Source organism: Pteronotus mesoamericanus, unplaced genomic scaffold, assembly GCF_021234165.1.
Source record: "Pteronotus mesoamericanus isolate MK-2021 breed Mesoamerican mustached bat unplaced genomic scaffold, CSHL_Meso_final contig_26, whole genome shotgun sequence".
Classification (NCBI taxonomy): Eukaryota; Metazoa; Chordata; class Mammalia; order Chiroptera; family Mormoopidae; genus Pteronotus; species Pteronotus mesoamericanus.
The window spans coordinates 10,021,959-11,124,869 of NW_026555109.1; the positions used below are offsets into that span (position 1 = coordinate 10,021,959).

Consider the following 1,102,911-nt stretch of genomic DNA (forward strand, 5'->3'; position numbering starts at 1 on the left):
TACAACAATAGACCAAGATTATAAAGCCATATGACTCTTTAAGCCATATGACTATAGCCTTCACTAAGTGAAAACTTGTCAAAAAAAGATATTTATTTTTAATCTTGACCATCTCTCTGAACACTATGGTGGTCTATTTCAATACATGTCAACTGCTTTTCTTAGGGACACCACAGCCGTATATATGATTATACTTATTCAGTATTGAACCCAAACCTTTATTCTAAGAGATTTGGTGATTATAAACCTGTCGGTAGAACACTATAAAATCACTGACCTTGAGGACTGAAAAACAAGAATGGGAAGATGGGAACGCCTTTCACCAGATAGTTTTACTACATTTCTCCCATAGTTTTGACAATTAAAAATGGAATATCTTTCTATTATATAAGGTTAAAATTAAATTTTAAATTATTTTATGTATTCTGCCCTCCTCACGGATTAAGGCAGGCAAGGTTATATTAAGTGTTCTGTAAGGGGAAGAACAAGGACCTGGAGTTAGAAAAATCTCCCTTGCACCAAGCAAAGGTATTCACTTCTTGTGTGAATTTGCCCTTTTCTCTCTCCAGCCACGAGAATCTCTGCAATTCTCTGTGTACTGCACAAAGATCCCTTTGGCTTCTGTGCCTTTGCACATTGCTAAAATTTCTGTCTTCCTTTTGCTTGCTGAATTCCTATTTGATTATTAAAATGTCACTTTATTTGTGAAATTTTAACACCTGCCAATCAGAGTTGGTCATACTCTCTCTGAGACTTGCACCCCCTCCAAATATTTAGGATTAAAAATGGCTTCTATGCAGGTTTGTCATAAAAACCAGAAACAAATTATGAAAAGTGTCTGACCCTGACAGATGCTTAAGGAAAAAGTGATGTTTCCCTTTAGTTTTCTTTGTTCTTCTAACCAATATGGACTTAACATTACCCATTTCCCACTGAGGTCTTCTTTTCCAAAGCTTTAGTCATTATCATATTTAGAAAGACGATGTATCTTTCCTACACTCTCTCCTTCATATGCACCGGTATCGACACAGACACAGATGAGACCCTTGACGTGGCAGAAGCACAAGACAAAAAGCCTGGGTCTTTAAATTAAGCTTCGGAGAGGCGCCCAGAGGATGTTAAAGGCAGCAAAAAGTAAATGTTTATTGTACTAATCTGTTGAAATTGTGTTGTCTACTTTTTAGAGCAGCTAGTGTTGACCTAACTAAAAGAATATCATGCTGTCATGAGATAGTTGTCCCTGGATGCCTGTTCATTCTTCCAAATGTGAATAGGTTGTCCTTAGTCCCAACTCTATTCTTTCTGGATTCTTGATTTGATGAATGATCACGCTGGAAAACTGAGATTTCCTTTTATGTATTTTTTGTCTCTTCTTGTCTTTATCACTTATATTCAGAAAAATTTAAAGCTCCATTAATTTTACATCATAATGTTGCTAAAAATCACCTCTTTTCTCTCTCATTTGCTGTTGCATTTGTTCAAATTCTCATTTTTTCTCACCAATAGTACAGTCCTTTAGTGACTTACTTCCATCAATCTATGCTCAATATTGCTGCCAAGGGAAGATTTTTACATGTATAAAATTTATTATGCAGTATTATTTTTAAAAATTCTCTAATGGCTTTCACTTACTTTGAGGGTCAAATCCAAACTTCTAGACTGGGTCAGGAGACCACCCTCTTATCTCCTCAACTGTGAAGCTCTCTGCATTTCTCTGTGCACTGAATGAAGATCCCTTTGACTTCTGTGTCTTAGCACCTGGCCACAATTTCTGTCTTTTGCTTGCTGAACTTGTATGTGATTATGAAGATTCACTTTATCTGTGAAACTTTAACTTTTGCCTCCAGAATACTCTAAGTTTGCCATGCTCTTGACTTATCACTCTGCATTATAACTGTATGTCCTGAAGTGATCTATAAACTCCTAAAAGACCAAAAATACTTCTTTTGTATGTTTCTCCAAAGCCTAATTTAGTTCCAATGACATGAGGTTTTCTTAGTTTGTTTCCATAAATGAATAAAACTCATGAATGTAGGTAGTTTATATGTCTGTTTTGTATAACAGACACATAAACTAATAATGGAAATGTAAGATATACTCACTTATCTCAAATGAAAAGCATTAGGTGTTGATTTTAATCTCCAGGTTTCTGTTCTGTTTTATGGAAACTTCAATAAAATAAAAAAGAAGAAAATAAATCTATATAATGATACCTTTGAATACCATTAAGACCTATTTTTATTACCCAGAAATTTTATCAGTGTTTATAATGTCATTTTAAGGAGAAACACATTCCTGCCCCCCAACCTCTTGTTTTGAGTTAAGCTCGGTTGCACCTTCAGGATGATGCTCAGTCCTCTCCAGCAGAAGAGCTTCGGTAATCAGTGACTGCACACCATCTAGGACGTGGAATGTCTTCTCACGTGATGAACACTGAGCATGCCAGGGACATTGTGACAGGGATACAAATAACATTGTACCCAAGCTTCATCATCTTCCCTCTAATGTCACAAAAAAATAAATTTTCACTTTATACTCATCTTTAGGAAAGGCCTAGGGAGAAATAGAATATTAATTGATTCGCCAACTTCACAAGGAAAAGCAGGAAAACAACCCCGATGTTTTTATGTCTCTATTAATGAAATCTCATTCTGTTTGACACAATAAATAAATATTTTGTAAGATTTAGCTATTTGTAATTTCACAAATATATAAAATTCAGGATAGATTATTCTTAAAAATGTATTTTCTTTAGCCTTATATCTAAGTACATCCTCACATTTAAATCAGTATTGCTATAATTATATAGTTTTCAAAGTATTCAGATAAATACAAAATCAGTGGCATTGTAAGATGTTTAGGTATTGATAAGGAGAGCTAGGGTACTATTAAGATGGTGTTTTTTCATAAAAATATAAAAAAATTCTCATGAATTCTTTAAAAACTTATGTACAATAAATTGGATGTTGTGGAGATTAAAATTCCATTTCAGTGGAAACGTATGATTTTTTAAATATAAAATTTAGAAAGTAAATTTTTATATTTTGTTGCAATATGTATAAATCCAGACATTTAACTTAAAAATGACAGTTATGATTTGCACCTTTAAATTTATTCATATGAGAATATCATATTAGTACTTCTCACATTTTGACAGTTCTCCTGTCATTTAAAAAAAATCTCTTTGTGAGTCATTGTAATAAATTAGTGCATGAATTATTTAATTTTTTTATTGGTATTATATTACAGTTGTCCCGATTTTTCACCCTGTGCTTTCCTCCACCCAGCCTAATGCCTACTTGCTCCCACATTCAATCCCCACACTGTTGTCCATGTCCATGGGTCATTCATACATGTTTTTTGACTAGTCTCTTCCTCTCCTTTCCACCATTATCCCCTTCTCCCATCCCCTCTGGCAGCTCTCAGTCTGTTCCATGTTTCCATGCCTCTGGTTCTCTTTTGCTCATTAGTTTATTTTGTTCTGTTCATCAGATACTTCTTATAGGTGAGATCACACGGTTTTTGTCTTACACTGACCGGCTTATTTCACTTAATATTGTCCAGCTTCATTCATGCTGTCAAAAAGGTAGGATTCTTTCTTTCTGCAGTGTGGTATTGCATTGTGTAAATGTACCACTTTTGTGGTCCTCTCATCTACTGATGGGCACTTAGGCTATTTCTAGCACTTGCTACTATAAATAACACTACTGTGAACATGGGTGTTTAAGCTCTTTTGAATTGGTGATTTGGGATTCTTAGGATATAATCCAAGCAGTGGAATCACTGGTTAAAAGGCAGTTCCATTTTTAGTTTTCTGAGGAAATTTCATACTGTTTCCCACAGTGCATGCATCAGTCTGCATTCCCACCAATAGTGTACTAGGGTTCCTTTTATCCCACATCCTTGCCAGCATTTGTTTGTTGACTTATTAATGATGGCTATTGGAACAAGTGTGAGGTAATATCTAAGTGTTTTAATTTGCATCTCTCTAATGGCTAGTAATGTTGAGCATCTTTTCATATGACTATGGGCTATCTGGATGTCCACCTTGAAGAATTATCTATTTAGGTCCTTTGCCCATTTTTTAATTGGAATGTTTGTCTTCCTGGTACTGAGTCATATATGTTCTTTACGTATTTTGGAGATTAAGCCCTTGTCCAAGGTATCATTGGCAAATATGCTTTCCCATATGGTCAGTTCCCTTTTCATTTTAATTATGATTATTTTTGGCCATGCAGAAGCTTCATATTTTAATGAAGCCCATTTGTTTATTTTTTTCCTTTCTTTCCCTTGCACTGGGAGATATATCAGCAAAAATTTTACTATGTGGGGTACCTGAAATTTTCCTGCTTATGTCTTCCTCTAGGATTTTTATGGTGTCAAGATATATTTAAGTCTTTTATCAATTTTGAGTTTATTCTGGTATATGGTATAATTTGATGGTCAAATTTCTTTTTTTTTTTAGCTTGTACTAGTCCAGTTCTCCCAAAACCATTTATTGAAGAGGCTCTTTTTACTCCATGTATGCTCATGCCCCATTTGTCAAATATTAATTGATCATAACACATGAGTTTATCTCTGGGTTCTCTACTCTGTTCCATTGATCTATGTGTATGTTCTTATGTCAGTACCAAACTTTTTTGATTACAGTGGCCTTGTAATATAGTTTGGTGTCACATATTGTGATGCCTCCTACTTTGTTCTTCTTTCTCAAAATTTCTGCAGCTATTCAGGGCAGTTTATGGTTCCATGTAAATTTTTGAAATGTTTGTTCTATATATGTGAAATATGTCATTGGTATCTTAATAGGGATTGTGTTAAATCTATAAATTGATTTGGGTAATATGGACATTTTGATGATGTTAATTTTTCCAACTCATGAACATGATATATGCTTCCATTTATTTGTGTCTGCCCTAATTTCTTTTTCAGTGTTGTATAGTTTTCTGAATATGGGTCTTTTACCTCCTTGGTTAAGTTTACTTTATTTTTCTTGTTGCTATAAGAAATGGGATTTTTCCCCTGATTTCTGATTCTGATATTTCCTTGTTGTTGTACAAAAATGCCTTCAATTTCTGATTATTGATTTTGTATCCTGCTGTTTTGCCAAATTCAGTTATTAGGTCAAGTAGTTTTTTGATGGAGTCTATAGGGTTTTCTATGTACACTATCATGTCATCTGCAAACAATGACAGATTTACTTCCTCCTTTCCAATTTGGATGCCTTTATTTCTTTTTCTTGTCTGATCGTTGTAGCTAGGACTTCCAATACTATGTTGAAAAGAAGTGGTGAAAGCAGACATCTTTGTCTTGTTCCCAATTTTAATGGGAAAACTATTGGTTTTTGACTGTTGAGTGTGATATTGGCTGTAGATTTTTCATATATGGCATTTATTATGCTGAGATATGCCCCCTTTAACTTTGCAGAGTGTTTTTAGGAAATGGGTTTTGTACCTTATCAAATACTTTCTTTGCATCTATTGATATGTGATTTTTGTATTTCCTTTTGTTTATGTGGTGTATTATGTTTATTGATTTGTGAATATTGTATCATTCTTGCATCCCTGGGATGATTCCCACATGATCATGGTGGATTATCTTTTCAATTTATTGCTGGATATGTTTTGCCAATATTTTGTTGAGGATTTTAGGGTCTAGGTTCATCAGCGATATTGGCCTGTAGTTTTCTTTCTTTATTGTGTTTTTTCCTGGTTTTGGGATTAGGATGATGCTGGCCTCATAAAAAGAGTTTTGATGTCTTCCTTTCTCTTGGATTTTTTGTAGTAGTGTGAGAAGGACAGAGGTTAGTATTTCCTTAAGTGTTTTGTAAAATTCTACTGTGAAACTGTCTCGTCCAGGGTTTTTCTGTGCTGGGAGTGTTTTGATTACAGCTTCAATTTCACCAGCTGTTTTTGTTCTGTTCAGGCCTTCTGCTTCTTCTTGATTCAGTACTGGAATCTTGTATTTCTCTAAATATTTATCCATTTCACCCAGGTTTTCAAGTTTCTTGGCATATAATTGTTCATAATAATTTCTTACATCCCTTGTTTTTCTGTAGTATCAGTTGTAATTTTTCCTCTTTCATGTGTGATATTATTTATTTGGGTCCTATCTCTTTTATCTTGATGAGTCTGCTTAAAGGCTTGTTAATTTTTTTTTTCTTTTCAAAGAACCAGCTTTGGAATTTATTGATCCTTTCAATTCTTTTAGTTTCTAAGTCATTCAATTCTGCTCTGGTCTTGATTATTTCCTTCCTTCTACTCACTCTGGTCTTTGTTTATTGTTTCTCCAGTTCCTGATTGTAGGGTTAGGCTGTTTATTTGTAATGTTTCCATTTTTTATAGGTAGGCCTGTGTTGCTTTGAACTTCTCTCTCAGGACTGCCTTTGCTGTGTCCCATAGATTTTGGACTGTTGTGTGTTCATCTTCATTTGTTTCCATAAACGTTTTGATTTCTTATTTGATCTCATTATTGAGCCATTCATTTTTTTAATAGCATGTTATTCACACTCCACAAGTTTGAATGTTTTTGAGTTTTTTCCCTGAGGTTGTTTCATTTAAAACCTTGTGGTCTGAGAAAATGCTTCTTATGATTTCTATCTTGAATTTGTTGAGGCTTGTTTTTTTTTTTTATTTTTTTTATTTTTTTTTAAATACATGTCTCTGCCTCCCCCACAACACTTTCCCTTGCACTCTCCCTCCTTCCCTCCCTCAGCTCTTCCCCTTTGGTTTTGTCCATGAGTCCTTGCTATATGTTCCTTGACTTTTCCCAACCCTTCCCTTTCCCTGCCCCCCCCATCCTTCCCTCTTGTCTCTGTATATTTCTTTTCCTTTCAGTGTTGCTGGTCCTATTATCCTCGCATATTTGTATTGTTGTTTAGGTTCCGCTTATAGGTGAGATCATATGGTATTTGTCTTTCGCCCCCTGGCTTATTTCGCTTAGCATAATGCTCTCCAGTTCCATCCATGCTGTCGCAAAGTTTAGTAGTTCTTTTTTTCCTTTCTGCTGCGTAGTATTCCATTGTGTATATGTACCATGATTTTTGATCCAATCATCTACTCATGGGTATCTAGGTTGCTTCCAACACTTGTCTATTGTAAATGGTGCTGATATGAACATTGGGGTGCATTGGTTCTTTTGTATTGGCGTTTTGGTGTTCTTAGGGTATAGTGCCAGCAGGGGAATCACTGGATCAAAAGGCAGTTCCATTTTCAGCTTTTTGAGGAAATTCCACACTGCTTTCCACAGTGGCTGCACCAGTCTGCATTCCCACCAACAGTGGACTAGGGTTCCCTTTTGTCCACAGCCTCGCCAGCACCTGTTGTTTGTTGATCTGTTTATGAAGGCCATTCTGACTGGTGTGAGGTGGTACCTCATGGTGGTTTTGATCTGCATTTCTCTGATGGCTAGTGGTGCTAAGCAACATTTCAACTGCCTCTGGGCCCTCTGTATCTCCTCCTTGGAAAAGCGTCTGCCCAGGTCCTTTGCCCATTTTTTGATTGGATCGTTTGTCTTCTTGGAGTGGAGTCGAGTGAGTTCTTTATATATCTTGGAGATCAAACCTCTATCTGATATATCATTAGAGAATATATTTTCCCATACGGTTGGATCCCTTTTCTTTTTGCTGATGTTTTCTTTTGCCGTGCAGAAGCTTCTTATTTTGATGAGGTCCCACTTGTTTATTCTTTCCTTTATGTCCCTTGCTTTAGGAGACATAGCAGTGAAAAAATTGCTATGTGGGATATCTGAGAGTTTCCTGCCAATGTTCTCCTCTAGGACTTGGATGGTCTTGTGACTTATATTTAAGTCTTTTATCCACCTTGAGTTTATTTTTGTGTATGGTGTCAGCTGATGATCCAATTTCAATTTTTTGCATATAGCTGTCCAGCTCTCCGAACACCATTTGTTGAAGAGGCTATTATTGCTCCATTTTATGCTTCTGCTCCCTTTGTCAAATATTAGATGTCCATAGAGACCTGGGCTTATTTCTGGGTTTTCTAATCTGTTCCACTGGTCTATGGGTCTGTTCTTGTGCCAGTACCAGATTGTTTTGAGTATACTGGCTTTGTAGTAGACTTTGATGTCCGGTATTGTGATCCCTCCTACTTTGTGTTTCTTTCTCAAAATTGCGGCGGCTATTCGGGGTCGTTTATGGTTCCATAAAAATTTTTGAAATGTCTGTTCTGTTTCTGTGAAATATGTCATTGGCATCTTAATAGGGATTGCGTTGAATCTATAAATTGCTTAGGGTAGTATGGACATTTTGAGGATATTAATTCTTGCAATCCATGAGCACGGTATATGCTTCCATTTATTTGTGTCTTCCTTAATTTCTTTTTTCAATGTTGTACAGTTTTCTACATACAGGTCTTTTACGTCTTTGGTTAAATTTATGCCTGGGTACTTTATTTTTCTTCTTGCTATATCGAATGGTATTTTTTTTCTGATTTCTTCTTCTTCTATTGCATTGGTGGTGTACAAAAATGCCTCTGATTTCTGAATGTTGACTTTGTATCCTGCTGTTTTGCCAAATTCACTTATTAGGTTGAGGAGTTTTTTGGTAGAGTCTACAGTGTTCTCTATGTACACTCTCATGTCATCTGCAACAATGATAGCTTTACTTCCTCCTTTCCTATTTGGATGTCTTTTATCTCTTTCTCTTGTCTGACTGCTGTGCCTAGGACTTCCAATATGATGTTGAAAAGAAGCGATAAAAGCAGACATCCTTGTCTTGTTATTGATCTTAGTGGGAAAGCTTTCAGTTTTTGCCCATTGAGCATGATATTGGCTGCAGGTGTTTCTTATATGGCCTTTATTACGTTGAGGAATGCCCCATTTATTCCCATTTTGCTGAGTGTTTTGATCATAATTGGGTGCTGTACCTTGTCAAATGCTTTTTCTGCATCTATCGAGATGATCATGTGGTTTTTGTCTTTTCTTTTATTTATGTGATGTATTACGTTTATTGACTTATTGACTTATTGAATATTGCGTATATTGAACCTTCCCTGCATCCCTGGGATGAACTCCACTTGATCATGGTGGATAATCTTTTTAATGTATTGCTGGATGTGGTTTGCCAATATTTTGTTGAGGATTTTAGCATCCATGTTCATCAGCGAAATTGGCCTGTAGTTTTCCTTCTTTGTAGGGTCTTTATCGGGTTTTGGGATCAGGGTGATGCTGGCCTCATATAAAGAGTCTGGGAGTCTTCCCTCCTCTTAGATTTTTTTGAATAGTCTGAGAAGGTCAGGGGTTAGCGCTTCCTTAAATGTTTTGTAAAATTCTCCTGTGAACCTGTCCGGCCCTGGGCTTTTGTGTACCGGGATTTTCTTGATTAGTGCTTCAATTTTCACCGCTGTTATCTGTCTGCTCAAGCTTTCTGTTTCTTCTTCCTTCAGTGGTGGAATATTATACTTTTCTGAAAATTTGTCCATTTCATCAAGATTTTCAAATGTCCTGGCATATAATTGTTCATAGTAGTTTCTGACAATCCTTTGTAGTTCTGTGGTATCAGTGGTTATTTCTCTTCTTTCATTTCTGATATTAATAATTTGGGTTTTCTCTCTTTTTTTCTTGATGAGTCTGCTTAAAGGCTTGTCAATTTTATTTATCTTTTCAATGAACCAGCTCCTGGATTGGTTGATTCTCTGAATTGTTGTATTCGTCTCTATGTCATTCAGTTCTGCTCTAATCTTGACTATTTCCTTCCTTCTACTTGCTCTGGGATTCATTTGTTGTTGTTTCTCCAGTTCTTGAAGTTGTACTGTTAGGTCTTTTCTTTAAAATGTTTCTATCTTTTTTAGGTAAACCTATATTCCTATGAACTTCCCTCTCAGGACCGTCTTTGCTGTGTCCCATAGGTTTGGGACTGTTGTCTGTTCATTTTCATTTGTTTCCAGACATTTTTTTATTTCTTCTCTTATCTCATTATTGACCCATTCATTGTTTAATAGTCTACTGTTCATTCTCCATGAGTTTGCAAGTTTTAGAAGTTTCTCTTTGAGGTTGATTTCAAGTTTAAAGGCCTTGTGGTCCCAGAAAAAGTTTGGTATTATTTCAATTTTCCTGAATTTGCTGACGTTTGCTTTGTGTCCTATCATGTCGTCTATCTTTGAAAAACTACCATGAGCATTTGAAAAGAGTGTGTGTTTTTCTTCTTTGGGATGTAAGGTTCTATATATGTCGGTTAAGTCTCTTTGATTCAGTGTGTCATTCAGCGCCACAATATGTTTATTAAAATTTTGTTTGGAAGATCTGTCCATTTTTGACAGTGGGGTGTTGAAATTCCCTACTATCAGTGTGTTGCTGTCTATATCTTTTTTGAAGTCATCCAACAATTTCCTTATAAACTTGGGGGCTCCTATACTGAGAGCATATAAGTTTACAATGTTGATGTCTTCTTGATAGATTCTTCCTTTAAGTGTTATAAAGTGTCCCTCTGGGTCTCTCTTTATGGCTTTTGTTTTGAAATCTACTTTGTCTGATACAAGTATGGCAACCCCGGCCTTTTTCTCATGCCCATTTGCTTAAATATTTTTTTTCCATCCCTTTACTTTCAATCTGTGTAGGTCTCTTGCTCTGAGGTGGGTCTCTTGTAGGCAGCATATGTGTGGGTCATGTTTTCTTATCCATTCAGCTCCCCTGTGTCTTTTGATTGGGGCATTTAGTCCATTCACATTGAGAGATATTACTGATAGAGAGTTACTCATCTTTTCTCTTTGTACCTGTGTTCCTCTCTCTCTCATTCTTTTCCTTCATCTGCTTAAACCAGTCCCCTTGGCATATCTTGGAGTGCTGGTTTGGTAGAGATGTATTCTTTTAGCCTTCTCTTGTCTGGGAAACTCCGTATTTCCCCTTCTATTTTAATGGAGAGCCTAGCTGGGTAGAGCAGCCTTGGCTGTAGGCACTTGCTTTTCATGGCTTGGAATATTTGTTGTCATTCCCTTCTGGCTTGTAGTGTTTCTATTGAGAAGTCAGCTCCTAGGCGTATCAGGGCCCCCTTGTATGTTACTTTCTCCTTCTCCCTTGCTGCCTTGAGGATTCTCTCTTTGTCTTTGATAATTGCCATTTTAATGATGATGGATCTTGTAGTGGACCTATTTGAGTCCCTTTGTGTGGGGTCCTCTGTGCCTCCTGGATCCATGAGAGCCTTTCTTTCCTCAAATTGGGGAAATTTTCCAGCATTACTTTTTCATGGAGGTTCTCTATCCCTTGCTCCTCTTCTTCTCCTTCTGGTATACCTATTATATGGATATTATTGTGTTTCAGGTTGTCCTGCATTTCCCTAAATGCCTCTTCATTCTTTTTGAGTCTTTTTTACATTTCTTGTTCTTTCTGGGTGCTTCTTTCTACCTTGTCCTCCGTCTCACTTATTCGCTCCTCAGCTTCATCCAGCCTGCTTTGGAAACCTTCTACTGTGTTCTTCAATTCAGAAATGGTATTCTTCATATCCTCTTGTGTCTTCTTGATAGTTTCTATGTCCCTTTCCAGGCAGTTATAGTTTGCTGTAAGATCCTGATAGTTTCTCTGTAGTTTCTCATAGTTATCTTTGAGCTGGCTGAGCTCATTGAGCTTCCTTAAAACTATTGTTTTGAATTCAGTATCTGATAGTTCCCTTGCCTCTATTTCATTTAGCTCTCTCTGTTGGGAGTCCTCTTTTCCACTCATTTGGGGGGAACTTCTTTTTCTTCCCATTTTTGTGAGAGTCTGTTAAGTATTTTTGTCCTTTACTTTTCTTTCTGGGCCTGCCTCTGATGATGTCAGTTTCTGACCCTCTAGGACCTTGGATTGTTTGTTTGAGCCTTCCAGGAGTCTACTGTCTGTGTCTGACTCCTGCTTGGAGCAGCTTTGTGACCGCTTCAATCAGAGCTGGGCTATTTTTTGGGATTTCTCTGCACTCTCACGCGGGCTCCTTGAGCGCGCTCCCAGCGCGGCAGGATCTTCCGCCTCCTGGGCTTTCATGTGCTTGCCCCAGACCAGGGAGCTTATTGGCGACCTCGTGTACTCATCTGGCCCCCCTGGCCTGCAAGCTCCGTGGCACTGGTCAGTTTAGGGTCTTCTATTGTGTATTTTCCCTGCTTTTGGCTCTTTGGGTGAGTTGCTTGCCCTCGTCTAATGGGAACTACGGAAATGGGAGGAAGGCAGCTCCAGGACTCTCTGGTTAATCCTGTCTCCGGTCTCTCCTCCAGGGACTCTGGGCAGCTCTACTAAGTTTGTGGGCCTTTTCGCAATCGCGAGCGGGTAGGTCAATTTATGCCTGCCCTTGCCGCTCTGTGCACTTCCTTGCATCCGTATCAGTGCCAATCTGTGGGAGGTCTTGCTGGCTGGTGCAATCGTTCGCCAGCCCACGAGGGCCACACACCGGCTCGCCAACCCTCGCCGGTCATTTGGCACAAGTGTGCGCGCCTGCACTGGGTGGTTTTGGGGTGTCTCTGTGTGCTTTTCGGCTTTTGGCTCTTTGGGGGTGTGGCCTCTTCCTGCACAATGGAGACTACGGCAAGGAGAAGGAGTGGGGACTCCCCGGTTCCTCCTCCCGTTCTTTCCCCAACCCCTCCGTTTCTAGTCTCTCCTCAGGGGTCTCTGGGCAGTTCTGTGACCCCTTCGGCCAAGGATCCACCACCTATGCAGACTGTGTTTCAATCGCAGGCAGTCTGGCTCCTGCGCACCTCTCTACTGCCTCTTTGGGGGCGCACCTTTCCAGCCCACAATGGAGACTACAGAATGGGGAGGGAATCGGGACTCCCCGGTTCCTCCTCCCGTTCTTTCCCCAACACCTCCGTCTCCAGTCTCTCCTCAAGGCTCTCCCAGCCACTCTGCACTCAGCCCCGCAGCTCACATGCGTACAAGCTGTGTGTGGAGCGCACTAAAGGCAGGTTAATTGATCCCCTTGTGCCTGAGCGAGGTGGTAGCTACAGAGTGGGAGGCGTGCCATCACTGGGGTTCCACCGGCTGCCATGTCAGTCCTCTTCACAAAGTTTTCCTCACCAGTCTTTTCCCAGGCACCAGCCCACCCTGCTGCCGCCTCTACCCAGAGCTCAAGGAGGGTGGCTGCCACTGCAAATTTTGCGTTGGCCCTTTAAATGTCTCTGCATCCCCAGCCACCTGTCTCTGGCAGAGAGTGCCCCTAAGCTTTTTGGGGTTGCGTTTTGTCTGTATTTTCTTGGTTTTAGCTGCTGTAGTTTAGGGGTCCCTGTTTATGATTCAGACCCCGTTCTTCTCGGGGGAAGCTAACTGGCCATTTCAATGTCCCTCTGTTGCCAGTGCCCGTGGGCACCCAGCCCACCCTCTCGAGCCTCCACCGCACTTCTCACCCTTTGGGATGAGTGAGAGTAGAATCCACTGTCCACGGCACCAAGGCTTCTCTCCCACTATCGCTCCACTGCTTTCCAGGTGATTACTCCATTATTTAGTTGCAATTCCAGTTTGGTGTGGGAGGAGGTCAGCGTGACTCCCATTCACTCTTCCACCATCTTCCGCCATCCCTTTCTTTATGCTGTTGAAGCTTGTTTTGTGTCCTATCATGTGATCTACCTTTGAAAATGTTCCATGTGCATTTTAAAGAATGTTTACTTTGCTTCTTTGGAATGAATGTTCTATATATGTCAGTTAATCCCGTCTGATCTAATGCATCATTCAGTTCCACAATATCCTTGATGTTTTGTTTGGAAGATCTATCCATTTTTGACAGTTGGATGTTAATATTCCTTACTATCAGTGTGTTGCTGTCTGTATCTTTCTTGAAGTCCTTCAAGATTTTCCCTATATATTTGAGTGCTCCTACATTGGGTGCATACATGTTTACAATGTTTATGTCTTCTTGAGAGATTCTTCCTTTCAGTATTATGAAGTGTACTTCTGGGTCTCTTTTTACAGCCTTTGTTTGGAAATCTATTTTTCCTGATATAAGTATTGTACCTGGGCGCTTTTTTTTTCTTGTCCATTTGCTTGATATGGACAAGATATTTTCCATCCCTTTATTTTCAGTCTGTATAGGTTCTTTGTTCTAAGGTGGGTGTCTTGAAGGCAGCATATGTGTGGATCATGTTTCCTTATCCATTCAGCTACCCTATGTCTTTTGATTGGAGTATTTAATCCATTTACATTTAAAGCTATTATTGATAGGTACATATTAATTTTTTCCCTTTATATCTGTGTCCCTCTCTTTCTCACTCTTTTTCTTCATCTTCAGTCTCTTTAGCATATTTTGCAGTGCTGGTTTGGTGGGGGTGTATTCTTTTAGCCTTCTTTTGTCTGGGACACTGCTTGTTTCGCCTTCCATTTTCATTGAGAGCCTTGCTGGATAGAGTAGTCTTGGTTGCAGGTTTTTGCTTTTCATTACTTAGAACATTTCTTGCCATTCCTTCCTAGCTTGTAGGGTTTCTGTTGAGAAGTCAGCTGCTAGCCTTATCAGGGCTCCCTTGTATGTTACTACCTCTTTCTCCCTTGCTTCCTTTAAGATTCTCTCTTTGTCTTAGATATTTGCCATTTTAATGATGATGTCTCTTGGAGTGGGCCTCTTTGGGTTCCTCTTGAATGGGACCCTCTGTGCTTCCTGACTTGTGTGACTTTTTCTCTCCTCAAGTTAGTAAAGTTTTCCATCATTACTTTTCCCAACAGGTTTTCTATCCCTTGCTCCTCTTCTTCTCCTTCTGGTATCCCTATTATATGGATATCATTAAGTTTCAGGTTGCCCTGCATTTCCCTTAATGTCTCATCATTCTTTTTGAGTCTTTTTTCATTTTCTTGCTCTTTCTGGGAGTTCTTCTACCTTGTCTTCTAGCTGACTGATTTGATCTTCTGCTTCACTAGCATGCTTTTGATTCTTTCCTTTTTCATGCTGATGTAGTTTGCAATATTTTCCTCATAGTTTTTGTGTAGTTTTTGGCAAACCTCCCTGAGCCCACTGAGCTGATTAAACTTCCTTATAATCATTGTTTTGAACTCAATATCTGATAATTTACTTACCTCTATTTCATTTAGTTCTCTTTCTAGAGATTCATCTTTTCCCTTTGACTGGAGTGAGGGGAATGTTTCTTTGTCTTCCTATTATTTGTGAGACTCTTCTTTTTTGTTTCTGTTTCTTAAATTGATCTATTTTGACTCTCTGACTTTGTGGTGTGAACTTCTATGGTAGGAGACCTGTGAGATTCAATGGTGGAGTGCCTTTGATCTCCTGAACTTGATGCTCTTTGGATTTTATGCCATTTATGTTGGCTTTCTGGAAGTAATTGGGTTTTTATTGTTGTTTTGTTATTCTTTGGTGGGTCTTACCCTCCAGCTAGTGGACTGAGGGTCACTCTGCCTACAAAGTCTTGTGTGTTTTTGTGCAGATGTTGCCAGAACAAAGGCTCAAAGCCCAGGAAACAAACACATATCCACAAAAATAACTCTCTCCTGCAATCCCATTCTCAGCAGCAAATTAATCAGTATCAGTAAGGCTGTAAAGAGATTAATACTATTATAATAAAGGAGAGAAATAAACTAATAGTATGAAATCTAATGACTTAATATGCACAAACTTGATGGACCAGAAATGAATGCTAAAAAGCTATTTCGTAAAGAAAATATTGCAGGTCATGGAGAAGACTACAGTGGATTTTTGTCTCAGTATCCTCTAGTATTAACCACTGGTTTTTCTTTCTGGATCTACCTCTGGTGATGTCAGATATTGACCCAGTCTGACCTTAAACAGTCTGTTCGAGACTTCCAGGAATCTACTGTCTGTGGCTGTCTCCTTCAGTTGTAAATCTAGTCACTCTGCATTCAGCAGTCAGGCTTAGGTACCACAAGGCAGGGCAGAGTCCTTCATGGGGTTGGAGCTATTGTTTCCCCTCAGACTGTTGAGAGGGAAATTGTCTGCCTGAGCGCTATGACTCCCATTGTATGGGGAATGACTCGTATGTGGATCCCACTGGCCACTCTCTCAGTTCTCTCCCCAAAACCTCCATCTCCAGTCTCTCTTCAAGTGTCTCTAGTCCAGTCCGCCCACCCCTTTGCCTGGGATCTGCAGCCAGTGGCTGCCACTCTGCACTCAGAAGCCAGGCTTAAGTATCACAGAGCAGGGAAGAATCTCTCTTGGGGGCAGGGCTATTGTTTCTTCTCATGCTGCTACTGCTCAGGGGAGTGGTCTGGCTAAGCAAGATGGCTGCTGATGAATGGGGGATAACTCAGCACTGGGATCCCACTGGCTGCTCCCTCCATTCTCTTCCCAAGGCCTCCATTCCCAAGCTCTCTTCAGGCATCTCCAGCCCACTCTGCTCCCACCTTTGCCAGAGACCAGGGTAAGTGGCTATAAATAAAAATTTATGTATGGGCCCTTTAAAGAGCTCTTTGCATCTCCAGCCGCCCATCTCTGGCAGAGAGCAACCCTGCCACTTTTCAAACCTGGCTGTTATCTGTGTTCTTTTTGGGCTCTGGTGCTCTTGGTTGGGAATCCCTGCTTATGGTTTAGACCTCAATTTTCTCAGGGGGAATCCAACTGTCCGCTTAAATATCCCTCTGGTTCTGCTCCCTGTGAGCACCTAGCCAGCCTTCTCGAGTCTCTACTGCACTCCTTGCCAGTCAGGTTGTGCTAAAGCTGATAATTCTGCCTGTATGAGGTTATAAGGCTTCTCTCGCTATTGTTCAGCTGTTTGTTTTGGGTGATTTCTCCACAATTTAGTTGTAATTCCAGATTGGTCCTGGAAGGAGGTCAGTGTGACTTCCATTCAATCCTCTACCATCTTGCCACTGAATGTTGTTGGCAGGTAATCTTTACTCAGTAGTACTTGCTGACTGATTGTGGTATGAGAGGGAAGTAATCTTTCAGGGAAATGCATAAAGGACTGTTCTGGTTCAAAATGGCCTTGCCCTTCCTAAATTCAAACCGGGAGTAGGGAGGAGGATTCAACCACTGAGAGAAAACTGGACAGCTCTAAAGGAAGAACACTTTTCTCACATTTTTTATTTTAAGTGATAGCCTAGCTGGATAAAGTGGTCTTGGTTGCAGGCCTTTGTTTTTCATTACTTGGAATATTTTGTGTCATTCCCTTCTGGCCTGTAGTGTTTCTGTTGAGTAATCAGCTGATAGCCTTATCGGTGCTCCCTTGTGTATTACTAGTTATTTCTTCCTTTTTGCCTTTAAGATTCTCTTTTTTCATTAAATTTTGCCATTTTAATTATGATGTGTCTTGGTATGGCCCTCTGCAGGTTCATCTTGATTGGGACCTTCTGTGGTTCCTGGACATGCATGACTTTTTCCCTCAGCAGGTTAAGAAATTTTTCTGTTTACGTTTTCAAACAAGTTTTCTATCTCTTGCTCCTTTTCTTTTCTTTCTAGTACCTTTATGATGTGAATATTATTGTGTTTCATGTTGTTCTGCAGCTCCCTTAAACTATCTTCATTCTTTTTGAGTCTTTTTTTGTTTATTTGTTTTGTTGCTCTGTCTGAATGATTTATGTTACTTGTCTTCCAACTCACTGATTCAACCCTCTGCTTCATCTAGCCTGCTTTTAATTTCTTCCAGTGTATTCTTCATTTCAAATATTGTATTCTTCATTCCCTTCTCATTCTTATTCATAGTTTCTATGTCCTTTTTCATGCAGATATAATTACCACTAAGTTTCTTATAGCCCCCACAGAGTATCTTGTAGTTCTCACTGAGCTCTTTAAGCATCCTTATAACCATTATTTTAAACTGTGTGTCTGATAGATCTCTTGTATCAATTTCATTTAGCACTCTTTCTGGGGATTCCTCCTTTCCTTTCGACTGGGGTTCGTTTGTTTGTTTTTTTCTCTCCCATTTTTAAGTGACTCTTTTTATTAGTTTCTGTGTACTAGATTGATCTGCTTTGACCTTCTATCTTTGTGGGGTGGCCCTCTGTGGTAGGAGACCTATGGGACTCAATGGTGCAATCTCCTTGATCTCCTGAACTGGATGCTCTTGGGATGTCCTTTATGTCATTTATGTGGGGTCTCCTGCTGTAATTGAGTTTTGCTTGTTGTTGGATTTTTCTTTGGTGGTTCTATCCTCCAGCTGGCTGACCGAGAGTCATACCTCCCACAACGTCTTGTATGCTGTTGTACAGAGGCTGCCAGAACAAACAAAACAACCCAGGAAACAAAACCCACACCTGCAAAAATAACCCCTGACCACAACCACACTATCAATGACAAATGAACAAATATTAATAGAGGTAGAAAGAGATTAAGACTATTATAAGAATGGAAAAATGAATGAGATGACTGACAGAAAGAAAAATGACTTCAAGAAGGTAGATAGAGGAATAATAATAAAAGTAAGAAATAGACACAAGGCAAAGAAAGAAAGAAAAGAAAATTTGCATTGTAAATAGAAATGAGAGGAAAGAAGGCAAAATGGAGTAAGAAAGAGGAAGAGTATAATATGAGGTTTAAAAAAATAATTAAAAATAAGAACAAAGTTGAAAAACATCCACGACAGCAATATCAACAAAAAAATGAGCAAAGATTAATAAAAATGAAAAGGCAATAATGAGGAAAAAAGGAAGAAAAAGATAATGATGAGTCTAAAGGGAAAAAAGTGATTTTTGAGAGGATAGAGGAAGAAGAGATAATAAAAGTGAAGAATGAAAACCTTGCTAAGAGAGGGAAAAAATAAAATTTAAAACAAAAAATAAAGGGCAATAGGAAGGTAAAATGGAGGATGCGAAGGGAACAGTAAAATCTGACATTTGAAATACAAAAATAGTGAATTTCTAAGAATAAATTTGAAGAAATATAACAACCACCCACCATATCAACAACCAATGAGCAAAAGTTAATAAAGGTGAAGAGAGAATAAAGATATTATTAAAAAGGGACAAAGAATGTGAGATGACTAATAACAAGAAAATTGTTTTGAGAGGTTGGAGAGAGGAGAAATAGTAAGAGTGCAGAATAGAAAAAAGGCATAGAAAGGCAAAAAATAAAACTTAAAACAAAAATAAGTAGAGAAAAGAAGAAAGCAAAATGCAATAAAAGAAAGAAGGAGAAAAATGTGAGATTTTAAATAAACTAACATTAAAAAATAGTGAAATAATAGGAACAAACTTGAAAAAGAAAAAATATTAACAAAACTATACTAGAGAAAAAATAACTGAAATAATGAAGACAACCATGGTGAAATTCATCTCAGCAGAGTCTAGTGTTTGCCACTTAGTCAGGGTTGCTGTTTTCTCTTTCTGGATCTACCCCTGGTAATGTCAGATGGTGTCCTAGTCTAGTTGCAGGCAGCCTGTTTGAGACTAAAAGTGATCCACAGTCTATGGCTGTCTCCTTCAGGGATGGCTGGTTCCCACTCTTCTGCCCTGCTGGCTTTCCATCAGCACCATGTCCAGGAGTTGTTCATCTAATATCTGAGAGCACTGCTGGAACCACTTCCACCTCTCTCCAGAGGGGGCCTCTGGTGCGATTAGGAAGGTGGAATCCCTGGATCACCCCTGGGAAACACTATTAAGTCTTCAAGGAAAATGCTGGGAGTGTTTTCCTGCCCCCTGCCGTGTGTCTTTGTCTGTTGCAGATTATTTCCAATAGTGTATAGTTTCTGATAAATTAGCTGTCCATTTCCCTTGAGGAGCCAATCTATGTAGAAGGCGCAGCTCTTTTCTGCTTGGTACTTATGACAGCTCTGTATAAGAGCTGGGGCTGGGCAGGGCTCCAAACACACTTCGTTGCACCTATCTCTAATCTCTCTGCTCTGTTGGTTTCAGTGGATCGGGGCTCAAGGAAACATCATGGCTTGTGGTGTCTGATAGAAGTTCTGAAAGGGCCCTTTTAGAGCTTCCCCTTCTTTCCCCTGCAGATATGGACTGAGCAGGTGGTTCCTAAGCCTGGCCTCACTGATATGCAGAGCTTGCAATCCTGCACATGAGGGTTGGGCAGGCCTGCCTGTGAGGGAACCTGCCTGGCTACAATGAACCTCAGTCATTCATCTCCCGGTCATCTAGTCCCCAGCATGTGGCTGTTGCTTGGGACTCAGGCCTGAACGCTCTACTCTCCTCCGTCACCCGCTTGCCAGTTGTACTGGGCTGGGTTACACAATCCATTCACTGTGCGATTTTCTGTTCTTCCTTTGAAGATGGACTCAGTGAGACTGAACTGTGCTTTCATTCACGTTTCTTTTTGGCAAAGCCATTACACGTGTGCTTAAACATGGAGTCCCTGCCTAGTCTCATCACAGCTCAGTCTCTATGTGGCCACCACACAGCAATACTGAGGCCTGGGCCACTTTTCTCTGCTCTCCACTTCCCCAAAAAAGCACCAAGTCTATCTTAGTCAGGGCTCTGTGCAGCCTGCCAGTGCCTCCAGCAGTTTTAGGAGATAGGGTTTCTCTCTGGAACTCTCCAGGCTGGTGCTGCCGCTGTGGACATGCTGTTTGCACTCTGTGTGTGTGTGTGTGTGTGTGTGTGTGTGTGTGTGTGTGTGTGTGTGTGTGTAGCCTAAGTCTCCCAGACTTAGTATTTCTTTCCAAGTCTCTCCTAAGATTGGTCGTTTCCTTTTGTGGGACCAGGACCCCACTCCAGGAGAGGAAGGAGCCAAAACTGCATTTTCTGTCTGATCTCTTCTCTGCTGCATGTGCCTCACACAGGGCATTTCACCCTCAACCTATAAAATCTCTTACCAGATGGTGCAAAGTATCCTCTTCACTCCTTGGCTTCAAAACTCCATATCAGCTCTGGCTGGTGTGGCTCAGTGGATTGAGCACTGACCTGTGAACCAAAGGGTTGCTGGTTCAATTCCCAGTCATGGTACATGCCTGGGTTGTGGGTCAGGTCCCCAGTAAGGGGCATGCGAAAGACAACCTTAGATTAATATTTCTCTCCCTCCCTTTCTCCCTCCCTTCTCCTCTGTCTAAAAATAAATAAAATCTTTAAAAAATTAATATCAGTTGAGATTCTGTTGATTGTTCAGATCACTTGTCAGAATATCAACCAAAAATCCATGCTGGGGGCACAAGTAAGTGGACCAGCTTCCACCTACTCAGCCACCATCTTCCCTCCAGTGCATCAATTTTTTTTTTCTAGAGAATTAAAATGTCTTGGCTGCTCAATTAAATGTATTCTAATGATTCAACATTTAATATATTTTACAACTTTTAATATTATATTTAGATATAATCATTTAATTCTATTTTCAATTGTAGGAATCATGGCACAGTCTACATAGTTAAACAACAATGCCGACCTTACCTCGTGTAGCTCATTTCAAGTGATCCTGAAGCTGAGACTTAAAAAACTCTAAAAGACAGCTTCTGATAAAAAAAAAAAACACATGAATTAAATAAAAATGAATGGTCTTTGTGGTCTGAGGTGGGGAAGGTTGCAATAAAAAGAAAACCACCAAACTTTAGATTCTAACTTTTGTAAAAATATCTGAAAACATTTTATGTATATTTTATTTATTTATTAATCATGCTAGTGTGTTTTGGATATTCAAAAACTTATTTCACTGTATCATATTTCAGAGAAAGAAAATTGCATAAAATCAAAATGCTATGGCTCAAAATTTGTGTAGCGCTACAGCAAGTATTTCACCAAGATTTCGTCAAAATGGAATCACTATTTAAAGGCTTAGCCACTAACTTTGGTCCAATTCAGTTTCATTCACTGATAAATTTTGCATGTCCTGAAGAAGGAAAAATAGAAATATGATTCCAAGTGTTTCTAGATAGTGAAAACCTTGGAGAATGCCTTAGCAGTAGCCATGATTATATCAACTTATCACATGGTTTATCTAGAATCATAAAGATGGTAGATGTTGAATTTGTGAGTCAAGACAGCAGTAGGAGCATTCCAAGTGATTCTAGTTGCCTTCAATCCATGGCAGTGGTCCACTGGTCTTCTTGACAGATTAATAAAGTTAGCAGAAATTTTTATCTCAACTATGCTGCTTGACTTTTTCCTAACCACATACAGATATAACTGAGCATTAAAAATTAAATTAAATTAAGATAAATAAGTTAAATTAAATTAAGAGGAAGAAGTTAAGGAAAACACTGAAACCATTATATTTAACTAGATAATTTTTTGAAGCTCAATCAACAATATGATCAAACCTAGCATACATATTTGCATAAATAAATTTGTCTAATTCTATTTTGGGGTGGGTCAATTGTGTCAGAAACATAAGGGTAAGGAGGGAAAAAAAGCAAATTAACCTAAAATGAGTAATCTAGCCATCCAAAGAAACAAGACATAAAAAAACTTTCTCAGTGGCTTCTATATATTTTTAATTTTTAAAATATTTAATATTTTAGTGATTTTAGAATTTATAATTTAAGAAATAAAGCATTTCTCTCTTTACTAACATACTACACAACGGTGTAATGAAACTTGTTTTTTCCACATCATTCTTAGTCTCTCAAAATTGTATTCTGTTAGTAGTTTTGTTTCATGTTTCTATTTACTTAAAAGTTATAATTGAGTGAATTAAAAAAATTTAAATATGATATGTTTATATATTTGTCCCTATTCTGTTTTTGTTTTTGTTTTTATTTATTTATTTATTTTTAAAATACATTTGGCTCTGCCTCCCCCCCAACACTTTCCCTTGCCCCCTCCCTCCTTCCCTCCCTCAGCTCTTCCCCTTTGGTTTTGTCCATGAGTCCTTGCTATATGTTCCTTGACTTTTCCCTACCCTTCCCTTTCCCTGCCCCCCCCATCCTTCCCTCTTGTCTCTATTGATTTCTTTTCCTTTTAGTGTTGCTGGTCCTATTTTCCTTGCATCTTTGTATTGTTGGTTAGATTCCGCTTATAGGTGAGATCATATGGTATTTATCCTTCGCCCCCTGGCTTATTTCGCTTAGCATAATGCTCTCCAGTTCCATCCATGCTGTCGCGAAGTTTAGTAGTTCTTTTTTCCTCTCTGCTGCGTAGTATTCCATTGTGTATATGTACCATGATTCTTGATCCAATCATCTACTCATGGGCATCTAGGTTGCTTCCAACACTTGTCTATTGTAAATGGTGCTGCTATGAACATTGGGGTGCATAGGTTCTTTTGTATTGGCGTTTTGGTGTTCTTAGGGTATAGTGCCAGCAGGGGAATCACTGGATCAAAAGGCAGTTCCATTTTCAGCTTTTTGAGGAAATTCCACACTGCTTTCCACAGTGGCTGCACCAGTCTGCATTCCCACCAACAGTGGACTAGGGTTCCCTTTTGTCCACAGCCTCGCCAGCACCTGTTGTTTGTTGATCTGTTTATGAAGGCCATTCTGACTGGTGTGAGGTGGTACCTCATGGTGGTTTTGATCTGCATTTCTCTGATGGCTAGTGGTGCTAAGCAACATTTCAACTGTCTCTGGGCCCTCTGTATCTCCTCCTTGGAAAAGCATCTGCCCAGGTCCTTTGCCCATTTTTTGATTGGATCATTTGTCTTCTTGGAGTGGAGTCGAGTGAGTTCTTTATATATCTTGGAGATCAAACCTCTATCTGATATATCATTAGCGAATATATTTTCGCATATGGTTGACTCCCTTTTCATTTTGCTGATGTTTTCTTTAGCTGTGCAGAAGCTTCTTATTTTGATGAGGTCCCACTTGTTTATTCTTTCCTTTATGTCCCTTGCTTTAGGAGACATAGCAGTGAAAAAATTGCTATGTGGGATATCTGAGAGTTTCCTGCCAATGTTCTCCTCTAGGACTTGGATGGTGTTGCGACTTATTTTCAGGTCTTTTATCCATCTTGAGTTTATTTTTGTGTGTGGTGTCAGCCAATGATCCAATTTCAATTTTTTGCATGTAGCCGTCCAGCTCTCCCAACACCATTTGTTGAAGAGGCTATTATTGCTCCATTTTATGCTTATGCCCCCTTTGTCAAATATTAGATGCCCATAGAGACCTGGGCTTATTTCTGGGCTTTCTATTCTGTTCCACTGGTCTATGGTATGTTCTTGTGCCAGTACCAGATTGTTTTGAGTATAGTGGCTTTGTAGTAGACTTTGATGTCTGGTATTGTGATCCCTCCTACTTTGTGTTTCTTTCTCAAAATTGCTGCGGCTATTCAGGGTCGTTTATGGTTCCATAAAAATTTTTGAAATGCCTGTTCTATTTCTGTGAAATATGTCATTGGCATCTTAATAGGGATTGCGTTGAATCTATAAATTGCTTAGGGTAGTATGGACATTTTGATGATATTAATTCTTCCAATCCATGAGCACGGTATATGCTTCCATTTATTTGTGTCTTCCTTAATTTCTTTTTTCAATGTTGTATAGTTTTCTGCATACAGGTCTTTTACGTCTTTGGTTAAATTAATGCCTAGGTACTTTATTTTTCTCCTTGCTATATCGAATGGTTTTTTAAAAAATATGGAACGTTTCACGAATTTGCGTGTCATCCTTGCACAGGGCCGTGCTAATCTTCTCTGTATCGTTCCAATTTTAGTATATGTGCTGCCGAAGTAAGCATTGTCCCTATTTTTAATATACTACAACATATTATCTACAAAGCTAAAAATTGGAAATATAGTACATTAAATTTCAGAGCAAACATTAAGATGCTTACCATAATATGGAAATGAAAGTGATATGCAGGAAAAGGAATAAAAAGAGAGTAAGTAAAGAGGGAATAATCTTTAAAACCTTTTCTAATGTTTAGATAGGAGTTTAATTTTTGCCTTACTTTTTACATTCTCTTATGTTATCTTAATTGCAGTGAAATAGTCAATGAGAAATGAACTGAACTTGAAATTTTCTTTTCAAAACAAATGATCTTCTAATTAGCTAATATTCAGAACACCGGAATCTTGAAGTGGCCAGTGTTATGTGAGCTGGGAGTTTTAGGAGAGACATTGATTGCTTCTATTAATATATCCATAGATGAATAGCCTATATTCATAGATCAATGTCCATAGTCTGGCTTTCAACTAAAGTTGTAAAGATGAAAACAATTGATGTTGTTTATAGGCAGAAATATGAAATGGGTAAAAATATATGGAAATATATTAAAATATTTATTAGGTGGGAGAGAGGTGAATAGAATGGCAACAGAGACAAGAGTGAGTGAAATGAGAAAAGTTAATCAGGTGACCTGTTTAATCCATTTATTTAGTCTTTATCAAAACTTCTCAAGTTTCTCCTAATTTTTTTCACTGTGATTTAATTACATGAAAATTATAGTATTTATTTAAGGCAAAAGAGTTATTAGTTCATTTTAGACTTATATTTATGTTGAATAGGATTCAGTTTAATGTGGGTATTTCTTTTTTTTTCCTTAAGGAATCAAAAATTTACACTTTCTTTTCCCTAAAATTCATGAGTTCTTTAAAAATCCTTTGAGACTATATCTTTATTTCCTGTACTGCTTCGGTTCAGTTTACACTTGTGCATGAAACTACCTCTCATTGTTATGGACTTTTTTAACCTTTGCTTTTAGTCAATGTTTTTTGAGGGGGAGTATTATGGGAAGATATAAAGGAACAAACCCTGTTTACATGAAGGGTCATCAGAGCTTCTTAAATTCGGTTGCAAATTCTTCTCAAATTGTGTTTCAAATTCATTTATCATCAGTTTGCTAGATTAAAGATGGGAAGGATTTCTAAAAGAAGTAATTAAGCAACTCTGAAAGACTTCCAGGAGCAATCCCTCTAAGCAAACAGATACAATTTCACTTTATGAATAAGTATCATTATAATAAACTGTTCCTCAGGACCCATTATATCTAGGCACATTTATATTATTTATTTCATTTAAGCCTCAAATTGTCCCATGAGATATTTTTACTTCATGAGGTGTCCTGTTCAGATATATTATTGACTTTCTTAGATCACATGATAAGAGGTGCCAAAGCTGGTATCCAAATCATGGCTTTGTCCCTAAAATCCTATTCTTTTTATCTATGGTAAAAAATGAATTTAAAAAACCCTAATACCTACCACGTCTTAGCTAGATGCTTCATCAAGGAGTTCCCATTAAACCACTTATCCTTTACTCCCAAAATATTGACTAATGGAGCAAAATGAAATGTGTGCAAAGATGTCTATCCTAAGACATTAGTGACTTATGGAGAGCAATTTCTTTAAATTTTTAATTAAAACAGTGATGCTGTAAGTATCTGAGAATTTGAGGGAAAATAAATTCTACTCCCAAAGTTTGTTTGAGACCTAAAGATCTCATTCTGTCCCAGAGCCAATGTCCCAGAGGCAAAGGTTTGAATTCCACCTTTGTGTTGTCTACCTGTGTGGCCTTGGATAAAATAGCCAAGAGATCTATCATTTTTAACTTTAATCTGAATGTTTTGTATCAGGTGGACATAGCCCCCTAAAGTATCTTGAGACCAAAGAACATATTTCACATTTTGCTTCATGTCTTAAGTTTTATTCCAAGGCAGAGAATATTATCTATATATTTTATTATTATTTAGTGAGTTTGTAGAACTTGAAGCAGTTTAATCACTCCTAAAAATGTCATGGAAATACTGCTTTAAGCTCCAGTTTCTTTTCTTCTTCATACTTAAACCTTGTTATTCACCATTGCCCACTGTATATATGCCCAAATCAAATTTTCTATACATTATTAATTCTTGGAAGGTGGACAAAATTCTGATTATTTCAAAATTATTATTCCTTCATTAATGGAGATAAGTTTGAGAGTCAGTTTTCCATATCAAAGGTAGTTTTTAATTGAGCATGCTGCTCAAACTTCAGCAAAAAATAGAAGCCATTCATCATACTTATGTGTGTATTTTATGGACTAAATAATTTTGTGGTTAAAACTTTACTTCTAAACAATGCATCTTTATCTATATCTAAATATATTCATATGATATATGAATTCGCAATGCAAAACCCACGCATACCAAAGGTCTACTGTAATTCCACTTATTTGACATTTTGTTTTGCAGTATCAATATATTCCACATATTGGATTTTCTCTATTGCAAAGAAAAAGGAAATAATAAAGGTGGGAAAATGTGTTCCATACATTTGTGGAAAACATATTTTCTTGGTTTTCAACTTACTTTCAAAAATAATTGTTTTAATATCATAATTCGTTACCAAGTATGCAATGATTATCCCCTACACGAAAAATGGAACAAGATGATGTTATAAAGGTGCAGAGTCTGAATTTTTTGTCATGATTGATATATGCACAATATCAAACATGTTATCAAGTAGAAAAATTAGTACAATGATCAATGTTAGAATAGCGAGATTTGCATCTTCAAAGGCTGTCCCTTGACTTTGTAAAGGAGTCATTGCCTATTTGGATCCTTTAGCTGACCCAGGAAAAGCTGCTTTAGTTCAGTGTGTCAGTGAAATACCGGGGTGTGGTTACACACTTTTGATAATAAGTACTAGGCACAGAGGTCATTTTCACATAAGAAGAGTAAATGTGTATGGCAAGAAAAAAATCCTGCCAGAATTACAGACCATTTCAACACTGGCTGACTTGTTGGAGAGAAAGAACTCATTTCCTTTCTCTCCTGATGTCAGTTACTCACCTAATTTACAGTATATTTACAATTAATACTGCATTATTTTTTCTAGCTATTGAAATTATTTTTTGGAAGGCTTACACCTCATGCAAGTGGTGTTTTTTGTTTTCCCTCTTTTGGCTGCCATCCTTCCCAAACTAAAGTTAAAACGTGGTACTTGGAAATTTCCAGTCCCCTTTTATCAGAAAAGAACTTTAACAGGTTTTTAAAGATATTAAGAGAAAACAAAGCCCTATTAGGGAATACTGTATTCATTGTTTTGCCCAGTGTGTTGCTATGAGTGGGTGGAACTTGTATCTGGGTTGATGTGTCATTTTTCTGAAAGTATGGAAATGTTTCTGGCATGAAAGAAGCATAAGAGACATTGAAAAAATAAACTGCAGAGTAGTCTTTGCACAACAAAGGTAGATAAAGGTCGTAACAAACTTTTTCTGAGCCATATGACTTAAAGTGCTTAAGAGGTCAGTTGAATAAGAGCTTGAATTAGAGCTCACCAACTTTGTTCTTCCTCATGAGTTTTACCCTCCATTCATTGCCCTTAACTTTCTCCCAACTCCACAGAAATCCACATTCCACCACTAGTTAGGCTTTTAAAAATGTTCATTTCTACAAGTGTTTAAAATTTGCAATAATTCATAGCCCGTCCCCAGCCACTCCCCAACCACTGTGTCCCAGAAATAGTATCATATTTCTGTAAATTAAAACTAGTCTCTGTACATGTGTGTGCATTTGAAAATGTATTTGCAATTTTATGGAAAAAGCAATTTTTACAAAAGGAACAAAAACTAGAGAATTTTGCATTTTGGGTGTTTTTTTTTGTATTTGCGCAGACCATTTTAGGATTTTCAGTCTCAACAAAACACTATTAAAACAAAGAATCTAGTAAAATAGTTGTGCATTTACTGCTAAACAATTCTAGCAATTTTATTAAGCAATGCCTTTATTATTTTTGAATATTCTTAACAGACTGGAACAAAACATTTTTTATTCAAAACAAAATATGCATACTGTACGCATGTCGCAGGGTTAAGTATGATGCAGAGATTAAAGTTCATTTGAACAAAAACAAATGCCTGGGGGAATTTCATAGCTATAAAGTTAATAACTAAATTTTGTTCGCTAAGAGGACATTTTCTATGGTTTCCTTCATCTCCCAGCTACACAGCAAACATATCTGAAGTGCACTTCCCAAGTGTAGTTAGAGACTAGGAAGGAATGTAAAGTGTTTTTTTATTATTTATTTATTTTGTTTGTTTGTTTTTTAAAAACAGCCCTTATTAACTCTTCCTTCCACTGATTCTACTGTAAACTCAAAGCCTTTTTTTTTAATAAAGCAAATTCATAGACACTCAGCAGGTGAAATGTTCCCACAAAAAGAAAAAAATACAAACAGAGCAATCAGATTTCTCTTCTTTTCTTCAAATATCTAGAGCATGTTATACAGTTTTTGCACTTGAATGAAAATGGCTAACCTATGTTTTTAAGTTCTTCTTTTGTGATAATGTAGAATTGCATACGCTTTATACCTGGAATAATTTAAAACCATATGTTGGGGAAATACTGGAGTAAAATTGTGTATATTCTGTATACTGCAGGTGTTTGAGCATCTCTACTATCTCCTCCACAATGATAAAGGGGGAGAAAGAAGTCCAGATTTGTGTTCTCAGCCTCTTTGTTCTTATTACAAAGGCCAAAATGGGCTCCTAGGTTACTGCAACAGAATTGAAATCACAATGAAAGCCCACATTCCGGGAAGGACTTGCTGCCTCTTCTCTCCCTGATTCTAGCTGGCCACTGCAAGCCACCTGACCAGTGAGAAAGGGCTGGAGACCTTGGGGAATGGAAGCTAGAGCAACATAGTTCATGATAGTTTTCTTTGCTTTTATTTTGTTGTCAACATAAATATGTGTTAAACTGTCTGATTCCACCTATTAGGGGAACACTTGTTTGTTCAGCTAAAAGGAACCCCCTTGTCTGGTCTGTTGCAGGTTTGCGCAACAGCAGCTCAGAGGCCCACCAGAACTTGCGCGCCTAGTCACTGTGGCCACACAGACAGAAGCAAGCGGATGTTGTCTGCTTAGGGGAGGGAAGAGGGCGAGGGGAGGAAAGGCTGGGAAGGGCACTGGTTCCCAAGGCAGGAGGGAGAGTTAGGGATTTTTTTTTATTTTTTGCTGTTTTCTCTTTTTTTTGTCTTTTTTCTTTTTTTATGATTTTTTTTTTGTTGTTTTTTGCTATACCACGAGGTCATAGCAATCATTCCTCTAATAGAAACTGACAGGACATAGAGACAAAACTATCTGATGAACACACTATGACTAGAAATATATATAGACAGTGAAAAGACTTAGTTTACCTCTGAGAAAGCATCCCCCAAAATAAATCCTGTATTAACAAGTGCAAAAAATAAACAGACAAATCAACCAAAACCAAAACCAAAGCAAATAAAACTTCCAAACATTAAAACACAGTGTATAAAATGGTGTGAGAAATTGAAGTCACTTGACAGCCTTTTAGTCAATAAAAAGCTGTGTTTGTGTCCTTGTTTGGATTCAGGCCCATCTTTTTAAATGTTACCCTAAAGGTCTTGCGAGAAGTGTTTGGAGGGTAAAAGCACCCAGTCTCTGTTACATCGGACAGCAGTTGCGTTTTCAGAGTGGGCCAGCAGCTGATCTGGTGACACTGTCCTTCCGCTGTTATTCCTCATTGGTCGAGCTTTCCTCCAGCGTGTTGATGCCTCCGAAGTTCAGCGCTGTGGTGTTCTGTGCTGCTGAGGCTGTGAGAACTGTATGTAAGAGAATCAGTACCAGAACACACAGTTTGAGTCTGCTGTTGCACAGTCTTGTTGCTGAGGAAACTGTGAGCGATGTCCTGTGACACGAGCTACTTTTTTCCACCGTCCCTTTGGATGGGTTGTTTGATTGCTCTTCTCTCCTGACATCACAGCATTCTGGTTCATCATTGGTTAGAAAGGTCTCGTAGAGCCCTGTAGGATAAAGAAAGTGAATGGTCAAAAAGAAAGGAAGACGCGAGAAGGAGCTCATAGTAGAGTAAAGCTGTTACTTTAATGTTCTGATCCACAAACTCTCACAAGCAATTCAACATTTTGTAGAGGAAAGAAAGTCAAGACAATCTGGGTAAATAGTAAACCATTCTCTCAAGCCGGTACTTTTAAGTTCCTCACTGTTTTCTTTTTATATTCCTGGTGGTCATCCCATGAAAGTTCTGAGTTGAGATGAATATAGAATAAAAGATGTCATTAGGTCAAAATCAGAACCTGAGGCTCTGGATCAACTTGGTGACCAAGGACATGCAACCATCCTTTTTCTTTAACAAGAATGTGATTAATTAATGCAATGTATAAAGTAACATCAACCAGCTATGCTAAATGAAATAACCAACGAGTCAAAATATCATAGCTGAGGAAACATTTTTCCAATCACTTCCTCTCCAAATCCTCACCATGTCTTATATATTCCTGTCTTGGAGGGATATAGAATGGGAATAATCATCTATACATCCAATCAGTGACCATTTCCTTTTGATTTATATTCTAAATATTTCTCTTACTCTTCCATTTGCCGTTCTGTTGATAACTGCCTAATGGGACCATTTGCAGCTTAAATGAGATAAATAATATAAATGTGCCTAGTATCTTTCTCCTAGACCATTGCAGAAGGAGTCTCAGTGCTCGGTTTTCTCCCCTTCCAACCTATCCTCCCTCCAGCATTGCCTTCCAGTGAATATCTATCTCATATCCTTACTGTCTTACTCTTACTCTCTCTTTTTTATTACCTCCTGGAGAGACTTTCTTTCTCTCTTCCTCTAAAATTGCAGATTGTTGTTATTTTAAAATTGATAGATGGAAAACTTTCAAAGTGGTAAAAAGAATAAAACAACTGGTTATCTATTATCTTCCAACCTTGTTTCTTGCTTATTATACATATATAAGGTATTATGTAGTTGCATAAGTCAGTTGTATCTCATTTTTTTTACTTGACCTAAACATTTTCTTACAAGTGATAGAATAAATTTTCTACACAAATTTTATGTTATACTAAAGACTGAAAAACTTAAAAATAAGGATAGAGTAATTGAAAGAATTAAATAAGATTTGATATATAAAGTGGTTGGCTCAGTGCTAGAACAGAAATATAACTTAAAAATTTAGCTACCATTAATAATAGCAGCTATTAATACTGCCTCATGACTCTACCTAAATAAAATCTAAAATATTCTTTCCTCTCTTTCCAGACTCATTGCTTTCTACTCCAACCATTCTGAACTGTTGGCTCTTCCCAGAATACATGGCACTTTCAACCATGCCTGTACCACTGCCCAAGCTGCTTTTCCTTCCTGGAATATCCTCCATCATCTAATACACCTATTCTCATTTATCCTTCAAGCTCAGTTCACAGAAAAATTCCCTCTGTGAAGCCTAAACTCACATGCGTGAGCTGCTAGTGCATTTTGTGTAACTTTAATGGAGTAATTAATTTTTTTCTTTTAATCACAATTGCTCATTTTGAAGAAATTTTTTCCCTTATTTGTCAACTTAAAAGCAAGAACAATATATTTTCAGCTTTGCATCCCCAATACGTAGCAGAATACCTGAAGAAAACAGATACTTAACAAGCATTTATTACATGAATAAACCCAATATATATTTATTTAATAAAAAAGAATCTATTAAATAGTATATTATACACTGCAATCTTCAGTTTCTTTGAAAGAAATGACCAAGATATCCTTATAATGATGCTTACAATATTCATTTCTTCTTAGGCATTCAAAGGTAAACTTCACCTTCGCCTAGGTAGAATATGGAAAAAAAACTGAATTAATGAGGTCTGCATCTGTGACATTTTTATTGTATGATATTTTCTTTTATCACATAAGATAACTCACTGGTAGACTAATCATTTATTGAAGTGTAAGTTTTCCAAAATTATATTCTACAATGAAAAGTGTTTACACTTGAGATTATAAGAATAGAAATTTAAAGGTTATTTCAATCCACATTTCAGAATGTTAATGGTCAGAAAATGTTTAACAACATCACCCAAATAAGAAGCTCTTGCAAGTTTGCTCAATAGCTAGCTTGCTGCTATATAACAAAACCATTTCAGAAAGGATAAGGCAGTTCATTGAGGCCAACATATGTATTCTTCTCTTTGACTAACAAAATGAAAACTCTATTTCCCCTGCCCATCTTTTAAATGAGTTTTTATTCAGTTACACATGCATTATCTTAACAAACAAATAATTTCACAAGACATTTTATGAAATTAAAAAAAAAGAAATCCTCCACCTCCACCATCTTAAAGTCTTCTTTCTCAGTGGCAAATATTTGCAACTCTTTTAGCTATTTCTGTATTAGCTCCATTTCTGTAAGCAACGTGCTTTGTGCTTTTCTTTAGTTTTTATTTTGTATATGAAGATAAACATCCGTTCTTCTGCTTCCTCCAGCTTATATGACCCTTTCCATCCCATCCTCCCACCCCCATTCTGCCCTGGTAGTGAGTTCAATATTTAATGTTTGCTTTATTAGGATATTGTAAAAAAATGTTTAACTCAGCAAGTAGCAAACTTTAATTTCCCATTCTTAAACCAACTTGTTTTTCCTAGAGCTGACATCTTGTAGTTTTCTATGTACTTATTAATTTAATCCCAAATATTTTATCAGTAGTTTCAACTAAGTCAGGTATTCTATCAGTTTTATCTTCCTGAAGAAATATTTCCTGAAGCCTTTTACCATCCAGACTGGTCACTTCTATGCCTGGTGCATAGCTATCAGCCCAAACACCCTAATGAATGATGTTCTTGAGACACCTGCTCTTCTCTTTTGTGGAATTCCTATTTCCTATATCATTTACCTCCTTTCTCATTTTGGTGGACCACAATATCTAGTACCTTCATGAGGAAAAGCTCATGGGAATAAATTTCTGAGATGATGTATATGCCTAAAAAAATGTTTATTTTTCTGTTTATTTAATTGATTGTTTGGCTGAGCATGAAATTCTGGTTTAGAAATGTGTATCCTTCAAGTGTGTTCAAGCATCACTCCAATATTTAGTTCTTAGAACTCTTGTGCCTGCCTTTTATTTTTTTTTTTTTGCCTTATCTCTCCTATATCACTTTATCCCTTTGCTCTGCTTTTGAGAGGATTTGATGAGCTTTATTGTACAATAGTTTTGAGGTTTTTCTCTTTTTTTCTTACTACATTTTAATTTTGAAGAGTACTGATATGTACTCTCAATGTTAGGGGTTTTTTTTTGGAAGTGTTCTCAATGGATAGATGCAATATATTCTTTTATTGCTCTCAGATATTTGCAGGTCTTTTATTTGTCATGTTTTATTTCCTCTCTGTATAGGCTCTGTTTTCTCCAAATCCCCCTTTTTATCTGTTTATCTCATTTTTTTAAACATGGGAAACCTGCACATTCTTGACTGTCTACCTACATGAAAAAGTGTTAGAATCTGGGCATCTAAGAAGGATTATGAGCCATGAGCTACATTGTAGGATGACTTGTCTCAACTATTTTGATGGAGAAAATTTTAAAATTATTTCCTTCAGGTTGTTTGGATTGCCCAGAAAATATTCAACATCTATTCAGGAGTGGGAAAGCCCAGCAGCCAGCTTCCTGAGAGCCAGGTCAGAGAAGCCGCTGGGAAAGGGGAGTCTCAACCTTCAGCATTCACTGCATCCCCATTTTGCTCCCCTTACCTTAATTCCTCCCCATGTCAACCAGAACAACCATGTTCTGCAATAGTCTCTAAAAATGTACTTCTCTTCCCACAAACAAATATTCCAAGTCTTCTCTCTGGGATGATGAAGGGGAAATTGCTAGGTTAGAGAGCGGGGCACAGGGAGTGGAGATCTAACACCTTCTTGAACAGATTCTCACCAAGTCCTTCTTATTTTACCGCATCCTCCAAACATCTTATGCTGTCAATTCCTGTCTCTGGAAAGATTCTTGGAATTTACAGAGCTATAGTTTATAAATCTTGTTGACTCTTGGTTTCCTCTCTGCTGCTCCTAGCCTTTAGCAAATCCTTTTGAATGCATCAATTTTCTTTCTAGTTATAAGAGGTATTTGGTTATTATCTCTTAATTCATTGTTCCATTCTTTTGGATTTATGCTTCAAAACAATTTCTGTTAGGTCTGCTTAGAAGATGTTACTGCTCTTTTTCTGTACATCATCCTGCTCTGTCTTTAATTCTGACAGATGGCTGTTTTGCTTTAAATATACTTTTTGAATAAATAAGGACATACAACTTGCCAAGTTCAGTATTTCTTGCTTTATGTGATAGTTGGTGACGTGCACCACTCAGAGCCCCCCCGGGGCACAAGGCTTGCCTTTCCATCTGGCATAGCTGCCAGCAGATAGATCCTGTCTCAGTGTCTCCCCAGAAATCACCCTTATATGAGGAAAGCAGTCTTACCTAAAATTTCTCAGCCCCTGGACAGCTGCTTCCCTAAATCAGGGCATCTGTGAAGAGCAATCCCAGCCTCAAACCTTAACCCTCAGCCAAAACCTCCTCCCTGACTCCCTCGCAAATATAGTTCCCAATGTCCTGCCCAGTAAACCTACCTATAGTGGCTAACTCTTCCTCATCATTCAAAGAAACTGTAAGAACAAATTTCCAAATAAAAATAAATAATTTCTAAAACAATAATCTCATTGCATATATATAAGTAATTAAAGTTAGAAAAAAAGCCCATTTTCAGCTAATGAAACATCGTTATGATATATTTTGCTCACTAAATGTTCTATTTGCAATAAATAATGAATCATTACCTGCTATTTGACATTGAATAATAATTACAGCAATTATTTCTCAATCTTCTATGAACCTCATGGAGTTTCTTTATTTTTTAAGGATTAAATAATACATATAAACAGTTTAGAACAGAACCTGGCAGATAGTAAAATCTCACATTATATTAATAATTCCTATTATAAATTAAGAAAGGGTTTGAAAAACATCTAATTAAAATTCTTTTTCTGCTTTCAATTATACTGACCCACTCACAGAAACACCTTATTTTTCATTGCTTAACACAATTATTCTAGCATGGTCATTATAAATATTAGTTAAGTAGAGGAAAGTCAAATATTCTCAAAAAATCCTTAGAATAAACACATGATATTTAAATATAATCCTTCATTACCTCAGCAATTCACCTTTATCATCTTTAAGTCCAAGGATATATGAGACTAATTTTTAAAATATTTGAACCATTAATATATTTCAATACATTTTTTGAACGCAAAAGTTTAGAAAACAATGAAGTAAAAAAATGTGGAAAATCACCCCAAATATGAATTTGTTAGAAAAGAAAAAAGAAAAAAAGAAGAAATGGTTGGAATTTGTTTCCCCAATTGTTTTATTAATATAGACATAACATATATATATATATATACACATACTATGTGGATATTATATATAGATTTCAAATATAAAATTATATTTAGCATGTGAGGTTGTACTTTATTATTCTTTATTTGATTTGGTATTTATTTTGTATTTTATGTGCATATTAAAATATACATATATAAAAGATATGTATGTATTTATGTATACATACATATACATATACATACTTAGTTATAGAAGCTTAGAAATGCTAGAATAGTTTATATAGTTTGGAACTTATAAAACTCTCTGGATATAATTTCTTTAAAGTAATTTTTATAATTCTATAGTTTCTCTCATGGCTATTAATCTACCAAGGTTGTTTTGAGTCAGTTTCAAGAATTCAAATTTCTCTAAAAATAACTTGTTTTTTGAGAGTTTTACACTTACTAATGTAGAGTTACACATAGTATCATCTCATTTTAAAACATTTTTATATCATCTTCCTCTTCATTAATATTTTATTTTTATTTTTATCTTTTTTACCCTGGATAAGACTTGCAAGATTTTTTTTCACTTTTATTTCCATTATTAAAGATACAACTCTTGAACATATCAATAATTATACTGTTTGTTAATCCATTGATTTTTTTATTTATGTTAATTCTTTCATCTTTTGTTTAATTTTCTCTTACTTTTTTTGTTGAATGAATGACATTTTACTCATTTAAATTCATTTTTTTCCTTAATAAATGGAACATTTATTGCTCTAAATTTCTCTCTGAGGACAGGTTTGACCAATTCTCTTAGGTTTCCATATACAGTGATTTAACATTTCCTTCTGGATCTTAATGACTTTAAAGAGTGTTTTACTGCTTTATTCTCTTTTAATTCCAATTGTTTGGTACACTTTAGAAAATATTTTGTCACTAATTCAGATTTTATTTACATTAATTCAAAAATATGACTTTTAAAAAGTTGATTTTCCCCAATTGTTTTCTTTGTGTTAATATAAAATTATATGTACATTCTATAACACTTGCAAGTGTTAACATTGGTTAACATTATTTAGTTTCTATGTCTATAATTTTGTCTATTCAAAATGTCATTAACTGAAAAATGTATCTTCAGCTCCTTCTAATGATTTATATACATATATATTTGGCTATTATGTCAGTATATACAGAAAATTCATAAATCTTTATATTTTTCACTGGACATTTACTAGTAATCAAGAAAATATGACACTCTTTGTTCTTATAAAGTATATATTTTTTGTTTTTGGTGATGTTTTGTTGTTGTTTTTGTTCTTGTTCCAGTTTTGAATATTTTTGTTTGATATTGATGTAATCTCTATTAGTACATTTTAGCACATCTATCTGTTGTTTTAATTTTTATTGTTCTCTTTATTTTATAGTTTTCTCTATACTATATTCCACATCTAAAAGTTTTACAATGGTTGGAAAGGAGAGTTTAATCAATTTACATTTATTTTGGATCTGTAGTGCTTGGCCTTGCTTTCATCACATAATAACATTTTCAACATTTAAGCATGTTTCTTTATCATTCCTTTTGTATTCTATTATATGCTATGTGAAAATGTTTAAGTGCATATATTTTATAATTTGTTAAATGCACGCTGTTATTAATTCTACTTGAACTTATCTTTTAAAAAATCGCACACATTTGAACGTACGTTTATCTAACCATCAAGATTATTGATAAGGAAATTAAAAGTTTACTTCAATTCCTTATCTCACAACCTCTTTTGTCTATAATCAGACATTTTATATTTATTTATTGTCAAATTACTAATATTTTATGACTTCCATCCTGGTGATTATTAAAAATATTTGCATACTGTTCTGTATCAATCTCAGTCAGGGATTATTTGGTTGCAATGAACAAAAATCCACTGGTGCTATAGCATGTTAAAAAAACAAAAACAGGTGGTGGGAGGAATATCAGAAAAATTCAAGCCTATTTCATAAAATAGTGTGGCCATCAAAAGTGGGTATGTCCTTCACCTGGATAATTAACCTGTTTCCTGCTGCACACCTCCACCCCCACCTTGCAGGCAAATCTTTGCTGCATTTTCATATATACGGGCATGAGTAACTTCATGATTTGCTCTCACAGTCAGTTGCTGGGTCCAATAATAGACTTCTGGGAAAGCAAATCTACTTGACATTTTTTTCTAGTCCAACTAGTTACACCAGAGAGAGATTCGCATATAACAAATAAAGCTGCAAATGTTCCTCTTGGAAAGAAGTAGGTGGCCTTAGTGTTTTTCCTCCTGGTCATTTGTGGTATTTTCCTCTTTGGAGCTTGTAGAATATCTCTTCTATTTTCAAAATTTAAAAAATATTTGCAATTTTGTCTAATTTCTTTAATTTTTCCAGAATGGGAGAACCACTTTTATCTTCCAAAGGAGTGTGCTTAAACTCAGGAAAGATATTTCCTATTATATCTTTGATTGTTTCTTTTTTAATTTCATGTTTGGTATGTTTTCAATTTATCACATCCCCTGTCATCATTTTTATATTCTTGATCTTGACCTTGTGCTTTGCCTCTGCATTCTTTCAAGCTTATCCTTCATTTTGGTTTTTCCAACTTCTCTATGCTTGATGCTGTACATGTATGCATATTTGCATTTTTTTAAGCTGCCCTGAAGTATTTTATTTTTTAAATCTAAATCTCCTGTGATTTTTTCCTGCTTTCCAGCCAAATTCCCATTCATTATTCTCTCCTTGTTTTAAAAGGTTTTTATGTCCTTGAATTTTATTGAGTAGATGCTAATAAAGTTATCCTTGTAGTAACTTTTCTCAAATATATGTTATTCTGCTTCTCAAACCCTGTCTTTTTTCTTTTAGGTACAGTATATTTTATTAAATTCCATATTTCACTTTAGGTGAGTTAAAGGTTGAATCAATTTCCCCAAAAGGCTTGTTAAAGACCTGAGTCTTAGTACCATGGAAGGTGACCTTATTTGACAACTGAGTCCTAAGAGACTTATTCAAGTTAAGGTCATTATGCAGGCAATAACCCAGTATGACTTTTTGATGCCTTTTGTTTTCTGCTTTTTGTTTGTTTTTTTGTTGAGAGTGATTATCTTTATATCTCTAAACAATATATTCATGCATCTATTTCTTATTCCAGTGACTTTATTTTTTGAAATTTTAAAAAAGATTTTATTTATTTGTTTTTAGAGAAAAGGAAAAAGAGGGAGAAAGAGAAACATCAATGTGTGGTTGCCTCTTTCGTGCTTCCTACTGGGGACCTGGCCCACAACCCAGAGCAAACCTCTTCTGACTTGGAATCAAACTGGCAACCTTTTGGTTTGCAGGCCAACACTCAATCTACTGAGCCACACCAGCTAGTGCTCTTGGTTCTGTGATTTTAGATTATAGCTAATTATTCTCAACTGACAAAGCTAAGTAATTTCATGTCACTCTAGTTCTCTCTGACCCTATTAACCCCCAGATTTGGTCAGCCATTGTTTTTGTTTTAAAATTACAGTTACATTTACTGTGTTTTTGTTCTACATGTTAATTTTGAAGAATAGAAGTAAAAGAATCCTTAGAATTACTTTAATTTTATTTATTGACAATATTATTCAAAGTATTTTAAACACAGGGTAGGCAAAAGTAGGTTTATAGCTGTTCTTATGAAAAATAATATAATTCATAAATAATAATACAAGTTGCATACTCACAACTGTAAACCTATTTTTTCTACCCTCCTATTAGGTAAAATTATCACTTTTTATACTATATTAATTGATAAAATGTATGAAAATTTTAGATGGCTTTATATTTGAATCATGATTCTCTTGCACATTTTTGGAGGTTTTAGTTTTATTTTCAGGTAATCAGAGAAAAACAATATGCCTTCAGCCCTATTTATCCCTATATCACTAACTCATCCAGTTTCATAATCATATCAATTTCAACGTTGAAACACAAACAGATTATTTTTATTGAACAGATATTATCTTATGATTTATTGTTACTATATCACCAATACTAAGATTCTGTATTATCCTCTTTCATAATTACTTTTTTGCTCTATTGCATTAAAACTTTAATTAATTTTTCAGATATATGGAAAGTTAACTTTCAAGAGTATATGTACTTAACAAACTTCATTCTCTTTGAAAGATATTTTACCTGGGAATAGCATCCTACATTTATCTTTTTCTTCTAATAACTTTGGCAACATTATTTTATTGTGTCTCAGTGTCCAGCATTGTGTATGAAATTCTGATTGTATTTGTTTCTTATATATGTCAAGGTCTGTCTGGAAAAAGTTCAGCCATTTTTAATATAGTGAGAATGGTTTGCATAACATCAATGTAACCTGGCAGCAAAGAAGAGTGGACTGGAATGGACATGAGTGAACAATGACAACTTCGCTCTACTAGTACGCGTGGGCAGTAGATGCTGTTGAGTGACCATGTGTACTGGGTGGCTGTCACATTCAAAATAACTGACCGAGTAGAGCAATGAATCTGCATCAAATTTTGCATTAAGCTTGAATACTCCTCCATGGGAATTATTCTGATGATTCAGAAGGCTTTCAAGCATGATGCAATGAGTGCAGCACAAATAAAAGTGTGGCACAAATGCTTCAAAGATGGTGGAGAATCTGTTGAAAGTGATTGTTGTCCTGGTAAGCCTGCAACAAACAGAACACCTGAGAATGTTGAACGTGTACTGACTGCAATCAATAAAGCTCAGCAACTGCCCCTGCGAGAACTAGAAGCTGATCTCGGGATTCCAAAAATACTGTGTCCAAGGTTTTGATGTAAGATCTTGGCATGAAATGTGCCGTGGCAAAATTTGTTCTGTGGCATCTGCTATCAGGGCAGAAGGAACATCATGCTGCAGTTACTAATGACTTGATTCAAACTGCTACGAATGAACCAGACTTCCTCAAGAAGATCATAACCAGAGATCAATCGTGGATCTATGGCAAAGATCCAGAAACTAAGGCCCGGTTGTCCCAATGGAAATCACCTGATTTTCCATGCCCAAAGAAGGCGTAGCAAAGTCAAGCAAGATCAAGACCATGTTAACTGTTTTTTTGATTGGGAAGGTGTCGTCCATCATGGGTATGCCTCTCCAGGACAAACAATTAATAAGGAGCACTACCTCAATGTCCCTCGTCATTTGACAGATGCAATACAACAAAAATGGCTGCAGCTATAGGCAACTGATGATTGGCAGCTTCATCACAACAACATGCCTGCTTATGCGTCACCTTTCATGCAGAGATTTTTGGTAAAACATAAAATCACCCAAGTCACTCAGTGTCCTACAGCCCAGATTTGGTGCTCTGTGACATCTGGCTTTTCACAAAACTAAAATCATCTTTGAAAAAGAAGAGATTTCAGAATGTTGATAAGATTAAAGAATATGACAGGGCAGCTGATGGGGATTCCAACAAAGGATTTTTCAGAGTGTTTTGAACAGTGAAAGAGGCACTGGGAGAACTTCATGCAGTCCCAAGGTGCCTACTTTGAAGCAGACTGAAGCATCATTGTCCTACATATAATGTTTCTTGTATCTTCTTTAATAAATGTCTCTACTTTTCATAGTATATGGATGGATACTTTCTGGACAGCTCTTGTATTGATGTTGTATCAAATTACCACAAATTTAACAGTTTAAAACAATACTCATTTATTTACTCATAGTTCTGTAGGTCAGAAGCTAGAAGAGTTGACTAGTTTCTCTGCTCTGCGATCACAAGTCCAAAATCAAGATATTGGCCGGGCTGAGTTACTTTTTAGAGCTTATAAAAAAATTGCTTTAGAGTTCATTCAATTTGTTGGCAAAATTCACTTCTCTGTGAGTGTAGGACTGAGGTCCCAGATTCCTTGCATGCTGTTAGCCAGGGCTGTTCTCAGCTTCTAGAGCTCGTCTATTCCCATTCTTTGGCTCATGGTCCATTTCTCCAATTTCAATGCCAGCAAAGGTACATGGAATCTTTTTCATTCTTCCAGTCTCTCTGACCTCTCCTTTTACCATATCTTTCCTGTCTCTTATGTGGTGTCTTCCTAACTGACTCTTCTGCCTTTTGTGTCTTTCGGGGACTGAGTAATTAGATTGGGCCCATCCACATAATACAGAATAATCTCCCCACCTCAACATCTATAATCTTAGTGTATCTACAAAGCCCCTTTTGCTATGTAATACATTCAGAGGTCCTGGAGATTAGGTCATGGCCATCTTTTGAAGGGGGCATTTTTAGTTTTATCATACTCCACATTTTGACCCCCAAAGATTTACATCCATGTTACATGCAAACCACATTCACCCTGTCCAATGTTCCCAAAGTCTCCACCCAATACAGCATCAGCTCAAAGTATAGAAATCTCCTCTAAGTCTCATCAGTTTTAAATCCTCAAATATCATTATCTAAATCACCTAAATTAAGTATGGATGTAACTCTGGGTATAATCCACAGTGAGATAAAATTTCTTTCCATCTGTGAAACTAGAAAGCAAGTTATCTGCTCTCAACATACAACAGTGAGGCAGATGTAGGCTAAGAATTACAGACATTCTGCTTCAAAAATAGAGAAAATGGAAGTATAAAGGAGTCCAAATTGATTTTTGAAATCCAGCTGCACAAGCTCCATTAGGTTTCCAGGCCTGAGATGATCCTCTGTGATTCTCAGCTCTATCTTCTAGGTTCCAAACTTTGCCCTCTGCTTTATCCTTCCTTGTTTATGAACAGTAGTATATGTGTGCAGCCAACGAGTTTCATTAGCATGTTTCCTGTCAGAGAGTTTTGGAAGTCCAACAGCCTTCCTTAATTTTGTCCTGTCTCTGTACCTTTCAGCCCAAGCTGGAAGTACTTTTGCTGTTATAAAATTCTCAATAACTGTGAGACTCTTGTCTATGTCATAGGGATTCACTGCATTAGATAAGAAGCTCTTCCACAAGTCTTTCCTAGAGCATCCCTTTTCTATTTGTGGCTATTGCTCAGATGTCTGAGGGGATCTTCAATCTCCTCAAAAGCCTTTTGTGTAACTTAACACTCTGGCCTTTCAAACTTTTTGAGGTATTAAAGTGTTCGTATAGCCACATCTTCAGGTGTTTTGTTTTCTCAAGAGCATGCTTTCCTGACAGCAATTTTTGAAATTTCTTGCCAACTTGGTAGACTAAAATTTTCCCAAATCATTCAATCACAAATTCTTATTGTTTTACAGTTCTCTCAATTTATCTTTCTCTTTTTGAATTTTACTATAAGCATCAAGAAGAAAAAAGTCACACCTCAAACACTTTGCTTCTAATGTTTACCTCCTCAGCTTATAGAGCCAACTTCACCCCTTACCCTCTCTGCTTTCCCTATAACTGCAGGACAGTTACCAATTCTGGTAAGCTTTCTCATGCTATACATTATGTTTCCAATTTCCATCAACATATTTCTCACTTCTTTCTGATCCCTCACCCACAGTCTCTAATGTCCCTATTTCTATTGACATCCTGTTCAAAGCAATCTCGGCTTTTTCTAACATGTTCTTAAAAATCCTTTCATCTTCCACAGCCACTTCTACATTTCTAGGCATTTGTTACAGCAGCACTAAACTCCTAGTTACCAAAATCTCTTTTCATTCTATAACTGCTGTTAAAAAATTGTCACAGACACACTGGCTTACAATGGAACTCATTTATTATCTCACAGTTCTGTAGGTCAGAAACCTGGGTTGGTGTGACTGGATTCTCTACTCTAGGTTTCCTGAGCCTGAAATGAAGGTGTTGGCCTTGATTATCAAGGCTGACAATGAATAGCAGAGTTCAGTTTCATTTGGTTGTAGAAGTGAGATCCCTGTGTTCGCTGGTTATTGACTGGAGAGTCTCAGCTTCTAGAGGCTACCTGCATTCCCTAGCTCATGGCCTTTTTCTCCATCTTAAAATCTAACAACAGTGGGTTGAGTTCTTACCATGCCTTATATTTCTCTAATATCCTTTATGCTTCATCTTTCTGGCCAACCCTTCTGTGTTCTGTGAATTACATGGATCCACTTGGATAATCCAGGATAATCTCCCTATTTTAAATTCAGCAGATTAGCAATCTTAATTCCATGTGCAAAATCCTTTTTTTGCTGTGTAATGTAGCATATTTACAAGTATAATATCAAGGGAGAGCATGGGGGCCAAAACCCTGCCTACCACACTGATATTAATATTCTCATTTCATTGAGGGCTTCAGTTTGTTATTTTCTATGAAACCTCTTTGAATACTCCATAAATCTTTTGTACTCTAAAATTTCAAGAAGATATGCCTACACGTGGTTTCTTTATAGCTCCTTTTGCTGGACCTTTTCTATCTGAAACCATGGTTTTCTTCTACTCTTAAGAAATTCTTTCAAGCATTTGATAATTAATAATTTCCTCCACTTCCACCTTTTTTTCCTGTCTTTTTGTCCCCTCATAAACTTTATATTTGGTGGATCCTCATCCTTTCATATAACATTTTAACCTCTTTACACTTTCAATCTCAAGCTTGTCCAAAAGGCAAAATTCTACTTAAAGTGAATAAATGGAGATCAGGTAAACAAATTGCAGCTCCTTTCCTATGAGCCAAAAGTCACGAGAAAGAAGGCTTCCTCACATTCATCTGAGTAGCTCATTGAATGCCTTCTGAAAGTAGATCCTGGAATTTGTAGGCAAATACCACCATTATACATGTAAGAATGGGGATGACCAATTGGCTCAGATGTCTTATCATAGTCTTTAATCCATCAGGGATTTTGTGGTGTTTTTATTTTCCTGCTCTCTGTACTTCCCAATAAACAAAGCAAGATCATCAAAGGGACCAATTGGAAGGACAGTTCTCAGTTCGGCTTGGTCTTTTCCAGCACCTGCTCTGAAGGCTTTCCTAAATCTGGCAGTATTCCAAAGTGGTGCATCTATATTTTCTCTTCTATATGTATTTTTAAGTCTTTGTTTTTATCAATATCTTATTTACTAGGTTTCATTAATTCAATGACTGTATCTTACTTTGTAGTTTTTACTTCAATTTCAATAAGGTTTAGAGACAGATGGGGAGTAAAATTTTGGCTTCAGCTTGTCAATTTGAACAGAAGTCACACTCATATTCAGATACAATGGTTCACTCATTATAAAGACAAAATTTTATCATCATGTAAATTATTAGTGTGGCAGAAAATAGTTTTTGAAATTAGTATTACAACTTTAATATCTCTTCATTTTACATTTGCCACAATAGTGATTTCACATGGCTATAACCTAGGATATACTTAGAAATAACTGGTATTGAAATTGTGTCCACTTTTTTCAAAAAGTGAGGTTAATAAAATGTGATCTCTGGTGAATTTGCTAATTTTCTATGGCTAATTTAAAATTGGACTGGTAAAATGATATAAAATTAGAGGTCAAGAAAAAAAATCTAGAAAACAATTTCCAAATCATAGTGACCATCTGCAAAAGGAATTAGATTTAGGAATGTCTACATATGTATACAATATTGTTTTTAAGCATGGACAAATTTTTAGTAATTAAGGTATACATTTTAAAAGGATTCTTTTTTTTAGGGGTGTAGGGGCAGGTATGTCAGATATGTATGATGAATAAAATCTAGCACCACTTTTACATCTAACTAATATTAATAGCATTATATTTACCTTTCTTCTAGTTGACATTATTGAGAGTAAAGATCTCTCATTTACTCCATCCTGGCACTCTAAGCACCTAGCAGGTTACTTATCTCCAAAAGAACATAAGTATTTGTTCAATGAGAAGAAGGAACCAAGGAATAATGCATGCACTAATACCTCAAATTTTAACAGAATGTTTTAATCAATTGAATATATTAGATAAGAAAGCAAATCAATGTAATCTACTAATAAAATATAAGTACATATATCAGAAAGAAAAGTGACACAGACTCTGAAGAACAAGCCATACAAATACTTTGTCCTATAAAGGCCAGTCAGAGCTGAAAGCTATCTATACATTACATAGAATATAGGTTGCTCTAAAAACTGAAAATGACACTAATTGAAATTAAAATCAAAGGCTCACATTAAAAGGGCAAGCTCCTTCTACAGAGAGTTCACTCATTCATTAAAACCCAAAACTAAGTTGATTAATATGTTGGGCATTTGAAATATCTTGAAGCTAAGCAGAGAATTTCCTCAACAATGGGTCCTAGAGTTTTCCAGGACTTTACTGGAACAAAGACTCTTTTCAGTCAGAGAAAATACAGCTTCAACAGAAACCTAACAAGTGCTGTTAAATATCATATTTCACATTGTTATTTTCCCCCAAATGCTTACAGTGACTTTTTTTAATTATGAAAAATTTATTGTAAGAAACAAGAAAAGAAACAGTAATGGATAAAGAAAATAAATGCTCACCAAATATATCATTTAGTTTTCAGCCACATCCCTAATGAATCCTTATATAGTTGCCTTCACGAAGACTACAAGGCGGTGTGGAAGAAAGCCATACAGATTACTGGAGGAGAGGTTAGCACACCAGAGAGCAGCTGTTTGTATCTGCATGGGCCTCAGAACAATACAGGATCCAAGGTAATCAGTACTGATGGGATAGAAAGATTTGCCCTTCTTTCTATTCTGATAAGCTACCTAGTACCAGGGACTCCAGGTAGATCTCCTTTGCTTTCCTGTGATTGGATGATAATCACATGTGAAAGGAATGAAAACTCTCAACTCCTTCTCTTCCATCGCTAAGAACAAAGTAGTGTTGCAAGATGCCTTCACTTTTCTGGTTAAATTGTTCTCATAGGCAGGAAGAGTGTTTAAAGGAATTTCACGAAGTACATTCAAGAATACACAGAAATTTGTTAAAGTTTGTCATATGAATCTACACTACAACAGGATGTGAAAAAATTGGATCTCTATCATGGGATGTTTCTGTGACTTCCTGTTGAGCGACAGCTCGTTTAGCATTGTTGCTCAAGAAGCTGCATGAAGAAAACTATATGTTCCTTGTTAAGAACAGTACCTATTATGTTCTATTTCTCTTTAATTTTGTTATTTTTCTCTGGAAATGGCTCTGTGGGGCTCACATATTGTAAATCAGTATCATTGTTTAGTATATATACCAGTCTTTTTTTTAAATTTAGAAATCCTTGGCAACTATGACTCTGTTAAGGAAATATCCTTGAAAACAGGAAACTATGTAAATAATTCTGCGGCTGCAGTATCTCAAACCATGAGTTGTAATTGAAGAGACAGTTTTGTTAATGCTTTGATCCATCAATGTACTTAGAGTACGAACAACACTTCCTGCTTTTCTTTCTAAAGAGAAAACCAGACTTTCTGTATAATCACAGAATACATGAAAATTATCCTAACGTCTGTGTATACTCATGCATACATAGACACATGTTAATGGCTTCAAGGCATGTAAACACCTCATAAATAGACCCTGACTTCAAAAATATGCTTTCTTTTCAATGAGTTTAGGGCAAATCATTTTCCTAATTTGATGCACCACTTTTTGAAACATTAAACGGGAACAAAAATACAGTTGTGATTTTAATCAAAATGTTTTTACTCAAAACAAATGCTAAAACTTAAGTTGGCAATATGCCAATTCTAATGAAAAGCAAGTATTCTAAAACAGTTTGTGGATCAGATAAGAAAATCAGTCTCAGTATTTTAAAATCAATACTAACTTTAACAAAAAGAATATTAAATAAATTAGCCACTTTTATTTGCCATATTTGAATTAAATTGACTTCTGGTAGTTTCAATATTTAATGTAGGACATTAAAATGAAAATAAAATAATATAACAAAACAGAAGTTATAAAAACATTGGAAGCAGTGACATTAATAGCAGGCAGGTAGGGGTTTGGGGGACAAAATGTAGTTCCATTTGAAGAATATATCACTCAGTAGAATGCATTCTTCCATTAAAAATATAGTGGTATCTAATAGTCACATGTATTTTCTATTGAGTGAGATTCTAGAAGATCATTTGCCAAAGGGAATATCTTGGACAGTAGTATACTAATTGTTTCTTCTCCTAGTTTCAATGTCAGGTAGAGTGGCATAATTTTGATTCCTTTCATCCAATAGTGTCTTGAGTCATTTCTATGTCTTTCTTCCTGACAGTTGCCCTCTGGAATCATAGGTTTATACCTGCTATTGAGGAAATGAGACTCAAGTTTTAACATAATGCAAAGGAGTTTGATAATGGTTGCTAATTTTTCAAAGAATGAGTTTAAAGTGATAGAGATATGGTATAAGGAAATTATTCTTTCTCTTTTTGGAGGGCAAATAACAGGATTTACCACTCAGTGACAACTCTTATTTGAAAGACCTAGAATATCTGTTCTACCTGTTCTTCATAATGAAAAAATAGTCATTCTTTCAATAGATTAGATATCTGCTGTCTTCTGACTACATTTATGTAAGTGTGTTTAGCAAGACCTATTAAACTGAGAAAATATCTATGAATAATAATACAAATGAATTTTGAATTTTTATCTCCCAGCAGGAACAAAATCAATATAAAGCAATGCATTGAGTGAGAAGCTGGGCTTCTTGGGTCCCCTCCACTTTGCATTTACAGTGTTTTATATGTCAACTATTCTACATTATTCTAATTCAACAACCATTCTGTCATGACAGAAAGAGAAGCAAGGAAGAAAGAAAAGATTATGTTTTAAATTAAGAATTAGACAATGAGGGGCAATATAATAGAGAAATAAAAAGCACCAGTGTAAACAAGTTCTAACACTATTATTTAAAGAATTGAAAAAAAAAATGTGTAAATATTTTACTTATAACATTAACAAAGAGTCATTATAATACCCAGTGTCCACAAAGGAATGAGGAGTGATACAGCACACTACTGTACCACTACATTGAATCTATGTTATTATGAACTTTCTGAATTTTTGGCAATAAATATCAAAAGCCTCAAGCTTTTATGTGCCCTTTCACCTTCCAAGTCCTATTTAATGAACTTAAGGAAACAAATCAGAAGTGCATAAAAATAAGTATGCATATATGATCATAGTAGCATTTTACATAGCAAAAAATATAAATAAAAAGCCCTACAATTAGTAAGACATAATTTACATTATACCTTATGACTTATGAAAATATTAAATTGTGCTGTAGAAGTATATTTAATAATTTGGAGCACTATTCATGGTACAAAATGTTTTACCCTTGGTAGTATGTTATGTTTTCCCTTATTCTTTTCTTTGTGCTTATGTACATATACTAAATGTTTTTAAGTGATTAATGATATATTTACTAACAAATATAACAATAAATATAACTTTACAGAAAGAATGCTGTGAGTTTTTAATATATTTGACCAAAATGGTTAGATTGTCAAAGAAGTACATCTTTTTTCTTACTACATTTGGTGGCACAGCTACAGTAAGCTCTGCATTTAAGATGAAGCTGCCTTGAACTCTTATGTGGTACTTACCAGCAGAGCCCTGCTGGAAAATTCACTGGGTCTTCCTTGGTCTCCTTGGTGACAGGAGCAGCTGTTGTTTAGTTTAGGGAACATCTATTGTACCTTCGGGGTGAACAGCACCCAGATTTTATTTGAAGGAATAGTTCTCCCCTCCTTGCCAGATGCAGTGCAGGTGGGGCTGATCTAGTCCCTCCAGATGCAGAAGGGCCCCTGAATAACCTGAATGACCAGGGTATTCCATCCTCCTGCTACAAGGATTGCTACAGTATAGGGATGCGACTTCAGTCAAAACTGTGCAGTTCCAAGGTGAGACTTCTGTGAAAATTATTGGGAATGAGGTGATCTCTTTCTGTTGCAGTTTCTAAACTGTGAGGTTATAAATCTTTAGCTGCTAGTGAATTCAACTAACAAAGAGAAAAATAGAGCTTAGGGAAAATGGGGAAAAGAGCTGAAGCTAGATTTGGAGCCAGAACTAGAGAGAGATGTGTGCATATTTACATCTATTTTCCCTATGTATTTCAGTGTATCAGTATATCTACATATGTCAACTCTATCATCTATCTATCATCTATCTATCATCTATTTGTCTCTAATGAATAATATATGCTGATATTTATCTATGGACATTTCAATTACATGAACCAATGAATCCTCTTTTTGCTTATGTCAGTTTTAATTAGGTTTCTACCACTTGCAAGAGTCATCGCCAACACATATATTCTCCTCACAGAGACATCGTGAAGATTTAAAGAGATGGCATATCTTAAGTGCCTGGCAGAGTGTCTTGTGCATACTGATCACTCACAACTAGTAGTGATGCATAACAATGCTGGAAGTAGTATAATAATAGTGGTTGTGACATATATACAGTACGGTAGCCTAGAAGCTATGAATTAAATCTTCATCATAGATTGTATCTGTGTTTAAGAAATAATCTGTTTAAACCTGGGGAAGTGTAGTTACTCTGTATTCCATTTTCATCTCTGTAGATGTGTGATAACAACACTCTCCATACTTAAATTCCAGAAAAGTTATGGAGATACAGTGAATTGTTCCCTTCTTGCTTTATACTTGTTAATACTTTATATGTAATGCCCCCAGTCCACCATTTATTTAATTTGTTTATTTCTGCAGATGAACATTGTTTCTCAAGTTATGAACCATGTTTAATAATCCTGTGTCTACCAACACCATCTAATACAATGCCTGGTACAGAGGTTCGGTTGGCAAATGAAAGCCTCCAAGATGTCTCCAAAGCCTGTGACTATCTTTTAACATGACAAAAAAAGAATTAAGGATGCAGATGAAATTACAATTGTTTATTAGCTGAACTTAAAATAAGATAATCCTGGATTTTGGAAATGATATTAGTCACCTGAACTTTAAAAAGGGGAGAAGGATGTCGAACTCTGGGTGAGAGATGTGATGATTGAACAAGTTGTTTCTCCATTGCTGATTTTGAACATGAAGGAAGAGAACCACAGCCAAGGAGTATGGGTGGCTTCCAGAAGCTGGGAATATCCTTGGTGGTCAGCCATCAAGAAAATGGGTCCTGCAACAGCAAGGAACTAAATTCTACCAGCAATGTGAATAATCAGGAACCAGATCTTCTGCGGGCACCTTGATTTCGGCCTGGTGAGATCCATGTCCAACATATGACCTACAGAATTGTGATATAATTCATTTGTGTGGTTTTAAGCCACTAAGTGTATGGCAATTTATTAAAACAGCAATTGAAAACTAATGCAGAGGGTCTTTAGGAAAATTTTTTGAGTGAGTGAAAATGTAAGAGAAAGTACTCAGGGGAAAGAACACAGAACATACAATTTTATATACACCCACTATCTGTATTCTTAGATATCTCTCTCTAGTATAGTGAACATTTTATAGCAAAAGTAGGAAGAGTTTACAAACCTCTGGAGTCAAGCTTGTAATGATAAAGCCACAGCTAAGAGAAGGTAGGCTACTCCAGTTACAACATAAAGGTCTGGTGAAGAAGAGCAATGAACTATGTTAGATAGGAAGTTAGATGTATTGGCTTCTACTGCTGGCCTTTGTGTGAATTTAGGGAAGCTACTTAATTTCTCTAATTTTTAGGGTTTTTTATCTACACAAATTTTTTATCTACACAACTGTTTTATCTAAACAATTTTATATAGATATAATTGTTTAGCTATCATGTTGAACAAACATGAATCAAGAAAGCCCTGCCTCCTTCTTCATTCCTGCAGACATCAAGTGGTCACCATATGCATTCTCAACAAAGCAGCCGAAGACATCTCAATTCTCCATAACAGTCCACACCCAGTAGTCCATGGGGCCAATGTGAAGCCCACCCCAAAGAGCTGAATAACAGCTTGGGCCCTTTTGGCTCTAAAACTCCATGACTTTACATATGGAGTTTCCCCTAATTATATGTTCACCTTTGCTTGTTTTGTACTAATTGATGGAGTTCATGACATTTAATAAATTTGATGTTTTAATTGATAAAATTTCTCCATGCTTTTAAAATTTATCTCTTTGTGTAAATAATAACAGAAATGAACAGAGTAATAAATCATTTTTTGTAAGCATTAATTAAAATTTGGAACTTGAAAGCTATCCACAAATTTCATAAAACTGTTAAATGAAATTAGTGGATTGTATTTTTTTTTCTAATAGCAGAAGCACAGGCTGGAAATGATTAGAACAAACATATTCTCAAATAAAAGAAAATTTTTATGGCTATAGGAAGTTTATTTGGCTTGATTTTTTTAACCCTCCCCCTTTCAATAGACTTGATTTTTTAGAGCAATTTTAAGTTCACAACAATATCGAGCAGAAAGCACAAAGAGTGGCTGCATTTTCCTAAATAAAAATTCACTAACTACAGTTTTCTGAGGTGAAGGGTTTTCAGACTCAGGTTTAATTCTTCTAATTATTGAACCATGAAAATTTGGACACAGCACACAAAACAGCATTGCAAATTGATTGTGGTTCTAAATGCCTTCAAAGTGTGTGTCATAAAATTTACAAAAATAATTTTATTTTACAATTAAAATAATCTGTATAGGTTAATACCCTTTCTCCTTCATTATTCCTTCCTCTGTAAAGGCTGAACCCTCTCGTGGCCCTTATAATTGTTTTCATTGCTTCCCCTCCTCTAATCCTCCAAAACTTTTGAAGTATGAACAATTTGTCTTCATATAAGAGTTTGACATTATTCTATTCTTAAACAAACAAATTGAATATAGCTGTCTTATTCCGAATTTACTAGGCATTGCTGCTGTAACAAATTATAACAGACTAGGTGAGTTAAACAACAGAAATTTCTGATCACATGATTCTGGAGGCAGGAAGTGCAAAATCAGAGTGTTGGTAAGGTTGTTAGACAGCCATCTTCTCTCTGTGTCTTCCTTTACAATGTCTTCCTTCTGTGTGAGTCTGTGCCCAAATCTCCCCCTTTTATAAATACAATGTTGTAGGATAAACTGTGTTACCTAAAATTGATGTAGTGAAGCCCTGAACTTCTTCAAAGTACCTCAACATGTGACCATATTTGGGGATAGGGTCTTTAAAGAAGTGATTAAGTTAAAATGTGATCTTTAGGGTGGACCCAAATCCAATCTGATTAGTATCCATATTGAAAGGAAACTTCAGCAAACATGGATAACAGGGGTGCCCACACAAAGGAAAAACCATGTGCAACACATAAAGAAGAAGACCCAAAGGAGAAACTTTCAGAAAATCAAATTCCACCAGCACTTCGATCTTGGGTTTCTGGCCTCCAGAACTGTGAGACAGTAACTTTATGTTGTTTAAACTACCAAATCCATGGTATCCTGGCAGCCTAACCAAATTAATACACAACTTAATCAGTATTGAATTAGGGTCCACCCTAGTGACCTCATTTTAACACCGTTGTCTCATAAAGACTCTATTTTCAAATAAGATCACATTCTAAGGTACTGGGTGTTAGGACTTCAACATAAGAATTTGGGGAATGGGGACCACAGTTTGATCCATGACACTCAGTTTGGGATACCCATTTAAAGTATAAATTACATAAGGTGAAATATCACATCATTTCTTAGGTTTTTTTTTGAAAGTCCCAGTATTCCAGGTGAGTTAGTAAGGCACAGAATGATGGTCTGAACTCGACTTAACACAAGTCTGTGTAATTCGTGTGACAGAAGGATGGAATGTGAGGGAAAAGATGGTTTTAAAATAAAATATTGATATTCTTATCCACCCCAAATGTGAGGGGCTTTGTTAAAGTGCATCTGTCACCCCCTTTTGTGTAGATCCTTATAATATCTCCAGCAGGTGACTACAGTCAGAAGACACTTGGAGGTCCTACACAGCATTCACCTAGGCCACCCTGCCTTACTGAGGCTTCTCCCTCACGTTGGAGGGCCTCTTCTCACTTGTAGCAAGGACCACCACTGATTTCTTTGGATTGTCACCCATGGATTAATTCACTTCATATTTGTTTATTGAGTATTAGCTATGTGTCAGACACTTCCATGGGCATTGAGGATATAGTTATAAACAATATGAGATCTCACCCTAACCCAACTCACTGTGAGATGGGGAGGAGACAGGCCAGCTGCATTCTTTTAAATGCTGTGCAACACAGTACTTGCCATGGAGCTGGAAGTACTGATGCTGTGGGCATATATGCTCCCAGCCTATGACTGAGGTGTCCAGGAAGGTCTTAATTAAAGGCCAGTTGCTGAAGGATTAGCCAGGTAACTTAAGGGAAGAGTGTGCCAGATAGAACTAACACATTGGCTGGCATTTGAAGTGCTGGGTTCCAATAGGGAAATAGTGACACTGGCAGGGGATGGCAGTGCAATGAAGGTAAAATCCAACCCCATGAAGGTGATCAGGGACCCTCCGGAGAACATTAGGATTTTGAGAGAAGTATATGATCCGTGCACAAAATGGGCTGCATGACAAATATCTATCAAACACTAAATGTACAGACTCTTTGATGGTAGCTAGTCCACTTCCACTTCTTGGCATTGTATTTATCCTACAGATAACATCACAAGTGTAGGACATGATGCTCTCCAAACTGAAGATTAGAAATCACTGAAATAGCCATCAATTAGGACCTAGTTAAATTGTGATAAATCTCTAACCAATAACAAATTGTCCATTGAAGAGAGGAGTCAGCTTCATTTTCACTCTCTTTCAAATTTTGTGTTGTGTGCATATATTACCAATTCAAAAATAAATAAATCCAATTTATTTCAAGTGTGTATACTGGGTGGGCAAAAGTAGGTTTGCAGTTGTTCATATGAAAAATAATACAATAATTAATAAATAATAATACAAGAATTAATTCTTTGTTTCAGTACTCACAACTGTAAACCTACTTTTACCCCACCCTGTAATACCAGTTTTCTTAGTCCTAGTGACATTAGTGTGTCATATGATTTAGCTCCTATTTACATATGCAGTTGGTGGCAACTCTATTTTCAAACTATGAGATAGAAGTTTACTAATTTATTCTATCTATGATGCTTTTCCTAAATTGACTAAACTGATTTACTAATTTTAGTAAATTAGTAAATTATACTGATTTACTAATTTGAAGTTTACTAATTTATTCTATCTATGATGCTTTTCCTAAATTGACTAAACTGATAATCATGTGAGGCTTGAAGGGGAGGGGAGGCTGTGGCACAGCCCCAGCAGTAAATGCTCCAGCAGTAAAATAAACACTCCAGCAGTAAAAAGGCCCAGCAAATACATCATCAGACATCACATGCAAGAGAGATAGCCATTGAGAGCTGTTTTGGCTTTGTAAACAGTTCCTGAAAACTAGCCTTTAATATATGAAGTTGTTGGTAGAAATGTTGATTTATTGACTTACATGCACATATAACAGATTTTGAAAGAGATCAGAGATAGTCTTTGGCCCTTGAGAGTTCAGAACGGGACTTGATGTTTTTACATGATCTCTGTAAGAAGAACTCATAATACAATAAGAAAAAGATCCTATCTCAAAACATTTATTTGTCTTGTGATTGGAGTTATGGTACTTTTAATTTCCCTTGTAATGTTTGTTGCCAAAGTTGGAAGGTGGAAGTTGGACTTCTAGGGTTTTCCAAGCCACATACACAAAGAAAGACTGAATTGTGGCAAACAAATGCTCCTGAATTAACTTCAACAAAGCTTCTTCCCCTCTGGTAATGCCATGTTTGGAAAGGGAAGGGATAATGATGAGCATGACCATGAACCCTACACTTACTAGTAGGAATCAATGCCTGTGGTGAAGTCAGTGCTTTCAGACTCCTGACTGATGTGATCACCTTTTCAACAGCATAAATTGGTCAATGAAGGGATAACACATCACAGTTGAAAGGTAATACAGCTCATTATGTAATAGAGGCAATAAAACTGTTGTCTTAATATAGCATTCTAGATGTTTTATATTCAACTGGGCTTTGTATTTTCAGTCTTTCATTTTCAGTCTTTCAAGTTTACTTGTTTATTCCATCTATGATGTTTTTCCTAAATTGGATTCACTCCTTCCCTCTTTTTTGGGGGGGGGGGGGGGGGGGGGGGATGCCTTTAAAGTTAATTTAGAGCCAAACTTAAAAACTTATTTTCAATTTTTAAACATAAAATATTTTTTCTTATAATTACCTATATTACTTATGACATTTAACTATATTGATTATATATAAATTAGTATATGTGAATTTATATATAAATTTACTATATAAAATATCATATATATGGCTATATGTCTCTGTGCATGAACACACACATTCAGATAAATTTCTCAAAGCACAAAAAGAAGGCTTCAGAATATAAAAATAATTTCCAAAAAAAATTTCAAAAATAATTTTGAAAAATGGCTGCACTATAAGTATAAAACTGAGCTTCTGAATTTTACTAATTTGAAGAAAAGTGCACATTGAAGACGTGCTAATACTCCATAAAAAGTAGACATTATGATTATCTGATAAATTAGAACTTACAACTCACAATAACCATCTCATCTGGTAATTTCAAGGCAAACCATAAAAAAATATGATTTCACAATTAAGGAAACTTGATTAATTTTCCATTTTTAAATGTATCAAATGTGTTATTTCCCCATGGGGCACAAATTAGAAGGTCATGTAAATTCACAATATTATTTGCACAAACATTTTAGAAGCTTTGTGTGTTTTTTTTTCGTTGTTACCCTTCTTACTAATATGTTGGTATCTTTGCAATCTGAATAACTTACTAACTGATCTGACTAAAAAATTTCATCATCGCAGGCTACTTTCCACACAACAGTAAGCCAGGCAGTTCTCTGTTCTTTAACCAGAAAAGAATGGTCTAGGTAGCAAATACTTATCACTTTCATTTTTAATGTGATGTCCTGACCACAGGACGTGGTGTTGAACTGCTGGAAATGGCATTGCACAGTCTGCAAGCTGGGGGTTGATATCCTTTCGCCAGCTGATGGACTTTCTCCAGCTGTTCTGCAGTCTGGAAACATTTGCTTACAGGCTAATTTCAGGAAGGACTGACTGGTCATTTCCTGTTCCACTGGTGATTCAAACACTGGACTAATAGCCAGGAAATGTGCATCTATTCTTGTTTCTGCAATAACAGGTTGGGGGTGGGAAGGAAGCTCTGTTTAATCCTATGTAAAGGCAGCATCAGACTAGATGACTTCTATAGTTTGGGCTTTTTCCAAAATTGACTGAATCTATAATCATCTGAGAAAGTTGCCATGTCCAAAGCAGTTCAAAAACAGCTAAAAGGTGAGGGTAAGTGCTTCACAGAGACGTTTAATTGTAGATAAAATAGGTAAAGGCCTGTACTGAATAAGATTGCACCTCTCCTGGGAAATCCCTCTTTGCCTGAATTATCCTTCCTAATTGGAACTCCAGAGCCAGAATTCTTCTTTTGACTTACTATTTCAATTGCTACCATGTCAGTTTTAAACACTTCTGAGTCTAATCATTCAGCTAGAGTTCTGAAGAACCTACACAATGATGTGTGTTTCATCCCTTCTCTTGCTCAAGAGAAGACCTCTAAATGTTTTGATTCAGTCTCCACCTACACACAGATTAACCAATTTGTGGTCCCAGGTCCCCTGTGCCACCTTTTTGTTAGGGTAGCATTCAACAGTTTTGGCTTGAGAAAAGGGTAGCTGTCCATTTTAGATAGTTCACTGGACGTATCTGTCACACAAAGTGTCACTTCTGCTGTAGGTTAACAGGCAATTGTGGGCCCCATGTCACTAGGATCCTCCCTAGATGGTATCAAAGAGGACAGCTTTCTTCTCAGTCCACCTGCAGTGCTTACCTACCTGGTGACAAGCCAGAAAATGGCCTGGGCTTGGCCCTTTACAGCCCCATGGAACAACATGCTCAGGGTTCACTGCAATTAAAACTGGACATTTTTCAGAGCTGAGTCCACTCCAGGCATGGTTTTCTCAACTCTCCCTGGTCCAATCCTTTTCATTTCTCCTCTAGATTGGATAATGTTAGGATTTCCCTGAAGTTTGTCTAGGTGAACCAGCTTGGAAAGATATGGTCTACATTATCAGCAACCTGGAGGAACATGAGTTTACCTACAAATTCTTCCTCACTCTCTAGCAAAGATCATTCAGCTGGCTTCCTACCACAACACAGGCGAGCATATCTCCTGCATTTTCCTCTGGAGCTATGGCACTTCATCCTTCCATAAGTACCATCATCCTGGACCTAAGAAGTCCCCATTTTCTGGAGAATTCTGCTCTCAACAACCTAGTGAACTAAGTATTCTAAAGACTCAGCACTGTTTGCCACTTGTACAGACAAGGAAATGGAAACTTTATACTGGGTGTGACTTCCAAATTTCATAGCTACTGGCAGAATTCAGACAACTTAATTTCTACCCCTGAGCTCTTTTCCTACATTACATTCCCTTGCACAAGGCAAACTTAAGCTGTTTGGAATGCATCGGGAGATGGAATCTGGGAAGATGAATACAAGAATGAATGGGCTGAACTCAGGTTTAAATATATGAAATTGAATAAGCATCAAAAAGTACAGTGTTTTAATGGGCAAAGATGTCCCAAACACTTAAAATTACTACAGTTTACTTGTTTTTTAATATCTTACTTTCTTATTTCTTTATTTTATTCTGATCATACCATCTCCCTTCAAATTTCTATTTTGGCCTTAATTTTTTAATTTATTTATGAAAAGATTTTGTATGACATCAAATTGTGCTATAACTGAAGTGTCATTCCAACGTTCTTTTTTCAGAAACCCCCTCATTTTAGAAAATAATAAAGCATATCCACACACTAGGGAAATAGAGAAATTAAAAATAGCATAAATATACGAATTTAAATCTATAAATAGCAATTTTTCCCACTAAAATTCTCCTTTAATGAGAACATCTTTTATCTTTTAAAATTCTTTATCAACTCCCTAGTCATGTCAGAACGGGATTTTGAAAAGGATTTTGGAAATGATAATTCATAGTTGTGAACTCTGTCATGTGAATTATGAGACATCAAATGTTAAAAAATTTCTTTCTAATTTGATCAATATGCATGTCAAAGTATTTTCTCCTTCCTTTTTCTCTCAAAGGATTATTTACTTTTCTTGCCTGCAGGCAATGATCTTTGGATCCTCTGCAGTTGCACAGGTATAGCCACCAGGGGGCACGCGTTCTCCATCACATCATTATCGAGCCTGTCAGGGTAACCGACAACAGCCCACAGTGTTTTCCCAAGAGGCAGAAACATAATATTCTTGTCACAGCTAAAAAATGAAACTCAAAATCTACACAAAATTATCAAAATGTGTTTTATTTCAATTGTCAGTAACCCCCAGCGGATCAGCTTTTACTCTTTTTCTTTCAGTAATTTCTCTACGAGAAATATAGCAGCAAATCATGTCGTCTATTTTATCTATCAATCAAATGGTAATTTTCATAATGTTTGTTGCCATAGCCTCCATAGCCTATGATACTCTGCTACTTCTGTTTTCTCAATATTGGTTCCCTATTGCAAGTAAACAATCAAGTATTTCTCTAGGAGATTCTAGAATAAGGAAAGGAGTGTGCAGAGGGGAAACCTGCATAATTACCACAGTGATGGGTTGACAACCACCAACGACTCCACCCCCTCACTTTAAAGATAAGGAAATCAAGTTTTAAACTAGCAGTGCATTACGTGAATGAGTTTGAGAACAAAACCCACCTTGAAAAAATTTAGCTCAATAATGACTAACATTAAATGACAGGTTTTCCCCTGACAGTGCCTCAGAATGCCTTCCTAATTGATTTTTTAAAACACTCCTTCAGTAATGTGTCAGCTTTATTCTTTAACATAAAAACCAAGAGAGATCTCAGACAAAGTGATTTTCCTTTTTCTCCTAAAATGAAAGCAGAATAAGTCATACAAAGTGGGGATCTTCTTGACCTCTAGGTTTGTAGTTAGAACATTTGGTTATGACTTTCTGTCACATCCTCAATCAAAGATATTGTATAATAATAGATATGTATTCTCAGATATTTCAGGTTTCTTAAAATTAGTGATAGACTTACAGAAAAATGTAGACACGTGAAGTAGCAGATGATCAAAACATAAAAATTTAAAACATTTAAATTTAGGACATGAGTAAGTAATTTAAGCATTATAAAGAAATGATACACTAGATATTGAATCCAATAACTGTTACTAAAATTAGAAATAATTCTGGATTATTTAAAGAAATTTTGTCTGTCTGAATCTTCTAATTGGTTCACTGAATCCAAGAGCTGAGATGCATTTTTCTTTGTGGGTGATAGGACTCCTAAGCATCAGTGTATATCTAGTAAAAGCCTATTGGAGAAGAACTAGGCATTCTATAATTCTATGTCTCTAAAAAGCTGGATGAGGAGGCTTCCAAGGAATAGTCATCCCCACACCACTGGTGTGTTACCAGGGAGAAGCACCGTCAACAAAATTGGTCTGCAGGGGGACAACATCTGGCAACGAGCCATGCGTAGTTTGTAGTTATGTGCTGACTGAATATTTTTTTGAGGTTGATTCTTAGAATGGATCTCTATTTTTCTGGGAGCTATAAAGTGGATATATTTCCAACACAGCTGTATTAGAGAAATCACTGCAGTTAAATAAATTGAATGTGAAGGAAACTCCATCTATCCTTGCAACTCTTGATGATTAAGGATTATATTTTTCAGCATATGGAGTAGAACTAAAGCCATGCATTATTTATCTATTTATTTATTTATTTAGAAGGAAAGGGAGGGAGAAAGAGGGAGAGAAACACCAATGTGTGGTTGCCTTTCACATACCCTCTACTGGGGGCCTGGCTCACAACCCAAGCATGTGCCCTGACTAGGCATCAAACTGGCAGCCCTTTGATTCACAGGCCAGCACTCAGGTCACTGAGCTACACCAGCTGGTGCTCATTTATTAATTTATTTTAGAAAGAAGAATTCCTGCAGGCAAGAGTAAAACCAACCCACTTGGTGATTTCCTTTCAATAGAATGGGGTTGGTGGCTGTTCTTATACCTGTTTGCAATGAGGAAAGTGTCCAACAGATCTGCTATTACTCGTGAACATGAAAAGTTGCTATTAGCCAGCCGCTCCATGTGGCTTTAGGTTGTCTGCAGCCAACTGTGAAGCTAGGAAAAATATTTCTATTTCTCTACAATATTTGGTCTAATTGTTCCTGAGTACAGAAGACATTTCATTCAAAATGCGTAGTCACTGAGATAACTTACATTCACTCCAAACTTATCTAAAAGGTGAGTTTTTTGGATTTTCATGTCCATCTGTAAGAGATGAAGCTCCAAAAATTGTGGGTAATGTTTGGAAACAAACATAAAAGTCTTACTAGTTTCCATAGGAATGTGACAAGTCAGTTGGCTCCATAGATTTCACCAGTGGTCCCTGAGAACTGTTCTCTGGGCTAATTTCTCCCCAAACAGAGACTATTCTGGAGCCATTTTGGGGGACCCTCATCAGTAGTGACAAGGCATCAAGAAATTAGCATTAGTAGAAATTTTTCTTTTGTTCAGGTCCAGCAGCAACACTCAAGAGACACCGGAGACCTAAGGTGGAAGATGGTGGCTGCTAGTTATCAAAACAGGTAACAGCTCTTCACAAAGGCTTAGATCTCACTTTAGAAAAGAGGATCAATAGGAAAATTAGTACTTCTAATGCTAAAAAATTTCACAGAACTTCAGGATAAAATACCTTCAGAATGTTTTCTGTACATTTTTGAGACATTTAATAATAAAAGGAACATGAGCCCAGTTGACTGTTGTGAAAGAAGAGTGAAGTTACCAGATAGTGATGATATTCTTCCAGGAAGCTTCTCATGTCACTAGCACTATTCCCTGGACCCCATGACAAATCCCTTTTCTTGTCTTTGAAAAAAGATAGGATGTAGCTATGCTTATGAAAGGGCTGATTTTACAAAACTCAAAGACAATTAAAAACAGAAGGTGGGCTTTCTGCTCAGGTTGTGCAGAAAGAGTGTAAATCGCATTTTCAGCTTCCTGATGGCCTTGAAAGCAGGCAAAGAAAGGGGACAAACAGTCAAACTTGTATTTCATATTCTCACAGATAGATAAAAAACAAAGAAATAGTAGAAGGTAGAGAAAGGCAACTACCTTACCCTTCATTTCAGGTTGTATTCTACTTTGAAAACCTGGTGAAAGCTACTGAACTTCTTTGATAAAAAAAAAAAAAATCTGTTTGCATGGGAATAAGCAAATATACAACCTTTACATAAAATTCCATGAGTTTTTCCAAGTCCTCAAATAATCATTGAGTTGAAGATCTTAACTTGATGACCCATTATTAAAAATTTTATGTGAATGTGTCTGGTGAAAATTTAATAGCCTGTGTCTGGTGAATTTGGGCTCATAGTCAAGGAAAGATATTAATACCCTCCTTCCCTTCCTTCCATCCCTCCCTCCCTTCCACCCTCTCTTTCCCTTTTCCTCTCCTTCTCTTTCTCTTGCTTTCCCTCTGTCTTCTAACAGAGAGGAGCTACATGAAAAATGATCTCAACATCAAATCAGTGGAACACCAAAAAGTATTGGTAAATCATTTTACATTTCACAAACCACTTTCTTATGTGCAATGCTTAGGGCCTATTGATGTCATACCTTGTGCTTCCCCATTATCTGTAATCTTTACAGCAAACATACATCAAGGGTGTTGCTATTACTGATTTTCTAATGAGATAGTGGCTCAGACAGCGGCATAGTAGAAACAGGAAAAAGTGTATGTCTCCTAACCTTCAGTCACATGTTCTTCCCACAACATTGGGCAGCATAAGAAATACTCATCCAGTTTTTAGGCAGGTTCTTCTTACTGGATAACTTTGATGGACTATTTCTTGATAGCTTATCACTTAAAACAGTATGATTAATAGGTACACATGTAAATAATGATCTAGCAATTGGTAAATTTTTATGTTGAGCATCTCAATATGCCAACTCTGTCTTAGAGAGGTTTCATGAAGTCATATAAAGCAATGGTTTCATGTTTCTCAATACTTATGACAGTGCGTTTTATTCCTAAAACTTGAAACACAAACATGCTACTACTTAAGCATTCTAGTTACAAAGATATTGCACAGCCCCATTTTACTAAGAAGACATGGGGCAATAACTTGAAAGATCACAAAGCAGGGAGTGTTTTGTTCTCACTTGTCCACTTACCATTGATTTCAAAACACAAGCCACTACTCTATCCTTTACACTTTATGTCTAAGTTACGCAATGGCTATAAAATATACAGAAATTGAATGCTGATATTGGTGTTTTGCCCAGTGTGAATCATTTTCTGAAAGAAGTAAACACCATTAATAGGAAATATAAGATAAAATTATATCTGGCCTTTATTGTGTTATTCTAACACAAAAATGCACACATATGTACAAATAACATAGGTGGACACTTCGGCTCTGGATACTTATTTGTGATAACACTTCTCAGAAAACAGATTTGAGTTATAAACTTGTTACCAATTTGAAGAAACATGATTTTACTGGACTTATCACATCATCTGTTCTTACCTTCCATTTGAGGTTGTAGTCTAGTAGTCTTAGGTAATATAAAGGCAATGTAAGCAGACCCTAACTTACTCTAAGTGAAAGTGAAGCATATCTAATCATTGCTGACATTTCACTCTCCAAATTATCCTTTTACAAAGTTAGTAATTGTGGTCACAGGTAGGCTATAAATAATGCAGCATTTCCAAATGAAGTCCATTCACGGCTTCTATGAAGGAAAGCATGGAAAACTACCAGCCATATCTTCAAGGTTACGTCAGTGAAAGGAAGCAACAAAGCAAACAGACATCACACAAGAAAGCAAAACCACTGTGAGAGGCTGGGTGACAAACCCCTGCTGCACACTGTACCTGTACAGATGAAACTGGAGAGTCCCCCGTAGATGACTTCATCATTGTCGGGCAGTATAAATGGACACCTCGTCTGAACCTCCAAACAGTATTGCTTGCAAGGAATTGTCTTTCTGCAGTTAAGCTGTGCGACTTCAAAGTACTGGGAACACAGCCAGGCTTTGTAGACAATCTGAGGGGGAAAAAAAAATAGAAGGATCAAAAATAGGGAGGAATGACAACAGTTCTGACTCTAATAAAGAACATGTTGTCCTGCGAGAAGCATGCTGTGGTTTCAAGTGGATCATAAGAAAACTCTTATTTTGAACGCACCTATTGACACAATGTCAGCTGCAAATGATAAAAACGTAGCAACACATGTCTACGACAGAGCAAAACATTGAATTAACCCCTTGGAAGATGATGAAAAGGTAATATGGTGTTTTATTTGAGGTAGCTCATTTGAAAGACAGTGGATCTAAGCAGGACCTGACGTTTTCAAAATCCAGTGATAAAGTAAAGGAAATAATGGACTGTGCCGATACACCTTGGCTATTTTCTGCAGTGTGCCTGAGTCGGTTCTCTGAGCATGCATTTGTTCGAGCTGTGCTTCCAGTGGACACTAGATGGCGCTGAGTCCCCTCCAATGATGGCCCTGCAGATCCAGAAGCGTAGAACCAGTAGCAGTAGATATTTACACTTATGACTCACATCAAATGCATTATATATATATCTCATCCTCTGCAAGTCCGGAAACACCCAACCTAGGTTAGCCATAACATGCTGTGATGTGGTTATTGCTATAGGAAGGTAACCTCATCAGAACCACAAATTAGGTCTTTGAGATGCTGTGTGGTCCACATGAATACTTGTTAAGTATTGATTTAATTTAATAAAATGTGAAATAATTATGACTTCATTTATCTCTTTGCTTTTGATAGGCATTTAGGAATATAAGTATTGAGCAAATACTCTTTTCTAATGCAAGGGGAAAAGCTGAACATAAACTCAAATAAAACAATGACAAAAGTTCCCAGGTGGAGCGATTGAGCAAAAAAGGAAAAAAAAAGAGAAGAAAAAACTCATGGACACTGACAACACTGTGGTGATTGCCAGGAGGAGGGGATGAATGGAGGAAGAAGAAGATAAAGGGAGGACAAGTGATGATAGAAGGAGACTTGACTTGGGGTGGTGAACACACAATGAAGCATACAGATGATGTGTTGTACAATCATGCACCTGATACCTGTATACTTTATTGGAGTGACACTGGAGTGAACCAGTGTCACTCCAATAAAGCCAATAAAAAGGAAAAATAAAATAAAAGTGCCATGGTTTCATAACTGTACCTTGGGGAATTTGGAGATGTTTTTCAAAATATCATTGGTATTTGTGCAATATGGCATGATAAGTAATATGATATTTGACATTTATGATACAAACTGAGCTGTAATCTAAGAATAGTTGGCCGGTGTCTAATCTGTGATTCCTGTTTTTGATTTCCATTTTTACATACTAGAGGAAGTTGAATACTTTTATGTATACAGTTATAACAATAATAAAATTCCATTAAAAAGAAAGCCTACATTCTGATCATTTCTGTGATTCTAAAGATTAGAGTCATTTTTTTTCTCTTATGAAATGGTCCTGTGTAATTTCAGAAAATTGCATGTATGTGTTTTTTTATGGGGCAGACTGCTCTCCATTTCTCTTCCCGGTTTACTTTTGTATAATTATTATAATTAAAATGGTTTCTGACTATGAAGTCACCTGTAAACTCTCTTAAGAAACAATCTCAGTCTCTCCCCTCACGCAGATGATGGCGTATACACACCTTTTTTTCAATCAGTCTCCTTAACATTGCCCAGTTGGAACAGGTCCATTTTTATTCTGGTTCCTTAAATGCTATGTCAGCTATATTTCCTTTGCAGATATTTTACTTAAAAAAACAAGTCATCGAAGCATTTTTTATAAAAGTTAGGTAATACTTTTGAAGAAAGGGACTGTGATTTGCAGGGCCACCAGCAGATTCTGGATCTACCATGGGACTATAACAACCTCTCTGGCCATGTTTCACTGTATATCATCAATTCTTTGGATACAAGTCCTAGACTTTTGAAATGCAATAGCATATTCCTTATTTGAGTCTCAAATAGTTTCTAAAATTTTAATTTCAGGGTTGCAATATATCTGAAAGTGATCAGGGAAAGCTTCATGTGCAGAAAAAGGAAGAATGAAGTGCATATTGTTGTCTTCCGTATCTGAGGAATTATTGTTATGTGCTGATGTCAATAGATTTTCAAACATGAAATTAGAAGATAAAGATAAGAGACAAAATAGACAGACAAATATTGGTATGAAGAAGAGCTTTCTTGCCAGAAAAGATGAACAAATATAAAAATGTGCTACCTTGTGAGGTCCTGAGTTCTCTATAACTGGAAAGAGTCAAAAAGAGTTTAGATAATTATTACCAATATGCTGTGAGGAGGACTCGTGTTAGAACATTGGGAGAACTAAATGATTCTTTTTTTTTCCTTTTTTAAATTTTATTTTAATTTATTTTTTCAAATACACTTGTCTCTGCCTCCCCCCCACCACTTTCCTTTGCCCCCTCCCTTCTTCCCTCTCTCAGCTCTTCCCCTTTGGTTTTGTCCATGAGTCCTTGCTATATGTTCCTTGATTCTGATATAATTTCCAATGCCTTTTTGGAAGTTATCTGAGGGAAAGAGATTGAGAAATTCAGTTGTTTTGCACTGGCACAAAGCTAAAGAAACAAGAAAATTAGTTTTTAAAAGTTCTAAAAGATTTTCAAATTAAAAAAAAACAAACATGAGAAATGAATATACCAGACCTTTTTCATAAGAACTCTGTAATAATAAAGGAGGTCAGAAATCTATTTTATAATGGATTATTATTATTATATTATTCTCATAATCTTAGAGAAATATTAGGTACTTGCTTTCCTAAGTGTCACTAAGTGATACAGATAATTATAAGATACTAACCAATTATTTTGGGAAGGAACAAAAGGGTGTGTAAGGTCTCTAGTGACAAATTAATGGCTGAATTACATCCACACACACCCTTCATTAAGGGTTTATACCATTTTCTACCTGTAGACGTAGTTATGTTTGCCAGGTAATTATGCTCATGAAGGACACTCCAAAGGTGCCATTTACCCACACTCTCACTTCTGCTCCATACCCACAGGAAATGACTATCGACTATATACAAACTTTGCTTGGACAGCTGTCCATCTTACAGTAATAGAGAATATTCTCGTTCCAGTCTATAAAAGGAACGGACGCTAAATTATTTAAATGGCCTAAATGAAAACATTATTTTTACTTAGTACTTGGGTAACAATTTTCGTTTTTTTCTTAAAACATTTTCTCACTTGTTATTTTTCCTCATGAAATCCTTGAGATGTGTTTGGGAAATATATTAAGTGAAAAAGGAGTTATAGAGTGATTATAGTAGCAAACAAACGTAATTCATGTCTGGACCGTTGATGGACACTTTTTTCACTGGGAACTCAGGGAAATGGAACTCGTCTCTGAGGATGTAGAAGTGAAAACTAGGCAAAAAGTCTGAATCTCTGGAGTCACCAATGCATGATGTTCCAGAGTGGAAAGTCCTAGAGATTGCCTACCTAAGTTTATCATGTTAAAGTAGGATTGGAGACTAGAAAGACTACCATTGATGGCAACCCCAAATCCCTGACAGCCAGGTCATTGTTTTAACAATGCACCACATTATTTGGAAGGCATCATCTGAGTATTATTCATTCTTAACATATCCTTTTTTTTTTTTTTTTTTTTGCAAGTTGCTTCATTTCAGACTGTCCTTTTGAAACTTCCCTCACATTTCAGCATAGTGGGCTGTAATGAGACACCACCCCCACTTGGAGCTTGGGCTGACTTCTGGATCTTCTTTGTACTCCTTTGAAGACAGCAAAGACAGCAAAGCATGAGCAGAGGAGGGGTAATCCAAGTGACCTATGGACTACTGACCTCATTTCCAGACTATCAATGAAGACTGATTTTTTTAAAAGATAATTTTCAGTGTTCAGCAAAGTTTGGGTTGTAATGGCACAAACATGGTTGAGCTGGAAATTTTAGAAGATAGAGAGATGAGGGTTCTTTTACTCCCAACTATTGGAAGCAATGTTAAGTGGTAGGCTCTGGAAGGGATAGCTTTATGTGTATATAAAGACGAACCTGAAATAGTCACTATTTTGTTCATTAGAAGTTACCCTGGTGCCCTGAATAATTGTGGTTAGGACTATCCTCATAAGTGACCTTCAGTATATACTGTGTCAGGTTCTCATTACCTCTCTTGGTTCTAACATTTTTCCAGTAGAGGCTTGGATTCTCATTTCTTTTAAATATATTTGACCCCCTCCTCAAAATCTATATCCATGTTTTAGTGCTAGGTAGGAGATTTGTATTGCAAATATATGTTAGTTTACTGAAGAAAAAATCATGTTGGTTACCAATTTTTATTATTAAGAAAAATATTATGTATGGAAAATGGTTGTCATATTCATATTAAAAGGCTAATTACCCTTTCCCCCCAAGTATTTGTAAAGGCTGACTCTTTTTACATTTATAATATGTGTTGATAGATTACATGAGATCCTTTTCTGTCAGATCTGATGTGTTAGTGGCCTGAGTTTTGAATGTGTGGGGTTGAAATAATTGGTTATGTAAGCAATAGTCTGCTATAGCAACTGCCTCAGGCTAAGGCTTTTTGATGCATAACACATGTTGTTACAATTATAAGTGGAGGTGAAAGTCAAAATAAATTTTCACATTCACATATCTGAATGTCTTCTTTCTTCTATATCTGTATCTTTGTGTCTGGTTAAAGCATATTGTACCCAGAAATTGGAAATACTGATATATTCTAAGACTAAAATGAGAAAACAAAATCCTTGCCTAAGGATGGACCAAATCACCAGTAGAAGAATATTAAGAAATGAACGGTATACTGAGAACCAGGCTCCTTGACCAAACAAAGATGTCAGCATAATTTGTTCTCCAGGCCTATGTCTTGGCTCCATTTCCTAAATAAAACCAATGTCTTCAGATTTTCTGTTGATGACCCATTTTTTGGGTCCTGTCAAAACTACCTGGTCTATCCCTCTGAACTTCAGAACTCCCCTAGCTCCTTAGAGCTGACCTATATGTTCAAATCTACCCAAACCATTCTCAATACCATGGTAGAATCCCAGACTTAATCTACATAGGAGAAGGAATCATTTTGAAGAGTTAAGGCCAGTATGGACCCATCTACAAGTCAGATGTGGTATCCTGGAGGTCCAAAGACTACATAATAATAAAGATGACAAAAATAAATCAACTCTACTGAGCTTTATTGAATATAGGACATTCCCATCCAAATATGATATGAGGCTTAGCAAAAAGGGAAACTAGAGAAATTTATCAGTGTGTCTCTAGCACTACCCAAGGAATACGAAGTCAGTTTAATTTGCCCTCTTTTCCTCATTAATACACATCTTGTATTGTATGTGCTCAATATCTTCCTTGTTTCATTTCCCTCTCCCTCCTCATCTCACTAGGAGTTGGAGACAGCCTGAACTGTTTATTGCACAGAAGCTGTTCTTTCTAAGCAGCTTGGCCTCTTTAATAATAAACCCAGCTGCTACAATTGGTTGTTTTCTTATTTGACCTCTTGGCAGCATTGAACACTCTTGATGAAACTCTTTGAAATGCCAGCACCCTTGATTATGCGAAGCCATTTATCCTGGTTTTCCCCTTACTTTTTGGCCATCCTTATCAGTAGTCATTTGTTATTGTGTTGTTATTGCTGCTACTCCCCCAAATGTTGGTATACCTTCGACTTTTGTTCTAAACTTTTTTCTACACATTCTTTCCTGGCAGTCATCTACTCTTATGATTCAATTACTGTCTTTGATATAGTGAAGCCTAAATCTTTATTTCCAATGCATATCTCCTCTATGTTTCTCATCTCTTAGATGTCTCTGTTTGGACACTATATAACATCTCTATCTCTACATGTCCAGAGGGGAATTCAACATCTTCCCTTCAGGAAAAAGCAAGATGAGAAAAATTTAGGAGTCAGCCTCAATACCTCCTTCTGTTCGCTCCCACAACTATTTCATCAGCAAGTCATATAAGCCTTCCTCAGAAGTGTCTCTAATACCTGTTCAACTCTCTTGATTTTTATCAACACTATCATCATTCCAGCCATTACCATTGTTCATCTAGATGACTGCATGGATGTATCCATGGACCTGCTTTGGTGCCTTCAGTCATGAACTCCTCCATGTTGTTCTCTACACTGCTGTTAGAGTAATATTTGTAAAATTAACTTGATATTTCACTACTTCACTTAAATTGCTAGGACCTCTCCACACACTCATGAAAAAATTCAAACTCCTTAACCAACTCTGAGCTTTGTGATCTTGCTCTTCTTAGCACTCTAGCCTCATTTATCTCTATCCCATCCTTACACTGTGCTCTCTGGCCATGTAGAGTGATGTGCAGGGTCACTAAATGTGCCATGCCATCCATGGCCCTGCACCCATGCTCTTCTTTCTACCTCCGTTACAAATCCCTTAGCCTGGCTGAGTCCTACCCATCTTATGTGACCTTATTTGTAAGGCTTCCCTGACATGTACTGCTCTCAAGATCCTATGGACTTATGGATCCTACGGACTTCTTATGGACTTACACTAAGTGAAATAATACTCTTTTCTCCTCTACTGCCCCTCCCAGGCTCCTATAAAGGGGTCTTGTGCTCTTTTATGTTCCCAGAGCCATGAGTACCTGGGAGAAATTTACCTTCCATGGAATTTTGTCATTAGAAATTTTTACCATAGCTTTCTGGTTTGCAAGACACTGTCTTATAATTTGGTTAGTGTGAGCCAGTCTGCCTTGCTTGGAGATCTTGCACAGAATGGAGACACAAACCATGAACCTTGATGAGCTTCCAAGATCTTAAGCCCTATGAATCCTCTTTGGAATGATTAGCTAACTCTTTTATTGGAAGCCAAATAAATCTTTTAGGATTTTAAATTTTTATTTAGAAACAAAAATTTAAAAAGCCACATCATGAATTGAACCTCTCTTTCCAAAGAGATGCTGTGGTTTAGGTCACGAGACACAATGTGAGGTTTGGTTGCAAACAAAGAAAACTTTCCCCACAAAGGAGTCAGGTTGTGCTTTAAGGCACAGAGCTCATGGAAGGCCCACAGAGCTTCAGAGGACAGAATTTATTCTGAACTTTCTATTCAAAATGGACAAGTTTCTTGGGCTGAGATTATGACAAAAGTTGTCTGGTAGACAGAGGACACTAACTCATACTTTTCCAAAAGAGTTCTATTGTACATCCAGAAATGAATATTTAAAAATGATAATAAAAGGTGAATTAAACTCATAGTTACTAAATAACTATTTCTTTAGGTGTAAAGAAATATTTTTTAATGAGCTACCTTCTCTGAGTTATCATTTTAAGGACAAAGAAGGTGAGTCTTCCATGAATGTTGGCCACGGGTGGACATGATGCCCTTTTCCAAGAACTTTTTCTAAAGTAAGAAAGGGACAGAAATAAATGAAATCTCCTTTTGCAGACTATCAGCCAATCAATACATTCAAATGCAGCAGTATTAGATGTCCAGGGGCCTCTAAATGCACTGGTCATGGACCATAAACGAGGTGTATTTAACTTCATCTGTGTTAATTATCATAAAAGTGCCAGTGATTCTGTTAGATTATATATCTTTTTTAAAAGGCAGCATGTGAGCCCTTCACTATGAATTCAGTTTTGAGCTCCACAGCATAAGCAAGTTGAGAACGTTAAAAGGGTTTAAAAAGTTAGAAGTTAGTGAAGAAAGAAAAGTGAAAGCAAATCTGTAGGTAAGAAATACAAAACTAGTACTAAGCATATAAAGCTATAGTATATTCACCAAAGGAAGGAAGAGAATGTATATATGAGATTTTCCTTATTTTGTAAGACTGATATAGGAATCCATGGAATACTTGATAATTGATAAATGAATCAGTGTTATAATTGAAAATCTAGAATATATATTTAGAAAATACCAATACATTAGGTAGAACTATAATAAGTCATTAGTAAATTCACTGAAAACTGCAGATGTATTCATTTTTTCATAAAGCTAAATATAATTGGACATTTTGTGTGTTTATGAAGTGAGGTTATAAGGGTCTCACTTCATAAACACACAAAAAAAGTCTAAAAAAGTTAATTCATAGATTTGTTATAGAATTCAAAGTAAAATATGGACAATTTTAAATACTAAAGTAGTTATTTATCTAACAATCTGATCATTTTACATAGCTGTATACCTTATAAAACTAGAATATAAAATGCTTTGGGTATATATCTAAATTTTCTATTTATTTATAATATTGTCAGGACATTTCTGCAACCCTATTTTACCAATATCAGATTCATGACAGTTTTCAATTAAAACAATAATAATCTATCTTCTCTCAATGAAGGTGTTGCTGCCCCTTGGTTGAGTAAGTTCTTTGAATTCTTTGTGTTTCCCATGGGTGTGAGATGTCCAGTTTTGTTATCACAGGGTCGATGGTCGACAACAGTAGCTAATGCCATCCTCTCATTACACCTTTCTGCTCTATCCTAAAGTGCCCCGCTTGCAAGGAGCAGCAACAGTGTGAGGCAATTCCTCCTTTTGTAGACAATGAGCAAACCAGCGCTGTGGGAAGGCAACAGTATTACACGCCATGTGGCTCCAGAAACATGTTATTTATTTAAAATTGCTCTGCACTGACTGGCAGAAAAGTGCCAGTGGTCTTTTTGGAATTTATAGCTTTAAAAAGTCACAGAGCAAACACTTCAAAATTCTAATTAAAATGCAGAGTTGTAGTCTGTTGTCACGAAACAGAGGCTAATTGATTTCTATGAACATTAGCCTCCAAGGTATCATTCAATCTATCTGTTAATCCAAAATTATTTATTAAGAGCCAACTCTGGGCCTGGCAGTAGAAAAGTACTCTTGGGAACAGGAATGGAGGGCAGGTTAAAAATTTCAGTATAAGATACTTTTCCTGGCATCAAAAATAGTATCTTCAAATTGAAGGAGACAAGGCAAGATGTGCCCAGAGATCTGTTACTATCAGGGCACTTCGGTTTGAAGAAATCAGAAATTAGTGATAAGTGAAGGTGGAGGGGTTGTCTGGAGAGGAGAAAGGCCAGTCCCTGAAAAAGAATGACATTGCATGTTCAAAGACAGGAATGGAGGGGAGGTCGGTGTGCCTGGGATACAGGAGAGAAAAAAAGGAAGGCAAAGGGTGGCAGGAAGACAGGAAAGAAGGAAGCCAATAATTTCTCACTATACTCACTGATTCTGTTAGGTACCTTTAATGCATTATCCATGTAAGGTGAGTATGATTATTCCAATTTTACAAAGGTAAAAACTAACACTCAGAAATTTCAGTCATTTTGGAATTTTAACAAGTTCACACAGAAGAACATAGCAGAGTCAGGTTAATTCAGGTGATTTTAACCTGCACCACCACCTCACATCAAAATGTGTTTCATTATACACCATTGACAGTCTAGTGTAAACAAATACTACCTCTTGGGTTTCTGGAAACATCTCTTCTGGGGGTAAGCTTCAGAGATGTCAAACAATTTCAACACTTCATAATTTTCCCTATCTCAATAAGGTATTTCAGCAACTGCTATGCATTTTACTCTATAGTGAAAGATTTTAAATTCAACGAAGGATTACAATGTTTGTGATCGTATTAGCACATGCTTAAAACTCCATGCACTGGTGACATGAGTAATACTATTGTTAATGAAAAAAGAGCCAGAATTATGTCTGAAAAAAATTGATAACTAACAGCTACCACCAATTTGGAGGCTTCTGTTTCTAAATGGGTCTTAAATTCTCTCTCTCTCTCTCTCTCTCTCTCCCCCCTCCCTATACCACTTTCCGTCTTCTTTTCCTCCTTACCCTCCCTTCCTTTTTTCTCCCCTCTCCTTCACCCCTCTTCTCTTTCCTTTTCTCCCTCAGTTTGGCTGATTATTTTTCATGTAATGATTTATTCAACTATTAAATTATACAGAACTAACAGTTGCATATCTTGTAAGAAATATTTGCTAAATAATTTTCACTCCATCCATTTAAAATTTTAGCATATTTCCCTTACATAAATACTTATTTATAAAACATACACATGAACTATTGTATCATGTGCACATTATAAAACATATACAAAATGGAAGTAATTGCAAATAATAGGATAAATACTAGAATTTTTTTAGTATTTTCTTGTCATATTCCAATGGGTCATCTTGCATATGCCCTGGGTATGCATACCCTGCTTATGAGAAGCCTGGAAAGTTAAAAAAGAAATTCTAAACTTTTTAAATTAAATTGATTGGGGGACACTGGTTAATGGGATCATATAGGATTCAAGCCTACATTTCTGTAATACAATATCTGTATATTACACTGTGTGTCCACCACCCAAAGTCAACCCATCTTCTGTCACCATGTATTAGCACACCACACCCCAAACCCTTCCCTCTGGTAGCCGCCACACTGTGGTCTGTGCTCATGAGTTTCAGTAAACTTTTTAAATATTGAACAAAAATTGTGTAAATTGTGAGTTTTTGTTGCACAGGCATTTAAAACTGAACACTTCCTTGAATTATATAAGCAAATTGTAATGAATTTTATCTAGCCAACTAGACAAAAAACAAAAATCATAATGAGGGCAAAGAACCTGGTATATCTTTACTCATTAATTAGTAATCCACCAGCAGGGAATCTGGCCTCTGGAAAGACTCAGTTATTATCTCTTGGATAAATAAATGAGTACCTGCGCACACAAGCTGAAGGTAAATCTAAGTGGCCCCAGCCAGTGAAGCAGTCTTATTCAAATCCCTCCTGTTCTAGTTAGTTGAATTATTTTCTTAACCAACTTATTATTACCATTAGTTTTAAAATCTAGAAACAAAGGGTATCCATTTCCTTTGATGAGCTTTTTTAAAGGCAAACATTAGAAGTTGAACTCAGTATCATTTTGGATTAGCCAAAATGCTGCTGACTTTTACCTGCAATGACAGTATTGAAGCTACTATTTCTTTGTTCTGGATGGTATGACTTAGCAGATAAGACTTCTTAAATATATAACTGCTAATATTTAATTTTTTGGCATCTTGTGAAACTTAAGAAAATTAAATTCACTCTTGAGTGTTTAATTCACTCAAGATACATTGTTGATAAGTCCTTTTCTGTATTCTTATGTATTGCAGCAACTTTTGAAGATGGCAGAAGAGGGAGACATTTCTCTTTCTGAATTTTTCTGTTTTTCTATTTCCTCAGTAAACACTGAGATTAAGCAAAATGTGTTCTTTTAACATTGTAGATCACACAGGTCTCTAAAAACTCAGAAAGCACATATGCTCCAATGATCAAATCAATGTGTTTCAGGTAAAACAGAATTAGATTCATATGTGCCAGTGGTTTCATAACTTAAATTAAGGCAGTCATTTTGGAAGATGGGACTTTTGAATTCAATTCCTCCCTAAAACATTTCCTGAGAATTTTAATTTGGCATTTCTTGTGTTCCATTTACTTTGCACAGTAAAAATATAATGCATTTATCTATTAGTATAATTAGTAAACTATAATGTATTTTCTATTCTTTGTGTATTGTATATATCTGACAGAAAAATTAGTGTCATACCATTTACGTAGTTAAGAATATTAATATATACTATTGATCCTTTCAACCCGCCCCTGCAAATGTTGTGCTTAAGAGAATAAAACTCTAGGACAAGAAAACATTTTGTTCCTACTTTTGCAGAAATGAATATAGTTGTTTGTGGGTAAGTATGTCACTCTTAGCCTATATGTCTTCTTTTACCTTGAGGTTAGCATGCCATCAGAAATGTTTTTAATATAAAGTAATATTTTGTTGGAGGTAGTACCATATTCATTACTATTGAAAACTATAATTAAAGGAATTCATATTCAGTAATAGCAAAATTTACAGTTACAGCAGAAGGAACAGTGTCAGAGCAGACAATTAATTTTTATGTATTGTTCAGGATGAAGAGGAAAGGATCTAGTTTTACACTCAGAGTAAAACCTAACAGAAAGTGAATAACTTACTGAAATATGCTTATATTAAATTAATAAAGTACTTAAATCATTAGGTAAAACATATCAGAACATCAAGATATCTAATTTTAAGAATTTTCTATGTTGACCTTAGTGCATCGTTGGTGGGAATGTAGACGGGTGTAGCCACTGTGGAAAACAGTATGAAATTTCTTCAAAAAATTAAAAATGGAACTACCTTTTAAGGTGGCTCCACGGCACAGTGGATAGCACATTGGACTTCTAAAAATGGATTTGTTTGCCTTTTGATCCAGAAATTCCACTGCTGGAAATATACCATAAGAATCCCAAAACACCAATCCAACAGAGCTTATGCACCCCTATGTTCATAGCAGTGCTATTTACAATAGCCAAGAGTTAGAAACAGCTGAAGTGCCCATCAGTAAATGAATGGATTAAAACCTGTAGTACATTTACACAATGGAATATTACACAGCAGAAAGAAAGAAATTCCTACCATTTGCGACAGCACAGAGACTATTATGCTAAGTGAAATAAGCCTGTTGGTGAAGACAAGTACCATATCATCTCTTACGGTATTTGAGAGGAATCTAATGAACAAAATAAGGTAATGAGCTCAACAGAATCAGAGGCATAGAAACATGGAGCAGACTGTCAGTGGTAAAAGGGGAGGAGGCTGGTGGGGACTGTTTGAAAGAGGGTGAAGGGCTTAGTCAAAGAACATATGTAAAGGAACCATGGACATGGACAGCAGGGTGGAGATTGACTATGGAAGTGGAGGGACAACTATTACAGCATAAACAATAATTAAAAAATAAAAAAAATTAAAATGGCTACATATACAAAAAAAGAATTTTCTATGTTGAGAATGTATGTTTATATGCATCATTAAAACACAAATCACTGCATACACAAATGATCCTTCCATTTTTTAATATTCGATCTATATTAGCAGTCCAAAGCAATGCTAACTGGTAAACACTCCTAAAGTCTGTGTCCATAACAATGCCTTAACATTTAAAACTAACAATTTGTTTCCATATAGTGTGTTTCTGTACTGACTGCCATAGCTCCTGAAATAAGTGCCTTAATTAATTATTTTTACTCAATTTCCAATAAAGTTTAAAGATTATTTTATTTTTAATTATATTTTATTGATTATACTATTATAGTTGTTCTGATTTTTCCCCCTTTGCCCCCCTCCATTCAGCGCTCCCCACTCCCTCAGGCAGTCCCCCCACTATTGTTCATGTCCAGGGGTCATGCATATAATTTCTTTGGCTACTCCATTTCCTATACTGTACTTTACATCCCCATGGCTATTCTGTGACTTCTTATTTGTACTTCTTAATCCTCTCACCTCTTCACCCTTTCCCCTATACACCTTCTCATGTGGCAACCATCTGGTAACTAATTTCTTTTTCTCTTGCTGTTTTTAAAAGTTTCTCTTTATCTTTAACCTTTGCCTTTTAATTATGATGTGTCTTGGAGTGGGCCTTTTTGCATTCATCATAATTGAGACTCTCTCTGCTTCCTGGAGTTGCATGTCTATTTCCTTCACCAAATTAGGGAGCTTTTCTTTCACTATTTTTTCAGATGGATTTCCAATTTCTTGTTCTTTCTCTTCTCCTTCTGGCATCCCTATGATGTGAATGTTGGACCCCCTGAAGTTGTCCCAGAGGCTGCTTATCCTTTCCTCATTTTTTTGAACTTTTTTTCTTCTTCTTGTTCTGCATGTTTTTTATTTGTTTTTTTGTTTTTGCTTCCTTATGTTCCAAATAATTGATTTGATTCTCAGCTTTATCCACGCTCCTGTTGTTTCCCTGTAAATTGTTCTTTATTTCTATTAGTGTATCCTTTGTTTCTCACTCGATCTGTCTTATGCTGCTGAGGTCCTCTCTAATTTCTTTGAGCATGCTTATAAACAGTGTTTTAAACCATGAATCTGATAGATTTTGCTTATATCCATTTAGCTGTTTTCCTTGTCTTTTGATCTCTTCTTTCATTTGGGCCATGTCTCTTTGTCTCCTCATTTTGGCAACTTCTCTGTGTTTGTTTATATGTATTAGGTAGAGCTACTTTGACTCCATGCCTAATGTAGTAGGTGCCCTATAGGGTCTAGTGGCATAGCCTCCCCTTTCACCCAAGATGGTACTCGAGGTGTGCACTTCATGTGGGCTGAGTACACCCTCCTTTTGTAGTTGAACTTTGGTTGCTGTTGGAAGATAAATGGGAGGGATTTACCCAAGTAAGTCACCTGCAAAGACTGGCTGTGACTACTGACCACAACCTTCCACCATCCTTGGAGGATCACCTGTGCAATGGCAGGGTAGTGGTCCTCCGATGTGTTCTGAAACTGTCCACTGAGTGTATTGGCCCCAAGTGTTACAGGCCAAGGTCAGCCCCAACCTGTGTTTTGTCCAGAGTATCCTGCCTGAGCTATAAAGCAATCTGAGATGGCTGCTACTTGTGCTCAGCTTGGAGATTCCCAGGCAAAGCCAAACTGTGAGTCTAATCTGGGTGCTGCTAGGGTTCACTAAAGCCACCTATTGCTTGTTTGATAGGATTTGGGAGTCAAGACCCACCATTCTTATGGAAAAGCAGCTTAGGTGGACCTGTAAGCTGGGTGGGGCAGAACCTCTGGGGATCTCCAAGGTGGGTCAAACAGTGTTAGCCAGGTTGTTGGAGTCTCAGATCTGGCACCAGCTTACCAGCTCTGTTTGGAGAGGGTTCCACAAAAGGACAATGGCCTCTGCTCACCTTGGTGCCAGATACCCCAGCTTCTCCCCATATACCACTGGTGCCTTTCAAGCCGCCACCCTGGTGCAGGAGCTGCAGAGAGAACAAGTCTGAGTAGGTGAGTCTGTGTGTGGGTTCCTTAAGGGGAACTGCTTGGGGCTCCAGAAGTTTCTTCCCCTGACTTAATCCCTGCTAGGTTTTGCAGTCAGCGGTTGTAGGGACTTATCTTCCTGGCACTAGAATCCTGGTCTGGAGGGTGCCTGGTGTGGGGCTGGCACTCCTCACTCTAGGATATCCCTCCTGAATTTTTATCGATGTTCTGTGTCTTCACCCCTCCTACCAGTCTGGATGGATGTGGTTTCTTTAACTCCATAGTGTCAGACTTCCATTAAACTCAATTTCATAGTTGTCAGGCTTCCATTTAGCTTGTTTTCTGATGTTCCTGAGTGATGGTTGTTCTATATTTTAGTTGTGATTTTGATGTAGTTGTGTGAAATGGAGAGACATGTCTACCTGTGCTGCCATCTTGATGGGAAGTTTAAAGATTCTTTTAAATCAATAGCAATGAGAAAGTGTTGTGGTTTAGTACTGATAGTGAAAAAAGAAATATATTTTTAATACACAAATTCCAAATTGAGTTTTAGTTTAAAAACAAAACAAGATATTAGTTATTAAAAATTTATCACTATGTGACTAGGAATCCATAACTAACAAATTAATATTCTATATGATTTATCAGTGGAAAACACCAATGACATAAAGGACAAATGGAAATAAAACAAAACAAACAGGACTTTCATATCAAAATGAGAAGACTTAGGTAACATTTAAACTTAAATATTGGTCAACCTATGGGCAAAGGGCAGTGACAATCAAGTGTGCAAATGAAATATACTTCAAAATGTCTATTCTGAAATCCAAATAACAAAGTGAAGTAATCATAGAGGCTACAGACACAGATAAAAAAAAATCATTTTCTCCATACTCTGACTACACACACACACACACACACACACACACACACACACACACACTCACACACATATTTTTGTTATAGTTGGTCAAATTCCATTATAATATCAAGGGAAAAACACCTTCTGACTGTCCTGCCTACACTGGAACTGGAACTGAGCTATGTCTCAGGAGTTAAAAATAAAAACACCTTACTACTTTCCATCTTTATGAACATTCCTTACAGCTTCTTTTTTATGGGTAGCACTTTGACTCAAATAGTCTTTACAGAATTTAGACCTCTTCATAAAGGTTGTTTTCGCAGAGGTCAGTGAGCTGAAAGGGTAATGGTCAACCATAGTGAGTGCCTGAGTTTAAACACACCGCACTGCAGAAGTAACAGAGCACCCAGAGCACAAACTGGAGGGAGGCTTCTGGGTGAGAGAGATCAGAAAGGGGTGCTATTAGTATCATGTCAAGTAAAGATATCAGAAAATCCTGGCAAATATACAATTTGATTTTATTCCTTAGAATTTATGTATTTAAAATCAGTTTCAGCCCAAAAAATGTCTTTTACGTTTCTATTACAAGGATAAAATAACTTTAGTAGTGCTTCATTGGAATGTGTAAATATTTAGACGGAAACTGTTTCTTTTACAGTGGCAAAAATTACTCAATAACTTACTTTTTGCACATAGTACACATCCAACAGGCCATTCAAAAAAGTAAATAACAAACAAGATCCTGATGCTTACATTTCATAGACATACAGTCTAAGACTTTAACATCAGTTTCCTGACTATTCTTAAGCACTCTCTATCTGAAGGAATATACTGATAATTACAGCAAATAGGTGACTTCAGGTCTTACAAGTTGTAAATGGCAAAGATTTTTACCACTGATATGTACATAGCATTTATAGATAAAAGTATTACATGTAGTAGCTCACTTGATTCTCACAGCAAACCTCTAAGGTAGATGGTAGTATTTATTCATTTATTTTTTTATGGATGTGAAAAATGAGGCCTGGAAAGTTTAAATCCCTAACTGAGGTCACCAAACTAAACCAGAGAGACTGAATTTAAAACCCATGTTATCTATTTCCAAATCCCATGACTCAACCATTTGACTACATGGCATCTAAGATGACTGCTGGATAGCTTACATTCACAAAAGTATATGGTCCATTATATACTATATATATTGGTGTGTATATATTATGTGTGTAGACATTCTTGTGTTCTATAATGTCAGGAAATTTCCTTTTGGTCAAATAGATTAAAAGTGTTGAACAACTCAACACATCATCAGAGCAGCATACGAAATTCTGCCAGGCTATACACAATTCATCTCCAATAGCTCTCTTCTTATTTAACTCAAAGCTCCAATCCCTCTCTACGTATCTTCCATTTAATAAGACATAGGTATTGTCTATGTCTGCACAGTTTAACTTATGTGTAAAATGTTTCCCAATATTTTTTTTATAAAAAGAGTATGCTCATCTTTAGTTACCCTCAGGCAAGTATCGCAAACACTTCTAAATCCTGCACTTCTGACTGGTTGTGAATCTTTTAATATCTGCTTTTTGGTTGCCTTAATTTCTCCTTTAAAAATGGTAGTGCTAAGGCAGTCTCTCACCCACTAGGCTCTTCAAAGAACAATGCTTTGATAATTCTAGAGAGCCAAATCTAGGGTTGTGCTTTGATCTAGGAAGGGTTGTTGAATGGATTTGATTATTGCAAACTGCTAAAGATGTTTAAGACACAAGGTGTCTAAAACTCCTTCTAAGGAGACTGTTTGGTAAACACCATGTGTGTAGAGGGCTTTTAAATATCAAAACAGTGATTAAGAGTAAATTCAAACCTTCTGATCAAATATTCTTGTTAATTAAGTTAAAATTCTAGCAAACTGCTTTTCTGAAACATCTTCTCCATTATGTAATTCAAGATTGTATAGAACTGGTAATTTTCATGTCCTGATAGACAGGAAAGTAAGTATGGTGGAAAACATCACCCTCCTCATACATGCCAGTTTTACATGATGAAATTGACAATAAAATGGAAAAGAGTACATAATGGTGAGATAAGAGTCCTTCAGAAAGTGAGAAAGATCCTTGGGAAGTCATTTATTAGTGGTAATGTGTTAAAGAAGTACATTTATTTGCACTTAGCTTATTTATTTGCCTTTTAGTTAGTAATAAGGCCAGCCTCTGTGATTATAAGAAGTTAAAATGACCATATATATACATATATATGAAGAAAAGTAAAATGTAATTAAATCTAATTAGACATTACTAATGATACATGTTGGCAAAGACCCGTTCTTCAGAATGTGCACTCTCTATGTGCAACACATACTGGTAAAACTAATAAATTGACTTTAATTAACTTACTCATTCCACAAACACTTGCTAAGTATCTATTTTGTGAAGAGCCTATACCAGATACATTGGTAAAAGAAGCGGTACCATTATTGATCTGTGTGTATTTTTTTTGTTAAATTAGGTAACTGATATCAAAAAAGGTTAATAGCAGCCTCAATCTATTGTAGTAGTCACCCTTATCTGCAGTTTCACTTTCCACTGTTTTGGTTATCCATAGTAAACCAAGGACCGAAAATATTAAATGTAAAATTTCAGAAATAACTCAAATTTTAAATCTCACCCCATCTCACTCCATCCTGCCCCAGACAGGAATTATCCCTTTGTCCAGTTTATCCACATTGTATACATTCCCTGTCCATTGGTCACTGAGTAACCATCTTGCTTTTCAGATAGACTATCATGGTATTGCAGTGCTTGTGTTCAAGTAACTGATTTTCCACTGTTACTTAATAATGCCACATTTACATAACACTTATTGCAATATATTGTTGTAATTGTTCTATTTTATTGTTAGTTTTTGTTATTAATATCTTACTGTAATTTATAAGTAAAACTTCCTCATAGATATGAATGTATAGGAAAAGTCATAGTATATGCAGGGTTTGTTATCATCTGTGGTTTCAGACATCCATTGGGCATCTTGGAACATATCCTTCATAGATAAGTGGGGATTACTACAGAGTCTGTTTAAGGAATATATAATGAAAGGTAATATGGTAGTGTGGGATTATAAACATACCTCCTATCATTTTACTGAAATTATCTCCTTATTGTCAAGATGACAGTCTAATTCAGTGAAATCAGACCATCAAACATGTTCTTTATGATCTTAGAAGATCCTTAGATCCTTAGGAAGGGTAAAAGAACTCAGTGTTAGGAAAGTAGGGAGGTAAGAGAAAACAGGCCAGAAAGTAATCCTATCATCACAGAAAAAAAGAGGCCTGGAGGTTTAATGTATACCTTTGTTTGGGTGGGGGTGCGAAGCTGTGACATAAACCACACATACTCTGTTTTCACATTTATCTCAAACACATGCCAAAAAGAGTTTAGTCCTTTTGAGATGTTTATATTGCTCTTTGAAACAACATCAAACACAGGGAATAATATACAAATTGAAGCATTTTGGAAATTGTTGGTTGATTATGTTTCTGCTTGTCTGCATGAAAAATTCTCCATTTCAATTTTTAAGCTTCTCTTCTAAAAATTATCTTCTGGTTTCATAGACACTACCAGTCATGTGAATGTTTTATAGTATTTTCTAATATTAGTTTGCCTTTAGTTTACAGCATAATACAATATGAACCAGAGATCACTCAGATAAAATACGAACCATATTTTAGACACACGTATTCAGCTATTCTGAGATGATAATAAACTTAGGTGAGCACATTCATTTTAAATTTCATTTAAAAATATTAATAAGAAAGTATGTCATGGGAAATACATGTTAGTCTAAAATCAATAGCATTCGTGATGATGGGACCACGGGCTGCTGGAGAAAGGTATTCTCCCTCTGAGGACAGGGTATTTTCATTATGTCAGTCTTGTGATGATAAAGAGAGTGTCAGGATCATTTCTCATGCTGAGGGAGGCGCAACACCTGCAGCATAATTAGGTACTCAAAATCTGTTTGTATTTCAAAAGTGCTTTATATAACTATTATTATGCATCAGTTAGCTCTGCTGCTAACCTCTTTCGCAGCATAGTTTAAGAGAGCAGGGCAAGGGGCCCACCAGAGATTCAGAGGGCATGAGAAATACGAAGGAAGGCTTGTTCACCAGGAGAAAGCAAAGCTTCTAGAGAAAAAGCAGCCCATTGGATCCATGAACATTTATAGTTTTATTCTTGATGTTAAATCAATTCCCCCCTCTTCACCCTGACTCTGGGGCAGAGATCATTAAGAACACATTTAAGTGCTTAATTGGGTTTTGAAGGAGGTTTCTCCATTAACATTAATTAAAGCCTCCTTGGGCTCAAGAAAGCTCATTTGCCAGGTAGGGGTTTTCCAGGTTTACTTATCTTCCCACTGCTGCCTCAGCGAAACTATTTTTCTTGTCTTAGATTTCAGACTATGCTTCAAGAATAGGCAAGAAAGAAGAAACTGGGGTTGGGGGGAACAACTCAGTTTCATTCTGTGATGAAAGATTCAACACATTTTAGAGAAGTCCTTCCTGATACAATTTTGCCCTTGAAAAGGAAGATAATTAGTATTATGCTGAAATAATACATTAGTTGCTGCTACCTTGTCTTCAAACACAAGCTTTATGGAGAGAAACACATGTGAATTAAAACTATTTCATGAGTATATTAATTTCATTAGGTTGAGCCATAAGAAATTCTTGATATTAAATCATTTTGATCTATAAAAAGTGTTAATTTCATATGGCTCAATCTAATATACTAGAATCTCTAGATTTTCTATAAGAAGAAAGAATATACTCATAAAATTTAGGAATACTTTATTTTTTTCCTGTCTCTATACATCCTTGAATTTTTAAAACATACCTATATGTACGCATGTAGACTGGAAGCACAGAATGTCAGCAACTTCATCTTTGGTTGCCTTTGACATGAAAAAGCCTTTAAGTCTTTTTTTGTATGAATATATTGGCTTCATTGCATTTGTTTCCATATATTCATGTACCTTCTCTGGTATCTTTTTCCTTTGCCCTTCTTTATGTAAGAAACAGTAGAATCAAACAGGAAAATTATAAATTTCAAAGTAATAAATGTTTATTGCTTATTTAGTAGGTATTGTGAGAAATACAAAGATGACATGATGAGGGCAGATGGAAGGGAACTACAGAAAGAGATAGATAAGGATAAATAAAAGAGAGAAGCAGACAGCCAGTCTATGCAGTAGAGAAGTGAATCATTGTGGGTACCTTAATATTGAAAATCCAGTAATAACAGTTGCGGGCGTGGGGGCAGGGAATCCAGTAACAGCAGTGGGGGGTGGTTCTAAATTCAAGGGTTTGAACTTTACCAAATGACAGCTAAGTAGCATGTATTTTGAAATTAAAAACTGGCCAATATAATTTTTATAAGAATATTTGCCCAGAGTAGGATAAAGAATTAGCGGAATGAATATAAGATCCAAGATTGTCCATATGATACAAAAATCTTTATATAAAAACTTTCACAATCTCTCAGTTCTTTGCATATTGTTGTGTCAAATGTCTTCTACAATATTAATGATTTCAAAAATTACAAAGGTCTAATTGGTTGGAAAGTAAAGTCTTTCAAATTGTGACTCTCAATGTTTTTTCCCCCCTTTTTCCTGTACTGTGAACAATTGTGCATATCTGAAGTCACATTAATTTTAGACCAGAAAAGTTGCTTTTATATTGGGGAATTCCACACAAGAAATTGGTGCTCCATATTTTTTTATCTCTTCGTGCCTCAGCACTGCTGTCAACCAGCAACGTTTTGGTCTTGCTGGTAGCTCTTTTTAATGGTATTCTGGCTATCAAATATAAAAAAGCAGTTTTTGAGTTGTGCAAAATTTATTTTTCCTCAGAAGAGAGATGTTAAATTTTTTGTGATTTTTGAGAACCAATACTGATTTGTGCATTTAAAAGCACAGGCCAGAACCATGTAAGATGCCATCAAGGTAAAAATGTTAGATCCCCTTCAAAAGTCTTTTAAATTTCCTGCTTAACTGATGACTGCAGAGAGCATCACTGGCAGCAAAAAAGTTTTGATATTTCATCTTATGTGAAAGTAGTCTAACATTTTAAAGTAATTTCAATCGATCTCTTTTTATTTCCTAATAATAGAGTTCAAAACTGGTGGGTATAAAGAAGTATGTTGAGACAACTATGAAAGTTAAGGTAGTTATGTTAAGCAAGTTGATCAAGCACTTTGATCTAAATTTAAGCATTTGTAAATAAGGGCTGGGAAGACTGGAGAATTTGTAAGACCCAATGTACATTAGTCTTACAAATCACGGCCATTTCCTCTTTTGCAGTCACCATTTACATAAGCCCTTGGAAATATAGCCAAGGTGACTAGGTAAGTAAAGCCATGCCCTATTATTTTTACCATTGTGCCTGGCATTGACTTTAGAGGATGAACAAATGGAGAATTCAAAATCAGGGGAACAATGGAGTTAATCAGTAAGGCCGTCTGATAATGGAAATAGTGTCCCACAGTATAGTCATCTATAGCTATAGATGATAGCTAGATATCATCTTTGATGTCAATAGAGAATACCAGAGATCTCAAGTATAGGAGATCAGAGAAACAATGAGGCAATCTTACTGACCTTTTATTTCCAAGATTCTATGATACTTTAGCTGGCATAAGCAACAAACCTGGAAATCAATTAAATGTGTTATTCTCTTTACAAATGGTCTTACCTAGTGTTCAGAAAAGAGTCACAAGGAGACTCTTCTTCACAGTACCTATCAATTTGATAAATTCATGTTGCTAGATATGTACCTAAAATTTAGGAAATTGCATTATTTTAATCATGTTTCTCACTTCATCAGAGATCTAGCTGAGATGATAAAGATTCTTGCTTGGGCTGGATGCAGAGTATTCAGAGAGACAGCTAAAAAGCCCTTGCAAAAAAGATTTTGTGTATAGCTCCTACAAAACTAGTAACATAAACAATAAAAAGAGCCCACATTTTTTGAGCTCTTACTCTTTCCTTAGTTACTGTATCACTGCACATGCTGTGGCTTATGTTATCCTCCAAATGATTCCATGCAGTGGGTACTGTTGTATCCCCATCTTTACAAACAAAAGAACCAAGACTCAGAGAAGTTAAGTAACTTGCCTACAATCACACACGTAGTTGGTGCTGGAGCAAGACTTTGAACTGAAACAGACTAGCCTCAGAACCCATGTTCTTCTCTGCTCTGATATACTGCTTCTATTTTAGAGACTATTTTTAGTTAAAAGGAAAGCTTTTTTGTTCTGTGCCATTAAGAATTGACATAAAACAACTAGAACAGTTAAGTTGAAAAGAGATCTGCTTTAATTATGAATTTTGAACAAGAGCAAATGTAAAGACAAATTCCTCTCCATGTTGTATTTTGAAACCTCACATCAGGAAGAATGCATAGACCGGGAAGAAACCTGGAAATGTGGTCAAAGAGGAAGGTGAGATGCAATGGCAAAGACAGGACACAACTTAAAGACCATGTAAGAAGGTTTCATAGTCACCTATAAGTAATAGTATTATCTTTTCTAATGAGAAAAGATTACAAGTTAAAATGGAAGCATTTGTAGTTTTCTATATCTGAAAACAACTAACCATTTAGAAGAAGGTATAAAGGTACAGCATTCACATTCCATAGGGTGAGCCCACTAATCTTTAATCCATTTAACCTTCATGAAATCTTGAATTAAAGGATCTTTGCGGGTATTCAAATAGATATCTGAATGAAAAAAATCCCCAACAGACAATTGCAGCCAAAATTTGGGGGCATAAAAAAGGACGAAAATACCTGTAAGTGGTTTGCTTCCAGAGTTACGAAGGCGTATTTCTGTCTGGCTCTGCTATGTGTTACATAAGCAGATCTTAGGCAGGAAGAGCTGAGCAACAATCAATACTAGCAAAATTGAATTTAGTGCCTGAACAACTACATTTACCACACAAAGACACATGAAAAGAAGGAGAGAAAAGATGGGGGAAGAGGAAAAGCTTAAAATAACACACACGCAAAGTGCTGTTTTATTTCTCATATAAAACTATCAAATAATAAAGTGAACAATAATTTTATCCCCTTCAATTTAAAGAATGTTTTATTATTTAAATGTAATTATAGGATCACAGTCTTCATTTTAGAATCTACTTTACACTCAACTCTCCACCCAATGAAAGAATAATTTCTTTTGCATCATTTTTCTTGATAACATTTGTCTAAAAATTATTTGTCATTTTAAGATGCTTACTTTTTATTGCCAAGGGAAAATTGACTAGATAGATATTGCAAAATACAATAATGAATAAATTAATCATAATTAGAAAGAGTATAATTCATAAAATTTTCCTAAGACAACTAATAAATCACTTTTAAAAGTTGTTATTTACTCTCAAACTAAATGAAAAAAGAACCATGATTAAGAATCTACAGTCTATTTGTAAAATGACAATGAATAAGAGTTCTAGATGATATAATACTATTATCTTGCTGTACCGCATGAGCTTATTCTATAATTGCATTCCTTTTATTACATTATTTGAATTATTATATTACTATACAAATTTCATGACAAATAGAATAGCAATAGAAATAAAGAAGTATATTGCTGAAAAAATCTTTAATATTCCAGTGGTATAGACTAAGTATGGATTCTTGAGTATTCAGAGTCTCAAATGAAAAATTAGACATTAGAGCCAATGTTATATTTTAAATGGATCCAATACAATTAAATAGGAATTTTCATACCTCCATTTTTAAAGAGTGATAAATTGATGTACACTTCCAAATGCTCTCTATCTTTCCTCCTTATATTTTTAAGTAAGGTAAATTTGCATCTGGTTAGAATCAAACAAAAAAGGAGAATTTCCTGGAGCTTTAGTGAGCCCCCTCCACTAAGAAAACTTGACAACTTTGCCTGTATCTTCAGGCACAAGACAATGCCATCTGCAGAGCAGAGTCTGAACCAAGGGTGACCTGATTACCCTTTTACAGAGGGCAATGTCCTTGAGATGGCAGTATTTTGCATTAATGAGGATGCCCATGTTATAAACATCAAAGACAGGCTGGACAGCTGGCCTGGCAAGGCAGAGAGTTTCTGTCAATGAGCCCTGCTCTGGGCAGGGCATTGGCTCATGTGGAAAAACATCAGAGCAGTCTCCTCCAAGATCATCTGTTCTCCTTCACTGAGGGCCACTTGGCCTTGCTAAGAGCAATTGCAAATGACTTCCCCAGAGTCCTTACTCCTTTATCTAGGCATAAGCTCAGCAAAAGAGAAATAGAAGACAATAAATTCTTCTATTTTTTGTTTAAAAATTTTTAAATACGTTCCAATATGGTTATTCTTAAAAACTGGTCTGTGACATCTCTATTTTGGGTAATTTCGGTTTGACGGACTGACACCCAGAATGCCTTCCTTAGACTTCAGGCAGGCTTGACAGGACAACCCTAATGCTCTGCCTTCCTGAATGCCAACGAGCCACAGTGCGGCTCTCAGGACCCCTTTCCTCGCCGCTTCCTTCATCCCAATGATTTTCACACTAAATGAATCCCCACTTATCCTTCCTCTAAATGTCGATACCTAAAAATCTCCATAACACCCACTTATTTTTCTCATACTTTGTGTAATTTTGTCCTTAACTACTTTAATTAACTAATGCAACATGATACCATTAATTATTTTACAACCTATTAGAAATCTAACTAAAATTGATAAAACAAGTGATATTACCAAAGTGCAATGCCTTCTTATTATTCAAATGATGTCTGAAAGTAGTTAGTTGGGTATTATATATTTACTAATAATAATTTAGTTCTACCTAAACAGTAACATAAAAATAATCCAAGCTTGTGAACACTGACATATATTAAAAACTACTGTATCCAATGCAATGTAATTTGTTTTTATGATTCAAAGAACATAAGGAACATGTCAAAGCAGATGTTTTTCAAAGAATTATGACAGAATTATATTAAATAAATGATAGAAATTGATATTATTCTATTCAGTTCTATTAATACTTAGTGTGGGTTTACTACATAAAAGGCTTTAGTTAATGTTATCTCCTGCATTTAGAAGACATGTGATGTTTTCCTTACTTGTAAATACTATCGTGACAAATGATACCATTTTTAGAGAAAACACTCCAAAAGAAAGGAACATGTTGTCTCATACATGAATTCAACTGAGTGCTTGCTTCTGATAGTGCTTCAGAGAAATTTGCAGCAGGTGCCCATGCCTGCTGCCTCCTGCTCCTCCTCTGACCTCTGCCCCCAGTGCCATCTGCTCAAGATGGTCAGAAAGGTGGAAAAAATTGACATCTCCATGGCCTGCTATTGCTGGGTGCTCTCTGCTTTGGGCTAGAGTCTGTCCCCGGTCACAGCATTCTGTCTGGTCTCAGACAAGCTGTCTGCAAACAGACACAGAGAAAGTGTACGGTATGGAAACAAAGGTCCTGGGAATTATCAGATTTCTCAGGCTTACAAAGCAGGAAGCCTTCATTTTCTCTACAGAGGAGAATGTTTAAAATGGTCCAAGCTAGCTGTATTTAGCTAGGGGTCAGTCTCTTCTGATAATGTGCAAGTTTCTTGTCAAGATAAAGAAGAAAAGCATGGTTGTTTTCCCTGGAACAGCACAGGGATACCAGAACTGCAAACTCCCAGGGCACAGGAGACCTCCCAGTACTCATATCTTCATTCTAAAAAATGGAACACAGATATAAAGTGGTGTGTTCTCAGTGTCACATGTCAAATTAGTGGAATATAAACTATAAATCACATCTCTCCATTTAACAGTGAAATTATATTTAAGCAATATAATTATATTCCAAGGACAGAGTATACATTATACATACTGTAATAATGTTTCCTCCTCTTTTATTTTTCTGTCCTCAATTTTATGAGACATTATGATAAATATACCCAAAATGCAGAATTTATCCCTTACAAATAATTTAGATTAGCCTCTTAATTAATTTAAAATTATAGAAATAGGAATATTTATTTAATAAGAAAAACTGAAGATAGGTATGGAGAAAGTTGAACTCTGTGAACACTGAGTTCTAAAACATGCATTTAGAATATAAGTATATAGAACATTAAGGCTCTAAGCGTGAACTTGAGAGCTCTGGTAAGGCAATCTAGTAAGAAAGCTAATTTCTGTTACTAGAAAATATAACTTAAAAGTCTCTCTAGGTCAAAATGAATGGTTAGTGTTAAAATGCTTAGGGGTTGAATTGAATTGTATTTTTACAAAATTCATACTTGGGTTAAATTCCCAACCTCTAGTATCTCAGAATGTGACTGAAATTGGAAATAGGGTCTTAAAAGTAGTGATTAAGTTATAAGGAGGTCAATAGTGTAGGCCCTAATCCATATGACTGGTGTCTTTATAAGTCTAAAAATTAAAACACAGACAGGCACAGAGGGAAGGCCATATGAGGACACAGGCTAAAGATGGCCAATTATAAATCAAGAAGAGAGGCCTCACAGGAAACTAAACCTGCCAACATCTAATCTTGGTCTAGTTTTGCCAACACAAATCTAGTCTCTAGAACTGTGAGAAAATAAGTTTCTGAGGTATAAGCCACCCAATCTGTGGGCTTTTGTTATGGTAGCCCTATTGAATCAATACAAATGGTTCTCAGAAAACAAACACACAAACAAACAAACAAATAAATAAATGCCCAGAGTAGGTGGAAATTAAAAGAACAATTTCAAGATAATGAAACTTTCATTCATTCATGCAATAATTACTTACTGAGTTCCTACTATGAGTATGTGCTACACACACTAGTGTATATATAACTTCATGAAGTTAATAGTATAACAGGAAAATAGGCATTAAACAAGTATCATAATTGTTTAAAATATTGGGATAAACAATTTTAGAACCCTGCTAATGTGTCCAGGCACATTTCTGGGTGTTTTTTAAGCATTGTTTAATTTCACTTTCCCAATACAAAAAGGTTGTGTGTTATCATGCTTAAGAAATCCTGACGTCCTGCGTGCTGGGCCAGCTGTGGCACTCACTATGTATATGACCTTGGACCGGTTACTTCCTTTATCTCAATCTCAGTTTCCTAAACTATAAAACAGAGATAAAAATAAATACTGTAAGGTTGTTATATTAGCAGGAGTTCTAGTAAGTGCCTATCGATTAGCATCTGGATTATAAAGGAAGAAACAGATATAGAAAGATACAGGCACCTCATTCAGACTATACGGTGCCACTTCCTTCTGTGAATCCAGCTTGACCATCTGGCATTTATTGTTCCATGTAAGATCAAAGTCTTTGTTGCATCACCTTCTGCATCACTTTACTTGCATGGGAAATTAAAGCAATGTTCTTACAGTTACTGTACTCACTAGCATCTTCTTTCTTGAAAATTGGGATGTACAGGGGTGGACCAAAATAGGTTTACCATTGTTCATATGGAAAAATAATACAAAAATTAACAAATAATAATACAAGAATAAATGGCTGTTTGTGTGCTCACAACTACAAAACTACTTTTGCTTCACCCTGTATATTTAACATTTCTCGTTTGTGGCCATTGTTTTGTTTTCTATATTTTTTGTACTCTTGTGAGGATTTTGACAGATTCAGTCTCTGTGCTGTGAAATAATTCTATTGTTACCCCATCTACCCTTGGAGACTTATATTTTTCCCAATACTTTCAAGGTAACTCACTTCACTTTCTAGAATTACAGGTTCTTCTTCATAGGGATCCTGTTCAGAGGCGTCTGTCATTGATTTGTCTTTTCTGCATAGATTTTCAGTATACCGTTTTCACCTTCCCTTTATTTCCTCCTGGTCAGATAATTTATGTGCTTCCTGGTTGGTCATTCAGCATGCCTGGTCCAGGTTTGAATTATCCTTTCGTATTTTGAGTCTCCTAGTAAGGATCTCCTGTTTTTCTTTTTTTGTTGTTGTTGTTCTTCTCTATCTCCTTAGATTGACTATGCAATGGTTGTCTTTATCTCTATGTGATAGTTGTGGAAAACTGTGTTCAGGATTCTAACCTCGCTTTTGTTACCTTTTACCTATGCCTCTCTCCTGTCTTTAACCATTTTTAATGTTTCTTCTGTCATTCATCTGATTTTTCTTTCCTTTTTACTTGTGGCATTGTCTTTTCAATTTCTTCCCTAATATTTCTAGTTTTAACATCCAGTTCTCTTGGTTCCTGGTCAATTAAGTTTAATGTTGCAAATCTATTTCATATGTGGACTTCAAACTCACCAGGAGTGTGATCTTCTTCAGCTTTACCCTCATATCTGATATTAGTAGTTCATGGTCAGTATCACAATGTCCTTCTCATCTTATTTTGGTAGAGAGAATGCAGCTTCTCTATCTCCTGGTTCCAAATACAAAATCAATTTGATTTCTATATTGGCTATCTGATCATACCCATATATACAGTCATCTGTTTTGTTGTTAGAAGCATGCTTTTGTGATGGACAATTTGTTGGCTTCATTTCTGACCCCTTGTCCAAATTTTTGTAGTATATATGGTTCTGCTTTATTTTCTACTTTTGCATTCCAATCATGTATAATTATCAACATGTCTTATTTTGATGTATGATCAATTTCTTCTTGGATGCTTGTGTAAAAGCTTTCAACTTCATTTTCCTCGGCCTCTGTAGTTGTAGCATAGACTTGAATAATGGTTATGTTAATAGTTTTTCCTAGAAGTCTGACTGTGCATGATACCTCCTAACTGCCTGTGCTACATCCTGTCTCAGTATTAAAGCCACTTTTTTTTCTGAGTCTGTCATTTCTAAAGTAGAACACTTTATAGATGTCTGAGTAGAAATGTCCCACTTTGGTCTATTTTAGTTCCCTAACACCAAGCACTGCAATTATTAAATGTTCTATTTCTCACTTTACAATTTCTAGTTTACCTTGATCCATGGTTCTTGCGATCCAGGTTCCAATTGTATATGTGGTGTGGCATTGTCCTTTCCTTGCACCTTTTTGCACATCAGCCACTAGACATCCACATGCTTCGGTTTAGTTCTGTCATTGGCAACCATGCTATTCATACTTGTTCTCTGCCTTTTCCCAGTAAGCGTTTGAGTGCTGTCTGACCTGGGAGTCTCATCTTTCAGCACTATCTCCTATTTCATTTTGGACTATTTTATCATTGGATTTTCAAGGTAAAATGAAAAGAAAAAAAGGAGAAAATAAAATGTACCAGTAGCCAACATTGCCTTCTGCTACAATGTGTGGGTGGATTCAAATCACATGCTCTTGGGTCTGTGGTGTCCCAAACACTAAAAGCTTACAAAGTAAGACCCCTGTGGGGGATACTCTCTAGTTGATTAAAACATGCCATCAGCAGAGCTAAATGCATAGTTATCATAAATCATGTTAATTCTCCATGTTTTTAATGCCAGTTGTGAATACCAGCTGAACTGAAAAGTGCCATTGGAGTCCTGGCTGATCACTACCCATTTACATCATCTCCAAAGCTTGAGACAAAATAATAAAGGGAGCTGGAATATTTGATATTGATATTGGTTCAAAATAACTACGTACAGTTTTAATAAATGTAGTGAAGCCTATTTGATGGGTACATGAATTCTCTTCAGCCACTCACTAACTCTGTAATCATGAGTACATAAATGAGACCCTCTGTGCCTCTCTTTCTCTCTATGTGTAAAAATAGGCCATTAATGATACTCGGCTCATTGGTTGTTGTGAAGATTTAATGATTAATATAGGAAAAGTCCTTAGTAGTGTCTGGCATACGATGGGCATCTATTTTGATGTTGTTTGGAAAGCTTGCACAAATTCATGCTGTGTTACTGTATGCGTAATCCTATGTCACTTAATTATTCTAACATTTGGTTTCTTTGTCTGCAAATGGGAATGCATTTTACAGGTTTTAATGAAATTGATAATATGAAAATCATACATGTAAAGTGCAATCAGTGATTATCAGATAGTTGGCAAAAAGCAGTTCCCTTTTTGTCCCAAAAAACTCATCACATGTAACTTTTCTCAATGCCTTGACAGAAGCAGTAAAGCATGCTAAAGAAGTACCTTGGCTGGAACATGCGAGAGGGCCTGCTGACTCTGCAAGATCTTCGGAAATCTTATTTTCCAATTAGCACTGTTCTTGCTCTTGAAAAATCTCTAATTTCTTTAACCCTTGGATAAACATAACACTTAGTCGCTCACCCCTACCTTTTAAATTGGTTTAATTTGGCCTTTAGAGCCCATTTCTTAGCTTATATTCCCAGCTCAGTAAAAGTATGTAAACATAGCTTCAAAGAGGGTCTTGTATAACCAGGGAATGATCCTTGATCAAACACTTTCTGGTTCTAAGCATGGAATTGGCCTTCCTGCTTCTCCCTTCACCACACTCTTGAAAGCATCCTGGTGTCCTCACTGTGGTGGTAATAAAAACTCTGTAGGGCAAGGAGGACCCCTGCTGGGAAGGTCCTTCAGTCTTCCTCTTCTATGCCCTGCTCCAGGTGAGCACCCAGCAGGAGCTGTCAGGCTCTGACAGCAAGAAGGAATGAAAGGGAAATATGCAAAACAGTTAAACACTTTTGGTACAAGGAATTTTCTTTTAGTTATTTTATAGAATAAAGTAGCATGTTGTTGTTGTTATTTTGCCAGTGATAAATTACTTTTCTTTCATAATATTTAAACAAGTTAGGGATAATAATTTTGAATTAATTTGCATTTATTTTAACTTGATCAACATTAATTAATATAGAATTCAGAAATAATTTAAAGTTATAGCCATGTGCTCATTATTTATGTCCCTCTGTTTATGTAAAGATTGACTTTGCAGTGCGGCATTGTGGAAACAATACCACGGTAGGAAGACATGGTTTATAGAATGTGTTATTTTTTAGATGTGAGACTCAGGTACGGTATATAAACTCCCTGGTCTTCACCTAAATAAATTAAATTTGTTGGACAGATGATCTCGCAAATATTTCCAACTTCTGCTCTATTAGCAAAAGGACTAATAGAATAGTCTCGCCTGTCATCAACGTACCTCCAAAGAATCTCTGGAATACCTGTAAGTTGTCCTTCCCTTCCCTAGGCCAAGCCACCTTCCATCCTAGTTATGCAATTACATTCTGGCTTCAACACAATCCATCTTTACAGAGTGGGCAGGGAGTATGACCCAATACCACCATTCCCTGCCTCCAAACCTTCTCTGCCCACTCACTACACTGAGAATTAAGTACATCTGACATCTCCTGTCTAAGACCTTGCATGATCTGACCACTGCCTAGTTCTCTGCCATTTTCTTGGGTTACTCTTCCTCAAGTCAGCCACTCTGTAGTTATGTTGTGCCTTCAAACAGGTTAAGTTCTTTCTACATCTTATACATTTTATATGCTGGAATACCACCTGCCCTGTCCCCCAGCTATTCCTTCCATTTCTTTCTTTCTTTTCTTTCTCTCTTTCTCTCTCTCTCTTTCTTTCTTTCTTTCTTTTTTTCTGATTTCAGTAAATGCTATCTCCTCAGAGAGAGATCCCACCATTCAAATGATTTCAGCTTGGCCCCAACTCATTCTCATTGTGTCCTGTCATGGTGGTGTCCTCTGTAGAACTTATCACAATGTGTGCAGGTTATGCCTTCATGTACTTGATTACAATGTGTCCCCATCAAAATTCTGAGCTTTCTAGGGTCATATCTGAATTCATTTGTTGCCTAGCATTTGAACAGAATGCTTAGAATGTGGTGGAAACTTAGTATTTTAAAAGAAACGAATGGACAAATAAATAAGTTGAGCATCTGTACATAGAAACAGCTGGAGAAGGGTCTTCAGATGTTTAATGCTACCGAACCTTCCAGTCTCCTTATTTGTTTTAAAACTTTTATTTTATTTTTTACCTATAGTATTGGATGAAAACGCTGAACATATAAGCATGGCTGACAGTCAAGCATCAATAAACTGAAGTATACTTTCTGTTATGGCTCCAGGAGGAAGCTGGAAGCAAAAGAAAGAGATGTGATATACTTGTTTGATTCCCATGCTGTGAGTTCTGTGAGGCATTCAGTTTTGCTAAAGAAATGCTGTGTGGTTGAAGGGTATTTCCCATTTATCCCTGTCCCTCCCCCTTTAATCCAATCACTGAGGAAAAATACTGGATAAAGCACAATGCCAAAAGCTACTGAAGTCACAAATACCAGGTTAGCCTTGTGGACTATAAAAAATTTGCTTTTTGTATTGAAATCATCAATTAAAAGGCATATCAAGGACTTTGAAACAATCTGTGCCATCATTTTCTGTCAAAATTTGCTTTTATTTTCCCTCAACAGTAGTCATTTCAAATCCAGCAATAAATTATTCCACTGTTCATACTGACTCCGTGCAATGACACTGCAAAAAACCTAAGCTGGAACAATCTCAGGATGTTGTTAAGATAAATATTAATTGGTGATTTTGCTAGGGAAAAGATGTTTCTTGTAATTTCTGATTATCAGAGAAGTACACCATCAATATAGTATAGTACTGTCATTATAGGTGTGTATTCATGCCACTATTTATTCATTGTTTAAATGATGTCTGAGCTTTATCAGAGTGACCTAGCAACTGTCAAGATTAGATTCCTTTTCCCTCTGAAAAACAAGAAAAGGTGAATATGAACTTTAGTCATAAGAAGACTGATTTGTTTTCCTTCATGGACAGATGTATTTATTCCTCTGATTTGGATTCTTTAGATCAATGGCCAAATACTTTCAGTGTTTTGGGACCTTCCATGATCTTGTTCCTGCACATTTGTTTTTTAGCTTAATCTCTCATTTCCCCATTCCTTTTGTCTGAATAGTCCTATTTCCATAGTTGACCCAAACAAAGTCCTCATGGAGAAAAATAGTTATCTTTCTTCTTACCTCATAGTGTTGTGATGAAAATACTAAGAGCATGTGGGTAATACATGGTAAACCAATTAATAAATTATAAAACTAATTCCAAATGTATGTTATTATTAAAAGTGAAAGACACGAATATATCTTTACTTACCAATTTTGTTTAGCTGCTAAGATTTATCATCTGATCTTAATTGATAATTATCAGATAGAAAACAGATAAGTATGCTATGCCTTTCTATTATTTATTTAACTAAGAGCCAATATCTTCACCAAGGGCCATTTGCACTTTATGGTATGTTAACTGAACAAAAACATGATTATTTTGCAATTTAACACTAACTTTAGTTTATAAAATAGCTATTATAATAGCTAGAGTTAAATATTTAATTTTGAGTTACTAGAGTCAAAGAGGTATGTTGAAGATGGTAATATGGGATAATTTTGCTTTTCATTATGGCTTTGTGACATTAAAGTCTTTTTCTAAAATTGGAGACATATGAACAAGTATCTGTTAAATGAAAAATAGCAATTTTCATTGGAGTTTTTTATAAGAAGGGAGAAAATGGTTTTCATGTTGTTTAGTAACAAGTCATGAGTTTATTGAAATTTTAAAATTTGCTTTTCATTATGGTTCTAGTATAGAGTGAAATCAGACTAAAGTTTTATTTCATTAAGCTTTTTAAAAGTTAGACACAAGAAAGTCTTGTGCCCTGGTTCACAATTGTCATCTATTAGTTACCCTCTCTAACTAATAGAACATGTTCAGAGCCACATCTCATCAGGAAATAACTCTTGATTTCTAAGTCAATGTATTTTAATAATAGTTTTCTTTTATCCTCACTTGGGAATAAGTCCTATTAAGATTATTTTAACCATTTTATATACTGATGTCTTGCTTATCCTTATTTCTGATTTTTCTCTTTTATATCTTTTTACCTAGAAATGTTTGCCATAAGAGGTTGAAATCACATCAAATGGAAAAAAAAATAGTATTTTCAATATTTTTTCCAAAATAATTTTCTCTCAAAAAATTTAAAGTAAAGAAATTTTTTCTGGGACATTTAGCCCAAAGTAAGTTTCTGTCTCCCTTTAAAGATTGGTTGCTTCAATGTGGATGACTCCCAAATTCATACTTCTATGCCTAATGCTACCTACCTTTCTTGTGAAGTGTAGCTCCACATTTTGAATGGGGCACAGACATTTCCTCCAAGAGGAGCCAGTATTACCTCAAACTTGAACTCAGCACATAGAGAAGAGAACTCACCACCTGCCTTCTCAAACCAGCATTTCCTTCCCTCTAGCTCTGATGATTTTGCTGACACCTGGAGTGTCCTCCTCTCACTCTGCCACGTGCTCTCTCATTTTGCACAAACAGTATCTTGCTTCTATGAGACCTGGAGCACTTTGTACACTCTTCATCTGTGCATTTTATAAAAATTCATTTAAAGACATTTCAAGTGGTATGATATATTTTATTTACAGGTCTAAGTATTCTTTACAACAACAAAAACAAAAAATTATTTTCTTCCACCTTTAAGGCACAACTATTTCCCTCAGCTTATCTCCCCTCCAAATCTTAGAGCTACTTTTTTTTTATATTAGACAATTAGTTGTGGTTTTGTTATATTTATTTTTGTAATTATATTTTATTGATTATACTATTACAATTTCCCAGTTTTTCTCCCTTTGTCACCCTCCGCTCAACCGCCCCTACTCCCTCAGGCAATCCCCACACCATTGTTCATATCCATGGCTCATGTGTATAAGTCCTAATTTAACAATTTTTTTTTTGAAAAGAGAACAAAGCAGGCAGTGTTAGAATCCCCCTTGTATATCAAATACTAAAACCTGAAATCCTTTTATAGAATGTAGGATATTTTATAACCTTTCATCTTTTTTTTTCCAAAGATCAAATTTCTTTTTTAGTAATTATTTTGTTTTTCAAAGCATGGTAAGAAGTTAGAGAATTCTCATGGAGTAAAAATGTCCGACTTGCAAAAAGACTGCTCAACTCTATTTATACATTTGATCCCTCATGAGTATCTGCTGAAGAGTGTAACATCTGATTAAAAAAAAAAAAAAAGAAAAGCATTTCTCCATTTGGGATGGTACTGCTAGAGTTTCTTGTCATATGAAGGCCAAGAAAAAAACATACTATTTAAGAAAATTATGGTTTATATTTGCTCTGGAAGAAAATGCTACTCTGGAGATTACTCTTAATGACAAATTACTAAACATTAAATCATCATGCTAGTTTGGATGTAAGAAAGAAGAATGGAGAAAGTTTCCATTCCAGTGGTACTGGAAATACCTTCCAGTGGTATTTCCCAAAATTATAATAAATGACTAATTATATGGAAACTTTCTGGGTTAAAAAGAACATTTCTATGTTGGTCAATGCATACATTTATCAGAGTTTCCACTGGAGTACTTCCATTAAAGAATTTTAGTGTCTCATGTGTCAAAATTTACTCGAATAAATACTTCCTAACCAGGGAATAAGTTATTCTCACCCAGTTTAGTTTTTAATTAGTTTGGCCTTTATATCTCCTTGGGTTAACACGAGGGAGGAAAAAGAAACAGCTGGAAATGTTACAGTGAATCTAGATTAATGCTACAAATAATCTACTGGTTGAAACATTTAACAAAATATTATATGACACTCTTAAACATTTGAGTTCTTCTTCAATATTGATGGGACCAAATTTTAAGAATCAAGAATGCTTATTATATTTATTTCCAAATTTTACGTAGTGTCATCTATTGAAATATAAAATTCCTGGCAAGATGGTGACTGACAAAATCTATTTACTTGCATTATCTTGACAGATGAGGATAATCAATGTTCTTGATGATATACCCCCAAAAGAATTTGATTTCTATAAACAATCAAAGCAAATGAGAATAAGAGAAAAAATACAATTTGCTTATTTTTAAACAAATTCTGATATAAAGTAAAACTTAAGAATCCTTTGTGAAAATGTGTTTAATGGGATATAAATTAAAGAGTTGCCTCAGATTTGAGGAATGAAAAGAATGTTATACACTAAAATAACAAGTGAAATGTACAATAGAAACACATATACTTGAAAGAGCTCTTTACTGGTCAAGGTAGACGGGAATATCTGTTATTTTGATTGAAATGGAATTTAATAAATTTGATGTAGAAAACAAAAAGTAATGATGATGGAATCAGGTAAGAATTGAAGAAGGGATGCATGAGTCTTAAGAAATGACTCTGGAATTTTGAATTCACAGAGGCAGAAACAAATAACAAAAATCCTCCATTGGCTCAATCTGCCTAACTTCTGTAATAGAAATGTGCTGAAAATAAATCAGCGTGCCATAATGCAATGGCTGAAGAGGTCACACCAGGGCATCTTGTTAAAGTCTAGCACATCACAATAGCTTAGTGAAGAGGTATAAAGGAATAAAAATGATCACTGAGAGTAATCAAGTATCTTAGGGAAAATCCACATTGACAGGAGAGATTTAAGCACCTTGGATGAAAAGGTACCATACTATGTATATTAACACTGTTAATATTACCATCACTTTGCTGTACTAACAATGAATGGGTGAGGAAAACTATTTAGAAAGGTAAAGATAAAAGGGGACCATGAGGAAAGAGGAACGTAGGCTCCTCACAGAGGAACGAGATAGGGGACTTTCACAGAACAAAAGAGCATGGATTAAAGGGGAAAAAGACACAAGCATTCAGTGAAACCTGGGATGAAATTTTATGCAAAAGCTTTTACTGTACAATAAATACCCAGGTGTTCTCTGTAGAAAGAATACCACACTTAGCTTTCATGCTACAACCTATCATTTCCTGCTGAGGTCTGGCTAGTCTAGTTATCCAACTGATTATGGCTTACTCTTAGGTATTGTAGACAGCCACAGAAAATAATATATTCACAAACTTAAATTTGGCAAGTCAAGACTTTCAAAATTCCCTGTAACAGTAGAAGTAATCATGTAACATGTAACAGTAATCATGTAACAGTAAACATGATTAGTAAAATCTGTTTAACTTTCCTAAATTTTTTTCTGGAGTGTACTTTCCAATATGGTAGCCACTGGCCACAATTTTTTTAAATGTTATATTAATTAAAATTTATAATTTATTTTAAAGTTTATATTAATTAAAACTAAACAGAACTGAAAACCGTTGCATTATCCACATTCCAAGTTCTTGATTGCCACATGTACTCAAATGACATAGCATAGATATAGAACATTGTCATCCTTGCAGAAAATTCTAATGGATGAGCATTGTTCTGGAATTTACTAGAACGTTTTTATAACATGGGAACTTGAGTCTACAGAGTAATGTGCAGTCTTTTATCCTCACAGTATGGACTGCAGAAATAGTTTCTAAGTGAATAATGTTTACATTGGTCCTAGCTGGTGTGGCTGAGTGTTTTGAGTGCCAGCCTGCTAACCAAAAGGTCTCTGGTTTGATTTCCAGTGTAGGGCACACGCCTGGGTTACAGACCAGATCCCTCAGCAGGAGGCACACGAAATGCAACCACACATTGATGTTTCTCTCCTTCCCTCTCCTCCTCTCTCTAAAAATAAAATAATTAAAATCTTTTAAAAGAAAAGAAAAAAAATGTTCACATTGACGGATATGGATAAAGACATCACAATAAATACAGAAAGTTTTAAAACTCTGGAAATCTTATTTAGGATGACAGATATTAAACACAGAAATGTGACTTGTTTGTATGAACATATAAGCATGTGTTTTCAAGGAAAACATATGTTTTTAAAACAATTACATGTTTCGAGTTGAAACACGTTAAAAAAAATCTCAGAAAATTTTCTGATTCCAGAATTTGCATCCTTCCACTTACTCTTTGAATCTATTCAGAGTATGATTTCTACTATATTTAATGCAAAAACATTTTGTACAAAATGCCAAAAAACTAGCCAAACTATCAAAGCAATATTTCTCTTTTGAGATTTTAATGACAAAAATATGATACTTTTATATTCAGTTTTAGGTTTACAGTAAGATATTGTGATGATTTATGGCAAGAAAATTATATTAAATGGAGTTAATTGAGAATCTTATTTTCTCATTAAGGAACAAATATAGAGGAACACACACAAAAAATTATTTTAAAAACATCACATCCCAAATGTACCGTAAAATTCAGACAAACAAAGTTGCACAAGAGAATGCTAGGGAATTGAGCCAAATTCCAATTAATGCTCTTATTCTAATGAAAATACCAACTTTGGGGAGCCAAAGATATTTAGTGAGTATAGATCATTTGTTTTGTATAAAAGGTGGTCAGATACTTAAAACATCACTCTGAAGGGTAGTCAAACTGCTTCTCAAATAGCTATTTATGTGTAAATGCTTTGTTTTTACTTTTAAATGCAAATAAGACAAACTATATCAATTCTGAATATATATGTAGGGATATGGCCAAAACTATAATTTGTGTATGCCATAGATAAATGAGGTTTTTATTTTGTATTGTAATCATTTTCCTTCTTTCCCTTTCTTTTATTTTCTTCCTTCTCCTTTTTCTTCCCTCCTTTCCTTTCTTCTTTCCTCCCTTCATTCTCTCCCTCCTTCCCTCTTATGCTTCCTTTCTTCCTTTTTTCCTTTGAGCCCCTACTTTTAAAAATTATATTAACAAATCATGTTGCCCTTTAGTTTTTTTCTAAAAGTTTTTGTTTTATAAAAGTTTTGCTTTTGGAATTACTTATTAATTATAATGTGTGATTTTCATACTGATTAGTAATAGATTAATTAATAACTTTATAAACATGCACCTGGTTTTCAGAGGCATTCCTTCCATTAAAAATCATGAGTTCTCAACCCTGGATGCTCATTAGCATCATTTGGGGGAGTTTTAATACAGAATATGCCTTGTCTCCTACCCAGAACAATTATAATAGATTCTGTAGGGATTACCTAGGCATTAACCATTTTTTTTTCAAGCTCCTTACTTAATACTACTGTGCAGCCAAGGTTGAGTAATACAGCTGAGATAAATTCTTCACTATTCCTGGGACCCTAAATTAGATTTATATGTAATTCTTGTTATACATCAGAAAAAAATAACTTATTTATTTAAGAAACAGTATCACAGAGAGGAAGAGAATATTTATGTAATTGAAATTAGCTAAAATCTAGTTTCTGTTATTAACTAAAAAAAGGTATTTAGTGTATTCATATCAGAAAAAAATAATTACAATATTAGCCTCAGTGATACTAATAAGATTTTTTAAATATTTTTTTAAAAAACTGTGGAGCTAGACAAGAGAATGCCAAAAGAACAGAGATGACCATGTCTTATCTCACCTCATTTTAATGGCATTTTGGACAGTAGTATTGTTACTGCTGGTAGTTAGCTAATTATTAATAAGAAAGAAAGGATGAAAAGGGTGTTAGACATTGAGGTTAACAATATGCGGAGCATGAGCCTGTTTGCTTCACCAAGAAGCTACAGCTTCACAACCCCGGGGATAATTAGCATTGTTCCGCCAAGGGGATTAACACTCCTCCCTTCTCTTTTCCGGTTCCAGTACCGGATTGTTGCGGGGCACAGCGGGGGAAGGTTGATTGTAAAGGTCTCTCAGTCTACCTAGGGGTGGACTTATGGAAAAGCCCATGAAAGCTTGGGAAATTGATTGGTTGTTTTGAACAAGCACCTGTTTCTTCCCAAACCCAAGCTAATATAATCCCAGGAGAACAAAGACGCGAACCTGTCCCCCTCTCTCTATCTCTGTCTCACCTCCCAGTAACGCACTTGTCCCATGTGCTCCTGTATTCTCTCTTGCCTGGTAGCACATGACCATGTGGGTCTAACAGCTGCCAAGGTCAGCGGCTGATCGTGTGGGTTCCAGAAAAACTAAGTTTTAATATAAAGCAAACAATGGACATTGGCTTTTGTTTTGGTCTTACTGAGGATATAGTGGGACATTTTCCCATGGTGAGATAGAGATGTGACATTGAAAACCTCAGGGGCAGCTTATATTTCTACCCAAATAAACCATGCCACAAAACAATCCCCCATGCATAGGCCCTTGTAATGTTTTCCTTTTGATCCTGTGGAAGAGCCTAATTTCCACCAACAACAGTAACATTAGACTTGGTAGGCATGATAGAAATATTACCCATTTTTATTTTCATAAACATCTTGTGCTAAAATTTTCAGAGATGATAGAAAATGCAAAATATCATTTTTCATTAGTTTGGGCACATTGTGCAGCTGACTTTTTTCTTGAACAAATGCCTGAATTTTTATTCCATTAGACTACATAAATTCAGAAAGCAGCAAACTGAGAAAGTCCAAGAAAGTTATAGTTCTAGGAGATCAGAAAAAAAGCCACAGAATTAAAAGCCTAAAACAGGACTGCTCTTCATTTTGTCCGTTTAAAAAGACATAAATTTGGTAAAATTGGAACAGAAAATTTTGCTTGTGCAGACAGCTGAGATAGACTTCCAGCTTTCCCCAGTTATGTTAAATGCTCTTATTAAACATAAGCACAGCCAAGGAGCAAGGGCTTCAGGACCCACTCTGGAATAAAAGGTTACAAACTTTGATATGGCTTTAAAAACAATAACAACAACAACAACAACAACCAACTTGTAACCTGCAGCTAGGAGAGCAATGGAATTTAATTATGGAAAAAGTCACAGAGAATGGAGCGAGGGACAAAATATTAATAAAATGTGTTGGGAGGACATATCGATTTATTTGTATTCTATTAAGAGGGACTTTTTCTTATCACAAATATTTGGGAGTTACATAGTTGGATTTTGAGAGAAAAGCAAGATTGTGTATGTATATTAAAGAATGGTGTTTAGAATGTGTAAGTTTTGGTTTCCTGGAAATATTTTAATTCTATTATTATGTGATTTCCCAAAACAAATACATACGATTTTTAAAGGCATATCTGAACTAATTTATATTTGCTAAGGACTTTGAAATAAGTCTTTTATTCTCTTTATATATCAATTATTTCTCCCCTTGTTTGATCTTTTTCTTATCTACTTTCAGAATTATTTATTTCCATTTATCAAGTGAACTTCACTTTGGGAGCCCTGAAGCATGTCTATTTAGTAATGAGTTAGACACCCAGCAGGTTGTTCTAAATCCGTTTGCTTATATTAAGCAAATGCTCTTATTAAACATAATAAGCAAACATAAACATAAAAGCAAAGAAACCCTAAATGTCTGATGACTAGTGCTCCTTCCTATGGCGGTCACAACTGGGCTGTTTTCAGATGCTCACATCTCCTCAGGATATCACGCACACCAACAATAGGCTACCTTACTCCCTTCACTAAGTTCCTGAATCTCACCCTAAACTAGCAAGGAAATCCCTTCATCCTCCCTCTTTTTAACTCAGTTTGTGTTCTCATCATCTCTAATACTTGTTTACATGATATAAGCAGATCATACCAATCTAAAATACTAGTTCTATAGCATGGCTTATAAACTGAGTTATGAAACACTAACTTCTTGGCATGACTCCTGACTATTCCTCTAACCTGATCTCCTGTCTTTATCTTGATTATTCTTTCCAGTCACATGGGTCCTTTTGCATCTCTCTGAACATACCAAGCACATTCCTGACTCAACTCTCCTTCGTGCATCGACTCTCTTTATCTCATTTCCTCTCCAAGATCTTCATATCTCATTTAATTTTCTGCTTAAATGATACCTCTTCAGAGGAGCCTTCTTTCTCAATGCCCCACACTGTCTCTATGTCCTTCGTAGCCTGTACAACTATCATCATACTATATATCCTTCTGTTTACTTGTTTATTGTGTCTTTCCCTGTAAAATATAAGCTTTGTGATGGCCAAGACTTTGTTTTGTTCACCACTGGGTTCCCAGTGCCCCATAGAGTATCTGCATATCACAGATGTTTAATCAATAAGTATTAAATGCATTTACTTAAACTGTAAGTACATAGGAGCTGGTAAGAATAAGATGAGTTAACAATCACTGAATGCTAAGTGTGCATAGACAGTTTTGGACACTTTATGTTTTCTATTTAATCCCCACAGTAGTTTTATGAGAGAGCAGTTGTTGTCATTCCCATTTTACAGAAGAGATGGCATGCATTAGTTTGTAAAGGGAACACAGCTAGAGAGGAACAGAATCAGAATTTAAACTCAGGTCATTCCATTCGAAGCTCACATTTTAGCCTTATGCTGTACTGAAAAGTATCACATGGTAAATAAGACTTATGCTGGGTATTGAATATTAAGTAAAAATTAGACTAACTGTGGAGCTGGAGGAAAGTTGTGCATATTACAAGACAGGGATGAGAATAAGTGGAGGACCGAAAAGTAGTAAGAAAGCCTTAGTGAAAGTTTCTAACATCATATTCTCAAAATTATCAAAATGAGGAACTGTTTTATCTATAGCCACTACAACTATTTGTAAAAGACTCGTCCTAAAGTAAATAAGCCACTGAAGGTGATATGAGAGCCACATGAGACATTTTCTTTTAGATAATAGTCATCACTAACAGAACTTTTTATTATTAGTGATTTCAACCTCTCCAATGTATCTAGAATTTTGAAATATTGTAATTCAGTCTTATACAATTTAATCAAGCAAATATAACAATTTTAGTTATTGTTATTAGTATATTGGTTTATAACATTTAAATATTCAGTTTAACTCAAGGAAAGCTCACACAGTAATACATAATAAATATAATTGGATCTATGGCAGTCCATATTTATTTAATCTTTCTTTTCAAAAATGAGTTTGTTTCCTAAAAAATGAGATTGCTAAACTCAGGATATATTCAGTTTATCTTAACTTTCTCATCACAGACATTTCACAAGTATCCTTTAAAATCTTCTACTCCACAGGGAAGAGAATTAGTAGTGCTCATAAAATATCTATTTCATTTGCAGACCTGAAATTTGTAACTTAAAGCAAGAAAAACAGACAAATCTTTTACATGTTGCATATTCTCTCCCTGAATGGTGGTGTCCTGACAGAATACACAATGAACTCTTTCATCTTTTTCTACATCTTTGCTGTTTTGTTGGTAAAATGTTTTTGTTCTTCATCCCCCAAAACAACAAAAAAGTCTTTCACCTTTCAGATCATTGTTTTATGCTTTACTGTGTGCTAATATTGAAATAGCTGTTAGTAAGTTCCATTGTGGGTTAATGTTCACCTTCCCTACAGCCACAGTGTGTGCTACACAAAATAAGACTCAAATCCATGGATGGGCCCTTCACTCTCTGAGAATATAAGTAATATGCACAGCCTGACTCAGTCATTGACTGACATCTTCAGAAAGGTAGGAATCATTAACGCTATTTTATACATACACAAATTCAACTGTTATTTAAAGATATTGGGAGGACTAATCCAAAATTTACAATTAATATTTTTCAATTTCTTAATATATGTCAAGCATGCATATCATATGCAGTGTTTAATGCTCACAACATCCTATATTGTTATTGCTGTTATTGTCATTTTATAACTTGAAGCAACATGTATCATATCTCTACACTCTAGTAATTTACAAACCCAAGATTTAACTTAGTTTGTCTACTCCTGAAGCCATTCTTTTAATCTCTTTTCTTTATTGTTCAAATAAAAAAGTAGAATTTTATCAATTCAACTGGTCAATATATTTACTGACCATCTAGTGTAGGAAGTTATTATCAATATCTTAAGATACTTGAGAAATCAGATAGGGGAACAGGCAGTAATAACCATTACTTGACAGTCTATACTCAAGTGCCAAAATGTGCTTATTAGGCAATAGAAATACTCAATGGTCTATGGATCCAATTTGCGTTGGCTTGGAAAAGTCCAATGTTAAATTTTTAAGAATTTTGCAAAGTAATTGTCAAAACAGATATTAAAAAATAAATTATATAAACCCATGTGAATAAGGTCAGTTAATATTTGACAAAAGGGACAGCAACATAAAATGGAGTAAAAAATAGCCTCTTCAATAAATGGTGTTGGGAGATCTGGACAAGTACACGCAAAAAAATGAAATTAGACCACAAACTTACACCATACACAAAAATAAACTCAAGATGAATAAAAGAGTTAAATATAAGTCATGACACCATAAAAGTTCTAGAAGAGAGAATAGGCAGGAAAATTTCAGATATCCCACACAGTAATATTTTCACCAATACATTCCCTAGGGTAAATGATATAAAAGAAAGAATAAACAAGTGGGACTACATCAAACTAAAAAGCTTCTGCATAGCTAAAGAAAACATCAACAAAATGTAAAGAAAACCAACTGTATGGGAAAACGTATTTGCCAGTGATACCTCGGACAAATGTTTGATCTCCAAAATATATAAAGAACTCACACAACTCCACACCAGGAAAACAAGCATTCTAATTTTAAAAAATGGACAAAGGACTTGAACAGGCACTTCTCCCAGGAGGGCATATAGATGGCCCATAGACACATAAAAAAATGCTCAACATCACTAGCCAATAGAGAGATGCAAATTAAAACCATAATGGGAAACCACTTCACACTGGTCAGAATGGCCATCATTAATAAATCAACGAACAACTAGTACTGATGAGGCTGTGAAGAAAAGGGACCCTGGGACACTGTTGGTGGGAACACAGACTGGTGCAGCCACTGTGGAAAACAGGATGGAATTTCCTCAAAAAACTAAAGATGGAACTGCAATTCAATCCAGTGATCCCACTGCTGGGATTATACCCTAAGAATCCTTAATCACCAATTAAAAAGAATGTATGCACCCTAATGTTCATAGCAGCATTATTTACAATAGCCAAGAGCTGGAAACAGCCTAAGTGCCCACGAGCAAATGAGTGAATCAAAAAACTATGGTACATTTACACAATGGAATACTTTACACAGCAGAAAGAAAGAAGGAGCTCCTACCCATCAAGACAGCACAGGTAGAACTGGAGAGCATCATGCTAAGTGAAATAAGCCAGGTTGTGAAAGACAAATACCATATGATCTCACCTATAAGTGGAACCTAATCAACAAAACAAGCAAATGAGCAAAACAGAACAAGATACTTGGAAATAAAGAACAAATGGACAGTGACCAGAAGGGAGGAGGGAGGAGGATAACAAGGGAAAGAAGGGGAAGAGGTAAGCAAAGGAACATGAATAGAGGAGTCATGGACATGGACAATGGGGAGGGGAGTGACTGTGTGGGTGGGGGGTGGGGGCAAGGTAGGGGAGAGCAATGGGGGAAAAGGCTGGACAACTGTAACTGAGCAACAATAAATAAAAACAAAAGAAAAAAAGAATAACAATAAAAAAGAAATGTTATAAGAACACCACCAAAAAAAGGAATAATTCACAATATTGTGCAACTATCAGAATCATCTAGTTCCAGAAACTTTTCATCATTACAAAAGGAAATTTCAAGCTCATTAACAATCACACCCCCTCAAAAATTAAATTATATAAATTTACAATTAAATAAACTTTATTAATAACAAAGGGAATAAATACTCAAAATGCATTATGTCCTAGTAATTATTTTACTGTTTTCTGTGTTCTTGAGGTTATTTACACTGAGTGTATTTTGATAGTGAAAATGCTGGTAATGGAGTGCTAATGTGTACCTCCTCTCAATTCCACATTCAGTGATGCCACATTGGTAGCTGGATATCAGCCACAGTGTAAGTGTTTACACCACAGAAATAGGTATACAAGATAAAAAAGCTGGCTTGATCTATCATTGTGTTCATTGTCTAGTCTTAAGAAAGTGATGGCGAAAATGTTAATAAATCAATTTAAAACTAAGAATGCTTCATGTGTAATTGTCACATCGTGAATAGCACAGAAGTTAAGAAATATTTTTCCAGGGTTCAAAAGCTACCAACCAATGTAGAAAAAAAGTTCTCACACCACTGCATTGACAAATATGCAAAATCTTAGTTTATGTCATCAATGTATCACGTTCTTCTTACTAGTTAATATAACTAAAAATATCAATCAATATTCATATCGGGATTATAATCATTTGTCAGTTGCAAGCATAGCTTGCAAAAGTTTGCAAAATTCAACAAAAGCATCAACTTACTAAATATAATTTATGACAAAGATTATTATATATTTTATTATTGTAAATTGTTTGCTACACAGCAATATCAGTAAAATGTACCATAAACCTAGGTGCATACATACTTATGCATACACTTTTGAGTCTGCTTCTGATCATTTACTAGTATAGCAGTAAATAAGACAGTAATGATCAGCCTCTCATGGAGCATAGAATTGTGTGAATTATGATAGGAAATTTAAAATCCTTGATCCATCTGATATATATTTAAAATATCAATGTGTAAAAGAGCTATCATGAATACTCACAAGACTTCAACATCATTCTTCCCACATTTTTTTCTTGATTTAGATTTAATCTTATATAAGTTCTAGCCAAAATCGGTGCGATAGTTATAAAGAGCCCAGGGCATCATTGATTTGGGTTTTTCTCTTTGATCTTGAGAAACTGCAGCAGGAAACTTTCCATTTGTTAAGAGGCCAATTACCTATTTCCCACCACTTGATGCCCTGAGGTGTCCAGAGGTATAGGCAGCCATCTCTACATATGGAACCTTTGCAGTTGAGTCATGTGACTTGCAGAAAGGCCAGCTTTGAGGAGATGGCAGGGCTGCTGAGGATAAGTGACGGGTAATACAACACTATGAAGAGCTTCCAAACCCTCCCTATGGACTCTGCAAGTCTTTCTCCCACCAGGACTGAAATAGGAGGGAAAACCTGGCTTTAAATAACCCATGCTTTGTTGGAAGCACTTAAGAAGTTACAGAGCTCCTTTTCAAAGGGTTTACTTCTGTAGCAATCAATAAACAGTGAAGAGGCTATACACACACACACACACACACACACACACACACACACCCTATATACATACAAGCAAATGAGCAAAATAGAACAAGATACTTGGAAATAAAGAACAAATGGACAGTGACCAGAGGTATACACACACACACTATATGTATGTGTGTATATATATATGGTCTGTCCAGAAGATATTCAGTCATGTAATATGAAAAATAATGACATTTATTGAAGAAGATACAAAACAAAAGAAACATTGTACACAAGATAATGACTCCTCAGTCCCCTTCATGGTAGGCACCTTAGGACCTCAGACAGTTCTCCCAATGGCCATCAGATGCCCCCTCATATTTTCCTGAATCTCATCAATAGTCTGAAATCCGTTCCTTTTCAAAGGTGATTTTAGTTTTGGGAATAGCCAGAAGTTGCAGGGTGCCAAATCTGGGGTTTAGGAGGTCTGAGTCTCCTGGGTGATTTGAAGTTTTGCCAAAACACTCTGCACAAGATGTGATGCATTAGCAGGTATGTTGTCATGATGAAGCTGCCAATCACCAGTTGCCCATAGCTGTGGCCTTCTGAATCATGCTAATAGTTTCCATGGGGGAATGTTTAAGCTTAACGCAAAATTTGATGCAGATTTGTTGCTCTGCTCACTCGGTCATTTTGAATGTAATGGCCATATATTACACATGCTCATTCAGTGATGTGTACTGCCTCCACAAACTGGTACAGTGAAGTTGTCATTGTTCACGTGTGCACATTCCAGTCCACTCTCCTTAGCTGCCAGTTTACATCAATGTCATGCAAACCATTCTCATTATGTTAAGAATGACTGGACTTTTTCCAGACAGACCTCAGGTGTGTCCATATGTATGTAAGTGAATCTAGTATAGTTTATACTTAACTGGAGTAGTTCTTGAGTAAGAAGATTTGCTTTCCATAATAATACAGACAGACAGGGCCAATAGATAGCCTAGAGTCAAAGACCATAATTAACTTGATAGATTGGTCAAATCTACAATGGTGAAGTTTAATTAGGATAAATGCAAAGTTCTTAACCCAAATCTCAAACCTAACTGTATAAGTTCATGAAGTATGATTTATCTATAACTAGTTATATAAGTTTGATATAATCTGCCAGGATGATATGGACAGCAATAAGTCAGTCTAATGTTGGAGTTTTTGGAGAAGGGCATATTACCAGGAAAAAATCAGTATAGATTTATTTTGCACTAATAGTATCACACAAAAAATATTATGTTTGATTTTTATCTTATATTGACAAAGTGGAAAAGCTTCCAAAAGCAAGAGGACCAGAATGATAATGGTCTATAAAAAAGAAATACATACATTTATGAATAGCTTACAGAATGAAGGATATTTGGGTGGCACAGACACAGAAAGAAGTCTAAGCTACTTTTCCATATTTGAAGGATACTCGTGGTGAATCAGGATGTGTGGCCCCATAATACAAAATTAAAATGACCAGCTGCTGAATTTTCAAATTTTCAGCTTATAGGTGAAAGGAGAAGTCAAGAGGAAGCTCTCTAAAGTAGAAAGGGCTGCTATACTTGGCTCTAAGCTCTCCAACTCTAAAAGGATTTAAGCAGAAACTAGATGATCATTTTGTAGAGGAATTTAGAGCCTCTAGACATGGAATAAAAGCATTTAGTTCCTTTCCAAATTTTGAATCCGGAATATTATAAAATCCTACTCATGTGTCAAGATCCAGAGGTCATCATAGCAAGAGAACTGGGTTCTAACCAAGGTCATGCGAAGTTTAAGGCAAGGAAGCCACAGAAAGAAGTTTTTGAAACAAATAAGTAACAACAACATACAGTGGGAGACAGGGGCAAAAGCAATGACACATACATGGTCAAATATTATAAGTAACTGTTGAGAAACAGAGCAAGATGGTCCAAAGGAATAAGAGGGAATCCAGAATAAAGGGAAAGCAATAAGATGTTCCTGAGCCAACACATATGAAAGTAACAGCCCATAAGAGAGGAAGACAGAGAATACAGAGAATGGGGCATGAGCCACTGGATTAAGTTGACTTCAGAGACTGAACCACTTCTGGGATTATAGTCACGTGAGCAAACAAATTTCTTCCTATTTAACAAAAAGGTGTTAAATACATCAGTGGAAAAAATATCTCAACTATTTCAGTTTTAAATTGGAAATTTCAAAGCACAGTTTTATAGATATAAGGGGTTTCCTTTAAAAAAATCTCCATTTCAACAAAATATCAAGGTACGGAAATCTATCTAGGTCACAGGCATCTTTCCAAAGCAATTCTGGGGTCATTTGTCTATAGCTATATCACTCGCTTCTGAAACCTAGATTGATGCTCCCAAGAGTTCAGTGTTATATCTCACTTAACTCATTTTACACTCACTGTGTCAGATCTGACTTTGCATTTTATAAATGAATTTTGAAATAAGACAAAAAAGTAATATTTGTTCATTTCAATGCATTAGTAATGTGACTTAACACATTACATTTAACTTGTTATTTTCTTTAACAAATAAATAAAAGTGATCAAGCTTCTACCTAATATTATACCAAATAAAGCTATCATGAGGAACATATGAAAGATACTGTATTTCTTTTAGATAAAATATACTACACTAATGCATATACTAAACCAAAACAGCAATCCCTCCCCTGGGATCTACGTCCCCCAAAGAATGCAAACACTTCCAACAGGTATTTGATATAGGCACAGAAAATAATCACTTCTCCCAGCAAACCAGATTTTTTCACATGCTGACATTTTACCTTATACTGTGAATAACTACTGTTTATAAAATTATATCACTTAAGCAACCTGACTGGGCGGATGCTCCTTCTCAAATATCACTAATATTATTAGGATTTTAAAAAACGTACGAAGGGACTCTACTAATTTGTGGAGTTCCGGGCTCACTCGCTCTTGGGCAAGATCTCTTCATTGTGCATGGGTGACCTCACTATACTGTGAAAATCAAAACAACAAGCTACTTGACAATATCTGTCATAACTGTACTACATACATGTGGTGTTCATTGTATGAGTATTTGGGCAAAGTAAAGAGAATTATAGACTTGATGCTCATATGAAGAAGATGCAATGCTCTTCCATCAAATGTTTAATAGCCAGAGCAATGAGATAACAAAGGTGAGGAAAAACCACGGAGAGCGAGGATGACCAAGCATCCTAGTTTTCCAGGGGCTTTAGGAAAGTATCATGTCTCAAAGAAACAGTCTTGGCAGACCAGGGTGGCTGGTCACCCTCAGCCATCCTTAACCTAAAGTCAAACTCCATATTCTGTATGTACGCATATAGGCTCCCAATACCCCACAAAATGACAATAACAGCATACACACCACATATACCTATATATACAAGTATATGTGTGTGTTTGTTTTTGTGTGTACATATACAGTTGACATTTGAACAATGAGGGTTTATAGGCAGTGACCTCAGGGCAAAAATGCACATATAACTTTGACTCTGCTAAAACTTAACTACTCACAAGGTATTGGTTCCAGGAACCCCACACATAAAGTCCAGGGTACTCAAGTCCCTTATATAAAATGGTGCAGAACAATAAATGGTTGGCCCTCAGATTACAATTGTAAATCAAAAATACAGTTTTAGATCTGTGGTCTGTTGAATCTGCAGATGGGGAACACTCAGATATGGAGGGCTGACTATATTTATTGAAAAAAAATCTGGGTATAACTGAACCTGAGCAATTCAAACCTGTGTCATTTAGGGTCAATTGCACACTTACATATGCATATGCATACACATATATTGATGGACTCACAGCAAATGTGTCTGTCTCTTTGCTTGATTATTACAAAACCATCTTGACTTCATTGTAGTTCCTGAGCATGCAGACTATCAAATATTTTTATGATTGCAGTATTACATTTATTAGTTAATGATCTATATAATCCATCCTTTATACCATTCTTTATATCTCTCTACTATGAAAATTATTTTATATCTTTCCTGGGATTGGAACCAAGTGGTCAGGGTTTAGAATTTCCCGTTACATAACTAGTACTCACAGTACACCTTACATGAATAGCTGAGACACATCCTTTGGTTGAGTTAGGGATGTGGTTGACCATTCCTTAGAATATGGTATCCATATATTAAGTTGACTAATAAAAAGAGTACTATTGGCAGATTCAAATATAAAATTTATTTAAGAGAAATACACATTTTTTCCTGCATTCATGATATTCAAATCCTAAAATGTGAGAAACATGCCATTGTTTTTATGTTATAATCTTTATTTTCTATAATGTTTAATATACATTTTTCAGTGGTGGTGAATTAATATTAATTTTTCATCAGCTGTTGCCAAAAATTGGTTTATAATCATTAGTTTACATATACAAATGATTTGTTTCTCTTTACATTTTAATTAATTCATTCAACTGATTTCTATTAGGAACCCATTGGGAAAAGCATATGGTTCTTTGACTAAATTGAAATTATTATCGAATTTTGTTTATAAATGAGTTAGCCAATTTAGATACATACAATGGCTTATTTGCACAATTTAATAGGCTGAGAGATGGGGAAATACTTGGTTGCTTTGCTCCTGGTCATCGCTATTGCTGTGATACACTCTATCATCCATTGGACCAATGTAGCTTTATTTGTTAATTAAAAAAATAAATATATGATGCCACTTTCATTTTTAAAAGTTTTTTTTGATAAATAGAATGGCATATGTGCTTTTTAAAAAAGAACAAAAAATGTCCTTTGCAGCAACTTCTACCCCTACCCAACATCAATTTCCATGCCTTGCTCTAAAAGAAACGGCAGCAACTATTGATATATATTTATGTTTCCCATTGTTTTCCCATGCATTTATATTTGTATGCATGTGTGGCTACTGAAAAACTTTGCAATTGTTATTTTTAATATATAAATAGAATAATGTTGTACATTACTATTTTATTGTTTGTTTTTTTAATGCTGTGTTACATAGTAATGTGATTATGTAATGACTATATAGATGCTTTGTAACTTAATTAACCATATCCTGATCACTTGGTATTTGGGTACTTACTAATCTTACACTCTTTCTAATCATACATTGTTGCATTAAATAGGCTTGCATGTAAAATTTTATGTAATTCAAGAAGTATTTCTACAGGAAAGATTTTTTAAATATTTGAACATTAAAGGTAGCAGGTGAGAAGGCGTTTTACCTTTTGAGAAATGCTGTCAGACACAACTTGTAGGAGGAGCTAGATATCACCCACATTTTATTTTGCCAATGGCTTGATTACAAATATTTTTCTGATTAAAATAAGAGTAAATATCTTACATTTTTGGCCAATTATTTTTTCCATGAACTGCTTATCCAACTTTCTGTTGAGTTGTTTATTTTTTCCTGACTGATTTGTTGAATTTCTTTCTATATTATTCTCCACCTAGCCACAATACTAAATTTGTTTATTATTAACATATGATTAGATTTTCTTCCATTAATTATAATTTTAGAACATTAATTCAACTTCTAAATGTTGAAAACTATTTTAAACATTAATTTTAAGATATGCCACAGAAGTTACATTTTATAAAATAAAACATTTAGAGAAACTATCACAATTACTTTGGTTTATAAATATGAGATTTTTTTCCATGTAATTAATATTTCAGAAATCTTTTCATTTTCACAGGAAATGAGATCAGCATAAACTAAATAATTATTTCTGAGGTATACCTTAATAAAGAAATCAGCAGTGTAGCTTCTGGGAGTTGGGAATTACAAAAATATAGAATGGATAATATTTGGGTTTTCGCCAAGGTGTTGAGAGATCATTATTTCAGGTTCTCTCTCATTTATCCTCTTCCTGGAAGTGGTATCAGTGTTATATTCTATTTCCTAAAATCAGCCAATGAAACGAAGAGGTTAAATGGTCTTGCAAAACAATCCAGGAAAAATAAAGTTTCAGTGATCCAGCAAAGTAACCTACAAATTTAATAAGCAGGCTAAATTATAGTATAAATTTTTCTTTTTTCCATCAAAGTTCTCTTTCCTACCACACTGAAAGATTTTTTAGCCACCTGCTTAGTCCCAGGGTGACTTTGTCATAGGGAGAAATACTCAGGCATGTTTTATGTTTTGTTTTGTTTTTTATATTTAAGTAAAAACCTATCCCTATTACTTTATTCCCCTAAAATTAAATAAATTACCTTTTTAATGCACAAAAGAATACAAGGTTATTCATTGCAAGTTGACATAGTACTTTGTTTACACCAGCTCCAGCAAGTAGATGGCTACCTCTATTGTTGATGAACAAGATTTCACACTGTGGTACAAACATCTGTTTTCCTTGTTGGCATTGATTCCTTCTTACTGGGCTTATTTCTCTCATTGCTCTAAGTTTCCTACCCTCTTGTATCTGGTCTTCATCTGTGGAAAAACTGGATACTTGTGACTTTATATGCCTATTTTTAAACTATAAATACAGAAATATAATGCCATGGGGAAAACATCACAGAAGTTGACCAAAGTCACGGCACATCAGAATACAAATTCTAACTTTTCTCAAAAAAAAAAAAAAAAAAAAAGACCATGAAACATGATCATGCTCAAAATCAGCTATATTAATCATTAACAAAATTCTCTTTTATTGCTCAATGATGACATGTTTTCTCCATCAGGCTAGTCTCTGGTATCACAGTTAAAGTGAACATCGTCAACCTGAGAAATGTACGATTGCTTCTGACATAATGGGTGCAGCACAACCCAGCTGGTGGTGATCCTCAAGCCTAACCAATTCCCCTTCCTGTGCCATGATGTTCACTGAACAAGTGCTGCTTCAAGCCTTGTTCTGCCTCATTTTACGCAAGGCTTAACTGACATCCCTGAATCAAGTATTTCACTGTGGGACCAGTACTAGAATCAAGATTTACCACAAATCACTTTTTCCTGGTCAAGATTCCCTCCACCATGTTTTGCTTTGTTTTCCCTTAGAATCTATCAGTCAGTCAATAAATGCTTATTGATCATCTACTTTGTGCCAAGCACCGTGGTAAAAACTGAAAATACAGAGGTCATCATAGAGCTTACAGTCTAGCTGAGAATGTAGATACCAAATAAAAGTTAACAGTTGGGATACAGCCATGCAAAGTGATGCTAGAAGCACAAATTAATAAAAGAGGGAATAAAAAAAGAAAGATTCAGAAGAGATGAGTGGTTGTCAGGGGTTAAAGAGGAAGTAGGAAATGGGTGGGAATGGTGATAAAAGGTCATATGAAAGATTCTTGTAGTGATGGATTGTATTTTGTCTCTTGTCATGTATATACAAACTCACAAATAATGAAATTACATACAAATAAACACACACATGCACACAAAAATGAGTAAACCTGGAGAAACATGAATAGGATTGAGGGATTATATCATGATTAATATCCTAGTTATGATACTGAACTATAATGTTGCAAGATAATAACATTATGGGAAACTAAATAAAGTGTACATGGGATCTCTCTGTATTGCTTTTACAACTGTATGTAAATCTATAATTATCTCAATAAAAAGTTAAATAAAAATGGAAGGAGGGGTTTACTAATATAGACTGGTGAATCAGACAATCTTCTTAAAGGAGTCATGTTTAAACTAAAGCCCAGAAGATGAGTTAGGTGGATGAGGAGAAGTGGGGGTCATGGCAATGGTATTTCAGAAAAAAGGAGTGTATTCAAAGGCCCTGAGGCAGTAAAGCCTGACAGGTTCAAGATACTAAGAAAAGTCCAGTCTGACTAAAGCAGAGAAAGCAAGAAGGGGTATCTCAATGTGAATCTCAAGAGTAAGCAAGAAGCCAGATTTTGGGGACATTGAAGTTATAATAAGTTTTCTTTTTCTTTTGTTTTTTACTTTTTTCCAAAAGCAATCTATTTTAAAAAGAGTGATATGATTAGATGAATATTTTTCTATTATCACTTTGGTTGTAGAATGAAGATTAGATAGAAGCTGGGAAAATAGTGAGTGGGAAAGAATACTTGAGAAGCTATAGCAATAGTGAAGAAGGACTACAAGTGCCAAACTAATTGATGGCAATATAGATGGAGAAAACAGATGGACTCAGGATGTATTTAGGAAATAAAGGAATGGACTTGGTAATTGATTGGATAAATTTATATCTTGCTGAGTGGATAGTAATGTTATTTACTAAAGCCAGGAACACCTGAAAAAAGGCCAGGCCAAGTGTTCAGATAGTAAGACAGAGTTTTGAAAGACTTTGGAGGGGAGGATGCCTATAACATTTTAAATAGGTCTGTGAGTAAAAGTTTGAATTTATTTTATTTTTTTAAGTCTTTTTCTGGTGGAAAATCATTCAATAGTTCTTAAACTGATGTTCTGATATATAATAATTTAGAGAATAAAAGAATCCTTTTCTCTCTTTAATATGTAGTGCCCTAAGGAGGTAACAGCTTATCACTCAAAGATACAACATGAATATGTCAACATAATAATATAATATTCATATTTACACATATACATATATACAACACATATGTACCCAAATGTACACACATAAAATTAATGTTTGCTGACAAATAAGTAGATCCCAGAAATTTCCAAGAAAAATTTGTGGTTGGTATTTTTGGGGGGATATTTATTCAGTCACATTTGAATATTTCCTATACAATTCTGTTTATTTTTTTAACAACTGTAAGGTAGTTAGTTTGTTTAATAATTCTTGTCTTGTAGAACGTAGCTCATGCAATGATCTATCACAGTAAACTTGAGTCCTTCAAGGGTTTTGTCCATTTCATATACTATCAAAACCATTAAAGCCCTTGAGAAAACTTTAAAGCAAGGGAAAATATGCTATAAATCATAGGTTACTTTGAAATGTCAACATATTTGGAGTACTGTTAAAAGTGAGAAAAGCTGAAGTTGTGGCTGTCTAAAATAAGGAAATCCTGTTATAACCAATAAAGATTGTTATAAATTCAGAAATGAAAATTAACACTGACATAACTAAGTAATACACATTGACTTTTTTAGTTTCAATATAGGAATAAGAATAAGGAAGGCATATATATGTGCAGATATACATACATATATATTTTTATCGATGAGAAAGTATATGGTCCAAACATGCTTCCTCACTGCATGTAAGGTTCATGGCATCATGTCATGTTTTTGCAAGAAGCTTTGGATTGTTTCCACATACTTCTGCTGTGTTATGCCATTTAATTAATATTATTCTCAAAATTAACTTCCTTTTAAATGATGGCCAAGGGTTATTAGAAACCATGCCAAGAATATGACCAGCTCAAGAACCTATCCCAGAAGTGGTTCTTAGAACCTGTTTTTCTTATTGCTATTCTTGATGATTCATTGACCACTTTTAATAGAATTATCTACAGATAATGGCAGAGAGGTAGATGAATGAGAGAAACATTATGTACTAGACACTAAATAGAACATAGAGAAGGAGCTGCCTTTACATTGTGAGAAGAAATATTGTATCTACAAAAAAGTGGGTTGAATGTATTAGTACAGTGAGATACAGAGAAATTCTACGTTTCTGCATTTTAAAGAATAAATTGTCATGCAGTAATCAGAAATGGAATACTGTTATTGAGAAGGATATTGAGCACTCCATGAAGCGAATGTGGCAAAATGAAAGTAGGGCAATCTCTGCCAAACGGTACATATATCCGTAGTTAGTAAATAATAATAATAAGCATTTACAACACAACACAGTTATTCCTGGCTATAACAATTCTTTCTGATGGCAGTGTATCTTCAGAGAGCTAACTTTGAGAATATACAATAGTGACACCTAAAACAACTACTTCTGCAATCTGAACTATCTAAAAGTAATTGAGCCACAAAGACAGTCTTGATTTAGTAAGAGTGTGAGTTTTTAGAGGGCTTTTTTATTTCTTCTTTCCACTAATTGATTTGGTAGATAACAAAATGGAAATTTCTGTCTTATCAGGCTTTTAAAATTATAATCATCTCTTAATTCTTCTAAATAAATTATATCCAAAGTTTTGACCAATTTTCAATATATCATACCATGGAATAGAAAGTGCTTACTTATTTGGATGGTGCTAATTTAACTTTGTAATGTATTAGGCACCAGGATGTTCTCTTAACTGAGTACAGTGTTAATAAATTGTATTTTGTCATTATGAATAAAAGCTCCACTTTAGGATTTTGTAGCAATAGTGAATAAAACATGTGCCTTTTCTTAACATTTGTTTTTCCTGTAAGTGGGAAATATACCCTGATTTTACATTGATTTACAATTAAATTATGATGAATTCAGTTTTGAGTTCAAATATTGTTTGCTTGGTCATTTGCAGCCAGAGATATTTTACTCTTTGGTAAACCTTTGGCTGTATTGCACCACTTTGATTTTACCAAACCATTTATTGGCTAAGTTGTGTTTCTATATTTTGTCCTTTAATAAATATTTATGAACTTGTCAAATACACACACATATCAAAGGTATATCAATACTTCATTGTTTCAGCTGCATTTCTTTGCCTCAGTCATAAAATATTTTTAAAACATCTATAATGAGATTGACCTTAAGATATACATTAAATAAATAATCACTACACCTTATACATAAGATATGTATGAAATTATGAAATTTTAACTGGATACATTTTTTTCACTTCGAAGGTCACATTCTCTGTCATTTCTTGCAGCTAGATATACAATGGATTTAAGGTATTCCCTATGATATACAGACAGGGAAAACTGAAATGTCCTCATAGGAATAGGGTATGCCTTCTTTGCCTTCTTCCAGCTGCTTTGCAGGTAGATATAATAGCTGGACCGACTAGAAACATCTTGGAACATGAACATCACGGAAAGCACATGTGGGGTTATCGTTATGTAGGGGGAGCTGGGATTTCTGATACTATAAAGTCCCAATTGCTATGTCCATTTTACTTAACTGGGAGAGTAATAAATGTCCATTTTTATCAATGGATTATGGTACAGGTCTTTGTAACTTGCAGCCAAACAAAATTCTAATTAATAGAACATTAGGATCTGCTAAAACAAATGCATTGAAAACATTAATGAGTGAAAGTAACTTTGTAAATAAATATAATGTTCTTATTTTCAATAGATTTAAAATGTCTGTTTATTTATACAGCTCTGGTTATTAGATTTACTGTGAAATTTCCAGCATTGGACCAATAAATCATTCTTACAGGACCACACAAAATTAAAATTAGATTGAACAGTGTTCTTTGTCTCCATATTTTTACTCACTAGACAAGACAAAAGAAGCCACTGGCACATTTATCTGCTCATCTAGAGCAGCTAAATCTAGGGAAATAAATCTAAATCTAAGAAAGATTTATTTCTACATTACAAATAAAAAGTTTAAAAACTTAACATATAATGAAAAATTATATAAAAATTTAACTGAAATTAACATATGTTATTAGGATAGACATTTAATTTGGTTATAGAGGAAAGCTGCAAATATTGAGTTGGGACACCATATTTTCTGTCTTTTGGGGTGCAGATTGACAGAAGTAAAAACATATTATAGAGAACCAAAAATTATGGAAAAGAAGAATGACAAACAGATTCCTGGGGAAATAAACTTGTTTTAGCTGGGATACATAGTACAGTACAGGGTTGGCCCCTCTGCAAGGGAACAGGGCACCTCCTAAAGCTCAGGTGCTGAGCAGGCATCTTGTAACCTCCTAGATGGGGTGAAGTATTAGGAATACCTTCCACTGCAAATTTTTATGGTTGTGGATCCCTGTATTTTGCTGGGGAGAGAAATTATCATACTAATGGTTTCTCAAGGAATCTATGATATGGAAAAAGTTAAAAAGGACCTGAATCTTCAGGGGTTTAATGACCGGTTTTAATTTTTTTCTACATTTTATCTGATATTTTACTTTCATACAAAATTCTGTACTAATGAATTTGCATTTTTTTTAAATATTTTATTTATTTATTATTAGAGAGGAGAAGGGAGGGAGAGAAGGAAACATTAATGTGTGGTTGCCTCTCACATACCCCTTACTGGGGACCTGGCCTGCAACCCAGGCATGTAACCTAGACTGGAGATCAAACTGGCAACCCTTTTGTTCACAGGTCTGCACTCAATCCACTGAGCTACATCAGCTAAGGCTGAGGTTGCATTGTTTAAATAGATGCCCAAAAGCCTGTATCTGCCATTGCTTCTGCACATGGTAAATATCCAAGTGAAGACATCCTACATTTCATACAGGTAACAACAGAGTCATATTCTTCTGTGGAACACCTAGAAACCAGTATATTGCAAATGAATTCGTAATGCCAATACAATGGAAGAATACAACGTAGCAAAACAAAACAAACCAACAAAACAAGAGACTTACAGCAAGGTTTTCAGAAAACATTACTTCTAAATCAAAATATGGTCCACCCATTCTCTTGGTTAAGGAAAGGAAGTAAAGTTTTCAGAGTATGGAAGTAGCATGATGATTGTAATGTTTCAGAACGATGGACACTGGCATGTGGAGTCCATCTGGGCACGTAAGAGAACATTGGCAGGGAGATCAGTTAAAAGATTATGATAGAAGAACAGGTAGAACTGATTAAAGCCTTATGTGGTTGGAATTTAAAAAATGAGCAGAGAGAAGAAGGTAAGGATTTGAAAAATGTTGTGAAGAACAGTACTTAGTGATGGTTAGATATAAAGGGAGGGAAAAGAGATAATTCAAAGATGCCACTGTCTTGGTGAACCTGTGTTTTTGATGAATCAGTGTGAAGTATCTTACATATAATATGAAATCTTTCACCTCAGCTAGCTATCTTGTGTATAAATTCTGCAGTTTCAAAAGTTGTATAAAAACTTGTATTTGTATTGAAATGGCTAGTGACAGAAAACTTCTCCAGGCATCATTGTACTAACTTTGAATACCACAGTTTTTGAAAGAGGTGGACTATTTTAAAAAGTTTCAGCAGTATTTATATATATTTTTCCAAGCATTTCTCTAATGGCAGTATGAAAGTTGATTCTCAGAAGTTGTGTTTCAGTCAAGTGTTTAAATATAAATTATATATATCTTCCATCCCCAAAGTAATAAGCCATGTATAAGCAAATTAAAAGCTAGCTAATATATTGCTGTATAACAAATTACCCTGTTGGGGTCCAGTTAGCAAGCACCATACAACTCTAAGAATCAGATAATAGATATTATTCTTAACTTTGCCTCATTTTTTTTCCTCTCAGGAAAGGAATAATGACATATTCATTTCTACTTTAGGTAATTTCTCTAAAAACTCAAATACCCAGAAGGAAATCTTTCTATTCCTCCTCTTAGTCAAAATTTATTTATTTCTACAGGCCAAGAAGAGTCATTATTCGTATCTAAATTTGAGTCTTGGCTGTCAGGTTTTCATTAGCATTGCACTGGAAAAAGGCAACTTAAAGTCATTCATTCTACTAATAAAATTCCTTGTAAAGCCAGTCACTAAAAGATGTAAACATGTTTCCTATTTCTGGCTCTCTCCTCCACATCCCCAGTTTCTATTGTGCCTCCTACCCATATTATCAACAAATTCCTAACATTTCTTCTACTCATCTGTTATTTCGTAAAGCATTAGTGAGAAAGTTGATGAAATTGATTTTTAACTGTAATATCAAACTAAAATAAGTTTAAAACAAGAAAGTGAGAGTTTAACAAATGCAATTAATATGATGGGCACTACAAGTGTGTTACGTATTCTGCTCCACACCATCATCATGGGTCTCTCCCATGAATCCTTTTCATTAGATGTTGTTTGTCTCATTTATGGTGCATGAAACTTTTACTATATATCATTACTCTCTTTATGAAAACCTTTACTGTATATTTTTAGTCTCTCTATGCCTTTAACATTGCTGATTTAATAATTGAGGAGGAAAAGTGACCCAAAACAGCCAATGTGTTTCCATTTGATATAATGATTTATGGGTAAGAACATAGTTTTTGCAAGATGTTTTAAAATGTGTCACAAAATATTGGTTATCCAGTTAATCATAGGTCACATTAATAATCAACTCACCATTTAGGAACATTTGTCGTTTTGAGGATATTCGGTAGAGGTTACTAGCTAGATTGTTTCATTTATTTTAACATCAATCATTCTCAGAATAAACATGGACTCCATCTTGATCTTTGTCTTTCTTAAAATTCTGGTCTAATGTCTGTTTATCGTCTGCCAAAGCAATTTTTTTAAAAAAAATTAAGAATCACTGCTAATAAGCCCCTGATATTTGATATTTGTTCATGCAGGATAGATTTGTAGGTAGATAGATGGTGATAGATAGATAGATAGATAGATAGATAGATAGATAGATAGATAGATAGATAGATAGATGATAGATAGCTAGTTGATAGATGATTGATAGATTAAATAGATAGAATAGGGCGTCAAACAATAAATTTCCTGGAACTAGGAACTATGTAGGATTTTCCTCCTCTTTCTTTCCCACATTCTTATCATATTCCTTGATACTCAAGAGTACCACCAAATGTGATAAATAATTGAATGAATGAAAAGTGAGTGAGTGGATATGCCTATCACGTTTCTTATAATCTAAGATCCTAGAGAAAAATAAGAATGCCATATATTCTGAACATGCTAGCTAAATCTGGAAGCCAATAGTTGTTTTATATAAAATGAAACCACTTACCAACTAATTACAGAACTTGAATTTCTTTATTTTTATTTTGAATCTTGGTAAGGATAGTACTTTACCTAATCCTATTAAGCTACAAATGACTGGCTATGAAGTAGAATTATATTTTTTTAAAAAAGGATTATTATCCTTTGAACATTTTAATGTTTTCCAGAGTACACTGGAATTTGTTATCTGCTTTAAATATTCAGCTAAACTTTCCATGTTATACAAAATTTCCCTTTCCACATTGCTGCAACATTTCTAGAGGAAGTCAAGTAATAACATTGATTAAATTCAAGGAAAATGAATGTCATTTTTTCTCAACTGTCCATCTGCCTATTTGTCATTTTCAGGATTTTTTAAAGCAAATCAACTGTCCTCTCAGAATCCCCACAATTTCTACATTGGCCTCTACCTGGACTGAGATCAAGGCCATAGTAATTTAAGCTCTCTCAATTTTCCTCTCTTTCCTCAAAATACTCATGATTCTTTACTTCCCCCAGACAAAGAAATAGGTGCCCCATTCTTCAATCTTTTCTACTGTAAAATTATCCAGGGATGCTCTTGAAATCTCCTCTTCTCAGACCTTGCACCATCAATTATCCCATTATCTCTGTCCTTAATCTCTCCATCTCTACCCACTCAACTCTGCCTACAAGTGCTCCTTTGTTTTAAAAATCCTAACTTAAATCTTTGATTTTTGCAACATATTGTTTTATCTCTCCTTTTTTATCACCAGTACGCACAATCTCCACTTGCTATCTTCATTTCCTCTCCACCTGCTCAATAATGACTTGCAATCTACTCCCATAATTTAATGGCTAATAGTTACTTTCTAAATGCCAATTAAGATGAAATTTTCTCAATTCTTACTCTTCTGTCTGCTGCAGCACTGAAAATAATTTGATCACCTATGAATTTTACATTCTCCAGATGGACTGCTTTATTAAGTGACCAATACTGTGTTTTATGCTTCTGAACCTTGGAATTCTTCTACTGATAATTTCCAACTGTTCAGTTTCCCTCTTTACCATGTAAGGCTCAAATGCTTTTATTGATATTTGGTGAAAATACTCTCTCACTACTCTGAAATCTCAAAGCTCTCAGTTTTAATCTCTTAACTTCCATTGTGTTATTAGTTACTTATAAATGCTACTTATATAGTGAAATGCATAGGGCTAGTAGCTTTATATCTTTTTTATTTTTGTACCAACATTGTGACAACTGAAGTCATACCAAACATCCAGGAGTGCTCTATGTTTAACCATGAAGAAGCTGCTTATTGACTGAATGATAAATGCAAATATTATTAATTGATTATCTTCTAAAATATAATCACATAATGTTCAACTTATATTTTAAGAAGTTAACCTATATCTTAAATGTCTTAATTGTTTCATGGAAAACTGTTAAGATAAAATTTGTTCAAACAAATTTGTACGTCTTTATTTTGATGCAAACTGAAGAATTCTAAGACTTTATTCACTAAATTGCCTCCTTTAGGCAAATTGTGGCTTGTCAGTTAAAACTAAAGGGCCAATACTAATAAAGAGAGTAGTTTGTAGTCTGTCTATTTGTACCACTTGTCTATGAAACTATGAGGATATAAACCTGTGTGCCAAACTGTACTATTTTGCAATTAGAAACTATGTCTGTAGTTTTCCTAACCAGCTAAGAGAATGCATATGATCAAAATGGAGTATTGTAGCCCTTTGCATTAACAATAGGCTATAACAGAGCTTTATATTTGCCTAATTAATTTAATATTGCTATGAAATGTTCTGATACATGTCCATCGTTTTATATCCATATACAAATGTAAATATAAAGGTTGACATATAGAGGATGTACTCTTCTAAATATTAATTGGTTAATATTTTAATTTATGTCAAAAATATTTATTGAGCATCTGCTACATGCAAAATTCTGCAGGTGCTTTAGGGATATAAAGATGAATTAGACAAAAATTCTGCTATTTAGGGACTCCTAATATAATGGAGAACATAAAAATATACACAAATAACTCTGATACAAGGTTGACAGTAATATATCCCATAAGAGCATTACAGATTAAATGCCATGGGAGTTCCTGAAATAATGAGGTTCTTTTCACGGCAAGAAGGAACAAGAAAGGCATCACAGAAATGTGAATCTTGAGCTCATCCTTTAACAATTGATATAATTTGGACATGAGGGAAAATATTTTAATTAAATGAAACAAAATGAGAAGAGACAAAGAGGGCATTTCAGAGTTCCTATTGTCCTGTACATGTTACAGGAAAAACAAAAACCAAAAAACCCAGAACACAAAGAAAGAAAAATGATTAACACTTGAGTGGTGATAAGGTGTTTCTCCTGGTCTGCAATGGCAGTGCGTCCATAGTCCTTACTTCCTCAAACCTGACCCAGGAGGCTTCCACTCTGCCCTGACTGTATGGCCCACTGAGCTTGTATACCTCACCAAAAGAAGAGAGAAGAATTAGAAAGTGCAGACCCTCATCTCTCTGCTGTAACCTTGTTTGGTGTAATATAAACCTGACACTGATGATTTGAGCACCCTTGTTTCAAACTTCAATTTGTCATCATTAACCCCAATATTCTAACCCAGACAAACCTTTTGAAGTCAGGCTTAAATCGTATGGGAAACAATAGAGTGAATAATCATAGTAAGGCCTGGATTAGGGTTATAACAGAGAGAATGGACTGGGGAGGATAAAGGAGAAGTAGAACAGGTGAACTTTTTGACTCATCAAATAGTTGTAATGAATGGCCAGCTCCAAGTTTGTCCCTAGCGATTCTGGCTTCTTGGTGGGATTTGTGCCCTTATAATAAGAGAAACCGGAGAGCCTTATCTCTTTTTCTCTCGATGAATAAATAAAGAACAGGTCATGTTTGCCCTCAGAAAGAGGGTGCCACCTACAAACCAAGAGAACATTTTTGGCTTCTTGATCTTGGATTTGCCCCTTCTGAAAATACCAGAAATAAATTTCTGTTAAGCCAATCAGTCTATGGTATTTAGTGATAGCACACAAGTCCCACATTAACTAACACAGTAGTTCAATAGAAATTGTGGAGTTGAAAAGTACAATAACTGAAATAAAGAAAATATTGGAGAAGTTCAACTGAAGATAAGAGCAGATGTAAAAAGTAATCAGCAAATTTTAAGATTGAACAATTGAAAGAATCTAGCATGAGGAATGAAAAGAAAAAAATGAGGAAATACAAACAAACTCTAAGACATTTGTGGGAAATTATAAAATTAAACAGTGTATAAATTATGGGAGTCCCAGAATGAGAGAAGAGAAGAAAGGAAAGAAAAAAATAAAGAAATAATAAAAAAACTTCCTGAATTTGTTTACATTAAATGTATGTATTCAAAACACGCTAAGAAATCCAAGTAGAATACACTCAAAAAGAGATCAAAATTAAGACACTTTATAATCAAAGTGTTAAAAGCCAAAGACAAATAGAAAATCTTATACATTACTGGCAAGAATATAAAATGGTTCAGTTGCTGTGAAAAACAGTCTGGCCATTCCTCTAAAAATTAAACATAGAATTACCATATGACACCAAAATAAAAAAATAGAAAACAGTTACTCAAATACATAATACATGCATGAATACATACATAGCAGTATTATTGACAATAGCCAAAAAATGAGACCAAATGCCCATCAATTTATATATAAAAATAAATTATCTCTCACAATTTATTTATCCAAATATGTATACAATGTAATATTACTCAGTCATGAACATAATTAAATACTATTACATTTTACAGCATTGATGAACTTTGAAAACATTATAAGAGAAAGAGGTCAGATACAGAAGATCACACATTGTATGATTCTATTTACATAAAATAGCTGGAAGAGGTGAATCCATAGACGCAGAACTCAGATTGATGGTTTCTGTGGTCTAGGGGCAACAGGAATAGGGGAAAATTGATTAATATGAGGAGTGTTAACTTTGGAGTGATGAAAATATTTTAGAACTTGATAGAGGAGGTGTTTGCAAAACACTGAATATACCAAATGCCAATGAAGTAACTGTTCACTTTCAATTAGTTAATTTTATGTTATGTGGATTTCACTTCAATTAATCATTTAAAAAATAGATATAGATTCATGAGCTATATTCTTAAAATGGATTTCAATCATCACCTTGCTGCAAATTGGTAAGAGCTGTTAGTGACTAAAAATATATGGTAACTCTAATCTTCACTCCATCGCTACTACCATCCTTCAACATATACTGTTAGGAAAACTGTTCTGGTACAAATAGATTCAGTCTTTGTGATTGGAACATTACAGCAAATACAACACCATATAGCAATCTGGCACCTTCTATGTATGGGTGTGTTTTAGAAAGTTCAGACTTTTCCCATAGTACAGTGACATACATAGATAATACATAATGAAAGCTAGGGTGTCACCGCAGTTCCTGATTGTTGTCTGAAAGTTTGTTTTTTTAAAATTTTGTTTGATATTCTGATACTCTAAACAAGTCAAATAAGCAGTAAGCAATTCAGATTTCTTCCAGAATTCATAGAGCTTTTTCTGAAGGTAGATTTATTACAATATATGGAATTCTGACTACCAAATATGAGATTTGTATCCTAGCTGAAATGATCCAAAATTTGCTTGAATTGTGCAAAGTCATTAATAATAAATTTAAGATCCTGTGTGTTTCTGGTTCTATTTTCATTATGATATACAGATACTTCAAAAGACTTGATCCTTGCCTTCTAGGTCTTTCTCTATTAATAAAGGATAACAAAACACCAAATATAAAATTTTATAATTAACTCTATGCTTTCATAATAACATTTAGTCAAAATTCATGACTGTTAAAGGATTTGAAAGCATATTTAATAGCATACCAGTCTTGGTAGAAAATAATGAACACAATTTTTAAGTGTAGATTTATAAAAAAAAAAGTTGCACAGGTTATACTGTCAGTTTTTCCTGGTACAAGTTCTCTGTTAGCTATATTTTAGAGTTAATAAGAAATCTATCAGATAAGACAACTCAAAAAATAAAGAGTATGAAAATGACTATGTGAAAGATATTCCCTTATTTCCTTTAACAGTGTCTTATTAATTGTTAATAAATGAATTCTGTTTATTTTATCTTTATCCCATCTGCCATTGTCTCAAAGCATTGCACTTTTTATTCCTTCTGCTTCAAATATTTTATTCACTGTCTCTCTCTATTGAATCTTTGCTCAAGTGTTCCTGACCACTCTAGCTAAAATAAAATGCCTTCAGTTCCCATCAGTTTCTGAACAGTAAACCATGCTTTTTCCTCCAAATACTTATCACTAGGTAGGGCAGGGGAGAGTAATGGGGGGAAAATGGAAACAACTGCAACTGAACAACTCTGTGTGTGTGTGTGTGTGTGTGTGTGTGTGTGAAATAATAGTAAAATACAAAAAACACAAATACTTGCCACTAACACTATATTATATACTTATATATTTATTGTTTATCTGCCCACTAAAATACATGCATCATGTAGTATCAAGGTTTGTTCTGTTCACTGTTGAATCCTCTTCACTTAGTACCTGATACAAAATAAGTACTCAATAAATACTCACTGAAAGAGTTGATAAATGACTTTTCTTTTTGAGAATTGAAATATTCTGTTTTTTTGTTCTTTTTGTTTTATAAGTAATACATTATACAAGTATACCATTATATGCCTTTAATATGTATATGTCATGATACAACTTACTATATATTTGTATGCACGCACAAACACACAGGTGCACACACCTATATACCTACTATGGAGATGTGTTCAAAACTGTTTACTGATGGTTTAGAGACCAGTGTACTAGAAGCCAATCAGATCCAAATTTGCAGATCCTTTCAGGGAGTGTAGACATCTGAGTGTACACATGCAAATCCATCAGTCTCCATCTGCAGTCATCCAGCTGGGAGCCATTTGTGGCTAAAACAAGCTATTTCCTGGATGAATTCATCACCAACTCTACCAGAATAGCATGGAATATAGATGTTTCAATGACTAAAAGAACATTAAAAAAATATGGTCATTCCTATGACTCACAAAATGTAAATGGATAGATATTGAAGAATAAATGAATTTAAAAGACAAGCCATTTCCTAGGACCAGCAGTCACAGTAATGCACTTGTTCAAATGTGTGCAAGTGTTGACCATGATCTTGTCAAGGAACATTCAGGGGAATAAGGGTGGCAGGTAACAGAATATTGACATTTCCATCTTCTAATAGTATCAATAATGGCAGAATTGTCCTATATTCAGAGGATGCTTGGACTTCATTAGACCTCACTGGTAGAATTCCTTTGTCAAGTTTTGAAATACTAAGTATCCCCTATCTCAGATACCTACACAACACCTCACTTCCTGCAACAATAGGAAACTAATAGTTTTTGCTATAAATCATGGTGGATAATATCATACCAGGAAGCTTCTTTTTAGTGGTTTTAAGTAACCAGTATAATTCCCTCTTCCCTTAAAAAATAGTAATAAGAGAAAAAATATATTCTGTGTATCAGTATTTTATTTTAAAATTAAATTATTCAATACTTTAAGTAAACTAATTGATATTCAGGCATGCCTTTTTGTGCCATATATACATATGTATATGTATACATATAGGTTATGTACCTAACATCTATAGTTGTTTATAGGCTGGCATAGATTTCTGAGTTTATCTTTCAATTTTTAAGTCATTGAATAAAAGGAAATATAGTGCTACTCTTTCCCGACACATTTAGAAACGGCTATTAATAGAAGGCATAGTGTGTCCTCTAGTCCTCACTTGAGACTGTGAGGAAAATTCCAGGAAACAAAGGCTGTTGCTTGCTCTTAGTTGGCTAGAGCTTACCCTTCATTAACTACAATGTACTTTTTCATTGTCTCCCCTTAAGCACTCTTTTTAATGTGGCATATTTTGTAGTTTGATCATCCTTAATAACTAGTTCAAATACACAATCAAGTATGTAAAACCTTCTTCTTGAAAGTATATCTTTATTATGGAAGCCATTTCTTTACTTATTAGCTATGTTGATGTGAACAACAATGACAAATTATGCCCTGATATAGTGTGTTCATAATCTTAAGTGCTAAATGATAATAAATAAAACTCTTCCCTTATGTGTTTTATATTGATAAAGGATAACCTGAAATTATCTCCAAAACCAAAGATTTAAAATTACTCATCTCTGATGAGTACCCAGAAACTATTTTAATGACAAGTAACAAAAATATTTTTCAAAGGAATTTTTTATATCAAAATATTTAATATATTTTATTTTAACAAAAATTGTACATATTCTAGATTCAGTTTCAAAATAGAACTCAGTCATGAAACATTTTATCCTTTTACATAATTCAATAAGAATATAGAAATATGTACATGAAACCTGATATCTCAGCTATTCTACATTTATTGGAGTATGATTCTTTGAAAAGTATGCCTTGGTTTTATTTATTTATTTATTTTTAGATTTTGCCCTGAAAATAGGAAATGCTATATTCATAGTTTATTCCACCATAAACCAAAGGCCATGGGATATTTTACTAGGTATTTACAGCTCTCACTTTCCTGCTTCTCGTTCAGGGGAATTTAATCTCCATCCTAGCAACCAGCAAAAGGCTTCTGGAAGAAAATACAAAACAACCCTCAACTTTATGCATACAGTGGTAATTAATACTGAGTCATTTTCATATAGGGCCCATTTGGTATTTCCTTGGATCCTTGTGAAAAATGTAAATTCCTTGGCCTGGTCCTCAGAATTTCTAGATGGGAGCCCAGCAACATGCATTTGTACGAAGCACCCAATGTTATTTAGAGAAATAGGCTTCGGGGGAAACAAAGCAAAACAAAACCAGAAAATTTAAAGCATCTGGTTGTAAAGGCAATTCTACTTAAGCCTTATTATTTTATATAAAAATAAACACAGATATTCTATGCATAGGAAGCAAATTTAGCACACATTTGAAACAGAAAACAAGAGGATTTAAGCTCCTCTGCTACTTCTTCAGTTACATCTCTAGATGCTGCAAGGACTTGTTAACTTTTTTTCACTGTGAGGTAAACTTCACAGGTATGTTTGAAAAGCACTCTAGCAGTGTCTGCTGATGGCTACTCAGTTGTATGACAGTCTAGATAAGCTGAGAAATTTCTATTGCCAGTCTCACCATGTTTGGGACTGTCTAGTCACAGAACGCAGGGAAGAAATCCACATCAACAACAACAACAAAAGTCATGCTACAGACACTACAGATAGTCAAACTAGGTGAATCACAGGCACTGTTTTTTTTCTGTCAACCTTCATTATTTTATTCAATCCTTATAATCTTTGAAGGATAGTGTTGTTTCTCTCATTCATTATAATGAAACTGAACCTGACTCTACATAACTTGTTCATGGTCACATAATAAAAAAAATATGAGATCCAACATTCAAACTCAGGAGCTTTGGAGAAGCTACTTAATAATAACAGCAACAAGAAAAATAATAACTAAAATTTATTGAAAAATGTGTTCATTTCACAAATATATATTTAGCTTCAAAGAGGTTCTCAGGACTCTTCTGAGCACTGTCCGTGCCCTGAGTCACGTAATCCTCAACAATGCCCCCAAGGCGGTGCTGTTTGCATGCTCATCTTAAAGATGTGGAAACTGAGCCAACACGAGTTGAGGAAATCTGTCTAAGATCAGAAAGCTGGGAAGTGACAGAGCTGAGAATTTTATCTGCCATGCCCAAGCACCTAAGGGTTCCTTTATACTGCTTCTCAGTGTATCGAACTTCTTTTAAGTTAAGGTGTGAGTATAATACCTAATTCATGGATCATGAGGATGAAGACAAGACAATGTACCATTTACTGAGAAGAGTACTCAGAACAAGCCTTTTCCTTAGCTTCTGGTATATGAGAACCTTGATTGTCGCCATTCCCTGAATTGCATTTCTGCCAGTGACATCTCCTCAGACTCTCCTGGAGATCAGGGGCCCAGGCCATCCCTGCTCAGTGTCCTTCCTCACAATACATCACACCATTTTTTCACCTTTAGTGAGAGACAACTGGAGTTCCTTCTCAATGTGTTTATTAGGGGTATTTTTCCCCCTCATCCCTTCACCTTTTTCAGCCAGTGCCCCCCAACTTCCCCTCCCTTCTAACAGCTGTCAGTCTGTTCTACTCTGAGGAACATTCTAAGAGAAAGCATTTCACTTTAAATTGACAAGGAATGGTATCCACTGATCACTAGATTTCAATCTTTTAACAAATATTTCTTAAGGGGTGAGACCTCAGGCAATCTTTTAGGTCACAGCAGTTTACCAATGTCAAAATCCTTTGGGAGAGATAGAAAGTTACCAGATAAGAAGTGAATAAAAATAAAATCTTGCAGAGTGGTAAGAGATGATCAAAACAAAGTGATGTGATTGAAGGTGTTTGCAGATTAGGTTTCAAGGTAGAATGAGGTCCTTAGGACCACAGTTCTGCCCCACCCAGAACTCTGCCCACACAAATGACTGGGGGCAGATATCATCTGAAGTTAATAATCAGGCAAGAGTGTCTGGAAAAAGTTAGAAAATTAATGCCACATTATTAGTCCCCATGCAGAACCACATAGACCACAGTATTTTTTTCATTGATTTAATAGAGCTGTAATAGAAAATACAAATGAAATTAATGTTGAGCATCTCTAACCTTCTCAGTCTGCATAAAGGACCTCTCCTCTGGGATTTTATTTTGAATCTTCAGGGTTCTATTAAAGGTGCTCATTTTCCTCCCTTTCTCACTAAATGGAAAGATCAGTGGGGAAAAAAATGTCCTGTGTTTTCATTGTTTTTACCTTCAGAGGACATAGTAATACAAAACAAATATTTGCTGAATGTTTTAATCATTATTCTAATAATGAAAAAATATTTTCTTAAATTACCAGTAAAATCATTGAGATCTTATACAATTCATCTACCTGAGTCTCACTGCACTCTTTCTAAAATAAGGTGTATCCATAAAATTATTTCTATGTGTAAAACTTATAGAAGAGGGTAGGTTATCTGACTTCCATAAAATAAAAGGAAGGGGCAACTTTATCTTTTAATTTTATTCAAGAAAGTAGCCAGTTGTGTCCAAAAGACTAGATTTGGAAAATGTAATTTATAAGAAGAAAAGGAGAATCAAAGGATATCAGAACTTCTGGAGAAAGGTAATGGTTAGCAAAGTAACTGATGAAAAAACTTGAAAGCAGGTCAAATTTGGCAGATACAATTCAAACTTGAGTTAAACCAATTTACTGAATAGTTTTGTACTTTAATAATCCATCTTATTTTTATATTTTAATAATGACTTTTGAAGATATTTAATAGCTGGCAACATGGAGCAGACTTAATGAATATTGCTGACTAGAGTATAGCTACATGGATGTGAGCTGCGCATACATTAGGAGCAAAATGAGAAATAGGACACATTTATAAATATCTCCATGGATCAACACAAGTCAAATAATGTTATCCAATTTGCTGAGGAATTCTTGAACAATTAAATGGAGCACTTATTACAGTAAAAGCCACCAGTTATCCACTCAAAATGTGTTTCAACTGAAGCTAAAAATCTTTTCTATATTTCTGCACTGAAGCTTGGAAAAATTTAATAGATTAGGTTTTGGTACTCAGTAAATAAAAATACTCATGCATACACACACACACATACAAATATATATATATATAAATATATATTTTCATTCAACAAACTTTAGGCTTGCAGAAAAATTACAAAATTAGTACAGAGATTTCTCATGTACAGTACTATCTATTCAGCTTTTCCTAATGATAACAACTTATATAACTATAGTATAATTCTCAAAACCAGGGAATGAGCTTTGGCATCGTATTCTTTTTTGAAATTGATTTTGAGAGAGACAGAGGAATGGGGGTGGGGAGAGAGAGAGATGTCAATTTGTTCCATTTATTTCTGCAGTTACTGGTTGCCTCTTCTATGTACCCTGACCAGAGACTGAACCCACAACCTTAGCATATGGGGATGACACTTCAACTAAATGAGCTACCTGGCTAGGGCATGGTCTAATACTCTTAAATAAATATTAGAATTTATTAAAATTTTACCAGTTTTACTTCTATTGTTCTTCTTTCTGCTCTAGGATCCGATCAGTATCCCACATTGCACTTAATTATTCCCCATCTTACTATCCTTTAATCTATGACAGTTTTCCTTCTTTCCTATCTTTGTTGATCTTTACACTTTTTATGAGTATTGATTAGTTATTTTGTAGAGTACATTTGGGGTTGCCTGATATTTTCTCATACTTAGATTGATGTCTGGAAATCTTACCACATATGCCCAGTTTCAGGCTCATCTGTTATTTTTCCCATCTTTACCTAAAGTTAAACATTTCTCCAGTTTTTGTTCCTAGAGAATGATATTTAGAAAAATACTACAATTAAGAATTGACAATGCGGAGATTTACATTAAAAATGCATATTTATCAAAACCTTATAAAACAAATTTATCTCAAATTAGATAAAGACTGTGTTTGAGTTAATATTAAATTAGTTAAATAGTAGTGAGTATATCATTTGTTTGTGCTTGAGAGCCAAGAGATTTTTACATCTAGATAATAGATTTAGGCATATTGGGCTGATCAGACAAACTAATATGAGCTTCACACTAAAACCTAATTTAATTGGGACTGAAAAAACTTTCAGGGGAGAATGATTTATTTATACACTACAGGAGTTTAGACAAAACAATATATGCATGTAAGTGTGTGCATGCATTTGCATCTGTGTGTGTAGGAAGGGTGGAGGAGCAGAGAGAACACTGAAGACTCTATGAAAAACTCAGTCAAGGAGAAAGAGTCAGAAAGAATTACCAGCCTAATTTAAAAATGTTGCAGTTATGGGAGAGAAATGAGACTTCTGATTCCAGAATGGGAGCTGAATCACGAACACTTTCCTGTTAAGCTCTTTGTGACTAAAAGAAGTGATACAAACTTTTACAATGAAATTTTCTCTATATGCTTGCAGTTTTTCACACTGAAAGTACAGGGCAGTCCAGTCTGTGCCCAAGGGCTCAGGTGACCCTCACAGGGGCAGCAGCTGTGTTGGGAGAAGGATTTGTTTCTTAATCCACATTGGTTAACTCCTGGGATCTTCCCTTAAAATGTCTGCAGGGCCTGGAGGCCTTGCTTGCACAGTATGAGGTTATGAGTTTCTGAAATTTAGACACAAATACCAAATGAATTAATTCTTACCCTCTGCCTATCAAGGTTTGAGAACCTGAGGTGACACTATTAATTAAAGGTTATGGCTCTAAGAATTAAGATATGAATTATCCAAAGTTACTGCTCTGATAATTATTCATGCTATAGTCTTGTTTGTAGATTCACCCAGTTAGAGAACCAGTTTTACAAACTGATCAAGTGAATTCCATCCATATAGCAATATGATAAGAATATTCACTGTATATACACCCTTGGGACCAATTTAATCAGATGTGCTTGCAGTTTCATTTAACAAGGTGAGTTTTCATTCACATGATTGCTTTAATTATGCTCATTTGGGCAATTATAATAATTCACATTAATATTTACATTATTTCTAAGTGCAAGAAATGAGCATACCTTACAAATATACTTTCTTTAATTTTATCATCTTCAAAGTAGCTAAACTTAGTTGATATGATAAAAAAGGAAAATATTATTTTCATCTTAAATTTCAACTGTAAGTTAAAATTTCATACTATTTGAGCATTTTAATAGTTGCCGTCTCCCTTACTAATGGGTCCTGAAATGAAATATGAAAGTATTGTATCTATATCACAAGAAAGAACACTGCAATTGACTTAAATACCTTTTTAAAATGTTTCATATTCATGATGGTTTACCTCCCACTGGCAGTTTCAAAAATTTTAGCTAAAATATAGTCTTAGGAGAGGAACAGATTAACTGTTTTGGCTTTCATAATTCCCCAAAACTGGAAGAACGCATATCTAGGGCAGTCAAAATGCAGGTGCTTATTAAATATCTTAAATTCCTATTATGTAACAAGTCTTTCTTACATATTCTTAAATCCATAAGGTTAAACTGTTATAAAATGGAATGCTGACATTGAGAGTTTGGGACTTTCCTGTATACTTTTCCTTTTATATATATATATTAATGTATGTTAATTTTAAACATATGTTATAAATCATTTTTTCCTTATATACAAACTATCTATAAAATTTAACCAAGGCTGCTAGGTTTAGTTCCCCAAACTAATTCTTAAACTTAATCATATGGACATTCGCTTTGCTGCTCCATTGCAGTTCTAGCCTAGTCAACATCTATCCATGCATTTGGTTATTTATTTAATCACTGACTCATCAAGCAAAACAGAGGACCACTGATGTGAAAAATTAAAAATCATATAAGGCAATGTTCCTAATCTAGTAAGATATATAAAACAAATGTAAAATTACTGAAATATGAAGTAATCAGTAACATCAATAGTATCCTCCAAACACTGCCCCAGATAAACACTATAAAACATTTCTGTCCTGGATTCACCTCTTATATTACTTGTTATGTGAATTTGAAAAGGTTGCCTATTTCTCACCTGCATTTTCCTTATCTGAAAATGAGAATACTATATGGGATTATGTTTATATGAAATTATCATTATATACTTATCCTAGAGAACTATGTTTTATAATGAAGTTATTTCCAACAAGTTATTTTTATAGCACTTTTGTTCTCTAGTTCATTCTTACAATAACTTTTTGGTGACTATTCATATAGTTTATATTTAACATTAGTTATTCTAACATATTTTCACAGTAAAAATAAAGAACAAATATAACAATGAAAGGAATACTGCGGGATTTCACATCCTATCAACCATGGACTAGCTTGTAAGAGATCAGCCCTATAAGCAAAAACAACTGAAAAAGCTAGAAGGAAAATCCATTTATGTTTTTAGAGAATTACCAAAAATGTGAGAAGTTGAGAGCCCACAGTCTTAGAAATATGGGTGACACAGAGGTGGACGCTTTATTTAAAACAATTTCTTTCTTGTCCTTTTTTGTCTTGAAGTACTTGCTGACTTATAAACTGTGGTGTATTGTGGATAAATAATTGACAACAATTGACAAAAGCTGTTCTGTGGGTTACATTTTGACTGCAGGCTCTCCTGACATAGAACCTCACATAATCTTTTTCTTTCTTAATGAATTAAATGTACATATGTACATATACACAATGGAATACTACGCAGCAGAAAGAAAAAAAGAAGTACTAAACTTTGCGACAGCATGGATGGAACTGGAGAGCATCATGCTAAGCGAAATAAGCCAGAGGGCGAAAGACAAATACCATATGATCTCACCTATAAGCGGAACCTAACCAACAATGCAAAGAAGCAAGGAAAATATGACCAGCAACACTGAAAGGAAAAGAAATCAACAGAGACAAGAGGGAAGGCGGGGCAGGGAAAGGGAAGGGAAGGGGAAAGTCAAGGAACATATAGCAAGGACTCATGGACAAAACCAAAGGGGAAGAGCTGAGGGAGGGAAGGTGGGAGGGGGCAAGGGAAAGAGGTGTGGGGAAGGCAGAGACAAATGTATTTAAAAAGTAAATAAATTAATAAAAAAAAATAAATGTACATAACATTCTCCATACCCTTCACAGCCATATTTTGGTGGTTGTTGTTCATTTTATTATAGTTATTATGTGGGTATGAAGTGAGAGTTCATTGTTTTTGATTCTCACATTTCCCTAATAATTGATGATGTTGAGCATTTATTTTATTTACCATTTATATATTTTCTTTAGAGAAATGTCTAATGAAGTCTTTTGCTCCTTTTTGTCTTTCTGATGTTGTGTTGTGGGAGTTTCATATATTGTAGATACTAAATTCCTATAATAAAATTCAGACAAAAATAGCTTGACAGGATCAAAAAACAAACACCTAGAAAAAAAATCTTATTGAACTACACATTTATGTTTTATGTACTTTTGTAGGTAAATTATAGTTTAAGTAAAAATAAATAAGTTAATAAAAACATTTGCATATTTGTGCCATAAATGTGGAATTATCATGATTTCCTGTTTTCTTTATATTTGAGATACTTGCTATTTAAATATATAATAAAAAATGTCTGAATTCTATAAATCAAATTTCTTCATGTTCCTAAAAGCCACGATGCTCTTAGATTCAATATCATTCTCTCTTAGTTATTACAAACTTGAAGTAAGGTAGTTTCTTTTTCTAAAATTTCCATTTTTGCTACACAATCACATAACCCATTACTACACTAATCATTTCTTGATGTTCAAAAATCATGAAGGATTAGCTGTTCTCTTCAACAATTATTTTTCTTCTCAAACAATTGACCTTGGAAAAAGGCAACTCAAAAATATAGTGGATACCGTCTTTTAGCAGGCTGATTTTTTTTCCTAGGAGATAGTCAGATAGTTATTATTATATTTTTATTGAAGTCTAATTATTATTATATTTTAGTAACTATATGTTAACCTATTTTAATTTTACTTTTTATTGTAGTAATCCTTTTGAAAAATAAATCAAAACACAACCTCTTTCTCAGGGTTTAGTTTTCCCATTCAAGATTTACACATAATTAGAAATATATTCATAATTTCTTATGACCATATCATTTTTTTTACCATATAATTTTATTCTCTATGGTTCAGGAGAACTAGAAATGGGTAATTATAAATTTAAAAATCATGTTTAACATTGCAGATGTATACACAGGGGAGCATCAGCTTTCTCAAGTTAGACATGTTATGTTCATATTTGACCATGACCATTTGTTTTTACTAGTACAACTGATCCCTCAACATTGAATTTGAGGTACTAATGAACACTAAAATGTGACTTTTAGAAATAAAGAATAAAGATTTAGGTCAAAAATGGAAAAATACAGTTTTGAATTTGGGATTCATCAATAAATAGATGAGAGAGTTGTAGAAAGAGATGAATTTGCTGAGACTATACAGAGAACATAGTAATGGCAGGGCCTTAAATTTGCACTGGATTTTAAAGAACTTTAAGTATTCCAAGTGTTGAACACATTATCTCTATTGATGGTGCCAACATCCTCAGAATTAACAAAGAAAATATAAAAATGCCCATTCTATAACTGTAGAAACTATTGAGAGATTTAGTTACACTTACTATAAATGTTTAAAGCATGGTCCAAGACTAGAATTCTTAATTTCTCATTCTTAGTCTACTTCTCCTTGAGAATTGTGAATAAGTATACTTCAGCCTAGGAGGAAAATCCAATTAAAGAAGACAGAGTGGAGAGAGACAGGAGATCACACCATGCTGGTAAGCCAAGGGAGTTCAGTGTCTGAGGTGGCGGTAATAAGAATGCCAATTGCTGGAGAGAGGTCAGGTCTTTGTCAACTTGTAGCCCTATTTAAATATTTTCTCATATTTATCACTGTTGTTGTTATTCCATGAACACACTACAGTCCAGTAGGTAATTATGAGCACAGGCTAACACCTGGAAAATAAATGCAGAAGGCTTCCAAGGTCTTATTGGAGCCATTTTCTGAATACAAAATAGTAAGACTCAAATGAAGTTCTTCATGCACTGTGATGATAAGCTATTAAAAGAAATGCAACCAGGAGTTTTCAAACTAACCATCTATTGAACAAAATCAACACTCCCATTCAATTCTATGCCCACTCCTCCAAGTCATAGCCTATGCTCATCAACGAACTGGACATAAGTCAGCAAATCATACTATATCTCACTGCCAAGTTAAAAACACTTAGCATGTCTCCACAGTGTGTCCAGGAATTTGATTTAGAGAAAAAAAAAAAAAACCAAGGATTTTTTGACTTTCTCTCTTTAGGTTAGCTGTATTTAAAAAAAAACAAACACAGTAAATCATAAAATCTCATATTAATCTGGTCCTTCTCTGGAAAGTACTTCAGAGTATCACTTAGGATATAAAAATAAAATTTAAAAGCTGGTTGCCTATTGATTAGAGAGATTTCTAAAACAAATGGAATACTTATATCCACATCCCTCACTTATTTACCCAAATGCTAACTTTATTTATTTGAGTTAAGTTTAAAAATGTCAAAGACTTTTAAACTTCGTCCCTTCATAGTCTTTGATGTTGTCATGAGAGGTCAAGTTTGTGTCCATGAAAAATTGCAACTATGACATAGCGAGATTGTTAGAAAAGATCCTGGATCCTCAACAACATTCCTGAGTTGTCAAACCAGCCATACATCCTCATCAAAAAGCCATGAAAAGAAATGAGAAATTGGTACTTGGAGAAACATGGGAGGATCTTACAGATTATGTTGAGCAAAATAAGTCAGATACAAAAGAATAGATACTTCATATTTCCTTATATCTGAAATTCTAATAAAAGCCAAAATAATCAAATAACCAAAACAGTGGTTGCCTCTGGAGGTAGGGGCATGACTGAGAAGTAATAAAAGGAAAACATTTTGGAAGAGAAAATGTTCTCTTCTGTAAAACATTATACACAAGTATATCCATTTCTCAAAATTGTACTGCTAAGATCTATGCATTTCGGTGTGTGTAATTTTTACCTTAGAAATTGTGAAAACAGTAACAAATCAAGGGTGGAAGTTAGAGAGTGGGTGGAGGTATAGATGTATCAAGAATGGCAGAACTGCTGAAAATGGATGACATGTGTGTGGAGATTCATGAGCTCCTTTTCTTTTATACATCTTTGAAGTTTTCCAAAATTATAAATTTAAAAAATACAAATACAAATTAAAATATAATTAAAAGTATTAAATAACATTTTTAAATTATCCAAAAGCAATTATTCATTCTATCTTTAACACTTTTTTCCTGATTAACTTCCTTGAAAATAAATAATGGGCTACTAGACAGACCAAAAATAAACAAAAAACAAACAAAAAAATTCCATGGTGTTACTTCTCACATTGACATAAGATTGATATGGGACCATAGGTATACAACTGAATCACTCAGGAGTTCCCCACTTCCCAGCTGTACCAAGCATCCACACTTGTCCATCATACAGCAACAGCGGAATCAAAGTCACTTCCATATTTCACACTCATGTTTATGTGTGATTTTGACCAATGATTTATCATTTAGTATCAACGGAGATCAGTACCAATTATGAAATCTGGAATTTCAATGATTTGCAAACATTGAGTGGTTTATCATTTATAATTTGGAGAGGTGCTAAAGGAAGAGGTTCTGATCCTAATCTGTCAACAAAAGTGTGCTGGTCACAAGAATAAACGTTTTATTTTCAATCAAGAAGTGGTTAGAAAAACTATCTTACCCAATACATTTACCGCAAGAATTAGGAGCAACTTCTATTTTAAAAATACCACATCTTTGCAATGTTAAATATCACCTGAAAATCCTGACCTGAAATTTTTTCCTTAATAAGATTTTTTTCATACCTATATATATTTCTTCCTAACATATGTGACCATTCCTCTGTAAAAGCCCTGCTCCATTTGTGAGTCTTAATCACTTTAATTGACATCATGCACACCTGTGAGGAGGTGCCGTGCCTCAGGCCAGCTGGTCTATGCATTTACTTCTATTAGAATCACCAGGCAAACTTAGACACCCCAGCGTCCAATATGCACTCTATGAAATCGGAATCTCTGGAGTTGGGATAAGCTCCCAAAGATGATCTCAATGAACAACCTAAGTGGAGAACCAGCAGCTTAGAGCTTCTGCTGTGCTCTGTGCCACTTTCCCCTTTACTAAAAAGAAATGATGTTTCATTTTGTTGTTGTTTGCCATGACAATAATATTATTATTTCATTAACAAGATGCTTGTTTCTTGAGACACATATAAAAGAACAGAGAGAGGAAGTGAAAAGTTGTTATGATTATTGTCTAAGGAGCAATTAAGATGATGAGACATGTCATTTTACACTCTTAGTATAATACCAATATGTTTTGAGGCTGGAGGGGTGAATAGAAAAGTAAATACAGTATTTGCACTGCTAATATCATTGTATTTCTAAATTACTTCTTACCCAGAAAATCCCTGGGAATCTCATTAGATTTCTGCATCATTTTTCTTCTATTTTTTCCTCTATGTCTATCTCCCTACACTTTATTTTGTTAATGTCCATACCAATCATAATCAGAATAAAAAAAACTGAGAAATATTTGTAACAATATAAAATATTACCAATACTTTTTCATGAATTGGAATTAAGGAGATTCTCTAAGTTTCCAAAAGTTAATGGGTAGAGGACATGAAATGACAATTTGAAGCAAAAGAAATACAGGCACCTAGTCATCAAATGGCAGAGGAAATCTCTCTCCACAATTGCTTTTAAATCAAATCCATATGCTATCTTTTTCCCTACAAAAACTTTAAAAAATAAATACATAAATCCTAATATGGTATTGGTGAAACTATCACTCTTAGGCATCTTGGATGTTGAGTTGTAAGCTGTCATACTCCTGCGGAAAGCAGTTGGCAATACATATTAGGGAATTTTTAAAGCTCATACTTTTGACCCATTAGTTCTACCTTGGAAGCCTCTCCTAAGAATCCACTTTAAATATGAAGAATATTAACCAAAATATTTATACCTAATTATCTATATCTGCAAAAATAAAAGGTGGCATGCTATTAATAGAATAGGAATGACCACCCTATGGGTTATTTTTTCAAGCCAACATCCATGCATAGCCATACACTATTTCCTCCCAGTATTAGACTTGAATTAGACTCTTTCAGCTTGAATTCTGTCTTACCTCTCTATTTTTTAATTCCTATAAATTTTCTGAGTTGATGAATTTATTTGACTAATTCATTTGAAGGCACATAGGCTTCAGACCAAATACGTTTTTTCTGCTTTTGTGTCTATCTTTTACAAGAGCACCATTCCAACAGAAATGTGTCTATTAATTTAAATCTCCTCTTAACTAACCAGGAAGTTCATTAATGGTGAGGACATCATCTCACTCATTTTCATATTTGTTGGAACTTTGTGGTTTCAACAAAATGTTGAATAAACAATACAACTATGAGCAAATGGAATTTGTTTTTGTTCAATGAAATGCTTTCTCTGTGTACACAAAAAGTTAGAAACAACAAACCTGAACATGGTGGTTTCCAGAATAATGTCATCCAGCCCTTTTAATTTTCATCTCATATTTATTGGCATCCAGAGTGCTTGACCGCTTGAATTTCTCCCAGAAATATTCCTGCTTTTAAATGCCAAAGAGCATGATTGTTACCATTTTATGTTTCTCAAAATTCTAAGAGAAACATCAAGTCAAGTAAGACTCAGACATTGACAAGAGAAGGCAGAGTTTATTTAAGTCAGTAAAGCATGAGCTGACATTTAATAAACTGGCATCACCCTGATAAGAGGTCAACACAAAGGTCCATAGCAAGGTGCAAGAAAAAAAAAAAGTAAATCTCTTAGAACATATTCAGTTATGAGGCAATGTTATTTACACTTAATATGAAGATTGATACTTGGTAGAAATAAGCAGCCCTTTTTTGTGTTACCATTCCCAATTCTGAGTCTCAGTTAACATTTTGCTCAACAGACACTAGCTATAGCATAGTTGGAACATACAGCCAATTTCTGTTATAAGCACATTGCTTATTTAATGGATTTGATTATCATGTGGCACAAATTTTAGCCCCATATTCACTGTGATGTAGTGATTTTCTTTTATAATTATATTCATTCTCTGAGTTTTACAGTAGAGAAGTCTCCTCTTAAGTAAAGGTTTACAGCCATTGTATTTTTTTTCATTTTAAGAGCAGAGTACCCTGACAGATTATCTTAAACCTCCCAGATGTCAATTCTATATGGCATTTGATTCATGGGCTACCAGCAAGTTGGGATGCAAATGTAGGGCTAGTTTTTTCTGTGGATTTTTTTTGGTATGTGTTTCTGTTTTTGGAGGTTTTTTTTTTTAATGTCTTGATACTTCAGGTATCAAAATGTGATTTCTACTAAAATATTGAAAATGGAAATGCATTTTCTTTGCTTCTTGCCAGTGATGTTTCTTTATATGAAATTATCATCATGAACTTAATTTCATGAAATATAAAGGAGAAAGGAAGCTCTCCTCACATGAAAAGAAAGCTAAAATAGGGACAACAGAAACCTCAATTTTCTTTTTATATTGAATTATGTACATATATCAAGCACCTTATAAAACACAATGAAACTATCTGTGCCTATTTTCATCCATATTATATATGAAATTAGAAAATGTGACATAAGGGGAGGAAAAAAATAAGGTATCAATCTGATAAGAAAACAACTCAGAGCCAAACAAATATCCTGAATGATGTTATAACACATTTTTCCCCTGCAGAATAAAAGAGTTCTTCAGCTGTGCGCATCTCCACTACCAGTTGGGGAAAAAAAAAAAAAAGAGCAGCAAAAGAGGTCTAGTTCAGAAAGATAATTCCTGTTAGCATACCTCGCAATATGCTGCCTTTAAAGATAAACATGTTTACCATCCAAGTTTAAACTGTAATTGAAAGTGTATGTCAATTCTAAAGAATCATCAGAAAAGCAAAAGGGTTGATGTAACTTCTTTAATCTGAAAACCATCAGTTCTTAAACCAATATCTTATACTTTACAAAATATTTAATAGGTTTATTGGCTTAGATAGGAACACTGTAGTACATAAATCAAAAAAAAAGTTTTCTTAAAACTGAACTATATTTAATTGTTCATTAAATTATATGATAATCTTGGAGCATATTCACCACAATGCAGCTCCCAAAAAGAACTCAATAAAAACCTAAACAGAATTAAATGTCAAACTTCTAGTTTTAAAATGACAAAATTAAGGCATTTCTAAAATTGCTTTCTGCACTTAGAAGTCATAAAAGTGAAATTAAGGAGAATCAGAGCAGAAACACTCTTTTATGAAATTCAGGGACATCTAAAATTCAGAATTGCAATCTACTTAAAAAAAATTAAAGTAAATGGAGAAGTGGTTAGCACAGAGAACTCTGCAATGATTCCAAAATTCCCACCGCCAATAAAAGACTGTCCATTGAGCTTTTTAAGTGTATCACTTCTAATCACACATACACAAATTAAATTTCACAAAATATTTAAGAAAATTTCTTAAGATAGCTGAAACCAAAACAAGCCAAAAAGGAAAACTTGAAAAAAAAAAAACCTATCATAATACACAGAGCAGAAGAAAATGTCAATACCACAAAAAATATTATTTTCACAGAAATAAAAGAAAAAAAGACAGCCTTCGTGAATTAAGGACTAAGTACTATGAAAAGAAACTAGAGAACAAAAGAACTCTTGGAAATTTAAAATATTATAACTGGAATTAAATCAATATAAAGTTTGAAAGATAAAATGAGGAAATCTCTAAAATTTAACAATGAAAAAAAAAGGAAGGAACTAGAAAATTGGCTAGTGTAGGATCAAGAACAGGCAAAAATAAGCAACTAATGAAAGCCCCCAAAACATACAATGTAGATAATGAGGGACAGGAATTTTTTTAAAGTAATGTAAATGTATTTTCCAAGATTGAAGGCATGCGCTTCTATATTGAAAAGACTAGTCATAACCACAACCTCAATAAGCTTAAACAAAACCTAGGCAATGAAAAAGAATTATAACCACAAGTTACTGTGTATCATAATTTATCAAGTTTGACTATGTCCTAAATGACTGTCAGATCTACTTACTTTCTCTTAAACCACCATCATTTCTATCCTAGAATATTCTGTTTTTCCTCTAATTAGGCTTTTGGTCTCCAGCTGGCCTGGAATCCACTTTCCACCAGCTAGTCTAAATAATCCTCTACAAATGCAAATCCTTTCATCTCCTCATTGCCTCAGGGTAGTGTACCAATTCCTTAATGAGACTCTGCATGATGTGCCCCCATTTAACACTTTTTTGCTTTATTTTGCACCACTCTCTAAACGCCATCTCTCTCCTCTTAGTTGTAGTTGGCAGTTAGACAATCATGAGCAGAGTAGGAATGATAGGCCAGATATGAAATGTTACCCTGGGTGCCTAGCAATAGACAATTGAAGGTGAGACCTTATCCCCAAGGTAACTTTTCCTTATATCACTGGTCATGCAGTTTAGACTCCCTAACCTTTCATATTGCTGGTCCTGTGGTTCAGACCCTACACTGACCTTTCCTCCCCTGGTAAGTCACACAATGGCACTAAAGAACAGCTTCACATTATTTCCATACAGGCCCTTGTAAGATCATTCCCTTAAACATTAATCCCTCAGAACAACGAGGTTATAACTGGCCTCAAATAATCTTGGGAACAAAATCTCGAATCTGTTGACCACAAAGACAGTTTTGGTCAAATTAAAGATAACATCTAGGCCTGTTTTGTTTCAGCTCTGGACCCAGAAAAGAACCAAGGCCAGGCAAGGATGATGTCACAGCTGACATCAGGACAGATGTGATGGCTAATGACCCCCTGCCCTGGCACTGAGCAATAAATGGAGACCTTGACCCTGAAAGAATGCACCTGGAAAGCTGAGGAATATTCTATTGAGATCTTCCCCTAAAATCCCTACCCCTAAAAGCTCTTAGGACTGAGGACCCAGCCCCCTCTTTCCCTCTCTTGAGCATACTGACTCCTTTCCACATCCCCTTCTTTCCCCAGGTCAGCTTCCTATCTCTGGAACATGCCTATACCCTTCCCCCTCTCCTTACTCCAGGCACATTTTGTTTTTTGACCTTAATTTCTCCTAAGCTTCAAGGTCCCTTCTTTTGCTTCTAACTTGTTTCCTGAGCTCATGCAGCCCGGCTGGCTCATTTGTTCTACAGCTCACTTTTTCTACATCGGTGACTTGCTAAATAAACTTTTGCTTGTATTTGAGTCTTGACTCTGAATTCTTTCTTAGCCAGAACTCAAGTACTGAGGTTGCTGAACCAACGTCCAACCGCCAGTAACATTATGGTGCTGTTTCATCACCAAAAATAATCACACCTTTGTCTTAATTATCCAGAATGACTAAATTTTCATTAGGTCTTACATTGAGTAATTTTTCTCCTTTTCCACTCTAATCCTTTCACACATGATCTTCCCTTAACTAGAATATACTTTTCACTTTTCCTCTCCTCCTAACTTTGTCCCAATGATCTCAGCTTTAATACTATTTTCTCTGGAAGATGTATCTGCCTAGTCTTGGTTAGGTAGATGTTTTATTTGACATTGAATTTACCCCTTGGATTTTTATTGTCTTTTGCTTGTTTATATTTCCCAATGGACTATCCACCTAGAAGGAAGTTTACTTATTTTACTGTTAACGTGTCCAGTGTATAGAACAATACAAAACACTTAGTAAACACTTAAAAACCACTTGCTGAATTAAGAAATACACAAATGAAAAAATGTTCATGGAACTCAAATAATGGAATCAAAGCAATATAATTGCCAATGGGTAGAGTAGGGTAACTAGTCTGAAAAACTTTCACTGTGCTCCTTCATTTTTCCATAATATTGACTCAAACACTCTTATCCTGTGGATTAACACATATTCTTCAACTAGTAATTGGACACTCATAAGAGTTCCTTGCCTTCACCTTGAGTCCAACTTGAACAAAACTACAAATGTAACATTTCCCTTCAGATTGGCTCTTTTCTCTAAATTATTTTCACATTTTCTATTTTCATATATCAAAATAGAAAATGTGAAAATAATTTAGGAATTCTTTTTTTGCTGTTTGTATAGATACTTAGTAATATCTTCCCCATGTTTTCTTTGAAATATCTCTCAGATTCACCCAGCTTCATATCTCCTTCCACACCTCTAAGACAGACTTTCCAGTGTTTATTAGCTTCATGACTCCTTCACATATTCATGATGGGTGGTGCTGAAAAGTTCACACCCTTTCTCATTTATAAGTTAATGTATTCCTGTTACATGGAAACTTCTGCTGTCTGACTTGAGAAGACTTCCATAATCTTACATTGACTTCCTTCTCTTAGTTACATACTTTGTCATATAATGCAAAATAAAGCCTTACAGGAAATTTCATATTGACACTGAGTAAATTCAATTTTCAATATACTTTGCTTCTTTTGTTTTCAGATTTACTTCTGAATAAATGCTTTTCTGTCTTCAAAATTCAATTCTACCAGCTCTTCCAAACTTATCAATAATTAACTATGAAAGTTTTGCAGGTCTTCTCCATGTCGAGCCTGAGTCTCTAGTTTAGTTTAGTGGTCTTTAAAATAAAGTCTACAGCATATTTCTTTGCTTGAAAATTTGCTTTTCGCTTCCTCTTTCCAAAATAGTAAAAGTGAGCATATTCTTTGCCAATAAAAATGATAAATGAAATTGAAGTTTAAAAAGTCTTAAAATAGCACTGAAAACTTTCATTAAGTAATCATTGTAGCTATCACAACACAGGATAAATGGGAAGTGCTGAAACATTTACAAAAGTAAACATAGTTTTTATTTTATTTTTAGTAATGTAAATGAAAGATATTTTCTAGAAAGAGAGAAACAAGTTGCTTTTTTGTAGATACAGAAAATTTCTAACATTATAATAGAAGCATTAATAACCAAGACTGTAATTCTGGTTTTATAATCAGAATAATATTTAGTTTTACATTTAATTTTTTATCAACTGTGACACAACTTATTCAGAAAGAAAAAAGATTATTTGGCAGTACTATATGATTATTTGCAGATAAGCTCAGTCAAGATAATAACTATTTTCTTGACTTAGCCAATCCATGCATAATATTCTTCATTGAGACAGGAACACTTGCCTATTTAAATATAGCAGATCCTCAAATAATATCACTTTATACAACATTATTTTTATAATGCAGCCACTGCTTGTGTGGAGTTTGCACATTCTACCTGGTCTACATTGGTTTTCTCTGCTTAATCCAATTTCCTCCAACATCCTGAAGATGTGCATGTTAGGTGGATCGATGTGTCTAAATTGTCCCATTCTGAGTCAGTGTGGGGATGGCTGTGAATGTGCCCTGGAATGGAAGGGCATCCTGCCTAGGGTGGGTTCCTACCTTGTACCCTTAGCTGCTTGGATAGGCTCTGGCCACTCTGAACCCTGAACTAGAATAAGTGAGTTGGAAAATAAATCTTATTTATTTTTATTCACCTTTCTAAGTGCATTTCAGTGTTTTCAGTCTAAGTATTTTAGGTCTCTGTTTAGAAGTTTAATGATGTTTTTGTGACCAGAAATGTGTAGTAGGAACATAATTCTTTTTTATATCAGTTAGCCTATGGTGAGGCACACACACACACACACACACACACATTCTTACACAGATTTACATTTTTCTAGAAGAAAGAGATTAAGGAGTTTATTGAGTAGTAAAGGAAACTCAACTTGCTAAACCATCCCAGTCCTAAGCGCTTAACAAGATGCTAGAGGACAGAGACAAGGTAATGATCAGTATTGATTGAAAGATGTAGGGAAGAAAGTGTCACAAGATAAGGCTGGACAAACTGGCAGAGAGACTATTCATGAATAGGCTCATCAAAAAATAAGGGAGGAAGGGGTTAAATTTTAAAATTATGTGTCACAGAAAAATATTGAAGTAACAAATATTGAACAGAGTGCAATGATGATTAAATGTATATATTGAAAGATCACTGACAGTAACATAAAGAATGGTTTTAAGGTAAGAACAAAGGAGAGATGATTAATAAATTGACAACTGCAGTATTTCAGGGAGAGATGTCAAGGGCCTGATTGCAAGAATTGGCAGCCAAGAGAGAAAAGATGAAATGGGTGAGTTAGAAATTCAAGGAGCATACTTGACAACTGATGATTAATTAGATGTGAGGAAAAAGTGCTTATGATTTGTCATACATTGTTCTTAGAGGTGTACAGATATGAAATAATAAATATTAATCCATTAATCATTCACAATATCTATATAAGGTAGCTTCTAATAATACCATCTTTATTATACAGATGAATAAATAGTAGTATTATTAGACTTAAATAACTATTCCAACATAATGTTATGCAGTCAATAAATGGTGAACCCAGAATTACCAACCAAGGCAGTCTAACACCACTGTGTATAAATTTTACCACTATAGTCTTTCCCACACACCACTCTAATGACTCTGAACTGCTACAGTGATGTCAAGATTACAACATAGCTAAGTGTTTGACAAGAGCTACAACTAATCCAATATTGGAAATGCAAGAGAAGCTCAATTGAAAGGTGAGACCCAAAGTGATGGCGAGGATATGGAGGAAGGGGAATCCTTTTACACTGCTGGTGGGAATGCAGATTGGTGTAGCCACTGTGGAAAGCAGTATGGAGTCACCTCACAAATTTAAAATAGAAATCTTTTATGACTCCACTATTCCATTTCTGGGAATTTATCTGAAGAAACTTGAAACACCAATTTGAAGAAATATAAGCAACTCTATGTTCATTGTGGCATTATTTACAATAGCTAAAATTTGGAAGCAGCCCAAGTACCCATCAGAAGATGAATACATAAGGCAACTGTGGTACATTTACACAATGGAATACTAGTCAGCCACAAAGAAGAAAATGTTACCCTTTACAATGGCATGGATGGACGTAGAGAATATTATGCTAAGTAAAATACTTGTAAGCCAGTCAGAGAAAGATAAATTCTATATGATCCCACTCACATATGGAATCTAATGAACAAACTGAACTAACAAGCAAAATAGAGACAAACTCATAGAGACCGAGCAGGCTGACAGCTCTGGATGGGTGGGTATGGAGTGGAGGGATGCAGCAAAAAGGAGAATGGATTCCTGAACGTGGACAACAGTGCCATGATTTTGGGGGGAGTTGTAGGGGGAGTTGGAAGAGAGTATAAGGGAAAAAATGTTAATGGAAAAAAATACAGTTAAAAAAATAAAAATGGAAAAGAAATTAAAAACAAAAGAAAGGCAAGACCCAGACACCAATTTAGAGTTCAAATTTGAAATAATATATGATAATACATCCAAATTGAGACATTTAATAACAGGAGTTTAGAGAAGAAAAAAGGGATCCAGATGCAAATTCCAAATATTATTGGCAAATCTACAATAGAGGGTATCTAAGTGGTTTCCTAAAAAAAAAAGAATCCCAAGACTTTTGGGTTGTCCTGTGTAACGATATGCATAGATTTTTCTAGGATAATTCTTTTAAATATGTGTTTGTAAAATAAGCAGACATTGACTGGCAGTCGTAAAAAATATGGCAATCTTGGTCCTTTAAAATAAATCTGAAAACTATATAGTCGAGGAGAAAAACACACCATCTATAGCTTTTCTTTTGGTATTATTACCTTAGGTTTTATCACCCTACAAAAAGAAAACCATGAAGAAATCGAACCAGACAAACAAAATCACTTCTTCCTGACCTACCCTGCTGCTAGTTAGTAAAATCATATCTTCCAAACCTTTAAGGCATTTTCCTACTTCTCCATATTGACTCCTTAGTTCAAGTCAAGGGACTGAAACAGAGTTAAACTGATAATCATACAGAGTCTGGGAAGAAAAATAAAATATCCATACTGGGAAACAAATCTTCAGACAATCAGGAATTATTTCTACAAAATCTTCCATTGGTAAAAGCAATTGTTTAGTATTACAAGCATCAAAGTTTCCTTGAGTAAGGAACTGAGGCTTAATGAACATTTACTGCCCTGGCCAGTGTGGCTCAATGGATTGAGTGCTGGTCTGTGAATTGAAAGTTCACTCGTTCAATTCCCAGTCAGGGCACATGCCTGGTTTGCAGGCCAGGCCTCCAGGTGGGAGCATGCAAGAGGCAACTGGTCAATGTACCTCTCACACAGCAGACATTTCTCTCACCCTTGTTCTCCTTCCTTTCCTCTTTCTCAAAACAAGTAAATAAAATCTTTAAAAAAAAATAACAACATTAAGTTCTATATCCTGGGCAAGTTATCGGTGACATTATAAGCCTACTCATGTGGCCTCTGTTGATTGCAAGTTTTCATCTTATACTGAAAGAGTAGTTCGTATGATCTCTAATGTTCCTTCTGGCTGTGAATCTCTATGAATATTTAATGATGACATTGTCTCAACAGGAGCTAGTGTATCTTTTAACAATCTTATATCCTATCAATATTTATAAAAATGTTTTGTGACTTCACGGACCAAGGATGTTTAATACTTAGAGAAATTTACAATTCTATTTTGCACACTGTATTTTAAGATAAATAGCAAAAATTACAAAGGATGAAGCAAATCTAGAGGACATTTATTCAAAAGGATGACAAGTGTTTTTATTTTTGTTGGTAGTATATTCATTTTACTTTTTCTATCAATATTGAACATTCTAATTATGGGCCTTTTAATTTGAAAAAATGTAGTTTCTGAGATTAATTAGTTGAAGGGAACAGACTGGCTAAAAGAACAGAACACGTAATTTTATTTTTCTGAATATTGAAACAAAAATATGAGAACATTGCAAGTGATTGATAACGAGTATTAATCATTTTCCCTGTAGTGTGTGCAATTTTCACTGCTAGGAGAACATCTTGAACTCCACTGGAAACGTTAAATTTGCTTTGTGAACTGAAGAAAAAACTACATTTAGCAAGTTTGTTCAAAGTGGTTAAATTCTGGTTTCAGAGGTAATTAGTGAGATGACTTTCTGAGTATCAGGATGCTTGCCAATTTTTTCTCTCTAGAAAAGCAACCCATTCCATTTTTAGGCAACTCTGAATGGTGAAAAGGTTGTGCTCATCTAGGACTGCACTATGGTTTCAAGTGATTTCTGTGGGTTGTTCCAAGTTCTACATCTGAAAGTATATGAACTTTGTATATGATTTCTTTAAAACATACCTTTTCAGGTGTTTCTAAAGACTTTCAACTGTTAACACTGTTCGGATTATACTTTTGTCAATATCTCTGTTTCAAATGTGACTTCTAAAACCAAAAAATATATACAGGGTCTGGCACAAATAATGTCCCTTTTTATTACAAAATCTTTTATGACAAAATCATAACTATGTAGTTCTTTAACATAACAATATCACACTCAAGTCCACCATATGATATTTTAGGTGAAATATTCAAATTAAAACTATAAATTATTATACCCATATTATTACCCTACCAACCACACTCAAGCAGGCATTACTTCTGCCAAACCCTATATTTCTGAATAATAAATCAACTCAGATAGAATGAGAATTTCTATCTCTTTTTCTCAATAGAGCATAAAGAGTTATTATTATTGTTTTTTGGTAGCCATACCACAACCTTATTGACTTATGCCAAATATAAAATTTGTGTTAAATCAAGTATCCTTTATTGTATCTGTGAAGATTTTGTTTGAATCTAGTAATGATCTCCATATTTACCCTGAAGATGATCATAATTTCAATTGGCTGGTCATGCTGACACAACCTTCCTTTGTTTAAGCCTGACTTACTCCTTGCAGGTTGGTATTTTCTTCTCAACAACTTCCAGAAGAACTTCAAGCAGCTATTGTCTCTCCTACCAATACTATGAATCAACATTTTAATCTATATCTTACTTAAAATGTTATCATAAAACATTTTGTTAAATACTTCATTAAAAACAATAAAGAATCCTAGAAAACAAATAATATTTGGCATCAGATTAAATTAATTGATTTTGGATCCTTATAATGACTTTTTATTTTTTAAGTAAACACAAGCAATCACTGGACATGAGAAAGCAACTATGGATCTATTATGCCATCTGTTACCTAATTCCTTTTTGTCTTCCTTTGAAATTTAGAAAAAAATATTCCACCTATAATTTTCTGGTGCCTCCACTCCAACTGCCTCGTTTCTGCATGAATGCCAAGACTTATTTTACTACCACAGATTTTTCTTGCACTTTCCACCTAAAATTAAAATGAACTGTTTCTCTGCTTTTCAGTGTGCTCGTATTTTTATGAAGCCTTGTCAATGTACCAGACAAGTACGGACAAGCAAAGACACGATGCTGTGGTTCTGTGCTCCCTCCCTTTCCAAACTTCCAGAGCAAGATTCAGTTCTATCTCCCAACAAAATCACTAATGTCGTCATGCTACACAATTTCTGATTAGCTCTAAAACAGTTCAATTAAAGAATATTATACCTACATATCCCCAGTATCTAATGAGCAACTTTAAAAGCTCTACTTTGATTTTAGGACACTTAACAACCTTGCTTCATTTGAGACTTTAAAATTCAGATCACCATTTTAAAATTTTTGAGAAAAGCCAAATTTGTTCTAAATTTTCAACCTTATATCCTTATTGCTCTTTCCTGGGAGAGGCAGGAGACAGGACTCTGAGTTTCTGAGTTTGCCTTTCTAATTGTTTTTTCATTTTGTTTTTAAAGATATTATTTAAAAATGTAAATTTAATCATTGCTTCCTCTATTTAAAATACCAGCAGCTCCTAAATACAGTTTTCAACCACACCAGATTGTAAGAGATGAAGTATGCTTGTTTCATAGCCCTAGAGCTTACTAGAGTGTACTATGGTAGGCCTGCAATCAATATTTGTTGAATAAAATAAATGCACAATAACTGAATTATGAAAACATACTATTACATTTTCTCTTGGCCTATTGTTTATCCTGACATTTTCTGTATTTTTTTTCTAAAGCATCAAGTTTATTACAATATTTGAAAGAACAAAATACTTTACTAAGAAACACCACAAACATGGGAGAACAAGAAGAGTAGGGGAGGGGAAAAGGACCCTGGAAAAAACAGCCTAGCCTCTGAATAAAAACCACGCTCCTTCCCATGGTCCTCAAGCTTTGTCTGGCCTCCCTCTGCAGCCACATCTCCTGCCGTCCTCACGCTAGCTTACTAAGATTGGACATCATGAAAAATGCCAAGTTCTTTCACAGTTAAGCTTTTTATTTTTGTTGATCCCCCTGACTGAAGCACTCTTCCTCCAGTAAAGTCTGACTAATGTAAAGAAAAAGCCCACGTGAGAATGATACCAGCACAGAGGGAAGTAAGCAATGCTGAAGTCAGAAGGGATGATTCCTGGTGACATCATAGGGCAGACTCTCAGCTGCATGAGAAGGAAGACGTCTCTCTGCTTTACCCACTGCTGTGCCTTCGTGTCTGGAATTATGCTTTTCCCTGTGGAGCTCCCTTCATTATTGTTGGATAGTCTCATAATAAAGTCCACGTTTTATATTACATCACTACACACATCAGAAACTAGAGAATGCTATCCCCAATTCTGTGCAGGGAAGATGAAAAACAGAGTATCTAATACATCATTCTGGAGCATCAAGTTTATTACAAAATTTGGAAAAATCAAATACTTTAATAAGAATGCCCAGAAATGTGGGAGAAAAAAGAGCAGGGGAGGGGACAAATGTCCTGAGAAATACACTCCAATCCCTGAATCTTCATTCAGATGGGGGCTGAGGGGTGTGCCTGCCATTAGGTATGCCTCTCCTCAACTCACAGGGGGCTCCAGGCCTCCTTCCAAGCACAGCAGGTATTTTGGATATGATGCTTCTGAAGGACATGGAGATGCTGGATACTCTCCTGAGATGAATCCCATGAAGAGAATACCACAGCAGTTTGTACACCTGCATCATCCACTGGACCAAGTCCTCTCACCCAGGGGTCCTTGCACACACAGCATGTATTTCTGGCACTGCTCTCAGCCATAGCTGTTTGTGTTCAGCCTCCAGTTGACTTGCCACATCATGTGTCTTGCTTCCCAGGAGCTAAGCACCTTCAAGTTCAGCATTCAAAATACAGAGAGTGCAGCTTGACCTCCCCAGAGTCTTGGACCATCCACAAGTTTAACAATTATATTGGCTTGACTCTTGTCTTTTTGAGGTGCAGCTTGTATGGCCTATAGCATATGAGTCTTAAAAGAAAACTGTACGACCTTCTTAGCCAACCCCTACCAGCCAAGCCTATGTCCCGAGGAATACACTGGGGCCCCACTATCATGCCACCCAGCATGGAGGGTGTTTTTGTTGTTGGTTCCTTCTGGGGCTCCACCATGGCTGCTGCTGCTGTTGATGATGATGATGATGATGATGAAGGGAGCCCTTAGGGCCATGCTGGAGGAGTGGGCTGGAGGCAGCAGTCTTCTACTCCAGGCTGGGTCGGGGAATGGCCCTCCTTGACTCCAAGCTGGGTAGGAGGTCCTCTTTGACTACAGGCTGGCTGGGGAACCAGCAGGCTCTTTGATCTTCTGCCCTGATGGCTGAATCGCATAGATGGGGAAGAACTGCTATTTTTTTTTTTTTTTTTTACATTTCTGGTTGTTGCAATTGTAAGGAGAATTATTTTAAAACACTTAACATTCTAATTGTTGGAAATTCAAAAATTCTAATAGTTTCTTACTTGATTGTCTTGAACTTTCTAAATAGACAATCATATAATTTGGAGGTATTATTGTTTCATTTCTGATATTTATACCTGAAATCTTTCCCTATTTTGTATTTTTATTGGCTAGGACAGCCAGTAAAATTTTGAAAATTATGAGTAAGAAACTTCTTTGTTTTGTTTTTGACTTTTAGAAAGGGCTTATCATACTAAATTATTAAATGTGATTAAATATGGTAGATAGTCTTTATCAGGTTAAGGACGTTTTCTTTTATTCCTAGAAAACAGGAAGCTCAAGAGTTTTCAATTGTAATGTACTCAAATTATTAATATTTTTCTCTATGGTTTGTACATTTTGCGTACTGCTTGGGAAATCATTTCTTTTTTAAAAAATTCTATTTTAATTTATTTTTTCAAATACATTTGTCTCGGCCTACCCCCCACCACTTTCCCTTGCCCCCTCCCTCCTTCTCTCCCTCAGCTCTTCCCCTTTGGTTTTGTCCATGAGTCATTGCTATATGTTCCTTGACTTTCCCCTTCCCTTCCTTTTCCCGGACCCCGCTCCCTACTTCCCTCTTGTCTCTGTTGATTTCTTTTCCTTTCAGTGTTGCTGGTCTTATTTTCCTTGCATCTTTGTATTGTTGGTTAGGTTCCGCTTATAGGTGAGATCATATGGTATTTGTCTTTCACCCCCCGGCTTATTTCACTTAGCATAATGCTCTCCAGTTCCATCCATGCTGTCGCGAAGTTTAGTAGTTCTTTTTTTCTTTCTGCTGCGTGGTATTCCATTGTGTATATGTACCATGATTTTTTTGATCCAATCATCTACTGATGGGCATTTAGGTTGCTTCCAACACTTGGCTATTGTAAATTGTGCTGCTATGAACATTGGGGTGCATAGGTTCTTTTGTATTGGCATTTTGGTATTCTTAGGGTATAGTCCCAGCAGGAGAATCGCTGGATCAAAAGGCAGTTCCATTTTCAGCTTTTTGAGGATATTCCACACTGCTTTCCACAGTGGCTGCACCAGTCTGCATTCCCACCAACAGTGGACTAGGGTTCCCTTTTCTCCACAGCCTCGCCAGCACCTGTTGTTTGTGGATCTGTTTATGATGGCCATTCTCACCGGTGTGAGGTGGTACCTCATGGTGGTTTTGATCTGCATTTCTCTGATGGCTAGTGATGCTGAGCATCCTTTCAAATGCCTCTGGGCCCTCTGTATCTCCTCCTTGGAAAAGCGTCTGCCCAGGTCCTTTGCCCATTTTTTGATTGGATCATCTGTCTTCTTGGAGTGGAGTCGAGTGAGTTCTTTATATATCTTGGAGATCAAACCTCTATCTGATGTATCATTAGAAAATACATTTTCCCATATGGTTGGCTCTCTCTTCATTTTGCTGATGTTTTCTTTTGCTGTGCAGAAGCTTCTTATATTGATGAGGTCCCACTTGTTTATTCTTTCCTTTATGTCCCTTGCTTTAGGAGACATAGCAGTGAAAAAATTGCGGCGTGGGATATGTGAGAGTTTCCTGCCAATGTTCTCCTCTAGGACTTTGATGGTGTTGCAACTTATATTCAGGTCTTTTATCCACTTGAGTTTATTTTTCTGTATGGTGTCAGCTGATGATCTAATTTCAATTTTTTGCATGTAGCCATCCAGCTCTCCCAACACCATTTGTTGAAGAGGCTATTATTGCTCCATTTTATGTTTCTGCCCCCTTTGTCAAATATTAGATGTCCATAGAGACCTGGGCTTATTTCTGGGCTTTCTATTCTGTTCCACTGGTCTATGGGTCTGTTCTTGTGCCAGTACCAGATTGTTTTGAATATAGTAGCTTTGTAGTAGAGTTTGATGTCTGGTATTGTGATCCCTCCTACTTTGTTTTTCTTTTTCAAAATTGCTGAGACTATTTGGGATCGTTTATATTTCCATATAAATTTTTCAACTATCTGTTCTATTTCTGTGAAATATGTCATTGGTATCTTAATTGGGATTGCGTTGAATCTATAAATTGCTTTGGGTAGTATGGACATTTTGATGATATTAATTCTTCCAATCCATGAGTACGGTATATGCTTCCATTTATTTGTGTCTTCCTTAATTTCTTTTTTCAATGTTGTATAGTTTTCTGCATACAGGTCTTTTACCTCTTTGGTTAAATTTATTCCTAGGTAAGTTATTTTTCTTCTTGCTATATCGAATGGTATTTTTTTTCTGATTTCTTCTTCTTCTATTGCATTGTTGGTGTACAAAAACTCCTTTGATTTCTGAATGTTGAATTTGTATCCTGCTGTTTAGCCAAATTCACTTATTAGGTTGAGGAGTTTTTTGGTAGAGTCGACAGGGTTTTCTATGTACATTCTCATGTCATCTGCAAACAATGATAGCTTTACTTCCTCCTTTCCTATTTGGATGCCTTTTATCTCTTTCTCTTGTCTGACCGCTGTGGCTAGGACTTCCAATAAGATGTTGAAAAGAAGCAGTGAGAGCGGACATCCTTGTCATGTACCCGATCTTAGTGGGAAAGCTTTCAGTTTTTGCTCGTTGAGTATGATATTGGCTGTAGGTTTTTCATATATGGCCTTTATTATGTTGAGGAATGCCCCATTTATTCCCATTTTGCTGAGTGTTTTGATCATAAATGGATGCTGTACCTTATCGAATGCTTTTTCTGCGTCTATCGAGATGATCATGTGGTTTTTGTCGTTTCGTTTATTTATGTGATGTATCACGTTTACTGATTTGTGTATATTGAACCATCCCTGCAACCTTGGGATGAATCCCACTTGATGGTGGTGGATAATCTTTTTTAATGTATTGCTGGATGCGGTTTGCCAATATTTTGTTGAGGATTTTAGCATCTGTGTTCATCAGCAAAATTGGCCTGTAGTTTTCTTTCTTTGTAGGGTCTTTATCTGGTTTGGGATCAGGGTGATGCTGGCCTCCTAGAAAGAGCCTAGGACTCTTCCGTCCTCTTGGATTTTTTTGGAATAGTCTGAGAAGGACAGGGGTTAGCTCTTCCTTAAATGTTTTGTAAAATTCTCCTGTGAAACCATCCGGCCCTGGGCTTTTGTGTGCTGGCAGTTTCTTGATGACTGCTTCAATTTCCCCAGCTGTTATCGGTCTGTTCAAGCTTTCAGTTTCTTCCTCCTTCAGTGTTGGAAGATTATACTTTTCTAAAAATTTGTCCATTTCGGAAGGAACTGGAGAGCATCATGCTAAGCGAAATAAGCCACGGGGCGAAAGACAAGTACCATATGATCTCACCTATAAGCGGAACCTAACCAAAAATGCAAAGAAGCAAGGAAAATATGACCAGCAACACTGAAAGGAAAAGAAATCAACAGAGACAAGAGGGAAGGAGGGGGGGGGCAGGGAAAGGGAAGGGAAGGGGCAAGTCAAGGAACATATAGCAAGGACTCATGGACAAAACCAAAGGGGAAGAGCTGAGGGAGGGAAGGTGGGAGGGGGCAAGGGAAAGAGGTGTGGGGAAGGCAGAGACAAATGTATTTAAAAAGTAAATAAATCAATAAAAAAAAAAAGAAAAAAATAAATAAATAAAAATTTGTCCATTTTATCAAGATATTCAAATTTCTTGGCATATACTTGTTCATAGTAGTTTCTGACGATCCTTTGTATTTCTGTGGTATCAGTTGTTATTTCTCCTCTTTCATTTCTGATATCATTAATTTGGGTCCTCTCCCTTTTATTCTTGATGAGTCTGCTTAAAGGCTTGTCAATTTTATTTATCTTTTCAAAGAACAAGCTTCTGGATTGGTTGATCCTCTGAATTGTTCTTTTCGTCTCTATGTCATTCAGTTCTGCTCTAATCTTGGCTATTTCCTTCCTTCTACTTGCTCTGGGGTTATTTGTTGTTGTTTCTTCAGTTCTTGAAGTTGTAGTGTTAGGTCTTTTATTTGAAATGTTTCTATCTTTTTTAGGTAAGCCTGTATTGCTATGAACTTCCCTCTCAGGACTGCCTTCACTGTGTCCCGTAGTTTTGGGACTGTTGTCTGTTCCTTTTCATTTGTTTCCAGAAATTTTTTTATTTCTTCTCTTATCTCATTATTGACCCATTCATTGTTTACAAGTCTACTGTTCAGTCTCCATGAGTTTGCAAGTTTTTGAAGTTTCTCTTTGAGGTTGATTTCCAGTTTCAAGCCCTTCTGGTCTGAGAAAAAGTTTGGTATTATCTCAATTTTCCTGAATTTGCTGAGGCTTGGTTTGTGTCCTATCATGTGGTCTGTCTTTGAAAAACTGCCATGAGCATTGGAAAAGAATGTGTATTTTTCTTCTCTGGGATGTAAAGTTCTATATATGTCAGTTAAGTCTCTTTGATTCAATGTGTCATTCAGTGCCACACTATGTTTATTAATGTTTTGTTTGGAAGATCTGTCCATTTTTGACAGTGGGGTGTTGAAATCCCCTACTATCAGTGTGTTGCTGTCTATATCTTTTTTAAAGTCGTCCAACAATTTCCTTATAAACTTGGGGGCTCCTATATTGGGGGCATATAGGTTTACAATGTTGATGTCTTCTTGATAAATTCTTCCTTTAAGTATTATAAAGTGCCCCTCTGGGTCTTTTTTTATGGCCTTTGTTTTGAAATCTACTTTGTCTGATACAAGTATGGCAACCCCAGTCTTTTTTCTTGCCCATTTCCTTGGAATATTTTTTTCCATCCCTTTACTTTCAATCTGTGTAGGTCTCTTGCTCTGAGGTGGGTCTCTTGTAGGCAGCATATGTGTGGCTCATGTTTTCTTATCCATTCAACTCCCCTGTGTCTTTTGATTGGGGCATTTAGTCCATTCACATTGAGAAATATTACTGATAGAAACTTACTCATCTTTTCTCTTTGTACCTGTGTTTTTCTCTCTCTCATTCTTTTCCTTCATCTGCTTAAACCAGTCCCCTTAGCATATCTTGGAGTGCTGGTTTGGTAGAGATGTATTCTTTTAGCCTTCTCTTGTCTGGGAAACTCCGTATTTCCCCTTCTATTTTAATGGAGAGCCTAGCTGGGTAGAGCAGCCTTGGCTGTAGGCCCTTGCTTTTCATGACTTGGAATATTTGTTGCCATTCCCTTCTGGCTTGTAGTGTTTCTGTTGAGAAGTCAGCTCCTAGGCATATCGGGGCCCCCTTGTCACTTTCTCCTTCTCCCTTGCTGCCTTGAGGATTCTCTCTTTGTCTTTGATAGTTGCCATTTTAATGATGATGTGTCTTGGAGTGGACCTCTGTGAGTCCCTCTTGAGTGGGGTCCTCTGTGCCTCCTGGATCCATGAGAGCCTTTCTCTCCTCAAATTAGGGAAATTTTCCATCAATACTTTTTCGAGGAGGTTCTCTATCCCTTGCTCCTCTTCTTCTCCTGGTATCCCTATTATACGGATATTATTGCGTTTCAGGCTGTCCTGCATTTTTCTAAGTGCCTCTTCATTCTTTTTGAGTCTTTTTTCCATTTCTTGTTCTTTCTGGGAGCTTTTTTCTACCTTATCTTCCATCTCACTGATTCGCTACTCAGCTTCATCCAGCCTGTTTTGGATTCCTTCTACTGTGTTCTTCAATTCAGAAATGGTATTCTTCATATCCTCTTGTGTCTTCTTGATAGTTTCTATGTCTTTTTCCAGGCTGATATAGTTTGCTGTAAGATCCTGATAGTTTCTCTGCAGTTTCTCCTAGTTCTCTTTGAGCTGGCTGAGCTCATTGAGTTTCCTTAGAACTATTGTTTTGAATTCAATATCTGATAGTTCCCTTGCCTCTATTTCATTTAGCTCTCTCTTAGGGGATTCCCCTTTTCCTCTCATTTGGGGGGAACTTCTTTTTCTTCCCATTTTTGTGAGAGTCTGTTAAGTATATTTGTCCTTTACTTTTCTTACTCGGCCTGCCTCTGATGATGTCAGTTGTTGACCCTATATGACCTTGGGTAGTTTGTTTGAGCCTTCCAGGAGTCTACTGTCTGTGTCTGACTCCTGCTTGGGGCAGCTCTGTGACCCCTTCGATCAGGGCTGGGCTATTTTTGGGGTCTCTCTGCACTCTCAGGCGGGCTCCTTGAGCGCGCTCCCCGCGAGGCAAGATCCCCCGCCTGTCTGGGCTCGCAAGTGCTTGCCTCAGACCAGGGGCTTCTTCGCAACCTCGCGTACTCATCTGGCCCCCCTGGCCAGCGAGCTCCCCAGCACTGATCAGTTTAGGGTCTTCTATTGTGTGCTTTCCCCACTTTGGCTCCTTGGGTGCGTTGCTTGCCTTTGCCAAATGGGGACCACGGAAATGGGAGGAAGTCATCTCCAGGACTCTCTGGTTAATCCTGTCTCCAGTCTCTCCTCCAGGGACTCTGGGCAGCTCTGTGACCCCTTCTGCCCGGGATCTGCTAATTTTGTGGGCCGCTCTGCAATCGCCAGCGGGAGGGTCAATTTACACCTGCCCTTGCTGCTCTGTGCACTCCCTCGCAGGCCATATGGGTGCCAATCTGTGGGAGGCCTTGCTGGCCTGTGCAAGCGTTCGCCAGCCCACGCGGGTCACACACAGGTTTGCCAACCCTCGCTGGTCACTCAGCGCAAGTGTGCGCACCTGTACTGGGTGTTTTTGGGGTGTCTATGTGTGCTTTTCGGCTTTTGGCTCTTTGGGGATGTGGCCTCTTCCCATGCAATGGAGACTACAGCAAGGAGAAGGAGTCGGGACTCCCCGGTTCCTCCTCCCGTTCCTTCCTCAATGCCTCCATCTCCAGTCTCTCCACAAGGCTCTCCCAGCCAGTCTGCACTCAGTCCCCCAGCTCACATGCTCAAGCTGTGTGCCGAGCGCACAAAAGGCAGATTAATTGATTCCCTTATGCCTGAGCGAGATGGTAGCTGCAGAGTGGGAGGTGCATTATCACCAGGGCTCCACTGGCTGCCGTGTCAGTTCTCTTCACAGTTTTTCTCACCAGTCTTTTCCCAGGCACCAGCCCACCCTGCTGCTGCCTCTACCCAGAGATCAAGGAGGGTGGCTGCCACTGCAATTTTTGCATTGGCTCTTTAAATGTCTCTTTGCATCCCCAGCCACCTGTCTCTGGCAGAGAGTGCCCCTAAGCTTTTCGGGGTTGTGTTTTGTCTGTATTTTCTTGGTTTTAGCTGCTGTAGTTTAGGGGCCCCTGTTTATGATTCAGACCCCGTTCTTCTTGGGGGAAGCTAACTGGCCATTTCAATGTCCCTCTGGTGCTAGTGCCCGTGGGCACCCAGCCCCTCCTCTCGAGCCTCTACCACACTTCTCACCCGTTGGGATGTGTGAGAGTCGAATCCACTGTCTGCGGCTCCAAGGCTCCTCTCCCACTATCGTTCCATTGTTTTCTAGGTGATTACTCCACTATTTAGTCGCAATTCCAGTTTGGTCTTGGTAAGAGGTCAGCATGACTCCCATTCACTCCTCCGCCATCTTCTCCAAGAACTGCTATTAGGGTCCGCATTGGGGCAGGGCCTTACCCTGATGGCATAGCCCTGTAGTTAGGATCAGATATGTGCCTATCACTTTGTTGTATGTTTTTGCTGTTACTGACTCCTGGATCAAATCTTACTCAAATTCCAGGTTCTTCATCATTCCTGTTTCCTGGAAGTCCATATTGCCAAGGCTGACTGGCTAGGTAAGGTCTGAGTTTCTCTCCTGCCATGTTGAGCCTTGGGCCCTTCATTACATCTTCCAGTGTTCTTCTTTGGCCGGGGTTGAGTGTCATTTTTTTTTTTTTTACAGTTTTTGACTGTCTATAGACATTAAGTATGGCACATGGAAGTGCGTACTGAGTATCTGTTACTTCAGTTTCTAAAAGTCCTCACCCACAGATGGCAGAGTCTCCATCACCGTCTGGTAAAGAGCTACCCCCAGGCTCCATACATCAACTCCAAGGTCATCATAAATTTGTACAGGAAGAGCTCCAGGGCTATATTAGAGAGAGTGCCACAGAATGTGATCAGCTTACGGCCAATATATTCACTACTGAGGCCAAAATCTGCAGGTTTTATATTCAGCTCAGTAACTATATGTCCTCTGGTGTCAGGTCCCTATGGACAATGCTCCTCTGGTGGCAGTGCTGTACCACTGATAAAAGCTGCTGGAACAGGACTCGGGCTTCCTTCTCTATCATGCAACCTTTGTCTTCCAGGTAATCAAATAAGCTGCCTCTACTCATATGCTCCATAAAGAGGAATAATGTTCCCTGGGTGGCAATCACCTCAAATAATTTTATATTTTAGTGATTCAGGCCCTTCACACAATGGACTTCTCAAAAAAGTCCAGACTACCCCCACCAGTTAATGATTTTGACAGCCACCTCTGTCCTGGTTAGACTCTTTGCTGGTCCAACCTCACCTTGGCAGAGATTCCTGGGCAAATGGTGTTTAGGAGCTCTCAATGGCCATCATGGGACTCCTTGTCAGCAGAGATGGCTACAAGGTCGTTAGACACAGTGACTTGTTAACTGCATTAATTGACAATACCAATTATCAATGTTAACTATGTTAATAGATAATGATTACTATACTAACTATACCAATACAACTATACTAACAGTAGTAATAATGCTAACAAAACTAATAAACAAGATTGTCTATAGTAACTATACTGATACTAACAATATGAACTAAAGAAATTCTAAAAGTTAAGGGATTAAGCAAAAAGAGCTAACAAACAAACAAACAAACAAAACCCTTCAGAGACATGGACAGGACATATTATGGTGATTACCTGAGGGAAAGAGGGGTGGGGTAGGTGAGAGAGGGTAAAAGGGGAATAAATGGTGATGAAAGAAGATTTCACTTGGAGGGGTGAACACACAGTACAGTATATAGGTGGTGTATTATAGAATTGTACGTCTAAAACCAATATAATTTTATTAACCAATGTTCCCTAATAAAGTCAACACATTTTTGAAAAAATGAAAGAAAGACAAAAAATTTAAAAATGAGTAGAGAACAAAGAAAAGAAAATTGAGAAAAAATTTAAAAAGAGAAAATAGAAAAATGAGAAAGATAACAATAAAAACAATAGGAAGGAAAAAATGAGTAAAGAAATAAAAAAGATACAAAATTAAAAAAAAAAGAGAGAGAGAGAGAGAAAAGCTAACTAGCCCAAGTCCTTCAGGTCACTACAAATCAGCTCCCTGCCAGGGCAGTCTGTAGGAGCTGCTTGCAATTCCATCATAATGGCACCTTAGGAGGTCAGAGCAAGAAATGGATCATTCACCATGAGGATAAACCAAAGAGGTTTTTCTCACTTTTTGGTTTCAAGACACTTTTATTCTGGGGTGGATGGGGTGGGGGAACCAAGCCCCAAAGAGCTTTTTGCTTATGAGGGATATTACAGATTGATCTTTATTAGCAATAAAAATCTAAAATGGAGAGAAAGAAAGAAAGAAAGAAAGAGAGAGGAAGGGAGGAAGAAAATAACAGGAAAGAAAGAAAAATCTGGTTATTCTCATGCTCCAGGTCTCAGTTCAAATATCATCTGCTCAGAGAGGGGGTTCCCTGATCTCTCTGTCCTTACCTACCTCACCCAGCTCATCACATTTGTCATCATGGTAGCACTGACCACAGGGTATCTGATTCTTGTTTCCTGTGTCTGTCTTTCCCATAAAAGAAGCACATGACTGTAGTGTTCCCTGCATCTAGCACAATGAATGGCAACAAAGTAAATTTTAATAAATATTTGCTGGCTAGATTAATAGAAGAGTTTTGAAAAGAAGATATGGCCAATCACTTATTTAATCAAAATGATACACAAAAATCTTAAAAAACAATCAGGTTATGTCCTCACTCTGCTTTTGTGGCAGATGAAATAAGAAAGAGGAAGGCTGAAGTCTGGGTTTCCAGGTATGCGGATGCTCGGTGAGGCTTAGGAAAAGCCAACTGGTAGGAGCCCATTTGTTTCTCCAGAAGTACTTGCCAAAGGATGCAAGGAATTTGGATCTCCAATGGCGCTGCAAGGTAATTTTTACACTTTAACTATCCATTTACAGATTACAAAAAAGACCTCTCAAGTGAACTTCAGTAGGCCATTTAGGTAAATTTCTGTGTTACTTAAATGGAACATCTCTATGGGGAGAAGTAATGTTGAAGCTTGTTAATTTACATTTGCAAAAACAATTTGAAATCTCTGGATGAAAAGAATTTCTGCAGAGGTACAAAGAAAGGGTAAGGTAATATGTTGCATAAGATTCTACTCTTGTATGGAGGTAGAGAAAAGGTAGGCAGGTTTGAGGACACTTAGGGGGAGCCTCTGGTACATTATAGCTAATTTTTGTTTTAAATTTGAAAGTACACAGAAAGAATATTTGGATGTATATGTCCTTTATACTCTGTACAGGTGTTTTCACCAGTAGGTGAAACAAAAGTGGCTTTAGAGAAGTTTCATTTTTATTATTTTCTCAACAGTTTGACACATTTTCTAGAGCTGCCTATTATTTTTTTAATTCATTATATCTTATATTTTAAATCCAACGTTTATCTCAAAATGATACATCCTGAAACATTTCCCTTTTTATCCATGAAAAGCTTTTAAAAACTCATTTTAACCTTTTCTCCCTTTAGGTTTAATATGTTTACCTAAACTCACTAGAGACTATTTCAAGTTTGCATTTCATTGGGTCTCTTTAGAAGCGATTGACCTTGTAGTGAACTTACTGGGTAGCAGATTAATGTATTACATTTTGAAAATATAAAGAAAGAAAACTGTTTTAAACAGTATTCAGTCATCTGTGCATACTTAGAGTCAGATTTCTATAAGAAGATTCCTAAATTCCAAGAAAACATACTGGATGATAACACTGCATAAAGGCATAACTGTCAGTTGATCAAAGCATTCCGCTTCTTTACCATATCTATACATTAACTCATGCAATATTGTTTATGAGTTTGGTGTGTTTATGTACATGCAATAGATTTACATGTACTCTCATGAAACAGGTCTAGATTTTCCTAAATTTTTTCGATTTTTCTATAGTTTGTATTATTTCTAAAGAATTGTTATTCACTGCAAAAAAGCAAAACTGAATGTATTGATACAGGACAGCTATGCAAAAATATCTACTGTCAAATAACTCAATATATAGTATTAAATGCCATATAGACCGTTTTTCAACTATGATATTAAAAAGACCTGGAAAAACCAATTAACTCGCCTTAACAATCTTAAATGATTTATGTTTATTGCCACAAAATAGATTTGCTGAAGCAATTGAATCAATTCTAATGATTACTATTGTAATCACTCCATCCTGTCAAAGATAGTCCCTTCAATCAAATTCTATCTTGAAATTGTCAGTGACTTCTTTACACATATAGAAGTACTCTATTAACAATATGATTTGAAAAAGTAAATTAAAAAAAAAAAGAATTTCCAAGAATAAATGAAATCTTACATGGAAAAAAAAAACAAAAAAAAACCAATATGATTTGTTTTTTATGTCCTAAAGTTTTTCATGGTATTTAATAAACACTATATAATTTAAAAAGCACTATGTGCATATTATTATACAAAATTGCAGAATATAGAAAAGTATAAATAAAAATGAGTCAAACTGATATAATATAATAGCCTAAAAGTAAAATGCATAATAATGAGATATCTTTTAAAGAGTTCATGTTTTTTCTAACTTCCTCCACTTCTATTTCTTAATTACTCCTCTGGATAATCCTATGAGATATTTTATAGTCCTCATTTGACCAAAGAAAACAAATTCATGGAAAATAATAACATCCAAAATCTGTCAGTTTCAGAACTGAGAGCAGAAAATACCTTTGAAGTGAATCTCTCTCCTTTACTTCTAACATTTTATTCTACAGTAACTGCTAGTTTTTAAGAAAATAATCTATTTGTCATCAAATCATTTTACTAGCATAAAGTCACCAGAAAATAAAAAATAGACACATTTTCAAACAATATTTTTAAATTTGTGGTAGTAGAAATAATTTGGTAGGCTGAAAATCTAGGAAGCAGGAATCAGAAGATTAGAATTTTAGTCTCAGTTATATAACATCTAGGAAAATCAGCATGTAATTAAAAAAAATTAAATTGATTTGAGAGAGAGAGAAGGAGAGAAAGAAACATTCATTTGTTGTTCCACTTATTGGTCTGGTATGTGCCCTTACCAGGGTTTGAAACACGACCTTGGTGTATCAGAATGACACTCTAACCAACTGAACTACCTGGCTAGGGCAAAAGTCATTTCGTAACTTTGAAAACAGAAACAAAGTTAAATGTAGATTAGCCCTGCTTCCTCAAAAACAAAAAGTAACCACTTTCAAATCTTCCAAAGTCCTTCAGATAAAGGAGTTGTCCAAGCATAGTTGATCTAAACACAGCTGCCCAGGCATTCCTGGCCTAAGAGGATATTGCCAATGATAGGCATTAGAACCTTTATTCGTTGTTAATGTTTTTCATATGTAAGACATTGTATTAAGTGATTTATATGCATTATTTCAATACTCAGAAAACTCTTTATTTCTATAAAATGGAAAACTGAGACTTGGGTTAAGTAACTAGCCCATTCTTAGCAAGTAGAGAAGTCTGGATTTAAACTGTGCTCTTTGTCTCTAACTACACCAAAAGATTGAGCAGCTCAATGGGTACTGTATTAATTTTCCTATTAAAAGGAGTGTTGACCATTTGTGAATTGGCTATGAAATACTGCACAGGGGGTTCAACCCTGAAAAGATAAGATATAAGAAACAAGCAAGCATGGAATTTGTGATCTTCAACATGAAGCCTCCACCTTAAGTCCAAGGTCCTAGATGTGGCCTTAGAGAGGATTCATCCACGTGATCTGCCATGAGAATACCTGTTGCATGAGAAGCCTGTGTTGACAGTTTTCACCACCAAGGGCCAGGCCAGAGAGCTTGGGCTTGACTGAGCTTGCAGACCAGATGGTACAAATCTCTTTATAACAACATGCAAATAAGTATTTTTTTGAGAGAGAAATTTGATTATATGGTAATATTCTATCAGCTATCAAAGTTATAGGAAAGAAGATCTACAGCTCTTGCCTGTCTCTAAATACTGGGAGCTGACAAATCTATTAGATGGGGTGTCCGACAATTGTCTTAGTTCCATTAGCTACCAAAATCCTAGCCATCTACTTTCTCACACCCTGTGATGGGGCCTGGTCTGCTGACTTGTAAGAAGAGAGAGGTTAGATCCTGCCTTCTGTTCAACTCAAAGCTCATTTCAAGAGAAATCATTTTATGAAACATGCAATATGAATGAGATCACCATGTCCGAACTATTCTGTAATGGGTAATATTTAATAAGTTGTCATTCATATACTTTAATATATTCTTTCCTATTATCAGGCTTTAGTATAATTACCACTTAATCAAATGTCACTGAATGTCCTAGATATAGTAATATATCAGGCTTGTGAATAATTTTAGGTTGATAAAACATGATAATAGCAATACTTTTCAAAACTTTCACTGACTTGAACCACCGAATTTCAAATGCATCTCACTGTGGGTTAAGTATTTTACTTTCCCTAACCTTTAGGTATTAGGAATTGCAATACTAGCATACAAATGGCTACTAATTCCTTCTTGGTAATTAGCTTTAACAATCATCAAATATTAATGATGTGATGGTTAATTATATGTGACTGGTGACAGTACAGGTTACTAGGTATACACCTCTGTCCCTACCATTCCATCTTGATAGTGTGGCATGCCTCCACCAACTCCAGGCTACCTTAGCCTAATGTAATTTTCTCTTTTCTACTAAACCTTCTTCTCCTTCTAGTTCCCTATCCCTTCCAACACACACACACACACACACACACTTTGGTTCAGTTCTCACTGTTATAGTCTCACATAGCAACTTGTAATTTCCCTCCCTAGGCTTGTCACAGACCACTCCCAGTGCCTGGAATGCTTTAGGAGTTTCAAGCAAACTTTTACTGAAGTTTGTATGAACTGTTTTTTAAAAAATGATTATCTAATTTACCTCAAATTGAAGACTCTAACCTGACATCAGAAACCATCACACAGAGCATTTTTCTTCTGTCAATCAGTTAATACAGAGCACTTTAAAGAAGTGGCTTTTACATAACCTTTGGTTTCTATGCTCTTTTCTTTTACTTTCATGGATACACAAGTGTTTAAAAGAACAAAATGTATTTCTAAATGAACACCAAAATGCCTCCTCAAATGTTTTATCCACATTCTGGGAAAACAATTTTCTCATCTCATTTTTTTTAAAGGAAGAAATAAAGGGATAAACACAACCCACAGCCTAAGCCTCTACATTCACAGTAGGAAATAAATGAGAAGTACTTGTGTTTACTGGGTTCATCCACATAGTGGTTGTCTGAATGATGAGAAATTTACCTCTTTTGCAGAATCTCAGGCAAACACAATTCCAGTGCAATCAGAAAGAGTTTCAGGAGCAAACAGTTTAAGCCAATATATCTACAAAAAAATATTAACTAGGTTTTAAGTTACAGATGCAAAATTAGAGATGTTTCACTACTATGACATTTAACATATTAGCTTTTATAAATGAGGTAGTTTCTCACTAAGGCTAGATTATCAGAGTAACGAGATATGTAATATTCAAGACCAAAAATGTACCATAAATACTAAGTATCCTTCAAATACGGTTTTAAACATCAAGTTTTCTTAGAAACTGAAAATATGCTTTGTGGACTTTAGAAAAGCATAATTTAAGAACAAAATCTTAGTAAACATTAAAGTTGATAAAAGAGATTGAATTTTCAATGAAAGGAAATTTGTAACATTTTCCTGGAAATCCATTTAGTGACTTAATAACCAGATGATGTGGGAAGGAGCGTTTTACCTTAGTAAATGCAATCTGTTGTCAAGTATCCAGGAAACGTCATGTCCTGACCTAGGTGTTTTCCAACAAACGTAATTTTCAAGTATCTAATAGCTATGTTCCTAAGAAAATCTGGCTTGATTTTGATTTACTTTTTGAGAAAAACCAATTGCCTTCACAGGTTTTATTGCCTAACTTCACCTTTTAAGATGACTTCTTTCCTGCCCCCATTTATTTCAGGTTTATTATAGACTGAATGTTTGCATCCCTCCTCCCCTATTCATATGGTAAAGCCTTAACCTTCAAAGTGATAGTGTTAGGAAGTAGGGCCTTTGGGGAGTGATTAGATGAGGTCATGCGGGGAGGGGTCCTCATCTTGGGATTAGTGCCCTTATTAGAAGAGACAACAGAGACCTTTCTCTTTCTTCTCCTGCCCTGTAAGGATAGAGTAGGAAGGCAGTTGTCTGTACCCAGGAAGAGAGCCCTCACCAGAACTCAACCATGTAGGCACCCTGATCTCAAACTTCCAGCCTCCAGAACTGTAAGAAATAAACATCTGTTGTTTAAGCTACTCAGTCTGTGGTATTTTGTTGTCTGAACTGATTAAGGAAGGCATGGTCCTACTACTTGGAGAAGTAACTTCTGGAAATGAGCTATTTGCTTTTTGCTTGAGAGGCATCTTTGGTTCTGAAGAACTCAAGGACAGGAAGCTCAATGAGAAGAGTCCAGGTACTCTTACCGAGAATGGGCTTTAGGCTCAGGCTTCCTAAAGGAGAGATAAAGAAAGCTGAGGTTGGCTGCACTGAATAACTACATTGACCAAAATCCTAGGCAGGCATTTCAAGGCAGTAGCCCTTGTCAAAACTAGTCAATCTGACTGAAATATGCATCACAATATAAACCCAGCAGACTTTCATCTCCAGGAAATAAGAGGAGGTGGTCTGGTTATTTTGGCTCTGATGATGAAAAATGTGAGTCTTTGTCTACTTGAGGACAAAAAGGAAAAACTATTGACAAATACATAAGGTGCACTGTCTCCATTATGGCTAATATTTATTTTCTATCAATAACAATATAATGTTTCAATTTTTAACTATATATTTGTTGTTTTGATGAAATAGGTAAAATTTAAAGGAATAACACTCTGAATCAAACTAATTCTTTTATTTCAGTTGGGGGGAAAATAAATGAAGGTAACAATGACAAAAATAGTTTATAACCCCAAATAAGAAAGCATAAATAAAAAACTGTATATTCTGTAGTTTAAGTATATTGTGCTTTTACCCTCTCTTCTCAAATGAACTTTCAAATCCAGAATTATAGCATGAGAGCCGTGGGGCTGTGTCGCCATGGTTACACAGGGATATTGGATAAATGTGTTTCCAGAAATAATTGTTTCATAGTTGTGTACAAACAGCTGAACTGCATTTTTCAATTTCAAATGTGATCAGTCTAAATTCAAACTCTGTCATGAAGAACAGCAGAGAATGCTCCAAAGAAGAATAAAAATGAAGATTTATGCTAACAAAAATTCTTTCAATACATGTAAATGATTCTATCAACTTATCACCTTGTACTATTTCCTTCTCTACTTCGACATACGTCCATTTTCTACTTACATAATGAATCTTTTTAATGCCTGATTATAATCTGTATCATGAAACATAGAAATGTAAGATAGCCCAGAACTTACATGAAATATGTCATAATTATTACAATTATATAGAAGAGGATGGTAAGAGAGCTATAGGAAAAAAGATATTGACAATTTTTATTTTTTAGTTAACTTTTAAAAACATTTTATTGATTATATTATTACAATTGCCATTTTCTAATGTGTTTGAAATCAAGTTTACATGAGGGAGGACCCCCTAAAAATGGAATTTATTTATAAAAAATTGTGTATTTATTCTTACACATTTAAACTGCAGTTACCTTCAATGTACTCTCCATTTGACACAATACACCTATCGAGCATTTTTCCCACTGCTCAAAACAAATTTTTGAACTTGTTGATTTTGATGCCTTTTAGCACTTCCGCCATTTTTGTTTCACTTCTTCCACATGGGAAAAATGTTTCCCTTTGAGGACTTTGTTTTCATCCATGGAAACAAACAAATAAGAAAAAGTTGCCCAAGGTGAGATTGGGAAGATAAGGAGGGTTAGACATGGAGGTCATGCAGTTTTTGGTCAAAAAATGCTGAACACTCATTCAGTGTGGGTAGGTGTGCTGGGGAATCAGCCATCATGAAATGGGCAAATGCATTGAAAGAGTCTTCCAAAAAAATTCACTGAAGCCGAATGCAGCCTCTCACAACAATGCCAGCTGGTACATCAATCCAGATGAGTTCCTAAAACACTCACCTGGGGACATGGGGATACTACTATCAGAGACCTGCTCTCCAAAAGATAGTTCTGGTTTTTGGGGGTCCTCATATAGAAATTGTAATGTCAATCTGGAAACTTTAGCTTGTAATATTGAACAAAAATGCCTGTATTGATTTTATTTTTGTTAGTGTTTAGAAGAATTCCACACCTTATTTTTTCCTGATACCTTTCTCAATGAAGTAATATTTTGAAGATATGGAACAATTGTTCAGTTTTTTGTGAAGACTGAGAAACAATTGGTTCATAACTAATAAAAATGACTTAGATATAAAGACAAAGTTCTTGTGTTATGATTAATGTTTATCATGTGAATATGATCACATTTTTCCCAGATGACATGAACCAGAGAGGAAATCCAGTCTGAGAACTTCATTTCACAACTGGGAAAACTGAAGTCCAGAAAAATCAAGTAACCTGTAGAAGTTTACATACTGAACTAGTAGCAGAGTCATACTAAAATCTTATTCTCCTGATGGACATTCCAGGCTCTTCCTCTATACTTTATCATAGTATTACAATGATTTTATATAACTAATCATTAGTATATGGTGGAATTTTTACATAATAGGTACAATTTTCTTTCAATTAATAAAGGAAATGTATGCATATTTTAAATACTCAGAAAAGGCCAGGCATTTAGAAAAGAAAATCAAAATGTGTTTAAAGTTTTTTATAAGGCATTCTATTTCATATCCTTGAATGTTGACTCTAAGGGATGAAGAATACATTTCAAAAGATATTAAAATAACAAACAAGAAAACATAGGCAAAACTTCCATAGTAAGCATCCTATTTCTATTCTTTATTTCAAAAAATGATTTGTAAAATATTTCCTTCCAAAGAAAATTTCCAGTAAATTTAAACTAAATTGCAATAAAAAAGCAATTCTTAGATATGGATATCAGTCCTTAGTTCCTGGAATTGGCCTTTTGCAAATAACTGCATTCTGTATACAAAAAAAATCTTCTTTTAAATACATAGATTTTGTTAAAGTATCAATAAACAGCCTACTTTGGAAAAAAATTCATTTATTAGTTCCATAACAACTCCAGAATGACCCTTCTCTACCCTACACAAATTATGGAGTTTGCAGATGGAACAAAAACACATTTAACCACAGTACCACATGGCATACAGAAAGAGAATTTAAACATGGAAGTATATTAAATAAAAACTTAAAACAATAAAAAAATATTCTGCAGAGGAGTAGAGCAGGAGGGAACACACACACACACACACACACACACACACACACACACACACAAAACCAGAGGGTATCTATGGGTATTTCACTTACTGTGACAGATGGCCTTTCTCAGAGCTACACAGAGGAGCAAAGTCCTTTTCATCACCTCAGGCATGGGGCCAGATTACCAGAATAATACAATTACTAATTTTTCTATCCCTGGTCAAACTGAGAAACTGCTAAGTTCACCTATTTCTATGAAAACCCACTTTTGAAACTGAATTCTTATCAGTATTCAAAAAATGATTTCACAATAATAAAAGATTAATGCAATTCTACACTTGATAAAACATTTAAATAAATAATAAAAAAAAATAGTAGATTTGTCACTCATGGCAGTTATGTCCTGTTAAGATGCCACAAATACTGAACTAATGAATACTGAGCCGTAGCTCCTAGGGTGGAACAAAGGGTTGGCCTCGTGTAAACTTCTGGGGAGAACATTTTCATCAACCCATTAACACAAAAAATTGTTTTATGTGCATTTCTGTTTAAAGACAGCTTATATAATATATATAGTTGATTCAATAACATCAAATTCAAGACTAGCAACACTGTAGCTTGTGGCTGAACGAAGCTTCTCTAACAGTTATATTTTCCTGTAAGGCACATCACAGCCTTCTAATGCTCTGAAGAACACTAGACAGTACACTTCACCATTATGCTCAGCAGCCATTTTAAATATCAAAATTATCAACAAAAAGCACTAAAAATACAAAAAAATGTTCCTATATAGACCACAAAAAGAGTTGAAACAAGAAGAAAGAGCATTGTTTTATGTGATTTCAGTGGAGAATATGTCCTTTGGGCAACTCAAATTTTTCACTACTTTGAGTATGTCCCTGAATGACCATGAAGGTATCCCAAATATTGATTTGGAGGGGGGTGGTTAACAAATAAATTTTAAAGAGTATGTGAGTTTGCAAATGTGATATCAATGAAAAATTAAGATTGGCACAACTTGAAAAAGGACATCAAATATTCAAATACTTGAGGTCTTCTAAATGGGTTGCTCCATAAAATGCTGATTAATATACAGTGTGCTAAAATGCAGAGCAAGCGAAGGTCAACATGAAGCAATGAGTTGCCCCTCCTCTTTTTCCCACAAGGACAGTGAATGTTTCTAACCTGTAGAAAGGATTCCTTCTACTGGTTGATTTGGGTTGTATTTTCCTTACTATTCAAAAACTTACTGTCATTTTCAAGTTTCAGATTTCCTCACAGATGAATAATTGAGAGAAAAACATGTATCTTTATTTTTGTATATTTATTTTCTTCTGAGTTTCTCTTAAAGGGAATGAATTCTGTTCATTCATGTCCATGTTTCATTCATTTAGTTATGTTTGGAAGTCAAGAAATGCTTCAGCAAAATGTAGATTTTAAAAATCCACATTGTAAAGGAAATGCAACATTAATTAAGTATTCTTGTTATATTTTAACTCAAGTGATGGCAAATCAAATTCAAGGAAATCAATATCCAACAAAACTTTATTTAACATAGTGCTGATATTTTAAGATTTGCATAGAGGGATATCATTATTACCTGGGGAGATTTTTCCCAAATAGGAATCTCAGAATATGTATAATTTGAAATACACTTCATTGATAAATCTGATCATCTAATTTTATTTTTCTGTTGAGACTATGTGGCCCGTCGGACCAACAACCAAGCTTCAACCCCTCAGCTTGACCCTCATTGTTGTATTTGGGGACTTTCCCAATGCCTCATTCATAGGCACCCTGCCAAAAGAGCTCTGATTCAGAGGAATGTTCCTTTACATTTCCCTTGATTTACACATTCTTCCAGAAGGCTCTGTTACCTCCTTAGTGAAAGACTTCAGTTCACTGAGGCAAGATGTTTTGTTTTGTTTTTTAATTTTAAAAATGAAAGCAGGGGAAGAAAACTGTATTTAAAGTTTGCAATTCATACTAGAAATGGAAGTTTTCTTTAAATTTAGGGCCTCTGTGTTTTTTTTTTTTTTATTTGTTAAAAGGCTCTTATAGAAATTGAAAGTAATTACCTTCTTATTTTGGGGAAATAATAAAGTATCTAAATACAGGAATAATGAACAAAATGCTTGTTTTGTTTACTAAGATATTAAGCCTATAAGTTTTGTAATGTTTTGTTTCTCTGGATGAAACAAAAGCCATATTTCTAGGCTCAGGAGACTTTTATTACTGCTTATTATTGGCGGTGGTGTTTTTGTTGTTTTGGTTTTGAGATTTTGAGAGTTGTTTTCAAAGATAAGGAAAAAATGGGGAAATCTAAAAGGCCCAGTTTCCTGAGTCTTTGCATATCTCCTCAGTGACAGAGGTTTAGAGGTATGGATTTGGAGAGAACACTGTCCCCACCTCATCTTCCTCAAAGCCAGTGTAAATGTACTCAAAAAAAAAAAAGAAAAAGAAAGAAAGAAAAGAAAAGCTAGAAAGACTATCTTCTGCTAAAGAAACACTATTTTCTGCTAAAGAGAGAAAAATAATAAAATACCTAGGAATAAACCTAAGCAAGGATGTAAAAGATCTGTACTCAGAAAATTTTAAGGCACTGAAGAAAGAAATTGAAGAAGAGATAGATATGTGTTAGCACATACTGTGTTCATGGATAGGAAGAATTAACATCATTAAAATGTCTATCTACCCAAAACAATCTATAAATTCAATGCAATTCCTATCAAGGTTCCAACAGCATATTTCTAAGAACTAGAACAAATATTTCAATAATTTATGTGAAATTTATATAGAACCACAAAAGGCCCCACATAGAGATAGCAATCCTGAGAAAGAAGAGCAAAGTTGGAGGAATCATGCTACCTAATATCAAACTATATTATAAGGCTATTGTAGTCAAAACAGCATGGTGCTGGCATAAAAACAGACACATAGATCAATGGAACAGAATAGAGAGCCCAGAAATAAACCCACAACTTTATAATCAATTAATATTTGATAGAGGAAGCAAGTACATACAATGGGCTAAAGATAGTTTATTCAGTAAACGGTGTTGGGCAACTGGACAGATACATGCAGAAAAATGAAACTAGACTACCATTTTACACCATACACAAGAATATATTCAAAATGGATTAAAGACTTAAATGTTAGACCTCAAAACATAAAAATCCTAGAGGAAAACATAGGCAGCAAAATCTTGGACATAGCTTGTAGCAATACTTTATCAGATATATGGCCCCAAGCAAGGGAAACAAAAGAAAAAATAAGCAAATGGAACTACATCAAACTAAAAAGTTTTTGCACAGCAAAGGAAAACATCAACAAAATAAAAAGATAACCCAATGAATGGGAGAACATGTTTGCCAATACATCTGATAAGGGGTTAGTACCTAAAATTTACAGAAAACTTACAAAACTTGACACTGAAAAAAACAAACAACTTAATTAAAAAATGGGCCAAAGAGCTGAATAGACATTTATCCAAAGAGGACTTACAGATGGCCAATAGGTATATGAAAAGATGCTCAATGTCATTAGTCATCAGAGAAATGCAACTTAAAACCACAATGAGATATCATCTCATACCTCAGAATTGCTGTCATCAATAAATCAACAAACAACAAGTGCTGGTAAGGATGTGGAGAAAAGGGGACCTTTCTGCACTGTTGGTGGGAATGCAGATTGGTGCACCCACTATGGGAAGTAGTGTGGAAATACCTCAAAATTAAAAATAGATCTGCCTTTTGACCCAGTAACCCCACTTCTGATAATATATCTGAAGAAACCCAAAACACTAATTCAAAAGAACATAAGAACCCCTATGTTCATTGCAGTGTTATTTATAATTGCCACAATATGGAAGAAGCCCAAATATCCATCAATAGATGAGTGGATAAAACTACTAAGGGCCATTTACACAGTGGAATTTTACTCCATCATAAAAAATAAGAAAATTTTATCCTTTGTGACACTATTGATGGACCTGGAGAACATTATGCTAAGTGAAATAAGCCAGTCAGAGAAAGACAAATACCATATGATTTCACTCATATGTGGAATCTAATTAACAAACTGAACTAACAAACAAAATAGAGACAGACTCAGAGATAGAGAACAGGATAAGAGCTAAGGGTGGGGAGGGTAAGAGGTAGGGGAGTTGAGCAAAAAGGAAAAAGGACTCATGGATACAGACAACAGTGTGGTGACTGCAGGGAGCAGAGGGAAATATAAGGGTATTAAATGGTAACAAAAATTAATTAATTAATTAATTAATTAATAAAAAGAAAAAATAAGATGGTACTAAGTAATTTTCTTTTTAAATCTCCTGAGAATAAAATTAGTGGCTTTGGCTATATGAAAACATTATATTCCTCAGGACTTTACATTAAATTATATCTGACATTTTCTGTTGGGCACTGTTACAAAAACAACAGCTCCCGAGTATCATTTATTATATATAATACAAATAAAACTGATCAAGTGTTTTGAAGCTATAACCAGTCTTTACTAATCTTCACAAAGTGCTAGAGGAGGCATATTTAAAACATCCTATTAAATCTCACAAAGCAATGACATTTTCCTTTCTTTCATCTACAATTAACCATCTCCTTTTAATTTCGACCATTTTAAAAGTAATTTTAAGATCTCAACCAAGAAGCATGTTTCTGGCTTCTTCATCGCTATCTCAAAATCTGTAACTATTTAGAAATATAATTTTGTTTTTTAACCTCAAGTAAGTCATGTTCATTTTTTGTCCCTCCAACTATCTATAATATACTTGTTTTTACCTAGTATACGTATAAATTCCAAATTTTAACTAGTTATTTTTTCAGTTTTGTTAAGTGTATCTTTGAGTTTTAAAAAATGTATCTTTCAATTAAACCAGTAAGCTACTGTGGCGAAGAACTGCAGACTAGAGATGGAAGTTTGGGGAGTGGTGATAGATTTCGCTTGTAGCCTTTCCTCTTTCTTGCAAAATTAGTACCTTATTAGTATTTAAAATCTACTAATAATTAACAAGTGGGAAAATGATATTTTAGAACATTCACAGTGCAAATATTTGAATTATCATATATATTTAATTTATGGGTTGCTGCTAATACAACAGCCACTGAGGTTGTAAAGCCATTTGTTGAAATCGTATAAAGAAAAACACAATCTCTTTTTTCTAACTTATTATCAGGAAGACAAGCTGCGACAACTCATCACATACTATCACCTACAAGGCTTCATATTTTTTCTTTTGTGTTAATGTACTTGAACATTAATTTCATGTAGCCTGAAACTGTGAGTGAAGCCCATTAACTGTAGCAGTAATTTTTTATTTTCTTATTATGAAACAACCCTGAAAATAATCTATTGCTGAACAAGTTTACATTCTTTCCCAACAGTTTAATTCAAGGAAGACTCTTCTGAATGGAAAACAATAAATTTAGGACTATAGTTGAGCTTGATTTGAAGTGTCTCCAAATCATTTTGTTTCTGCTTATTCTATTTTACAGAGACAACAGAACACAGACAGAAAATTAAGAATACCTTTGGAGTGGTTGTTTCTAACCAATATTAATGCATTTGTGCATGATGATCAATTAAAGGAAGAAAAGACCAGTGGTATTCTTCTTTTATTCTAGATAGTAGATTGTCCTCAGAAGAAAATATTTCATTTTATAAGCTATAAAAATATGTTAAAAAAGGGAGACCTATTCTGGGCATGACACCTATGGTTTGGGCTATACCTTGGAAAATACAAGTATCTGGGTGGTCAGAGAAAAAGCCTAGGACCAATCCTTTAAAATGCCAGGCACCTATTTTGGACCTTGGTGAAATGTCAAAATCATAATTATATTATTTCTTTAAAATTAACGATAGGATGATTACTTTACAGAAGAGCAAAACTTACTGTGTAAGTATTTACAGACTAAAACCCAGTGCTATATCTATATGGCTTTCAAATATAACCTCTTTTTTAAAAAAAAATTATTGTGTATCTTTGACTTCTTAAAGGTGTTGAGACATATCTTGGTACACTTCACTTAACTGCTGAATTTCATTGATGTGTGATGTATTTCCGGGGTGAAATTAATACTGAGAAAGAAGAGGAGAGAAAAACTCTGTCTCTGCATCATGCCCCCCTCTCCCACCCCTCCGTGTCATGTCCTTGCTCTCTTTCAATGTGGGGAAAGCTCTGCGAGGCCATAGTTATTGAACTTCCTCTGTGAAAAAGTCAAGATCCAAGAGCAGAAACCCCGGCACAGAGAAAAGAGTTTAAAAAGTATCCAGGATTTAGGGATTGTGAATGTACCATAGTCCAGTATGGTTAAAGACTGGAATCACAGGAACTATCACTCTGGACTGTCCTACTCAATGGTTTAATTTTGAATGAGTTGCTTAATATCTCTAAAGCTCAACTGTGTTATCAGAAAAATGAAATAGTAACAATAATGCCATAGCAGATTTCTGAGAAAATTAAAAATATACATACCTAATATTTCCTCCCCTGGATCACCCACACAGATCCTTTCTGAGAGCATGCTGGATAACAGCAGTGATTTCTGACACTAGATGCTAAGGACAATAAGGCCTAGACTGTTTATCAATATTGAAAACAGAAAATGTCTTTGGACCTGGTAAGACACTTTCCAGGAGCCTACCTTTGTATAAACTCTTAAGTATTTGGAACAGGATTCCTATCTAAAAGAGTGTTTTTCTCTTTTGGTGTGCTTGCAAGATTATGATGAAATGGAGTAGTATGAGGTTATGCTCATACTTATGCAAATTAACCCAGATACACACACTGCATATTTGGTGCATATGTATGTGTATATGTGTGTGGATAGATAGAAACAAGAAACAAGCCAACCACTTAAGTGTATATAATATAAATTAGCTCTATAATCCTCACCACAATCCATGGGGAACTATTATTTCAAATTTAATACATGCATACACACACATACACAGAGGCAAAGACACAGGGGGAAGACACCCATGTGACGATGGAAGCAGAGACTGGAGCGATGCAACTGCAAACCAGTAAGTGCCAATGTTTGCAAGTAACCACCACAAGTTAGGGCAGAGCCAAGAAACAGATTCTTCCCCTGAGCCCCTAGGAAGGAACCAATTCTGATTTCAGACTTTTGGCTCTGCCTCGTGAAAGGATACCTTTCTGTTGTTTTAAGCCCTAAATGTGGCACTTTGTTGTGGCAGCCCTAGGAAACCATTACACCACCTGTGAGGCAAGTGTTGTTATTATCTCCCTTTTACAGAGGAAACTGGGACCTCAAGACGTAGGTGGCCTGTCCAAAGTCTCGCTTGTGGTGAGGAGCAGAGCTGGAATTCAAATGTTTCTGGGTCCATGCTTTCGACAGTTTTGCTTTGCTGCCTACACCAATGATACATGGTGAAATATTTTTCACTTAAGATTGGGAATTTTGTCACTTTTTCAAGTAAAGTTTGTTTTCTTGTTAAGATCTGGGTGAAGTCCATCTTCAGACATTGCTGCAGATAGATACTAGTAAGTCCCTGTCTTCACAGTTCAAAATTTTGGCTGAGAATGCACCATCCAGAAAAATGTTCCCCTTTGGAGCAGGCTGGGTTGATGAAGCATTATTCTAAAAAAACAGAGTATGTTCACAGGAGTTAGTTGCTCAGGTTGAAGGATGGCCTTCCCTCAGCCACTGTTTTGATATCTCAATTTTATAAAAGATATTACAGCCCAATTTCTATGAAGACTTTCATTGAGATGTGCCATTCTATAAGTATCCAGCCATGTACTATGAAAAATAGAGATTTATTGAAGAAGATACAAGATACAGGAAACAATGTACATACGACAATGATGCCTCAGTCCCCTTTGAAGTAGGCACCATGGAACGTCTCATAGTTCTCCCTATTACCATCAGCTGCCCTGTTGTATTTTCCTGAATCTCATCAACAGTCTGAAATCTCCTGCCTTTCAAAGGTGATTTTAGTTTTAGGAAAAGCCAGAAGTCACAGGGCATCAAATATGGCTTGTAGTGGGGCTGAGTCACCTGGCTGATTTGATGTTTTACCAGAAAACTCTGCACAAGACATCATGCATGAGCAGGTGCATTGTTGTTATGAAGCTGTCAATCACCAGTTTCCCATAGCTGTGGCCTTCTGAATTATCCTAATAGTTTCCATGGAGGAATGTTCAAGCTTAATGCAAAATTTAATGCAGATTCATTGCTTTACTTGCTCAATCATTTTGAATGTAATGGCTACACATTACACATGCTCACTCAATGGCATCTACTGCCCCCACTGACCAGTAGAGTGAAGTTGTCATTGTTCACACATGCACATTCCAGTGCACTCTCTTTGGCTGCCATGTTACATGGATGTTGCACAAACCATTCTCAATACATTAACAATGGCTGAACTTTTGTCAGACAGACCTCACAGAGTATTAATTTAGATTTTTCTCACGTGACTGCAAGTAATAGATCTATCTCTTTAACTGTTAGCTACAACATATATGAGGGTATAGTTAACTGTGGTTAAAAAACACATAACATAACTTATTTTAATAAGGACACCATATTGGCCGTATTGGATTTAGGGTCTTCACTTCTCCAGTTTGACTTTATCTTAGCTTGACTACATCTGCAAAGACCTTGTTTCCAAATAAGGTCACATTCATAGTCTGGGGGTTAGGACTTCAAAATATCTTTTTGGGAGATGCAGTTCAACCTATAATGAATGGTTATAAAGATTAAATGAAGATTGACATTTCTAAAAGGCCTAGGCAAAAGTGTTACAATATAAACATACTATGTGTTTGTTAAATAAAATAAAATATAAATGGTATGCACTGCATATGTACTTAGACTTTACAGTGGAAATTGAAATTGAAAGGGCTATTATTTTTGCAATAATCTTTTATATGCTTATGAAAAACAAACCATAGTAAAAGGAAGTTGTCAAAAATTTGGTATATTAAGGTATAGTTAAAATGTCTAATGTTAATGGTTTTTCTCTGAAGTTATTAATCTTGAGAATCAATTTCTAATTTTTGCATTGTCACAGATTTAGGACTGTGATAAAATTTGAGAAACAATGCATCCAACTCTATTTCTAGGATTCTGTGCTTTGGGAGAGCTCCTTATTTTTCTTCCATCTGAGAATTTTAGGAGGGAAAAAAATCACAATTTTACCAATGAGGTTTTTCAAACTATACTTATGTTCAGGAGCTCAGGACTAGGTTAATTGTGTTTTTTTTTTAATTCTTTTCAATTAAGGGCACACAATTAAAAAAAAAAGTATAAAAACGTGAACTTAGTCCAGCCTGAATTAATCTTAATACTAAAACAGTCATAAAATATAATTTTTCATATTTTCTTACAAAGGAAGGAGCCCACAGAAGCCATAATGTAGACTTGGGATTGAACACATTTCTTCAGTTTTACCAGACTCATCTTCAAGGACTCTCTCCTGACGGCTGACGGCGGCCCTGCTCTCAGACTTCAGGGCTGCTAACTGCCCTGCCTCTGGGGAAAGCCTGCCCCACCTGCCTGTGGAGTCACGCCAGCCCGCATCTCTCAATGCCGGTCATCAGGTGCTTCCTGCTTGCTTAGCGCACCAACAACAATCTGATGCTCTTTCCTTTCTATGCCTCGTTCTACCTGATAAATCAGGCATCCTTTGGCACCTGAAATTTCAAGTGGACACAAGTTTAAACTCTAACTCCCAGAAGAGCAAACACATGTTTTGAGTTGTGAAATAAAGTACACAAAATAGTCTGTGTAATTATTACAAGCCTATGACAAGCTCACTTATCCAGCTACAACACAATCTACTTTAAAATTCCATCATCTTCTTTTCATAGGTAGACTATCTGGCCACATCAAATAGTAATGAGCATAAAATGCCTGACTCTGCATCAAGTGGCTTGTCCTTATATCCGGGCTCTTTGTTAATATTACTGAGTGCAAATAGAAAAGTCTGTGTTTGAACCACATGAAAAGAAAACGACTTTCTAATTATTAACCATACCTCAGTAAGGGGCTGAAAATAGTGAACTTATGCTAATAACAATGTATAAACTTAAACCTCAATGTGTATAATGATGGAAGTGAATTGTTGGTTGTCCATGAAGCGGTCCAAGCTTTTACAGAGCTTGGTCATTGTGACGCAAATACTGCAGTGACTACAGTCCCTAAACCAGCGGTTACTCGGGGGCCTGGATTTGCTCTTGTTTGTATATACATCACAACAGAAGGAGGAAAAGATTTACCACCTTTTCTGATTCTGGAAAGTGTCAAACAACACCAGCATTCTTCATCACCGATTTCAGAGTATTACAGTTATTCTATCTGTTAGTTATATAGAAACATTTCTCAATTGTTTTTACACTGTCTGGAACTAGCTTTGAATGCTGTTTATTTTGTTTCACTTCCATAGAAAACATGAAAGAGCTTCTCAATCAATATTTGATTGGTTGATTGATTTGTCAGGGATATATTCAGAAGAAAGTTAATTTTGTGTGCAGTTTATGGATCAAATAAGTTAATTTAATTCATTTAAATATGAATTATCAGTCCTTTTAAAGAAGCATTTTACTGACATTAAAAGAGTAAGTTTACTCGGGAGCAACTTTAACTTCTGATGTCAAACATGTGTCAAAATATATGACACAGATATCAAAAATGTGTCACACCTATTAGGAAAATTTTAAATGCATGTAATAAATACCCTTTTCTGAGTCAATAAATAGTGTTCATTTATTTCATTTGGTAACAAGTAATATATTTTAGTGAGCTCAGTGCCAAAGTGGTTTTCTAACTTAGATTCTTGTAAATTATTATGTACCAACCAAGGAAATTTTAATTGCTTTGAAAGCAACATTATAATCGGGGCCATCTTTATCATTTCAAATTACCACAGTTTCTCTTGTTTTTCTAGTATGCATTTATTCTGTAGCCTGCTGACTTCTTTACTCATCTCCTACCTTTTTTATAGCTTAGAACTCAGGATCAGGAAAGATGATATAAACAATCAGATAATGCAATCCATTTCACCAGGGCAAAACCTTAGAAATGAAATGATTTCCAATAATAACTGTTATCTATGTTTTTTAAAAGTTCATGATCAAACAAACCAAAGCAAATAAAATTCTTGTAATGCTGGATAAGAACATATTCCTTGGTCAAACCAACAAGGGCCAACAAATTTCAATCAAATTGTCAAAGTCACCACAAGAAATTTTAGTTTATCTGTGAACAGTAGTTGAAAAACAAATACCAGCCAAGTGAAAACCACTGATTCTGCGTTACTTGGGCCTTTCCTGTGTTACAATCCTACCGTTTAAACAAATACTTGGTGAATACCGTAGTGCCCTACGCAAAAACACATACTGGAAGATAAGAAGATAAATCAAACATAAAGTGTCATGAAATCTAACAGAGAAAATAAGACATGTACAAGAATAACTATACAACACAATGTAGAAAGTAGGGAGTTTTTTTTTAAATGTTACGGCATGCCTTTGGGAAAGAGATCATTTCTGGTTGAAAGACCAAGGAGAATGTCAAAAAGAAAGTGACTTTGAGGAATTTGCACAGGTAAATGAAAAAGAACGTCATTTAAGTGGAGGATCACTATTTTTTTCCCCACAGTACTTCATTCATTCCTACAAAAAATAAATGCTACCACCAAAATGCTGAGACATAATCTGGAAATAATCATGGCAAATAATTCCATATTTTTCTTGCAGAGCAATGCAATAACATATGAGCATAAATTAGTTTAATGTATTATATCTTAAGGCATTTTCAAATAAACAACACAGTGCAGCTCACTGATGTATTAGGGGTCACTGTGAGGCTCTCCACTGCCTGCTATTTGCACGGACAGTATCATTTAGTTTAATTGGATATAGTTTTCAGCAGGCCACTTGGGCTGTACACAGAAACATTTATATGTAATAAGAAATAAATGAAATAAATAAACCCTCAGTGAACAAATAAACATTAATTTTATACATATATAAAAAGTATGGGTATACATATGTGTACATGTAAATATGTTTCTGCACATATATACATATGAACATGTATATCTTTCTATATCTACCTATTTTATATACTTAATGTTATATTAACAAATTTATTAATAATTCAATATAATTAATTATGTGTGTATATGTACATGTTACAGTGATATTATTTTGATTATGTTATATGTAGAATATAATATTGTAGTTATATATACTATATATAAAATAAAATACCATATTCTATTATATGTTATGAGTGCACGCTCTGGGGCAGACAACTAGAATTTGATTTCGGATTCCTGACTTCATCATTTGCTTGCTATGCTACCTCCAGAAAATTCACATTTCTATGTCTTAGTGTCCCCATCTGTTAAAAGGAGAGAATAGTGGTAACTGTCACATAAATTATTTGAGCTTCAGTGAGATAAAGATGAGGAGCACTCTGCAGTGCATGGGATTCAGTAAATATAATCCCCCTCTACCCCCAAAAAATATTAATACAATTATTGACTATGTAGTCAACTCAACCACACTCTAACAGTTATAGAAAGCTAATTAAACTAGAACACTAGGTCCCCTTGTTTAAGCAGTCTTGAAGAAGAAACTCTCAGAAGCATGTCCTTTTAAAATACCCAAAGAAATACAATGTCAGAAATTAAGAATACAATGTCTTCTGCCATCACCAGGAGAACAAACTATATGTATGGCCCCTGCATCATTGAACACAATATATTATGCAAGCAAATTTAGTCAACATCTCAGAAGTGGGATCTATGCTAATGTACAAGCTTGAAAACCATGACAACATGCATAATTGAAATGTTGATTTTGAGGAGTTACATGTATTTTTTCTTCTATTTACATAGAGGTTTTTTTGGAACCTGGTGTGAAGACAGAGTAGCATGGAGAGGACTCTCCCATTGCAGTTACTTTTTATCAGCATTTCAACCACAAGATCACACAGCTTTAGAAGTTCTTAAAATAACTTTGTGTTAATGCCTGGTTTGAAAAGTTGCTTAAAGTCTTGTTGGAGATACTGAACAATTTTGCCAAATCTCACTTTAATTTTACTTTCTTTGTTCTAGCCAGGCTAGAACAAAACATGCTCTGATCATTCCCTTCCCTGAAATTGTATTCACTGTTGTCTCATTCTTTAAATTAATTCTCCCTTCTACCAGGTCAAACAATTCCCATTTTTCTTTCTCCATCCCTTTTCTCTTGCAGGGGTTTCTTCCTGGATTCTCTAACCCACAGTGAATGCTTTCATCTTAATATAATTATAATGTTCCATTGATTTGCAACATACTGTTCCATTGATTTTCTGTGTGCTGCTAATTGATGTATTTTGTGATTGTCTTGTCTCTTACTTGAATCCAAAGATCTGAGTTAGTGTGGGCTTTGCCTTCTACACTTCAATGTTTAAAATGGAAGAATGAGTGATCTAGTTAGATTTATGACTAACTAGATTTGTTACATTTAACAAATCTAGAGTTGTTGCATAACTGCTGTGTTATAGCTTTATTAAGGCAACAAATAAAATACTCGCTCACAAGGGGCCAATTTAATAAATATTAAAGAAGTATTGAATGCCATATTGATAAAAATTATGTAGTTCTACTTCCTAAAAGGGTTTTTTCCCCTTTCCTCTCTCCCTTCCTCCCTTCCTTCCATTTTTCCTCAATGGCAATATTTTTCTACTTTAGAAATGAATTAAAAAATGTTGCTGCCTCTAGGCATTCCAGCCAAGATGGAGGTGGAGGTAGAAGTGCTTCACCTCCTTGCACAACCAAAAGAAGGATAACAACCAGTTAAAAAACAATTAACAACCATTACTGCCAGAAATTCAAATTGCATGGAACTCAGACAACCAAGGAGTTAAAAAAAAAACATTCATCCAGACTGGTAGAAGGGACAGAGATGGGCAGCCAGGCTGAGAGGACCCGCAGCAAGGTGGGGGATGGCTGGCGAGGAAACGAAAGACTCAAAAATCTCTAGCTGTGAAATCCTCTGGGGGTTGCAAAGGCAAGAGAAATTCCCAGTCTCACAGGGGAGTTCATTGGAGAGATACACTGGTTCCTAGAACGTACACAAACACATCCACCTGGAAATCAGCACCTGAAAGGGCAAAATCCACTTGAGGGAAGTGAGGGAAATGTTGGAAAGTGGGGCTAGAGTAGAGCCAGTGAACGGCATTGTTTCCTCTCTGACCCCTCCCCCACGTACAGCACCACAAAGCAGAAAAAAGGGCACCCTGCTTTGGCAAATACGTAAGGCTCCACCCTTACAACTAAACATGTGCACCAAGACAAAGAAATATGGCCCAAATGAAAGAACAGAGCAAAATTTGAGAAAAAGAACTAAGTGATGAGGAGCTAAACAACCTATCTGATGTGGAGTTCAAAACACTGGTAATCAGGATGCTCACTGAATTGATTGAACTCGGTCACAAAATGGAGGAAAAAATGAAGGTTATACAAACAGAAAAAAGGAATATATACAGGGAGCAACATAAAGGGAAGGAATCTGGGACTCAAATCAATGATTTGGAACAAAAAGAAGAAATAAACATTTAACCAGAACAGAATGAAGAAACAAGAAATCCAAAAAAAAAAAAAGAAAAATGAGGACAGCCTTAGAGACCTCTGGGATAACTTTAAATGATCCAACATCTGAATCATAGGGGTGACAGAAGGAAAAGAGGGAGAGCAAGAAACTGAAAACTTATTTGAAAAAATAATGAGGGAAAACTTCTCTAATCTGGAACAGGGAATAGACATCCAGGAAGTCCAGGAAGCCTAGAGAGTCCCAAAGAAAATGGACCCAAGGAAGCACACACCAGGGCATAGCATAACTAAGTTACCCAAGACTAAAGATAAGGAGAGACTCTTAAAAGTAGCAAGAAAAAAGGAGACAGTCACCTGCAAAGGCGTTCCCATAAGACTATCAGCTGATTTCACAAAAGAAAGCTTACAGGCAAGAAGGGGCTGGAAATAAGTATCCAAAGTCATGAAAGGCAAGGACCTATATCCAAGATTGTTCTATCCAGCAAAGCTATCATTAGAATGAAAGGGTAGATAAAGTGCTTCCCAGATAATACAAAGTTAAAGGAGTTCATCATCACCAAGCTATTATTATATCAAACGGTAAAGGGACCCACCTAGGAAATAGATCAAAAACTATGAACAGTAAAATGACAACAAACCCACAACTATCAACAACTGAACCTAAAAAACAAAAACAAAAACTAAGCAAACAACTAGAACAGAACAGACTCAAAGAAATGGAGATCATAAGGAGGGTTATCAGAGTGGATGGGGCGGGGGGAGAATGGGGAAAAAGGTACAGTGAATAAGAAGCATAATTGGTGGGTACAAAATAGACAGGGTGAGGTTAAGAATAGTGTAGGAAATGGAGAAGCCAAAGAACTTATATGTACAATCCATGGATATAAAGTAAGGGGGGGATGCAGAACAGACGGGGGAGAAAGGGGAGAAAAAAATTGGGACAATTGTAATAGCATAATCAATAAAATATACTTAAAAATAAATATGTGTATTATGCCACATAAATCTAAGTGCTATGATGGCAAAAAAAATGTTGCTGCCTCTAGAATATGGCATTTAAAACACTTTTTTTTGGGGGGGGGGTGATCAAAATCAAAGTGCTCTTAAGTCCTCAAAAGATCCTGTCTTTGTTAGTCTCCCATATGAATGGAGCATGTGTTCCCAGACAACAGTGGCAAAAGAAAACTATGCAACTACCTTTGATTATAATTTGTTCATTTGCACTTTAATGAATAAATTAGTATGCCACATTGGTTCTGCTCCACTGTCATGAAAAAACTTGCATTTATATAATGTGTAATCATTTTCACTATGGGCACAAGGGAGAAATTGATTTTTAAAGTTGACAACCACACATGTGGCTATGTTATTGCATAGATGTGAGAATTTGCAAATGACTTGTAACAACATGCAAGAGACGAGTTAAAATTAAATGAATGGCAATAAAAATAATTGCTCTGAATGATGGCTGGCTGCTATGCTACTAATAGACAATAAAAGTAGGTACTTATATGCAGTCATAAGTCAACAAATTGCATTGGAAATAAAATGAATCAGAGATTAAAGAAATCTATGTAAAATTGTTATTTTTGACTTAATAGTGCAGTAGAACCTAAGCTTGATTTGAATTTTAACACAATCTCCACTAAACTATGGTTCTCAGATCCCAAAACAATTCAAGCTCCAAACTGTCTTTCTTCTTCCTTTCATATCAAAAACTCATTGGAATCATCCATTCCACTTGGAGCTAAACTTCAGATAAGATAGCTCACCCTTTTCACATCATGAAAATTGGTGGAGGCTTAGTTGTTTTTTTACTAACTTCAGCCAATTATTTTTTATTATGGACATTTTTGAACATATAGAAAAAGAATACACTAACTTTAGTTGAACTTTGATAATACCATATGATCTCATTTACAAAAGGAATCAAGTGAACAAAATAAACTAATGAGCAAAATAGAAGCAGAGGCCTAGAACTATGGAATGAACTGATAGCTGTAAGAGGGGAGGGGAAAGGTGGGGACTGTTTGAAAGAAGCTGAAGGGATTAGTCAAAGAACATACCTGTACATGAAGGACCCATGGACATGGACAATGGTGTGAGGATTGACTATAGGAAGTGGGGAGCAGGCAGGGTGGAGAGGGGTAAAGAGGGAAAAATTGGGACAACTGTAATAGCATAAACAATAAAAATAAGTAAAAGTAAAAATTAGAAAAAAAAGAATAATAAATGAATTCTTACATACCTAAGCTTCATTCTTACATCACTAGGCTTCAACTCATATCAAATTATAATTGATCTTTATTGCCACTCACTTTTTCATACTCTGCATTATTTAAGTAAATGCCAGATATTATATTAATATATTTTATTTTTTAAAATACATTTACAATATATTTTTAAAACATAACCTCAGCATCATTATCATACCAAAAATTAAAATACTACCTTAATATAATCAAAATTCTTATTTCTTGATTTGTAATAATTTGTTCAAATCAGAACGCAACAATTCTAACAGGTTGATTTTTTGTAAGTTTTTTCTTTCCTATAGCTACCTTTCACTGTCTGTCTTTGACTCTCTCTCTCCCCCTTTCTCTCTCTCTCTCTCTCTTTTTCTCTCTCTCTCTGTCTCTTTTCATAATTGTTTTGGTTAATAAGTTCATTTTTCTCCTGTAGAGTTTCCTATAGTCTCAATTCACTGGTTGTATATCAGTGGTATTATTTAATATGTTCTTTCTTCCACATTTTCTGTAAATTGGTAGTTAAAGGTAAAGCCTTGATCAGTTTCAGGTTTCATTTTTGGCCAGATATTACTTATATAATATAAATATTTTACTTTGTAGATCAATAACCAAGAACTTGCTTTCCTTAACTTACCAATTCAATGTTCAGCCCTCTGTTCTCATGTATATATATATTAAAATAGGTAAATACAAAGTACTTATTACTTAAATATCATATATAAGTAGGCTGAAGAAATTCAGGTAATGTCTATGAAAGGAAGTAACTATTGATGCAAGCTCTGAAGCCTTGTAGTGAAAGCCGCTGCAAAAAAGCCCATGAAAGAATAAAGAAATGTGACTGGTTCAGGAAATAACAAAGTAGTAAATAGCTCTGTAAATAGCAAGTAGTAGGAAATTTGGTTCTGTTGTACTGGAAGAGTAAAGGATCAGAGACATCACATAAAGATAATAATAAATATAGTAATAGAAGTGGAGAAGACTATTCAAGGAAAAAGTACACTGGAAAAAAGACATTGGAAAGAGCCTGGATTTGAAAGTTTGCAAGAGGTAGATGAGTCAAGAGAAAAGACAAGAACTTGAGGATGGGAGTAGATGAATCAGAAGAGCTAGAGAAGAAAAAGAGCAGAAGAAAAATATTCAAATTAGGGATGGTAGAGCAAGAGTAAATTTTATAAAGAAGAAGAAATAAGGTGAAATGGGAAAGAATTGATATTTTTTGAGTCTATAGACTTTTATTTAAATCTCACAACAACAAAATAAAGTAAATATTCAGTTCCCTATTTGTAAATGAAAAAATGAAGTTAAACAATTAGTGAATGTGGGAGACATGACTGGTGGTCACCATTATGCTTTGTTCTCTCTGCTTCTGGGCACAGTTCCTTATCTCCTAGATATTAGGCAAGGTCAAATGACTTACTTGGGGGCAGTAAACTGTGAGAAAATTCTGATGTCACTCTGGCATGAAGCATTTAAAATACAGAGCATGATTTTTCATGCTCTGTTCTCCAACCTAAAACCCTAAATACTATTTTGAGATGGCACGATCATAAACTGGGTTCTCAAGAAACAGGGATACACAGAAATCACACTACTGACCTGCATTCCATATGTAGAGAGGAAAGAATTAAACTCTTAATTTTTTAGGTCACTGAAATTTTGAAGTCGCTTGTTACTAGAGCATAATTTATCTTATATTGAGTGATACAACAAATGACAAGACTACCTGATGGTAGGTGAGAACTAAATCAGGTAATGGTTTTGATTATGACACTCATGTAGGAGGAAAGAATAGTTGTATGAAGTTTCTCAGACTGTCTTAAGAAGGTACCACCAACTGGGTGGTTTTAAACAACAGAAATTTATTGTCATAGTTCTGTAGGCTAAACGTCTGAAATCAAGATGTTGTCAGGGATGTGCTGACTTTGAAACCTAAAAGGGAGACTCTAGCCCAGTTTACAGTCTTGGCTGACAATCCTTTGTGTTCCCTGGCTTGCAGCCGTAGCAATGCAAGCTCTGCCTCTGCCATCACATGGTGTGATCCCTGTATGTGTCTGTGTTCACATGGTGTTTCCTTCTTATAAGGACATTAGTTACATTAGATTAGGATCCATTCTACTGGCTTTATCTTAGTTTGATTATAACTGCAAAGATCTTATTTTCAAAAAAGATCACAAGTTTTGTGGGTCAGGACTTCAAAATATCTTGTTTGGGGAACAAAATTCAACCCCAAATAAGAGGTTTTTTGGGGGGTTGGTGGGGATGTGAAGCTCCTATTCCCTTGCAAAACACCATGTGTTCTGTTAGGAATTCCCCATGAGTGTTCAAGTGCATGTCCACATGGACACACACACAGAGTAGCCATATCAAATGTGAATCTTTATATCTAAAGTAGGTAGAATGGTTTTGTTATTTATACATATCCGTATGCTCATAATACGGGCAGAAACTCTAGCTTATATCCTCTTTCATATAATCATTATGTTCCAAAAATGCAAAGGCTTATCATACATCAACTGATATCATAAAGTGATAAAATAAACTTTATCTAGAAAACAATAAAACACATGTACAACATCTGAACTTCTACTAAAATAAGTAAATCCTTTAAATACTGTGCATGTTTCAAATTTTTTTATTTAGTTTGTTCATTCCCATTAAAACCATCAATAGTAAGATATTCCTCTAAAAACCTTAGTATTCCTACCAAGTACTAATCTTAGCACTTTACAAATAGTCAAAAAGGATTGCCTAAAGTTTATTCAGAACACTATTTAGCCTGGATAACATTGATAAATATGGTTTATTTGATTTATTCATAATAATATATAATTTTATGTTTCACTTAATTATGTTTATGATCCACAATAAATGAGAGAAGTTTTTGGTCTGTTCCAAAATCGGTTTCAGTATTATACATAAATTTGGCCCATACGTTTCTTGGTTTAGAAGTTCCTCAATAGCGTTTATAAATAAAATCATAAAAAATTATTTTATTTCAAAAAGAGGATACAGTGAAACCTGAGTCAGGCTGTGTTTCTTAGCCTCCTTGAGGTATGACATTAGGTAACCTAGACATCTGATGGAACAGGACATTTTTCACTGACAATGTATACTTGAGTAAGAGTAACTAGTTTAGTTTTCATCATTGTACTTTCTGAGCCTCCTGATGAGCCTTTAAGTAACAACTTACCTTTTGAGAATCACATAATGTTGTATTTTAAATATTTCCCTTTTCACTGAGAAACAAGTGCTACTTGGTACTATTTTAAAGTATCTTGATTTATTAAACAAGTGAAGTAGCTTATAATTCTTAAAAATTGTATGAAGTGTTTCTTCAGACATTCACAGAAATTTTGACATAGGGAGGTCAAATTGCCTTTGATACAAGCTTCTGTTACTAACCTTGGATGGGAAGTGTCAACTACTTTATTTTTCAGAATCTGCAAAAAGCACTAAGGATGGAGAGCCATAGTTTTGTGGATATAAAATGTAAAGTGTGTCATCATACATCAAACACAGACCTCTCTATATGCTTTACACATATAAAAACTGTGAAAATACTGTGATATAATAAACATTGCTAAAACATCCAGTGGCAAACTCCTGCCCATTTGCTCTCATCTGCCCATTTGCACTTTGGTGTCCACGTAGTTCAGACCAGGGAATTGGGTTCTGCTTTTTCCTTGAGGGCAGAAATGTCAGGCTGCTTGGCCCTTAGTACCTAGGAGAGTGACTCCCTTATAGATGTACTATAACATATATTGTTGAACAAAAGAACAGGTGATCAGACAGTAAGATGAGGTTTTGAAAAAAAGTCAACATTTTTTTTCTATTTCATCTTAAAGGTAGTCAAGATCTTAACATAAATCTTGAAACATGGTCAGACACAGGCAACCATCACAAGTTCATCAACACCTGTTTCTAATAGCCTGACAGCCTGGCCCAGAAAGATATGATATTGACACTGAAACAAAGAGATGGTACTTTTCATCAGTCAGGTCTAGGTCTGTTTTGTGTGTGTGTGTGTGTGTGTGTGTGTGTGTGTGTGTGTGTATAAGTTTATTTTTTTTCTTCCTATCTTTGCCTCAAAAAGAGACTAGTAGCACGTTTACTTGAAAACACTCATCATATGTTATGATGGACATGCTTTTATTGTGAAAATAATCAAACCAAATTTGAAAAGGCATAGAAAAATCATAGCCGCAAAAAATATTTCACTGCAAGCTATGAATACTTTGCCAGGTGTTAGGCCAAACATGAGTTGACAGTTTGCTGCTTTCCTCTTGCCAAAGAATCTTAATTATTTTCCAAAGTTCAAAATTATTATCTCCAAGCTCTCATTGCTTTAACATTTTCTTCTGGCACATATACAGGAGAACTTCAAACCTCAGATATACATCTCTTAGTTAAATTTTCTTCCTCTACTTCATGGCATTCTATCTAGAGTTTTTGACCTGAGAAAATGTAGCAAAAAGTGGAGAATCAGAAAAGAACAGTAGATGGCATGGGAACCAAATTTATGGCACTTTCTTGTTCTGATGGTGCTTATTGACACCAGGTGCATTCAGATTGTTGGAAAGACTGATTTTCTCCTGCAGAGGCATTCTGATTAATAAAGAGAATGAAACCTCCTAGCCTCATTTGTGGTGTTAGTCAGACAGTAAACGGACTGCATAAATCCAAAGAGATCCTTCTCTGCAAACATCGCTAATTTAATAGTTCCCCTGAGCTATTATTTGGATTACCAAATTACCCCTCAAACTATGAACTTATATATTTTTTTCTAATCTTGTTCATTATTTGCATTACCATTCCCCCCTTGGCTCTGTCTCTGCTCTCTACATCAAGCACCTTGCTCTTTGGCTACAATATGATAAAATTGGACTTTCAATTAGCAAGCAACAATGGGATTATAAAGCCTACTGTGGTTCTGCTTTATATTACCTGTGTGCTGAATATGAGAACATAATTAATACAACAAATATAGGTATCATCCTAAATCACATGGAGATACATAGGGTGATAATCATTCACAACTTATTTTTATAGAATCAGCAAAGTCATTTTTAGCATGTGCAGAGGCTCAATCCAGAAAGAGAACTGGTACAACAGCTTCATTCATGAAGAACATCTTCAGGACTAATGGCTTCTATAAAATCTAGATTCATGTATACAAAAGTGTGAAGCAGAAAGTATGTTATGATTTTAATACAAAAAAAAAAAAGCTAGGTTGTACACGAGATTCACTTCTCCTTATGATAAAAAGTGATGTTGAATATCTAAACTTGAAGGAGGAATTATAATTATCTGACTTCCTGTTCTATTCCTCTTCTTTTCTCTTTTAGTTTCTGCCCACCAGTAAGTTCCCTAACGCAAACTAAGCCTGGTTTGAACCTGCAGTCAAAGAAAGGCCTACATATGTAGAATGAGTAACTTCATAATGAATACACAAAGGTCTCAGGGCAACTTATTTTGTGGGCAAGAAAATCTTATGGTAGTCATTATTTTCCTTTTATTTCTCCAATGACACATTGTCAATACAGATAATTTGGATCATGCATTTAACTCTGTCAACTAATTTCTGCTTTGGAAGAGAGATTAAGCTGTGGTATAAAAACATCCAAAATAACAGTGACTTTAGTGACGCAGGAGTTTATATCTCTGTCAATCACAGCCCTCTCTCTCTCTCCCGGTTGATCTGTTGCTCTCAATATACAGTTTCCACATTAAGGAATCACATCTACATTGAAGTCTTCAGAAAAGAAAACAATGGCAGATCATGGCCCTCCCTTTAAGACACTTCCTGGATGTTCCATAAGTCTATTTATAGCACACTGGCCAGAATTTTTTTACATGAGAAATGAAGCCTTTATTCTGAGTATCCCTGGACATGGCTAACCTCTGGGGGAAAAGAGGAAGGTATATTGGAGACAACTAATCTCATACTCAAGAATAAAAGTGAAAAGGCAAGAGAAAGATATTGAAAGTTAAGATGAAAAAGGTAAAGGGGGCCAAATATATGGTGATGAAAGAAGATTAGACTTTGGTGATGAGCACATAACACAATATACAAATGATATATTATAGAACTAATTACACACTTGAAACTCCTCTAATGTATTAAGCAATGTCACCTTAATAAATATAATTCATTAAAAAAAGAAAGTCAGGCAAGGAAAGCAACACTACAACTAAGCTGTATGTTTTTAAATTTAGAAGTTAACTTTAAAAAACACTGTTGGGATAATTATTCTTACCACTCAATCTCCATCATAAAAATGTAATTCAGGAATGAATTATGATAATAAAAGACAAGTTGTAAAGCCAATCACTTACAGAGAGCCCTAGGTGACTCCCTCCCATATTCCAGACCCGTGCCCCATCGGTTGATGCTTGTTAAGTATGCACAGGTTGCTCAGTTCTGAATTAGACTGACCTGAATATTGTTCCCAAATTCACATTGTCCCGAAGTCTTGTTTCCAGCAGAGAAGCTAGAGGACAAAGTCTTGCCCTCATTTCCTGTTTGTATATATTGATCATGAATTTCCTATTCGATTAGTATCCCTCCTGGCTGGCATGAGAAAACCAAACTTGGAAAGGAATTAATTACAATGGTGGTCTGAATTTTGCTCCCCCTGGAGGATGACACACATAAAGCTTGTGGCTGCCTTTAGAGCCTCATAGGACGCCAGGACAAGCTATCTAGCACATTTCCCTAACATCACACCATTATCATGGACAGGAGTATACCTACAGGGACACACGTTCTCACATCCAGATTCACATCTTCTTGTGCAAAATAATATGGTATTTCATTTTTTTTATTCAAAACTATCAAGAGAGAAAAAGAAGGAAAATATCATTATCCTTTGATAAATTACTAGACAAACATTAGGATAGGCTAAGAAAATTACTCAAATCAGGATTGGGGTTAAGAAACTCAAGTAGACTACTTCACTGTGCAAAAAAGAGATACATTTATATAAATACAGTCTGTTTTAAACGGAATGTCTTTCTGAAGATGCTCTCTTTGATTTCAGTGCAACCATTATACTGAGCACTGTGGTTCCCTATGAAAAGTGCTAAATTATTCAGCATGTAATCCTGTGTATATAAAATATGTGGTTCTGTGTACTTGAGGTATATTCATAAACAGACATAAATTGTTTTTTCTGTTTCATTATAATCTTAGAAAAACGTATGAGTCCTTGCATCTAGGTCACAAATAGACATTTTACTAACTCAGAGTTATAACACAAATATAGTAGTTTCATTCCCAAAGTCCAAATAATGCTCTTCATTATAACATATAATATCCTTTGCATTAGTTTCCCATGGTTGCTGTAACAAATTACCACAAACTTAGTGGCTTAAAAACAACAGAATCATATACTTCCACAATTCTGGAGGCAAGACGTCTAAAACTGAGGAGTCAGTAAGGCCATGTTCCCTCTAGAGGTTCTAGGAGAGATTCTGTTATTTGCCTCTTCTAATTTTTGGTGGTTGAGGGCAATGTTTGGCATTCCTTGGCTTGCAGCCACTTCATCCTGTTTCATATGGCTTTCTCTATGTCTTCTCTTCCATTTGTGTGTTTCCTATAAGGACACTTCTGATTGGATTTAGGGCTCCTACAAATAATCTAGAATGATCTCTTTATCTCAAGTTCCTAGGTTATATTTACAAAGGTCCTTTTAACAAATAAGGTAACATTAGTCAGTTTTGGGGATTAGAGCATGGATATATTCTTAAAAATTTTTTTTATTCTCACCCAAGGACATTTTTTTCATTTCTGAGAAAGAGAAAGAGAGAGACATGGGTGTGAGAGAAACATCAATTGGTTGTTTCCCATATATGCCCCGACTGGGGATTGAAGCTGCTACCTAGATAAGTGCTCTGACAGGGGATCAACCCCACAACCTTTCAGTTTATGGGACAATGGTCCAAACAAGCCACATGGTACACATGAGCCAGGGCTGTGCCGCAACACCTTTTGCAGTGTTTTTCCCTGGGCACATTTTAATTTCACTTCCTGCAATGTCTCCCAATGCATTACACCCTGACCTATTGGCTCACCCTTATCAAACCGTATGTCCATTGTTCACACAGATTTGTGTATTTGCACATTCTACTTACTCTTCATGAAATGTAGTCTTTCTTATCCAACATGCTATCTCTTACTCATTATCTGCCAAAAATTCCCAATAATGTATGTTTTCTTCAAAGGGACATTTAGTTCTCTTCCTCTGAATTCCTCTAGCACCTAATGCACAACTATATTAGAGTGCTTTATCATGATGTGTTTAATATTTTTTAACAAATTCCCTCATCTGATTATGGTACCTACACCACAGAATGCCAAGATTCATCTGTGAATTTATGTTTCAATTATCTGGAATATGATAGTTTTTCCTAGGTGCTCCATAACATTTTTCAACAAGTTTTTCTTATTATAAGTACATTTAGATTATTTAAATAAGCATGAAATTAAAAAAAATAGAATTTCCTGTGACTCTACCATGGATAGATAAAAACAGGAAACATTCAATTGATGTATATCTTACCATACTTATGTATTTTTTATTGTGTGTGCATCATATATATGTATACATACAAGAACTCACTAAAATAAAATCATTTTGTACAAGTTTTGTCTTGCTTAAACACAGTATATACTTGATAAGTGTTTGTCAAATGAATTAATGAATTGATAAAGTAAAAAATTAAAAACTACCACCTAAAAAGAGTTAACGTCATCATAGAATAAAAGTCTTGGAGAAGTCATTAATTTGGCCTAAACATGGGTCTCTGTTTGGATTCTTCATGTTATTTTTAAGATTCTATCAAAAGTAGTGTAATTACTATCTAAGTTGTATACAGTTTTTAAGAATAGAGGTAGACGAAATTTTTCTGGTTAGTGGATATTATGCAAATAGTTCCTTCCTGAAAGTATCTCTTCTTTATGATGTTCTAAAATATAATAAAAGATAGTTGGTATGTTTCCTCCACACTTTTAACTGTGATATCTTTCCAAAGATTATCTTGGGATAAATATAAAAAGATAATTCAGGTCTTATTAGAAATGTCTATTTCATTCATTTACTAAACTAAAGTAGGAAGAGAAAATAAACAAGTTATCATAATTTTTTTTAATGAATTGAAATAAACATGTACTGCCCTGCAGGAGAAAACGTGATCATGGAAAGCATGTAGATAGAATGCCATTTCAGAAACATATAAATTTCACTTTCGAAAAGTTAAATGTCTATTAGCTGGGAGGCACAGAAAGTGCAATTCTGTGAATTGACAAAGAATAACAATGAAACTCCTGTTTCATTTTCTGCCTTTCAAATTGTAGTTTGGGGGAAGGTTAGCTTTACTGCAAATACTTGTCTGCAAGCCATCACCAAATAATTCATACCTGATGTACCCCACATGCAGTGAGATGAATCAGCACTGGCTGGAAGGCATAGGTCCTCCCCAAAATAATCTGCTGCTGATTTCACTCTGGAAGAAACTTGAAATTCTTGAGTTCCTAAGGAGAATTCTAACACGCTCTTGAAAATGTCTATCTATTATCCTGTGTTCTCAAAATTAGTAATTTTGACGACTTACAAAGGCCAAACCAGTAGATAGTGAGCCATTTGGAAAGCCAAAGTCTATCCTTAGTGGTCATAATGAACTCACATCAACATAGACCTCAATCAGTCAGATTTGAGCTGTTCTTTACATAGATCTAAAACTGACTTCATGTTAAGAAGAAAATGAAAGCTTCATCATTTTAAATTTTCCTTCTATTAAATGGCTTCTTTCTCAGCCACTACTTCATGCAGAGTGTATTGGAAAGGAAAAAACTTGGAGTTAAGAAATCCTTGTTTCAGTTACTCCTTATTCTCTGGGCCTGAGTTTACTCCATGGCAAACCTAGGGGAAAGTTCTGAAATAAGGGCTTTAAGACACCATCACAGGAAAAACTCAAAATATAAAACAACAAAGGTGATAATTTATTAGAATAGCATGTCATGAGGTTGTCCCTAAACCTTTAATTATGAGAAAATCAATTCAGCCAGAACAAAGATGTCTTTTTGAAATTAATAGTTATGATTGAGGGTTGTGGTTTTATATGGGTCTTACTATCCATCTTCTGTTGTAATTGTATTGACCCTGAGAAATCATGATCAAAAATTTCATAATCAACTTTCCAAACTAGGATATTTTTAATGTTAGACATGGCAGAAGTTAAAAGCTTGCAGCACTAGTTAAAGGATAAGTGGCACCTGATGTGTTAAAATTTCATTTTTAGATATATTTAAACATATCTAGTGGAATAGAAATTTAATCAAACTTCCCCAGAGTTTTCCCATCTGTTTCCTACATAGTTTGAAAATAACCTGTCAAGATGACCTCTAAGAGTTCTTCTAGCCTGAAAATTCTGTGACTGTATATTTGTTCTCTGAGCTCAAAAGGGTACTGTTCAGTGAACTTCTGCTTTGACTTCACAAGGCTCAGGGAAGTCTCAGCTGCAAATGCAACCAGAGTAGGTTAGATGTTAAAAAAAATAACTGATTACGGATGAACTCAAGTGTCTCTTTTTTTCATCTTTCAGACTCATATAATCCCTTCTAATGCTAAGGTTTTAACAATGTGCATGTGATTTACAGGCATTGAAATCTCCTTTCAATCAAACCTTTCTCTGACAGTGCCACGATGCCTGCAATTTCTATTTTTTGACACCCTTCGGGGTAAGATATGTGATGCCTCTGTTGAAATAATAACTTGACAGGGACATATGACATGCCAACCATGAACACCCCAGGCAAACTTAAATATAAATTGTAATTTGCATAACCACATCATTTTATTCTCATATGCCACAATTATTCACTGAGTGCCTATTCACTGAAAGTTATTTTACTTATCTCTAAGCTAATTTCTGCCATCTAGGAATTGGAAATTTAGCAGAAGAGAAATATTTAATGAAATTACAACATTAAAATAAATCATATTATACATTATTAAAGGCAACCATAGAAAGAAACATGAGTTGAAACAAAACTTCTGACAGATGTAGTGATTAATTATGGAGATCTTCGACTAGATGAGATACTGGATAACAACCTGTGGGCATACATCACTGCTTTCCATGTGCCCCTTGGAGCACTAACCTGGGGTCAAATATGTTGAAAAAGGTGCAACATTGAATCACTGCGGGCATTTAGATATCAAAGGCCACAAGAGACTCTAGAGAAAACCGGCTTAACTTTGTTCCCCAAAACATCTCTCAAATGTAAATTAACAATAATATAACTTACTCACTCCCTGTACTATCTATTACCTAAGTATCAAACACATTTGGAACGGATCCTAATGCCTCCACTGCTAGCCACTGTTAACTCAATGAAGTCATTTCATTTCTCTGAGCCTCAATTTCTTTGTCTGAAAACTGAGGATAATAATGCATACTCTGATTTCTAAGGGATTCGTTCCTATAATTTTCTGGGTTACATAATCATTATGTGAATAATAATGCATTCATGTCTGACATACAGAGCACTTAGCAGATGGCAGGTCTCTTGCTAGGAACTCAATACATGTAAGTCCCCCTTTTCTCTTCCTTTTGTTCTTTATTAAAGAGAAATAAGACCTACTAGGAAAGTAACTTTTTAAGGATCACAAATGAAAAGCAGGTTTGAAGCCAGCACCTCATATTCCTCACAGCTAACTCTGAGTTCTCGGGAGAGAGAACACAGGCAATTTCACTTTGCACTACCCAAGAGACTATGTAGTGACTCAATCAAGATTACAGTGAGAGCTGGGAGTGTAATCCCAAACCCTTACTCACTTTGGACTACACTGCACCTCCCACAGCGAATAGAAATGGGTCCTCAACTGTGCCATCCTCACTGGTCCAGGAGCTCAGGCCTTTTAAACCTGGTCTTTGAAACGGCCACAAGAGGGCAACACTATCATTTTCTTAAAATTTTTTCCAACACAAGATTAAATCTAGTTCTCCACACAAAATTCATACTTTCAATTTTCTCTCAAGGCAATCTATTTTATTGATATGCTTTCATTTATTTAAAAATATGAAAATTAGATTGTAGATGATGATCAATACTTTTAAGTCCACATTACTTAATAGTCCTTAAAATGAAACATTGTTCTTCTCGCCACCTAAAAATATCAACATTTAGGATGTTTTCTTCTCAATGAAAATTAAGTAATATTAAAATATTGATCTTTCCAATGTTCCATTGATTATTATGTTTTCCACATTATTTTACAATTATAAATAATGTATATTACAAAATCCATCAATGTCCTGTTTCTTCCTGCTTTTCTAAGCAAATTCTTCTGTTTTTGTCAAACATAATGTTTCCCCAACACACCTTTGCTTGAATTGTCCTTCCATGGCAACATGCATTCTCCGTGGAAAAAAATCACTGTTAAGAATACACAACTATTTCATAGAACACGTCTACTCTAATTCAGCACATGACTACATCAGACTATCTTATTGGGATAGTTTTCAGTCTAACGGGAGGTGAAAAGGAGGTTGCATATCAAATTTTGGAATATAATTTATTTCTTAATGCTCAAGGTTTTATACTGCAGGCTAACAACAATTTAAACATGAAAACTTAAATATCATTAAGCAGTTTTCACTTGAGTAAAGCATTTTGTAATCATCACAGAATGGCTTGAGGAAACACTGAGTGAATCATTAAAACTTACCTGATTTTTTAGACAGAGAAGCTGGGGCTCTGACCTTATCTCAGACCAAAGCAAACAGAAAAATAGAATTCACAGTATAAAGTTTTTGGTAATATATTTGTCGGAGGTCATTTGACTGACAACTGATTTTGATGAGATGAGAAATGTTATCTGATTGTTTTTATGCAGGCTTGGAAAAGACATATACTTCTGTAAATTAAAATGAGACATTCCACTGAAAAGTAGAATTTTAAAAATTCACCTTCATATAATTTCTAACTATATAAATGACTCCATTATGCTTCTTTTTCTCCTGGCTCTACAGGAAAAGAAAAGTTTGTACATAAATCCAACTGTGTTAATTTTGATAGGAAAAATGTAGCACATTTTGAATTATAACAAGTATGATTTAAGGAATAAAAATGAGTGAACTATATAAATGGGCTGAGTAGTGATATCAAGTGTGTATGTACTTGTCTGTGTGTTTAGCTTTCAAGTATGTGGTTTTGAAAATATGTGTTTCCTACCTAAGCATATCCATTAAATATGTGAAAGTTACACTTAACATTTCCTGTTTCACCAAGCCAATAAAGACAATTTGGAAATACTTATGCTTTCATAGAGTAAGTCTGGGAAATGCTTGGTCACGTTCCACAACAATGTTACTACTTCTGAAAATGTGTATTAAAGTATAAAAAGCATTCCAGAAAATATGCATCTTTTAAATAATTATAAAATAACTCATCTTTGTGTTTTGTCCAATTTCAGTGATTAGCAACTTCTGATTGCAAATTTTCTACCATCGGTTCAGAAAAATTACAGAACAGTAGTAAAAAATCCAAATTAATTTATCTCCAATTTAGGATTTTAATAATTTAATATTTTAATTTTAAAATAGCATAAGATCTCTATAAAGAAAAACCAGAACAAAGAAGTAGCTCCAGGAGAATCAAGATGGCAGAGGACTGAGTGGAAGTCACACTGACCTCCTCCCAGGACCAATCTGGAATTACAACTAAACTGTAGAGAAATCACCTGGAAAAAACAACTGAACAACCGTAAGAGAGGAGCTTTATAACCTCAGACAGACAGAAGAATAAGCTTTAGCAAAACCTAAGTGGTAAGAGGTTCAGTAGAGACTTGAGAAGACAGGTGGGGCATCCACAGACAGCAGCACAAGAAGGATATTGAAAGAGCCAGTTGGATACCCCTGAGAAGAGCAGGGTCTAAACCATAAGTGGGGATCTCCAGCCTGTAGCACCAGAGCCCAAAAAGTACACAGATAACAGCCAGCTGTGAAAAGCAGCAGGGTTGCTCTCTGCCAGAGAAGAAAGGCCGGAGATGCAAAGAGCCTTTTAAGGGGCCAATGCGTACATTTGTATTGGCAGCCACTTACCCTGCTCTCTGGTGAAGGTGGGAGTAGACTGGGCTGGAGGTACCTGTGAAGAGACTGGGGAGGGAGGCTTCGGGGAGAGAATGGAGAGAGTGGCCGGCGGGATCCTGGTGTTCACTCCTCCCCCGTAAGGCAGCAGCCATCTTGCTCAGGCAGACCACTCCCCTGAGCAGCAACAGAGGATCCCCTGAGAGATACAGCTACTTTGCCTATCTTGTTTATCTCTGTAGTCCCCATGCTTGGAAAAGTACCTGGCCCAGATTAGGATCTTAATAAATGTTTCTCGAATAAACTGAATGAGCAATCATTTCCAATTAAAAGTGTGCAGCTGGTCCCACATGAAAATGACTGGAAGACCATGCAAATGTAACTGACCATCTTCTCTCTTCAGGGAGTTGTTACACTGTAATGTAAAAGTCTGCAAATTATGTCCAATATTTCAAAGACACCTTATCTCTGATCTATATTAATAAGGTGGGTATTAATAAGGTGTATATTATATAAATACATCAAATGTTTCAAAACCCTGAAAAAGAGAGATCATTTACCAATGATAAAATTGTAACCCATACCTGCCACAGTGGAAAAGGAGAATGAAATTTTACCTACTTTATCACATATAGTCTAGACAAAAGTGAGGACAATTGTAGAACCAAGAAGATGGATTGCAGTGTAAATTCGTGGTCACTGACCTCAGCCAGGCTCTCCAAATGCCCAGCAATTGTTCTGTTTCGTTTGTCACCTCCCTTCTGTTTGGCACAGTGATGATTGTAAAGTTTCCTTTACTCTCCCAGTCACTTAATATCAGCTGATCTCTCTGTCCTCCCTCCTTGTCAGTTAGGTCACTTTGCCTCCTATTCAGCAAAGAAGGCAAAAACCATGGAAGGCAGCTCATTCACCTGCAGTAAGCCCACTTGTCCTGCTCTGTTCTGACAGGAAAGCAGCCCTGCCTGGCAGGGTCATCCACCCTTCTTCCCACTTCCTTTGGTCAGAGGGCTATCAGAAACCAGCGCCAGATGATCACTTGCCTCAAGTGTGTCCTTCCACCTAAAGGAAGGCTTAGATGAGCCCTGGAGCTAGGGGCTGGGTGGGGACTTCAGGGACTCAAGGACGACGAGGAGACAGCTCTGTGTTTGGCACTTGGGAGAGGTTCAGTTACCAAGCCTTTTCCTGAGTCACATTACCACCCAGCCCTGTACCTGCACCCTAAAAGGGAAGTGGTAGAGAAACTAGAGGACTGCATTTCACTTTTTCACTTCTCAGGGGTGTCATCAGTGGGTCATAGAAAAAAACGGAACTTCAGGGGTTCGCAAGGGAGAGAAAGGAGACAGAAAGAAGCTGGGAGAAAGGCAAGGTCTTTCCCTAACTCAAGGCCCTGGGCCCCGCCCTTATCTGTTGTTTCTCAGATTTGTATGACAAAGCATAAAAAGACCTGAGAGATAGGCATCAATTAATTTTCAAAATAATCTGGAAGATAAGACTAAGTTCTTAACAGAAAATCACTTTGGACTCTAAATTTAAGTGAGAACTGAATGCCTCTACTGGACACAATTTATGTATGTTAATATTTTTTTCCCAAAACAGCTGTTCTTTCTCCTTTCTGTTATAACTTTAATCAGATATGACTTCCTTGCTTAAAATCCATCTCTTCCCTCTCCTGCTTCTCTCTGTGACTACCTCAAAGTTTAAAGAGTTGCAATTTAAAATGTAACAGACAATGAATTCTGGGCTGCCATCGGCAGGAGTTATCTGAAAGTTCAGTTATAACAGTTTCTGTTTTACATTCTCTTCAATGCTAGGGGGAAACAAAAACAATAAAAACAATTTTTTTCTCCCAAGAGTTAACAAGAGGTTCTTACAAGTTCGAGTAATGTCAAGAACTACTGGATTTATATATTTGGGATATATATGAGTGAATGACAGTTATTACCTTGTAATGGCTCCTCTGGTTAATAATTGGGAGATCTCTAAATATATGTAGATATATTTTTAATATGGCCAATTATGATTGGTAACTACTTGGTCAAATTAAATATACAAAACATACTTTACCAAGTGCTTTTGAATATTGTGAAATTTAAAAAAAATTCTAAACTTGTTCTGAGAATAAACTTTCTCTGAAGGCTGTTTCTCTTTTTTCTAGCCATAAACACTATAAGAAATTAGCACAAATTTTGATTCAACATGATAAAAATATTTAGCTGAGTACTTAAACACCTGGAATTAAAAACCCGGAAAAACCTTGTATTAGTATCAGTGCTCACATTACAAATATAGGTAAGAAAAAAATAGAAAATACATAATTAACCCTAAGAATAGAGAATTCTTAGGTAATACAACAGATTTTTTTTCAAAATTTTTAGTATTATTGTTGAAAATTAAATATACATTTACTTTTTTTTAATATCAGATGTTTGACAGAAAAACAAATGGTATGTTGATTATCTAGAAACACAGGAAAATTAGGGCTTGATATTTTAAATGAAAAATAAAATTAAGATCACATTAATTTAGGATGCTTTTATTCTTTGTATCATTCTGACTGAAGTGATGATCACCAGTGGGGGTTGACAAGTCATTGCTAACACAACTCCCTATTGTATCACAAAAGAATAAAGGTTGTCCTAGGTACCTTATAGGTCCTCTCCAAAAAAAAAAAAAAAAAAAAAAATCTTTATAAACAAGTTTTCATGTAATTATTTTAAATAGTGTTGAAAGATTCCATTTCTTATGTAGTTCAAAAAATCACTTTATGTTCTGTTCAGTGATAACCCAGAAATAACCGTAGTAGTAGGTTGTTAATTAATTATAGCTTCCCTCACCAAGGAGACAGCCAAAAACAAATCACAACAACTTGAAATGTCCTAGTCCCAACCAGGGCCTGATTTGGTTATTGCTATAGTAACTCTCCATTAAGTTTCTCAAAATGATCTAAAATTTCTGTGTTTCCCTAAAGCCAAAAGGATAATTTATGAATATGATGCTTCCCACTCGGAATGTATTTCAGAGTTCATGGAAGAAGTTCAAGTCTGAGAAGTACTTTTGGGTAAATCAAAGGGATATAAAACAGAGGAAGTGAGGCTTCCTACCCGCACCGCACCGGGATCGTCGGGAACTTCTGCCCTTTTTAGGACTGTTCCCACCACCAGCGCAGCCTCTCCATCTGCTCCTCGTTTTCACTCAGGACTCGCTCTAATCCCACCTAGAGAATTCTCTTTCCTCCTCACCACCCTCATCCTTGAAACCTTGTCTGATTAACTACACCCCAGCCGGAGTTCTTTATTCAACTAATTATGCTTCAGACTAATGACACGCCTTAAGACAACATGTCATAGAATACACTTCTGTTTAGTGAAAAATGATTAACTGAATAGATCACAGGAGGTTTATACTCAAGGCTGAAAATAAAAGTCTCTGCTAAATCAATTGGACATGGAGGCACTAAAATTTAAGACGAAGGTGAATAAATGTCCTTTTCTAAAGACCCACACTCACCTGTAAATTCATTATAAACTCCTTCAAATCTCAAGAAGACAAAATTATACACATGCCAAGAATTTTTTAATGGCAACATTGGTCTTTTATTTTTTTCTCTATGACACTGAGAAAGTAATGAAATAATTTATAGTTATAATATTGTTACATTCAGTACGCATTTATGTTATCATTTGTAGTATTTCTGAGTCATTACCCACTAAAACAAGAATATTAAAAAAGCATTAGTATTTTTAATGTTTCTAGTTTTGCAAGTTAAATCAAAATAAACTTAAAAATTCCAAATTTCCCAGCCTTTGCCCGATTTGTGCATACTTGAAAATTGTTTCATTTATGGTTGTTTTCTCTTTTTTAAAAAATCCTCTGGTTATTTATATATGTGACAGGGACTACAGAAATATAAAGCTAAATAAACAAACCATTTTAAGGAAATAATCTCATGGGAGGCTAGAGTAAGGAGGCATTTGATTTGATGGCCTTAACCAAAGAAATGCAAAACTTTGGTGTTTTCTTGTGTGGCAAGGAGATATACAAGTATTAATTTAAGCCAGCTCTGAGACTTCAAATAGGTTGTGCAATTCTGATTTCCTCCTCCCTTGAAATTCCCCTCATGCTTCTTTCAGTACAAGAGACATAGGCTGTTATTTTGTTGAGGGAATTTTTTTCAAAACAAAGAAAAACAGAGAATATGTCATTTCTGAATAAAAGAGAAAGGGTTTTGTCAAAAGATGGAGATAAAAAGTGGTACATCTTAGTAGTACTGGTTTGCTTTCATTTCTTATATATTAATTTTCTGAAGATTATTATAGAGAAGAATGAAACCTGAAAAAGAAAAAAAAAAAAAGAAAAAAGGGATCTTAGCCCTTTCTGCCTCTCTAAGACCAATTCTAAGTGTAAGGGTTGGATGTGATAGATATTGGAACCCCTGAATAGTTTACGGGGTATCTAAGAGTAAGGGGCCATCCTAGGCTGTTTCCAAAACAAGTCCCTGCTGATGATACCTGATCCAGCAGGCCCAGGAGAATGGGCACCCTTCTCTTCTTAGATTTCTGCATGGCGCCTAAGCTCAATACTGCACCTATATCCACTAGCCATCCCTAGTGGACGAGTGTCCCTTAGGGTATTCTTCCCTGATCTCTAATGTTACTTACCATTGGGATTGCACTCCCAACTGCACCGCCACTCCCCGTTGTTGGTTATGTTTTTTCCCTAACAGTTTCCCTCTCAGGAAAACAGTAACCACCACTCACTCTATTGCACAAGCAAAACAACAAAAGCAAAAACAAAAAAACATAGGAGTTATCTGTATTTTTTCTTCTATCTCTCATCAAATCTATTAAATTATTTTGGCTTCTCACATTGGTCTTGCTACCAATCTACCTGTAGCCATCGTCTCCTCTTACTGAGTTTCTGTATTGTCTCCTTACTCAATTCCCTGTGTCCCTCTATTCCATCAAAAATATTTTCTTCTCAAAGCAGCCTGAGTTATCTACCTAAAACCTACATTAATCAAATCATGATATACTTTGACCCAAAACTTTCCAATGGCTTCCATTACGTTCAGAATTAAACGCAGCCTCCTCTGAAATGGTTACAAGGCCCTAATACCCTAGACCTTTCTTAATTCTTCAAGGACATATCCAATTTTTCTCTGCCTTGTTCATTCCCCTGTAGCTACATTGGTCTTCTTGTTGGTTCCCAAATACACCAACTTATTTATTCCTTTTGCAAGGGCACTGTCCTTGCCTTTCTCACCACTTAAGATTATTTTTACACTTTTATCTTTATGCAAATGTCATTTATTTAAAGAGGACTTCTTTGACTGCTGCATTTAAAATGTCCTGCCCCTCTTTACAATTAACTTCTCACCCTACTTCATTTATTTCATAGTTCTTATTACTCCTTGTAATTGCCCTGGGTATTTATTTAGTTACACATTTCTAGCTTTCCTATTGCAATATAAGATATAAAAGGGCAGGAATGTTATCTTGTCTCCAAGTGTATACTCAGATTCTAGAACAGTGCCTGGAACAAAGTAGGGATGCCGCACATGGTTGTTGGGAAATGAATAAAAATAAAATAATGGTATGGTATATGTAGGTATATGTGGGGTCTCTGATCCCCCCCCTTCCAACCAAATCAAAGACAATTTCTATCTGGCCAACTGCTATCTATGAGGGAAAAATAAAGTGAATGACACACAAATAGCTAATCTTAATTTAAGGATCTGTTTGAATCATTAGAGATTAAAAAAATATATTATACATAGTTGGAATTTTCCAATAATTTGAAAAAATTATTTATTAAATAAAACTGTAACTTAATCATTATATTCATAAAAACATTTTCTTGGCTAAAAAATATTTCATTTAACAACATTAATGTTGTCACATCTTATAATTTATAATTAATGATTTATAATCTTGGGTTCTTAAAATCATTATCCTATGACATAAATATCAGGTATTCATTAGGTATGCAAGATAAACTCAGAATTATTCTACTGGGTTGACTCTCTAAGTTTTGTATGCTACATGTTTCCAGAAAAAGGAAGAGGTTATGGACTTGGTATGTGATATTTACTAAAAATGATTTTCAAATTTATAACTTTTAATGTGCACAAGTGTGAAGCCATTGTAAAATGATGACCTAGCTGGTATATACATGATGATATATATATGATATTTATGTGATAGGTACATAGTATATGCATAATAATGTATTTTGGCATATAGTGGTACATAAATGATGGCTTAGAAGTAACAATTATGTTTGAATAATGGTATTAACAACCCAGTACTAAAAGGGATTTGGCCAAATATTCTTTTTGTCCTAGTCCATTTTGGATGCTTTAACATAATACCATAGACTAGGTGATTTATAAACAACAGAAATTTATTTTTGAAAGTTCTCGAGGCTGGGAAGTCCAAGGTCAAGGCATGGGCAGATTCAGTGTCAGTTCCCTTTTCTGCTTCATAGACTTTCCCTGTGTTCTCACATGGCAGAGGGGATGAGAAAGCTTGCTGGGGTCTTTTATATAGGCAGTAATGCCATTCATGAAGATTCCACCTTCATGACCTATGCACTTCTCAAAGGCTCTACTTCCTAATACCATCACCTTGAGGGTTAAATTTCAACATAGGAAATTTTGCCCTGGCTGGTGTGGCTCAGTGGGTTGGGCATCATCCCACAAAGAGAAAGGTCAGTAGTGAAAGGTTGCCAGTTTGATTCTCAGTCAGAGCACATTCTTGGGTTGTGTGCCTGGTACCTGTTTGGGGGCGTGTGAGAGTCAACAATTGAAGTTTCTCCCACACATTAATGTTTCTATTCCCTCTCTTTCTCCCGCCTTTCCCCTCTCTTTAAAAAATAAATAAATGAAATCTTTTAAAAAATATGAATTTTGAGAAGACACATTAAGTCTATAACACTTATTAATATTCTGGAATCATACAACTCTATCTTCCTTAATGCATTTGACTTCTTAATTTTTTACACTTTTTATTTTGAAATAATTTGAGACTTACAGAAGAGTTTCAAATAAATAAGTACAAAGAATTTCTGTATCTCCTTCACCTGGTCTCTACTAATGTTAACATCTTATGTAACCATGGCATAATAATCAGAACTATGAAATTAATATCAACACAATCCTATTAACAACAATCTTTCTCTTTCCTCCTAATATCTTTGTTATGTCAGGAATGAATTCAAGATCTCACATTGCTTTAGTTGCCCTACTTCCTTAGAATCCTCCAGTTTGTGACCATTCCCCTGTCTTTCCTTGTCTTCATGACCTTGACACTTTTGAAGAGTAATAGTCAGTTGCTTTGTAGAATGTCTCTCAGTTTGACAGTGGGCACTAAGAAGAGTGTCATCTGATGTTGAGTTCAACTTTTTCCCCTGAACTCTTTTGCTCTTACATGATTCGTCAGCTTTTGACTAAGTGGCTACTGTTAGCTCTCCTTTAGGGAATGAACATGAGTGTGAAACAGACAGCAGAGGCATGGGATGGCGTGAAGTGATTACATGATACCCAGAGATCACAGCCCCAGAGCTTCGAGCAGCAGCCACCAGGGAGAGGCAAATGCAACACTAGAATTCATATACAAACATCTGAGTTTGCAGATTTCCTAAATGTTTAAAAATTACAACTTATTAGTTGGCTACATTTTGAAAATTTCATGACCTCATTACTCTGTAAGGATTTTATTTAGCACATGTCCTCAACATTTCTGCAGCTTCAAAAATGAACCTATTTAACACTTGACTAGTATTAAAATGGCAAAATAATTTTGCGACCCTTTTCTTCTGAAAATATAGTCATTGCTTTTATTAATATGATATTGAGATGGTCAAATTTAACTTATTAACAGTAACTATTATATGATTTCACCTCATTTGCAAACAAAAAAAACTCCATCTGGTGGTGTTCTACTAACCTGGTTAGAATTTGACATCCTAATTCAATTTACATAAATATCAATCTGTGGTCATATTCACTCTGTGCATTTAACATGAAAAATTAATTGATTTTCAGTCTTTGTTAAAAAGGTCTACTAAAACAACCAAACTCTGAAATTCAACATGCTCTGGAGTTCTACACCTTAAAAAAAGAGTTCTCTCTTTTTTCATGGTAGTAATTGGTGTTTATGCCCTTGTTATGTTAAAAATATTTTGGGGGGAAGCAATCAGAAGTTGGGGGTAAAATATCGATTCTTTTGCACTAAAGGAACAATTCATCTAATGATATTTGCTCTTTACTACTGAAACAACAACAAAACCATGGTATTTAAATGGAGTCAAGTTTAAGAAATGGCAAAAAAAACCTTTGAAAAATAAGTAACTTAGAAGATTAAAAGTGAATTCTAAAAACTGCAAATAAGTTATTTACTTACCTGAAAGATAAATTTTTGTCCCGTTTTTAATACACTCTTTTAGCACAAGTAGAAATTATTTGCCTTATAAGTTCAAGTTAAATATAACTTAAAAATTATAAACACTTTATTAAACAAAGTACATTTACACCTCAAATGTCCATGTGCCTCTATAGAGGACTAGATTTAGCCTCTCACTTTTTATAATGTTTGGGAACTTAGTACCAGAGCTAATAATAATTATTACATTTTTAAGAAAGCAGGTTATTCTTGTGAATTTTTGTTTGAAGTGGGAATGGTTGGTTATTTCTTTTTTTTCTATAATTTATATTTTTTATAGTGACTAAAGTGAAATAATATTTCTCCCCAAATATAAGTGGATCGATTATAATTTAAATAAATGAAACCAAGCAAGGCCTATATTTTTAATCAGATATATAATATATGAATCTTTGTTTGTAAGTTTCCTATATTGATTTTTTTCAATTAATTTCCCTCGCTCTGAAGGTATTAAATACAAAACAAGCTGAAGCAGGGTGATGGTGGGGAAAAATGGTTAAGCAAGACTTGAATTCATCAATATGATTAAAAAATAAAAATAATCAGTTGATAAAAATCCATATGAAAAATATGTTAATTTTGCTACCTAAGGCCTAATGTAACAAGTAGTTTGCTTCCCAATGATTATGCATTTAGGCTCAGGAATCTGCCTGCCTAGGTTTGAATCCCACTTCTACATTCTGCTGTGGAATTTCAGGCAAGGAACTATTCACTGTAAATCTGCTTTCCATCTGTAGAAAGCACATGATAATATACATACCTACCTTATACATTTATAAAAATTAAACTATGTAATCGAAGCAAGGTGGTTAGCATACTTCTAGCACATTTTACGGATAATTAAATGTTAGCTATTATTCCCATTTTTATTATTTCAAAAATCTTTAAAGATAACAAAAAGAATGCCTTATTTTTTTCAAATTGAGTTGAAAAATATCTCCCTCTCCTTTTTTTTATTTTTCTTTCAAAAAAAGAAATTCCTTAATTTAACTCAAAAGCGGTCCTATGACAAGGAGAGGTAAAGCTAATGTTTTTAAGTTCTTAGAAATTAATTGCCTGAGAGTATCTTAAAATAAGTTTTCTATATTACTTGGAGAACATGATTGTGTTTTATTTAATAGTTTGCAATCTATATATGCCAATTCTTAGAAAATGGTGTTAAAGGAGCAAATTCCTTATTTACACATTCTAGTTCCATTTACAGAAAGTGCTATTTAATAGCATATTTAAAATTTTTGTTCTCACTCCTTAATGGTATTTAAGTTGAACAGAAAGGGCCTTTCTTAGTTCAATCCAGATGCAAATTTAGAAAGAAATAATACCTCTTGGAATATGAATAGTCCATTAGCTCACAACTGAAAAATAGAACAGTTATGTTCTAATATGAAGCCCTGACATGGGTAAGGATGTCTTAAATTCTAAAACTAGACACTTACCCATTTTTAATAATGAAATAGAGGACAAATTTCACCATTAAATGACATAAAAATCACACTTTTATAAACATATTGAACATGAGATTATTGTTTCTTTACATGTTCAGTCTTCTCAGTAATGACTGGCTTATAAATTTAGCATTGAATTATAATTCAAAGATAAACATCTTCACTCAAATTACCTTTTCTTCAAAATTGTGTTAATGTAATTTCTAGATTACTTAACAAAACAAAATGTCTAAAGACAATGTTTATAGAAAAAAGCCTGTTGGTCGGCTCTGTCTGAGTCAAATTGATATTATCTTGATTAATGTTCAGCCACTTCTAAAAGTGAAAAAATTGTGTGAGTGATGTTTCTTCGTCAGTTTGTGAGCAATTCGCTCTCTCCTAACTAGGCTTTTTATACCATGGTTTCCCCTACTTTGAAAGTCTCTCCATATTTCCTCTTTGCCTTAGTCCATTTGGGTTTCTATAATAATGTGCCACAGACTGGGTGGCTTATAAATAACAGAAACTTTTTATTTCTCACAGTTCTGGAGAATGAAGTTCAAGATCAGGGTGCCAGCCGTCTGATTCTGGAGAGGGCAAGGCCCTCTTCCTGGTTTGCAGACTGCTGACTTCTCACTCTAAGCTTACATGACAGAAGGGGGCCAGGGAGCTCTTTGAGATTCCTCTTATAACGTCACTAATTCCATTATGAGGGCTCAGCTCTCCTAATATTTATATTGAGGGTTAGAATTTCAATATATATGAATTGGGAGAGATACAAACTTTCAATCCATAGCACTCTTCTATACTTTCTCTATAATGCCACTGAATCACCACTTGCACTGGGAAGATTTTCCTGTATCTTTAAGTCTAAGTAGCTCTTGACTTTGAGATAAGTGTTGCAGTTCTTATTTCATATTAGTTAACTGTGTGATCCTTTACAATCACCTGAATTCTGTGAAGTAAGGGAAATAGCTTGCTAACCTCAAAATTTTAATATTCTATTGAAGCTGTGATGACTCTATTGTAAATACGGCCACATATTTTTCATTGGCCACTCCCTAAAGTTATCAGAGATATCCCCTTCAAATGTTCTCACCCTGTACTTCAGAAATCACTTAGGTTTTTATGCAAGGAGGTTAGAGGTAAAAAAATAAATAAATACGATGATGGATATTCCGGGGAAGAGACACAGACAAAGCTATCTTTTAAGTAAAAGTAACACATTAAAAAGAAAGCTGCAAATATGCTTTTCATGTAGTAGCTGGTATCACAGATTAAAGATTGACACAATTCCTCAGTCAAGAAAGACTTCTCTTTACATAATCAGAGTCCAATCCCTCTCCCCACCCCACACAAAAACAAAACACAACACCTTTAGTTATATCGTTGGTAGCTGCTTCAAATAAATAGGACAACAACACACACACATTCCTGGGAGAAACACAAAAAACAGTTGATAAAGGGCATTTTGGGCATCTTTAAAATGTCTTAGAGATTTGGACATATCTGACAGAAATTAAGTTATTTTTTGGAATTGATACAATGTGAACTTTTAAAACTCAAAGACATTTCAAAAATCTGTATTACTTCTTGTATGCATTGATTTGTCTAGTTTTGTGACCACAGGCGGGATGATATTTGACAGAAAGTCTCTGTCTCAGGTTTGACCCCCATCAAGTAACACTAAGCTGAAGAGCAAGTCCCTTCACTATTTCACAAAGCTGAAGTTCCCAAAGAAGACATGACTTATCTTCACACCTTTAATGGGTTAGTGTCAACTTTGACTGATTGGGTTTCGCTGCTTGCCTGTCTACTGCTGTCTTGTTCAACTGAAAGCACACTGCTAGATTAGAAGGAAGATTTCTGGGATCACACACAGGATCTGCTCCGTGTCAGGAAAACTGAACCCTCCCTGAATGTGATACAATTCCAAAGATCAATTCTGATCTGGGTTGAGATTTATATAACTCATGTCATAAGAGGTTGAGCTTTCCCAAAAACTGTCAGCTACATTGTAGACACAGAATGTGTGTAGGACAAAAGGTGCCAAATTTGCAAGTCTGCGAAGCTGACAAATGGTCAAGCAGCAACCACATTTTGTATAAACTTGGCTGAAATTCATAGATATTTGTAGTTTTTTTTTTTTAAAGCTAAGTCATTCTTCAGGATGATTAACACAGAAGTTGTGGTTCTCCTAACTCATGGTAGAGCTGTTGTCATGGATCTTCTCACCATAGTTTGTCTCTCGTTTGTCTTTTTCTCTTGTCCTCTTCATTAGCACTCATTTAGACATCATGTAACACATCCATTGTGCACCTCTCACCATGTACTTACTCTCACTGTCTCCTACCTTCCGTTAATAGCTGTAGCATGTCAGCAGCACCAGCTTCTGTCCTCACTTCCCCTCACCCATATACCTACCTAATGTTAGAAATAAACAGGTGCTAATCTTTGGTCTAAAAATTAAAGAATTAGAGGTATAATGTAATGCTCCCAAATTTTTCTTATTGTACTTAATCATTTATAAGGTTGATATTTGAAATCTACACAAATAAATTTTTTTCAACTCTGATCTCATTCAAAAGAATAAAAAGTCACGTTTTATTACCAAGAATACTTTGTGTATATTGATGAGGCTATTGTACCAAGCTATAGAAGCATAGAAGATCTCTATTTTTCAAAAGCGCTGTGCTGAAGACTCTATTCTCAGACGCTTGGAAATCTGTAAAACTCCAGGGAACTAAGTTGCTAAGCTCACACATAAATCTGCATTATATTCTTACATAGATGTTTGTTCTAACACTACTTCTGTTCAAATATTTAAGAAGTTGGGAAAAAATGAGAAAGTAATCATCTCATAATAAATATGACCCCAGTGTCATACAAACAAATCAGGTACATCTTACAACCTTGGGGAGAAACTCTTGCCCTGAATAAAGTACAGGTTTTACAATGAACTTCTTTTAAATACAGTGCTCCTCATCAAGTAAAGCATATTAAGAGGGAATGGGATCTGCTTCTCTACACTTTCATCACAGTGCACATAGGAAGTTGTGGAGGAAAGAAGGAAGCTTAGCATCAGAGCCTATAAACTCCAAGAATCCAGGAAACCATGGTGTAAGTGTAGCAAGGTCATTCCAATGTACAAGAGAAGACATCTCGATAATTGTGCAGCAAGAAATTCAGGTTCCCCTCACCCACCACCCTGGCTGGGTATACAGCAACACCTACAGTTTTTTTGCACTACACTCTTGGTCCTTTCTGCTGCTCTGTTTAACAGGATCGAAAGTAATGCCTTGCTCACTGTCTCCTGTACAAGCCCCATACTAAACACTCATACATCCCTTTTCTTTCATATTCTGATATTTGGTAGGATGGATATCAGATAGACACAGTCCCATCATGTAGCAATTTTTCTTCACTTTCCAGAAGTGGATGGACAGGCTCTCACTGGTCAGATTTTCCAGGGGTAAAGGAGACATGTATTTCTCTGTCTGTATGTATGTGTGGTCTACAGTCTCAGTTTAAAAGGTAGCATCCATTGTCCTGGGCCTTGGAAGAATCTGGAATGAAAACAGTTGCATTTTAACATCCTATTACAAGTATACTGAGATTGCAAGAAGGATCTAATCAGAGAGGGAAGATGAACAATTCATGGAAGAATCATGGTCCCAGGGAAGGGGGTGAAGTGGAAGGCAGTACTGAGAGGACAAATAATGGTTAATTTTTAGGATCTGAAAGAATGTCACTGTGTGGCTGAGTATAGTAACGTCCAGAGGAAGAAAGGAAGAAATGAAGAGAGAAAGGGAGGGGAGTGGAGGGGGGGAAAGAAAGCACATTGTAGAATTGTTATTCATGTTAATTTAATAATTAATTAAAGATATTTAAATTTACTCTGATATTCTGGTTACCATAAAGAGCTATAAGGAAACAAAGAAGATCTCTTAACTTTGATTTATATCTTATTCAGCTTTTAAAAATTTTAGATTTTCCAATGTGAGTCATTTTGTTAAAAAAGAAAAAGAAAAGGGAGGAGGAGGAAAAAAGAGGAGATGAAAGAAGGTAACTTCCCCCTTGATTAGCCATTTTGCTTTATGGTAATTTACACAGATTTTATTCTTTTTCAAGCTTATCAATACCTGATGAGAACAGTGGGACTGTAAAGGTCTGTGTCATGAGTCTGGAACAATTAATTGCTAGGTGGCCTGAAGCAAATGTCTACCCTCTTTAGCAGTCCCTTTCCTTTTGGGGAAGGAGATGTTATTTAATTTTCAATAACTTTCTGGCTTAATGTGTCCTGGCTTCCTCTGTCAATGGGAGAGAAAGCACAAAGACAATTAAATGAAATAGCTCAAAAAAAAAAAAAAAAAAAAGAGATGGTGTTATATTTATATCAGCCAGCAAAAGCTAATGATGATTAAATTAAATATAAGAATATAATCTTCTGATAGTCATCTCAAAAAATTTAACAATGGAATTCAGCCCAAATGACTTGGGAGGTTTTTCGTTTTCATTTTTATTTCTCAATGTAAAACCTAATCTGTATATAACTATGAATTTTAAATCAAAGTTTATAGAAATGAAAACAAATGTTTTACAAAATATATCTCCATGAGAATTTTGAATATTACAGATGGCAAAAAAAAAAAAAAAAGAAGAAGAGGCACTTTCTAAGATATTTGACTAAAACAATAAAAATTATTGTAAAATACTACATAATGAATGTAGGGATTGCTAGGTGAGAAAATATTATTAAAATGGCTAGGAAGTGAGTAATTGCAGCCATGACTGGAGAAAATCTTTTGATAATGTAACATACAAATAACTCACATGAAAAATACTTTTCAGAATGGTACTAAGACTTTTAGTAAATTGTATCACCATTTTCCTTATTATCAGTCTATTTAATAAGATACTATTTTTGTGATTGTTCACACAAGGGTATTAATCAAAAATAATAATTCCTATTTTATTAAAAGTCACTTGTTTAATAACTTATTAAAATTATACTGAAAAATATTTCCACAGTTTTCAAAATAACTCTGGCAGCAAACAACTAATATATTTGAGAAAATATCAGCCACATAAAATAAATAGGGCCTTAAAATAATGTTTTGTGTGTGTATCAAAACTGCCCTAGTAAATATGTAGACTCTATGTGATGTGACTGTATAATACATCATTCAAACTGGGATATTTGTGAGAGTAAAAGAGGAAGTATTAGTAGTTAAGCTAAGACATAAACCAGATAATTAAAATGGCAAATATCAAACACAAAGAGAGAATCCTAAAGGCAGAAAGGGAGAAACAGGTAGTAACATACAAGGGAGCCCCAATACAGCTAGCAGCTGACTTCTCAACAGAAACACTACAAGTCAGAAGGGAATGTCAAGAAATATTCAAGTCATGAAAAGCAAAGGCTGGCAACCAAGACTGCTTTACCCAATAAAGCTCTCAATTAAAATAGAAGGTGAAATAAGGAGTTTCCCAGACAAAATAAGGCTAAAAAAATACACCTCCACCCAGCCAGCATTACAAGATATGCTAAAGGGACTGCTTTAAGAAAATGAAGAAAAAGAGTCTATGAATACCCAATTCCTTTCACAGTCACCAATACTCGATACTACCAATATTTTTAATACTTATTAATCTGATTGTGACAGTGATGTGTTTTTTTAATTGTTACTTTATTATTTGTTGAAACTAAACCTGTTTTGTATATTTCTTGCCTTTTTCTATTATTTTTAAAAATCTTTAAAAAACTTTAAAAATTATTTTTAAAAGCTTTTATTCATTTTTTGATTAAATGTTTGCAGGATTTTTTCCCCTAAAAAATACTATTAACCTTCTCCAGGTGTGTTGCAAACACTTTCCTATTCTATTACTTGTCCTTTAACTTTTTTTGTACTACTTATTACGGTATAGTCTTAAATGTTTAATACAGTCATATTGTATACATTTTACTTTATAGCTTCTGGGTTTGAATATTTTACTTCAGGGTAAGAAAAATATTATTTTGTATTTTCTCCTAAAACTCCTTAGATTTTACATATTGATTTTTAACTCATGTGAATATTTTTTGTATGAATGAAATAGGGCTCTATATTTGTTTTATTTCAAGTAATAGCAGTCCATGCACCTTATTTGTTGAATAAGCCTTATTTTCCTCATTGATTTGAAATATCAATTTAATCATCTATTGTTAGACAGATATATACATTTGTTTCTAGAATGCTCATTTTATTTCATTGATCTACTTGATTATTTCTGTGCTGGTGTCATGTTCATCAAAATGAGAAGCTTCTGCATGGCTACAGAGAGCATCAGCAAAATGAAAAGAGAGTCAACTGTATGGGAAAAATATATTTGCCAATGAAACCTCAGACAAGGGTTTGAGCTCCAAAATATATAAAGAACTCACATAGCTCCACTCCAGGAAGACAAACAATCCAGTTAAAAAATGGGTAAAAGACCTGAACAGACATTTCTCAAAGGAGGACATACAGAGGGTCCAGAGACATATGAAAGGATACTCAGCATCACTAGCTATGAGAGAGATGCCAATTAAAACCACAATGAGATACCACTTCAGACCGGTCAGTATGGCCATCATAAACAAATCAACAAACAACACATGCTGGCGAGGCTGTGGAGAAAAAGGAACCTTAATACACTGTTGGTGGGAAGGCAGACTGGTGCAGCCACTGTGGAAAACACTTTGAAATTTCCTCAAAAAGCTAAAAATGGAAGTGCCTTTTGACCCAGCAATTCGACTGCTGGGATTATGCCCTAAAAATCCCAAAAGACCAATTCAAAAGAACCTATGCACCCCAATGTTCATAGCAGCACAATTTACAATAGTCAAGTATTGGAAGTAACCTAAATGCCCATCAATAAATAAGTGGATCAGAAAACTATGGTACATTTACACAATGGAATACTATGCAGCAGAAAGAAAGAAAGAGCTACTACTCTTTACAAGAGCATGGATGGAACTGGAGAGCATTATACTAAACGAAATAAGCCGGGGGGCGAAAGGAAAATATCATATGATCTCACCTATGAGTGGAACCTAGTCAACAAAAGAAACAAGCAAGAAAAATATAACCAGCAGCATTGAAATAAAAAACAAAACTGACAGTAACAAGAAGGAAGGAGGGAGGGGGATAATGGGGAAAAGAAGGGGAAGGGTCAAATCAGGGAACATATATAAAGGACCCATGGACAAAGCCAAAGTGAGGAAGGATTGAGGGTGGGAGATGGCAGAGAGTGGGGCAGGGGAAAGTGGTAGCAGGAAAATGGAGACAAATGTATTTGAACAATCAATCAATCAATCAATCAATAAACTGGAGCCATTGAAGACCCGCATTTACACAGTCTATTTAATCACCAAGTGGGAAGGTTGATGACACTGCAGACTGATTTCCTTGTGGAAGTGTTTCTTTAAGCATCTGCTTTTTAACTAAAAATGTACCTACAGAGATATAATAAATTGTTAAAATTAATGAAACTTCAGGGAAATGATGTTATTGGAGGCTTTTTGCTATGAAAATACCTAAGATAATGTGAGATTTTCATACCAGAATAGTACACTGGGTTGATTATGGACCAGAGGGCATCATTCAGAAATGTATATGGCCCATGCTGAATGGATGTTGGCCATCAAACTGAGGCCCGGAAAGGACAATAGGAGCAGAAACAAAAGCAAGAAACAGGAAAGGAGTAAAGCACAGCAAACTAGCAATATTTCCAACATTTTACTATGGCCAGAAAAGTGGCAGGGATGGGACAAATGGGGCATTCCAATGGGCATGTCCAGTAATGTTCTGCTTCATTAAATTAAACAACATATTTTTTACTGTATGCGCTAGGTGCTAGAAATGATACAAAAATATAAGGCATAGATCCCTCCCCCACTAGAGAAATTAATAAGGTGTTGAGGAGCTACATGAGAAATGAGACTGTTAATGTTTTCAAAGAAGACTAGCTTTTACATGAAAAGAAAATTTAATCTAATTAATCAATTTGATTGCCTTTGTGTTCATGGCAGTAATCAGTTGAAAAGACATTTTTTAAAATTGAGGTAATCTTATTGACCACAATAAATGAGCTGATTCTGCTGGTTACATGTTTACCTTCCATGGTGATTGTTGACCACGTGCACTTGGTCAGCCCTGGGCTGCTCTAGGAAGGCAAGACCTTCGCAACACTGACGTCAATGTCAGCTTCTCTGAAGGTCATAGACTAAAGGCTGCAATAAACCTCCCGTAACTACTCAGAATTTTCTAGGGATGTACAATCATAACATCTCCTCCTGGTTCCCTTTGAGGTCCAAGGACTCAAGGTCTTTGAGGTGAGTTGCCATAAACTCACAGACATATCTTTCTTTCTGAGGTTTACCTCGTTATGCTATCGATGCATCTGTTAGACAGCAAATTTGTAATTTTCTCTGAAACTATTAGTATACAAGGGGCATCATAAGAAAGCACTATGGTGAGTGGCTTAAATTACAGAAATTTAATGTTTCACAGTTCGGGAGCCTAGACGTCAGAAATCAAGGTGTCAATAAGTTGGTTTCTTCTGAGGCCTCTCTCCAAGGTTTGTGGATGGTCACTCCCTGTGTCTTCACAGGGCCTGCCCTCTGTATCTGTTCCTGTTTCCTCTTCTTATAAAGACAATAAGCATATTGGATTAGGACCCACCCTAAAGACCTTGTTTTAACTTAATCACCTCTTTAAAAATCCTACCTCCAAATGTAGTCACATTCTGAGGTATGGGGTAAGACTGTATTATTAGTGAACTCAGATGGATAAAAAATACTTTAGACTGGTGGCTTAAACAACTGAAATTTATTTTCTCACAATTCTAGAGACTGGAAGTCCAAGATAAGGTGCTGGCCCTTTTGGAGCCTGGTAAGAACCTTTTCCTCAGGTTGCAAATGCTGTCCTCCTGTATCCTCACTTGGTATAAATGAAGAGTATCTCTTGCTTTTCTTATAAGGGCACCATCCCTATCAGATTAGGGCTCCATTCTTCTGACCTCATATAACCTTTGATATCTCCTCAGAGGCCCTATCTCCAAATATAGTCATATAGAGAGTTAGGGTTTCAATATGAATTTTGAGGTACATAATCAGTTCATAGCAGACTTCAACACACAGATATGGGGGGGTCACTTTCACTTTTGATTTTGGTAGAGCACAAGAGAAAACATTCAGGGGAGCTCCCCAATATTGGTGCTCCAGTAGGCACAGCTGTGTTACCAAGATGAACACACACCAGATTTTTTGTTTGTTTGTTTTCCAATCACAAGAGCATCTCAATGTTTAAAGAATTTAAGGAGACTGAGCTGCTATAACTGAACATCAGGAAAGAATGACAGAAAATGACCAAAATGACTATAAACAGACTGCAAGGTGTCTTGGAAACAAGCCTCATTGGTAAAACCTGGTAAGGCTCTCTAAAACAACATAGGGCACTCATAGAAAATATTCTAAAAAATGCCATTGTTACCACTTTATGAGAAAACTGGAATAAAATTCTCTAGTGCCACCCTTGTTTTAAGTTATGTAATATCAGAAGAGTTAGTACAGGTGTCTTGCACTGCAGTGGAGATGGGTTTCTCAGTAAAGTATATCTTGCTTACACCCTCACTTCAGGAGGTCTGTGAAATGCGTGTGTGTGTATGTGTGTGTGTGTGTGTGTGTGTGTGTGAAAAATGACTTCTGGGTAAAGGTTATAGAGTAGGAAGTTATAAATATTAATTGATTAATTGATATTAATCATACTGTCTGTGTTCACATAAATATATAAAAAACAATTAAGAACATGGCAGAGACTAAAGAAAGCAATGTGACACCAGAAGCATATTTGAAGGTCTAAATAACAGCTGAGACTACAGGTCAAGGTTCTGGTTTGCATTTCTGCCTACATCACACATATTTGTTGACTGGCTCTAAATACTGGGCCAGTCATCCCATTAGGGAAGCTACTTTAGGAGTGCCATGAAGCCCATTCTTAAAGTCTGTTACTTCAGAGTCCATCCACAGACGCCTTCTTCTACTGCTAACTCCATGCAGCACCTATATCTGATAGACTTCTTCCCAGCCCTTATTTTTCTCTTTTATTCTCTATCCTGAGATTTGGCAAGAGGGGGGAAAATAATTAGAGATGCTCCAAGACTCTCCCTTTGTTCTGTGTGTTTCTGATACAAAGGTATGAGGAATGACAAGAAATCTTGATGAGGACTTTGAAATGCTTTGCAAACTCATTGAACAGAGTCTGTATGTATATCTTAGACTGGTATATTCATTAATTGCATGCACATATCAACCAGCAAAAATAATTCTCAGTCACATCTATGTTATTGGAGTTAATCATCCAAGATTCTACTCTCATTGTACATAGGTAGTTATTCTCCAGTCTGCCTGAGTTCCAGTCTGTATTTAAACAATACTTGGTATTAACAATTGGTTCCTACACATCATACATATTTGTTGACTGGCTGCAAATGCTGAGACAATAAGCATATTGGATTAGGACCTACCCTAAAGACCTCATTTTAACTTAATCACCTCTTTAAAAATCAAATGTAGTCACATTCTGAGGTATGGGATAGGGGAGTAAGACTGTATTCTTAGTGAACTCAGATGGCATAAAAAATACTTTAGACTGGTGGTTTAAACAACTGAAATTTATTTTCTCACAATTCTAGAGACTGGAAGTCCAAGATAAGGTGTAAAGTTTGATTCCAAACTTTGATTTTTGGAGCTCCCCCAAAACATAGCCTTAGATTTATCACTTTGCTCTATATTTGTCAAGTAGAATAACCAATTACAATTTCCAACTTTAGGCCCTCAGAACCTAATCCCTGGCTTGACTCCATTTAATTAGTGGTCATGGAAAGGAGGGGAATCAAAAAGTTCAATATTAATATGTCTTCCTATATATAGAAAATTCCAACATCCTAAAAATAACCAGGGATTGGCATATAAGGCTTATGACATAAATGATGGTCATCTTGAAAAGTGGTTAAAATTGGAGTGGCTAATACACTGTTACATAATTGATCCTTTTATAGATGAACTTGACTGGTATTTATTCGTTCTCCTCCACCAGCTTGACAGTGTTGTAGAAGCAGAGAAATAATGGGCAATTTATATTTCACCCTACTTTTCCTCTTCAAAAAAAATTGGTATTTTTTTCTCTAAACTCCATGGTAAAGTTTACAATTCTCAATTTTAAAAACCCATTTTGAAGGAAAACATATGGAGTGCATCTCCTTGTGAAATTATTATCCTCTTACATATTTTCTTATTGTTTCAGTTATCCAAAGAAATGACTACAAAAGCGTAAAATTGGTAAGATTCAGATTTCTTCTGGTTATCCAATGGATCCAGAGAAGAGAGATTTTACTCTCAACCCAGAAAAAAATACATGGGATTTTAAATGTTGGCAATTGTGTCTAATTCATTCACAAACAAACATCCCCAAAATCCAAACAATATAGAAAAAATGGACAATGTGAACTATAATGTTTAAGAACATGTATGCCATCTCGTGGATACTTCTCAAAACTCAGTGGAAGCATTTTAAAATGGTGATTCTTACTGGTATTGTTCTTGTGTGGAATAAACAAATATTGTAGCTTGTTTTGCTTCATTGGAAATTGATTTATTTTTCTCTATTTATTGCTTTTCATGGTATAAATTATGTCCACTTGTTATTGATAATATGCAAACTTGACATGTTAATACAGAATAAGTAATTTGATACCCACAAGTGTCGTGATCACTGATATATCCCTCAGCACAGAGTTGAGAACATATAAATATGTGTATGCATACATGTGTGTTTGAACACATGTATTTGCTCACATTTGTGTGTGTTCATGAATGTGTGTGTTTATGTAAATGAGCACTTTGGCATTCACAACAGAACACCCACAATATAGTAAAATGTTCAAAATTCACAATTATGCACTGTACTTCCCTAAAATAAATAATTCAAAATTAAAATAAAACAGAACAAAACAACACACACACACAATGCTTAAAGGAGAAGAAAGTGATTCAGTTGGTGAAAGAGAAATGTTCCCCTCACCTGCATGCTCAGCCTCAGTGCGCCTCAAAAACTCCATGGCCCTGGCCATGTCAGTGTCAGAATATGTCCACCCAGCGTCTTTTCCCTGCAGAACCCTCTTTAATCCACAGCTCCTGGCTTCCCCCTTCTGGAACAACTCAGATCTCCTTCACACCCCACTGACACCCTAGAGTTTAAAGTGACAGGGAAATCCTGAGATGCGTTACCATGAGGATAAAACATAACAGAAGAACTTAAAGTCCAATTTGACTTTTATTAGGATGTTTATGTAACTGCTTTGATTCTTTTTTTTATGAACATGTCATAAAAATGACCAAACAAAAACAAATTTGAAAGCAAAAAAGAACAAAAAGTTATGCAATAATTATATCATTTTGTGTAGCTGTTGTTGCAAAGGTGAATTATTTATATGAAATGATAGTAACTAAAGTCATTGCATAATGAAGCCTCTTTAAAAAATCAGAGTATTTCATTTTAAACAATTTTACAAGGCCATAATGTATAATAAAAATGACACTAAAATGAAAATTTTGCTAATTTTCTATGATCATTTAATACCATATTTACTGTATAGACATACTTCAAGATTGCATACTGTCTCATGCAGGTAATTGTTTAATAAATGATTCACAAATCATCTCCTTTTCTAGTTTTTCAAACATAATTATGCGTGTTAATATATATGAGTTTAGCCTATTATCAATTAGCTATGCAAATTGAGTATGGTTTATTCAACAGAGTAGCTAAGTTTTTTTTAAATAGTAAACAAATAATTCAGAAGCTACTTTTTGTATATAATTATGCTTACCTTAGGTAAATTTTAAGAAAAATTTGTATTTATAGAATAAATATCAATAGGGAGAAGATGACCTTCAACTATGTTTTTTGGCAAAGCTTCTCAAAACTCATCATGCATCAAAAACATCTGGAAGGCTTGTAATAACACTTATTGGCAGATTCCTGACTAAGGAGGTCTGGATTGGAGTGCAAGAAACTGTTTTTCTAACAAGTTTCTGTTTGATACTAATTCTTCTGGTCTGGGTCCCTCACTCTGAGTACTGCCTTAGGACAGGGTTAGCTCAGGGTAATTACTAATGCTAAAATTTCAAGGTATAGATTACCAGTAGTTATTGATAAGTGTAGGTAACAATCCCAACATCATCAGATGTTTCAAATTAAAAATTCATTAATTCCAGTAATAGTTTAATTTTTTCCAACAAATTCATGAAATCTAAGTAAATCTTTAGAAATTAATTCTGTTATTAGTGAAACATCTGTTATTCTTGATCTTTTAAATTAAGTTCATTTTCAATTCTAATATTAAGGTACTTTATGGACATAAATATGGAAAGTTACCTATACATAAAAATTTTAACTTTTGAAGAACTACTTTGTAAATTATTCCAAGTATATTACTGTTATTGAGCCGTTTTGAAAATAAAGGCTATAAATTTTTGCTATATTTGTTCAAAATAAAATAGAAAATTTAAACCAACATATTCAATAAATAGATCACCAAAAATACTTCAGCCTTTTATGTTCTTGTACTTTTTAGTATTTTTAGCATTTGAAAACAAAGATTGTACAAAGAAAAAATAGAACTATATATTTATAAAATCAAGGAAAAACAAAACAAATTAATTTTGATATTCTAGCATAGAGCCTTGGAATATTTCCATTCATGGTAAGAAACTTTGGAAGAAACGCTCATTTTTAATTGGATAAACTTATGCTCTATATCAGAATTGCATTAAATTTGGAAAGTTTATAGTTTTCCAGTATCTAAATTTGTCAAAATATTTACTATAATAATAAATAACAAATTATTAGGTTTTGTCCCCAAAATATTTTTTCAAACAAAGATAGCATGGCTTAACCAAAAAAAGAAAAAAAAATGTGATAGTGTTTGCACTCAAATATATGCTCATTTAAATAGAAACAAAGTTATATTGAGCATAAACTTTAATAAACCAAATCTGCTATGAGTTTTCCAGGTAACTCAGCACCTACACAGATATTTTTTCCCTATTTTAAAATAGTATAGTATAGTAAGAATTAATTTAAACTGTTGACATTTTCGAGTTTTGTGAACATAAAACCAGAAAACGCAAAATTTAATAAAGATCACGGCCAATCATATTTTTTAAAAATTAAGACCTATTTTAAAAAGCACTTCAGAAAAATACCAGGGGCATAGTATTTGAGAGAAATGTGCCAAATATGGCAATTAAAAGTATATGAAAATATATAATATCAAGAATAATTATTTTTTGTTTGTGTTAGTATTTAACATTCAAATAATATAAATCCTTTTGAGGGGTTGTTTTAATATGCATGGATTTTTTATTTTTGAAAGAAAGTTTATTAAAAATGATTTTTGTATATAACTCTCTTATAAGTCACCACTATAATAAAATACATTGGTTCATATATACTAAAATTACATATGCCTAGTGTCCTCTTTTATTCTCAAAAATGTCTGCAATTGGGCAACAAATTATATGGTTCATCAAATTTCACAATACCTCTCTTTAATATTTCTAAAATGTGTTTTATCTGCTTTCTAAATAGTCCTATCTTAGAACTCTAGTAAAAAATAATATAATTTAAATTTGCTTTTCGTAACCAGCTTTAACATAATCAATTTTATGTTTTATCTTTACAAATTGCTCCGTCTTCTGTAGCGACAGTTTATAAAACAAACCTTGGTATGTCACTGTACTCAAAAGTAAATGATTGGGTCAATTTATATAAGAACCAGACACAGACTCATTCCCCAATGAAATTATTTAGATACCCGATTAACTCAATCGCCCACTGAGCCCACTGAGCCCACTGAGATGGGCTATAAGAACTCTGCAGTGTAAATAAAGTCTTAATTATATGTATATTCTGATTTGGCCAACATGTAAATCCTTGTTGAACACAGAAAACCTAAGGTCAAACCTGGGATGCTAAAAGATTTCATTTTCTTGTCCAGTAGTTCACTAGTGATTATGCTATTTCTTAAGATAACATCTGAAATATCTCTATCACATCAAACACTGAAGATAAAGCAAATTATTATTTTGTCAACTAGTTTTTGTATGACAGGCTTTTCTCTAGAGTTGCTCATTTCTATGTCAAAGGAAAAAAAGATATTGCGCATCTCTAAAATAAACAGATCATTTTTAAATTATTCTCACCCAACTGAAAGAACTGTCACTTTAAAAAACAATGTTGAGCTTTTTTTCCTGTTTTACTAATTGCCCATCAGCTCTACTGGTACGTGACAGGAGATAAATGATTGTATAACCTGTTTAGGATAGGGTGAAGTCATGATCAAAGTCACATTGAACAGCTTGGAATTTAACAGGGACTTTTCACACATACACTTTGACTTCTTAATTGTTTTTAATTAATTAATTAATTAAATTACCTGTTTATTTATTTTAGCATTTCTTATAAAAAGACATTTTAATCTCCACACCTGTTGAGGCCAGACTCTCAGATGACCCCCAATGATCCCCACCTGTCCTGGTATTCATGTCCATGTGTAAACCTCTTTTCCTGAGTGTGGGCTGGCCTATGAAAGCTGATGGAATGTCCGTTCCATGCTAAGGTTTCATAAGGCAGTGATTTCATTCTTACTAACATACTCTCTCCTTTGCTGGCTCTAATGAAGCAAGAAGCCAGAACAAGGAGACTCCTGTAGTCAGGAACTGAGCAGGGCCTACAGCCAATAGAGAACTGAGGTGCTTAGTTCAACAACCCTTCAAACTTGAATGCTTTCACCAACCACATGGGCTTGGAAATAGATCATTCTATAGTCAAGGCTTCAGATGAGGCCTCAGCCAGGCCCAGCAGTTTGAATGCTTTCCTGGAAATACCCAGAGCACAGAAGCCCGTTAAGCTGTACCTAGACATTTGATCCATTGATACTGTGAGAAAGAGATGAGTTTTCTTTTAAGCCACTAAATTGTTGTAAATTGTTATACAGCAATAGATAACTAATACAATGCTTGGCAATATACTGTGGTTTTATTTGGGTTACATAAGTCGTTAATGGTTTTTGCTCATAAATATTTCAACTGGAGGTATAATGTTTTAGCCACATTTTCACTGAGAGTCACAGAAGAGTACAGACTCTGAAGTCAGACAGAGCTGAATATGAAATCTGGGTGTTTATGCAAAGAATTTAAATTCTCATGGCCTCAGTTTTCTCACTTCTAAAAGGAGTTATATCATTCTTACTTCAGAGTGTTGTAGGACATATATTAAGTGACTGTATGTTCACTTAACAGGTTATCAGAAATCACCACTATAAAAATTCTAAAAATATATAATCCATGAATTTTAAGATATTTTCCTTATTTCTGGCCACTCTACCATACTGACTCATTACCTTTCAGCACAATCTATTGCCCCAAATGTTAAGCTTCAGCAGCTTCTGTTTATTTGCTTTTAAAAATACATAATGCAACATTTTAAATGTGCTCTGAAGATGAAAAATAATGCGTTTTTCATAGCATATATGGAATGCCCAATGTAATACTTAAGCAAGTTGTTAAATCAATCCTGCAAAGCAGTAAAAAGAGTGCTCAATAGTTTTAATAAATTCTATGCAGTGAAGGCAAGTTCATCCATAAGGAAATCCAAGTTTGCTTTTCCCCAAAGATTAAAGAAAAGGAATGACTCCCTTCTTTTAGAACATTATACTGGGTGAGGCAAAAGTAGGTTTACAGTTGTGAGTATGCAAAATGCAGTTTATATTTATTAATTATTGTATTCTTTTCCATATGAACAACTGTAAACCAACTTTTACTCTACCCAATATTTATGATAGAAATTATAATTCTTTGTAGCTATTTTTTACTTTTTTAATCTGAAGTAACAGAACTTTCTATTTACTTTGTTATATGAAGTATATAATGTAACCATATGTTATATTATTACATAAGTGGTCATAAGATGGTTTGGGTCTGTAAAAAAGAATAAACGTGAAAAATTACTATTACACATTAATCATTTGAATTGGATAACATAAAAGTAAGACTGCAGATTTGTCACTATCTGGATTTTATCAGAATGCAAGAAATAAAAATTTTAGAACTATAAAAGATTATTTAAAGATATTTCTATAAGACACTCACATGAAAGTATATCATTGTCATAATAAAAGTAACCTGAAATTCTACCCTTACATAATAAATTCCTCCCTTAAATCCACTCAAAATCCCACCTTTTTGAAAGAGAATGGAGTCAAATTGATCCTTCTATCCCTCAGCTTGCCCCAAGGTAGAACATTTTTCTCCTAACTATAATTTAATTCTTATGCATTATTTGACTGTGATTCTATCAGTGTGTTATGTGCAACTTGGAGGTAGAAAGAACTCCTGACCTGCACTGATTCCAGAATAGCTTCAAAGTAAGTGGCCTTGCTAGTGCCCTCTGCAGCATTTTGATAACTTATCTGAATTAATGATGGCTTCAAAGATTTTGCTCACTGAGAGAATATGAATTATTTTTAAAAGAAAAATAAATATTTTGCCAATTACTATAACGTTAAATAGGGCACTGAAAAATTTTAAGATTAAATTGATTCATAGAAAGCAAATTCTGAAGACTAAACAATTTTAGTTTCCTAAGAAGGAAATTATTAAAAGAGTATACAGTAAGTGCTTGTGAAAACTTTAGGAAAAAATATTTCAGTACTGAATTATAAATAAAGATGCTAGAGATGATGTTAAAAAGTCAATAAATATTCCATTATCGTCTGTGTATACTTCAGTAGAAATTACACATTTACTACAAAACAAGTCTGTGGGTCCTATACAGCAGTGGTCCCTAACCTCTGGGCCACAGACCAGTATTGGTCTGGGCCTGTTAGGAGCAGGCCACACAGCAGGAGGTGAGCTTGATTGTAATGCACTTGAACCATCCCCATGCCCCCAACCCCCTTCTGTAGAAAAATAGTCTTCCACGAAACCAGTCCTTGATGCCAAAAAGGTTGAGGACAACTGCGATTCAGAACAACACAATAAAATTGAGCGGGGCCATCATAAGGAGTTTAAAAAGATGAATCAGCAAACAAAACCCAACAAGAATAGGCTGTCAGCTTCATGTTGACAGGAGTTCTCAGGGACCAGAGGGATGATGACTGGCTCGGTCCCAAATGGTAGATGTCAGATCTCAGTTCAGCTTAATAAGTTCTTAAAGGGGACATACTACCCAACTTACAGTAAAATAATAATGATATTTATTCAATGTTCATTCAACAAATACTGGTGAAATGTTAGGCTCTGGGCTAGATATTAGATACACAATGATGCACAAAACAGAAACAATCCCTTATTGAGTTTCGGGTCTTGGAAATAAATTAATCAAATCACTACATAAATAATATAAAATCGCAAACTGTGAGAAGTAAAGGAAAGGGAAAGGGAAATGTGGGAGAAAAATAAATGGAGGTTCTGACTTGTCTGAGGCAATCAGTAGAGATTTTGCTGGAGAATTACTGTTTGGGCTCCACCAAGAGAGATGAATAGATGTTGATTAGTGAGGGACGCTGAGGCTCAAAGGAACAGTCTGTCCCAGGTCTCAGAGTGAGAGATTACTTGGGTACATTTAAGGAACTAAAAGGACATCAGTAGAGGCAAATTGTCTTAGGTAAGTACACCTCCACTATGAGCTTTGTACACTGTCTCATTGAACAATCATAACAACCAACAAAATTTATTTTAATATAGTTCTAATTATATAGATGTGGACACTAAGACTTGTAGAAAGTTTAAGCAATATCCAATTAACAGGAAAATATATTACATATCTTGATCTGATAATATCAATTCATGTGAATTACATAAAGATACCATACAGGTAGGTGGGGAATTTCTACTTACACCCTCATCTGTGGAGTACTACTGTCTCTTTAGTGCCTAACCCCTCCTCCCTATCCATGTGTTGTTCAAAGCAAATCCAACCATTGCCACAGGACCACCTTTTCCTATCTATTGATTATCCCAGAGTGCAATCTATTTTTAACTTATATAATCAAATGTTCAGAATTAAACACTATAAATAGCAGATGAGAAGAGGAGATTTAATAGAAGTATGTATGATAATAAAAGGTATACATTAATTTTTATAAATTCCAAAATACAGGAACAGGAAGGTATATTATGAGCTTTTAAGAATTCAGTTCTATGGCAAATATATGAAAATACTCTATTAGATATATATACATTTCATACACACACACATACATTTTGTGAGCACGCATGTGCGTGTGTGTGTGTGTATGAAATGCTTGGTGTTTCTCAAACATAGGTAAATATTTAAAATATAAATGGGTTCAAAAAGATTTTTTTAAAGTTGGAGTACTAGAACCATGAATGAATTCTCACTGCTCAATTCATTTAAATCACCTGTAGCAGTTGATTCCTATCCATTATATACCTTTTCACTTAGATTCTAACATGTTGCATTCTACTGGTTTTCTCTCATTTTCTCAAGTTCCCTGTGAGTCTCCTCATCTTTCTGTTGGTATGTCCAATATCTCTGGGCATCTTTGAACTTCGCTCTTTTCTATCTTCACTTGTTCACATTGTGATATCATGCAAGCAATGGGCTTTTGGCTGATGATTCTTCAAAATATTTCCGCCGCATCCTCATTCCTGAACTCTAGACTTGTGTCTCTAGAGGTCCACTTGCTGTTGCTACTTGGAAGTCTAATGGGTACTCTAACGCGAATGATCCAAAACTGAACTATTAAATATCTTCCCTAAATACATTTCTCCTTTGGCCCTCTGTATCTTCTTGAAGAAGCCTAACCCTTTGATTGCTCAAGGGAAAACTAAAAATAAAAACTCACTCCAGTTCTCTTGTTTCTCTCACCAAACATCCAGCCCATCAGAAAACCCCAAACACCTCCGTGGCACCCACTTTACGTGGGCCATCATTGTCTCTCACCTGAAATTCTGCTCAACAGTAGTGCATTTCAGGAATGGGTCAGAAAATATACTTAGTGTGTTGCAGTCACTTCAATAAACAATAGAAAAGAAAACATTGGAGTAGAATTGGCAATATAAAGGTGTTGTACTTTGTGAGGGATTGTTTTATGAAACTGTTATTCCTGATACAAACATATGCAATACATACACACATGCATATTTATATTGGGTTACAATGTAAAATGGACTTATTACGGTGGCTAATGATAAAAACATTTGAAGGATGCTGCCTACAATCTATTATCCACACAGCGGCCAAAAAAATCCTTTCATAATAAAAGTATGAACTTGTCTGTCTCCTGTTCAATCTTCCCATGGCTTCTACCATTACAATCCCAAATCCTTGTCCTGGTGCACAGGACAGCATGACCGCAGCCGCTGGCCCTGTCTCCAAACTCACTACTTATGTGGTTATATCACTTTGCTCCAGGAACACTGACTGCTTTGCTGTTCTTGTAACATATTTAGCAAGCACTCTCCTGACTTCAGGTTTTTACATTTGCTCTTTCCTCATCCTGCAATGTTCTCTACGTACGCCCTCATGATTACTCTATTATCAGAGAGGTATTTCCTGTCCACACTAGTTAAAGTAGCAGCACTGTCCCAAATATTATCCTTCTGTTTTTTTCTTCATATCCACACTGATATGTAATATAATGGTTTTTATTTGTTTGTTTATATTACATCTCCACCCATTAGAATTTCAATGCTTTAAGAACAGAAACTTTGTATGCTTTATTCATTGAGGGGCCCCAGTGTCTAGAACAGAATATGTGCCTGGCACATAATGAGGGCTTAATCAATATTTGCTTAATGAATATATACATTTCATTTCAGCTCATCTGACTACAAAACCTAAACATTTAACTTATATAGCTTTTCCATGCATTAAGAAAATTAGACACAATTTGAAATTGTTAAAAAAAAGATGAGAAGCAATTTATGATTAAATGTGAAAAGCTAAATTAGAAGTTGAGAGAAGAAAGTAATACAGGACGGTAAAATATTTGATGTTTTCATAGAGAGAAGGGAATGAAGTAAACCCTAAATGATGGCCAAGATAGGCAGAGATCACAGCATTCAGGGAGAGATAAATGGTACAAGTTTAATGATTACCATTTTTAACTTAGCAGGCAATGCAAGATTCAGTCTCATTTTTAATGACTTACTTTCAGCATTAGCATTGAAAAATAGACAGACTTTCCTGTTGTTATTTTCTGATTTCCAGCATTATTAGCATTTTCTTTCCCCAATGTATAAAAGTAAACATAGGCAATAAAATTTGAATAAAATCTACTAAAAGAATCAAGTGGTAAATATGATCCAAAGTGAGACAGAAATGTAGACAGAGGTCTGTCAAGTCAAGACTACATATGCTCGATTGGGAGGATAATGGCAATATTCAATAGCCTTGGATGATCATTTATAAAGATCTGGCCCTTATGAATTGAAATAGTAACTTTTGGAAAAGATTTAGAAATTAAAACACACACACACCCCCACACAAATAACAATTAACCCTGTTACAACACTTGCCATATTTTTCTGGCCACAGAGTAGGAAGAAAGACTCTAATGTCTTAGAAGGAACGGTAAACCATATTTTATATGGCACTTAAGTGCAGACAATCTGGATTTTGTGTCGTTCATTTTCAGAATATTCACTTCAGCTATGCCCATATTTTTATTCAAAATTATAAAAGGGGGAAATAGACACCAGGCAAAGAATGACAATTCTGTATTTTGAAAAATATCTATGCAGAGCTACAACTTCTATGTGTATTGAAGACATTTGTGCTAGAAGAGACGTTAAAATTCTCCATCCAAAGGAGTGTCACAGTCATCAGACTTTCAAGAATAGTAAGATTTGGAGATGGAAGATGGTACAGTAGGTTGAGAGTCAAAAAATTACCAACAGAAATGCCTGGAACTGGGCATCCAATTAGTTTAAGCTGCATTTTTAGAATGTGCAAGAAATACATTTCCTTTAGTAGCAAAGTTACATTTCAGCTTTTAAAACCCTAGGGATGGTTTGAGCTAACTCTCATGAATCCTTAAGGGACGGTTAGAAAGGAATGTGAAACTCAAAGAAATGTAAAGACATTTAAGGAAGGTGGTGGATTTTCCTTTGTTGCAGGGTTCATGACACATTTCTTCTGGGAATGCTTTGTTGCAATCCTCCCCGCAGGTTGAAAGTAAAATATAAAACCTGGAACTGATTTGAAATTATGAATTTATTCCTCTTTCAGACATTAAGGTGTTCAGCTCTGATTGTAAGCCAAGTGCTGTGCTAAGCACTGCAAACAAAATAGAAAGCAGTAACTGGTCCATCCCTCATGGTGCTTTTCTGCAGCAAGGAAGGCAGATACTGGATAAATGACAACAACAGTGATAAACATCACCCAGAAGAACAGGAAATCTTAGGGGATCAGAAGGAAGAAAGAACAGCTATATTTTCTGAGCACTTACAGTAAGCTATGAGCACACACCTTCACCTGCCACTACACATATGATTGCCTTAAACACTGCACTGCTGCACTAATGTAAGGTGGGCATTGCATGTAACTTCCCAGAAGAAATCACTTTTAAAGGATGAGAACAGCTATGCAGGTAAATGGGACTGGAACAGAGGGGCCATTCCAGGAAGAGAGGACAGCCTGAGATAAGGTCCAGGGAAATACAGTAGAATGCCAGCAAGAAGCTCATTCGGAACACCCCTGCAGATTCAGAGGAAGAAGGATGCGGGGCGGGGGTGTGGGCTGTACATATATTGTGGGGGACAGTGTGTGGAAAAGGGGGCAGTTGGAGTTGAGGCCAGTGGTGCTGGCAAAGATTTACCTCTCTTTTTTGTTTTATCCTAAAAACTATAGGAAACCACTAAATGATCAGATGTGCACTTTTAAAAACCTGACAATCCATGAATTATTAGGATCTGTTCAACTCAGAATTTCCCAGCTAAGTGAGCTGTGACTCCAAGTGACAGACAGAAACACCATAAGGTCCAGATTTCCACACACTTAAATGATAGTTTCCCAGATGAAACTCAGTTTTCTCTGAAATAACTAATAACAACAGTGGCTAACACAGTAAAGATTTATTTATACCAGGCACCATGCTAAACATGGCACAAAAATCTTCCATTTAATCTTCAGCATAATGCTGCCGATCAGGTACTATTATTATCTTTTAATGGATAAAAACTTGTATACTAGTGATATTAAAAAATCTTGCCCAGATTTCCAAAAATTAGTAAATGATCATCTTGTTTTGGTAAGTATTACAACTGTTGCCTTTAGGGAAGCCACTTCTTTGATCATTTCAGACTATAATATTGACTGTTGCTGCCACCGCATTTTATTATTGAACTCAGCTCACTAGCTGTACTACCTTCAACAGTGCCATATATTTCCATAAAGGAGAGGAGCAGCATATTGCTTGCTATATTTGTGTCCCCTGCAGCAAGTCACAATTTCTCTATTGCTGAATTCATATTGCATTTAATGTGTTTTGCACATCATTGTCACATAACATTATGTCTGCAACAAAGCATAAGAAAATTGTTCAGTCAGATGCTGTCTCGAAAATATTTTCAAAACTATAATTTGAAGAGAAGGCGTTCACCACCCAACACATTAACCAATGTGGCACAGTGCTATGACTCTAGTTATAATATACCACAAGACAGCATCTGGCATAATGAAGTCATCTTAAAAAGGAAGAAATAGATTTTATGCTATAGGTACCAGCAGAATCTTCATTTTTAAGAGTAAAAGAAATATGCCTGTATAAAGGTGTGTTTTAGCAAAACTCCCCTCTTCTCATTAGGGAGATACTATGAGAGGAATTTCCCATTGTGTGTGATCTATGAAAGCCAAATAAATCTTTATAAACTTAATCTGCATTTTTAAAATATATTAATAGTATTCTTCTTGCCAAAAGGAGGAATATGCTTTCCAGAACCAGTTAGAAAGGAATATAATGCAAATAATGAATACTCCCTTTTCTATCTGCCAAATTAAAACAAAACAAAATGCCTTTGCTTTTATGAGAAATAGGTAACATTCATTACTGTACAATTTATGCTTATCTATTATCATATTTTAGCAATTGGTTCTAAATAAATAAACTTGAAAAGAATAATTAATTACCCTATAAGTGTATGTTATTTGCAGTGATGAAAAGGTTAACTGCTAATAGTCTTAAGTTACTCTTTAGGCACAAGAAACAAAATTTTTACATTTAAATCTCATCCATTAACAAGGCCTCTTTGCATATTACAGCCAAATAATAAGTAAATGGGAAAAATGGCAAAAGCAAACATTAATCTTCTTAAATCATTTCTGTACAATTTTTAAATTATACATGTTTAAAAATAGGAATAATATAGCCCTGGCCAGTGTGGCTTAGTTGGTTGGAATGTTGTCCCCATACACCAAAAGGTCGAAAGGCTGAAAGGTCACAGATTTGATTCTTGTTCAGGTACCTGCCTAGGTTTGGGGTTTGGCCCATGGTGGGAGTGCATGCCTACAAAACCAGTTGATGTTTCTTTTTCACATCATTGTCTTTCTCTCCTTCCCTCTCTTCCTTCTCTCTATAAAATCAATAAGCATGCTCTTGGGTGAGGATTTAAAAAAGTAGGAGTGATGTGATTGAATTGTGGATACTAGTTAATTGAAGTAAAATTGCATGACAACCAAAAAGGAAAATATCTCATCCACTTATTGTCTATTCTTCTCCTTTTGTGAATCAACTCCATGTATTTTAGTAATTTTTCTTGAGACTTTTTTTTACTTCCCGTTGATCATAGATTAAGGATATATATAAAGAATATGTATAAAGACTGTCATGTATATTGCTATAACTTGTTTCTCAGGTTATCATTCAACTTTCACTCATTTAAATGGTAATCTTTTTTGCAGAACCATATTTAATATTTTGTTTTAAAATTTTTATGTAGTCAAAATTATATATTAAAATAATTTTAAATATATTAAAATAATATATTAAAATAAAATATTAAAGTAATAATAATATGATTTAAGAAGCCTTTCTATACTGAATATTATTTTTTTAGAAAACCCTACAGATATATTTACTGTATTTTTATGTTATTTTTTTAATGTTTAAATATTAACATTAATTTGGTAGAAGTGTGAAGCATAATCCAGTTCTTTTTATCCTTTTTAATTCCTTTTTTCTCTTTCTTTCTTTGAATCTTTATTTCAAATGGCTACCCCATCATCCCAACTATATTTATTAAGCAATCAATATTTCTTTCATATTTGTAATTCCATTACTAATATGGTTGTTTTTATGTGCTCTCCATTCTGTTCTATGACCTACCTGCCTGCGCATGTGCCAACATCACCGTCACTCTAGATGGCTTGCTAAAGACAACATTGCCAAAAGCTAACTCACTGAAGGATAAATAGGCTAAGGTTATAATTCATTTAATTTACTAATTTACTAAAATTTTGTTTCTTGGATAAGTGTCCTAAAAGGGCTCTGTGGATCTAGGGCTCAGGGCACTGGGTCTACAGAAGTTCCTCTCAGTTTTCTCAAATTCCTTCCCTCTGTGCTCCTCAACTTCCCCACTTCCTAGTTTAATTTTTATTTGACAATAAAAGTGTTTCCTTTCTCTGCAGACTGAATTTAAATTTAATATATGTATTAGATTTAAGATTAATATTTTGTAACACTGAGCTTCACATCGAGAAGTTAATGTTTTTTGCATTTTTTTTCTTTTTTTGCCTCAAAATCCCATAGCTTTCCTTCCACAGATTCTGGATTTTCCTTGTTAAATTTATACCTATATGTTTTAAGAGAAAGTGTTATTGTTTTTAAATTATATTTGTAGCTCATTTTTCTCAGTAACAGATATAGAACGATAACACATATATTTATATATTTCTTTAATTTTATAAATTTATTTATATAAATCATATAAATGAACAATGTTCTGCAGGTCCAGTTGGGGATGATATGTTTCATTGGCAAGCCACAATTATGGGACCTAACGACAGCCCATATCAAGGCGGTGTATTCTTTTTGACAATTCACTTTCCCACAGACTACCCCTTCAAACCACCTAAGGTTGCATTTACAACAAGAATTTATCATCCAAATATTAACAGTAATGGCAGCATTTCTCTTGATATTCTAAGATCACAGTGGTCTCCTGCTTTAACTATTTCTAAAGTTCTTTTATCCATTTGTTCACTGCTATGTGATCCAAACCCAGATGACCCCCTAGTGCCAGAGATTGCACGGATCTATAAAACAGACAGAGATAAGTACAACAGAATATCTCGGGAATGGACTCAGAAGTATGCCATGTGATGCTACCTTAAAGTCAGAATAACCTGCATTATAGCTGGAATAAACTTTAAATTACTGTTCCTTTTTTGATTTTCTTATCCGGCTGCTCCCCTATCAGACCTCATCTTTTTTAATTTTATTTTTTGTTTACCTCCTTCCATTCATTCACATGCTCATCTGAGAAGACTTAAGTTCTTCCAGCTTAGGACAATAACTGCTTTTAGAAACTGTAAAGTAGTTACAAGAGAACAGTTGCCCAAGATTCAGAATTTTATATCCTCAGTAAACTGAGACACACAAAGTGAACTGATTTTACTACATATTTGGTTATAGAAAATGTATTTATGAAATTAGCTGTATTTAGTACATATGCTATCTTCATAAATAGTTTTAATTTTTTATTATGAAAGTGAAGGATCAGTGAATTAAAAGAATAAAAAAGATTAATCAACAAATATATCAGCTCCAAGATGGTAAAATTTTATTGGTTTTTACATCCACTTACAAATGCCCAACAACCTAAGGAAAGAAATGAGGACCAAATTGAGAGATTTTTTTCTGTGCAAAATAAAGTCTCTTCTGCTTGGAAACAACAGTACATACTGTACTACCTAGGCTGAAACAGATTTAGGATGTGGTGGGCAAAAACTGGCAAGTTTTCCTTCATATGAATCTTGCTGACAAGATAGCAGATTTCATTATCCTGAAGAAAAAAAAAAGCCTTGAAACTTTCTAAAGCAATAGAAAGATAATAGTTATGACATTTCACCCAAATTAATCATTATTGCCATAACAGACAGTTTACTCTGAATATGTGGAAAATTAAATTTCATGATCACATCATGTGGTATAGTTTAGCTTCCCTGTTACTGTAAATATAGTTTATATTTACACCTAACTTTTCATTTTACTTTTCACTTAAAATCATTTGTAAGATTTTTTTGATAGACATACACACATTACATGTTCTGATATGTCCTGGCATCTTAGTAGGTTTTCTAGGGCCTAACTACAACATTGAGAAAGCCTGGTTTGGCACATAAACTCTGGACTGTAAGTGAGATTTATTATCTGACATTAAGACCTACTTGAAATTAAAGCCCTCCCCCATGTTGTCTGCAGTTATTCACTTTCCCATATATGTGTCCTTCATAACAGTATTTGCATATTTCCTTATACTATTTCTTACACTTGCATTGTCCTATCTCAATTTAACTTTATTCAACATACACTAGAAGGAAGAAATCATTCCTCCCTGCCTCTGAGAACTTATTGTTGAACTGAATCCACCTCTCCAGGACTCTTGGAACCCTGTCACACTGGAAGCAGCTTGCTCCAACATTCCCCTAGCCATTGTGGGAAAACTTTCCTCTTATCCCTGATACCCGCCATCACAGCTACTTTGGCCATTCAATTTCTTACAATGGATCTCTGATGCAATGCTTTGCTTAACTTTTTTTTTTTTTAAGCACTTTCCTTTCTTTCAGTCATCCTTCCTAATAATGTCAAAATTATTTCCTGGGATTGGCTGGAAGACATTCTGAGTAAACTGTCCCTTGTTTTACTCAAAATCACCCTTCTGTTGGACCCCTAAGCATTGTCTATGCCTTTGAATATTGATTCTAGTTTCTCAGAGTGAGATATTTTCCTGTCTATCAAGTATTGACCTTGTTTGAGACCCAGATATCAACCACATCGACCTTCCAAGGGTATCTCAGGCCTTCATCGAAGTCAATATCTATCATCTTCATCTAACAATACCATATGTGTCTAGGAAATTTCAGGTGCAGCTTACAATTTCACTGAAACTGAATTTCTGTAATATTTACCATTTGTGCAATTTAATCTTAATATCTAGTTGAATACTTCACTATACTAATTTAAGCCTTTGTGTTTGTGTCTTCCTGACTCAATTGTAAGATCTATGAGGGGGTATATTGGACTTATTTCTATCTAGCACAGTGGTACAGATATGGCTATAACAGCTCCACCCCAGTCATGTAGACTTCCTACCTCCTCTCTTGTTGTGTCACCCAGATGTTAAAAAGGCAACAAAAGTTTAAAGATGTAAAACATGGTTATCTGACTCCACCACTTTTCTATTATTTTCAAGAATGCATGGGTGTAAAAATAATGAAAAAAAAATTTCACTCATGGTAGTGCTATGGTCTCTATGAGCTTGCCCTAGTAAAGACAGGCTGTGGTTTTTAGTCATCTGACCCCTCTATGTTCTTTAGAGAAGATTCCTATTGATGGTTTCAGGTGACTCTTGCCTCCTGGTATTGCTGCCCTTGTGTGATCTTCTCCCCTTGGGTGTGGGCAGGGCTTCCTATCACATTTCTAATGAGAAGAGTATGGCAAAAGTGACGTGATGATGTCATATTTCTTCCAAGGTTAGGCTTAAGGCTTGATTTTTCTCTCTCTCTTGCTTGCTCACTCAGATTAATTCTCAGGAAAGCCAGAAAGAAGTGAAATGGAAGGCCCAGGTGAGAGCCTGGAAGCACATCTGTTCCCAATGGAACATTGAGATGGCTGTGAAATCAGCCACACCACAAATCCATAACTGTAGTCACTAGAGAACCTGCAGCCAGAAACACCCAGCTAAACTGTTCTGAATTCCTGACCCACAGAAACTATGAAATAATAAATGTTCCTTTTTCTCAGTTGTTGAGTTTTGGAATAATTTATATGCAGCAAGAGATAACTAGAACAATCTAGTTCTAATACATATAAAAGTAATACTAATGAAATAAGATACTCTAAAAATAAAAAAATAAGTGATCTAGTATCAAAATTCTTAACTTTTTCCCAAACAACTGTTTGAAAGACACTAAATTTTTATCTTCCATTGCCTAATATGGCAAAGAAAAGTAAACAGCAGAGTTTCACTTAAGATCAAGCTAAGTATGCAAAATTGTAATGCTACTCAAATCCAATAAATAAATAAATAAATAAATAAATAAAATGAAAGCATCAGTAGAATTTCTTATATTTCTGAGGTAAGGTTAATTTGCCCCATAAGCAAAGTAGAGATTCATTAAACTGCTTATGTTCTGAGTAAATATTATTTTTGTTCATAGGAGTTTGTGCTTGTTTATGGTTCTTTCTGTTGGGAAACATCCTGTCTGGTTTCATGGACTGTAGCCCCACCAACAGGCGAGAGGGCCCCAAGGCTGGAAATCAAGGAGGCTTGGGAAAACAGGCCACTGAGGAGATGAAACCTGTCCCCCTGGTAGGGGTGCAGCCCCTGCCTCCCTCACATCACCCTGCCTGGCCCTGTGATAGTCAGTTAGTCAAAGATGGGTAAGATCTCTCATGAGGAGAGATGACCTAAGACGGACATAGCTGGTATGGGCAGCAGACCTGGGGGACACAGAGAAAGGGTAAAAAGGTCAGCACCCCTTGGCTTGGCTTGGACATAGCTGAGTCCTCATTCTATCTGAAAGAAGTCTCCTTATCTCTTGGTGGCTCTGCCCCACCTACTGGCTCAGGCTTGAAACAATACTAAAGGCTGGTATAGTCCTAAACTGGATCAGGTGGTTCCCACGGAGAAATCAGGCTTAGAAGTAAGTTCCTCTGAAGCATGCTTTGTTCTTCACACAAAAGCTATGATAACTGGCTCATACTGGGAAGGAGATTTACATTATTCATAGATGCTGACCTGAGGCAGATCTCTTGTGTTCTTTCAGTCGTTATCTATGATCTCTATCTGTTTTCTGCAAACATAGCTTTTTGACATTGACTGATGAGCTTTCCATCCATACCCCTGCACATAGGGTTCTTAATAAAAGCCTTGGGACATGGGAGCTTGGGGCCTTTTCCACTAGAGGGAAGAGCCATATCCCCTCTCTTGATGAACAGAGAAGTGTTTGCGACAACTTGTATTTATTCCCCCCATCCGTGACAAACCTGGGACGGACTCTGTGGAAATCAGAGTCTGGCCTCCCACCTCAGCTGGCTCTGGACAGTAACCTTCAGATCCAGGAATGCCCTTCACGGCATTCCCCATGGCACCTTCTAGTTTTGGTTTGTAGATTTATAGATGATTCATTTAAAAATAATTCTCCAATTACAAATTGATCAAATAGAAATATAGTTATATTATTTCATTAAAAATCTAGAATTTCGAGGCTATGTTAGAATGAAAATATTCTACATAATATCAGTTATTTGGTGTATCACATAAGCCTATACTAAAATGAGGCAGTTTTCTGCATATAGGCCATGAGTAATATTAGTATAAAGCTAATCCTCAAGCTAATCCTAAAGCTAATCCACAGAATAAAAGGACATTAGTTTTGAATTAGAAACAATTGAGCTCAACATAAATGAAATTGACTCTTGTAGGATGCATTAGGTTTCAGCAGGGCTTCAATCACAGATTGGAAAACTACTGAGTAAAGCTCTAATTAGGTGGTTAAACTTTGAGATCACTTTAACTTCAAAAAGTACTAGTAAGATAATTAAATGATTCAACTTCCAGCCAAGATGGAGGCAGAGGTAGCTACACTTTACCTCCTTGCACAACCAAAAGAAGGACAACAACAAATTTAAAAACAAAAACAAGAACTGCCAGAAAATTGAACTGTATGGAATTCCGACAGCCAAGGAGTTAAGGAAGAAACATTCATCCAGCCCAGTAGGTGTGATGGAGACAGGCAGCCAGGGCAGAGAGGATGCATGGCAAGGCGGTGGCTGGAGGACCAGGCGGGCCAGGCAGCTGCTGGCAGACCAGGTGGTCACATATTTGCATGCAGATGAACTGGGAGGAACAACTGGGGAGCAAGACAGACTGTGCAAACCAGGGTTCCAGTGCGGGAAAAGAAAGCCTCAAAACCTCTGGTTGTGAAAACCTGTGAGGGTTGCAGTGGCAGGAGAACCTCTCAGCCTCCCAGGAGAGTTCATTGGAGAGATCCACAGGGTCCTTGAATGTACACAAACCCACCTGCCCAGGAATCAGCAGAAAAGGGCCCAATTTGCTTGTGTATATTGGGGGAAGTGATTGAAAGCCATCCGAGAGCTGAGCAAACAGTATTGTTCCCTCTCAGACCCCTCTCCCACATACAATGCCACAAAAGAGCAACCTCAGAGCAGGTTGCCCCACCCTGGTGAATACTTAAGGCTCTGCCTTTTGCAACATATAACAGGAGCACCCAAAGAAATATGGCCCAAGTGAAAGAACAGATCAAAGCTCTAAAAATAGAACCAAGTGATGAAGAGATAGCCAATCTATCAGATGCAGAGTTGAAAACACTGGTAATCTGAATGCTCACATAAATGGTTGAGTATGGTCACAAAATGGGAGAAATACGAAGTGAAATTTAAAAAAAAAAAATTGTACAGGGAACCGACAGTGAAGGGAAGGAAACCAGTACTCAAATCAATGATTTGAAACAGAAGGTAAAGATAAGCATTCAACCAGAACAGAATGAAGAAACAAAAATTCAAAAACATGAGGAGAGGCTAAGGAACCTCTGGGACAACTTTATCGATCCTACATCCAAATAATAGGGGTGCCAGAAGGAGAAGAGGAAGAGCAAGAAACTAAAAACTTACTTGAAAAAATAATGAAGGAGAACTTTCCCAATTCAGTGAAGGATACAGACTTCTAGGAAATCCAGAAAGCTCAGGGAGCCCCAAAGAAATTGGACCCAAGGAAGCACACACCAAGGCACATCCTTGGATGATTACATTATCCAAGATTAAAGATAAGGGGAGAATCTTAAAAGCATCAAGAGAAAAGGAGACAGTTACCTGCAAAAGTGTTCCCATAAGACTATCAGATGATTTCACAAAAGAAACCTTATAGGCAAGAAGGGGCTAGAAACAAGTATCCAAAGTCATGAAAGGCAAGGACCTATATCTAAGATTGTTCTATCCAGCAAAGCTATCATTTAGAATGGAAGGGCAGATAAAGTGCTTCCCAGATAAGGTAAAATTAAAGGAGTTCATCATCACAAAGTCCTTGTTATATGAAATGTTAAAGGGACTTATCTAAGAAAAAGGAGATCAAAACTATAAACAGTAAGATGACAACAAACTCACAACTATCAACAACTGAACCTAAAAACAAAAATAAAAACAAACTAAGCAAACAACTAGAACAGGAACAGAATCACAGAAATGGAGATCACATGGAGGGTTATCAGAATGGAAGGGGAGGGGGGAGAATGGGGGAAAAGGTACAGGGAATAAGAAGCATAAATAGTAGGTACAAAATAGACAGGGGGAGGTTAAGAACAGTATACAAAATGGAGAAGCCAAAGAACTTACATGTACGACCCAAGGACATAAACTAATTGGGGGAGAATGCTGGTGGGAGAGGGGGTATAGGGTGGAGGGGAATAGAGGGGAGGAAAAAAATGGGACAACTGTAATAGAATAATCAAAAAAAATTTCAAACTCCCAAAAATAATTAAATGATTCAATACTTTAAATTTCTTTGTTTAGTCCTTCTAAATCAATTCCTTTCAAAATATTTAATAAACACTATATAAAACATATTTAAGACAAAAGAGGCAAAATTATGAAATATTGTGTAGGTATCTTACACACTAGCAAATCAAATAAGCTAATTATTGAAGTATTTCTCTAATTTTTAGTGTTAATAAAAATTTGTATCTCTTGTTATTTGAAAATACAAATAAATTGCTTTCTGGTTAATTCTAAAAATAATTTTTAAAAATTAGGAGTCAGTTTGCAATGGAATGTTGGTATAACAATTTATTTATGTGTTACTTCTCTGGTACTGAGAGGACCAGTCTCAATATATTTGCAAAAGTACAAAAATGAAAAGTAAAAAAAAAAATAGAAGTGAGTTTGAGTTTGTTCTCTACAAAGGCACATGGCCTCTTTTCTATATCCAGTTTCAATTGATACTAGGACACTATAGTTATAGAAATTCAACTTCATTGTTCCCCAAAGAAAATTAAGATATGAATACTATTTCAAGTTGATAGTTCTGAATTGTTTACATGCTTTTTTTAATCAGCAACAGTAATAAAGATTTTTTTTCAGTTTAAAAAAAATGAGTGAATGCATCAAGGAACTGTTTTAAATCATACTTACTTTATTTAAATGGTTTATCAAATATAAATTTTCATACATTGATAACAAAATTATAAAAATGAATTCCTCCTTTTCTTGAGGAAAATTAATTAAATAAATAATAATTATGTATAAGAACAAAAATTACATGTTTTATTTTCATTTGTTAGATATTATCTATCTCTAGCTGAGAAAAAGTAATTTTGTTGAAGCTTGTGTTTTTGATGAGATTTTTAGAGGATTTACAGCTGACAAAGAGGACATAGTGGCAATCATCTAAAAGTGATGATAGCTACATATATGACTTTCATTTCAGAAATGATAGTGTCTCCTTAGGGTTTCTAATGGAATCCATTCAAAACATTAATCTAGAAAAAATCAGCCACACGTAACAGGCATACATGGATATATTTGCATTTTTATGTGCCTTATTTATCATTAACTAGAAAACATTTTAAAACTTCCTACTTTTTGTGGGGGATTTTTTATGCATTTCTGCATTTCTCTAGACATTCTATTCAACATCCCCCTGTTGTTTCCTCATTATTTTTAGTTTAGGGGCTGTGTTAACTGCTTTTACTAAACAACACAAATGAAAGGTCATAAAGGGAAGTTGTTTTTATTTCATCAACGTACAACACTACAGTGGCTTTAATACGGAAGGAAATACAACTCTTATCCCAAAATACCCACTTTTCAGCAATGCATACTTAATGTAAGCATGGAAAAGAGAAATTAGCAATTTTACATAACCCCATGACTGGTATTGTAATTTTACACTGTCCTCTCCAGCTCTGATGATCTCTAATCTTCCTAATCACATATTTGTGCTGCATTTTCTTTGGTGCTTCCCCTTCATTTGTAAAATAACTAGTTAGCAAAAGAGGTCATTGTTATTCTGATTCAGAAAACAGTAAATTATAAAAGAGAGTGTGCCCTGCTCATTCAGCAGAATTCTTCCTCTTCTGCAAACATTGAAAGATTGGTACTGGGTTATATAAAAATGTGGTGCTGGTTTTCAGCCCAACCTTCACCAAAACCCTGACTAATACACAACTTGGGAAAAGGCAAACTGATAGTATTGAGTATTCAATGCAGAACAAGACAAATTGTATTTTCTGAAGACGACAGTCAATAAGGCATGAGGTTCTCCTTAGGCATTCTATTCCTTGGGAGATAATGGTTCCTTCCATGTCACTTTTAGAATCTTATCCATGGAACGTATTCCATGGACTTCCTAGATTGTTTCTTCTGGAAAGCACTACTGTTCTCATTCATTATCACAGTTACAGCCATTTCTATGAAACCATTATCAAATTCCTCTCTATACATGTCTATTCTAGGCATCATACCAAAATATTAAACTCATTATTCTCTCGATTGATGTTAAAATATAGTTTGTATTATTTTGAAGTCTTAGGATCTCAACTGTTGTCATGCATTTTACCTTAGTACGTGAATATAATGAAGAGCTCAATTTAACAAACCATACACTGACTGTACTTTATTTTAAACTAGCTAGAGAGCTATTCCATGACACCTCAGTGTCTCATAAAATAAATCTTAAAAACTATTGTGTGAATACTAATAATCACATTCAGCATATCAGTGGGTCTTATTAGGGTAAATTGTTCATATCTTTAACTACCTGCTTTATACTGCCCTGTTGCATAATGATAATAAATTGGGTGTAATAGGCAAAGCAGTCCCTCCCTCACTCAAATGCCCACTTCCTACACTTCCTAATCTTTAAAACCTGTGAAAGTTTTTAAGGTATCCATCATGTAATATGAAAAATAGAGACATTTATTGAAGAAGATACAAGAAACATTATGCATAAAATAATGACACCTCAACACCTTAGTCCCCTTCAAAGTAGGCACCTTATGTCTTCCCACATTTCTCCAATTGCCCCCTGCTGCCCCATTTTATTTTCTTGAATCTCAAGAAATCTCTTCCTTTTCACACATAATTTTAGTTTTGGGAAAATCCAGAAGTTCCAAGATGCCAAATCTGGGTGTAGGGGGACTGAGTCACCTGGGTGATTTGATGTTTCGCCAAAAAACTCTGCACAAGACATGATACATGAGCAAGCGTGTTGATGTGATGAAGCTGCCAATCAATAATTGCCCATAGCTGTGGCCTTCTGAATCATCCAAACAGTTTCTATGGAGGAATGCTCAAGCTTAATGCAAAATTTGATGCAGATTTGTTGCTCTACCTGCTCAGTCATTTTGAATGTGACAGCCACATAGTACACATGGTCATTCAACAGCCCCTACTGCCCCCACTGACTGGTACAATGAAGTTGTCATTGTTCATGCATGCACATTCTAGTTCACTCTCCTTGGCTGCCAGGTTACATCAATGTTGTGCAAACCATTCTTGTTATATTAACAATGGTTGGACTTTTTCTGGACAGACATAAATAAATCATATATATAATATATACCATTATATATATGGTCTGTTTTTGTTCGCGATCTTGTGTGCTGCATTGTCATTTTTTTTGTAGAATATTCCACATTTATTGGTAAGAACATCAGTGCTCCAAAGAGAAGCCTTTTGCACAGAAAATATTATTTCAAAAAGAGGAAAAACAACTTGAAGAAAATACATTTTTCTTCATTTTATTCTGAAATGACAGAAAGGGAAATCTACAAGAGAGAGAGAAAATATGCAAATAAATCCTGTATTAGCGTTCCTGGTATCCTTCCCTACTGTTACTCTGGGCTAATAATTCTGTAATATTCTCATATTTAATATTATCAGCTCACGTGAAAAACAAAATAAATCTTGGAGACCTAATAACATTTCTGTCTTTGAAATTGCTCTGGGAAGGCAAGAAGTCATTATTATGAATTTAGTTAAGACATATGGACAATCCTGTATATCTGCCAAAAGCTTTAGAATAATTTCATATGCTGAATATAAATCTTCAAATTATTTATTTGCAAGATGTTCTTACCACAAAGCAAAATTGTATTTTATGCTTTGGATGATTTAAGTAGTCCCCAGAACAATTATTTTTACTTTTAAAATAACTCTCAATTGTGTTTGTCTAATGTTTCATCATGATTAAATTCAGAGTATGCCTTTTTTGTGCAACAATACCACAGAAATGGTGCTGTGTCCTGTATTTCACATCCTATAAGGAGATGCAGGAGGTTGACATGTCTCATTACTGGTGATGTTCACTTTGATTATTTGGTTAATGTGATATCTGTCAGGTTTCTTCACTGCACAGTTACTATTTTCTCCTTTGCAATTAATAAATATCTATGAAAAGTACTTGGAATCTGTGCAAAATCTGTTTCCTCATTATACTCTAAGCTACAAATTTAGCATCCATCAATGTTAACTGTTTGAAATATTTATTACTGGGATGTTTGCTAAATGGCGATTTTCAATTTCAATCATCCCATCTGTAATTTTACTGTAATGAAGAAGACATAACTATTAATACCCCTTAAAATCCCTGTATAATGTTGTGGGGCGGGGCTGGGCACACTTGGATTTCTACTTCCAAACACAGTTGCTGGATATATACCTCCTTCTGCTATTACAAACCATGAGAACAGTGCACACAAGAAGAGATGATAGAACATACAGGTGGAAGACAAGAAAAAGAAAGAGAAGAGGAAGAGGAGTAAGAAGGAGAGCAGTAGCAATGCTTAGGAAATGAACACATTTCAAATTTCTAGTGGAAAATTCTGGCTACCTTCAAACAGGCACAGGAAAGATATTTGGGATTTATTATCTGGTACTCTGATACATGCAGCATCATTGGTCTTATTAATTAATCTATCTTCTCCCAATCTATTGATTTCCTTTCTTTCAAGCCCCCGTGAACTTTTCTTAATACTTCAGATAAAAAAAATATTAGCACAGATAAAATTCTCTGTCTTTTATTCACTACATATAAACAAAAGAAAAATCCTCCCTTAAAGGGAAAAACAAGTTTGAAATCCCCATGTCTTTTCACTGGATTGAAACACTTCCCACAGGCTTATATTGCTGGGTTAATTGTATTCACCCATCTCCACCCACATCAATAAGCAGTAGGCTGGTGTCCTTTTTTCTCTTGTCTAACAGATGCTTTTCCTTGTAGATAATAACAGCTAAGATGTACCCAATGCTCACTATATACCATGGATACTCTCATGGCTGTATGCATAGCATTTCATTTAAACCTCCCAACCACAATATGAGGTAGGTACATACCATCCCAACTATAAAGACAAGGATGGCTAGGTAAAAATGGTTTCAGAAACCCAGGTAAATGTCTCACTGGTCAAAGCAACCTGACTCCATAAAACTTGCTTCCATACACTGCCTGCACCACTTCCTTAACCAGAATGTCAACCAGAGGGAGGCCATCCCCGCAGGTTTCAAGTATTGTCATCAGTTATTTAAGAACTATTCTTCTACCTATAAAGAATGTTAAGAATATCATAAAAGGGCTAAAAAGAGCTGCTATTTTACATCTTCTGTTCTGTTCATAAAAACGGTACCTAACAGTTGAGCAGTATTCAATTAATAGACTCTGGGAGCACTGAATACTCACTAGTTAACTAAGATCATCTCCACTCTGCATGTAGGCTGTGGCGTAGGGCCCTCAGATAAGCCTCCTTAAGTAATAGGTATATTTTAAGTCATCAAGCCAAGACTGGATCCCAGACTGACTTATTTGAAAATCTGTTTGTAATCATTTTGCTATACTGACTAGTAGGCATTTTCGTTAAAGTTTGATCAGGACTAATAAAAAATTAAGGATTAAGAAATTGGAGAGAGAAACACTTGATCTTCACTGATTCTGGAACGGGAATTGGACTACCTCTGTGACATGAAGCAAACACAAATACACTGATGGCTCCAGAAGCTCATGGCAAACTTTTTTTGTTTGACAATTTCCTGAGGCTACCAATCCTAGATGAATGAGTGTACATCATGCAATTTAGCAAGTTATTTTTAAAGAACATCAAATTTTTAACTGAACAGAATCATTTATAACTATCAGCATTCATCTAGATCTTAAGAAATAATGTTTCTAACTTCTAATAGAATTATTTAACTGCTTCACATTTCAATATTTTTGAATGTGTTAATTTATTATCAGATCTCATCCAGTATTAGCTACAATAAAGTGAACTGGTATAGCTGATTCTTGGAGAACTTTCCAAAGTGATCTGAGATTCTTTCTCCATCTGGAAATAAGCTGTCTTCTCACATGCATATAGGCAGTCTGATATATTAATACTAAGTGCTTATAGACTGCTTTTGCATATTTTTAACAAAATAATATTTAAGTGATTATTGATGACCCTATTAAGACCATTTATCTATCTCATCCCACCTGAACAAAATAATCAGTTTGTGTAAAGTAATTCATGTCATTGTTGGGTAGGCACATTAAAACATTTCAGATTTTACTTACAAATGTACCACTGATAATATACCATCTTTCTGTTCAATTCCCATTGATCTCAATTTTTGTGACTTTTATTAAAAGTCACTTGACCATAGAACTTCTTCAAGAAATTTTAAAATTTCCTAAGTAGTGAAGTATAAACAAGTTGCTAAAATGTTCATTTACAATGCTTAGGTATTCTACAAGAAGGAAATGAGGCTGCTAGGTATACATTTCTCTATTATTTACTATGTGAGTATAAAAGGGACACAATATACATCCTCTCATTTGGAAGTTACAAAGTTCCTCATTCTTACCATTGTGTGAGAAGGGAGCACCTGCTCTCAAAAGCTTGCTTTGTTAGACAAACCAAACTTTCTCTAGCAAATCAAAATTGTATTTTGCTCTTAAATTTCTCCTACTGGCAACAGTAAGAAAGAAAGTTGACTGCAACAAGGTCCAAATTGCCAGTCAAGAGTAAACTTAGAGAAAAGAATGCTTTTAACTAAAGACAGAGATCTTCGAAGCAATACTGGTTGAAGCAATACAATAAATCAAATTGCAGATTTAGATACAGTCTTCCTGTTGGTCAGCAATTTGCCACAGACAAGATGCATTTCAAAAGACAAAAACCTCATCAGTGAATTAAGCCTAAAACATTGTAAAAGCATTTCCAAAATAGCATGGAGTGTGTATATATTTAAAAGTTTAACCTCAGATTTTTACTTATTTACTATTTTTGAAAGGAACATATTGAATAGCTCTGTACCTGAAAATGTTAGACACTTTCCCACTCAATCACTTGCTCAGTCCTATCAGCCTACACATCTTCTTGGAAGAGGCAAACCCTATGGTAAGCTCCAAGAGAATAGGAATAGGAATTGTTGAATAAATGAATAAATACGGTGCAACTTTTTAGAAACTTTAAGAAAGCTACAGTCAGACAGACACTTGAATTTTCACTTGACCAACATTAGGACCTCTGGGATTTTCACCACTTATGAATGCTCAAGCTCCTCCACCATCTTTGAAATGCCTAAGTATGTTTGGGATGGTTTTTTTCCTCATTTTTTCTTTTTCTTTTTGCATAATGCTGTCAATTCTATCCTTTAAAAAAAAAGATTTATTTATATTTTTCTAAATTAACAAATACATTCCCCTTCCCCCCTTCCCTTGCCCCCCCACCTTCCCTCCCCAGCCCCCCGCCAGAGTCCTTGCTACCCCCCCCCCCCCCCCCCCCCCCTCCCCCTTTCAGTGTTGCCCTTCTTCTCAGAGACCCCGATCTCTCCACCATCCTCCAAGTTTAGTACTTCTTTTTTCTTTCTCTACGTAGTATTCCATTAATGTACCAAAGATCCAATCATCTACTGATGGGCATTTAGGTATTTATTTATTTTTAGAGAGGGGGAAGGGAGGGAGAAAGAGAAGGAGAGAAACATCAATGTGTGCTTGCCTCTCACATGCCTCCTACTTGGGAACCTGGCCCGCGACCCAGGCATGTGCCCCGACTGATGGTGAATCAAACCATCAACCCTTTGGTTCACAGGCCGGCACTCAATCTACTGAACCACACCAGCCAGGGCTTTTTCTCATATTTTTCACAATGAATTATTGAATATTCAAGTGTTAAAAAGTAACAGAACATGAGGAACTTGTAAATGGTCAAAATGTCTTCTTGGGGGAAATTAGAATTTGGCCATCATAACTTCCTCTGTATAGCCAGGTTATACCCTTGAAGCAGTACTGCAGTTTCACAATTTCTAGACTTTTCCAACAAAATAAGCACTATCTTCAAACACACACACCAACGATTTTCATCAGATTGCTTCTAGAAACATAGTTTCTCTTTCCTTACCCAACAGCAGCTTGCTTCTTGGAAAAGCTTGCTCAATGATATCATGCTATTTTGAGTCATAAAATAATTCAGATTTTAGGCTCTTGATCTACTAAAGTGAAATACAATATAGTTATTAAAACTAATCATTGTAAAGGTTATAAAATTAAGATATCACTCATATTATGTAAAATAATTACCTAGCACATTATATAACCTAAATAATGTTAGCTAATTACTTCAATTATTATTATATCTCCTAAATTTACATGTAGAAGAAATTAATAAGCAAAACTAAAATTTTTCATTGATGTTAGGATGGTATGTTAATCAGAATTTTTTTTAAATTTAAAAATTAAGGATGTTGACATTTAAAATAGATAAATGCATGCAAAGGAGGTAGTTTAAATTTTTCATTAAATCATTATTTTATTTCATTTCATATACATAATTATACTATGTTCCATTGTTTTTTAGAACAACTTTATATCTTAAAATGCTTGTGTTTTTTCTACTTTTTTATATTCTTACTGCATTTCCTCCAAAATATTTTTAGCTCGAGTGTAACAAGGCAAACATTTTATTTTAAATTTTACAAAGCACTGTGACATAATTTATGATAACAGATTATCATAGTCATTTTGACTGTTTGGGGTTTTCATTTCACCCAGAGGTATATTACCTGAAGTATAAAAATACACATTTCTTTGAATTTCTCTCCTTAAAAAATATACCTTTTAAGGAACAGGATAAATATTCAGGGAACTAGAGCTGAGTTTTCAGCTTTAGATAATAAATTCCTGAATAACACTTCAGATGAGTCAACATTGGATGGAAAGAAAGAAAAAAGATGAAGGTAGCAAAAAGAATAAAAAGGGAGATATGAAGAAAGTTTTGTGACATCCTTGCTCCCTTTATTAAAAAATAAAACAAAGCAAAACCTCTGCCTTGTGCTTTCTCTTGGGCATGCTCAAAGCTGGAGCAATTAGACACAGGGAATAGAGTTTCCTTCTCAGATCTAATTATGAACTTCCTCTTTGGAGTGGTTTCACAAGAGCTGTCCATAACCTGGCTGTGAGCTCTGTTCCAGGAACCCATGCTCCATCTAAATGCTATTAAGATGGGAAGGAAGATCAAGTTGTCTTTAAAATTCAGTATCCAGGAGAAAAAATGTACTTCCATTCAACAAGTGTGTATTTAATTGGAAATATTTGAATTATTACATTAGTCTTATAGGACAAAGAACTTTACCTAGGGAGAAAGACATTAAGTTATCTAAAGTAGAATAAAATAATTAACAAAGCAGAATTACTGCATAAGAAACAGGTGAAATTGGTTGGAAATACTACCTAGAAGAAAGAGCACGTGAGCTGATCTCTAGAATGTGGTAGAATAGTATTAATAAGTAGAGCTGACTCTAGCTAATATATGGCACTCCCCATCAGCTGGGCCCCCTTCTAAATCTCACCTATCTATTAACTCAGGCTAATTCTTGTAACAGCCCAATGAGATCAGTAATAGTATTGTATCATCTTATTTTAGAGACAAAGAAACTGAGGTTCAGAAGCTATAAGTTTGGCAGAGATCACGCAGCTGCTATAAAAGATCTGACCATAATCAGAACTCTAGCAATATAGGCCCAGAATGTGGAGTTTGTGCCAGTCCCTAGCTGCCCACTGCACTGGGAATCAGGAAATATAAAATTATTGACAGCTTCATGTCAAAAGTCATTTTCTGGATCTCATTTTTGTCACCTAAAATTTGAGAAGTAGTAGAGACTGAATTATTTTTATGCTCTTTCCAGCTCTAAAAATCTGAGAACAGAGACTTCCAGAATCAGGAAACAGCCCAAGAAAAGGTGCTGAGCAACAAAATAATGGGAAATGTGAGAACAGAGAGCGACATAGTGACATGTTGTTAAATTCTGGATTCTGAAAGTTCTAAGCAAATTTTTTTTTTAAAAACTCTTTATTTCTATCTACTCAAACTTTAATGCTTTTGGCAAAATTTTAAGATAAATATTTCATTTTTGATTAATTGTTCACAGTGCTTGTTTGGTCTCTTCTTTTAAGAAATTATGTACATGTGGCTACAACTTAATATCAGTTTTGTTAATAGTAATCCTACAACCTTTTCACTATTTAAAGAATCCCACTTACAAGAGTGTAAGTAAATCATTAAACATTTAAAGATAAATTCTTCAGCATGGTTATTGAGTGCTTAATATGGACCAGGTGTTTTATAGGGTTTTATTCTTGTAACCATGCCTCTGAAATGCCTGAAGTCTGGATTATTCAGATCTTTCAAACAAAAATAGTCAACATGTTTTATATGTATGTATTATATATGCTTACTTGCTAAATATAAATTAATATCATTTCTGGGTAGAGCACCAATTGCTAAAATAATTAAGGAAGAATGCAGAGGCCAATTAATGCCACCATAACATTCTGTTTAGACAATGTAGTAAAATCAGTGTTGGGTGATATAGCATGATTGGGTTGTTGGCAACTGGAAAACCACACTCACTAGTGTTCCTAAATGAACTAATGTCAAGGGAAAGAAAAGTCTACAATGAAGGGCATTGCCTTCCTCCCTTCTCTTCTTGTGCAACATTGTTATCAGTGACTTAAGACTCCTTACTAACATGCAGTGCTTCCAAGCTGATAAGAACAACAGATGATAAACAGAATTACAATTTAAAGCAAATGTCAGGAAAACATAGAACTAAAATACCTGAGGTAAATCAGGGATAAATGTAAAAATCCTAAATTCAGTCTATCAAATATACATATATAGTTTTGAAGGCAGTATTAAAGCAACTTGATGTACAAAGACCTGGGGAATTTTCGACATCCCAACTTAATAAGAACAACACTTGATAAAGCTGTTAAACAAGCACATAAAATATTAGACTGCTTACCTTTCCTATATAAGAGCTGAGTGATCACTTTTGGATTTAGGTGTTCAGTTCTGAGCCCTAATATTGAGACATCACTTTCTACAAAATGCATTCAAAACTAATCAAATGAAAAGAGATTTTGGAACATATTTATTCATTTACTTGTCCATACATTCAAATATACTTATTGAAAAGCTATTACCATATGACCCAGAAACCCCTCTTCTGGGTATATATACCCCGAAAATTTGAAAATATTTATTTGCAAAGATATATGCACCTCTATGTTCATTACAATATTATTCACAGTGGCCAAGACATAGAAACAACTGAAGTATCCTTTGATAGATGATTAAAGATGTGGTACATATATAGAATGGAATACTACTCAACCATAAGAAAAGCTGAAATTCTGTCATTTGTGACAACATGAATGGATCTTGAGAATATCAGGCTAAGTGAAAGAAGACAGAAAGAGTCCAGAACCATATTTTTTCACTCATATTTGAGATATAAAACTGAAAGCAGCAAATAAACAAATAAGAAAAAAGCAAACAACAAAAACTCATAGAAACAGATAACAGTATGGTGGTTACCAGAGGGAGGAAGGGTGGAGAAGCTGTAAAGGGGTCAAATATATGGTGACAAAGGAAGATTTGAGTTTGGGTGGTAGGCACACAATGCAATATATAGCTAATGTATCATAGAATTGTATACTTGAAATCCATATAATTTCATTAGCCAATGTCACCCTAATAAATTTAATTTTAAAAAGTTGATCAATCATATATCAACAACAAAATAAGGAGAAAAAAAGCTATTACATGGTAGGATATTAGAATAGAATATTAGTCAAGATAGATAATTCAAATAACTAGTATTGGACATAAGAAAGCCATGGAGCTAATAGATGATGATGTTCCTAAGCAAGCACAGTTCTGATTCCAAAAGCATATCTTTTAGTCTTCTACTAATATCTTCTACTAATGTGGCTCTTCTCATGTTGCCTTAGAGACTCTCCTTCCCAATAATGCTCCTTATGGTCTAGCATCAGTAGGTTTCCTGGTACGCTTGAGAAGGTCCCAGCTGATGCTTGATGCTCCAGTTTAACCATCATTGGTGCCTCATGAACACCCACATGCACACATTATCCCAATTTCGACGATAAATAATTTGGTCACTTTGGCTAGCATCATGATGCTATTAGGTTCCTATGCATAATATATCTTAAACTAATTGGGTATTTGCTGATAATAGGAGAAAATGTTAAGTAGGTTTGTATGGTAGAGCCTTGGCTCAACTTGTAAGAGAGCCATGACCACTGGGCCATACCCTTAATCATATATAGCAGTGACTATCTCAAGACCATGTAATGCACCCCCAAATATTTCCACCTCTGTACATGCAGTTTTCACTCCCTATAATGCCCCTACCAGATTTCCTTATTTCAGATTCAGAGGGAAAATTAAGCCCAAAGCCCTAAAGCCCTAAGAGAGCCACATGCACTTAGAATAGGAGTAGTTATATGAATCCTTGAAATAACAACAACAAAAAAAAGTTACTAAAATAATATTGGATATTCTGTAGTTCAAATGAGGAACCCTCATTTGAGAGAGTGGGCCATTCCACTTTCCTTGGCTGCATGACATTTTCAGCACTGCAGTCTCTGTTGGGAGGGCCTCTGTTGTCACAAGATTCAGGGCTTCTCTATCTTGGCTGCATGCTAGAAGTATTTGAGTTAACTTGAAATAATAATGATGTTCAAGTTACATTCTAAAAACATTAGACTTTCTGGGGTGGGCCCCAGGCATTAGCAGGTATTAAAAGCTGCTCAAGGTTATGTCAATATGTAGTCAAGTTTGAGAACTACTCCTGTGAATAAACAAATGTGTGAAGAAGCCAGCTGTCAGAGGCACCCTAAGTGTATGATAGATGGACATTAATCCAAAATTCTTTGCCCATGTAAATTCAAACCCTCAACAAGATACTTTACTTCCTCTGGGTCTTATGTGCTTATGGTCATCTCTGTCCCCAGCTTCTGTTTTCTAGTTGTGCTGTTTTTAGTTTATCTTTGAAATTTCAATAATTTGCACATTCAGGTAAGATTATGATTGGTTTTAATTATTATTTTGGGCAATAGAGGATAAATTTACATTCATGGAGGCAAATACCTAATGATCACAAATTGGGCATTCATCTCCTGAAATATTCTTAAGTCACCCCATTTCAAAGATGCTGTACCTCATTCCATGGAGTCCTAAGATTATACCCTTTTACACTCCCCCACCCCCTCACTCACCTCTTGATCTTTTATTTCTATCTGAAGATAAATTACTGTTTGATCTTACAGAGAAATCTGTTATCTTACTGTTCTGCCACAAGTAGACAACAATTTCCTGATGTTTGCCTTCACTTGTAAGCAAATTATGTATTTTCTCCAAAAAAATAAAGAATCTGACCTATGAAGAATTCTGGTGCCAGTGGCTAACATGATAAAATATTCATTTTTTTATACTTACTAAATAAATGAAAAATTATTTTGTTATTACATAATAATTTGAGACTGGAAAAAAGTCAGGTCATTGCATAATAATAACTAATAATAGTCCAAGGTTAGATTAACTATTTCTTCTGAAAATATAATTATCTTAAATTGATCCACATCTTAACTGGTCATAGACTTGGGTTTGTGGGTAATTTGCCTGTTGCATCCCAAATTAGTCTGCTGCTAGAGTTACAAATTATGGAAAGGAGACTTAAAGAGATAATTAGTTCTCCTTTTCTCTAAAAGAATACTTCCCATTTATTTCACTAAAAAATGGTTCATTTTGTTTCATGATAGACGCACTATGATTGCTGATTATCAAAAAGCAAGGGAGACCATTTTGATCACTATCAAAAATTCTTAAAGAAGTAAAAGAAAAAGATTTTCCTAGAGATCATTTTCTATTTAATGTATAAGGTTAAATAGTCCCAGATGCTCTGCTAAAATAGAGACACATTTCAAGAAACACATAACAAGCCAATTTGCCAGCTGATGTGAGATAAGCACTTGTGAACTGGCAGATCACTATGCATGTGAGGGGGACATATGATCTTATGGCCAATAGGACTTGTCCACTTATGACTAGAAAATGGGAGTGAGTTAGCTGTCCATTAAACCAGGACAGTGAGCCAGAACATCAAGAAAATGTCAAGTGAGAAAATCAGAAGCCTAATATACCCACCCTATGAAAATACTAAAAACAAAATAAACTGACCAATTGCATATCCAGTTTTAGAATTCCATAAACATGATTTCATTTTTTTAAATCACAGGCCTTGTTTTGGTGTCAGATTATCCCATTCAAAGTAATTTGAAGATTACTTTGTTAACATGCAAAGACATTTTAGCTGATGAACGCCATCGTTTTAATTTGTATATGAAATTAGGAGCTTTGTACCGATTTACCATAGGCAGATTTTCATTACAGTTAACTTACAGTTAATGCTCATAGCAGAGGGCCCAAAATGCAGAGTGCTCAGTAAAGGTAATAAATTTCATCAATCTTCCCAGAATAGTGGGATGTACAAACAGAGGCATAACCACTCTGCATGGTAATACCATTTCTTTAGAGACATCAAACTTGCCTGCAAGCTGGCCTCAAAATCGTGGCAGTCACCAAACAACCAGAGATTTCTGGAGACATTGGGTATGTTTAAAAGATGTTTTCCGTTATAAAGTCCTTCGTTCAGTTCCATTATGGGATTAATGGGATTTGTGGAGGTAACTCTGGCAGTTTATTAGCATTTTAAATTTAACTTTATAAGAAATATAAGAAAAACAATTACAAAATAAAATCAGAGAATCAAGATGATGGAGGAGTAAGTGAAAGTCACACTGACCTCCTGGAATTACAACTAAATTGTGGAGAAATCACCTGGAACAAACAACTGAACAATAGTAAGAGAGGAGCTTTATAACCTTGGACAGACAGAAAAATCAGCTTTAGCGCAACCTAACAGATAAAGAGCGTGGTAGAGACTTGAGAAGGCAGGTGGGGCACCTGCAGGCGGCAGCAGCAGGAGGACATTGAAATGGCCAATGGGATCCCCCAGAGATGAGTGAGATCTAAAGCATAAGCGGGGATCTCCAGTCTACAGCAGCAGGCCCCAAAATGTACACAGATAACAGCCAGCTAAGAAAAGTGTCAAGGTTGTTCTCTGCCAGAGACTGGCATCTGGGGACTCAAAGAGCTATTTGAAAGGCCAATGCATAAATTTTTGTTTGCAGCCACTTACCCTGGGGTCTGGCAATGGCGGGGGCAGAGTGGGCTGGAGATGCCTGAGGAGAGAGTGGGGAGGGAGACTTTGGGGAGAGAATGGAGAGAATAGCTGGCGGGATCCCAGTGGTGACTCCTCCCCCACACAGCAGCAGCCATCTGGCTAAGACAGACCACTCCCCTGCGTGGAGCAGCATAATAGGACCCAATAACCATGCCCTGAGGAGGGACTTTGCCCTGTCTCGTGGTGTCTCTAAGCCTGATTGCTGAGTTCACTGTGAGTAGATTAACAGCTGAAGGAGATAGCCACAGGCAGTAGATTCCTGGAAGTCCCAAACAGACTGCCTAAGGTCAGACAGGGACAACATCTGACATCATCAGAGGCAGATCCAAAAAGAAAAAAAAGAAAGAAAAAAAAAACAACCCAGCAGTCTCCTATCATAGAAGTCTACACCACAAAGACAAGAAATCAAGATAGATCAATTTCAGAAGCATAAGCAAAAAAGAAGAGTCTCACAAATAATGGAAAGACAAAGAAACACACCCCAATCAAAGAGAAAGGAGGAATCCCCAGAAAGAGAAATAAATGAAATAGAGGCAAGTAAACTATCAGATAATAGAGTTCAAAACAATGGTCCTAAAGATACGCAGTGAGTTGAGTGAGCTCAGAGAAAATTACAAAAAACTACAGGGATACTACAAGGAACTTACTACAAACTATATTGGCACGAAAAAGGACATAGAAACTATCAATAAGAGATAAGAGGAAATGAAGAATACCATTTCTGAACTGAAGAACACAGTAGAAGAAATCAAAAGCAGGCTAGGTGAAGCAGAGGATCGAATCAGCAAGCTAGAGAATAAGGTAGAAAAAAACTCCCAGAAAGAGCAAGAAAATGAAAAGAGACTCAAAGAATGAAGAGGCATTGAGGGAAATGCAGGACAACCTGAAACGTAATCATATCCATATAATAGGGACACCAGAAGGAAAGGAAGAGAAGCAAGGGTTAGAGAACCTGTTTGAAAAAGTGATGATGGAAAATTTTCCTTTTTGAGGAGACAAAATGTCACACAAGACCAGGAAGCACAGAGGGTCACACTCAAGAGGAACCGAGTGAGGCCCACTCCAACACACGTTGTCATTAAAATGGCAAATATCAAAGACAAAAAGAGAATCCTAAAGGAAACAAGGGAGAAACAGGTAGTAACATACAAGTAAGCCCCAATACGTCTAGCAGCTGACTTCTCAGCAGGAACACTACAATCCAGAAGGGAATGGCAAGAAACATTCAAGTCATGAAAAGCAAAGGCCTGCAACCAAGACTGCTCCACCCAGCAAGGCTCTCAATTAAAAGGGAAGGGGAAATAAGGAGTTCCCAGACAAAAGAAGGCTAAAAGAATACACCTTCACCAAAGCAGCATTGCAAAATATGCTAAAGGGACTGCTTTAAGAAGATGAAGGAGTATATGAATAGCCAGTTCCTTTCATTTTCACTAATACTTGATATTACCAATTTATTTTTAATATTTATTAATCTGATTATGACAGTGATGTTATTTTAATTGTTACTTTATTATTTGTTGAAACTAAACCTGTTTTTGTATATGTCTTGCCTATTTCTATTATTTTTTAATAAAAGCTTAAATGACTTTTTGATTTCCTTTATCCATTTTTTGATTAAATGTAGATTTTTTCCCTAAAACAAACAAACAAACAGGAAAAAACACAAAACAACTATTAACACTTTTATAGATGTGTTGTAAATACTTTCCTATTCTATTACTTGTCCTTTACCTTTTTTACACGAATATTACTGTATAGTCTTAAATGTTTAACATAGCCATTTTGTCAATATTTTATTTCATAGCTTCTGGGTTTGAATATGGTACTTCAGAGTGAGAAAAATATTACTTTGTATTTTCACCTAAACTCCTTAGATTTTACATATTGATTTTTAACTCACCTGAATACTTGTTGTATAATGAGTGAGACAGGGCTGTATATTTGCTTTATTTCAAGTAATAGTGATCCATGCACCTTATATGTTGAATAAGTTTTATTTTCCCCATTGATTTGAAATAGCAGTTTAATCATATATTATATTGTTAGAAAGCTATATACATTTGTTTCTAGAGTGCTCATTTTATTTCATTGATCTACTTGATTATTTCTGTGCTGGTGTCACTGCTGAGACTTTATAATGGATTTAATTTTTTTAATATTTTATAATGGATCTTGACATTAAAAAAATAAATAAAATCAATGTGCAATTAAAAACAGGGAAAGAAGGAACTCCTACCTTTTGCAACAGCATGGATGGAACTAGAGAATATGATGCTGAGTAAAATAAGACAGTCCGTGAAAGACAAATGCCATATGATCTCACTATAAGTGAAATCTATTAAAAACTAAACTAACAAACAAAATAAACCACAGGCAAGGAAACATGGAGCAGACTGAAAGTGACCAGAGGGAATGAGAAAGGAGGACAATGGTGGAAAAAAGGAGAAAGAACTAAACAAAGAACATTTATGAATGACTCTTGGACATGGACAACAGAGTGGGAATTGGCTGTGGGAGAGGGGGGTGCGGTGGAATGGGTGGAAGAGGGAAAAGGGGAAAAAACTGAGACAACTGTAATAGAATAAACATGATTTAAAATTACACACACACACACACACACACACACACACAGAAATATATGGACCAAAAGTCCAAAATATCAAGGATTTCAGCTGCTTGAGCACAATAAAATAAGTACCCCTAATCCTGGCCTTGAGACATTATCCAGCTGTTCTGTGGGTTTCTCAAAATCATTTTCAGCTACAGCAGAGATGAGAAAATATTAAAAATGACAGCACTTTAGAGATGATTAGAAAGACTATCAGAAGTAATGTTAGCCCAAAATGATGATGTTAGCAGACCCATTTTAAGTGTTTTCCTTCATTAAATTATTAAAAGCATGTCACAGTTTTACCCACATTTCTAAATGACTAATATATTAGTTTCTTAAATATCTTCTTCATGATTATATAGGAATACAGAGGTTTATTTTCTATTCACGCAATGATTACATTTTGTGTTAACTTGCTGACAAATCTAGTTGTTTCAACACAGATATTAACCCAGCCACTCTCTACCTGAGGAAAACTGCAAAAGTACTTGAGCTTATACTCTATTCAAATAAGCTGATGATATGGTGTTGTTGAAGATGAAAAGGAATGTATTGAAATGGGTAACAAGCTGATGTCTGCACTATGGGAGCTTTTGATAAATATTTACATCTCAATAGTGTAACTCAGGAGCCTGAGAAAGAAAGAGAACAAAACCGGGGTATGGATGATGAGGGGGAGGGTGGGGGGGGGAGAGAGAGAGAGAGAATTGAGACTGTATAAACAGAACAACAATCTGATGAGAGAATGGACACTTCTTTCCTGAGAGCTTTGATTATGGAGAACACAGGACACTATGGTTCCCAGGAAGACCTACTGCAGCCTCCTTAAGTAACCTAAAAGTGATTTCCTCACTGAGAACCCTACTAGAGGTTAGTGCTGTAGAATTTGTCCCAGCACATCAGAACCACTGGTTTTTTTGTCACATAAAAAACAAAATTGTGTCAGGGGTCCACCTTATTTGGTGAACCATCTTCTTAAAATCAAACTAGATCAAAAGTTTATCTTAGAAAAAAAATCATCAATGATAACAGTAAACAAAACAATTTTGGCTAATGAACTTGGTGTACTTATTAATATACTTGTTCTTGAATTTATAGTCTTCCTAATACATTTCTAAATAACTGCTTAAACATGTTGTCAGAAATAATTTTTTGCAATTACAATGATTTCATCTAAATACAGTAAGCTCGGAATATTATCCAAACAGAGAATTTACTTCACTGAAAAAAAAAAAGCAAACAATTACAGAACCCATCTCTTCCAATCCAGAAATTTAAAAAAGGGTAGAATTAATTAATTTAAAAGAAAGGTAATACATCATGACCAAATGAGCATTCTCAATGTGACTAGCGTAATATTTGAAAATAAACCCCTGATACTTACTTTATTAGCATAATAACAGGAGATATGTTTGTGATCAGTTTAATCAATGCAGAAAAAGCATTTAACAAAATTCAACACCCATTCATGGTAAAAAACTGTCAGCAAACAAAGAATAAAAGGGAACTTCCTCTCTCTCATAATGAGCATCTGTGAAAAACTAACATCATAATTAATGGTGAAATACTGAATGTTTTCCCCTTAAGATTGAAAACAAGGCAAGAATCTCTGTTCTCAGTACTTTTTAAAAAACACTGTGCCTATGTTTGCTTGTTTGTTTTTTTTAAGAAAGACTCAGGAATGTATACCAACAACATAACCTTATACATGTCATGGTCATTCATTTTAAATCATATTGTTATGTTTTAGTATTTATATTTAAACTCAGAGATGTCATCTATTATTAATGTGTTGATGTAGCATTCATACCACCTATGAAACACAAGTTTTTTTTAAAAACTCACAAATATTTGAACTCATATGAATCATATTTAATGCTCAGCAAACACAATGTTGAGTGATTGGTGTCCTTATCCTCACATGGCTTTATATGTTAATTGAGTATCAAAAGCCTGAAGACAGCATATTTTCATCATATTTTGTGATTCTCACTCTCAGCACTTAGCATAAATATCATGTTCTTGACAGGAGAGTTATAGCATCAAAAGAAAAATACATGTCAATTTCTTAAAAGAGAACATTTGGAATCAATAGGACTAGCACTAACAAACCAATCTCCTATGGTCTTCCTCTTTACAGCTGGTTTTCCCCAGCACCCAGTTATTGGCCTTATTCTAATTCTCCTGCTGCTGATATTGACATATATGTTGGCTAGGTTTTCACAGTAGAGAATTACACTATTTCCCAAATATCTAAAGAAGATGTCACCTGTCCTTGGAATGGGATTTTAGAAGGAAAGACAACTTACATGCCTGGATAAGTTCTCCCCTCCTAAATACAATTGCCCCGCCTTCTTTCCACATTCTTTCTCTCCTGTATTGCTTTCCTCTAATTATCCGATTCTCTATGTGCATTAATCGATCAAACTCTCAAATTTGTTAGGGAACTTTGCTTTCAGCTGCGTGGAGTTAAACCAGTTACTCCACTTCCACAGCCTACTTCATGGTTTTGATATTTCTTTGTCCTCTGAATTTATGCTCAATAAGCTATCTTCATAGTGAAACCAGATTTTTACTGCCAAACTGAATAAGTTTCCCTGGAAATAGCCTTAGATGATTCTGGGAAGGGGAGAGGAAAGGGAGGAAGGGAAAGAGAAAGTAAAAGCATCTTACTCTTGACTATATTATCCTTCAACTGTGATTGAACTTGCAAAATGAGTTACAGATCACGGACAATTTAAGAGGAAATATATATATATGCCTTAATTAGCTGTATGTTTTAATGTCTAAACTTTTAAAAACAAATGCAGTCTTTTAATATTTCAGAATATCTGATTTTATCCATCATCTAATGTAGAATCATAGAATGATGGAAGGAAGAGATACAAGAGGTTTTCTAGCTCAACACACTTTTGTTAAAAATGAGGCTTTAGAAATATATTTTGAAACTTTAAGAGAAGTTGTCTAATTTCTCTATATATTATTTTACATTAAAACTTACCTTTCATCAATGACAGTGAGTTGAGGAAAATGTTTTATGGAATATGTGAGGGTGGTGGGGAATGAGAGGAACATAATAGTTAATATATCAAAATATCAAATCAATATAGTTGCTTTAATTGGAGTGTGTTAATATTTGATATAGGCAGTACAATTAAGCTAACCAGGACAAGTCAAAAAATATGTCACATAACTACTGTAAGTCAACAGGTGTTTATTTAGCACCCACTAGGCACATTCAGTGTTCTAAGTCCTAGAGAAGTAACAGAAACCATTTTTTGTTTGTTTGTTTTTAAGTTAGTGATAATGTTTGACTGGGTGTTGAGAGAAGGGGATGGTGTGTTCTGTGAGCTACCAGTAGCTCCATTGCTGAAGCATAATGTGTGAAAAAGGGATAAAACATTCAGACACCAACCAGGGACTCAAGCATTTGTTTATTCTGTATTGTTATTGCAATTTGTTCTTATTTGTGAGGAAGATAACACAGAATCTTGCTTAAAATTGGATTTTAATGAACTAATTTCGATAAATTTAAAATCTAGGTACTTAGTCCAATTTCTCTCTTCATACTAAACTTGTTTTATAATTCTTGTGCTGTGCTGTTACTCAAGGAACTCCTTCAGAACTTATACCAACCTCAGACAAGCTCTTCAGTCATAATTTTCTCTAGCTGTTTTCAATAAAATAAATGACAGCTGCTGTTCTTCAACCAATGTAACCAAGTCACCAATTGTCAGGTAGATGTTACCTAAAATGTCCCTCTCTAACCTCATATCAATGTTCTTTAAAAATTGTGTAGGATAGTCTGTTAGGGCTCCCTTCAAGTATCTAGTTCTGTAAAATTTGCCATTTTAACCAAATCCCAGGAAACTCAGTCTATTAAAAAATATGAGACTCTTGCTCCTGGGATCGTTTCTGTCAGAAACAGACATTTTGATATCTGACAATATGATGTATTTCATCATTAATTAAATCAACAGAAGGTGAATTGGTCAGAAAAGACATAATTTGTCTGAATTCAATAATTATGAAATTGTTGTTCCCTACAATTAGGTTAGATCTAGGAAGAAATTTAACCTGAGGTAAATTAAGGAAATGTATGGATCACTGCAGTTTATACATAATCAGAGAATCACACATAAGTTAAAAGTATAACTCTAGAAAGCAATAACAGTATCTGTATGCAAAATAATACCCTGGAATTCTAGAATTAGTTTTGTTGTACCAAATTTCTTGTACCTTATATCTGTTCTTGTATTTTGTAATGATTTGTTACATACAATTTCTTGTACCATAATATATTCAAAAATAAATGCTAAAATTCCTTTGTAATACAAAAAAAGTATGTAAATATAAATAAATAAAAAATTAAAATAAAAAATTAAAACAAAAGTTTTTTTTTCCTGAAAGTCTGGACCAAAAATGTGGGTGTACATTATACATAGCAAAATACAGTATGTCTTCAGGTTATCAGAAAAAGGTGTTAACAGGCTGGCCTGAATAATTTGGGGGCAATTCTGGGACCAGGCCAGGTTTGAGGAAACCTATCTTCCCTTCTACCTAACACTTTTTTTTCCTATTTAAAATTATTGTTCTTTGAGCCCTGGCTGGGTAGTTCAGTTGGTAAGAGTGTAGTCCTGACAATGCCTAAGTTGAGGGTTTGCTTTCCTGTCAGGACACATACAAAAACGAACCAATGAATGCATAAATAAGTGGAATAACAATGTTTTTTTTTCTCTCTCCATTCCTCTCTCTCTAAAATCAATAAAAATAAAATAAATTTTTGTTCTTTGTACAACTTCATTTATATCTAAATCATCAGCTCTGATTTTTATCTGCTTTAATTTTTTGGCTTCCGCTTAAGATTTATCTGAAGTAAGAAATAAACAAAAGACTTTTGAAAACTAATGATCAAAAACAGGTTTCTACAACATACTGTGTGGACAATATATGGGAATGTTATTGTTGCAGTGCTGCCTAGATAAGAATTGAGTAAATGCTTTCTGTGTTCTAGGTTTGTTCTGTATTTCTCTAGTTAGAGAAAGCTACACCTGCATTAGGCAATTCTATAAGCTAAAGGACACAAAACGTTAATCACCAAATAGAATTTTAATGTATCCTTCCTTTTCTCCTATGCATATTTCTTAACACAAACAATGTCATGAGAGAATGATTTTGACCCAGCAAATGGGGGGACAAGTGTAGGGTTGGGGCTCAATCTTTAGGAAAGATACAAACATCCCTGAGTCACTTTTTGCTGCTCTAAGAACCCTGGTTGCAGCCTTGTATAAGAACCACAAGTCAGCTGTTACAACACACAGCACATTTAATTTGTAAAGCAGGAAACAGAAACGAAAAGAAAGAAATATAGATGTTATGTATTTTTTCCATTTCGCTCAGCAGTAGACAGTCCTTATCCATGATATCCATTCTATTTCCTATTTTTTTTGGAGGACAGAAGAAATCAATTGTCAAATCCTGTTGATATTGCCACCACACATCCATTCCTTATCTCTTTTTCTCCTCTTGCCACCCCAACGACTTCTTAACTGACTCTCAACATCTCTTAACCAAAAGATCTCTGAGTCTACCTAACAAATTTCACTCCAATTTTTTTTTATAAATTTTGAAATTAAGGCATCAAGACATGCTTGCCTAAGCAGTATTCTTTTCCAAATCCACCTTAGTTCATGATACTCAACTGTGGATCAATGTGGAATAATCTTAGCCTCACTCAGGCATCGGTTCTTATCGGTGCAGCTTACTAGCTGTGCGGCAATCCTAAAACTCAGTTTTCACACCTGTAAAGGTGGGATCATACCCAATTCTCAGGTTGCTATAAAGACTAGCTGTTATAATAAATGTGTTTACCATGCAGATATATTAATAAATACCCATAAACTTCATTTATTATTGTAATCTACATTCTAGGAAAATGGCAAGTTAAAACAAACCACTTGGTATATAGGATGTCAAACAACATATTTTGTTTTACATTATGTAAAAATATTTTAATTACTATTAAATAGGAGGTTATTTTTTTTTAAAGAGGTAATTTCATATCCTGCTATTCTTCCAACTGGGGAATAAATGGAGTCCAAACAGCATCATCCATCCAGTGTCAGAGCTCACAGCTACTAGGTTCTTCTAGCCACAGAGCCTCCAGCATCAGGATCTGATAAGTGCAGCCATTGTTAAAGTGCAGTGTTAAAGTGCTCCCTGCACTTGACCTTGCTTGGGTTGTACGTACTTAGGAAACATTTGTTTGTTCCTGTTGCATCCAGGAACATTTAAAAGATTCCCTATCGACCTCTTGGTTCTGGGGAACTGATGGCTGCTCTTCAAATACAGGCTACAGTTAACCTTTTACCTTCTGCTTCCTCCTGCCAGTTCCCCTGGACTTGAATTTGCTTCCTTCCTTTCTCATACAGCATTCATTACCCCTGCACCTGACCTCTTCCCTGAGTTCTGCAGTCTTGTGTCTTGGCCCCACCTTACACATAATTAGCCCTATCTTGTCATCAGGCCATGTCTCTGCCAACCAGTGTCCATTCACTGTGTGACAGCGATTGAAACTAAGTTGACCAAAAAAACATGCAGATACATTCAAGAGGAAATGTGAGTTTTTAAACAGTGGTCTTCTCTTTCCTGTACTTTAACCTAAGGAGAAATCCCAGTATCAGGAATTTAAGTTACCTGACATAAAGGTAGAGGACATAATTTTTGATGATTGGCATCTTGGGTCATTTAACTCTACCTCAGCATAGAGTTGCTATCACCCATAGAAGTACAGAAATAGAATATTTATATAATATTTACATGGATGAATGGGAGGGGTAGTGTCTAAGATGAATCATGTCATACATTGGTGGTCTATGCATGCGCACATATTTGCATTTTCTTTATGTACTAGCATATGTACTAGAAATTCATTCAATCATTGGAGAAATACACAATGGGCTGTTTTAGGTAACAAGGCATTTAACACTCTATAATGAACCCATACTTGTGTATATACACAGCCCTGAAATTGTTTAGAAAATTAAGTCTCTAAAGTGGCAAAATAGACTTCCATGTTAAAGTCCTAAGGAAATTATATTATCATGTCCTACTTATGGTTCATGTAGCCATTGTGATAGCAGCTGCAGGGCTCTTCCTAGCTGTCCTCTGAATGCTGCCTAACTACCCACAGAGCAGAACTGTGCCATTAGAACATCACAGGGGCAGGAGGCAGGATCCAGAGGGTGGGTTGGGTGGCATGTGAAACTAGAACAAGAACTGGTTGGCAGATTTCCTTACTGTCCAAATTAGGGAAGAAAGCCTGACCTAGATTATTGACAATGAAATATAAAGAATAAAAGGGATGAGAAAAGAAGAGTTAACATTGCCAAAGGCAAAAGAGATAAAGGAATTAAAAGCCACTGAGGAGTTTCAAGCAAGAAGCTAGTAAGCTATCACAATGATTTTTTAAAAAAGTCTAGGAAGGTAATGCTCAAGCAGGTTTACAGAAGTAGGAAAAGAGAAATTTGATTCTAAACCTATTATCAGGTGCTTGGGAAACATTAGGTCAAGACATCAGTCTGGTCCTGCAGCTTAGAGCTTAGAAGAGAGATGAGTGCTAGAACTGTAGCTTAATGAGCAAAGGCTGTGTTAAATAAGAGCAGCCAACATCCTCATAGCTCTTCCTGTGTGTCAGATGCTATTCTCTTTCCTTTAAATATAGTAACTAATTTTACCATCACAACACCTATGTGAGCTCATTATATTCCAAATTTTAAACACAAGTAAACAGAGGCACAGAGAGGCTGGATGCTTTGCCTAGAATTTCACAACTAGTTGTGAGGCAGAGCAGACTGCCTCCTGTAACGACCCTCTCGTTCACTATGGTACCTTAGTCAATTTGGCACCAATAATTTTCTTTAAAGTGTGTGTCCAGGAGGAGGTAGGGTGAGAGACAGTGATGGCAGGATGACATAAATGAGGCAAAAGAGCTTAAAAGATGACCAAAAGAAAATTACATGTTTCCTCCCATTTGTGCCCCTAGACTCCAAACCCAGTTGCTATATTCTAGTTAGCAACACTCTAAATAGAACTTACCTCTGAAAGTGGAACCTCAGATGCAATGTGATAGATGACATCATTAAGGAGAGAGTGTAGCCAGAAGATAAAAGCGAATGAAAAAGATGGGAGGAATAATCAGAGAGGGTGTGGGGAAATAAGAAAGTGTCAATCGATTGCAGAGCCCAGGGAATGAGAGAACCCAGGAGGAAACGGTGCTTCTGGCCAGTATCTGAGAGAAAAGAAAGGGGGCAGGAGGTGGGGTGAGGATCAAAAAGAGAACTGAATGTAGGCATTTGGCAGATTTTTATCTGAAGGCAGATTTTAATAGAGCCATTTCTGCAGTGTGCTTCAGGAAACCTAACTGCAAGGGGGTGAAGTACAGGAGTTAAGATAGGCTGACGGAAGCATTAAGTATGGACTGCTTCCCAGAGTAATCTGGAGTGTGGGAATGATTAGGAGACAAGAGTATTTTTTATTGTAGGGAGGGAGGAATAGAAGGAAGAAAGGCCACCATGTGTAACATGTCTTGGTGGTGCTATGGGTAAATTGCACAGACTCTGTGGCCTGAACTTGTTTAAAATTGAGAAATGAAGTGGGACTAGCTAGCATTGCAGAGGAACCCCATTTGTTGCCAATCTCATTAGGCATCACTAATAGTTATAAACAGATAATTTGCAAGAAGATGAAAGAATCCAAATTCATGTTGCCAATACTAAATATTTAACTAATGGAAAATATAGGCTTTGAATTGGCTCTGAAAACCTCTAGCAATGAGCAAAATTTTAAATACTTTGTGCCCTGGAGATGATGTTTCATTCAATTCCTGGCTGTACCAGATGGGGTATGAGTCACAGCACAGGAAATAACACTGGATTACATATTATTTTGCTTACACAAAGGATGTGGACCTTCTGAAACCAGTTGCCCTGTAGATGAAATGAAAACCCAAAGGGAAGCAATTAGGACGACTATGCTCCGCTGAGCATACCAAGAGCAAGGGACGCAGGCTGGGTCAGAGCTACATGTCAGGACACCGGAGATGTCAGCATCCTGCTAGTGCTGACAGGTGGAAGTGCCTCCTTCTTATGCCAGAATGCAGAAGCCAGATATAAAGACCCTTCTGTGAGATTTATGTAACTGTAGATTCATCGGTCTGGGGAGCATGTCTGGTATGGCTATGAGTTAATTAGGTTCTCCTGATCTCCCCTCCTATTGATTATATTGTGGGTGTCTAAATATATCTTCTTTTGAAGCCCATACAATAGATTAGACAAATTTAAAGGTTTATAATTACATATTGTGTCCTGAGCACTTAGAGGTTGCAATCCTCAGAATCAATAGTACTTACTAAGACCTAAGTGTGTGAAATAGAGAGCAACCTATGTAGGCTTTACAGAATGACAGGGTATAGTGTCATTTTAAAAACAGTTACAAAAAGGAGTATATTTGAATAAATGCTCAAGATGTTTTAGCCCATTTTCTCTTTTCCTCCAGCATTGTTATTTACTGTCCTCATTGCTGGTTTTCTCACTTCTGCTTTACACAAACAGATCTCTCTTACCCAGAAAAATTATTTCTCTATTGAATTGACTTTATCTCCATGGTTTCTGATCAGTTTATTTCTTAAATAAGTTCTGCACAACTCCTTTTAAATTTTCCCTATCTTTGTATTCCCCCTCCTTATATAGCATCCTAATGCTCAACTAAAATCACAGTGTCAAGGGTAAACTGCCTGGTCCAACACAGTGGATTGTCTTCAACTTGCTTTTGGTATACTAATTTCAGAAACTGGATATTGATTTCACCCCTTCCTGCTTGCTTGTCTTCCACTTGATTGGTTTTCTCTTTCTCTCTCTCTCTCCACACTCCTCCCTTTCTCCTGCCTGCCTTATATAGGAGAAGGGCATGAAAACTATACAACTCAACCAAATTCAAACAAAGTTAACTCAGAGGCCTGCAGCATGCTGCCTGACACAGAACTTAGCTGACTGGAGATGCAAGCAGACCACAAAGGGCCTCCAGACAAAGTCAGTCCTGCAAAGGTGGATTAATAGCTACTCACCCAGACCTTATTGTTTACTTATATCATAAAAGGAAAACATAAGGGCACAAAATATACCTTGAAAAGGTTAAAGTTATTCTCAATGTTTTTCTACTCTCTATTTCCCCATACCAGCAATTTTCCATAGAAAATACAAACAGATATTAGCTCAACCTCTAGAGATGGTGGGGTCTCTTCCTTCTCTTGGGAGAAGAATCTGACACTCTGTCTATGGACTGTTTTTTCTTGCTTGCTCTCTCTGCTCAATAAAACCCATTTTTCTGCTTTAACCACTTTTATGGCTCCAGTCTTGAATTCTTTCTTGAGCAAAGTCAAAAACCCACTTGGCTTGCAGCCTGGGTCCCCACAGGGAGCTCTCCCCTCCAGCATCATGCCCATCTCTATCTTTCTATCATACATAAATGTGGTTTATTTCATTGACTGCCTTGCTGCTTCCTTCTCTCTTTTCTCTTCCCATGTTTCCTGACTCAGCTCTTTGTTCTTAGCCTAGGACTCCTCAAAAGTTTCTTTCTCAAACCCATTTCTCTTGCTCTAGAAGCTAAAAAACTAGTGACCCACGGGACACATCTGTCTTACAGATGTGTTTGTTTTGGCCTGAGAAGTTTCACTTAACACTGGGGCATGATTTTTAAATTGGGAGACTTTTACACTCTGACCTCCACTAAAAATGTGGAAAGTCTGGAAATATTTCTACTTTACAACCAGCTGAACAGCATTCTTCTGGATGGAACTTGATTTCAATGTTTCATTCCTGAGTTCCCTCCTGGAGGCTGTCTACATTCAGACCACTTTCCTGGGCCCTGCAGACTCTTTCTCACGGCCACTGCTGCTGTTGTTATTGTTGTTTGCCAGGAATTAAATCTTTTTGTCAGTAGCCAAATGAAAGATACTTACGTATTATAAGTAATATATTAGATCTGGCTAGTGAAAAAGTTTAAGTCAAATTAAAGTGAAATGAGAGTATTTTTAACAATCCATTTTTTTACTCAACACAACATATTGTCTCCTAGTTATATTAAGTATTTTACATAAATGTTAGTGTTTATTAAGAATCATAAATAACATGAAATACCTCAAAAATTCAAAAATTGAACATGACTATTGTCTTATTTTAAATTAGAGCTATTTTAGGTTCACAACAAAATTGAGTGGGAGTTACAGAGATTTCCCATGTACCCTCTATACCCACACATGCATAGCCTCCGCCATTATCAGTATTCCCCACTACAGTGATGCATTCATTGCAATTGGTAAACCCCCACTGATACATCATAATCACCCAAAGTCCATACTTTAATGTTCATTCTTGGTGTTGTACATTCCTTGGGTTTCTACAAATATCACTATAATAGCATCTGTCCACCATTATAGTATTGTACAGAATAGTTCCAATACCTTAAAAAGCTTCTGTGCTCCATCTATTCATCTCTCCCTCCCTTCTAACCCCTAGCAACCACTAATCCTTTTACCATCTCCATAGTTTTGCCTCTTCTAAATGTCACAAAGTTGGAATCACACAGTCTTTTCAGACTGACTTCTCATCTAGCAATATGTATTGAAGATTTCTCCATGTCTTTCCATAGGTTCATAGTTTATTTCTTAGCTCTGAATAATATTCAATTTCTGGATGCTTATTTATCTACCCACCTACTGAAGGACATTTTAGTTGTTTCCAAGTTTTGGCAATTATGAATAAAGTTTCTATAAACATCCATGTGTAGGTTTTTGAGTAGACATAGTTTTTAACTCATTTGGGTAAATACCTACAAGCATGACTGCTGGATTGTCTCACCTTATTTCTTCAGTGCTTTTTTTTTACTTCAGGGCTGTTAAAAGGTAAGATAGTGGGTTAGGGAACCTCTGGGGACCTTCTTCATTGCCACAGACATTAAAAAAAAAATCCATGTCAGAGGGTGGAAGGGCAGCTTAGACTTGGAATTTGTCGAGAGTTAAGGCTTTCATTCACCTGACACCACAGTGCCTGTTTACCGTAAAAACAAAAACAAAAACAAAAAAAGATATTTTCCCACTAAAGTGTAATAAATGTGAAAGCAATGGTGAATATTTAGAACATATCATTACTGAGGTTTGTATTGCATGTGACACTTATCATTACTCTTTTCAGAAATTATTTCTTATTTGAATAATCTTCTAACAACTTAAGAAGTCATTTCTCAGGACCAGTAGGAATTACCTAAATAAATCATACCATATCTAAATGAAACTCTCTTCTTGGCTCAGTTAGTTTAATAAAATATTTAGGGGTCTAACCAATATTTCCTGGTTCTTCATCAGGTTTTCCTTACTTAGTGTACAAATGGGGAAATTCTTCCTACCACTTGTGATTTGACAGGAGTTTTTGGTTGGTTGTTTGTGTGTTTTTCTCTAATGATATATAATGTCTTGTGAGATTTGATCTCCTATTGCAGTCTTCTCAGATTTCTTAGTGATTTTATTTCAGCAAAATGAAACAAAACTTTTCCATGTTCTGGAGTTGTTACCTCTAGGAAACTCCATATAATGACATGTAAGAAGTTTCTTCTCATGTTGATAATTTTTTTAAAAAAATGATATTTCAAATCACAGAAAGTTCTAGGAAAGGGTATATCATCTCATCAAAGAGATTAAGACCTGATAGATGTGAATCTTCTCTCATAAATATAATGAAAATGTGTTTAGACATATTCCCTGCCCCACTGAAATGCTGTATAAATTACTGTCTTCATTTAGTCCAGGAGTTTAAATGCTAATATTTTACATGGATCTGTTAATGTGAGAGCATAAGGCCACTATCAGAGGGAAGAAGATGTGCAGAAAAATCAGTGATCAAATCACTAGAATGAATGATTTTTGTATTTAATTTTTCCATGAAAGTTGAATATATCCTGCTTTAATGTTAAAGAATTTTACATCCCAACAGTTTACAGTATGACTTAAAGTAAAACCTCTCCATGAAGCAAAGACACATTTAAGATATCCAAAGGTTAGTTTTTGGAGGGGCATTCAAGGCATTTGATCTAAATTCCTCATTTTACTGCTGAAAAACCAAAACTTGCAATGATTTATCCATGGTCACCCTATTAACCAGTGATGGCCCCAACCAAAACTAATATTTCTCACTGGATCTGTGAGAAAACTACATGCAAAATCAGGAGACAGTGAAAGAACATTGAGACTTTCATACATTCAGAACCAATATTCTCATTGATTTAAATCATGTGATAATCTGTTAAGTGAATTTGCAAATAGTATACTGAGGCCCAAGAATGTGTGGCAGGCAAGAGAGAAGCAGGAAGGGATTCTATTCTTTAATTTGAACAATTACTAGAATAAAACCTTATGTTTTACACTCAGAGAATGTATAAGGTTTCATGTGCTATCCAGCAACTACATCTTTATAGGCTAAGATAAAACAAAAACATATACATGTTTTTCAACACTCTGCAATTTGCTGCTCAAGGCTAAATGCCCAATTGAAGATAATAAGAACAGATGTGAACAGAAATCTAAGATAGTTCTTTAAACAAATGTTCTAACATTTGTTTGTGTTAAGAAAGCCCAACAAAATAAACACTTTCCAAGCATGTTTCTATGGTTTTATTTTTTAATTTATTTTTAGCAACTCTGTTCGCATTTATTTTTCCACTCTTGCAACTGCAAACTATAGTTTTCTTAAGAGACATTTCCAAATGCACACACAGATGTTGTTGGTACCTTTTTCTATTTATTTTTTTGTTGTTAATTCTTTTTTATGTTGTTCAGATCACATTGTTTAACTGAAAAATACTCTGCAGCACTATGCTAAGCTCTCACACTCTATACCCTAATCTTTTTATGGCTCTCAAAAAACAAAAGGAGCAAGAAGAAAATAATACAGGAGAAAACATTCTGTATTTTGCATTTGTTTTTTTTTTTTGCTTTTTGGTTCAAAACACATGTATTTAATGCTGACTTAATGCTAGAAACAATATTAGGAAAACAACAAAAAAGCATATCCTATGTCAGAAGATAAAAAAATGACCAGTCCTCAATACATTGAATAATAAACATTATAGAGTCACAATAACAGAAGAGATAAAGAACACTTAATTTGATGGAAGGGAACAGAGAGAACTTCTGGCAGAAATAATATTCAACCTGAGTCTTTGCCTAGCAAGAGTGAACAGAAGGAAGCAATATCTTATTGCAGTTTTTAATTACATTTTCCTGATGAGCGTATTTTTGCATACCTGTTGCCATTTGCACCTGTTAAAATGTCTTTGATTATCAAAAAGCAAAAGATAAATGTTGGTGAGGATGTAGAGAAAGGGGAATCCTTGTGCCTTGTTGCTAGGGGTGAAAAATGGTGCAAACATTATGGAAAAAGACTATGGTGGCTCCTCAAAAAGAAAAAAAACAAACCTCTAAACACAGAATTATCGTATGATCCAGCAATCCTACTTCTGGGTATTTAACCAAAAGGATTAAAATCAGGAACTCAAAGAGATGTCTAAACTCCCATGTTCACTGTAGCTTTATTCATAGTATCCACTTGACTGCCTGTTAACAATTGAGTGAATAAAATATGTGGAATATACACAAAATAGAATGTTTTTCAGACAAAAATGGAAAAATTTTTTCCTTTTGTGACAACATGGATGAACCTGGATGTCATTATGCTAATGAAATAAGTCAGTCACAGGAGGAAAATTACTGTACGTCACGAACCTAAAACAGTCAAATTCATAAAATAGATATACAAATGGCCGTTCCCAGAGATGGAGGGAAAAAGAAAATGGGGTGGTATTAGTCAAAGTGTCTAACGTGTCAGTTCTATAAGATGAATAAGTCATAGACAGCTACTATATAGCACAGTAGCTAGAATAACAATGCCATATTATAATCTTAAAATTTGCTAAGAGGGTAGATATTATGTTAAGTGTTCTTATCAAAAAAATAAGTAAATAAGGGAGTAGAGGAAACTTTTGGAGGTAATGGAACTTTTGAATGTAATGGATAAGCTTATGACAGATTATGGTGATAGTTTCACAGGTGTACACTTATCTCCAAACTCATCAAATTGTGTACATTATCCAAGGCTTTTTGTATGTTAAAAAAATAAAATTAAAAAGACTAGATAATGAAAAAATATATAGGAAAACAAAGCAATAGGAAAAGGTATCCCAGGCAAAAGGAATAGTGTGTGCAAATGTCAAAAGTCATGGGTTGCTTCAAACTTTGGAGCAGCTGAATGTGTAGCAAGTACACACAAGAATGATGAGATGAGACTAGACAGGAGGCATAATGCTCTTCAGATGCAGGAATGCTTGCCACAAGGATAAAATTAATTTAAGCTGGTTCTATGGGTTCTAATAGAAAAAACAGTAAGGAAAGAAGCAAGCACAAAGTCAAGTTAAACAGGGAGACATTTAAAGTTTTAAAAGCTTCCTTGGACTTCAATATATTTGGGGCACTAATAAAAGAAAACTGCTTTCACTTATCCATTCTTAGAAGTTTTAAATTTAAAATTTTGAAATAGTATACCAATGATCAAAACAATCATATGGAGATAAGTAATAGAAAGCCCAGAGCTAAATTTTCATTTTTGGTCTATGACAAACGTGGTATTTCAATGTAAAGAGGGATTGTTTCATATTTGTAACTAGCCCATTTTTAAAATTAATAGACAATTTTTAAGATCAGATTAGATACGACAACAAAGAAATGATCCAGGAAGGAAAAAATTGATAAGTTGGATTGTATTAACATTAAAAACTTCTGTCCTGTGAAGGCACTGTTAAGAGACTGGGAGAAAATATTTCTAAAACACATGTCTGAAAAAGGTATCCAAAATACACAAAGAATCCATAAAGCTTAACAAAGAAACAAAGGAAAAATGGGAAATTAAAAAATGGACAAAGATCTGAACAGACACTTCACCACAGAAAATATACAGATGGAACACAACAAAGGATGTCTGCTTTTACCTCTCTTATTGAACACAGTACTGGAAGTCTTAGCCACAGCAGTCAGATAAGAAGAAGAAATAAAAGGCATCCAGATTGGAAAGGAAAAAGTAAAACTGTCTTTATTTGCTGATGACATTTATTTACTGCACACAGAGAACCCTAAAGACTCCACTAAGAAACTATTAGAAGTGATAAATGAATTCAGCAAAGTAGAATGATACAAAATTAATATCCAGAAATAAGTTGTGTTTTTATATGCCAATAATAAACTATCAGAAAGGGAAATTAAGAAAACAATCCTATTCACAATTGCTTCAAAAAGAATAGAATACCTAGGAAAAAATCTAACCAAGGGTGTACAGAAAACTGTAAGACACTGAAGAAAGAAATTGAAAAAGAGATAAATAAGTGGAAACACATACCATGTTCATGGGTAAGAAGAATTAATATCATTAAAATGTCCATCTACCAAAGCAATCTATGGATTCAATGCAATTTCTATCAAGATTCCAATAACGTATTTCACAGAACTAGAACAAATATTTCAAAAATTTATACAGAACCACAAAAGGCCCACATAGCATGAGTGATTCTGAGAAAGAAGAACAAAGTTGAAGGAATAATGCTACCTAGTATCAAATTATACTATAAGGTCATAGTAATCAAAGCAGCATGGTACTGGCATAACAGACACATAGATCAATGGAATAGAACAGAGAACCCAGAAATAAACCCACTCTTTTATAATCAATTAATATATAACAGGAAGCATGCACATACAATGGGTTAAATATAGTTTATTCAATAAATGGTGTCAGAAAAATTGGACAGATATGTGCAGAAAAATAAAAGTAAACCACCTTCTTATACCACATGCAAAAATATATTCAAAATTGATTAAAAACTTAAATGTTAGAACCGAAATCATTAAAACCCTAGAAGAAAACACAGGCAGTAAAATCTTGAACATTACTTGTAGCAACATTTTATCTTATATATCTCCTCAGGCACGGGAAATAAAAAAAAAAAAAAAGAAGCAAATGGGACTACATCAAACTGAAAAGTTGTTGCACAGCAAAGGAAACCATCAGCAAAATAAAAAGACAGACAATATGAATGGGAGAACATATTCTCCAATACATATGATAAGGGGTTAATATCCAAAATTTATAAAGAACTTTGAACAATAAAAAAGAAAAAAAACTTATAAAACTCAACACCATAAAAACAATCCAACTGAAAAATGGGCAAAGGACTTGAATAAACACTTCTCCAAAGAAGACAGATAGATGGCCAAGAGACATATGAAAAGATGCTTAATGAGAAATACAAATTAAAAGAACAATGAGATATCATCTCACACACAGGTCAGAATGGTCATCATCAATAAATCCACAAACATGTGCTGGTAAGGATGTGGAGAAAGGGGAACTCTTTTGCACTGTTGGTGGGAATGCAGATTGGTGCACCCATTGTGGAGAGTAGTATGAAGATAACTCAAAAAATTAAAAATGGATTTGCTTTGTGATCCAGTAATTCCAATTCTGGGAATATATCCAAAGAAACTCAAAACACTAATTTGAAAGAACATAAGCATCCCTATGTTCATTGCAGTTTTGTTTACAATCACAAAGATACAGAAGCAGCCAATTGTCCATCAATAGCTAAGCGGATAAAACAACTATGGGACATTTGCGCAATGGAATACTTCTTAGCAATAAAAAAGAAGAAAATTTTACCCTTTGTGACAGCATGGATGGACCTGGAGAACATCATGCTAAGTGGAATAAGGCAGTCAGAGAAAGGAAAATACCATATGATTTCACTCATATGTGGAATCTAATGAGCAAGCTGTACTAACAAGCAAAATAGAGACAGACTCAGATAGAGAGCTGGATGACAGCTATGGAGGGTAGGAAAAGGGTGAGGGACTGAGCAAAAGGAAATAGGACTAACACACATGGACAGCAGGGTGGTTATCGCAGAGGAAGGGTGTGTAAGGGTAATGAAAATGGTACTGAAAAAAATACAATAAAAAAAAGCGATGATAAAAAAGGAAAAATAAACATAAATTATTTTAAAAATAGATCTTTTACTTCATGCCATAGAGCTAATAAGTATAAACTGATAAAAAGCTTTTAGAGTAAAACATAAAAGTAAATATATAAAAAAGAGATATTTTGTTAACCCTCAATGAGCAAAGCTATTCTCAGCCTAAATTTAAAAGAAGGCACAATAAAGAAACAGATTGATAAATTGTACTAAGTAAATATAAAAATGAAGCATTTTTCATCAGAGACCACATAATATTGCATACTTTATAGTACATTGCATTGATTTTCACTGTCAGAGTTTCAAAGAATAGCCTCATTCCAAGACTGCAATATATGAAAGCCTTGTCAGCCCTGCAAGCAGAACTTTTTTGCTAAAGTGAAAGTAAGTAAAAGTCCCTCGTGTGTAAGAACATCCTTTTGAGGCTTCAATTCTTTACCATTTTTTTCTGACATCTTTTCTGTGCCTGTGAACTGAAGTCTTGTATTTGGAGCCAAACCAAATGTTTAATTAAAAAATGAAATGAATATTCCTTTATATCTCACTTCTTTCATCTCAGCCCCAAAGAGGCAAGAGTGGGAGGTGACAAGATGATAAATTAAAAAGCCCGGACATCTCCAGGGATTCGCAACCTCCACATTTATCCCCACGAGGCACAGCTGTGCATTCCCCCAGCCAGACTCTGCATCCAGAGTGGCTGTAGATGGAAATGCAGTGATCAGGGTTATTGACTCTTTACATGACATCCAATTATTTTTCTAATTTAACTCACATCTAAAAATTTGGAGACTTGGCACCTACCTCTAATGTTATGAACTAACAACTGACATTCAGAGTATTCTGAGTGAGGGGTAGTTGTGCTCTGTTCCAATATGCTTACCTTTTATAGGCTTTTGATTCTATAGCATATGTTTCTGGGCATGAAATTCAATTTCTGCAAAAGGTACACAGAATTCTTTGATGAAGCAAAGCATTGATCTGTTTTGTAACTTGGCAAATCTCATGATAGATTTTGATATGATGTTATGTTTTTCAAGGTGGCACATATGTAGGTCTAGAACTTTATAGATGTTACAGTTGTATCTGGTATTCTATATACCAGACTGTGTATAATGATAATAAAAAGTTACCCTAGGTTTTCTTAAAGTGATTTTGCTTTGTCTCAGCTCATGTTTTTCAAGGCAAAATTATTCTGCAAATTATTTTTTTCTGATGACTATTTACAGGCTATATCAAATTTACCCTTTAAATGCAAGAATGCCTTTGTCTAATGGCAGCATAGTTTAATCATGGGTAATAGAAGGTATCTTCAACATAATCCTATTTTTTAAAAAGGAAACAGTTAGCCCATGAGGACACCTCTTTTAATACTTAATGCAGGACTTAAAGCCACCTGATAAAATAGAGAGTATAAAATCAGAGCATACTGTCTTGATTTTAACTGACCACTTATATAGCAAAATTCAGAGGATTGTTTTGTTAAATGGGTCCATACCACAAAAACCTGAAGGTTAAATAAAGAGCAAAGCTATGAATTGGGTCACAGAGGTTCAGATTTATCAACTTTGTTAAAAAGTAGAAATAATTTATATTTCTTTTTCAAAAAATCTAATAAAATTGTTTTTGATAAAATTATAGTCTTCACATTGAATAGGAGAAAATAAACATTAATTAAATACCCTTGTACCCCTGAAAATTATCATTAACATGAAGTAATTAAAATTGGGTGAAATTATGCTATGATTTGTTTAAAGATTTGTATGTAATGTCATTTATGAGTTAAATAGGTATAAAAATATTAGATTTATTGTCCAGTTGAAGAAAATAAGATTTAGAAAAATTATTTAGAAACATTTCTTTATCTCTGTATTGGACTTCTAAAACCCTATTCTACATAAAAACACTTTAGACATCTCCATCCCACCATGACGTAGAAAAAATTAAAAAAATATATATATCTTTTTCTTACATGTGTATTTTGTCTCCAGTTAATTCAGAGACATTTTTTAAAATGATGTATACCTTTTTTCTTTTTATTTACTTATTTCAGCATTCATTAATTATGTCCTACAACTTTTCAAAACATGTTTTTTTAAATTTAATCTTTATTGTATTTTTTCATCACCATTTTTACACCCCTCACCCCCCAGTTTTTTGAATAATGTTTTTAAAATCCAGTGAAATACTAAAATGAACTGAATAAAGCAGGGGGGGGGCATTTTTTTCACCCTCCTTTTGCTTTGGTCTCAGATGCCAGTCATTTCTAACCATCTCAAAGACTGAGTTAAAAAGAATCTTAAAAGCAGTAGAAGAAAAGGAGACAGTTACCTACAAAAGAGTTTCCATAAGACTATCAGCTGATTTCTCAAAAGAAACCTTATAGGCAAAAAGGGGCTGGAAAGAAGTATTCAAAGTTCTGAAAGGCAAGAACCTACATCCAAGACTATTCTATCCAGCAAAGCTATCATTTAGAATGGAAAGGCAGATAAAGTGCTTCCCAGGTAAGGTAAAGTTAAAGGAGTTCATCATCACCAAGTCCTTATTCTATGAAATGTTAAAGGGATTATCTAAGAAAAAGAAGATGAAAACTATGAACACTAAAATAACAACAAACTCACAATTATCAACACCTGAACCTAAAACGCAAAAACAAAAACAAACAAGCAAACAACTAGAAAAGGAACAGAATCACAGAAATGGAGATCACATGGAGGGTTATCAGCAGGGAGGCGGGGGAGAATGGGGGAAAAGGTACAGGGAATAAGAAGCATAATTGGTGGGTACAAAATAGACAGAATGGTTATGGATAGTATAGGAAATGGAGAAGCCAAAGAATTTATATGAACAATCCATGGCCATGAACTAAGGAGGCAAATGCCGAAGGGGAGGGGTGGAGGGGGATAAAGGTGAGAAACAAATAGGACAACTGTAATAGCATAATCAATAAAATATACTTAAAAAAACAAAAAAAGAAGGAAAAAAATGAAGAAAAGTTAGTCCCATTCATATCTTTTAGCAGTCAGTTAACATTTTCTGACTAATATTTTCCTGGGCTTTGTAATATTGATTTTGATCCTTACATTTTAAGTATTTCTGGTGAAGTTGAACCCTCCCAAGGAAAGTTTTCTCTGTTTATCCATAAATGCGTACTTTTTGCCATTTTGTGTACTCCAAGTTAAAGGAAAGATCAATGCCCCTTTGTATTTTAATTGTAACTGTAAACCACCAGCAATCTTGGATAGGCTCTCAGATAATCAAAAGAAATATATATATACAAAATTTGAAGTGTGAACAAATATAAAGCTCATATTTTAACTGGTTCCCTAAATAAAAGGGAAAACAATATAAACTTGTTTTTAAATTATTATTATCAATTATAAACTTGTAAATACATAATGAATATTGCACATATGTAAAGAAATCTTAGGTCACGTTAGGAGTTTCAGAAATGCATTTATGTATTTTTACAACCACTCAATAACGATTGAGTTTAAAATGGTAAGTATTGAGATGATTAAGGCATGTGAAATTATTGCAATAGAACATGGTGTAGAATGAAGGGTCAATTCAGCAGGCCTTACTGGGCCAAAAAAGGCCTGTTTCAGGACTGGCTCTGGCTCTTGATTTGCTTCTTGGGCTTAACTTAGCTCTTAAGATCCTGCCTGATTACAGCATTTGGGTATCTCTGCCCACAAATATCAGGGGTGTTACCAGACAGTTTATGCTTACAATGTGACTTACAGTAAGCGCCATTTTTTGGGGGGCGGGAGGTATGCCTGAGGCCCTGGGCCACATCATATAAGTTGTTTGGCATCTAGGTGGCCAGAGACTGAGTAGCAAAAGTCAGTTACTTCAGTGCTACATGCCTTTGATTAGCTTCCAATAAAACCCCGAGACCCAAGGCTGGGTGTGTTTCCAGGACTTCACAGGTTCTTTTTCATCCTTGCTGTGGGGATGAAGGCTTCCTATAGGACTTCACTGGCGGAGTTACCTGGAAGCTGGCACTTGGGTAATCCTGGGCCACACCCAATGTACCTTGTCTGTTTGCTGATTTTAAACTTATCATTTCACTGTAAGAAACCATAACCATAAGCATAAGAGCTTTGCTGAGTTCTCTGAGTCCTGCTAGTAAATCATCAAACTGAGGGTGGTCTTGGAGCCACCTGACATAAATATGCAAATGTTTGGATGGAAGCACAAAAGGAGAGATAATTCTCTACAGAGAGTAAGGGATGACTTCAGATATAAGGAGATTTATAACTGGAATCTTGAAAAAGAAAGGCAGGGGGCTCTCATTCCTGACTCTCTGCTTATGCCAGGAAAAATAATTCATGGTTTTATATTGATAATTTCATTAAATCTTCAGTGTCCTGGATGTAGGAATTATCATTTTCATTTTACTAATGAAGAAAGCACATAGATAGAAGGAATGGGTGTGAGATTTCAAAGTAGGTCTGTTAGACTAAAATGTCCATGTTTTTTCACTATCCTAGGGGCATAGAGGCTTCATCCTACATGACCTGCTGAGGAAATTGTATCTGGGAAAGCATATAGAACACAGTGAGAGGAAAGGATGATGCTGGACAAAAAAAGCACGTATGTCAAATTTTGAACATTCCCCTGCAGATGATATCAATATATGAAATAATTTGAAAGATTTCTTTTTGTTTTTGCTTTCAACTTTTTATAAACTGACAAGCATATATTGCAGGTAAAGATAAAATAGATACATAGGTATCATAATATCATGTGATTGAAAATACAGTATTTAGGAAGAGGTAACCCCTGTCCTTCTCAGGCTATTCCAAAAAAATCCAAGAGGAAAGACTCCTCAACTCTCCTTATGAGGCCAGGATCATCCTAATTCCCAAACCAGATAGAGACACAATAGATAATGAAAACTACAGGCCAATATCACTGATGAACGTCGATGCTAAAATCCTCAACAAAATATTGGCAAACCACATCCAGCAATACATTAAAAAGATCATCCACCATGATCAAGTGGTATTCATCCCAGGGATGCAATAATAATACAATATTCACAAATCAATAAACATAATACACCACATAAACAAAAGGAAAGAAAAATCACATGATAATATCAATAGATGCGGGAAACGCATTTGATAAGCTACAGAACCCATTTATGATAAAAACACTCAGCAAAGGGGAAGTAAAGGGGTCATACTTCAACATAATAAAGGCCATATATGAAAAACCTACAGCCAACATCATACTCAAAGGGCAAAAACTAAAATCTTCCTCATTAAGATCAGGAATAAGACAAGGATGTCCGCTTTCATCACTTCTATTCAACATAGTTTCGGAAGTCTTAGCCACAACAATCAGACAAGAAAAGAAATAAAAGATATCCAAATTGGGAAAAAGTAAAACTGTCACTGTTTGCAAATGACATGCTAGTATACCTAGAAAACCCTATAGACTCCACCAAAAAACTACTGACCTACTAAGTGAATTTGGCAAAACAGCAGGATACAACATCAATATTCAGAAATCAAAGGCATTTTTGTACACCAACAATGAAATATCAGAATCAGAAATCAGGAAAAAAATCCCATTTGCTATAGCAACAAGAAAAATAAAGTACCTAGGAGTGAACTTAATGAAGGAGGTAAAAAACCTGTGCTCAGAAAACTACACAACACTGAAGAACAAAATTAAGGAAGACACAAATAAATGGAAGCATATACCATGTTCATGAATTGGGAGATTCACCATCATTAAAATGTTCATACTACCCAAAACAATTTATAGATTCAATTCAATTACTATTAAAATACTCTGATGTATTTCACAGATAAAGAACAAACATTTCAAAAATTTATATGGAACCATAAATGACCCCAAATAGCTGGAGCAATTTTGAGAAAGAAGAACAAAGTAGGAGGGATCACAATACTTGACATCAAACTATATTACCAGTTCACAGTAATCTAAACAGTAGGGTACTGGCATAAGAACAGACACATAGATCAATGGAACAGAATAGAGAGCCCAGAAATAACCCATGTCTCTATGGTCAACTAATATTTGACAAAGGTGGCAGAAGCATAAAATGAAGTAAAAATAACCTCTTCATCAAATGATGTTGGGGGATATGGACAGTTAAATGCAAAGAAAAAAGAAGAAATTTGACTACCAACTTACACCATACACAAACATAAACTCAAGGTAAATAAAAGACTTAAAAATAAGTGATAACACCATAAAAATCCTACAGGGAAACATAGGCAGGAAAATCTCAGATATTCCACACAGTAATATTTTCACCAATAAGTCCTCTAGAAAAAGGGGCATTAAGGAAAGAATAAAGAAATTGGACCACATCAAAATAAGAAGCTTCTGCAAGGCTAAAGAAAACATCAGCAACATGAAAAGAGAACCAACTGTATGGGAAAATATATTTGCCAATGATACCTTGGACAAGGGTTTGATCTCCAAAATATATAAAGAACTCACATGACTCCATAGCAGGAAGACAAACAATCCAGTTAAAAAATGGACAAAGGACCTGAACAGACATTTCTCCAAGGAGGACATACACAGGACCCAGAGACATATGAAAAGATGCTCAACATCACTAGCCATCAGAAAGATGCAAATTAAAACCACAATGAGATACCATTTTACACCAGTCAGAATGGCCATCACAAACAGATCAACAAACAACAAGTGCTGGCAAGGCTGCGGAGAAAAGGGAATCCTAGTACACTGTTGGTGGGAATGCAGACTGGTGCAGCCACTGTGGAAAATGGTATGGAATTTCCTCAGAAAACTAAAAATGTAACTGCCTTTTGACCTGGCAATTCCACTGCTGGGATTATACCTTAAGAAGCCTGAAACACCAATTCAAAGAACCTATGCACCCCAATGTTCATAGCAGCACAATTTACAATATCCAAGAATTGGAAGCAACCTAAGTGCCCAACAGTAAATGAGTGGATCAAAAAACTATGGTACATTTACACAGTGGAATACTAAGCAGGAGAAAGAAAAAGCTACTACTACCCTTTGCGACAGCATGGATGGAACTGGAGAGCATTATGTTCAGCAAAATAAGCCAGGGGTGAAAGACAAATACCATATGACCTCACCTACAAGTGAAACCTAATCAATAAAACAAACAAGCAAGCAAAATATAACCAGGAACATTGAAAGAAAAAAAGAAACCAACAGAAATGATAGTGGAGGAGAGAGGGGGATAACAGGAAAAAAGAAGGGGAAGGGTCATCATAGAACATGTATAAAGGACTCATGGATCAAACCAAAGTGGGGAAGGATTGAGGGTGCGGGTGGGAGGGGCAGGGGAAAGTGGTGGTGGGAAAATGGAGACAACCGTAGTTCAACAACAATAAAAAAAGGAAAAAAAGAAAAGAAAATAGGGTATTTATCTCACATGACAAAAGCAGTGTTACAGAAGTTTGAAATGGAGGCAGGGTGGTTGTGAACAGAAATCCATCATGGCTTAAAGAATAGTAAGTAGAGAAGAGAAGACACAAGGATTATATTTGCACAGGTAAGGGGTCGGGGAGAAAAGAAAAAGGAATAAAAAACAGAAAATGTAAAAAATAATTAATGAGCTCTTGCATCAAATCAGAAACTATGCTTGTTGTTCACATAATATATGTAATGCTCAGCTTCTTGCCCTTGGGTAGCCCATAATCTAGTTGTAGAACATTGCTGTGTAAAAAAATCATTTCAATAACTCATCATTATAAGAGTTATGAACAATGTGCTATCAATTTTGGGAAAAGGAACCATTAACTAAGGTTAAAACAGTAAGATAGTCTTCCTAGGCTTTGACCCACCTGTCTGACATCAAAACCCATATTCACATCCAGAAAGGTGGTTCGGATTCCCAGCTCTTCAATTTACTAGGCTATGCTATCTTGACAAATCACTAAAGCCCTATACTTATGTATCATCTGTAAAAGAGAGATATTTTTATTTACCAATTCACATAACTGACATATTAAAGTAACTGATGCACAATAATAAGTGACATTTCATTATTACTATTACACATGAAAATGAATGAAATTTTAATGAAAATGATGACAATGGTATACATTATTAGGAGGAAGAGTCAAAGTGATATTGCAGTGACAAAAATAGGAGACTAAAATAATGTATCATGCTGTGAGTTCTGAATTCTCATAAAACTTATTTGCAACTTGTATGTTTTGAGAAATCAGATCATGGTTTAAATAAATGCAATATAAAATTTTAAGTGAGTAAAATAATCCAAGAATTATCTGATCTCTTTTATGTAGTCATTATAAAGTAGCTTTTAATTTTATTTTTCACAAAGGATTATTAACCTATAGGTCACACTTTGACTTTAAAATTAAATTTACATATTGGTGGACTACCTTTACTTTGAGCTTTTACACTTTAATTTATAGAATAAAAATAACAAGTCAGACTTATGATTTTTTAAAAATATATATCTTCTATCATTACAAATTATTTGGAACTTCAGTAAAATCATAGAAGTTTTCAGTTTAGCTATTTTTTAATAACAAAGTAAAGGACATGTGGCATCATGCTTTATTAACTATTTCTTGGTTTCCTTGGTCCATTAAATATTTTCATGCTAACATATATCATTAATCAAATGGTATAGTTCTTTAAGAGCTTCTCTGTTTGCTTTTTTGACACCTTTTGTAAAATTTAAGTTTTTCTGATTTTTTTCCTTTGAATCATCCTGTAACCCTCTAGGTCAAGCTCTTGTTACATATATCTGGCATACGCTGGTCCTCTGTGCTCTGTGGGAAACTCTATCACAGGAGATTGTGATGAACAAAGTGACTCACAGAAGAACTATCAAGTTAACTGCTTGCTCTGGTACATCTACTGTCCTAATGCATTCCTTATGTAACCAGCTTCAGTTATCAAGCTTCTGGTTTCACCAACCAAAACTGTCAATGGGATCTTACTCCACACCTGGAGCAGGGCCATGGCCAGTCATTGGATGGAAGCTGAGGGAGTGAGTTCAGGAATGTTATGGACAAGAAAATAAGGACAAGAATGGCCAAAGAGAAAAGCAGGGTGGTAGGAAATGAAGGACTCTGGGGGTACAGTTGCCAGGGTTCTCAGGATCAGGGTCTAGAGTGAAAAGGACAAGAGACTTCTTGCTCCCAGGTAACCCAACAACTGCCTTTATCTTGTGGACTATAGCATATGGACAGCTTTTAAAGTTTTCAGATTTTGAGTTGTCTGGTCCCTTCAACTTCAGTTGATGGCTCAAAGGTATATTATTTTAGATGAGGTAGAAAAAAATCATTGGGTTAAACTGGAAAGGAGCTTTAAGTTGGGAAAAATAACTACATATCATCAGGTTTGGGGGATTTTTTTGTAAAGTTTTTTTTTCCTTTCAGGGTATTTTTTCAGTTTTCCCCTATGTTGGGATTTTTGGGGCAATGTGCAGATGGGGTGAGAGTATGTAAATCTGGTTTTTGCTTCTTTCAAAGGGTTCTGTTAACTTTATGCTGTTTCTCTTTTACTTATGTTCATGTTTTATTGCATTTAACTATTGATTTTGAATAGTAATTACTTATAGATTTGACTCCTTCTTGTACCAAAATTTCACATAAAATTGTTGACCACTTTATCTTTCTTAGGAATTCTTAAATTATTTCTATCTTTTACTTCAATATGCTCTTCAAACATAGGTGTAAATCCTTTATATACAGTATAATGCATGTTCTTGGCTAATTGAATTTATGGAGAAGGTCATATCTTTCTACACTGACACAGAAGTAGGTGAATCCTGGTGACATTTCTATTAAAAGTGGAAATGATCAATACAGAGTTAAAACCTGTATAATTTTAGCAGCTGGCATAGATATACAGTTTCATTCCTGAAAAACCAAGGGCAAAAATGTCCCCAGTTCTCTAAAAGAACTGCTACTACTCCAAATTCTCTCATTTCTGTATAAAATACATTATATTTTTTACTATCTACCTACAAAGGGATAGCAGCATATTCAGTCCTTCTTGCTATTCTTGAGTGTTGTTGTGAAATCAAGATACTGAAAACCACAATATAAATTTCATTAATTTCTTCTAATTCTTATGGCATACTTTTTTATGATTAATCAACATTAAGTACTGATTATGAAGTTTATCTTATAGATATTGCATTTAGCAGTAAAGTTTGCTGTATGAAAGCAAGTAAGATCACTGAAGTACTTTAAACCATCAGTAAAAGTTCTATGATTTAGTAATCAATATTCTGGAACTGTTAAAGTCACTAACAGTCAGGTTAAGAAAAGTCATGACTTTCTTTAATCTCTGTTTTCTTGAATGGAGATGGACTAGATTAATGCAAGTCAAAAATAATGTGTTTTCCTTTGCATGAAATATCTTTGTTCCATCCTTTTACTTTTATTCTGTGTGTAACTTTTGTACTGAGGTGGGTCTCTTGTAGACAACATGGATATGGGTCTTGTAGTCTTTCTTTAAAGAAACATTTATTTATTTATTTAAAGATTTTATTTATTCATTTTTAGAGAGAAAGGAAGAGAGGGAGAGAAACATTGCCTGCAACCTAGACATGTGCCCTAACTGGGAATTGAACCAGCTAACCCTCTCTCTACTGGAAAATAGTATGCTTTTTCTTATAATACTGGTATGGTGGTAACAAACTTCTTTAGCTTTTTCTTATCTGGAAAGTTCTTTATTTCTCCTCCAATTTTAAGTGATAACTTTACTGGGTAAAGTAGTCTTGGTTGTAGGTCCTTGCTTTTCTTCACTATAAATATTTCATGTGGATCTATTTTAGTCTGCAATATTTCTCTATTTTTTTTTGCATATGTGTTTTTATTTATTTTTTTAATTTATAAATCATGTTTATTCCATTACAGTTGTCTCAGTTTTCCCTTTACCACCCTACACTCATCCCACCCCCACCCCCCACTCCCACAGTCAATTCCCACTCTGTTGTCCACGTGCATGGGTCATTAATACATGTTCTTTGTCTAGTCCCTTCCCTATCTTTCCACCACTACCCGCTTTCCCCCTCCCTTCTGGTCATTTTTAGTCTGCTCCATGTTTCCGTGTCTGTGGTTTATTTTGTTCATTCGTTCATTTTGTTGAACAGAGTCCACTTATAGGTGAGACCATATGGTAATTGTCTTTCATCAACTGTCTTATTTCACTGTGCTTAATAGCCTCCACTTCCATTGATGTTGCAAAAGGTAGAAGTTCCATCTCTCTCTCTCGCTCTCTTTCTTTCTTAAATGCAGATTGATTTTATTTTTTAATGTCAAAGTTAATTATAAAATATTAGAAAAAATTTTAAACCATTATAAAGTCTCAGCAATCTAGAGACAAATGTATATATCTAACAATATATGATTAAGTTGATTTTTCAAATCAATGGATAAAATAAAGATTATTCAACAAATAAGGTGCATGGACCACTATTACCTGAAACAAAACAAATAGCCCTATTTCACACATTATACAAGAAATATTCAGGTGAATTAAGAATCGATATGTAGAATCTAAGGAGTTTTAGAAGAAAATAGAACTAATATTTTTCATGACCTGAAGTAAAATATTCAACCCCATAAACTAAAAGGAAATATTAACAATATGACTATATTAAACATTTAACTATATAGTAATATACATATAAAAAAAGTTAAAGGACAAAGAATAGAATAGAAAAGTATTTAAAACATGGTTAATAGGATTTGGGGGTTTTTTTTGTTTGTTTTGTTTTTAGGGAAAAAATTCTACAAACCTTTAATCAATAAATGGATAAAGAATGCCAAAAAATAAAATTTAAAGCTATTTTTAAAAAATAATAGAAATAGGCAAGAAATATACAAAAATAAGTTTAGTTTCAACAAAAAGAAAAGGAACAAGTAAAATAACATCATTTTCATAATCAGATTAATGAGTATTAAAAATATTGGTAATATCAAGTATTTGCAACTCTGAAAGGAACTGGGTATTCATAGAAACTTTTTCTGCATCTTAAAGCAGTCTCTTTAGCATATTTTGCAGTGCTGGTTTGGTGGAGGTGTAGTCTTTTAGCCTCTTTTGTCTGGGAAACTTCTTATTTTGCCATCCATTTTAATTGAGAGCCTTGCTGGGTAGAGTAGTCTTAGTTGCTGGCCTTTGCTTTTCATGACTTGACTATTTCTTGCCATTCCCTTCTGGTTTGCAGGGTTTCTGTTGAGAAATCAGATGCTACCCATATGGGGCGCTCTTATATGTTACTTCCTCTTTCTCTCTTGCTTGCTTTAGGATTCTGTCTTTGATATTTGCCATTTTAATGACAATGTGTGTTGGAGTGGGCCTCATTGTGTTCCTCTTGAATGGGACCCTCTTTGCTTCCTGGACTTGTGTGACTTTTTCTCTCCTCCAATTAGGGAAGTTTTCCATCATTACTTTTTCAAACAGGTTCTCTATCCCTTGTTCCTCCTCTTCTCGTTCTGGTATCCCTATTATACAGATTATTATGTTTCATGTTGTCCTGCATTTCTCTAAATGCTTCTTCATTCTTTTGAAGTCTTTTTTCATTTTCTTCCTCTTCCTGGGAGTTTTTTCTACCTTGGACTCCAGCTCTCTGATTTGATCCTCAGCTTCATCCAGCCTGCTTCTGATTCCTCCTACAGTGTTCAACTCAGAAATGATATTCTTCATTTCCTCTTGTCTCTTATTGATAGTTTCTATGTCCTTTTTCATGCTGATATAGTTTGCAGTAATTCCTTGTAGTTTCCCTGTAATTTTTTGTAATTCTCTCTGAGCTCACTGAGTTCATTGAGCTTCCTTAGAACCATTGTTTGGAACTCAATATCTGACACTTTACTCGCCTCTATTTCATTTAGTTGTCTTTGTGGGGATCCCTCCTTTCCCTTTGAGTGTCGTGTATTTCTTTGTCTTTCCATTATTTGTGAGACTCTTCTCTTTTGCTTCTGCTTCTTAAATTGATCTGTCTTGATTTCCTCACTTCGTGGTATAAACTTCTATGATAGGAAACTGCCATTTTTACTTTCTGGATCTGCCTCTGATGATGTCAGATGTTGACCCTGTCTGACCTTAAACAGCCTGCTTGAGACTTCCAGTAATCTACTCTTTGTGGCTATCTCCTTCAGCTGTTAATTTATTCACTCTGCACTCAGTAGAGTGCCTTAGACAGCTAAGGGTGGGGTGGAGTCTCTCCTGGGATGGGGTTATTGGGTCCTTTCACACTGCTGCCATATGGGGGAGGAGTCTGCACTGAGATCTCACCGGGTACTCTCTCTGTTCTCTCCCCAAAGCCTCAGTCCCTAGTCTCTCCTCAAGTGTTGCCAGACCTCTCTGTGCCCCCTTTAGCCAGGAATCTACTGTCTGTGGCTGCCACTCTGCACTCAGCAGTCAGCTTAGACAGCACTGGGCAGGGTGGAATCCCACCTGGGGGCAGAACTATTGGGTCCTTTGATGCTGGTGCCGCTCAGGGGGAGTGGACTCTACCTGAGCTAGATGGCTGCTGCCATGTGGGGGGATGAGTTAGCACCAAAATCCCGCTTGCTACTTTCTCAGTTCTCTTCCCAAAGCCTCCTTCCCCAGTCTCTCCCCACTCTGCCCCCACCTTTGCCAGAGACCAGGGTAAGTGGCTGCAAATAAAAATTTTGCATTGGCCCTCTAAATGGCTCTTTGCATCTCCGGCCACCTGTCTCTCACAGAGAGCAACCCTGCCACCTTTTGCAGCTGGCTGTTTTCTGTGTACTTTTTGGGCTCTGGTGCTGTGAGGTAGAGATCCTCACTTTTGGTTTAGACTCCACTCTTCTCAGGGGAATCCAACTGCCGTTTCAATATCCATCTGGTGCTGCTGCCTGTGGGCACCCCACCCTCCTACTCGAGTCTCTACAGCACTCCTTACCAGTTAGGTTGTGCTAAGGCTGATTCTTCTGTCTGTCCGAGGTTTAAGGCTCCTCTCTTACTCTTGTTCAGTTGTTTGTTCCCAGTGATTTCTCTACAATTTATTTGTAATTCAGGTTGGCCCTGGGAGGAGGTCAGTGTGACTTCCACTCACTCCTCTGCCATCTTGATTCTTCTCGCCTGAAATATTTCTATTGAGAAATCAGCTGACAGTCTTATGAGAGTGTTCTTGTAGGTAACTAACTGCCTTTTTCTTATGGCTTTTAATATTCTCTCTTTGTCTTTAACTTTTGCAATTTTAATTATGTGTCTTGGTGTGGAACTCTTTGTATCTACCTTGTTTGGAACTCTCTGTATTTCCTGGACTATATTTTTTTTCTTTTCCATCAGGTTAGGGAAGTTTTCAGTCATTATTTTTTCAAATAGGTTCTCAACCCCTTGGTCTCATTTTACTCCTTCTGGTTCCCCTATGATGTGGATGTTCTTACACTTCATGTTGTCCCAAAGGTTCATTGAGCATCTTTTCTGAACATAATGGTGTGAAACTAGAAATCAATCACAAGAAAGAAACTTAAAAACAAACAAAGACATGGAGGCTAAATAACATGTAATTAAACAATGAATGGGTTAACAATGAGATCAATGAAGGAATGAAAAGATGCCTTGAAACAAATAATAATAAAAACACATCCCCAAACCTATGGGAGACAGCAAAAACTGTAGCCTAAGAGAAATTCATAGCATTATAGGCCTATCTCAAAAAATAAGAAAAATCTCAAATAAACAATCAAACTTTACACTTAAAGGAATTTGAAAAAGAACAACAAACAAAACAGAAAGTGAGTAGAATGAAGGAAATAATAAAGACTAGAGACGAAATAAACAAGTGTTTTTTAAAAATACAAAAGATCAATGAAACCAAAAGCTGGTTCTTTTTTTTTTTTAAGATTTTTTTTTTATTTATTTATTTTTAGAGAGGGGGAAAGGGGGGGAGAAAGCGACGTGGAGAAACATCAATGTGTGGTTGCCTCGTACACGCCCCCTAAGAGGGGATCCTGGCCTGCAACCCAAGCACACGCCCTAACTGGGATGAACCAGCATCTTTTAGTTCTCAGGCCAGCACTCAATCCATGGAACCACACCAGCCAGTGCCAAAAGCTGTTCTTTGAAAAGATAAACAAGATTGACAAACCTTTAATCAGATTAATCAAGAAAAAAAGAGAGAAGACCCAAATGAATAAAATTAAAAATGAAAAAGGAGAAGAAAAAACTGAAACCAAAATTACAAAAGGTTGTAAGAAAATGTTATGAACAACTACATGCCAAAAAACTGGACAATCTGGATGAAACAGATACATTCCTAGAAACATAAAATCTTCCCAAACTGAATCAGGAAGAATAAGAGAATCTGAATAGACAGACTATAACAAGTAAAATTGAAGCAGTAACCAAAAAACTCCCAACAGTTCTGGCCAGGTGGCTCAGTTGGTTGGAGCATCATCCCATACACCAAAAGGTCATGGGTTCCATCGCTGCTCAGGGCACATACCTAGGTTGTGGTTTGGATCTCCAGTTGAGACATGTAAGGAGGAAACCAATCGATGTCTTCCTCTCACATCAATATTTCTCCCTCTTTCTCTCTCCCTTCCTCTCTCTTTAAAATCAACAAACATATCCTTGGTTGAGAAAAAGAAAAAAAAAACCCCAACAAACAAAAGCCTTGCACCAGATAGCTTCACAGATGAATTACTGAACACAAACAAAAACTACGTCTATCCTTCTCAAACTATTCCAAAAGTTTCAAGAGGAGGAAAGACTCCCAAGCTCATTTTATGAGTCTAGCATTATCCTAATTCCAAAACCTGATAACGATACCACAAAGAAAGAAAATTATAGGCCAATATCTCAGAGGAGCATAAATCCTAAAATCCTTAAAAACATATTAGCAAACGAGATCCAACAATACATTATAAAAGTCATACACAACGAAATGGGATTTATTCCAGGGATGCAAGTTTAGTACAATATCCACAAATCAACAAATGTGATATATCACATAAACAAAATAAAGAACAAACACCACCATAATCATATCAATAAATGCAGAAAAAACATTTGATAAAATACAGTACCCATTTATGATAAAAACTCTCAGCAAATTGGAAATAGAGGGAACATACTTCAATATAAAAAAAGGCCATATATGACAAATCCATAGCCAACATTATACTTAATGAGAAAAGTCTAAAAGCATTTCCCTTAAGACTGAGAACAGGACATGGATGTTCACTTTCACCACTCTTACTCAACTAAGTACTGGAAGTCCTAGTAATAGCGATCAGAGAGGAAGAAGAAATAAAAGGTATCCAAATCAGACAGGGAGAAGTAAAACTACCGTTATTTGTAGATGACATGATACTGTATATGTATAACCTGAAAAATTCCACCAAAAAACTACTAGGACTGAAAAATGAATTCAGCAAAGTGGCAGGATACAAAATAAATGTCCAGAAATAAGCTGCATTTTTATACAATAACAAATGTTTTCAGAAAAGGAAACTAAGAAAATAATCCCATTTACTATTGCTTCCAAAAGCATAAAATATCTAGTAATAAATTTAACCAAGAATGGAAAAGACACTAAAGAAAGAAATTGGACAAGATATAAATAAGTGGAAGCATATATACTGTTCATGGATAGGAAGAATTAAAATCATCAAAATGTCCATATTACCTGAAGCAATCTATAGATTCAATGTAATTCCTATCAAGATAACAATTACATATTTCACAGAACTAGAACAACAAATATTTAAAAAATTTATGTAGAACCACAAAAGACCCAGAATAGCCACAGAAATCTTGAGAAAGAAGAACAAAGTTGGATGACTCACACTACCTGATAATGAATTATACTATAAGGCTACGGTAATAAAAGGTGATGGCGTAAAAACAGACATATGGATCAATGGAATAGCATAGAGAGCCCACACAGAAATAAACCTACAACTTTATGGTCAATTACTATTTGATAAAGAAAATGAAAACATATAATGGGGTAAGGATAATCTATTCAATAAATGATGGTGAGAAAATTGGACAGATACAAGCAAAAAATGAAATCAGACCAACTTTTTACACTGTGGAGAGAATAAACTCAAAATAAAAGACTTAAAAAACCATAAAAACCCTAGAAGAAATCATAGGCAATAAAATCTTGGACATTTGTCATAGCAACATTTTTTTTCTAATATATCACCTTGGGCAAGGGAAACAAAAGGAAAAAAGTAAATAAATGGGACTACATCAAACTAAAAAGTTTTTTCACAACAAAAGTAACCATCAATAAATGAAAAGACAACCCACCGAACGTAAGAACATATTTGCCTATACATCTGATAAGGGCTTAATGTTCAAAATTTATATGGAACTTATAAAACTCAACACCGAAAAACAAAACAAAACAAGAAAAAGCAGTCCAATTAAGAAATGAGCAAAGGGTCTGAATAAACCAGTGTACAAGGAGGACATGCAGATGGCCAATAGACATATGAAAAGATGCTCAACATCACTAATCGTCAGAGAAATTCAAAGTAAAACCACAATGAGCTATTACCTCACATCTGTCAGAATGTCTATCATCAAGAAATCAACAAACAACAGTTGCTAGAGAGGATATGAAGAAAGGGAAACCCTTTTGCACTGTTGCCGGGAATGCAATCGTTGCAGCCACTGTGGAAAGCAGTACACAGATATCTCAAAAAATTACAAATGGATTTCCCTTTTGACCCAACAATTCCATTTCTTGTTATATATCCAAAGAAACCAAAACAATAATTTAAAAGAATATTTGCACCCCTATGTCCATTGCAGCATTATTTACAATAGCCAAGATTGGAAGCAGCCCAAATGCCCATCAGTAGATGAGTGGACAAAAAAAACTGTGGTATATTTATACAATGTAATACTACTCAACTATAAAGAAGAAGGAAATCTTTCTTTTTGGAGAGTATTATGCTATGTGAAATAAGCCATCAGAGAAAGACAAGTACCATATGATTTCACTTATATGTGTAATATAATGAACAAAATAAACTAACAAACAAAATAAAAACAGACTCAGAGATACAGAGTACAGACTGACAGCTGTCTGTTGCAGGCTGGGTGAATAAGGTGAAGGGATTAAGCAAGGGAAAAAACTCATATACACAGATGGCTGTAAAGTGATTAGAAGAGGGAAAGGAGGGTGGGGGAAGTACAAGGTAAGGGGGAGATAAACGATGATGAAAGGAGTCTTGATTTGGGGTAGTGAATACACAATATAATATATAGATGATGTGTTATAGTACTGTATACTTGAAACCTATATAATTTTGTTAACCAATGTCACTTCAATAAATTCAACAAAAAATTTAAAGATCAAAAAGGACAATAAAAAATATCCCCAAAATGAAACAAATTGTTGATGCATTTTACAATTCAAAGAAGAAACATGCTAAACACTCTGAGGAGCTGCAGTTGTTTTTAATCTAAACCTAATTTATGTGCTTGTAACTACCTGAGAGAAAATTGTGGTCGCTATGCCAAAAAGTTTGATTCTATTCAACAGATACTTACAGGTATGAAAAAAAAAAGGAGAAGAAAGAGACAATAACACAACTCTAATACATGACAGAATGAAATAAATCTGAGACTGTTCGCTGTAAATATTTATAGCCTCAACTCACTATCTGTCAAACTGGTTAAGAGTGGTTACTCCACTTAAAATTTTGTGCCTAAGTTTCCTCATCTGAACGCTAGTTATTAAAAGAAAAATATGAGAATAAAATACTTTTAAAACTGCAAATACAGAAAGCCTAGAACTCTGGACAAAATAAACATATAACACCTTTTATCAAGTAAGTGGTTTTATGAAATAGTAAGGGATGAATCAAATGTATAAACACAATTATAATAATGGGTAAGTTGAATAATGGGAATATGAGCAAAACACTTTAGGAACAAAGAAAAGAGAAAATACTAATAGTGAAAGCAAATAATTACTTTCTAGTTATATTTGTATAATGTTGAATTAAAAAATATATATATACTATATGCCCAATTAGCTATAGAAAATGAATCCATTTGATGATTCTTCACAATATATACAAAAGTGTGATTATAGTTAAAAGTGTATAAAAGATGGCATGTCTTACTGAACTTTAAAATTGGTTTCTTTTCTTTTCTTTTTACTAGCAAATATGTACTTTGATTTCTCCCAAACTCACTGAGGTCTTACTTTCACAGATATACCCTGGCTTGTTTGTTTTTTTAAAAATGTGAAATAATAATCTATTCAATTTTTTAAAATAACAGTGATGGACAATATTGTCTAAGTTTCTCTTCACAAGATACTTTACTTTATAGTGCATTTATTATTTTCCAACCGGAGCTAAATGTATAGTATTTGAATATATCACTTGAGTTAAGCCACTATTATCTAAACCTTGGTGATAAAATAAGACAAAGCCATGGGTCAGTAGGCACAATATTTGAAATTGGTACCATCCAGAAAAAGGAACTGAAGGTTCTCATTAGAGAACTAGGAGGGGCACTAGATTTTGAGAGAGGAGACTGGAAGAGCTGAAATTGAGATGCAAACAAGGTCACAACTTATTGAAACTTACATTCAAATTTGTCTATCATTTATTTCCATGTAGAAGTACTCCTCTGCAGGGTTCCACACATAGCGTTTTGATTTCACACAGGTCTTAATTATCATAAAATGACCAAATGCCTAACGTTCTTGACAATGGATTTATTGGAGATTCTTAGTGTAATAAGAATTCACTCTTCAATCTTTTAAAGATGCCTTGAAGAGGCAAGTAATAAGCTAATGAAAATAAATATCTAATTTTATTTTAGAAGCTGCTAAAGAAATTCTCAGAAAAATTATTGTCTCTTTCAGTTCAATGAAATGGACACGATTAAATCAGGAAGTAATGGAGCTTGAGGGAGAAATTATTTCCTCACTGAGCTCTTTATTGAGAATTGTTCAATCAACACTGTGTAGGAATTTACATACAGAGAAACACATGCTCACAGTCTTCACTCAGTAGAAAAAAACCAAAGGGGAAGAGCTGAGGGAGGGAAGGTGGGAGGGGGCAAGGGAAAGAGGTGGGGGGAAGGCAGAGACAAATGTATTTAAAAAGTAAATAAATTAATTAAAAAAACAAAAAAACAAAAGAAAAAAAGAAAAAAAAAGAAAAATTCAGTTTTACCTCTAAATCACTGGAGACACACTTATTGAGAAAAGAAGATTCTGTAGACTACCACATTCTTTTGGGAAATAAATCAGTACTCAGTCCACACACTGAGTTTATGAAAGAAATAGATATTTCAAAAATGAAAGTTTCTAGGATTAATATGATAATTTTGCGGAATTGCATTAAGTTACAAAGAAAGTTCTGTCCTTTCAGGCCACTTTATGTCTGATTTGATATTTTATGGACACAAGTTACCTATCTTGAGCTTTGAACTTTGAAATATAAGCCACTTAGCAAAGAGAATGGTTATAAAATGAGATATTTTGAACTTGCAAGCTACATGGTATAAAAATTTACAATACACTGGATTAGAATTTCTTTTTTCCTCACCAATTATCTGACCATTTCAGTATATTTCTTTTACATGTATAACATGTAAGTTAAGTTAAATTTTGGTTGCTAAAGTATATAAGAATGCCTTTGAAATATAGTAATATTGTTGAATTAATCTAACTTTAATATACTGTAAGCAAAGTGATGATCATGCTAAGAGTTAGAACTCTAAACTATTCCTTTAATATTTAGAGAGTATAAAACCATCAAAAACATTTAATCTTTCATATAACAGTGAATAAAGTATGGCTAATTTTGGTCATTTTATTAATTCTGTTTATAAGTACACCTCACTTTAAGCAAGTGGAGTTGGGAGTTTTACATTTGATCTCATCGGGCTACAATACTAGATTTATGTTGGAATCCCTAAATGGATTCACCTTGTAGAAATTCTCTGGCAGCAGAGACAACCACAGAGACCCTCTGCTGAGTCAACTAATAGAAGTGTTCCTACAGTGAGCCAAGAGATATTTAGAAACTCAGATATCAATTAATTTTTAAGTGAAAAAAACACCTTAGGAGATTAACTAGATTTTTTAAATGAACAGTAATTCTTTTAAAAATACAAATCAGTTAATGTGACCTTAAAAATTTTCATGTGGTGCTTAAAGATTCACTAATAACATTTGTACTCAGGGAAACTGAGTCAAGAAACAAATCCAAGTGAAATGAAAGCAATTTTTGTCTTCTATTTCAATTTTGGGGAAAAAAAATTGTACAGTTCAATATTCAGTTAACTACTGAGAACTGACTTCAAGAAATCCTGAAATTTAATTACCAGGACCAAGATGAAGGACTTTTATATCAACATGACTTTATTATTTACTCCAAGAAAATTCTCGGTCAAGGAAGGCCGGCCATAAACTAGTAAATGACTTGTTTGTTTCAGGAACTTTCTCCCAAAGTGTGGCTGAAACAGCAGTCTAATCAAATAACTGTTTATTTATAAATTCCTTCTTCAAGGTCCCAACTTTTCTGGGTCCATCATCCTAAACCATGATGTCACGAATTTGCCCCAGTCCCAATCATATCCCTGCATTGAAAGATTCAAATCACTGGAGTCAAGACCTCAAAAGCCCATAAATACCCATTGAAAGACTTTGTCATGTTCTCTTCTTTAGTGAAGTTCATGAACTGAGATTTGCTTGGTCAGGTTGGTCAGGAATGACTCTGGTGCTTGACCAAGACAACTTTAATGTTTTCTCCAAGGGACAAAACTTCAGGTAGGTTTTTTCCTGATTCTAAACTCCTGAAACCTCCCTTGTCTTAGATCATTTACTTTAGGAAATTTGTGAGTATTGTCTGTCCCTTTGAGATGTAAATCTTTGTAAAAGCCTCTTGCCACTTCTAAACCTAGGAATACCTTCCTCAAGGATCTGGGACCCACCCCTTTTAAATGTAAGCAGCAAAGTAGATAGTATCCCCATCTTCCAGGATCAGGGGTTTGCAGGGAGGGTTCTAACTCTGGCAAAAATAGCTACAAGTTCTAAAAGTACCTCCTAGTATGGAAATTTTACTTTTCTTCTGGGTAAGGACAATCAGCAAACTCAGGTAGCCTATGATCCATCCCTCTGCTCTAGCTCATGAAACATTTTAGCCGTTTGTTTCAGCTGAGTTGAATTCATACTGGGCTCTGGCCTCTCTTCCTTATTGCAGTAGCCTTGAAATAACTCACACTGATCTATTTAATTTTGTCAGGTGCAGTTTTTGGTTTGGTATGGTCTTTTATTCATTTTCTTACTCCCCAAATATACATTTTTTTTAAAAAATACACAATTCAAACATTCTAAGTTTAAGGCAAAAATCAAATATGCTTGTTGAAGGAATGGTTTAGATTCCTAAGTGCAATTTTTATTTCTAGTTGCACCTTATTCTTCTCAGTGAATTCAACAGAATCTAATTCATTATCAATTCAATAAATAAATATTTCAAGATGATTCAAAGCATATACTCCAAATAGAATTATTTACAAATATAATGTATCAAGCAAGGTAAAACAATATGAGTTTCTAAGTAACAATATTTGCCATTATTTATCACATAAGTGGCAGGCATAAAAAAAAACTCACTGTTATAAAGTATCTTATGCAGTTATATTAAGTATTAAAATATGTATTTGATTAACATACAGGATTTTTAGAAACACTTCTTTTAATTTTTTTAAGATTTTATTTATTTTCAGAGAGAGAGGAAGGGAGGGAGAAAGAGAGAGAAACATCATTCAGTTGCCAAACAGGGTCCTGACCCACAACCTAGGCATGTGTTATGGCCAGAAATCGAACCAGAGACTTTTTTTGGTTCACAGGTCAGTGCTCAATCTACTGAGCCACACCAGTCAGCGCTAGAAACAAATTGTGATTGTTCCAGATCCTAAAATAAAATAATTTCTGACTTTTCATTAAAATTACACTTCAAAAGTTTCTCTAGAATTTCAACATATAAAGTACTTAGCAAAACAGGTGAATTAAAAATTATCTACATTAAAGTCACTTTTTTATTCAAATGAGTTGTGAGTGCCAAAGGAGCCAATTACATGGTCAGTTCTAGCCGTTTGTAAAAGATGACATTCTAGTCAGTATCCAGGTAAGGACCAGCCACCCTACTTCTTGGTCTGTTTCCTCCCTTCCTGCCCTGGCCCTCTGGTGTTTCAAAGCATCCTAGATATTTGACTACCTAATTACCAGCAGAAAATCCTCAGGATATCTATTCTATAGTCAAGATCTGCATTTGGAGAATTTCGAAATTCCTGACACCATAACTATTAGTCTCCTATGAAAAAAATTGCTTCATAATATCTGTCTTTAATTTTTATAGTCATATTAAAGAAATACCAATATTATATAAATCTCCTATATTTTGAAACATTTCTTATTACTTTTACTTATTTCTAAGGAAGACTCATTCTAATTCTGCCCTCCTCCACACTAGCAAGTTTTATAGATACATTTGTCACTGGCATATATTCTATATGCATCTACTTTTATAATTGTGACTTTGGTGATTCACATTGCTAAATAGCTAATTTCTAAACTGAATTAAATTGTTAGATGAAGTTTTAAGTGAGATATGCTCCAAAAAAATGGAAATGGAGTAGCTAATACTTCCTTTCTAATTATACTGATCATTAATTAATATCCTGATTCTCATGGAATATCTAATGTTTCTACAGATTTAACCTATTGAAAAACATTTAGGTACATGAAATGTGGTAGTCATGGTTTTGAAAACTGCTTGTAATATTTTAAAGTAAAAATGGATTATTTTTCAAGATTTCTGGAGACAATATCATGGAAAGTATAATTTCTTTATAGTCATGAACAATTATTTCCATTTAACTTCTCTCTCCCTCTCTTTTTTCTCTCCCCCTTTCTCTATCTTTAAATTTCATGTTCATGAAAAGTGTTGCAACACCAAGTATAAGATTGAAGCCCAAGAACATGAGTCATTTAAAGAATTTTCAGCTTGATGTAGGGCACAGAAAAAATATGTTTCAAAGGGTTTGATTTTCATTAAGAACCAAATATACTAATCAGTGAAGGGGAATTATTTTACTCCCAACATGGAGACAAAGCTTCAAAGCTAAATTGAGTTACTGAAAGCTAACTTCCTTTAATAGTATTCCTGCTGGCATTTTCCCGCTTTGCAGTGGAGGACAATGAGGCTCAGTGAGACTAAGTAGATGGACCAGGAACACATTGCTGGTGAGTAGTGGAGCTGAAGCTGAAATCAGGCATGCTGACTTCACAGGCCCTCCTTTAATAACAACACTAATTTTGTCTCTGTAGAGGTGAAGCTTACTCATTAGCTAAATCATTCATTTGATAAGTCATTCATTAGGTAAATCATTCTAGCATGTCTGCCTCGCAGTATTTTGACTCAAACTTGTTCTTTAGTAAAATTCCAAATTGCTATAGCATGTATCTTAGAGGTTTTTATAGAACAGTTAAACTTTTTATACAAAAGGGCCAAAATGAAGTATTTTTGAACTTGAATAGAGATTACATGAAATAAGGTAAACTCTCAAGCTGTATTTACTAAAACTAGGATTGCTGTTAAATATCTAATTTTAAACAAAATATCTTGATGAAAGCATCCTCATGTCTTTTGGTTAATATATCTACAAATTCTACTACATTTTTAAAAACATTCCAGAGTAAAACAAACAAGGAGGGGGGAACCTATAATCATTTGATACTGAAAAACCCTGTGATTTTACTGAAGATCAATATCTGAAACTCTTCATTCTTTTGACCGTAAAAACAAGTTCTAGGCCTCATCTTGTTCTTTGAAGCTGAACATTTTCTCTTTTTAAGATTTACGTTTAAACTGACCTGACAAACATACAATCACTGGGTTGATTGCTAAGAGTTTGATTAGCATTTTAAAGAATAATTGCATTATTTCATTGAGACTAAAAGAAAGCTACTAAAGGAAAATGTTCACTCCATACAGAGTTGAGTGGATTTCATATCATGAAACTTCTCTCCAAGAATGAAAATTGGCCATATCTCAAAATTCTGATAAATAAGACTATTTTGAAATGATTTGGTACAAATAAATCTTAGTTAGAGTGTTATGAAACAATCACCAAAATGATTGAATAGTTTAAAAGTCTTTCCTGCTGTCCTTTCAAACTGTAACAGAATAAAAATAAAAATCTAGAGATATTTTCTTTTCTATTAAAAATAGGTTATCATTAAAAGTAATGATACTATACTAGCCATTGTTTATGTTATTTCTTTGTATTTTTTCAAATTATAAGAGAAATTTATTTAGAAAATTACAGAAGTAATAGAAGTGAGCCAGCTGGGTTGCATAGGCTCATGAAACAAGTTATAGAAGCTAAAGAAGGGCCCTTGGAGCTTAGGAGAGAGACAGGGAAAGGTAATACACCTGGGGGAAGGAGAGGGGGATGGAAAGGTGTGGGCATGATCCCCAGGGGGAGAGCACACCTATGTTATTTCTCTCTAAAGCATATAAACAGATATGCTATATTTGACATTTTAGTTGATTTTGTAATTCAATTAAAATTATCTATTAAGCAACTATTAGTGAAAGGTAGCACTCTAGGACAAAGGATGAAAAAGTCATCCTTTTCTGATTGAACTGCCTTCCATGTAAGGGTTTCCAGTAAAGCAGTATGAGTGAATATCCAAGGGGAAGAATGTGTAAAATGCCATTTGGGCGGGCATAGAAAGAAATATATGGGTCTAATTAACAGCATAAGCAACACTTCTTGGAAAAGGTGATAATTGATAGGTGCCCTGGAGGATCAGGAGAGTAAAAGGAGCCCTCTGCTCCATGACATTGTGATATTAAGAGGTCCTACCTGACCAAGTAATTTAAATACCATGAACTTTAGCGGAAGAAGAGGATGTTGACCTAGGCCATACAGAAAATTTTTTATTATTTTTATTTCTACCATCTGCGTGAAATTGATGGTCTCATGTGGTGAATTTTATGTGTCAACTTGGGCAGGCTATAGTGCCCAGATATTTGATCAAACACCGTTATAGATGTTATGAAGTCAATTGTTACATGACATTAATCTTTGAATCAGTAGCCTTTAGGCAAAGAAGATGATGCTGTATAATATGAGTGGCTTTTACCAAATCAGTTGAATATCTTAAGAGAAAAATGCTGAGGTACCCCAAGGAAGAGGAAATTCTGCCAGTGTATTTGCCTTTAAACTCTGGGGTGCAACATCAACACTTCCATGGTCTCCATCCTACCAGTTTAACCAGCATATTTTAGGATTACCAGCCCCCATAATTTCATAATCCAATTTCTTAAAATAAATCTCTCTCCTTCTCTCCATTTGTCTGTTTATATATCTATCTATCCAGCTAGCTGTCTATTTAAACACACACACATACACACACACACACACACACTATTAATTTTCTTTCTCTAGGGAACCCTTCACTACTACACTCAGGGACCCTAATAAAGAAGTTATTTTTCAACAAAAGAAGTTTTATGATAAACTTTTATTTTTGTGCCAGAGGACTTAAATATAGGACAGAGATCATTGGAATAAGAAAAAGGGAATGGATAAAGGCAGAGAAGCAACATTGAGTTTTTAAAGTAAAGTAGGCACACACATTTTGCAAAACATGAGAAATAACAGGTGTCTTAAGCAGAATAATTAATAAAAATGTGTTAAATGAATTTTCAGCAAGAGCTTAGGAAGTGGTCTAGAATAACAGTCTTGGAAAAACAGATGTATTTTGGTCAAGATCAACATATGGAATGGATAATGGTCCTACATGGAAGATAAACTGTGGGACTTAGGCAAGCAAGGAGCAGAAGAATATGAGCATAATCAGTCCCAAAACACTTCCTTAGCCACAGTGTTCATTATGAATAGTAATTTGAAAATGTAAATCACAATCTCCTTCTTCTCCTTCCCAAATTTTATCATCCTCCTGGCCTCAGTGCCAAGTGAGTCTCCCAGAGATGTCTTCCCTGATTCATGCTGAGGGTAATCCCTACTAAATGTCCTCCCCTACTAAACAATTCTGAGTGTCAGGGATTTACATGTATGTTGAAATGATCAATTAGTGTCTACCTCCCAAATAGTGCATGAGCTCCCCTGTACAATATAGCACACCCATCGCATCTGTTTTTATCCACCTGGCATCTTGACTATGTTTGGCACATACATAGTCAATATCCATCAAGTAATGGAAGTAATGAATAGGCTAATGAATATTGTGTAATCAGCATAATGAATGCTTTAGCTAACCTAGGTGATATAAATCTCATTTCAGGTCTCAAACTTCTTTGATTCTAAGATAACTTTAGTCATCATGTCATAATATTTCTGAAATCTAGTCATTTAATAAAATCAATGACTTGTCACATTTCAATTATTTTTATTTTTTTCTGACTCTTAAAACTGATTGCATATTGGATTTGACTACATGCAAAGTATGTTTGGTTTTAATTTAATCAGATTTTCACCTGTAACATATAGGAACCTGATTTATTAAAGCAACTAAAGCAGTAATTATTCAGAGTATTTCTTACCTTTTTTTATCCACAGATGCAAATATGGGACTTCAAAGGAACCACTAGGCAAAATAGATCAAATTAGTTTTGAACTGTAACAATTTTTTAAACCATGCCATTTTTGTTGAAAGAACTTTGAACACATTATTATTATGTTGGATCAGAATGAGATTACACAGAAAAGAATTAGAGCTTCAACTTGGAATCTAATTTTTATACTCTCACACTTGTGAAATTACAACATTATAAGCATTTATAAAAGATAGCACTTTTACAGTTATAAATATATTTTACATAAACATAATAGCTAAAATCCTTTACACTTCAACAGGTTTCTAAAAGAATATACTCGTATATATATACACATACACATATATATAAAGTCTTGTGAGGCTCTCACAAAAGTTCTAAGGAATAAGTACTACTGGTATTATTATTTTTTTACTATTTTGTCTTTTTCAAATTTGGAGGTTAAATGCTTTATACACTGTCTCACAGCAAGGAAAATGGAAAAGTCAACATTAATTGCAAATTTCCAAATTCTAAAATCTCGTTCTTTTCCACAAACCACTACAGCAGTGTAGAAGGCCAAAAAGAAATGAGAAATTTATGATTCATTATAGCTTACAGACAATAGACAAATATGTGTACTATATGCCTATATATTATAATACTTCTAGAAAAAATGAATTATCTACTTTTTCCTACACATTCTATGTTCAATGTAGAATTGAATTTGTTTTGCATCCATATGAGACTTTCTTGCTTTATAAATACTTTCTGGAAAATTACTTTAGGGAATGGTCATGTCTTCAGTCACAAGAACATATTAGACGTCTGAAACTTAAATTATTCCTTAGTATTTTGAAATCTCCATAAGACCTTGGCAAGGAGAACCACTGGTTTGGCAGGGGAAGAGTGTGTGATTTGGCCTGAGAAGGACTTTCTTCTTTCTCCTTTATTTTTTTCCTACATTGAGGTTAAATGAAGAACAAGCAAAGATCTGATAGGGCTTCTTGCTACCCATATTAGGATTTCCCATGCCAGACAATAAATATTTGTTGAATGAATGCCCCTTTGAATAAATATATCTAATCCGCTTGTAGCTCTTATTAACATCCTGTATGCAATACAGCGCATTTTGGTAGCAGGCAGGAAAAGATGAGAAGAGCAATAGATAAGAATGTCTATTGAGCCCTGACCAGTGTATCTCAGTTGGTTGGGTGACGTCCTACAAAATGAAGGGTCACTGGTCTGATTGATATTTCTCTCTCACATTAATATTTCTTTCCCTTTCTTTCCCTTTCCTTTTTCATTAGGATGTTTCCAATGATCAAAGCACATGATTAGTGGAATATGTTGAATATCAACTTCTGTTTCTGTTTATACCCTCACAGGACTTGCTAGCTTCATAAACACATAGGCCTTTAAAAAATCTTATTTTTCAGCAAATTTCCTAAATACGCAGCAATGATATAAGTGTTATCAAGTAGAGTTTCATGGGTAATTGCCACCCTCCCAATTATGAAGGCTTTGTCAGTTGTGCTGTGTATGTCTACGTTCCTTTTGGAGATGAAGGCAGTGCATTTTCCGGCTGCCTCTCTCAGTGATTGCCAATTAGGAAAAATTAATTAGACACTTTATTGGCACTTCTGCTGGAGCTTCGGCAAGCTCAGTTCTTTTCACATTTCCCAGCATTCTAAAGCTCCAGACATCTGCAATAATATCAATTCTCTTGTTTTGTAAAGGCTGACCCACCAATGTATAGTAGTTTATTGCAGGGCAAACATGTAAATGAGTATCATTACCTTTTAAACAAGGAGACTACTTTTCTCTCTCTTATATGCAGTATATTTCTTACACCTTATTTACAGTCAGATATTCAAAGGTGAAACTGGTTAAAAGAAAGGTGAAGGTGATGGGATTGAGAAGTACAGATAGTGACATAAAAATCATGGGATTTAAAGTTCAGCAAAAGAAGTATAGTCAATAATATTATAATAACTATGTATGATGTAATAACTATGCCAGGGGGGCACTGGAAATATCAGGGAGAATGCTTTGTAAAGTATATGATTGTTTATCCATTATGCTGTATACCTGAAACTAATACAAAACAATATTGACTATAAGCTGTAATTGAAAAAAGCTTATTTTTTTTGAAAAGATGACATTGTAAACACTTTAGAGACTGAACTGCCTGAGCTCAGAAGTCTCAAACACCTATATTCCTAGTACCCAAACAAGCTTGCACAAGATTTTCAGTAACTATTCACTGAATAAACAAATGAACAGTTGCTCTAATAGAAATATAAATGCATCTATACATAACTGCTGTAAACCATTTCATATGATGTTTACCTAACATTTAACTGAAGTCAAAAACCTTTAACATACATTCAGGGTCTTTGGGTATGGGACCTTTTCTTAGTTCCCAGAATACCATGTTCTCTTGCAAAATATGGGGGCGGGGAAGGTGGAGGAGCTTTGATCATTTATTTTTACAGACAATTCTGTAGACTTGGAAAGTATGTCTCCAAGTATTTGGGTATGTCCAGACAGTAAATATATTGTTATAAGGTACTCACAAATAAATAGGGGCCTCTGTGAAAAAATAGGGAATTTATGACCAAGAGTGTGAAAACTTTGCATACTTAAACACAAATCTCATTTGTTCAGCACACACTGTATTCCACATGGTGGAACCATGGTGTTAGAAATGTATATTCATTTGATGATAAACTCTGTGTAACATGTTATTATTTTCCCACAAGATGTCTCATGTTAAAAAGGGTACCAATATCTATATAAGCAATATTTACTTGGGGTTTTCTCTTAAATTTACTGTGTAGAACACATTGCAGCATAAAAAAATGGTAAATCATAATATAATGTACTTGATAGACTAATAAAAATGTTTAGTCAGTTCAATTTAACTCCTAATTATTCTGCAAAGAAACCTCATAGTGTTGACAAGACACTGAAGTTTCCAGAAACAAGGTCACCCACATCCTTACCCCAACTTACTGTTTTACCTCAGCAAAATTAAGCCAAGTATTTTACAAACTCAAATTAAAAAGGCCACACAACTCTCTACCTCAAAGTCATAAAAACAACGGTCTTAGGAGTCTCAATAGCCAGTCTCCTAGAGCTGAAGATGTTGGTATAAAGCAGAAAGAAAAACAAAAACTGGCACAGAAAAAAAATGTCCTGAGTTGATTCACAGAACAGTGTAACGTCCAGTCCAGATGGAATTAACCCAAAGGGGGCAAAGAAAGAGTTGTGATTCAGAACATTTATAAAGGCTTGAAGAGTTTCTGTTTCCCCCAGAAGGGTCACATACAAGCGACCTTTGTCAGTTATAAGAAGTAACAGGCATTGCAAGAAACCCCTTTATGTGATTGACTTTAGGTCTGAAAATGGAAAGGGGAAAAGTGAATGATGCTTGCAGAGATGGCACGGTTTCCAGAGCAGTGAAGAATGCTGCATTTATAGTTAATGTTACAATTTTAGAGGGCCCAGGGTGCCCTGCCAAGACAGCAGGATGGAGGTGAGGGTCAGCCATCTGAGGCTGAGTCCACTAAAAGAGGGTCCTTCCTTGATCCAGAAACCAAAAGGCGCCATGTGAGTTAGGTTAGCCCTGTGTTCTACCCCTGCCCAAATTAAGGATGAGACTGGAGAAGGCAAAAATAATACCTGGAATTTGAAAATCATCAACCACATCGGAAGCCATTGCTAATACATTTCATTTGTCTCTAGTTTACCCTGCATTTAACACTTTCACTTACCCCCACCCCTAGACACACATATACTTTCTCTTTTAGAACTCAGGAAGCTTTTAGCAAATATAAAACAGTATGAAAATCATAGTGCACATTTAATTCATTCTGATAAAGATTATTGTAGAAAGAAAAAAATGCTAAAGGCAAAGAAAAATTTTGAAACTAAAGAAATAGGAAAAACTATTTTAAATGATAATAATTATAATAATTATTGCCATTAATTTTATATTGCTAAAGGATGTCTGAGATCATACACCCTTTAAGGCACTCTGGTAGTTAGGCTGCAAATGCATTTTTGCCTTTTTTTACAGGCCTGTTCTAAACTAACCCTGACACAGAGGACTGATGGCACCAGAAACAGTACCAGATTCAGAGGCTGAAACTAAAATGTTCCATGGGTGAACAAAGGGAGAATGCTGGCAATACATGTGTTGACCCTTACAGCATAAAACTGATTTTGTCCTATCTTATAACAATCATGCTTTCTGTATATGTCAAATGATGTGTCCAACCACAGCACTGGACATGTCAAAAATGGTATTCTTAGCTCTTAAATATTTTCCTCTAAAAAAACTAAATTTTACACTGTACTCATGATTGCTGTGAAACTGCTAATGAAAACTCAGAAAACACAAACAAAAATCATTGGTTGTTGATACCCTGTCTAAATGCAAACTAGACTTTGCCCATCTCTCTGCCTATGTGGCAGAAATACAAATTTTGGTAAATTCCATTCATACAATAAAATTTACATTTTTACCCCTATTGCACCCCCCATAAATTACCATCCAAATGCCCTATTTGCCATGTATATGACACTGCTAAATGGGGTGTGATTTGCATCCCTGTAACACTGAGGTTTTCATCATAAACGTTTTGGTCAGTCTTCAGTTGCCTCAAAAGCACTTAATGAGATTTTTTACATTCAGAGTTATGGAAGGAAATAGCACCATAGACAAAATGTTTGTTATTGTTGTCAACCATAGAAAAGATGTTAAAATGGTGACCTGCTGTAAGATTATACTTTCAGAGCACGGGAAAAAAAAGAATGTCCTTCACTAATATGAAAGTACACTGAGGATGAGAGTGGAGAAAAGGAGTACAATAAAACAGAAATAGATATGCTGCTCCTCCAAAACTGGTGATCTTTGAAGAGGCCAGAAGGCACCTAGAGGGCATAAACTGACTGTGCCTGAGTTGCTCAACACTATGAGTAAGCTATGACAAAAACTCAAGAGCAAAAAAGCAAACAAAGAAAACCAAAACACCTTATTTTTTTTAAATACTTAATTTTTTTTCAAATGTTACCAGAAAAGAGCCAACAAATTTAACAGCCCCCTTCTCAATTCCTTTGCTAAAATTGTTACTCATTTGGAACCAATTTTGATTTCACAAGTTCAAATTATCTTTTGCCTTAAAAGCACGTTCCCTGAGAAAGCTGTTTTTCTTATGATGACATCCAACATGCCAGTATGATGAATTTATAGGCACAAAGAACCTAATTGAAAAACAGCTGGACTATGAAAACAAGCCTGAAGGTACAAAGTGGATGGGCTTTTTTGGAAAGCTGGAAATTGATTCCAATAAGTCTAAAACCTGCTGTTGCTAGTAAGTAAAATCCTAAGTATCCCATGCTCCAGTGCCTTTGTGAAGAGGATATTTAGCTTAATGTGACCACATAGGACTGACACCAGGAATCAGTGTCATGCAGTTCTTATAGCAGAATTACAAGTCAAAATAAAATTTATGTTCATGTTCATTTTACCACCATACAGAAGGAAAGAAGGATATACTCAAGGTTGTAGGAAGTCCAGAAAATTACTGGGGAAGGAAACAAAGAGTAAAATACCCTACTGTACTATGAAACAGAAAGCATACATCAGTGTGATTGTTATTAAGTATAAGCAATATCTAATTAATCTTATTTTTATATATTTTCATTTCTAAAATTCTCACATTTATGAATGTTAAGAATATCTGATAACATAACCTACAAATTTTAAACATCCACTAGCTTAACAAAAAGTTAAAAGAAATTGCTGTAAGAACAGAAAGGTTATAAAAAATATTGACATATTTTATCCTACTATTTGATTGATTAGTTCTGCTATTGAATTACTATCAATTGGCACTGTTAAATAGTCTAACTGTTTTATTGAAATAATAGCATTTGTATAACAGAAAAACAAATAACACAGAATAATAATATCACCTTAGGCAAACACCAATATTTTGTAATTTTGTTAAAGCACCAACATATGTGTGGAATCATTAATCATATATAATGCTGTCTTGTTTCTGTCTTATCTAGTGTAGCTACACCCCAGGTGGTTTTTCTATACAGTTGGTCATTCTGATCACCAAGATCATTTGCCACTCTCAGGACAAGTTGCTCCCCCAAACTGATGTATACATTTCTTCTAGATGATTTAAGATCCATATCCAATGCTAGTCTATCAATAAAGACTTCTGGAATCAAGGCAATTAAAATTAATAACTTTCAGTTTCCCCATAGCACCTTGCATATAACTTACTATAATTGATTGGTATTATAAATATTTGTGTGCATGCAAATCTTCCTCATCAAATATAGATCATACAGGGTCGGATGCCTGTCGCAAGTATCTTCACATGCTTACAGCACCTGTCCTAGGTCCAGTCCTTTAATTAATTATGACTAAATGTGTCTTTATTGCATCTGATAATTAAATAAAAAGAAACAACTAAATCACAAATCAGCAGATCTACCACATGCATCCAAATGCAGTTAATAATTGTAAACTTTGTCTGTTCTTTGATCATCAGCATCTTTGCCTTTGTAAGAATAGAACACCATTTCATGAAGTACAACTATCTTATCTGATTGCCTTCCAAGTTTTGACTTGTATCCAAAATATTAAGATAAAGCCAGTCAGACTTGATATTTTATTTTACTCGTATGATGTTAGATAGATGGAACATTGATTCCCTAATTAAAGAGGTATCACATAAAACACTCCCAGACACAGAATTTATGTTTAAACAACAAAGAAGGATGAATAAAGTTGTATCTGATAATGGACTTATTTTTATACTAAAAGAGAGGCTGAGAAGATATTAATGACATGGCTAAGGAGTCAAGCAGATCAAAAGTGTCAGATTGCATAAGAGAAAGCTTAAGAAAATTCCTATTGTTGGTTGCATGGCAGAACAACTACAGAAGAATTTGATGGTCTTGGGAGAGAAATGTGGGATAGAAACAATTTATGTTGGAGAAAATAAGAAAGCCCTGGAGATTTCTGCTTCCTGCTCATTGTTAAAAATGGCTTCAGGTTTCTAAAAGTCAATTGAATTTGGGCAGCGATTTCAGAGGGTAAGCAATTTTGTGCAGAAGGAGATATGGGAAGATGATGACTAATGATCAAAGAGTAAGATTTACTGCTGCAATTTTAAGAAGAAAAAACAGTGAGAAGACATTAGGAGAACAATGTGGAATTAAGAAATAATTTCAGACCTAGGAGATGCCTTGAAATTGAGACTATCTCAATTATGAAGGGCAAGAAAATGAATGAATACACAGACATTATGAAAAACTTAAACAGAACTTTATTTTTGTTCTTGTTGCTATTATCATTTTAACAATGAGTTGAAGTTTCTTCAACTAGAGAAATAAAAACAGCAATCCTGATAATCGTCATACAGTAAGAGGCTAGAAGAGATTCTTTTAGGTTAATCCAAAAAAAGGGGGGCTAGCAGTTAGAAGCAGTTTTTATTGAGAACAATCAAATGAAAATAAATATATAAAGAAAGATTAATAGTAATGAATTTAAAAAATGTTAATAGGGTTTCATCATTGTGTGTATACATGTACATATCTATCACACATACATACATGCATACTCATACACAAACACATAACTGTGATGCAGCCCTAATGACAACTATGTTACATCAAAGAAAAAAGATCAGCCCACTTGTGAATAAAACTGGATTATGCCTGATTTTTAATTATCTTAACTATTTTAGTCAATAAATTAATGTCAGAAAGGAAAAAACCCAAATATGGTCACTTACTAAAATTTATTAATATAGACTATTTAAAGGGTAATTCTTCAAACACTGAAAGTATTTTTCCCAAACATTTTGCAAATTACAGATCCACAGAGTTAATACACTATTAGAATTTAACTGTCTTACATCTAAAGGTTATATACAATAAAATATTTTCAAGTTACTTTGTCTCAGAAGCAATGGAAATTCTACCTTTCAGTTGCAAATTCTAGGTTATGTGCTGCATGCATGATCTTGATTAAGTCATTATTTCTCCCTATATTCACAATGTATGATTTTTACAGTATAATTCTGAAAATTGAGGACACTGTAAGGAAGACTGAGATTTAGAGATCACAGAAAAAATAATTAAACAAGTATTTCCTTATGCCTTTGGTTTGTCATTCCTGCTATTAAGTTTAGATAGTCTCCTCTAATTATTCTACATTTATTTTATATGTGATATTTTCTCTTTGAGCTATAAGTGAATTTGTGATTGTTATGTACTCTATATCTACAATATCTAATATAATTTTATTTGTTATTTTAAAATAATATGCTGATAGACAACTCTATTGTTTCTCTGAGACAACTCCTTAACTTTGAAAGTCATCCTAACATTCCATTTAAAAGGTCAGATATAAAAATAGAACCAAAATTATATATACTATCAAAACAGATCACATACAGTTTATAGGTCACCTGTATCAATTATTATGTATGAGGTTAGAAGTTTCCACTGAACTTGTCAGCAAGAGTATGGGAAGTCTTGATAGTCTCACATATATTAATTCTAAAGTAGACAAGGAAAAAAAAAAATACCCCACCTTTTTTTTGTGGTTTTAAAAATGATGTATTACAATGTCATTTTATGCTTAATATCACCTTGCTGCAACACTTTTTTTCATTGTATTAAAAAACTTTTTTGTCATTTCCATTGTGTCATCTCCTATCTCACCATTAAGATGTCTGCTAAGAATAATAAGGCTGCCAAAACAGGAAATAAACTAAAGTATTTAAAGAGAAGCTGTGTTTTCAGAACATCAAATATATCACGTAGACGTGATTTCATGCATTGACCAAGTTGATTTCCTCATACAATTTTAGGAATAGGCGTGTGAATTATTTAAGCTGATCATTCATGGGAACAGAATCCTATCGGCTTGGCCAAAAAGTCTGTTTAGTTTTTTCAATAAAATAAATAACACATTTTTCATTTTTCACCAATAACTTCATTGATTTGGATATTTTAAGTATGTCAGCTATCTCCTGAGTGGTATGACGTTGATTGTTCTCAGTTAATGTCTCAGTTTGATCGATATCAACTTCAACTTGTCTACCTGACCATGGAGCATTGACCGGTAAGAATTTTCTAGCATGAAACTTCACAAACAATTTTTGACATGTTTGATTCATCACAGCACCTTCTCCATACACTGCACAAATCTTTTTTTGCATTTTAGTTTTGTTTTTTACCTTTCTTAAAGTAATAAAGAATATATGCTGAAAATGTCGCTTTTTTGCCATCTTCAATTTAAAATGGTTACAAAAATTCACCAATTTTAATGTTTTTTTTAAATGCATGCTGATATGATAACCATGACAATACAATCTAACAAGAGTGTTTTGAATGAAGTCCTAGACAACTAAGTGCCACTAGAGCCATCTTATGTAAAAAATTAAATGAACTTTTTGGCCAACCCAATGTTCTCTGTTGAATGTGGTAGTTTAAAGAGAATAAATGAAATAGTTATTTACTAGAAAACAAGAGAGAAGCAAATTTTTTTCATCTTTTTATCTTATGAAATATACAATTTCAGGCATTCCTGTTAATGGGAATAAGACTTTTTGATGTATATTATGAAGACCTAAGAAGTTATTCAACTGAAAAGATGGAACTTCTGCAGACCATTTCATTGTTTTTCACATAATGTAAAAGAAAAAAAAAATCATGGTGTAAAGCTTTTGGAGGAGGTAGTAAGAATCCCTAGAATTTAAAATGACTACATAAATCTCTTGTCATTTGTAGACTATATTTGACCTAGAATAAGACAGATTATTTCTGTTAGCAGAGCAATTTATTTCTACTACTGTGTACCTGCTTCATGAGGTCAGGTGTGCAAAGGATACATAGTCTTGAATGACAAGTAAGCCTTCCTCATTTTATATTTTTGAGAGTCTTCTAAAATATAAAGATGAGGGAAACCCTTTGAGAATCCTTCATATTGATAGCATGAAAATTAGGCAAATATGGTTAATGTCAATGTATGTTTTTTGGAAAAGACCTTTAAGAGATGTGTGAGCTTTCCAGCCTCTCTTCATCCTTCCAGCACCCCATTCTTTAGTAAACACAGTCTAAATCTCCCCCTTTTACTTTCTGAGTTAAATCTCTTGGGAGATTTTTATTTAAAAACATATATATTGTACTGGTCAGTTGTTATTAATTTAGACCAATGAGCAACATATATTTATTTATGTTTATTATCTAAATATATATATTATTATTAGATATTTATATTTATTAGATATAAATATTTAGATATTTATCTAAAATCTAAAATAATAATAATATATTATTAGATAGATATATTTATCTAAAATCATAAAAACAAATAAATTAAATTGCTTTGATGAGAACCCATCTTAATGGGAACCCAGCTTTTCTCACCTGATTCCATCACTGCAAGTCACCTCCCATGAGCCCAGAACACCTTGGGACTTTGCATATATCCCTCCTTTTAAAAACCTGTCTGTTGGGTATTATGTTTCTTATAACCATTTAAACAATAAATTCTAGAGTGTCAGAAACTTTTTCTGACAACGAGATAAAAGGGAAAGTAGATGCATGGTTAAGTATATCTTCCTTTATATTTGTACATTATGAAGTTTAACTTTATAAAAGCTTTCAGAAAACATAGCTCTGGAGGTGCATCCAGCCCCATGGGTTAGTTGATTTCAGTGTGGAGAATACTGTTGCAGGCTCAGAGCTCTCAGGTTGAATCCCACTGGTACACCAATACAATCTGACTTCAAGTTCAAAAATATAAAATGAAATGCCATGCCTTTAGATGAGGCAAACGTCCTCTCAGCCTATTCCATAGGAAGCCCTCTGGCCAGACCTGCTCATCATTTAGGTTTCCTGTATAGTCCATCCTTAGAGGCATTCGAAATTGTGGACTTTAACAGAAGGCAGATGGTAGTAAGAAAAAACAGACCAACTTTTTAATATACCCCTCCAGTGGCAATTATTGCTCATTGTAAACTTTTTAAAAGACAACCAATTTATTATCAAAATGCTCCAATTACATCACTATTCAGTTTCACATTGCTTAATGGGTTTACATTGTTTGTAAACTAAAATCCAAAATTCTTGATACTGACATCAAATACCCCTCTAAAATCTGTCTGATCTTAGCCATAGTTTTTCAATTTCATATTATGCACCATCCTCATCCCAAAACTCTTGTTTTTAATTTGGTAAAACATATCTTTTCACTGAGGCCTTTCTCCCTATTTTGTCTTCAGTTACTATCATTCCATCTTGCACCATTCTAACTGTCCCTCTTCTGTCACTTTTTATGTGTAGGAAAATAGATCACCCTTGGTAAAGTTACTTTGAGTCCCAGGTCTAATTACTCTCTCCCTACATATCTGTTTATTCAACAAATACTTAGTAACTGTTACATATGCCAGGACCCTACTTTTGGCCCTGGGAGTACAGTGTTGAACAAAGCAGAGAAAAGTCCTTGGGGCAGGGAGTTTATGTTCTAGGTCGGGGAACAGACAACAATTAGATAAATCTGTATGTGTTTGGTGTACCTACAGGAAGCTCTAAGGGCTATGGAGAACAATTACATGGGCAAAGGCGGTTTTAAATGTTCTAATCAAATAAGTAACATAAAGAGCTTGATAATATATGTTATAGTGATGTATTCCTATATAGCTATATTAACTATAGTAATATAATATGGTACTATATTTTATAATTAATAATACTAACTATATTACATATATGGGGTTAATATATATTCATTGTAATTACTGATGATTAATACTAGTGAAGATAAGGAATTTTGATAACAAAATGAGAGCTGAACTGCTTACTTGGTAGAAGTTGTATAAGTGAACAAATGTGACTCTTGATCAAGTCATTTAATCTCTCTTTAAATTTTCATTTGTAATGCAAAAAGGGATAAATTAACTTTCAAATGTTGACAATAAAATGCAGTTCTAGGTATTCTGACCTTACCATCATCTTTTAAATTCATTCTAATTTTCCCTTGAGCAGGTTGCTGAAAAGCATCACCAAAAGTAATCATTTAAAGGAAAAGCCCAGCTGTTTATTATCACAGATTTCAATTACACATAGATAACCCCATATCATACCTGATGCAAAATCAGAAAGAAACAGCCAATCAAATCAGCCTCATAAATGGAGAGCAGAGCTAAACAAATCTTTTACTTTGTTAAAAAAAGAAAGCAAGCAAGAAAATAAGGTACTTTCCATGCTTATTAGGTTTAAAATTTGGAATTGAGAAAGTTTTGTCTTTTGTTAGTGTGCACTAACATAAAAATAAGTCTAACATCAAATAAGTTGTTATTTGCAAATTATATGTTAAAAACTCTAATAGTTAATAAATGCAATTAAAAATTTGAAATATATAAATATGTTTACATTAAAATACATTTCACATATATAATTTTAATTTTTATCAGCTTTCGTTTCAAACAGAAATTGGTTGAAAATATACCAAAAAAACCCCAAATTTAACCTACTGTTTTAAATGATTTCTTAGGTCATACCATTAGTGTGTTTTTATATTTAGCAGCATTATATATAAAATTTACATGCTGTCTTACAATATTGTACACATACACAAACTTACTAGACGCTTTGTGGGCTCTTACTCACCAGGTAGAACTGACTGCTCTTCTTTTTACTATAGTGCTTTAACTCCAGGAAATCTAAATAATTATTAAAATGCAAATTAATAATTAGGGAACTGTTGACTAAATTTGCTGTAACCAAATCCTCACAACAAAGATTTCAGTAGGAAAGAATTCATGAGAAATAAATTTTAAATTGTTATACGGGGATTAGAACAATGAGGTATTTGCAATTTTGGAATATTCATGCTTCAAAGACACAAACCTATTGGGCTGTCCTTGAACCCTATGAACTTTGCAAAATGTCATTTTCTTATTTTACATTGTTACTTCCAATTTTTTTCAAAATTTTAACATTCCTTGTTAGATGCACATTAATTTCACCATTGTAACCTATTGAAAAGTAATACATTAACAAGTAAATTGGCAACAATAACCATTAACTACTTCAAAAGGTTTTCTTAAATCCATTAAGCAAAAATGACTTTAAATGGACTTTCCTTTGAGATTAAAAAATTGTTTAACTAAAATTTGAGCTTGCTAATTTTTTCCCTTAATAAAATTTACATCCTGCATAACACCTAATCAAAGCTCAACTATATTTGTGATTATGATGTGTATTTAAGTGATAACATTCAGTTTCACTGATGTTTTTACACCTAAATTCCCTGCCCTCCTCTCATTAATTCAGAGGGAATGAGCAATTAAACCTTGTTTGCACCATGATTCTCGAGAGCAACTCCCCAATAAAGGTTGTGAGCAAAATAGAAGAGGAATGTTCTCCCATTTGAGCCTACAACAGATGGTTTTATTTCATTGCTTTTCAATGAAAAATCAAAGACAGAATCACAACAGAGATTGATCATGCTATGTATCCTGGAGATTTCCAAAATAACACCAAAATAAAACTAAGCTTTCTCAAGTACTTAATGTATTTAGATACTATGTTAAGTACATTAAGACCTATTTAATTTAATCCTTACTATAATCCTGCAACATCAATATTATCATGACCAATTTATGGATGAAAAAATAGATGAGAAAGACAGAAGTCACCTCTGGCACTCTACAGTTGTCCCGTCACTCACAGCCAGGCCTTGGCATTCTCCTCCTGACGCAGAGCAATCTGACAGCACATCAGCCTCGGACAAGGCCACTCTGTGACCATGACAGATGAGGAGCACTCTGTAATCATGTCTGAACGCTGACAAAATATGAACACTGCCAACCACAAATGCTCAAACAACCCTCTATCCTAGTACGAGTGACTACTACTTTCTTACAAGCTACAGTCTCACTCTTGTTTTCCCTTCTCCTAGGTAAGATTTATTAAGATCTCCAAAACTAAATAGAAAGAGACTCGTAGATACAGAGAATAGACAGACGGTTGCCAGAGGGGAGAGGAGTTGGGGAGTTGGGGGAAAAAAATGAAGGGATTAAGAGGTATTGATTGGTAGTTATAAAATAGTCATGGGGATGTGAGGTATAGCATAGGAAATATAGTCATTAATATTGTAATAACTATGTGTGGTCCCAGATGGGTACTTAGAATAATAGGGGATCACTTGGTAAGTATATGATTGTCTAACCTCTATGCTGTACACCTCAATCAAATACAAAATAACACCAAGTGAAAACCGCAATTGAAAAATAAAATTTAAAAAATTATCATAGAATCCCCTATCTCAGTACTGCATCCTCCTTCTTGACAGCATCCAGAGCAAAGCACCACTTCTTAAGCCCTCCCTAAATCACCTAACACAGATCCGAAGGCTAGAGTATATCCTCAAACCCTTCTGTTGAGATGCCTCATGATTCTCCATGGTATGTTCTGCCTCTCTGCAACAAGGAATAATCCAAATTGTTTAATTACAGGTATGTTATAGTGATATCCAATGCCTCCAATGCGAGAGTGCATTTACATAGTAAAACTCAAAATTTTTTAAAATTTATTAAGGTAATATTGTTTAATGACATTATATAAATTTCAGGTGTACAACATTATAATTCTATATCTGTATAGTCCACTGTGTGCTCACCGCCCAAATCTAGTTTTCTTCACTTACTGAATACATAATCCCATTTACACAGTTATAACCCCAACCAACCTCTTCCCCTCTGGTGACCATTCAGTTGTCTATATCTACGAGTTTGTTTTGGTTTTACATTGTTGTTCATTTGATACTTTTTTGTTTTGTATTTCCCATATGAGTGAAAACATTTTAAGTGACTTTATCAGATGATAAATATTTTAATTAACAGAGCAACTCTTAAACTCTTCTATTATCTACACTTTCTTGTGACTATACTATTGTTGTCCAAGATTTATTTTACATAAGCGTAAATATATGGCATGTGATTGGAATCATGAGACACTCAAGTATTTACAGACAATTGGAGGACAAAAAGAAAATCACTTAGGGCTGGTAGGAGGAGTTGGCAAACAAAATTCATCCAACAACGTGTAGAGGTGGGAATGATTAGTAAGAAATACTATACTAATGTAAAAATGCCTAAATTCTGACCAGCTCCTATAAAATGATGAGTTAACAAGTCTATGATAGTGAGCACAGTCCTAAATGTCTTGCATGGATGAATGCCTGTTTCTCATAACACCATCATTAGTTAAATAATGACTTTATTCAGATTCTACAAAAGGGGAAATTAAGGCACCAAAAAGTTAAACATCTTGGCAAATGTTTTATGCAGCTGGTAAATGACCATGCTAAGATGAAAATTTTAGGACAACAGACAAAATAACTGCATATCTATTTATAATATTTAGCTTGTTAATTTGATTCCATTAACTTTGTTCCAATAATATAGTCATTTTAAAAGCACTGACATTTCCATCCATTGTTCATAAAAGTTATTCATCTCTTCACCTGCCTTCATGCTAGTTTTCTAAGTATCTAAAAGCGATTATCCAGAGCACATCACCTTCAAATTCCAAAAGCCTGAAAGGCAGTAGCCTCCTTGATGACTTTCCTGAAAGCAAAATGCCAAACCACACAGACATATGTATAATGTTAGTACTTGGTTGTTTTTATTTCCCTCTGGAGTATATCTAAGCCGCATACTGCATTGCTTTCCAAAATAATCTTTAGAAAAGCTTATTTACTTCAATACCTAAATCTTAGCAGTGTAGGAACATATCTACAAGGAGTAAATATTAGATCTGTATTAAATTTCTTTGATTTATAAATATCATTTGGTGACCTATTATAATTGGCATGAAAACAACATTGCTTGAATTTATTTCAAGCCAATATGCCTTCCTATAACAGTATTTTCAAAATAAATATTTAAATTAATGCATTATAGTACAAAGGACTTCATAAGGACTCAAGTATAAGACAACACCAACTTTTTTGAGGAATAATTTTTGGGATAAATAAAGCTTTCCTTGGTATTTGGACATACAAAGTAGTTGCTGATTACTATGCCCTTCCCATGTGTCACTTTTCTAGGTGCTTTTTGACAAACTAATTTATCAATCTATTAATTTTATTAACTCAAAAACTAAATCGTTTTTCTAGTTTTTATCTTGAAAAAATTCAAAACTACAGGAAAGTTGCCCACATGATATTTTGTGTGCTCTTCTTAGGCTATGAATCTTTATCATTCTTCCATTCTAAGCCCTTTGAGAAATGTATGTATTTCCCTGCCCTAGAGGAGGTTTGTACTGTGGGGAAAGAAGAAGCAGTTATTTGATACTCTTACTTTTTCCCCCATGATATCAGAGTTAATTAAAAGGTTATTGCTACTGTAAAAGAGGAGAAAAGTGCCTTTGAAGGATGATGATAGAATTAATTACAGAAAACAAAAGCGTTGCCTCAAACCTAGGTAAATGGTGGAGATGCGTGGATGTAGAAGATGCCAGGTTCTCTTCTTCACATTGTTAGGTTTCCTCCCAAGGTGGCACGTCACCTGGGGAGTGGCTGAAGGCCCGTCAATAGAGGCTAAACCAGAAAGAGTACTGGGTCCAGGGGAGCTGGAAGACGCAGAACATTAGATATTTATAATACACACTTCAGTGGACAATGGCTGTTTTAGTGACTATTGGACCTATAGTCTGAAGAGTTGCTTCTATTTTTTTTTTCAGCATAATAACCTTGAAGTCTTCAGACCTCAGGTTATAGGGACCTCTGGGCCAGCTATAAAGTTGAAGACCAAGATTATGGCTCAGATTTCATTTAAATAAATGCAAGCTAAATTTTCTGCACACAGGAACTGTTTGAGAAAGATTGACACCTTCCATGTGACAGTGTGGAATAAAGTGATCCACATTATTTTTTATTCACTGAACCCTGCCTTTCTTTGCTCAGAGAACTTTAATGGATTTGCTCAAAGTCATGGAGCAAGTGAATGGTTAAATACATATTCAAACCCTGGCCTGTCTAATCTAAAAGCCCCAAATCTCCCCACTCAGCTGTTGACTTCAGTTTGGTTGAATCATTGGATAGACAAAACATAATAGTAGAAAAGTAGTCAGGCTAAGGAATTGCAGGTCACTGGTAGCCAATGGACAATGTGGTCAGATGTGGTCTTTATGTAATAGCTATTTATCATATTAATTCCTTTTATAAACAGGAATAGACCCTGTTCTCAAAGAGATAAGATCAAAACTGTATCAAATGATTAAATGTAAAATAGGTCACTTGTATGGGGGGTGCTATACCTATTCATGGGGTTCCCTTAATTGTTTACATATTCTCTATGAAGCGCACTCAAATATTAGAATTTAGGGGTGTCTAGGAGTTGGAAGAGTGAGAATAGTTTTGGTGAAATTTGAAGTGCTCATATATGTACTTAGGAATAAAGGAGCTCTCTAAAATACTGGGAAATAGCATAAGGTTTATGGTTCCACAGATGGTATAATAATAACAGGAGGAGGACAATGAAGGCCTAAGCAAAGTAAACGGGAAATTAAAAGTATACATCAAATATTTCAGCAGTTCATAAATGTTACTTTGGTGAGATACTACTATGAAAACTGAATAGTAATTTTGTTTCCCAATTAGAAAAAAATATTAGGGTATTCATGTAATTTTCTTAATTTCAAGTTTCTCTTATGTACAAATATATTTTTCTACTTACTCATTCATTCATTCATCACACAATTATTTACTGACTAACTTGTGTGCCTGTCATTTTCTGGGCACTTAGGATATTTAAAGTTGGAAAGAAAGACTGCCTGTTCTCCTGGAGCTTATTCTATTTTATTCATGGAGAGAGACAAAAGATCAACATAAACATGACAAGTGAGTAAATGTACTCTATATTAGAAATTTATAATAACTTAAGGAGAAAAAATTAAAAGTGGAGCCAGGTAAGATGCTCATGAGTGCTAGGACAGGATGGCCAAGTGCAGATTTCAACAGCAGATCATCAAGAGGATTGGTTCTTGTTATCACTTTATGCTAAAAGCGAATAAAAAAGGATATCCAAATTAGCCTGAAATTGTCCATTTTTTCTTTTGGGTATGGTTCAATGGTATGATGACTTTCAGATAGAATATTTTAAACAAAGGTGAGAAAATTTCAGCATCATGGTGATTTATGGGGAGAGTAAATTTGAAGAGAATCCACGCAAGATAACAAAGCCAGAGAGATTCACAGAAGAAATGGAAGTAGAATTGAAATGCCACATAAAAACTAAGGCCACAATCACCCTGTGAAAAAGCAAACGGGGATGAGGTTAAAAGTAAAACAGTAAAGCAAACACACAGATAGATCAGCACTCAGGTGTAAGCAATAAAAGCACAGCTTCTAGTAGACATTTTAAGTTGCAGAATCTACAATGTAGCTTTGGAGAACTTTGGCTAATACCAGCTAAGAATCATACATAGTACTCGTAATGTTTGTTTATAAGCAATCACAAGTTACAGGTAAAGTATAATTATTATTCATATTGGTTCCAATAACAAATTTTGTATTTGAGATCCTCATAAAGGGATGAAAACTTTGGGCACTGAATTCCAATTTCTTGCAGTTTACAAAGGCTTAGACAACTTCTAATTCTGCACCTTACTGAAACTGACCTGTCCAAGAACTTGGACAGAGACAGAGACTGATTCTCCTTTCCATCTCTCTTTTCACAGTTACTCATTTTCCACTTCATACTATATCTCTCACATGCCCTGAATCTTACTCTGTACCTTTCTCCAGGGATACAACCTTCCAGGGGACAAGAGAAAAAGACAATTAGAATACTGGTACAGGTGAAAAGAATGAAAATCCTCTTCTGTTTGCATCACAATCCTTTTTGAATTCAAGGAGAAATAAATAGTTTTCTCAGCTGACAACATATCACCTTCATCTTAAACTACCTCTTAAAGTCAATTTCTCTTCATTCTAGCCTAGATCTCTTAACTTATTTCTCTACTTCCATCCTTTAAAAAATATACTCATTTTTAAGGCTTCAGTGATAACCTTTTACCTTTTACAGAATTTATTTACTTACAGCATTTTATTTGTGGTTCTTTATAGAGCTCCTACTAGGTTTAGTTTTAGATAAACTTTCAGTTCACGTCTTCCTATTGAAAGAACATTGAATGATGTTCATTTTACTAGGAGAGGGTCAAAACCCAAATTCTTTTTTAAAAAGTTCTATAAAGATGGCAAGTTGGAGAAATTTAGGAATATGGAGCCATAAACTTAGCATGTCAAAAACTGAATGCATCATTTGTTTCCCCATCTCAAGCTATAGTTTCATAACATTGATTTCAGAGAAGTGCATACGTTGGATAAAGTTTGAGGAGGGGGAGGAAAAAGTGGATGTCTGAAAAAAAAAAGAGAAAAACCAATGACTTTATTCTTAAAATTATCCAGGGAAAGGAACTGAGTAGGAATAATTAGAAAGAGATGGAATTCAGAGCTGTGATTTGCAGTATTTGTTATTGTTGCGGACCATTCACAGATGGCAAAACACTGTCAGTTGTAGCCTCAATGTACTGAACAATTCTCAGGTGGCACAGGTGAGCAGTTCACAGATATTTTAGAATCTCAGTTGCAAAAGCGCCCCTGTACACCACCACACAATGGAGATTTTTATATACAGATCCTTCCTCAAACCTCTTAAGAATCATTGTTACAGAGTAACTCCCAGGTGTTAAGACTTCTCAACAGTGTGAAAGCTAGAATAGAAGAGGTTTCATTCTTAGGGTCCCTGCTTTTAGTTTTCAAGTCTGAGTGTCAGGAGAATTGGTGGTTCCTATCAATGGAAATAAGGCAAATCAGAATGATGAGTACATTTAAAAGAAAAGTAAAATTATTTTTTAAATTTTATCCCTACACTGAGAAGATTTTTCTGATTATAAAAATATCTAATTAAGACAAATTAAATTAAAAAGAAATAATTATGTTACATTATAACTTCATAGTTTCCATATATGTGGGTGAATTTTACATCAATAAAAGTAAATCTGTAATAGCTATTCAGAAGTGCATTACATGAAAATATCTTACATTATTTAGATAATTCCCAAGTGATGCATATTGATGTTTTTTGATATCGTTGCTTTAAGTGATGATGAGCCTGGATTATACATATCTATACACATTTTTCACCATATCTGGGTGAAAGGGCATGCCATAGAAATGTTCAATACACTTTGACAACTTGCATTACAAAATTTCTTCTAGTTTTAATTTTCATTACTAATGCAAATGAATTTCTATTCCAATCCTCAGCAATAAAGGGATTATTTGAAAAATACAGAAATATTATTTCAAATACAGGAAGTTTAAGTTGTTGTCAGAGAAGTCAAGCAGAGAACCCACAACTGACTAGAAATGGATACCTAAGGTTCAGTAGAAACCAGAGAAGAAAATACAGTTTTGGAAGCTATTTCCATGATTATTTGTTAGAATAAGCCAAGACAATTAGTATAATTTTTCAAAGAAAAAATGTGTGAGGGAAGAGAATTCATAGACCCAAATTTCTTTATTAACAAAATGTCAACATTTGAAGGGTGAGAAAAAGGAGATCTATAAAAAAAAAACAAAACACGTTAGAATGTAATGATTGGCAAAGTAGCAGGAAATAAGAAGAGGGCAGTGTAACAGAAGGCAAGGTAGATTTTTTTTTTTTAAAAATGCAACATACTAATAATTAGCACTAGAATCATTCTGTATCCAAAAGCCTCAAAGCACTTTGCAGTCTAATCATTTGAATTTTAGAAGCTTGGTGTAGAGAGGATCATTCAATAGGAAAACTCGAATGAAATGAAATTAGATGGATGGCTTAAGAGTTTACTCAAATTTGGCAATTTTAGGAACTCAAAACCTTGGGTTATGGAAGGAAATGTTGACTCTCCTCTAAATTACTGTCTGTATAATATTTACACATTCTCAGTTTCAGATGATTTCCAGAGCCATAGTTCAGCAGCTGCAGTTTAAAAGCTGTGGATTTAAACATTTTAGGATAACAGCTGAGGAACTTGTTCTCAGAAAACAAAACCCCAGGAGATACAGAGAGCTTCTAAGCACTGACAATTCACCTCCCATTTCTGACTTTGTTTTCCACATGGGGCTTTGGAGAGCTTAACCTATAGATGAGTCAATGAATCTTAAACATTTCAAGAGGCTATGTGAATCCCCTACTGAACAGTTTTACATTTTAAATTAATATAAATTCAAGTTGATTTTTTATGTATACAATTCCACGAATTTTAACAGGTGTAGATTCCTGTGACAATGACCATAATCAGATTACAGAATAGTTTCATCACCCCCCGCAAACTCCTCTTATACTATTCCTTTAAAGTCATACAACCCTTGACTCCTAGCTTCTAGCAAGCACTAATCCGTTTATCTCTGTACAGATTTGTCTTTTCCAGAATGTACTATCAATGAAATTATACAATATGTAAACTTTTGAGACTATTATAGAGTCTCAATAAACATTTGTGCACAAACTTGTTTGAATATACATTTATATTTTTGCCTGCATAAATACCCAGGATTATTTCAAAAGAAAGAAGTGAGATCTGGGGTTCATGTAGTAAGTATATATTTAATTTTATAAGAAACTTACAGTGCTTTCCAGAATGTCTCTACTATTTTTAAATTTTTTACACTATTTTGCTTCAGAAATGTGTAAGAGATCCAGATGTTCTCTGTTCTCACTGGCACACCTTGATGTTGTGTGTGTGTGTGCATGTATCTGTGTGTATATATATATATATATACACACACACATATATATATTTATGTACAGACTATATATATTTATATATAGGCTATATATTTATATATAAACTATATATTATGTTTGTTATTAAAATAGATTGTGTTATAGTGGTTTTAGTTTGCATTTCTGTAGTTGCTAATGATGTTTAATATCTTGTCATGTGTTTAATTACTATCCATATATCCTCTTTGGCAACGTGTATTTACATGTTTTCTTCCAATTTTTAGTGAGTCGTTGGCTTTTTAAGTGTTCTTTGTATACTATCTATACAAGTTCTGCTTTGGAAATATTACTCCCTACCCAATTTGTGATTTCTTTTCACTCCAACTTTTATTCACAAAGCAAAAAGTTTATTTATTTTTCTTTTTTTATCATGCCATTGTTTCAGGGTTCCTTCTAAAGGTACTCATTCTATGCCTCCATGTTTTTTCTTGAGCATCTATGTGTATAGAGAAACAATGGCATCTATGTGTATGTCGTTAAGATAGTTTGACCTTTTAGCTATATGTAAAGCAGCAACTCTGAGCTCACCTCTTTGTGAATGTTCATCTACTAAAAGCTTCCTCCTGACAGCAGCTAATGTTCTGTTTACTGATGCCCTTATCTCTTAACTCTGTTTCAATTGATTGTTTTATGTTATCTATGTATCCCCTAGCAGGAAAAATGGGGAGTACTCATACAGGGTGGTTATTTGTGTGAATAATTTAATATTTATTATTCATTTCATGCATTATTTTACAAGGCAATATAATAAGCCTGACAGTTTTTGAGCATTAGTTGCATTCTAACTACAAATAAGTTTGTTGTAGTAGAATAAAGAGTAAAAAAAACATTGTTTAGCAAGAGGGACCTAAAGTGTGATAGGGATTGCTAGGTATCAATATAATTGATATGGTTTAAAGGTCAAAACAAAAGATAATCTGAAATTATAATCTGAGGTTAACCCTATGAAGAAATATAGCTCATACCTCTGTGTTTAGAGAGCACTGAACTCAAAACATTCAAAATCAATAGAAATCTACCCAACTTTAAGAAACAGCATCTGCTGCTCGGAACGAAGTGAGTAAAGAAAACACTTTCAAACATAAGACAGCTTGGAAATTGTTTGTCCATTAAGTGACAAAATGTAATTAAATTGAGAACAAGTTTAGTCTAACCCAGTTATGACCCAACTGATCTTCGGCTGGAGATCCACTGAGACTCTTGAAAAACAGCACTGAAAAATTAAGACAGGCAGGATGTGTGTAAGCCACAATACTGCAATGTGTCTTCTGGAGTTTTCTAATTAACCCCAGTGAAATTTCAAACATGATTTTTCTATTGCCTTAAGTGGTAAGAAGAAAAAACTGTGTCAGGTAAGACTATGATGTGCTGATCTTTACTTGGGGAATTGCAGCTGCTGACCCACTGTCACAGGGAATCACTTTGAAGTGTGGAGAGATGAACGGATTTGTGCTGATCCACCTCCATGCTTAACTTGGCTCCTTTGTGATAAATTGTTAACATTTGCAAAAGGTTCATAGGGCATCTGTGGAAACATGAACAGAGGAACTTTGATGGTTCAGGAAAAAATGTTCTGAGAGCTCGCATAGATATGTTCCATCGTGGAAGTATAAACCTTTAATTTTCAAAGAGTTACTTGAAACATTAAGTATTACTTTTAATCATACACATGCTCAGGCATGTGTGTGTACACACACAATATGTTTTTATGACTAATAATTAACTACTTTTTTTTTTTTTGCCACAGTTTGAAAAACTCTGGGAAGTTTAAGCTTGTCTTGATTTCCTCTTTTAAAAAGATTATATTTCAACAGTATTTAGTTTACTACAGATGAATATAAGCATAATTGATCCTTTAAAATCAATGTGGTCATTACTAATATAATTAAAAGAACATTCACTAATTAAAAATTCAAGTGTATATAAATATAAATATTCTTAAACAGCAAATTATGCAAGGATGATAGCTTAAAAATATTCTCTGCAATGAATCTAGACAATAAGACATACTTTGCAAATTGGTAATAGCAGTTTAAAAAAGCATGAATATGTTTTACTGATTAGAATAGCTTTTATAGTGGGGCCAGTTTGCTCACCTACATAATAAAGTAAATAGAAACTTTATATTAATTTCATATTAAAAAATAAGGTAAAATCATACACTCTGGTTAAGATAAAGTATACAAATATAGTCTAAAATGTAACATATCAGTTACTTATAATCTTTACTGGAATCATATGCTTTTTTCAGTAAAAACTATCCAATTAGACAGGGATTCACTATCTGAGTCCTTGTTTCTTTTTTTATCCTATGAAACTATTGGACTCAGATGAGTATCTGAGATTCCAAAATCTGGTCTCCACAAGCTTCCTGGATAAGTGCCCAGTTTTGAAGGTGTCAGATTCTGGAGGCATCTGAGGTCAAGGTTCTGTTCTTCTGCTGTGTGAACCAGAGTTGAGGGTGAGTTCGTTGAGGGTGAGTTCAATTTAAAATGGAGAAGACACTAGGCCCTGAGGAATTACCCCACCTGATAAGGAAAACAGATGACATGCCTTCCTAACCCAAGTTGATGTCAGCAGGCACTGACTTCCGGGGAAGTCATTTATAATACTTCTGAAATACAGATTTGATTCTTGAGAATATGCAGTGAAAGAACAATGGTTGATCATTTGTAATCAAACTTCTACTGCTGCATTGTTCAAAAGTTGAAAATACATGTCAATAATGGAAGAAATCAAAGTGTAGCTAAATATTGAAATGAATAAAAGTGGTACTATACCTTGAATCATGAACTTCTACATATGGGCTAGGTGTGGCCCTTGCCCATGAAAACTTTCCCTTCTTCTGTCTCTCCTCTACTTATTTTTCAGTATGGATTCTACAACTCCACCCATAGGATAGCTCAGCCCACCTTTGTCCTGCAACACACTATCCATTCCCTTATATTCCATTTTATTTGCTCAAAAAAGTCTCTCGGTTGGACAGTCAGCATACTAATGTTAAGTACTTTGTCTTAACCCTGTTTGTTTTCTTGGTGTTTGCATATGCCTAGCACGGACTCCACATTTCAAGGGATGAGTGAACAATTATTTAAATAGCAGGAAAATGAGAACCTAGTCCCAGCATTAACAAGTTGTGTGGCTTTGAGAAATCATGTAACCTCTTGGCCTTAAAATAAAAAAGGTAATTAGGAATTGAGCAGGCAGCCAGGAAAAGAGATCATTCCAGATAGGACAGAGATTTTGGAAACAGGGAGACACAGTGAGTAAGGTATATTAATGGAATACCAAAAGATTCAGCAAGTTTAGATGACCCTCAAACTTTATGCTTTTGACTTGCAAACAACCTCACATTTTCACAGCGCATATACTGAAACCTCTGAAGTATCGACCCTTGGTCTAATTTGGACTTCCAGATAAAAGGTGAGGAATGCTGATTTCCAGCTCTTCACAATGGTCCCAGGTAACAACAGGCAAATATTTGCCACCTTTTTCTGAAAGGCAATGAATGAATGGAAGATTAATTTTTTTTTCAGATTTAGAATCAATCTCTGAATTATCATGGGAGAAATGAATGAAGGAGGGGATAATGTCACCATAGATTTTGACACTGACAGAATTTGAGAAATTATTAATGGTAGGGGTGCAAGGCTGGTCTCTTAGCTTCATATCCCAACATCTAATGGCCATAGGATTTCAAAGCAGATTTCCATAAAGGACTAAAGCCAAACTCATAGTTGGCCTAACGCAGAAGTCTGAGCTGTCAAGGAGTATAGTCAACAGCCAAGGGTAAAAGGCAAGGGTTCTCTAGTTATCCCATAGGACTTTTCCACAGCTCATTCTCATTCAGTTACAGCAGGCTCCCTTACTCCTAGTCTCAAGGCCTTTGCCCTGCCTTCTATTCCTCCTGGACCACTTTTCCTGCACTTGTTACATGGCCATTCAGCCTCATTCTTCATTCTTCAGTCATCTCCTAAAAAGTCCGATAACCCGGTCCAGAGAAAAACCTTCCAGTTCAGCAAGACACTCTCATTTGTTCACTTCAAAGCATTTATCACAGTCAATGATTACTTCTATATTTGTTTTCCTGTTTCCCCCACTTATATTCCCCACTATCATATAAACCACAAAGAACCTTGTACATAGTAAGTGCCTAGTAAAGAATTTTTATATAGATAAAATATGTCCACATAGGAAGAAGTGGAGTCCAACAAATTCATCTTATATAAATTCCTAAAGTTGAAAGAAGTGGATAAATGTTAAGTGTAACTGATGTAACTATTTTTATGTATGATCATAGCATACACAAGCATGCAAAAAATACTCATTCCACACAAAAATTCCATGACACAAATACTACCTGTTGAGGCAACCAAGAAGTTATGGCAAGGCAAACAGAAGGTAAAACAATATTGTAAATCACCAAAGCTATGGGGGGAATGGAAAAAACATAATATCCATCATGTTATAATTATGCGAACTAGAATCTGTCCAGGATACTGGGGCTAATCCTCTAGGAAAAGCAGCTAACGCTACACACACACACAAAAAAACAAGCATTTCTGAGTAATCTATAAACTATAAACTTTTACCCATTCTGACAGTAAAATTTCAAAAATAATATGGAAAACAGCATAAATGCCAGAAATGTATCTGGCCCCATATAAAGAATACTCCCAGTTTTTATTACGATTTTTAGTGAAGAAATTTTAGTTGTGTAAAATCTCCTGAAAATATAAACACCGTCCCCTGTACTTGTAATGAGGGGCAGGCCACTCCCCAAATGGAATTTGTTTATAAAAAATTGTGTATTTATTCTTACATGTTTAAACTTCAGTCATCTTTAAAGTACTCTTAGTTTGCTGCAATACACCTATAAAAATTTTTTTTCCATTGCTCAAACAGCTTTTGAACTTGCCAACTTTGATGCCTTTTAGTGCTTATGCCATTTCTTGTTTCACCTCTTCCCCACCCTCAAAACATTTCCCTTTGAAGACCTTTTTCCTCCAGGGAAACAAAAAATATTGCTATGGGTGAGATCAGGTGAATAGGGAGGGTGGGGCATAGGAGTCATGTCATTTTTGGTCAAAAACTGCTGAACACTCAGTGCAATGTGGGCAGGTGCCCTGGTGAGTCACCCAAGTGAAACAGGCAAACACATTGAAGAGTCTTCCCCAAAAATTCACTGATGCCAAACAGCCTCTCACAGTACACTCACCTAGTGGCAGAAGCCTACCTGCAAGGGGTCTGTCCTCCAGAAAATAATTCCATTTTTGGGGGGTCCTCCTCTTATAAAGAAATCTCTGCTGAACATTCTTACTAACAAATAGTTGTTTTGCATCTGAAACACTATCTAGGGGAAGGATTGAGTGAGGGAGAGGGGAAAGGGGCACGGGAAAGTGGTGGGGGGAAGGCAGAGACAAATGTATTTGGAAAAATAAATAAATTTAAAAAAATTAAAAAAAAACAACATTATCTTAAGGTACATTCCTGTAAGAGGAATTACCCTCTAGAAAGGCTTGTTTTTGGTTAAATTTACATTGAACGATTCTATTTTATTCTTTTGTAATTTGTCTGTTCATATGTTTATTTTCCATTTTTTTATTGGTATGCTTATCTTGGTCTGAACTTGACAGACTTATATGTTTTCATTTATATTTTAATTTTATGGTGCTTTTGGCCAAAGTTCTGCATTTTATAGATGTGATATTCTCCTTTATTTTTTTTTATTACTTTTATGCTTACAAAGTTCTTTGTCATTTTACAAATGGATATTCATACATTTGTTTTCTAGGGGATTAAGGCATATTTTTTCATAATATCTTTAATATAGCTGATTTAGTATAATGATCAAATTTATTTTTTCACTCAAATAGTTAGCTAGTTATTCAAAAAGCATTTGTTAAACAATGCTTTATTTCCGAACTAATTTACAAGCCACTTTATCATACACTAAATCTTTTTAAGTGCTTGGGTCTGAATAAAATTTATTGTGGTCAACCAAGAGCAAAATAAGAGAAAAACAGAACTAGAATCTGGAAAAACTATAAGGTTTCACGACAAATTTTTAATTTAAAACTGCATCAGGTATTTTGAAATATTGTGAATTCCCCAGTGTGAGATGCATTCCTATTCAAGGATGTCTTGAAAAGCACATTAAGACTTTTCAATTATTTTTATTTTTTATGTATATACTGTCATCATGAACTATTTTGTTATACTTTCTTGAGTAAAAGCTATTGTTCCAATATTATCCCAATAAATATAATAAAAACAAACACAAACCATTGTTAGTATTTCTCAGTTATAATGTTTTTAGGACAAATGTTTATTCGAGTGGTACGTGCATTCTAATCCCTAAAAATATGAATTTTATCTTATTACATATTGAGAATTCAGGTTATATAAAACACCAGACTTTTGGTATAATATAGCTCAAACACTTCATAAACTGCTGAAAAATTTATCAAAATGCATTACATGAAGTTTTTATATACCCATATCTTCTGAAATTTACCATTTTAGAAACTGAATTGCATTGACGAAATCCAATTATTCCCTTTCTTTTGAATTAAAACTTTTAATCATTTTCCCTAAACATATATATTCCCACTAAAATATACAGTTGTAACCATAACTTTTACAGAGACCCAGCTTTGCCAATTTGTTTTTTTCTTTCTATGTATTTTGATTGTTTAAAAAGTGACAGAAATCTTTATAGATGTTTACTCACTTGAAATACATAACAGTAAATATATGATTATAGCACAGTTTCTTTAATGTGTTCAGATATCTTTTGAATTAGAATTTTAGGGATCATTAGAAAGGCCTTCCTAGTCCATCGCCTTAACCACTCGGCCACGACTACATAATATGACCAGCAACACTGAAAGGAAAAGAAATCAACAGAGACAAGAGAGAAGGGGGGGGCAGGGAAAGGGAAGGGAAGGGGAAAGTCAAGGAACATATAGCAAGGACTCATGGACAAAACCAAAGGGGAAGAGCTGAGGGAGGGAAGGTGGGAGGGGGCAAGGGAAAGAGGTGGCGGGGAGGCAGAGACAAATGTATTTAAAAAATAAATAAATAAATAAATAAAATAAAAAATTAAAAAAAAAAAAAAAAAAAAGAAAGGCCTTCCTTTGGGGGAAAAAAAAAAAAAGAAAACAAGGTTACCAAATAAAACAACCCAAATCCTTCCTGTGTTGCATCTGATCTATGATACCTGAAAGGGCATGATCAGAGATCATGACTTCGGTTAAGAACTTGATAAAAGTTTAATATCTCTAAGAAAGTGTCTTCATTGTCATTGGATAACAAGAGGTAAGATCATTTCTTCAGACTGTGTGGTGATCTAATCAGTTGATTTTAACAGGGAGGAGAAGGAATAAAGAGATCTATTGTTGCCTGGTGAAAACAAAGAATCTAAATATCCTGTTAGACAAAAGACTACAAGAAGGAAATTCTTTGCACAGTGGAGAGAGAAAATGAAAGTAAGGGATGGAGGGTGTGAGGGAAATCTCAATAATGATTTCAAAAGTGTGGTTCTTAGACCAGCATCATCTGCAAGCTCGGAAACTTGTGAGAAACACAGGTTCTCAGGCCCTGCTTAAGCCTACTAAATCCGAAACTCTGTGGCAGGGCCCGGGCATCAGTGTTTTGATAAGCCCTTCAGGTGATTCCGATGTACATTCAAGTTTGAGAACTGCAAATGTGTTTACTTCAGAATTTCTGCCTCATCTTCTGATTATTTTCCTCAGGGCCTTTAGACATCCAAATGAGCTTTTAACAGAAGTGCTTTGCATATAATTGGTTAACCCAATTTGGAAACTAACTTGAACATGTATTCCCCTAACACATGTGATTTGTGTCACAACTGAGATGAAACATTTGATTACTCTTTGGCTTCATTATTATAACTTGTTTACTTAGTGACTGGGACACATTTTTCATCATTCCACTTGAGCATTTTAATGGAACTAGCATTCACTCAACATCTGATTTCTACAATATCAGGGGATGGTTTCCCACTCTGTCATCTTAACAATATTTTGTAGAATCATGTTTAAGATGGTATTATTATTGTCCCACATCAGGATGGCCAGCTTGAAAGCCCCCAGCAACCAACCAACTGAATGAGTGTGAGGGTTACAAATATATGTCTCAGGACCACAACTCACTCACAATCTATGTTTTCTTTATTTGACTGACTTATCTTCAATTAAACCATTTAATAAATGCATCCCTTACTTCCTCTTTGTAATCTTTTTTCCCATTTGGCTCTTTGAAATGCTTTAAATCACATGATATACAGTGTATGTTTCTAACTGTAGCTGTTATGATTTTGTATCTAATGGTGAAGCTGAGACTCAAACCCAGTTCTCTCTGTCTCAAAAGCAGATATTCTTAACTACCATGATGTGTTGCCCTTGCTTTATATTACTGAGATATATAAACTTACAAATTCTGAATTTTTTAAGCTCCTAATGATAGCATAATTTTAAGAATAGTTCTAGTTAGTAAATAGTTTCTTAAAATACCATTAAAAACAACATAAAAAAGACAAAAATAGCCACCCAGTTCTCGTTAGCCCATGAAATTAAAATGTTTCTATGTTATATAACAATAATCATCTACAAGGCAATTTCTGAAAGCATTATGATTTTGTAGGCAATTCCCAGCAGAATAACACTGCTAAGCCATTCTTTGTCATGGTTGAGGGATGCTCTTTAGACCTTAGGTTGGCGTAAATGGCATATAGCACAGACTAGATTTTACAGGGACTCCTGATCCTCCAGTAAGACTCTAACCTGCTGAAAAGAAATATAACTCCAAATCCTTCAGCCTCTGCTTAAAGCTGAAAATACCTAACATATAAAAAGATTGTTAAGTTTGATTAACCTAAAAAGATTGCCTATGAGTTTTGATTTAACTGCTTCTCAGTATACTTCTACATACCTAAATAACATCTATCATGATTAAAAAAAAAGAGTATCATGTGTCTGAAAGTTGCATTCTTATTTCCTAAAGTGAATATTTTATATTTGTGTATATATACTGACTGAGAGGTAAAAAAAAAAAAAAAAAAAAAAAAACCCTTTTAGAGGAGTGAACAATTTGCATTTGTAAAGCAAGATAGATTGAAAACTTGTGTGGCAATTTTTACAATATTTTCAGATGCAGAATTCATTAAGGGTAAAAAATACCTTAATGTCCCTTATGCTCACAAAATTTTTGTGTAAACTAAAGTCGTCCTATTTCCAAACCCCTGACAACATAGCAACCACTAATGTCCGGAGATGTACCTTTTCAGTGACTTACACAACACACATCAAAAGTATTTTGGGAAACACTCATACAATAAAAATCTAAAAATGCACAGACTTGACTACATGAACTAATTTAGATAATAGGAGATTCTCATTAAGAATCCATGAAAGTCTGTGGCATTCTTTTTCTACCTGACTTCAAATTATAGTCTACAGCTACAATAATAAAAACAGCATGGTGTTGGCAAAAAAAACAGACACAGAGACCAATGAAACAGAACTGATAGCCCAGGAAAAAAAAAAACACATGTATATAGGCAAATAATTTTTTGGCAAAGGAGACACAAACAAATAATGGGGAAAGAAAGCATCTTTAATAAATGGTGCTAGGAAAATTGGAAGCCACATGCAAAAGAATAACACTTAATTACAGGTTGTCCTTATGTACAAAAATTAATTCAAAATGGATCAAAGACTTAATATAAGATCTGAAACAATATATTACATGGAAGGAAACATAAGTACTAAATATAGGTATTGGTCGTGAGAACCTTTTATGAATTTGAACCCAAAGGCAAGGGAAGGAAAGGCGAAAATAAATGAATGAGACTATATCAAACTAAAAAGGTTCCACACAGTAAAGAAACTAATAAAACAAAAAGGCAACCAATCAAATGAAAGATAATATTTACAAACAACAGCTCTGACAGGAAGTTAATATTCAAAATATATAAAGAACTCATCCAACTCAACACTCAGCAAACGAACAATCCAATTAAAAAATGGGCAGAGGACCTGAACAGACACTTCTCTCAAGAAGACATATAAATGGCCAACAGATATATGAAAAGATGTTCAACTTCACTAGCTTAGGAAAATGCAAACCAAAACTACAGTGAGATACAACTTCACACCTTTTAGAACAGCTATTATCAACAAGACAGGTAATAACAAGTGTTGGAGAGGTTGTGGAGAAAAAGGAACCCTCATTCACTGCTGATGGAAATGTAAACTGATACACCCATTATGGAAAACAGCATGGCAGTGCCTCAAAATATTAAGAATATAGTTACCATATGACCCAGAAATCCTTTACCTGGGTATCTACACAATGTACTCAAAAACATTTATTTGTAAAGATATATGCACCCTATGTTCATTGCAGCATTTATTCACAGTGGCCAAAATATGGAGACAACCAAAGTGTCCTGTGATAGAGAATTGGATAAAGAAGATGTGGTACATATAATGCCACTTGCGACAACACATATGGACCTTGAGAATATTATCCTAGGCAAAATAAATCAATCAGAAAAAGCTAAGAACCATATGACTTTACTCATATGTGGGATATAAAACTGAAATTCATAGACACAGAAACTAGTATGATGGTTACAAGATAGAAGGAGGTGGGAGGCTAGTAAAGGGTAAACGAGGCCAAATATATGGTGATGGAGGATGATTTGACTGTGGGTGGTGGGCATACAATGCAACATAGAAGTTATGTATCATAGAAATGTGTACTTGAAATCTAGATGATCTTATTAACCAATGTCGCCCTATTTAAAAAGACAACTTCAATAACACTTCATTAGAATTTTACCCTTTAAAAATAACTTTACAGACTTCTAATGAATTTCTTAATTAGACTTGTTATTAAGAAGAATATTATTACTTCTGGTCAAGATGGTAGCATAGACAGATATGCTTGCCTCTTTGCACAACCACATCAAAATTACAACTAAAATATAGAACACCCATCACTAAGAAACATCAGAAATCGAGCTGAATCGAAGTCTGACAACTATGGAATTAAAGAAACCACATCCATCAAGATTGGTAAGAGGTGTGCAGACTTGGAACGAACATGCGCTGAATAAAAATTCAGGAGGGATATCTTGGGAGCAAGACACCCCAGTGCCACACTAGACCCCTTCCCCACCCTAAGGTCCCAGTGCCAGAAAGATAAGTCCTTAAAACTCCTGGCTGTGAAAATTAGCAGGGATTGACTCAGTTTCAGGTATGCTGGAGCCTCAAGCAGTACCTCTTATAGAACCCACATACAGACTCACCTACTCAGACTCACTATCTTGAGCTCCAGCACTGGGATAGTAGCTAGAAAGGCACCTGTGGTATACAGGTAGAAACTAAAGTGTCTGGCATCAACATGAGGAGAAGCCATTGTCCCTTTTCTAAACCCTCCTGGCATAGAGCCAGCAAACTGGGGCCATATCTGAGACTCCATCAATCTGGCTAACACTGTTTGACCCACCTTGGAGATCCCCATAGACTCCTCCCCAACCAATCTATGAATGCACCCATGCTGCTTTTCCATATGAATGGCTGCTCCATATGAATGGCTTCACAACTTCCTAAATCCTATCAAACAAGCAACAGCTGGCTTCAGTGAGCCCCAAGCCCTTCACTCCCAGTTGCCAGCCTAGATTCACAGCTTTCTTCATCTGAGAATCTCAAGCCCAGCACAAGTAGCAGCCATCTCAAATTGCTTTATAGCTCAGCCAGGGTGATCCTGGGCAAAACACAGGTGGGGGCTGACGTTGGCCAGCACCACCTGAGAACCCCCAGGGCCAGCACACCCAGTGGGCAGCTACAGACCATGTTGGAGCACCACCACCCTGACCCTGCACAGCTGATCCTCCACAGGGGGCAGAGGTTGGTGGTGAGTGGTCACAGCCAGTCCTTGCAGGTGACTGGCCTGGGTAAATTCCTCCCATTGACCTGCCAACAACTACCAAGGCTCAACTACGATAGGAGGGTGTACTCAGTCCTTATGGAGGGCACACTTTGAGTATCCAGCCTAGTTGATAGGGGAGGCTGTGCCACTGGTCCCTGTAGGACACCTACTACATTAGGCCTCACTACCAAAACATGGAGTCAAAGCAGCTCTACTTAATACATAGAAACAAACACAGGGAGGCTGACAAAATAAGGCAAAGAAACATGGCCCAAATGAAAGAATACATCAAAACTCCAGAAAAAAGAGATAAATGAAATGGAGATAGACAATCTGTAAGATGCAGAACTCGAAACACTGGTTATAAGGATGCTGAAGGAACTTAGTGAGGACCTCAACAGCATAAAAAAAAATAAATCCAGTCAGAAACGATGGATACACAAATTGAAATAAAGAACAATTTACAGAGAAACAACAGTAGACTATTTGAAGCCAAATATCAAATCAATGATATGGAACATAAGGAAGCAAAAAACCACCAAACAGAACAAGAAGAAAAAACAATTCAAAGAAGTGAGAATTGTGTAAGCAACCTCTGGAACAACTTTAAGAGGTCCAATATTCACATCATAGGGGTGCCAGAGGAGAAGAAAGAGACCAAGAAATTGGAAATCTGTTTGAAAATATAATGAACATTTCCCTAATTTAGTGAAGGAAATAGACATGAAAGTCCAGGGAGCACAGATTCCTGAACAAGATGGATGCAAGATGGATGACACTCCAAGATGCATCATAATTAAAGAGCCAAAGGTTAAAGAAAAAGAGAGAATCTTAAAAGCAGCAAGAGTAAAGAAGGTAGTTATTAACAGGGGAATTCCCATAAGAGTGTCAGCTGTTTTCTAAAAAGAAACTTTGCAGGGTATAAGAGATTGGCAAGAAATCTTCAAAATCATGAAAAGAGGGGACCTACAGCCAAGTTTGCTCTACCCTAGCAAAGATATCACTTAGAATTAATGGGCAGATAAAGACCTTCCCATCAGTAAATGAGTGGGTCAAAAAACTATTGTACATTTACACAATGGAATACTACACAACAGAAAGAAAGAAAGAGCTACTACCCTTTACGACAGCATGGATGGAACTGGAGAGCATTATGTTAAGAGAAATAAGCCAGGGGGTGAAAGACAAATACCTTATGATCTCACCTATAAGTGGAACCTAATCAACAAAAGAAACAAGCAAGAAAAATATAACCAGCAACATTGAAGGAAAAAAGAAACTGACAGTAATGAGAGGGAAGGAGGGAGCAGAGGAAAGGGGAAAGAAGGGGGAAGGGTCAAATGAAGGAACATATGTATAAAAGACCCATGGACAAAGCCAAAGTGGGGAAGGATTGAGCGAGGGAGTGGGGGTGGGTGGGGCAGGGGAAAGTGGTGGCAGGAAAATGGAGACAAATGAATTTGAACAATAAAAAATTTTTTTTTAAAAGATCAAAATATGAACAATAAAATGGCAAAAAACACAAACCTATCAACAAGTGAATCTAAAAAACAAACTAAGCAAACAAGAACAGAGACAGAACCATGGTTTCAGAGAGTGTTTTGATGGTTGCCAGATGGGAGAAGGGGGTGGGGTATAGGTAAAGAGGTGAGGGGATTAAGAAGTACAAATAGGGCTTTGGCTGGTGTGACTCAAGTGGATTGAGTGCTGGTCTGTGAACCAAAAGGCCGCCAGTTTGATTAAGAGTTAGGGCACACACCTGGATTGCAGACCCGGTCCTCAGCAACGGGTATGTGAGAAGCAACCACACATTGATGTTTCTATCCCTCTCTTTCTCCTCCCTTCCACTCTCTTTAAAAATAAATAAATAAAATCTTTACAAAATAAAAAAATATATTAAAAAAGAAATATAATGGGTAGTTACAGAAATAGCCATGGGGATGTAAAGTACAGTATAGGAAATGAATTAGCCAAAGAACTTATACACATGACCCATGGACATGAACAATGGGGGGGGGGGATTGCCTGAGGGAGTAGGGGGTGCTGAGTGGAGAGGGCCAAGAGGAAAATATCAGGACAATTGTAATAGTATAATCAATAAAATATAATTTTAAAAAAGAATATTAAATTAATTAAAGTCTGCCCTGACAACCACCTGTAATAAACAAAGAATGAAAGCTAAATTACGACTCTTACTTTTCTCCACCCAATCTGAAGCTTTTAATAACCTTACAAATGTATTGTAATTAAGTATTTAATTGTCAAAGAATAAAAAGCTAGGATCATTATATGTATATTTGACGAAGACCTTCTGGCCATTTCAAAATGAGGCTGGTTGCTGGAACACTGGTTAGCCTTGCTCTTAAAGAGGCTACAGCTTAGACTGTATTTTTAATATAACCCTCTTGTGGCCTCAGGATATTAATTTTGTATATGTTCATCTACAGAAGTACCTTCTCTCCTCCTTCATTTTCTATATCGAAAGGCACACTTAAGGAGTAGAAAGGAATAGCTTTAATTCCAAACTCAAGATGCGTGAATGACCACTCTTGCCATTTAGAGAGAGAACAAGATTCATGTGCCTTGTGGACCACACTAAATCCTTGAACTTAAATTATACATAGATTAAACCTCCACTATGCACTTAATTTTTTATTTCAGAGATATGTGATATGTATATGTAATTTGAAGCAATAGATGTGAATGTTATAGATAAAAGACTAGGTAGAACATAGACAATCTTATTAAATTTATTAAATGAAGAGCTTGACAGCAAAGAGTTCTTCAGATGGAAAGTATCTCCAAATTTTAGCCAACAGTCTTTAACAGTAAGAACATGACAATCTTCCAATATAAACATGGAATAAAAGATAAAGAAAGGCAAAACATTAAATGTTATCCCAGAATGAAAAAAAGTAGTAGACTTTACTATACTCATTTACCAAATCTCTGTCCCTGGATGACTGCTTTTCCTAAATGACACTTGAAGGCAGTGTAGTTCAAAGAACTTAAGTTTGTCATCAACCTGCAGTGTTCCTTACATCTTAGCAAGAAATCAGAAGGATACTTTGATAAATAAAAATAGAGACATTCCAAAAGATGAGTATAAAATAATTTCTATATACCAAGTGCTTTTTTTACTTAGTGCATATATATATTTGAATGAAAAAGCAAGATAATTTTTTGAATTAATGTAAAGCCAGAGTTCAAAGGTGGCTATATGTCACCAAGCCTATCATTCACCAAACTTTTGTGCCTAAGCTGCATAAACCAGCATGAACTCAGTTTCTCCCCCCATGAGAATGAGAAGGAAGTATTACCTGTCAGGCTTACAGCTGCAATAAATGGAACTCTGCCAACATGGAGATGAATTAGAAACTCTACTGCATTAGTAACTGGCATATTCTTCAAAACCCAAAGATCATAAAAGCCTGACTTTTTAAGTTTAAATTATATTTTATTGTTCATGGTGTTACAGTCCTAAATTTTCCCCTCTTGCTCCCCTTCACTGAGGCCCCGCCCACTCCTCCTGCAATCCCCACACCATTGTCCATGTCCATGGGTCATGTCTATATGTTCTTTGGCTACCATATTCCCTATGCTGCACTGTACATCCCATTGACTATTCTGTAATTACCAATTTGTACTTAATTCCTTAACCTTTTTTTCCCATCACCTCAACGCTCTTCTCATCTGGCAACCATCAAAACATTCTTTGTATCTATGATTCTGTTTCTGTTCTGCATGTTCATTTATTTTGTTTTTCAGATTCAATTGTTGATAGATATGAATTTATTGCCATTTTATTGTTTATATTTTTGATCGTCTTCTTAAAGAAGATCCTTTAACATTTCATATAACACTGGATTAGTGGTGATGAACTCCTTTAGCTCTTTCTTGTCTGAAAAGCTTTTTATTTGTCCTTCCAGTCTAAATGATAGCTTTGCTGGGTAGAATAATCTTCATTATAGGTCCTTGCTTTTCATCACTTTGAATTTTTTTTTGCCAATCCCTTCTAGCCTGCAAAGTTTCTTTTGAGAAATCAGTTGACAGCCTTATGGGAACTCCCTTGTAGGTAATTAACTGCTTTACTCTTGCTGCTTTTAAGATTCTCTCTTTGTCTTTAATCTTTGGCATTTTAATTATGATGTGTCTTGGTGTGGGTCTCTTGAATTCATCTTTTTTGGGGGATTCTCTGCACTTCCTGGACTTGTATTTTATTTCCTTCACTGAGTTAGAGGGAAACTTATTTTTTCTAATAGGTTTCCAATGTTCTCTTTCTTCTCCTTCTAGCACCACATGATGTGAATGTTGGAACACTTCAAGTTTTCTCAGAGACCCCTTACACTACCTTAATTTTTTTCTTCCTGCTATTCTGATTGTTTTTTGCTTCCTTATATTTCAAATCGCTGAATTGATTATTGGCTTTATCCATTCTACTATTGATTTCTTGTAAATTGTTTTTATTTCAATTAGTGTTTCTTTCATTTCTGCCTGGATCTTTTTTATGCTGTTGAGGTCCTCACTAAGTTAATTGAACATCCTTATAACCAGTGTTTTGAACTCTGCATCTAGTAGATTGCTTGTCTCCATTTTGTTTAGTTCTTTTACTGGAGTTTTGTTCTGCTCTTTCATTCTGGCCATGTTTTTTGTCTTCTCATGTTGGCAGCCTCCTTGTGTTTGTTTCTATGTATTAGAAACATCTGCTACATCTTCCAGGCATGGTAGAGTGGCCTAATGTAATAGGTGTCTTATAGGGACCGGTGGCACAGCCTCCCCTGTCACCCAAGCTGGGTACTCATGGTGTGCTCACCATGTGGGCTGTGTACATACTCTTCATTATTTGAGCTTAATTGCTGTTGGCATATTCAAGGTCAGCCACTGCTTGCGTTCTGTCCAGGGCCACCTGACATAAGCTACAAAGCGATCTGCAGATGGATGTTAATTGTACTGGGCTTGGAGATACTCAGGAGGGCCCAAGCTGTGAACCAAAGCTGGTTGTTACTAGTGCTTGGCCTGGAGACAATTAGCAAGAGATACAGATGTCTTGGTGTGGGTCTCTTGACCTCACTGAAGCCATATGATGCTTGCTTGAGAGAATTTAAGAAAGTTTGAAGCATGAGGCAAGAAAAGCCATTTATATAGAAAAGCTATTAGAAACAGCATGAGTGGGCCCAGAAGTTGGTTGGGTGTGGCCTGAGGAAATCACCAGGGTGGAGCAAACAGCATGAGACAGATTGGTAGAATCTCAGATATGATGGCTGTCTGCCAGCTCTGTGTGGGAAGGGCTCAGAAAAAGAGCAATGGCCTCTGCTAGCACTTCTGTCTGGGAGAAAGCTACATTCCAAGCTCTTGCTCTGCTGCTAGACACTTCAGCTCCTGCTCATATGTCCCTGGTGCCTTTCAATCTGCTGCCCCCAGAGATGAAGCTCAGAAGGAGTGAGTCTGAGTAAGTCCATACATGGGCCCTTTAATAGAAATTGCTTGGACTCCAGCAGTTTCTGTCTTTCACAGACTCAGTCCCCACTGGTTTTTATGGTTAGAAGTTACAGAGAGTTCTTTTCCTGACACTGGAACCATGGGCTCTGGGGTTTGGTTTGGGGCTGGGACCCTTCACTCCCAAGATATTCCTCCTGATTTTTATTGCCATGTAGGTTTGGGACCAGCCATTTCTGCACCTCTGCCCCTCCTACCAGTCTCGATGTGGTTTCTTCTTTAATTCCATAGTTGTAGGACTTCCATTCAGCTTGATTTTTGGTAGTTCGAAGTGATGGTAGTTCTATAGTTTAGTTGTAATTTTAATGTGGTTGTATGTGGAGATGAGCTGTGTTTACCTATGCAGCCATCTTAATCACATGTCCAAGCCTGACTTTTTAGGTAATACTTCACATTGATTTATTACTTCTATGTAGCTAAATTGCAAAAATTTACTTGAGTGCAATTACAGATATTAGGGGATACACAGCTATTCCGTGACTGAGGGATATAGATTCAGGACAAGTCTCTTCATCATTCAACAAATATGCACTATGGGATGCACTACAGGAACAAAGAGTTTATTCCTCTCTGGACTGTCTGCTCCCTCAAAACTCATAATTTATTTTGAGAGTCAGGCAAAGCAGGAGTTAAAATATAGTGCAGTAAATACTGTGGTTTAGGGAAACAGGTGCTTTCCTGAGTACTCATGTGGGCACTTGATCTGCTTTCAGAAGGTCAGCCTCCAGAGGATATTATGTCTGATCTGTGTTTTGAAAGATAGACAAAGGTAAGGTAAGCAAAGAAAGTGAGGGGTGCAAGGAATTCTTCAGTCTTAGGGAGAAGTTATAACCAGCACCTACTCTGTGACAAAGGTTAGGGATAATGTGGGAAGCGGAGACATGGTGTCTACCCTTTCTGTCTCCAGTGTTGAGAGTTACATTAAGCTGATTATTTATAATAATTAAATATAGCAAAAATGAGTAAAATGAACTGGTATATATTAAGAGCTTGAGCTTGGAACCTGGTTTTGGGGCTTGAATCCCAAATCACCCACTTGATAGATATGAGCTCTTGGGCATGTTACTTAACCTCATAGACATGTTAAGTGTTGAATAAGAAAGTACATGCAGAAAAGTTGAATATATATCTGACATACAGTGTTGAATAAACGTTGTCCTGCAAAGACATGCATACTCTTCCATGGGAGTATATGACAGAGTTATCTCCCCAGGAATCAGGGAAAGTGATATTCGATTGAGAACTGAGGGATATGAACAGAGATGTATATGTGGAGGCTATAAAACAAAGGAGAGATCAAGAAGGGGTTGCAAGATGAAGGAGAGTTTTTCTTGCTTTCTTTAACAGAAAAATTTTGCTATTGAGATTTCAAATTATGATCAAGAGTTAAAAATCACCAATGTTAAGAATAAAATTAATGAGCCCAATTAATAAATGTGCAACAGACCTGAATATGTTATTTCTCCAAGGAATATGTAAAAATGGCCAATAAGTACATAAACTAATGGTCAGCATTATTAGTCAACAGGGAAATGCAAATCAACCCATAATAAGATACCAATTCACATGTCCTAGTAATGATTTCAGTTGAAAAGTCAGATAATGACTATTGGTGGAGATGTGGAGAAATCAGAACAAGAACAATTGGATGGGAGTGTAAAATGGCACAGTCACTTTGGAAAATAGTTTTGCAGTTTCTCAATTGTTTAAGTAGAATCTACCATATGAACTAGCTATTCTTTTCCTGGGTATATATGATGAAGAATTTAAAAGAGGTGAACAAATAAAAACTTGTACATAGATGTTCATAGCAACACTATTTAAAACCTTTGAGGTGAAAGCAACCATGGAACCTATTAAAAGATGAAGGAAAAAACAAATTTTCCTTTATCCATATTATGGAATATTATTCAGCAATGAAAAGTAATGAAGTACTGACACGAACAATATTATGGGTGAACCTGAAAATATTATGCTAAATAAAAGAATCCAGTTACAAAAGGTCCCATCCTTTATGATTTAGTTTTTATAAAATATCTAGAGTAGACAAATCTATTATAGACACAGCAAACAACTTAGTAATTACTTAGGGCTACTGGGCTTGTTTGAAATGGTGGCCCAAAGTGGGTAATAGCTAAAGGGTATAGGTTTCTCTTTATGTTGATGTTAATGTTCTAAAGTTAACTGTGGAGGTGACTGTACATAGTTATGTCTATGCTAAAAAACACTGAATTGTACACTTAAATGGGTGAATTGTATAGTATGTGAATTATATCTCTATAAATCTTGTTTCTTTAATAAATAGTTGAATTAGATTTAGCCAAATGGTGTTTACTCTTGAAAAGAAAAAAAAACAAAACTTCAATAGCAATATTTAAACTCTGTCAAATCTATTTCTTTTACATGCAGTTTAGTATGAAGTCCTAGGCCAGAGATTTTCAATATATCACATATAAAAATAAAAGTAAAGCAAAATATAAGTTATTCTATACATATTGTTGCTAGAGTATACACTGATATTTCTATAGGGCTTTTCAAAAAAATAAAAATTAAAGTCAAATTATTAACCTCAAATTTTTTTTTGAAATTATGCTAAAATATTCTAGACTTAGACTATTAAATGATGCTATCACTTATCATTTTAATTCTTGTTGTAAAACCATTAGAATACATTGCATTCAGATAGTTTATATTCCTTGATAACATATAAAATTTCATAATCCTGGCATCTATTTAACCTCCTTTCTTCTTTAAATTTGTAGTAATCACTAATCTACCCGTCACCTTGGTAAATATTATTGTTGTTTCTCATCTCCATTTTCCAAAGAAACATAACTCACTCTGTTATATATATATATATCTTTTGAAATTATCCCATATGTCAAAATATATTTAACAGGCTTCTTGAATATTAATGTAACAGTCAAATTATTGTCTTTGAAAAAGTGTATTGCACACTAACACATATTTAATTACTGCATAGCTACAGTATTCACATTTAACATGGCTATTACTAAGCTTATATACTTTGAAATACATAATAAACATTGTTATTTCTTAGGAAAAATTCTGTTCTTAAATTAAAAAATATATATAACAAATTGAATAAATATAACTTATAGTATGTTTAACACTGAAACCAGAAACTAATGCTGCATGATATGTTATGCCTCAATTTCAGCTCACTTTATTTAAAATAGCAACAACCATAATAGAAAAGCTACATATCACAAATTCAAGTCTAATAACTGAGATGCTATGCAGACCTGCTCATGGGGGAAATGACCCAAGAATGCTCTGGACCTTTTATATGAAAAGGCAAGAATAATTCAGTCAATCATCAGAGATCTTCATTTACAAGATATCTTCCTAAAGACAGATTTTATAGGGCAGATTTTAGAGTTCTCAGCCTGAAGAACATTTCAGAGTTGCAAAGAAAACCAGCAGTAAAATAGTGGAACTATAGTGGCAATTTAAAATGATAAACTATCTATGGATGACAAAACATATTCATTTTCAATATATATATGGCCAAGGGTGTTTTCTAAAAATCTAACAGTAGGCGGCATTTCCAGTCAGAAAAAAAATATGAAAATCAAAGTAAAACCAAAGTATATTTAGGCTCAAATATATCAGAATGCACCCTTCTGCTAGAATTAGTCAGATAATCAAAGTATGAAAACATGATAATAGAAAGATAATGTAAAGAAAACTAAATTATGAAAAATGATACCGAGCAAACTAATAAAAATCTGCTAACATAAAGGAGGTGGGCCGACACATGTTTTTAGATAAATGACCTCTATGGCATCCAGAAAGAAAAACATTTTTTCTGTACTAAATTCTTAGAAAGTTTTGTCACTTTTGATCTTATTAGAGAGTCTAACAATATGTATTTTGTTCAAATTGGCCGCAATGCCAGCATGGGCCTTAACCAGCAATGACCACTAAATAATCTCTGCATCTATAATCACCTCTATGTATAATCGAAGGGTTTTGTTTGCCTTCCCCTCAGATCCAGGGAGGAGCCTATTACTGACACCTACCTTAGAAGAGAAAGAAAGGAGGAACATTTCACACATGAGATAAGGAGTAGATGAAAGATTTATTCCAAGAAATTTTGAGCATAAGTGTGTACCAACCATTGTACAAAGAGCTGGGTGGAGCTGGAGGTGAAGTTCAGATCACAGTCCTCTGCAGGAGACAGGCTTGAAACAACTAACAATTATACAATGGTAGATTGTACTGAATGCTTTAAAGGGAAAATACAGGTTTCTGAATGTTATGGGTTGCATTGTGTTCCCTTCAAAAGATGAAGAAGTCCTATCCTCCCAGTACCTTAAGTGTAACCTTACTTGGAAATAGGATTTTTGAACATGTAGTCAACTTAAGATGAAACCATTAAGGAAGACGCTAATCCAATATGACTGGTTTCCTGGCAAGAACAGAACACCTGCAGAAGCTAATTTGTATGGAGGGAAGAAGTGAAAAGACACATGGAGAATGCTGTGTGATGATAGCTGAGGAGATAAAAGTGATGAATCTATAAGACAAGCAATGCCAAGAATTTTCTGTAATACTGGAAGCAAAGAGAGAGGCAAGGAACAGAGTTTCCCCTGGAGTCTTCAGAGAGAATATGGCCCTGTGGACATCAAGATTTCCGACTTTTACCCTCCAGAACTGAGAGAATAGATTATTGCTGTTTTACATAACCCAGTTGGTGGTACTTTGTCACAGCAGCACCATTAAACAAATACACTATGAAAGAGTATAGCAGGGATGCCTGAGCTTAGCTCAGGAGATAGGGAGGAGGTCAGGAAAGAGTTTCCTGAAAGAGTGAAGGTAGAGTTTGAGATCTGAAGGCTGAGTAAGGTCAACGAATAGAGTGAGGTATAAATAAGATATATTTCTAGGCAGGAGCCAGCATGGTGTGAAGGCCGGAGGAAGCAAGATGTCTGATGCGTTCCACCTGGAAGGAGGTGGTGGGGATGAAGCCTGGAGACAATGGAGTCATCATGGGTAATGAGGTAGGAAGGGCACAATCGATCATAAGGCTGGATAGACAGAGAAAGAAACCCATTGGGGCACACATCTAAGTAGGGGAAAGATTCAACACACAACTCTCTCCTCCTGTGATTTTTAACACCCTGAAATACATCATAGGGACACAGAAATATCCCTAATAACTAGTTTGCCTCTGATAGTATGGTTTCTTCCCAATAGCAAACATCTTTCTAGAAAAAATGATGTTGCATTTTTCAGGCAAATGAAAACAAGAGCTTCCTTGACATTGAGGTGTTCATGAACCTGAGAATATCTTTGAGTTTTCTCCAGAGACTCCACAGATAGTTGGAAGCTGCTGGGGTTTCCTTCTTCCTGAGAAGTTACAGCCAACAACTCAGTATTACTTGTAAAATCCCACCTGGCCTCTGGTGTCCTGGGGCCACTGTGTCTGAGAAGGCCATTGTGATTTATCCATTCAATTGCTGCTCTGCAGGCAGGCCTATGTAAAGAGTGAAAGTGCCACTTGAACGTAGTGCTCTTAACAGATATCTACTGTGTTTGTCCACAAGGCAAAAGGACATACCATGCTACGGTTTTTCAGTCTTTCCTGTCACAGGTTTGCCCAGAAAATCTCTTACATGTTTCTTCTTAATTGACCTCATAGGTGATGAGTGTCCAGAGTATAATGGCCTGAATTATTTCATTTCAAACCAGAATCAGCTCTCCTAAATACTGCATTCATTTGTAGATTCATGTTCTATATTGATCTTTTTATTTGCACTTCCAGGAGGCAAAAGAGCGCTAGCTGCAACCTCAAGCACTACAAATACAAATCAATATTTCAGTATGAGGCAAGTTTAATTACTTTGTTGTTGTTTCTCTCTGTCTCTTTCTCTTGGAAAGCTTTCTGCAAGCTAGCCATCTAGCCTCCTTATGCCTAAAAACTCTGAAAACTAATATTGAATTTAAAAAATAGGTAAAATATCGTTGATATGTAAATGACAATATATTTTAGTAAAGAATAAAAATGTCAAATATATTAATATTACTATAAATATAGAAATATGATAGATGTATCAAAGATAAATGTATAATATATAATATTTATCTATATAAAAAGGCAGAATTTATTTATAAAAATTGTGTATGTATTCTTACACATTTAAACTTCAGTCACCTTCAAAGTACTCTCCCTCTGCTGCAATACACGTATCAAATTTTTTTTTCACAGCTCAAAACAATTTTCTGAACTTATAGATTTTGATGCCTTTTAGTGCTTCTATTGTTTTTTTATTTCACCTCTTCCACATCAGCAAAACATTTCCTTTTGAGGACTTTTTTTCATCTTGGGAAACAAAAAACTTCACTTGGGGCGAGATCGGGTAAATATGGAGGGTGGGGCACCAGGGTCAAGCCATCTGGTCAAAACTGCCTAACGTTCAGCGTGGTGTGGGCAGGCGCAGATGCACTGGTAAATTGCCCATTATGAAATGAACAAATGTGTTCAAAGACTCTTCCAAAAAATTCACTGAAGTAAAATGAAGCCTCTCAGAACAATGCCAGCTGGTACACTGATACAAATGGCTTCCTAGAACACTCAGTTAATGCAGGAAGGCTGTACTACAAGGGGCCCCCCATAGTTATATATTTATATCTATCTATATTGCTTTATGTACCTTAGTAGCACTTTTTGCAACACTCAGTGTAATTGAATGCTTAATATTATATTTGCCATGTAATTGTATAAGGAGAAAGTATGTTTAGAATAATTTATTGTATGGGAAAGAAACATGGTGAAAGTATTGACATAAAAACATTAGAGTCTGAATTTTCTAAGTCCAACTCCAATATTGGCTGTGTGACAGTTACCAAATCACCTAATTTTTCTTATCGTCTTCAGTTCCGCATTTGCAAGTAAGGATAATAATACCTGCCTCATAGTTGTTAAGAAAATTAAATGATATAGAGCTTTTTGATATTTATAGAATTCTTTGCTCATTGCTAGACATTTGGAGATAGTGCAATAAACCATAGTTATTAATAATAATCATAATTTATCAACAGAATTACATTTTAAATTATACTTTGATGGCATCAGGAAAGTAACTCATATGTATAATAATATGGCTTTTAACATTTATGTGACTTGGAAGATAAAGGTGGTGAAGGAGTTGTGTTTTCCCTAAAGAGTACTGAAATCCAGAAAAGTTCAATCCTGTTATGGAATCCCAGATCCTTCCATTTTACAATATTTTCTAGAATAACAAATTCAATTATTTTGGAATTTAAGGTTGTCTGTAGTAAAAACTATCCATAAGTTACCAAATTAATTCCTTAACAGTTGTTGAATAACAACATAGTTAACAATTATCACACATTTACAATTTGCCAGGTACTATGCAAAGTACTTTACATAGATTCACTTAATAAAATATCACTAAATATCTATAAGGTAACAACTATCATTATCCCCAGTTTACAGACAAGGTCGCTCAGGTATGACTTGCCAGTGTGACACAAGTAGCAAATGGCAGAACCAGGTTTAAAGTAAGGCCAGTGGCTCCAGAGCCTATGTTCCTGATCCATACTGTCACCTTCTATAGATCATTCTAACTGTTTAATACTGGGACCCATATAAGAGCAATTTCATCTAGAGCTAACACAGATTTTAACAAAGTGTTAAGTGCACATTTATATTAAATTGCAATGTATTGATCTAGCCTAAAATCCATGAGACCATTAGTAAAACAAAAAAATATTTTAAAAATCTAGATAGAAGAGCTGTATCTGAAAAACCACCTGCACTAAGACAAGTGATTTTAGAATAGAAAAAGTTCTACTAAGAAAGAAGAAATAGTAGATGACCCATCATGACTATTATTAGTGCTGTCTAGAAATCCATCTCAATGGCTGACATAATGCTTACTCTTCCTCTACCATCCACACTCTCTGAGAGGTGTCTTCTTTGTTTGTTTTTTTTAAGATTTTATTTATTTATTATTAGAGAAAGGGGAAGGGAGGGAGAAAGAAAAGGAAAGAAACATCAATGTGTGGTTGTCTCTCGTGCACCCCCAACTGAGAACCTGGCCCACAGCCCATGCATGTGCCCTGACTGAGAATCGAACCGGTGACCCTTTGGTTCACAGGCTTGCACTGAATCCACTGAGCCACACCAACCAGGGTGAGGTGTCTTTTAACTCCCTTCCTGACTTCTCTCTACCCCTTCCGTGTTCCTGATTTTGTTCCATAAGACAATAGCTCTGCTGCTAAGTGGGCTGTGGTATCACTACCGATGCTTATGAGATTCAATAAAAGCCTAGTTATTTAATTAAATTAATGCACTGGGCAAATTGTGAATGAACAAATTAATTCATATCAGGAAAACATACGGATGATTTGACAGAGTCTCACCCTTGCAGGTAGAATCTAGTGATTTTTAAAGCCCACTAAGACAACCATGAAACTATAAATATAAATTGGGCTCCTTTGTGCTTATTACTTTCTGGTAAACAGAGGGTATGCAGAACATCTCTTACAGGTAGCACAGAACACTCCCAACTTCAGTCTTTCTAAATTTCAGCCCTTCACTGCTATAGAACATTCAAGGAACTATAGCATGTATATCTGTATTGACTCTGGTTATCCTATAAAAGGAAAGAACATATAAAAACGATGCATACTTATGTTATAGTTTTGCATTAAGTAGTTCAAGTTTTCAGATTGTACTTTAATCTTAGGTTATTTAGAATGTTTATAGAGTTATATCACATTTTTTATGGATTTAAAATGCATACTTTGCCAGTCATTTACTTCCATTATACAGGGATCAACAGAAGTAAGGCCTGGTTGAGTGTGGCTGGAAGGATAATAATAAGGGTGTAATAATTCATAGTTTTAATTTGAACATTTCACCTAAAATGTCATATGGTGGGCTTGAGTGTGATATTGTTATGTTACAGAATTACATGGTTATGATTTTGTAATAAAAAGGGGTGTTATTTATGCTAGACCCTGTAAAATATCAAAATATGGTTCACATTAATATTAAATAGATCTTAAAGGATATAACTCATTAAATCAAAAACTTTGAATGGTTCTCTAGTAAATCAATAAATAAAAACTGAATATTCAGTGGTCCTCACTTAACTGTAGAATGTTGAGTTTCAGTTCTCATAAATACAAACAGATGGATCTTCAACAACACCAATATTTAGTAAATAAGAAGCAACACAGGCAGAGTAAAAGGACAAAAATGGTTCTGAGAGAAAACTCTACCCAATGTTTAAAGATAAGATGTGTTTCCTGACCTATAAACGCTAAGAATTCATTACCGAATCTTTGTATAAAACTGTCTTAATAACATGTAAAAAAATCTTATGTTATAAAGCACTTCATTTTTCAAGTAAATAACAGTTTTGTTAGCGTGCCTTGGGCAATCACCAATAGTCATATCTGTGACATGTCCACAGCTCATCGACCCTACGTGTGGCCCACTATTCCTGATGGCTGACACGTTGGGAGTTGCACTGTACTGAGAATATACCTACATTTTAAAGATAATATTTATACAGTATTTATCATATTCCAGGAATCATAAGAGACCATTTACATGCAAAATATTTGAGATAGCCTTACAATTGCTTCTGAATTTAACCTTATGGTTTACTACAGGTTATTCTTATTTGAAATTTATCTACAAATCTTGATAATTTTCTGTTCTTCAGGTCCAAGCTGAATTGTCATCATGAAAAATAACTGTAAGTAATTGGGGGAAGCTTGTTTAAATTAGAAAAAAAAGGTAGCCTTCATAGAATAATTTTAGAAAAAACTAGTTTTACTCCCTGCAGCTTATAAGGTTATATAAATATTAGTAGCTAGCAAAATATATTATCAAGTCCAAGCTGAATTGTCATCAGTAAAACCTCAGTTATCAAAATGTTCAGTGATTTCTTTGTCATTTAATTAATGAGTGAGTTATTTAAGTTTCATTAATTTATACATAACTTATTGATATAACTAGAGGGAATAATGAGTAACTCACCAAAGTTATGCTAAAGAACAGCACTTTTGGGCTCTACTTTAAGTATAAGGAAGCATAACTGAGGGTCTCACAGCATTGAAGAGTCAACATGCTTCCTGCGTCCCGGCTGTTACTCAAGTTCATGCAGCTGTGCACGCTGCTGGGCGATGTGGAAAGCACCTGCAACCAGCTAAGGTCTTCTGATGTATGGTAGAGGGTCTGAGTCAAATTCAGAGCCTTAACAAAGCATGTTGTGTCAGAAGGTACAGCTAGTGGAGCCCAGGCTTCTCTTTGCAAGTAGTTTGTTTTCAGCTTTTTGCAGATTGAGAGGACAGAATTATGTGTGCTTTTCTGTCCAGTTCCATGATTTGGACCAAAGGTCCAGGAGGGAAGGCTAAAAATACCATTTTGGGGGTAGATTTTGTGAGTCTTGAGTCAGGCGGTTTGTTGCTTCAAAGAGGTGGTGAAGAAAGCCACCGCAGAGCTGAGCATTCCTGTACTGAAGGCCTAGGGATTTCAGCCAAGGGAGGACTGAGAGAAGGCAGTGCAATTAGTCAACAAGAATCTTTGCAGGCTGGGGACCCAGGGAGGCCTGGCTCTTGGCAAAGATGACACTTCCTCATACAGTGCCTTGATGGCAATGGTATTCAGGCCCAGGGACTCTTTGAGGGAGCAGAAGCTGAGATGTGAAAGCCTGTAAGGACTTGTCAAATAGGCCATGGTCCCATCAAATATATTACTTACACACGTTCTCACTTCAGAGTTTGAAATGCACTCTTGTTTTCTAATAGCCTCTGGTAGAGGCTCACCGTTCACATTATTCATAATTGCTGCCCTCAGTTTTGAATCGCCTGTTTACTTCTCCTCCAGCTGCCTCTGAGGCATAATGATAAATGTTGCCATTCCTTTAGTGGAAGGAAGGTCCTCCCCTCTACAAAATGCACAATCCGGCTGGCTTGCAAGGATGGAACATTGGCATGCTGGCTGAGGACTGTGGAGAATGCCTAGGAAGGGAGGAACTAACTGAAGGTTGGAGAAATGCCAAGGAGCTCCCTAACTCTGCAGTGAGTTCTGCAAGTACTGAGGCCAGGCAACAGCACAGAAAAGCCTGCAAGCCCAAACTACCCAGGGAGGCTGCCACTGAAAGATGTTTGCTTTCTCCTAAATATTCCAGGTAAAAAAAGCAACGACAAAAACAGGTTGCATTGTAAAACAATCACTCTCATTTGAGTGATTATTGCAACTTTCTAATTGTACCAGTTGGCAGCAACCAAAATAATCCAATCGATCATTTAGCAGCCTGTTTAATTATATTGTGGTTCACAATCCTTAGACATTAGAATAGGGCTCTGCAACAGGATAAAACAAATTTCTTCATGCAAATTATTCTTCCAAGCTCTTTTTTGTGAGAGGATAGAATGTTTGATTGTAGTAAAACAAATTTGGGTAGCTCCCTAGAAACTCAAATTCACTTTGAAGAACAATGATTAACTCTTCTCTGCTTATTCAAATTGCCTTATTGTTTTTTAGTACATCATTTATCAGGTATTCTCCCTAAGAATCATGAAAAATAACTGTAAATAATCGGGGGAAGCTTGTTTAAATTAGAAAAAAAAGGTAGCCTTCATAGAATAATTTTAGAAAAAATTAGTTTTACTCCCTGCAGCTTATAAGGTTATATAAATATTAGTAGCTAGCAAAATATATTATCAAGTACAATAGATATGATCTCTTTGTTTTATTGTGCAAAACCATGTAATATGATATCTAACTTCTTAACAAATTTTTAAATGCACACAAGTTTTGCTAACTATGCGAACAATGTTTTACAGCAGATCTATAGAACTTAATCATCCTGCGTAATTGACACTTTGCACCCATTGAACCGCAACTCCCCATACCCCCAGTCCCCGCAACCATGGCAACCACCATTCTACTTTCTGCTTCAATGAGTGTGGCCATTTTAGATAACTCATATAAAAGGAGAGATCACACAGTATTTGTCCTCTTATGACTGCTTATTTACCTTCAGATATTATCCTCAAAGATATGGTGAGATTTTCTTCTTTTTTAAAGGTGAATGGTATCGTATTGTATGTATACACCAACTTTCTTTATCCATTCATCTGTCAATGGACACTAAGGTTGTTTACATAGTTTGGTGGCTATTGTGAATAATGCTGCAATGAGTATGGGAGTGCAGATAGCTCTATGGTCCTGATTTCAATTCCTATGAATATATACCTGGAAATTGGATTTCTGGATCATTTGGTAGTTCTAGTTTTAATATTTTGAGGAATTTCTATATTGTTTTCCATTGTGGCTATGCTGCTTTACATTTCTACCAATAGTGATGCAGGTCTCTTAATGGCTGGGGAAAAATTATGTATGTTGAGAATAATGTAAACAAATGCTTTAATGTTACTTAAATAATTTAGTTCAGGAATATTTAAAAATAATTTTTTATACAAACTATTTTGAATATTCTCAAACCCTAAATCAATAAACTTTTTTTAAAGATTAATCTGAGTGTAATATATCTTCAAAAAAAGTAGGATACATTCTTCTCCTGAAGGTTATTCTGGTTTTATATATAAGCTAAATTTATTTTAGCTGAAGAGAATTCACCAAAATCCTTATACATATAATTTTGGTGGGAGACATACCAATTTATTTTTAAAAAGAGAGGAGCAGGAGAAACAGGGGAAGAGAAAGAAAGAGTAAAAGATTATACTGACCACAGATGCGGGACTGGTAATAATTATGTTTGCTTTTCTTCCAAAATGTACCAATAAATTTTTTTTTCTGCATATATGTAGAAAAGTCTTAGAAGTATCTGGATTAAAAGTTTTTCTCATTTTTTATTTTAACATTAAAACTCTAGAGGCCTTATAGTACTATACGTAATCCATATACTTTATTCTTCAACAGTTCCTTCAGATTAGGTTCAGTTTATTTGTAATATTTAATAAAAGAAAATAGAGGAGATGGAAGAAGAGTGGGGGAGGGGTAGAAGAAAGAGGAGGAGGGAGAAGAGGAGGAGCAATTAGGATTATTGTGCTAACACACAGTGGGGAAGCACATACATTCAATACTACACTATTTGCATGATGCAGATTTCCAGCCTTTGACATGACATATGTGTTGGGTTATGGTTTAGGGAATAGCAGTTTACCTTCCCAAAACAGAGAAATGGTTTAATTCAATTTTTAAATATTGCAAAAGAAGTAATATCTGTTCTCCAATCTTTTTTATGTCCAGAGGTTTACTTCTTAGCAAGAATATTCTTTTCTTTTGTTTTCTAAAGAACAGCCATACATTCATTTATTTGTTCATTCTTTCACTTAAATTGAGTGCTGACCATGCCTTCAAATTCTTCTAAACAGTGGCTATGGCTGAACAAACAACAAACACATGAGGAAACACAGTCTGTGCAGACTTCTTATTTAACTCCTCTAGAGACATGCTGGAGGGTATAGGAATAAGTTCACATAGTCAAATCAAATTTGGGATAAGACAGATATGAGAGAAGAACATGTGAGGGAAAGTATATCAAAGATTTCCATGGAACTGATAGAAGGAGAACCTGCTCTTTGCCAGTTATATCGTATCCTAACAAGCCCACTTTAGGTGTACAACAAATAATCACCCAACTAACATCTCCCCGCTTCAAGCTTAACTAGGAATATTTTCATTTCCTTTAACCCTGTGACCTTTTAATGTCTTTTTAGACAAAGGACTTTTGTAGGTTGTTCATGTTCATTTTACTTAAATTTTTATTTGACACATTTGATTACTTTTAATCGTACAGTATTGTTTACTTATTTTACCAATTTATTAAAAGTAAACTATTTTTTCAATAACAAAGAGAACTTAGTGAAATTGGTCTAGTTAGCCATATAGTCTTCCTACAAAATGTGCTCGTGGATGATGCCCCTTTTTGCAATGGGTAAAACCCAAAAGGTCATGCTGGTGTGCTCTGACTGAGGGACTGCTAGCCTTGTTCAAATGGGCCCTTTGGCCTAAACATCAACCATTGGTAGAGATTAATCATTTCACAACCAAGTTCAATAGAACTGGAAAATTTAAGGGTTTGCCCAGAGGTATACTTACCACTAACTTGAGGCTAATTCCAAGAGACATAGAGGTTATCACTACAATCAACAGTTACATAAATCTTTCCTTCTGAACATGAAGGAAATTTACTTGGAGTTGGGGTTATTTACAATAGAGTCAGCAGGACTGGGGCACTTCAAACAAACTAAAAAATAGATGGGCTTTGACACCATGATTCTCTTCATTCTTCACTAATCGTCGTCATCGTCATCATCATCGCCATCATCATCAACATCATGCACTAAATTGTCGGCCATGTCTTTTTATCTGGCTCATTTTCTCTAGATTTGATTTCCTATATCTTCCATGAATAATAGTGAATAATGCACATAAAGGATTAATACAGCTCTGAACATATCATGAATCCTCAATGTTTGTTCTTTATTAGCAGTTGAAATATTAGCGTTATTATCTATAGACCCTGAGGTTTTCTGTGGCTTAAAACATAAAATATTCAATCATCTTTGGTCTGATTTTCTTATAACTCTTTTCTATAGATTGTGAACTATATAAGTTGGTTGCTTTAAGCAGAGCTCTAACTTTTAAAGCCATACAAATGGGTTTTGGCTGATTACAGCAGACAAGAAATGTTTTGAAATTGCCTAAAAGCCTTGAGAAACAGAATTGGGAAATTGGATGCAATATGGCCTAAATCACTTTTAAATAGTGCCTAAAAACATGGCAGAACTAACAGGACACTCCTGCCAAAATAAGGGACTAGATACTTTATGCTGCCTCCCCTAAACAATAGGGACATTGTTGGCTCTGAAGTCATGGTTGCCCTGGAAAATAGATGATGGTTATTCTTCCTTTAATTACTTTGGTTTCAAAAAAACACAGGCTTTTTTGAGATGTGGGATGAGATAGAAGAAAACATATTTTGTAGAATGAACAAGTGGGCAAATAAAATTTAGATATTTTCCATAAGACACAACATATTTGGTTCCAAAATTCCATTTCAATGTTTTTTACCATACCACACTTTGTGAGAAAATGCAAATAAAAAAACAAACAAATGAAACACCTACATTTGATGAATAGAAAAGTCTTCACAATGACTCTAATTTTTTTATTTAAAAAATAAATTTTATCAAAAGTACCTGTTGTCAATATTGTATCTGAGGGTTCATGTTTTTGTGGGATGTGTCTTTGTCACAGAGGTCATTCATACTGAAAAGGTGCTGACATTCAAAAGGACTGTACAGATCAAACAGAATCCATATCCAAACCATAGCCTCACGGATACATTTAGGTCACTGGACCAATAACTCTGTAAGCCTCCCCTAAGAATCTTCTAAGAAAAAAGTTATTCAAATTTGATGAGAAAAGGAGAAATAAATTGCTCTCAAATAATGTAGAAAATTAGCAGTGAATCTGTGAATAAAACTTAGGTCTCTTCTTTCTTAGTTGATTATTCAAATATGCTAAATGTATCTCTAAATATAGTGTTATAAATATCTTGAAAAAATACAAGTATGACCACATAAACAAAATACTAAGAACAATTGTGGTTGTTTATGCTTATTTTCACAGTAAGAGTATAACTAAGTCATTCTATACTCTTGCCATTGGTTTAAAGTATGGTTTGTACCAGAACTTGGTTTAGAAAGGTGGAAGTGGTGGAAGATAACCCATATATGAGACATCCCATGGGGAGAAAACTGCAAAAGCAAATGCAGACAAGCAGGGAGGCTAAATTGCATTCACAGAACAGTCTGTGTTGTTGAAGAAAGGATAGTACAAAACACTTTGGTGAGTGACCCCTGAAACCTGCATTGTATGAGTGGAACTAGACAGAGAAAACTGTCTAGGTAGAAAATAATTCTTTGATTGCTTAAGAATTTTGCTTCATAAAAACAAAACAGCTGAAGAAAGCTGAAAAAGATATAAAAAGTACAATAAAATGTAAGAATAATTGAAGAAACAGTGGAAACAGGAAATTATGTACAAGAGAAGTCCGATGAAATCAAGAGAAAAGTAAATATCTGACAATACATTATTTGTTTTTACTTGAGCTTCCTAGATCCAAAATAAGAAAGAAAACTTTATCAGACTTGGGAATCACAGTGTCTATAGAGGTGAAACACACTGTTCATGTACATTATTAAGTTCTTCAGGGGAGGAATAGCTACTTATCAAGATGGAGACTTCTCATAGGGAATATAAAGGTTATACGTAGAACTATATATTCAGCGTTAGACCTATGCAAAAAAAAAAAAGAGAACAAAATCTATAGATCTGCTGGTTGTATTCTTCATCAATATTCACTAATGATAACATTTTTAATTAAAAGTTAATGTTTTATAAATGTTTTATAAAAGGGAAATAATACTTTGAAATAGACCAATATTAGTGAGGGAAAAGGAGAGACACTGCAGAGATGGAATCAATGGTGATGTATTTGAAATTAGCTGAGGAAGGCTTGAAGTGAGGTTATTCCAAGGCTTCCCCCTGTAACAATGAACAATGAGATCCAATTAAGCAAGGTAAGGAACACCAGGGAAATGACCTCATTACTTGGGATTGTGGCAAGTAGAGGATGTAGGAAACCAGTTGGTTTGGACATGATTAGTCTGAGAAACCAATAGGATATGCAAGCAGTGTTAACCCAATCTCGTCTTCTGAAACATGCTTTTGAAATTGGCAAAGGAATGTGCTGAAAAACATAAAATCAAGAACTCTAGCTAGGAAAGAAGAGAAGGGGTTTATTGCATGTAGACAGGGTAGAAGTGGAGGTGTACGAGAGAGAGGTTTGGCGATCTGGAAAAAGGAAAAAGAAACCTCTGAAGAGAACTAATACTCATGGATTTATCTGAATATTTTATTTAATGGACACTGCAAATAAAAAAGCAGAATAGAAACTGACATGACACTGTATTACTTGGAAAAGCTTTCGCTACAAGATTAAATACATTTTATTTCGGTACATTTTTAATGTTTAATTTAGTCTTTAAATGTATTTTTAAATATGGTACTAGATAGGGTTAGAATTTATGTTATTTTAAATGAAGAGGAATTTTCAAAACTCTGTGATTGTTAGTGCAGTCTTTCTGGTCATGTCTTCATAATATAGTAAATTCACATAGTACAGTGCATACACACAGGTGCCTGTAATCTGTGCTCTCCAAGATCTGCTGTTGCTCATCCAACACCAGTCATTTTTAAAAAGTTAATATTTTTACATTTGCTAAGGCACAAAAGCAACTTTGTTCAAAATACAGTTTGAAAGCCTTCACTGAAAACATTATGGATACAGGATAAACTCCCCATTATGGTGAAAGAATACAGTTAATTATTTGTTCTCAATATACCTTTTTTGAGCCTTATTTTCTAACACCACCCACCACTAAACCCACATTCTGAGAACAGCATTTTATTTTTAAAATTTTTTATTAAGTTCATTATTTTGTGTCATTACATGTGTACCAGTTTTTCTGAACCATTTGAGAATATACACACACACACACACAAACACACACACACTCCATATGTGTGTGTGTATCTTTTACCCTTAATACTCATTTATGTTTTTCCCTAAGAACAAATATCTTCTCATAGGTATTAGCAACACAGCTGTTGAAGTTACTAAATATAATATAAATACCATAGTTTCAGCTAATATACATTCCATATTGCAATTCTGACAAACCCAGTGATGTCCCAATGATGTCCTTTATAACATTTCCTTGTTCTGATAAATAATTCAGTCTAGAATTACATACTATATTTAGGTACCATGTTTCTTATGTCTCCTTTTAATATGTAAAATTTACTTTACTTTACTTAGTCTTTCATGATATTGACATTTTGAAGGCCAAAGGCAAGTTGTTTTATAGAATGTTTCTTTGATATATCACCACCAGAATAATATATAACTGATTCTCAGGGTATCAAATTTGAAGGTACTCTGTGTCAGTCTACTGTCATTGGCAATGTTAAGCTTAAAGTCTCAGTCAAAAAGTTTTATATTATTTCCACCGCAACTACCACTTTTTCCTCTAAATAATAAGTGATCTACAGGGAGAAACTTCGAGAACATATAAATAAATACTAATTGTCATAGTTTTAGTTTGTGAATACCTACCTATATATATATTTTTAAGATTACCATCTTTTTTGTACAAAATTTTCACCAGTCCCAGAACACAGCTAATTTCTTTCTCTTCAGTGGGCCCAGCAAAGCCTGTGCATGACCCTACTGTAGTATGCACCATAAGTATGTGCTCAGGTAGTAGTTGTCACCTCCTTCCATTGACATTTCAAAAGCAGGGGCAGCATATTACCAGCACTTATTTCTCATCTTGTGAATTACTTACACTATTATTAAGGAAATAATACTCATTGAAAGAAATCCTCCAAGGTCTGCCATTTAACATGAACAACACAAGATGCAAAAGGGAGCCCATTTTGCAATTCCTTGAATTTAAACAAATTTAATAAAGTCTAACAACTACTGCCTAATAGACCACCAGGAAATAAAAAGAGATATTTTGTTATTTTGACTTTGCCTCGAGGTCTTGTAAATAAAATTTTATCTTTTACTTCAAGACCCACTGCACTGTATGGCTGGGACACATGTATATACTTTCTCAGAATGGTATGAAACCTACAAAATTAGCATAATTTGACATAGATTTAACCTTCCATGTCATTCTGCAATGCATGCTATTTTGAATGAGTCTTATGTTAGCATCTGTGCAGTTTTATTTCCAAGAGAAATGACAGTCACAGGCGTATGTGTAATTTGTGTATCTATCCCTATCTGCCACTCAATTTCTGGCTACATGACTGTTTCAGAAGACAGGCTACTATAAACTTGAAGCTACTGTATTCCACAGATTCCACCCCTGCTGTGCCTCTTCTGCTTTGTATGCGACCCACAGCGCTCCAGCACTGTGCTTTGTGAAGATATTGGAGATAAATACAAAAGTTTCCATTTTATTTTGTTCTGAAAAAATTAGTTAAAGGCTAGGAATCCAGTGGATCTTTAAATTCATAATTTCCTTTAAGTATCTGCCTACAGACATGAAGCTCAGAATCTTAATGCCATTTGTTTCCAAGATCATAAGAACTCCTAGAGACGTTTTTGACCATCCATGGTGTGCCAGGCTGAAGGAGGCTACAAGGACAAGCTAAATTGATCCCTGCCTGAAGGAGGACTGTGCAATAATCTAACAAACCAGGAGCGGGTTCTATGAGTTCTTTTTTCATTTTAAAAAAAGTTTTACCTCCCAGCCAACAAAAGCTCTCCTGGTTTCGGTGCTTAGTTTCCTTTCAGTTCCACCTCAGAACTCCCAATGCAGACTTCTGAAATATTGCAGCTGGCTGTACTGAGAACTAAGACAGGCTGGCATTCTGAACTCAAAGTTTGGAAGTTTTCTTCAACAAATAGGTTAATTTGAGTGAAAATGTGTTTAATGGGTTTTAACAAGTGTTTATTTAAATCTGATTAAAATATTAACTGAACAAAAGGTTAGTTTAAGGCACATTACTTGGGATGTGAGAAGTGAAAACACCAAATGCAGCATACTCTTTGCCTTAAGATGACCAGTAGATTGAGGAAGATGACAACTTTATGTGAACTGCAACTGCTGATTAAAATCACAAGCCCCTAACTCAAAAATCAGCCCTCTCAAATCTGTAGACTTAAGGACAGCCCAGAGAGCACTGATCACTTTTGACAAAGACAATCAGTTGTGTAGACGCTTATTCCTGAAAGAGCAGGTCAAGGACCATCAAAATCATTCAAGAGCTGATTAGAAAAGCAGCATCTCAGGACCAGCGCAGAACTGGGAATCAGAATCTGCATTTCAACATGTTTCTCGGGTGACTTGGATGCACGTTAATATTTGAGAAGCACGGTCTAGCAATGTTATTCCTTTATTTACATTTAAAATGGTGACGTTAATTTGCAAAGTTGACTTCATGTGAGGAGACTGCACTTTACACTACAATGTATAATTTATTTATTCCTATAAAACTCTAGTGTCCCTTAGCTCTGACCCTTTGCAGAAAGTCTTTGAAGACAATGCAGCTGAATAGCCCTGTGCAGTTGCAAGGGAATCAAAAGAAAACATTACCATTCTGGTCACAGGCAGCAGCACCAGCTGTTACGTAATTTTGTTACAAAGCTATTTCCTGCTACTGGAGGGTTTGAAATAACATTTACTTGTATAATTTTAATTCTATTTAGTTTATCCATCCGGGGCCAAATAAAAAGCATAAATTAATCCACTATGAATATGTCAGGCAGATAACCATTTTAAAATACGAGAGAATTAAATGTTATTTACAAATACTTGATAACCTTATCAAAATACCTTTCCAACAATCTCTAAACATCTACTGTATGTCTTCTGTTTTACCCATTATTGTTCACTAAAATAGTATTTTCCAAACTTTCCCATTCTTAGCATGCTTTGGATTTTATGGGATATGCTGGGAAAGAAGGCCAGGAAAGAAAGAACTATTGAAAGAATGGAGATAATGCCCAACCCTAAAGGAGGTGGGGTGATGAAGCCTCTATTTCTGCACCTCAAAGGCTTATCTCTCAATTTTAAATATGCAGCTAATCAATTCTAAGTCCTTGTTAGCTCTAACATCCAATGATTCTAAATTTATTTTTTCTTTTATGTCAAAGGTTTTAAAAACATATAACATAAAGCAGCTGTGAAAGTATAAATATGTGTGGGAGGGAGCAAGGGGTGGGGAAAGGGAGAGAGAGATTTATCAAAAAATCTTACTTCCTCAAATAGTGAATCTTCATGAAAGAGGAGCTGTTGTCAGTCACCCTTCCAGGTCCCTCTCTGCCTTCTGACCAAACATGCCCTGGAGTAAACATTAAAATATGTCCTTTCAATAGTGAGGTTGATCTGTGTGGCTGGAACGTTCTGAGTTCAACTGGTTGCTCCTCCTCATCCCTAGTAGAGCACAAACTAATCCTAGGGCCCCAGAGACCTAGTTCCTGGAATTCCATTCATGGAGGCTGGACCCAGCTTCTGTTCAGAGTAGCTCTGATGATCACCCCACATCTGAAGCCATTTGCACATTGCACACTGCCACTGCTGGAGCGTCTATACATCTCTCTTCCTTCTGTTCTAGAGGGAACCACTGGCTCTGAACCAGCCTAAAACATGTTGTGCTCTAGGACTAGAGAGGTAGCAGGAGCAAGAAGACAAGGCTTCCCCTTTGGTGAGTTTTCTTAACCCACAGTCCAGCTGGAGGTAGCATGGTCCTTCTACATTTTGCATCTAAATCAGAATCTTTAGAATTCTGAGCACTAACATCCATATATGTAAGGTTGATACAATATTTGGAAGGTAGAGTTGATATTGCTTCTATTGGGACCATGCATAACAACTCACTGCAAGTATCCTCATATGTTCCCAAACCTAAAAAGAACATTACAATAAATGCATAGATGTGATTTTAATTTCTACATTGGCCAATGCACTTACAGCTTAATGAAAATCTTGTAAAACACATAGTGTCCTTGGTTTTCATTTTCCATGGAGTCATGTCTAAATCAGGGAAGAACTGGCAGGTAAAACTGTTTATATTGAGAGAAAAATATGTTATTAGAAAGTGTGTTATTTGATGAAAAAAACAAACAGAAGAGGAAGAGGCAGAAATAGAATAAATAGAATAAAGTAGATACAGGCGAATCATGGCAACTCAAAATAGGAGAAGGAGAAGGCAGAAACAAAGGACAGTGGACAATGCAGAAATGTAGGAAAATGAGAGGTAATAACTGAGGAAAAGTTAGCATACCTCAGAGGGAGATGAGAAGGACCAAAATCAAAGACAAAAAAAAATTATAAAGTGAAAACAAACAGTGTCATACAAGAAGAAAAATAGAAATCCAGAGATTACCAGAGGAAACAGAATAATGTCCAAATATAAGAAATGAATGAAATAAAGTGATGTAATACAATAAGAATTCTAGAAATGTAATAAAATATGTCAAGGAGGAAGTGATGTTCAAATAAAAACAAAACAGAATCTTAGTTAAATGGACTAGAAAATATGCACAAAGATATTTTGAAAAGAAAGTATTCCTGGAAGTTGGAAAAACCCTTTTCTTGGCTTAATTTGTCACAGATTCATTCTGTGACCCAGGCAAGTAATTATCCTCCATAGGCTTTGATTTTGTAATCTGTAATCAAAATAGTTACCATGAGCCCTGGCTGGTGTAGCTCAATGGATTGAGTCCTGGCCTGTGAACCAAAGAGTCGTTGGTTTGATTCCCAGTCAGGGCCCATGCCTGGGTTGAAAGCCAGGTCCCTAGTAGGGTGTACAAGAGGCAACCACACATTGAAGTTTCTCTCCCTCTCTTTCTCCTTCTCTACCCTTCTCTCTAAGAATAAATAAATAAAATCTTTTTTTAAAAAGATAGTTATTATAATAGTTATGATGCTACACAGTGTGCATGTGTGTTCAGGTTTGTACACACATATGTGTGCATATTTGTGCACATGTATATGCATTGCATGTATGTGTGCATATGTGTATATCAGTATTGGGATACGGCTTGTTTTCTCCCTTTTTTGAAATGTGAAATACCTTCACTTACTTTTTAAATTAAAAAAAATTTCAATTATAGTTAACATACAATATTATATTACTTTTAGGTGTACAACATAATGATTAAACCCTTACATACCTTACAAAGTGATCACCCTGATTAATCTAGTGCCTATCTTTTTCTCTCTCTTTTTTTTTTTTTTTTTTTTGTAATTTATAACCTCTTGAAGCTTCTATGTCTTCCAATACAAGAATAGTTGGGCTTTTCTCCTGAATTTGATTATTCTTGAAACTGATGGGTCTATAATGCTTTGCCCAGGCAAAATTTTAAATTTCCCTATAATACTTTGCAATTGATTTCACTAGTGACCTCTGGTAGTAATTTCTTACAGGAAAAATTTTTATTTAATTTTCTTTTTAGGACAGAAATTACTTTTCTCAATCTCAGATGTAACCTAATATATGACGAAGGCCTAACTTTCCAGTAAAAGATAATTCTACTTTTCTGGGAGGAAGAAAAGAATATATTTAAATTGCAGCACATATAAGTTGTAATTTACTTTAATGTACACTCTTTTATTGAGAGGCAATTGTTATAGGGAGAACCTCTAAATGATAGGAAAATTTTTATTAGCAACATTAAGCTGAGAACACATTTTTTCTCATCTAAAGTCAAGAATTACTATAAAAACATTCACCCTATTCACTCACTTAAAGAAATAAGGAAAATTTTATGAAAGGTATTTCACAAAAGATATTCACAAGTGTACAGGCAAGGAAGGATTTTGTAGGAAATTTGAACAGAGCACTTTCTACTGGAAATAAGGTACACTTGCAGTGTTTCACACACTCTGCAGATTTATGCAATAACAAACATGAACATAAATATGCTCCATCCCAGAAACAGCAGTGAGGAAGTCTCTATAGTCACAGCCTAATATTTCTGAACTTTAATGACTGTATTGGGAGCAATTACTGAGGTACAAGGCCTCTGGGGTTTGAGCTGAGACAGTCGGAGGTCCCCAGTGCTATTGCAGTCTATTCTTACCTGGCAAGGGGATAGGGTCAGAGAAATAACTGACCTGGGCAATCAGAACATCTGTAGTCATTAGCTCAGAGTTGGTGTCTGAGGCAGGAACTTTCTGTCCCCAATATATCCCTCCTCTTTTTATCAATGCCCTCAGCTAAAAAGATTGCTCTTTCCAGCCCTGGCTGGTATGGCCCAGTGGATTGAGTGTCAGCCTGCAAACCAAAGGGTCTCTGGTTTGATTTCCTGTCAGGACACATGCTTAGGTTGTAGGCCAGGTCCCCCTAGAAGGGGACATGTGAGAGGCAACCACACATTGATGTTTCTCTCCTTCTTTTTCTCCCTCCCTTCTTTTCTGTCTAAAAATAAATAAAATATTAATAAAAATTTAAAAAAAAGACTGCTCTTCCCAGTCACTCTGTGTGTGGAAATGTGATTAAGTTCTGGTCCATAAGGGGTAATCAGAACTTTTAGGTCAAGTCCAGGAAGTCTTCTCAGTAAGTACTTATCCAGTTTTTCATGCTTCTCATTGTCTGAAACGTGAACATGATGGCTGAGCTTCCACATCCATAAGATGATGTCGAGGACAGAAATTACTTGTTAGGATAGACCATAAATACATGTCACTGATGTCCCTGATAAAACAACTCTGGACTGCCTGCCTCTAAGACTCTCACTGCATGAGAGAGATACAAATTCTGGTCCTTTTTAAGCCAGTGTTATTTAGGTGTTTCCATTTTATGCATCAACACATGATCCAGAATGATACATTACCTAGAGATTTGATCAAATAGGTTAGTATAATTAGCAAACAAATTCCCTTCCATTCTCTGTTCTTTCATCCCATACCTTTTAATTTCCTATCACTTACAATCACCTGACATGGTGCCTTTATAATTCCCTGTTTGTTTGTTGTCTATTTCTTCCCTCCTACAACTAGAATACAAACTCCACGAGAACAAGGGCTCTTTCTTGAAAATTGGTTTATTCCTAGCACCTACAAAAACAGACAAGCAATAAATATTTATTGAATATGTGAGTAAGTTCAAAAACTCAATAAATTACTCCTCGGATTTTTAAAATGGATCTTGTACTATGAATATCTAAAGAAAAGATTTTTCTATCACACTTCTGTGTTAGAATCACTTACCGGAGATTATGCTTTGCTGTTTCATGAGAAGTGAGACTCATGGATAAAATTTAGTGACTTGTTGGTAGCAGATCAAAATCTCATAATGTCAAAGGTTTCATGGCCCTATTATTCTGCAGGCCTGACTTGATTCCACAGCTTGAAACTCCTTTAGGACACACTGATTCTTCAGTCTGCATAATAATGAACAGTCCTTCTTTAGCAAAGATGTAACTTTGAATTACAAATAGAAACTGGCACTCCAAGTAGAAGACAAGGCTAAAGAAAAAAGTCAGTACCATCTAGAATAAGAACATAAGTTCTTGATAACTTGGGGAGTAAAATGAGCAATAATTATTTTTACACTCAAAATATTTTGCACATATACTTTATAAATACTCATAACAAAACTCAGCTAACAAAACTCTTAGATTCATGCCATAAAGTTTTTCTTTGTACTGAGAAAGGGGATCTAACTCTTTCTGCTGTATTAAGAGCAAGGGAAAGCTTGAGACCTAAGTGGACAAGGCCCACTGTGAAATTCTATTTTCTATTAACAATAGGAATTTATTTGGATATAGAAGAGAAAATTATTTGTCATAACCTTGGACCTTACTAATTTTTTCAGATTAACAAAATTTAGTAGAGTCCATTTTGCATTTGAGAAGATCGAAGAGTAAAGGAATGGAGGGAGGAGTCCAAAGCCTATCAGGTCAGTGAAGAACCAAGACCGGTACTCAGTCCAAGATGATCCACCTTTTCCTGGCACCATCTCAGGAGCTCCAGTGCACTTATGTAAGTTCAGCATGATTTGCTGAGACTCTACTTGATTTTTCCATACATCCAAGAGAGCAAAATCATCTCAAGATACTAAAGCCAACAGCACCATGAGAGTCCATGAGCATAGCTGACATGCTAGGAAATAACAAGCATATGGACTATTTTCATATGGACTCATGGAAATAAGACTATTGGATATGAACTATTTCCTCTACCTCCTTTGGACTGCTTCGGGATCACCTTTCTCTCTTTCTTTCCTTTTATTAAAGAGGGACACTTGACTGTCACTTCCAGCCATATGCCTGTGGTAGGACTATATCTGTAAAAATATCAAATTTCTCAGTGTTAAAAAAACATAACATTTAAGATGATTTTATTTTATTTCTGTACCACAAGTTTTGGATTCTGAATTCCAGTCCAAGGTGGGCACAGAACATAGTTTGGGTATAAAATAAAGTACATGAATGTATTTTGGGAGGGTCTCTGTGTGTATGCGCGTGCAGGTTTAATACATTTAGTACCTGACTCCTGACCAAGAACATAAATAAAACAGTGAAAAAAAATCAGGTCTGATTAATTTCTTTGTCCTACTCAAATCAGGAAATGAGAGTACAATCTACCATCCTCTTCAACTTTTAATTTAATGATGAAAGGGAATCTCTCTGACAGGCCTTATTGTAGGTAATGATTCAGCTCCTATTATACCAGATTTAAATGCACTAAAAAGTTCACTTCAGAGGATAGCTGTAGAATTAATAATTTATACATATTCATTAACACCTTTCCTTTCTGAGTCTAAAATTCCCAAGAGTGAAACAATTATTACCCCAAAGGAAAGAAAACTTTTCTTTCTCTATTCTTCTGAGAATTATTTATTTGGATAGGTAAGAGTGGGAACACAAAGACAAAAAAATCATGCTACATACTCAATAAGAACTTCATAGTGCAGTGCAAAGGCTAATGTAAAAAAAAATTAACACACAATGCACTATGCTACAGGAGGTCTATGTACAAAGTCCTGCATATGAGTCACCTATAAATAAGTTAAAGAAGAGAATGCTTAATTTTGTGGTTAATTCAGGGAAGGTTCATGATCTGGATCTTATATAGTATTGGGTGGAGTAAGCCAGGCAAAAAATGGGAAAGGCATTGTCTAAGAAGAGAAGACAATCTATACAGTGGCAGGAAGGTGTGAAATGGTATGCTGTGTATGAAGAATGACAAGTGGTAAGAAATTTAGAAGGATAGAAGCATAAAAAAATAAATATTTCCTGGTATCAATTGGGGATTGATATAGCAATTGTTCATACTCTGTTGAAACCTTTGTAATTGAGTGTTCTCATGAGAGTGAGTATATAGCAGCTAGGTCTACATGGACAGGAGTTACATGAATTCTGAACCATATCCCTAATATAATTTAAAGGATAAGCAAAACTTTCATAACAAAAAATTGCCTACTCTTCTATGGCCTAAATAATATAAAAGTTTGTTTCTCTCTCTCTTTTTTAAAAGATTTTATTTATTTACTTTTATAGAGGGTAAGGGAGGGAGAAAGAGAGGGAAACATCAGTGTGTGGTTGTCTCTCACGCACTTCCTCCTGGGACCTGGCCCTGCAACCCAGGCATGTGCTCTGACTGGATATCGAACTGGCGACCCTTTGCAGGCCAGTACTCAATCTACTAAGCCACAACAGCCAGGGCTGTTTCTCTCTTATGCAGGAGGCTGACAGTGGGCAAACCAGACCTGCAAACCACAAGGGCACAGCTGGCTTCACAGACAGTGTGATGCATGTTCTAGCTGGTCAGCTGCAGACACAGGAAGAAAGGGGAAATGAACTGGGAGGAAAAAAATTAGCCAAGTGTAATACCACAAACTATTAAAGTCATAACACTTCTAAATGAAACAATCTGTAATCTGGGAAATTTATATTCATAATTCTATTGCAAAGTTAAGGGATGTAACATATTGATTCTCACTCAATTCACCAGTACTAGCTCTGTAACTGAAATAATTTACTTAAATCTATTATGGAAATCTTACTGGATGTTTGGGTAGAATTTTTTCCCTCATTGTCTCTCCCTGAAATATCTTATGGCCTTTGATGTTGTAAAAACCACCATGTTCTTCAAACTTTTCCACTCCAACCCCATTAGCTTCTGGAAGGTTGTATTAGCCCAAATCCCTTCAAGTTCAATTCCCACCTCTCTATGTCTTTTTTGATTTTCCTCTTCTTTTTAGCCTTGAGTTCCAGCTTTTATCCTTGCCTATCTTATTAGAAAACACTGGTTTTTCATTAATATCATCCCTCTGTTCATCATTCAGTTTCACTTCTAATACTTTGCCTTTAGATGTATAACCCCAGCCCAAAACTCTGAATCTCCATTCATTTAAAAATATCTCTGGCAGGTTTCCCCGAGACCTAAAATTCCACAGGTGCAGCACTGAGTTGATGCTATTCCTCCTCTAATTCTCACTTCCACTTTTTATTTTGAATGTTAATTTTCTTAACTAATATCCATCTAGTATTTACCTTTGCTCCAGTATGTCCTCATTTTTCTCTCTAACACTTTTGCCTGAGGTCTATCCAAGAGATTTTTCATCCCATTCCTCTCATTGTTTGGGGATACTCTGCCTCCATTCTGTGTATAGTTGGGTCCTTTCTATCATTCATGTATCAGCTCCAATGGCAACTCTCTGAGAGGTCTGTCCTGGCTAAGTGTTCAAAAGTAACACTTTTCCATGTGCTCTTCATTACATGACCTTCTTTCATTTTCCTCATAGTCCTTTTCATTATCTCAAATTATAGTATTGTTTATTTGTTCAACTGTATGTGTCTCTTTAAGAATATGACAGAAGAAGCTTTTTCTTGTTGGTTGTTCTATTTCTGGGGTCTGGAACTGTGCCTAGCACATAGAAGGCACTTAGTGTTTCCCTAATACCTAAAACTATAAGCTTAAATTTTTTCTGAGTTTGGAGGAAGAAGCTGAAAACTCTGGGGAATCATATTTAAAGCACAGATTTTCTCCTCTTTCTGAATTACAACTAAATATTTTAATAGCAGAAAGAAAAGGTGTCAGCTTTTGACCAGTGAGAAATAGAGACTTGGTGGAGAATCAGAAGTCAAAGAAAAATCAGCTAAAGAACAAAAGAAAAGAGAAAGTCATTGCAACAATAGAAGAAAAATTGTTCCTCACTGTGCCCATCTGAACAGGAGCCAAGAGGCATTAAATGAGAAAGAAACCAGAGAAAAATAGTCAAAACACTGTAAACTCAGATAAGAGCTAAGTAAAATGCTCTGGCAGTAAAAACTAAGACTTGGAAATGATTTTTTTTTTCAAGGAAAATAGAGTTACTTCTGTTTTGTTTGCACTGTTTGTTCCCTGGAGGCATTTCGATTAGGCTATCGCAGGCTAACCCCCCAGGACAGCATTTGTCAAAGGCTGTGTAATTGCTGTGTTATTGTTTCCTCTTGGTATTACTTGAATTGAAACATGTAGCGTTTTTTTCATATATTAAAAGGTAGAATCAACAGAACAAAGCTCTGTAACTTGATGTACTATGACTTGTTTCTGATTTAAAGCTTTTGGGTTTCCTACTTAGCATCGATCTTAATAAATATGTATGTTTTAAAGTTCAATACAATGTCTTTTTTTTCTGTCAAGTGTAAAGCAATCAGAGGATAAGAATGTGCTTTCAAAAATCAATGGTCTTGCTAATTTAACTAAAAACTAACACATAAAACCTTATGTAGTACAACAAAATTGTATAATGAGAGAGGTAACTAAATCATGAACAAAATGAATAGGCAGTTCTGGTTTCATTTGAAGCAAAGTTCTAATGAGACAAAGTGAAAGTATATTCCAATAAATGTTGAAATAATAGATGTAACTTTGCAAGTACATACTTGAGTCCTGTTGACTCCTCCTCAGTAAGCAAATTGCATTTTTCTACTCCCACACTAATTCAGACACTCATCAATTCCCATTAAATAGTCTACTTTCTGTGACTCTTCTCACCCATCATTTTATATAAACCCATAATAATTAATGATAATGGTTCTTGCTCCTACCAATTGCATCCATGGCAATTATTCCTTCATCAGATTCTTTTGGGAACTTCCTTCTCATATGATTCATTTGCTGTAGAATTACAGGGTTTCTTCCATCAATTTTTGTATTTCATTCTACATTGACACTGATGTCTCCTATGCCATGGGGTGTTTAGCACAAAGCTCTTTGACCTGGTGTGAATCATGTGTATCACAAACAAAATCCTAAACAAGTAATTGGAAGAATAATTTTTTTGTTGATTGAAAGATGTGTTAAAATTAATATAATGACATGAACACCAAAGAAATTGTCATTAAGAACCTATTATGAATAAGCACCAAGAAAGAAAACAGGGAACAAGCCTGGAGGAGACATAGATTCTGTGCTCTCTATAGGAGAAGACTAATGTGGAAACACACACATTCTATAGAGAATAATAACGGTGGGAGCACAAGCACCGATAAAGAAGTTCCCTGCATTTTTAGGGATGCAGGAAAGATTTCACAGACAGGTAACAATTGTACCTGGTCTCAAAGACTGAAAACATTCGAGGGCAAATAGACAAGCCTTGTCAAGCCATTCTGGACCAAGAGAAAATAAGAGAATGTCAATCATCCAGCATGATGATTGTAAGCTGAATTTGGAGCAGAAAGCATAACTGGCTATTGGGTCAGAATTTATAGATGATTATTTCAACTTTAACCTATAGTTTTATATGGTCTATTTTCTTAAATTTTTATTTAAGGAAATACTTAATGTAAATTTCAATTACATATAACATATTTTTTACATGTAAGCAAATGTATAAACTAAACATGCAAAAATTCATATTTAAAAACAAAATATTCTGAGAACAATATCTTAATTATGATTCCCTCCCTTAAACAGAAAAGTTTCAAATTTTTCATCTGTCATCTACAATAGCCTGAAATGTGTCTACACTTGTACATTCATGCATTATATTCTCACTTTGGCTTTGCTCTTCAGAAATCCAAATTCTTTATTTCTTTGCATGTCACTTCTTTCCCCTCTCTGGCAAATTTTAGAATCTTCCTTCAATCATGAATGGTTTGAAATTTCCCAATAATACATCTAAGTTTTATCATTTCCAGGGACATTTCTTGAACTATTTCATTATGATTTCCTTCCTCTTTTCTCTCTTCTTCTAAATCACTTAGACCTTTCTTTTATTATAGAAGGAAAACAAGATTCTGAATTGGAAAGATAAAACATCTATATATATGAAACAACATAATATTTTAAAATATGTGCTTATTAATATATAATTTATAAAATATAATAATTATTATATATGTATTTTTGCAAGAATCATTTTAGTGATGTAATTCTCAATTTTAGGATCTATGTAAATGTTTTATGAAGTGAATACATTTTCAAATAATTTCATTAGAGTGCTTTATATCATCAAGTAAATAATTTTTCCTAGAATATTTCACTTCAGATCAATAATAAATTATAAAGTTTAATTTAATGAAAATTATATTATCTTTGTTTTCATCTAATAAATATTTTTTGTGTATTGATGTGGCCCATAATGATTAAATACAGCAAGAGTGATGCATTCAAATAATCATTTTAAAATGGTCACTGTGATTTTAAGTATAGTTTTAAAACATGCAGCTTTGTAATAAAAAATTTGTTTAAGCCCTCAGCTTAATAGATAGTAAAAATGCACAGAGTTGGCATGCATGACTATTGACATTCTCTTACCTAAAAAGACTCAGGATTCTTTTTTTAAAAATATATTTTCTATTTAAAGATTTTATTTATTTACTTTTAGAGAGGGGAAAGGAGAGGGAAAGAGAGGGAAAGAAATATCAATGTGTGGTTGCCTCTCACATGCCCCCACTGGGGACCTGGACTGCAACCCAGGCATGTGCCCTGACTGGGAATTGAACCGGCGACCCTTTGGTTTGCAGGCCAGCATTCAATCCACTGAAGCACACCAAGATTCAGGAGTCTTAATCTGACATTACTGAAAAACATTTTAGGCAGTACTCAAATTTCCAGAAATTGTACACAGAATTTTGCATGTACATTTTATAGGGATGTAAATACCTGGCTTTCATCATATTTTCAAATCAATTTGTTCCTGCATGTTACTAACCCCTGAAAAATACTGCAACCTTTCCCTCCACCTGCTTGCTAATTCAGCCTTTTCCCTGCTTCTGATTGTTCTTTCCTCCCCTCATTATTTCCTCCTTTGTCTCTCAGTGAAAGAAAGAGGTTTATTCCAATCCTAACAACAAATAATTTTCCCTTAATTATTCATTATATATCACAAGAGAGTGGACAGCAATGAGGCCTAAGGACCATACAGGACATATATTATATTCTAAAAGGTCCCTGGTACTTGAATATACAGAACCCACAGTTTTGATTTACAGAAGATTATTTAAAGATGTTATTATAAAGATATTTTTTAAAGATAATAACTTATGGGCTCTCCCATAAAGAGCTCTCCCTTTCTTGTTTCTGAAAGGATTACATGTATTTTCTTGAAAGAATAGCACATAAGGACAAGGGAGTCACTCAAATGGACCCAGGACTAATATGCATCACATACAAAGGAAAATTAGACATATACCGATTTATTTCAGAGTTTTAATAGGAACTGACATTTGAAATGTCAAAAGTTACAACTTATAAGCAAGACAGTTACAAAGTAGAACCATTGAAAATATTTTAATGCGTAGCTGTTTAAGGAATTGAGCTATTTTCTTCCAAATCTTGGCTTTGAAGAACTCATTTTTTTTCTGTATTTATTTATCAGTTCATACCTGCAGTTTAACATCATAAATTACACCTCAAAGAAGCAGTGATCAATATGTCAAGAACAATAGTTAGAAGAGGCTTTTAAATTATTGCTTCTTGAAGGAATGTCAAGTATCAAAATGGTTCTCATTTTTTATCACTGAAGTAAATAATATTAAACCAAATAGAAATATTAACTGAACTACCCCATGTTTTTAAGTGGTTTGTACTTTTCATTTATGATAAATAGAGAGGTTCATTTCTGTAGCAGACAGGTCTCATCATTTTTAAGACTGTTTCTATGTCAGGAATTGCTCCATTTGAAGCCCACAGACTGGGTGGTTCTCACATTCTTCCTGCTTTGATGCTTTCTTATCTAGTACATTGTGTTTTCAATAGTGTTAGTATAGTGCAGTTATTACTAATATTTAATTTCAGGCTACTATTTCTTAAATGCCGACTAGCTACTATATAATGCTGGCTTCCTTGTATAATTAAAAATATTTTACACTCACAGTAGCCTTGAAAGAGACTTTTTTTCATTTTGCAGATGATTAACAGAGGTCCAAAAAGATAATGCTATTGACTATAGACACAAAGGTAGAATGTGATAAAATTATAATTCAGAGTTATTTTGATTTTCAGAGTCTTAAATTTTCTGTTCTATTAGTCACTGATCTCTCTTCAAAATAGATTTTTAATAATCAATTGTTTAAGCAAATCAAATAAAGAATTTCTTTCACCTGGAAATCAATACCAATAAATTTGGGAAATTACTTGACCAAATTTTTAACTAATGGGACAAATCAATCCTGTCTGGCATGGCAAACATGAGCAAACAAGAAGTATGTAATTGGTAAATACAACTGCTTATAGACGGAAAGAAAAACCCAACTGATTTTGCAATAAAAAGGGGGGTTTCACCTCTTAGAGAAGGCCAATAATTTTATTTCAGAAGCAAACAAATTATCGTCAGTTTTCTGAAGATTACACAAAAGCAAGCATAAGACTTCTGAATTTTCTTTCCTTACAGAAAAAATAAAGTATTCGACAAGATTCCATGGATGATGTTTCAGCCCAGCATCTATTCATTTCGGCAGAGCCTTCTGAATAGTTGCTCCACTGTAGGAAATTACCAATCATTTATCATCACCTACCTCCTGCTTGCTGGGGCCTCACAACCCAGCTGACAGCCTTTGCCATCTGTTCTTGGATCATAGTTTGGAACAATAAATACCTCAAAACAACAAAGCAATGCTTTTTGAGTTGATTTTTTCCACTGTTATCACATACCAACTTCATAAACACACTATATGGCAGTTCATTAATTTAATCACTCATTTCACAAAATTCTATCAATTGGGGAAAAATACCAATTCTCTGAAATTTCACACAAAGTCTATATTTAATTATTTTTTACCATATGTTTGGCACTGGAACATTCGCATATTATAGAGAAAGGATTCAAAATTAGTACTGTAAGATAGCAATTTTCAAACTTTTTCATCTTATGGCACACATAAGTTAATTACTAAAATTTTGTGACACATCAAAAAAATATTTTTTTGCTGATATGATAAAAATAGGTATAATTTTGATTCACTCACACCAGATGAATGTTGTTGTATTGGCTGTTGTCATTTTTTCATTTGACAATCAAAGAGAAAAGAGGTCAGTGACCCTGACTAAATAGTTAGATATTGCATTTTTTAAAACTAGTGTGGCATTTGTATTTTAGAGATCATGCCTTTATTCAGTTATCCTAAGCTGATTATTTTTTGCTTTTTTTTTTTTTTGCTAAAATACATTAGAACAAACAGCATTTCAAAAGTAAAGAACATCAACAAAATGCTGCCACCCTTGCATTCCACTATTCTCAACATTTTGCCTCGGTTACCTTTGGGTTTTAAAATTTATGTGCAAAGAAAAGACATGGATAATAATTAAACAGAAACAAGTAAGATGTCATGGTAAAAGGAGAAACATTAAGTATCTTACATTTTCCACGAATCATCCATTACCCTAAGATACTTCTATAAGCCATGAATTTGTGGTAGAATGGATCAATCTCATGAAATCTTCACATAAAACAGGAGTCTTAAACATATCACTCATTTGGGGACTTGTATACATGAGCATCTATCTGTCCTTGCTCCTAGGTCACAATGATAGAACTACTATAACTATATCTAGAGTGTTATGTAGTGTCTGGATAGTTGAAGCTACTGAAAGTTAACATGCTTCCCCATTGGCTTTGAGATTCAGGAGAGCGGGAAGAGGGTGAGGGAGGTACAGACATTCAACAAGACTGATAAACGTTTCTACCTATGAATTGCAGGGATTGAGGATCTTTTCTCAGCTATATATGGATGCTTTAGAAACAAAGGTCTCAAACAATACACAGTGCAAAAGTCAGGAATCACTCCCTTAGGAAGATAAACTTACCGACTTACAAAATACACATACTTTTGATATATATCTTCCAGGGTAATCTTTCCCTATGTCAATTGCATTTGAATATTGTTTTTCAATTCCTATTTCTCTGTAGAGAAAATAAAATTTCAAATACTATTGTCACTTTTGAGGAAAGGGGGTGAGAAGAAATGAGAGTAAGAATGGATAAAAACAAGCAGTTTTATAAATGAATCTGAAAAAGTGATGCATTCTCATCTGATATGAAGAGAAAGAAACTGGCAGGTGATTAAAAAAGTGAATACAATGACTGAGATTCAGATTTCATCACAGCTCGCCTGCAGATGAATCGGAGGTATGTGTAGAGCTCTTAGTCTACAATAACTTTTATCATTATTGCCATTAGCTCTATTGTGACTATTTTTACTTTCAACTGGGCTGGAGGAGAGTCAAAGAGACACCAGATACTGTACATACATTTCTATCACCTGAGTGCATCCCTGCTAGGCTGTAAACCACATGAGGATACAATGTCTGTGTGCCTTTTTTCAGGGCCTGCACAATAAGATGTGTTGAATAAATGAATGAATACATGAGCGTATGATTGAATGGCTGGTAAAGAGTTTCTTGCTTTAACAAGAGTCTTTATTCCCAGACGCTTATTTAATTAAGGTATCATAGTCATCAAGGGCTGTTTCCGCAATGTCCATATAAAATGAGTACTTCATAAACAGCCTCCTTTATTCTCATGGTGGTATCATCCAAGAACTTCCAAAAGCAAAGTGTTAGTGATTGGCCACTATTGACAGAAACAAATTTTGGCTGAGGATTAAGGTCCAGAGAGCCTTAACAGAAATTAGCTAATCAGATAAGTTAATGGCCCATATCACTTTGGACAATTTGGAATCTCTAACTAGATGCAATTTGATGTAGGATAGTACATGGATATGTTACAGGATGTGGAGTGATTTGAGAAGCATGACCATGACAGCTTAGATGTCCAGAGGCCACAAGGAAAGCCCCAGATAACTGAACCAATTAAACACATTTGAAAAAATAAGGCAGGCCCCAGTTAATTGGGCATGAAAAAAGGATCCAAAATACAATGGTCTGGGCACACAAATAGAGGAGAGAGTATAGTTATTAAAGAAACACTTTGCTCATTATATTGTTTTGATGAAGGCTGTTTTGGTATTTCTAAACCTGACATTTGTGACTGGAAAAGGGAAAAAAAAGTAAATTTCTCTTGAACAATCTCTGGCATGTAGTCTTAGAATTTTTATTTTCTACATCTGCATAATTTCGGCTGCAGCAGAAAAAGAAATGTTCTTTTAATTTTTTTTCTGAATGGGTTATACTTGGCACAATCGTGATGGCATTATGCATGTGTATAAAACGGAGTCAATCATATTTCCCAGGAGAAATGGAAAAAAAGAGAAAGAGAGCCAAATCTTTAAATGCATATAAACCTGCATAAATCCAATATCATAACTTGATGTCATTTAAAGTAATTGATTAAGCATTTACAAATACTAAAATTTATCAACTTAATCAAAGGCCAAGGTACATTTCTGCCCAAAATAATTTAATTACAATCCATTTTAGTTGAAAATTTTCCCAAAATATTCGGACAGAAAATAGCAACAAGTTACTGCCAAGATATTTGGACCGCTATTTTTGTTCCTGGTTTTTCTAATTATTTTGTGTGTGTGTGTGTGTAATGTGGTAGCATATGATGAATTCTCAAGAAGTCAAGAATAAAATATCAATTTTTGAATTATACAAACTGTTTATTCAAATTGTATGTTTCCCTTTCTTATCTTTTAACATTTTTATAACTATTGTCTCATTAGCAGTGGTCAGGAAAATCAAGATAAAGACAAATTTACACGTATTATTTTCATCAGCATTAAATTTTTGGTGACTTTTCCGGGTTACAGAAGAAGCTGGAAACAAATTCTGACTTTTGGTTGTTTTTGACTAAAAATCAATTAAAATCCTTTCTATTATAATAAATTCATTTAAGGAAAGAATTCCAGAAACATTGTGTAATTTTACAAGCACATTAAATGAATAACATATTTAGTTAAGTCTTTGGAAGTTTTAAAATTTTGTTTTATGAATTTGCTTTAATAGTCAAGCCATTTTCAATGGTTTGAGGGTAAACGACCTCTCCAAGATACTCTTTTCCTGTGAGGTAGAGAATAACTGGCATTTACCCCTAAACATTAAATTATTGTTATTAGAATACAACTGCTATCACTTAGTTTCATAACATTTAATATAAATGTATCTGAATTCTGTGTAATTAGGCTACAACTGTAAAATGAAACAGTAAAATAAAATATTTCCAAAACAACAATTCATGTATAATTAGATACTGATTAAGGAAGTAGATTGTCTAATAAACTAGTTTCTTCTTTGATTGCCTAATTTTTTAAAATACCCCCGAGGCAGTAATTAAATGCTGTGATTGTGCTTGCAATATTTGCTAAAACTTCTAACATCAGTCAGGATAGTCAAACAGGTTACATATCTCCACTAGCTGAACCATTGACACCTCAGCTGAAAGCAGGTAGTGGAAGGTAATTGGGCACTTCCACTTGTACAGTTAACAGGCTAATCTTTAGTTTTTACATGAATGGAATTAAATGTTCTTTCTAGTCCTGTTCTGTTGGCAAGAAAGACACTTGCGATAACACCAAAATTGTTATTATAAAAGTCTCTAAGCACTGTTTTGACAAATATTCTCATGAAAAATACTAACCATCAGCTAGGTAAAAAATGTCTGATCTTTATTTGTCATGTAAAGATAAAAATTCAAAAATTTTAAATGGTAACAATTCCACAAAAATTACAACATTCAACATCTGGCTTTTAAGGTGAGAATTCTATTTGTATGATTTTTTTCTTTTAGGGAACAGAAATGAGGTCATTAACCTCTCAATTTCCAAAATATCTTACAATTGTTTTGGAAAAACACTGTCAAGCATGACATTCAGGATAATCATTGTACTGTGTCATTTTATTGCCTTAAATATCATGTACTAAATAATCTGTTCACTGGTTAAAAGAAAATAAAGTTGTTTCAATTACAGACTATTAATTCTAAAATAAGTAAACAATCCTTATTTATATTAATCATAAGAACAAAAAGTGGTTTCCTGGTTTACAACAGCATACAACACAAATAAATATTTTGTATATTTGGTGATGGCAAAGAAATATTTTGAACAAAAAATTGTTATTTAAAATATGCGGAGTCATTCTCAGAGTATAGAAACAAGCCTCAATCATCTCTAACACGTTTCTTTTACCACTTACCCATCCCTCAGTTTTGAATTTCTGTCTTTCAGTAGCAGTACATGGATATTACTTTAAATTGGCATATGAGTGCCAATTTAGGCCATGTTTGTCATGTCACATTGACAATGTAAATGAATCCAAATACTTTCTTCATGTGTAGTTTTGTAACTCACCTGCTCCATCACAGTGCCCAACCTTTTACTGGCACCGCCTGTAATATTTCTGCGTTTACCTTACAAACTTCTGGAAACTGCTGTATATTAGCCAGGCTTGACTGATAAACTATGAAGTCATAGGGTTTGTGTGACTATTTTCTAAGATACAATTATCAAATTGTTATAAACTCTATTATAGAGTTTACAAAGACTATTATAAAACTTACTGACAAAGAATGTATAAATGTGAAACTTTTGTGGCAGCTAAGAGGAAACAGACCAAACAGTGAGCCAAATACCTAATGGAACTAGTAAGAATGAGAATAACAACAGATCCTATCAGGGTAATCCAATATTTCAGTGGTTCCCAAGTTTTCTTTAAGTAATCAAAGTAGATTTACATAGACATCCTAATAAAGGTATACTTCACACTAAATAAGAAAAGGAACTAAATAAGATAGAACTGAGTGTGAGGTGGTGTATGGATAGAAATACTCCAGAAACCTCTTCCCTCCCACAGCTTGAGTAAATGCAGTGATATATGAGTAATAATTTTCATCTGAGTGGCCAAGGTTAGAGTCAATCATTTTGTGGTTTTAATACAACCAGTCTTTCACCCTCTCCTTCCCCTCCTTCCAGTTTTTTTATTCCTTTGTTTGTTTGTATTCCTGTGTTTTCTCCTAAATTAATCAATTTGGCAGGTTATCAAAGAATCCTGCATTTACAGCCATTTAAGTAATCCTAAAAAATTTTCCCCATTACAGTTTAACTTATGAGAGGAGAAATGAAAATCATAACTAAAATAATTGCATATGTTTACATAAATGTATGTTTAAAGCATGAAAATACAATACTATTTGAGTGACTCATAACTCAACTATGACAATTATCTCTGTAAGTTGGAAAATAAAAGTGAAATTAATATTGTTGTTTCCCTCATAAAGAATGGGTTGAACTAGTGCTTTCCCAGTAAAAACTCTGTTAAAAGCTAGAAAATCTTTGCAAAAAAAAATAAGTATTGAAATTTTGTATGCTTTCAGGGCACTAGCTTATTATCCTTTATAATGATATAATTTCAAATGTTAGACGTTCCAGAAACTAACACACACACAAACACACACACACACACACACACACACAGATTCAAAAAACTTGCCAGGCACAGCAGCCACCAAGACCACCACTTGTGTTCCTGAAGTGTTTTGGTGTCATAGTAAAGGAAACTGAAATTCTTCAGCCTTTTTACATCAAACTGCGGCCTTGTCATTTTAAAATCATCATTTTGCTAACAGCCAGCATAAAATGTTTCCTTGTCATTGGAGTACATCAAGTCTAGGACATAATGGGAATATAATGTGGCCCTAAGAAAAATGACTCTTGAACAAAACATTCTAAACAATAAGAACAAATTCAGGGTATTTTTCCTTTCTTCTTCACAAACTTTAGTATGTTAAAAATCTTAAAAAGATCCTCTTAAATTTTTTTATTTAGTGCATTAACATAGCCATGGTGTGCAGTGCCGAGGGACAGCTTTGCATTGTTGCCTGTATCTGTACGCTTTCCATGGCCCATCCGTCTTCACTAACTCTATTTCAACACCACACCCAATAGCTGGTACTAAATAAGTACAGTCTCATAGCCTAATTTATTTTTATATAAGAAAAAATATTTATTCCTGAGGCATGCTTTATAATTTCCATATCTGTCAGTTAATTCTTAAGAAGATTACTGCAAAACTCTGATTACCATGTCCAGTCTGAGATAATGATCACATGCATCATTGTCTCTGACCATGAGTGGTGTATGAGATAAAACACAGAACAATTCCAAATAAAATGAAAAAATTAAGCCTTAAGAAGCTTGAAATAGTTTAACACAAAGAGTAGGAAAGTCCTACTCTATACATGGTCAGATAACCAGTCTGCCATCAATTTCTGAAATTATTCTCCAATTAATAGTACAGTGTTCATTTTTTTTATATTTCTATCGCTTCAGTTTAGATATTTGACTATTAGCCACTGAGAAGATGAATAAAAAGAATAATATTAAAGACTATAGGGCAGAAACTGCTAAAACCCAGCTTGTGTGCATGTATTTGGATGTGGGGGTGTGTGTGTGAGAAATCAGACTTTGAATGCAATAGAGAAGAAATCTTTATGGAGGAGGAGTAAACTAAGAGAGAAAGCATCTAGGCACATATAAGATCACAGATGTCATGCATAGATGTTTTGCAATATTAAGGTCTCTGTCAACCTCATATCTGGTGAATAAACATGCTATGTCAAATCATCTAAAGAGGTTTAAATACCTCTTCATAGGAAAAGGTAATTTTCTTTATACTCAATATTATACTTATCTTACGGAAAGACATTATGCCTGTTCTTTAAGAAGTTGAACTTTTGAAGTTATTGCCTATCAATTAAACAACAATGATTTGTTCTTTTAAGGTATGTCACCTTATTTGCCCTGTTTCAGCCTGGCATTTGCTTGAGAAATTTTGATCTATTTTTAAATTGAGATAAAATTGAAATGATATTTTGTATATATTGAGAGGGCTACTTTTCATATGTGCTCTCTGAGACAGCTAGATGTGCACTTCTAGATAAAGTGAACAGATTTTTCAAGTCAGTCCTTGAAAAAGTCTACTTATTATGAAAGATACTAACAAAAAGCAACGTGAATTGGGTTGGCCAAAAAGTTCATTTGCTTTTTTCCATAAGATGGGTCTAGTAGCACTTAATTGTCTTTAATTTCATTCAAAACAATTATGTTAGATTGTGTTATGACAGCTGTCATATCAGCGTGCATTTAAAAAAAGCTTATCATAATCGGCGACTTTCGTGTAGCCATTTTAATATTGAAGATGGAAGAAAATAAGCAACACTTTCAGCCTATTATGTTTTATTATTTCAAGAAAGGTAAAAACGTAACTGAAACACAGATTTGTATAGAGAATGTGCTGTGACTTATTGAACGTATCAAAAGTGATTTGAGAAGTTTCATGCTGGAGATTTCTTGCTGAGCGATGCTCCACAGTTGGGTGAACCAGTTGAAGTTGGTAACAATCAAATCAAGACATTAACTGAGAACAATCAATGTTTTATCATGTGTGAAATAGTGACATACTCAAAATATCCAAATCAATAAAGTTACTGTTGAAAATGAAAAAAATGTGTCTTACTTTATGGAAAAAAAATAAGTAAACTTTTGGCCAACACAATAATTGCCTTAATGCCTAGTGACTTGTGTAATGTAACGAATGTGAAACGCACACTCTCCCACATTCACAAACACACATGGCACTCCTGCACATGTAGACTAGGGGAATTAGGGCAAAGATGGTTTAAATTATGTATTTGGTATAAGATTTAGGAAACTTCTACAGTAAGTTATCTCATCTAAAACCCCATCCTCCGTACCATTCATCCTAAAACTTTCATATAATAAAGACAGTGAAAGTACTTGACTTTTAGGTTGTACATTTAAGATCCAGATGAAACTATCAGTCTCACACCCATGAAAATTCTTTCTTTCCAAGGCTTTCTTTTCTTATAAATAATAGAAGTAACATAAAAGGTATTGAATTGTGCCAATGTCATGTTTCCAGGGATGAAGATTGCAGAAGTTTACAAAAGAAAAATAGTCAATGTTTTTTCAATGGTAAATGGTAAATAAAATAAAAACTTATCCTGACTGAAAAACCTGCCTGATATTTTTCAATGAAAAAAATTTGTGTTGTTCATTGTAAAAATACACAATTATCTTTAAAAAATCAACAGTATAGTAAAAAATAAAAGATAAGGATAAATCTAAAACCTGATGTCATATCACCTAGACAGTGATAACTAATGTTAACATTTTTTCTATCTGCCCAGATAGTGCTTTATGGACACATGCACACACAATTTTTCTTTAATATAATTTATTTTTTACTTATTTTTACATTATAAACACCAATAATTCTTGGATCTCTGCCTTTATCTTTGTAACAATTTTTATTATCTTTTTGTTTAATCTTCTTATCTTCCAATCTCTAAATACTTAAGTAACCCAAGGCTCAGTCCTTAAAATTTATACTCATGTTTCCAGTAATCATGGCCAGTTGTATAGTTTTAAATCAATTGATAGACAGACATTTCCCAACTATATACCTCTAGCCCTGCACATTCCCCTTGAGAACCATCTTCATATATACAATTACCCAGACAACATAATATCCTGGATACCTGATGAGCATATCATATTTAATATGCCAAGAACCAAATATTTAATCATTCTTATCTCAAGAATATTCCTTCCTCAGTCTTGTCTATATAAGCAAAGCAGAAATTCTATTATTCTACTTTATCTGGTAAGAAATTACAATGGCTCCTCTAATGTACATGCTTTGGAATTTACTGATCTTTCATCATAGGATCTTCTTCCTCCACATGACTACAGAGTTTACTCCCTTACTTCATTAAGGTCATTAATCAAATATCACTTTATTAAGATATTGACCACCTTATCTGAGATAGCAGCCTTCCCATTCATTAGCATTACTTACTGACTGTAGCTTATTTTTTTTCTCACTTTTTATCTGATGTAATTTGTCACCCCTCATATTTCCAAATTGCTCCCCAAATTTTTTACCCTCTCTAGCAGTCTGACTTCCCATTTTTCCACATCTTAACCAATACTTGCCATTGCCAAATACTTAAATTTTTGTAAATCCAATGAATACATAATGCCATTTTATTATTTATTTTTACTTTAAATTAATTTCCAAATTAGTAATAAGGTTGAATGTGATTTTAAGAGCTCTTGTTTTTATTTTTTTCCTATCCAGCCTTTACCTGTCCATTTTAACTGTTACAATAGGACAAGAAGCTAACAAGTGCTAATTATTAAAAAGAAATCTAATAAAGAAATATTATTTGATTTCTTTATTTAAATAAGTTGTATAGTGGCATGTATAGTAATTATATCTACATACTTGCAGGCAGTCATTAAGTCCTTGAATAATTAAGTGGATTATAAAAATATTTAACTGTGTGCAAGTAAGAAAGTTTAAATAACTTTAAAGATTTTCTTATTATATAGTTAATATAGATTTTCCAATATAATACATTATTGCTCAGATGAGACCATCATATCTTATGGAATATAATCACAAAAACTGTAGACCACTGTCTCAGTTGCTTATCACTTGATGGTTAATCATAAAAAAATAAATTCTTATCTCTGGTTAAGGAGCTGTAGGAAATTTGTCTCTCTAGAAAATAATATAGATAAGAAAATCACCATGACATTCAAGGTTGAAGATTATGTATTACAAGGACAATTAGAAGAAAGGTATCCAGCAATCAAATTTAAGTTTTTCTAGATAATGTGATAGTCTCCTATACAATACCCATATATATGCAACAGGTAACAAACAAGGATAATGTTAACTTTTCAATGCCTGTCAGGTTATTGATATTTTACAGATAGAATGACTTTTCTTTTCTGAATGCTTCCTATGTGCCAGACCCTATGCTAAGCACTTTGCATGCAGTCTTGTCTTCTTTTAAAGTATACTCTAAAGTAGATACAGTATTATTTCTGTTTCCAGATGAGAAAACTGAGACCTCGTAATTTGCACAAGGTCACAGGATGGTTGAGTTTCAGAGTTTAATCACAGTTGTCCCCAGAGATATACTGTAAGCTGCTTTGCCCTGCTACCCTTTAAAGGACAATTTTAAAGAAGGTTCTGTTCAAAGCATGACTTTCATTTGTGAAAAGGTCAAAATTTCATATAATCATATCTAGTAGCATCCTGCGTTTTTCTTAAATCAAAATTCTAAGAACTTGATGTACTTCTCTTCTAGCAAATTGTTTTAAGCTATTACTGTTCATGACATTAAATATGTAACACATCTTTCTGCTCCCTTTCCAACCTAACTGGACATCACAGCCAACTGTTCTAAAAGAAATAGACATTCTTCAGCCTCCCCTGTTAATTGATTCAAGACTTAGCTGTGCAGATTTATCAGATTCAACTCATCAATAAACTCATAATTAAGCCTATTACTTAATTATATATTATCATGCTTTTGTTTTTAATATTCCCATCTATTTGCTTCTGCTATGGGTACTTTTGTTATGGGTTTCATAAAAAAATGATTTGTTAAGAAAATGAGACTCTGTTAGTAGGAAGGAAAGAATACTAACTTAGTCTTTCTTGAAAATTTCCATCCATGCATATATGACACTGCAATGTTCCACGGGCCTGAAAAGATGGCTTATGTTCCCATGTAGTGTGTTGCTAGAGAACTAGACAAGGGTGGTTCTGCAAAGCGGATGGAGTCATTGCTGTTGGGAAATATGCCCTCTACACAGTGAAACATATTAGTTGAAGAAAATGTTTATTGAAACATTTTTTAGCAGACAGTTCATTCCCATGCTGAGAATCTAATGTCTCACCTCTGATGCACCAGCTCATTCCTTCCAAAAACACATGTAGACCCAGCCAGGCTGCATCACTCATCATATTCCATCACGGGACACAACCTGGGGATGTGTGAATTTAACTACTCAATAGTCAAAACTCTGACAGATTTCCTAATGTACCCTAAAGAACAGAATTCTTCATTCCTATCCACACTGTAGACAAAATGCATATTTTGAGGGAAAAAATGTGTTTTCTAGCGTTTAAACTCACATGTACATTAAAAAGCCACAAAACAAGCATTTTGCAATCCTTGCCACACTTACAACACAATGACTAAATTAAGCAGAAGACTTGGGTAGGCCATTCCCCAAGGAAACAGTCTCTATCTCCCTGTCAACTTTACATTGCTTAAGAACTTTTGAGAAAAAACACTGAAAGTGTATTTAGTGATAAATAAAAACAAAATACAAGTTAAAACTGTTAATTTATTAACACAAATCTTGTTCCTAAGCTGAATAGTTAGTTGATTGATTCTAACTTTTCTTTGCTAAGATCCTTCTCTGAGGTACTAGTGATTTAGATTTCTCTAAAGTAAATTTTATTTGTCCTGCAAAGTGAAAAAAAACATACTAGGCTTGATTTGTATTTATTTCAAAGCAATCTAATTTGGATCCGTTAACAAGGGCACTATTGGGACTTTGTTCTGCCTCAGTCCATTTGTAACTGGAGGTAATTTTCTCTCATATTTTGACGACTGACTCTTCTTATAGTTTGTCTACAGTTACTGGGGCATTTCTAGAAAATACTCATGTTCCTGGTTTATAATCTCAGTTTTGCCATTTTAACACTCCATGGTCCCTCATGGGCATGGACAACAGTGTAGTGATTGCAAGGGAGAAGGAGGTATAAGGGAGTTAAATAGTAATGGAAAGAATATAATAAAACATTAAAAATGAAATGAAATAAAATAAGGTAAATAAAATAAAACTCCACGGTCTCCTAGAATTTTATAATGCCTGGTTTGTAAAGTCCTAACCTGTAAAGTGGGTACATTGATATAAATCTCAAGGGGTTGTTGTGAGTTTGAAGAAAATGAATCTAAAGTGCCTCTCAGATGGTAGACACTCAATAAATGACAGTTGCTCTCATGAAATTTCTATGCTACTGATGAAGGTAAGAAGTGGTGTGAAAGTTAATTCCTACATCAAAATATATATATATATATAAATATACTATATATGTACATACATATAATATATATTTAGTCTTTGTTAAGACTAAAATTCTACAACACACACATGCTTAGGTTTCAAGTGGGCACTTGCTTTTTAAAAACTGATTTCTTTAAATGTACCTGACAATTTCCCTGTTTTTTTTGTGAGAAGTCTCCAAGTCACATTGATGTCATCATCCCTCTTAGTAATAATGCAAGAGCAATTAGCCAGTTTCAGCTCCACAAGCGCTAAGTCTTTTGTTCTCATATGTACCGTAACCAGACTCCTAAAAAAATCTCATTCAAAACCATCGATCTCATTTTCTTTTTGATGAAAAATGTTAAAGTTTAAAAAAATACAAATTGGTTTTGAAATAGAATTCAGGGAAGCCTTCTGAAAACCTACCTATTACAAGACTGAGCTCAGATAACCAGATGCTTACCCTTTCTTCCTTTAGTCCAAAGCAAATGTCAGTAGCTGCTATTTCATCCCTCCTTGTAGAACAAATGCCAGACAAGCTTTCATATGAGAAGACATACAGTGCTCTGGGTCATCAGGAATAGTGAGAGAAGTAAAAGGACAAGCCGGTGCCTTGCTGCCAGGAACTCCCAACCACAGTGGATTGAGCATGGCCAGTAAAAGCAATTTCAAAAGCACTTTGTTGTGCTCTCTCCTTCCTGGACTGCAATAATGCTGGGTTTACAGTCAGATGCCACCCGCAGAGAGAAATACAGAAATAAAACATCAAGGTACGGAGAAGTGAAAAACTGTTATAGAGCAATTACTGTTTTTTTCTTAATGTATAGCAGCCAACTTAATCATTATAAAGAATAATTTTATATAGAAATGCCACCTGTATATGCAAAATAGGATTTATCCAATACATTAGTTATCCAATAATAAGTGAACATTTAGCAAGGTAAATTCATGGCACATACATTCAATTTGTCATGGAATTTAATAATCCAAATAAAAATATTAGGCATTTTACATTGTAAATCTTGCTTTTTAAAATTTGAGCCTATTCATGTCTCTCTAAATTTAACCATGAAAATTTGAAAAGACCTGGTTTCCATTTGATGAAGCAATCCAAGTATACTCTATGATATGAAGTTCTTTTTTAAGTGCCCGATGAAAGGAATCACTTAATTTACAATCCATTGATTGCATTGAACTGTCTTACAAAGAACCATTAGTTATAGTCATTCTGTAAAAGGATCCTATAGTTTTACTGTTTGCATCAATAAGAAAAAATATAATGTTTCCTATAGCCAGTTGTTTGAATAGCAAGTTATCAGAAGCTGAATGAACATTTTGGTTTTATTTACCTGTCTGTGATATAAGAAAATAACAATTCTCAAGAATTAACAATAGACTGACCGTCACCACAATGGATGGCAAATGACCTGTCAAAAGAGCTCCAATAAAGAGGACCCGATAAGACTGAGCCTGGGGGACTTCCCTGGGCTAGAGGAGGCAAAAATAAGAAAAAAGCTAAAAGAAAAACAAAAAAATTGATTAAAAAATAAGGCAAGGCAGGACAATCTGTTAGATAAAGCAGAAAAAGAGTGACAAATGGAAAGAAGTTCACTGAAAGCAAAACTATGTGGATGGGAATAGGTAACTTATTTTAGATATCCTGATATTGTTTTCATTTTCCCCTTTCATTTTTCTCTTCAGCATTTCCACAATACCCTGGTCCCTGGTGTTTTCCTGCTGCCCTCATTGCCTGTAACTTGCCACTCTGAATAACGTACATGATCCAGGATTTTTCTGATCATTTTCCCTTGTCACAATTTTGCTGTGTCTCATTCTTAGAAGTGGTTGTGCAGGTAACTAAAACTAAACCAATAAATGCATTTTATTCATTTATTCTTTCATTCCACACATACTTATTAGAATATTCCTTCAATGGATGTGACAGGCATGACCCTGGCTCTCATCAAACAAATAATAAAAAAGAAAACAAATATGATAAAAACTACCTACAGTTGAAAAGGTGCTACAGAGCAGATAAACAGAGTGCTGTGACAGGAAATACAGGCAGGTGTAAAGTAAAACAATCAGGAAAAGCCTCTGAAGAACAGAGATATCAGCTGTGATTGGATGAAGCCGGAAGAAACCCAACACTTACAGTATGGGCCAAACATTGCCAGAAAAGGCAAAGGAAGGTAGGGGCTGGAGGTTTGTGGGCCATTGGGTCATAGGGCCACTGGGTCATATTTTGTCATAAGTGTTTTTGTCATAAGGGTCTTTCCTCTAAATTAGATCCTTGAGTTTTAAATGGAAGTGTGACATATTCTAACTTACATGTTAAAAAGATTATTTGGCCATTGTGTGGAAAATGAAATGGAATCCAGATGAGAATAGAAGACAAGAGACCGCTCTGAATGTTTTGCAGCTATCCAGGTGAGAGAGATGACAGTGCAAGGCCCAAGATGCTGGCAGTAGAGAGAGGATTGGCTGGATTTGAGGTTCATTCTGCAGGCCTGGCTGGTGGACTTCACCTGTGTCAGGGTTATGGTGAAGAAGTTTGAAGACTTATGGCACGGGAAGGAAACAACTTGACAGTTTGGACATGGGCTAAATAATATGTGGCAAAAATGGCAAAGATTTGCTAATTTATTTCTAAATGCCTCTTAATATCTGTCCCTTCCTCTTTACTCCTAGTATTGCTACTCTAGGAGATCCTCTTCATCTGATATCTGGAAGAACACCAGGAGCAGCACTCCATCATTAAGTATGTTACCACCTCACAGCAAAACAATGTCCCTCATGAACCCTGGTGATTAATGGGGATTTTGGAAGAAATGTTGCTTTATAACAGATAATTCAGATTGGGTTGCTGGAATACATAAAATCTTTTGTGCACTGCACTTTTCTTTATTGGATCATGACCAAATATACATTTTACTAAAGTCAAACTTGTAAAGATAAAAAATATTCACCATCTAATAAATTCCAGTCTTATAGAAAATCACACACTATTTGAACTAGGAGGCACTCAGGGATCATCAAATTCTGCCATCTGACTCATATGAATGAGGGGCTTGCTAAGTAGCTTGCCTCAAGGTAAACAACTAGATAATGGCAGATCTGGGACAAGAATGCAGCTCTTCTTATACGTAGTGTATATCCCATAGACATAAAACATAACCATGCCAAGGTTTAACCAAAATAGCAGTAGCCAAAGTTAATTTTTTTCCCAGAGGAGGCCAATATCAAAATTTTAGAGACTCCAATGCCTGGACATTCTGTTTTCTTGTCATTTTCTTGTATCATAAATAGTTAGAGGTTTGGAAAGAAACAGGTATCTTTCTTTCTGTGTGCCCATTATCAACTAATCTGGCACAAATCAGCTGAACATTTTTTTTTTCCTGGAATTTTCCAGTTGGCTTTTTTTGGACTTTAAAAGTGAATAATCCTTAATTGTGATGTTTGAAATAAATCTGTTCCAAAAATCTCTCCAGAACAGAAAAAAAAAGCTACCAATCCTTAGACAAGAAGCTTATCATCAAAGTACACATGGAACCACAATTTGATGGTGAGCCAGAGAGAGGATTTCAAGAGCATGGTGATGATTTTATCAACTGGGAAAAACCTTTGGTATCCACAACTATCAATACCTGAGCCACAAAGGGCCATCAGACATTAATAGAGATAATCTATATGGGGAATAATGTGCTATTGTTTAAATGAGACAGGATAATCTCTAATTGTATGTGTCATCTGGAAATTCTAAGAAGAACAGAAAGGCTCCAGCCTTGCAATTCTATAATTGAATGTTCAGAAATCTAGAACAAGATTCTTTCTCAGCTAGACCCTTTATGTGCCACATTTCTCAGCTTAATTAACTATAAGATGCCTTCCACATGTGCAGATTCCCTGGTAGATGGGCAGAGGTCTATAATACTATTGCACAAAATGACTTTGTCACAGCAATAAGAACCTGATTTTTCCATGTCTGCTCCATGGACAGTTAAAAGTATAAAATGAAAACTGATGTATGTATTCAGTACACGATGATGCCCAACCAACAAGTCATATGAAATATGTAGATTCCTAAATATAAAGTGTATTTCTAACTCAATCATATTTTTTCTTTGATATTCTATTCCTATAGAACCAGGTAGTAGAGAAATATGGAACTTTCTGTGAAGGAACGGTATAGTGGACACACCTATCCTAACTCAAAGCTTCCCTTCAACCAATTAGTCACCATTCCTGTGTGATGCTAAGTTTTTCAAAATGTCTTTGGTTTATTTGAAGAGAAAATGTATTTATTCCACAGTACTGAAAGTAATTTTTTTTTCATGTTCATTCTCTCTTATCGATCAGCTCTGTCTCTCTCTCTCTGTCCCTCTCTCTCCCTCTCTCTCAGCTTCACTAGAGAAGGCTCATGTCATTTCATGTCATTCACACCTGCACAGCATAATGTGATATACCTTTATTTCACCTAGCATAATGTGAGCTTAAATACAATATACATCTCACTGGCAGTCCCAGAGAGCATCATTCTGCAAAGTAGAACATGCAATTAAGACCAAATCAACTTATGATCTTGAAAGTTTTGGTTCAGACCCACCCCATCATGAAAGGGATGTAGTGTTCTGTTTGATCTTTAAGTTAGTAATTATATCTGACTATCTTAATTCTTCCTGCAATTTCATCAAATTCTCCTGTCATAAATTACAGCACTAATGCAGCAGTCCCCTGAGGTAGTTTGCATATTTCAAGGTCGGTAAGAATATTTTCTTATTGTATTTTTTAATTTAATAAATTTTTTCTAGTATTATTAAGATTCCTAAGGATAAAAAAAATTGTAGGAACATAAGGGAACATAACTTTTATTAGTGACAATGCTGACTTTCTAATCTCTATCAAGAAGCTGTGAACCATGAGAAACAAGACAGTAAAAGAATCATGTTTAGTGAACTTTTAAGATAAACTAGGCAGACATAAAATTACAGAGAAAGGATTGTTGAGTCATCAGAAACACAGTCCTAGCAAAGGATTATCTTGTTTTCAGTGCCTTCTGTCCCCATTGTCGCTACTGCTATCAGTCTCTCACTTTCAAATGGTTGCATTTTGTTTCCTGTCTTACAGTTGTTAGGATATTACTTTTTGCTTCTAGGTATTCTTGTTTCACAGGGACAACATATATTTAAAACCCAGTCATGTTTGAATATAATACCTGGGTATCTGACTTGTCATTCCCTACTCAAATACTGAACCCTCAAAATCCATGAGAAAAACTGAGTCACATTACTGCAATGAGGGTATCCATAATGAAGGCCTAGGCCAGACTCTCACCTCGTAAGCAGAAATCACATTGGACTCCAATCCCTGAGGTTCTGATCAAAGTGATTTCCTGAAGAACTGAGGAACCTAATCCTTTCTCCCTCTTTGCTCCTAAAGCTGTTCTGCCATGAGTAACAAGGAATAAAATTGTGCTCTATGTAGGAGATGATGCTGTGATTCATGGAATTATATCTGAAATACATCCTTGAGAAAATGTTTCCAAAATTAATTACTCTATTTCATTGACCCTCTATCTATGATGAATTTCTTCTGCTTAACTCGGAGGTAAATTACAGAAAAGAGAAACACATACCATATAAATCCCTGGAGTTACCTTAACCCCAGGGATTCACAAATCAATCTGCCTGGGTAGAATATCAGTGATTAGTCAATGAACACATCAGTATTCACCAGAAAAAAATCATTCCATTTTTGATCCAATTCAGATTAAGTCATTATTTTTATATTTTTTTCTTTAGACAGTGCACCCTATAGGGAATCATTTTAGAAACTATTATAGAAACTTGTCATATCAGTGAAATTGGGAGTGATTGATGCCATCTCCAGTGGCTTTCCATCAAAATGGGAAAAACGTTGATATGAGACCATGTATATCTGAAAAAGAAACTCACTACAACATGTAAAATTGTAGAGATCATCAAATAAACCTGATTTGACCAAGAAAATGTACAGTATTGTCAGTATATCAAAGACAAAAACAGTGTAATATTACATATATGTGGAAGCAAAAAAGCTGCAGTCATAGAAAGCAGAATGTCGGTTGTCAGGGTGGGAAAAATGGAGAGATGTTGGTCAAAGGATACATACTCCCAGTTATAAGAGCAACATGTCCTGAAGATCTAATGTACAGTAGGCTGATTAAAAGTATTAGTATTGTATTATATACTTGAAAGTTGCTAGGATAATAGATCTTAAATGTTCTCATCATACAAAAAAAATGGTAACTATGATGCAGATGTTAGCTAACACTATGGTGGTAACCATTTTGCAATAGTTAAGTGTTTCAAATCAACACATTATATACCTTAAATTTATACAATGTTATGTCAATGGTGTATCAGTAGAGGTAGAAACATTTTTAAATAAATTATTTCTAGCGTAAACAAAAGAATTTAGGTAATAGGTTACCTCTGCTGCCAAGGACAGGCTCTTTAGATTGAAGTGGGTTTTGCACAAAACTTGATCAGGACAACTTGAATCACTGGATCTATAGCTTCCTCATGAGAATTCACAGATAGCAGAAATTATAAAACACAAACACATAATCAACTTTGTATTGTCTAGGACTAGTCTTTCTTTCAAATTCAAGTGAGAGAGTTTATAAATTTTTGACTGTTTCAATATCTCCTGTCATGACTTCCTTTTCAGTCTGTATTCAAAGAAACACAAATATATGTATTTTAATATATATAAAATATATGCATATAAATTTATAATATATATTCTATATATAGCTATTTTTCTTTATATGCATTTTTTTTGAAAATATTGTTTTCATGTACAATCACATGTTCAGTTGAAGGTCTGTACTACTCAGAAAGAAAACATTTCTGAGTTTTGGAACAGTAAAGATATCAGAAAATAATTTAATTTCCTTTAAGCTGTATCTCTGAACCTACTCTTGGAAATGTTTTGAATGCTTAAGAACTTTAAATGCAAAAATATTCCAAAGTCTTAAATTAAATATAAGTAAATGTAGTATTTGCACCATTGTTTCTTTCTGTTTATGTATAGTTTTAGTCAACTGTACAAAACCTTTATAGAAATGCAGAGCTGGGGCAAACTTGCTGTGGAGTAAAAAGAATAAGGTGAAGTTGTTCTCTGTGTTTCCCCATCTCTTGAGAATTCTAAAACACAGTAAATGGTCATAAACATCTATTCATTAATTAAGCAAATAACAGGGCTACATAAAGAACACAATATTGATTAGAAAAGACTTTTTGGACTAGATAATATTTAATCAAGGAATAGAAAGGAGGAAATTAGTTTGAGTCAAAGGATGACAATGTATTTTCTAGATGAAGAGAAAATAACATGCAAAAACATTTTAAGGACAAAAAATGAAAACATATGAATAATATGACTAGTATGTCAACATATAGATTTGCTTGACTGAAGCATAACCATGACCTAGTTGTATAACAAAATAACCAAATATCACCAATTTCCATTTGCATTGTACTTTACCATTTGTAAAAGGTTTTGAATATCATAGGATTAACTCCTTGATGAAAAATAACTTAGTGATAAAAGAATAGTCATACCCACTTTAAAACATAGAACTAAATGTTCAGGAATGTTAGTGGATTATCTAAAGGCACTTGAAAGCGGTAGAGATAGCATGCAAATTTTGTCTTAGTTACTATCTAATGCTCTTCTACTAAGACATTGTATGGTTTAAACAAATGTAAGTACATATTATATGTGACTGTTGGGAAAGTGTCGGAGGCAATTATTAAAGCTCTTAAGATTCAGATTATTTGTTGTAACTCTTGTCTCCCATAGTATACTGGAGTCTCTTAGTAAAAATTCTTAAGATATCAGACTCTCCTCAATCTGTAGTTCTGGGGGAAAAAAACACAGTATAATACCTTCTACAAGTAAGTTATTTGTTTTCATATAATTTTTAAAATTGACATAAGCCTTTATTTATGTGAATTTTATTATTTTGAATAGTAATTTATCCATAATTGCTTAGAAAGCAAAATAAGTCAATAAATTATAGAATAAAAATTCTTGTTCTTATTCTGATATCTGTTGCCTCCAACCCTCACACCCACCAACCATTCTCATGACATACTATATATCGTTCCAGACTGTTTAATACACACAAATGTGCATGCCCCCCAACACACATAGTCTTACACATACACAAACATGCAACACACACGCACTTTCATTTCTCTCTTTATTACCTAAAGAGGTAGCATACTAGACACATTACTCTGCACTGTTTTAAAATTTAACCTGTCCTGAGGTATTTTATAAACAATGTGATCAATGTCTTTTTCCTCTTTTTTTATAATACAATCAATGTCATTTAAAAAAAATAGCTGCAGAGTATGTAAATGTGTGGATGTTTATGAAAATGTGCTTAGATTCTTTCTAATCTTTGTTGTAAAAATTTGAATATGAATTGTTGGAGAGACATAGTTAAATTGTAAGATTAAAGATACCAATATCTATGGCCTTTGACCTTTAGCTCCCTACCCTCCCTCAACTCCTCTTTTGATCATCAGGCTCCTTGCAGGATCACCAACACCACTCTTCCTCTTGATTCCTCAGTAAAGGAGAAGGGGAGAGGGAGGCCAGAAGAGAAAGAGATGTTCACGTTCTACACTTTCAAGGTAAATATTAGGTAATATTTTCAGGCCACACTTAAAATAACACATTCAAATGTACTAAACCATAGACTTTCATAAATCTTTATTTTTAGTCTTATTTTTTCTTAAAAAGGAAAAATTTTTATTTTTTATTGTTGTTCAATTGCAGTTTTCTCATTCCCGCATTGCTCTCCCCCAACCCTTCCACCCCCTCAGTCAATCCCCACCCTATTGTCCATTACCATGGGTCCTTTATACGTGTTCCTCGGCTGGACCATTCCCCTTCTTTCTTCCACTGTTCTCCTCCCCCTGCCCTTCTGGGCACTGTCAATTTGTTCCTTGTTTCCATGTCTCTGGTTCTATTTTGCTCATTTGTTTGTTTTGTTCATTAGGTTCCACTTATAGGTGAAATCAGAAGAGTTAATATCATGAAAATGTCCATTCTACATAAATCTCTAATTTGAACACACAGATTTCTCCTGCATAACCCTTCGCTTTCCCCAGTATGCATTTTAATCACATGTGCATATGATTTTATCTGCCTATCAGGACCCTAGAGTCATTTATGCTGAAGAACTACCAACAATCATGGTGCAGACACAAAACTCCCACATAGAGTATCACTTGTTCTTGCCTTTAAAGATAAATTTCCTCTAGGGTCTGATCATTTGATCCTAACCTACCTCTTCTTGCAGCTTTATATAGATACAAAGTTAGATCCATCTTCATCCAGAGGCAATATAACTTGAAATAAAAAACAAAACAAAACAGAACAAAACAAAACATAGTTCTTTTGATTAAAAAAAAAAAGGTTAAAAGGAGAGCATCCTAATGACTTAGAAAATGTCAACCTTTTTGCATTTAGCAGAAAACAGCACAGATATGAATCACTCCCTCCAAATAATTAGCTACATTCTTAAGTGATTAGACAATTTAATGTAAAAGCTTTATTTAAGGTCCTGTATAGCAGAGCATGTTTAAAAATGTCTTGGAGATATTGCAAAAAAACATCATTTCCATCTTTCCTTTCTATATATACTAATGCTGCATTGAATGTGAGGCACTTGTTGCCTATACACAATGTTTGCAAGAATTCAAAGTTTATAAATGACATGCTGAAAAAAATATGATTAGGTCTCCTTTGTTCCATTCAATCCCAATGTTCATTTCCTATTCATCGTTCCCTAATACAGTCTTTCATATTATTCCAGATCAGAGGAATGTTATAGTTTCCAAAAAAAAAGATAATATTCCTGGAATAAATGTGCTTTATAGCCTGAGCTATGACACCAACAAAACCTTTTGAAAAGAGAAAATTCATTCCTACCTGACACCAAATAACTGTTTTGACTGATTATCTTCTCTGAACTGACAGGTTATTTTGCAATGTAGACACCAAGTTAGTCAATTTGGTACATGAATGATACATGAAGGGTTTCATATTCAAAGCAGAAAAATTGTACAGTGGTTCACTCAACACTCAGGGTACTTATTTGGTTCAATAACAACTATTATAAAAGTATTCACTATGTAAATTATAAAAGGCTTTTTAAAAACTTGTTAATCTTATGTGCCACATGAAATTGGAAAATAATGGCAATGGATATTTAGCAGATTTCACTAATAACTGATGAGATGAAAGATATGTCAAAAATTTTCAAAAAATATACTGAGCTCTTTTATAAATCTATCACATCACAGATGTTAAGGAGTTACATGCAATGCTGCTCCTTTTATTGCTTTTTATGACTAATATGTAGAAACAATATAAAAACCACTACAATGAGAACGTGATTAAACAAAGGCACATTCTATTTTTCATTCTTCCCTGCAACATCCTCTGAAAGGATAAGTTTCAAAATCTGAGTCAACTTCAGAGTGACATAGTTTCTCATGCTTCCCCACAAGTCCTATCAGGAACAATTCTATGTAAAAGTTGAGTCAATTTCAAGATTGTGTGGCACAATAAAAATGTAATCAAAACCTAGAGAACGTGATTTGTGTCCCCTGTTGAAATACTTCTAATCCAACTAATTTAGTTGTTACTCTCTGTACCAGTGAAATTGAGAAAGTTTTAATTACCTAGAAAATATGTTATTATTTCCCCTGGGATGTAGGAATTAGAGAGTGGTTTTCAAAAAATATATGAAAGGAAATGAGCACAACACAAGCTTGATTCCATCACACTAATTTATCAGACCCTATATTATGAAAATGAACAGATTTTTTGAGGCTTTTTCTTCTTATAATTATTATTAGAAAAGCTTATAATGCAGTCCATGATAGAAGTCATATCCCTTTCCGTGTTGTTTACCATGGGCGAGGGGGAAGTTGTCTCTATTTTACTTATATCTCCTTTGCATGAAAGCTGCCTGAGTGTCATCACCCAGGACACATTCTTCCTTATAAGCCTAGAAGAACAATTGCTTAACTTATATCTTAAAGCCTGAACATAAGGCTTAAAGAAAAGTGCTATTTAGTAGCTTGGAACAAAGAATCAAATAGAATAGCACTATCAAGAGAGAATGTGACTATGGACTTGTAGGAGCTCAGAACAAGTCTCCCCAGAATGTGCCACTTTGGCATGTGGATTATTTTGAGCTGAAGACAAGTGAGGCCCAAAAGATTCAAGGAGAGCTTTTGTCTCCCCCCTGAACTGCCTAAAAGAATTTAGTTAGAAAGCCTGGCCCAAGAAAAGAACTATCACCAGAGATAACTATCAAAAATAAGACGTAGGTAATAGTGGGCTGGGAGCAATTTAGCCAAGTTTTTTTGTTTAAAGTCCTTTATGTATCTCATTGTTTCTTCATGGCACAACAGATAGTTGTTTTTCTGTATTTCTATAAATGGTTTTCCTCCTCCTTGATGTCCCAGACCCCTAACCCCTTATACTTAGCTCAAAAGAGCATACAAGCCTTGATTACCTGACTGCCTATAAGCTTCATATTCTTACAGAGCCTGTGTACATATACAATTAAATTTTATTTTCTCCTGTTAATCTGTTGCATGTCAATTTAATTCTTAGATCAACCAGAAGAACCTGGAAGGCTAGAAGAGAAAATTTTCCTACTCAACAGACTGTTTTCTGCCCCCGTTTTATTATTACTGATTTTCAGCTTAGTTCTAACAATATCTTGCTTTCCAGAGGAAAAGTACAAATTTGCATGCCCTGAATATGAATACCTTCCATGGATTGGCTTAACTTTCCTTAAACTCTAAATTAGTTATCATCTTGGATTCGTTTTGAAATTCAGTTCATTTGAACAAGAGAGATGAAATTTTAAAGGTTTTTATATGCATTGAAATTAGAAAAGCATACATATATATGTAATCAATGAATGTAATTCTACTCTAATTTCTCAGTAGTGTCTATATGGAATGTACAAATGTTATGAAGGAAAAAATTATTCACTCATTTCTGAAAATGTACAGTCTAGCAGACAAATCAAATTTAAATCACTTCAGTGGCATGGGTACTTTCCTCCCCCTATGATTGATCTTTTATGTTTGTTTGTATGTTTTTTAATAAATTACCATGAAGACCTACTACCCTTGTAACAGACACACTTGACATCTTTCCAAAGCGAGACATTTCATTTAAAAATACAGCCAAGATTCATGTTCTGATCACTTGGTATTATAAATCAGCAGACAGTTCTGACTGCTTCACTTTCCATTTTTGCAATGCATTGCAGCTGATTTAAGGCAAAACCCAAAGCCCTTTCCATGTATTTGGCATTATATATCCCAAAGCTCCACCTTCCTATTCTTCCTAAAAGAATATCCTTTTATGTCATTATTTTTTTCAAGCAGAATGTCAAGTGAATATATTAATTGATCTCTTGCTGTTTTTTGGCAAAATTGTTAGAGTTAACACATTTCATTCAAGGCAGTCTACCTTTTACTTCATCTTCTTTTGTGTTGCATGAATGTCTGAGGAATGCTTTATCATTTTAACATTTCATAAAGTAAGTTTCACATTATTAAAAGGTATATTGATTCAATGTGCTCACAACTATATAGTAAATGGAAAAGATAATTAGCTAAAATAAGTTTGCTTAAGTATTTTGCATATCAAAAAGTAACACAATTTTTCAATTGCTTGAGTTAATTCTCAATGTTCTTTTAATATAACAAACTATGATAGTTTTAAGTAGTATCTTTAACATTTTTTCAGTCACATTTTTTTCTTATTTAGGAAAAGAGCCATTGTCTAAATTGATACTGCCAGTTTGCAAAACTGTTACGTAAGAAAAACTAAAAAAAAAAAACAAAAAAAACCAACCATGATTAGTTTTTATATGGAATGCCAAATGGCATACATACTTTTAAATTATTATCAACGTTTTTACAACAAAATAATTTATTAAACACTTGGGTAATTTTCAGGAATCAGGGCACTGAGACATCAAAGTGCCACTATGACAAACATTTAACCCTTGGGTTAAGAAGTAAGGTTATTGTGCTCTTTCTTTGTGAATTTTTTCCAATTAAATTTCTTATATTTTCAGACATTCCTTTTACTCGTATCTGTTATTACAAGTAGAAGTATTTATAGTCTTCTCTCCACCTCATAAGAATTTACTTGAGAGAAGTATTTTCTACTTTCTTTTCTGTCTCTCATGAACCCTACATGGAACTGAATTAAATTATTTAAGACTAATGTGCACTAAAGAATAAAAGTTCTAGATGTATAATCAAACACAAAGTTAATTTTATGAAACTTTCATGTTTTCATCAATAGGCATAACTGCCTTATTTATTTGACCATTGACTCCAGGGTGCTATTTTTGAAAACAATAATAATGTATTGTAATCATTACTATATCATTCTACTCACCCATTACACATATATTTATTCAGATCAACATAAGAAAAATCTTTAAAATATATTTTTACAATTATCAGTAAGGGATTTATAATATTGTGCTCTAAGGCATTTTTGTATTGTGTAATCCAATTACGATACTCTTTTTGATTCACATACCCAAATCAAACTTCAACTCTGATTTTTCTGTTGATCTTCAGATCCACATTTTTTGATTGTCTACCGAATATCACTTCTTAGTTAATGGATATGTTCTGTCAAAATCAGTCCAAAACTCAGTATTTGCCCTCATTCTCCCAGTTGCTCTGTCTCTCTCTCCTGATTGGTAATGGCAGCATTCACCCTAACACTAAGCTATAAACATCGAAGCCTTTCTCAACAACTTTATTCCTTTACTGCACTCATTTTCAATTGATCACCAATTCCTGTGACTTCTACTTCAGAAATAGAGATAGATCAATAGACCAATGATAGATTGATGATGGGTAGGTACGTAGATAAGATGATAGATAGGATTTTTAGAAAAGGTATCTTTACAGGTGGGAATGAGAAGATCTTGGAAACAAAGACACTAGTTAAGAAAGAGTTAAACTAATCCAGGAAGTAATGATGTGATTTTCACTAAAAATATGTGAGAATAAACACATACTCATTCATGCATTAAAGTAGATTATCTATGTACAATGGCAGACCCCCAAAAACCAGAATTATCTTCTGGAGGGTGGCCACTTGTAGTACAGGCTTTCTCCACTAGTGAGTGTTGTAGGAACTCATCTGTATCATTGTACCACTGGCGTTGTTGTGAGAGGCTGCTTCAGCTTCAGTGAATTTTTTTAATACTTTTTCAGCATGTTTGCCCATTTCATGATGGGTGATTTAGAAGCACATGTGCCCACACCACGCTGAGTGTTTAGCAGATTTTTGACCAAAAATGGCATGACCCCCATGCCCCATTCTTCCTATACACCCGCTCTTGCTCTGAGCAATTGTTTTTGTTTCCCTGGATGAAAAAAAGTCCTCAAAGACAATGGTTTGCTAATGTGGAAGAGCTGAAACAAACAAAAAGACAAACAAAAAATGGCAGAAGCACTAAAAGGCATTGAAATTGACCAGTTCAAAAACTCTTTTAAGCAGTGGAAAAAAATGTCTCTATAGGTGTATTGCATCAAATGGAGAATATTTTGAAGGTGACTGAAGTTTAAACATGTAAGAATAAATACACAAGTTTTTTTATAAATAAATTAAGTTTTTGGGGGGTCTGCCCTCATATATATGTATGTCTGTATATCTGTCTACATAATTATCTATTTATCTATGCCTTTGATGAAGCCCCTTTCCTAACTGGATTAGGTCCATTCTCTTACCTAAAAGGTACTTTTAGATTTGCTGTGCTGTCCAGTCTTACCCCTTTCCACACACACCCCACAGCCTTTGAGTTACTGCGCATCCCCAGTCTGTCATTCTGGTTCACTGATCGTTTCTATATATATCATGAATTCTCCGACTTTAGGGCATGTTCTTTTGTTCATTTTTCTTCCTAAATTCCTTCAACATCCACATAAAATGGGAAAAAAATCTCAAATATCACCCCCTGTCCCAGAAATAGCATTAAAATACAGGTCTTTCTCAGAGTACTAGAAAGCCATCACTGTACAAAATAAAAGTATCATTTTCATCCACTTGAGCCTCTAAAGGTAGGGATACTGCTTTTATCATCTTTCTGCCCACTGTCCCTGCCATTGAGTAAGCTCTCAATATGTATTTGTTGAATGAATAATTAGGACAAAATTTCTTTGTTCTACTTACTGATAGCTGGTATAGGTTTCATAAGTCTGGCATAAATGACAAATGTTTTGTGATAAAAAGGAGTTCTGACATATGGTTTATAAAACATCTATGGTTAGTTACATTATGACATATTTTTAAAATTCTCGTCTATGGGGTGATTGACAGATCAGTTACCAAGCAGAAAAGATGAGGATTCATGCTCATCCAACAGGAAGCTGAGGCAATTACCTTTGTAACTCCACTCAAAACTCTCAGCTTTTGAATCTACAGATTCTGAATGTTTAAATATAATGCTGTTCTGGAGATATTTCTTATGTTGGCAAAACGGCTTTTTTATGCTTTACTTTCAAATATTCTTTAATGAGCATGTCATACTAAAACCTGCCAAATGTGGTGCCTGCTCTGTGGCCCCCTGTGTCGGGGGCTTATGCATGCTCCCTCTCTACTCCTTCCATGTAGATATTGCTTCATATTTTACAAATGTGGACATATAATATTTTCACAATGGGAAAAACATTGCTAAAGGGAAAAAATACTGTCTTTTAAGACAGGAGCTGAATAATCACCTTAATGTTGATTCTTAGTTGAGATATGAGAAAATTATTTTTGAAATTTGGCAAACCTAATAGAAACAATGGCACTGTGGTAACCAGAGACCTACAATTTAGGCGAGAGGCCATCTGCGGAGTTCTCTAGTCCTGAAGGCCGGCTACGAACGAGCAGAGCGCACAGCAGGACTCATGCCTGCGAATCATTCGGCTGGAGGATTGCACTGACTTTAGTCATGCACAGACTTGCTAGGACCTTAAGTAGCAAGTGATTTATCTTCTTTATGATAACCTCCCACATATCTTTGTTAACATCAAATTAAAAGAAAACTCATCTTGACTGATGCAGATGATATTTAGACAGAAATATTAAAAATATTTCACGAGTTCCCTTTTATTTTTTAAAGGCAACCCAAGAAAATATTAGTTCAACCACATAACATCTTCACTTCTCTTTTTCCTCTTTATCCTCTTTTCACTTTCCCTTTAAACGTTTTGAAAAGATGATACTTCTATATCAAAAATGAGAATAACCCATGTCTTAGTCTTTCATATTATGGGTATCAAATTTAAAATGTCTATATTAATATATCAATAACAATAAAAGATAGCTGTCATTTTCATAGCATGTGCTGTTGTCAAGACATCTTTGCACATACTATTTAATTTAAACTGAGTCTAATGTACCACATTGGGGTATTATAAGTGTCTGTAATAGGATATTTTTTTTCAACACTCTGGAGATTAATGCTATATCTATCTTTGTATCTGTCTTGTACCTATGCATCTTCTCCATGTAGCTATGTATTTATCTATCTCCATCTATCCATTCACACATATACACACACAGATTTGATTGACTTATCTCTGTCTGTATCACCTTAGGTTATTTGCGCCTCGGTGTGGTTCTTCTAGATTCTGGTCCCTGGTAAAGGAAATATAAACGGGGGTGGGCTGGAAAGGCCTAGCCTTGGCTGAAATCAGTGAAAGATCCCTTCCTGTGTCTTCTTCACTATCTTGTCTTCTCTCCTCTCTCCCATTCCCTAGGAACCCACCTTCCTCATAACACTTAAACTTCTGTAGTTTTCCACACAAGGTATACTCTAAGATCATTTGTCCTCTTTTACTTTCTCTTTGTCTTCCATCTTTTAAGGATGTCTTCTTCACTATGTCTTTGATTGCCTCTGCAAGCTAATGTCACATGCCCCTAACTCTATCACCAAACCCAATAATAGAGGGTAAAAAAATTTTCACTCTTAGCTGTTTCCATCCAGAAGTCTTAAAGGTTAAATTTGAGAGCAGTTTATATTTACTTTAAAACAAATTGAGCATAAACATTATGTTCAAAATGAATCAGGGAATAAATGGAATATGAGTAATATACGTTCTCTAGAGAAAGCAAGCCCAGGAAAGTAAAAATGAAAGCAGAAACTTTTATAACAAGCCTCTTTAAAAACATGAAAGCACAGGTGTGTAGACATCATTGACAGATTTCAATTAGTGCAGCTTTTCTTTTTAAATTAGCACCTGTCTTTAGTGAGAATTGGCATGCAAAATAATGCATGCATGCATATTTAGACAGGGAGAGCTGATCATTCTAAAATCATACCCCATTTTTAAAAATTGGGGAGGGGAGAATAGGCTTTGCTATGAGACAAAGAGTGTTTGAATGGCATATTCAAATATATAGACATGTATAATTTGACATAAAGGCAAACAATTTCCAAAGTTAGTGACATTTCAAAAATAAATGTTTAAAGCCTTCCATGTACATAAAACACAGATATAAGAAATTCTGAAAACAATAACATCAAATGTAAAGAAATTAGATCAGCATACTTAAGAATTTATAAGATCTATGGTGACAGCAAATCATATAAACCTTTAATATTCAGTCACCATATCTAGATATGAATGGTGAAAACAGGCCATTTCTGAGGTCATTTCAAGTCCCTTCACTCTATCATTATGCATTATTTTATAACATCCTTGTGAAATGATCATTCTATATTGTTAATGCTGAAACATTAGCCTGTCACTAACATTATTTCCATCCAATCCATTCATTCCCTCCTATGGAAATAAATATAGGACATCTTACTTAAAACAGAGCCAGAAAGCCCTAAAAAAGGAGCTCTCACACACTCTTCACTTCATGCACCCTAAATAACCAGCATGAACAAGAAAGATAAGAATTATTTTGACAAAGGAGAACATTTATCTTTCATAGGAATTTTATCTCATGGTTTGAATAAAAGAAAGAAAATCCCTCTCTGTTCTAGCAAAAATGTACTGACTGGTAATTGCAGCCAATGAAAAACTGCCACAACCTGAAACTCTTCTCCAATAAACTTTTGTTCAAATCAACCTTCCTCAATTTTTTTCTAAAACCTAATTAAAACTAACCTTCTCTTTGTCTCTCAGGACTTGCTTATGTCCTGCCATAGCTTGCTTTTCCCAAATTGCAATTATCTGCTATTCACAGATAAACTTATTTTGCTAGTAAAATAACTGGATTTTATTTTTGAGGTTGATACTCCCCTGATCTTTGTGATACTTCGTGTCTTGGACATCATAAGTGTCACATTACCACCTTGTTAAACCTCTTATTTCTTTCTTTATTATCAAGACACTGTATAATAGTATAAAACCAAGTCCAGAAAATTTTATTGTAATTGTACCATACAAACATTTTCCCAAAGTTTTACGCATACACACGTGCATGCATGCACCTGCAAGATCTGTCCAGAAAAAGTCCAGCCGTTGTTAATATAACAAGAATGGTTTGCATGACATGGTGTAACTAGCAGCCAAGGAGAGTGGATTGGAAAGAGCATGTGTGAACAATGATGAATTCACTGTATTAGTCAGTGAGAGCAGTAGATGCTGTTGAGTGAGCATGTGTAGACTGTGGCTGTCACGTTCAAAATGACTGCGTAAGTAGAACAATGAATCTGCATCAAATTTTGCGTTAGGCCTCAACATTCTTCTGTGGGAAGTATTCAGATGATTCAGAAGGCTTTTAAGGATGATACAATGAGTGCAGGCAAATAAAAGTGTGGCACAAACACTTCAAAGATGGTCAAGAATATGTTGAAAGTGATCCATGTTCTGGAAGGCCTGCAACAAGCAGAACACTTGAGAATGCTGAATGCATATGGGGCTGCACCTAACAAAGATCGGAGAACTGTGTGAGGTCCCAAGGTGCTTATTTTGAAGGGGACTGAGGCTTCATTGTCTTATTACAATTTTTTTTGTATTTTGTATCTTTTTTAATAAATGTCTCTATTTCTCATATTACATTACTGGATACTTTCTGGACAGACCAGATATTATAAGGATTTTAACCACATTTTTCTTTTTTAATCAGATATACTAAGTACTAACCTTTTATTCTTTTATGAAATTGTGTAGAATTATAGGACAAGCACCAAGCAGGAAACGATAACTGGTTAATTTACAAGAATTTATTATCTACCCAAGGTATATTTAGTAAATAACCTCTGAGAACATAAGTAAGGATGACAGGCCATCAATGAGCAACTAAAATGTTAATTTACTTTTCCTTCTTTTCTACATATTTATATCTAATGGGGAAATATCATTAATATATATGAACAAATCAGAGAACAAAATTGTCTCTAAAACATGTGATGTTGTATCAGAAGTTTAGAGAAAAAAAGAAAACTATAGAGCTTGGAACAATGTAAAAGATTTATTTTTGGAGGTGGAACTTCAGGTAAATTCTGAAAGATTTAGATAAATAGAGGGAAAAATACAGAGGTAGAAAAATGATATGAAAAAAGACCCATAGGCAGTATTTCCTTTCTTTCCTCTCCTTCTTTCTGTTCCTTTCTTTTTTCACTTCCTTCCTTCTTTCCTTCCTTCCTTCTCTCCCTCTAAAGAGAGAAGGTTAGTAGAAGCCAGGGGAAACATCAAAGTGAGTAATGCTTAGAGAATCAAAAGAAGTCAATGATCCTCATCAAGGCAGAAGAGAGGTAGACCAAAGGGATGATATTCAGTGTCTTACAGTGTCTTTATAAAATGTTACTGTAGCATTGAAGAGAAAAATGTTAATAATGTACATGAGATAGAGCAACAGAGTTATAGTTAACTATACAAAGCACTGTTTCAGGAGGTGCTGGGGATAAACTCTATAAGCAATATAAGATTATGGTTATCTAAATAAGAAAAGTATTATAATTATAAGTTAACTTTTATCTTCTAGTTAACATTTATCCAAATTAAAATTAAAATTGTTAATACATACAAGCAATAATTAAAATGTTTTGACCAAATATGAATATATGAATGTCTTAACAACTTGTCCCTTTTACAGACTGTGGGGCTGTTGACTTTTACACACCTCCAAACTCAAATTCCTTCATGTCTTGATGGAGGCTAATGGAAGTTTCTTAAAGCATCCTCTTTCTTCAGTCATTACTAAACTGGTAACTTGTTCTTGGACAATTCAATTAGCCACTCTAAATTTTAATCCCCCGTCCATAAAATGGGAATGGTAATAACTTTAATAAACTCATACAATTATTGGAATAATTGAACATAACAGTGCTTAGAGAACACTTAACCCCATGAATGTCACATTACTATTATCTAATATTAATTGTAAGTATTAATGGCAGCCCAAATCAAAGCAATTCATTACACAGTTAAATGAGTGGATTGAGTAGGAGACAAAGCTTATTCTCAAATTTGCAAGTATGATCTGGTCTCCCCTTCTATCTTACTCTGTTATTAAACCTGTAAACCTCAATCTGATTGAGAGATGTTGAGGAGGAAAAACCACACAAATGAGATGCAAATAGAGACATATTTTTGGAGGTATGGGAGGGAAGATAAGTGGGAGACTCTAGTAATTGAAAGAATGAGTGCTCTAATTAATGCAGCTTGAATCTGCACCAAAGGAAGCATAAAGCAGAAAGTCAATTGAGTTCCTCTTATATAGTTGAGAAGCACAAATTCATTACACCAAACAGCTGAATTTTGTAATCCATTAACCAGTATAACTTGATCCAAAAATAAAATCTGACAAATGATAAATAAACTGAAATGAAATATAGATAAACTTGCACATGCACCCATCTATTGGAAGCTTTTAAACAAACAATTGGACTTGCAAGAGAAACCAAAACATTGCTCCATTGCATGTTATTTAAAAGATTGAATAGTGGTTGCTCAATATAGAGATTTATTAACAAGACTGACTATATATTTAACTATTTATTTTCAGGAAATAATAGTAAAGGATAAACACTTTTCTTAATTTCTAACTCTAATGGAATGAAATGCCTTCATAACTCAGTGATAGTTTAGTGTGTATGTGTGTGTGTACCTTCTATCATGCATTATTTTGTTTTGCTTTTGAAATAATGGTGGCTTCTTTTTTATTATTCTTAAACAATTTTGCATGGGAAGGGGAAATGTGTTTTAAAATATAAAATTATTTTAGTCTTTAAATTAGTCTTAATTTTATAATTTACTTAACCAGTAGTCTCTGTGTATTTTATTCAATATTACAGTTACTTTCAATTTTTCTTAATACACCTCAATATTCCTTAATTTCACTTTTACCCATAAATACATAATATATGAGGTAAAGCTGATCCATTGATATTGTTTTATTCGTGAGAATTTTCTCATTCTCACTCATTCAACACATATTTATGGAATGCTTTTTATGTGCTAGACTGTTTGAAGTGCTGGAGATACAGCAGTGAGTGAGTTGGAGGTAGTCCCTGCTTTAATGAGTCTTATAATCTGGCATAGGGCAGAGGAAGAAGAGGGTGCTAGGTAATAACAAAATGAAGTCATCACTGAATAAGATAATTTCAGAGACTGGCACAAACTTTAAAAGGGATCAAAGAGGCTAAAAAAACAAGGGGTTAGCTGCGGGAGTTTCTATGGCATAGTCAGGAAACCAGTCTGAAGAGCTAGAACCTAAATGAATCAGAAGACAGTCATTTGAAGATTTTCGAGACAAGCTCTCTAAGCAGAGGGAATGGGCAAGGACCCCCCGGGGCATAATGAAAAGTGATCTGATAGAAGCACTGGGCTGCTGAGACTGCAGTAGCATAAGCTATAGGGAAAAACATCAGTGATGAAATCACAAATTTAGGAAAGGTCAGGCTCATTTGGGATTAGGAACACCTGTGTGTCCCTAACATCTGGCTTCTATGTATACATATAACATGTGAAAGGCTTTTCATTGCCAGGCGTTCAATAAACAATTGCCAATTGATTATTGTTAGACAGCTGATTGATTACAGTGCATACCCAGTAAAAGCAAATTGTTCTCCTGAGAGAAATAATGAAAAAGATAGCTGTTCCATAGAAGAGATAAGTTACCTAATATAAACTATTTATTTTACTAGAGGCCAAATCAATCTAATCCAGCCTCTATGGCAGCCAGACTGATTAACAAGGCAAAGTCCAATGCTACCCCGCTCTGCTCTTCTATAGATTACAGTCTGACCGCCTCGACCTAGAACACAAGACCTTGCATGATCTGACCCTTGTGTACTCCTTCAAACATACCTATCAACAAAGTCACCTTCCTTCCTCTTCCAGTAGTGCAAATAAATTTATAGTTCCACAAACACTACATGTTATCTCTGTATTTGTTCACTGTATATTCTCTACCTGGAGTGTCCTTACTCTATGTCTCCAACTCATGCTTTAAAAATCAGCTTAGGTGTCAATTCATCTAAGAAACTGCCCTAACTGCCCAGCTGGCACTAACTGCCTCCCTTCCCTTACCCCTACCCACCATATCCTCACTGCAGCCTGTGCAGGTATTTTTAACACTATTGTTTTAAAAATATATGCACAGCTATATCTCAGCTATAAAGGAATGTAGGGTTCCCTCACTAGATTATAGGCTTCTTCAAGGCACATATTTTGAGCATATATGTCTTTATATCTCCATCACCTAGGAAAAAATTCAGCTATAGAGTTGGTGTTTATTAAATAGTTAAAAGTTAACAAATTTTCTTGACTCAGATCAAAAGTTACCTACCCTTTGACATCATGCCTCATACCTCAAGTGGAAATAAGCATGCTCAGCTTCATATCCTTATTATACTCATGGTATTCTTTTATTTATATAAATGTAGCAACCTATAAGATGAGTGGGACTATGTTTTACTTATGTTGGTGTTACCAATACCTGAGAAAGGTAGTTGACACTTAATAAATGTTTGTTGAATACATAAATATTTGAAAAGTATCAATCAATTTATTTTATGCTTGCTTTGAACCAATCTTTATAATCAAACATCATCCAAGCAAATTCATAATAAGATAATGGAAAATCTTATATTCAAAAAGGGTAGAATAATTTAATTCTTTAAGTATTTATACTCTATCTTGCATTCTTATTATCATGGCATTGCTTTGGTGAGTGAAAAGGAAATCATTTAAATTATATTTAGAAGATTGTGTTGCCAGAGTAGAAGAAAAACAGTTTACGCAATGTTGAAGGCTATAAACAAATTCTATGTCTTAACTACTAAGTACCACAGAATAGAAGAACAAAATAAAAATTATAACATGCCCTAGATGACAGAGCCTACAGCTAAACTGATGACTAGTTTATGGCTAGTTTATGAAGTAGTGCAAATAAAATTAGGATTTAAAAAGCAAGGCATAGTTTTAGAATATAATTCAAAATGAAATATTCCTGGATATATCTGCTTATTTAGTTTTGTTTATTTTAAAATATTTTTATGATAAAGTAAGAATACATTCAAACTATTTCAGCTAACTTTCCTGGCAGCATTTTCATTATCTTTAATTAATTTCACATCATTTTTCTTGATAACATTTGAGATTTATAGATATGAAACTGAAACAATAATCTTTGGATCAAGTCAGAATTGACTTGATCCATCCCTACATGGAACTATTTATCAACAAGAAAAGAGTATTTCTGAAAATATTTTTATAAGATATTCCTCCCTCTGTGGACTTCATTTGCATAAATCTTTTTCTAAGAATAATGCTTTAGTGAAAGAAATACATTTGATATGTGTGTTACACCATTCTGGGTGAGACCTAATAATGACAATAATGAAATATTCTCAAAATGCTAATTAGTTAACAACATTCATTATGCTACCTCTGGACCTTGGGACCAGTACGAAGCTCCATGATAAGATGTGAAAGATTAAAAAGCATAAAAACCTAGTTTTAAAGAGTCAGCACTGTAGTTGGGGGAAAGAAATATATTATAGATTAGGGGATAAAATTATAGTGCAAGATTAGCAATAATGGCTAAAGAGAACTGGTTATGCACCACTATAACTAAGGTATTATTCCAAGACCTTAATTTACAATCATTTAATCAGTGAACACCTTTATTTTTCCTGTTTTATATGTACAAAAATGGATGCCCAAGGTTACACAGCAAAAAGTAACAGAGCTAACAGAGCTATAATTTGAATGTAGATGACGAGGCTCTAAAACCTGAATTACTGTCTGTTACATCAGCACCTAAAAATGATGCACAAGTAAAAGAAACTGTATTGGAATCTTTTCAAAGGTAGAGGCCATGGAGATATAGTATTTTGCCTGTGCATATTATATACCATAGTGCTAATTATATAATAAGTGCATAATTATTTAAAGATTTCTTCATAATGACAGATCTCATGCATGTTTTAATTTTTCAAGTATCTCCAACTACTCTGGCATGAACATATAACTTTAGAGAAATCTGGTCATCCAATTTCCACTTCAAGTATGAGAATGAAGAGAATCAATTGAAGTTGAAATATGGGTTTTATAAATTTTTCCCTTGTCCTTCATATAACTTTTACCTACACTTCCAGTGTTCCTTTGGTGAGGCTTCAGTAAAAGCTGAGAATCACTATAGCAGCAAGATAAAAATGGTCATGTGTCATCAGGAAAATGTGGCTGTCCCATTCCTTAGCATCCTTCCTCCTACATATATGCATATTCACTCTTATTTTTTTCAGCGAAGATGCTATTTTCACAATACATGAGTCTATAAAGAACATGTAAGAATTGTATTCATTTATAATTTACTAATCAGTGGGACTTTCAAAATCTGTTGCTTAAATTAATCAGTTATTATCTTAGTCAAGAATCATTTAATAGCAGCTAGATAGACTCCAAAGAGGAGTTTCGTTCAAAGATGTAGAAATTGTTCACGGAGGCTAAAGGCAGTAAGTGTAGCTGAATCTCAAAAGACAGGAACCAAAACCCAGGATTCCAAGATGTCCTCAATTCTCACTGAGTTTGGCTTCATTTATCAATCTCTGGTCAGACTGATGCTTCTGTTTCTCAAATGTCAGAAAATAGCCACAGCCCAGACTGACTTCACTCTCTATTCTGCGTTAGGCAATAACCAGAGTCACACAGTCTCAATTTTACAAGTTCATGGATGACAGCACTTCATCAGACATCACATCCTGGACTGGGCTGGGGTATAACTTAGTAGGGCTGAGGGGAATAAACATTCTAGGACAGATTTATGAACTGGTTGTCTCTACACAGTGCTCCACACAAAGTCTGTATGTTACAACCACCTGGGGAACATTAAAAACCCCTCCGTGCCCAGTTCTCATGGCACAACAGTGGAATCCAGATACCTTGGAGTGGGATTCAGCTCAGAAACTATTCTAGCTTTCCCAGGTGATTCCAGGGTCAGCCAGCTATGACAAACACAGTGCGGAGCCCAGAGGCACCAGCATTGCCTGACAGCTTGTTAGAAATGCAAAAACCCCCAGGACTACTAGATCAGAACTTTAACAAACCACCAGGTGATGTTGACAGTGAAAGCTGAGAAGCACTGCTTTAAACACACCAGAGCTCGTAGGAATTAAATGCTATAACTCATGGAGTTTTATTTTCACTAAAAGTGAATGTTTCACTTGTTTATTTCTCTGTGGTTCAGTTAACCGAGCTAAAACATTGGCTTCATCTGCACAATAAAAAAAAAATCTGTTTCGAAGTCAGTATTTATGCATTTATCAATATATTTGTCAAGTCAATGTCACATGTCCGGCACTGCATCAGACATGGTAGGTTTTCAGTTTCCAATAAATGAAACACAGATTTCTTATGCCCAGGATATAGGATAGTGTCGTGATGCACATTGCATGTTGAGATGAAATTTATTTTTTTCTTTTACAGCATAATATTTATTTACAGATATTGGCATGCATCTCCTGAAAATATAAATGAGATCTGTCTTAAATAAACCCCTGAAATGTGTACAGTTTCTGTGGAGGGACATGCTGACACACTGAGGAGGTAATATGTAGGTAAACAGCTCGTGAAGACCAGGTTAGAAGAGGCTGCTGCAAAGGGGAAATGAGAGGAAGACAAGTATACATGAATCAGTGCCTAACATGTAACAACACAGCCATGCCATGTCATTTATCATTAACAGATGCCCTGTTTCATCATTTTCAGGATGTTTTACTTATTTAATCCAGAAATCCTTTTAATTGTACTTGAATGTAATTGTATGCCCTTCCCTTGAATCACTGGCATTTCAGGGAAAGGGGTTTCTGTGAAGAACTTGTACTGGAGTTTCTGCCTGTCACAATGTCACATGTATGGGATTCATGGCATGTAGAAGCAGAGAGCATATTTCAAAGCATAAGCCAGCAGATGGCATATAGCACAGCAGACTGGTGGATCAAGAGTACTATCATGTCACTATGTTTTGCAGTTTATTCTCTGCTCAGTGCATTCAGCAAAGGGATGGGAGGGGCTGCATTCACCTACCTAACCTTGAGCCCTGGCATGGCTGTGGTCTGCCATAAGAGAGGGGTTATGGGCTGGTGATAGTCTTCCTCAAAAACATAGTAGTCCCACTAAATATAACATACAAAACATGAGTAATAAATGTCTTTATTCAGATGATATTTCCAGGGATGGGGCAGGCAACTGAAAGGTAATGGAGATGAAAGCTTTGTTAGATTTTATTTGTTTTAAACAATGAATTGGCATAAATAAAAAAGAAAATTAGCATTAGCATAACTACAAAAGAAATGTCAGAAAGGAGGGTTAGCAAATCAATAAGCTTTGGTTCAATAACTACTCCCATTCAAAAATGAATATGATACAGTTACTCAGTTACGTTTTTAAAAAATATGTAAGTTATAGAAAAAGTTTCCTATAGAATGATATTAGAAAAACTCGGAGTATAGAAATGTCCACATATAGTGAGCAGGAGGCAGGAGAGAATGGAAGGAAGAGGAGAGAATTTAAAATATGCTGACTATACTTAGTAATAGTGTATTTTATATTTGAAATGCACTAAGTGAGTAGGTCTTGTGTTCTCAACATACAGGCAAAAAATAACTGTGAAGTAATAGATACATTAATTAGCTTGATTGTGGTAATCATTTCACAGTGTATATCAAACCATCATGTTGTATACCTTAAATATAAGCAATCTGTATGTGTCAATTATACTTCAATAAATCTGAGAAAAAGTTTAAAAAATGGTTATTTGAGGAAATGACCAAACAATAAAAGGGGATAGTTAGAAAAATAAGTAATTTTATTTTCTTCTCTATGATTTTCTCCATTTCCAAATCTCAAATTTAATATATTATCTTTTATGATGATAAAAAATACATTTTCACTTTTAAAAGGAAATAGTTTTTTGAATCATAGAAAGTAACATCATGCCTGATACCCCAAAACCTTTGAATCTTATAATCTAATCCCATTGTTGCTTTTTTGCTCACCCAGCAACCTCAAACCTTCTGAGCATTCACTTCCTGTGTGGCCTGGGGTAGTGGCAATCCAAGCTTTAGAGGCAGGGATCCTGGCCTGCCTGGCAGCTGGGTTTAACACTGAGAAAGAGAAGGAAGTTCATAGCCAGGAGATGGGAACTCCTCCTGTCACTGAATTTCAGATGAATTTTTAATGACAGATCTCCCACAACCATGTAATAGTTTCTGCTAATCCCTAGAGCTCTGCTACAGACTCAGAACTGTGTTTCTATTATTTTCCATTTTCCTAATAGCCCATCAGATTTGGTAGTATTTCCCTCTGTTTATATACATAGACACTTAAGTAAAATTTTTTTGTCAAATGCTAAATGACCAATAAATGCCAGGCACTGGACGTGAAACCATGTCTAAATAAAGCATGTGCCTCTTCCATTCAGCCACACCACACTGAGCTTACTGAACAAATCCTTCTAGCTTTCCTCAGCACCAGCGGGGAAAAAAAGTGTATGAAGAGATATTTAGAGTATCCATATGCTTTTTACTTACGTTGCCCTGAGTAGCTCAATCAGCAAGTAACTCGAGATGAAACTGGTGTTGAGTATTGGGCGAGTTTCTTTGTGCCTCTCTTCCTTATGGTTTCTTCATTCCTGGGTTTCATGACAAAAATTCAATGCCAAGTTTTGTCTTCCAAGCTCCAAGAGGCTGCAGAAAGCTCCAGCGCTTTCTCTCTCTCAGCAGCTGCTCTCAACCCAAGTTCATCCACAAGCAGCAGACAACCCTACGAAAAACTAGAATGCACTGTTTTGCCTCAGTCTTCTCTTTTCTCTTGTAATGGCCCATCTAGTTGTCACTGCTTCAGCAGCTATGTAGTACTCTCAGACATTTTTAGCAAATAGTATCTGACTTTTCTACCTTTTCTCAGTAGCAGCATTGGTCAACTACAAGCTAGTCCATCACAATTGAGAGAGCAATATTATTCTATAAAAGAAAAATTAACATCCCCTCTCTTGTTCTCTTTCACAATACTCCCTAGATAAGTGCCAGCTCCTTAGGATAAAAAAAGTAACAGAAAAGATGCAGATGGGTAAGAACCTTTCTACATTCTAAAATAATAGCAAGAGTGTTTTCATGATGATGTTGTAAAATAATGGCATGAGATGGCATTATAGTCTTTCCCATCATAGAGAAGCTACTCCCTTAAAATAAATTCTTGGAAGGTGATCTTTCTCCTTTCTTCTGCTTTTCATCTTGTACTATGTTCTCCACAGTTAAAATGCCCAATGATTTGTTGATCAGATGACGTAGATTATTTCCTTATACTTAATTACTGAGTAATTTTGCCTTTTATGTGAATTATTTCTCTATTAATGTATATCTGATTTCCAATAAAAATAAAGTAACACTATGTAAAAATCAATTTGATGAGATTCTTACATTTAGCTTTATTTAACCATGACAAAAGTATAATATAAATCTGTTTATATTAGCAGATATCTTTAAGCCCTTTGTCAGTAAAATTCATAATGTTCATTCATGAATTCATTAGCTTGAATCTGAATGACCTCAGTGTTTAAAAAAAATTGTAACTTTTTTATTCTTCTAAAATTAATGACAGGTATTTACATAATCTCTTTAAAATTTGGCAACATTACTAACACAAATGTAAATGCACTCAAATATTGGTCAGGCAAATCCATTCATAGAAATTTACTCTGCTGATATATTTATTGATGTGGACAAAGACATATATGCTAGAATGATTACAGCACCTTTATCAATAAATCAAAAGCTTGGAAATATCCTAAAGACACATTAATAGGCCTGGTTAAACTATATTAAATGTGTTCAGTGATTCACTGTAAAGACTGAGATAATTTGATTTGTGATAATAAGCACAATCATTGAAAAGAGGAAGGAAGGAAGGAAGGAAGGAAGGAAGGAAGGAAGGGAGAAAGGAAGAAAAGAAAAAAACCTTGGCACTGTCTCCTTAGATTTGTCTTTTTTGGAATATTGTATATAGCATTTTCAGTCTGGCTTCTCTCACTTAGCAATATATATTTAATGCTCTTCCATGTCTTTTTGTGGTTTGTTAGTTCATTTCTTTTTAGAACTAAATAATACCCCATTGTGTGGATGAACCGGTTTATTTATTCATTGCCCTACTGTAGGTTGTTTCCAAGTGTTAATATTTATCAATATGCTTCCTTTAAACATTCCTGTGCCATTTTTTGTGGGGATATGTTTACAATTCATTTAGGTAAATATGAAAGAGAGTGATTGGTAGATCATATGGTATGTGTATGTTTAGTTTTGTAAAACTGCCAAATTGTCTTCCAAAGCTGCTGTGCCAGTTTGCATTCCTACAAACAGTCAATGAGAGTTCCTGTTTCTCACAGCCTTGTCAGCACTTGCTGTTTTCAGTGTTTGGAATTTTATCCATTATAAGAGGTATATAATGGTATCTTGTTTTATTTTATGATTCTCTAATGACATGATGTTGAGCATAATTTATATGTTTATTTGTACTCTGAATATCTTTGCTGAGGAGCCTGATTCTTTTGTCCATTTTTTGATTAAGCTGTTAGTTTTCTTAGAATTCTTTGTGTATTTTGAATACAAGTCTTTTGCAGGTGTTTTGTAAATATTTCTCCCAGTCTATACCTCATTTTCTCTTTCTCTAAACAGTGCTATTTTAAAATGTTAAAAGAATTATGTTATCAGTTAAGCTTTGAATTAACTGTGTTCCTTTCCCTGCCATTGCACTACATAGGAACTTACAATTTATATTGCTTATATAAATATTCAGATTCTCAAATAGGGACTTTGATTTCTTGAATCTGAAGATTAATACATCAAGAAATATGAATATATAGAGCTGTATTCTGTTTATACCAATAATATACTTAAAGATTATCTTTGGTGTTCTATGTTATACAATAAAATTTACATAAATAGTTTTTTAATGTACTGACAGTGCAATAATTATGTTTTTCCTCCAGGTTATATTTTTGCTTAAAATGACTCAATCAGATGTTTTCTTTGCCAAGCATTTACATTTGAGTTTTGACTTATACAGTGTTATTTCATATACATTACTTTCTCTATGAGATATATTTATTGATCAATGTATATTCCAGTTCTAAGTGCAAATAAAACTTTTCACATAAGAAATTGATCCATCACAGGAAAAAAATATCCCGGAAAATTATTGAAAAAATGCCATTCTATGTTAGATAGTAGTTAAAAGGAAAGCTATAACAGCACAAAAGATTTGACTTTTATAAAACAGGGTGTTTTTAGGAAACTTTATATTTTGTGCTGTGCTGTGTCCTGGAGTCCATACTAAAAAGATGGTCCTAAGCACAATGGTATAAGCACAGGTCAGGCCCTGGTTCCTAAAAGTCATCTTGTCATTTAAAAACATAATTCTACATTGTAAGTTACTTTGGTCATTAAATGATGGAATTTAAAAAGAGAAACACAGATTAAAAAGCATATTTGGGAATGTACTCTAAATTTTAAAGAGATTAAATTTGCCCTGCTGATTCTTCCGTTTTTAAAATTAGTGTTTTAAAAGTTGTTAAGTCTAGAATTGGAGGAGTTTGTGCTACTTGGGGCACATCCTGCACAATTATTAATAACATACTCCTTAACCGGTAAGATGAAGCAGACACAGATGCCTCCCAAGTTAATAATAGCACATGCATAGGAAGGTCACTTTAGTTTCAGTCAAGTCAGCAAATTATCCCATCTGAAATGACCAACTGCCCGAAAGTCTAGAACTGGCCCAGAGGAAGAGTTCAATGAAGTTATGCCACCTAATGGTAATAGTTTAGGGTCTCCTCTAGTAAAAATCAAATGATTCTTTGGTAAATATGCACTGCATTTTAATAATATCAGCTTATGAAAATAACTATAAATCCAGTACCTTATTTGATTCTAAAAACTTATGAAAAGGAGGAAATGAGTTATTATCCTTATTTTATATGTGGCCAGAGAGAGTAAGGGACTTGCCCAGGGTCATACAATACATTACCTACGGCTTCAGACTTTGGTCCAGGGCTCCTTTCGTTTTTATTTTTTATTTGTAAGAAGCATAACTGGAAAGCAATGCCAACACATCATGTCAGGGATGCTTCAAAACACTTCACCGCTGTAATTGTTCAATGCCAAAATGATGAGTCAGCCATCTCAATTTTTGCGTTATCTCATGTGAATGAATATCTCCAATTTTCATAAGTATTTTGATGTTTTAGATCAGAGACTTTGAACAAGTGTACCAAAAGAATTTTTTTTCTTCTTTTTCATTTTACACAAGAATTTTTAAAATATGCAATGCTTGACTATTTTATCTGGGGCACTGATCTCTTTTCCCTTAGATTGTCAAATTTTTTAAAAAATGACACTAACCAACACAACAATAGCCATTCAATGTGAATGAATCAAAATTATAACTATATTTTGTCAGGTCAGCAAAATATATTTTTTCATGAGCCACAGAATTTTAGTAGGTTATGTGTTCCATGAGATGAAAAGGTTGAAAATTGCTCTCTTAGAGGCTTGATTTCCTTCTGTGAGTGTGCATGGGTGTGGGGGGAGGAGAGGAAAACCCCTAAAACAAGCAAAACTTGCATATTAAAATATTGAAATTGTACCTGCAATAACATTAATGAAAAACTTGATAAACACAGTATTAAAGAGAAATTTTAAAACTAGCCTATTTATTGGAACAACATATTAATTATTTTTGAAATTGAGAAGACCTTTCAGCTTGTTTAAGGGAAGAAATAGAAGTCCTACCCAGACCTTCATCTTCCAGCACTTCCAACTGTCTCTGAACACAGCTGAAGCCTCAGCCTTCTACACAAAGTTCCTAAAGAACTGTTCACAATGCTGTAATTTTAATACCATACACTTGAAGACTACTAAATCTCAAGTATTAATATCTAGTTTAATTGAAATAAGATTCTGAGTAGAAGGAAGGACAGGGAGGAAAAAGATACATTGTTCCATCTTGATGTTCAGATGTTCAAACAGGACTATGGAGACTGCCCTCTGTAAACACATCAAATCTAGTTTTAAAAATGGACGTTTTCTATTTTAATGAATGAGAGGTTATAAACAAAAGATATGTGATTTAAATATATATGTATATTTATAGATATAGGTATGACCTCCTACATAAATAGCTTTATTATGCTTTACTAAAAAAAAACCTCAGTTATGATGAAGAATACTAGAATGCTGCTGTTTTTTTTTTAATTTATCTTTAGTCTGTAGAATCTTAGTTGGATCAAGCTCTTACTTGAGTTTAGAGTATTTTGCAACTTAATGATATTAAACAGGTAAGAATGAAAAATCTTAACAAATTAATAAGAAACAAGGTATCAAATAAAAGAATAATGGTCATATTTTTCATATAATTAAATCAATAAATGCATTTGATATTTTTAAACTCTCCTCAAGAAGCATATGTGTGTGCAGGAAACAGAATGCTCACAGAGACATTTTCCCCTTTTTTAATCATTTCTTAAAGTGTTAAAACTTTGAAGTCACATCCCTTAGAACATTCCAGGAGTATTATTCAGCTTGCATTTTTCTGCTGGACCCTATCTTGATAAATTTATCATCCTTGCATTGTCTATAAAGGACCTCATCCTTAGAATCACTTTATTGATTATCCCTTTTTCACAATATGGGAAACATCAATAATTAGAAGCACTGTACCATTCAGAGCCTCAGATACTCAGCCTGAGGGCCACTATCTTTTTTCGTCATGACTTCTGTCAACAACGCTTTAACAAAGATAAAGAATAATGTGGGTTAAAGAAAACTTTATTCTCAAACTTTCCCCCTCCCCCCCATACACACTTATCATGTAACAAAACTCCAATATAAAAGCATTTTTGGGTGATGTAAACCTTGCTGCTAGTAGCATTTATAGCTTTGAGAATTAAATACACCTCTACAGTGGCCCCCCAAAAGATTATTCAATATAATCACTGCATTGTGTCTCTGTGTTAATGCAGAAGCTCAAAAATAAACAACTGGAATGGGTACAAAAAATTTTTAAGTATATTTTATTGATGATGTTATTACAGTTGCTCCATTTTTTCTCCCTTTTATCCCCCTCTGCCCAGCACCCCACTCTCTCCAACATTCCCCTACATAGTTCATGTCTATGGGTCATACATATAAATTCTTTGGCTTCTCCATCTCCTATATTACTCTTAACTTCCCCCTATTTTGTACCTACCAATTGTGATGCTTATTATCTGAACCTTTTCCCCCATTCTCCCCTCTCCCCATCCCTGCTGATAACTCTCCATGTGATCTCCGTTTCTGTGATTCTGTTCCTTTTCTAGTTGTTTGCTTAGTTTGATTTTTAGATTCAGTTGTTGATAGTTGTGAGTTTGTTATCATTTTACTGTTCATAGTTTTGATCTTCCTTTTTTCCTTAAATAAGTCCCTTTAACATTTCATATAATAAGGGCTTAGTGATGATGAACTCCTTTAACTTTACCTTATCTGGGAAGCACTTTCTACCCTTCCATTCTAAATGATAGCTTTGCTGGGTAGAGTAATCTTGGATGTAGGTCCTTGGCTTTCATGACTTTGAATACTTCTTTCCAGCCTCTTCTTGCCTATAAAGTTTCTTCTGAGAGATCAGCTGATAGTCTTATGGGAACTCCTTTGCAGTTGTCTCCTTTTCTCTTGCTGCTTTTAAGATTCTCTCCTTATTTTTAATCTTTGGTAATTTAATTATGATGTGTTTTGCTGTATTCCTCCTTAAGTCCAATTTCTTTGGAACTCTTTGAACTTCCTGGACTTGCGAGTCTATTTCCTTCACCAGACTTCATTATTTTTTCAAGTACATTTTCAATTTCTTGCTCTTTCTCATCTCCTTCTGTCACCCCTATGATTCAGTAGTTAGAATGTTTAAAGTTGTCCCAGAGGTTCATAAGCCTCTCCTCATTTTTGTGAATTCTTGTTTCTTCATTCTGTTCTGGTTAAATATTTATTTCTTCCTTTTAGTCAAAATCATTGATTTGAGTCCCAGTTTCCTTCCCTTTACTGTTGGTTCCCTGTATATTTGTCTTTATTTCTTCTTGCATAGCCTTCACTTCTTCCTTCATTTTGTAATCTAACTCAATCATTTCTGTGATCATTCTAATTACCAGTGTTTTGAACTCTGCATCTGATAGGTTGGCTATCTCCTCGTTGCTTAGTTCTTTTTCTGGAGTTTTGATCTGTTCTTTCATTGGGCCATATTTCTTTGGGCACACCTGTTACATTTTAAGGGGCAGAGCCTTAGGTATTCTCCAGTGCAGAGCAACTCAGGGTTGTGGCACTGTATGTGGAGGAAGGGTCAGAGAGAGAACATGGCCGATTCCTTGGCTCTTGACCCATTTTCAGTCACTTCCTCTGCTCTCCACAAACTATTTGGACCCTTCTGGTGCTGATTCCTGGGTGGGTGGGTTTGTGTACATTCTATGACCCCATGTCCCCTCCAATGGACTTTACTGTGAGACTGGGAGTTTCTCCCACTCCCACAACGCCCAGAGGTTTTGAGGTTAATTTCCCCATGCTGGAACTTTGGGTTGTGTGGTCTGTCTTGCTCCCCAGTTGTTCCTCCCAGTTTATCTGCACATGAATGTAAGAATGCCTGGTCCACCAGCCACTGCCTCACGTGCGTCCTCTCTACCCCAGCTGTCCATCTCCACCTCTCCTGCTAGCCTGAATGAATGTTTCTTCTTTAACTCCTTTGTTGTCAGATTTCCATATAGCTTGATTTTTCTGACAGTTCTGTTTGTTTTTTGTTTTTCAATTGGTTGTTGTCCTTCTTTTGGTTGTGCAATTAAGCAAAGCATATCTACCTACACCTCCATCTTGGTCTGAAGTCCCTGAATGGGTAAAAAATTCTTAAGCCATGCTTATGGTTCTGTGTTCCAATTTGACTCTTAGATATCATTGCTATTGTGAAAAAAATAAAAAGAAATAATCTCAACTAAGACCATCTCATAGTGGGAAAAGGAATATTAAAACATAGCAGTCAAGCTTGGTAGTCTTTCTCTACTTTATGCAAGAAAAACCTAATAAAAATAAGACATTGATTAAAACAAATCTTAAACTTGTCAGGAAATCCTTAAAGCTAAGTTTGTTATGCTTGTGGAAACTCTTCCCTAACATTTTTTCTTCACACTTAGAGATCTTCTACTATAATTTTCTATATGTTTAATGATTATTTTGTATAACTTTTAGAAGCAAATATTTTGTTTTTGTTTTTTGTTTTTCTTAATTTTATTTTATTTTTTCAAATACATTTGTCTCTGCCGACCCCCCACCACTTTCCCTTGACCCCTCCCTCCTTCCCTCCCTCAGCTCTTCCCCTTTGGTTTTGTCCATGAGTCCTTGCTATATGTTCCTTGACTTTCCTCTTCCCTTCCTTTTCCCCGCCCCCACCCCCTTGTCTTTGTTGATTTCTTTTCCTTTCAGTGTAGAAGCAAATATTTTGGATTAAATCCAATCTCTTCCTTTAAAAATGCCCTTCCTTTAAAAATGGCACCATAAAATTTAATTTATCCTTAATAATAATAAAAAGCATTATATTATTTGGGAGAAAATAGATTAATATATAATACTCTGGAGCTTCTTGAGGGGAAATTAATAGCTTTCATTAGTTTCAATTTCATCATCAGCATCAAATACTCCCAGTCAATAAGATAATTTTCGTCAGCCAACTGATGACAGGAATTATAAGAAGTTAGAAAAAATTAGAGTAATTTACCATTTATTCTTTTAAGTTTTATCAGCTTTATTTTGTAATTTTCCTCAAGCTAAGGTAAGACATTATAAAATGTGTTCATGCTCCTGACTGTGCTGGATAAGAAAAATAAAGAAAAAAAATCAGTACTTTGAGCTTAATACTGGCACTACACAATTTTGGTAACCTTTGTCTCCCTAATTTTCAGTTTCTATATCTCCGAAAATCAGACTGCTGGTAAAATAAGTACTTTTTTAATAAATAGAAAACTTTGCATATCTTTCAAAGCACTTTAGGCATATATGGGGGAAAGGATAAATTAGGGATTTTGCATTACAGAACGAGTTTATGATCTGCAAAAAAAATTAATTGTGGGTTTAAGTAGCAAATGTCCTTTGTGAGATTAAAATAGAGTGCTATTTAATAAACAAAAATAGTCTTTTAAAGATTTGTAAGAACATGGTATTTCAAGAAAAATCATCTATTTTGTTTTACTTTACCACATTTAAGTTAAATTTATAGATTTTGTTTATTGAGTTGTTAGCCTATTAGCTAATTAATATACCATCTTTTTCCATATTTTTTTTTTGTAGAGCAAGAAGCTAATTGGTAATTATCTAATTGGAAAGCCAATTCATTAGATGTTTCCTGCTTGTTGAAAGAGGAAATTAAGTGAATTAGGTGATGGGAGAAATTATCTACTTTTTTTTTTTTTACATTGGGGCACCATTTACATTAGTCCCTAGTCATCTAACAGTGATAAATATAATTGTTATTTTTGTTCTTAGCAGAGTAATTTTCTCTTTTTTTAATTACAAATTAAGTTGTAGAAATTTTGGAATCTGTCAACTAAGTCATTATCTCCATTTGTTATTTCCAATGCAGTTTAATCTTTTCATATAGATAGACCATCCCCAAGTAAAATAGATCATCTCTACCTTACCCACAGCACACACAAGAACAGGAATCCATGAAAGGTAACCTCCAAAATCTAGATTCCTAGAGACCTCCACAACTGCTCAACTGGAAATAATCCTTGAGGCATTTTCAAGGTCAAACATAGTTGCCTCTTATTACTCACCCATCACAGGCATGCACATACACACTGAAGGAGGGAAATTGTAAATAAAAATAAAAAATCCAAGTAAGTAAAAATATGGGTGCCCATTTTGATATGAGCCCAACTCCTGCCTATGGTTGCATCTGAAAAGGAGAAAGACATGTGAGAGTCTTTTTCCCCCTAAGGGTACTGGACACTGTGCCTGGCCTACAGACAGCACTTGCTTAGTTTAGTCACCTGTTTGAGGCAGACAGGAAGGGCAGTCTCAGGACAAGAAAGCAGGGAAAATAAGGTAATTCTACCTACGAGAAGTTCAGTAGGTCACATCTGATGGGTATGCTGTGCCTTCACCTGGACCTATGCATATATATTTCAAAGTGTGAAAAGAAATTGAAAATCATGGGGCTGACATCTACCAGCAATTATACAATGAAAGGGAGATCTCTCTCTCCCTTTGTCCTCCTCTCTTTCTTGCTTGACTTTTCTCTTTGTTTTGCAGTTTTATTATGATGTCTCTAGGTGCGAATATCTTTTTACTTATCATTGTTGCTGTTTTGTGAGCCTTCTGAATATGAAGATTGGTAGGTTTTACTGATTCTGCAAAATTCTCATCTATCTTTGAATTTTGTCTCCTGCCAATTAACTCTCCCTTCTTGAGCAACTTTTACTATTTTATGCAAGGGCCTTATCTGCCCACCACTCAGGTCTCTTGATCCCTTTTTCATATTCTTCATCTCTTTGTATGCTTTTTAATCTTTATGGACCATTATTATCTTTCTTAATAGTATTTACTATTTTTAGGTCATTTCATATCATGTATCGAAGCTCTTGTTCATCCAACTGTGTTTCATGTTTAATACTATTGATAAACTTATACCTTAACCTTTAAACAAAATGGCTTGATCTCTATACCTCAATCACCAGGACTTTCCAAAAACCTAGTATCACTTTCAATTCCTGCTTGTTGTCATAAATTGAGATTGTTTTACTTTTGAAAAATCAAACTCCAAATTCTTCCTTGCCCACAGGCTTTATATCCAACTATACCAGTCCTTTATCTTCCTAGAATTTTCGTTACCATTACCCACATTTATTATATCTTACCAATGTTACTAATACAGTCTCCCTGTGTTAAATCATTCCTCAATTCTGGTTCTTCTCCCTTACTACCATTAGAATTATATTTCTGTAACAAAACTGTTATTGTCATTCCCTCAGATTATTTATTCAATAGGTTCATATTACTTCTTAAATGCAAGGAAGTCCTTAACAATCTAAAACTGAACTATATCTCCAGTTCTTGTCCATGTGCTCCATAATGCTCCATGTGTGCACACTGAAGTTTCTAAGTTACCAGTATGCACCATTATTTTTTCCATTTCTCTATATCCTTTCATGTTAAGTATGTATTCTATTTGGTATACCCTCCTCAATTAGCCACAACTCCCCATGCACATGCATGTGTACACATGCACTCACATGCACATATACACTTTTCCTCCCATATTAACTCCTATTCATCATCTAAGAATCTACTGAAGTATCACTTTCCCCTTGAAAGCCAACCACACATCCCAGGATAAACCAAGAGTCAATTCTTTGTGCTGCATACCATCCTATTTATACAGATAGCTCATAATTTGCACATAATCTATTGTATTCATCTTTTCCCCCTCTAGATTGTTGGTGCTTATCAGTAGAGAGTGTCGTTCATCTTCCTGTCTTCAGTACCCTGTGGAATATCTTCAATGTTGTTGGCATTTTAAAGAAAAAGTCAAATGAATGAATACTTTAAAAGATCGTTCTTCTTACCCCTCAAACTATCAACATTTAACTTATTCCAAAAAACTCTCTCTCTATCCTCTCTCCTACAGCATTCACTTTTCAATTTAACCTATAAAGTATACACTTTTATTAGCTTGGGAAAGCATTTTTACAATTTACTTTTACTTTTGCACCCACTATTAGTGACATATTTAATGAATGGTGTACATACGATGTCCAAAAACCAAAACTGCAATCATATCTTTTTCAAGAGACCAGTTAAACTAGGGCTACAGATAACTAAATAAGAAATACATGGCAGAGGCGCTTTCTAGGGAATAAAAGTGTTAGGCGCATAATACCTTAAATAAGACATGCCACATAACTCAAGGATTAATTCAATTAGAATTACACAAATGTTCAGTGAAAATGGAATTACCTCCCAGCTCACAGTTTGAGATAGCATTCCATCATCCATCATCATGGGGAAAATCATGGATTCCCCAACCCAGTTCACACTGAGATAATAACGCTTAGCTAATAAGAAATGTCAAGGAGTGAATATATTCTACAACATTAATTGTATACATATTTTAAGCCTGATACTTAAACTTGTTAAAGCCTTATCCAGAAGAGGAAAAATTTTCTCAATTCTCAACCAAATCTATAATTTTATGATTTTGGATATTTCTATGTCTATAATCTTTTAAAAATTATATGTAGAAATTATTAACATTATCATCTGTTCCAAGAAAGACTAAATTCAACAATACCTATTATGAATAAAAGTAAGGGCAGTGGGGTTATAGAACAAAGCTTCTATCATTCCACGAAAGTTGAATCTTTTCTTCTGATACTTTTGGGAATGGAAGTCCCCTGACTCATGTTTTCTCTCCTCTCCTACATTGGAAACCACCCTTTTCATTTGCTCTATGTCCCAGCCCTGGTCATGATAGCCTGGCCAGGGCTGGTGATGAAGGTAACCATGACTGCAAGTTATGCCAGAAAACATACACATGGTATCCCAGGCACTGGGTTTGACCAGTGGAAATGAAACTTACTTCCAGGATATGTCTCTATGACCAACTAGAACAAGCAAATAAAGTATATCATTTACTAAACCTCCGTATTTATTATTTAGCAGACTTAAAATTATTGAGAACATAAATAGCATTTTAACATGAAAAATTAACTCAGCAATCATTAAAAATACCGTAGGAAATATATGAAAATAATCTTTCTGTTAAAATTGGGTTTAATTTTCGGCCATCATAACATCATTTGTTAGAAATGTGTTTTATGCAGTACTCAAGCACCATGTTCATTAAAAATAACTTGAAAATAGAATGCCACAATTCTTTTTTTATTAAATTTTGTGATTTTAAAGATTCTAAAAGTTTGTTAGTAAATTAACAAAAAATTTTTATGTAAGATGTTATTGTGTAAGATTTCACTTTTATGAAATAAAAGGGAATCTGCACTTATGAACATACTTTAATTAAATGACAATGAATACTATTATTAGCTGTAAAAAGATAATTTCATTTCTCAGGGGCTGTATGACCACATATAAAACTGAAAGCAGACTTGGCTAAACTAAACTAAAACTATGCATTTGCAGGGAAAGTATATTTTTAAAATTTTAAATTAGTCAAGTACAATTAATTCAGAATTCAATTTTATTTTTTAAATTTTTGGATATTTGTACATTATTCACTTTAATATGTCTAAATATGGAAGCTTAAATGATTAATTCATCTAAATCAACAAAATATATATTTTCTCCCACTTATTGTGACACTAAGTATTCAGTGTGAATGGTTCCCTGTCACTGAAAAACAAATAATGCTGGTGGTACACAGGTATCATCTCAGTCTCATAGTAATAAGCCCTTACACTAAATGTATTGTGGTATTTCATACTTGAACAAGAGTGTTCAGATGTGTTTGGAAGTGATATATTTAGTGATTCTTTCCACATCTTAGCATATAAAATTTATTTATCAGTTCCTTAGGGAACAAATTTTCCTTTCACTGTACAAAAATAAAAGAAAACTTTTAAAGTGAACAACATTTTTTATCCTAACACCAAAAACTGACCTTCCAAAGGTATGTAGTGGATTCTGCTACCACAGGAAAACAAACAATTAAGCTCTATTCAGCAAATGAGAACCTAGTTAATTTTTAATGATCTTCAAAGCAGAAAACTCTAAAAAAAAATCTATGAAGATAGTAGTCTCCTTTTTTCAATGTAGAACTTGATACCTTATACCACAGTTTAACTATAGTTACACATGTTAAATTTTCAGTATCATTAGCTTATGGTTTGTTTCAGATATTTAGAAAAAATACATTTTATAGTGAAAAATCTAAATGATTTAAAAAATATTTCACATTCTGTAAGACATTCCAGTTAGCCTTTTGTCTTTATCTTTTTATAAAAACTATTCTTGACAATGGCATCTGTAACCTCCTCATTATCAATTCAAATATAATAATAAATTCTCAATTATCTTACTAGGGCATTTGCACAACTGATCCTTCTTTTCCATAAACCCTGCCTTCATTGGGCCTCTTGGACACCACACTGTCCAGCACTCTTACTCTTCTCTGTTTCTAGTTTCTCCTCAACTCCCAAACATCTTACTGTTGTAATGGCCCAGGGTCCTATCCTTGGACCTCTTTTTTTCTCTAGACGTGTTCTTTTGTGGCCCCACCTAATGACATTGCTTTAAATGTCTTCTGTATGCTAATGACTCCCAAATGTATTACCTCTAGCTTAGAAATCTCTGCTGAAGCCTCAATTTATATGTCAACTGCTTCCTTCATATCTAATAAGCTCAGAAAGGCACATCCTTGACTGAGCACTGGCATGCAAAGTCTTTTTCATTGAAGTTAGAAGGGATTTCATTCTTTCAGTGTTCAAACTTTCATTCTTCTCCTTTCTCTCACACATATCCCTATCTGTACCCATATCTGCTCTGTTGCTTCTACATTCCAATTATATTCACAACCCAACCACTTCTTATCCCCTTCTCCACCTTGTCCGAGCCCCTCTCATGTCTCATCTGGGGCATCACACTAACTTTCTAACAAATCTTCACTTGCTCAATTGCCAACCTGCCTGAAGTTCACTGCCATCATAGTAGCCATCCCTTGTGAACAAAATCCTCAGTTGTTTCTCACTTCATTCAGAGAAGAAGCCAACTCCAGAATGATGACCATAAGACCTTATCTGATTTGAATTTCCCCCACACTCTCACCCCAAATCTTTGAACTTCTTTCCTATTACTCTTCCCTGAACCAAATTCTCTCCTGCTCCATACACAGGAAATTCAGGGCTGATTTTAAATGCTTTGCTACGAATACAAACACAAGAAAACGGTTCCCCTGGATATATTAGATGAAGTTGTGGTCCCCATGGCTCCTCATTTTCTGCGCTGTGTTCTTTCTTTTTTAAATTTTTTCCTATTACAGTTGCTATTCAATAGTGTTTTATATTAGTTCCAGGTGTACCACACAGTGCTCTTTCCAAAAGCACCCTGAATTTGAAGTCTATCTGCCTAGGTGATTCTGTGCTCCTTCCTCACACAACACATTGGTATTTTGGTTTTACTATGTGACCACATAGACAACTCAGATAAAGTGAACAACAGTGGGCAAGTGAAAAGAGACATGTGCACTCCAAGCTGTCCCCCCGCCTACTAATTTCTTACACACATGAAAAGAGAATGATAACAACAAACAACCAGTGAGATTTATCATTGTGTTTACTCCAAGGCTATGGAGGATATTTCTAAAGACAGCCTACTGAAGACGTATGTTGTTACTATCATGATAGTTATTTTTCTTCAGCAGAAGTTTTGTTTTACACTATATGGGCACTATAAATATTGTAACTGACAAGTTTTTGTATCAGCTTTGGCTGCAATGAAACTTAAAGACAAATTTGTAGACTATTTCTAGCAAGTATAAAGTAATTCACGGCTCTTCATTCTTCAGAAAACACATTTTCCATTCCTTTCCCCCATTCTAAGAACTAAGTATAACCTAAAACTGAGTATCTTACTGTTAATGATGAAAATGTCTTGCTCTCCTACATTATTTTTATACTTATTTGTATTTTATCTCATCTTGTCATGTTGTTTTTTAATTCTCTTAAATATTTTTAATATGGAGAATAAACAAAGAAAAAATATGTAGAGACAGAGAATAAAAGACACCATCAAATAATTTTAAATAGATAAGTAATTGTACTTAAAATTTTTATTCAGATTCTTATAGTGTCACTTCAATAAATTCAGTTTCACCTAATAAATTGATACCCAACAATTTAGTCTCATTAAACTTCACATTTAGTTACCATAAAACATATTTTACTTGAGTCACTTGTATATATATATATATATGAGACACTTCCACATGCACATACTAAAATTTAAACATTGATAAGCCCTGAAAATATCAGTATCCTTTACTTTACAAAATCATGCTATTGAAGTAGATCTTATCATCCTTCCATCCTCCCTGAAAAAGTTTTACTTCAAATTATTGTAAGATATTTTTTCTCCTTCTATATTACATATGAGTCAAAGGGAAAAGAGGTCTAATATCAATGCTAGTTATTGGTTATTTAAAATGAGAGAAAGAGAAATTTGTTTTTTGTTTCATGATTTATGCCACTCAATAGTTCAGGTTTCAGTTTCTCACTAATCATTAAAGGATTTAAGTTAGAAGATTTCTAAGATTCTTAGATCTATGTGAAGAGAAGTAGTATAAAAGAAAGTGAAATATTAATATGCTTAGTTCAACATATAAGTTTTCAAGCAAAATTTAGTGATAACAGTGATTTTTTTCAAAATTCAATTCTTGTAATTTTCTTTTTAGAAAATAGTCAAGTATCTATCCATCAGAAGCAAAACTAATGCATGTAATTTCTATGTATATCAGAAATAAGATATTTACAGAAAATGTGGGGTACTATAATTACTTGATAGCAAAAGAGTCACCTAATAAAAGCACTAAAAAACCATAGAAGAGAACCTGAAATTTTAAAAACTCTCTTCTCAATATAGCTGAAAATATTTTCTTCTTTTAGTGATGGCAGAATGAATGTCTTTTTTATTATATACTTATCTTTGTATTATATACCCAACTTAGGTAACATCTTTAAAATGATAAAAAATATATGGTCACATGGAAATTTGTATCAATAATTATTTTTACATAGAAATGGTGAATCATATATTTAACTGGAAACGTATAGTGGTAGTTTAAATAGTTTCCAATTTATTTTGAAATCAACTTTTCTAAAGTTACTGGAGGATGACATAGCATACACACCTGAATGTCCATCAAATAGAGACAGATATTTCACTCTATCTTTCCAAAAAATAAACATGCAGGGTTAAGAGAATAGTACGTAGTCCTGTTTAGACATGCTCTGCATCTCAACTACTAAGTCATTTCTAAGATTTTGAAGGTCCCTGAACTTTTCCCCCTCTCATTCATTAGAGAAGCCCAACACCCAGGAAGTTTCACTGCTGCTGTTGGGCTGGATGGGAGCTGCAGAGAAGCTTGGATTGTTGTGAGGTGGAGCCCCAGCTTTTGTAGGAAACCCTCAGTTCTCCAAAGCTACTTAGTTCTGTGTACCTGATACCTAGATAACTGAGTTGACCTTTGTGGGTTTGTCTCCATGCCTTGCAACATTAGGAGGAGGCATTATATTTGGTGGGGGTTCCTGAGTTGATAAGAGCAATCATTCCCCTCCTCCCCACCCTAGGACTTCCACAACTGAGGGCACTGGAATCAGGGGCAACTCTGTCTGTGGCATCTGAGTTGTGCTCATGGAGAGTCCAGGCCTCTCTGCCCTTTGAGACTCCGTGCATGAAATACTTTATTATAAATCTAACAGCTTTTCATTTATAATTTAGCCATGGCTCATCACACACCTCAGAGGAATAGTATGAAATTTAATGAGATTGAGTCTAAAAGATACTATGAGCTTCTTGGAAGACAGGCAGCCCATAAATAGTGCTCTAAATATTGGAATGGTCTCTTGAGTTTTCACTTTCAGATAACAATTTTTTTAAAAAATGCTCTAATAGCTTCAAAGTCAGAAATACTAAGGGATACTCTAAAATCCTTGCAAAATCTTTGTTTTTTTTTTTTTTACTTTCTTTTTCATATTTATAGGCTAAAATACTTTTTGGAAAACTTAATTATGTGGTGTTGATGTTGTTTGTATTTTTCTTATGTTTGCATTACATGTTCATTTACACAATCAATAAACACTTTGTGAGACTCTATTATATATTACCACTGTCTTAGGCCCAAGATACAGAAGAAAAAAGGAGAAAGATCTGACTCTAGTTTTCAGGAGATATGCAGTATAAATGGAAAATGCTAGTTTTACCTTTGCTTATGTGTGGTTTTTGCATTTTAATTTGCATTTACTTACTAATTATTTTGAGTAATAACCAATACTAAGTCACTTTTTAAAAAATGTTATAATGCAGAAAATGCTGAAAATTACAAAATATCAGTCTTTGAATGCTACTTTAAAACTGATATATATATACATATATATGTGTGTGTATATATATTTACCTGAGTCCAACCTTTCATCCAAATAAATACCAACAGGGATGTGTGATGGGAGCACAGGGCATTAACGAAGCAAACAAATTCAATACCAGGTGAATGAGTTGCAGGGGCTGGCTGAAAGTATCGGATTCCCTGACAGAGCACAGAGGTGCTCCATGAACAATCGAACATCTGCTATTTTTTTTTAATGTATAACATTCAATTTTATTTCTAATATAATTTCTAATTTAAAATATAGATAAAATCACAACTAATCCTAAAATTGCCAAACTGATTGCAGAAATCTTGGTACCCAGATCAGGGACACTGGGTTCCTAGGGAGGAATAAACTTGGTTACTTGTGCAATGTTAGAATTTTCGAGGTGAGATTGGCTTCATTGATGGCTTGAATTGCAATATAGAGTTTGGTGCCATTTTCTATGTTAAAGTGTTCTGGCTTAAATTCAAATTTTTCTCTTGAGCCAGCCTCCTTAGGTATCAGACTGGGAAGTATTCACTAATGTAGCATTGTCAAAATCTTTTTGGAGCTCCTGGAAATGCTTACTTATTTTTATAATGTAACGGTTGGCTTTTCCTTTGTCAAGGACATTGCCAGGGTCAGTCCATGAAAGTTGAATATTATCTTTAAACTTAGCCTTGAGGTCTGTAATTTTACTGGGTGGGAACACCTGAATATGATCACCAGAAGGAGGAACTCCGGATACAGTAAATGACTCTCCAGAGGTCATTCTGCTGAAGTCCTCTACTCCAGCTTCTGCTGTGTCATCTTTGGCTTCAGGTCTGGGTGGGTTCGGTATAATTTTACCCTTTTCTACGTAGCCTGGTATATACAGAGCTTGGTTCTGTCATTGTCTTAAACTTAGCCTAGCTGTGTTTTTTTCTTGCCTGGACACGTACTTTTAAACTGTATCTACCATACTGGAACTCTGGAACATCTGTTATTTACAACAGGTTTACAAGCAGAGCTTGTGTTAGCTCATCACAAAGGTTTACCAACACAACTACGTTTAGAGATGAACCAGCTGCACAGCATTTGCCTCTCTCATTTCAACACTATTTTTTGCTAATGTTTGTGCATGCAGTGTAGGACCCAAAAGCTAAGGCAGCAATTATTGGTTCTTTTTTTAGAGAAAAGCTCACAAGAAAAAGTGCTTTGGGATATAATGCAAGTGAGAACAAATACGGGAACAATCCAGGAGTCCTCTTTCAGCATCCGTTCTCCCACTTGCTGGCACTGCACAATTTTATTACTCTCTCTCGGTCATGAAGTTGTGTAGATAATGAGGTTGCAAATTCTCAGTGATGAAAGCTTGACTCAACTTAAATGATGTTTGGAGTTATTTGGTCTTGTTCTATGATTTTTAATGATTTGGAGAAAGGAGTTGCTTTTAACCCCTCCTGCAGGAAAAGAATCCTTTGGAGTTCACCAGATGTTGGTGCACAGTGATAAGTTTGTGCTGCCAGTTAAGAGTCACTTATTAGAATCACTCATTCAGTTTAGTAAATCTAAGGCCATCTAAAGATAATTAGCTCGCTTGCATAAAGGTGAATTCATTAAATGGATGGACTGAGATGGACAAATACAGTATAGATTTAAATAAAAATTTGAACTGTATCTAAAAAGAACATGGTCTTAGTGACTGGTAAAGCAGTCATACTCCTAAAAATATTCTCCTATATGGTACACACACACATGATCTGAAGATCACTGGAAGTGTCAGAATCTCTCATTTGACTTGCCATTTTCAAGATATTATAGGTGAACATGAGGTAAGAGACTTCTAAGTAAGGCTTTTAAGAAAAATGGGGTTATGACTCAACCTCTTTCAGCCTCTGTTTTCTCATGTTAAATAGGGGTAATGATTGTTTTCTTGTGGGATAATTTACATATTAAATGAACTAATGTACATAAAATGCCCAATATTGCTTCTGCCACAAAGTAGGAGCTTCTAATGGTGACTAGTTATATAACCTTGCTCTTTTGTTGTTGTGTGAGGAATATGTTCTCTAAGACCATGTTCTCTTTAGGTGTGTCTAAGAATTTTGTTTTAATTCACCTTGTTGATGCTTGTCTCAGTCCACACTTCTATGTAATAGATTCACCTTTGTACGAACCAGCTAATCATCTTCAGATGGTCTTAGAATTACTAAGAAAAACGCACAAAAACTGAAAAACCAATGACCAATAATTACATATAAAATATGTCCAAACTCTTTAATAATCAAAGTTAGTATGATGCAGTATATCCTGTACAGGAGATAGTTATATACCTAGAAAAAAATGTACCAAAATATTAACAGTGTTTATTACTGTGAGATAGGAAATGTTTTGTATCTTTCTTTTAATTTTCTGAGGTTTAATTTTTCAAAAAATATTTTCATAATAAAAAGAAAAACAATACTCTACTTTTTTAAAAAGTAAAACTTCAATGAAGATACAGACATCATAAGTTTGTAAGAAAGTCTGTGAATCCCCAAACATGGCACCTGGCAGAGTAGACATTCAGATAATATTTGATATTCTCCCTCCCTTCCTTAAAGCTCCAGTCTCCACTGGCCATGCATTCATCAATGAACACTCTTGAATCTGCTAATTAGTTATGAATCATCATTAAATATATCATCCATTCCTTTCTCCAATATGTCCATAAATGTGTCATGAGAATTTTCCAAGTAACCAGATAAAATTGAGAAAGATTTATTAATATAATTATTATACTTTCAATATAATAATACCTTTTAGATATCTGTCCAGCCTTTCACCTCTTGGCAAATAACATGACATGCCTTAGCCTAAGCATCCAGTATAAAGAATGGCCTGGAATAGATGCTTGGTATAAGACAGTATTATTCTTGTTACCATTTTTGCAGAGAAGAAAACAGATAATCGGAGGGAAAGATATGGGTCTAGAAGAGAGCCAATGTTGCCCTGCTGGGACACTTGCTTAGATGTGATATAACCCCTAAGTGAATTGGAAATTATTGCCTTTTTAAAATCTATGGTTCTTTTATAGTATCCTCAGTCTCATTACTTCAAAATCTCTACTATTTTTCTTATGTCCACTGCCAGTGATATCAGAACAGTAGTTTCATCAGTACTTTCTTTCCTTTTTCACAACTCACTAAATAAACTCTGGCAAGTTAAGCTCCACAGAAAAGTTTTTACAAGGTCATTACTGATCTGCTAATGATAGGGAGTTATCTTTCCAATGTTAACTCACCAATGTCTGACATCCTTCAGCACCTTATCATCCTCTTTCCTCTCCCTGCCCTTCATCCCCACTTTTTGCTCATTTGGTCTTTTTGTGTACCATCACATGGAGATACATTTATTTCACAAAATCTAGATTGTCACTTCTAACTGAATAATGCTAACAGCAGCTACACATCCACAGCAGAAGTCATTCAGGTGTACCTACGGGCACTGATCCATATGGGGAGGTAGGAGGTATGGAGACAACATGTGTTCTCCCCACATCCAGAGCTATTACCATAAAATGGGCAGCAGTTATTAAATGTTAACCAAAGTGTATCTGCAGGGACAAGAGGCAACGCCAATCCATCACGTAATTTTCACTTCCAATTTCAGCATGGAGCTCAGTGTCTAATCTGGTTTCCTGGCATTGCATGCTCCTTAGGCCTGGTGTGACCAATGGAAAGATTTGAAAACAAAGTACAAGAGCCAAAAATCTGCACTGAGTCGTTGTCTCCATTCTCTGCTATCTCACTATCCTGCACTCCAATCTGAACATGACCTACAAACAGAAGAGGGCATCCCACTTTCTTTTCCAAAATTTGAAGTATGGCAAGATCTCTTTTCAGAAGCACAAACATGCTATCAACCAACGTCATTGATGCAAACATCCCAGCCTCATTTTCTAGCTCACCCTAGAGCACATACTATTATTTAAATTTCCTTTCATAACTAGGAGCTTCTGTTCATGCTGTTCCCTCTGAATTTTATCTTTTGTTTTCAATTTATTTCTATTGGAATAATCAGCACTTATTCATGCATTCTTAATTTTTCTATATAGCATTTATTTGGCCCATTCTACACATTATACAATGTGGTGAGCTCTGTGCTTACTTCTTCTAAGGGGCTAAAACTGGAGACTCAAGAGAGACTGATAAGAGAAACAATTACAATTCTACCATATGTCTTACAATGCATGTATAAACAAATAAGGCAGAGGCCTAAAGGGAAAATGAAAAACTATGCTTTAAATATAATAAGACCACAAAACAAGATGTTCAAAGGTATAAGAAACTGAAGGGCTTTCCTGATTTAGAGATAAGGGGAAAGCTCACAGTGGCTAGAATAGAAGGCCCAGTGATGGGAGAGAATGTTGTCTAAGTAGTAGTTTATCTTGCTACCTTCCCTCCCTCCCCAGCTACTCAAAGTACAATGCTACTGGAATATTGGAGCTCAATTCTGAGGAAAATGTTTAACCAGTCCGCAAAGATGTGCAAAAGGGAACTGGGCTGTATGACGGAGTTCATGTGAAAGTGCTGAGGTGGACCCTGAAGGCAGCCAGGGAGAAGTCCTTGCAGTGCGTGAGCAAGAGAGAGCGAGAGACTCAGACCAGCCCTAGCCAAGGGGCTGGGGAAACTGGGACTGGAGAGACATTTTTGCACTTTTTAAAAAGGTTCAATTCAAATATTACCTTTCACATCAAATCACGAAACTGGCATTTTATGCCCTATTTCCATGGCAATGTGTTTCTTCTTCAGTCAGCTGAAAAATGCCCATTATCAGCTGACTGGCATTAGCTTTCCCCACTGGAGTACAGGCTCCTGCAGCCCCTACAGCCTCCATAGCACTTGCCCATAAAAAACATCATCGTTCAATGGACACTTGTTGAATATTACTGCTCAGAGTTGTTCTCATGGCTTTTCTGTGGGGAAAAGATGTCATGTTTTGGTATCTGTGAAAAAATGCTAAAATCATCTTGCTTTATTATGTCTGCGTCATCTTTTGTTTCTTTTTTAGAGATCCCTAGAAATATGAAAGTGTCTCATTAATCATATCAAAGTCCTAAAATAGGTGTTGACCACAGCATTCTGTGGTCAAGCCAAGAAGTACTTTCAAAGTTAAAATAATACTAAGGGGAATTTTGTAAACTGGAAAAAAAGATTCCTACAATTTTAGCAATCACATCATATATGTATACATAGATTCCTTATCTTCATTCTCCCTCAGAAGCTAACCATAGACAACAAGTAAGCTAATGAAATGATCAGTTCAGAATGTCTAACATGTTTAAGAATATGTTCTCTGTCCTGAGCAAATGGTTCATGGACAGGCTAGAAACAATGCATGGCACTGGGCAGTTCATGCACAAATGCTAATGGCCTGCAAAAAAGATCCATATCATCATCAGTCATGCAACCCAGAAACCACTGAAAAGACAAACTCCCTGACAGCAAGGCCAAAAGGGAAGCCAAACATCCTTTGGACTCCCTTTCTGAAAGCAAACAGAGGAAAGCACAGGTGGGCAGTGCATGTCTCACTGAGTCAGGTCTGTTATCTGTTTGTGTTATTTTACATCCACAAATCTACTTTTCAGAAGAATTTCAGTTGGCCCTTTGTCCAATATCAGAATTTTTATTTGTGAAAATATAACCGCTCACTATACAGTATACAGAAAAAGTCACCGCCTATGGTCATTGGTATAAATACTCCTAGGGAAAAAAATGAAACCCCCAAAAATGTAGGTTTGGAAGTTGAAAACATATAATGCTCAATATTACATTAGGAAATATTTATAAAAGAAATTACATGTACATAAAGAAATGCCCTTGATGACTTTAAAATGATCAGTTGTTTTGAAAAAATAAAACACATCAGTTTTTATTCTGGCATTTAATGATTAAACTCTCATCTGGCATTGTCTGAACAATATAAACATTTCTTAATTAATATTTTTTCTCATTGCATGGTTTCATATCATGTGGGCATGAGATACATTGAGTCTACTGTGTCAAAAAAGAAATATGTTTTTATAGGCCTTTATATTGGTCTTTTTTTGTTTGTTTGTTTGTTTGTTTTAAATCTCTGGCTGTTACCACTTCGTTCTATCACCAGGCTTTTAAATATTGGTATTCCTCTAGGATTCCAGATTCTATTTCCATTTTGTGTCATTCTCTCCACATCCCTGAATTATCATACCTACTTCCATGGCTTCATAAATCATTTGTATTTTGCTTTCCCCTGATTATCTACCTCCAGGCTTTATCCCTCTGAGTCTCTCCTCATCTCTCATCTTATTTCTTTTACCACCTTACTCTGTTTGCACTCCATCTCCAGAAGATTGAGATTTGCACAGATCCAGGTTTTTCAGTCTGAAATGAGAATCTTACTCTCCACAAAGACTAACTTCTATTAATTAAACAAAATAATACCATCTATCACTTAAGCCCTTGCTTTTGAGGCAAACAAAACCATGCTCCTATTTAATCCTCACCAATCCAAACAAGTAGGTTCAATTCCCTTCTTAGGAAGAAAAGGAGATTGGGAGATTAAAGTGGTTTCCCAAGGTTAGAGATTAAAGAATGGAGGAGGGAGGATCACAGTCCAGGCTGAGTTTCGGCACCCACTGCACTGATGACCACCCTGCTGAATCCGACACAGGTGCTCTCCCCAGGAGAGTCCTCCCTGGCCCACTAGGAATGTCAGGATCCCTTCTGTGGACTTAACTTCAACTTGCATTGTATGTTTCTGTCTACCACCCAATCTCATACAAATAGAACATAAAGGCCTTGTCTTTGATAGTCAAGATTCAGCTAATTGTGCTGAACACATTCTCAAAGTATATTTGTTGCTGTACATTTAACGTCAAAGTAGTTCACTCAGATGAAAGTACCAAGCAATTTGCTCATGACAAACACAGGACTAAGTTCTTTAAACTGTTGCCAATATTGCCCTGAAGATGTGTGTAGTATCTTGTCCTTATACTGTTTTGTGCTGTTATGACAAGGAAATGAGTAATACCAAGGTCACTGGTATGGAGATAGAGATAGGCAGTTAGCTTTCTAGGGATTCTTGCTTGAAGAATCAACCTTTATACAATCTTAGATATTTAACTGCAGAAAGATGGAAAGAAAAAACCCAGGGCATGCTTACTTTTGGCATAGTAGACAATATAAAAATATGTGTGATATTTGAAAAATGTAAAATAATTTGTCGAGGCTGACTAGGTGAACTGGGCTTTCTTAGAAGGGCTGTGATGCCACGTTGAAAACGCTACCTTTTGTTGTGTCCACAAGATGTTGTTACAGCAGCATTTTTAAAAGAGAAGAGTTACATAATTATCTAAAAAATACAATTTCACTTACAGTTTAGAGCAACTTAAAGGGGAAAAGATTTATATTTGGAATATATATATAAATAAGTATATGTGTGCGTGTGTGTGTGTGTGTATAATATCCCAATATAGATGCCAAATGTATATGTACATATACATATATATGTATACATATTTCACACATATACATTTTAAAAATGTATAAAAAGTGCTTATGTTTGTTTTTATTATAAGACTATAAAATTATTAGACTTTTAAAATCATGTAAATTACTCTAATAAAGCATAAAGGGAAAGGGAAATAAAAATACTAGAGTGATTAAAAAATTCCTGTGGAATATTAAATATCTAGTTGTTAAAATGCCCTACAGATAATAAGATAATGCCTGAATTTGGGGGTCAGAATCACATATGACTAGATAGAGTAAATTGGATATCTGAGGCAAGGGATGTGTAAATTGGTATAAACATAATAAAGGAAAATCAATAATTTTTATCAAGATCCTTTAAAGGATTAAACATCACTTTTGTAACTCTTCTCCTAGAGTTGTATTATAGGAAATAATCAGACTTGGGTACAAAGATGCATAATCAATCATATTGACAACAGTATTATGTATAATATTTAAAAATCAAAACTAAATTCAACATTTAACAAGGGAACAGTAAAATACTTCATGGCAAATGCATATAATGAAATGCTATACAGATAAAACTATTTCTTAAAGAATATGTGAAGATATAACAAACTGTTCATGAAAAAATGCAAGTCAACATAACATATGACCAAAATACTGCTTAAAAGGTTTTTTAATCGCTATTCACCTACTGCTTTTAATCACATTATTCACTCAACACATCCAATTCTGTGATTATATGGTAAAGAATTAAAATGTGAAATGGAGATAAAGGAAGCAAAAACAATCAAGCAAACAAAACAAAATAGAAGAGAACTCTGATTCAGATACCTTAAAGAGGTTTGAACTGAATTTTCTAGAACATTTTACCTATATATGTTTAGAGAGACGGCTTCTCATTTTTAAACCTCTTAGGTGTGTTTATGCCATAGTAAACTGTGGACAATGTTTATTCACAGCAACGCCCTGACTATATTTTCAGTAGAATCATGAAGTTTTGTATTTCTTATTATCCAGGACATAAATACTTGCAGAGCTCACAGTCCATTTTGTGTGTATGTTAAAATGAAAAGTATCCCTGGATAGACTATTTTTGAAGCTGGTGACCTTCTCTGAAGCACTTACAGAGCCATAGGGTTTACACATTCAGTTTATACTTTAAAAAGCTTTCTCCTTCGTACCAAGGAACTTGATATACTGGAGGACATTCTTAATGCCAGGAATTAATTAAGCGCCTAGCATTCAGTGACTAGGAAGGTGGGATGGTGTGAGGGCAGTGGGGGAGGGAGAGAGGGTGTGGGAAGAAAATCTCCATATTTCCACTTAAAAAATATTCCTGAATGATCCATTCACTTTAGATAAATGTTTCCACAGCTCCTGAGAAGTGGCCAGGGAGGTTTCCTAAAACAATGCTGTGTCCTAAACTGTCCTGGTGACAAAGCCAAATCTCGGTGACTTTAAGCAAGCCACCAACCTCTCTGTACATCAGTTTCGTCTGTTATACCTCATGAGGAAATTCATAAAGTATTTGGCAAATAATTAGTGTTCAATACATGATTGTTATTTTTTCTGGAAAAATCTTTAAGACAACATAAATGATGGTTGTGAGCTGCAGGTTTCATTCACACAACATTTATCTGACTTTTATCCCTGGGCCCACACATTTTATATATTCTATGATAGTCTCAGCTTCCATAGTTTTTTAAAAAATGTTCAAAAATAATGTTATTAGATCAAGAATTTAATGTTTGATTTTTATAAGCTAGTCAGTCCTTCCACATAAATAAATTTATAGGAGAAAATGTATCTTTTCAGATTATTTTCTTAAGTTTTATTAGAAACTATAGTCATCTTTAACTACAAATGATCCTAGGATACAACCCTAGCATTTTTTAGTTTCCTTTATTAATTCTCCTTAAGTTATACCCAGTGCTTAGCATATAATAATTGCTCAATAAATATTTGTTGAAGGAATAAATGTCTGTGCTCTGCTGACACAGCACCTGGGGGCAGGTGGGGTGGTGACAGTGTCAGCACTCACTGTGCAGGTGACCTTCACTCCTACCTTAATGTGTTAGGAAGGTGAAAGCCGATCAGAATTACAATAAAGATTATGGAATGGACTTTTGAGAGCCAATAATCCCAGAGTAGAGGAGGGCAGAAGACCATAAAGAGGTGTCTGTGCTCTGAGAGAATGTGTAAACCACCTCTTCAGAGACTCTCCTAAGTCCCTCCTTGCTCGTGTTAGAACCCTGTCACCAAAGTGGTCCACAGCCCCTAACAACCACAGGGTTCTGTACCCTCAAGTGTCCTGGCTTCAGCCAGGTCTATGGATTTTTATGGCATTGAAGAATCTCTCAACAGAAAAAAATGGATCTTCATAATGAAGCTACACCCAGCTTACTGTTTAGTGGAGTTTGCAGGGCAGCTCAGTTTAGCTAAGAATTAGATTTGTTAAGTGAAGCCCGAATACTCTGAACTGGGATTGGAAGCTAGTGACTATATTCAGTTCCATTTTTGAAAAGCAAGAACACATTATTCACTACTCTGCTCTTGTCTCTTACTTTCAGGAGGAAGCACACTTCCCTCACTTGGGAGGATGTCGTATATCTGAATGTGTCTCCTTGGCAGCCATGGGGGACATATGTATATATGTACATATGCATGTGTGTGTGTACATATGCAAGTGTGCATGTATGTGTGTGTACATGTGTATGTATGTGTGTATGAATTACAATATCGACCATACTGATTTCAAATGAAATGTGTCATAAAGTCTAACATATGAATGAAATAAAAGGCATGTTGATTTGGTTAAGCTGGGGACAGGTTGTCACATCTAACCCCTCACTCCCTAAATGACCCTGGGTTACATTCAGGAACTCTATGTTTCCAGGGGGGAGAGTTTGGAGAAATAGATAACTATTTTACACAATCTCTGTGCCCTGTTATTTTCTAAAACCAATTATCAAATACCACCCTGAAGACATAAAGGAGAGCCGGGATGGCCCCTGGGGTGAGCATGGTAGAGTGAACCAGAGAAAACGCAGGAATGAATTGCATGTAACGCTAAAGGCTGGTGCAATCTTGTGACACTAAATGTTGCCATCTGGATCCTGCACTACCCTGTGATGCCTATGGGAGGCCATCCCATCTAAGGAACCCACAGAGCTGCAAATCCCCTGCTGCTTCTCCGCTTCTCAGCCCTGAACCTGCTTGTCCCAGAAGCCTTGACTATTTATAGATACAAGTGCCTGGGAAGAAGCAAAAGAGGAGTAGAAATGATACAATGGCCTGGCTCACTTCTCCTCGCCAGAACAACTGAGGGAGCTCCCGAGTCCCCTTCCTTCATTACCCGTCTTGGTGTATACGCATCCTGGGCTCTTGTTAAAACCCTACAACCACGGAGCACCCAGAAGGCTACCTGGTCATTTTACTGACAGCCTTGGCTAAACAATGCATCTGAAACCGACAGAAAAAGACAAATTCAGAATATGTTATGGGTTTGTAAATGTTCATCCCAAACTTGCAAAAACTCCACATAAACTCGAATTCAAATAACATTTAATAAGGCTTTGGCATGTGCTAGTCTTGCACAAACCCTTCTACGTGTGCACATTTATTCCTTAACACTTTAACAGTTCTGTGATGGAGATATTATTGTCTACATTTTGAAGATAAAAGGTAAATAGTAAAATGTGTTTTAAGAGGCAAAAGAACAGCTAGCAAGTGTGATGTCGCCTACAGGGTGGGATTTCCCACCTGTCCCTCTGTCCCACCTTGGCCTTGCACTCTTTGCACTCCCAGCCCGTCAGACAGGCCATGTCTCTTCCCCTCTTGCCTCAGCACCTCAGATATGCTGCTCCTTCTGTAGGGACTGAGCCTTCTCCCATGTGCTGCCTCTGCCTACATGCTGTCAGTGCTCTGCTCAAATACTTCAGTCCCAGGGAGGCCCCAGGACCTCCACCCAAAGCCAGGCTTCAATCTGGTTCCAGGTTATTCTCTTTCTCAATAGGTTTTTAAAAACATGTAGTCATTTGCATAAAGAAAAGATAACTTATTTAATATCTGCTGCTCACACTGGACTATGAGCACTATGAGGCCAGACTGTTTGCCATGTCCCTTTTGCACTTCTATTTAGTAGTGGTCCCCAAGAGTATGCGGCTGCATCAGTGTTTGGATAAGAAAAGCTGAGGTGCGCATGGAAGATCGCCTTTATCTAAGTCCAGTGTGCTTTCCAGTTCACCACTGCTGCAAGGATGGCCTCAAACTATTTCCAAAGTATATTTTTCCCAAATTATAAATTTTAAATTAAATTATATTTAGGGTTCATTTCAGTAACAAATATTCTTTTTAAATTTTATTCTTGAAATTGATACCATGTGTAAACAGTAAATTAAATAAACATAACCAGTGATATAAGAAAGCTCAATTTTACTGTGACTCTCTACCATCCCTTTAAAAGAAACGTGGTGAAGTAACCCTTTCTGGACACTGGTAAGACCTCTAGCAGAGTCTCTGGGTCATCTCTGCTCATGTGCAGTCAGGAAACAGGCTCGGGGTCATTTTATGCTGCAAAAAAACTTAATTCTGATATTAGTATCTATAGGTACAGGTGCTATTCCAAAGTCTAAAATTAACTTAGCACAAAGTCGCTCTGCCCTCACTCAGACAAATGGCCTGCAGTGGGGAGGAGAATGCAGTCTTTCACTCCATGTGGCTGCGTGGTCCTGCCCTGTGGCAGCTGGGGAGTGGGATGCTGGGCCGTGGGGAAGGCCTGAGAGTTGCTGAAACTGCCTGTCTTCACTGAGGACACTGGCAAGGCCTCTTCAGAGCCTCCCTGCTCACCCCTCTCTCTGAGGCTCTCTTGTCCTGTGCATTTCTGCTCTGAGCACTCACTGTGATTCTCCCTTAGCCTCTGGGCTCCCAGGGAATGGCATCCTCTGGGGGCCTTTGAACACCTGGATGACAGGACCCACATCAACTCAACCCTGGTCCTTGTCTCTACGGCCACATCGCTTCAATGAAAAGACTCAAGTATGTTTGCTCCAAGACTTTGGCAACTGTTCAATCCTGGTGCCACCCCCAAAATATCCCCTTAGCCATTTGCTCCCCACTTGGGTTGCCCCAGGGCAATTGGGACTCAGGCCAGTGCCCCTTCAGCATTCTTGGGCAAGGGGAAACCCCAATTCACTGATCCTCTCAGGTGCAACCTCACAGCTTATGTGATTTACCAAGCCCTCTCCCTCCTTCCCCATTATGTTTATGGTAAGAAGAGTAATTCCCCCATGACTTCATTTCATGTAAGGTGGAGAGAAACTTTCTGAATCTTTTTTCTGATCTGCAACCTTGCTGAGGGTCAGAGTTTCAGAACCATTTCTTTAGCCATTTCCTGTGTAAATGTAAAGAAGGGAAGACGTGCTCATATCACCTTTGCTTTGGTGTTTGGTGCTTGTATATTGATATCTTAAGAATCTGAGGGTGGAAGACTCTCATTCTGACATTTTGTTACACCTTTTTTAAGACAGGATGGAATACCAACATTCTAGTCCTCACCAATTCTAGAAATAGAGTACTTGTCAGGGGAGGGATGAGCCCCAGTGGTATCAGAGGAGTTTTAGGAAAGAAAGAAGTCAGAAGGACTCCTGGGGGCATGTGGAGCCAGGAAAATGGACACGTCTCTGCCCAGCATTCCTCCCCTCCCAACTTTAACTTTGAGACAGAGGTTTCTAAAATGGAATACCATGAGTAGCTTCTCAAACTGGTGTAATGTTTTTAATAGGCAAGATATGAAGACAAATGTAATTTCAGTTTCCTTGTCTCTAGTAAATTATTCAGCTACCAATGAGGACTAATTCCAAAATACTCAATACTTATCAACAACCATAGGTCTGGGCAAATAGCTTCAATCTGGTACAGTTTCTAAGTAAAATAACATCCATGCCTCTCTGACTAGCTGGCTTTACTGGGCCTTAACCTTGCAGGTCCCCAAAGGCCCAGGACTTCCTTTGTTGCCCTGTTGCACTCTTTCCCTCTCATTGTTAGTCAGGCTTTCATCCCCAGGCTCCTGGAAGTCTGAGGAGCATGCCATCTACTGTCGCTAATATTTGTGTCCACATTGCATCTTCTTTCCTGGTCAACAAAATTTCTTAAAAACACAAACTCACTGTAGCATTTCTGTTTTCCAAAAATTACTAAAGTTAGGAAAGGCAGATGAGAAATCTTGTTGATATTAAATTATTTTTCAAAATTGATCACCATTGATTATATAGAAAAAGAAGTGTTTGAATTCAAGCAAAGAATAACAAGCTTGAAATAAAGAATGGACTTTTTAAAAAAAGAATAAGGACTCATGGACAAAACCAAAGGGGAAGAGCTGAGGGAGGGAAAGAGGGAGGGGGCAAGGGAAAGTGGTAGGGGGTAGGCAGAGACAAATGTATCTGAAAAAATAAATTAAAAAAAAGAATACCTTTGTATATTAATGTGGATTTTTGAATGACATGTGTAGGTGACAGAAGAAGGAGAAAAAGACATGACACTATTACTTTCCAAAAGCCACATTCTTATTGTGAATGGGGATTAATAAAACAATTAAAAATCCCCTTATGTTTCTATCAATTTATGACATGGAAATATATTATTTTTATAGGTGTTTTTAAAATGTTAACTGAAACTAAACTTCGTTTCAACAATATCCCTCTAAATCTTTAACAGGTTGATGAATTTCTCCATATATACCAGATTCAAAATCAGGGCAACAACATAGAGGGGAAAGAGTGACACAAGAAAGCAAGGTTCAGAAATGCAAATGATTAAGTCATCCTGTTGACTCATTTAACTAGTATATTTGGAGCATCTAGTCTCTCTCAGTTATAGCTTTGGCTATAACCTATACTTTTCTGAGCTATTGATATTCAATACTGAATAAATTAGAGAGAGTTTCTCTCTCATAGGCTTACATTCTAGTTAAGGGGAGCAGATATCAAAACAAATAAACCACGGATATCATTGATGATGGTGCCATAAAGAATATGCAACAAGCTGAAATATAAAAAAGTAGCAGAGCAACAGTGAAGAAGCCGGTGCATAAGGAGGTGAGGTACTGGGGAAACATCACTCTGAAGCGATGATGTTTGATCTGAGAACTTCTAAGAACTTTATGACAAGCCCTGGGAATACCTAGGGTAGAACATTCCAGAACAGTCTATCATAAGGTTGCTTGGTAAGAGTAAGAGTGGTATGTAGGACAGCAAAAGAGCTAGTGGGACTGGATCCAGAGCAGGCCAGTAGGAGGTGGCAGCACATGTGAGAGAGTAGATCAGGGCCCTCCCTGATGCCAGGTAAGAATTTTCTTTTTAACCACAATGAAGCCACATGAGTGGGCTATAAGCAGGGATGTATCTACAAGAGTTGCTCTATTTTGGGTAAAATACATTCTAAGATTGTAATGATGAAAGTAGGGCAAACACAGGAACTCAGACAGGATATAGCCATGGCTCAGATGGGAGTAGAGGCAGAGAGAAGACAAAAAGTTTGGAGAGGAAGGGTGCTTGATTGGAAGTGAGTACAAAGAAACAGGAGGTATGAAGGATGCACATTAGGATCACAAGTATATTAATATCATCATAAATACATCTGACATCTGTATAAAGTTTATTAGTCCTTTGATCTTTATGATCATTCGATGAGGTAGGTTTTTTTTTTTCATTTTCTGTCATCCCTTTCAGTTTGCCTGTTCCATGATCATGCAAACATTTCTTGTCTTAAAGGTAGTTTTAATAATTTACAGGAAAAGCATTTAATTTTGCGTTCTGAGAACATAAAATGTTCTGGACTTCAAGTAATTATGAGTTTGATCATAATAATTTTGAATGCTCAATGACTTTTTCTAAAGATTGAGAAACTACAAAATTTAAAAGGATATTCTACAGAGAAGAGTGATCAAAATACACAATCTCTTCCTCCCTTTATTTTAATTTCAAATCATTACTGCCATCTCTATAGAGAGCAAATGTTTGCTTGTCCCCAAATTCCTTATTCTTGAGACTTATAGATGTGGGTAAATATGAAACTGATATTACTTTATTCAAAGATGGAACCCTTGCTTGTTCAATCTCTACCCTGTGGCCCAGGTCTTCCTATCGTTTCACCCCATATGCTATTTAAGGTCCATATTTATTCTATTTGATTCAAAGACAGCAAATAATTTCTTGAAGTTACATAATTTCTTGAAGTTATATAATTTAGCTTATATTTTATAACAGATTATAAAGAGATAAGGTTCAACTTACATTTTTTAAGATCCTTTAATCTTTCTATGTCATCAAGAAACTATATATTTTGATTTTAGGTGACGGGTCACAAAATGCAGTGGGGGTGAAAATAATTAATTAATTTTGAATCTTATGTTCCTATTAAATGGATATGATAATTTTATCTAGTTAAAAAAATAAGTTTGTGTAGAGCCACACTGTCCAATACTGTAAGCACTAGTGACATGTAGCTATTGTATTTGCAAATAAAATATTTAGTATAAATTTGTGACATGAAATATTTGGAAAATAGTTACGCAAATATGTATTTGTCTGAAATTAAAATCAAATTGATGATCTGTATTTTTGGATTTGTTAAAGATGGCCGTCTTAGGCTACTAAAATTAAAACTACTTAAAAATTAAATATAATTAGAAATTGCAATTGTCAACTTCGCTAGCCATATGGCAAGTGTTTAATAACCATATGCATGCAGCACGTGGTTCTGTAGGCCAAGGACAGTTATTACAAAGGTCTATTGGACAGCACTGGCAAGAACACCTGCAATCCCCAAACCAATTATTAATCAAGAAAGAAATATAACTTTGAAAATAACAATTATTCTCTAAGACTAATTAGAGAATTAAGTGATTCTAATTAGAGAATGTGTAGCGATTTAACATTTTTGAAGTAGAACATACAAATATGACAATTCCAGACACTTCTACTAACTAAAACAATAATAATAATAATGGCTGACAATTTTGAATTGCTTTCTATGTGGTAGATGCAGCTGCTAAACAAGCACATTCTCATGTTATTTTGAGTAAAATTTAATGATATAGGCACTGCTACAGTAACAGTGCATCTTATGGCTGAGAAACTGACTTCATTCACTTCCCCAAGGCCATTCAGACATGAAGGAGCAGCACCAAACATTACAACCCAGGCACCTGATACCAGACTCCTGTTTTACAACTGATCCTCTATCCACTTTGCTAAGAGTTTACCTTTCACACAGATGTAAAGCAGGATCTTACCCCAAGTACTAACAAGTTTAACACTAGTAAATTTGTTATATGTTGTTTCTGTTAACTTAGATGAGTGGTAAATAACCCCAGACTTATCAGCTGTAGGAAACATACATAACTATGTTTTGAACAGTATAAAATGCCATAGGTACCCATAGCAAAGTTCTAGTCAATTGTTTTTGGAGTTTAACGAAAAAAGAAATAATGAAGGTGACAATTCTAAGTGGCTATTCAAATAAAATAAAATCAGGCTTTTTTCCCCCTGCCTAAAATTTTACAAAGAAAAATCCAACAGCAAAGTCAAAGGCAGCATCTCTCTGTGTTACTCACTGTACAGGTCCTGTCCAGGCACCTCTAGCTTCAAAGGCCTGGGATCTGCTTCTAGAGAACTGGGAGGAATCTGCTTAGAGAATTCAGAGGTGAGAGGTCAAGCTAGGCAGAATGTGATCCCTTGTCTGGTGACATTACCTAATGTCACATTACCTAATGAAAATGTCACCAAAGTGAGGCAGACAAGAATCTCTAAATGAAGGTCATAAGTGAGGATGACGGTAATGAGGAGAAGCAGGAAGGTACATTTTAAATGAAGTCAAAAGACAAAATGACTGAACAAAGAGATCCAGCTGGAAAAGGCTAAAATTGTGTTCTGTCATTGGATTGGGCAAGAAGGTTGATCAGACAGCTTGCTTCCCCTTTTTGGGGATAATTCCTCTGTAGTCCCCTTTAAAACATCCAGAGAGTAGTCGCCCTGCCAGGGTTCACAGCAATGTAGGACATCTGCCTGTGCTTTCTAGGAGTGAGGTTTTCAATACCCTCCACTCCCAGCCAGCACTGTCTCATCTCTCCTCTCTTACTTCTTGTCTTCATATTGCCTCCCCTGTTCCAGGCATCTTGCCTTCTCTTCCTTCTCCTTTCTGGTCCCTCCTACAACTTTTTTATGATTATATTTTTAAATAACTGATATAAAACACTTCCCATTCCTTGATTATTCTTTATTTAAGGATTCCAGTAAATAATCTCACAAGAGTTGAACTTTGCAAGTTTTCTATTAAGTGAAGTTGAAACTACATTGGTGCTAATTTGACAATTAAAAAGAATATACCTTGATTTTATGGACTTTGGACAAAATAAAATTTTAAGAGATGGTCATTTAAGCCTAAACTTAATTCTGAAAATAATATTGAAAAATTTAATTTAAAAAATCAGACATCAAAGACCCATAGCAGATATTTTTAAATATTGATTTGGGGGTGGGAGAATGGATTTAGAATTCTCCAAGCAAATCTGGGAGTGCAAGAGCACTGGAAAGAAAAATGTCTTTTCTTCTATAAAAAGTCTTCACATTATTTATATGTGTAAGTAAGTGAGTATGGCAACTCTGAAAACATTCCAGGTATGTCTTTCAATTTTTTTTTTTTGTCTCCAATTCCCTTTGCAAATTGAAGATGCCCTCAAAGGTCACATCTAGAATGGTATATATTTTATCATTTAAGTAATTTAAACACTATAATACCCTGTAGATATGACTAAATCGTAGCTTGCATCTTTTTTAAAGCAATTATTAACTAAATTTAGAATATGTACAGGTGAAAGTGAAAAAACATGCAAAAGAAAGTTTAAGAAAGGAACTAACCAAGTTTTGCTGTTATTAGTTGATTTAGTACTCATGGCAAACCTTAAAAGTCTTACTGCCCCAGTTATACAGATGAAGAAAGTGAATGTATGGGAGTTTAAGAAATTGTTTCAGAGGTGAAAACAAAGAAATAACTGAAGTGAGATTCAAATTCAGTTTCGCTGTGGTCCCAAGTCCGTGCTTGGTCCATTCTATAATGCTTAAGGATTAATGCAATCAAAGATTCAAATTAGCACATTCACAGTGCAAGCAAAATATAAACAGTGTCTCACCAAAAGGGAAAGGATGTAAATTAGGGAACAGTAAGGAACATCACATTCTTAATATGCAGTTCATAGGTTCAACATCATCTAAAAGTTTCCAGGACTTGATTTCCTCAGGGAGAATTCAATGTAGGACATTTGGAATGATAGCTTCTAAGTGTGTTGTTCTGAGATGCTAAAGTGATTTTTGCATTGTCTCCTGGGGAATTAGTGAGTGACTGAGACTTAAGAAAACATTTGAAATTAAAGATATTTTTACTAAGTGGAGCAGATAAACTGTTTACACTGAGACTGCTCATCTTACATACAACCTCCGAGCTGAATAGACTAGTAGTGGGGGGAAGAAACTGTTTTGCACCAGTTCACCACATTGGGTCAGAACAATTTGAGGGAGGATGGGTGATTGATGCCATTCAGAATAGCCTCTTAAACACAGAATCAAATACTTCAGTTAGAAGAATGAAGAAACAATGAGAGATAGAAATTTAATTATTTATGCTACAAAAACTTGTGGAGAGTTTCTACCAGTCATGAAGAAGGCACCCAAACAAGATGATTTGGTACTAACATAGATTACTCATGAGTTCTTGCAGAGATTTGGAAAATCCATTTGATTTTATGGAAATCCAAGCTAAGAATTCATTATCTGTTAAGAGCTGAATTGTGTTCCCTCAAAACTCATGTGTTGCAGTCCTAACCTTGAGTACCTCAGAATGTGCCCTTTTGTGAAAATAGAATCATTGCAAATGCAATTAGTCAAGTTAAGATGAGATCATTAGGGTAAGCCCTTAATCTAATATGACTGATGTCCTTATAAAAAGGGGAGATTTGGACACAGGCGCACACAGAGAGGGAATGCCACAAAAAGATGAAGACAGAGTTTAGGGTGGTACAGCAAAAGCCAGAGAATGCCAAAGACTGTCAGCAACCATTAGAAGCAGGGGAGAGGCCTGGAACGGATTCTCCTTCACATCCTTCAATAGGAGCAAGCCTGCCTTGAAGGACCTCTAAGCTCCAGAATTATGTTTAATTGTTTCTGTTGTTTAAGCTTCTCAATTTGTAGTATTTTGTTTGTGGCTGCCCTCGCATACTTATAAAGCATTTCAGTAATCATTTATCATCCTTTTTTTCTACAATATATAAACAACATTAGGTCTTAAAGGCGTGACAATCCACACACAATTTGCATTTGAGGTCAGAATCAAAGTAACATGAAAAGCTTATCTTTTGTCCCTTATGAATCAGGGTTCCATTTTCTTTAATAGCATATTTTTCCAAAGGTAAACAATGCAGCAACAAATTAACAAAGGAATATTGAAAGAGGAAAGTATATGAAATCTACTTATACTATAAAATTTATTCTCAAATATTGCATATGATTGTTTTGTGCTATGATATATTCCACAAATATGAAAATAACAAAAATAGTGTATGTATGAAACAAACATAGTCAGAGTCTGAACAAGATTTGGTAAAAATCTATGTCCCTTAAAAAAAATTTAAACCACAGTACACAAGGCCACTGTTATCAGAACAGTCTGGTACTGGTTTAAGAACAGACACACAGATCAATGGAACTGAAGAGAGAGCCCAGAAATAATCTGATGTTTCTATGGTCAATTAATATTTGACAAAGCAGGCAGGAGCATAAAATGGAGTATCTTCAAAAGAACTTATGCACCCCTATGTTCACAGCAACATTTATAATAGCCAAGTGCCAGAAACAGCCTAAGTGCCCATCAGTAAATGAGTGGACTAAAAACTGTGGTACACTTACACAATGGAAATACTATGCAGAAGAAAGAAAGTACTCCTACCTTTTGCAACAGCATAGATAGAACAGGAGAATATTATGCTAAGTGAAATAAGCCAGGCAGAGAAAGACAAATACCATGTGATCTCACCTATAAGAGGAACCTAATAAACAAAACAAACAAACAAGCAAAATAGAACCAGAGGCATGGAGACATGGAACATACTGACTACAACCAGAGGGGAGGGGCTTAGGGGACAAGGGGGGAAAGATGGGGAAGGGTCTTATCAAGGAACAGGTATAAATGAACCACGGACATGAACAGCAGGGTGGGGATGTACTGTGGGAGTGGGGATGGTGTGGGGTGGGTGGGGCAGGGAAGAGCAACAGGGGAAAACTAGGATAACTGAAATAGAACCACAAGAAAAAAAAAGAAGCAAGTAGAGGTGTTGAAATTTATTGCTAATTCATATTATTTTAAATAATTTACCTGGTGCTTATGACCTATACAAAGTTCAAAAATAAATAAAAAGCTTAATTCATTCTTTAAATTAGACTCCAGTGAGAAGGGTTAGCAGTCAATGACAAATTTGTGCTACCTCCCACTCACCAGCATCCATATGGGATACCTGAATTTATTGCAGGTAAAATGTAATGATAATTCTTAAAACATGAATTTGGTTAAGTGGTATATTCAGCATTAAATTTTGATAAAATATCCAATGTATAAAACCACAAACTTCTTTGCCATTTGAAATATCAGTTTTCCTGAGAACATAAATCTAAACTGATTTTTTTTTTCCAGGTTAATTTTTTTTTTATTTATTTACTTTTTAAATACATTTGTCTCTGCCTCCCCGCCACCTCTTTCCCTTGCCCCCTCCCACCTTCCCTCCCTCAGCTCTTCCCCTTTGGTTTTGTCCATGAGTCCTTGTTACATGTTCCTTGACTTTCCCCTTCCCTTCCCTTTAAATTGATTTTTAATTATGCAAACCTAATCCTGTTTGAAGAAATCCAGAAATTACTTTAATTCAGGCTATTTATTCATTAAGGTGTTATGCTTGATATAGAACCCAGACTATATGATTTTTTTAAAATTTAATCTTTATTGTATTTTTCCATTACCATTTAGTCCCCTAATATCACCTCAACCCAGCAATCACCACACTGTTGTCCATGTCCATGAGTACTTTTGCCTTTTTGCTCAATCCCTCCACCCTCCCTACTCCTTGCCACTAGCTGTCATCTGCTCTCTATCTATAAGTGTGTCTCTGTTTTGCTTGTTAGTTCAGTTTGTTCATCACATATGAGTGAAATCATATGGTATTTGCCTTTCTCTGACTGGCTTATTTCACTTAGCATAATACTCTCTAGGTCCATCCATACTGTCACAAAGGGTAAAATTTTCTTTTTTTTTTTATAGCCAAGTACAATTCCTTTGTGTAAATGCCCCATAGTTTTACCCACTTGTCTGTTGATGGACACTTGGGCTGCTTCAATATCTTAGCAAATAACGGTAGAATGTACACAGTGGGGCTTATGTTCTTTCAAATTAATGTTTTGGAATCCTTCAGATATAGTCCCAGAAGTGGAATCACTGGGTCAAAAGGCAGATCCATTATTAATTTTCTGATGTATCTCCACACTGTTTTCCACAGTGTGTGCACCAGTCTGCATTCCCACCAACAGTGCAATAGGGTTCCCCTTTCTCCACATCTTTGCCAGCACTTGTTATTTGTTTATTTATTGATAATAGCTTTTCTGACAGGCGTGAGATGATATCTCATTGAAAATCAAATAAAAATATCGGAAGACTAAAGCCAAACTATCCATTATATGTAAAAATTTTTCCACAAAACTTGACAGAAAAATCCTGTGCAGCTAACATACTTGAAAATAATCTTCTTAATTTGACTTATATTTATGGCTAAGCCAAACTAACAATGTCTACTTAACATAGAAGTATGACTAGAAATTTACCCATTCACTATGTACAGAAAAAAATTATGTGTACATAAAACTTCTGGGTGTGTATATAAATACGTATGTAGTTTATTTCTGTTATATATACATGTATACATATGTATATACACACATTTGTATATATAATATATACAAACAAGATATTATAATATCTCATATAAATGTTTTATTATACAAAATGTTAAAAAATAGCAGCCATTATTTAATTTTTCTTACTAGTATTAGCCATTATTTAATTTGGAATGTAAATACACTCATCAATAATAAAGGATACAGAAGGAACAAAGAATATGGAATATGGATGCAATTTTGATGAATTTTAGAGAATGTCTAATAATTTCCTAGAAAATATGCTACCTGGCTAAAGTCACATACCAATGCTGTGGAAACTAAAACTGGAAATATAAACTAATTTTCCCAGTACATAACACTTCAATAGAATGACTATCTCTAATACAAATATTTATAAAAAACCTTCTGGTATGTTTTACGTTAAGCTATTAAATAGTTCTTAATAGTACTGGATTTGTTAAGAATACATTATATGAAGACAGTGATTGATCAACTATTTAATTTAAATGAAAAACAAACAATTCCAAGACCTGTAATGATCTTTAACCAAAAATATTAATTTTTAATCTTGCACTCATAGTTAACCAGACGATTTCATTTTGAACTTTATACCTTAATGTAGTGATGTTTTATTTATATTGCTTAGCGTTGGGCCATGTTTTTTTACCTATGATTACTTTTCTATCTTGAACATATTTATTTTTCAGGCTTTAGATGTTTTTAGTTAAAAATCAGTTGCTACTTCCCTGTCTTAAACATGTTATTGGTTTTAAGTGCCTTTTATTTATGAAGTAAGCTCTCATCAAATTTCTATTGAGGAGGAAGGAGGGGGTTTCAATTTTTTCACAGGGCCTATGCACAGTTGTAAAAGTAAAAAGAATCACTAACTACAAATTATTACAAACCAAAGTAGCATTTGAATTGAAAACTTGTTTTCTTTGCATTTTATTCTTTAACACTTTGTGACTTAAAAACACCATTTCAACCTTCTCTTAGAAAATAACTCCAGTCTTATCTAAATTATCTTTAACATAGCAGCAGATTTAAAATCTCAAAATATAAAACACGTGGAGAAAAGTCCTCTCCATTATGGTCAGATCTACCCATTTTCCTAGTTTCCAATGTATAATACATTGCAAACCAATTGTATATATAAAATCTCCATCCTTTTGATACAAATAGTATCGACAACATACCAACTGTTCTGCATTTTTTTTCTTTTTAGTTTTGTTTCTTTGTTTTTCTTAATAATTTCATTTGGAAATCTCTACAAGTCAATTCATGAAGACCACCTGCTTTCCTTTTTTTAAATACTTACTCTTCCTTTATATAAATGTATCAATAATTTATTTAACCAGTTCCCTGACAACAGAAATTTAGGTTATTTTCTATTTTTTCCTAATAACAAAAAAATAATGTAATGAATATCCTTAGACATATATAATTTCTCAAATGTGTTAGTATATCTAAATTTTTGATCAAAGTACATACGAGAAAGGACTCCAAGAAACTGGAATTTATTTATAAAAAAATGTGTATTTCTTTTTACATATTTACACTTCAGTCACCTTCAAAGTACTCTCCATTTGATGCAATATATCTACCTAGACGTTTTTCCACTGCCCAAAAGTTTTTGAACTTGTCGATTTAGATGCTTTTTAATACGTCTGCTGTTTCTTGTTTCACCTCTTCCACATCGGTAAAACATTTCCCTTTGAGGACTTTTTTTCATCCAGGTAAACAGAAAAAAGTTGCTAGAGGTGACACTGGGTGAACAGGAAGGGTGGGGCAAGAAGGTTACGCCATTTTCGGTCAGAAACTGTTAAACACTCAGAGCAGTGTGGGCAAGTGCACTGGTAAATCACCCATCAGGAAATGGGCAAACACATGACGCCACCATCTGGTACGCTGACACAGGTGGGTTCCTAGAACACTTACCTAGTAGGGGAAGCCTGAACTGCTACAAGAAGCCCACCCTCCAGAAGATAATTCCAGTTTCTTTGGGTCCCTCTCATATGCTATATAAATTTAGGAGACACTACCAAATTACTCCCCAAAGGGGTTATGCCTGTTTACACATCCAACAGCAATTACAACATACTCTTCCTTCCTCTTCTTCCTATCTCATCCTCCCTGTTTCAGCCCAGGAAAACTCTCTAACCGCCCGTCATAGTACTCACTGGTGCCACTGGTTTGTTTGTCAGAGGCTGTTTCCTATGCCCTTAGCTCTCTCCTTCTTATTCCCATATAAATCATTATAATACCCTAAGTATATATTTAAACCAGGATATACTCCCTACTAAATACTACTTATTTGCTTTATGATTAAAATCTTTCCCAAACCATTAAAAATTGTAAAATATCGTTCCCTGAGCTTCAGGCCATGATTTGCCTGCCCTCATCCATAACGATTAAGGTTTTCAGTTAAACAAAGGAGTCTGCGGAATAAGGGCTACGTTTCCCTATCTTCTTTATAGCTTTGGCATGGCCCTGACTCTAATGCGATATGAGCTAACTGTAGCCACTTTCTGGGTTCTGGCTGCAAAGGGAGTGTGTGCCTGTCCTTTTTCTTCCTACTAATTGCAACGTTAACACAGTGGTGGTGAACAATTAGGACATAAGAATTGGGATGCCACAGCAACAAGATCAAAGACCCCAAGATCCTTATGATTTATGGAAAAGTGTTGCCTTAATAGTTTGGGATTTGACAAGAGAGATAAAAAAAAACAATTCTATCTTGTTTAAGGTGTCCATAATTTCAAATCTCTGCAATTCATGACTGAACATTTATTACAGTGACTATTCCTTCCTAAGCATACATAGATTCAACAGATTTTTCATTCAATTAGAAAGCCAAAAATTATGATTAATAGTTTATGGAAGCAATATTAATATGACCTTTCTGGTTTGGGGTATTGCTTATGTTTTTCTTACTGAGCCAGTAATAATTGAAACCCTCTTAGATGAATCTGTCACTACACTCAAGTCCAAAGAAAGAAGCTACTGTGAGAAAATACATTACTGAGAATTGAACTGTTTTGATAGAGGGGAGAAAAACCGTTATAGAATCCTGAATTTTGATTAGGAGATAGGTGTTGCATTGTGTGAAACACAATTATCCTGAATTACCTTGGATATTTTCTGTTAAAACTCTTTTTAAAACAGGCAACTGAAAGGTCATGATCCTCTTCAGCCACACTTCATGCATAGCAAGAACTCTCACGAACCTCGTTAAGTATCTTGTCCTGGTGTGAGGTGAGGAAAAGCAGGATGAGAGCACATTAAGAAAAGTCATCATTGTTTTCTTGTGCTCAATTAAAATAGGTGTTAAAGTGTGCTCATTACAGTGGACTCCTGTTGGCTGCAAAGGGGAAGGTTGCTAAAACTGCAGCTACCAGGATCAAATAGATAAAGAAATTACAACTGGCTATGAATTGTAATTAAAGGCACACACTGACCAACTCCACCGGTCAAATGATTGTCTGAAAGCAAAGCACCTGCATTATTTATTAAAGAAGGAAAAGAGTTAAGTGTATTGATACATATATGGAATGGTTGATGACACTTAATGTTGAGAGTATGGAGTTTTGGAGTCAGACAGATTTGATTTCATTAGGGCACTTTCACTTACTATCTGAATGACATTAGCAAACTTACTCAATTTTTACTTTTAGCTTCATTCTATAAAAGTAATGATGTAAGTAATAGCTACTATAATTAATATAGGCAACAGAAAATTTAAATATCAATTTCTATTGCAAAGCTTATTATGACAAGTGTCCCCGTGCCATCCCTTCTGGCTTATCAGGCTTGCTTCTCCAAAGCAACCACTATCACTCATTTTAGTTGTTTTTTAAGTATTTAACTGATACCACAGAAATACAAATGATTATCAGAAACTATTATGAACAATTATATGCCAAGAAATTTGAAAATCTTGATGAAATAGACAAATTTTTAGAAAAGTATAATCTTCCAACACTGAAGGAGGAAGAAACAGAAAGCTTGAACAGACCGATAACAGCTGGGGAAATTGAAGCAGTAATCAAGAAACTCCCAGCACACAAAAGCCCTGGGCCAGACGGTTTCCCAGGAGAATTTTACAAAACATTTAAGGAAGAGCTAACCCCTGTCCTTCTCAGACTATTCCAAAAAATCCAAGAGGAGGGAAGACTGCCAGACTCCTTCTATGAGGCCAGCATCACCCTGATCCCAAAACCAGATAAAGACCCTACAAAGAAAGAAAACTACAGGCCAATTTCGCTGATGAACATAGATGCTAAAATCCTCAACAAAATATTGGCAAACCCCATCCAGCAATACATTCAAAAGATTATCCATCACGATCAAGTGGGATTCATCCCAGGGATGCAGGGATGGTTCAATATACGCAAATCAGTAAACGTGATACACCACATAAATCAAAGAAAAGACAAAAACCACATGATCATCTCGATAGATGCAGAAAAAGCATTTGACAAGGTACAGCACCCATTTATGATCAAAACACTCAGCAAAATGGGAATAAATGGGGCATTCCTCAACGTAATAAAGGCCATATATGAAAAACCTACAGCCAATATCATACTCAACGGGCAAAAACTGAAAGCTTTCCCACTAAGATCGGGAACACGACAAGGATGTCCGCTCTCACCGCTTCTTTTCAACATCGTATTGGAAGTCCTAGCCACAGCGGTCAGACAAGAGAAAGAGATAAAAGCCATCCAAATAGGAAAGGAGGAAGTAAAACTATCATTGTTTGCAGATGACATGATAGTGTACATAGAGAACCCTGTAGACTCTACCAAAAAACTCCTCAACCTAATAAGTGAATTTGGCAAAACAGCAGGACACAAAGTCAACATTCAGAAATCAAAGGAGTTTTTGTACACCAGCAATGCAATAGAAGAAGAAGAAATCAGAAAAAATATACCATTCGATATAGCACGAAAAAAGATAAAGTACCTAGGGATAAATTTAACCAAAGACACAAAAGACCTGTATGCAGAAAACTATACAACATTGAAAAAAGAAATTAAGGAAGACACAAATAAATGGAAGCATATACCGTGCACATGGATTGGAAGAATTAATATCCTTAAAATGTCCATACTACCAAAAGCAATTTATAGATTCAACGCAATCCCTATTAAGATACCAATGACGTATTTCACAGAAATAGAACAGACATTTCAAAAATTTATATGGAACCATAAACGACCTCGAATAGCCGCAGCAATTTTGAGAAAGAAACACAAAGTAGGAGGGATCACAATACTGGACATCAAACTCTACTACAAAGCCACTATACTCAAAACAATCTGGTACTGGCACAAGAACAGACCCATAGACCAGTGGAACAGAATAGAAAGCCCAGAAATAAGCCCAGGTCTCTATGGACATGTAATATTCGACAAAGGGGGCAGAAGCATAACATGGGGCAATAACAGCCTCTTCAACAAATGGTGTTGGGAGAGCTGGATGGCTACATGAAAAAAATTGAAATTGGATCATCAGCTGACACCATACACAAAAATAAACTCAAGATGGATAAAAGACTTAAATATAAGTCGCAACACCATCAAAGTCCTAGAGGAGAACATTGGCAGGAAACTCTCAGATATCCCACACAGCAATTTTTTCACTGATATGTCTCCTAAAGCAAGGGACATAAAGGAAAGAATAAACAAGTGGGACCTCATCAAAATAAGAAGCTTCTGCACGGCTAAAGAAAACATCAGCAAAATGAAAAGGGAGCCAACCATTTGGGAAAATATATTTGCTAATGATACATCAGATAGAGGTTTGATCTCCAAGATATACAAAGAACTCACTCGACTTTACTCCAAGAAGACAAACGATCCAATCAAAAAATGGGCAAAGGACCTGGGCAGATGCTTTTCTAAGGAGGAGATACAGAGGGCCCAGAGGCATTTTGAAAGGATGCTCAGCATCACTAGCCATCAGAGAAATGCAGATCAAAACCACCATGAGGTACCACCTCACACCGGTCAGAATGGCCATCATGAACAGATCGACAAACAACAGGTGCTGGCGAGGCTGTGGAGAAAAGGGAACTCTAGTCCACTGTTGGTGGGAATGCAGACTGGTGCAGCCACTATGGAAAGCAGTGTGGAATTTCCTCAGAAAGCTGAAAATGGAACTGCCTTTTGATCCAGCGATTCCCCTGCTGGGACTATACCCTGAGAACACCAAAACGCCAATACAAAAGAACCTATGCACCCCAATGTTCATAGCAGCACAATTTACAATAGCCAAGTGTTGGAAGCAACCTAAATGCCCATCAGTAGATGACTGGATCAAAAAATCATGGTACATATACACAATGGAATACTACGCAGCAGAAAGAAAAAAAGAAGTACTAAACTTTGCGACAGCATGGATGGAACTGGAGAGCATCATGCTAAGCGAAATAAGCCAGGGGGCGAAAGACAAATACCATATGATCTCACCTATAAGCGGAACCTAACCAACAATGCAAAGAAGCAAGGAAAATATGACCAGCAACACTGAAAGGAAAAGAAATCAACAGAGACAAGAGGGAAGGGGGGGGCAGGGAAAGGGAAGGGAAGGGGAAAGTCAAAGAACATATAGCAAGGACTCATGGACAAAACCAAAGGGGAAGAGCTGAGGGAGGGAATGTGGGAGGGGGCAAGGGAAAGAGGTGGGGGGAAGGCAGAGACAAATGTATTTAAAAAGTAAATAAATTAATTAAAAAAAAAGTATTTAAAGTTATATTTCTAAAAAAAAGTTATTAAATAATAATTATTGAATTATACATTTTAGAAATTTTCTACTCATTTTCCATTATGGTGGATGGATAGTTTGTTATCACAAGCAATATCTTAGTTAAATTATTAATTACCTTATACATTATATGACTATTTAAATATTGTTCTCTGCTGGACCCATTATTATAACACATATTTATTCTTTGTGCAAATTTTGCTTTTCTTAGAGTTTAGAAATGGTTTGCATCTTCATTTGCTTATTTTTTATATAACCATTTAAAAAAATTCCCAAAGATACTTGTAAAAGCCCTATCTATCTAATCCACTTATTTTCAAATGTACCAGATAACCTAGCAATTCCATTTGCCTTTTTTTTTCTGGTGTCCTTCACCCTGGAACTTTCCCAGTCCCCATAAGGAACATTCCTTCCCTCCTTCTCTATAAAATTTCTTGTTTCCTAGACCTCAAGCTTTTTCTTTCCATAATTTACTCCATTGTTTGGATGGAGCATAGCCTCTCTAGCTTCATGATAAACGTTGGAAGGAAGATTAAAAAATTTGGGGTGGAGTGTAGGTGGAGGTGGGCAAAGAGGGGGAAGGAGGATAGTTATTAGTGTCAACAATAAATGTAGTTAAAAAATTTTAAAGAATTTTACATGTCTAAAAATGTTTTTATTTTTCTCTAATCAATAGTTCAGTTGACTCTCTAATTCTCTTAAAAGTATTTTCTTTCCTTCAGAAATTGAAAGGCATAGATTGTTCTGTCTTCTAGCTTCCAGTGTGGCTCTTAAGTTATTTAATTACATTTGATGCATTTGCATGAGACTTTTTTTTTCTTTAGACACCGTTGGTCCTTTATACTTATGTTTGGCAACATGAAATTATATGATTGTGCACTTTAGAGTTTTCCCTCATCTGCTATTCTGTTTGCATGATTGTCTTTTAAATCTGAAGATCTATGTTTTCCACTTCTGGAATATACTGAAGAGATACTTTCTTTGATGATATTACATTTATTTTTCTTTGTTTTTCCTTTCTGAAATTCCAAATAGTTAGGTGTAAGAATTCCTGAATTATTTTATCTCATTTACTAAACTTTTCAGTACTATTGTCTATCTCTTTCCTTTTCATTGTACATTTTGGGAAAATACTCGCCATTTTAAACTAGAATTCTTCTGTTAATTATTTTCTGTGCTTGTATTTCTAATTTCCAAGAGCTCTTTTCCAGTTCTCTGATAATTTATTTGACATGCTATCCTACTATTATCTTGTAATCTAGCAGCACTTATCCCGAGCCAATTGTGTTTGCTGTGGGCTCCCAGATTCTAGTGTCACTGTCTTTTGTTTGGTATTATTGGGTTTATCCAAAGGCAAATTTTATTATCTCCAGCTCTGGGAAATATTTGCATGGTTACAGGCATTCTTAGGTAAAATGTTAAGGGGACAGGAACAACACCATTCAGTGGACAGTGTGACATATTCATTGTGTTTTTACTTCTAAACTTTACTCTGGAATTGAGATGCCATGAACCCCAATTTCTCTGGCTTACTTACTCCAGAGAATAAATGGAGAGGGAAGAGAATAAGAGAATGTTCCCTGACTGCTTAGGTCCCTAACTGTAGGTCTGTTAACATGCAAACAGACTTTGTTATCAGTTTTACATTTGGTCTCTATAACTCTCAGAAATTGGTTCTTCTGTGTTCTTACCTCCTTGTCTATATTATGTCTCAGCTTTCAAAGACATTCTCTAATTTAAAGTTTGTATCAGCTATATGAAAAAGGTACACATATTACTCTCTTTTATAGATAAGGAAAAAAGGTATTTCCAAGGTCAAGACACTATAAAGTGGTGGTGGTGTGACCCAAACCCAGCAATTGTCCACCTATGAAGTTTATGCTATTAACTGCTGTGGGGTACTATCTCCCTCACGAAGATGTAGAACACATATGCCTTGCCAAATGGGCTCCCTATGTATGCTGTGATCATTGCTGCTGTTTGTTTGTTTGTTTGTTTGTTTAAGAAACCTGAATTTAAATAAGTCCAAACCCATTGTGGTGATCCCAGGAAAGTGCTTGTGAAATGGGCATGCCACATAAGAGAATGAACTCACTTCTGAAATATTGCCAGGTTATGTTCCCTCAGGCAGTGAGTTGCAAAAAGCTCATTTGCCAAGTTTACACGATGAAAGTAGTATGTGTGTATACACATACACATATGTGTGCATATATACATATCTATTTACAGTTGTGATTTGAATTGGATCATGTTGTATAAGTATAAAACAATGCAGAATGTGGCATTGATCACCAAAGAAGCGGTATCAAACTTAATCGAAACACTGGTTTAGAAAGAAACAACATGAGTGAGTAATATCATTGTCCTTACAGTTTATTCCAAAGCCAAGGCTCTACCACTAAACAAACAAACAAAAAAAGTGGTTGAATTAGTTACCAACTGCTGCTGAGGACAAATGGAAACAATGCCTTTCAGCATAAGAAAACAAATAGATGCTTTAGTAAAAAAATCCTTATACAAAACCTGGAAGTATTTTTATTATTGTTATTATTATTATTTTATTTCTATTGAGAGCTTTTATATGATTATAGATTTGTAGTGGTGAGAAAGGAGAAGGCTAGTTATTGCTTGAGCTGATACATACTGCGGATACATAAGGGAGGAAGGGAAGGGAGAGGGGGAAGCTGTTCAGTGCTGCAGTGGCTAAAACACTGAAGAAGCTGTCAAAAGCTTAACTCAACAGGGAGTACAAATTTTCACTCCAGCGTCACCAATGACTATAACATAAGCATCTGGATAAATGACAAGTTACTCAGTTTAAGGACACATTCTTAACATCCTGCTAAACTGTAGAGAAAGAGAAAGCTAGATGTCTGCAGTATTCTGAGGCAAACGGATTCAATCTTTAGTGTTGATTAAATGCCTGGAAAAAAATGCTTTCTCCCTACTGTCTATGCAGGAGGGAAAGCCAAATTATTAGTCAGAAATGTAGGCAGAACTCTGCTCCATTCTGGACATTATAAGTTTCTTCTTTCATCCTATATGTCTTTTTCTAGAAATACACAATGTGCAGAGTGCAAAGGCAAACAACTCTGCAAGATGGATTGCATTGGCAGTGCACTGCATTAAGCCTAATAAGGGCTCCTATTATGCTTACATTTCTCATACTCATTCTTTTCACGCAGATGAGTTTTATCTTGAGAAGATTCATTGTCATTTTTATTTCTTTAGACCTACTTCTCCCCCCAAGAGCTTTTCTAAATGCAAATTTATATTTAGTATTTAATCCAGTCTGTTTCATTTGACTGGAAATCAGGATTAATTTTGAGCAAAACAGTGTCATCCAGAAAAACAAAAGAATCGAGCTTGTAAATGGAGATTAATAGAGTTTCAGTCCCCACTCAGGAGGAGTAGGCTGTCCTAGTATGAGTGCCTGTCCTCAGACTGGTTCCAGGGTTGGATGTACTGATGGTCTTTAATTCTTTGGCCTTACAGTTTCTATGTTCTAACCTAAAACATAAAGAAAAAAATGTTTCTTAATAGTTTTAATTTCATTAGTAGTTGAATGCAATTGCTTAATTGTTTACCATACATGAGGAGAGAATTTTGTCCTGTAGTTTTTAAATTAAGTGCATTCATTCATATGAACAATCTGTCACTTGGCCATTCAGGTAGATTGAAGTCTAATAACCTGGCAAAATTTAATGTCCTTGTTTTCCTGAGTCATAAAAAATGATGCATCTGATGTCAGTGATAAAAAGATGTAACTAGATTTTAGGTATATCAGAGCTTTTTCATCATTTGTGGTTGCTTCATTTAAAAATCTCCTTTCAACATTTGAGAAATCCCCTACTTCTTGAGCCAGAACTCACTCTCACCACCAAACTGAAAACTCCAGATACTCACTTTCTCTGCTTCTCTACAGCTAGGCACAGCTAGGGCTTTGGCTCTGCTAGCTGCAAGCCCTTACTCCCTATTCTGAACAGGAAGCTAATGATGCAAAGTGAGAAGAAATGCACAGCAGTGGTTCTGATGAGGGTTTGAAGCAGCCACAGTATCCACTGCCCACAGATGTTATGGTGGCATCTTTATCTGGCTAGATATTTGGGGGATGAATTGTACTGTCCACACCTATATTGCCTTCCAGCTGGTTTAGCTGGCTTTTCTAGAATTTCCTTAGTTATATAATAACCTTAAATACAATTTACTTTTATGTTTAAATTAGATACATAATTGGCTGACGTTTGCTGCTTGCAGATAAGAACTCTGACTGATACTCTGCTTTCTATTTGCTTTAATTTTTCAGCTTGGGAACTTCTAAATCAGGAAGATACACTGATCCCTCATCTTGGAAATGCATGTTATTCTAATACAAATAATTATAATCTCCACAAAACTGTTTACATAGGTAGGTATGTCTTCTGGATGGCAGCAAAGAAAATATGGAGAGAGTCCATTTGCTGCCATCTAGAAAATGCTCATATAAAAGTATTTACTTATTAAAAAATTAAATTACATTTTTATTTGTATTTTTGGATTACTAGTGGGTAAAATTTTAATGTTATTGATTTTTTCTTTTTTTTAATTTATAAATCATGTTTATTCTATTACAGTTGTCTCAGTTTTTCCCCCTTTACCCTCTCCACCCATCCCACCCCTACTCCTCACTCCCACAGCCGATTCCCACTCTGTTGTCCATGTCCATGGGTCATTCATACATGCTCTTTATCTAGTCCCTTCCCCTTCTTCCCACCATTGTCCTCTTTCCCCCTCCCCTCTGGTCACTTTCAGTCTGCTCCATGTTTCCATGCCTGTGATTTATTTTGTTAATTAGTTTATTTTGTTGAATAGAGTCCACATATAGGTGAGATCATATGGTATTTGTCTTTCATCAACTGGCTTATTTCACTTAGCTTAATATTCTCCACTTCCATCCACGTTGTCGCAAAAGGTAGGAGTTCAATATCTTTCTCTTTCTTAAATGTAGATTGATTTTATTTATTTATTTTTAAATGCCAAAGTTAATTATACAATATTAAAAAAATTTAAAACCGTTATGAAGTCTCAGCAATTAAACCAAAATGACACCACCACAGAAATAATCAAGTAGATCAATGAAATATAATGAACATTCTAGAGACTAACGTATGTATCTGATTAATATATGTATGACTAAGTTGATATTTCAAATCAATGGGTAAAATAAGGCTTATTCAACAAATAACATGTATGGACCACTATTACTTGAAATAAAACAAATATAGAGCCCTATTTCACACATTATACAAGAGATATTCAGGTGAGTTAAAAATCAATATGTAGAATCTAAGGAGTTTTTGGAGAAAAGACAAACTAATATTTTTCATGACCTGAAGTGAAATATTTAACCCCAGAAGCTATAAATATTGACAATATGGCTATATTAAACATTTAACTATATAGTAATATATAGTAATATACATATAAAAAAAGTTAAAGGACAAAGAATAGAATAGAAAAGTATTTGCAACATATCTAAAACATGGTTAATAGGTTTTTTGTTTCTTGGGATTTTTTTAGGGAAAAACGTTCTACAAACCTTTAATCAATAAAAGGATAAAGAACACCAAAAAGTCATTTAAAAGCTTTTTTCCTAAAAAATAATAGAAATAGGCAAGAAATATACTAAAACAGGTTTAGTTTCAACAAATAATAAAGGAACAATTAAAATAACATCATTGTCACAATCAGATTAATGAGTATTAAAAATATTGGTAATAACAAGCATTGGCAACTCTGAAAGAACTAGGTATTCATAGAAATTTTTTCTTCATCTTAAAGGAGTCCCTTCAGCATATTTTGCAGTGCTGATTTTGTGGGGGTATATTCTTTTAGCCTTCTTTTGTCTGGGAAATTTCTTATTTTGCCTTCCATTTTAATTGAGAACCTTGTTGGGTAGAGCAGTCTTGGTTGCAGGCCTTTGCTTTTCATGACTTGAAATATTTCTTGCCATTCCCTTCTGGCTTGCAGTGTTTCTGTTCAGAAATCAGATGCTAGCCATATCAGGGCCCCTTTATATGTTACTACCACTTTCTCTCTTGCTTGCTTTAGGATTCTCTGTTTGTCTTTGATATTTGCCATTTTAATGACGATGTGTGTTGGAGTGGACCTCATTGTATTCCTCTTGAATGGGACCCTCTGTGCTTCCTGGACTTGTGTGACTTTTTCTCTCCTCCAATTAGGGAGTTTTCCATCATGACTTTTTCAAACATTTTCTCTATCCTTTCCTCATCCTCTCCTCCTTCTGGTATCCCTATTATATGGATATGATTACATTTCAGTTGCCCTGCATTTCCCTAAATGCCTCTTTATTCTTTGGGAGTCTTTTTTCATTTTCTTGCTCTTTTGGGGAGCTTTTTTCTGCCTTGTCCTCCAGCTCACTGGTTTGGTCCTCAGCTTCATCTAGCCTGCTTTTGATTCCTTCTACTGTGTTCTTCAATTCAGAAATTGTATTCTTCATTTGCTCTTGTCTCTTATTGATAGTTTCTATGTCCTTCTTCATGCTGATATAGTTTGCAGTAAGTTCCTTGTAGTTTCCCTGTAGTTTTTTGTAATTCTCTCTGAGCTCACTGAGCTCATTAAGCTTCCTTAGAACTGTTGTTTGGAGCTCAATATCTGAGAGTTTACTTGCCTCTCTTTCATTTAATTCTCTTTATGGGGATTCCTCCTTTCCCTTTGAGTGGGGCATATTTCTTTGCCTTCCCATTATTTGTGAGGCTCTTCTCTTTGCTTCTGCTTCTTCAGTTGATCTGTCTTGATTTCCTGACTTGGTGGTGTAAACTTCAATGGTAGGAGACCACTGTTTTTACTTCCTGGATCTGCTTCTGATGATGTCAGATGTTGACCCTGTCTGGCCTTAGATAGTCTGTCCAAGACTTCCAGGAATCTATTGTTTGTTGCTGTCTCCTTCAGCTGTTAATCTACTCACTCTGCACTCTGCAGGGCACCTGAGACAGCTCAGGGCAGGAGGGAGTCCCTCCAGGGGGCGGGGTTATTGGGTTCTTTCACACTGCTGCAGTATGGGGGAGGAGTCTGTACTGGGATCCCACCGGCTACTCTCTCAGTTCTCTCCCCAAAGCCTCCTGCCTGTCTCAGGCTTCTCTAGCTCACTCTGTCCCCACCTTTGCTGGAGACCAGGGTAAGTGGTTGCAAATAAAAATTTTGTGTTGGCACTACAGAAGGCTCTTTGCATCTCCAGCCACCTGTCTCTGGCAGAGAACAACCCTGCCACTTTTCGCATTTGGCTGTTTGTGTACTTTTTGTGCTCTGGTGCTGTGAGCTAGATATCTCCTCTTTTGGTTTAGACCCCACTCTTCTCAGGGGGGATCCCACTGGCCATTTCAATATCCTTCTGGTGCTGCTGCCCATGGGCACCCCGCCCGCCTTCTCAGGTCTGTACCACACTCCTTACCAGTTAGATTGCGCTAAAGCCGATTCTTCTGTCTCTGAGGTTACAAGACTCCTCTCGCTATTGTTCAGTTGTTTGTTCCAGGTGATTTCTCCACAATTTAGTTGTAATTCCAGATTGGTCCTGGGAGGAGGTCAGTGTGACTTCCACTCACTCCTTCACCATCTTGATTCTCTAAAATTTTTATAAAATAATTATAGGGACCTTTAAAAGTTATAATAAAATTTGCTTCTAGTGAATAGTCTACCCTTAGGTAAAAGTATATTGTTTTCATTTTTCTCTATTACACCCAGAAGCAAGGTACGCTTGCTGGGGGGAAAGAGCAATTCTTACTTAAAACTACAATTACCCCTTCAAGTCGCTTTCTTTTGGCTTTCAGTCTATTTTATGGCTACCCTCTGAGTTGCTTTAACCTGATCTCCTGAAATAGCCTCTGTCCCTAACATAAGCATAGTCAAAAGCATTGCTATAGCAGACACCATATAAACTATTGAAAGGCAGGAAAGTCACAGTCTTTGTCTTTAAGAAACTTATAGTGTAGTCCCGAGGTTAGGCTTAGTATTAAATGTCTATCTGGTTACCAGGAAAGGTGTGCTCTGTAGTGAGAATGGGGATAATTTATGACATTCTCTGTCAGTTCTTCAGATTAAATGAGTCTGAAAACTTTTTTTTTTAGTTATTTTATTTTATTTTTTATTTTTTTAAATTTTATTTTAATTTATTTTTTCAAATACATTTGAAAACTTTCAACTCTGAATGCATGGTAAACAAACAACCAGGTAATGATAAGTGTGCTTCTTGTGTATAACTTATATTGAAAAAGAGACATTCTAGATTGCAAACGTATCATGGTAGTTTCTGAGAAAATGTCTTCTCTAGAGTAAAATCCTTTTGAAATTTCAGGTTTATTCATCCATGTCCTGTAAAATCGGTTTCCATTAGTCAGCAGCTAGAAATAGATCAATTATTTTAACATGCATGTGGAGTTTAGAAACTCTTCAGAGCCACTTCACCTTTTAAGAAGCTCAGATAAAACATTCAAGAACTCTTTCTTACACCATTTAAAATAGCTACAACAATTGATAACCCAATCAGGTATTGGTGTTACACAATGGTACATTTCAACACATTTAAGGTCTATTTCATGGAGCTCAATCCCAAATACAGAAAATTCCTAATAGCAGTTTTGACAAGATTTTAAATCTGATTGAAAATGTCTCAGTCTACAAATGTATTTAAAAAGTAAATAAATTAATTTTAAAAAAATATATAAAAAAAAAAAGAAAAAAAAGAAAAAGAAAATGTCTCAGTCTAAATAATAGCACTTGTATCTTCTTCACAGACATGCCAAAGCTCTAGATAGCTATTCTCTGTTAGAAAAGATGGCAACAACTGCTCATTATATAACAAACAAAAACTCAAGTCTTCTAGATTGGCTCATTCTAGGTAAACATTCTTATTTGATTATCATCACTGTAAACCCCATCATCATTATCTTTTTATCATTTTCACCATCATCCCCACCACTACGCCCATTATAATTTAACAGTTACATATAACCAAAGACAGGGATTTTCAAAGCCCAAAAGGAATCCTCAAGAGACCAAGGTTCTAGATTAGGGCTCTTAAAATTAATTATTCAAAAATATTTTTTAATCTCCTATGCAATAAAATATTATGGCTCTACCCTCAAAGGAACTTAAGTATAATACTGTTCAATAAAACTTCATGCAATGGTGGAAATATTCTATATCTGAACTTTCCAATACGGAAGCCACTACCTACATGTAGCTTTTGAGAGCTTGAAATGTGGTTAGCAGAACTGAAAAAGTGAATTTTTATTTTCTTTAGTTCTAACTAATTTGAATTTAATTGTAGATAGCACAGCATGGTTACTGGCTTTTGTATGAGGCAATGCAAGTTTTGTGGACTACTGTTAAGAAGGTAATTTTAGAGGAAGTCACAAGATAGTTTTTATTATATTACTTCCCACTCATTCAACACTTGTTGTTTAGGATAAAAACAATATGGCTATTTTAGAAATTTTCTCTTCATAATTAAATAATTAAAATGTTACCATCAGAAATGAAGAGAGAGCTTTTTTCACATTAATTAATTCTATTTGGTTTCATATAAAAATTATAGAAGAGAACATTTATAAATGTATATACAGTCTTCATTATTAATTTAATGCCCGTTTTTGTGACGGCAGCTTCATTGGGATACAGTAATTTGGTCAAATTGGACAGACAGACATAAGCATCAAATGACAAGGTGGGTAAGATATCAGTTATACCAAAATGTTTTGTAGACAACCACATTTGATTCTTTTGATATAAATTAAAGCTTTAATACATCAATGTGGTCCCATAAAAATCAGCATGGATACTTCCCCCTGGCATCTATCTTATGTGGAATAGTAGTATATATAAAAACCTTTATTATTTGTTATATCTCTGTGAGTCTTATTTGTTTGGGAATAATTAAGTCTAGGTATTAGTAATTACTTATAAAAGATCACCACAAATAACATTTGTTTATTCTAATAAGTTTTTCTATACCTCCAAATAATGTGATTTCTCCTTCTTCTGAAATGCTCACTAACTTACCCACTCACAGAAATATCTTATAGCAATTATCTACTTGTTTCATTTTTATACTACATTAAAAGCAACCTGAGAGAAGAGGCTGGTCTTGCATAGTACTGTGTTATCTGCATGAACCAAAAGAGTGCCCTTCTCTCAGTATATAAACCAGAATGTTTATGGAATTGAATTATGTATTATACTGTCACACTATACCAAACTTACAATTCTCCTTTTATACTGTTTCCTTTAACCTAACACGAAGTATTAATAAAGAAAAAAGCAGTTGATCATATAACTACCAAGGAAAATGTCCATAAATATGTTACCAAAGATTTCTTTTTCATCTTGTGGATATCTGTGTTCCATGAGGATTTATATGATGGTTTTTGTCAAAAGAAATATCTTTTTTTAAATATTTTATTTATTTTTAGGGAGGGGAAAGGAGGGAGAGAGGGAGAGAAACATCAATGTGTGGTTGCACTTTCACATGCCCCCCTGCTGGGGACCTGGCCTGCAATGCAGGCATGTGCCCTACACCAGGAATCGAACCAGCGACCCTTTGGTTCACAGGTTGGCACTCAATCCACTGAGCCACACCAGCTAGGGCTAGAAATATCTTATTAATCTGTGACAAACCCCCAGACATTCAGCAAGAATTTCAGATAGCATTCTCAAGAGTACTTCTAAATACTACTTCCTACAGAAATAAACAGAAAGATAGGCTAAAAGAGCATATTTTTGCTATAACTATTGATCTTATTTTTTATTCCTACTTAATAGAAAATGTACTTACTGAACATTTTTAATAAAACAATACTTTAAGTCTGCTGTTTTAAATAAAAATGTACTGATATGAGACAATTTTACATTGTTTTCACAGCAAGAGAAACAAATTTTTATATGGAGCACCAAAAGTCATCCAAATTCCCCAGCCAGAATACACAAATAAGACCCTAATTATATCAATCCCTTCCATGTCAAAAAAAATCCTTTTACATTAATTAAATTATTTTAATCCATACATACTTTATATTTTAATCCCACAATACACACATGCTACAAATTATGCCTCGATTTGATAATAAGGACCTAAAAGAAAAAAATGTCCAAATGGGTGACTCCATTAAACTCAGATATTTACCTTTGCATTTGGAGAATCTTCAATATCCATAATTCTTTCTTTTACTGCTCTCTCTTAGAAGAATATTAACTGATAGTCCCAAAAAGGATTAAAAAAACAGAAGGAATCAATCCTAAACAAACAAACAGATGGTAATAACAATAAAACAGAGGTCAAGGCAATACACAGACTAAAAATTTTGTTGGATATGAGCCATAAACACACACTAAGTTCAGAGGTCCTGAGTGAAGCTGAGATCTGGAATGACACACTGAAGCCTTGAGCCATAGAAATTAATTTTGAAGGTTCTTTTTTAAGATTTCATTAACAAGTAGAATAGACAACACGGAGTGATACAGATGTAGAAAATAAAAAAATGTAAAGTACAAAGCAACTTCCACAGCCCCAGCTTCATTTCAGGGAGAAAGAATCCTGCCAGATGGTGGACTGCTATACTTGTAATTTTACTGTGGCATGTCCTAGAAGGATAAAAAAAATGAAAGCACTGAAAATGTCACACAGTGTGAAAGGCTTGTATGAAAAGGTACAGAGCTGCCTTTCAGTACACAGACTACAAAAGCTTTTCAAATTGTTGCTTCATAGCAGCTGCAGTGGTTTGATTCCTTCAATTCAAAAGACTTTATCTTGTATGCTATCAAAGGAGGAAGTTGACTTGCTAACCCATAAACCAAACAGACACTGAGTCTTGAGGTCTACTCAGGCTTCATTTCCATCTGGAGATGGACCTCTTCCAGTATGTTATTCTAGTGCTGAGGTGTGAACCCTTGCCTTGCATGAAGAGCTACAGTGTCCCAGCAGACGTAACAAGGCCTTCCTGACCCAAATCTACTGGACAAACTGTGGCCACATAAGGGACAGCCACTGCAAGGCAGCATCCAGTGTTCCCAAGAATGGTACTCTTAAACTGTATTTTTTAATTTAATTATATTCTTCTAATTTCTCTGTTTCTGCAGAAAGCAGAGCATATGGAATATTGATTGTCCTTTAAAGGAAATGAATGAAAACAAATGGATTTTACTCTCTCAGAGCACAACATAACTAGTCATTGTTCCTTTCTTAATTCATTACATGATACTTTCTCTCTCTATTCTTTTTTATGGACTCTGATATTTTTCTATTGAATATAATAGTATAAACTTATAATGACAAGGGTGGTGTTTATTGCTTGTGTGCTACGTGTTAAGTATGTGCCAAGTGCATTAATAAATGTACACGTATAACGCTCACAATGGGATTATATGGTAGAAACTGTTATTATCTGCATCCTATAGAAAAGACAACAGAAGGCTAAAGAGATTAAGTACATCATCTGAAATCACAGCACTAGCTTTAAGAATAGGTTGTATAAACTGGTGTCCCAATCAATGTAGTATCATTACCTTACTTTAGTTACTTGGCTTAGACCTTGATTGCTTAGTGAACAACATAGTATGGAAGCAAGTGCATAATAAAATGGAGTTTAAACTGACCAGAATACACAGTATGTGTGTCCTATATTTATCAGTAATTTTTCTTTATCAGCATTTTAAAAGAAAGGGTAAATAACAGCATGACTCGATATTTTAGTCCTTCTTAATGTACAAGTTTAGTCCTGCATTGTAAGAAACAGTACCATTAAATTTAAAGAAAACAATAATTGCATGATGGGCAGTATGTTGTATAAACCAAAGGAGAGAAATGTTTTTCGATAATTAAGTGAAGAGAATGAAAAATCAAGATGGAAAGAGATAGAATGGGATACAGGAAAACATTTCACATTTGAAGTCAGTAGCCAAAAACAAGGGCCCTACTCAAGCATTTACTACCCGTGGGGCCTGGCATAAGTTACTTCAACTGCATGGATTTAAGCTGACTTCATATAAGGAATAGATCATCACCAAAGCCTCTTGCAACTTTTAATTCAGTGATTATAAATTTTAATGCAAAGATTCATTTCATGACCACACTGATCGTGAGATATGATGATTAGAACATATATGAAAAGCTTGGAATCAACAAGTTCCAAAGCTTCCTTTAGAACCCTCCAGCTGGCTCCTTCTCCTAGCTTCTTCCCATGATGGCAGCAGGCACCCAGAGATTGCCCTCAATTATTTTTTCCTCACAATATGAACAGCTTCTTAATCAGAACAGAACATCTCTCTCTTGTATATTAATCTTCTGCTTTGATATTCTGAGCTCACCTCCTATGAATATTATATAGATGTATCTGTATCAATATTATTTCCTACTTTAAATTCCAAGAACCCAGGGACGGTCTCCATGGCAACATTTTATGCCTATGGCTTTTGTGCCTTAAGAGTTTCCTATCATGAAATGTCTCAAAAATTAACCAGCTTCTTCAATAGAGAGCAGTGCTACTGCAGGCATGGCCATAAACAATTAGTCATAGTCCATAGCAAGGTAGGCATATAAATTGAGAGGATTTTAAAACATTTTTATAACAATGATTAGGAGAGTCACATTTCTGAACAGGGTACCACTTAATTAGGGTGTTGTGAGACTCAGTGGGGAGCTGTGTATGGCATGACCTTTGTATGGACAGGTACAGGATACTACCATGGGTTATTATACAAGAGAAAAAAGTGAGTTCTTCAGCAGAGATAATTTGCAAAGCACCACTCTATAGTACACATTTCTGCCATGGGGGCCTCTATCTCTTCTACTGACCACTGTGGTTAGCCATAGTTCATTGAATTAGCAGTGAATGATTTTGACATTTTATTAAATGGGGGGAAAAAAAAGCTCAAAAGATTGAGATGCCAGGCTTCCTGAAAGGGAGCAGAATTTTTTCATACAATTATAAGAATCACTCCAAAGAAAAGTAAATGGATATGTAAAGAACATGGCATACTGTTTTTGTTTTTTTCCTCTGATTTTGTTTTATCAAAGTTTGCCAAGATCAATGCGTGTAACACAGTTAATGTTGGGAAGCTAAAAGACTGATGATACCTATAAAAATTAGGGTGTCCATCTCTCAGGCAGTAATTGAAACTCATTTATGTCACCCTTCAAGGCAACATTAATATCCAAGTTCACCCTATCAATGTTCCCATCAAGATCATTCAGGTGTTCTCAAAGGCATCAGGCGCATTTACACTTCTTAGCCAGAGTTATTACCAAGGATGAGAGTGATGAAAGGTTCAAAATTCACCCATCGGAGTATTTGCATTTGGAAAATAAGACTTTAGATCACTCCAGAACAGTGCTCCCTGATTTCAGCCAGGTGTAAAATTCACCCACGGGAAAAGAGTCATAGCATATTATATTGCATTGCACCATATTTCTTCCCTTCATCCTCACTGCAAATGCTTTATCAGTGTTCAATGCTGAGTACAGGAGAGAGAACAGCTTGATTTTTTTCTCCTAATCTCATTCTCAGTACGTCCAGGGTCATGGTTTGATAAGGTAGAGAAACTTGCACTTAGGTTACAGACAAGTTATTTGGACAATCCGCTTCCTCTTCACTCCCTGTACAGTCAGAGATACATTTTGAAATATTTATAGGACATACACTGGAAATACATCCTTTCACAAAGTGGATATGCAGTGGCCAGCTAAGCTGGTCACAGGAGAGGTGACTGTATCTGAACACAGATTTGTTTTCAGGTGACATCTCTTAAATGGCTAATAAGATTTTACATTGGTCATATGTCTCATCAGAAAGTATGATGAATGTTAAGTTTGGTAGGAAGAGAGTTCACATATCGACTCCTACTGACAGTAGTGGGTTGAAGAATAGATTTGTAAAGAGAAATTCACCTTTACAGCAATTTTGATAGCTTGTTTTAATGGGAAGTTAGGTTCTATGAAGGGAAGAGGGTCCAGGTTTACTCTGAATAAAAAATGTTGAAGGTGGGAAAATCAAAATTACTGAATCTCAGAGTTGGAAGTAGCTCAAAGATCATCTATTCCAACTGCTCCTCTGTGCTGAAAACTGCTACAGCATCCTCAGAAGGTATCCTCCAAGCTTACTCACATTGCCCACATATACCACGTTGTGCACCCTTTTGGTTGAGCTCAGTTCTCCTATGTGTACCAGCAACATTTTCCTGTGTCTCCTGCTCATTAATTCTAGTTGTATCTACTGGGACTAAATATCAACAGAATCCCTCTTCTAAATGACAACTGTATAGGTATTTAAATAATTCTGTAATGCTTTCCAGAGTCAGCCAATATATTCTGAATTTATAAAATCCCCCGGTACAGTATGTTTACCAACCATATAAGCGTCACCTTAGAACTTACTAGAAATGAAAATCTCAGGTTTCACCATAAACCTACTGCATCAGAAACTCTGAGCTGGAAGTCAACAAGTGCTTGTTTAACAAACTTTGCATGATTATGATGCACAATAAGGTTTAAGAACTCAGCTAGAAAATCCTTAAAAAGAAGGAAAAGAGAAGCTGGGAAACCTGTAAGGTGTGTGTTAAATCAGGAGAGAGCAGAATATACTCATTAAAGTAACTGGGGGATGTTGTCTAGTGCCCAGAGCACTGGAGTTATTACCAGTAAGTGACCAGGATGAGTGAGGCCAAACCTGATGGACAAGGACTGATTCTCATAAAGAAAATAAGATTTTATCTTCTGCCTTTATCACCTTGCTGATTGCTGAAACAAGGGGAGGATGAAGTGATACCCTCCATGCCTTCCTCTCCTTTCTACTCCAAATCTGCAATCATGATTGTTTGTGTTTGAATTAAATGTGATATTGCATATGATGCCAGCTTCTAGTAGATACTCAGTTAATAGTACTAGCATGATCACTTTTCAGGCTACCAATTTTCCTTTTGTTCTCCATCAAAAATATTTTGAGGAGCTATTTATTTCCTCACACTTACTCTCTGTAACTACTTGAAATCTGGTGACTGTCGACAGATGTTACCAATAACCTCTCAGTTTTCAAACCATCAGAATTCCTTGAATTTTCTCCTATTTAATCCTGTCAAGCCCTTTAATCTCTGTGAAATATTCCCTTAGCTGTTTTAACACGGCTTTGCCATTTTTTCCCACTGCTTCCAGAATTTTCTTGTAATCATGCCTAAAGTCTCTTTTTTCCCCATCTCCCATAATTGTAAATATTCACCATTCTTTCATCTTTAATTCCCTCTTTTTCCAGTGATATGATCAAGCTTACTGCTTGGACCATTCATTGCCTTTTAGAAATATTTCCAAAATCTATTTATCCTATCCTGATCATTTCCTCAGCTCCAAATCCACATTTTTACCTGCCTACGAGACATCTTTACTAGCTGTTCTGGCATATAAATGCAAACTAACATAATTGAAATCTAGCTCCTCATCTTTTCTCACCTCTACATAAATTTCTCCTCTTCTGAATGAATCTTTTGTTGCTGGTAATAGAATGTTTTCTTGGGATCCAAGCTTAAAAGGCCATAGTGATATTTTATTCTTTTTCTTCCTTTTCCCAACATTTACTCATGTGCTTCTGCCCCACTTAGCCCTTTATTATCTCCAACCCAGAGTGATCAAACGGCTCTTTTGGAGTATGTTCTGGGACCGCCTTCAGAGATATTGAAATAAAGAACAAACTGAAAACAACTAGAGGCAAGGAGGGAGGGGAATATGGGGAAAAGATGGGCAAGGGCCATCAAGGAACATGCATAAAGGACCCATGGACAAAGCCAAAAGGAGGTAGGACTGAGAGTGGGAGGTGGGAGTGGGTGGGGTGGGGGAGACTCGTGAGGGGGTTAGAGACACTGTACTTGAACAACAATAAAAAATAAATAAAAATAAAATTTAAAAAAATGTTACCTAAAGTATTGTCTATGATTAGTTTTGTTACATTTGCATGTAGTTATATTTGACTATCCCTTATGGTTCCTATGATCCTTTCATAATAAGAAAGATCAGGAAAAAAATGCCTATATTTTCTTCTTGATCATTTTCCCTACACTTAAATCTTTAATCTATCTCAATCTTTTGTTTTTACTGGCAAGTATGAAATAAAGACCTAATTTTTTATGTTAAAAAAACACAAATTCATTGCAAATATGGCCACATTGCTAATTTCCCTGAATAAAGAGGCACAATGTTGCCCTTGCTCTCCCCACTGATTTACCTACTCCCTTTGTTATGTCTCTTTGTTTGGAATGCCCTCCCCACCAACTATGCCCCATCCCAAACTCATTCCACCTTGTGGCTTCTCTCATTTGCCACCAACTCCGTGGAGCCCTTGTTGTTCAGTTCTAGCTAGGCATAAGTTCTATCCCATAGCACTCCAGTGCCCTCCACCCCATGACTTTGCCACTCATCAGGTCTGCACATAGTGTATCTGCACGATTCAAACTACTTGAAGACAATCACATGCTCTGCTCACTTTTGTAACAGTCACAGTGCCAAGCATCATACTTATGAGTATTAGGAGTCCAGTAATTCTGGTTGAATTAAATTTTTAAGTTCTTCATTTGACCACCTAAAAGATTCAACAGCAAATTAGCCAAATCAAATGATGGAAGAAATTTGGCTGGGGAATCAGAGTTTGTTATTTTCTCAAGCATTACCCATCTGCCAGCACTGCAGTTCTGATCCATGTCCTTTTAATGACTGATCACTTTAGAGCAAAATCATGCTGGGCAGAGGGTAGTGATTCCTACCACCTTCTGGGTACACACAGGTTGAAACACATCTGTTTACAGCAAAGATTGCATACACGTTTTTGTTTTTTGTTGTTTTTTTTTCATACAGGGAGACTAACCCAGGTCGATTTGTGTGCAAGCAAATCTGAACGAAATTCTGAGATAACAGGAGACACTATTTTCTAAATCTATCTGTATCCAAATAAATGATAGTGTCCCACCTGGGTATTTCATCGTGTACCTAATGTGAATGTTGCTTTGGGTTAATCTAAAACTGGTATGTTGTTAAATTTCAACATATGTAAAAGAATATATAACCCAATAATCATAACTTTCATTTCTGGAATAGGTACCAAGGACAAGATTGTAAATGCTCTGTGTATCATGCACCAAATTGTATGAAATGAAGTTTACACATAAAAATGATGTAGCTTCTTAGGGTATACATTAGAAAATGAAATTGGCTTTGCTGATGCTTCTATTTCTGCCTTCCCTCTCGACAAGTGAGCTGGTCCCTCATCATCTTCCACCAGCACCCACTACTGAAGGAAAATCCAGTCCTCCACTGGTCAGCCCAGAGACCTGGACAGGCCTTTGGCAGTGCAGTGAAAATAAACTGTTGCACATTTTATAGTAGTAAGCATGGCAGGCAGGCCGAGTCCATACCTACAGACTTTGTACTTTTCAATGTTAAATGGCATTTTGCATAGAGCAAGCTTAATATTTCAATTTCTATGTGTTCCTGAAAAAATATGCAGAATATTGCTCTTTGTGGTGAGGTGCAAATTCACCTTTCTCTCTCTGCATACTCGTGGGAGAAACCGTGCCCCGGTCCCTCCCTGCATGGCCCCATGCTTCAGGACACTGCAGTAGGCTCACTCTTCCACCCGCTTCTGAGCTCTGCCCGCAATGTGTGATGACTGCTTCTTCAGCGGAATCCAAACATCTAACTCCCGGGGAGTGATGGACGTTAGGGATAACCTCCATCTGCATTTTTGCTTCTCATTATACTAATCTTACTGCCTAGTGTAGTGGCAAACAGAATATATAATATCCTCCTCAGGCTATCCTGTGAGAGAGGTGAACCTCAGCAGGAGAGGCATTCCTGGAGATTGTGGATCTCTTATATACATTCCTACCATCATTTCATGAATATTTTAAAACTTTCTCGAACAAGATATGCATGCAAAAGGCTTTTGTCATGCTCTGTTTATCCACACACTCTAGCTAATGATAAATTACAGAAGTCATCAGTGAGTGCTTTTTATTTCAGCCTTTGAGTTTAAGGCCATTATAAAGTTAAAATTAAACAGTTAGCAACTTAAGAAATAATAAAGCATTCTGGTGGAACTACATGGACACAATAACCTAAACAGAGGGAGCCATCGAAGAAAGAGAAGAAAGGAGGAGGAGGGAGAGAGGGAGTAAGAAAGGGAGGGGAAGAGAGAGGACATTAAAGAATTCATTCTATGATCTTCTTATATCCTTTCTGTATTCAGAGAACCCAGACTGAGGGAAACAGAGAGACAGGCTCTGAAACTGGATGATTGGATGGCTCATGCAACAGGAATTTAGGAGTAAGCTCAGCCATACCCTTTCTTGCCTGGAAGCCTGACCTCACTATTCCAGAACCAAAGGGGCAGAAGTAGCGCCATTTGACTCAGGAGTGATTTCCTGTGGTGCCTTCCTGCAGTTCACTTTACAACGCTGATAATTCCCTTCTTAAAATGGCTGCCTGGAACTCTAGCAGCAAAGTGTGGAAGAAAGGTTTTGCATCCAGAAAACCTGGGTACATTTAACCATATCTTCTAAGCAAGTCACTAAACCTCCTTAACCCTTATTTTCATCTGTAAAATGGAAGTAATAAGACGCCATTTCCCAGGTTGATGTAACAATTTCAAATAATTTCATTTAAAGCATCAGCCCAGTCAGATCAGATTATTACGACTTGGGATGGATTTCAGCATGTACCCACACCTTTGGAAAAACCACATGGTTGCTCTGAGCATCTGACGTAAACCCTAAAGGGTGGCTACTACAATAATCACACAAGTTAGAATTTTTCTATGCATTTATTTGTCACAGATTTTCAATATTTTAAAAAACCTTACAAGCCATTTAATTAGAAGTCACACTCAAAGCTGGAATTCTTTCCATAACACTAATTAATTATTTCATTCATTCATAAAATTGAGCCAGTTTGTTGTTACCTAAAAAGGTAACAATGGTGAAATGAGGCATGTGAGTCCTGGGTTACTCCTTTATGAATGAATCAACTCAAAAGCCTGGTTGCTCTTATGGTCCCTGACTTTTTCGTACATCTTTTGTCCTGCAATTCCTGTTGCTAGATAGTGTATCTCCCAGGCCCTGAAAACTCATAGGCTTGTGTACTAGTTCAAACATTTCATTTCTAATAATATTTAAAATAAATATTAATTTTCTTAGACATGACCTCAAAGCTGGAATGAAACAGAAATTCTTAAAGATGAAAACATAAAACTTTATAGATCTTATATATCTCCCATGTGTAAGGCATTTTATTGGCAGCTGGGAAGGAGTACAGGCACAAGAACATCCTCCTTGCTCTATGAAATTAATATCCAATGATCTGCTGTGAAACATTTTTGAGTGTGGGTCATGTATAAATCAAAACAAATGATATCCTGGTAGCAGAATAAAAGATACAATCTACTCAAACTTCCAAGAAAAAAACAGTTTTGAATTCTGAAGCGTGCTGTTTCTTCTTGGTCTTTTAGATGACAGCAAGAGAACTTTAAAACCCTTTCAAAACACTCAAATGATGTCTTTAAAAGTAAAACTCCTACAAGTTATTCCAGTATGATATCCTTTATTACCTGTAGCCACATTCAGCTACTTCTTGTTTATCATATCCTATACCTTTGACACTGGTATTATTTCTTAATTAGTTTCTGTTCTTTATCTTTTTCTTTAGCCCCCAAGTTTAGTCTGGTAATCTCTTACACTGGGTTTAAATGTGTTTTAAATATCATGTGCTTTCATTCATTCAGCAAATAGCTAAGTGTCGGAAGCAACCTAAGTGTCCCTCAGTAAATGAGTAGATCAAAACACTTTGAGTTACTAAATGGGTGAACAATAACCACAAAAAGCACAATTTTGATGTGGAAGATTGAAAACTCTAGAATTTTCTCTAGGAATTATACATGCAAGTCAACATTATAGATTGGATGTAAATCGAAAGTGAAATATCCCCTAGTGGAAGCATAGAAGAAAATCACACCCAAAAGCTTAAGATTCATATTGCTGCTATTCATTGAGTATGGTGTCTGCTGCATTTTGACTTCTGCAAAATATTTCAACTCTTACTTCCAAAAATGAAAAAGACTTTTGCTATCAAGCTTGAGATCTCACCTGTGAAGAGCATTTCTAAATTCAAGTATCCATCTTTAATCATTTTTTTGAGTTCTGTCATGAAATTCCTCTCCAACTGTCTCTTTCCTACAGCTTTGTACATATCAGAAATAGCTAATTGATAAATTAATAAAAGTAGTGTCATGTTTTGAAATTAAAATTTGGCCATTCAGGACAATCTTTCTTATTCCAATTGTATTTTTCAAAGTGTTCTCTCCCAAGATTTTTGTAGTGGGCATTTCTAATTGGTAGAGAATTGTATAACCCCATAAACACTGGAAAATTACAGAATTATTTCCCATATTCAAGTTAGAACTAGGACTAGTCAGGTTCAGAGGCCATAGGCTTACAAAATGTGATTTCAAAGACAAAGTGAAATGTCTAATGGCATACCACCTAAAGCAATAGAGTATCTGGCCTGCATTACTCATCTGATATCTAATCTTAGGTCTCTAAAATGAAGACATAATTTAGCTCCATATCACTGACTCATTAAGTGCAAAATCAACACATTCTCAATTAATCAGAGTGCTTCAATTGAATAATAAAGTCCACTAAATACAAAAGATATATGCACTGAAGATAAAGTTACATTGTATCTGTCTTCCCACCATACGTATGACCACATCCCCAAAATTCATTGTAGATTGTGTAGTGTCAATATATTTTTGATATAAAGCATGTCTTGGGCATTAGAGAAAGAAACAATTAAATGAAGACTTTATCTATATATTAAAATTTAATGTTACACATTCAAAGCAGAGCAAAATCTCTCTTATAATGAAAGCTAGACCATAATGTACATAATCAAATTGCAAGTAATGCACACTTAGTATGTTAATTCAATTCTCATAGTTATATACTATAAGCATTCTGTGTGAATTTGTGGGATGGGGATGGTTTGGTCTTATTTTACTTTTATTAAACAAGCTCTGATCTTGTGTGCTTAAATTATAGAAAACAGAATGGCACACATAAGGTTTTATATGTTTTTTAACTAAAATCATGGACAAAAATTATATCTAACTTCCATTTGTATCAAATTAAACACACTTCCATAAAATCAACTCATATTAAAAAGTTTCTTTGTTGCTTGGGAATTATTAAAACATCAAATCATTGAAGTCTGAATATTTAATACAAGCAAGACTGAAATACACTGTTTTTGATGTCTCATCTCTCACTGTAAGAACACGTACATGAGGTGGAGTCAACAGCCACATCAAACAATGACCTGGTAGGGAATAGGGTAGGTCTGTCTGTCCAGAAATTACAGTCTTGCTGCTATGTGCTTAATTTCTGTGGATGTCAAAAGTCAAGGAACACATAGCAAGGACTCATGGACAAAACCAAAGGGGAAGAGTTGAGGGAGGGAGGGAGGGGCCAAGGGAAAGTGGGTAGGCAGAGACAAATGTATTTGAAAAATATAAATAAATAAATTTAAAAAAAAGTAACAATTAAAAAAAAAGAGTTCTCATTTATAATAGAAATACCCTAATGTTAACCTTTTTTTGCCAACTCTTGGAAAATAACACACAATTAATGGTGTTAAAGGAGATGTGGATGAGGCAGTGGGCAAGCAAGAACAGAATGGCACCAAAGATACATAATGCCTACTTTATAATATTTTATGCAGCAAATCTAGGGAAGCTTACAAATCTAGGGATGATTTGCAAATTAAGGTTTACATTTAAACTCTGAAGTCTGCAGAGGTACACTAGACCATTAGGGTTCAGCACATAAATGCTTTAAATTTAAATTAAATATTTAGTATTTATAGTACTTATTTAAATAAATAACTACTAATTGAAATTACTATAGTTAAATATGTATTACATATATATGTTAAAATAACTTGTATACTATATAATATACATAATACATGGCTGTAGTTTATACACATTAAAATATATTTTATAAATACATGTTATATGTAAACATATACTATGTTGATATTTATTATATAAAATACATATAATATAAAAATATTTCTTGGTAATTTCTTATGGACTGTCCAAAAGTTGAGGTTTTTACTATCTACCATAAAACTCATGTTTTAAATTTATAGTACCCACAAATGAAGGGAGGATAAATACATTCAAAAATCATAATCAGTAGGATCCAATGAAACTTTGTTAAAAATGGTCCCTTGAGGCTCACATGCAAACAGAGTAGACTTTTGGAGAAGGAAGAAAAAAATTTGGTCCAATATAGCTCAAAAGGTTGCTAAGCCAGTAGAGTGAAACTGAAAAGAATGTCAATTGTGTAATTTCATGAGAAAAATTCTACCTGAAGCCAATTAAGCAATAAATGAGATTAGTTTAGTGGCTGATTTACTGAATTATTTATAAAACAATTTTAACTATACAACTGGGCTTCACAGAAGTTTCTTTAAAGTTGACCCACATCTAATTTGTGATTTTCCTTTGGTTTCCCTCAACAGACCCCAGATATTTGTTATCTGAATCATAAATTCATGTGCTTTTTAAAAAATATTTTATCTTTCTAACATGTTTTCCAGTCACAACTTACACTGTTTTATCTAACTTTACTATAAAAAACTATACAAGGAGTCAAAATGTTCTTTTATATATTGTTGTATTTACAACATTCCTTATCTGTCCATTTGAATTTTATATTGATAAAAATGTATTCAAAGCTAAATGTCAAGCTGAATAATTAAAGTTGAAAAATAAGGGATTCCTTTTTCATAGAAAAAACAGATGGTTGCAAACTAATTTTACAAAACGTACTATTGCTTAGAAAGTAAACACAGAAAATTAAAGAGAAAAAGGTAAGGTTTGTTTCATGTATTTCTTTTTAGGAGAAACCCATGACCATTTTATACCCCCAACTTCCAAAGAGTCCTGCCTTGATTTTCTTTTCTAAGAGGTGTTATGTTATTGGCTTATCTGTTATTATCTTGGCATTTTATGCTTTTATAAATTTATTTTTATTTTTACAAGTTTGGGATTCCTGGCTGTCTTATGGTGTGAACTATACATTCCCCAAATTTCAGTCTAGCAGAGCAGAAAACTGACATAAAGAAGTACATACATACACACTCATGATAGCAAAAGAAATGGCATGTTTTGAGACCAGTGTGTCTTGCTAAAGGGAAATACAGAGGCACAGCTTGACATAAGAAAAAGTGATTATACATAAAGAAAAAAATTAAAATAATCTTGTAAAAATTTAATCTGTAAAGAATAAAATGGTTGGACACATTATTTCTCCATTTCTATTTGACTTTCTATGTGTTGTTCCAAAAATTCACCTAGAAAAACATTCTAGGTCTTGTGGCACTTCTCATGAGAGTTCAAAAGGCTGAGCATTTTCAGGACTTTGCAAAAAGAAATTTTCTCTCTGAGCCACCAAATACACACTGAATTGTACTGAGTTGGCAAACTATAGCCCATATAGGCATAAAAATGCATCTGTTTTTGTATTACAAGGATCTAAGAAAATTTTCATATTTTTAAATGGTTGCTAGAAAAATAACACAAAGAAGAATACGTGATAGAAATTGTACAGTGATTGCAAAACATAAAGCCTAAGACATTTTCTATCTTGCCCTTTACAGAAAAGTCTGCCAATCAATGGCCTAAGCCATTATTTGACCTACCTTAAAACTCTTTTCCTGCCTCACCCATAACAAATGTACTGCTGCTACAGAGAAAAAAATAAATGAGGAAATGTATACTTGTGATCTTAAGACATTAGATATTAATGTATTTTTCATTTTACAAATGAGTTTAAAATGAATTGATTTGCTGGAACTGAGCAACCCCTTTTGGCCATGTATAGTAGATGGACTTTGGGTTATACAACTTGAAGAACTGACTCAATCTACCACAAGTATTTGTTGACTATTGCATGCAATATAGTCAAAATGCATTTAATTTCCTAGACCTATAAAACTTTTGGTTAATATAACAAAAACCATTCCTATTGATTATCAATAATGTAATCTTTACAGCACCTGTTTTCTAAGTCTGCTACTTAAATTTCTATAGGAAAGATCAAATATCCATCTATTCCAAGAAATATGAGAAAGCAGGTTGATAAAGTAGGCTTCTAAATACAGACTTACTGTCAAGAATCATCTCATCATTACTTTTCCTTTAATTTCTTTTCACAGAAGTAGGTACAAATGAGTTATTGAAAAGGTTGCTGATACACAAATGCTTTTCACACATTTTACACATCACATGGGGGTTCAGGCTCAAGCAAAACTCTCATATAATAACTGCACCATATCCTCCATAATATGAAAATTAAACAGGACTCTAGCTTCTCAGTTGGTTTTCATTTGTATTGTGACTGACAGTAGCTGCTGAGTTTGTGCTTTTTTGTTTTGTTTTGTTTTAACTTAATTCATAATATAAATTCAACTAGGACTTTAGTGTTTTCCCAGCATTTTTTGTGCTTATTGAATTATTTCATTGGCTGAAGTTGAAAATGGGGCTCAAACAATTCCTAGTGTTCCAATCTAAAACTTTCTTTAAAACAAAACATTAAGTATTACCTTGGATTAATCTGATATCTCAGAAACAATTTTTAAAATGTCATATGTAAATCATGTTTAATGTGTTTTTCAATAAAATTTCTTTAACGTTTTGAGGTACCAATAATATTGAATAAAATCAGGTAACCATCTTGGTGACTTGCCACCATTTATTTACCTTTTATTGTAAGTCAGTAATTGCATAAGACAGTCTAAAGTGGGTGCTAGTGATACTGTAGAAACCAAGAAACATTTCTCTCTGTAGGCTAAAATGAACTGAAATGCTTAGTTTCAGAGTCTGTGAACAATTAGGGACACCATAACATATAAACACTGTGAGTTACCTCTGGGTTTTAGCCTCCACGCAGCCATGAAGTGTTTAGCATCAACACCACCTGTATGCTAATAGATACCCATCTGAGAGCAGGACCTGCATGCCAAAAAATTTAGGAGAGTATGTGAGCTGTTCCTACAGTATAAATTACAGGGATGAATATTATTAGAGAATTACGTGATATTATTTTCCTGGGGTCTTTCTCAGGAAGTTAGTATGCTAACTTCCAGAAAACAAATTGTGAAAGGAATCTTTGCACAAAGGTGAGGAAGGTATCTTGTATCTTTGCAGGAGATGATTTGAATTATACTCCTATGCACTATAAGAAAAATTTATCCCTAAATTAATACAACAGGAATAGCATGATTTACTCTCAACAATAAGCTTTATATTGTGTGTGAATTTTCAATAAAATATTACACCTTGGGGCAATAGTTAAGAAAAGTGCAGCTGAGGGTCCACATATTAATTTATGCTGTAGGAAATTTTAAAATTCCTTAAAATCTTTGGTTCCTGCTTTTTTGTCCTATATAATTTTCCAAAGGGCTATTTGGGACTATAGAAATGTGTATGCTAAGAACACATAAATAAAGGAACACAGGAATTAGGAATTTACTTCTGCCTAACCAGACGTATCCCTCACAGGTTAACTTCTCATATATTATTTCCCTTATTTCTAGTCATTTTTGACTCTTTCTTAGCTCCTTGGGAAACAATTTCATCCATCCTTCTTAATGAATCTTTTCTGGATTCTTTTCATTTGATCTTGCACACAGCACCATATATCTTATATATACTATAAACATGAATATATATATATGCAAGGTGGAACAAAAGTAGGTTTATAGCTGTGAGTACACAAAACAGAGTGTATTCTTATATTATTGCTTATTAATTATTGAATTATTTTTCAATATGAGCAAGAGCAAGCCTACTTTTGTCTGGCCCTGTACAATACAATAATAGAAACATGGCATCCATGTATAGTATTATATGCATCACATGTACATATACAAATAGATGGTTTGTACTGATTTCAATTCCATTTGAATTTATTTCTGTATTGTGGTGCAGTACACACAGAGAGTTTGGCACTCTCTGGCAGTGCTTTGAACACTGTAGGCACTTGAAAAGATATATTAACTACCTAAAAGTCAAATCACCTAGCAGCTGGGCCAGCCTCTCCTGGAGTCATGATGAACTTGGTCTGGAGTGCCATTCCTGCTTCTTTCTTTTGTGAGTGAAAGCAAGGGTGGCACCCTTACTGCTGCAGAACATGTCTACTCTCCCTCATTTCCTCAGCAGATTGCCAGGTGATTCCTTACCCGCATATCTAGCACATGTTTTCAATGCAAGTGCAAGCAGCGCCTCTTAAGGATTATATAGGACTAGAGGAGCAGGAGAAACTTTGCCTCCTGGTATTTATTCATTCTAACCTACTTTTCTCAATAGTGAGAGCTGTGGCTTTCCCTCGTCTTTCTTGAATTTCATTGTTATCATATACAGATATGCACAGTGATATAAATCTATTACAGAAAACAAGTAAACACATGGAATAATATATACAACATGTCCTAACCACCAACTCGTCTTTCATCTTTCCTTCTTCTGCTATAAATTTTAGGTAAGCAAATTTGTGTATAGCTCACCCACAGTCAGTAGAAACTTGGTTTTCTGCAAGTTATTTTTAAAGTTCAGATAAAAGCAAGGAGTGAGGACACCTTTGCTTGAAAATATAATGTGTTAATTTAGTGGAATAATGTGGAAATTCATGAAGTAAGCTAGCACCCTGGAGAATAGGAGGGATCAGAAGCAGCTTCACTCAAATTATCTGGAAATACTAGGCATTTCTGTGGGTTAACAAATTATTCTATTAGAATAAATTAGAATAAAAATGTCCAAAATATTGATCCGTCAGTCATTCATTCCTTATGCCACTTTTTAAAAATTAAATTTATACCTAGTCCTTAACAGCCTAAGTGACCCAGGGTGTGTTGCAGAAGCTGAAGAAGCAGGTTGCAAACCACTATGCTATTCACCAGTTCATGCAACTGGATCAAGTCTTTACCAGTGTGCCTGAGCTGTCAGACCACCAAGTTTTCCTGTGAAAAGTTTGTTTCATGATGGGCAGGCAGACTCTCCCCTCTGCATCTATAGATTTTGCTTCCAGGACTGATAGTCTTTGATCCTGTAGATACCGAATTGGGTTTAATTCACCAGTTAGCTACTCTTTCATTTCCCCTATAAAGGGGGATTTGGAGCAATGTCTTAACTTTGGTCCCTAATGGTTCCAGAAGTGTAGTGGGAGAGGGGAAGCAAAAGGAAATTCATTCTGGAGGATCTAATGTAATATAATTTATAGAGATCACTAGTGTACAATGAGAGTATCGTGAATTATAGTTCTCATCATTATTAGTAACATGAGCACATTACATATCTTTCTTTATTTCATCCTGCTAATATTCATATGAGAAAAGCATTGTCATCCATATTATAGGTATGAGAAATCTGAGGCTCAACATCTTATCCAAGTTGCCAATCTTTTGGCAGCAAGAGCTAAAACTGCATCTTTCTGGATCCAAAACTTGTTTCCATTAGGCCACATATTTTACTATGTAATACAGTTTAAAAATTATAAAGATTTTACAAGACCACTGGCTTTGCAGCAGAAAAGTAAATATATTTTCACTATCCTGTACCTAGCTCTTGTCTCCTTTCTTAATTCCATTGTGATACTTTTTAAAGCACAGAAAAGATTCATAGTTTTCTCTTGTCTCACAGTGCCACATCATAGATGTTCTCTAGCTATGATCTTTTCCAAACTTATATTGTAGGAGTCATCATTGGCAGATACTACTATGGGAACTAACTTAAGTAAACGATGTGCGGTAAGACCAAACTCCTCTTTGTGTATCTTCTGTTCCTCTGCCTTCCTCTTTGGGGAGGTGCACATGAACTGTACGTACCCTAGGAACAAGTTTTGATATCACATGCTATCTAAAGGTAATTGTATATGTAAATTAAGCTTTACTAATGACCCTAGTGGCTTTTAATGTCATGATATTTCTATTTTTTGTCATTGATCTACTTTTACTATGGATTAGGAATTAGTAAAACTGCTTTTCTTGGTTTGAAGCTAATGCTAATATATCCCTTTCTTAGGTTGATACTAATGCACACCTTTGCTTTTCTAAAAAAGTGGTAGCTCTAAGATGCATCGCTATTATGTAATTTTGCTTTGTAAAGACAAATCTAGGTAAACTAAAATGTTTAGTGTAAGCTGTTGAAATCTTTTGTATGACCAAAATTCTAACCCTGCCTGTTATAGAAATTTAACAAGAAAACAAAGTAAGATTTAAGCCATTCTGAATAAACAGAAGCTTTCAAAGTTGTTATAGTATGAATTTACTTTCTTGAATATGATGATACAGACAATAAAACATAGGTATGTTCTGGGAGGTGAATGATAGCATAGTGGTTTGCAACCTGCTTCTTCAGCTTCTGCAACACACCCTGGGTCACTTAGGCTGTTAAGGACTAGGTATAAATTTAATTTTTAAAAAGTGGCATAAGGAATGAATGACTGACGGATCAATATTTTGGACATTTTTATTCTAATTTATTCTAATAGAATAATTTGTTAACCCACAGAAATGCCTAGTATTTCCAGATAATTTGAGTGAAGCTGCTTCTGATCCCTCCTATTCTCCAGGGTGCTAGCTTACTTCATGAATTTCCACATTATTCCACTAAATTAACACATTATATTTTCAAGCAAAGGTGTCCTCACTCCTTGCTTTTATCTGAACTTTAAAAATAACTTGCAGAAAACCAAGTTTCTACTGACTGTGGGTGAGCTATACACAAATTTGCTTACCTAAAACTTATGGCAGAAGAAGGAAAGATGAAAGACGAGTTGGTGGTTAGGACATGTTGCATATATTATTCCATGTGTTTACTTGTTTTCTGTAATAGATTTATATTACTAATGAAAAACAGTAACCCAAGCCACATATTGTCATCAAACACCCTGAGAAAGAGGATTATAATAACACATTTTGATTTTATTAAATTTTAGTTCCATGTATGACAATTAGTCCCATGCAATAAAGACATATCAAAGCCAATATGCCTTTGTGACAGGCTAAGTAATGGGCATTTCTAGATAACAAGTGGTCGAGAATATGACATGGTTGGATGAATAAAATAATTTACAGAGAATGGCCAAATGTTGTCAGCCAATATGAATTTTGGCAGCTTGCCTTTTCTCCTGATATTATGACGCTGACTAGCCCACTTTATCCAGGAAGATACTATGAAATCAGAAAGCTTACTTCTCCAAATTTCCCATCTGAACACACATATGTTTAATTTTTCTTTATTCTTAGGTTAGGTTGGGAAAAGGGTAAAGGGCAAGGGAGGAAATAAAAAAATGAATTACTTGTACTGCCTCAAATAAACTTCTTTAGAAGCTGTGATCATGAAATTATTCTTTTTAACTAAAACATCTAATCACATTAGTAAAAACAGTAGATATTGCACAAAGAGCTGTAGCCTTCTATATTTGAATTCACATAATTAACAGATTATGGTCAAACGAAAACAGGCTTCTCTCCCAGCATCCCCTTAACCACAAGCTGTTTGTGGTATGAGGAGAAAGTAGAAATGCAAGCCCTGAAAATTGAAAATTGTGTCATTGTAGCAAATAAATAAAGCATTCAACATAGTCTTGCCTAAGAATGATAACTGTGTATTGTTGAACTCCTAGCTTTTTTTAATGATTTTTCTCTACTCTAACTTACCTCATTTCTGTATCAAAGTTATTTTCATGTTAATCCTATTTTCCCTAGTAGACTATAAAGACCCTGAGGGCAAGGACAATTCCAGCACATTGGTAATAACCCTGTGTTGTTTGGTTATATGATGTGACTTAGAGCCTAGTGGAATATAAACGAACAAACATCATATTTTATGGCTCCTCTGGAAATTGCAACTAAGACACATACACATACAATAAGCTACAGCTAACCAGTTGCACTCTGTGAGAAATTTGGACACCTTCATTAGAGTGTAGCGGCGGCTGTGGCAGCAGCATTTATTAGGTTGTGTAATGTTTCTTTGTTGGAGTTCACTTGTTGGATTGTTCATGCAGGTTGATTACAGCCCCGTTACTGCTGCTGTCAGTAGGCTTCCCTGAAAATAAAAAGCTGCAATTCACAGGAGGAAATAAATCTGCACAAATAAACAGCAAATCTACTCACTCCTATTTGCTTAGTTATGAATCTCTTTAAAATGTATCTACTATTAATTCTCTAAAGAACTCCTGAGTACAGAGCACAACCCCAAGTTCAATCTGGATGTTAGATCACCATTCAAATGTTGGGGTCTTAAATTGTCTTCTTTTTTTCAGATCAATCTTGCTGCCTACAAATTCTTTTTAGTTAAAAATTATGAAATAAACCAGAGTTAATCAAAGACTGGCAGCTAACTTCATGTGTGAAGAGGCACTGATAGATGAGAAAAATAAAGGATGTTAAAGAAGTGCCAGAGTAGAACCCAGCAATGCCCTTCTGCAATATTTAAAACAAAACAAAAGCCACTCTTCCATATTAATATATCTTCCTAAACTAACTTGGCAGGGGATTCCCAGGCAATGAAGAAATACCAATGGCCTGCCAACCACTGGAGCAGCTCCACATTTCTAATTACACATATTCCATAAATCACAACATGTTTTATCTATTCAACCAGTTTGAAAGCCAGCTGAGAATCACATCAACTTTTCCATGATCTTCCTTTATTCTCAACATTAAAACACTATTATTAAATCCTTATAAACAACATTGTTAATAGCTGCACAACAGTATATCATACAGAAGCACTAGTAACCTCTTCATCAGCTGTTATCTAATTTCCAGTTTTCATGATTATTATTAATTACTTTGTGAAACCATTTCTCTGCAGTTTGTTGTTGTTGGTTCTATTGTATAGCTAACAATAAATGAAATTCTTAGGTCAAAAGTGATGAATATTTATAAGCTTACTGAGACAAATTATTTCTGAAAAAGGTTTTATCAACATTCCAGTGCAATACAGAATTCCCATTCACGGAATGCTAAACAGCATTAGATATTTTCATTTTAAAACTAACTGATTTCTTAAAATATTGATGGGGAAAATTGGAGAGTCCTTATTTTCAAAATCTATACAATTTTGATAATGGCAGGTAATCCTTTTCCATGTTTACTGTTATTTACATTTTCTATATTATTATCTATTTTTCCTTAACCCTAAAATATTTGCTGGTTTCTGCAAAAAAGAGTCAAAATAAAACACGATTGTTATTTAGTCTCACTCTATACTCCTGCATAAATGACTTCCAGAGGAGCTGAAGGAACTGCAATAGAAACAGGTTTCGTAATCATTTGAAGACTTGTTTTTCATTTTGTGTGAAACTATCTGTTATCTATAAAAGTATTGCAAGAGCCCTGGGTGTGTGGCTCAGTTGCTTGGAGTATCATCCTGTAAACCAAAGGGTTGCAGGTTTGATCCCCAGTTAGGGCACACACGTAGGTTGTGGGTTTGATTCCCCAGTCAGGGCGCACATGGGAAGCGACCGATTGATGTCTCTCTCTGTCTCTCTCTCTCTGTCTGTCTCTGTCTCTCTCTCTCTCTCTCACCACCACCTCCCCTTTCTCTCTTTTCCCCCTCTCTCTCTAAAATCAATAAACATATCCTCAGATGAAGATAAAAAAATTTTAAATATTGCAAAGTATCCATTGTACTGTAGAATATATTGCTGTCTGCCTAATGAAACAATTTCCTTCTTTTAATGTAGAGGTCAGGATATTCTTCCTGAAGAACACAAAATGCATCCATGTAGGATTTGGTTTGAGGACTACTAAAACCTATAAAGTCATTTGAAAAAATACAAAATTTCTTCACAGTCATAAATACAGGCATACTAGAAATAGTAAAAATGGTTTTGGTTTAGTCAATTTGATACTAAAGCACATTAAATCATTTAAAATACAGGTCTCTTCAATTAGCACTGTTTTACTATGGAAAAGCAATGAAATGAAAATAGAAGATATCACCACCTGTTTGTCACCTGGCTAAGTCAGGTGTTGCTTTCTAGGGGTATCTTGGTGATATTGTTAAAAATCATTAAAATTGATAACAGCATATTCATTTTGATTCATGTCCAGCTTCAAAAACTGTAACACTTTTTAGAATGTTCCCTATTGATATCTGTGAGAAGTTTGCTTTGGATAAGAGGTTACCATTTCTGTTCTGATTGGTTTTTATCTGTTCTATAGACTTAAGACCTTGATGGATAGTGTCCATTTGTCCAATTGCACAGTAACTACATGAGTCTTACGTGATTTCCAATCATAGGCACATACCTTACCCAATCTCCCTACTTTTCCACATTTCCTTGTTCCCAAACTTTTTTTCATCCTTCTAACAATCAACCTGGCTCAAATAACTAGTAACTTGAGAATACACAAGGAAATTACAATGCCACTTTGCTCAGTACAAAAGATGATTAAGAGCTTTTCCCTATAACTCAGAATGGGCAAACTGAAAGTACAGTTATAAATTAAAGCAATAGACTTTAAAAAGAACTGTGTACAATTTGCAAGAAGAAAACTGAAGTTAATTTTGTAATCAAAAAGCATGTTTGCTCAAAAAACTGACTGTAGTAGTTTTCTAGTTATATTGGACAATCTCTCACTTGCTGATAATGACCCCACTGAACCATCGGGAACATACCTAATACATGATTAGACTAATACCATACTGATTGTACAAGGTAAACTCTGTTACTTGTTAGACCCTAGAGGACTTGAACTCTAACATGCATTCAAATCATTATGACTTGGTAAATACTTTGCACAACTTAAATTCCAGAAATAGTATTTTCATAAATCCCAGGTAAAAATTAATATCTATGAATATAAAAAACTATGCATTTTCTCACTGGAAATTACAGATACAGAATGAGAATATCCCATTAAGAATAAAAAAAACATGGAATAGGATCAGGAGAGATAATCCATGAGGTATCTCTTAATAATATTATATCTGCTCTCCTTATTTTTGGAGATTATAAAGTGAAAATTTCAAAATATTATTTTTGGTTTGGGGGACTTAGTATAGATGACCCTTGAATAACATGGATTTGGACTGTTCAGGTCCACTTATACAGATTTTTAAAAATAAATACTTGTACTGTTTTCAATCTGCAGGTGGGTGTCCAAGGGTGCAGAGGGTAAACTGTATACGTTGATCTACGCCATTTTATATAAAGTGGACTTGAGCATCTGCGAATTTTGGTATTGGAGTGAAGGCCTGGAAGCAATCTCCCAATATCTAGGGACAACTTAATTTGCGGGGGGAGTCGAAAGTTATATGCATATTTTTGACTGCATAGGGGGTTGGAGTTCCTAAAGCCCTGCATTGTTCAGCGTTCAGCTGTGCATACTTCATAGTGTCCATAATTCTTAGCATGGTGCCATTCATTCATTTGCTCATGCATTTAAAACTGTCTATCTACCTCATGTCTGTTAGATGCCAGTCTCTGTGCTAGGGATTGTAGACATATCCACAAACAAGACGGATATCAGTGCTGCTCACATAGAGTTCACACACATGAGAAAAAGTCAGTATACAAAGAAGGAAAAAAAACAGAGAGATAACGCCTGTGTGCACTGCTTAAGAAATGTGCACACAGGTGTGTCCACCTGCAAGCAAAATTTTGTTTGCCCCCAGCTAAGTTAAAGAAGCAAAAGCTACACCAAAAGCCTTTTTGAAAAAATACAGGTAGTACTGCTTTAGGATTGAGAAATATGCCAGTGAACATGATTTAATATGGCTGTTTTCTTATATTAAATGTATATATATATATTCTAAGTATTTACCTTTTTTGCCTTAACTTTAGCAACAAAACAATCCTTAAATTTGTAATAAATTGATCATTTCCTTGATCAATTTATGATTTTGCAAATACTTCTCCTAGGAGAGGTTAAATTATTTCTCAATGTATAATCACTATTAAAATTTTCCTGTGAAATTTTTTTTTGCCATATTTATTATTTGGGAAACCAACATTCAGAGAAAGTCACAATAGTTAGTGGAATTCCAGAATCCAATGAGCACCGGCATCTAATATAAACAATAGATCTTGGAATTGTATGTCAATTACATCATTGCTAAGTCCATACATATTGTCACAAGTGAATTATCTTAATATCAATTTAATTTTGCTGTAGTATAACTAACAAAACACTACTCATCTCAGACAGGAGAATCAATGTTATGCCTGGCATATAGTAGAAACATGTTAAATGTGTATTGAATGAAGAATAAACATCATGTTCACTGCCACTTTAACTTTTTAACTTAATCATAATTGAAAATGTTCTTCATTACCTTAATCTCCAACCACACACCCTCATCTTTAAGCCACAGAAATAATTTACTTTCTCTTGACACTATTGTGAAGCATATATTTCATCTCACTCTGAAGGGTCCAGTATGATTTTGCTTTTCTTGTCCCCAAGAAAACTGTCAGGAATTTGTAAAATATTGTACCCATGTGGCATACCATTCTTGGACCAGTGATGCATGCAAGTGTTGGCTATTTATAAAATGATCATGTAGACAAAGTGAGCATATTCACTTATATTTGGGAGTTTCTCAGGTTACTAATTTGATTTATATAAAGACTGATGAAACTGACATGCAAACAATTTTAGCTTTATAATTGCATGTATTAATTTTATTATACTTTGCACATGAATCCGAAAGATTAAAAGTAAATAATAACAAAATTGTAGATGCTGTGTAATTTCAAACACATAGTATAAGTTACAATTAATTGATTTTTAAATGCAGGTGGCCATCGAAGAACATGGGGGTTAGGGGTGCTGCCCCACCACCATACAGTCAAAAATCATGTATAACTTTGGACTCACCTGAAATTTAAGTTGTCCCTGAGTATCTGCAGTGACTGGTCCCAGGACCTCCCTGGAAAACTGAAATATGTGGATATTCAAATTCCATGTACTATATAAAATGACATAGATGAATGCATACAGTTGCCCCTCTGCATCTGCGGACTCCCAACTTTGGATTGAAAACAGAATAGGTATTTATCAAAAGAAATCAGCATATAAGTGAACCCATGCAGTTTAAAACCCTGTTTTTCAAGAGTCACTGTACTGATAAATCCACAGTTTTGCCCTAGAGGCATAGTGTGGACACAGTCAGTCCTACCCTTGCTCATTTTCCTCAGCACACACATTTCCCAGGCATGCCACACTTGCTTCTTCTGGCTGCTTGACTGGCTCCCTCTGAGAAGACCAGGCCGGGAGAACTGGAGAATCAACTTCATGTAAACGCGATCCCCTCAACCAGTACTAGAAGGAATTTAGTAAATAAATATGCCAGCTTCTTCCTCCCTAGCAGGGACACACAACAAGGTCTTACAGATTCTCAGAGAACTGAATCTCAGTATCTCAGAGCATTAACTTGCTCATTAGCACACATCTTTCCTTTCCCTGTATCACCCTTCCAAATATCCTGTAAGTGCTTCCTAAGATCAAAATAAATTACACTCAAAACTTTGTTTCAGTTTTGTCTTCTGGGACAAGGTATTTATATTCTGGCATAATATTAAAAGTGATAGAGGTCATAATGTAACTGCAGAACAAGTGCTATGGAAGCTCATGGGAGGTACTACACTTAGAATCACTTGAAATGGCATATTAAAAAAGAAAAAAAGAACCATGAATACATACCAAGGGTATGCAATAGGTTAAAGCTCAGTTGGGTTAGGTTGAAAGTGATGTTCAGGAGAGTGACATGAAAAAATTAAGGATGTTTCTAACAAAGTAAAAAGAAAATGAAAAACACACAGAGGCCATGTAACGGATTTATATGGAAAAACAGATTTATATGTTTCTGTTTGGCTGGACCATAGGCTGCATGAAGAGGGTTGGTTATGAGGATGGACTGGACATGGGGTGTACTACATGTTTGGCCAAGAATTGTGATTATTTTGTGTAGACAATGAGGAACCTTAATGATTTTTTAAAAGGGTATGTGACATGATCAGAATGTGCCTCAAGAAAATCAATCTTCTTTTTTTTTTAATTTAATTTTATTTTTTCAAATACATTTGTCTCTGCCTACCCCCCACCACTTTCCCTTGCCCACTCCCTCTCTTCGTCCCTCCCTCAGCTCTTCCCCTTTGGTTTTGTCCATGAGTCCTTGCTATATGTTCCTTGACTTTCCCCTTCCCTTCCTTTTCCCCGTCCCCCCTCCCTCCTTCCCTCTTGTCTCTGTTGATTTCTTTTCCAATCTTTTAATTGTGCAAACTAAATTTGAATTGGGAAAGGAAGTTGTAAAATCCTTGTAGAAGGCTAGTCCAGTAGTCTAAGTAGCAAATAATGATGCCAAGAATTAAGGTTACAACAGAGGAAATTGAAAAGACAGAGAGGTATATATCAGATGCAGCTGGTTGACTGTAAGGCAAAGAGGATGTGACTATAAAAATAAAACACAGAAAGTACAGCAGACAGAGAAGGCTTTGAGGCAGACAGACTTGGGTTTAATCCAGTGTAAGATCTTGCATGCTCTTTCAGCCTTCTGAGACATGAACATTTTCATTTGCAAGAATGGGAAGAAGACATGCCCTATAGGCTTGGGAGGTTTGAAACAGATAATGCATTTAAAGTCCAGCAAAGAGCCTAGAGAATATTAAGTATGCAATTAATTAATGGTCATTATTGTTGCTGCTGTTGAAACATAAATAAATAAGAAAAGTCTTTAAAAAATTACATCCCTAAGGGCAAAACTTAGCCAATGATATTAACATATTAAAATAAAGAATTTAACAATCAGAAGATGGATACAATTCCTCAGTCTAGAATTATTAAAGAAAGGGGAACAAAAGACAGATAGACCTATAGCAGAGTCCAGCACATTCATCTGTGAATCATGCAGTTTGTGCTTCTGCCTATGCTTCCATGGTCTCAAAACAACCCTGAGGCCCTGGCCCAGTAGCTCAGTTGGTTAGAGAACCATCCTGATATGGCAAGGTTGAGGGTTTGATCTCTGGTCAGGACACACAAGAGTCAACCAATGAATGAATAAATAAGTGGAACAACAAATAAATCAATCTCTCTGTCTCTGTCTCTCTCATCAATTAAAAAAAATACTTTGAGATTATAATTTTGTTTCATTTGTAGGTCTAACTACAATAATACAAAATACTGGCCATGTTAACTTGAGAAATCTGCTGTCTGTGAAAGTACTATTTTTATTAAAGTTTAATAAATTTCAATTTGAAATTTATAGTCTCTTATGGTATAACATGTTTATACTCTCAATATCAAAAGAAGTTCAGAAGTTGATCAAGATGGCAGAGTAGTAGGTAAATGCAGTGCTTGAATCCTCCCACAACCACATCAAAATTACAACTATTATTCAGAACCACCATACCTAGCTGAACAAAAGTCCTATAACTAAAAATCAACAAAAGAAGCCACACTGAGACACTGAGACTATACAAGGGCAAGAGATATGGAATAGGATGTTCCCACACCCATGTGTGGCAGATAAACCAGAGGAATACCTTGGCTTTGGAGGACCCTCTTGAAGAGCCAGGTGGTCCCAGCCCCACAGCAGGTCCCATCAACCCAGGGTTCCAGCGCCAGGAAAAGAAGTCCCCATAACATCTGGCTATAAAAACTAGTGGGGCTTGTGGCTTAGTAAGACTGAGGGTAGCTGGACACAGATATTCCTATTAATGGGCCCATGCATAAGCTTATTTGGACTCACTGGCTCTGAACTCCAGTGCTGGTACAGTAGCTCAAAAGATACCAGGGACATATGTGGAGGAAATGAATATTTGGCATCAGGGCAAGAATTGGAGAGGCAGCTTTCTCCCAAACAGAAGTTCTGGAAGAGGCCATTGTTCATTTTCTGAGCCCTCTCCAACAGATCCTGCAGACAGGCACCATATCTGAGCTCCATCAACCTGGCAATACTGTTTGTCCTGTCCCGGTGATTCTCTGAGACCCTGACCTACCCATATTGCAGGCCTAGTCAAGCTGTTTCCAGTAGGTTTTCTGTACAAACAGCCTGTCTTGGCTTGTTCTTCAGGCTTTTTGAAAATTTCTCAAACAAGGAGCATTTGGCCTCAGTGTGCCCTCTACCTCTCACTGGGTGTTCCCAGGCCTGGCACTAGTGACAGCCAGTCTTGGTGCACAGCTTGGCCTCTCCTGAGCACCTGCAAACCCAGCAAAGTAGCAGCCATCTGCAGATGACTCTGTAGTTCAAGCTGGGTGGTCCCAGGCAGGGCACAGGTGGCAGCTGACGTTGGCCTGCTCCTCTTGGGAGGTCCTAGGGCCAAAGCACTTGGTGAACAGCTCAAAATTACATCTGGCACCACCTAACCACCTCCACAAGTGACACACACAACAGGCAGACTCAGTGGACACCAGAGCCATGCTGAAGTAAGTCCTGCTCTGTGGAGTGGGCTCTTCATAGCCAGTCCTCAAAGCCAATCACTCTGGGCGTAAATCCCCCTCATTGAGGCACAGACAGCAATCAAGGCTCAACTAAAATAGAACAGTGTACACAGACCTCAAGGGTGGGGCACACCTGAAGTGCCCAGCTCAGGTGAATGAGAAACCTTGCCACTGGATATTACAGGACACCTACTATTACATAAGGTCACTCTCTAAGACTTGGAGATGTAACAGCTCTACCTAATACATAGAAACAAACACAAAGAGGCTACCAAAATGAGAAATCAAAGAAAAATGGCCAAAGAACAAAACAAAACTCTGTAAAAATAATGAAACAAAATAGAGACAAGCAATCTAACAGATACAAAGTTCAAAATTCTGGTTAAAAGAGTAACCAATGAACTCAGGGTAAGAGTAGATGAACTTAATGAGAAGTTAAACAAAGAAATAGAAAACATAAAAAAAATTAAAAATGAACTATACTATAACTGAAATAAATAATACACTGCAGAGACTCAACAGCAGACTAGATGACACAGAAGATCAGATCAGAGATTTGGAAGAAAAGAAAGCAGAAACCACCCAATTAGAACAGCAAATACGACAAATTAGGCTAGTATAAGGACCCTCTGGGACAACTTCAAGGGTACTAGCATTCACATCATGGGGGTGCTAGGAGAGGAGAGAGAGAGAGAGAGAGCAAAAAATTTAAAGCTTACGTGAAAAAATGATGGAACACTTTTCTACTCTGGTAAAGGAAATAGACCTACACGTTCAGGAAGTACAGAGAGTCCCAAACAAGGTGAACCCAAAGAGGCCCACACCAAGACACATTTGAAATTCCAAAGGTTAAAGACAAAAAGAGAAACTTAAAAGCAGCAAGAGAAAAGAAGAGAGTTACCTACAAAGAAGTTCTTATAAAACTATCAGCTAATGTCACAACAGAAACTTTGCAGGCCAGGAGAGAATGGCAAGAAATATTCAAAGTGATGAAAAGCAAAGACCTACAGCCAAGTTTACTCTACCCAGCAAAGCTATAATTTAGAATAGAAGGACAGATAAAAAGCTTCCCAGACAAGTTAAAGGAATTCATCACCACCAAACCAATATTACAAGAAATGTTAAGGGATCTTCTTTAAGGAAAAAAAAACCATCAAAACTATGAACAATAAAATAGCAACAAATGCATGTCTATCAGCAATTACTTTAAATGAAATCTTGCCATATACAACAACATGGATGGGTCTAGAGGGTAATGTGCTAAATGAAATAAGTCAGAGGAAGACAAATGCGTATGATTTCTCTTAACATGTGAAAACTAAAAAAATAAATAAATAAACAAATGAGCAGAACAGAAACAGACTCATACATACAGAGAACAATTTGGCAGTTGTGAGATGGGAGAGGTTTGGGGGGTATCGGTGAAAGGGATAAGAGGGTTAAAAAGTACATCACAGGATGTAAAGTACAGAATAAGGAATATAGTCAATAATATTGTAATAAATATGTATGGTGACAGCTGGGTACTAGATTTATCGGGGTGATTACTTAGGTAACTTACATAATGTCTAATCACTGGACTATATTGTATGTCAACTGTAATTTAAAAAATAAAAATTTATTGTATAAAAAAAGATAGGCAACTTATTTGGCACACATGTACACAAAGACAAATTTAAGTTTCTAACAGCACAAACCTTAAGTTTAAATTCTAGGATGAACCCTGACCAGTGTGGCTCAGTTGGTTGGGCATTGTCCATTAAAGCAAAGGTTTGTTTGTTGGATTTTGGTCAGGGCACATGCTTGGGTCGCAGATTTGGTCCTTGGTTGGGGAAAGTTAAAGAGGCAACTGACTGATACTTCTCTCTCACACTGATGTTTCTCTCCTTCTCTTTCTCCCTCCTTTCCCCTCTCTCTAAAAATAAGTAAATAAACTTTAATAAATTACAGGTTGAGAAAAATTTAGAAAGAAGTATCTGTTTATTTATATATTTCTTCCCTTTCACAGTGCTTGGTATATGGTGATCCTCTATACTCCTGAGTGAATGATTTTACTGCACAACCTTTTTTGTTCTATTTTATTTATATTAAAATTCAGCTGAAACAAGTAAGTTGGATCCATTATCAACTTCAGTAAAAATCTCTTAACAAACATGACAATAGCAATATTCAAATCTATGAAGTATCTACAGTCAAAGGAATACCAGCATGGGCTTTTCATTACAACTAAAACTCAAGTAAAAAAAGACACAAGATAACCCAATGATTTTATTACTTAAAAAAATAATTTCTGAAGAAAGCTTATCTTTACACCTATAGATAGTTACAGGGTACAAGACCAAAGGTAAGGTTTTTCCTGATACACTGGGAAGAGCACTTGATTGGGAGTAAAGAAGCCAGGAGAGAAATCTGCTCTCACTTCTGTCATAAACCCGTTCTGTAACAGTAGTCAAAATGCTGACATTCACTAGTACTTAATTTCAGTAAATGTTCATGTGACTATTGGATTCGATGATTATGAACGTCTCTCCAAGTTCTAAACTCCTCCCTGAACTGCTGTTGTCCCTCAGCCAAATAGATCCAATCTTATTTCTTCCTTTTTATTTCATAATGGATTTACATGCAAAAATAATAAAATAATAAAATATTAATTGTGACCTATGTCTATTTTTCTGAGTAAAAATACCCTCAAGTAAGGGAATTCCTGTTCTCAAACACAGGACCAATATTTACTATCTATTACAGCCAGCAAGGCAGAGCAATAATTCACATCCTGGGCTTACCCTGCAGTGCCTAATAAATATTGATGCCTAAAGTGTCTCTGAAGGAATAGATAATCTTTTAGGAAAAATAAAACAAGTTTTCTTTCAAGACATTATGGGAAACATTTTGTTACAGAACTTCATTTCTCCTTCATTAGTACTTTATTTTAGCATAGACTTTTTGAGACCAATTGTTCTTTAATTCATCCACGACTGCAAATTAGCAGTTACCCTCCACTTAGCTAGAAATTTTACTATAAAAAACTGGTATTCTTAGTTATTTTCTAAATCTTTGTGGCAGGTGCACTAAAATTTTATACCTCATTTTCAAGGTTAATTAGAAAGGAACACTTGGTGTAATAACTATTTAAACAGGGAATTTCAAGCAAGCATTCCCATATAGTCCTATAATCAGATTAACAATTAAATGCTCCATCCTTCAGACAGGTATTTGGCTATCATTCTGAGATAGAACAAGTTTCTATTGTAATAAATGTAGCAAAAAGAATACTATGGTTTCTACTTTCCATCAAAATGTTCATGAATATATATGAGTATACTAAGATCCAAGCCCAAAAGCACAATTTTTTGGCCTTCACAGAATATCAGTAGTGAAATTAAAATAGCCTAAGAATATACAGTACTAGATTGTGTTCAGTAACATTCAAGGCACACAAGTCCATTGCTGGTACTCTGTTCCAGTGTCCATAAGAATATCTACAATCACAGAGTAAAGCACAGGCTCACAACCTGTGGCATGCCAAAGATGGTATAAAGAGGGGCTATTAAAATGCCCATGCCAGTACCTCCCAGAGCATCACTACCTAGTATTTGTAAAGATATTCTTGAAGTTGCCAGAGACAAAACTAGGATGAAGAGAATGGCTTAGACAGTGTCTGAAGTTCATTGTTGTTCTCAATACACTCAACACAAAATAGATTCTGCTTTTTTCCTCATGCTCGCTGTCCCCACCCCTTTCTCCTTCTCCTTGTTACTGAGCTCTCTTTCGCTCTTTATCTTACACATTCTCTTATATCCCCCAACCCCATTCTAGATCTCTATCCAGACAACAGGAAAAGTCTTGCCTTGCTCTGAAAGACTATTTCTTTACCTATTGTTCCTGTACTATACAAAACTACTTCTTTTTCAAAAATAGCAAATTCTTAGACCTATTTACTATGTTCTAGAGACTTTGACAAGTACTTTCCATATGTTGATTTACTGAATACCCACAATAACTCTAAAAATCAATACTATTATTATTTCTATTTATAGTTGAGAAAACAGAAGTAGAAAACATATATACATCTTCCCAAAGTTTTATATAAATGAAGAACCCAGGATTTGAGGTCAGGCAGTAGGGCTCAAGAGCCCATACTCTTAACCAGTAAACCTATTGCCTCACTGAATCATTGTGTGATATATCATGGAAAATTTATTATGAATCTGTCTCTGTTTTGCTTGTAGGTTCATTTTCTTCATTAGATTCCACATATGAGTGAAATCATGTGGTATTTATCTTTCTCTGACTGGCTTCTTTCACTTAGCATAATGTTCTGTTGAGACCTGCTTTATGTATGGCTTTGTACGTGATTTGTAAAAGTTAAAAAGGAGCATATAATTTTTAAAAGTATATACTTTTTCTCCAGTTTTCTCTACCAGTTTTAATAAATCAGTCCATTTGATTAGGTTTTCCATCTTATTTATTTTTGCTTATTTTTCACTTCCTTGACTTAATAATTAAGAAAGATAGGTTTAAATCAGTTATTATGATAGTAAAGTTCTGTACTTCTATCAATTTTGCATTGTTATCACTTTAGTCTTTTTTGTTAATTGTATATAATTCTAGAATTATTATATCTTTATGATGAATTATAATGAACTCAGATGAAAAGAAGAAAATTGATTAAATATATTCTTGTGGAAGTGTAAAGGAATGCCCACTTAAACTTTCCAAGGCCATTTACATTTTGAATCAAATGATTTAATTAATTAATAATTTTTCTATTTAATAATCTAAATAAACTTTATAATTGTGAATGATTTAAAAAAATGAGGATAAAATATTTTTGTGCAACGTAGTTTCCTTATCTACCTGAATCTCACCAGGACTTTGATCTTAAAAAAAAATATGGCTTCAAGATCATACAACTTGCCTCCACTTAAACCAAGAGTTCCATATTCTCCCCACTCTATTGCCTCAAACACCTAACTCTATACATATTTTTTCCCCCAATGGGCTCTGATTTCTGCAAGATGGACAAACTCTGGTATAAATCTAATATTTGAAAGGAAGTCATGGGAACTAGCAGAGAGTCTTATATGTCCATATTTTATATATCATTCAATTTTGTTAGACACTGATAACTAAAATTATGCCAAATAATAGTCCCCTCTTCCAAAAAGTAACTCTTCAGGATTCAGTTGTGTTTCTTCAAGAAAATTTGGAACTTTTAAAAAAATCTGATGAATCACTGTTAAGATGTGTATTTGATTTTGTACTGAGAATAAAAAGTTTAAAAAATGTAGAAGCCTTAAGGTAAAATATTTAATTATAAATTTAATTAAGATTGATATATTTCCTGCATACAGTCAGTGGTACATTTTATAGAATGATGTTATGTCTCACCAAATACTTTAGCTGTTGTGATCACTTATGAGGAACATCTTAAGTGAACCAGTTGTCAGTTGAAAGAGCCACGTTATCTCTGTAAGTAACGGTTTCAATTTTAACAAAATTACAAAGTTGAATCTCCACTACAAAGATTTAGCAGCTCTTTTTTGTCATGATGAAAACATTCTCAGTTTCCCTTCCTCTTTTCAAGGATGAAATTTAATGTTAAATGTTAATTCACACTGAAAAGGGAGAAAGACATAAGAAAATCAAAAGCAACATTCTATCATGGAGTCCTGGCCAAAAGTCTCAGTTGGTGGGAGCATCGTCTGTTCACCAAAAGGTTATGGGTTCAATCCACACTTGGTGCTCACATGGGAGACAACCAGCTGATGTTTCTCTCTCAAATTGATGTCTGTCTGTCTATCTGTCTGTCTCTCTCTCCTTCTCTCTCTTTCTCAAAAATCCAATAAATATATCTTTGGGTGAGGATTAAAAAAAAAAGAATCTGTCACATAATTGTCCATCTGCTCTTTCAGTATATAATTTTATATTCTTTATCAACTTAAAGTGCATAAAATATTTTAGTATAAGATATCTTATTTATATAAAGCATATAAAATATTCCACTTGAGATATCTTATTTAATGTAAGAAGCAAAAAGGAAATAATAATAGATAAATAAGTCTTTTTACTATACTGTCATTGGCTATTTTTGCTAAATATATGGCATTTCTTTACTGATATAATCATTCTCTATGAGGTCAGATTAATAAATGACCTGAAAATTAATTAATATTCATTATCCATGAATAATTTTGTACTAGTAGCATTGAATATCCTCTGATATTTCACTTAATTTCTTAAATATTTAATTGAAGCTAGTGAAAAAATTAGAAATGTTTAGCACATGAAATTATATGTGCTAAACACGGGGGTAGGGATTTCACACACATAGTTTTATTTACATATGTTATTTGTTCTTTTACACACAAAGTATGCATCTGAGAATAAGGGAAAGAATGAGTGGAGCTATGTGAGAACTCTAAAGTTGAATAGCTGGGAAAGACCATTTATCCACATGGATAAGTATCAAATAAAATATATGCGAAATATGCATGTGGGACGCAATATGAGGCACTGAGATTTGCGACATTAGAATAAGAGATGAGCAAAACAATGACCTTCATAACTACTATTATACTTCCCAACATCTGATCATCTGGCCCATATATTGCTGTTTTTCAGAGGTGCTCAGTAGAAGTTAATTTGGGAAGTGCTTCAGGGTATAATGGTTATTATATATGGCACAGAGCATATTAAACCTTAAGAAACCTTTGTAAAACTGTCAACATATTTTTGGAAATCTTTGTTTTAAGATGATTTTATCTTAATGAATGTAAAAGGAAAGAATCTGTAGTGATATAGAAAATGTTAAATTTTGTGGGAACTTACTGCTAAGCTCACCTCTATGTAGAGAACTATCACCCCCTCCACCTGAACTGCCAGAGCTGCACTGTATAATACAACATAATGTAAACCACATAGGCAATTTTAACCATTTTGGTAGCCACGTTAAAAAATACAATAGAAACATGTGAAATTAATTTTAATAACACATTTTATTTTACATAACATATCTAACATCTTACCATTTCCACATGTAATCCAAATAAAAATTTTTCTTGAAATATTCTACTTCATTTTCTCCATTAAGTATCTTTAAAATTTTGTATTCTATATATGTAGCATATCTTATTCAAATGTTAAAATTTCAAACATCAAATATAGTTCTAGTAAAACAAAAATATGTATAATATAAATTTATTTTATACATTGCATAGGTTTCTAAAGTTAAATCAATTAAAATTAAATAATCTTGTAAAAAATGCATTCTTTCAATCTCACTGACTGCATTTTAAGTGCTTGTTATCAACATGGAGTCAATGGTTGGCACATTGGAGAGCACAAGCCCAGAGGCTCAGCACATCACCTGCCCAAAAGTATGGCTAGCTCATGACAATGACATCATCCATCAAGACTAGAAAATGCAATAAGACGTTCAAGCTTTCCAACAGTAGCATCTATCTAGGTATTTCCTAAAGTAACCATGAGAATATAATTTACAAAGGATGAGAAAATTATTTAACAAATATTTAACTCATACTAAATTGAACCACATCATGTTTTTAAAACTGTCACCATAAATTTAATTCATTTGAAATATACCTGGATGTGTTTTAGAATGACTCTAGATAACTTGAATCTCTACCTTTATAAAAAGAAAAAAAAAAGAATGGAAATTATTGTTTGGAGCAAATACAAAGCCAGCACAATATTATTTTGGATTTCTTTAACATGAAAAAAAGGAAAAGAAAGATAAGCAATGGACAAAACAAACACACAAATAGTTATGTTATAGTAACAGGCTAAAATACTTTTAAGTGGATATTAATTTTCCTCTAAAATAATAATTATATTGTACTCACTTATCTGAAAAATCTAGTAGAGAATCACAGATCTTAAATGATATTTTCTCAAATGTTACTATGAAAGTCCATTACATTAAAATGTCATAAAATATTAAAAAATAGAAAATAAACTTCTTTAAGTAACTTCTCTCAATGTAGAAAGCTAAACAGTGTTAAATTTGAAATAACTGATTAATTTCAAATCTTTCTATAAAACAAGACAGCCAAAAAAAGAAAAAAAAAACACAACATACAAAACCTCCTTTACGGACTATATCCTAGAGTGCATAGGTCAAAATCTAACAGGTAGCAACCTTAATTTGGAAGCCTCTTGAGGAAGTGATAAAACAGGACGGCAATTGATTTACCACCATGAGCTACAACGCTAAGTGGGACGTGCTATTAAGCATTCTAAATCAGCAACTTCATTTCCTCCAGGGCAAAGCATACTTAGAAAGAAAAGCTACTTTACTATAAATTAATCTATTTTTTAGACTTGGGAGGTTTTAGCTGGATGGCATGTCTTAACCTTTCTGCAGTGTATAAATTACTGTAAAGCTCATATCAAAATAGCAGAGTATATTCCAATAATATTTCACATTGCTTTGCCTAACATAGCAGTAATAGAAGTTCATTTGTATGTTTATGAAGGCCTTCTTTTGGGTTAAACTTAATTGGAAATCCCCTTGAAGAGTATCTCTGTTTTGTACAATTTTGAAGAAAATTATTTAGATTAAATAATAGTAACAGTAATATCTATAATGGTGTCAAACAATTAGTTTTTGGATTTAACACAAAACACTAACTGGGTTGACTATTTTTATTTAAAAGAATATATTTATCCACCCATCTACTGATAGGCACTTTGGCTGTTGCCTAAACTAGGCTATTGTAAATAGTGCTGCTATGAACATGGGGGTGCATAAATTCTTTTGAACTGATGTTTTAGGATTCTTAGGGTATATTCCCAGAATTTATACAATGGAATATTATGCAGCAGAAAAAAGGAGGAATCCCTACCTTTTGCAATAGCATGGATGGAATTGGAGACTATTATGCTTAAGTGAAATAAGCCAGTTAGTGAAAGACAAATATATGATCTCACAAAAGGAATCTAATGAACAAAATAAACTACTGAGAAAAATAGAACCAGATCTATAATTATGGAATCAACTGACAGTTTTAAGAGGGGAGGGAGGAGGTGGAAGCTGATCGAAAGAAGGTGAAAGTACTAGTTAAAGATCATATATGAAGGACTCGCGGAAATGGACAACGGTGTGAGGACTGACTATGGAAGTGAGGGATGGACTGGATGGTGGGGGGCAAAGGGGAAAAAGCGGGACAACTGTAATAGCATAAGCAATAAAATACTAAAATAAAAATAAAATAAAATGATTTAAAAATAACAAAAAAGAATAGATTTAGTTTAACAATTACAAAGTTAAATCAACTTATATATGAATAGTTTAATAAATTAAAATAAATACAGGTGACATTTGAACATGCTCCAGTTAGGAGTGTCAACTCCCCATGCAATCAAAAATCTGTTTATAACTTTTGACTCCCCCAAAACTTAACTATAGCCCCTTAGTATCCTCAGAGGATTAGTTCCAGGGTCCCCATGGACACCAAATGCAAAGGTGCAGGAATCCCTTATATAAAATGGCATAGGGTGATGCATACAGTCAGCCCTCCCCAATTACAGACTTGCAACCATAGACAAAAACACTGTTTTCAGTTGGTTGAATCCACAGATGTGAAACTTGGTTATATGGATGGCCAAATGATATTTATTGAAAAAAATCCATGCATAAGTAGACCCATACAGTTCAAACCTGTGTTTTTCAAGCATCAACAGTAATTGTTCTTTAAACAGGCTTAATTATTTCTACTGATTTTTCTACTGTACATATCACCTGCTGAATGTTATCGAATATGTACAAATTCAGATCCTAGTAAGGGACTGCTCTGTAAAATAGTTGTGATTCCAATTGTAAATCATGAGATATATAATGCAGAAATTCATAAATATTATGCTGTGTAACTGGCTGCTCACCCAAAATAGACTTAAAAGAAACCCAAATTTAATCAATGTGCTATTATTTACTATAAGCATATTACACAAAAAAGGTCTGTCAGACAAAAGACCAATCATTGTTAATATAAGAAGAACTGTTTGCAACATCAACATAAACTGGCAGCCAAAGAGCGTGTGCAGAAATGATGATTTCACTTTACTAGTCAGTGGGGGGTGGTAGATGCCAGTGAGTGAGCATGTGTACTGTGTGGCCATTACATTAAAAAATGACTAAGTGAGGAGAGCAACAAATCTGTATCAAATTTTGCATTAGGTTGAGCATTCACCTATGGACACTATTTGGATGATTCAGAAGGTCACAGCTATTGGTGATTGGCAGCTTCATCATGACAACATGTCTGCTCATGCATCGTGTCTCATGCAGTTTTTTGGCAAAACGTTAAATCACACAGGTAACTCAGGCCCCCTACAGCTCAGATTTGGCGCCCTGTGACTTCTGGCTTTTCACAAAGCTAAAATCACCTTTGAAAGGGAAGAGATTTCAGACTGTCCATGAGATTAAGAAAAACACTATGGGTTAGCTGATGGTAATTGGGAGAACTGTGTGAGGTCCTAAGGTGCCTCCTTTGAAGAGGACTGAGGTATGATTGTTCTATGTACAATGTTTCCTGTGTCTTGTATCTTCTTCAATAAATGTCTCTATTTTTCATATTACATGGCTGGATACCTTCTGGACAGACCTCATATAACACACATGTATATATTATATATCGCCACTTATAACTTATATTAATATCAAATGAAATTTGTGTAATCAAGGCACTTAGAAAATTTGCATATAATAAAACAAATTTTAAATTTTGCAAAGTACATTCACTTTTATTATTTAATCAATGTCAACTTTTTAGAAAATACTAATATATGTAGGAAAGATTCAATCATTATTATTGAATTCACAATGAAATAAAATTTTTAAATGAGTTAAATTTAGTATAAATTTATGTTTTGACTACTTGTCCAATGCTGTATCTATTACACAAAACTATATATTTCTTTTCCTCTATATAGATTGCCGGTCTATTAATATTCTAATTAACTTTCACCATTGTATTAGCCACCATTTAGACTTGGCCTAAATGGTTCAATGAGATGAAGACAAATTTTTACGAGATTCACATTTTCTTTTTAAAGTCAATCAGTTTATGCTCTCAACCTATCCAAGGAGATTTCAGACTCAGCAATTTGTTCATAGTCAACTCATCACCTTTTAAACAAAGTCAACACAAGAAGAAAACTGCTTTCTTCTGTAATGCTCCTTTTAGCCCTAGGTCTCTCTTTGGCAATCTTCCTTTGTTTTGGATATTTTTCCTTTTTACCAAGGCCTTTGCTAGGATCTTAACATATTTCTAACGTCTTTGAGTCATTACTTTTCTAAGTATTTATAGCCATTTTTCTTGTTTTTAACTGGCTTATGCTTATATGTTCTTTCATTCATTTTGCAAAAGGGCCCTAATCCATTCATATTGTCTAAAATTATCACTGAATTTTAGCCCCTGGCTAAATTTCTGACCCAAAATTAATTGTTAAAGTTATTGGCAACAAAACAATAAATCTTTCTTGTTGTTGTTTTAATTTTAACATTACAAAAATAGTGCACTCATTTCTCGAAAATGTTGAACAGATGATGAAGAAATTCAAAGCTGTGTTTGCCAAAACTTTAAAAATTCATACGTTTATGGTCAGTTGATCTTCAACAAATGTGCCAATAACATACAATAGGGAAAGAACAGTGTCTTTATTAAGTGGTCTTGCACATTCAGAAGAATTAAATTGGACCCTTATCTCACTCAATATACAAAAATCAACTCAAAATGGATTTGAATGTAGAACCTGAAACAATAAAACTATTAAAAAAAGAGGGAAAAATCTTCTTGACATAAGTCTGGGCAATGACTTTTTAGATGTGATTTCAAATCATAGGCAACAAAACAAAAAATAGATAAATGCTATTGCCTCAATCTAAAAAACTTCTGCACAGCAAAAAAAAAAAAATCAACAGAGTGATGAGACAACATTGTAAATCATACAAATGATAAGGAATTGATATCCAGAATTTATAAGGAACTCAATAGCAAGAAAACAACCTAATTAAAATGGGCAAAGGGCCTGAAAAGACATTTCTCAAAAGACATACAAATAGCCACTGAATATATGAAAAGGTATTCAACATTAATAATTATCAGAGAGATGCAAATCAAAGCTACAATGAGATATTACCTCATACCTGTTAGGTTGGTTCTAATGAAAAAGACAAAAGATAAATACTGGAAAAGATATAAACAAAAGGAGCCCTCATGCACTATTGGTGAGAATGTAACTAATAGCAATTACAGGAAACAGTATGGAGATTCCTCAAAAAATTAAAAATAGGACTACCACATGATCCAGCAATCATATATATATATATATGTTATATATTTATATATGACATAAACACATTGTGTGTGGGGGGAGGAGAGAGAGGAACTGGGCCATGTGGTGGAGGAATGGGGAGATGTTGGTCAAAGAGTACAAATTTGCCCTTATGTAATATGGATGAGTCTAGGTATCTAAAGTATAGGCATGATAGCAATGTTTAATAATACTGCACTGAACACTGGAAATGTGCTAAGAGAATAGATTTCGGGTACACTCATCACACACCCAAGATGGTTATTGTGAGATATGTTAATTAGCTTAACTGTAGTAATCATTTCAATATACATATATAAAATCATCATGTTGTATACATTAAATATAAACAATTTCTATTTTAAAAATTCATTATAAAAATGTTGAACAGATGATGAAATACAAAGCTATATTTTCTAAAATTTCAACCTGGCAGAATTTTTTGAAAGTACACAAAAATGATTCAATTTTTATTTATATGAAGGTAAAAGAAATGTGACATATTATTGATGCACAGAATACATTCTGTGATGAGTTTCACATAATTTCCTGCTCAATTTTTTGACAGCCTGAAGACATGGAAAACAAACTTTATAGAGATACATCATTATTAGTTTTAAAGCTCTGAACAGAATGCAATACTGGGCCCAAATCAACTATATATAGTTGAACAAAGATGAATTCAAAGTGTTGCCTTTAGGTTCAAAAGTTAATTGCACAAATAAAGATGTGAAGTAAAAGGTCTGAGACACTACTTAAAATACAAGATAAGCAAATAGAATGCTAATACTGACAAACATATCAACTACAATGGCACCTAGAGCATGTCCAAATAGGAGAGGACTGCATCTGAGAGTACTGTGTTCAATTCTGACATAACATTTTTAAAACCTATATTGAAAAAATAGAGATCATATAGGAGAATGCTTTCAAAATATTGGTCTGTGTGGAGGAGGGCAAAGGGGGAAAATTGGGATAACTGTAACAGAATAACAATAAAATATGTAATTAAAAAAATATTGGTCCATTGACCATATATATAGATCTTCTCTAATCCATGAAAAAAAGTGAGAAAAATAGGGTCTACATTGTGCATAGTATTGCTATGTATTAATTAAATTAAGTTGTTGTTGAGGGCTGTTTTATTCTGTGATTATTTTTCTTCCTACATTTTAAGTGAAATCTAGTTTTTATCCAATAAAGGTAAAATTAGATACATGACAGTGATGATTTTTAATGCAGTTATTTGATAAACCTTTTATTTGATTTGAATTTACTGGTCCATTAGATTCAAAAGCCTTGGAACTAGTCCAAAAAAAAAAAGAATAACAGGGTACTTAAAAATTGTATACACAGTGCATGTCTGTGTGTATACATGTATATACATATACTGTGTGTATATGTATGTGTGTGCATGTGTGTGTGTGTGTATATATATATATATATACACACAATGTTACATATGGAATATTTATAGAATATAAGTGTTTAACTTAGAAAAATACCAAAGGTCTAAGCAGAAGGAAATTCTGTGTTCCCAATTTCTTAATATGGGATCAAGGATGGTCAAACAAGTAGAACACTAAATAGTTTTCCTCTGATTTCCAATTAATTCAAGAAAAAAAGAGCTTACCAAAAGCTGTCTGGAAAATTTCAGCAAAGAAGCTGGTCAATAAGTGAATTTAAACAAAATCTTAATGGAAACCAGAAATGAGGTAAAAAGGATTTCTGTCTTTTATATGAAAGTTGGAGAAGATGGCTCTCAAATTATGTTTTCATTCTGAGACCAAATGATTTTAGTTAACTATTTTAAGAAGCATCTTTTCACATTTATCTTATAAATTCACCTGAGCATTTTTATCTACCAATATTAACAAGAATAATGCATTTATTGGGTTGGCCAAAAAGTTCATTCAGTTGTTTTCCATACAATGGCTCTCGTAGTGCTTAGTTGTCTTTAATTTCATTCAAAATAATTTTGTTAGATTGTATTGTGACAGCTGTCATATCAGTGTGCATTTTTAAAAAATTATTTTTTGTGTAGCCATTTTAATACTGAAGATGGAAGAAAATGTCCAACATTTTTGGAGTATTATGATTTATTATTTCAAGAAAGGTAAAAACACAACTGGAATGCATACAAAAGATTTGTACCATGTATGGAGAAGGTGTTGTGACTGATCAAACATGTCAAAAGTGGCTTAAGAAGTTTCTTGGTCCTATTGGCATTTTGGCCAAATAATTCTTTGGTGTTGGTCTTTCTTATGTATTGGAAGGTCTTTACCAGAACCCCTGGCCTCTACCAACTAGAAGCCAATAGCAGGAGAGAGCCGACGTACTCAATATATCCAAATCAATAAAGTTATTGATGAAAATGAAAATGTGACTTTTATTTTGTAGAAAATAACTAATGGACATTTTGGCCAACCCAACAAATACCTCAGTTATTAGAAAGGAAAGGAGGTATACATACTGTGGAATAGTAACAACTAGAATTCTCTTTCTTCAATTTTTGGTAGTACTTTAAAGATGTTTTCATTTTTTCTGGAATTTTTTTTCAATTTCTCTCCATGCCTCATCATTTTTTGGTTTTCTTGTTTTTGTTTGCACTGTTGCTCCCAGTTAAAATGCTCTTGCCTTTGTCTACCTGTAGAGTAGCACATATCTTTCAATATTCTATTAAATACTAGTTCATCAAGAATGTCTTTTTGATTACCCCTTTTAAGAGTAATCAGGAGCTTTTTTGTTGCAGTTAATACTATAGTGATTTCTATTGAATTTATTTTTCATACTAGATTATAAATGCTCAGAGGGCAGAATTATTCTCTACTTATCTCTGTAACTGCTACAGCTCCAGTAGTGAACTTAGGTTGATAGATAAAATTTTAGAGCTGTTCGAACTTAATTTGAAATACGCTTGAGTGCATGTGGGTGTACACATAAGTGTATACATGTAAGGGAAATTACAGTCCACTGCAGACTTAGAATGGACCCAAATTTTTGGTTGGTAGTATTTGTTTCAGAAAATAAAATCTTGACCAGTACAACCAGGAGCTCTGTTACTTAAGGATCAATGGAAATCAGATCCAGCAAATGCATTTGGTCAAAATTTTAATTTATAAACAATTCTGTGGCAATCTATAGATTTCTACATGGAATATAGATATGACGACTACGAACAAATGGGTTGTTAATAAGGAAGAACCTACTTTCAGTGATATTTAGATCTGTTATACACAGAATGTCTAATGAAATACTGTGTTTTTAGTTACTAACAACACTATGTTAATGTTTCCTGGTAATATTTCATTTGTGTGGTGCCCCGATAAAATTTCTATCTTCCAGGTAGAAGCTAGAAGAGAAGACTTTATTATGAAAAATATTAAATTATTTTTCTTAGGGGCCCTAACTTTTCAAAAATAATGGCATGTTTCAAACCAGAATACTAATTCATGTCTACAAATAGTGGGCATTTCATAGAAATGTAGAACAGCACTCAAACTTCAGTGTGTATAGAAAACATCAGGGTGCAGGTTCTTGTTCAAATTTGTTTCACTTAGTAGTTTAGGATGACATATGAACTCTGCATTTTTAACAGCTCCCCCAGGTGATGCTAATGTTGCTAGTCAATGGACTGTACTTTAAGAAGCAAAGAGGTGGACTATAGACTAGTATTTGAAACAATCATAACTAAATATTAAATTGGTTTAATATAAATGCATATAAAAATAAATAAAAAATCATGATAGAAACTCTACATTGTAACATAAAATAAATTCCAGCCTAAGCAAGTCTGACACAGCATTTGTATCCTCACAACTCTCATTATACAATTTTTATCCTTTATTCACCATGTATGTTTAACTATATTGAACACCTCCAGAGATTTGTCACTATTTAAGTTATTCCTTGTGACTCATAAACCATGAATATCAATTTTCACAAGCATGACATGGGTCAAAAGCAATCCTAAAGGGTACAGGGAAAGAGGATATGTGAGCAGTGAAAGCAACAATTAACCTCAGAAAGAAGATCCACATTTCCTCTTTCACATGATAAACAAGGACAGAAGACTCAAAGCATTGTAAAAGCATTTGTTCATTCACATGCAAAGGTCTAAGGATCCGATTTTGTTGTCACGACGTTAGATATAATTATCACACAAATCTTCACAGTCTCATATCTTCTTCAGTGCATATTGTCGTGAGTTTTAGTTAATAAGTTCATATGCAAGGTTACAAATTGACATGTACATCTTTACTTCCAGTTGTCCTTCATTAAAAATATTCACTCTAAGATACTTTTAAAGGAAAAAATTTTGTGTAGATGTGACTCTGGACTGAAGACATGTTAACACAAAAGACTTGTCATACATAAGCTTTGAGGTGATCCATGACATTGAATAAGGAACATGGCTGTCATGAGGCAGTATGCACTGGGGTGGAGGAATGAGAGATAAATACAGGAAGGGATGAAACTTGCAGGATCCAGTTAACAATGGGAGATCACTTCTGTCTTATCAGTAAGGATGACATTCCACGTTGAGGAGAAAGGTGGGAGATTTATGGGGAGAATAGACATAACTAACAGAGGCTTCATTTGGGACAAATAGCAATTTGGGGAAGATAAAGAGGAATATTAGCACAGCTTCACATTCCAGTTAATATTGGCTTTTGTTTTTGTATATTCAACATATAATATCAGAAGTCTATCTGAAAAATAAGGAGCTAGCAATCTGTACAAGTGCACGCTCTACCTCTGAAAAACTTTGAATTTTGTCTATCAAAGAGTAAAGAGTTATTGTAGATATAAGGGGTTGTGCATGTAATTACTCCCAAAATATCTCCTTCAATATTTTGAAATAGGTGACTATATGTTTAGGTACACACAAACACACACACACACATATTTCCCTTATGAAATCGATTACACCTTGGATTCATCAGTGAGGGATAGACAGGTTCTAAGACCTCAAGGTAAATTTTTTGGAGTTTCACTTGTTGACAGTAAAATCACACATCTGTTAAATGAATCACTTGACTATTTTGAAGATTTTTCAAACTGAATGCTTAAATGATGAACAATTTTTAAAAATCATATAAAGTCATCTTAAGTTTGTGATTCTTAATGATAATAACTCATGAATAACCTCTTAGTTTGAATATTATTAATGGAATTAATTACTTTCCACTATCATTTGTTTGGGGACTAATAAGGTAGATACACTATTTCTGTTTATTTGGTTATTTTATTTATATATTCAATTGATAGTAGTGTTTCCTCTTCACCACTCTAGAAAAATAAAAAGAAGAAGTAACATCAAGATGCATCTCCTCTTTTGTGTTATTTAGACAATGTAAGAGAAACATCTGACAGAGAAATGGGTTAAAAAGATCAGAAGAACTCCAAAATGATTTTGATTTTAAGTGAATTTTATCTTATGTCATTCCTTTCTACACTATCATTAATAAATTGGTGTGGGTTTTATACTGACAAAACTATAAATTTCCAGAATAAATAATTTTCCACTGATGTATGGACATCATCCTATGCATAAATCTCAAACTATCAAAACTATCAAATAACACAGTTATTTTAAGTTTTATATAAAAGAACATTCATTTTATTATTGCAACTCACTTGCTGAGCCAATACAAAGCAGGTTATCCTTGCCATCCTTTTGGCTTTCATCAAAATCCATACTTAAAGTAATTTCTTATGTATAATAAAAAAATGGTTAGGTATAGAATTGTTTTATTCAGGATCTAAACACAGATTTCAAAAGAACCACAAAACCCAAAACTCTACATTCAAATTGCAAGAATCTATGAAGCCACTCTAAATTACCTAGTCTGAGAAAAGATGAGTACCTATACCAAAAATAGGTTCCCCATCGGTTTCCTGGTGGTGAACCATGGAGGTTTCAGGGTAGTGGTATGGAAGGTGCCTGTGGATTTTGTAACAGACTGTCCTCTTGTGGAGGAGTCAATGGTTTAAGAAGAAATGGTAAACTGCAAGGTCAGGAAAATGACCTGCAATATTGTTTTACCTTGGTACAACTGTATAGAGAAAATTGGTTCATGTGGCTCTAATTTCTTGCGCATGAATCTGGTTCTCATGAGTCCAACTAGTCCCAAGTTCCTGGTTTAGACGTTGCTTGCCAGATTGGTGCTCTTCAACTTTCACAGAATCCATTAGCCTCCCTTCTGCCTGTGTTTTTTTCTGCCCAACTTGCTCACACCTCTAAGTATCCTTTCTGTTTGGAAGCTCAATCAGCTACCGTCAAAGGGCATTTATTTTGCCCCTCTCTTTGGGACTTAATGGTGTGGAACTGCTGAGCTATTGTCACAAGATCTGCCATTCTTACCAGAATGTTTTTCAGCAATCCTACTGGCCCTTTCCTGCATCTGTGTTCTGCTGGGAATGAAGAGTCTATCCAGGTACCACTATGCTATTAATTTTATGTGAAACCAGAGCAGGTTACAATAACTTCTTTGTTATACTCAATATACTGCAATTGAAAGTATCTGTATCATAATGATGTATTAATATAATTCTCTTAAGATACCAAATTACTCTCTATTCAAGTTAACATGACTAAGATAGAAATATATTGCAATAATATTAATACGATCAGCATAAACTTATCAGTAAAACACTAATATAATTTTGTAAACTTAAAAAGGGAAATAATTTTCATATCTTTTAAACATGGCAAGCAGAGAAAATGATTTATGCAAAATGTTCATTTTATAATATCTCTGTTTATAATTCCTGTCTATAAAATTGAACCCATCACCATCTTCCATTCAATGAAAAGGTAGGGTCACTATGAGGTTGGCTCCTCAGCAGACACAATTAATTCTTGTATTTTCTTGCTTTATTAAGACAAAGTAACAACAAAGATAAATCGATGCAGACTGCGCAACACTGGCAAATCCTTCTATAATATGGTTGAGTTTGACTGTTGTTACTGCTTGTTATGAACTGTCACCACTTCTTCACTAAAATGTGTTTAATTTCTAATCCTGAGGACCTCAGAACGTGAATTTATTTGGAAACAGGGCCATTGAAAATGTAGTGTCAAGATGAGCTCATACTGGAGTAGGATGAGTTCCTAATCCAATATGACTGTCCAAGATGGCCTTGCGAAGATGTAGACCCACAGAGAGAATGCCATGTGAAGGGAGAGGATTGGAGATATATATCTACGAGGCAAGGAATTTGTGGCACTAAAGAAGCTGGGAGAGAGAATGAACAGATTATCCCTCAGAGCCCTCAGAATTAACCCTACACACAACATGATTTTGGACTTTCAGTTTCAGAACTATGAGACAACACATTCCTATTGTTTTAAGCTACCCACATTGTGATGCTTCATTACAGCAGCATTAAGAGACTAATATATGATCTAATACAGTTAATAAAAAGGTCAACATAGCAATGAATAGTTCAGTGTTCAACATTTGTCCTTAATAGAGATATAAAACATAAATATATATATATATAAATATATGTATACACACATAGATATGTATATATAGTCATTGCCTAAAGGTAAATTTTTCATATTTTTAAAAATCACATACATTTGATTTTAACGCGTGTATGTGTGCATAGCAAATCGAACTATGGAAGTCCTGAGGAGGAGAAATAATTCATACCCTGTAGATCAAGAAAGAAGAATATTTTGCCATGGTTGGTGTAGCTCATTGGATTGAGTGCCTGGTTTCAAAGCAAGGGGTCACTGGTTGGATTCCCAATCAGGGCACATTCCTGGGTTGCAGGCCAGGTCCTCAGTAGGACGCGTGCAAGAGGCAACCACAATGATATTTCTTTCTTCCTCCCTCCCTTCCCCTCTCCCTAAAAAATAAATTTAAAATATCTTTTTAAAAATTTAAAAAAGAAGAATATTTTAAGTCAATGTGATGCTTATTGGGCAAGAGAATAGAAAAAGTAAATGAATAGAAGGGCACTATACTTCTTGGTTGACCATAGACAGTCCCAGTTTATGTCTGTTGCACTAACTTGTTAAATTTCCCCTCCCACTCTAAAAAATGTTATGGTTTTATTTTCTTACAGAACAAATAATCTAAAGATACAATTTCTAGTTCTTGGTACCCTAACCATTCTTATTTTCAGCAAGTGACTATGAAAAATATGAAATGTGATATTCTGTCCTTTCCCTCAAGGTCAGCTATGAAATAAAAATGACAAAAGAAATGTTAACATGCTTTCAAAGTTTTAAGTATGATTCAAACGCCAGACATTTTTATCACAATTGCAGAAAAAGTATTAGCATTCCGGTTACTAGATACTGTTTCCTCTTAAATCTGTGCTATTCTTTGACAGCTTATACCAATTGTAACTCATGTTTTTAGTGGTCATTGCAATATGCTCCTGACCTAATTCTTTTGCACTAGTGGTTGCCTCTAACTGACTCTAATTAAGGAAGAAGAGAGAGAAGAAAAGAGCTAATATTTGTTGAAAGCCTATGTCATTATAAACACCAAGCAAGGTACTTGACATATATTACAACAGTAAATGTCATTTACTGGATTTTCATTATATACCTGGCATTATGCTAAGAAGTGCATAGAATAGAACATTTAATGCTTAACATCCATATTTAAAATGGTTATAATAATATTTATTATAAATAAAGAAATGGGGCCTCAACACATCAAGCAATATATTTCTGAACATGATTTCAGTTTCAAAGTGCCTGATTACAGGAACAGTTCTGTTCTTTTGAGCTGTGTGACCTTGGACAAATCACTTAACATCTCTATCCTATTTATTCATCTGCATAAGAGGCATATTCATAAGCCTACCACATAGATTTATTATGAAGAGAAAATGAATTAATATAAGAAAGGGCTAAAAAATCCCTAGTACACAGTAAGTGCTATGTAAATGTCAGTGATGGCAGCTGTTACAATTACTGTGGTAATTATAATAATATCATTATTGTCAATATCATTATCATTTCATATCCACAGTCACACACAACGAGTAACTGAAAAAAATAAGATTCAGAATTAGATATTGTGAGCACTGGCCTATTTATTCAGTCAACAAGTGTGCACAATGGTGGTAATAATAAAATGTCAGGTTTATTTAATGTGCACAATGGCGCTAGTAATAAAATGTCAGGCTTCAATATATATAAAATCTATAAACATGTCTATATTGTGTAGCTATGTATCTACCTATCTATCATAAGGAGAGAAAAAGAAACAGAAAGACCTGGAGACTTTAACATGAATGTCTGGTAAAGTATTCTAAGGAAACAATTTTGTCTCATTTAGGTGACAGTAATATAAGAAAAAGAAAGAAAAGAGAAAATCAAGTACATTTGACTTTTTAAAAACAGCACTTAATAATTACTGTGATTATGTCAAAATGGCCGTTCCGTGTTGTCAAGCCCTTTGAAGAGACATGTTCAATTAGTAATTTTCCAGCCGTTGGAATGAAAAGAACTAATATAGATTACAAAGTAATTTATCTTACAATTTGAAAGTAGTTACGCATGGAAGACATCTAGTCCCAACTTTTCAACACTGATGTTCTTGTTTATGTAGCTAGTGATTTTAGTTTCAAAGGGCTCACATTCTATCAGCAAAAAAAGATACTTAAAGCTAATTATTGTGATAGTTGAAAATACTGGGCAGGGCAAAAATAGGTTTTCAGTTGTGAGTATGCAAAACAGAGTTTATTATTTTATTATTATTTAGTAATTAATGTATTATTTTCCATATGAACCTATTTGTGCTCCACCCTGTATAAAGCACATGCAAGAGCACATAGTAGGGATAGATCTCCCACTCTAGGAGCCTTGTAAAAGATGAGTTAGAATTTAATCTTATAAGGGGTGGAAGACAAGTGTCCCGACCAATGGAAAGAACATGGAAGTCTTGAAATAAGAATATGAATGCAGAATGAAAAGACTTTTCATGGGTTAGAGAAAAATCAAACAGCAAAAGCAGAAGCCAGCTCAAGAAAGTTTTCCAGAATGGTGATTTTCAGAGGCTAGGGGAAGGGGGTTATGGGGAGTCGTCTAATGGGTATAGAGTTTCAATTTGCAAGGAATTTTTGAAAAAGATCTGTAGATCTGTTGTACAACAATGCAAATATGCTTGATACTACTGAACTGCATACTTAAAAATGGCTAAGAAAGTAAATTTTACCACAGTTAAAAATAAAATGCTCATTTCTACAAAGTCTTCAATTTTCTTAAAGATACGATAATATCTGAGAGTCAATAAAAAAATTACAAGGTGTTTTTTTATTAAATTTATTGGGGAGACATTAATTAATAAAATTATGTAGGTTTCAGGTGTAAAATTCTATAATACATCATCTGTACATTGTATTGTGTGTTCGCCACTCCAAGTCAAGTCTCCTTCCAACACAAGGTTTTTAGAAAAGGAACCGAGGCAAGCAAAATAGTTATAGATTTTTCAACCTCTGGATATAAGCCTTTGTAGATACTGCAAGGAATAGCTGTGAGCACACTTGTTTTGATACTTTTTCTGACACCCAACACATCTATTAAAACCTTATAGGTTTTCATATATTTTGTAAAACCTGCTAAATATAATGCAACAGAAATGAAAAACTGTGAAAATCAGTATCTACAGAAATAAGAGATACCCAGTTAAATTGTTCTTAAACCTCCTCCTTCTCCCCCAAGAATTAGGCATCAATCAGATCACAAGGCACAAAAATAAAAATCCCAGTAAATTAAATATCACTAGATGTCATCTTCCATATAATGTCCACTTATAGCCTTAAATAGTTATAGTTGTCCTGTTATTATTTTCTCTACACTAAATCACTGGTTCTCACATAATGTACTTTCAGAACATCTGAGATCTATACTGAAGTTTTCATACTGAAATTTAAAAACATTATATATATATATAAAGCAGGCTTTCTCAGTTAACTGAGGAGAAATAGTAGGTAGGATTGCTTCCATTTTAAGTTTCCCAAAATATTTCTTAAAGCTCGGGGTCCTGTATCTTCTACTTGTCTGAAACAAACAATATTTTAAAAGAGCATCAAATATATATTACTAGGAAACAAAGAATAACTCTTTTAAAAACTTAGAAACTGTTTTTGACACTGACATGTGTGCTTGTGGTTATAATATTTGCAGGAATATAATACACACATTCTACTAGTAAAATATTTACTATTTTGTACCACTGAATTAATAAATCAATATTATACAAATTTACATAAAGACAGGACTACAAGGTATCCAGCCACCTGAATGAGCTTTCCCTGCACAGCCCAGAAGGTTTGCCTCACTTGATCTTAAGCCACCCCACCCCGCTAGCCCCCTGTTGTAAGTGTATTATCTACCATTTTCTTCCTCCTGTTTTTCACTGTATATTAAAATTGATATAATAATCTCAGCAATTTCATCTCCTCAGTTTGGTCTTCAAACTTTCTGTTTCATGAGCTCTGGGAAAGCCTGCCAAGCAACTTATATTGAGGTACCATAACATCAAGAAAATTTCCCCACTGGGGTAACAGCTTAGTTTTATTTCCCACTTCTTTTAGCTGATGTTAGGAGAGAAACTAGGCAAAAATACTGCAAAGAAGAGACTTTGTCTCATCTAGGTGACAGTTATGTAAGAACAACAAAGAAAGAAAAATTAAGTATATCTGACTTCTTAAAACCAGCACCTAAAAATTGCCATGATTATGTCAAAATGGCCATACTTCATTGTCAAACGTAAAGCATAACAGCTAATCCTGAGAAATCTCTTCCATCACAAAAATGTTCATCAGAGCACCAAGATGAGTAAAATCAATGAAAGGAGTGCAAATATTCAGTGATAGATTAGGACATACTGTGGCAAAGGTTATAATTTCTCTAGCAAAATATTTTCTGTGTTGAAATCAACCGTATGTCCTAAAGTCAAGAGCTTTGGAGAGCTATGTTTGATTAGTAATTTTCCAGCCATTGGAATGAAAGAATGAATACAGACTATAAAGTATTCATTCTTAGTATTACAGTTTGGGCATAGTATATGCACAGAAGACATCTAGTCTCCGCTTTAAGTCAATACAAATTAGTCCATCCTTAATAAGTACTGTCTAAAACAAGAGCTGTTCTTCACCCACTGAAAGAGATATCTGGTAGATATATTTGCCACTTCTCTGCATGAGAGTTACAACTGAATGGAAAGAAAATACACTGCTAGGATGAGAATACCACAGAAATTCCCACCACCACATGTGCCAGCATGTCAGCAGAAGAGATACTGAAATCTCACAACTTCATTTTTCAGCTTTGTTGTGTTAATTGCAATTTACAGATTTTCCTTGCTCCACAAATGTTCAACAAGCCATAAATATCATTTCCAAAGAGAGCTGGGTATCACCAGAATCTGTTTTGAATGAATCCAGTTCAGCAGAGTTTCTAAATTTCTACTTAAAAATATTTATCTAACAGCAAAATTCCAAGGCTCTGTATCAGCATAATGTGGATGGGACAGTATAGTTTTGTTATATAAATAACAGCATACTAAAATGCCATCTTATCTTGATTAGTTATTAGAGTTTAGAACAGAAACTTGCAAACCCATTTATATAATACTTACTTAGTTGCAATTATGTGTGTATGTATATATATATGCACAAGTCTGTATGTGTGATATACACATTCACAATTACACTAAGGGTAGATTTTTAAAATAAAAATAAGTTTAAAAATGGAGACAGATTGAAAACTTAAATTGAGTGTTCACCATTGCTTTTGGAGGAGAAACAAAATTGATTAAGTAAAACTTAAGTTGAATGGTCGCTCATGAGATCATTTAGTAAATAGAATTCCTGCTCACTCATTCTTTATATTCATAATAAATGAAAATAGATGGCTTGATTGTATGTATGTAAACCTAGTCCCACTGAATAGTCCTGAAATACCATCTTAGCTTATGTAAGCTTAATAAATTAACAAATATTTACCTAATAAACATTACTTAGATTTGGGGGTTTTAAAAAGAATGAAATACTTAAAGAATACCTATTATTAAACCTTTATAAATATTTGAGAAACGTATTATGTCTATGGCAAATCACATCCTTTAGCAGTCTCATCACCTAGCTGTTTTTAATTTCTTTTTATCTAGGTCACATTACTGTCCTTTAAAAAAATAGCTACATTTTAGCTGGGTTTTTTTTTCTCTCTCTCATTGTAAAAATAAAAAAATAAAAAGAAGAGAATAGTCATCCAGAATAGCTCCACCAGATTCTACCACTGATTATATCTGATGATTATCCTTCATGTGGAGTTAGGAGGTAGGTGTAATAGGTGTTTTGACATAGGTGCAACTATAACGAGCATTTCTGGAGTCCCCTTTTATTTTTACTATGAGGGACTGTAGCTAATGGCCTCCTGAGAACCTTAGTAAATCTCACTCAGGGCAGTGTTAGGAAAATGAATCTGTGTCATCTCTAGATATCAAGTCAATTAAAGAGAGGTTTTTCATACTAAAGCAAACAATGACTTAGTGAATATGTTAGAAATGCAGCTTTGGGACCCAGCTGGTGTGGCTCAGTAGATTTGAGTACCTACCTGCAAACCGAAAGGTCATCAGTTCAATTTCCAGTCAGGGCTCAGGCCTGGGTTGCAGGACAGGTCCCCATTTGGGGGCATGTGAGAGGCAACCAGCCGATGTACCTCTCATACATCATGTGTCCCTCCCTTTCTTTCTCCTCCCTTCCCCTCTCTCTAAAAATTAAGTATTTTTAAAAAAGGAAGTGCTGCTTTGCAAATGCGTAAGTAGCAGGAAACAATGTGCTCACCAAACATTTCCTTTTTAAATTAAGTGAAAATCAAAGACAATGCATGCTTAGGTCACTAAAATTAATTTTCTTTCAAGTGGAATATTACTACAAAACAGATAAATATACCTCTATTAGCATTAATAATGATAGGTGAAATATGTATTTAAATCTGTAGTTAATTTGTCATCTCATATTGTCTGCATTAATATGTCTAATCAATACAGATTTAAGCAGATGGGTTGAGTATCAAACAGGCTATTATATAACTGTTGTTAAACTATTAGAGGATATATATCTGCATATGTAAAACAGCAGAAAAAAATCACTTCTCATGATGATATTGATACCTTTTTTGTTAAAATAACATTGAGAGTGCTGATTCAATTTAAAAGACAAATTTTACTAAAGTAAATTAAATGCAAGAAATTAAATTTCAAATTATCATACATTTATTTCATGTATTCACTTGTAAATAGACCATGGAAAGGTAGAGAAAGTGGACTCATTCTCCATTCTTTGTTTTAATGGCATCTGGTCTCTAAAAATAATCAACTAAAAGCTACAGAAGTATAAACAAATTTTTATTTTCATATTACATAAAAGGCCAAAAAGTGACTCAGATCTTTTATTTTATTTTATTTTATGTTATGGCTAAAGGAAGCAGGCAACTGACAACAGAAAGAACTGCAAATGTGAGGGGAAGGGGAAAAACTGCAAGAGAGTCAGAGGGAAAATGCAACAGAAAAGGAGAAAAATACAAATAAAGAGAGTTTCACGTGGAAAAAAATGATGCAGAAATACCCCATGATGTTTCTCTCACAAACAAAATGAATATGTTGTGTGCAGAAACAGATAAAAAAGGTAACAAGGTGGAAATCCATACCATGTGACTCTCTGTAGCCAGATGAAATGAAACCAAGGGCCCAGAATTCCCTCTCCCTACCATACATGCAAGCATAATTGGGCAGCAAAGGTGGACTCTAGTCCTCCTTTAGTGTTTTGTAGCAATAACTAGTTATTAAATGTTATTCCAGTGTCCTAAAATGGTCTGTAATGCCTGACATGATTTAGTTTCATGGTCCACATCAGAATATTCCAGGAGGTCACACATCAATCCATCAATTAAGGCACAAGTGCATCCCTTCTGAGAACCATCCTGGAATTGCATTAGTATCTTTAAGTCAGAGAGAATATCAACTGTATTATGTGTTTTCATGGAATAGTTTGAATCATATGGATGCTGCTAAAGGTCATTTCATGGTAATCACATAAATACATATATGTATGTATGTATTTGTGTGTATGTATGTATAACCACATAATGTCATTTACAATTGAATTTTTCTGTAACATATCTTGCTCTAGTATATATTTTATGGTATTGCTAAATCTTTACAGTGTTTTTCTCTTTTCCATGCTTCTATATAAGGTGATATGTTTAAAGAGTGGGGAGACATACATAAGGAAAGAGACACTGAGAAATCAAAGAGTCCAGGAATCATCACTGAGCAGTCATTCAGGCAAATATTCTGAGGGACTGAATCCACCGACAGGGCAAAAACATGGAGGTAGAGAGGCAGATTGATCAGTATGCAAATCTCTTCTCTGTCATTGAAGAGGCTAATATCTCTGAACAAGGTAACAAGTTACTTCACTTATTTGAAGCTTAGTTTCCATAACTGAAAATGGGGTCTATACAGTATACCTCATAGGATTCATGTGATTATAAAATTCTTCCAACAGTACCTAACTCAATAATGGATAGTAGTTTATGTATTGTATAAGATTATGGCTCTGACAGGCTAAATACTATATAATTGTGGCAAGTTATTTTACCACTGTGATTCTTTGCTTTTCTTCTACAAAATCAGAATAAACACACCTATCTAAAACTAGGACTGCTTTTCAGGATTAGGGCTAATCTGTGGAAATATCATAACATGAAAGGGCACAATAAATTAATATTACACAGTAGTTTCAGAAAAATTTAGGATGTAAACAAAATTATTGACACTTACTTTTTTCCCACTAACTGAAATCTCCAATTAAGTATTTATTAAGAACAGGGATGAGCAATTTGAATCATTCTCTGTATAATATTTCCCTCCATCTCTATCCACTGATTTTAAAAATAGAGGAAAATAAAACCTTTTTAGGAAGTAGGAGGATAAATTCTTATAATCTATACTACCAATAAAAGTAATAGAAAAAACAGCAACAGATCAGCAGATATAGCAAATTCTTCTGAGTTTAGAAATAAATATAGTGCTTAACCTTAAGAACTGGTCCACTAACATTTATTAAACCAACCAGGCTGCTATTAGACCAATGGCTACTTCAGCAGGACACAGCTCCTGCTCCTGAGCCTCAACTGTAGCAGACTATGGTCACTACTTGGAAAATTTCATCGGCATAGACCCTCTAAATACCTCAAATTTCAGTATCTATTTTAGTTTTTTAAAATCATTATGATAATCTCCAACAATAACCAGAGCTACATAAGACATCCTTTGGATTATTTATATTGTTTGGAGCTTCTAAAATTCAGAGGAAGTTATTTTGTTCTCAGGAGCCATTTAGTTTTGCATATTAAGTGTGGATGAAGGATAGAGGTCAGCTTTATATATGATACAGCTTTTGCAACGACTTAAGCTTTAGATATGAGTTATTTAATACTTATACATAGTAAATTATCCATAGAAATATAGAATAGTAACTCTAGTCCATTATTCAGGAAAAGCTCTATATCTTAAGTGCATTTTTCATAAATATCAACAACTGGGTTTTAACTTCTGATATAAGCTTTGAAGTACCATGGTTTCTCAATCATACACTCTTTTTTGCCCAATGATCCTTCTATCCCTTTCAAGACATTATCCAATTATGTTTCTTAAAACTGCAGGGTATACCAACAGCTTGTCTGAAAATTGCCTTGTGTAATTAGGAAGATATGTTAATGGTCTGGGTGAACTTTCTCTGGGAACATTGTAAAACTTCTTTTGAAGGCTTTGTTCTCTCTGACTTTGACTAGTCAATTAAATAATGACCTAAACTTTGATTTTCCTCTTCTTTTTTAAAGAACTTGCAGATTTCCTTTTTCACTGTGTCTTCTTTGATTATGGCAATTCTTTTGTTGCATTCTTGGCTTTGGCCTAAATTTCCTTTGACTTCTAGCAATGCTTGTAGTCATTTGTCTTCTCCCTTCTGAGGACTAAAGGAGTTTGGATTAGCACCTTAATAAAAATCTCCTGATGTGTATGTTTTACAGGGACATGAAATAATTTTACTTGACAGTGTACTTATAATACATGCAATATTTTATCTTACAGTTTAGATTTGCATTACATTAGTGATTAAAGTTCAAAAAAATCTAACCAAAATATAAAATTAACATTTAATTTTACTTTTTGTATGTTTCCAAGCCCTAGATTTCTAGATTAGTTTGAAATGATATTTTTAATTGAAGGGTTTTTTAGTATATGATAAATGCCTGGATTTTGACCAAACATAAATAGATTTCAGAAAGTCTATAATTTGTGTTGTAATTAATATACAGCATACATAATTGCTGTTGAATAGATTGGAGGCCATTACACACACAAACACACACAGAAATGGCAAGCCCTATATGGAATCTTGTGATAAGTCCACCAAAACTTAATACATAACCTAACTGCAGTTGCAACATTTTTAACTGGTTAGCTTGGGATTTTCTGGTCAGCACCAGTAAAGTAATCTACCACAGAGGCCTTTCCATCCCCAAAGGAAGATGAGGTAATCCTCCTAACTGACCCTTTTCTCTTCCAAAAGGAGGTGACCTTGACTGAAATAATCCTCTTTTTGTTTGTTTGTTTATGACTTCCTTATCATACCTTTAAAATCCTTTCTCTTACTGTAGCTCTCAGGAGCTCCTTTCTACTTGCTAGGCGGAATGCACCCCAGTTCATTAACTGTTAAATAAAGCCAATTAGATCTTTAAAATGTACTTGGTTAAATTTTTGTTATTTAACAATATATAGAACATATTCCTATAGATTTGTAATGACTGTGAAAGAATATTGTGGAAGGTGGAACAATTGGCTGATCCAGTTATGTATTCTGAAGAATTTCTATAATTGATGAGGAAAAAAAAATTTGTGTTAGTATAAATAATACACTCAGTATTTCTCAGTTTTTTGAGATAAATTCAACCTGAAACAAGTTCAGTGAGGTCTTGGAGGTGTTACATGAAATGTTATGTGAAAAAAATTCCTTACTAACAATGTAAGAAACTCATCAGCAAAGGACAAATTAATCTGAAATGTGTTGCATCATTCACATCAGCCTTTCCTAAAATAAATTTAATGACAAAAGACATTCAATGGTGAAATAATCATGGGAAACACAGTTAATTATATCTGCTTCTGTTCTGTCTTCTTGGGTCATGGTCTTGCATATTGGCCTATTACAATAAACTCTCTGGACACTATATGAGAGAAAAACCTGTTAACAACCCCTGAAAGTAGTATTTTATGAAACACACCTCTAAAAAAACTGCAATATTTGAAATTTATGTACAAAATTTCTACCATTTGTGATAGTTTCTTGTTAAAAATTAATGTTTAAATTTTATAGAATGAAAAATTTCAGGATAGACCTTTATTACCTATTTCATTAGAAAAGGTTTCTTATATCTTATATTTCCTTTATTTAATGAACAATAAAAGATTATCTAGAATAGTACTTTGCTAATAGTCCCAAGAAATTTAGAGTGAATAACTCACAGTTTCTACTTTTACACAGCTCAATTTCATCTGAGGATAATACGAAAGTACTAGGTCTCAAATTAAGGTAAACTATATATTGGCCATGTGTCTGCAAACACTATTTGACTGGTGATATATATTTTATTCATATCTTTGACATATTCCAGCTTGTTCATATTCCTCCTTGATGGATTATTTTCAATTTTCTCATCAGAAACATGAGCTGGAACAGAGATAGCACTAGAAAATGTAAAATTATCTTGATATACATCATAAATCATAGTTCAGCATTATAAATCATATTCATACAATAAACTAGCTTAAAAATAATGTTGAATATAGACTAATATTTTCGTTTAAAGCTACTATATGGCTATATCTTGAAGTTATTAACAAAATAATCTTTTGATTATTTTGCCATAGGATGAACAAACTAAGAATTTTAAAACTTTAGAGCCTTGAAAATTTATTTTTGTCTTAATAATACCCCTCCATTTCTGAACAAATTTTCTGAAACAAGACAGAACAAAAATTATTCTACAAGAAATTCCTCTTTTATTTAATAAAATCATGTTTGTATTTTAAGCTCCAATTTTGTTTTATCAGTTAAAAAGCTAAGTGTCACTATTTTGTACTAGTTTAAAATCAATTAGGTTCTAAAGATCATTTTATATTTTCAGTCCAGCTAAAAACATTTTTCCCCTTAAATGATCAATCGAATACTTTAAACAGTTCATTATTAAATTAATTATATAATTAGTGAAACCATCCTCTTAGGCTTCTATTCATCCACCATTAATTGCTACAGAGAGTGAGCTAGAATATTTTCCCCTTATTGAATGCAAAAAGAACAGTCACTTTAATCACTTATTTCTCTTGACATTTCCAATGTATTTAAGAAGGCTCATAATTGTAGCAGTAATTATGAGTCAATTTAAATGTGTGTATTTATGTTTATGTGCATACACGTGTTACAGAGCTCCAATTTTGTATGTCATGTTACGCCATTCATTTTGCTGAATAGTTTGCAAGTATTAGTGGAAGCTCTTGTTCTTATTGGGAACTCTCAAAAGAGTCAATACACTTTTAAATCAGTAGGAAAATGAGATCCACATGCAGTTATCACTGGATTCCAAAAGAAACTTGAACACTTGATTTTACTTCCCTAGGAAACTACAGTCACTGATTTTACAGTCAGAAATTCTATGCTCCTTTTTTTTTTTCATGCTGACTAGATGTACTATACTGGCCAAATTATAACCTTTCTGAGCCTAAGTTTTTCATCAGTTAAAATGAAGTTAAAAATAGTTCTGACCTAACAGGCAGTATACCACGTTGGTTTTTACATTCTCTATTGTTTGGTAATTCATTCAACAGATTTGTTGAGTTCCGCTATATGTAAGCCTTTGCTGCTAGGCAGTTAGGATGGAGTTTTAGGAAAACAGTTCTTGCCTTTGCCCCCATGCAGTCTATAGGAATGAATCGTTACAAATATAGCCATGCTCTGATGGAGCTGGGAATTTTCTTGAAGGACCAGCCAGAAATACCAATTTTTATAGACCTTTCTGCTTTTTTTCAGAGTCAAGAGGAATATTTATTATAACACACTATCTCTCTCTATATATACATCTAATACAATATAACTACAATATATCTCAGAGACTGTGTCATACTACAGTTAGTTATATAAATTCCAGTACCTCCTACTGGCCTACCAATTTCTTTTGGGTGAGAAACACAGGGTTCTACTCGAAGCTAGGCAATATTCTAGGTTCTCTCACATGTTATTTCATTTATTCTTTAAAATACTATGGAAAAATATCATACCCACCATTTCAAGGATAAGGGAACTAAGGTTTAGAGAAGCTGAATAATATCTCTGAGGTTAGCTAGGAAATGACTGAGCAAGGTTGCCATAACAAGTTGGATCTTAATACACCTGGTCTCTAACAGCTCAATGGTGACAATTTATTAACACTAATATAGTAAATTATGCTAAAGGAACAGTTCCCTTATTTTTCTCACATGTCAACTATATGACTTGCTGGCCTTGGTAGCCAGAGAGAAGAAGAAAGTTGCCATGATCGAAAACTGTAGCTTCTGAAAACCACTGGGGGCTGGGGTGGGGGGGAATGAAACAAATGTACAAAATGACTTAAATCTGGGGGAAAGTCCTGTTCTGTTTTTAATCATTATTATCATTAGAAATATTGAACTTGAGAAACCCAGCACTGTAGGAGGCAATGTAGGAAAGTAATGAGTTCTCAGTTCTAAAGTGAGACAGCTTAGGTTCCAGTCCCACTTCCAGCACTCACCAGCTGAATGACCTAGGATGAGTCTTATCCTCTCTGCTCCTCAGTTTCCTCACCTGTAAAAGAGGCTAGTTATTGAGCCTATATCACAGGGATGTAGTGAAGATTAAATGAGAAATTGTACATAAACAGTTCAGACATACGGTAATCTTTCAGCAGTAACAGTAATATGGTCATTAACACAGGAAGAACAGGTCATAGGTATATACTAATATTATGTCATTATGAAACCTACCACTAAACAGTAGTCGACTTTGACTCATGATCTCTTAGACTACATAATATCTTCATTTACCAATCAATTTATTACATTAATTTTATAAATATCTATTGAGAACCTACTCTGTGCCAGAAACCATGACAGGGTGTATAAATACAAAACTGAGTTGGAAACAGGCAGTTCCCTTAAGAATGTGACAGATTTAGAGAGCAAAGAAAAATGTAAACACATACTTGAAATATTCTTGGCGTGCTTTAACGTAAGTCCTGAAATACAGAAAACCTCCAGATTCAGATATGATCTAATAAAAATAGTTAATATTTACTGATGTCTTTCTATGTCTGGCAATTTGTCTGAAACTTCAGATATGGTATCCTATATGATTGTCAGAACATCTTTACGGAGAAACATTATTATTGCCCCCATGTTAAAGGCAAGGAAACTAAATAAGAGAAATTTTAATATTTGCCCTAGACATGTAATTAGTAACTGAAGCAGCTGTAACTTTGCCTCTTGAGTTCTAGGGCTCTGTGGAGGTAAGCTGAAATGAAAGGAAGATGCACCCACCAATGCCTCTATACAACAGAAATCTAATTGTATGTGAATAGGAAAGGAAGCAAAAGAGAAATGTTTTAAAAACTGAAAGCTTTCCCACTAAGATCGGGAACACGACAAGGATGTCCGCTTTAACCACTTCTTTTCAACATCGTATTCTTTTCAACATCGTATTCTTTTCAACATCGTATTGGAAGTCCTAGCCACAGCGGTCAGACAAGAGAAAGAGATAAAAGGCATCCAAATAGGAAAGGAGGAAGTAAAGCTATCATTGTTTGCAGATGACATGACAGTGTACATAGAGAACCCTGTAGACTCTACCAAAAAACTCCTCAACCTAATAAGTGAATTTGGCAAAACAGCAGGATACAAAGTCAATATTCAGAAATCAAAGGCATTTTTGTACACCAGCAATGCAATAGAAGAAGAAGAAATCAGAAAAAATATACCATTCAATATAGCAAGAAGAAAAATAAAGCAACTAGGAATAAATTTAACCAAAGAGGTAAAAGACCTGTATGCAGAAGACTATACAACATCGAAGAAAGAAATTAAGGAAGACACAAATAAATGGAAGCATATACCGCGCTCATAGATTGGAAGAATTAATATCATCAAAATGTCCATACTACCCAAAGCAATTTATAGATTCAATGCAATATTTCACAGAAATAGAACAGACATTTCAAAAATTTATATGGAACTATAAATGACCCCGAATAGCCGCAGCAATTTTGAGAAAGAAAAGCAAGGTAGGAAGTATCAAAATACCGGACATCAAACTATATTACAAAGCCACTATACTCAAAACAATCTGGTACTCACACAAGAACAGATCCATAGACCAGTGGAACAGAATAGAAAGCCCAGAAATAAACCCAGGTCTCTATGGGCATCTAATATTTGACAAAGGGGGCAGAAGCATAAAATGGAGCAATAACAGCCTCTTCAACAAATGGTGTTGGGAGAGCTGGACGGCTACATGCAAAAAATTGAAATTGGATCATCAGCTGACACCATACACAAAAATAAACTCAAGATGGATCAAAGACTTAAATGTAAGTCACAACACCATAAAAGTCCTAGAGGAGAACATTGGCAGGAAACTCTCAGATATCCCACGCAGCAATTTTTTCACTGATATGTCTCCTAAAGCAAGGGACACAAAGGAAAGAATAAACAAGTGGGACCTCATCAAAATAAGAAGCTTCTGCACGGCGAAAGAAAACACCAGCAAAATGAAAAGGGAGCCAACCGTATGGGAAAATATATTCGCTAATGATACATCAGATAGAGGTTTGATCTCCAAGATATATAAAGAACTCACTAGACTCCACTCAAAGACAACAAAAGATCCAATCAAAAAATGGGCAAAGGACCTGGGCAGACGCTTTTCCAAGGAGGAGATACAGAGGGCCCAGAGATTTTTGAAAGGATGCTCGGCATCACTAGCCATCAGAGAAATGCAGATCAAAACCACCATGAGGTACCACCTCACATCGGTCAGAATAGCCATCATAAACAGATCAACAAACAACAGGTGCTGGCCAGGCTGTGGAGAAAAGGGAACCCTAGTCCACTGTTGGTGGGAATGCAGACTGGTGCAGCCACTGTGGAAAGCAGTGTGGAATTTCCTCAAAAAGCTGAAAATGGAACTTTCTTTTGATCCAGTGATTCCCCTGCTGGGACTATACCCTGAGAACACCAAAATGCCAATACAAAAGAACCTATGCACCCCAATGTTGATAGCAGCACAATTGACAATAGCCAAGTGTTGGAAGCAACCTAAATGCCCATCAGCAGATCATTGGATCAAAAAATTATGGTACATATACACAATGGAATACTACGCAGCAGAAAGAAAAAAATAACTACTAAACTTCGAGACAGCATGGATGGAACTGGAGAGCATTGTGCTAAGCGAAATAAGCCATGGGGTGAAAGACAAATACCATATGGTCTCACCTATAAGTGGAACCTCACCAACAATACAAAGATGCAAGGAAAATAAGACCAACAACACTGAAAGGAAATCAACAAAGACAAGAGGGAAGGAGGGAGCGGGGTCGGGGAAAAGGAAGGGAAGGGGAAAGTCAAGGAACGTATAGCAAGGACTCATGGACAAAACCAAAGGGGAAGAGCTGAAGGAGGGAAGGAGGGAGGGGTCAAGGGAAAGTGGTGGGGGGTAGGCAGAGACAAATGTATTTGAAAAAATAAATAAATAAATAAATTGAATAAAATATACTTTAAAAGGTTCTTAATGTGTTATATAGATTTTATGTAATGCATGTTTACTAAATTAGGTTAACATTTTTACAAAATATTCCCAGAAATATTCTCTCTGACTCTGTGACATGACATTATGCTTACTTTTTGTCTGGTTCAAATTCTCTGCTGGCTTATTTGCTGGTACATTATAATATGACTTAATAAAAATAGATTTAAATGTCCCATGTTAAGTCTTAAAGAATTGACTCCAAATTCCAAGAAGAAGGAGACACAAACAAATGAAAGAACTTGTTAAAAATACCCAGGGCTCTTTTAGGGTGACTGCATATTTAACCAGAATGAACAGACAGACTTGGCTAAAAAAAATCCCCTGCAAACTTGGGCTGCATGAATAGAAACACAGGATTCAGAACAAAGGAAACATCTGTTTCCTTTTACTCCTTGGTGTGTGGAATGTATTTGGAGCATCATGTTTAAATCCAGGCACCACATTTTAAGAAGGAACTTAGTTAGAGTATGCCCAGAGGAAGAAAATTAGGAAAGTGGAAAGTTAAAGTGATACCATGTGAGGAGTGATTTAAAGGAACTGGGAATATTGGACCTGTTGGGCTGAATATTTAAAGAGGGGGTATCACTGCTATTTTCACATGTCAAAGATCTAAATGTAGAAGAGGAATTGAAACTGGTGTGACTTTTGATAGCTGACAAGAATCAATTATTCGATGTTTGTTAAAGGCATATTTCAGGGCAGGGTTAAGATAGGCATGTGATATTTTAGTGAAGGAGTAAATTCCCTACTTCTAAAAGGAACTAAACGTACATTTTCTGTATGAACTGAAGATGGAAGCCACAAAACCTAAAATCCTTCCCAACTTGCTGAATTCTCTTCTTTTTTTCCCTCTCATTCTCTAGGACCAGCAAGGGTTCTTTCCAGCATCATGTTTCTCAGGAATTTATGTATGTATATTCCTGACATATATATTATGTGTGTGTGTGTGTGTGTGTATATATACATACATATATATATATATATATATATATATATATATATATATATATGTATGTATTTATTTACTGTGTTGGCCAAAAAGTTCATGTGGTTTTTTTCAGTAAGATAAAAGACACTTTTTCATTTTCATGAATAACTTTATTGGTTTGAATATTTCTAGTATGCCATTTATCTCCTGCATGGTATAATGTTGATTGTTCTCAATTATTGTCTTTATTTGATCACTATCCACTTCAACTGGTCACCTGATTGTGGAGCATCGACCCTCGAGAAATTTCCAGCATCAAACTTCGAAAACCACTTTCAACAAGTTCTATCAGTCACAGCACCTTTTCCATACACTGCACAAATCTTCTTGTGCATTTTAGTTGTGTTTTTACCTTTCTTGAAATAATAAAGGATAATATGTCAAAATGTGTATTTTCTTCCATCTTCAATATTAAAATGATTATGCAAAAATTCACCAATTTTGATAAGTTTTTGAAATGCATGCTGATATGACATCTGTTACAATACAATCTAAGAAAATTGTTTCAAATGAAATTAAAACAGTTAAGTGCTACTAGAGTCATCATACAGGGAAAACAAACAAACTTTTTTGCCCAAACCAACATTTACTTATATTTATTTTAATTATTTAATTTATTGGACTGATATTGGTTAATAAAATTATATAGGTTTCAGGTGTACATTTCTATAATACAACTTCCATATATTATATTGTGTTCACTGCCCAAAGCCAAGTCTCCTTCCATCACTATTTATCTTCTGTTTATCCTCCCCCGCTCCCCTTACCCTCTAGAAATCACTATGCTGTTGACTGTGTCTATGAGGTTCCTTTTTTTTCTTAATTCCTTCACCTGTTTCACCCATACCCCTAACTCCCAACCTTCTAAGAGCTGTCAGTTTATTGTCTGTGTCTATGAGTTTGTTTCTATTTTGTTAGTTAGTTTGTTTTGTTAAACAGCCAATGGCTCTCTCAACACCTCTGTTTCCCTCCTCAGTTTCCTCATCCGTAAAATGAGGCTATGGATTGAGCCTATATCACAGGGATGTACTAAGGATTAAGTGAGAAATTGTACATAAAGAGTTTAGACATATGGTAATCTTTCAGCAACAGTAGTAATATAGTCATTAACACAGAAAGAACAGGTTATGGATATATATACTAGCATTATGTTGTAATAAGCACTCACTACAGTCCAAATACCATCTCTTAAATCTATATATTTTTAGCTACAAACTTTTACATTTTTCTACTAGCAATTATTTTTTACTTAAAAATTATTACTGCCTCGGCTGATGTGGCTCAGTGGATTGAGTGCTGGCCTATGAACCGAAGGGTCGCCTGTTCAATTCCCGGTCAGAGCACATGCCTGGGCTGTGGGCCAAGACCCCATTGGGGAACACTTGAGAGGCAACCTCACCTTGAGGACTCCCTCCTTTTCTTTCTCCCTCCCTTCATCTCTCTAAAATAAATAAATAAAATCTTTTTAAAAATTATTACTATTTACCTGTTCCTAATATTACATACTTTGTAGCCAATATGTCATCAAATTCTGCTTCTTCTTTCTTTTACTTAGGTCAATAAGATTTATAAGAATTTCATTATTTCATGTTTAAAACACTTCAGCTAAATTATTGCAAAGAGGCACAATATTTTCAAAGCTTCATCCTTTTTCACACATAAATCTTAGTGGCTTTCTATGCTTTTTCTTCTGTGTATTCCGTTATCATATTGATCTAACTAAGAATGAACATCAACACATGTGTTGTTATAGAATTCATTCAAATATCTGAGTTCGTATTTCCTCTTAGACTATTTCAACCTTGACAATATTTGGAAGTCCATCTCTAATACCACCTTCATTACTACGGGTATCGTATTTTAAGTAATTTTTCTTTCCGCATTTCACTGAGGGAATACACAGTAACAGAACCAGTTACTTCATGATCTCTGATTCACACATATGCTTCCAAATCAGATCTAGTGATTCTCAAACAGTGACACTTTTCTATGTGCCTTTCTTAGAAAGACCCTAATTCTACCCTTGAAATGTTCTTCACTTCTCACATCCCCTGTTAGCAAAAAATTCATAACTGGAAAAAATACATTGATTCCTAGCATGCCAAGAACTAGTTATTTCTCTTTCTGCCTTTTGCACTAGGTTTTCAATTTTGACATTTTCATACACTAAGCTGATATTTCTCCACACCTGGGTCATTTAATTAACCCTTTCAAGGTGACTTTTAAATTCCTTCTCTTACTCCTCTTTCCACCTGGTCCTAAAACCTCAGGCAAGTTCCTTTTACCTATGAAGCAGATATTAGCAATTCTTCTTTTCCATTTTTTGCTGGCATACTCAAGCTGAACATCCTCTGTCATAAAATTTAAAGCATTATTCATTGTTTTAAGCCCGTTAGAAAACAAAGTTTTACTCATAAAAGCTAATGCAGAATTATTTTTTATTTTCATATAAAATGTGCTATTATTTTTTACTCTGTATTACTCCATATCCAAAATTATTACTCTATATCCAAAGCATACTTTTCCCATGTGTTTATAATTGTTGCTTTGTTGTTGTTGTTGTTGCTGCTGCTGCTGCTGTTATTGATGAAACATTTTGTTCTAGGTGATCTTCTACACAAATTTCTGTTCTGAAATTTGAAAACTCGTAGCAGATAGCTAATCTCAATCTTTGCTTACTACTTATATTTATAATCTTATAACTATTTGTATTTTGTTTTCTTTCTTCATTTTTACTCTTAATTTCCATATCTCACACTCTCCACTCATTTAAATATTTTAACTTTTATTCAAGTTTCTTCTCTTATTCAAAGTTTTTTCTTACATCCAACATCTAATATAAATGTTCACTGTGTTAGAAAAAAGTTCTGATTCCATTCATTTTCAACTTCCTTATGCACAATATGAAAGTGATAAAAAAATGTATAGTTTTTCTCAGAGGTATTAAAAGTGTCAAATGAACTAATGTATTTAATTTTTTTTTTCTGCACAGTGCTTTGCAATAATAACTATTATTATGTAGCCATTTTAAAGGGGTCCCAAACTGACAGTAAAACCCTTTTTGCAGAAAGATATACTGTATAATAGATTGGAAGAGTTAATATTATTAAAATGTCCATACTCCCTCAAACCATCTCTAGATTCAATGGACTCCCTATCAAAATTACAAAGCCAATTTTCACAGAAATAAAACACAATCCCACATTTGTATGGACTGCAGAAGACTTCAAATAGCCAATGCATACTTGAGGAATATCAAGCTTGAGTTATCACTCTCCCTGAATTCAAACTATCTGACAAAGTTATAATAATCAAAGCAGGACGGCATTGGCATAAAAACAGACACATAGATCAGTGGAACAGAATTAAAAGTGCTGAAACAAACTCATGCATATATGTTCAACCAATGTTTTACAAAGGAGCCAAGAATAATCTTTTTGATAAATGGTGCTGGGAAAATCAGATGGTCACATGAAAAAGGGTGAAAATGAACCCCTGTCTTACACCACTTACAAAATTAACTCCAAGTGGATTAGGGATTTATTTATATGTAAGATGTTAAATCATAAAGCTCTTAGAAGTAAAACTAGTTGACATTTGTCTTAGCAATAATTTTTTGGATATGACAGCAAAAGCATAAGCAACAAAAGTGAAAATTAGTAATTGGCACTACATCAAACTAAAAAGTTTTTGCACAGCATAAGAAATAACAAATGGAATGAAAAGGAAATCTATGGAATGAGAGAAATTATTTGCAAACCATACAAGGGGGGACCCCAAAAATACCAGAGTTATTTTCTGGAGGGTAGGCCCCTTGTAGTAGAAGCTTTCCCCACTAGGTGGATGTTCTAGGAACCCATCTGTATCAGTGTACCAGCTGTACCAGTTGGCATTGTCATGAGAGGCTGTGTTCAGCTTCAGTGATTTTTTTTGAAGACTCTTTCAAAATGTCTGCCCATTTCATGATGGGTGATTTAAGAGCACACCTACCCACAATGTACTGAGTGTTCAGCAGTTTTTGACCAAAAATGGCATGACTCCCATACCCCACCCTCCCTATTCACCTGATCTCATCCTGAGTGACTTTTTTTGTTTCCTCAGATGAAAAAAAACCCTCAAAAGGAAACGTTTTATGATGTGGAAGAGGTAAAACAAAAAACAGCAGAAGCACTAAAAGGCATCAAAATCAAGGAGTTCAAACTGTTTTGAGCAGTGGAAAAAACATCTTGACTGGTGTATTACATCAAATGGAGAGTACTTTGAATGCAACTGAAGTTTAAACATGTAAGAATAAACACAATTTTTTATAAATAAATTCTGTTTTGGTGGGATCCCCCTTGTATACCTGATGAGGGGATAATACCCAAAATATATAAGGAATTCATACAACTCAATAGAGAAAATTAATTAGGTAATCCAATTTTAAAATGGACAAATGACCTGAATAGACATTTTCCAAAGAAGATACATAAATAGCCAACAAGTATATGAAAAGGTGACAATGCAATTAATTATTAAGAAAATGAAAATCAAAACCATGATGAGATGTATCTGTTAGGATGACTATTATCAAAAAGACAAGAGATAACAAACCTAGTGTCTAGTGCCATACCATCCTAAACATGCCCAATCTTGTCTGATTACAAATGTTGGTAAAAATGTAGAGTAAAGGGAAATTTTTCTCTTTGTTTCTGTTGGTAAATATGTAAATTGATATAGCCATTATGGAAAAGAGTATCAAGCAATCCCATTTCTGTGTATTTATTCAAAAGAAATCAAATCACTACCTCATGAGAGATATATGCAACCCATGTTCATTGTATCATTATTCACAATAATCAAGATGTAGAAACAACTTCTGTCCATTGACACATAAATGGATAAAGAAAATGTGATATATATGCACAATGAAATATCCATCCATAAGAAAAAAAATCCTACTATTTGTGTCATTAATGAACCTTGAAGGCAATGTGTCAGACAAAAAAGGGTAAACACTATATGACCTCACATATATGTGGAATCTAAAACGCCAAATTCAAAAACACTGAAATTAGATCAGATATTTCCAGAGGCTAGGGGGTAGAGGAAAAGACATGTTGGTGAAAGGATACATATTTCCAGTTATAAAATAAGTAAGTTCTGGAGATCTAATACAGAGCATGGTGACTATTGTTAACAATATTTAATTGTATACTTAAGAATTGCTAAGAGAATAGACCTTAAATTTTCTCATCATAACAGCAACAAAAAATGGCAGTTATATGAGGTAAAGGATGTTAACTGACCTGATTGCAGAAATATACCTGTATCAAATCATCACATTGTATACCGGGAACTTAAACAATGTTATATGTCAATTATATCATGACAAAGCTGGATAAAAAACCTTTTGCAATACCTTCAATAATAGGAAATTAGCTCTTGGGGGATGGAGTCAACGGTTTTAGGAATTTTTTTATTTCTAACATTTAGTACACTGTTCATCACAATTTGGATGCTAATTTATTGATTAGTTAATAAATATGTGCTAAGTATTTTATTCAGTTGTAAAAACTATAACATAGCAGAAATGTCAAATATTTATCAAGTTTATGGTGGATTTGCAGCTCACTTTTTTTTCCTTTTTCTTATTGTTGTGCAATTACAGTTGTGCGCATTTCCTCTCCCATTACTGTCCCTTGCCTTACCCACCCCCACCTCCCACATCGAATCCTCCCCCACCCCATTGTCTTTGTCCATGAGTCATTTATGCGTGTTCCTTGATGACTCTTCCCCTTCTTCGCTCCTTTATCCCCCTCCACCATCCTCTCTGGTTACTGTCAGCTCACTGTTTACTTTTAACAATAATGCAAATCTCTTCTCATGCAAGGGGGAAAGAACCAATACTGTCTATACTAATAGTATTACACAAAAGACCTAATTCAATTTTATATTTTTGGAACCAGAGATGTCTCTATAAAAAAGAGGAAAGTTTGTTTTTATTCACTGAGTCTTTCCTATATTAATCATTCTCAGGCAAAACAAGGTGCTACATGAAACTACTATATATCTATGTGGAGCAGACACTGTATTCCAGGAGCCTTAAGATATTTAAAAATCAACAGTCAAGCGAAGAAACATCCTGGGTAATTTGTTGACTTTTTAAGATCTCATCGACATTTTGGATCTGTACAAAGCTTTAATTCAGCTTGCCTCCAACCCCTCACATGTAAACTCTGTTGTTTGTCTAACTCCAGGTCCTATTTGAATCTATCTACATCTGTTCCACCCTCATTAATAATATTACATGTTCGAATTGTTTTTAAGAGTGTGATGTTTTTGGTCTGATCTCTTAATATGTATCAGCAACTCGCATTAATTGATAGAGGCACAAATTTTCCACTTGACTAGACCATGTCAGGAGCAAAACCCATCCTTCAATTCTTCTTTACAGCGCTTCATCTGAGAATCTAGTTTTGAGTTAGAGGCCTCACTTCTATGCCTCTAAAATTATATTCTCTTATTTTAATTTCTTATTTAATTGGATGTCTCCTGCATATACTATAATCATCATGTAGAGAGTAAGTATATATGTTTTAATCATTATAATATCCTCACTGCCTAGCTCAGTAAAATTTGTTGAATGAATAAGTGAACCAAATGGTTGACTATTTTATAGTTATATTTATGATTATTTTTTGCATGAAGTTTACTTACTGTAAGCTAAACACTGTTTTTTTTTACTCCACAGTAGATAATAAAAATAGTAAAGAAGGGCAAGCTATATTTCTATGGACTAATTTTATAAGAAATTCATATGAAAACTTTTCATTGCTAGAGGTGAACTCACTCCTTATTCTACACAGCACACCAACAGAGCTGAGCTCCTAGGAGGCCAGCAAGTCCTGTCTGAGATACAGAAAACCAATTCCATGTTACTGTTCCCTTCAATCAGGATGAGCAGCTTAGAGAACTCTCTTCCCGAAGTTATAAACAGATGAGAGCAGCCGCAATGGTGTATGAGATGACAAGCAAGCTACATAGGATATCAGGACTACTTATATACAATTCAAACTTAATTACATACAAGGTTTGTCCAGATGTATCTGGATAGACATGTAATATGAAAAATAGAGAAATTTCCTGAAGAAGATACAAGATAAAAGAACATTGTATGTAAGACAATGATGCCTCAGTCCCCTTCAAAGTAGGCACCTTGAGACCTGACACAGTTCTCCCAGTCAGCTGCTCCCTAGTATTTTCCTGAATCTCATCAACAATCTGAATTCTCTTCCCTTTCAAAGGTGATTTTAGTTTTGGGAAAATCCAGAAGTGGCAGGGCACCACATCTGGCCTATAGATGAGCGGAGTAACCTTGGTGATTTGACGTTTTGCCAAAACCTTCTGCATGAGATGTGATGCATGAACAGGCACATTGTCATGATGGAGCTGCCAATCACCAGTTGCCCATACTTTGACCTTCTGAATCATACAAATAAGTTTCCACAGGTGAATGCTCAACCTTAATGCAAAATGTGATACAGATTCATTGGTCTACTGGCTCAGTCATTTTGAACATAATGGCCACACAGTACACATGCTCACTTAACAGTGTCTACCACCCCCACTGACTAGTACAGTGAAGTCATCATTATTCATCCATATGCATTTCAGTGCACTCTCCTTGGCTGCCAGGTTACATTGATGTCACACAAACTGTTCTCATTATATTAACAATGGCTGGACTTTTTCCAGACAGACCTCAGGCATCAGGGTCTACATATATTTGTTTGTTCTAGAAAAACAGATTACTATGAAGTTGTGGCCAAAATAACGATTGCCCTTGATGATAAATCTCAAATAGAAATTGTGACTTTTGAGCAACCAAACAGGAAGTAGATATATGGAAATTGCATGCTGCTAGTGACCAACGAAACAGCAACTCCCTTGTGCTGTTATGCAAAAGCACGTAAAATACCAGAATAGTTGTTCCTATGTGTCAGTTCAGGAAGAGTTTTCCTAGTTGTCAATAATTCTTTTTTTCCCCTTTATATAAAATAGAAAACTTCTTGGATTGTCTAAAAGTGTCTTAAATGAAACAGTTTAAGGCCTGCTTTAATCAACATTTAAAATGAAATTGACAAGACATGCTGTACCATTGAGATACAAAGAAGCATCTATAATCTGGACATACTTGTAAATGGTTTTACTCTCATGACAGTGGTTTTCAAAACAAACAGAAACAAATAATATTTTTCCTGATTGTAATTCTAGAGACTACTGAATCTCAGGATCTGACAGAATATAGATGACACTCAAATTGGAATAATGTGAGGAAGTTTTGTTCATGAAGAGACAAATGTGGGCAATATGTAAAAATACTATAAGGGGTAGAGTTAAAGTCAGGGCCTATCTAGCTTTTTCCACAACCAACACCCAAAAGATAACAGGAGAGAGAGAGAAAGAAGGGAAAGTTCCACGGGAGTCTCCTTTGGATATTCAAGTCCTCTTGAGGACACAGCCAGGACAAGGCAACATCATAGGAAGGGAACCAAGGAATAAATACCTCAACCATAGCCTCCTCCTTCTCTCGCATATTTTCCTGAGGGAATCACTTACCTTACCCAAATGGTCAAGAGCCTCACTGAGATAAAGCTTAGAGTAGAAATCATGGGTCCACCTCCCACAGCAGAGTGGAAAATGGTAGAGAATGGATGTGGTGGGACAGATGTCTGGTGTACCTGACATTTTTATTTTAGAGGTAAGAACACAGGACTCCAGAGAGGTTAACAAGCCTACTTAGTAGAGAAATACCCTGGAACCTTAATATAATAATTCCACACAATTATTCTGTCTTCCATTATATGCTTACTATTGATCTACACTTAAAAATCTACTGGGCTTTAAATTTTTATGTTCATCTAATGTTATTTATTTATTATTATATAAAACTGTGCTCACTACCTACTATTGAGGATTTAAAAAATTCTTTTAAGCAATTCTGTTGTCTAGACACAACAGAAAATATTTTTATGTTGACGAGAAATTTATACATATGTATGCAACCAATTATTTTGACCAATCTAAAACTCCCATCTTATTTTTTCCAGTGAATTCTGCATGTGGCAGAAATATTATCATCACAATTTTATGGATGGGAATGTCTAAGTAACTGGGCTTATTCACAGATACAAACTTAATTAAAGGCTCAAAGGCATTACAAATTCACATGAAAGGAGTCCCTGTTATTCCCTTTGTCTTCTTTATGATCCACAGTTTATGTTTTTAATTAAAAAAAAAAGATAGCAGCCATGTTATATGTCTCACATTAAAGAAAGTAAAAGCTATTGACAATGTTTGTATGTCTTCTTACAAGTTCTAGGGAATGGGATTTAGAGCTACCTGACCCTAGCTACATTCCTATAAGTAGTGTATCATTTATTCTAGTAAGTTAGTAAGTAAAAGTATTTCCAAAGTTCCTTCTTCAGAAATAAATTACTGTCAATCTGAGACCTCTTGCAAATTAATATTACATGTAGCTCATAGATAAAGTAAAAAAAAACATTCTTTTCTGAATACTGTATGGTTTGTATTTAAATTATTAATGTATATCTGCTAATCAAATCTTCCTATGTGATACATAATTCATTATTTTAGACCCTAGTGGTTTCATTCAATATCTAACTCATGAAGCTTTATCTCATATTTATATCTTTATCTCCAGATTATATATGAACCTACCAACCAGCTGTGTTCTTTAATTATCCACTGGACTTTTCAAAGCCAGTTTGTCCATGAGTCTATTTCTCTATTTGTTTAGCTTGCCCAGTGCAAGCACTGTTTAAACAGTTGGATAAATCTGAAATTTGAGTGTCATTCTTAACATTTAAATCTTCACTGCCTTCCATATTTGAATCCTGTCGATTCAACCTCCTTGCTTTTCTGTTTTCCTTCATCCCATCTTCACTGACTTAGCAGACCTTCATTGTTTCTCAACTGAATCATTGCAATAGTCTCCTGATTATGATCTCAGCCAACGTGGGCCTTATCAATCTGTTGTTCACATTTGGGCCTGAATGCTAGTGCTTAATTGCCATCTTAATCATGATGGTTTCCCATTTCTAATCCTTCTACTTAGGCCAACCATGGCCTTATCTCTTTCGGTTTTTCTTCTACTGGTGACTATAGGGTGAGTTTTATAAAAAGAGTGCTTTTCTCTGAATATGTTATAAACATTACCTTTCTCCCTGAAATACCTTCCTCCTTTTTGTACATATGGCAATCCCTTCCACGTTCATTCTAGTCCTCTCCTCTTCCAGAGAGCCTTCTGTATCTGCTCAGGCCATCCATTGTTCCTTCCATGTGATTCCACAGTACTTGGAGGACAGTTCCACGTGGTAACAAGTAATAACTCAGCTCTGGTCCACCTGTCAATATCACTCACTACAAGGCAAGCTCCAGAGGACAGGGGCTTATCTGCTTTCTTGGGGACCCCAGCTCCTAATTTAGTAACTGGAACATATCTACATATCTGCCGATCAAGAAACGCAGTTTCATTAGAGGCTTTTTGTGTTGTTATTTTTTAAATTTCCTCCAGGGGAAGCATTTTGTCAAGTTGATAAAAAAGAGAGCTAGTTAGAATTTTCTTGTAAATAAATATGCAGAAATATATAATTATTAAAAATGCTGGCCTGGACTTCGGTCAAGATGGAGGCATAGGTAGACATGCCTCACCTCCTCATACAACCACAAAAAGAATTATAGCTAAATCTCAAAACAAATAACACCCAGAACTGTCCGAACATCGGAATGTATGAAAGTCCAACAACCAAGGATTTAAAGAAGCCAAAATCATCCAGATGGGTAGGAGGGGCAGAGACATGGAGACAGGGCAGAGAGGTGAGGAGATGCTGTGTGATGTGGAGAGTCAGCAGCCTCTGCGGAACAGCTGCAGGTGGTCCCATATTCATGAGGGGTAGATAAAAATTGGGAGGGATACCTTGGGAGCAAGTGATCCCAGCCCCAGGTGAGACTGCACAGCTCAGGATTCCAGCACCAGGACAATAAATCTCCATAACTTCTGGCTGTAAAAAACCAATGGGGTTTGGGTGGCAGGATTTTCAGAAAACTTCACTTAAAGGGCCCACATCATCTTAGAGTGTATGCAAATCCACCCACTCTGGAATTCAACACCACGGCAACTGCTGGAAGGGCACTGATCACATACAGGGAGTGGGTAAAGTAAGGGCAAAAGACAGGCAAAACTCCAGAAGCTGAGCAGTGGCACAGTCCCCTCTTTGAGCTCTCCCCCCACATGGAGCCACAAAGTATTGAAGCAGGTTGCCATACCCTGGCTATTACAGAAGGCTCTGGCCCACACAATTTACAGGTGTCTTTTACAGGAAGTCAAAGCAGCTCTACCTAATACACAGAAACAAACACAGGGAGGCTGCCAAATTAAGGAGACAAAGAAATATGGCTGACATGAAAGAACAGAAAAAAACCCTAGGAAAAGAACTAAATGAAATGGAGAGAGCTGAACTATCAGATACAGAGTTCAAAACACTGGTAACAGGATGCTTGAAGAATTCATTGAGTACAGCAAAATATAATGGAAAAATAAAAGGTTCCACTAGTGAAATAAAGAAAAATCTACAGGGAACCAATAGTGAAAGAAAAGAAGCCAGGATTCAAATCAATGACTTGGAACATAGGGAAGAAATAAACATTCAACCAGAACAGAAAGAAGAAAAAAGAATTCAAAAAAATGAGTATAGTATAAGGCTAGGGGATATTTTGAAATGTGCCAACATGTGAATCATAGGGATGCCAGAAGAAGAAGAGGAAGAGCAAGAAAGTGAAAACTTACTTGAAAAAATAATGAAAGAAAACTTCCCTAATTTGGTGAAGGAAATAGAGATACAAGTAAGAGATACTCAGGAAGCACAGAGAGTCCCAAACAAGTTGGACCCAAAGAGGACCACACCAAGACACATCATAATTAAAATTCCAAAAGAAAGATAAAGAGAGACTCTTAAAAGCAGCAAGAGAAAAGCAGAGAGTTACCTACAAAGGAGTTCACATAAGATTGTCAGCTGATTTCTCAAAAGCAACTTTGCAGGCTAGAAGGGATGCGCAAGAAGTATACAAAGTGATGAAAAGCAAGGACCTACAACCTAGATTACTCTATCCAGCAAAGCTATCATTTAGAATGGAAGGGTAGATAAAGTGTTTCCCAGATGAGGTAAAGCTAAAGGCGTTCATCATCACCAAGCCATAATTACATGAGATGTTAAAGGGACTTATTTAAGAAAAAGTAGATCAAAACCATGAACATTAAAAGGAAGCAAATTCGCAACTATCAAGAATTGAATCTAAAAATTAAAATTAAAAAAAAAAACTAAGCAAACAACAAAAACAGGAACAAGATCAGTATGGAGATAACATGGAGGGTTATCAGCTCGGGGACGGACAGGGGACAATAAGGTAAAAGATGCAGGGAATAACAAGCATAATCGGTAAGTACAAAAGAGACAGGGGGATGTTAAGAATTGTATAGGAAATGGAGAAGCTAAAGAACTTACACACACAACCCATGAACATGAACTAAGAGGGGGATTGCTAGAGAGAAGGGGGAAGCAGGAACAGAGGGGCAAAGGGGGAAAATTGGGACAACTGTAATAACATAATCAATAAAATATACTTAAAAAATACTGGCCTGGAATAACAAAAGCCAAGCATGTGTAGCCTAGTTAGGTTAATGGAATTTTATTAGATTAAAGAGAAATCTGAGTGCCTGCCACAAATGGTATTCGGGCTGGAGGGAGGAAACTGTCAAGGGTGACAGAGCAAGCTCAGGGTCCAACCGAACCCCTCCCTTGTGTTGCCAGTAAAGCAGATCAAAACCTCATCTGAACTGGATGGAAAGTAGGAAATAGTGAAATAAAATGAAGAAAGTGTGTGGGGGGCGTTGTACCACGTCTGCAGAAATTTGCACTGTCAACACTAGAATTCATTATGATATAAGAATTGTTCTAACATATGAGTTAGTGTGAATTTAAGGTTAGTCAATGCCATCTCAATGTATCTGTCAAGTAAAATAGTTGTATCCAATACCATGCAATATGTTATCTTGAATGTTTTACTTATTCTATTTCTATAATTTTCCTAAACTGTACTAGTTGACACATAACAAGTAATACCCAATACTACTTCTATTAAGAAGAAGGTTTATGTCAAAATTTCATTATTATTTTAAAATCTCATTGTAAAAGTTTCTGCCATTAATGAGTCATAAGTTTGAATCAGGTTTGTTCTGAGTCAATTTCTACTACAATTTTAGGTAATAGAGTCTCTCCCCACCTACATAGCATATAATGAATTCTGGTATCCAGACACAAATAAACCCACTTCAGCTTACCTACTTTCTTTAGATGTTAAATTGACAATGAATCATTACAGACCTTGTCTTAATTCAAGTCTTTAAAAGTTGCTGGAAATTATCTGGAAAAAACCAAAAGATGAGCTTGAATATGAAATTCACTAACTCATCCTATTCACTCTTAATTTTAAGCATGGTAACTAATATTTAAATCATTCCCAACAGGTGAGAAAATTTTCACTGAGTTTAAGTATATCCAGGAAGAGTTAAATATCTTCTTTAAGTAAATTATTCCCACAGCAACTTTATATTAAACCAACAGCCAATTTATCTTCATCCTAAATTCACTGTACCCCTTATTAGTTCTATGCCCTTGGTAATGAAGTACAAGCCTGTCACCTTTTCATTAAATCTGAAAAATTTTGGTTATGTCACTCTTTGGGCTTTTCCCCCCCAAACTGAAACCATTATTGATTTCCTGTGAGATTGTGACCTCTCCCCTACTGAGTAATTTCTGTGTTCATCTTTTCCCCTTTCTATTTTAACTGTTAGACTCCTGAACTGTACAGACATGCACAGGATCTAATAATTGTGATTATAATGGGAAAAGTCCTTTGTTCTCTATTCAAAGTAGCATGTAGTTCCTTTTTTATTGCCAATGTTATATACTTAAAATAAAATATGCCAATGTATTATAAAATCATTTTTTTCAGAACTTCCTTCATCCACCGACAAAAAAATCCTTACTAGAATCTGACATTGACAGTTTCCAGGTATTCTTTAAGCCTACATCAATGGGGAAAAAATCCCTCACTATCCCTATTTTCTGCCTTTTGGGACATTAGGAATAATGGGGACTCCATGGCAGGATAATTGTAAGAATTTAAAATACTATAAGGCAAACCTCTGTAACAACAGAAGCACTGACAAATTATTTTACTTAAACTCTTTGAGTTTTATTTTGAATGTTTGTACAATATATTCGAGTAATTCCTTAAACAATAGGAAAAAAAATCTGTCTGAACAAGTTACTTTAGCACTGAAGAGGCAAAAAAAAAAATCTTTGAATAAATTTATTCCCAGAAACTTATTGACTAAAAGTGTAACAATGAGAATGAAAAAAGAAACAAAAAGACAAAGTGAGTATGCACATTAATTTCACAATGTGTTTATTTGCATATACAAATAATTGTGAAAAAAAGAACATACCTTAGGAAAAAATTAGTTAAGGTAATGTTAGAGCTGTACATTTGCAATTTTTATTTAGAGTTTGGGGGTAATTACATACCATGCCTGCGTTTCTGGATAAAATAAACTACAGGCAAGTAATATTTAGGTCAATTTAATTTGTTCATTGGAGGCAAAAAGAAAGGAAGGAAGGAAGGAAGGAAGGAAGGAAGGAAGGAAGGAAGGAAGGAAGGAAGGAAGGAAGGAAGGAAGGAAGGAAGGAAGGAGGGAGGGAAGGAAGGAAAGAAGAAAGAAAAAAGAAACTGTATAAATTTTGTGAAAGAGGGAAAAAGTGCCCACTGATCTAGAGAACAGAAAAGTTTTAACAAGGCTCATTGTTCACATTCTAGTTAATTTATTTAGTTAAGCATCCTTTTGTAGAAGCCATGGGTCAACAAATTAAGTCACACTTAAAGAACTAGTCCATCCCTCTCTAGTCTAGTCTGGCATTTTCTTCTAATGCCATATATCGCTGCTTTTCAACAATTTGAGGTTTAAAATGCTGGAAGAAAGGGCCTTTATGTTTTTCTGTATGAAGTCATTCTCTTCAAATACACTCCATGTTAGTTAAGGTAGAAGGCTCTTTTATGATTTCAACATATCACTTTATTTAGCATAATACTGTACATATAATAATTATCATGGCTAATATTCGTAATAATACTATGTTCATATAGCACTTTACATTTTGCAATTAGTAAACCCAAATGATCATAAGTTAATGATGAATGAGAGTTTAGCATGCATTTTTAATATTCCATTGAATACAATACCCTCTAATATAAAAGACATTTTTCTTCTATAACTTCCATCTGAGTACTCTTGTACTGTTAAGTGAGGAAAAAGTTCTCCAAATCCAATTATTGTACATTGTAGGTTTTTTTTCTTTCTTTCCTCCTCCTTATCCTCCCCCTTCTCCATCTGTAGTCTTAAAATTATCTTGTTTCTTTTTTTTGGGGGGGGGGGGGGTTTTCTCTTTAGAAAAAGTTAGTTATCACCACATAGCAGTGATACACTTTCAGAGGACAGCTATAAGAGTGACCTGTCTAAAATTTTTATGTTGTGGAAGTCCTAGGTATGAGAATACTGTAAAAAAGGTGAGACAAATCTCTATTTTAAAGTGTGCTGCAAAGTACTGCCTTGTCCAGGTGTGGAGTCTTTAGTGCCTTCCCAATGTTCAGTCTTCTTTCTAGCACCACCGATTGTAATTACATATATTTCATATGGGAAAAGTTAACTAGCAGGTTGTGATGCTAACTTTTGTGATAAATTTTAAACTTGATTAATTTTAATTTTTCTTTCTTTCTTTCTTTCTTTATTTTTAAATACATTTGTCTCTGCCTCCCCCCCACCACTTTCCCTTGCCCCCTCCCTCCTTCCCTCCCTCAGCTCTTCCCCTTTGGTTTTGTCCATGAGTCCTTGCTATATGTTCCTTGACTTTCCCCTTCCCTTCCCTTTCCCTGCCCCCCCCCTTCTCTCTTGTCTCTGTTGATTTCTTTTCCTTTCAGTGTTGCTGGTCATATTTTCCTTGCATCTCTGTATTTTTGGTTAGGTTCCGCTTATAGGTGAGATCATATGGTATTTGGCTTTCGCCCCTTGGCTTATTCCGCTTAGCATAATGCTCTCCAGTTCCAAGATAAAAGTATCTTGTTTCTTACCTGTTAAATTTCATACCAGACTGATTACTGCTAAACTTAAAATATATCACTATCAACATCGGTGTCTTACTTACTGTATTCCTATGCCTCTATTTTTAAAAATATCAAATATTGATAGTAAATTTTTTTATTTTTTACTTCAAAATATACCTTAACACTAATGTAAGATATTTTTGTGTGGTAATTATACAGACTAATAATTCTCACTAATTATATTTCTTCCTTAAAATCTAGTCATGATATTGGATTTCCTTTTATTTATCTTATGTTATCTATTTCTTTTAACTATTTGAGTGCTATAATAAGTTTAGTATAGTTTTTAGTCACACCAAATAGCATCCAATTTGTCAACATTCATCTTTCCCTGTTCTGGAGATTACAAAGTTATATTTCTTAAATTTTTTCAAGCCTATAAAAAAATTTTAGTATTTTGCATGTATTTAAGGAATTCTCTGATATTACTCATTTCCAAATACTCTTTTTATTTGATTTGTTTATACAAATCCTTGAGATACATTTACCATATTTTTCCATGTATAATGCACATTTTTTGCCCAAATTTTTGAGGGGAAAAACAAGGATGTGCATTATACATGGGCAGTACCTGAAATATCTTGTATATGTTCTTGTGTTTTCTAATTATTTGTTACATGAAATTTCTTGTAGCATAATATATTAAAAATAAATGCTAAAATTCCTTTATAATACAAAAAACAAATATCTAAATATAAATAAATAAATAATTGGATTTAAAAATTAAAACGAAAGGTTTTTTTCCTGAAAATCTGGACCAAAAAGCATGGGTGTGCATTATACATGGGACCACAGTATACATGGCAAAAATATGGTAATCTCAATTTTCACTCGCCAAGATATGCTGCTCTTCCAGCTCCATCCAAATTTTCTATGAAACCTATATTTATTCCAATAATTACAAATAATCTCTGAATATATGTATCTCAGTAATGTTTACTGATTTTTGCTGTTCTTTGACCTCTCTAAGGGCTGTTCTTAGTTTTCTATGATTCTAGTGCAGTTCCCACCTTCCAACAATTATAAAATATTCTCCCTGTATCTGTCTGATGCCCCAATCCCAACTTATTCTCTAAGATACTACCAAAGTTATTGTTCTAAAATACCATCCTGACTTACCATTTAGACTTACTTGATTATAACTTTTCAATGACACTTCTCTGATAACAGAATAAAAAAAATTCCTTAGCAGGAAATATAAACCACTGACACACATATTCTCTTCCATCATGACAGTTCACCATACTTCCTATTCTGCACATAAGAGTATTTCAACAGACAAAATGAAATGCATTTTAACAGAAATGGCCCAAGATGGCTATTTTGTCTATATTTAACCAGTTTGAAAGCAACTTGCAGCAATTTAAATAGCATACCCGTTTTCCTGAACCTAGATTACAGCAGATTCTGTGAAAGTCCTTCAAAAACAAGGCATACCACTATGCTTTGGACCGTATTCTTGGCCACAGAGACATGTGGATATGTAAGAAAGGATATTCAATTTTCCCTGGTTGATTTATGCTTTCTGCTTTTACCCTTATGAATAGGAGATGCAAAGGCATCTGTCCATTCACTATTAGTGAAGATCATCTGTTGCTAATAGCAGTCAGTTTAGCTTTGTGTGTTTTCTTGTCCTTTGCATACAAAATTATATTTCAGAGGACACAATTAATAAAATAAAGCCCACATTAAATATATGTTTCGAGTTGAATATGCTAATCTCTCACCTCTAGAGATGTAAGATATTTTTATTCAGAATTCAGACACTACTATTATTTATATTAATAACACAACTTTTCTAATAGGTTAACAAAAATTCTTGAACTACAGCTGCAAAATTCTATAATAGTCTTTTGAGAGGACACCGTCATTATCAATTTCTCTCTTCTTTCATTTACTATCATATTTTCTTTCTTTCATTCATTTGGTTCCTTCCTATCTTTTCTTTTGATTTTTGAAATATACTCAAGAAGCAGATGAGCCAAATGAAAGTGCAGTTTAAATTATTAGAAACAGTATATCCAGAGAGGAAATCTTTTTGGAATGGTTTTATGGTTCCATTTTAAGTATTTCTAAAAAGAGTTTGCCTATGTAAAATTAAACAATATCTATTTTCCAAGCTAAGTCTTTCTCATTAGTCTGATTTTGAACGTAGCCCATAGTTTATAAAGTCCTGGCAAAAAGACAATCTGCCCCAAAATATTGTGAAACAAAATACAACATTTTCCAAATCAGTAACAATAATAAAAACATAAATTATGGCCTTTTGAGCACTTATCTGTGCCAGGAACTTTTTGTTTTTGCTTTTAAGCTCTCAATGAGTTTTCCATAATTCACCTCATCTTACAGAAAGAGCCAGCCCTCAGAAAGTCATATGTATTTCAAGTCCCACAACTGGAAAATGGCAAAATTTAGTAACATGGGCTTCTTTATCCCTAAAGCCTGTGTCCCTTCCCACAGTATCCACATCTTCTACTTAGTGCATTCCCCTCGCACACCACATCAGGGGAAACCCTGTATACATGGCTGTGGCCTTTCACATTTACTGCAATGATCTAAACACCTTCTGTTGGGGTGTGAAAGCATGTCCTGCAAAATCATTGGCAAATTAGAGAAAGCAGCCACCAGCCTCCTCTCATTAGGTCCTATTTACAGGCTCTTTCATGGGTTGACTCAGCAGAGGATCCCAATTGGTGGCAATGTGAACAGAGCATGCCTCTAAATGAGGTAATGTATGTACAATTCCCAACACAGTACCAGGAGCAGGGTATACACTTTGTAAATACTGGTTTTTCTCCTCCTTTTGACCTTCCTTGCCCTGGCATATGCAAAAATGGGAAAGATGAAAACAATATAAACAGTTTTATATTCATCAGCTTTTCTACAATCTAACCACTACCACAGTTAAAGGCCAGAAGTTTAGAATCATTATCTACCCTGATAATTCACAAAGTTTGTTTTGCTTATAGTAATAAATCTTAGGATAGAAGGATCTATAGACTGATGATTCTTAGCTACTTTTAAAATTATAAGTAACACACATTAAAATGTTTTATGCCAAGAGCCTCAAAAGAATGCTGAAAATCTGAAAATCATGTTATGATTAGGTCAGCAAGGAAAGCAAAACAGCAAGAGTGAAGGTCCAAATATTGCTCAACTTCCCTTTATAGAGCAAGATGAAATAACAACCAGTATGTAACTTCAGGAATTTAGTTTTATATTTTTTTGAGTAATTATCAGAGATATGAGAAAGCAAAGTAAATTGAAATCACTCAGAAAGATTAAAATATATGGTTTGCATAATTTACGCTGACACAGGTTCTATAAATTTGTCAGTTAAACTACTTAAATGCTCTTCAATAATACATACTTTCATTTGTTTTAACTAGTCCTGCAGTCTTTTCTACACACTAGTACAAAAATTAAAGGTATACTGCTTGGCAAAATATTAAGGTAGTTGTTTAAAAAAAGGATTTATACCTATAAAAGTTTCATTTGCTGTCACAGAAATCTAGTCCTTCTATATAACTAAATCTAAGTTTATCAGTAAACTATGCTCCACTGCCTCCATACTTAACTTTCTTCTCTGGGTACCCATGCATACAAAAAATAGCAATAAGGCACTTCCCAGATATTTCAGAAGCATAGAATAATGTAAAATAACTGGTGCAGTGAAATGCTGTCAGTTTGTTTTAAAATATTTGCAAGAAAGGTTTTAAATAGATAAGCAGTTATTGAGGGGAAGAGGGGTGGGTGTAATTATAATCAGTCATAGGAAATACTCCAGTACTATTCTTCTCTTATGTATAAGGAATTCCAAGGAACTCCAGTAGAAGTTAAGATGACAAATGGTTTTGGCAGGACGTTGGCAGTTGTCAATAGAAAATATAGATCAGTGCATTTCATTCCTTAGGAAGTTTTCTAGAAACTGACTACAGAAAAATGAAATTCAGCCAGGGGCTAACTGACTATAGGCCTTATATTGCTAACACAATATTCAGTGACTATGAACAGATTTTAATTTCATATTCTAATTAAGACTGATAGAGAACAACTTCAAAAATGTTTTACAAGGATGGATCAAGTCTACCCAGTCAGCCTTCTAAAATTGACAGTAAATATATGCATAAACTTAGCCCTCCTACTTGCCTGCTTTCTTTTCTTTTTTCATCCCACACCCTACACTGTGTTGGCTGAATGGAATGATTGTGTTGGAAGAATGGAATTGCCTTCTGCCTTTTGTACATTTCATTGGCTGACTTCTGCATCAATGGAGTGAGAAGCCATCTTTTTGCCCATGTTTTTACGTGTGATTATGAATTTTAAAAAATTTAATGAAAATTTGCATGAAATCTGTCTTATAAAAACACCTCAATAGTAAAAACTCATCACTGGAAATATCTTTAGCTTTATTTAAGAAATTAGTTGCTAGATAAAGACAAGATTTGTATAAAAAATCAATATAGGTCACCAGTTATTTAAGTTATAATTTTTATATTTATTTTGTTTCAATTTGTAAGACCCTGTTTTTTTCCACTCGGGTAAATTTATTATTCACTTATCATATTATAAATTAGTATTATGTGTAGATATCCTGACAAAATATTATATTACCACATATCTAAATAACAAAATTAGTCCTTCTAAAACATGTGTTTGGAGTATTTTCATTTTTGCTTTTAAAGCCTACATGATATATATAGATATATATGGATATATATAGATATATAAATATAGATATACATGGCAGATATATATTGTATAAATTAGATATATAATTTATATATACTGTACTACAGATTATTGAAATAAAAGCAAGTTTTATATACATTACCAAAATCATACTTTTTATAAAATACATCATAAATATTCTTGCATATATATTTTACAATCATAACTTGTGAATGATTCTATAAATCTTAGAACAAGTAAAATATAAAAGATTTTACACTTTTTCTCTAATCTTTTTCTTCTTTTTTCTACAGTCATCTAACACATAACATATTTCTGTTTCTCAGACACATAGCATATATAGACAAGCATTTCCCAAAATGGAAAATAGATGCACAAGACAAAGTTTCCTTCAGGCATCATTTTGTGTGTCCACTGAAGTACCTTAAAAATGCTTAGCAGAGATTATATATTTAATAAATTTTAGAGCGTGTATGAAAAAATGAATAAAAGGAAAGTTGCTAAATGTGCTAGACAAATAAAAAGGGGAAAGTCATTTTTATACCATCCCCATTGTTAGAAATTTAAGTTCAAGTGTTTGGCTTTAAGATCGAGGATGATCATTTGCCTGAAAGAGCAAAACTAAAAAAAATCTTATTGGAAAGTTGGGATCAAATTAATAAAGTTAGTCATTGACTAATAAACTCAATTGCGCTGGATATTCAAGCCTCCATCAGCATCCTTCATGTAGAAATGAACAGATCTCTTATACAGAGTAAGAGAAAGAACTCCCTGAGAAATAAGCAATTTGGTATCACTCAATCATGCATACCTATCTTCCAAAATATTTACTAAGCCGTTGCAAAGTGCTAGCATTGTGCTGTACTATGGGATACACTCACAGACATGAAAGAAATGGGCCTTGCCCCTTCAGTTTAGAAGGTACAAGGATTGTGCCCATTATTTGAAAAAAGCAAATGAACAGCCCAGAAAACCAGAGAAGTTGGGATTTAATTTGTAAATTATGTTGATATGAATTCAAGGGAAAATGTTGATAACCTAATGACGTCAAATATCTAAATTTAACTTTTTTTTTAATTGATACAATTTGGTCAACATTTATTTCTCTTAGAATCCTAGTTGTTCTAGGAAATAATAATGCAATCTTGTTCAAAAGCAAGTAACTGCTTTATGAAGTCAATTTATTATTTTATATCTTAATCTGGATTAAGACCTTTAAAAATAGCTTTGTACTACTCAGGATAAAAAAAAATTAAGAAATTGTTGATGATCGCCCTGACTGGTGTGCCTGCCAACCAAAAGATCTCCGGTTTCGCTCCTGGTCAGGGCACATGCCTGGATTGGGGGCCAGGTCCCCAGTTGGGGGTGTGCAAGAGACAACCGATCAATGTAACTCTCATACATCAATGTTTCTCCCTCCCTTCCTTTCTCTCTGAAAATAAATAAATAAAATCTTTTTTAAAAATTGTTAATGAAAAGTTTGCATTATCTTAATGTTTATTTTCAAAATGCCACATTTGAACTTTTCTGCACATATTTGTATAATGATTTCCATTATACATTCTCCCAGACAAGTGAAGAAATCTTTGTACTAGAATTTCCCTTAGAAAAGATATCTCAGAAATACGGGGTTTTACTTGTGTTTATGGTTGTGATTTGTTCAACCAACTAAAAATAAAATTACCTCAAAACAACAAATTTAGCAAACCTTTAATGATCAGCATTATATATGAGGCACTTTTATCTGCATTAATTACTTTAACCCTCATAATAGCACACGATGCATCTAAAGGGGCAGCATTTTGCCCGAGTACATGCACGTGAAAATGGTAGAGCCAGATCCAAATAATGCTTGCCCTGTTGTCAGTCAGGGCTCTTTCAATGCACGATGGTGCTGACTCTATAACTCAGGTCAACTAATGATCGCTGGGATATACTACGAACTTCTCAACTCTAAAGCACAAAATGCTCACCTAAATTCAGTGTGCTCTGACTACTCCTCTAAGATCTTTGTCATACAGGCTTTTCTGAAAGTTTACCATTTGGGTCTTAATAGTTGAAGTTTTTTAATGCCTGGTTGAGTGAGGGATGTTGTATTTCTGGTATATTCTCTAAAGCAATAGTGCTAGGAATAATTTAGGCATGGAATTTATCATGCTGGACTTGTGTGCTATGTGGTACAATAAGGATCTGAACTAAAGTGAGGCAGTTTGAAAAACAGGAGATAATTTGACTGAAATGGCCAAGGAAAAGGAAAGAAGTAGTTTGAAATTTTAAGCTTTGTTGTCTCGGAGAATAATGATGAAGGATGGTGCTCGGTTGTTTCAATTAAATGCAAAAAAAAAATCCGCAGAGAAAATCATTTCAAATATATCATGGCTATAAACTCAGAATGTGTCTCAAGCTGTTTTTGATTCTAACAGAAAGGGAGAGTAATCTGGGGGAGGGGGGAATCAGACAGAAATATCTTGAATATGACGGTCTGTGCAAACAATTTACACTAAGGAAAAAGAGTTAGTTTGAGTGTGGCTACTTTTAACGTAATTTGTTTTTCCTCACCAATCCTAAATGTTTTATTACCTTAGTCATTCATCCTGCAAGAGAACATCTTTTCTTTGCTTCTCCTAGTACATGCCATCACTACTCAGCTGATGAATGCGTTGCCATTGGGATCAGCAACACAGGTCTTGTAACCTTGTTTCTGTTTTCTAAATGAGAATGGAGACACATGTGCTATATGTAGGTGGAAACATCTGGGCAGGAAATTAATTGCTTTCCTTTAGGGAGGGGTCATCGACCCATTTATTTCAATCTCCTGGGCACTGTGCACCAGAGCTTACTAATAATGAGTAATGATCTCTCATGGTTTTGGTACTTCATTTTAGAATTGGTTTAGCTTTTCTAGACCAAGAATGTCACTGTTTCCTAAATTGATTTGGTTTTGTTACCCAGGCCATAGTCTTTTGATTCTTAGAGATGTTACTTCAGGTGTGTGGCTAGGACCACAGACACCAATGAAAACCTCAAAGTTAAAGTTCAGGAGCTACTCACCTGAGCAAAGAAAAATGGGCAAGTTGCCTACGCCAGCTAAAGGAATCTGCTTTAGTTTTTCTACACTTGCTTTTCTACAAAATATACTTCACACCATACCCCCATCATGGTGAATATCTTCCTCCTGATATCTCTGATTCAGATATAGGGTATATCCCAACATTTTCCTCCTCTGACATTATTTTCAAAGTGAGCTAGATTGTTTTCTGTGGCTCCAATATCAGTGAATTGTCTGAGACAGGAAACTGGGTAGTTTCATTAACTTTCCCTCATTATGACACATGATGACAAAGAATCGCCCAGTCCTACCGATTTTCCCACCCCAATACGTCACAGTTCTGTCCTCTCTTCCACTTTCCCAGGATTGTCTTTCCTAAACAGAAATGCAATCACACAACCCCCCTTCTCTAAGCTCCTGCTCTGATGATAAACACAGTGCAGACTAAAATACAGCTCCCATGTTCTGGTCCCTCAACTCATGTCTCTTCTCTTCCCTTCTCATCTTGGTACCAGTAAGCACCTCCTTGGAAGCTCTCAGAGCACTCTCTAACTTCAAGACCTTGCACACGCCCATCCAGTCTGGCACATCTTCATTCATTTAAAAAGGTCTTCAGCTTTAATTAGCTTCCATTAGGCCTGACACACGGCTTGAGTGCTAGGAGGCAGGAATAAAAGGATCAACAGGTTCTATTCTCATTACTTTCCACTTTCTCGTCCTTCAGGCAGAGCTTAAAGGCCATTTCATTTCTCTGAGAAGCCTTCTGCCATCTGTGTCCCAGTATAAACCCTTGTCATATTCTCTTCATGCACAGCCCTCAGCATCTGCCATGGAATGGCCCTACTAACAAGTGATCTCCCCAACAGAAAGGGACTACCCACCTCAGCCCCTCAAAGCCTCCATGCTGGGGTCGCTCAGCACGTGTTGAACTGAATAGATTCTTTTCTCACCACAGAAGAAAATCGCTACACATGTTTAGTTACTTGTCTAAAAAAATATGTTCCTGCAGGATTTACTACCTCAAAAAATAATAGAAATTAAAACAGCTACTTGTCAATTTAAATAAATTAATATAATTGTGTACCTTGTATATTTAATCATAATTCATTTGCTTCAGAGTACATTTTAAGGACTTAAGGAACTGTATACAGTAACATGCAAGAGCAAAGGTTATTTCATGATTTATGTGCCATCAACATACCATAATTTAAAAAACCACTGAATATATCACTGACTTGTCAGGTGACCCCAGACAATGGACATCATATCACCCTAGAGCCAGGCAGCTAAAAACAGTAATTGAAATATATTTAGAGAAGTGTAATTATTCTTGGTTTATATTTTCATGCATTCAATTGTATAACACTGGAGACAGCATTAACTACATCGGACCGTAAGTAAATTCTATAGGTCGTTAAGTCTATTTTTAAAGATTTCTAAAAGCCTATTCTTAGAATTGTATGCAGTTCTCTTACATGTGCTTATGTCACCACTGATTTCCCCTCGAGCTCATCAAACCTATCAGTGTCATCAACACTGGAATTTTCAACATGTTTCTCTTTGCAGTGTTTCACTTGTATGTCCTCGGCTTTAGGTACAGATAATATTTTAATATGTGCAACATACTTCTCTATTCCTTGAAGAATATAAAATAAACTCATTTATTCTCCACCCTTATAGTGTATTGTTTTGTTTTGTTTTTTATTTTTACACAGGGAAGGGAGAAGGGAGGAGTTCTAATAAACTACAGAGTCTATCTAATTTCTGACCCTTTCTTTATTTCCATGAAGGAAAAAAAATTCAACGGGTGCAAATTTCTAAATTATACTCCATAAGTAAATACACATTTACTGGAGAAATGGTATACTTTATTTAATACTCTGTCAATTAATCCTTAAGATTAGTGATCACAAGAATAAATTTATATACACATAAGGCATTTTTATAGCCTTAGAAGTCTTGGATAAGCAGTTTGCAAGTACATTCTTAATGAATTGGAAACAAACAATTCTAACTCCTGCCAGTGTTGGACTTTCAGTTTAACTAAGGACTGTGGCTTCTTCTGGCCCATATTCCTGAAGGGGATAGGGCTGTTGATCTTAAAACTACAGGGAAAATTTCATGCACCAAATTAGAGGACCAATCCAAATACCTGAAGGTTTTAAGAAATAAAGTAAAAACATGAAAACACATTGATTATCTTTATATGAATATTCAATGTTATAGATTTTGTAGAATTATATAAAAATACGGAGAAACATTCAGAAACCTCATTCGTTTTTTTTACAGTTTCAGACTGCAAGTATTTTGAACTAAGCATATAAACCTCAAAGTGACCGAGCGAGGAAAAGAGAGTGCATGCATTTGTACAGGGATGACCTAGTTTCCAATACTAAATATTCCACTGTGCTCCAGGTTCTGTTACTAACAGCTTTAGAATTCTTTATGCCTTTAGGTGTTTCCTTAATACAGTCACTGAATATATGACTTCATACTGACCTTCTTATTTGGGAGAAAATGAAATAGAATATATTGTATTTGTCACTTCTGAAATGTTAAAACACTGAAATGTTAAAATGTTCTAGATCAAATTAGTTATCTCTTCTTTAACTATAAAACTATATAGAAAACTATAAAAATGAGTGAACCTTGAGGCACACAAATTATTTTTAAAGTGAGTTATATATTGTGTCCTTCTCTTAATATTTCATAAAATTTCAAAAGGTAACAATATATAATTTTATGAGTTTTATGAAGTGATGGATTATTATTCATTTAGCATTAAATATTGTGTTAAAATGTGACATCTTGTCAGAAGAGCAAAAAGAGCAGTACACCAAGTACAGATGAGAACATATGAAGTGAACTTTGAGAATATTTCCAACAAAAGTCACTTTGTAATCTTTGACCTACCATTATGATAGTTTCCAATGAAATTTTTTTTTTAAATCTACATTTTATCTTGGTTACGTCTCCAAACAACAAAAAGTAATTAAAAACAAGGACTTTTTTTAATAGTCCCCCTTTCTCCAACCTGGAGAATATAAGTGCAAGAAATCAATAACACATACATAAAAATTCCTGACTTATAAGTATTATGTTTTATTTCTTTTACTTCAAATTCATTTTTAGAAATTATATTACTTTGCTAGTAGACATTCTGTAAGTTCTTTTAAAAGTTAAAACAATTTTTAGTAAGTTCTTCTTATTTCCCATTCTATTGAATTCAAATATGTGTTTAAAACTCTAATTATCAAGCCAGTGGGATACCTAATACTGACATGCATTTGCAAATGAACAAAGCAGTTTATTTAGTTTCTTATATTAATAATCCCCTCATGACTTCTTCTTTGTAAATTGAGTAGTGAAATATTCCACATGTAAGTAGGACATCATTGATATGAGGGTCTGCTTATTCACCTTCCTGAAACACTTGGCATTATGGCAAAATATTATTATCAAAATCTATTGTATACTATGTATATTCAGAATACAAACTATCACCAGGTATAAATATACATTATGATAAATTATTAAATAGTGTTACTGTAGCATCTGGCTGATTCTGCAAAGGCTGATAAAATCAAATAATTAAAAACAAAGAAGTTTAACATTTCAAATAAATTATCTATGAACATCTAAAATGCCACACAAATATATGAAAATTTTCAAAACTGATGAGCATTCATTTTCACCAAAACAAAAAATCATTCAGAGCCAGCACATTGTTCCCAGCAAAATAGCACTTACAGATTCTATGTTATTCTTTCCACATTGCATTACCTACATATTTTGATAAAACAATAAATGTATCAATGATAAATGAACTCAAAAGATTTCAATGTGGTTCTTTCTGCAAACCATAATTTATGCAGAAGGCATTTTTTTTTCTAGTGAGTTCGAGGCCTCCTTCATTAACAAGCTATCTGATTTAAGGAAATTACTTTTTTCCTCTTCAGGCTTATTTAGCTTACTTATTAAATGGGGACCATAATGATCAGCTAATTTGCAAGGGTATTACCACCCAAGTGCTTTTGCGACCTAGATATGTACCCCACAAGAAATATATTGTAAGGACTACCATACAAAATATTGTACCAAACAATATTGACAATGATGTGTTTATGATACTTATTTAGATGTTTCCATATTAAAGGAACCCCTCCTCATCTTTTTTTTCCTGGAAAATATAAATTTCATGTAGTTTTTGGAAATTTCTTCCAAAATTGTTCCTACTTTTAGCTTGTTTTACTGTCTTTCTCCTTCTCCTGCCTTCCTGTACAACAACATTGTTTTAGCTTTAACAGATCCACTTGCTATGAACATTAGGTATGAACAAAGATTCTTAGAGAGATATAGACGGCTCACTAGAAAAAAAGAAAGGTGAGCTGACAAAGGGAGTGGTCTTTATTATTTCCATAAGAAAGTCTTATTTCCACTTCTAGTTGTGACAGAATTCCCATTATCCAGATAAAAATACTCCTTTGTTAAATCAGTGAGAACAATGTAGAAAACTATGTTGTAAAAGAAAAGCTATTTGGAATATAATTTCCTGAAACCCCTCAACATTTATTTCCTTGATTCTTCTCACAATATAAAAGATAACTGGGAATAAGGAAAAATCAAGATGGCAGAGGAGTGAATGGAAGTCACATTGACCTCCTTTCAGGAACAATCTGGAATTACAACTAAACTGTGGAGAAATCACCTGGAACAAACAACTGAACAATAGTGACAGTGGAGCCTTATAACCATGGTCAGACAAAAGAATCAGCTTTAGCACAACCTAACTGGTAAGGAGTGCTGTAGAGACTTGAGAAGGCTGGTGGGGCACCCACGGATGGCAAAGTCAGAGGATATTTAAACAGCCAGTTGGATCCCTCTGAGAAGAGTGTAGTCTAAACCATAAGCAGGGACCTCCAGCCTACAGCACCAGAGCCCAAAAAGTACACAGATAACAGCCAGCTGAGAAAAACGGCAGAGTTGCTCTCTGCCAGAGATGTGTGGGTGGAGATGCAAAGAGCCTTTTAAAGGGTCAACACATAAATTTTCATTTGCAGCCACTTACACTGATCTCCAGCAAAGGTGAGGGCAGAGTAGGCTAGAGATGCCTGAGGAGAGCCTGGGGAAGAAGGCTTTGGGGAGAGAACTGACGGAATAGTTGGTAGGATCCTGGTGCTGACTCCTCCCCCATACAGCAGCAGACATCTGGCTCAGGCAGCAGCATGAAAGGACCCAATAACCCTGCCCTCAGGAGGGACTCTGCCCCACCCTGTGGTGCTTACGCCTGACTGCTAAGTGCAGAGTGACTAGATTAACAACTGAAGAAGACAGACACAGACAGTAGATTCCTGGAAGTCTTGAACAGTCTGCTTAAGGTCAGACAGGGTCAACATTAGACATCATCACAAGCAGAACCAGAAAGAAGAAACAGCACCCTCCTACCATAGAAGTTCACACCACAATGTCAGGAAATCAAGACAGATCAATTTAAGAAGCAGACACAAAAAATGAGAGTCTCACAAACAATGAGAAGACAAAGAAATATCCCCCTACTCAAAGGGAAAGGAGGAATCCCCAGAAAGAGAACTAAATGAAATAGAGGCAAGTCAACTATTAGATACTGAGTACAAAACAATGGTTCTAAGGAAGCTCAGTGAGTTCAGTGAGCTCAGAGAGAATTACAAAAAACTACAGGGAAACTATGAGGAACTTACTGCAAACTCTATCAACATGAAAAAGGACATAGAAGCTATCACTAAGAGACAAGAGGAAAGGAGGAATACAGTTTCTGAATTTAAGAACACAGTAGAAGGAATCAAAAGCAGGCTAGATGAAGCAGAGGACTGAATCAGCAAGCTGTAGGATAAGGTAGAAAAAAGCTTCCAAAAAGGGCAAGAAAATGAAAAAAAACTAAAAAAGAACGAAAAGGCATTTAGGGAAATGCAGGACAACCTGAAATGTAATAAAATCCGTATAATAGGGATACCAGAAGGGGAAGAGGAGCAAGGGATGGAGAACCTGTTTTAAAAAGTAATGATGGAAAATTTACCTCATTTGAAGAGAGAAAAAGTCACACAAGTCCAGGAACCAGAGAGGGTCCCATTCAAGAGGTACCTAATGAGGCCCACTCCAAGACACATCATCATTAAAATGGCAAATATCAAAGACAACCAGAGAATCCTGAAGCAAGCAAGGGAGAAAGAGGTAATAGCATACAAGTGAGCCCTGGTACAGCTAGCAGCTGACTTCTCAACAGAAATACTGCAAGCCAGAAGGGAGTGGCAAGAAATATTCCAGGTCATGAAAAGCAAAGACCTGTAACCAAGACTACTCTAACCAGCAAGGCTCTCAATTAAAATGGAAGGAGAAATAAGGAGTTTCCCAGACAACAGAAGGCAAAAGAACACACCTCCACCAAACCAGCACTGCAAAATGTGCTAAAGAGACTGCTTTAAGAAGATGAAGGAAAAAAGTCTATGAATACCCAGTTCCTATCACAGTCACCAAGACTTGATATTACCAATATTTTTAATACTTATTAATCTGATTTGTGACAATGATGTTATTTTAATTGTTCCTTTATTATTTGTTGAAAGTAAACCCGTTTTAGTATATTTCTTCTCTATTTCTATTATTTTTAAAAAAGCTTTAAGTGAATTTTTGGTATTCTTTAACCATTTTTTGACTAAGTTTTTGTAGAATTTTTTCCCTAAGAAAACTCTATTAACCTTTTTTTAGATGTGTTGCAAATACTTTCCTACTTATTATTTGTCCTTTAATATTTTTAATATGTATATTACTATATAGTCTTAAATGTTTAATATAGTCATATTGTCAACATTTTACTTTATAGCTTCTGGGTTTGAATATTTTACTTCAGGGTAAGAAAAATATTATTTTGTGTTTTCTCCTTAATCTCCTTAGATTTTACATATTGATTTTTAACTCACCTGAATATTATTTATATAATGTGTGAAAAAGGGCTCTATATTTGTTTTATTTCAAGTAATGGTGGTCCATGCACTTTTTTGTTGAATAAGCCTTATTTTCCCCATTAATTTGAAATATCAATTTAATCATATATTACATTGTTAGATATACATGTTTGGTTCTAGAATGCTCATTTTATTCCATTGATCTACTTGATTATTTCTGTGCTGGTGTGATGTAGTTTTAATTCCTGAGACTTTATAATGAATTTACATTTTTTAATATTTTATAATGGATCTTGACATTTAAATAAATAAAATCAATGTGTATTTTAAAACAAAGAAGAAAGGAGGAACTTCTACCTTTTGGGACAACATAGATGGAACTGGAGAATATTATGCTAAGTGAAATAAGGCAGTCGGTGAAAGATAAATACCATATAATCTCACCTATAAATGGAATTTATTCAACAAAATAAGCTAATTAACAAAATAAACCACAAGCATGGAAACACAGAGCAGACTGAAAGTGACCAGAGGAGTTGAGGAAGGAGAACAATATAGGAAAGAAGGGGAAGGGACTAGACAAAGAACATGGACATGGACCACAATGTGGAAACTGACTATGGGAGCGGGGGCGGGGGGTGGGATGGGTGGAGGATGGCAAAGGAGGAAATACTGAGACAACTGTAAGAGAATAAACATGATTTTAAAAATATATATAGTATATTAGAATATTAAAGACATTCCCTTTGAATAAAAAAATGTTTCTCAAAAAAAATAAAAAACATAACTGGGAATAAGATCAAGAAATCTCATGAGACAAATCAAGATTAAAGTGCTTTGTGACCAGATTGTCCAATTCAAGGCTGACTCTCAGAACTGGAAATAGGTGACTAATAGGTCTGTGAACATGTAAACTTATTTTTATTGATTAACATCAAGAACAGAGCTAAGAAGCCTTCTTTTCCAAATTCATAGACCATGCAAAATTTGCTGTGTGATTTTACAGTTTATAATAAAGTTTGTTTTATATTATGTTATTTATTAATATTATTATCATATATAATGCATAGTATATTTTACTTATTTGTCTCTATTGTTGTATAAACAACTCAAATGCCCATCAATAGGTGGATGCACAAGAAATATATGGCATAGCTATGCCATGAAATATTATTGGGCAATAAAAGTGAATGTAGTGTTGATACAAACTACATGATGGACCTTGAAAACATATGCTAAGTGAATACTCCAGTCACAGAAGACCACATATTGCATGGCTGCATTTATATAAAATTTCAAAATAGGCAAGTCTATAGAGGCAGAGTGCAGATTAGTAGTTGCCTGGGGATGGCAGTATTAAGGAGAAATAGGGAGTCCCTGCTAATACATATAGGGTTTATTTTGGGAGTAAGGAATATATTCTAAAATTGATTATGGTGATGGTTACACAACTTTGTAAAAATAGTATTTACCACTGGAATGTATAGTATTTCAAAGGGTGAATTGGAGGATATGTGAATTATATAGCAATAAAGCTGTTATTAAAAAAAGATTTTTATTGACAACAAAGCATTTTCTTAATGACAAGAAAATACATGGAGAAGGTTGTCTATAATGACAAGGCTTGTTCACCTATTTAGTGTAAAATAAAAATGGTTTAAATTTAATGAACAGTTTAATTATGGTAAAGTATACTTTTATGCAGTGTGTCCACCTATTTCATAGAATTAACTTTCTATCTACCCAGCCAGAACCATTTAAAAGAAAATATGTGGGTCAGTAAATACAATAAAGAGTGGCATCTCCAATCTGATTTTATTATTTCATCTTTTCCTCCTTCATACTTATGGAGTTCTCTTTATGGAAGTTCATACAAGTGTTTTTGTAATTTTGTAATTTTTTTGGTACTTTATTCTTGGGGTGGAGGGAGACAGAGAAAAATAGAGCTTTATGTGAATACCAGTATCAATAAAGGTAAGGTAAATATGTTGATAAAATGTATGTAAATAGGTACATAAATATTAAGGTATTTGTACAAGATCATTTAAAATAATTATTATAACTAAAAATTAAAACCTTATTTAATATATTGTTGTATAATGCATTATGATTTGTGTAAAATGACACAGAGATATGAAAACTACAATGTATAACATCTATGGAATCTTTGTCAATGTTATTTGTAATGATGTTTCTAAAGCTATTTGTAGACTTATACAAAGATTTGTGATATAATTACATGCAGGTTAATGACACCCAACCATAACTATGTAAAAAAAATACTATGATATTTTCAGAAATGCTTTTATCTTTAAAACATTCCCCATGGGGATTATAGGAAATTTTCTCTATGGATCTCTTCTTTTTACTCTCCCAATTCTTCCCTATTAAAGAACACTTTCTTTCTTATATGGTAATTCACCCATCTTTGCTATTTTTCCTCATTTTTAAGTTTATTTTCAATATCTCACCAATCATAGAGTACACGCCGTGAGTCCACAGTCATTCTCAAGTCTCCTAAATTCTAAAGGGCTCCTCTCAGTCCTTTTACCCAGTTGTGCTGCTGTTGTACACTGCTCCTCTCCACATTAATGATAAACTTCTTGGAAGGGCTTTGTGAATCTTACACTTCTTCATACAGAACCCCTTGTGATTTAGCTTTTATCTTCTTTGTTTGTACTATAGTACCACACCCAAAGAGTTTAAGATTTCTATTTCCACACATTCACCCATCCATCCAACAAATATTTGTTGATTGTCATACATATGCTCTGTTAAGTTGTATGAAATAAAGATATATAAATCAAAATCTTTGCTCTCAGGGAGCTGTTTGGTGACAGAGACAAGCAATATTTGGACAACTGTAATAGAATAACAATTTGAAAAATCTTTAAAAAAATCAATTACTATACTCCTTGAATTCTCATTATGAGGCATATGGTAATTAGTGTTGTCTTTTATAAAGCTAGCTTCTTTAGTATATGGTCTCTGGAAACATCAAAAAGCATTCCCTGGCCAGAGTTAGTGGTGTGTTCATTTCCTTGGAAGAGATAGACTTTCTTTTGTTCAGCTGGACACATGGAGGAGTAGTGATCCAGAAGGACTTAAGCCACATGTTGCTCTCTCTTTTTAGGGGACAGGAGCATGATAATGGAGAGAGAAAGCAAAGCACTTTGAGCTCACATGTCAAGTAATCTTAGCTTGGGATTACCTGGTCACAGGGGTTGCTGTGAACAGCAAGTCTCAGAATATTTTGGCTATGTTAATGAGGGTCCTGGCAACATTGGAGTAAGTGCAGTGCAGACATAGCTTTCCCTGCTAGAAGAGGGTGTGTAGAGAATGAGTCCCAGTCCCAGAGAGCCCCTCATCAGGCAACATGGATTAGTGTTAAGGTAGAGACTGTAGAGTTAGAATTGCCATGACTTCCTTTTGAGATCAGGATTGGTCCTAGAAATTTCCAAGCTAGTAAGTTTGAGACTTCTAGTGTAAAGATAAAAATATCCAGCTATGTGCTTGCAGGAAGAGATTGCTGAGGAATAATAAGGAATGATAGCTTGCCGACTGAAAGTAACAATTATTTTCTTTCCGTTTTCTTTAGACAAAGTCAACTCTCATTGATGCATACTCCTTGTTACTTTTGTAACACTGATCATGATTGCATAGTTTATTGTTCTGTCTCCTGAGCAGTGTCTTCATAGCGGAGTGTCTTACGGATAGTATGTTTTCAATAAATATATATTGAATAAATGGATAAATGATTTGTAATCACTTAATTGACGAAGACTCTTTTTCCCATTAGAGTGTAAGTATATGCAGTAAGGGACCATATTTACCTTGTTCACTCTAAATTTCCAATGCTAACATAGTGACTGGCATAAAAATAATAGGCGCTAAGTAAGTATCTTTAAACATGAATGACTCTATAAGCAGTTATCATTTGTCAGATTCTACCTCATTAGTGTTCCTACATTTGTGTTCTCTTTTCTCCAAGCTTACAACATCATCATCTTTTGCACATACTACTTAGCTAATACACCGAGTGCTCTATACACTTAAAATTTATTTTTATAAACTATGGTCAAATCAATCTTCCTAAAGAACAAGTCAGTTTATGTTCCTTTACCACTTACAAATATTAATCATTTCTCAGTGACCACTGAGATTGGTATTAAATTATTTTAGGAGGCCATTACATGTTCTCTGATACTACATTTCCATGAAATGAAGCCATAGTCTCATCTAAAAATTCTCCGTCTCCTCTTCTCTTCCCTTCTCTTCCCTCCTCTTCCTTTCTATTCCCTTCTCTTTCCTTCTCTTCCCTTCTCTTCCCTTATTTTCTCTTCTCTTCTCCCCCCATTCCCTTTCCCCCTCCCCTCAAACGTATTTCATAATCTGTATCTTCTTGCGGCCCTTGACACTTTCTATTTTTTAGGGTCTCTGATTTGTAATTATTGTTTTATATAGTTGTTCTAACTGGTTCTAGCTTATTATCCATTTACATAGCAACAGTAGATTCATTCACAGAAATCTAGCACTCTTGCAAATCCTTGAAACGCTGCTAGAAAATTCCTCTCAGCAAAGTCAATGCTTTTTATTTCATTACCTAGCCCGGTTTCATGGAAGCCAGCCTAGTGGAATCCTATGCCCCCTTGGTTCAAAAAGACATTCAGACATCTATGTTCTTACTCATACACTTTTTGGGGACTAGATTCTTTATCTCAGATATCATTTGCATAATCTACAGTGCTACACAGTTTTACACCAAAGCTCAATATATGCATGATTCATAAATGATGCATTGAGTGATGTTTTGTAAATGTGAGAATTTTCTAAGCTATCAAAAAAAATTATAGTCAACTGGACTCATTGTTAAGCATATATTTTTATGAGTATGAATGGCTCTAATGACCTGAATCACATTCATATTTTTAAAAGTGAATGCACATACAGGTCTGACATTTACTTTGAATGGATTATTCCAGACTCTTTATAGTGCATCACACAATCTAGCCAAAATTGCCTTCAGGCTCATTACCTGCAGCTCTCTACCTATCTTGTCAAGGTGCTGACACACAAACATATTTTTTTTCAAAACCTGTTAGGCAGAAGCTTGCGGCATTTAGGAAGTCCTAAAGCCTAAATGACAATTTACAAATGAATATTGGGAGAGTTAATCTATTTCTCCTTATCAACTGTGTAAATCTTTCTCTTCATGCTCACAATGGACTTCACATTTTAATAGAAAATACATGTTTCCCAGTACTAACTACATTGATATTTCTGTCACAGTCCCTGCTGCTTAAAGAGATTTTCCAGTTCTAGTCTGTAGCTTAATAACCACAGAAGACTCCGATTTGGCAAAGTATGATATTATTTAATGATATAGTGTATATTCAATTTTAGAAACCTAGCAGCAACATACCTCTGCCATATATTTATTCCAGGTATTGATAAAAATCAACCTGTGTTACTTGCACTTTCATGTATTTGGATAAAATGCATATTCTTTATTTTGTATATTCCTTTCCCTTAGCATTGCTATAAAAAATAGAAATATTAAGTACAACCTATAATCATTATATGTACATATGCATCACTGCCTATGTTCTTTAATGTAAAATATGTCTCCAGTATGTTTCTTTAAGGACTAAAAATATTTCTGTGCATAAGTGTGATTTTTTACTTGTTTATTTGTTGACATAATTTATGAAATTTTACTTTGTTATAGCAATATTTTTAAGAGAATTTTCTACCTAATTTGCTGCTGATGGATTACTTTCCTTGCTATTCAACTACTGATTAGTTTTAAAAATATTTACATTTTATTTATTTATGTTTTTATTGTTCAAGTATTTTTGTTTCCATTTTCCCACCACCACTTTCCCCTGACCCACCTACCCCCACCTCCCACCCTCAATCCTTGCCCACTTTGGCTTCATCCGTGGTTCTTTTACACACATTACTTGATTTGACCCTTCCTCTTCTTTTCCCTGTTACCCCCTCCCTCCTTCCCTCTCATTACTTAAGGTTTGTTTTTTCTTTCAATGTTACTGGTTATATTTTTATTGCTTCTTTGTATTGTTGGTTAGGTTCCACTTATAGGTGAAATCATATGGTATTTGTCTTTCACCCCCTCGCTTATTTCACTTATCAAAATGCTCTCCAATTCCATCCATGCTGTCACGTAGGGTAGTAGTTCTTTCTTTCTTTCTGCTGAGTAGTATCCCATTGTGTAAATGTACCATAGGTTTTTGATCCACTCACTTACCGATGGGCACTTACATTGCTTCCAGCACTTGGCTACTATAAATTGCGCTACCATGAACATTAGGGTGCATAGGTTCTTTTGAGTTGGTGTTTTGGGATTCTTAGGATATAATTCCAGCAGTGGAATTGCTGGGTCAAAAGGCAGTTCCATTTTTAGCTTTTTGAGGAAATTCCAAACTGTTTTGAGGAAATTCCAACAGTGGCTGCACAAGCCTGCATTCCCACCAAGAGTGGAATAGGGTTCCCTTTTCTCCACAGCCTCGCCAGCACTTGTTTGTTGATTTGTCTATGATGGTCATTCTGACTGGTGTGAAATGGCATGTCCTTGTGGTTTTAATCTGCATCTCTCTGATGGCTATTGATGCTGAGCATCCTTTCATGTGTCTCTGGGCCCTGTGTATGTCCTCCTTGGAGAAGTCTGCCCAGGTTCTTTGCCCTTTTTTTAATTGAATTAACGTGATTAGTGATATGACTTTATTTGGAATTCACCAGTTACCCAATTAGTGTCCTCTTTCTGTTCCAAGATTAAATCAAATCCAACCTACTACAATGTACTTGGTTCCCATATCTCCCTAGTCTCCTCCCGTCTGTGGCAGTTTCTCAGTATTTCTTTACTTTTTATGACCTTGACAATTTGAAGAGTACTGACCAGGTATCCTGCAGAATGTCCTCAAGTCAGATTAGTCTATGTATTTTCAAGATTAGACTAGGGTTATGAGCTTTTGAAAAAAATACCACAGAGAACAAATGCACTTATGATATCATATTAGAAGATGCATGGTATCAACATGACATCACAATACCATCTGCATTTACATTTATGTTTGTGTTCTGTAACTATAGGGATATAACTGATGCTCAATGGCAATAAATGCATAATAATAAACAATTGAACAAAGGTTAAGCCTTCAGAGAAGCCTCCCATGATCTTCTAGAGGCCTGTGGTCTTCCTTCAAAGCAAAATTATTTATGTTTGTGTGATAAGTATATAGATGTTGGAGTGATAAAACCTAAGTCTGAATGTTGGTTATGCTCCTTACTAGCTGTATGATACTGGGCAACTTATTTAACCTCCCTGTTTTCAGTTGTCTCATCTATAAACTAGAAACAATAATACTGTTTATTTCATAAGGTTATTATGAGGATTCAGTCAGTTAATACAAGTAAAGTGTTTCTTATACTGCTGGCATCTACAGAAGGTCAATATTATTAGTGTGATTATTGCTCTTATTACTATCCCCCATCTTATTACACACTCCTTAAAGGCAAGAATGGCTTTTGTTTTTTCTCCTTGAGTAACATGTTAATGGTAAAAAGGTGGCTTTCAACCAATGTTTGTTGAATAAACAAATGGTTATTTCTATTATTATATTTAGTTTATATTAAAATAATTACGCATAATTCTGTTTTTCCACTAGATTGGCCAATAATAGTAGGATCCATATCAAAGTCATCTGCTTTGACTCCAGCACCTAATAGTGCCAGACAGATAGTAAATATTTTTGAATGAGTATCCAAATTAGGAAATAAAGGAAAATAATGTGTGAATAGATTGATTGTTTTATAGCCATTTTTTTTTTACCAGTTTCATTAACTACTTGCCTTTAGGTGACTCCGCTGGATTGAAAAGGCTATAATGGAATTCACTCTCCATTAATACAAAGCCTGGGGACACATTCCTGAGGTTTGAGAACACAAGTATGAAAAAGGGAGCAATAGAAAGCCATGAGTCTGATATTCGAGACAGGAAACTCTGGCCTAAACTAATCCAGATTAAAGGATTAAAATAACTGATTCCAATAAAAAGTTGCTTGACTCTCAGTTCCATTCTGCGCATGTCAATTCTCCCGTTCTTTATACATAACTGTAAGTAAATCATAGGGTTTGAAGAAAGGAAGTCACAACCATAAATGCAGTTCATTCCTGGTGAGAATCCGGATAAGTATGTGAGTGCACCTGTATTCCAGCATGTGCATATCGGGCCTTCCCACCATCATGCAATCATGAATCATGCTTGCTTGGCACCACTGCCCTTCTGAATTTTGGTTTACCACTTCAATGGCTAGGGTCAGAAATGTGAAAGCAGAAGATAAAGAAATAAATTGTTTCTACCTTTCCTGAATGTACTAGGACATAATCCCAAAAAACAAATATAGCAGTTATGCTGCTGTTGTTATTTATTTTCTTGTTTTCTTAAATTCCAACAGTATTTTGGATATTTACAAAGGAAAGGCAATATTGAGAATACCATTGATGAAATACCATTTCATCAAAGTCCAATAATGAATCTGTACTTTGACTGTAAGTAGTAAGCCTCTTAAACAGTAAAAGGATTGAGCTGTTAGTCTTTTAAACACAGTTACTTTTCTGGAGCCTGCAGTAGAAAATTTCAGATTGAGAAAATGAGAGAGAAAGCAAGATGTAGCTCATTTAAGGTCCTTGAAAAGTAGTCTTTCTCAGCTAGTCTATTCCTATGTAGGTGCCAGATTTCTCCTGTGTGCATGTGTTTATGCATATACATGTATGTGTGCATGTATATGTAGCTCTTACCATATTTCAGAGTCACTCAACCAACAACACAACCTGAGAGGGTGTGCCTCAGGGACTGCTAGCAGATGAAAAGCTATCAAACACAGCATTAAGACCACATATAATAAAGAAAGCAGGAATAATATTTGCATGCTTGAAACAGAAGAGCATGCCCTAGAAAGAGGAGGGAAAAAGCATCACCTATAATGACCCAGCGTGAACAGAAAGATGATGGGGGGCTCCAGGCTGAAAGTGTAAAGCAGAAAAAAATATATTTTTCATAAAAGTAGAAGGCAGCTTATAAACACTTTTCAACAAGGGTAGGAAAGTCCTTTTAGAATTACAACTGGTAAAGAGAGTAGTGGAGAGGATCATAGTCAACTCACAGAGAGGAGGACCTTTCCCTCTAGACAGGAAAAGCATTTGAATTCAGAAACACTTCAATTAAAATTCTGCTCCACCTTATTATTTATGTGACCTTGAGAAAACACTCTTTACTCTCCTAGCCTCAGCTGCAGGCACCAAACAATGTTTGTCTGAGTCAGCGAGTTTGCTGCAGAATCATTGAGAGCACACCAATTTCTAGGAAATAAACCCAGTGTCTTCCCACAATGATTCCTGATCATAAGGAAGCATTAGAATGCAACAGCCAAAACCCATTTTCACAGGCCAGCAAACATTATGCCACTTTTAGGCCAATTTATTCCATTTACTTTTAATTAACTACTGTCTAACTTTTTCATGTGTTTTTGCATTTGTTTGCTAATATAATCTTTGCCTGTGTTGTAGTCCATTCAGGCTGCTATAACAAACTACCACAGATTAAGTGTCTTACAAAACAACAGAAATTTATTTCTCACAATTCTGGAGGTTAGTCCAAGATCAAGGTGCTCTCAGATCTGGTGTCTGGTGAGAGCCTGCTTCCTGGTTCACATAGCAGAAAGATCAAGAGAGCTTTTGGAGTCTCTTTTAGAAAGGCACTAATCCCATTCATAATGGCTCTGCACTCATGACCAAATAACTTCGCAAAGGTTCCACCTTAAATATAAACTCTTTGAGAGGTAGGCTTCAACATATGGATTATGGAGAAACGAAAACATTCAATCGATGACATTCTGCAAATCAAGAGTCTGATTTTATTCAGCAAGAAAACATTCTATTTATAAACACTCTGTTTTATTTTCTACAGACACACAAAAAATGAAATAAAGCAAATGTTTCTTTCTTTGTATAGTAGTTAACTGAAAATATGCTATAATTAAGGTTGCAGCTTTTAAAAATTAAACTTAAGAAAAAAGAACAAAGTGGGATGTATCATGCTACCTGATTTCAAACTATACTACAAAGCCATTGTAATCAAAACAGGCTGGTACTTGCACAGCACAAAAACAAAGATATAGATCAAGAGAACAGAATAGACAACCCAGAAATAAGCCTGTGGTTATTGGTCAATTAAACTAGGGCAATAGAAACAAGAATATATAACGAGTTTAAAACAGCCTTTCCAATAAATGGTGTTGGGAAAACTGGACAGATATATGCAAAGAAAAAAAAAGAAAGAAAGAAACTAGCCCACTTTCTTATACCACATACAAAAATAAATTCAAAATGGGTTAAAGACTTAAGTGTAAGACCTAAAACCAAAAAACTCCTAAAAGAAAACAGATGCAATAAATTCTTTACCATTAGTCTTAGCAATATATTTTGGATATGACTCCTAGGGCAAAGATGACACCACCAAAAAAATGGGACTACACAAACTTAAAAGCACAACAAAGGAAACATACAACCTACTGACTGGGAGAAAATATTTGCAAATGATATATCTGATAAGGGGTTAACATTCAAAATATATAAATAGCTCATACAATTCAAACATTAAAAAAAAAATCAAAGAATCTGATTTTAAAATGTGCAGAGGACCTGAGTAGACATTTTTCCAAAGAGGACATAGAGGTGGCAAATACACACATGAAAAGATAAATGCTCCATATCAGCACTGAACAGGAAAATGCAGATCAAAACCACATGAGACAACACCTCATACCTGTCAGAGTGGCTATTAAAAAAACAAAAACAACAAAAAAGAATATGTGTTGATAATATACGGAGAAAAAGGAATCCTCACACACTGTTGATGAGATTGTAAATTGGTGCAGCCACTATAAAATTACCATATTACTTAGCATTCCCACTTCTGGGTACTTGTAAAAATTGAAAACACTAATTTGAAAACACACATGCACCAATATGTCCATTGCAGCATTGTTAAAATAGCCAAGATATGGAAGCGACCTAAGTGTCCCTCCATCTCAGATAAAAAGGACGTGATACATACAGACAATGGAATATTACCCAGCCATAAAAAGAATGAAATCTTGCCATTTGCAACAACATGGATAGACCTAGAAGGTATCACACTAAGTGAAATAAGTCAGACAGAGAAAGTCAAATAACTTGATTTTACTTATACGTGGATTCTAAAAAACAAAGCAGGGAACAAAACAGAAACAAACTCATGCGTACAAAGAACAAACAGATGATGATTACCAGCCAGGAGGATGTGCGGTGATGGGTGAAAGAAGTGAAGGGGATTAGAAAATACAAACTTCCAGTCCTGGCCTGTGTGGCTCAGTTGGTTGGAGTGTCGTCCTGTAAACTCCAGGTTCAATTTCCTCATTGGTGCACATGCCTACGGTAGGGGTTCCGTCCCGGTAGGGGCACATGCTGCACGCAACCAATCAATGTTTCTCTCTCACATCGATGTTTCTCTCCCTCTCTCTCTACCTCCCTTCTTCTCTTAAAAAAAAAAAAGAAAAAAAGCACAAGCTTCCAGTTATAAAATTAGTCATGGGGATATAAAGTACAACATAGGGAATATAGTCAATAATATGTAATAACTATGTATGTTGCCAGATGGGTACTAGACATCATGTTAATCACTTTGTAAGGTATATAAATGTCTAATCACTATGATATACACCTGGAACTAATATAATATTGTATGTCAACTACAATTAAAAATATATTAAAAAGAGAAAATAGGCAGTTAAAAATATGTGTTTTATCCCAGAAAAGATAAATACTTCTAGGAATAACCATGAAGATACATATATTTGAACTAAACTGCAGCAGACAAGAATAAACATTTTATTCCTCACTAAGAATCTCCTTATTGCCATTTAGCTCACCATGCCAATGTGTATTCTTGATACTAGGCAATAAGCAGATGATAGAGATTTTACAGTATCCAAGCAAACTGAAGGGATCTGTGAATTACGTTTCACATAACTTCTTATTTGGGCAATTTTGAGCTTACTCTTAAAGTGCTGATAGCAATTTTATTAAACTACATGATCTTATATTTCTTTTTGGAAAACTTCTTTACAAGTAACTAGAATTAGGGTTCCCTTACAGATTGTGTGCATTCCAATTTTATTATTAATGCATGACCCATATTCATGTCATTTTGTGTAGCTCTAATCTTCAGTCACCACAGTGAGCACAAAATGTGAACAGGCCTCAGGTCAGGTTCCATGTAGCAACAGCACCTGCATACATCAGTGTGGGCCAACATTTTTCTCCAACCTATTGCATTTAATTCACTGAAATCAAATCATTCAGAAAGTAAAGTGTTTTTTGAAAGTTGAACAGCAAGGATATTTTTTCCCCAAGGACAGAATACTACGAGGAAATTCAGAGTATGTAGTCATTCACATTAAATTCATCAGCACACATGCATGCACATGTGAGCATATAAAATCTCCTCTAACAACAAACATGCGTTCCATTTCTGGTGCACTCCAATTCAATATCTCTTTTCACAGAAGATTTATTCCTGCCTAGAGAAGCAGATAAAAGAATACTGACTTAAAAATTGGTCACCTTTTCAAACTTGTCTAAGACAGATGTAAATCCATATTTCACTTCATGACTAGCTACTCAATCTATATGACTGAGAACATGGGTTCTTATCAGTTTTCAGGGACAGTACCAATTTCACCATTTTGGTTATGTGTGTATCATACCTGGATAAAGATATTTTTCTAAGCAGTAAGATTATGTGCACAGTTTTTTTGGGTTTTTTTTTCTGGGTCCAAGGTTCAGTACAATCTGTAACCATTGTCTCAACTTAGAAGAGTTTTCAAAGACAGCTAGACTATGATGATGCCCACTTTCTTTCTGCAGGTAAGACTAGCTCTCCAAATGAACAAAAACATAGAGGCAAATCTGAGGATGTAAAGTGTATACACAACAGAGAGTTTTCTATTATTATTTATTCAAAACAAAGATAAGGAAGATCTTTAGGGGATCTCAGAATGACATGGAGGTAAAATAAAAATACTCCTACATCCACCTTCCATACTTGCACCACAATCTACATAGGAAACAACCTAGATTAAGCAGTGACTAATATGCTTCTCATAGCATTGGTTAGTCAAATCTTGTGGCTCTGATAAAGTATGTCATAATTACTATGAAAATCACATGCATGTGTCAGAAATTTCCTAGACCAAAAATACAGTGTTTAACCTGACATTTCAATGTTGACATACTATGTGCCCACAGTAAAAAATGGAGTAACTTTTAGAATTCAAGTTACTTGTTTTCTTGAAGCTGTTGCATAAAACCAGGTCTTCAGGCACTTCCAGAAAAAAGCATTGATATTTAGGCATCATGTTATCAACAGAACATCCTTTTTGTATTTTGACAATATGAAAATCATAATACAATTTAAGATGACTGAATTTTAGTGTCACTGTATTGAGAAGAACATGAAGTCATAGGAAGTTAGCAAGAAGGAGTAACATGATAGTTTGACCACCTATGCCAGCCCTAACACAACCACATTTACATGATCCCCAGAATACCATTATTACCCCTGGGAACCTTCATCTAATAAGAAAACTATTCAACATGTTGACACTACTTTGATTATATATATATATATATATATGTGTATATACACACACACACACACACACACACACTTTATGTCAGGTTCAAAATAAGTTCTCTGCTGTATACCATGCATTAATTGAATGAAGAGTTACCATCTGTTCCTCTATTTCTCCTATAGATTTTTTTGTTAAAATTGCTTGCTCATTCTCTTATTATACTGGTTACTAATACATGTTAAAACTAATCTTCTACATTCCAATTTCCCAATAATGATTTACTATCAAATTTATGTAGTGTGCCTTATTTAACTTTCTTTTTTCCTCGTGGTTGATAGTCACAACTCACAATTGTATCACATAGAAAAAATATTAAAAATAAGATACCCTGTAGCAAGCAATGGAGGATCAAAAGATTAAATAATGGGTCAAAAATTTCACAGTTAGGAAGTGTCAAAATGAAAGTCAAGATTTCTCTTACGTAGATGTCCACTGAAAAGTGAATGGGTAAGAAAACTTTATATATATAAAGATATATGTCTATATCTATATCATCTATATCTGTTTCTACACAATGGAATATTATTCAGCCTTTAAAAGAAGGAAATCCTTCCACATGCAACAATATTGATGAGCCTGGAGAACACTATGCTAAGTGAAATAAGCAAGTCACAGGAGGATAAATACTAGAAGATTCCACTTAATAAGTTATCTAAAATAGTCAAATTCAAACAAGCAGAGTAAAATGGTAGTTATCAAGGGCTGGTGGGAGGAGAAAATGGATAGTTGCTCTTGAACAGAAATAAAGTGTCAGTTATACAATATGAATAAATTCTGAAGATATGCTGTACAACATACTGTTATAGTTAACTGTACTGTATTGTATACTTAAAATATTAAGAGAGTAGACATCATGTTAAGTGTTCTTACTACAATAAAAAAACTTCTAACCTCCTTATTATCTAATGTTATCAAAATGCTTCCCACGAAAAGATATTGTTCCATGACACCATTTTACTTTCTTCTCATAATATTTAAATTTTTATTATTTTGCATAGTTAAGATAAGCTGTCTTTTATTTTTAATAATGTCATTCATTAACACATGTGTTAACTCTGGCAACTTTGAGAAAAAAGTTTCAGAGATAATATTAAATTAGACTGCCTTTGTTTTATATATGAGTCAGAGAACATGAGGCAGAATTTTTTACATTTTTTTAATAACTGTAAAGCTCTTACAATCAATATCAAGAGAGTGGTGGTGGGGTAGGGGGAGGCTGCAATGAATCATCCCCTACTTACCAGCCAAGCTGTGAGATGGTAGTCATCAGAATACTGGCTCAACAAAGGTGGCAATTAATGATGCACTAACTGGGTAAACAGTTAACGGGTATAATTAAAGAGATTCTGAATCTCATGTCGAAATGTTACCCTAGACAGCTAGATAATTTGCCTGGAAAAAAACTTACTCTCCAATTTTGGTTAAGAAAAATGGAATAATTTCTCACTTTTGTATCCCCTATTTGGATGATAGAGATAACTCTCTCAGGAACATATACATTAAGATATTTCAGGTCTGATAAGGTATGGTATGCAATTTAATTTTGAAAATTGTCAAAACATTATTCATCTGTAACATTATTTCCCTTACTGTGGGATGATAATTTCCTGTATAACAAATCACTCAGAAAGGTTTCTAAGGAAACCAGACAAGAATGCCAAACTAATTCTAGGTTTAATATGACGGCAAATAGCACCCAAGAAGAAAGAGAAAAGAATTTCTGGGAGACATGCTATAAATGATAACCTTTAAGGATTTTGAAACAACATAGTGGTGACATATAAGTTAGTACTTTATTTTTTCTGTTGTTTCTTTCATGGAGACATATGATCATATATCATCCATAAAGTCTAGTAGTGGGTTGATTACTAGTTAATTGCTTATATTTTTTTCTTTGATGTAGCAAGGTATTACAAGATGGTTGTCCAGGTATAATGTTAACTTAAAAATGAAGGTCATGGAAACATGTAAGAGTACAACTTCACATATAAAATGGCACCTAGAATTATTTTTCTATTCTTAGATACACAAAAATTAAAAGCTTTGAAGTTTCTATACACATCATCAACATCTTTCTCCCTCAACAGTGGAAAGACAGATTGACCTCACCTTTCTTCCCCTAACTTCCTGCACTGTGCAAGCTGATACAAGTGAGAAGAACTGACCTTAAAGAAAAGGGCCATCTTATCCACCCATCCATTCTCCTGAAAACAGGAATAACAAACGCTGACTCTGGGACTGTAACTTCCTCTGCTGAATCTGCCCTGAGAATGAATGAAGCAGGAACTCCTGTTACTGAGTCTTTTGTGACACTAATTTTGAAGCAGTGGAAAGTGCAGAACTATACACTTACCCTGTTCAAGCAAAAGTAAAAGCAGGAACAAATGCAGTAGACCAACCAGTGACTGAGAACTTAGCTTGCTATTAATGACATCAAGGAACATATAGCAAGGACTCATGGGCAAAACCAAAGGGGAAGAGTTGAGGGAGGGGGCAAGGGAAAGTGGTGGGGTGAAGGCAGAGACAAATGTATTTGAAAAAATAAATTAATTAATTAAAAAAATAAAATAAAATAAAATAACCATTTGCTTGAAAAAAATAAAGTATATAAATACTATGTGACATAAAATATGTGAAATTACAATATTAGTTAAAAGGGTTAGCCCATGCTTACTCTCTACCAGGCTGTGTACTTCACACTCTTATTTTAATCATCACAACAAAAATTAAAATAGAGGGAGTGAGACAGAAAGCCTTTCTGGTTTTAAGCACAATACAGGAACAGTTTTATGCAAATTTTACACAACACTTTGCTTGCAAAACTGTTTTGAATTATTTGTGTTTGATATGAGAATCACTTAGAAGAGTTTTGTATACCTAAGATATTCTTTACCTTGAAATACAGTTGAACATTAATTTTATATAGTGTTATCTTCTTGTTAAATATAACAACGAGGACACCATGGATGAGTGTTTGCTGGGGGGAGAGGTATATAAGGGGACAAAATGGTAATGAAAAACAATATAATAAAGATTAAATTTGAAAAAAAAAGAGTGAGCCCTGGCTGGTGTGGCTCAGAAGACTGAGTGCCAGCCTGTGAACCAGAAGGTCGCTGGTTCAATTCCCAGGCAGGGCACATGCTTGGGTTGCAGACTAGGTCCCCTGTAGGGGGACACTCAAGAGACAACCACACATTGATGTATCTCCCGCTCTCTTTCTCCTTTCTTCCCCCTCTAAGAATAAATAAAAATCTTTAAAATAATTAATTAATTAAAAAACATTGTATTTTGAGGGAAAAAAAGAATGAGAAATTTCTGAGAAACAGATTAGCCCATTGGTTCATGAGATGGGATATTTTTAAATTTTGAAATATTATGGGTTTAGTTAGAAAAATAGCAACATATCATAAAAAAATACAAAAATCATGATTCCATAAATTTCTGTGTTAAATATTCTATACCTGAATGGTATTTAAATGCATTTTTCTGGCAGTGCAAGTCCTGACCTGGCTTCGGAACTCTTTAAATCCCCACTAGCCAAATGACTTCAGGCAAGTTGCCCCACTTTCGCTGTTGAGATAATTTATGTGAAAAATTCTGTAAATATTATGAATATTGGAAGATGTTATCCGCAACCCCTTTTATAAACTCATCACTCTCAAAGAGCATCTCCCAAGGAGAAGCACAGGGGTCTGGCAGGGCTGGTACTGAGAGGGTAAAAGGAAGAGCAGCAGACACAATCTCAAAATTGCCAGGTTCCGAACCTACTGAGTGAGGTACGCTGCTGCCATGGTAATTGTTTGTAGTAATATAGGGTTTTTCCCACTGTCAAATGGAATTCCACAAGCTCCTTAAGGTATCTACCTTTCTGAGGGGTTTGCTGTGAGGTCTGTAAGCACAGAAGATGTTGCATAGAATGGGTCCTGAAAGTAGTGTAAAGACACTGAGAACACAGAAATATCAAAGCTTGAGTGACACATGACCTGAAACAGTCTGGGGAGGATTCCAGACCCTGAAGCCCTGACCAGCTACACAGACTCTCCCAGGAGTCAGCACAATATATGCTTTCATTTACCAGATACAATGCCATCCCAGTTTCAGAAACGGCATTTGATAAGGATGATAAATATAAATGAAACTTTCCCAGTTCTTTCTGCAAAAAAAAAAAAAAAAGATAGCCTGAAAACCTCAAAGATCATTTCACTGAGATTCCTCTGTGAAAAATAAAGCAGTCATAAGTAACTTACAAGGGGACCATCATCACTAGGTTATCCAGATTATTTTAAAACATAGGTCCACAACTCACATTAGACACACAATTCTTCAGAAATGGTCTGTGGTTTCATGTTCATACTAGGTGCTCAGAATGTGAAGGGGAGCGGCTGTGACTTCTTGTTTAGATAAAACTTCCAAATGCTGGAAGCTTGCATGAGAACCACTCATGAAAGAGTGGGCTTCTGAAGAGCTTGTCTTTGACCATTTCTCACTTCTACTAATGAGTCATGCCATTGAGCCATAGATCCTTCCTACGCTGAGTGCAGCCATCAGCATCCATCAGCATTACCTGGGAGCTTGTTAGAAGTGCAGTCTCAGATCCTATCCCATCAACAAATCAAAATCCTCATTTTAACAAAGTACTCTTTCCTAAAGGAATAAAGTAACATGTCAGTGAATGTTTTCATTTTTCCCTTTTCAGCTCTCAGCTCCAGTATGTGTTTTGTTTTTTGTTAATTGCTTACACCTTATATAGCATCCTACACTTGGAAATCATTTTGTTTCTCTTATTCAAAGGGGACTCAGGGACACATGTCTTAAAGACATTTCAAATTACATTGCACATAAAATCTAATTGATGGGAAGCATGCTTGTATGAATATGCATCTAGTTTATATCATAAATTAATCTTAGCAAAACAATGAAGATGACAAGAATGTAAAAAGTGTTTTAGAAATCATTTTTATTCAGGCTAGCATTTAAATTCTTGTCAAAAACACCTCCATCCTTGTGATCTCATTTAGCTTTTAAAAAAATACATGCTTTTAGAGGTTTCAGTTATTCCTGAGCAGGTGGGAGGGTAAGACGAGGCTCTTCAATCACTCGTCTGCAAGGAGTTTGGGGATGTTTTGTAACATGAAAGGTATAATATGGAAGTTATATATGAAAACAAATCCTCTTCTATTTCATTTTATTAGTGAGTAATTATTATGTTCTAGCAAGTGAGTAATTAACCTTACAAAAATAAAGAGAGCACAACATCCTTGGCAGGTGTGGCTCAACTGGTTGGAGCATCATCTGGTACACCAAAAGGTTGCGTGCGGGTTCCATCCCTGGTCAGCACACATAGCTAGGCTGTAGGTTTGATGCCTGGCCTGGGAGAGCATGGGAAGTAACCAATTGATATGTCTCTTTCACATCAATGTTTACCTTTCTCTCTCTCTCTCTCTCCCCTTCCTCACTCTCGAAAATCAATAAACATATTTTTTTTAAAGTAAAAAAAAAAAAAGAGAGAGAGAGCGCAAAGCAGTTCCACACACAAAACTGCAGGTGCCTTATCTTTGGCTGCAGAAATCAGATTCCGGTACTATGTTTGATTCTGAGCCCTGCCCTTCCAAAGAGCAAGGACTCATAATTACCTCCTCCACCACACCAAAATAAGTTAATAATCACCACCCTCATGGTATAAAAATACCTGATTTGTAATAAGATTGTGAGTACAGCATGGATGTTAGTTGACCTAACTAGTTTAGTACTTTAAACAATCCTTATGCCACGGAGATGAAAGCAATCTTACCGTTCTTACTCTAGTCACCTTATGTAAGAGCTTAGCTGTTATTTAAATGGTGTTCTAGCATCTCTACTTTATTTTTATTTCAATCCACCTTCCAGACTCCAGTCTCTTTAACCTACCTAAAATCTCAGTTTCTTTATCTAATATGTTCCCACTTCCAATTTAAAATTTTTGCTATTTTATAAATGAATGGAGTCTAAATTCTATAGTGTATCATGAAAGAATCACCACTAAAATGTTGCTGATCATTTGATGATGTTTATTGGTGCCAAGTACCATATAAGCAACTACCAAATATTAACTCAATTCACTCTCTCAGGTAAGTTCTACTATTCCCAATCTTACTCATGAGAAAACTAAAGGAAAGTTTGGTCACTCAACTAAAAAGCAGAGTTGAGAACTGGAAATCGACCTCTGGGTCCATAGTGTACAAATATGTACATGATCAAGACAAAACTATCTCTTAAACATTACGAATCTTCATGACCTATAAACAATTTGAAAAACAAAGAATAAATGCAGTAAATAAAGGTAATGAAAGGCTATTATTTTTAATGTCTTATGTGTAACTTTAAGACTATTCTGTGCATAAAGTGCTGAAGTGATATAGTATATAGTATTCAATTTGCATTGTTTGTATTCCTCCTCCCTTTAATATATAAAGACACAAGCATAAATACTCTAAAAATGCACATATACTATGAATGCCCTTATATTCCTGCATTGAAAAAATGAGATCTACAAATTGATCCTATAAATATCCTAAGACCTAAATTTAAAGAAACAAAAAGAAATGAGCACAGATGACAAAGCTCTTTAGCAAAGTCACTATTTGTTCAATCACTTACTCACACATGCTACATGTAAGAGTAAAATCCCAAATAATAGTCTTTTCAAGCTGGTATTTTCTTTTTCTCACTTTGAAAAGGAGAAAGTTTGGCATTAGGTAGTCCACATTGATTTAGTGGCTCCAAATACTCATCAGGTCCCCTGGTTAAACTGCACTATCCTTAGGATAACAGATTTTCCTCATCAAGATTCAAGATGCCTGCTGGAGCTAGAGAACATCACACTTGTGTTCCAGGTAGCAAGTAAAGAGATGAAAGGTAAAGGATTTGCCTTTTACCTTTAACAATACCCCACTGAAGGATAACAATGAAATTCTGCATTCATTTTACTGGTTAGTACTTTGTTACATGGTCCCATATAACTCAGGATATCAGGGTTTTATTAGGAAACAGTAAAGAGAGTATGAGGACTTCTGTTCAAGATGGAGGCATAGGTAAATATGCTCTGCCTCCTCATTCAACCCCAGAAAGAATTACCACTAGAAATCAAAACAAATAACACCCAGAACCACCAGAAAGCAGAGCTGTATGGAAGTCCAACAACCAAGGAGGGATAGCTTAGGAGCAAACAATCCCAGCCCCAGGCCAGATCACACAGCCCAGAGTTCCAGCACCAGGAAGATAAATCCCCATAACTTCTGGCTATAAGAACCAGTGGGAGTTGGGCAGTGAAAGAAACTGATGGATTTTCAAGAGACTCCACTTAAAGGGCCTGTATCAACTTAAAACATGCGAGCCCACCCCATCTGGGATTCAGCACCCGTGAAACAACTGGAAGGGTTCCAGTCACACAGGCGGAATGCCAGGCAAACTCCCAGAAGGCAGGAAGCAGCATTGACCCTTCTCAGTGTGCTCACCCCACCCACAGACACAAAGCAGTGGACTGGGTTGCTCCACCTGGGCAATTACCTAAGGATATCAGAGTTTTATTAGAAAACAGTAAAGAGGGAATGAAGACTCATAATTGTATTAGAAAACAAAATGGAAATAATTAAAATGAGAATTCTAATGAGAGAATTTAAAGGCACCTATAAATTCTGCCCCACAGAATTTACAGGCGCCTTTTCTACAATAGGTTGTGCTACTAAGACAGAGAGTCAAAGCAGCTCTACCCAATACACAAAAACAAACACAGGGAGGCTGCCAAATTGATGAGACAAAAAAAATATGGCCCAAGTGAAAGAACAGAACAAAACCCTAGAAAATAAAACTAAATGAAATGGAGATAGGCAACCTATCAGATGCAGAGTTTAAAACATTTGTGATTAGGATGTTCAGAGAACTCATTTAATATTGTCACAAAATAAAAACAAAAAATTAAAAAACAGGAATAAATAAGTTTACACTAAGTGAAATAAAGAAAAATCTACAGGGAACCAACAGCAGGGTGGATGAAGCCAGGATTCAAATCAACTACTTGGCACATAAAGAAGAAATAGGCATTCAACCAAAACAGAAAGAAGAAACAAAAATTCAAAAAAATGAGTATAGTATAAGGAGGCTCTGGGATATCTCCAAATGTGCCGACATCTGAATCATAGGGATACCAGAAGAGGAAGAGCAACAAATTGAAAAATTATTTGAAAAAATAATGAAAGAAAACTTCCCTAATTTGGTGAAGGAAATAGACATACAAGTCCAGGAGGCAGAGAGAGTCCCAAACAAGTTGGATCCAAAGAGAACCATACCAAAATACATCATAATTAAAGGGCCAAAGGTTAAAGACAGAGAATCTGACAAACCAGAAGAGAAGTGGAGAGAGTTACTTACAAAGGTGTTCACATAAGACTGTCAGCTGACTTCTCAAAAGCAACTTTGCAGGCTAGAAGGGACAGGCAAGAAGTATTCAAAGTGATGAAAAACAGGGACCCACAATCTAGGTTACTCTATCCAGCAAAGCTATCATTTGAAACGGAAGGGCAGATAAAGTGCTTCCCAAACAAGGTAAAGCTAAAGGAGTTCATCATCACCAAGCCTTTATTACATGAAATGTTAAAGGGACTTATTTAAGAAAAAGAAGATCAAAACTATGGGCAGTGAAATAAAAACAAATTCACAACTATCAACAACTGAATCTAAAAATAAAAATAAAAATAAATAAGCAAAACAACCAGAACAGGAAAAGAATCATAGATACAGAGATCATTTCAAGGGATATTGGCTGGGAGAGGGAAGGGGAAGAATGAGGGGAAAGGTACAGGGATTAAGAAGCATAGCTGGTAGGAACAAAATAGGAAGGGCTTGTTAAGAATAGTATAAGAAACGGAGAAGCCAAAGAACTTATATGCATGACCCATGGACATGAACTTTGGGGGAATGGCTGGATGGAATACCAGGCGGAGGGGGGCAAAGGGAAAAAATTGGGACAACTGTAATAGCATAATCAATAAAATATATTTTAAAAATAAAAAAGAGAGAGAGAATGACAATTGCTCTGTAATTCAAGATCCTACTCAATCTTATATTTCAATTAAAAAAATTTACTTCCAAAATAGAATATTTCCTAATCCTCCTGGTTGAACTTAACCTTTTCCCAGTAATTCACAAATTCTTGACTTGTAATACAAATAGTTTTAAGCAGCTATGTTTTTTCCATTAAATTATATGTTCTTTGAGGGTAGGGGGTCATCAGTGCAGTAATTTATCAATGGATTCAACAAACATAAATGAAATTACTTCCCCCTATATTTTACATATATAAGATATTCAATAAATATCTGTTAAATTATGCAACTATATCTAAGCAGGTTTCAAATAATAAAAATGTTAACAACAATTAAAGCTTTATAATCCAATAAGGGATCGAGGCAACCTGGGAAGGTCTGTGCCTCCATCTGTTCCTGCCAAAACTACTGTCCAAGGAGCTTGCTATAGAGCAAAAGTCCTGGCTCTGCCAGTCTTCAGGGAACCATCTCAAAGGGAAAAGAGCTGATCAAAGACCACCATTTAGCACTGTTGATGCCATTAGAACACACTGTTTAGGAGTGCTTTTATTAAATGGAAAAAAATAATAACATGTTTGAGGGGAAAATAATTGGAAGTCCCTAACACTCAAATGATCTATAAAAGTATTATAGGTCATAGATGTTTCCTCTTTTACTAGTTCATGGTTCTTTTCTATGAAAATGACTTTGGGCTTTTATAGCTCATACAAAACAGAAATGCAAAAGACACGCTGCATCTTTGTTAAAAATTGTTTTAAAGCCCAAACTAGAAAAAATAAAAATGTTTTTATTTTCTGGTTTAACATTGTTTTTCTTTGTTTTTACACACCACATTTCACACTGCTTCTACACTGCCATGGGGAAAGCATACTGTTTGAATAAGTTCTAGGGAAAAAGTCAATTGCACATTTGTTTTACTTTTTATAATGTTTCCAGCATGCTGAAATTTCAAATGTTCTTTCAAAAGAATGTTTTTCACAAAACATATGGATAAATGTGCATCTATACATACATTTCTATCATTTTTTAACAAAACATGTAGATAAAACATGTAGAGAAAATAGGAATGAATATCCCTGACCAGTGTGGCTCAGTTGGTTGGGCATCATCCTTCAAAGAGACAGGTCTCCAGTTGGATTCCCAGTCCGGGCACATGCCTGGGATGCAGTTCTTTCCCCAACTGGGGTATGTATGAGAGGTAATTGATCAGTGTTTCTCTCTCACGCAGATGTTTCTCTCCCTCTATTTCCCTCTCACAAAAATGTTTCTCTCCCTCTATTTCTCCCTCCCTGATCCTCTCTCTAATAATAAATAAATAAAATCTTAAAAAAAATATTAAGGAATAGTTTTATATTAAGAATGCAAATACTTTCCTTCCTACTTATATTTATAAAATCTTTCTTATCCATAACTTGGTGAAATACATCCTTTTCATATGCACATAATAATTTTGAAGTTTTGATCCCATTTTGAAACATTTTAGCCAATTTATATATAGTAAGGTAAGACAAAGGACGTTTTTCTTTACAATACTCACTATATCATTAAAGTAAACATGATCCAAAATTTATACACTCATAGATATCAGATTGATAATAACATAAAAAATGACCTAGTTCATCATTTACTTGTGTGTAAATGAAGTAAACCTAGTTTTAGATAAGAAATTCTAAACCCAGAAAAACCAAATTATTTCTGTATGGTCACAAAGAAACAGCACATCTATTATAGATATTTGTATATTGTCTTTTTAAAATTCATTCTGCGTATATATCTGAAAAAACCCAAAACACTAATTCAAAAAATATATACACCCCTATGTTTACTGCAGCACTATTTACAATAGCTAAAATTTGGGAAAAGCCCAAGTGTCCATCAGTAGATGAGTGGATAAAAACACTGTGGTATATTTACATAATGGAATACTGCTCAGCTCTAAAAAGGAAAGAAATCTTATCCTTTAACACAGCATGGATGGACACGGAAAGCATTATGCTAAGTGAAATATACCAGCCAGAGAAACATTGGTACCATATGGTTTCACTTATATGCGAAATCTAATGAACAAAATGAACTGACAAACAAAATAGGGACAGACCTGTAGATAGAGAGTAGGCTGATAGAGAGTGGGGGTGTGCTGGTGGAAGGACTGAGAAAAAAAGAGAGAAAAAACTCATGGATACAAACAACAGTGAGGTGATTGTGGGAGGGAAGGGGAAAGGAAGGGAAGGTGAAGGAGGATATGAGGGATAATGGTGATGGATGGAAACTTGACTTCAGGTGGTGGACACACAATACGATGTACAGGTGATGTGTTGTAGAATTGTGCACCTGCAAAATTGTATAATTTTGTTAACCAGTGTCACCACAATAAACTCAATGAAAAAGAAAAAGTAAAACAAAATGTATTTTGTGGTGACAAGTTTATGATGCAAAAATTATAACTTTTTCAAAACCAAATATGTAGATTAAAAGTATATCATATATAAAGATTAAAGGTAAATGTTTGTACATTTACCAACAAAAATTAGTATTTGTTTAAATTCTCTTTAGTGTTTGAATTCTTTTACAATGTATCAAATTATACTTGACGTAAGTCCCTCACAATGTCTCTTAAAAAAAGAGCTTCATAATTAAACAATTTTTGAGATTCCCTAAGCAAAGTGATATATGAAAAACTCTGAGTAAGCCTGCTATAAAATATAATTAACATTTTTTAAGCCACAAATTCTGAGACATACTACAGCACAAAATCCTTTATCTTTCAACATTTCTTAACCTCCTATATAATTAGTCATTCCTCAGAACACTCTTTGGGAAAACTTTATGGTGTTTTAATATAATCTAGGTAAGTCTCTGGGAAAAGTATATTTGTGCTAGTGTGATATTTGTGCCCAGCTTTTAACTTAGTTATCACTAGGATGCCCCCTGACATTACCCTATGAGCTTTTGTGTGTTCTCTTAAATAAAAGGATCATCCAGATATTCTTGGACAGATGAAGGAAAGGCCATGTGCATTTTACACAGGCTACTGATACTTGCCTAGGTAGTAGAAATACATTTAACTAACAACATTTACCAGAATATTAATGGTAATTCTCTAAGCATTGATATTTTTCTGACTTCTAGTTGATATCTTTTCTTTTTTTAATCACTTTTTATTGTTATCCTATTACAGTTGCCCCAATTTTCCCTGTGCTCCCACAGTCAATTCTCACACTGTTGTCCATGTCTGTGGGTCATTCATACATGTTCTTTGCCTAGTCCCTTCCCCTTCTTTACTGATATTTTTTAAATGCCTAAATAATTGCCCATGTGCTTTTAATTTTCTAATATTGCAACTGTTACTCTGAGACTCATTTGATGGATTTCACTCTCCTTCTCTCCTATTATCACTTTGAGTATTAGAAATCTCTTCAATACATGTAATTAAAACTACCAGCAGTAAGTGGGGGCCAGGCCTGCTCATGAAAAGTTTGGAGTGGGTAGAAATAGAAATCTCCTAGGCCAAAACACAAGGTAGGTAAAAACAGCGGCCATGTTTCTTTACACATTAAGTCACACATTAAGTCCCATATTATCCCACTTATCTTGAAGTTAGGGAGTATAAATCATTTCTGTGTTGATGTGTCTAAGGGTGGAGAAGGTAGCAAGCCCACAGGTGAGTGGATATGTCCCAAATATCAACAGAAATCATATGATAAATCAACTGTCCTGACAACCTGTTTATATTTTCACATTGCTTGTCTTTTACTACTAGGAGTAAAAGCTAACTTGATCCAAGTCCAAGTCAAAAGGTCTTACCAGACATCATGGTCTGGCCCAATATTTTATCAGACCCATGATCGACCCATGATTCATTATCTATCAGATTTCTACACTGGAAATTAAGCACAGTATGTTCAATGTGCCTGAAATACTCCATACAATTGTAGGAAGCTCTAAGTTTAAAATGGAAAAATATCAGGTACATTAGAGTCTTCTAAATTATTGTCATGACAAATGAACAATCTCTCAGTATAATTATGATTACTCAGAAGATTCCTCATCTAAAATGTGGACTTTTATCTAAACAACTCAGTGGAGCCTGACAGATTTTATAAATTAAACACTTATTTAATCAAATGAGGCTTCTGACATTGAGATATTCTAAAATTATAACAGTTAACATTTAAAACAATGAAGAGAAAAAGTCATGCATCTAAGTGAAATAACATATACTTCTTAAATAACATCATGCAAAAAAAAAGGTTTACTGTCCCATAGGATAAATGAACAAAATAAACTAACAAACAAACTAGAACCACAGGCATGGAAACATGAATCAGGCTGACAGTGAGGAGAATGGAGGGGGATGGCAATAAAGGTGGAAAGAAGAGGAAGGGGCTAAAGAATATTTACGAATGACCCATGGACATGGACAACAGTGTGGAAGTGGGAGGTGGGATGGGTGGAGGAGGGAAAAGGGGGAAAAACTGGGGTGATTGTAATAAAATAACAATTTTTAAAATCTTTTTAAAAATTGTAAAATGTTGTTTCAATGAATTAAATACCCAGGAGGCTAAATTTGAGAAGTAAACCTCAGTAACTTTTAAAATAGATTCTGAACTATGGATCTTACAGCATATTAAATTTAGTTTCTTCATTAGTATGTGCATGTTTCTCTCTGTTCATTTTATTCACTTTTGAAAAATCATGAATTAAATGCAAACTGTCTAATGAGCCTGAAAATATCCTTGAGTATGTTATGTAAAACTCAAGTTACTGGATGAATTTGTGAAATGTAAACTGGTTTTATGAAAGGTAACTTTTCAACAAAAGTAAACTGGATGGATTTATGAAAGACATAATATTTATATAACTTCAAGCAAATAAGTATCTTTGCAGTAGACATCAATATGAACAACTGAATTTAAGAAGACAGTTAAGTATGGACAAATTCAGGAAGACTATATCTGTTTTTGTGCTTCTACTTGCTGACTCTTATATTCCTGATATACTAGTCTATTTTGTTTGACATTCAAAATTAAATGATACATCTATTAGATATTAATATTTATTAATGGAAATAAGTACCAGGTGTTAAGTACCAAGTTGTAACTTGCCACAAATAAATTGTAGACTTAAGAAAATCTAGAAAATCAATAACTATATGAGAGAATCTTGTGAAATGGCCAAAAGAAAACTGATAATAAGAGGCATGAATTTACTAAAAGCCAAGTCATTATGCCTTTTTTTTCCGAATGTTATTGAAAATTTGAAAATTCATTACTATGTAGGTCATTCTTAAAATATACCTCAATGGGGTTTTAAGGAACAAAATGTTTTGTCTCTGGATTCAGTCTTATTAAAAGAAAACTCAACAATAGCTCTAACTGTATTCAATATTCAGCACTTCTTACTGCAGACTAGTTCTTCATACTTCTTTTCATTCATTATAAACCATTAACATATCTTCAGACCTTTAATAAAGTTAATCATAATACAGTAATTACATGAATCATGCCTCGACTTGAAAAAACCCAACTACTGACAGTTTGACAATGGAATGAATATAGTTTGAAATGAAGAGATAGGTTTGTTTAAGTTCTTTTTCCTTAATTCAAATAAGATTTTCACATTATGATCCAACATGACTTCATCTAAAACTATGCAGAAAAATACCACAGCTGAGTTGTGCCTGATTTCAAGAGTATAGCAAGAAGTTAAGTGTTTCTGGGAATCAGAGCATATTTGGCTACCCAACCCCCCCCCTCCTTCTTTCCTTTCCCCCCCCCTTTTTTTCTTTTTCCTCCCCTTCCCTTTCCCCTTCCCTCCCTTCCCCTTCCCTTTCCCCCCCCCCCCCCCCCCCCTTTTTTTTTTTTTTTTTTTTTTTTTTTTAACAATTGTTTTTTTATGTTTATGGAATTAAAACTAGATTTTCTCCAAATGAATACTATCTACTCAACAAATATTTGGCAAAAATTATGTTCTGGGTATAGGGGAAGGATAAACAATGAGTCCTGGAGTTAATTTTTCATAACACATTAATTTTAAGCCACTAATTATGCCTAGAAAAAAATAAAAAATATGCACATAGCTTAATATTTGGTTCAGAATGTCCAGGAAGATGATTCCATTTATAGCAACAAAAAAAAAGTCCAGAAAAAATTTTTAATTCTTAATTTTGTACTAGGTGTCTTATTTTAAGTGCTTTGGCATGACCCAAGTCAAGATGAAGGACTGTTAATTTCATTTTCTCCTTTAAATTCGAAGATGGTGTTATGAAGTAGAATATGCTTGAAATCATTTTTCAAATAATAATGATGTAGTTGCTGTGATCTAAAGAACAACTTCTTTAAACAACTAGGAGATGCAGTCGGTGCTGTGAAATAGAATTACCTAATAACAAAGGTGGAAGTTGAGGTGGGCAGACCTTAGTCTTACCTTGTTTGCCCAACACATCAGTACAATTTACTACTTCTCCATACAAACCATACCAGTTCCTCAATGAGTATGAATCCATAAATTAGGACAGTATCTCCAAACTGGGTTTCCCTTTTCAATATGAAGCAAGTACTTTACTAAAGAGGGACTAAAGATGAAAGATGCAGCTCCCAGAAGAGTAACTGGCATTCTGGAACTGCTGGAAAAAACATTCTTCTAGTAGGGTCAAAATAGTTGAAGAGAGAGAGTTTCCAGATCTCTGCGTATAAATGCCGTTGCCCTAAGTACCTTCATGTTTATTTCAAATCCCATTGCTGAAACCTTTAATCTGAATTTAACATTAGGGACCGCATCCCACACAAATGAGATTATATATGGATGACTAAATAGGCAAATGTGATTACTGCATTGGTCTAAATAAGTCAGTCTTATTATAAGAATTATAAGTCAACACTTAGAAACTACAGGTTCTAAAGATTTGCTAATTTACTGTAAAATATATTTCAGGAAACAGACTGTATTTGTCTAAATCAATTATGTGATATTTATTATTCCATAGAGTAAATTTTTTAAATTAAAAAAAATTTCAAGGTAAACTCTTGAATTTAATTTCATACAGAAATAATTTTGGAAGAGACAAGATCACTTGAAAATGACCATTTTCAATTTGTTTAATAAAAATTCTATTTTCCCCATGCAGAATCATGCCAATAAAATTTTTACTTAGCTATGTTACCACAGTAAAACACATTTGTATTTAATAATTCTGATGTTCTTCTACACTTACAGTTTTTATCAAGTATTTCTTGATTTAGTGACAATGTAAAACAAAAATAAATAGGTATCTTGTCTAAGACAATTAAAAATATGTGAAATTGTCTCTGATTAAATAATAATGTCTTTGAGGGACCTTTAAAAGTAATGGGTGTATAAATAATCTATAAAGTGGTCCTAATATTTCCCTTCCTGGTCTTCATATCCTTGTATAGCCTCCTCCCCTGAGGGAGGTCAGGACTTGCTTCCAAAGGAATAGAACAGAACAAAGGCAAGGGATGTCATTTTTATGATCACATAAGATTGTAAAATCTGTCTTGCCGAGAAACCTTCCCCTATAAAGAAGCAAGTCACCAGTTTGTGAGCTACCCCAGAGAGGGCCACATAGCAAAGAAGCAAAGACATTATCCAGCCAATGGGCAATGAGTATCTGTGGTCCTCAGTTCCACAGCCTGCAAGACACAAATTTCAGCGACAACCAAGTGAGCTTGGAATCATCTTTCCCTAGTAGAGTCTCAGTTTCAGTCTGACACACACCTTGACGGTAATCTTTCTGAGAACATACCAAAGCCACAACTATACACTTCTGACACACAAATAGATACTGTGAGGTAATAAACCTTCATTGTTTTAAATCTCTGAATTTGTAATAAGTTGTTACACAGAAATAGATAATTAATGCAATGCAATTTCTACATTTTTCTTTTCAAATCAAGAAAAATAAACTCAAGCTGCTTCACTTTGATCTAAAATTTAAAAACAAGTCATAGGTAATATTATCCCACTTCTTAAATTATCCATGAAAAATAGTGAATACTCTGTTGAAATTACCCATGAAAAATAGTGACTATTCTGTTGAATAAAATGTTTGGAAAATCACTCAGAAAACTTCTTCATATTTTCCTTCATGATGACTGTTCACTTCTTTGTATTCTACGCAGTGGTCAGAAAATGCTGCTTGCTCCTGACTATACCACAACCAGTTTCTTTTGTGATTTCTATAAATATTAGTTTTTAATTCTTCTCAAAATATTTTAGATAAATTGAGTGTACAAATCAGTGCAAATGCTGTTTTCAACATTCCAAAGATAGGGTCAGTAGATACATAATCACAGAAACGATGTTTTTAATATATATGTAAAAACATAACTACTTTCTCCTACAGAAGAGTAGGACTGGGTAGCTAACAGAGAGCATCATGGTAATCACCCACTTGAAAATGCTTCTTGCAAATGAAGAGTAAAGGATTCAACTTCAAGAGCACTAGGTCGCTATGGTTTCTTAATTTAAAATAAAATTCAAAATATGAGGATTTCAACTGAATATCCCAACTAATGCAGCCTTCAAATTACTTTTCCCCTAAAAATTCAGGAGATAGATATTGATGTTTAATTGTTTGAATACTTATATTAATTTCCATCTTATGTACCACATATGGGCACACAGTGAAATATACTGGTGTAACCCAATGAAAGAAGTAAGAAAATTGTCTCTTCTAAATTCCCAGTGTGCTATGTCTTTCCATTGCACTGTTTATATGCAGCCTCAAACTATCTTTTCAGTTACATTGTTTACAACCTGCTCATAGGCACTGTATCTTATCATGTATCTCATAATTCCTCAGATGATGAATGGTGCAGAAGAGTCAATATATGAATTTTTGCCGCTAAATGCATTAAATTAATTGGTTGAAGAAATATGATAATAACAGCTTCAGGAAACTATTTACCAACATTACTAACCAGAGAGGTAAAGAATTTAATAAAACATAGGGAGCCATATAGGTTTCCTGCATTTTAATTTTCATTAATTTTATTCAGTGGAACCTCTCACAAAGAGAAGACTCATTCTACGAACTATTACTGAACACTATCCTGGTTAGCTATTGCTACATAATAAACCACCCCAAAATATAGTTTAAAACAACAACCATTTTATTATAGTCAAGAACTCTGTGAATTGGTTAAGTCAGAAATTACATACTTGAGGTAATTCTCCTCCACTCCAAAGTATTAAGTGGCTTGAGAAGATTTGAAGGGTTCAGGATGACTTAAATGGGTAACTGTTGGAATCATCTGGAAACTTCAATCACATGTCTGGCACCTGTCTTAGGTCAGCTGAAAGGCTGAGCTCGACTGCGACTGTCCTTAAAGCCTAACCATGGCCTCCTTACGTGGCTTGGGCTTCCTTACAATATGGTGGTCTTGGGTTAATTGAGCATCTTACATGACAAGTCAAGATTCAAGAATACATATTCCAGCAAAAAAGCATGGCCTTTTATAACTTATCTTGGAAGTCATAGAGCATTACATATACCCTAATCTTTTGAACAAAGAAGTCACAAGCATATGCAGATTCAAGAGGAGGGCATGCTGGCACCTCTCAGTAGGAGGAATGTCAAAGAATCCGCTTCCACGTTTTATAACCATCATAGGCTAATTTATCTTAATTTTATTTCCATTCTTCTTTACAAATTATTAGACAAAATGAATAAAACAGATCTAGTTTTAAGAGTATTATCAAAATACAACAGAAGAAACAAATGGACTAGTATATATACAGGGTGGGGCAAAGGTAGGTTTACAGTTGTTCGTATGAAAAGTAACACAATAATAAATAAAATAACACAAGAATAAACTTCATGTTGTGTACTCAAAACTATAAACCTACTTTTGCCCCACTCTGTATATACTAATTTCATTTTATAGATTTATCATGTAAATTGGCCACACATTCCTAGAAAACATCTTCAAATTAATATTTTCAGTAATTTTTTGTTTTCTTCCTTTTCAATAATCTGTAATCTTTGAAAATCAGGATTGTCTCCATACCATAGCAATATGATAGAACACAAATATAAAATATCTGTTAAAAGCTTTAGTTAGGTGAGCTGTGTGTGCCCTAGGCCTTTATTTATCTACAAAATGAGGGTAATTATCAGGCCCATTTCATAGGATTAAATAAATGGTCTAGTATCAACATGAGATGCTAATTGTTAACTATCAATGTCTTAAGAGAAAAGAAAAATGCCCTCCAGCTGTGGGCATAATTTGGTGAGTATCCACCAATCAAATTAAAGTTCATAAGTAAAATTTATTTAAGTCACTTGAATTTACAAAAACAGAGACATATATTTATATCAATTATTTTTCTTATACTTGGATTATTGACTGAGATCAAACTTTCTTGAGAAGACCAAAGAGTCACAGTACTGATCTATATCAGTTTCTATAAGTAACAAATTTTCCACAAAAGAGATTCAACTTCTTAGTTTCATCACTAACACTCTAGTTCATTCCACAATGTAAAATAATACAGAACAGTGTTTAAAAAGTGATATTTTAAAACATTTGCCAGTGAGTTATTTGAATTTTTGAAACTATTTGGCCTGTCCAAGTTAATTTCTCAGATGGTATAATAAATTTGCTGCTCTAGGCATTGTAGCTAGTTATCAGAAAAGGATCTTAGAGTAAAGAAAGAATATATCTATACTTTTTTCCAATAGTTGGATTAATCAAAAAATTTCTATTATGCTGTCAAATAGTTTCTCTTGCTTTTTTCTGTTAATTGAAAACTTGCCTCGAGCTCTCCAAGATTTTGGTTTACAACATAGTAAAGTTATGATAACTTTTCAGTTTAAAATTTTTAAACTAATCAGAAGAACCAGACAGTGATATATTTTTCTAATATCTTCTAAATTTGGAAAATTACATTGGCTTAAAAAATGCTTACCTGGAAAGGTTCAATGATGAATAGTTATTTCTTTCCTTAAGTGACCAAATTAGGAAAACACACATCCACGCGGCAAGCTATGGCATAATTACACTGCTGTTTATTACTTTTCATACCCATAATTACCCATAAAGAAGCATGTATGAATAAAATACTATGTTTATATTTCCATATAAAAAGCTCTGATGTTCAGCAACAGATATATCAAACACCAAGTATTTTATAAAATTGGCATTTTGTAATTATCTGATTCAGAGCCCACTGTATTTTAAGAGGGAAACAATGAACTTTTCAAAAAGAAGTTGAAGGAAAACAACTTCAGGTTGAAACTGCAGCACTATCCTGATTCCAATGCTCTGAGTAAAACCTAATTTTTACTTAAAAGTTGAAAGCAGGACCATTTGAGAAGGAAAATGTGTTGCTGAGATTTTTTTTTTCAATAACATTATGAATACAACAGCTTTTGGATTAAGAAATTCATATGCATTTTAACCTTATTCTCATTAACATGCATCTTGACAAAAAATAAATAAATACTCTCCTGGGCTTTCCCTCATATACTTTTTTCTCCTTGCTTGAATAATCATCCTGCCCATATATAAATTTTTTACATATTTCTCATGTCCATATATAAGTCACTCATGATGAAATGTCTAATTATTTTTTTATTTTTTAACTAGGTGCACGGTAGGATATTTTATACCTCAGTGACTAAATCACTATTGTCATATAATAAGAGTGCTCAAATTATCCAAGAACAGTTTCCAATAAAGATCTATTTTTAATATTAATTTATCAACATAATGTTTTTATCCCATATACTACATCAAAATGTATGAAACAAAAAACATTCCCAGAGAAAACTATTATAAATTGTTATTCAAATGTTTTTTATGCAGCATCCTTTAATGCATCTAGACAATTATCATATGCTTTGCAAATAATCACTGTGAACATTCTGAGAAATTGTATGGATTCTCTTCAGTACTGATACTTCTTCAGTCCCTCCGGTTCAAGGCTCATTCTGGTACAGAAAGATCTGTGTCCAGATCACTGGAGTGAAGAGAGGGGGTCCAAAGATGGCATGAAGAGAGGCTGAATTCCCTGGGTAAAGGGTAAACAAGCCAGTGAAGCAGTGTCACATTTGCCCTGGCAACTTAGCTAGGCACTGCACCAGATGGCATATTTCCTCTCCCTGGTGGAGACTGGGTGGGTGGGAGGTCATTGTGTGGAGTGTGTGCAGGGCTACAGAGTGATGGACAAAGGGAAAAGCCCTACTATACCCTTCCAGTTTCTGACTGAAGGGGAAACCAGAGTTCACAAAGGCATGTGTACCTAAAGGTTAGCATGGTGGCAGGGGGAGGTACAGTCCTGCCAGTCTAGCCTGGGAAAAAGGACAGGATTGGCTGGGGGAGCTGGGCACTTTCAGAGTGCATGAAAATTTGGGCCAGGAGATTTAAATGGAGGGAAGGTAGAGACTTACCCTTTCTCTCTTCCTCTGGGATCCATGCATGGATGGATGGCTGGGTCAGAGCTCTCACTGGCCAGCACATGGGGCAGCTTCAGGCACTGGGCCCCATGGACGGAGCCCCTACACAACCAACTGCAGCAGTCAATAGCAGCCCTGACCCTGGTGTGGGAAGCAGCAGCGTGGTGATTGTGGCACTGGCCCCATACCACAAAATCCAAGGAGGGAGACTGAAGCCTGAGAGGCCTCTGCTTAGCAACCGAGGGTTATAGGTAAGAATGGAATGGGATTTCTGGACAGTGTTTTTGGTTCTAGGGGTGGCTGGGTTTTGTCTGTATGAGGCTGGCCTGTGTGAGGCGGAAAGTCACCCATTCTCTTGAATTGTGCAACACCTCAATAAAGACCTTTTCCTTCCACACCAACTTTTGTTTTATGCCTATATTTGAGAATGGGCAGCTGAACCCCACTTTTGTTCAGTAACAATTCCACAACAATGGCAGCCATGGAGGGTGGGCCTTCCCGTTACTTAGAGAAATCAGAGGAACTTGGTTGAATAGCCCTGGAGGAGATTCTAATATTTTATCACACTAAATGCATGATATATTGTTATGGTATTTTTTAAAAAAAAACAAAGAAGTAAAATAAGAATAGGCTCAAGGCCACACAAAATAGCCCAGAATGGACCCAACATTATATAGACAAGAGTAAATTGTTATAATCAGCCAAAGGTAGGAAATGGGAACTCTCAAATACCATTGTGTGTTTTCTGTGCTCTATTTGCAGCATCAGTTCAGCTACTTCATCTTTTCCCATGCATTTCAACTATCAGGCTATTAAAATAAATTAATATATTTGGGTGAAAATACGATTTTCCCCTAAACCATATCTGTCATAAATTAACTTTTCTACAATTCATCAACTCTAGTCTTGGTTTGGCTTTCCTTCAAAGGAAATTGTTGAGGGCTGCATAGTGTCTTCCACTACATCATTTTAGTATTATTATGTAATCAAGTTGTTAAAGAAAAGCAAATTTGTGCTGCTTAGCTTTTAGATTTATCTGTTTAAAATGAATACTGTGAAAATATATTAAAAATATATCCAATTAAAGTGATGTAGGAGAAGTGAACATCATTTCAGACAAAAACTATTAACCAAAAAAATTAATTAACAAAAGTGTTTCAATTCTTTGAAAATGTATATTTGTCTCAAGTATAGTTATTTATTAGTACTACTTTTCTGTTCCTGTGTGGATGCAGCCAAAATGGAGGTTAGGATAATCTGGTAGATGACACTAACATTCAAGAGTAGTGGAACCTAATGGCAGTGAACTCCCTGGCCAACGCATTTGTGGTGCTGCCTCTTTGGACAGTGTCACTAGGGCAAAGCCTGACCCCACTTCGTGGATGTTAAGAATTATTCCTGCATTAGGCCTTTCTAAGTGTTTCTACCACTATGAAGTAATTGAGGAACATCAAAAATTAATGGCCAAAGCTTTAAAGAAACATTCTTAGATGTTTGTAATGAAAAAGTTTGATTTCTTAATATAACATATAAAATGTAAAACTAAAAATTGGAGACTTACAGCACTGGCCAAGTGGCTCAGTTGGCTGGGCATTGTCCATACACCAAAATGTTGCCAGGTCAATTCCCAGTGAGGGCACATATCCGGGTTGTGGGTTAGATCCCCAGTCAGGGCATGTACAGAAGGCAACCAATCAATGTTTCTCTCTTACATTGATGTTTGTCACCCCCTCTTTCTCTCACTTTCTCTCTCTCCCTTCCTCTCTCTCTAAAATCAGTAATAATATCTTGGACTGAGGATTTTAAAAATGTTAAGACTTACAAATGTCAATGGATTTTATTGTCTTTCCCAAGTTTCAAAGTTATTTGGACCTGCAAGGAAGTGGTAGCCTCCAGCGATCCACCACAGTTCCATAGGGACTTCTTTGTTTCACAGATCCCTGAACTACTGGTTTGATATGGTTCCTTGAATAGCCAAGCTGCACAGAGGAAGTTATTTGGAAACAAAAAATTTACTTGTCAAAGACTAAATAAACAAATAAAAAAAAAGTTTAGGTATTCTTTTAGCATATTACTTTTGCCAAAAATAAATAAATAACTTCTTTATTTTCTTGTAGGTAAAATGCACATAAAGAGTGGGGCAAAAGTAGGTTCACAGTTGTTTGTATGGAAAAATAATACTATCATTAATAAATAATAATAAACTGTGTTTTCCATACTCATAAGTGTAAACCTACATTTGTCCCACCCTGTATATGTTTGGTCTGTTTCCAAGAACAAAAAAAAAATACTTGAAGATTGGATCAATGATTTTAATAATCTTAAAAAGTCAATTAGTTTAATGAAGAACTCAAATCCAAAGCTAAGCAGCTGACAATAGTGACAGCTGAAAAAATAATCAATGTTCATCGATGAAACCAAACAACGCTGACAAGAACTTTATTCACTCACATTTAAATCCCTTCCTCTTTACTTGCATTTTCAATGAAATTGAATAAAAAATTAAGTTTAAAAATTCTAAAATGAAATGATATGAAAGGATTCTTTTTCATAAATTATTTCTAAAATTTCAATATATATTTTTAAAAATTCATGGGACACGTAAAATGCATATAAAACTTGTCAGATCTGCCAGCCCCTCACAAAGCAGGTCAGATGTAGACTCCAGTGACACCCTGATCATTTGCATTTCCATGTGGTCTTTTTTCCCCCACTATTTCAATTGGATGTTGTCATGAAGCCATTGCCTCAGAAAGCACAGGTGCCCCACAACTTCTTTCTTAATGGCCTATAACAACCAGACCAGTTTTAACTATGGGAAAAGAGAAATACTGTTTTTAAATGGTTTAAGATTCAGACTGATCTTTTTTGAAAAATTATTTGTTTCTCTTTACACAGCTTTTATCTAGAATCATTGTGATTCCTGAGGGTAAATATATCACCAGTGCCTTTTTGAAATGTCTCAAAGGAAACTAAGTTGAAAATCTCTGTCAGGTAATTGAACTGGACTAGGACATCTTTAATTAGAAACCAATTATTAAGTCAAGAGGACAAACTCATCAATGTTTCTACCAGCTCAGTTTCTAAAAAGTAAAGAGTACAGCATTGCTGCCATGCAAGGGACTGCAAAGCACCTGTAAAGTGACTGTCTCTCCTCAGAGTAGCTTGAACTAAGAGGAATACTACTTGCCAGCTACATTTTATTACATACCTGCTCTATTCCTTCTCTCAGGGACTCCTTGAACTTGCTACAACAAGAGAAAAAAATTGGATGAAGTTATATTTTGTTTTGTGCACCAAAGAACTTTATATTCTATTCACTCCTGCTTTCATCCACTCACATTCTCTCCCTTAAAAAAACAAAGCAAAACAAAATAAAAACACTAGACCTGAACAATGACTTGTAACAGAGTGGACAGTATAATGTAGTATTTAAGTCAAGCCCATAAGATTAAAAACCAGATACTACTAGGTTTAAATTCTGGTTATGCCACACTTACATGTGAGAACTGTGGCACATTTCTTAACTTCTCTAAGCCCTAGTCACCCTATTTGTTGAAGAAAGCTAATTTTTCCCATAATATTGGGTTGTTGTGAGGAATAAATAAGAGAAAAATGTTAAAATTATCAGTATAAGACTTGTTTATTGTGAAAATGTAATAGATGGATACAAGAGTGGGAAATTTTATAAAATGATAATATTCCCATAGAACTGGATGTAGGGATGAATATATGTGAAAAGAAGTACTGTGAAATCGATGGATAAAAGTCACAGGCCTCTTTTCATTCCCGGTCTGACCATGTTGTTGAGTCCTGCTTTGCTCAAAAGAATACTATTTGAGATTTTATACTAGTGATTGATAACAAGTAGGACAGGTGGAGACATGGAATGGTCTGGACCTACACTGACATGTGGTTGATAAAAATTTGGGAGCAATATCTTGGGAGTAAAGAGTCCCAGTTCCATACTAGACCTTCCAGCCCAGAGTCCCAGTGCCAGGAATATAAGTCCCCATAACCAGAGGGTGCAAAACCAGTGGGGATTCAGTCTGTGGAAGAAAATTCTGGAGTCCCAAGCAGTTCCTCTAAAAAAACCCACACAACAGACTTACTCATATTCACTCCCTCTAAGCTCCAGCACTGGGGTAGCAGCTTGAAAGGCACTAGTGGCATACAGGGAGGAACTGAGTTTCTAGCATCAAGAAGAGAGCTGGGGGACAGATTTATCCTAGACAGGAAGAAGGGCAGAGGCTATTGTCCTTTTTCTGAACCCTCCACAAACAGAGCCACTGAGCTGGCAAGCAGGTACCATATCTCAGACTCCATCAATCTGGCTAACACTTTTTGCCCAGATGTGGAGATCGCCTGAGACTCCACCACACCCAACTTAGGAGCCCATCCAAGCTGTTAACAGTAAGTTTTCCATATGAATATCTTGTCTAGGCTCTTGCTTCATAACTTCCCAAATCTTCTTGAACAGGCAACAGGTGATTTCAGTGAGCCCTCAGCCCCTGAAACTCTTGCTAAGTGGCCTGAGGCCAGGCACTAGCAGCAGCCAACCTAGACCCACAGCTTGGCTTTGAGTGAGAACCTCTAAGCCCAAAACAAATAGCAACCATCTCTGATTGTTTTATAGCTCAGGCAGGGTGGCCCCAGGCAGGACACAGGCTGGGGCTGACCTTGGCCTGCACCATCTGGGAAACCCCAGAGCCTACTCACCCAATGGAAGCTACAGACCATGTTGGATTACTACCACCCTGCCTCTGCACAGCTGATCTTACATGGAAGGCAAAGGTTGGTGGTCAGTGGACTGCACAGCCAATCTTCCACGGAGGGCAGAGGTTGGTGATTACTGGACACAGCCAGTCCTTGCAGCTGACTGGCTTGGATAAATCCCTCCCATTGGCCTGCCAATGGAAATCAAGGCTCAACTAAAAGAAGAGGGTGTACTCAGCCCACATGAAGGGCACACCTCAAGTCTCTAGGCTGGGTGGTAAGGGAGGCTGTGCCACTGGACCCTATAGGATACCTACTACATTAGGTAATGCTATCAAAACAGGAGTCATAGCAGCTTTACCTAATATATAAAAACAAACACAGGGAGACTGTCAAAATGAGGAGACAAAAAAGTTGGCCCAAATGAAAGAACAGATCAAAACTCAAGTAAAAGAACTACGCAGCAGAAAGAAAAAAAGAACTACTAAACTTCGCGATAGCATGGATGGAACTCGAGAGCATTATGCTAAGCGAAATAAGCCAGGGAGAGAAAGACAAATACCATATGATCTCACCTATAAGTGGAACCTAACCAACAATACAAAGATGCAAGGAAAATAAGACCAGCAACACTGAAAGGAAAAGAAATCAACAGAGACAAGAGGGAAGGAGGGAGGGGGGGCAGGGAAAAGGAAGGGAAGGGGAAAGTCAAGGAACATATAGCAAGGACTCATGGACAAAACCAAAGGGGAAGAGCTGAGGAAGGGAAGGAGGGAGGGGGCAAGGGAAAGTGGTGGGGGGTAGGCAGAGACAAATGTATTTGAGAAAATAAATTAAAATAAAATTTAAAAATCAAGTCAGAAATAATGGCTAAATGATAGAAAACATTGAGATCACTGGATTTGTTGTTTTAGAATAAATATATAGTTCTGGAAACTTAAAAAAAAAGAACTAAACAAAATGGAGATATGCAATCTATCAGATGCAGAGTTCAAAATCTGGTTATAAGGATGCTCAAACTTAGTGAGGACCTTAACAGCATGAAAAAGATCCAGTCAGAAATGAAAGATACACTAATTGAAATAAAGAACAATTTACAGGGAAACAAGAGTAGAGTGGAAAAAGCTGAGAATCAAATCAATGATTTGGAAAATAAGGATGCAAAAAACAACAAACCAGAAAAAGAAGAAAAAATAATACAAAAAAAATCAAAGATAGTGTAAGCATCCCTGGGACGATATCAAGCAGTCCAACATTTGCATCATAGGGTTGCCAGAGGAGAAGAGAAGGAGCAAGAAATTTGAAACCTATTTGAAAAAAATTGTAATACAAAACTTCCTTAATTAGGTAAAGGAAATAGACATGAAAGTCCAAGAAGTACAAAGAGTCCCAAACAAGATGGATGCAAAGAGGCCCATGCCAAGACACATCATAATTAAAATGCCAAAGGTCATAGATAAAGAGAGAATCTTAAAAGCAGCAAGAGAAAAGCAGTTAATAACCTTCATCCTCATAAGGGCATCCACATAAGGCTGTCAGTTGATTTCTCAAAAGAAACTTTGCAGGCAAGAAATAATCAAAGGCATGAAAAGCAGAAACCTACAGCCAAAGTTCATTATTACCAAACCATTATTATATGAAATGTTAAAGGAACTTATTTAAGAAAAATAAGATCAGAAGTATATAAAACGAATAGCAATAAATACATATTTATCAACAATTTAATCTAAAAAACAAACTAAACAAAGAACAGAGAGAATCATGGATACTGAGAACATTTTGATGGCTGGCAGATGGGAGTCGGGGGAAGGGAAATGGGTGAAGAGGTTAGAGAATTAAAAAGTACAAATAGTTAGTTGCAGAATAGCCATGGGGATGTAAAGTACAGTATAGGAAATGGAGTAGCCTTAGAACCTACACACATGAGCCATGAACATGAACAGTGGTATGGGGACTGCCTGAACGAGTGGGGTGGTACTGGGTGGAGGGGGGGCAACTGTAAGAGCATAATCAATAAAATATAGTTAAAAAAATAAAGTTGTAAAGGCTTATCCTTTCTAAAACCAAAGTACTATTACTAAGAGCAAGATGTTAGGCTAATGAAATACTTGTACTTTCTGTGTAATGGAATTTTTTCTTCAATGGAATTGGAAATACCATTTCACAATTCAAAGTTATCTCCAGGTGCCTCATTTTATGCCAAAGGTTGTTGGACAGAATATTTAAAATCATCTGGTTAACCTGAACACATAGGCAAGATATGCTCTAAGGTTATGACAGATAGCTCCCAACCCATTTGGGCATCTCTACAGTAATGGGCTCTGATTTCCTCAGGCAACATTTTCCATTTATTCTTTATTCAAACACTCTTCACTGTGTAGAGTACAGATATTCCTAAAACACCTACACAGAGCCCTGTTCTTATCCCTAGAGCCATAGGAACTACTGAATAGTGAGATTCCAGTTACACATACGATTTGTATCAAGGTAAAGAATCTTACTGTGACTCCTTAGCTAACAGTCTTTTATTCCACCCCATTCAGACTTCTGTATCATGGTACTTGCCATGTTTGCCTTGTCTGCTAACTATAATTAATTGCCAAGGTATTCTTTGACCCTACTTCTTCTACCTCCCCAATGACTAAAAATACTAAGTATAGCAGAGTGGGAAACTATGGGGTAGAGCAGGAAATAACAGGGACAATGTAACAAAATACCAAGTCAAGTAACTAGAATGCAAGACAAAGCATTTCACTTTTTAATATGGAATTTGAAGTACATGACTTTGCAATACCTAACAGACATTATAATACACATCTTTCCACAATTATTTTTACCTATTGGTTTCCAAGATATGGAAGATTATTACAATGGTTTTTCCACTTAATCTCTCAGAAAGGTTTGTAAACAAAAGCACTCAAGCCAGATTAGAACAATCTAAGAGTATCCACTCAGTTCAAAACCCAGCACATGCTAATTTTAATCTAAAATAATAGAGAAAAAAATTCAAGCTTTAGGAATAAACCATTTTCACCCCAGCTGAACTTCTGTTTTCCATTTTATTCTAGTGTTGTTTAACAATTTAGAAAAATAGATTAATGTAGATATAATAAAGCAGAGAATTTTGCCATGCAAAATGCAAAGTATGTTTATAACCTTCTTATAAATGAATGTTGTTCACTGGAAAATTTATGAAACCTCAAGTGAAGACTATGTTAATTTTACTGATGTTTCCATGGCATTTTCCCCATAGGTTTTAATGAATCGCTACAATTTATTAGGCAACATCAAGCCCTAGCTTAGGTACTTTAATATGCATGGAAGTCTCAAATTCTCCTCCAAAACCTGTAAAAAGGATACTAGACTCCTTATTTTAAGTATCTTGGACAGTGTCTTATACCTAATAAATGGTGAGTTACACTGAGAGTTGAACCCAATCTTTCCTCAGCTGTTCTTTTAACTATACTTCTTTATTAGGGTTACAGTTACTTCCAACTTTTAAAACCTAGTATCAACCATATAAACTTTTAAATGATAACTTATAAAGAAATAGCCATATTTTTACTTCAGTGAATTCTCTAAATATGCCATTGACTCCTAGAGCCATACTTTCCTAAATATAGTAACAAGTACTGTCCTGGCCTGGCCTAGTGGCTCAACTGGTTGAAGCATCATCCCATAGACCAAGAGGCTGTGGGTTCCAACCCAGGCAAATACCTGGTTGCAAGTTTGATCCCTGGTCGAGGTGCATAAGGGAGGTAACCTATTGACATTGCTCTCTCACACTGATGTCCCTCTCTCTTTCTCTCTCTCTCTCCCTCCCTCTCCTGACTCCCCCTCCTTCTCACTCCTCCTCTTTCTCTAAAATCAATCAACATATCTTGGAGGAGGGTAAAAAGAAGAAAAAAATACCATAATAAGTACTATGTAATTGTTGGTAATTTCATATTTACAACCAGTAATTATTTATATTATTTGAAAATGAGTTTTATTCTTCATTTAAACACATGCAAGTTGGTAACTGTGTTCAATTTTCTGAAATACTAAAATTAAAGCTGTGTTTCTGTTTAAAATATAAACAATGGAACAGACACTTAGATCTCCAGCAGAGTATAAAGATACAATCTCTCTTCCTCCCCAGGGCTAGCAAAAGATGGAAGCCCATCACCTCTTCTTTGGGATATGGTGCCATCATTATTTGTGAGTCTGATACTTTCAGTCTCATACTCTCATCTGGTTCCTAGATCAGAAGCTACAAACAGTCTAAAGTTTATTTCATGATAAAATGTTTATTTCCTTAAACTCACATTTTCCCATCTATTCCATTCTCTTTTTACTTTCACTGCCTACCTTAATGAAGATTAAGTTGGACTAGTCATTATTTCCTCAGCTCCAACTCATTCCTTAACATATTATTATTTGGCATTTCTTCCTACCATTCTATTGAAACCACTCTTGTAAGGTCAACAAATGTAACTGCCAAATTCAGTGGCCGCTTCCTAGTCTTCATCCTACATGTTCTTTCTGCAAAATAAGATGCTCCTGACTGCTTCTAAATCTTTTAGAAAAACCTTCCCTATGACTTTTTAAAACTCTTTCCCTATGCTTTTCAAATGATCTCATTCTTATGATTCTCCCTTTGGTTCTCTCTCTCTCTCTCTCTCTCTCTCTCTCTCTCTCTCACTCTCCTCCTCTCTTCCCTTCTCCCTTCCCATCTTCCTCTCCCTCCTTCCCTCTCCATTATTCTCATTCTCACTTTCATTTTTTCTTTCTCCTCAGTATCTTTCTGTGGTACCTTTTCTGCCCAAATCCTTAAATGTTATTCTTTCTTGGGATTCATCTTTGTTATTCTCTCTATATCATCTGTTTTTTTGTGAACTCATCTAATCTCCGCCCAAAGCTTCCTGGATCAAACCAGTATGTTGAGAGTAAACTTCACACCCAAACTCCCTTTTCCGGTGGCACTTCCTAATATCCACTGGACATCTCCTGATATCATTATCTCCAAAAGTGAATTCTTTGTTTCTTTAACCAACCTCAACCTCAGCCTGTTATTCCTCTTATATATCCTATCTCATTAAATGCTATCAACATTTACAGTCTCACTTTTTATAAAGCTTGAATCATATCCTTCCTCTACATAGCAATTTGAAATTTGAACTCAGAAAAATCTCCTAAATCTTGTTTTCTTCTACACTTTCACAGACCCTGCAGTCATTTAGAATTTTCTGACCAACATGGTAGCCAGTAGCTATTTGGGGCTATTTAAACATAAACTAATTAAAATTATATATAATTTAAAATTCAGTTCTTAACTCACTCTAAATACATATTATGTGTTCAATTGCCACACAATGCTACTATATGGAAGAGGGTGAAGTATAAAACATTTCTGTCATCACAGAAAACTCTGTTGGAGAGTGTTGATTGAGAGTCATCATATTACTCCTAAGGAAGACAGCCTATTCTGAATTGGCATCCGTGACATAAGTTCATCCTGTTCCAACCTATTATTACATTGCTGCCAGAGCTAACTTTTAATAAAAACAAACCCCAGGTGATTCTTTGATTAAAATCCCTCTCTGATATTTTATCATACAGGGAATAAAATTCAAAGGTATTAGAACAGGATATATGATCCTTCACGATTGAGCACTAATATCTTCCCAGAGGTATTTCCTACAGCTCTTCACACACACCTTATCAGTGTTATGATGGAATTGTATTCCCCCCCAAATTCATATGTTGAGACCCCAACCCCCAGTGTGACTGTATTTAAAGACAGGGCCTACAAGGAGCTAATAAAAATTAGATACAAATTAAGATTTCTAAGTATTATAGATATTAGGCAATACAGAGAGAATTCTCAATTAATAAATTCAAACATCTTTTAATACAATAAGGTAAAAATGGGGTATTGATTAAAAATAATAAACAAAAAGTGAATATCTTATTTAACATATGAATTCTGCATAAGAACTATCACAGATTTCCTAAGTTTACTCCCTCCCACTAAATCTTACACACATCTTATTATCTACCCAACTCTAAGCCTAAGTGTTCTGCTGATTTATTCACTCCCATATCTCCTGCCCTAAGCCTTTGAAATGATGAACCAGGAATTTCTGGCCATCTATCCCAGCTGTCCAGGACTCCTAAATTTCCGTCATCTTAGCTTGCTTAACACCTATAGAATGTTTTTAATGATACATTTAAAATAAAAAGAAGTAAATATGATAAGATTTTTATGGTTGTTAAATCTATATAACATGTATATAGGTTTATTAATCTCTTCATTCTTTGGTATGTTTGTAATTTTCATAATGAAAGAAAAACAGAAAATACAGTCATACAGTAAAGTATAATCAGTCTTTAACATTACCTAGCAGTTTGTCTAGGTAATGTTGTCTAGCAGATTAACTTTATGTCCTCACTTTACTCATCTATAAAATCTGTGATAAAACCTTACAGGGATGACATGAAGAAAATAAACTAGTTTCTGACTTCTAATAAGCGCTAAAGCTTGTTAACTACTATTGAAGCTTATTCTGATACTTAAATTTCTGAGTGATTCAAATCATATTCTGCAAAAACTAATACATTGTCATAATCATCCATTTACACCTTAGTTCAATTTTCTTTTCAAATAAGCTAAGTCAGTAATAGTTCAGTAAGAAAGAAACTAATCTTTTCTTTTTTATGGAAGTGGAGATACAGAGAAAAAAAGACTTCTGATCCTTGGATTTCTCATGGAATACGGCCCCTGAAAATGCAGCTTCCACATGCCAGGAGAGAATACAGCCAAATGACAGCAAGAAAGCACACAGAGAAAGGAGAGTGAAGAGCCACAGTTTTGACAAGAGCACATTTCCTTCTTGTGCAGGGTGCAGAAGCTGACAAGCATAATCCCCATGCATTTTCATAGACATGATTACTGCATTCACCCATCACACATGTGTGGCTATTCTACTGCTCCTGCTAAGATCAATAATAGTATTTAAACAGATATTAAACTCTATTTTTTTGCAGGATTTTTCTTGTCATCTGTGGTATCCTCTACTACATTTTAATTATAAATGACTGAAAGCAGAAACAGACTGCAGAGGTGGATGAGGGCAATCAACTATTATCTTTTAACACTTTACACATTCAAGAATTAAGTATTTCTATGTAGTATAAATCATTACCTATTTATTAGCAAAAAAGGCATACTTAATCATGTCTTACTTCCAGTATTACAGAATCAGACTACTAAAAAATTTCATGAGTAAATGTCACTATTTGGATAATAATATTTAATTTATTATTAGATAAAACTTAGATTTAGTATTTCACAACATTTTGTAATCTAAAATGTTGAAAAATAAATTGATATTACAATTATTTCAAAACTAAGGAATAAAATAATTTTAAAACTAATTCCTAAATTAAGCTTAGTAGTAACTTGTGACTACTTAGCAGTTTGCATATTCAAAAACTACATAAATGCTATACTAGTTATTCTAGCATTACAGAAATAAGTAAAAAAGAAAACATGGCTTATCATCACAATGAAAAAAAGTGAAAAGGCATTAGTAATTTCCTAAATTTACTAAAGTGTATAAATGAAGAAAGAATAGGATTGATTCATGCAAAATACAGGGATCGGCACAAATAACATCTCTTTTTTATTACAAACTTTTTTATTACAAAATCATAAGTATGTACTTCTGTAACATAACAATATCACACTCAAGCACACAAGATAACATTTTAGGTGAAATGTTCAAGTTAAAACTATAAGTGATTACAACCACATTATTACCCTACCAACCACACTAAAGTAGGCATTACTTCTGCCAGACTCTACAACAGACACCTAAAAAGCCAACAGACTTATTCTTAAAGTCAACCATACACTTTTGAAAATGTTTCAGCCATTTATATAGGCTAAAATTTGAGACAAAAATAATAAGGCTGGGACTCCTCTAATCAAATAGTTGATCAGTCTTCACAGACAGTCACCTAATTTCTTTGCTCATGTGCTCAGCCCATAATTGAACACCAGTGTAATGACTCAGTTTTGGCTAAAAGTCAGATTATTGACATCCAACAGGCCCATCCTTAAACATTTCAAACTCTGGTCCTTTGTGCATGTACCTCCTTCTCTTCATGTTCTCTCATGGAACATCCCTGACCCTTTCACCCAGTTAATTCATTTCTCATCTATTTCCTCAGCCTAGTCCCTACACATTTGCTCCTCAGAACTTTCACTGTGTCCTGTTGCCTTTACCACTTTAAAAAATATTTGTCTGTGCTCCATTCTCATCAGTTGAACAAATGAGATTATTATTTACTACCAAGGCATTGGAGCTAAAAGGTCTTACCACATTAGTTGTCACTGTCAACTAGAACAGTGGTTCTCAACCTTGGCTACACATCCTCAGGGAAAGCAGAAGATCTCAAGTTCATGACATAAGCCAAATGAATAAAATCAGAATCTCTTCTGTGGTCACTTTCAAAGATTTCCATGATACTACCATGTGACCCTAAAGATCACAGATCTAGAATAAATATTTACTGATATTGAAGAAACATCTTTGCAATGTCAAAAAATATAAACAACAAAATGTTTGTACCTAGTCAATGTGAGGTCAACATAGAAGATAAAAATTTTAAAAATTAGGGATTGAAATTAAAACAATCAATAAAATAATTCAAACTAAAATATTATTTTATTTGAACTACTTATCCATATGCTTGTTCTTGTATATTTAATCTAACATGTAAAAATATCTTAATGGATTATGATTTGTATGTGGGGGAGCATGAGACTGAGAACATTATTGTTTCCTTTCCTTTGTATTTTAATTCATTTTGCACATATGGACACTGATCTCATATAATTAAAGTGATTAAAATCCATGTATAGTGGCAATTATTAAAATTTTGTGATTATGTTCTATATAGCTACAAATTTGATCTAGTTCTAAGCCCAAAGTAAAAATATTCATTCTTTACTGTATAAAACAATAGGTATCTAATATCAAGATAAAGTTTTGTGATGTTTTTCTATAAAAATAAAATATAGATCATAAAGTTAGTGGTCATATATGAAACAAAAATATAAAAAACAAAAATTTGGGTCATAAAAATGGCTCTGATAGCGGTTTTGACCTTACAAATGGCCTTATTAGTGGTTAAAATGATTATCTGAATGATTAGACTGTTTGCAGAGAAGCAATTCAACTATAAAAATGATTCGAAAATAATAAAATGGTAAAATATAAAAAAATCTATTTACATATGTATTTCACATTCCTGGACAGTGTCATACTATATACAATTGTATTTAATCAAAAGCAAAGTAATTTATATTCAATATTTAAGTGGAAAGCATTGTAACATATTTGACTTTATTTTAAAAATATATTATTTAAGAATCTAGAGCACATGACACCAAAATGAATTAAGAACTTAAGAATTGCTCAAATTGTACATTATGTAACCCAAATTCTATGTTCTTAAACCGGTTAATGTTTATGAGTGGTTCCTTCAAACAATACAGAAGATCTCAGCTAACATGATTTTTATATATGCCTATCACTGGCAGAGCATCCTTTTGGCCAGTGTCACATAAAAATAACAATAGAATCTACTTTAACAGAATATTATGAGGATAAAAATATGAAAATGCATACATGCTTGAGAACATAGCTTAGTATTATGAGAGAACTGAAAAACAGATGATGCAATATTTATGTTACAATCTAATCTCAAATCTGCTTTCATTGATTGTCTGGCCTAAATTAAGGTATAGTAAGTACATAAAGTTATCGATCACAAAAGTTTACCAGTAACATAGAAATTTATATACCTTAAATATCCCAATTTTATAATATATATATTTTAGGCATGCTTAGGAGATAAAGAAGGCCATATTGAAGAGAAAAATCTTTATTTAAGTAAAAAAATCAAGCATGTTAATAATATACATATGTAATTTTGTAGCTTAGAATGCTGCATATTTAACTATTATCGACCAACTTGAAGATTACTATAAATTTGTCACTCTTATTATATATCACAAATATTATTTTTAAAAACAATGCAAATTACAGAGAAGAATTATTGTCATAATTTTTGCCACTCGATTTGTGTAATTTAGCAGCTTGAATAGTCTTTATTTTTTCATAAATTACTTCTCAGATAAATGTGCATATTTATTTTTTAAAAAATTTAGCCAGATATTTCTCAGAATATTAAAACATTTTCTTGGGTGCAAATGACTTCAATTATGTTTTGCAATACAAATGTTTACTAAAGTAAATCCAAGAAGTATTTGAACTCCAATTACTATGGACTCAGGATACTATAATTGTATTAGCTCAATATTAAGGGATTTTTTTAAAGCATAAGGGGTCCAAAATCCTTCAAAACAAATTAAATAAAAATTAAACTTAATCAATTTTATGTTTATACATATTTATAATGTAGCCTTTTTAAATGCAGGAGAATATAAAGCTAGAAGGTAATAATACATCCGAACTTCTAAAAATTAGAAATCACTGCATTAATCATTTAATTATATATGGGTATGATAAAATGAATACATTTATCCTAAAATATATATTTTAATAATTTGTATAACTAATATAACTAAATGTATTTTATCTATATTTTTATAAATGTATTTATAAACTATTAAATTAGATTTTTCATGAATATAGTACCAATTCCAGAAATATAACACATTTGCTTTTAACATAACCTAGGACTTTGTGGCAATCTTAATATATGGAAAATTTTGCATAGAATATATGTCATGAATAAAGTCCCTGATGACAGTCGCCATTTCCTAATTATAATGTATGTCTGAAATAAGTAGAAGTGTTTAGAAAGAAACTCACATTCTTAAGAGACTACAAGTAGTATTTTAAGCCATGTAATATAATTTGTATGTGATATGTTTGTGGCTTTTGCACTATCATAAGGAAATTAAATATTCAAATAAGGAACTAACCAATCAATTTGTAAGTTATCAACTAGCAACAACTGCACATTAAATTTGGAACTCCAATTATTGAAAACAATCACTGTGGGAAAAATATTTCAAATTGACAAAGAAAAATCACACAAACAAGAAAATAGCTATAAAGCATCACAAGTAATAAATTAGGTGTTGAGGTGATGAGAAATTCAAATGGCTGAATGGTTGTGCTTACTTTTCAATGTGAAGAAGAAATGTTCCTAAAAAAGAGTTAAAATTGTTATAATATACTTTTGTGTATACAATTAACAACTACCACTTTATATAAAAACACAATCCAGACGTACTTTAGAATATTACAAATTAGTTTTCACCTGCATCATACCTTACAGCTATGATGACAAATATAAAGTTGAGAATTTCTTTAGATCAAGGGAAAAATTAAAATTTATTTATATTTAAAATTTAGATATTTGAACAAAAATATATTTAGTATGCTAATTGGAAAACATGTTACAGTCTATTGACAATGCAGACTATATTTTAAATACTGAACCTGTGCAAGTTGGAATTAATAGAAATTTCTATGAGAATTGCATTCAGAAAAGCAGGCAAATTCAAATTATTACAAGGTACTACTTTTAAACATAAATAATATACTGAAATGCTTGTAACCTTTTTATGAGGAGGAAAATTAAAATACAAACTACTTACCTTATTTTTACAATTCTGGTGTAATTTTTCTGGTCACAATAAATAACTATGCAATAAATACACTAGCCAATCATTATTAACTTCTACCATTAAGAATAAGTTTAATCCCCAGTCATGAGTTATAGTGGTATGATTAAGAAAAGTGTGTAGGAAAGTTTAAAATCCATTTATCTTGTGAAGTAGCATTCTAAATTAATATTGTAAACTCAATATCACCTTTTTCAAAGATCTGTTTCTGGTCTTAAAGAATGTTGAAAGGCAATTTTAGTTTGAGTTTAACTTAATCGTCAAAAGCACAGCTAATCAATCCAAAGTAAAATACAGCCCTTGAACTATGTTCATTTTAAATAGGTAGCTCTTAGTTCAGTTCTCTTGTCAAAGCATCACAATGTCCTTTTTATCCATATTGCCCTTGATTACACTTCCCCAGTACAAAGCAAGTGAAGCAAAAGAGGAACAGTTTTACTGTTCTTGTGTGGTGTTGGGGGAAGAGTTAAGAGAAAGAAAGAGAGTGGGGTATATTATTTCTTTTTATAAGGAGTACCCTTTTATTGTGTTGTTTAATAAATTACTCTTGGAGCAAAACATTAGGGCTTACTGAGATTTTTGTAACCATTTCTTCCCAACTAAAATGTCACTGCAGTGTCTACATCTTCAATAGAGCTCTTAAGCAAGTCTCATTTCAGCACCACGGACAGTGACACTTCTAGGACGTGCACTCATGGTTTCACTGGCCATTACTTTAAGAAATTTGCGCACAATTTTTTTGGTCAATCAGCAAGAGTCACACCCATTATTATATTAAACAGAAATAGACTGAATTTGATACAAATTATTAAATAGTTCATTTTTTTTTCCATTCATAGCATCTTGCATTTGCCAGTTAGTATTTCTGGAGAACATTCTGAAAAATTCAAGCCAATTACATAAAGTATCTGATAAAACCTAACACTGATCATTGATCACCAGATACTTAATTAAAACTGTCCATTCACATCGAGTCTCACATCATAAACAGAAAACTTATTATGAGTAAATACGCTTAGGTAGGACACCAGACTTTCCAAACAACCAGAACTGTCCCTGTAAAACAGGTAAAATGCATCCATGTGTACAGGTCCATAGGCCAAACCACACATGCCTGCCTCTGCCTCTTCTGATTTTAGCTAGACTCATCTGTATGCAGTTCCATCATTATCTTCCTAACAAGCCGCATTCAAATTCCACTTTTTAAAAAGGTAACAGTTTGAACAAATTTCATATCTGTAAGAGGTAATTTAAGCCCTAGCTTTATTATCTCAGAAGACCAAGGTGTTCCTTGATCTTCCAAGGATTCCCAGAAGAAAGCACCTGTTCACCAGTAATCCACGAGGTATTCCCAACTCGAGCACCAAGTCAGGCTCTTATAACCACAGTAATGACGATAGAAGTAACACAACCGGAGGCGGGGCGGGGGGCGGGGGGGGGGTTATTTTACAACTTTAGAAGACACCCCAGCCAAAGTAAATAAATGGAAAAGCTCAAGAAGGGCAGAAAATAAATCCACGGTTCCTACCTTACAATCTTCAGGACAGGATTTCACCGAGTACTCCTGCGATTGTAAATATTTATGGAGCACACTTTCAAACTCTTCATACTTCTCCTGAGCGTGGTGGTCGTAGTCTTGGTAAGCCTCGATGCATTGCCTGCAAGTGGTCCTCTCGCCACCCTCCTTGAGCACCACATCCAGACTACAGTTCAAAGTGTTGGGACTTGACAACCCCGAGAACAACTCCCAAAGTGTGTAGGAATTACAAAACGAAAGGTAAAAATCCGACAAGTTCCAAAGTGGAGTTGGGTGCGTCCCCCTCACCTGCTGCTCCGCCCCCCCGGCCGCCACCCCCCGACTCCAGTTCCTGGCGCACACCGCCTCCGCGCTCTCCACCGTAAAGCACTGGCCCGAGGAGGCGCCCTGGGGGTAACAAGTCTCCAGGCGCCACACGGGTTTGGCAGAGTTTCCTAGAAAAAGAGCCTTGCTCCGGTTGTTTTTGCCTCCGTTGCCCTTGCCGCCACCGCCGTCTCCCGGGGAGGGGGGCAGAGTGGGGGACGAGGAGGCGGAGAGGAGTCTCTGTGCCTGGGCGGCGGGCGAGGACTCCCCCATGCTCGCCAGGAGCGCGGGCCAGGAGGGCTCCTGCTGCCGCTGCCGCTGCTGTTGCTGCTGCTGCTGGCGCTGCCGCTGTTGCTGCTGCCGCTGCTGCTGATGGTGTTGCTGCTGATGCTGATGCTGCTCCTTGTCCCGGGTCCGGGTCAGCTTGGCTTCGGCGCAGAACCACAAGTGATCAGAGAGCAGGACTGTGAAAAACAAGAGAGATGCCAGAGACAGTCGCCATTTCTGAGCCCTCTCTGAATCGATGAACGGTTTCTCGTTCTCCCGGGGTGCTGCCAACCAGATTTTTAAGCCGTCGTCATACTGCCGACACATCCAAGCACCCCTGGTCATATTTTGGGAACGCACAGCCCGGGCCGACTCCACCGTGAGGGCTCGTGTGCCGGTGTCACCACAATATGCATTGACTTAAAGGGTTTAATTTCCTTATCCCCTCCTCCCGTTTCTTCTCTCTCTCTCTCTCTCTCTCTCTCTCTCTATCTCTCTCTCTCTATCTCTCTCTCTATCTTTCTCTCTCTCTCTCCCTCCCTCTCTCTCTATTTGCCTACATAAATATTACCAGGCTATGGAGGAAGAGCTGACTTGCTTCCGACCTACTAATCATCAGCCGACCCCATCCTCTGTAGAGTAGGAAACAATAGTGAGTGTGAGAGAGACAGAGAGAGAGAGAGAGAGAGAGAGAGAGGCAGTCGGAGGTGGCTGGGGTTGGTGGCCGGTGGTAAGCTGAGTGCAGGAGGTGATGGTGGAGGTGGCGGGGTGGCTGGCGCTGCTCCTCTCACCCAGGCATTGTCAGAGCGCTGGTCCCCATGGCCCTGCTGAGGACAGCCCGCTCTTCCCTGCCAGGGGCATGCCGCGCCTCCGATGCCCACTGACAACCAGCGACCAGTGCGCCTCCCCAGCTCCTCTCCTCCTCCTCCGCTTCTCCTCCTCTTCCTCCTCCTTCCTTTCCTTCTCCTTTCTCTACTCCTCCTCCTGCTCCTACTTCTCGCTGTCTCTCCCCGAGTCCCGAGCCTGGGCAGCCGCCGCCGGCAGGGCTCTCCCTCCCCCCCACCCCCCACCCCGCGTTCTAAGTGCCGCCGCCGCTGTCGCAGGTCTGCCCGCGGGCGCCTCCGCCGCCGGGCTCCGACTGCTGACACCGCCTCCCCGGGACCTCGGGGCCGAATCGCCTGGGCTGGGCCTCCCGAGAGCCACAATCATCTTCAGTCCCCGGCTAAGTTGCCGCCATCTTCGTCCTGGAGAAACACTTTCTTGGGGGGAGCGCTGGCTTTTGCGTCATCTCCTCCCGCGCCGAGATCTCTCCATCCTGGCGCATTGGCTTCGGGCTCGGCCCGGGCGGAGGAGGAGGGCGAGGACGCACTGGGGCCGGGGGTGGGGGGTGGAGGGGTGAAGTGCGGTTGTGCCCGCTGGCCCCCCCTGGGCTTCTGAGCTCGGGCACTTGCTCCTTCGTTTCCGCCCCTTTTCTCCACCTTTTGGCTTTTTCTGTTAGCACTGACAAAAGTCAGAATGCGGATGCATGATCGAGGATGCTAGTTAATTCCTTCAGCATCTCCCACTCTCTCTGCCTCTGGAAAAAAAGCCTTGTTGCGGTCGGTACCAGGTTCCTAACTGGGGAGAGGGTCCGGGTATTGCGCTCTTAGCTAAGTAATGATCGACTCCAAATGAAAGGTTGGGGGCGGGGGTGCTGGTAGAGAAGAAAACATGAATTGGTTAGAGGAGAGAGGAGGTGACATCTGGTCTCTTTGCATGGGCCTGGGGATCCCTAAAAAACTAGATGTTAGCAACCAGTGCGTTAAATTATTTTGTCAAGTGAGTTTAGTGCTTTATATGGAAAGAATGGTGTGCATATCTATAGCTGTATGTGCCGCCGTATATATTACAGAGAGTATCTAATACTCGAAAGTAAAAGATTAGAAATGGGCTCATATAGTCAGGAAAAAACATAACAATAACACCTCAGATCCCAAGGGTCAAGGCCTAGCCTTCTGCTCAGAGTTCGACGTCTTGACCTCGAAGGATTCCTCCTCGGATCTGGAGCATCCCAAGCTTCCTTGACGCCAGTCCCCACCGAGTAAGCCTTTGCTGTCTCCTAAGACTTCTGCAGCAGCGGACCATCGGGCCACCTGGGTGGCAGACGCTGCAATCCAAGCCTCTGGTGCCCCTTAGCGTTGGTTCTCGGAGTTCCGAGACAGCGGCAGACGCTCTGGAAACGGGATCCCTCTGATCCTAGTTCTTGCCGGTTGGTGCTGTGAGCAAACGTCAGTCTGGGCTTAGAGATAGAAGGACCCTGACCACGCTATCCCTCAGTCACACCGGAGCTGCGGTAGAAGGAGACTGCGCTGGTGCCCGGATCCTGCTTGCGCAGAACGGCCGCGCAGCCTTGTCCTGAGCTCTCTCTGGCGGTGGCCTCGGAAAGCAGTTTGCTCCATCTAGCAATCGTTGTGTCCCTTCCCGCTTTATAATGATCCTAATACTCTGTCCGGGGCACACTCACATAGGCAATGTTAAGATGCCAAAGTTCTAAGTAAATATCTTGAGAAACCAAAGGGATGGATCATGGTATTCATTTTCTAGAAATGCTGAAGGTATGATAAAATGGGTATTTTTAAAATGTCAAGTTGCAAAGGAATGGACAGGATTCAACGAACTAGTTCTCTCCGGGGCATAAAAAGGTGTACACTAAATTTTATCCATATAAATTTTAAGTTCCTAAAACTATATGCAGTGACTGTCAAAGCTTGGTGCATTTGACAGGACTGGTTGATTTGTGTCATTAAATGTCTTAAAAGACCACTTCTGTAAGCATATCATTCTGGCTCTTTGGATTTCAGTGTATTGAATTTTTTTAACTGCAAACAAGATCTAGAAATGTTCAGATATGTTTCTTCTGGCAAGTTTGTCCTTACCATAAAGTATCTTTACATAGGCAAAACATGAGGCTTTGCTGAGAATATTTTTTCATATAAGAGCAATGATTTTTATTTGCATTTAAAAGTATCGATTCTTATAATTATCGTAGGAAATAGAGTAGGGGAGGTCAACTTCCTTTGTCTAAGTTAAATCACAGCAATAATATCAGATTGACAGAGCAGTTTAGTGGTATGAAGTTCTCTTAAGAGTTTACGTCCTCAGTTCTTCTTTTATAGCATCCTAATGACACTTAATATTTAACTATGGGAAATATTTGAAATATCTCATACCTTTTGGCTTTTTTGAGTTTAACCACAACAGGAAATTAGCTTTGTTGCACTCATTATTTAAACAAAATATTGCAGCATTCATTTATTAATTTAATACAAATGCATGAAATAGTTACTATATAAGAGGAGACCCAAGAAATAGAAAATTATCTTCTGGTGAGCAGGCCCCTTGTAGTACAGGCTTCCCCCACTGATAGAGTGTTCTAGGAACCCATCTCTATCAGTGGTCCAGCTGGTGTTGTGAGAGGCTGCATTCAGCCCCAGTGCATTTTTAAAATATATTTTATTGATCATGCTATTACAATTGTCCCAACTTTTCTTTTGATCCCCTGGCCTGGTACCTCCCTTCCTTCCAGCATCACCCCCCTTAGTTCATGGCCATGGGTTGTGCATTTAAGTTCTTTAGCGTCTCCATTTCTTGTACTATTCTTAATGTTCCCCTGTCTATTTTGTTCCTACCAGTTATGCTTCTTAATCTCCGCATCATTTACCCCATTCTTTCCCTGCCCCCTCCCAGCTGATAACCCCTTATGTGATCTCCATATCTATGATTCTGTTTCTCCTCATCTGGTTATATGCTTTTTTTTTTAGGTTCAGTTGTCAATAGTTGTGTATTTTTTTCCATTTTATTTTTCATAGTTTTGATCTCCTTTTTTTTTCTTAAATAAATCCCTTTAACACTTCATGAAATAATGGTTTGATGAAGATGGACTCCTTTAGGTTACCTTGTCTGGGAAACACTTTATCTGCCCTTCCATTCTAAAAGATAGCTTTGCTAGATAGAGGAATCTAGTTTGTAGGTTTTTGCTTTTCATCACTTTGAATACTTCTTGCCAGGCCCTTCTGCAAAGTTGCTTTTGAGAAATCAGCTGGCAGTCTTATGTGAACTCCTTTGTAGGTAACCCTTTGCTTTTCTCTTGCTGCTTTAAAGATTCTCTCTTTATTTTTAACCTTTGGCAATTTAATTATTTTTTTCTTTTTTTATCTTTATTATATTTTTCCATTACCATTTAGTCCCTTTATATCCCCCTCCCCCCAGCAATCACCACACTGTTGTCCATGTCCATGAGTCCTTTTTCTTTTTTGCTCAATCCCTCCATCCCCTAACTTCCCCTCCCCCAAAACACATAATTATGATGTCTTGGTGTCGTTCTTTGGGTTCAACTTGTTTGGGGCTCTCTGTGCTTCATGGAGTTGTATGTCTTTTTCCTTCACTAAATTGGGGAAGTTTCCTTTCTTTATTTTTTCAAATAAGTTTTCAATTTGTTGCTTTTCCTCTTCTCCTTCTGGCACTCTTATGATTCAGATGTTGGTATATTTAAAGTTGTCCCAGAGATTCCTAAGTCTATCCTTATTTTTCTGAACTCTTGTTTCTTCTTTCTGTTTCAGTTGAATGTTTATTTCTTCCTTATATTCCAAATTATTGATTTGAATCCCTGCTTCCTCCCTTCACTTGTTGTTTCCCTGTGGATTTTTATTTATTTCAGTCAGAGTAACCTTCACTTCTTCCTTTATGTTTTTCCCGTACTCAGTGAGCTCTCTGAGCATCCTGATTGCCAGTGTTTTGAACTCTGCATCTGATAAGTTGGCTATCTCTGTTTTGTTCAGTTCTTTTTCTGGGGTTTTGTTCTATTCTTTCGTTTGGGCCATATTTCTTTGTCTGCTCAATTTAGCAGGCTCCCTGTGTTTGTTTCTGTATATTAGGTAGAGCTGCTTTGACTTCCTGATTTAGCACACCTATTAAATTATATGGGGCAGAGCCTTAGGAACTTGCCAGGGAGGGGCAAGCCGCTTCACCACTTTGTGGCTTTATGTGTGAGAAAGGCTCAGAGAGGAGACAATGTCTGTGCCTGGCTACTGGAAGTTTGCCCAGCATTTGCCCCATTTCCAGTGATTTCACCCACTTCCTGTATGCAACTAGTGCCCTGTTAGTAAAACCCAGAGTGAGTGGGTTTGCATAAATTCTAAGTCTGTGTGGGCCCTTTAAGGATGAAAATCGGTCAGTTTCTTCTGCCACCCCAGGCTCCTCCCCCAGTTTTTATCTCCACAGGTAATAGGGATTTAACTTCCCAGTGCTGGAACCCTGGGCTGTGCAGTCTGGCCTGGGGCTGGGATTGCTCACTCCCAAAGCATCCATCCCAATTTTTATCCACCGCACATGAATGTGGGACCACCCGTCTGCCACCACTGCCACCTCTCCACACCACACTGCATCTCTGTCTGCCACTCCACCCGTCCTACCTGTCTGGATGAATATGGCTTCTTTAAATCCTTGGTTGTCAGACTTCCGTACAGCTCAATTTCTGACAGTTCTGGATATTATTCATTCTGAGATCTGGTTGTAATTCCTTCTATGGTTGCACAAGGAGGCAAAGCATGTCTGCCTACGCCTCCATCTTGGCTGCTTGAAAATTATTTTTAAAATATTCTGAGCTTTGTATCTGAATCCAGCTTAAGCTGATGAGATGGTCTTTAAATTCTTCTCTTTTGATAGTTTGAATTACTTGGACATTGAATAAAATATTCTTTTCTCAACCATTGAGGTGGGTGAAGATACGCTTTGAAGAAAATACTTTTTAGTTTTAGAAAGCATTTTTATCTTCTACCTTCTTGTGACTACTCTTTTCTTCAATTTAAAATTTCAACTTCTTAAACTAAATTCAATTTAAATATAATATAAAGTCTGCTTGTAGACATAAGTGAGTATAAGGTCTGGAATTTTCTATTGTATAAATAAATACATATGAAAGATATCAGAAGTCTACCTTTCTATTTCTTGATATATTTTGTAGAGCATGAAAGTGATCATTATCATATTCTAAATCCTGAAATAATTCTCTGCCTCTTTTTTTTTGAACCTGTTGAACCATTGCTATAATATTTAGATGAAATAGCCCTGGCCAGGTAGCTCAGTTGGTTAGAGAATGGACCCAGTAGGCCAAGGTTGTGAGTTTTATCTGTTGGTCGGAGCACATACAAGAACCAACCAATGAATGCATGAATAAATGAAACAACAAATCCGTTTTTCATTCTTTACCCCTGCATCTCTCTCTCACTCTCTCTCAAATTAATAAGTAAATATTAAAAATTTAAAATATATACAAATGAAATATAATAATTCAAAGCTTTTCTTTTTATAAACTCAGGGTAGGGATTTTTTAATCCTAAGGAAAGTTTTAAAGGAATTTTCTTCCTTAACTTTGTTATTTATCTACTATCTTTATCTCAATCTAGATTTAGTTATTTAATATCCAAGTTACAGAATTTGATTTCATACTTGTTTCTCTTATCTGCCTTTTCATTTTTTTCCAGCTGTTTCCTCCTCATTTGAAGATGCTGCCTGGACAGTTCTATATTTCTTGTGATCTCTCCTGTGTAAGATAGAAAGCTCAGAATATCCTTAGCTAGAGAAGCCTACAGGGTGTCCCTGAGCTGGGATGCTCACACAGAAAGTTCACAGGAAGACTAGAGCAAGTGTTAGAACACAAAGATAATATAAGGATGATTAGTATTTTAATATGGAAAGGGAAAATTCATCAGAGCCCTTCTGCTAGCTGAAAGGGAGAAAGGTGAGCCAACTGGCTGAATACCTAAATAGATGACCACTTCCCAACTGCGTACCACACCACCGCCATCCAGGCTGGCTTCTTGTGCATGTTCTGTGCCTCCAATCCAGGAAATATGGACTTTCAGCTCAAGTCAAACCTGTTCCTTTTCATAGTGATTAATGAAACCTCAATTGAATATAAAGACCTTAAATTCCTCTTCCAAGAAAAAAATAGTGGAACTTCTGCTGAAATGAACTAATATATTTGTTCTCAAAATATATATTTTTTCTTTTCCCAAGTCCAGTATACTATAATTTTTTACTAACACCCTTCTCCAACCCCACTTCTCCATCTTTATATTCTTCACATTCCATGTCCACTAGTTTAGAGTTACGCTTTTTGTAGAGTGCTCTTGTTATTGACAGATAGACTCATTATAACTCCTAGGGGTTGGTTTAAAGCTAAAAACCAACAGAGCTACTGATATCAAGTTATTTACAATTTCTCTGGACAGTGTTTCTCATCATTTCTTCTACTGACCTTTGGAGTCAGACAATTCTTTCTCGTGGCTGGTTGTCCTATACTGTGTATGAGGTTCAGCAGCTTCCCTAGCCTCTACTCATAAGACACCAGAAACACAAACACCTCTCCCCAGTTTTGACAACTACAAATGTCATAAACATTGCCAAATATCTTCTAGAACTTGCTCTTAGGTAAGAACCATTGCTCTAGAAACATCTTAAAGTAATAGTGGTTACTTAATTCATATTGCATTTGGGAGTTCTGGCATCAGAAATAAAACTATAATTTTTTTTCCTAATCCAGGAATTTATAATCTATGAACTCTTCATCTAAAATCACCACCTAATCATACTCTCATTATAGACTATTTTTAAAAGACTGCAAAATGTTGAAACTTTCTTAACTTCTGCCCAATACAAAGTTAAGGGGACAGTTGACAATTATCATTTAAATCTGATTGTCAGAATTTTTCTTCATAATTCAGATTAAAATATTATCTACTAATCAGATTGTTTGTAATTTATATGCAGACCCTCAACCACAATGTAGCATAAACTAAACTAAATATTTGCATGTGTTCAATAACCATAGTTCTAATTATATATTATATATATACCTATATATATATTACAAGTATTATTTGCACATTGTAGAAAATTACCAAAAAAATGGCAATTTTAAAAGTTATGAATTATTCCCACAGCCAGATATAGTCACTATTTCCCTTTGGTAGTATCTAACATTTATTTTATATTACAAATCCCCCTGCTTGTGATATTTATTAACCAGGTATTTTTAGGGGTTGAAGTAGATAATAATGCAATTTCCCTTTCATTATTGCATTATTAATTTTAATCAGAGACATGCAAATTCTAATGGTGCCTCAGAACATTAACATCTCTTTCTTCGAGCATGATATTAGATAAGAAGGAGGACTAGGAATGGGGAAAAGAAAAGAAATGAACAACATATAAAATTTAAGGTCCTTTACTCTTGAACAAGGTAAAGAAGCAAAGCTGAGCTCTGTTATTTTTTTAATATGAAAAATAGACATTTATTGAAGAAGATACAAGATACAAGAAACACTGTACATAGGACAATGATGCCTCAGTCCCCTTCAAAATAGGCATCTTGGAACCTCATAGCTTTCCCAGCATCATTAGCACCTGCAGCATAATGTTCCTCCTGCTCTGGTAGCAGAAGCCACAAAACGAATTTTGCCATGGCACATTTCATGCCAAGATCCTGCATCAAAATCTTGGGCAGAGTAGTTTTTGGACTCCCCAGATCAGCTTCTAGTTCTCACACTGTCAGCCGCTGATCTTTGTTGATTGCAGCCCGAACATGTTCAATATTCTAGGTGTTGTTTGTTGCAGGTCTCTTATTATTATTCATAACTACTCAAATTATGTCTCATAAAATACATCAATATGTTTAAGAAAAGTCTAATATTCTGTATTAAAATAACAGTGTTTTATCTGTTTTTTAAAAATAATTAGGATAATAATGCTCTCTAAAGAGTATTAGGTTATAGTTAACTCTTTGTTTTAAAGTAATCTGGACCTTGCCTTCTTCTAATAGTTCCTATGGAAAGTTTTAAAATGAGACAGCTTTAAGCACACAGCCTCTCTGAAAGTAAATTGTCAACAACCAATCCTAACTCGGTTTGCTCTATGTTGATCCTAAAGTGAACATGGGATGATTGAGATGAAAGACCATGTCTGGGCACTTGAAACTTAGTTAAGGGGAAGAGATACCAACCAGGCCAGCAACATTTCTAGTACAATGGAAAATGCCCAAAGATTAGCAATTTGAGAATCTTCAAATCAGGAGGGTTGAACTCCAATCCAATTTTTAGAAGACCCAGGATGGCAACATATTAAGCATTGAGCAACATTGGGAAGAATTCTTGAAGAAGACCCTCCAATTTTCAAGGATTCTGGTGCTTGCAGGAACCCAAGGCAATGGAGTATCTATGGGTGAGTGAGCTGTGCTGGAGTGTGGGTGGGGGGAGGTTGGATACATGGGGAATCTGCAGGGAACAAAATAGGGAGAAATGCTGAGGCTTCATGTGAACAATATTATATAATAAGTGGAGGAAATTGGCTTCACTGAAGGTGGATAGGATTCGTTGAGGTAATTTAGATATTGGTTAAAAGTTCATTGACATCACTGTTCACTAAAATCAAAACGAGAAATATGTTCAAAGAAGGTGTTAACCAGGTTAGTAAATGTTGATTCTTGTTAGCTTATCAATTCGAATGTAGCACAGGGGAAAAAAAGAGCAAATTAGTTTACCCATTCAGATGTAGCATGGTTGAAAAGAAGAGCAAATAGTTTGGCTGGAATGTTAGGTTCATTTATCAGCAACAGCAGGCTGTGGAGTCTAGAAACTCCTACGCAGGTTTTACCTACGAGCGTGACTAATGACATAGAGAAGTTTAATAGCTCAGGCACATTTCAGAAGGCTGCTGAATTAGTCGTACACAGTTGCAAATACACTGTATTGCGGGATATGGCAATGGTATGTGCTTTTTAGAAGAGAACATTGCAGAAATAATCTACACATTTATCATAGCTCTGTGTTTAGTGTTTAGGGTGTCATTTATGTTCATATCCTTCCAAGAATTCAAAATTCTTAAGTTATTTGATTATACTTATTCTAATAGGAGTATTCACTTTTATTCCTATTTAAATGGATTAATTGTTATGCATCTGAAGGCACATAGTTTTTTAATTCTGTTTTGTCAACAACCAATCCTAACTCGGTTTGCTCAACAAACAATACAATGTTTGTTGTCTTTTCAAATATGTACTTTTATATCCCAGACTTAATATCTGCCAAATAATTTTACTATAGAAAAGTCAAATCAAGACATATATTTTTTTTTTGCTAGAAAACACCACTATGTGAATATATTCGCTGCCTAAATCAAATGTATATAATCATGAGATTTCACTTTGAATGTCTTTTGGATGCAGAAAAATTGGCACATCCTCATTGTTATTATTATACACTGTTTTATGTGCCACTTATAAGTGAAACTAGATTACATTCTTTTATACCTATTGATCTAGAAAAGGAATTGTGTGCTTTCAGAATTCACAGATAATATGAAAATTCTTGACCAGAATATCTACATTTTTAAAAAGAAACTAAGCATAAAGAAGTAATAAAGAGTAGCCTGTTTATTTATAAAGAAAATAAGATTAAACCTTTAGCTTTTAAGTTTTCTACCACTAATATCAACATTTTTTTAAAGATAAAAACAGATTCTAGTACTATCAGGTACCTGAGGGCTCTGATTAATTACCTAAAATGGTAATTTGTAACCCCAATTGACCTTGACATGACTGTTGACTGGGCAGAACTAAGACTTGCTCTCTGTGTACTTGCAATTTGCTCTAGTCCAGTGGTTTTCAAATGCTGGTGGGGAAAGAATCAAGTGGAAGCTTAGTGAACGTGGTCCCTTCCCCAGAGGTCTGTTTTAGTGGGACTAGGATGAGGTCTGGGGAAATTACATTCATAACAATTCCTTTTGGTGACTTTATATAACCAAAAAATCCTTCTATACACCATGATGGTCCTGCTAGATAGACTGGCCAATGACAGTCAAATGAAGGTGCCCCCCTAAATTTTAAACCAATATCAAGTTTCATCTGTAGGAGAATATAGTCTTAAATATTATTATTTGTGATTGAGAGCATGTATAGTCAAAGGACATACATGAAGGAGCCATGGATATGGACAATGGTGTAGGAACTGACTATGGAAGTAGAGAACAGGCTGGGTGAAGGGGGCGCAAAGAGGGAAAAATGGGACAACCATAATAGCATAAACAATAAAACATTAAAAAAATAAAAAGTAAACCTAGGATTATGATACAGAAAAAAGGGTTAGCACATACAGAGTTAGTTCATGAACATTTTCCATAGAAAGCAAATATAATATACAACATATAATATTAAAAATCTACATCATAGTCATGATAATAGAAATTACTTATTATTTTCCAAATAGTGTTCTGAGTATGTGTGTAAACACACATAGTTTTGCAAGTAAAAAAGTAACAGAGGGAAAACATTTCCTTCAAGACACATAGAGCAAGTTCCCTGAGAAGAAATAAACAAAAGTTATTGAAAAATATAAGGACTTAAATAGTAGGAAAAAAATGCCTGTGTATATTTATATATATGTATATATATGTGTATATATATATATGAAGACGATTATTATAAAGATAAAAGATATCCCTAAATTAATTTAAATATTACTGGAAACAAGGTGAGATTGTTTTTCCTGAAAGAAATGATCCCTCACAAAAAGAGGGACCCACTTTATGTCCAAATCCTTACAAAATCTCTCATATTATGGGAGTGTTTATATTTTATTTCAAACTCCTTTTTGGGAATTTTGAAATAAAATAATATTACCTAAAACTATATTCAGCAATGTTAGTTTTAGATGCTTATAGAGTTCACCCAATGAAGCTGTTACTGTAACAAAATTAGATTTTTTAAAGGAAGTAAATTTAGTTATTATTTCTGGGGTAGTGATTCCATAATAGCAAATATGAGATGTCATCTTAAATAAGGATTTTACAAATCAGAGTGGAAAAAATATAATAAATGTTCATGTGGCAGTGGTTAAGAAAATATTTTCAAATTTTTTAGGTTTTGTTTATGTTTTTGTTTATTTTTAAAAAGAGAAAAGAACAGTCTGACCATTATACAAATGGATTCTCTGGTTTGTTACAAAAGTTCCCAGTCACATGGTCATAGAACTGTGCAAGCGCTGGAGAGGGGGATGAAGTCGGTGGCGTCAGCGACTGCAGCGGTGAGGAAGGTTCCGACGTCAAACCTGCAGTTTGAAGAGCTTGAGTACTATTGATTCCTGGAATGTGAGCATATAAAAAAGGTCTTTCAAAACTAATATATTATTTTATGTGCAACTTTCAATACATGTGTACTTAATACACAGTGGTATAAATAGACACTTGCTATTTAATTTCATTTTTATCCTTGCATTTGGTTAGTACAAACTTTAAGAAACCTTTCTGGGATAAGTTTCTGATTCATGAAAAGGGATGCTCTTAAGACATTATATTTGGGTTTGCCTTATATGCCACACAAATATGGTTTGTTTAATAGAATTTCAGTGAAAATGGAAATTTTTTGTAGAACCTGAAAAGTTATAAGACTATTTGGAATTATGAATAGATAGTAGAATGAAGCCTTCCTGAGTGTGTTTCTGCAACACTTTGCAGCTGTCATAGAAATTTCTGCCTCACTTTCAACTGACCTTCATGTGGGTCCTTTGCAGGACTCAGAAGGAAAGTACACGAGGCAGGGGATATAAATGCTGACTTATTCATTTCATGAACATTTGATTCAGCCTCTGCCCCTCCATCTTCCTACCACTTTCAGAAAATCCCCAGCCAGAACATGAGGGAAGCCATAGGAACAGACCTCAGAGTGCCCCTCCTGGACAGTTACTCCCGGATATAATGCCGGTGCTTGTTTCCACCATACCATCCAAAGAATAAATCTGTGACACTAGCTACAGAATTAACCATAAATTTTTATCAGATACATCTACAGAAGAGTGGGCTGTGCTATATTTCTCTCACTAGTTCTCAGACTTTAGAGTCAACAGGGGTGGTGGCGGCAGAGATCAGGTTCTCCAGTGAAAGCTCTCTTTTTGGCCTCCTGATGGTAGCTTTCTCACTCTGTACTCACATGAGAGAGACAGGAAGCAAACTTTAGAATCTCTTGTTATAAGGACATTAATCTCTTCAAGAGGACGCCACTCTCTTGTCCTCATATAACTCCAATTACTTCTCAAAGGCTCCCTCTCTTAATACCACAGCACTGGTGGTTAAAGCTTCAACATATAAATTTGAGGGAGACACAATTCAGTCCATATAAACTAGTATGTATCTATTTAAGTTCATAAAAAATATGTAAAAATCTAATGAAAGTCCAGACTGGTGTGACTCAATCGGTTGGAGCGTTGTCCCATAACCGAAGGGTAGCCAGTTCAATTCCCAGTCAGGTCACATACTTGGGTTGCAGGGTTCGATCTCTGGTCCAGGCACAGGCAGGAAGCAACTAATCAGTGCTTCTCTCTCTCATCGATATTTTTCTCTCTCCCTTCTCCTTACTTTTAAAAAGCAATGAAATAAAGGTCCTTTGATGAGGATAAAAAATTAAAAGTCCTATAAAAGCTAAATAGTGGTTATCTCTGAGGGGTAAAATTAAAAAGCAGAGTGAGACTTACTTTATATTATCTAATTAGAATTCCCAGGTAATTCAAGTGATGTGATCATTTTGGCAGCACATTTTTTGAATATCTAAACTATTTATTCCTGGGGAAAAAAAGAAATAAATTAGGATAGTTAAAGGAAGAACAATGATAGCGTATTTTACAAAACTAGATGACAAAGAATGTCTAAATACTCTAAGGAATATTTGAGTTAGGCCAAACCAGTACAAACCAGAATATGGGGGATGGCAGGGGGAAGGGAATGGCAGGATGTGCAGGACTTCACAACCTATCAATGTTGTGGAAACCAATGTATTTCCAACCTGTACTTGTACCCAAAGAGAGGATGGAACTTTGTGTTTGGAAGCTTGAGAAAACAAAGAGCCACATGCAGTGGAAGACAAAACCTTCAAGTTGCTGGCAAGCTCAAAAAGTCAGAAGGCAAAGCTGCAAACACTGGCATGGCAGAGCCTCTCCTCCAGAAGAGGAGAGCTTTATCCTGAGGAACAGCTCGAGAGACAGAATCCAAACAAAGCAGAGAAGAAACACTTGCTGTGAGAGCAACCGAAGGTTCAAATGACTCAAAGGAGAGCCGCCCTAGGGGAGCAGGCCCAAGAAGTAGTGCAAAGAGGATGTCTAAGGTTGAGAGCCTGACCCTGAGCGGCAAAGTCCCTGAGTCCTGGGACTGAGGCTTCAGGCAAAAGAAAAGAAAAATCATCCTGAGAGAAACCTCATTTAGAAAGACTAAGGAAAGGCTGCTTGAAAGAGGTGAGGCCATATTTTGAATCCTTCAGGAAAACAACAGAAAGAGGATCCCACAAGCCAGCAAAGAAATGGAGAAAGCGTCTCTAGTCCATCGCTGTCACATCATCTCATGCAATGGAAGGACCTAAGGAAAATAACCTAATCCATAAAGTTGACAAGGAAAAAGATAAAAAATAGACCTAACATTTTGACAAATAGTGAAAGCACACCAGAAACATGTTGGCACAGAGTGGGTGGAACTTTAGTATAATATGTTATATTGACCTAGAAGAATTAAGAAAACAATCAAAGCTTTGAAATAACCAATCAAATCTATCAAAGTTCAGAAATGGTATGGCTAAACCAAACCTATAATATGTTATTATTTTATAAATAAGTATTCAAATAATCAGTCCCATTTTGATTAAAATTTGTTTGAAATCTTTTAATCCAAGTATTTGGTGAATAGAGTGCTAAGAAATTTCAGTTTTTAAATAACTGGGTGAACAGCAATTATTGCAAATAGACTTTGTAAGCAAGAAGATACTGAAAATTGTCCTGACAAAAGCAAAGGAGGAAGTGAACAAAATCAAATAGTGAGAGCTCAGATGGTGTACAGAATTTAATTTTGAAGTTCTATAAGTGTGACTTGGAATATCTTGGATTGTGAGAAGAATTTTTGATGAAGTTCCTATTTTAATTGGATAAATTTATGTGCTGACTGGTACAAAATGAAACAGAGAAGTCCCGTGATTTTTTCCAGCATATAAATTGGTGAAACATTAAAAAGAATCATAAATAGAATTGACTGGTTTAAAGTAAATTTTTTCTTGTAAATTTTTTCCAAGAAAGGTGATTTGAATAAGGACTAAAAGGTAGTACCTGGAATATATCTTGGTGAAATAATTACACATTTAATATTTTTTAAAGAAACGAAAGAAAATCCTCCATTAAGCAGAATTTGCTCTGTGTTTACTAGGTAACTAAAAACCTGAAGGGAGTGATTTCTCAAAAATATTTGGGTTTCCAGAGAAAAATCAATCAAAAACCTCAACAATATAAAATCATTAACCATAATTAAAATTTTTGAGATTTCAATAAATTTTATAACAAATCATATATCATGAGATCATATATAAAAACTTTATTTCTAAAAACAGCAGTGACAGAATAAAACAAACAGGTACAGGTAAAAAATAATTTTGTGAATATTAGCAGGATTAATTATTGGGCTTTTATTATCTTTTAATGCAGAAAGTGAAAAAAGACTTTAAAGATTTGCTTTAATATATATAATTTTGTGATAGACTGAAGGTCTCTGTCCCTCTAAAATTCTTATGTTGAAACCTAATCCCCAAGATAATGATATTTGGAGGTGGAGCCTTTGGAAAGTTATTAGGTCATGAAAGTGGACACCACATAAAATTGATAGCCTTATAAAGATAACCCTGGACCTGGCTGGGTAGCTTAGTTGGTTACAGTGTCATCCCAATATGCTACAGTTACAAGTTTCATGCCCGATCAAGGCACATACAAGAAACAACTAATGAATGTATAGTGGAACAACAAATCAATGTTTCTCTCTCTCTCTCTCTCTCTCTCTCTCTCTCTCTTTGTGGCCCCCCACCCCCCTGCACCTCCACACCTCCTCTTAAAAATCAGTTAAAGAAAAAAGACTTCAGAGAGCTCCCTCACCCATTCTGGACACAGTTAGAAAACAGAAATATATGGATCATGGAAGTGGCTCTCATCAGAATCTGAATCTTCTGATGCCTTGATTTTGAACTTCCCAGGTGCCAGAAGTATGAGAAATAAAGTTATTTCATTTATAAGCCACTCAGTCTGTGGCATTTTATTATAGCAGCTGGAACTGAATAAGATAAAATTATTTTCAGAAATAATTTTACTTAAAAAATCATATTTAATAGGACTTTCTACAATCCCACCAATATAATAATTTAAATTACACATGAATAAATAAATATTTCTAGAATTCACATAATTTTATTTTTGGTGCCTTCTTTCATTCTCACACCTTTCCCAGTTTGGAAAATAAATTATGTGGTCACCTTAATTATTGAGCTGTAGTAACACATTGTATTATAACAGATATCCATAAAGCCCAGTGGACAGAATGGAAGATGCAAAAGCAAGTAGAGATCCTTCTTATATAGATGCTTGTTTTATGAAAGATATGCCATGCAAAGCAATTTAAGATTTTCCAACAAAAATTTTACAACTGATACCAACATTTGGTTATAAGATCATTGTATTAACATGTGGTAAAAGTGAAGGTAGACTCTAACCTTACAAAAAAATCAACAGCACGTTAGTTAAAATAAGCTGCATAAGGGAAAATTATAAAACAAAGAATAAAGGGAAATAACTTCCATACTTAAAGAAAGAAATAATTATTTAACACAAAAGAAGCACACTATCCATAATTTATGTAATTTAGAAATCTAGTTAAATCTGGAGAGAGAGAGAGAGAGAGAGAGAGAGAGAGAGAGAGAACATGAATGAGAAAAACATAAAGACCAACATGGATGTGTGAAAAAATAAAGAGGTACTTTACTAAAAAGACAATTTTTCTGATAAGGTGCCAAAGACAATAACAATTTGAAACAATTATACATATGTCAACAAGTTGACAAAAACATTTTATATGTGACCCTGTAAAGTAGAGTGAAGATGTGAAGCAACAGGAATTCTCATCCATTTTTGGTAAGAATATACACTGATTCAAATACTTTGGATAACAGTTAGGTCTTATCTTCTAAATAAAAAAAAAATGCATATCCTGTGACCCAGAAACTCAGTTATATGTTCTAGAGAAATATGCACTCTTCATACAGCATATACTTATATGATCACATTTTTGTTGCTGTTTTCTGGGGCTATAAACAATAACCATAAAACCTCTCATCCACATGATAGTGGATAAAGTATGGTCTGTTCATACACTGTAATATAATACATCGATGACAGTGGATATACCACAACTACCATCAATGCTTTGCATGAATAACACAAGTATGATATTGAGCTAAAAAGGCAGATAACATATTGTCTACTTTTGATACCATTTATATAAATTTCAAAAGCAGATAAGCCACATTACATTGTTCAGGAATGCACATAAGTGGTAAAACTATAAAGAAATGTAGCAATAAATAATGGTTATCTCCAGTGGGAAAAGAAGAAGGGGGCCACTTATCCTTCACTCTCATTCCAACATAAAATTCTCTGAACTGAGCTTTACACACCCAGACCTTCTCACTTAATATCACATCTGATTACAAGGACTGATTTGTTTGATAGGCCTGAACTTCAAAGAACTAATGAAGTCCAATCTTAGATTTTTTAAGAACTTCTGAGAAGAGAGAACAGTAGTTAAGTACGGATCTCCTGGTGGTTTTATTGTCATAGTAAGAAGAATGACTGTATGATGAGACCCAAGGAGAGGAGAGCGAAACTAAAATTGAAAAATGTGGGACTGAGTGCTCAGGAAATCATTGCAATTTTTGAATTTGAACAGGACAAAATGAAACCTACATCTGGAACTCTTATTTGAGACAGTAAGTTGACTATTTAGAAGAGCATAAATCGATTTCTGTCCCTTGTCAATAAAACATTTGACATTCCATAGGTCATCAAAATGTGACACCCCACGATTTTCCAGTATGCATACCTGACTACCTTTCATACTTGTATGTGGTACACAATTAAGTAAAATGCAATAGTTTCTACTGCAAATGCAGAAAGAAAAATGGGCCTCGACCCCAATTATTTTCCTCTAAGCATCACCTATCCCTTTGGAGCTGGTTTCAGGTTACTGTTATCACTCATGCTAGCTAGCATCATTGTACACTAGCATTATCTTCCTTTACTTTAATACCATGAGGCATAACAAACACAAGTCTCATATATTGAGTAAAGTTTTTAACGTTACACTTAAGTTTAAATCTATCTTCAGAGGTCACCATGCTTGTGACCACAAGTTAATTAACTCATTAATTAAAACACAATTTCTTCGTCTATAAAACTGGTGTTAACAATAGTATTTTCTCATAAGTTGTTGTGCAAACTAAATAAAATATATACAGAAGCTTGTAGTGAAGTGCTTAAAAGTGCCTATTGTGGTCCAGTCAGTGAACGCTCAGACCTTGGCTGTGTCTCTACCAGGCATGAGACATTGAGCAGCTCTGTGCTTCAATGTTTTCATCTGTAAAATCTGAATAACAGTAACTGCTTTCATAGTATTGCTCCAAGATTTAGATAATAATAGTGCTTAGAACAGTGCTTACTACTTAATAATTGCTCAATGATTGTTTACTTTTATTATTAGAGATTAATACTTTGAAAGTGTCTGGCACATAATAAATGTTAACTATTACTATTTAACAACATTACTAATATCTAGAATGAAAGACTGGATATCACTACCAATTCTACAGTTATGAGAGGTTAGCATGAAATATTATGAATAATATTGACAATAAATCTGACAATTTAGATAAAATTGACAAATTCCTTGGAACATAAAACTTACCCAAACTAACACAATAAAAAATAGAAAGTCTCAATAGCTTCATATCTGTTAAAGACATTTAATTCACAATCAGAAAATTATCTACAAAGAAAATTCTGGTTCCAGATGGTTTCACCCTTGAATCCTACCAAACATTCAAGGAAAGAATAATATCAATATTACAAAAAAAAAATTCAAAGTATAGAGAAGGAGGTCAATGGCCTCATTTTTTAAAGCTAAACTAACTGTTACCAAAACTTGAATATAGTAGTACAAGACACTTCATAAACATAATAAGATATTAGAAAATTAAATCAAAATATCACAAGTATAATCCATAATGACCAAGTAGGCTTATCCCTGAAATGCAAAGATCACTTAACAACTAAAAATCAATGAGTATAATTAATCATATTAACAGAAAGAAAGATGAAACAAAAATAAGTTCAATAAGTTCAGAAAAAACATTTAATAAAATTCAATACCCATTCATGGGAAAGACTCTCAACAAATTATTACATAAGAGAATCTTCCTTAATCTGATTCACAGTATATAGTAAATAGAAAGGTGGCCCCCAAAATATATTTGCATTTTTTGGTTCCCAGAAACTATGAACGTCACCTTATCCAGAAAATGAGTCTTTGCAGATATAATTAAATTAATATAATATCATCCTGGATTAAATTCATTATCTCACAGTTGTGATGCCAGAAGTGAGCCCAAATTTCCAAGGAGAAGTGTCATTATAAGATACACAAAGAGGAAAAACCTATTACATACAGAAGAAGAGCAGACAATATAACCATGGAGATGGACTGGAGCAATGCAGCCACAAGCCAATGAACGCCTGGGGCCACCAGAAGTAGGAGGAACAGAATCTACCCTCCAGTCTCCAGAGGGAGCCTGGCACTGCCAAAACCTTGCTTTCAGACTTTTGGCATCCTAACTGGTGAATACAATGAATCAGTGGCATGAACTAGGTAACCTAGAGAGCTACCAATTCAAGAAGGTAAGGAGGAAATGTATATTGTTAAAGACAAAAGAAAGAGCAAATCACAAAATAAAAACAGTAACTGCATGCATGTGAGAGGTCCTTGCTCCCAGGGGTGGGGGGGAGGACAAACACTGGATAAAATAAAAGCATGCTTCTCTATTATGCCATTGAAGAGCAATGAATGCAAACAAATCTGAATTAAATAAATTCTAAAGAGGATAAGCCTTTCAGTGAGGTGTTAGACATGGGTCAACTGCCCAAAGCAGGTGTGTGTAAGCTGAAGGACATGAATGCTGAAACTGGTGAGGCATTTCTAGGAAAAAGAGAAACCAGCCACACTTTTAACATTGTTGTTTGGAAAATCTGGTTCATAACTGGAAGAGTCTCAAACACAAAAATTAGTATCTTGAAATTATTCTCCACTGGAATTTTGCTACATTAACTAGGGAGAGTAGAGCTGTAAAACAGAGTACCACTGAAGTTGAATTTAGAGCTAAGCTTAGCATAATGAAAGCTACAAAGACACACTCAGTCCCAGACAACATATGAATGATCAAAGAGAACAGTCCCTCTGTCAATGCAAGAAGTTGAGGGCTGGGACAAAAGGCAATATGCTCCCTGTTATGTCATTTGAAATCAGAGGTAAAGTAAAACTAATTACATTTGCACTTGTCCAAACCCAGTTCGGTTCAACTCAGCTGTTAACCATTTCACGTAATCTCCTATATTTCCAGGGGAGACAATCAAAACAAAACAAAATGATCTATTTTGCTCTCTGCTGAACTTTTATACAAAATGTCAAGCATGCTATAATGATTAGAGATGTGCAAATATACAGGGAAATGTCACTCATAATTAAAGATAAAAGTCAACAGGCTCATAACAAAGAACGTCCTAAATGGTAAAATTAGGAAGTACAGATAAAAGAATAAGATAAAATCTTTAATAATTAAATAACTAAATGAAAGAACTAATAGAGACAAGGATTATTAATTTGTAGGAAAAGATGGTTAAAATGTGTTAATAGATAGAGATTTCAACAAAGAAACAAAGGCTCTCAAAACTACATAAACATTGCAGAACTGAAAAATAAAAAAAATATGAAATTAAATATTTACTAGGTGACATTGACAACATATTTGACATTAGCATAAGAAATGATCAGTGAATATAAATGAAAGTAAATAGGAAATATTTAAATAAAAAATAAATAAATAAATAAAAGAAAAAAAGAAAAAGAACATAAACATAGTATTAGAGACCTGTAAGAAATCAAATCAACTTACCATTTGTAAACTTGGATTGCCAGAAGGAGAGGAAAGAAAAAAATAAAGTATAAAAAGGTCAAAAAAGATATTGGGCAAAACTTATCAAACTGATAAAAGATATCAATCCACAAACCTAAGAGGTTCTATAAACCCCAAAGAAGGTAAATACATTGAAAATCACATCTATGTATATTACAGTCAAATGCTAAACTCTAAAAACAACAAAGACACTCTTAAAAGCAACAGAAGAAAAGGACTTTACACGTGCATGGAAAGTGCAATAAAAATGATAGCTGCCATCGCATCAGAACAATGGAAACACAAAGTTAATGAACAACCTCTTTAAAGTGATAAAACTAAAATGTACATGAACTTCTCAGCAAAACAACTTTAAAAGATGAACACTAAGTATGAAAATTTTCAGGGAGATCTGAGTTTTTGTCTAGTAATACTGTTTTTCAGCCTGAAGAACTTCCTTTAGCATTTCTTATGGTAGGGTCAGGTGTTAAAAATTTTTTTCTGTATTTATCTGAAAACTCTTTATTTTACCTTCATTATTTAAAGTTAAGCTTATAAATTATACTTTACAGAATATGGACAAATTTTAAGTACAATGTCTGTCCAGATTAAGATGAGCCATTGTTAATATAATTTGAATGGTTTGTGTGAAATAGATGTAACCTGGCAGCCAAGGAGAGTGGACTGGAATGAGCATGCATGAAATGACAACTTCACCATATTAGTCAGTGGGGGCAATAGACATCATTGAATGACCATGTGTACTGTGTGGCCGTCACATTCAAAATAACTGGGCGAGAACAACAAAGAATCTGCATTAAATTTTATGTGAAGCTTGAACATTCCTCCATGGAAACTATTTGGATGATTCAGAAGGCCGCAACTATGGACAACTGGTGATTGATAACTTCATCACAACAACACGCCTGCTCATGTATCATGTCTCATGCAGAGCTTTTTGGCAAAACATCAACTCGCCCAAGTGACTCAGCTCCCATACAGCCCAGATTTAGCACACTGTGTCTTCTGGCTTTTCCCAAAATTAAAATCGTCTTTGAAAGGGAAGAGATTTCCGACCATCAAGGAGATTCAGGAAACTATGATGGGGTGGCTGATGGCTATTGGGGGAACTGTGTTCAGTCCCAAGGTGCCTACTTTGAAGGAGACTGAGGTGTCATTGTCCTATGTATAATGTTTCTTGTGTCTTGTATCTTCTTCAATAAATGTCTCTATTTTTCATATTACATGGCTGGATTCCTTCTGGAGAGACCTTGTATATAGTCAGATGAATATTCACAAATTCACAAATGTATACCCCCATAAGACTATCACATTATTTAAGGTATAGACTATTTCTATCATTCTATAAAGTTCTTTGCATCTCTTTGAATTCAGTCCCAGCCTAATTCTTACCCAAATAATTTATGTGATCTATATTATTATATATCAATTTCACTGTCTAAAATTTCATACAAAGAAATCTTAAAATATTACTCTTTTGTTTCTAGCTTCTTCCATGCCACATGATGTTTTTGAAATCATCAATGTTTCATAAATCAGTATTTGATTATTTTATTGATAAGTAAAATTCCATCTTATAAATATACCATGAATTATGAATTCATTCACTGTGGAGGGACAGTTAGATTATTTCTTTTTAGGATTATTATGAATCAAATGGCATATGTGTATAACTCTTTTTGGACATATATTCTTTTTTCCTCCAAAAAATACCTAGGAATAGAATTTCTGGATATTGTAATAAGTGTATGTTTAACTTTTTAAAAAATGAAATAATATTTACCAAAGTACTATTTTACTCTATTGTTAGCAAAATATGAGCGTTGTAGTTGTTTCCCATATGGCCAATACTCTTTTTAATTGTAGTCACTCTAGCGTTTATGAAATAGTATGTCATTCTCATTTTAATTTGCATTTCCCTAATCACTAAGGCATTTGAGCACCAGCTCTTGTGCTTTCTGCCTACTCTTATGTCTTTTTTGTATAATGTCCAAACAATGTAGGACTATAACCTGAATACATAACCAGTTCTTACAACTTAATAATAACAAGATGAAACCTCTACAAAAGTAATGGGCAAAAGACCTGTTTGGTCTCCTGAATATAGTTACAGCTATAAAAATCTAAAAGGAAACCACACTCTCACAAATTGTGAAAATAAAGGCATCAAAAGGGTGAGGGAATTTCATTGACAAGTTAGAACTCTGTATTTGTTGTATCAGGTGTTGTGATAAATAATACACTTCTCTTGTGTGTTGTATTATTGTTGACAATACTAAAATTAAATGTTTGTCTAGTGCTTAACAGTTTACTAGTCTTTTAAAGTGCATTATATTATGTACTAGTAAAATAATTCTGTAAGAACAAAGACTGTTAATTTTCCTCTTTTCTGATATTTCTTTTTTCCGTTTGTAGGTGAAGGAAGTAGCTTCTGCAAATTCATGAATTTCCCTGGGTCAAATAAGTTCTGGAGGACTGACTGAAACCTACCTAGTTCCTGTGTCCCCACAAAAATATGTTTTCTTACTACAATCAAATTTTAAGGGCATTCTTGAAATAAAGTGCAAGTTTCAACTTTAAATGCATTCAAAACTGAATTTGCAAAGAGGAGGAAGTGGGCAACCCTTCCCCAGAGTCTTCATGCACTATTACATGTTTCTCTGCATGTCTGAGAGAAGGCGATAACTCTCACTTTTAAACTTTACTGCATTAAAGAATGATGGCTGTTAGTTTATTTCATATCAGCATTCATTTTCTGGATTTTCTTTCTTGACTAGAAATATCACTTCAACTCCACTCACCATGGCAACAAAACAGCTGAAGATTCTTACAGCTTGCCTAGTGAAGAAAAATACTTGAAAATATCCTTTGATGCTAAAATTGGTTTTGTTTTCACAGTACCACATGAAGCAACTGAGGATGAAGGATATCACCATACATTGCAGATGGATTCACCCAGTACGAGTACGGAGGGGTCTATAAGAAAGAAAAGGAAGGAGAGAAAGAAGGAAGGGCTATCCCATGTTTATATACTTGAACACACACTTATACACATATATGTTCCCACAAATCATCTTTCATTTATATCACTGAACTCACTTTGCCATTGGATATCTCCCGTTTATTCAGCTGTCTCCTCCAATTGAACTATAACTTTACTGAGGACAGAGGCCACTCCTTGTTCATTTTTCAATCTCTACCATTCTTTTAAAGCATGTGTTGAGTAAAAGAATAAATTAAAATTTTTATAGAAAAATCAAAAAAGATAGAAAGTATAGTTAACTTCAAACAACTTCAGAATTCTTGGCATGAAAGGAATTGAAAGAATAGTCGTTTTCCTTGAATGTATTATTTGTGGCAAACATCAGACTATTTTCCTCTTTCTCTCAAAATAGGGGGCAAAGTCCTGCATCAAAGATTAATGCCTGGTTGGGGTAAACTAAAAACATTTGGAAAGGTAAATACTTCACCAAATAAGTTAGGTAATAGCTTACAAATCCACATTGAATTGATTATATTTATTTATTTTTAAATGGTTATTTTTTATTTATGAACATAACTGAGATTTGATTGCATATGCTGAAAAATGGCTAAGTTGCAGTTCTGTATTAAAAACAGTTTGTTTTGTTTCCTGTGCAGTGGACAGCTTCTTGAGAGCTTCGTTTTCAAAATCTGATGGCCATGTGGATGGTTTTCTGTTCTTGCCTTGTAATCATCAACAAACAATGGCCTCCATTTGGAGAGAGGTATATGAGTTGCATGTTGTCAAATGATTAAGAATACCAATCTAAGAGAAAAATAAAGCCCATGTTTGTAGTGTTTGCCAATTTCTATGGTTTAAATATTCCTATCATAACCAATTTCAAGCTGATAACACAATGTCACTGGACACAGCTGGGGAGAAATGTGCAGTAAGTCATACACCATGATGCAGTGGTTCCACCATAAAATATAATCATTGTAAATAATCTCAAGAACAAATATAGTAACGAAAGTGAATAAGTGATGAATCTTGAGTATTTATTATTTTGTTTTAACATGATTAATTATAAGTTTACATCATTTAAGTTTTTAAAGGCTTTGTTAATACTTTAATAATCATCTGTTATGAGTGGGCAGGAGCTTGCACCAGCATATCACTGGATATTGGCTGTGTAGGTCTGCCCTCGATTACAGTGATATTGGGGTATGTTGCCTGATTCCTTAACTATGGCACCTCTTAGCTTGAGTAAGGGGGTATATAGTCACTCTCTCTTTATACAACCAAGGCACAGACACACAGCAACAGGGGGCTGTGTACTGTAAGTGTTAAACCAGAGATATTGAAAAAAGTGGAGGAAGAGAAGTCGTATAAGATATGTTTCCATATTTGCTCACCATTCTGCAAAGGCAGCTTGTGTTGGGCATCGTTGACACACCAAGAAAATGCAATCCAATTGGATCCAACAGAAGGATCCAATCCTCAACATCAGTTTGTGTATTATAGAGAAAGAAAAGCAGAAAATGTGCAGTTTACTATATAACAATTGGAGCTTCCTGTTGAAGAAATAACCTTGTTTGAAAATAAGTGTTTCCAAAGCTGTTCTCCCATTGTATCAATTTGTACATACTGAGTCAGATTCTGGAGGACTCCTGATGTGAGAAGAAAATGAGCCTCTATAGTATTTTGAATATGCTTTACTTCGTCCCACATTAATTGAGCAGAGTCCTCAAATAAAGTAGACTTGGCTGCAACTGTTTCTTTCCTCAGGCTAGATTTTAGTTTTTCTGAGTCTTCCAATTTTCCTGAGTGGTATGGGCAGATCCCAGAAATTCTTAGACCTCCTTCTGAAGTAGGTAGTGGGGTTAAAGTCTGCTTGTGAAGTCTGAACAGTTAAAGGGAAGGATGATTCCCAGTCAATTCTGTGCCATTGATACCCTGGCCAGAAGATGAAAAGTGGAAGTGGAGGCCACTGGGAGAGGGTATGAGGAATCAGCAAACACCCAGGGGTGTAATATAACCAGTGGAAGGTGATGTGGCCTTCATTAAGCTAAAAGGAAATGGGATATATAATTACCAGCTACTGTCTTTAGCAGAAATTCTGGAAGAGATCAGTAAGAAACCACAGGACCCAACTGTGAATGGAAGACTCTTATTCTTCTGTTGCCATGTGATAGAACAAGCCCCCTCATACACCTGGGCATCATCTTTGGCAGAGGAATGAAGATGAAGTAATATTAGAGAATGAACATGTTTCCCTAAGAGCACTGAGCAATTCCTTAAAGACTATTTGAATTATTCCATGGGACTGAGTTTATTACGCTGGAATTAAATTATATGAGGTCTGTCCAGAAAAAGTTCAGCTATTGTTAATATGATGAGAATGAATATTAATGCATGTTTGTGCAACATCAGTGTCACCTGGCAGACAAGGAGAGTGGACTGGAACGGGCATGCTATTTTATTATGAATTTCTATGTAAGCAGTAAATGTACATTATTTTTCATTCTCTTATGTAATTCTCCCATGTGATTTTGAAGTTACTTTGCTCTTTTGACTGCTTTCTTCGCTCTCCTTTGGGAATATCTCAAGGAAGAGGTTTAGAAGATAATTTGTTTATTATTGTGTGAAAACAGTGACAAATGACAGAAGACAGCTGAAATTATTTACTTAAACTCACTTTTACTTGCATGTGAAAAGTCCATTTTAATGAGTTTATTAAGTACCTATCTTTTATTAAGTACCTAATCTTTTATTAAGTAATGAAAGAAAAATAATGTTACTACATGAAGATGATGAAGTTGGACATGATTATTTTGGTAGGAATAAAAGTCCCTTCCTCTCTGAAGTCATATTAGTACTAGTAATCATGTTTGTAAACCATTTTGTGATGAGACAGGATGGGCATTATGGGGCTCGGCTTCACTCTTCCTTTACTTCCTTAACTTATGTATGCCATGAGATGAACAAGGTTGAAAATCGCTGACCTAGACAGCTAAGTGACTAACAGGATGGTAGTATATACTGTATGGATAACCTGGAAAACAAGATGATTCACGTCCAAGGCAGGATGGAGAAGGAAGGTGTGAGATTTCATCATGCCACTCAACATGGCATAAATTCAAAATTTATAAATTGTTTATTTCTGGAATTTTCCATTTAATATTTTTGGATGGCAGTTGACCAGGCATAACTGAAATCAAGGAAAGCAAAACCAGAAATAAAGGGGGACTACTGTATTAGAAATGGCCTGGTGCCATAACCACACCTTAATGTGGGTAAGGTACTAACCACATTGCCCTTAAACTGTGTTATATCCCCTACTCTTCCCTTTACTGCAAACTAACATCCACATTACCAATATACCATATTTTGCCATGTATAATGCACACTCACATTTTTGGACCCAACTTTCAGGAAAACAATCTTTTGTTTTAATTCAATGTTTATTTATATTTAGACACAAAACCAATTATCATATTCCAGGGTATTATTTTACATACAGATATTGGTATTGCTTCCTAGAGTTACACTTTTAATGCATAAGCATAAATGAAAGAATTAAAAACATTTATATAGTTATGGGATTAATATTATCCGTGTATAATATACATCCTTATTTTTCCCTCAAATATTTGGGCAGAAAAGTGCACATTATACACAGCAAAATATGGTAGTTCATTTCAAACATTAGTCTTAATAAGATAAAGAATATTAAATTCAGCAAAAATTGTGGCAGGCTTTTTCCAACAGCTTTATGGGAAAGCAGAACAAATGATTTTAAGCTAGTTTATGTTGTTCCTGTTAATATTTTTCTAATAACAAATGTATTGATTGCTCATTATAGAAAATGCAAAAAAGTAAGAAGAAAATAATCATTCCCCTTATTCCTACTAATAAAATAGGAAGATTTTTTTTTTTAGCATTTTGGTATTTTTTATCATCTTTTATATGTGTGTATGCATGCACACATGTACACACTTATGTCATCAAGTCTGGATTTCTCTGTAACATTAAAGAGCCAAAAAAAAAGTAAAGGAGTTTATCATGACCAAACCATTATTATATGAAATGTTAAAGGGATTTATTTAAGAAAAAGAAAATGATCAAAACTATGAACAGTAAAACAGCAATAAATTCATATCTATTAACAATTGAATCTCAAAAACAAACTAAGCAAACAAGAAGGACAAATACAGAATCATGGATACAGAAAGTGTTGTTATGGTTTCCAGATAGAAGGGGTTGTGGGGGAATGGGCAAAGTGGTGAGGGGATTAACAAGTACAAATAGGTAGTTACAGAATAACCATGGGGATGTAAAGTACAGTATAACAAAGAACTTACATGCTTGACTCATGGACATGAACAATGGTATGGAAATGGCCTGAGGGAGGAGGGGGGTGCTGGGGGGAGGGGGTCAAAGGGGTAAAAATTGGGACAACTGTAATGGCATACTCAATAAAAAATAATTTTAAAAAAATGAAAAAAAATTTTAAAAATTTGACACTTCAAAAAATTTACTTAATCAAACCAACTCTGCCTTGAGGGCTCTCTCCTTGATGTTGAAGAGAAGTGTAGTTTCCAGGGTTCTGAATAAAGTCCTTTATCAGTGACACCTCTGTCCAAAAAGCCTGGCATATTGCTGGCCTCTGGTCATTGTAATGGTCTCCTTATCACTAGGACTCTGACTAAGGGTGTGAAATCTGTTTGAGGGTGGTTACCTTCTCTAGAAATGCAGCATCCTTTGAGCTAAGCTTGTTCACCTGAGCACTATATCTCAGTCCTAAAATCTCTCCAATTTGTTCCCATACTCAATCTTTATCACATTTTACAATTGCACCTAGTTTTCAAGCAAATTCACAATTCCTAAAACAACAAATTTTGAACTATTTATCTGAGCTTTCAGAACACTGTCTCTTCTTCAAAATCATACTTTTACAAATCTCTTATTGAAGTTATCTAATTTGTTATTCTTAGCAATAAAAATCTTCCTTTACCAAAAGCAAGCCTGTTGGCTGCCTACCAATCTCTGCCCAAATCCTTAGGCCATTCAATGGGTAGCACAATGTTGTGCAGTGTTCCTAAATGATTTCTCTATTTCTGGAGGGTTTTATCTAATGCCACTTTGCTACTGGAAATGAGATCATCTCCTGCCTCAATTGCCTCAATGTCTAATATGCTGAATGAATGGCATGCAGACATCTTATTACCATTGTCTTAAGATAAAAAAAAGTTACTGGAGAAAAGAGTATCTAAGGATTACCAACAAAACTTCTTCTTTTCATCCATTGGACACTGAAAAGGGAATGTCAAAGACACAAAGTCAGTGGACTGGATGTTTTTGAGAGGGATGAAACAGTAGGGATTCTCGTATCTACACCGAGCGCTGGTTTGCCAACCAGCAAAAGCCCTAGGAGAAGTGTATAGGGCCGCCGAAACTGTTGGATTGATCGTTTGAGGAGGAAAGTGCAGGGCAGAATGAAAGAAGACTAGGCCCAGGAAGGGGGCCCAGGGTGCAGAAGAGAGCTTCGGTGGGTTCTTTTCTCTCAGCAGCCTTGTTGCATGACGGCCACTGGCTTCACCGTCTCAGCAGAGTAAGGGAAAGTCATCAGTCGGCACGAATTACCTGACAAACATTTCAGCATTAACTCCAACCTAAATCTCTTCCCACACTTCAAGGGCAAGATGATTACAACTGAGAAACATCACTTATGAAAATTAATAGTGCAAGGACAGAGGTACAATATTATAATGCCAAAGAATTACTGTCTCGAGACATGGCCTCAACCTCTTAAATTCATCACAAAGAACATAAGATAATCAAGGCAGTGTGCAAAAACCCTTCGAAGCGCGCAGCACCAACAAGCTCACAGAGAAAAGCTGAGAGGATTTTAAGAGCACAGCTTTGTACAGTGAGGTCAACACAGGTTGTGCCACACATAACCTTCTCTTTGGTCTCCCAGGGAGCTCTCCATCCCCTCCCTGCCCTTCTCCCGAGTCCACACCTGGGCGCTGCCCTCAATTCAGTCGGCTCTGGGAGGTTGTCTCCACCAAGGTTTGATCATTGGTCCCCTGATCATCCCCTGACAGGAAAAATGGACCCCGAGGGAATTCAGAGCCCAGGTCCAGCCACGGAGGGATCGCCTTGTGGACCCGCAAAAGCATGCTATTGCCATGTCTGGAGGTAGCTGGGCTCATTTAGCAGTGGGCATGGCCTTGGACAAAGTGGGAGGGCACCACCCCCTACGCCTTCGCTCTTCGGGGAAGAAGAGACTGCCCAGCAGATTCCCACCACTTTCTTCTCAGTCAACGCCGCATTGCATTATGGGAGCATGTGACCCTCCGGCTCTGCTACTGGGGAGGGTCTGGCTGAAAACAGGGTTTCTCACGGAGCTCACCACTTCTCGCAGAGGGCTGAACTCTGCAGGGTGAGTTGTCTCTCAGAAGACAGGCTGGCCTCAACGGGTGGGTCCCCAACCAGTCGCGAGGGCAGCTCTGAAGTGAGGGAGGGAGGAGCATGGGCGCAGGCGCTGCTGAAACTTCCACGTGGAACGCGCTGGGGAGCTCGGGGAGATTTAGACACCGTCCCTGTCTGAGGGGCTCCTAAAGCTGGTACATGGCAGCATCCCTTTTTGACATTGGTGGTATCGAGACTATTATGAAGCTGTTTGTTGACACAGTGCTGATATTAAGGTAACAATGGGGATTATTGTGCCTGAGGGGCTTGTGCCTCAAGACATGGGCTCTGGGTTTGTCACTGCTTCACCTTAATCACTTGGGGTTGCAACAGAGAGAATTCCCAGAGTGGGACAGATGTTGGGTTTTAGAGATGTTTCCCAGCAAGAAGGCCCAGAGTAGGCTTGAGATAGGAAAATTAAAAGCTGAAAATGGTCTCAAAATCTGCTCTGGGAAGACATGATGTTGAGGCCCAAGGATTAGAATAAACCCAGATTCCAGTTGGGAAGATCTTTTAGATATACTTTTATGTTTTAGACCTCAGTATTTCCAAGATCTGGGCCCAGAAACCTGGTATAAACTCAGAGGTGGACTCACAGAGCCCTATCACTTTCTCACCAATTACTTGAATGACATGAGGTCAAATGTAGCCCTAAAGGGTGTTTTTCTAACTTCAGACTGAGAACAAGAAAGGCTTGTGGTGGCCTCTGTCTTTCTAGCCCCAGTCCTTGCAGGGCTTTCTAAGAAGGATCTCAAGGTAGCAGAAGGAAGTGTTACACACGTAAATATCAAGGTTCAGGAGAGTTTCAATATCTCCAAGCTTGTGAAACATTTTCTTTGTTTTCTGTTGCTTGTTTTTACTATACGTAAACTAGACATACTATTTTACGTTTGCTTGTGAGTTTTTCACACATGTATAGTTATACCACCATCATCACCTGAAAGACTTGTGGTGCCAATTTGTACTGCACCTCTACACTCTTAACCACTGATCTGTTTAGGTCCTTTACCTTTTCCAGAGTAGCATATAAATGGAATGCTATTTTGCCTTATGAGTCTTATGTGTATACTTTGATGCTACATTTGTAAAAGTGGATAATTTCTAAACCTTGTGGTGTTTTTTATGAGTTTAAAAATTTTGACAGTAAAGGAGCACACATTATACCCTCAGAACAGAGATTCCACTATTATGAGCTATGTGAATTTGAGTAAGACCCATGTTAGACTTTCTTTATTTGCATAATGAGGGGAATAATAGGGGCAGGTAATTAAGTGAGAAACTAATACTAACAAAATCACATAAGCTCTATAGCACTAAGAAAGCATAAATTGACACTGAAAAAATGGAGGAAAAATAGCACAGCTATACAAAAGGAAGATAAACAGAATCATTTACACAAAGTAAAATTAATAGAACCAATAATTGAAGAATTTAAATGAGTCTTATTAAGTATTCTCAAAGAGATAAGGAAATGTAAAGTTATAAGCAGAACCAAGGGTCAGTATTGTATTAATTTGTTTTTATTTTCAATTAATTGTTTAATTAATATGGAGAAATAGCTAAGCAGATTGGGAAGGTAAATTAAGGTAAAGACAAATCAATGAATTCAAAGTTCAGATTGTGATACATTTCTGAAAAATGTAATAAAAAGATAAATAAGTAGATAATGCAAAAGAAAAGTATAGGAATATTGAGACAAAAATGCAAATATAGCAATATAAAAGGAGTGTCAAGGATAGAAAACTAGGAATATTGTCTTAGAATTTCCAAGAATAAGAGAAAACTACTAGCAGATTGAAAAGCTTCATAGCACTCAGCATCACATCTAGAAATACTTTTGTGAAATAGAAGCAAATTAAATGCAAAAACATATTTCATAACCTCTAGAAAGAAAAGAATTCAGTACAGAAAACAAATTCCACCAAATCACCTCAAATTTTAACAGCAAGTCTGAAGTAAGAAGAAAGTAATATTTTAAAGTGTTTAAGTAACTTTGAGACTGTAGTTTTATATCCAACTCAGTTATCACTGGATCAATAGTTAAAATAAAAAATTTTTCAGGCTTTCAAGGTATCAAATGGTTTACTGTACCAAGATCTATTTATAAATATTCTTGAGAATAATGCTATAAATATAATGCTATTTATAAACACTCTTGAGAATAAAGAGAAAGCAGTGTCATGGAGGATAGTAGGAACCGATGGAAGTAATGGTTTTACAAAACTTAGTAAAATTTAATGTTTTCTCACAAAGTAAAACAATATACAAGTATCAAATATATATGACACCTGTGCAGAAAGTATCCAGCCATGTAATATGAAAACAGAGCCATTTATTGAAGAAGATACAAGACCCAAGAAACATCATAGGTAAGACAATGATGCCTCAGCTCCCTTCAAAGTAGACACCTTCTGACCTCACACAGTTCTCCCAATCACCATTAGCTGCCTCACCATCAGCTCTTCCTATTCAAAGGTGATTTTAATTTTTGGGAAAGCCATAAGTCACAGGGCTCCGAATCTGAGCTGTAGGGGGGCTGAATCACTTGAGTGATTTGATGTTTTGCCAAAAAACTCTGCACAAGATGTGATGCATGAATGGGTTCATTGTCATGATGAAGCTGCCAATCAACAGTTGCCCATAGCTGTGGCCTTCTGAATCGTCCTAATAGTTTCCATAGAGGAATTTTCAAGTGTAAGGCAAAATTTTATGCAGATACATTGTTCTACTCACTCAGTCATTTTGAATGTGATGGCACACAGTACACATGCTCACTCAACAGCATCTACCGCCACCACTGACTAGTACAGTGAAGTCATCGTTGTTCATGCATGTGCATTCCAGTCCATTCTCCTTGGCTGCCAGGTTACATTGATGTCTTGCAAACCGTTCTCATTGTAATAATGGTGGGCAGACTTTTTCAGACAGACCTAAAATTCTAGATGTTTTTATTATGCATTGGCTGAGAGAGGAGAGGTGGGTGGAATGTGTCAGAATGAAGAAAGACCATGCATATGAAATCTGGCAAACATGCTCACTTTGCTGACGTGATGACATAAAAAAAAATGGTAAACTAAAATTGTTGTGAAAATAATTTTAGTATCTATTAAGGAGAGAAGAAAAAGGAGTCCTGAGAACAAAAGTTTCAAGATTTGATACATTTACACATTACAAATTATTGAAATAGGGTTACACAAATCATTCTGAGTGAATCTAAAACTATGAGAGATAAAAACTATGGTCAGAGAACAAATACAGTACCAACCCATTTTTATAAAGCTGACAAACAAGCAAATTTAAAACATGTGTTATTCACAGATATCTACTATTATGAATAACCTTCAAAGAAATAGGAAGAAATGTTTATCTGCAAATTAAGAAGAGTGATGCTGTTGTGATGGAGGAATTGGGAACAAGTTTGGGGAGGGGCCCACATGACAACTCTAAAGCAGCAGTGCCCAATATTTTTGGCACCAGGGACTAGTTTCATGAAAGACAATTTTTTCACAGATGGACAAGGGGTGGGGGAAGTAGGAGCCAAGGTTCATTCACTTACCTGCTGTGGCAGGAGGCAGAGCTCAGGCAGTAATTTGAATGAAGCTTCACCTGCTCATGGCTCACCTCCTGCTGTATGACCTGGTTCCTAACAGGCCAAGGACCACTACCAGTCCCTGGCCCTGGAGTTGGGTAAGCCTGCTCCAAAGTACTAATATATTTACCTTAAAGAGACACTGGTTCAATGTGGTACATTTTATTATTAGTTAACTTTATGTATTTGCCATATACATCTTTTAATGCACAATGTATCTTCCAACATATTTTTAAAACCAATTATTTATTACAGTTGCTGAATTTCCTCTGCTTAATGGACATCAGCATACACATTTTTATAAATAACACACTATATGTTAGAAATTTTAATCATTGCCACTGACCAAAAAAATTACCTACGTGGAGGTACATTGTCTTTTATCTGAGACATCTTGCAACCCTTTAATATGATGAGTTTGACAAGTTTTCACCATGGGTTTTGGTGTTTCAAATGCACTAATAAAAAATTACATAGTTGTCCAAGGAGTGATAATGTGATAGTGCTTGTAAGCTGAGGCACACAATTATTTTGAAAACCAAAGTACAAAGGTCTGTCCAGAAAAAGTCCAGCCATTGTTAATATAACAAGAACGGTTTGCACAACATCAATGTAACTTGACAGCCAAGGAGAGTGGACTGGAATGTGCATGTATGAACCATGGTGACTTCACTGTACTAGTCAGTGGGAGCAGTAGACGCCATTGAGTGAGCATGTGTACTGAGTGAGCATTCAAAACGAATATGCATCAAATTTTGTGTTAAGCTTGAACATTTCTTCATGGAAACTATTCAAGTAATTCAGAAGGCCATAGATTTGGGCAACTGTTGATTGGCAGCTTCATCATCACAACGTGCCCACTCATGCATCACATCTTGTGCAGAGTTTTTTGGCAAAACATTACATCACTCAAGTGATTCAGCCCCCCAACAGCCCAGATTTGGCACCCTGCAACTTCTGGCTTTTCCCAAAACTAAAATCACCTTTGAAAGAGAAGAGATTTCAGACCATTGATGAGATTCGGGAAAATACAACGGAGCAGCTGATGGCAACTGGGAGAACTGTGTGAGGTCCCAAGGTGCTTATTTTGCAGAGGACTCCAGCATCATTGTCCTATATACAATGTTTCTTGTATCTTGCATCTTCTTCAATAAATGTCTCTATTTTTCACATTGCATGGCTGGGTACCTTCTGGACAGACCTCATACACATGATAAAATTAACTTTTTTTGTTTGGCTTCTCTTTGAACTTTTAAAGAGCCCTGCACAACCTTATATATTCTTAGCTAAAAAGATTGTTTCATATGTTGGGAAGGTTTTTTTAAATTTATTTTTAGAATGATTTTTTGTTTTTTGTTAATGATACCATCATTCATTTATTCAACAAATATGTAACAAATCCCCCATAATATCCCATGCATTGTGCTAAGTACTTCACATATGTCACTTTCAATACAATATTAAAAACAAAGTTATAGGTGTGGTAACATGAAATTCAGATTAAATTCCTCTTTCACTATTGGCTGTTTTAAACATATTGAATAAATAATTGGTAGCCAAAAATGAATGAATAAATTAAAAACTGACCAAAATTCATCCAAAGAATAAGCATCAAAACTGGGATTTCAGCCCATCATTCTGTATCTGACGAGTTTATATCTGTGCTTGTTTCTGTTTAGCATGTATATGAACTGTACTTCATCTCCAGTTTGGTCTACGATTTTTAGAATACACTACTGCTATTTGTTTGTTTCTCCTGTTTGCATCCAGACTGCTGTATGCTTTAAAATATTAGTTTAAATGAATCAAGATATTATTAACCTACTGTAAGATTTTAAGTGATGTTATTCTTTGTGTTTAGAGACAGGTTATTTGAGTCAGGGAAAAGTTTGTATTAATGCACACATGCACTGTTTGGGAGTGGTGGATGGATGTCTTAGGAAGGAATGCATGACTAAATTTCATAATAGTATTTTTAAAATTACATTTGAGATGAGGATTTAACTAACAGCTTAGATTTTTAACTGATATATGAAATTTTTTTCAATCATATTCTGGCTTTTTCTACACATCATATTACTGAATCACTGGGGAGATATTTTCATGACAAGTATGCCAAATATACCAAATGTTAAAAATGCAAATAGATATACTCCTTTCTCTGCATGCTTAACATTATGCAAATACAAACTTAGGAAAAGGCCCAATATAATATACAACACAAAAGTAAATAAGCAAGCACATCCTCTCAACATATTTTGTGATTCAGTAATACAAGACTTTCTATTTACAAAGGAATTTCAAAGTGCTGGTCTTCAAGTATATACTCTGGGGCAAGACATCTGTGTTGGAAGCTTTTTATTTCATGGAATGTTTTTATATAAAATTCATATAAGATTACTGATCTAAGATAAATACAAATATTTGTGAGAGCCTGAATAAATATCAGTGATTTTTCATTATGGAAAAAGCAGTGATCAGCAGTGCAGGTTAATGTTTAACATATACTAAAGGAGGAAAAATAATCAAGAAATTTAACTCTTTAAATAATGTATGATATTAGCACATGTTGAGTCATAATGAATATTCACTTTTATTCTGGTTGATGTTATTATTTTCTAAATCATATTATGTCAGAAAGCTATTGCTTTGGCTGTTAAAAATATCTTCTTTAGAATATACAATGCTTTACATAAAAAATGTGTATAATGGAATAGTACAATTTTCATTACATATGCAAAAAAACACATGAGTGTATACAGGAAATAATGTTCTAGTGACACATATATTCAATTCAGAAGTAAGACATTATCAATTTTCTAAATTGTATCTCAAAAAACTATTACATAATATTATATAATATATATTTTACATGTGTATTTCACAATTGAATCATATTTGAATAGTTGGAATAATTATGGTCCAGTATTTTTCTGGGATGTACCAAGCCCTCTGAAAAATACTTAAAATATTAGAAAAATGCATCCAGGAAAGAAATAAATGGCATTTGAGGCACATCATTTGCCAGGGGCCAAAGTGCCTCATTTTCACCTTCCAATGTGTCTTCCAGACAGTTCTCGGTGTCCTTTTTCTAATATGAAAATTCAATTATGTTACCATCTTTTACATTTTTGATGCCTCTTTATTTTCCATAGGATAGAACAAAATTTCGTTTTTATAGTATCATGGTCCAGTGATGCCCACACATCATACTTATTTTCTCTTCTTGAGCAGTTGGTATTTGTTTGGCTTTTGGTTTTCTATTATGTTATCTTCTTGTTTTCTATTCATAATTTACTTTGGAGGTTATCACTTTATATGATTTTACAATAATTCTGTTCATTTTATATACTAAGAAGGGTATTGGCACTACCCTCAGCCTTGCCCCAGAAGCAGGCATGTGAGATCAAACATGGTATGACAGAGTGCCCCATATATATGGAAAATGTAATTGGTTCAGAAAAGAGATAAGAATCCAAAGTGAGCCAATTTCCCTACCACCCAGACCTTTTACTATAACATTAGGAAAATAGCAACACCAACAATAAAAATTATTATTCTCTAGGTTGGCTAAAACAATAGGTAGAAATTGTCAGCTTAGGCTACTATCTTTGTAGGCTCACTAGAATGAAGCCAACACTGGGAAAAGAGGAGACAAGGGATGGAAACAAAAGGGGAGTCCAGATAATGTGATTTTAATCCCTAAATATTCTTACTCCAGAAATCACATTCATTTTAGTTATATGGGTACAAATAGTTCTCTATTTCCCATTGAATTCAATTGAGGCAAGTTTCCATCTTTGAACTGATGGTCATTACTAATACATCTTCCCATCTGCAACTCAGACATTAATATCCTGCAATATTAGAATCATACTGTCCAAAACAATTTGTCCTTTCACCTTTCCATGGCTCAGCACAAGTCTCTTCATTTAAAACTCTTTCCCATTGTTTGTCCAGTTAAACATTTCTCATCATTTCAATTCTAAATGAAATGTTTTCTCTACTGTCAAGATTTCTCTGACTCAGTCAAAGATTTAGTTCATCCTTTTCCTATTTTCTGCACATATGACATAATTTCTTTCTGATAAAAATGTCTTTTTCCTTGGATGTTTCCACAGTAATTCCTACAGAAGTTAAGGACAAACATTATGAATGGTAATGCAAACCATGACAGTGTCTGGTACTTTGTAAGTTTTATATGCACACTAGATAAGTAAAGAAATGTATTGTCTTGACTTGGAGGCTAGAAATCTGAAATCAAGTTGTCATCAGGATTATGTTTTCTCTAAATCCTTAAGGGAGAATCCTTTCTTAATTCTTTCTAACTTCTGGTGGTTTTCGGGCAATGTAGGTAGCTGTAGTACTTCGATCTCTGCTTCGGTTGTCACATAGCATTTTTTCTGTGTGCTTGTGTCTTCATATGACCACATTCCTCTCTTATAAGGACACCAGTCATATCAGATAAGGGCTTATTTTGAGGAATTCATCTTAACTTGATTACATCTGTAAAAACTCCATTTATAAGAAAAGCTACATTACAGGTATCTTCAGGAGGAAAAACAATTTTCCAACAACAATGATCTGATTAGGTGCATACAATAATAATTAAATACCTGAGGATGTAATATGAGACAAAAACAACATAAAGGGGAGAGATGGAGCTACATAGATGCACAGTTTTATGTATCATTAACATTAAGTTGATTTTCATTCAAACTAGTTTGTTATAAATTTAAGATTTTTTGCAATTTTTATTGTTGTTCAAGTACATTTGTCTCCATTTTCCTACCACCACTTTCCCCCACTACACCTACCCCAACCTCCCACCCTCAATCCTTCTCCCATTTGGCTTTGCCCTTGGGTCCTTTATACATGTTCCTTGACAACTCTCTCCTTCTTTCCACTGTTACACCCTCCCCCCACTCTGCTTACTGTCAGTTTGAAATAAATTTAAGATTTTAATTGTAACCCCAAGGTAATCACTAAAAAAAACTAAAAACAAAAAAAAAGTAAAACAAGAAAAGATGAGAAGGGAATAAAAATGGTACACTCACAAATCAATTAAATTGTAAGCAGTTGCATTAAACATAAGTGGGTTAAACTCTTCAAATAGAGGTCAGGAATTGGCAGAATGAATGAAAAAAAAAATGACCCAAATAAATGCTCTCTACAAGAGACACATTTTACTTTTAGAAATACAAATTTGTTAAAAGTAAAAGAACATAAAATATACTTCATACAAATAGTATCCAAATGGGAGCTGAGGTGGCTTCATTGATATCATGTGAAAAGACTTTAAGTGAAACATTGTTTAAAAAGTCAAAGAAAGCATTATGCATTGAAAAAAAGTGTCAATTCATCCAGAAGAAATAACAGTTGTAAACATGTGCACCAAAAAAAAAAAAAAAGACCCAAAATACATGAATCAAACAATGACAGAATTGAAAGGACAAATAAATAATTCAACAGTAATAATTGAATACTTCAATACCACATTTTCAATAATAGGTAGCAAAAACTAGACAAGATTAACAAGGTACTAGAGGACTTGGCCATACCATAAATCAAATATAAAACTCTATGTAATGCAGACACTCATTTTCAAGTGTTCATGGAAAATTCTCCCAGACTGCTCATATTTTAGCCCTCAAAACCAACCTGAACAAATGTAAAAATATTTAAATAACACAAAGTGTCTTCTCCATCCACAATGAAATGAAATCAATAACATAAGGAAATCTGGAAATTTAAATACATATATGTGGATTTTTTTTTTGTTTTCAAAAATGAAATCACAAGGGAAACAGGAAAATACTGTGAAATGAGTGAAAATTAAAGTGTAACAACAAAACTTATGAGATACAGCAAAATGAGTACTCAGGGCAAAATTTAAAAGTGTAAATACCTACTTTAAAAGGAAAAGGGTGGCATATCAATTTCTTAAACTTCCACCTTAAAGAACAAGGAAAGGAAAAGCCAACTAACCCCAGAACCAGTAGTTGGAAATAAAGTTTAGAGTGGAAATAAACAAAGTAGAAAATAGAAAAAACAATAGAATCAACATTGCTAGAAGTTTTTTTTTTCCTTTGAAAAGATCAACAAAATGGACAAATATTTAGGTAAACTGACCCAGAAAAGCAGAAAGAAGACTCAGATTACTAAGATCAGGGCTGAAAGTGGACATTACTACTGACCACACAGAAATAAAAATGAATTTAAAAACAATTAAAATGCCAACACCATTCAATAGGGAAAGAATAGTCCTTTCAATATATAATGCTAGGACAACTTGATAGCCAAATGGAAAAAAAGAAATTTGGACCCCTAATTCACATTATACAAAAAATTTAATTTACAATGGATCAAAGATCTAAATGTAAGTGTTAAAACTCTCAAAATCTTGTAAGAAAATATAGGTGTAAATCTTTGTGACATTTTGGTAGGCAACATTTTCTTAATAATGACACCAAAAGCACAAGCAAAAAAATAAAAATGAACACATTGGACATCATCGAATCTAAAAATTTTATGCTTCATGGTCACTATCAGGAAAGTCAAAAGACAGCCCACAGAATGGGAGGAAATATTTGCAAACAATATATTTGATAATGGTCAAGTACTTATAATACATAAAGAATTTTATAATTAAACAAAAAAAAAACAGTAAAAATGAGCAAAGAACTTGAATAAATACTTCTCCAAAGAATATATATACATGGCCAACAAGCATATGAAAATAGTCTCAACACCAAATCCTTATAGAAAACCAAATCACAAACTACAGTGAGCTACCACTTCATATTCACTAGGATGGCTATAGTCAGGAAAATGGAAAATGTTGGCAAAGATGTGGAGATGTTGGAAACTCTATACATTGCTGGTAGGAACATAAAACACTTAACTTGCTGAAGCAGTTTGGTAATTCTTGTAGTGTTAAATGGAAAACCATGTAGCCCAGCAATTCTACTCCTCTGTATACACCGAAGAGAATTTTTAAAAAGTACAAAAACATGTACATGAATATTATATGTTTATTCATATGTTGGAAGAACTCATGTTCATCATGTGATGAATGGATATGCAAAAGTGGTATATCCATAAAACAGAATGTCATTTGAAACATAAATGAAATTTGATTCATGCTACAATATGGATGGATCTTGACAACAATGTGCTCAATGACAGAGGCCATGCACATATTGTATGTTTCTACTTATATGAAATTTCTATAAGAGAGAATACCTTAGAAACAAAAAACAGATTAGTATTGCCATGGGTCTTAGGGTGGGCAGGAATAAGAAGTAGTTGAGTAATCAGGTTACTTTGTGAAGTGATGAGTATGTTATAAATTTAGATAGTGGTGATGGTGGCACAATATTATGAATGTATTAAATACTATTGAGTTATACACTTTAAGTTAATTTAAATCGTGAACTTTCTGTTATGTGAATTTTATCTAAATTTGAACAAAAACAAGTGTAAGGTACAATGGAAGTATATAATATAATATATATACTATTATATATTATGTATAATATATACATATATTATATATATATAATACAGGTCCTGACAAATTATATTAATGGTTATTCAATTAATTACATACTGATTTGAAGAGATTTCTTATATCTTCTTTTTCCTGTATTTTATTCTATTTTACTCAGCACAATTTTTTTGGACATTATTGTAAATGTAATATAAATTAACATTTGTAGGTGCAATTACTTTGTCTTCTTTTGCCTACCTGATATTGATATTGATATTGATATTGATATAATCACTCTAATATTGACAAATAACTTCAGTTTTCATGTTTTTCAAATAAATACATTTGTTAAACTTCAGTAATAATTTTTTTAGTTTAGTTGGTCAATTTTTTCACCAAAATTTCTTAAAAATAAAAAATATTTTTAAAAGAATAAGTATGTGGCAATAAATATAAACCCTGAAAAATGCATTTTTCCCTTACTTTACTGTTGACAAGTACAAAATATTTAGGTGTATGGATAAATCTTAAATATTTAAGTGACACTGAAGAGAGATGCTATAAAATTAGTAGGGGTCTTCGGAATGTGTGGAAGAAAAATAAAAAGAGTAATAATATTTATTCTTGTGGAAGAAAAAGAATATGGGAATATTTGCTGATTTTCCAAGATTACAAATAATGTGACCAGGCTGTGGCAGGACAAGCAAAACAAGAGTAGCAGCAGCCTAGGTTCTGGGTTCTGGAAGGATAGAGGGATAAGATATTCCCAATCATCCAAAGGTTCTTTGTGTATTTCTTTGCTTGATTTTTAATTGTATCTAGAAACAAATGCTTAATTTTGTTATCGGAAAGTGTCCTGTTGGAGATTTTTGGGGGGAAGGGTATTCTAGAAAAATTTTCTGATTAGTTGAGTTGATTCCTCATTTTCCATCCCACCTTCACATGTGGTAGCAGTTGCCATGGAAGAAAGAGACATAGAACAAAACCCAAAACATGAACAAGTTTGACATTCTGTTTTTCATATACAGTTTCTTTGTAAAACTATCAAAAGAAATTGTTTTTATTTTTTTGAAATCAAGGCACCATAAATAAAAAACAATCATAATGTGTCCTACAGTTGACAGTCACGGGCTGATTGTATTTCACCATTCTTACTACTTCACCAATCAGTCATATACCAACATCAACAATGCAATGAATACTGTTCTGTCTGTACTTACTTTCCTTAAAATATACCAATTAATCAAAACCCCAGGTGAAAATATATATCATCTGGGGAAAAGAATAGTTTGAAAATTTAGAAAGAAAAGGATTTATTTGATACAAGGCAAGATACCAATAAAATAATGCAAATGAAAAACATTACCCTACTAACTTGTATTTACGTTGCCTGGGTAAATTTCAGAGTGGTATCAGATCTCATTTCATAGTATATTAGCAGATTAAACTTAGAAAAGTAAATGTGGCCAGTTATAGTCTTCTCTTCAACACATGGTTATCTATGAAAAATATGCACATACACACCTTGAAATGAAAGCCCTCTTCCCATGTATCCAGATTTTCACCTGTTTGAAAATTAAACAAATCAAATAGATTTCCTCAAGTAATGCCTTATTATGAATGAACACTTTTTTCTTTTTAACACCTTTAAATCTATTTCTGTTATGTAATATTCAGTTAAAAAAGAGAGGAATACTGTAGTAAAGAAACAGTTAATTGTGCAGCTTTGCTATGTTTAGAAAACTAATACCAACCCAAGTCCTGAGTCTGTTTTAGAATATAAACCAGATTTTGCACCTGGTCACCAGCACTACAGCATCTCACTGAAAGAAAAACATGTATTGCTACTTAACATTGTCAGATATGATTCAGAAATAATAGTTATTGGATGCGATCTTCATTGTTTATTACTATAAATATAATATGCATTACTAGCAAGGTCTGATTGCATCTAATGCTGCTATGTAAAAGAAGCAAAAACCTCAATTTTGTAACTAAGTATTAAAGCAGTTGACATTAGAATAAATCTAAAGGGTAATTTAAATTAGATGTTTTGGGTTTGATTAGTGAATTAAGGTAAATCGATTCTTTTGCACACATATGGATAGATAGATTATATCCTATAAGCTATTCCTCTTACAGGAGATACTGGGCTGGCCAAAAAGCCCACTTAGTTTTTTTCTATAAAATAAAAGACACATTTTTCACTTTTACCAATAACTTTATTGATTTAGATATTTTTATTATATTGGCTAGCTCATGCGTAGTATAATATAGATTGTTCTCAATTTGATTGCTATCAACTTCAGCTTGCCTACCCAACCATGGAGCATTGTCCATGCATGGAGAAATCTCAAGTACGAAACTTCGTAAACCATTTTTTGACATCTTCAGTCAGTCACAGCACCTTCTCCACACACTACATGATCTTTTTTTCTTTCTGCATTTCAGTTGCATTTTTACCTTCCTTGAAATACTAAAGCATAATATGCCAAAAATGTTACATATTTTCTTCCATCTACAATATTAAAATGGCTACACAAAAATTCACCGATCTTGGTAAGTTTTTTTAAATGCATGCTGATATGACAGTTGTAGCAATGCAATCTAACAAAATTGTTTCAAATGAAGTTAAAGATGACTAAGTGCTACTAGAACCATCCTTTGGAAAAAAACAAATGAACTTTTTGGCCAACCCAATCCTTCTTCCTTTCTCTAAAGATTGGCTCTTTACTGGCAAGTACGCTCAAGAGGACCAGATGGCCAAAGCCGTACGAGATCATTAGACAGTTCCTGTTAAGATTTTGGACAACAATTAACAGAAGCCCAGCAGGAGTTCCCCACTGTTGACCCCTAAAGAGTGGCTAATGAGCGGCATATGTGTTTATTTATATCATCAGGCCTTTTTAATTAACAGCTCTGAGGTGTGTACTTTTTGGAATTTAGTTCAGTATATTAGGTAACAGTTCTGAAAAGACCCAGTCATAAAGCATAATTTAAATAAAAATTGAAGGCAGAAGACAACAAAATGGTCATCATAGAGATGGACAAAATATTTACAGGTTCCCCACAGAAAAAAGCCCTTTAGCTAGTGCCAAGGTTTGCCGAGGGCTGGTCCTATTTTCGTTCCTCCACCTCAGTCTAGACAAATTTACATCATCTATGATCATAGCACTTTTCTAACTTGGAATGTTTCTGCAAATACTGAATCCATAATATCCTTCTCTTATTCTTAGCAATGCCCTGTTATTTAAAATGAAGTTATATTTATAACACAGGATAAACGGCCTTTGCATTCATGTTGAGAGGCCAAGTTATAGGCCCTTCTCTAATAGGTCTCCTGAAAGGTAAGTTTTCTTGAACCAAGTGTTTTAGTGAGGCTCATAATTTATAATAGAAATCAGTCTTAAAAATAAGCACATTATTATCGACAATGAAAAGAGCTAAAATAAAAACAAAGGTAAGAGTGTAATGAGTTGGAAAGGCAGTATAACTTACTGAAGAAGATGACTTCTGAGCTAGATTTAAAGAATAAATGCAATAATTCCATGAATTATTGCATTCCTTGGGGTGGCGGGTGTATGTGAAAAAAGAAAATATGGAAGCTTCAACATTCATCAAGTTGACTTTATGCTTTCGTCCCACTCTGCATTACTCAAGGTTTCAGTCTAGGTTTTGATTTATTTCCAGATTTCACCCTTCATAACATCAAACAAGCTGTAAACAAATATAAAGATGACATATTGATTAACTCAGTATTTCTCAAATTCAAACTTCTGCAAAAAAATGAAAAGGAACTGCAAACACTAGGGCACTCGGCTGATTGATAGCAATAGAACAGATTCTTCTTTAATTTCAGCAAATACCTAACACACACCTTTCCTTAGCATCCTTTCCCTGTGTCACCACACCCACAGTCATAACACCCCCCCGCCAATGTTGAGACATTGTCACAACTCATTTTCCTGCTGACAGCGGTGCAGCCAAGAGTCCTCATCTCAGCACTGAGGCATCTTCTTACCAGTTATTCAGGGGCAATATGTGCCTGGGGGCGTGGGAAAAGTAAAAGGGAACATGGAAGTCTACAACTAAATTCCTCCAGAAGGAGTAAAAGAGATGTAGTGGGTAAGCATTTCGTGGATGAGAAAAAGAAAAAGCACTGTTTCATATGGTGCTGTGAGAAAATAAATTTTCACTTCCTAGAAAATAGAAACTCCTCAGAATTTTTTATTAATTTACAATTAGCTTTTAACAGCTTTTAAATTATTATTATTAAACATATCATATAATATGTTTATATTAATAACAACTAAATCATCATTAGCAGAGGACACCAGCTTGATTTCACAAGTATATTTAATATAGCATAATTTATGGAGTTTAGTTTCAGAATAAGTACCGTTTACCCTATCTGACATCTCTAGCACCCAGCAATTAGACCTCTGGACAGCTGTTCTTCCCTTCTCGCTCAGCAAAGCTATTGGCAGAGTATCAGTCCCATGAGCTCGCTGGCCAGACAGATGTTGTACTGGGTGGATCCCACAGTTTGACCTTTCCTAAGTTCTTTAAATAAAAATCTGGTTATGATATAAAATCTGCAAACCATTCAGTAATTTGAACAAAGTAATTCTTAGAAAGTTGCATGAATTCTTTCTGTTGTTTGAGTACAAACACAGGAAGGCACACATTTTTACCTCTGTCTAACTCTAAGTACAAAGAAAGGAAACATTTCAATTACAAGGACAATTAAAGTAGACTAACATGGTAAAGTGAAACCTTTCTTCAGATACTGTTTTTTTTCATGGTGCTAGTACTGGCTAGCTGATTTGCTAGGCCCAGTGTAAAATAAAAAGATGGGTCCTGACACTTGGGTCAAGTGGCCGGCGAGAGTTGGCGAGTGTGTGTGTGGACCCGCGAGGGCTGGCGAGGGCTCGCGCGGGCTGACAAGGCCTCCCACATGTTGGCACTGATATGGCCTGCAAGGGAGTGCGCAGAGCGGCGAGGGCAGGCGTAAATTGACCCTCGCGGGCCACAATTGCAGAGCGGCTCACAGAATTAGTGGATCCCGGGCCGAAGGGGTCACAGAGCTGCCAAGAGTCCCTGGAGGAGGGACCGGAGACAGGATTAACCAGAGAGTCCTGGAGCGGACTTCCTCCCATTTCCGTAGTCCCCATCTGGCGAGGGCAAGCAACGCACCCAAAGAGCCAAAAGCAGGGAAAGCACGCAATAGAAGACCCTAAACTGACCAGTGCCAGGGTGCCTGCCGGCCAGGGGCAACAGACGAGTACGTGAGGTCTGGCGAATAAGCACCCAGGCTGGCAGGGGAACCTGCCCAGCCGGGGAGCGCGCTCAAGGAACCGCTGGCATGAGACAGCAGAGTGATCCACAGAAATAGTCCATTCCTGACTGAAGGGGTCACAGAGGTTCCCCAAGCAGGAGCCAGACACAGACAGTAGACTCCTGGAAGACTCAAACAAACAACCCAAGGTCATATAGGGTCAACAACTGACATCATCAGAGGCAGGCCCAGAAAGAAAAGTAAAGGGAAAAACAAATAAATAAATAAATAAAAAGACCCACCCACTACCATAGAAGTTTAATCCACAAAGTCAGGAAATGTAGACGGCCCAATTGAAGCAGAAGCAAAAATAAATAAATTACTTAACAGAACCTCACAAAAATGGGAAAAAAAGAAGTTCCCCCCAAATAAGTGGAAAAGAGGACTCCTCACAGAGAGAGCTAAATGAAATAGAGGCAAGGGAGCTATCAGATCTTGAATTCAAAACAATGGTTCTAAGGAAGCTCAGTGAGCTCAGCCAGCTCAAAGATAACTATGAGAAACTGTAGAGAAACTATCAGGATCTTACAACAAACTGGAAACTTATATGAACCTGGAGAAGGACATAGAAACTATCAAGACGACACTAGAGGAAATGAAGAATACCATTTCTGAATTGAAGAACACAGTAGAAGGAATCCAAAGGAGGCTGGATGAAGCTGAGGATCGAATCAGTGAGATGGAGGATAAGGTAGAAAAAAGCTCCCAGAAAGAACAAGAAATGGAAAAAAGACTCAAAAAGAATAAAGAGGCATTTAGGGAAATGCAGGACAACCTGAAACGGAATAATATTCGTATAATAGGGATACCAGAAGGAGAAGAAGAGGAGCAAGGGATAGAGAACATCCTCGAAAAAGTAATGATGGAAAATTTCCCTAATTTGAGGAGAGAAAGGGTCTCATGGATCCAGGAGGCACAGAGGACCCTACTCAAGAGGGACTCGAGGAGGTCCACTCCAAGACATATCATCATTAAAATGGCAACTATCAAAGACAAAGTGAGAATCCTCAAGGCAGCAAGGGAGAAGGAAAGAGTAACATACAAGTGGGCCCCAATACGGCTAGGAGCTGAATTCTCAACATAAGCACTACAAGCCAAAGGGAATGGCAACAAATATTCCAAGTCATGAAAAGCAAGGGCCTACAGCCAAGGCTGCTCTACCCAGCTAGGCTCTCCATTAAAATAGAAGGGGAAATACAGAGTTTCCCAGATAAGAGAGGGCTAAAAGAGTACGTCTCTACCAAACGAGCACTCCAAGATATGCTAAGGGGACTGGTTTAAGCAGATGAAGGAAAAGAATGAGAGAGAGAGGAACGCAGGTACAAAGAGAAAAGATGAGTAACTTTCTATCAGTAATATCTCTCAAGGTGAATGGACTAATTGCCCCAATCAAAAGACACAGGATAGCTGAATGGATAAGAAAACATGATCCACTCATATGCTGCGTACAAGAGACCCACCTCAGAGCAAGAGACCTACACAGATTGAAAGTAAAGGGATGGAAAAAAATATTCCAAGCAAATGGGCATGAGAAAAAGGCCGGGGTTGCCATACTTGTATCAGACAAAGTCCATTTCAAAACAAAGGCCATAACAAGAGACCCAGAGGGGCACTTTGTAATACTTAAAGGAAGAATCTATCAAGAAGACATCAACATTGTAAACTTATATACTCCCAATATAGGAGCCCCCAAGTATATAAGGAAATTGTTGGACGACTTCAAAAAAGATATAGACTATAAGCAACACACTGATAGTAGGGGATTTCAACACCCCACTGTCAAAAATGGACAGATCTTCCAAACAAAACATTAATAATAAATATATTGTGCAGCTGAATGACACACTGAATCAAAGAGACTTAACTGACATATATAGAACCTTACATCTCAAAGAAGAAAAATACACGTTCTTTTCAAATGTTCATGGCAGTTTTTCAAAGATCGACCACATGATAGGACACAAAGCAAACCTCAGCAAATTCAGGAAAGTTGAAATAACCAAACTTTTTCTCGGACCACAAGGGATTGAAACTAGAAATCAACCTCAAAGAGAAACTTCAAAAACTTGCAAACTCATGGAGACTGAACAGTAGACTATTAAACAATGAATGGGTCGATAATGAGATAAGAGAAGAAATCAAAACATTTCTGGAAACAAATGAAAATGAACAGGCAACAGTCCAAAACCTATGGGACACAGGAAAGGCAGTCTTGAGAAGGGAGTTAGTGGCAATACAGGCTTACCTAAAAAAGATAGAAACATTTCAAAGAAAAGACCTAACACTACAACTTCAAGAATTGGAGAAACAATAACAAGTAAATCCCAGAGCAAGTAGAAGGAAGGAAATAGTCAAGATTAGAGCAGAACTGAATGACATAAAGACAAAAAGAACAAATCAAAGGATCAACCAATCCAGAAGCTGGTTCTCTGAAAAGATAAATAAAATTGACAAGACTTTAAGCAGACTCATCAAGAAAAAAAGGGAGTGGACCCAAATTAATAATATCGAAACAAAAGAGAAATAAGAACTGATACCACAGAAATACAAAGGATTGTCAGAAACTACTATGAACAATTATATGCCAAGAAATTTGAAAATCTTGATGAAATGGACAAATTTTTAGAAAAATATGATCTTCCAACACTGAAGGAGGAAGAAACAGAAAGCTTGAACAGACCGATAGCAGCTGGGGAAATTGAAACAGTAATCAAGAAACTCCTGGCACATAAAAGCCCAGGGCCAGACGGTTTCACAGGAGAATCTTACAAAACATTTAAGGAAGAGCCCCTGTCCTTCTCAGACTATTCCAAAAAATCCAAGAGGAGGGAAGACTCCCAGACTCTTTTTATGAGGCCAGCATCACCTTAATCCCAAAACCAGATAAAGACCCTACAAAGAAAGAAAACTATAGGCCAATTTCACTGATAAACATAGATGCTAAAATCCTCAGCAAAATATTGGCAAATCGCATCCAGCAATACATTAAAAAGATTATCCACCATGATCAAGTGGGATTCATCCCAGGGATGCAGGGATGGTTCAATATACGCAAGTCAATAAGCGTAATACATCACATAAATAAAAGAAAAGACAAAAACCACATGATCATCTCGATAGATGCAGAAAAAGCATTTGATAAGGTACAGCACCCATTTATGATCAAAACACTCAGCAAAATGGGAATAAATGGAGATTCCTCAATGTAATAAAGGCCATATATGAAAAGCCTACAGCCAATATCATACTCAACGGGCAAATACTAAAAGCTTTCCCACTAAGATTGGGAACACGACAAGGATGTTCGCTTTCACCACTTCTTTTCAACATCATATTGGAAGTCCTATCCACAGAGGATCAGACAAGAAAAAGAAATAAAAGGCATCCAAGTAGGAAAGGAGGAAGTAAAGCTATCATTGTTTGCAGATGACATGATAGTGTACATAGAAAACCCTGTAGACTCTACCAAAAAACTCCTCAACCTAATAAGTGAATTTGGCAAAACAGCATGATACAAAGTCTATATTCAGAAATCAAAGGCATTTTTGTACACCAGCAATGAAATAGAAGAAGAAATCAGAAAAAAAATACCATTCGATATAGCAAGAAGAAAAATAAAGTACCTAGGAATAAATTTAACCAAAGAGGTAAAAGACCTGTACGCAGACAACTATACAACATTGAAGAAAGAAATTAAGGAAGACATAAATAAATGGAAGCATATACCGAGCTCATGGATTGGAAGAATTAATATCATCAAAATGTTGATACTACCCAAAGCAATGTATGGATTCAACGCAATCCTTATTAAGATACCAATGACATATTTCACAGAAATAGAACAGACATTTCAAAAACTTATATGGAACCATAAATGACCCCGAATAGCCACAGTAATTTTGAGAAAGAAAAAGAAAGTAGGAAAGATCACAATACCGGACATCAAACTCTACTACAAAGCCACTGTACTCAAAACAATCTGGTACTGGCACAAAAACCGATCCATAGACCAATGGAACAGAATAGAAAGCCCAGAAATAAGCCCAGGTCTCTATGGGCATCTAATATTTGACAAAGGGGGCAGAAGCATAAAATGGAGCAATAATAGCCTCTTCAACAAATGGTGTTGGGAGAGCTGGACGGCTACATGCAAAAAAAATGAAATTGGATCATCAGCTGACACCATAGACAAAAATAAATTCAAGGTGGATAAAAGACTTAAATATACGTCGCAACACCATAAAAGTCCTAGAGGAGAACATTGGCAGGAAACTCTCAGATATCCCACGCAGCAATTTTTTCACTGATATGTCTCCTAAAGCAAGGGACACAAAGGAAAGAATAAACAAGTGGGACCTCATCAAAATAAGATGTTTTCTTCTGCACGGTGAAAGAAAACATCAGCAAAATAAAAAGGGAGCCAACTGTATGGGAAAATATATTTGCTAATGATACATCAGATAGAGGTTTGATCTCCAAGATATATAAAGAACTCACTCGACTCCACTCGAAGACAACAAAAGATCCAATCAAAAAATGGGCAAAGGACCTGGGCAGACGCTTTTCCAAGGAGGAGATACAGAGGGCCCAGAGATTTTTGAAAGGATGCTCGGCATCACTAGCCATCAGAGAAATGCAGATCAAAACCACCATGAGGTACCACCTCACAGCGGTCAGAATGGCCACCATAAACAGATCAACAAACAACAGGTCCTGGCGAGGCTGTGAAGAAAAGGGAACACTAATACACTGTTGGTGGGAATGCAGACTGGTGCAGCCACTATGGAAAGCAGTGTGGAATATCCTCAAAAGGCTGAAAATGGAACTGCCTTTTGATCCAGCGATTCTCGTGCTGGGACTATACCCTAAGAATACCAAAATGCCGATACAAAAGAACCTATGCACCCCAATGTTCATAGCAGCACAATTTACAATAGCCAAGTGTTGGAAGCAACCTAAATGCCCATCAGTAGATGATTGGATCAAAAAACCATGGTACATTTACACAATGGAATAGTACTCAGCAGAAAGAAAAAAAGAACTACTAAACTCCACAACAGCATGGATGGAACTGGAGAGCATTATGCTAAGCGAAATAAGCCAGGGAGCGAAAGACAAATACCATATGATCTCACCTATAAGTGGAACCTAACCAACATACAAAGATGCAAGGAAAATAAGACCAGCAACACTGAAAGGAAAAGAAACCAACAGAGACAAGAGGGAAGCGGGGGTGGGGAAGGAAGGGAAGGGGAAAGTCAGGGAACATATAGCAAGGACTCATGGACAAATCCAAAGGGGACAAGCTGAGGGAGGGAGGGAGGGAAGGAGGGGGCATGGGAAAGTGGTGGGGGGGTAGGCAGAGACAAATGTATTTGAAAAAATAAATTAATTTAAAAAAATGATGGGTCCCTTGCTAAAAATTATTGAGAATGTCAAGATGGCAACAGAAGAGCATTAAACCAGTTGTGGGCCCTTTTGAACATGGGCTTGTGTGACATGTCCTGTAACCAAGAAGCCGGCTCTGTTTTCATGGTTTGATTCTCAATGTTCTGTGTGTACCTCGGCACTACTGAATCTAGTATTTTCATTTACCAATGATTTTTTTCTCTTTTATACCTTATGATGGATTAACTATTTTCCCTTTATTCATAGTTTTACTTGAAAATGAGAAAAATAAATGTTAAATACAGTTTTTAATTTATTTACTATTGGCAAATTATTAGATTCTTTTTAGAAAGAAAGATATCTAATATAAATTCATAATTCCAAGAGTTAAAAGAAATAGAAAACATAAATGACTTGAAAATTAATTACCATAATTTTAGGTATATTTAATATATAGTAGTACTATATTAAATAATAGTTCAAAAATGAAATTAAATGACAAAATTTTCATGTTGCATTTCATTGATTTACTATTTTGATACCATCAGCATTGCCAGACAGAAAAACAATCTTTCCAGTTACAAAAATACTAAAGACAAAAGATGTGAAATTTTACAAATGAAATGTGTTTTAATATACCAGCTTTGTGCTGATTGGTATGTGAATATGGGCCCCTTTACTATTTGCTGCTAAATATCCAATCACACCAACAATTTGTTGCATGTAAAACCTGTGTGCCACATAAAGACGTTTTGGTCAATGACAGACTTCATATAGAATGCTTGTTCCATAAGGTTATAATGGAGCTGAAATTCCTGTTGCTTAGTGAGGCCTAGCTATAAGTTGTAACATCATACCATATGCTATTACTCATGTGTTTGTGGTGATACTGGTGTAACAAACTTACTGTACTGTCAATTGTATAAAAGCATAGCACATATAGTTATATATAAAATACTGGATAATAATAATAAATGACTATGTTACTGGTTTATTTACTACACTAAACTTTTTATGATTATTTTAGAGTGTATTCTCTCTAATTATTAAAAAAGAGTTTTCTGTAAAACACAATGCCCTCTTAATCTGGCAGCAAATCTCATGCATCTTGTGTTTGCCACTTTAATTGCATAATTTTCTCTGTGATTGATTTAATCTCATGTCACTTTGTTCATCATGGCCCCCACAAGTATAAAATTCACTGCTAATGTTGCCAGTAAGAGGCCACAGTAAGAGATTGACCTGGAAGTGAAAGTAAAAAGTGATCAACAACCAGGAAGGTGGAAAATCAGTGATGATTATTGTTTTCCAGTCAGGCATGTCCCATTCTACATTGCTATGATCTTGAAGAATGAGAACAAAGCAATGGAAGCTGTGAAAAGATCTGCTTCATTGAAGGCCATGATATTAACAAAATTTAAGATGGCCCTATATCACACATAGAGAAATGTCTAAATACCTAGATCAAAGACTAGACATCGACATAGATCCCTCTCAGCACCATAACAATCACAGCCAAAGCAAAAAAAGTTGATTTCTGATATTCAAAGAAATGGCTGGACTGAGTATGATGTTGAATTTTCTGCTAGATCTGGATAATTTAAATAATGATTCAAGAATCATTCATTACACAATGTAAAAGTAAGTGGTGAGTATGCAAGTGCTGATATGAAAACAGCTGAAGAATTTTTGGAAACTCTAGATAAGCTGATTGTAGAGGAAAATTACTTGCCAGAGCAGATATTCAATATGGATGAAATCTCCCTAATCTGGACATGGATGCTTGAAAGGACTTTCATCCATAAGTAGGTACATCAGTGCCATGTTTCAAGGCTGTTAAGGACAGTATAACGGCCTTGCTTGAGGGCAGTATTGAAGGCTACAAATTGAAACCCTTTGTAATCTGGCACAGTGAGAATGCCAAGACCTTCAAACATATCAATAAGCATGCACTGCCAGTGTACTACAGGAGCAGTAAGAAGATATGGATGACACAGCACCTTTTCCGAGATACCTACATGAATTGCTGTGCCAGCCAAGTGGAGAAGCACTCTTTGGAGAATAACATACCTTTCAAGATTTTGCACCCAGACATCTTCCTTTTTATCGGTGATCTTCAACACCACCTCTTTGATCAAACCAATGGATAATAGAGTATAGCAGCTTTTAAGTCCTATTATTTAAGGTCCTTTGCCCAGGCTCTAGGCTGCAACCGAGAAAGACACTGATGCAATTCTAGAAGTATCATAACACCTATGACTGCATCAAGAATGTTGCTTGAGCTTAAGGTGATGTCACCAAGAAGTGTATAAATGGTATCTATCCATTTTTGGTTACTTAATCATCTCTTTGAGTTGTGTTTGTAAATTCTGGCTATACATACTTTATTAGAAAAATATTTTGCAAATATCTTCTTCTGATCTGTTTCTTCTCATTTTCTTAATGGCCATTTTGTTTAACAACTTAATTTTTTAGGGCCATTTTAGGTTCACAGCAAAATTGAGAGTAAGATTCAAAGATGTCTTATATGACCTCTACACCCACACGTGCACAGCCTCACTCTTTAATATCTCCACCAATGTGGTGCATTTTTACATTTGATAAACCTATTATATATTGACACTTAATAAACATCCAAAGTCCATAGTTTATATAAGGGTTCACTCTTGGTGTTGTATATTCTATGGGTTTGGGCAAATATATAATGACATATATTCACCATCATAGCACCGTGTTTTACTTACCTGAATATCCTCTGTGTTAGGCCTATTTATCCCTCCCTCCCTCATAGCCTCTCTGGCAACTGCTAATCTTTTTCTGCCCCCATAGTTTTACCTTTTCTAGAATGGCTTCTTTCACTTAGTGCAATAATATGGTTGGAATCATACAGTGAGTGGCCTTGTCAGAATGACATCTTTCACTTAGAGATATGTATTTAAGGTTCCTCCATGTCTTTTCACAGCTTGATACTTCATTTATTTTTAGTGCTGAATGATATTTCATTGTCTGGTTGCACCTCAGGTTATTTAGCAACTGACCTATTGAAGATATCTGGTTGCTTCCAATTTTTGACAACTATGAATAAAGTTGCTATAAATATATGAGTGCGGGATTTTGTGTGGACATAAGTGTTCCAATACTTTGGGTAAATACCAAGGAGTGTGATTGCTGAATCATATGGTAAGAATATGTTTAATTTTGTAGAAAACCACCAAACTGCCTTTGAAAGTAGGCATACCATTTTGCATTCCCACAAGCAATGAATGAGAATTTCTGTTGTTCTTCATCCTTTCCAGCATTTGATATTGTCAGTGTTCTGGATTTTGGCCATTCTAATAAGTATGTATTAATGGTGATTTATGGAAATGAAAATTCTGAATTTTGAATTTTGGTGAGGTCCAAGTGATGATTTTTTCTTTTATGGCATGTGTTTTTAGTATCATAACTAAGAAATATTTGCCTAATGCAAATCTCAACAATTTTTTCACTATTTTTCATTGTTTTAGTTATACCACTTAAGTTTATGATCCATTTTGAGTTAATTTTGTGGGTGGTATGAGGTATAGTCTAAGTTCATCTTTTTGCATCTAGATATCCAATTGTCCCAGCATCATCAGTTGAATAGACTTTCTTTTCCCTCAGTGAATATTCTTGGCATCTTTTTCAAAAAAATAAGTTGACTACAAATATAATTATTTCTTTCTGGATTCCCAAGTCTATTTCATTGGTCCATATTTCTATCTTGATAACTGGAGGTTTATATTAAATTCTGAAATTGGTTAGTGAAGTTCCTCCAATTTTATCTTTTTTCAAATTGTTTTGGTTATTGTACATGCTTTACAAATCTATATAAATTTTTGAATTAGATTGTTAATTTCTGCAACAAAAAATGTACTGTAATTTTGATAGTGATTAAATTGAAACTAAAGGTCAATTTGGGGATTATTACCCTCTTAACATTATTGAGTCTTTCAATCCATGAGCACGGAATGTACCTCCATTTGTTTATATTTTCTTTAATTTCTCCCAAAATTTTGTAATTTTTAGTTTATGTCTTCCCTTATTTTTACTAAATTTATTCATAAATATTGTATTTCATGCTATTGTGAGGAGAACTTTAATTTAATTTTTAGATTTCTCATTGCTTACAAGCATGTATTACTTTTGTATTAAACCTGAGACAAGGGAGAACAAAAGGTCCTAGCTACATATGTGGAGGAGAGGAGGAAAAACTCAGACAAGGAAAAAAAAAATCACATTTTAATATTGAAATCATCTAATATGGCATACATATACATTTTAAAAGTAAGAACCTGTACTTTTCTTTTGGGGGCAATAAATACTCATTGTAAAAAATATAGGTATAATACAGGAGTCACTGGAGGTTGCAGTATCAAGTAGTTGAGTCACGCCAATGTCAGCCTCAGTTCCCTGGTCCCACATTCTATACCTACACAGCCAAGACTGTGGCATTCACTGGTTTCCAGATTCCTTTCTTGCCACCTTTCTACAAAGCATTTTCTTAACAAGCTAAATTGCTTAGTGGTTAAGCACCAGGATTCTGGATTCAATCATAATGCAACACACAACAGTAGTGAAACCCTGACGGGGGCTTCAGTTCCCCTAACTATAAAAAGAAAAGATCATTTTTGTCTTTAAGCTTTCACCAGTCCAGTAATGCACAGATGCATAAAATGTGTGTGTGCTTGTACTCATTTCATATAAACCTAAGCTGAAAATGTTGTCTCTATTTTGAAAAAAAATATATGTATATTCATTTCTGTTATTTAGTCCAAGTTGAGTTCTGTAACCATGGATAAAGATAATTTTATCACCGTAGTTTGTGATACTTATAAAGTAAAAAAATTTAACTCAAAAACTAAACTGATGCACAATTTTTAAATATCATAGATAATTTCTGTTGCAGAATAAAAGACCTATGTAGTACATTAGAATATTGGTCTTTGATTTTGAATTTGGAGAGAGAATTTAGTGGGTGTGTACCACAATACTCTATGTTTTACAATAGAATAGTAATTGCTAGTTATTTCTTATAGGCAGTTTCATATATTTAGTGACTTAAAATTATTTTAGAAGCCATATGACAAAAACTCTTCAGGGACAGAATGTCCTCACACCTCTTAAAATAGAAGTAAGGGCTCAGTTCATTCAGAGGACGTTAAATTGTTAAATGAAGGGGTTTAAAGTACATGTTACTTAGTGACATAAATCTTGACTTTCAGTCCTCAGAGGCTGAATGGTGGAATTTATGTCATTGTTCTGCATAATAAACAAAAAGCAGAACTTAGTTAATAAAAAAGAAACACTTGCTAACTGATAATAAGCCACTGTATTCCTTGTAAAATGCCTGTCGGATGCAGCCTTTTTCGCTGAAACGTACAATCTAATTTTGCCATTTTTGAAGTGGTTTTCATTCTATAGCCTGTGACTTAGGAGCTATTACTAAGCTTCTCTTAAAACCCTCACACCTGCTTTTTTACAGTTACTAGCTTTAACTGTTGACATGTGTGTCAACAATTCAAAGAAGACAGAATTGGTGTTTCTCTACTACTTAGTTCTTAAGAACAGCTATGTGAACATCTTTTTAAAAATCTCTTGTGTGGAAACTGCAAGGTCCATGCAGTAGGAAAATACCTAGGTGATCAATAGTACACGCAACACAAATGAAGAGAATATGAATATATCTAAGTTAATGCAGCATCAAGAAGAGAGTACTATTGAACACTCTTCCCCATATTATAGCAGTTCAATCAGCAATCTGCTGCAAACTGAGGAGGATATTCCTGAGAACCAGAATTAGATACGGCAAGGTAAAGCTTAGAAACTTGGGTCTAGAAAGTGTAGGGCTGTTGTAAACTACACCCTACCCCTCTCTTCCACCTCCACCTAATGTAACAAAGCAAGACTTTTTGAAAGTATGACCTAGGCTAACTTCTTTATTTCAAGTTTCTATGAAATCAAATTATAATGTTCAGGTCCCTTCTGACTCTACGTCTTGTGGTTTTGTGAAAGAGATATGTAGGGTCCCCAGAGTTGGCTTCATGGGTATGTGACCTGGACAATCACATAGGGCCCTGCACTCAGAAAAACCCCATGCTTAGCATAGTGCCCTGCCATTGTCATCTTAAAATTTCTAATGTTATTATTATTATTTTTTTTTTTTTTTTTTTGCTCTGGCTGGTTTGGCTCAGTGGATTAAGCACTGGCCTGCAAACTGAAAGAATGCCAGTTTGATTCCTGGTCAGGACACATGCCTAGCTTGTGGGCAAGGTCCCCAGCTGGGGGCTTGGGAGAGGCAACTGACTGATGTTTCTCTCTCTCTCTCCCTCCATTCCCTTCTCTCTAATAATAAAATTAAATAAATAAATAAATAAATAAATGAGGAAATATTTTTTAAAATGTCTAATAATTTTTTAACAAAAGGTCCTACATTTTTATTTTGCACTCGGTATTACAAATCTTATCATCAATCCTGCATGTACTATTTTGTTGAAAGTTGTAGTCAAATCTTATGAAAAACTCTGTGACTTGGATAAATAACATTAACTTTTATTATGAATAAGATTAGATGAACATGACCCTAATGGAAACAATTATTTTAAGGTAGCAAGGCTTATATAAGGGTAGACAGCTCTACTCTAGATTATATAAGAATTTGATAGCTGCTAACTTATTAAAGAATAAATAACAATAACATAATAATGAAGAAAATTTTCCAAAAATATTTTTCAAACTGATTTCCTTACATATACTAAATAAAATTCATAAATGGTAGCATAATAGAATTCAGTAATACATGAAGTGAATAATAAAACGACTAAATTGGAGTTAATCCAAAACTGCAAGATTTTTAAAAATTAAGAAATATATTAATATAATTCATGATATTTATGTACATAAGGTGAAAAATAAAAGATCTCCATTAATACTGAAATAACATTTTAAGATTCATAATCTGTCCTTGGTAAAAACATGTAATGATAAAATAAAAGTAGACTATGTTTTAAATACAATAAAAGCAAAATCAACAGTATCACATTCAATTGGGAACACTAAACCCTTCAGGAAAAGACAAAATGTGTACTATTTAACATTGGCACAGTACTATTTATCATAATTTGGTCACTGTCTTTGCAATCTGTGCTTTGTATGTAAGTAAAAAATTGAAAGTAGCTCCTATTTATTTTATAAAAATTGGGCTGCTTATATTTCCTGTCATTTCTGGACTCACTTTAGAAAATTATATTTTTCCAAAATGGCTGCAGAGTAACTGGGAGCTGCATCTACTTACTCCCAGCCCCAGACCCGTCTTGCAACTAAACCAAAGAGCAATCAACTTGAAAATCCAGCTGAGTGTGAGTGAGAGTATGTATGAGATAATGTATGTGGACAAGTGTGTGGATGTATGTGCAAGTGTGCAAATGCCTGTTTGCTTGTGAGAGCACCCAGGGGTGGATGGCCCAGGCTCTCCTGTCAGAGCCACTGCCTCTGCACCAGCAGCTGCCACCCAGCCCGGCACTTCTGTGCTGCACAGATTTGGAGTGCAAGCCATTTTGTGGTATTTGCAATATCTTCCTTGGGAAGAAGCCACCAGAGCAGCTGCACCACGGCACCTGGACGTGTCTCTCTGATCTTCACACTCTCTGGGCCATGCACCCCACCATTGCTAGGAGCCAGGGTATAGGGGACTGCGTTGTTCGCCCTGGAGGGTGCTGTAGCCTCCCTGGCCCCAGGCACCACTGAAACAGCGAACAGGACAGAGTCTGACTGAGGAGGCTAAAGATCGGCCAGGGAGCCAGGAGCGCTGGGGGCCGAAAGAGGCAGCTGGGGCAGCGTTGGGAGCAGAAGGGCAGTCGGGGGAGCGCAGTGACAGAAGTCTAAGGCTGAGACTCACTGGAGAGAGTAGCGTGAATGCCTCACCACTAACCCTTTCTATATATAGTTTTGCTGCTGGAGTCCCCTTCCCTCCCCTATCCCATCAGAATGATATGAGACTTAAAAGAAGATGATGCTCCCTGGGCATGTTAAGGGTTGTGCCCCTTAGTCAGATGGGGGAAAGTTTTCACCAATGAATGGGCCAATGAAAAATCAAGTCCCCAAATAAAACAGGAGAGCCCACATAATGCACAGAAAGCGCATTCTTAGAGCACCCAGATCAGGAGATCAAGGAGTCTGCACTATGGGTGCTCTCTGCTCTCAAGAGAGATGGAAAATGCTAGAGATAAACCTACCATCTTTTTTTTTCCTTAAAGGGACAAAGCACAGGTTTTATGTTTGCAGCTATCCACTTTGGGCCCCAGCAAAGGGAAGGTAGATCAGGCTGATGTCACATTAGGAGAGTCTAGGGTGGGAGGCACTGGGGAAAGTTTTGGGGAAGCAGCTGTCGGATTTTCAGGGACTGAATATACCTGGGCTACACAGTAGCCATTTTTCTTGAGACTAGTTTACCTTACCCTCTGGTAAGGATGTTCTCCCCATCCTCCGACAATCCCCTAGCCATAAATCTGAAATCCTGTTCATGCCACTCAGCAACATTTTTTTGTTCTTCTTTCAGTTTTACTCTGTCCTGGTGTTCTGTTTTGTTTGTTTGTTTTTCTTTTCTCCCATCCTGCATCTTAACCATTGCTGAGGAGACAGTGACAAAAAAAGATTCAGGAGTTCTCAGAGACTGGCAGTAGGGTGCAGCCAAACCATACATTATCCTGAAAAACAAACTGGTGCTTCTCCCTCATGGGAGAGCCACAGAAACACCCTCACAGTGTTGGGCAGACCCAAAATCTGGGCTCTGGAAGCCTACTAGGCCCCTCCCTGTTGAGTACAGGGAAATAATCCTGGGCAAGCTCAGAGTAGTGTCTTGGGGGAGGGGGAATAAACCCACCATCTGCCCTGAAGTCTGAAAAGTACCTGCCACAGGAGATAGAGGATCACAACTCTGTTTCTGCCAGAAGCCGTTTCACAAATAGTTGAGTCTGTAACTAGTATAAGATTGACAGTAGGCCAGGAAGCAGAGAGGCAGAAAGCAGTTCCTGTGATAATCTGGGACATTTTCTGACAAACCCTCAGACCTAGTGTTGGTAAAAGCCAGTATTGAAGCAGCAGGGTTCACTCTGGGAGCAGCCTTGCCTGGAGGAATTAGCCATAAACCATGGATTGATGACCAGTGGCTTCAAAAAGATAGCTGAGAGCCAGATGTGGGCAGCACCTGTCATTGGCTTATACCAGTCTTAGATGCCAGAGCAGTATCCAAAGGAGAAACCAGAAGACAAGATCTAAATTGCTGAGACAAATACACTTAGCTTTTTTCTCATTATCTTAGCTATTTTTTAATCTATTTTTCTTTTATTTTTGGTGCTCTAATATTTCTTTTATATATCCTATTCTACCCTTATCTTTGATTACTCCACTCTTCCCTTCTTTCCTGTTATGATTTTTGTTACTTTTTCTGTATTCCTTTTCCCCATTTTCCTCTTTCTGTTCATTAAAAGTAGGAGTTCTCTTCCCCTTTCTCTTCTTAATAATCACTTACCTTTTCTTTGGTCCTCTCAAATTCTTTTTCCTTTTCCCCTTTTCTACTATTCCATTTCTCCTCCTTTTTTAATATTTTTTATTCTCTTGTTGATATTGCTGTGCTGATCAGGGAGAGGTTGCTTGATTTGGTGGTGGTGGTCTTTGTTCTACAAGCATGTATACAACAGTGTACAACATAAGGTGGAGGTTAAGCATCCTATTCAGCCAGATGGATGGGGCATTCCCACCAACGAATGGGTCAAAGCAATCAGGACCCAAATACAATGGGAGAGTCCACATAACTCACACAGAGAACATTTCTAGGGCATACAGATCGGGAGATCAAGGCATCTGCATGACTGGGGCCCACAGGATTTCTAACACACAAGGCCACTCCCCAAGACAGAGAATCAAAGAAAATCAGTCTAATTCATAGAAACACAAAGAGACAGCTAAAATGGGGGGGACAAAGAAACAAACCCCAAAAGAAGAAAAAGTAGGAGTCTCAATAAAAAAAATGTTAAGTGAAATCAAGGCATAGAATTAAAAGTAGTGGTTATATGGATGCTCAGGGAACTTAGTGGGACTTAAGTCAGCATGAAAAATGAGAGAAACCTTGAATAAGAACCAGATGGAAATGAAGAATGCACTGTCCGAAGCAAAGAGCACACTAAAAGGAATTAAAAGCAAGCTAGATGAACCAGAGGGTTGAATCAGCAAGGAGGAAAACAAGGCAGGAAAAAAACACCATGTCAGAGCAAGAAAAATGAAAAAAGACTCAAAAAAGAAAGAGGATAGTTTAAGGGAGCTTCAGGATAACATGAAAAGTAACATATTCATGTCATAGGGATACCAGAAGAAGAAAAGGAGCAAAGGATAGAAAATCCGTTTGAAAAAATAATGATGGAAAACTTCCTTAACTTGGTGAAGGAAAATGTCACTCAAGTCCAGGAAGCACACAGGGTCCCCATCAAGATGAACTCAGAGAGGCCCACTCCAAGACACATAATAATCAAAGTGGAAAAATTTAAAGACAAAGAGAGCATCTTAAAGGCAGCAAGTGAGAAACAAATGGTAACATACAAGAGAGCCCTGATAAGTCTAACTACTGATTTCTCAACAAGAATACTACAAGCTAGAAGGGATTGGTATGAAATATTCCAAGTAATGAAAAGTAAGGACCTGCAACCAAGACTACTCAATCCAGCAAGACTCTCATTTAAAATGGAAGGTGAAATAAAGAGCTTCCTAGGCCCCTCCCCCTCAAAAAAAAAGGCAAAAATGTAAATCTCCACCAAGCCATCACTGCAAGAGATGCTAAAGGTACTGCTTTAAGAAGAAGAAATAGAGATAGAGAAAGATAGGAACACAAGTACATAGGGGAAAAAATGGCAATGAAAAAGGATCCATCAGTAATAACCTTAAATGTAAATGGATTAAATGCCCCAATCAAAAGATACAGGGTAGCTGAATGGATCATAAAATATGACATGCATATATGCTGTCTACAGGAGACCCACATCAGAACAAAAAATATACACAGGCTGAAAGTGAAAGAGTGGGAAAAAAATTCCATGCAAATGACATGAAAAAAAAGTAGGAATAGCAATACTTATATCAGACAAAAAGACTTCAAAACAAAGGCCATAACAAGAGACAAGGAAGGTCACCACATAATACTTACAGGAGTAATTGAATAAGAGGAATAAGAGTATACATATATGCACCCAATATAAGTGCAACTAAACATATAAAGAAAATATTGAAGGACTTTAAGAAAGAGATTGACAACAATACAGGCATTGAGATAACTTTAACACTCCACTGTCAACAATGGATAGATCTTCCAAGCAAAATGTCAATAAAATAATTGCAGAATTGAATGACACTCTAGATCAAATGGACTTAATTGATATTTATAGAGCATTTCACTCAAAGAAACAAAATACACATTCTTCTCAAATGCACATGGATTATTCTCAAAAGATAGACCATAATTATAGGACACAAAATCAGCCTTGCCAAATTTAACAATTAAAATCATACCAAGCATCTTCTCAGATTACAACAGCTTGAAACAAGAGACCAACCCCAAGAAAAAAAATTCAGAAACTTTCACATACATGGAGGCTGAATAACACGTTATTAAATAATGAATGGGTTAACAATGAGAACAAGGGAGAAATCCAAAAGTATCTAGAAACAGCTAAAACTGAACACACAACAACCCAAAACCTGTGGGGCACAGCAAAGTAGTCTTGTGAGGGAACTTCATAGCAATTCAGGCCTACCTAAAGAAGATTGAAAAATCTCAAATAAACAACCTAACTTTTCTTCTAAAAAAACTGGAGGAACAACAAGAAACAAAACCGAGAGCAAGCAGAAGGAATGGAATAATCAAGATCAGAGCTGAATTAAATGACGTAAAGACTAAAAAAATTCAAATGATCAAGGAATCCAGGAACTGGTTATTTGAAAAGATAAACAAAATTGACAAACTGTTAACTAGACTCATCAATAAAAAAAGAGAGAGGACCCAAATAAATAAAATCAGAAATGAAAGAGGAGTAGTAACAACTAATACCACAGAAATACAAAGGATTGTAAGAAATTACCATGAACAACTATATGCCAAGAAACTGGACAACTTGTGTGAAATGGATAAATTCCAACAATATACAATCTTCCAAAACTGAATCAGGAAGAAGCAGAAAACCTGACTAGGCCAATAACAACTAGGGAAATCAAAGCAGTAATCAAAACTATTGACTCACAAAAACCCTAGTCTAGACGGCTTCACAAGCAAACATTCAAGAAAAACTAATGCCTATCCTGTCAAACTATTCCAAAAAATTCAAGAAAAGGGAAGACTCCTAAACTCTTTTTATGAAGACAGTATTATCCTAATCCCAAAACCAGGTAAACACACAACAAAGAAAGAAAATTACAGGCAAATATAGCTGATAGACATGGATGCTAAAATTCTGACCAAAATACCAGCAAACTGAATCTAACAGTACATTAAAAAGATCATACAGCATGATCAAGAGGGATTTATCCCAGGAATGCAAGGATGGTACAATATTCACTAATTAATTAATGTGATACATCACAAAAGGAATGAAAGACAAAAATCAAATGATCATATCAATAGATGCAGTAAAAGCATTTGATATAATCCACCACCATTTGTGATACAAACATTCAGTAAAGTGGCAAGAGGGAGCATATCTCAACATAATAAAGACCATATATGAAAAACCTACTGCCAACATCATACTCAATGGGCAAAAACTGAAAGTGTTTCCCTTATAATCAGGAACCAGACAAGGGTGTCCATTTTCACCATTATTATTCAACATAGTACTAGAGGTTCTAGCCACAGTGATCAGATAAGAGGAAACAAAAGGCATCCAAATTGGAAAGGAGGAAGTACAGTGTCATTATTTGCAGATGATATGGTAGTATACATAGAAAACCCTATGGACGGCACCAAAAAACTAATACTTGAATTTGGCAAAGCAGCAGGATACAAAGTCAATATTCAGCAATTGATGGCATTTTTGTGCACCAACACTACACTGTCAGAAAGAGAAACTAAAAAAAGTTACACTTAGTAAAAAAAAAAAATACATAAATAAAGTACCTAAGAATAAATTTAACCAAGGAGGTAAAAGACCTATACTTGGATAACTATAGAATACTGAAGAAAGAAATTGAGGAAGATACAAATAAATAGGAGCATACACACTATTCCTGGATTGGAAGATTAACATTTTAAAAAATGTCCATACTACTGAAAGCAATGTATAGATTCAACACAATCCCCATTAAAATACCAAGGGTATATATCACAGATCTAGAACAAATACTTCAAAATTTTATATGGAGCCAAAAAAGACCCCAAATAGCCACAGCAGACTTGAGAAGCACAAAGTTGGAGGGATCACAATACCTGGTACTAAACTTTACTACAAGACCATGATAATCAAAACAGACTGATACTGGCATAGGAACAGACATATAGATCAATGGAGCAGAATAGAAAGCCCAGAAATAAGCCAGTGTCTCTATGGTAATTAATATTTGACAAAGAGGGCATGAATATACAGTGGAGTAAAAATAGCCTCTTCAATGTATGGTGCTGGGAGAACGGGACTGGTTCATGCAAAAAAACAAAAACAAAAACAAAAAAATAACTAGACCACCAACTTACACCATACATCAGAATAAACTCAAAATGGATAAAAGACTTAAATATAAGTCATGATACCATAAAAGTCCTAGTGGAAAATACAGCCATAGCCCATAGACATATGAAAAAATGCTCAAAATCACTAGCCATTAGAGAGACATAAATTAAAATCACAATGAGATACCACTTCACACTGGTCAGAATGGCCATGATAAACAAATCAACAAACAAGTGCTGGCGAGGCTGTGGAGAAGAGGGAACACTAGTGTACTGTTAGTGAGAATGCAGACTGGTGCAGCCACTGTAGAAAATAGTATGGCATGTTCTCAAAAAATTAAAAATGGAACTGCCTTTCGACCCACCTATTCCACTGCTGGGACTATACACTAAGAATCCTGAAGCACCACTTCAAAAGAGCTTAAGCACCCTTATGTTCATAGCAGCACTATTTACAATAGTCACTGTTGGAAATAGCCTAAGTGCCCATCAGTAGATGAACAGATTAAAAAACTGTGGTACATCTACACCAGGGGTCCCGAACCCCCAGGCCATGGACCAGTACCAGTCTGTGGCCTGTTAGTAACCACAGCAGAACAGCAGGAGCTGAGCAGCAGGCGAATGAGCAAAGCTTTGCTTGAATTACCTCTTGAGCTCCACCTCCTGTCTCTCTCACTCCCCATCCATGGAAAAATTGTCTTCCATGAAACTGGTCCCTGGTGCCAAAAAGTTTGGGGATGATTGAATTACACGATGAAATACTATGCAGCAGAAAGAGAAAAGAAGGAATTTCTATCTTTTGGGACAGGATAGATGGAACTGGAGGCTACTATGCTAAGTGAAATAAGCAGGTCAGTGAAAGGCAAATACCATGTGATCTCAATTATGGGAGGAATCTAATGAACAAAATAAACTAATGAACAAAACAGAACCAGAGACATAGAATCAGGGAGCATACTGACAACTGCCAGAGGAAAGCAGGGAGGAGGAGAATGGTGGAAAGAAGGGAAAGGGATTAAAGAACATGTATGAATAACCCATGGACATGGACCGTGGGGAAAAAAATTGGGACAACTATAATAGAAAAAATAAGAATAAAAAAATAAAATTATATTTTTCCAATAAAGTATTTATTTCACCCATATTAGAAACATATATTAGTAACAGATTAGCTAAGTTATTTTATTATAACTAGTTATTCTTTGTCATTCTTTTTATTTCATTCTTCTTCAAAATTTGAGCTTATTTTTTTCTTTAGATAGAAATTTATGTTTTATGTATTTATTTTTCAAAAATCCAACTTTTAGGTTAATTTATTACTCTCCTAGATCTCTGTTTTCTAACTCATTAAGTTTGTGTTTGTGTTCTTGTGTTTTGATATCCTTTATTTTATTGTGCATTTGCTAATCAGTATGACAAATTGACATAGATCCTTTACGCCTGCCTTTGATGTAGAACACTCTCTTATCTTTCTCGTACTTTGCAAGGATAGCTGAAACAGCCTCATCTACTCTGTGAAAATGTTCACTACAAAACATCTCACTGCTCTACTTTATTGATGATGTAATGATAATTGAACCTGATAAGCAGAGACTAATGAAAACTAGAATGCATTAGTAATAACATGAATGCCAGAGTGGACAATAAACCTCATGAAAATTCAGACGCCCACTAGCTCATGGAAATTTCTCAGTATTCAGGGACCTGGAGATTGTTGATCCCACTAAAGAAAATAAGATGCTGTGCATTGCACTTCCTATTACTAAAACGTACCACATTACATATATAGTTCTTTTTATGCTTGTAGTCAACATATAGCACATTTAGGGTGCTGGTCTTATCTATTGGCTATGTATCCCATTATGTTGCTATTTTAAATAAGGCACAAAACAAGAGAAGCTCTACATCAGGCCTAGCATAGTGAAGATTCTCTGATATGTGGACCTTAAAACCAAAACTATCCAATGGTAACGGAAGTGCTTATAGCAAACAAGCTTGTCTCTGGCAGGCTCTAAGAGGATCATACCAAAAAAGACCCCTAAATGTGTAGATAAAAGTTATTTCCTATTGTACATGTATCTTATGCTCCTTTAAGGGAACAGATTCTGGCTTACTCCTGAGCTCTAGCAAAGACTGAATGCGTGTCTTATCTAGTAGCATTGAATGCAAATCATTGCCAATGTTGAACTAATGATGTCTGACCAGAAGGCTCAGTGTACTCAACAGCAATCCATAACCATGTAGAAATGATATTTAAGAGATCAGGCTTGAGCAGGTTAGAAAGTTCCAAATAAGTATGCATGAACTAGTGCCTAGAATGCAGACCAGTAGCCTCATTAAAATTCCATAAGAATTGTTGACTGAGAAATAAAAATATGGGTCTCTGCAGAATTGTGAGCATCCAATGTGAAGTGAATTGGTGCATGGTTACGGCCTTTTCAGGAATGTAACAGAAAGTGGTGAAGACAAACCTTCCCAGGAGGCCGAATTTCTAGCTCAATAGTTAAGTGTTCATTTTGTGTGAATTGAGAGACACAAAAGTTATGGTTGCACTGTGAAATATCTGATTTGAAGTCCTGTGGAAGTGAAAAAAAAAAGGAGAAAAGTCACAAAAATTATGAACAAAATTTATTTTATGGTAAAAGAACAGCAATTTAATATCTAGTGAATTACATGGACTTCAGTGTTTGTCTCACATGCTAATCTGAGTAGAACTATCTCTAAACTCTGTAAGTGAACAAAAGCTAATGTTTAAAGCTTTGCTTTGGCAAAGCTATACATCTAATTTTTTAATTTTATTTCAAACATTTAAAGAAAAAATTGTTGTAGAGGTGTGGTGGAAATATCTAGGAGCTGAATCTAGATTTAGACTTTTAAGGTCTTAATTTTAGGGGCTGGTACAAGGCAAATTGATCAAAAGACGAAATTTCCATCTAAATGAAATCCCTTTCACAACAACAAAGCAAATGAAGTCTTACTCACTGCAAGGGGGACAATAGTTGAGTCTAAAGTCTTTGGGAGTACTATTTTAGAAGCAGACCTGATATTTGACATCAGAGTCCACCTCTGTTTCAGCTGTTCAGTAGGGTTTGTAAAAGCAGTTACACCAGAGAGGAAGTGAACCCTGCAGGACTTTTTATCAGGGTACTGTTGAGCCTGATTTTCTTCAGGTTAAAAAAAATGTTAAGGAAATGCGAGTATTAGAAACAAAAATGTTTAGTTAACTATTTCCCTTTAAATTATCTTTCCCATTTCAGAAATTTGGAAAAAGTGCCTCACCGTGATTAACAAGTGCCCGAAAATCACATACCTGGGATGTAGCAGAATTAAGTTTCAAACTTGTTTGTAATAATGCAAAGTTTATAATCTTAATTTTTTAATTTATTTTTTAAATGTTATACCCATAAAATATATATACATTTATAATTTTTAAACATATATGCCATATATACAACACTTATGTAACATATATACACAGAGAGTTAAAGATAATATTAAATAATCTATTTGTACCTACCACTCAGTTTAAGAAATTGAAATTAGCAGTACTTTTGAAGTGTCCTGAATTCTGTGAAATTGCATCACCCCTCCTTCACTCAAATGTAACCACTAGTCTGTTTCATTTTAGTCATTTCTTTGTTTTCTTTCATATTTTACTGAATTATATTCCCTGAAGTGAATAATGTTCACTTTGATCTCTTTTTAGGTGATAGAAGTGCCATATCTATTTTCATTGCTCTACTGAACTCCATTGTTTGAAGATACACAGGTTTACTTCAGAGATACTGTGGGTTCAATTCCAAACTACTGCAATAAAGCAAATATCACAATAAAGTGAGTCACACAAATATTTTGGTTTCCCAGTGCATATAAAAGTTATGTTTATACAATCCTGTAATCTATTAAGTGTGCAATAGCATTATGACAAAAAATAAACAATGTACATACCTTGTTGCTAACAAATGTTAATCATCATCTGGACTTGTTGGAAAAATGGCTGAAAGACTTATAATTTACTAATTTGGTGGATGGAAATTATGTATCAGCTCTTTTGCATATTTTATGTTATAGAAAGTAATTATAAACTTTTTTCCTATTATTTTACTTTAAAGAAAGGTCAAACTCTTGTTTATATCTTTTCACATTATTTTTTTCCTTAACTATTGTGGTAATTTGTTATATTGTAAATATTAAACTTTGTACATTTCCATGTACAAGAGATTGATTTTCTTAGGTATGGACAGTGTTTTCTTTGTTTTCTTAATTAAATTTCACTTTGAACTCATAAATTTACATTCACTCATAAGAAATAATACAGGAAGAGCTCATGTATCCTTTACTTAATTTATTCCAGTGGTATCATCTTACAAAACCAACTACAATGTCACAACCAAGGCACTGGCATTGATATAGTCAAGAGACAGAATATTTCCATCAACACATGATTTCTTCATAGTGCTCTTTTATAACCACACTCAACTCCCACTTGCCCCTAACCCTCACTAAGCCATGACAGCACTAATCTTTTTTTTTTTTTAATTTCTATAGTTTTGTCATTTTAAGAATGTTACATATGGGATTATGCGGTATGTTGATTTTCTGGAATGTAATCTATCATGATGCCAGTAAAAATTCTTTTGAAGTCTTTCTCCTCTAATCATAAAAGTTAAATTGTAATTGTGGATGCTAAATCTTCTGTGTTTAGTGCTGTTCCCCTCAGCCCCTCACCAAGATCAAAAACTTTTATTGGATTAAACAATGTGAAATCTTGTATTTGCTTCAAAATTATCTGGGAGTAGGAGAAGTGATAGAGTGAAGATGAAAGCAGAGTGACCATGAATTGGTAATTGTGGATGATGAAGAGGTTCAGAACAGGCCTCCCCAAGATGTGCTACTTTGGTGTATTATTTTGAGCTAAAGGCAATAAAGACTCTTTAGGCTCAAGAAAAACTTTTATCACTCCTTTAAAGAATTTAGATTTGGGGCCTTGCCCATAATTAGATTTATCACCAGAAATAACTTTTTGGATCTATCTATAGGGAAAAGCAAACTTTTAATTACTGAATATCTACTATTCGATTGTCCTACAAATACCTCCTGCTCTCTGAAGCCTCAGGACATCTATTTTCATTCGTTAGTTCAGGATGTCCCATATACCTCATTTTACCCTGCTGTCTCTGAACCTCTCATGTATGTGGGGCTCCCATTTATACATAAGTAATTAAATTTGGTTATTTTTTCTTGTTAATTTGTTTCTTGTCAATTTAATTATTAGACTAGCAAAAAGAACCTTGAAGGGTAGAGTGAAATTTCTTTCTCCCCCAACAATGAGTACATGGGGATTCTCCATGCTATTCTTTCTTCTTTTAGAAATAAATTAGAAATTTTTCATAACAATTTGTCACAAATAAAATAATACTTCTAAAATTCTGTGAGTCGTTTTTGCTTTAGTATATAATGAATCACCTTCTAGCTATTCATTGACTAACATGGTACCTGGCAGAGTACTTAGTAAATGTATATTGATAAAGAACATTCTTAACAGCTTAAAACACTTAACAAAAATGAACTTTTATATATAAATTTAAAAAATTCTTGAGCATAAATATATATAATAAAATAAAATGAACTACAATTATTTGAGATTAATCCCTGAAAGTAGAATTAGAATGCAGCTGTTAATTTTTTAATCTTTTGACTTCATACTGAAAAAATTACATTATGAATTAGATACATTTTTAATAGAAATTCCATTTTTGAAACTTACGAAAAAGATTAAAAGTCATTTTTTCTTCTAGAGCAACAAGTGTCTTTACAGTTTGTAGAAGAGCAGAAGGAGTAGCACATTACCAACCAATGTTCTGTTTTAACTAGGTACTGGAGCAGTCTTTCCAGACATAGGTTGAACTTCTAAGGGACAGAGCAAGTCTATTTTAACAAAGCCTTGTTCCATCTCACATTATTTCCCAGGTATATTTTGACTAGCAACAGTATCTATCACACTTTATTTCCTATAATTTTATTTTTAAATATTGTCATTTACTCCTAAGTGGGCTTTTGTTGTTTAAAAACTTGCAGAATTAGACATTTTGCCCTAAAAAGCAAACTTTTTTCTTCACAGTTCTTATGTTTCCTTGAGCGCAGTTTTAGTACCCATATGGTAATAATTATTTTGTTAAATCATTAATTTCTTTATTTCTTAAAGCCAAAAGTTAACTCTCAATACAACATGGATAGGCAGAAAGGTTAATTTAAATTTTTATTTAAGTAACCTGGCCTTTCTTCTGAGCAGTCATAAATTTAATTAAATTTGACATCTGTTTAAAGCACATTCTAACCTGACATTTAGGCAGTTATCAATCTCTGTTGAATGCACATCCTTAGTCCTCTGATTGTCTCCCCTAATACATGTCTGGCTGTAAGAAAGGTGGTCTGGCTGATGTGATTTGTGGCCCTTGATTTTATGACAGTTTGTTTTATGTAATGTTCTTTTGTTATTCTTTGGTCCCTGCCCATAGCCTTCACCCCGCCACTTCTGGCTTCCCACTGTGGCTTCCTCAGAGGTCGCTGGTAACTACTCTGGGTACTGCTCATCAGCCAGCTTCTCTCAGATTCGAGAATGTTCCAGGAGCTACTCCTTGGCTGCCCCGGCCTGAACTTCAGCTCACAGAGGACCTGCGTCTTTTCTCCGATATCTAGCTGTGATTCCCACTCTCTCCCTCCCCAGGCTGCATCCCACCCTGTGGTCACCTTGCTCTCTGGCAAGCATCCCCTCAGTTCCCTGGGCCTGATCCCAAGACATAACACAAGGAAACAGGACAGTATGGAAAGATATACCCCCAATCTCCTGCTGCTTGCCCATGTTGCAGGGGCTCATGTTCCTTGGAGAATTTCTTCCCCAGGTGGTTGTGTAGCAGCCTCAGAGGACGCTGCTATTCAGAACCCTAAGAGAGGCATCTCAACGTTGCCCTCAATTGTTGAACATATCCCACCCCTCTCGGGGCATCAGAATATTGGACTGCCTCCATCTCCTTCCCCTCTGATTCCTTTCCAAGGCTTCTTAGCTTTTCTCTTATTCCATCCATGTCATACCCCCTACTTCTGAACTGTAATAAGCAAAATAATGTATCCTTTCTACTCTGCAGGAGAATTCTAAGGACATGTAGCACTAGGCTTGGTTGTTGATACATAAAACATATGAAAAGGGAAAGAAATATGGCAGTCTTTAGCCATACAACAAATGGGCTTGCAAAGTGAATTATCTTGCTTCAAAATTCTATTTTTCATATCAGAAACTTTTTATTTGAAATCCTTCTATAACATAACTGATTTTCTCTGAAGGCAAATGAACTGCCTAGGACAACTAGGCCTCAAGTCATGCATTAGTGAAGATATTTCACAAAGACACATTAATATTTCTCATTTTTTTTCCTATGTTGAAAATTCACTGTGAGTCAGTATTAGGTTAGGAAAATTCATATTTAAAGTGAAGAGAAAGTAACAGTGTGATAAAAAATAAACCCAGAGTGGGATAAGCACTAAAACCCTGGAGAAATGTCTTGTACAACTTGGATACTGAGAAGCCTACAGGTCCAAAATGGAAGCAAGACTTCAATAAGATAAGGTTTATCAAAACCAGTCTTGGAATCATGAGGTGAAGATTTTTTAAAAAATCAGAGCATAGGCACTTATCTTCCAATTGGGAATTCTAAATTCATGGGTTTGGATTCATGCAAGATTCTGCACTATAAGAAAAGAAAGTACTTTGGATGATTGTAATGAATTGCTTAGTTAAAAGAGAAAGTTTGCAGCCTACAGGAAGCTCACACACAAACACTCATACATTTTTTCTGTTGTACCCCTACTTCCAAAATTACCATTTGTGTGAGAGAAGTGCAACTTCTGGAGGCATTAAGGAAAAATGCCCTCATGGATCCTTAAAAATGAAATAGTTTCACAACATGACTGTAGTTAACAGTGCTTGCATGGTATATTAGAGAGTTAAGAAAATGGATTCCAAGAGCTCTCTCCTTAACGAAAGAACATATTTTTTTCCAATCTATATAAGATGATGTTAACCTGGTTCATTGTGGTAATTATTTCATAATATTTGTAGGTCAGATCATTTTGTTCTATACCTTACAGTTATGCCATATGTCACTTATAACTTAATAACACTAGGTAAAAAAAAAGAAATCGTTTGTGAAGAAACCATTTGGGACACATTTTTATTCTGGAGATGCTATATATAACATATGTAGTGTGTTGAGGGAGGCTCCCTGTCCCCCAGAGTCCCTCCTGGCCACCACGGATGAAGAAATAAACTGTACCAGACACGATTTGCCTGTCAGGAGAGGGGGTGGCGATTCCCTTCAGTGGAGAATGCCCCAAGCCCTTCTCTTGAAGTGGCTTTTATTGAGAACGACTTGTGCACAGGTATACAGCATGCATGCAAAGCTTATCGGTCAATGCCTAACGGCTATATTTACAGAAAACAGATAGAGATCATAGATAACAATTGAAGGAACACAGAGATTTGCCTCAGGTCAGGGTCTGGTAGACTGGGTAACACCTCTTCAGTCCTAAACCTGGGAAAATAAACTCATGCTATGATTGGACCCCAAACATCAGTACTCATTAACTCGAGGACATTCTTAGCAAAGTAGGTTTCATAGGATTTAATACATTCCTTTTCCTTGTCTAATTGCCCCTGGGAACTACCTGATCCAACCCAGGGCTGCCTCTAGCACTGTTTCAAGCTTGAGTCTAGCAGGTGGAGCAGAGCAGCCAAGAGATAAGGAGACCTCTTTCAGATAGAATGAGGACTCCAGCCATGACAAAGCCGAGGGGTGAGGGTCTTTTGTCCCTTCTTCATGTCCCCCAAACCCTTCTCTGATGGCCCCTATGTGACTGTGCCTGTCTTAGGTTGCCCCTGCCATAGAGGGATCTTACTGTCATTGACTAACCAACCATCCTCTGGGGCCAAGCAGGGTAATGTGAGGGAGACCAGGGCTGCATCCTTGCCAGGGGGACAGGTTTTGTCTCCTCAGTGGCCTAGCTCAGCTTTCAGCTCCGGCCTTGGGGCCCTCTCGCCTGTCGGTGAGGCTACAGTCCCTGAAATCAGGAGGGACAATTCCCAACAGTGTGTAAATGAAGAGAGAAAAGATTAGATAGTTCAAAGTTACTCTATACCATGAGCAAATTTTTTACCACAACTTTTTAAAATCAGTCCCCTCCTTTTTTCCAGTTATCTAGTCCTACTCTGTCCAATCCAGTAGTCACTGAAGACTAGAATGTGGCCAAGCAAACTGAGAAGCCTGAAAGTGTAAAATATCCATGGAATTTCAAAGGCTTAATATAAAAAAGTGACAAAGAATACTTCAATAATTTTTACATTAACTACTTGTTGACAAGATAATGTTTGGGATATTTGGAGTGTAAATAAAACATATTACTACAATTAATTTTAGATGTTTCCTTTTACTTTTTTTATGCGGTACTCAGAAAATTTAAAGTTACACATGTGGCTCTCATTTACTTCTTGCCTCACATTGGACACTATTGCTCTAGTATGTTAATCCTTTTAATTGTGGTTACTTAAATAAAATTATGCTTTTCCTGGGATGTGTTAGGTACATCTTTATATAAACATCTTTATGACACCTAATTAGAGCAATTAAGTAATATACTGCAGAAAGAATCTTATTTGGGTTCTGGATAATTAAAATCTTTTCTAGATCTTGAAAACCTAAACTTTCTTTTAAATTATTTTAATGTCTTTACACATATGTAGGTATATAAATTGTACATGATATGTGAATAATCAAAGCCAACTTTAAGTGCTTTTATGCTTAACTGTCCCTTTTCCCACATCAGATTTTTTTTATCCTCACCTCCATAACATGTTAACAAAGTGAACAATCTAATATATAATCTTTATATTTTCCAATGCTCAGATAATCATTTGTGTGTATATGTCCATAAATGTATGTATTTGTCATTTTTGCTTTGCATCTCATATGCATTTGCTAAATCTTTTATTTTTTACTCATAGTTTTTTGTGGGCATCTTTTCAAGTCAATTTTTAATATTTCCACTTATGATTTTCAGTGGCTGCAGGAGTATTCCAAGATGTGAGTGCAATATAATATATTTAGTTTTTTCTCTATCTCTATTGATGAACAATCTTTGTTTTTAAGGGTTTGTTTGGTTAATTGGTTGGTTTTCTTTCTTCCTTCCTTCCTTCCTTCCTTCCTTCCTTCCTTCCTTTCTTTTTTTCTTTCTTTCTTTCCTTCCTTCCTTCCTTCCTTCCTTCCTTCTTTATTTTTCAAAAGAAGGGTGGCATTACAAGCAAGACTTTTACAAACATCTCATGCATGTCATTTTTAGCTGGAATTTTATTTCTAAGGGACAGGTTGCAAGGAATGATATTGCTGTCAAGAGATTTATACATAACACATACATGCATATTTATGTCATAAAATATTATTAAATAATATTATTTTTCCACTTAAAATAATATACTTACTTATAGTTCTATGGTAATGATAAGAATAAATTAATCCCAGGCAAAGGGAAAAATCTTTGTTCTTTTCAAGTTTTGCCAGTGAGGTGAATGTAAAGTTACCTTTACCCTTTGTTACCTTCATCACTGTTGTCCACCACGCTAGTTAAATTGGGCATTTTTTGTTTGTTTCATAATTGGCCATTTGTGTTTGCTCTTCTGTAAACTGACAACTTAAAATTTTAAGAGATACTAGAAATATTGTCTTGAAATGAGGTAACATGACTAAAAAACAAAATTTTATTTTTTTTATTTTAATTTCAACTTAAATGGCCTCACCTGTCTATAGGTTATTATAGTGGATCTTGCAGACTTAAAGTACTATCCAATCATTTATCTATTCTTTAACTTGTAAGTATTAAGTGGTACTTCTCATAGACATTAACTCTTTATCATTCTATGTTATGTTTCTCTATAGTGTTTAGCTTTTGGTTATTTAGTATATATTATGTTTTGAAAAGGGTTAGCATGATATTGGAAAATTTTATGCAAAGATACGCCTCCTTTTAAAAATTGTCTCAATAAATTTTGAGATTCAATCATGCCTTTGTAAGTTTAACAAATAGGATGAGGGAAAAAGAGAGTACCTTAACCAGTGCTTTACTACACAAGGTCTGTTGGGAAAAGTCCAACTATTGTTAAGAGAATGAGAATGATTAGGACAACATTGATGGGACCTGGCAGCCAAGCAGAGTGGACTGGAAAGTGCATGCATGAACAATGACTTCACTGTACTAGTCAGTGGGGTGCCAGACGCCATTGATGAACACGTGCACTGTGTGGCCATTGCTTTCAAAATGATCGAGCAAGTAGACCAACACATCTGCATGAAATTTTGCATTAAGCTTGAAGATTCCTCTGCTGAAACTATTCAGATGATTCTGAAGTCTGCAGCTACAGGCAACTGGTGATTGGCAGCTTCATCATAACACACCTGATGCATAACTTCTCCTGCAGAGATTTTTGGTGAAACATCAAATCTCCCAGGTGATTCATCTGCCCTGAAGCCCAGATTTGGTGCCCGGAAACATCTGGCTTTTTGCAAAACTAAAATCACCTTTGAAAAGGAAGAGATTTCAGACCATCAGAGAGATTTAGGAAAACATGACGGGGTAGCTGATGGCAATTGGAAGAGCTGTGTGAGGACCTAAGATGCCTATTTTGAAGGGGATTGAAGCGTCATTGTCCCATGTCCAATGTTTCTTGTATCTTCTTCAATAAATCTCTCTATTTTTTTACATTATGTGGCTGGATATTTCAGGACAAACCTCATAAATGTAATAACTGGCTCTTCATCTACTCTGCCCCTTTGGCTTAAAAATTCCCTTGAAAAAAGGATAAATATTAAATATTTAAAGTATTTACATTTATTATGCAATTTTTAGGCATTAATACTTTCTTTTACCTTAGAATAACTGACATGTACTGTGAACAGTTATCTCAACATCTGGCTATTGGTGACAGGTTGAAATTATTTTTGCCTCTTTCAGTATAATTGTTTTCAGTAGATGCTAAAACACAGTGTGGATGGAGGGTGAGGGTGAAGGGACTCCCCTCAGAGCCTCTCAGTGGCTCATATGAAAACATCATTCTCACATCTTGCCAGAGCACAATAATTCTTGACAGAAAAGAGAATTTGTGATTTCAGTACAATCCTAAAACCATATTCCTCTTTATTACTCCTCAGATTTGGACATAATATGAGAGTTTTAACCCAACTAATATCTACTGAAAGAATAACAAATACTGATAGCATAACAATGTTATTATTGTTATTTTTATTGATAATTTAATAAATTCCTGGCACTTAGCTAGGTTACCAAAAATACGAAGGCTCGTCCAGGAAGTATCCATCCAGGTACTATGAAAAATAGAGATATTTATTGAAGAAGATACAAGAAACATTGTACCTAGGTCAATGATGCTTCAGTACTCTTCAAAGTAGGCACCTTGTTCTTATCCAGTTCTCCTATCTTTGTTGATGATATCCTGTACACATTCAACATTCTTAGATGTTCTGCTTATTGCAGGCCCTCCAGAACATGAACCACTTTCAACAGATTCTCAACCATCTTTGAAGTGTTTGTACCACACATTTATTTGTGCTGCACTCATTGTATTATGCTTGAATGCCTTCTGAATCATCAAGATAATTTCCGCAGAGGAATATTCAAGCTTAATGAAAAATTTGATCATTTTTATGGCTCTACTGACTCGGTCATTTTGAATGCTATGCCCACACTGTACACATGCTCACTCAATGGTGTCTACTGCCTCACTGACCAGTACAGTAAAGTTGTTGTCATTGTTCATGCTTGCACATTCCAGTCCACTCTCCCTGGCTGCCAAGTTCTATCAACGCTGCACAAACTGTTCTCATTGTATTAACAATGGTTGGACTATTTCTAGACAGTCCTCCTATATCACAAAAGATCTGCTGTGAAAGTTTATTCATTTTCTGATGATCATATATGCATCCACATTATAAACATAGCACCCAGTTTTGTATTCATTTTCCATTAACTAATAATTAATTTACAGGCATCTATGCTATGTGACACACAGTGTCAGATTATTCAGATTATTTGATTATGTATCATATCTAAGGAGTCATAAAATTTAATTTTTCTACTTAAATTGCACCTACATAGATTTACCGAACTTTGTACTTGATCTTTCCTCTACTTATGATTCCCATATGTACTCAATCATTTTTTCTAGCCCTGAGCTCATTTTCATGAAAGGATAAATGATATTAACCTAGTTTGTCAGTTGTAACCTCTTTTCTGCAAATTATGAGAGATATTTAAAGGTGACTGTAAAGTAAAAATTGATTTCTGTATCTGTTTTATGCCATTTTATGCATTCGTTCATTTATTTAATTAAGAAATAAGCAAGATCCTGTAATGTGTAAGAGTTTGGACTTTAAAGTTAAATGAAGTTAAAATAACTTAATTTGACTAAGGACAAGTTAACTTCTCTAAATCGAGGTGGGTAGCACTGTAAAAAACAAAAAAGATGCTTATGTTTCTGCACAGTTAGAGCTCAGTAAATTTTACTGAAACTTGGATCTGAGCTGAAAGCATATCTCAGAAATTAATTTGATATTATAGAGACCAAGAACTTCAGAGGCTTACTAACTGTGGAGTCACACATTGACAGACATTCTGGGCAGGTGGAGCAGTAGGAAGGCCCAGGATCATGGCGACATTTTGCATCCTAAAATTGAACATACTAAGCTTAGCATTTTTCTGGGATTTATTTACATTTGAAGAGTTGGAGTAAGATGCTTTAAGACAGGATTAGTATGAAGAGGACAGGGAGACAGTGATTTCTTTTCCCCATTCTAATCAGATCACAATTTTTTTCCTCTGTTGCTTGCCTATAATACATAGCCCAGGGATAAGACCTAGGAGACAAAGGAGAACTACGTTATGTGTTACTATGAGATAATAAGAAATACGTCTCTGATCCAAAACCCTAGCAAGTATATTTAGGACACAATTAATAAAGATGAATATTAAAAACATAATTATTTATTGCAGATATTAAATATTTTGGCACATGAAAATACTTATCAGAGTATCTAGTACACACTAAGTCCTCAGTATATTTATTTTTTTATTAAATATTATTTATTTATTTTTGTTCAAGTACAGCTGGCTCCATTTTCCCACCACCACTTTCCCCCACCCTACCCACCCCTACCTCCCACCCTCAATCATACCTGCCCTTGGCTTTGTCCATGGGCCCTTTATGCATGTTCCTTGACGACCCTTCCTCTCCTTTCCCCCATTCTCCCCCTCCCCCGACTCTGGTTACTGTCAGTTTGTTCTTTATTTCAGTGCCTTTGGTTATAATTTGCTTGCTTATTTGTTTTGTTGATTAGCTTCCACTCTCAGTTATTTTTTAGCTGTCATTGTAACTTGCTTCTTTTTAGCTCCTATGAGTAAAAAAGAATCTTTTAGGTGCTGTTTCATGGTATCTCCCATAAGAAATAGAGAAAATAGCAGGGTTATTAAAAGTTGGCTGCATATATAATTCCAGAACAAAGCATTCATCAGGAATTGTAGGAAAGTCTATATTTCCTTGATCTAGAGAGTTGCCTCTGTACATTTATCTATATGAATTAAGGCTGTAACATGGGTCATTTAATTTCTAATTTTAATATTTACGTATATGGGAACCTTGATACCAAATTAACAATTTCAAATCTTCATGTTCCAAATGTTTCCAGCAATAATAGTACTGCCATTTTATTAGGATGTAGCTCAAACCATCAAAATTCAAAAGGAAAATATGGGACACCAGTGCATAGTTGTTGTTGAAACAGAGCAAGAAATCCCATTAGCAATCAGAACATTTTAAGATCTAAAAATGGTGTCAAGATAAATTTAAATACTTTTTTCAATACTTCATGCCTTTGTAAGTAATAAAAGATAATTTAAATGAAGAATTAAGAAAACATAAGGTCTGAATATAGATAATCACAAGGATATGCACACAAAAAGTCCTCAATTTTCATTTGTAAATAAAATATTCAGTAGTTATAACTTAAACATATAAAGTAAAATAAAACTCAGCCCACAGTTCTACAGATAATGTTTTAAATGTATGGTCATTAGGAATTAACAATTTTTACCCCCCAAAAAGGAATTTAAACTGATTGTGGTACCCTATTTGAGCACAAGACATACATATGTTGATGTCATATGTGTAGTTTGCATCTGCTGAGCTATTTATTGACCTCCCTTAAGTCTTTGTTCACTTCTCATTCAGGTTTATCTGTAAGGTCTTAGAAGACCTATGACCCTTTCTGAGTCACAGAGGAAACTCATAGCTGAAAGAGATGATTTAATATTTCCATATCACACTGCAACCCAGGAATTCGATCAACCTCCCTTTGATTAACTTACTCAGTTCTATTTTAGACCATAGAAATTGTTGTTTCTCTTGTGCACTGCTGAGATGGGGAGGAATGTTGCAAGATTGCCTCATGTTCACCCTCCTCCGTGTCTTTGCTTAGCTGATCTCTCATCATTCTCTGTTCACCTTAAGTTATTTATTAGAGATGTTAGGTTAGAGCTGTTTAGTAGAAATTTCTGAGGTGATGGGATATGTTATATTTGCATTGTCCAATACAACAGTCCTACATTCATGTAGCTACTGTGCACTTAAAATGTGGCTAATGCAACCAAGAAAATGATTTTTAAATTTTTATTTCATTTTAGATGTTGTAAATGTAAAAAGCCACATGTGGTTAGTGCATATCATTGTGAGTGTAGATAACAAAAGCAATTTAGAGCAAGAGGCTATAATGGGTTAGATGTTAAGCTGTAAAATGAATAGTTAATTCTTGAAGGTCAGAGTAAAAGAATAGAGATAAAAAATATAAACATGGACCAGGTTACTTTAAATACATAATTGATTTATATATAAAGTATAAAATCACTAAGAATATTTTTATTCATTGAATAATATAAAAAAATAACAGAAAAACAAGCTTTAAACCAAGCTCTAAAGTTGGAGAAGTCTTCCTAATTCCTGGGAGTTTAATGAATTCAGTTTCTCAAAAACATCCCTCTCTCTCTATATATATGTAATCTGTTTCACATTGTTTTTGCTGCTAAAGTTCCCTTTAAAAAAATGTTTAGTCCCATCAGAGAGATTCAAATTAAAACCACAATAAGATATCACCTCACACCTGTCACAATGGTTATCATTAATAAATCAACAAAAAAACAAGTGCTGGCGAGGATGTGGAGAAAAGGGAACCCTAGTCCACTGTTGGTGGGAACGCAGACTGGTGCAGCCACTGCGGAAAACAGTATGTAATTTCCTCAAAAAAATTAAAAATGGAACTGCCTTCTGATCCAGTGATTCCACTTCTGGAAATATATCCTAAGAACCCTGAAACACTAATTCAAAAGAATGTAAACATCCCTATGTTTATAGCAGCACCATTTACATAGTTGAGTACTGCAAACAGCCTAAGTGCCCATCACTAAATATACCACAGATCAAAAAAACTGTGGTATATTTACACAATGGAATACTACACAGCAGAAAAAAAGAAGGAACTCCTACTTTTTGCGACAGCATGGATGTAACAGGAGAATATTATGCTAAGTGAAATAAGACAGTCAGTGAAAGACAAACACCATGTGATCTCACCTATAAGAGGAATCTAATAAACAAAATAAAGAGCAAAATAGAACCAGAGGCATAGAAACACGGAACAGATTGATGGCAACCAGAGGGGTGGGGGGAGGGGGATAGTGGTAAAAAGAAGGGGAAGGGACTAGTCAAAGAACATGCATGAATGACCCGTGGACATGGACAACTGTGTGGGGGTTGATGATGGGAACAAGGGAGGCTCGGTGGAGGAGGGCAAAGGGGGACAATTGTAATATAATGATAATAATAATAAAATTTAAAGCAAATTAAAAAATAAAATGATAAAATAATTAGAAATGTTTAGCCCCAAAATAACAAATAATTTTGGGGACTTTTTTTGTTTGTTTTGACATTTTCATTTTGCAACTGCTGAATGCTGAATTGTCTCAGCCAGCTGAGGGTACCGAAACTGCATGTCATATACAGCCTTACTTAACTACACTTTGTTAACTGTTCTGCTAAAATGTTAAATTTACATGAGGTAATAATTAATGCAATGCAAAAGAGAAACCACTTATAAGTACGACAGAAAATATCCTGGTTTTCAGAAGTAGGCTTTATTTTAAATTCATTGTTTTCCCACAAAGAACATACAAATATAAGATCAGGTATTTTAGATCTTGATCCCTTGGTTTAAACAAAATAGACTACTTATCCATAGGCGTTTTATGTTTTTATGTTAATTTAACCTATTAGAAATGCATAAGATTTAAAAGTCATTTTATCGTTGTCATTTACATATAAAAACAGAATATAAAACTCAAATTGCAAAAATCAAGGAATTCCATGGAAACATAATTAGGCATGCTTTTCATAAACCTAAAAGCCTTCATAAAAACATAACTATTCAGTTTCCTGCTCATTTAAGAAACTGTAACATTAAGTAGATGTAACCTAAACTATGTTTCTCTAAAGTGGTACCACATTCATTTCCTCATTCACTGTCTAACAACTGGCAGCCAACCAGGCATAAGAGACCCTATTAAGTATTGAGTATACTGCAAAGGACACATTATTGACTTTTACCGCCAAATAAATCACGTTTTTATTATTATTTTATATTTTTAAGATAAATAAAAAGGATTTTATTTATTTATTTTTTAGAGAAAGGGGAAGGGAAGGAGAAACAGAGGGAGGGTAACATTAATGTGCTAGAGATACATAGATTGGTTACCTCTCGCACGTCCCCACTGTGGACCTGGCCCAAACCCAGGCACGTGCCCTGCCTGGGAATTGCACTAGCGACCTTTTGGTTTGCAGGTTGGAGCTCAATCCACTGACCCACACCAGCCAAGGCAGCTTTTGTATTCCTTTAAAACAAAAATAAAAGAATAAAATTGAGTAGATGATTCATGCTACTTATGAAATACCTATAAAGTCTATTTGCAAATTTTACCTAGTGAAACATTTGCTAGGTAAATTTGAGGACAAGTTTGCATTAGTGTGACAGCAATCTAGAGAGTGTTACATCACTATGTACCTTAGGAAACAATGCGGCCAAGAACTCAATAATCACAAATATTTATAAAATGTTCTTTGCAGTTATCTTTGAAATTTTAGGTAGTCTATCAAAATCACAAAAGTCTTAATTGCTCCATTTTATCAAAAATTCAAACACAAAACATATTCAGATTTTCAAGATTTCAATTTCTACCATTCTAAATAAAACTTGCTTTTACCTCCCAAGAATTTTATTATTTTATCTTTGTTCAATTAATAGGCATGTCTGCTTATCAAGTGTTTCTAGCTTTGGAAGAGCAATCAGTGACCAGTTTGTCTGAAATGAAATGAGAAAAGAAAAAAAAAAAAAAGAAAAAATATAGCTGGAACAATAAAGTTTAGAAAAATTGCAATCAAATATGAGCTTTTCAAAGACTAATGCTATAAACAATTTTGAAAACATACTATGTAGAAGAAAAATAACCAAATACCAATAAAAATACCAGCTGTCCTTTATTTTTATTTATTATATTTTCACCACTATATGAACAATGCATATTCATTTTTGCTAGTTGAATGCCAGGTAACATTACTGACTGTTTTTCTTGGAGAATTAAAATTATTAACTAAAATTTTATACTGAGTAACTAAAATATGCACATATTTTATTTTTCAGCTAGTTCTATGGTGAACCAGGAATCTTCACATTCTCCCCAATATTGAGGGATTCGTGCTCAAATCAAAACTATAAAATTGTTGGCAAAGAAAAAAGCTGGAATTTTTGTTGTTACATAAGGGGTCTGACATTTCTCAGTCTCTGGTAGGCACCAGGAAGCACAAAAATATTTCTGTATCACTTCTAAATTCCTGATAAACATATAAAATTAGGGCTAAATGTTTTGCCTCTGCATTAAGAAAAATACCAATTATCTATGCAAGAAAAAAAGCAATCTTTCTTGTGGTAAATTTGGAAAAATAACAAAATGAATTAAGAAAAAATTAACATCACCCCAATTTCACTATCCAGATAGAACAACTATTAACATGTTTGGCATCTTCGTATATTATGTATGAGGAGTGGGGTGTGGTTGGAAAGATATGCATTTATCTTTGTAATTTATTTTTAGAAAACTGGAAACAAAGGTATATATAGTTGAAAATATTAATATTAGTGACATTTGTCCTAAAATATACTTCAGAAATATAAGTTTTCATTATATTCTATAGCATAACAATTTTATTGCTTAATTAATCTCAATTTTTTATATAAGCATTACTCATGAAGTTTTGTTATTATTTTTAAAGATTTTCTTTATTTACTTCTTATAGAGAGGGGAAGGGAGGGAGAAAGTGAAGGAGAGAAAGATGAGTGTGTGAGAGATATATCAATTGGTTGCCTCTCGCACATCCCCAACCAGGGACGTGGCCCGCAACCCAGGTATGTGCCCTGACTGGGAGTTGAACCTGCGACCTGTGGATTCACCAGCCAGCACTCAATCCATTGAGCCACACCAGCCAGGGCAGAGTTTCACTGTTATAAACAATACTGCCCTAAATATCTATTATTAATAATTCCTATAAATAAGCTTAGTAGCTACATAATGTGACCTTAAAAACAACAATTTCCTTGGCTAGATTAATATTAATATCTTTTCTGTGTACAATATATGTTCAGTGCACAGGAAGCAAATTTAAGTATTTAAAATTATTCATAATTCTATCCTCTTCTTAGTTTTTAAATTCATATAGGCTACACGTTTTTAAAAAATTGAGATCCAACTTTTCCTAAGATAGAAAGCCTTTTGTTCCAGATTTTTAGTGCCAAATTGCTTTCCAAAAAGGTTGCACCTATAACATTCTTCACAACTATGGTTATATTCTGAGCTAAAAATAAATGTTTTATTACAAAATTAGAACATGCTCATTTGAAAAATATTTAAAAATACATATAAGCAAAGTACCAAAAAAATTTAAAAACATTATTTCATTGCAATGAAATGGTCATTGTTAATATCCTGGTATATCTACTTATAGGCAGGAGGGAAACAGCTGCTGAGAGGGAAGATGTTGGAGTCAGCTTGTTGGAGTTCAAATTCTGGCTCCATTTGTAACAACCATAGTACCTACTTGTTTTTGCCTTTGTTTCCTTGTTGGTAAAATAAGGATAGTTGTTTCTAACTCAATGAGCTATTTTGAAAGAATAATGGTTATTATATATGACATGCTTAAAACATTTCAAGGTCCAAGGAAGTGCCAAGCAATGTGTTCAGAGAAAGGAGGTGAGTCTTTGCTGTGAGCTTACTAGTGCTCCCTTAAGATTGCTGAACACTATGGTGGTCAGCGAAGCTTCTTCACTCTGCCTCTTCGGAGCTCTGGGAATTGTCCAGCTACAGCTAAGTAATAAAAATTTTTCCTCTCTCAACCTCATGAAGTTTTTTTCTTTTCTTTCTTCCTTTCTTCTTTCTTTCCTTCCTTTAAAAAAAAGTAAATAATGGTGGCAGAGTTAGTGATTGTAAGGGCAGAGCCATTAAGACCCCTTCTTGTTTTACTTTATTATTTCATTTTGCTATCCCTATCTCCCCACTCTTTCCCATTTGACAACCATCAGCTTATTCTCTATATCTATGGGTCTGTTTATTTTGTTTTGTTTTTTCATTTATTTTGTATTTTACACTCTACATATAAGAAATTATATAGTTTACATCTTTCTCTCTCTAACTTGCTTGACTTTGTGTATACTCACAAAGTTTGACCATGTTGTCACAAATGACAAGATTTTATTCTTTGTATTGCTGCATATTATTTTAGTGTATGTATACCACAACTTATTTATTCATTTGTTGATGAACTTTTAGATTGCTTCCATGTCTTGGTTACAATAGAAATGCTCCAATGAATATAGGGAGTTGCACGTGCACACACATACACACACAAGGTTTGTCCAGAAAAAGTCCCGCATAACAAGAACAGTTTGTGTGACATTGATGTAACCTGGCAACCAAGCAGAGTGGACTTAAATGCACATGTGTGAACAATGACAACTTCATTGTACTAGCCAGTGGGGGTGGTAGACACCACTGAGTGAGCGTGTGTACTATGTGGATCATATTCAAAATGACTGAGTCAGTAGAGCAACAGCTTTGCATCAAATTTTGCATTAAGCTTGAACATTCCTCTGTGGAAACTATTTGGATTATTCTGAAGGCCACAGCTATGGGCGACTAGTGATCAGCAGCTTCATCATAATTACATACCTGATCATGCATCATGTCTCATGCAGAGTTTTTTGGCAAAACATCAAATCACCCAGGTGACTCAGCCTTCCTACAGCCCAGATTTGGCACCCTGAGACTTCTGACTTTTCCCAAAATTAAAATCACCTTTGAAAGGGAAGAGATTTCATACTGTCAACGAGATTCAGGAAAATACTACAGAGGAGCTGATGGTTATTGGGAGGAAGAACTGTGTGAGGTCCCAAGGTACCTACTTTGAATGGGACTGAGGAGTCATTGTCCTAGGTACAGTGTTTCTTGTATCTTGTATCTTCTTCAATAAATGTCTCTATTTTTCATATTACATGGATGAATACTTTCCGGACAAAGTGTGTGCATGTGTGTGTGTGTTTGGATTAGTGATATTGTTTTCTCTGGATAAATACCCAGAAGAAAAATTGCTAGGTTGTATGGAAACTTTATTTTCAATTTTTTGAGGAATCTCCATACTGTTTTCCATAGTGGCTGCACCAGTTTACAATCCCACCAATAGTGAACAAGGGTTCCCTTTTCTCCACATCCTCACCAGCACTTGTTATTGTTGATTTACTAAAAATAGTCATTCTGACAGATGTGAGATGATATCTCATTGTGGTTTTAATTTGCATTTTCCTGATGAATAGTAACATTAAGCAATTTTTCATATGTCTGTATGTACTCTTGGTAAAAATGTCTATTCATGTCCTTAACTCATTTTTTAAATTAGATTGTTATTTTGATGTTGCACCCTTTATTGGATGTATAATTTACAAGTAGTTTTTCCTATTCAGTAGGTGGTATTTTGGTTTTGTTGGTGATTTTCTTCACAAGGTAAAAACATTTTAGTTTTATGTAGTCTTATTGGTTTAGTTTTTCCTTTGTTTCTCTTGTCAAGGAGATATCTTTAAAACTTTTACCAGGAACGATATCAAAGAGTTTACTGCCTCTCTTTTCTTCTAAGAGTTTTATGGTTTGGGGTCTAACTTTTAAGTCTTTAACCCATTTCAACAACACAGGTATAGTTCAATACTCGAAGACTGAAGTTGCTTCTATTTCCCGACATTTTCCTCACTGCCAAACCAGCATCATCATGCCTTTCAGAAATAGTAGCCCCAGTCTAGAGGCACCTCCTTCTCCTCAGATGCCTTGTTCCCATTTCTGGGACAAGTCAGCCAGCACCTTTTCCTTAGAGGCCTGGGTCCCAGCTTAGCAAAAGCTTTCGCAAGCGCATGAAGTACTAGCACCACCTGGGCAACCTCCACACTCAGGTGTCCATGTCTCAGTTCACAGGGCTCCTTAAACAAGTTCCAGGGTTATGATAACCCCCAACCTCTGCCTCTTTTATCATCAACTCTTGTAATGTACTTCATTGTGGCAACTCACAGGGTCCATTTTTGTATTCTAGTCCTCCAATATCTATTTAACCAATATCTTGTATTAAATTCATTCTGGTAAAAAAAAAACAAAAAACAAAAAACTATTGGGCTTTTTGTTTTCTAAATTTGATTCTAAAAGAGATTACATCTGTCTGATGCAGATTTCAAGCCCTCTAATTTGAAAGTGTATTAGTTAAATCAGTCTTTAAAAATATCACAGCTTTGCTAAAATTTCCTTTTTGAAGCCAGAAAGGCATTATAATTTTTTTCAGTAGTCTCTTTGGAAAAAAAAAACCTGGATCCTCTGACACTCCCTATTCCTTGGGCAATTATGTTAGTAGATATTATAAAGGACTAGCAAGTGGGCTTTTTTTTCAGATTGTGGACAGCCAATGGATAATTAACTTTTTCTTACACCAAATAAAATTTCTAACAATAATATAATTCTGATATCACCTATTTGGTTTTTAAAAGGAAAATGCAGTGAGATGTTATCTAAAATCAGTGCCTTCTGGACTATACCCTTACCTTAAAGAATAGTGAAAGCTAGGACTCTGAACTCGGGAGTACAGAGGACAGGATAATGAGATGATGCACATTTACTTTTACTAACTCATGGACATGGCCCTGTATTACTTCAGCGGGCAGCCCATCCATTTAAACATCGTTTTATTCTAAGAAGGCTATTTAGATAGTTTTACATTGGTAAGTATAATGTCTATGGCATGCATTATTTTCAACAGTTTAAGCTAATTTCTGACTTTAGTTTCAGTTGTTCTTAGTCTCTGCCCCTCAGGATTAGGATACTACCCAAAGGTCTCATGTGTGACGAGACAGGACACTCAAACCATGTGGTCCTCAGTCACTGAACCACAGATGAGCAAAAAGCTATGCATAGGGCCTGGTGATGCAGCCAGTCCCACTCTATGTGGTGCTCTTAGGCCACCAACAGCTTTGGTGAGGCCATGGAGGAGGGCCCATGTACATGCCTCCTGGGCATTTCTGCCTGGTGTCCTCTCCAGGGCTCTGTGAGGAGCAGGAAGCAGACTCTTCTGCTTTCAGGGCGTGCAGAGATGCCTCTCCCGTCTCTTCCCTAGCCTGGGATTTTCCACTGGACAGTCCTTAAAATTATATTTTTTTATTTTTGTTTTGTATGAATTTCCTCAAAAGTTTACCCATTCTCTGTATGCTAGGTTATCAGTGATAAGAGCCTACAAAATTACTTAACTCCATAATCTGCCATTATCTTCAGTTATATATAATACATTGATATAAACATTGGACAAAAGAAACTTTTGATGTGAGAACATTGTGGCCTTTTAGGTGAGTGTTCCTGTAACTGAATTGCTTTAACATCATCAGTCCCTTGTGAAAATTTCTTTATTTTTACTATAATTTAAAGGATCATTTTAAAATATTCATTTGGATTTGCCATGTGTTTCTGAGAACCACATGAGATTTTGAAGCCTGAACTTGCACTCGTTCTTATTATAGTATTCGCCACCATTGTTATAATTTTATCAAGTATGATTTTCCTATTAATGTAATTTAATTTTGAAGCATTTATAAAGTTTTTATAAAAGAAGTTTATAAAAGGAAAAAAATCCCTTGTTTGATCCTAATATTGAAATGAATTAAAAAAATCTTAGTTTAACATGACTTAGTTAACATTTTAACCTAATAATCTTCATCTATTATCCACTGAAACAAGTTTTATAGTGCCTATGGCCATATAGTATTGACAGTCTTGAAACCCACAAACTGATTTCTATTATACATCTTTGGCTGTTTCATTGTTAAATGACAATTCATGTAACAATTTATGATTACAAAGAGAATGATTTTAGAAATCCACAAGGGATCCACAGAATTCTATAAACTCCAGAGTCAACTACAGGGTTAAAGCAAAGTCCATCTCTAATTCCCCTGAGACTTACACATGTCTACAGAGCTATAAATGAGTGGAAGTTAAAACAGCAATTCAATGAATCTATTCTCCACATTCAGAACATTTCTCTGCCTCAGATTTTATGTTTGTTGTTTAAAGCTAAACTCTGTCCTGAATGAATACAGAGACCAACCAGTCACGTAGTCTGTCAGGTCATACATAGTCAGCTCTGATAACTTATCCTGGTAGCTGTTCAATGCTGAACCAACCAGCCCTGTGAGGAGGGGATAACTAATTGGACCTACTGCAAGTGTAATAATTTGGTACTAAAGGTAACCCCAGGACAAAGACTGGTTCTCAGGAACTAAGATAATTGGTAAAAACATTCTTTTGCAAGAAAACCTACCATACTTAAAGGAATAAATTACTTATCTTTTCACACTGGATGAAGGTTTTTTGTTTGTTTGTTTGTTTGTTTTGTATTTATCCCTATGTTCATACATCTCTATTCCACTTCCAGACTCTGGCAACTTAATTTTCTCATGTGAACCTTGGTTACTCCTAGAAACTGGGTTTGTGGCATTTTATTCCTAATTCTTGTACCAGAAATCTTCTTAGATCACCCATTCCAAATATGAGCAATTGATCAATTTTCTCTTACCTTTTTGTAACATTTTAACTATTTTATTTTCTCTTAGCAATATACTTAAACTTTCTCCCCCTCTCTTTTTATACTTTGTATCAATACATTGATACAATTTGTATCAATAAATTGTTATTTCCTCATCTGTAAAATAGTAGTTGGATTAAAACTATGGATTTTATCTTTGTCAATAACAGAAAATATTTGATAAAAATGTATTTTATAGCTACCTTTAAGATATCAAATTTAAACTTCACAGAAATAAATCTTAGGAAAATATTTTTATATTTCCCTACACAAAAAGTCTTAGAGCTTAAGAGTCGATGTAATCATGTCCTTTAGCTTAGTAATTCAGTGTGCGAGCTTGGCTTTAGAAACATAGCATTGATTTTACTTCTCAAAACTACAGCCGTGAATAGCGTTTACTTACTTAGTGCCTCAGTATATGACATGTACCTTTTAGGATGGGTTACTTCAAAAAGGTGGAAAATTAGGAATTTCTTATTTACGTTAGGTGAAAAAGTAAACAAGTTGAAGGAAAATCTGTTTATCAAATTTGTAACTGCTTTCAGATTTCCAGACTATCTAGTTTATTCTCTTTCTTCCATGGACAATCTTTTAGAATTTCACCTTTACCATGATAAATAGTGTATCCTTATAAAAGCACACGATTATCTGAAATTATTTTATTACTTAAATAGGTGACAAGAAATGGTGCTGTAGGCAGCGTGTTTTGTTTTGTATCTTTTTTGCTGTCTCCATACGTCCTGGCTGCCACTGTTTGTTGCCTGACAGGTGCCTCCCTCTGCAAGCAGGTTGTCCCTAGTTGTCCCTGCATGAGCAGATGGTGGGCAGTTGGATGGTCTGATATCCTCTCTTTGTTTTCTCTGTATAATACTCTTTGAAGTTGTTTGCTTTTTCCTGTTAAGCTCTTTTCACCAGCTGTAGGCAAACACTTCATTCCACATCAGCCCTGCTAGAATCTGTCATGACAACTTAGAGAACAGATAGAATTTCAATGTTGTGAAACCACAGTGCAAGGCTGTCACTTCCTCCTGAAGAATGCTCCTGCCCAGTGATTTAACAGACCTGTTCTGACACGGTGTGAAACTAGCAAGGGAAAGCTATTGCTCTCTGAAAAGCTGTTGATTTTCTCCTAACAGAGCTCAGAAGTGTTATACAAATTAAAAGACAAATATCTTCTCCCTTAAAACCCAATATATGTATTATTATGCTATACCTTTATATACAAACACAAAAGCCACAGTACTGCCCAAATACTTGAAAAGTAGTGTTTGTGTTATTAAAGGGCGCCTGTCAGTGTATTTTGATAAAGGATGATGAAGCTCAGTCTTACAGCATACATACATTTTAAACTAAATTTCAAAAATGTCACCAAAATACAGAGGGAGCTTTTTAATAGTCACTAATTCATAAACTACCAGCTTAATTTTCTATAAATCTGAACTAAAACAGTCCCATTCTAAATGCTAGGTAATACAACATATTCTGATCATTTTTCTGTAACTACTTTGTATTATGCTGAGGGAATTATTAGTGCTATTTGTAACAGGGTGCAGCTAGGCCCCCACAAAGGAGATTTGTAACTGGGCCCAGAACTTGGGGTGTCCAAGAAAAATATAGGATATTCTCCCTGTCCCCCCAAGGCAGCCTGCTGTGGGGGATGGGAGACATGGAGCAGGACCATTGAAAGTTACTTTGCATGTCAATAACAGGAAGATAGTTTCATACCTCATATGTAAAGAGGATTATTTTGCATATCAGCAAGGCTAACCAGGAAGATTTGCATAAGTTTAACCCTGGATGTAACTGGGAAGGCAGCACCTCCAAGTTGCAGCACCTTCCGAAAGAGTTGGAGATGGGGTTGCAGGGGAGGATTCGTGCCAGGGTTTGGACCCAGGCACAGCAGCCATGCTAGAAGCCTTTGAGCATGTGGTTTTGGGAGCGAAGTGGGGGCTCCCTTTGCCACACAGCTTAGGAAGCAGGAAAGCAAGATGTAGCAGCCATGCAAGACAGCTCCCTGGTTACTGCACGTGCGCAGGAGAGCTCAGAGACAGTTTGCTCCACGCTGTGAGAGAACAATGCGAAGACCATGCAGGAAGGAAGGGGGAGAAAGGGCTCTTGCTAGTGGGCCATGAGAAAGTGCCATATGGTTCTAAATTAAGAACTGGAGATCGTGGCAACGCAGTGAATGTTGCTGGGAACAGCAAGAGGCCTGCGTAGCTGAGCTCCAGACTTCTGTTCTTTTTCTTCTGAAGGGTATTACCCCTGACTGGCCTGAGAAGGCAAAGCGGGGAAGGCAGGACTGTGTGTGTTGGTGGGTGTTTTAAAGGGATTTTGAGATTTAATAGCAACATTTAGCCATTATTAAAAACCTGTATAACTTTTAAATAAGTAGTTCCTTTGCTTTTCAACAAACTCTGCCATTAAAAGCCATAATTTTTAAGGATGGTGGGCAAGGGAACTAGAATAGACTGACCCCGGGGAAGGGAGAGTGTTGTTCCGATAATAGCATTTGGGGCTCCCCCTGCAACAGGTCCACATTCAGTAACACTACTTCTATGCATGTTACTAAATCAATCACAACAGTACATACAATAAGCACAAAAACTGAAATCTTGTTGTGCAAATTAAAATGACTACTTTATAAAAATACTAGGGCATGTCACAAGCACCCAGGTGTACACACACATAACTACTTCTTGAATTAGGAAATAACACTTTCAATTTAAAGTGATTGATACTTTATCACAGTGATTTCAACTGGAAATGTTATTGACGTCAGAGTGCATTCGGAACTCTTTGTGTCTGTTTTGGTTTTTATTTGTTTGTTTTGTTTGTTTTATGGGTAACAATAGCTCTGGGGCACAATTTGCATTTAGTGGGTTCACAGATGAAGAGAAACAGCGCACCAAAATGCCAGTCACAGCCTTTAACAAACAATGAGTTAACAATATCGCACATTTCACCCTTTGGAACTTTCTACCACAGGACTCAGAAAGGATTGGAGGAAGCATTTGGTTCTTTACTTTGTATCTCAGTAAGAATAAACACAACCTTACAAAATCAGGAAGCCCAGAAGAGAAACCATTAAGAGGATTGGAATTTCAGAAATCCCTTTAAGAATAGAGAGCAAGAGTGTTTGAGAGGACTGAGAAAAGGATACAAACTGGCTACCACAGGAGCTGGGGAATTTTTCAGGAGGGTAAGAGATTTATACTGCCCAAACCTAGTTCAACTAATATTGCCTACCCTGGATGGGGCCCTCCCTGCAGCTACATTTCTATCTCATTCAAGTTTCTAAAAAGTCTAAAAACAGTCTCTCAGAGAGATATATAGACTCCCATGTTCATTTCAGCATTATTCACAATACCCGGGTTATGAAAACAACCTAAGTGTCTATTGACAGACGGATAAAGAGTGATATGTATATGCACAATGGAATGTTATTCAGACACAGGAAAGAAGAAAATCCTGCCTTTTGCATCAACATGGATAAACCCAAAGGACATTATGCTAAGAGAAAGACAAAACGGAATGATCTCACTTATATGTGGAATAAAAAAAAAAAAATGTTGCATTTATAGAAACAGAGGGTAGAATGGTGGTGACCAGAGCCTGAAGGCAGGGAAGATGGGAAGATGAGGAGATGCTGATCAAAGGGTGTAAGTTTTCAGTTATCAGATGAATAAGCTCTGGTAACTATAGCAGTTACTAATACTGGAAATTTGCTGCAAGTAGATCTTAAGTATTCTCACTATAATAAAATAAATAAAAATGTAACTATGTGAGGTAATAAAGCTATGAATTAACCCGATTAACGTGATTGTGGTAATCACTTCATTAAGTATACGTATATTGAATTATCACATTATACACTTTAAATATATACAATTTTGTTAGTTATATCTCAATATAACAGGAAAAAATAAAATTAACCTGAACCATGTTCTGATCCTCTGATCTGATGACATGCATTTTATCTAATAACACTGAACAACTCAACCTACTTCTTCCTAGAGGAAAAAAGAGAAAAGACTGCGCCTATGAAGCTACTCAGTTGCCCAAAAGAAAACTGTGATTCTGATACAAATATTAATAACATGGACAGGTGGGTACTCGAATCAACTCTTATTCTGAAGGAAAAGTATGTGTTACCAGTAAAAACTAGGTGAACATGAGACAAACTAGGTGATTAGAGAGGTATATTGAGCACAGAAACTGATTTTGTCTTGAAAACATTTGCTAAATCAGAAAAAAAAATCACAGTGTGCTGGGGTCAGGTTAACCACAGGACAAGTTAGGTGAGGCATATAAGGGGAGATTCTTCTCCCATAAATTGGGGCCCAAAAGGGCTATTTTCTCAGACGACCCCTCTCCAACTGAGGAGTGCAAGGGAAATCACCTGCCTGAAACTGTGCAGAGGTGAAAAACTGCATCTCAGAAACTGCATCTCAGAATGTAGGAAGACAAGGTGTTTTTCTGTGAGTTTTATGTTCCAGAGCCATACTGAGCAAAGCCTAGCATGCTGTTAGGACTGATCTTGTCCTGCCACAGCCTCAGTTTCCTGGCTGATGCAAGTGAAGACACTCTCTGAAAAATGCATTCTCACTCTGGGCCCCAAATATTCCCACAAACAAATGTCAAGAAAAATATGAAACCAGGACACAAAAAAAACTAAGCACAAGCAAAGAGGCTCCATCCATAAACAAAGCCTGGTGATTTAATAGAAAGATTAAATAAACAACATGCTTGATTTGTCAAACATAGTCTATAAAGTAACTATGCTTTATAGGCTTAATGAACTAAAAAAAAAAAAGGTTGAAAATATATGGACAAAAAAATCTATAAAGAATTAACAAACAGATTTTTTAAATATTCACAGAACTTCCTGTTGAAATTAAAAATATAGTAACTAAAACTTAAAAAGCAAGGTATGAATTTAGTGGCAGGTTGGATACACTGAAGAATCAGGCTCTACCACATGTCCTGCTGCGCCTTGCTTTCCCTTTGTGTGCTTCGGTCACCCCACCAACGCTTCACCTACCACACTGGCTGATGGAAATTTCTGTGAAGAAACGAGATGGCAGGAGGCTGACTGTAACAGTGAAAAATTGTAATGGTGGGAAAGTGTAACCCATCCCACCATTCTTTTGACATTGTTTCTGTAAGTGCTGACTCTGACTAATATGTAGCTTGTAGGTGAACAGCATGTTTATATAAGAATCTTAAGAACTAACTTCAAAATGTACAGACTCTGACCTTCAGGCATCCCAGTTCCAGGAGATTTGCTGACCTTCAACCATGGAGACAGGATGACGTGAATCCAGGATGACTAAACCAGGATGATGCACACCAGACTGTCACTTGTCTTATTGGAACCGACTGTGTTAGTCTGCACGTAGAGAACTTTCAGTGCCCTCTTTTGATCTTTGTTCTGTTCTCCTTCCCTCATAAAAACCTCTGCTTCTACTGAGAGGTAGAGATGGTTTTGAGACAAGAGTTTCCATGGTCCCTCATCTTCCCAGGGAAATGGGCTCTGTGACATGAGTCCCTTCCAGGTGGCCAGCACCTGAAAATAAACCACTTTCCTTCACATCAACATGTGCCTCTTGAATATTGGCTTTCTTAGACACAGGCAGCTGTACCTGCATTTGGTTACATGACTCTGAAGATGACCAGGAGCAGGAAACTCATGAGAAAGAAGAGGAGGAAGAAACAGTGAGAAGGAGACATGAGCACATCAGATGACATGGATAATGACCTAGAAAAGAAAAAGCACAGATGTGGGTGTGTTGCAGCCTGGTACATCTCAGGGTCACAGTGGCGGACCTGCAGCAGCTTCGGGTGCTGAAGGCGGCGGACTCCATGGTGAAGAGTCTGGAAAAAGAGAATATCCAGAAGATGCAGGGCCTCGTGTTCTGGTGGTGCAGCAGCTGTTGGGAGGACAGGCAGGCATCCATGTAACAGGTGTACCACTGCAGTGAGAACTGCTACATGCCTCTGGCTCAAGCCCAGGCCCTGGTTACCAGTGAACTGGAGAAGTTCCAGGACCTCTTGGCCCAGTGCACCATGTGCTGCAACAACAAAGCCAAAGATTCAATAGATGCAGGGAGTAAAGTGCTTCAGAAGAGGCAGCTGGAGAGTTATATGACCAAGTGTGTGGGTAACCATATGACCCTCATTTCAACCACAACCAAGAAGACAAAGGAGTCTCTCTCACCCATTCAGAAATAGAAGACTGCCATTGGTCATCGGGGCTGAGGGCAGGAATCTCTTTAAAATGAAGAATGAGAATTTTGGTCTTTCAAGCAGAGTTTATGAATGAAGAAATTAAGGATAGCAGCACGGTTGAGACATGTGTCACTTACCTCTGGACACTGGTTCTTTTATGCTTTAATCCTAGAAAGTGAAATGAAAAAAACTGGTGCAAAATTTGGGTCAGATAGTTCTTGACAGACTAAATTTTATGTAGCAAATGCTTATCCTGGCAGTAGGTATTTCCCTCAAACCCAGCCAGAGCCCTCCGAGGTATAACAGGCTGGCAGGTTCCTCTAACTTGCCAGAGATCTGGTGGAATGTGAGGAAAGGCGTTCCTGTTTGTTGCCAACCTCCTGTTTACCAGAAGCATCACCACACCATTCTTCATAAACTGTAAGACAAAATCTATGAGGTCACTAATTTAAAAGGGAAAAAGTGGTTTCTGTGTGTTTGTTTTGCTTGGTTTTGTTCTATATCCAAGGGCATTAAGTTGATTTAAGATATGGCATTGGGAGAGGTAGTTTGGATAAGAACTTTGAAAGGTTCCTTTGGATATCCGTTTCTATACATCAAGATGTGGATATTCTTAAATTCTCACACATTACATCTTTCAGCTTGGAGATCCTCCAAAAACATGAGAGGCAATGTCATGCTAGGTGTGGAAAGCAGACCTTCCTTCTCACTGGCTGCCATGATGGGGCCCTAAGTCTGTCTGTAGCAGAGTGAGAAGATCTTGCAGTGGTACTTTACCTTGAAGGGAAGGGGGCTTTTGATGTGCTATATAGCAATATCCAGGAATGAACAACAAAAGAGGAACTGTTAGCTACTTAATTAAGAGAGTTATGAAGTAGTGGGTTTGGGAAAAAAATCTGGTTTTCAGGAATGAAACCTAAACCCACTATTGCTTACTTAGCCCCCTGAAGTAACAGAGCCCTACTGAGACAATCCTTTGGTAACAGGAAGGTCAAGGTAGAAAAAGTAAACAACTCAAGTGAATTGTGGCTCCTTTCAGCAAAAAAGAAGCAGTGCACCCCTCCCATTCCCAATGTCACTTTTGCCTGGGAGCTTTGCAACATGCAGTATTCCTACCCCAGCTCTGGCACCTTACCGCTTTGATAAGGACCTGTTGTCTTTTTACCAACTTACTAATTGAAATGGCAATATAGCTTTTCTGTTTGCTGTTTCAGGACTATGATAGATTTTCCCAGTCATTTGGTTTTAAAAAATAAATGGTTTAATTTAAAAAAGAAAAAGAAAAAACACAAAATTAGTGAAGGTGACTAGGCCACCAGAAGAAAAAACTGAATTACAGGAAAAGATGAAAAAATAAGACTGCTCTTTGTTCCTTTCTAATATTCTAAACATGGTCAACTTTGAATAGAAAATTCTGCCCATGAAAGAAACACCACTCCTGAACATGATATAACACACAAAATGAACCACAATTAAAACACCAAGCAGAGAATTTTCAATGGACAGAGGGAAAGAATCTAAATTTTTAAAGGTATTAGTTCTCTAGGGCTGCCATCACAGAGTACCAAACACTGGGTGACTTACAACAACAGAAATTTCTTGTCTCACATTTCTGGAGAATGAAAAGTTTAAAAGCAAGTACATTGCATGGCCAAGAAATATGATGTCTTAATTTGCTTGACCTGGGCTCATCTTTGTGCATTTGAAATTAAAATATAAGACAGAAATTATATAGTTATTTTTTAAGTCACCATCATCAAACTCTGCCAATCAGTAGGAATGGAGGTCCAGACAGATATTTCACACATTCTTAAAGAATCCTCTTTGCATGACTCACTGGCATTTGTAGTTACTGGTAAATTCAAAAAAATATATGCATAAGAATTAAGACCCTTGCAGGATGCAAGCCATCTGTTCTAACATGCCATTCATACATATTCTTTATTTCCTTTTTATCTGCCATACAATTTCCCCACTATCACAGAGATTTTCCTCTGCATGAATCCTCCCAAACTGTGCTTTAATTCTTTACTGCTGTGGTTGCAAAAATATAAAAAACTGTACAATTTATTCTTTTCTAACATTAGTATATCATTCGTACGTCTAAAAGTATCTTGCTGAATTGGTCTTTTCATAAACTTATAATGATAGTATATTCTATTTTTACAAAGCATACTATGTATATTTTCAAACATGGAAGTGTATAATTGAAATAGGGAGGAGGAGAAGAAAGTAAGAGACTAGGATGTTATAGGAATAACCTGTGTGAATATTGAAAACATCAAAATCAACAGGGGAGAGAATAACAAAGAATGAAGTGAGGAATGAACCAGAAGTCTGCAGGTGGCTATTATGAACCCCATGTTCTACAAGAAGAAATCAAAGCACAGAGACATTAGTAACCTGCCTTAAAAGAAGCAGAGCATGGACTGGAACCAGTAGTCCAGCTCCAGAGCCCATACTCTTAACTCTCACCTCTCCAAGTATGAGACGACAAAGTCTGATACAACCCCAGCCACCATTATCTTTCAAAAGTAGCTTTTATTAAACCAAGAAAAGCATCATCATGACTGATAACTAGATGAGATGATCTTTATATCTGATTCCATGCCCACTGAATTTCTTTCAGTCTGTTTTTTTCTGATGTTGTGGCACTCTCTTGATATTCAAAAATATTAAACGACATGCAGACAACATTATTTAACAAATTGCCCTACATTGTGAGTAAAATGTTTTCACTCATAGCCATATAGGCTGAATGTATCATAGAGGGTGCAGTATAAATTGCTCCTCCATTATACATAAATGGTTGTGTTTACATTTATGTGCTTATATACAAAAAAACCCTACATATGCATACATACTCAGTGAAAAAAAAGTTGGATTTGCCTATGTAATCTCTATTAGGGCCAAGAAGAAGGTAGGTGGCCCTAGCTGGGGACCTGAACATACACCAGATGGCTTAGAGTATGGACAAAAAGTCCCAGACTGTTTTCCATTCATTATGTGATTCTATTTTTTTTTTAAATCTCAAGCCTAACTCTTCTTATACTCATTTGCTTCATAGTGCTATGGAGACATGCAAACATAAAAATCTAAAGATGGTAACACATAATTTATTTTTATGCACCTATATATAAAGTTCTGTGAGTATTTATAATTAGGTCTAATACAAATAAACAAGAAACACTTCCTTATAATAAACTTTGAAAGTCTTACCATATCTCTGAGGTACATTTCTGAGAATAAGAATTGTTTGACAAATGACGTAAGAAGTAAGTCAAAGATAGACTAATCAAAGAAACCAACTTACCTGACAGAGTATTGTGTTTTCCCCCAGAAATCCTTAATGAAAAATACCATGCTTTTTTGCATGTTTTCTAATGTTGAAACCAAAAATTACAAGACTTTATACTTGCACCTAGTTTTAGAGCACATCAGACCAAGTAGACTTGACTTTACATGAGACTCCAAAAACTTATGCTAGTTTTTATATTTACCTTCTTTTCTTCTAACACAATCAAAAAGCAAAAAAGAAAAAAACCCACTTATAGACACAGACAACCATATGGTGATTACCAGAAGGAAAGGGGAGTGGGGAGAGGTAGAAGATGGTAAAGAAGGGATAGATGGTGATGGAAAGAGACTGATCGTGGGGTGATGAAGACACAGTACAATATACAGATGATGTATTATAGAACTGTATACCTGAAATGTACATAATTTTGTTAATCAATATCACCCAAATAAATTCAGTTAAACAATAAACAAACAACAACAAAGCCTCTTACTTTCTTCACAGTAATCAGAACATGAAATATTACCTGGTGTTCCAACTGCAGCATGTCTCTACAAGGCTCTTAGGAATTCTACACCATGTTGAAAAAAAATACATGCTTGCAAACTCATTACAGGAAAGAAAACCCATGGTTCTTGAATTCGTGCAGGGAATTTTATGTGTTCAAGACAAATTCAATTAAATAAAAATTCCACTAGAATTTTAACTAAAAAATAACTGTCCAGACACTTTCTATTTTAGAAAAAGTAATTCTGGCTTTTATTTCACTTCTCCCTAGTCCCTCCCTATGGTGAGAATATTTGGCATTTTCCATCTTAAGATATCAAAATTTGAAAAGAGATTACGTTGTTTTATCATAATGTTTTAAGCCCTTATCATCTTTGATGTGAGGAGGCAACACAACATAGTGGTTAGGAGTTTGTGTACTGGGGTAGACAGGTTGTGTTCAAGTCCTTGAACAATTAACCATTTTTTGCTTCATTTTCCTAATTGTTCTACCTAGGGGATAACGACACCATTTAATTCATAAATCTTTTATGAGAAGACAGTACTTGGAAAATGATGCCCGGTGCCTAGGAAGCACTTGATCAAATTTCCATGTCTTTATGAATTGCTATGGGTTTGGCCATACAGGCAAAAAACTATGATGTATTTTTCCTAGGTTTATTATTCTTTAATAATATGGTTTGGAATAAATAGAAGACTCATTAAACTCCATCTATCTAAATTGTTTCCTTGAATGGTTCTCCACTTGGAGACCCAGTGTCTTGTCTGTAAATAAAAGCAAATGTGTCCAAGAGAAAAGTGAGGTGATAATGGGTTGAACTTTTGAGAAATGAGCTACTTGATATTTCTTCATCCTTTCTAGGCACATTGGGGCTTAGATACACCTTTTGTTTCCCATAGTGCCATATGTGTTAATTGTGAATAAGGTGATGTCTCTGTGCAAGTATATGCTTTGTGCTATGTTCACATAGTATTATCCATGATAAGTTTTGTGAGTATATGTTAGAAATTAGAATGGCAATGATAAGCTATACCAAAAACAGGTGACTATAAAATCAGAATAACAATAAGGAGTACTTTACCCTATTTTTCAGACACCAAATATAACAAAGAATCATCCTAAAAAACTAGATCCTATAGACCCTATCTATAAGTGGTTTACTAGGAGGATGGGGAAACTACTCTCATTGTACTCAAGTGTAGCTCTTTGTAGATCTTTTCCCACATTGGTTTTAGAGACAAACATTTCCAACAGCGTACACACAAACACACACACACACAAACATGTAAAAAAAGACTTTTCTATTACCTGTAGTAATTACATTGGGAGTTTTGTACTTCATGTTTCCATTTTCTAAAGAGCAGGGAGGATTTGGAACATATGGTAAGTGAAAAGCACATTGATTTTATATAGTAACTCAAGATGCTAAACATGAAACCTGTTCCCAGAGAGTTTTCCTTCATCTTTTGCACTTACTTTTTTGAAATGGAAACATTTAATTGTGAATTCTAGTTTCAGTATATCAAAATAAGAATCACATTGGAAGATTTTGCTGAAATAGTTAAGCCACAAATCTCATTTTAAAAATGTTTTATTAAAGGATAACTGACAAACAATATTATATTCATTTCAGGTGTACAACATATTGATTTGACATTTATATACCTTATGATGTGATTACCCCAATAAGTCTAGTAACCATCTGTCACCATGCAGTTATTACAGATTTATTGACTGCATTTCCTGTGCTACACACTACATTCTGTGGTTTATTTATTTTATAGCTGGAAGTTTGTACTTCTTACTCTCGTCAACTTTTCAACCATCCTTCTCCCAACCCTGGTGGCCACCAATTTGTTCTCTGTATCTATAAATCTGTTTCTATTTTGTTTGTTTCTTTGTTTTGTTTTATTTTTAGATTTCACACATAAATGAAATCATACGGTATTTGTCTCACTCTGTCTGATTTATTTCACTTAGCATAATACCCACTGGGTCCAAATCAATATTTCATTTTTTAATTGATTAGTAATATTTTATATATAACGTTTATATAAATAGTATATATATTACATTTTATTTATCCATTTATCTCCTGATGGGCACCTAGGTTGCTCCCAAACACCTTTTAACCATTATCATGCCTGCCAGAATTTGAGGTAAAATTGTTAAGAAATATTTAATGGACATATTCACAGCTCCCTTATACTGTTCCCTGTAAACAAGGAGCAGAATAATACAAAAAAAATGTATGTTGTAGAGAAAGGGGATAAAAAGGGAGTCTGTATTTTCCTTATGAGGTAGTCCACAGTTGAACTGTACACATTTCTAGTAATGTTTCTAAAACTCAAATCTGTTCCAAAGTCAGTTATAGACTTCTGACAATAAAATAAGCCAAAATAACCAATTTTCACTTGAATATAAAATAACATAGAATGCAGATAATGATCATTGCATCATATATCTCTCCATATTTTCAGTGCTTTCCAGTTTTCAAAATGTTATCAATCATAATGCTATCAATTATAATGTGATGGAAAAGGACATTTCTCGGAATAGCTTATATCTGGGCCATTAAATTATGTTATTAAAAATTGCATAAAGCTAATGTCTTCAGGGCCATAGCTAGAAATATAGCAATAAAAATCAATATAATAGTGCAATTATTGAAGCCAGTACTTGGGGTTAAGTATAATTTTCAAATCAGTTTATTAATATTTTTTTCTTTTGAGCATTAAAATACCTCCTTTTTATGCAGTTGAAGTGCAAATCCCATCTCAGCTGTCTTATTCTGTGCCCCATAAAATAAATTGGGACATACCTACAGCCGGGGCCTTCTAGAAAATTCCCATTATTTATGATTCACTTTTTCAGGTCATTCCAAAAATATTCTTTAAAGAATTTTCAAAAACATCTTTACTGAATTTTTTCTAGTTTAAAATTTTCTTTTTGGTTATTTGAAAACGTTACAATTTTCCTTAAAAACTTACATGCTTTAGAGTAGTTTATAAAGGCAAAGTTTTTCTTGGTTTTTTTTTTTTTGCCATAAGAGAAAAATGATGTTAAGGCACATTTATATTTTCATGAAAATAAAATCGACATTTTCTACACTGACTGTACTTGTTTACTCGAAAATCAAGATTTCCTGGCATAGGATGTAATTTTTAAATTTCCCTTGGTGTCTTACATATTTGTCATGATTTGAATCTTATATTGTAAATTTCTTATTTTTATAACTAACATGTTCTTAATTAAAATATAATTTAAAATTACTACATTTCAGAAAGTAAAAAATATTCTAAAATTACACCCACCTAAAAAGCAAAGTCCTAGGATTTTATTGTCATTGCTGTTCACTGAAGCAGCCATGTTGAGCTGATTTGTGGAAAATGGGATTAGGAAATACAAAATAAAAAGAAAAGTTGTCTCATGAGATGATTACATTTTTCAAAAAAGAAATGAATAAATCATAGTTTTAGGTCTCAAAATATTTGTTCAGATAACAAAAGTTTCACATTTTTTGACATTCTTTTATTAGGTATATACACATCAAGCACTGTTAATGTTGTCTTGGAGAGTAGGCTCCTTTTTTGTTATGTAATGTCCCTGTCTTTATCCCTGACAATTTTGTTTGTTCAAAAGTATGCTTGTCTGCAATTACATGACAACTGTAGCTTTCTTTTGATTACTGTTAGCATGGTTCTGTCTTTATTCTTTTACTTATAAATGATCTGCATTGTTAAATTTTAAGTAGGTTACTCGTAGATACAATAAACATATTATTGGGTCATTTTTTAACCCACTCATAATTTCTGCCTTTAACTGGTGCAAAGTGAATATTGATATACTTATATTGACATCCTCCTTGTATATAACATATTTCTCTAGTGGGATTTCTGGACATACAACTCATGCAAGTATGGTGGCCACCCAAGGTTATATCCCCCAGCTGTGCCTGTCACTCATGCTAGTTCATTCTTTACCTTCAGCATTTGGTCAGTTACCATCTAAGTGTTCTCACCAGTTTATGGCTCCAACAGGTTCTTAGATCACTAAGCTGATCTCAGCTCTGATTATCTGTATCTGCCTATTTGTCTAGATTTTGAGGTAACCAGTCTCACTGTGACCTCAGCTCACTAATGAGCCCAAGAAAAGTAATTGTTTTTTTAAACTTTTTTTTTTATTTTAAGGACAGGACTTCCAAGATCTTTACGTAGAGTTGAAACAAAAAATCCTGCAACAATGCTTTAATATTTAGATATGAATGTAACTAACCACATTAATAGAACAATGAAAATCATTGCTTAAAGAAGCAGAAAACGTACTGGACAAAAATAAACAAATTTTCTGATGAAATGTTTTTAAAAATACTCTCAACACACTATAACTTAAATGAAATTTCTTAAATCTGATAAAAGGTATTTATGAAAAGCTACAACTAAAGTACAACATGAAATATTAAACACATTTTCCATAAGGTCAGGAATAAAATAAGTATGTACACTATAAGTACTTCAACATATTCTAGGTCCATCCATGGCACAAAAAAACACATAAATTACATACATGCATGAAGCAATAAAAATAGTTCTCACTTAATTTAGAGATTCCAAGCAATTCCAATCAGATATCAGGTTTTTGTAAAGATTGACAAGCTGATTCTAAAACATGGAACTGCAAGTGACTAGAAGTCAAAAAATCATTTAAAAAAAATTGTAGAAAAGAAAATTTGATTTCAAAATTTACTATAAAGATGAAGTAATCCAGATATGTGGTATTAACATAAGGGCAGTTGCCAATGGTAAAGAATGAAAAGTCTAGAAATACCCTGGCTGGTGTGGCCCAGTGGATTGAGTACCTGGCTACAAGCCAAAGTGTCACTGATTCAATTCCCGGTCAGGGCACATGCCTGAGTTGTGGGCCAGGTCCCCACTTGGGGACACATGAAAAGTAACCACACACACACTGATGTTTCTCTCCCTCTCATTCTCCCTCCCTTCCTCTCTCTTTAAAAAAATAAATAAATAAAATCTTTAAAAAATAAGAAGTCTCTATAAATATACTCACAAATATATGGCCCATTTTTTTTGACAACACGACCAAAGTATTTCAGTGAGGAAAGCTTTTCAACAAATATAGTACCACTGTAACAATTGATATCCATAGACAAAAAAGGAAGGAATTCAAATATCAAACAAATAAAAATTCTAAATATACAGTAGATGTAAAAACAATTGTAAAACATATATTTGTGTCCTTGTGGTAGGCAAAGATTTTTTTGGATTCCAATAACACCCACTATAAAAGACAAAAATAATAAATTGGCTTTATCAAAATTGAAAATTCTTCATCACAAGATACAGTTAAGAGAATTAAAAGACTAGCATTAGATAAGGAGAAAATACTTTGTGTATATATATATGTATATTTCATCATCGTGTTTATAACACATTTTTAAAGTCCAACAACTCTATAACAAAAAACAAATAATTCAATTGAAAAATGGTCATGAGGCAATTTGAGTTGGATAGAAGTAATATAAGAGTACATTTTGGGCAACACTCACTTTATAGTTAAAGGCTTTGCATTTTATTGTATTTTATATATATATGTTACTGTATAATATATAATAAAATATATGTAATTAGTGATGTTCATTTTACTAACTTTTTCCCTAATGTGAAATTAAACTTACTCTAGAAATAAATTGGGTTAAATATTTTAAAAAGAACTATTTCTGAAGAGAATGTTCTATGTTTTTAATCTAAATATTGATGATGCTTGAATAGAAGTTCAACTGCTTTTAGATTTTTTCCATGTTTAATTCTACTCAGGTGAAAATATTTTTAACAATGTTCACTACATCTCATGGGACAGATCTCTTATCATCAGGATATACCATTATATTTTCTCTTTCTTCCATTATGTAAGTTGAGATCTCCCCACTTAGAATTTTACTAAGCTTCTATCTCTCTCTTTTCTATTTTTACTTTAAAAAGTAGATTTGATTATATCTCATAATCAATAAGAATAAGATCTAAATAAAAGGAAATAATCTTAAAAGTAAACTATCTAGTTGGGGAAACATGTGCCACATAAATTCTATACTGCAATGTCAAAGACTGAATCAATCAAGTGAATCTTAGACTTACATTAAAGAATACATTAATTAAGTAATCTACATATTTTTAGAACATTTTTCTTTCCTTGAGACATTTTTGTTTCAATTTTCATTTATTCATGTCAAAAACTGAAAATATTTCCTAACAAGACCTGAATATACAAATATATAGGAAATATGTATATTTCCTAATATCCACATATATCTATGAGTGTGTGTGTGTGTATAATGTTTATGGATTTTTAATTAAAGACTGCTGATGTACCTTTAGATAAAAATAATATAATTACTAAATAACTAAACATTCTGAAATTAAATTATTTCTATTTGCATGAATTCAAAATTAAAATTTATTGTTTTATGAGTAAATATGAAAATCTTACCATTTAAAAATTAGAAATAAACTGAGAACTTATTAAAAAGGTAGTTGACAAGAGGAATGCATATTATATCAGTATTTATACTAAGACTATAAAATTTATATGCTACAGAAAATACCACAATGGAAGAAAAGAAATTAATTTGATACATAAATATTTAAAGTGACTTCACATGAAACAGTTATATATAACCTAGTAAAAAAAAAAATAACTATGAAGAAAACTAGAAGTTTAAATACATTGGAAGATTATCTAAATTGATAAGAAATGCCAAAATAACTTCAAGAGATTAATTTATAAAATTCATGAAGATATGATTTATATAAGTAGAAAAGTAAACATATATATAGGCAAATACCCAACTTCACTATTGAGAGCTATAAATTAGAACTGAATTGAAGTAAACTTTTGACATATGCACAAGGAATTTAGGAAATTTTAAATGCCTAATGTCTACAGAATAATAGTGATTCTGGTTGTCTCAGACTCTGTTTAAAAATGGTATAAAGTGATTCTGATAATTTAGAATGCTAGGACTATACTCATTAAGAGATCTTATAATTTTCATATTGTTTAGTGACCACATATCTTGTAATAAATTTAAAAAATCATCATTAAATATGAAAAATGAAAAAGGCAGGAAGATATTAAACATTTTTAACATAATTAAAAATCAGGAACAAAATGATTGTTCAATAATATGGAAATTATTTCTATTCAGTAAGATGTGATTTTAAATGATTTAAAATGATAATTAAGAAATTAAGAGTATTAATAAAAATATAACCATGATATAACAATATACAAAATGTTAACATAAGAACAAATCAATTTTTTTAAAAGTCCTATTTAGCACTATAATTAAAAACATGTTAACAATGTTTGCATAAGGGTGATCCAATTATGAGTATCTTTTTCCCCCAATTATCTCATCTCAAAATTCAATAAAATCATAATAAAAATGATATATAAAAGCAAAATGAAATTAGCTATCAATATATGTATAAGTCAAAACAATGATATGTAAGAGTCATATTTATGTTAGTACAAATATTCACTATTTAAAAGCTTATTTTTTAAGTTTCGTTGCATTTTATCCATTACCATTTATCCCCCTTATACTCCCTGTCCCCTTGCAATCCCCACACGGTTGTCCATGTCCATGAGTCCTTCTTCCTTTTTGCTTGATCCGTCCACCACCTAACCCCAACCCCACTCCATAGCTGTCAGCCTGGTCTTTACCTTTGAGTCTGTCTCTGTTTTGTTAGTTCACTTTGTTCATTAGATTACACATATGAGTGAAATCATATGGTACTTGCCTTTCTCTGACTGGCTTATCTCACTTAGCATGTTTGCCAGTCCATCCCTGCCACTGCAAAGGGTAAAATTTTCTTCTTTTTTATGGCCAAGTAGCATTCCGTTGTGTAAATGTACCATAGTTGTTTTATCCACTCATTTACTGACAGACACCTGGGCTGCTTCCATGTGTTGGCAATTATAAATAACACTGCAGTGAACAACGGTGTTTATGTTCTTTTGAATTAGTGTTTTGGGTTTCTATGGATATATTGCCAGAAGTGGGCTTGTGGATCAAAAGGCAGATCCATTTTTAATTTTTTGAGGTATCTCCATACTGCTTTCCATAGTGGCTGTGTAACGGGACACAGCCAGGGCCCCCGCAAAGGGTATTTGTAACTGTCCAGAAATGGGGTGTCCTAAGAAAAAATATATTCTCCCCACCCAGGGCGGGCCACCATGGGGAATGGGGGCCTTGAGCAGGGCTATTGAGAGTCATTTTGCATGTCAATAACAGGATAGCTTCATTCCTCATATGCAAAGAGGGTTTATTTTGCATATCACCAAGGCTAATCAGGAAGGTTTAAAAGACAATACCGAATGTAGCTGGGAGAGGGAGGAGGAAAGACAGGGACCTGGAGAGACAAAGAGACTTAGACTCTAGGGAACAGTGTGAAGACCACGTGGGAAGAAAGCAGGGAGAAAGGACTCTTGCTAGTGAGTCATGAGAAGGTGCCACATGGTTATGGATTAAGACCTAGAGATCGCAGCTATGCAGCAGATGGTGCTGAGACCCTTGAGAGGCCTGCCTAGCCGAGCCTGGGACTTCTGTTCTTTTTCTTCTAAAGGACAGTACCCTTGACTGGCCTGACTGGCCTAACTGAGCAAAGGGTGGAAGGCAGCACTGTGTGTGTGCTGGTGGTTGTTTTAAGGGGATTTTGAGATTCAAAAGCGACATTTAGCCATTAATCAAATGTGTATAAATTTTGAATAAATAGTTCCTTTCCTTTTCACCAAACTCTGCCATTCAGAGCCATAATTCCAAGGGTGGCGGGCAAAGGACCTACAACTGAGGGACCCCTGGGAAGGGGGGGTCATTGTTTCAGTAATAGCATCTGGACACCTCCCCCCTGCCCCTGCCACAGGTCCATTTGTTCAGTAACAGCTGTACCAGTCTGCATTCCCACCAATAGTGCCAAAGGGTTTCCCTTTCTCCACATCCTCTCTAGCACTTATTGTTTGTTGATATATTGATGATAGTCATTCTGACAGGTGTGAGGTGATATCTCATTGTGGTTTTAATTTGTGTTTCTCTGATGATTAGTGACATTGAGCATCTTTTCATATGTCTATTGACCATCTGTGTGTCTTCTTTGGAGAAGTGTCTATTTAGGTCATTTGCCCATTTTTAAATTGTGTGTGTGTGTGTGTGTGTGTGTGTGTGTGTTGAGTTTTGTAAGTTCTTTATAAATTTTGGATATTAACCCCTTATCAGGTGTATCAGCGAATATGATCTCCCACTCTGTGGGGTGTTTTTTATTTTGTTGATGGTTTCCTTTGCATTAATAATCCTTTAAATAAAACTATTCAGCAATAAAAGTAGATAAAATGAGAAAGATAATATAATTACCAAGGCCTTCAAAGAAGGGAAAAAAATGATCTTCCTTCACTTCCTGTAAACTTGTGAATTTTGTTCCTAATGTTTCCATATAAACTTATTTTTGTAAATGTGATAAATAAATGTAGAGTTAAAGTCAACCATCCAAGTCTTGGGTTTTAAAAAGTAGAATTTCACATGACTAATCTCTCTAATAGTACATTCATTCTACTAATGTCTACTCAATGAATCCAATACAGCAGAAAGAGAGAGGAAAAAAAGGAAAGGAGGGACTGAAGGAAAGAATATTGATTAGTTTATTAAATTTTTAATTATTTTCAGTGGACTGTCTCAATAGTTCTGTAATATAGTTATATATATATGGATCAAATTTATGGATATATTGTATTCTATATTCATTCATAAGTATTTATACCATTCAAGATTAACAAATGTTTCACTATGCCCAAGCTACATAGATGGTTTTATTACTTAGATAATTTGTGGAATTTGATACTTGCATTTTATGCTGTGTATATTTGTATGTTTCTTAAGAAATAAATTCCTAAAGAATAAGCATTTTGTTTCCTATTTGCGAATTTTTTGTACTGACTTTTATAAAGTTGTCCTATATGTAAAACTTGGATGCAAAAAAAAAACATGAATGAAAAACAAAAAACCAACAGCAGTTTGTTCAGTTTTATTCAGGGTTATACAGAAGAACCACAAGAATCTCACTTCTGCTGTTAACATTGCTAAGCAAGAATACAGTCTTACCTGCAAACTGGCTTCCGTTTGAGCCAGGGAAACTCTAGCAGTGGTATCCAAACTTTTAGAGTTTCTGTGCCACACTGGAAGAAGAAGAGTCGTCTTGGGCTACACATTAAATACACAAACACTAACAAAAACTGATAAGCAAAAAAAAAAAAATGTTTTAAGTAAATTTACAGTTTTGTGTTGGGCCTCATTCATAGCCATCCTGGGCCACATGCGGCCCATGTCTGCAGGTTGGACACTCCTGTTAGAGCATAACTTGCTCCTCAGTGTTCTCCCACAACTTGCCCAGCCTTCAGTACCCTTGTGTCTGTCTTTTAGTTGTTGGCCAACTGGTTGCCTGAGAGAGGGGTTGAGGGTATAACAGTCTGGGAGAGGTGACTTCCTTTATAATGCATAGTGTTGTACCTGGCAATGTGTAATCTCTCAATAGTTTTTAAATGTTATATACTATCTGCTTAAGTTTCTATGGTTTACTCATCATGTTCAACATAGTGTTAACTGGATTCTTTTTTTCTTCTCAGTGCCTGTTTCTACACCCACTTATCCTTTCTTAATCTTATTATTATCCTCCCAGACACTGGAGCAAGAAATTTCTAAGTCAAATGTATCTCTTACTTGTCTTTATTCACTCATAAATAATTCATTAATCCTACAAATATTGCTGCTAGGAACTAAAATAAGTGCTGGTGACACAGAGTCCAATAAAACACAGCCTCTGTTTTCAAAGATAATTGTATCTTATGAGAAAGAGAGACAAGTAAATCACGATTTAAAGGACAATGTGCAATGTGCAAGTGCAATGGCAGAACAAAGAAGGAGCATTAGGTGAGAGGCCAGGAGAGGTAGGGAAGTCTTCATGGAGAAGGGATCCTTAACCAGAATTTGGAAGAATAAATGGGATAGAGCTATGTGGAATGAGATAAAGTGCAGAGAAAATGATGTTTGCAAAGGCAGAGAAGATTCACTGGTGACATCTAGTTGTACAGAATAGCCAGAGTGGAAACCAAAGGTCATGGGGTGGGATGAAAGCTAGAGAGGCAGAGAAGGACAGCCTGTCTTCCAAATACCAGACATCCGTGAGCCCCAGGGAAGATGAACTAAACAGACACAGTTTTGCCGGACGGGCATTTAATCTATGAGAGCTCTAGAGAATGATTGGGGGATTTCATACAGGATTTAATATTCTCTTTGTGTGTGTGTGTGCATGCATGCTGTTATATCAAATTTTTCATATGATTTACATATATTATGTTTACAGCAATTCTCTTATATATGTACTAGGTCAAAATGAAAATACGGTATTATCTAATTTGTTCTCAGCACTGAGGACTCAGAAGCAAATAGAAACCAGTCCCTACTCTGGTGAACTCCTGATCCATAGGTCATAAAAATATGAACAATATAATGTGGTAAATATTAGCACAAAGGTATGAACTGGCTGCTATTACAGTGCAGAGGGGAAAAAAAACTGCCTAAAATATAACTCTGCACTGGGTCATGCTGGCTTCTGGTGAATAGGCTTTCTTATCTAAGTATCTACAATCAGCCTCTTGATAACTGATTCAAGAATCTTCTGCAGAATTGAAGACACATTCATTTGTCTGCTGATAGTAAATTCTTTCCTGACTTAGTTCGTATTAAAACTTGTTTTTGTTAAAACATTATAAACTTAAAATATTTGCAAACACTAGTAATACAAGTGTATTTCAGTGCTTGTTAGTTGAAAAAGCATATAATGATAAAACTGTACAATTAAATATTTTAAATAAGTAATTTTTACTACAGTTACAGTAGCATCTATATCTATTAGAAAAATGTGGGGATGTACCTGTGGGTTTGTGTTTGTATGTGTTGTGGGTGTGTATGAAATACATATTTGCAAGAATTATTTAAAACCAATGCTATTGAGTCAATCTCTGTGATTAGGGAAAAGAAAACATTAACAATGACTTCTAAACATAAAGAAGGGATACAATTCAATGAGGAAAAAAAGCAGTAAAATAAATAGACACATTCTAACAATGATTTTGGGTAATACATACTCTTATAAATACTGTTGGGTAAGTGCCAGCTGCTGGGCAAAGAAGTTTTCTCACTCATTATTTCCTTTAACAGAGCAAAAAGGGTAGAAAAAAATACAAGAAAAACAGACACTATTTACAAATATGTAAAGGATCCTTTATCCTAAAGGATTCTGTCTTAAAGGCATAGCAGAAAGATATGCCTCACAGTCTACTGTCAAATACAATAGAACAAACTTTCAACAGAAAATAGCAAGGCATACAAAAAGAATAGAAAAATACAGTCTAAAGAATTAAAGTAATCATTATAACCAAAACAGTTATAAAATAGATATTGAAGCAATCACGTGAGGAATATAAAAGTAATTCTGATTAATATGTTAAAGATATAAGTAGACAAAATAGACAACATGCAAGATCAGAAGATAAATTCAGCAAAGGCAGATAAAATCTCTAACAGTCAAATGAAAACATTTGGAATAAAAAACAATCACAGAAGTGTAAAAAAAAGCTGCCTATCAGCACTGATGGTGGAGGAGTAACTGGGAGCTACCACCTCCTCCCAGGACCAGATTAGAATTACACTAAATTAAATAAAAAGGATCCTGAATAACCAACTGAACTCTAGATGGAGAAACTTTATAACAAAGAACAGATGAAAGAAACCATTTCACCACAATGAGACTGGTAGGAAGAGCGGGGGCATAAGAGGGCTGACTGGGTTCCCATGGGCAGCAACTGAGTTCCAAAGGGATATTTCAGCAACTGGGGGGTTACCCCTCAGAAAATGTAGTGTCTAAACAGCAAGTAAGGCTCTCTGACTAAAGCACCAGAACTAACTCAAATAACCAAAAAACATCTGGCTGATATAAGCAGCAAGTTTTCTGTCTGCCAGGGAGAGATTGCTAGAGAGGCAGAGAGCTTTTTACTGGGCCAACGTACAAAAGGTTGTTTTCAGCCACTTACCCTGAGCTCTGGCACAGGGAGGGCACAGGGAGGACAGCGTGAACTAGAGATGTGTGAGGAGAGCCTGAGGTGGGAGGCTCTGGGGAGAGAGCTGAAGGATCAGCCAGAATATCCCTGTGCTGAGTAATACACCAGACAGCAGAAGCCATCGTTCTCCAGGAAAGCACTTCTCTTCAAGGAACATTGGCCTGAGGGGAAGAATATCACCACCTGCAGGAATCTTTCTCTCCCAACTCTGTAGACCTTAAGCCTGGCTGCTAAGTACAGCTGGAGGCTACTTCAGTGACTTAGCCTAACAACAAAAGTTTGTCTCTGGAAGCTCTGAAACTTTATTGACCCTTCATTGACCTTCACTGGGACCAGTACTGGAAAAAGCCAGCCTTGATGCACAGACTGGTTCTTTCTGCACACACCCAGGCCCAGCAGAGAGAACCATAAGTTGTGGACTGCTGATAGCTCCAAACAGGAGGCCCAGGACCAGCCATAGGTAGTATCTGCAATAGGTTTGCACCAGAGTATTTACATATCTACCTAGTACATAGAAACAAATACAAATAAGCAGTCAAAATGGGAAAACTTAGAAACAGGCCCCAAATGAATGAACAAAGGAATTGTCCAGAAGAACTAGAAGAAATTGAGGCAAGCAATTTATCAGATACAGAGTTTAGAGTAATAATTATAAGGATACTCAATAGCATGCAAAAAGACATAGAAACCATAAAAAGGACCAGTCAGAAATAAAGAATGCAATATCTGAAATAAATAGTACACTGGAAGGAATTAGCAGTAGATTAGATGAAGCAGACAATTGAATCAGTGTTTATAAGATAGGGAAAAAAACACCCAAGCAAAGCAGCAAAAAGAAAAAAAAATTTAAAAATGAGAAGAGCTTAAAAATACTTTGGGACAAAATAAAGCCTAATAACACCCACATTATGGGAATACCGGAAGAAGAGAGAGTGAGCATGGATTGAGAATCTATTTGAAGAAATTAAGACTGGAATCTACCCTAACCTGGTGAAGTAAAAAGATGCACAAGTCCAGGAAGGCCAGAGAGCCCCAAACAAGATGGAACCAAAGAGGACTACACCAAGATAGATCATAATTATTAAAATGGCAAATCTTAAAGACAAGGAGAGAATCCTAAAAGCCACAAGAGGAGAGGAGAAAGTTGCCTACACGGGAGCTTCAATTAGACTGTCATCTGATTTTTCAACAGAAATATTTCAGGCTAGGAAGGATTGGCATGAAATATTCAATGTAATGAAAAGCAAAGACCTACAGTGAAGACTTCAACCCAGCAAGGCTATCATTTAAAATTAAAGAGCTCCCAACAAGAAAAAGCTAAACGGGGTTGTTAACAACAAACCAGTACTACAACAAATGTTTCAGGGCTTGCTTCAAGAAGAAGAAAAAGAAAAAGAAAGAATAATAAAAGGATAGAAACAGAAGAAAATAGTTAAAAAACAAAATGGCAATAAATATTTTTCAATAATAACATGTAAATTGCTTAAATGCTGCAACCAAAAAACATAGGGTAGCCGAATGGATAAGAAAACAAGACATATATATGCTGTCTCCAAGAGACGCACGTCAGATCAAAGACAGACACAGAAAAAATGTAAAGGGATGGAAAAAGATACTTCATGCAAATAGAAAAGAAAAAAAGCTGAAGTAGCAATACTTAAATCCAACAAAATAGATTTTAAAATCAAGGCTACAGTAAGAGACAAAGAAGGACACTCCATAATGATGCAGGGAACACTCCAACAAGAGGATATAATTGTAGTAAACATTTAAGCACACAATATAGGAGCACCTAAACATGTAAAGCAAATCTTGATGGGCATAAAGGGAAAGATTGACAGAAATACAGTTATAGTAGATTTTAATAACCCATTGACTTTAATGGATAGATCTTATGGACAGAAAATCAACAAGGTGATAGCCACCTTATATGACATTTTAGATCACATGTATTTGATTGATATCTTCAGAACATTTCACCCCCCCCAAAAAGCAGAGTATAGATGCCTTTCAAGGTCACATGGAACAGTTTCTAGGATGGACCACATACAAGGATATTAAAGAAGTATGATTAAATTTATGAAGATCAAACATCTTCTCTGACCAAAATGTTATAAAACTTGAAATAAATCACAAGAAGAAAAGTGAAAAATATGAAAATATGTGCAAGCCAATTAACATGTTATTAAACAATGAAAGGGTCAACAACAAGATCAAGAAAGAAATTTAAAAAATAGCTTGAAACAAATGAAATGAAAACACAATAGTCCAAAATCTGTGGGACATTGGGAAAACAATTATAAGAGGCCTATCTCAAGAAACAAACAAACAAAAAAACCCCTCAAATAACAATCTAACTTTACACTTAAAATAACTTGAAAAAGAACCTAAAACAGAGCCCATAGTGAGTAGAAGGAAATAATAAAGATTGAAGCAGAAATAACAATTCAAAGTCTTTTAAAGAGATACAAAAAATCAATGAATCCAAGAACAGGTTCTTTGAAAAGATAAACTAGATTGACAAAGCTTTAACCAGACTCATTGAGAGAAAGAGAGAAAAGACCCAAATAAATAAAATCAGAAATGAAAGAAAAGAAATAACAACTGGTATCAAAGAAATAAAAAAGATTGTAAGAAAATATTATGAACAAGTATATGCCAACAAATTGGACAAAATGAGTAAATTCCTAGAAACATACCATTTCCAAAACTAAACCAGCAAGAATCAGAGAATCTGAATAGACAGATTACACCTAGTGAAATTGAAGCAGTAATCAAAAAACTCCCAAGAAACAAAAGCCCTGGATGAGATGGCTTCACAGGGCAATTTTACCAAACATCCCAAGAACAAACACCTCTCCTTCTCAAACTACTTCAAAAAATTCAGGAAGATGGAAAGCCCCCAAGTTCATTTTACTAGGCCAGCATTATCTGAATTCCAAAGTCAGGGAGAGGCACTACAACAGAAGAAAAAGAAAACTAGAGGTCAATATTCCTGATGAACATAGATGCTAAAATCCTCAAGAATATATTAGCAAACTAAATGTAGTGATACATCAAAAAGATTATACATGCTGGTCAAGTAGGATTTATTTCCAGAAAGCAAGATTGGTACAATATTTGCAAATCAATAAATGTGATTCACCACATAAACAAAATGAAGAATAAAAACCACATGACCATATCAACAGATGCAGAAAAAGCATTTGATAAAATCGAGCATCCATTTATGGTAAAACTCTCAGCAAAGTAGGACTAAAGGGAACATCCTTAAACATAATAAAGACCGTATATGATAAACCCTCTGCCAGCATTATACCCAATAGGCAAAAACTACAGTGTTCCCCTCAAGGTTAAGAACAAGACAGGGATGTCCACTTTCACCTCTTTTATTCAACATAGTACTGGAAGTCCTAGCCATAGCAATCAAACAGAAGAAGAAATAAAAAGCATCAAAATTGGGAAGAAGGAAGTAAAACTGTCTTTATTTGCAGATGACATGACACTGCATGCAGAGAACCCCAAAGTTTCCACCAAGAAACTACTAGAACTGATGCGTAAATTCAGCAAAGCACCAGGATACAAAATTAATATTCAGAAGCTGCATTTTTATATTAAAATAATGAGCTATCCAAAATAGAAATTAAGAAAACAATTCCATTCAAATTGTTTCAAAAATAACAAAATACCTAGGAATTAATCTAACCAAAGATATATTGACAAAATATCTCTACTCAAATATTATAAGACACTGAAAAAATTGAAGAAGGTACAAATTAGTGGAAGTACATATAGTGTTCATGGGTAGAAATAATTAATATCATTAAAATGTCCATGCTGCCCATAGCAATCTAAAGATTTAATGAAATTCTTATCAAGATTCTAATGACATATTTCACAGAACAAGAACAAATATTTCAATAACTTATATACAGCCACAAAAGGCCCCACATAGCAACAGCGATCTTGAGAAAGAAGAACAAATTTGGAAGAATCATGCTATATCAAACTAAAGTATAAGCCTACTGTAATCAAAAAAGCATGGTACTGGCATAAAAATAGATACATGGATCAATGAAACCAAATAGAAAGCTTAGAAATGAATCCACACCTCTGTAGACAATTAAAATTTGACAGAGGAAGCAAACACACACAATAGGCTAAATATAGTTTATTAAATAAACGGTTTTGGCAAAACTGGACATATAGATGCAGAAAAACAAAACTAGACCGCTTCCATCACCACACATAAGAATAAATCCAAAATGGATTAAAGACTTACATATTTGTCCTGAAACCATAAAAATCCTAGAAGACAACATAGGCAGTATATCTTGGACATTGCTTGTAGAATATTTTACCAGATATATCTCCACAGGCAAGAAAAACAAAAAGAAAAATAAACAAATGAGACTACATCAATCTAAAAAGTTGTTACACAGCAAAGAAAACCATCAACAAAATAAAAAGACAATCGACAGAATGAGAGAACACATTTGTTTATATATCTGATGAGGGGTTAATATCCAAAATTTATAGAAATTATAAAACTCAACACCAAAAAACAAAAAATCCAATTTAAAAAAGGGACAAATGACCTGAACAGACACTTCTCCTAAGAGGACATGCACATGGCCAACAGACATATAGAAAGATGCTCAGCATCGCTAATCATCAAAGAAATGCAAATTAAAACCACAATGACATATCACCTCACACCTGTCAGAATGGCTATCATCAATAAATCAACAAACAACAAGGGCTGGCAAAGATGTAGAGAAAGGGGAACACTTTTGCACTATTTGTGCAACCAATGTAGAAAGCAGTATGGAGAGACCTCAAAAAATCAAAAATGGATCTGCTTTGTGACCCACGACCCCATTTCTAGGAATATATCTGAAGAAACCCAAAACATTAATTTGAAAGAACCTATGTTTATTGCAGCATTATTACAATCACCAAGATATGAAAACATCACTACTGTCCATCGGCAGAGGAGCGGATAAAACAACTCTGGGACATTTACACAATGGAATACTAATGAGCCATATAAAAGAAAGAAAAAATTTTTACATTTTTATTTTTTCAAATTTATAAATCATGTTTATCCTATTACAGTTATCTCAATTTTTACCCCTTTACCTCCCTCCACCCATCCCACCCTCACCCCCCACTCCCATAGTCAATTCCTACTCTGTTGTCCATGTCCATAGGTCATTCATACATGTTCTTTGTCTAGTCCCTTCCCCTTCTTACCACCATTGTCTTCTTTCCCCAACCCCTCTGGTCACTTTCAGTCTGCTCCATGTTTCCATACCTGTGGTTTATTTTGTTCATTAGTTTATTTTGTTGAATAGAGTCCACGTATAGGTGAGATCATTAGGTGTTTGTCTTTCATCAACTGGCTTATTTCATTTACCGTAATATTCTCCAGTTCCATTCACATTGTTGCAAAAGGTAGGAGTTCTATCTCTCTCTCTCTCTTTTGTAAATGTATATTGATTTTATTTATTTTTTTAAATGTCAAAGTTAATTATAAAATAATAAAAATATTTAAAACCATTATAAACTCTCACCAATTAAACCAACAGGACACCAGCACAGAAATAATCAAGTAAATCAATGAATTATAATGAGTATTCTAAAAACAAGCATATATATCTAACAATATAATATATGATTAAGTTGATATTTCAAATCAATGGGGAAAATAAGGTTTACTCAGTAAATAAGGTGCATAGAATAACACAGTTTGCATTCCGTCTGTCTCTTGATTGCCCTGGCATATGAATGATGCATCCTCTGAACAAGGAAACAACAGGACACTACCCTGGATATCCCATATGCCTATGATTGTGGGCAGCACCAGTACTTTGTGCTTGCTGCTAGCAGATTGCCACTATTACTTGGAAAAATAAACAAATACAGAGCCCTATTTCACACAGTATACAAGAAATATTCAGATGAGTTAAAAATCAATATGTAGAATCTAAGGAGTTTTAGAAGAAAATAAAACTAATATTTCTCATGACCTGAAGTAAAATATTCAACCCTATAAGCAATAAAGTAAATATTGACAATATGACTATATTAAACATTTAACTATATAGTATATACATATAAAAAAGTTAAAGGACAAGGAATAGAATAGGAAAGTATTTGCAACACATCTAAAACATGGTCAATAGGGATTTTGTTTGTTTGTTTGTTTTAATGTTCTACAAACTTTTATTCAATAAATGGATAAATACCAAAAAGTCCTTTAAAGCTTTTTTAAAAAAAATAACAGAAATAGGCAAGAAATATACAAAAAGAGGTTTAGTTTCAACAAATAGTAAAGAAACAGTTCAAATAACATCATTGTCACAGTCAGATTAATGAGTATTAAAAATATTGGTAATATCAAGTATTGGCAACTCTGAAAGGAACTGGGTATTCATAGAAACTTTTTCTTCATCTTAGAGTCCCTTTAGCATATTTTGCAGTGCTGGTTTGGTGTAAGTATATTCCTTTAGCCTTCTTTTGTCTGGGAAACTCTTTATTTCACCTTCCATTTTAATTGAGAGTCTTGCTGGGTAGAGCACTCTTGGCTGCAGATCTTTGCTTTTCGTTACTTGGAATATTTCTTGCCACTCCCTTCTCGCTTGCAGTGTTTCTGTTGAGAAATCAGTTGCTAGCCATATTGGGGCTCCCTTATATGTTACTACCTCTTTCTCCCTTGCTGCCTTTAGGATTCTCTGTTTGTCTTTGCTATTTGCCATTTTAATGATGATATGTCTTGGAGTGGGCCTCACTGGGTTCCTCTTGAATGGGACCCTCTGTACTTCTTGGACTTGTGTGACTTTTTCTCTCCTCCAATTAGGGAAGTTTTCCATCATCACTTTTTCAAACAGGTTCTCTATCCCTTCCTCATCCTCTTTTCCTTCTGGTATCCCTATTATACAGATTATTATGTTTCATGTTGTCCTGCATTTCCCTAAATGCCTCTTTATTCTTTTGGAGTCTTTTTTTCATTTTCTTGGTCTTTACAGGAGCTTTTTTCTACCTTGTCCTCCCGTTCGCTGGTTCGGTCCTCAGCTTCCTCTAGCTTGCTTTTGATTCCTTCTACTGTGTTATTCAATTCAGAAATTGTGTTCTTCGTTTATTCTTGTCTCTAATTGATAGTTTCTATGTCCTTTTTGATGGTGATACAGTTTGCAGTAAGTTCCTCATAGTTTTCCTGTAGTTTTTTGTAATTCTCTCTGAGCTCACTGAGCTCATTGAGCTTTCTTAGAACCATTGTTGGAACTCAATATATGACAGTTTACTTGCCTCTATTTCATTTAGTTCTCTTTCTGGGGATTCCTCCTCTCCCTTCTAGTAGGGGATGTTTCTTTGTCTTCCCATTATTTTTGAGACTCTTCTCTTTTGCCTCTGATTCTTAAGTTGATCTGTCTTGACTTCCTGGCTTTGTGGTGTGAATTTATATGGTAGGAGACAGTTGTTTTTATTTTCTGGATCTGCGTCTGATGTCAGATGTTGTCCCTGTCTGACCTTAGGCAGTTCGTTCGAGACTTCCAGTAATCTACTCTTTGTGGCAGTCTCCTTCAGCAGTTAATCTAGTCATTCTGCACACAGCACGCTGCCTTAGGCAGCTTAGGGTGAGGCGGAGTCCCTCCTGGGAGTGGGGTTATTGGGTCCTCTAACACTGCTGCCCTATGGGGGAGAAGTCGGCACTGGGATCCCACCAGTACTCTCTCCATTCTCTCCCCAAAGCCTCCATCCCCTGTCTCTCCTCAAGTGTTTCCACATCTCTCTGCCCCCCTGTAGCCAGGGATCTACTGTCTGTGGCTGCCACTCTGCACTCAGCAGGCAGCTTAGGCAGCATGGGGTGGGGTGGAATCTCACCTGGGGGTGGGACTATTGGGTCCTTTGATGGTGGTGCCATTCATGGGGAGTGGTCTCTGACTGAGCAAGATGGCTGCTGCTGCATGTAAACGAGTCAGGACTGAGATCCCGCCAGCTACTCTCTCATTCCTCTCCCTAAAGCCTCCTTCCCCAGTCTCTCCCCAGTCACCTCCAACCCACTCTCCCCTGCCTTTGTTGTAGACCAGGGTAAGTGGCTGAAAATAAAAAATTATGCATTGGCCCCTTAAACAGTTCTTTGCGTCTCCTGCCTCCTGTCTCTGGCAGAGAGCAACCCTGCTACTTTTCGCAGCTGGCTGTTTTCTGTGTACTTTTTGGGCTCTGGTGCTGTGGGCTAGAGATCCCCACTTTTGGTTTAGACATCACTCTTCTCAGGGGGATCCAACTGGCCATTTCAATATCCTTCTGGTGCTCCATCCCGTGGGCGTCCCGCCTGCCTTCTCGAGTCTGTACTGTACTCCTTACTAGTTAAATTGCACTAAAGCTGATTCTTCTGTCTCCAAGGTTACAAGGCTCCTCTCTCGCTATTGTTCAGTTGTTTTTCCCAGGTGATTTCTCCACAATTTAGTTGTAATGCCAGGTTGGTCCTCGGAGGAGGACAGTGTGACTTCCACTCACTTCTCTGCCATCTTGATTTTCCAAAGGAAGAAAATTTTAACCTTTGCGACGATATGAATGGACGTGGAGACATTATGCTAAGTGAAATAAGCCAGTCAGAGAAAGATAAATACCATACAATGTCACTTATATGTGGAATCTAATGAACAAATTGAGCAAGCAAAATCAAGACAGACTCATCGATAGAGAGCTGGATAACAGCTATTGTGAGAAGTTTTAGTGGGTGGAAGGATCTGGAAAAATGGAGAAAGTTCTTATGGACATGGACAGCTTATGGTGATTGCAGGGCATAAGGAGGATAAATGACAATGGATAAAAATACAATATAAATAAATAAATAAAATTTAAAAAATAAAAAACAACCACAGAAACCACAGATCTTATCAGTAGACTTGCCACAAAATGAGCATGATAAAAAGAATCTTGGATCTAAAGAAAGAAACAAAGAGTGTTGTAAATGAGACAAATAAAGGAAAAATGTTTTATCATATTTTAACAGATTTAAAACATAAATTATTGTTAATTGACTAGTATTAACAATGTATTGTATGATTATGTCATATGTAAAAATAAAATGTATGACAAAATTGGCACAGGTAATGGATGGAAAAAATTAGAAATTTACTGCTATGACTTTCTCACACTACATCTGATGCATTCAATCATATAGTATTTCTAGGTGGACTTAGATTATTTAAAATTGTATTTTGTACATCCTAGGGCACAGTCCCTTTAGTTAGAGAGATGTAGTGCATGTGCTTTTTTCTATCCTATTTACTAGTATTTTATTTGTATATGATTTTTCTCACAATAAAATTATTATCATTAGAGGGAGGTCATTCTCAGTTCACCAACTCTTATAGCCCAATCTCCATCTAACTAAACTATACTTTTACTACACCGGATTAACCAGTGTTCATAGTTCATTTCACTCTGCACTAATATAGGCTGGTATAACAAATATACCAGAGTTAGTGGTTTATAAACAACATAAATTTATTTGTTAATCTTTTGGAAGCTGGAATTCCAAGATTGAGGTGTCTGCAGATGCAGTGTCTGATGGCCCCTCCATCTTCTTGCTGTATATTCATGTGGCAGAAGGAGTGAGAGACTCAGGAGCCGCTTTTATAAGGGCACTAATCGCATTCATGAAGGCTTCACCCTAATGATCTGATTACCTCCCAAAGTCCCCAACTCTAAATACCATCACATTAGGGGTTAGGTTTCAACATCAGACTTTGGGTGGACACAGAAATTTAATCTATAGCACATTCTTTTTCAAAATGTAAACAATCTACAATTTCTTCCTTTTAATCTGTTTCCATACATTATTATTTTTAGCCAGTATACCTTTCCTTAAATACATGGACTTAATAGATTCTGAAATTACTTATTAATGCTAATTGATTTTTTTTCTGAACATCCAACATTTTTCCCCTAATCAATGCTACTTTACAAAATTAGCTTTCCTTTATGAGTTTCCTTACAAGAGGTGGCCAAAGAAGTTTGCCCTTAGATCTCTCAGAAGAGAGCTTATTATGGGGCGCATCACTGACTATCAGCTCAAGGCCTTGATCCTCCGAACCTGTACTAGGTTTGTGCTAAGGCCATACTTTTTCTGGGTTCCTATCAGTTAATGAATGAACGTGGCAGAGGTACTAGAGCAAGCCTATCCCTATCTTATATCAGACTCCTCCAGTGGGGAAACCTTGCTGGGAAACTCTCTATTCACCTGAGAAGCTGTGATCTGACAATCTCCCTACCCAAACCATTCTCCCTCTCTTTCCATGGCGATCTGACATGCCTCATACCTGAAGACTTCCCTGCTGTTAACCTGTTCCTGACCCCTCCTCCTTTATTTGTTCCATCATTTCCTTTAATAAGTTTTTTGCACACTTAATCGTATCATGACATTTGCTCCTTAGAGAAATCAAATGATAGCTCATCCATATGTTAAGCATTCAGCATTTATTAAGACTAATCTTCACAAGTAAATATTGCTACCACCATTTTACAATGATAAAATTACTTCTATGTAATTCACATTTGATTTTGTTTGGCTCCAAGTTTTATACTCTTTCTACTACAAAACACAGTCTTTATTGGTAAGCAAGGTCCCTTGCAAATGGCTCAAGCAATGCTTGGAGACTTCATCATATTTTTAGGCAAATAGATGTCATATATATTTTTGTATCTTCCAAATGAGTTTATATGCCAAATCTAATTTCATTGATTATATAGTATGATGTGTCTCAAGTCTGATTAATTATATTATCACTTTGATGAAAGCTCTTAGAAGCACTAAAAGATGAACAATTCCATAAAGTATAAGTATAATCTATATCCACATATAAAATATATTTAAATTCTTGTTCTACCACTTCATAGAGATTTTCAATTTTATGTAGTAGGTTATATTTCAAAAATTCTAAGATATTTTCGTACCTAAACAAAATGGAGAGACTTGTAATAATAACCTAAAAGTCTGAATTAAATTCTGAATCAAAAGATCCTTGCAATTCAAAAAGAGATAATTTTAGAGTTAGGGAGCAAAATAAACCTATATATGCATGTTATGATTTAGAAGTGACATTTTTATACCTGGATTCAATGTGCAAGAACAGAGCAAACTTTTCTATCCTGTAAAATCTGTCAAATTTCTTATAAGATGAACAGCAGTGCCCTTGCCTCCAAATACAATTGGGGTTGGAAGTGAAAAATGCCAAACCTCCCACCACTAATTACCCTGAACAAATTAGCAGACCAAGCTTTCTCAAGTGTCAGGCATAGAGTGTATGTTTAACTGATTCTTTTACAAATAACAGACTGCTCTCTATCTGAAATAATTTGAAATCCATGATTAATATGAACTCTGCTTAAGACTGCTAATATCTTCTAGAAAAAAAACCTTGAGCTACTGTCCAAAGACTAACACAATAAAAATTCATATTTTAACATCTTAAGAAAATAAAATTAACACTTATTAGTAACAATTACATAAGATTTGTGTTAATCCAGAATTTTAAAACTCTGACTAAAATGGAAAAGAGGAATCAAAGTGGGATTAAAAATACGATGGCTCAGGAAGAATAGTAATTGAAGTTTTGGATGACTCAAACTATAGAAACAATGGACATTCAAGTTGTATATACAGCAAATATTATTATTCCAATATAATGAAGAATAATAAGGCTCTCCTAGTCAAAAATATTATAGACTCACTCTTAACTAGTACTATTCTTTATTACTAATAATTTTCATGATCTTGGTGATCAAGTACAAGTCAGGTTGCTGTGTCTTGCAGCACCACTTTTTAATTATCCTCACCATCACCATCACCATCACCCTCATAACTATGACCATCTTAGTCTTGAACCTATGAGATGTAATGTAATTTGTCCAACTGAATTTCATAGCCATTTTAATTGTTTCTATAGGCAATTTCTTGCTTCTTAACTTAATATTCTTTCTTCTCCCCAAAATAATCAAATAGTACAAAATATGAGAGGTGATCCATTAGTAGTAAATATGCAATGAAGAATTTAGGAGTAAAGGGTGTAATATGTCTGCAACTTACTCTGAAATGGTCAAGAAAAATAACACCGATGTAGTAATGTTAATATTGGAGGATTCAGTGTGAAGGGCATCCAGCAGTTCTTTGTTCTATTATTATAAAATTTCCCTGTTTTTAATTATATCAAAAAATTTATACACAGCTATAAATATTGGAACAGATGACCACTTTTATTAAGTCTATAGTCAACAATGATAAGTATTCTCTGATAATTAAGAAAGTGCCTATAATTCTGTAGTACCTTGTCTCTATAATAATAGCAATATTGTTTATCACTGTATTCAAATGCAAGAGATATGCAAGGATAAGGAGATACTATGTTTATTTTAGATTTCTGAATTATAAGCATTTTTGGTTGTTGCAACCTTTGTTTTAATTAATGACAGTACTATAATAAGAAAGATGCTGCTTTACTATGCATCAATATACTAACAATTGTAAGTAGAGAAGAAAAACTTGTATTAGGTATCTGCTCTGTGCTGTGCTAGGTATTTTAGATAAATTTGTATGTAATCCTTCCAAGAACTCCTCTGAGATACTTGTTGCTAGACTTGTTTTACAGGTAAGAACACTGAGTGCTAGAGAAGTCAGTAATTTTCTCAAAGTAACAGGCATTAAAAAATGTACCAGGTTTAAACACAGTTGTATTTTTCCTCCAGTTCTAATCACTAGACAGTATTAATATTACAATGTGTTTAGAAAAAGAAGTGGATACTGCACCCTATAAGATACAGTCAAAGGAACAAGGACTGTTTATCCCTGGGAGAGGACACGCGATGGCCATGATCTCTGTCGTGGGTCTGTCTCTGGAAGGATCGACAGGATTTGGATAAACAAGTTTTATTTTTGCAAACTGTTGTCCAAAGGTTCATGAAATTTCACTGTTTAAAAAACAATGTTGATAACGTGGTCCATCTTTCTTATTGTCAGAGAAAGAAGTTTCAACTAAGCAAGGAAGAAAATGCCAGAATGAACACTAGTTTTGCATTAGAATCAGAGACACCAGTGTAAACACAAGTTTATTTTTATCTGTAAATGCAACTATTGTAGATAAATGCAGAAATAATTGTAGAGATGTGTGCATGTATAGGTTATTTTGCATACCCAGTTTCTTAGTTCTGTCAACTGAGAGACCATAGAAGCAGTGAAACCTCTGTACAGTGTGCACACTCCGCACCTGAGTCTTGGATAAATACCATTATCCACTAAAAGAACATAAGGCACTTTGGAGAAATAGTTGAGAAATGGGTGGGGCAGGAAAATATAAGACAATCCTGGACTGATAGCCCCATAATATAAGAAAAGGCTCAAAATCAAACAAACATACAAAATGATGGGAATATGTCAAAAGAACACAGGGGCCAATATGAAAGAGCTCCTTGTGAATAAATCTGGAACTTAAACAACAAAATAAATAAAGTAGAATTGGTTTATATCCCCAAGTATAAAAAATATGCATGGATTCATATTTATATATGTAAATAGGTAAGGAGGGATTTTCTTACAGAAGAATTCCGAAGATAGAACTTAATTCTCCTACCATCACATAATGTTAATGTTAATGAGGATATGTAAGCTCTATTAAATACGTTATTTGCAAAAGGCATTGGCTATTACACAAAGTAATTTAAAATAAATAAACACAAGAAAATACAGTTTATTTATTAAAAAAATAGGCCAATTATTTGCTGTTGTCATTTTCCATATATTGTCATCAAAACATTGTTTACATTTTAATGCCTATATCCACTCATCATTCAACCCTATTGCACAGAAGACCCGCCAACTGAGGATTACTTTGTCTATTAGATCAAAATTTATATTCACCATCTAAACTGAATCCTTAAGCTACCTAGAGAATTTTAAAGCAAATTCATACACTGAAAGGAAAAGGAAAGACCAAGAAACATGATTAAGAGCAAAATACAATTGCTCTTTCCCAAAGTAGGCGTGAACACCAGCAAGTAAGTCACTCCAGGGAAGAAATTCAATGACAAGCTGTTTGAATGTGAATTGAAGTATTGTTAATTTACAGTGGCAATTTATGCTTGGCAGGACTACTTTTGATTAATCATTTCTTGAACTTTTAAAGATCCCGAGACAGTGAGTTGCCACATTAACATTGCATATATTGCATTTTTCAAGACATAAAACATTTTCATAAGGCTGGTTAGAAGATTTAAAGAAAAGTTTCAGAGAAAGGCTTTCTTTAATTGGTCTGTTAATTTTCTTAATGAAAATTAATTTCAAAATAGTTGGTTTTTTGCAAATGCTTATTGGAGTGTCCTGTAAGAGGTAAGTACTAAAGATACAAAAGAAAGAAGTATGATATCCAGATGTCATGAATAAACTGGCATTCTAAGTCAAAGGTTTTTGACAAAATAAGTGAAAGGTACTTGATAAAACTAGTTAAGTAGCATGACTTCCTTTGTGATTGGGAATGATAGGGCTGGTTTGTGAGAACTAAAGGGGATAAGATAGTTTAGTACCTGCAATTATTGTCATTATTTTACTGAACCTGAAAATAAGGTCGCAGCTATGCACTGATACATATTCCTACTTGATAGTTTGAACAATAGTGTCATCTGCATATAGTATGTTATTTTAATCTTAGCCATTTTTTCCTGTATTATTCATCAACATCTGTCCAAGTACTTTTAATACCTTTATAATTTGCCATGTATAATGTTCAAGATGATTATACACACACACACACGCACACATACGCACACAGGGGTAAAAGTAGGTTTACACTCATTTTGATTTTATATATGTGTAAAATTATTATTTTATATATGGGGACAGTAGGTTTAGTTACTTATATGAAAAATAATACAATAATTAATAAATAATAACACAAGAATAAAGTGTTTTGTATACTCACAACAGTAAATCTACTTTTACCCTATCTTGGTGTCTACATACATATACATACACACACAAATATGTATGTGTACTTAATTGGTATAAAAAAACATAACATAACTTTACACTCTGAACAATTCCAAGGTAATATTTTTGGATTCATATATGTTTATATTTATTCTTTGTGTCTAACACTATATATTTCTAACACTATGAAAACAAGTTGAAATAAATCAAAGCATCAAAAACAGGCCTGATAGGCTTTTGTCCCATAATCTTGAATTGGGAAGACTCATTTAAATCCATTAAATGATTATCAAAGGCTTTTCACTTGTCATAGAAATGCCATGCAGTCCACTAGCATTCACTGCAGGGATTGTAAGACCCTATGAATGAGGAGCTATGCATCCTAAACACTCAGAATTTCTGAGTTGATACTGAGCATCTGTTACACTGGAGGTTAAGGAGAAGTTGAAAGCCCAAATTTATACTCTCACAATATTGAAATGTTATCCAGGGTTTTCTTTAAACAATGGGTACCACATATGCAACAATGATGATGGTCTGCCACAGAGTGTGTGTGCCTTAAAAAACAAACTTTTTTTCCTTCAAAACTTTTATTTATTGACTCACTTATGCATTCACTGGTTGATTTCTATGTATACCCTGACCAGGGATTGAACACTCAACCTTGATGTATCAGGGTGATGCTCTAACCAACTGAGCTACGTGGCCAGGACTGGAAAGGACCAGAGGGGAGGGCAGAGGACAAAAATGGTGGAAAGAAGGGGAAGGGACTAGACAAAGGACATGTATGAATGACCCATGGACATGGACAACAGTGTGGGAATTAACTGTGGGAGTGAGGGGTGGGGTGGGTGGAGGAGGGCAAAGGGGGAAAAATTGACACAACTGTAAGAGAATAACAATAAAGAATGCTTTAGTAAAAAATAAAATAAAATATAACAAAGAAAAATAATAAAAATTTTAATAAAGAAAAAACAAACTTATTATGAGCAGAGGCTATTTATTGTTCATGTTTGTATGATGCAGCTAATCGGATGTCTTATGCAAAGTGACCATTTGTGTTTGTAGACCTTTTTCTTTTCTTTTAAATATTTTATTGTTTATGCTATTACAGTTGTCCCAATTTTTCCCCCTTTGCTCTGCTCCACCCAGCCCGACCCCCATTCCCACAGTCGATCCCCACACCATTGTTTATGTCTATGGGCCATGCATGTGTGTTCTTTGACTAATCCATTTACCTTCTTTCAAGTAGTTCCCACCTCCCCCATCCCCTCTGACAGATGTCAGTCTGTTCTATGTTACTATGCCTCTGATTCTATTTTACTTGTAAGTTTATTTTGTTCATTAGATTCTACTTATAAGTGAAATCATGTGGTATTTGTCTTTCATTGGCTGGATTATTTCACTTAGCAAGTAGCCTCCAGTCCCATCCATGCTGTCACCAAAGGGAAAAAGGTAAGAATTTCCTTTTTTACTGATGTAGAGTATCCAATTGTGTAACTGTGCCAAAACTTTTTATCCACTTATCTACTGATGGGCACTTAAGGTGTGTGCAAATCTTGGCCATTATAAATAACACAGCTCTGAACATAGGGGTGCATAAGTTATTTTGAATTGGTATTTCTGAATTCTTAGGATATACTACACTAAGATACACTAATCATTGGGCAAAAAGGCCGTTCCATTTTTAATTTTTTGAGGAAATTCTGTATTGTTTTCCAGAGTGGTTGCACAAATCTGTATTCCCACCAACAGTGCACTAGGGTTCCCTTTTATCCACATCTTCACCAGCTCTTATTTGTTGATTTATTAATGATAGCCATTTTGGCCTGTGTGAGGTAATATCTCATTGTGGTTTTAATTTGCATCCCTCTGATGGCTAGTGAATGTTGGGCATTTTATCATGTTTTCATGCCACCTGTATGCCCTCCTAGGAGAAGTATCTATTCAGGTCCCTTGCACAATTTTAATTGGATTTGTTTGTCTTCCTGGGGTTGAGTCTTATGAGTTCTTTATATATTTTGGAGATTAAACCTTTGCCCAATTATCATTGACAAGTATGTTCTCCCATAAGTTTGTTCTGTATTCATTTTCATGATCATTTCTTTAGCTGTACAAAAGCTTTTAAATTTGATGTAGTCCCAATTGTTGTTTTTTTGTTGTTGTTTCCCTTGCCCCAGGAGATATATCAGTGATAATATTGCAGTGTGAGATATCTGAAATTTTACTGCCTATGCTTCCCTCTAGGATTTTTATTGCATCACAACTTATATTGAAGTCTTTTATCCATTTTTAGTTTTTTCTTGTGTTTGTTGTAGTTGGTGATCTGGTTTCATTGTTTTGCAAGTACTCTCCAGTTCTTCCAACATCATTTATTGAAGAGACTATTCTTACTGCATTGTATTCTCTTGCCTCCTTTGCCAAATATTAATTAACCATAAAAGTGTAGGTTTATTTCTGGACTTTCTATTCTGTTTCACTGATCTGTATATCTTATGTTAGTACCAGACTGTTGTGATTACAGTGACTTTATAATATAGCTTGATATCAGGTATTATGATCCCTCCGACTTTGTTCGTATTTCTCAAGATTGCTGGGGCTATGTGGGGTTTGTTTGTTTTTTTTAATTTCAGATTCCATATAAGTTTTTGGAATATTTGTTCTTGGTCTTTGAAATATTCCATTGGTATTTTAATGGGAATTGCGTCAAATCTGTAGACTGCTTTGAACATTTTAATGATGTTAATTCTTCCCATCCATGAATAGAGTATATGCTTCCATTTATTTATGTCTTCCTCTATTTCTTCTGCACCATCCTATAGTTTTTGGAGAACATGTCTTTTACCTCCTTGGTTAAATTTATTTCTAGGTATCTTATTTTTGTTGTTGTTGTTGCAATAGTAAATGGGATTGTTTTCCTTAGTTTCTCTTTCCAATAGTTTATTATTGATATATAAAAATGCCATCAGTTTCTGAGTACTGATTTTGTATCCTGCTATTTTGCTGAACACATTTATTAGGTCCAGTAGTTTTTTGCTGGGGTCTATAGGGTTTTCTATGTACAATATCATGCTGTCTGCCCATAATGGCAGTTTTATGTCCTCCTTTTCAATTTGGAGGCCTTTTATTTTTTCTTCTTGCCTGATCACTGTGGCTAGGATTTCGAACACTTTGTTGAATAAGAGTGGTTAAAGCAGAATTCCTGCCTTGTTCCTGACCTTAAAGAAAACGCTTTTAGTTTTTGCCCATGTGATGTTGGCTGCAGGTTTTTTGTATATGGCTTTTATTATGCTGAGGTGTGATTCTTCTATTCTCACTTTGCTGAGAATTTTTATCATAAATCAGTGCTGGATTTTATCAAATGCATTTTCTGAATCTAATGATATGAACAGATGACTTTTATCTTTCATTTGTTTATGTGATGGATCACATTTACTGATTTGTGAATGTTGCCCCAACCTGGCATCCCCAAGATAAATCTCACTTGATCATGGTGTATGATCTTTTTACTGTGTTGCTGGATCTGGCTCGCTAATATTTTGTTGAGGATTTTAGCATCTATTTTCATTAGGAATATTGGCCTATGGTTTTCTTTCTTTTTTTGTATCTTTTTCCGGTTTTGGAATTAGGATAATACTGGCCTCATAAAAAGAGCTTTGAAGTCTTCCATCTTCTTGAATTTTTTGAATAGTTTGCGAAAGAAAGGTGTTAGTTCCTTTTGAATAATTGGTAAAATTCACCTGTGAAGCCATCTGGTCCAAGGCTTTTTCTTTTCTTTTCTTTCCTTTTTTTTTTTTTTTTTTGCCAGTAGTTTTTTTATTACTTCTTTAATTTCATTAGTTGTTATTGGTCTATTTGGGTTTTCTGCTTCTTTCTGATTCAGTTTTTGAAGGTTGTGTGTTTCTAGAAATTTATCCATTTCATCCAGGTTGTCCTGTTTCTTGGCATATAGTTGCTCATAGTATTTTCTTACAATACTTTGTATTTCTGTGGTATAAGTTGTTAACTTCTCTTTCATTACTGATTTATTAATTTGATTCCTCTCTCATTTTTCTTGATGATTCTGGTTAAAGGTTCATCAGTTTTTCTGTCTTTAAAAGAACCAGCTCCTGGATATATTGATCTTTAAAATTCTTTTTTTTTTTTTTTTTAGTCTCTGTCATTTTTTTCTGCTATAGTCTTGATTATTTCCTTCCTTCTATTCACTCTGGCTTTGTTAGTTGTTGTTTTATAGTTCTTTTGGGTTTGCTAATATTTTGTTGGAGATTTTAGCATCTATGTTCATCAGGGATATTGGTCTATAATTTTGTTTTTCTTCTTTTGTAGTGCCTCTATATGCTTTTGGAATTAGGATAATGCTGGCCTCAGAAAGTGAACTTGGGAGCCTTCCCTCTTCTTGAAATTTTGAAATAGTTGGAGAAAGAGAGGTTTCAGTTCTTCTTGGAATGTTTGGTAAAATTCCCCTGTGAAGCCAAGTCCAAGGCTTTTGTTTATTGAGAGTATTTTTATTACTGCTTAATTCTCATTATGTGTAATCTGTCTATTCAGATTCTTTGATTCTTGCTGGTTTATAATATATTTTGCACACATTGACCAATTTGTTGGCATACAGTTGTTTATAATATTTTCTTACAATCTTTTGTATTCCTTTGGTATCAGTGATTTCTAATTATATTTGTTTTGGTCTTTTCTTTTTTTCCCCTCAATGAGTCTGACTAAAGGTTTGTCAATCTTGTTTATCTTTTCAAAGAACCAGCTCTTGGATTCATTGATCTCTTGTATTATTTTTTAGACTCTCTTTCATTCATTTTTTCTGGTCTTTACTATCTTTACTACCTCCTTCCTTTTATTCACTTTGGGGTTTTTTTGTTGTGTCTTTCAAGTTCCTTTAAATGTAAAGTTAGATTTTTTTATTTGAGCTCTTTCTTGTTTTCTGAGATAAACCTATAATGCTATGAATTTTCTTCTTACGATTGTTTTCCTTGTGTCCTGCAGATTTTGGATTCTTGTGTTCTCATTTTAATTTGTTTCAAGATATCTTTAATTCTTCCTTAATCTCATTGTTGACACATTCATTGTTTAATAACATGTTATTTAGGTTCCAGGTCTTTGTCTATTTTTCAGTGTCCTTCTTGTAACTTATTTCTACTTTTATAGCATTGTGGTCAGAGAAGATGTATGATATGGTTTCTATCTTCTTAAATTTATTGACACTTGTTTTGCATCTTAACATGGTCTATCTAGAAAATGTTTTATGTATACTTAAAAATATGTATCCTCTGCTGTTTTGGGTAAAATGGTCTGATGATATCAATGAAATCCATTTGATCTAAAATATTATTTAAGGCCACTGTCTCCTTGTTGATTTTCTCTCTGGAAGATCTATACATTGAAGTCAATGGGTTGTTAAAATCCCCTACTATGACTGTATTTCTGTCAGTCTTTTTGCCCATCAAGATTTGCTTTAGATATTTAGGTGTGCCTGTGTTGGTTGTGTAAATGTTTAGTATGGTTATATCCTCTTGTTGGAGTGTATCCTTTTTTATTTTGTAATGTACTTCTTTGTCTCTTAATGTAGGCTTGGTTTTAAAGTCAATATTTTGGATATAAGCATTATTTCCCCAGCTTTTTTTTCTTTCCACTTGTATCAATTCTCTTTTTCCATCCCTTTACTTTTAGTCTATATGTATCTTTCAGTCTGAAGCAGGTCTCTTAGAAGCATCATATATATATATGCATCTTTTCTCTTACCCATTTAGCCACCTTATGTCCTTTGGTTGGAGCATTTAAGCCACTTACATTTAAGGTGATTATTGAGAGATAAGTATTTAGTGCCATTTTATTGTTAGGCTGTTTTTTTCTGTTCTTCTAGCAAGCCCTTTAACATTTGTTGCAGTACTGGTTTGATGTAGCTTTCTCTTATCTGGAAAGCTCCTTATTTCTCCTTCGATTTTAAATGATAACCTAACTGTGTAAAGTAGCCTTTGTTGTAGGTCCTTGCTTTTCATGACCCTGAATGTTTCATTCCACTCCCTTCTGGTCTGAAATATTTCTGTTCAAAAATCAGATAGCAGTCTAATTGGAGCTATCTTGTAGGTACTACCTGTTTTTCTCTTGCAGCATTCAGGGTTCTCTGCTTGTCTTTAAGCCTTGTCATTTTAATTATGATGTGTCTTGGTGTAGGCCTCTTTGGCTCCATCTTGTCTGGGGTTCTCTGAGCTTCCTGGATTGTGTATCTTTTTACTTCACGAGATTAGGAAATTTTGGGCATTATTTCTTTAAATAGGTTCTTAATCCCTTCCTCACTCTCTTCTCCTGTGGATATTCCCTAGATGCAGATGTTTTTATGCTTCCTGTTGTCCCAAAGATTTCTTAAGCTCTCCTCTTTTTTTTAATTCTTTTTTCTTTTTCTGCTCTGTTTGGGTGGTTGTTTCTACCTGGTCTTCCAAACCACTGATTCAATCCTCTGCTTCATCTAACCTACTGTTTATTTCTTCTAGTGTATTATTTATTTCAGATATTGCATTCTTTATTTCTTACTGGTCATTTTTTTTTGGTTTCTATATCATTTTCATGCTGTTGAGTATCCTTATAATCATTACTCTAGACTTTCCATCTGATAAATTTCTTACCTACACTTCATCTAGTTTTTCTGAAAAATTCTCTTGTTCTTTTATTTGGATCTGTTTCTTTATCTTCCCATCTTGGCTGCTTACTTGTATTTGTTTCTATGTATTAGGTAGATATGCAAAGACTCTGGTATAGTCCTGTGTCAGATGCTGCCTGTGACTGTTCCTAGGCAACTGTTTGGTGCTATTAGCAGTCCACGGCTTGTTGCTCCCTCTACTGAGCTTGTATGTGTGCAGTTAGAAGCAGTCTGTGCACCAAGGGCAGCTTTTACCAGCATCAGGCCAATGGGAGGGTCAGCTAAAGTGTCAGAACTCCTAGAGATCTGCTACTGCTTTCAGGCTTTCTGCAAGATTAATCAGTAAAATTCTTCCAGCTGTACTTCTCAGCAGCAGGGCTTAAGCTCAACAGAGTGAGGTAGAGTAATTGCTGTGCATGGGGCTATTGCTTCCTCTCAGGCTGATGCCACTTGAGTAGGAGTGCTCTGCCTGAGAAACAAGGCCTCTGCATTATGGGGAATGACTCAGCACAGAGATGCTTGGAGCTGTTCTTTCAGTTTCTCCCAAGAGCCACCAACCCTAGACTTTTCTCATGCATCTCTAGTCTACTCCGTCCTCCCTTTGCTGGAGCTCATGGTAAGTGGCTGTAGACAAAATTTTGTGCATTGGCCCTTTAAGAGGCTCTCTGCATCTCTAGTTGTCTCTCCTTAGCAGACAGAAACTCTCCTGCTTTTCACAGCTGTATGTTATTTGGGTTATTTCCCTGATCCAATGCTGTAGGCTGGGGTGCCCCGCTTGGGTTTTATACCCCACACTTCTCAGGGGGAACCCCTGTGCCACTGAAATATCTATCCAGGACTTCAGCTGCCACCCGTGACATCCCAGTCAGCCCTTTTGTGCCTCTTCTGCTCTCCATACCCATCTCATGTGGCTTCCCCGGCCTGTTCTTGGTTTCTCTCCATCTGGTATTCAATTGGTTATTCAGGATAATTTTTCTCAAATTTAGTTGTAATTCCAGTTTGGTCCTGGGACAAGGTTAGTATAGTTTCCACTTGCTCTTTCACCATTTTGGGTCCCTTCCTAACTTTTATGTGTGTTGAAAATACAAAATTCTATTTTTGAGTCCTTTTATTTATTTTATTCCTTATTTTAAAATATGTTACCATTAGTTTGAAACTCAGGAAAGTTGTCATTTTATGCAATTCATTGTGCTTTTATAAAATAGTTTTTCTTTTTGTTAATGTTGTTAACTATACAGTCCTACATTCTTGCATAAAGGGAGCTAATAAGTATAAATGTCATGTGTATGCTGTGTAGTAATGGTATGTATAGATGACCACTCCTAAGAGTAGGAGGTATCAAAAAGACTTTTATTTAGTATATTAATTAATCAGGCTATAAAATATCAGTCCGTCCATTTACTTTAATGACCCAGCAATTCCACTTCTAGGAATATATCTGAAGAAACTCGAAACATTAATTTGAAACAGTATGTGCACCCCTATGTTCATTGCAGTGTTATTTACAATAGCCAAGATAAGGTAGCAACCCAAGTACCATCAATAGACAAGTGGATAAAAAAGTGGTGGTACATATATACAATGAAATATTACTCAACCATAAAATAGAATGAAAGCTAAAGGACAAAATAAATGAGCAAACAAAAGAGAAGGAAACTCATAAATACACCGAACAATAATTATGGTTGTGAGAAGGTAGGGTGTTTAGAGTACAGCATGAAAAATGTGAAGGGATTAAGAAGCAAAAATTTGTAGCTACAAAATGGTCATTGGGTATAGGTACTTCACAGGAAATATAGTTGATAATGTTGTAATACCTATGTATAGTGAAGGGTAGGTATTGGAAATATTGAGAACATTTTTTAAAGTATATGATTATCTACCCAGTATGCTGTACACTTGAAAATAATGTAAAATAATATTGAATGTCAACTGTAATTGAAAAATAAATTTTTTTAAAAAACAAGAAAACTCAAGACACTTGACATACAGATTTAGATATAAAATATAGGATAGAACTGATGTTCACATCATAACCAGGAAACAGGAATAAATAGAAATCTATCATCAAAACCTAAAACAACCTAGTTTAAGAAGAGAAAGGTGAGCAAAATTTAATAGTTAAAAGTGAATATCAAAGTTATGGAGCCATTGTGATTAGCTGTACTTATTTTTTTTAAAGATTTTATTTATTTATTTTTAGAGTGAGGGGAAGGGAGGGACAAAGAGAGGGAGAGAAACATTGATGTGCAAGAGAAACATTAATCTCTTACCTCATGGACACCCCCAGCTGGGGACCTGGATCACAACCCTGGCATGTGCCCTAACCAGGAATCAAACAAGCAACCTTTCAGTTTTTGTGGGAGGATGCCCAATCCACTGAGTCACACTAGTCAGGGAAGCTGTTCTTATTTTCTATGTTAGGACTTCTTTAGTTTCAGGTGACATAAACCCCAGACAAATTAGCTTACACAAAGCACAAAAAAAAAAATATTGGCATGCATCTGGGAGGTCCTAGAGCTCTGCCGTCTCCAGAGGTTAGAAAAATTTCATTATCTGGCAGGCTGCCTTCATGAGGTAAACAAGATGAAGACCAGAGGTTCCTGCTTACATCATCCTCCTGGCTAACAAGCCCAGGGAAATCAAAATCACATCACTCCTAACTGTTCCAGCAAATAACTTTCTAAGATTCTGAGCAGCCCCTCTTAGATCAAATGCTAATCTGTTCAATAATTATTGTACACCAGGTAGATACAAAACTTTTGTGAACAGTTCCAGTTATGCCCAAACTTGGCACAAGACAAGACGAGTCAGAATTATTTAAGCCACATGAAATGAGTCCTACATAAGAAGGTTTGGTTTGTAACCTAAAAACATATGTTTTTGGCTGAAAACAACCTGTTGTCTCCCTAATCTGTAACCACCACTGTCCACTACAGCCCCAGCTCTGAAGGGCGTACTGGAGCACATGGTCTTTAACATAGACTCTGGACAAAGATTAGCGACAATCAAAAGTGGGCAAATATGTTGAATGTTCAAACCCTTTATTTCAGCTTCTTAATCCTAATCTCCTCTGTTCCTATTCTCAATTTATATGGCCTCTGTTTATATTTATCAACCTCTGTCCTTCTGATATCAGCCTCATAATCCAATCATAATTCTCTCTTTCTAGGCCTTAGAAAAAATGGCCAGAGATACTTGTTTGCACATTTGACAACTTATTCCATTGTTTATTGTTTTAAGTATTTTCATCTGTTAATATTGCCATTTGAGACAAGGGTACAGCACTATTTGACATTAGCTTGAATCTCTGGCACATGCTGAACAACTGTGCTCTTGCTGTTATGTGTTCTTGCTGTAAAACAGACATGTCAGCTTCTAACTGAAATAGTGGAGCACTTCCTGGTTAGTTGTCATAATAGAAAAATTTTACTCACTATTCAGAGGCCCAGATTTCTCCTCTAACTTTCAACTGTTTAATGTTTGTATACAAAAGCCTATGTGCTGAATGATTTGACTCTGCCCTACAGTATTTAATATTCCCCCTTGGTTTGGAGACAGCAATTTCCTCTTAGTTTTATCTCCCCAGATGTTAGCTCTGGACTGGGATCGGTTTCAGGCATGAGCTTCCATAGGCTGGTGACAGAGAACACTCAAGAATATTCTCAGTGGATTTTCTGCTCTCCTTGGAAGGACAAACTAACCAACAGTGGCAGGTTTTATAGCTTTTCTGACTCCTAATGGTATCCTACAGCACTAATGTTGATGTTTCTCAGAGTAAAACTCCAAAATAATCTTCTCAGTGAGATGGCATGTAGGAAAGTTGCCTTTACTACTACTGGGTATAGACCAGTTCAGAGGCAGTGCAGTACAATAAGCTGAATAAACCCAGGAGAATGCCTGGGTGATCACTCAGAGTGCTGGGCTGGAGGTAGATCATCATTAGGATACTCTCTAGAAATAAAATTATATCCTGTAAGAAATATATACTGAACCAAAACATATTTTTTCCAAATTAGCAGTAAATGTTTAAGTTCAGAAATTTGTATGTAATAGCAGACAGAAGAAAGGCCTGAATCATTTTATAAATAGGCACATACATTTTTCTTAAACACCTGGATACTTTAAAGCCCCTAAAGGGTAACCAAAATAGAAGGAACATGTAACATGTCTTGAGAATAGAATGCACTCTAGAGAAAACATCACTCAGTTACTTCCTTAAAATATAGCCTTACTGCCCTTGAGTCACTTTACACTTTGTAAAGTGTATCTTTGTCTACTCATAAGTGCTGTCCATTGTTCCCATTTTCTATGGCTATGTCTCATGGTAAATTAATTAAGAACACTGGGGTTCTATAAAAAGATATTATATAAATTATTTGGTTGGCACATGATTTCATTTCTGTTGAGAAATCAGCCGCTAGCTGTATTGGGGCTCCCTTGTATGTTACTACCTCTTTCTCCCTTGCTTCCTTTAGGATTCTCTGTTTGTCTTTGTTATTTGCCATTTTAATGATGATATGTCTTGGAGTGGGCCTCACTGGGTTTCTCTTGAATGGGACCCTCTGTGCTTCCTGGACTTGTGTGGCTTTTTCTCTCCTCCAATTAGGGAAGTTTTCCATCATCACTTTTTCAAACAGGTTCTCTATCCCTTCCTCATCCTTTTCTCCTTCTGATATCCCTATTATACAGATGTTATTACATTTCAGGTTGTCCTGCAATTCCCTAAATGCCTCTTTTTTCTTTTTGAGTCTTTTTTCATTTTCTCACTCTTTATGGAAGTTTTTCTCTACCTTGTCCTTCATCTTACTGATTCGGTCCTCAGCTTCATCTAGCCTGCTTTTGATTCTTCATACTCTTTTCTTCAACTCAGAAATTGTATTCTTCATTTCCTCTTGTCTCTTATTGATAGTTTCTATGTCTTTTTTGATGCAGTAAGTTCCTTGTAGTTTCCCTGTAGTTTTTCGTAGTTCTCTCTGAGCTCACTGAGCTCAATGATCTTCCTTAGAACCATTGTTTGGAACTCAGTATCTGATAGTATACTTGCCTCTATTTCATTTAGTTATCTTTCTGGGGATTCCTCCTTTCCCTTTGAGTGGGGGGTATTTCTTTGTCTTCCTATTATTTGTGAGACTCTTCTTTTTTTGCATCTGCTTCTTAAGTTGATCTGTCTTGATTTCCTGACTTAGAGGTGTGAACTTCTATGGTAGGTGACCGCTGTTTTTACTTTCTGGATCTGCCTCTGATGATGTCAAATGGCGTCCCTGTCTGACCTTAGGCAGTTTGTTCGAGACTTCCAGGAATCTACTCTTTGTGGCTGCCTCCTTCAGCTGTTAATCTAGTCACTCTGCACTCAGCAGGCCACCTTAGACAGCTCAGGGCAGGGTGGAGTCCCTCCTGGGGGTGGGGTTATTGGGTCCTCTCTCACTGCAGCCGTATGGGGAAGGAGTCAGCACTGGGATCCCGCTGGCTACTCTCTGCATTCTCTTCTCAAAGCCTCCACTCCCAGTCTCTCCTCAAGTGTCTCCAGACCTCTCTGCACCCCCTTTAGCCAGGGATCTACTATCTGTGGCTGCCACTCTGCACTCAGCAGGAGGCTTAGGCAGCACAGGGCGAGGTGGAATCCCAACTAGGGGAGGGACTATTGGGTCCTCTGATGTTGGTGCTGCTCAGGGGAAATGGCTGCTGCCACATGGGGGATGAGTCAGCACTGAGATCCCACCGGCTACTCTCTCAGTTCTCTCCCCAAACCTCCTTCCCCAGTCTCTCTTCAGGCGTCTCTAGTCCACTCTGCCCCCGCCTTTGCCTGAGACCAGGGTGAGTGGCTACAAATAAAAATTTTGTGTTGGCCCTTTAAAGGGCTCTTTGTGTCTCCAGCCGCCTGTCTCTAGCAGAGAGCAACCCTGCCACTTTTCGCAGCTGGCTGTTTTCTGTGTACTTTTTGGACTCTGGTGCTGTAGGCTAGAGATCCCTGCTTTTGATTTAGACCCCCACTCTTCTCAAGGGGATCCAACTGGCCCTTTCAATATCCTTCTGGTGCTGCTGCCCGTGGGTGCCCTGCCCACCTTCTCAGGTCTGTACCGCACTCCTTACCAGTGAGATTACACTAAAGCTGATTCTTCTGTCTCTGAGGTTACAAGGCTCCTCTCTCGCTATTGTTCAGTTGTTTGTTCCAGGTGATTTCTTCACAATTTAGTTGTTATTCCAGGTTTTTCCTGGGACGAGGTCAGTGTGACTTCCACTCACACCTCTGCCATCTTGATTTTCCTGGTGAAATGTCTTCAGCTTTTTAAGAAAACCTTGTAAAATTAATTTAGTCAACAGAAACTTAAAAGCGATGAAGTCAAAATGGCAAATTTTCAAAATATGTTAATTGAAAGTGAGGATTTTGCAAAAAGAGTCATTTGATATCTAGAAGTGTGGAATTGATAGGAGGATTTTTTTATACATATAAACAAAAATGACATATATTTTCTAGTATTAACTGAGTTACGCTGTATTAGCAAGCAGCAATCAACTATTATTTGATTATTATCAAAAGGCTAGACTAATTTACAGTACTTTTACCAATGAAATTGAATTCAAGTCCAATCATTTCTCTCACATATCAAGTTGTGGGATTTATTTTTCTATTTTCAATTTTCTTGTACCTTATATATATTAGATTTTAATCGATTCTAATACCTTTTTTTCACATTTCAACATCTCAATAATCACATTCATCTTATAATTGATGTATACCATAATTTATTTAGCAGTGAATTTTCGTTTCTAGTGATATATAACAATGATGTAAGATAAATCTCACTTGATCATGGTGTATGATCTTTTTAATGTATTGCTGAATGCGTTTTCCCAATATTTTGTTGAAGATTTTAGCATTTGTGTTCATCAGCCTTATTGGCCTGTATGTTTCTCAAAAACTTGCAAACTCATGGAGACTGAACAGTAGACTAATAAACAATGAATGGGTCAATAATGAGATAAGAGAAGAAATCAAAAACTTTCTGGAAATAAATGAAAATGAACACACAAGATTCCAAAACCTATAGGACACAGCAAAGGCAATTCTGAGAGGGAAGTTCATAGCAATACAGGCCTACCTAAAAAATATGGAAACATTTCAAATAAATAACCTAACACTACAATTTCAAGAACTGAGAAACAAAAACAAATCAATCCCAGAGTAAGTAAAAGTAAGGAAATAATCAAGATAAGAACAGAACTGAATGGCATAAAGACAAAAAGAACAATTCAAAGGATTAACCAATCCAGGAGTTGATTCCTTGAAAAGATAAATAAAATCAACAAGCCTTTAAGCAGACTCATCAAGAAAAAAAGGGAGAGGACTCAATTTAATAATATCAGAAATGAAAGAGGAGAAATAACTACTGATACCATGGAAATACAAAGGATAGTCAGAAACTACTATGAACAATTATATGACAATTAATTTGAAAAACCTGATGAAATGGACAAATTTTTAGAAAAATATAATCTTCCAACACTGAAGGAGGAAGAAACAGAAAGCCTAAACAGACCGATAACAGCTGGGGAAATTGAAGCAGTCATCAAGAAACTCCCAGCACACAAAAGCCCTGGGCCGGATGGTTTCACAGGAGAATTTTACAAAATATTTAAGGAAGAGCTAACCCCTGTCCTTCTCATACTATTCCAGAAAATCCAAGATGAGGGAAGACTCCCAGACTCTTTTTATGAGGCCAACATCACCCTAATCCCAAAACCAGATAAAGACCCTACAAAGAAAGAAAACAACAGGCCAATTTCGCTGATGAACATAGATGCTAAAATCCTCAACAAAATATTGGCAAACCACATCCAGCAATACATTAAAAAGATTATCCACCATGATCAAGTGGGATTCATCCCAGTGCAAGGATGGTTCAATATACGCAAATCAATAAACATAATACATCACATAAACAAAAGGAAAGATAAAAACCACATGATCATCTCGATAGATGCAGAAATAGCATTTGATAAGGTACAGCACCCATTTATGATCAAACACTCAGCAAAATGGGAATAAAGAGCACATACCTCAATGTAATAAAGGCCATATATGAGAAACATACTCAATGGGCAAAAACTGATGCTTTCCTACTAAGATCAGTAATAAGACAAAGATGTCTGCTTTCACCACTTCTATTCAACATAGTATTGGAAGTCCTAGCCACAGCAGTTAGACAATAAAAAGAAATAAAAGGCATCCAAATAGGAAAGAAGGAGGTAAAACTATCATTGTTTGCAGATGACATGATAGTGTTCATAGAAAACCCTGTAGACTCCATCAAACAACTCCTCAACCTAATAAGTGAATTTGGCAAACCAGCAGGATACACAGAAACCAAAGGCATTTTTGTACACCAGCAATGAAATAAAAGAAATCAGAAAAAAATACCATTTGACATAGCAACAAGAAAAATAAAGTACCTAAGAATAAGTTTAACCAAGGAGGTAAAAGACCTGTATGCAGAAAACTATACAACATTGAAGAAAGAAATTAAGGAAGACACAAATAAATGGAAACATATATTGTATTCATGGATTGGAAGAATTACTATCATCAAAATGTCCATGCTACCCAAAGCAATTTATATATTCAAAGTAATCCCTATTAAAATACCAATAACATATATCACAGAAATAGAACAGACATTTCAAAAATTTATATGGAACCATAAATGACCCTGAATAGCCGCAACAATTTTGAGAAAGAAAAACAAAGTAGGAGAGATCACAATACTGGACATCAAACTATATCACAAAGCCACTATACTCAAAACAGTCTGATACTGACACAAGAACAGACCCATAGACCAGTGGAACAGACTAGAAAGCCCAGAAATAAGCCCAGGTCTATATGGGCAACTAATATTTGACAAAGGGGGCAGAAGCATAAAATGGAGTAAAAATAGCCTCTTCAACAAATGGTGTTGGGAGAGCTGGACAGCTACATGCAAAAAAAAATTGAAATTGGATCATCAGCTGACACCATACACCATAATAGTCTCAAGATGGATAAAAGACTTAAATATAAGTCGCAACACCATAAAAGTCCTAGAGAACATAGGCAGGAAACTCTCAGATATCCCATGTAGCACTTTTTCACCGATATGTCTCCTAAAGCAAGGGACATAAAGGAAAGAATAAAAAAGTGGGACCTCATCAAAATAAGAAGCCATGCACGGCTAAAGAAAACATCAGCAAAGTGAAAAGGGAACCAACCATATGGGAAAATATATTTGTTAATAGTACATCAGATAGAGGTTCGATCTCCAAAATATGTAAAGCACTCACACGACTCCACTCCAAGAAAACAAATGATCCAATCAAAAAATAGGCAAAGGACCTGGGGAAACACTTTTTCAAGGAAGAGATACAGAGGGCCCAGAGATATTTGAAAGGATGCTCAGCATCTCTAATCATCAGAGAAATGCAAGTTAAAACCACAATGAGATATCACATCACACCGGTCAGAATGGCCATGATAAACAGATCAACAAACAACAGGTGCTGGCGAGGCTGTGGAGAAAAGGGAACCCTAATACACTGTTGGTGGGAATGCAGACTGGTGCAGCCATTGTGGAAAGCAGTGTGGAATTTCCTCAAAAAGCTGAAAATGGAACTGCCTTTTGATCCCATGATTCCCCTGCTGGGACTATACCCTAATAATCCCCAAAATGCCAATTCAAAAGAACTTATGCACCCCAATATTCATAGCAGCACAATTGACAATAGACAAGTGTTAGAAGCAACCTAAATGCCCATCAGTAGATGATTGGATGAAAAAACTATGGTACATTTACACAATGGAATACTACACAGCAGAAAGAAAAAAAGAACTACTACACCTTGCGACAGCATGGATGGAAGTAGAGAGCATTGTTCTAAGCGAAACAAGCCAGAGGGCGAAAAACAAATACCATATGATCTAACCTATAAGTGGAACCTAACTAACAAAATGAAGAATCAAGGAAAATAAGACCAGTAACACTGAAAGAAAAAAGAAACCAACAGAGGCAAGAGAGAAGGAGGGAGGGGTGTGCGGGGAAAAGGAAGGGAAGGGTCAAATCAAGGAACATATAGCAAGGACTCACAGACAATGATGTAGGGAAGGATTGAGGGAGGGAGATGGGGTAGGGGGGCAGGGAAAAGTGGTGGGGGGAAGGCGGAGACAAATGTATTTGGAAAAAAAATAAATTAAATGAAAATTTATTTATTTCGTAAATGAAATGAAATTAAATGAAAATAAACAAATTAAAAATTAAAAAATAAATATCTCTAAAAAAATAAATAAAGAGAATGTTAAAAGCAGCAAGAGAAAAGGAGACAGTCACCACAAAGGAGTGGCATCAGGACAGAAGGAGAATAGGGTAAAGGTACAGAGAATAAGAAGCATAAATGGTAGGTACAAAATAGTCAGGGGGAGGTTAAGAATAATATAGGAAATGGAGAAGCCAAAGAATTTGTATGTACGACCCATGGACATGAACTAAGGGGTCAGGCAGGGGGAATGCTGGAGGCAGGTGTAGGATGGATGGGGAGAAAGGGGAGAAAAAAATGAGACACCTGTAATAGCATAATCAATAAAATACACAAAAAAATAACATTCAAGAAAGTTATGCATATTATTATTTCTTGTTTTGAATTAAAAAGGCAAGAAATTGGAGAGCAAATCAAAAAGTCTACATTTGCTTGTCCCTTATCCTTTGATTTCCTTTATGCAAAAGAGTCCTATTTAGTTTGTGTATTCTGTGTAACTCCTAGAAATCCAAATGTCTATTTGTGCAGCATTATTTTTATATTTGAAGTCATCCACAATATACCCAAATCTCTATCAATCTATCATCTATCTATATGTATATACACACACACATACATATCCCTATGTTTTCTAATCTGTTAACTGAAAATAATTATATGATCAACTAATTTATATACTCTTTTAGCCACTAATATTTATTAAGGAATTGCTATGAGCTGAGCACTGTGTTTGAATATATATTAAAAAAAACCATAACCTCATAGAAATCCTAGTTTAGAAACTCTGCTTTGTTTTGAGACACAGGCAGAAGAAAATATCTAAGGCAAAAACTTAGTAATAAAAATTCTGAGGAAAATGATGAAAAAAACTTAGGAGAAAAATACTGAAGAGATAACTCCTGAGTAATGACATCCTAATAAAGGAGAAAAAAGGCCAAATAATACTAAAAATTAGCCAGAGGTGAAAACGCCTTGCATTTCTACTTTGAAAGGCATTCCCAAATCCCAGGACAATCGTGTGACCTGTCTTGGTGTCATTTCTGAATTTCAAAACTAAAGAAAATGCAATGCAACTTTGTGATAGGAAAAATAAAATAAGAGAGTAAAAAATGAAATCCATCACTTTATGAACAAGCCTAGTAGATAGATTACAGTGGAATAATATTCTAAACTTTGGAGATACTAGAACTGGAATCAAGAATACTGTGGAAAGACAAGATAACATCCATCTGCTAAGAAAAATAAAGGTAGTTTGGGAATTTAAAAGTTCAGGAAGCATTTTGCCTGAGGTGGTCTTGGCATATTGGCTCTAAGCCCATGCCCTTTCATTCTCCAGAAGGGTCTGCATCCTCAGACCAAGTTTTCCAGTCCCCTTTGCCAGCTGGTGTCTAAATAGCTTCCAGTGATAGGAGACCCTGACAAGAGACTGGCAAGTAGAAAAAAATAGAAATCAAGATATTTCTTCTTATTCCTTTCTGCTTCAGGTTGCATCCTTGGCTGACACTGACTATCTCTTCTATGGTTTCAGCTCCCACCACAGTTCTGGCAATACTATGTGGTCCCCTTATCACACCAGCCCTAATTGAAATAGCTGTTTCTTGCTATTGCTAATCAAAGTGCTCTTTCATCTCTTCCCACACCTTTGTCACAAGTTTCTTGCGATTGGTCTTTCAACTACTGAACTGCTTCATGTGTACTCTATTACTCTGTCTGTATATGCCATCTATCAGTACCCTAAGTATTCTGAGAAATAACCATCAAAACAGAGCATATACCTCAGGGAATACTAAAAGGAGAAAAGAGTGGGAGAAGCCCTTTAAATCCATTTAACAATGAATTTTGCAATACATTGTTAAACACTAATGGGTGATGATAATGAAAATGAAAATTTGAACATTTATTGCTATGTAAAGTTTCTTAGAATAACAAAGCTGTATAATAAGGGTGAGTTTAGTAACTATGGAAATAAATAATTTTAGGCTCTCTTGAAGAGAGGAGATGAGGAAATTCAAAGTACTTTTTAAAAAAAGTATTAAGATTTCCTCATGGCATTGGGAAATGATGGCAAGTAAATGTGGGGGGAGCATATAAAAATTAGTTAACATCAACATAGTCCTATAAAATAGGAAGAAGGTTTGGAAATTATAATGGAAATTCCAACTTCACAGGAAAAAGAGGAAAAATGATTCAAGCCATGAAAATAAAGAAAACACAAAAGAAGAGAAAATAACACCATAAAATAATTACTAAGTATAAATGCAACTTAAAGATTTAGAGTAACTTTACCACTTAGGATACAAAAGGTCAATGTGTTAAAATGTCATCTCACATACAATACAAGTCCAACTCTATTATAAACAAAAATAGCTCTCTATTACTTACAAAAATACCACAAAACAAGGTGACAGGAAAAGTTTTAAGGTTAAGTGGATGTCAAGGGCACACAGAGCAAATGAAAATGAAAAGAAAGCCACAGATATTATGTTCACATCAAATCATACAGAACTCAGGCTGAAAGCATTAAATAGGACAAAAAGAGCTAGTATGTGTGATTCTAAAACATGTAGTCTTCAAAAAATAAACCTTTATGTCTCTACCACCATTGTATGCGTGCACGCGCCTGTGCACGCAGGAAGAGGAGGCTGTAAAACAGATTTATAATATTGTTGCAGGCCTAACTCTTTGCTAAAGCTGCTGATGGAGGAACCAGAATAGCATCAAACAGCATCATTAGGCTCATAAAATCAGGCAGCAGCTGTACTAATAAAGGAGATGGCTTTCTGAACTGAGGAATGAGAGTAATAAAGTACATTTCTCTCCTCCCTTGTCTCTGCAAAGTTATTAAGTGAACTTCAAATTTGCATCAATGTTACAAGGCTCCTGAGAGACACTTCCTGGACTTAGGTACCAAGCAGCACTCCAGTGCTCCTATCTGGAAGCAGATCTTCAAGAAGTGTACCTTGCCTGCAGCAGTGATCTTAGAGTAGAAGGTATCTAACATCCCTTTCAGTTCTATGATTCCAATATATAGAAAAACTTCTACCAAGCAGTTACTATTTATAAAGCATATGACAGTATATTCTCAGAATTTTATAATGTCTCCTTTTATAGGGAATAAAAATTTCCTGGTAGTTTGATTATACAGAGACTTAAATTTGTACAGCCTGGTATAAGTTTCTTACTCTTAATAGTCCTACCCATCTATAAAATGAAAATAAAGTACAAAATAAATGTAAACAAAACTAGAAAAATAAATTTATTTCAAATCAATAGTATTTATTCAACTAGATTTTTCTGTTGAAATTAAATTACAAATGATGACCTTTATAATAAAGAATATTCACTTAATAATAAGGAATAAATTTACTTAAATATACTAATATAGAAAATAGCTATTTCCCTTGATATGGTTTATAAAATATTAATAAATTTAAGATGACTGTTCGAGCTAATCTGGATTTTTACTTTAATGAAACAGCCATAAGACATCCTCTTATGCTGATGTTAATTAGAATTTACTTGTTAATTCTGTACTATTGTCTATGTGAACATAAAGATTGCATGGCTGCAGTAACCAAATTCTGTATTTACTGGTGTGCATTGTAATCACTGCCACTAACAGGAGCATAAAAAGTGTTTGTTGACAATGAACTCTTGACAAATATGTCTACTGACAATATGGAGTTGGCAATGTATGATGGCAGAGGTTGTTTTGAACTTACCCAGCCTCTGCCTATGAGAGATGTGTTATGGTCCAATTTCACCCCCAATTTTTTTCAAAGTATTGCAAACCCCTCATTTCTACAGTTTACCACAGATGTTTACACATGGTCTCTACATGCAGTGAAATTAGACAGAAAAAAAAAAGAACTAGGAATCTATTACAGGCAGTAATGCATAATCTAGAAGACACTTATATTAAATGTTTAATTAAACAAAATCACAACACAGTGTGCAAATATGGAAAACCTGAAGGTCTCTAAGAATAATTCCTTGGCTAATAGGAAATTTTGGATCACAGTTTAAGAAATATGGATTTTTGAGCATAATAGCTAATAAAAGTACCAAAATCTTTTTAAGTGAGTACTCAGAAACTCAGAATGCATTTTTTTTAACTGAGAAATTTTAAGGCAGGAAACTAGTGGAAGAAGCTAAATACTTTATCAAAGTTCTAAATAATCTCACTATCTGTTGCTATACTCTTTTCTTACAGAAAATATAACCTGTAGAAAATAAAGCTAAATTTTCAACTAGTGGTTTCCAAAATTGATTTAGATGAGAAATAGTATAAATATGTAGAAACATCAGATGTTCTTTCAGATCCTGTTTTACTTGGCTTATTTATCTATTCAGCTGCTTTGAAGCAAGCAGGAGAAAATAACCTCTTTTATTTCTGCCTTTCCTCAGTGTGCAATGGTGATGCTAATGAGCACAACATTTTCAAAGAGAAAAGAAACACCAGGTCATGGAAGATGAACTAATTGGATAACCTGCTTCCCTGCAAAGAGACCTGGCTGTCCCTCTGAAATAATAAGAAGGTAGAGTATTTTTTAAAGCTATACATTTCTGGTTATTTTGGAAAAGAACAATGTTTTGTCAGCATGATACTTGTACAGTCTGAAAGGAAAATTTTAGGTTATACCATCCTTTCAATTTAAAATAGGCAAAAACGTTAATGGACAAATGATCAGGGTTTAACTTGAGGGCATTACTGCTCAAACAGTCCCTGTTCTCCATGTGAGAACTAAAAAGATTTATTTGATACCTAGGAGCTTTGAGATCAGTTATTGTACCTTATAAGGGAAAAAAAGTAAGTAAACCCTTTAAGAAACTGAATTCCCATCATTTTTAAACTTTATTAGGGTGACTTTGGTTAATAAAATTACATAGGTTTCAGGTGTGCATTCCTATGACACGTGGCCTGTATGTTGCACTGGGAGCCCACTGCCCACAGTCAAGCCATCTCCCATCACCATGTATTGGACACCCCCACCCCAGTATTTTTAACTTAGAGTTACTTAATGTTTAGTTTTTTAAGACAAAATTTTGTAATTGTATCTGGAATCAGGGGTTGATTGTTAAAGCAGGAACATTGGAAACAGACTAATTTTGCCTTTTTATTTTAGAGCGAAGCCTGACTCAGGGAATATTGCTTAGTTGTGAGGGGATGGGAATTTTCATTAGATGAAATTTGGGTTAGGGTGTTAATTCCATTATTAATTGTAGCATGGCCAGAATTAAAGGTTATTCACCTTCCTAAACCTCATTATCTTTATCCATAAAATATGAATGATAGTACCTCTCATATGAGGTTGCCAGGAAGATTGGGCCAGGTATGATCATAAAGTACACTGCATATGAAAAGTGCCTAATAAATGACAGCTATTATTATTAATTCTTGAAATCACATGATTAATTACTACTTTATGATGGCATATGCCAAAGAAAACATATGCCTTCAGGTTATTACTCCTCATATGACCCTAACCAGCACAAACTTCTGCACAAAGTACACTGAATTAACAAGACACCTGAGTTTTTGTCTTGACTTTGATATCAATTCTACACATGGTTTGAGGCACTTCACTATAACTCCTTTGAACCTTGTTTCTCATAATTAAAACATAAGGCAAGGCTTTGTATCCTTTAAGTGCCGATCTAGTGATAAAGTCATATCATTAACTACTTTTGTATGAGTTCCTAGTCTCTGAATGATATGGACTGCTCACAGCTTTTACACGAAGTAGGTGAAGCGAGTACTCTTGAATTGGCACAATACTATAGCCACTTATGGAAAAATGACTGAATCTTGCCTTTATCATTCCCTACACGTTTTCTGCTGCCTGGTAGCAAAACCAATCAATAATAAAAAAATTACTGTGTGACAATCATGAAGTAAAACGATGGGTCCTTCAGGTGACCCAAATTTGAAAAGGTAAACATACACGTAAGAAGAAAACTAACTTCACTCCGCCCTAGGCACAGCTTATGGCAATTATTTGTTTCTAAATTCGTGCTGAATATATGAATAAAAGAAAAATATTGAACATTACCTGTTTTTAAGGTGCATAAGACTCCTATAATAAAAGGAGACATTTAGTGACAAGTATTTCCTATCTTTCTGTCCCATACTACATTTCATTTAGACACATTTTTCTGTCATTTGATAGTCATTTTTAAGTATTTACACATTCCATTACTGAGGGAGATATAGAAAATATATGTATATATACAAAATCAAAATGAAATTATCTTCTGGAGGGAGGGCCCCTTGAAGCAGAGGTTTCCCCTGTTAGGTGAGAGTTCTAGGAAACCATAGGGATCAGTGCACCAGCTGGCATTGTTGTGAGGTTGCATTCAACCAGTGAATTCTTTTGGAGACTCTTTCAATGTGTTTGCCCATTTCATGACGGATGATTTACAAGCACACCTGCTCACACTGCGCTGAGTGTTCCCTATTCATTCTATCTCACCTCAAGTGACTGTTTTTGTTTCCCCAGATAAAAAAAAAGTCCTCAAAGGGAAACATTTTGCCCATGTAGAAGAGGTGAAACAACAAAAATGGCAGAATCACCAAAAGGCATCAAAATTGATGAGTTCAAACAGTGTTTTGAGCAGTGGAAAAAAATACATCCATAGATAAGTGTATTGCATCAAATGGAGAGTACTTTGAAGGTGACCGAAGTTTAAACATGTAAGGATAAATACACAATTTTTTATAAATTAATTCTGTTTTTTAGGAGGTCCTCCCTCATTTAAATAAATAAATAAATAAATAAATAAATAAATAAATAAATAACTCTAGTAGTAGAAAATCACCTGTTCCTAAAACCTTTTGGAATCTTAAACTTCTGTTTGAGCTTTAAGTTATTTCATGAGTTTAGATAATTTCTCCACCTGAAATGCTAGTGCCCCTCATTTCTGATCATACATGCAAGAAGGAAAACCTGAATATACCATAACAGGTTTTTGGAGAAGATTTGGGGCTCTTCAACATACCAGCCTGACACAAATTTATTAGAATCTTATATCACTTTAGAATTTTCATATTTGGCTTCTCACCAACACCCTGTGGTTCAGCGAGACTGTCCTACCTAATCACTCCCCTATCATACACCATCTTTTGGCCATGAAAATGTCTTTACTGATCTCTGAACACACATGCTCTTTCAAGCAATAAGACATTTACGTATGCTGTCCAATTAGTGAGGAAAACTCCATCAGTTTCCTGTAGTTGGAAAATTTCTACCCACTTCTAAAAACCTCTGCAGATTGTTCTGTTCTTTCCTCTGTTCCCTCACATATTTGCTGAGACCATCCAATAGAGCTTCTACCAATTTATATTGCAAGGCATTGTCTTTCTTACATTGCTTTTCTAACTAAGCATGAGTCTTCAAAGGTGCAATGTATCATTCATTTTTGAATCAATGGTAATTTCTGTTGAATCAAATGGACTGAAAGATTCTGAGCTGCTTTTAATTTCCAAGAGTAAGTGTAGGCATATTCCAACAGCAGGGGACTTTAAAAAGGAAAATGACTCAAGCATGATGGTAGGTTCTCATTATGAAATTGTGAAACTATACTGACATAAGACCTTACTAAGAGAAAAAAATTATTACCTATTTGAAAAGATTATGTAGTTGTACAGGTATTCTCTAACAAATTAAGATACCAATGGCTGTGTATACAAAATGGAAAATAACTAGGGGCAGAGAAAAGATGGGAACTCAGAAGTAAGGTCATTTACTCTGGGGCACTAAACTATCCATGGAGGTTTATTCGTCCCTGGGGAAGCAAGACAGGAAGACAAATTGCAGTGTCCACCAGACCACAGAAGGCATGTCCTGAGACAGTGTCACTATTGAAGGAGGCTGATTGAACTAATAAAATGTATCAATAAGAGAGGTAAAATCTTCCTAGTTTCATGTACTTTCAGTGGGATTAATTAAGTCCTTGTCAGAGTCCGAAGCACAGGCCATATGGAAAAAAAGATTAGCAGAGGATAGACAAGCTATTAGAGCTACAACCAAAGGAGTTAGTGGCAAGTACAAGAGTGCAAATCAGAGTCTGGGAGGGTCAGTTATTGGGCTGAGAAGTTATAATGTAAAATACTGAGGCTGTTGGGTGTTTAAAGATATAGGGAAGTAGAAACAAAAAGAACAAGAGATACCAACCTTATGTAAAGAGATTGTCTGCTCTCATAAGTAACTGTTGATTCTAATGTTTTATTGGCTGTTAGCTAGGTCCTCTAGTAGTAAGGTCAGGAGGTTAAAACCAAATACAGGGTCAACAATGAAGCAAGGTTACTAGAGGCTATTTAATTCTAATCTTTATTAATAAGAGTAAGCTACCTAAAATATGTGATTAATACTATATATTTGAACTGCCAGTTACATACCAAGAATGTCATGTTGTGTACTTAGCATGCATGTTAAGATGGAAAAAAAACACATGAACATATTGAATAGATTAATATCCAGAATTCAAGATAACCTCAAACTATGCTATATAACTGCAAAATTATTTTTAGACAGAAAAGAGAAAAATATAAATTATTAAAGCATGATTTAAATGTAGAAGTGAGACTAAATCTATAATTTGTGAAATTAAAACTAATACCAATTATCTGAAGTTGAAGATAATTTTTAATCTCTCTCAATACAAAGAACTTTTTCCTTTTCTTCAGTAATATGGCTGCCCAAACAAAAAGAAAAAAGGAACAATCTATAAAATGTATACTTTATGAAACGTGATCATTGGTAAAATATTTTGTTCAATATAGGTAAGAAAGAGATTAGAATTTCAAATCAGTAATATCTCTTTTAAAATCAACCCTGCTAATAAAAAAAATTAAAAAATTTTTTGCTAGTCATATTCCTAGACCTTAGGATTTCTTAATTTTTTAATCTTTTTTGCTACTATAAATATTACTCTTTTAAACTTTATATTCAAAGAGCTATTACTGGTGAGTGGGAACAAAACTGGTTTTCACATGTTCATTTAATATCCAGCCACATTGATGGCTACCTTAGAAATTCTGAATTTTGACTTAAATTATCTTGTTTTTTTTCCCATATACAGAATAATATCATTTTAAAATAATAATAGTTTTATGTAGTCTTTTCAAATTTCATACATTTTATTTCTTTTTCTTGTCCTATTTCACTCTGTGTAGTGAATGAAGTAGTAAGCACAGCCATGTTTGTCTCATTTCTTATTTTAAAGGAAATGCTCCTAACATTTCCTCATTAAAAAAGTGTGTAAGGGACATATAGCAAGGACTCATGGACAAAACCAAAGGGGAAGAGCTGAGGGAGGGAAGGAGGGAGGGGGCAAGGGAAAGTGGGGGGGGGGGGGTAGGCAGAGACAAAAGTATTTGAAAAAATAAATAAAATAAATAAAAAAAGAAACATTACATGGAAAAAGATTATGGTACATTTACACAATGGAATACTACGCAGCAGAAAGAAAAAAAGAACTACTACACTTCACGACAGCATGGATGGAACTAGAGAGCATTATGCTAAGCGAAATAAGCCAGGGGGTGAAAGACAAATACCATATGATTTCACCTATAAGTGGAACCTAACCAACAATACAAAGATGGAAGTAAAATAAGACCAGCAACACTGAAAGGAAAAGAAAGCAACAGAGACAAGAGGGAAGGAGGGAGTGGGGGCAGGGGGGAAAGGAAGGGAAGGGTCAAATCAAGGAACATATAGCAAGGTCTCATGGATAAAACCAAAGGGGAAGGGTTGGGTGGGGGGAGGGGGCAAGGGAAAGTGGTGGGGGAAGGCAGAGACAAATGTATTTGAAAAAATAAAAAAACACAATGTAAAAAATAAAAAAAGTGTGTAAGGGAGATCCAAGATGGCAGAGTGTAAGTGGAAGCTACACTAACCTACTTGCAGAACCAAAATGGAATTAAACTAAATTAAAGAAAAATTATCCTGAAAAACCAACTGAACACTAGCTGGAGAGAAGTTTTATAACCACAGACAGACAGAAGAAACCACTTTGCCACAATGAGACTTGCAGGGAATGCAGAGGAGTCATGAGAGGGCTAGCTGGATTCCCAGGAGTGACACCTGAAGTCTCAGAGGGACATTTCAGCAGTCAGCTCGGTGTTTTGCTTGAGAAGTATGGGGTCTAAACTCGAAGCTGGAGTACCCACACTACAGCACCAGAGCCAGGAAAGAACCTAAATAACATCTGGCTGTAAAAAGCAGCAGGGTTTCTGTCTGCCATGGAGAGATGGCTAGAAATGCAGAAAGCTTCTTAAAACACCAAAATACAAAATTTTCTTTGAGCCACTTACCCTGGTCTCTGGCAGAGGGAGGGCAGAGTGGACTAGAGATGCATGAGGAGACTCTGGGGTTGATGGGTCTGAGGAGAGAGCTGAAGTTTCAGCAGCCAGAGTTGCTGTGCTGAGTCATTCCCCATACTGGAGAAGCCATCTTTCTAAGTCAGTACACTCCCATCCAAATGGCACCAGCCTGAACAAAAGTGCTGAAGAGTACAGCTAGAGGCTATTTCAAACACAAAGCCTAACAGGCAGCCTTCAGGAAAAGTGGATTTTGGGGAGATATGAGACTTTAACTGACCTTCACCCAGGCCTGGTCCTGGTAAAACCAAGCTTGGTGCACAGCTTGGTTCTTTTGGTACAAAACCAAACCAATCAGAAAGAGCCACAAGCTGTGGATCACTGATAGCTCCTAACAGGTTGCACAGGGCCAGTCACAGGTATCGTCTAACAGAGGACTGCACCAGAATCTGTGCATATCTACCTAGTACATGGAAACAAATATAAGAAGCAGCCAAAATGAAAAGACAAAGAAACAGGTCTCAAATGAAAGAACAAGAAAATTCTCCAGAAGAAGAACTAAATGAAATAAATTGCTTGGAGGCAAGCAATTTATCAGATATTGGGTTTAGAGTAATAATTGTAAGGATACTCAACAGCATTAAAAAAGACATAGAAATCATAAAAAAGGACCAGTCACAAATATGCAATGCAATATATGAAATAAATAATACATTGGATATAATAAATAGTAGGTTAGATGAAGCAGAGATTGAATCAGCAACGTGGAAGACAAGGTAGAAAAAAGCACCCAAGCAGAACAGGAAAAAATATAGAGTTTTAAAAAATGAAGAGAACTAAGAAAACTTTGGGACAACGTGAAGGATAATAACATCCACATCTTGGAAATACCAGGAGAAGAGAGTGAACAAGAGATGGAAAAACTATTTGAAGAAATAATAACCAAAAACTTCCTTAGTCTGGTTAAGATCAAGACAAACAGCTCCAGGAAGTACAGAGAGTCCCAAACAATATGGGCCCACAGAGACCTACATTGACACATAATTGAAATAACAAAGCTTAAAGACAAGAAGAGAATCCCAAAAGCCCCAAGAGGAAAGCAGGTAGCTGCCTACAGGGGAGCTCCAATTAGACTGATTTCTCAACAGAAATATTTCAGGTCAGAAGGGAAAGACATGAAATATTCAAGGGGATGAAAAGCAAGGACCTACAATGAAGGCTTTTTACCCAGAAAGGCTATCATAAAAATTGAAGGAGAAATAAAGAGCTTCCCACACAGGAAAAAACTAAAGGAGTTTATTAACATCTAACCAGTACTGCAACAAATGTTAAAGGGCTTGCTTTAAGGGGAAAAAAAAAAAAAGAGGAAAATATTTTTAAAATAATATAGCAATAAATACGTATCCATCAAAAATCACCTTAAATTGAAATGGTTTAAATGTTCCAACCAAAAGGCATAAGGTAGCTGAATGGATGAGAAAATAAGGCACATACATACACTGTCTCCAAGAGACCCAACTCGGATCAAAGATACCCACAGACTAAAAGTGAAGGATTGGAAAAAGATATTTCATGCGAATAGAAAGGAAAAAAAGTTGGCATAGCAATACTTAAATGCAAAAGAAGAGACTAGAACCAAGACTATAGTAAGAGACAAATAAGAACACTACATAATGATAAAGGGAACAATCCAACAAGAAGATATAACCTTAGTAAACATTAATACACCCAACATAGGAGCACCTAAATAAGTAAAAGAAATCTTGATGAACAAAAAGGGAAAGATAGACAGAAATACAGTCATAGTCAGGGATTTTAACATCCCATTGACTTCAATGGATAAATCTTCCAGGCAGAAAATCAAAAAGAGCAGCCTTAAATGACACAATAGATCAAATAGATTTAGTTGATATCCTCAGAGCATTTCACCCCAAAGCAGCTTAATATACACACTTTTCAAGTACACATGGAATGCTTTCTTAGGGTAAACCACAGGTTAGGATGCAAAACAAGTCTCAATAACTTGAAGAAGACTGAAATCACATCAAGCATCTTCTCTGACCACAAAACTGTGAAACTAGAATTCAATCACAAGAAGAATACAAAAATACACAAAGACATGGAAGCTAAATAATATGTTATTAAACAATATATGGGTCAACAATGAATTCGAAGAAGAAATCATAAGATACCTTGAAACAGATGAAAATTAGAAGACAATGGTCCAAACACAGGGAAAGCAATCATAAGCAGAAAATTCATGGCATTACGAACCTATCTCAAGAAACAAGAAAAAGTTCAAATAAACAGAACAGCAAACAAAGCCCAAAGTGAGAAAAAGGAAGGAAATAATAAAGATCAGAGCAGAAATAAACAAAAGAGTCTTAAAATGATACAGATGATCAATGAATCCAAGAGCTGGTTCTTTGAAAAGGTAAACAAGGTTGACAAACATTTAACCAGATTCACTGAGAAAAAAAGAGAAAGGACCCAAATAAATAAAATCAGATATGAAAGGAGAAATAACAACTGACATCAAAGAAATACAAAAGATTGTAAGAAAATGTTATGGACAAATATATGCCAACAAATTGGACAAACTGGACAAAATGAATAAATTCCTAGAAACATGCAATCTTCCAAAACTAAATCAGGAAGAATCAGAGAATCTGAATAGATAGATTTCACATAGAGAAATTGAATCAGTAATCAAAAAAAACTCCCCCCAAAAAGTCCTGACTGGATGGCTTCGCAGGTGAATTTTACCAAACATTCTAAGAAGAACACTTCTCCTTCTCAAACTATTTCAAAAAATTCAAGTGGAGGGAAGTCTCCCAAGTTCATTTTATGAAGCCAGCATTACCTTAATTCCAAAACACTACAATAGAAGAAAAAGAAAATTATATGCCAATTCCCTGATGAACATAGATGCTAAAATTCTCAACAAAATATTAGCAAACTGAATACAGCAATATATGAAAAACATACACCATGATCGGGTGAGATTTATTCTGGGAATGTAAAGTTTGTACATTTGCAAATCAATAAATGTGACACACCTCATATACAAAATGAAGAATAAAAACCACTTGATCATATTAATATTGATCATATTAATAGATGCATAAAAAGCATGTGAAAAAATCCAGCACCTATTTATAATAAAGACTCTCAGCAAAGTGGGGATAGAGGGAACATTAATAAGAATAATAAAGACCATATATGACAAACTCACTGCTGGCATCATACTCAATGGACAAAAACTACAAACACTCCCCTTAAGATTGGGAATAAGAGAGGGATGGCCACTTTCACCTCTCTTATTCAACATAGTACTAGAAGTCCTAGACACAGCTATCAGACAAGAAGAAGAAATAAAAAAGCATCCAGTTGGAAATAGCTGTTTATTTGCAGATGACATGATACTATACATAGAGAATTCCAAAGATTCCACTAAGAAAATGCCAGAACTGATACATGAATTGAGCAAAGAATCAGGATACAAAATTAATATCCAGAAATTGGATGCATTTTTATATGTCAAAAACTAATATTAAGGGAAATTAAGAAAACAACCCTGCTCACAGTTGTGTCAAAGGAATAAAATACCTAGGAATAAACCTAACTAATTATGTAAAAGACTTGTACTTGGAAAATTATGAGACACTGAAGAAAGAAATTGAAGAAGATACAAATAATTGGAAGCACATACTATATTTATGGATAGAAAGAATTAACATTAAGATGTCTATACTAGGCCAAGCAACCTATAGAGTCAGTGCAATTATCAAGATTCCAGTGATATATTTCACAGAACTAAGAACAAATATTTCAAAAATGTATATGGAAACACAAATGGCTCCTCATAGCAACAGTGATTCTGAGAAAGAAGAAAATAGTTGGAAGAATCCTGCTACTGTATATGAAACTATACTATACAGCATGGTACTGGGGATAAAAACAGATGCATATCTATTGGTACCCCAGATCAATGGGACAAATAAACAGCTCAGAAATAAACCCACAGCTTTATTCAACAGAGACAATATTCAACAGAGGAAGCAAGCACATACAATGGGCTAAAGAGAGTTTATTCAATAACTGGCGTTAGGAGAATTGGACAGATAAGTGCAGAAAAATGAAACTAGACCACTTTCTTATACCACACAGAAAAATAAATTCAAAATGGATTAAAGACTTAAACGTTAGACCTTAAATCATAAAAGTCCTAGAAGAAAACATAGGCAGTAAAATCTTGGACATTGCTCATAGCAATATTTTATCTAATATATCTCTCCAGGAAAGGGAAACAAAAGAAAAGAACAAATGGGACTCCAACAAACCAAAAATTTTTCCACAAAAGGGACACGATCAATGAAATGAAAAGACAACCCACAGATTTGGAGAACATATTTGCTGATATATCTGATAAGGGGCCAATAACCAAAATTTATAAAGAAGAACCTGCAAAATTCAACACCAAAAAAACAAACAACCCAATTAAAAAATGGGAAATTTAAAAAATATTTTGTGGAGACACAACTCCAAAGACAATGTACAGATGGCCAACAGACATATGAAAAGATACTCAGTGTCACCAATCATGAAAGGAATGCAAATTAAAACCACAAAGAGCTATCACCTCACACCTGTCAGAATGTGTATCATCAATAAATCAACAAATGACAACTGCTGATGAGGATGTGGAGAAAGGGGAACACTTTTACAATATTGATGGGAAAGAAGATTGATGCAACCATTGTTGAAAGCAGTACAGAGATGCATCAAAAAAATTGAAAATGGGTCTTCCTTTTGACCCAGTGACTTCACTTCTGGGAATATATCTGAAGGAATCCAAAACACTAATTTGAAAGAATATAAACACCCCTATGTTCATCACAGCATTAATTATAATCGCCAAGATATGGAAGCTGCCCACGTATCTATCCGTAGATGAGTGGATTAAACAACTATGGGACTTTTAACACAATGGAATACTACTCAGCCCTAAAAAAGAAGAAAATTTTTTCCTTTGTGATACCATGAATGGAGGACTTGGAGAACATTATGTGAAGTGAAATAAGCCAGTCAGAGGAAGACAAGTACCATATAATTTCACTCCTATGTGGAATCTAATGAACAAACTTAACTAACAAGCAAAATGAGACAGACTCCTAGATGGAGAGCAGGATGACAGCTATGGGGGGGCATTAGGGAGTAGAGGGATAGTGCAAACATGGAAAAGGAACCATGGACATGGACAACAACATGGTGATTGCAGGGGGAGAGGGATTTCAGTGGGTTAAATAGTAATGGAAAAATACAATAAAATATTTTTTTTAATTATGTCAGGAAGGATATGTTCAGTGACAGGAAAAGAAACCACTCCAAATATTTTATGCATAAAATTAGTTAACACAGAGTGGTTAATACTAATTAAATATTTGAAGATGCTGAAGTAATGACCTTATGAGTATTCATCAAAGAAAAATATGATATGTATATTATGTAAAATAATATATATATAAATGTTATATATATTATTATATCCATCGAGACTTGGCTTTCCAAAGCAGCCAAGAGTATAGCTGCCACCTAACTTCCACCTTCCAGATGATAAGTTTATCTAACTGGAATAAATTAACTCACTTTCAGAATCTTATCTGTGAAAGAGGCAGGGAAACAGCTTTTAGCAAATACCAGAAGGTGTGCTGAGGTCTTGCCTTGAGGCAGTTCCACATTTGTACATACTCATCCATGGACATTTGTACTTTCAAACAGTGACCTCTTTGTTTGTACTCGCCCTTCCCCTTAAAAGGGAAATCCATAGTCCCATCAATTACTGTTCACATCTCTGGAGGATGTCCTTTCCTTTTCCAAATCAGTCAGAATCTCACTTCACTATCCTAAATCCTAAGGACTTAATTAAATGGCTAACCTTCATTGACAGTTTTTTTATATATGCTGTAAAAGAGAGGAAAGAAAATGCCTTAATTTTTACAATTACATGCTAAGGAAGCAAAAGTGAAAATAGGGGTAGTTATTAGAGCCTTAGTTTCTGCCATTTATCAAGAGATCATGACTGACATTTAAAATGTATTCTCCCTCCACTCTTTTCACATTTCTATTGCCTCATTCAGCATCTTAGCTGGATGAGTTCTTTACGTGGGGGGAATATTGAAATAAGGGACTCAAATCTTTATTTTACAGGCCTGAGCCCCTAAAGACTTACTGAAGTTTTCCATGAGTTTTTACCACTAGGCAGCATTAGAATGAATTACCCCCAATGATTCTCTAGGATTCTCACACCTTCATCCCATCCCACACTGCCAGCAGCAGCCCTATTTCACCATGTTAGCCGGGATTAACAAACCCAGCTGACATTGAATATTTGGGTGCCTATTGGATCAGTGGCATGAAAAATACAAAAATGCCAAGTGATACTCTCAATGGAAACATTGTTATCCCTATGATGAATCATGCATCCCTGATATCCTAGCCTTCTGACAAAACAGAGTTCAAACTGATGGTCATAGAAAACAAACATTTTGCATATGGGCCCATTGGTGTAAGAATAAGTGCTGTCTCTTTTTTTTATCCCTGGGTTCCTGATCCAATGTTCTGACTGTGGAGAAGACAGTATTATTTCTTCATCGATCTGCCCCCTTTAGGACACCATTCTACACTTCCAGTTATTTAATCCCAAATGATGATCTAACTGAATTGTCAGTGAGCCAGCTGCATGTAACTGTTGGTACATAATATGAATGAATGGCTTAATATGAGGCTATTGCTTCATTTATTTTTCTGTTTTTTTTTTTAAGAAGGGGAGAGAAATACAGAAAAAAAGAGAGACTGACTTGATCAGAAGTAACATTGTATGGAATACTATGAAAGAGAATAAGACATTCAATAAGTTTACAGTTTACAGTGTAGTCCTGGAAGAGATATAGCAGGCATGGAGGTCAAATCCATTTTCTTTCTTTTCTCTCTCTCTCTCTCCTTTTTTTTTTTTTTTTTTTTTTTTTGCTATTGGAACACTTTTCATTCATTCATTCATTCATTCAAATACATTTGTCTCCATTTTCCCACCACCACTTCCCCCTCCCCCGCACACCCCCACCACCTTCTCTTAATCCTTCCCCACTTTGGCTTTGTCCATGGGTCCTTTATACATGATCCTTGACTTGACCCTTCCTCTTCCTTTCCCCATTATCCCTTTCCTACCCCCCTCTCATTACTGTCAGTTTGTTTTTTTCTTTCAATGTTGCTGCTTGTGTTTTTCTTGCTTGTTTTGTTGGTTAGGTTCCACTTACAGATGAGATCATACAGTATTTGTCTTTTACTGTCTGGCTTATTCCACTTAGCGTAATGTTCTCCAGTTCCATCCATGCTGTCACGAAGGGTAGCGGCTCTTTCTTTCTTTCTACTGCATAGTATTCCATTGTGTAAATGTACTGTTATTTTTTGATCCACTCATTTGCTGATGGGCACTTAGGTTGCTTCCAGCACTTGGCTATTGTAAATTTTGCTGCTGTGAACATTGGGATGCATAGATTCTTTCGAATTGGTATTTTGGGATTCTTAGGGTATAGTCCCAGCAGTGGAATTATCAGGTCAAAAGGTAGTTCCATTTTTAGCTTTTTGAGGAAATTCCAAACTGTTTTCCACAGTGGCTGCACTAGTCTGCATTCCCACCAACAGTGGACTAGGGTTCCCATTTGTCCACAGCCTCGCTAGCACTTGTTGTTTGTTGATTTGTTTGATGGCCATTCTGACCATTATGAAGTGGTACCTCACTGTGGTTTTAATCTGCATTTCTCTGATGGCTAGTGATACTGAGCCTCTTTTCATATGTCTCTAGGCCCTTGTGTATGCCCTCCTTAGAGAAGTGTCTGTTCATAAGTACTTTCCCATATAATTGGTTCCCTTTTCATTTTGCTGATGTTTTCTTCAGCCATGCAAAAGCTGCTAATTTTAATGAAGTCCCATTTGTTTATTTTTTCCTTTATGTCCCTTGCTCTAGGGGACATATTGGTGAAAATATTGCTGTGTGGAATATCTGAGGGTTTCCTGACTATGTTCTCCTCTAGAACTTTTATGGTGTCACACTTGTATTTAAGTCTTTTATGCATCTCAAATTTGTTTTTGTGTATGGTGTAAGTTGGCGGTCAGATTTAATTTTTTTGCATGTAGCTCTCCAGATTTCCCAACACCATTTGTTGAAGAGGCTATTTTTAATCCATTTTATGCTTCTTCCCCCTTTGTCGAATATTAATTGACCATATAGACATGGGTTTATTTCTGGGCTCTCTATTCTGTTCCATTGATCTATGTATCAGTTCTTATGCTAGTACCAGACTGTTTTGATTACAGTGGACTTGTAATATAGTTTGACGTCCGGTATTGTGATCCCTCCTACTTTGTTCTTCTTTCTCAAAATTGCTGCAGCTATTTGGGGTTGTTTATGGTTCCATATAAATTTTAGAAATGTTTGTTCTATAGCTGTGAAATACATCAAAGTATATAGGTTCCACTGTAATGAAAGTGAGCCAATGGAGTCAACCTGCCACAGAGTAGCTGGGTTCTTTTAAAGGAATCATGTCATAGCAGGGGCTTAGAGTCAGTCTCTGCTTTGGTAGAATGGGTCCTCAGCAGTATTGTGGAAAGTAAGTTCATATTATTGGGCTATATTTAACCTTATAAATCTATGAGGTCTTCCTTTGGTTATCTTTTATTTATTTCCTTTTTTCCTTTTTGCTTATTTCCAATAAAACTGTATTGGGGTCAGAGAATGTGTGCTATCAGTTATTTTATGCAGTTTTTGTTAATACTTACATTATGACTCAGCCACAATTTTTATAAATGCTTTATGACACACTTGACAAGAGTTTGTTTCATATATGTGTGTGTGTATGTGTATATGTATATATTCAAACCAGGTTAAAATACATGCTCACTTTAACTTTTAAAAAAGTAATACATTATGAACATTTGCCTATAAAACTCCAAGATATTACTAAAAATCTTTTAAACTTTAATATAGAACTTGTCCACAAAAGTTTTCATAAGTCCTAGAATATTCTTTAAGACATGCTGCTTAGGGACTCAGGAATATCAGACACCGATAGGTGTCTGTTTGTAGAATGTGAAAACTTAGGAGACTTTAAAACCATGCTGTTATATTTGTTTGTTTTTCTGCCTCCTTCTCCATTGAGGCTAGAGTCAGTTCTTTAGAAATAATGAGCACCCTGTGCTTCTTTTCTCAGACATCTATAAGAACTGGGAAAATTGGGATCCATTCTACACCAGGCATGGAGAAGATTCACCAACAACAAAGAAGGAATAGAAGGTGCTGGTTTTTGAAGGAGCAAAGTGGCTGACTTTCCCTGAGTCGACTGAGAGGAAGAAAGGAAAAATATGAGGAGACCATTTGCAGAGTTCTTTTCAGGCTCTATCTTCTCTGCTTGGATTCTAGGAGAGATAGAAATACATTCCAGCACCGCCCTGCACAATTTAACAACTCAACTAACACCCTTGCTGGGAACCAAGTCACTGAATCCTGCAACACTTCACCCAGGCTGCATTAAAAAAAATAAATAAATAAGCCCACAGGCTTCTGCTGAATGCCTGAGGGACAATGCCCTTAAATTTCCTTGAAGTCCAATGTCTGATTTGGAGGACATGAAGCATACCCCTCATTGGCTCAGAAGGACCTTGGTTTGAGGAAAGGTTGATCTTTCCAAGGTTTAGTTATTTCACAGTGACATTTTCATCTTTGCACCAGGCTTTCCTGACAGTGCTCTGGAGTAGGTATTTGCTCAGAAACCATTTTTTAATTTTAGCATTGTTTGGCATCTGGAGAGCTGAGAGCCTTCCAAACTAGCAAGTCACAATTTATTTTTAAGTCCTTCCTTTATGTATTCCTGTCCTCTCACATTTTATAATAGTCAGCAGGAGCAAGCAGGTAACACTTGCAACACACTGACCAGAAATCTCCTCAGCTAAATCACCCAGTAAATTAGGTATATTTTTTACTTCCCACATACCCACAGGTAACAGTGTTGCTCCTTGTAGCTCTAAAATAACAAGCCCACACATTGTCATTTCAAATCATAGCTCCATTCATTGCATACAAGAGAGTTTATAGTCTCTAAAACACTACACTAAATTTTTAGTATTATCTCATCAGCCAGTATTTAAATTCTCAACCAATACTGCCATTTTTGGTCAATGGCAGTACAGGGAGAAGAAATGGGAATAGGGAAGGGAGGAGTTGGCTGGAAGAGGTTGGGAGAGCAAAAATCAGGTAGATAAGACAGTAAATGGAGAATAAAAGGTCACTTAAAACCCTCTATGCTTAGCATAATGTTTACTAAGACAGTGCAAAATCTAGAATAAATACATGATTTTAATCATTAAGATCCTGTTTTATTTGTCAGCTCCAGATCTGGCATTACCTAAACATATGACTTTAAGAACATCAGTTTACCTCTCTGGGTCCCCAGTTGATCTTCTGAGAAATAAAGATCTGTAATGTCCCTTTGGTTCTAAATTCCTGAGCTTGTGCTGCCTTTGGAATATTTGTGCAAAGAAGAAAATGTACATTCCTCCTTACCCTCAATGTCTGAGGATGGTTGCTTGACAGAGAACTGCTGCACGATTCTTGGGTCCCCTCCCAGCCTGGGTGTGGATATCACAAATGTGTTTTCTATGTTCATATGCAGGGAGACACAATGTACTGGTACTGTCACCGTGCTTTCCCTGTTTGTTCAGCTTTTCCATCATTGCAGTTGTTCAAATTGAGCTGTGTCAACTTTGATTGTTCTCTGTCACCTGTTACCAAGTAAATTTTTTTAATCCTCACCCAAGGATGTATTTATTGATTTTAGAGAGAGAGGAATGGATAGAGAGACAGAGAGAGAGAGAGTGAGAGAGAGAGACAACAGTCAGCTGCTTCCCATATGTGCCACCACTGGGGATGGAACGTACAACCTAGATATGTGCCCTGAGTGGAGACTGACTCCACAACATGCATGGGAGGATGCTCCACCCCACTGATCCACCTGGCCAGGGCCCAAGTAAATTTTAAGATCTAACTGCCTTTATTAAACTTTTGATGAATTGGGCAGCATTCCATCCAGCAACTAGAAGGGGCTCTCTAAGAGGTTGTAAAAAATATATGGGTTTTATAGGAAAAAGATGAAGCAAGAGAGCTATTAACAAAAGAAAAAAAAGGATTACATTTAGACCAAAACATCTTCTTTTGTGGGGAGCAGAACAGCAGAGATTTTTATCATGCAGATTGCCTCTGCTTCAAGAGGGAGAATGGAAGAGGCCCTCGTAACAGATAATCTCATTGGTGTTGACCAGAAAATTCCAGGCTGGATGATTAAAATTATATTTCTGGGAGAGGTTGAAAGGTAATTAGGTCAGGTATTAAATCTAGGTTTGGTATCATGGACTTTAGCACAGTGTTGCCATTTTGGGCTTATGGTTTTCTCTTTTACACACCAGAATCTCATCTGCCTCCTTATTGCCCCCTGCTAATTGATAACAGATTGCTTAGTGTTGAACATATCTTCTAACATTTGGAGGACAAAAGGGAGTTCTGTCTCACACCGTGTGTCATATATCCTGCTGGAGTCTACTATCATTGATTATTTTTTGAAGAAGTAAAAGATGAAAATGGATGTATTTAAGGCCATATTATTGGTACCATCTTTATCTATGCAGAGCTATAAGCATTGAACATGTTGTAAATCAATGAAAACTATCCTGGAAAACCATTCATAACAAAAGAAAGTCCATATAGCAACTTGCAGTATCTCAGAGATGGAAAGAAGATACTGAAGTAAGTTACTTTTATAGAAACCTAGTAAGTATTAAATAGGCATACAAGGGATTGTCTCTGAACTCCTAAAAGCACTTCTCATTCAATCGGCATATATGACAAATTTATTTGTATCATTAACTTTATTCTGATCATATTTATCCAAGTATGTTTTACATTTCTTAAGGAAGTTTATTTTGTATGCTCAATTCATATGTGTTTCTTCAATGGTTTTTAAAAATTATAGTTCATGAATTACTATTATATGATGTGTGGTATAAAAATAGAAAAAATAAATCTCTAGAATTTTAATTTCAAGAAGCTTATAGCTAATTGAAAGTGTCATGTTTGTGTATAAAGTTAAGAGTTACATTATTTCCTCCACTGAATATGAATTATGGGCTTCTTGCTCAGTGGTTTCACCATAAAAAAGGCGGGGGGCCTTATAATACACATCTAAAAGCTATGAAGATGACATAAATGCATGTTGTATATCTAAAACATGTTTGGCAGTCAATAATCATGGGATTCCAGCTTGTTTTTTTCTAAAAACATAATTGCTTGTTTAACAAGCATTTATATAATATATTCAGTTCCAGTCAATGTTATAAAAAGCTTCATAAATATCAACTCACTAATTCTCACAACTATCCTCTGAAGCACTATCACCATCTCATTTTTCGGAAGAGGACATTTCGGCCCAGTGACATTAACAAGTTGCAGAGCTAGGAATTAACACTGGTAAAGCTGACTTCAGATTCCGTATTCTTCACACTAAGGTGTACTACCTTGGTTTATGAAGCCAGGCATTCATGAGAGGAATCTCGCTGCATAGTTGATTTCTAATTTGTAAGTAAACATCGAAAACTGATGATTTCATTTATAATTTATGATGAGACTGAACATTTTTCATTTTCTTTTTATTGTACTTGTTTTGAAAATTTCTAAATTTTCTATTTCTATTAATTTAATAATCTATAGTTGATTTGCTGTATTCTCCACTTACTGAAGTAATAAGTTTTGCTGTCTGAACTTGCAAATATGTATTTTCACTTAGTCATTCAACAAATTCTTATAAAAAATTTAGTGAATTTTATGTTGAGCACTTGAGAAATAAAAAAGAAGCATGTTTTGCTCTTTGAGGGATTAAAGTCTACCTAAAAGTACAGATATTGAAACAAATTCATTGTTAAAGGAATTATCAGTTTGATCCTTCAAGTCTTCTTTTTTCCATTTACTAGCTATGAGACATTGACAAAATACTTAACACCTATTTCCTTTAATTTCCTTATTTATAAAATTAAAGTAACATTACTATCTACTACATAGGGTCATATAAAGAACTCATTGAGTAATGCACATAAGTTGCCTACCAAAAAGGAGGTTATAATAAATTTTACCCATGATTAGGAAGCAATGCTTACAAATAAATGTAATATACAAGTAAACAATAAAAGGGCTATAAATAGAGAGAGGGGGAAGATGGCGGAGGAGTGAATGGGAGTCACGCTGACTTCCTCCCAAGACCAAACTGGAATTGTGACTAAATAGTGGAGTAATCACTTGGAAAACAATGGAACGATAGAGGGAGAGGAGCCGAGGAGCCGAGGACAGACAGTGGATTCGACTCTCACACATCACAACGGGTGAGAAGTGCAGTGGAGGCTCAGGAAGATAGGCTAGGCACCCACGGGCACCAGCACCAGAGGGACATTGAAAAGGCTAGTTGGATCCCCCTGAGAAGAACAGGATCTGCACCATAAACAGGGACCCCTAGACTACAGCAGCTGAAACCAGGAAAACGCACAGAAAAAAAACGCAACCCGGAAAAGCTTAGGAGCGCTCTCTGCCAGAGACAGGCAGCCAGGGATGCAAAGAGACATTTAAAGGGCCAACGCAAAAATTTGCAGTGGCAGCCACCCTCCTTGATCTCTGGGTAGAGGTGGCAGCAGAGTGGACTGGTGCCTGGGAAAAGATTGGTGAGGAAAACTTTGTGAAGAGAACTGAGATGGCGGCTGGTGGAGCCCCGGTGATAATGCACCTCCCACTCTGCAGCTACCATCTTGCTCAGGCATAAGGGAATCAATTAACCTGCCTTTTGTGCGCTCCGCACACAGCTTGTGCACATGTGAGCTGGGGGGCTAAGTGCAGACAAGCTGGAAGAAATAGAGGATCCCTGGCCAAAGGGGTAACACAGCAGCATAGAGAGCCTTGAAGAGAGACTGGAGACAGGGTTAACGGGAGAGTCCTGGAGCCGACTTCTTCCCATTTCCATAGTCTCCATTTTGCGCGGGTAGGTGACGCCCCCAAAGAGCCAAAAGCAGGGAAAGCACACAAGACCCTAAACTGACCATTCCTGGGGCGGCCTCTGGGCGTGGGCACCAGACGAGTGCGTGAGGTCTGGCGAGTAAGTGCCCAGGCTGGTGGGGGATCCTGCCGGGCCAAGGAGCGCAATCAAGGAGCCGGCAGGAGAGTGCAGAGCTATTCCACAGAAATAGTCGATCCCTGGCTGAAGGGGTCAGAGCTGCCCAAAGCAGGAGTTAGACACAGACAATAGGCTCCTGGAAGGCTCAAACAAATGACCCAAAGTCATATAGGGTCAAGAACTGACATCATCAGAGGCAGGCCCAGAAAGAAAAGTAAAGAATGAATGAATGAATGAATGAATGAATAAATAAATAAATAAATAAAAAGACCTGCCTATTACCAAAGAAGTTTAATCCACAAAGTCAGGAAATCTAGATGGATCAATTGAAGCAGAAGCAAAAATAAATAAATAAATTAATTAATTAATTTATAGACTCTCACAAAAATGGGAAGAAAAAGAAGTTTCCCCCAAAGGAGTGGAAAAGGGGAATCCCCACAGACAGAGCTAAATGAAATAGAGGCAAGGGAACTATAGATATTGAATTCAAAACAATTCTAAGGAATGGTTCTAAGGAAGCTCAATGAGCTCAGACAGCTCAAAGAGAACTATGAGAAACTGCAGAGAAACTATCAGGATCTTACAGCAAACTATATCAGCCTGGAAAAGGACATAGAAACTATCAAGAAAACACAAGAGGATATGAAGAAAAACATTTCTGAATTGAAGAACACAGTAGAAAGAATACAAAGCAGGCTGGATGAAGCCGAGGATCGAATCAGTGAGATGGAGGACAAGGTAGAAAAAAGCTCCCAGAAAGAACAAGAAATGGAAAAAAGACTCAAAAAGAATGAAGAGGCATTGAGGAAAATGCAGGACAACCTGAAACACAATAATATCCGTATAATAGGGATACCAGAAGGAGAAGAGGAGGAGCAAGGGATAGAGAACCTCCTCAAAAAAGTAATGATGGAAAATTTCCCTAATTTGAGGAGAGAAAGGCTCTCATGGATCCAGGAGGCACAGAGGACCCCACTCAAGAGGGACTCAAAGAGGTCCACTCCAAGACACATCATCATTAAAATGGCAACTATCAAAGACAAAGAGAGAATCCTCAAGGCAGCAAGGGAGAAGGAGAGAGTAACATACAAGTGGGCCCCAATATGGCCAGGAGCTGACTTCTCAACAGAAACACTACAAGCCAGAAGGGAATGGCAACAAATATTCCAAGTAATGAAAAGCAAGGGCCTACAACCAAGGCTGCTCTACCCAGCAAGGCTCTCAATTAAAACAGAAGGGGAAATAAGGAGTTTCCCAGACAAAAGAAGGCTAAAAGAGTACATCTCTATCAAACCAGCACTCCAAGATATGCTAAAGGGACTGGTTTAAGAAGATGAAGAAAAAGAGTGAGAAAGAGAAAAACACAGGTACAAAGAGTAAAAATGAATAGGTTTCTATCAGTAATATCTCTCAATGTAAATGGACTAAATGCCCCAATCAAAAGACACAGGATAGCTGAATGGATAAGAAAACAAGACCCACACATATGCTGCCTACAAGAGACTCACCTCAGAGCAAAAGATCTACACAGATTGAAAGTAAAGGAATGGAAAAAATTATTCCAAGAAAATGGGCAAGAGAAGAAAGCAGGAGTTGCAATACTTATATCAGACAAAATAGATTTCAAAACAAAGGCTATAAAAAGAGACCCAGAGGGGCACTTTATAATACTTTAAGGAAGAATCTATCAAGAAGACATAAACATTGTAAACTTATAGGCTCCCAATATAGGAGCCCCCAAGTATATAAGGAAAATCTTGAACGACTCCAAAAAAGATATAGACAGCAACACACTGATAGTAGGGGATTTCAACACCCCACAGTCAAAAATGGACAGATCTTCCAAACAAAACATTCATAAACATATTGTGGCGCTGAATGACACACTGAATCAAAGAGACTTAACTGGCATATATAGAACCTTACATCCCAAAGAAGAAAAATGCACATTCTTTCAAATGCTAATGGCAGTTTTTCAAAGATAGACCACATGATAGGACACAAAGCAAACCTCAGCAAATTCAGGAAAATTGAGATAATACCAAACTTTTTCTCAGACCACAAGGGCTTGAAACTGGAAATCAACCTAAAAGAGAAACTCAAAAACTTGCAAACTCATGGAGACTGAACAGTAAGACTATTAAACATTGAATGGGTCAATAATGAGATAAGAGAAGAAATAAAAAAATTTCTGAAAACAAATGAAAATGAACAGAAAACAGTACAAAACCTCGGGACACAGCAAAGGCAGTCTTGAGAGGGAAGTTCATAGCAATACAGGCCTATCTAAAAAAGACAGAAACATTTCAAATAAATGACCTAATTCTACAACTTCAAGAACTGGAGAAACAACAAATCAATCCCAGAGCAAGTAGAAGGAAGGAAATAATCAAGATTAGAGCAGAACTGAATGACATAGAGACAAAAAGAACAATTTAAAGGATTGACCAATCCAGAAGCTGGTTCTTTGAAAAGATTAATAAAACTGACAAGCCATTAAGCAGACTCATCAAGACAAAAAGGGACAGGACCCAAATTAATGATATCAGAAACGAAAGAGGAGAAATAACAACCGATACCACAGAAATACAAAGGATTGTCAGAAACTACTATGAACAATTATATGACAATTAATTTGAAAAACTTGATGAAATGGACAAATTTTTAGAAAAATATAATCTTCCAACACTGAAGGAGGAAGAAACAGAAAGCTTGAACAGACCGATAACAGCTGGGGAAATTGAAGCAGTAATCAAGAAACTCCCAGCACACAAAAGCCCTGGGCTGGATGGTTTCACAGGAGAACTTTACAAAACATTTAAGGAAGAGCTAACCCCTGTCCTTCTCATACTATTCCAAAACATCCAAGAGGAGGGAAGACTCCCAGGCTCTTTTTATGAGGCCAGCATCACCCTAATCCCAAAACCAGATAAAGACCCTACAAGAAAGAAAACTACTGTCCAATTTCACTGATGAACACTGATGCTAAAATCCTCAACAAAATATTGGCAAACTGCATCCAGCAATACATTCAAAGGATTATCTACCACGATCAAGTGGGATTCATCCCAGGGATGCAGGGATGGTTCAATATACACAAGTCAATAAATGTAATACATCACATAAATAAAAGAAAAGACAAAAAACCACATGATCATCTTGATAGATGCAGAAAAAGCATTCGATAAGGTACAGCACCCATTTATTATTAAAACACTCAGCAAAATGGGAATAAATGGGGGATTCCTCAACATAATAAAGGCCATATATGAAAAACCTACAGCCAACATCATACTCAATGGGCAAAAACTAAGATCGGGATCACGCCAAGGATGTCCACTTTCACCAGTTCTATTCAACATCGTATTGGAAGTCCCAGCCACAGTGGTCAGATAAGAAAAAGAAATAAAAGGCATCCAAATAGGAAAGAAGGAAGTAAAACTATCATTGTTTGCAGATGACATGATAGTGTACATAGAAAACCTTGTAGACTACACCAAAAAACTCCTCAACCTAATAAGTGAGTTTGGCAAAACGGCAGGATACAAAGTCAATATTCAGAAATCAAAGGCATTTTTGTATACCAGCAATGAAATAGAAGAAGAAATCAGAAAAAAAAACACTTGATATAGCAAGAAGAAAAATAAAGTACCTAGGAATAAACCTAACAAAGGAGATAAAAGACCTATATGCAGAAAACTATACATCGAAGAAAGAAATTAAGGAAGACACAAATAAATGGAAGCATATACCGTGCTCATGGATTGGAAGAATTAATATCATCAAAATTTCCATACTACCCAAAGCAATTTTTAGATTCAATGCAATCCCTATTAAGATACCAATGACGTATTTCACAGAAATAGAACAGACATTTCAAAAATTTATATGGAACCATAAATGACCCTGAATAGCTGCAGCAATTTTGAGAAAGAAAAGCAAAATAGGAGGGATCACAATAACGGACATCAAACTATACTACAAAGCCACTGTACTCAAAACAATCTGGTACTGGCACAAGAACAGACCCATAGAGCAGTGGAACAGAACAGAAAGCCCAGAAATAAGCCCAGGTCTCTATGGGCAACTAATATTTGACAAAGGGGGCAGAAGCATAAAATGGAGCAATAATAGCCTCTTCAACAAATGGTGTTGGGAGAGCTGGACGGCTACATGCAAAAAAATTGAAATTGGATCATCAGCTGACACCATAGACCATAATAGTCTCAAGATGGATAAAAAAGACTTAAATATAAGTCGCAACACCATAAAAGTCCTAAAGGAGAACATTGGCAGCATACTCTCAGATATCCCACACAGCAATTTTTTCACCAATATGTGTCCTAAAGCAAAGGACATAAAGGAAAGAATAAACAAGTGGGACCTCATCAAAATAAGAAGCTTCTGCACGGCTAAAGAAAACATCAGCAAAATGAAAAGGGAGCCAACCATATGGGAAAATATATTTGTTAATGACACGTCAGATAGAGGTTTCATCTCCAAGGTCTATAAAGAACTCACTCGACTCCACTCCAAGAAGACAAATGATCCAATCAAAAAATGGGCAAAGGATCTGGGCAGATGCTTATCCAAGGAACAGATACAGAGGGCCCAGAGACATTTGAAAGGGTGCTCGGTCGGCATCACTAGCCATCAGAGAAATGCTGATCAAAACCACAATGAGGTACCACCTCACAGCGGTCAGATGGCCATCATAAAGAGATCAACAAACAACAGGTGCTGGCGAGGCTGTGGAGAAAAGGGAACCCTAGTACAGTGTTGGTGGGAATACAGACTGGTGCAGCCATTGTGGAAAGCAGTGTGGAATTTCCTCAAAAAGCTGAAAATGGAACTTTCTTTTGATCCAGTGATTCCCCTGCTGGGATTATACCCTAAGAATCCCAAAATACGAATTCAAAAGAACCTATGCACCCCAATGTTCACAGCAGCACAATTTACAATAGCCAAGTGTTGGAAGCAACCTAAATGCCCATCAGTAGATGATTGGATCAAAAAATTATGGTACATATACACAATGGAATACTACACAGCAGAAAGAAAAAAAGAACTACTAAACTTCGAGACAGCATGGATGGAACTGGAGAGCATTATGCTAAGCGAAATAAGCCAGGGGGTGAAAGACAAATATCATATGATCTCACCTATAAGTGGAACCTAACCAACATACAAAGATGCAAGGAAAATAAGACCAGCAACACTGAAAGGAAAAGAAACCAATAGAGACAAGAGGGAAGGAGGGAGGGGGAGCGGGGGAAAGGGAAGGGAAGGGGAAAGTCAAGGAACATATAGCAAGGTCTCATGGACAAAACCAAAGGGGAAGAGTTGAGGGAGGGAGGGGAGGACCGAGCAAGGGAAAGTGGAGGGAATGCAGAGACAAATGTATTTGAAAAAATAAATTAATTAATTAAAAAAAAGAAAGATGAATTTGAAAAAAAGGGCTATAAATAGAGATATAAATAAATACATGAGATTAAACAGTCAGATGGATTTATTATGATTAAATAATCATAAAAGTCACACCACAGGAAGTTTAATGAAGGATGTTCTATAAATGTTGGGGCTTGTAGGTTGAATAAGCTTTTATCCACCAGGAATTCGTGTGAGAAAGGCTGAAGGAGGGCAAAGATGAGAAATAGTAATTTCAGTATCTGAAACATGGGTAATTTAAAAGGTAAGGAGGACAGGGTAAAATACTTAAATGAACTGTGATAGTATACTAAGAATTAAAAAAATATATCTTTTATATTTATATTTATTCTTATATTTTTATTCATTATACAAATTAGCATATTATCTTCTGAGGAGTTAAGATTTTTCTGTTGGTGATTCTGTTATTGTGAGTTCAAAATTGGCACATTCTTTAATAATCCTTTATAAAGCTCACTGTTTATTTGAAGAGAACTAGAATGATATAGGTATAACTTCATGGAGATTAACACCTGAAGCCATTAAACAGATTATTGAAATGTGTCACTAGCTGTGATAACAATAAGACAGACCATATCAATGTCACCACCTGGGTATACCTCCCACTCTTCTAATGAGCACTGAGAAAGAATGAACATGCAAACACTTCAATGGCTGTCTCTATGTTAAGGCCAAACACTCTCATAGAATTTGGTTCATTTCAGTACCATTTTTGTCAGTAAAAGTAACATCATTTGAACTTCTCACAAGGTTAGGCTGTTAGAATTTCATTCTTATTTCCATTATGACCATTTTCAGAAGAGGCTCAGTGATTTGTCCACATCACCTAGCTAGTAAGTGATGGAACTCATACTCTAGTTTTGATTTTTTTTCCCCTACATCACTATGCTTGAGTGTGTGCACATTTACATCCAGGCACACACAGGAACCATTATTAATAAGAATGAAGTAATCGATACAATAAGCTTTGGAATTCAGTAACACCAAAGGGTAATGTGCTAGTAATACCATCAACTCATCCCAGGTAATGAGTTGCAGATTATAATAATTTCCATTTCCGTCATTTCTGTTATGCCTTCTCATCTTCAATTGCTTAATATATGAACTAATATTCTTTTATCCCAGCTATAGCCCATAATATTGTCTGTAATAGAGTGAGAAACACTTGAATTTCCTAGCTTTCTGCAGACCATAATTCTAAAATATAAGAAACCTTCAATGATGACTTAGAAGAATCATAGGTTATAATGCATACAACTTTGTTGACAAATTTTATGAGCTTTATTGAAATAAAAATGACCTACAATAAAAATGACCAACTTTAATTTTTTATTAAATTTATTGGAGTAACATTGGTTAATAAGATCATAGAGGTTTCAAGTGCACATTTCTATGACACATGACCTGTAATTGCATTGTGTGCCCACCCCCTGAAGTCAAATCATCTTTTATCACCATATACTTGACCACTTTACCCTTTACTACCCCTCCATCCCTCTTCCCTCCAGTAACCACCATGATGCTGTCTGTTCCTATGAGTTTTGTTTGTGTTTTCCTTGTTTGTTCATGTGTTGCTTTGAGTTTTATATCCTACATATGAATGAAATCATATGGTTCTTAACTTTTTTTGTCTGACTTCTTTAACATAGCATGATATTCTCAAGTCCATTCATTCTGTCTCAAGTGGCAGTATTTCATCTTTTCTTCTGGTTGAGTGGTATTCTATTGTATGCATATACCACATCTTCTTTACCCAATCACCTATTGAAGGACACTTTGGTTGTTTCCATGTCTTGGTCACTGTGAATAATGCTGCAATAAACATAGGGTTGCGTATATTGTGGTGAATAAATGTTTTCAAACTTTGGGGGTAGATGTCCAGAAGAGGGGTTGCTGGGTCATATGTAACTTTATTCTAAGTTTTCTGAGAAAAATCCATACTGTTTTTCACAGTGGCTGTACCAGTTTACATTTCCACCAGCAGTGAATAAGAGTTCCTTTTTCTCCATAACCTCTCCAACACTCGTTATTACATGTCTTTTCGATAATAGCCATTCTAACTGGTGTGAGGTGATATCTCATTGTAGTTTTGGTTTGCATTTTCCTAATAGCTAGTGAGGTTGAGCATCTTTTTATGTCTGTTGACCAAAAATGACCAACTTTAATTGCACGAGCTGACAAACTTTCCAAATGCATATAATCATTTAACTACCACCATAATCATGATAATGAACTTTTCTATCATGTCCAAAAGTTCCTTCAGTCACTTGTGAGGCCAATCCCAGCCACTGTCTTACTTTCTGTCACTAGGACTTTGTCTTTTCTAGAATGACATATAAATGGAGTCATAGAGTGGATGGTCTTTTGTGTCTGATCAATCAATGACATTTGAATGCTTATTAAATTTAGAGCTCAGATAAGTGGAAATTCCAGGGTGTTATTTAATAGAATGATAATATTACTGTACCAAGAAGCAAGTTACCCAGAATTATATGTTCTTTTGAATATTTTCAGTGTGCTATGAGAAATATAAGCTGGCTTTCAATAGCAATTTTCCTGCATCTCTGGAATTTCATGAGATGAAGGAAATCTGTAACTAGAACACATTATCAATTTTGACAAAATCGTATTTAAGCCTGTATAGATCATACAGATATTCACTATACATGTTAATGCAAAGGAATTCAAAAATGGTTATTTGGACATTTATTAAAGTATTTTGCTCTTACTTGAAAAACTGTAGCAAAACTATATTACATGAATACCTATAGAGATGTTTCGGTTCTCTTACATACTGAAATGTTATCATTATTTAATTTTTTTCATCCATGTCTCAAAAATCTTTGTTTTTTACAAAGTATTTGGTTTTATTTGCTGTCTTCTCTTTCACGTGTATTTCTGATTTTTTATTCATAAAAGAACCAACATCTGTTTTATGACATATTGCCTTGGGTTGTTATAACCTTTAGGACAGTCATTCGAACAGAGGCCAGTGAAATGAGAAGGTATCAATCATATCAGAAAATGGACTAGGAGGGAACATATTCAAATAAAGATGAGTTTTTTCTGGGTCTGAACCCATTCCTCTCTACAACTAAAGACAAACCAAAATCTCTCTATTCACTGCTCCCAAACATAGTATCTGAGTTTTTGATCCCAAACTTGGGTTACCCTCTTCTCAGATATGGGAAAAGGAGGCTGACAGGCTTAAATCAGGACATCAGGATTTGTCAATCTAATCAGCAGACAATCCAAAATTAATAGAAAACACCAAACTATTTCACTGTGGATCCGAATGTAAGGCCTCTTTCAAGTTTAAGACCTGTTCTTTATCTTTCTCACTTATTTTTAAGCTTTTATTTATGTACCATACTAACCAATGGGAAGTCAAAATAACTATAAAACAGTTTTTCTGCCCTAATGGTCCTTACTATTAGGAAGAAAAACATATTGTTAAATAATGTTACATAATAAGGACTATAATTGATACATGTATATAACTATGAATAAGAAGAATGGGCTACTCATGCTCTCTGGGCAGATCAAAGAATTCTCTAGACTAGATGTGACATTTGAACTGAGACTTAGAGGACAGACATATGACAGGCAGGAGGCACAGTCTGCATGAGAGCAGAAATATGGAAGTTTATTCTGTGTTTAGGGAAAATAATGAATAATTTACTTTACCATTATGATATGCCCAAAATATTTAGAAGTTAAGTGTTCAGTATATTCCCAAGCTAAAAGATATGCGATGGTTAAAAATGTTCAGCTCATTCATCTGGAAATAGAAAAAAAATTAACTAATATTATTATTAATCCTTTATCTCTAAAGTTTCTTTAATTTACATTGACTTCCATTCCATGAAATCAGAAGCATACTAAATCAATCATCACATTTGGAGAGGCAGCTGAAATAAAGGCATTTTCTTTGTTCTGTTAGTCATGGTGCTGCTGAGGAAACTCACTTGTGTGCCTTTTTCTCAATATTCCCTCCAGCTTCATTTTCATGAGCTTTCTCAGCCTGCATCCCAGTTTGCTACTGACATCATTTTCTCATGCTTTTGTTGTTTAATGAGATCAAGATCTCTATTTTCATTGTCTATTCCATCCACTAAAGTTAACATCCTGCAGATATAGGGTTCTTACTAAGGGCCATCTGTGATTCAGTTAAAAAATTTCATCTTGTTTTTTTTTCCCTTAACTATCATTTAATGCGCAGTATCATTAAAATACAGCTGAACTGTGTCCCACTCTTTTATAAAACAGACCGGAAATTAAACTCACACATGTCCCCAGATATTCTTAATTTCAAGGAAAAATTCTTAAAATAATCCAAAACTAGGTCAAAGGTAAACTGGAAAACAATATAGAACCTAAAATGATAATAAGGCAAAACAAGGCTCTTGTTGACATATCATCATCACTATACCAAAAGATTTATGGAGTATTACCAGCATTTTTACATTACGACAAAGATATGTATATAACGCAAGACTCTCAGATTTCAGGAACTTACAAACAAGGTTAGTAACTCTATTTGTAAAAAAATGAGCCCTGGTCTTGAAATATGTAAGCGGTTAATATTAATAGTATAGGTATGATTGGGTGTTTAATGAACTTTTAAGAAAAGAAATTGTTGCAGTCCTCTATAAAAGGAAAAAAAAAATCTCTAGCTGGTGTGGCTCAGTGGATTGACCACCAGCCTGCAAACCAGGGAGTTACCAGTTTGATTCCCAGTGCAGGGCACATGCTTGGGTTGCAGGCCAGGTCCCCAACAGGGGGCATGTGAAATACAACCACACATTGATGTTTCTCTCTCTCTCTTTCTCCCTCCCTTCCCCTCTCTAAAAATAAATAAATAAAAATTTTTTAAAAAGGAAAAAAATCACTTTATGCTGACATATAATGCAGAAAATTGGTACCTAGAATGGACTGAGTGCCATTCCATATCATCTGAGCAGATAATCAACAGAAAAAAAATACAGTATTAGAGTTACCTGTTTATTTATCTCCTCCATTAAGTTATAGACTCTCCATATTTCAGATTTTTGCAACATATGGCTGTATATTTCAAGAGGTAATCTTTGGGCTATTATATATCTCAATACATTAAAAAAAAAGAATGTAACATTTTGTCTTTAGCTTTTAATTTGTGTACCCAAAGCACCTTGCATAGTTCCAACGGAAAATGGGTGCTTAATACATATCAGTAGACCTGACTTGAATGATGAGCTATGTTATAATAGGGTTGTATTATATCAATAATTAAACTTTTAGTCAAATCCTGTGACAAAGAACAAGGCTTAATTCACCCTAGAAAGGGCACAATGTCCTTGATAATGACAAGATTAAAGGCCTATTAATATTTCACAAAAAATATGATCATTAGCATTTATCTATTATGCCTCCTATTTTTACTGCTTTGTCACTTTGGAACTTACTATGTAAGTTATACGAAATTCAATTTTCCACTTATTTGATCTTGGTTTGATGCTTATTATATAAAAATAACAGCAAATTTGGAGCTGTAGGGACACATGATTTCTTCTCTAGAATAGTATAATCCTATGGAGAAGTTAACAAGGTTAAACTACAAAGCACCTGTGCATTAAATAAAATGTGTATGTACTTGAGGGGAATAAACATGAGTTAAAGAATGACACTTAGGTTCACACCACAAAGTCAGGAGATCAAGACAGATCAACTGAAGAAGCAGAAGCAAAAGAGAAGAGTCTCATAAATAATGGGAAGACAAAGAAATACCCCCCACTCAAAGGGAAAGGAGCAATCCCCAGAAAGAGAACTAAATGAAATACAGGCAAGTAAACTATCAGATACTGAGTTCAAAACAACAGTTCTAAGGAAGCTCAATGAGCTCAGTGAGCTCAGAGAATTGCCAAAAACTACAGGGAAACTATGAGGAACTTACTGCAAACTGTATCAACATGAAAAAGAAATAGAAACTATCAACAAGAGACAAGAGGAAATGAGGAATACAATTTCTGAATTGAAGAACACAGTAGAAGGAATGAAAAGCAGGCTCAATGAAGCTGAGGACCAAATCAGTGAGCTGGGGGACAGGGTAGAGAAAAACTTCCAGAAAGAGCAAGAAAATGAAAAAAGACTCAAAAAGAATAAAGAGGCATTTAAGGAAATGGAGGACAACCTGAAACATAATCATATCCATATAATAGGGATACCAGAAGGAGGAGAGGATGAGGAAGGGATAGAGAATCTGTTTGAAAAAGTCATGATGGAAAACTTCCCTAATTGGAGGAGAGAAAAAGTCACACAAGTCCAGGAAGCACAAAGGGTCCCATTCAAGAGGAACACAATGAGGCCCACTCTAACACACATCATCATTAAAATGGCAAATATCAAAGACAAACAGAGAATCCTAAAGCAAGCAAGAGAGAAAGAGGTAGTAACATATAAGGGAGCCCCGATACGGCTAGCATCTGACTTCTTAACAGAAACACTGCAAGCCAGAAGGGAATGGCAAGAAATATTTCAAGTCATGAAAAGCAAAGGCCTGCAACCAAGACTGCTCTACCCAACAAGGCTCTCAATTAAAATGGAAGGCGAAATAAAGAGTTTCCCAGACAAAAGAAGGCTAAAGGAATATACCTGCACCAAACCAGCACTGCAAAATATGCTAAAGGAACTCCTTTAAGATGAAGAAAAAATTTCTATGAATACTCAGTTCCTTTCAGAGTTGCCAATACTTGATATTACCAATATTTTTAATACTCATTAATCTGATTGTGACAATGATGTTATTTTAATGGTTCCTTTATTATTTGTTGAAACTAAACCTGTTTTAGTATATTTCTGGCCTATTTCTATTATTTTTTAGGAAAAAAGCTTTAAATGACTTTTTGGTGTTCTTTATCCTTTTATTGATTAAAAGTTTGTAGAACTTTTTTCCCCTAAAAAAAAAAACCAAACCAGAAACAAAAAACCTATTAACCATGTTTTAGATGTGTTGCAAATACTTTTCTATTCTATTCTTTGTCCTATAACTTTTTAATATGTATATTACTATATAGTTAAATGTTTAATATAGTCATATTGTCAATATTTACTTCATAGCTTCTGCGGTTAAATATTTCACTTCAGGTCATGAAAAATATTAGTTTGTCTTTTCTCCAAAAACTCCTTAGATTCTACATATTGATTTTTAACTCACCTGAATATCTCTTGTATAATGTGTGAAATATGACTCTATATTTGTTTTATTTCAAGTAATAGTGGTCCATGCACCTTATTTGTTGAATAAGCCTTATTTTACCCATTGATTTGAAATATCAACTTAATCATACATATATTAATCAGATACATACGTTAGTCTCTAGAATGTTCATTATATTTCATTGATCTACTTGATTATTTCTGTGCTGGTGTCATGTTGGTTTAATTGCTGAGACTTCATAATGGTTTTAAATTTTTTTAATATTTTATAATTAACTTTGACATCTAAAAAAATAAATAAAATCAATCTGCATTTAAGAAAAAAGAGAGAGAGAGAGAGATGGAACTCCTACCTTTGGTGACAACATGGATGAAACTGGAGAATATTAAGCTAAGTGAAATAAGCCAGTTGATGAAAGACAAATATCATATGATCTCACCTATATGTGGACTCTATTCAACAAAATAAAATAATGAACAAAATAAACCACAGGCACAGAAACATGGAGCAGACTGAAAATGACCAGAGGGGTTGGGGAAAGAGGACAATGGTGGAAAGAAGAGGAAAGGACTAGACAAAGAACATGTATGAGTGACCCATGGACATGGACAACAGAGTGGGAATTGATTGTGGGAGTATGGGTTGGGGGTGGGGTGGGTGGAGGGGGGTAAAGGGGGAAAAATAGAGACAACTGTAACAGAATAAACATAATTTATAATTTATTAAACATAATTTATAATTTATAAATTTAAATTTATTAATTTATAATTTAAAAATAAATAAATATTTAGAAATAAAATAAGAATAAAAAAATGACACTTAAAGTACATTTGGCAAAGATAGTCAAATAGGGAAAAATATTCCTCTTAAAAAGAAATATCTAAAATAATGATAATCATTGATAAAATGATGAGTGATATCATAATTAAAAGATATTAGAAATACATTTTAACTAAGCCATTAAAGCAGACGACCTATGTGAAAAAATGTTATTTTTGTGTTTGTGATTTCACACAACAGGGTACAATCTGCTTTCTTGTAAGTGAATAAAATGTAATTTATAGAACTGAAAATTCATTTGCAGAGAATCTGCTATGGTGAGAATATACTTCTATCCAGAATAGAGTGGTGATTATATTATTAACCGGCATAGGATTGTTTTCACTATTGGTATCTCTCACTCTATAATTTCTACTTACTGTGCTCCTCAAGGACTTGTATTTCCTCAAAGCTGCTAATTAGCAGACACCACACCGAAAGCACACTTCAAGTTAGATCTCACATAAACTAGTTGAAGAATACCCTTACTATTCAAATATAAATAAATAAATAAACACACACACACACACACACACACTATTGAGCATTTAAGTTTATTAAAATCCCTTGTCTGCTTGATTTCCCTTCTATAAATGCATTCATTAAATTGCAAGACCAAAAATACATGGCATTTGGGTAATGGTTTGTCCATATGTTGGACCTCAGGAAAAATTCTACCTTTTACTTTATGCTTTCAGTGTAATCTTTATACAATACATAGCATTCTTGGACAGTACCATGTATAAATTCATTCTGCAATTAATATTTACAATTTCCAGCTCAAGAAAGCAATCATTCTCAAATATATATTTCAACAACGTGGGTCCAGTTTCTGACACTTGCATACATTTTGATAGGTTGGTTTGAAATATTACCACAATCAAGAGAAAGGAGTAGTGCCCAGCATGTTGGCTATAAATTGCTAATTTAGCAAAAATCATTATCATTATCTCTCCAGGTCTTCTCTGTGTGTGGCCCTGAGCTGGGTGCTCTATATGTGTCTTCCCAGACAAATTCCTTTATATGACGACAGTAACAACCCTAGAGTTAGGTCCTCATATGGTTAACAAGAATCAGCATAAGAGAGTCAATTGGCCAAATCAAGATACCTTATATTATAGAAGATACATGGAATAAGCATATATAGGGTTTATAGTTGTGAGTATGCAAAATACAAAGTTTACTCTTGTATTATTTTCTATATGAATAACCATAAAACTGCTTTTGTCCATCCCTGTATATGTGGATAAACATTAAACTAATTGAAACATTACTATATAGGTAAACATTTCATATATGTACAGTGAAATAAATAATAAAGCTAAACTATGGGAATAGTATTTAAACTCTATAAATCTTTTAGATGCATTCATGCTAATTTAATCTAACACTTCAACAAAGAAAGTGCCCTAAATACAACTACCCAGTGATGTTTTGTTGACTAGTTTTCTCATGACATGACTCCATTCTTTTTTTAGGTAATCTATTATTGAAGTAACATGCTAATTCAAATGGAATATCCTTTGGTTTCCTAGAATTTATAAAGTTTTGCTACTCAAATAGAGTGGTTACAATAGAGTAGAGTTATCAAGAGAATACCACTGGGATTCAAAAAACCTGTATGAGAATATGTACATCCTCTTGCTGTGTGAATCTTGGAATATATATTCATATTCTCTTTCCTTATCTGTAAAATTGACCTAATAATAATATTTATAATGTTGTTGAAAATTTGATGAAATTATACTTCTCAGGACAGAAATGGCTATTGTTACTACAGAGCATTTTTAAAATCCAATTGTTAAAATAAAAGTAAATTATATTGTTAGTTTTATACTCTGATGAGGTTTTGAGTCCTATAGTCTAATTCCTAGGGAAAAGAAAAAAAAAGAGTGATTACATTATCCACAATCAAACAAAAGTGTAAGATCAGTGACTATTCTACCCCCACCATGGTGGCCCTGGCTGTTCCCTCAGAGGAGATGGTCTCTCTGCCTATTAACCTCCACCACCCAGTTATATTCCTTTTCATTACCCACTTAGCTACACTTCCCCTTTTACTCTACTTATAGTGAACTTTATACCTCCAGATATGATCCTGAAACAGGCAAAAGTGAATAAGTACAGAGAAAGTCAAAATGAATATTCAACAACAACAAACAAACAAGAAATTTAAGTCTTATAAAGAGATCAGGAATTGCTTGGTGAGAAGAAAATCTTTCTGGGTTTTATACATGCTTATTAGAGGATGATAGGTGTATATTCATACCAAGAATATACAAGTAATAAATATATAGCATATGCATCCACAGTAGTATCTGCTGGATGAATTTCCCATTAAAATGAAAAGTGTATGAATTTTTTAAGTAATTGAATGATTTATAAATTTCCCTTTACTTCAAAAATGTATTAATCTGCCCAAAGATATCAATAGGCTATTAGATAAGAGGTTTTCAAATTTCTTTATCATGAAGTCAGGAAGAACTAAGTAGTATCTAAATTGTCCTCCTGAAAATTTTTGCAGAACAAAGAACAATATGGAAAAAGTATATTAATTATTAAAATGCATTTCAGGCCTAATAACATAAAAGAATAGGTTGCTACCCAAAGAAAAATTGTTATGGTTCTTTTGTTTTTGTTTAGAATAATCTCACTTCACATATATTTTCCTAAATGTCTTTTTATTCTGAAGACAATATAATTTTATCTGATACAGTTTCCTTCAATGCCTCCAGTTAGTTAAGAAATTGAAAATAGCTATCACAGATTCCATCTTCTTGAATAGCATAGAGAAGTTCCTGGTCAGAATTGTATTTTGACTTTTACTAATGAAATGGAATAAAGAGTAAAAGAAACCAAAAATCAGTTAGGAACATAAAGCCTCGTCTATTTAGCCAAAACCTAAAATAAATTTGATAAGGTTTAAATTAATGATTACAATGAAAATAATTTAGCAGACTTAAATATTACACACACACACACAAGGTTTGTCTGGAAAAAGACTAACCATAATTATTATAACGGGAATGGTTTTCGCAACATCAATATAACCTGGCAGCCAAGGAGAGTGTATTGGAAATGCACATGTGTGAACAATGACAACTTCACTGTACTAGTCAGTGGGGGAGATAGACAACATTGAGTGAGCATGTTGTGGGCTGAGTGGCTGTCCCACTCAAAATGACTGAGCGAGTAGAGCAAAATCTACATCAAATTTTGTGTTAAGCTTGAGCATTCCTCTGCAGAAATTATTTAGATGATTCAAAAGGCTTCCAGGGACAATGCAATAAGTGTAGTGCAAATAAAGGTGTGGCAAAAATGCTTCAAAGATGCTCAAGAATCTGTTTTGAAAGTGAACCACATTCTGAAAGGCCTGCAACAAGCAGAACACCTGAGAATGTTGAACATGTACAGACCGCAATCAACAAAGATTGGTGACTGATAGTACAAGAACTAGAAGCTGATCTGAGGATTCCAAAATTACTGTGTCAGAGATTTTGACCCAGGATTTTGGCATGAAACATATCATGGCAAAATTCATTCCACAGCTTCTGCTACCAAAGCCGAGGAACATCCTGCTGCAGTTGCTAATGATTTGATTCATATCGCTACCAATGAACCAGATTTCCTCCAGAAGGTCATAACTGGAGATGAATCATGGGTCTACAGCTAGGATTTGGAAACAAAGGCCCCATCATCCCAATGGAAGTTCCTGGTTGTCCATTCCAGAAGAAGGCGCAGCAAAATTGCAGCAAGATCGAGACCATGTTAACTGTGTTTTTTGACTGGGAAGGTGTTGTCCGTCACAAGTATGTCCCTCCAGGCCAAACAATTAATGAGGAGTACCACCTCAATTTTCTTCATCAGTTGAAAAATACAATACGAAAATAAAAAACAAAACACTGCAGCTATGGGTAATCCGTGATTGGCAGCTTCATCACAACGCATGCGCTCATGCATCACATCTCATGCAGAGTTTTTTGGCAAAACAGCAAATCACCCAGGTGACTCTGCCCCTCTACAGCCCAGATTTGGTGCCCTGTGACTTGTGGCTTTTCCCAAAACTAAAATCACATTTGAATGGAAAGAGATTTCAGATCACGGATGAGTTTCCGGAAAATACAAAGGGGCAGCTGATGGCAATTCCAAAAAGGATTTCGCAAAGTGTTTTGAACAGTGGAAGTGAAGCTGGGAGAACTGTTTGAGGTCTCAAGGTGCCTACTTTGAAGGGGACTGAGGCATCATTGTCGCATGTACAATGCTTCTTGTATCTTGTACCTTCTTCAATAAATGTGTCTATTTTTCATAGCACATGGCTGGATACCCTCTAGGTCTGTATTTTTTACTAAGATACAAGATTAAATCATAGAATAATTTTAAGAAAATGTGAGTCTTTAATAAACCAGTTGGGGAGGATCCAATGATGTTCAAAGTAATTCAAAAACAAATCCCCAAAGTTGATCTATTTAGTGAAATTAGTTCAATTTAAGTTTAGATGTTTCTGAAAGAACATACTACACCAGCCACAAAGGTAATTTACAATGAGACTTTCAGGGAACATCCATTGTCAGCTTCCTAGCACAATTACCCATCCTTTTGCAATCATTGTGTCTATGCGCTTGGGACAGAACTGAGTCAGTCTCAAGGGGTGCAGGGGCTGATTGCCTTAAGTAAGTCAATGAAACTCATTCCCTGGTCACAGCAGTTGGTTCAAGGAAAATCCAGTAGCCAAAGAAAACAATAATGTATGGGAAGATATTTGCTGAAATCTTCCATGAAAGAGAAATTTCGTTTTCTTTCCACAGAAGATATTTGGAGAGATACTCTTTCCTCTTATAAACAATATGATCTGAGAATTGAGATCTGCAACCCTCGAAGTCATTTTGATGTTTCGTGAAGAGTAACTGGGAGAGTGGTGGATGCTTGAGGAATCCTGGTAGAGAGAGAATAAAATTAATGTTAACTAAGGCAGAGGAAAGAATTTTGATGAGTCATGGTCCTAGGTGCATTGTTTAAGTTATTACATAAATGCTCTCCTCATGCCAGATTTTTAGTTTTAAACCTAGTAAATTAACTTTGTTGTTTAAAACAGTTCAAGTTGGGTTTTTCCTACTTATAACACAAAATATTCTAAAGTTTTAAATTGATATTTTCTCAATGCAGTATTTTGAATTTCAAGGAGGGTTTGTAAGTCACCCACAGATAGCCCCAAAATATAAAAATTCCCAGTAACACATCAGGAAGTAATTCCTCACTTTATAAATAATTCATGATGGGGCTTCACTGAATATAATCCACCCAGTGCGCTTAAGATGGAAACTGACTTATAAACAATTTATGTTCTAACGTGAAAGGAATAGCCTTCATCTTTTAGGATTTCACAGTTTGTAAAGCTGTTTTATGTGTATTATCTCATTCAGTCTAGGAAACCATAAGAAGCTTACATTGGCCAAGATCCCAGAAATATGCTTTTAGAAAGAGCTGATGTCTATCTCAATCCATCTGACATTGATACTGATTCATTTTGCAGTTCTCCATAATTGTGCAAGTGCCATAAATCCAGAATTACCATAAATCACCATTCACATATCACCCCATATCTCACAAAGCAAAACACAACATTTTCTGGTAGATGGTCTCTGGTTCAGTTATCCTCCTGCTGAGTGGGAAGCTCGTGGGCTTGTTGAGAGACAAACTGAGTTTGAAATTGCCCACATTTACTAAGTATAGAACATTTCAAAAAGTTACTTAAACATTTTGGGCCTCTGACTTATCATGTGAAGGTAGGAATAATAACCATAGCACAGAGTTTTGAGCACTAAGTACGATGACACATTTTGTTATTTTATTCTTTCTGTGACTTGTCTTACCCTCTTCAATTATTCTTTTATAAAATATGGAAATTTTCATACTTTTTAAATTTATAAGTTTAATCATTTCATTGCCATGCTTAAACTCTTTCAGTGATTACAGAATGAAGCCTGAACTTCACATGAGGACCTCCAAATTACCCATGATCTGGTCCTGGACCACCTTCTCACTTCCTGTTGGTTGGCCACCGTTTATAGCCCTGTGCTCCTGGATGTAGATCTTGCCCTAACGGTTCTGAATGTTCCTCTCAGCATGACTAGACTTTAGTCAGGCATCTTCCTACTCTAGGTCACAACTTCTGTTTCCTTAGAACATCTACTTTAGAAAACTTGTAAATTCTTACTTAGTGCCCTTGTGATGTATGCAATCTTTTTAAAGCCTTTTGCAAATTTTGCAACTCAAACCCCTTTCTTAAGGACCTGAGAGCCATTTCTTTAAAATGTAAACATTGTAGGAGATAGAACCTTGTGGAAAACAGGACCAATAAAGTGGCATGGTGGGTTAAGATAGCATAAAGTATATAAAACAAAGTGGTGTCACTCATGTCAACCAGGATGGCTGCCAGTCAGCCATGGCACTTTGGTTCGAGAAGGAAACTACCTAAGTCATGTTAGACACATCTGGCAAAGGAGAAACACCTAAGATACCTGCACACATGACTAGCACAGCCACATCTGCACAGCAGGTCCACGCATAGAGAGGCTCCTGGGGAAATTCTCCACTTGCCATCAGGGGTGCCAAGACACTTGTTAAGAGACCCAGAGGGGTGGACTATACCACTCTGAAGGGTAGAGCTGAGGCAGGCTCCAGACCACTGCTGAGAAAGCTGAGCTCCCCATGCCAAGATGCTATCCCATGTCATGCTGATCTCCCGATTGCCATGCTGCCGGAGATTCTGCCCTGCTGGACTGAGGATTTGGCCTTCCCTGCTGCTGACCCATACTCTCGGCTCCAGATATTTTGCCTTTTAAGATGCTGACAGCTTTCCTGCCGACCGTGCTGTCTCCAGACCCATAGACTGAGGCTCTGGGACTTGGGTTTGTTATCCCCCAATTCTCTTGTGTGATATTATTACTGATTATTTCTGAGTGATTAGTATGTTATTAGGTTAGTATACATTTGGATTAAATCTGCATTAATAAAACCTGAGTGAACCTGCACTAATAAAAGCTGAGTGAATAGCATAGTTACCTCTCTTGGCTCCCTGTTATTTCTCTGTACCAGTGTTAGCTGTATGACTGGTGGTTGTACAGGTGGCTGAGAGCCTTCAGTTCTTAAAGCCCAGGTCAGATGATCTGAGCAGGGACCAAAGGCTGATTTACAGGAAAGACTATACCACAAAACACAAGCTCACTGCAAGCCCCCATCTCCCAGGTTCCACTGAAGAGTAGGAGCCTGCCTTTGTTGGGTAGTTGTTTCAAGTTGTAAAATTATTTCCTGTCATAAAGCTTTAAGCAAGTTTACTTTTCCTTTGGGCGAAGTGAATTAGCAAACATGGATGGCCTGTTCTTCTTCTCATATAGGACTTAAGAATCTTCTCATTTTGTGTTTCGCAGTTGAAAGTTCAAAGGCTTGGCCTCTCTTATGCTTTGACATCTTCAAATGCAGCATGTGGTTATGCTCATGCCTGTCTTAGCCCACCTTCTTTTAATTTGGAACAACATTCTCTCTCTTACTCACAGTTCTTTGTGAATTCTTATGTCGAAGGAATTACCATGTAGTTTATTGAGTTTGTTTCACCCTTCTGCCCATTAGGACTAGGAGCCTCTTAAAGAAAGAAACGGATTCAAATTTTTGTTCTTACAGGTTATCCCAATATTAGGTTTTCACTGTACTCTCAACAGATGCTTGGTATTTATCAAGCAGAATAAACATTGCACCAAACAGACGTTAGCCTCTTATTTTATTTAGCCTGAACAAGTAAATTAGAGCCCAGAAGGAATTTAGAGGTTAGAAGGGAAATCCCATAAAAAAAACCTGGAACAAAATACAAGTGTTGGTGCCTACCAGAAAATGATGAGAAAAATAAAACTATATGCTCTTTTTTTTTCCAGAAAATAAACTATTCAGTGCAAGGGCAGTGGTGGTAAAAACAAAGGTGATTACTTCTAAACCTTCAAAAATGTAGTTCCCTCCAAAGAAAATAGAAATATCTCTTTGATTTTTCCATATAGGTTAAGACTACAATTTTGCTTAGTATTTTTTAAACATTAATAAAGCAGATGTTGAAACATTATAATTATAAAAATAATATGAAGAAAAAAGAAGAGAGTAAAGAATATTAAACATATTGGGCACTTACAAATTTCTAGGGACTGTTATTAGCAATCACAATATGATGAGGTAGGTACGTTGATACTAAGGCGGCAGGCACAGGAGAGGCTTGGAAACCTACCCAAATTCACTCAGCTAACAAGCAGCACAGCCTGCATTCAAACCTAGGCACTGTGATACCTCAGCCTATGAACAAGCCCACTATGTTATAATGAAGCAATATGTTCACTTATGGATAAATTTAGAAATTGTAATTCAAATAATACTGTTTGTGTTAATCACTGCTTGGATATGCACCTACAAATTATAATGAACTTTAATTTATAGAAACTAATCACTGGTTTTTCCCACACACTAGCCAAGATTTGGGAAAGAAAATTGCACAAAATTCCTTCCTTCCTGACTTATATTGCCTACCACACCTAGCCTGGAGAACATAGATTCTCAAAGAAAAACAAAAGTGGAGCATACGTGAATTAAGCCAAAGTTACCACAGTTCACTCTCATGTACTTTAAAATCTCTTAAAATTGAGTAAAAATGGATAAACTTGATTTTTCTATACAAACTACCTGTAATTTTTAGCAGAATAATATTTTGCTCCAACTAAATATAAATACATAGAATATCATCAACAAAGAAAGTCATGTTTTTCTAAGAAAATAGCAATTTTTCTTACACAGACTTCAGTCTAGTTTGAGAATGATGAAATTCTCAAAGAAAATAATTTTGTTCCTGTAATGTGTTCTAGCATCTCAAATTGCTTGGTATCTTGATATTAAATTACTCAGAGATTCAATTGATCACTGCTTGTTAATGCACACTGAGACAGTAAGGAGAATTGTCAATTGAAAAGTAGTTTCTAAGAAAAAAATCAAAGATATCCATTTAGAGTTTTAATAAGAAATCTGAGAAAAGCTCAATAAGAAAATAGTTAAAGTAACTTCAACTTGACTATTTTTACTTTTTTCAAAAGTAGGAAAGCAGCTTAGATGGAAAATAAATTAATTTTATACTGCTTTGGAAACCTCACAGGTATATTAGCCATGACCTTTAGAAGAAACATTTCTTTTGTCTATTTTAGAATGGGAGTAGCTAAGAAGTTAAAAGCTAAAAGTAGTACTGAGAAAGCTAAGCTGAACTACATCCAACCACTTAAAACTTTTGACTGGAAGCATGTACTACTGAGTACTAAGATCACATAACTAGACTCTTTGGTATTACCAGAATAATTAATATTTCTGATTAGAGAAAGTCGGCTTAGTTTTTAGAAAATCATCCCCTAGATAATATACTTCTGGATAAATACATCAAATTTTTACCATAGCTATGTGTTAGAATATGTTTTAAAATAATTTTAACTTTGGCAAGGACCCGTGCCTCCCAAATTACTGCACATTTGCTAAATTGAATAGTTTTGTCCTATGTTACCTGAGTTTCCTCTGGAATTTAACACAATCTAATGTTCTCCTTAAACATAATATATATAGTCTGTCCAGAAGGTATCCAGCCATGTACTATGAATAATGAAGACATTTATTGAAGAAAATACAAGACACAGGAAACATTGTACGTAGGATAATTATGCCTCAGTCCCCTTCAAAGTAGGCACATTGAAACCTCACAGAGTTCTCCCAGTCACCAGCAGCTGCCCCGTTGTACTTTCCTGAATCTCATCGATGCTCTGAAATCTCTTCCCTTTCAGAGGTGATTTCAGTTTTTGAAAAAGTCAGAATTCACAGAATTCAAATCTGGGCTGTAGAGGGGCTGAGTCACCTGGGTGATTTGATGTTTCACCAAAAATCTCAGCATGAGACATAATACATAAGCAGGTGCATTGTCATGATGAAGCTGCCAATCACCAATTGCCTATAGCTGTGGCCTTCTGAATCATCCTAATAGTTTCTGCGAAGAAATGTTTAAGCTTAAAGCAAAATTTGGTGCAGATTCATTTCTCTCTATTCAGTCAGTCATTTTGGATGAGAAGACTGCACATGCTTACTCAATAGAACTACTGTCCCCCATTGACTAGTACAGTGAAGTCATCATTGTTCATGCATGTGCTTCCCAGTCCACTCTCCTTGGCTGCCAGGTTATATCAATGTTGTGCAAACCATTCTTGTTATATTAACAATGGCTGGACTTTTTCTGGACAGATCTCTATATCTATGCTTAAATCTAAATGTCTATTCCTTAATCAGCTCAACTTTCTGTGTGCCTGAATTTTCTTCTCCTGCCCTTATTTTCTATTTCTGACATGGGTTTGTAGTACTGCTATCCAAGACTGGAGACATTGTCCATCCTCTGTCTCTTTTCTCTTTAAGTCCTGCAATTTTTGCTATGTGCCTCTTACAGCTGTTCTATCTCCTCCATTCCCATTGCCAAAAGCTGCTTTTGTTCAGGCTCTCAATATATGCTTTTCAATTGTCTCCTTGGCACTATTCCTTACCATAATCCACCAATCAATAATACTACTACCTGAATAAACCTAAAATAGTCTTCTATAGCTTTCTATAACATATCATAAAATCTGTCCTTTAGTATAACTTGTGAAGATATAGTATTGCCCAATTTTTCATCTACTTTCTCTCTGCCCCATCTGCAATTTATGCAATAGTAATTCTGAGCTAATTATCATTTTGCAAATACACTGTTATGGACAGTGTATTTGTGTACCCCTTAAATCCATATGCTGAAGCCCTTATCTTCAATATGATGATATTCGGAGGTGGGGTCCTTGGACAGCAACTCAGTTTAGATGACACCAAGAGGATAAAATCCCCACCATGGGATTAGTGCCCCTAAAAGAAGAAGAAGAGACACCAGAGCTTTTTCTCTCCATGTATATAAACCAAGGAAAGGTCATAAGAGCTCATGGAGAGAAGGCAGCTGTAAAAGCCAAGAAGAGGGTCCTCACCTCCATTTTAGGGTTTTCTTTTTGGATATTAACTATTCTAATAACTGTATAGTGAGATCTCATTGTTTTTCATTAAGTATGATTTTAACTATGGATTTTCTGCAAATGTTCTTTATCAAGTTGAGGAAATTCCTCTTTATTCCTAATTTTCTAGAGTTTTTCTTATCATGAATTAGTTTGGGAATTTTTCAACTGTTTTCTTCTGCCTCAATTAATAAGGCTAGATAAGAGGATTTTTCTTCCTTAACCTGTTGTTGTGATGGGTTATATTAACAGATTAAACTACATCTTTTCAATAATTACTTATTGAATAACTTAAAAAATCCAAGACTGTAGTATAAAACAACTAGAATTAAAAAGAACTTGAAATGGTGGATATACACTTTAACAATAAAAATTAATTAGTAAGCACAGCAAGAAAAATATTATTGACAATATTGGCAAATTTAAAAAAATACTAGGAATATATCTAACAAGAAAGATATAAGATCATCTCTATACGCCCTTATTAATACTGGTCCATGTGCTGTTGATAGTGGAATTGCAGGTGGGAGTTATCTTTGCTAATGTGGGTTTGTTTCCTGCACTTTGTGGTTTTGTTCTGGTAGCACCTGCCCAACAGCATACAAGACACAGTGGGTGGAGAGACCTCCAGTAAGCCACCTGGAAGGAAGGACCCACCAAAGGACAATCCAACAACAATCAAAACCCAATTACTTCCAGAGACTAACACAAATGGCATAAAGGGCATCCAAAGAACATCATGTTCAGGAGACCAAGGAGACTGCATCACTGAACCACACAGGTCTCCAACCATGAAAGTTCACAACACAAAGAGAGGTAGTCAAAACAGACAAATTTAAGAAGCAGAAGCAAAAAAGAGTCTCCACTAAAATGGGGAGACAAAGAAACAACCCCCAATCAAAAGGAAAGGACAAATCCCCATAAAAAGTGCTAAATGAAATAGAGGCATGTAAACCATCAGATATTAAGTTCAAAACAATAGTTGTAAGAAAGCTCAGTGAGTTTAGTGAGAATTACAAAGAACCACAGGGAAGCTACAAGGAAATTACTGCAAACACATCAACATGAAAAGGAACATAGAAACGATCAAGGAGAGACAGGAGGAAATGAAGAATACAATTTCTGAATTAAAGAACACAGGAGAAGGAATTCAAAGCAGGCTAGATGAAGCACAGGAACAAATCAGCAAGCTGGAGAACAAGGTAGAAAAAAATTCCCAGAAAGAGCAAGAAATGGAAAAAAGACTCAAAAAGAATGAAGAGGCATTTAGGGAAATGCAGGACAACACAAAATGTAATCCTATCTGTATAATACAGATACCAAAAGGAGAAGAAGGTGAGCAAGAGATAGAAAATCTGTTTGAAAAATAATGATGGAAAACTTCCCTAATTGGAGGAGAGAAAAAGTCACAAAAGTCCAGGAAGCATAGAGGGTCCCAATCAAGATGAACCCAATAAGGCCTACACCAAGGAACATTATAATTAAAATAGTAAAATTCAAAGAAAATCAAGGGAGGAACAGGAAGTAACATATAAGGGAGCTCCGATGAGGTTAGCAGCTAACTTCTCAACAGAAACACTACAAACCAGAAGGGAATGGCAAGAACTATTCCAAATAATGAGAAGCAAAGTCCTGCAACCAAGACTACTCTACACAGCAAGGCTCTCATATAAAATGGAAGGCAAAATAAGGAGTTTCCCAGACCAAAAAAAAAAAAGGCTAAAAGAATGCATTTCCACAAAATGAGCATTGTAAGACATGCTAAAGGGATTGTTTTAAGGAGGTGAAGAAAAAAAGTGAAAGAGAGAGGAATACAGGTACAAAGGGAAAAAATGGAAATGAATAAGTACCTATCAATAATAATCTTAAATGTAAATGGATTAAATGCTCCAATCAAAAGACACAGGATAGCTAAATGGATAAGAAAACATGACCCACACATAAGCAGCCTATAGGAGACCAACCTCAGAACAAAAGACATATACAGACTGAACAAGAAGTGTTGGAAAAAGAATTTCAAGAAAATGGACAGGAAAAAAAAAACAGGGTAGCAATACTTATATCAGACAAATAGATTTCAAAACAAAGGCCATAAAAAGAGACCCAGAAGAACATTTCATAATACTCAAGGGAAGAATCCATCAAGAAGATATAAACATTGTAAACATATACACACCCAATAAAGGAGCCCCCAAATATATAAGGAAAATCTTGGAGGACTTCAGAAAGGATATAGACAGCAACACACTGATAGCAGGGTATTTTAACACCCCACTATCAACAATGGATAGATCTTCCAAACAAAACATCAACAAGGATATTGTGGCACTGAACAATGCACTAGGTCAAATGGACTTAATTTATACACAGAACCTTCATCGCAAAGAAGCAAAGTACATATTCTTTTCAAATGCACATGGAACATTTTCAAAGATAAACCACATGATAGTTCACAAAACAAGCCTCAATAAATTCAAGAAAATTGATATCATGTCAAGCATTTTCTCAGACCACAAGGGCTTGAGACTAGAAACCAATCTCAAGGAAAAAACTCAAAAACAATCAAATTCATGGAGACTGAATAATATGTTATTGAATAATGAATGGTTAACAATGAGGTCAAGGAAGAAATCAGACAGTTTCTGGAAACAAATGAAAATGAACACACAGCAGCCCAAAACATGAGAAACATCAAAGGCAGTCCTGAGAGGGAAATTTATAGCAATACAGGCCTTCCTAAAAAGAGATAGAAACATTTCAAATAAACAACCTAACCATACATCTACAAGAACTAGAGGAACAACAAACAAAGCCCAGAGCATATAGAGGGAAGGAACTAATCAAGATCAGAGGAGAATTCATTGACATAGAAACTAAAAGAGAATTCAAAGGATCAATAGATCCAAAAGCTGATTCTTTGAAAAGATAAATGAAATCAACAAGCCTTTAATCAGACTCATCAAGAAAAAAAGAAAGAGGACCCAAATAAATAAAAACAAAAACTAAAGAGGAAAAATTACACCTGATACCACAGAAATACAAAGGATTGTGAAAAACTTCTATGATCAACTATATGCCAAGAAATTTGAAAACCTGAGTGAAATGGACAAAGTTCTAGAAAAAATATGATCTTCCAAAACCAAATCAGTAAGAAGCAGAAAGCCTGGACAGACTGATAAAAGCTAGTGAAATTGAAGCAGTAATCAAAGAACTCCCAGTACACAAATGCCCTGGACTGGATGGTTTCACAAAAGACTTTACAAAACATTTAAGGAAGAGCTAACCCCTATCCTTCTCCCACTATTCCAAAAAAAAAACCCAAGAAGAGAGGAAATTCCCAAAGTCTTATGAGGTCAGCATCATCCTAATCCCAAAACTAGATAAAGACACAATAAAAAAAGAAAACTATAGGTCATATTGTTCATGAACATAGATGCTAAAATCCTTAACAAAATATTTGCAAACTACATCCAAAAATACATTAAAAAGATCATACACTGTGATCAAGTGGGATTCATCGGAGAGATGTAAGAATGGTACAATATTTGCGAATCAATACATGTAATACATCACATGAACAAAAGGAAAGACAAAAATCACATAATCATATCAATAGATGCATAAAACATTTGATAAGGTTCAGCACCCATTTATGATATAAACACTCAGCCATGTGAGAGTAGAGGGAGCATACCTCAACATAATAAAGGCCATATACAAGAAACCTACAGCCAATCTCGTACTCAATGAGCAAAAACTAAAAGCTTTCCCACTAAGATCAGGAAAAAGACAAGGATGTCCACTTTCACCATTTCTATTCAACATAGCATTGGAAATTCTAGCCACAGTGATCAGACAAGAAAAAGAAATCAAAAGCATCAAAATTGGAAAGGAGGAAGTAAATCTGTCATTGTTTGCAGATGACATGCTAGGATACCTAGAAAACCCTATAGACTCCACCAAAAAGCTGCTTGACATAATAAGTGAATTTGGCAAAACAGGAGGATACAAAGTTAATCTTCAGAAATTGAAGGCATTTTCATACACCAACAAAGAAATAGCAGAAAAAGAAACTAGGAAAAAAATCCTATTTTCTATAACAACAAGAAAAATAAAGTACCTAGGAATAAACCTCACAAAGGAGATAAAAGACCTGTACTCAAGAAACTACATAACGCTGAAGAAAGAAATTAAGGAAGACACAAATAAATGGAAGCATATACCGTGTTCATGAATTGGAATGATTAGCATCATGTTAATGAGCTGGAAGAATTAGCATCATCAAAATGCTCACACTACCTAAAACAATTTATAGATTTACCACAATCCCTATTAAAATACCAATGATGTATTTCACAGCTATAGAACAAACATTTCAAAAATTTATATGGAACCATAAATGACCCCGAAAAGCTGCAGCAATTTTGAGAAAGAAGAACAAAGTAGGAGGGATCACAATACCTCCCATCAAACTATATTACAAGGCCACTGTAATCCAAATAGTCTGGTACTGGTGTAAGAACAGACACATAGATCAATGGAACAGAATAGAGAGCCCAGAAATAAACCCTTGTTTCTATGGTCAATTAATATTTGACAAATGGGGCATGAACATACAATGAATTAAAAATAGCCTCTTCAATAAATGGCATTGGTGGCACTGGACTATTACATTCAGAAAAAAAATGAAATTTGACCAGCAGCTTACACCATACACCAGAATAAACTCAAGATGGATAAGTCTTAAATATAAGTAATTACACCATAAAAGTTCTAGAGAAAAACTTAGGCAGGAAGATTTCTGGTATCCCACATAGCAAAATTTCTGCTGATATATCTACCTCCCAGCACAAGGGAAAGAAACAAAAAAATGAATAAACGGGACTTCATCAAAATAAGAAGTTTCTGCATGGCCATTTTTCATTTTCATTCTTTGCATGTTTCATTTTACTAAATCTAGTAAAATTGAGTACTTTTACTAAGTCTCAGACTTTAGAACTCTTTAACTCCATGTATGTATTCCCTCTTTTTGCCATTTGTGTAATTATTGTCTGCAGTTTAATTTTACATGTATTTTTAATTTCATGGATGTTAGTACTATTATTTTGTATAATCAATATTCATTAGATTTACTTATATTTACTTCAATATATTTACTCAATTCATTATTTTTTTCTTAACATATATTCTTCTGTATGAGATAATTTTCTTATAAATGTGATTATTGTCCTGTACCTAATGAACTCAGCATTCCTTTTTAATAAAGTTTTATAGTCAACAAATTATCCCAATATCAGTTTTTCTGGAAATATCTTTATTTTACCTCCATTTTTAAAGATAATTTTACTCAGTATAGAATTCTTAATGGCAATTGTTTTTCTTTCTACCCTTGAAACACATTACTCAATTATCTTTAAATTCTATTATTTCTTTTGAGAAATCAACAAGAAGTTTTATTGTCTATGTGAAAGGAATGTGTCTTCTTCCTCTGAAATCTTTAAGATTTTTCTCTTTGGAGTTTTATTTTCCTTTAACAATTTTACTATGGTGAACTTAGGTGTGTTACTCTTTGTATTTATCCTGCTCAGATTTGTCATATATTTTAATCTATGGTATATTGTCTTTCATTAGTTTTTAAAGCTTATCTTACATTATCTCTTCAGATATTGTTTTTACTTTATTTAAATACTATTTCTTCCCTAAATACTATTTATTTAAATACTATTTCACTCTCCTCCTCCAACTTCAATTACATGTGAGACATTTTCATCATTTTATAACTTTTTTACCTGCATATTTTTACTGACAGGTCTTCAATGCAGTTGAATATAATCTTCAATTAATACCATTTATTTTGATTACTGTGTTTTTCAACTGAAGATTTCCTGAACTCTTTTTTTAAGTTAAATATATTGGGGTGACATTGGTTAATAAAATTATATAGGTTTCAAGTGAAGAATTCTATAATACATCATCTATATATAAATTCTTTTTGATACACTCACATTCTCTGGTGCAATCCTCCATGGTGTCATCTACTTCCTGGAACCTAACAATCATAGTTATTGGAAGTATTATGTCTAATAAGTCCATTATCTAGATCCTCTGTAGTTTTGCTTCTTTCATTTCTTTCTCTGCATCTTGACATATCTGGTAATCATTGATTAAATGGTGAATATTTAATATATAATAGTTGAGTGTCTATGAGTACATATAAAAGTTAAATGTAAGCATTTAACTTTTGACAAGCATTTGGAAAAGACAAAGATGCTCTTAATCTGATCTGGAATTAAGTTCTGCAATATATGCATGTATGTCTTCCACCTGGGTATGATTTTGTTTTCTCTCCAGTCTATACCTGCAAGAGTATACCTCCTGGTTTTGAAGTGGGTTTTAGATTTCAGACTTTAAAAGTCATAGTTGATTTCTGGTTTATACTTTTCTTAGGATGCAGCCCTTCAGGTATTATGGTATCCCAAGTAAGAATCTGGGATGTCTTATAGGGTACCTCTTCCTTGGCAACCCTAAAACTTGAATTCATTTGTCTAGTCTGATGAAACTTATGAAAGTCCGCTTACTCCTCAATCTCTGAGTAATTGGCTTCCCAAATCCTAGCTGGTTTGGTATCCTGAATTTCAATTTTACTCTCCTGGTTCTATGAGCAAACCAAAAGCTCCACACAGCCACTGTTCTCTGCTCATATTTCTCCTTGGTTTCCCAGGTCCTAGTTCAGATTATTAATGCAGATTGGTGCAGCCACTGTGGAAAGCAGTATGGAGATACATCAAAGAATTAAAAATGGATCTGCCTTTTGACCCAGCAAATATATTTCAGATATATTTCCTCTCCTGGGAATATATCTAAAGAAACCCAAACATTAATTTGAAAGAACATAAGCAATACTATATTCATTGCAACATTATTTACAATTGCCAAAATATGGAAGCAGCCCAAGTGTCTATCAATAGATGATTGTATAAAACAACCATGGGACATTTACACAATGGAATACTACTCAGCCATAAAAAAAGAAAATTTTACCCTTGCAACAGCATGGATGGACCTGGAGAACATTATGTTAAGTGAAATGAGCCAGTCAGAGAAAGACAATACCATATTCTTTCACTCATATGTGGAACCTAATGAACAAGCTGAACTAACAAGCAAAATAAATGCAGACTCATAGAGAACAAGCTGACAGTTCTGGGGTAGGGGTTTAGGGGTGAAGGGTTTGGGCAAAAAGGAAAAAAGACTCATGGACATGGACAACAGCATGATGATTGCAGTGGGGGGAGGTCAGTGGAGGGGGGTAAAGGATAATGGAAAAACTACAATGAAAATTAATTATATAAATTACGTAATAAAATTAAAAAACAAATATCAGCAAATGACTCAGGGGAAGTGCAGCATATGTCAGACTCAATTTAGTGATTTTTCTCTTCTCTCAGTGATCTTGAATCTTCCAATTTTGGATGCTCCGGTGCTTTCTGATGTCTCTGAACAGTTTTTTGGGGGTGGGCAGTAGGTGAGAAGGGTTGCTTTACATATTGCTTTTCTAATTTTGGAAGATACAGGGTTGTGTTGCTGAAATCTAGTCCATCATAGGTGGAAACACAATTATTTGCTGGAATATTTTAAAGCAAATCTCAGTCACTGTATCATTTTTGTCTATAAAACTTCATAGTATTTATATACATATGCCTTATATTTATATTTATATAAATATGCCTTACTAACAAATATGATGTTTCCTTAATTTAGCACAAGTCTGTGTCATAAAAAAATAACAATAATTATTTCATATAACCTATTATCAAATCTATGTTAAAAACTTCTCAAATACCTAAAAAATTATTGAATTTGGATGCAAATGAGGTTCAAACACTGCATTTTATTGATGTTTCATTTACTCTTTAACAATCTCTCCTCTATGTCATTTTCACTTATAATAAAAACGTAGTTATTTTAATGTAAAAGTTCCCATATTATCAATTTTGCTGAATGTATTCTTGTCATTTTACTTGTTCCTCTCATCCCTGTAAATTGAAAGTTAAATATAGAGGTTTGATTATGTTCAAGTTTTTGACAAAAATACTTCAGAAGATTAAGATAAGTTTTTATTATCCTATTCTTAATGGTGTTTTATATTGGGCCAAGGTGTTGTCAGCACAAAATCTTTTAAAATGAAAAATTTCTTTGTCATTGACATATACTATATGGTCAATTTTGTATTTCATATATAATCACTATGGTTATCTTTAGGTGATATTATTGGCTTCTATTTTCTTCATTTGCTTAGTGTCTTTACTTTCAGTCATAATTGTATTTTTTTTTCAGGTTTAAGGGACATATAACTTAATCTCAGAATATCAAGGGTTGCTAGAGAAACTGTATATGTCCTGGAAAAACTCTCGTGAGAAAAAAAATAAATAAATCACCATTTAACAAGATAGAGTAAAAGAAATATCCGTAAGTCTAACCCTGACATAAACTAATTTAAAGCAATGGTTCTCAAATGGGCGGTGCTATCCTTGGTGAGCATATTTAACTGAATGTTTGTGTCCTTTGCAAACTTATTTGTCTAGCTCCTCGCTCCTAAGGTGATGGTGTTAGGAGGTGGTATTAGTTAATAGTTGGGTTCTCTGCTCTTCTTCCTCCAAGACTCTGACCTTCCTATCTTAGCCTCTTGTGCCAGCCCTGGATCAGAGGCTGTGCTACATATGGACAGATCTCTCATACTTGGGGGTGCCTTAATTTTTCTTCCAGCCCATGAATGAAAGGGGGGATCTTCTGGTTTTGACAGGAGACTACAGAGTGTTCCTGAGCATATTCTTTATTTTTTAAACTGACATATATCACCTAGCTATTTTCCTCATGGCCATATTTTGTAGCTGTTTATTCTCTCCCTCAAATTAGAAAAAGGATTTGTGCTTGATTCAGCTTGGCCAACCTCTATATTGGCCCATGGCTGCTAAGAAATCTGGGTAAGTGGTGCCTGGGTCCAGCCAAAATAAACCAGGTGCAGGAGGAGCCAGACTTTGCACTACTTCACCCTCTACAACCAGTCAATGAATTCCCATTGGGCACAAAGTACTGTGTGAGGTATTAGTAGATAAGGTTGGGAGAGATTCAAAGTTAAATAAAATGTGCCTCACCTCTCAAAGGAATTTACAGTCTAGTTGGAGAAATAATTGTTACAACAGAGTTGACAATGCCAAGAGAAGGTTTTTTGTGACATTGTTTCAGAAACACAGGCTGCTATTTACTCCAGCCTCTCTGACATTCTCCTCCCTACCGTACCCTACCATCCCTATTTCTGTTAGTCATTCATTCTGCCTTTTCTTTGGTCAATATTGAAATTAGGCCAATAATCATTACTGAAAGGAGCCAGGGAGGGAGGGACCTTCTTCAGGTTTTAGAAAACAAGATAATCAAATATACAGAAGGACAAAAGTGAGGGATATATTCAGAGAAGAGCCCATACTCCAGGGTGAGAAAAAGATTTCAGGGAGAGAGGGCATTAGAGATATGTGAGTGAATAATTAAGTAAAATCAGTAAACAAAAGGCTGTCTGTAAATCTGCTTACTTTTCCTAATGTTCACACCAAAAAAAAAAAGTGTGGGTACAAAACAAATATTCTGTAAGCTCTGTTCTACTTCCCTATCGGGGAGCGGGGATGTAACCTAATTACAGCACAGATTCAACTAGGCTGAAAAAATCACCTTGGAATTGAATGGAGTTAGGAAAGCACTGAGACACAAGAAAGATTGATTCCCTCAATAATACTCCAGACCTAGTGTCTCTCCACATCCCTGCTTCTCCTTTGAGACTGTATGTGCCCACGCAAATTTTCTTATTTCTCCTGCCCTTGCACGCCACCTTTCTTTGCCTTGCATTAAGCTGCTCTGATTTGCACTATTTAACTCTGGGACTCCTTGAAATCCCAGCTTCTCTCCTACTTATATGACTCAGTTTTATTTATTTTTTACTAGAAGATTCCAATACCTACTAATTTCTCCATCATTTAACAATTATCTTTACATTTTGGGCCTCTTTTCTGAAAACTCATCATATTTTTCATAATACTTTTAATTTTATTCAATTATTACATTTACATTATTGTAGTTATCATTACATGATATTTTGGTTGAAAAACTGGGCATTTAAAATCCTACCTCTTCTACTTAGTAGCTGTGAAACTTTGGTCCCTGCTTCAGTTTCGTTGTTGTTAAAATGGGCACAATAATACCAACAGAAAGATTGTTGTAAGTAATAAGTAAATGATACATACCGACTGCTTATAAGAGAAGCAGAGATTTAGCCTTCAATAAATTTTAGCTATTATTATTGACATTAATATACGTTATTTCTATACTGAAAAATTCTTTTCATTGTTAGTACAGACATACATGTTACTTTTAAAATTACAGAGTGGGGAGGGAACCTAGTCACACTAAATAGAGAGAACCTGCCATGCTTGTTGGTTTAGCGCTCAGATTCGAGGCTCTTCTGAGCTTTTGCGATATTATATGCTGCCACCTGCTGGAGATCTCAGGAATTGTCCCCAGTGCATGATGTGATGAACCTTGCCATGTAGTTTGATATAAGTTAACATTTACACAAAATTGTAAAATGTATTATTCAAAGCACGAATTCAACTACTTTTATCTGAGCAATTGCTCTAACTAGGTGGCTTTATGGATAAGTGTCATCTTAAAACGCTCTGAAGGCTGTGTGGTCTGCAAAAAGAAAACGTCAGTGTGCTAATGACTCTTAATGCTCTCTTGGTTATGAAATGCACACTTCACAGAATATTGCAATGAAAAGTAGAATATGAGATGTGACATTTAAAAGATTTTATTTTAAATTAAAAAGAATTGAAGTTATTAATATCATAAAACAATGTCCTTCTTGTTATTTAGAAATACTTCAGTATAAAATGAAGAAAATGATTAAATAAATAGGAAACACTGAGATAAAAATCAATACTTTCTATTCATAATTTTAAGGAAAAGATAAAGTATATTCTTGAAATACTTCTATTAGTTTTCACTAGTTAGCAGGTTTTTGTTTTCCAGAGTCTAGGGATCTGTAATGAGAGCCACAGCTTAGTTAATAAAGTGAGAGATAAATCCATATGGAATCCCAGAAAGTCACATGGGAGAATTTCAAAAGCAAAGCTTAGAAAATATAACATCTCATGACTTAAAAGATCTTAACCCAAAGATAATCTTAGAACATGTGAAATCTTTCATATTATGAGTAAAGACAATAAAGTATCTGTCCCCTGAAGGTCTAAAATCCCAAATAGTAGAGTGTTGGCACACATTTTTAAAAGTTAGTTATACTAGTGAATTTGCACATATCCTTTAATAACTAGTAAATCATTAAATACTGGTTTCTCTGTCTAGAAGGAGCACACATTAGGGCTATGAAAAACAGGTAAGAAAATGTGATAGCTCTTTTCCTAGCTTTCCTTTTGAAAAGGTCTATGCATCTGAGTACACCTCTGCCTAACTCAGGACCACATACCCTGTGGGTGTTGTACCTCATCGTGGTTAATATGTTGGGTATCAGGAGCACAAGTGAAAGTTATATGAAAGCTATAAAGCTTTTCTCAGAAAAATTCTCATATCCATCACACACACACACACACACACACACACACACACGTTGCCAAGTCCCTGAATTTCTTTTTTGAATCCCTTAAATTTAAAAAATCCATGACCATATCATATGTAAAGGACTTTCAAATACTCAAGTCCAAGTAGTAAGCATGGAGCATCATGATGGCTAATTTTATGTGTCAACATGACTGGACCACAGGATGCCCAAACATTTGGTCACATGGTTCTGGGTGTCTATAAGGGTATTTCTGCATGAGATTAACATCTGAATCAGTAACCTGAGTAAAGCCGATTGCTCTCCCTAATGTGGTGGGCCTCATTCAATCCATTTGAGGTATAAATAGAACAAAAAGCTGGGTAATAAGGAACTTCACTCTACTTAATGTTTTAAAGCTGGGACATTGGTCTTCAACTGCCTTTGGATTTTGATTTGGACTTAAATTGGATTTATACTATCAGCTCTCCTGGGTTCTCCAGCTTGCTGACTTCAGAATTTAGGACTCTGTAGCCTCCATAATTATGCAGATAATCTTTACAATAAAACATTTATATAACGTTTATATAACATTTATATACTATATAAAACATTTATTAAAAAAAAATATATATATATCTATATATCTTGAAGAACCCTGCAGTCAGGTATATAAAAGAAGGAGAATCTACAATTCTCTGGACTTGGGAAGCTGGAAGAATGACATAACGTAAAATGGTTGTGTGAATTTCACATTCTCTTTGCTCTCCAGATGCAAGTTTGCAATGGTAGGCACCCAGACTGAAAGACTTTTCTTCATACCATCAGAAAGCTTAAGAACTTCTACTCAAGGCATAACAGGGGTTACCTATATCCACACATGACAGTGGTGATTGAAATACAGAGGACACACTTGTAAGAAGTAGGTCTGTCCTATTCATGGTTCTGATATTTTCTGAGTCATCAAATAATGGTTTGCCCTTCTTATCCTTCAAGAAGTGGCCCTGGTTTATTTCTAAGTTCCTGCCAGTGAATCCACAATGCACCCATGAGTGTATGACCCTTTTTGGTTTATTTATAGGCCACAAAGTGAGAGCCAGAGTCCAAATTCTACCATATAAAAGAATTTTGACTTCCTTACATTTAGTCACTTGAGTTCAAGACCATACTCATTCTTGAATTACTTGGTTCATCATGAAGGAGTACCAACTGGGACAGACAGGGGCTGCTCTTCTCAGTGGGCATTTATTCTGAGTATTTAGGATGAATAGCTGACAAATGATTTCAAATGTGGCCAAACATATTTTAATAATTGTGTCAACTTCAACATGTCAGCACTTACATAAGATGTGTGTATACAGAGATATATATTTTTAATTTCAAATCTGACAACCCACTAAAACAGTATTATAGATGAGAAAACTGAGGTTCAGAAAGTTTAGTATCCTATTCAAAGTCATGCCAGCCATCTAGATAGGTCTGGCACCAACAGTTCCCCTTACTACATCCATCCTCATGATCCCATAGCTGAACCTCCTAAGAATAGGATCATGTTATTCTCTTTTTACCCATTAATGTTTAATTTAACTGAGGAACAGGCCTGATATTATTAATCAACTAATTTGAATTTGTCAGAAGGTGCATGTCTGTAAATACCAAATAGGGTGATTTCTTCCAATAAAATTGATTGATTGGTTCTTCTGTCAAACACCATATCCTGGAGCTTACTACCATGTTTTAGTACCTACTTTCAAAAACAAATTTTACTAAAGACTAAATGACTTAATTACTTTTTCTAATTCATTTGTGCTAATAATCAATGTTCTTAGCAACTATAATATTGTAACTAATTTCCAAGTTTGTAATTTCTGAATAACTTATGCTTTCAATGGCTTCATTGGTACAGGCTTCTGATAATAAAGAAGGTTCTCATATCCTGTGGTCTTCCTCTGTACATTAATGAGCTCCCATCCCTGCGACAGGAGGGCCCACATAAAAGTCATAGTGGCCAGTCTTCTGTCTTTACCATCATGGGTTCAAATCTAAACAGAACCATAACTTTATACATTTATCTTTCCTGCCTCAAGAGATACAGTCCATGAGGTGGCACAACTTTAAAATTCAAATTAACAAAAAAGATTGTGAGACTCCCCAATGTCTTTGTGACAGCACACTTGACATCGTATTTTTCTGAGGCCCTCTTGCCCTTAAAGTTTTGATTATAAATAACAACTTTCTAGTTGTTAAAAAGAAAAGAAAAGAAAAGAAAAGAAAAGAAAAGACAAGAAAACCCACCTTGCCTTGGATTGGTTAAATGAGCATTAATAGTGTCACTTTTCTAAGATGGAAGACAAGAAGCAGGACAATTGATGGTTTTCTAGGTCAGTCCTAACTTAAGGATATTGTGGAGATGTTATTATGATCTCTCAGGAGGCATAGCAAGCTCTGTGCTCTTTTACTGACTCATTCTCTAATACTAATATAATATTGATAATCGAGAAATCATTCCTCCCTGTCTGGAGACTCACAGTTCTTGCTGATCATAGCTTCATACTGTTATCTTACTTTCACTCTAAAAAGAAATTGATCCCTTTGCAAACAAAGCCTCTAGACAATAAATGTCTTTTGAGATAACATCAAAACGAAACACTATGGCACTTACTAAAAGTGAGGGCCTGCCTCAGGTAAATGTGTGGATTAGGGGGCGTCCATCTTTCTTATCTCCACTTCTACTTTTCCTATGAAGTATTTTGTCCTGCCTGCAGTGCTTTCATTCCCCTCCAATGCACTCTCTCTATTTTAAGAACTGTAGTAATAAACAGTCCCAAATGGATAATGGCTTTGCACAATAAAAGCTTATTTATCAATTAAAAAAAAATCTGAGATGGGTGTTCCCCATCACCAGGCATCATTTCTCCTTGTGGTCATTCAGGCCCAGGTTTCTTCCATCAGTGGTTCCTCTTGAGAGTGGTAGGAAAGAGGAAGTCTTGGTTCTGCAAAGCTACACATCACTTGTGCTTACACTCAGTTGGAGAACTAGTAACATGGCCACACCTTTATGCTGAAGGGCTGGGAATTGTAGACTGTGGGCAGGCAGTTATCTCCCAGCTACAACAGTAAATTATGAATGGAGAACACGAACTATGGTACTGCTAGCCATTCCTGCCACACTATGTATGTGGGCCGTTAAGGAAAAGTTAACCTTAGAGGTTTCATTTCCAGTAAGCTACAAATGACTCCTAAAAATCCACTGCTGAAAATCACTGTTTAGTGGTGGTCTCATTTATATCTGAAATTAGAGCATAGATTTTCAAATGGAATTAGTTTATTGCTAAGCAGGTAGAAAGGAGTGGTGATGAGAATGTCAGAAAAATCTTCTGACAGAATCAAGATGGTGGAGGAGTGAGTGGAAGTCACACTGACCTCCTCCCAGGACCAACCCAAATTACAACTAAATTGTGGAGAAATCACCTGGAACAAACAACTGAACAATAACAAGAGAGGAGCCTCATAACCTCGGACAGACAGAAGAATCAGCTTTAGAACAACCTAACTGGTAAGGAGTGCTGTAGAGACTTGAGAAGGTGGGCAGCGCACCCACGGGCAGCAGCACCAGATGGATATTGAAACAGCAGTAGGATCCCCCTGAGAAGAGCGGGGCCTAAACCATAAGTGGGGATCTCCAGCCTACAGCACCAGAGTCCAAAAAGTGCACAGAAAACAGCCAGCTGCGAAAAGTGGCAGGGTTGCTCTCTGCCAGAGACAGGCGGCTGGAGATGCAAAGAGACATTTAAAGGGCCAAAGCATAAATTTTTATTTGCAGCCACTTACCCAAAGAGGCTTTGTTTGCAAAGGCAGGAGCAGAGTGGGCTGGAGATGCCTGGGGAGAGACTGGGGGGAGGAGGCCTTGGGGAGAGAACTGAGAGAGTAGCCAGCGGGATCCCAACGCTGACTGATCACCCAAACAGCAGCAGCCATCTTGCTCAGGGAGACTACTCCCTTGAGCAGCAACAGCATGAGAGGACCCAATAGCCCCGCCTCTAGGAGGGACTCAGCCCCGACCTGTGGTGTCTCTAAGTGGTCCTGCTGAGTGCAGAGTGGCAGCCACAGATAGTAGATCCCTGTGTGTGGGGTGATCTAGAGACACTTGAGGAGAGACTGAAGAGGGAGGCTTTGGGGAGAGAATGGAGAGAGTAGCTGGCGGGATCCAGGTGTTGACTCCACCCCCATAAAGCAGCAGCCATCTGGTTCAGGCAGACCACTCCCCTGAGCAACAGCAGTGTGAGAGGGCCCAATAGCCCCTCACCCAGGAGGGACTCCACCCCGACCTGTGGTGTCTCTAAGCGGGCCTGCTGAGTGCAGAGTGAATAAATTAACAGCTGAAGGAGACAGCCACAGACAGTAGATTCCTGAAAGTCTCGAACAGACTGCCTAATGTCACACATAGTCAACATCTGACATCATCAGAGGCAGATCCAGAAAGAAAAAAAAAGCTGTCTCCTGCCATAGAACTTCACATCACAAAGTCAGGAAATCAAGACAGATCAATTTAAGAAGCAGAAGCAAAAAAGAAGAGTCTCACAAATAATGGGAAGACAAAGAAACATCCTCCACTCAAAGGGAAAGGAGGAATCCCCAGAAAGAGAACTAAATGAAATAGAGGCAAGTATACTATCAGACACTGAGGGCAAAACAATGGTTCTAAAGAAGCTCAATGAGCTCAGTGAGCTCAGAGAGAATTACAAAAATTACAGGGAAACTATGAGGAACTTACTGCGAACTATATCAGCATGAAAAAGGGCATAGGAACTATTAATAAGACACAAGAGGAAATGAAGAATACAATTTCTGAATTGAAGAACACAGTAGAAGGAATCAAAAACAGGCTAGATGAAGCAGAGGAACAAATCAGTGAGTTGGAGCATAAGGTAGGAGAAAAGTTCCCAGAAAGAGCAAGAAAATGAAAAAAAAACTCCAAAAGAATGAAGAGGCATTGAGGGAAATGCAGAACAACCTGAAACGTAAAAATATCCACATAATAGGGATACCAGAAGGAGAAGAGGAGTAAAGGATAGAGAACCTGTTTGAAAAAGTAATGATGGAAAACTTCTCTAATTGGAGGAGAAAAAAAGTCACACAAGTCCAGGAAGCACAGAGGGTCCCATTCAAGAGGAACCAAATGAGGCCCACTCTGAGACACCTCATCATTAAAATGGCAAATATCAAAGACAAAGAGAGAATCCTAAGGGAAGCAAGGGAGAAAGAGGTAGTAACATATAAGGGAGCCCTGATAAGGCTCGCAGCTGACTTCTCAACAGAAACACTACAAGCCAGAAGGGAGTGGCAAGAAATATTCCAAATCATGAAAAGCAAAGGCCTGCAACCAAGACTGCTCTACCCAGCAAGGCTCTCAATTAAAATGGAAGGCAAAATAAGGGGTTTCTCTGACATAGGAAGGCTAAAAGAATACATCTCCACCAAACCAGCATTGCAAAATATGCTAAAGGTACTGCTTTCAGAAGATGAAGAAAAAGAATCTATGAATACCCAGTTCCTTTCCCAGTCTCCAATTATTGATATTACCAATATTTTTAATACTTATTAATCTGATTGGGACAATGATGTGTTAATTGTTACTTCATTATTTGTTGAAACTAAACTTGTTTTTATATATTTCTTGCCAATTTATATTATTTTTAAAAAACTTTAAATGAATTTTTAGTATTCTTTATCCATTTTTTGATTAAATGTTTATAGAATTTTTGCCCTAAAAAAAACACAACCCAAAATTAACCCTGTTTTAGGTATGTGTTGTAAATACTTTCGTAATCTATTACTTGTCCTTTAACTTTTTTAATATGTATATCACTATATAGTCTTAAATGTTTAATATAGTCATACTGTCAACATTTTACTTTATAGCTTCTGAGTTTGAATATGTTACTTCAGTGTAAGAAAAATATTATTTTGAATTTTCTCTGAAAACTCCTTAGATTTTACATATTGATTTTTAACTCATCTGAATATTTTTTGTATAATGTGTGAAATAGGGCTCTATATTTATTTTATTTCAAGTAATAGTGTTCCATGCCCCTTATTTGCTGAAAAGCCTTATTTTCTACATTGACTTGAAATATCAATTTAATCATATATTACATTGTTAGACAGATATATACATTTGTTTCTAAAATGCTCATTTTATTTTATTGATCTACTTGATTATTTCTGTGCTGGTGTTACGCTGTTTTAATTGCTGAGACTTTCTAATAGGTTTAAATTTTTTAATATTGTATAATGGATTTTGACATTTAAAAAATAAAAAATCAATCTGCATTTTTAAAAAAAGAAAGAAAGAAGGAACTTCTAACTTTTGCGACATCATGGATGGAACTGGAGAATATTATGCTAAGTGAAATAATCCAGTCACTGAAAGACAAATACCATATGATCTCACCTATAAGTGGACTCTATTCAACAAAATAAACTAATGAACAAAATAAACCACCTCAAGGAAACATGGTGACTAGAGGGGATGGGGAAGGAAGACAATGGTGAAAAGAAGGAGAAGGGACTACACAAAGAACATGTATGAATGGCCCACGGACATGGACAACAGAGTGGGAACTGACTGTGGGAGTGGGGGGTGGGGGTGGGATGGGTGGAGGAGAGCAAAGGGGGAAAAATTGAGACAGCTGTAATAGAATAAACATGATTTAAAAATAAAGTCAAAAAAGTAAAGTATTTGCTTTACTGAAAAAAAAAAACCCTCCTGAAATTCTACAAGATAAGCAGCTGGCTTCCACTTGTGCATTGAGTCATCTTGGTTGAAATATTAGATTCTCAAAACTGTATATGAAGCATTTCAAACAGGGTCCACGCCACATATTTGAGCATGAGAGTGAACATGCTACTAACACCTAACATCATCCCCATATAAATAACTCCCTAGAATAAAATTGCTTCATTCCTACATGAACAACTAACCTACCCACAATATAGTATTAAAGCTTAGAATATTCACACAGACACTTCAGGTACCCAAAACTACCTCTTTTATTATAGTTGTGGTCCAATTCTAATGAGTATGCAATTCTCTGTGATGTAAGTGGGAGGTAAGTAGCCCTGTAAGCCCTGAATGGGAAATGCAGCCCTTAGGGAACATTACCACCAGCCCTATGTGCAAACATCTCAGTGCAAGGAATCAAAGCATTTAGGCCTATATTATACAAAAGACAACAGAATAATGGTCTCATATTAAAATATTCACTTTTGAAACTAATAACAAAGAAGTACACATTTCATTTGCTTTTCTGAATTTTTCACTTTCACTTGTTGATGTGAAAAAACTCATACAGGATGATTTAACAGAAACAGATTTTTAAAACACTGAGTGTCCACAATTTTAACACAGTATCTTATATTATGAAACTCCATTATTAAATACCTTAAAAAGTCAGGGGGACTGTGAATTTAAATGGGTATCAGAGCTTTTTCTGGTTTTTACATGAATAACTACAAATCTAAGACCAGTAAGTAGCCTAAAGACAGATATTTATTACACAAAAGCACCTATGTGATACATTTTTTCCTGAAGAAATTTGAGAATGTCCTTAAATACTTGCAAAATATCCTTAACAGCATATTTAAATGACACTTTAAAATACTCATAAATAAAATAGGACCAATCATATGACATTTACACCCCCAAATATTTTGCGAGGAGGGCAATTTTATTGTACACAAATAATACTAGAGAAACTAAGGCAGATATTGGAGTTTTCCCTTTCCCTTCATCAAGGGTTAAAATGTGTCTGTGCATCAGAATTATTTGGAGAACTTCTAAAATTATAGAGTCTAGGTCTTATGTCCACAGTTTCTCAATCAGTATGTTTTTTTGTGGAGCTTGAGAAGTTGCATTCTATTTAACTAACATATCAGGCAATTGTGGTGTAGCTGGGTCACAGGTTTTTAGATCATTGATAAAGACTTTGAAAGATTTAGAACAAGGCTCCTCATACTTTATTCATGCAAATCACTTGCTTCGAAGGATTTTTGTGAAAAATAAGAACACATAAGACTTTGCGCATTGTGAGGTTTAACCAATATTAGATATGATTGTTTTCATTAAAAGCTTATACAGAGTTAGAAAAAAGGAAAAATGTTCAACTCTTGGAATAAAATTGAAAGAAAACTTAGTGTTAATGTACAGGGAAAATAGACACTAATCAAAAGACAGGCGATACCATATAGCAAGACTTCCAGCTCCTGGGACATGCCCATTTTAATTCCTAAAAGGCAAACAACAGTCTTCAAACATGTAACCCTGTCTTCATCCTTACTGGTTTTCAGTGTATTCTCCACAATAAAGACAGATAGAATTTTCTGGTAAGCTAGACTGAATGTATCACACTCTTTTTTAAAGTCCCTCATTGACTTGCCATTGTCTTTAGGATGAAAGTGAAATTCCCATCAGTATTTCTCCACCCCCAAATTCCATCCCCATTAATCACCGTTTCCTAACTTAGACACCACTTCCTCAAGGAAGCCTTTCTCCAAGCCTGTATCTCCTCAATCCAAACGTTTTTGTATGTCATTGCAATACCTTGCTTATTTTTCTGTTTTCCTCTACATCTGTAACAATAGTGAGGGCAAGCGTTCTCATTGTCTTGATCACTGTTTAATTCCCAGCAGCCACACCATGTCATGTACAGTGAGTGCTTACTAAGAAGATGTGGTACACACACACACAAAGGAATATTATTCAGACATAAAAAAGAATATTTTGCCATTTGCGGCAACATGGATGAATCTTGAGGGCATTATGCTAAATGAAATGACCAACAGAGAAAGACAAATGCCTTATGATCTCATACATATTTAGAATCTAAAAAACAAATAAACAAACAAATGCCAGGCTCATAGACACACTACAGAATGTTGATTGCCAGAAATGAGGAATGGGGATGTGTGGGAAGGGCAAAATGAATGAAAGGGGTCAAAAATGCAAACTCCCTGTTATAAAATAAATAAGTCATTGGGATGTAATGCATAGCACAGTGACTATAGTTAATAATACCGTATTTCATATTGTATTTTTTAGTGTTGCTACTTGTGCCATTGCTGTCCTACCTTTTAGCCTGATTCTACTCTTAGTCTGTGATCTTGCTCCAGGTTTAAATATCCCTACTATTTGGTGAGGCCATGCCTCCTTTCGTTCAGTCAGTCTCCAAATATTTATTGATCTCCGTTGCTAGTTACCAGACTGGCTGCTGAGAAAGCAGTGCAAGGAGAGGAAGCCAGCTCTCTGTTCCCACAGAACAGCAAATGCTGTTCTCATGCGGTATGAAAACATTTGCAGGTCTGCTGTTGGTGCCACTCAATGTGGTCTTAATTATTCTTTTCTGCATAGTCCCTCTCATAAAGAGTTTTGAGTGGTCTGGGACTGGGTGACATCCCAGTCCTACCAGAAGCATCTCTCCATTGCTGGAAAACAGCCTTCATCCCAGGGTCCATCCAACTCCCCTCACCTTCCCTCAGGGGGAGTTTACCACCTCCCAGGACACTGCGTGAGGCTCTGGGCATTACCTTCTGTTCCAGAGACCTAACTTTGGGGCCCAACTGTTATTTCTTCTTGGTATCATCTTTTCTCATTGAGTACATCAAATATACAAAAGAAGATGCAAAAGCTCTCCACTGAAATATATGTTGTTACCTAGGTGAAGATGAAGCAATTATTCTAGTACCTTTGTGACTAGGACTTCAAACCCTATGTCAGTATTAAAAGATGGACATATGGTCTCCACAGAGAAAACTAACTTAAGGCAGGACTTCTAATAACTCTCCACCTGTCAATTCTGACTTCACCCCTAAGTCTGAAATTGAAGAATCAGAAACTCTCAAAGTTTCAATCAACTTGTTTCCAAATGAAAAAAACATTTGACAAACAGTAATATTTATTTATACTCTAATTACCTTCTTGTATTTAGGAAAAAGTAAGAAAACAAAGATTTGCTCCTTACGACTAATATTCCACTTAGGAATGTACAATAACCCAATAAAATACAAGGTGGAGTCAAAGCAATAAAGATAAATGAGTGTTTTAAATAGGTTAACAAGCACAAGAAAAATTGAAGTCTACACTACACAGTGAAGTTAGTGAACTGAAGTGTGATAGGGGAATATAAAATACTAAAGAGATTGGAAACAATTTAGAGAATATACAGGTTAGGAGTTGGAATAAGGAATGATGAAGCTGTTTCTGAACTAGGAACTAGAAACAATGCGTAGATAAAATGTGCTCAAACATTCCTTCATGGTATAGCAACATTACAAAACTAATGGGTACACTTTTAAACTGCTGATATTTTATGAGCCCAGGAAGAATACTCTTAGTAATACTAATTTGTAACATTTTCTAGTCTACTGACCAGGCACATTTCTAAGCTCTTTACTGGTAATTTCCTGGTAAGCATTTCCCCCAGAGCAACAAGTAGGGCTTTCATCCCAGGTGTTCTGACACCAGGACCCCAAATTTAAACTATTTATTTGTACTTCTTTTTGAAAATTCTTCCTTGGTCTCCAAGACTAGATTAGATGTCCCTCCCATGTGCTCTGTTTCATCTTATGTCTCTCCATATTCCTTTGTTGGCATGGCCTAGTTTTGTCTTTCTATTCAACCAATCTGTGGACTGACACTTTCAGGCATGAACAATGCCTTATTGTTGTATTACTAGGGCTTACCACATAACAGGCCCATTATTTATATTTGCAGAATTATTGAAAGAGAAACATACAAATCAATGTTAAAACAGCAAGACCAAGAGGAAAAAAATTCCTTCTTGACCAGTAGGTGGCAACAGTAAAAAGCTGGTGATAGAATGACCCCTGGGACCTGACCAGGGAGACTGGTCAGGGCATACAGTTTTGCCAGAGGAAGTCACCTTATTATATTAATAAATTTAGTTACTTTTCTCTAGATGCCTTCCAAATTTGCTGCCCCTTTTTCCAGAAACTAGAACTGGTTTACTAATTCCACTTGTAATATTTTTGTTAAATCTATTTTTTTCATTAGCCTAACTTGTAAAATATTTATTTTCAAGGAACTGATAAAAGGGTTTATACACTTTACTTATATAATTGAGGTGTAATTTACATACATATATGATACATGCCACAATTTCAAAGTATATTTTCCTATTCTTGAATATTTGTGGTTCGAAGAAATCCTACCTATAATCACAACTAGATATTGGGGTTATTCAAAACTAGAAACCATTATTATTGAACAGGGAAGAGGAAAATGAATGTCAACAATTTTTCCCTTTAGATTTAACCACAGTCTAAATATTCTAGAAGGAGTTGCACTCCACAATAAAATTAAGATGTGCCTCCCACACTTATCTATATAAACTCCCATTCCTTCTAATAAAACCATTAGACTAGTGCTTCCCAATGTTTATAGTGCGTATGAAACACCAAGGGATCTTATTAAAATGCAGCTTCTGATGCAGGAAATGTGGGGTGTGCCCAGAGATCCTATATTTTTAACAAGTTCCCAGATGAGACTCATGGTGCTGGAACATGGACTATAGTTTCCACTGCAAGGACTTAGAATACACTTATGTCCAGCACTTTTAAGGACAAGAATAACCTGTACCTGTGTGTGTTAATGAGTATCTGATGGCCATCAGCTGAATCTTAAGTATTTCTTAATTATATTTTGAGTCATCTTAATACACTTAGCTGGGTTACTATTTGATTATTTTTTGTAAAAACAGTCATTTCCAGAAATTAATGTAATACATTTTTGTAATCAAAAATGTAATATTCTGGTTATTCATTGCTGCATAACAAATTATCCCAAAACTTCAGTGGTTTCAAATAACAGTAATTTCATTCTATCTCACAATTTCATGGGCCAGAAATTGAGGTAGGTATTGCCTGAGGTTACCAATGGTATTCAGCTGGCAGGTAGTCTGGTCTCGAGGGTCCCAGGTATCTTGACTGATATGTCTGGCGCCCTGAGAGCAGTGGTTGGAAAGTTGAGTTTATCTGGACTTCTCTCCCATTCTGTGGTTTCTGAACCTCTCTAGATGGCCCCTTCAGCAGAGCAAGTGGACATCTTCCATGATGGTTCAGGCTTTAACATCAGCTGGAAGCTACCACCCTTTTAAAAGAGAGGCATGGAAGAGGTATTACTTCCACCATACTCTACTAGTCAAGGCTGTTACAGGCCATCTAAGGTGCCTGGGAAGGAGAAATAGACCCTTTCACTAGACAGGAGGGGGTCATTGTAGCCTTCTTGAATCTCCCACAGTGAACTAACACCAGAGAACGAATCAACGTTATGGAATCAGTGCATGTCTGTGTATGTTTGGAGGGGTAGAAAGAACTGGGATATTTATATTGATGTTTTTCAATAAAATTAGTCATGTATTTGAATTGAATTTATTCGCATCTCTTTGCTTCACTCGACTATTGTACTCATAAGATGGAACACATTTAAGATGGAACATTTAGGTTTGCAAATATATTTGTTAGTATTGAGAAATATACACACTCTCTGTCAGTTTTCTTCTTATTAAATTGAAAGTAAGAACTTACCTGATTGTTAAGCCTCCTTATAACTCCATGATTATAAGATTTTTAATCTGTCATTTCATGTGTAATATACTTGTAGTTGTTTTTTAATATGTAATGTCTCAAAAGCATATCAATCTAAACAAGAAAGTATACGTGTGTGTGTGTGTGTGTATTTACCTATTTATACCTCTCTGCCTCATCTTGATTTCCAGCAAGTTCTTCAAGAGCTTCTGTATAATTTAAGTACTGCTTATTTAAAGATTTACCACTTTAATTATAGACATTCTCCCTTTTTGAAAATCTCTTAGATGTTTAGGGAAATCTTACAGCTCATTCAAGCCCATATAATTTGTTTATATAACACAATTTAAAGCTTAACTAAAACATTCCTCAGTTCAAATTATTATTAACTATTTCAAATCTTTTGATCTTTTCATATTTCCTATAAAACATCCTCTTCCAGCTATAATTTCCCCAAAAAATTAGACATTAAAAATATCCACATATATACTACCTCGAGTCCACTCTAACAATGGGTGGTAGTGAATATTTGGATTGACATTCAGACCTAGAATAAAAAAGAAAAAAGTTTACATCATGAGGAAGTCAAAATTTCTAGCCATTTCTATAAGTGCACATTGACTTTTCAAGGGAGTAAAAAATATTATTTATAACTCAAGACTCAAAAAAAAAGAGGACTGGGATTAGGAAAATTGAACCTCTTCAGATGTATTGGATGCAGGCAAGGAGTAAGGTATCAGAAGAGAATAAAATAAACAATGAAAGAGGAAAGGACAAGAAGAGAAAAGCCCTCACACAGAAGGAAAAAAGAAAATATGGAGTATGAAGATTTGGGGCTGAGCAGCCAAGGCCAGCCAGAGCCTGCAGGCACCTTACAGTAAATGCAAATGCTCAAGAAACACAGGGACTGGAAGCTCTAACCGAGATTTTTATGCAGTACAGCTGCACAAAGTGTCATGCATTCCTTTTTAGCTGTAAAACAGATACATACTTAAACAAATTATTAAAAATACATGGTTTTACCCCCAAATTTATAAAATACCTGTTATGGGTTAAATTGTGTTTCCTCCTGCCCCCTCCCCAAATGCATATGTTGAAGCCCTGACCCTTTGTACCTTAGAGTGTGACTGTATTTGAGACAGGGCTAAAAAAAAGTTGATTTTGAGAAACTGAAGCATAATTTGAGTGTTGAAGAGGAGACAATGGTGAACAGGCAATGGGGATCATGATGAACAGGGGGCTATTCTTCATAAGGTGGAAATGATATGCTGTGGTTTCTCAGTCCTAAGCCATTATTTCTTTTCCTAATGCTCTCTCTTCTGATTTTCATTGTCCTAAATAGGTACAGTCTGTGAGTTAGACTGTTTTATTTACATATAAATTATATAACATAGGAATGCTATACTGACCCCAGTCATTAAGCTCATCCTACAGGTCTCTGAAGGAGGACTGAAGAAACTAAGACTCATGTGATTCAGTTACAATGCATTTGATATGTGCTGCTATCTTCATAATTTATAGTTCCTGTCACTTACACAAAGGACACCTGCAGAATTTTTACTTATTATCTTACTTTACTCTGATATATTGTACTACAATATCAGTTCTTTGCTTAAATAAAGTAGGAACGTGTGTAGGTAATGCTCATTCTCATACAAGTTTATTCCATATTCTGGGTCCATCCATTATTTTCATGGTAGACTTCACAGCAGTGAGGACTAGCATTCAGGACTCTGATACTCCAGTCTCTATTTGGAGTCAGCAAGACCATTAATGAACCTGAACTAGATTATACCTAACAAGTTACAATTAGAATAAAATATAACTCCTGTTTTACCACTAGTAAAAATATGTGAAATAAATGAAGAAATTATTAGAAAGGAATAGATATCTAAAAAATTAAATTAGTCCATGGAAAATAATGCACATTATCTTATGAGGTCCATTAGGAGGAAAAAAATAAAATCTGATTTCAGTGTTCAATGTCTCATTTTTAAGTTCATACTGATTTCATTTTACTGGAACTTTCCCCTCAATGCAAAAGGACAGAGAAACTCAGGACAAAAGCAAAGAAAAGAAGGCATTCATAATTACTGTACTTACATACACTGGTGTATATATTTTGATATATGGTTTATAGGTCATATTTTTCTATGCATTTAAAATATGCTTTTAAAAGATTACATATCATATACACTATTTTGCATACTTGCATGTCATTAAATCTTTTTTCTTAATAACTTAGTGACTGTCATACTGTTATATGAAGTACTCTATTGTACTTAACCATTTAGATTTTTCCCAGTTCTTTTCTATTGTGAACAATATTGTGATGTGCATACTTACATATATGTCATCCATAAACGTGGAGTGCTATTTTAAATGGTGATGCTAGCCAAAAACTAAATCATGAAAAATGTAACTTCTCACTATGTTCAAAAAAATAAATATGATTAAAATTATGTATATCATCTCCACCTCTCCCCTCAGGTATTTGGTGGTAACTTATAATTAGCAACTGCTCCTACAGTGATCTCATTTATGCTAATTAACAAAATCAAATAAGGTTGAAATTTATTGTCCTGTTCAGTGAATCATGAGTATTGCAGCTGCTACTACCAAGGCTGGCATTTGTGCCTGACTATTTAACAGATTGCCTAAAAAAGTACTTTGCTGATTATGTTCTAATGAACTTATTCTGAGACAATATTATTAAAAATACATCACCAAATTTCTCTACTGAAAAAACTTTAAAACTGATTTTATATTGAGATTTGTTATACCAAAGGGGAAACGCCTTCACTTAAATTTACGATAAAGAAAAACCTGGATACTCTAAAGAGCAGCTGTTTTGAGATATTATTGAGGAGGAAGCTCTGTCTTCTCCAAATTATTCTGCTATTGGTCAGAGAGAGACAGCATGTCTGAGGGGAGACTAAATCCACTTAGCAATACTGTGCTCTTCAATTTTCTACCTTACCTTTAGTCCAGAGTATCCATTTTGGACAAGTCAGATCTTATCTTTTTACCTTTATTTACCATTACAGGACCAATATCCACATTATCTTCATCGTCAATGTAATAATAACAAGGAAAGAAGGCTGTGTGCCTCTGTTGTAATTAAACAAGATTATTAGAATTACCACTTATCCTTGAAAAACAAACACAAAACATACCTTAAATGTAGCCTTTCTCATGCCAAATGTGAATGCCAGCTAAATTTAATCATTATAAAAATGTGTCAAGAAAATAGTCAAGGCTTCTAAATTTAGGTGCTAGAAGTCAATGACATCCTTAACTCCAACAAAGTTTCTATATGTTTAAAGTGGTGCTGTTCATTAGAATTTTTTTCACTAAACAAAATATTTTTATTTTAAAATATTTTATTACTATGTACCAAATAACTAAATATATTGTTTTTCAATATAAAAATTAATACAAAAATAATATTTTGGTTTTTTCGTACCAGAAAAATGGTTACTGCACAGTCCCTAGGCAAGGCAATGATATTCCCCACATCCTTGAATGCTGTCATGGCATTAATATTGGAAGATGCCAAAGAATATAGTGATTATAGTTATTAGTGTGGGCATTCGTTTTTTGGTCCTTCCTTGTATCAATAGATAATACATAAATACAGTACGCGATCTAGGAAGTATGAATAACTTTAAAGAAAAGAGAAAAATCTCTTTCTTACCCCTGTCTACTTAGACTCTCACTTGCCTTTTCCAGAAGAGACCCTTGGACAGTTCCGGTGCAGTGTTGAAGAGACTTGATAGTGTGTATAAGCATTTCAGCACGTCTTCCTTTAAAAATACTACTGGCAGCTTCTTTTTTAAAAACAACATGGAAATGCCTTGCTCTTTTCTAATAATTTTACGTTGTCATGAGCCGATAAACTGTTATTTGTTTAACCAAACTTTGTTATTTATCCTTGTTCACCATAGTATAATTTTTCTTTATATATTTGTACATTTTTTATTTTATTTATTTTTCTGCAGATTTTTATTGTATTTTTTCCATTGCCACTTAGTCCCTTTATATCTCCATTCCCCCAGCAATCACCGTATCGTTGTCCATGTAAGTAACTATCCTTGGAAATACATCACATTTGTGAGATAAATCTCTGGAAAATAAATAATTTGCCCAGAGTATAAAGGCATTTAAAATTTGAATAAGTATTGTCATTTGTCCCCATAGAAAATCAATATATACATGATATAAATATAAACAATTGCATCAAGGAAGTATGAGAATATATCTATTTTCTCTAATTCTTATTAACACATATATCATCAAAAAACTGGTTTGCAAATTTGATAGCCAAATGAGAAATGCAACTTTAGTTTGTCATCGCTGAGAATATTTTTTATGTTTAATAGCTGTTTGTTTACTTTGACAGATCTTTTTATGTTTTTAAACATTTTTATATACAGTTGTTATTATTTAGTTGATAGCCTTACATACAAAGGCTCTTAATATAAAAAACAATTATTTTTCTTTATTTCATTCAAAATATTCCTACTGTGTTACTTCCTTTGACTCATTTATGGTGTTCACTGCAGAGTATTTTTATAAATTTTATAAATTAAATATTTTCTTCTCTGGCTTCTATTTTTGTTTTCATATTTAAAACACCATTCTTCTACATTTGTATTATGTGTACGGGTTTGTTTTCTTACTTTTCAATATCTGGTTTATTTGAAGTATATTTGGTATAAGCAATGAAACAGGGCTCCAAATTGACTGTTTTTTTTTCTAGATAACTACACAGTTGCCTCCAAACTATTTATATATTAAATAATCCATGTTTCCTCCATTGACGTGAAACATCACCTTTATTAAATGTTTAAGTTCACATATGTATTCCATTAGAATTGGACAAAGCCAATCCCAAAGCTAGAACTTAGGCTTCAACAAGGATAGCATTCCCAGATTCACTTCAGTATGTCACCAACAAATACTTTTTCCAGATAGATGTTGAGTTAAAGATAACACTGTCATATAAATCTAAAGGTTAGATTCTATGCCCTAAGAGGAAAATGTCACATTATGTAAGATCAAAAGCTATATTGAAATTGAAAGACATTTATATTATCAAAGAATAAATTATATTTATGGGACATGATTTACTCTTCATACCTAGAGGAAAAAGAAATGGTATTCTTCATAGTTTCTTGGTTTCTATAGGTTTTTTCAAATCATTTTATTGTCTTCATTTTATCAGACACAATCCAAATTATGAAGACTCATGGGCCAAAAAAAACATATAAGTATAAGTAATAGAATTTTTCCTATGAGTTATTTTTCTTTATAATAGTTAAAGTTGTATTATGGATTCTATCACCTTCCCCTGCTATATACAGAGTGTGGCAAAAGTAGGTTTACAGATTTGAGTACACAAAACACAGTTTATTCTTGTATTACTATTTATTAATTACTGTATTATTTTCCACACAAAAACTGTAAGCCTACTTTTGCTCCACCCTGTATAGTGTTGCAAAATTGGAAGAAATTTACTCTAACTTAGCAAACTCATCCCAAAGCAAAGACTTACAGTTTTCTTGATCTTAATGAGACAATTTATATACAGTTGTATTCCTGCTATCTAAAATTGGCTTAGGTCCCTGATGCCTATCTTTCTCATTATAAAAGTTGCAAATTATCAAAAATAATTCAGTATCACTTAGGTCTTTGAGGGTTCACTGTGGCAGTGAGCAAGTGTACTAGTGAGCAAGTGGCCTTCCAGAAGGTAATTAATAATAAATAGCATTTACATAGGACTGTACATCTTCAAAGGACTTTGCAAACACTAATTAACCCACACACTAACCCTTTTAAAGAAGCAGGAATTAGCATTCCTTTCATGAATGAGAAACTGACTTGTAATAAAACTATGGTTACTCATGGTCTCAGGGAGTTACTCACAAGTAATATAATATCTTGTCCTATTATACTTCAGATGATTCTAGAATAAGTTTTCCCAGCCTAGCACTATTGATTGACATTTTGGTTTGAATAAATACTTGTGGAAGCTTTTTCTGCTTATTGTAGAATGTTTAACAGCATACATGGCCTCTACCCACTAGATGCAAGTCACATCACCTCAATCTTGATAATCAAAAGTTTCCAAATTTTGCCAAACTCCTGGCAGGCAAAAATCATCCCCAGTTGTGAACAGCTGTTTAAAAGAAGGGCAAAAAAAAAAAAGATTGATAATGCCTGTTACAAGGTTTTCCCTTACAAATGCAGTTGTATTCCCCAATTCACTTTTTCTTATTGCTATTTATCATAGAACCTTGGCAGCTAATATTTTTTCTTCCCACTTTAAGTACAAAAACTGATATGATGCAGTGTTCTAAGCGTTGTTCTAACACACATCCACATATGCATTTGGTCCTCATGACAACCCTATAAAACAGGTACCACTTTATCCTATTTTTATACAGGAGAAAACTAAGGTACCGAAAAGTTGCAGAACTCCCCCAACTAGAGAAGTCTGGATTCAAGCTCAGAACTTTGGTTCCATGGTACGTACTCTTTTTTTTTCCTTTTTATTGCATTTATTGGGGTGACATTGGTTAATAAAATTATATAGGTTTCAGGTGCACAATTCTATAAAACATCATCTATATATTGCATTGCGTTTTCACCACCCCAAGTCAAGTCTGCTTTCATCACCATTTATCCCCCTTTACCCTCTTCAACCACCCCCACCCCATGTCTCCCCCACCCCCACTTCAACCCCCTATCCCTCTGGTAATCAGTATACTGTTGTCTGTGTCTATGAAGGACTTTTTTTTTTTTTTTGCTTAATCCCTTCACATTTTTCACCCATTCCTGTAACCTCCCTCCCCTCTAACAGCAGTCAGTTTGTTCTCTATGAGACTATTCCTATTTTGAATTCCGCATATGAGTGAGATCATATGGTACTTGTCTTTCTCTGACTGGCTTATTTCACTTGGTATAATGCTCTCCAGGTCCATCCACGCTGTCACAAAGGGTAAGATCTCATTCTTTCTTAAGGTTTAGTATTCCGTTGTGTACACATACCACATATTTTTAATCCACTCAGTAACCAGTGAACACTTGGGCTGCTTCCAAATCTTGGCTCTTGTAAACAAAGCTGCAATGACCATAGGGGTGCATATATTCTTTCAAATTAGTTCTTTGTACTCTTAACAACTGAGCTATACATGTAAGTATATATATTTTTTTCAGAAGAAAGTTTTTTTAGCAGTGAACACTTAATTTTATCTGTGTCAGTGTAAAATCTCTAAAATATAACAGTGATACTATGGATAAGATATAGATAAAGTCTCCAAAATGAAAGGAGGAAGGCAGCTCTGTGTAGTTGTACTCCAAATACATTTATGAGTTACTCAGCAAAATAAGACACACTGAAGCATCAATGATTCACATATTCATATCTTCAAAGAGCTTACCCAATAGATAATATCAAATAAATAGATTATAAGGCAGAAAACTATAAGGAACACAGAATTTTTGAATACCTGGGTGGTAGGGAGGAGATTCATCTTACCTGAGTGCTGGGGCAGATCATATAATAAAAATGACATGTGAACTGTGACTTTAAAGATGAATAGGATTTTAAATTCGAGGATTGTTACAGCAGGTGCTCAAAGAGGGCTTTTCAGATAGACAAAATAGAATATTCATGGAAGTAGAAAGGATGAAGTAAGTCAGTGTGGTTGGAACTAAGCAGAGAGATAAGACGAAAAATTAGTTTGATCAGGTTATAACTGTATTACAATCAATCTGTATTTTTTCTAGTAGACCTTAACAATGCAAATGAAGAAGTGGTTCGTTAGTGCCTTCTATGCACTAAACAACATTGAGTACTTTGAAATACATTACCTTATTTAATCATTGAAAGGCTTCAGAAAAGAAGAGCATGATGAGATATGTATTAAATATCAATTGCTACCTTTTTACCTGTAGGCTCAATTGGAAAAGCATCTGCTCCCCTGCTCTCATGGCTTTTGGCAGGATTCATTTTCTTGCCCTTATAGGGTCCATACATCTTAGTTCCCTGTAAGTTAACAAGGATGGAGTGGGGAGAGATGGGTAGAGGAGGAAGAGGGAAGCAAGAGGGAGAGTGAGGGAGGGGGAGAAGACACACTGGGCCAAGTCAGCTAACAGGATGGAGACTTATACAAAGTAATGTAATCGGGAATGCCACCCATCACTGTTGTCATATTCTGTAAATTAGAAGCAAATCACAGGTTCTGCCCACATTGAAATGAAGAAGGTTCTACAAGAATGTGAATACCAGGAAGCAGGGATCATGAGGACCACCTTACAAGCTGTCCACCACAGTTCATCTTCTAGTCCTCTGTGATACATCTCCCTCCGATAGGCAAAGTACATTTGCTCCTCCTAAGGTTCCCGAGAGTCTCATCCCATTACATCAAAAAAGTACAAACCTCATCATCTAAATCAGGTTCGAGTGCAGATGAGGTTCCTGGTATACACTGTTAAGTCCAGCTCTCCATCTATGGACCTGGGAAACACAAATTGTCTGCACCCAACAAACCCTACATGCAATAGTAGGAGAGAGAGAGAATAATAGCTGTAGATTTCCCCTTCAAAAGGGAAGTAAAATGAAAGGTAGAAAGAGGTTTCTGACTATGGCAGTTCGAAAACAGGCCAAGCACATGCTGGGAGTTCCTGGATTAGTTTTCAAAGTTCAGAAGTAATTCTGTGTGGCTCTTGCCTCCAAACTCCGAATTCAGGGCTCTGTCCTCTGAGTCATCTTTTTCTCATAAACGAGGCCGTATGTTTGTAGCTCAGTAGTCTTCTGAGACTGCTTCCTGCCAATAGACTTTGGGTGGTTTTCCTTCATTCTCTTCTCATCATATACTCTCAGTCTAAACTGGCAGTGTTTCTGCTAAAATAATTTTCTCAAGAATCTTATGGGTCTCCTGAGGATTTTAGCAGGGTTCTTTCAACCAGACAAAAATCACACAACAGATCTATGCAACGTAAGACCTTCTTTACATTGACCTCCTGCGGAGATGGCTCAGAGACAAACAACATACCTAACCTTTCTACAGGCCCTATGGTTTGATTGAGAAGATCTTTTGAGAAGACTGTGAAATTAAATAATCAGGTCTTTATGTAGTTCTAAGCTTAGAACAAAAGTCTGCACAATCACACCTTCAGCTATTTCTACACACCATACTCTTGAAGCAATTTCTTAATTTCAGCAGCTTTGCTATCTGGAGAGCCTGAGAATTTTCAAAATCATCAAGTTCTGGTTTCTTTTTGTTTCACACACAAATACAAATTTTGTTTAAATCCTTTTGCATTTTACTATAAGCAGCAAGAAACAAGGTGGCATCAATAATATTTTGTTTGTAAATATCCTTAGCTATACACAATCAAGTTCATCACCTACAAATTCTTCTTTTTACATAACTGCAAGAGACAATTTCATTAAGCTTCTGCCACTACATAACAATGATACCCCTTCTTTCAATTTCCAATAAGTTCCTCATTTCCTTTTGAGCTCTCACTGACAGCATCCATGAAATAAGATTTCTACTCACAGTCTGCCTGGTGATTTCATCTTTTTCTATTGTGTTCCTCAAATTTCTTCCAGACTCGGTACCCTAGCCATTCCAAAGCTACTTTTTAGGTATTTGTTTAGCAGTGCTCTACTTTTGGAATCAAAATTCTGTATTAGTTTTCTTTTGCTGCTTTCTCATTTGAAGGATAAGATGAAACACTTCCTCAACTTCATGTTTTTTGCAGGTGATCAGTTCCTTGAGGCTGGGGATCCATGGCCACTTACTTCTTCAAAGACACAAGGGAGAGAGAGGGAGAGACTCTTTCAGCTGAGTCTCTAGACATGGAGGAATCAAGACAAGACACTCTTGTGTTCCATCTGAACACCTGAGCAGAATTAAAATGGTTGTTTTACACTATCCAAGTTTGGACTGACTTACTATGTAGTAATAGTAACTGGAACAATATTTCTAAGTTCAATTTTTGTTTTTTAATAAGTAAATTCATTTTAATTTTCTTTAAATGAATTATTAAAGTAAGCCATGATTTGTTGGCAGAAATTTTAAAATAGCGTACCATATCCCATTTGGGAATCTATTGTATGTTAAAATATATGCTAAAAATTAACTATTTCAGGATCAGGAATTTATAAAAATACTTCCAGTTCATGATCATTATTTTTTGCAAATTATACTTCAAAAATCAAGTGTATTATTTTCTTTACACTGGGCTTTTATTTCTTCAAGTGGTTAGAAAAAGAGAACATCTGAAGGTATTATCTGTGAATATTACTTTAAAATAAATACATTGTCATTATGAATAGTGTTCTATTACCAATAAATAAAGGGAAAATTAGAAATAATTGTCGATATAGCTTATTTTTTGTTTCACATTATTTGAGAATAGCTAGACCTTTGAACTCAATATGATATACAAGAATTTTGATCAGATGACTACAAATTATTAATCTGGTGATAATCATCTTGATATGTTCATGTATTGTTACTTATATGTTCATTAATATGTTTTATTTTAATTAACATATTTTATTTTTCCTTTTTTAACTGAAGATACAGTATGAGAAAAATGAAGTTATATAACTAAGTATAAAAACAATTCAAAACTGAATAAAGGCCCTAAACTCCATGTCAGCAAGGGGTGTTCAGCTTTAAGTGCTTGCTTAATTTTCACTTTGCTTCTTTTAAAATGCTTTCAGATTACTTGATTTTTTAAAGAAACATTAATTATTTATTAATTCATTTGAAAACCAAAGATATTTTTAAAAATTACTAACTTAAACATCTTTGTACACCAGTGAGGTCCCCCAACTGTCAATGGAAAATGCTGATCTACCCTAAATCCAAACACACGACTGATTGTCAGTTGTCATTTAAGACTAAATTACATGACTCACAGAACCCTCGTATAGCTATGAACAATACCTAATTTCTGGCAGAAAGGAAGTAAGTTAGAGAATGAAAAAGGGAAAAAAATAGCACAATTACCCCTAATTTTCTTTTCAGACTATAACCCATGCCCTCATACCTCCAAAAAGTCTTGCTCCAATAATTGTAAAAACCACTAGCAACATAAGAAAAAGGATCTACCTTATTTAAATTATATAAAGCATGAAATTTAAGGAACACATAGTGCTGAATGGTATTTTTACCCTTAAATATCATGACGTACATTTTGTAAGAATTTGAAGGCCAGTATTATTTGCTGAATTCAATTTACTTTTTTGTTTCCTGAAATTAGACCTGAAATCTAGCCAGCAGAAGCTGCCAGATTCCTTTAGCACATAAAAAAATTCTAAGAAACTGTAGTGCTATTCATTACAGCTATCAGGAGCTTTGGTGATTTTAAAATCATTAATTAAAACTGAAAAACAAAATTTCAACTAACTGATATTGGCAAGAATTCATTTATTTGTCTTATCTTGTAACAAAAAGTACACTAACATTGTTATAAAAACAACACCTACTATTATCTGAGCGACAGCTCTGTGCTAGGATTATGTTAAGTTTTGCCTTTTAATCACTATGTTATGCTGACTTCGACAAAAGTTGATGGAGTTGCAGTGGCTGCTCCTGAATTTCTATACAGAAATTTCTCTGTAAGAGAGGCTTAGAAAAGGCAGTCTGATAGTAAGTAAGTATATTTATATTGTTGGAAGAACAACAAGATTTCTCTTGGAGTGCGTTTATTTAGCAAGTAGTTTGTTCGTATTTATGTTGATGTTAGAGATTAATAAAAAGGTCAAATCTATGAAAGAGTTTTATTTATGTAAGATGTAGTAATCTCATTTGTTCAAATAAAAAAAAATGATCTAAATGAGAAGCCATTCTTTGAAAGAGCCACTGCTAGACCAAATGCCGTGCTTCTCCTCTGGGTCTTCCCACGAGCTGCCCATCAATGCCATTGAACAACGAAATCATCGTAATAGCCCAACTTCTCGTTATAAAAATAAAGGCACACTAATAGATGAACTCTAGGCTCCTGAACATATTAGATGTTATGATCTCTTGATTAACCAATATGCAGGAGGTTATGTAGACCTCTATAGGGTCAGATCTGGTATTAGAATGCAGATTTTATTGCCAAAATCAACGCAATTTCCACTCTTCCATGCTGCTTTTTTCCCTCTCTCTTCAATTCTTCCACATCTGTCCAGTTTTCCTTACTTTCTCAACCAATCACCTTCCACAAGTGTCCTTTATCGTTCCTACCCCTCAAATCTTCTCTCTCCATGTTATACTCACTGGATATTGAAGAATTTAATTGGTTCTACATAGCTCCCTTGAACCTCATTCACATTAGCAGTGTGGAAGGTTAGAATCAGGAATAGCAGATAGAAAACTATGGTAGTATTCCAGTTTATTAGTATCCGAATTAGGGTAGTGGCAAAGGCAGTCACATGGTGGAGATAAAAATAAAGATACTTTACTTTTAAAGGAAAAAAAGTCAATTAAATGAAAGCAGCCGACACTTTTATAGGGCCTACCATGTGCTAGGCTTTATTCTAAATGTGTTATGTATTTTAACTTGTTCAGTCCTCCTAACAACAGTCTAGGGAAAGAATTTCCATTTTACAGATGAAAGAATGGAAGGCCTTGCCCTCCTAGAACAGAGATTCAAACCCAGGCCTTCTTGCTCCAGAGGTCTTGCTTACAACATGATACAAGTAAAATCTCCAGGAATGCCTCAGATCTCTAGAGTCTATGAGTTTCATATTAAGAATCTGTGGTATTTCTATACATGAAGTTGTAAGAGCAGATTAATCACTCAAGCAGGAGAGGATAACATGAAAAAGAAGACTGGAAATAGAATACAAAACGATCTCTAAAAAACTTTTTTTAAAGGGACAAAAGTACAGGAAGAAAAACCAAAGACAAAGAAGATAAAGATAAAAGGGGAAGCAAGGGTAGCAACATCTCTTTTCCATTGATTATGGTGTCTTTCACTGAGAAAAGTTTAATATTTTATGTAGTTAAATATATCAATGATTTCTATGATTTGAGATTTACAGTAACAAAAGGTTTGGTTTCTTTCCCTCATACCTAATTACTGAATTATGTTACCTTATTTCTGAATGTTTCTAATTCTGATATATGTTGTTCTTTCATATCTTTTATCATTTTTCTTAATATATTCTTGATTTTTGAAATAGAAGTTTACAATTTTGATCTGTTTTATGGCCATTTTTTTCTCGCATGCTTTCATTCTCTGTAGAAATGTTATTCTTCCAATTTCTCTCTTTTATCCACATCACATCTTTGTATGTTTAGCCTCAATATTTTTGGTTGCTCCTTTTTAGGTGAGATTAACTTTCCCTAACATTTAGGAGGAAATGTGGTAAATGCTAACTTTTCTAATTTCCTTATCAGTTAGTTCTCTAAAATATGTGGTTTGTTTTCCTAAACCTTTGGCTGTTTCTCCATCTTTATCTGGACCTTCTATTTATTTCCTCTCTCGTCCCTATTTTGGTCATTTTTTAATTTCACCTCAGTAGTTTATCTCCAAGCCTGGAAAGAATCTGTGGTGGCTCCGTCTTAAGAATTCTTAGGGTCTAGAGTTTGCCAAGTCTTTCAGATTTAGCTAAGGATTCTTTTCCTCACCTGCTATTGGGCTGGACAAAACCCCTCCCAGTTTTCCCAGGATCTGTGGCTGTTCTCTCTGGCCCACTGTGCTTTCCAATATATTACCTGCTGACTATTTATGGAATTTATGGTTTTCTTAGGTCTCTCAGATGCCCATACTATCCCTCTCCTTTCTTCACACAGAAAGTTTAGTTTTTAATGTGAGGATTTGTAGAGATTAAAACACTATCTGTTAATGCCACCATCATCCCAAAATTCAAAAGCTGTTGGCTTTTTTGAAGCATCATCACATTTAAGAAGTCTCCTATTTTTATTTTACTTTTATTTCTTTAAGGAAGAATGCTATTAAATTTTATATACCAATTTTTATTGCTGCCTTTAATCTATTAATATAATTACATGACCTAATATATTTGAAAATACTAGATCCTCACATTCATGAAAATTGGACACTACTTGGAAATATTTTATTGCTCTTCTCCTTGCAATATTTAATTTATAAAGGGTTATTGGGATACTTTTTCTATGTGAATCTCTGTAGTCAATAGTTTTTAAAAATATTTAAGTAATTTTTCTAAATACAACTTACACAGAATAAAATATTCAAACCCTAAGTCCAAGGGTTTTGACACATATATACACATATACATAGATATGCATATGTATACCTGCATATATGCATATATGCATAGGTGCATGTATCTATTCATTACCCATATATACACATATATGCATGTACATACACATACATATATACTTATGCATGCTTATGTATGTAAATATATACAAATATGTGCATATTTATAGGTACATGTGTGTATATACATATATATGTGTGACCAATACATCAAATTACTTACTTCCATCACTCCAGAAAGCCCCCTTCGCTCTTTTCCAGTCAATCCCCTTTCCCAGTGGCAACTGTTCTTATTTCTACCAACATAGATTAGTTTTGGCTTTTCCTGAACTTTGTATAAATGGAACCATACAATGTGTATGACTGACTATTACAGATAAAGTTTTGAACATTCTCAAACAAATCATTTTGTAAACATAGCTTTTCCTTTCCTGTGTTTATATATATCTAAGGATAGATTTACTGAGTCACAGGTATATAACTTAATTTAAAAATTACTAGTTTTTCAAAATGGCACCATTTTACACTCCCACAAATAATGTATGAAAGTTCTGGTTTCTCCAAATATTGTGCTAGATTTGTTAGATGTCAGTATTGAGGTTATGAAACCCTAAAAAATGATTTCAAAAGATTTGTTTTTTTCTGTGCTCCAAAATGTTTCAAGTATCAAAGCAATTATCAGTTCCTTTAAAAGGTAATTCCCCCATGACATCTCACCATCAATCACCAGGGTTTATTTGGTTAATGTGGCTTACCAGGTGGTATTCCCTTCTTCCATGTTCCAAGCACCTTTTCAGAAAACGATTATCTTTTCTTCTTGATGGAAACTATGTAAGTGTTTGTGCTCCCCTAACAGAATTTCCAACAAGCTCTTAACATTTATGGGAAGTAGAAATAGAGAGGTCACTTTCTTTTTTAAGAAAATTATACATGTAATTTTAAGAGTGAAAGCCAGGAAATGAGACTAGCATTTTAGACAATTCTTTTAAAATGCTGTATGTGAAAAAATAGTCAAGAAACATAGGCTTGTTTAAATGTCGAAGGAGACAGCCCCTAAAAGGAGCAATCAGGAAACCAGAAAGAGAAGGAATTATTGATTATTCTTCTTTCCCTTCTCCCCACTAAAATGTAAACTGAATGAAGGCAGGAATTTTTGCTCATTTTGCTTATTCCTGTTTGCCCAAGTACTGGAACAGTAGCTACAGTTTACAAGATACTCCTATTTGTGAACGATTACATTTTTAAAAGGCAAGGGAGTGCCTGGAATCCACATGTGGAAACCCTAGTCCTCAATGTGATGGTATCTGGAAGTGGGGTCTTCAGGAGGCAATTAGGTTTAGACAAGCTGATGAGGTCCTGCGGCCCTACGGTGGGAGTAGTGCCCTCTTGAAATGAAGAGCCCATAGCTCTGTCTCTCTCCACCATTTGAAGATACAGCAGGAAGGTGGCCATCTGTAAACCAGGAAGACACACACCAGAAACTCACCTTGCGGACACCCTGACCTTAGACTTGTAGCTTCCAGAACTATGAGAAATAAATTGTTTAAGCCAGCCAGTCAGTGGTATTTTTCCTATATCAGCTTGAAGGAAGATAGGGAAAATTAAGAAATTAGCCTTAGGCAGAAGCCTAAAATATCTTGCTTAAAATTCTTCAGTGTACTTTTCTGGAGCTCCAGATACTACATTTTGTAGTGTGGCACTTAAAATCTTTTAAAATCTATCCTAATCTATTTACATATATCTCCCCCTCGCACCTAAATCTGAATATTTTACAAATATCCTCCCACACTTTAGTATTCTCCATGTTTTTACTTAAATCTTCCCTCTGCCAAGAAAAGTCTTCCATATCATTATGACTGATGAAATTCCACATATCTTTCCAGATTCCACTTACTCATTAACCCCAGGCAAGAGGCCTAAGTAAGAGCAGCACCTAAGAGCTGGAGAGCCTTCCCCCGATGGGTGTTGGAGTGTCAACCCATACACCAAACGGCCTGTCAGGGCACATACCTAGGTTGCGGGTTCAATCCACAGTCAGGGTACACCTGATTAATGTTTCTTTCTTGCTTGCTCTCTCTAAATATCGATAAACATATCCTCAGGAGAAAACAAAGCTGGAGAGTCCTTTTTAATGTATATGCTGGTTACTTTCATTCTGTCCTTGAACGATTTAAGTGAGATAGGTATTGTTTCCATTTTTGCTCAAAATAATACTGATACTTGGATAGATCTGGGAGTGAGGTCCAGTGTAACTTGATTCTAAAGCTTGCACTCCTTTTTCTGTACTGGATGGCTTTTGGGCCAATCCATTATTCCTTTAATTAGGATTGTATTTCGATTATCTTTACCTTTCAGTACACTGTGAGTTCCTTGAGAGCAGAGCCTGCCTTGTTCATCTTTTTACCCAAATGATTATCAGAGAATAAGAACTTAATATACATTGGTTGAAAGTAAATGGTGGCAATTGTTTATAGATCTAGTGCTGAATTCCACATTAGATGTTTTAAAACTAAACTCATTTCCCCAAAAGCGAAGATTTCAAGGATACAAGTAGCCTTGTTAACTCTGATTTCAGACAGGCATGAGTATGAATGAAGCACCTAGGTCTAACCACTGACTTTCCACGAAGGTACCATCAGCCTGAGACATGAATGAACCCTTTTGGGACAGTTTTAAGTTATCAGGGATGCAGAAAAGGATGGAGTTCTTGAATAGTATGTAGCTCATCTTGCTTTGTGGCAGGAAACCATGGCCTTGGAGAATGAGAGCAAAGTAGGTTTTTCAGTCTACTTCAAAGGATATTCCATAAATAGTACAATAGGTTAAACAACATAAACCAAATGTCTTCAATTATATAATTTATATTCTACTGGTAGGAAGTAATTTTATAATAAAGTGGGTGTGTGCCTGAAGGAAAATGAGAGGTCTGAACAGTGCTCAAAAGAAAAGCAAGCAAACCAGCCTGACTATTCCGTGGTGAGCAAGGGGTAGTGGGTAACTGGTAGGAAATGAAGTCAGAGAGCTAATGGATGAAAAGGGGCCATGTCAAACAGACCATGTTAAAGGCTTTGGAAGTTATGAGAGAGAAGGTTTCAGTAGTTTTGACCAGGTGATTAACATCATCTGACTTGCATCTTTAAACAAATTTTGTTCTGGAGAACAGATAGCAGTAGAGTAAGAGCACAAGGAGGAAGGGCCATTATGAGGGTGTGGAAACAGTACAGTAATAGGGGTGGAAACAATGGTTATCAGTAAGAGTGGTGAAAGGTTGTATTCTGAATGTATTTGGAAGCTCTATCCAAGATTTGCTACGTATTGCAAGTATGAGAACAGGTGGAGTCAAGGAGGGGAATACTAGGAAAAACCGCAAGTTTCATAAATAAAGAGCTCTATGTGGGATACTTGTAGATGAAATTGTGTGATCCAAGATTACTTCAAAATAATCCACAGGTTGATCATTGGTAATTGTTGAGACAAGGTGATGTGCACATGTAGGTTTATTATACTATTCTCTTTTGCATTTAAAATTGTTTTATATTTATTAATAGTTTTAATAATAATTTTTAAAGAATACTTATGGTTATACACAATAAGCTTGAGAGGCCCATCAGACTTCATGCAGAGATATTAGATATACAAACTGGAGTTCAACAAAGAAATCAGGGCTAAAAAATTGTAGAAGTTATCAGCATATTTAAAGCCATGGGACAGGACGAAAATAGCCATGGAGTGAACAAGAATAAAGAATAGGTCCAATAGTAAGAAACTGAACTCTCCAATATTTAGAGATGAAAAAAATCTCGAAAGGCATTTTTGCCAGTATTTTGCAATGTATACTAAATCACTAAAAACTATGTAACTTTGTATCAGTAATTCCATTTCAGGAATGTATAAGAAATGAATAGGAGTACTGTTTACAGACTACGTAAAAGATTTATTACAAATGCTCAGTAGGGGAATAGAAGTGGGGAGGTGGCATGGTGAAATAAACTGGAAGTCAGACAATGGACTGGCAGTGACACATTACAGGACATTCAATGGAATATTGTGCAGCAATTAAGAATGGTGTAGGTATAGTCTCAAAATTTATTAGTGAAGAAAAGCTGATCAAATAAGGCATTCTAGTTTGTTTTACACTTATTTGGTACCCTATAATGTAAATGTTTTGCACTAACCTTACCATCAATAACTTAAAATAGTAAATGTCATTATATTTGGTGGTTAAAATCATGCAGTTTTTCCCCACTTCATTTATCTGTATTTTTCTCAATAGATATAAAGGTATACAAGGTTAATTTTTTAAGTTAATTTTTAAATAAAGCTCATTAAGGAATTATAAAATACAAATGGCCTTAAATAGGAGTCTGATTTGAACTAATCAAAAATTATATTGATTACCTCTGACTGAAATAACTATTTTAAAATAAATATACCATAAGAAATTATTTTAATAGCATATAAATATTTTATTTAAATTAAGAAATGTAATAAAATTACATGCATTTGTTCCACTGTTTGGCTAACATTTCTAATTATAAATAACCTACACATTTTCTCAGGTACCAAGTTCCAAGTATTTCAATGGTTTCATGAAAGCATATTTTTCAAAATGTATAAGCTGTATTCTAAAATTTGATATTTAAACTCAGATACAATATATATTATACACATACTTTAAATAACCTAAGGATAAATAAGTTATATTAAAAGTCAAAGCAATTTACTTCTCTGTAATTAAAGTTACAACACACATGCCATTTTGACACATATTCAATGAACTATATCTAGAAAAATCACTGTGAATATCATTTATACTGGAGTACAAATTCACATAAATATACTTTATTTAAAACATTTTAAACCTATTTTAGAAAAAAAATTAAATGTGGACTAAGGACTTTTAAAATCTCGAGTTTTTAAAAAAAAATCAAACTGATCTAATTTTAAGATTTTAGACCATTAAGTGTCATTTTACTTCCACTAACTTAGCTAATGACACCATTAACAAGGTCTTATTCATGAGCTCATCCTTAACTTAAAAAAAAAAAAAAAAAACTTGTTCACAACATTTAACATTGAAAAGAATTTCAGTTTTCACTTTAAAAGACACATTTTTACAAGTCCAATTTAATAATTCTGTTTTTTTCCTACAATGCTTTTATTAGATAAAATCCTATTTAGGTCAACACTATGACTCTAAAAGCTTCTACATATATTTTATTAGTATCTGACTCAAACGTCTATAATTCTATGGGGATATTACATAAACATCTTTTCTTTAAACTGCTTATTTCATCTTGGTTATAAAAATGACCAAATACTACATTGCTCAAAATTTTTTTTTTCTTTTTTGGCTTTGAGCCATTCAGTGTCTTTTTTATCTCAAAAGTTGTAAGATTGTTTTTCTGTATCAATTCTGTTCAAGCACAGATTTATCAGAGATAAAAATAAAATTTAGTTTAATTTATTTTCTCATTACCACCAGTTAGGAGTCAGCCAAATCAGATGCTTTCATCACTAGAAAAGTGAGCTTTAAACCAAATACTCATTTTCCTCCTGTAACTCACATTTGTCTATTGAATCAGTTACCCAACCTTCTTGCAGAATTTTAAACTTTCTCTTAAGGGTTCTTCGAAAAGCTTTGAAGTCTGCTACACGACTATGATCCTCCCCAACGATTACATAAGATACTCCCTCAGCTAAATAAGAAACTACTTTTGCTCCATGAAATTGAAGCTCTAAGGCTGTAAAAGCTAATCTTGTTCCCTCGATTCTGCTACTCAGGTCATTAATAACAGTATACAAGTCCAAATAAATAGTGAGGTGTCGAAACATACTGAGGGGAGAGTAGTCCCCTAAGTATCGATATTCTAAATCAGCAATCACAGAAGCCATTTCTTCAGTAGTCTGTTCACCAGGACTTTTAATTCCTGTGAATACTTCCTTCAGTTGGTTCAAATCTGTATCAGCAAAATAACTATCACCATAACAATCATATTCATGGGCAAAATGTTCTTTTGTTGATGGGCACATATGAATCATAAAGCAAGGCTTCCATGGCACACAGCTTTTGGTCTTAAAACATTCTAACAGCCACTCAGGCTTGACAACATCATGTTTATTTGAAGAAATTATGTTTTTCACTCTTATGTTCTCAGACCCTGCAATAATGCAGTAGGTATCTGGGCCTGGGTTTTGTACTATATAACCACCAAATTCTGCAATTCTGTTCTCCAGATCAGTCTTTGGATGGCTATTTATTCCACTCATAACACAAAACTCCACATCTTCAAATATATTGGAAACTTTGTTTATGTTAGAAAGGTTAGGTGCTTTTAAGTGCTCGATAATTCCAATAACTTTCTTCATCTTTGGGGCAGCTTTCCGTTTTTTTTCTTGTGGTCCATCATTACTACTGACACAAAAGTGTTTAGATGCAAGCTTTCCAGATGCTTTCCCTCGAAGTTGTTCTAAGTCATCCAGAGTCATGCATTCATGCCACTCTTTGTCTTCTCTTATCTTCTCAATTCGTGGAAAACGCAAAGTGCAGCCTGTTTTATACATATCACTGGGAACAATCTCTGTCGCTTTAATCTGAACAATGACAGAATTACAAGGTTCAATGTACACTTCTGGTTTCTCCGTTCCACATAAAATGTTACTTGGTGGAGCTTTTTTATGAAAAGGTTTCCAGTGTTTGGCCAATTTCAAACCCAGATCATACAGTTCTTTCATGGTATAACCTGAGCCAACACGACAAAGAGTATGAAATACTGATGGTTTTTCACGAGAAGGGGGCTTCTCTGCTACAGCACACAAAAAATGAGACATCATTCCACCACGCGAACCTTTACCCCAGTAGCCCCCAACAATTATGATGTCCAGTTCATCCATCAGTCCAGTTACATACTCTGGCTTAATTTTTAACCATCCTTCACCTCTTTTGTCTGGCTTATAAATGGATAGAGGATGTTTTATCATGATTCCCTCTTCTCTTTTATCTATTGCTTCATTCAGAGCCTCAATTACTTCTTTATTAGTATGAGCTTCTGTCTTTTGCACTACTTCTATTCTACCTGGTATTGGTGTAAAAATACTACTAAGAATTTCATACCTCTTTCTCAGGGTTTCATGTCCTAGCTTTTTATTATTGACCATCAAGACGTCAAAAACACAATAACAAGTCTGCAGCTCTGAATATTCTACCATTCTTTTAATATCAAACTTATTCCCCTTTTGCATAAAAGTTTGGGTATTAGGATTGTAGGCCATCATCTCACCATCCAGGATACAAATTTGTATATCTGTTTTGAATGCCTTATGAATGAATGGTGTGAGAGAACCCTCATGTGGAGAAGCACCAAACTGTTCTGTATATTTATACCCATTCCGTGAGAAGTATTCATATACATCACCATCTTTGTGCATTTGCATACGCTCACCATCTAGCTTGGTTTCAATGTAGAAATTCTGGTTTTTCATGTCCTTCTCAATTCGCTCAATATCTGCTATTGCAGCTAGCATTGGTTTAAAGGGAGAGAATAAAGTGATAGAAATATCACTGAGTCCTACTGAAGGATCATGCAGTTGCCTGCAAACTTTTTCTAGATCTGTGGTGACATTGTGCAACTCAGCAGCATCATTATGAAAAATAGAAAACACGGTTTGCTGACTAACACCAAGCTTTAAGTCCTTTACAATCATTCGTATAAGCCACTTTTGTTCAAGTGCTGAACACTTACTTATAAGGTGAAGAAAACTCTTCTTTACTAGGTCCTTTCTTCTGGCAGAATTATTGCTGGCAATTGAGTCTAAAATGTCGTTTACTTGCTGTATGGTTAATTGTCCTTTCTGTAAACATCTTGGTTTTAACACAAAGTATGCAATCATTGCAAAGTCTCCAGCATCTCCATGAGTTCCAGTAGGTGTTCTGTAATTTAAAAGTTTAAGAGCATCTTTTCCTTCTCTAGGTAAATTGAGCAATTCAATATAAAGCTTAGCAAGCATAGTTTCTTTGATCCCATAGGCCATTCTCTCTCTTTCTAGCTGAGGAAGAATAAGTCTCATTGCTGGATAAAAAGAGTCTGTGACATCTTTTTGGTTCTTATGAAGGGCATCATGAAATTTCCTCCAAGAATCTAAAAATTCCCTCAAGTATCTGATTTTATCTACACGTCCTTTACTTCTCTGTATTCGTTCTAAAGTTGAACACAAATCTGCAAAAGGAACGTGGGATGCAACAGTTTGTGAGGTTTGTGAGGTTTGTGAGGCAGCCATAGAAGCGACGGTGAATCCTCTGGTTCAACTAATGAGACAGAAAGAGAGGAACTTTAAGTAAAAGATGAAACTCAACGAAGTATTTAATGTAAAGACCTTATGGAAAACCTGGTTCATCATATTTGCTAACTGGAAACAGATCAACACTATAAATGCTACAAATAATGCCCCTTTTCAAATTCTGCATTTAATAATAATCAACTAACTTACCTTAATTCTATTATTTATTATCAAAAGTAGTCGTATTCCATGTATTTACAATATTAAAATTAATCATTTTAATTCTTTCTTCCTAAGTTGCAGCTTCTATTGAAATTAATTATTCTATTCCTTACTCAGCAGATAATGCAAAAAATGATTGCTAATACTGAAAATGGCAGATAAGGCTCAATTCGCTATATTTCTGGGACTCTAAAGTAAGGCGTTTCCTTACATTTCTCTTCTCTGTCAGACACAGAACCAAAAACAAACTTCTTAAAACAGATGTTTTCAACAAATCATTAGCTTATTGAATTGAAATATGTATTTGTACAAAGTTTGAGCCCCTACACAGACAAGGCCCCACTCCATCAAAAAGAAAAAAAAAAGGTATCTTCTTTCACATTAACAAAGCCTCTATCTATGTTTATTCCTACTTCTTCACTGCTAGCTATGCTGATTCACTCTGGAATTCAAAACCCAACTCAAAGTACCCTCCCCATAAAATCCTCACTTGACCTGTCTGTTTTAACTCTGTATTTTATCACAGTTATTTACGATGTTATAAATTTCAATTCATTAGTACACTTTTTTGTTTCTATTTCATGCCAGTTACTACCCACCCCCGCCCCCAACCCAACCATTCATTGACTGCACATGAACCAGGCACTGTGCTATGGGCATATACAGTATGGAACTGTCTTAACAAAGCATGTATCCTGTAAAGAAAAAGGGACATAATGGCGTGGACAAAAAGAGTCCACATACAAAACCTGACAAACTCAGAGGAGGCCTGTGTGGCAGCCTTACAAACTCAGAAACCTAAAACAACCACATAGGATGATCTGAAATGAAAACTTTAACTAAAAGCAGTTCAGAGTGGGTAGTCATCTCCTAAGGCAGTAAGCAGTTGACCCTAAAAAAGGTCAATCTTCACCTTAACTAAGCCTGTTATTTTTTTTTTATGTGTAGGATAACATACCTGGTAAACATGCCTTTGCAATAACAAAGTAATTTCCCTTTTTCCAGACCCCCTTCACAGTGGGAAGACCACAAATGCCCTCATTATTATTGTTATCACATTAATTGTTGCCTGTTAACTATCCTGTAACCCATCTATGAAAAAAAGTATGCATCTATCACTTTACTTTTACCCAATCCCAGGGGAACCCCCCTTTTTTCTCCCCACCTCCTTAATCTACCACCAATGGATTTCATGTAACCCTCTCATGTTCTTTTGATTATAATGTATAAAATAAGGTGCAAAACTGCCCTTTTTTTCTGCAGCATTGTCTTAATTCGTTGAGGTTTTGCTTCCTGGCAACTGTCAGTTTGGCTTAAAGAAACTGATAAAAATTCTCACAGGTTTGGACATTGCTTGTGTTGACAATGGGAACTAATTATAAAATACTAAGTGCTTTAACAAAAACAAAAACAGCAAAATGTCATGACACAGAGCTTTTCACTGAAGTATCTTCTAAAGTTAGAGACAAAATAACATGTAGCTTGTTGTGCTAAGGTCTAGAATATTTGCCAAAGCAGTCAGAAGAAGTGTGAAATTTCTTTGACATTTTAAATGTCCATGTAAATTCTATTAGAATCTATAAGGTATCAGAATTATTTTAATATAGTTTAAACTATGTAACACTAACTTTTCAAAGAGACATCATGTAGGAATGTGTGCTCCAGGGATAGACTTTTTTTATCTTGTGGTTTCAGATACCTCCTGGCATATCCCTTGCAGCCCAGAGAGCCCACAGCAGTGTCACAGGGAATGAGGGCATCTGCTTTAGTGGAGAGACCACAAAATTCCCCACTCCAGCAAACAAAAGCAATCAAATATACTATCAGTACAAGGCTACAATATCTAGCACAAGAAACGTAATGGCTAACTACTGTACCACATTTACTAAACTGTTAGTCTCTAGGAGTCAGAAATCATGTTGCTATGTGATATGTGGCAACTATTTAATTTCTCTAAGATTCAGTTTCCTAAGGGTAAAATGGGGTTAATAATTGTAGAAATTAACATAAGAATGACATCAGATAATTTACTTAAGGTGCTTAACACAATACCTAACATTTAGTAAGTCTTCGATCAATTTTAGTACTATAATGCCTGGTGATCCAAGCAATTTGTGCCACTAGTAATTGGTGAGCAGGGTTTGTTCGTTGAATGAATTACTGAACACCTAGAGCTGAGTTCCTGAGCAACCACACTAGGGAATGCCAGCAGACAGACTGAGACACACACACACACACACACACACACACACACACACACACGCACACGCACACGCACGCGCGCACGCGCATACGCATGGGCCCTGGGGGCATTCAGCTTGGTTAACAACATTCAGCAGCGATGACTGTACTGGGAAAGAATCACAATAACCATTTATTGGTCTAGAGGGGAAAAAGCCACATTTTTCAATCTAATTCCTGAAGAAAGGAAATCCCACTTCCACTGAGTCAGTTAGACCAAGAGATAAACCGACGAGACTACATTCTTAAGACTTTCATCTTTGAATATAGTAACTGTTTCCCCTCACTGTCTCTCATTTGCATAACTGAATGTACCACCTGGTTATATATGTTTACTGTCCTACCTCTCAAAAATACATCTGGTATATAATGTTATTTTTATAATTTATATAATGTATGTTAAAATAAAGTATGTGAAGAAATACTACTTTAAGTGTTCAAGGATTAGTACATAGTTTCCAATCTACTTGTAGATTCTATATGGTCTCAAAGTCAGTTTTCCTCAAGTCCCAGGCAAATACTCAAATAATTTCATACTAATGTTGAAATCTATTTATGGGTATAGATACATATGCATGTTAAGACTGCCCTGGCCGAGTAGCTCAGTTGGTTGGAGAGTCCACCTGATGCACCAGGGTTGTGGGCTCCATGCCCAGTCAGGACACATTTCAATCAACCAATGCAAAAATCAACCAATGAATGCATAAATAAGTGGAACAACAAATTGATGTTTCCCACTCCCTCTGTCTCTCTCTAAAATCAATTAAAAAAAAAAAAGATTTCCACTGCTTTTTACATGCTAATTTTACTTTCTGAATTCTGGTGTTATTTTAGCTGAAGTTTTCAATTTGTGAAAAAATAAAACGAGGTTTGTCATTAGGCCACAGGATCTGAAATCCATAAACCTGAATTCCACTGTGGACTCTAACACTTACTTAGTGGCTATGTGATATGTGGCAACTATTTAATTTCTCTAAGATTCAGTTTCCTAAGGGTAAAATGGGGTTAATAATTGTAGAAATTAACATAAGAATGACATCAGATAATTTACTTAAGGTGCTTAACACAATACCTAACATTTAGTAAGTCTTCGATCAATTTTAGTACTATGCCTGGTGATCCAAGCAATACTTAAAAAATACTACAAAACACTAAGCAGATAAGAAGGGGGACACTTTTCGATAACAATAAGCAAAGCTTTCAAGAGGATGAAAATAAGTAATGAACACACAATAATGACTTGTCCATTCCGCTGCTGCCTACAGTGTCCCGATGTAATACAACAAAACACGCTAGCAAGCTTGTGAATATTGAAGATAATTCAAAGCTCTTTTATTGGAGAGAAAGTGATACAACTCAAGTTCCTTCGTGAAACCCTGGACTAGATGATGTGTCTTCCGTATGAGACAGAGCGTTTACAGTACCGTATCTTCCACAGCACTTTGTGACATTTGGGGAGAATCTCAGCAGAAAGAAATGAGTAGTAAGAAAAAACTTAAAGCCCGAGGGAACCAGTATGTTAATGAAAGACAAAGTGTAAGAAAAGAAAACAAAGTAGTAATTCCCTCCAAGCCTATAGCATCTCCTTTAACTCCACCGGTGCTCGCCTGCAAAATCACTGGAGTGGTCCACATCACTCCTCTGCCTCCAAACAAAACCTCCAATGGGTCACGGATGAATCCCTGGCCCTAGACAAACCCCGTAACCTCTCTGAGCCCAAGGGTGGTCCTGGGAATCAAAATGGATACAATTAAAACCACCAACACGGTTCTTGAGAGACAAACGTCTCAGGGGTTGGGGTCTAGTTTAAGAGCGCGAAAGACCCAGCTTCTAACACAGCGCGGTCACCAATGTTGTCCGTACCCCTCACCTATGAATCCATGGGGGGCGGCTGAACTAAGTAACTTTTCGTCCAGAAATTAAAAAAAAAATAATAACCTTTTTGAGCATTTGTTGGCCTGAGACGGCCCCCTCCTGCTTTGGGAACTCTTGACCAGGAACTCCGCGAACTATGGGAACTTCGCCTGCCCAGACTTCACATTTGCCTCGTTCCGTGGACTCTGAGACCCCTCGCCGCCAGCGGTGCCCCACAAACCTCCTACCTGACGCGAGTACTGACGTGTCGCCACCAAGCCGGAACCCAAAGCCCAAAGAGCCGGTCCCGCCAGCTGCCTCGGGCGCAGGTGCAGTAACCACTCGCCGCTGGAAGCGGGGAGGGGGGGTGGTGCCAGGATGTAAGGGAAAGAATGCGCGCAGGCGCAGTTTCATTTGGAGGCTGGGAAAACCAGGGTGTCAGAGGAACGAAGGGCGCAGGCGTGGCTACTCTCGGGAATGGTCCTGCAAAAACCAGGCATCTCGCAAGTGTGCGGAGGACCTGACAGATCCCTGGTAGCAGTGTCACTACAAACACAGCTCCTAATAGCCTCCCAAAGCAGCAGGTGCTTTTGACAAGAGGTTGACCCCTGAGAGTTAATTTCGTCGCGGAGTGAGACACAAGAACACTTAGTGCACTTACTCCTTATTTAGACCTTAAATGAGCCTGAGCCTTCTTTCTGCTTTGCCCCTAATTAGCAAGGGGCAGCCTCTCAGTTCTGTTCCCTGTTTGTGAACAGTGGTACCAATACTCTCACGGGCTAATTGTGAAAGCTCAGGTTGAAGAGGGCATCTTCCATCCCAAAACGCCTGTGGTTATTTCAGCGGAAAAATTGGCTTTTACAATATTGTTTAAGGCTATCCATTCCTATTTGTTTTTCATGATGGCACAACTTTGATATGAGTTCTTGTCTCTTAATACAGGAATAATACATAATTCATATATCATTCATAATACAGACATAAACAGCTGCATGCCCAGAGTTCAACTATGGACTCTTCCAGTATCTGTTAAAGGATTCAAAATAAATTTATTAGGCAAACCTTTATTGAGCACCTACTGTAATATAGTAATTGCCCTAGGTATGCAGGATTGAGAGATGAATACGAACTTCGTCCTTACGTTTCAGGAGCTGTTGATTTATATCAATATTTATTATTTTAGCCTTGCTTATGCTTGGTTCAAAGAGAATCACGGGTTTCTAATTAAGCATCTTACTGAGTTGCTGTGGTTATTAGTTTATTACATAAGCGGTCTAGCTTAGTGCTTCGCACTTATTAGGTGCCCAAAAACAGGAAGCTTTTATCAAGAGCCTGACTTTGTCCTAGAGCTCTTGATCTGGTAGTAGAAATCAACATATTCTGTATACATAAAACTGTGTACACAGAATAGGGAATGACCGAATGATGGAGGACAGAAATCTGTAAATAGACAATCCAGTAAATTAAAGGCCGGGGTGGGGGTGGAGGGTGACAGTGAAGGTAATAAAGCTACAACTTCAGGGGCACAGTTGTGTGGCCATTTCGAAGGCCCTGAGAGTGGCCCTAGCAATGTTCCGTTGGTCTTGTACTTCAGGAAAATTTGCAAAAATAAGATAATTTTGCATTCTTTTCCTTTAAAAGGAACCCCTATTTCTTGCAAGGCCCAGGCCTCACATCTGCATCTGCCCCCGTGATGGTCCACTATGACAGAGGTAGAAGAGGGCTGGGTTGGGAGAAAACAAAGAGAAAAAAATAATTATGGAAACGCTTTAAAGTACAGGATCTCCTATACTCCTCACAATCCTATTAAGGCAGACACTTGCTCCAGCAGAGAGAGCTGGTGGGCTTCGAGCTCTCACTCCAGAAGCTCGGACACGTGGCTGAAGCCGGGCTGTACACCACTCCCAGCCCCGTCCCCACCCCCATTCCCGCCGTCCCGCACCCGGGGCATACATACTTGACCGCTGGAATCACGCGCGTGCCTGCAACGAAGCGCCGAAGTATCTTGTCCGTCTCGGCCACCGTTGCGGGGGTACGCCGGCCTCGATTTTTGCGCATGCCCAGAAGGGGGAACCGGGTTCCCACTACTAGGGGAGAGGCGGAGAGCAGGTGATGTGGAAGTCGGCGGGGGTTTTTGCCCGCGACACCGAGTGTGGGCCGGAAGTGGAGGAGTCGAGAGTGGCAGGCGCTGGACCTCCGGGCTAGACTGAGGGAACGGCGACAGCCCCTTGTCTGGAGGAGGACGATGAGGAGCGACGGAAGCGGCAAGGAGGGACGCTGCTACGCGGCGCCGGGTTGCGTGTCCGCGGCAGACTGCGCAGTTTGCGAGCAGGTCTAAGTAAGTGCGGTGCGGTTCTTTCAAGCAGCGGGGTCCGCTTTTTCCGCAGGGGTCGCGGAGGGTGGCTGGCAGGAGCTTCGCTGGTATCCTGTTCCCGAACCGCCTCCCGGGTAGTGCGGGGCTGCGCGCCTAGGGCCCTGCGGGACCTGTTCCCCGCCGCGCCAGCCCCGGAAGGAGCCCAGTCCGCAGCCTTGAGGGCGGCGGGTAGAAACCTCAACGAACGCCCTTTGTGGAAACTGGCGCGCGGATTACCAAAGGCCCTCCGGTGTCCTGCTGGGACTTGTTGCTTACGACGTATCCTAGAGTCGCTTGTCAGTGTATTTCCAGTAACGTGTAATACAGAGAAATCATTCCACCCACCCCCGCACTCCCCACACACACGAAAAGTGAAACAGAAATCCCAGGTACTAGGTCTGAGGCATGTGGTAACCCTGATCATTCACGCCACTAACAGGTTTACGCGTTCGAATTTCACGGCTGGAAGTTTAGGTGTTTAAGAAACAGCAAGAGAGCACCCCCATACAATTGAAGTCCATTTTGCTGTAGATTTTTGTGAACATTTATTTTCTGAAAAATGCGTTACTAGTGTTATTACCAAGGTCTCATAACCAAGAACCTTGTCTTTTATTCAGCAGCTTTTGCGTACGTTTACCGTGTAATAGTAACGGAATAGAAATACACACGAGGATATGGGCTTTAAGGGTTTTTTTCCCTTAAGTTTTTTTACTTGATTGATTTTAGAGAGAGGAAGAGAGAGACAGAGGAATTAACTTGTTGCATTCCTTTGTTGATTCTTTTATGTGCTCTGACTGGGAATCGAGCTCTAACCAGCCTAACTACCCGGCGAGTGCTGGCTTTTAAGTTTTGATGGTTGATTTTTACTGATCCTTTCCTGGTTTCTTTTGGCATGGATTAAATCATATTTGTGTGCATGCTTAACGATTTGTCTTTTACTAAAAGGTTAAATTTTATTCCACCAAATTAGAATTTGTGGTTGTCCATCAAGTGTTATGTCACAGTTATACTACTTAAGATACAGACAGCACAATTCAGCAGTTGTTATACAGACTTACTATGTGCCAGACATTGCTACCTAATGAAAATACAGTGTTGAATAAGATGAAGTCGCAGTCATCCAGGAACTTAGAATCGGTGGAAAGTGTAACCCAGAATCTGAGTGCCACCACATTGATTTGTACAAACTGTAGAATGTGGAATGATTGGCAGTAGGAAATAGAGGTCCAGGGATGGCTTTCTGAAGCAGCGGCTCCCTGAGCTGGGTTTTGAAAGAAAAATAAGGCATCATGTTAATTATTCCCTGTGTGCAAATACTCAGGTATTCTCCAGTGAGTTTTATCCATTACTTAATCCAATCTAACAGAACTTTTAGTTGTATTTCACTTACTCTATTCTGACGGATAGTACCTTAAGTTTTGCCTCGTAGAAGTACCTGCATTTATTAATACTATGGATTACATTTTATCTCATCAGTTTTGCAGTTACCTATTTCATCCCCTTTTTGCATATGAAGAAACATTTAAAGAGGGTGAGTGGGCAAAAGCCACGTAGCTATTAACAAATCAAGCCCTGAAACACACTCCACTGCACCACACTGCCTCCCATTGAGAGCTAATTTGAAATGATGAAGTCAGGCCAGTTTATGAATAATCTGTACTGGCAGATCTTGGCACACTGCCTGCTGTCTCAGTCACACCTCAGGCCCCTTGCCTTCTGAGGGTACTTAACCAAATCGTTCTGGGTTAATGACATAACTTGGTGGTGGTTACAAGAAACGGCTTAACGTAACATTTTTCTATGATCTCCCTTTTCTTGTCACTTAATCCCAGGGGTATCTGTTTCTGTTTTCCTTTTTCATTAATTTAGAACTCTGTTATTACTCAGAGATTTTAAAATTTTTCTAATTCTTATTTAGTTACCACAGGAATGTGTGAGACCCTTATTATACCCATTTTAGAGTATACCTAAAGAAGATTCTAGTTCTTCTAATTATTCTAATTAAGATTTTACCATCAGTGATAGATGTCTAATAAATTATTCCATTTTATGTTACTGTTTCATATAGGTGTTAACTCCTTTAGTAGTACATTTTACTGGAATTGTAAAGTTGTAGATTTCCAGAACATGGACCGGAATTGCATGCATTTACAAGCTTGCCTGAGAGTCTTACTTCCTCTGTAACATTGATTTTATAAGAAAATAAATTCTAAGTTTCATCCATGCCCTTTATAGTATTTAGCACAGTACCCCTTCATAAGTAGGAAACATTCTGAATTTCATTGTCTTAATTTGAACATCTGTTTTGGATTATTGGCCTTGTAGATTATTTCCTACCATTTTCTTTCTTACAGATATTTATACTCTTTGAATAAATTGTGACTCGCTTCCTTAGTGACAATAATATGTTGTCTTTTTTTCTGTCAGAGTTGACTCCCAAGTCTTCGGTGCTTTAGGTGAAGGGGAAAGCACAAAAATGCTACTATGTTGCTGCCTAGTGTAATGTTTGACATTATCTGCCCAAACAGATTTAAATCCCAGTTTAAAATGCTGTCTGAACTACTCAATTACTATCCAACATCTTCATAGGCAGTTATTGTTCATTTGTCCCATAGGACTATTAATACATACTTTTTCATTATTGATGACATGTGGGTAACCATTAGGGAAATAGATAATTCATTCTGTGGTGTCTCCAACACACCGACAGATAGCGATTTGTGTTTTCATTTCAGTTGTGCAGCTGGCATGGTTTCTTAACTTCTCAGTTCTTAGCAGAAAAGAAGATATATTCAGACAGGAAGACTGAATCTTAGTACTTAAGGAGCACCATGAAATACTCATTCTTCACCTGTGATGTATCTGTTAGCAGTTACAGGTGAATTTGCTTTCCACTTTTTACAGTCTTCACATGAACCTATACACTGTTCTATTACTTGTAGATATGTTTTTTAATGTATGAGCAGTTTTCATTATTAAACAAGCTGTTCCTAAAATTATCAATTTGAGATGGACTCTAAGGGCCTTAAAAGTAATAGTGCACTTATGACTTCGGACATTTTTGTTTTATTTATAATTGGTTAACCTTCAGTCACATTGTTTTTGGGAAATACATATTTAACTCACGTATAGGTAAAATCTTTTGTAGTTTCAGAAAGCTTTTATTATTGGCAGACTCGGTAAATCAATATACCCTGCGTAGTACAATGTAAACTTTTGCAATTAAAAATAATTAGGATAATTAGCATTTACTTTTTTTAATTAATTTATTTTTTCAAATACATTTGTCTCTGCCTACCCCCAGCATTTACTTTTTTTGATGAGACAGTTTTTACCTTCATTAAAATACAATTTTATCTGTGATTGAAAGAATAACATTTGTCTGATTTACTCTGCTAATTATTGGGGCAATGATAATTAGAATATGCCATTACTGTAGTTTGAGTTTTAGTTCTTAATATATTTATTGTTTTTTAATTTAAGTTTTTTGTATAAAGATTACTGGGAAAAGTGATTTGAATAGATTACCAACGTCAGAGGGAGAGAATAAAATTCGTTGGTATGGAGAAGGTTGAGGGTGGTTGTTACTCTAGACTTGGAATTAATCTTTAATGTATTATTTGCCATCATTTACTTTTTATTGGAGAGAATAACCTAAGTTCTGTTGACAAAGCACAGAACAAACACTGCTGAATTCATAGCAACTCATGACAGTTCCTTATGTACTTACCTATTCCCTGGCTTTTCTTTCTCCCCTCATGTTACTAATACACTCCTAAAACATATCTGTTGTCTTACATGAAGGTTGTTTATCCAGTTATTTTCTCCAACGTTAACTAACTTTATGCTCTTTAAAATGTTACTTAATGATAGTGGTCTGGAAGAAGACTGAAAATGTATGATGAATAAAATATTTTGCAAATCTCAATTGAAATATAAAATTATCCCATCTTTGCTCATCAGAGATTTCTAGAGACCTGTTTTTAATCTTGGGTGCATTCTTAATGTCTCAGTAACTTTTCAATTACTGTTAAAAGTCACATAACCAGGGCCACCAATCTTCTGTACTATTTAGTAAAGATATTATTTATAATACAATGCATATTTTCCAACTCTACATCTTTTTTTTCTGTGACCTATAAAGTATAATTTGTGAGACCCTAGGTTATTCAGATAGCCTCTTCCTTTTACAAACGTAGAAATTTGGGTCCAGTTAAAAAAGTGATACATATGCAAAGATACTCCTTCAAAATGAAGCACCACATTTAAATGTGGACTTGGGTAGTGATCTGAGAATGTGGGGTGTGGCGCTCACTGGATTAAAACCTCCCTCCGGGCCTGCCTAGCCCGGGGTGAAAGGCACTCTTCAAAATTTCACATCTGTCTTACATTAATGATCTTTGAGAACCTGAAGAATGTTATGTGTTTTTATTATTTTTTTCTCTTTCAGCATTTAGGAAACTTTAGTAACCTTTACATATTCAATGAACAAAAGATTTAATGTACTACATCATTCTAAATTTGAAGGAGACAGGTCTGGGGGTCTAATAAGATTATATGGTTATGCAGTATAGAACAGTAGTTATCAAACTTTTTTAAAAAGTTTTTATTTATTTTTAGAGAGGGCAGAAGACAGGGAGAGAAATATCAATGTGAGGGAGAAACATTGATTGGTTGTGTCTTGCTCACACCCTGAGCAGGGACCGAACCCTCAACCCAAGCGTGTGCCCTAACCCTGACTTGGAATCAAACAGGTGACCTTTCCGTTTGCAGGACGATGCCCAACCAACTGAGCCATACTGATCAAGGCTAGTTATCAGATACTTTGGTCTCAGAACCCCCTTACGTTTGATCCTGTTTACATTTTTAAAAATTATTGAGAACTCAGGAGTTTTTGTGTATGTGGACTAAATATAGAGATATTTACTGTGTTAGAAATTAAAACTGGGAATTTATAAAATGAAGCTTTGTCATTTCAAAATAACAATAAAAACCCCATTACATAACATGATAAGCGTTTTTTGGTGCAAAACAACTGTTTTTGGAAAAAATTAGCAAGGAATTTGATATTGTTTTACATTTTTGAATCTCTTTCATGTCTGCTTAATAGAAGACAGGCAGATTTTAATGTTTCATTCTCATACAGTAAGTTGTTTTAGATGAAATACATGAAAAAAACAAGCCCACAGAAATTTGTAGTTGTAAAAGGAGTATTTTTATAGTCTTTTCAGATAATTGTGGATATTCTCTGCCACTACAATATTCAACAGGTAGTAGTTTCTTAAAGATCAGTTACATTGTGGAATCTGAAACCCGTATCAAAGAATTTTTTGTCTCTGTTACATTATTTTTTTACCCATTCTTGATTTTGTGATGCCATTTGTTGGTCATTTGGAAAATACTAGTTTGCTGTGTTGAGCAGATTATTGCACATGTTGACACATGTAATAGGTTATCAAAAATCTCATTTGCTTATAGCACCATGACGATTCTATCAGAAAAGTGTCCAAGTTGTGGGAAGCTATTGGCAACTTCATTCATTTTCCAGAAAATGCCTGCCAAACACCTGAGTTTGAGTGATCAGTTTGTTAATTTTCTTTTTAAGTCGAAATGGTGCCACCTAAAAAAGCTGCTAGCTCAGCCCACACCTGGTGCTTTATGTGTCCTCCCCATTTGGTCAAATATTTGTCACACAAAATGTAATTTAACTGCTTCTTCAATGACATTCGCAAGTAAAGACTGATTTTCACTCTCCCACCCCCACCAACTTTCCTAGAGTTCATGGTGTTAAAGAATGCAATGACTTAAACAGGTTCGTGCCACTACAATTCTTGCTAAGGTACCAGCAGTTTTACTCCTCGCTGGTTTTATACCATTAGTACAAATGTCAAAAAATGAAAAGGCAAATAGCATTCTCGAATGATTATAATATTAATCTCCCAGACCTTTTGAAAAGGTCTTGGGGACCCCCAGAAGTCTGCAGCCACTTTTGGAGAACCACTGGCATAGAAAGATCTCAGGTTTATAAAGTTTACCCAGTTCAACTGCTCTGATTTTCCTTACACTTGCCCTTGCTAAGTATTTATTTAGAGTATACTTGAGTACTAGTTGCTGTGAATAATTGTGCTAAATAAATAAAAATGTGTGTCATAGGCAGCTGTTTGATGGAAAATAAAAGAAATTCCTAACCCTGGCATTGTACTTTCTCCTGTTTTTAAAAAGTTTGGAAAAATTTCCACTTGGTTTCTAAAAGTAATCAAGCACGATGAAATCCAGATATTACTAAACTTACGTTATAAAGGACACATCGTTAAAGTTTTATTTTTCTCTTCCTATATTTAAGGACAATTATGACCTTTCTTTAATTTTCTTTGAGTCATCTGTAATTAAATAAACTTATGTTAGATGTGTACAGTTATATATGTCTGTGTCTGGTTTCCTGAGTAGATCATGAGTTACTTGAAATTTATTGAGTAGCTCACGAGTTACTTAAGAACGAGGACTATACATTTATAATTTTGAAGTAGTTTATAGTGCCTAGGTGCTATCATTCTACATAGCAGGTATCAACACATATTTGTAGCATCGTCTTTAATCTTTTAAATAGTATGGTAGAATAAATTGGAATCTTAAGAGGCTTGGAAGCCAACCGTGGGACCACTTCACTGGTCTGGGTTTGAGAACTCTCTGGGGACTTGTGGGTATGTTCTGAGAATTCATGCCATTGTAGTTGGGCATAACTTTGGTATTGACCTTTTTTTTTAAATAGTATCATCAGCTTATAGAATAGTTACTTAAATATTTTTCTTTAGAAATGAAACCATTTGAGATCCTTCAACGACATATATGAGGTAATTAAGATGAATATGCCCATCATTCAGTTGACCCATCACTCAGTTACCACTAGTCAACTTAGTGGTTCAGAGAGCTTCACAGCTTTAAATTGTTTTTTATTTTTAGTTTTAAATTGACTACACAATGTATAACACGCTCCCATGTATAATTTGCACCCACATTTTTGTGTGCATTCTACATGGGATTATTATATGCATGGTATGTAATCATTATACCCATGTATAAGGCACATCCTTATTTCCCCCTCAAAAAATTGGGCAAAAAGTATGCATTGTATACAGCAAAATATGGTAGTCATAATGAACTTCTGTTTAGAGACAGGAAGCATATGGAGCACTAAATGTGAACAAATAAGTTAATGCAGACCATAAAATTCTCAAGATGATATTCACTAGATCTGTAAGGTGCATTCATATGATCAAAGTGCTTATATGGCACATCAATATGTTGATTACACTTCAAAACCATTCTTTTTAAAGGAAAACAACTGCAAATATATCTACTTGTCTATACATTATAAAAATAAGTTATGCTTTTAATAAAGTATTTTTGAGAAGTGCTTACTTATATAAATATGATACTTCTAACTACTTCATCTAAATATAAAGCACAAAAATTATTTTTAAGGTTGACTTTTTAAAATTCAGGTTTGAGACCTGTGCATGTTAAAATAATGTGTCTATTTTTGATACTGTAAAATAATTTATGTTATATATTGAGACTCAAAATCAAACCTATGTTTTAAAAAAATGTATTTGTTTACACATGCTTTTTTCATAATTAACATAAAGCATGCAAAATGCTAGGCAAGGAAGAGGAAGTGTTTAGTTTTGGATAAGTTTGAGGTTGTAGATAGACATAGAGAATGGAAATAGTTCATACACAAATATGATAGGTGGAGCCACAAGAAAGAATGAGATCACTGAAGGAAGGAAGGTAAATGGATAGGACCTTGGAAAATGCCTAAATTGGAGTAGGTCAGAGAGAAAAACACAAGAGATTTGAGTATACTGGAGGCTGAGGAAGAATTAATGTCTACTGTCATGTAGGGGTATGGTGCTGCAGTGTGCATTGAGAAAAATCCATTAGGTTTATTAGTAAATGAGGATTGCTTTTTATGAGTAATCATAAAAGCTGATACATCAGATTCTGAAGATAGTAAGTGTAAGTAGTTAAGGAGTTACTGGGGGGTGGTTAAAGTTAGAAATATATGAGTACTGGTTTTAGAGATATTTGACATGTGACAGCTGGTATGGTAACATGGCAAAGGCAGAAGTAAGAAATGGTAATGTGTTTATTTAAGATGTAGGCATAAGGTTAAACACATAAAAATAATGTAAAAGTGTGGGAGATGAGAGGATATTGATTGACTAAGATTCTATGCTCCACAGGTCTAACGTTCTTTCCTTACAAGTTACCCTCCTGAGGAGTACAAACTTGGATCAAACTTTGAATATATGCAACTCACTATTCTCCTCTTGATTATTTATGTTGTTAAGATGTTATCAGCAAATGCATTTCAGCATGAAAAAGAACCCACCTCTACTGGCAACATATTTTATAAATATTTTGTCCCATAGGGCGTATTTAAGGGGTAACTAATCACCTGGCTTATTCTGCATGACTAGCAGCATGGTCTTCGGTTCAGCTGGACATTAACACTCACAAGACCCAGAGGACCATACCTGACACTATTTTGTTGAAAGATACGGGATAAAAAAACCCAGGATGTCAGCATCAGGTGTATTTTTCCCAAGTGATAGTTGAGGCTAGTGGGAAGATGACATATGGGTGGGCACCTCCTGACTTAACTTTTGTTCTCCACAGGGAACAGTATCTTTTGTAACGGCACATAAGCATACTGTCTAGGATTCAGCAGAGGGACAAGCAAGTTACAAATTATATACCACTCAGAAAAGCCACTCTGTACCTCCCACTTGGCAAATGTAGCCCTGCTCACTGTCTGCTCATTCTAGATTTAGCTCACTAATAGGGGTCAAGTTTACCACACAAAATGTTGCTTAGAAACATAGCTGATATCCCACCTTTATGAGGTTTCCAGGGAAACCATGCTAGAGGGTTAGCCAGAGGTAATTTTTTTCATGGATAAAAAAGGTTTTGTTAAGCCTGTACTCACATTAATTTATTGACAAAATGAATGGAAAACTTGCACACTGCTAGCTGTAGAATCTTTAGGGGACTCTATCAGAGGCACTGCTCATTTACATTGACTATCATAATATCTGGGTCTATGTGAAGTTGTTTCTACATCTCAGCAGATAGCCCCAGTAATTGTACTTCGCTTATAGCTTCAGCAAATTTAGTAAATAAAAAATTTTTCCTATATTAAGTTTGCTTGTTCCATTTCCTTTAAGAACACAGAGAGATACCATAAAGACTAGGTAGCAGAAATTACAGACAAATGGGTTATGTAAAAATGAGGCGGTCTGTGCATAGAGGTCTCTCTTTAGACTACCATTGTGTCATAATGTATTAAAGAGAAGATACACAGACACCCCAGAGCAGTTTTTACTAACCTGTCCTTATTAACTTTCACTTGGTGTTCCTCAAAATGAATTGGCTTTTATTCTGACTTTTACAGTTTAACAATCTATTGTAAGATTATCTTTTTTAGTCACAGAGTCAGTTAGGACACAGAGTAAGGTGTCTTCTCAGAAGAGCTTTGTGGAAAACTGCGAATTGAATAACTATTTTTCCTAACCAATAATGGACTCACATATGCAGTTTTTCTGATGTCCACTTTTAAACATATATGCCCAGTGCTCAGAATACAGTTACATTCTCTTAGGAGTCTAATAATTCAAATATGTTACTGAATTACTTATTTAAAAAACATTTTAGTCTTGAGTATATATAAGGTATTTTACTATCCAGTAGGAAACACAGTAGTGAAAAAGAGAAACACAGTTTCTGGTCTAAATAGCTTCAAATTCAATATTGTATGTTGAAATTAGAAATTAAAGAATCTACTTAAAAATTACTTTTCAAAGTTCGAATAATGGAAAATTTTAACTATATAGATTTAATGTATGCAGGTGTGTGTCTGTATGTGTGTGTGTGTGTAGTTTGAATGTCAAAGTATGCCTTGTGCAGGTATTAGGAGCTTTATATTTTATCTAGTATTGCAATGATAACTTGCTTAATTCGAAAACTGAGTCAATTCACTACTGGTTATCTGGGTTATAAGAGTGCTTTGCCATGCATGCACTTACTCAGATTTCTAGATTATTTTCTTTTCTTATAGTGGTGTGGTAAATGCTGATGTTGATATTGATTTGAGCAGAACATGGTTAAGAATGAAATGTTACAGCCAGAAATACTAGTCACAAAATCAAATAAAGTTAATGCTGACCAGCCTTATATGTAGGTATTTTTAAGTTCTCATTCTATTGAGGGAAAAAAAAAATTCAGACTGGAAATAAGTGATAAACCCAAGATTATTCTGCAGATATATGATAGAGACTTTAAGACAGATAGAATTTGAGTGGCTTTTTCCCCCGTTTTATCACCAAACAAATGATGTTTGAGTTCATCGTTTCCCTGATACCTCTCACAAATGATTGGCTTGACTATGAAAATAGTAAACTTTTTCACTAAAAAAATCTTAAATACCTTATTTTTGAAATAGTACAGTGCTCCAGTGTATTTGTATTTTATAACCCAAACCTTGTTAATCCTAATACTACACAAAATTCTTTTACTCTGATAAAGTTTATGCCATGTGTTTTTATATTTCCCCAGTAAAACTTCCCATGTGCATGTGAAAATCACTCAGATATTGCTTACACTTAAAAAAAATAATAAAATTTAGGAAACATTAAATGAAAAGTGTAAGTGATCAGATGTGTTGCTGAGAATTATCCACCACAACGAGGGAATATAGAGTAGTTCTGTCTAATTCAAGCTGTTGATTCTTGACCTCGAACAAGTATTCACATTTACTGTAATTGGTTTACTTGGCTACTGTAGTGCAGCCCCTTTCAATCTGACTTTTAACCAAGTCTGACACCTAGTGCCCGGGTATTGCTTCCATGGTTTTTAAGCCTGGGGTTTTGTTTACCTGACATACCTGCTTTTCTCTAGTTTAATATAGTGCTCATTGTAATGAAACTTGCTACAACTGGGTGGCAGTGTTGATTTCAGAGAAATTTCAGAAAAATGCTATAATGTTGGTTTATGTTCACACACAGTCTCTTGAACAAGAATTCATATTTGAAAATCTGTGTTTAATGAAATAGTAAATATGTTTGGTGAAATAATAGTGAAAATTTAAATCTATTAAGACATCTAACTCGTCTTTATAGCCAACCTAATTTAACTTGATTTTATGTTTTCAGTGTTTAAATCTAATGATCAAGTAAAATGCCACATTTATTAGCTTATGGCATACATTACACTTTTAAAATTACCCATAAACAGGCATAATTTTTGATAAAACAGTTTAAAATTTTATCAAAAGGAAGAGTAACTTCTTAATGTCTTTTAAAACTTGGTAAATATATAAGTAGATGACTACTCTAAGAAAAATTATAACTCACCTCTTGTCTTTTAAAGATAACATGCATAAACTTTTTTAATTGATTTAAACAGTTTTTGATAACTTTTTTCTGTATTTTTATCATTTATGTTTTTCAGCAATATTTAAAAAATTTCTCCAATAAATCACTTTGCTTATCTCTGATTCTCAGCATTTCCATTTCTTTTACATTTATTCTTCAAGTACTTACGGCTTTACCAGTACACCATATCAATCAGTGTTGACTTACTGGTATGAAATTGCAGTAAGGACTGTAAGAAAGATTGCACATGTTTTATTATATTAGCAAACCAAAATTTCTTTTTAATTAGATGTGAAAGAGAAATTATTAAACTTTTTCTTAAAAACAATACAATATTAGAAAATAGTGGTTAATTTAAATAAATTATTTTTTAAGTTTAGCTGTGAGAAGCTCCAGGTAGAGAGGAGAATACTCTTTCTTATCCTGGTTTAATTATAATTTTTCTATAATGTGAAAAAGGAAATTGACCATATTATATCAGATTGGTCTTGATAAGTTAGAATCTGTTAACTACCTTTTTAATCGAATTTGCCTTCAACCTGCCTATCTCAGTAAAGCTGTAGAATTCAAAAATCTGTTGTCATTCTTTACACTAATGACAGACTGTCAGAAAGAAATTAAGAAAGCAATCTCATTTATAATTCCATCAAAAGGAATAAAATACCTAGGAATAAATTTATCCAAGGAGGTGAAGGATAAGTACAATGAAAACTGTAAGACATTAATGAAAGAAATTGAAGAAGCAGCATAAATGGAGAGCTCTTCCATGCTCACGGATTGGAAGAATTAATATTCTTAAAATGTCCATGCTACCCAAAGCAATCTACAGATTTAATGCAATCCCTAGCAAAATTCAATGACATTTTTCACAGAAATAGAACAAATAATCCTAAAATTTCTGTGGAATCACAAAAGACCCCAAATAGCTAAACAAATTTTGAGAAAGGAAAACTAAAGTACAAGACTGTAGTCAAAACAGTATTGCACTGGCATAAAAATAGACACATAAATCAGTGGAGCAGAATATGAGCCCAGAAATAAGTCTCCACGTAGATGGTCAACTAATTTACAACAAAAAACAAGCCAGGAATATAATGGAAAAGTACAATCTCCTTGATAAATGGTATTGGGAAAACTGGATCACTATCTTACCATGCGCAAAAATTAACTCAAAAGAGACTAAAGACTAATGTAAGACCTGAAATCACAGAACTCCTAGAAGAAAACATAGCAGTAAGCTCCTTAATAAAGTCCTGACAATGATTTTTTGGATTTGACACTAAACAAGGCAGCAAAAGCAAAAATAAGTGGGACTACATCAAATTAAAATGCTTTTGAACAGCAAAGGAAACCATCAATAAGATGAAAAGGCAACCTTTGAATGGGAGAAAATATTTGCAAATCATATATCTGGTCAGGGTTTTAATCCAAACTATAAAACGCATGCAACTCAATAACTTACAGAAATACAATTAAAAAGGGCAGAAGTTCCAAATAGACATTTTTTCCAAAGAAGATATAAGGAGGCTAATAGGTACATGAAGAGATGCTTAACATCATTAATCATCAAGAAAATGTAAATCAAAACAATGAGATATAACCTCATACCTGTTAAAATGTCTAACATCAAAAAGACAGAAATAACAAATGTTGGCAAGGATGTGGAGAAAGGGAACTATTGTTCACTGTTGGTGGGAATGTAAATTGGTACAGCTACTAATAGTATGGAGGTTCCTCAAAAAATTAAAAACAGCACTACCATGTGATCTGGCAGCATCAACTTAACTTTTCTATCAAATCAAGGAGACTACATGAATGAAAGTACTTGGCAGTAAATAAGAACATTAAAAACATGAATATAACTTGATGACTATCATAGAAACTGGAGGAATAAAGGTGACTTTATAACAGAAGGGACAAGGGAAATTAGAGCAACCACTTTTGTGGATGGATTGATGTAGGCTTCCAAGGATTCATCTAGTACCATGATATATATCACGGATCTAACTTTAAAATAAGAGATATATGCCGAATTACTGATAATGTCTCTCTCTCTTTCTCTTTAGGATACTTACAGGGAGCTACAATGGAAAAGTCCTGGATGCTGTGGAACTTTGTTGAAAGATGGCTAATAGCCTTGGCCTCGTGGTCTTGGGCTCTCTGTCGTATTTCTCTTTTACCTTTAATAGTGACTTTCCATCTGTATGGAGGCATTATCTTACTATTGTTAATATTCATATCAATAGCAGGTATTCTATATAAATTCCAGGATGTATTGCTTTATTTTCCAGAACAGCCATCTTCCTCGCGTCTCTATGTCCCCATGCCCACTGGTATTCCACATGAAAACATTTTCATCAGAACCAAAGATGGAGTACGTCTAAATCTTATTTTAATAAGATACACTGGAGACAATTCACCCTATTCTCCAACCATAATTTATTTTCATGGGAATGCAGGCAACATAGGTCACAGGTTACCAAATGCATTGCTTATGTTGGTTAACCTCAAAGTTAATCTTTTGCTTGTTGATTATCGAGGATATGGAAAAAGCGAAGGAGAAGCAAGTGAAGAAGGACTCTACTTAGATTCTGAAGCTGTGCTAGACTATGTGATGACTAGACCTGACCTTGACAAAACAAAAATTTTTCTTTTTGGTCGATCCTTGGGAGGAGCAGTGGCTATTCATTTGGCTTCTGAAAATTCACATAGGATTTCAGCTATTATGGTGGAGAACACATTTTTAAGCATACCACATATGGCCAGCACTTTATTTTCATTCTTTCCAATGCGTTACCTTCCTTTATGGTGCTACAAAAATAAATTTTTGTCCTATAGAAAAATCTCTCAGTGCAGAATGCCTTCTCTTTTCATCTCTGGACTCTCTGACCAATTAATTCCACCAGTGATGATGAAGCAACTTTATGAACTCTCCCCATCTCGGACTAAGAGGTTAGCCATTTTTCCTGATGGAACTCATAATGATACATGGCAATGTCAGGGTTACTTTACTAGCCTTGAACAGTTCATCAAAGAAGTAATAAAGAGTCATTCTCCTGAAGAAATGGCAAAAACTTCATCTAATGTGACAATTATATAATGTTTTTCTTTTTGATTAATGCACTATATTTTAATTTGTGCAGAATGATAAAGAATATTGTTTTCCAGAAGTGTGTTATGTCTGTATTTGTCTGAAGAGTGACATTAAACTTTGAAAGGACTTCAGTGCTCTATTAAGATGATCCAAATAGTTTTTTACATTTGAAAAACTATAATTGTTGGGATTATTTCATACATTTTCATTAAACCTTTCAGTGTGTTTATGTGTCCATATCTTTAGTTTCATATGCCAGTATAATATATTCAGAAGTTTCTTGTTGCTAAAGTGATTTACTCTATGTGATACTTAAGAGTGATGGCTGGGTGTAGAAGATGAGATATAAACGAGAAACCTTTGAATATTATTCCTTTAGTAAATACTGGGACAATCATGGTACGCAAGCTTAGTTCTGTAACTGCATTTTTCACCTTAAAATAAAATGCATGATTATTTTATTTCTTGAATTATGCAATGCAATGTTTTTAATGTAAATAGCACTGGGCATATACTGATGTATATGGTAACCGGGGTTATATATATTTTTATGTAAATTATTTTGGTTTCGGCAAGAAGTGGAAAGGAGGCCTGTGTGCAGGTTGCTTTTGAATTTTGTTCTGGCAAATGCTGAGATCCGGCTTTTTCTTACAAATAAATGGGACCCCACTTTCCAATATAAATGTACTGTGTTTTATTAGGTACAGTATGGATCATGGCATGTAAACATAGAAATTTAGAGTTTTACTGCAGCTTTGATGTGCATATTTGAACTTTTTAACATTTGTAATTTTGGTAGCGGAAAGAAATTTAGCTTCTATCAGTTTCATAAGTCTACAGGTAAACCACTAATGGCAGTCATAAAGAAGATTATAACTTGTTTAAGAATTAAATTAGGAAGCCTTATTACATAATTGTACATACTGTATTACAGAAATCCCCACATTTAATTTGTAACTCCCAGTATCTAGGTATAACTAATCCATTAACGCCAAGATATCACTTATTGAACTTACTGAAAATAAAAGTTACAAAAGCAAAAGCAAAAAAAAAAAATATGTTCTTTGGTTTAATGTTGCACTTATAAAATTGAACTGCAACAAAGGACAATTTTAAGAAGTCTCACTTATTTTCTACATGTACGAATGTGGGGATACGGGAACTCTAGAGCTTTTTATCACAGAACCTTTTACCACATTTAACTATTAAATGGCTATCAGTAGTAGTATTCAGACATACAGAAAATTGAGAAAAATCTTATTTTAAAAAACCCTTAAAATGGCAGGATTTACCTTTTATATATATATATATATATACACACACACACACACACATATATATACATATATGTAAGCTATGGGTCATAATTGTGCTAAGTTGTTTCAAGCAGTTCTCAAAAATTAGACCTAATTGAGCTCTACACATTATGTCAGCATAATATTTTGAATATTTTGACTGTGTTTATTGGCTTCGTGCAAGCAACTAGAACAGAAAAATAATGTGTCAATAATTTTGACCTTAATTTAAAACCCTTTCCATGGAGATGGGACTAGAAATACTTTTGCCAAATCCTATTCTTCTCATTCACTTTATGTCAGTATTTAGGAAACAATAAATTTTAGCAAATAAGGTTTCTAAAGGATAATGTTTTTCTATAAATTATTGTTTAAAAAGTCATGCTTTTAAAAACATTTGGTGATACACATCATGGAAGGTGTATTTTGTATGTATAATTTCACCACAATTAAAAGCTACTTTTGTCAATCATTGCTCTGTAGAATAACTGTCCTAAATAGTAATGTATTTAAAGAAAAAAATGTTAATACAACAAAATGTAGTATTAGACATGAACTTAAATGGTATACCTTAGATTTATATCATTCTTTAAAGCTTACAGAGTACCTTCCTGTATTATCATGTTAGCATTTAGTCTACTATATCATGGAGGAATTTATCAGCTGATTTTTTTAATACTCCAGGTTTATAAACAGTCTTTTTTTCTTTTTAACATCCGGACTTCAACAGCCGGAAAGTACTTATGTCCCATCTCTACCTTCATTCTCTTCTTTGGGTTAAGGAGCCTGCCTTTATGCAGCAAAGGAAAGAGGCTGTTTCTAGGGTTGTAGTACATCTTTCTTTCCTAATTTCTGTGTTTGAGAATATTTCCTTAGATAGGAAGGGATAGTAAACAAATTCTTACTGTCACAGTCTCTGAAGCCAATGGCATCATTTCTTCAAAACATGTCTAACTTTTGGCCAAAAGTTTGGTGTTAATAAAATATGGATTCTGAGTGAATTACTTCATTTTGGACTCATAGCTTAGTAGGAATAGAATTATGTCCATCTTGTGTGTTAATTTCTGGCTCACTTACACAAGAGCAGCTATAGGAGTTTCTGAATGAATTTTAAGTTATTAAACTACTGTAAATTTGGAAATACTAGATTTGTTTTAAATATGGCAAGATACTATTTATTTAGATCAAAATCCACTATTTTAGAAGAGATTATTGAGGGGAAGTGGCAAAAAGGACCCTAGAAAGGACATTGCAAAATTTACAGGAAATGAAAGAATATTAATAGAATAGAATGAATTAAAAAGGGGAAGGTGAGGTATTTCTTAAAGATCTAGGAAATAACTGATGACATCAGTGTGAAAAGGAAATGTCCTAGTGCAAAACAACATTTAAACACAAGACATTTCTAACAGTGACTGGAGCACCTGGCATTGCAACTACCCTATATTTGTGCAAATACTTAGTAAGATTGATACTTTAATTGAAATTTTGAGTTTTGTTATAGGGCAGCTTAAATTTTTTTTTTTATTATGAACTCTAGACACTTAATAACTACCTAAGTTCCAGCTTTGGTAATGTGTCACCAGATTATGTTGTAATATTTCTTATCAAGAATTCATTCCACTTGATGCTTTCATATTTATATCTTAAGTTTGAAAGATTTGGTTTGAGGTGGGAATAGATTTGGTGGAATTACAGAGTGAAGGCCATATTCAACTTTCTGTAAGTTATCTTGGAAGTTCAGTATACATACAGTTTTTATTGAGTCCCTTATTGCCTTAAGGTTAGGAGTACGGATAAACTTTTTAAAAGGATGTCTCAGAAGTCACTTTTTAAATTAGGCCATGATTGAGATATACTGAAATCCTTCACTGACCTCTCTCCTCTGACAACAATTATGTAGAAGAACTGTGACAAAAAAATCAGTCATACGGTTTTGTTTATCCACTTAAATTTATGTATTTTTGTATCACTCAGGTAAAGTTGGAAATGACAGCACAGACATCTATTTTTTAAATAATAGGGTAGAAAATGAAAAGCACTGCTGTTTGTTTATATTACCATATGTGCACATCATCTTAGCTAATCAGAAATAATACATGCATTTGTGTGGTGAAATAAATGCAATCATCCTGTAGTAGTCAACATATTTTTGCCAAATGGCGCAAATATACCTCCATTTATATTTTGTGTCTTAAATATGTAATTTAAAAAAAACTGTAAGAGACACTTTTACAAAAAGTGCCACATACACATATATAACAGGGATGAATATATTGTTTCTTAATTTATAACAACTTATGTCAGTACAGCATATACTTAAAATTCAAGTTTTCAACCTATTTAGGTATGTTCAGGATAAAATAATCCAATTTCATAATGTAAATCATTTTTGTTGCCATATTTTATTTGAAACAGTAATAGTGTTATAGCTCAAATGTGAATGTTATGTGCTAACAATGGCAAGCAAACATTTACATTTGTTTTTTTATTTACAGTATCTTTTAAACTATACTTTCTGTACTGACATATGCAATAAATTGACACATTAAAAGTTTGATTAATGTCTTAAGATAGTTTGTGTTCAGTTTTTTTTAAAAAACATTGTTCATTAACCTAAGTTATATGGTAGGGCATTTAAGCTTCCTTAATGGTTAAATAAAATTCCTGAATTTGTACTGAAATTAGTGGATTTTTATTGTAGTAATGGTATGGATAAAAAAGTAGAAGTTTATGTTCTCTGTTCTCATATTATCTTCACATTTAATTTAGCCTAATATTAAATATTTTCTATATATAAATTGTTGGTGAATGAATAGGCTTCAAAACATTTGCTTAATTAAATTAGTAGAGGGACAAATAAATTAGAACTGTTCATAGTTATGTTGCTTTCAGATTTCATAAAGTGCCTTTTTGTGAAATTTTCAGGTGCTTCCCCCCCCCCCCCCATTAGTATTTAGTTCGGAAACCATGATATTCATTCAGCCTTTAGGAGTTTGTACCTTGCTTGCTTTGATGTGTGTACGTGTATCTATGACTTTTGTTTTGTTCTACTTAATCTCCACGTTTTTCACCCAGCCCAACATCCCTCCCTTCTGACAGCTGTCAGTCTGTTCTTTATGAGTCTGTATCTTGCTTTCTTTTTAAATTACATGTTTGAGTACTGTCAGAACCAGTGAGATAATAGGAAGTATATGACAAACCTTAAATAGCCCCTGCAAGTAGGGATAAATAATTAATTTACTGGAGACCATCTTTCCATGGGTAGGTCTGGTGGCAAGTAGGGTTTCTCATGTACTTCCTGAAAGATTGCCACCTAAGTCCCAAGGTGAAGCAGTTTTTCGATTACTGCTTTTATTTTCAAAAGATGATTTCAGAAATCCTGAAGTTCATGAACAATTGGATCTGGTTAGAGAATATAACTCCTATCTTATTAAGGGGAAGGAAGGGAAAAGACGTTTTTTTGAATACCTACAAGTATAAGGCCCAAGTGTAGACTATGTTAATGTCATTGAACCCTCACAACAAACCTTTGAGTAATTTGTAGTCCCATTTTATAATAAACAGGCTCAGAGTTCAGTAACAGGCTCAAGATCACCCTGAATGGAGGCATGATAGAAATTTGTCTCCAGTTCTAAATGCAGGCCTATACATTGCCTCATTTTCTCAAACAATTTGACAGTTTTTATTTACATCGTAATAGATTTAAGATGTTGAAATGTAATTAAAAGTAGACCAGTTTTTCAGGAACATGTCCCAAAAATTGGCTATAAATAAAAAAATTAGGAGTAGTTTGACTCAAAATGTATGAATGACACAGGGACATGGACAATAGTGTGGGGATTGACTGTGAGAACGGGGTGTGGGCTGGGCAGAGGAGGGCAAAGGTGGAAAAATTGGGACAACTCTTAGAATAACAAAAAATTTTAAGAATTAGGAATATAGTATAATCAACTACTTTTCAGAGTAGTTAATTGCTTTTCAGAGTAGTTAATTGTGTGTTCCTACAGGAAAATCTGTAAGTTAATATGACTTCATCCTCTTAGCCTGTTATAGATAACCAAGGTTCAAAAAATTGGAAGCATCTTCCTCATAAAGTGAAACTGATACTTTTGAAACTGATCGTGCTGTTTCTACTACTACCATGCCAGTCCCTGAAATTATTTTATAATAGTTAATATTTTTATTGAATGTTTGTGCTCAGTATTGTACTGACTTCTTTTTGTCATTTGTTCTTGATGACTGATTAGTCTGACCTGGTTTCTAACTTCATTGATCCCACTCCTTGATCTCCGTCCTGTTCTAACACGCCAGAAAAACTTTATGCCTTTTCCTACTGAAGGGCATTTAGTAACTCCATTTCTCATTAGATCAGAGTCAGACTTCTTGGACCATAAGGTCCTTCACAAATTAAACTTGTTGTGAAAGATGTCTGTTCTCTTTCATGAATGAAATTCATTCATCTTTTATGTGTTTACTCATGCCTAGTGCTTTAACCTCTAGATTGAATGTCTTCTCACTTCACTAGGCTCCTGAGCCATGACCCAAATTCATGGTAGCTCTGTCAAGTTTCTCCCCTTTCTGAACACATACTGCCCTCTTTGCATTTTGTGTTTTCATCTTTGACAACACTCTGTTCAGTTCTTTATTACGCACTGTTTTATTTCCCTTTCATGTGTCTTGCTATTGCAGTAAACTAAGGCCTGGCAGACTGTCATGTGATTCTTTTCTTCCACAGCACCTAGCACGGTCCTAAGGGCCTCATAGTGCTAAATGTATTTTCTGTGTAGAATTCGCTCCTTACTGATTATAAAATTACTTTAAACTTTTCCTTCTTTAAGAAAGAAAAAGTTTAAAGAAAAAGATGCACAAAGGCAATCACTATAATATTTTGTACTAAAGTTTGAGACCTAAAATAGCAACAAACTTGGAAGGAAAGTTAAGCATACACACACACACATAACCAGGGGTTAAAGTAGGAAGATCAGAAGTTACCCCTGTGATTTAAATTACTGTTCAGGATTGGAGGACAATAATTCTATAGGAGCTATGCCTCTTAGGGGCATCTAGCTTAAGCTTAGCATATCTCTATAGAGGAGCCTTGAACTCACACCTCAAAGTATATGTCCTGGGAATAAAGGTTATGAAAATGCTAATAAGTCATTAAGTGCTTGTGACATCTTGTTCATTAGTTTAAAAATAACAAGGATAATGATAAATTTTTTTAAAGGGACACATGGGGGGATTATAACAAGAAACAAAAGCTGGGACATAATCACTATTATCCACAGTCTATGTTCCATGGCAGGGAGTTCTTTGGCTTTCGGTCGATGTGCCCTCTTGACATTCAGGCCCTTCTTGTCTTATCCTATACTGGTTCAACTACTTAGTGCTAAGCTTATTGATCCCATCTGATCCCTGTTTTCATATCCACTAACATTACTTGACTCAATAGTATTTTCACCTTTGTCTCTGATCAGCTTAAGCTTAGTTTATACATTACATATATTGCATATATATTTATAGTAAATTGATTGTTGTCAAGGGTGCCAAGACAATTCATTATTGAAATAATGGTCTTTTCAGCAAATGATAATGCGTCAACTGCATATCCAATACAAGTGAACAAGTTGGACTACTACATCACATATAAAAAATTAACGTGATGTGGAGCACAGACCTAGAAGAAAACATAGCTACATTCATTATGACCCTGGAATAGGCAATAGTTTCTTAGATGTGACACAAAAAGCAGAAGTGACAAAAGAAAACAGATAAATTTTGCTCGTAAAAAGTTATTAATTGTGCTTAAAAGAACATTATCAAGAAAGTATAAAGATAACCTACAGTATGGTAGAAAATATTTGCAAATCGCATATCTGATAAGGGACTTGTTTCTAGAATATAAAAAACATAGAACATAATGGGCTTGTTTCTGGAAAACAAAAAGAGCACTTGAAACTCAACAATATAAAGACAACAAAATTTAAAAATGGGCAAAAGAATTGAGTAGACATTCTCCAGAAAAGCTACACAGGTAGCCAATAAGCAAATAAAAAGATGCTCAATGTCATTAGAAATCAAAACTATAATGAGAGACTACCAGTGGAGATAGCATAAGTACACATGGCTCGCCTCCTCACACAACCACATCAAAATTACAACTAAATTATAGAACAGCCATCACTCAGAGCCATCAGAAATCAAGTTGAATGGGAGCCTGACTACGACGGAATTAAAGAAACCACATCCGTCCAGACTGGTAGGAGGGGCTGACAACGTGGAACGGGCGGATTCCACATCCACGTGTGGTACAAATTCAGGAGGAACATCTTGGGAGTGAGGAGCCCCAGCCCCACACCAGGTCCCCCAGCCCCACACCAGGTCCCCCAGCCCAGCATTCCAGTGAAAAGAAGAAAAGTCCAGATAACTTGGGGCTGCACAAACCAGCAGGGACTAAGTTGGTGGAAGAAACTGCTAGAGTCCCAAGCAGTTCCTCTTAAAGAAGCCACAGATGAACTAATCTACTCAGACTCACTCCCTCTGAACTCAAGCATTAGAGTAGCAGCTTGAAAGGCACAGTGGCATATGGGGAGGAACTGAAGTGCCTGGCATAAAGGTGAGAGCTGGGGGACAGCCTTCTCCGACAGGCCGTTGTCCCTTTTCTGAACACTCCCCACACAGCGACAGAGCTGGCAGGTGGCTGCCATATCTGAGACTCCTTCAACCTGACTAGCATGGTTTTTACCACCCTGGAGATCCCCTGAGACCCTGTCCCATCCACCTTACAGGCCTGCATCAACTGTTTGAACAGAGACCTTTCTATACGACTGGGTGGTCTTGGCTCGTGCTTCATAACTTCCTAAATCTTCTCAAACAAGCAACAGCCAATCTCAGTGAGCCCCCAGCCGCTCTACCTCTTGCTAAGTGGCCCCAGGCATGGCACTAGCAGCAGCCACCTTACATTCAGTTTGGCTTCGCCTGGGAATCTCCAAGCCTAGTACAAGTAGCAGGCATCTCACTGCTCTGCAGCTCATGCAGGGTGGCCCCCTGCAAAACACAGGTAGGGGCCGACCTTAGCCTGAACCACCCGGGGAACCCCAAAGGTTGCGCATCCAGTGGACGGCTACAGACCACGTCAGAGCACCACCACCCTGCCACTGCACAGCTGATCCTCCACGGAGGCTGCAGTTTGGTGGTCAGTGGTCACAGCCAGTCCTTGCAGCAGACTGGCCTGGGTAAATCCCTCCCATTGACCTGCCAACAGCAATCAAGGCTCAATACAAGGAGAGGGTGTACTCAGTCCTCACGGAGGGCACACCTTAAGTGCCCAACTTGGGTGATAGGGAGGCTGGGCCACTGGACCCCACAGGACACCTACTGTATTAGGCCACACTACCAAGACAGGGAGTCATAGCAGCTGTACGTAGAAACACACACAGGGAGGCTACCAAAGTGAAGAGCAAAGAAACATGGCGCAAATGACAGAACAGATCAAAACTCCAGGAAAATATTAGACGCAATGGAGATGAGCAATCTGAGATGCAGAGCTCAAAACACTGGTTCTAGGATGCTCAAGGAAGTTAGTGAGGACCTCAACAGCGTAAAAAGGATCCAGTCGGAAACAAAGCATGCACTAATTGAAATAAAGAACAGTTTCCGGGGAAACGACAGTAGTGTGGATGAAGCCAAGAATCAAATCAATGATTTGGAACATAAGGAAGCAAAAAACAAGCAATCAGAACAACAAGAAGAAAAAAAGAATAAAAAAAAAAAGGATAGTGAGAGCAGCCTATTGGACAACCTCAAACATTCCAAACCTTCGCATCATAGGGGTGCCAGAGGAGAAGAGAAAGAACAAGAAATTGAAAATCTATTTGAAAAAATAATGAAAGACGACTTCCCTAATTTGGTGGAGGAAATAGACATGCAAGTCCAGGAAGCACAAAGAGTCCCAAACAAGACAGATGCAAAGAGGCCCACGCCAAGACACATCATCATTAAATGCCAAAGTTTAAACTTAGAGAGCGAATCTTAAATGCAGCAAGAGAAAAGCGGTTAGTTACCTACGGGGGCAGCCCCGTAAGACTGTCAGCTGATTTCTCAAAAGGGACTTTGCAAGCTAGAAGGGATTGGCAAGAAATATTCAAAGTCATGAAAAGCAAAACCTACAGCCTAGGCTGGCCTACCCAGCAAAGCTATCATTTAGAATCAAAGGGCAGATAAAGTGCTTCCCAGACAAGAAAAAACTAAAGGAGTTCATCATCACTAAAACATTATTATATGGAATGTTAAAGGGACTTATTTAAGAAAAAGGTCAAGACTATGAACGATAAAATGGCCACAGAAATGTAGCTATCAACATCTGAATCTAAAAAGCAAAGCAAACAAGAACAGAGACAGCATCATGTTTACGGAGAGCATTTTTAAGGTTGCCAGATGTGAGGGATGTGTAAGGAACTGGGTGAAGCATAGAGGGGATTAAGAAGTACGAATAAGTAGTTACAGAATACCCATGGGGATGTACAGTATAGTACAGGCAATGGAGTAGCCTAAGAACTTGTACACATGATCCATGGGCTTGAACAATGGTGTGGCGGCTGCCTGAGGGAGTCGTGGGTGCTGGCGTGAGAGGGGCAAAGGGGTGAAAATCTGGGAAAACTGTAATAACAATAAAAAATAATTGCACTAAAACTCCAATGAGCTACTATTTCACAGCCTTAGGATGGATATACTAAAAAAATACAGAGAACAACAGGAATCAGTAAGGATGTGGAGAAATGTCGCACATGTTATTGATAGGAATGTTGAGTGTAGTAGCTACTTTGGAAAAAGTGTAGCAGTTCTCAAAATATTAAAAATGGAGTTAGCATATTACCCAGGATTTCCATCCCGAGGTATATATCCTTAAAACTTGTGCATGATTGTTCATAGCAGCATTATTAATAATAGCAAAAAAGTAGAAACACTCCAAATATCCATTAAATGATTATGGAATATGCAAAAGGTGATACATCCATCTTTTATGTGTAATATTATTCAGCAATGAAAAGAAATAAAATGCAGATAGATGCTCCAACATGAATGAACCTTGAAAACGATGCAAGTGAAGGAAACCAGTCACAAAAAATATATACTATATGATTTAATTCATTTGCAGTTTCCAAAATAGGCATCCCTATTTAGAAAGAAAGTAGATTCGTGGTTACCTATGTTTAGGAGTACTGGGCAGAAATGGGGAGTGACTTCTAACGGACACAGAGTTTCTTTTGGGGGTGATGAAAATGTTCTAAAATAAATTGTTGTTATCAATCTGTATTGCAACTATGTGGGAACACTGAAAAATGATTGAATTGTACCTTTAAATAGGTGAATAGTGTTGCATGTGCATTATATCTCCATAAAGCTATTGAAATGTGTAAGACCATTTAGAAATATTCTGAGTAAAAAAAAAAAAATCTTGCATTGAAATGATAGTAGTGGACCTGGAAAGAAGTGGATGGATTCAAGACATACTTGGTATATAACTGATCGGGGGGAGTGCAGGAGAATATAGCATGAAAACTTACATATCTCTGCCTTTAATACCTGGATGATTAGGAGAACCCAAGAAATTTTTAAGAGAAATGCCAGTAGTTGAAGTTAAGTTCATAATGAATTTCCAGAGCCTAAAAAACAATGCGATAAACATTTTTCATTCTTTTCTGCTGCACAACACCTGCTGTTTAAAGAAACATTTGGCAAACCTTCCATCTGATGAGTTGGAGCCTATCTCCCAGTATGAGATATTCTTACAGCTCAGATGCAGTTTCTGTACATGACCCAGCTTTTGTCAACAAGGCCTGAAGGTGGAGGCTGGTGATAAGGAAAAGGAAGGCCATGTAAAATCTATGCTAATGTGGGCAGGAGAGTGAGCAGTAGCATTAGCGGCCAGGTGCAGGTTTCAGAGGCTCAGCGTCTGTAATTCGAGCAGTAGGTTCCCAAATGTGTGAATGCAAATGTTGATACAGCCTCTAGGATCTGTTCTGGGTGAGAACAGCAGTGGTATGTTTTTATAGGTCCAATTCTGCATTGTAGAACCTAAGAACTAGCCTGAGGAATTTGAACATTTAAAGTATCAGAGAATGAGAGATATTCCTAGATGAGAAAGAGAATGAGATGTTTTTATTCAATTCTTTGCAGAGTAGTTGGCACCTGACAGTTTGGAACAAAGTGTGTAGCCTTGTTCAGAATTTGGATAAATGAATTAGCTTAATCCTCAACTAGAGAGCTCCTGAGGTTGTTGAGTGCTAACTGCTTATGTAAATACACGTTATAAAGTTTGGTTGATAGTGTCATGGTGAAAAAAATTAGCAAATTGGTAGGATGGCAAAGAACTGCTCTTTTTATTACAGTGCAGAGTTCACAGGAATTAAATGGGGAAGAGGAGACTTGGTCCATAACTATTTACTCTGCATATAACAAAAAGCAAGACTTCTCTATCTTTATTTCAGTAGCACTCACTTACTGAAGCTTTATAGAAAGTTTTAAAATCAGTGCAAATCTGAAACATTTATTCTTGTAAAATATTTTTTGACTATCCTAATCATTTGTATTTCTGTGTACATATTGAAACCAAAATATTAACTTTCTTTAAAAATCCTACAAATTGATGGGCTATCAATTTGGGTTGAATTATCTTAAAAATCTTCATCTTGAGGCTTTAAGTTCTCATAGCATCCTTTTTAAATTTACAGTCTATCTTCAAATATTATTATACCTTTTTACATAAAATTTAAGAACCTTTATATGGTATATTTATGTTTTTCCCCTTCTTGCTTTTCTGTTATTTTTGTTACTTATTTTGCTTCTATTGAATATATGCAATATTCAATATTGTATTGTCCCAGAAGCTGGGACAACCATAGGTTTATAGTTGTATGAAAAAATAATACAATAATTAATAATAATACAAGAATGAACTCTAGGACCTTGTTGGTGTGGCTCAGGGGATTGAACTCTGGCCTGCGAAACAAAGGGTCATTGGTTCAATTCCCAGTCAGGGCACATGCCTGGGTTGCGGGCCGGGTCCCCAGCTGGGGGGCTCCCAAGAGGTAACCACACATTGATGTTTCTTTCTCTTTCTCCCTCCCTTTCTCTAAAAATAAATAAAGCCTTAAAAAAAAAGGAACTCTGTGTTTGGTGTACCCACAGCTGAAAACCTATTTTGCCCCACTCTGTATATTATTCTCACACCAAAAACTCAATCACAAATGCAGTGCTGTAACAAGAAATAATGGCCAAATCAAAAAGTTGCTTTTTACACCAACTTTGTGTCATTATTTTACTTTTTAAATAGAGGACTGTTGTGTCCTTTAGATAGATAAAACTGAGATATGCTTCACCCAGTTCCCGACACACTCCTCACACCTGGCACCTCCAACTGTTACTTTACACAGAACTTGTAAATAGAAAAAGGTGATTAATATTTTATTCCTTTCTTGGGAGTTACAAAATTTTCATGAATAGACAAATGTCCAAATAATAAAATCTATAATCATTAATTTGCCACTTAGATTCAGAATTTGCTTGTTTTTCTCCATATTTGCTTCACCTCTCTGTGTCTGTTATATCCATCATGTATCTGTCCTTTTATGTTGAAGTATTTCAAATAAACTTGCAGCTATAACATTTTACCCATAAATACTTCATTATGTATCACCTAAGATAAGGACATTCTACATAAGCATAATATCAGTATTACACCTAAGAGAATTAAGAATACAGTACCATTAAAAAGAATGAAATAATTAGAAATAAACTTAAGCAAGTAGGCAAAAGACTTCTACACTGAAAACTACAAAATATTGCTGAAAGTAATAAAAGACACAAATAAATAGAAGGACACCATGGATTAGGAGACTTAATATTGTTAAACTCCTCTTAATTTTCCCTCCCCAAATGTCTTTGAAACTTTTTTTTTTAACCAGGATCTTCATCTGGTTGTACATTGCACTTAAGTTTTACATTTTATATTATAGGACAGACTATAGTAGATTAAACATATGCAAAATCACCCTTAAAAGTAGAATGATTCATGAGACAAGACTACAAATTCAAGGAAAAACAATGCCCCAGTTAGAGAAGAGTTGGCTGGAACAAAGCTTTAGAAAATGTAGGCCAGGTTGGCAGTAATCTCCCACATGACTAAGGAGATGGTAACCTAGACTTAGTACTGTGGGTGTTAGAGCAGATGTGTCTTTGTAGAGGATGTAGGTCTATTTTGCTAATATGGTAACAGTAACTGTAAAATGAATCCAACTAAGTCTCCTAGTCAACTCAACAACTTTGTGCTTCTAATTTTGCTTCACTGGTATATTTACACATGAATCAACATATATTTGAGAAATTTGCTGATCAATAAATAACTATTTATAATTTATTTCATGTTAGTGTCAGCATGCATGTTATTTGAAAAAATAATTTAGAAATTATATATATTTCTGTATTTCTAATAATTTAGAAATATATATATATATATTTCTAAATATATATATATATATATTTGAGCCTGGTTCCTGACACAGAGTTCCTAAATTCCTTAGAATATCCTTTGTGGTAGCAGTGTCTTGTATTCTAATGAAATGATGATCACCAGAAAGACAAAAACCATGATTAGGAGCTTGAATTTTTAAGTTTCACCTTCAGTTCTCCAGAGAATGACAAGGGGCTGGAGATGGAGTAATGATTGATTATGCCTAATGAACCCTTTTAAAAATCCCGGAAGTATGGGGTTTGGAAAGCCTTTAGGTTGGTAAATGCACGTGGGTGCTGGGACAGTGGTGTTCCTGAAGAGGGCATGGAAGCACCACACCCCTTCCCCACACACCTTGCCCTGTGCATCTCTTCCATCTGAATATTTATGTGTATCCTTTGTTATATTCTTCTATCACAAACTGGTAAACAGTAGGTAAACTGTCCTCTTGAGTTCTGTGAGCTGCTCTAGCAAATTATTCAAACCTGATAAGGAAGTCACGGGGACTTCTGATTTATAGCCAATCCATCAAAAGCACAGGTGACAACCTGGACTTGTGATTGGCATCTGAAGTAGGATGGAGGCGGTACTATGGGACTGAGTCCTTCACTGGAATCTGGCATTACTAGCTTTGGGTAGATGTCAGAATTTAATAAGTTATAGGATGCCCAACTGATTTTTCAGAGAATTGCTGATGGGGGAGAAACCCCACATTTCTAGTGTCAGAAGTGCTGAGTATGTTGTAGTGTGAAAGTAAAAGAGATACATGGGTTTCTTTAAATGTATATTTGGGAAAATTTACTGATCAATGAATAAAAACTGTGTATATATCTATAGGTTTACTTCAAATTGTAAGTAACTTAGCATTTGTGTTTTTTAGGTACTATTTTAATGAGCTATAAAAATGTCCATGGTACATTATTAGCAGGGAAATGGAAATCAAAACTACAATAGCATATCACTTTATATCCTTCAGGATGGCTACTATGAAAAAAAAAAAAAAAAAAACACCCAGAACATCAAGTGTTGACAGGGAGGTGTAGAAGCTGAAACCCTTGAGCACTGTTGGTAGGAATGCAAAATGGTGCAGTCACTATAGAAAACAGTATGGAGGTTCATCAAAAACCTGTAAAATATAATTACCATATATTCAGCAATTGTTTTTCTGTGGATGTATCCAAAAGAACTGAAAGCCAGGATCTCAATAGCTAAAGCCTAAGTTCAACAGCCTAAGTTCTTAGGCTACTCCATTGCCTGTACTATACTGTACATCCCCATGGGTATTCTGTAACTACTTATTCGTACTTCTTAATCCCCTCTATGCTTCACCCAGTTCCTTACACATCCCTCACATCTGGCAACCTTAAAAATGCTCTCCGTAAACATGATGCTGTCTCTGTTCTTGTTTGCTTTGCTTTTTAGATTCAGATGTTGATAGCTACATTTCTGTGGCCATTTTATCGTTCATAGTCTTGACCTTTTTCTTAAATAAGTCCCTTTAACATTCCATATAATAATGTTTTAGTGATGATGAACTCCTTTAGTTTTTTCTTGTCTGGGAAGCACTTTATCTGCCCTTTGATTCTAAATGATAGCTTTGCTGGGTAGGCCAGCCTAGGCTGTAGGTTTTGCTTTTCATGACTTTGAATATTTCTTGCCAATCCCTTCTAGCTTGCAAAGTCCCTTTTGAGAAATCAGCTGACAGTCTTACGGGGCTGCCCCCGTAGGTAACTAACCGCTTTTCTCTTGCTGCATTTAAGATTCGCTCTCTAAGTTTAAACTTTGGCATTTAATGATGATGTGTCTTGGCGTGGGCCTCTTTGCATCTGTCTTGTTTGGGACTCTTTGTGCTTCCTGGACTTGCATGTCTATTTCCTCCACCAAATTAGGGAAGTCGTCTTTCATTATTTTTTCAAATAGATTTTCAATTTCTTGTTCTTTCTCTTCTCCTCTGGCACCCCTATGATGCGAAGGTTTGGAATGTTTGAGGTTGTCCAATAGGCTGCTCTCACTATCCTTTTTTTTTTTTATTCTTTTTTTCTTCTTGTTGTTCTGATTGCTTGTTTTTTGCTTCCTTATGTTCCAAATCATTGATTTGATTCTTGGCTTCATCCACACTACTGTCGTTTCCCCGGAAACTGTTCTTTATTTCAATTAGTGCATGCTTTGTTTCCGACTGGATCCTTTTTACGCTGTTGAGGTCCTCACTAACTTCCTTGAGCATCCTAGAACCAGTGTTTTGAGCTCTGCATCTCAGATTGCTCATCTCCATTGCGTCTAATATTTTCCTGGAGTTTTGATCTGTTCTGTCATTTGCGCCATGTTTCTTTGCTCTTCACTTTGGTAGCCTCCCTGTGTGTGTTTCTACGTACAGCTGCTATGACTCCCTGTCTTGGTAGTGTGGCCTAATACAGTAGGTGTCCTGTGGGGTCCAGTGGCCCAGCCTCCCTATCACCCAAGTTGGGCACTTAAGGTGTGCCCTCCGTGAGGACTGAGTACACCCTCTCCTTGTATTGAGCCTTGATTGCTGTTGGCAGGTCAATGGGAGGGATTTACCCAGGCCAGTCTGCTGCAAGGACTGGCTGTGACCACTGACCACCAAACTGCAGCCTCCGTGGAGGATCAGCTGTGCAGTGGCAGGGTGGTGGTGCTCTGACGTGGTCTGTAGCCGTCCACTGGATGCGCAACCTTTGGGGTTCCCCGGGTGGTTCAGGCTAAGGTCGGCCCCTACCTGTGTTTTGCAGGGGGCCACCCTGCATGAGCTGCAGAGCAGTGAGATGCCTGCTACTTGTACTAGGCTTGGAGATTCCCAGGCGAAGCCAAACTGAATGTAAGGTGGCTGCTGCTAGTGCCATGCCTGGGGCCACTTAGCAAGAGGTAGAGCGGCTGGGGGCTCACTGAGATTGGCTGTTGCTTGTTTGAGAAGATTTAGGAAGTTATGAAGCACGAGCCAAGACCACCCAGTCGTATAGAAAGGTCTCTGTTCAAACAGTTGATGCAGGCCTGTAAGGTGGATGGGACAGGGTCTCAGGGGATCTCCAGGGTGGTAAAAACCATGCTAGTCAGGTTGAAGGAGTCTCAGATATGGCAGCCACCTGCCAGCTCTGTCGCTGTGTGGGGAGTGTTCAGAAAAGGGACAACGGCCTGTCGGAGAAGGCTGTCCCCCAGCTCTCACCTTTATGCCAGGCACTTCAGTTCCTCCCCATATGCCACTGTGCCTTTCAAGCTGCTACTCTAATGCTTGAGTTCAGAGGGAGTGAGTCTGAGTAGATTAGTTCATCCGTGGCTTCTTTAAGAGGAACTGCTTGGGACTCTAGCAGTTTCTTCCACCAACTTAGTCCCTGCTGGTTTGTGCAGCCCCAAGTTATCTGGACTTTTCTTCTTTTCACTGGAATGCTGGGCTGGGGGACCTGGTGTGGGGCTGGGGCTCCTCACTCCCAAGATGTTCCTCCTGAATTTGTACCACACGTGGATGTGGAATCCGCCCGTTCCACGTTGTCAGCCCCTCCTACCAGTCTGGACGGATGTGGTTTCTTTAATTCCGTCGTAGTCAGGCTCCCATTCAACTTGATTTCTGATGGCTCTGAGTGATGGCTGTTCTATAATTTAGTTGTAATTTTGATGTGGTTGTGTGAGGAGGCGAGCCATGTGTACCTATGATGGCATCTTCTTAACCCAGTTTTTTAAAAAGTAAAATAATATGTGTACAGTTAATGATTTGAGACCATTGTTTTGAAATGGTAAGGATTTTAAGTAGTCTCTAGCAAAGTACATTTTATATATTTATTATTTGATATTGTTATTCTTGGTGATTACAAATACAGCTTAGTTGATAAATGAGAATGAAAATTTCATGTGAATTTTGCACTGCATCATGATTGCTTTTGCTGAGTGTTGAAACACCAGCATTGGCCTGGAGTGTATTTGATTTTTGAAACTCTTGGAAACCATTAGAAACTCATTATTCACTTTGAGATATGTCAACAGCTGGAGCTGTGAGATAGTTACACTTTTGGTTAAAATTCTGGATATCACCCTCTCTCTTTTTTTTTTTACACTAACTGTGGAACAAAGAGGCTTATATTTAAGAGGAATCAACAAAAATCAGCAAGTCCTTTTTAAATGCAATAAATTCTCAAGTAATTAATGATAAGTACAATTGATAAATTCTTACTAACATGAGACATGTTTTATGACTTATCTAATACAGCTTTTAAAATTTTTGCATGAAGTTGTATTTCTGTTTAGTAATAAGACTTGGTATTAAAACAATTTGCAAACAATAAAGTCTTTAAGATTTATAATTTGAGTGGCAAGGAAAACACAAGAAGAGAAGTCACTGATTCCCAATAGAGGACTAAACATTATGTGAGATTTTATGTTCTTTTCCTACTGTTTTTTTCCCAAAGGAATAGATCCTTAGCAGTGAGATTGTTGAGTTTAAGTATGTTTGTGTTTTCAATGTTACTAGGTATTGCCAGATTGTGAAAACAACTTTATTATTTTACAGTTTTGAAAATGTGTTTTCCACTCACATTCTAACTAAAATACAAAATTAACAGTTGTCAGTGTTTATTATCTTTAGCAGTTTTCATTTTGTGTTATTTCAGCATATTTTATTACTTTTCTAATTTCTTCAGATGAACATTTGATTCTTTTGAATATCATTGTTTTAACTATAGCTTTGTTTTCACTACTATAATTTTATTAATGAGTATTACCTTTGCTGTTTTAGTATAAATTGGTTTCCTTTTTATCACATTCTATGTTATGCATAATTTCAGTTTTGCATACCTCCTTTTTTTTTTTAAGATTTTATCTATTTTGAGGGAGAAGGGGAGAGAGAGAAACATCAACACACGGGAGATATATTGGTTGCCTCTCACTCTCCCCTAACTGGGGACCTGGCCTGCAACTCAGGCATGTGCCCTGACTGGGAATCAAACCAGCGACCTTTCAGTTTGCAGGCCAGCACTCATTCCACTGTGCCTCACCAGCCAGGGCAGCATACCTCCTTGATTTAAACTTTATCTGTGAATCTATTTTTACATTTTCAAGTAAACTACTCTTTGATGAACTTTCTTAAATATTTCTATTTTTATTAAATTATTATCCATGAATATGATATTTCAGTTATGTGTTCCTAAATAACAAACCACCCTAATTTTGAGTCTTATAGCAATGATGATTTATTACTTTTGTGATTCTGTGGGTTTTTCTGAGTGGTTCTTCTGGAAGTCCCACCTCACTTCATTCATGTGGCTACATGCCTCTGGCAGCAATGCTGGATTAGAAGGTTCAGATGACTTCACTCACATGTCTGGCAGTAGATGCTGGCTCTTGGCTGGAACACTTTGGTGCTTCCCCACTTGTCTTCTCCTCCCCCAGTAGGCTAGACAGACTTTCTTATATGGTACTCAGGGAAGCCGTCCAAGAGAGTGCAAGCTGAAACTGGGTCACATCTGCCATATTTTACTAGTCAAAGCAACTCACTAGTCAGTTTAGATTCAGTAGGCAAAGAAAGAGAGAAATCTTTTGATAGGAAGAGCTTCAAAGTCAGACTGCAAAGTCACAAACCCCCAACAGGAGGTTTGTTCTCAAAATCTTCACAAACCATCCATCATGGAAGCCTGTAAAACACTCTACCTTTTTGAATGGTTAATGTTCATTAAATTTTGTAGTGTTCCTTACACATTTGAAAAAAAATTCTTTTTGATCGACATAAGTCATTATCTTCCTATCTTTTTAGAATGTCTTTGTACTAAATAATATAATGTTAAATAATATAACATCAAAAATGTCTTTGTACTAAATAATATAATGTTAAATAATATAACATCAAAAATCTTAAAGCTAAAACCACATAAAAAACAACTGGAAATACACAGAAAAAAATTAGTTGTAGGGTTTATTCTATCTCCATTCATCTGTGACAGACCATATAAACAAACAAAAAAAGAATATTGCAGATTTTAAATAATAAAATTAGTAAGGATGTACCTTCTTTTCAAGTACCTATGTTAAATTCACACAGAGATGATATATTATTAATCCACAAAAACTATAATTTCATCAATAGAGATAGTAAGAGATAATTAAAATGGAATACAGAAAACTAGAAGTTAGTAAGAAAAACAGAAAAAAATGCCTGGAAATTAAAGCAAATTAACAAATAGCCCTTAAAATCACTTTTGAGTCAAAGTAGATATCCAAACCTCATTATCAGGTTTTCTAGAAAATAATAATTATCAAAAACATTACATGTCAAATATGATTGAATTTCACTAAGCAATGCTCATAGAAAACTTAATCGCCTATATTTCTATCAAATAAGAAATTAATGCTTAACTATTCAACTGGCAAAGTTAAAATAAAGACCAAAGCACACTTAAGAAAGGTACAATAATACAAATCATAAAGATAAGTAAAATCATCTGCTGATAGATAACAATAATAAATTTTAACTATCTTTTCATGAAATGAAATAAGAACTTACGGTACACAATTTAATGAAAAAGATAGTCACTGCTACAAAAGAAATTGAAAGTGAACTATTTTGCATAAGTCTATTAAGTAAAATTTGAAATAGTTTGAAATGAATGATCTTGCACAATAGAATTCAAGCTTCCCTAGCAGGAGTTTTCAATTGTTTTTTCTTTTCTTTCTCTTTTTAATCTCTAGCACCTAGAACATTATTGAAGGAGTGAATGGTAAAGATCCTTCATCTGGCAATTGCTTTTACTCCTTTATTACTCCATTTTTTATTGTACACACAAAACTATTTATGTAAACTCCCACTTCCCCTTACTATTACTTCAAAAATTTGTTCATAATACCCTTAGTATCTTTTTAGCATCTGTAATAGCTCTAGAAATGTCCCATTTTTCATTTGTTAATACAAATTTGTACTTCATCTTTTTCTTTGTCCTTTCATAAAAATTATTCATTTTGTTATTTCAAATAACCAGATTTCTTTATCCTCTCTATTGTATGTTTGCTTTATATCTATTTTCTTACTTCTCTTTTTATTTTTTTATCTTTATGTTTAATTTACTTTTACTTTAAATTTTTAGGACTTTGAGAACTATATACTTATTAGCTCTTTGTTTTTCATTCTTCTTTTCTGATATATGCAACTGAAACTGTCATATTCTCCATAAAAACAGCTTTAATCGCATTTCACAAGTTTTGATATTTTTTACATATCTCACGTGTTATACTATGTTCGGAAATTTCATCAGAACTTGCTTGGGTCTATTTTTCTGAGTTTCTACTTGGTGAAGCACTTGGTGCAGTTTCAGGCCTTTTGTAAATTTAAAAAGATTCAGGTTTTTTTTTCCTACACATTTTTAAGTCATTGTCTCTTTAATCTATTCCCTCCTTACATCTCCTGTTTTTAGTATGTTAAGTCTACACTCATGTTTTGAGGTTTTGTTCCCACTTCAGCCTGCAGGACAGTAATTCAGAGCTCAAAGGTGAACATCTTTTCCTTCAACTCATCTATTAATCTGTGTGGTTGGGAAACAATGGGGATCTTTTTTAGTTCTTAAAAAAGTTTCCTGCAATTGAATCTTCTATTCTTTTAAATTGGAATTTTTTTTTTATTGTTCAAATACATTTGTCTCAAATTTTCTGCCACCACTTCCCCCTGCCGCACCTATGCCCACCTCCCATCCTCAATCCTTCCCCACTTTGGCTTTGTCCATGGGTCCTTCATACATGTTCCTTGACTTGACCCTTCCCCCTCTTTTCCCTGTTTCCCCCTCCCACTTCCCCTCTCTTTACTGACGGTTTGTTTTTTCTTTCAGTGTTGCTGGTTATATTTTTCTTGCTTGTTTTGTTGATTAGGGCCCACTTGTAGATGAGATCATACAGTATTTGTCTTTCACCACCTGGCTTATTTCACTTAGAATCCGGCTCTCCAGTTCCATCCATGCTGTAGTGAAGGGTAGTAGCTCGCTCTTTCTTTCTGCTGTGAGTATTCCATTGTGTAAATGTACCATAGTTTTCTGATCCATGCGTTTATTGATGGGCACTTAGGTTGCTTCCAGCTCTTGGCTATTGTAAATTGAGCTGCTATGAACAATGGGATGCATAGGTTCTTTTGAATTTGTGTTTTGGGATTCTTATGGTGTAATCCTAGCAGTGGAATTGCTGGGTCAAAACGCAGCTCCATTTTTAGCTTTTTGAAGAAATTCCAAACTGTTTTCCACAGTAGCTGCACCAGTCTGCATTCCCACCAACAGTGTGCTAGGGTTCCCTTTTCTCCACAGCCTCGCCAGCACCGTTGTTTGTGGATCTGTTTATTATGGCCTTTCTGACCGGTGTGAAGTGGTATCTCATTGTGGTTTTAATTTACATTTCTCTGATGGCTGGTGATGCTGAGCATCCTTTCATGTGTCTCTGGGCCCTGCGTATGTCCTCCTTGGAGAAGTGTCTGTTCAGGTCCTCTGCCCATTTTTTAATTGGATTGTTTGTCTTCCTGGAGTGGAGTCATGTGAATTCTTTATATATTTTGGAGCTCAAATCCTTGTCTGAGGTATCATTGGCAAATATATTTTCCAGTATAGTTGGCTCCCTTTTCATTTTGCTGATGTTTTCTTTAGCTGTGCAGAAGCTTGTTATTTTGATGAAGTCCCATTTATTTATTGTTTCCTTTATGTCCCCTGCTCTGGGGGACATATTGGTGAAATATTGCTGCATGGAATATCTGAGAGTTTCCTGCCTATGTTCTCCTCTAGGACTTTTATGGTGTCACAACTTATATTTTATCCATCTCGAGTTTATTTTTGTATATGGTGTAAGTTAGTGGTTGAATGTCATTTTTTTGCATGTATTGCTGTCCAGATCTTGCAACACCATTTATTGTAGAGGCTAATTTTACTCCACTTTATGCTTCTGCATCCTTTATCAAATATTAATTGCCCATAGAAACAAGGGTTTATTTCTGGGCTCTCTATTCTGTTCCATTGATCTATGTGTCTGTTCGGCGAGTACTGGACTGCTCTGATTACAGTGAACTAGTAATATAGTTTGATGTCAGGTGTTGTGATCCCTCCTACTTTGTTCTTTCTCAAAATTACTGCAGCCATTCAGGGTCATTTATGATTCCATACAATTTTTGAAATGTTTGTTCCATATCCGTGAAATACATCATTGGTATTTTAATTGGAATTGCATTAAATCTATAAATTGCTTTAGGTAGTATGGACATTTTGATGATGTTAATTTTTCTAATCCATAAACATGGTATATGCTTCCATTTATTTGTGTTTTCCTTAATTTCTTTCTTCAGTGTTGTGTAGATTTCTGAGTATAGGTGTTTTACCTCCTTGGTTAAGTTTATTCCTTGGTACTTTATTTTTCTTGTTGGTATAGCATATGGGATTTTTTTTTTCCTGATTTCTGCTTCTGATATTTCATTACTGGTGTAAAAAATGCCTTTGATTTCTGAATATTGACTTTGTATTCGGCTGTTTTGCCAAATTCACTTATTAGGTCGAGTAGTTTTTTGGTGGAATCTATAGTGTTTTCTATGGACACTATCATGTCATCTGCAAACAGTGACAGTTTCACTTCCTCCTTTCCAATTTGGATGCTTTTTACTTCTTTTTCTTGTCTTACTGCTCTGGCTAAGACTTCCAATACTATGTTAAATATAAGTGGTGAAAGCGGACACCCATGTCTTGTTCCTGGATCCTAGTGGAAAAGCTTTTAGTTTTGCCAGTTGAGTATAATGTTGGATGTAGGTATTTCATATATGGCCTTTATTATGTTGAGCTATGCCCCCTTAACTCCCACTTTGCTAAGTGTTTTAATCATAAATGGGTGCTGTACCTCATCAAGTGTTTTTTCCACATCTATTGATATGATCGTGTTTTTTTGGTTTCCTTTAGTTTATGAGATCTATCATGTTTATTGCTTTGCGAATACTGTACCATCCTTGCATCCCTGAGACGAACCCCACTTAATTATGGTGGATGATCTTTTTAATGTATTGCTGGATGCGGTTTGCCAATATTTTGTTGAGGATTTTAGAGTCTGTGGTCATCAGAGATATTGGCCTGTAGTTTTCTTTCTTTGTTGTGTCTTAATCTCGTTTTGGGATTAAGAGAATGCTGGCCTCATAGAAAGAGTTGGCAAGTCTTCCCTGTTCTTGGATTTTTTGACATATTCTGAGAAGGACAGGGGTTAGATTTTCCTTAAATGTTTTGTAAAATTCTCCTGTGAAACCGTCGGTCCAGGGCTTATGTATGCCAGGAGTTTTTTGATTACTGCTTCAATTTCACCAGCTATTATCAGTCTGTTTAGGCTTTCTGCTTCTTTCAGTGTTGGAAGGTTATATTTTTCTAGAAATTTGTCCATTTCATCGAGGTTTTCAAATTTCTTGGCATGTAATTGTACACATAGTAATTTCTTACAATCCTTTGTATTGCTGTGGTGTCATTTGTAATTTCTTCTCTTTAATTTCTGATGTTATTTATTTGTGTCCTCTCCTTTTTTTTCTTGATCCATCTGCTTAAAGGCTTGTCGATTTTGTTTATCTTTTCAAAGAGCCAGCTCCCGGATTTATTGATCCTTGAAATTGTTTTTCTAGTCTCTGTGTCGTTCAGTTCTGCTCTGATCTTGATTATTTCTTTTCCTCTCCTGGGGCTGGGTTTTGTTTCTTGTTGTTCCTCTTGTTCTTGAAGATGAAGGGTTAGTTTGTTTTATTTGGAATGTTTCTGTCTTTTTTAGGTAGGCCTTTATTGATATGTAATTCCCTCTCAGGACTGCCTTCTCTGTGTCCTGTAGGTTTTGGACTGTTGTGTGTTCATTTTCACTTGTTTCCAGAAACTTTTTGATTTCTTCTTTGATCTCATTTTCACCCATTCATTATTTAATAGCATGCCATTCAGCCTCCATGAGTTTGAATGTTTTTGAGTTTTTTCCTTGAGGTTGGTTTCTAGTCTCAAGCCCTTGTGGTCCAAGAAAATGCTTGTTATGATTTCAATTTTCTTGAATTTATTGAGGCTTGTTTTATGTCCTATGATGTGGTCTGTCTTTGAAAATATTCTGTGTACATTTGAAAAGAATGTATATTTTGCTTCTTTGGGATGAAAGGTTCTATGTATTTCAGTTAAGTCCATGTAATCTAATGCATCGTTCAGTTCCACAGTATTCTTATTGATATATTTTTCGGAAGATCTGTCCATTATTGATAGTGGGGTGTTAAAATCCCCTGTTATCAGTGTATTGCTCTCTTTATCTTTCTTGAAGTTCTCCAAGATTTTCCTTATATATTTCCGTGCTCCTATATTGGCTGCATATAGGTTTATAATGTTTATGTGTTCTTGATGGAGCCTTCCTTTGAGTATTATGAAGTGTCCTTTTTGGTCTCTTTTTATGGCCTTTGTTTTAAAATCTATTTTGTCTGATATACGTATTGCCACCCTAGCTTCTTTTTTCCTGTTCATTTGCTTGAAATTTTTTTTCATCCTATCCCTTTATTTTCCGTCTATATATGTCCTTCGTTCCAAGGCAGGTCTCTTGTAGGCAGCATATGTGCAGGTCATGTTTTCTTATCCATTCAGTTACTCTATATCTTTTAATTGGAGCATTTAATCCATTTATGTTTAAAGTTATTATTGATAGGTACTTATTTATTTTTTCCACCTCTTTTTCTCACACTTTTTCTTCATCTTCTTAAAGCAGTCCCTTTAACATCTTGCAATGCAAGTTTGGTGGAGATGGATTCTTTTAGCCTCTTTTGCCTGGGAAACTCCTTCACCTTCTATTTTAATTGAGAGCCTTGCTGGGTAAAGCAGTCTTGTTTGCAGGCCTTTGCTTTTCATTACTTGGAATATTTCTTGCCATTTCCTTCTGGCTTGCAATGTTTCTATTGAGAAGTCAGCTGCTAGCCATATTGGGGCTCCCTTGTATGTTACTACCTGTTTCTCCCTTACTGCCCTTAGGATTCTCTGTTTGTCTTTTTGATATTTGCCATTTTAGTTATGATGTGTCTTGGAGTGGGCCTTATTGGGTTTCTCTTGAATGGGGCCCTCTGTGCTTCCTGGACTTGTGTGACTTTTTCTCTCCTCAAGTTACTGAAGTTTTCCATCATTACTTTTTCAAACAAGTTCTCTATCCCTTGTTCCCCTTCTCCTTTTGGTATCCCTACTGTATGGATATTAGCATGTTTCAGGTTGTCCTGCATTTCCCTAAATGCCTCTTCATTCTTTTTGAGTCTTTTTTCAATTTCTTGCTCTTTATGGGAGTTTTCTTTTGCCTTGTCCTCCAGCTCCCTGATTCGATCCTTTGCTTCATCTAGCCTGAATTTGATTCCTTCTGCTGTGTTCTTCATTTCAGAAATTGTATTCTGGATTTCCTCTTGCCTCCTGTTGATAGTTTCTATGTTCTTTTTCATGCTGGTATAGTTTGCAGTAAGTTCCTCGTAGTTTCACTGTAGTTTTTTTTTTTGTAATTCTCTCTGAGCTCACTGAGCTCATTGAGCTTCTTTATAACCATTGTTTGGAACTCAACATTTTAAAGCTTAGTTACCTCTATTTCATTTACTTCTCATTCCTCCTTTCCCTTTGGCTGAGGGTGTTTCTTTGTTTTCCCATTATTTGTGAGACTCTTCTTTTTTGCTTCTGCTTCTTAACTTGCTCTGCCTTGACTTCCTGACTTTGTGGTGTGAACTTCTATGGTAAGAGACCTGTTAGAGTCAGTGGTACAGTCTCCTTGATCTTCTGAACTTGTTGCTCTTTGGGTTCCTTTTATGCCATTTATGCTGGCTTTCTGGAAGTAATTGGGTTTTGATTGTTGTTTGGTCCTTGTGTGGTGGGTCTTACCACACAAAGTTGACTGAGAGTTACTCTGCCCACCGCATCTTGTGTTTTTTGTGCAGTGCTGCCAGAACAAAATCACAAAGCCCAGGAAACAAACCCACATCTGCACAAATAACTCTCCCCTGCAACTCCACTATCAACAGCAAAGGAACCAGTATTAATAAGGCGGTGAAGAGATTAAGACTATTATAAGAAAGGAGAGAAATAAACTATTAGTGTAAAATCTAATGGCTTAATATGCACAAAGTGGATGGACCCAAAATGGTTACAAAGCTATATAATAAAGAAAATATTGCAAATCATGGAGAAGAGCTCAGTGGACTTTGTCTTGGTAGCCTCAAGTATTTACCACTGTGTTTTCTTTCTAGATCTGCCTCTGATGATGTCAGGTGATGACCCAGTCTGACCTTAAGCAGTCTATTCGAGACTTTCAGGAATCTACTGTCTCTGGCTGTCTCCTTCAGTTGTTCATTTAGTCACTCTGAACTCAGGAGGCCACAGGTCCAGGGCAGATTCCCTCCTGGTGGCGGGGCTATTGTTTCCTCTCACACTGCTGCCACTCAGAGGAGTGGTGTGCCTGAGAAATTGCTTGCTGCCATATGGGGGATGACCCAGCACTGGGATCTCGCCAGCTACTGTCTCAGTTCTCTCCCCAAAACCCCCTTCCCCAGCTTCTCCTCAGGCCTCTCTAGCTCAGTCTGCCCCAGCCTTTGTTGGAGCCCAGGGTAAGTGGCTGCAAATAAAAATTTATGCATTGGTCCTTTAAATGGCTCTTTGTGTCTCACGCCACTCATCTGTGGCAGAGAGCAACCCTGCCACTTTTCACAGCTGATTGTTATGTGTGTATTTTTTGAGCTCTGGTGCTGTAGGCTGAGGATCCCCACTTATAGTTTAGACCACACTCTGCTTAGGGGAATCCAACTGGCTGTTTAAATATCCCTCTGGTGCTGCTTCCTGTGGGCGCCCAACCTGCCTTCTTGAGTCTCCACTGCACTCCTTACCAGTCAGGTCGTGCTAAAGCTGATTTTTCTGTCTATCTGAGCTTATAAGGCTTCTCTCTCACTATTGTTCAGATATTTGTTCCAGGTGCTTTCTCCACAATTGAGTTGTAATTCCAAATTGGCCTTGGAGGTCAGTGTGACTTTCATTTACTCCTCCGCTATCTTGAAAACCTCTGCATCTTCTATTTTTAAAATTCAAGTTGTCTCTGCAACCTGTTTTGTGTATGTGTATGGAGACTTCTGCATTTTATTCTATGACTACTTATCTCTCCAAGATATCCTTAGTTTTCTTTACCCACTGAGCCGGTACTTTCTTGTCCAACTGGTAGAAAATCAAGTAGACTCTAACCCAGTATACCAGCTGTGTACTCGCCAGGAAACTTGCAGTGTACTGATGAGGCATTCAGGGAGACTTTCCCTTCCTTTTGTCCCCATGTATTCCCCCAGTCTAACACAGCCAAGGAGAAATGCCACTCATCTAGTTTCTTTGTGTGCTCTCAGAGGACAAGGAAATTTGGTAAACTCATATGGGGCTCATGATAACTATCCCACCTTACTCATTCATTCCAAGAGCACTGAGACTGCAGTCTCAGATGCAATACTGTAAATTCTTACTTTAGGGGAAAAAACCCTCACATAATTTTTCTCTTTGTAGGGCCTGTTAGAAGCCAAGGTCTCACTAACCTCTAGCCTCTGTGGTCTTGGATCCCTGCAGCTTGGCTCAGGAAAGAGAGAGAACTTAAAAAATTGTTAGGAAGGAGAAAAGAGGTGCATTTACATTGCATTTTTCTCAGAATACCCTGGACTTCCTTGGTTTTTCTTTTATTTGAAGTGGTTCCCTTCTTACAGGGAGACCCACAATTTTGATTTCCTATTTTTTTCTTTTTTGAAAGAGGGGACTGAATTTATTCTGGGTCCAAATAGAAAAAGCAGATCCATTAAATACATATTTTAAAGATGTTGTTTTAAGTTTCCTAACACTACTAAGTAACTGAACTTATAAAAAAGAAAACTTTATAGTACTGAAAATAAGACTTTTTAAATGAATGAATTCATTTTTCTAGCAATGGATGCTGTCCTTTTCTTTTAAATTGTAGTTTTTAAAATGTTGACATTTGGAAACATTTTGAAGGAACATTCATAATTGTTGTGTACAAAGCTTTTTAGTTGTAGGAATATAAATATTCTCAAGCTAACAGAATTAGGATGTCTTTGGGTGTATTAACATCTAATCTTATGTCAGATTGGCTTAAAGAGTAAGGAGAAAGTATTACTCAATGTAAGAAGTCCCCAAATAAGAAAACATGAAGAGTTGATTAATTCAACAGTGCAGTAGTGGCATTAAAGACCCAGGTTTCTTACTCTCTTACCCTCAGATTGGCAGCCTGGGCATCACAGCAGGTGGTGGACATCCAACAGAGTTCCAGGTTGTTACATGTAGATATGTTACAGAACAAGAAGAAAATAATCTGTTCCTAGTAGTATTAGGAAACTTTAAGAAAACAACATAATTAAAAGTGCAGTTGTATGGAGATGTATGTAATGGACCTGCCTTTTGTATGTGGACCCATAATAAATGCAGTCACCTCTTTAAAAAGGAAAAATAACAATATCTTATTGTTAAAAACCTTCTATTTGTTTTATCTTAGCTATGTCACCATGTGGATGGAGTCACCAGGGCCGCACTGCAGTGAGTAGGATTGAAGTGTGCATTTGGTCAGCATCACACAAAGATGGATATTGAAACAAAATCAGTTTCTAGATTTTGGGAAGGCAATAATTTGTTAAGATGGTGGCACAAAATTAGATGTACAGACATGTCTGACTTCAGAGTCCACACTCTTAACCCCATCATTTTACTACTCACGTTCAATAAATCGTTTCAAATAAATCTTTAAAAATATTTGAAAATTCAGCTTTATTTATTTTTAAAGATAGAATTTCATAAGTAATATTTCCTGCATGGGTAGAGTTACTTTATCTTTTCTCTCAATGTTTTTGAGGTGGTCAAATCTGAACAGGTATTATTTGAGTGTCCTTGTGTGTCAATGTGTGTTCTGTATATCTGTGTACAAATCAGAAAAATTCATGTACATGAAATAGGTAGATGATCGCATAGACTGACATATATCCATCTTAATACTAATAAAAATATTATTATGTAATTATTATAAAGGTAAGCAGTGACACATTAAATTGCACTCTAATTGGAATGGTATTGAATGCACAGACATTTCTTAAAAGCATACTTAAATAAATACCAGCATTCAAGAGCATTAAATTTGAAAACAGCATATTCATGAAGGAAAATGAAGTTTTTATCAAAGTTCATTTTTTTTGAACAGTGACAAAAGTTAAGTTCTAGTAAATGCATTACACACTTCTCTTTTTAATAATTGTTAGGAAAGATGAATTAGCCTTGCTAATCACTGACATCATTTTTTTGTATAAGAATTGGCCAGAGTTGGCTAATGTTAAAAATACACGGTTATTTCGTAGTTAAGTTATTCAGAGTTGTTAGCATTTAGTTTTCCAAATCAAGTTTCACTATAACTGTAATACCAATAATTGCATAGCTGTTTCTACCAGAAAACAGCATGATTTTTTTCTGAAATTATTTGTATCTAACTATTTTCCATATTCTGAGTACTTTATTCATTTTTTTTAGAGAGAAAGAGGAACAGAGAGAGAGAGACACTTAAGTTTGTTGTTCCATTTATTTATGCACTAATTGGTTGATTCTTGTATGTGTCCTAACCAGAGATTGAACCCGCCACCTTGGAATACAGGACAGTACTCTAACCAACTGAAGTACCTAGTCAGGGCTCATAGTCTAAGTATTTTGGAGGCCATTTTTACCCAGATCTGTTTTTAGGTACATCTGCATGTCTGGAAAAGCTTTGCCTCCATGCTTGTATGATCCAAATGCTTAAGAGACTGTTTTCCTCAAAGAAAGGTATAGGAGAGATTTCCCCAAACTTCTAATTCTTCATAATACTGTTAAACCAGTTTATTATTGGTGAGGTTTTCAATATAAGAAGCAAGCATTCAAAGAGTGAGTGTTTGTTTTATGTTATGGTTTAGTCCCTTAGGTAACTTAAATTCTTTTCAAAACCCTCACATATTCGTAATTGCCCACTCCTAAATGGATGGGGCAAAGGAATGTGGTATCTCAGATTTTTATTAAATTTGGTATGGATATGTCACAGGAGAGTGTTTTACATTCCAGTTGAGAAGAAGTGGGTAAAAAGTATTGAAATACTGACAGAGAACTCTTTGTGACCCAGGTATGGTAGCTTTTCCTCCTGCAATAAACTTGTGGTTTGCTGTATTATTCAATGAATATAAACATGCTGTTTGTTTCACAGAATTTCAGTTGAATTGCTGTCAAACAATTTCCTCTACAGGAAACAGATCGTTAATTTATGGAGTAATAACTTCCTTTTGTTCCTCTAATAAGATATTCAAGAGCAGATGAATGCCCTTTAGCTTTCTACCTGTCTTCAGAGAAATTTGTGTGGTCCTTGTGGAGGACATTCAAATGGCAATGACTGCTTCCCCATGTCTAGATCAGGAAGCCTCCCGTGGAGGAAAAACTAGCTCTCTCCATGTTCAGAGTTGCCCATTGCTTGATCCAAGATGGGGTACATGTTTTAGAAGGGCCTGCACATGCACTGGTCAGTGGCTCTCTCTTGAGATAGTCGGCAGTGATGTTCTCTGCTCAGCAGGGCAACAAAGGCAGACAGAATTCTCTAAAGTGATTAATAATTCCCTCTCTCTTCAGAACTTTCACAACAGAATATGGAGATGAATGACTGCTCAGAAATTAAAAAATGTTGGCTCCCAGAAAGAAGCAGTGGCTTCAAGGGTCCTGAGTAAAAGAAGAAAATAACTGATTTCCAGCACTGCCCTGAATTCTTTTATTTCTATTGTATGTTTTCAGGTAATATTAAAACACACACATATAACCTGAGTGAGTTGCAATTATTTTCAGTCAGGAAGTTTTAATATAATTCACAAACTAGTTCCTTTTTTTAATGGAAACATTATCTAATATGTGTCACCCTGATTGACATGGAAAAAAGGACTGTGAGAAAAGGTATATAATACGGATGTCTGATGCAAAAGAGTTTATGTACTCATAGAACACTTATACCGAAAGATTAGAGAACAGCTAATTTGAAGGATCAAAGTAATGATTAAAATAATTTTTAAGGTTTTTAAAGTTTTTTAAAGTCATTTAAAAAGGTTGTGAAACTTGTGGACACCAAGGAAAAAATAACAGTCCCATTAGGTAAAAATGAGTAAGTCTGATGAAATCACACTTAGTGAGACAGTGAGGACATGGGAACTCACAGAAGGGTAACAGTGACACCTGGAAAAGGTGAAGATGCGTCTACTTTTCAGGAGGTGTTTGGGAAGCTCTTGCAGATGTTACAGTGGGACATGCACAGAGATGTCTATTGTGGGACTTTGTAATGAAAAAATATTTCATGTAATTCACAGGTGTCCAACCCACGGCCCAAGATGGCTATGAATGCAGCCCAACACAAAATTGTAAATTTACTTAAAACATGAGATTTGGGGGAGGGGGGGTTATGTGTCATAATGTATTTATTGTGTGGCCCAAGACAGCTCTTCTTCCGGTGAAATGAAATGAATGAAATTTTTCATGTAATAAATGATTGCAGTGAATAAAAATGAATTAAAAATGGAAACCCCTTAAGTGTAGTTTGTTCTACATTTCTGTAAGCCTCCAATCTCAGGGACAGTGATCATCCCATTTAACAGATGAGGAAATTGAATCACAGAGAGGTTACATATTTCGCTCAAGCAGAGTAAAGGGTAGAGCCAGGATTTGTATCCTGGCTCTGGAGCCATTACTTACCTTTACTGAAATTGTGTTTATCACTGTCTTTTTGAAGAAATGTGAGCAGAGATATACGTAATGCTTCACAGTCTTAGTGCCCAGGGGAGTTGTGCCTGACCAGGCCTTGGAAAGTGCTCAGTAGCTCAGTCATTGAAGTATGAGTTCCTTACAAGATATGTAGGTGGAGGGAACAAAGCAGCCAGAAACCAGAGAATGTCCAGGAGCTGACTATCAAGACAAGAGTAGTGTCCTGGCAGCAACACCAAGTCCAACAATAGAGTCTTGAAACTAAAGGACCCTGGTTTGAGTCAGGTCATTTTGTATATATGTTGGATTGGGATGCAGTCAACCTAATGTGGACTAGTACACAGGTGCTTTAGAGAAAGAGCAATTAAGCATAGGACTGAGGCATTTGGAGCTGGAAGCAAGGCCAATGCTCCTGAAAACAGTGTCAGACTGAAGAATACTTGAAGCTCCAGACATGGGAGCAGTGGAGGTGGGACACCTCCTCAGAACGAGTTGTGCTGTTGCTAACGGACTCCCTAGCAGTGAGTCCCAGAAGGAAATAAGATGACTGAGATTTCTCTTTAAAATGTGTTTCCCTGCATGTAAAGAACCCTCTTCCTATCTAATCTAAATAGGTTTGCAAAATTTAGTCACGTCCTTTTTATTACATTGCTAAGAAAATAATAAAGAGACTACTCCCCAGTGGACTTCCATGCCTCCTTTGAGGACAATTCATTTTACTTTCTACTTGAGGGCTGTAAATAAATCACTCTCCAGTTGAGTACAAGTCAATGCTAGGGCACTTAGCTTTTTTGACCTTTACATTAATTATTTCTATTACATCAGCAGGAACTTTAATGCTCCTTTTCTCCTTTCCTGCAAAGCTCCATGGCCTTACGGAGACCCAGTTCGCCCATAACACCAAAGGGGGAGCTCCTTAAACACCTGCATGGCTTAGAAGTTCTCTCAAGTGTGTTGATCCAAACTTGAAGTTATGTCAGATCAGTAGATTTAAGGGATTCGTTTCTGTATAAATGTTTTGAGATGCTATTAAAATTCTTACAAAAACTGAAAGTGAAATGAGGAAGACTGATTGAGCAATCGACTAGAAGGGTGAATGCCAGGAAGACCTATTGTACAGTAGGGGCAGAGATGCAGCAACGCAGGGAGAAGAAAATTCAGGAGAATTCTCCTGAGGGCAGGAGCCAAGCTGGCCAATGTAATCAATGTAGGACATCAACAAACACAGATAACAGGAAATGATCCATTCCCCGTGGTCACTTATTCTAAAGTCCTGAACTTTTATAGTTCAGGGAGTGAAATGAATGACTCCACAGAAGGGAAGCAGTCACGCCTTTCTTGTTGTTTTAAGAGAAGAGAAGAAATGAAACTGAAGGAGTATGTCTCCATCCTCCCCCAGAAGGAAAGCCCCTCTGTCCAATTCTCCAAAAATGGAACACTGCTGGCCTTCACCTTGCTGCTAGCCCTGGTGTCCTGCTGCCTCACGGTGGTATCTTTCTGCAGGGTGGCTGCCTTACAAGCAGAGCTGAGAAGCCTCCGGGAGGAACTGCAAGAGCACCAAACTGAGCAGCTGCCAGGCCCTCTCCAGGCAGGAGCAGCAGCAACCAGGGCAGCTATGCGGGAGGCTCCAGCTGCCACCTCGGTACTGAAAGTAAGTTTGCAGCAGCTGAAGCTCTAGGCACAGTTCTCCCTGCAATGCTGCCTCTTCTACCTCAGATGTCTTTGCCATAACTTGAGGTTTTTCTCCTCTTAGGGGATCTTGGCACCGCGAGCTTCAGGAGAAAGCAACTCCAGTCAAAGCATAAGGAATAAGCGTGCTGCTCAGGGTCCAGAAGAAACAGGTATGTTTGGGGCACGGAATCTTTAGGATCCAGAGATCCCAGCCTTCACAGGTGTGGAGGATAGCATCATTTGGAGAGAGGGGCAGGGGAGTGAGAGGTGAGCATAACCTAGAAACTGAAATTTACACTTTAAACCAAATGTGGCTTTACAAGCAAGCCTGAGCACTGGCAGGTTTAATAGGCTGCAAGCACGTTTTGTTCTCAAATGAGCAGATTTTGTGCATAGGAGTATTTGTGTGTGTGCTATACTTTAAGTATAGGGGAGGAAAAGGAGGCACATATTTCTGATCAAATAGTTCACTTCTATGTCAGAAGCATTCCCCATCACTTCCCTGGGGAGGAAAAAAAGTACTACGTGTTAGTGTAGAATTGGTTTTTGTCTACCTGGGTCATAAAAGTTCAGCCAAAGAAACATTTCCTGAGGGTGCATTGGATGCTGTGAAATCAAATGAAGCAGGTGTGTGTTTGTGCTTTATTTGGTTTCTTGCTTTAAAAAAGTTTATACACACACACACACACACACACACATTTTAAAACTTTAGTGTATGCTGTTTCAGGAGGTCCACATATTCATAATCTTGTAACAGTTCTTTAGTGGTTTCTGCCTTCTTCATGTTCCACTTGTTCTGCAGAATTTTATAGGCTCCTGAAACTTCACATTTGTTGGAGCCTTCTAAAATAAACTATTTTAGTTCCTTCATTTCAAAGATGAAGAACATTCGCATTGCATTTACTAGTATCACAATTTAACAAATCCTTGGCATTGTTCCCCTTTTATATTGAAGAACATTTTTTAAGCACCTAGAATGTGCCAGGCAGGAATGTTCTAGGCTAAGTATTGTACACCTACTGTTTCCTTTAATCTTCACAGTGAAAGTGAGGTAAATAGAACACGTGTAATTATTTATATATATTTACACTTCTGAAGAGAAATGTGTGAGATACATAGAGACTAGGTGTTCTTGTATCAGACACACACACACACACACGCACACATTAGATGCTCTGACTGTAAACCGTTTTTTCACTAAATGCTTTATTTATAAAAAATATTTTTATTTTATAAAATTATATTTTTATCTGGTTATTGTATCTTTGTGCCAATTATCAGAAACAATTGGGTTTAAATATTTTTAAACTAGGAAACATTTATACAATACTTTAAAATATCAATAATTTTTATATTTTGCATTTTATCATTTATATTTTCTACATAATTGAAAAAATACAGCACCTATACTATGGAATATTTTGTGTTCACTTATATATTGAGCATTTTTCCTATTGCTGAGTAATTCTCACACATCTACATTAGCTTACTCATAATACAGTTATTTAACATAGACTTTTTTTTTTTTTGCTGTAATGGAATATACCAAAACTTTTGGTGCAGATCTCTTTTGTTTATGAGGACTAATATCTTCAATATAAATTTAGTAGATGGAATATCTGAGCTAGAAGGATGTACACCTTTATCACCCTTGCTACCTTTTGCCTATTGCTTTTCCAGTGAGTTATAAGTGCAATTAAAAAGTAATGTACAAGTTCTCCACAGTCTTATAGCATCTTATCTTTTAAAATGTATCTAGGCAAGTTTAGTACTTGTAAAACTATATCTCAGACTGAATTTGTTGCTTGCTTACAAATGAGAATTAACTTCATTCCACATATTTTAATAACTCCTAATTGTATCTTCTGCTAATTTTTATTTATAACTTCTCTCATTTGTCTCCGCTATTTTCTGTAATTTTGAATATACTCTATAACACATTAATTGTGTATTGAAATTTTTATGTTAATATTTTTACAATATTTTGCTATTTTTTAAAATGTGTACAGAAATTTTGCATCTGTATACTTTAATGTGATAAGCTTTTCCTTTAGATTTTCTCTCATACATCAAAGCTAAAAATATATTTGTTCATAGCCTCTGAAATAGTTTATCATCTGCTATTTTGACTTTTTTATAATTTAGTGTTTTAGCTTGGCATTTAACTCATAATTACTTCTGGCATATACTTTGATAGATTATGTTATACTAGCTTTAACTTCCCCTTTCTTCCACTTTTTCCTTCCAAACTGCTGCTAAATATCTCAACCAAATGTATTAGATGATAATTTTTAACTTGTTTGCAGTGGAAAGCTTACTGTGTTATGTTAAGTTCCTCATATATAGTTGAATCTATTTGGAAACTGTCTTTCATTGATTTGTTAATTTGTTTATCTGCACTAAAAATATTTTAAATAATTTTGTAATGTAGTGAGCTTCAACAGATATTGAAGGATCAGGGTGCCCCAATCATCGTCATCTTTCTTTGCTGGTATTCCCCTGCCTCTACATGTTTGTTTTAAAAATAAACCCTACCTTTACCATTGCAGAGAGGATAGAGGCTCATTACAGCAGCTTAAGAAGAAGAGAATAGAGTAATAAATCAATAACTCCTTGAGTTTTACTTCCCCAAAATATACTCTATTAATCTTTTAAAATTCCTCCCATGATCATGTATTTACATATTTGTGTTTTTATGGCACCAAAAATTGTATACTGATAAAAAAAATTTCCCCAAATAATTTGCAGTTTTTAGAAAGTAGATATTAACAGAAAATTCTGAGTGACTTATAATTTATCCAGTTTCCACAGTCCAGATATAATCATTGTTGTCATCATGTTTTGCCTCTAATTTTTATAAACCCGTAATATAGTATACAGGGATGGGCAAAATAAGTTTACAGTTGTTCATATAGAAAATAATACAAAAATAATAATATAAGAATGGAGTCTGTGTTTTCTGTACTCAGAGCTGTAAACCTACTTTTGCCCACCCCTGTATAATGTACATACAATATGTATAGTATATAGCATATATCATGTATATATATTGTACATAGTACATACTCATAACATTCAAGATCTGAGATGGCAGGTTTGAAGATGAGAGCCTTAGTGACAGGTAATATATGCTATTCCTTGTCAATGAAATAGCTAGAATGTTGTTATAGACACTATTTTGTGCAAAGAAAATTTATTTTGCTTAGCACTACTCTAAAATTAATGTATATACCCAAGAATATTGTTTGAAACTCTGATTTTGTTGCTGTTATTTGTTAAGGTCTTTTTTTTCTGGAACTGAGAAAAGTCTATGCAGTTTGAATCTGCAGCTTTCTGTTGTTGTTGTTCCATTCTACTTGTTCTGATTTATTTTCAGGAAGACTCAGAAACCTTTGGTTGTTCCTTTTACTTTCAAAGTGTTCATTTATGTTCTTATTAATTTTGTTTATATATTTTGGGACCATTAATATTTTGTTGGAATTTAAAACTGAGGAAGAAAATGAATTTATACACTGTTTAATTGATATATTCAAGAATTTTTTTTATCTCTATTAAACATTTAATTTCCCAATAAAACATTTTTTCTTATATAAGTTTCACTGTTCTTTCAAAGTTAATTTTAAAAAGTTTTGTTGCTGCTTTAGAGTCTTAGCATTTTCAAATAGCTTGTTAAACTGTTTAAAAATGTACAGAATTTTTAATAAATGATATAGGATTTGATCTCATGCTTATTTTTAAGCCTCAGCATCTTACTAATGGATTTATAACATATTTATGGATGTATACTTAACAGAATTATAATATTATTTTCAATTTTTGTCTAGAACTCTGCTTTCTACATGTACTGTTCAATGGCAATGCTTCATTTTTTTATAGCTATGTCAAGAAGGTTCAGAGCTAAATATTGCCAAATGACAAACCAGAATGTTACCTATTCTTATTTTTTTATAAATCCAACGCACATTTCAGCCACTTCAATCAGCCACTTCGGTTTTATTGTGTGTATATACAATTTTTAAATATATTTCAGTTTATTGGTCTAGAAAGCCCGATCTCACCAGCACAGTAAGCCTAGTACTGCATCAGTATCGGGTACTTACTATATATCATCTAGGAAGGCTACTGTCTATTTATTTGTATATCTCCTGTGTGTACAAGTAGAGCCTTATGTGGCCTGGTTCATTTTTGTCTTCTGTATATTTTTCACGACGCTTTCACACAGTAGGTAGTCTATCAATATTTGTTGATGGAGTTTGAGCTCAATATGAAGCAAGGTAGAATGATTTGGGAATCACTTGTCATCATTTCGTTGAGGGGATTTTCCCATGTTTCACTTAGAGACCAACGTAAACATTTTAAAATTTGACATTTAAGGCAATTAACCAAAGAATGAGCCTGATCACAAGGCTAGAGTCATGGGAAGAGTTTGGGAACCCATTGCCTTAGACTCTCTTGGTGCACCAGGTAGACACAATAGTTGTTATGATTTATTTCCAGGAAAACTCAAAAACCTTTGGTTGTTCCTTTTGCTTTCAAAGTGTTCATTTATGTTTTTATTTATTAATTTTATATATGCATTTTCTATATACAACTAAAATTTCATGGATTTCTTGTTTAATTTTTTATTTTACTTGAAGTATTATTACATATAGAAAGGGCACATATCTTAAGGATACAGCTTGGTGGATATTCTTAAAATGACAGCAGTAGATCAAGGGACTACCATCAGCCTACATGCCCACTTGTTACTTCTTTCAGTCCTCCCAAGGGTAAATTCTGCTTTTTCTTGACTTTATAACTTGCTACTTAATTTTAAAATTGATTCTAGTTTTGTTTTTCTTTAATTATGTTGTATTTCAATGAAAGTCTTACTAAGTTTCATAAGATAATTTCTGATTATAGTTTAACAAACAGAAATGTGGGGAAATCCAGGATCAAAGAATTGCCAAATGGCTCATACTAAACTGATTAGGCCCATTTGTGGGCTTTTAAGCCCATGATGGATATTTTCAGATATTCCTAATTAAAAATAAATAAAATTTATGGCTTTGAAAATATTACCCATTACAATACCTTCACAAATGGGATCATGATGACCCATATTTTGAACCCTCACCTAACTTTACTCATTAATTATATTTATTGATGATAAGCTTAGATTCATAGAAGTGTATTCATTTTTAAAACCCAAAGATAAGAATATTTAGAGTTCAACAAGAAAATGAATTCTTTCACATGGGCTCCTACTGAAACCATTATTTTATTAGTTTATAAATAAAATCAGATGGCCATTGTATGTTCTCCCTGTTACTCATTAGGGTATTTAAAGTTTATTGGAAATCATGTGTTTTAAATTATAGAAAGACAAAAATTATTTTATAATTTTATTATAACTGTCTCAACTCTAATAATAAAAGTGTTGAAAACATGAATAACTCAAAGAAATATAAAAACAAGAGTATCCAAATTTCATCTTACACATATGTATTGTAAGATTTTTACCAAACTACTTTATTTTTTTTTTTCATTTTCAAGCAAATTTTTTAGTTTGGCTTTATTTTAAAATTATAGAAAAGTTGCAAACATAGTGTAGGAATTGGTTGTATATCTCTCATCCAGTTTCCCCTAATGTTAACATCTTACCTTACCTTGGTACCTTTGTCACAACTAAGGAACCAACATTGGGACTTAACTAATAATGAAACTCTAGATTTTATCTGAATTTCACCAGTTTTTCTACTAATATCCTTTTTATGTCCCAGGGACTATCCAGGACACCACATTGTATTTAACATTTTAAAGTCAAAGGTTTTAATATAGTACACATAAGTTAACACCTTATATTGTAACTCAACCATTTCTCTGGGGTAAACATTTTTAATTGTTAAAAGAAAAAATATCAATACTATTTTTGAATCTTTTTCTTGAAATTCATAATCTCTCTCCTTTTCAAGGAAAGATGGGATATCTGAGAAGTCTATAAAACTGTCTTTGTTTCATTGACATTTCTGGCTCAGAAATTTACAAAGCTGTAAAATGCCTGCTAAAAACATAAAATGTAAAACTCAGCCTTACAGTTTGTATCAGAATTAGGCTAACTGGAGCTTCTTACCCAGTAAGGGCGTGTTCCTTCCTAGAACATAAACAGCTGGCTGCTGCCATGGTGATCTTTGACCAGATTTTCCCCTGACGGTTATTTTAACCCTCTGCTTCAATAAGGAGGGCCTCTTTTTTCAGTGTTGCAAGAACAGGCTTCTTTCTGTTCAATTTCCAAAAAAGTATTTAAAGTGAAAATAGTGACTTGACAACCAAATCTTTGAACCCTGTTCTTGTCAATTTAAAGTTTTAGGAAACAGAAGAGCAAGGAAACAAGTCAGTCGGCACAGCCAAGAGTGATATTACGTCTCTTCCACATATTCTGCAACACTGCTAGGTTCCAAGATTTATTCTAGTAGGTGGGTGGTGATTGGAAAATAGAACAGATAAAAGTTTCTGCCTGTCAGTGATTACGTTACAATAAAGTAGAAAGACACAGAAAATAATCAATAAACATAATTAGTGAGTGAATCATAATACTAGCAAATGGCAAATGTATTGAATATGTGAAAATCTTAGGGCTGGGTTAAGGACCAGGAGAGAGCGAAGAGGGTATGTTTCTATTTCAAATAAGGAGGCCAGAGTAAGTCTATCTTCTTGAAAGCGCAGCAATTCTTAATACTTTCAGTTTGTTTGTTTTTTTTAAATTTCAGACATGGTTAGTTATTTTACACATAAATTCTATAATGTTGAGGGATGTGTTCTCATTCTGTATGAATGGATCATCTTAATTTTAAAGTTTAATTATGCTTTTTATAGGTCATGGCCTACTTAAAAAAACTGCGTTGGGCAGTTCTTTGTTATGGTGAGGTTTTCTTTTAAATGATATATACATTTCTGAAGAGTTAGAGAAGAAACTATGTTTTCCACAGAATGAACAGCAATTATGAAAAACTCTGAGGTAGGCACTCTGGAATCTGTAGAAAAGTGAAGAGAGAAACTAAGTTAGTTATTGGGTGTGTTCAATATGTAAACTCTGGGTTATGTCCTGTTGATCTAAGATTTACCCTCTCAATACTCCTATTAAGTTGTCATTATTGTCTTTAATTTAAATGGTAGACTTGAGGCCCAACCAGAGTTGGTTCCTTCTCTCAACAAGCGGAACATTTAGTTAGAGAAATTAAGCAAAACTAATGTAAATTTTAAGATAATAAACACCAAGCCCTTTAGCTTTTACAAAACACATGTAAATTATGACTGCAGTTGATTCTTATAACACTATGAAATAGATATTATTTTTATTATATAGATAAGAAAACATTTCAAAATTATGTCAGTCTTATGATTAAACAGCTAATTGGTTTGAAAAGTAAAATCTTTTGACTGTAAATTCTGAGTTTTTTGTTATGCAAGCTCTATGTGCTTACTGGCCAAGTAAGACACCAGATATGAAAAAAAGTACTGAGTCCTTTGAGATCCAGACTTTTATTAATATTATTACCAATGAGAGGGTCATCCTGTTTGGAATCATATAATGTTAGTTAGTAATGATGATTATAGACTAAAAGATTATCTACTCCATGGTAGAGAAGAGTTAAGCTGGGTTTAGAAGATTGAGGAGATTTGGGATAGAGAAGACTCTATCCTAGAGAGTGTAAACAATAATAAAGGAGGAAAATAAGTATAAGAAAAGGTCTTATTTTAGTAGGTAGAAGAGGTATAACATGCGAACACCCCTTTACTCTTTTAAATGTATAAGATTTTTGCAAGTGCTAATTGATTGAAGTGTTTTTTACAAGTTGAGGCTTTCCTCCTCCTCCTCTTCCTCCAATGGCTAGCCTGTTTGAGATAGGGGAAATGGAAAATAACTGCTTTTGATAGCTTCTGACACTAGTTATGAAGTCTCACGTCGATTCATCCTTTTTTCTTTTAACTCCTGCTCTAGAGCTTGTCAGAGTAATAAAGAGTAAGAATTTCAGGAAACTAGTACAAAGCCATTTACTTAAAAAAATATAATAGTATGCTATAATTCTGTGGCTGAAGATTAAAAACTTGATTATTGAGGATTATTTGTTATGGAAAATGTTTTCAACATAACCATGAACCCAAAGATTTATTGTTAGAGGGCCCAGAAATTATTGAAATATATTTTCTTTAAATTTATGAAAGCTTTTTCATCTAAGGCATTAATTTAAATTTATTTAATGTATTATAAAGTTGGATGTTATGATGTCTATTTTTTTTTCTAAATTGTTCCACAGATCTTTGTTTTAGTCTGCTCAAACCAGACACTGCAACTTTGTAAATGAGAATCCTTAATGTCAGGTGACTTACAGTCTAGGGAGAGAGACAATTAAAAAAACCATTAGTATGTATAGTGAAATGTATGTCAATAGATGTATGTTTGAAGTATAGTAGGATCAGATATTTAGCTAGTAGGACCAGGGAAAGAGTTGATATTTTATCTGAACCCTGAGGATGAGCGGGCTTCCACCAGATGAAAAGGGGAGGAATATTCATGCAGAGGAAATGGCAGATACACAGTCACGGGTGCATGAAGATGACCTCCTTTTCTGAAAAGTGTATTTAAGTACAGCTAGGTGGGTGAATCGAGTTCATGACGCTGTGAAAGTAGACTTTGTTTTTGTATTCAAGAATGGCCACTGAAGGAATTATAAACATTAGAACAAGATAAATTGAGGTTTAGAAAGATAACTGTAGAAAAATGCTAATTATGGACTAGAGTTTGTAGAAAAAAGAAGAAACACAACTTGGTGGGCTAATGTAATTGTTCAGGGTGACAAGGGTGAAAAATCTGAACATAGGGTACATTGCTCCTCACCTTCCCATTTTTATCATTCTCCCCCTCTCTTTTCCTTTCACTCATACTTGCTGTGTCCCTCCAACATAGACCTTTCCATATACTGATGACTATTAATTTTGCCTCAAATGTTCCTGTTCCCTTCTTCCTTCTGATTTTATTTAATTGAAGTGTCACTGTTCAGAGAAACCTTCCATTTGGGTCAAATGGGTATGTTTCTCTCTTTCTCTCCCCCACTCCCAAATCCTCCCTCCTCTTTCTTTCTCTCTCTCATACAGTTGCAACTTTATTTCTGTTTTTATCATGTTGATTCACCTCTGTCCTCCCCACTAGTTTGTAAGCTTCATGAGGGTAGGAATTGTGTCTCCTTTTTTTGCTCTCCCTAGTGCAACACATGATGGAATGTGCTCAGTAAAATTTTTGAATGAAATGAATGAGATATACAATCTAAATTGAACAAAAGTTATAAATTCAAACCATTAGAATTTATTTATTAGTTGAATTTCAAAATTGAGAAAGAAGGAATAAGGCATGTATATAGATTTTCTAGTTTGGGCGACTCAGGACAGTTATACAATCCATTAAGGGAGGGAAAGAAAGGAGTAAGAGGTGAGTGTGTGAGGAAGATAAATCAATTTGGGGCATGTTGAACTTAAGGTATCACTATGGCATCCAGATAGAAATGTCCAAGGAGGAAGTTGAAAATGTAACAACCATTTGTGCAATTTTTTATTACCTTTCTCCAGACATTCAGGTATACTGCTGTTTTTGGTTTTACCTTTCTTGCAGACATGTTTGCATAATGTTTTTCACTAGTAAGTTACTGATATCCGGTGACCTCTGAGTGTACATCATTAATTGAGAAATATTCTAAAATAATGCAAAGGAGTCATGGCAAAAGAAAAAACATATCCTGTGGAGATGATGGCTCAACTATAAAATTAGTAATTTTAAATTAAAATATTTGATCGGTTGTAAAATGAAACATTAAATGAAAATGGTGGAGGTTTTTTCTTGTTTTGATTTTTAGTTCCTAGTGATCATGAGGCTATGTAAAGGGCTGCTGTTTTACATATCCTACATTGCTTTAGGCATAGAACACAATTATATTATGAGTGATACATGACAATGCCCAATTAATGCTAAATGCTCTCTGTATACACAGAGAGAAAAATCTTTAATTCAAGTACTTTTCTTTAGTTCTATCAAGTGTAGTTATTTCTATTTTATTTTATCAACTCCTTTGTAGCCCCCCCAAAATAGTACCTCTTTCATACTTCCCCAAGGCCATTATAGCACTACAATCTTTCTTAATTCCTCAGACTGAAAACTTGTTTTTATTATTAATTTTTAATTCTCCTTCAAACTCATATAGTCATTAGTCACAGACTTTCAGTTTTTTTAAACTTTTAAAAAATTTTTTTATCTATTTTTCAGACAGAAGGGAAGGGAGGGAGAAAGAAAGAAAGTGAGATGGAGCATGTGTGGTTGCCTCTCACATGCTCCCTACTGGGGATCTGGCCCACAACCCAGGAATGTACCCTGATTGGGAATTGAACCAGCAACCCTTTGGTTCCCAGGCCGGAAGCTCATTCCACCTAGCCACACCAACCAGGGCGACCTAATATTTTTTTCACAATTTATCTTGGGTGCATCATTTGTATAATTGTATTTTAGACCAGTAAAACTCCCTCAACTCATACTGGTTTCATAAGTTGCTGCCCAAGCAAACTGCTTATCATTGATCAAATAAAACTTTATAATCCAGTTTTCCACACCTAAATTCTTGAATTTCCATTCCAGTAGAAATGTTTATCCTACAGCAGTTCTTTCTTCAGTTTTTTCATAAATCTATATCCAGCATAAGGTCAATATATAGATCTTTAAAAGATTTCTTCTAATTAAACTTTTCCATCTAAGTGAGAGGAATAATGAAAAATTAGTAGATGTAATACATATGAATTGGGCAAATGTATGGTATCTTTCATGGGAGCCACATGTAATCTGTAATAATTGCATTTTTGTAGTAGTTTTATATATTAGCCTCTTGAAATAATGTATAGTAAACAAGGTTCTAGTTTGAAAGAATTTAGTTCCAATATAGAGAGCAATATAATAGATATTAGCAATCCCAATAACTTTCAAGTCCCTCCTCCTGATTAATGATATTTGAATAACAATTTTGAAGGTAGCATTCAAACTCAAAATGGTTTTTTGTATAGAAAATATTTAAATGCTATTTTAATTGTGAAATTGGTTAGATTTATTTTATTTATTAAATGTTGAGTGATAGCAGATTATTTGTTTTGAAAATTCTTATATTAGGGATTCTCTTTTGTAATCTATTTTTGTCATTAATACAACTTGTTTTTAGAAATATTTTACAAAAAGTTTAATATTATGAGTAAACTTTCTTATGCTGTCACAACGTACTTAACAAGAATAACTATCCATGTTTCTCACATTATTATATGTATATAATATATATATATTTAGAAATATGTTTCCCAATCATGTAAAAAGGTTTTAATGTATGCTGTTGCCTTGCTTAGTTAAAAAGATAAATTATTCTTAAACTCTGTGTAATTCCTGTTAATTGTAGTAGAGGGAATGACATATGAAAGACTTACGAAAACCAAACATAATCAGTATTACAATTGTTATCAATATTATGTTTTACATTGACTCTGCATTCTCAGAACTATTGTGATTGGATATTTATGCTCTTGGGAGATGTCAGAAAATACTGTGTTCTTCTTTACCCGCTTTTTGGGAGCAATAATCTGTAGTTAAAATCAGATTTATGTTGAATTAGAGTCCTAAAAGGCTGAACTGGAAATAAGTGGTAGTAGATACTAAATTTTCTAAGAAAGAAGAGTTGAACTGTGAAGAGATAAGTAACACTGATTGGGTTAATGGGACCTGAGCGGCATCTAATGAGGACAATCCTATTGTTATTTTTCTAACATTGTTATTGAACTGTCATTTTGATAGCCCATTTTCTTTTCTGAAGAGTATTGCTTGAAATAAACTTTTCTCTTGATAGCGTATTTTTTTCTAAAAGGTAGATTTCTGTTACTACATGATGAAATAGATCATTGTTTTTCAACGTGTAGGTTGTAGCCAAATTTTAGTTAGGCTGCGGAGATTAAAATTCAGACAGATTCATATCAGTTTGGTAGTGTTGAGGCTTCACTCATTACGTAAAACTCTTTGTCCTATGGGAGTTTTGGGGGAGCAGTCAAGGTAAGGGTTAATTGAAATGGGAAGTAATGTATTGTAGTATTTCTGTGTTCTTTTTAATCAGCTTCACTTGTTCTCATGTTCTCATAGTGTCCATTACGTGCCCAGTTTATTTCGTGCAACAATGTTAGGAACAGTATTGCTAGCACTGCTACTACTGATAATAGCCAAGAGTGATTTTGCAATTATTATGTAACAGGTATAGTGCTAAATGTTTCATATGCATTATCTCATTTAATCTTTATAATATCCCTGTACACATAATGACAAAAGAAGATGGAAATTTGGATATTTGACTTGGACTTTTGTCAACATCCTCTTCTTTTTCTGTGTGGAAGAAAGATTAGAGCTTTAGGTGTTCTGATTGACCATTGCATCCCTCACAGAAGTAATTATGGTGCCTTGTAAGTAGTAATTCCTTAAGAAGTTTTTGTTACAAAAATAAAAACATTTAAAATAGGTTTAACGTGGCTACTCTGTTATTGTGCCCTTCAGATTATAGCTCCTTTGGATGCTTTGTACTTCTTTCTTCAAAACCTCCTTATCCACAATCATTCTGCCTGTTACGATGTTTTGACTTAATTTCCTAGCAAAGGGTGTGCCATAGTAGTTGCACTAATGAGTCACATTTTCCCTAACACAGACATGGCTACCGCTGTTTTACAAATCAATAAAAGAATCAGAAACTAAATTAAACAGTTCTCCTATCGAATTGATCAGACTAACATAAAAATGTGTTAGAAAAGTTTCATGGTTATAAAGAAATTGAGGTTTTTAACATTATATTCCACCTTTAAATGCCAAGAGAAATTTCTTAACAGGTTTTCTTATGTGATAACTCTCTTTAAGAGAATTATTCTTAGGCCAAAGCACTTGCACAACCCAGAATATCATATAATTATTACATCCGTTATTTCATGTTTTAAATATTAGAAATATTTAATCAACTGAAGCAGAAATTCAGTTCTTAAAATCTATACCCTGAGAAGCATGTTTAAAGTATTACTTCAGTTCTGAATGCAATACTTGCTAAAAAATAACAAACCTAAGCTATCAATAATAGTTCATTGATTTAAAATAGGCATGCTCAGTTTTATGTGTTATATTTTTCAAAGATATTTACTGTTTTGCTTTCTTTTCCTACAGTCTACTTATTTTGCTTTTACCTGATGGCATTTGTCTTTAACAGAATAGTTATTTATTCCCATGAATATTCTCTGTAATATTTTATTGTACATTTAATATGTGATATGAGTTGATGCTTCCCAGAAACTTTACTGATTAAGCTATCTCAGGGAAAATCTTCCATTTTATATTTAAAAGATGTTCTGTCTGTACTCTTTTTGATCCAAATATTTGAATGGAGGGTGACTTTGACTCCACAGTGAAAGAGATGTGGTTTCCACCTCAGGACCTGGGCAAGTTGATTCCACTTTCTCAAGACAGTTTTCAGTGTGTAATTTTTAGGATTTTTGTGAGGTTGGTTTTATATTGGCTCAATAAGTGTTAACAATTAATTTCATTTTTTAACAATGTTAATAGCATCTTTAATACTAGTGAGTAGTTATTTATTGTTAGATTTTTTAAACAAAAAATCATTTTAGAATATTCTGCTGGAGTAAGTAGCTCATGTTTTTGGTAGACTTGAAAAACAATTATGACTAAACTTGCTTTCTATCTGTTAGCATTTTAAAGCAAGCTAGCTTAAAAGTGTAATGATATACTTACTGTATTTCTACAGCACATAGGTTTTCTCAAACATGAATTTCAAGTACAAATTTTATTTCAAGTACAAGTTATAGTAAAAACCTGTGGGCAAATTTCATAAAGTAATATTAAAAACAATATACGAACTATGTAGAAAGTATAATGCATTTAATGTTCCTGGAAAATGAGTTCGTAGCTTTGTGTTCTCTAAATCATCTTAGATCTGTTACTATTTCTATTCAAGTAACTAAAATGATACATTTTTGCTTTTCAGTCACTCAAGACTGCTTGCAACTGATTGCAGATAATGACATGCCTACTATACGAAAAGGTAATAAACTAGTCCCAGTAACTTTTCCACTTAGAATTTAATATATTCTAGTCACTTGTAAATTTCAAGCCCAAAGACTGTATTCAGACCTCAGCTCAAATTTATTCTCTACCTCAAAACTTTAGTTAAATTAAAACAATAAGCAAATTTATTCAAAATAATTAGGGAATAAATATTTAGGTTAATCTAATATTTTAAAATAGAATTATCTTAGAGACACTAATACTTAGAAGTCTTAAATAATTAACATATGATAAAACAAAATCGATACTAAAGGAAAATTTATTTTTTATTATTTAGAAATCATTTTGGCTCCTACAATGCTTCAAGATCATCTTCACAAATATTAATTATCCAATTAAGCTGTAGAAATCATAGGATGCAGTAAAATCGAGCATATCATAAACATCTTATAGAATTAATTTATTAATAAATATATAATATGTACAAATAAGCAAATATAACATTCTATGATAAATCTTCAGTGTGAAATTATTGTTTTATATTTTACATGTAATGGTTAAGAATATACAGTATTACAATTACTGTGTAGCACTGGAGCATAGCAGTGACTAAAATATGTATGGTTCCTTATTTTCATGGAGTTTACCTTCTGATGAGGAAAAATACAATGAATACGTAAAGTGTAAATGCTGTTCATAAAATTAAATGCTATTGAGAAAAATAAAGCAGGCAGCAGTCAAGGGCATGTTCAGGTTATGAAACCCAGAAAATGGAGTTCGAAAGTGTCAAGAGGTTAAGCTGGGGCCAGGAATGGGGAAACAAGAATGAGTCCAGATTGGATTTGGATTGAATTTGGATTGGCCTTTGTAATGATTCCCAGGAGTGTTATCTTGCATCTGTATTTTTCTATGTGACTTTTAGTTATTTTAAATGTAACACAAATATTAAACTATTTGAAACTCTGTTATTATTTATTACTCTGCATTTTCCAAAATCATGTTTGTAACTTTTAATAGGCAACTAACTGTTTCATAAGAATTAAAATTAAGCCAGAAAAGACCCTAAGGACCAAAGATAAAATTTACAAAATACATAATTTAGAAAACGATTTGTTTTACGCATTTGGCCAAAATCCAAAATGATAAAAATTACACAAAAAGATTCAGCTGCTACTCGATTGTGAGTATGAGTTACACAGTGTTGTCATCTTCTTGGCTCGGTGGCTGCTCTCCACTGATCCAGGGTGCTCGCCTGAGTGCCTTGCCCTTTGGACACATTGACTGGCCTTGTGTTGCCAGCAGGCCTTGCTTGGACAGTGGGTAAATGTAAGTGTGCATGTACATTCCAGCAGTAGTGCTTCACTGTGTCCCATAAATTTTTATATGTTCTGTTCCCTTTTTTATTTGTCACGAAATATGTCTTCATTTACCTTTTGATTTTTTTCACCTGTTACTTGTTCAGGAGTGTGTTGTTTAACATTCATGCATTTGTGAATTTTCCAGTTTTCCTCCTGTTGTGGAGGTCTAGTTTCGTACTGTTGTTGTTGAAAAAGATACTTGCTGTCTTTTAATTGGTTGAGACTTAGTTTGCACTCTAACATTTCATCTATCCTGGAGAATTTTCCTTGTGCATTTAAGAAGATTGTATATTTTGGTACTATAGACTGAAATATTCTGTATCTCTGTTAAGTTCACTTAGACTTGTGTAGTGTTGTTCAAGTATTCTATTTCCATATTGGTTTTCTTTTGGATGATCTGTCCATTGTTTGAAATGGGATATTGGATTCTACCGTTACTGTATTGTTGTCTTCTTCTTTAAAAGTTCTTAATATTTTCAATCCCCAGTATTGAGTGCATATATATTTATATTTGTTATATCCTCTTGAATGTCATCATATAATGACCTACTTTGTCTCTTGTGACAGTTTTAAAATGTCCATTTTGTCAGGTGTAAGAGGAGCCACCTCTCTTTTTTGTTTACTGTTTGCATAGAATATTGTTTTCTAAGCCTTCAGGTTCAACCTATCTGTGTCCTTAAAGTGAGTTCCTTACAGGCAACACATGGTTGGATTTTTTTAAAATCCATTCAGCCACTCTACATTTTTACTTCTCCCTTCTCCACACTTTATGTTATCGATGTGACAATTTACATCTTTTTCCATTGTGTAACTATTAAATTATTATATGTACAGTTTTTTAAAATACTTCTGTCTTTTAACTTTTACACTAGAAGTAAAGTGATTTACAACTTATTTCAGCCATTTACTTCAGCTTGTTTATGGGAAGTTTGTTTCCTCTCTTTCATTGTGTTGTGCTTTCTTGATTCTTTATATTCCTTGTAGATTTATTTTGTTATTTGTGCATTTGAAGAAGCAGCTACTTTTTCCAGTCTTCCTGGGCTGATTTTGACTGGGAGACATGTGTATTGGTCAACAGTGCTTGGTATTAGCCATGCTAAGTCTGAGGACAAGATCCCCTTTGCTTTCTTTTTTCCCTCCTTGAGGAAAAGAATCAGCTCCTCCTCAATAAAAATGTTGGCTATAAGGGGATGCTCTCCCCTTTTCTTTTTTTCTAACTGTATTCAGGACCAACCAAGCTCTTTTGGTTTTTCAGTGTTCAGTATTAGCCAAGGTAGGAACTTACTGTTCTTCCATAGGAGGAATCATGGAGTAAGGCAGTCTTCTTGGTGCTGAGCTCAGTGTGTTTAGGAGAAAAATTGATGTGAGTAAACTGAAATTGCTCTTCTTACCTATACAAATATGGCTGCTTCTCACTTTGTGCTCCTTTGAAATGCTTCTACTTAGCTAGATTCTGAATTTCTCTTCAAGGTATTTTGATTTAAAGTCATTGTTTCAATGGAGGGGTAATGTATAAGGCTTTCTATTGTACTTTGCCATCTTGCTGATGTAATCCCTCACTCAGAGCTTTAAATATATAATCCTACTGCCTTTTGCCTACATGGTTTCAAGTGAGAGATCAGTTGTTCATATTATTGAGCCTCCTTTGTACTTGAGTTGCTTCTTTCTTGCTTCTTTCAAGATTCCATTGTGTCTTTGTCTTTCAGCTGATTTATTTTAATGTGTCATGGTATGGATCTCTTTGAGTTTAGCCTTCTTGGAAGTCATTCAGTTTCTTGGACACATAGATTTATTCTTTCTTAAAAGTTGGGAAGAGTTTGACAATTATTTCTTTAAATATTCTCCTTCTCTTCTCTTTCTGGAACTCTTGTCACTCACACATTAGTGTGATTCATGGTGTCCTACAGGTCTCTTGGACTCTCTTCACTTCCTTTCATTCCTTCTTTCTTCTTCTCCTTAGACTGGATAACTTCAGTTCTTCTAGCTTCAGTTTTGCTGATTCTGTCTTCTGTTGCTCAATCTACTCTGTAACCCCTCCAGTGAACTTTTTTTGACTTTTCTGCTCCACAAGTTCTGTTTGGTTCCCTTTCCAAAAATAATTTTTATCTCTTTACTGATAGTGTCTATTTATGCAAACAAAGTTCTACTGCTTTTCTTAAGTTCTTTTTCTGTGGTGTCCTTTAGCTCCTTAAGCATATTTAGAAGATGTAAAGTCTTTGTTAAGTCCAATGTCTGGGCTACCTTAGGAATGGTTTCTGCCAATTTTTTTTTTCCTGTGAATGATCCATAAATTTCTGCTTGTTTATATGCTTTGTATTTTTGTTTGAAAATTGAACAATTTAAGTATTACAGTGTGATAAGTCAGGAAATTATATTTTTTCCTATCCCACAGGTTTGGTGTTGATTGCTGTGGACTATGGTGGTCCTTTTGGTTATTAATTTTCCAAAATTATTTTTGTTAAGACTGTATTTCTTGTCCTATGTGGTCACTGAAGTTTTTTGTTATCTCTGCAGTCAGTCTGATTTTTTTTCATAGAATATTATTTATTAGTGAAGATTAATTAGGATGTATGTCAGCATATAGTTTACTATTTTAGTGTTGATTAAAAAGCACATTGTAAAATGATAGGTATGATATGTACATTTTAAAAAATGAAATAATATTTATTTTAGATATTTATATAGAAGTATCTAAGTTAAAAATCATGAAACTGATTTTTTTACTTAAATTCATAATTTTTACAATTTAAAAAAGTTTTTCAATTACAGCTTGCATTTAATATTATTCTGTATTAGTTTCTGATGTAGAGTAGTGGTTAGGCAATCATGTGCTATACAGAGTGGTCCCCAATATTTCAAAAACCCACCTGGTACCAAGCATAGTTAGTATGATATTATTGACTATCCTATGCTGTAATTTACATCTCTGTGACTGTTCTGTAACTACCAATTTCTACCTCTTAATCCCTTCACCCAGCACCCTGAACCTCCTCCCCTCTTTCAACCATCAGTCTGTTCTCTGTATCTATGAATCTGTTTCTGTTTTCTTTATTTTGTTCCTTAGATTACACATAAAAGTGAAATCACACAGTATTTTTCTTTTCTCTGTCTGACTTATTTCACTTATCATAATACCTTATAGGTCCATCTATGCTTTTGCAAAAAGTAAAATTTTATTCATTTTTATGGCTGAGTAGTCCATTGTGTAAATGTACCACAGCTTTTTTAGCCACTCGTATATTGATGGTCACCTGCGTTGTTTGCGTATCTTGGCTAATGTAAATAATGCTTCAGTGAACATGGAGATATTCTTTCAAACACATATTCTTTCAAATTAGTGTTTTGGGATTCTTCAGATAGATTCCCAGAAGTGGAATTGCTAGGCCATAAGGCAATTCAATTCCATTTTTAATTTTTTGAGGAACCTCCATGCTGTTTTCCATAGTGGTTACACCAATCTGCATTCCCACCGATGGTGCCCTAGGATTCCTTTTCCTCCACATCCTCCCCAGCACTTGTTGTTAGTTGATTTATTGATGATGGCCATTCTGGCAAGTGTGAGGTGATATATCTCATTGTGGTTTTGATTTGCATTTCTCTGATGCTTAGTGATATTGAGCACCTTTTCATATATCTCTTGGCCCTCTGTATATATTCTTTGGAGAACTGTCTTCAGGTCTTCTGCCTAATTTTTAATTGGGTTGTTTGTTTTTTTGGTATTGAGTAGTCTGAGTTCTTTATAGATTTTGAATATTAACCCCTTATCTTATGTGTCATTAGCAAATATCTGTCGTTTTGTTGATGGTTTTCTTTGCTATGCAAAACTTTTTTTAGTTTGATGTAGTCCCATTTGTTTATTTGTTCTTTTGTTTCCCTTACCCAGGACAATATATCATAGGTTTTTTTAAACCTCTAATCCTAATCCTGACAGAGGTTTATATAAATACCAGGAACAACAATAACAACTACAAAAATACTATCCTTTTCTTAGCAGATTGGCTCTGAGCTGGGGAACTACTTCAACATTTAGCCAGGCCGCCAACAACTCTGCCGTAGACTTCCCCTCCCACTTACATGGAGGCTGAAGATTAACTAGAGGCATTATTGTAGGATTTTTTTCAGGTCTGCTCTGAGCATGCACGTTGCATTACAGATTCCTTGGTGTGTATAGTGGCATGTGAAAGGCCTTATTTCTTCAAGTATCTTCCTCCTCAGCCTTCTTCTCAGGCTTTTGGTTAGTCTGTTGCCTGCCCCATCTGCTGTTCCTTGTTCCAAGTAGCTACAGGTAGTGAATGTCTTTAAAGCTTTTGATTGACAACAAACAGCCTAGGGAGCTTCCACTTGAAAGGGGCTTCTAGGTAGGTCATAATGCATAGCCTCAATGTTTTGAGAATAAGTATTTCACTCCCTGGCACCAGCAAGGCGCCACCGGGACTCAGGCTGCTATTTTCATATCTGTTGCTAACCTGGAAAATTGAAGATGGTAAATGAATAAGCAAAAATACTATAACACTTTCTTACTGAAATTTAACAGCCTTTTTTTCTTTCTTTGTGTTAAATGCTCTCTTGATCCATTAAGTTTTTTATATACATACAGATTTTATATATAGATTTCATACATCCGAAAATGTCCATGAGTTTTTGCCATCTTAATTGCTTTTCAGTGAAGGGACTTATTTTTTGAGCTTTCTACTCTGCCATTTTCCATGACATCATTCTGACATCTATGATTATATCTTTAGACAATTATATCTATTGATTTTCCACTCTGGTCTGTGATAAAATTAATATGATTGCTCTTTATTTTATCTTCCTGTTCACCATAGATTCTTTTGGATAACAATATTATATTTTGTAACTTTTGTGTATTTACTATTAAAACGTTTATATATTTATTAATCGACCCTTCAACTTTAACTTATATCCTTTAAACCCCAGCTGTTAGAAATGAGACAGTTGATAATTTACTGCCAGCATTTTCCCTCTTCTACTTCCTATATTTGGTAGTTATATAATTCCTACATTGACATGGCATAAAACTATTTCATCCTTTCTGTCAAACAGTTCTTTTTATGTGTTTTTATCTTGGTTTTACAGATTAACGTATTTAATACTTATTGCAAGTCTTTTTAACCATGGTTTCCTCATTCATGTCTTTGGGAATGATCTCTGTTAAACATCATGTAAAACTCCATTATTATAATCTCTTCACTAAAATAGTGTTGTCTGAAAAACAGGCAATGATGAGTTTGCCCATTATTCATAAGTGAGGATATCTTTGATTCACGGGCTATCATTAATTATCCAGTATACCACTGGCGGGTTTTCATTTAAGGAAAGTATTTCTCAGATACCTTCTTTGGGAACAGCAATTGGGGTCATCAGGCCTGCCCCATATTGGGGACATTCACTCCCTGTGAGAGACGTGACAGAAGAGGCTTGTGGGAGTGCTGAGGAGGGGCCAGCCAGAGCACCTTTGAAGATCTGGGATGCCCCTTCCTTCTTGCCTTCCTTTCTCCCTTCTCCTCAGTCTCTGACAGCTCTTCCTCTGTCTATGATAATCTGAACTTGGAAGGCTACCTTAAGGAATTGTTTCATTTTAACATGAATTCACAGTGTCATTTTCCTTTGTTGAATTACTTGCGTTCTTAACTCACAGTATTAAGTCACTGTTGTAAATTCTCACCATTAAGTAAATATTAGAGTAAATGGTGAACTATAAAACTAGACTGGGAAACCTGGTTGAGAGGGACCATAAATAAATTGGTATAAAATATGTAAATAGACAATTTAAAAATGACAATATGGTAGACTAGTAAAATGAAACTGTGGTAATCTAAAATCATATTTAAAATGTTCCTATGATTAATAATGTTGAATCATTTGTGTTAACAAGCCTCACCTTGGTTATAAGAAAAGGTGAACATATATTCAGAAAATATGTGTTCTTGTATTATAGTCTTCCCTTGAGAATCCTGTTGGGGAAAAGTTCAAAGATGAGGAACTTGCCTTGGGGACCTGTTGATGTGGGTTCATACACTGAGCAATTGTATTTATGAATATGAAAACATTATCAACTACCACATCTTAACATGTCTCCTTAAGAAAATCCTCAGGCAAAAATTTCCTTTAATCTCAATTCTGTGACAAGTTGTCCTTTTCTTGAGCTCCTGGTATATTGTCTTGTGGACTCTGAATTTTTTTATTGATTTTTGTTTCTGTTTTTGTTATAACCAAGGTGAAGTTTGGGAACACAAGTGATTCAACATTATCAATCATACGAACATTTTTAATGATTTTAGATTACTGCAGTTTCATTTTACTAGTCTATCATATTATCATTTTTAACTTTTCTATTTACTTATTTTATACCAGTTTCTTTACTCCCTGCCAAGTTTCTCAGTCTAGCTTTATGGTTCACCATTTACTCCAATATTTACTTAATGGTGAAAATTTACAACAGTGAACTTAATACCATGAATTCACAGGAAAAGAGTGTTTACACTGTTACTAGGGTTGATGTCCAGAAGCATCATGTCCTGGCTCAATGATTTGGTCCCCTCCTGCCAACTCGTTTCTGTGGCTTCTGTCTTCTGTCTACGACTTCATTCTCCTCGTGAGCACAGTGCCTCCCCTGTCACTCCTCAAGTAAAGTTTAGGGATAAAGGAGAAGTGTAGTACTGGACAGAAATCATTCAGTTTGAATATTACAGATCACGACCACAGTTTCCTGACCATTTCACAGGAGAAACTACGTCTCAGTAACTTTCCCCACGCCTCTTAAACTGACCTTCACAGGTGCTCTTGTATGCCCGCCTTAAGGACTCCAGGAATCTCTTTTGTGACATCTCTCACAGGCAGTGAATACCCCCCAAATGGACCAAACCTGATGACCCTAACTTGCTCCTCCCAAAAGAGGTCCCTGAGAAATACTTTCCTTAAATGAAAACCCTCCAGTGGCAAACAGGAAGAGGATAGCCTGTGAACCAAAGATCTCGGCGATAAGTAACAGGGCAAACCCGTCGTCGCCTGTTTTTATACATTATTTCAGTGAAAAGAGGGGCTTGCTTTCTCCTGATAACCTTTGCTAAATTCTCAACATACTCACTGTGTCCTCTCTAGGAACCAAAGAAAAACTGGAAAAGTTCTCTTAGGGTGTAATTCAGAGATATTTTATACATTCTTTGCCTCAGACTTTCCCATCCAGACCATCCTTAAGAAAATTGCTGAAATACAGAAGACTGAAAGAAAAACCAGACATTTCATCTTAAGTATTTGCTGTCAAGTTCCTGTATCTGATATTCACCTCAGTTAATATATAAGTGACACTGGAGAAGCCAATGGAGTAGTATAATTTGTCTCCTTTTTCTCTCTTCTTTAAAACATAAAATTCTCTTCTATGTTTCACACTTAGTTTAGAAATGAAGTGGATATGAAAAACTGCTTTTCTCAGTTTCCTATCTTATAAATTGTTCTCTTCATTGTAGGATCTTACACATTCGTTCCGTGGCTTCTCAGCTTTAAAAGAGGAAGAGCCCTAGAAGAAAAAGAAAATAAAATACTGGTCAAAGAAACCGGTTACTTTTTTATATATGGTCAGGTCGGTTCCATCCCCTTTCTGTTGTCACAGCCCAGTGCTTCCCATTTTGTGCTTACTTCTGACCGAGTTCTTTGGTTTATTTCTCAGGTTTTGTACACCGATAACACCTTTGCCATGGGACACCTAATACAGAGGAAAAAAGTCCATGTCTTTGGGGATGAATTGAGTCTGGTGACTTTGTTCCGATGTATTCAAAATATGCCTGAAACACTACCCAATAATTCCTGTTATTCAGCTGGTAAATAATAATTCTCTATAAATAGGAAGACATTCCTCAGTATACTGTGTGATTTTTATTGTCTTGAATGATAAGCTAGTCTGTTTTAATTGCGGCAGATAAAATCATTCCTAATAGTTTTATCATTTTTATATACATTTAGAAAAGGCAGTTTAACTGTATAGCAATCAACACTAAGAACAATTCTAAGCTGTATTTTCTTTAACCTCTAATAACAACAACAGTAGAAGAATAAGAGAATGATTACCATGTGCCAGGCAATCTTATCAGCACTTCATACCTGTTCATTTAATCCTCCTGTTTCAGGGAGGTGGAATCTGAGGCACAGAGCTACAGTAACACACTTTGTCTTAGGTTGCACAGCTACTAAGTTCCAGAACTTGGTTTAAACCAGTCAGTTTGATTCCAGAGTGTGAACTACCAAAAACTCTTCTTTATATGCAGTGGAAAAAATCCCCTTTGCTGATTCGAGGATCAGGTCGCATTGCCCAGTGGCTTCTCTCTCACTTTCATGCAGGTAACGTCTGGTATAGTGGACACCAGACGGCGACTTTGGGATGTGAAAGTGTGGGAGTACATACGCATTTCAACGCAGGGGCCATAAAGATACAGAGAGAAAAGAGGGTGGGTAGGCTTCGTTCATTTCAGGTCTGCAGTGTTTGCCTCAAAACATTTATTTATTCCTTTCTGGTGGTTAGACAAATCCATTTAGGACCTGAGCAATGCCTGCAGGTCCAGTGACCATGAAATGGCGGTGTGAAACCGAGGGTTGGGGAGGGACTGCTCAGCGTGAAGTACCGTATTTCAAAGGCATTTATTAACAGAGAGGCACAATAAATCAGAAAGAAAGGGAAGAAGCACATAGTAATAGGGGTGATCGTCATTCTGGACCTGCAGCCATAAACAGCTCAAACAGGGTGATGGGGAAGTTTGTTACATTGGAATTTCCTAACTGTCATAAAAAACTGCTTCCCTGTACCCAGTAGCCACCAGTATTTTGATGCTGCAAAATATTTATAGATGGGAGGTTATGCCAATCTGCTATGTATTTGTATTCATCGGTACTTATACCTACAACAAACTTTCAGATTTTCTAATAACCTGCTGCTCTCACATTTACTTTCTCAAACAGATATCCTAAGTGCCGTCCTTTTTAAGAATAAATAACTTGATCTTAAAGATATTTCTCAATGATAATAGCTTAGTATTATATATGAGAACCATTCTGTATGAAATTTTAGGCTTGCAATTTTTATCTGTTCTGGGGCAAATTTATTTAAAACCATGAACTACACATTATAAGTGTATAAAATGCTTCCATAATAACCTGAAAAAAATTAAAATGGCCCTTTTGAGAAACCTAACATAATACCAAAGAACCTCTTCTCTACACAAAGCAGAATTTTATTCATTATTTTATTAACAGAAGTGTTTATTGTAGAAAAGTTTATACTACTATAAGCTCAAAGAACTGAAATAGCCAATAACTCAGTGTAGAAATTTTAAAGAGAACCTACTTTAAAAGGTAGTTTGTTGGTTCTTGTGGTTAAGTTGTGTGGATACATATAGAAACATTGAAATGATATGATGTCTAGAATTTGCTTCAAATTATAGATGAAACAAGATTGACAATGGGTTAATAATTTTTGAGACTGAGTAATGTATATGTGGAGTTTATATTATCCTCTCTTCCTTAGGAAACTTTTAACACTTTCTTCCCTAGCTGGTGTTGCTCAGTGGATTGAGCACCAGCTTGTGAATCAAAGAGTCGCCGGTTTGATTCCCCATGTAGGGCACATGCCTGGCTTGCAGGCCAGGTCCCACGTAGGGGGCGCACAAGATGCAACCAACATTGATGTTTCTCCCCCTCTCTTTCTCCCTCCCTTCCCTTCTCTAAAATAAATAAATAAATAAATAAATAAATAAATAAATCTTAAAAAAAATTCTAACACTTTCTTAAATAAAAATAAAAAACAAAACGTGTTGGTGAGAGGGGTCACTCCCACTTTGTTTTGAGAGTTACTGTGACTTAATGCTCTGTGACCTGTAGTCTTTATCAAAATATTAAAATATCTTTAATCTCTATGATAATTACTAATGTAGTCAACAAAAAATTACAATCTTTTTTTTACTATTTAGTCATTAAATGCTTTGCCAGTTCTAGAAAATGTACATGTTACCCTTAACAATATGTAAAACTATGTCTTTTTTGTTTATTGTCTACCTTGGTACCTTACAAAAAACAAGAACCTTGGTGACCAAAAAAAAAAAAATTGTCACACTTTTCTTTGTGTCTCTAGAAAGGTGTCTGGTACGTAATATATGCTCAGTACATAAACACCGATTAACTGGTGCCCAAGGAAATTGGGTGCTTTGGGCTCCATGATAGAATAGATGTTAACATAGATGTGTTCATGCAAGTACATTTTCACTATATGTTAATGAAACAATGCAAATACTTTTTTAAAGGTTAGTTGAAGTGTTGGCAATTCAGATACTATTTTGTTTGTTAGTTTCTTTGTTTCTTCTTCTTTCCTTGCTTCTCCTCTTTCTTTTCCTTCATACAGATTTTTTTTTAATGGGGTCAGAAATTACCTGATACACTGAGTGTATTTCTTGAATTATGTTTTTTACTCCTGAATCACAAAAATATGTCATTATTATTAGGCACACATACAGATTTATTCTTTACCTTTAATAAATTAATTATTTTGTTGCTTTTGGTTGTTAAGACAAATATGGAAATTTAAAGAAACAAAATATATAGGAGGCTATAAAAAGTGATCCAAATGACTCCTAATCCCCTAATCTTGTCTCTAGAGAAACACTGTGTAACAGATGTGCTCTGTTCATAAATGGTATTTGGTATTTTACTCTTAATCTACGCATTTTATATTCACATTTAAAAGTTTATATGCATGTGTATTTTTATTTAACATTATTAAAATTCTCTTGTCAATAAAATGAAACAAAACTATTTTAACTATATACTATTCCATCAAGGGATGCACTATTATTTACCTAACAGTTTTTCTTAAACATTAGATTCTCCATTTTATAAGCAGTAGGTGATAAATACATCTACATCTGTTGTAATTCCTTCTGTTTCTTTACTTAACTTTTTTTTAGGCTAGTAGGATAGTAACTGGTTTAGAAGTCCACAGATAGAACTTGAAGTTTGAATGTCTATGTTAACATTATTTCCCAAAACAAAATCATTTTATTTGATATTCCTTTTTCTTCTTTTCCATTATACAACCACTTAAAGCTCTTGTAAACCATTCTTTTCCAGGCATTGCAAAGCTGGAAGAAGGAGATGAACTTCAGCTTGCAATACCACGTGAAGATGCTAAAATATCACGGGATGGAGATGGCACTTTTTTTGGTGCATTGAAACTTCTGTGACCTACTTACACCTTGTTTGTGGCTATTTTCCTCCCATTCTGTGTACCTCTAAGGAGAAAGCACTTGAGTGGACATACCAAAAAGGGGGGAAAAAGTAGTTATCATAGCCTTTTCTGTGAACTGTTTGTTTTGGTTTGCTGAAACTAGACCAAACAGGAAATTTTAACAGACAACCACAGCCAAGGGACTGTCATGTGGTTTACAAGAAATAGAGCTCATTTAAGGAAAGATAGAATTAGAAAGACTTTTTCGCTATCATGCCATGTTGAACAACTTAGTCATAGTTTCTTGTCTTGGAGGAAGTGCAGGATCAAAGGGGCAGAAATCATTTGTTCAAAAATGGTATTCCATTATTTACTATGCAACAAGTGCCCACATCTATGGGACAGTAAGACCTTTGGGAGAAATCTCAGAATTCATCCTCTATTTTTATGTGAAATATACCCCTCTCCTTTTTCATTTAACATTATAGATAGTAAAAAGAAAAAAATACAGAAATTTTGCATTCACTACATGAAAAAGTAATTAAAAGCCTAAATTTAAACATCACATTAAATAATTAGACTCAAAATAAAATATAGTACTACTTAAGTCTTTTTGGTTTATTTCAAGTTTGCAATTTTTATCTCTAATATTACGTGATAGGATACTTCCAGACAGTTTTCACAGAAGGGAAGTAATTCTCTCATGTATCTGCACTTACATGTATTTTTTTGTATCTAATTTCAGTTACTTCAGAAATTTATTGTAGGGGAATTTCAATTTGTGCATAGAAGCAATAATTGAAAAATTAATTATAATTGTTCTAATATAAAGAGATCTCCAATAGAAGTTAATGAATGCATTTTAATAATACAATTTTCCTTTATTTCCTATTCTTTTAAAGTGCTGCTACTGTAGTTCACATATCCCAGCCATTAAAAAATAGTTATTAGCTTTACCAAAGTTGAGGTTTAATTAAACTTCTTGGTGTCCTAAAGTATGTTATATGCCATATACTGTTATAAAGATTACCATATGCCACAAGACATCATCCAATTTTCATTTTATAAAGGATCATATTTGAGAATGCTATAATACTTAACTTTATTACATCAATCTCCTTTTTTTCCCTTGTCTTTTCACAAATGTCATCAAAGAGTTTTCATGTCATTAAACAGTTTACTTCATTAGTTTGAACCGTAGCTGGAAGAATGGACCCTGGTCCGCATTCATTTTCTCCAGTCTTTATTAAAATATTTTTAAAGATACACTTTTCAAAACAAAAGTAATAATTTGTATTTTTTGTATATAAAATTAAACTTTTTAAGAAAAGTTTATATACTTTTGGCTTTTTGGTTAAAATCTATGTTGCAAGTTATTTTGTTTCACAGTATTATAATTAAAAACAAGTGCTGGGTAGAATAAGAGTTTTAATATCAGAAGGAGGTTAGTAATTTTTTTAGTGTTGCTGCTAACTTGGATTGCCAAATAAAAATGTTCAGAGCCTTTTGCTTCATTTTTTGTTGAATTTGTCTAACACCACTCATTTTTTGGTTTCTCTCCATACAAATACTAAATGACATTCTTTAAAAATTAAGTATATAACTGTAAGACATTATAAAGTAATGTGTTAGGGTATGACAATAAAGTGTTTGAAATCATTAATATTTTACATATTTCCAAAAGGATTTGTACACATCAGTGATTGATATATATATAAAATATATATGTGTGTGTGTGTGTGTATATATATATATATATATATATATATATAAAGCTTAAAAAGACAGTGCTGCATTATCATAGGCTTGCACACTAAGCTATTAAAATTTGCAGCTTGCACCACTATTCATAAATGACCTGGCATATTTTGTCAGCAGATGAAGAATTTGGCCACATAAAATATTCTTCCATCTTTTTTTACTTTTGTTTTAAACCAGTGTTAAAATGTGAACCCTATCTTCCTCATGTGAAATTGTGATGAATATTAGACTTTGGTTAAGGCAAACTTATTTAGATATCAGGAAATAGAATTACAGTTAGGCTTGTAGGGGGATCTCCTCTGCAGCAATATTTGCCCAAGTTCCCACTTCTTTAACCTTCCTCCAATTTATTTTAGGGGAGAAAAAAGCTGTTATACTGGGAGTACCTACAACAGGACATTTCTAAGGTATAATTGTGTGGGTCCAGTCCTGACCCTCTTATGTCTTAAATCTCAAATCAGGAGTTCTGATGATGAATAACTGCTTGAAGGTATTAAATTTTCCCTGGTGTGGGAACCGAACCGGTTAGCACACGCTCCAGAGTGAAAGAGTGTGCAGCCCTCAGTGGCACCTGGAGAACTCGGCTGTTCTCCATCAGTCACTGCAAGAGGAGGTCCTTTCAGTGTCGTTTATTGTGGATGCGGCAACTTACTGATAGAAGAATTTAAGAACTTGTTTTGAAATTTGAATTATGATGTAGAAGATAGAACCTGTTATCTATCTGGCCCGGTGCTGGGGTCCTGAAAATTATAAAATAGTGCTTAATCCTGAATTTTACACAGGTAGGCACACTGACTTTTCAAAATTAATGTCGTAAATTTGTATAAATTTGATTAACTTCTACAAATTAATCATGATTAAAAGGGAGTCCAAGACCTCTGGCCTTGCTTATGAGAGAGCAGCTGCTCCTTTCAGGCGTCCCTTCTGTGGGCCAGGCACAGGTGCCAGCCACCCTGGACTCTGGGGGTGTCCCTGCTAAGCCATGTCTAGACCATCAAGAAGGGAGTGCAGTTTTCTTTTAAGTTCGGATTGAGTCTGTCTCTGATTTCCTCATCTTCATCATGGCCATTATCCAAGTGGACTAAGCCTTCTGTTATTTAGTAAATAATCAAGTGAAATTATGTTTAAGATCACTTTAAAAATAAAGGAAATTATAGAAGTAGGTTAACAATACAGTATGAGTTGTTTGCTATTTAGATTTATTTTGCAATCTTATGCTTCTATGGCCCTTACCAATACTTAGAATGACATATTTAGAATATACAATATTCTTTCTATACAGTGTGTGCATGTAAAAATATTTTAGGCATTTGTTTTATTTTTAGGCCCTGCTTCAATCACATACTATGTTTAAAACTAATCAGAAAGATCAGAACTTACGTGCTGAGATTTCAGTCAGTAGCTCTGTATGAGGAAATGTTTGATACTGTATTATGACATTGAATTGTCAGTTGATCACCCAGTGGCTGATTAATTTGCCATTTTTGAGAACTAAAATGAAAGCAACAATACAAAAACAATGATATACCTGGTGTGCAGCTGTCCCAGTTGATGAATTTATGTGTCTCACGTTGTCCATCTACATAAAAGTAGCATTTTTTCACAAATGAATGGATAAAATTATGAAATCCATTTTAGCCCATTTAGAGGCAAACATTGATTGTATCATTACCTTTAGGCCTGTGAGTGTGTATACATATATATTTAAAGATTTTATTTATTTTTGGAGAAAAAGGGAGAGGGAAACATCAATGTGAGGGAGAGCATCATTCTGCTGTCTCTTAAACACTCCCTGACAGGGGTCCAAACCTGCAACCCAGGCATGTGCCCCGACCAGGAATTGGACTGGCGACCTTTCATTTCGTGGAGCAATGCCCAACCAACTGAGCCACACCGATCAGGGCTAGGCTTGTATTGATAGTGGTAGATACATTTTATGAGACTTTTTAAATAAAACCAATTCTATTTTTTTAAAGCTTTGATAATAGCAGGCTAAACATCTCCTTAGGAGCTGATTATGAGGTGGTAAAACTCCATGAGAACAGGATCTGCAGTGACCATGCATGTGGTCACTGAGTGTAACCGTCACCGTCAGCGATCTCCTATCGTGTCTAAGTCTGGCGCCACCCTGGCTATCAGAGGCCGGAAAAGATTCTTGTTAACCAACATCATCCAAGATTAAATGATGGTGATGAAGGGACAAATAACTGGAAAAATTTAGGTATGAGAGAAGGGAGGATACTTTTCACCACTGAGGTCACAGGTTCACCCAACTTTAAATGTTTTTGAACTTTTAACTTTTCATCCTGAAATTTCAGGCTTATAGAAAAAAAGTACAAAGACATCTCTTACACTTTCACTTTTATTCCCAAAATGTTAGCATTTTACCGAACCAGAATCAAAATCAGGATAATACCTTCGATACAACATGGTCTCAAATGTAAATAACCATTCCTCTCCTTGATACCCACTGTAGAGACAGACACACACACACACACACACACACACACACACACACACACACACAGTACAATTTGAAAGGGGTATTTAGGATAGACTGGCCACCTGGCCATTCCACCTATGCAGTAGCACAGGGCCCCCACTCTGGAAAGCCCTGTTCCTTAGTTTAATCCCCTGCTGTTGTCATTTTGAAATTCCTAATTTTAAAACAAGGGGCCCTGCATTTTTATTTTGCACTAAGCCGCATAAATTATGAAGTGGTCCTGCTTGAAGATATTACAAGATGCAGAGGATGGTAGTCAGCAGCACATCTCCAAGGCCACACCCCTGGGATTCAAATCCTAGTTCAGTTGTTTATGAGTTTTATAATTTGGAGTATGAAAGTAATAGTACTGGTAAACTCAGGAGTTTGCTGTCAGAAATAAGTGAACCGATAGAGTGTCTGGCACATTATAAGTGCTAAATGCTTTTGCTTAAAAGGCATACCCATATCCTGAGACACGCAGAAGAGGAATTTGAGTTGGAATTCAAAAGAAGGAAAGAGACATGCACTGTTTGGTTTTATTTTTGCAAAAGATATGAAAGCTGAATTGGCAGGAAATTGAGGAATACCATTTGGTTGCTTAGTTTTAAGACGTGTTGAATAGACCAGAAAAAAGAAGGAAAAGACAAAGCAGCCCCTTAAGATTAGGAACACCACTCAGGTCCTTCTTCATTCAGGTCACTCCTGCTACCCAGCACAGTGCAAATGAAAAACGAGAACAGCTCTTAGCCCTCCCTGCCCTGGAAGCTAAGTATTTCCAAAATCTAGGATGCAGGCGAGGCAAGAACCTCTGTGGGAGCAGAAAGACATCCTAAATTTAACCTGATAGGAGTGAAATGGAAACAGATTCAGGCAATCAGATGGCAGTGGCAAAGAAACAATAACAGGGAACTTGAGGAAAAATAAATGTTCACAGGGAAGATTCCTTCCTAGTCCAAGGGCTCTCCATATAAGACCAGCCTCCAGGACTGAGCTGGGGACAAACTGGGTAGAAAGGGTTGGGGGGTGGTTGGGGAGAGGCTATGCATAACCTTCCTCTAAGCGCTGACAGTCCTCTTAAGGGGTCTTGACAGGGAGAGAGCATATACTTGGGGTCCCTGGTCACCCACTGGAACAGGAGCCACACTCAGTATGAACAGGACTGTGTGGGTAGAGTCATGTGGGAACAAAACCACAGCCACATTTTTATTTGCATTTCAGATAAGTCTATTGCATAATACATGGTATTTTGGCTCCTTTGGATGTCAAGAAAAGTTGATTAATCTTTTTCTTAAGTGTAAACTTCAGAGTTGACAGGGCTGCAAGATTAGAGTCCAAAAACAGTAGTGTAGATGAACTAGACATTTCTAAACAGCATCCTGCCTGCTGAAAAGTCCTCTCTACCACTTTGAAAGGTCGTCAGCCGGCCTCGGAGTACACCCTTCCAGAGCGGACGGCCTGCCTTAGAGGTGAAATCCATGTCTTCTGCAGGGAATAGGGGTGTGGTCTGTGTGTTTGAGGGACAATCTTTACCACATTGCAGAAGAGGAGATTTCCACTTAGCACAAATTCCTTTAACCTGTGTTATCTGAGTGGCTACATCACCAGGAGATTATGTCCAGCCACTTGAATGAGTTGGGAAAGCTCATTTTCATTTATGAAAGTTGTAAGTAAATAGGAGTTCTAGCAGCTGCCTGAGTGTTAACTCGGGGAATGAGGAGCCCGCACCGGTCTCCAGAACAGCTGGCTCTGTGGGCTCCCCTCTCAGGAGCAGGCCTGGGCCTTTCCCGGCCCCTCTTCTCCCTTCAGGCGCTTTGCTTTCTCTGCCTCGGGAACTTGTTTTCTGAGCCTACACAGCCCAGCTGGTTCATTTCTACGACCTCTGTAACTCTCTAAATAAGCTTTCTCTTATGATTTGAAAAGAAGGAAAGGTCGGTCGCCTGCCTTTGCATGTGGTGAAAGAGACTTGGAGTTTCCCAATACTTACCTGATAACGAAAAATAGGGAAACTGTCAAGTAATGAGGGTAAAGAGAACAGAAATTCGAATACAAGAGGAATTAAAAAAGAACACCCTTCTCCAAGAAATTTTAAAAACAAAGAGGAAGAGGAAGAAAAAAGCAGAAAGGGAGTGAGGGAGTGAGGGAGAAAAAAACATTTTCAATATTTAAAGAGCTATAACATGTTAGAGGGTAAAATTAGAATCAACGTAGAGAGGGTTTTGTTTTTTTTTAAAAATAACCTCATTAAGGTACAATCACATACTATAAAATTTACCCATTTAAGGTGTAAAATTGGTTTTTAAAATAAATTTGAAGAGTTGTGCAGAAAATTACAGAATTTAATTTAAAACTATAGAATCTGAAATTATAGTCCCACGAAGGAAGGGGAGAGGATTAGAAGAAGATTAAAAAGAAGAAAAATCACTGTTTTTGAGAAAAATATTTTAATGGCCCTTTTTATTTTAGAATAGACTTAGATTTACAATAGGCTGCAAAGGTGGTACAGTTCTGTATACCCCCCACCCACTTCCCCTATTGTTAATATACTATATCCCTTACATTACATTGTCACAATCCCCCCCCCCCCAAATTGGTACATACTGTTAACTGCTCTACCCTTTATTAGTATTGTGTAGGTTTTTTGACTACTGCCCTTTTTCTTTTTCAGGCTACCACCGCATTGCATTTAGTTGTCACATCTCTTTCTCCTCCTCTGGGCTGTGACAGTTTATCAGTCGTTTTTTTGTTTTTATGGCCCTGGCAGTTCTGAGAAGTACTGAGCAGATGTTTGGTAGGTTACCCCTCTGTCTGGGTTTACCTGATATTTTTCTTATGGTCTTTAGAATGGAGTTGTCATGCTTTTGGGGAAGAATTCCAAAGAGATGAAGTGTCCTTTTCATCACATCAAATTGGACATATATAATCATCTGGACAGGTGGTGTTTTTGAAGTTCCTAAGAAATAACTTTTAAATTCATATGTTTTTCTAGTAATTATATTATTTAACAGCACATGCTACATTAATTTGGAAACAAACCCACAAAATGTTTAGTTTGGTCAATGTAACAAAGTCCTGCCTTTGCTTATTGAGATGTTGTGTGTGTGTATGAGCACTAGAGGGCAGCACGAGAACAACTAAAGTGGACTGCCTACATTATTCCTAAATGCAATTAAATGGATAGAGAAATATTAAAAATGATAAAACCAGAACTGGAAGAACATTAAAAAACTAACCAGGCCCTTTTAATGTTTTCTCAAACCATATCCAACTTCTAATGAAAGTCTGCAATATCACAATGTCTACTCTGTTCTTGAGTAATGGAAGTTGATTCCTGTTGAGTTGTAGTAAGTGATTTACAAACCTGGTAACTCTAGCAAGTTTATATTCCCTGAAATTTGGGGGCAAAGGGAAGAAATGAATGCAGGGAGACACTGGAGAAGGGGAGGTTGAAGAGCAGGCTCCATTTTAATTTGGTCCAGGCTTGGTAGAAATTTCTTCCTACCTCTGGCATTTTACCAGCAAACTGCTAGTGATACAATATAATCTGATCCTATACACAGAGTGTATTGTCTTGTTCTGTTTATTTTTTTAATTATTTACACATCACTACACTGAACAGATTTTGCATTCATTTTCTAATTTTTAATTTAAAAAATTAATAGGCTATTTTTAGAGCAGTTTTTAAGTTTACAGAAAAATTGAAGAAAAAGTATGGAGTTCCCATAATAACCAATCATCGCAACCCCAGTTCCTCTATTATTAACATACTGTATTAGTATGGTAAATTTGCTATAATTAATAAACTGATCTTGAAACATGATTATTAACTATAGTCCATAGTTTTCATTAGTGTTCCTTCTTGGTATTACCCATTCTATGTATCTACCAGTCTCATAAATAGTTTTACTGCTCTAAAAACCCTCTGTGCTTCATTTATTCATCCTGCTCTACCCCAAACCCATGACAACCAGTGATCTTATTAGCTGCATCATTTTGCCTTTGCCTGAGTGTCATGTAGCTGGGATTTTACAGTGATAGATTGGCTTCTTTCACTTTCAATATGACTTCAGTTTCCTCCATGTCCTTTTGTAGTTTGATGGCTTGTTTATTTTTACTGCTGTATAATATTCCATAGTATAAGTGATTCATAGTTTGTTTATTTTATCTCTGTCTATGGAAGAACATCTGAGTTGCTTCCAAATTTTGGCAATTATGAATAGAACTTCTATAAACATTTGTGTACATATTATTGAGTGGACACACATTTTCAACTCATTTGGGTAAATATCAGTGAGCATAATTGCTGGATTACATGATTAGACTTCACTTAGCTTTTGTAAGAAACTGCCAAACTCTCTTCCAAAGTGGCTGCACTGTTTGCGTTCCCATCAGCAATGAATGAGAGTTCTTCTTCCCCTACATTCTTGTCAATATTTGGTGGTGTCAGTGTTTCAGATTTTAGCCATGTAATGGGTAAGTAGAATTAACTCATTGTTCTTCTAATTTGCATTTTCCTCAAAACTTGTGGTGTTGAGCATCTTTCACATGCTTCTTTGTCATCCATATAATTGTAATTGGTGTTTTTGTTTTCTGACTGTTGAGTTTTAAGAGTTCATTATATACGTTTGATATGTCTTTATCAGGTATATATGTTTTGCAAAGATTTTCTTCCATTCTGTGATTTCTTTTCATTCTCTTAAATTATCTTTTGCAACAAGACTGTGATGCAGGTCTGTTATTAACTCTATTTTAAAAATAAAGAAATGGGGTCATGGACATATCGTGTGTCCCATCCAAGATCTCAGACACTAGAGTGCAGTGGCTGTGGAATGTGAACCTGATGAGTACAGTCGGCTGAGCTCACTGCTTCTTCACCCCTGTGTTCAATGCTCCTGAGCTTGGCTCTATGGGCCGTTTCTGCTCAATTGAGGTTAACAGTGATGCTGAGACCCTGATATTTGTCCCTTCTCCATTTACATTACTCCCAATACTAGTGCTTAGAAATGCAGTGATGTAGCAATAGCGTTTAAAAGTAGATTTTAAATACTGTAAAATCAAATCCAGCCTCAAAAAGTTACATGCAGGCCAAAAACAGGGGTTTTTCGATGTCAGAGAATAATGGAATGGCTTCTTGAAAGATTGTGTAAAAACCCACTATAACTTAAATAAGCAGGTGTTAGTCTTTTCCTTGGTGGAAATAAAAGTGAGACTTCAGGAGTCAGGGCATGGAATCAACTACCCATATTTTTAGTCACTCTGGCTTGGGACTTTTCTAGGAACAGAGCTATGAAAACCCACTTAATCCAAAGACATACAGAGAAAAAAGGTGGATAAGTAACATTGTGAGTGCATTGTGCCCGTAAACAAACCAACAAACAAAAATCGGCAGGGGATGGGGGGAGGTTCTATGGAAAGTTACCTCACAGGGTGATCTGATTATAAATTCCTAACTGGGCAGGCCATGGTGGGCAGCCAGGCCCCAGACACACATTCTCTAAATCTTTGCCTTAAACAAGTCCTGTCTATTGTTTTTGTGCATCTAGGTTAACACACCTTGATAAAGCCATTTTTTGACCCCTCAGAAGCAAAATTACCTTAAAGAAAACACATAATCTTGTTAACTATCCTGTAATTCAATACCCAATTTGCTATTCCCCGCCTCCGTGTAATCTTCCTTATGTTCTCTTCTTAAATTCGAACGCATAAAAAACTGCAAAATCTTATTCTGGGGAGCATTTGAGCTCTTGCTCTTAACATTTGTCAGTTTGGTGCAAAGAAACTTTTTTCCTTCTTAATAAAGTAAATTTATTTATTTATTTGTTTGTTTGTTTGTTGTTCAATTACAGTTGTCCGAATTTTTCCCTGTTGCTTTCCACTGCCTTGCCCACCGCCCCCCTCCAGGCAATGGCCACCTTCTGTCCATGTCCATGCCTCCTTTATATGTGTTTCTTGACTAGACCCTTCCCCTTCTATAAAAACTCTCTACGGCTTTGGACGTTTCTTGTGTCCACATAAGGCATATTATTTCAAGTAGTTTAATGACAAAAGGTAGTTTTTCAAGCAATTTGGTAATGAAAGGGAAGGAGAGCAGTAGCTGGAGGGGGCGCCCCAGCTCGCATCCAGGCTGAACCCGTGGGTGGGAAGGAGAGGCAAGGAGCGCGGATCCTGGAGATGGTGGGAGGGCGTGGGGTCCGGTATGAATGCAAGGGGATGGCTTTAGATATTATTCATCTGAGGCAGGCGAGAATAACCTAAAGATTGAGGATGCAGTAGGCAAGAAGAAAGAGGAAAAGCACATTATGCCTGAGAGACGTGACTTTCCTTGTAAGGCAGGAGATGAGTTTACTGGCTGCACAGTGTGCTGCACTCACGGCGGAAGGGTCTCACCCTCCTTGGCCCTTTCTTCGCAGTCTGTGCTCAGATCTGTTTTGCTGTCTAAAAGTAACCTGGCCCATCACTACCTGATTTCTGGCAGTGGGTCTTTTTTTCTGATATTTTCTCTCATGCTTCGCCCTTCCTCCTACAACACAGGTCGGGGGTGGGGAGTGGATTCCATTGCTTTTTCAAGCATCTTCTCCAACAAATCAACGTAAACATTCAGATGGCCTTCTTTGTTAAAGGACTTAGTGGCTCTATTTTCAAACAGTTTAATAAAGACAATGGTAAGATAGGTTTTAATGAATGATTTAACGAACTGTTTTCAGTACTATCCACAATGATGGGTAGAGATTGCGGGAGGCCGGGTAGGTCCTTCCTCTATCAATCCTGACACCCCCACCCCATGTTCAAACACCGTCACTCTCAGGTCGGTGAGCTGCACAGGAGTCTGGGAGACACTCGACTGTTCACAGCCTCATTGTCTTCCCTTCAACAAAACATTTTCTTTAAATTGAATATTTGCAAGTCCTATTGAAGTTCTTGATATGAAGCTCCATTCAAGCTTAAATGATTATAACCTTCACATTTGTTTCACAAACCAAACCAATTCAATTTATGGTAGAGAATACATCCACATTCCTCTTTCTTTTTATTTCTAATTAGCTTTTGAGTTAAATAATGAATTAAGTTTAATAGACATTGAACTAGAGGAAGCCTCATTGAATTTCACTTACTTTTGTTTGAACTGGACTGACCATGCATCACTAGGAATAAATGAATTTATCTGTATTGTGAATTGTATTAATAATATACCATAAATACTAGAATTTTAATGAGTGTGCTACTAATACCTGGATATATAATAATTTTAATGATTGTATTATTCATATTTTTCTTGGAGTTCCAGATCATCAATTTTCTTTTAAATTAATGTTTCAAACCAAAACAATGTAACAACCCAAGACATCTTTAATATTTCAAGGACCACACATGTTTTACTCTAACTAAGAACAACCTTTGGTAAATCTTTACCCACACACTTTTCTTTGAACCTACAAGCTGTGGATGAATCATTGTGGAGTGATGCATATGTATATCTAAAATGGCAGATGGGGTGGAACCACCACTGTTTTGCTCTGCTTAATTAGAAATTGAATATGAGTATGTCTGTTTAACTAGAAATTCACTTTCTTTGCCATGAAGTGTTTGCATCTTTCTCTCCATTTGGAGTTGCTTAAACATTCTTCTGAAATAACTCAAAACTTTATTTTTCCATGTGTTATGTATCTTATTACACTACCTAGAAAAGCAGGCTAGTATTGTGACAGGAGCATGAGACCTTAAGTCCAATGGCTCTGGACTGAGTTCCAACTGTGTTTATTTTAGATGCGCATTCTTGAGCGTGTCTCAATAGACGCCCATGAGTTTGTTTCTTGATCTGTGAAACAGGGATAATAATCTGTACAACATTGATGTGAGAATCAGAAAAGGGTTTCTAAAACACGGAGCTCAGTTCCGGCCCAGGGTGAGCATGTTCATTGTCCATCGGTGTGTCTTTGCCTGCAGGCTGAGGCTCATCAGGCCAAACCCTGTCTTACTTCTCCATCTCCACTGTTTAGCACTGTGTTTTGCTCATAAAAGGTACCAGTTTATGTTTCTTGACTGAGGAAATTATTTCTTAGGGGAATGAAGCTCTCATAAACTGTAACTTGGGGAAACCCGGAAAGCTGTACAGTTTTCCCTTTCTTGCTCAATGTCAATTTCTCTCTATATATTATGCCAGTTTGTAAAGAAATGGTGGCTCTTTCATTATGCACTATATAAGGTCTTATCGAGCGAAGTAAAGTGTTTTTTACATCTCAGGTAAACAGAATTGAAATGCCCACAAAGAACTGAAGTAATCTCTGTTGTTTCCCATGGACACAACCCCCACTGTGTCACCAGAGCAGTTCAATAGCACTTCTTATCAATAAGCTAATAATCAAAATGACTTCAGATGAGGCACAATTCAGATAACAGAGATTGATGTAAAGGTGATATTGTTTTCATCCCTTAGGGTTTAGTAATCTTTGTGAGAGATTATGACTTCAATTTAAAAATGTGTTACTTATTTTCTAATATGTTCATATAGATTTAACGATGACAATTGTTCCTTCCATCTCTGTTCTCACATTAAAACATCATTTTAAAAGACTAACAGGTAAAGTAATGTAACTGTTGACTTATTTTAATTAAGAGGCTTATGCTAGTAGCACTTGGCTTATGTTTTCCTCTTCCATGCATGTATCATCTCCTTTGGAGTTTTCAGGTAACGATGGGAATTGACTGTTAGCATGAGACTGGGAGAACTTAGCTTGCGGAAGTCTCTATTTCATATCTACTAAAATAGACAGTCTTTACCACACAAAGTTCCAGGAGAAAGAAAAAAGGCAGGAATAAACCCAGGACATGTGCTAAGCTTCCTGGAGAGCATGGAGGGTGAAGGTAAGCAGGCAGGCCCCTGAGGGGAGTGTGCGCTGCGTGAGGGGCGGGAAGAGCTGGACAAGGAGCTCGTTTTGGAGACGGTGGGCACGTGTGGGGAAATCCAGTCTTTCTGCTCTAGGAAATCAGAAAAGAGAGAGTAAAAGATGACTGTTGAGGAGAATGGAGTCCAAAATCGACCTACCCACATCTCTGATGGATGTGGAAACAGGCATGCAAAAAAAAGAGTCAAAGCATGTAAGTTAAGGGCAAAATATTTGAATTCAGGCCTGAACCTCTGCCCAAGAAATCAGTTTAAATACAGATAGCATGACTTTACACAATTCCCGAAATTCACAAACCTACATAAGTGAACTTATAAATGCTATTGTATGTAAATTTTCTTTTAAAAAGAAAAATGAGAGTAAATGAAAGTTAGAAATTCTCATTTAACTATCATTGAGAATTTTATTTATTGTGTAGGCACAAGTATTTTCAACTCAATCTTATTTTTACAAAAACAAGTGTTTTTAAAAAATGTACCTACCAATTTATATTTTTAGATTTTCAATGCAGATTGTTAGTAGGTTTAAAATTCAGAAATAGTTTTTATTTCTCTCTCTATATTTAGTTTTTTCATTTATTTGTTATTAGCGTAATTCTTCTGGAAACAATTAAGCTTTACTTGTCCTCAGCTTTTGGTTTTATTATCTTCAGTGCCTTGTATTGTCATATCCAATCATTTGTCTCATTACTTAGTGAATTAAACTTTTCTGAGACATATGTTGGAAACTGATGTAAGTCATTTTGGTGATTGGTAATTGTCATATCCTTTGTGGTGGGCATCAGTAGCTTCTAGCTGTTAGAGGTAAGCACCCTGTCCCCAGTGAACTGGCTACCAGGTAGTATGCCACTGAGAGAGAGAGTATTGTATTCTGCCATAGCCATGCAGTCAGCTCTCTGTCTTTTTAGCTACTTCAGTAGTTTGCATGAAAGGTTTACTCAGATCCACATTTAACAATGTTCTGAAGGTAAAATATGCCAAATTATTTTAAGCTGTTGGGGTCATTATGGAAGGTAAAACTGCTCACTCACCAGGTTTTTATTCATGATCATGTAAGAGCTGAGGTGCTTAACGTTAGGCTAAAACTATTTTGGCAACTATATTGTGTGAACACCACTCATTTCCCCAATGAGATATTATTTGTAACATCACTTATGCTAATTAACAGTCCTCCAGTGCAGGTCCAGATGGCATTATTCCAAGGGCTTGCTATAGCTTTTTGAAGACAGGGACCCTCACCAGGATCTTTCGATTGTCCACCATCCACTTTGTTTCCAGATTCTTCCATCGTTGGCTCACACCCTCCCTGTGTTAGGAATTAAAGGCAACTGCAACGTATGTGTATCCTCTGTTTCTACTGAAGTATATAAAGCACGTAAAGGAAATTACAGAGCACTGCAGATTTTGTAGATGCTGGCAGCTTGGATTCAGAATAATTGAGGAAGGGGAGCCGTGGCTGCAGGGAAGAGAACGGTGAGGGGTCACATTGAAGGCGGCTCCCCCCGGGAGGCGGCCGTGCCCAGCGCTGCGTAGCTGGGCCGAGGCCGCGGTGCTCTTGGGAGGACGAGCACTATATGCACTATGTAAGGTCTTATCGAGCCAAGACAGGGAAAACTCGGAGCCTTAGTTCTGCTTGTTCAAAACAAGAAAAGAGACATCTCGCCTTCATTCTTAGAACATTTTCTTTAGAACACTTGTAAGTTCTTTCTCTGCCTCTTCTAACTGTATATAAATCTTTTTAAAAGCTGAACTTGCCAGCTTTGCTGCTCTGGAAAGTCCTTCTCAAGGAGCCGACTCTATGAGACGTAACATCAAGGGAGATAGCGCCACCATCTCCTAGCATCAAGATTGGAGTTTCTTTCTCTTTGAATAGTCATTCGCTGACATGGACGGTCATTCCCATTACCAGGAGAATTGAGGATGAACTATGGGGGGCAAATGGTGGTCAAGTCCCAGGTACTCGAGGACTAGTTAGCGTTTATCCCAAACACAGGAATGTAATGGATTGCGTCTGTTGGCTACCTGCGAGGGTGAGATTGCAGTCCCTCCGCGGGTTACCTGTGATGTGGATCCTGCTCTGCTTTAATGCCCATTCAATAATACAATCGTTTTCTTTCTTTACTGACTTTGTGGAGAAGATTTCTGGATTGGAAGAAGATTTTGGTCTAAATTATATTTTCTCTAAGGCCAAAGCTGAGAGGAATTATTCATGATTTCCCTGTTATTTTTACTGCAGTGTGACAATGCCTAGACATGTTTGTCACATATTTTCTCTTTGTTTATAGAGATATGATTTATTTTCTCGGGGGAAGCATATTGGCCCTCTCACCTCTGGTCTAATATTTTAACTTAATTGCCTCTTCCAGTAAAGGTTGACATCCCTGATCAATCTAATTGTACTTTATAGCTGAGCCCTGATCCCTGAATCCAGCCCTGAGTGTCCATAAGTGATTTGATCAGTATTGTTTGGCCAAAATAAACTGGGTCTCAGGACAGTTTACTCAAAATGTTAATGTTGCAGGTAATTATACACATATTCTTTGATTAGTGATGCTTTTGGTTCTCCATTGGAGTTCTACAACTTTTTTTTTTTCATGTTTTTATAATTAATTTATCTCTATTTTTAATAAAGGAGAAAAGTAAATTGATCCTCCCTCTAAAGGACACATCACAATATTAACTACCCAGGAGAGTCATTATAAAGTCTTCACAGTTCTCATTGTGGGGGCACCTGGGGTTTTCCATATTTTCCTATTGCAGAGAAAGCGAAGCAGACGTAAAGGAATATAAAATTTTAAAAGGTAAATTAGGAAGTAGTGAAGTAGAAACCTCTCTCCCCAAGTCTGTAACAGCACTTAGACATTTTCAGAAATTATTTTAAGTAGCACTATACTTAAAAGACAAACATCCTTGGAAGAATATCCATTTTCAATGAGTCTTTCTGTTTTCTTCTTACTTTAAATTCCATCACACAGTAAACCAAATTACTTTGGCTAAATTGCTTTTGGCCTAATCATAAGCTACTTCTTAACACAATGCTTTGTGTAGCTCCTAATAATTAATTGGCATAATCTTCAAGTGTTCTTTTTCATTAGAGAGATTGTCTTTAGGGATAAATCAGTCATTTGCCTGGAGTGCATTTGTAAGAAAAAAAATCAGGATTAAGAGTTTACAAATTTCAGGACATTCTCAGTATCCAACTGCTTGTTTAAAAAGTGTAAGCCTTTGTCAGCACCTAAACAAACAGTAAACCACTTAATACAGATACTAGCAACAGTAAAATGTTTGATCCAAAACCTAACTTCCAGCATAAGAAAATTATATCAAAGACACCTTCACTTGAAAAGAGAGAAGGGACTCAACAAAAGGAATGTGATGATTTATTTCAGCTAATTATGAGTTATAATGACTGAAAATTATTTTCCTTGAATTTAAATATTCAAAGAACTGCTTTTCTTCATTAAATGTCAGTCTTAAGTTTCACTGGCTAATACTCTCAAGGTTTAAAAACATGAATGTACATTTCTAGGTGACTTAACATATGACAGGGAACAACTGCAGGCAAGAGAAAACATGGCTTCCATCCCATCCTGGTTCCTTATTTTGAACAGAAAAGGCTGCTTCACTTCCTGCAGTGATTACCACCAGAGGGTGTGCAAGGACAATGCCTGCTTCTCATTTCTTCAGGGGCTAATGGCAGAAAGCTTTTCTTCCCAGGAACTCTGTTAAGAAGTTTAACATTTACCTTGAAGGCAGTGGGAATAAAGTAAATTATGTTATTTTTGAACAGGCAATAACATTATTAGTTTTACTTCTAAGATTATGTGGGCAGCACTGCAGAATTTGGTTTGTTAGGGTGGGAGAGAAAATACTTGGTTAAGGGGGTCCTGAACTTGGGCAGTCAAGGAGAGGAAGGGCCAGGGTGGACAGGCAGCAAAGGCACTGAGGAGGCAGAGCACATGCACGTGGTAGGCCCTGGTCAGGTGCTGCAGGCCCACCGGCTTGAAAGAAAGAACCAAGAGAGGCATGTGACTTGAGCAGCAAGGACAGATTTGGGTGCAGCCGTGAACCCTGGACTTCCCTGCAGGCTTCTGAGAGTCCCTGAGGAGGCAAGCGGGCACTGCTCCCCCTGAATTCTTGGTCATGTTTTATATCCCCTGCACAGTTTGTTAGTTTATTTTGCAGTAAGCTCAGTAACTTACTTCACATTGAAGTTGTCACGTCCATCCTGCTTTGAGCCCTGTCTAGCTCTTGTGTTTCGGACAGAAGTGCTACCATTTCATAACAAGATTGACTAAGAGAAGAACAGTTTCCAACAAATGTCGGCAATTAGGCCTTTGTTGCCCTTGCTGAGAGCAGTTTCAATCCTGTAAGAACCTCCTGCTGATTGCAGTGGATGAAGAAATGCAGGGAAGATAAGGATGTGGGGACACTGAGTACATTTTACTTCATTCAATAAGTTTGTCTGTGAAAGGAAGGCTGAGGCTGAGGCTGAGGCTTCATGAAAGTGAGTCTTTTCATTCTGTCAATCAAAGTGTTCTTTATATACAATTAGCTGGATGGCACTTTATTTTAATATCTTACTATTAAATAAGCCATTGATTACATGATTAAGTATGAAATTTCAGTAAAAATGGCCTTCCCTTCCATTAATTTTTAAATTGACAAATTACTCCTTGGACATCAATATTCATAAATCTATACATACCAACAATAACAGAATAATTTCTAGGATACAACCACACATAAAGCCAGCCTTTTAAAATAAGTGGGCAGTTACATGTTTTGTTCTTGGAGCAGTTTTTTCAAAATATACCTCCTAGCTCACCTGTCATGGACCCCAAAAGTCCCCCAAACCAAAAAACCTGGGTATATTGGGCAACAAATTCTGAAAAATATCTTAGTGAGAAATGGGAAACACCACATTGAAATCTAAACCATCAGTAGTTCAAACTCACTGTTGGTTTTTTTTTCCTCTCTTTTTGGTAGACTTAAAAAAAAAAAATCCTCACCCAAGGATATGTTTGTTGTTTTTTTTCTTTTTCTTTTTCTTTTTTAGAGAGGGGAAGGGAGAGAGAAAGAGAGAAGGAGAGAAACACCAATGTTTTGCCTCATGTACAGCTCCAACCAGGGACTGAACCTGCAACCTTTTTGGTGTATGGGACAATGCTCCAACCAACTGAGCCACCCAACCAGGGCTCAGTAGACTTTTTAAAATAACAGCTTTAGGTTTGCAGGGGAAAAAAAGAGAAAATGATACAGATTTCTCATATATTCTGCATCATTTTACAATTAATGAACCAGTAATGATCCATGACTATAGATTATATTTCTTAGCTTTTACCTAATGTGCTATTCCTGTTCTGGAATTCCATCCAGGATGCCACATTATGTCTAGCATGATGCCACCTTAGGCTCCTCTTGGCTGGGACAGTTTCTTAGGCTTTCCTTGTATGTGATGACTTTGATTGTTTTGAAGGCTGTTACTCAGGTACTGTGTAAGATGCCTCTCAACTGGGATTTGTTTGATGTATTTTTCATGATATGACTGGGGTTATGGGTTACTGGGAGGAAGAGCATAGAGATCAAGTACCATTTTGCCACATCATATTGAGTGTACATATTATAAACATGATTTATGAATTGATGCTAGCCTTGATCACTTGGATAAGGTAGAGTTTGTCACAATTCTCCACTATAAAAACCATATCTAAGGACAAAAAAGCTATGCTTCACCCTTTAAGGGTAGAGTATGTAGATTACATGAAATTACTAGTATATTATTTGAAATTTTTATGCATGGAAGTTTTGTTTCTGCCATATTTATTAATTTATTCACTTATTTACTTATACCATATGGACCCATGAATATTAAGTTTATACTTTGGGTATAATCCACAACTTCTTTATTTTGTTGCTCAAATTGTTCCAGCTTTGACTGTCAGTGTCTCAGTTACCCAGCGGTCCCTACCAATATTTCCTTTTAACCTTTATCTTTTTTTTCTTGCCCTCAAAGCTACAGAAAGGCAAAATAGCTTTGGGATGTCCAAAATGGCTACTTTGATTTGTTGTATGTTTATTATAAAATAGTTAATAAGGCTTTTAATAAAGAAATTAAAATGCATCTGACATTTTTAAAAAAGCAAACATAATAAATAGCATTGTTTATACCACAAGTCAGTTTTCTAAATATCAATATGTAAATTTAATGAAATCTACAATTAGAAGTCTAAAAGTCTTTATCCAATTTGAAACTGGATAAAATGATCTTAAAATCCACGCAAGTGGTGACTGCTGGGGGGAGAGGGTATAAGGGGACTAAATGGCAATGGAAAAAAATGCAATAAAGATTAAATTTTTAAAATTTATGTGAAAATGCAAATCTTTTGGAATAGCCAATAAAACTCATTTTAAAACCTACTTAACAGATGTCAGCAAATACTATAAAGCCAGTGGAATCAACTCAATATGGTGTTGGCATAGGAATAGATAGATTAGTTTAAACAAATAGTAAACTAAATAATTTTAACCTGACAGAATCCAGTAATACTGCTCAGTTCTCATGTGATAAAATATTAGTGGTATATTAGCTCAGTGGGAAAAGTTTGGCTTATGTAACAAAAGGCGCTGGCACAACTCCTCAGCCATATGAAAGAGAATATTTAAGACCCCAGGAGCTAAGAATCCCACCAGTGGCCCACGTGACTGTGTGTATGTGGCTGGAGGGAATGAATGACAAGGGGGTAAGGCTGGCAAGTGAAAAATGAAATTCAGCTTTGCAGGAAAAGTAGGGAACTACCTTTTTTCAATCAAGCAGAAGAAACACAATCATATATACTCTTATGTTTTAGGAAGAAGTTGGCTGAATGTGAAGGATTTGTTGGAAAGGAGAAAATCAAAATGGGGGAGGTGTCTGTCGCAAGAAGGAGGACAGGAAGTACAAAGATGAAAGGTTTTAAAAGTCAGGTGAAGAACTCTGAGAACTGGGAACGCAAACCCCTGAGACAAACTTGGCCTGGTTTATCATTTCCCTCATTGTCTCCCCTGCCATACCCATTCCAAGTGTATGTATTTCTACTTTCAAGATTTTTTCCTCCTGTTCTACTGTTATAGTGACCCAAAGAGTGCAGAATTTATGTTTATCCACCAACAGTTTCTGTAACACCACAGTGAAACTCTTTTTCAGTTCTTGCAACCAGCTTTCATCACATTGACCTCCCACCCTCTTCATTGTACCTGGTTTATAGCCTTCAGGCCTCCAGCAAAGGACTCACTTCAGAGAAACTGAAGATGTTGAGTGTCCCCAAGCATAAGAGAGCACAAGTAATCAGAATACTGCATTACGGCAACGCGCCTTGGCACCAGCTGGCGGGGTTGTGTTTCTCTCTGCAAGTTGTGTTCAGCTGTTGGTTGTCTAACACAGCAGGTGAAACCCAGCTGGGACACAACAGATCTACAGCTGTTTGAGAGGATGGCAGAGGTGTCAATCTATTTTTTTTTAAAAAACAAAGGCTAGATTAGATTTAAACTCCAAGTTCACTCAAACTTCATAATGCAAAAGGCCTTTGTAAAAGGCATTAACTAAAATGAAAGCAATATTGAAAATAAATGTCTTCATGTTTTATGAGGATTTCTGTTTTATGGTAGTCAAACTATACCATGACTATAATCTTGGAAAATCTAGCGGTACTGCTTCTTCTCTCTTCTTAAACTTTCTATCATTACTTTTTCTATTATTATTATTATTATATTAGTTTATTCATTAAATATTTTGTGCCAGGTAGTCTAATAAGAGTGTTTATTTTCATTTTATTTTTCATTCCAAAGTCATTTTATTAAGCCTTATTTTATCAGAAAGATTAAGAACTTCTCTGTTGTCACACAGCTATGAAGTGAAAAATTTATAATCTACTGCAAGTATATATGACTCCAAACATCATGTTCTTCCTAAATTATATTTTCTCACAATTAGGCCAAGCAAAAAACTACTTTGCACGCAGAAAAGTCAGTCATTTTGATAATGCCTTTTGCCTTTAATGCAAATTGTTTTGTGCCTATAATCTTAATTTAGTCTGATAAACCAGCCCAGTATTTCCATGAAAGCACTGAAACTGAAGGAGTTGGAACTGTCATTTAGCATTCTTTTTCTTGTACCCTTACTAACCAGGCTTAGAGTATGATAATCTTTAGAGGATTATTTATGACAAGTCACTGAATTTTCTAAGTCTCAGTTTACTCACCTATAAAATGGTTGTTCCAAACATTAAATAAGAATAGATATAAACATACCTAGAGGAAAATAACCACTAAATAAGTGGCAATCTCCTTCCTCTCTTAATACTCCACCCCCCTTGGATCCACAGTGCTCTTAGATCCCTGGAGGTGTGTGCTTTATATTTTAAATCATGCTCTGGTGTTGAGGATGGCACTTAACCCCCCAAATAAATATCTGCTAGTAGACTTTTGGTTCTATGATAAACAGAGAGGAAAAATGGTAAGTTGTAAGATCTTCCAGCATTCTCAAATCTCAGCAAGTTGTTATCTGTTTCTTTTAAAAGTGCTTTAAAAAAGTAAGTTTTAGCTAGTGTAAGTCTGGCATTGTGAAGAAGGAAAGAAGCACTTGAAAGGGCAAGAGTAAGACAAGCACACAGAAAGGTTATAACAAAAAATTTTGAAATAAAAACATAACGAAAACTGGTGATAAAATGGTGAAACCATTAAACAAACCATTTTCGTAGAAAGCTTTGAATGTTGCTAGTGTTTAATATTGTCATGTTAGTCTATTAAGGTCCTAATGTTAATAATACTTTTTAATCCATTTAGTTTGACATAAATCCAGGAGCCACTATGGATTATCTCAGCAGGAGAAATGAGAGCTGGAGTGAAAATAAAGGGTGACCTTTAATACTGAGGTGCGGAAGCTGGGTGCCTTCATTGTTACAACAGAACAAAAAGGGATCCAGAGAATGCAGCATTCAGGTCCTTTTTTCCTGAAAGTGACAGATATGCATTGTAATTGCCTGCCAAGTAAGATGGTGTAATTCTTTCTCCAGAGATTTTGGTATGGCCCTGCCAGGAAACAACATAGTACCCTACTATCACAGTTCCTCCTCTTGTCCATTGGGGATAGAATTCTTTTTAAAAAGAGCCCATGTTTTATTCTGCTGTGTTTCAAAGAGTCTGTAATTCTATGACTACCATAAGAGAAAGAATGTCATTTTGCCCCAGCAATTTGTTATATTAAAAATAGAACTCAAAATCTTTGTTAACTGCACTTCTTCCTTAGATAATACTCTGAGAGGACTCATATGTATTTAAAGTCAAAATTGAGCCACAAATGCATTTAATGTCTCATTGGTAACTCTTGAGTGTTCTCTCAACTGAGTAAGTCACTTAAGTCCAAAATGGTGTACACAAATGTTCAAATCTACCTAATGTTGAAGAAGACAAGTTATTGGAAGGAACTGACATAGTTTGAACTTTGATGTACAGGAAATAAGGTTGTAAAATATATGTCCTGTCAGTGGTTCTAGGTAATTTAAGAATCACTGTGTTGAGCCTGAACAGCAAGAAAGACAGGAAGATGAATTTAATTTTCCTCTTCATCAATATAATATTGACAGGGTACCTAACAATATAGCTCTTGTATGAAAAGTTGTAATTATACAGATATACTGGTGAGTTCTGCTCACCTGCTTTGTTACAATGAGTTTACCTTGAGGGCAAGTTAGCTTTTATTTAAAATACTAAATAGAAAATTGTGATGCAATAGTTTATTCCAAAATCTTCATGTCTCATTTCATCAATAATTATTGTTCGGTGCATACCAGATATATGTTCCACTCATAGTATTCAAAATGAAAAAGACATAGAACCTCTTTTCAAGTAACACTCAGTCACTCTTTGGGGGTCCTGGATTCCATGTCCACAGGATGGAGTTAGTAAAAATTCATTAAAGTATAAACTAGCTCTTCACTTATGGGTTGTTATCTAGGGAGAAATTCCCGTGGTATCATTTGACTCACCCACATGTTTATATTGGATTTTGTTCTCCTGCTACAGATGAAACCAGAGAAGGAGTCATGTCAAAGGGAACATTTATCTAAGAAGGGCATGATGACCTCTAGTGCAATCAACTGCTCATTGTTAGTATTTAACACATCTCCTGAGAAACAGGCAGTAAGATGCTCATAGGAAGGTCAACAAACACTTTCTTCAAACATTTAAGAAATAGCTACAGCTTGGGGTTTTTGGCAGTGAGCAACTGCATTGTGCTTTTTATGTTATAAGGATGCTCCATTAGTCATAAGAACTGACAGGGAAGGCAGGGTTTTTGCATCTCTGACCAACCAAATGATCTTTTGGAATTTCATTGATAAAAAGGTGATGCTAAGGTCACAAAAGACAAACCCATGTGATACTTTGCTCAAGATACTTTTTTGTTTTTATTGTGTTAGGAACAGATAACATGAGATTTTAAGTGTATAACACGGTATTAACTATAAGCCTAATGCTGTATATAGCTGATCTCTAGAAGTTAACTCATCTTGCTTCAGTGAAACTTTATGTCCATTGAACAGCAACTCCTCGTGTCTTCCCTTCACAGGTCCTGGAGACTGCCATTCTCCTGGAGACCACTGATGACTGCCGTTCGCAGGCCGGCACTCAGTCCACTGAGCCGCACCAGCCAGGGCAAGTACCGACATCTTAGATAGCATGGACACAGAAAGCCTCACAGAAAGAATGGCTTTTGAATTAAAACTTAATGGAACCTACAGAACAATATAAATTAAATGAACAAAATAGAAACAGATTCAGATGTAGAGAACAGACTGATGGTTGCCAGAAGCAGGGTGGGTTGGGGCACTGGGCAAAAAATGTGAAGGGACTGAGAAGTAGATTGGTAGCTACAAAATAGTCATGGAGATGTAAAAGTACAGCACAGGGAATATAGTCAATAATATTGTAGTAACTGTACGGTGCCAGGTTAGTACTGGAAATATTGGGGTGGACACTTTGTAAAGTATACAGGATGGGGCAAAAGCAGATTTACAGTTCTTGATATGGAAAATAATACAATAATTAATAAATAAGAATACAAGAACATACTCTGTGTTTTGCATACTCACAACTGTGAACCTACTTTTCCCCCACCCCTGTATGATTGTCTAACCATGAAGCTGTGTACCTGAAACAGTTACAAAATAATATTGAATGCCAACTTTAAGTGAAAACTTTTTTTAATTTAAAAAAAAAACTGAATGAAGTGAGGGAGATGGTCACGGGGCCAACAGGAGGGTGCGCAGAAAAGAAGCAGTAAGCGGAGAGGGGCTGTGGGGGCGCCAGAAGGCTGGGGAGCTGGGCGCCTGGAGTGCTGAGAATGAGGGGGGAGTTCCAGGAGGCAATGCGGAGCCTGCCATTGCAGGACCTCATGGAGGATGGAAAGAATTTCAGTTTGTACTCTTGTGAGGAGACTCTTTCATAGAGTTGTGCATAGAAGAGTTACAAGATATGACTTATGCACTGAAAATATACTATAGCGAAGCTGTGACAGAAGCAGGGAGGAAGTGAGAAAATTAGAGCAATAATTAAAACCAGGTTAATGCTGACCTTGACCAAGAGCTGGCCATGAGGACAGCAAAGCAAAAAGTCAACAAAATATATTACTAGAAGGAATGTATGGTGTGAGAAGAGGGGACAACTCAAGAATGACAGCTTGTAGGACATAGTTTCCATTGTGTGAGATTGGGAAGATTTATGGGATGAGAGCACATTGGTGGGAATAGAGAAATTTGGTTTTGGACATAAGGTTTTAATGCTAATATGATTTCAAGTAGAGGGTCGAGTAGATGGATGCACATATAGTTTCTGAAGCTTGGGGAAGTCTGAACTATAGATATAAATTCATCAAAGAACTCATTGATGAAGAAACTTGATGAAGAAAATTCATCAAGGACTCATCAAGAAACCGGTTGTATTTAAGGTTATGAAACCAAATGATATCAACTAGAGAATTAACAAGATTTTTTAAAAGCCCAGTAAGAACAGGCACAGGGGGCAGGGATTAAAGAGAGATGTGGCCAACCTGGAATTTTCAGAGCAGCATTTCAGATTTTTCACTGGTAAATCCAGGCCTCATTTGCCCTTTTTCTTCTCTCAAACTCCTATTTTCTTTATTTTCCTCATAATTGGGCGTTTATTTTTCTCTTAATTAATTTATTTGTTACAACTAGATTAACAAGGAGACAGTAAAGTTTTTTTTTGTTTTTGTTTTTCTTTAGAGAAAGGATCTTTTTGTCATAATTTATAAGAATGTTAGACACTAGTAAGCTTTTAATAAATACTTTAAGAGATAGAAATTTATAATCATGATTTTTCCTTTATCAGAAATAAGAGTCCTAATTTCAGACTATTGTTATTGAATTCAAGTAGAGATAAAAAGACTAATGACAGCATTCATTATTTCATAATTTCAATTTTCAAAAATATATCCTGGTGGTTGCTTACTGACCCTACCATAAAGGTAAACTTGTCAATTTTATTAGGGTTTATTAATATGAAGAAAACAATAATTTAAAACAAGGAAAATAAAAAGAAGATACTGAATTCCCTGCTAGAATTTCCATAATGATACTATCTATATTTTTAACTCCTGCATGTGTATTTAGAGAGTGTGATGCTAAAAATACCATCCGAGACAGCTGAGTTGCAGATTACAGAAACTACAACTGTTCTGGGGTAAACTTTTGAACAATGTCATCCAGGATCATTTGTTAATTACCACCACAGGAAAGATTTTCTTTTTCTATTAAGAAACTGAAATGAAAACCATAGAATGAGGCCTTTCATGCAGTATGGACTATTTTTAAAAATGCTCATGGCATGATACTATGATAAAGTATATGAATAATGTGTCTGAACAGAGTGCCACTAGAAGAATTGACAGTGGAATGCCATATATATGTAGCATAGTTGCATAAACTAGTAGCAATACATATAAAGTAAGACAGGAAAAAAATACTAAGTAGATTTATGAATTGCATTTACAAAAGGGTAAAACACATACGGCAAACGCAAGCACTGACGATCCTAATTCAGCTTTACTTAATTGAACTGCCCTAATTGAGGGCTTTCCAATATTTACTGAGCACCTATTGCAGGGTACTTTCACACCCATGATCTCATTTAATTCTTGCAACACTCTCTGGAATGTGTATTGTTTTCCACACTTTATAGATGTGGTGACCTATGCTCTTACAGAGCAGAGTTCTTGCCCCAAATCACCCATTAGTTTTTGTAGATTCACAACATAAACTTGAATTACATTTAAAAATCGAATGATAAGGCGTGGACACTAAGGACAAAAGAAGTGAAGGCAATTCATATACAGTGATCTGCAAATCTATTCACACTGTGGCATAGACTCTCAGTACAAACCCTACTGATCATAGGTCAGAAATGTCAGCTACGTAGCGGAGGCTTAGCACGTTTAAATGAAAAGACTATGATTTTAGAATGACAACTAGACTGATACTAGTATTTTTTTCTCCAAATGGAGGTAACATTGACATCCTGTGTAGCACATTATTAAACAACTGTTTTTATAACTATGAAAGTACATACTTAGAAGGCATTTCAACAACCAAGAATTAAGAATAATAACATTTTTTGCAGAGTGTCCCTATATTTGCTCTGAATTAATTCCTGCTAATTTTATTTTGCTGGAATGTTTATGTATTTAGTTAAGGCAAAGGTATAGTGTAGAATAACACAGGAACAAGGATTTTTACTGAGAGCTACTTCACTTCTTTTGCATTGTCCCCAACTTTAATAGATTTGCTGTTAATGATGACAAATGTGAAGAAAAATAAAAACATAAATCACAAAAATTGGTCTTAAAGTGAAAAATAAAGCTCCTCTTACATAATAATAGATGATTTGCCTATAATTTATGCTGGGCACGGAACACCTCCCTCGTTGTCATCCCTCACGTACTAGAACAAGTGTGACAGGGTGGGACATGATCACCTTGAGTGTTAACATTTGATCTCTAGCACCTGCTTCGTGCTTATCAGCTACAAAACCCAAAGCCTCGATGGTCAGTGTTCCCACTGTGTTGAAAAGAAGATAACACCATTTGTCCTGACTGCAGTAGTCCCCGCTGCATTCGTGGTTTCTCTTTATGCGGTTTCAGTTACCTGTGATCCAAAATAGTAAATGAAAAATTTCAGAAGTAAACAATTCATCAGTTTTAAAACTCATGCCTTATAAGTAACATGATGAGACCTCTCACCATCCTGCTCCTTCCTAGCAGGGACATGAATCATCCCTTTGTCTAGTGTAACCACACTGTATACACTACCTACCTGTTGGTAACTGTCTCAGTTATCAGACTGACTGTCTGACCATACCCCAGTGCTTCTGTTCAAGTAACACTTAACTTACTGTTATATAGTTTTGCAATATTTTATTAGTTATTATTGTTAATATTGTGCTGTGCCTAATTTATAGATTAGACTTTATCATAGGTATGTATGTCCAGGGAAAACTATAGCATATATAGGTTTTGTGGTACTATCCCATTTCAAGCATCTACTGGCGTCTCAGAAAGTATCCCCAAGGGATAAGGGTGGACTACCATACTTCTCTAGGATTCTGTGAAAATAAAATGAGCGCCTACCAGCATGGGGCCAGACTCAGATCTCTGAGAGATGGTGTGACAAGCAGGGTTCTCTCCATTGGCTGCACATTTGTATCACCAGTGAGGATTTTAATATTTCTGAAGCTCAAGCAACATTGCAGACCAATTCAATCAGAAACTTTGGGAATGGGACCCATGTATTAACACTTTTAAAAGCAGCCGAAGGGATTCTTCTGTATAGCCAAAATTGACACTGACAGCTTTGGGAGGTGTTCGGCATACCCCTCAGGTACAGTGTGCTATCTTCCTGATGCTGAGATGCCCCCACAGTCACTGGTGGTGGACTATGAGTCCCTGAAGACCATGGTTTCGATGTATCACTACTCACACCAGATGCTGTAGCCCTTCCTCTAAGAGACCAGCACAGGTCAGAAGATAATATGAAATGGTTGACAACTTGAGATCTAAAGAAATGAGATACAAAGGTGATATAGCCTAATATTTTGGAGACAAACATATGTTGCACAATTTTTTCCCCAGGAGCCAGTTCAAAATACAAATTATCTAAATAATGAAATATTTCTGACCCATGGTAGAAATAGCCATTTATCAACTGTATGCCCATCTTGTTTAGGGAGTAGAACTAGTTATGATATAAAAGTAGAATTTAGAATGAAATATGAGTTTACTGATTATTATTGGGCTTTTACTAAGGTAAGTAAGTTATTCTTTGGATGTATAATATAGCAGGCTGTATTTATGGCATTAGAAGTTTAAAAGTTTTATTTCTTAGAAAAAAAGTGTTTATTCACTCAGTCATTGAGGGTCTACAACATAATCCAAAAGGTTTTTAAAAGATACCTGAAAGAGACCAATTTATTTTTGTGGAGTCAGCTAGAAGCTACCTATTCATCAATGGAGCAATTAAAAGCAGCCTCATTTTACAAGGCAGGAGTTTAACAATGCTATTTCACAGTTGATCTAAATCAGTAGGACAAGTAATTTTAATGTAGATTTTGCTTTTCTCCCAGTCATGGTTCATCACTTACAGCAATAATATTCATCGAAAGGTTATATACAGCATAAATGTGACCAAGGAGGGTTGTCAATTTTAAGATATGAATATGAAGAAAGTCTATAGATAATCTTTGACTTTTATTTTGGGGAAGAGTTAACAACACAGTAATTATAGTAGAAAATGCTGAGTGCCTAAGATTTATTGTTTACATATGTGCTGTAAGATAGACAATGTAGGCTTATGATCTATAATAAATCTATCTTATATCATCTGCTTACTTGTCTACTTGTCATTCACAAACCTGACAATCCCCCTTTACCCTAAACTAATAAGACAAGCATATACTTAAAAGTTATTTAACTAATCCAAATTTCCATAATTCAGGAAGATACTCTGAGCGCTAAGTTTTATTATCAATACTTATTATGACCACTTTGAGCAACTGGATACAATCTTTCATAGCTTTAATTGGGTAACTCTTGGGGGAAGCACAGAAAAACAGATACATTGGAAATCCTGGTTTTGATGCATCCCAGGAGAGCATGTCAGGGAAGGGGAATGGGGGATATCAAGATTTCTACTGGAGAGAGGGTATTGAGTATTCTATATTTCTTTTCTGAAAATATACTCAGAATTAATGCAAATTTTGTTCAGTAACAAAATAGTCAGCTACCTTCTTGGGCAGAAAACAAGCCTGAAACAATCTAAAATAGAATGAAGGGGATTCCAAGCAGGAGCCAAGCCAGCAACGGTGTGGAGTAGGCAGGTGGGAAGACCAGCTGAGGATACTCGTGAGAGGCTGTCAGGGAGGAAAAATTCCCCTTTCTTTCCTTCTAGGTTCTTTGGCTTGCCTAATCATTAGATTAACACAAGCCATTAATAGGGAAAGAAAACAAATTTAATTTTGCATGTACAGGACCCTCTCAAAATGTGAGAGGCTCTCTGGCAGTCATGTAATTGAGGCTTATATGCCATTCTGAGCTACGGAGAAGAGGCAGAGGTCTGGGATCCCAAAGGCGAGGAAGGCAAATCATAGAAAGATGAGAAGAGCAGATGTTTGGTGAACAAATGTTCACCATGCCATGGAGATAGATCTTTCTGATATATGAATTTATCTTTGGTAAAAGCTTTCTTCCTTGTACATGCCCCCTATCTAAATTCTTTTAAGCAGTTAAGGGGGAGGTAAAAAGCTCTTCCTGAATCTGCTAGGCCTTGATAGTTTTTAACTCAAAATAATCCACATAGCAAAGCTGCACATTCCGGGGTGGTCTTCTCTGAACCCCAAGAGAAGTACTGGAGTGACAGTGTAGGGCACTGACTGGTATTAGCACATCTTGCACCTGCCAAGCTCAGTACAGGATGGCCACACCAGCTGCTTAGCATTATGGGTGGAACAGGGCCTGGCAGTGACGAGGAACATATGCAGGATTGCTCATGAAGGGGCTATGACAAGGGAGTAAGCCATCTGAATGTCATGAGGCCTCTCTTATTGTTTCAAGAGTGAAATGAAGAGCACAGCAAAGAATCGGAATGATTTTACTTTTGTTAACTTTACTTCTGTATCCGCTATACTGAAATATTTACAGAGAATGAATGTATACATCAGTGAGTATTTTAGGCTATATGCTGATAAAAACGTCAGGCCCATGAAGGAATTCAGTAAATGTTTAATTGAGTGACTAAGCATTCCTGTGTTCAGTGTTTACATTCAAATCCTTGTACTGTTGCTTCCCACATGTGTGGCAATTACACAATCTTTCTGTGCCTCAGTTTTATGTGGACAATTTGGATTATGCTACTAAATAGGTTGTTGTGAGAATTAAATAGATTTATTCTGAAGAAAAACACTAACCAGAAAAAAATAGCAGTTGTTCTTTTCTCAAGAGCCTTTTAACCAAGTAGACTAAGTACCGGTATAAATTATATATAAAACCGGTGTATCATTAACCTTTTTCCATCTTGGCCACTTCATTGGGTTCATTAGCTCAAGAGTGGAGGTATGGCTCTCAAGGTAAACTTCAATTAATAGATTGAATTAATTTCATTTCCAGGAATCCAGCAAAAACTTAAAAAGCTTTTTCTAAAATACAATAGAGATGTTAAATAAGTTACACATTTGTTTAAGAAAGCAAATAGTGCAGGAACTTAAAGTGACAGGAAACGATCTACTGAGCCAGTGTTTCTGACCTTCAGGTTAACTCCCCAAATAATAAATTTTTAAATTTGAATAATAACACATATGTACAGGAAAAGACACAAATTATTAATGCACAGGGTGGATTTTTACAAAGCGAACACACCCATGTAACCACCAATTAAATCAGGCTGTAGAACTGCCATGTCCAATACACAATCTACTAGTCACATGTGGCCCCTGAGGATTTACAATGCACTTATGAAAACAAGGAATTAATTTAGTTATTGGACAATGTCTAATTGTATTTGACTGTGTGGGTCTACTTTTGTATCTGTAAAATTTACAAAATCAAAGTATAGTTCAAGAATTGCTGTGGAAAATGAGTGTCTGGATTGAGGAGGGCTGTAAATGCTTAAATATCTGATTGCAAAGCCTTAGTAAAAAAAAAAAAGTTAAATATCTCAATACTTTTTAACACTAATTTTGTGTTAAAATAAATAAAATGTGTAAAGAAGTTTGAGCTGTTCATTTTTACTGTTTAAAAATGTGGCCACAAAATATTTTAAATCACATGGAGCTTACATTTTATTCATTATGGTCAGGACTTATCTAAAACATTACTAGTACCCCTGACTCAGCCTCATGTCAATGCCTGGCTAGTAGTAGTAGTTAGTCCTCTTTATCGCTCTATAATATTCCACTGTTCGAAACATCACAATTTATTACTTATTTATCTACTCTATTTTGCATTATTTTCTTTTTTTCCCTTCCAGATATTTTGTTTTAGAAGCTAAATTTCTCTGACTTTTCAAAGATCCAGTTTTTATGGAACTTCATTATATTTACAATTTCTGAAGGCATGCTGTTCTCCACGTCTGTCTTGAGCTTATTTCTTTCTTGGAATATGTGATTAAATGCAGTCCATTGCAGCTAACACACAAGTTTACATTCTGTTCCCCAACCTTTTCCAGATCCATGGTATCACAGGCTATACTTACACTGAATGTTTTTTTCATTGCATAACATGGTTCTTCTGCAATCCACCCTTCAAAGTTGTTCCCTGACCATCCTCAACATATTGCAATGCCAGTGCCACATATTTTAGATTTTGTAGCACAGCAGCAGCAGCTTGAGTCAAGGTACCAATTTCTATTTTATTCAGAGTGTATGAACTTATGAAAAAAGCCCCCAAATGTCAGCTTAACATTGCAACAATGCTGTTGTGGCTGTGGTGATACATGCCTCAGGAGTATGTCCCAGGAAAAAAGGCGTAACATTTAGTGATGAGCCCTGGCTTTTTCTGCTACAAAGTCCTATTAAATTCCTCTTGGTGTTTTCCTATTAAGTTCTTCTGCACTTTAACTTTAAAAATTATCATGTGTCACTCTTTGATAACTTACTCGCCTCTTCTTGGAAATTGCTAGAAGTTATGTTATATCTCTTGCATTGATAATCTATGTTGCTTTTCTTTTCCTCTCACTTTTTCTTTTTCCTATTTTATTTCTTGAATCTGTGTGCACCCTCTAATTAAAGTTCTTTTTCTCATTTTTGTTCTGTTCCGTTCCTTGAGTTATCTTCTGGGGATATGTTGTTTTTTACCTTGAGTTTTCTTCTTCATATTCCACGGGTTCTTCAATTTACTTTGGTTCCTCTATGGTTCACATTAAAGAAAAAGAAAAGCTGAATAGAAAATCTGTATTTGTTGGTAAGCTTACTGACTAAGAGACTTCCTTTTGTGATGATTAGAAAAGAGCCAGGGCCCTTGAATATGAAAAAATGGGTTATCTTTACACTGGAATTCTAAAGCCATCTCCATTTTTCTTGTTCCCCACCTCCCTCCAAAAAATGTCTTCAGAGTGTAACTCAACAGTATACTGTTTTGTCTTATATATGCTTTGTTACCTAACCACATGATCTGTGTGTTGTTTTTAGAGAGCCTACATATTACATTCTCCCACTTTCTCTTCTCACACTTAAAACCTCTCTTGGGCTCTGCCCTCTGCATTCTCCAAGCTGATTCATCAATCAGACCTTCTCTGTCTACTTTCTGTTTTCCAGTACTGTATCAAATCACTAATCCTCTGATGGCCCATACCCATCTCTCTTTCTGTTAATGTACTTCGTTCCCTTTATTTTCACTTACACAAAATCTGGGGAAGGAAAGGCTATTCTTAATCTTTCATTTGAACAGAAGTTCTAGGTTATTACTCTTTAATAGATCCAAGAGAGGATGTAATAACCTAGAGGCCAATTGGGTAGTAAGATGAAGTAAAGAGTCAGGATGTTGTAGAACATTAAGCAAAATATTGATTTCACTGGGCTATTCAAGAAAGGTGGGGTGTGCCAGTATTTCCCTACTATATCCTGGTGCTTTGGGGTCTCATTACATAGTCTAAGTGAACCGAAAGCCAGGAAACTACTTTGTTTTCATAGAGTTCAGGTATTTGTGTCATTTGAAAAGTGTGGTTTACATTACATTTTATTTGGAGGATACTGATAAATGTTCTTCTCTCTCCTCAAACCATTATGAGCCATTTATTGTTTATGTATTGATCACATGGAAAAATACTCAAAAACTCCAAAATCTCAATAATTAAAATAATATCCACAGTTTCAATTGAAAATGGTTTATTATGAATTGTTACCAAAAAGCTAATAGATAGGGAGTGTTTACTTACGAAGAGATCTACTTTTGTTTTATATATTCTACACTAGAGAATACTTGACTAAGGGTTTTACACGAATGGTCAGATTTAATTCTCTCAGTGGTCAGTTTGCTGTGTTGTTACCAGGGTAACAGTGGTTTAACTGAAGGAATGACATAAACACAATTAAAGAGCTAAAATTTTGTTTGGCTAATGACTGGAATATTTTCAGAATATTATACAAAACACAAAACAAGTCAGAATATTCACAGCAGAGGTATATGGGTTTGCCAGGTCTCACACAATTTTCCAGTGCTTATGAAAATTCTGTCAGCTATTAGAATCTTAGGTTTTCTTTTCTGAATTTTTTTTTTCTTTAATGTCATCCTGGTTGGGACAAATGACAGACCTAACTGGTCTGGAGACTCCAATTACATATATCCCTTCATGTCGGGTTCAAATAACTGGTGACGGAATCTCCTGATGTGTTTTCAGGTGTTTCACTGCAGAGGTATGGCTTTCAGGGAAAACTTCAATTAATGGATTGAAGCCAAGTTCCCAGGTACATCATCTGTGACAGACCTAAGCTTCAGGCATGTGAGAGGGCCCTTTCTGCACATGCGATACACTGAAGGCATCATATAAAAATACTTTTATCCAATTTTAGCTGGATTCAGTCATCAACTGGGGCTCTTAAACTAAATTCTGTTCTCTTTCATAGAAAGAGAAATTAAGGTTCTAAGAGGTGCTAAAATCCAAGTTAATCCAATTCCTCGACATTATTTAAGCTTTTTAAGAGAAGTAAATGTGAAAGATTTTTTTCAGTTTGTCATGAGGTAATATTTAATACATATATGTGTCACCTAAATTAACAGGGATGCAGTCTGTCTTTCATATATTACATTTTGGGAAACTCTACTCAGCTATACTGCTCCTAAGTAAACCAACCATTGACGAATTCATGAGACTCTGGCAAACTATCCGATTAATGAGTTGGTAACGAAGCATTTTCTTTTTTTTAAATTTACATAAAATAAAATTGACTTTTTTGTGTGTAGAGTTCTATGAGTTTCAATACACATAAAGATGTGTGTAACTACTACATTGAGGATTGAGAAGACTTCCATCACCCCAAAAAACTTTTCTTTGTAGACAAACTTTCTCCCTGCTCCACTGCCTGACAACCACTAATCAGTTCTTAACCCCTATATTTTTTCCTTTCCAAAATGTCATAAGTGACATATATAGTATGTATGCTTTTGAGAATGACTTCTTTCCCTAAGTATATGCCTTTCAGAATTAGCTATGTTTTTTAATGTATCAGTAGTTCATTTCTTTTTACTGTGAGATAGTATTCCATTATATGAATGTTCTACTACAGTCTGCCTATCCATTCACTGATTGAAGGTTATTTGTGTTGTTTTGTTTTTTGACCACTGTTATAAGTATTCATGTGCAGGTTTTATGTGAACATAATTTAATTCCTAGGAGTGGTAGTATGTGTTTAATTTTATACAAAACTGCCAAACTGTTTTTGAGTGTCTGTGCCATTTTGCATTCCCAGCAGTGAAGGAGAATGGCATTTGCTCCACATCAGCACCAGCATTCTGTACTGTCCTTTATTATTCATTCATTCATGCATGCATTCATTTACTAACTCACTTGTTTAAAGTTTTAGCTATTCTAATAGACTTGTAGTACTGTCTCATTATGATTTTAATTAGCATTTACTTAATTGCCAGAAATGTGATCATTGCATGTGTTTGTATTCATTGACAAAGTACCTGTTCAAAACTTTTGCCATTTTTAAAGTATATTTTATTCATTATGCTATTACAGTTGTCCCATTTTTTCTCTCCCCTTTATTCTCCTCTGCCCTGCACCCCCCTCCCACTTGCATTTCCCTCCACCTTCATTCATGTCCATGGGTTGTACAAGCAAGTTCTTTGGCTTCTCCATTTCCTATACTATTCTTGACCTCCCCCTGTCTATTTTATACCTGCCATTTATGATTCTTATTCCCTACCCTTTCCCCCCACTCCCCCCTCACCCTCCCTGCTGATAAACCTCCATGTGATCTCCATTTCTGTGATTCTGTTCCTGTTCTAGTTTTTTGCTTTGTTTGTTTCGTTTTTGTTTTTTTAAGTTCATCTGTTGATGGTTGTGAGTTTCTTCTCATTTTACTGTTCATAGTTTTGATCTTCTTTTTCTTAGATAACTCCCATTACCATTCCATACAATAAGGGCTTGATGATGATGAATTCCTTTAACCTTACCTTATCTGGGAATCACTTTATCTGACCTTCTATTCTAAATGATAGCTTTGCTGGGTAGAGTAATCTTGGATGTAGGTCCTTGCCTTTCATGACTTTTGACTATTTCTTGCCAGCCCCTTCTGGCCTGTAAGGTTTCTTTTAAGAAACCAGCTGATAGTCTTATGGGAACTCCTTTGTAGGAAACTGTCTCCTGTTCTCTTGATGCTTTTAAGATTCTCTCCTTATCTTTAATCTTGGGTAATGTAATTATGATGTAGCTTGGCATGTGCTTCCTTGGGCCCAACTTCTTTGGGAGACTCTGAGCTTCCTGGACTTCCTGGAAGTCTATTTCTTTTCTTTTTTCTTTTTTTTGTCAGATTGGGGAAGTTTTCCTTCATTGCTTTTTCAAATAAGTTTTCAATTTCTTGCTCTTCCTCTTCTCCTTCTGGTGCCCCTATAATTCAGATGTTGGGACGTTTAAAGTTGTCCCAGAGGTTCCTAAGCCTCTCCTCATTTTTTTGAATTCTTGTTTCTTCATTCTGTTCCAAGTGAATGTTTATTTCTTGCTTCTCTTCCTAATCATTTGAGTCCCAGTTTTCCTCCCTTCATTGTTGGTTCCCTGTATATTTTTCTTTATTTCACTTTGCATAGCCTTCACTTTTTCCTGTATTTTGTGACCATATTCCATCATTTCTGTGAGCATCTGATTACCAGTGTTTTCAATGCTGCATCTGCAAAACTCTATAGAAGTTCAATACTTAGAGTTTTGAACTCTGTTGAAGTGATAGGTTGTCTCTCTCTTCATCGCTTAGTTGGTTTTTTTTTTGAGTTTTTGATCTGTTCCTTCATTTGGGTCATATTTCTTTATCTCGGTGCAGCTGTTACCTTGTAAGAAGCAGAGCCGTAGGGTATTTGCCAAAGTGAGGCAACCCACTTCACTGTGTTGTCTCACTGTATGTGGCGGAGGGATCAGAAAGGGAACAATGCTGCATGCTTGGCTTTTGGCCTTTCCCCCTTTACCCACAAGCAAATTGGGCCCTTCTGTTGCTGATTCCTAGGTGAGGGGTTTGTGTATGCTCTAGGACCCCGTGGGTCTCTCCAACCAACACTCCTGTGAGTCTGGGAGTTTCTCATGCCACCACAACCCCACAGGTTTTTATGGCCAAAGGCTTTGAGGCTTTCTTTTTCCACTCTGGAACCCTGGGTTGCTCAATCTATCTCGCTCCCCTGTTGTTCCTCCTGGCTTACCTACATGCAAACGTGGGACTACCAGCTGCCATCTCACTGCCCAGTCCTCCAGCCACCACCTTGCTACATGTGTCCTCTCTGCCTTGGCTGCTGGTCTCCGTTCCTCCTACTGGTCTGGATGAATGTTTCTTCTTTAACTCCTTGGTTGTTAGACTTGCATACAGTTTGATTTTCTGGCAGTCCTGGTGGTTTTTTGTTTTTAAATTTGTTGTTCTTTTGGTTGTGCGAGGAGGCTAAGTGTATCTACGTATGCCTCCATCTTGGCTAGAAGACTCTAATTTTTCAATATTTTAATTGTATTTGTTTTCTTACTCTGGAGTTTAAAGAATCCTTTAAATATTCTGAATACAAGTTCTTCATTTCATATGTAACTTATAAATATTTTCTCGTAATCTGTAGCTTGTCTTTTCATTTATTTAACCATGTCTTTCACAGAACAAATATTTTTAATTTTAATTAAGCCTAATTTAGTTTTATTTTATCAATTATGCTTTTGTTATATTTAAGAATCCTATGCCTAATAAGAAGTCAGACAGTTTCTTCTCAAAGTGATAGTTTTACTTTTTATATTGATTGTATCATCCATTTTGAGTTCCTTTTTTAAAGTAAGGTGTGAGAGTTATTTTAGGGTTAATTTGTTTGCTTGCACATAGATATCCAATTTTCCTGTTATCATTTGTTGAAAAAGATATCCTCCTCCACTGAATTGCTTGGTTCTCTACTCTCTTTAACGTTCTATATACATATTCCTTCTCCAATGTGAAACTGCATGATTATAGTAGCTTTGTATAGCAAGACTTTAAATAGATTAGTGTCAGGTTTCCAATTTTATTTTTTTCAAATTATTTTGGCTATTCAAATTCCTTCAACTTTTTGCATAAATTTCAGAATCAACTTGTCTATACCTACAATCTCACTCAGCAACTCAGGTCTTCATTCTTGCTCCAATCTGCAGTCTTCTCAACACCAACTCTCTCATTATCCTGAGACTCCAATTTGGAGACTCTAGCTTCAAGTACTGACCTTCTTTGGATGATGCTATATCTTGTATTGAAAAGCATCTGATATTTTTATAGAAATCTCTAAATGTCTGTTATCTAAAAGTTCTATCTGAAAAAGGGAGATGTTCTCCAAAGGTCACTCAGTGTTTGATACCCAAGTGTCTGAGGGTAGCTCTTTATTTTTAAGTCAGCTTATTTTCTAAGAGGTTTGGAAATAGTGGAAGGTGAAACTATAAGTCAAATCTTAATTTTAACATGGATTTCAATTATCCCAAGTATGAACATTTATTTTAGTAATTTTTAAAGAATAATTGCTTAATTATTCAATTTTTAAGTGAGAAAAATCATTGTTGAGGTATTTCTGTTTCTCTTATTTTTTCAAATACCTGTTATAGATACACATTACTTATGACAAATGGACATTTTGGCCAGAAATTCCATGCTTGTGGGTGTGGGTAATAATAATGTCAACAACCAATACAAATGTTTAAAAAAAATAAAATGTGATATCTATGTTTTTCAAGTTCAGTTTAAGGTTTTTTGCCTGTTTATGCTTTTTGGGGGATTGGCTGGTGAGGATTAGTTGTTAATGGGTTAAGTCCCACCCTGTTTTAATTTTACTACCTACTCTACATATTTACAATATTTGCATAAAGTAAAAAAATGAATTTTATAACCAAAATTTATAAATGCATCATATTTATACACTATGAAGTTGGTTTGGGCACAGTTTGACCTCAATTTCCAATTAAAAGTTTGATGCACTGAAGGCTCTATTCCTAGTATGCTTCAGCCCCAGGTACCTCACTTTCTAGTACATTCACATGGATTACAGTTGTCCTACTGTTTGAACTTGTGTACACTGCCATATTTGCTTGGAAAGAAGGGAAGCTGATTCAGGAATCATTTATGAAACACATGGAATGTAAAACACATTATTTCCTCTGAATCTCACAAAGGCTCTGGGACATGATAACTCCTAAGTGGAATTGCTAATGCTAAAAACAAAAGTGCCCTTTCACAGTGCTCAGCTGAATTATTTCCTCAGTAATTACTTTAATGGGAGGGCAATTTCATTTTGGGTGAACTACAGTGGTTAGATAATATGAGTCAGAAAACTGCATGTAAAATGCATGCAATTTGATTGTTCCAACCATCACATAGTCCTCTAGAATTTTCTATCTTGAAATCTTTACTAATTTATGAAATATATTCAGAGAGTATTTTAAGTAAGCTGCAGCCTATTAACTGACTAGAGAACTACTTCATATTTTAAGAATTTGAAACATATCTAGTTCCATTCAGATTTGTAAGGCAATTATATCAAGTATTCTCCACAGTGGCAGCATTTACATTTTGGATCAAATAATTCTTTGTAGTGTGCATTTCCTTTGCACTGCAGGATGTTTAGCAGCATCTCAGGTCTCTACCTATTAGGTGCCAGTAGAACCCTCCCTTTCTCACCAGTCATGACCATCAAAAATGTCCCCATACATTGTTAGTTGTCCTTAATTGGTAGAGAGTAAGATCCTTTCCAACTGAGACTGAGTTAGATAATGGTAGCATTAAGTTACAACCTACATTTGTACAGAGTTTGTGACTTCAAATTGGAAACGAGGTTTGTCAAACTACAGACAAAAACCTGTGTTTCAAAAAAAATTATGTTAAAATCAGCTTAATGAAGGTGAGCTATATAATGGATTGACATTTCTATTAAATGATGTATTGAACTATCTCAATGCCATTTTATTTTCGGAATGTTCCAATATCTCTTTAGAAGTATGGATTACATACAGATCACATGTTGCCCATAAGTGTCAAATTTGCTTACTTCTGTGATTTATTTTTGCTATAAGATATTTACTTTTCTGCACAGACAAATTCATTTTTCTGCTTGCTGGATATTTCTATTTTATGCTGAATTCAATAGACTATTATGGAGCAGTTATTTGTGGAATTGTGTGAAAATATTCAAGTCATTTTATTTTAGAATCACACATCTTCATATTCAGTGCTGCAATTTTATATAATTCAGTTATGAAATGAATCTATTCTTCCAGTTGTTTTGAACTCATTTACAATCTTCAAAGTTCCTCAGCAGGAAGTCTTTAATAACTGTGGTGTGCTATTTTTCTGTTTTTCTTTGTTCATCTTCCTACAAGAGACTAGTGTCTACTAATTTATCTCCTTCCTTTTCTATTGTGTATTAGGTAAACTTAGACTGATTTTTGTTAGATTTAAAGTGAAGAATAGAATTATTCACTTTAAAATTTCATTTACTTATTTATTTTTTAGAGAGGGGAAAGTGGGGAGAAAAAGAGGGAGAGAAAAACCAATGTGTGGTTGCATTTCATGAGCCCCCTGCCGGGGACCTGGCCTGCAACCCAGGCATGTGCCCTACACTGGGAATCAAACCAGTGACCCTTCTGTTCGCAGGCCAGCGCTCAAGCCACTGAGCCACACTAGCTAGGGCCATTCACTTAAGATAGTAACAGAAAAACATTTAATTCATACTAGAGCTATATAACATTCCAAGGATATGATTGAAATGCAATAGCATGATTTGTTTCATAGTAATTTTTATTAGCAAATAAAATATTTTAAAGAATGCCATATAAATTATATATCTTAACATTTTCATTTCCACATAAACTTTACATAATTCAGTAGTATGAGAATTGTTTCCATAATTTCAAAAAGTATTCTCCATTGCAGTACAATTTAATTATATTAAAAACACAAAATTTCAATCAGTTCTTTTTAACAATTGCTTATTAAATGGTATGGGGAAATTGACATTAAAATAAAACATTTATTATACTTCAACTACAGCTAAAAATGGTCATTTTTTTTAAATCACTGTTAACAGAATTGTAAATAGTATGTTGACAGTTCACACTAGGTTTTGTCACCAGAAACACAATTCATCTTTCTCCTATTTTGGTGAAGGTGACTTTCACCACTGCAACAGATACACTGACTTGCCTGTGATAGCAAGCAATTGTACCGAATAGTTCCAGATTTCCAAAATAAAGCACATGCCCAAGTAAAAAAACGCACATTAAAAATTCCTCCCTACCTTAAAAGAGTAACATTAACTTCATTTCTTCTTTTTCGTTACAGAGCTCAGCAAAAGAGTCTGTTAGTGACCAAAAATGATGGCATTTTCTGAAGAAGCTGCTAAACTTTGAAGCCAGTGGCCCAGGAAAGGTATAAAACAACAGGTAGGCTATGGAGAATGGTTTGGGGGAAGCACTACAGGCCACTGGAAACCAACTATTCCTGGCAGTAGGAGGAATCGGAGATTTTCAAAGGTGCATTTTGGGCCCATATGTAAATACTACAGTTTTTGGTGGAATATCCAAAGGGATTAACAGTCTTGAACAAAACTGAACTAGTCCCCAGGGGTGACAGCATATACATTTACCTTGTACAAGACCTGACAGTTCCCCTTAAAAACACCCACAAATAGGCCATTCTCTTATTTGCCTCTCAGCACTTGTGGGCCCCTTAGGTAGAACTGTTTGCTGCCCTCCCATTGCTCTCTCATATATGCCCTTGGCCAAATTCAGGAATATCCCAGGAAACAGGTGATATTTCTTTGTATTCTGCTTGACAATGCTTCTGTCTGCTTAGCTAGCATCCACTTATACCAGCTCTATGTGTTTCACAGGATTACTTGGGGAAATACTCTAGTAAACAAAATTTACATTTTGATTATGTTTGGCAGCATACCTGTGATGGAGACATGAAATATCCTTGGGCCAGGTTAAAAGGCCACAAGCCCCTCCTCATATTGTAGGTTTAGTGGACATGGTCTGTCATCCCTTCTCAATCCCTAGCGCATTCAGACATTACCAAACAATCACTGCACTAGTCTCAGTGAGAGCTGAGGTGAGTCCTTCACCAAACAGCCTCCAGGGCAGCCAATTCATTGCTAATTTATCAAGTTGGAACCAGTGTTGAAACCTCTGGATCATCCTTATTCTAATTTTCTCTCTGCCACTGACAAGTGGTGTGACCTTGAGCTAACTATGCCTCTTGGATTAACCTAACTGGAAAAAAAAAAGTTTTAGCCAATGTATAATTTTATCATAAAAACATATTATTAGATTGCCTGTGAAAATTTGAATATTTTGTTAGCTTACTATGACTTATTTGTAAGAAAATTACATTAATCCAGAGTATTATAGTTCTTTGAAAATGTTTATAATAATTTTATTTATAAAGCAAAGCTAGATTATTACCCAGAAATTGTTACTTGGAGCTGATCAGGAATTCTGTGAGTTATGGCCAACTAACAATAAAACAATGCTTTTCTTTAAGAATACTATTTTCCCCTCAGCATTCCTTTCTAAAAATTTTCAAGTCTTAGTAATTAACTCTAGCTTCTAATTACACTGTATTTAGCACTCAGTGTTCACATGAGAACAATTCTACCAAAATTCACTTAACATATGGAGCTGCAGCTGTTAAAGAAAAACTAGTCCAAGAAGACTAATATTTGCCTCCTAAATCCCAGGTATAGTGACTACAATGTGGAGTTATGTGTTGCAATCTGTTTCCAGTTATGCAATATTGAAAAACACTACCATTAATAGCAATTTGATTGTATAATAAAATTCTCTTTATGGATGGTTAGACTTTTGCAGACAGAGGCAGAACTGTACTTATGAGGTCCTGGTGCTCAAAGCTATAGCCTCTGGAGACACTGTCTTGGTACAGGCACTTCTGTGACCTTGGGGAGCTATAGAACGCCTTTGTTCCTTGTTTTCATGTATACAAAAAGGAGACAGCACCTATCAAATAGTGTGCTTGTGTGGCTAACTTGAATAATATATACATAATTCTTTTTTAAATTTATTATTTTATTGTCCAAATACAATTGTCTCCATTTTCTTGGCACCACTTTACCCTGCCCCACCTACACCCACCTCCCACCCTCAATCCTTCCCATCTTTGGCTTTGTCCATGGGTCCTTTATACATATTTCTTGACTTGACCCTTTCCCTACTTTACCCCATTACCCCTCCCCTCCCCCACTTCCCCTCTTGTTACTGTTGGCTTGTTTTTTCTTTCAGTATTGCTGGTTATATTTTTCTTGCTTTTCTGTTTTGTTGATTAGGTTCCACTTACAGGTGAGATCATATGGTATTTGTCTTTCACCGCCTGATTCATTTCACTTAGTATAATGCTCTCCAGTCCCATCCATGCTACTGCGAAAGGTAGGAGGAGTTCCTTCTTTCTTTCTGTGGCATAGTATTCCATTGTGTAAATGTACCAGAGTTTTCTGATCCACTCATTTAATGATGGGCACTTAGGTTGCTTCCAACACTTGGCTATTGTCAATTGTGCTGCTATGAACATTGGGGTGCATAGGTTCTTTTGAATTGGTGTTTCAGGATTCTTATGGTATAATCCCAGCAATGGAATTGCTGGGTCAAAAGGCAGTTACATTTTTAACTTTCTGAGGAAATTCGAAACTGTTTTCCACAGTGGCTGCACCAGTCTGTGTTCCCACCAACAGTGTACTAGGGTTCCCCTTTCTCCACAACCTCGCCAGCACTCACTGTTTGTTGATTTGTTTATGATGGCCATTCTGACTGGGGTGAAGTGGTATCTCATTGTGGTTTTAATTTGCATTTCTCTGATGGCAAGTGATGCTGGGCATCCTTTCATATGTCTCTGGGCCCTCTATCTGTCTTCCTTGGAGAAGTCCCTGTTCAGGTCCTTAGCCCATTTTTCAATGGGATTGTTTGTCTTCCTGAAATGGAGTCATATGAGTTCTTTATATATTTTGGAGCTCAAGCCCTTGTCTGCAGTATCATTGGCAAATATATTTTCCCATATGGTTGGTTCCCTTTTCATTTTGCTGATGTTTTCTTTAGCCGTGCAGGAACTTCTAATTTTGATGAAGCCCCATTTGTTTATTCTTTATTTTATGTCCCTTGCTCTAGGGGACATATTGGTGAAAATATTTCTGCCTGGAATATCTGAGAGTTCCCTGCCTATGTTCCCCTCTAGGATTTTTATGGTGTCACAACTTACATTTAAGTCTTTTATCTGCCTTGAGTTTATTTTTGGGTGCGGTGTCAGTTGGTGGCCAAATTTCAATTTTTTGCATGGAGCTGTCCAGCTCTCCCAACACCATTTGTTGAAGAGGCTATTTTTATTCCATTTTATGCCTCTACCCCCTTTGTTGAATATTAATTGACCATAGAGACATGTATTTATTTCTGGGCTCTCTATTCTGTTCCACTGATGTATGTGTCTGTTCTTATGCCAGTACCAGACTTTTTCATTACAGTGGCATTATAATATAGTTTGAGGTGAGACATTGTGTTCCCTCCTACTTGGTTCTTCATTCTCAAAATTGCTGAGGCTAATCAAGGTCGTTTATAGTTCCATATAAATATTTGAAATGTTTGCTCTATATATGTGAAATATATCATTGATATTTTAATAAGGATTGTGTTGAATCTATAAATTGCTTTGGGTAGTATGGACATTTTGATGATGTTAATTCTTCCAATCCATGAACACAGTATATGCTTCCATTTATTTGGGTCTTCCTTAATTTCTTCAATATTGTGTAGTTTTCTGAGTACAGGTCTTTTACCTCCTTGGTTACATTTATTCCTCGATACATTATTTTTCTCATTACTATAGCAAATGGGATTTTTTTTTCCTGATTTCTGATTACGATATTTCATTGTTGGTGTACTAAAATGCCTTCAAATCCTGAATATTGACTTTGTATCCTGCTGTTTTGCCCAATTCACTTATTAGGTTGAGTAGTTTTTTGGTGGAATCTGTGCAGTTTTCTATGTACATTATCATGTCATCTGCAAACAATGACAGATTTATTTCCTCCTTTCCAAATTGGATGCTTTTTGTTTCTTTTTCTTGTCTGATCACTGTGGCTAGGACTTCGAATGCTACATTGAATAGAAGTGGTGAAAGCAGACAACCTTTTCTTGTTCCCGATTTTGGTGGGAAAGCTTTTAGTTTTTGCCCATTGAGTATGATGTTGGCTGTATGTTTTTCATATATGGCCTTTATTATGTTGAGGTATGCCTCTTTTACTCCCACTTTGCTGAGTGTTTTTATCATAAATGGATACTGTACCTCATCAAATGCTTTTTCCACATCTATTGATATGATCATGTGGTTTTCGTCTTTCCTTTTGTTTATGTGATGTGTTATATTTATTGATTTGCGAATACTGAACCATCCTTGCAAAACATTAAAAATCATCTACTGGATCATGGTGGATGATTTTTAATGTACTGTTGGATGCAGTTTGCTAAAATTTTGTTGAGGATTTTAGTGTCTATGTTCCTCAGTGATATTGGCCTGTAGTTTTCTTTCTTTGCTGTGTCCTGATCTGGTTTGGGGATTAGGATGATGCTGGCCTCATAAAAGGAGTTTAAGAGTCCTCCCTCTTCTTGGATTTTTTGAAATATTTTGAGGAGAGGAGTTAGCTCTTCCTTAAATGTTTTGTAAAATTCTCCTGTGAAACTATCCGGGCCAAGGCTTTTGTGTGCTGGGACTTTTTAGATTACTGATTCAATTTCACCAGCTGTCATTGGTCTGTTCAGGCTTTCTGGTTCTTCTTCATTCCACACTGGAAGGTTATATTTTTCTACAAATTTGTTCGTTTCACTGAGGTTTTCAAATGTGTTGGCATACAATTGTTCATAGTAATTTCTTACAATCCTTTGTATTGCTGTGGTATCAATTGTAATTTTTCCTCTTTCATTTCTTATATTATTTATTTGGGTGTTCTCCCCTTTTTTCTTGATGAGTCTGCCTAAAGGCATGTTGATTTCATTTATCTTTTCAAAGAACCAGCTCCTGGATTTGTTGATCCTTTGAATTTTTATTTTAGTCTCTGTGTCATTCAGTTCTGCTCTGATCTTGATTATTTCCTTCTTTCTACTTGTTCTGGGCTTTGTTTGTTGTTGTTTTTCCAGTTCTTGTAGACGTAGGGTTATGTTGTTTATTTGAAGTGTTTCTATCTTTTTTAAGTTGGCCTGCATTACTATGAACTTCCCTCTCGGGACTGCCTTTGCCTTGTCCTGTAGGTTTTGGGCTATTGTGTATTCATTTTCATTTGTTTCCAGAAACTTTTGATTTCTTCTTTGATCTCATTATTGACCTGTTCATTGTTTAATAGCATGCTCTTCAGTCTCTATGAGTTTGAATGTTTTTGAGTTTTCTTCCTTGTGGTTGGTTTCTAGTTTCAAGCCCTTGTGATCCAAGAAAATGTTTGTTATAATTTCAGATTTCTTGAATTTGTTTTGTCTCCTATCATGTGGTCTATCTTTGTAAATGTTCCATGTGCATTTGAAAAGAATGTGTATTTTGCTTCTTTGGGATGAAAGGTTCTCCACATATCAGTTAAGTCAATTTGATCTAATGTGTTGTCCAGTTCCTCAATATCCTTGTTGATATTTTGTTTGAAAGATCTACCCATTGTTAACAGTGTGGTGTTAAAATCCCCTACTATCAGTGTTTGGTGCTGTCTATATCTTTGTTGAAGTTCTCCAAGATTTTCCTTATGTATTTGGGTGCTCCTATGTTGGGTGCTTATAGGCTTACAATGTTTATGTCTTCTTGGTGGAGTCTTCCTTTGGGTATTATGAAGTATCCTTCTGTGTCTTATCTTATTGCCCTTGTTTTGAAAAATATTTTGTCTGATAAAAGAATTGCTCTCCTTGCTTTTTTCCCCCTGTCCATTTGCTTGAATATTTTTTCCATCCCTTTACTTTCAGTCTGTGTAGGTCCTTTGCTCTGAGGTGGGTCTCCTGTAGGCACCATATGTGCGGGTAATATTTTCCTATCTATTCAGCTACCCTATGTGTTTTGATTGGAACATTTAATCCATTTACATTTAAGGCTATTATTGACAGGTAGTTATTTATTTTTTCCCTTCATACCTGTATTCCTCTCCTTCTCACTCTTTTCTTTCCTCTTCTTAAAGCAGTCCCTTTAGCATATCTTGCAGTGCTATTTTGGTGGAGGTGTATTCTTTTAGCCTTCTTTTGTGTGGGAAACTCCTTATTTTGCCTTCCATTTTCATTGAGAGCCTTGCTGGGTAGAGCAGTCTTGGTTGCAGGCCTTTGATTTTCATTACTTGGAATATTTCTTGCCATTTCCTTCTGGCTTGTAGTGTTTCTTTTGAGAAGTTAGCTGCTAGCCTCATCAGAGCTCTCTTGTATGTTACGATTTCTCCCTTGCTTCCTTTAGGATTCTCTGTTCATCTTTGATATTTGCCATTTTAATTATGATGTGCCCTGGAGTGGGCCTCATTGGATTCTTCTTGAATGGGACTCTGTGCTTCCTGGACATGTGTGACTTTTTCTCTCCTCCTATTAGGGAAGTTTTCCATCATTCCTTTTTCAAACAGTTTCTCTACCCCTTGCTCTTCTCCTTCTGCTATCTCTATTATACAGATATTATTATGGTTCACATTCTCCTGTATTTCCCTTAAAGCCTCTTCATTCTTTTCTGAGAGTTTTTTCATTTACTTGCCCTCTCTGGGAGCTTTTTTCTACCTTGTCATCCAGCTCGCTGATTTGATACTCTGCTTTGTCTAGTCTGTTTTTGATTCCTTCTAGTTTGTTCTTCAATTCAGAAATTGTATTCTTCATTTCTTTTGCCTCTTGTTAATAGTTTTCATGTCCTTTTTCATGCTGATATAGTTTTCAGTTAAGCTCCTCATAGTTTCCCTGCAGTCTTTGGTAATTCTCACTGAACTCACTGAGCTCATTGAGCTTCCTTATAACTGTTGTTTTGAACTCAGTATCTGATAGTTTACATACCTCTATCTCATTTAGTTATCTGTCTGGGGATTCCTCATTTCCTTTTGATTGGAGGTTTTTTCTTTGTCTTCCCATTATTTGAGACTCTTCTTTTTTGCTTCTGCTTCTCAAATTGATCTGTCTTGACTCCTGCCTTTGTGGTGTAAACTTCTGTGATTGGAGACCTGTGTGATTCAGTGATGCAGTCTCCTTAATCTCCTGAACTTGATGCTCTTTGGGTGCCTTTTATGCTGTTTATGTTGGCTTTGTGGAAGTAATTGGGTTTTGATTGTTGTTTGGTCATTCTTTGGTGGGCCTTACTCTCCAGCTGGTTGACTGAAGATTATTCTGCCCACTACATCTTGTGCATTATTGTGCAGGTGCTGCCAGAACAAAACCACTAAGCCCAGGAAATAAACCTTCATTGGAAAAATAACTCTCCCCTGCAACCCCACTTTCAACAGCAAATGAACCAGTATTAGTAAGGCTGTAAAGAGGTTAAGACTATTATAAGACAGGAAAGAAATAAACTATTAGTTTAAAATCTAATGACTTAATATACATATACTTGATGGACTTGAAATGGATGTTAAAAGCTCTGTAGTAAGAAAATATCACCAATCATGGAGAAGACTGGAGTAGATTTTGTATCAGTAATCTCTAGTATTTACTTCTGTGTTTTATTTCTGGATTTACCCATGGTGATGTCAGATTTTGAACAGGGATCTGCTGTCTATGGCTGTTTCCTTCAGTTGTTAATCTAGTCACTCTCTACTCAGCAATCAGGCTTAGGCACTACAGGGTGGGGCAGAGTCTCTCTGGGGGTAGGGTTATTGTTTCCTCTTATGCTGTTGCTACTCAAGGGTGTGATCTGCCTGAGCATGATGGCTGCTGACGTATGAGGGATGATTTAGCACTTGGATCCCATCGGCTATTCCCTTAGCTCTCTCCCCAAAATCTCTGTCTCCAGTCTCTCAGGCATCTCTAGTCCCCTCTGCCTCCAAGACAGGGTAAGTGGCTGCAAATGACCATTTATGTGTTGGCCCTTTAAAAGGCTCTTTGAGTCTCCAGCTGCCCTTCTCTGGCAGAGAGCAACCCTGCTGCTTTTTGCAGCTCGCTGTTATCTGTGTACTTTTTGGACTCTCTTGCTGTAAACTGGGGATCCCTACTTTTGATTTAGACCCTGCACTTCTCAGGGGGATCCAATGCCCATTTCAATATCCTTCTGGTGCTGCTGCCTGTCAGCTCCCTGCCTGCCTTCTCGAGTCTCTATTGTATTCCTTACCAGTCAAGTTGTGCTAAAGCTGATTCTTCTCTCTGTCCAAAGTTATAAAGCTTCTTTTTCACTGTTGTTCAGTTGTTTGTTCTGGGTGATTTCTCCACAATTTAGTTGTAATTCCAGATTGTTCCTGGGAGGAGGTCAGTGTGATTTCCATTCACTCCTCCACCATCTTGCTCAACTCTCAATATGCATAATTCTTAGAACACTGTTTGTCAGCCAGTAATGATCCAACAAATGTTAACTATTATTATTAACAATGTATTTGGAAAAAATAAATAAATTAATTTTAAAAAATAAAAAGAAAAATCTAATATAAAAATATTTTTAAAAAGTAGTTATTTTTCCTCTGGTTAAAAAAACAAAAACATAAACAAAAAAAACAAAGAAGAATGTTTCAAGTTGTTAGGTGTCCCCTTCTGTAGACTGAGTCTCCTTGGCCCACCATAGGAACTACTTCTATAATTTTATGTTTCTCTGAGAACACCTGTTCTTCTCTTCCCTGGTGGATTTTAAGCTCCCAACCTCAGCAGATATCATACGGCTGATGGTTGGGAATCAAAGGGGTTCTCTTCTAGAGATATGACCCTGCTGTTCATTTGGTTCTCTCAAGTGAGACTGCCCTCCCTCACCCACCAATCAGGAGGCTTCCAGAAGAACAACTGTGTTTTTGATTCACTATCATTAAGGACAATTTAGGGAGGTTCCAATAATGTCTGGTCTCTGGGACAAGTCTTTAACTGGCATCTTTGTCTTCAGGCCCCAGGGTCTGCCCTTGTTTCAATATCATCATGAGAAGGGGAGGAGTCCTGGTTTTTAAGCAGGGAACCAAACCTTGACCACCCCAGTGCAAAGGCTGAACACCAGACCAGGGCAATTAAAACCAGAATCTCTGGCACTGAACCAGTGTATCAAGATTATTTCAACTACTCCAGTTTGGTGAACAGCCAAGACTGAGGACCACTAATTTAGAGTTTAGAACCTTTCTACACAAAGTGTGATCCCAGCAGCCCTGACCACTTGGAGCTTATGAGAAAAGCAGATTCTCAAGTCATACCCAGGCCTACTGAACCAGAGTCTGTATTTGAACACCATCCCTCAATGAATGCACAGTAAATTCTGAGAAGCTCTGGTTCAGAAACTGCACTGTAATTTATTAATTCTCAGCCAGCCCTTACATTCCTCCAATCATCCACATAGCATTAAAAGTCTACATATCTGTCCTTTCCTGTAGCCCCTCAGATTTTACCAGTCTGGAGTGAAATACTGGCCTGGAGATTTGAAAATGCTTCCCTCAAGATTGAGAACCACAGCAACTAAACTGTGCCATGTCATGGCACTTTCCCTCCTTGCATTAGAAATATAACGGGTTCAAAAAAGATACTTTGAAAAATGTGGAGAAAGAGAAAGAGAAAGAGAGAGAGAGAGAGAGAACAAAATACAGGAAATATTTTTTAAAAATACTGGTTGAGAAAGATTAAAAAAACCCAGAAAATACAAGGACACATTTTTTTCTCCTTAATTTTTAGGCTAGTGCTTATTTCCCAGCCTTTCAGTTCCCTTTTTTAAAAAATCTAAAGGACAACTAAATTACTATTTCACTCGATAATTTATGCTGGACTCTAATTAATGAGTTTTGACTTTTTCCTACAATAACTATTTTTTATTAAAATATATCATATACAGGGAAGAGCAAAGAAAGGTTTACAGTTGTTCATATAGAAAATAATGCAATGATTAGTAAATAATAATACAGAATAAAGTTTCTCATAATTACAAGTGTAAACTTATTTTTGCCCTACTACATAGGTTGTTTTGTTTTACTAAGTAATGGTGTTGATGGGTCTCACAATTTGAGCTCTAAAATAAATGTTTCATTTACTTAACATGAAAACAAATTCACTTATGATTCTGCTTTATTCAGTACAACTGACAAAAAAAGTTATACTGGACAGTGTTAAACAGGCAAGAAAGACTTTATTGACACTACTGCTGTAGGGTAAAGTGGTCCAACTCAAGTCTACTGAAACAAAAGTTAAGAGGGTTTCTCAGCAATGAGTTGAGCCAGTGAGAACGTGATGGAGGACCTGCAGGGGTGTCCAACCTTTTGGTGTCTTTGAGCCGCAGTGGAAGAAGAGTTGTCTTGGGCCACCAATTAAATACACAAACACTAATGAAAACAAAAAAAAAAAATCTCACAACGTTTTAAGTAAATTTACAATTTTGTGTCGGGATGCATTCACAGCCATCAGGGGATGGCCATGTGTAAGACACTCTTGCTGGAGGAAAGTTGGTCAATGTGATTAGGCAATTCCTGTTTCCTGTCATTTATTGTGAATTAAGCTTCTACTCCATCCCACAGAAACTGGGAGATAAAATGGTGTCTTCCCTAATGATTGTATTTCAAAGGAATAGATCCAGGGTCCTTGAGAAATACTTCCTCAGGCTCTAAAGCTGGCAAGGAGGTTTTAAAGAGGTTTATATACATTTCAAAGAGGGCTCAGTATAGAACAAAGGTCATGCCTCTGTGAGCAGTTTGGTCTCCTTGCTCTTGATTGCTGCTATAGTTGCATAATCAGTCAAGGGTCAGGACTAGGACTAAAGCCCTAATGGTGACTTAGCCATTTTTCACCCTCTCTCTGCTTTAAAAAAATTTTTTTTTATAGAAGAACTCTCATAGATGGGGGTTCTCTACTCCTTGTTACCTTGGGGATGGGCTGGTTACACAATTTATATTTGGCTTAGAAGAAAGGATCTGATGGGGACTCAAGGGTTAGAAAATCTTAGTTTTAGGTAATAGTCAATAAGCTTAGTAATCAATGTATGTAAAAAGCTATTGTTTCAGAAACTGAAAGTATGACCCACCCTGACTCCAGGAGACCACAAGCAGTTCCACTTTTGTGCCCCAGGAGGACTGCAAGCCATCAAGAGGGTACCTGAGCCATTGTACTCTAGGGAGAGACATCCACTACCCAGGACACAGATAAAGAATCACCAGTCAACAAATGAAAGAAAGCTGCAGCTTTTTATCTGATTAACCTTTTCTTTGAATTCCAAACCCTTTATCTATACTTGTCTTCTCCTTATAAAAAGAGTTGGTTTGAAATGGAATGTAAGATGGCCTGTTAGGGTACATAACTGCTGTCTTCTCAGATCTCTGGCTGTCTAAATAAAGTGCCCATAAAGATTCAATCCTTGTATATGCTTATTGGTTCTGGCAGTGGCAGGCAGCGCGAACACTGGCTTTTCTGGTTTCAGATTAAGGCTTTGTTTAGGCCTTAAAACTAAATTATATCATCTACTTCATTTATCCAAGAACCAAGAATCATGAGTTGATCTTAAAGACTTTGACTTTTCATTTTTATTTACTTGTATCTCTTTTGGGAATCATACAGAAAGAAGACAGCATGATTCCTGGGAAGGAATTCTCACATTCCTGGTCCATAAATCTACTATTATTTAATACATTTTAAATACTATATTCAGTACTTAACAAGAAGTCAAACTGCAGTGGACTGAAGGGTAAATGAGTGAAGGAACTGGCCAAAGTGAATGTAGCAGCATCTTCTCTCAGAAGCTTGGCTGGGAGAGGGGCGCTCATTCTCCCCCAAATGTTCTTTCTAAGGACACTGATGACTTTCATCTGATGTATTTAATGATAATTACCAATCACTTTTCTTCACCTATTGACATTTGATACTGATGTGCTCTCACTTTTCCGTACTTTATTTTGGTAAATCACTCACACATTTTCCAGGATAGGAAGGTGGAGGTGTTCTACATCACTTTCTTTCTGCATTCTTAGTATCCAGTCGATCACCCTGTCGTGTAACTTTTTCATTATAAATCCTTTGCAAATCCATTCCCCCCTTTCCACCTGCACTGCTATCATCTTCTGTGCCCTCGTTCTCTCTTTTCTGGGCCATGGATGAGCTTCTGAACTGGTTCCTTGACACATTCTGTGTTACTCATCAGTCCATTAATATAAAAACAGATTTGCAAGGTGTAACATTGGGAGAAACTGGGTAAAGGGTACATTGAATCTCTCTGTGTGATCCTTTAAAACTGAATATGAACATACAATTATTCCACAATTAAAAGACAAAGGAAAGAATATCACCTCCTCTTGTCTTATAATATTCTAAAATATTTTCCAGATTTTTCAAATCCCTTAATGAGCTAGCCTCTTGCCTTTTAGTTCAAGCTGACTTCTTGCCATAGCCTGTCATTGTACTTCTCATCCAGCCATGCTGAACCACTTACAGATTCCAGAATCTTCCATGTTCTCCACACTTTGTCTTGTTTGGCTTGAGGGTCCCCTGCAACTTGCCAGTTTGAAAAGTTACCTTTTATCATCTGATCTTGGAAGGTAAGTAGGGCTGGGCCTGGTTAGTACTTGGTTGGGAGACTGCCTGGGAATACCAGGTGCTATAGGCTTTAGTCCACGGCCATACCATGCTGAATGCACCCAATCTTGTATGAAAAATTACCTTTTATCCCTCCAGTCTCTGTTCAGACACTGCTCTCTCTATGGAGCATTTCTAGATGGCTGCAAGCTGACCTAGAAGTTTCATATTTAAAACTGTACAACAATTTGTATATAACTCTACTTAGGCAAAGGTTTTATTCTAAAATAAATGATCTTTTCCCATATCTCCCTACCTAATAAACTGTAGGTCCCTTGTTAACAGGGACTTTGTCCACTTATCTCTGTATTTCTGGTAACTAAGACAAAACAAAGCTTAATAAATATTTGTTATACGAATGCCTGAATCCTCTTCCTTGCTTTAATTGACAGATTCAATTTAAAATGCATTGATGTTCCCAAATGTCAGTAAGTATGTATTATAGTTCTGATGCTTCTTGTCTACTCTAAAAATTATGTGAATGTTTATGAAAAATAAATAATATTTTGTGCTTAACATAAAAATCACAGATAAAAAGAGTGAACAAAATATCACATATTCAGAACATAGCTTATAGTCTAAACTCTTAAGTTATATTAATCAATAAGAAGCTGATTATACCATTCTTACTGGATATTTTATATGAAACCTTATCATCCTTAGAGTTAGCATTTTTTATTTAACTAAAAGATTTTCATACAGAACAATGGGGTATGAATCAACATATTTGTAAACTGTACAAGGATTGGTATTAAGAATATTGATAATTAAATACAAAAATAACTAATACTTCATGAGTGCCTCTGCAAATTACCTTAAACACTGAGGTTAAAACTGTTGAGGGAGTTAAGTATTTAAGCTTTTCACTGTAGTGGAAAAAGGATGTGGCCTACAAATGTAAATATCTAGTTCATAATGACACAGTTGAAATGCAAGAGTAGATGACTCCGTTCATTATGATAGCATAATAACCAAAGCCATTGCTCATCAAGTAACTCTTGCTCCATTTTGGCTTCCATAATGTTCCATGCATGCAGCAACCCTGATATTTGGGGAACCCATGTATCCCATCCTTTTGGTAAATATATTTTTTATGTAAGTTTGAGGTTCAATGATGTCTGTGTGCCAGAATGTAATAACCTCTTGGAGCATCAGACCTGGAAATGGGTGATCATTCCACATTAGTACCCCTCGAACGATGCTTCCTATCTGGGTGACCAAAAAGAACACTCACTAGTGAAACTTGGTTTCTCCTCATAAACATTTTTGAAAAAGCAAAAACAACTCTGATGACCAGATAAGTACAGTGAAGTTTTTATTGGGTAGTCAGAACAATGAAAGTAAAATTGAGCAACATAAATTAAATCAAAGTTTCTCCATTACTTTAATTCATTACTGTATTGTCCACATACCAGAATAAGATGTGATATTACAGTTGTTTTCTTCTTCTTTTTCTAACTAAGATATTAAGAATAAATTATATCATGCATTAAATAGGTATTTTACAATTGAATACTTTGGTTGTTAGAAAAGGCAGTTCAATTCAATTTAGTTTATATAGGATAATGGCTACATTTAAATTAATAAAATTCCTTATATGTGTTTTTAATATAATTTAAAACCAAACATAGTAAAGCCAATGTATCAGGTTATTATAATCATAAATGAAAATGAATATAAATGTAACATAACTTTTAAAAAACGTAATAAATAATTCTTTACAGGATTTGTCTTAGTGAAAAACAATTTACCATATTTCATATTTCTGTAAAAGTAATTTCATATAGACGACTAAAATTATTGGTGAGTGTTATTTGCAAAAATGAACCAACTTCTTTTGAGAAGAGTGACATGCATGTATTATTGAAATATACCTGTTTGATAAGACTCCATAGTGTTCTATGTAGTGTAAGAACTTACTAAATATACACACTATATATAACACACATGCATACATCTCCTTTTATATCTAGCCCAAATGAAGGATGTTAAAGGTGCTGAGTTTTGGATAATTAGAGTAGCTAGTGAACTGAAAAACTAGAATAGATCCTTATTAATGCAGCTACATGTTTTCATTTGCATGCGCGTGAAAAGAAAAAGTAGTCAAAATGACTCAAAATACCCTGGGAGTGGTTTTGGAGGCTAGGTTTTCTAAAATAGGTTAGAGACAATAAAATAGTGAAAAGTGTTCAAACTGCTATCTAAAGTGCAAAAATATAAGTGACTCTTGGATATACGTAAAATAAGAATAAGATCACCACTTCATTATCTCTGTTGCTTTTACCAAGTTCTTTATCTCCTGTGAAACAGTTTCTTTATCTTTGAAGTGTGATAACCAGACTTCAACACCTGAGACAGAGATGTCTCTCAGGGAGCCCCTTGACCTCCAAGATAGAGAGAACTCCTTCATCCTTCCTTTGTTTTGTGCCTTGTAGAGTTTATTATTGCACTTAAAATGGTTAAGGGATCTGTTACCTCATCTATCTCCCACTCATAACACACACACACACACACACACACACACACACACACACACAATTTAAATATTTTGAAGGAAAGAAAAAAATCCTTAGGTGTTTCCTGCATTAAATAAGACAACTCCATATGTTTTTGTTATTAGTTGGATCAAATGAAAATAATTGGTTCCTCAGAGAAGTTATAGGAATTAAATGAAACCCTTAATATGAATATAGTGAATCATGCTTGACACAATTTAGTGCTTAATATAGGGTAGTTTCTCTATTTCAGTTTCCAAATGACACAAAATAACCAGATACCAATTCAACAATGTTTCGGGGTAAGTAAAGCTAGATAACCCAAAATAAAATCGAGACATCATGGGCATAAAAAAGTGAAATGCACAAATGTGCGAGGGAATTGAAAAAAGGCCTGGATTCCATAGGAGATTCTAGGTATGTTAGCTCCTAGGACGGTGCTTGGTGCAGAGTAAGTGTTAAATTCATAAAATGAACATCATTTCCACCTTCACAGCTGCTCGTTATCTCCACCCTTCTTTGATCTGTAACCACTATCAACTTACCAACAAATATCTATTAAAAAAGTAAAAATCTTTTATCACCATTGAGAATTAAGGTTGACTATCAACCCAATGACAGAATATGGGAGGTAGGTGCTGGAGGGATGGGAAACACCTACACTTGAGAAAAGGTAGAATGATATTTTCTATTTGCAAAATATTACCTGTGATTCAGAGACCTAATGAGAAAATAATTAAGTTATCCTTATTCTTAAGACCAGCAGTGGAGTTAGTGACACTATAAATCCTTAAAAACAAATGAACAGGAAATAGGGGCAAGTGCCACACTCTGAGGGGTGTAGAACCCCAAAGTGAACAACAACCACAAGAAGCAGACAGACAGAAACCTGGCAGCAAGGACCACTGTAAATCTTTGTTTTTGTGTGCTCCAGCCTGCTCTCCATGCCAAAAGTGAAGCGGAGGAGGTTGGGGACTGGCAGGGTTGTTTGGGTGGTGAGGAAAGAAGACACTGATATAGGAAATCAAAGCCTATTGCATTTTGAACTTGGGAATTGGATGGGGGCATTTGCACATCAATCTCTTTTCAAGCAGTATTTGAAAAGATTCAGCCATGAATGGATAGGAAATCAAGACAAAAAGCTCACTTTTTAATATGTGTCAAATATTTCTTGTTGAAAGCTAAGTATAGAAATACATACATACACAGAGCAAAACTATAAAAGAGTACTGCAAAATACATAAAAGCAGACAAAATGGAAGAGTACATTTACAATGAAGATTTAAATGTTCTGACATTTACTCCAAAGGGTATACACTCAGAATTATACAGGTAGTAGAATGTGCTTGCAATGATGTAAAGAAATGAAAACCTTCATACATTTTTGGTGGGAATATAAAATGGTGTAAGCACTTTGAAAAACAGTTTGGCCATTCCTCAAAAACCTAAATATAATATTACCGTATGACCCAGTAATTCCACTCCTAGATATCTACTCCAGAGAACTGAAAATCATTTTGACAAAAAACATAAATATATAAATATTCATAGTGGTATTACTCATAAAGTAAAAAATGGAAACAGCCCAAATGTCCATCAGTAGATTACTGGATAAACAAAACATGGTATATACATACAAAGGAATATTATTCAGCTGTAGAAAGAAACTAAGTATTGATATATGCTATAACGTAGATAAAACTTGAAAAAATTGTGCTAAGCGAAAGAATGCAGAAAAAAATATTTATGTACTGCATCGTTCAATTTGCATGAAATACCCGTAATTGGTAGATACGTGATACAGAAAGCAGGTTGGTTATTGCCAGGGACCGCAGGACTAGGAATGGAGAGGGACTGCTAAGGATACAGAAATTGGGCAGGGGGGAGGGATGACTGTGTTCTAAACAAAGATTGTGGTGATTTTTGTACAACTCTTAATATATTAAAAACCACAGAATTATATACTCTAAAAAGGTACATTTTATGTATGTGAATAACATTGCCATAAAACTGCTATAAAAAATAAAGTAGATTCTGTGACTATGACAATAAAGTACATAAAGATATTAAAATTGAAAATTTAGTACATAACAATTATGTCCAAATAAACATAGGCCATGAAAAGTACTTTCATGATATTGATAACAATGGCCTTCCAATATGGTTCACTGATCAGGATTTCTGTTTAGCATCAGGTGAAAATGATGAGTCAGAAAATGTGCAAGATTCTTTACTAACTGGCTTGTTAATTGAGGAGGGAGTCAGCTTTCACATTTGCAGATGATTCTGAAGTGTGAGATATTTATAGGAAGTCTTTGTGCTGTGTATTGATGCACGATCAGTTCAAAATGCTCCATAAGAAATGCAGTCACATAACATCTCACAAGAAATATAATGGAAAATTTGTGATAATCCCTGAGCAAGACGAAACCTATTTGGAGGACAGTCTTTGAGTTTATGAAGAGGGTTCTTGCACAAAAGAAGTCTGTTGAACCTTACTTAGTAACTGAAAATTGCTTTGTAAATAGGAGTAAAAGGTATAAAACCTGGTGTGCAGAATGCTGAAACAAATGAAGATTGGAAAAATTATGTATATTCAAAAAAGGGAATATTTAGAATTATTTTACCAGATGATCCAAGTGAGAAGGAAATCACTGTAAATGATAAAAGGGAATCTAATATTGAGGTTAACACAAGTACTGTTAACAAAAAGGAATAATAGCACCACTTGAATTTAGTTTCTTCTGGGTTTCCTTGCAGTCCAAAGTCCACTCCAATCCAACTGTTAATCACCAAAACAGAGGCAACAGACACCACTTAATTTGAAGGACATAATTTCTGAAGTCTCTGACTTCAGATCTCAGAGCTGTAATAAAGTTGAATCTACCCCACTGTAATTCACTACCATTGATTCATAGAAGGACTGTAGAAAATTATCACTTCAGTTCAAGTATGAATTAAATTAAAGAAAAAAAAAGCCTTCAAATGTTTACCAAAAAATAAAAAATAAAATGGGAACAGAAAAATATTTCCTAAATGGAGCAGATTAACAACAGGTGTTCACCTCCTTTTCTTGCCAAGCCTCCACTAAAATTATTTCAAACAAGAAAAATGATTTAAATAGTGTTGCAGGTGTGGCCCACAAATTGTGTTGATGGTATGCACAATGTTTCAAATTAGGAAATCACTTCCTACTTCTGCCCTCATATCCAAGTTGGAAAAACTTGAGGATCTGGTTGAGAATAGTACATTTAAAGAGAAATTTCTAACATTTTCAAAATAAAAACAACCACAAAGGGGTAAGAATCAGAAATGCATCAGATTTTCTCACTGGTAGCAACACAAACTTCAAGTGAGAGGATTAATGCCTTCAGAATTGTATATAATAAAAAAACTTTTAACCTATAAATTTGTTACAAGACTTTCACTGAAATAAGATTTTAGAATAAAAATATTTTAATATTACAAGGACTCGGAAAGTTTATCCTTATTCATCTTTACTATAGAATATACTCTTTGAAAATAAGTGACAATCCCCCAAAATGGAAGCAATAATTTGATGCAGGCAATAGTGATTCATTTTGGGGTAGTTATGATTGAACACAAACAATAACAAATAGTGGACACAGAGGACGTAGAAACCAGTGGGAGAACAGAAGGGTCTGAGAGTTATATTGAAAAAGAATATGTGAGATTTTTGACACTCTTTTTTAGGATTTGTAACATCTAATAAAACAAGATAGGCAGATGATACTAGGAGGAAAAGAAAAATTAGATCAAAGAAGAAGGAAAATGTATAGTATTTATAGTAATTAAAAGCAGTTCTAGAGAAACAAATTCATATATACCAACTGAACATGAAAATTGCCTCTCTAGATAATAGCATGGTGACAGATCAATCAATTGATAGGTAAGAGATATAATAGATGAATAAATAGATGGATAAAGATAGATATAGTGATATAATTCAGAATAAGAGAAGCTAAGTAAGAAGAATGTTGGTGACAATAACAATTGTTTAAATCTAGAACTAAATCTGTGAGAAATGGGGTTTTTGAGTCAGGAAAAGAAAACTTTTATAAACCTTAATAGAACAATAAAGTTATAAAATGAAGTATAGCTTCATGGAGGGGCATAGAAAGAAGCATAGAAAAAAAATATAAGTATGTTGATTTCTACCAAGAAATCAATCAATAGTGTCTAATTTTGAAAAATAGTTTTAAAAAGCCAAGAGAATGCCACATTGTTAAATGTTTTTATAATACTTTTTTACCTATCTTAATAAAATATATTATAAATCCATACTTCTTTTTATAAAGCAACACTTATCCCAAGTTCAAAAATACCAACGGCAAAAAATCCCAAAATCATAAAGACAAAAAGGTCCCATAATTTCTAATTCTTGTTTTTTAAAATATCACACTGGCCAATACAAATATCACCAACTGTAACTAGATGAAATGCTGACAAATTTGACTGCATAAAAATTTACAACTTATTTATTCAAAATGATGTTAGAGACAAAGTAAAAGATATAGCTTCCAGTTATGGTAATGTAGTCAATCAAAAAAATTAACATTCCCACTATAAAATACTGAAAAAATGCTGAATAATACTTTCAGACTTTAAAAATACATGACTGACCACCAAGCAAATGTGAAAATATCTTAATTTTCAAAATTTTAAAGTCCAGGTATCCATAAAGGTGAGCCAGCACTTTGCCTTGGGAAAAGCAAACACAAAATATTTCTCCTCAAATGCATCTACAACTACAGGTTGTCCTTCCCACTGCTATTGGGACTGAATTTACACCACCTAGTGCTTTTTATGTTTGTGTTTGTGTGTATCAATTGAGCTAGATTTATGGAAGCTGATTTGTCAAAAGCAACAAAAATTTTAATATGTATGTATTTTTTGAGTTAAGAATTCCTTTTCTTGATTTATCTACTCATACAAGTACACACATAAATAATTTCAAGAATTTTTTAAAAGTAAAACACAAAGAAAAGAAACAACTATATTCCTGTCGAACTAGTGTTAAACTATAAAGAACAACCATTTTATACAACAATAAATAATGGGCAGCTAATAAAGAAAATAATTGAGTCTGCTGTGGTATCATGAAATATGGCCAATCAACATTAAGTAAATATAGTGTGAGCTAATAAACAAGTGTATCCATGACCCCATGCAAATAATATTAAAAATACACATCATTGTTACGAGCTGTTTCTTATTTGAAAGAGTAGGTGCCATTTTGTATGATTGCAATGATCATTTTAACAATTTAAAAGACATTGAATTATTTTCTTTTATTTTTTTTGGTGTGAATTCAAATTAAACAAGATCAATGATGAAAATCACCAGTGGTCCTTATCCCTCCTCCTGTTTTCTGTCATCGGAGACAGTGACAGAAACATTGAGTATTAAACACTATTTAAGAAAATAATTCTGGGGAAAAAATATCTGGAGCTTTGAAAAGGTGGAAGAAGCTAGGTTAAAATAGTATGTATATGTAGAACATTGAAATCAAGAAAATCTAGACCTTTTTACGGCATGAATATCAATATGCAAAATCAGGTCAGCAAGGTATAATATATATGAAAAAAATTGGGCTCCAAGCAGAAAATAGAAAATTTGACTGACTTTATTTTCTGGCCCTGAAGCGGTGTGTATTTCCAGTGTCTTACTGAGCATCAAGGCAAGGGTTCCTCCTCATCTGCCGGACTGAATCATGCCTTCCCACACCCTTTCCTGGCCCTTATGAGCCCAGTGGGCACGCTAGGGGATGCTGGGGACCTGCACTGCTACCTTCCTAAGTACCCAGATGCAGTTCCCTCGGAGCCTGGGCACCTGCGAAGGCTCCCATATGCCAAGGAAGGAGTGAAGGAAGCCACAGGGCCCTGGCCAGGAGACCCTGCTCGCAGGACCCATGCATCTCACTTCCCTTCCAGGTGTTCTGGGACTCCTCCTCCCGCCGCATTCCTTTCTCAAGGCTTTCCTCCTACCCAGCACCCTTCAGAAAAGTCAGGGTAATCTTTCCAGTGGGTTTTGACTTTTCCAATAATGAGGAAAAACAGACTGCCTTCGCTTTCATCGTAGCCAAAATCCCAGGAGGAGGGACCTACAAAAGAATTACAAATCCTGGCTACTTGCTCCAAATGAAGAGAAAGAGAAAATTACAGGAAGTACCAAAACAATGTACTATTTCAATAACTTCTCTTGGCTACAGAAAGAAAGCAGATTTAAGCGAGTCAAATTTGAACCACAGCGAGAATGCTGTTAAACTAAAAATAAAAGGCTGAAATGAGAAGGCAATATGTGTGTATTTGAGATCCAATAGAGTTGCATTCAGGAAGCACAGAGGCAGGCAGAAACACAAATACTGTTCGATTAGGTGGTGAAGCAGGGGGATTTTATGAGACAGGGATGGGGAATAATTATATGAATAGAAGGAAGGAATTTCTATAGGTGCAAATAAACTAAGTTATTCTCTAGCTGTACATGGTGGTGTAATTCTAAAGAATGTCTTTAAATTTCAGTGTGGTCAGAAGCCCTGCTCTCCTGTAAGCTTTGCAAGCACTTTGGAATACAATGTTGGTCTGACAAAGTCCAAAGGTTATTTCGTCCAGTTCAAGACATAAAAGACAATTCCTCTGGGATGGCAGCCCCGACTTCATGCTGAAGTGTCTCCATTTATATTATTTTTCAGAGTGCTAATGGCAAAAATGCAACAGAGAAAACAGAGCCTAGTTATCAAATTTTAAATAAAACCATGACATCAAGTTCGAAGAGAAAAGCATGTTCTCCTGCAGCCGCACCTTCGGGTCCTGGTGGGGTCCAGAGCAGAGGAGCCCTGTCTGGGCAGAGGCAGAGCCTACATGTGGCCCCCGACCCCGCCACACCACCTCATCCTCTCAAATCCTTGGCAAAGTGCATCTTATTTGCTTCGCAACCCCAGATTCCCCAGCAGGCTTTATCTCTGACTCCTTTCCCCCCAAGGAGCTTCACCTGTCTTGGTACACACATGAAGAAAGCACTGCTGGCTGGCCATGCTCTGCTTGCACTCTTTCTGGGAATGAATGCCTCTCACCTATTGTGAGGAATGAGTCATGTTTAGCCGTAATAAATAATATAGCCAGAAATAAACACTGTGTCTCTAGAGTATTTTTTCTATTAATTCAGAGAAAACTAAGAGCAGAATAAAAGAGTAAAACCATACAAAGTGAAGAATATTCCAATATTGACAAAGGATTAACTGGTATTAACACACAAATAAGTCTAATAGATTCTTGATTAAAGAGGACAATTGTATATTGCAGGATTTTTACTAGTTTAAAAAGCTACATGGAGGCCTTTTCTTTAAGAATTTAGTTAAAATTAGTTTCTTTTCCATGCAGAATTTGAATACATTATAAAGTAAAAGAATAATTGTCTTTCATGCAATAAATCAAATTTACATTCCTTTTTACTTTTTATCATTTCTTTTCTTTTTTTTTTTTTCTTAAGTGACAGATGCTAAGTTCTGGAGCCAGGGTTACAAAAACTAATAGTTATAGCCAGACAGATTATGATGAAAGTCCCCATTTTGTCTGCCTCTTACACAAAGTGTTAAACTAAAATATATTTCACATAAGACAGCAAGTATAGCCAATCTAGCAAAAGCCTTACCAGTCTCTACAAAAAGGAGCTGATTATATTGCTGTGGCTAGACTTTTATGTGCAAATGTTTTATATATACTTTAAAATCTTTCTTAAATTCTAGTGAACAGAAAACCAGAAATACCTTATCTAGTAATAGGAACATGCCAGTGCTTAAAGTGTTTCTTGTTCATATTTTTTAATTAAAAAAATTATTTTTTAATTAATGTTTCAAATGTCTGCTTTATTAACATTTTTAAATATGGGAATGTGACAATTTTAGTACAATGTGTTCTAAACAATTTACTATCAAATATTCATGGATAACAGTCATAACAAGCTTATTGAATCTTCTCTCTTGCCTTCTTTGTTTCCCCGGAGAGCCAAGCTGAATATGTTGCTCTTGTCTTACCCACCTGTGTCCACCAATACATCTAACCTGCTGAGCTTGAAAGTCAAAAATTAGGTGTTACCTAGTATTCACCAAACCTTTTAATAAACTGACTCAAGAAATGTTTATAAGTATAGATAATTCCCTGCTACAGAATACTTTAAAGAAATGCCTAAGTTATAATTCAACACAAGTTCATCGATTTAAGAAATGCTAAAAGTAAGAGGGTAGTGTAGTTCATTGGGCTTAGGAGTCTTTTCACCACATAAAAATAATCATGTTACCAGTATTTGAGCACTATAAGAAGGCTTGATTTATATCAGAATTGTCTGCTCAAGTAACCACCCTGATCACAGGTCTTGTAAAAGCAGCCTATTTTTAAAAAAGGGAGTCCAGGGGAGATTTATTATTTCGTTGGTTTATACAATGTTTATTTATTAATGTGAAGAAGAAGAAAGTCATTTAAGAGCCTGAGTCGAGCCTCTGCATGGAGCTAACTTCTCTGACAGCAGGAGCTGTGTAAGCAGCAAACGAAGCATCGGGGCTACCCCAGCACTTTGGGTCAGCACATATGGGCTCAGGCCCTCTCCAAGATGAATAGGAGTTTTGAGAAAAATTTTATCTGTCTCATTCACCCCTGTACCCTCAGTGCCTAGTAAAGTGATTGGAACATATTAGAACCTTGGCAATTTTTTTGTGAAATTAATACCTATTTTGGGCAAGGTAATTTTTTAAAATTCAAATTATTTGTTTTTATGTTATTTAAGTACATCTTAGAACCATTTGATAGATATCTGCTATGCATATTCCCTATGCTGGAAATTCTACTTTTCTCTGTGAGCACTTTTCCCTTGCTTGTCTAATAACTCTGATTATCTAGGGAAAATGAAATGTCTATAGTCAGAAAATAATTAAATTTTTAAAAAGTAATTTTAGACAACCAAGTAGGCCCAGTTGTCGCGTACACCATGTCTGGTTCCTCAAGTGTCACTGCTATGAAGAAAGTGGTTCAGCAGCTCCGGCTGGAGGCCGGGCTCAACCGCGTGAAGGTTTCCCAGGCAGCTGCAGATTTGAAACAATTCTGTCTGCAGAATGCCCAACATGACCCCCTGCTAACTGGAGTATCTTCAAGTACCAATCCCTTCAGACCCCAGAAAGTTTGTTCCTTCTTGTAATGAAATGAATCTTTGAAGGTATTCTAAACCACTTTTCACGAACCAGTGAATATTCAAAGAGCGCTAAATTTGAAGCCTGTACAAAAAGCTTATTATCCCTGTAACACGTGCCACACTATACAAACTTCGGCTTTTGTCAGTCCTTAACATCTACCTCTCTGAATTTTCATGAATTTCTACTTCACAAGGATGATTATTTTATATACACTGGCAGCGTCATACAAATAAATACTTAGTATAAAAAAAAGTAATTTTAAAAAATAAGCAAAGAGCTTCCTCTTAGAAATAAATTAATACATTGTAAAATATCAATACAGGGTGGGGCAAAAGTAGGGTTCTAGTTGTTTAAGGTATAGAAGACAATACAATAATAAATACCAATGCAAGAATAAACTCTGTGTTTCATGTGCTCACAACTGTAAACCTACTTTTACCCCATCATGTGTATCAAAGGAAAAACTGCAACATCCTGACTGAGGCTGAAAATCTAATTGATAAAATTCTACATCATTTTGATATAAGCTATTAATAAATTAGGAGTTTACAAATGTATATCTAAAATCAGATCTAGCATAACAATTACTAGCAAAAGATAAGAGACATTTTTATTAAAGTCAGAAAAAAATTAAGAACACTCAATACCACTACTGCTCTTTATTGTTTAGGGGCACCTAGCTAAAGTAATTTATTCAAGAGAATGAAAGAAGTGCAATAAAACTCTAAAGCAGGGGTACACAATATTGTTTGCAAATAATAAGGGGGGAATCCAGGAGAATGAACTGAATATATTAGATCAAATGATAAAAAAATTCAATAAGATGACTGGTTGAAAAATTAATATATAAAATCATTAGGCTGCATATGTACAAGCAATATCCACTTATAAATATAAAGGGTTAAAAGTCTTAATTTTCAAAACAATACTAAAGATAGACCAGAAAAGCATCAGTTCTTCCTTTTCACTCAGAGTTGGACATATAAGTAATTTTAACACTTCCTACCTCAAACCTTTAGACAACAGCAGTTTGTTGTGCTATGGATGCTCACAATGATCTTTATTCTCTGCCATCCCAGAGCTAAATCCCATCTGTAAATATGGCTTCAGTGAGAGAAATGAGTTTGTATGTCTACGAAAAGATTGTATACAAATGTTCTGAGCATCTTTACTTAATGATGGTTCTAAAGTAGGTATACATTTTTACCCAAGGATAGTGGGTAAAAAAGTATAGAATGTTTATACAATGGGGAACTACAGAACAATGGAAAGGAAAAGTAAATGATAATTCCTACATGTAACAGATGGATTGTATTGAAATAAGGATGAGAGAAAAACTAGACATAAAAGGGAATATTATACAATTTCATTTTATACTATGGATTAAAATCAGTTAAAACCAATATATAATAGTAGACATGAGAAGAGTGCTTGCCTTCAGGATGCAGATATTAACTAGAAAGGAGTCCAAAGGAGTCTTCCAGGTGCTGGAAATAATCTATGTCTTGATCTGGGTGGTAGCTATATAAATACATATACATATACATATACACCCAAAAATGTATATCTATATACTATATATATCTATATATGAGAGAGAGAGAGAGAGAACACAAATTGAACTGCAAATTGCTGTTATCTAAAGGGGTAGAAGAGATTGTTAAAATTACGTTTATGTCCAACTGTGAGTGAAAAGGAAAGCTGATGCTTTTCTAGTATGCTATCTTTAATACTGTTTTTGGAAATTAAGGCTTCTAATACACTATAGTTATAAGTGGATATTGTTTGTATATATGCAGCCTAATGATTTTATATATTAATTTTTCAACATGTCATTTTATTGAATTTTCTTATCTTGTTTGGTCTTCCAACTTCTGCTTCTTTAACCTACATTCATTCCAAAGAATCTCTCACAATCTGCTCTTTCACCCATTTCCTCTGAGCTGCAAATAAGAGCTTTGGGTTTTTGAATATCTGTAGAGCATATACTTTGCAAGCTGTTCCTGAAATGTTTTGGGCAACATTCTGTCTTTTCTTTTCTTTTTGGTTTCAGGGTTTAAATACCCCTAGGTTAATTAAAGATTGAAGATGAAACTTACATTTCTGTTTTTTGTTATCTGAAGGACAATTAGATGACAAAACAATATGTTACTGAACAGCAATTGGTGTCCTGTTGTCTGCCACCGCCTTCTAGGCAAAGGCAGAGGTAAAGGTCTGGTGATAAAAGGAAAGAGTCTTTATTCAAAAGCTACACAATTTTGGAATAACAGCTTTCCACATGCATTAGTCATTTAAGCCTATCAAGTAAAGCTAATCTTTTTAACACCTGAGTTCTCCTATCATTTCCCCCATTAGTTTTAATTATCTTATTTCTATAGGGTTAGTTTACAAACTAAAACATAAGACACAAAAGCTACATAATTTTAAAAGAATGGTAGGTTTCTGCCTCAGAGTTTATCCCCTCTAGAACACCCAAAGAAGGATAACCCTGCCGCCCTCTGCCAGGCCAGCCTGATCCTAGGCTGCACCTGGAATCCCTTCCCATCAAAAGTACTATCCATTGGGAAGCACAGGAAGCTGCAGCACAATCATCCAGGCATCCTCTAGGAAGAGAAGTCCGAGAACTGGAGAGACAGCCCATACCAGAGCCCGAGAGCCCTTCTTTTATTTCAAATCTTCTCTCCCATAATTCCATACACTCTGGAGGCATTCAGCTTCTCAGTCAATCTTGTCCTAGGCTGTTTACATTGCCTTGGACAATATCCTCCTACGGTCCCTCCTTTCTCCTCCCCAGTGATCTGAGTAGACCTCTCTGTATCAAATATGCCTTGGTGACCAAATGGATGTTGTCGCACTGCAAGGCGGCTATAGGGGCACGCCACGGCGGGGGCCGGGAGCACCCCAGAGAGTGCAGCGCTCCCTGAAACCTGAGGGAAACCAGCTGGGGCCAGCTGAGGTGGGAGCAGGGCTCTGAAGCCTGCAGAGCATCCCAGGGTTGTCGCAGATGAGGGGGATAAAACACAAAAGGTTGCAAACACTTCTCTGCTGGGAGAGCCGACAGGGGCACTTCCCTCTCACTGGATAAGGCCGTGGTACATCCCTCCAGTGGGCAAGGCTGCGGCATATCCCCCTAATGGGGAAGGCTCCAGTTGCCCTTTGTTCCAAGGCTTTTATTGAAAATCTTATCAGTGGGGTATGTAAGAGGAATGCATATGTTATCTCATTACATTTAGCATATTAAGGTTCACAAAGAATAGATACCTTTAAGAAAACAAGTGACAGGAATTCACTGATATACGTGGGTTGAAGAGGAGATTAGAATCAACAATAGAGACTATAGATAAGGGGAAAGTAGACTTAAAGGCACCTTAAAAATATGCTGTAAATAAAGTAAATGTTTTTAACAATACCAGGTAAAGGGTGTAAACAAAGGTCCTTAGCAGCATGAGCTGATCAGAGGTTTGAGGGAGGAACAGAGCACACTACAAAGAATTTACTTCTAGGCCTGATTACCCTGGGACCTGGGATATGATTTAGGGCTGTTTTTCCTGCATTGTTTCAAGCCTGAACCAGGTGTGGGGAGGGAACCACCAAGAGATAAGGAGACTGCTTCTCAGACTGCTTCTCTCTGTAATGAGGACTGTGGCCATGTCCAAGCCAAGCCAAGAGGTGCAGGGGTCTTTCTGTCCCTTCTCCATGTCCCCAATTTCTTATCTGCTGCCAATATCGGCCAATACCTGTCTTAGGTTGTATACCGCAGGGCGAGGTAACTTACCCATCATTGGCCATTGACCATCCAGGGCAAAGCAGAGAGACAGGGGCTATGCCCCTGCCCGGGGCGGGTGGGGGGGGCACACAGGTCAAGTCACCTAAGGAGCCTGTTTCTTCAAGGCCTCCAGATTATTTCCAGCCTTGGGGCCCTCCAGCCTTGGGGTCCTCCAGCCTGTTGGCAGGGTTACAGCTTCTGAAACCAGGCTGGGTGTTTCCCAACAGGATGTGTGTGTGTAGTGGGTTGAAGAAAAAGTAAAAATGAAGAATGATGTGGAAGTTTCTAGCATTGGAAAACCATATCAATGGAAGCACCACTCAGTGAGAAAGAAACGTAAAAAAACAGAAGAATTTGGTGAAGTTCGGTTTTCTATGGAGTTTCCAGATTTTCAAGTGTTTATGGGATATTCCAGTAGAGGTGGCCAGAGTAAATTTGGCCCTGGAGCTTAGGTGACAGAATTACTTAATGAATAATTTCTCACATATGTTTAAAAGCCTATAATGTGTTGGACTTTTGTTCTTGGAACTAGGTATTGATGAAAGAATAAATAGAGATCTGAGCTGGATCCAGAAATTTTGATACCATCAACACATACATTATAAAGAGATAAGAGTACGTGAGATTACCCAGGTAAAGGGTACAGAAGAATTATAGAAGAAGGCTTGGAGCGGAGTACTAGAGAACACCCAACTCCAGGAATTAGGTGGAAGAAAGGAGCAAAGAACAAAGGAAGCTGAGCATTGGACAAAGATGTAAGGAACGTTGAAGGTGAGTAAAGTCAAGAGAAAACTGTTTTTGTTTTCTTTTTTAAAGAAGATGGTAAAATGCCAAATATTACTGAAAGAATAAAAAACAATCTGTTAACAACAGGGCAGTCATTGGAAAATTCCAGGAGAGAGGAATGCAGAAGCTAGGAATCATGAATCTTATTTATTATTATATCTTTAGTATCTAGAAGATTGTAGAAAATCAATAGATGTGGAATTAATAAGTGAGTATACTGACAAATTCTTTTGAACAGAGCAAGAGATTGAGATAGATTCACTTAATTAACAAAAAATTATTGCAAGGATCTGTGTGGCAGGACTTATTCTAGGTGCTAGTGTTATAACAGAGAAAATAATAGAATACTCCCTCTTCTCAGGAAACTGCATTTTAGTTGTGTGAAGCCAGATGATAAATAAATATATCACATCACAAAAGGACAAACATAATAAAGTAGGGAGAGAGGGTTAGGGAGTGAGGGAGGTTGGAATGCCCAGGGGAAGACTTTTTGGCCAAGTATTGGGATGGCCAAAAAGTTCATTTATTTTTTATCCATAAGATGGCTCTAGTAGTGCTTAGTTGTCTTTAAATTCATTCAAAACAATTTTGTTAGATTATACTGTGACCACTGTTATATCAGTGTGCATTTAAAAAGAATCAAAATTAGGGAATTTTTGTGTAGACATTTTAATATTGAAGGTGGAAGAAAGTATGCAGCATTTTCAGCATATTACACTTTATTATTTCAAGAAAGGTAAAAATGCAATTGAAATGCAAAAAAAAAAAAGATTTGTTTAGTGGATGGAGAAGGTGCTGTGACTGAGCAAATGTGTCAAAAGTGGTTTTTGAAGTTTCATGCTGGAGATTTCTCTCTGGACAATGCTCTGCAGTTGGGTAGTTGATAACAATTGAATCAAGACGTTGAGAACAATCAACATTATACCATGTGGGAGATAGCCAACATACTCAAAATATCCAAATCAATAAAGTCATTGGTGAAAATGAAAAATGTGTCTTTTATTTTACAGAAAAAATACAATGGACTTTTTGTCCAACCCAATTTGTTTGAGCAGAAGTTGAAGAGAGTCAGGGAGTGAGGTCTTGCAGAGGAGTCTACAGGAGCAAAGGTCCTGGATGATAGGTGAGACTCAAAACTGACATAGACCTAAATATAAAATACAAAACTATGAAGATGATCTAGAAATCCAGCACAATACTTGACCCTAATTATGAGTTTGCTAATTGTTAAATAGGTGAAAGAAAGAATAGTGGGTAAATGGTTTTGTTAATCCGCATATGGTAGACTAGATTGTACATGATAAAGTATTGTATCAGGGTTAAATCTTTTGAATTTGTCCTATGATTACACAGGAGGATATCATATTCTTAGGAAATACACATTGAAATACACAAGGAGCATAATGTATTTATCTTACCCTCAAGGAACTCTGGAAAAAAAGACAAATATAAATTGTGGCAATTGTAAAACATTGGTGGATCTGGCTAAAGATAATTTGGGAATTGATATATCATTATTCAGTTTTTCTAAAAGGGTAAACCTATTTCAAAATAAAACCAAAATAAAAATTAGGGGGAAAAATCTTGTCTTCATTTCCACATTACAAAAAGCAAATAACAGAATCCTCTTTGATGGAGGATTTGCCGCGTTAATGTGTGAGTTTCACCAACATGACACATCCGATTGTGTACTGGGGGCGGGGGCGGGGAGGAAGCGGGTAACAGCTGCAGGTATGGGCCCAGGCATTCTTGTGCCTCACGTGCCAGCAGTGACATTGTTCTGCTGACAAACACAACCTTAGTTTAGTTTCTGCATGTCAAGTGAAATGGATCAGACATCTTTTAGTTTTTATAATAGATGAAGAGAAGTAAACAAAATAGTATTGAACCTAGTATAAAAAACGTATGTGTGTGTACACGCGCACGCGCAATGCTATTTCTATACTTTTCTTGGCTTACCTATGCTAAATGGATACTTAACCTGGTTAGATATAACCTTAAACTCATTAACAATCGGTGATTACCTGATGGCAACTAACCAGTGGCGAAGATGGAGTAAGAAAAAGAACTTAGTCTTTTTAGGATAAATGTCAACCCATTAGCTATCACAGATATATCACAAAAATTTTTCAGAATCAAGCATTTTTGGAATCATTAGCCTCTAAACTGACATTTCCTGCCCAGGTCGGTGTGCTTGTAACAAGATGTTGCTGGGTCTTGGAAGAGGCCCTAAACTCCATAATACAAGGATAACAGTTGCCAAGAACATGCATATGCTAGCGGGAATGCTTGGAGATTGTTAACTTTTCTGCCAGCCCATCATACACCTTGCCGAGATGAAATGAACGATACTAGAAATTGAGAAAATGGTCCGAACGCAATGGCATTTCTCTCTCTGCATGTGTGAGAGGTGTGTGTGTTGGGGGTGGGGTGCAGGGGTTCCCTCACTTAGCACCAGGTTAGATGAGAGGGAGCTCTAACACCATCTTTTGGTGGCTTGGTGCATGCACCTGGAGTGTGAGTCAGAGCAACTAATGTTTAGCGCACACCCAAAAAGCCTAAAGACCAGAGGTTAAGAGAGGATCCGCTAAGTGAATGCTTGAAAAGTAAAGCAGAGTGGCTGTGTTGGGACTCACAGTAAGAGAAAATGTTTGAGTTTCTGGTGGGGATCAAATATGAACCCTGCAGATGGGGGCTGGCTTAGAGTTAGCTTAAAAGGGATCCTACTCAAGAGAGGGTGCCTGGAGGAAGAAAGAGACCCCCCAGAAGGATGAGACTCTGGAAACCCAGACCTTGAGTCTTAGGTTTTAGATTATCAGTAAAAGAGCCTTGTGCAAAAGAAATTACAAACTGGGGGACCCCAGCTGGGGATTTTTGCAAAAGCTAGGAAATTATTCAACTTTAAAAGAAGACAAAGTGCTCTTCATGCAAGGCCTTTATTCTCTCTTTAAAAAAAAAAAAAAAAAAATCAGTTCATACCAAATCCTTTATCAAATCACCGAAGTTTTAGTTTAGAACCCGGTGCCCTTCAGGCCATGTTCTTACACACCTACCTCGTGTAAAGGTTCCCTCTCCTCTCCCACAGGCACCATGCACTCCATGCCCATTATACTTCTGGTTGGTCCCCAAATATATTGTGCTTCACGACTGAGGAATCATACATTCCTAAAGGGTCTCTCTCTTTTTTCAATTCTATCTCATCCTACAGGATCCTTCAACCTAAACATTATTTTATAAACCTTTTCCTGAAACTACCTTCTCATCTATGTGCTCCACTTCAGACTTCCCATTATCATCTACAGTTTACTCAATTGTAGCCCTTCTCATACACAGCATTCTGGGAGGCATGCTCTCTCCCTCACTGTACTACATGCTCCTATATGTCTTTTTTGTCATTTCCACACCCCACACAAAGCTTGACCCTGATTATGTGTTTGCTATTTGTTTGTTGAATAGGTGAAAGAAGAAATAAGGGGTGAATGGTTTTGTTAATGCAGGAAGTTATTATTGTTATTATTATGTACAGCAATAACTTATGTTCAATAATGCTCTGTAGTTTGCAAAGTGTTTTCATATGTATTACCCTATTTGTGTCTTCAGCCTGCACAAAAGGAAGCTAAGTTAAAAAATGTTAAAGAACTTACAAAAAATGTGAAGAAGAGTTTCTTTTTTCCTTTGGAACAATCAGTTTTTTTCTTCTTTTCCTTCTGGCAAAACAAAATTTTGCAAGTTCGTCATGTAATTTTTTTTTGGTTCCAGCCCTGAAGTCAACCATTTCTCCAAAGAGCCTTGGTTCTTTATAGTAGAAACTGAGTACTAGGTCTGCTCATGATTGGGGTGCCATTACTCTGTTTCCCTTAGTGGACAGAGCTAGGGGAACACACACACATGCATTTACATTTATATTTATTTCTATATCTAGCCACACAGACTGAAAACCATGAGCTCACACCAATGGAATCAACTCCAGTTCATCACGACAAGAGATTTATCCTAGTCTTCTAATTTTTCCCTTCTCTGACAATTAAAAAAAAAAAAACTTTTTAAAATCACTAGTCCTAATCATTCTTAAGATATTTACTTTTTGGTTACTGTCCGATATAGTGTCAATTTCCTGTCTCTACTGCTATCTACCCTACTGGAAAGCCCTCCTCAACCTGCTTGTGCTTCAACCTCCAGGCCAGGCCACGATTCAGGGGAGACCATTTCTTTCCAGTGTGGAGTTCTAACTCTTAGTGACAAACAGCTCCCTCCCATTTGAGCCCCACTATCCCGCTGCAGCTCTAAACTCCCTTTCTGGGCCACCATCGCTGCCCATTCTCTGCTGTAGGAACAAGTGGTCACCTGCTTTAGCTCCCATATGGCATGAGGCTTGAGTTGGTCAGCACCAGAAGGGTAGGATGGAGGAAGAAGGAGATCTGGTAAGCAGTTTTAAGTGGCAGAAGAAATAAAAAACACAGAGCTCTCAATTCTAATCTGTATGTACTTTAAACAACTCCCTGGTATTTCTACACTTGTAGAAGCTAAAGGGCCTCAGTTGGCTAAATCTAGTGATCCATGAAATAGCCATATGCCTTAATGGGTTTAATGTTTAATTTCAGGAACAGCAAAATATTGCTTAGGTTTTTCTTAAAGGGGTAGTCAGATTGAAGATGCTCAATCAGAGCATTAATTACTTAAGTTAGTTCCAATTCTTTTCTTGATGAGTAATTCTTCAATGAATACTCTTGTAAGAAAAATTTGATAATTGCCCTAGGATAAAGTCTTGGAAATGAAATAAATTGTTGGTTAAACATTGAATGTTTTAAAGAAAATATCTATATATCTTCATGTCCTTATCTATATATTTTTCTATATCTATACCTATATCCCTAAAATATACGTTTTACTTTAAAATATATTAAAAAAGCAAAGCAAGAACCATCTTATAACCAAGAAAAGAAGTATATACCTATATAGTTATATATCATACTTAAATATATTTATTCAGAACACATAGAACTGTGCCTCACACAGAATAGATACCCAATAAGTTTGTGTATGTATGTATGTATGTATTTCATATATATCATGTGTGGTATGCTTTGCAGACTCTGTCAGTGTTTAGTCTACATATCTTCTGATCCCTTTGCCATTTTTTGCTCATTTGCTCCCAATTAGCCTTTCCTTCCAGCAACAATCACATTCTTTCTCTGGCATAGGACTCTACCCTCAGCTAAATGGATGCTGCTTGACCTGTTTTGGGAAATTATGGATGCCTGGATTTATGAGTTCCCTGGGTGCAAGCCTGTAACTGATGTCTGAGGGGCTGGGAGGTAGAACTATTCCAGTCCCTTGGTGTCTGAGAGATGACTCAGTGCCTTGTACACAGTGGCTAGAACTTCCTAGAAGACTGCCCTAAGTGACCCTTGGTGACTATACTCAATACTGCACCTTTGGTTGCCCTTTTTCCCTTTCAGACCCCAATGGCCTATTCCACCACTATTTTTTCCTGAAAAAATTTTCACAAGAATCTTTATCTCTGTCTGCTTGTGGGGGAACCCATTTAAGATGTCTGTGAACCTAGTTTTTCCACATAAAATATTTCTTTGGAAATATGCTAAGATATTATTTAGTGTTGCAAGGTATTCTGTCATACAAATGTAACATATTTAAAAATTGGAAACTATTGAGAGGATATTAATTTTAGTTTGAAATTTTCAGTGAACATCCTTATTTCCAGGACTTTGTGCTTTTATTTCATTAGCATATGTTTCTAGTCATAAAAAGTTGAGACAAAAGAATTATTCTATTTAATTGTCTTTGATGCATATTTTCCTCCATTAATATAATACTAATTGTTAAGTTGTGTATACAGTTCCAGGGTGCTCACACTGTTATCACAATTAAGTGTTAGTATATTAAAAATATTTGCAATTTTTAAGTATGATATAGTATCTCATTATTGGACTTCTTTTTTTATTGTTTATATGTTTTTGGTTATTTTTAAATATTCTTCAGATAACTTTTCTTCAGATAATTGTTGCTTATGGTCTATCTTTTAATTGATTTAAAAGAGCTTTTTTTTTAAACAGTTCATTTATTTATTATTTAGAGAGGGGGGAAGGGAAAGAGAAAGAGAGGGAGAGAAACAACAATATGTGGTTGCTCTCATGTACCTCCTGCTGGGGACCTGGCCCAAACCCAGGCATGTGCCCTGCTTGGGAATGGAACCAGTCACCCTTCGGTTCGCAGGCCAGCACTTAGTCCACTGAACCACACCAGCCAGGGCATAGAGCTTTAAATTTATTAAAAGAATTAATTAATTGTGCTTTATACATGATGTAAATATTTTTATTTTCTTAATGGTTGTCTTTACAATGACAGACATAGAAAAAGGAGTTAAAAATTGTTAAAATTTTTTTATTGTTCAAATACATTTGTCTCCATTTTCCCGCCACCACTTTCCCCTGCCCCAGCCACTCCCACCCTGAATCCTTCCCCACTTTGGCTTTGTCTGTATGTTCTTTATACATGTTCCTTGACTTGACTGTTTCCCTTCTTTTCCCCATTACCCCCTCGCCCCTCCCTTCTCATTACTATTGGTGTGTTTTTTTCTTTCAATGTTGCTGGTTATATTTTCCTTGCTTGTTTTGTTGATTAGGTTCCACTTATAAGTGAAATCATATGGTATTTGTTTTTCACTGCTTGGCTTACTTCACTTAGCATAATGCTCTTCAGTTTCATCTACTCTCTTGCGAGGGTAGGAGTTCCTTCTTTCTTTAGCTGTGCAGTATTTCATTGTGTAAATGTACTGTAGTTTTCTGAACCACTCCTTTATTTATGGGCATTTAGGTTGCTTCCAGAACTTGGCTATGGTAAATTGTGCTGCTATGAATATTGGGGTGTATAGATTCTTTTGAATTGGTGTTCTGGGATTCTTAGGATATTATCCCAGCAATGGACTTGCTGAGTCAAAAGGCAGTTCCATTTTCAGCTTTTTGAGGAAATTACAAACTGTTTTCCACAGTGGCTGCACCAGTCTGCATTCCTACCAACAGTGTACTAGGGTTCCCTTTTCTCCACAACCTCTACATTTGCTATTTGTTGATTTGTTTATAATGGCCATTCTGAGGAGTGTGAAGTGGTATCTCACTGTGGTTTTTGTTTTTTGGGTTTTTTTAATTAATTAATTAATTTTTTTCAAATACATTTGTCTCTGCCTTCCCCCCACCACTTTCCCTTGCCCCCTCCCTCCTCCCTCCCTCAACCCTTCCCCTTTGGTTTTGTCCATGAATCCTTGCTATATGTTCCTTGACTTGCTTTCATTGTGGTTTTAATTTGCATTTCTCTGATGGCTAGTAATACTCAGCATCCTTTCATATGTCTCTGGGCCCTGTTGATGTCCTCCTTGGAAAAGTGTCTGTTCAGGTTCATTGCCCATTTTTGAACTGGATTCTTTGTCTTCCTAGAGTGGAGTTGTATGAGTTCTTTATATATTTTGGAGCCAAACCTTTGTCTGAGGTATCATTGGAGAATATATTTTCCCACTCGGTTAGTTCCCTTTTCATTTTGTTGATGGTTTCTTTAGTTGTGCAGAAGCTTCTTATTTTTATATAGTTCTGTTTGTGTATTCTTTCCATTCTATCCCTTGCTCTAGGGGACACATTGGTGAAAATATTGCTGCGTGGGATATCTGAGAGTTTCCTGCCTATTTCTTCTCTAGGACTTTAATGGTTTTATATTTAAGTCTTTTATCCACCATGAGTTTATTTTTGTGTACAGTATAAGTTGGTGGCCAAATTTCATTTTTTTGGCATGAAGCCATCCAGATGACCCAACACTATTTGTTGAAGAGGGTTTTTTTACAACATTTTATGCTTCTGCCTCTTTTGTCGAATATTAATTGACCATAGAGGCATGGGTTTACTTCTGGGCTCCCTATTCTGTTCCATTGATCTATGTGTCTGTTCTTGTGCCAGTACCAAACCGTTCCTTTACAGTGGAGTTGTAATATAGTTTGAGGTCAGGCATTGTGTTCCCTCTCACTTAGTTCTATCTCAAAATTGCTGCAGCTATTTGGGGTCGATTATTGTTCCCTATATATTTTTTAACTGTTCTATATCTGTGAAAAATGTCATTGGTGTCTTAATAGGGATTGCGATGAATCTGTGAGTTGCTTTGGGTAGTTTGGACATTTTAGTGATGTCAATTCTTCCAATCCATGAACACGGTATATGCTTCCATTTATTTGTGTCTTCCTTAATTCCTTTCTTCAGTGTTGTGTAGTTTTCTGAGTACAGGTCTTTTACCTCCTTGGTTACGTTTATTCCTAGGTATTTTATTTTTCCTGTTGCTATAGAAAATGGGATTTTTTTCCCCTCATTTCTAATTCTGGTATTTTATTGTTGGTGCACAAAATGGCTTTGATTTCTGAATATTGACTTTGTATCTGCTGTTTTTCCAAATTCACTTATTAGTCCAGGCAGATTTTTGGTGGAGTCAATAGGGTTTTCTATGACTATCATGACATCTGCAAACAGTAACAGCTTTATTTCCTCCTTTCCAATTTGGATGCCTTTTGTTTCTTTTTCTAGTCTGATTGCTGTGGCTAGGACTTCCAATACTATGTTGAATAGAAGTGGTGAAAGCAGACGACCTTGACTTATTCCCAATCTTAGTGGGAAAGCTTTTAGTTTTTGCCTATTGAGTATGACATTGGCTGTACGTTTCTCATATATGGCCCTTATTATGTTGAGATATGCCCCTTTTATTCCCACCTTGCTGAGTGACTTATCATAAAAAGATGCTGTACCTTATCAAATGCTTTTTCCACATCTATTGATATGATCATGTGGTTTTAGTCTTTCCTTTTGTTTATGTGATGTATTATATTTATTGATTTGCAAATATTGAACCATCTTTGCATCCGTTTGATAATCCCACTTGATCATGGTGTGTGGTCTTTTTAATGTGTTGCTGGATGTGGTTTGCCAATATTTTGTTGAGGATTTTAGTGCTTAAGTTCATCAGAGATATTGGTCTGTAGTTTTCTTTCTTTGTTGTGTCTTTGTTGCTTTTTGGGATTAGGATGATGCATTAAAAGAGTTTGGAAGTCTTCCCTCGTCTTGGATTTTTTGGAATAGACTGAGAAGGACAGGCGTTAGCTTTTCCTTTAATGTTTTGTAAAATTCTCCTGTGAAACCACCTGGTCCAAGGCTTTTGTGTGCTGGGAGTTTTTAGATTACTGCATCAATTTTACCATCTGTCATTGATCTGTTTAGGCTTTCTGCTTCTTCATTTCATGTTGGAAGGTTATATTTTTCTAGAAATTTGTCCATTTCATTGAGGTTTTCAAATTTCTGGGCATATAGTTGTTCATAGTAATTTCTTACAATCCTTTGTATTGCTGTGGTATCAGTTGTAGTTTCTCCCCTTTCATTTCTATTATTATTTATTTGGGTCCTCTCCTTTTTTTTCTTGATGAGTCTGCTTAAAGGCTTATCAATTTTGTTTATCTTTTTAAAGATCCAGCCCTGGATTTATTGTTCCTTTGAATTGTTCTTTTAGTCTCTCTATCTTTCAATTCTGCTCTGATCTTGATTTTTCCTTCCTTCTACTCGCTCTGGGGTCTGTTTATTGTTGTTTCTCCAGTTCTTGTAGATATAAGGTTATGTCATGTATTTGAAATGTTTCTGTGTTTTTGAGGTAGGCCTGTATTGCTACGAACTTCCTTCTCAGGCCTGCCCTCACCTTGTCCCGTAGGTTTTGAATTGTTGTGTGTTCATTTTCATTTGTTTCCAGAAATGTTTTGATTTATTCTCTGATCTCATTATTGACCCATTCATTGTTTAATAGCATGTTATTCAGTCTCCATGAGTTTGAATGTTTTTGAGTTTTTTTCCTTGATGTTGGTTTCTAGTTTTCAGGCTTTGTGGTCTGAGAAAATACTTTTTATGATTTCAATTTTCTTCAATTTGTTGAGGCTTGTTTTGTCTTCCATCCTGTAGTCTGTCTTTGAAAATGTTCCATGTACATTTGAAAAGAAGATGTGTTTTGCTTCTTTGGGATGGAAGGTTCTCTATATATCAGTTAAGTCCATTTGAACGAATGCATCATTCTGTTCCACAATATCTTTGTTGATATTTTGTTTGGAAGATCTACCCATTGTTGACCATGGGTTGCTAAAATCCCCTATTATCAGCGTGTTGCTGTCTATTGCTTTGTTGAAGTTCTCCAAGATTTTCCTTTGATATTTGGGTCATCCTATGTTGGGTACATATTGGTTTACAATGTTTATGTCTTCTTGATGGATTCATCCTTTGAGTATTATGAAGTGTCTTTCTGTGTGTCTTCTTATGGCTTTTGTTTTGGAATCTCCTTTATCTGATGTAAGTATTGCTCTCCCTGTTTTTTTTCCTGTCCTTTGCTTGGAATATTTTTTTCAATCTCTTTACTTTCAATCTGTGTAGGTCCTTTGTTCTGAGGTGGGTATCTTGTAGGCAGCATATGTGTGGGGCATGTTTTCACATCCATTCAGCTGCTCTATATATTTTGATTAGAACATTTAATCCATTTACATTTAAAATTTGTATTGATAAGTACTTATTGATTTTTTCCCTTTGTACCTGTGTTCTTCTCTTTCACACTTTTTCTTTGCCTTCTAAAAGCATTCCCTTTAGCATATCTTGCAGTGCTGGTTTAGTGGAGGTGTATTCATTTAGCCTTCTTTGTCTAGGAAACTCCTTATTTTGCTTTCCATTTGAATTGAGAGGCCTGCTGGGTAGCGCAATTTTGGTTGTAGGTCTTTGCTTTTCATTAATTGGAATGTTTCTTGCCATTCCTTTCTGACTTGTAGTGTTTCTGTTGAGAAGTCAGCTGCTAGCCTTATTGGGGATCCCTTGTATGTTATTACCTGTTTCTCCCTTGCTGCCTTTAAGATTTTCTCTTCTTTGTCTTTGACATTTGGCATTTTAATGATGATGTGCCTTGGAGTGGGCCTCATTGGGTTCCTCTTGAGTGGGACCCTCTGTGCTTCTTGGACTTCTGTGACTTTTTCTCTCATCACATTAGTGAAATTTTCCATCATTACTTTTTCAAACAGGTTTTCTACCACTCGCTCTTCTTCTTCTCCTTTTGGTGTCCCTATTATACGGTTACTATTACGGTCCAGATTGTCCTGCATTTTCCTAAATGCTTCTTTATTCTTTTTTAATCTCTTTTCATTTTCTTGTCCTTTCTGGGAGCTTTCTTCTACTTTGTCCTCCAGCTAGCTGATTCGATTCTCGGCTTCATCTAGCCTGATTTTGATTCTCTCTTCTGTGTTTTTCAATTCAGATATTGTATTCTTCATTTTTTTTAGTGTCTTATTGATAGTTTCTATATCCTTTTTTCATACCGATATACTTTTCAGTTAAGTTCCTCATAGTTTCCCTACTGTTTTTGGTACTTCTCATTGAACTCACTGAACTCATTGAGCTTCCTAGAACTATGTTTTGAACTCAATATTTGATAGTTTACTTGCCTCAATTTCATTAATTCTCTTTCTGGGGATCCTTTTTTTCCTTTTAATTGGGAGGGGGGTACTTCTTTGTCTTCCCATTATTTGTGAGACTCTTCTTTTTTGCTTCTGCTTCTTCAATTGATCTGTCTTGACTTCCTGACTTTGTGGTGTGAACTTCCATGGCAAGAGACCTGTGAGATTAAATGGTGCAGTCTCCTTGATCTCCTGAACTTGATGTTCTTAGAATGCCTTTCCTGCTGTTTATGTTGGCTCTGTGGAAGTAATTGGGTTTTGATTGTTATTTGGTCATTCTTTGGTAGATCCTTCCCTCTAGCTAGTTGACTGAGGGTTACCCTGCCCACCACATCTTGTGTGTTTTTGTGCAGGCGCTGTCAGAACAAAACCACAAAGCAGAGGTTATAAATCCTCACCTGCTAAAATAACTACCCCCTGCAATCCCACTATCAAAAGCAAAGAAACCAGTATTAGTAAGACTCTAATGAGATTAACACTTTTATAAAAATTGAAGGAAATAAACTATTAGTTTAAAATCTAATGACTTAATATGCACAAACATGATGGACCTGATATGAACATTAAAGTTATGTAGTAAAGGAAATATTTCAAATCATGGAGAAGACCACAGCAGATTTTGTCTTGGTAGCCTCTAGTATTTACTGCTGTTTTTTCTGTCTGGATCTCCCTCTGGTGATGTCAAATTTTGACCCCGTCTCATCTGACCTTATGCAGTCTAGTCAAGACTTTCAGGTATCTACTGTCTGTGGCTGTCTCCTTTAGTTGTTAATCTAGTCATTCTGCACTCAGCAGTCAGGCTTAGGCACCAGAGGGACAGGGCCAAGTCCCTCCTGTGGGTGGGGCTATTGTTTCCTCTCAGTTTGCTGCCATTCAGGGGTGTGGTCTGCCTGAGCATGATGGCTAGTGCTATATGGGGATGACTCAGCACCAGGATCCCACCAGCTACTCCCTCAGTTCTCTCCCCAAAGCCTTCATCCCAGTCTCTCCTCAGGCATTTCTTGCCCACTCTGCCTACCCCCTCCCCACCTTCGTGGGAGCCCAGGGTAAGTGGCTTCAAATGAACATTTATGCACTGGCTATTTAAATGGCTCTTTGTGTCTCCAGCCACCCATCTCTGGCAGAGAGCAACCCTGCTGCTTTTCACAGCTGGCTGTTATCTGTGCACTTTTTGGTGTCTCGTTCTGTAGCCTGGGTTATAACCAAGCCTACATAAATAAACCAGCTTATGGCTTAAACCCCACTCTTCTCAGGGGGACCCAACTGGCTGCTTAAATATCACTCCGGTGCTGCTACCTGTGTGTGCCCAGCCAGACTTCTGTCTCCATAGCACTCCTTACCAATCAGTTTGTGCTAAAGCTGAATCTTCTGTCTGTCTGAGGTTATAACGCTTTTCTCTTGCTATTGTTCAGTTGTTTGTTCTGGGTTTGTTCTCCACAATTTAGTTGTAATTCCAGATGGGTCCTGGGAGGAGGTCAGTGTAACTTCCATTCACCCCTTAGCCATCTTGCAATCCTCTAAAATTTTTAAATATTGAAATCAGTTAACCTAGAGCAGTGCTTAAACAATATTTTCCCCATGAAAATAGTATATAAAATATTAACTCATATTTTTCAGAGAGTTTTATAATTTTTTTGGTACAAAGATGATACAAGTATCTAATTGTTCCCCTAAATGTCCTTGTTTCATAACTCTGTTCATAATCTACCTATTCCCTATTCATTTGAAATGACACTTCTATTAAATACCAAATATTATACATGCTTAAAACTATTCATTAATATCTTTCCTGTTTCAGTAATCCAGGAGCTTATCTAGTCCAGGTTTTAATTACTGTATCTTTATAATATCTTTTCACTTTTTTATTAAATATTTATTGTTCTATTACAGTTGTCCCAACTTTGCCCCTTTGCCCTCCTCTGTCTGGACTACCTACCACTCCCACAGTCAATCCCCACCCTGTTGTCCATGTCCACGGGTCATTCATACATGTTCCTTGACTAGTCCCTTCCCCTTTTCTCCACCCTTATTCCCTTCCCCCCTCCCTTCTTGTCACTGTCAGTCTGTTCCTTGTTTTCATGCCTCTGGTTCTATTTTGCTTGTTTGTTTGTTTTGTTTATTAGGTTCCTCTTATAGGGCACATGTAGTATTATTTTCCTCTTATGTGTATTTTTTAAGAAGAACTTTAGAATCATATCACACATATTAGAAAAAAATGTATTTTTATTGGCATTGTGGGAAGTATATAGCTTTTAGTAGAGAATAAATTGATATTTTTTATTTTTAATAATTTTTATGCATTTTATAAATTCTCAATATAAAAAAATGCATAATGACACACAATATTGGTCAAAGATTTTAATGTTAATATTGTTTCCATTTTATTTTTGATCTACTTTATCCTAACTTTTTTGCTAAGTACTTTTTTACTTATTGTTGTTATATAGAAAAACTACTGATTATGTGCATATGCATTTTTAGCTAGTATGCTTATTGAACTCACGTGTTCTATTTTGAAAAAAGATTATATTTATTTATTTTTAGAGAGAGGGGAATGGAAAGGGAGAGAGAGGGAGAGAAATAGCAATGTGTGGTTGCCTCTGGTGCACCCCCAGCTGGGGACCTGTTCCACAACCCAAGCATATGACCTGATTGGGAATTGAACCAGCAACCCTTTGTTTCACAGGCCAGTACTCAATCCACTGAGCCACACCAGCCAGGGCTCACACATTCTTTTAATCTTGTTTCTTCAACCAATGTTACTGTAACACTAGATGGGAAATTTGATCCAGATATAGACTGATCACACCACTTGATGCTCAAATGAACAAAGTAAATGGCCTAATGCTGAAATTTATGTTTATATTTTTATCATTAATCACACTGAAAACTGGACTCAGTTAAAGAGAAACAGTTTTGATATTTCTCCTACAAAAATAAGAACTGGGTTTATGATTTAAATATTATATATTCTGACTAGCTCACAGCTTTCAATGCCTCTGTTGGAAGACAGATCCGGCTCCTAGAATCATATTCCCATATTTGCCTCCTCCATCCATCCCCTCTTGATCATGGCATTGCACAGCTTCTCAAAGAAAAAACAAAAAAGACTACATTTGACTTAGCAGTAAAATTCATATTTTTCTATTTTGTTTTAATTTAAAGTAGACAGATGCATAAAATTTAAGAACATAAGAGGAAGAGAGTAAACAACAGTGCGAACAGATACTGGTAAGAATTTTAAAAACTAAAAAAATATATATCCTAGAAAAAACTAATAAGCATTTATCTCAACCAGGCTGCTTTTTGATTGGAAATGGGATATTGTTCAACTTGAATTTCTGCCATTGGTAGGGAAGAGTGAAATCTTTTGAGATAGAATTATATTGGCTCAGGCCTAAATTGCCACTGAATAAATTGTCTGTGAATGAATCCAATTCTCATTCCCTTCCTGAAACTTTGATGGACTACACTGATTTGTTAGCAAATGAATTACTGGTTCTATTTGACTTTGAAGTATATCACAAGTATCTCTATATTGCTTAGAAATGTTAGCTGCTCTATATTTTCGCCAAGTTTGTGCGTTTTTTTATGTAGTGCATTTTATTTTGTAAACAAACTGTTACTGTAGATATAGTTAGTTATTAATTTCTGTCTCTTTGATATTTGAATTGTTGATGGGAGTAGAAGCCACAGCCCTAGGAGGAGGTGTCTTTCAGCGTAAACTAGCTCCTGGATGAAATTTCTATTACTGTAACTGAATGAGATTAAGCACTACATTGCATTTGTATTTAAATAACCTTGTCACTTTCCATTACCTAATTCTAAACAGTTATGAATAAGTGAAAGCTCCCATTATCCTTTACAGATTATGTCAATCTCAGGAAAATAAACACTGAATTTGCCATTATTACCTTCAGTAGTTCACAGATTCTATTTCCAAAAGATTGATAATCTAGTCTCAGATTTTTTGTGGAATCAGCAATGACCACCAAGGCTTCTTTGTTGTCGTATAGATTAGGGTCCATTCTTCTAATTAATTTGGACTTTGCAAATATGAAGTTTCTACTCTCCCCCTAAACAAACTATGCTCTTCTAAACTATGCTCTTCATAGCACTGCTGCTTATGCCCAACACAGCAGTCTTCTGGAGGCAGGGCCGTTTTGTAATAGACACAGAGACTGTGGGACAGATGCTAAAGCTTCTGTTATAGACCTGACTATTGAACAGCAATTACACTGACCAATCATGATATTATTCTAATAAGCTCTATGGGTATGCTTTGAAAAATCACCTTTCTAGCAGCATATATAATAGACATTCACTACAATTATAATCACTACAGTTATTTCTGAATATTGAGAATGACCATTTTATCTCCAAAACCAATTTTAAAACAAGACAGTAGTTTTTTGTTTTTAACATACTAGATCTGAGGGTGTCAAACTATAACCTACAAGTCAAATCCCAATTTTTTTTATATGACCCATAAGCTACAAGTGGTTTGTTTATTTTCAAATGGCTGGAAAATATCAAAAGAAGAGGAATAGTTCAATGTACATGAAATGTATATGAAATTCAAACTCCATTGTCTACAACTGAAGTTTTATGAGGACACGGCCATGCTCATTTGCTTGGGTATTATTGTCTGAGGCTGCTTTCAGGCTACAAATGCTGAGGATTCTGAGCAGTAACTGAGTCAATCTAGATACAAAACAAACTCTGTGCAATTGTCCCCATCAAAACTTTGCTAAAAAGGCTCTTACTATCACCACTATTTGTATCTTCGTAATGAGTTGTTTTACTGGGGAGACCTGAGTTAGGTGGCTCCCTTTACTTTGTTCTTGTCTCACTCTCAAGAGATGAATTCAGGTGAGAGAAAACACATACAATGGAAATGAGATAGCAAGGTTTTTTTTTTTTTTTTTTTTTTTATGAAATACACTTGAGCATGAAGGTGCAAGTGGAGCACCTAGCTAGTCTGGTGCCCCAGCTATTGGAATTTTCGGGGTTTTATGCTTGTAGTGAGTTTCTAGGTTTCTCCTCCTCTCCCCTTTTCCAGACCTTGTGATTAACATAGTTTCAAAAGCTTTCTTCCTTAGATAGTGGAAATGACACACAGAGTTTCAAAAGCACCCCTCTCCCCTCTTTGCACTATCATGGTTTTTCTTGTGATTTTCAGAACACCTGGCAATCTTCTCTGACTGGGCTCAAGACTGCTGAATTAATGGGTGAGACATGTCTCCCTCCTCCTCCCTGCCTTGATTTGCTATCTCTTCTGATTAGCAAGTTGAGATACAGGCTATGCCAGCTGGGCCATTAATTACAGGGGTCCCTTTGTGTTCTGACAACTCAGAAAATGTTACCAGGTGCTGCTGCCTCGTGACCCACATGTTCTTCAAAGACAAGAATATCTGTGGGGGAGGATTTAATAGTGGCTGTTGTCATCAGAAACTGTCTTTAAGCCCATTTTCTTACAACCAAACCATTTGTTATGATCAATAAAGAGTACATAAAATCATGATCTGTACAGTGGTCCCTGCCCACTTATCTGTGGGGAATACCTTCCAAGACCCCAGTAAATGCCTGAAATGGTACTAAACCTTATATACCTATGATAAAGTTTAATTTATAAATGAGGCACAGTAAGACATAAACAGCAGTCACTGACAATAAAGTAGAACAATTATAATAATACAGTATAATAAAAGTTATGTAAATATGGTCTCTCTCTCAAAATATCTTACTGTATTGTACTCACCCTTCTTCATTTTGTGATGATGTGAGATGGTAAAATGCCTTATTTTTTTTTTTTTTTTTTTTAATTAATTTATTTACTTTTTAAATACATTTGTCTCTGCCTTCCCCCCCCCTTTCCCTTGCCCCCTCCCACCTTCCCTCCCTCAGCTCTTCCCCTTTGGTTTTGTCCATGAGTCCTTGCTATATGTTCCTTGACTTTCCCCTTCCCTTCCCTTTCCCTGCCCCCCCCCTTCCCTCTTGTCTCTGTTGATTTCTTTTCCTTTCAGTGTTGCTGCTTGAAAACTTTCACCTTTTCAATTAAAAGAAACACTTTAGAGCTTCTCTTTGACATATCAGGATTGCCAGCATCACTGCCTTTGCACTTTGGGGCCATTATTAAATAAAATAAGAGTTACTTGAACACAATCACTGTGATGTCAGGACAGTAGATCTGCTAACAGTGACTAAAGAAAGAAAGCACATACAGTGTAGATATGCTGGGCAAAGTGATGATTTGTATTCCAGGTGGGACAGAGCAGGGCAATGCAAGATTTCATCATACTACTCACAATGACTCACCATTTAAAATGTAGGAATTGTTTATTTCTGGAATTTCCCATTTAATATTTTCAAACTGATACAGAGAGATCTGATCAGATCACTGGGGAGAAGGAGGAAGAGGCCAAAGGAGGAGGTTGCCCGAGGTTATGGTAAACAGTCTAGGATGTGATTGGCTGAGAAGCTGAACACCTCTGGAGTGCATGGAATTATGGGCCAGAAGATTTAAAATAAAAGGAAGGCAAATACCAGCTCTCTTGCTCTCTTCCTCAAGGATGCCTGGATGATCATGCTGCACCAGCCTGCATTTCCCAATGGGTGATATTTTGGATGGGAGAAGAAACTCCGGGAGCGGCTTAGGATCAACCTGGTCTGGCAGAGTGGCAGGGTTATTTTTCTTTGAGTGTTCTAGAGGGGCTGAACTCTGAGGCAGAAGCCTGCCATTCTTCTAAAATTGTGTAGTTTTTGTATCTTATGTTGTTTTAGCTTGTCAACTAATCCTATAGAAATAAGATAATTAAAAACTAACAGGAGGAATGATTGGGGAACTCAAGAGTTAAAGATTTTAGCCTTAACAGATAGGCTCAAGTGACTGATGCATGTGGAAAGCTCTTATTCTAAAATTCTGTAGCTTTTGAATAAAGACTCCTTTATCACTGTAACAGGGCATAGCCAGGCCCCTCCAGGGGGTATTTGTGATGGGGTCTGGAGATTGGGGTATCCACGAAAAATATATTCTCCCCACCCCAGGGCAGGCTGCCTTGGGGGATGGGAGCCTTGAGCAGGGCCATTGAGAGTCATTTTGCATCTCAATAACAGGATAGCTTCATTCCTCATATGCAAAGAGGGTTATTTTGCATATCACCAAGGCTAATCAGGAAGGTTTGAAAGACTTAATGTAGAATGTAACTAGGAGAGAAAGGAGAAGAGGCAGGGACCTGAGGGAGAGACAAAGGGACACAGACTCTGGGGAACAGTGTGAAGACCATGTGGGAAGAAAGAGGGGAGAAAGGACTCTTGCTAGTGGGCCGTGAGAAGGTGCCACATGGTAATGGATTAAGAACTGGAGATCGTGGTGATGCAGCGGATGGCGCTGAGAACCACAAGAGGCCTGCCTAGCCAAGTCCCGGACTTCTGTTCTTTTCTTCTGACGGGCAGTACCCCTGACTGGACTGACTGGCCTAACTGGGCAAAGAGGGGAGGACAGGACGGTGTGTGTGCTGGTGATTGTTTTAAAGGGATTTTGAGGTTTAAGGGAGACATTTAGCCATTAATCAAAGCTGTATAACTTTTGAATAAATAGTTCCTTTCCTTTTCACCAAACTCTACCATTCAGAGCCATAGTTCCAAGGGTGGCAGACAAAGGACCTACAATCGAGGGACCCCGGGGAAGGTGGGGGGTTCGTTGTTTCAATAATAGCATCTAGGCAACCCCCTCCCTAACACGGGTCCTTTTGTTCAGTAACATCTCCAAACCTTTGCCTCCAGAATTGTGCCTAGAGGGTTGCAGTGGGCATCAGGGCCCCGCTTGCTGTTCAGTAGCAAAACCACAGTGGAACATGGGTAACTGAAACCTAGCTGTGGAAAGAGAAACCACAGATAAGAGGGGACTACTGCATTTGTGTCTTTGCTTTGGAAAGTAGGTACCTCTAACTCACTAATATTTCATCAGATTTGCAGAGATGTTGTAAGCATACCCCTCACAGTGGATTATTCATCGCACAGGTGAAATGAATCTTGGTCCAGTGCTCATTCTATGGATGTGTTCAGCTAGTCTTTGATTCATTCCCCAACTCACCTAAAATCACAGGCTGGTTTAAGGGGAATAAAGTTGAACAGAGAGAAGAATATGCCAGGGCTGTGACATGCCATGATATTGTGAATTGTAATAAAAAAATATATATTTGTCTTTATCTCTGTTTCTGGCACAAAGCTCCTAAAACTCTTGGAATTTCCTAAACTAGGAGAGAGATAAAGGTGTTTTTGTTATGTTAATGAGGTAAATTTTGGAAAGCACCTAAGGATGGGAGTTGGTTGTCAGGGGAGTCAATCATGAACACAGGGATGGAATTTTCAGTCCCAAGCCCTGATTTCCATGGAGAGGAGAGGGAATGAAGGTTGAATTAATCTCCAATGGCTATCAAGTTAATCAATTACATTTATGAATGAAGCCTCTATAAGTACCCAAAGGACTGGATTAGGGGAGCTTCCTGGTTGATAAACACCTGGAGATTTGGAGACAGTGCTGGATGCAGAGACAGCATGGATGCTCCATGCCCTTTCTCCATATATTATAATATGTGTCTCTTTTGTGGGGGCTGTTCCTGAGTTGCCATCTTTCGTAATAGAATGGTGGCCTAGTAACTAAAGTGGTGATCTAGTTGAGTTCTGTGAAGTTGCTGTAGCAAATTAATTGAACCCAAAGAGGGGGTCATTGGAAACTCCAATCAACAGCCAGTTTGTCAAAAGCACAAGTGACAACTTGAGCTGAGGTGGAGAGCAATTTTGTGGGACTGAGCCCTTGACTTGTGCAATCTGATGTTATCTCCAGATAGACAGGGTCAGAATTGAGTTGAATTATAGGACTCCCAGATGGTGTCTCCAAGAATTGCTTGGTGGTTTAGGGAAACCACCCTCTCCCACCCACCTCAAACATTGGAATTTCATGGTCAGAACCACCTTTAACACACAGTAATCCCTGAGAAATAGCTTCTGGGGTATCCACACTTAGAAACAGATGCCAAGAGCACAACATACAACAATTCATGAGGAAAATTCAAAAAAGGGCATTCTGATTCTTTTTCCTCTGTTGATTATCAATTTCCTGTCATTGTCAGTGTTCCTATTTTGATGGATTCCATGTCTACTTAAAAGTTTCTCAACTTCAGATGAGAAAAAACAATAGAGTATCATCCCATAAATAACACTCCCCACCCCAGACACGCAATCCAGTGCAAAAAGGAGCTCTGTAGCATCCACACAACCTCTGCTTGATTTTTCATGGTGGAGAGTTCAAGACTGGCCAAGGAAGTCTCTTCCAGCTATATTGTCTTTAGTTACTAGATCTCCCCACTTTTTTTATTTTTTTTTTGCAATCACAAAATAACAGGATTAAGCATAATCCCTTTTCTATAGCGTGACAGTTAACATACAAAAGGTAATTATTATGGGTCTCTCAGCCTCCACTTCTAAGTTAAGCTTTCCCCTTTCCTTCAGCTCTTCCTTGTAAAGCCCCCTTTTCAGATGTTTCTGCAGCTGGACCACCCTCCTTCAGAACAGAAATCCCTTGTACACTAATTAGGCCAGGGTTCTTTAGAGAGACCATTGAATAGTTTGCTTAATTACACACCTTCTCAGCACCTGTTTTTTTGGCAAAACATTCAAAATGAACCCAAAGATCGGTCAAGCTAGTGCCTTTCTGGCACAGAATTTTTCTCCTAAGCTTATTGTTAATTTACAGAGGAATCTGTAAGGACTTTGAAATTACCCTTTCACTATTTTACAAAAACATGGTGCAAAGTACTCCTCAAGGTAAAAATAAAATTCTTTTCAAGCTGCCTTATCCTGTGTGGCACATTTTATGTAAGATAGATTAAAGAACTGAAATTAGTTTACAATTACTTAGTATGGAAGAGCCAAACACTGACAAATGCAACTAGATTATTATGCACTGATTACAAGAGAAGTTACTATGGAAGCCTACAGGGATTATTTTGGGCTGGGAAAATGAGGACAAACAGCAACTGTTTTGTTATTTGTGAACTGATCCCAATTTGGAAAGTGTTGTAAGCACCACCAAGGAGAATAACCTACTATTTAAAATGGTATAAGAGAAGTTAAAAATTCAAGTGGGAAATAACAAGGTAATGTTTAGCCCAGATAATTTGAGTTAATAGATTTAGGGACCAGCAATCCAGATCACAATCGATCAACAAGGGAAATACTTAGAAAACCATAAGCAATAGTAGTGGAAAAGACCTGTTAGATTGCAAAACGGATAGGAGTTTGCAATTGAAGAGTGGGCAAATCCAGTGTGAATTCAGCTATAATCGAGGAATCATGCCCTGAGGTATATATATAATCCTTCCGTCTGTCATACCAATGAAGCTGGAGAATTCTAAGTAGGCAGAAATGAACTCTACAACATTTAGTGTCTTCAGACATAAAGATGTGATAAAATTTGAGGGATTCAAGAACATGAATATCAGAGGACGAAAAGAATTCATTTAGAAAATATGTTAAAAGAATGTAGTTTACACGAATATTCTAGCCTCATACTGTATGTGTGGTGAAAAAAATAACAAAGATATTTTTCAGGGGATGTTTTTCCAAGAGCACAGCATTACTTATGTGAACCTTTTAATTGCATGTAAATGATAGAAATGATAGATTCAGACTCAGAGCATAAGTGATTTGCATTTCTACCTCTAGATATGAGGCTACCACTTGAAAACATTGGAAAGATGTAAACAAGAAGGAGACAAAGGGATTGATTCTGCATATAGGCAGAATCAGAGTTTGAAATTAAAAAATGACATCATAGAGAGAATGCATGTGTTTCAAGATAAGCGGTTTAAGTATTCTGCCTTATTTCAAATATATAGCAGCTGATTCCTGTTCTCTTTTATGTCACTAGGCACATTGTGCAAGACAGATGGCCTTAATGGCCCACAACACCAATATTCAAAATTCCCTGCCCAACTGTAACAATAATGTCCTTTCAAATTTTAATAACACCTGTCACCCAGGGGACGCATGACCCTCCTTGAGTTTCATTACATGCAACATTTCATTAGCTTGATTGTCTGTTTTGTTACTCTCTGCAAAGAAAGAATCATATTAAGGATGTGCAAATTGGCTAATATTATGATTCAAATTAGTTAAATTTAAAAAAAAATCTTATATAATAATTGGACTCACAATTCCCTATGCATCGATTCACAGTGTATCTGATTATTATATTTTAATTTTTACTGAACTGCACTTTGACAATAAATGTGTTTAAAGAAGAGAATGCTAAATGTTCTTTACCCTTCAAACATAAGGAAAAAGTACTGTCTTCTTATATACATTCATAATGGGCATGGGATTTTTCTCATAAACCCTTTGTTAACATACAGAGAAAATCTGTAGGACTTCCTAAACTTACTCTTTTATTATTTCACAAAAACATGGTTATCTCTATGGAATGCTATCTTCTTGGAATTAAGAGCCAAAGAAAAGAGAGCTACTTAGATTACTCACTTGGGGATATTTGATGGGATAATAGGTCTATGACTTCACTAAACAAAAATATCACAACTGAAGGATACAAAGAGCAATTTTGCCCTTACACCACAGCATGCCTTTTATCAACCGTACTTTTTTCTGTTCCCCTATTACCTCCTATAGCCTACCTCACTCTTCCTCGCAACAACTCAAGGCTTATTCTTTCTTATGTTCAGGATAATCCGAAATTAGATAATGGCTATAGTATTATTGGTTAGTATTTGTTTTGAACAGAACAAGTATCTATCTACTGCCTACAGATATGACTAAGTTCACAGAACATTAAATATTAATGTGTGTGAGAGATTTATCTAGGATATTTAACCAACTGGTTGAATAAATCATTCATTCAAAGTATAAAAAATGACCTTGAGTTTTTGATTTTGTAACCTTTACACTTGCAACTTGGTGAATGAATGTTGATTGGACAGGGTTTTTGGTAGCCTGTACTAGACTTTTTTCTTAACAGTTTCACAATAATAGCAACCAAACAATAAAAAACAATTATAAAAGCAGGTGATATGTGTGTTGTTTCCACACCAGAAATAGTGAATGGACACTCTGCCCATATTAGTTTAAGCGAATCCTATGAAGTGGGTCCTATTAACATCCTCACTTTCATGGTGAGTAGGTGGATGCACAGAGAACTTCAGAAACATACCCAAGGCATGTAGACACTAGATGGAGCCACAGGTGCTCTAAATGCCATGTTATGTCAACCATGGAAAGAACATTAACCCAGGTGCCCCAAATGGCTGCCTGGTTTTCAAAACCCAGTGCAAAACAGAGTAAGTGCCCGGTTTCTTAAAACTGATTAAGAATTTCACAGCAGTAACAGCAGAGCCTTAAACCAAGTGCTAGATCCTTCTAAACGTATGGCCCTGTGCAACTGCTTCTGACTCACATCCACAGAGCTGGCTCTGCTTACAGGACTTAGCTTCCTCGCTAGAAATGGAAGTGTCAACCTGCAGGAAGGCACCCTTACTTTTATTCATTCTGTGATGGTAAGCACTTCCTCACCAGATCCTCATGTCTGTCATTAACAGAGGAGAAAGGCGTCTGTGTTTCCTGCGTGAACTGCACAAGCAGGAGTCACTTAGCACAAGGACAAAATGGAAACATCAGCACAGGTGCCTAAAAGAAACTTAACCTAACCTTAAAGGAATTCACGGTTCTCAGAAATCAGCAGAGGACACCAGCCAATTCCAAAATGCCAAGTCTGTTCTTCCTTGTTCCTTTGACTCAGCTCTCCTGACATGTAAGAAAGACCATTCGGCAACCAATCAATCGAAAAAGCCAAATAACTTATGTATTTATCCAATAAAAACCCCTTAGTCTATGAGCACATAAAACTTGTTGTGACCATAGCTTAAGTTTCCTGGCCCACTGGTTGAAAGCCTCACAATAAAGATATCTTTCTGCTTCAATGCTGAGTTTGGTTTTTGACACAACAAATACTTGACTAGTTTTATTCATTTAGATAGAATTTGGCTACATGGTGATATTATATCCTTTATCCATACACAACTTCCAAATTGTCTAGGTTTATCTTTATTGTGTGCACGTGCACACCGCGCCGCCCCCACCCCCAACATTTTTCTTCGTGTATATTGCCACTATCATGCTTTCTTTCCCTAAGTATGAGGGTCTGCACCTTTCTAAGGAAGACGACCTGTGCTGGTAGATCATTTACAGCAGCTTACAGATCATCTATTCCAGAGCTTCTTTTTCAGGAAAAAGAGAGAACTAGTGACAGTAAACTGATGGTTTTATATTTATATTTATTTCTTAATTTTTACAAATCAAAAAACTTTGAATTAGTTCTTTTTTCTCTTTGTATATTTTGAGATGAAACTTATAATTTTTCTCATGGAAAATATTTAGTTTATTCATATTGGATAATTGTATTCGTTCCTGACATCCAATTCAGATCTCATATCCAATAAGTTAAAAGTGAGAAAATAAATTTTGTTGTATAAGCCATCAAGTCTGCAGCACTTTGTTATGGCAGCCCTGGCAAAATAACAGAGACATTTCCATAGATGCGAGGTCATGAGTTTGATTCCTCCTTAGTGAGAAGTACAACTGGGACCGGAAATGACAGAATTTCTGATTCTGCACAAGCGTCAGGTACTTATGCACTGTAAACTTTATTAATAGAAGTTTAATGAGTATGTTTTGTCTTTACCTGGTAGTGTTCATTTTACTCTAACAGGTTCACCTTACAAGTCTTTTTGAAAAAAAGTTGATCAAGTTAGTGAGGGCCAAACATAAAACCTTACTGATGCTTTGTTCATAATGAAGTGAACTAAGGTTTAAAATAGATTCTGTAGCGCAGTAGCCCCCAACATTTTTCACACCAGGGACTAGTTTCACGGAAGACAACTTTTCCATATATGGTGAGGGGATAATTTGGGAATGATTTGGGGATGATTTGGGGATGATTTAAGCTTATTACATTTATTGTGCACTTTATTTCTATTATTATTATATTGTAACATATGAAATAATTATACAACTCACAATAGTTCAGAATCAGTGGAAGTCCTGTTTGTTTTCCTGTAATTAGACAGTCCCATTTAGGGGTGATAAGACACAGTGACACCCAAAGTGTATTGCTTATGTTCAGTATACTCTGTAATCTTGTTTTGGTTGCTGTCACTGCAGAAAACCCTGCTTCACAAAAAGATAGGATGCTGGAAACGGAAGCAGACTTTTCAGTGTTTTTGTGGCAATCTCAGCACATTCTGCCTTGACTTTAATCCAGAATGTATGGAGATCTGAAGTTGTCTCAAATATACTTTTAAGGCCACTGTCATTTGCGATCTCAAGAAGTTGATCCTCTTCTAGCACGGGCAAAGTGGATTCATCTGGCTTATTCACAAATGGGTCAGAGATCCATTCTTCCCCAGTTTGGGGTTTTTTTGCAGTTGGGAAATAATGCTCAAATTCTTTTGAAAGCTGAGATAGGTGATCACGTACCAGCTGGGGGAAGAGGGCCTTGGCTCAGTCTCTTTCAAAATTGCTGCTAATATTTGAAACGTTAAAAATCCCTATGTTCATTCATTGCCCCCAGTTTGGCTTTGAATGCAGCCACTTTATCTGCCAACTTGAACACAGTTGTCATTCTCTCCTGAAATGAGAGACTGAGTTCCTTAAGCAGGTTGAGTTGTGTCACACAAGTAAGCAAACTTTGCAACCCATTCTGTGTCACTAAAATGTGCTGCCAGGGGTGAATGTTTTTCTAAAAGAAATCTCTGGAGTGACTCTTATAACTCACAAACTCTGGCCAGTGATCTACCTTTAGAAAGCCATCCCACTTCTGTGTGTAAGAGAAGACATGTGTGCTCTGCATCCATCTCCTCACAGAGCTGCGTGAACAGATGTGAGTTAAGAGCATTTACTTTAATGTGGTTGATAATTTTAATCACATCCTGCAAAATGTTAAGTTCTGGTGACATTTTTCAGCTACCCAGCATTTCTCTATGGATGATGGTGTGTAGGCTCACAATCAGAAATGACCTCTTTGACCCAAGAAGTGAAACCAGAAAGCCATCCAGTTACAGCAGCCACTCTGTCCGTGCATATACTGACACAAAATGACCAACTCAATTTTCTTGATATATAATCATTCAAAAACTTGAATAGTTTTGCAGCTGTGGTGTTGGTTGGCAACAAAATACACATAACACATCCTCATGCATATCCTTCAAAAAATATATCACACAAAAACAAACATTGTTGCTGTGTTGTCAGCATCAGTAGACTCATCAGCCTCGATTGTATAACATGGTGACTCATTAATCCTCTCTAACAGTTGTGCCTTAATATCCTCTGCTGTTTCCTCAATTCATCCAGCTACGGTGCTATCTGAAAGAAGAACACATGTCACCATTTGAACTGTAGTCCCTCCTAAAATTTCACCTCAAATGTGCTCAGCAGCAGGCAGGATCAACTCTTCACGAATAGTAAAGGGCTTCTTAGCTTTAGCAATGCGGTCAGCCACTAAGAATAATGCTCTCAGTGCAGACACATTTGATGGAGTGGTAGCCTGCAATAATTGTTTCTGTTCTTTGTGTTCACATGTTTTTCTTTTGAAAAACCCCCAAAGCTTGTCTTTTAATGCAGGGTACTTGATCTTCATGTGGTGAAGCAGTTTTGAAGGTTTCATGGCTTTCATGTTGCCAAGCAAGCTTGGAGAATGTGAATCATTAATCGCAATGAACCCATAATTTAAGTAGGGCTCAGTATTTTCTTTTAAATGAAGCTTTATTTTTGTTGGCAGTCTTAGAGTCTTCTACTGTCTCTTCATTGGGTCTTTCCCCCTTTTCAAAGAGCTCTCCAGCAACATTTATTTTATGCTCGTTTTGGCTGGGTTAGCATGTGGGATTACCAAAAGTATGACGGAGACAAATGCATAGTACAGGAAAGGGATGCAGATGGAAGTGGTAAGTAAAATAATTGGTGGGCCACACATGGACTAATATGTGTTAGATTCTGACTTAAAGACTGCCACCAGATGCAGCTGTACAATTAAAGTAGAACTCACTGCCAGTATAATGCCTGCCACTAGATGCAGCTTAATTGTCACTTGCCACTCACTGATAGAGTTTTGATATGAGTCTGCAAGCAACTGATTTATTATGGTTTCTGTGCAGTCAAACCTCTCTGCTGATGATAATCTGTATTTGTAGCCACTCCCCAGCACTAGCATCATCGCCTCAGCTCCACCTCATACCATCAGACATTAGAGGCTCATAAGAAATGCACAACCTAGATCCTTGCATGTGCAGTTCACAGTAGGATTCATGCTCCTATGAGAATCAAATGCCACTGTTGATCTAACAGGAGGTGGAGCTCAGGTGGTAATGCGAGTGATGGGAAGCACCTAGAAATATAGATGAAGCTTCACTCACTAGCCTGCCACTCCTGTTGTGTGACCTGTTTTCTAACAAGCCATTGGCCAATACAGGTCCATGGCCTGGGACTGGGGAAACCTGTTGTAGTGCTTCCATTGTCTTCAAGGGAAGCAGAGGTGAAACAAATTCACTGTATGCATGTTTTTCATATAGAATGAGCATATACAATATTTTTAATATCTTCCATTCTGTTCCTTAATTCTAACTGTTATTCCAGTACAGATTTATAAAGCACAATCTACGTGGAACATTAAGAAGATGACAAGGTTATCAGAGATTAAGTGGCATTTGTGTGGTATTTGCTTTCAACGTGGGGAGGCAGATGAAATAAGACTAGAAACGTTAAAAATAGTTCAAAGTGAGTAATGAATACATGGAATTCATCATAGTGTTGTGTATTGTTTGTGTAGACAGATATGAAGGGACACAAATATAAAGATAGAGAGAACAGAAAGAGATATAGAGGGTTAAAAATAGAAAGCCACACAATTAGGCAATCAGGGCTTACTGTTAAATAGGACAGTAAGCTTGGGACTTATGGCAGGGACAAACTGTGGCACAGTAAGGAAGAGTTCTCTCTTTTTTTAAAAAGGCCAAGAATGGAGCAGGCAACTCTGTCCTACTTGACTTATAGTTGAAGGAGAATGACGTTATTCTTTTAGCTTGTGAGCAGAAAATTTTCTTCCTATTGTCAGCTTGCAAAGAATATCTTTTCTTTCATTCATTCATAAATTCATTTACTTTTTTAATTTAATTTTAATTTATTTTTTCAAATACATTTGTCTCTACCTACCCCCCACCACTTTCCCTTGCCCCCTCCCTCCCTCCCTCCCTCAGCTCTTCCCCTTTGGTTTTGTCCATGAGTCCTTGCTATATGTTCCTTGACTTGCCCCTTCCCTTCCTTGTCCCTGCCCCCTCTTCCCTCTTGTCTCTGTTGATTTCTTTTCCTTTCAGTGTTGCTGGTCTTATATTCCTTGCATCTTTGTATTGCTGGTTAGGTTTCGCTTATAGGTGAGATCATATGGTATTTGTCTTTCGCCCCCTGGCTTATTTCGCTTAGCATAATGCTCTCCAGTTCCATCCATGCTGTTGCGAAGTTTAGTAGTTCTTTTTTACTTTCTGCTGCGTAGCATTCCATTGTGTATATGTACCATCACTTTTTGATCCAATCATCTACTGATGGGCATTTAGGTTGCTTCCAACACTTGGCTATTGTAAATTGTGCTGCTATGAACATTGGGGTGCATAGGTTCTTTTGTATTGGCGTTTTGGTGTTCTTAGGGTATAGTCCCAGCAGGGGAATCACTGGATCAAATGGCAGTTCCATTTTCAGCCTTTTGAGGAAATTCCACAGTGCTTTCCACAGTGGCTGCACCAGTCTGCATTCCCACCAACAGTGGACTAGGGTTCCCTTTTCTCCACAGCCTTGCCAGCACCTGTTGTTTGTTGATATGCTTATGATGGCCATTCTGACCGGTGTGAGGTGGTACCTCATGGAGGTTTTGATCTGCATTTCTCTGATGGCTAGTGATGCTGAGCATCCTTTCAAATGCCTCTGGGCCCTCTGTATCTCCTCCTTGGAAAAGCGTCTGCCCAGGTCCTTTGCCCATTTTTTGATTGGATCATTTGTCTTCTTGGAGTGGAGTCGAGTGAGTTCTTTATATATCTTGGAGATCAAACCTCTATCTGATGAATCATTAGCGAATATATTTTCCCATGTGGTTGGCTTCCTTTTCATTTTGCTGATGTTTTCTTTTGCCATGCAGAAGCTTCTTATTCTCATGAGGTCCCACTTGCTTATTCTTTCCTTTATGTCCCTTGCTTTAGGAGACATATCAGTGAAAAAATTGCTGCTTGGGATATCTGAGAGTTTCCTGCCAATGTTCTCCTCTAGGACTTTGATGGTGTTGTGACATATTTAAGTCTTTTATCCATCTTGAGTTTATTTTTGTGTATGGTGTCAGCTGATGATCCAATTTCAATTTTTTGCATGTAGCCGTCCAGCTCTCCAACACCATTTGTTGAAGAGGCTATTATTGCTCCATTTTATGCTTCTGCCCCCTTTCTCAAATATTAGATGCCCATAGAGACCTGGGCTTATTTCTGGGCTTTCTACTCTGTTCCACTGGTCTATGGGTCTGTTCTTGTGCCAGTACCAGATTGTTTTGAGTATCGTGGCTTTGTAGTAGAGTTTGATGTCCGGTATTGTGATCCCTCATACTTTGTGTTTCTTTCTCAAAATTGCTGAGGCTATTTGGGGTCGTTTATGGTTCCATATAAATTTTGAAATGTCTGTTCTATTTCTGTGAAATACATCATTGGTATCTTAATAGGGATTATGTTGAATCTATAAATTGCTTTGGGTAGTATGGACATTTTGATGATATTAATTCTTCCAATCCATGAGCACGGTATATGCTTCCATTTATTTGTGTCTTCCTTAATTTCTTTTTTCAATGTTGTATAGTTTTCTGTGTACAGCTCTTTTACGTCTTTGGTAAAATTTATGCCTAGGTACTTTATTTTTCTTCTTGCTATATCGAATGGTATTTTTTTCTGATTTCTTCTTCTTCTATTGCATTGCTGGTGTACAAAAATACCTTTGATTTCTGAATGTTTGTGTCCTGCTGTTTTGCCAAATTCACTTATTAGGTTGAGGAGTTTTTTGGTAGAGTCTACAGGGTTCTCTATGTACACTATCATGTCATCTGCAAACAATGATAGCTTTACTTCCTCCTTTCCTATTTGGATGCCTTTTATCTCTTTCTCTTGTCTGACCGCTGTGGCTAGGACTTCCAATACAATGTTGAAAAGAAGAGGTGAGAGCAGACATCCTTGTCGTGTTCCTGATCTTAGTGGGAAAGCTTTCAGTTTTTGCCCGTTGACTATGATATTGGCTGTAGGTTTTTCATATATGGCCTTTATTACATTGAGGAATGTCCCATTTATTCCCATTTTGCTGTGTTTTGATCATAAATGGGTGCTGTACCTTGTTGAATGCTTTTTATGCATCTATCGAGATGATCATGTGGTTTCTGTCTTTTCTTTTATTTATGTGATGTATCACGTTTACTGATTTGTGTATATTGAACCATCCTTGCATCCCTGGGATGAATCCCACTTGATCATGGTGGATAATCTTTTTAATGTATTGCTGGATTCAGTTTGCCAATATTTTGTTGAGGATTTTTGCATCTATGTTCATCAGTGAAATTGGCCTGTAGTTTTCTTTCTTTGTAGGGTCTTTATCTGGCTTTGGGATCAGGGTGATGCTGGCCTCATGGGAAGAGTCTGGGAGTCTTCCCTCCTCTTGGATGCTTTGGAATAGTCTGAGAAGGACAGGGGTTAGCTCTTCCTGAAATGTTTTGTAATATTCTCCTCTGAAATCATCCGGCCCTGGGCTTTTGAGTGCTGGCAGTTTCTTGATTACTGCTTCAATTTCCCCAGCTGTTATTGGTCTGTTCAAGCTTTCTGTTTCTTCCTCCTTCAGTGTGGGAAGATTATACTTTTCTAAAAATTTGTCCATTTCATCAAGGTTTTCAAATTTCTTGGCATATAATTGTTCATAGTAGTTTCTGACTATCCTTTGTATTTCTGTGGTATCAGTTCTTATTTCTCCTCTTTCATTTCTGATATTATTAATTTGGGTCCTCTCCCTTTTTTTCTTGATGAGTCTGCTTAAAGGCTTGTCAATTTTATTTATCTTTTCAAAGAACCAGCTTCTGGATTGGTTGATCCTCTGAATTGTTCTTTTTGTCTCTATGTCATTCAGTTCTGCTCTAATCTTGACTATTTCCTTCCTTCTACTTGCTCTGGGATTGATTTGTTGTTGTTTCTCCAGTTCTTGAAGTTGCAGTGTTAGGTCTTTTATCTGAAATGTTTCTATCTTTTTTTAGGTAAGCCTGTATTGCTATGAACTTCCCTCTCAGGACCGCCTTTGCTGTGTCCCATAGGTTTTGGACAGTTGTCTGTTCATTTTCATTTGTTTCCAGAAATTTTTTGATTTCTCTCTTATCTCATTATTGACCCATTCATTGTTTAATAGTCTACTGTTCAGTCTCCATGAGTTTGCAAGTTTTCGAAGTTTCTCTTTAAGGTTGATTTCCAGTTTCAAGCCCTTGTGGTCCAAGAAAAAGTTTGGTATTATTTCAATTTTCCTGAATTTGCTGAGGCTTGCTTTGTGTCCTATCATGTGGTCTATCTTTGAAAAAGTGCCATGAGCATTTGAAAAGAATGTGTATTTTTCTTCTCTGGGATGTAAGGTTCTATATATGTCAGTTAAGTCTCTTTGATTCAGTGTGTCATTCAGCGCCACAATATGTTTATTAATGTTTTGTTTGGAAGATCTGTCCATTTTTGACAGTGGGGTGTTGAAATCCCCTACTATCAGTGTGTTGCTGTCTGTGTCTTTTTTGAAGTCATCCAACAATTTCCTTATAAACTTGGGGGCTCCTATATTGGGAGCATATAAGTTTAAAATGTTGATGTCTTCTTGATAGATTCTGCCTTTAAGTATTATAAAGTGCCCCTCTGGGTCTCTCTTTAAGGCCTTTGTTTTGAAATCTACTTTGTCTTATACAAGTATGGCAACCCCGGCCTTTTTCTCATGCCCATTTGCTTGGAATATTTTTTTCCATCCCTTTGCTTTCAATCTGTGTAGGTCTCTTGCTCTGAGGTGGGTCTCTTGTAGGCAGCATATGTGTGGGTCATGTTCTCTTATCCATTCAGCTCCCCTGTGTCTTTTGATTGGGGCATTTAGTCCATTCACATTGAAAGATATTACTGATAGAAACTTACTCATCTTTTCTCTTTGTACCCGTGTTTCTCTCTCTCTCATTCTTTTCCTTCATCTTCTTAAACCAGTCCCCTTAGCATTTCTTGGAGTGCTGGTTTGGTAGAGATGTATTCTTTTAGTCTTCTCTTGTCTGAGAAACTCCTTATTTCCCCTTCTATTTCAATGGAGAGCCTAGCTGGGTAGAGCAGCCTTGGCTGTAGGCCCTTGCTTTTCATGGCTTGGAATATTTGTTGCCATTCCATTCTGGCTTGTAGTGTTTCTGTTGAGAAGTCAGCTCCTAGGCATATCGGGGCCCCCTTGTATGTTACTCTCTCCTTCTCCCTTGCTGCCTTGAAGATTCTCTCTTTGTCTTTCACATTTGCCATTTTAATGATGATGTGTCTTGGAGTGGACCTCTTTGAGTCCCTCTTGATTGGGGCCCTCTGCGCCTCCTGGATCCATGAGAGCCTTTCTCTCCTCAAATTAGGGAAATTTTCCATCATTACTTTTTCGAGGAGGTTCTCTATCCCTTGGTCCTCTTCTTCTCCTTCTGGTATCCCTATTATATGGATATTATTGCATTTCAGGTTGTCCTGCATTTCCCTAAATGCCCCTTCATTCTTTTTGAGTTGTTTTTACATTTCTTGTTCTTTCTGGGAGCTTCTTTCTACCTTGTCCTCCATCTCACTGATTCAATCCTTGGCTTCATCCAGCCTGTTTTGGATTCCTTCTACTGTGTTCCTCAATTCAGAAATGGTATTCTTCATATCCTCTTGTGTCTTCTTGATAGTTTCTATGTCTTTTTCCAGGCAGATATAGTTTTCTGTAAGATCCTGATAGTTTCTCTGCAGTTTCTCATAGTTATCTTTGAGCTGGCTGAGCTCATTGAGCTTCCTTAGAACCATTGTTTTGAATTCAGTCTGATAGTTCCCTTGCCTCTATTTCATTGAGCTCTCTCTGTGGGGAGTCCCCTTTTCCACTCATTTGGGGGGAACTTCTTTTTCTTCCCATTTTTGTGAGAGTCTGTTAAGTATTTTTGTCCTTTACTTTTCTTTCTGGGCTTGCCTCTGATGATGTCAGTTGTTGATCCTATATGACCTTGGCTTGTTTGTTTGAGCCTTCCAGGAGTCTAATGTCTGTGTCTGACTCCTGCTTGGAGCAGCTCTGTGACCACTTCGGTCTGGGCTGGGCCTTTTTTTGGGATCTCTCTGCTCTCTCACACGGACTCCTTGAGCGCACTCCCAGCGTGGCAGGATCCCCCGCCTGCCTGGGCTCGCATGTGCTTGCCCCGGACCAGGGGGCTTATTCGCGACCTCGCATACTCATCTGGCCCCCTGGCCCGTGAGCTCCCCGGCACTGATCAGTTTAGGGTTTTCTAGAGTCTATTTTCCCCGCTTTTGGCTCTTTGGGTGCGTTGCTTGCCCTTGCCAAATGGGGACTACGGAAATGGGAGGAAACCAGCTCCAGGACTCTCCGGTTAATCCTGTCTCTGGTCTCTCCTCCAGGGACTCTGGGCAGCTCTGTGACCCCTATAGCCCCGGATCTACTAATTTTGTGGACCGCTCCGCAATCGAAGGCGGGTGGGTCAATTTACACCTGCCCTTGCCACTCTGTGCACTCCCTCGCAGGCCATATGGGTGCCAGTCTGTGTGAGGCCTTGCCGGCCGGTGCAAGCATTCGCCCGCCCGCGCGGGTCATACACACACTCACCAACTCTCGCCGGTCACTCAGCGCAAGTGTGCGCGCCTGCACTGGGTGTTTTTGGGGTGTCTATGTGTGCTTTTCAGCTTTTGGCTCTTTGGGGGTGTGGCCTCTTTCCGCGCAATGGAGACTATGGCAAGGAGAGGGAGTTGGGAGTCCCCAGTTCCTCCTCCCGTTCTTTCCCCAATGCCTCTGTTTCCAGACTCTCCTCAGGGGCCTCCGGGCAGTTCTGTGACCCCTTCGGCCAAGGATCCACCCCCTGTGCAGACTGCGTTTCAATCGCAGGCTGTCTGGTTCATGTGCGCCCCGCTTTTGCCTCTTTGGGGTCACGCCTTTCCAGCCCACAATGGAGACTACCGAATGGGGAGGGAGTCGGGACTCCCTGGTTCCTCCTCCATTTCTTTCCCCAATGCCTCCATCTCTAGTCTCTCCTCAAGGCTCTCCCAGCCAGTCTGCACTCAGCCCCGCAGCTCACACTTACACAAGCTGTGTGCAGAGCGCACAAAAGGCAGGTTAATTGATTCCCTTATGCCTGAGTGAGATGGTAGCTGCAGAGTAGGAGGCCCGCCATTACCCGGGCTCCACCGGCTGTCGGGTCAGTTCTCTTCACAAAGTTTTCCTCACCAGTCTTTTCCCAGGCACCAGCCCACCCTGCTGCCCACTCTACCCAGAGATCAAGGAGGGTGGCTGCTGCTGCAACTTTTGTGTTGGCCCTTTAAATGTCTCTTTGCATCCCCAGTCACCTGTCTCTGGCAGAGAGTGCCCCTAGGCTTTTCGGGGTTGCGTTTTGTCTGTATTTTCTTGGTTTTAGCTGCTGTAATTTAGGGGTCCCTGTTTATGATTCAGACCCCGTTCTTCTAGGGGGAAGCTACCTGGCCGTTTCAATGTCCCTCTGGTGCCAGTGCCTGTGGGCACCCAGCCCACCCTCTAGAGCCTCCACCGTACTTCTTACCCATTGGGATGTGTGAGAGTCGAATCCACTGTCCGTGGCTTCAAGGCTCCTCTCCCACTATCGCTCCACTGTTTTCCAGGTGATTACTCCACTATTTAGTTGCAATTCCAGTTTGGTTTTGGGAGGAGGTCAGCTTGACTCCTATTCACTCCTCTGCCATCTTCTTCTCTCCGAATTCATTTATTTTTTAAAAAATATATTAAACAGCTAGTACGTGCCAGGCACTGAGGCTACAACAGTGAACTGGATAGTATATACTTTAAAGAGTTTCTCATCTGGTGAGATGCACAAAGAAATATACAATTTCTATGCAAAGAAAAAAAAATTGTGGAGAAATTATTCTACTCTGGACTTGAGATGAATTGATAAGGAGAAATCCTTGCACTACAAGCCCAGTAATATCAGTGATTTGTGCCATAATAATGCCGAGTAGTAAATAAGTCTGAAATGTAATGACTTGAAATAATTAGCATGCGTTTAGCTCATACGTCTACAGATTGGAGATTTAGGCTGGTTTCAGCTGCCTTGATCACGTGTGAAGTCAAATACCTGTGGCTGATCCAGAATGGATTCCATTCCATTCCACGTGTCATTTGTCCTCTGGTAGCCTAGCCTGGGCACAGGTTCAGGATGGTGGCAGAAGAAGTGAGCAAGACACAACACACTGAGCTTTTCAAACCTCTGCTTGCATCACTTTGCTAGACACCATTAACCAAAGCAAGCCACATGGCCAAACCAAGAGTGAGAGAGGAAGGATACTACATAGGGCTAGAGACGAGGTCATTGAAGTGATAGATCTAAAATACCACTCTGGAGTACAGCAAACTAGCCACCATCTTGGTATGCCCATCTGCTCCCAAAGTACAGAAAGTTATTCAATCAAGATATTCATTCAGTGATTGTTTTTTTAAATATCCCAATAAAGAAGCTACAGATCTAGGGAGCTGGTGGTTATTACTTTATTCAGGACAGCCTACGATGTATCATTTCAGCTGCAGTATCTCTAGACGAGGTTCAGGTAAACTGTATTGGGCTGACTTCCCCTTTGCCACATAGCCACCACCAGTGTTGGCACAACAGATCAAAAGGAACAAAGAGTTCCATTGTGCAGGATGAGGGTGAGAGCAGTGGGCAGAAAAGACCATACCACAACTTCCAAGGATTCCATCACTAACTCATCTTACAGCATCTTCAGATCATGCAGGGGCAATGCTGAGAAACCCTGCCAACCTGGGATAATTATACAAAATCACAACCACTACTCTATAACCAAGAAAAGAACACCATCATGAGAACACCAAACTGAATGGGTTTCCTAAAATATTGGGAGCTCCTTATTGTCTGTAAATCCTATAATTGTCTCAAAAGAGACAGAGAATGAGAGGGTCTTGGTAAAGATTCATCAGAATAGTGGATGGGTCCCTTCTCATTTAGGGAGAGGCTAAGTGACTAATCATCTGAAAAGAGATTGCTAAAGTAACTGTCTAATCTCACCTAAAATCAAAACCACATCACAGGGAGGTTAAGAATGGTATAAGAAACAGAGAGGTAGAAGAACCTGTATGTATGACCCATGGACATGAACTAAGAAATGGTGATGGTGGAGGAAATGGGGGTGCCAGGCAGAGGAAGATAAAGGGGAGAAAACATGGGACAGATGTAATAGCATAATCAATAAAATATACTTAAAAAATAAAGTAATAAATAAATAAATTATTTAAAAAAACACATCAGTGAAGGAAAATAAGCATTTCAAACAGAGTTGCGATTGGCAAGATGGCAGAGGAGTGAATGGAGGTCACACTGACCTCCTCCTAGGACCAATATGGAATTACAGTTTATTTGTGGAGAAATCACCTGGAACAAACAACTGAACAATAGCCAGAGAGAAGATTTATAACCTTGGACAGACAGAGGATCAGCTTTAGCACAACCTGACTGGTAAGGAGTGTGGTGGAGACTTGAGAAGGCTGGATGGGAACTCACAGGCACCAGTGCTGGAGGGATATTTAAACAGCCAGTTGGACCCCCTGGAGAAGAGTGGGGTCTAAACAATAAGTGGGGGTCCCCAGCCTACAGCACTAGAGCCCCCAAAGTACACAGATAACAGCTAGCTGTGAAAAGCAGCAGGGCTGCTCTCTGCCAAAGATGGGCAGCTGGAGACTCAAAGAGCAGTTTAAGGGGTCAACACATAAATGTTCATTTGGAGCCACTTATCTTGGGCCCCAGCAAAGCGGGGGTGGTACAGGGTGGGCAATAAATGCCTGAGGAGAGACTGGGGATGAAGGCTTTGGGAAGAGAACTAAGAGAGTAGATGCTGGTATCCCAGTGCTGTCCATACCAAACATGGCAGCAGCCATCTTACTCAGGCAGACCCCTCCCCTGAGTGACAGCAGCATGAGAGGAAACAATCGTTCCATGCCCAGGAGGGATTCTGCCCTAGCCCTGTAATGCTCAAGCATGACTGGTAAGTGCAGAGTGGCAGCCACAGACAGTAGACCCCTGGCAAAGGTGGTGCAGAGTGGACTAGAGACACTTGAGGAGACTGGGGATAGAGGCTTTGGGGAGAGAACTGAGACAGTAGCTATTGGGATCCCAGTGTTGAGTCATCCCCCATATAACAGCAGCCATCCTACTTAGGCAGACCACACCTCTCTGAGAGCAGAAGTGTGAAGGTAAATAATAGTCCTGCCCACAGAAAGGATTCTGCCCTGCCCTATGGTGCTTAAGCCTGACTGCTGTGTGCAGAGTGACTAGACTAACAACTGAAGGACATAGCCACAGACAGTAGATCCCTGGAAGTCACAAATAGACTGCCAAAGGTCAAATGGTGTCAACATCTCACATCACCAGAGCTGGATCCAGAAAGAGAAAACAGTGATAAATATGAGAGGCTACTGAGACAAAATCCACGGTGGACTTCTTCATGATTTGCAATATTTGCTTTACTACATAGCTTTTCAACCTTCATTTTTTTGTCCATCAAGCTTCTGCATATTAAGTCATTAGAGTTTAAACTAATACTTTATTTCTTTCCTTTCTTACAATAGTCTTAATCTCTTTACAGCCTTATTAATGCTGGTTCATTTGCCATTGATAGTGAGGTTGCAGGGAGGAGTTATTTTAGCAGGTGAGGGTTTGTTTCCTGGGCTTTGTGGTTTTGTTCTCACCACACCTGCACAAAAACACACAAGTTGTGGTGGGCAGGGTGACCCTGAGTCAACCAGCTAGAGGGAAGGACACACCAAAGAATTACCAAATAACAATCAAAATCCAGTTACTTAAAGAGAGCCCACATAAATGGCATAAAAGGCATCTAAAGTGCATCAAATTCAGGAGATCAAGGAAACTGCACCATTGAATCTCACAGGTCTCCTACTATAGAAGTTTACAGCACAAAGTCAGGAAGCCAAAACAGATAAAGTTAAGAAGCAGAAGCAAAATAGAAGAGCCTCACAAATAATGGGAAGACAAAGAAATAATTCCCAATTGAAAGGAAAGGAGGAATCTTAAAAAAGGGAAATAAGTGAAATAGAAGCAAGTAAACTATCAGATACTGAGTTCAAAACAATGGTTATAAGGAAGCTCAATGAGCTCAGTGAACTCAGAGAGAATAACAAAAAACTGCAGGGAAACTATGAGGAACTTACTGCAAACTATACCAGCATGAAAAAGGACATAGAAACTATCAATAAGAGACAAGAAGAAATGAAGAATACAACTTCTGAATTGAAGAACACAGTAGAAGAAATCAAAAGCAGGCTAGATAAAGCAGAGGATCGAATCAGTGAGCTGAAGGACAAGGTAGAAATAAGCTTCCAGAAAGGGCAAGAAAATGAAAAAGGACTCAAAAAGAATGAAGTGGGATTAAGGAAAATACAGGACAACATGAAATATAATAGTATCTGTATAATAGGGATACCAGAAGGAGAAGAAGAGTAGCAAGGTATAGAAAACCTGTTTGAAAAAATAATGATGGAAAACTTCCCTAATTGGAGGAGATAAAAAGTCATACAAGTCCAGGAAGCACAGAAAGTCCCAATCAAGAGGAACACAAAGAAGCCCACTCCAAGAAACATCATGATTAAAATGGCAAGTATCACAGACAAAAAGAGAATCTTAAAGGCATCAAGGGAGAAACAGGTAGTAACATAAAAAGAAGCCCTGATACAGCTAGCAGCTGACTTCTCAACAAAAACACTACAAGCCAGAAGGGAATGGCAAGAAATATTCCAAGTAATGAAAAGAAAGGGCTGGAAAAAAAAAAAAAAAGACTGCTCTACCCAGCAAGGCTCTCAATTAAAATGGAAGGTGAAATAAGGAGTTTCCCAGACAAAAGAGGCTAAAAGAATACACCCTCACCAAATCAACACTGCAAGATATGCTAAAGGGAATGCTTTAAGAAAAGGAAGGAAAAGAGTGAAAAAGAGATTAGGGATACAAAAGGAAAAAATGAATAAGTACCTACCAATCGTAACTTGAAATGTCAATGGATTAAATCCTCCTATCAAAAGACATAGGGTAGCTGAATGGATAAGAAAACATGACCTGCACATATGTGGCCTAAAAGAAGCACCTGAGAACAAAAGACTTACACAGATTGAAAGTAAATGGATGGAAAAAAACATTCAAGCAAATGAATAGGAAAAAAAAAAGCTGGGGTAGCAAAACTTATATTAGATAAAATAGAATTCAAAACAAAGGCCATAAAAAGAGACATAGAAGGAAACTTCATTATACTCAAAGGAATAATCAATCAAGAAGACTTAAACACTGTAAACATATTTGCACTCAACATAGGAGCACCCAAACATACAAGGAAAATCTTGAAGAACTTCAAGAAAGATATAGACAGCACCACACTGATAATAGGGAATTTTAACACCCCACTGTCAACAATGAATAGATCTTTCACACAAAATATCAACAAGGATATTGTGTAACTGAACAATGCATTAGATCAAATGGACTTAATGGACATTTATAGAACCTTTCATCCCAAAGAAGCAAAATACACATTCTTTTCAAATGCACATGGAACATTTTCAAAGACAGACCACGTGATAGGACAGAAAACTAGCCTCAACAATTTCAAGAAAACTGAAATCAAAACGACCATTTTCTCAGACAACAAGGGCTTAAAACTACAAACTAACCACAAGTAAAAACTGAAAAACATTCAAATTCATGGAGACTGAAAAGCATACTATTAAACAATGATTGGGTCAATAATAAGATCAAAGGAGAAATCAAAACTTTTCTGGAAACAAATGAAAATGAACACACAACAGTCCACACCTATGGGACACAGCAAAGGCAGTCCTGAGAAGGAATTTTATAATAATACAAGCCTACCTAAAAAAGATAGAAACATTTCAAATAAACAACCTGACCCTGCATCTTCAAGAACTGGAAAAACAACAATAAGCAAAGCCAAGAGCGAATAGAAGGAAGGAAATAATCAAGATCAGAGCAGAACCAAATGATATGGAGAGTAAAGAACAATTCAAAGGATCAATAAATCCAGGAGCTGGTTCTTAGAAAAGATAAATAAAATCAACAAGCCTTTAAGCAGACTCATCAAAAAAAAAAAAAAAAAAAAAAGGGAGAACCTAAATAAATAATATAGAGATGAAAGAGGAGAAACTGCAACTGACACCACAGCAATACAAAGGATGGTAAGAAATTACTATAAACAACTATATGCCCAGAAATTTAAAAACCTCGATGAAACATACAAATTTGTAGAAAAATATAACCTTTCAACACTGAATGACGAAGATGCAGAAAGCCTTAACAGATCGATAACAGTTGGGGAAATTGAAGCAGTAGTCAAAAAATTCCTGCCACACAAAAGCCCTGGACTGGATGTTTTCACAGGAGAATTTTACAAAACATTTAAGGAAGAGCTAACCCCTGTCCTCAGACTATTCCAAAAAATCCAAGAAGAGGGAATGCTCCCAAACTCTTTTTATGAGGCCAGCATCATTCTAATCCCAAAAGGAGACAAAGAAACAAGAAAGAAAGAAAACTACAGGCCAATATCGCTGATGAACATATAGACACTAAAATCCTCAGTACATCCAGCAATACATTAAAAAGATTTTCACTATGATCAAGTGGGATTCATTCCAGGGATGCAAGGCTGGTTCAATATTTGCAAATCAGTTAATGTAATACATCACATAGGAAAGACTAAAACCACATGATCATATCAATAGATGTGAAAAAAAAAACATTTGATAAGGAACAGCATTCATTTATGATTAAAACACTTAGCAAAGTGGGAGTATAGGGGGCATACCTCAACATAATAAAGGCCATATATGAAAAACATACAGCCAACCTCATACTCAATGTGCAAAAAAACTAAGAGCTTTTCCACATAAGATCAGGAACAACACAAGGTTGTCTGCTTTGACTACTTCCATTCAACATAGTATTGGAAGTCCTAGCCACAGTAATCAAACAAGAAAAAGAAACAAAAGGCATCCAAATTGGAAAGGAGGAAATAAAACTGTCATTGTTTACAGATGTCAAGATGCTGTATTAGAAAATCCTATGGACCCCACCAAAAAACTACTCAACCTAGTAAGTGAATTTGCAAAACAGTGGGATACAAAATTAATATTCAGAAATTGAAGGCATTTTTATACAGCAACAATAAAGTATCAGAATCACAAATTAGGAAAAAAAAATCCTATTTGCTATAGCAACAAGAAAACTAAAGTACCTAGGAATAAACCTAACCAAAGAGGTAAAACACCTATACTCAGGAAACTACATAACACTGAAGAAAGAAATTAAGGAAGACACAAATAAATGGAAGCATATACCGTGTTCATGGATTGGAATTATTGACATCATCTAAATGTCCAAACTACCCAAAGCAACTTACCTACTCAATGCAATCCCTATTAAAATACCAATGACATATTTCAGATATAGAACAAGGAGTTAAAAAAATTTATATGGAACCATAAATGACCCCAAATAGCTGCAGCAATTTTGAGAAAGAATAACCAAGAAGGAGGGAACACAATACCTGACCTCAAATTATATTACAAGTCCACTGTAAAGAAAACAGTCTCGTACTGGCATAGGAACAGACACATAGATCAATGGAACAGAATAGAGATCCCAGAAGTAAACCCATGTCTCTATGGTCAATTAATATTTGACAAAAGGTGCAGAAGCATAAAATGGTGTAAAAATACCCTCTACAACAAATAGTGTTGGGTCATCTGGATGGCTACATGCACAAAAAATTGAAATTTGACCACCAATTTACACCGTATCCAAAATTAAACTCAAGATGGATAAAATACTTAATTTTAAGTTACACATCAGAAAGGTCCTAGAGGAGAACATAGGCAGGAAACTTTCAGATATTCCACATAGCAATATATTCACCAATATGTCCCCTAAAGCAAGGGACATAAAGCAAAGAATAATCAAAGGGGACTTCATCAAAATAAGAAGCTTGTGCACAGCTAAAGAAATCATCAGCAAAATGAAAAGGGAACCAACAGTATGGGAAAATATATTTGTCAAAGATACCTTGGACAAGGGTTTGAGCTCCAAAATATATAAAGAACTCATACGACTCCACTCCAGGAAGACAAATAATCTAGTTAAAAAAAATGAGCAATGGACCTGAACAGATCCTTCTCCAAGGAGGACATACACAGGGCCCAGAAACATATGAAATGATGCTCAGCATCACTAGCCATCAGAGAATTGCAAACTAAAACCACAATGAGATATCACGTCACACCAGTCAGAATGGCCACCATAAACAAATCAACAAACAAGTGTTGGTGAAGTTGTGGAGAAAAGGGAACCCTAGGACACTGTTGGTGGGACTGGAGACTGGTGCAGCCACTATGGGAAAACAGTTTGGAATTTCTTCAAAAAACAAAAATGGCTGCCATTTGACCCAGCAATTCCATTGCTGGGATTATACCCTAAGAATCCTGAAACACCAATTCAAAACAAGCCATACACCCCAACATTCATAGCAGCACAATTTACAATAGCCAAGTGTTGGAAGCAATCTAAGAGTCCAACAGTAAATGAGTGGCTCAAAAAAACTGTAGTACTTTGACACAATGAAAAATTATGCAACAGAAAGAAAGAAGGAACTGGTACATTTCATGACAAAGTGGATGGGATTGTAGAGCATTATGCTTAGTGCAATAAGCCCAGTGGTGAAAGACAAATACCATATGATCTCATCTGTAAGTGGAACGTAATCAACAAAGCAAAAAATGAAGCAAAATATAACCAACGACCTTGAAATAAAGAACACAGGGGAGGAGAGAGGGGATAATGGGGAAAAGAAGGGAAAGTGTCATCAAGGAACATGTATAAAGGATCTATAGACAAAGCCAATGTGGGGAAGGATCAGGGGTGGGAGGTGGGGGTGCATGGGGCAGGGGAAAGTGGTGGCAAAGGAAAGAAAAAATGTATAAGCTTCAAAAGAAATAAAATCTTTAAAAAAAAGAAGCAAGTTGCAACTTATTCAGTAAGTGTAATTACACATGGAAGCAGCATTACACATTTTGGATTCTTGAAATAAACATTTTATTTCATAGTTAACTATCCACTATGTGTTTTTATTTATATATATATCATATATATTACATATTTTATATGATATATTTATACATAAATTTTACACATATATACACCCATACATGAATGTACATGAAGAGTCACTCAAATTACCCATGGTTCTTAAAAATACCTTTTGATATCTGGAAATAGTAAACTGAACTGAATTACCTAAAAGAGAAAACATAGTTTCCCCTCTCTCTCTCTCTCTCTCATCAGTGCATCAGGGAAAAATGCATTGTCAATATATAGCTATCAAAAGTATGTTGCATGGTGGTTAAGACCACACTGTTTTTCATGTGTGTACACTTTGGCAAGCTACTTTATCTCCATGTGAGGGTATACAAAATGATGATATTAATCATACTTATTTAATACTATATAAATAAATGATGTGAAAATTAAAAGAGTTAACATGTGTACAAGCTTAGCACAGTTCCTGAAACATTGCACTAGAAAGCACTGTTGTAACCAAAATTCTTCTATTAACTTAGTGATTCTGAAGTTGAAATCCCCAATATTTAATTTAAATAACGTACATTAAGTGTCTACTCTGTGCAAAGATTTCTACCAGACTCTGGAGGAACCCAAAAAGCAATGCAATATTCAACCTGCTCATAAGAAACTTACAAGCCAGTGCAGACTGCAGTTACACATGAAAATAATATAATGTAATGAAATTATATTTAAAAACAAAAGCCTTGAAACCAGGAAGAACTGTGACCATCAATTAGAAATATTAGGATGAGCAGTAAAGAGGAGGTGCCGTTTTGGGGATTCCTTGCAAAGATAAGAGATTTTGAAGAGTGAAAAGGAAGAGAGAATTCCAAGGCAGAGCAATAACTTGAGTAAATTTAGAGGATTTGGAAATACTGTATCAAGATGCATTTGTGTCTTTAAAAACTCAATAAAAAGTCAGAGCAATAAGATCTATAATATTATAATAATATTTTGTAAAATATAATTCACATATATTATTCACCACAAATACTACATGTTATTCAAATTCCAGCAAAGTAAAACCAGACCTTGTGAAAAGAATGAGAGGAGGCATCCTCAGCCTGCACCAGTGGGAGTGTGATTGGGGACAACTTTTGTTTCTTTTTTAAATTTAGCTACATATAAAATGAATGATAAATTTTAGATCTTCTAATTTAACATGCTTCTGACTTATCCTAAGGAGATGATGAGAAATGCACAAAGAACTTTATATAATAAGGAGTTCAATTTCAGTTCTACTTAAAAAATTTGGAAACAGCAAAAATGTCAAACAGTGGAACAAAGGTTTAATATACGTTTTGGTACATTCATGCAACGAAATATTCTGCAGCCAGGTTTTTTATTCTAAAAATACTCACTAAGCTAGTAAACTTTACCTTCTTGGGAAATATTTAAAGATACAGAAAACTTCTTATGACATATTTTAAGGTGAAAAGAAGGAATTACATTTAGTAAGAGCAGTATGTCCCCAATTTTGTAAGAGAATTATTTGCAAAATATAAACCAAAATATTTATAAAAATTATTTATGGGTGTTAGATATATAACTAAACCACATTTTAATTTTTCTCAAATACTATATTCATTTACTATTTATCCATTGTTTTTATAATAATAAAGAGAAAAACAAACATTTCATAATGGGACTAAATAAACCCAGTTTAGAAAGCAGCCTGAACATAAAACTCACTATAATAATGTTTGGAAAGCAGCCTCAAGCTCTTTTTCTCCAGAGCATAAAATCTTTAAATCTTCTAAATCTCCTGCAATGATCAAGTATTTAACTCTCAGTTATTCCTCAGCACACACATGTAATTGACAACTGAAATGATATACCAAGTAAATAGATGATAACTGAAAAATACCTAGTAAATAGAAAATACCATGTTTTATAAGAGAGAAAGCAGATGCATATACTTCAGAACAAGACAGAGGAGGTACCATTCCTTTTTATTATTAGCTGGCATGTCTCTAAAATACTGATACTATTCAGGAAACCAAAAGGTTGATGGGTAGGGTTAGAACTATGGGCCTAAGTTAAGACAGAAAAGTTTTTTTTTATTGTTATTCTATTACAGATATTGCAATTTCCCCCCCTTTGCCTTCCTCCGTCCAGCCCACGCCCCTGCTCCCACAGTCAATCACCACACCATGGTCCATGTCCATGGGTCATTCATACATGTTCTGTGACTTATCCCCTCCCCCTCTTTCCACCATTATCTACCCCCCGCCCAGCTCTGGTCACTATCAGTCTGTTCCATGTTTCCATGTCTCTGGTTCTATTTTGCTTGTTAGGTTATTTTGTTCATTAGATTCCTCTTATAAGTGAGATCATATGTTATTTGTCTTTCACTGAATGGCTTATTTCACTTAATGTAATCGTATCCAGTTCCATCCATGCTGTCACAAAAGGTAGGAGCTCCTTCTTTCTTTCTGCTGTGTAGCATGCCATCGTGTAAATGTACCACAGTTTTTTAATCCACTCATTTACTGATGAGCACTTAGGCTGTTTCCAACACTTGGTTATTGTAAATAGTGCTGCTATGAACATAAGGGTGACTAAGTTCTTTTAAATTGGTGTTTCAGGTTTCTTAGTGTATATTCCCAGCAGTGGAATCACTGGGTCAAAAGGCAGTTCCATTTTTAATATTTTGAGGCAATGCCACTCTGTTTTCCACAGTGGCTGCACCAGTCTGCATTCCCACGAACAGTGCACCAGGGTTCCCTTTTCTCCACAGTCTTGCCAGCACTTGTTAGTTTATCAATTATAGCCATTTTGACAGGTGTAAGGTGATATGTCATTGTGGTTTGTACCTAGGAATAAATTTAACTAAGGAAGTAAAAGATCTTTACTTGGAAAACTATAGAACACTGAAGAAAGAAATTGAGAAAAAACCAAATAAATAGAAACATATACCATGTTCATGGATTGGAAGAATTAATGTCATTAAAAAGTACTACCCAAAGGAATCTGTAGATTTAACACAATTCCTATTAAAATACCATGGCCATATTTCACTGATCAAGAATAAACACTGCAAAAATTTATATGGAACCCAAAAAGACCCTTAATAGCCTCAGCAATCTTGAGAAAGAAGGATACGTTAGTGCTTCTTTAGGACCTGAGTTGGTGAATGGGGTTTCTTTTAGATCTACTGTAATGAATCAAAAAAGATAAACAAGCACACACACACACACAAACCAAGGAGTGGTATTTTTAAGTGTGTTTAGATCTTGTTTTTGGAGACTATATGGAAATTATTGATGTTTGAAAACCATTTTGTAAATTGGAATTAGATCATATGAATGAAATTTATCCTTCTCATTGATAAGTGTAAATAAATATTCCTCACAATCTATTGATAATTCACAAAGTAGGGCTATGCTGATAATCTTCATCACAATTGCTTCTTCTTTCTTTCCCAGTCCTACCAAAATTTTTATGTTTTCTTTCTTTCTTTAGTACTTCTCTCCCCACTAAGCTGTTTAATCCACAAAGATAGCTTGTCTATCTTTTATGAGTTCTTATGTACTCAGCACATATTTGTTTAATGAAAGAAGAAATGAATAATCATGTTAGCAGTCAGTGATATTTAAAATCTGTTCAGATAATCATGTGTAACTGGATTATTTAAATCTTTTCAATTGAAAAGTAATTTTAGTAACAAGAAAAAGAAAACTATTTTGAAGTATATGATTTAGCCAGTATAATTTTTGGTCCATTTTTGCCACAACAAAAGTAGTAATCTAAGGCAAAGACCTCGTATTTATCTGTGAATGGAATTATAAACTAAACCCTAGGGGAGAATTGTCTATGATTCTGAAACTGACAGCTTCTCTTATACTACTGAGGTAATAGGACTTTATATATTTCAAGAGTAATAATGATGGAGAAAGTAGAAGTGTGTGATTTTATTATTTTTACTTTGAAATAGAAAACCTATTCTAAACTTCTCTAATAGTTATTTTTGCTTTGCTTATGAAACAAGTACTAAAGCATGACAGTGAAATTGTTGCACTTTCAAATTATATCCCCTTTAGAAGGCTAAGCAATGTGTGTATAGAAGCTTTGCATCTTGAGATTTTTTTTTTCATCAGTGGCTATAGAATTTCTAATAAAATTCCTGCTGTGTCTCTCAATTTCAAGTAATTACTTAGAGTCTGTTCGTGGTATTATTTAAAAACATTGACTTTATATTTGACTATCACAGTTTGGAGCTGTGTGGCTTTGGGCAATTTACTTCTCCCTATTATAGATGAGAAGGAGCAATAATGGCTGCTTAAGTGAGATTAAATGCAGACCCATTTTTTGGTACACTTAGAACAGAACCAGTAAGTGTTAACGTTGCTGCTTCTGCAGTTGTTGCTATGATTATTATAATTATTATTTTTTGATTCTTTAAGAAGTTTCCATTGACCTTGAGAGCTACTATATAATCAAGGAGCACATGAGGTAAGCTACGTTTATAGGACTTTCCTTAGGATTTACTTCAAGGATTTCTTATCTCATTTCTGGTTTCCATTTTCTTGTCTCATAAGGTTCCCAAAGCTCACCTGCTCACTAATTTTAACCTCTTCTACCAGTATAGGCTATGGCAGTCAACACTCATAGTGAGGAAACAAAGTGATCATTCCCACCCAATATGTACTTTAAACATGGAGTAGTAAGAAAAGTAAGACTAATGCAGTAAAAATGAAAACATTTTTTGTAGCACATAAGTAGATAGCAATGGACTTCAACCTGAATTTATAGAATTTAAAGATTATTTTCTAGAAGCCAGGAATCCTGCAGTAAAGATGATACTAGTTTATATATTTAACTTGCACCAGACATGATCTGATGACTTTATTAGTATTAATTCATTTGCTCTCAACAAATTTGCAAGGCAGTTGCTATTATTATATAATATATAATATTATATCTTATTATATCTTACAGGTGAGTAAACTGAGGCACAGAGTGTTTAAACTACCTGCATAAGGACACTGATTTTAAGTAGCAAAATTGTGGAACCATAGAGCATGCCCATGACCAGTACACTGGAGCTAACAGCACGCATTTACAAACACTGGTTTTACACATGTTAAACCAGAACATTTCTCCCCTCAAGGTATCTCAGAAGCATTATGACATTCATCAGACTCTTATAATACCTTACTTTTCTTCTGAAAATTGATAATCTCAGGTAGCTCCTTTCCTCTGTTCCACAATTTAGTCTATACTGTGTCTGCCCCTTTGCTATAACCTAACAATGGCTTCATGAATGGTAGTTCAACTATTTTCCTAATTTTTAAATGAACAATTGTTTGAAGTATTTCTCAGAGTGTTATGCTTATAAGAGGACATAGCCAGACCTTTTTCTTTACCAAGGAGAAAAGGCCTAAAGACACAGTGAGACCTGAATTACAGAAGTAACCAGGTTGTACAAACGTAGTAAGCAGAAAGCCAACTGAGTGCTGCTGGGTACCTGCCATCTCCCCATAATTTAGCTAAAGCGCTGAAAAAATAACACTGCCTGTAGTCCCTAGGTTGTCCAGGATTGAAGGGATACCCACTCTCCATGGACTCCAGGAGCTATCTTATATCAGGTAATGTTAGAGTCCAAACTCATACCACTAGATACAGGAGAGCTAATAAGTTGAAGTGACAAGATTTTAGGGAAAGCCAGCAAGCCTAGAAAATGGCAGACTAGTGTCCTAAAGAAGCACCTTTTAAAAGTGCAGAATTCAAGCTTCTTTTATATCAAGGGAAGGAGGAAATGAGACAAGAGGTTATTTGAGATTGATTGATGACTGCAGATATTGGGCACCAGCAGGGGTCCGAGAAAGTTTCTTATTAGTGTGTTGATTCTAGTTGATTTGAGTCCAGTCAAGAGGTTCCTGCAAATCTTTGATAATCAATCATTTTTCTACATACTCCCCTTATCTCCCCAAGAGAGAGATGCACTTTCTGGTAAGGGGCTCTTTTTGTAAAATTCAACTCTCAAGCAGAATTCCTTTAATGATTAACACGCCTACGAGGAAGACTAAGCAGAAGCTATTGACCTCAAGGTCATGGGAACAAAGCAGGCTGGGTCAAGATGGAGTCAAAGAGGCTGAACATTTCGCTCTCTTACATTAAGACTTTGTGAAAATAAGGGAACCACAGAAATCTCAACACAACATCATGTATGCTGGATCTCCTGGGGAATCCTTTGTATTATGTTTTCACTAGTTTGATTATAACACTAAGTGAAATTCACTACGGCCAAGTTTGAGTTTATGTTGTTATCAGTACTTGACCTTAAACCAGATTTTGTGGTTTGGTCTTTAAGAGAGGCCATTTCTACTTATTTTCACTCTGAATTGAACCTAGTTAAGTGTTTTGATATCAAAAAGATCAGACAGGTCTTTAATATACATTATTGATGATCTCTTTAAAACATTACCCTACTGCATTAGTTTTCACCTTCAGGTAAAACAAATTGCAAATTCCCAAAAGGATTTTGCATATAAATGCAGAATAATGGACCCTATCATTGTGAAATTAAAATCAGAGTCATTGGGTCACCAAGGCTCCTTTAAATTGCTCTATATTGAAAATTAAATGATCAGTGAAAGAAAAGTTGATTTGATTATTAGTGCCTCACCTAGAGATAAGCAGGAGCCTGACTGCTATAGGAAGGTGGTCATTACCTTAGAGAGTAATTACATTTTGATTTTTAAAAATCGGGTAAATGCAAACACAAAATTTAATTAATTCTTTCATTAAACTTAAGGGGTTTTTGCGTGTGTGTGTTGCGGGGGCTATAGTCTAAAGGCTTTGGTCCTTCCTCATTTCCTAAAAAATGTGTAAAGTGGTTCATTGCAAACTGAATAAATTTCTGAAGAAAAAAATTTACTGTGTGGTCCCCTCTCTAGTCCAACAATATCCATCTCAGTAGAAATACTTTCAAGACTACTTAGAAACATTCATTTCTTGTTCATTTCCATCACTAAACCATTAGCTGGAGTGTGGTGGGGAAACAGAAAACTCTGCATTCCCTCAAATTTTGAGTCATCACAAAGTCCAAAGCAGAGAGATGGAATATCAATGAAGTAACTCTGGAAGATCCAGCTCTGCTCTGCAGACCTGCACATCTCATGCCACTGTTAGTTGTCACCAGGTATTATTGTCAGGATTGCTGGCATTATCAACTCTCTGGTCCTCCTACTGAAGACTCAGTATATGGCCTGAACCCTACAAAACTTGGCATCAACTTTCTGGAAACCTCCCAGAGCAAGAACTTCCTACTGGAACTAGGATTTGGGAATATTAGGCATGAAAAAATCATACGAAAAACTGAATGCCTTGCTAAAATCAAGATATACTCTATGGTTTTGTCTTGAACTATTAGTATAATAACATTTTTAAGATAGGAAATACTAGCCTGACATGCATCAGTCTTAGAGGACCTGTTTTGGTTCTGGTTTCTAATGATTACTTTCTTTTACAAGTAATTTGTTCATGGGGAAGAAATTGATCCTTTTCTACATATTAAAATAAAACCTACAGCTGGTCTTATGAGATCAGATAGGTTATTTTAATCGTAACTGTTTTTCATTCTTTTGTTTTACAGACTTTTTTGAAAATAGCAATTAAGATAAATTTAAGGATGAATAAAACCAGACAATTTTAATTGTGTCCATTTAAAATCTTAAAGAAATATGTAGAGGCAATGGCAATGTAATAAAACATTGGCATTATAAAATTCCAAATATGATTACCAACCAAACAATAATTTATAAATGACTAGAAGAGGAAAACAAACTGCTGATTTTAGCATGAACTGTGGATGGAGCTGAGCCCTAGTGGAGAACATTCACTTTGGCATTTGGATTGGAAATCCTGGGAACCTGTTGGAAATATGGGTTTCAAGGAATAAAGAATGAAAAAAAAAAAAAAAGAAAAACTGGGCTCTGAAAATGAGTGTTAACACTTTTGTAAATCTGCCAAGATTTTCAATACAACTGCCAAAGTTTTGATGTTCAGAAAAACACAGCGGAATTGCTAACATGCATGCTGCATAAATGACTATTCATTGAATGAATGCTGTAGCTTATATGTGACTGCTTTCCCTGGCTGACTAATATATCAAGCATGGTCCTTGTTTTGTGCTCTGAAAAACTTTCCCCATTACCATAGTAACCTCTACATGTTGGCGGAAGCTGATGTCATTCAAGGTATTATTCATTCCTAGTGAATTGATACTTAGAGTGCTAATAAGTCTCAGGGAGATAAAAAGAACTAAGTATACATACTGGTTAAACATTACTTAACCCTTTCACCCCACACAGTCCTTAAATGCCCACTGAGGGGATTACCAAAGAAAGTTTAAAATGCCTCCTGTACTCAGGAAGATTATATAGCAAGGGTCACCATTAAATTATAGCTTACTTTGCACAGTGGGTTTGTATTGTTGTTATCAGTCTGCTTAGACTGCTGTCTCAAAATACCGCACATTGGGTGGCTTAAAAAATTGAAATTTATTTTTGTACAGTCCTGGAGACTAACAGTCCAAGATCAAGGTGTTGAAATTTTTGGTTTCTGGTGAGGACACACTTCTTATCTTACAAACAGCTGCCTTCTTGCTATGTCCTTAAATGGTGGAGGGAGGGAGTTCTGGTGTCCCTTCCTCTTATAAGGACACCAATCCTATCTGATTAGATTTCCACTCTTACAACCTCATTTATCCTTAATTACATCTCTGAAAGCCCTATCTCCAAATACAGACACACTGGGGTTTAAAGTTTGAACATATGAATTTGGTTGGTGGGGAATGGCACAATTCAGTCTTTATATATAAGGGCAAAAAATTAAATAGTACATTTCTAGTGGATATATGGTTTTTATTTTATTTAAACCACAATATAAAACCAAGTTAATCTTGTATGTAAACTTGAACAGGTTAGCCATATTGTAAATATATCTCTGCATCTATGTGTTGCAGTTGTGTGAGCACATAAGCTTACGTTAGAAATATCAAACCATCATTGGAATTTAAGTATAAGAGCAAAAGAAATTAATAGCTACATTCTATTTTTTTATGTCCACTAATATAAATTTAAACATTCTCCTGCATGAGTTTCAACTTTAATTTACTTTTACACTTGGATTTGTCTTCATGTGAGACATTTATTAGAGCATTCACAGGAACTTTAGGAGTCAGAAGCTGGATTAACTCTCCACTAAGAATGTGTGAAGATTCTATCACCAGTAGATCAGGTAATGATAGATAGACTTGACTTAAAGTATGCTGTGGGCAGAGTATGGGACAATTAGTAATTCACAACTATAGTGATTCCCAACATCATTGAATCATTCAGTAAATGTTTACTCATTGGGCAAACAGGCAATGACTTTCTAGGGTGGGAGAGAGAATATGTGAGGAATGGAGGAAATAATTAAAATGAATTTTAGGAATCGCAAGCAGTTACTTCTGTCTGAAATAAAAAATAGCAATTAGAGACTGCTGTGGTTTAAATGTTTACTTTCCTCTATAATTCATATGCTAAGAACCTAATGACTGAAGCAATGGTATCAGGAGGTAGGGCTTCTGGGAGATAATTATGTGATAAGGGCAGAGACCCCTTAAATGAGATTAATGCCCTTATGAGAGAGATCCTACAGGGCACTGTTAGGATACAGTGAGAAGTCTGTGACCTGAAAGAGAACACTTACCCAACCATCCTGACCTCAGACTGCCAGCCTCCAAACCTGTGAGAAATACTTTTCTACTACTTAAAAGCTGCCTAGTCTGTGGCATTTTCTTCTAGTAGTGAGAGCAGATTGAGATAGAGCCTACTGAGGCCAGAGAAGCCTGCAGGAGCCATGTTTGTAGCACTATATAGTAAGATAAGAAGCTTGATCTGAACTCTACCAGAAGCCGAACAATGAAGAGGAAGGATATGACTGGACAGAATTTTATTTTAGAAAAATAACTCTGGTAGAATGTTAAAGAACCTTGGCCCTACCTCTACCATTTTTCTTCACAGTTGATTCCTTCATGCTACTTGGATCTTACTTTAAATATTATCTCTTTAAAGAAGCATTTTTTCATGAAATCTAAAGTTCTTTGAATAGAACTTAGCAATAACTGACCTTTAACTTGTTGGTTGCTAGTTTCTTTGTTTTGTTGGTTTGTGTTGTGAACTCCCACACCCGTTAAAATGAAGCCTCCATGAGAGAAGGTCTATGTTCGACCATCACTGAGAAGGAAGTTCTCATACTGGGAAATCAATAATATCTGTTAAATGAAGGAATAGAATAAATTATGGGCAGGACTGTTAACAAAAAGGCCAATAAAATAACTAAGGCAGTATCCTAAACTAAGGGGAAAACCCTCAATTAAGTTAGTAGTATGGAGCGGTAAATCAGAATGTAAAGATTTGAGAATTATTTAAGACACAGAACAAACTGGAATGGTCATAATATTGGAATATAGACAATAACTGTGAATTTCAGCATGGTGATGGTGCCTTTCTAGGGACAGGGGACCACACAAGGGCGGCTGTATGAGGAAGAGAGGAGGCTGATGATTTATGTTTGGGGCAATCTGCTTTTTTTAGAGGGACAGTATCTAGGTAAAAATGACTATCTATAGTTGGTTATACTGATTTGACTTTAGAAAAATGATGTAACACAAGGAATGCATTTAATAGGAAGCTAAGAGTAGACCTTACAAATATAAGTACTAAAGAATAAACAGGAAGAGAGAAGTCCATAAATATGGTGATCTGGCCAAGAGGTAGGAGGGAAACAAAGACAGGGGACTGTTACTAAGACAAAAAAGGAAAGAAGTTCAGGAAGGAAGAAGCAGTTGTTGGTCACAAGGGCAACAGAGGATCACGTAAAATGGGCAGAAAATCATCTCTTGGATTTGGCAACATAAAGGTTATTGGTGACCAGTTTATATTCAATATTGTTTTGTATTAGTTTCAGGTGTACAACAGAGTGGTTTGACAATCACAGACTTTATAAAGTGTTACCCATGATATTTTCAGTACCCAACTGGCACCATATATAGTTATTACAATATTATTGACTATAGGTACAGAGGTTGCCAGAGGAGAGTGGGTTTGGGGGACTAGGTAAAAAAGGTGAAGGGATTGAGAAGTACAGATTGGTAGTTACAAAATAGTTATAGGAAAGTGAACAGGAAGCAAGGTAGAAGATATACAGAATTAAATTATAAAGAGTAAAAATAGCACAGAGTCATAACTTAATAGTGTTGGCCAGTGATTAGAAAACAATTTCTTGGGGCACATGTATTTGAGTGTACTTATAGGCAGGCAGAAAATAACCAGTGGAGGAAAAGAAGTAGAAGATAGAGAAGACAGAGGCTTTCATGGAGTTAGGTCACAGAGGAGCAGGATATCTTAGTAAAGAAACAAGTATTGGTCTTGGGAAGACACAGCATAGAATACTGGAAACATTCTCAAGAGACATTTTTAACACCCAGCTCCTTGGACTGTGATTAAGTTGCACAGACTGTGCCCTGTGCAAGGGTGTTTAGCAGTTAGGGAAGCCAGGTTGGTAAGACCTGTTTGCCAAGCTTTGTGCTTTGGAGTGATGGTCCCTCCCAAAAGCAGACCTTTTAGTATTTTAAATGCAATGTTATGATTCTTCTCCAGAGAGGATAGTTTTTGAATTCTCTCATTGTAAAAGTATATGAGTGGTTGTACATACAATAACACTTTACTTTTTACTTTTTAAAGGACTCCTGATCCACTGTTTCATTTGGTCTTCATAATGTCTCCAAGATAGTTGTGCTGCAATAATATTGCAAATTCACAAATAAGGAAAATGAGAACTAGAAGTTTAATAATATGCTCAAGGCCACATGATTACAAAGTGACAAGTCAGATTAAATTCATGATCAATTAAATCTTACTCAAGTGATGATATCCTCTACTGTAGGTCAGCAATTTTGAACCAGTGGGCTGCGGCACAGTGGGGCGCTGCAAGAATTTTTAAAACACGCGATACCTGACTATTTAGTCAGGGGTACTGCCCTCTTTTTCCTTAGATTGTCAAATAAAAAAAGTGACAACAGCCAACACTACAATAGTTGTCTGGTGTAAATAAATCAAAATTATACCTATTTTTTGGTCAGATCAGCAAAGAACATATTTTTTGGTTTGCCACTGAATTTCAGTAATTAGCTTATGTGTGCCATGATGTTAAAGAGGTTGACAATTGCTGCCATAGGTAAATATTACTTAAAAACAATGTGTGCTGAAGATTTATAGATTTCTGTGCCTATCTTTGCATTCTCTTTTCCACTTATATTGGAAGGAGAAGAATGCTAGGCATGAGGAAATAAACATGTTGTAATTGAGCTTAGGCTAATCAAGGACTTCCTCATGCCCTAAAGACAAAACATAAATGGGGCTATGGTTTTATTTAACTTACAAAATCCTACAATGGAAAAAAATTGTATTAATGTAGAAGTTAACAGAGCTTTTGGAAAATATATTGAAAGTTCACCTGGGCTGAGAATTGGCCAATAATAATTACAGAGGGTCAAATTCTGGTTAGAGTTAAGAAAGTTAAAAAGGGACTGGATCTATTTTCTCACATGAAACAGCTAAAAAAACTGGACAAAATATACAAAATAAACTCAACATCAGACAATAGAGGAGAGTCACCCCTGAGAGAGGGGAACAAGGTGAGCCTTCTTAGCGCTGTGGAACAGGCAGGTGAACTAAGCCGAGCCTGGCGGGCTCCTTGGCTTGAGAAGGCTGACCAGATGCAGCTGAGAGTCAGGGTTAACAACAGGGGTTAGAGTTCACACAGGAGAATCCTACAGAAGAAGAGAGTATGTGGAGAGTTCTGGAGACAGACAGAAGGCTGAATGTTCTGAAGCGTACTGATAACCACAGGGGAGTGAGGGAATTACTAGACAGAGGGAAGAACTGAAAGCACTAGAGGGAGCAGTACTTAGAGCTCACTGCAGGCTGGTGAGTACGACTGTTCCAGCTATCATGTGAGAATAGGCTGTAATGAGGGTAAAAGCGGCAGAGATTCCATTTTGGAGGCTAAATCATAATCCAAGTCACAGGTGATGATGGTTTGGACTTGGTCACAGCCATCACCTTTGTTACTCAAATGGGCAATGAGGAATACATTTGAGATGCTCACTTATCACAAGAGACTTGTGGTGTTTTCATTCTTATGGGGCAAATAGTAGTCTGCTTTCTTAAGTCTAACATCAGATTAATAAGAGCACTTACTTTAGAGCTGGAAAATAGACGTCATTGAACAAAACCTTCAAGGATTCCCACACTGGAAATTACCTAATGGTTCTTTATACTACCATTCACAGAAAAAAAAAAATTGTCAAAACAGTTTAAACCAAATATGGGCATGTGTTCACTTGTAAATTAAATTCTCTAACTTTGGAGTTTAACCACCATTTAAAAGCTGGTTTTAAAGGAAAATAGGAATATTGTTCCATGCCTGGGATACCTAAACCTTCTTGCTTAGTTTTTTCACCTGCCCTAGATTGCTTCCTTTACTCCCCTCTGTTAAAAGCTGCAAATCCCTTAAACAAGGACCTCTGTTTCAGGCTTTCTTTCTTGCGAGCCTGACCTAAGACACATAAATAGACAGAGAGCCTTACTAAGGGTTTAGACATCTGGCTCCCTCAGAAAGAAAGCTTTGCTTTTTGTTTATTGAACAAAGAGGATAAAAAATACTTTAACCCTGTCACCTACTTACAGCCCCTATTAATATTTTTATGTATTTTATGCCTTCTTTTTGATGTATAAAAATGTGTGAATGATTAAATTCCAACCCAGCTATACTACATACGCTAAACAATAAAGTTTAGGCCCCCTTCTTTGCCAATCAACTTTATCCTAAAGTTGCATTTATAGAGGCTCAATGGAATTCTATGATTTGGACAATTGATATAGCAATTGGGGTCACTTCTAAGCAGAAGATAAGATCGGTTCAAAAATCCCCATATAATAGATAGTAGAACATTCAATGCGCTCACCAGGATTTCTGTAAGTTACTAAGGGTGTTGTTTTCTCACCGTCAGTCCTGACTCTACTGTCAGGCTTCCATTAAATTAGTTCTGTCTTAGAATCTCCTCACTGTCTTAAATAGGATCTCCTTGCCTGTGCATTGATCAGATATGAATTTCAGGTATTTTCCTTAATAAAAGTATCACAGAAAGTGTTTGTATGTGTGACTAACTGAGGATTAGGGGAGATGGATAGGTTCACCTTGCTGCAATGCCAACCTATTAACATTAGACATCACTATTCTTAATATATTTCTTGGTTGAGGAAATTTTTTAAAGGCTCTAGTTTCATATCTTATTTCTCAGTATTAATCTATAGTCCTTCTTCCTTCTCCTCCATTTCTAAATGTTCATCCACTTTTTCTGCCCATCTTCTTTTCAGAGCCAAACTGTGTCTCTCTCTTTTACTTTCAGAAAACAATTCAGCTTTCAGCAATGTCTGTCCCTGAGCAGAGCTGTGGAACTTTCTTTAAACTTTCTCTGACATAGGAGATAATTTTTCAATTTTTATTTCTTATTTAAGGGAGGGAGTCATTTTTCCATTTACGTAAATCCTCTAACATCGAATACATTGAATACTTAAAATGGTTCCACTTTCTTGCTAATACAAGTAACTCTATGATAAATATCTTTATGGCTAAATCTGCATATACACTTTATATCTTCTTATCCTAGATGCTCAGAATGAAGATTTCTATATACAGTGTATGAACATTTTTAAATGTTGTCATACATATCGGCCACTTGCTATCTAGAAAAGCTATATCAATTTATATTGCCATTAGTGGTATATGTGAAGACTTTTGTCTTCTCTGGATGTTCTAATTTTGTTTTAAATTTTACTTGTCTGAAATTTGAAAGGCTAATCCCCCTTTTAATTGATATTTCATTAATTGTTACTATGCTTGAATATTTTTTCCCATATGTTTGGTGGAAATATGAATTTCTTCTTTCATGAACTGCTCTCTAGTCTCCCAGGAGCTCTTCTTTTGAATTTAATGATCTTCTTATTAATTTTTAAAAGCTCTTTGCATAGTTAGTTCACTTACACACTCTTTGTCAACTGTATTATTCACTGCAGTCTGTGCCCTACATTTTTAAACCTGCAGATGTATAATATTTGTAAGTGATAATGTAAGGATTCATCCTTCCCTTTATGCTTCCTGACTTCATGGTGTGGTCTGTATCTTCTGAGTGACTAAGACCAGTGGATGTGCCATGCTGTTCTGGTTCATAACATCCCAGAGGCTAGAGCCCAGTGAGGCACACACCCCAGCATGGAACCTGGCCTCAAGCAATGGGATTCCAACCATGAGCAACCTAAGACCCTGGTGGGCCCAGCATCTCTCTGGTCACACAAGCATGCCCATCTGTACAGGGAGCAAGTGCCAGAGACCTAGCACTTCCAAGTGCACCTGTGATCTATCACAATCAATCAAATGTCCCAAGCCAAGCTCCACAAGCCAAGAGCCAAGAGAGAGCCAAGAACCTGCACCTAGCACCGAAAGGGAGAGAGATTCTCCTCGCCCCCTGTTTAAAAAGTCCTCTCTCCTGGAATCCCATGTGCTCCAGAAGCCAGTGGGGGTGTCCAGCTTTCCTTCACCCCCTTTCCAGGGCTTGTGCAGAGGTCTCCAGTGACCCTTTACAGTATGAATTCTAGAATGAACTATTGACTTGCTTCTGTTGACCAGAGCATGGCAAAACTGATAGAGCGTTATTTCCAAGATCGTATGACAAAATGTTTGTGGCTTCTGTCAAGGGTGCATATTCATTCTCTCTCTCTCTCTTTCTCTCTCTCAGAAACCAGGAGGAAGCTCTGTGGAGAGGTCCATGTGAGTGAATTTGGACATTCCCAAATTAAGCCTGGCTGACAGCTTGATTGCAGCCTCCTGAGAGATCAGTCAGAACCACCAGGTTACGCCATTCCTGATTTATGATCCACAAAAACAGAGATAATACCTGTTTGTTGTTTTAAGCTACTGAGTTTTGGGGCAATTTAGTACACACCAATAAATAACTACAACAGTGGTTATGAAACTAAAAAGGTTTGTGTTTCTGCTGCCTGTCACTACCAGAACCAATAAATAGAGACAAGAATTGACTCTTCATGGGTGTTTTATTTAGAAGGCTGATAATCTGAGAAGACAGAAGATTATGTACCTTCAAAAACTGTTTTAACATCTCTTTTCAGGCTGACCTTTTTACAGGGAGAAGAAAGAGTAGGTAAGAGGTTTGGAAAAAAGATTAATTAAATGGGAGTTGCAGTCCAGTGGTAATTTTCCTAGTATTTCTTTATCTGCTGATCAACAATTCTTTATCTACATCCCAGGTGTTCCCTCCCTGGAACACAAGGGCTCAGATATTGTCTCCATGGCTTGCAGGTCCCCTGGGACATAAAAATTGAATCACATGTCATGTATTCCAGTTCCTGGAATAACAGCTTTCCACATGTATTAATCACTTAAGCCTATCAACTGAAGCTAAAATCTTGAATTCTTGAGTTCCCCTATCAATTGTCTGAAGAAATTCTTAAATTCAACATTATAAAAAAGTCAGCTATAATTTATTCTAGTTTTCTTATGATTTCATCTTAACAGTTAAATGCTTGACCCTTTTGAAATGTATTTTTGTGCTAGAGATTACTTTAAAAAATCATATAGTTTTTATGTAAAATTAGGATAACACTTCTCTATATTCATTGCAGAATTTTGCATCAATTAAGTGAGAAACTGTGAAAATGCTTTGTATCGTAATTCTTAACACCTTTCATTATGGTTACATACAAGGTAGAACCTTTTTCATAAATGTTTTAATCTATCATATATTGATTGTATTGATTATGACTTCTTATTTTCTGTATTTTTAATGCTTTGGAATTTTGGAGCCCTGTACTCTGGTAGAACTGCCCCACCCAGGGTTATCCAATTTTGAGAGATAGTAAAGAACTCACTTGCTGTCTACAAGTATGCCTTACATATGCAAATCAAACAGTTCAGATCCCATAACCCCACCATTTCTTCTATGGGGCTGCCATATTCCCCTCTTACTTCCCTGCCCTAATTACTACAGGGCCAGGTACCAGACAACTAAGAACACCGCTACATCCCAGAGCACACCAAAATTGTTCAGACTAGCCAATCCTAAATCTGCTTATGCTGTCTAGTCCATTCCTTCCTGCAGGAACCACAGTAAAGGCTCTTGCTAATATTTTCCCCTCCTTCCTTCTCTCCTGAAGGACGTTGGTGCTCCCGTAGGGCCATGCCCCCTCCTCTCACGATCTGTGAGTATAACAATTCATCTTCTTCATGAGTCATTTCCTGATCTGGTGGTCTCATCATACCTGAACAATAATAACATTCATATTTTAAAACACATGTGTAACTATGTATGTAGTTTCTCTGTTACCTATTATGTACATACACATGTGCATGCATGTATGTGTACATGCATGTGTGTACATACACAGTTACATATGCACATGTATAAAATGTATATAGTTGCTCTTGCTTTTAATAAAGTTACTCTGTTAAGATTATTTTGGACAGGGAATTGTGCTATTCTTTTTTGTACGCTCAATCTCTGTTATGCTAACTAATTGAATAATCTGAGGGGGGGAAAGACAGTTTTGTAGCATATATTAACCCTTCTCAAACTTCTTTGGTGATGACGGACATCATTCCTAATCTCCATTTCTTTAATTACATTACTTATGGACATCTTGAGGTTTTCAACAGATTTATGCTGGAGGCTTCTGAGGAGAGCCTTCCTGCTCTGGATTGAGATAGCATCTTGCTATCATTGTATATTATTGGAATCTTTCACTGAAATTTATAGTGTTTCTTTTACTTGAAGTTGCCAGTTGCTCCTTGTGAGCTTACCATGAAATGATACTTTAAGTGTCATTACCATCATTCAACATTTATGGGCCATGCAGTGGGAAGATGGGGCCCTGAGGTACAGCACTCAGCTGAGAGCCAAGCAGCCAAATGTAATACATTCTTCTGATCATGATGAAGGCAATCTTCTAAGAAAATCACATGGGTGGTAAAACTTAAAATAGGAGGTTAAAGACCAAAACATAAAAAGCCTACCGTGTTGCATTTTTTTCCCACAAGAAAAATTAAGCACCTAGAAATGCATTTTCAACCACTTTGCTAATCATACAGTAAATTCTTCTATTATATAGCTTGACTAGAGGAAAAGAGAGGTAAAATCAAAGTTAGGAAAGAGATAAGGAAGGACTGAGATTTTCATTAAATGGCAGTGAGGGATGAGATGAAGGTGAACAAAGGCTAAATGAAGAGTGACAGGAGAGAGAAATGTGGGCAGTGAAGTGAGAGCAGCTGCCCTGGCCAGAGACTGTCAAGGTGAAGTGGGCTCAGAATAATGAGTCAGGTGGATTTAGCACGATTCTAACCCACTCCGAGGGCCTGAGGGGACAGCACAGTCCCTAAACCAGCTCCTGCCAAGGTGTACGTACTTCTGTGGGTTTGTCTGGCAAAGAATGTCTGTAGCCAAGACTCTGTGAGTCTTCCCAGCCCATCCGGGCAAGGACTGCGCCATGCTGCCAACTCCTGCATTTGTCAATGCACAGCGTCCTGGCATAGATGTGCATGAGGAAGTGTGACAGTACTTTCTCTAGGGTGGTGGTGAGATGGTTGGAAGGAGCTTTGGGACCAGAAAACCAGACCTTGATGTGACTTTGTAATTGTCTCTCTAGCCAGTTGAATGGTTCTGAGCAGCCATTGACCTCCTTGAAAGATTCAGTTGTATTGGTAAAATAAAATCAATAACAATAATTTAAAGTTTGCACATTACACAAGGTTGCTGTGAAATTTTAATAGGAAATACTTTATATTAAAATCTGTAAATGGAAAGAACTACAGAAGCCCAGAGTGGGGGCGCTCCAGAGGTCAGTGTAGCGTGATAGAAAACACAGTGGTGTTAGAGTCAGGCCCTGCCCACATCTACTGAAGCAGAATCTGTATTTTAGCAAGATTCCCAGGCAATTCACATGCACATCAAAGACTGACAAAGAGTTTTTTTAATCACCTTGGTAGAGAGGATATATTCTACTTACTTTTCATACTCAAGAGAATTTCTTGGAAAAAGCTTATATACTAACGAAATTCTTCTCAATATATTGAGAAATACCTCTGATCAAAATTCAGAAAAAAAAATTTAATGTAAACTAAAAATATAAATGACAAGTTTAGAATAAAAGTATAGTTTTATGCCTCAAGTTCAGAAGTAAATGGAAAGATCTAATTTGGAGTCATGAGATCTGGATTTGAATCCTAAATCTGTTTCTCATCCAGTTAGGTCAATTGCTCAAAATCTTGAATCTCATACATAAAATGGGAGTGATGATAATAATCAGTTTTATAGATGGTATGATTAAAAGACATGTTGAATATAAAAGTTATTTGTAAGCTATCTAGTAATATACATATATAATTATTTTTGTTAGTTCTATTTTGAAATGCTTTACATTTTCTAATCCCATGTATCCTAAAAAGTAAAATTAGCTGCAATCATTATTGAAACACTGCCTTTTAGACAGCTTGGTTATGTGTATCTTTAAATGAAATGCCTCATAGAAAATATTTTTCCCAGACCAAAATAAAAGGAAAGGATAATGTGGTTTCTCCACAGTAAGTAGTTCATATTTATCTTGAGGAAAATGCAAATGTTGAAAAATATTATATTTACATTCACTTTTATTGCTTTGACTGAAACAACTATGAGATCCTCTTTTAGTGGTCATTCATGCTCACTATATTATTAATCAATTATTATAGATTTTACAATATGGTGTTGGGCTCCAATTACTTTTCTACTTTCCTCTTACAGTGTTGCTTCTATTTGGCTTTTGCTTTTATTTTAAACTCACTGATTTATTTATACTTTATAATATTTCTCCTCATAAGCTATCTTATGTCCTTTTGGAAAGATAAGAATAAGAAGTATAAATAAGTAAATAGATATTTCAGAGTACCGTTCATAAGCAAGTTAGGTTTGAGATAAATATACATTATCTAGATATACATTATATATGTATAATATTTACACTATATGTACACATTATATAGATTGTAAAATACCTTTTATGATGGAACCGAATTGAGGATGTTGAGTTAGACATTAATCACACATTATGGTTGTACTTAGTATTGTTAAAGAAGCAAGATGTAATTGTTAAAAATTCAAGTTTTGAACATCGCATTTTCAGAGACCAATGATATTTTTCCTTTTATTTTTAGTGATTTTCTAATAAAACAGGAATTTACAACAACCACATGAAAATCTAATTGCTAAAAAAACCCACTTTGATCTCTAGAGATACATTTGAAATGATGCCTCCTTTTCTCTGGCAAATGTATTCTAATACAAAGAAATTTCTAAAATGTCCAGAGGTGATGGCATTTACACAATTTATTTGAAACAAAGCAAAATGATTGATTACATATATTTCAACATTGAAACAAATAGGGTCTCAGTTGCAAACTGGCATTCACATTTAGGATTTAAGCACAGTTAATAAAAGTGACCTGACCTTGGTTGAGAATCAAGCTGGCCTCTCGTGCATCGACCCTCAGGCAGGAGATGGTCTTCCCGGAGTTGTAAAGATGTGAAATGCTTTCAAGAGGAACTTCTATCTGCCCTGTATGTTGATTAAGAAGAAACAAGAAGATTATAGAATCAGAAAAACTGGCTTTGGGATTCTCTAGGTTTTGTTCAGCTACCTTCCATCCATCAGCGGTATCTTTCTTTTCTACCATTCCTTAAGAGTATCTCATAAGCTTCTAATAAATGGAAAAGAAATTATACTTTCATTTACACTGATTGTGAATGAACTCCCTTTCATGTGTCAGCTTTAACACTCTCATATATTTTTGTTTTTAAATATTTCCTTTTTACTTTAGGGAGAAAATTATTTGTTGTTAAGGAATTTCAGCTAATATAAAAGGGTAAGAATTCTTAATAAGAAGTGGATGATATTCTTTCTTAAGACCATATTGTACTTAAGGTCTGCCTGACACTGAACTGACTTCCTGTTGTCATTGTTCCATAAAAAGGAGGAAGCAAAGCCTAACCTGTGAGCAGGCATCTGAGACAGTCATGTTGCTTCCCTTTACTTCCCTTTACTTTCCCTTCTACTGCTGCTTTCCTAAAATGACCCTCTTATCCCATTCCTCCATGTCCTCAGAGGTGTTTAACTTCCAAACCAGTTCTTAGGATGGCCTCTGGTGCCTTTGAATCCTACTCGTGCCCCTCAGCATTTCCCACAATGCTGTCATTTCCCACAATGTTGTTCTTAGCATCTCAGCTTTGACAGCTTCTAGGACACCTGACATGACCAGAGGGTGCAGGGACAATAGTTTAAGTGGTCGTCTGGTATGTATTTCGGGTACCTGGAAGGGCATTGAGCAGACTATCATGGATGAGCTTCTAAAACCATCTAAAACTAAGATCATGAAAGAGGTAGGTAGATATTGAAGAATAAATATCTAAAATGTTTGTTTTTAAACTCTAGAAGACAAAATTTTAAATATAAGATGGTATCTATTACAGCAAAATGCCCTACTAAACTCAGTTATAAATGTAAGATTAAAAAAAAACTAGAAAAAAAAGATGAAGCTCTTTTGGTCACTAGACTATAACGTTAATTACAAAAGACTTCTTACCTTCTTTATCTAATTAACATGAAATACAATAATGATCACATAAGTCACTATATAAATAGACTCAGCTAGTTGAAAGTATTTATTGCAATAATAAAGTCAATATATATATGTCGGTCATCAAGAATTGTTGGAATTATAATACAGTTGTATGTTTACTTATCCTAGTCATTTAATCACATCTTTAAAAATATGAAGATAGCACTAATGAGAAACGGACAAGAGTCATATTGTCTGGTGTCAATAGGCAATATAATAAGTAAAATACCAATGTAAGAACAGAAATGAACCACAGGGTTACAGCTTAAACAGACTTCATGAAGTGGAGATAAAATCAGTTTTCAACATGATGGCATTGATTTCAGAAGAAAATTTTACCACAAATGAAAACATGGCTCAGAGCCTTGGGTGGAAAATGTATTTTATTATAGGTCAGCATGTAAAAAAGTCTACGTATATTTTAAAAATTGGGGTAGCTGAGGGAATAACTAAACTGGAATCAGAGTCTGTGTGGTTGTAAAGCCTGGATGGGACTAAGTCGAAGACAGTAAAACCCAGGAGATGATTATATAGGATGAAAATAGGACCCTGGGAGGAAAAGGAGCTGTTGTGCCTTTATGAGACATATCAGACTGCAGTGCTCATGTGATAAACACGCTAGTGGAGTCCCAGTTCTCAGAGCTTGATACTCACACTAGGAAAGAAATTTGCCATTTGTTTAATGAAGTCTTAGACCATTTGATGGAACCAATAGCGTCTTAACGTAAACTGTACCCTAGTTTTTGTAGCAGTGATAAGCACTTTTTTAATGAAAATTTAGCAGAAATGTGTTGTTCTTTCTTTACCTCCTGAGTTTTCAGGACTACTGATCATTCCTTCACACTAAGGGCTAGAAAATCAAGGAGTGAGGTGACATAAATAATGGGCAATTATATCGGTTTAAAATAATTAAGTATATTTAAATCAAAAGAAAAACAATTATATCCTAGAATGTGAGAATATTTTAAAACTAAAAATGATTCCAGATCACTTTTATATTTATAAAACTGTAAACATTTTCACGAACAATTCATAGATTTATAAATAAATTTCACACCACAAATGTGGTCTCAGTGACTACTACAAATGCCTAAAGTTTTCTAAACCTCATCTTTTTGTCAATAAGCTTTGCACACAAATGACATTAGTGTCTCCATGGTAACTAGTGCATGCTAATGTTGGTTCACAACCTCAGGATTTCAGGGCTGAAATCAGAAACTGACCCCATATGTGGTGAATAAGAAGAGACCATAGAAATAGGAAGGCCACTCCAGATAGATAGGTAGCAGGTTTAGTAAGCAAGTCTTACTAAATATGAGGCTCGTCCTAAGGGCTGCAAGATGAGTACCCTCCATAGCTGCTTGCCAGAATCTTAAAAGTTTTAGAGAGGATTGAATGAGATGTAGTCACTTCTCCAGCCCAGATGGTCTCAAAAACCCACTGCTCTCTCAAGGCTGTGTCCTCGAAAACAGGCTCCTAGCATGGGAATAGCGGACTGAGCATGCAGTCCAAAGACAGGAGAGCGGGGAGGAGACTGGGATTATCAAGGAATTGCCTGCTGGAGGGTGCACGGTAGTCACATCCTCTCAATGACCTCCTCCAACACAGTTACACTTTAAATGTAAAGACACAAATATTTTAAAAGGAAAAAGATAGAGTGAGATATCAAGCTAACACTAATCAAAAAAAGAAGTTGAAGTGGCCCACCATGTTAGTGTCAGAAAAAGCAGATTTCATCTCAAGGAATATTATTAAGGATAAAGAAGATCATTTCAAAATAATAAAGGGATCAATTCTTCAGGAGTACATAAGTCTAAACATTATGCAGTAAAAACAGAAATTCTGAACACATGAAGTGAAAATTGACAGAACCGTACAGAGAAACATGTAAATTCACAATTATAGTTGGGGATTTCAACACTCCTCCCTCAGTGATTGATAGAATAGTGTGTTAGTCTGTTTGGGTTGCTATGACAAATTACCATAGACTGGGGACTTATCAACAACATATTTATTTTTCACAGTTTTGGGACCTGGAAGTCTGAGGTCAGGATGCTGGCATGGTCCTACTGAGAAAAGTCCCTTTTCTGGGTTCCAAAAGACTACTTTCTTGTTGTATCATCACATGGCAACCATATCCTTCTTGTAAGGGTACTAATTTCATTGCTTCCCCCTCATGACCTAATCACTTGGTCAAAGGCACCTTCTCCTAATAACATCACATTGAAGGGTAGAAATTCATCCTACGAATTTTGGGGGTACACAAACATTCAGTCCATAGCAAATAGAGAAACTAGACTTTTATACAAATTCTGAAGCAGGAGTTATACCTGTGCATCGATTTTAGAAAATAATGTGTTTCTCAAGAATACATATGAAATTCTCTGTTTTCTGGCATATACCAATACTTGTAGGTACATGACTTTAATCAACATGCGTTGTCGTATGGGGAATGAATGTTTCTACTTTCCAAATAACTGTTAAGAATTAGCAAATTACTTTATTTCCATGTTTACATTTATAGTTTATTTGAGAAAGGTATAGGAGAGGTACGCTAGATTATGAGCCTAATACAACACAAAGCATTCACTTCGCACATTTTTCCAGAAGATGAAGCTAATAATTTATGTTCTGAAAAGTGGCAAAAATTTTAATTCAATATGTAAAAGTAGCTGCATTATTTGGGGTTCTTATTAAGGCCATCTTCTTTACTACCGTGCATTCTATGGGGCTGGGAAAGCTGGAAAATTCATGCTTCTGTGACAGCAAAAGAATGACCACTTTAGAATCAGATGTCTCTATGTAAACAGAGTGCTCGCCAATGGCAAACAAGCATTTATATCTCACTTTAAAGAAAAAAAAATACCTTTTGGAACTGAACCAATATTGACAGTCTTAATAATATATTGTCTATGTGCTTGAGTAGCATAATCATTTTTTAAAACCTTTTCAGAATCACTTGTGTATCTGAAGCCACTGTGATGACTACATAAGTATGTGATGGGAATAGCTAGAATACATTATGTGATGCTGTTTGTGACTTATGGGTTTTTTTTCTTTATATTTTTTCTTTTAATATTTTCTAGTAACTATAAGCTAATAATGTAGAAATTTTAATATATGATAGAAATAAACATATATCAAATATATCACCTATATTTGAGAAATAAGGGTGTGTTAGTGATATAAAGCTCAAACTCTCCTGCTGAATAAGTCTACATTAGTATTTTAGTAGACACTTTTTATTTGATGTCTGTAAAGTTTTAAGTGCTGGTTATCAGAGCTAACTTTTGGTAAGGTAAATTTGTGCAAGGTTCTACTGCCATGCAAAACTTACAATATAGAAGGAAATGAAATGGTTTCACATATTGCACAACACAATAAACATAGCAACGTGTAATATTCCTCAAGTCCATTTCTATTTCTTGGTGCCAGTACATAAAATGCCAGGAAAACAATTAGGTGCTGAAATATTAATTTTTTAATTCATAGGCATTCTTAGTAGTCTACATTATTTTTAGCACTATGGTTGAATTGCTTTGATAAATTAAATAATTTTGGAAAATACTTTTATGAGAATTAAACCTAATTTGGGACTCCACTCTTGTCACATTATGTTTGAAAAACATCTCCATACAGTTTCATGGTAACTATAAAGTAATTTATTTAACTGATCCTATCTTTCTTAAAAAATTATATTTTATTGATCATGGTATTACAGTTGTCCTGATTTTTCCCTGTTCTCCCCCTCTCCATCCAGCACCCCCTACCCCCTCAGGCAATTCATACACCTTTGTTCATGTCCATGGGTCATACGTATACATTCTTTGGCTACTCCATTTCCTATACTGTACTTTACATCCTCATGGCTATTCTGTAACTATGTATTTGTACTTCTTAATACCCTCACCTCTTCACCCATTCCCCTACACACCTTTCCCATTTGTCAATGAACAAAAAACATCCTCTGTAACCATGATTCTGTCTCTGTTCTTCTTGTTTGCTATAGTTTGTTTTTTAGATTCAATAGTTGATAGATTTGTATTTTTTTGCCATTTTATTGTTCATAGTTTTGATCTTCTTCTCTTTCTTAAATAAGTTCCTGTAACATTTCATATAATGATGGTTTGGTGATGATGAATTCCTTTAGCTTTTTTCTTGTCTGGAGAGCTCTTTATTTGCCCTTTGATTCTAAACGATAGCTTTGTTGGGTAGAGCAATCTTGGCTGTAGGTCCATGCCTTTCATGACTTTGAATATTTCTTGCCAATCCCTTCTAGCCTGCAAAGTCTCTTTTGAGAAAACAGCTGACAGTTTTATGGGACTGCCCCCTGTAAAACTTTTCTCTTGCTGCATTTAAGATTCACTCTTTATGGTTAAACTTTCGCATTTAATGATGATGTGTCTTGGCACGGGCCTCTTTGCCATCTTGTTTGGTACTCTGTGCTTCCTGGAATTGCATGTCTATTTCCTTCACCAAATTAGGGAAGTCTCCTTTCATTTTTTTTTTTCAAAAAGATTTCTAATTTCTTGCTCTTTCTGTTCTCCTTCTGCCACCCCTATGATGCAAATGTTGGACCTCTTGAAGTATTTCCAGAGGCTGCTTATATTATCCTCTTATTTTTGGATTCTTTTTCCTCCTTCTAGTTCTGATTGCTTGTTTTTTGCTTCATTACGTTCCAAATTGTTGATTTGATTCTTGGCTTCATCCAATTTACTGTTGTTTCCCTGTAAATTGTTCTTTATTTCAGTTAGTGTATCCTTCATTTCTGACTGGATTTTTTTATGCTACTTAGGTCCTCACTAAGTTCCTTGAGCATCCTTATAACCAGCATTTTGAATTCTGTATCTGATAGATTGCTTATCTCCATTTTGTTTAGCTCTTTTTCTGGAGTTTTGATCTATTCTTTCATTTCATTTCATCAAAGAAACCATGTTTCTTTGTCTCCTCATTTTGTCAGCCTCCCTGTGTTTGATTCTATGTATGAGATAGAACTGCTTTGATCCCATGTCTTGGCAGTGGAGCCTAGTGTTGTAAGTGTCCTGTAGGGTCCAGTGGCCCAGCCTCCCCTATCACCCAACCTCGGTACTTGAGGTATGTCCTTTGTGTGGGCTGAGTACACCCTCCTCTTGTATTGAGCCTTGGTTGCTGTTGGCACATCAATGGGAGGGATTTACCAAGGCCAGTCAGCTGCAAGGATTGGCTGTGAACACTTACCACCAACCTCCACCCTCCGTGGAGGATCAGCTGTGCAGGGGCTGGCTGGTCGTGCTCTGAAGTGGTTTGCAGCTGTCTAGTGGGTGTGCTGGCCCTGGGATTTCCAGGGTGTTGCAGGCCAAGGTCAGACCCTACCTATGTTTTGCCAGGGTCCCCCCTTCCTGAGCTATAAAGCAATCTGAGATGGCTGCTACTTGCGCTGGGCTTGGAGATTCCCAGGTGATGCCAAGCTGAGTCTAAACTGGTTGCTACTAGTGCTGGACTTGGGGCTCACTGAGGCCAGCAGTTGCGTGTTTGATAGGATTTAGGAAGTTGTGAATCATGAGCCAAGACCAGTTATTCATATGGAAAAGCAGCTTGGGTAGACCCATAAACTGTGAGGGGTAGAGTCTCTGGGGATCTCCCAGAGAAGTCAGTGTTAGCCAGGTTGATGGAGTCTCAGATATGGCACCAGCTTGCTGGCTCTGCGGTTTCTGGGGCTCTGTGGGGGGAGGGTTTACAAAACGAACAATGGCCTTTGCTCCCCTCGATGCCAAACACTTGAGTTTCTTCCTATATGTCACTGGTACCTTGCAAGCTGCTACCCCGCTGCTGGAGCTTAGAGGCAGTGAGTCTGAGTAGGTGAGTCTGTGTGTCGGTTCTTTAAGAGGAACTACTTGGGGCTCCAGAAGTTTCTTCCACCGACTTAGTCCCTGCTGGTTTTTGCAGCCAGAAGTTGTGGGAACTTATCTTCCTGGCACTGTAACCCTGGGTTGGGGGGCCTGGTGTGGGGCTGGGGCTCCTCACCCCTGAGATATCCCTCCCAAATTTTTATCTGCCACACGTGGGTGTGGGACCTGGCTGTTCAGGCACAGGCACAGAATACCAGTGTTCCCTTTCTACCAGTCTGGATGGATGTGGTTTCTTGAACTCTGTGGTTGTCAGTCTTCCATTCAACTTAATTTCTGGTGGTTCTAGGTGATGGTTGTTTTATATTTTAGTTGTAATTTTTATGTGGCTGTGTGAAGAGGTCAGCCATGTCTGCCTATGCTGCCATCTTGACCAGAAGTCCCTGATCCTATCTTAAAATTCACAAAACATATCTCAAATGCCCCCAAAATACAAATATAAGTGAAAATTAAAACGGTATCTCAGAATCACTATTTTATCCATTCTTGAACGTGCAATGGTAACATCATTTAAGTATGAAATTTACAGTCCATGCAGAGAACTCCAGATTCTCTATTTTTTATATAACT

General features: G+C 35.5%; 6 protein-coding genes, 1 non-coding gene and 1 pseudogene across 9 annotated transcripts; 5 read left to right on the forward strand and 3 right to left on the reverse strand.

Annotated features, from left to right (window-relative positions):
• Positions 1 to 24,301: 24,301 nt before the first annotated feature.
• Positions 24,302 to 24,407, reverse strand: LOC129071226 (U6 spliceosomal RNA). Its single transcript, XR_008529226.1, has one exon. It is a non-coding gene; the product is annotated as a U6 spliceosomal RNA (small nuclear RNA).
• A 4,000-nt stretch (positions 24,408 to 28,407) lies between these two features.
• Positions 28,408 to 637,213, reverse strand: NALF1 (NALCN channel auxiliary factor 1). The gene is made up of 3 exons (XM_054574383.1): positions 635,667 to 637,213; positions 63,621 to 63,792; positions 28,408 to 30,417 (listed from the first exon to the last, which is right to left on the reverse strand). Exons 1-3 carry the CDS (start codon positions 636,588 to 636,590, stop codon positions 30,128 to 30,130), a joined length of 1,386 nt encoding a protein of 461 aa, XP_054430358.1. The 5' UTR covers positions 636,591 to 637,213; the 3' UTR covers positions 28,408 to 30,127.
• On the forward strand, positions 244,338 to 244,928 carry LOC129071209 (ubiquitin-conjugating enzyme E2 D3-like). Its single transcript, XM_054574385.1, has one exon. It carries the CDS (start codon positions 244,363 to 244,365, stop codon positions 244,717 to 244,719), a length of 357 nt encoding a protein of 118 aa, XP_054430360.1. The 5' UTR covers positions 244,338 to 244,362; the 3' UTR covers positions 244,720 to 244,928.
• Positions 637,214 to 733,476: 96,263 nt separating the features above from the next.
• Positions 733,477 to 733,929, forward strand: LOC129071174 (protein FAM136A-like; annotated as a pseudogene).
• Positions 733,930 to 875,571: 141,642 nt separating this feature from the next.
• LIG4 (DNA ligase 4) lies at positions 875,572 to 883,359 on the reverse strand. 3 transcript variants are annotated; one of them, XM_054574312.1, is made up of 2 exons: positions 883,283 to 883,359; positions 875,572 to 878,745 (listed from the first exon to the last, which is right to left on the reverse strand). In XM_054574312.1, the coding sequence occupies exon 2, from the start codon at positions 878,715 to 878,717 to the stop codon at positions 875,973 to 875,975; it is 2,745 nt and encodes a 914-aa protein (XP_054430287.1). In that variant the 5' UTR covers positions 878,718 to 878,745; positions 883,283 to 883,359; the 3' UTR covers positions 875,572 to 875,972. The 3 variants fall into 3 exon arrangements, with proteins under 3 accessions (XP_054430287.1, XP_054430289.1, XP_054430288.1); XM_054574314.1 differs by lacking the exon at positions 883,283 to 883,359 and adding an exon at positions 883,119 to 883,231 and having other exon boundaries at positions 875,572 to 878,370; XM_054574313.1 differs by lacking the exon at positions 883,283 to 883,359 and adding an exon at positions 883,119 to 883,143.
• A 1,756-nt stretch (positions 883,360 to 885,115) lies between these two features.
• On the forward strand, positions 885,116 to 900,599 carry ABHD13 (abhydrolase domain containing 13). Its single transcript, XM_054574386.1, has 2 exons — positions 885,116 to 885,372; positions 898,889 to 900,599. The coding sequence occupies exon 2, from the start codon at positions 898,909 to 898,911 to the stop codon at positions 899,920 to 899,922; it is 1,014 nt and encodes a 337-aa protein (XP_054430361.1). The 5' UTR covers positions 885,116 to 885,372; positions 898,889 to 898,908; the 3' UTR covers positions 899,923 to 900,599.
• A 32,981-nt stretch (positions 900,600 to 933,580) lies between these two features.
• TNFSF13B (TNF superfamily member 13b) lies at positions 933,581 to 961,352 on the forward strand. Its single transcript, XM_054574316.1, has 6 exons — positions 933,581 to 934,104; positions 934,207 to 934,294; positions 948,206 to 948,262; positions 957,071 to 957,183; positions 957,271 to 957,421; positions 960,714 to 961,352. The coding sequence occupies exons 1-6, from the start codon at positions 933,754 to 933,756 to the stop codon at positions 960,824 to 960,826; spliced, it is 873 nt and encodes a 290-aa protein (XP_054430291.1). The 5' UTR covers positions 933,581 to 933,753; the 3' UTR covers positions 960,827 to 961,352.
• A 64,534-nt stretch (positions 961,353 to 1,025,886) lies between these two features.
• On the forward strand, positions 1,025,887 to 1,026,320 carry LOC129071162 (guanine nucleotide-binding protein G(I)/G(S)/G(O) subunit gamma-5). Its single transcript, XM_054574317.1, has one exon. It carries the CDS (start codon positions 1,025,887 to 1,025,889, stop codon positions 1,026,091 to 1,026,093), a length of 207 nt encoding a protein of 68 aa, XP_054430292.1. The 3' UTR covers positions 1,026,094 to 1,026,320.
• Positions 1,026,321 to 1,102,911: the final 76,591 nt, after the last annotated feature.

Coding starts and splice junctions, on each gene's coding strand:
- LOC129071209 (XM_054574385.1), top strand. CDS start 244,363: ATGTTTCATTGGCAAGCCACAATTATGGGACCTAACGACAGCCCATAT.
- NALF1 (XM_054574383.1), bottom strand. CDS start 636,590: ATGACCAGGGGTGCTTGGATGTGTCGGCAGTATGACGACGGCTTAAAA. Junction 63,793..635,666: donor CCTGTCCTGAAGATTGTAAG/GTAGGAACCGTG, acceptor TTTCCCCCTCAG/ATTGTCTACAAAGCCTGGCT. Junction 30,418..63,620: donor CTCCAGTTTCATCTGTACAG/GTACAGTGTGCA, acceptor TTTATCCTACAG/GGCTCTACGAGACCTTTCTA.
- LIG4 (XM_054574312.1), bottom strand. CDS start 878,717: ATGGCTGCCTCACAAACCTCACAAACCTCACAAACTGTTGCATCCCAC.
- ABHD13 (XM_054574386.1), top strand. CDS start 898,909: ATGGAAAAGTCCTGGATGCTGTGGAACTTTGTTGAAAGATGGCTAATA.
- TNFSF13B (XM_054574316.1), top strand. CDS start 933,754: ATGAATGACTCCACAGAAGGGAAGCAGTCACGCCTTTCTTGTTGTTTT. Junction 934,295..948,205: donor TCAGGGTCCAGAAGAAACAG/GTATGTTTGGGG, acceptor TTTGCTTTTCAG/TCACTCAAGACTGCTTGCAA. Junction 957,184..957,270: donor ACTTTTTTATATATGGTCAG/GTCGGTTCCATC, acceptor TTTATTTCTCAG/GTTTTGTACACCGATAACAC.
- LOC129071162 (XM_054574317.1), top strand. CDS start 1,025,887: ATGTCTGGTTCCTCAAGTGTCACTGCTATGAAGAAAGTGGTTCAGCAG.